The 1,153,433-nt window shown below is 44.8% G+C and overlaps 3 protein-coding genes and 1 pseudogene across 17 annotated transcripts; 1 reads left to right on the forward strand and 3 right to left on the reverse strand.

The window, feature by feature from the left end:
* The first annotated feature begins 6,928 nt into the window (after window positions 1–6,928).
* USP6NL (USP6 N-terminal like) lies at window positions 6,929–208,189 on the forward strand. Of its 5 annotated transcripts, XM_047755322.1 has the most exons (16): window positions 6,929–7,150; window positions 74,490–74,576; window positions 144,087–144,270; window positions 148,633–148,700; window positions 150,851–150,933; window positions 158,473–158,512; window positions 169,621–169,701; window positions 177,545–177,652; window positions 183,053–183,162; window positions 185,376–185,424; window positions 187,070–187,190; window positions 190,450–190,544; window positions 191,171–191,236; window positions 191,330–191,429; window positions 194,612–194,764; window positions 205,097–208,189. In XM_047755322.1, exons 3-16 carry the CDS (start codon window positions 144,216–144,218, stop codon window positions 206,440–206,442), a joined length of 2,475 nt encoding a protein of 824 aa, XP_047611278.1. In that variant the 5' UTR covers window positions 6,929–7,150; window positions 74,490–74,576; window positions 144,087–144,215; the 3' UTR covers window positions 206,443–208,189. The 5 variants fall into 5 exon arrangements, with proteins under 5 accessions (XP_047611278.1, XP_047611279.1, XP_047611280.1 ...); XM_047755323.1 differs by lacking the exon at window positions 144,087–144,270 and having other exon boundaries at window positions 6,930–7,150; XM_047755324.1 differs by lacking the exons at window positions 6,929–7,150; window positions 144,087–144,270 and adding an exon at window positions 57,177–57,221.
* On the reverse strand, window positions 56,470–57,462 carry LOC125112873 (uncharacterized). Its single transcript, XM_047755327.1, is given in 3 exon segments — window positions 56,470–57,167; window positions 57,169–57,285; window positions 57,287–57,462. Coding segments are annotated over 3 exon segments (696 nt in total). The 5' UTR covers window positions 57,331–57,462; the 3' UTR covers window positions 56,470–56,632.
* A 102,825-nt stretch (window positions 208,190–311,014) lies between the features above and the next one.
* Window positions 311,015–860,082, reverse strand: CELF2 (CUGBP Elav-like family member 2). Of its 11 annotated transcripts, none has more exons than XM_047755098.1 (14): window positions 629,312–629,578; window positions 488,455–488,651; window positions 435,836–435,918; window positions 397,003–397,051; window positions 387,071–387,205; window positions 378,528–378,607; window positions 374,142–374,300; window positions 370,310–370,373; window positions 360,258–360,392; window positions 332,845–332,964; window positions 326,073–326,270; window positions 321,620–321,763; window positions 318,501–318,672; window positions 311,015–317,091 (listed from the first exon to the last, which is right to left on the reverse strand). In XM_047755098.1, exons 1-13 carry the CDS (start codon window positions 629,383–629,385, stop codon window positions 318,545–318,547), a joined length of 1,566 nt encoding a protein of 521 aa, XP_047611054.1. In that variant the 5' UTR covers window positions 629,386–629,578; the 3' UTR covers window positions 311,015–317,091; window positions 318,501–318,544. The 11 variants fall into 11 exon arrangements, with proteins under 11 accessions (XP_047611054.1, XP_047611056.1, XP_047611058.1 ...); XM_047755100.1 differs by having other exon boundaries at window positions 326,073–326,252; window positions 332,833–332,964; window positions 629,312–629,577; XM_047755102.1 differs by lacking the exons at window positions 311,015–317,091; window positions 629,312–629,578 and adding exons at window positions 728,872–728,907; window positions 859,895–860,082 and having other exon boundaries at window positions 318,306–318,672.
* On the reverse strand, window positions 696,955–698,455 carry LOC125112931 (60S ribosomal protein L10a-like; annotated as a pseudogene).
* Window positions 860,083–1,153,433: the final 293,351 nt, after the last annotated feature.

Genomic DNA, 1,153,433 nt, shown 5'->3' on the forward strand with positions numbered 1-1,153,433 from the left:
CCTGAAGTGCTATGTTTTGCATGTTGTATTTGGTGTCTCCCCTAAAGTGTGTATGTTGAAGCCCCAACCTGCAATGGGAAGGTCTAAGGAGGTGGGGCCTTTGGGGGCTAATGAGGTGATGGGGGTGGAGCCCGCATGTGTGGGATTCGTGCCCTTCTAAAGAGACCCCCCACCCCACCCCGAGCTCCTTGTCCCTCCTCCAGGTGCAGATACAGTGAGAAGGCAGCAGTTTATGGGCAGGGAAGCGTGTGCCCAGCAGACACGGAACCCGCTGGCACCTTGAACTTGGACTTCCAGCCTCCAGAATCGTGAGGAATAAATGTTGTTTATAAACCCCCGCCCCAGTCTGTGGGGTTCTATTAGAGCAGCCTGAGGAGACTGAGACACTGCCATCCTATTTACAATTGCACACCGGTTCCCCTTGCAGTGTCCCTACCTCCTACTCTCAGACTGCCTTTAACCTTCCCAACAGGTGCTTCTTTTCATGGCATTTGCCATCTCCTGATATACTACGTAGCACCCGTATTTATTTTGGACATTAGTTATGTTTGCTCCCCCGACTAGAATATCCTTTCTCTATGGGCTTATCTGGGTTTTTTTTCTTTTTCTTTTTCCTTTTTAGGGCTACAGCCAAGGCATGTGGAAATTCCCTGGCTAGGGGTCCAATTGGAGCTGCAGCTGCTGGCCTACACCACAGCCCCAGCAACGCCGGATCCTAAACCCAGTGAGCGAGGCCAGGGATTGCGCCTGCATCGTCATGGACAGCATGTCAGGTTGTTAACCCACTGAGCTGCAGTGGGAGCTCCCAAGGGCTTGTTTGTTTTATTCATCCGTGTATCTTAAGTACCTAGGAAAGCACCTGTGCAAGGAAGATACTCAATCAGTATGGGTTTATTAACCACTGAGCTATGTCAGGGTCACATGTTCGTAGTGAGTTGGCTTTTTGGTTCTTAAAGAACATAACTGCATAGAAATTGATGTTACCTTTCAACACTGGTAATTGATGCTTTTTCCTTTTTTCCCCTGGTTTTGAGTAGCTGAAGGGTAATCAGTGGGGTGGTAACTTTGTTGAGAATGGAAATGCTAAATTTGCATCCAGGGGGCAGGCAGGTGGGTACTTTTTCCAGATGCTTATGGTTCAGACTTCAGCTGCTGAAGACCAGGGATGAGCGGGGGCAGCAAGATTTAAGCTGGAGGAAGTTCCCATTGTAGCTCAGCAGTAATGAACCCAACTAGTATCCATGAGTGTGTGGGTTCGATCCCTGGCCTCTCTCAGTGGGTTGAGGATCGGCATTGCCATGACCTGTGGTGACCTGGGATCCTGCATTGCGATGGCTGTGGTGTAGACCGGCAGCTACAACTCTCATTTGACTCCTAACTTGGGAACCTCCATATGCCTTGGGTGCAGCTCTAAAAAAAAAAAAAAAAAAAAAAAGATTTAAGCTGGGCCCGGGTGAGGTGGAGCTTAGCTCAGGCAAGATCATAGGAAGAACCTACCAGAGGGTAAATGAGACCAGTCCGTGGATGATGGGACTGAAGCGGAGCAGGAGGGAGGGGCTGGATGCTGAGAATGGGGAAAGCCAGGCAGAAGCGCTCTAAAGCTTTGTGGTGAGCCTGGGCTGGGTGGCGGGGGTACGAGAAGATGGGGTGGGGAGGGGTCCTGGGGCTGCTCTCCAATGCAGAGGTGGAGAAAGTCAGAGCAACCTGCCCACAAGCAAGCCAAGGTGAGAACAAGGTGCAGTCGGGGTCATCTCAATGAGAATTTGAACGAAACAACTGAAGTTCTTCCAATTTTTATTATGAAAAATTTCGAACATACAGAAACATTTGAAATGTAGTATAGGACTCTACGTATATATGCACACACACACACACACACACACACTACCTGAATTCAACAACCAAAACGACAGAACTTTGAGTGGGTTTTATTTCATTGACCGAGAACCTCCAAATGGGCTGCAATAGGTACATTACACACAGAGGAGAATATTTTTCCCATTGTTGCAATAAGACCTCGGATTCAGTCGCATAGAGATCACCGTTTCTCATTACAACTTCCATAGAGTCAAGCCTGTGAGACTGTTTTTAGGATACTTGGTTCTTGAATATGAACGTCCATGTGGAGTCACAATTCATTAAGTTAATGAGGAAGGCAGTGTGATGCTGTTTAGCTCAGAGCATCTGCGATTGTGATCTCTGCCAGCAAAATATTTTTTAAATGTTCCTGTTTGCTGGGTTGAGATGGAAAATATTGTTTTGTTCTCCTCTAAAGAAAATAAAAGCTTATGCGGTGAATTTTTTATGCCAAACATTCTCTGAGGATAAAGGGCTCGTTCACGCTTCACCATTTTCACCTCTTGTGTGAGAAAAAAAGTAGAAGAGTGAGGCATCACAGTGAAAATATGGAGGAAAATGAGTCTTAGCAGCTTGACGTGTAGTTTTCTGGGCTTATTTATTTTTTTGTCTCAGCGTTCTTTCATTTCCCCAGTCCCGTTTTAGGTTGTATTTGTTGCTATTTATTTGTTTTTTTCAATCGTTTCCATCTGACCCATCCTTACTTTCTGTGTCCATCAGATTGTAAGTCACCCCTGTTACCAGTTCTCTTGTGGGTAACGTTTCTTGGTTTTGTTTTTTTGTCTTTTTACAGCCATACCTTCGCCATATGGAAATTCCACAGCCACAGGAACGCGGGATCCAAGCTGCATCTGCGACCTATGCCACAGCTTGCAGGATCCTTAACCCACTGAGCAAGGTCAGGGATCGAACCCACAGCCTCATGGAAACTATGTTGGGTTCTTAACCCACTGAGCCACAACCGGAACTCCTGGGCAATTTGTTAAAATGCCAATGCAGGAGTTCCTGTTAAAGCTCAGTGGTTAACAAACATAACTAGTATCCATGAGGACTCGGGTTCAGTCCCTGGCTTCACTCAGTGGGTTAAGGATCTGGCGTTGCCATGAGCTATGGTGTAGGTTGCTCGGATCCCACGTTGCTGTGGCTGTGGTGCAGGCCGGCAGCTACAGCTCTGATTCGACCCCTAGCTAGAACCTCCATATGCTGAGTGTGAGGCCCTAAAGAGACAAAAGACAAAAGACAAAAAAAAAAAAAAAAAAAAAAAAAGAAGCAGCCAATACAAATTGGATTGGTGTATTTTTGTTTTGTTTTGTTTTTTAGACACACCTGCAGTGTGTGGAAATTCCCGGGCCAGGAATCAAACCTATGTCACAGCTGTGACAATGCCAATTCCTTAACTGTTAGGCCGCCAGGGAATTCCTGGTCTGTTTCATTCATTCATTCATTCATTCATTCATTCATTTATTTATTTAGCTTTTTTAGGGCCTCGCTCTCCGCATATGGAAGTTCCCAGGCGAGGGGTCAAACTGGAGCTACGACACAGCTCATGGCAATGCTGAATGCTTAACCCAATGATCGAGGCCAGAGCTGGAACCTACATCCTCATGGATCCTAGTCGGGTTTGTTAACTTCTGAGCCATGAAGGGAACTCCCTCATCGACTGTTTTAAAACTGTAGGACTCGGACTTCCCCTTGTGGCACAGTGGAAATTAATCTGACTAGGAACCATGAGGTTTTGGGTTCGATCCCTGGCCTCGCTTAGTGGGTTAAGGTTCCAGCGTTGCCGTGAGCTGTGGTGTAGGTCACAGATGCGGCTCAGATCTGGCGTGGCTGTGGCTGTGGCATAGGCCAGTGGCAACAGCTTCGATTAGACCCCTAGCCTGGGAACCTCCATATGCCACAGGTGAGGCCCTAAAAAGACAAAGACAAAAAACAAAACGAACAAACAAACCAAAAAACCATGGGACTCAGTAAGGTTGAATAGTGCAATAGTGAGGTCCTTTGACTTCTCTGTGGAATGAAACTCCCCTGGAGAGGGGTCAAGAGAAATGGTCTGAGAAACCGTGGGTTTTGAAACTCCAGTTCTCGTGTTACAGCAGGTTTCTAGCTGTCTAGTCTTCATCATGCTGCTCCCTCAGGCCTGTGCCAGCCTCTTTCTATGAGGGGGTTAATGCTTCGGGGACCACACTGCTTCAGTGCAGATATCTTGGGACGCCCGGCCCCTAGAGATGGGTGGGACCTCTGTCCCCAGTCAGCCCTGGGGGAGAGAAGGAGGTAAGTACCTCTGCTTTGTTCCCTGGGAAGAAGTCCCCGCCTTCTCAGAGGTCAGCTCTGCTCATTTGTCTGGTTCATGAAGACAGATGCTCTTGTTCCTTTTCTTCATTTTTTTTCCCTTTTTATTAAAAAAAAAATGTATTGGAATACAGTTGACTTACAGAGTTAGTTTCAGGTGTACACCAAGGTGATTGCAGTTATATATATATATACTTTTTTTTTCTTTTTCTTTTAGGGTTGCACCCATGGCATATGGACGTTCCCAGGCTAGGGGTCCAATTGGAGCTGTAGCTGCTGATCTACACCGAAGCCACAGCAGCACAAGTCTGCAACCCACAGCTCACAGCAACGCCAGATCCCTGATCCACTGAGTGAGACCACGGATGGAACCCCCATCCTCATGGATACCAGTCGGGTTCATTACCACTGAGCCACGATGGGAACTCCACGAATATTCCTTCTGAGATTCTTTTCCATTGCAGGTCATAACAAGATATTGAGTATACTTCCCTGGGCTATACAGTAGGTCCCAGTGCTTATCTATTTTATATACAGTAATACGTATATGCTATTCCCAAACTCCTAATTTTTCCCTCCACACCCCCTTCTCCCTTTGGTAACCATAAATTTGTGGGTCTATTTTTTTTTGCAAATAAATTCATTTGTGTCCCTCATTCTTTTAAATTCTGTTTTTACTTGAACAAGTAACACAGGAATACATTCTTGCTGTAAAAGAAAATCCTATACAGATAAAGACAAAAATCCCCCTGAATTCCCCAACACCCAGCCTAATTCCTCCCCTGGAGGTAATTGCTAGGATCAGTTTGGTATAAATCTGCCTAGATTTTCTTGTTTGCTTCTGCATGACTGTAGTTGCATAGAGAAACATATAGTTTTGCGTCTTTACATAAACAGTGGCATGCTTTCTGTAGCCCTCTCCACCTTCAGCTTTCAGTGAAAATCAGTCTGAGGTCTTCCCATAAGGTCCTTTACCTGGTCATCTCCATATACATGTACTTCATTCTCTCTTTTTAGTGCTGCATTGTATTCCATGGATGCACCAAGATTTAATCAGTCTCCCAACAGTGGCTTTTTAAGTTGTTTCCATTTTTTTATTATTATTTTTTTTGGTCTCTTTGCCTTTTCTAGGGCTGCTTCTGCGGCATATGGAGGTTCCCAGGCTAGGGGTCTAATCAGAGCTGTAGCCACCGGCCTTCACCACAGCTACAGCAAGGCAGGATCTGAGCCACGTCTGCGACCCACACCACAGCTCACAGCAATGCCAGATCCTTAACCCACTGAGCAAGGCCAGGGATCGATCCTGCAACCCCATGGTTCCTAGTTGGATTCGTTAACCACTGAGCCACGACAGGAACTCCTCATTTCCATTTCCCCCCCCTTTAAACACTGCTGTAAAAAGCACTCTTTGCTTCTCTGTGCATACGCTTGAGTCATTCTCTAGGACAGACAGAAACTGGGACCGACATTCAGAAGTGAATTGAAAGCACGGACGTTTCATAAAGATAGATCCTGCGGATGCCCAGCCCGAGGTGTCAGCTGTGTACCCCCGGCGTAGAGAAGAGAATCTATGTCTCCACCTTGGCTGAGGACAATCTTGAATTTTATTGCTGTTTTGTGAAAACATGGTGTCTCCCTGTCACGATCTGTGTTTCCTGAGAGTTAGCGGCCCTTGAGTACGTTTATTGGCTACACGCCCTCCGTCTTCCATTTTCCCTCATCAAGATGCCCCACGTGATTCTTGTAACAAATCCGTGCATAATTTCCGAAAGATGTGTATGATTTGAGGGGGTTGACGTGGAGATGCTTCGGGGTGGAGGTGAGACCCCTCTCACCAGGTGCGGCGGTGTCTGTGTTTGAGGCCCGGGTTGTGGTGGGACCAAGGGGCCTGCCAATGATCTAAAATGTTTTGAAAGTTTAGTTACTAATGAGCAAATCAGATGGCTGGTTTTTGTTTGTTTGTTTGTTTGGGTTTTTTTTGTTTTTTTTTTTTTTTGGTCTTTTTGCCATTTTTAGGGCTGCTCCCGCGGCATATGGAGGTTCCCAGGCTAGGGGTCTAATCAGAGCTGCAGCCACCGGCCTATGCCAGAGACACAGCAATGCAGGATCCGAGCCATGTCTGCAACCTACACCACAGCTCACGGCAACACCGGATCCTTAACCCACTGAGTGAGGCCAGGGATTGAACCCGCAACCTCTTGGTTCCTAGTCGGATTTGTTAACCACTGAGCCACGACAGGAACTCCTGGATGGCTGTTGAAGACAGAATTCTCTTTTACTTTGCAGGCTTTGCGACCCCAAGTCAGGTGTTACTGCTCACCCTTGTGCCTTGTACAACGCCTGATTCTAAACGACAGTCACGTGGTCGACCGAAACGTTCTCGGCCCTGTTCACCCGCTTCTGAGTGGTTTGCATCCATCTTCGGAAACACGAAGGGCTTTGCTGGGGTCTCCTCATCCCCAAGGGTGGATCTAAAGATGTCATTCTCCTGGTATGTTTGATCCTGTCAAACCAGGATGTTTTCACACCCTTCACTCTTTGACTCCAATCTTTGTTTTAACCTTCACCGAGCTCCTCCTCGTCCCTGCTCCCACCAATCACGAGCCTTGTAGAATCCACCTGCTGTCTCTGAGCCTGGGGGAAGCCTTGAGAAACGCCTTGGGCCCAAGGCATGGGTGGGGCTGCCAGCAACAGCTCTTCTGTTTTCTTCCCTGTCGCCTGGCCCCTCAGAGGAGCTCTCTCTGCTTCTCTGTTCTCTGCAGGCCACGCCCTTGCTGCTTGCCTCCGGTCCCCTCCTACTCCAGCCCAGCTGTTTCCCCATCTTCTCCCCTCCTGGCTGCAGCCTAATCCCACAGCCCCTTCTCTGCCCACCTTGGCATCTTCCAAGAGGCGTGGGCAGTGTCTGCAATTGAGCCAAGGTCCCTGGGAAACTCACCAGCTACTCAGCCTCGTGTACTTTTCTCCTGGCTTCTCACGCCGAAAATGCACTGATGCTGACCAGGTGAGTGCTTCAGTGGCCAACCGCCAGTATGTTTTCAAGTTCCCACCTGCTGTCGCTATGTCCTGAACCTGTTTGTCCAGGTAAGTGATGTCTGCCTTACAAGGTAAGGTCTTGAAAACAGAGAGAGGGGAGAGGAAGAGACTTCTATGCAGTTCTCTCTCTACAGTGCTTAGAACCATAGGCAATTCAGTACCTAATAACTGCTTCCTGGGGATCCAATACCACGGGAAATCACCTTTCTGTATTTCTTGGACTTTCTTGGACTTATCTCTCGATCAAGGTGGAACTCGGGTAGAGTAGAGGTGGAATGGTGGTAATTATTTTTTAAAACTTCTTCAGGGGTTGAACTTCTAGTTTACATGTGTATGAGTCCCCAGAGGGTCTGCTTTGATGCACAGTTCTGGGACCGTAACGCACGTTGACAAACCCAGGTCACCTCTGGTCCCCAGATGAGCTGCTGTACACAGATGTGAACAAAGTGAGGTCATCCCACTCTTGGCCTCGATTATTGCTCTTCTGCTTTGGAGACTTGTCCCGAACCAAATAAGACACAAAGCACAAAGAGCCTTCTCCATCTCCGAGCCCTCCCAGACTCTCTCTCAAGTCTTTAGGTGGCCAAGGCACCTTGCTTTATGTCAGATTTTTCCCTTTTATTTTGTTTTTATTTTTTCTCTTTTAAGAAATATCTTATTAGGAGTTTCCTGGTGGCCTAGCAGTTAAGGATCCAGCATTGTCATTTCCGTGGCACAAGTTCAATCCCTGGCCCTGGAATTTCCACAAGCTGTGGGCGAGGCCAATACATACCTACATACATAAAACAATTTTCAACAGTATTTTAAAAAAAGAGGAGTTTCCTGTCATGGCTCAGTGGTTAACAAATCTGACTTGCATCCATGAGGACGCAGATTCAATCCGTGGCCTCATTCAGTGGGTTAAGAATCCAGTGTTGCTGTGAGCTGTGGTGTAGGTCACAGATGCAGCTCGGATCTTGTGTTGCTGTGGCTGTGGTGTAGGCTGGCAGCTGCAGCTCCAATTTAACCCCTATTCTGGGAACCTCTATATGCCACAGGTACAGCCCTAAAAAGCTAAAAAAAAAAAATTAAAAAAAAAGCAAAAAGAAAAGAAAGAAAAGAAAAACAATTTAAAAAGTATAGTTGATTCACAGCATTGTGCTACTTTCTGATGAATAGCGAACTGATTTAGTGGTACACATATAAACATGTTTAAAATATTCTTTTTCATTACGGTTTATCCCAGAAATTGAATAGAGTTCCATGTACTAAACAGTAGGACCTCTTTGTCTATCCATTCTAAGTGGAATAGTTTGGAGTTCCCATTATGGCTCAGTGGTAATGAGTCTGACTAGTATCCATGAGGACATGGGTTTGATTCCTGGCCTTGCTCAGTGGGTTAAGGATCCCGTGTTGCCATGAGCTGTGCTGGAGGTCACAGATGCGGCTTGGATCTGGCATTGCTGTGGCTGTGGTGTAGACTGGCAGCTGCAGCTCCGATTCAACCCCTAGCCTGGGAACCCCCATATACTGTGGATGCAGCCCTTAAAAACAAACAAACAAAAAGAATAGTTTGCATCTACTGACGCTAAACCCCCAGTCTATCCCACTCCCTCTCGGCAACCACAAGTCTGTTGTCCTTGTCCATGGGTCTGTTTCTGTTTCATAGGTAGGTTCATTTGTGCCTTATTTTAGATTCCACATAGAAGTGGATTTTTCTTTCTTTTATTTTTTTGCTTTTTAGGGCTGCACCTGTGGCATATGGAGGTTCCCAGGCTAGGGGTCCAATTGGAGCTACAGCTGCCATCCTACACCCTAGCCACAGCAATGCAGGATCTGAGCCTTCTCTGCGACTTACACCACAGCCCACAGCAATGCTGGATCTTTAACCCACTGATCGAACCTGAAACCTCATGGTTCCTAGTCAAATTCGTTTCTGCTGCACCACAATGGGACTCCGGATTTTTCATTTTTAAATAGTACATTTCTACAATGTAAAGAATTGTTTAGATATTATATAATTTAATTTTTAAAGAAGTGTGACATTTGTTGGGGAGGGGTGTGGGTGTATCTATTATTTCTTTTGAAGACCAGGTAAATTAGAGGCGGTATATAGGATTCAGAATCAGAAAAGGCTTTGGGGTTTTATTTTTTGTTGTTTGTCTGTTTTAGTTTAGGCAACTTAACTTTCCTAAGCTTCAGCTCTCTTGCTAAAACAGGTGTAATAACATTTAAAAAAAATATGAGTAAACCATTATAAAGCCTCCTATAGCTTTAAGTTCTTCCTCACAAGGGACCCCAACAATTACCCGGGTCTGTTTGCTAAGACCTGGGTCTGAGGACTGAGGTGATCTAGTCCGAGTGACACAGAGATGGTTGGTTTCCTTGTTCAAGTTTCAGAATTGAGAGATGGGAACTCTCACACCAGCCAGGATACTGTCTGCCACCCTGAGCTACTCAGGAAAAAAAAAAAAAAGTTGTTGCATGAATGCAGAATAGAAAGTGAGCCCTGTGTTGAAAGCACTTGCCCCAGACTGCATGTCACAGCTTAAAACAGGGCTCAGGACTTCCTGCCCCATAGCCTAGTGCCCTGCCAGATGTTTGGTGAGAGCGGAAGTGGAGGGGACCAGCTCCAGAAATCTGTCTGCTCTCGCCAGCTGCCAGTTGGCCTGGCATCAAGGGACTTGCCTGGGTACTTCGTGAAGATGGAGTCTGCCTGGTCCCGCCCATGGCAACCTTCTGGTGAGGACCAGAGCCATGATGGTCCAGCAGCTGGATGCTGGTTGGAACGTGCCAGCCCCTACCCTTGCGCACCTGTGTGTGTTCCCAAGGCCTGGGGCCTCCCGGGCTTGGCCATCAGGGGGAGGCACAGGGCTCTCTGGGAGGAGGACCTTTGGGGGAGGGTGAGGGACAGGGCCCCCACTTGAGCCTGCTGTGAACAGAGCTGGGACAGGAATCCAACTTGGGAGAAGGAGAGAGAGACGGACAGGTGTGTGGGTAGAAGTTGGGGTGGCGGGGGAGGGGAAGCAGAAGGAAGAAAGTGGCCTCTCTGGTCTCATTCGAATTCATTTTTATTTTGGACTTCTTTTCCTGCGCTCTGTTCTGGGCTGTCTTTTCTGCTTTGCTTCCTGATGTTCTGACCCTCAGCCTTGGTGTCGATCTGCTGTCAGCCTTGCCCTCTGTCTGTTTCTCACTTTTGCCACATTGATCCAGGCTTTCTTTCTCTTTTTCTTCTTTTTTTTTTTTTGTCTTTTTGTCTTTTCTAGGGCCGCACCAGCAGCATATGGAGGTTCTGAGGCTAGGGGTTGAATCGGAGCTGTAGCCACCGGCCTACACCACAGCCATGGCAATGCAGGATTGGAGCCATGTCTGCAACCTACACCACAGCTCGCAGCAACGCCAGATCCTTAACCCACTGAGCAAGGCCAGGGATCAAACCCGCAACCTCATGTTTCCTAGTCGGATTCGTTAGCCACTGAGCCACAACGGGAACTCCCAGGCTTTTTCTTTTTCTTTTTTTCTTTCCTGCAGTTTCTAGAAGATGCTTTAGAGAGAGTGTTCTTCTCAGGAACTGGGTGAAAAACTCTATTTTGTATAAGAACCTATTTTTTCCTTTCTCCTGAAAACCTTCTCGAAATCCCCCTCTGATTCCTCTGAGCCTCATTGTTCATTTCCTCCTAGACTTCTTCCGTTTCCTGCTTTCCCCTCACAGTGATTTGTGTTTTGGGTGACGGCTTTACTGAGATGCAGTTCATATATTATACAGTTCACCCACTTAAAATGGACAACTCCGTGGTTTTTGTATAGTCACAGGATTGTGTATCCGTCAGCACAAGCAAGTGGAGATTATTTTCACCACCCCCCAAAGGAACCCTGAAGCCATCAGCTGCTCCCCTCCGCCCCGCCCCTCCCCCACCTGCACCCCCACCCGGCCACACCGCTGGCAATTGCACTTCTATTTTCCGTCTCTGTGAATTTGCCTATTCTATTTGTTTAAATCGCAGTCTAGCTCATTTACAATGCTGTGTTAGTTTCTGGTGCACAGCAAAATGATTCAGATATCTATCTATCTATCTATCTATATAGAACTTTTTCATATTTTTTCATATTCTTTTCCACGGTAGTTTAAAGATATTGAGTATAGTTCCCTCTGCGATACAGTAGGACCTGGTTGTTTATTTTATTTATAGCAGTTCGTGTCTGCTAATCCCAGTCTCCTAATTTATCCCTCACTCCCCTTTCCCCTTTGGTAACCATAAGTTTGTTTTCTATGTCTGTGAGTCTGTTTTTGTTATGTCCGTAAGTTCGTTTGTGTCTTATTTTAGATCTCATGTATAAGTGATATCACATGGTATTTGTCTTTCTCGGTCTGACTCACTTCACTTAATGTGAGAATCTCTAGGTCCATCCATGTTGCTGTGGATGTGCCTTATTCTAGACTTCATTTAATGGAATCACCACATGGAATGTGGTCTCTTTTGACTGGCTTCTTTCACTTAGCCCAGTGCTTCCAAGGTCCATCCACGGTGCAGCATGGATCGGTACCTTGCTCCTTTTTATCGCAGGTACCCAGAGATTTCGTGCGTCCACGTGGCATGGATCAGGGTAGAGGCAGGAGTCAGAGGTGGGGAATGGGAAAGTGCATTGTAAGGAGAATGTCGAGTGATAGATTGCTGAGATGCAATGTGGAGCTTTGTAAGGAGAATGTCGAGTGATAGATTGCTGAGATGCAATGTGGAGCTTTCGCCAGCAGCAGCTGAAATGATGTTAAGGAGTCTCAAATACACCCCGGCCGAGATGCGACAAAATCTCCGGAATTCCGGAGGGCCCCCATCTAGGAAATTCTTTCCATGCACATCTCAAGGCTCCCAAACTGCCTCCTCTTGTTCCTTTCTCCCCTTTCCTCTCTAGTCTTGTGTGCAAAGGCGCAGCATCACCCTGCTGGGAATGGTGTGCCCATGAGGGTGTACCTGTGCCTGGGGATTTTAGCTCCAGCGTTGGTCAAGAAGAGGGGAAATTATTTCTTTATGGGGAATCTGAAATATTAATTGAAATGAAAAAATGTTAGTTGATATTTAGATTGAGTTGGCTTTTTAATGGCAATGGGATATGACTTGTCAGAAGGCTTACCATCAAAAACAACACATGCAGGGGGAAAAATGTAATTGTAATGTATACATGTAAGGATAACCTGACCCCCTTGCTGTACAGTGGGGAAAAAAAAAAAAAGCAACACATGCAGCAAATATTGGTGACGTTGTGGAGAAAAGGGAAACTTTTCACACTGTTGGGGGAATGCAAATTGGTGCAGCCACTGTGGAAAAGAATATGGACGTTTCTCAAAAAACTGAAACTAGAGTTACCACATGACCTAGCAATTCCACTGCTGGGTATATCTTAAACAGACAAACAAACAAACACCCAAAAAGGAACAACCCACAAAAACTTAAACACTAATTTGAAAAGATACTTGCACCTCAATATTCATAGCAGTGCTATTTACAATTGCCAAGATATGGAAGCAACCCAAATGTCCATCAACAGATGAATGGATAAAGAAGATGTGGGATATGTACACACACAATGGAATACTACTCAGCCATAAAGAAGAATAAAATTTTGCCATTTGCAGCAACTTGGATGGACCTAGAGATTATCATACTAAGTAAAGTAATTCAGACAGAGAAACACAAATACTGTATGCTATCAGTTATAAGTGACATGTAAAAAAAATGCAACAATCTGGTGAATATAACAAAAGAGAAGCAAATGCATAGCTATAGAGAGCAAACTAGTGGTTCCCAGTGGGGACAGGGATGGGGGGGGGAATATAGGGGTCGGAGAGTGAGAAATACAAACTATTAGGTATCGAATAACCTACAAGGATCAATTATGCAAAACAGGGAACAAAGCCAATATTTTATAATAACTAGAAATGGAGTATAACCTGTAAAAATTATGACTCACTATATTGTACTACCTGTAATTTATATAATATTATATAGCAACTGTATTTCAAGTAAAAAAAAAGAAAAAATGGTGCTAGATCAAGAGGAGATAAAAAAAAAAAAATGGCCCAAGACATTGAGCGGTGACAGCTTGGAGACTGATTGGTGCTGAAGTTCGATGCTGTGAGAGACCAAGGGCGAGCCGCAGACACAGGAGCAGGGGGCAGGCATTGGCAGACGTGGGTAGAAGGGATCGAGGAGATGGGGTCTTGCATTTCTTTCATTCTCCTGGCAGAGGTCAGAGACCTTTCCTGGAACCTCCAGTGTGACGCTCAGAAACAGAAAGAGCTGGCCGTGTTTAAAGTCAAGGATTAGAAGCCATTGGTGTTAATGTGATCTTAGCTGATGCTAAGAAAGGCATTTAGGAGCAGGTTGGGGAAGCTCTTCTCTTGCAAAAATACTTTGAAAATTATATTAATAATTACAAAACCTATTACATTTAAATGTAACCAACTTAATTAATGTGGCTCCAAAACCTTAACATAGAAAAAGAGAGAAAGGCCATCTTAAAGCTCCCAGATGGCTGATATTAGGATATTTTGAGGCTGAACTGGAAAGAAAGCAGGAAAGTCAACGCAGAGGAATTCCCATCGTGGCTCAGTGGAAAGGACTCTGTCTAGGATCCATGAGGACGCAGGTTTAACCCCTGGTCCCACCCAGTGGGTTAAGGATCTGGTGCTGCCATGAGCTGTGGTGTAGGTTGCAGACACCGCTCGGATCCCGAGTTGCTGTGACTGTGGCATAGGCCAGCAGCTGAGGCTCTGTTTAGACCCCTAGCCTGGGAACCTCCATATGCTGCAGTTGTGGCCCTAAAAGATAAAAAATTAAATAAATAAATAAATAAACCACAAAAACAAAAACAAAAAAAAGTGAAGGTCTGATTTACTGTGCTTCACAGTCAGGTGAAACCCTGCTGTGAATTTTGAAATTGTGAGATTGGGTCCATCCCGGACAGCTCTCCTCTGTCTGCCAGCTACAAGGTGTTGCTTATACCCCCTGGAGTTTTACAGAATTTACAACAACAGTTATTTTATTTGCAATCTTCCGTGACCCCAGGACCCAGACATGCATCCCCAGAGCTGAGAAGGAACAAATGTGCTAACCATCACTGTGCTATCCTCAGAATTTCTTCATTCACTCACACAGGGAATGAGCAGGTGTTAGTACTACAGCCAGGGCGATCAAGCTGGGTGGGTGCTGGGGAAAAAGCCATGAGCAAAACAAAGTCCTGCCTATGAACTGAATGTGTCCCCCACCAAGTTCATACGTTAAAATCCCAGCCCTCAATGGGGTGGTATTTGGAGGTGTGAGGCCTCCACGAGGCCATTGGGTCAGGAGGGTGGAGCCCTCATGATGGGATTCGTTCCCTTATAGAGGAACCCCAGGAGTTCCTATTGTGGCTGCAGCTCTCTTTCTCTTTTTCCAGACCTGTCTTTCCTCTTGAGTACCTGATTACCAGAACCTGGAGGGGGATTATAGCTGAAGACAGGGCCACCAGTCAGGAGCCGAAGGCTTTGGGGGAGAGGAGACTAGATGCTCACTCCCCTTGCCCTCCCTGCCCCCCCCCATCTTTGCACTTTGCACTATCCAACCAGGAGCCAGAGGGCAAGACTGGCCTTCCTGGGCACAGAGCATGGCGGAAGGATGGAGACTGCATCTGGGGGAGCCCACAGTGCCTCCAGCATACCCACCTTCTCACGGAGCTAAGTGTGGGGTGAAGGGGGATGGGAGACCAGGAAGCTGAGCACAGGCGTGGGCCGGGGTCCTCTAAGAGAGGATGGGTCTGGGAGATACGTGGAAGGACAGGTAGGTCTGGAAAGAGAGCAAGACAGCTGGAGAGAGAGAACAAAGAGAAAGTAGAGAGATTTGACATTTATTTCCAAGGAGGGACGTTGGAAAGAAACCTTAGGAAGAAGAGATGCCAGAAGAGGATTTATTGAATGAAGACCTAAAACTTGTCCTCAGTGTCTTGAGGGACTTTAGTAAACATTACTTTATTTGCAAGTCTTTTGTAGAATATTGAATATGACACGAAGTTGGGCCCTAGTTAGGAATAAGACAGCCCAGTGTTACTTGGTGTGGAAGGCAGAATAATGGCTCCCAAATGCTCCACATCTTAATCCCTAGAGCCCGTGAATGTGTTAGGTCACATGGAAATGGGGATTCAGTTTACAGATAGAATTAAGGTTGCTAATCAGCTGACCTTGAAATAAGGAGATTATCCTGGGTTATCTGGATAGGCCTGCCCTTCCTGGGGAAGAGGGAGTCAGAGGAGTCAGTGTCAGCTATCCCGTGCTGTGACAAAGACTTGACTGGCCGTTGTGAACGTTGAAGATAGAAGGAGGCCATGAGCCAGGGAACATGGCAGCCTCTGGAAACTGGAAGAGCCCTTCCAACCCCCCCGATTTTAGCCCAATAAGACCCAACCTCCAGACCCATAATGTAGTATTTCTGTGTTGTTTAAGCCACTGTGTTTGTGGTCATTTGTTACAGCAGCAATAGGAAACTAATACACTCAGGTTTTGAGTTTGGAGCAAAGGTAGCTACATTTTGGATTAGAAATGTTAAACTGTTTAAATTACCTTAAATACTGCATATCAATTATTTATTTATTTATTTATTTATTTATTTATTTATTTATTTATTGTCTTTTTGCCTTTTCTAGGGTCGCTCCTGTGGCATATGGAGGTTCCCAGGCTAGGGGTCCAATTGGAGCTGTAGCCACCGGCCTACGCCAGAGCCACAGCAACGCAGGATCTGAGCCTTGTCTGTAACCTACACCACAGCTCACAGCAGCGCCGATCCTTAACCCACTGAGCAAGGCCAGGGATTGAACCCATAACCTCATGGTTCCTAGTCGGATTCGTTAACCACTGAGGCATGACGGGAACTCCACTGCATCTCAATTTATACCTGTAAATCTTACTGGTGAGTGCTTTGATTAAACTACATAACTTCCTCACAGTAGCTGAAAACATACCAGTCAAAGCAAAAATCAGCCCTTATACTAGCTTTCAGTGCTGTGGTACTTGTGTGGTTCTTTTAATCTTGGTTCTGGGTTCTTTTAACTTTGTAGCTGCTCTCATCCTAATTCCTTGATCAGTGGTATGTCTGGAGTCTCATTTTGTGGCTTCATAGGTCTCCTTTGAGAGCCCAGTCCTGTGCCCACTTCTGAGCTCCCACAGTCTATCTTTAGGGTTCTCCCTACTGGTGGTTTAATGTCCAATTCATCATGTAAAGGTTTTGCTGTTCCTTGTAGCCTCTCTATTGCCCACATGAACTCTCATTTCAGTCTTGTTGGACACAAACACAGCAGACTGGTGGTGGAAAGGATTCTAGTGATGACAAAACTCACAGAATAAACCCTCTTCTCTCAAGCACCTGCAACAGATATGCTTCTCTAAGTCAGCATTTCCATGGCTGAAAGAGGTACTTTCAGGTATTGCTGGCAAGAGTACAAAGCAGCCTAACAACTAAGGAGGAGGATGTAGCAATATTTAATAAAACAACATCAATGGGTCTCATCACGCTGAAATTGAGGTGTCAGCAGGGCTGTCTTCCCTTTGATCCAGCAGTTCAGATTATTTTATCTGAAGATTATCCATATTAATTTATTCTGAAGAAAAAACCCTCAAAACGCAAAATAACATATATGAAAAAGGTTATTGATTATGGAATCTCTTACAGCAAAATATTGAAAGCACAACCAACGTTCTTACCCATAAGAGACTGGTTGAATCCATCATGGAACAGCCAAGTCATGGAATATTATGCAGCAATAAAAAAGAATGACTGAACCTCTATGAACTAATGTATAAGGATTTCCAAGCTATATCATTAAGTGAGAAAAGCAACATGGAAATGAATATACAGGAGTTCCTGTTGTGGCTCAGCAGATTAAGAACCCAACATAGTGTCCCTGAGCATGCAGGTTTGATCCATGCCTTCGCTTAGTGGGTTAAGGAACTGGCATTGCTAAGGCTCTGGCATAGGCCTGTAGCTGCAGCTTCGATTTGACCCCTAGCCCAGGAATTTCCACATGCTACAGGTACAGTTGTAAAAAGAAAGAAAGAAAAAAAAAAAGAATATGTAAAGCACATTAACATTTGTGAAGGAAAAAAGGTTTCAGGGTGATGAGAATGTGTGTGCGTGTTTGTGTGTTTGTTTGATTTCACAAGAATCACAGGAATGGTAAACCAGAAACAAAGATAATTACCTATAGGGCATAGGTGTGAATGGAGTAGAAGGAATAGAGATGAGAGGAATAGTTTCCACTTCTCTGAGTGTATCTTTTTATGCAGTTTTGAATTCTGAACCATGAAAGTGTTGTAAATATTTTAAAAATTAAATCTAAGGGGAGCTTAAAAAGAAACTCTCCAAGTTGAATGCAGACAAAAACAAAGGGATCTACGTGGTTGGCAAACTGATGATGTAACAACACAGAGATAAGAATTACGTGTAACTTTGGAACCCGGCTCTCTGACTAGTGGGATATGTTCTAAGGCGGAGAAGACCACCGGAGGCTTATGAATCAGGCTAGTAATTGAGAGTAATATTAGTGTCTTCATGCCGAAGCTCCCTGAACCTCTCTTGTGCATGTGGTAGGACACACATGTGGTCATTGGTAGCATGTGGGTCAATACATTGATTGTGTGGAGTGACCTAATGCTCTCACTGTCAGAGAAGGGAAGTCATATTCAGTGGAGGCAAATATGGAGTAGTGCTATGATGCTGCGTGAGAAATGGAGATATCAGGATGAATCCATCAAGTTCCAGTTATATCTGCTGTTAAGGGCAAAGTAGGACATTATTCGACTTGTGAAAACATACTATATTTAGTAAGTACTGATGGTACAGAAAATGGCTGAGCTCCATTCTGATTTGAACAGAGTGACTGGGTGTTTTAAGGGGAGAAGAAGAGTCAGGAGGGGGAGACAGTGGGGCTCAAGTAAACGATTACCATGGATTGGTCAGTGTATATGCCATAAGGTCAGCTGTGTCTGCTAGCTGGCCATCGTGGAAGTCAGAATTCCTCACGCCACAGAGATGGGGATACGGAGACCCCTATATTTCCTGATGATTACATTTCAAAGGAATGGCTTTTTTGGCCTTGAGAAAGATACTCCTGGGTTGTACATACACATCTCAAAGGGACAGAGGCAGGATTCAGAACTGTGGACACTTTTTAGTGAGTGCTCCAAGAAAGGCAGTCATGGGCCTGTCCTCAGGTGTTGGCTGCAACACACTATAAATCCTCTTGGCAGTGTTGAGTTTTCCAGGTGGGCATTTAAGGGAGGGGTTAGGCACATGGCCTTAGGCTGCTTGAAGCCACACTAGAGTTTAGTTGTCTCTTGGTACAGAGGTTTGGAAGGAGTTGTGACGTGCCCTTCTCACCACTGAACATGCCTTAAAGCAATGTCACCCCAGGACTAATGGACACCCCAGCACTCAGATCTTGGTTTCTAAGTACCGTTTCCCTCTAAAAGGAGCACACCTCCTTGGATAAATTGGTTGATATGGATTAGGGACAGGGAAACAACAGTGTGTTTGGAATGTCTTCTTGTGCCAGAAAGCAAGGGTATGCCTAAGGACAAACAAGTGGGACCAGCCACATAATATGCAGGGCCTCTTGTTGAGAAATCACTAAGAATATCAAGACAGGGGAGTTCCCGTCGTGGCGCAGTGGTTAACGAATCCGACTAGGAACCATGAGGTTGCGGGTTCCGTCCCTGCCCTTGCTCAGTGGGTTAACGATCCGGTGTTGCCGTGAGCTGTGGCGTAGGTTGCAGACGCGGCTCAGATCCTGCGTTGCTGTGGCTCTGGCATAGGCTGGTGGCTACAGCTCCGATTAGACCCCTAGCCTGGGAACCTCCATATGCCGCAGGAGCGGCCCAAAGAAATGGCAAAAAGACAAAAAAAAAAGTTCAGAAAAACCAGCTTGAAGGGGCTATTGCTGGTTAATTTGGGGACAATTTGAGCACTAAAATGATAATAATAGCATTGGATCATAAAACAGAGAATAAGAAAAGAACCCTTGAGTTTATAGTGATACTGAAAAACAGTATATGAATGGGAGGGAAAACTTTACGAAGAATGCCAGCCAATACATGTAGACAGAATAATAAAATTTACCAATTTTACAGCCACTGATGTAATAGCAGTACTAAAACATTGGGTTAAAGGTTGCTCGGAAACAGGATATTCACATAATTTATGAAGTCTCCCCTTATCACCCCATGGGTTACTTATTAATTGCAAGTGAGCAAAGACGCTTTTGTGATAGAGATCTGGCACAAACCATCTTGGTCAAGTGACCCACTTAACATGAGCAATAATGAGACAATATGTCATCGTGTGTCTCTTGATGTGATGCAGTGAAAAGTACCCACTGTGTAGTATTTTGCTGCCAATGTTTAACTTGAATCCGAGCATGAAGAAACAATCAAATGTGGGTTGCGGGCCATTCTACAAGGCCACTGGCCTCAATCCTTAAAAAATGTCCTGAAAGAAAAAAGTCAGGGGGAGCCTAGATAAAAAGAGGGTCAAAAGACGAGGGATTTCCTGTTGTGGCTCAGTGGTAATGAGCCCGACTAGAATCCATGAGGATGTGGCTTCAATCCTCGGCCTCACTCAGTGGCTTAAGGATGCTGCATTGCCAAGAGCTGTGGTGTAGGTTGCAGAGGAGGCTCGGAGCCAGTGGTGCTGAGGAGGGAGGTGGGGGAGGATGGGGAGAGAGAGGGACAGGACAAATGTGGCCAAAAGTTAACTGTTTGAATCTGGGTGATGAGTATACAGCTATTTTTGTACTATTCTTTTACTTTGCTGCAGGAGGGACATTTTTAAAATAAAAACTTGGGGGTGAAAGTTTTCTTAGCTAAAGTCACACATCAAGGAGGAACACAGGAGCACATCAAGGGCAGAAAGCCTCTCTAGCTAGATTGGCAGGACGCCTGAAGCAGCAGACATGCCACCTGGCACTTCAGCATCATTCACGTGTCTCCTGATCTGTGTGCCCAGCCTATCAGTCATGGTGAGCAGGGCAGAGCTGACAGAAGACAGTAGTGTGAGCTGGGTACGTGTCCCCAACGTGGGCTAACAAGAAGAGCCAAGACCAGACTGGTAGACCAACTGGCCAAGGTTGAGAGTCCTTGTGTGCTGTGAAAAAGCAGGAAGTCAGAGGTCAGTTCAGGCTCAAAAATTTTTTTTAGGTCTTATTTGAAAATTAGGGAACATAAACCCTCTTTACTTATGCAACCGAGATCAAATAAGATCACGTACAAGACAAAACATTCTTCATAGATTTTCTTTTTCTTTTCTTTCTTTCTTTTTTTTTTTTGTCTTTTTGCTATTTCTTTGGGCCGCTCCCTCGGCATATGGAAGTTCCCAGGCTAGGGGTCGAATCGGAGCTGTAGCCACCAGCCTATGCCAGAGCCACAGCAACGCAGGATCCGAGCTGCGTCTGCAACCTACACCACAGCTCACGGCAACGCCGGATCATTAACCCACTGAGCAAGGGCAGGGACGGAACCCGCAACCTCATGGTTCCTAGTCGGATTCGTTAACCACTGCGCCACGACGGGAACTCCTCTTTTTCTTTTCTTTTTCTCTTTTTCTTTTTTGAGCCACACCTGTGGCATATGGAATTTCCCAGGCTAGAGGTCAAATCAGAACTGCATCTGCTGGCCTACACCACAGCCACAGCAACTCGGGATCCTGGCCACATCTCTGAGACCTACACCACAGCTCATGGAAATGCTGGACACTGAGCAGGGTCAGGGATCAACTGGCGTCCTCATGGATCCTAGCTGGTTCTTAATCCACTGAGACACAATGGGAAATCCATAAATTTTATTCCTTTATTTGTAGATGATCTCATTTTATTTTATAGATTTCAATTCTGGAAGTAAAGATAGCATTTTCCCACACATATAAACTGTTAACAGGCATCGCTGCTCTTTGTAGTTTTATTAGTTGTGTCCTCTACATACAGAATTTATGATCATTCTATTTCACATGATTCTCACCAAAAAAGAAAAAAAAAAAATGTGTGCATCTAAAATAGTCTCTGTGGAGTTCCTGTCTTGGCTCAGCAGTTAACGAACCCAACTAGCATCCATGAGGATGCAGTTTTGATCCCTGGCCTTGCTCAGTGGGTTAAGGATCTGGCACTGATGAGAGCTATGGTTTAGGTTGTGGATGCAGCTTGGATCTGGTGTTGCTGTGGCTGTGGCCTAGGCTGGCAGCTACAGCTCTGATTGGACCCATAGCCTGGGAACCTCCATTTGCCGTGGGTACAGCCCTAAAAGACAAAAAGACAAATAAAATAAAATGAAATAAAATAGAATCTGTGGCGTTATTGAGTATTCCTAAATCTTTAGGAGTCAGAAGCAGAGGACTTCTCTGACTGGGCTTCAGTGAGAACTGATTGGATGTTTCAAACTTGTTTTTCTTTCACTACCGAAATCCTTTCAGGGTTGGGTACAGTAGGACACATTTGTATCATGTGAATCAGCCTAACAGACAGTAAAGAGCATTCCTGGAAGCCACTCCTACACCAGGATGGCTAACAATATCCATACATCCAAGAGATTGTGGCCACATGGAGCTATCCTGCCAAACCCAGCGGGTGCATCCTGAGCTCAACAACCCCTTGGCTGAAATCCAAAATGCCATAGCCCTTCCAGTGGTGTCTGTGCAAGGGGAGGTAGGGTGGAGAGAAGATCCAAGAGGAAAGAGATAGTGGGCTTCATGGGCTTCATTGATTACAGTTAAACTCTCTTACTTTTAAAAAGAAACAGGGAGAATCTCCTAGCTTTACATTAAACAGGAAGTAGAGAGGTCTGTATAGGAAGTACGGGGGGTCTGTACAGGAAGTAGAACAGGAAGTAGAGAGGTCTGTATAGGAAGTACAGGGGTCTGTACAGGAAATAGAGAGGTCTGTGCAGGAAGTAGAGGTCTATCCAGCGGCTGGAAATGTGGGTTTGAAGAGATGAAGGGTGGTAATGTAGACATCAGAGAGTCATTTCATCAGCACAGCTGCATGAGTGGATGAGTCCCCCCAAGTGAAAGTACACAGAGGAAGAAGGAAGGGGGCTGAGGACAATCTTGGGTAATGCCTGTGTTTCGTTGTGAGGTGGAGGGAAAGAGATGGCTCTAAAGTCTTAGATCAAGACACTGACTACAGCCAGGATGTGACGAATCAACACAACCAGGTTGACTTGGGTTTTTGTCATTTGTAACAGAAAGATGTTTGATCATGCATACATTTAAATATTTAAAACCAACTATAACCCTATGTTTATAGCTCTTACACAATTATAAACTAAAAATTAGCCAAACTACAAAGCTCATAAAAATAGAAATTGACATTTAGTAGGACAGATGGTATTGTTTTGCTGAAATCAAATTACTGCTCTTGGCATTAATAGTGGAAAAATTTATTTTATTGTTGAGATTCCACTTGTTGGTTTGGCGATTTTGATTTTGAGCATACTTCCCATCATTTGAGGAATTCCTGTAATTTCTGTTGACATTTTCCCTTTTTAACAGGGAAAACATATCCCCCATCCATTATTTAGGAGGGAGTTTAATGGCACGTCTCAAATAGGATGGCAAAAATATCAGTTACAAGGTTTATTCATTGATTGTTCACTGTACCCGCTGATGGTCAGTTGTAAGCTGGTGTGTGTTTTCATCATGAAATTCTTACTCCTGTCACTTATAGTGTGAACATGGAGCTGAATTCTGGGGCGCACTTGGGAATTTTGTACGCTTATACCCCCACGTGTATTTTGGTAACTTCCTTCTTCCACCATTTTTCTTCATTCAAATTACGACAGTACCTTCATTTCTACAGTGTGACCTTCACCATGGCCTTCAGATACATCTCTGTGTAAAGAAAAGGACAAAAAATATATGATCAACTAAAATTGGCTGGTGGAGGGAAGCAAGGGAGAGGGGAGAAATGAGAGATAGACTAATTCATCATTGCTCAAAATCAGGTGTCAATACTATCAAAGAATGCCTGTGCCAACTTTTCCACATCAATACCTTCATGGGATTCAGGATACCAGGAACAAGGGGCGGGGAGTCAGACAACTTTGAATTTGGTGATGCTCTTACTGGCTTTGGCATTGGGAAGTTATTTAGCCACTTGGTTTTCTCATCTGTAGAGAAGTGCTAGCATGATTAAATGAGGTTATGCAGCTAAAAATGCCTAAAACTCTTCCCGGTACACAGCTGGTGTTCAGTGATAGTAGTTATTATTGGTTTTAGACATTTAGTAAGGCAAGAATAAATGGAATTCAAAGTGCTGGTAGATTAGGTAGGTACAGCTCAGAGGTCTGATGGATCTGGACATGGGGGTGTTGTGTCAAATCAGGCCGACCACGCTGTGGGCAGGCGTTTGTACTTAGGACTGTTCAGATTCTGTGTATCCAGATGATTGCTGTTTCTAAATGTTTGCTGTGTGATGTCCTGCTGTGTTTGTGTCAAGACAGTGCACCTGTCCATCACTTCTTCAAAAACCCATCGTCAAGAACCATCACACCTCTGTAAATTTCATTATCCATTTGGGGGAAGGCTTTGGTACACAGTCCATTCCTGGGGGATTAAAATGGTTATTTCTGGAGTTCCCATTGTGGCTCAGCGGAAATGAATCTGACTGGCATGCACGAGGACGTAGGTTCAATCCCTGACCTCACTCAGTGGGTTAAGGATTGGCATTGCCATGAACTATGGTGTAGGTTGCAGACATGGCTCAGATCTGGCATTACTGTGGCTGTGGTGTAGATCGGAGACTACAGCTCCAATTCGACCCCTAGCCTGGGGTCCTCTGCATGCCACGGGTATGGCCTTAAAAAAATAAAATAAAATAAAATCTAATTCAAAAAACAATTATATCTTTTGTTTTTGAGATGTATAATCCTTTTGGTTTCTGTAGAGCTTCTCCTTTTAGTCTTGCTTCAAGAATGAACTTCTATTCTTTTTCCTTGTTGTTAGTCTGAAGAATTCAGTCTTAATCATCCAGGAGCAGAGGTGACATTCAGGCAGCCCTGGTTCCATTCGAGCTGTCACTTGACCTTTTTTGTTTTCAATTGAAGTTTAGTGTTGCATTAATTTCTGGTGTACAGCAAAGTGCTCCAGTTACACATCTATATGTTCTTTTTCATATTCTTTTGCATGGTGGGTTATCTCAGGATATTGACTATAGTTCCCTGTGCTCTACAGTAGGGCCTTGTTGTTCATCTATCCTGTAAATGCTTGTGTGCATCTGCGAACCGCAGCTTCCCACTCCATCCCACCCCCGCTTTGGCCGTCACACGTTGCTTGAACTTTCTGAGCACTGGTTCCTTTTGTGGGCAAATAAGAAACAGTAATACCTACCTCCTGATTTGCCAGGAGGATTAAATGAGAGATGGGCTGTAAAGCCGTGGGCCCATCATCCCCGTTCCCACCCTCCCAGCTCCTCCCCAATTAAAGAGCTCTTTGCAAAGTCAGCAGATCTTTGGCATACAAAGAAGTCTTTTACTCCTGTCTTGAAAATATTAAAAACCAGAGTTCCAGGCTGAGCCTTAACCACATTGGAAAAAATTGGAGAGAGGTTTTCATTTCTTCTTTCTTTCTTTCTGGCCATACCTGTGGCATCTGGAAGTTCCTGTGCTTTGCTACCTCTTGCGGCAACATGGATCTTTAACCCACTGAGCGAGGCCAGGGATTGAACCCACATCCTCACAGACACTACGTCAGGTTCTTAATCCACTGAGCCACAGTGGGAACTCCTGGAGAGGAGTTTTATTTATTATTATTATTATTTTTGGGGTTTTGTCTTTTCTTTAGGGCCACATCCATGGCCCTCATGGCTGTGGCTGTGGTGTAGGCTGGCAGCTGCAGCTACGATTTGACCCCTAGCCCGGGAACCTCCATATGCCGTGGGGGTCGAATTAGAGCTGTAGCTGCTGGCCTACACCACAGCCACAGCAATGCGGGATCCAAGCCGTGTGTTACCTACACCGCAGCTCACGGCAACACTGGATCCTTAACCCACTGAGCGAGGCTAGGGATCGAACCTAGCTCCTCATGGATACTAACTAGTCGGGTTCATTAGCCACTGAACCATGACAGGAAATCCTGGAGAGGAGTTTTAAATTGGAAACTTACTTTATTCAGAATGAAGAAATATAATCCGCGGGGAGTGGGGGGAGGGGGGAAATTATCTGCTGTTAATTTAAATATGAATTTGTTATCATAATTTCTTTTATTTTCTTTCTCTATTTTTTACTGAAGCTTACACCTAAAGCACAGATGAGGAGTTACCATTGTGGCTCAACAGGTTACAAACCTGACAGAGTGTCCTTAAGGATGCAGGTTCGATCCCTGGCCTTGCTCAGTGGGTTACGAATCCAGCGTTGCCATGAGCTGTGGTGTAGGTTGCAAATGTGGCTCCCTTTTGGTATGGCTGTGGCTGTGTCCTCAACTGCAGCTGAGGTGAGACCCCTAGCCCTGGAACTTTCATATGCCGCAGGTGCGGACGTAAAAATAATGATAAGAAAGGAAGAAGGCGGGAAGGCAGGAAGGAAGATTGCTAAAGGTGAGTGCGTTTAGTGTGAGGCAGAGCAGTACAGGATGCGGCTGCCTGAGAGCTCCGTAGTTGCAGAGCTCGCTGGCCTGTTTCCACACCCTAAAATGGGCTGACTGTGCTTCTCTGGGGAAGGGAGGGGGTTAGGAGCATCTGTAGGATGTTTCTGCTGTCACAATGGTGATGGGCATATGGTAGCCAGCTTCTAAGTGTCCATCGATGATCTTAATTCTGGGGTTCCCACCCCTGCAGGCCACTCCTCCCCAATATTGCAACAGCATGGGTCTGTGTGACCAGAGGTGTCAAAAGTGAGGGCCGGCCACTTCTGAGATCAGGTCAGAAAAGACACTACATCGTCTGCCTCAGGTTCTCTCTTCCTCCCTCTCTCTCCCTCCCTCCCTCCCTCTTTGTTTCTCTCTCTCTCTCAGCATTTGCTTGTGGAGAGTCTTGCTGTGAGCAGCCCTGGGGAGAAGCCCACGGGACGAGAAACTGAAGCCTTCTGCAAACAACCACCTGCATGGGTTTGGAAGCGGCCTGCCAGACCCAGTCAGGTCTCAGAGGACTGCAGCCCTCGCAGACACCTTGATTGAGGCCCTGATCCTGGACCACCCAGCTAAGCGCCTCCCAGATTCCTGACCTATAGGCACTGTGGGATGACAAATGATTGTTGCTTAAAGATGCTAAGTTTGGAGTAATTTGTTATGCAGCAATTGATAACCAAGACAGGATACTGCTGGCTTTTAATTAGCAGAGTCAGGGATGCTAAGTGTCCGACAGGTTGTGGGACAGTCCTGCTCAGTGAAGACTTGTCCCACTAGCAGTTCCCTCCTGGTTCAGTGTTAAGGATCTGGCATTGTCATTGCCGCGGCTCTGGTTACAGCTGTGTTGCAGGTTCGATCCCTGGCCTGGGAACTTCTGCATGGCACGGGCACCAAAAGAAACCCTTGTCCCACCATGCTACAGACTAAATGTTTGTGTTGCCCCAAAAATTCATGTACTGAAACTTAATCCCCAATGTGATATTATTTGGAGGTAGAGCCTTTGAGAGATGATTAGGTCATGAGGGTGGAGCCCTCACGAGTGGGATTAGTGCTCTGATAAAGGGACCTCAGAGAGCTCCCTCACCCCACCTGCCATGTGAGGACACAGGGAGAAGACAGCTGTCTGTGAACCAGGATGTGGGTCTTTGCCAGACACCAAATCTGCCAATGCCTTAATCTTGGACTTCCCGACCTCTAGAGCCATGAAAAATAATTGTTTATTGTTTAAGTCATGCTGTCTGTGGTATTTTTGTTAAAGCAACATGAATGGACTAAGACACCCCAATGGGGAGATCAGGCCTCTCCCAGCACCTGCAGGATCTCACCCTTCTTGAAACGTGTGTGATTGTCTTTTTTTTTTTTTTTCAAATCTTCTTTAGGGCCATACCCACAGCACATGAAGGTTCCCAGGCTAGGGGTCAAATTTGAGCTGTAGCCACCGGCCTATGGCACAGCCACAGCAACATGGCATCTGAGACTTATCTGTGACCTATACCACAGCTCACAGCAATGCTGGATCTTTAACCCACTGAGCGAGGCCAGGGATCGAACGTGCATCCTCATGGATATTAGTCGGGTTTGTTACCGCTGAGCCACAATAGGAATTCTTGTGATTTTTGTTTTGCAAGTTAAAAGCTTAATATTAAAAAGAAAAGGTGGGGAGTTCCCACTGTGTCCCAGTGGTAATGAACCTGACTAGGATCCCTATGGACTCGGGTTCAATCCCTGGCTTCAATCAGTGGGTTAAGGATCCAGCATTGCCACGAGCACTGGTGTAGGTCACAGGTGAAGCTTGGATCTGGTGTTGCTATGGCTGTGGCCAGAAACTATAAATCCGATTTGGCTCCTAGCTTGGGAACTTCCATATGCTGCAGGTACAGCCCTCAAAAAGACAAAACAAAAATAAAACAAAAAGAAAAGGCGTCCATAAATTGCTACCTGATTCTATGCGATTTCTTTTCTTTCTTTCTTTTTTTTTTTTTAGGGCTGCACCCGCAGCATGTGGAGGTTCCCAGGCTAGGGGTCTAATCAGAGCTGTAGCTGCCGACCTATGCCACAGCCACAGCAACTCGGAATCCAAGCCGTGTCTGTGACCTACACCACAGCTCACGGCAACACCAGATCCTTAACACACTGAGTGAGGCCAGGGATCGAACCTGTGTCTTCATGGATGCTAGTCAGATTCATTTCTGCTGAACCAGGACGGGAACTCCAAAGTACATATTTTTAAAGACTTGGTTGATCACTGCTCAACTGTCATCTTAGGAAATAGAAAATTGCATATTCTGGCTTGAACAAAAACTCAAAACACTCCCTAAATGCTCTTTTGGCCGGGGTTTGTTGCAAACAACGCTTGTTCAAGATGTGCAGAGCTGGAGATGTTGTTTTTCCCCACAATCACATACCCCTTACTCAGGACAGGAAATGTACATTCAGCGAATGACTATGTTGAAAACACAATCCATAAAAGAATGAGAAAACCTTATTTTTTTTCTTTTGTATGGAATAAAACTGTTGGAAGGAAGCCAAGGAAGTGACACATCTCGCCTCTGTTTCTGGCTAAACAACTCTCTAATCATTGATCATTGTTAATCATATTGTTTTGGGCCTTTACATACTGTGGGTTAATTCATTTATTTTTCCAGCCAACAAATTTTATTTTATTTCTTTATTTTTTGCTTTTTAGGGTCGTACCCTCGGCATATGGAGGTTCCCAGGCTAGGAGTCGAATCAGAGCTACATCTGCCGGCCTCCACCACAGCCACAGCCACAGTCACACAGGATCCGAGCCATGTCTGTGACCTACCCCACAGCTCACGGCAACACCAGATCCTTAACCCACTGAGTGAGGCCAAGGATCGAACCTGCATCCTCATGGATACTAGTCAGATTCGTTTCCGCTGAGCCATAATGGGAACTCCATCCAGCCAACACATTTTAATTTTTTCATACTTCCATGAGGAAATGAGATATGAGGGCTTTATATAGAATGTAAATCCATACAACTTTTATTAAAACTAGTGGGAAAATACCTGTATCATGGACCTGAGTAGTAGTTTGGTTACTTACATAAACAGGCTTATGTTGGTTTTTAACATCTATATTTAAGTAACTTCTCTCCAACCAAAGTCAAGGCAGAGAATGAGTCTTTTGTTTCTTTCACGTTTTTTCTGAATATATCTGACTTTTCATTTTACCTCCCAGAGTCTTGCTTTCCTCATCTGCATAATACAAGCATTTACCGTAAGAGTCACAGGTATACTCTATAGACTCTATAGCGTAGACACATGTCTGTGGATGAAGACACTCTGTAAAAAGTAAAGTGACAGAGAAAAGCTAACTACTCTGTTTCCAGTTCAATTTATGGAGTTGGCTCTTGTTTCCTAAGTCTAGGGTAGGATGTGTTTATACGTAGAAGAAAGTGTACCACATCTTAGTGGAACGTGAAGATGTTGAACAGCCAATCGAATATATGATTCTTAGACGCAGGAGGGAGGTCTGAGCTGAGAGGAGAGATGGGAGAGTTAGCGGCATACCCATGGTAACTCCGTAGCACTAAAGAGATGAAAATGGCTGGGGCTGAACTCCAACCAACATTAGCTGTTGAAGACAGAGGTTTTTAAACTGGGAGAAAGTCCTCCTGGCGAAGACTTTCCAAGGCGTGCATGCGCGTGAATGTTTTCAGGGACACCATGTCTAGATCTTCAGCTCTCATTTCTAATCTTTCCTTCAACTGCCTGGAGAATGCACCTCTCATGGGGGCTGGGGGGTGGGGGGCCCATGTCTCCTTTATTAATTTTTCATAATTGCCTTCCTTCCACTTTGCAAAAGAAAAGCACACTCTTCACAGCACCATGTTGCATCATCCTGGAGGATAAAGAGACCTCTAGGGTGTCAAACAAAGCGGTGATTGGAAATACTCTTAGTTCTGGTTCTAAGAAGGCGAATGACTCTGCTGATTACCTAAGAGACCCTCTGCCGGAAGAGTGGTCTGCAGGCCTGTGCATTAGCAGGGCTGAAGTTGTCAACCTTAGGGCATTATCAGCTGTTAAGTCATCATAAGCAGTTTATGATTATAGATCACTCTGTGATTTTGGGCATAATAGAGAAGGAGTTCAAAGATTTGAGAGACACTGCTGTGAAAACACCTTCTTCTTGGAGTTCCCATTGTAGCTCAGTGGGTTAAGAATCTGACTTGTATCCATGAGGATGTGGGTTTGATCCCTGGCCTCACTCAGTGGGTTAGAGAATCCAGCATTGCTGTGAGCTGCGGTATAGGGTCACAGACACAGCAGCTTGGATCTGGCATTGCTGTGGCTGTGGTGTAGGCCGGCAGCTGCAGTTCCAATTCCACTCCTAGCCTGGGGACTTCCATATGCCACAGGTGCAGCCCTAAGGAAGAAAAGAAAACCAGAAACCTTCTTCCTTTCCCATCCTTTTATGTCTGTGAATATGGTTTCTCAAAGCTTCCATCTGTAAAAGTGCAAAGTAGGGATGGAATTGATGCTGAACCCTTTCTCATTCTAGTGATGAGTAATATTTACTACTTGATGACTAAGTTGGAGCAGGGGTGGGTGGCAAGAAAACATGTATCTCCAGTCACATAAATTAAGAAAAGCATTTCTGTCTTAGTCTGTTCTGGCTGCTATAACAAATGCCACAGGCTGGGTAGCTTATCAACAACAAATTAATTTCTTGCAGTTTGGGAGGTTGAGAAGTCTAAGAGCAGAAAGCAGATTAGTGATGGCCTAGGTTAGGGACAAGATTTGAGGATTGCCTCTGCAAAGAGGCCAGAGGGAACTTTTGGAGTTAAGAAAATATTTTATATCTTGATTTTGATTGTGGTGTTGGTTGTGTATCTAAACACAATTGTCTAAACTCATCAAAATGATGCTTAAAAAGAATGAATTATTTTTGGATGAAAATTATACCTCAGTGAAGTTGGGTGAAAAGTTTACTTTTCTATTAAATAATTATTTTTGAATTTATAATATTTATGTTGTTTGGATCAATTGAGTACCAATAATCATTGTAATGATGACTCAACACAGAAGAAATCTTTAACACTTAGAGGCTTGTGGCTATGGGAGACACAGAAAATTTTATTTCATTTTATTTTTTGCTTTTTTAAATTTTTTAGGGCCACACCCATGGTATATGGAGGTTCCAAGACTAGAGGTCAGATCAGAGTGACATCTGCTAGCTTATGCCACAGCCACAGCAACTTGGGATCTCAGCCATGTTTGCGACCTACACCACGGCTCATGGCAATGCCAGATCCTTAACCAGAGCAAGGCCAGGGATTGAACCCACGTCCTCATGGATACTAGTCGGATTCATTTCCACTGTGCGACAATGGGAACTCCAAATTTTAATCGATACTTTTTTTCTGGAGAAGTAAGAAGGTGATCAATAAAAGGCTATAAACTATAAACTGTAGTGAGGAAACATTCTGTGGAAAAGAAAATGTGATATTAAAGAGAAAAAGAATCATGTCAAATGCCAGCTGTTAAAAAAGCTTGCTAGAGTTCCCACTGTGGGGCAGTGGGTTAAGAATGCAACTGCATTTGGCCTGGGTCCCTGCAGAGGTGCGGGTTCAATCCCTGGCTTGGCTCAAGGGCTAAGGATCCAGCATTGCTGCAACTGCAGCATAAGTCACAGCTGTGGCTCAGTGTCAGTCCCTGGCCTGGGAACTTCCGTATGCCATGGGTGTGGCCATAAAAAAAAATTAAAATTAAAAAAGATTTTAAAATATGATAGTAGGTTATAACAAATCACCAGTGTTTTGGAGTTCCTGTTGTGGCTCAGTGGTTAACGAACCTGACTAGTACCCACGAGGTTGCAAATCTGATCCCTGGCCTCTCTCAGTGGGTTAAGGATCAGGCGTTGCCGTGAACTGTGGTGTAGGTCGCATACTCAGCTCAGATCCCGAGTTGCTGTGGCTGTGGTGTAGGCCGGCAGCTACATCTCTGATTCAACCCCTAGCCTGGGAACCTCCATATGCTGGAGGTGCAGCCCTAAAAAGACTAAAAAAAAAAAAAAAAACCCAAAAAACAAAAACAAATCACCAATGTTTTATAGATTCCATTATGCTTATTTAGAGGAATGATACAACAATTTCATTTAAAAATATTCACATTTACACTATATTAGAAAATTGATTCTTGCAGCTCTTTAGACTTAGGATAACATTTTTTAAAATGACAACTTAAAAAGGTACAGGGAGAGTATTTAATCTTTCAAAGTACTTTTAGGAAGAAGAAAGAAAAAAGGGGAAACCCATTGATTTAGGGACAGGCAGAACAAAGAGGACTAAGAAAGACCAGTCAGAGAGAAAGAAGACTCAGCGAGCATGTCCACAGGTTCAAAGGAGGAGAGACTTTCAAGGAGGGGAGATGGTTCTAGGCCTCAGAGAGCTGGAGCTAGGCCAGTGCCACCAGAAATCCACTGAGGCTTTAAAGTTCATGGGTATATGGGTCAGTGGGAGATAGCGCCCCTTTCCCCTGCTCCAGTGGGATTTTGAGTTTGAAGATGATCAAGGGTCCCCTGGTCCCCTGAGGGGCTCAGAAGGAGTTGCCTTGCTTGAGAGCAGAGGAAGGGCTCCCAGGAGACGGCAAAATTGGGAGTGTACTAGTTAGTGTAGAGTGTACTAGTTAGGGCATGAGGAGATCGTGTTCCAAGGGACCAGCTGGTGGGCTCTCAGAACGGTGGGGCCCGAGGCCTTTCCCCCAGGAGCCCTGGGCAGCTGGCAGGTGCAGGGTCCACCTAGCGTGGAACCAGGTTATCTAGTCTGGACAGCAGGCACTGTGCCCTGCAGAGAACAGATGCAGAGGAAGGGCCCAATAGCAGCAAGTGGGCTGCACAAGAAGCAGGTCACCCCAGACTCTTGTGAACCGAAGACTCCACCCCCAGGGTTCTACACTGTCTGAAACCCTCTGGAATCTCGCACGACCAGGTCCCAGGAAGGGAACCCCAATAATGGCCGAGACTGGATTTCCTCCCTACCTGGTGGGAAAGGGGGCTTAGAAACAGATTCATTTTCAGAGGGGGGAAGGTATGTGTAGACCATTTCTTCAAGACTGTGCGTTGTCGTCTTTTCAAAGCTGCTCCACAAAGACTGAAAAGCGTTGGAGGTCATGGGGCAGTTTCAGCAGAGTGTGGGCCAAGAGCGCGATGGTACGGAATGAAGAATGAGCGAGAGGTGAGGCCGGGGAGGAAACACACGCCGATGGCTATTCCTAGAAGCTTGGCTGTGACTAGAAGGCGGATGAAGGGCGAAAGCTTGCGAGAGGCAGAGGAGAGGTCCCTGATGGGAGGCCCCACAGCAGCACTGGAACATCCTTTCTTGCTGATTGTTGTCCTCTGGTCCAGCTTCCCCAGGCATCTTTTTGTTGTTTCCTTGGTATTTATAAAGGAATGTATCCTCATAATAAAAGTATTTAACAATAAGGTCCTACTGTCGAGCATAGGCAACTATATTCAATATGCTATGATAAACTATACGGGAAAAGAGTATGAAAAAGAATGTGTGTGTGTGTGTAATATGTATATTGACCCAAGCCGCTGCAGTGACAATACTAGATCCTTATCCTGCTGCGCCAGAAGAGAACTCCTTCAATAAAATTAATTTTTTTAAAAGTCCAGGAGTTCCTGTTGTGGCTCAGCAGGTTAAGAACCTCACTAGTATCCACGAAGATGCAGGTTGATTCCTGGCCTTGCTCTGTGGGTTAAGGATCCAGTGTTGCCGTGAGCTGCTGTGTAGGTCACAGATGTGACTCAAATCCTGAGTTGCTGTGGCTGTGGTGCAGGCCAGCAACTGCAGCTCCGATTCAACCCCTAGCCTGGGAATTTCAATATGCCCCAGGTGCAGCCCTAAAAAGAAAAAACAAACAAACAAACAAATAAACAAAATCTAAAAAAATAGTAGCAAGCCAAATTTAGAAACTAATACAGGTATTTACTCTTAGATAAAGAAGCTGCTTCAATAAGTAAACCTACAACACTTAGTGGCTTAACACAATCAGGTCTTCTTTCTCCTAAAGGTAAAACCCCATTGGGTGTTCCTCCTGGGACCCAAGCTCCTTCCATCCATGTCATCTTCCACATTTAGCGTCGGAAGTTGCTCTGGAAAGGGGAAAACAGCACAGAGAGGGACCATGACAGGGAGGGATGAACCCCACATTGAACAGAGCGCAGTCACATGACCACACCTCCCAGCAAAGTGGCTGGAGGTCACCTGAGGACATGAGGAGACGGGCTGATGTATGGGCACCAGGCTCCACAGCATCAATTGCCTACTAACTACTTGGCCCACTTGGCCTCTTAGCCTCTCAGACACCACCCACAGTTGAGAGTGGTCTCTTGACCAGGGTGCTGCTTAGATTCCTGTCCTAAGCTGTTTCCAGCTGGATGCATTCAAGTCTCCGAGTTTCTCGCAGAGACAGTAAGGAAATCATCCATGCTTGTGAGTCAAGTCACGGCCCCACCTGCATTCGTGGCCTGGGAATTATCAGAGGGGAAAGCTTAAGGGGTTGGGAGTGTGACAGACAGCAGGACCAGACACCCTCCCGGGAAACCTGGGCATTTCCCCTTTTGGGCTTCTCCACTGTGACGACCGTCATCACCACGGTCACAGGTACTTTCCCCACGAACATTCTGCCCCCAGTGTGTAAAAACCCATCTTCACAGGGCCGAGCAGGATGGCATATTCAAAGAGGCTTTACTCCACTAAGGGAGGACCAACAGAAATGAACAGAGCTTCACCGGCTCTTCTTTTAAGCATTCTGGTTATCCTATTGTTTGCCTCCATCTGTTAGCCTCAACCTCAGGGAGCTGCAACATTAAACAGTTGCCTCTAAATGTTTTTGACAATGACCCCAGAGAGAAGGCATTTCCCGCTGTGTGAGCGTGGAGTCAGGTCAAAGTCAGCCTTGCAAGCAGAATCTTCCAGGTCCACCAGACAAGTCATATAATGACAATTCTCTGGTAATGAGGCTTTGAAGGAGTTCCGCTCTTTTCCTGCTCTGGCTGCTGGTTTTCACTGTGATTGGGGATTGTTGTTTTTAGTAAGACTACCGTGGAGCTGCAGAGAGGGACATGGGAACAGAAAAGTTAAAACACCCCTAGAATGTTAAAACATTCTAATCTGAATTCTGCAATTTTTCTTGATTAAGCACTCCCTAGATTGCTGTAAGCCTTTGATTAATTTCCAGACTTCTGGAAAATGCTGATTCTCTCTGTTTCTGCCAGTTCTCTCATTGCTTTTTTTGGAGGAGAGACTTTTCATCTCTTTACCTCACACCATTTTTGCTGACATCACCCTGTATTTCTTCTTCTTAGCCTCAAGATCTTTGGAATGGAAAAGTTAAATTTTATTTGGAGCTCTTACACATTGCATCTCTCAAATCAGTTCATTCAATCATCCATTCATTCATTTAAGAAGATGTTGTCGGATTCCTGATATTTGTCCAAGCTTTGGGTAAGCTGATGAAGATGTAACGGTGAACAAGGTAGACATAATCCTATCTCAACAGAACTTACATTCCAGTGGGGGCAAAAATCAGGTGAGAGGATGAGGGATGTGTAATAGAAAATAAGACTACAGGGAGTTCCCATTGTGCCTCAGTGGTAATGAAACTGACTAGTATCCATGATGATGTGGGTTCGATCCCTGGCCTTGCTCAGTGGGTTAAGGATCCAGCATTGCTGTGAGCAGTGGTGTAGGTCACAGAGGTGGCTCAGATCCTATGTTGCTGTGGCTGTGCTGTAGGCCTGCAGCTGCAGCTCTGATTCAACCCCTAGCCTGGGAACTTCCACATGACGTGGGTGTGGCCCTAAAAGACAAAAAGAAAAGAAGACTACAGAGTGATAAGTGTTGCAATAAGAATGTACTGAGTTCGGGAGAGGGGGCTTGTGGGAGAGGCACCCAGCTTGAACTTACCAGGGAAGTCTGTGAAAGTTAAAGTTTTCATGGAACAAATGACAATGCATATAAGATGAGTTCAGTTTAGCCGTGTGAAGATGGGGAGAAGGACGTTCCAAACAGACAGAGATACCGTAAGAATGGGAGAAGTTATAGCCCTGAAATCCTAGGTAAGGTTAAAATATTGGGTAGGTGGGAAAAGATAAGACACTGGAGATACAGCCAGGGGCCAATCATAGTTCACCATGACGACAGTGGTCTGAGGGCCGTGAGTCTCTGTTGGGGATGTTGCTGTGATTTTCCTGTCTACTGTGCCTCCCTTGTTCGAGAAGAACACTCCCTATTTTCTCAGAATCGTTGTACCCTTGTGGCTCTCATGAGACTTTGAATCACAAATTCTGACCATGGGTATGAGGATCTTTACTAAATTGAGCCAATTGGAGTTCTTTCTGGGAAGTTTTCTTTTTTTCTTTTTATGGCTGCACCTATAGCCTATGAAGGTCCCAGGCTAGGGGTCGAATTGGAGCTGGAGCTGCTGGCCTACACCACAGCCACAGCAATGAGCTGCATCTGTGACCTACACTAAAGGTTGCGGTAATGTTGGGTCCTTAACTTACTGAGGGAGGCCAGGGACCAAACCTGCATCCTTAGGGATACTAGTCAGGTTTGTTTCTGCTGAGCCACAGCAGGAACTCCTGGGAAGTTTTGTTTTTAATTGGAACTACGGAAGAAGGAGGTGTCCTTGGGTTGTGAGGCTGGGCAGAGAAGAATCTGGACCATTAAAGGTATGGTTTAATGGAAAAAGCTAGTCTGAAAGAATAAATTCAATAGATGAGGAAAAGCAGATGGAGGAAGAAGCAGCAGCAGAAGAAGTTGGAGGAGGAAGCGGAGGAGGAGGAAAGGGGAAGGGAGAAGGAAGACGAAGCAGGAAAGAGTCTTGGCTCGTTCAGGTCCTTGGATCTGTCTTTTTTTTTTTTTTTTTCCGTCTTTTTTTTTTCAAGGGCTGCACCCACGGCGCATGGATTCCAGGCTAGGGGTTGAATCAGAGCTACAGCCACCGGCCTACACCACAGCCACAACACCACCAGATCTGAGCCATGTCTGCCACCGACACCACAGCTCATGGCAACACTGGATCCTTAACCCACTGAGCAAGGCCAGGGATCCCACCCACAACATCATGGTTGCTAGTTGGATTCGTCTCTGCTGCGCCACAATGGGAACTCCAGAGCAGTCATTCTTAATACCTGGGACAAAGCCCTGAGGAACCCAGCATTTAAAATGTGGGCTGACAAGGAATAATCCACGAAGGAGGTGGATCAAGAGGTGGGAGAAAAATCAAGAGAGGGAGGCGTGTTGGTTTTTAAATCTTAAAAATTCAGTTGTGGTAAAAACCCATAAAATTTGTCATCCATTTCTGAGTGTACAGTTCAGGAGTGTTAAGTGTATTCACATTATTGTGCAAGCAATCTCCAGAATGTTTTCTTCTTGCAAAACTGAAACTCCTTACCCATGAAACAACTACTCAGCCCCCGGCAACCATCATTCTGCTTTCTGTTTCTGTGGACTTGACTGCTCTAGGTGCTTTGTATGGGTGGGATCTTGCTGTATTTGTCTTTTTGTGGCTGGCTTATTTCACTTAGCAACATGTCCTCAAGTTTCATACATGTTGTAGCATGTTTGGTACTTTTTTTTTTTTTTTTTTTAGGGCTACATCCGAGGCATATGGAGGTTCCCAGGCTAGGGGTCAAATCGCAGCTGTAGCCTGTAGCTGCCAGCCTACACCACAGCCACAGCAATGCCAGATCCGAGCTTTGTCTGTGACCTACCCCACAGCTCACTGCCACATCAGATCCTTAACCCACTGAATGAGGCCAGGGATGGTACCTGCATCCTTATGGATACTAGTCAGGTTCCTTACAACTGAAGGAAACACCTATTAATGCCGTTTTAAAAGTTCCAGTGTCTATCTGTTAAGTCAACCGAAACCTAAGAAAGAGTTTTTGCCCATGTTGGGGACTCAGTGTTAATGGAAAATTAAGAATGATGGCAATCATGTTAGTGACAGCAGTCATCTTAGCTGTGATTAGTCAGGATAGGCTAGACTTTGCTGCAGTAACAAATAGCTCCAAAATTTCAGTGGCTAAAACTAAGGCTTAGTTCTTGCTTATGCTACAGTCCTACTACTGGACAACTGAGGCTTTCTCCTCTGTCTTGTTTTGTAATCCTGGCTGGTATGGCAGTCACCAGCTAGAGCATGGCTTTTCTGGTGGGTGGGGCAGAGGGAGAGAGTGATGGGGGTGGGGGTGGGGTCTCACACCAGCAATCACGTGCTTCACGCAGAAGTTACATATGCCACATTCTGTTCACAACTCATGAGCCAGAACGACCCCACCCAACCCATGTCTGAGAGGCAGAGAGCCAGAAATGTTTTTGAATATCGCTAAGGACTGTCGCATCTACTGAGAAAACCTCAAGGGGAAATGAAACTCAGGTGCAGAGACAGGGTCTCCATTATCAGCATCTTGTCCTCATAAGAGCATCTTCTCTCGGAGATGAGGGAGACAGAAATCCCTCATATTTGGGTTTTTTAAAAATGTATAGTTTAAAAACTCTTTTCCAAGTGTTTTGTCTAATATACCTTTTCAGATGATTTTACTGTGATTCGTTTTTTGAGGAAGGATAGCAAAGTCTCCAAAATTAAATACACAAGCTTCACTACTGCAAAAATAAGTGATGACATTCTTTGTGACCTCAACATAATTATGTCTTATTAATAGTTTAATTTGTATATGCCCTGATTCCTCTAAGACACTCACAGTTTATGCCCAGATAAGCATGAAAATAGAAGGGTTCTCATTGGCCATGATCTATAATATCAACTGCCACTTTGAGTCTGTCTACCAGAGCAAATTTTGTTATACATTTTTTGTTGTTGTCTTTTTTAGGGCTGCACCCTTGGCATATGGATGTTCCCAGGCTAGGGGTGGAATCAGAGCTGCAGCTGTTGGCCTATGCCACAGCCACAGCAACACGGGATCTGAGCCTCATTTTTGACCTACACCACAGCTCACAGCAACAGATCCTTAACCCACTGAGTGAGGCCAGGGGTCAAACCTGCATCCTCATGGATGCTAGTCAGATTTGTTTCTGTCGAGCCACAACAGGAACTCCAATATACTTTGGTTTATTGATGCAATGAAAATGCAGTAGGCTCCTGTACTGATTTTCTTCTTGGTCCTAGATTTTGTAACATTGGAAAAGTGGATCTTAACATTTTTTCTGTGAAAAAAGGGTACATTTGTATTCTTTCAGAAAGGGCTTGATGCTGCTATCACATATAAATCTGTATCCAGGCTAGGGGTTGAATCGGAGCTGTAGCCACCGGCCTACGCCAGAGCCACAGCAACGCAGGACCCGAGCCGTGTCTGCAACCTACACCACAGCTCACGGCAATGCCGGATCATTAACCCACTGAGCAAGGGCAGAGACCGAACCCGCAACCTCATGGTTCCTAGTCGGATTCGTTAACCACTGCGCCACGACGGGAACTCCAGCTTCCCAGTTTCTTAAGCATAATGTCATCTTGGAACCTTTACTGAAGAAAAGTGATGTAGATTATAGCTATGGCTCCTCCTTATCAGAATAGCCTCCACTTCATCCTCAAAGGAAATGAGGTTGCCATTGCACAGTTTCCTCTGTTCAAAGCCCTCTTGTCCTTTTGTACTTTTCTCTGCGCCTCAGGACTTTCTTTCTTTCTTTCTTTTTTTCTTTTTTTGGTTGGTGTTCCAACTTCTATTTGGAAATAGATTATTTCCTAGTTTATCTTAGTATCTCCCAGGTAGCAAAGATATAAATGCTTGCTATGTAATTCCCAAAGCTATCTTTTACTTTTCCACTTTCCTTTTTCAGTTCTTGGTACTGTGAGCCTTCCATTATATCTGCAAAATAATTGTCATGACCACATCATATATTCCAACACTCCCCCTTGTACTTGCTGAAGAGTGAAAAATGAACACGTTAACATGTAACTCAGGAAGAGCATTAATGAGCAAGGAACATCTGTTTTGAGTCTTTGCTTGGACACCAGCTGGAATTAGGTTATTATAATAAATCCAAAAGTACCTGAGACTGGGGAAAGACTGACAATCTTGCACTAAAGGCAGTCTTTCCTTTGTTCAGTCAGTCTGTGCATTATTTACTGAGTGATCAGCATGCACTCTGTTTTGAAGCTCTGAATGGGCAGGTTAGTGACATGGTCAGATTTGAATTATAGGCAAATCGTTCTGCTAGTAGCGTGAGGCCTATAGCCGTAGGGAGAGTGAGGAAGAGATAGGACATGAAGAGATGTGTAGAGATTCAAACTCGTAGTGATGAGAGGTTGCATCCAAACCGTGGTGGTAGGAGTGATGGGAGGGAGTTGAGTGTGGGGTTATCCAAAGTGGAATCTAAGCTGGTTGACTTGCTGCATATGGAGAGAGATGAGCAGGTGTACAAAGGACGATGCCCAGGCGGTTGTCTGGGACAGTTGGGATGCTGGGGCCATTTAGTGAAAGTGAATACAAAATGAAGGATGATGATGATGCGCGTGTGTGTGTGTGTGTGTGTGTGTGTGTGTGTGTGTGTGTGTGAGTTAGTAGCAGAGGGGGTTATGGGAATGATATGATGGTTTCATTATTTAGGTCTGAAGATCAGCAGAAAGTTTTATTTCTATAATACATTTTATGGTGGGCCTGGGCTCTAGCTATTTAAGTGTGGCAACTGGATGACTCCCATACAAGTAATAGTCAACTCCCTGGTGTGGATGAGATGACATTAGGCTGTGAGTGGAATAATAAGAGCCGCTCCTCCCCAATTTGCACCATCAGCTTCCCTCCTGCCACTGGATGCGTTTATCTGCAGGGAGACATGCTCCCACCTTGGAAAATCGTCTCTGGGCCCCTCATCCCTTCGGACCTGGCTTCATCCTTCTACTGAGCTGGCTCTTGCTAAGGCATCCAGGCTTCTCTATGATGCCACATGTAAGGGACACTCCAGTTTTCTGGCCTTACAATATCAGGACGTTCCCATAGGTTCTCACTGCTCCTCCGGCTGCTCTGAATTGAGGAGAACGGCTCTTTGTCTTACTCTGTGTCACCTGCCAGCTGCCCTATCTGGGCACGAAAGTAATACTGTTTATGCCTGTGTCTCCCAGGGCCCTGGGAAAGCAGCCCTTTCAGTCCTTGCTTGAAGCCTCTCTCGCAGTTAGACTCAGCTGTAGTCTGGGGACCTGGGCTGAAGCTTAGAGCCTCGCTGTCCTCTTCCTGCAGCTTCTTCACACCAGCTCTGCTCCCCATAGAGCTGTCCCAACCTGCCTAAGACACGGTTAAATTCCCATGCAAATAGGTGTAACACGGCTGGATGTTTATTTCACAAAATGCAGAGAGTTTTAGAGAGGAGAGGACTTTTACAGTAATACAAGCTCGCCGTCAAGTAGAAACGGTGGTTATGCATCATCTGTGCTTCTGTTTCTCATGAACTTCCTTGCCTCAGACCTCGGTGGTCGCCTGGTGTTCTGCTGGCATGTCTGCATTGCCTCTTGCTACATCAGGACACGATAACAGCAATGACCACCATCATTAATTGGAGTAGAATTGCCTACTGATGAACATATCAATATACAAGTTCTATGAGGGCAAGGACTGTGTGTGTCTTGTTCTTCTTTTTTTTTTTGCCTTTTCTAGGGCCGCTCCTGCGGCATACGGAGGTTCCCAGGCTAGGGGTCCAATCAGAGCTGTAGCCGCTGGCCTAAACCACAGCCATAACAACTCGGGATCCGAGCCGCGTCTGCAACCCACACCACAGCTCATGGCAACGCTGGATCCTTAACCCACTGAGCAAGGCTAGGGATCAAACCCGCAACCTCATGGTTCCTAGTCGGATTCGTTAACCACTGAGCCACGACGGGAACTCCTGTCTCGTTCATTTTTGATACTCTCGTAATGTGTTGTACAATACTTGGCACACCTAGGGGCGTGATAAGGATTGGCTGGATCAATAAACTCCCTGTTTTTCATTGCTTTTTTTAAAAAAAAATAGACTTCATTTTTCATAGCGGTTTGAAGTCCACAGCAAAATGGAACGGAGGGTATAGAGATTTCCCGTCTACCCTCTGCCCCTGCCCGCTCACGCTGCCTTCCCCGTTACCAGCATCACTCACCAGACGGTACGTTTGTTACCATGGATGGCCCTGCATTGACATGTCATCGTCCCCAAGAGTCTATAGTTTCCAGTAGGGTTCACTCTTGGTGTGGTACCATCTGTGGGTTTGGACAAATGTGTAATAAGTATCCATTATGAAAGTATCAGATGGTATTTTCACTGGCCTAAAAATCTTCCATGCTCCACTATTCTTCCTTCTCTCCTCCTAGCCCCTGGCAACCACTGGTCATTTTACTGTCTCTGTAACTTAGATTTTCCAGAACGTCATATAGTTGGAATCACATAATTTGTGGACTTTCATTGTTCTTTAGAAGTTTTCCTTTCAATGTAAACCTGCCTTCTTTTTTTGTTTATTTTTAAGTAAAGTATAGTTAATTGACAATGTTGTGCCAATTCCTACTATACAGCAAAATACACACACACATATATATACACATTCTTTTTTAAAAAATATTATTTTCTATCATGTTCTATCCCAGGAGATTGACTATGGTTCCCTGTGCTGTACAGTAGGACCTTATTGTCTCTCCATTCTGAATGGGATAATTTGCATCTATTAACCCCAAACTCGCAGTCTCACCTGCTCCCTCCCCCTCCCCCTGGGCAACTGCAAATCTCAAACCTGCCTTCTGATGGTGAACTTAAGTTGGGCAGTTTCACTTCTCAACCTGAGACAAGGCTACATTTTCTGGATTGAGAAGAGAATTGTTTTAATTTCAAATAGATCCTTCTCAGGTCAGGTAACATAGGGAAGAAAGGGTTGACACACAATAAAAGTTGGGCGGTTGGGCAGGTCACGGACTTTGTTAGCTGTTCCTCACAAGTCCTGCCTCCTTGCATGTGCTCAACAAACTCTGCTGAGAAATGGGGGGAAGGGGTGGGAGAGAGAAAAGAAGGAAACTTTCAAGTACTTTATGGGTAATTTAACTTAATGATCCAGGCTCTGCTTTGATTTTAACAGGAGAGTATTGAGGTCTACCTGAAGCAAAAGTCATCCTTTTCGTTTTGTTTGTTTGTTTGTTTTTTGGCTGCCCTGAAGCATATGGAGCTCCCAGGCCAGGGATCAGATCCGAGCCACAGTTGTGAGCCATGATGCAGTTTTGGCAACAATGGATCCTTTAACTCACTGTGCTGGGGCTGGGAGTCCAACCTGAGTCCTGGTGCTACAGAGATGCTGTGGATCCTATTGCGCCACAGCAGGAACTCCAGAAGTCATCCCTTTTTCCTTTTTTTTTTTTGAAGGGCCACACCTGAGACATATGGACCCCAGCCTAGGGGTCAAATCGGAGCTGCGGTTGCAGGCCTGCCCCCACAGCCACAGCAATGCCTGATTCAAGCCATATATCCGTGACCTGCACTGCAGCTCATGGCAATGCAGCATCCTTAACCCACCGAGTAAGGCCAGGGACTGAACCCACATCCTCATGGATGCGATTTGGGTTCTTAACCTGCTGAGCCACAATGGGAGCTCCAAAAGTCATCCATTTTTAAATGAGTGTGTTGGGCTTGTGGTAAAGCAGACTTTAGGTGTGGCTCCTGTCCTTTCATCGGATTCAGGCTGGGACCGCTCTGTAGTGAAGTATTAACAAGACTCAGAAGACTCATGATAGGAATGGATTAACGTGGCAAGAGACAGAGATTTTGAGAAACTTCTTGGTCTCTGAGCTACCCTGGGTCAGGGTGGTTAACTCAGATTTGAGTGTTTTGTTACCTTGCTTTCCATTGGCTGTTGAGTGACTCAGTGAATTTAACTCTTCTAGCCCAGAATTTAACCAGTGCTTTCCAAAGGCAGAAGAGACCTAGAATCCGATGACATCATGACATCCTGTATAAGCTTGCCATTGTCCTGTCCCCTCCACAAGGGTGATGCCCTGGCTGTTTTTTTTTTTTTTTTTTAATTGAATCACCAGCTCTTGGCATTGTAGTGCTCAGCACACATTAGGTACTCAACACATCTTTGCTGATTAAATGAGGGAATGAATGACTTTCCATAAATGAGAGCTTATCAAATACCAAGTCCTAGCATTAAAATGAATTTTAAAAAATTCGTTCATTTTTATATGGTTTTAATTAGAGAAACTTCTTTCTTTTTCTCCTTCTTGCTGCTTAGTGAATTAAATCTAAACTCCTTAGCCAGGCATTTGAAGCTCTCCATTATGATATGCTGTCATGTTATCCTCCTAAGATTACTAATTTTCACCTGACACCGTGGTCCAGCTAAAACGGATGGTTAGGGAGTTCCCAGTGGTAAACAACTCCACTAGTATCCATGAGGAAGTGGGTTTGATCCTTGGCCTTGCTCAATGCATTACTAATCTGGCATTGTTGTGGCTGTGGCATAGGCCTGCAGCTGCAGCTCCAGTTTGACCCTTAGCCTGAGGAACTTCCATATGCCACAGGTGTGGCCCTAGAAAGACAAATAAAAAAAATCAAATGGATGATTATTCTTAATTTTAAAAAATGGACCTCCAGGAGTTCCTGCTGTGGTATAGTGGGTTAAAGATCCAGCATTGTCTCTGTGGCCGCGTGTGTTCAATCCCCAGCCTGGTGCAGTGGGTTAAGTATCAGGCATTGCCACAGCTGTGGCTTGGATTTGATCCCTGGCCCGGGAACTTCCATATGCCATGGGTATAGCCGTAAATTAAAACACAGACCTCCAAAATCTTCTGCTGTTTGATTTCCTCCGACCAGGTCAAATGGCATCTCCTCCAGTGTGATTTCTCTGAGATTCCCTGTGGTGAACGCTGGGGTCACCTCCCCATACTCCTTCCTCTTCTCTTTGTCACTGGCCCCATCTTCCATTTGAGAACCACACCGTCCCCCATGGGGAGAAGCCTAACTGCATTTCGGGTGCTAAATGGGGGTGAAAGCATTTAACATAATCCTATATTCTGGCTATGAATGTTGTCTCAGGAATGGATATGTGGTTCAATTCATACTAGAGCCTGAGACAGACAAGTGCTTGCTGGGGGTTGCTCACTTTCTCTGAGATAAGGAAGCAGGAAGCCCTGGAATTCATTGGCAGCCGTCTTGGTTGGATGGAGCTGACGTGATGGGAGGTGGAGAAGGTGGCTGGTCCTTGATAGTATCATTAAGTCCTACGAAGCCCATCTTTTACTAGGCTTTCAGTGATATGATGTGAGCCAAAAAATCAGCTTTATTAGTTAGCCCAGTTTGAATTGGCTTTTTTGGTTGTTATTTGCAATTGTACTGCCTGTCTTCTCCTAAGTCCAGTCTGCTCTCTCTTCTAAGCAATTTCTCCTAGCACTATCTATATACTTCCTATTTTTATGCAGGAATACAGTGCTATATTAATAAGTATACTATATAGTCTAACAAATATACATGTGTGTATATATATATCTATATATATGTATATGTATATCTATCTCTCTCTATATATATCCTATAGATATCTGTGCAGTCTGTGTAATCTACTCTAGTGACGTGTCATAGTCATGGCTAAACAAACGCAATTATTAAAGGCTGAGTAAATCTCAGTGGTTATAGAATTAATTTAGGTCAAAGGGTTTACCTTGTTTCTATGAAAATTCTTATATAAATATAAAAGATTAAACATAAAACTCTTAGAAAAAAAATAAGGGTAAATATCCATGACTTTGGATTAGACAATGGATTCTTAGATATGACACTAAGAGCAGAACACGAAAAGAACAGATAAACTGGACCTAATCAAAATTGAATGCTTTTGTCCATCAAAGGACATTATCAATTAGGCGAAAAGGCAATCTACAAAATGGGAGAAAGTATTTGCAAATCATATATCTGAGAAGGGTCCGAATACATTAAAAAAAACCTCTTACAGCTCTATGATAAAAAGACAAACAGGAGTTCCCGTCGTGGCGCAGTGGTTAACGAATCCGACTAGGAACCATGAGGTTGCGGGTTCAGTCCCTGCCCTTGCTCAGCGGGTTAACGATCCGGCGTTGCCGTGAGCTGTGGTGTAGGTTGCAGACGCGGCTCGGATCCTGCATTGCTGTGGCTCTGGCGTAGGCTGGTGGCTACAGCTCCGATTCGACCCCTAGCCTGGGAACCTCCATATGCCATGGGAGCGGCCCAAGAAATAGCAAAAAGACAAAAAAAAAAAAAATTTTTTAATCAGCAAAGGGCTTCAGTGGACTTTGTAAAGTAGACTTACAAATAGCCAACAAGAACATGAAAAGATGCTCAGCATCATTAGTCATCAGGGAAATGCAAATCAAAACACAAGACACCACTTCATGCTTACAAGGATGGCTATGGTCATAAAAGCAGCAAACAACAAGTGTTGACAGGGATGTGGAGAAATTGGAGCCCTGTGCATTGCTGTGGGAAAATAAAATGGTTCAGCTACTGTGGAAAACAGTTTGCCAGTTCCTCAGAAAGTTAAACCTAGTTTAACTTTTCAGAGTTATATGTCTTAGCAATTCCACTCCTTACTATGTATCCAAAATAACTGAAAAGGAAGTACTGAAATTAATATATGTGCACATATGTTCATAGCAGCACTATTCACAAGTCAAAAAGTGGAGACAACCCAAATGTCCATCAATGGATGAATGGGCAAACAAATGTGGTATGTCCATACAATGGAATATTATTCAGCCATAAAAAGGAATGAAGCACTGACATACACTGCAACATGTGGTGTCATGTGTGTCAACATGTATGTCAACATGTGAACTTCATTACTATTACTAAGGAAGACAGAGACAAAAGCTTGCATGTATGATTCCATTCCATTTATATGAGATATCCAGCATAAATCCATGCAGACAGAAAGCACATTAGTGGTTGCCAGGCATCAGGGAGACAGCAAATGGAGAATAACTGCTTAATGGATACTGAGTTTCTTTTTCGGGTAATGAAAATGTTCTGGAACTACATAGAGGTGCTAATCCTACAACACTGTAAATGAACTAAGTGTTACCGAATTATTCACTTTAAAATGTTTAAGGAGTTCCCATTATGGCTCAGTGGTATCAAATCCAACTAGTATCCATGAAGAGGCGGGTTGTTCCCTGGCCTTGGCCAGTGGGTTAAGGATCTGGCATTGCCATGAGCTATGGTGTAGGTCACAGCTGTGGCTCAGATCCTGAGTTGCTGTGGCTGTGGCATAGGCTGGCAGCTGTAGCTCCGATTAGACCCCCAGCCTGGGAACTTCCACATGCCACAAGTTCGGCCCTAAAAAGCACCGCTTTCCCCCAAAAAGCTTAATTTTATGTGAATTTTACCTCAATCACATAAAAAAAATCTTATATGAATGGGTCAGCTGGAGCAAAACATACTGACATGCATTTATACTCATCTACGAAGTAGTTTTCAAAATTGAATTAATAAACACCTGGATTCTTAGGAGTTCCCACTGTGGCTCAGAGGGTTAAGAACCCAACTAGTATCATGAAGATGTAGGTTCAATCCCTGGCCTTGCTCAGTGGGTTAAGCATCTGGAGTTGCTATGAGCTGTGGCATAGGTTACAGATGAAGCTTGGATCCAGCTTTGCTGTGGTTGTGGTGTAGGCCTGCAGCTGCAGCTCTGATTTGACCTCTAGCCTGGGAACTTCTAGCAGATGTGGCCCTAAAAAACAAACACACACATATACCTGGATTCTCAGCTAAACTTTCCATATTGATATAGCAGAAAGCAGTGTTACCTAAAGGGTGTGTTGTGTTCTCCCAAGGGCAAATCAGATGGCTAAGACTTTAAACAACATTGTCTTGCATAGTGAGAAATTTAATTTCTTTTCAGGGATTTCAGTCACTTTTTAGTCCTTGTGAATATATCAATAACAGTCACCATTTGGTGCCAGGCTTTGTTGTTAGTACATTTAACATTTCCAATATGGGCTAATCTCCCTTCTAAACAAAGAGAGATCAAGCTTGAGGCTCAGAACCCTCTTGGGTGATGGTTTTAATATCATTGTTCTCGGTGTGTTCATTTTCATTTTACCTTCTGTTAATGTCATGTGACATCTGTTTTTCTACTTGAGTGATCTGCATTGCACTTCAGATAGTGATGCAAAATTTCCTCTTTAGATTGATCTAAGCAGAAATGAAAGATGATAATAATACAAGTAGCATGAAGATTTAAGAGATAAAGTAAAACCACCCAGCTGATTAAATAGGACACACTGGCATAAAGAAGCATTCTCTTGGAGTTCCCCATGTGGCTCAGTGGTTAAGAAACCCGACTAGCATCCATGAGGTTGCAGGTTTGATCCCAGACCTCATTCAATGGGTTAAGGATCCAGTGTTGCTGTGAGCTGTGGTGTAGGTCACTAACGTGGCTCAGATCTCGTGTTGCTGCGGCTGTGGCGTAAGCCAGCGGCTATAGCTCTGATTTGACCCCAAGCCTGGGAGCCTCCATATGCCTTGGGTGTGACCCTAAAAAGTCAAAAAGACAAAAAAAAAAAAAAAAGAAAGAAAGAAAGAGAGAAAGAAAAAAAAGAAGCATGCTTTAGATTTGGAATAGGAGGCTCTGGTTCCCTCCCTACCCATCAACTCAGGACACGTCACTTAGCCCTTGTGCTACAGTTCCTGCCTACCTCACAGAGCTTTTATGGTTAAGTGCTTTGCAAATGAACATTATCAGCATTAACTTACTGTTTGTTTTGGGTATTGTGCCTATACCTCAGGGCTGCATTTCCCAGAGTCCTTTACCAGCAAATTCTGATAGGTTTAGGTTCTGCCAGTGAGAGGCATTCGGGAGTTGGACAACATAAGGATGGTGTCATGCTTCCCCCAGCTGTGGCTGACCTGAGGGTCTGACAGACGGAAATGTTTACAGTAAACCTAGACATCAAAGAGTGCCCCTGACAGGCACCTGCTTCTAAGCTGTGGGCAGCTGTGACATTGGCAGTGACTTCCTGTCATTCCCTGCAATTTCGGATCATTCTCTGCTGCAGCTTCCTGACATCAGGTCCACAGCTGATGTGAATAACTGGACATTAGTGGTCTGTCCTCCCACCTTCACCCGCCCACTCTTTCCAAAGACTTTGTCCACATCTGACTTCATGGATTAAATATCTTTCTGCTGGTGACACCTTGAGTCGTTTCTTTTTCCCTCACTGAGATATTGTTGTATTGAACTTATATGAAAGCTCTAATAATGATACAAGAAGGAGTTCCCGCTGTGGCGCAGTGGGATTGGCAGGCATCTTGGGAGCACTGGGAGGCAGGTTTGGTCCCTGGAGCAGCACAGTGAACTAAGGATCCAGGATTGCCACAGCTAAGGCTTAGGTCACAACTGTGGCTCGGATCTGATCCCTAGCCCAGGAGCTCCATATGCCATGGGGTGGCCAAATAAATAAATGAGTTAACATGTTTTGTGTGTTCACTACTGGTCATTGGGCTAAGCATTTGGCATGCAAAATCTCATTTAGTTCCCTTCGGAACCCCACGGGGTAGTTTCTATTGCCGTCCTCATCTGCAGAGGAGGAACCTGAGAGCGCTTCACATTAAGCCAGGTCTCTGAGGTGGCCAGGAGGGGAGGCGGGCTTTGAACCCAGGTTGCCTGAATCCAGGGAGTCCCCGATGACTCCATAGAAGATGGCTCTTTCTCTTGCAAAAAAGTTTACTTTAGGTCTCCAATAAAGTCTGCTTCAGGTCTGAAACCAGAAATGTCTTGGCCTGCAGAAGTTTCGATTTTTAGAAGGGTGACACAGCAAATACACTGCATGTCCCTTGCAGGCGTGCAGAAATGGGATCCGGGACAGGAACTTGTAATCAAACACACTCATCGTTCTGCAGTGAAATGAGTGTTCCTATTAAATAAGATAAAGGCAATAGTAGCCAAAGGGAAGTTCAGCTACTACCCCAATGAGTCAAGCTGCCAAACTTAGGAACAAAACTTTTGGTTTTCAGAGCTTTGTGGATTTCAAAATTGCAAAATTATAGACTTGTATTTTTAAATAAAGTATTAGTACAAAGAAAAGATAAGCTGAAATGATAACAAAATACTTTTTTCCATCCATCGTTTTGTTTTAAATGAATCTTTGGTCTGGCTCCTTGGAACCACTCCTTCTTTTCTTTTTATAGACAAAGCATGTGGACAAGGACTTATTTCGCGCCTATGTAAGTGAAATGTAATTGTGGGTGTATTTACTCTGCAGACACCAAAAGGTTAAGGTCATCATGTTGTTTTGCAATGCCCAGCACATCCCCCCGCCCCTCCCCGGGCTCAGAGGAAAGAACCAGACAACACCGGCAACTCAGTGGTGAAAAGCATGCTCCCAGTGCAATAGGATCTGTTACAGTTCACCTTGTTCTTCCACAACTTGACCTTCTTATACTTCATTTCTGTTAGTCTTGATAAAATTATTTATTTATTAAGGTTTTAGCTTAGAGCTAAGTATAGCTTTCGCACTTTATTTTTAACCAATTTATTCCAGTTATCAGTAAGTGGGTAAGAAACCAACCCTAAATTTAATGGCTTAAGATAACTGATTATTGGAGTTCCTACTGTGGCTCAGAGGGTTAAGAACCCAACTAGTATCTGTGAGGATGCGGGTTCGATCCCTGGCCTTGCTCAGTGGTTTAAGGATCCCGTGTTGCCACGAGTTGTGCTGTAGGTCGCAGATCCTGCGAGGATCCTGTGTTGCTGTGGCTGTGGTGTAGGCTGGTCGCTACAGCTCCGATTCAACCCCTAGCCTGGGAACTTCCATATGCTGCAGGTGCAGCCCTAAAAAAGAAAAAGAAGAGTGAAAAAAAAATCCACGTTGTCCTCATGGTTCTGTGGGTTCTGTATGTTGACCGAGAGGATCTCGTTCAGGGTTTCTCCTGGGGCTGCCCGGTCAAGGCATCCTGAAAGCTTGGCTGTGCTGGATGACCAAGGTGGTGCACCCGTACGGCTAGCAGCTGATACTGGCTGTTGGCTGGGGCTTCCGCCGAGGTTGTCATTCAGACCCCCCACATGTGGCCTCTCCGTGTGGCTTGGGTTTCGTCGAGCATGATGGCTGAGCGCTGGGAGGGAGCCACTGAGGGTAAATCCCCAGAGACCCAGCAGGAGCAGCAAGGCTGCTTTTGATCTCGCCTTAGAAATCATTTAACATCACTTCCACCCGATTCTTTTTGACAAAAGTGAGTCATAGGGCCAGCCCTGGCTCAAAAGGAGGAGGGTATTAAAGGATGTGGACATTGGAGGCTTGATTCAGTGGGGGGCCATCTTTTTTTTTTTTTTTTTTTTGCTTTTTCGGGCTGCACTTGTGGCATATGGAGATTTCCAGGCTAGGGGTCGAATTGGAGCTGCCGCTGCCGCTGCCGGCGACGGCCACAGCCACAGCAATTCGGGATCTGAGCCCTGTCAGCAACCTACACCACAGCTCACAGCAACGCCTGATCCTTAACGCACTGAGCGAGGCCAGGGATCAAACCTGTGTCCTCATGGATGCTAGTCAGGTTAACCGCTGAGCCACAACGGGAACTCTGGAGGGCCATCTCTGAAAACTAGCTCCTCCCCAGCTTATGTTGATTTCTGTGCACAGTAGTTTAAAGGGGAATTCAAAAAATCATATACACAGTGGCAAAAGTTTGGTCACCCGTCAATGGGGACAAAAATGACTTGAAATTGTACTTTAGTTTTTTTCACTGTTTGTAGTACTTATTTAGCACAACTCTGCTTGATGAGACAAACAAAAAGAAAACGGCAGGAATGACATCTAAGTGGTGGTCAAAAGGAGAGGTGATGTATGGAAACTCTTAGGTCGAGGAGACAGAAGAAAGTTTCTAAAGCTGGAACAACTTAGGGAGATACTTTTCAAACGAGGTGGCATCATTACAGGTGCCTGGCAAATCATGATAACCATTCTGGTATGTAATCAGGAGCAGGGTGGCTTGTGAACAAAACAGCAGAGGAGATAATGAGAGGCAGTCTTTGTAGTTGAAAACCAGTCATTGCTGCCTTTTTTTTCCCTTTGGGTCACAGACCCTTTTGAGCATACGAGAAAAGTTAGGACAATTTTTTGCCCAGGAAAAAAATGTATTTTTTAATTGAAGCATAGGTGATGTACAGTATTACATAGAAAAACAGTGTATGCTTATATACCTTTGTTCCTTCATCCTTTCCTCCCTTTCTTCCTTCCCCCTTCCCTCCTTCCCTTCCTTCATTCCTTCTACAATTATTTATAGAGGGCTGATTCTCTACCAGACACTGATCTGGACCAAGGGATAAAATAGAGAAGAAGACAGATCTATTCCCCAGTCTCATGGCATGTCCACTGTTAAGACAGAAAAAAATCAAGTACACCAATAAACCAAGAAGACAACCCCAGAGAGTGAGAAGTAACAAACTCTCTACCCAACATCTTGCATACAATTTTATGGGATTCACAGCCCTGCCACGGACTCTTCTTCTTTACTTTGCAATCAATACCTTTAAAACCAAAGGATATTGCACAACAAAGGAAACCCAAAAGAAAACAAAAAGACAACTTACAGAATGGGAGAAAATAGTTTCAAATGATGCAACCGACAAGGGCTTAATCTCTAGAATATATAAACAACTTATACAACCCAGCAGCAAAAAAACTAATCAATCAATGGAAAAATGGGCAAAAGACCTGAATAGACATTTCTCCAAAGAAGATATACAGATGGCCAACAAACACATGAAAAAATGCTCAACATTGCTGGTTATAAGAGAAATGCAAATCAAAACTACCATGAGATATCACCTCACACCAGTCAGAATGGCCATCATTAATAAATTCACAAATATCAAGTGCTGGAGGGGCTGTGGAGAAAAGGGAACCCTCTTCCACTGTTGGTGGGAATGTAAACTGGTACAGCCACTATGGAGAACAGTTTGGAGATACCTTAGAAATCTATACATAGAACTTCTATATGACCCCGCAATCCCACTCTTGGGCATCTATCCAGACAAAACTCTACTTAAAAGAGACACGTGCACCCGCATGTTCATTGCAGCACTATTCACAATAGCCAAGACATGGAAACAACCCAAATGTCCATCAACAGAGGATTGGATTTGGAAGATGTGGTATATATACACAATGGAATACTACTCAGCCATAAAAAAGAATGACATCATGCCATTTGCAGCAACATGGATGGAGCTAGAGAACCTCATACTGAGTGAAATGAGCCAGAAAGACAAAGACAAATACCATATGATATCACTTATAACTGGAATCTAATATCCAGCACAAATGAACATCTCCTCAGAAAAGAAAATCATGGACTTGGAGAAGAGACTTGTGGCTGCCTGATGGGAGGGGGAGGGTGTGGGAGGGATTGGGAGTTTGGGCTTATTAGACACAACAGACACAACTTAGAATAGATTTACAAGGAGATCCTGCTGAATAGCATTGAGAACTTTGTCTAGATACTCATGTTGCAACAGAAGAAAGGCTGGGGGAAAAATGTAATTGTAATGTATACATGTAAGGATAACCTGACCCCCTTGCTGTACAGTGGGAAAAAAAAAAATTAAAAAAAAAAAAACAAAAAAAACCAAAGGATAACTTTTCAATACAAGCAGTGTGGATGTGGTTGTTGATCATCCATTGCTTTTTCACGTATCCTGGGAACACAGATGTCGACTGCCCCCATTACAACTCATTAGTGAGTTGTTTTAAATAACGAAGAACAATTATACGCAGCAGCAGCATTGGAGCAGACTTTCCTAACCCAGAGAACACGGGCTCCTTATGAAGTTTCAGAAAGTGCTGCTACTGATGAGTATGAAAATGTGCCCTGAAAGGTTTTGCACAGCTTTACGAGAAAAAATTGCCCCCACTAGGGAGCTATTTGCTTACCCTTATTTAAAAAAATTAAATGGATCCAATAGCCATGGGTTCACATTTCCGATTCTCAATTTATAGGCGACTCTAGGAACCTACCCTTTCATCCATTTTCTGAAGATGAGAGTGAAAGATGTATGATTTGCTTTGGAGTTTTTTTTTTTTTTTCCCTTCTGTATTCTATGTTCTTATGTTCTCACCACAAATGGTACTTCTGGCCTTAGTTATTACAGCATTCTGTGGGGAGTTAAACATGTACTTTTACCTTTGGCAACATTGTTTTTTCCACTGGCATAATGTATAACTTTTGCAGAAATGAAATGCAAATATCCATCTATCTTATTCCATCATAACACATGAGACATGGTTCTAAACCTTTGTTACTTGTGAAATATTTTAATTGGTAACACAAACTGCTACTCCATGTCTTTTCACTTATGCGTGCTTTAGGGATATCAAGCTTTTATGCTTTATTCAGTTAAAGGGTATTTTATTTTATTTTTGCTTTTTAGGGCTACACCTGCAGCACATGGAGGTTCCCAAGCTAGTGGCTGAATCAGATCCAAGGCCATGCAGGATCTGAACCATGTCTGTGACCTACACCACAGCTCATGGCAATGCCAGATATTTAACCTACTGAGCGAGGCCAGAGGTCGAACCAGCATCCTCATGGTTACTAGTTGGGTTTGCTACTACTGAGCCACAACAGGAAATCCTAAAGGGTATTTCAATATTTGGCATTTCATTGGAATGAATATAAAATGGAATATAATCTAAATATAATTATTTAGGGGGTGGTAAATGGGCTTGTGGGTCAAATCCACTTATTTCCATAATACATTTTTAGTAGAATACTCATTCTTTTACCTATTTTCTATGGCTGTTCTCATGTTCATATCTTTCCCTTTTGAGAAAAAGTTTGCCCATCCTTGATTTAGAGGAAAAATGATTCTATGTTTCCTTGCTAATCACTGACATAAATTCTCTATGTTTATCATATGCCATCGGTAAATGAATTTGTGTGCCTATTGTGTGTCAAGTACTACACTGGGGATATAAAGACAAAAATTCATGTTTATAGTTTAACAATAGCTCCAAGATGGACACTAATAAAAAAATATTATGGTAAGCCCCTAAAATTATACCTAAGAACAAATCCAGGTTTTATATTGAGGTGACACAATTCACTGGTGACACTTTGACTTGGGGGAAAAACTGTGGGTTTTTCTGAACTTTAATCATGCTATTATTGTGGTATAAAATTGAGTCAACGGTGCTCATAATTGGTCCAAAGTATTCAAAAAATTACCCATATAATTTATGGAAAAACATATCTGAAATTTCCACTTGTTTTGCCAAACAAGCCTGGAGTTGAGGCTATTCATCCAAAATCCCATTAACTGGTGATTCCCGGTTCTTGTTTTTGATGTTTGTGAGGATGTCCCTTGAGTAACAGCTCTTGCATATCTCTGTAGTCCCCAAGGCTTCCTGAAATGATGAGAGCTCAACCACAAACACGGTGATTTATTTCAATGAGCATTGACCGAGGGCCTATCATATGCAAAGTAGTCTGTGGTCCAGGGTTGGGGGGCTACAAAGCTGTATGATAGGGGCGTCTACTTTCAGATATTCAGAATATCCCGATCTGGGTGATTGCTAGTCAGAACTTTTGGAGAAGTGTTTGGGTATTGAAAAAGCTACTCCTGTCCTGCCAACTCCTGATCTGTTTTTACCCCAATTCACATAGCAAACTCTTTATGCCACTTGGGGATCAGGATCATTGAAATAAACACTAGTCTTCACAAATCTGGTTTAAATGTATGAAAGAAGACCCAAAGGGAAGTATACATTTGTATTTTCTTTTTTTTTTCCCCCTTTATTTCTGTCTTTTGAGGGCCGTACCTGCAGCATATGGAGGTTCCCAGGCTAGTGGTAGAAGCGGAGCTGTGGCTGCCGGCCTTCACTATAGCAAAGAGGGATCCAAGCCACATCTGTGACCTACACCACAGCTCATGGCAACACTGGATCCTTAACCCACTCAGCGAGGCCAGGGTTTGAACCCGGGTCCTCATGGATCCTAGTCGGGTTTGTTACCATTGAGCCACAATGGGAACTCCCATTTGTATTTTCTTAAAGAGTGTACAAACAAAATCACAATACTTCTCAGTTGGAACAAGCCTTCCTTAGAGACCATTTGAGACCTATCCTTACGTACAGTTCTCAAAGTTTGCATCCTTTGGAGAAGCTCACGACCTTGCCTCCTGCTCTCACCCCTCCTCTTCCATAGTGCACACAGCACCCAGCTTCTTGGTGTCAGTTTTCATCGGCTGGAAAAGAGAGATAATAGCAACCTGCAGAGTTGCCAGCTTTAGTAATTCTAGTTCCTGGAATCAAGGACAGGAAGCTTTTTAGTATTTGCACACCCTAACTTTGCTAGCTTCTACCGAATAAATCATTTAACTGTCAGCTAATTATACAGTGTTGGAAAGTTTACATCATTCATCTTTTTATGGAACCACTTGATGGACGATTCTGGAGATGAAAACTCTTGACAATTTCCAGGATATAAAAAAGGAAAGCTGACCTAGAGAACGATGGGACAAAAGATGAACATTTGAGAAGTTTCAGGCAGCAATGGAATCTTACACAGTAGCCTACTTAAAGTGCTGCTGATTTGAACACTTAGATTAAGTTCCTGGAAAATGACAGAAATCTGACTTTTTCCCAGAAGCAGTGCCATTTTATTGAACAAATGATTATTTTACAGTTACTAAAGTAAGTAACAACTCTATGAGGCAGATAGTATTATTATGCCACTTTACAGATGAAAAACTGAGACACAGAGAAAACTAAACAGACTACCCCAGGTCTGACAGCTGGTGGGTAGTTGAGCCACAAACACGAGGCAATCTGGCTGCAGAGACCATGCTCCTGGCACCGCTCTGTCGACCTCAACCCTGGTCTCAGCCATCCCTCGACCTGTCAATTGACACCTGCTGAAGCCTGTCGTTTTCGTGCAATGCCTCGAAGCCCGGCTCTGGGTCCCCGCTCCGAAGTTCCGCCCGGGCCCTCCCTCCCTTCCTCCTTCCCTCGGCGTCGCGGGGTCCCGGGCGCCGTTTCTGGCCGCGCATCCCGGGAGCTGCGCCCGCCCCCGGCAGCCCTGGCGGCGCGCCCCCGCGGCCGGCGAGAACGCGGGAGCAGCGCGCACGTGCCGCCGGGAAGGGGCCGCTCGGGCCGCGCCAAGATGGCGGCCGCCGCGGCCGCAGCGGCGACGGTTGGCGGCGGCCCGTGAGGCGGGCGGGGCTGGCGGCGCGGAGGCGGGGTCCCGGGCGAGCCGCCCTGGGAGGCGGGGGCCGTTTCCATAGCGGCGGCAGGAGGTGTCGCGCCGGGGAACTTCCTGGTTCCCGGGCTCGGCTTCGCCGGGATCCTCTTGGAAGGGAAACAATGGGGCGGAGGGCACTGCGGTAGCCGCCGCCGCCGCGCCGGGACCTGCTCGGCCCCCGGGACGCCCCTGCCCCCGCCTGCAGCCTCCGCCGACGGGACTGTCCGGAGGTAAGTTGGTTCTCCCCTCTCCCACCGCAGGTAGCCGGCGGCGGGGGGCTCGGCGGGTTTCCTCCGGGCTGGGGCTCGGAGTTGGCTCCGGGGAGCCGGACGCCGCCATTCCCGGCCCCGGGGGAGGTGGACGGAGCGGCGCTCCCCGCCCCCGCCCCGAGGGGGCCGGCTCCGGAAACGCGCCCTCGCCCGCTGCCCCTGGAACCCGGACCCATGGGGTCTGCGCGCGTGGCTGTGGGGCGGCGGGCGCTGGGAGGGGGCGCCGGGGGAGAGCGGGGGGGGTCCGCGGGGACGGTGCGGGAGGGGGACTCGGGGAAGGGCCGGGGTCGGCGGCATCGGGGGCGGGGAGACCTGCTGCCTCCCCTCCCCCGCGAGTAAGTTTCGGTCCCCGGGAGACGTGTCTCCCTTGCAAGTTTCAGTTGCGTCCTCCAGAGTCCAAGTGGGCAGGACCGAGGCAAACTTCGTTCTTTTAAATTATTGCCTTCCTGCCGCGGAACTCCGTTTCGACTAAGCGAGGGGAGGATGGGGTGAATGAGGGCTTTGGAGAGCCGGGAAATCTGTGCGCCTTTGCAAAGTTTGCAGAATAGTTTGAGGCTTACAGCTGTGTGTTGGTGCGGCAGTTCTGATGCGGGAGAATGGTTACTCGCAGGTATTTATTTGAATGTCGGGAATTGCGAGGCGCCTATGAATTGAAGACTAAAATCTAGCCGCTTCACTCCTCCCCTCTCCTTCATTTTAATCCATAGATGCGTTTTAGTCAGTAGACTTGAGCGTAAGTTAAATAAGTCTCTTATGGGACTGAGAAAGAGTTTCGAATTGGGGCAGTACCAGTCATTGGAAATAACGTGACACATAGGGAAAAAGTGGGGACACGACCTTAAGTATTTTGCTTGCTGGAAGAAACTGATTTCAATCCTGTATTAATCCATGAATAGAAGTAAATTTTTGGGAGAGATACTTAGTATTTTGTAGCACGGGGAAGTTGGAGAAAACTTGAGAGCTCACCCCGGCCGACACCCTCATATGTTGAATCTGTGGGACGTTCTCTTACAGGGAAGTTAGGGTACTTTTTTCTTTTGTGAAGTCATCTTAGTAAGAATCAAATTAGCCAGGACCAAATGAACAGTGGTTTATTTGCTTTTATTTTTCATTCTATCAGACCCTAAAATTAAAAATATTTCAGAGTTTGCTGGGCTTTTTTAAAAATAAAGTTTGTAAACATAGTCTAGTTTATTACTTAAAATGGGTACTGATCTTATGTTAGAGTGGGATGGTAACAATTGAAATATGTCAAAATAGAAAAAAGTTGGGGTTCCCATTGTGGCTCAGCGGAAACAAATCTGACTAGTATCCTTGAGGACAAAGGTTTGATCCCTCACCTTGTGCGGTGGGTTAAGGATCTGGTGTTGCTGTGAGCTGTGGTCCCAGTGGAGGCTTGGATCTGACGTTGCTGTGGTGTAGGGCAGCAGCTGTAGCTCCGATTCGACCCCTAGCCAGGGAACCTCCATATGCTTCAGGTACAGCCCTAAAAAGCAAAAAAAGAAAAGAAAAAAAGTTACACTTTTGAACAAAGCTGTAAATTCACTTTTAAAGGAAAACCAGTCCTTACAGGTACAGGTGTTCTGAGTTAACAGACATTCCTTTGCTGATTACATATTGAAAGAATTAGTTGTTGCAAAGACACTCAAAGACACATAAACTGAGGCTCTTGGTGTTGATGCCTCCTCAGCTGTTTTCAGCTAGCCTGAGTCTCTGATGAGCTTGTATCTGTTAAGGGTAGTCCATTACCAGTTACAACGTTACCGTTTTGACATGAAATAGCTGTCATTGGTTAAACAAGCCAGTAAGTAGAAGTGTTGGCTTGGCTTTGGCACTGTCTATTAATTGGCTGGTCATTCTTGGGAACCAGGATAACTTCCTGAAACGGCAGATCCAGTCTGGGCCTCCAGGGCCAAGCCATCTCTGCACTGGTCAGGCTTTGACCCCATGTAGGCATCTATCTCCAGTTACTCTGTGTGTGTGTGTGTGTGTTTGTGTTTAGGGCCACACCTGTGGCATATGGAGGTTTCAGGCTAGGGGTGGAATTGGAGCGACAGCTGCTGGCCTACACCACAGCCACAGCAGTGCCAGATCTGAGCCATGTCTGTGACCTATACCACAGCTCACGGCAATGCTGGATCCTTAACCCACTGAATGAGGCCAGGGATCAAACCCAAAACCTTTTGGTTCCCAGTCAGATTCGTTTCCGCTGCACCACAACGGGAACTCCAAGTAATTGTTATATTTTTGTAGCTGGTGAAGATGGGTGAAAAGGAGGCCAGTAAATTAAGCTAGTGGCAAGCTGAAAATGAAATTACTTGGGTTGAAAACTGCAAGGCGGACTTCCTGTCTTGGCTCAGCAGAAGTGAATTTGACTAGTATCCATGAGGACTCAGGTTCGATCCCTGGCTTCACTCAGTGGGTTAAGGATCTGGAGTTGCTTTGAGCTGTGGTGTAGGTCACAGATGCGGCTCAGATTTGGTGTTGGTGTGTAGGCCAGCGTCTACAGCTCGGATTTGACCTGGAAACTTCCATGTGCTGCAGGTGCGGCCCTAAAAAGACCCCCCCCCAAAAAAAGGTACAAGGAATGTTAAGGCAGTTTGTAAGCTGATAAAAGACTTAGCCGCAATACTAAAACTTTAGGAGTTGCTCCTTCAGTTAGCAAGAAACTCACAGGTGATTCTGGCTTATGTTTTCGGTTTCACTTCAACCATCCTTGTTTTGCTTTAGTTGAAGGCATCCTTGTTTAGTATTGTTACTGACAATGCTCAGACCATCGGTTACCAGGAAAGTATAGTTTGTCCCTTCAGTGTGATATTTGAAAGGCACATTGCCTTGCTAGGAATGACTTACTTGCATTTTTTTTTCCCCCTTTAAAAAGTGTCTCAATATTCACAGTGAAAGTCAATACAAAAATAATACTCTTTTGAAAGAATCTGACTTCTGAGATCCTGCCTTGCTTGCAGTACCTGAGCATTAGAGCATGGGGTCTCTGCCATTTCTAGATTATAGCGTTTCATGCAAATAACTTGATTTTTAAAAAGCCATTTCTTTGTAAAATTGGGGTGACTCCTAATCCAGATTTGTTTGTTTATGCAACAAAAAATTTTTGAGTGCCTTCTTGTACCCACAACCTTGTGTTAGGTACATTGTTTTCGATGCCGGGGTGGGGGTGAGAATAAGTCCTTTGAAGTAAAGTACAAGGAGCTATAGACTTGTAATCAGGGAACCCAACTTGATCGGGCACGGCAGGACAAGCTGTCCTGAGGAAGTGGCTGGTGAGACCTGAAGGATGAGAAGGAGATGGTGGGTGGCCAGGGGAGGTGGGAGGGTGGGACGCTTTGAGTGTTAGTGTGAGTGTGTGTGAGCAGTCATGGGAGACGGTTGTGCAGGTTGGATCAGTGTCGTGTGATCAGTGTCCCTGCCTGGCTCCTCAGCAGCCCTGTTGTGTAGAGAAGGAGGGCTCTTGGCTCTGTGCCCTCCTCATCCAGCCAGGCGGCTGGGCCTGTGCGGAGTCTTTATAGAAAAGGAGTCAGTCTAGGTGACGCTAAGCTGGCTAGACTGGAAATGACTCTCTGTACACTTAGGTGTCTACTTTTATAACTCTGGCACCAATTACTTGTTAGTGTCTACATCTGTAAAACTGGGATTAAATGTTAAATTTTTGGCTCTAAAGAGATTATTTAATTATTCTCTGATAGAGGTACATGTTGCACCCATGTGCTGACATTGATAGTAGTGTGGAAACAGTTATAATTTTATCCTGCAATTTTTCTTCACTAAGTTAAGAAGTGAATTAACAAACATTAATGTTTTTCATGAAATAAGTGAAAATATCACTTTATCTTTTTAATATATTAATTTCGATTAGTGATGTTATATTGGTCAGTAATGGCAAATTAATATTTTATTGTGAAGTTAATACAGCATTTATAAGTCAGTTGGTTCTCTGGGCTTTTTGTTCCTGTTTCTTTTTGTTTGGTTTTTGGATGCTTTAAAGCTTATTTGTAGTGAGATAAAAGATACAGTGAAATAAAACTTCGAAAAGAAAATGCAAAAAAATGAAACATGTGGAGGTTAAAATTTATGAAGTTTAGGTATGTGAATGGGGAATAGGTATTTCTGTGTTTTGCTGATGTGTGTTATGAAAATGAATTTTTTTTTTTTTGGTCTTTTTAGTGTTGCACCCATGACATATGGAAGTTCCCAGGCAAGGGGTCGAAACAGAGCAGTACCTGCTGGCCTACACCACAGCCAAATCTGTGACCTACACCACAGCTCATGGCAGTGCTGGATCCTTAACCTGCTGACCAAGGCCAGAGATCGAACCTGCATCCTCATGGATGCTAGTCAGATTTGTTTCTGCTGAGCCATGACAGGAACTCCAATAATAACTCTTTATTGGTATTAGTGTTTAAAAATTAAGTCCGTCTCATCTATTCCATCTTTCCTTTTTCTAGATGTTTTGGATTGATTTTAAACAAATTATTCCATTTCCTCCTTTTTTGTTAGCACGGAATTATATATTCTTTTAGTGTTTGCCTGAGATACTCTAATGTTTTCTCTATCAAAGTGTAATATTGAGACTTTCATCCTTTTCCAGATAATGAAGGCCTTTAAAAACATTGAAGTCAATTCCCTTCCTTTTTTTTTAACCTATTTGTTATCATGTTTTTAAATGCATATGTGTTTTATACCCCAAAGACCTATTTCTCTTGTTTTGTGCCATTATTATTCAGTTAGTTTACTGCATTTTCTTTTCCTTTTTCCTTCTTGTCTTACCAACCTTCCATCTGGAATAATTTTCCTTCTGCCTGAAGAATACTCTTTAATACATTCTTTAGAGTGGACTTAATATTGAGTATTTTCAAACTTCTGGTTTGTCTGAGAATGTTTTTCATATCACTTTCATTCTTGAAAGATACATTTTGCTAGGTATAGAATTCTAGATTGGAAATACATACATATATTTATTAGTTCTTTGAAGAAGAGGTTATCCAGTAATATTTGTCTTTGTTTCTTTTGAGAAGTCAGCTGCAGTTTATCTTTTCTTTGCTGGTAATTTGCATCTTTGCTAGGTTATTGTTAAGGTTTCCTTTTTGTCTTTCGTAGGTGATTTCAGTTAATCTCTCTCTCCCCCTCTCCCTCTATCCCTCCTCCCCTGTACTTGTTTGTGTACATAGCGGTTACTTCTGTGACCTGATGTCTTCATCCGTCTTGGGTGTTCTCAGCTGTCGTCTCTTCAAATATTGCTTCTCCCCATTTCTCTTGCTTAATCTTTCTGGGACTTGGGTTGTCCAGTGTGAGGTCTCAACAACGCCTCTGTGTATTCACTTTTCTCCTATGTTTTCCTTTCTTTTGTTTCTATTGTGTTCTGGCCATTTTCTTCTGATCTGTCTTCCAGTTTACTTAGTCTTCATTTCAGATCTGCTCTTAAGTGTATTTTCTAGGTTCTTAATTTCAGTTACCGTATTTTTCATTGTAGAATTTCAGTTTGATTCTTTAAAAAAATCTATTATGCCACTTTTGTACTTTTAAGTTCCTTATCAAAATGTTCAAGCTTTGCACATATTTCTGTGGACAGAATAAGCACAGTAACTCTATCTGAATCCTGCACGTTTTTTCTGTGCTCTGTTATTTCTCTAAGAGTCTCATCTCTTTGCACACCTGCTTATCTTTGTGTATTAATCATTGTATTTGAAAAATTATTTGTAGAAGTTATTTTAGATTTAGATAAGGACTTTTCTGTTGTCTTTACCAGGCACTTAGGATCACCTTCATCCAAACTGAGATGGTTTAGTCTGTGTGGAGGCTGGTTTAGTTTACTTTTGTGTTATCCTTTCTTCTGGGATTCACTTGATTAAGGGCTTATTCCAAGGCAGGCGGTGGCTCTTGTGCTCTGACATGTGGTCCTCCTAGTCTGCAAGGCCGCCTAGGTGTGGTTTATCCTCTCAGGAACCTCCTTGGACTGGGCAGACATTTCCGGGGGAAAGAAGCCCCTGGGCACCATGCTCCCTATTGTGGGTTCCTCTCCTCTCTTGGACGGTGGCTGGTAGTTCCTCATGGCCTCGTTAGCTCTTTGCTTGCCCCTCTCCTCCCCCACCTTTAAAAAAATTAAGGTATAATATACATATAATAATGTACACTAATCTTAAATGTGTGCCCTGAAGAATTTGCACAAATGTGACGAAGTGCATAATCACACCCAGTTTAACATTACAGAATGTTTTGTCACCTCAGAAGGCTCTGTCACACTCCTTCCCGGTGCACGCCACCTTCCTCCCCTGCCTCAAATCACAGTTGCTCAGTTGTCTGTCACCGTAGAAGTTGTCTAGTTTTTCATCAGAATGGTGTCCTTCAATATGTATTCTCGTCTGGCTTGTTTCATTCAGTATTGGATGGTATTGCTGAGATTCAGCTCTGTGGGTACCCCTGCAGTAGTGTTTCTTTTTAAAATATTGCCCTATACTTCCTCTAGTTACTATGGCATCTGAAAAATTGCTACAGGGAATTCCCTTTGTGGTGGAGTGGAAATGAATCTGACTAGTATCTTTGAGGATGTGGGTTCAGTCCCTGGCCTTGCTCAATGGGTTTAAGGATCCGGCATTGCTGTGAGCTGTGGTGTAGGTCACAGATGTAGCTCGGGTTCCACGTTGCTGTGGATGTGATGTAGGCCAGCAGCTCTAGCTGTAGCTTGACCCCTAGCCTGGGAACTTCCATACATCACGGGTGCAGCCCTAAAAAGCAAAAAAAAAAAAAAAAAGTCAACATTTACGTACCTTACAAAAACTGTAATTTGATGCAGTGCTCCTCTCTGTTTGATTTTAAGTAGGGTGGCTAGAAGACTGGGCCTCCTGCTTTGAAGGTTTGCACCCATATGTGGGGGTGGATGACAGGACACCTAAGGTGGCCTGAGCACGTACTGGCGGCCAGTTCTCAGAGCCTGCACACAGCAGGGGAAGGAAGGGGAGAACCAGACAGGCACAATGTTACCTGTTAAGACTTGGCCTTGAAGCTGAGGCCGTTTTGTTTCCATTGCATTCTGTTCCTTGAGGCAGTTAGGAGCCTACCCAGGTTTAAAGAGGGGGAAACGGGCTCTATCTGTTGATAGGGAGAGGCAGAATTCTGGAAGAGCGAGTGAGACGAGAAATATTGCAGTGACTGTTATTGGAAAATGCAGTTTGCCATAATAGTAGCCTAGTATATGAATGTATCACAATTTATTTATTCATTCTACTTTTTTATTTCCAAAAGGCTGTTCAAATAAAGCTGCTATGAACATTCTTGGGGTTTTTTTGTTTGTTTTTTTTCTCACTTTTTAGGGCCATGCATGCAGCATATGGAGGTTCCCAGGCTAGGGGTTGAATCGGAGCTGTAGCTGCCGACCTACTCCACAGCCACAGCAGCTCAGGATCCGAGCCACGGTCTGTGACCTACACCACAGCTCACTGTGGTGCCAGATCCTTAACCCGCTGAGCGAGGCCAGGGATCGAACCCGCATCCTCATGGATTCATTAACCGCTGAGTTGGGTTTGTTAACCACTGAGGCCAGGGATCGAATCCACATCCTCATGGATTCATTAACCACCTCAGCTGGGTTCGTTTACCACTGAGGTATGATGGGAACTCCTGAACATTCCTATACTTGTATTTTGTTGAATATATGCACTCCTTTCTTTTGGAAATATCCCTAGGAATGGAGCTGTTGAGTAATAGGTAGAGAAATATTTAACTCTTGTAATTACTACCAGTTTTTCAAGTGGTTGTACCAATTTTTACCTTCTGATATTTTTAATAATTAAAAATACACACCCACCCACACCCACGCACCCACCCACCCACACACACACACACACACACATATGCTTAGCTTTTTGTCTTTAAGCAAGAAGGTTGGTGTATAACATGTGGCCTAGCTTGGTCGGAAATACTGGTCTCTTGTCTTGTCTTTTATGTAACTTTCATGAGTTTCTGATTTCCTTTCCCAGCTGGATGTGTAGTTATTGGAAAGTAAAGACTAGGTGGAATAATCTGGTTGTGAAGTAGTAGACTAATTTTCAAAGTAACAATGTAGAATAGGTCAAATCAGTACCAAGAGTAGTTACCATTAGTAGACTACATTAATTGCTGAAGAGAAGTTTGGAAATTTCTTTTCAGAAATTGCTTTCTGCAAATATTGAGCCCCATCCCTTATCAATTTATTATCATTTATTATCACGTTTTATTATCAGTTTTAATTCTAAGCTAATCACCACGCTTGCTTGGGAAATATTTTCCTTTTACAGAAACTTTTTCCTCCAGAGTTGATGCTCTGCCATCACTGAGAATTGTCAAAGGAATGTCATCTGTATGCTCCCCTTGAACCTAGGGTTACCTTTGATTAGTTCACTGTTATTAGTCATTTTGACTTGACTTTCTTCCACGAGTCCTTTGAATCTGTGTCCCCCCCCATCATAAATAACATAGATCTGTTTGTTTCAGCGCATACCTGGTTTACTGCAATAATTTATTGATTGATTCTACTTATAATACTAAGGAAGAATCTTTCTTAGTTACGCATTGAATTAAAATTAGTTTTTAGGTCGCAAGTCTTACAGTGCTAGAAAGAGAACTTAGAAATTGTTTCAACTCCTTTTTTTAATAAAAAGGCCAAAAATGGATCTGTGGTAATACATGTGCTAAATATATGATATTTAGTTTACAAAAGCATTTTTTTCCATGCACAGTCCCTTGGCAATCTTGAGTGGTAGCCAGGTTGAAAATTTTAATTTTCATTTATGGATAAAGGAACTGAGGCCCAGGGAAGTAAAGTGACTTGATCTAAAATCCTAGAGTTGGTTAACGGCAGAGCTGGAATGCTTACATCTTAGACTTGCTGTACGTTGAGTGATTTTCTTACAAGGCCAAGAATCTGCCATCAAGTTGCTGAATTACAATTTTATTGACGTCTCTGTGAATTTTCCTCTTTTCACTTCTGTACATGTACATTTTTGGCCCCTAATTTACTCATTTTAATTCAGTGTAGGGCCTTTGCATGAGTTGCAGCTGGGTATTTTAGATTCTTATAATTGATTTACAATGTTGTGTCAGTTCCTGTTGTACCACAGAGTGACTCAGTTGTACATATATATATACACACACACATTCTTTTTTTATTAAAGTGTAGTTGATTTGCAATGTTATGTCAATTTCTTCTATATAGCAGAGTGACCCAGTCATTAGTATATGTATATTATATATATATAATATATGTATATTCTTTTTCTCATTTGATGTTCCATCATGTTCTCTCACTAGTGATTGGATATAGCTCCCTGTGCTATACAGCAGAACCTCATTGCTTATCCGTTCTAAATGTAATAGTTTGTGTCTACTAACCCCCAAACTCCTAGTCCATCCCACTATACTCTTTTTTTTTTTTTTTTTTTAATATTGTTCTCCATCATGGTCTATCCCAGGAGACTGAATATAGTTCCCTGCACTGTACGGTAGGACCTCGTTGTTTATCCATTCGAGAACTGAAGCTCTTGACTCCCATCCTTCTTAGTACTTTTGTCCTGAATATGTTCTGTTAGAAACATTATGACTGGGACCTGGGTTATCCTGATTTGCTGTATGTCAAGTCCTTTGAGAAGTTTTTGCATATGGTAGAGCTGAATTAGTATTTAATGGATGGATGGATACATTCTTGGGTTTAGAATCCAACTAGATATAAATTCCTTAAAGTAGAGCCTGGGATCCTTTCTGCTTTTCTTTGAGGTTCTCATAGTGGTTGCTATAGTGTTTATATTGAGCTGTCTGGAATTTTTAACTGACTTTTTAAGTGAAGTCAGTCAGATACTATATCCTTCATTTTAGCTTTTATCTGTAGAGCTTCAGGCATTATGTGTAGTTCTGATAGGCTGTAGCAAGGGCATTAGGCAAATGGAACATATAAGCAAATTATAAGCTACTTTTGAAAAGCCCTGCCTCTCTGTAACTGAGATGGGAAAGGAAGCCCCAAGAAGGTCATTTGCTTTCCTAAATACTTAGAAGTTGACACGTTGACCCGTGTAAACAATTTGATAAGACCTTTTGGAAACCTAACTTGAATTCTACCTGTAGAAGGGGAAATCAGACCTCATTCTTATCTCGTGCTTGATTAACATACACGTGTAAACAAACCTAGGAAGCGAAAGGATTTCTCATTTTGCCTGTCTCCTTCTCTGATCATATTAGCAGGAAATACTTTGTTGACTGAGTGAATGGGATAAATAAACCCACTTTTACTCTAGCTTTGATAGGAGATTTGCTTTACTTTTCTCGAACAGGGAAGGTACTGAAAGCCATGGCAATTTAGTATTGTGTTTCAGGGGGTGTAAGTTCTGGAAATAGCATTCTTTATAGAAAGCTCAAGAATTGTGAAAGTACAGTGGTGAGACATCCATGTCAACTAATGATTTTAATGATGATTTTAATATTAACTAAAGTTATTTCTTTATCTGGCATGAGAAAACATTACTATGGAGTCTGTCCGGATATGTTTATTTGAATTAATGAACTGTGAATCTGAATTAAGCAAGGAAGGTACTAGAATTGCTAGGATTTAAGTTCTTTGGGGATGGGGTCATTGATTTGTTCTTGGCTGTATCTGCAGAGCCTGGAACTCTGCCTGGCTCATAACAGCTGCTCAGAAAATATTTATTGAATGAATAGTAAATTCGTGTATTATCTCTCTATTTTACATTTAAAAATTGAACATTAGTCATTCTACGTATCAGTTTATACCTTTGGGGAAGTACATCCATATTGGTTGAGGCATCATTTCTGGTTCCTCCTGTTGATTGTGAGAAAGTCACACAAAGTACATGGGAGAGCCTTCATTCTCTTTCTTTGAGACAGTTAAAAATGGATGCATGAGGAGTTCCCATTGTGGTGCAGCGGAAACCTATCCGACTAGGAACCATGAGGTCGAGGGTTTGATCCCTGGCCTCCCTCAGTGGGTTAAGGATCCGGCGTTTCTGTGAGCTGTGGTGTAGGTTGCAGACAAGGCTCGGATCTGGCGTTGTTGTGGCTGTGGTGTAGGCTGGCGGCTACAGCTCTGATTAGACCCCTAGCCTGGGAACCTCTATATGCCGTGGGTATGGCCCTAAAAAAAAAAAAAAAAAAAAAGACAACAGACAAAAAAAAAAAAAGGATACATGAGACTCCATTACCTGTAAATTAGCAGCAGTTCATTTAGATAGTGCCTTATTGTTGAGCATTTAGGTTGTTCATAGTTTTTTTGGTGGTTGTTACAAATCATGCTTCAGTTAAGACAATTTTCTTAAGCTTTTTCTTGGGATGGCAGTTTAACACATAGCTATTGAGCAAAACAGGACCTAGGAATTTCTACTAGAAAATGAACTTATATCATACAGCTGTGAAGGTGAGATCAGAATTTTCAGGGATCAGACAGTTGGGAGCAAACAGCACAAATGACACAGCTCTTTGGGAAGGCCAGCCGGATAACGTATCAATCTTTTCACACAAAAGCTCTCTTATATTTTATAGTGGACCTGGCTATCACCCGTATTTTTCTTTTAAAGAATAAGTGAGTCACTACAACTGTTTCTGTTTCTTAAGTACAGCTTAAAGATTATAAATGCATTTAACTCATTTTTACGTGTGATTACCTATGTCATTTTTATTTATACTCATTTCATTTCTGAATTTTGTTGGAAAATCTTTGCTTTTTCATATTAAAATATAAATACTAAATTGATACAAAGGACATGTTACAAAAGGTCTAATAGAATATTTCTTCTGTCCCCTTCCTCAGCTCTGCTGCTAGGACATTAGCAACACCCTCTTAGATCACATCTGCCTCTTCCTCCTACTTCTGTCCTGAGAAAACCATCAGCTTCAACTCTGGGGCCTAGAATTCTCTTGCTTTTCTTCATAGTTATATTACGTCTGTACATGTACCTAAACATATACTGTTAGTTTTGCATATCTTTGAACTTTATATAAATGGTATCGTTTTTGTGGGTGTGTTTTTAAAAGTATATATATTTATATATACATATAATATATATTTACATATTTATATATTTATATCTGTTCACAGATTTAGTGAGTAAAACTTTTAGTAAAACTTGAACTCACAAATTTAATTTGCACTTAAAGTTAATATCTTTATCCTCTGTATTAGTCATCTTTTGTTGTAATAATGCTGTGTAACAAACCACTGCAAAATTTCCGTGTTGTATAGCAACAGATATTTATTTCTAGCTCATAGGTTTGGCAGTCTCTATTGGGTGTGGCTGGGGTTGCATGGGGTTGGCTATAACCTGTGGGTTCAGTTGTGTACTAGGTATCACCTCATTCTGGCACCAGCACGACTTGGGGTGCAGTGGAGGAGTATAAGAGAGCACAGACAAGCTCAGAGCCCTTAAAGCCTCCGCTTACAAGTGATACAGTGTCAGTTCTGCTCCTGTTCCAATGCGTCATATGGCCAGGCCCACACACCCACGAGATGGGTACTGTCCTCCACCCCAGGGAAGCCACGGCAAGGGCTGTGGGTGGTGGAAGACGTCTGAACAAAAGATAGTGCCTGCCGTGTCTTCCTCCTGGAAAACAGCCTAAGACACTTGAAATATTTCCATTCCTAATACCTCCTTTCTAGATTACAGGCTGGTTTTATTCAGTATTTTAGGTTTCTTTGTTTTTGTAATTCCTAATTTAGAAATTATACCTCTAGGAGTTCCTGTGTGGGTTAACTAGTATCCCAACTAGTATCCATGAGGATGCAGGTTCGATCCCTGGCATCACTCAGTGGTTAAGGATCCAGAAGACGTAGATTGCAGATGTGGCTTGGATCTGGTGCTGCCTTGGCTGTGGTGTAGGCCAGCAGCTACAACTCATCTTTGACCCCTAGCCTGGAAACTTCCATATGCCCCAAGTGCAGCCCTAAAAAAAAAAAAAAGAAATTATACCTCTAATATTTATTTTTACTCATGTTTACAGTTTTCTTTTCTCACCATTCTTTCCTGTATTTGAGACCTTTTTGGCCTCATTTTCCAATATAGTTCTCTTTGTGAACTATAGTTTTGGAAACATCCTTAGTGAGGATCTGAGGATCTGTTTTCGGTGTATTCTCTCAGTTTGTGTCTGAAATTTTCTTTATTTTTGCCCCTTTTCTTGAAAAAATAGTTTGGCTAAGTTGGGTATATAACTATAGCTTAACAATTATTTTCTCTTAGAACTTTAAAGATATTATTCCAGTGTCTTATGGCTTCCATTGTTGCAGTTGATAAATCAGCCGTCAAGTCCAGTTGTTCTTTCTAAGCAGCCTGCCTTTTATTTCTGCTTGGTTTTAAGAACTCTTTGTCATTGATGATGGACAGTTTCACTATGATGTCTCTCAGTGTCAATTTGAACTTGTAGCATCTTGAAATAGGATACTTCTTTTTCTTTTACAGCCAAATATTTTAGAAAGGTGCAGTTGATTTATAACTTTTATTATTAAAGTCTAGATTCTTTGTAATAAATTTCTATTACATTGGGATTCTCCTTTTTGAAACATAGATGATTTGATTGTTTTAATTTATATTTTTGTTGTAAAATACACATAAGATTTACCATTTTAACCATTTTTAAGTATACAGTTCAGTGGGATGAAGTACATTCATACTGATGTACAACCATCACCATTCATTTCAAGAACTTTTTTTATCTTCCCAAAATGACACTCTTTACTCCTTAGACACTAACACCCCGCTTTCTCTTCCTTTAGCCCCTGGCAACCACTATCCTACTTTCTGTCTCTATGAATTTGGCTACTTTAGGTCCCTCATATAAGTGGAACCATAGAGTACTTGTCCTATTATGACTTGTTTATTTCACTTAGCACAGTATCTTCAAGATTAAATTTGATTATCTAAAAATTATAATTTGTGATGAGATTAAAAAATGGAGATCACATCAGCTTTTAGTGGAGATTGGGATTCTTTGTATATTTTCCTTGCAGGGGAAGTTATTGTGCAATGAAATAAGTTAATGTTAATTTGATCTCCAGAAAGAATATTATTAGAAACAACAGAATGTGATATCATATGTTGTGACTTGTAATTCTATTAAATTTAGGTTTTAAACTAATTAAAATTGGGATTATTGAGCTAGTTGGAGAATAGATTATCTGGTGTTATAAAAACCAGAAATCCTTTTAGATATTTCCACAGGTTTTAAGTGACTGAAAGCGGCAGAAATTACTTTTAGGTCATGTTTAGTGCCTGCAGTAAAGAAAAGGATGTGGTGCAGTTTGCTCTCCTGTTAACTAGTCCCTGAGTTCCCTTTCAGGATGGGCAGTACTTAGGCCTACTGTAGCCTTACATTTGTGCATGTCAGGTTTTGTCACAAAGGTTGAAGGAGCTGTTGAAAGAACCCATAGTAGGTTAACTTGAGTATAAATTCTCATGCTTAGAATATAAATAGCAGCAGCTCAAGTTCCTGGAAAATGAGTTAAAAGGTCAGATTTTGCAATAATGCCTTTTACGTGAAATTGTGGATTTAAGACATAGTACTCTTTCCCTCTTAGATGGTGTGTGAAAAAAACCAAGTTAAGATTTTTCTCTTTCCTCTTTTTAGGTCCAGGCATTTAGGGGAGGAGCGAGGGAATCTGAAAATTTTATCAGGTGTCTCATTGCTGAGAAGCGTTGGTAGACCGCCTAGTTTGTCTCATTGCTGAGAAGCATTGGCGGACCACCTACTTTGAACGTACATGCAGGGTCTGCCTTTCAAAGCTGTGATTAGTGTAAATGATCTTGAACAGGTGACTTCAGGTATAACACACGTGAAAGTATGTTTCTAAGAACTGTTCCATGACATTAATTCCAGCTCGCGTCCTGTTGCGAATTTGTCAGGTATATTCGTCACTTCAGACGGAAGGCTGTGAATCCGGTGTTGATAGGTTTTATTACCCTGGTGTTTTTGAGGTTACTATTTTTAGTGTTGAGAAAACTCTTGATGTCTTAGGAACGTCAATCCTTGAGTAAGTAGTCATTTGCCAATTTATGATTATGGGTAGGAGGGGTGCATGGCTCAGGCTCAGTACAAAGTGCTTTGATGTTGCCACTTAGGAATTTTAAATTTAAGATAAAAAAACTTTCATATAAACATGAACAAAGAGAAGAGTCCCTGGGCATAGAGACCAGACTCTACAGGTGCAGGTGAACTGTAAGTGGGTTGTCCGTCTATTTATTTGTTCCGTGTGCTGGTCTTCCTAGGCCATCCTTCAGCTGCTGGCCTGCTCCACGGGGCAGCATGTTCCTCCTTGTGGTTTCCTGGGAGGGAAAACAAATCTAATAAGAGTCAGTGAAGTGCCAGTGAGAAACTGTATTCATTGTAGGAAACCTTCCCATGTTCTAAAATTAACGTGTGGATTATATGTTGTTTTAGAATTTCCATATACCGTCTCATTTTCTTTGGGGTAATTGAGTTATCTGGAAATGAACATTGTTTAATGGTGTCCGCTGAGGAGGTAAAGAGCATGTGGGCTGGGTGTCAGGTGATTACGTGGCAGAACTATGATTATGTGCTGCTGCTAATTACAGCGTGTGAGCCATGCTGTGTCTACAGAGTTTTCATTTTGTAAATTTATGCTTCATGTGTATAATACATAGAATGAGTGAAGATGTTTTCTAGATGGGGGGAGCATTATTTCTTCAAAAAATGTTTCCCAGGAGTTCCTGTCGTGGCGCAGTGGTTAACGAATCCCACTAGGAACCATGAGGTTGCGGGTTCGATCCCTGGCCTCGCTCAGTGGGTTAACGATCCCGCGTTGCCGTGAGCTGTGGTGTAGGTTGCAGATGCAGCTCGGATCCCGCGTTGCTGTGGCTCTGACATAGGCCAGTGGCTACAGCTCCGATTCGACCCCTAGCCTGGGAACCTCCATATGCTGTGGGAGCAGCCCAAGAAATGGCAAAAAGACAAAAAGACAAAAAAAAAAAAAAGTTTCCCAAACTTTAAATCTGTTTCAGAAGCAGAGGTTTTTAGTATTAATTATGCTATTTTCTTAATTGATTTATTGATTTAGAAAATAATCACTTGTGATTGCAAGAAGTAGCTTATCAGCTCTATGAGGGAAACACAAGGGTAGATTTTGTATCAAATCTGATGTTGCCTTATTTGTGGAATTTCAAATATTAGATTTTTGTGAGGCATTTATACATCCATGGTTATGTTTAAATGTAGCATTAGTATTAATTTATGCCTCATTTTCTTTAATATATTATCAAGAGAGGAAGGTTTATAATGTAAGTCTCAGCAAAGGGTTAAGTTTGTATTTATAGTAATACATAAGTTTGTATTTATAGTAATACAGGGTGATGATTCTCAACTGAAAAGAACTGAATACAACATTTTGTCTGTAGTATTTCTAAAATATGTTTTGAAAATACATATTGGAGTTCCCGCTGTGGCACAGTGGGTTAATGATCCACCTTGTCTCTGTGGAGGCACTGGTTTGATGATCCCCAGCCCAGCGCAATGGGTTAAGGATCTGGTGTTGCTGCAGCTGTGGTGTAGGTCGCAGCTGCAGCTTGGATTCAGTTCCTGCCCTGGGAACTTCCATGTGCTGCAGGTGTGGCTGAAAAAGGAAAAAAAAAATACAAAAAATTCCTGGAAAGGAAACATGCCCCAAACGATTGGGTGGATGTGGTGGCATCATGTTGAGAGACAATTTTTTCTTCGCAACTTTGCTGTCGTTTCCAATTTTTTGAAACAATGAAATCATATTACTTTTAGAATGAGGAAAATGGCCATTATTGGGGGAAGTCTATAGCAATACCTTTGGTAATCGTTATTTGATGGCGTTTATGAATATAATCATCTCCATGCAGTCAGAATACCTTCAGCAGGTGTGACGTGAGCAACCCACTCAAGATGCAGAGTTTTCTTCCCTTGACTTTATGTGGGAGTGGCAGGGGGTGGAGCGGGGGGATGAAGACAAAAGGCACCGGTTAATAAGTTCCTGCATGGCAATTACTTGCTACTTACTATTTGCTTTTGAGGTAACTTCTCACAGAAAAAGGAAAACATGAATGGAACCACCGTGTTCCAAAGATTGATTGGTAATTTTTTATGTTTAGATGATGGGGTTCTTTTGGAAATAGAAACTTTTTGTATATAAATTATTTTTATTTCCTTTTAGATAACTTTAACTACGGACCTTTAGGAAATAGGATTTCTTTCTCTTTGTTTTCTGACCAGGACATGTATTCCTCTGAGAAACGCTGGACAGCAGATTTGGGTTTAGTACCTGATCCGGACCACAGACAGAGCCACCTCCAGCCATGGGTGAGTGTTCTTGTTTCTTTTGGGGCTCTCAGGAGCATGTGCAGTGTTGTACATAAAAAAAGAAAAAGATTCTGTTACTGGATGAGTTGAATTGTGTGACTTCATCAGGGATTGGATAACCTGGTTCAACCCTGGAAACTGTGCACTTGTCTCTGTCTATACAGGGAGATACCTTCTGATGTTTGATTTATTCTAAGAACTCAGATGTGGTGAGGGTATCTGTGTCAGTAGCTTCTTGGCTGGTTTAGTTCTATCATCTAAAATTTTCTACTGGCCAGTCACTGGAAAATGACTCTTTAGAAATATGAAGAGGGAAAATTGCAGTTAACCGTAATTAGCAGAGGTTTTATTGTGCAAAATTTAATCATTGTGTAACTTGGCTTGATACATTTAAGCAAAACATTTTTTTCATAATTGTCTTTGATGGAGCAAGGAACCAAATCTATCCTATAGACTTACCTTTTGCTGTAGATTTTATCTTCTCAGTTGTAAGGAAGCAACATACGTCATATTTTCTGTCATTCCTTTCTACTTCTGCTTGTGAACAGAACCGGATTTTATTATTTTGTGTTAACTGCTTACTGTTACAGAGTGAGGAAGAAGGTTTCTGTCCTAACTGGGGTCCTAAGACAGTTTTACTACACTTTCAGAGTGCAGATATTTTGATTGTGGAAACTTTGGGATGAGTGAGCATTTCTTTACTGGAATATAATATTAGAGAGTTTAAATTTTTTTTACCAGTTATTATTCATATCACTTATATTTACTTTATAATATGAATAGAGTAGCTTTTCTCATCAGTTTATATAACGAGGCAGTTGGTAACGGTGAAAATGAAACTGTTGGTTATTATGCACCTGAGTGAAAATACTGTAAGAAATACTGTAAAAATACTCTAAGAAGTGGTCTTTGGTTTTAGAGATTTACATTGGGTTACTTTTTCTGTGACGTGCCTTGAATAATCAAAATGTTGCCAGATTACTAAGGAAGAAACAGCTTTTGCTATTTCAGCTCCATTCTTATGAAATTTGGTGAGAATGTTTGTTTAGTGTAACATGCCAACTCTGGTAAAGATGGAATGCTCCTGAAAAGTAAGCATTTTAACCTCAGAGCCCTGTGAGCATGGGGGCGGGGGTGAGGGGAGGTGCTGATAATGAGGGCAATGAGTATCTGAACCACATTCAGTCTTTTATTTGTAAGTTACAATGGTTATACTTCATTTGCAAGATTTTAACTGGTTCTTTTTTATATCCACTAGTTGATTTCTCACTTCTGCTTGCTTGAATTTAAAAAAAATTGTTTTTGCTTCTTTTGTTATTTCTTTATCTGTTTGAGGGTCATTCTTATTTTAAAGTCTTTTTTCAGATCATTTGATGATTTCTGTGTTTTGTCTGCAGTGAATTTATGTTGTGGTTCTTGATATTATTGGTATTTTCATCATGTTCTATAATTTTGCAGGCACTTTCTAATAGGAGTTTTTTTCCTTTTTCCTTTGTGCGTGTATATGTCTCTCTCTTTCTGCTGGTCAGACAGATTTGCTGTTGTCTGCCTGGCTTTGGAGTTTCCAGTCAGAATCAGGCCTTGTGTTAGTAGGTCAGAGCCCTGGCCCCTTGGTGACGTTGGGGATGTCACAGATTTGGTCACCGAGTCAGCTGGCATTAGGTCAGCTGCTGCCTAAGCCGCAGCCTCAGTGCCGTCAGCAGAAGTCTTTTTTAGTCTAGGTTCACAGGCAAGGAAGAGTGCCACCCAGTCCCTGGTTTGACGCCAAGAGCCTGGCTGCTGACCCTGCTTCGCATGGAGCCCTCGTTTCCCTGTTGGAAGGACCCGTAGTTAACCCCGCGGCAAGAGCTCCCTGCCGCCTTTCCCTGCTCTGGGTCCCGGAGCCCAGCAGGCCTCCTGGCTTCAGCTTGGCTCACACTTTGTGTCCCCGTTAGACTTCTCATCCACAGAGGTGCTCACCGTGTGGGGGGTACAGGCATGTCATTGTGGTCGTTCGCCTTCCTATTTGTCTGTAATTTGTGTTCGTTGTGTGGAAAGGGGGGCTGCCCAGAATGACCCGCGCCCTTGGGGGTTTAACCACTGGGGTTACAGTACATCCCAAGTCCGTACTGCACATTTAGGATTTGAAAAAAATCAGTTTCTGCCTAGTTTCCTGGCTGCAGGGTTCCCCCCTTCACCTGGGCACCGCTTCACTCGCGAGGTGGGCCCCTTGCTACTTCTCTAGAACCCTCTGCCTGCCTCATTCTAGAAGCCGTCACACTCTGTGAAAACCACTGGCCTCCTCACTCTTCTCTTCAATCTGTAAACTCCTTGGGGGCAAGGATTTTTATTCCTAGGGTTAAACATTCCTCCTGGCACCCAGTAGATGCTCAGTAAAGCAGCGCACGGATTTGAGTGGTGCGCAGCGACGTCCTTCGTTAGCATGTGGTAGCTGTTGTTTGTGTTACTATTTTTAGGTGAAATTTGAGCTGCTCCCATGAAAGAGAGGGTGTGCGCGTGCACACACGTGCGTGTGGCACAGGCATTCCAAGCAGGGGAGCAGTGTGAGAAAGGCATGAAGGCTTGAGCACACCTGTTACCGAGTGGTTGAACGTTCTGGAATATGGTGCTGGGGAAGGAGGCTGTGAGAGGTCGAGTTGGAGGAGATGAAATCAGGACCAGGTCACCTGCATTTCAGGAAGTTTGGACTTTATTCTGCAGGGCTTGAGAACTACTGAAGAACTTCAGTTAGGGGAACAACCTGAGATTTTATTCAGGAAAAATTACTCTGACAGAGAGGTATTTTTGTTAGATGTAAGTTAAAAAGATTGGTTACAGGCAGTACTTGCCTTTTCTAGCTTTGTTCTTAGGTTTCGGCTCTTTCCTTGCTCCTTTTGAAGTAAACTTGGGGGAGTTCCTGTGGTGGCTCAGCAGAAACGAATCCGACCAGGATCCATGAGGTCTCGGTTCGATCCCTGGCCTCGCTTAGTGGGTTGGGGATCTGGTGTTGCCGTGAGCTGTGGTGTAGGTCGCAGATGCAGCTCAGATCCTGTGTTGCTGTGGCGGTGGCCTAGGCTGGCAGCTACAGCTCTTATTCATCCCCTGGCCTGGGAACTTCCATATGCTGTGGGTGGGGCCCTAAATAAAAAGAAGTCAACTTGGAGTGAAGTTTCTTTTTCTGGCCAACTTGGTTTTCTCTGGTGACAGATGTCTTTTTTTTTGTTTTTTTTTGTCTTTTTTGCTCTTTCTTTGGGCCACTCCCGAGGCATATGGAGGCTCCCAGGCTAGGGGTTGAATTGGAGCTGCAGCCACTAGCCTCCGCCAGAGCCACAGCAATGCAGGATCCGAGCCTCGTCTGCAACCTACACCACAGCTCACGGCAACGCCGGATCCCCAATCCACTAAGCGATGCCAGGGATCGAACCCGCAACCTCATGGTTCCTAGTGGGATTCGTTAACCACTGCGCCACGACGGGAACTCCAGATGTCGTTCTTGATTGTCAAGGCAACTGACTGTAGGCTAGGGCGTGTTGTCATGGTCTGTGTTAGGCTGCAGCTTCTGGGGTTGTAAGTTTTCATCAAGGTGGAAGAGAACTTGAGTATATCAGAGTTCCTATTTAAAAAAAAATTAAGAGAAGCGTGGTACAGGTTAAAAAATAGGTCATTAAAATCTAGACAGAATTTCTAAACCTAGATTTGGATGAGATTGATGGGTAAGTAATTTTTTTTAAAAATTATTTCTTTAGCAATTAGAGGAAAGGTTGCATACTTGTATGTCTGGGTGAATTTCTCTCTGTAGGATTTCCTAACCCTTCCCATGTCATGAACCACATAGAACATGGTATTCGCCATACAGCAGGTGAAATAAACTGCTGGAGATGTTTGGGGCCTGGAGGCAACCGGCTCTGACACCTGAGGCCAGCGCAGGAGATCAGTTTCTGTACATTCTGACCTGCGAGTTTAGATGCCCCTAGCTAGAAGGCCTAGAAAACATGTTAAATGCTTTAAGATGTTTTTCAGCTTTTAGTGTAGACTTTTATATATAAAAAATAAGAACTTTGAAAAATAACTTTTTAAAATAAAAATGAAAAAAGAATACTTATTTTTGTGGGAAATAAGGTGCTGCTATGATCTTGTGCATTTCATTGTGGATTAACTTTATTGCAGTCTACAAAAAGCCTTTTGATTTTTAGTTCTTAAATTGCTCTTAATTTTTATATTGTATATTTTTATTTTTTACTTTTTTTTGGTCTTTTTGCCATTTTATTGGGCCGCTCCTGTGGCATATGGAGGTTCCCAGGCTAGGGGTCATCAGAGCTGTAGCTGCCAGCCTACGCCAGAGCCAGTGCAATGTGGGATCCGAGCCGCATCTGTGACCTACACCACAGCTCACAGCAACACCAGATCGTTAACCCACTGAGCAAGGCCAGCGATCAACCCGCTACCTCATGGTTCCTAGTCAGATTCGTTAACCACGGACCCATGACGGGAACTCCTATGTTGCATATTTAGCAATGTTTAGCATTTATCAGATTTGTTAAAAGTTTTGTTTTAGTGGGTGGTGTCACAGATGAAATAAAGTTGTTATATTTAAAGTGTGGCTGTAATTTGAAATGGATTTTTTTTGTTCATTTGTTTGTTTTTTGCTTTTTAGGGTTGCATCTGCAGCATATGGAAGTTCCCAGGCTAGGGGTTGAATCAGAGCTACAGCTGTACCACAGCCACAGCAACTTGGGATCCAAGCCCTGTCTGCGACCTACACCACAGCTCACAGCAGCGCCAGATCCCTAACTCACTGAGTGAGGCCAGGGATCGAACCTGCATGCTCATGGATACTAATCAGATTCACTTCCACTACGCCACTTGGGAACTCCTAAATGGATTTTTAGATCTTTAATGGAGATATAACAAGAGTAGTTTGTTTAAAGACGGGTGTTCAACAATTTCTAGATGATTATTTTGGTGGAATATGTTTTTAAAAAGCCAAAACCTCAGGAAACCAAAAAAAAAAATGTTAATTTAGGGTACTACTTATTTTTCTTTTCCCAAGTTTTAAGTTAAATAAAGCTTATCCACTGTATTTAAAATTTTTATTCTTCACTTCTGTATTACCTCACTTTCTTTGAAAAAGTTTTGCTCCGTAGATAATTACATGAAATGTTTCCTAAGAGAGTCTTTTTGGGTGTTGAGTGGGCAATCCGGGAGTGAATCGGTTGTGTTGGAGTGTTTGATGCTGCCCTTTGGCCTAAATAGTGGAGTGAGTTTTTTGAGGTCACTCCTGGATATGAATATTTCTTTTTAATCTGAGGAAAAAGATAATGGCAGCGAATCATTTGGGATGTAGTTTATTTGTGGCTTCTAGTAAGAGTGGGAATAAATATTGTCACCCATTGGAGCTGTAGACTGAGTCGATGCCGAGGTGAAGGGCAGTTTGTTCAGCATTTGTTAGAGCAGATCATGTAAAATAATTGAGTAGATTACCGAATCCCTGAATTGTGGCATCAGGATTCTTCTGAGTCTTATTAACTAGAAAAAAAAAAAAAAGAACTAAAAAATAAGTAGAAAAATCACAGAACAAGTAAGATAAGACTTTCCCTAAGTATTGGCCTAAACTTCTCTCCACAGCAATAGCCTATCCAGATACTTATCCTGTTTTAGGAAACAGCTGTTTACCTAAGAAGTTGGTCAGAAGTTAAAATTTAAGTTGAATTGCCTTTAAATAATGTCATGTCTGCATTTAACAAAATCTTGAGAGAAATCTCCTTGTAAAGGAAATTAATTTCAGAAAATAGAGTTTGGTGTTTACATTTTTTTCTCAAATCCCATTTTATTAGAACTGACGTACTGGTTTGAAAAATTTCATACCTTTTTTACATTAACTTCTCTAAAAACTGACTTTGTATGTGAAAATGTTATAGTATGACTTTTAGTATTTCTCATTTATCAGAAGACATAGTGGAAAGCACAACTTAGTAGTGATGTTTGTCATATTGTCTGTAACTGGTAAATCTAGGTGTAATTAACACTCTCTTTTTTAAAAACGTAGTGTCTGGAAAGCTTTATATTATCGCTTTTTGCATTAGGTCAAATAGACCTTCTATTAAGGGAATTTGAGCCTGTCAGTGTGTATGGGTGGATGTCATTGTATAGTTGTCTTCTCGTTTCCCAGATGTGAGAAATTGATATTAAAAATTTCCTAGCCTGGCTCTTTGTCCTTCAAAACTGATCTCAAATAGTGTTTTGGTGTTACATCTTTTTTTCTTTTTTGCAGTTAGACAAGTGATTATCAAATGATTCTTTCTAGCTTCTCTTTAAAGCCTTTGGCTAGAGGGTCAAGAAAAGAGTGAAACCATCTTTGCAGTTCCCCTTCGCTGTCTCCCCTTTCAGGCTCCAAGCACTCAGCCATTAGTTGGTTTTTTGGAAAAGGAAACGTTGTATGTATTTGTATCATGATTGTGGGGCAGAAGCTAGGAGGGCAAATGGAAATGAAAATTTCCAGTGGGTTGAGTCTTCTTCAGGTTCCCAGGAGGGGTCGCTGTGTAGGCGGATGGTAGCAGCTCTTGGCCCTGGAGTTGCAGCAGTTTTCCTTCCTCATAAGCACTTGGCGGATTCTGTGGGATGTAAAAAGATTCTGGTCAGACACTGACCTTAGATTAAGTCGTGCGGCATTTGGAGTCACAGTGTCTTTTTACTTTTATTTTTTTGTCTTTTTATGGTTCCCAGGCTAAGGGTCCCATCGGAGCGGTAGCCGCCAGCCCACACCACAGCCACAGCAACTTGAGACCCGAGCTGTCTTTGACCTATGCCATGGCTCACGGCAACACAGGATCCGTAACTCACTGAGTGAGGCCAGGGATGGAACCCATGTCCTCATGGGTGCTAGTCGGGTTTGTTAACTGCTGGGCCACAACGGGAGTTCCCACAGTTGCCTGTTTCAGATTCTAGAAGAGTGGAATAGAAATGGAATTTGTTTGTCTTTTTGTCTTTTCTAGGGCAGCTCCCTGTGGCACGTGGAGGTTCCCAGGCTAGGGGTCGAATCGGAGCTGTAGCTGCTGGCCTCTGCCAGAGCCACAGCAACGCGGGATCCGAGCCACGTCTGCAACCTATACCACAGCTCATGGCAGCGCCGGATCCTTAACCCACTGGGCAAGGCCAGGGATCGAACCCCCAACCTCATGGCTCCTAGTCAGATTCATTAACCCCTGCACCATAACGGGAACTTGAGAAATGGAATTTCTATTGACTGCATTAGTAAAAGCTTTTGACATTTACACAGTGAAGTCCTGTGTTTGGTTTCCTCACTGGTTAGCCTTGTTATGTTCTAAATAAATGCAAAGTAAGGCAGAATAACTGAAAAGCAATTTGAAAAGCCATGTATCTATGTATTAGTTTTTATGTAAACTTACGTACTTACAAGGAAACTTGAGTATTTTCCTTAGGAAATAATGTTCTCTTATTTCCTTTTGTGATCTGTAGCTGTAGATCACGTGTTAGCGAGGAGGACCTGGGTATGACCAGTGTTGGAAGAACGTTGCAAACCTGTTTGCTTGTGACAGTTGACGGCACAACACAGTTTGAATTTGATTTTCAAACTTGCTTGAATTTATTGTTTTAACTGCAGTAAGACAGTCAGTCACATGATTGATTCAGACTGTTAGAATATGATTCCTCAATATATTTCATCAGAATGTTTTATTATAAAAAACTGTTTATGGTGGTAGCCTAGAAGCTGTACGAAAGGGAGTTTCCATGCTGCCAGCTAACGAGGAAGCGTGCCTGTACACAGTCTTTCTTTTGCATTAGGGAGGATGCTTCTCCATGGCCATGGAGGATGCGCAGGGTCCGGATCTCCACCCACAGAGGCAGTGGAGTCATTGTGGCTTTAAACAAATCAGCCTTACACCGTTAATGCAACCTCACGCTTACAGGTATACGTACCTCTAAGTATAAGAAACTTTGCCAGGAGAGGAGAAAAAACTCTGTCCCAGTGCTTTAGGCACACAATCTGACTTTGTCACAAGAAACTTGGATCTCAAGTGGTTTTTTAGTGGTAACTTTGCACTTAAGAAAGCTACTTTAAAATGTTTATTTGTATTATAAGTGGAATCTTGACTTTCTTTTCTTTTGCTCTTTTTTTAGGGCACCTGCAACATATGGAAGTTCCCAGGCTAGAGGTGGTATCTGAGCTGCATCTACAACCTGTGCCACAGCTTGTGGCAACGCCGGATCCTTAACCCACTGAGCGAAGCCAGGGATCAAACTCACATCCTCATGGATACTAACTGGATTCTTAACCCACGGAGCCACAGTGGGAACTTTCTTTTCCCCTAAAATGTGCTATAAAAATTGTTAGCCAGTAGAGATCTTAGTCCAACTGAAAATAGAAGCTTTTGTAGCTCACTGGTGAGCGGCATTCTGATTGACAGTAACAACCTCCAGGCCTGTAGTTTTCCTTAAGTTTATTTCTTCTGGTTAATGTGTATCGGTCTCAGCAGATGAAATTCTTCCTCTGATAGCATGAAATTCTCTTTCCTTCCTGCCCAGTCCAACTTTATTTTTTCTGTGGCACCAATTCTTTATTTTATTTTTAAATTTCTGAATATGCGCTTAAAGATATATATTCTTTCTTTTGGAACCATCTGAGCGTCAGTTGTGAATAACCTGCTGCATTTGTATTTCAGGGTGTGCTTCTGGAGAACAAGGATGTTCCCTTACTGGACCACAGTAAAGTTCTTAAATAGATAAATTCTCTTTTTATGGCCTGTAATGCTTATCTCATTGTTGACAGTTTCCCCAATAATGTCCTCTGTGGCAGTTCTGACCAGCGCAGGGTCCAGGTGAGTGTCATTACACTTGGGGTTTAGTTGTTAGGTCTCTACTCTCCTCTCAGCTGGAAGGTTCCTCAGATGTTTTTATGTTACATGGTGTGGTGTTTTAGAGGACTGCAGCCCAGTTCTTTGGCAGAGTGCCCCTCAGCTTAGGGCTCTCCGAGGGCTCCTTACCGACCCCCTCACCTGGCATGTGTGACTCAGGAAGCCTGTCTGGAACGGACAGGCGGGTGGCATGGTGCTCTCTCGATGGCCTTCCCATTTGGTTCTTTCAAATAAGATTTCACTCTTTTTTCTTCTTCTCGTTCTCCTCCTCCTTCTTCTTTTTTTAATGGCTGCGCTCGTGACTTAGGGAAATTCCTGGGCCAGGGACTGAATCTGAGCTGCAGCTGCAACCTGCACCCCATCTGAGGCAACTCCAGATCCTTTAACCCATTATACCTGGCAGGGTATTGAACCTACGCTGCCACAGTGACCGGAGCTGCTGTAGTTGGATTCTTAACCCACTGTGCCACAGTAGGAATGCCTCCATTTCTTCTTTAATTGAAATAGGATTCAAATTTCATTCATAGGAACAGAATTTATTGTTCTGTTTTACTAGTTTCCCTTTTGGTTTTTATCACAAAGCCTTGAGAAAAATGCTAACGAAATATTTTCTAGAATATGAGATGACCTTGAAAAGAGACATTTGGCCTTTGTTGAGAAATTCCTTTCTGTATAATTTCTGTATTGCATTATACTGACAAAAATCTCAAGATGCTTGAACAGGTACTGTGAAGGCACAAAGTGTAGTTGTTGTTGTTGTTGTTTTGTTTTGTTTTGTTTTGTTTTTAATAGCAGTAAACCTGCTGTAGCTCTTCATATATAAATTGAGATTGCTCCAGTAAAGATTAGCCTGTCTCATAACCTGGTGCTTCGTCTTTGTTCTAATAAATTTTCTTTAGCTAAAAATAAAATAAATGAACATATCAAGACTCTGATTCTCATTAGATTTTAGAGATTTATGGGTTATATTAGATTTTAATGTGAAATGTCAGGATACTTACCATCTATAGTTACAACTCTTAAAAGTTTAATAGTTGAAAGGTGTATGGGAAGCTAGAAAATTAACTTGGAATATTGCAAAATATAAGAGATTCAAATCTTGTTTTTTTAGACAGTGTCGAGATATATGATGCTATCAGTTAATTTCTTAAAACGTTTTGAGAGTGGTGTTTGAGTCTGATTTTGAAACGAATTTTTCTGTGATTTGGAGTCACTGCTAATAGTGTTTGTATTTTAGTACTCACAGGTGTTTAACGAGCACCTTCCTGTGCGCTGCTGCTGTGTCGGTGGTTGAGGACAGAGACGAGAACAAGCCCGTCAGGGTCCCTGGCCCTATAGGGCAGAGAACCAGGCGGGGAGACAGCTCTTGCCAAGGTAGCAAGGGTTGTTCATACAAGACGGAAAGGCAGGCGTCTGCAGGATGGAGGGACCCTCTCCACAGGAAGACCACCCTGCTTAAGTGAGGAGGGAAAGGGAGAGGGTTCTAAACAGAAGGAACAGCGTGAGGGAAGACTGGAGTGGAGAGGATGAGATTAAGAAATGAAGGAAAGTTCAGCATTCGTCAAAGCGGATAGTTGGAGGAGACTAAGTTGGTAACTCTCGATAAACATCCTACTGTGGCTTCCGTTTTATACTTAATTTCACCTAATCTCATCTAAACGAATCTGTTTTCTTCATCTTCTCCAATCTCCTCTCCCTTTTTTGTTTTTGTCTTTTGTCTTTTTAGGGCCACACCCGCGGCAAATGGAGGTTCCCAGACTAGGGGTCAATTCCCAGCTGCAGCCGCTGGCCTACACCACAGCCACAGCAACACCAGATCCGAGCCACGTCTGTGACCTACACCACAGCTCACGGCAACGCTGGATTCTTTCCCTTCTCTCTCTCTTCTCCTTCTGGCACCCCATAATATGATGTTGGTGTGTTTAATGTTGTCCCAGAATTCTCTGAGACTCTCTTCATTTGTTTTCAATCTTTTTTCTCTTTTCTGTTCCACATCTGTAATTTCCACTCATCTGTCCTCCACCTCGCTTATTTGTTCTTCTGCCTCCTGTATTCTGCTATTAGCTGCTTCTAGTGAGTTTATTTCGGTTATTGTGTTTTGCATCTCTTCTTGCTCAAGTTTGATATCTTGTATGTCTTTGCTCAGTGTTTCCTGTAAGTTATCCATCTTTGCCTTCAGTTTATTTCCAGTGTCTTGCATCATCTTCAGCATCAACAGTCTAAAGTCTTTTTTCTGGAGGCTCAGAATCCTGATCACTTAGCTGATTTTCTGGGGTTTTTCCTTTCTCCCTCATCTGAGTTATAGTTCTTTGTCTTTTCATTTTTATAGGTTTTTGATGTGGTGACCTTTTTACAGATAATGGAGTTGTAGCTTCTCTTACTTCTGGTGTCTGTCCCCCTTTGTGGCTGAGGTTGGTGGGGGGCTTGCTGTAGGTTTCCTGATGGGAGGGGCTGATGCCTGCCCACTGGTAGGTGGAGCTGATTCCTATCCCTCTGGTGGGTGGGGCTTTGTCTCTGGATGAGATTAGAGGCGGCTGTGTGCCTGGGGGGTCTTTAGGCAGCCTGTTTACTGAGGGGCAGGGCTGTGATCCCACCTGGATTGTTGTTTGGCCTGAGGCTTCTCAGCGCTGATGGGAAGGGCCAGATTTTCCCAAAATGGCCCCCTCCAGAGAAAGGCGTGCTGCTGAATATTCCCCAGAGCTTTGCTTCCAATGTTACTCCCTCACAGCAAGCCGTATTCACCCCTGATTTCCCAGGAGGTCCTCCAAGAACTGCAGTCGGGTTTGATCCAGATGTCTGTGGAAACTTAGCTTTGCCCTGGGACCCAGTGCATGTGAAAGTCTGTTGTGCGCCTTTTAAGAATGGGGTCTCTGTCTCCCCCGGTCCCATGGAGCTCCTGCGCACAAGCCCCACTGGCCTTTGATGCCAGATGCTCTGGGGCTCTTTCTCCCCATGCCAGATTCCGATACGTGGGGAGTTTGATGTGGGGCTCAGAACTCTCACTCCTGTAGGTGCGTCTCTGTGAACCAGTTACTTTTCTGTGGGGCTTGTCTGTGGGGCTTCCCCCCCGGGAGGTATGGGGTTGCTTATATCTGGTAATCGCCCCTCCTACCTCTTGATGTGGCCTCTTCTGTGTCTTCTGGAGAGGATATCTTTTTGAAGGTTTCCAGTCCATTTGGTTGAAGATTGCTCAGCCTTTAGTTGTGAATTTTGTTGTTTTTATGAGAGAAGTTGAGCTCCAGTCCTCCTGTTCCGCCATCTTAATCCCATCTCAGCAGCACCAGATCCTTAGCCCAGCGAGCGAGGCCAGGGATCGAACCTGCAACCTTATGGTTCCTAGTCAGATTCATTTCCGCTATGCCACAATGGGAACTCCTCCAGTCTCATCTTGTTGGTGGTGTTGTTTTAAAGTATAACCATAGCATTAAAACAGATACATTTGGAAATGGGGGGAAGTCATTGGTAATCCTGCTTTTTTGCACATGGCCCTCTAGCATTGTTTAGATAGTATATGTTTTTATATAATTTTTATATTTAGATAGTATATATATTTTACATAATCGGGTTCCTGATGTATATGCAGTTTTATATTTAGATTTCCAACACTGAATTGTGATTAGACAGTTATATTTCCACAGTCGTTTTTTATAATTAGAACTTATAATTAAAGGAATGCTGCATAGTAACTTAACTATTTCCCTGTTTTTTGGTTATTTAGGATGCTCAATTTAAAAGAAAAATGTTTGCAAAATGAATACCATTGGTGACTTTGACCTTTTTCTTAAAAAAAACCCTCAACTATGATTAATTCCTTAGGCTAGATTTATTGTATTGAAGTGTTTTTGCCTATGTCTTCCTATATTTCTTAAAAGACTGCATCAATTTATTAGTGATTCTGGTAATTTGTGTACAAGGCTATTAGTTTCATTGTGACTACCTTAGTAGTAGGCTCAAAATGACATTATAAAGTTGCTTTCAGTTGCATATTTGATTTTTAAAGGATAGCTTTCAAAAAAATTATGGTAAAATATACATAATGTGAAATTTACCATTTTAACCATTTTAAAGTGTAAGTTCAGTGTTGTTCAGCATATTCACGTTGTTGTGCAGCTGATTTCTCGAACTGTTTATCGTGCAAAGCTGAATCTCTGTACTCAATAAAACCGCTTCGTGTTCCCCTCCCCCCATCCCTTGGCTGTCACCTCTCTACTTGCTGTCCCTGTGAATTCGACTCTCTAGGTACCTCATGTAGGGATGCTGATACAGTATTTGTCTTTTAGTGACACATTTCATTTAGCATGATGTCCTCGAAGTCCATCCATATTATAGCATGTGTCAGAATTTTCCTTTTTAAAGTTGATTAATATTCTACTACATGGATTCCCACAGTTTGTTTATCCATTCATCCATCAGCGGACACTTGGTTTGCATCATCTTTTGGCTGTCATGACTAATGATACTTTGAACACAGGTATACAGATAGCTCTTTGAGATCCTGCTTTCTGTTCTTTTGAGTATATACCCAGAAATGAAATTGCTGGGTCATATGATAATTCTGTGTTTAATTTTTTGAGGAACTGCCGTACTGTTTTATGTCATAGCCATACCATTTTGCCTTGTACAAGAGTTGGAATATCTCTATATCCTTGCCAACATTTGTTTTTTCTTTTTCTCTCTCTCTTTTTTTTGATAGCAGCCATCCTGATGGGTGATGAGGTGGTATCTCATTGTTAGAAGAACTTTTTTTTTTTGGTGCTCACTGCTTCTATTTTTATATTTTCTCTTGCATTATGTCCTTCTAAAATAGTCTTTTCTTTCAAAATGCTTATTGAAAAATCACAGATTTTTAACCTCAGATGATGCTTTTTGCCTCTCTAAAAATTTATGATGAAAAAATACAGTTTTTGTGTGTTTATTGGGATTTTATTTATTTCTTTGGGGACATGGCTGATTTCGTGATGGTTAGAGGGGAGAGAAGGGGTACTATACAGAAAAGGCAGAGGTAGAGAAAGGCTTTAGAAAAGCAGGAAGAGTGGAGAATGATAGGTGCCGCAGATCAGTTTTGCCTAATGTGCTGTTCTCTCCCAGACTCTGCTGGTGGCCTTGCTTCCCTGTTGTGATGAATCTGTTACGGTGATTTCAGATTTTATATTGAGGAGAAAATGTGGAAAGATCTCTTTGAGTGTTAAAGGAACTTCTGTGTTTATGTACACAAGCACTTTTGTGAATTCTACAGAAATACCTATGTGTTTATATTTGTATATTAATATATGTATGTCCACATAGGAACATTTGATCTTAAATGTGATGTCATATTGAATTATGATTTATTCTGGATTGAGTTATGATTTGTTTTGAGGGATAAACAGACTCAAGTGATTTTAATATGTGTTTTTTAATGGTAACAACTGATTTTTTTTTTAAAGCTAATAATGTTATTTCATAGCTTTGCTGGAATCTGGGGTAGGTCCGATTGCCTGGATGCTGTGTTTTGAGTTCTTGCTTTTGAACATAGTCCTATGTAAATTTCCTTATTGTGGCTAGAAAATCTCTTTTCCTTTCATATCTGGGCATTCATCTGCATGTGGCTTGAGAAAAATCAAAAGTGAGGTCATTTCTACACAGAGGGAAGCTTGCTTTAAAATTTTGAAATGTGGAGTTCCCTTTGTGGCTCAGCGGTAACAAACCCTACTAGTATCCATGAGCATGTGGGTTCGATCTGTGGCTCCGCTCAGTGTGTTAAGGATCTGGTGTTCCTGTGAGCTGTGGTGTAGGTCTCAGATGCAGCTTGGATCTGGTGTGGCTGTGGTTTAGGCTGGCAGCTGTAGCTGCAATTTGGCCCCTAGCCTGGAAACTTCCATATGCCATATGCCATGGGTGCCGCCCAAAAAAAGAAAAAAAAAAGAAAATTTGAAATGTAATTCAGAAATTAGAATATGTTAAGTTATAATGTACTTTGTATGGCTTTTAATTCATGCTATTTTTCCATGTAAGGGCACATGCTCCAGTCATCAGATACTTACTTGCAGTAGTTATCCCAATTGTAATTCAAGAATTGTGTAATTATGTGTTTAGTGCCAGTTTCTCTTGGAAGAATGGAAGGAAATTGACCAGCCCTGCCATTACCAGCAACTGGCATAGTGTACCTACTAGGTACCTACTGGTCATGGTACATTCATACTAAGTGCTTAACACATTCTGTACTGTTGAGCACACTTCTGTTGCCTTTAGCATGCACTTATGGTATACAGTCAGTGCATTACCAGTTTCTGGATGTTGTGAAGATATTTCAGGATAATATATTGTATTTCCTGAGTTTGTGGAGCCTGTTTTGCACAGATTTAATGACAGTTTCCATTGAGCTACAGAGTTGAGAAGTTTCTTGGCTGCTTTTTTAGGCAAAATGAGTTTTTAAAAACTGGTTTTGAAAGAACTGCTAACTTAATTACATTAATACAGATATTTTGTTCATAAACAGTTACTGTATCTAATATGCACTGAGATCATCTGAAAGAAGAATCATGTTCTTATCCATAAACACGTATTCTGAGGTGCTCTCCACCTCCTACAATTTTGGGGCATTTATCTTCATACCTTCTTAGTTTCGTGTTACTTTTTTTGTGAAAAAAATCTGTGAAGATGGTTGATTAGTTTTTGACAAAATACCCAGTGTGAATTATTGGGAATTTCAATAAAAGTACCTGAACACTATTTGGTCAGAAAATAGTATAGATTTTAGGTATGGAAAAAAAGTACAACTTTTATTTTTAATAACATGTTTTATTGTATTTTATATTGATGAGTTTAAAGAGATTGATTTTCAAAATTCTAGAACAAAGTGATTGCATTGCACCCTTAAAATCAAAGTAGAATGACAAAGAAGTGTATTAACTGCTGTATTAACTCAAGAGGATACCAGGCAGAGTGGGATTGTAGTTTAGTGTTCAGTAGTCTGTTTCTGTCTGCAGGCCGATTGACAGCTTGAATACTTAGATTATTTTTGTCACAGGGAGTATGGCCTTTCACATTTTTTTATATTCTCATTTGTCTACATGTTCTGAAAAAAAATGACAGTAGTTTAATTCTGAATGTATTTCCAGGAAAACCAAAGAAGTTTTCTGAAAAGTGGGTAGAAAAAAATCTGAATCACTGCCAAGAATGAAACAGGCTGGGTTGTTACTCGTTTGATCTAAAATTGTGGATAGAGCACAGTGCAGATATCCTTGTCTGTGTCTCATTAATGAAAAAGACGTGGATGCAATATTCTGAAGTGTAAAAACACATATCAATTCCAAAAGACTATGCATACTGTTAGCTTCATTTTTGTAAAATTAGCAACCAGAAAGTGCATGAGGAAGTCTATAAGGTTGTTGTAGTCCTTATCTCTGTGGAGTGAGCCTAAGAGAGGTTTTTATTTTCTTTGAGCTTATTTTTGGATACTTATTTTCTAGTGAACATGCATTCTTTTTGTAGTAAGAAAAACTAGTAAGATGTAAATTGACAAGAAGCAAGCGGAGACCTTGTAAATTAGTATGTAATTCTTCAGGAGTCTAAGGAGTTGACTTCAAGTGTCCCTAACGCTGTTTATTGTCAACAGTTCAGTTCTGCTTTAGGATATCTGGATTCCGTTGTACTTTTCACTTGGGGCCAAAAAAGAAGCTCCAGTGCACGTGTTCATGGATGAGAGAACCAGTGCCTCCGGGATCCCATTATGTCTCGTTCTCCCTCCCTCCCTTTTCTTCTTCCCCTCCTCCTCTTCCTCCTCTCCTTCCTCTTCTCCTTCTTCTTCGTTGAGGGAGGGATGGTGGGAAAAGAGCTCTTTCCTCTGCTGAGCTACATTTTCTTCCTATCATTTGTCATGCATTTCCTGTCCTTGATCCCTTTTCATCTGAAAGCAGTTGATTTTTGCCTTGCGTTTTCATTTGGAGAAAGGAAAACATCACACGTTGAAATGTCCATATGGGATTCGCGCGGAGACTGCTGCATTCTCTGTCTTTGTCCCTGTGTCTTTCGTGTTCCCTCCCAGCCTTGCCCCTCGGGGCCGCTCTGGGAATGCTGGATCTGGAAGTGACTCGGACGAAAAGTAAATCAGCGGTTTGGGGGCTTAGCCAAAACTTAGTGGTTTGGGTATGGCTGTGTAGAACAAAAATACACATGTAGGAAACCAGGTTGAGGTACAAATTGTTTTGTTAAAAAAAGAAATAGCTCACGACTGTTTCCCGCAGCCTATTGCCAGGGTAGCTGTGGTATTTCTTGTCCTCCAGGCTCCATGGATCTCTCATGTATGCAGGCAGGTAGGATTTTTGTTTTCAGCACTCTCTCTCCTGTTAACTCTGTCCTCTTTGGATTTATCCTGGTTTTTAAGATAAAGTCTGAAGAGTGGGATATAGATTAAGTATAGATTTCCTTTGTAATTTTTTTTGTCTTTTTTTGCCATTTCTTGGGCCGCTCCCACGGCATATGGAGGTTCCCAGGCTAAGGGTCCAATTGGAGCTGTAGCCTCCGGCCCACACCAGAGCCACAGCAATGCGGGATCCGAGCCGCGTCTGCAACCCTCACCACAGCTCACGGCAACGCCAGATCCTTAACCCACTGAGCAAGGGCAGGGATCGAACCCGCAACCTCATGGTTCCTAGTGGGATTCGTTAACCACTGCACCACGACGGGAACTCCTGTAATTTTTTTTTTAATGGTCCTGCCTGCAGCATATGGAGGTTCCCACGCCAGGGGTCCAATTGGAGGTGTGGCCACCAGCCTACACCACAGCCACAGCAACTCGGGATCTGAGCTGCATCTGCGACCTACCCCACAGCTCACGGCAACGCTGGATCCTTAACCCACTGAGTGAGCCCATATCCTCATGGATTCTAGTCGAATTCTTAATCTGCTGAGCCACAATGGTCACTCCTGTAATTTTTTAAGAAGACTCTTTTTCTTCAGAACAGTTATAGGTTTACAGAAGAATTGAGCGGAAAGTACCAAGAGTTCCCCTTACAGCCCCTCAGAATACTCCCTCGCCTCCTGGTGTCCCCAGCGATGAACATTTCACGTCAGTGTGGTGCGTTCGCTGCCATTGACGAGCCAGTATTAAAGCATTATTGTTGACGAAAGTCCACAGTTGACATCAGGGTTCACTCTTTGGGTTGTACGTTCCATGGGTTTTGACAGATGTATCGTGACCTGTATCTGCCGTTGCCATGTCCTGCAGAGAAGTTTCACTGCCCTAAATGTTCCCTATGCGCCACATGCTCATCCTTCTCTCCCTCTCCCCCAAATTCTGGGAACTTCCGATCGTTTTATGTTTTGTGTTTCCCAGAATGTCGTATGGTTGGAATCATACACTATGTAGCTTATTTAGCTGGGCTTCTTCCACTTAGCAATATGCATTTAAGATCCCTCTCTGTTTTTTTATTCTTGATAGCACGTTTCCTTTTATTGTCAAATAGTATTTCATTGCCTGGGTGTACCATAGCTTGTTTATCCAGAATTCACCTATTGAAAAACATTTTGGAAATTATATATATCAAAGTTTTTGTGTGGACCCAAGTTTTCAACTCATTTGGGTAAATATCAGGGAGCACAGTTGCTAGATCACGTTAGGATTATTAGTATACTTAGTTTGGTAAGAAACTGCCAAAGTGCCTTCCAGCGTGGCTCTACCATTTTGCATTCCCACCAGCTGTGAATGAGACTTCCTGTTGCTCCACATCCTTGTCAGCATTTGGTGGTGTCAGTGTTCTGGATTTTAAGCCATTCTAATAGATATGTAGTAGTATCTCATTGTTGTCTTTATTTGAAATTCTGTAATAACATAGGATGTTGAGACTCTTTTCCTATGCTTATTCTATTCTGTGTATCTTTTTTGGTGAGATGATGTGGATTTTTTAAAAACCAAAATGTAATTCCTTTTAAAAAAAGTAGTTCTCTGTAAAAAAGCATAGCTAAAGAAGACCATAAAAAATTTATAATTCACCATTGAGGAAAAGTCATTGATAATATTTTCATATTTTTTCTCCATACACCCATCTCTTTCTTTCCCCTCGTATCCGTTTAAATAAACGGCAGTAAGGCAATCATAATATTTTGTACTTTTCATGTTTACTTGTCCACATATAGTTAACTTTTCCTGTGTCATTCTTCTAGAATAGTGGTTCTAAACCTTGTCTGAATGTTCAGATCATTGCCGGGAGGTGGGGGTGCTTTTAAAATTTAGGAGATTCAGGCTGCACTCTAGGACAACAAAGTCAGAATCCCTGTGGGTGGATCCAGGCACCATACTTTTAAAAACTTCCTAGGTAATTTCAGTGCATGTCGAAGATTGAAAACCATTGGTCTAGAATGTAATAGAATTACTTTTAAGAAAGAATAAAATATCCAAAATGTCATATAAAATTTGATACCCTTTTTATTAAGTTCATAACACAGTATTATTAAGTATGGCAACACAAAGGTTGTGTGTGTCTTTAATTAACATATAGATGGAATTAAAGGAAATGTTGGAATGATTACTACTGGATTCAGGATGACTTACTTTGGGCTGATGCAGGGGGATGGGTTGGTGGTTGGGGGACTGAAGGTTAAATGTGGATTACTGTTAAAGTCCTAGTTTTTGTTTTGGTGTTTTGTTCGCTTTGTGGTGTTTATTATTAAAAATAGTAAAATAATTGAGTAGGTAATAAAACTGGGCCACACACGAACCAATAAGAGCCAAGGACTATGATTAAAGTAATTATTTGTGCCAGAGGCCCAATAAAGAAAAATATTAAGTAGACAAAAGCTGTTACATCCCTCTTACAAGTGTGTCCAGTGGGATTTAAATATCACAGTGCGGAGTTCCCATTGTGGCTCGGTGGAAATGATCCTGACTAGAATCCATGGGGACTGCAGGTGCTGGCTCTGGCCTCGTTCAGTGGGTTAAGGATCCAGCATCGCCGTGAGCTGTGGTGTAGGTCTCAGACGCAGCTCAGATCTGGTGGTGGTGTGGCTCTGGCATAGGCCAGTGGCTACAGCTCTGATATGGCCCAGAGCCTGGGACCCTCCATATGCTGTGGGTGCGGCCCTAAATACACACACACAAAGCAGAAAAAAACATCAAAGTGGCTTGATGCCCAATGACATCTATCTAAAAAATGAACAGGCTGTTCCGTAGTAGCTAGAGCTTTAGCAAACTTGCCTTTTTTCTGAAGTTATACATTCATTCCACTTTCCTCACAGAATTTTATCCAAATAACAGTTGGTCAAAACAACAAACCTGTGATAAATTTTGATAATTATTCACTAGAAACTCTTGTCTCGATGAGTAGAAATGGCTGATGTTACTTATTGTTCCCTGATCAAAGGAATTGTTGAATTATCGCCTCCCACATTTTTACTCTTTGGAGCTCTGCCCCATAGTAAGGTGGGTGAGGGTTGGCCTTTTACCTGAAAGGTGGGAGAAAGGAGATTGTGTGAAGGGGATGGGAGTGGAGGACCACTGCCGCGGGCATCTCCTCCAGCAGGTAATTTTAGCAGCAGAATTAATTACGACTGCCCAGGCCAGAGTGACCCCAGAGGAAAGTGTCCCTTCCAGATGTGCATTCCAGGAGGGTTCAGGATGACCTATGGGATGAAGGAGGTAAGTGTGAGGATGCCTATGTGTGTATGCAAATATAGGCGCATTGTACATAGTTAACTCTCTCTCTCTGTATATACGTACACAGAATTAACTGAAATAGCATATATACCAATGTGTGATTATTTTTACATTATTTATCTCACCATTTTCACGTACTATTTCATATGATTTAAACATACATAAATACCCTTTTAAAACAAACAAATAATACATATGTTAAAATATGTAGTCAGAATTTTTTTATTCTGAAATAGTTCCAGACTTAGGAAAAGGTTACAAGAGTAACATAAACAGTTCTCATATAGTCTCTTACCTAGATTTCCTGAATGTTAACACTTTGCCAATTTGCTTTCTCATTCTAATAAAAATTATTTTTTTGGAACCATTAGAGAGTAAACCGTTAGTACTTTTAGAGTGTATTTTCCATAATCCAGGATGTTCTATTGCATAACCACCATGGACTGGTCATAGTCAGGAAATTAACGGGTGATAGTCTATAGATTGTATTCAGATTTTACCAGGTGTCTCAAAGTGTCCTATCTTTTCCCCCATCCCTTTCTGGTCCAGTATCTAACTTGTGATTGTGTATTCCGTTAGTTATCCTGACTCTTCAATCTGTAATTGTTCCTCATTCTGTCTTTGACTTTCATGTTCTTGACATTTTAGAGTACAGCTCAGTTCCATATATTAGAATATGTGCTCAGATATTTTTACTGATGCAGCGTGTGAAAAAAAAAAAACATGAGAAGAATATGAGAGAAACAAGGAAAAAGCTTTTGGTTGTTTAGCATGAGTTAAGGCCTGACAGTGGTGAACCAGTGTGTTCAAGCTGATTGTTACATCGTTTTCATTTTCAAAACCACTACTGATACCAGTGAGCTGGGGGTGATGATAATTGAAATTTTTGGAAACATGAATACAGATAGTCCTCTCCTTGCCGATCGGACACGGAGGGTAGACTTGACTGAGAGGGTGGTGTCCTGTTTATCCCCTTCCTTGCATGGAAAGAGGAAAATAGAGCAAGCAAAGCTCGCAGAAAGTACTTTTCAAAAACATCCCCCCCACACCCCCAGAAAAATGGAAGTAATTTCTCAGGCGCTGGGCATACAACGAACTGGAAAGTAAAGCCAATAGGTATTTAGCACCATTTCATGTCCAGAGCTGCCCTAGCAAATGGGGCAAGGGATAGAAAGAATTAGGAGAACTTGCCTTAAATGTTGGTTTGTCTTGAGTCTTCAGAGTTTTTTGGGTTTTCTTTTTTCTTTTTTTAGGGCCGCACTCGTGGCATATGGAGGTTCCCGGTCTAGGGGTCAAATCGGAGCTATAGCTGCTGGCCTACACCATAGCCCCAGCAATGCAGGATCCGAGCCACATCGACCTACACTGCAGCTCATGGCAATGCCAGATCCTTAACCCACTTAGAGAGGCCAGGGATCAAACCTGCAACCTCATGGTTCCTGGTTGGATTCATTTCCACTGTGCCACAGCAGGAACTCCGAAAAACAGGGTTTTGATTTGAGGTTTAAAACTTGGCCTTTGACCCATCTGAACTCTTGTCTTGGGTAGACCTGCACCCATTTTCTCACTGTCATGGATTTGTAGCCCTTATGTCTTAAATTAGCACCCATACGGAGAATAAATGATGGGTAGATGTATATGCACATGTTATAGCTCCTCTGCTTTGAAGAACTGAAAACTTCACCCTGAATTTCAGAGCTGTACGTTTTTAGAGAAGTGCCTTGGTGTCATAGAAAGCGGAAGCCTTTGCATTATGGTTGGTTTACTTCCAACCGTGGTTGATTCGTTGTGCACCTCAGTTGTCCAATTGAAAAAATGGGAAAATAACAAGTAAGCTTTTAACTGGGTAGAGGCAAAGGCCTTTGATTTGCTCTGGGATCCATTATTTTACAATACGTGAAGAAAATCAAAATAATAAATGCAAAGGAAAGAAAACTAGGAGAGGAAAGTCCCCAGTACAGTGAGAGGAACAAATCGCTGGTGGAGAATCAATTTAGTAAATGTAACATTTAACCATATTAACCTGGAGGTCGCTTTTCTCTTGTAATTACCTCTGTAGGTTTTCTTTGCAAAGGGCTGCTGTGTGGTAAATAGAACATGGAACAGAGGTATTAAATATTAATTGAGCGTGGTTGCACCTTGGCTGTTAAAAATCATAAGGCAGAAACAGTGGTTATATTTGATTTGAAATTCTCTGGCCCGTGCCTGTGGCGGTGAGGCCAGAGAATTGCCAGCCCCTCAGGGCATTGCTAGTGGGCAGCAGGACTGAGACGTCTCTTCAAGGGCTGGAACGTCAGGGGTCTGCGTGGGGAGGAGGGCAAGGAATTCATAGGGTGTTTTCTGAGGTACCATATCTTCTATGCAGATCTGGGAGCTTGAAGTTAGCAAGATAGAGTTGTATTTTTATCCACATTTTATTTTCTGTGTTGCACATATGAGATGTGTGAGAAATTGGAAAGAAGTATCAAGGCTTTGACAGTGCAGGGGATTTTGGTTGACTGCTTCTGCGTGTGTTTTTGAAAACTTGCGCACAGCATCTGTGATCCCCTCTCTGAGGACTGATCGCGTGGCACTTTATTTTGCCCGTCGTGACCTCTGGGCGGAGGTGTTCCCAGTGCACTCAGTGACTGAGGCGACCACGCTTCGCTTTGCTTTGTTCATGGCTAGTTAATGCTCCGCAAGTCCGACGTCTTGGACTTCGAGGATGGTGCTCTTCACGTGGGCTGAAGTCTCTTTGAACCCATCATTTCAAGAAGCTCCAGCCCATCCTTTCGTTGTTTCCTATTAACTGCTCCCGAGCCTTCCTGGATAGCTGGCTAAGCAGAGCATTTATTTCTCTAAGTTGATCTGCGTTGGTGCTGAGCCTCCTGAAGGCAGAGATGCAGTGAGCTCTTGGTGATGAAACCTGTTGGATTTCTGGAGGAAGCTGCTGGAGCCTTTGGCTCGGTAACTAGCAATGATCCAAGTCTTGCAGATTGTGAAGGAGCTGGTGACACCATCCAGGCAGAAGGCAGCCAGACTGAAGGAAGGTAGGAATGTCATCAGGTCGAACAGTCGGAGCACTTTTAGGCACTTAGAGATTTTTGCAAGTATCGCCCTAAGGAGCAGCTCTGAAAAAGGAGTTTGAATTATCATGTGTGCTTTTGCTCTTCTGATATATTACGGTATCTGGAGAGGATTGGGTAATGACATAATTGCTAACACGCCTCATTATTACTGTTTTTAAGCCACAAATTAGAAGCTTATCATTTTATTACAAGGTATGAAGAGCGAAGAGAGGTTATGACATGTCTACTGCAGCAGTGTTTTTCCTGCTGTAAAGAGCCTCTTGCATTATTTATTCGGAGGTAGGAGAATAATTTATATAATCCTCTTCTCTTTTAATTTTAAAATATAAATGTTCATGGCAGAAATCAGAAGAGAACAAGCCAGGATTCTGCCGATAGCAGGGCAGAAGTAGATGGTTCTTATTTGTGTGAATAGCTGATAAAATAATAGTAATAAATGTGAATTAGTCAGTGAAGGATAGATTTTGTTGCCTTTTTCAGTGAATAATTAATTTTTTCTGTTTATGATTTATGCTTACTAATGGTATTTATATTTAACATAGTCCTGTATTTATAGCCTGTGACAGTTTGGGATATGCTGGAATACATTTTCAAAATCTTTTTAAATTGCATGCCTGACTTAGAGATCTTAAAATGAACTAAGGCAGATACATCTTTGAAGAAATACTTGTATATTTTGCTTTTTAAACATTTGAAATAGAAAACCTCCAAAATAATCGGGATTGATTAAAAAATAGGCTGATCATCAACTGAATTTATAATACTGGCAGTTTCACTAACCTGTGGTTTAACATCCATCAGCTGATATATTTGTATATTAGCCTTTTCATATGTCAGGAATAGCAGTCTGTTTTGTGATTCAAATAGCATAAATGTACCTTGGATGATATAAAATATAGATTATTTTAGATTTTAAGAGAACTTGATATGATCTGTGTTTAAAGTAAAGCTTATGAGATTCCTCAGGCCTTATGCGAAATGACTTAGGGTGATGCTATGAAATGCTCTTGCAACATATACAGAATATTACAGCTGAAAGAAACCTTAGAAGTCTTCCTGTCTGTCCTCATTTTATGGAAGAGCATGGTATTTAAGTGGACAAAAATGCATCTCAGACAGCAGAGAAACTGTTGTCATTTACCTTTAAAACATAGTGACTGTTATTTAGAATATTTACAGTTATTCACCTCCTGTTTTCTACTTTATTTTCCTCTTTCTTCTGAAATAGGAGAGTGTTTCTTCCTGTGAATACAGCATTCTGATAATTAAGCATTTTTAAAAAACTTATTGCTTTTACTATTCAGAAGAATATAAATTAGTTAATTTAATCCCAGTCTGTTTGAAAATGTCAGATTCATACAGTTTTGACCTTTACAGACAGAATTTTTTTTTAATTGGAGTGTTCCTTCTAGTTTATATGTTTTTAGTCACAGAGTTACTTGGAGTATACCTGGTGAAAGAATAATAACTACTGTTCTTGTCTTTCATAGTGCTTACTTGTGTACACACACACACACTGTAATTATATTTGACAGGGAATAATACCATATGAATATAGAAAAATGCACTAAAACATATCTAAGGTAGAATGGCTTTGGTTCTTTTTTTTTTCCCCCTGTATTTTCAGGCAGAATTTTCCGTGACCAGGGAAAACAGAGGCACCTTATAAATGGACTTTTCTTAGCAGCTTGCTTTCCCAAACCTATTCTAATAGTGTTTTTAATCATTTAACTAGCATATTTACTCTTTTTTTGGCAAGGTTATCTTTTACCAATGTTAAATATTGATAAATTACTTGAGAAGAAAAGTAAAGTCTTACAGGCAGATGTAAAACATGGACCCATAAGAACAGAGTTTTGAACTCATTCGGCATTAATCTTGATGGCTATCGAGACAGCAGTATTTCAGAGTACTGTATTCACATTAATATTCGTAAATAGTATGGAAAAATTGATTTGTGAAGCAGAACATCAAAGCCGGGGTGAAGTAGTTGTAATAAATGGTTTGAGAAGTTTTTGTCACTTACTTTTCCATGGTACAAGGGAGTAAACACACGTAATATATTTTAAGTAGGATCCAAGGGTGTGGCTAAGAATTAATTGAGGGAAGGAGAGAGATTATGAAATATTCAAATATTTTCTCTAAAATTTCTAAAATATCTGCCAAATCACTGCTTTGTCTTTTAATAAAAATGTCAGTAAGTATATCCTAACCACCAGAACTTAGTGAAATACAATACTGGAGTTCATGCTCATGGCCTTTAAGGAAATGAGAATTTTGCAGTAGATAGCACCATAGAAAAGGAGAGAACTAGTGACACTATTTGAAGGATAACGTTCATGGATCCACATTCTTTATTCTGGTGATGCTGTGGGGAACTGGTGGGAATGATTGACGTTTATAAGATAATTGAAAGGGATAGAGATAGATATTTTATAATACAGCTTAGGCAAAGGATAACTGTCTTTTGGAAAGTGTCTTTTGCAGTTCCCCTTGTGGCTCAGCCATAATGAACCTGACTAGTGACCATGAGGACACGGGTTCGATCCGTGGCCTCACTCAGTGGGTTAAGGATCCAGCGATGCTGTGAGCTATGGTGTAGGTCGCAGATGTGGCCTTGGATCTCATGTTGCTGTATCTGTGGCGTAGACTGGCAGCTGTAGCTCTGATTCGACCCCTAGCCTGGGAACTTCTGTGTGTTGCAGGTGCGGCCCTAAAAAGACACCCTCTCAAAAAAAAAGTATCTTTGCCTTATGAGAAGGAGGGTCAGATATACATACATAATGTATATGTATTCATTTGTTTCTTCATTCATCATTCTCATGTATTCATTTGTTTGTTTGATTTTGGTCTTTTTGTCCTTTTAAGGCCAAACCAGCAGCATATGGAGGTTCCCAGGCTAGGGGTCTAATTGGTGCTGTGGCCACCAGCCCATGCCAGAGCGTCAGCAACGCCAGATCGGAGCCACGTCTGCGACCTACACCACAGCTCACGGCAACACCAGATCCTAAACCCACTGAGCAAGGCCAGGGATCCAACCCGCAACCTCATGGTTCCTAGTCAGATTGTTTCCAGTGCGCCGCGATGGGAACGCCCTCATTTATTCATTTGTAAAGCCTTTATTGGGTGTCCACTATCTTTAAGACACTCTGCTAGTCACTGGGGATACAAAATAAGATAGGATCCTTGCCCAGGCCTGGGACATAGTAGATCTCAGCCATGTGTTGAGTGAAAGAATGCATGAATGGGAGAATATACGTTCGTTAGGACAGCGTAGTCTAAGAGGTGTCTGTAAGTCAGGGCGGGATAGTGAGTCATAGGTTTTACCATGAGGTCATCGTGGGCAGAGTTAAAGCAATTTATGGTTGTGGAGCAGGGAAGGGGATAGGACAAGTGATTTTATGCTAAATGGGAACATAAACTGTGACAGCTTTCCTCTCAGATGTCCTGGCTAGGCTGCATCTTCAGGACTAATCATGGTCGCTTTGTATTAGTAAGGAGCTTGGTTTTCTTCTTTAAAGCCGTTGTGTTTATTTAGACAAAAATGTTTTGAAAATGGTACATGTGTCTCTATCTGGCTAAACAGAGGTATGCTAAATATAAATTAATATTTTCTTAATGATTCAGGTTCTTTATTCAAAAGTATATTTTTTAGGTTACAAAATCTGATGACCCTGTTTATTAAAATTATTCTTAAACTAAGAGTAGAATTAGAGTGAAGCCCTGAAGGTTTCTTTTGTTGGTAAAATATATGCGCTTTGGTATCTGTCCCAACCTTTTCATTCCCACTTTCATGCCTTAGCACCTCTAGATGACTAAACTAGCCGCCTCCTTTACTGTATTTGATAAACATGCATTGAACACTTACCGCATCTCAGATGCAGAGGGTACGGAGATGTATCCTCAGGGAACTCATATGCAGGTGGTAAGAGGCAGAAGGCAGTAATTATGACAGTTGATAGGTGTTGTAGTAGACACGGTGTCCTGGGAACCCCAAGGGGGAACTGGCCCTAGTTTGGTAATTAGAAGAGTGAAAGGCTCCTTGGTGAAGTGACAGATGCCCTCAGTTGAGCTGGGTATCAAAGGATGCGTAAAATGAGGGGGGGAAAGAGAGTGTATGTATAAGCATCGCGAGCAAGATAAATTGTGGAAGAGAGCTCAGGTGCGGGACACGAGCCTGTACACCATGTGAAGGAGTTCGGAAAATAGCCTTTCCATCTTTTCTTTCTTTTCTTCTTTTTTTGCTTTTCAGGCCACACCTGTGGCTTATGGAGGTTCCCAGGCTAGGGGTCAAATCAGAGCTACAGCTGCCGGCCTGTGCCAGAGCCACAGCAACTCAAGATCCGAGCCGCGTCTGCAGCCTACACCACAGCTCATGGCAACACCAGATCCTTAACCCACTGCTCGGGGCCAGGGATCCAACCTGCATCCTCTCAGATACTAGTCGGATTCATTACTGTGGGAGCCACATCGGGAACTCCTTGGAAATATTCTTAAGATGATAGTGGGAAAGGGGGAGAAGACCGGTCAGTTGTACGTGGTTGTTTAACTCTGTATTCCATCCTTCCGTTGCTGTCTGAGATCACTATGTGAAACAATTTGCCGTAAAACCTGAATTTGGACTTAACCTGTATTTCTAGCTGTATTCTAGATCTATTTCCTAGATCTCTCCATACACCCTCTGTGCCAGCGATACCAGAAGGCTTGCTGTTTCGCAGCCGTGCTGCTCCATCAGGACGGCAGGTTCTTCCCTTCCTTCTCTAGCAGCTAGGTCCTTACCAGCCCCCCCGGCCTCAGTTGCTGCCCTCCACCAAAAAGCCTTCCCTGATTTTTTTCTCCCCTTCCTCTTCTAGGCCAGTATTAATCATTTTTTCCTTTGTATTCACTTAGCATTTTGCTTCTGCCTCTATTACTGAACCTTTAAAATCCTCGTATACCTTATGACTGTATTTATTCAATTGACATGTGAGTATTAATTGATAATGTTTTGGCTTATTGAACATTTTTGCTTCCGTCCTGTTTTTTTTAGCTATGTTTTAGGTCACTGTGATTGTCATAAACTGACCTTGAGATAAGCGAATATTATAGCTAATAACAGTGGACAGAGGAGTGTATGAGTTCCCTGTAAGATATTTTGTAATGGTTAAATGGATGATGGCTTTCAGCTTATTTTGCTACAGGTTGACTTTTTTTTTTTTGGCCTTTTCTTGGGCTGCTCCTGCGGCATAAGGAGGTTCCCAGGCTAGGGGTCCAATCGGAGCTGTAGCACCCGCCTACGCCAGAGCCACAGCAACGCAGGATCCGAACCATGTCTGCGACCTACATCACAGCTCATGGCAACGCCGGATCCTTAACCCACTAAGCAAGGCCATGGATCGAACCCGCAACCTCATGGTTCCTAGTTGGATTTGTTAACCACTGAGCCATGACAGGAACTCCATCCACAGATTGACTATTTAAGCTTGAAACTGAAGTCATAGCATCTAGTGTACCTGATTTAGTTGTTTGTTTGAAGTTCTCTATGACTTACTAAGAATTTCATGCTCTTGACTAAAAAAAAAGATAATATGAACATTATCTCATGAGAATTTGAGAAATGGGTACTTGTGACAAACACGCTTCATTGTCCACTCAATATCCATTTTCCCTTAAATCTTTTTTTTTTTTTTGTCTTTTTGCCATTTCTTGGGCCGCTCCAGCAGCATATGGAGGTTCCCAGGCTAGGGGTCCAATCGGAGCTGTAGCCACCAGCCTATGCCAGAGCCACAGCAATGTGGGATCCAAGCCGCGTCTGCGACCTACACCACAGCTTATGGCAACACCAGATCCTTAGCCCACTGAGCAAGGCCAGGGATCAAACCCACATCCTCATGGTTCCTAGTGGATTTGTTAACCACTGAGCCACAACGGGAACTCCCATTCTCCCTTAAATCTTTACTAATGACAGAATCTTTTTTTTTTTTTGGCCTCACCCTTGAAATGTGGAACTTCCAGGGCCAGGGATCAAACCTGTGATGCAGGTGCGGCAATACTGGATCCCTGACCTCTGCACCGTACAGAACTTCAGTTAACAACAACACAGCAAGTAGATTCTCTTTCTTGAGATGTAAACAAAAGCCTGCTGGAGACTTCTGGAAAAGTTACGCTTTTTGAGATAGTTGTCACCTTCACTTCCTTGTTACATCCTTCTTTCTACCTGGAATGTGAATGTAATTCCTGGAGTTATAGCAGCTGTGATGTGACCATGAGGACAAAAGCAGTCTGGTGGAAGAGAAACATAGAATTCTGGTCTCTGATGACACTACTGAAACCAGTGAGCATTTGCACCAACCTTGACTTACCGCTAGATTTTTTGGTTTATTACATAAGTTAAAGCAGTCCTCACTACTGTGGTGTCCAGCGCGGGTAAAAAAAAAAGTATGTCTTTTATTTTATGTATATTTTTTCTTTTTAGGGCCGAACCACGGCATATGGGGATTCCCAGGCTAGGGGTCTAACAGCAGCTGCTACGCCACAGGCACAGCAATGCAGGATCTGAGCCTCATCTGCAGCCTACAGCACAGCTCACGGGGCAACGCTGGATCCTTAACCCACTGAACGAGGCCAGGGATTGAACCCTCAACCTCATGGTTCCTAGTCAGATTCAGTTTCTGCTGTGCCACGATGGGAACTCCAAAAGTATGTCTTTTAAATGCAACTTAAACACTGTTACAGTGTACTTTGTTCCATGCTGTGGTTGGGCAGTCTCGGTGGCGAGTGTCAGGTAACCTAAGCTAAAGCATGCATATGGCCATTCTAATATAGTGGGAGGGACATTGATGATTTGGAAGACCTTTGATCTAGTTGTACCCCTGTGTGACTTAGGGCAAGTCAGTGAATGTCTCTGTGTCAGGGGTTGTTCCTAAGAGCTCATAGAGGACTGACATTCATATAGAATATGCTCATTTTCCTAAAGCAATTTTTTTCTGTGCTAACCTCTTACACTAAAATATCAAATTCATGCTGCCTGGAGTTTCCATCGTGGCTCAGTGGAAACGAATCTGACTAGCATCCATGAGGATGCAGGTTTGACCCCTGGCCTTGCTCAGTGGATAGAGAATCGAGTTCTGCCATGAGCTGTGCTATAGGTCATGGATGTGGCTCGGATCCCTCGTTGCTGTGGCTGTGGTGTAGGCTGGCAGCTACAGCTCTGATTAGACCCCTAGCCTGGGAACCTCCACATGCCATGGATGCGGCCCTAAAAAGGCCAAAAAAAAAAAAAAAATCATACTGCCTACCTGACTATATTTACTTTTTTTTTTTTTTTCCTACCATACCTGCTGCCTGTGGAGGTTCCTGGGCCAGAGATCGAACCTGAGCCACAACAGCAACCCAGGCCACGGCAGTGACAGCACTGCATCCTTAACCCTCTGCACCACAAGCGAGCTCCTATGTTTACTCTTTCTGAACTCACATGCACACACACACACAAAGTAAATTGGGTTAAGGTAGCCTTAGAAAGTTGTGTAATTGGCTTAATTATAAAGAGCTTTTGGAGATTTTTCACAGTTGACTGCTCTGTGAGTGATTGCAGCATAGGGGAGGCTAGCTGAGAATAGGGACTATAATCAGGAAGATTGAGTCTCCACCCTGGATTTGCACTTCACTTATTAGCTGTGTGACCCTTGGCAAGTTACTTAACCTCCCTGTGCATCAGATTCTTTTATGAAAAGCAGGGATAATAATAGTATGTACTTCACAGGAGTGTTGTGAGGATTGTGAGTGTTTTGAGTGTTGTGTTGTTGAGATGAAACATGAAAAGGACCCTGGACAGTGGTTGCTATATGGCAAGGGCTGAATATCAGCTGCCATTAATATTTTTTTTGGTGTTATTATTATTGTTGCTGGTGATGCTGCACTACTGTTCTCTTAGATGGCTGATACTTGTTTATAGGTGTTTATGTCTGAGACAGAGTTCAGGGCTCTGTGGACAATGTTCTGATTCAACATAGTGATGTTTATTACTGTCTGTAATTCTACCAGTTCATTTGTACTTGGAAAACCTTAAGCAGTGAATTTATTCTTTAAATTTAGATATGTGATATTGGAAGTCAGAATTGTGTGTGTGATGTGGACAATTGACTAAAGTTTTATCAAAACTTTCTTTTAGGGAAATACATTTCTATGTGCAGATCTAAACTAAGAACTTTGTTTTAAATGTTAAAAAAGGAGTCCATTTACTTGGAGAACAGACTTGTGGTTGCCGAGGGGGGAGGGGGAGGGAGTGGGATGCACTGAGACTTGGGGATTAATGGTTGCAGATTGTTGCCTTTGGAGTGGATGAGCAATGAGATCTTGCTGTGTAGCGCGGGGAACCATAGCTAGTCACTTATGATGGAGGATGGTAATGTGAGAAAAAAGAATGCATGTATGTATGTGTGACTGGGTCACCTTGCTGTACAGTAGAAAAGTGACAGAACACTATAAACCAGCTATAATGGAAACATATTAAAATCATTAAAATAAAAAAAAAGTTTTCCTAAACAAAGTTTAAAAAAAAGAAAAAGAAAAAAGAAGTCCATTTTATTTAGCTCATTGGAATCTTGGAAGTAAGGAGTGAATTTTGCAGTCACTTGTTGCTTGAAGCTAAATTATTGGAAACTTTTAAAACCGAATGCAGTAGACTCCCTGAGCAGCCATCCCCTCGTTTGTCAGCAAGGCAGTGCTCTGTTGTAATGAAGAGCGTAGCTTGAATTCTAACATGGTACACTAGCCATTCGTGACATAACATGTGGTCGTTTTAACTTCCGTAATTAAAATTAAGTAAAATTAAAAATTCAGTTCCCCAGTCATGCCGGCCACATCCTGAGTGCTCAGCAGCCACGTCACAGAAAGTTCTGTTGAGGCGCGCTGAATAGATTGTATAGCCAGGCTGCTTGGATTCATTTCCTGAATTTGCTACTTAGTAGTTATGTCTCCTTGGGCACCTTATTTCATTTCCCTGTGCCTCAGTCTCTTTATGTGTAAGCTTGGACGGAAGCTCTCCTGCGGTGGTTCCAGGAGTGCAGTCAGTATGTGGAAGGTGTTTAGACCAGCACCAGGCGTGTGGTATGTGTCTGTTAAATAAGCAAAGGTGCATCATGTTCAGATTCATTATGCTTTATCATTTATTAATGTGTAGTGATTATCTTCTAGTCCTTTATGTCTCTTTTATTGCCCTTTTAAGAAAAAAATTTATGTATACCAACCTGCTTGGGTAATTGTTTGTGTGTGAATTTTTGACCACAGTTGAGTGTAATGTTTCTGTCAAGTGCTTTGCCTTGAAAATTCACTGGGAGTGTCACCGCTTTCAGGGAGAAGCACCACTTCCTTTGTCAGATGTTTCGGAGGTCCAACCTTACTGCCCAGCTCCTTTTCAGTACCACCCCATTCAGGCCTTTGTTCCATTTTTCAGTTCACCGCTGCCTTTGGAAAAAATATCCGATGGCGGTGGTCTCGTCTCTTCAAATGGTAGGTAAGCTCCCCCAGAACGTGTAGCGTCATTGTCTGCATTTGGGAACCGCTCAGGGTATGCTTGTTCAGTTAAAGAGTCTTCCGTTTTTGAAGTGCAATCAGTATTTCTATTAATATCAAAACACAGTTGTTCAAGTAATCTCTGAAGTAAAGGGAATTCAAAACCCATTCCACCATCTGCGGTGTCGGTGTCAGAATCTGCTCCATTTCTCGAGACTCTGCTGCTTATCTCTCTGTCTCGGTGGGGAGGGGTCGGGGTAAGAGGGCCTACCATGCAGGCCGCTGCTCCGCAGCATGGTGTGCGACAGGAGAACTGTTTGGTGAAGAATTTGATGAACTTGGCTGTTGTCTGGGTGACACATTCTGGAAGGGTGCTGATTTTTATCTTGGTTTGCTCATCACTTCTTGAAGTCATCCCTGTATTCTTTGGTCTGCTGTTGCCTCTTTCTGTGTCTTTCATGCTTATACTCAAATGCTTCTCCTATGACTGTAACAAAGGGGAAAAAAGTCATCCAAAAGGAGTAAAGTACCATCTTTTGTAATAAGCAAAACTTAGTTTTTATGATTCTCTGATAATGATCTCCAGGTATAATTAGGTTGTTTCCTTAAACAGGCTATTTTTGCCATGTGGAGAAAAAAATGTAATAGCTCTACATTTCTGCTATAGAATGGTGTATGCCTGAGGTCTAGGATCACGCAGAACTCCCACTTGTTACTATGAGTTGCTTATACAGCAGCATCAGCGACACGTCCATGATTATCTGTGGATGGCTGCATTTTGGGTTCCACATATTGTTGTAGACATTATGTTGTGCAAGTTGCCTTGTGTTATGTTGATGGAGAAAGGGGTGGATATAGTAAAACCAGTAATGTGGGTAAAATTTATACATATAAGGTCTTGCATTGTAATCAGACATCTTCCCTGAGACACTGATTCAGTATCTGTGTTGGTCTTAGGATTTTAGAGGTGGCATGGGGGAGAGTTGGGAGCCATAGGACAGAGGTACTGGGTTCTACTGGGGCATGATTTGGAGTAGCCCCTCTACATATGTCACCACTTTTTACCCTGTCATGTGTACACTGACGGTTACTTTTCAAAGTGCTGTGCCTGGATTACGCTGTGAGCTTCTTGAGGGCAGGACCACAGTTCATTCATCATATTGGAGAAAAGTAAGTTCTGAAGAATGAGGTGGTTCATGAGCTTGTCTGGTATTCATTTCTCTGTAGCTTATCATCAAAGTGATAAATGCACATATGGGTAATAGGTAATCGGTATATCTAATCAGTTACCTAATTACTGAGAGGACTCAATTTTGACTTTATTTTATTACCAAAACAGACTGCCCAGTAGATACTATAAATATTCTCAAGAGAACAACTAGATTTACAGTGAGTTATTATGCCTAGAGTGCTATTTAGAATTAAATGTTTCTTTGTCCCATTATCTTGATATAATTTAAATGTAATTTAGAAGTGCTGCAGTGTCTTCATTCAGATGACTTGTTGCTCTTTAAAAATGGACTGCTTGGAGTTCCCGTCATGGCGCAGTGGTTAACGAATCCGACTAGGAAGCATGAGGTTGCGGGTTCGATCCCTGGCCTTGCTCAGTGGGCTAAGGATCTGGCATTGCCGTGAGCTGTGGTGTAGGTTGCAGACGCGGCTCGGATCCCGCGTTGCTGTGGCTGTGGTGTAGGCTGGCGGCTACAGCTCTGATTAGACCCCTAGCCTGGGAACCTCCATATGCTGTAGGAAGCAGCTCTAGAAAAGGCAAAAAGATAAGAAAGAGAGAAAGAAAGGAAGGAAGGAAGGAAGGAAGGAAAGGAAAGGAAAGAAGGAAGAAAGAAAGAAAAAAAGAAAAATGGACTGCTCGAGTATTGTTTCTCTCTCATTTGGCAGACGCCAGATGCAGTGATTAATAAAGGTCATTATGCTACTTTGTCATGGAGAGCTTTTAATGACTGTCACCTGAATATCTGCCAGTTTCATCACTGCAGTTACCCAAAAGAGCAAACACAGTATAGATGCTATACTTTGAAAGTGTGAATTAGGCTGATCTAAATTACTGCTCTAGAACACTTTTATAGTCCTTTAAATTTTAAATAATTGTTAGAAATCCCTTTCTTTCTGTAAAGTGAACAATCAGAAATATCGAGGACAGACAGTTATACTGGGCAGTGCTGAGTTGCCAGGGCTGAATTATTGGTGTCCAGGAGTTGTCTGTGTACAGAATTGGGTGGTAGAAGCGGTGGCTTTCTTGCGCATTCTGATGACCCTGGGAGACCTTGACTGAAAACGTGGAGGTTGGAGTGGGATTGAAGGGGAGGGCGAAAGGTTTCCCACACTCTTTCTCTCTCTTCTGGGAGAAAATTGAAAAGAGAGAAGGGTTTATTGATTATGGGGCTTTCAAAAATGGGACCAAATACTTTTAAAATTTTGAAGCAATTACAGCATTTGTCTAATAAGTAAGCAAAGATTCAGTCTTAATGTATTTCCATATCTTATTATAGTACATGTTACTTAGGTGAAATGCCTATTAGGAGCTCCATAAATGTCCAAGTCTAGTAATTAAGGTTAAAAAATGAGACTTTGGGAGTTCCCGTCATGGTGCAGCGGAAGGGATCCGACCAGGGACCATGAGGTTGGGGTTTGATCCCTGGCCTTGCTCAGTGGGTTCGGGATCCGGCGTTGCTGTGAGCTGTGGTGTGGTTCGCAGACACTGCCCGGATCTGGCGTTGCTGTGGTGTAGGCTGGCAGCTACAGCTCCGATTCAACCCCTAGCCTGGGAACCTCCTTATGCCGCGGGTGTGGCCCTGAAAAGACAAAGCCAAAAAAAAAAAAATTAGAGAGACTTTGTACTGCCCCAACATGATCCTAATTCTAAAAGAGTAGAGAGTCTTACCACGGTGCTTAGAATGCACTGTGTGTTCACTTTGGATATTGAATTCCTGAGTGGTTTGGAAAATGATCTCTAAGTTGCTGTTTTATTGTACTCAAAAAATGACCTGAGTCACCCATATCGTTATTTTTATATTTTTGAAATTGTATTTGTCTATTCGTTTGTTGGAAAGATAAGAAGTAGACGTTTCGGAGTTCCTAATCTGACTACGAACCATGAGGTTGCGGGTTCGATCCCTGGCCTTGCTCAGTGGGTTAACAGTCCGGCGTTGCCGTGAGCTGTGGTGTAGGTTGCAGACGCGGCTCAGATCCCGAGTTGCTGTGGCTGTGGTGTAGGCCGGCGGCTATGGCTCCGATTCGACCCCTGGCCTAGGAACCTCCATATGGCACAGGTGCAGCCATAGAAAAAGTTAAAAAGACAAAAAAAAAAGTGGAAGTTACTGTTTGGATTAGTAAAGATTGCTTTTAGTTTAAATATCCTAAAGCATTTACATATTTATAATCTTCAGAAACTTTCCGAGAAACTAGCTTGTGTATTGTACTGTATATACTGCCTACACAGCACCTAGGTGTACACACACACACACACACACACATATATCTGTTTTCTTATGGAGATTTGCCTTCATTCCACTATTACACTTGGGCCTTTAGCTTAGGGAACTTTGCGGTCTCTTATTTCCAGTGTTTTGAAAATTGTACTATCATGATTATAGAATTATATAACCAGACTTGACTTAATGGCTTGTATTGCTTTTTAATGATTTTTTTTTTTCAGAAGTAGATTTAAAAAAAAAGTCAGCAGTTGACTTGGATATATTATCCAGGCAGTTACAAAGTGTGTACTGATATTAAACAAAATAAGCTATGATTAACAGTAGATATGATACTTTGATTTTAGACATTGTTAAAAAAAAAACTCTAAGAAGTTCACTGTATTTGCTCTCTATATTAGGCAGAGAAGGGTGGGTCTGATGGAATTATTTAGATATTTATATATAACTTCAGTATAGTGGAATTTTCAACTTGATTAGGATTAAGTAGCTATGGTTTACATGAAATTATTGAGGTGACTTAGATATGGTAACCTGTAAGGGTGTGGATTTGTTCAAGAGCGGGGTGTGTTTGAGGAAGAAGTACGGTGTCCCTTGATCATGGGGGTCCATGGATGGGGAGTGGTTTATGGAGATGGGTTTGGAACTCCACAACCACAAACTAGGACCCGATGGTCAAAGGTTGCTTCAGACATGTTAGTCTTTATCCTATGGATATCCAGGTGTAGGCTTCCAGATGTAAACTCGGAATATGGGTTCAGCATTTAGGCAGAATAGGATGGAGGGACTTAAAGTATGGATTCATTGTTTGGGGAATGGCTGTGATCCCTCATGGGATGACTTGTTGGTGACAGGGAGAGCAGACAAGGAGAGCGACCCAAGGAAACCCTGTTGGTTAAGGAGACCCTGAGATGCTGGTGTCCCTCTGTCTGTGGGCAGTAGGCATATACCTGTAGAAAAGGAGTTTCATCCGGGGCAGATGGGGAGGGGAGGAGGCCAAGGCTTCAGGGTCTTTGGGTGGCTGATCTGACCTGCCCCTGCCCAGTTGGCCCTTGCCGGCTTTACACCCGTGTTGCTTCTACCTGTGCAGCTAGCTGTGGCTGGAGAATACACCCTAACCTCTGACTAGTTGTGCCTTAACTTCATGACCAGGCACTTTTAGGTGGGCTGTTAACGCTGCCTGGCAGTCACACCATGCGAATCTACTTCGTTCATACTGGTGACTGTCTCAGTTCCCTGCCTTTTCTCAAACCTTCAGTGTCTCTTTCCCATTCTCAGTTCTCAGCTGCTTATTTAGCCTCCTCCTTTACTGAGAGACTTGGAGTTAAGTACTTCAGTGGACTCGTAGACTAACACTTTGCGCTACCTCCATCCCGTCAGCCAGTCGTAGGGACTCTGCCTATTTCTGCTACACACGAGCGGTCCCCTGCCCCGTGTCAGGCTGGCCCCGTTCCTAAATGTTGCCCACTCAGTTCTGTTCCTTCCCTTGTGTCATCAGCTTTCCAGCTGTCATGCATCATTCTCATCATTATACCATGTGCTGCTATTTCTCTCATGAAAGGAAAAAATACTTCATTTGACTCCACTTCTCTTGCCAGCGACTGTTCCGTTTCTCTCCTCCTTTGCTGTAAATCTCCTCCAAAGACCTGTCTGTACTCGCTGTCTTCAATTTCTCCTCTTCCATTTTTCTTTTAAATCCACTTTAGTCAGACTTTCAGCTCCATGACTTTAACATTGGCGGTAATCCAATATAAAATTTGCTTTTAAAATCATAAGTCTTATTGGAATTAGAAAGTTACTCACACCACTTTAATTTCCTTCGCTAAGTATAATATGTGAGGGTAGACTTTACCATCATCCTTGGTTGCTGTGGTTCTGTCATAAAGAGGTATTAAAAATGGTAACACATTTTAATTGCTGTTGTATCATACTGGGTATCAAACTTGCTGGCTTTGTAGTATTGGGCTCCATATGTCTCTTTTTGTGACTAGTCCTTAATCTTTGCTATTTCTGAGAAGTTGACTAGTGGTGATCAAGCGGATGGTTTCATGTTTCTCTCTTATTTGTTGAATGAAGTTGTGAATGAATGAGTGAACATGATGAAAACAATGCAGGAAGTTTAGTATAGAAGGACAACACAGTGCTCAGCAAAGTTCATTTGATGTATAATTAATGATATCCATAGTTGATAATGAGTTGTATGCCTTAGCTTTAGAACTCTCTTAGCTATTCCTTTGAGTATATGGAGTTGCTCTAGAGTTCTTTTAAACTTCTCTAGTTAAGACTCCAAAAGGAGTTCCCATCATGGCTCAGTGGTTAATGAATCCGACTAGGAACAATGAGGTTGAGGGTTCGATCCCTGCCCTTGCTTAGTGGGTTAAGGATCTGGCGTTGCCGTGAGCTGTGGTGTAGGTCGAAGACTCGGCTCAGATCCCGCATTGCTGTGGCTGTGGTGTAGGCCGGTGGCTACAGCTCCGATTAGACCCCTAGCCTGGGAACCTCCATATACTGCGGGAGCGGCCCTAGAAGAAAAAAGGCAAAAGGACAAAAAACAAAAACAAAAACAAAAGACTCCAAAGGAAGTAGTCAGTGGGCCTTTGATTTACCTGGACCATTATATAGGTTATTCAAATAATTTTTATTATCCATTCTCACATTTATTAGCTTGTTAGTTATAAATTATTTTGCTGTTTTTTAGTGTTGCTCTAGATTGCATTATTCATTCTTATTAGAATATATAATGTTAGGGCTGTTGCCCATTTCCCAGAAGAATCTAAGAACCTTAGAATACGTTTAACTCCATTTACGTTTGCCTGCCTTTAGGTACTATTCGTATGTTTTAATTCTACATATATTTTAAGCCCAGGTATTTAATATCCATATATTTACCTTTTCCATTATTCCTTATTTCTTCCTTCATGTCTGTTTTTCCATCAGGGCTTGTATTCTTCTGCTTGAAGAACTTCCCTTTAGTATTTTGATATATATATATATATGTGTGTGTATATATATATATATATATATATATATATATAAAACCATTAAATTTCTTGCTTGTTGGTCTGGAAGTGTCTTTATTTTTGGATTCAATTTTAAGGGATGTTTTTAAAATTTCCTGAAATTCTAAATTGCTGTTTATTTTCTTTTAGCACTTTAAAGGCGTTGTTGCATTGTCTTATGACTTTCCTAGTTTCTGTTCAGAAATTCGGCATTAGCTTTATTGGTGCTCCTTTGAAGGTTATCTGTCTTTCTCTGGTTGCTTTTAAGATTTCCTCTTTGTCTTTAGATTTCAGAAGTTTTACTCTGATGTGTTCATGTTGGTTTTTCTTTGTATTTATCCTGCTTGGGGTTTGTTTTGCCTTTTGAATCTGTGAATTACCATCCTTGCTTATTAGCTCTTTAAAACTGCTTCTACACCAAGGAAGTCTCCATCTTCCCTTTCTGGGACTCCAGTTATAGGTATGTTAGACCATTTCTTGTGTTTCATATGCTCCTTCATGTATTTTTCCATTATTTTTTTCTTTCCTAGTTTCAGTCTACATATTTTCTACTGATTTGTCTTTTAGATCTCAAATCCTTTCTTTAGCTATGTCTTATCTGCTTTTAAGGTTGTGTGTTGAGTTTTTAATTTCATTGATTGATTTTTTTTTTTTTGTCTTTTTAGGGCTGAACCTGAGGCATATGGAGGTTCCCAGGCTAGGGGTCTAATTGGAGCTTCAGCCACCAGTCTATCAGCCTACACCACAGCAATGCCGGATCTGAGCTGCATCTGAGACCTACACCACAGCTCATGGCAACACCAGATCCCTTACCCAATGAGCAAGGCCACGGATCGAATCTGAAACTTCATGGTTCCTAGTCAGATTCGTTAACCACGAGCCACGATGGGAACTCCTCATATAATTTTTTTAAAAAAAGATTCCAAGTCTTTAGTGAAATTATCTGTCTTATCATTGGTCTTCCTGAACATATGAATTACAGAATTTAAAAAAATCTGTGTCTGAGAAGGTGGCCATCAGCAACTAGGAAGAGGGCTCTCACCAGGACCAAACCTTCTGATCTTGGGCTCCCCAGCCTCCAGAACAATGAGAGGCTATAAATGTCTCTTATTTAAGAAAAAAAAAAAAAATCTGTGTCTGATCGTCTGATTTTCCTTGATACCATTTCTTCATATGCCTGATTTTTTTTTTTTTTTTTGGTTGTACCCATGGCATGTGGAAGTTCCTGGGCCAGGGATCCAACCTGTGCCACTGCAGCAACCCAAACAGCTGCAGGGACAATGCCAGATCCTTAACTCAGTGGGCCACAAGAGAACTCTGTGCCTGATAAATTTTTTTTTAATTGATGATCAGCTATTATATGAAACTTTTAATACAGGTTTTGGGTAAACTTTTTAGCCCTGGCAGGCACTTGGAGGAGAGACAGATAAACTGAGTTCATCATGTTTGAACTTTAGTTGCAAGTCTGAACTTTAGTTTTATTAGGCCTTGTTTATATCTAGTTTTCCACAAATCCCAGGGTATAGTCATTCAGAAACCTCAGCTGAAATTCTAGGGCGCCGACCAGGTTCCTGCCTTGGTAGTGGGTCCTAAACTCCAGTTTTTAATTTTCCCAGGACCGTGAGAATGCTAAAAATTGTGTTTAGCTTTTTAATTGCCGTTGCTCCTCTCTGCTTGACTTCTCTGTTTGTGCTGCTGAAGAATAGGCACATGTGTTGCAGAGTTAAACAGCTCACATTTAGGCTGGCTTCTCTTTGCTTTCTTTCTCTGTGGGGTCTTGGTCCTCAGGCCCTGGACGTCGTATGTGTTGCCATCTCCAGTGTTTGTCTTCCCAGCTCTGTGAGACTGTGATTGCCTTTTCTGCCTCTTAGTGGTTTTTGTCTGGGGCGGGTAGTGTTGTCACTCTTTCACCTGAACACTTCTCCTTCCTCTTGCTAACCATCATTCCTGCTCTCTGTAATAACAAATGCGATGGCTGGAGATCTAGCAACCATCTTTGGACCATGAGGGAGCTTTGAGGATGGAACCCTTATAGGAGATAATGGAGAAGAAAGATGGAAGAACCTGGAATTCTCTTGACTCTGGAGTCCTCATATCAGAGCTTTTTGACGTAGATCTAGATTTCTTAGCTACCTTGAGAGAAATCAGTATTTTCTCTTAGAAAATTAGCCTTGCTATTTTAATTTTGTGTTGTACTCTAATACTAGTTAGTAGATTGAGGGGTCAGTGAATTCGTATACGTTCACATAGTATAGTAAAGGACATCAGATTTTCAGCCCTTTATATAGTTGTAACATATATAACAAGAGATATTCACCCGAGTGAATAGACTCTCGGGCGAGTTGTCTGTTACATCTGGCCTAGTTGCCCAAATGCCATCACAAGGAGGCATGGAAAACCAAGGTAGTGACAGGAATGCTACTATGGGGAAAGACTTGAAATCAAGTGTTGTTAGTTGTTATGACTGACAGGTTCCTTACGACATACCTACCAAATGATCCCAATGGATCACACTTGGGAATTACTGGACATTGTCTTGGAATGACATCTTCTTTTCATTCAGCAAATATAATTCCATGAGCAAAATATGGTTGTAGACTAACGTGGTGGGGGGAAATGAAAAAAAAAAAAAAGGAAATGATTGAAAAAATATTCATAAATTAGTGAGAAATTACATGTAGAGGAGCGAAAGAAAATGTTAAAAATGTCACCATGCTTTTGAATTTAAGTTCTGGCTTTATAGTGAGGCTATTGGTGAAAATAGGTAAATTAGAAAGGGTTCCTTGCAAGAAAAAAAGGTTTTATTACTTAAAGTTAAGAATGTATTTAATGGGCATGGTTTCTCTTGGTGTGTATGAATTCTCTGCATGACGTGAATTGTATTACACCAATATTAGAGAATTTCGTTATCTTATTCCCACCCTAAAGGACATTGCAGAACTTTACCAAACCTTTGGTTGCTATCGTATCCTTATATATTCAATTATCTATTCCCTGAGCTGCCCCGAACCGTAGACAGTATTTCAGGAACTAGTCTTAAAACCATTTACAATTCTAATGTATATGCCCAAACTATAACCCCATTGAAAACAGGAATTCAGTATAAAGCAGCATTATTTCCTTATTTTGACAGATTATAATTAGCGTCTTAGGACCTATAGTAGTATCTGTTCACATTTTTGGGGTATACACTTAAGAATGACTCACTATCCTGACTCACTTGTTTAAGTTCAATGTCATTCAAAAGCTCTTTTATTCTGCTGCTCTTTTTCTGGCTGTTCTTTTTTTCCAGATGAATAGAATTATTGTAGTAGGTTTCACATTGCTGAATGTAACCTTTGTTTTTTTCTTAATTGGTGTGTATATGCCACGCCTCCAGGCATATTCCAGGTTTTCACTTAGGCTGGCCGGTGTTTTGCTGTGTGGTTTTGGCAGGCGGTACAGTAGCGTGAGCCTTGGTAGTGTGTACGAGCAACGAGATAGCAAGCTCTGCTGTTAATGGGCTGCATGTCTAAATACTGTATCATTTACTTCCGTGAAAATTTGCATCTGTTGTTGAGGACTGTACTATAAATTTGGTTGTATCCAGTGAAAGCCTGTTCCAGGAAGTACCATCAGGCCTAGTGAATGTTTCTGCTTAACAATTGAACTAGCCCAATTATTTCAAAGAATATTTGATCAAACGAAATTCCAGGGAAGTAGTCTGAGTAGTCCTTAGAGTTTGTGATAGGATCTGACCAATAACTTAAGACTAGGTGACTAGACTTAAGCATTCCATTGAGAAATTCAGTGAATTTTGCGACACTACATACAGACATTAGCGCATAATTAGGTGCACAAGGTTTGAAGGGGGAGAGGCCCGGGTGTGATCTGTGGCACCATCCCCTCAGGGCTGTGGCACGGGCCGCGCCAGCCTCTCTTAAGTCTCAGCTTTCTCATCTCTACGGTGGTACCTGTGTCACTAGGCTTGTGACTAGGATTAAATTAGAAAATTCTTATTCATTCATTTAGGCAGTTTATTGAGCATCAGTTTTGTGTCAGGCACTGTACTGACACTGGTTACAGTGGAAAATAAAATGGGTCCAGTGGAGAAGACAGAAAGCAAACAAGTAAATAAATAATTTACAGTTGTGGTATTTTCTGTCAAGGAAGATATCAAGGCACCATAAACAGAAGATATCAAGGACGAAGGGATATCTCCCTGAAGAGGTAGCTCTTAGGTTGGCATGGAAGAGTGGCAGGAGTCAGCCAGTCAGCGCAGAGAGGAGAGCTCCAGCCAGAGGAACAGAATGAGGGATGGCCCTGAAGCGGAAAGAAGCAGGTGGGCAGAGGGTTCGGCTGGCCTGTGCGGGCTGGAGCTCTGCTTGCAGATGGCGAAGCGTGGGACGACGGTGAACGAGCTGTGTGGCGCCTGGCCCGCCGCGCAGGACTAGTGTCGGGTGCTGCTGTTGTTCGCATGAGGATCCTTTACTTACTTAGATGTACCTCATGGGCTGTCACTTAAAGCCTTGAAGGAAGCGAGTAGCTTCCAAGGTAGATGCCGCAACTGAGTGCGTTAGAGCACGTGGAGCTGTTCAGAGGGGGCGTAGGCCTGCAAGCAGAGCTTTTGGGGGATTTTATTTTTCATGCTCTTCACATAGATTTAGTGATTTACATTTTAGAACAGCCTGAAAGTAGTAAATTGGAATAAAAATACATTTTAAAGTGATTAGTGGTTGTTAAAAATGTGAGCTCTATTGAGGTATGGTTCGTGTGTAGTGACATGCGTCCATTTGAAGCATAGCTTGATGAGTTGTCATCATTATATATAGTCACATAACCACCGTGCCCTGATACAGAAGAGATTCATCAAGATGTCTCTTTGCTTTGGCCACCAGCCTCAGGCAGCCACTGATGTGCTTTCTGTCACTATTTTTTGTGTTTTCTAAAATTTCATATAAATGGAGTTGTACATAAGGGCTCTTACGGTTTGACTTCCTTTAGTCATGTTATTGCATGTATTAGTAATGTGTTCCTTTGTATCATTTTGTTGACTGAAAAAAAGTGCACAATTTAAAAGTGGAGAATTATGTTTTGTTCAGTGGTGGACACACGGATGACTTAAGCCCGGGAGACAGGCTCTCAGAGAGGCTGAGCAAGGATGTGAGAAGGAGCCAGGATATATAGGAGTTTTGTGAAAACAAACCAGGTAGTTGAACATTAAAAGATTTCTGCTGGCAGTGCTACTGTGGCACAGTGGGTTAAGAATCCAGCTGCAGCGCTTGGGTCACTGTGGAGGTGGAGGCTTTATCCCAGACTGACGCAGTGGGTTATAGCAACCTGCATTGCTGCGACCGCGGCCTAGGTGGCAGTTGTGGCTCATATTCAATCCCAGACCTGGGAACTTCTATATACCATGGAAAATTCCTGCTAATTAAAGAAAACACATTTCAAGTGAATGAATTTAATGAGTCTGGGCTTAGTGAAATCGTTCCTTTGATGCACACCTTAATTATCGAGGGCTGGTCTCTGTTCTTCTCTATCCTTGGTTTCTGCAGGGTGCACAGTTGTGGGCAGCTGCAGTGTCTGACGCTTGATGGCCACAGCATCTTTTGTTTCTTGACAAGTCGGGACATTCTTTGTCCGCAGGTTAGCTGTAGCCAGAGTAGAGATTAACCACTATTTATTTATTCACTCACCAGTCGATGGACATTCAGATTGTTTCTAGTCTTTGGCTGTCAGGAATAACACTTGTATGAACATGAACATAAAATGTATCGTGACTCTGTTTTCATTTGGGATAAATACCTGGCTGGGGACCAGACCTGCACCTCTGTAGTGACCTGAGCCACTGCGGTGGGTTCCTTAACCCAGTGTGCCGCAGCAGGAACTCTGGTATTAATCTTTTTAACTTTAGCTGTGGTGGTATCAGTGTGATATTAATTTGTATTTCTCTGGTAACTAATGATGTTAAGCATCTTTTTATATGTTTATTGTCTATTTGAATATCTTCTTTTTAGGGGCTGCACCAGTGGCATATGGAGGTTACCAGGCTAGGAGTCAAGTTGGAGCTGTAGCCACCATTCTACACCAGAGTCACAGCATCTCGGGATCTGAGCCACATCTGTGATCTACACCACAGCTAATGGCAACACCAGATCCTTAACCCACTGAACGAGGCCAGGAATCGAACCCTCGTCTTCATGGATCCTTGTCAGGTTTGTTAACCGCTGAGCCAAGATGGGAACTCCTTGAGTATCTTCTTTGCAAAGATTATCTGCTTGGTGTTTGAAATGCTTGTTAACTCTTTTGCCTATTTTAAAAAATGTGCTGTTTGTTTTACTATTCAGTTGTAAGAATTCTTTCTTCCCATTTTTAAAAGTTTTATTAAAGTGTAGTTGATTTACAGCGTTGTGATAATTTCTCCTACACAACACAGTGATTCAGTTGTACATGGACACACAGCCGTTCTCTTTCAGATCCTTTCCCACACAGATTATCACAGACTATTGGGTAGAGTTCTCTGTGCTAAACAGGCAGGTCCCTGTTGGCCAGTCATTCCCTAGACCTCAGTGTGAAGAATGCTTTATAACTTCTAGGCACAAGCTCTTTGGCAGTTACTTTACAAAAATTTTCTCTGTGGCCTGCATTTTGTTTTCTTAACTATGTTTATTGAAGTTGAGTTTTTAATTTTGATAGTCCATGTTAATTTTGATGATCTATTTTATAAATATTTCTTTGATAGTTTGTGCTTATTTTATGTTATTTTTGCTTTTCAGGGCCGCACCTGTGACATATGGAGTTTCCCAGGCTAGGGGTCCAATCAGAGCTGTAGCCTCTGGCCTACACCACAGCCACAACCATAGCAACATGAGATCTGAGCTGCATCTGCAACCTACACCACAGCTCATGGCAATGCCAGATCCCCGACCCACTAAGTGAGGCCAGGGATCAAACCCGAATCCTCATGATATTAGTTGGATTCATTTTCATTGTGCCACGGTGGGAACTCCCAGTTTGTGCTTATTTTAGTTAAGAGAAATCTTTGTGTAACCTAGTGTCACAAAGATTTTTCTCCTATGTTTTTTTCTAGACATTCCATAGCTTTTGCTCATACCAACAGATCTATGAGTTATTTCGAGTTAATTTTTGACTACTGTAGACATGAGGGCTAAAGTTTATTAATTTCCCCCATATAGCTATCTAGTTATTCTAGCACCATTTATTGAAAAGACTTTCTTTTCCCCATTAAATTATTTTGACATCTTTGAGGCCATGAGATTTTGTAACCATCATTTGTAACTGTCTTCTTTCATCAAGAATTTAAGCCTGACAACAGCTTGTATAAATCCATCTTACTGGATGTATTCTTACTGGCAAGTATGTATTTTAGGATGTTATAGAAACAAAGAAGGGAACGGCTTTCCCCGGCCAGTTCAAAACTAATGAAGAAGTATTTGTGGGCAACATAGAAGAGATGGTAACCTCTTAGAATTTGTAGAACTCTTAGGTAGAAAATTCAGGACCCAGTTAGTAATATATGGTTACCTTTAGGAATGTGAATACTTGCTTAAAGGTGGGCTTGCTTTCATCCACAGACACTGGAAGGAGACCTGGATTAAAAAGAGAAAAATCTCTAGTGGCTGCTGATTCTAATGAGAAAGAAAAGATAAAGGAATTTTAAGGAAACAAAAGATCTGCTTAAGGTGCTCTATTAGTTCTAGGTAGAAGGTAGAAGGATTGTAACCAGTAATGAATGAAAAAGAGTAGTAGGTACTTGGAGTTCCTTTGATGGCTCAGTGGTTAACAAACCGGACTAGGATCCATGAGGATGCTGGTTTGATCCCTAGCCTTGCTCCGTGGGTTAAGGATCCCGCATTGCTGTGGCTGTGGGATAGGCCAGCAGCTGTAGCTCTGATTCAACCCCTAGCCTGGGAACTTCCACACACCACGGGTGCGACCCTAAAAAGCAAAAAAAAAAAAAAAAGGGTAGTAGGTACTTAAAAAACCTGTGTCAGGAGCCATCAAGCACAAATGAATTGACATCTGTGAACAGTGTGGAGCATGTTCAGAATGTCTTAAGAAACAATTAGGATCCCCAAGATCAGTAATGACCAGACAGGCTGCTGTTCGGGGCAGGTCATGTCGTGTAATATGAGAGAAGGCATCTAAGTCCAAGCATCCAAGTTCCAGGTTTATTTGCCTCCATCTGTTTTTTTGTTTTGTTATGTTTTTTAAAATGCAGAATTACCTTCACATGGATAAGGATAAGGAAATGGACAGATGTGAGAGCTAATTGAAGCCCAAGGTAGGTTAGGAGACGGTAATACCGTTGACATCAGCTCTTTAGGATAATTTAAATTATATAGTCTTAGACTCTTTTGAAGTAATCGTGAATAGTCTCTTAAGGGTAGTAAAACTCGGAGAAGGTACCTGCAGACTGGACTCGAAAGAGGAGCAAAGGTAGATTCTGGCCATTAGAAATGATCATTTGAATCAGAATTCCAGCTTGGTTTTATTAAATAATGGCTTATGCATGGGCTTAAAAGGAAATGATCTCTAGGAGTTTTTCTGGGTATGATAACATTAAACTAATGCAACTTTTGGGGGGGGGGCGTGTCACTGAATAGACAGCCTAAGGAAATGTGATAGATTTTATTGGAGTGTTAGAAAAGTATGGGATAGCACCACAGGCTAGAAGTGATTGGTCGTGTAAGGGTTTTGTGATTGATTGATGGGCTGTATTTCAGGTAATTTATTTATGTCAGAGTGGAGGTCTTTGCCAGTGTGTCCTAGGGTCTTAGCTTACTCAAGAGCTTTTCAGAGGCTGGGGTAAAAATTTAGCCGCAACCATTGGAACCTGAGGGAAGCAGGTGGGTACAGAGTTGACAGAGCTTGGTCAGATGATGAATTGAACATTTACAATGAACTTTACAGGCTAGAACACTCCAAAAGAGAAGAAAATTTGATCGAAAATGATAAAATGTCACCTTCTGCCCTGAGATTAAGACAGCGCCTCAGGAAGATAGATCTTCGTGTGTGCCCAGTTCCAGCCCTCTGCCCTGTGCTGCCGGCCTGGTTAGGTTGCACATCAAGGGTGGCTGTAGAGCTGCTGTTGTCCTCACCGCAGACCTTTTCTGGGCTGTCATGTTGGATTTAGGTGTCAGATTTCAACGGGGACTTTAACAGGATGTCGTGTCAAGCAGTGTGACTGTATCAGTGATTTGTATTTACGGGCTGTCATGTGGAAAAGCCTGATTTTGTTTAGAACTAAGAGGAAGACATTTCTATAATAATTGGAACATTCTAAGATGGAAGGGGTAGACTTGTCAGATTGTGAGATTTCATCCTGGAAGCATTAAAGGAGAAATTAATAAGTGACTTAATCAGTGACCGCTTATTAAGAATGTTACGGAGAAGAGGTCACCGTTTGGAGGAGCCGAGCTAGATCCACTTTACGGTTCCCTTCAGTTCCTTGAACTTTTCTTTTTAACTGAATTGGTGCTCGGTACCTGCACAGTCAGTTTTATTAGTCTTTAAGACTTGATTCATAATAAATGTCTTACGTTTATATGGTACTTCAGAGTTCTAAAATGCTTTTATTAGCCTCATTAAATGAGATGTTCGCAAGCACTCTGCAGGTTGGACAGGATATGTTTTATACTTTTTAGGCAGTTGTATCTTGATAATTTAGTGTATGGCTTCTGGATTCCAGACAGTCTAGGTTCTGGCTCTTGCTGTGAGACCTTTGGAAGTTTCTGAATGCCTCCGTTTTCCTCAGCTGTAACTTGGTGACAGTAATAGTAACTACACTCTAGGGTTGTTTGAGTTTAAATATGATGGTGTGCTTGAGAGAATATACCTAGAATGTTATGTTTTGCTCAGAATAGTACTTGACACATAGCAGACACATAGTCAATGTTAGCTAGTGCCCTAGTTGTTACTGTGTACCTCTTTTTTTTTTTTTTTTTATGGCCGTACCCTGCAGCATATGGTGGTTCCCAGGCTAGGGGTCCAGTCAGAGCAACAGCTGCCGGCCTACACTGCAGCCACAGCCTCATGAGATCTGAGCCAAGTCTGCAACCTACACCCCAGCTCACGGCAATGCCAGATCCTTAACCCACTGAGTGAGGCCAGGGATCAAACCCGCAACCTCGTGGTTCCTAGTTGCCATTCACAGTAGATTACAAATGTAATCCCTTTGTCAGGGATTGTTTCTGCTGCACCACAGCTCCTACCGTGTCCCTCTTGTTACAGGTAAGGAGATGGAAGCTCATGCCGCCTGTAACTTGCTCAAGTGTACATCAGTAATAAGTGATAGAGAGTGATTAAGAATTCTGTTGAATTGGATTTTAAAAATGAAGTAAAATTACTGGGATATGGACTAATTTGTGAGATAATGTTGATTTCATTTTAGTTTGTTAAATGAATCCATTGAACTATTGTAAAGTTGTTGACTGTAGATGTTGGGCAAGCTCAGGTTTTTTGCGTGTGTTTACTTTGCACGTATGCACGCATTTCAGACGTGATTCCCTGGGAAGGCCTTTTCTAAAGTATGTTATAAACAAAGATAACCACATTTCCCAAAAGATTTATGGTGGTTGATAGTGTTTGAAAGGAAGTAGGCAATTAATTTTAGTTTCTGTTGGCATTCTAGTCTATTTGCCAGGTACTTTGAGCTTCTGACTTCTAGATGTGCCTAGATTTCTCAAGAAACATAAGTCAAACTGAAGGCATCTCCTAGTAGAAAAATTTGTATTGGCTCTCATTTATAATGTCGAAGTAGACAAAAAATAATCTCCCCGAAACTGTGTTCTATCTTCAGATAATCGCCTCCTACAGTTACTTCATTAAGTGCTCTATAATTTTCTGGTTGTGTTAGAAAGTTGGAGTTGTGTAGTAACGTAGTTGTCCCCTGTAGGTTGTGTGATCTTTAAGAAGGATTGTTACTTTCACCTTGCTTTAGGCACATCTCTTAGTGTAAGGATTCTTTTATTCATTTAAAAGATTGTATACATCTCGAGGGCAGATGTTGTGTCTTAGTAGTCTGTGTTTCTCAGTACTTGCAAAGAGCTGGGCACATAGTGAGTTTGTGGAAATGGTCAAAGCATTGATGGCACATAGTGAATTTGTAAAATTGTCAAAGCATTGGTGGTTTTGTTGGAAACAAAAGAACCCATTAAAGTGGCAGTGTTAATAGTCAGTTAAAGTAATTTGCTCTTCACAATGATCTGTTGCCATTCACAGTAGATTACAAATGTAATCCCTTTGTCAGCAAGTTTATTAAAGTTATGCTCTTGAAAAGGACTGTTGCAGTTGGCAAGATCAGTGTCATAAGGAAAATAGGAGTTTAAAGGAAAAAAAATCTCTCTAAAAGAGCTTTAAAGGCATTTCAGAAACATGTAAATGAAAGTCCTGTGAGACATCCATTCAAAGTGACCCAGATTTGTCAGCAGTAAAAATCTCGTCTGGTAGGTGAATTGATCAGGAAAGTTGTAGTGTGATCTGCTGAGGCATATTCTTCTGTCAGTTTTGTTATTTGGCTTGTACTTACTTTTGAAGTATTTGAACCAGCCCTTAATAGCATAAAATGCAATGACTTTGGGATTCGTATCATCCTTTGTTTAATTTTTGCAGTTCTCAGCAAAGCACTGAAGCTTTTACACATCATTGCAGTGGATAAAAGTCTGTTTCTCTGGCCTGGTTTTCGGCTCATCTTTCCAGAAGGTAGAACACAGACGCTCAGTCTCCTCTTCCTGTGCTGACACACGCCCCTGCCTGCAGGGGCTGCCTGGGAGAAAGTAGTAATTGGTTTTCTCCTGGTCACGAGGAAGAGTTCGTTTTGCATTTGGCCATAGTTTCTATCTCTTTGAGTTTGTATTCTTCTTTTCCTTCTTTTAGAGCAGTAAAGAAAACTGGAAGATGAAGGCGTTCTGTCAGGAAAAGCTCAGGTGACCTTACACTTGAGAGGTCTCTGGAGGCTAAAATAAGGGCGTGGCGAGAACAGACCACTTGCCTCTGCAGAAGTAGCTCTGTTGGAGTCCTGTTGAATCTTTGCCCTTTTTTCAAGGTGGGGTTTTTTCCTCCATTAGTTATCTTTTCAACTGGTAAAACTTGAAGCGTGTGTTTTGATAAGGTGGTACAGGCACAGGGTGGACAACTCCGAGTGTACTGGAGGCCACCCGGGGAAAGACCAGTGTCCTTTCCACTCACCTCCCCGGCAACTGCTGTTGTGTGTGTGTGTGTGTGTGTACGTCCCTAACCCTGGGTGTGTGTTAAACAGACTGCTCTGAACCTTGCCTTTCCCCTCTACTTTTGTTACATCCAGGAGATGAATCCAATCAAATCAGTACAGAATATTGCTTCATGATTTTTTGGGGGGTGGAGGGAGCTTTTTAGAGCCACACTCTGCAACCTATGGAGGTTCCCAGGCTAGGGGTCCAATCAGAGCTGTAGCTGCCGGACTACACCACAGTCATAGCAACGAAAGATCTGAGCCGCATCTACAACCTATACCACAGCTCATGGCAATGCCAGATCCTTAACCCACCGAGCGAGGCCAGGGATTGAACCCGCAACCTCATGGTTCCTAGTCAGATTCACTTCTGCTGAGCTATGACAGGAACTCCGCTTCATGATTTTTAATAGGTGAATCGATGGATATTTATGTCATTTCCAGTCTTCTGCTGCATTCTGAAGTTGGGCGTGCTGATTTACTCATAAAAGAGGAACTTCGAATACTGTTCTAAATGCATTCTGTAATTTCAGATCACGTACTCAATGGTTTGGTAACTGCTTTCTAAGAAATATTTTCTACAAGGAGAAGGTCTTTTATGTAAACTGCGTTTTTTGAGTCAGTTTCCCTTGGACTACTAAAAGATCCCCTCGGTGATCTTTTATGTGGAAATTGGCATGACTCATCAAGTATCGCCTTCTGGAAGAGGCTTTTCCCCACTTAAAGGCTTCTCTCTGTCTCTCTCTCTCTTTTTTTTTTTTTTTTTTTTTGCTTTTTAGGGCTCCCCCTGTGGTTTATGGAAGTTCCCAGGCTAGGGGTCCAATCAGAGCTGCAGCTGAGGCCTGTAGATGAGGCTTGGGTCTTGCATTGCTGGCCACAGCCACAACCACAGCAACTCGGGATCTGAGCCGTGTCTGTGACCTACACCCCAGCTCCTGGCAACGCCATGTCCTTAGCCAACTGAGGGAGGCCAGGGATTTCAACCTGCATCTCATGGATTCTAGTTGGGTTTGTAACCCGCCAAGCCAAAACGGGAACTCCTTAATGGCTTCTTAAAAGAGTTTTATTCTTTGACTGCTAGATAAAAAAATGATTTAGAATCTGAGTGAACCTGTGGGTAAGTTTTAGGGTAAACTGAGGGGAAGGCGTTGGGCTGGGAAGGAGATTTTGTTTGTAGGTTACTGACGGGAACCTCACTGTCCATTCTCAGGATCTCCAGGCAAGACGTTACCTGGAACCCTTTCCCCTCTCCCTCAACTGGCAGTTGCACTTAAGATTATTGTTTTGTTTTTGTTTTTAAATCCTGAATGCCACAAGTTTCTTTGTAAATCCACATTTCTTCTGCTGCTCTTTTTCTCAAATGTTTTATATTCATTATAGGAAGATAGTATATATTGTACATTATATAGGTATTTCATAATATTAAAGAAATGCATGTGTTTGGGATTAGACTTTTTTTTAAAATTTGTGGGTTTTTTTTTTTTTTTTTTTAAAGGGCCACCCTTGTGGCATATGGAGGTTCCCAGGCTAGGGGTCTAATCAGAGCGGTTGCTGATGGCCTACACCACAGCAAGCAATGTGGGATCTGAGCGACATCTGCAGTCTACACCACAGCTCACTGCAACGCCAGATCCTTAACCTACTGAGCAAGGCCAGGGATCAAATGCACAACCTCATGGTTCCTAGTCGGATTCATTTCCACTGCGCTACGATGGGAACGCCGTAAAATTTGTGTTTTGAGCAGATGTAAATTACCCATGACATTTTTCACAGAATTAGAACAAACAATCCAAAAATCTATATGGAACCACAAAAGACTCAGAATTGCCAAAGCAATCCTGAGGAACAAAACCCAAGCAGGAGGCATGACTCTCCCAGATTTTGGACAATACTGCCCAGCGGCAGTAATCAAGCCAGTGTGGTACTGGTACAAAAACAGACATATGGCCCCCAAATAAACCCAGACCCTTAAGGTCAATTAATTTTCAACAAAGGAGGCAAGAATATAAAATGGGAAAAAGTCTCTTTAGCAAGTGGTGCTGGGAAAACTGGACAGCTGCATGTAAATCAGTGAAACTAGAAAGCCTCATACCTTGTGCAAAAATAAACTCGGAAATGGCTTAAAGACTTAAACATAAGAAAAGACACCATAAAACTCCTAGACGAGAACATAGGCAAAACATTCTCTGATAGCAACCTTACAAAAGTTTTCTTAGATCGGTCTCCGAAGGCCATAGAAATAAAAACAAAAACCAGTGGGATGGAATCAAACTTAAAGGCTTTGGCACAGCAAAGAAAACCATAAAAAAAAAAAAAGAGAAGAAAAAGGCAACTCACAGAATGAGAAAATAGTTGCAAACAATGCAACTGGCAAGGGCTTAATCTCCAAAATATACGAACAACTCATGTAACTCAATAGCAAAAAACCAAATAACCCAACTGAAAAATGGGCAGAAGACCGAAATAGACATTTCTCTAAAGAAGACATGTGGAAGGCCAAGAGGCACATAAAAAAATGCTCAACATCACTAATTATCAGAGAAATGCAAATCAAAACTGCAATGAGGTACCACCTCACACTGGTCAGAATGGCCATCATTAATAAGTCTACAAGTAACACATGCTGGAGAGGGTGTGGAGAAAAGGGAACCCTTTTGCACTGTTGGTGGGAGTGTAAATTGGTACAACCTCTATGGAAAACAGTATGGAGGTGCCCCAGAAAACTCAATATAGAACTATCATATGATCCAGCAATCCCACTCCTGGGAATATATTCAGACAAAATTTTCATTCAGAAAGATACATGCACCCCTCTGTTCATTGCAGCACTATTCACAATAGCCAAGACATGGAAACAACGTAAATGTCCATCAGCAGGTGAATGGATTAAGAAGATGTGGTACATATACAAATGGAATACTACTCAGCCATAAAAAAGAACAAGATAATGCCATTTGCAGCACCATGGATGGAACTAGAGAGTCTCATACCAAGTGAAGTCAGAAAAACAAAGACGTATGGTACCACTTATATATGCAGTCTAAAATATGGCACAGACGAGCCTATATACAGAATAGAAACAGACTCATGAATATAGACAGCAGACTTGTGGTTCCCGAGGGGGAGGGAGTGGGAGTGGGGTGGACTGGGAGTTTGGGGTTAATAGATGCAAACTGTTAACATTTAGAATGGGTAGACAATGAGGTCCTGTTCTATAGCAAAGGGATCCATGACCAATCACTTGTGGTGCAACGCAAGGAAATATAATATGAGAAAGAGAATGCGTATAGACGTGTGACTGGGTTGCTTTGTCCTACAGCAGAAATTGACAGAACAATGTAAATCAATTGTAATAAAAAAAATTTAAAAACCCCACCAAACTGCAAAAAAAAAAAAAAAAAAGAAAAAAAGGAGTTTCAGTCTCAGAAGTAAACTGTATTAATCTTCAAAAAAATATATGTGTAAAAACTTAGTTAAGTTCATTTTACATTCCTTATGGCCTTAAACTCATTTCTAATCCCCGCATCTTTTCCCTTGCTTATTTTCCTGTATACGCTTAATTTTGTGCCAGGAGATTTCCTCTTGTCCCAGTTTGTGGTGGGTGGGATATTATGAGAAGAGGAGGAGGAGGAATGATGGAAGTTTGAAGACCTCTCTTTCCTGCCCAGCATGACTGTCAAGAAAGGGGCCGTGAAGTAGCCATGCCCGTTGCTGTGAGCTGCAGCTTTTCATTGGAACATCATGGGCTTTTCTGCTTGTGAGTTTCCACCATTCTTTAACTTCGGTCAGATGTTGTCTTGTAGGTAAAGTCTTTTTTTCTTCTCTGTAGCATTTTAAAAAGACATCTATTAAGGGGTATTTATCACTTGGTTTACAGTTGATTCTTTATTCTTCTCTCTCAAAAGACTATGATCTTTTGAAGAATTGTGTTTTATCTGTATGTATTCACAGTAGCCAGGTACAATGGCAACACATTGTGCTCAGTAGTTTTTGAATTAATAACTTTTGGAGGGCTTAAACCGCCTCACTTCTCCAAGGGAAAGCTGGTGTTTATATTTTTAATCTGACCTTCATTTACTTACGTGTTCGCTGCAGCTGAGATGTCACAGGAAGGGTTACCTCCTTTTCCAGGTCTTTCCTGTCTCACCAGCCAGCATCACTTTCCCTCTCTATTTCGCCCTCACGGCACGTGGTGTGTCCTTTTCCAGCTGCCTATGCTGTGATGTGGCGTGAGTCCCCCTTCCTCTCTGGGACCAGGGTGCCTGCTGCCTTGACCAGGCTCCCTGATCTGCTGCTGCTTCGGCCTCGTCCTGGGCCCCTGGCTGGCCCTCCAACTGCTGAATAAGCACGGCCACACACATTGGGCCTACTTTCGGAGTTATTTTTCAAATTTTTCCCAAGGGTAAAGCTAAGGAAACTTTATTTATTTATTTAGGGAGGGTTTCACCAAAGAATTTTTATTTTTTAAAATACAAGTGAAGAGTTCCATTCGTGGCTCAGTGGTTAACGGGCCTGACTAGGAACCATGAAAATGCAGGTTCCATCCCTGGCCTCGATCAGTGAGTTAAGGATTCGGCATTGCTATGAGCTGTTGTGTAGGTTGCAGACTAGCTCAGACCCCACGTTGCTGTGGTTATCTGGGAACTTCCATGTTCCGCGGGTGAGGCCCTAAAAAAGCAAAAAACAAAAACAAAACAAGTGAGATTACACTATATACACTATTTTGCACCTCGGGTTTTTTTCACTTAATATGTTAAGGACATTTTTTTCCACATAGGCCTCATACATTTCTTTCTTTTTGCTTTTTAGGGTCACACCCACAGCATATAGAGGTTCCCAGGCTAGGGGTCGAATCGGAGCTACAGCTGCTGGCCTACGCCGCAGTTATAGCAATGCCAGATCCAAGCTGCATCTGCAACTTACACCACAGCTCAGGCAACACCGGATCCTTAACCCACTGAGCAAGGCCAGGGATCGAACCCTTGACCTCATGGTTCCTAGTCGGGTTGGTTTCCGCTACACCACGATGGGAACTCTCATTTCTTTCTATTTTTAATTCAACGAATTTTACTATATTTATAGTTGTATAACCATCATCACAACCTAATTTGAGAACATTTCCTTCCCAAACCCCCAGTCCATCCCTTCCCCAACCTGCTCCCTTTGGTACCCACAACTTTTTCAAAGTCTGTGAGTCTTTTTCTGTTCTGCAAATAAGTTCATTTGTATCCTTTTTTAAGATTCCACATGTAAGTGATAGCATATCATGTTTACGTCTCACTGTCTAACTTCACTTAGTATGATAATTTCTAGGTCCATCCATGTTGCTGCAAATGCCATTATTTCATTCTTTTTTATGGCTAATATTCCATCGTATATATGTACCATGTCTTTAGCCACTCCTCTGTCGATGGACATTCAGGTTCTTCCATGTTTTGGCTGTTGTATATAGTGCCGTAATAAACATTGGGTTACATGTATCTTTTTGAGTCATAGTTTTCTCTGGATAGATGCCCAGGATTGGGATTGATGGATTGTATGGTAGTTCTATTTTTAGTTTTTTGGGGAATCTCCATACTGCTTTCCATAGTAGTTGTACCCATTTACATTCCCACCAACAGTGTAAGAGGGTTTTTCTTCACACCCTCGCCAGTGTTTGTTGTTCAAGGACTTTTTGATGATGGCTGTTCTGGCTGGTGTAAGGTGGTACTTCCTAGTAGTTTTGATTTGCATTTCTCCAAAAATTAGTGAAGTTGAACATCTTTTCATGTGTTTTTTGGCCATTCGTATGTCTTTGGAGACTTGTCTGTTTAGATCTTTTGCCCATTTTTTGATGGAGTTTTTTGTTTTTTTGGTATTGAGCTGCAGCAGGTGTTTATACATTTTGGAAACTAATCCCTTGTCAGTCACTTCATTTGCAAATATTTCTGTGGGTGCCTTTTTTTTTTTTTTAGGGTTTCCTTTGCTGTGCAAAAACTTTTAAGTTTAATTAGGTCCTATTTGTTTATTTTTGCTTTTACCGTCATTACTCTAGGAGGTGGATCTGAGAAGATAATGCTGCAGTTTATGTCACAGAGTGTTCAGCCTGTGTTTTCCTCGAAGAGTTTTATAGTATCTAGTCTTATATTTAGATCTTTAATCCATTTTGGGTTTATTTTTGTGTGTGGTATTAGAGAGTGTTCTAATTTCATTCTTTTACATGTAGCTGTTCAGTTTTTCCAACACCACTTATTGAAGGGACTGTCTTTTCTCCATTGTATATTCCTGCCTCCTTTGTTACAGATTAGTTGACCATAGGTACATGGGTTAAAGAAAATTTATTACCTATCCTGCTGGTAGCCAACAAAGTGCCAAAAATGAAGAGGATTTGTTTCTTGACCCTAGGTTATTATTTATTAAAGATAGGCTAATAGTAGTATGTTACAGTGCTGATTTTCTTGAACTCAGCTTGAAAATGATTTTATTTATATTTTGGCATTTATATAAGTCAAGGGTCAAGAGTTTGTGAAAGTGTCAGGTCATTCTTTAAATTATGCCCATTTCTGTTCCAAGATGATATTCAGATGGGACTGATAGTAAGTGGATGTTGTGTGAAATGGCTGTGCCTCCACTGGAACAGTGATGTGATAACTTCGCTGCCCATGCTTTGGCTCTGGTGCACAATGTCCCTCCCTCCCTCTCTTCCTTCCTTCCTTCCTTCCTTCCTTCCTTCCTTCCTTCCTTCCTTCCTTCCTTCCTTCCTTCCCCCTCCCTCCCTCCTTCCAGAAATTCCTGGGCCAGGGCTTGAATCTGAGCCACATTAGCAACCTTCACCACAGCTGTGGCAACGCTTGATCCTTTAGCCTGCTGCTCCAGGCTCGGGGTTGAACCAGTGCCTCCGCAGTGACCCTAGCCACTGCAGTTGGATTCTTAACCCACCTTGCCACAGCAGGAACTCCTGTTTCATTTTATTAAGATATCTTTATCGGGGAATACCGAAGTCTCTGTACAATACTTACATACTGTAAATTGCCAGTAGTAGATGTGCGGGCCATATTATTTTTTAAAGTTTGATATACTTTAGGGTTGGTGAATCTTTATAAGAACGTTATGTGCTGTATATAGAAAAAAATAAAAGTGTGTTTGAAAGGGCTTGAAGAAGAATAAGCGCAGGGTCGGGTTATATTGAAGAGAGAGTATGAATCAGACTGACGAGCATTACGAGTGCTGCTGTTGGTGGGGAACCCGCACTTCCCTGTTGGCTGCCTAGGGGCTGGCCCTTGGTAACTAAGCATAACAAAACGAGCTTAGTTGTGTCTAGTCGTGTATGTTAACAATATTTAGCTGCCTCACATTGGAAAAATATTAAACTGCCTTAAACTTTGGAAAAATTTGCTTGCTTATTTATAGTAATCAGGTACTATGCAAATGCATTTTGTATACTTAAAACTGTGGCAGCTTTATGGTATCAGTGGAGTAAAACCTTGGAAACTTGGGTATCTGAAAGTGTACAGAAATAAGTAACTCTGGCAAGTAGTCAATTTCAGATCTAGGCAGATTGTCTTTTCTTGGAGTGAGAGATTCACTTGGGGAGACACAAGCAGAGCAGTAGGTTTGAGCACCCCGAAGTCAACGAACCCATTTCCTGGGGGCTGTGCACTGGTTTCTTGGTTGCTGAGACCTTATTGATTGAGAGCCTCTCCCCCCCGCCCCCGCCCCCAGCATAGTGAGCAGAACATCTTTGGAGCCTCCATATTTGAATGTGAGTTGTGCTGTGACTATAATGTAGCCTTGGACAAGCTGCTTGACCTCTTCGTTTCATTTTTCTCATCTATAAGATGTCAATTATAATAAGGCTATTTGAATATTAAATGCGATTTTCTGTGTACCTAGCATTGTGCCTAATGGATGATGATAATAGCAAACAGGTACCAGCTGTTAACAGGCAAACTGTTCTTCCTTTCTGAATGGTCTTCATTTTCTCCACTGCTTTTCTGGCCTTTTCCCTTCAGAAACGTGTTGGCTTCCTTTTGACTGGAGGGCATTTCCTTGGCCTCTTGCTCTTATTTGATGCTGCTTTGAGGATCCCTGTTGACAGATCCTCTTGATAAGCCTTTGTTCCTTTGCTTGCCATTTTATTTATTCAAAGACCATGCGGAGTTATTAAGAGCGCTCGGGAGCCTTATTGCCTTGGTCTGAAAGCCACTTTTGCAACTTCAAAGCTGTGTGATCCTTGCAAGTTCCTTAACCTAACAATTTTCTCAGCTGTTAAATGAATGATAATGATAACTACCTCATAGTTTTGATGTAAGGACATTAAATGAAATAATATACATAAGACTTTTAGATGGGTGCAGAGTAAGCGCCTGGCCTGTGAGCCTGACTTCACTGGTATTAATTCATCTAGACTCCTGATTAGGGATGACCCGATATGTAGAGCACTTTTGATGTTCATTATGTAAAAGAAATCTTAGCTGTACACACTCTAACACAACATTATTACACAGTAACAGTAACCATGTAAAGACTACACGTGGTATTAAACACATACACACATGAGATATGTAGAGATCATGTCCTTAGGATTTGTGAGGTGAGGTGTATTGAACATAGCTGTGTGTTGTGAGAATTATATGGAAGCGCGCTCAGAGTTAGGGGCACTCCCTTTTTTAAATGACTGAATGAAGGACAGCTTCCATTTGATGTGGGCACTTAAACTTATTATATCCCACATTGCTGGCTTTTAATGGCCTTATGTTGCAATGCAAACCTAAGGACCATTCAAGGACCAAATGCTTATTACATAGCTCATACTTTTATTTATGTATTAATACAGTTCTTCCTGCTTACTACCTACTTCTCGTTTTTGTGTACCATTTTGGGCACAGTTTGGTTCCTGCATATTTGCATTTTTGATTTAAAGAGTAGAAAAGTTACCTTTGGGTTGAGAAGAGAGCTTGCCAAACCAGCTGTGGTATTAGTTACTTGCTATTAGGGTGAGCAGTCTGTGAGTTCTCTTCTTTTCCATTTGTTTTATATCTGGTCTACAGGAATTTGCTGCAGTTACATCATTCTTGTTAATACCCGTTGAGCTGAATTCAATACAAAATTTTATTGTTAATTAAAAAAACTGCACAAGCTTAACTATTCTGAGTGCACTGAGTTGTGAAAGTTAAGTAAATGACGTGGATTCAACAGAATCCTTTCTGTTATTATAGAAATTAATTGTGAAGGCATTTGATTTGGTATCTGCTAAAAGCATAAAGTATTTTAGTAAAGTTAACTTCAGTATCCATTTGGTAATTATCCTGTCAGGGTTTTTTTTTTTCTGTTTCTTGATCATCTCCTGTTATTATCCTAAAGTACACCACTTAAAATGTAGTATAGGAGGTACAGTTACTTGTGATCACAAAGAATATTTCATATAAATGGTTCTTGGATTCTACACAATACCGTCTGTCTCCATTTTGCACAAGTAATTGACAGTTTAGTGTGATAAGATTGGAAGGCTATAGGAACCCAGAAAACACAACTGTTAAAATTCATAGCAATCACAGATAGATATGTTTCTAAGAAAAGAAGTATAAGGAATAGCAGAGGTGAGAGGAAATAGAAGATCGTCCACTCAAACTTCAGCAGATGGTTTGGTGGGTAGAAACAGGGCTCTGAAGTCAGTTAGACTCAGCCCTGCTCAGTCGCTTTTCCCCCTAGGATCAGAATCACTTCACCTCCCCTATGTCACATCCCTGTGTGTGAATTGGGGAGGGTCGTAATACTAACAGAGTAGGTTGCTGTGAGAATGGTGTTTGAGTTGATGCATGGTAAATGCATAATGAATATCTGGTACTTATTAAACCCTCATGAAGCAGGTTAAAAAGTATCCACAAACAAGGAGTTGTTACACACTAGTCTGTGTCATCTGTTAATAATATAGTCTTGCTCTCACACTGCTGCAGAGACTGCTAAGGTGTAACCTTGGGTTTGCCAGCAACTGTAGGCGGGGTTAAGTGAGTAAAATGACTCATAAGCTTGTCTTGTTTCTAAGTATCTGTTGGCAGTTTTGTCATTCAACCCTGCCCCCAAATGTGGAAATTACACACCATTCAACCACTAGTAATTATGTTTCTCATCAGTAGTAATGGTATTTAAACATTGTTACATCACTTCATATCCTTTTTCTCTGTGAATCATCTTACCCATAAATGTAGGAGTTACAGGTTTGATTTTGGGAGTTACAGGGAACCAGTAGTGATGCTGTGTCTTTTTGAGAAGTAAGACACAGGAGACTGATAGATGGAGGTGAACATGGCTCCTCTGCTGGCTGATCCGAGGACAGGACATTAGCTCTGAAGTGGAAAGGGCTTATCAGCCTCCCTTGATTTAGACTTACCTACCCAGTGACTGGCACAGCCCAGCCACCCCAGGTCCCCCTGCAGGGCATGGAGAGCAGATCAGAAGGATGTGCTCAGGGACAGGGAGGCTGAGCAAGTAAGCGAGGAGCTCAGCCAGGCCAACCCCAAATCCTGCTCCCAAGAGAGGAGGGAGGGAAGAGCAGGGAGGGCGTTTGGAGGGTTGCTGCAGCCGGAGGCCTCCATTGTGGACTTGGAACATGGTGGAGGCTCACAGCCAGTGAGCAGGCGCTGCCGGTAAGGAGAGCAAGCCTCTGGCCGCCAAGGAGTAGGCTGGGAGATGGATAAAGGGAAGGCGTGAAGAGCAGAGGCTGGAACCCAGACCAAACAAGCCTCTGGTTTCCTTCATCTTTCAGGAGCCCCATCCATCCACCCATCCATTCATTCCTTAATGAATTTGAAGGTCGTGTAGATAATCAGGTGTGCTAATCAGAAATTGATTGTGACTTCTCATGCCTGAGTCTTCATAAAATTTCAAATGCTACCTTGAAATAGAATTTTTTTAAATAACAAGAAAATAGATGAGAAAGCTAAAAATCTTTAGCACAGTTTGCCGGAAGAAGCAAATAAATAAATAAATGGACGTATTAAGTATTTAACTGGTGGAATAATTCACATTAGTAACTAATTTTGAGTAATTTTTTTATGCCTTTAAGAAATATTGAGTCAGCAGCTACCGTGTGCCATACACTGTGATAGATACAAGAGATGACCAAGATGAATGGAGGTTACAGTTTAATTAAAGACACATGGAAATAAGTATATTCAATAATTTATTGTGTGTCACAGATTGTAAATACAGTTCTACTTTTGCGGCAGTGGGAACTAGTAAAGTGAATCTTCTGGAAAGTCTGTAGCCATGATGAAATTTGAAGTTAAAAAATGTGTCCTCCCTGTTATAATGAATCCTTGTCAGTAATTGTTTGTAGGACTTTAGAAATTATTTTGTTTCTCATCTTTCTAGAAATCAGGAAGCAAGTCATAGAAGCCTGCCTTGGAATTGTTAAAATGAAAGTTTTAAGTATTTTCTTAGTTACAGAAATATTAAATACCTATCTGATACTGGGTGCTCCACATCTTGGTAATGTGTCCTACTCCTTCAGGTCTTAAAAATAGATGCTTACACACAAAATGGAGCAAACAACGTACCAATTATAAAAGGCTGATCTTTGTGGTAAAAGCAAGAGAAGGACCCCAAGAATTGTGAGCGATGCTGTGAAGGGGAAGTTGAGGTGGCAGTTGGGGAAGTGCTGGAAGAGAACTCCTGGGAGCAGACATGCTAACAGAGGAGAACTCTGCCACGCCTTTCCTCCACCCCACTTAGACTCCTCGCTTTAAAAGTGGGCTTCTGTGTAAGAATTTGTTTGGGAGTTCCCATCATGGTGCAGCGGAAACGAATCCGACTGGAAACCATGAGGTTTTGGGTTCGATCCCTGGCCTCGCTCAGTGGGTTAAGGATCTGGCGTTGTCATGAGCGGTGGTGTAGGTTGCAGATGTGGCTCGGATCTGGCATTGCTGTGGATGTGGTGTAGGCCAGCAGCTACAGCTCTGAATCAGCAACTAACCCGGGAACCTTCATGCGCCTCGGGTGCAAAAAAAAAAAAAAGAAAGAAAGAAAAGAAAAAGAAAGAATTTGGAAAAATCTGTTCTGAAAATTTAATGAAAAATTGAAAAACTACTGATATAATGAAAAATGTTGATATCATGCTGCTAGGGAGAAAATAGAAATATTTTGAAGGAAAGATATAACTGACAAATTAAAAGAAAAGCTATAATTGAAGAGCATTTAAGCTTACTGTTTTGAATGCCCCCCTGCATCCATGGCATATGAAAGTTCCTGGGTCAGGGTTCAAATCTGAGCTGCAGCTGCACCCTGTACCACAGCTGCATTAACATCAGGTCTTTAACCTGCTGTGCCGCAGCAGGCTCTCCCGAACACCCCTTTTTTTGGGGGGGGGGGCTGCTGAACGCTTTCATTGTGTCAGACAATGCATATTACACCAGATTCAAATATGAAGATGTATTAGGAAACTCGTGTGGCTCTTTTAAAAAGGAAATTGGGGCATTTCTGAGGGCTTTTGGGTTTATGGCATCAGTTCTTTCCTGTATTTAACTTTCAGCCTTTGGTTGTCCCCTCCTTGACCATGATTAGTTACACTATTTTCATAATTGCAGCTGTGATCAGAATCTTTTGTTTTTGTTTTGTCTCAAGTTAACATGGAAAGAGGGAAGGAAGCCAAATGATTTTTCTAAGGCTGTTACACCAGAGGGGGAAGGAAGGAGAGAAATGGGTTTTTTTGAGATGGTGTATTTTTTGATAAGGTGTTTGTTGAAAGTGGAATCAACTGAGGAGTGAGAGTTGGGAGTGGACTGTGCTGGAGGAATGCAGATAAGGCGTGGGGTTGGGGCCCTCCCGGCAGAGGGAGTGAGCAGGATGCAGCGGGTGGGGTGGGGGAGAGATACTCTGGATCACTTCTTCTCACAGGACCACCAGGGTGGTGCTTTTGGTTAAGGATGACCGGGTCTCCTGGGATGTTGGGGTCTCCTGGGATGCTCTTCCAGAATTAACTTTCTTGCGGGGAGGACAGGTATATGTCACTTTTAGGTGCCTCTATTTAATTTCATTTCTCACAGTGTGACCAGTGAAAATAAGTAAATCTATCTATCTGTTTATTTATCTGCCACACTCACGGCATATGGAGGTTCCCAGGCTAGGGGTCGAATTGGCATTGCAGCTGCCGGCCTGTGCCACAGCCAAAGAACATGGGATCCGAGCCGAGTCTGCGACCTATACCACAGCTCATGGCAACACTAGATCCTTTAACCCACTGAGCAAGGCCAGGGATCGAACCCGCGAACCCGCATGCTCATGGATCCTAGTTGGGTTTGTTACTGCTGAGCCACGATGGGACTCCTGTTTGGTTTTAGTTGTATTTAATGTTGCTCTGTTGAAGTCTGCTTTGCTCCCCTGAGCATTGCCTCCAGCCTTGGAACTAGAGCATGGCAGAATAAATGCTGAAGCTTTTAGCTTTGCTGCCTATTCAGATTGTATCATTAGGAGTTCCTGTTGTAGCTCAGCGGAAACGAGTATGACTAGCATCCCTGAGGATGTGGATCAGACCCTTGGGTTAAGGATCCCGAGTTGCTGTGGCTGTGGCATAAGCCGGCAGCCCAGCTCTGTTTCGACCCCTAGCCTGGGAACCTCCATATGCTTCGGGTGTGGCCCTAAAAAGACAAAAAGAACAAAACCAAACAAATAAATAAAAAGGTTTTATCATCAAAAGAATCTTTATCATTGATAGATCTTAGTCCGTGGTTTATGAAGAAAGTGATATGATACCTGAAATTACTCAAGTAATTAAATAATCCGTTGTTTAAGCGCCGTTGATACTTAGGGCTTCTTCTGATTGAATGATGAGATGGAATTAAAGAACTCGATTGTAGACATAAATAACTTCTCAGATATTTTCAGGAAAAAAGTGTTTGCTATACACATACAGTGAACAGGAAGGGAAAAGCCATCAGGAACCACAGCTTGCGGCAGCTCAGGGATGGGCTGTTCTGCCTCTTTTTAGGCTGAAAGGTCTCTCTGATGGTGACTCTGCTTTACTCTGCATATTGGGTTCTGAGTTCCTCTCTGCACCTTCTTTTTCTCCGCTTACTGATAGTTTCTGCTTCCTCATTTTTTCAGGTTTGATTGCCATAACCTGTTAAGTTCTTTACCTCATGATGTTTCATCTTTAACCATCATTACAAATCGACTCTAATTTATCCTGGTTCACATTCCTAAGAGAAGACTGGTTGAACAAATTATGTTCATGCATTTGGAAACTTTCCAGCTCTAAAAGAGGTTCCGATAAACCCACTAAGCTGCTAGAGCCAGCCTGAACCCTGCATTCAGTGACTCACATTGGTAGCTTGGTGATTGGCCACATGGTGGGAACATTTGCAGTATAGAAATTGGCAGATGCCGAAAAGCAAGGCTCACAGCCTATATTTCTTCCCTCTAAGAACCAGTTACTAAACCTTTATTGGCACAGCCTGGGTAGGTGTTGATGTACATGAGCTTGAAGATGTACTCTGAAGCAAAAGAAAAGTAAGGTCTTGATTTATATATATGAGAAAATGTTCAGCATCCCTGATTATTAGAGAAATGCAAATCAAAACTACCATGAGATACCACCTCACACCAGTCAGAATGGCCATCATCAATAAGTCTACAAATAACAAATGCTGGAGGGGCTGTGGAGAAAAGGGAACCCTCCTGCACTGTTGGTGGGAAGGTAAGCTAGTACAACCACTAGAGAACAGTATGGAGGTGCCTTAGAAAACTGTACATGGAACTACCATATGACCCAGCAATCCCACTCTTGGGATATATATCCAGACAAAACTTTCCTTAAAAAAGACACATCTACCCGCATGTTCATTGCAGCACTATTCACAATAGCCAAGACATGGAAACAACCCAAATGTCCATCGACGGATGACTGGATTAGGAAGATGTGGTATAGATACGCAATGAAATACTATTCAGCCATAAAAAAGAATGACATAATGCCATTTGCAGCAACGTGGATGGAACTATAGACCCTCATACTGAGTGAAGTAAATCAGAAAGAGAAAGACAAATACCATATGATATCACTCATACTTGGAATCTAATATAAGGCACAAATGAACTTTTCCACAGAAAAGAAAATCATGGACTTGGAGAACAGACTTGTGGTTGCCAATGGGGAGGGGGAGGAAGTGGGATGGATTGGGAGCTTGGGATTCATAGATGCAGACTCTTGTCTTTGGAATAGATTAGCAATGAGATCCTGCTGTGTAGCACTGAGAACTCTGTCCCTTATGATGGAGCATGATAATGTGAGAAAAAAGAATGTATACATGTATGTGTAACTGGGTCACCATGCTGTACAGTAGAAAAAAAAAATCATGTATTGGGGAAATAACAATTTTTTTAAATAAAATAAAAATTTTAAAAATAGATTTATGGACTTATTCTAGTTTTTGAATAGAAGAGAGGCATTTAAATAAATGTGTGTGCATGTATACATGCAGTAAGCAGTTTTAGACACTGTATCTAGTTGATTATGAACATTTAAAGCCAGTACAATTCTTATATAATGATAAAGTCAATATAATTTACTTAAGTCTCACTTATGATGAGGTAGGAAGGGAATATAATCCTGATGTTGCAAGTGTCAAGGTCAGATGAATTCGCTTTTCCTATGTATCAAATTAGTAGCCGTGCCCCTTTGTACATTACTTCATATTTGACCATGACTTCTGTCACTCTCTGCTTTGTTTGTTCTGAGATTTTTCATGGTCCCCGTACCTTCTTTTTGTTATCTTTTATATGTAGGCTTTTAGTGTATCACTGATAATATCTGTGCTCTATATGTTGCCTACAATCCACTTTATACTTGAAGACACCTTGCATTTCCTATTCTAATGTAGTCTAGTTACACTGTTGGCGTCTGGAAATGTCCAAGTTTAGCCTCCGGAGAGTTCATGGTTCCGGTGTCTGCACTTTTTGATTCTGTTAAAAAATATTCTGACATTTATTAAAACAATAAAGAGACCTTTATTCAGGGCTATCATAAATATCAGGACTATCACAGTATGGGGGAAAATCACTAAGAAGAGACATTAAAGGTTGGGGGAGATTCTTGCCAGACCAAGTTCACCAGGGTTTTGGTAGAGCCAGGCCAGGGTTAGCAGATAGCAGGGGTGCGGGATGAGGATTCTGAGCAGATGTCAAGGATGATGAGATGTCAAGGGTGGGGGGGAGGCTGTCACTGAAGTTCTTGCTACAGCTGGACTAGGCAGGCTGAAGACAGGATGGGAGGCCAAGGTCAAGGTCTAGTAAAGGAGAGGGCTGAAGCTTGGACAAGGAGAGAATCATTATCAAAGAAACATTGTTTAGGCAGCAAACTTTGAATCATTATATTAGTTTCCTATTGCTGCCATAACAAACTGTCACAAACCCGTTGGCTTAGATAACAATATAAATTAATTCTCTTAGAGTTCTGGAGGCCAGAAATCTGAAACCAGTTTCACTGGCCTAAAGTCAAGGTGTCAGCAAGGCTGCTCCTTCTGGAGCCCCCAGGGGAGAATGGGATCCCTTGCTTGTCTGGCTTCTGGGGGCCGCCTGCTTTCCTTGGTTGCTGGCCAACCTCCTGCATCCATCGCCGCCTCCACTTCATCCTTTGAGCTTGTCTCCCTCTCCTAAGGTGCTGTGATGGTGTTGTGCCTCCTGTTACACAATCCAGCATCAGCTTCCCATCTCAAGATCTTAATTACATCTGCAAATTCCCTTTTCCATATACATCCACCAGTTCCAGAGATTAGGATGTGGACCTCTTTAGGGGAGTCTCTTCAGCTCACCACACCTTGTGATATCCCAAAATGTTTTTATTTTTCATTCCTACTGGATCGCTTGTTTGGCTCGGTATAGAATTCCAAGTTTATGCTATTTTTTTCCCCAGAACTTTGAAAATAAGTCCTTCACTGCCATCTGTCTGATAAGAAATTTAATGCCAGTCTGATTCTCATCCTAGGTTTATGGTTTGAGCTTCTCCCCTCTTTCTAAGTTTCTAAGATCTTTTGCCTATGTTGAATGTTACAACTGGCTTAAGCTGAGGGTGCACCTAATTCATTAAGCGTAATTAATGTGTATTACCATGCCACTAATTGGCCGCCCCTTTTACAAGTGGTTTCCAAATTGTAGGTAGGTCCCAACCCATTTAAAAAAAGAAAGAAAGAAAGAAGGAAGCAATGAAGAGATGAAGGAAAGAATAAATAGAATGGGAAATTTCACAGTGCCATCCTGCAGTAGGTATGCATATTGTTTTATGAAACATTTATGTCACTAGTATATCTGCGGGGATGTTAAAAATTTACAAAAACCTTCCAGAATTTAGTATAAATTTGCTTAGTGTCTGAAACAGGGCCTGAAGCTTTCACATTTAAAACAATGCTGTTAAAAATTCAGTTACAAGGTATGCTTGAGAAGAAAATTCCTACTTAGCTTGTTTAATGTTGTAAATAAAAATTTTCTTCTTTAAAGTTCATAGAGGAATAAAATAAAAAAATTAAAAAAAAATTTCTTTGTTGCTCCAAGACAAGTTTGATTAAAAGTAATAAGAATGTGGCTAATTCTGAAATACAAGGTTAAGGCATGCTCCGAAGCTACTCCTTTAAAGCCCCTGTTTGTTATTAGATGGAATGCTGGGTGTGGGCTGGTGTGGTTCATACTTGGGATCAAGCCTGAAAGCCATGTTTTCACCCTCAACACAACATCATCTTTGTTTGACTGTCCCTAGTTCGTGTAACCACAGCGTGGTCTGTTTTCCCCCTTAGAATGTATCTCAGACCTCTGCTTTCTTGTGCTTGTTTCACAAATAGTTTCCAGTAGCGCTGCCTTGCGCTTGTCTGTTTCCGTTCGCTGCTGAATGTGTGAGGGACCGCATGACACTCTCGGTGTGCCTGTGACCTCTGGGCGACGATGAGTCTTGCAAGAGATAGGTTTGCTCTATGAGGACTGAGGCCGTTGTGAATTCCCAAGGCCAGGCTGGTTCCCTAACAAAGGGTAAAGTACTTTTAAAATTGAAATTGTTGGTTTTTAAACATGTGCATTAGTTGATACTCATCTGTCAAAATGTACACTAGGAAAACTGGTCTCTCCGTTTTGTTTTATGGGGTTGAATTTAAAATTTACTCACTTTGAATGAGTTATTCATTGCAATTTGGGGTTAACTTGGTACTACATTGCCTACAAATTAACTACAGTGCCTGCTTTTAAAAAAAAAATGTACTTCAGGTGGATCAGAAGTTCCTGTGTTTAAATGGAATTAGTCTTCTTAAGATGTTACAGTTGTCAGTTTTTAAAACCCTTCTTAAAATGCTATAGTCATCATGTTCTTCCATACATTTGTGCCCAGAGATGTTTTCTGTGTACTTCTGATTCTAAAACTGCTTAAAATAGGCCTCTTTTATGTCGAAACATCAAAACATCGTTATATGTAAGGTCAGTTAAAATAATTGTATTTAATTTGGCTTGAGCACTGTGATGGCTTTTTGTTTGATACTGATGTGCGGTGGATGTGCCCAGGCACACAGCTGTCTCCGTGTACCAGGTGCCTGGAAGGAGGCACATACTCGCACAGACACGGGACAGCTGCTGGTCTCCTCTGTGGTCAGTGTTTTTAGGGCAGACTCCTTGTCCTGTGGTGGAATTTTAAAGAAGCAATCAGAACAAAACCGAAGGGAGTATTCTGTAATTCTGAATGAACTTCTCAACTATTCATCAGACAGCATGATGTAACTATAATGTAACCATGATTTAACTGTAGCGAATTCTGCATGAGGACACTACTTCTTACTCAAAAGATGATTGCCTCACGGTTCATATTGTTGAATAATGTCTCTAAACTTGGTGTTAGGAAAGATTGGCGTTTCTATTTAGTCTCTTCAAAGAAGCAGGTTTGGCTATATTTTATAAAATTAGTTTGACTTTATTCTTTTTTTTTTTTTTTGGAATACATTCACTGATAATACATAATTTTCCCTCCATGGGGAAATACAAGGATAAGAACTTTCTAAAGGAATTTAAAAATTAGGACTTGCTTGATTTAGAGTAAAGTCAGTTATTCTAATCATATTAAATTACATCATTTTTCTCCCATAAAATTAGGATACAGTTTCATCCAGTTCCAGTACAACCTCTATTATATGGCTAGGTTGTCCTTTCTGGAAATCTCTAGACTGGATATGGTCCCTGTAAAACATTATATTTTATAGTTTGCCACAAAGATGTTTTCCTGATATACTTTGCATCGTCACTCCCCAGCTCTGTACCATTTCTAGTTCTTGCCTTTATACTTTTAAACATTTTGTTGTTAAGTTGGAAATAGAGTTGAGACTCCTAGGACTAAGTAGCAAGAATAAAGGACTGGTGTACCATATATTCAAAGAAAGAGCCCTTTTTTTTTATCTTGATACTTTCTGAAAAATTATTTTTATTTTTTCCATTATAGTTGGTTTACAGTGTTCTGCCAATTTTCTGCTATACAGCAAAGTGATCCAGTCACACATACATACATATGCATATATATACACACATTCTTTTTCTCACACTGTCCGCCATCATGCTCCATTGCAAGTGACTAGATACAGTTCCCAGTGCTATACAGCAGGATCTCATTGCTTATCCATTCCAAATGGTTTGTATTTATTAACCCCAGATTCCTGGTCCATCCCACTCCCACCCCTTGGCAACCACAAGTCTGTTCTCCAAGTCCATGAATTTCTTTTCTATGTAAAGGTTCATTTGTGCCATATATTAGATTCCAGATATAAGTGATATCACATGGTATTTGTCTTTCAAAGAGCTGATTTATTGAATTTGGCCTAGTCAACCATAGAAATTCGTGCTTAGCTCTTGTGATGGTGGAAACTGAATTATCAAACTAGTCAGGTTTCCTAGCTTGAGTTTAATTTCCATTAATTTGGTTTCCCTCCCCTTTTGTAGAAGAGGGAGTGTGATGTGCTAAAACTGGGCACCCGAAGAGGGAAAAAGGAATTGGCAAAGGTTCATAAGTCTAAAACCGGATAATAAATGTGTATAATTGAGCTAATTATCTCAGACTTCTGAATGCATTACTTAACTGAAAAGCTGGACAACTGATCTGTATTTTTGTTGTTTTGTTGAACCACTATATTATTTATTCACATTTCCCTCAAAGGATAGCATATTGACACTTTGTTGTCTGAAAAAAGCAATGATAGAAACATTTTTCTCAAATAGACTTTAAAAAATTTACTGTTTCCATTCTGCTATTTTTACTCTTATAAACAACCTTGTGCATATTTGATTATCTCATTGGCATAAATTCCTAGAGGTGGAATTGTTAGAAGATGCCTCCTTTTAAGATTTTTGAGGCATTCCCGTGGTAGCGCAGTGGAAACAACTACAACTAGGAACCATGAGGTTGCGGGTTGGATCCCTGGCCTCGCTCAGTGGGTTAAGGATCTGGCATTGCCATGAGCTGTAGTGTAGGTCACAGACATGGCTCGGATCTGGCGTGGCTGTGGTGTAGGCCGGCAGCTACAGCTCTGATTGGACCCGTAGCCTGGGAACCTCCCTATGCCGTGGGTGTGGCCCTAAAAGACAAAAAAAAAAAAAAAAAGATTTCTGGTATCTGTTGACAGATTGCTTTCCAGAAGGACTTGTAAGTCTACCCACGGTGAAAGCTACGGTACATTTGCCCACATTGTGTCAACATTAAGTAATACTGATGCTTTTTTTTTTTTGATTAGTCCAAGGTAAGTGCAAAGTGATACATCTTAAACCGTGTATTTCTTAGTTTGTAATGAGTTTGATTTCCCTCCCATGTCTTGGCTTTTAAATGTAGCTTTTATTTTTTATCAGAGCTATACTTGGTTTAAAGATTCAGCAGTCTGTAAAACTTACTTTGAAAAATAGTTGATTTCCACACTCCTCCCTCCTTGCTGCCCACCCCCAGAGGTGGCCGCTCTCTGCTCGCAGCTGATTCCGTCTCTGTTGACTTCTCTGGTGCCAGATAACAGGCCTGTGCTGCCGCTTCCTGCGCTTTAGGGTGGGCGTTACTCGAGGTTTCCTCCCTTAGAGGGTGAGGATTGGGTTCTCCCCCCTGCCCTCAGCCTCTTCTGTTACACACGCACTCCCATCACCTCTCAGGGAGCTGACTCCTTTAACTCCCCGCTTTGAACCCCACCCCTGCCTCCTCTCTGGAACCTCCATTTGCTGGGCCTTTGAGGGCAGGAATTTAAAGAATCCCTATATTACCATTTTAATAGGATTTTAGGAGGAATGGATACAAACGTGTGTGTTCCATGTGAGGTCTTTAACTGGCTGTCATTTTCGCATCCTTGTATATTTTTATATGGAGTGGTTAACATTGTGGGCCGTGGAGGCCAGGATTGTCTGAATGTGAATCCTGGCTTTGCTGTTTACTAGCTTCGTAGCCTTAAACAGTTGGTTAAACTCTAAACCTCATTTTTAAAAATCTGTGTAATAGATATGACAAAGTCTGTTGAGAATTAAATGTGATAAGGCATATAAAGTGCTTTTCACAGTATCGGATGCTGGCAGGATCTTCTTATCTGCTGGGCACTTGGAACGTAGATGCAGCTGTCGCTGCCGTTGTTCCTCCTGTGAATTTCTCGCTCATGACCTTTGTCCAGTTCTCCACTGGAATGTTGGTCTTTTCCGCCTTGATCAGAGGTGCCTTTTTACACAGTCTGTCTTTGGTCTTTTATTTTTATTTATGGTACTTGGGGTGTGTAATCATATCCATACTGTTTCATGTTTTTGATCTGTGCTTGTTGTCAGAATTGCGTTTTTGAAAGATAAGCTGGTGGTAATACGAAAGGAAGCCGTGTGTTGTGGTAAGATTGGAGATTATTGTAGTTGGGGCAGCCGATAAGGGGGACCTGAGAAGCTAAATGAAGAAATGAGTATATCCGTCACGTACGAGAAATGATTTTTTAACTCCTGAAATCTGTCTTGCCTACAATTTTAAAAGCCTTCTTGAATGCTCATCATCTCCCCAAGTGGATTTCATCTGAAAACTTAGAGCTCTCAGCTTCAGTTTCTACTTTAATATTTATTTCTGTGAAATTAGATCCAGAATTACCTCTTGAGAGAGAGGATTTAGCACGTGTCAAGGCTCTGTTAACAGATTCGCTTTCTTTGGAGAATGGTACGTAACGTCGAAATGGTCCTTATGTTGCTATCTCAAAATTGTAGCTGCAGATACTTAACTCATCCTTGTAAGTTTATTTGATTTTCCTGGTTTGTCATTTTAGACAGCATTGAATCATTGTCTTACTGAATTCAGTTTTGTCTTAGTTTTATAATTAACTTTTAAATCTTTAAATAACAGTTCATTTAAATTGGATCTCTCTACAGATTCAGACCAGGATGTAGCACTCAAACTTGCCCAGGAACGAGCTGAAATAGTTGCTAAATATGACAGAGTAAGTATTCATATTTAATCTCTGAGTAATTTTTATTCTAAAAGAAATGAAAGTAGAAATGGATTGCTTTTTGGAGAGCCTAAATTACAGCAGCAGTTTGTTTACCTCCCGTGACTGTGGAAGTCGTCTTTTTTCCCTGACTTCATCTCTGTGTTTTCTCTTCCTCCCGCTCAGCCACTCTGGTCCCTTGCGATTCTTCTAATAACACTTCTTCCAGGCTTGCTCCTGCCTCAGGGCCTTTGCGCTGACTATTTCTTCTGCCTGGATATCCTTGTGCCTCATTGCCTCTTCTTTCAGGTTTTTTGCCAGATGCTGCTGCTTAGCGAAGTCTTCTCTGACTAGTTTCATACCCCCTCCACCCCGCTGGCTCTCTCTAGTCCCCTTTTCTTCTTATTTTTCACGATTGCATTTAGGTTATCAGCACACTTTTATTACACTTGTTCTCTGTTCTCACTCCTAGAATGTAAACTTGCTGAGGGTAAGAATTTCTTTTGAATGATTTACCTGTGACATATCTGGCCCATACTAAGTATTCAATAAATATTTTAATACTTTAGTATATAGAGTTAAATACTCATTTTATTTATAATGATATGCACTGTTAAAAATTTAACATGGATCTGAAAATTTGAATTTATGCATGATGTATTATCTCCTTTAGCATTGTAACCTTAAGTTAGTTATGGAATCTGGTTTTTGGTTCCCTAGAAAATCACAGTTGTTGATAATTTACATATGTACTTATTACTTATCTCTTGAGGTCTGTAATGCATTATAGCCATGTCGTGGTTTATGTTTATATCATTTGCATGTACTTTCTTACCTGTTATTTTTGATGATTGTGAGAATAACAGGAACATGAAATTAGAGAAGGCCACCTGGGCCGTGCCCCGCTTCTCGGGAGACACGCAGGCAGTGCTCAACTTAACAATTACGCTCCCAGAGTTTGTCTTTATTTTTAGTTTTTGGCCATACCCATGGCATATGGAATCCTTAACCCACTCACCCAGGCCGGGATGGAACTGGCAGTGCGGCAGAGGTGAGCGGGATCCTTCACCCGCTGCGCCACGGCAGGAACTCCTTCTAGAGTCTTAAGTTGGTTCTTTGGAACATCAGACACAGTTTCTCATCATCGTCGTCATCATTATTATTATAACTATTATTATTGTTATTGTTATTATTATTTCCACTCCATGGAAAACCTAATTAATTTATTTAATGGCCTAATTTAAATAAAACCAACAGAATTCATTTACTGCTCTCTTTCATGCCTGCATGCGTATCTTTTTCCTCCATGCAGTTCACAGTTAGTGACCAGGCACAGTGCTAGGCCTTCATGGGGTCGCTATGTACACATGAGTTACTGCAGTCCTTGCCCACACGGTGCTCACAGCTGCTCACAGGAGCACGTGAGCAGTTATAAAATATCCTCTGGGACACTCCATGAGACAGTTGGGTGCTGAGTGTGAAGTGTGAGGTTGGCGTGCATTTCTCACGGGCTCCTGTGCCCATCAGTTCACAGTCTCTGGAGGGGAGGGCAAAGGGCAGCAGGCTGAGGCTGGGGCTCTGGACACAGGCACGCTTGGGAGGTGCCCATCGGAAGGTGCTCACTCGGGAGCTGGCATGGAGGAGCTGGCATGAAGGAGCTGGGCAGGGACAAGGAGAACTGGGAGACAGTGGTGCCATGAAGTTGAGAAACAGGCCGTGAGCAGTACTGACACATCCCCTTGGTGAGAACGGCAGTGTCTCCGGGTCTGACCGTGGAGGCTGTGTTGGACGTGGGCAGAGCAGCCTTGGGGCCGAGGAGCTGGGAAGTGGAGAGGAGAGAGGCAGGCGGGGCAGGCGCTGGTCTCCTGAGAGGTCCGGGTGCCCACTGACACCTTCCCGTGTGGCACTCGTTCTCAGCCCCGCGGCTCCCTCTACCCCTGCGGTGGGTTTCTTACCAAGACCTGGGTCTGATCAAGGCTTGATAGCATCCAGAGTTTGTGACAAAGAAATAGTGCTTTGTTTTCTTTGGAAATTTAATTAGGGTCGATAATGCTCTTGTTTTTAGTAAAAAAAGATAGCTCTTGTTGTTTGGTCTTTTTATTTTAAGAAATGATTCGCTCTTCCACATTGCCAGTCACGGCTTCCTTTATGCCCTGTTACAGGGACGCGAAGGCGCAGAGATCGAGCCTTGGGAAGATGCCAATTACCTGGTTTACAGAGTCACGGATCGATTTGGCTTCTTACAGTAAGTTGTGGTTTGAAAGCTACCTTTTTAAAGTGTTTATATGGTCACCTATTACACTGATTTTCTTTATTTTAATGGCATTTCTGTGAATAAGACTCCAGGATTGGTCCTGCAACCTGCTTTTTGTTACTAAATTCCTGGCAGTTTGAACCTCTGTGATTGAAACTGAGCTATAGCTAAGAATATAGCCTTTAATAGTCATTGTGTTTCAGTAAGAACATTAAGTGCAGTAAATGAGTTGTATTCATAATTTAGCAGAATTAAATGGAAATCAATACCGATTTGTATTTCAAAAATAATTATAAAACATTTCATTTTATATAAATGCATTTTAAAAAATAATTAGCAATTAGTACTTTGTATTATGCAGTCTAAAAATGAGCACTGGAAAGAGATGCCATTGATCTTCCTTATGGTTGGACATGTATTCGTGTTATTGCTTCTTAAAATTAACTCCATTTATCTTGAGCACGTTCTGTAAAGAGTTGAGAGAGGTCTAAGAGCACTGTAAAGTAGAGTAGTTAAAGAAGTTTTGACCCTTAAAAACGGCCTGCAGTGATGTGAATTTGCCTGTCTGATTCTGGCTGTCAGAATCCCTCGTGCTAGAGACTTTTCTGCATCTCTATAGTTTGTCGGTTCCACACAATTTAGTGACGAACTCACTATTTCTTCAAACTTATTCTTTCCCAATCTTACTATTCTCAAGAGGAAAGAGCCAGGGATTTTTATTTTATGATAACGTGATTAAATGTTGAAGGAAGAGATACAATTTCTTATAGAGTCCATAGGATTAACTTAATAGTACTCTTTCCTTTTTTTTCAGTTTTCTTGCATTTAGAAAGCATTTTGTTGTGTCTTTCTCAGGGTAGCACAAGCAAGCAAACAAATAGAAACAGGTCTGGGAGTTAGAGGACATGTGTCTTTTCGTGGCTTTGTTGGTCTCACTTAACTACTTCTCGTCTCGTCTGTGAAACAAATTATATGAACTGCTCTACTTACATAGGGGTATCTGAAGCTTTGAAGAAGTGAAATGATAGAATGCCACATAACGATCTAGACAGATAGAAGGTGTTATTGTCCTACCTGATGGTATTTGCATATCTGAGATGTTCTCCTGAGTAGTTATGATTAGAAGTCTTTGAATTTCAGCAGACTAACTGAGCAATATTTAACTATGATGAAAACACTGTCCTTGAAGTAAACCCCCATTTCCACTTTTTTTTTTTTAAAGTAAATCAAACTTGGCCACAAATGTGGTAGGAACTGAGTTTACGTTTGTGTGGATTAGTGTGCAGATCTGAGGTATGGAAATGTGTTTGGAAGGATGGTTTGAGCATTTGACACTGTTAAGATCAGTGGGTCCCCAGATTTCCTGCACACTACAGTTAGCTGGAAAATGTTTGTGTTTTTAAAATAGATTTCTGGGTTCTAGCCCAGATTTTGATTCAAAAAGTAGCATACAACTCAGCTGATTTTGACACCCCCCCCCCCAAGTGTCTGCGTTTGTGTAAAAGGTGTTTATGTCATATAATGGTCTAAGTAGTACAAAATACATATGAAAAAATGCTGCATTCCAAAAGGGTCTAGGAATTACCTAGATCCTCTTTTCTCATTGCTTGCAACAAGTCAGTCCTGGCCCAAGAGCCTCACCTGACTTTGGTGATCTGAAAATCACACGCAGTTATCCTGTATTGGTTTTTGTCTCTGTGCTGAGGTCCATTTGGCTCTAGTGAGAGAAAAACAGCGGTTTACCCAATAATATTAGTTAATATCATTGAGCACCTACTGTGTGCCAGACACTGTGCTAAACTCTTTACAGGGATTAACTCATCTGTTCCTCTCAAAACCTCATCAGAATAGGTATTCTTTTAAAAAAAAAATCTGTTTTTGGATGAAACCGAAGCACAGGGAGGTTAAGCAGCTGTCCAGGTTGTGCTCACACTAAGTGTCAGATATGGAGAACCGACCTTGGCTGCCTCTCGGTGGAGCCCGAGTCTGACCTTCTGCCTTGTGCTGCCTGCTACTCCGTAGTTTTAGTAAGAGAAGCCCTGAAGAAGCTCTTTGAAGTGCCTGGAAAGAATGTTAAAGGGGGGAGGAAGAGTGCCTCAGGCCAGGGCTCTGTTGAAGTGGTCACAGCCCCCAGCGGAGCGGCCCGCTGCTGGCTGATGAGCTCTCTGTGTCTGGTGGTGAAGCTCAACCAGTTCTCACACTGGCCTGCTGATTTTGCTACTGACTCCGTGATGCAGTCCTAACGCAGGCAGCACAAGTGAAAATAATGAAGCACAGAGATGGCTTTTAGTGTAATGTTAAGCTTTATTAAATTTCAGCCAAGTCATTGATTTTTGTTACATTGTCTCATTTCACTGAGACATTTTCTCTCACGGTTGCCGCAGGTGCCTTTGAATGTTTGTCACTGAAGACACTAGAGTTTTCTGTGCTGTTGAATAAAGTCTCCTGGCCTAGGCTTTTAGACATTGCTCCCTATCACACCTTGATCAAAAGAGCATTCTTTCTGCTGTCTTAGTTCGTTGTAATTTTTGATTGATTTTATGATAAACTTGTGCTTTAGGTGTCACCATCAATAAAATGGCCCCTCTTTGTCATCTTCTCTGAAGGCTGCTGACTTCATAGCCAGTTAGTTTTTGTAACTGAAATTACTTGTTATGTGAAGAAGGATGAGAGTGACTAACAAATAACAGTATAGGACTCACTTGGTTTTGTAGCAGATTTTACAGCGCGTGTAGAAACTGCTGCGGCACCAGCCTGGCTTGACCCCGGACAGGATCATCTTCATTTCGCGCACAGCAGCGGCGCCCGCCCAGCTGCCTGCCTGTGAGACGGGGCTGCCTCTGGACACTGGGGGAGGCCAGCTTGTTCAAGAACTTAGAGAGCTTTCAGCATTTGAGCTTGCAACACTTTTATCAAAAATAGCCACTGTTAGTCTGCTCAGCAAAGAATGTTTGGTATTTGGATAATGATAGATGATGCTTTTAGGCCACAAGTTATTAATAGAAGAATTAGAAATTGCCTCAAAAATAAAAATTAAGCTTCAGATTGTCAACTATTTATCAAAATGTGTATATTTATAAAATTTGGCATATTGTCTGTAGTTTAATAGGACTATATAGGTATTTGAAAGTCAAAAATGGCATTTGTGTTTTTAAGAAATCTTTTTTAATGCTAAAGGCCTTGAGAACTCTTTCTACCATCTGATAAGTGTCATTAGAGTAAATCATGTAGCTTTATTAGAATTTTATTAAGTTTATTAGAATTTTTATAAAAGAATTTTATTAAAATTTTATAAAAGTTTATTAGAATTTTTTTTAAACTTAGAATTTACTGCAAAATCAGAAATAAAATTTAGTCAGTATATTGAGCTGATTTTAACAAGTTAGGTTTTATATTTCCAAATGAAAGTTTATCTCACAGTTACAGAAATATTCCATCTGAGCTATTGAAAAATTACAAGCCCATAATTCTGACTAGTATTTCCAGTAAGCTTAATAGTAGATTAAAAAAAATAGATCCGCACAGGTCTCTGTGTTTCCAGAAATGACTATATTGTTGTTTTTACTTTATGTATTTCTCTGAGGCACAGCTTCTTGCTGTCAGCTTGATGTCTCCTTTAAGCAGTCTCTCGGTGCCTCCTTCCACCAGAGGACAAACCTTTGTTTTCTAAAGCAGAGGTAGGCAAACATTTTCTGTAAGTAGCCAGATATTAAATATTCTTTGGCTTTGTGGGCCATATGGTCCTTGTCACAGCTCTTGAGCTCTCCCGTGGTCGCATGAAAACAACTATAGACAATCCATAAATGAATGAGCATAGTGATGTAGCAGTAAAACTTTATTTACAAAAACAGGCTGAGGGCCAGATTTGGTCCAGGGGCTGAAGCTTTGCTGACCCAAAGGAACACTGCACTCTCTCAGATCCTGGCCTTCCCTTCTTCTGCTTGAAGACTATCTAGGTGACCAGGCAGAGGCGCATTCATGCAGGCCTGTGTTCCTCCTTCCCTTCATGCATTCATTTAGCAACATCAGTTCACTCCTTCAGCATGCCAGCCACTGCGCCTGAGGCTGTCTCAGTGTCTTACTTGTGTATTCTAGACATAGTGTGTAGCTCCTGATAAGGCACAGTCCCCTGTTTTCTCCTTGGAAGGGTGTGAAAAGAATGTACGCCAACACAGAGATTTGATGAGGAAAAGTTTTATGGAGATTAGTGTTGAGCACGTAGCAGGTTTTATGTAAAAGATTTTAGAAATGGGACAATAACACAAGAGAATTCATATGGGAAAACTTGACCACATTCTTGCTCTGTTGTCCATCTATGAAGTCCCAAGACTAATTCAACATCCACGCATGATAAAAACTTTTAATAAAACAGGTATAGCATGAACGTAACCTCAACGTAATAAAGGCCACATGACAAACTTGTGACTGACGTCTTACTCAATGATGAAAAACTGAAAGCTTTTCTTCTAAGATGAGGAACAAGACAAGGATGCCCATTCTTACCACTTCTATTGAACATAGTATTGAAGGTCCTAGGCAGAGCAGTTAAGCAAGAAAAACCAAACACATCCAAATCAGAAGGGAAGAAATAAAACTGTCTCTATTTGCAGGTGATCTAACCTTATATATGGTCTCTAAAGACTCCACTAAATGTTCAAACTAACAGACGAATTCAGTCAAGTTGTAGGATATACAGTCAGTATATCAGAACCAATTGCATTTCTATCAGAAAGAGAAATTAGGAAAACAGTCTCATTCACAGTTGCATCAAAAAGAGGAAAATACCCAGGAATCAATTTCACCAAGGAGGTGAAAGACCTGTACATTGAAAATTATAGAACACTGATGGAAGAAATAAAACTGGGCACAAATAAGTGGAAGGACATTCCATGCTCATGGATCAGAAGAACTCATGTTGTTAAAATGTCCATACTGTTGGAGTTCCCGGGTGGTGCAGCTGGTTAAGGATGCAGTGTTGTCACTGCTCTGGCTAGGGTCACAGCTGTGGCTTGGGTTCTATCCCTGGCCCTGAAACTGGTGCATGCCACAGGCAGGACCAAAAAAAGAAAGAGCATGTCTGTACTATCCAAAGTGATCTGCAGATCTAATGCAGTTCTCATCAAAATTCCAATGGCATGTTTCACAGAAATAGAACAAACAATTAGAAAATTTGTATGGAACCACAAAGACTCTGAATAGCCAAAGCAATTTTGAGAAAGAAGAACCAAGCTGAAGATGTCATGCTTCCTGATTTCAAACTATATTTCAAGCTATAGTGATCAAAAGAGCATGATATTGACGTGAAAACACACATAGTTCAATGGGACAGGAGAGAGAGCTCAGAAGCAAACCCATGCATATATGGGCAGTTGGTTTACAACAGAGGAGCCAAGCATATACAATGGGAAAAGGATAATCTCTTCAACAGATGGTATTGGGAAAACTGGATGTAAGACCTGAAACTATGAAACTCCTAGAAGAAAATTTATTTAGGTGTTAAGCCCCTTGTCATCAACCTTGGCGATGATGTTTTCTTTTTGGATTTGACACCAAAAGCAAAAAGACAAGTGAGGCTGCATCAGGCTGAAAGGTTTTTGCATAGCAAAGGAGATCATGAACAAAATGAAAAGGCAGCCTGCCAAATGAGAGAAAATATTTGCAAATTGTATGTCTGATAAAGGATTGATAGCCAAAATTTATAAAGAACTAATACACCTCTAGCCAGCACCCTCCCCCCCCCGCCCCGCCCCAAACAATCCAAGTAAAAAATGGGCAGAGGATCTGAATAAATATTTTTCCAAAGAAGACATACGGATGGGCAACAGGTACATGAAAATGTGCGCAAGCTCACTCATCAGCAGAGAAAAGCAAAGCAGAGCCACAAGGAGATAGCATTTTGCTTCTGGTTTGATGGATAGCATCAAAGCGATAAGAAATAACACAGTTTGGCAAGGAGGTGGAGAGAAGGAAAACCCTGTACACTGTTGGTAGAAACATGGCTTGATACAGCCACGGTGGAAAATAGTGGGGGGGGGCCTCAAAAGATTAAAAATAGAACTACCATCTGGTCCAGCAATTTCACTTCTGGGTAGGTGTCTGAAGAAAATGAAAACACTCACTCAAAAAGATACCTGCACCCACCTTGTTCATCTCAGCTTTATTCACAGTAGTGAAGACGTGGAAACTACGCAAGTGTCCACTGAATGGAAGGACAAAGAAAAAATGTGCCATATGTATCTCAGCCGTAAACAAGAAGGAAGTTCTGCCGTTAGCAACAACGTGGGTGGTAATTATGCTTAATGAGCTACCTCGGAGAAAGGTGCATACTGTATGATATCACTTATATGTCAGATCTGAAAAGAGAAAAGCTCAAACTTATACATACAGAGAACATACTGGTGGTTGCCAGGGCTGGGGGTGCAGTTCATTCTGTAGGACCTGCCGGCTCAGACCATGTAGCCTGAGCAGACGATTCACAACTTTCCACAGGCAGGTGCAAAACTTGGTTCTGATTCAGTGTTGAGAACAGGCACAGTGAGGTCTGTTAGTCTTGCTTAGTGAACAGAAGGGCCCCAAAGAGCTTGTCCCGGGGCGGCAGCCAGAGTTGACTCTTAGGTGCAGTTAGGCGTGTTCAACACAGAGTGGTCAGGATCTGCGCGGAGCAGCTGAAGTTGCTCCGGCCCGGGCAGCCCACGCACCCCAGAGACACCATTGTTGGTGCATCCAGAAGTTGCCAGGTGTTCGTATCTTTCACGATGTCCCTGCTGACCCAGCCGCCTCGCAAGTACACCCCAGGGTGTCGGCAGGCCTTCCTCTGCCAGTGAATGAAGAACGGGATGGGGGCCTTTCATGCGCCACTGGTCCTGGTGCTTAGGATTCCAAGTTAGCTCGGAGAGTTAGACTAAGGTCAGAATGAAAGCCATGTACAAAAATAAAGGTGAGTAGACACTTTTAAAACACGTACATGTAATCCTCAGGGTTTCTTTTCTTCTCGAGAACTGGTTTCTTAGCCTGTTTTTCATTTACTCTTGCACTGTCTGAAGATCTTATCTAGGTGTGAACCCACCGAGGCTGGTAGTGCTGAACGTCTCGGCATTAAACTGTTTACTGTTTTAGCATTTACCTTTGCAGGAGAAGGTTGTTGATTCCTGGACGAGAGCAGAGCTTTTGCGGTGGTATAAGTATGCCAGCCACGCCTGCACTGCTCAGTACGGTACCTGACCTGCGGCCGGTGAGGCCCATAACTGAAGGTTTAGTTTTATTTTCATTTATATTTAAAATTCAGCGACCGCATGTGGCTAGAGGTGACCGGATTGGACAGTGCAAGTCTAGAGATTTGAAGACAGGGCCCCTTGTGAGCTTAGAGACTAGCTCACTGTCTTATGTCGAATTCGGTGGAATAGAGGCTGACATACCTATTTTGATGACACGTAAATTGTTGTACATCATGTGTACCTGCCTACAGGTTGATGATTTTCTGAAAGTTTGCTCTGATTTCAACTGTTTTACTCCCCTGTTCTTCCTCCACAGTGAAGAGGAGCTCCCCTCTCACAACGCGGCTATGGAGCGGGTAAGTCGGATCGGTGTTCACGTACAGCCCCTGGCGAGTTACAGTCAGAGGAGTAAGCCCCGTCATCTCTGCGATTGTGAGTGCCAGTTTACAGGCAGGAGGTGCAGTCACTGTTAGAATCTGACCCGACGACTACCACTGTAAGAGAGTAATAAAATTGGAGTTCCCCTTGTGGCTCAGCAGGTGATGAACCTGAACCTGACTAGTATCCATGAGGTTGCAGGTTCCATACCTGGCCTCGCTCAGTGGGTTAAGGATCCGATGTTGCTGTGAGCTGCTGCGTAGGTCACAGATGCGGCTTGGATCTGGCGTGGCTGTGGCTGTGGCCTAGGCCAGCAGCTACAGCTCGGATTCGACCCCTAGCCTGGGAACCTCCATATGCTGCAGGTTCAGGCCTAAAAAGCCAAAAAGGAAGGAAGGGAGGGAGGGAAGGAGAAAAAGAAAGTAATGAAATTAGAGTGGTGCAATGGGTTAGTTAATGATCTGGCTTGTCTCTGTGAGGCGCTGGTTTGATCCCTGGCTGGGTGCAGGGTTAACGTTACAGCATTGCTGCAGCTGCAGTTCAGATTCAATACTTGGCCCGAGAACTTCCACATGCCAAGGGTGTGGCATTTAAAAAAAAAAAAAAAAGAAAAGAAAGAAAGAAATGAAATTAATCGTGAAATAACTAGATTTTATGGAACTTTTGATCCGTACTTGATATGAAGGAGAGGTAGCAGTTACCAGTGGATGCGTTGAAGACCCGCAGTTCTCCATCTAAAATCAAAACTTTCTAAAAATAAAAACTGCAGAATGACTTTAGGGCATGGATAAAATTGCCGCTTTATGTATAGTGTGTAGAGGTCCCTGTGGGTACTTCTTGTGGTTGAGTTCTCTCGTGACTGCCTGATTCTTTCAGTGTTAGAACCTCAATGTTTTGGCGGAGGCATGCCTCATGGCTTTCAGGAGCAGGTGGTTGTGACGTGAGGTAGCAGTGCTGGCAGGGCCTTGTGGCTCAGGGATGGGGGGGAGGAGGAGGTGACAAGTGACAGCACTTTCTCCCTTCTGCCTCTGGGGAACTTCTGTCCGTCCACTTGGAAATGGGGACATGGGGATTTACTTGTGTCCACTCTGTGGCCAGTCTCTCTCTTCACAAGTCCTCAGACCCCCTGATCCCACCACTGTGCCTGACCCCTCAGCACACTCTCTTCCCAGCTCGGCTCCGTGCAGGGCAGGACCTCCCTTTGCCACCTCTCCAGCTGCTTCTGGGCCAAGCTCTCTGCCTGCAGCCTCGGCACCCACATGGCCAAGTGCAACTGGGAAAAGACTCGCAACCCTGGTGACTGCTTTTTCTTTCTTTTTTTTTGTCTTTTGTCTTTTTTGTTGTTGCTGTTGTTGTTGTTGCTATTTCTTGGGCCGCTCCCTCGGCATATGGAGGTTCCCAGGCTAGGGGTCTAGTCGGAGCTGTAGCCACCGGCCTACGCCAGAGCCACAGCAGCTCGGGATCCGAGCCGCGTCTGCAACCTACACCACAGCTCACGGCAACGCCGGATCGTTAACCCACTGAGCAAGGGCAGGCACCGAACCCGCAACCTCATGGTTCCTAGTCGGATTCGTTAACCACTGCGCCACGATGGGAACTCCTGCTTTTTCTTTAAACACGTAGCTGCAGACCTCAGCTGGACCTTCCTGCTGCCTGGACATCATACCCGTCTTCCTCATGACTGTCTGCTGCCCTCCTGCTCTGGCCTCTCTCCGCCCATGTTCTTGCTTCACGATTCTTATTTCTTCACTGTCACACCGAGAGGTCCGTTCGTAGTGACCTGCCAGCACATGGGAGGTGGTTGGCCAGCACCTCACAGCTCTCTTTTCTTGCCCTTCAGAACCCCACGTGCTCGGCACATTCTTCTTGCCTCACTGGACGCTCTTTCTGCATTTCATCTGCTTGTTCCTTCTCATCACTTTGGACTTTATACTGAGCCCATGGCTCAGGCCTGGAACTTCTCTCTCCTGTCTGCATTTCCTCCTTGGTAATCTCGCCTCGCTTGGCTTTATATGCCACTCCCAGACGTGTGTGTCCATTCCAGCGTCCAGACTTAGCTGTCGGACTTGGTCAGTACACTTAGGTGTCCAGTAAGTGTCCCACCTGGGGTTTCTGTTGTTCTCTTCAGATCCATCCTGTGAACGAACTTCCCGTCTCTGCCAGTGGGAGCTCCAGCCTCCAGTTTACAGTCTAAACACTCGTCAGGTGTCGCTGACTTTCTTTCATACCCACACCTCCTGTGTCAGCAGTCCTGGTAGCTTGGCCTTCAAGACTTAGCCACTCCACATCTGCCCCCTGGTCCACTGGAACCTGTCTTCGGGAGCTTCCAGCTTCCTGCCTCTGCCAGGGTCCCACTCTGTCCCCGCAGTCTGTCTGTTCACCAGAAGAGCCGGAGCGTCCTGCTAAAATGAGATCATGCCACCCGATGGGAGCATTACGCCGGCTCTCCCTCGTACCCACAGGAAAAGGAAGGGGCCTCAGAGTGCCCGGGGTTCTGCTAGCCCCTCCCGCAGGTATTTACTTAAATGCCACCTTCAGAACCAGCTCCTCCTTGGCAGTCAGATCTCATATTGAAGACCCCTCTCCTACATTTGCTAATTATTACCCCCCCCCCCGTTTTTCTCTTTAGCACTAATACCTTCTCACTTACTGAAGCTTTCACTTGTATCTTTGTTTCCTCACTAGAATGTCCTCTCTATGGGGGTTTCACCTGCTTTGTTCACTGTTCGGAGCCCAGAACCTAGAGCGGGGCGTGGAGAACGCGTGGGGTAAATGGTGGCTGGGTGACCAGGTGAATATGAGGACTGTGCTGTGTCACAAAATGTGGATTTAAAGGCTGGCGGAGCTTGTCCTTTCGGAGGTGACAGTGTGCTTTATTTGAGAAGTTAGGGAGAGAAGAATTGGAAGGTGTCTTTTACAAAAGATATCCGTATGTGGCTGAATCAAAATCTGGCAACCCCGAATTGACTTTTCTCTCCCATAGCCCTCTCCCCGCCTTAAGACGAACTTCTGGTCCAGAAAATTCAAATGCGTGGGAACCAGTAGTATAGATGATTCTAGAAATGGGACAATGAGAAAAGAAGTAATACGAGACAAGCTAGTAGAGTCAACAGCATGCTTGAGGGAGGTTTTAATTTTTCTTTTTTTTAAAGAGACTTGTCTGTACAATACAGATCTCTTACCCAGTGCAATTAAAGTTATAATTAATGGGTCATTTACTCTGAAGAGTTTACTATAAAGGTAATCACTAAAAAATAACACACACACCTTCATAATTTAACATGAGATGTCATTTTATATTCACTTGTTAATCTTTAGTGGGAGAGGGGTAGGGTTCTGGGGCTGCCTGACTGAGATTCCAGAATGTTCTGCCTTTCGTATATAAACTGCACTCGTAATGTGTGGCCTCCCTTTTAGAGCTTTGGTTTCGTCCATGTGGAGTGAGAACTTCAGACACATGCAAAGCAGTCTGAGGCTGGAAGCGTTACCAGAATTTCTCCCAATTTCGGTTTGGTTCATGTATTCCTCAGTGACTACCTAGTCCTCATGGCCTGCCATCTCTAGGAAACTGATAAAAAATACATTGCTTCACTGAATAAACTGAGTGAGAACAATAGGCTTGTTGAAGTCCAAAGTGTTCATTAATCCTCAGAGGGCATCCCCTCGCACCACGTCCTTGCTGCCGTTTGGGCCGCCGCATGACCGCATGACCGATGCACAGTCAGGTCCTCCTTCGTGGCTTTCTTCCAGCTCTGCCAGCGTATTTGTACATAAGGCAGTTCTCTGTCTAAAGCAGGGACGGTGGTGGGCAGTCCCTCGTAAGGGCACTGGTGGCAAGTGCTCTGGATTCCCCTCAACAGGTGCTTAAACCGGTAAACACACTTGTTATAGTTACTCTGCAGAGAACGCCATTGACAGTGGGTTATATTGTTTCTCTGAGCTTATTGATGTTTTTAATAAGGAGGAAAGGGTATGTAAAACCGTGCATTTTCTTCGACTCAGCTTTTCCTTTTTGCAGTGTGGTATTTTAAATGGCTTAATGGGATATTGGCGCCTTCTCGGATCTTCGAAAACCATATCTTAATTTTATGTGGTGTGGAATCTTAATCAAAACACGTGACTGACTTTTCAGTGTCATTCTAGCCGAACGCTTCTTGTACTCCCTGTCCTCTCCTGACCTCTGCTGGCGCGGTCTGGGTGTGCGGGACGGGTCCCCTTCCTCCTCGGTGCCACACTCATACTGAGCAAAACATCTGAGACTTAAACTCGAGTAAAGTTCTAAGGTTTCTAATTCTAGAAGAGAAGACGGTTTGGTACCCATCCTGCACTGTGTAAATGTTGAGCAGTTCCTCTCTAGATGATTGATCGTGTTGAGCGGGAGGAGTGTTGGACCCCACACAAGGCAAGTTCATCTTCTGTGGGTGATGCAGCTGGTCCTTCGCGGGGCCGAAGGATAGTCTCAGATCACTGGAGGTCGAGAGGCAACAAAGAAGATGTTGTTCCCATTTTTAATCCTTACACCCTCCTTGCCCCGGGAGGAGGGGCCAGTCCTGCTTAAGGAGGGACGTGGATTTAAGACAGTCAGGTATCGGATCGTACACTTCAAATGGAAGTTTAGTCCTTTCCTGAAAACAGCTCCAGGGGGAAAATACACCACAGCGTACGTACCATGTGGAGAGATACGTGGGATGGAGACGGAGCGCTGCATCCCTTCCCTTTTGGCATGTGTCGTTCTGACATTCTCAGGGGAGTAGAATTTTCTTATACTAAGGTCTCTTATATATATGACTTTTAAAATTACAGTGATAAGCATATCTAGTACCCAGATCTTAATTTTTGAGTTCTAGTCCCCCATTAAAAAGAACCACTGTTTCATTAAAGAAATGGATGATCTAGATCTAGGATAGAAAAAGTATAAAGTGAGCCTGAATTTTGGGTCAGATCAGCCATGTCCAAAGGCTCCTCCACTTGAAGAGGGGACATCCCCAGCCAGAAAAGAGGCGGTCAAGTCAAATTTGGGGCCATTTGAGCTTTAAAAAGAATAATGATGATAGGGATTCCCTTGAGGTGCAGTGAGTTAAGGATCCTGAGCAGTCACTGCAGCAGCTCAGGTTACTGCTGTTGTGTGAGTTCAGTCTCTGGCCTGGGAATTTCTGCAAGCTGCAGGTGCAGCCAAAAAAAAAAAAAAAGGAGCAATGATGGTAATAATTATAACACATTGAATCAACAGTCCTTTATACTAGAGTGATATTTAAAATAGAGAGGGACTCGAAAGGAAAAACTTTTTAATCGAAAAATATTAGTTAATAATATAAAAGAATCATAGGAAAAATTAGGACCCACCACCCCATTCTATGCCCGAAGACTCAGAATTGATTCAGTCAGGGATCATAGTGAAGGATGAGCGCCCTGCACAGGGTCAGTGAGGAACGGGATGTCCACACTACGTCGCAGGGTGCCATCCAGACGATTCCTTAGTTACGGAAGGGAATTCCTCTGTTACGTAGTGGAGGAATGGGGCAAATACCGCCTCACCAAGGGAGCAGCAGTTACATCATTGATAATGGTACCGGTGGGCCTGCTGTGTCTCTGCATGTGATGCAACAGGAAGGACACAGAATCACCTGTGCAGTATTCCTGCCCGAATCTAGGGGAACAGACTCAGCCCGCGAGTGTGGACTAGCCTTTTCAAAAGTCAACATCATGAGGCATTCCCGTCGTGCCTTAGTGGAAACGAATGTGACTAGTATGCTTGAGGACGCAGGTTCCATCCCTGGCCTTGCTCAGTGGGTTAAGGATCCAGTGTTGCCGTGAGCTGTACTGTAGGTTGCAGATGCGGCGCGGATCTCATGTTGCTGTGGCTGTGGTGTAGGCCAGCGGCTACAGCTCCATTTCATCCCCTAGCCTGGGAACCTCCACAAGCTGCGGGTGCAGCCCTAAACCCCCCCCCCCACAAAGGCCAGGGGACTGTTTAGAGTCAAGGGAACTAAACTAAAGAGCTGTGCCTGATCCGGGATTGGATCCTGACCTCCTTTCCCTCTCAAAGGAAAACAGCCCTACAGAGCACTTTTGAGACAAACAGGGAATTTGGTATATGGGCTGTTTATTACCAAATAATAAACCATCTTTACATTTCTTGGGTGTAACAGTGGTATTGTGATTGTGTAGGATAATGTGGCACTTGTTCTTAGTGATACATGCTTGAAGTATTTGGAGTGTTCATGGTATCTGTGATTTTCTAATAGATTAGGCCCCCCCCCCAAAAAAAATACCCCTCGATATAAATAGATTAAATCTGGCAAAATGTTAATGATTGTGGATTTTGGTGAAGCATATGTAAGTATATGGTGCATTGGTCTTCCCGCATTTCTCCAGGTTTGGCATATTTCAGTAAACATTGGGAAGTCAGCAGAGTTATTTAATATCGGTTTTGCATTGACTCCTACATCGTCATTAGTTTCCCCTTTTAGCAGCACCTTGAAAAGTGTTGCCGACGTGCTGGAGTGATACTGCATCGCCCACTATGCTGCAGGAGAGACGCCGTTGTAACCTCGCTGCTCTCTACTTCTGTGTTACAGCCACTGACCTGCCCTCAGAAGTGCTTGGCATTTGTTCCGTCTGGTCATGTTCATCCTCCCCCGCCTCTGAGACCACAAGGGGCTGTTACATAATTGCTTCAGAGTATTGCTTGCTTGTCTTGTCTTTTGTTAGTTATGTTTACTTTTAAAGTGTGAAAGTTTTCTTATATAACAATCAGCTTTAAGTGATGAAATTAAGAGGAGAATGTGATATGGTTCCTGAACTCAAGGAGTCCATACTGTAATCATAATAACAACAATAATATTTGGGCATTGAGACCAACTGGAACACAAGTGTTAGATGCTGTAACAATAATCACGATAATTCTCACATTATAGACAAGGAAGCTAAGATCCGAAAAGATTGAGTACCTTGTCTCAGATGAAACTGAGAAGAAGGGGCAGAACCCAGGCCAATGGAGTCCTTAGTCCATGCCATGAAATGCTGAAGAAGCAGGTTTTTTTGCTTGGAGGATGGAGACGTTTGGAAACGGTTCCAGACCTTTGGCATTTGACTAGGTCTTGAGAGGATACTTGGGATTTGGCCAAATAGTGACGAGGAAGAGCCTGACAGGCAGAGGAAAAGCAGAGAGGCATGAACATACCTTGTGTATGGGAATGACAGGTAGTTCGGATGGCCAGATCATAAATGGAGCAGAAGCGAAACTAGGAGGTGAGTCTGGGCCATGTCGCGAGGGGCCATCCGTGTAGAGACTTCAACTTTGTGTGTAGATAATGGGTATCCACTGGACAGTTTTCACCTGTTTCTCCCGTAACAGGTCATAGCGTGTGGCCGCTGAAGACCTTCAGGGCTGCCCGGGAGGAGCTCTCGCCTCGACCTAGGAATTAGCATTGCCGGAACGAGGGCAGAGGACGTGGTGGAAGCAGGAGACGTGGATAGGAGAGCAGGGTGTAGTTTGGGTGTGGAAGGAACATGAAAGGAGGCCTGAAAACTCCCAGAGCTGCCAGGTTGATGACTTGGTGGGTGGTGATGCTGCTGATTCACATCAGGGCAGGGCAGGGTGACAGCAGCGTGCTCAGGGAAGCCTTTGGGGTGTGTCGCACGTGTGTGAAGTATCTGCTGAGCTTCTAGGTCAAGATTCTGACTTGCTGTCATATCCTCGTCTGTCTAGGTGTTACTGAGTCCACAGCCAGATGATGCCCTTCAGCCGGTTTTTCTAGAGCATTTAGGTTCACATTTGTCACATGTGTTTTCAGTTACTTCTTACTTCAGAATAAATTCTGGAGTAATTAACCCGCAGCATGTTTGGTGATAAAGTCTACTTCATCCATTTATTATAGATTCGTGAGTCGGGATGAGAAGGACATGCACATGCATTCAGGTCTGCTGTAGCTGATCTGGCAGCACTGTGGAGTTAGCACTTAAACCTGACTGAGCTCCTGATGATATATAATGTAGAAATCCTACAGCCTGGGAGCTTTTCCCAAAGTGTATCTTTTTTTTTTTTTTTTTTTTAGCTGTAGGGGAAAGAAAAGGCATACTTAATCGTTCTTAAAAGTGTGTGCATCTGTTATCCTTGCATGTGAGAATATGTAGGATTTGTTAAAAATCCCTATATATGATAAGCATGAGAATACAAAAATGTGCCTTAAAAAAAAAAAAGAATAGCTCCTTCTTAAAGTGATTCATTGATAATTTAGTAGTTATAAAAGTGAAAGATAGCAAGACACTTGCTAGGTCTCAGCAGGGCTTTTCCTGGCAGAATGTATGTTATTATATTCTGGGGTTGGCTTGAATTATTTGGTGTTTTCCTGTTGGTGGAGAAAGGGATTGTGCTTTGAAGAAGCCAGGGGAGTGCAGAAGAACACAAAAGTACCAAATGGCATCTTAGATCAATCCTAATTTTTCACAGCTCGGCCTGCTCTTAAGTCACATTTTGCAGAAACATTAATTAGGTTTCAGTGCCCCACTGAGTTTTAGAATTAAACATATTTCCGGAACCATCTGTAACATTTTATCTCTAATAATATAATGAAGAATATGCTTAATCCTTTGAAAAATGGGAATCGTAGCAGAACATCTTTTGCTCACAAGTGATCATCTTTTGTTATGAAAAACCCATCAAAATGTTTGGAAAGAGTTAAGAATTAAGGAGTTTTAAGAATATACCTAAAAATAAAATTCTATAAAAATACTCCTTTTTTTTTTTTTTTTTGGTCTTTTTAGGGCCACACCCACGGCAATGGAGGTTGCCAGACTAGGGGCCTAATCAGAGCTGCAGCTGCCAGCCTACGCCAGAGCCACAGCAACGCCAGATCCAAGCTGATCTGCGACCTACACCACAGCTCACGGCAACGCTGGATCCTTAACCCGCTGAGCGGGGCCAGGGATCCAACCCGCAGCCTCATGGTTCATAGTCGGATTCGGTTCCGCTGCACCACAGTGGGAACCCCTATAAAAATATTCTTATTGGTGAGAATCTTTTCCTAAAATCAGAATTTTCTTTGTGATTTTATGCTTCTTTTGAATCTAAAAATATTGATGGTGGGGCCTCTGCCATGTGCCTGTTTGCAGCTGGATTGAAGACAGTCTGTGAGGAGCTGGTGCTCTCCCCCAGGGACTGGGATCCCCCGGATGAGAGCCAGGCCGGGTGGAAGCCGGAGCGTAGGGTGTTGCAGCTCAGCAGATGGGTGGGGGTGGGGGAGGTTGGAGAAGTTGGTCAACCCCTTTGCGCCCGGTTCCTTGTTAGTAAAACGGGGGTGATTGTACACACCTCATATGGGCGAATGAGCATAGGTTTTTGAGCGTGAAAGGTATCCTCAGAACTCTTTTCTTTCCTATGCCCTCTTCCACTTCCTTTGTTGTTTAGATGCATTTATTACCCTAACAGAGGAAAGAAAATTCGGCTCTTGACGAAACAGCAGGATCTCAGCCCTCTGCGAGAAGGCGTTCTCTTGGGTTCTGGTCTCTGACGGTGTAATCCTTGGGTGCCGACCCTGTTCCAGGCGGTGGGGAGACAGCGAGCATGGAGCATCGGGGCCTCCGGGAGGGTGGAGGGGCAGGGGAAGGAGGCCAGCCGTGAGCAGCAGCAGGGGCGGCCTGTCTGAGCCAGGAGCAGAGGGGCGGACGCTCCCGGCCACGGGCAGGGGCTCGCCTGGACTTCTTGGCTGGAGAGGGTGGCCTTTTCCTGCCCGAAAGGACGGAACACAGACGTGCTTCTGAGGGGAGCGGGACTCCCAAAGTGGGGGAGAGAGGGGGTCCACGCCCAGGTCTTCTTCTAAATCTGCTAATGGGATGAATCGCTCTCCGCCGCCTTAGGAGTGTGTGGGAGATCAGAGGGCAGGCCCAGGGCTTAGAAAAGAACAGCCCCTCTCCTGAAACTCGAAGAGATGAAGAATGAGCCTTTTCTCCACCACCTTCCCTGTTCCCCAGCTTTGCCTTGAATCGTAGTTTAATGTGGCAGCCAAGACACCGCGCACGTGTTTATCTTCAGCTCGGATGCTTCCTCTTTTAGCCCCTGCGCTGCCGAATCGGCTGAGAAACAGCCCTGTCCGTGCTTCTCGGGATGTCTCTTCCCAGGTTGCACTTGATAGAAATCCTAATAATCTTCCTGTCCTTCATCAGGCGCGTCTTTCCTGACGTCCCTGGTGGGCTTGCCTGCTCCCTCCAGCAGGCCTGGGGTCACCCTCTCTGCCCCCAGGACGCGGTGCTGTCGCGGTGCTGCTTGCCTCGTGTGTGTGCTGTGCCCTCAGCACAGTGACCTTTCTTTCCTCAGGGCAGCACCTCTACTTACTTTTGTATGATCTTTCACTAGTGCTCGTTATATAATAACCTCTCCACAAATAAATGCTAATTCCTCCTTTACAAAAATCAAGATGAAAACACCAAGATGCCGGAATTCAGTAAAATGTGAAAGAAGAGAATGGCATTTTGAAGTTGTGTTTCTTGTTGCTTCCTAAAAATATTTCCAAATATTTTGGCTTAAATTTGTAGAATAACTAGGATTTTCAGTGTTTAATTTTAAAACGTTAGAAAATTTAAGTGATTCCTTTACTTTTCCCAAGGAAGCCTCTCTGTCTTAACTTCTGTGGGGGTTACTGTTGACATAAATGTAATCAACTACCCAACTTTTTAAAAGTTAGGATATTTCCTATCCAATATAGCGTAACTTTTTTGGCGGGTCTTTTTATGGCCATATCTGTGACATATGGAAGTTCCCAGGCTAGAGGTTGAATTAGAGCTGCAGCTGGTGGCCTACACCACAGCCACAGCAACACCAGATCTGAGCCGCATCTGTGACCTGTGCCATAGCTTAAGGCGACAACAGATCCTTAGCCCACTAATCAAGGCCAGGGATTGAACCCACATCCTCCCAGACACTGTGTCGGGTTCTTAACCCCCTGAGCTACAGTGGGAACTCCTAACATAGCTTTTGTAGTAGTCCTTTTTTTCTGCAGCATTTTCTTAGATTTTTTTTTTTTTTTTGTAATTTGTAAGTAAAGAAGCCTCAGACATGCAGTAACAATGACTTTTAATTTTATTTTAGCAAAAGCACCTGGAAATTGAAAGAACTACTAAATGGCTAAAAATGCTGAAAGGATGGGAAAAATACAAGAACACTGAAAAGGTAATTAAAAATGTTACTTCCTTATGAAAACTGTTCAATGTGGATTTTCCCGGTAAAAGTTCCTCTGTAATTATAAGAGCATCACATTCATATTCTGAAAAAAAACTTTTAAGTTTAATTTAGTGCAGTGCCTCCGATCAGGCGTCTCGACGTTCTCGCAGAATGCCCGATCCAGATTGGGTGCAGCGGGTAAGAGGGTGTACTGCTTGGCCTGAGGTCAGCGGCGTGGTTCTCTTGCCTATGATTTCATCTCTTTCTGTCTCCCCTCTGCCTGCTGCCGTGTCAAAGGCTTCCCTTTGGGATCAGAACTGTTGTCATTGCAGATTTCATGTCCACCGTGACGCCGCCGTGCAGAGAGGGCCGGGGGGCAGGGGAAGCCTCCAGCATACCTGCCCCCTGGGTCTGTTTGCCCTTCACTGAGTTTGTGCTGTTTTAAACCCATTTTTAAAATTACACACGTCTCTATATATTACTCCTAACCTGATCAGAAAAGTCTTTAAATATTGGGAAGCTGTGAAGTTACTAGTTGGCAGAAATTTTCCAGAATTCTAACTTTGGCTTGAAAGGGCCAGTGTTACCAGTGGTAACAGATACCGTCCGTTGTTTTCCTCGGAGTGAGTGACAGGCTTACTTTATTTTGTTTGTTTGTTTTGGCTGCGCCCACGGCACAAGGAAGTTCCGGGGCCAGGAATCCTACCGGAGCCCCCGCAGTGACGATGCTGGATCCTTAACCTGCTGAGCCAGCAGTGGGCGAACGCCTTCCTTCATGTACTTTGGAGAAAATTTCTGCTAACCGCCCACCATAGATACCTCAGCAACCGAGGTCGGTCGGTCAGTTGTTCTGTCGAGCAGTGACGGCGTCCATGCGGAAGCCGTTGGTTCAGGCCAGGATTGGTGCCGGTGCCTAAGCGCTCTTCCTTGAGGCCGACGTGGTCTCCTGTGTGTGCCTCCCACCTCGCCACCCAGAATATTAGTAACATGCGCGTTCAGGATTGAGCTGGAGTAAAAGCTGTCGTGTCCCCGGCTCGACAAGGGCACTCGCGCGTGACCTGACTTCCTCTCTCCACTCCGAGGTGAGGGAGGAACTCCCCGGCCTCCAGCACGGCTTTGCTGCTCCCCGTGCAGAAGCCAAGCCAGGGAAAGAAGCGGATCACATTTCAGTGTCGTGATGAAAATCGCTTTGCCCTCACGGCTTCCCCGTCTGTGGAGGGAGATGGCGGTGCCGTCTCGGAGGGATGAAGGCTTAACGGTGCCGGTGCCGCGAGGGTGGACCCCGGCCATCGCACCTCGCGTGTAGTAAGTAGGCATTCAGTGAGGTCAGCTCACCCTGTTAGTTTTTTGAAGGCAAGTTGGACAATCAAAAAAGTTCGGAGGAAAAAAGAAATCTTCCATAATATCCTGCAGTAAGACACAGCTGGGTTAACTGTTAGGATTTTTGTCTATTTCCTCACACTTATTTCTGTGCAATATTTTTCCCTTTGTACATGGATATAAATTGTTGTATGTCAGCATTACACCCCAAAACGTCCAGGGGGCCCCGGGTATTACGTAGAAGAGTACTGCCCGGTGGTGAAGCCGGGGACTCTCCTGGGTTCAAACTCCCGCTCTGCCACATTTCTCGTGTGACCTCGGCGAAGATGGTTAACCTTTTCCTGCCTTAGTTCACTGGCCTGTGAATTGGGGTAATCGCTGTCCTTCCCCGACAGAACCGTTTTGAGGATTAACCAGGTTAGTTCGTGGAAAGCCCAGAGAACGGGCCCTGACGCTCAGCGTGCTGCGGTCAGTCAGCGCGGCCTCCTATCACATGACCGAAGGGCTCTGCTTACACAGAGTGGAGAAAGTTAGAGCCAAGCAGGGCTGAGCAAAGTGTCTCTGCACAGGACTCCACGGTGTCTTTAATGTTACATGCGTGGAAGTTTTCAGGAGGGACCTGAAAGTGTTTGACACGGCGTCAGCCACGAAGACCTTTTTGTCACGGGGTATCTCACAGGACTAACGTCTCTTTTCTTTTTGAGCATCCTAAATGTTTTGATATAAATTCTTTTAGACTCTTACTATTTTATCTTCATCAGGAATGAGTTCATTTCTGGGTTGCGGCTTTCATTCAGGTGTTTGAGGACACGTTCATTCAGAGGAGACTGTTGCTCAGGACACCTGTGCTCTTGTGTGACGCTGTCCTTCTCTCAGGTGGCCTACAGCTGACAGCTCCTTGACCCCATCGCTCAAGTGCTCATTACAGGATAAATTCCAGTGCGTTGCACTAGGCTTTCATCTCAGCTCGAGTCTAATAAAATACTTGTAGAATTATATGGCTTCATGGCCTTCTCTGGCATGTGCCGGTCTGTGAGAGTAGGTAGGCCTCTGTAAAAATGAGCAGTTCTGCTAAGCTGTTATTCTGACAGCAAGTCTGGCTAATGTACTTCCCAGTAAGAGCGAATATAATAGAGCTCTTTCTTCCCTGTATAATTTTAAAGCACTTTCCCACAACTATAATGCTGGGATTATTCGATGATATGTATGGTCCAGTCCGATAGGAAACAGAATGCACCTTCTAAAAGAATTGCTGCTTTCAGTTCATACCCAGTTTTAAATTACATTGAAGTTAAAAAGTAGTATGTTATCTTTCTTCTCTTCCAAGGGAAGGTATAAGTTTTCTCTTAGCAGACTCCTTATGTAGTAACACAAAGAAATATTCTAAAAATGTCTTGAAATAAAACATAAAGCTCTTGGAGAGAATATTTGGATTTTTTAGAATATAATCTTTACTGAGAAAAAGTTGCCAGTAAGTTTGCTTTGTGTTTCCACAGTGACTGACCCCTATGTACTGTCATACTAAACTTTATTTTTTTAATTATTATTACTATTATTATTATTTTGCTTTTCTTTAGGGCCACACTCGCAGCATATGGAGGTTCCCAGGCTAGGGGTCAAATCGGAGCTACAGCTGCTGGCCTACACCACAGCCACAGCAACACAGGATCTGAGCCGCATCTGCCACCTACACCACAGCTCATGGCAACACCGGATCCTTAACTCACTGAGCGAGGCTAGGGATCAAACCCGCGACCTCATGGTTCCTAGTTGGATTCCTTTCCACTGCACCACGACAGGAACTCCCATACTAAACTTTAAAAGAGAGTCTATTAAATGAAGAGAAGTTGCCTCTGCTAAGTGGAGGCCCTTCTGATTTACCTGGCCCTGGTGTAATTGTCCAAGCTCTGTCACAGCACTGCACCTACCCCCCTCCACACACACACTTTTTGGTCAAGTAACTGAATGGTCAGGGAACTAAGGACTCGTATTAGTCAACAGCCGATTTTACTGATGTGAAAACCATAGTGTTAGAAATGCATTTCTCAAGCAAGCTGAGGTTAATGATGAGCAGCCCTTCCGTCCAGATGCCAGGCTGGCTGACTGTGCCGTCTTTTGCCAGCTCTCCCTTATGGTGTTTGTCCGTCACAGGTCCCAAGGAAATAGGGTGCGGTTGTCGTAAGAGCACAGGGCCTCGTGGATGGTTAAAACTTTCAGAGCCAGACTCAGGAGGCTCGTGCCTCTTTGGGGACAGAGATGAAGGGGCCAGTGGAGCAGGGACGGTGGAAGGAGATGAAGGCAGCGAAGAGCATCGCCAGCTCAGAGGGTGAACTTCTGTTTCACGGGCTTTGCTTGCAGTTTTTTCAAAGTCCCTCAAGACTGAGCCAACCTTGTGGGGCAGAAAAGTTCCCTCCCTGGCAGCCGTGATGACGCGCACAGCAGTTATCGCTGTTTGGAAGTCACTGAAGTTGGAAAGCTGGGTTGAAAACATTAGGTCATTTGACGGAATTTTTGTTTTGTTGATGGATTTTTAAATGTATCTGTGACTGAAATAGACTGCTTACTGTTATTGGCATGTGAACAGAGATGCTGGAAACAAAGGTAGATTTCAGCAACCTTATTTATTTGTTCTTATATCCATAAAATAAAATCATAACGGAATTTGAAAGGTAGTACTTTTCAAATTGGAATACTAAATTGTTGTTAAAATGCAGCATACAAAAGGTCTGTATCATGATTGGTCAGACCATGATCTGTGAAGTCAGACTGCCCGAATTTCAGTTCTTCTTCCAGTTTATTAGCTGTGTGACTTTGAGCCAGTCACTTGCTCTTTCTACGTCTTAAATCTTCTTATCTGTAAAATGGGCATGATGATCATAGTACCTACTTGTTTAGGAATGTAGAAGTGCTAGGAGGAATAAATTGATGGAGAAACACACATCCCGGCTCCCACTGAATAATCAGAAAATGTTAGTGTAACTGGCATTTGCGGTTTCTCACGCTCTCATTGCTGTTGGATCATCATTCCCTCACCCTCATCTCCACCCGTTTCTCTTTGCTGGCAGATCCCTGCGTAGCCATCATACTGAGTTTGTTGTCATCTTCTCTGGAGGTCTCTCCTGACTTTCTCATGCAGAATTCACACCCACCCCCCTCCATTATAGTGTCTCTAATACAGACTCAGGAGGAGAGCCACTGGGTTGAACCAAGAAAGAAGTGACCCCCACAGCAGATTCACTGCCCTCACCCCCAAGACCTTTATCCCTAAACCTTTTCTGATTCCCCCTTAGGTTCTCATGTGTCCTGCTCCGTAAGGGCTGAGGTCACCCCCACGGATTGGACAGGATGGTGCCTGGCACTCTTCCCCCACCACCCCCCGGCCCCCTCTAGGGGTGGGAGGGTCTCTCTCTCTGGACTTCTCCCATCCTGGTGTGATGTGCAGCTCTGGTAGCAATTCGTGCATGTGACTTTATCGTCAGGGATTGTGTTTCTGTTGTAACTCTAAGGTTATCTTCCCCACTGCACTGTGAGCGCCACAGAATTTCTTCAAGTTTGGTAGCCATTGTACCTGGTAAGTGTGGGTCATAGAGCAGAAAGTTATTGCAGAGTTTCTTTTTAGAATAAATGGAATGAATGAATGTTGTTCACGTATGAGTTGGGATGACCAGCTCTCAACTTTTACTGATAAGTTCTACCACTTTATTAAAGTTGTGATCTCTAGGGGGCAGTGTGATGAGGCAGAAGTACCCTGAAACGGGAGGAGGAAGATGCCGCTCCCGACTCTGCAGGCCGCTTCTCTGAACCTTGGTTGCCTCCCGTTTGAAGTAGAATTGCACCTGCTGTGCTGCCATTACAAGAGTTGTCGTAGAAAACATGAGTTACTGCTTTGTCCATTGAAAGATTCCCGCAGATGTAAGCTAGACTACTGTTCTGGAGAATTTGTGCTTTGATATAATTCCTACCCTGTTTTACAAATTTTCCAGAATTTGTCTGTTAGTTGAAAATTTGTGAAGAAAGGCATGTAACCATAAAGCCAGTCTATCATGTAACAGTACAGGAATTTGAAAAGTAATAACTGTAATTTAAAATTCCTATTTTAGGGTCTCGTAAGTCTTTTTCTGCTGTATATTACATGTATGCATACTTTGTATGCATTTCACTTTATTACCTCCCACAGCTAGAATCCAAGATATGTCCCTTTTTTATCATTCCTTTTAGGTTTGGAGTACAATTTTATCTTATGCTTTCTGCTCCTTGATTTCGTTAATATTTTCCATTCCATGTATTTTATTTTTTAGTAAATCCAGATGAGCAGAACAGTGGATACTGCATATATAACACTGTGGTTTTAGAAATAGGGTCTTTAGGGAGTTCTCTGGTGGCCTAGTGGGTTGAGGTTCCTGTGTCCTCACCGCTGTGGCTGTGGTTGCTGCTGTGTGGTATAGGTTCAATCCCTGGTGCAAGAACTTCCACATAACTGCCTGTGTGGCAAAAATAGAAATATGGTCCTTGTTTTTTAATAAAACATAAAATCAGTGTCTTCTACTAACTGGTAACATCTCGTGTGTGCCTTTGGACAGTTAATGAGTATTTTTTGATTCACTTTTAACATCTGTAAAGTTGGGGTATGATATCATCGAATTGTTAATATGATTAGATGAGACAATGTATGTAAACTGCTTTAGTTTCCTGCACACAGTAAATGCTCAGTAAAAGCTGGTTCTGATTGTTCATGTTGATGACCGTGTATCAGTGTTCCTTTTTTCCAGCCGTTTTCATATGTGCCTCATTTTTCATTTTAGCCCTGGAGTAACACTGGAACCATTAACTTTTTATTTCTACCAGAAATCTTTCAATTGTATCCTCTAGTTGAATCATGACCATTTGACTGATGTTTTGTTTTTCTAAATATATACTTAACTTTAGGATGAACAGTGAACAGCAATTTATGTTCAGCCGTTTAATACAGAATTGAATGAAGACAATAAATACTGTCTAAAGTCTTTGTAATGATACAGTAGAAGAAATACATGCGGTTCTGATTTTACTGCATTTTTCTGTATGTTGAAATGAATATAGATGGTAAACTTTCTTAGGAAAGTAAATTTTAAATTCGCTTTTTATAAAAACCCACTCTCCGTTTGTAGTCAGTCCTGAGTGTTGAGAACGTGGGAAATGCTGAAGTAGCAGAGTCTAGTTTTCACAAAGCCTTCCTGCCGAGATTCCCCCGGTTACATCTACTTGGAGAGTTAGAACGCGGCTGTTTGCAGTCCGCTGAAATCTGAAATTGGAAACATGTTTCCACTGAAAGAATAAAATTGAAATTATGTAATTATCAAATTGAATCAACTTCACAGTATTCACTGTTTCATAGGCAGTTACTCATTTAAAAATCACATGATCAGAGCTTCTTAAAGCCCCATCATGATTTAGTTACTGAAGGTTTTGCTCTTAAAAATCTTAGTAGTGTAATTATAGAAGTTGAAGCTCTGCTTTAGTTCATAGCTCATCAGCATTTCAATTATTTGAACTTGCATCTTGTTTTCTTAGCCATGCTATTTAAATACATTATTTTTATTGTAAAGATAACTATGTACTTATTCTTACCTCACTCATTAAGTTTCTCCCATAATTTGTTTAATCTTTTCCTTTTAAGTTCCATCTACTTTTGAGTTTCAAAGGTTCCTTATGCACAACTTTGTAATGAGCCTAATAGGTTTATATGTTATTTTGAATGTGTAATTAGCCTTGAGGAAAAAAGATGTAAGAATGTGGAGAGAAGTCTGTTGAGTCTTAAGATTGTTAGCGCGATAGCAGTGAACTTCCAAGGACCCGAAGAATTAATGGTTCTGATGATGATTTATACCTAACTTCATTCAAAAGTGATGGTGCTCCTTGATGGAGACTTATCACTGTTTTTGTCTGGTCAGACAGGATCAGTGGTTTTCCTGAAGATTCTCTCCAAGAGTGAGAGGGAGGGAGGGAGAGAGAGGGAGAGAGAGGGGGAGAGAGAGAGAGAGAGAGAGAGAGAGAGAGAGAGTGTGTGTGTGTGTGTGTGTGTGTGTGTGTGTGTGGTGGGGCCTGTGGGGGTGTTTTGTGGTTCACACTGAGTTATGAGATAGAAGGTTCTAGAGAGACTCTACCCTCCATGAAGACACGTTGACCCAAGAGGACCCCTGTGCTATTTGGAACCTTTTAGGTGTATGAGGGAAAGGAAGAAGATGTGTAACTGGTTAATTCTGTCAGCAGGATGTTCCCAGCTTTAAAAAGAGCACTGACCCTGCCTCGGCGCACTGCGGGAGCACCCTGGGGGTGTAGGGAAGTGCTCCTGGGCCAGACACGCGCAACATCTTCCTCCTTGTTTATTCCGTCCTTACTGCGGGGGTCTGAAGAGTAGACAGGAGAGCATCCAAATGTGCGGTGTAAATTGTATCAATTATCAGGAAAGACTAACAAGGAGTAATTAGTTTGATTTAAAGGACTCGTCTCAGCTTTGTCCACTCAGAACTCACCATGTGTGTCTTTTACTAAGTTTCATAGGAGAATTTACAAAGGAATCCCACTCCAGCTCAGAGGTGAAGTCTGGGCTCTACTCCTGGAGATCCCGAAAATGAAGGAAGAAACAAGAGACCTTTATAGTGTGAGTAACTGCCTGCCTGATATTTTGAAACAGTCAGTGTTGGGGCCTATTCGTAAGGAAAATGGCCTAACACCTGTTGGAGCTGCTCATTTCCTATGCAGTATTAATAATAGATTTATAGTGTCACTTTCAGAGTTTTGGGGAAAAGAACAGAATTAATTTGATCCAACAGCTGCCTGGTATGATTGACTGTTTTAGTCTTCTCCCCTCCCCTCCAAGATTATTATGGTATTTCTAGGTTTTATTGTTTATTAATAAGAAGTTAAGTATTTCACTCATTGGTCAGTTATGCTTTCTATAAATGAGCCAGTGCATTAAATTTACCTCTTTGTCATCTCAGCTGTGCCCTTTCAAAACCTAAATTATATTAACCTTTGAAAGGAGTAAGAAACATAAATCTAAAAAGAATTTTAAAATATGTTCCTCAGAAAATATAAATAGAATAAAATAAAATAACTGAAATAAAGAAAAATTATGATTTAAACCCAACACCAGTTATAAAAGGGGCTTTGAAATGCGCTTTTGAGATTTTCATATTTATGTATAAATAAATAAAATTTCATCAAGATATAAAGTAATAAATATTGGTTACTTTAAACAAGTACTTGTTTTTTATGACTAACAGGCTTTTAAAATTTGCTGTTTGGACCCGACACAGACTGTGAGTTTATGTCCTAGAATTTTAGAGCTTCAAATTATTTAGACTGTTGATTAGATACTTGCTTCTAATGTCGTGGTTTTAGAACCAGTGTTGAAAATGATGTCTGAGAGAACATGTAAAATCTAACCCCAGCACCTGGAACAGTATGCCTGTCATATGCTAGGTGCTCAGTACATGTCGCTTTAGTTAGTGGAAGAAGAAGGTTTTAGTTAGCGTGCTGTGTTTGTTTCCTAGAGCTGCCATAACAAAGTACCACGAGCCAAGTGGCTTAAAACAACCGAAATGCACTCTCGCAGTTCCGAACGCTGAAGTCTGGCACCCGGAGCCGGCTGTCTCTCAGGGCTCCAGGGCAGCCCACTTCCTTGCCTCTTCCTGGATCCTGGAGTTGCCAGCATCCCAGGCATTCTCTGGCTCGAGGTGGCTCCACTCTGGTCTCTCCCTCCGTTTCCACGTGGCCTTTCCCGGGTGTGTCTGTGTCGCTGCGTCTCACCTTATGGGGACATGGTCATTGGTTTAGGGTCCACCCTAATCCACTATGACCTCCTCTTAACTTGTCTGCATCTCTAAAGACCCCATTTCCCATGTTCTGAGTAGACTGGAATCCTGAGGGGATACGGCCAACCCAGTGCACATGCCAGTCTCAGAACTGCGGTTCTCAGTTATATTTTAGACTTTTTTATATGTAGAATAAAAGTAGCCAGTGACTGCTTAATATGAGAACCATAGTAAACACCAGTACATAGTAATCACAGCAGAAGAGATGACTGCCCTGGACCAGTCTCTTGAGGCTAATAATTTCCAACACTATCACAAACATTATTTTTACTGTTTAAGATTCTTCCAGCATATAACAGTCTCCTTTTCTCAGTCACACTGTCTTAATTGCTCTTTCCAAAAGTGGTGTATATATTCCTCTCCTGAAGTTGGAAATTTTGTGGCAGTAAAACTACTTTTTTTCAATCCACTGAGATTTTTCTCAAATGATGAAATTGTCCTGGCTCCTGAGCTGATGCTCTTACCTACTCATTTCTCCTATTCTTTTCCTTTTTTTCTTTTTTTGCCTATGCCTGTGGCATGTGGAAGTTCCGAGGCCAGGGATTGAACCTGGGCTGCTGCCATGACAATGCTGAATCCTTAACCCATTGTACCACCAGGGAACTCCCTCCTCTTCTGTAACGGTATCTCCTTGCTGTTTGTCTCTCTCGTGTCTGGTGATGGATTTGACACTGCAGAGCCCTGTCCACATTGGTGAGCAACCTCGCCGGCAGCCTTAGCAGGCCGAGTAATCTTGTTGGCCAGACCCATAGTGGGGAGTGCTAGTTTTTCATCTAGATGCCTTCCAGTGTACTTCAGCCCTCAGGTTCATAGGTTCATTAGATCCTATTCCTTTTAAGTAAAATGTGTATCTTTATTATTGTGACACTCACGGATCTCAAGCCACCCAATCTCAGAGATAACCTTAGAAGTTGCTTTTGTTAGGATAAGAAATATGCTTGATTTTCTGATTGGAAACATGCTTGATTGATTCTGTGCATTAGGTTGTAACCATTCTAGGACATAAAGAATCTTTGCTCTATTATTTTTTAACCTGCTTAACTGGGCTTTGCTTCTGTCATGAGGTCCTTTTTCTGTTGGATTTTCTTGTTCTCTGGAGTAACTGGTATTATAGACGTGTTTGGGTGTTTTTCTCCCTTTGAACTAAATTTCATCTTAAAGCATGTCTCAGCCTGTCTTATCAGAGTTTCCCTTCTGTGTTGTGATACCTCATCTTTTACCAGGAGGCCTTAGAACAATAACCGAAACCTCTTCACTTGCCCATTACCTTGTTTTCTTGAAAGATATTTAAAGGACAAATATGTACAGAGTATTATTTTTAAGCTATATTTTTGTAATGTCTTCTGGATCAACTTTCATCAGAAAGAGTATACAATAATAGTTCAGTAGTTGTATGGTTCTAATACAATGGAATAAATAGCTTTTTTGTTCTTCAGAGCTCTGAAGTGTTTTAAAACTCTGCAGAAGTGCGCATGTTTTAAAAGGTTACAGAAGCTGCCCTTCCCTGAGCTCCTACCTCGAGGCACAAAAATACACATACTCAAAAACATTTAATATACATATACGTGTTCCAGGTGGCCTTCTTTTTTCCACTTTTAGCTTAAATCAGGAATTAGCAGTTACATATATACTTACTAGAATTAATTTTAACAGAAATATATATATTTCCAGTACATGGTAAATAGGTCAATATAATACTTGTATGTAAGATGTTTAATTAGAGTTGGCATGGCTAAGTATAAATTAATATAAATTTTAATCTCTCATCTGGTTAAACATACCCATTTTGCCCTTTTCCCCTGAAATGCCATTAAATAGACCACAGAGAGGTTTTTTAATAAAGACAAAACCACATGGAATAAGAAAATGGGAGAAGAGATAACCGCTACCAATTTTTAGAGACCAGAATTCAAACAAACATTTAGTAATCTTAGTGACCCTGAGAAAACTGGAGAAGCACCTGATCCATATCTCAGAATCTCCAAAAGGCTTTATATTTGCCAACTCCACGTACCTCTGAGAGTGAAACTAAAAAGAGTAACAGTGGAAGTTCCCCTCGTGGCGCAGCGGAAACAAACCTGACTAGGAACCACAGGTTGCGGGTTCGATCCCTGGCCACACTCAGTGGGTTAAGGATCTGGCGATGCCATAAGCTGTGATGTAGGGTCGCAGACGCGGCTCGGATCTGACATGGCTGTGGCTGTGGTGTCGGCCGGTGGCTGCAGCTCCAGTTAGACCCCTAGCCTGGGAACCTCCATATGCCTCCGGTGTGGCCCCCAAAAAGACTTAAAAAGACAAAAAGACCAAAAAAAAAAAAAGGAGCAGTGGTTGAGAGTCTGTTGTAGAAGCGGAGTCCCTGAGTTCCCTCCCCGATCCTGCAGAGAGGGGTTTATTGTTTGGCTGTAGAGAAGCAGACCTGTGCAGCAGGGCTGCATAAGGAAGGCGCAGAGCAATTGCATGTCCTGAGGCGGGGAGTCCAGCCTCTCCCTCCACTGGGCTCCTGGCAGGAGAGCAGAAGAGTCTGCTTTAGGAAACCTGACCAGCCCAAAGAAATCCCCCAGACTCCTGACCTCAGGGGAAGCCCAGCAGAACTGCCCAGGCAGCCCAGTGAAGCCCCGTCTGCATGCAGAGCTTTCCGTTAGCTTTTGCAGGGCTCCTTTCACATATGAGCTGACAGGAAAGGAGCTGGGCACCAACGTGGAAAACAAGAACAAGTGGGAAAAGCAATTTGTGAGAAGGAGACTATAGAGCAAGAAGAAAACCAAAGAACTCTTGCTGATGTCTTCAGAGGGATAGAGAGAGAGAGATTGCATCCATAAAACAAGTATAGAAGCTATAAAAGGAACATTTGAGAACAAGGCAGCTTATGAATATAAAAAATGATAATAGAAATGAAAAATTCTAGAGGAGGGTTGAAAATAACAAGTGAAGAAATCTGCGAGAAAATAGATTGTGAAGTCAAAACTCAATGAGTTTTTAAGATTGAAAAGATCCATCTAATCCCCAAACCTATGGCTAAAAATATCCAAACCAAGCACAGAAATTGGAAGTTTCAGAACTTGGAGATAGCAAATCTTACAAGCTTCTAGAGAAAAAGCAAGTTTCATAAAAAGGAAGGATTTAAAATGGCGACCCTGGAAGCTAGAAGACAGTGAAGGCCGTGCCTTTTGAGCAAAAACATTTTCAAATTAGAATTCTGAAAGAGCCAGATACCTAAGAAAGAAGGTAGAATTGTCAGACATTCAAAGTATCAAAAAAGTTTATTTCCCACACACCTTTTCCCCAGAGCTCCTGGAGGATGGGCTCTTCCAGAACAAGGGAATAAAGCAAGAAAGACATGAGATTCAGGAGACAGTGCACCCAAGCCAAGGAAGGCTCAACAGGTGGTGAAGACCCCCTGCTAAGCAGCAGGTCCGAGAGCTCTGGAGCCTTGTCTCTGGGGAACAGAAATCGGGATAGGGCCCATTCTGTTGGAACAGCGCCAGGAGAGGTTGACGCCACCCGAGAGATAATCCACTTGAGTATGGATTGAACTAGCGACAAGTATGTAGCAAACGAAGCAAGGGGCTCCCGAACCCCGGCTAGTATCCGTGAGGATGCCGGTTCGATCCCTGGCCTCGCTCAGTGAGTTAAGAATCCGGTGTTGCCGTGAGCTTCAGTGTAGGTCCCAGACATGGTTTGGATCCTGTATTGCTGTGGCTGTGGTGTAGGCCAGCAGCTGCAGCTCCGATTTGACCCCTAGCCTGGGAACTTCTATATGCTGCAGGTGCGTCCCTAAAAAGAAAAAAGAAAGGAAGGAAAGACAAAAGAAAAGAAAGCAGATCGTGAAACAAGTCAGTGATAAGCCCCAAGGAAAACATGATACTGTGCTGAAAAGAAAAAAGGAATTATAGTAAACTGCACGGCTCAGCTATGAAGAGTCTTAGCAATGCACACCCCACCCCAAGTTACAATCGGCTGTGTTGTCAGAATGAGAGGGAGGAGGCTGCTGGGAGAAGGGAGGGATTGGAACAGAAGATAGGGGGCCTGGACGGGAGAGAAACCTGTAATTCTGTAGCTTTTCATGTTTTCAGTTTTGAAATGACTTTCCTAAAGCAAAAATTTTTTGATGAGAAATATTTTTTTTTTTTTAACAACTGATTTCCATAAAAACGTGCTTTCTTCCCTTCTTTTTTCCTCTTCAGAAATTAAAGCACAGAGCCCGGGGCTGCTCACCAGATATCAGACAAATAGACCTTGATGTCAACCGCACATTTAGGGACCATATCATGTTTCGAGACAGATACGGTGTTAAGTAAGTAAAGTCTACTGTTAGGAACTAGGAATAGCATTTATAAATAGTCTGTATCAACCTAAAATAAGAATGTTTAGTATGTCTTATATAGAGACAATTTTGATTCCAATTCTAAAGGTTTAAGTTTTGGCAGATCATTTTGTCCCTGCTGTGTGGAATTTAGGATCTAATCACAGGTGTGGCTTTAAAAAAACAAACAAAAAAATGAGTTAACTTAGATTTTAATCTTTGACATAGGGAGAGCTGTAACATTGCTATAAAATCATTTTATGACCTGGGGTTAATTAAATATACGTAGATACTTTTTTTAAGTTTTAGAAAAGAAATGAAGGATTGTGTTACTTTCTGAGAACCATGCCAGCAATCACATATATTCTTCTAACCTTGACTCCATGTACAGGTGAAACTAAAACATTGGGAAATGAGTGTATGAAGTGACTGCAGCAGTTAATGAACATGAAAGGTGCAGTTTTGCTGACCCTCCCCATCAGCTGGGGTTCAGGCAGAGAAACGGGAACCAGTAAGAGCTTTATCAGGAGGAGTGGGCTTCCACACGTCCAGGGACGGCCGGGGAAGCTCCTGGTCCCTGGGTGGCCATCAGGAAGCGGGCAGCCGGCACCCACAGGAGCTTTGAATACCTGGGGGGGTGTAGCCTCGCCAAGTTGGCTGTCAAGCTCACCATCGCAGTCCATCCTTGTCAATCTAATTTCTAAAAAATGGGCAATAAAGTCGTTCTTGGGCCTAACGTGGTACAGCTGTTCTGCTTATGACAGAAACTTTGCTGACCTCTAACCCACAGAAGGATGCAGAGTCCTTGGGGGGGCGTTTGATGTGTGTAACCTAAATGCTGCGATATAGTCAACTGTTATCAAACACTGTACGTTAAATAAGGGAAAAGAGAGGAAGGAAACGCATCTGAAATAAAGACATGTATATACACAAACAGATGCACCCCAAAATAAGGGCAAAATGCTCACCACTGATAGAGGCCTCATTTCTGTGACTGGGCCTGTGGTCGCCACTGGTTTATGAGCTGCCGGCCCACTGCCTCCCACTTTCCTGTCGCTCTCACAAGTTCCCCGCTGGGCGGGGCTCCCTGCCTGGTGGCCTGGAACCTTCATCCTTAGGAGTCCTGCCTGAGTTTGACTCTGGTAGTTTTCCGTTGACTTGAAGCCCAGGGTTTGGTGATGCTAAGAGGCACCGTAAGTGTTCTCTGGGCTCCTGACGGGCTCTTCTTACATCCTGTGTCTGAGCAGCTCGCCCTCCCCTCCAGGACCAGGACCAGTCATGCCAGTGGTGCAGTTGCTCCCTCTTTGCCTCTTGATTTGGAGGTGTGAGGGCCCCAAAGTGGCCGGGCGACTACCTTGGCTTCTGGTTCCATGGAATCGCTGTGTCTCCCGGTAGGGACCTTCCTCCCTGTGGAAGCAGGGCCTCTAGAGCAGCAGAGCCCAAGCAATGGGTCGGGAAGCAAATGTTTTGTTAGCAGGCAATTAGAGGTGGGGGCGGGAGCCACTCCTGCTGCCACCTCAGATCTCGGGCCCCTGAACAGCAGCGCTGACACCAGAGGCTGGCTTAGGGCCCCTACTGCTTCCTGGGGGACAGCGCCCCCACCCTGCAGGGTCTTGCAGCCCCTGGCACTCCATGCAGCTTCAGAAGGCCGTCCATGGTTCTGCCCGGCTAGCTGCTGCTTTCTAGTAAGAAGAGTTCAGTGAGAGAGGGCAACACTTTGAAAAATGGTCTGTGCTTTTTGGTATAAATTCTGTCAAAACGAATGTTATCTAGCCTCAAGTTTAGCTTGTACAGCATGTTGTTTAAATTTGAGCTTGAGATCGTGTCTTTATTTTTTCTTTATCTTTCCTTCTTTTAGGGCCGCACTCGAGGCATATGTAAGTTCCCAGGCTTGGGGTCAGATCGGAGCTACAGCTGCCGGCCTACACCACAGCCACAGTCACATGGGATCTGAGCCATGTCTGTGACCTATGCGACAGCTCATGGCAACACTGGATCCCCGACCCACGGAACAAGGCCAGGTATCGAACCCGCATCCTCATGGATCCTAGTCGGTTTAGTTTCCTCTGTGCCACAGTGCGAGCTCTGGATCATGTCTTTATTATAGTAGTAGTTTTTAAGTTTATGATTTTTTTTTTAAGTTTATGGCTTTAAAAGTCTGTGAAATAACTAAATGGTGTTCCATCTCCATGTATTTTCTCTAGGCAACAATCCCTGTTCCATGTCCTTGCTGCATATTCTATTTATAACACGGTAAGTCGGAGCGTGCCTGCCCGCAGCGCTTTGAGCTGTGTTCTGAGCAGCCAGAGGGGATCTTTGGATGCTCCTTTTGGCCTGTGATGCTTCATCTCAGGACGGATGGCCCTCATGGACTCCGTATCTTCCTGAGGCTCCTGCGGCAGCTCCAGGGCCTTAGGGCAGAGCTGGCTTGGAAGTGGAAAAAACCCCACTATGACAGCAAATCTCACTTTTCCTCTCTTCCTCCAGACTGTTCTTTTATGTTTTCTGTCTTGTCTTATTTTAAGCACATAGGACGGGAATGAGCAGGGCTTGAAGGACAGGAAGTGGTAGCTAGATGAATTTCTCCTTGACTCTTGATGACTCTTCATGGCCCCAGAGGCTGCCATTCAGTGAGGTCCAGATGGGATACTCATTGAACCTGCTTGCTACCTCCTGGAGTAGGCCAAAACTAAAATTTTAGTAATAGAGCATATTCTTAAGGTACATATTTATTACTCTGGGGGGAGAGAGAATTTGGGAGAAAGATCATCTAGTGTTAAAACTAATATAGATGTGCCAAATAAATGCCTGTTGACTGGATTCCGGGAAGGACACCTTTAACCGAGTATCACTGCTATGCTGATCCGAAGGGTTGGAGTTCCCTGGTGGCTCAGTGGGCTAAGGATTGGATGCTACATGGCACGGATTCGATCTTGGCCCTAGGAACTTATGCATGACGCAGGCACAGCTAAAAAAAATAATCAAAAGCTTTATGTTACAAGGGACAGAAGTTCACTCAAACTTGGGCAAGTTAAGGGACTTTGCGTAGAAATGGCGCTTGTGGGAGGTGAGGAGCTTCCCTCTCTCTGCCACTCTGGGCCACGTGGTAACTGGTTCTCTCGGGAGCTGTTCGTTTCACTTCTTCTCTCTCCAGCGTGTTCTTTTGGGCACTTACCTGTTTTCCAAGGCTAATCTGGACCCATAGACTCGGCGTGACCGCTCTGTTCAGGACACCCCACCATCTGATTGCAGTCTCTGTGGCTTTATTCAGTTTTCCTAGAGAAAGTATCTGACCAGTGAGAGAGTGAAATAGTTGTGCAGCCCGCTCATGGGTCCCTGGGTCGGGTGCCCTTTCCTCCATCAGCTGAGGTTCACACGGCACAGACACAACTCCCCGAGGCCACGTCGTAAGCATGGATCCTGGGGGCAGTGGGCAGTACTCAGGGAAGGGGCATAGGCTGCATGGGAACCCCAGAATGTGTCTACATAAGGGCCCGGAAGCCTAGAGAAAAGGTAGCAGATTGGGGACTGTACCAGGGGAGAGATTTGCCAGCATCTGAGCAAAGAAGAGGAATTTGAGCTGAGACTCGCACATAAACAGTAAAGGAAACTGTGCTCTTTGCAGAAGGTGTGATGCTGTTGAGCAGGGGTCAGGAAAACACGTGTCGGTTTAGACGCATCCTTACTGCTGCATTGTCACCTTCATTCTCGAACACGGGGTGTATTCTTTGACGGTGTGTGGCTCAATGGTGTTGAGATTGTAATCTTCCTCTGTAGACTTGGCCATTAAACAAGGTGTTTAGGCATTTCTGATTGTTTCATGTCCGTTTTTTCTATGTGCCTATGCATGTAGTTTGATCTTAAACCCCCCGTTTCTCTGTTCTCATTCACTCCTTAGGAAGTTGGATACTGTCAGGGCATGAGCCAGATCACAGCTTTACTCCTCATGTATATGAATGAAGAAGATGCCTTCTGGGCCCTGGTCAAACTGTTCTCGGGCCCCAAACATGCCATGCATGGTAAGAAAACCCCACAGGTGATCAGAAACAACAAACAAGGGAGGGAGAAAAAGGCAAATTCAAACAAAGTCCAACTTTGGAAGATGCTGTACAAAAAGTTCATGTCTACCGGCTTGTTCTTCTAATTAGTGCTTGTTACTGATTTCTTTTTTTCATTCTTCTTTATTGAACTTTTTAAAGTTTTTCTGTTCTTACTTATATTCCTTTGTGTTTACTACAGAGTATATACACTGCTGGCATTTTAAAATTCTTTCCTTGCCACAGTCCGAAGAAACTCATTTCGGTTTGGAAGAATTTAGGAAAAGCTGTATTACTGGGCTTTTGATCAAAACTTTTAGGCAGTCGTCCCTCAGCGTGCCGTTGACTGGCGACGAATCCATACGTCTTTGTCAAAGATAATAATTGAGGAAGGACACTTGGTTTTAAGGGAAAGGCACATAATCAGTAGTTTCAAGTGTGTGTTTTTAGTTTTCAGCCTGAAAATTGATTCCATTGTATAATAAGAAGGCCGATAACATATGCTGGGTACTTTAATATTTTAAAACTTGCATAACTTTTTGGTTTTCAAATCTGAAGGCTGTTTCTAATAACCTTTTCTTTATATTTGCCAAGCATATGCAGTAAACTTTGAGAGTTGAGTTGTAACTTCTCTTGGCAATAAATATGGCATTTGTCATCATTTTTCCAGTGCCGTTGCACGTGGTAATACCAGACTGAAAGCAGTTTTAGCACTAGTCACTCTAAGAATGGGCTGTCTAAGTTCTGTTTGTGAATGTTGAAGCTTTATGTGGTAGGGAACCTGCCACATGTTCAAGTGAGATTATAAATTTTCGAAAGTAGTCAAATTTGATTAAATCTCACATGTTTGCCATGTGGCTCCAGTAGGGTTATTTGTGTGCGCGTGTGTTTGCATTTAGCTATCCCCCTCAGTGTTCCTTGTGAAATTTCTAAAAATAAATACTCTCTACATGGTAACTATTTCTGGGAACTTTGCAGCCCATAAATAGACTCCAGTAGTAAGACACATTAGGAGTTCCCTGGTGGCTCTGTGGTTTAAGGGTCCAGTGTTGTCACTGCAGTGGCTTGGTTGCTGCTGTGGTACGGGTTTGACCCCCGGCCAGGAACTTCCACGTGCCATGGGTGCGGCCAAAAATAAATAAATAAACCTGAGTCACAACAAGAAACATTACATTGAGCTGTCATCCAATAGATAGTATCGTTTAAAAAGGCATCATGGAGTTCCTGTCGTGGCGAAGTGGTTAACGAATCCGACTAGGAACCATGAGGTTGCGGGTTCGATACCTGGCCTTGTTCCGTGGGTTAACGATCCGGCGTTGCCGTGAGCTGTGGTGTAAGTCGCAGACGTGGCTCGGATCCCGCGTTGCTGTGGCTCTGGTGTAGGCCGGTGGCTACAGCTCCAATTCGACCCCTAGCCTGGGAACCTCCATATGCCGCGGGAGCGGCCCAAGAAATGGCAAAAAGACAAAAAAATAAATAAATAAATAAAAGAAAATAAAAAGGCATCTTGAGGGACAATAATTCTTCCTTATCAGTCTTTATTTTACTTTACCATGAGCTGGTGTTCCTGAGGTATCTTGAAGTACAATGCAACGTTACAGTTTAAGTAGTAGGTCATGATGTGGAATATTGGCCAATTTTAGAAGCGTCATTGCTTTTAAACATACCTGATAGCTCGCTTTCAGCAATTATTGTCACCAGTCTAGTCTATAAAGCAGTATTAATTTTACTATCTCAACATTTACAGAGCAGTGTAGGTCATTATTATGGGCAAGTTTCTACTTAGAGGTACTTGTTTCTAGGTCTGCCTATGAAATTTTATAACTAAAGCTGTCCCCCGTTCTTCCATTTCCTATGTGAAAGTGGCATCACTTGATATGGGTCGAGGAAAGCGAGGGCTGAAGAAAAGGAAATTTCAAGATCAAGTCTGGGATACCACTGAAAAGCGAAGCAGTGTTAGGTGTCTCAGCATCCTTGAGCTAGTTTGTTGTTGAAGGGATTGCCTTTGTCAAAATCAGACTTTTTCTCATTCTTCCAACTCCCATTCCTATCAAATTGACCATGAAAGTGGCACAGAAGGAGAGATATAGATTTTCTTATGAAATCATTTCACTGGAAAATATTACTAAGGAAGGAATTTTCTGTCTCTGGAAAATTTTACACACAGCTTAGAAAGCTGAGATTTGGTTAAGAAATACCCCTTCTCTGAGATTTTACAGCAGCTTTCCCACCTGTGTGTCCCTTGGGTCCTTGGAGGGACCTGGTTTCACTTTTTGGAAACAGATACACTGTAGGGAAAAATGGACTCCAGGATCAAACCAGACCAAGAGATGAGGTAAACAAAGAAAAATCAGTTTCTTTAGTCTATAAAGCAACTTAGAAACATTCAGAAACTCATTTGCCTCATGAACGTGTGCAAGAAGAAGTATATAAAATACGTAATATTTCTCCTGGATTCTTTTAAAAGCGTAGGACATCTTTCAGAGTCACGTAGAGAACCCAGGTTGGAAAACACTAACGTGAAGAAAACCAGAAGTTCATCGTGTAGCATATCTGAAAGGAAACCTATGAATAAAAATAGATGTAAAGTTCCATGAGCTAAAGATGAAAAGTTAATAATAAACTTCCCATTTACAATGTGTTACTTCCTAGAAATCTTGTGGATTACATTGTATAATCACTTGGGATAAAATACATTAACATTGATCATACCGTGCCTGTTTGTTTTAGCTGATGGTAATATCACTTCTGGAGAGGATTACAAAGTGCTCATAACTTAGGAAGCACGGTGCTAGTGATGTTCCTCGAGGAAGCCTGGAAAAGTCATTCAATATTGTGACGTAGTTAATGGTAAAACGAAATGATAAGTAACCAGGATTAGAATCACTTAAAAAAACGTGTGCATATAAGATGTGACCCAGTAAATACTTCAGGGGAACAGTTAATCTTCATAAATGGCCTCAGTTGCCTTTTTTTCCCCCTTAACTTCCTAGTTTCCCTTCTAATCCAGAAAGCTTCTATCCTCTTTTATATTTTTACAAGGTTGTAGGAAGTCCTTAGCAAACACATTAACCAAAGCTCATACACAGTGGTTTCTTTGGTGGGGAAGAAAAATATCTGGGTAACACTGGATTTGTTTTTGTCGTTGACAGTTAAAAAGTGAAAGAAATGTATTGCATTTTAAACTAGGGATTTTTGTTGGTATTGTTTGTGAAGTATTGTTTTTCTGTTTGTATTCTAGGGTTTTTTGTCCATGGTTTTCCCAAACTCTTGAGGTTTCAAGAACATCATGAAAAAATACTGAATAAATTTTTGTCCAAGCTTAAGCAGCACTTGGTAGGTAGACGTGACATTGACTTACGCCCACTGCACAAGAATAAAGCCAGAAGACCTGAGAGCAGAGCCCTTGGCCCAGTTACCTTATTGATTTGCAGGCTTGTCATTTCATTTACTGAGCAGTTACGATTTTCAGTTGTTTGAAGGACGTTAGGTTGGTGACATTTAGTACTGATGAGCTATCACAGCCCTGACTCGTAGAATCAAACTTCTTTGAAGCTGATAGAGCAATGGTATAGTTTTTAAGGGAGGTTTTTTAATTTGTACTAAAAGTATTGTAAGGATCATACAAACTAGTCTTGAGTGAACCATGTACATGCTCTCTATAAACCAGAGTAATTTCGTAAAGCACAGCTACTTCCCTTTAGAACATATCGAAGAGAATCAAGGTGTTATTTTAAGGTCTTATCCTATGAAGGACTTATTCTCAGGGCGATTTTCAGAAGTAAAATTGAGGGAGAGGAAGAGGGAGGAAAAAGTGGAAATAACTCCAGCAGGAAAAAAAATGTGTAGTGAATGGTTTTGTTTAGCTGTGACAGCTCCCTCCAGCATCCTGCCTGTTAGTATTATATTGTCAGACTTTGTATGCAGCAATCCAGAAATTGTTGAGTCTTTGTTTTTTTCAGGACTCTCAAGAAATCTACACAAGTTTTTACACAATGAAGTGGTTTTTTCAGTGTTTCCTTGATCGTGTGAGTATTTATTGACAAAACCCAATCATAAAATTACAAATGCCAGACAAGGGCCAGCCATTAGTCCTCATTCTGCCTTGTGTTTAATTGCAGACTCCCTTCACCCTCAACCTCAGGATATGGGACATCTACATCTTTGAAGGAGAGCGAGTCCTTCCTGCCATGTCTTACACAATCTTGAAATTACACAGAAGTAAGAACACGTTTCAGTATCAAGAGTTCACCAAAACCTTGCTTTGTTTTAACTCTGGATTTCTTATCCCAACTTCAAATTTGTTTTCTTTTAGTAATAAGTTCAAAAAATCCTTGAAAATCTGTGAAGAGGTTATGTTCAGCTGGTAATCTGCCTTCCTTGGTTCTTTCTCCCAACTGCATTGCAAAGGCCCCTGACTCTTTTCTCTGTTGGTATCATCTTCACACTTAAGTACAATGCAGTGCGTTGGTTCCGCTAATAACAGGATTTTTATTAAGTGTTTGTTTCCACAGGGGACCCCTTATTTCCTTCTCACTGGTCTGAATCTCGGGTCTATGGGAGGAGAGACCGAGTGATGGGCGCTTCCATCCGAGGGCTGGAGGGATGCTATTGCTTCATCCCTCCCCCAGGAAGGAAGCACCCAGCCCCAGGCCATGGCCCGGAGACGGGCAGCCTCCTGCTCATCTCCCTGTCTGGCTGCTCTGCGGCCTTTGGGCCACGTGCCGTCCATGGCCACGGTTGTCCAGGCGCAGCACAAGGCTTTAAAGCCTTCAGTTGCCGTGTTCCAAAGGCTCTATGAAGTTGATGTGCTCTACTTACTTCAGAAATCAAGAGAGTTTGTCTTCATGGGTGTGAAGAACCTTAAGTCTGAGGTGAGCCCAGTGGTTGCTGTGCAGGGAGGAGCCGTTGAGTGCTTCCCGTCTGGCCGAGGCCCCGTCGCTGTGTGGTACACGCGCCTCTCTGCTCCCTCGTGTTGCTCCTGAGCGATTCATCCGGTCATTTTCCCAGCTCAGGGATACGATCATTGAGTATCTGGGGGCAGGTTTTGTAGTTTTTCTCTCTGGTTGCTGGTGTTGCTCTAAGAACATGTTAGTCGATTTGATAGGAGATTGTTTGGTGACTCCTTGAAAAGCAGGGACTTCAGGAGTGCCGGACTCTCCAGATTCTACATAGGAGTGAAAATTTTAAAATCAGGTACGTCTGTAGTATTTACTCTGAAAGAAGAGGATTCTGAAGTGTTGTGGTTCATCTTCCTCCCCCTGCAGCGGGCAAACCACGGCACCAAGATGAACCCGTTTGGTGATGAGTTATCTCCCGAGACGGAGGGTCTGTCATTATAGCCACAGGAAAGCCGTCAGCCAGTCCCCACCCCAACCCACCCCTGCTGTACTTTTCTCTCTGGATTATGAACTGGTCCAGACATAGAACAAAAGTATACTTTCCTTTTGTATACTTAAGTACGTATCTTAAGTCAGATACGTACTTATTGGGAGTTCCCGTTGTGGCACAGTGGAAACAAATCCAGCTAGTATCCATGAGGATGTGGGTTCAATCCCTGGCCTCACTCAGTGGGTTAAGGATCCGGCATTGACGTGAGCAGTGGTGCAGTTTGCAGACTGGCTTGGATCCTGCGTGGCTGTGGCTGTGGCATAGGCCGGCAGCTGTAGCTCTGATTCAGCCCCTAACCTGGGAACTTCCATATTGCACAGGTGCAGCCCTAAAAAGCAAAAAAAAAAAAAAAAAGATACAACTTACTAATGTTCGCTAAACAGTCAGAAGGTAGACGTACGATGTTATATTTCTCCATGGCCCTTTTCTCTTAAATTATGTTTTACTTATGACTCTTGATTGATTTTGACAAATAGAAAGTTTTCTATTTGTTTTTTGTTGTTGTTGTTGCTGTTGTTGTTTTGTTTTGCTCTTTAGGGCTGCGTGTGAGGCATATGGAAGTTCCCAGGCTCTAGGGGTCAAATCAAAGCTATAGCTTAACCCACTGGGTGAGGCCAGGGATTGAACCCGCGTCCTCACGGATACTAGTCAAACTCATCACCACTGAGCCACTATGGGAACTCCCTCTGTTTCTGTTTTTATTTTCTATTTCCATTTCTTCACCTTTGTAAATAAACTTTAAGCATAAAAATTGCTTTATATCCTACCGTATCATTAGATTAAATTAGGTATGGAAAAACTTCATCTCCTGCTGAGTATTTTTTCTTCGTTAGCAAGAGAGAGCTTAAGGACTTAAGCAAAGTTCCTTCACCCTGTAGAGCTTCAGAAACTGTGTCTAGACCAATAGTTAGTCAAAGCTCCTACTATTTTTCCTTGTTTTTTTTTCCCCCCAATTGCCTTGCCAGTATTTAGAGACATTGTTACTTTAAAAAAAATGAAAAGTCACACAGTGATTTTAAACAGTGAAAAAATTAGAAGCAACCATGGGGAACTGTATCCAGTTTCTTGGGCGAGAACATGATGGAAGGCAGTCTGAGAAAAAGAATGTGTGTATGATTATATGAGTGAGTCACAGCAGACATTGACACACCATTGTAAATCAGCTGTACTTTAATACATTTTCTTTTAAAATTAGAAGCAACCTAAATGCCCAGTAGTGGAGACCAGTTCAAGAATAGCCAGTACAAGCGGTGGACTCTCAGGTGGCTGTTAACAAGGACGGTGTAAAATCACTTGTGCTGAAGTGAAAGGCGTCAGTGACGTCTGTGGATGTTACTGAGCGGGGGAAAATGGGGTGATTAACATGGAAAATATCATTTATTTTTGTAAATTGATAAGCATACACACATCTGCTTGTAGGGCAGTGGCTAGTAGATCTTAACATATTTTTAGTTTCGGCTTTGTATCTGTAATTTGAATTTTTTCAGTAAAATTAATTTCCTAGGTAGAAATACAAATAAAATTAATAACCTGGAGTTTTGAGAGATTCTGATAGAGTAAAAATACAGAGTTAGAAGTGGGTGTGCCCTGGCAGTCTGAGCTCCATATCCGGAAAACAAAGCACACGCGTCATCCTGGGTGGTCTCTGTCCGCTGCTCTGTCTAAGAAGCTCTTGCTCTGGGTTAATATTAACGCCTGAGGTCTCCTGCAGAACAGCGGTTTAAGGATCTGGCGTTGTCACTGCAGCGGCTCGGGTCACTGCTGTGGGGGTTTGACCCCTGGCCCGGGAACTTCCAGCACTGAAGGTATTTAGCAGTATTCTCTTCTCACCTGCCTTTCACTGTGACTGCTTTAATACCAGAAAATACTTTTGTCCTACTGAGTTTTGGTGATATTCACAAGGCCATGTCTAAGTTCTGTGTTGTGCTCTTAAAAAAAAAAAAAATCAGAATAGAATATGTCGTCTTCTCAACCTAAAATAGCTGTTGTTTCTTTTTCTTATCCTTTCTTAGAACATCTTATGAAATTGTCAATGGAAGAACTTGTAGAATTTCTCCAGGAGACCTTGGCAAAGGATTTTTTCTTTGAAGATGACTTTGTGATAGAGCAACTTCAGATTTCTATGGCAGAACTCAAGCGGGCAAAATTAGACCTTCCGGAACCTGGTAAGAAAATGGTCAAACACTTTATATAACTTATAGTTCAGATTGGGAGACACGCGCAGCTAACACGGGCCCTTTCTGCTTGAAAACCTAAGCATCCTTGTGATGACATTGTGTAAATCAGGGTCTTATCTGCTGCTTATGGCTTTATTCTTATTTTAAGAAAATGCAGACATATTACTTAAATCTACCTCTCCAAATGGAATCCCTACTTAGATTTAGAAAGGTTGATACACCAGTAATGTCTCAACAGAAGTAACCATGGTGCGTTAAGCTGCTATCACAAGAAGCCCTTTTTACTTTTCATCGTCTGACTTTTGAGAAACCATCCGCAGTAGCAGAGCGAGTGGAAGTTGCATTTTACAGAAGGCGAGACTGATCATGAGATGCCGACGGTGACGCTGCAGACCCGCGGGGGCGTTATCGCCCGGAGAGCCTGGGTGGCCTGATGGCTGGTCCAGGGCTCTCGCAGTACCGTGCAGGGTGGGAGATTAGTGTGGGGCAAGTGGGAGGGAGTGGGATCCTCTCTCCTGACTGTGCACACAGACAGGTGAGTTGTATGGTGTATTAGTTTAAAAAAAACATGTCCTACTTTGGAGTGTTTGAGTGGGTTTTCACTTTAATTTGTTTGCATATGGGAAACCGATGCCCTCACACGTGCATAACAGTTTCTGCATATGAGCAGGCGGATTGAAATACAGGAAACACAGAGTGCAGATTTTAAAAATTAAGTAATTTTACAGAGATCTGTCGAATGTATGTGGTATTAAACTAGATGTATAACAGTAAATGCATGTAAATAATTATCTCTTTTTCGCTTTCCTTATCTTTCAAGTTTAATCTACTAGAAAAAAAAGTCTGGCCTGTGAAGCCTAACTATAATAACTTTTGGGGGGGGGTATTTTTAAAAAAAAAAAGATTATAGCTATAATTTAGAAAGTATAACATTTCTTTTGTGCCAACATTTTAAAACCCAGTGGACTTACTGTTTATTCTGGGAAGGAATAAGGATTGTGTCCCAGAAGAATTTTCCAGACAGCGGCCCCACTCTTTCTCACTGGAAACTGTTAGAAGAGTCGGAGTGCCTGTGTTCTGTTGTTGACATTTACCGTAGGACGCAGCTCACAGCAAACTGCACTTTCCTGGGCTTGCAGGTCTCCAGTTGGGTGCAGAGAGCTCCCAACTTCTGAGGCCATTGCCTTCGAGACTTGTAGTTGAGTGTGGTGTCCACCAGGTGGTGACAGAGACCTGAGTAAGGTCAAAGATGGACAAGCCCCAAGGGATTTAAGAGGCACTTATTTTTTTAGGGATGCTTAAGAGTATTCTTTTTGTTGGCTTTTTATTTTTATTTTATTTTTTTGCATTTTAGGACTGCACTCCCTGCCTATGGAGGTTCCCAGGCTAGGGGTTGAATCAGAGCTGCAGCTACCGGCCTACACCACAGCCACACGACATGGGATCTGAGCCTCATCTGCGACCTACACCACAGCTCACAGCAATGCCCGATCCTCAACCCACTGAGCGAGGCCAGGGATCGAACCTGAATCCTCATGGATATTAGTTGGGTTTGTTAACCTCTGAGCCATGACGAAAACTTCTGTTGGCTTTTATTTTTTTAGGGGGGAAAATGTTATTTAAGAAAAAATAGCTAATAAACATTTTTGCCTTTATTCTGAAATATATCAAACCACAGTTCCTCTTTTGAGCAGAATAGTCTAATTGTTGGCGCTGGCATACAGAGATTATTGTGGTCGAGCCAGGTTAAGATAGAGCATTAAAGTGCAACACTTTATAACCGAGATTGATAAAAATGATTTTTAACCCAACTGGGATAGATAAAACTAGAGCAGCGGGGTAGACAAACAGGGCACCATGAGTTAGCGATCACGTCAGCGTGGGAGAAGACAGATAGTGGCAGTACCCTGAGCCACGAAAAGGACGCAGAGAAAATTAGCACGTATTCTCCTTGCGTGCTGGAAAGCAGGGGTCAGCAAACTACACAGCCTGCAGGCCAAATGGCCCGGAGCCTGTCTCTATAAATAAAGCTTTATTGGAACGCAGCCTTGCCCATTCCCTTGCACTTGATCCATGGCTGCTTTTGTGACGGTGGCAGAATTAAGTAGTTTCAACAGAGGCTGTGTGGCCTGTGAAAAGCCCAAACTATTTTTTTAAAAGGCATTTTACAGAAATGTTTGACCCCCCCCCCACTATAAAGCAGAGCATACTCATAGTTGCTGGCCCATAGCAAGTTGCTTAAGGTATGTTCATGAGTATTATCACGAAATTTATTCTAATTTTTTTAATTAAAAAAAAAAAAACCACTCAGAGTTCCTGTTGTGGCTCAGTGGTAATGAATCCGACTAGTATTCATGAGGACGCAGACTCTATCCCTGGCCTCGCCCAGTGGGTTACAGGTACAGCGTTGCCGTGAGCTGTGGTGTAGGTCGCAGACATAGCTTGGAACCTGCGTTGCTGAGGCTGTGGTGTAGGCTGGCAGCTGCAGCCCTGATTGGACCCCTAATCTGGGAGCCTCCATATGCCAAGGGTGTGGCCCTAAAAAGACGAACAAACAACCAACCACCACTAGTGAAAAATATCGTTAATGTGGCATTTTTCACAAAAGTATCCCTCTTAGATGAGAATTACGCTGCTTTCCTCACTTCTTCATTTAAACTCCTGGTTTTCAGGGGAAGAAGGGAAGAACACAGTTTTAGGCAGGCAGCTGTAGTGGCCTGAGCAAAACCACACTGTGTCTGTTGCAAAGAAGTCCAGGATGAACGGGGATAATAAACACTAATACGTATTGTCTGTTTTGACATCAGTTATGCTTGAATCGTTTAGTTACACTCAGCTGCTTGGGGTAAAAGGAGATACTTAAACCAAACAAAGGCCCATGCAGCTGTTGGGGTGGGGCCCTTTGAGTCGGCTAAGATGAATCTGAAGAGATGGCATGAGATGTTGAATGCTTCTTTGGATAGACCTTTGTGGAGAGAGGGTGGCTGATATTTATTCGCATGCGAAAGTATGACCGCCGCTGATGGCCGATGTCCTTTAGAGGCCTGCAGAGCTGGCTTCAGCTCAGCGAAGCTAGCACGAGTAATCTTTTCTCTCACGCGTGTAATTACACGCAGAGGTCAGATCACCCGCGTGGGCACAGAGCCCCTGGTTGCAGGGAGGGGGGCGCTGCCCACTCAGTCTGGTGAACCAGGACCGCCTCCTGCTCACGGCCTCCAGGAAGGGCGCCAGGCCTCCAGGCCTTCCTTCCCACCCTGCCTCCCCTCTCATTTTCTCCCTCCCCTGCCTTCCCTGCTCTGCTCTCCCTCCTCCCCCTTCCCTCTCATCTGTCCCCTCTTTTCTGGTCCCTTCTTTCCACCCCTTCTCATTCCTCTTGAGAGACAGTCACAGTTGCCTTAAGGGCCCTTAGAAATGCTCAGCAAGTGTACATTAACCGCTGCAGAATTGCTGAGAAGTTCCACTGTTCAGAGGCGTTGGGTCAGGAATGACCTGTGCACAGCACAGTCCCAATGCCAGCAGCTGCTTGGAGAAGATGGACATTGATGCGGGTTCCAGCCGTGCGTTAGCTCCACTTGGTGGACGTTAGCCTGCTCCCTGGTCTCGGGCCTCCATGGACAGTAGGTATGAGCCGGCGACCCTGTTTGAAGTGAGGCAGCTCCCAGCACTGCAGTTTGGCCCTGGCACCTGGCAGTCACTCACCCGCTCCGCGCAAGGCCTGCCAGCCTGACTTACACTGCTGTCCCTAAAACTGGAAGGGACTAGGCTTTTTCAGCACTTAGATTTTAGAAGGCTCCTTTTTATCTTCTTGCCTACTGCCTCTTTCAAACTACTTTGCTTTCTTCCATGCTTCGTGAAAATCTGTGTCGGGGCAAAGAGGCCGCATCCTCTCAGTGTCCCTATACCGTTCAGGTGCTTACTGCGTGCTTCTCACAGACCCCCAGTTCCTCACGAGATATGGACACTTAGGGATTAGTTAGACACGGTGTCCTTTTGTCTACGCTGGTTTTTTTTTTTTTTTTTCTGCAAACCTGCTACATCCGGTTTCATGGCTGTGTAGATCTTGGGTATTTATTACCATTATGTTTTTGTACTGTTTTTTTGAATGGTGTGTCACTGCTCTAATTCCTGTTAGCTGCATGTGAATGAGTGGGCATTTTGTCAAAACTTCGCCTGTAATTCTGCTACTATTTTACCTGCTATAGGAAGGCCTGCAGAATAAGTAGAAGTCAGAGTTCCCGTCATGGCTCAGTGGTTAACGAATCTGACTGGGAATCATGACGTTGCAGGTTCGATCCCTGCCCTCGCTCAGTAGGTTAAGGACCTGGCGTTACCGTAAGCTGTGGTGTAGGTCGCAGATGCGGCTCAGCTCCCACGTTGCTTTGTGGCTGTGGCGTAGGCTGGCGGCTACAGCTCCGATTAAGACCCCTAGCCTGGGAAACCTCCATGTGCCGTGGGTGTGGCCCTAGAAAAGGCAAAAAGACAAAAAAAAAAAACAAAAAATGAGTAGAAGTCACGTTAATAGGTTATCATCTATTGGGGAAAAGGGAAATGTTTTAGGAGTTACCGTGAAAGAACCTCACAGTTTCAGATGCTCCTTTCTGGATATTTGAGAACAGACACCATTTTTCCCCCACTATGGATTTTGGCCCCTTGACCGTTCGGGAAGTGGAACATGCTAAGATTTTCTTTTAATTCTAATGTGATGTAGAGATGCATAGAATATTAATGTCTCTTCCTTAGAGAAATTTGTGTCCTGACTTGAATATAAAGTAGTGCTAGGTGTAAGGTGACCACTTTTCTTACCCTTTATGTTGAAAAGGAAGACTCCCTTCTGTGAATGACGCGCGCCTTTCCATTTTGTTTCAGGCTCACGTGAAACTACCACCTCAGTCGGTTCCTTCCTCCCCAGGTTTCTCTCCTTCTCCTGAGAAATGCATCCTTCATTGTAAATGTGTAGCCTCTTAGTCTTTACTGATATGTGCCTTTTATTTACCAAAGCATCTCAGGATGAAAATGCTCAGACACGAGTACCGAGGAACAGGGTGCGATAGGGCATTATTCTCCCAAAGGTGGCCGGGTTTCCTAGTCCTCCGCCACCACTGCAAGGTGTCTTTTATGCATCCCTCCACGTTGTACTGTTTCAGCCCAAACCGAGGGTATTGCTTAGACGCTGGGTTCCGCATTTGCAAAGGTGCCCTTTCATCTTGAGCGTCACCAGTCAGTCACCACAGCTGCGTGTCTGTGTTTCCACAGGAGACCCCAGGGCTCTCTCGTTACCCCCGTGGGTCCATGTGCCAGTGACCACCTTCCACATTTATTGTGTTCAGTTGTCTTTTTGACATGGTTTTGTAGAATAAGTTTTAATTCCTATGGTTCGTTTCATTACGTCATTGACATTGAAAATATCCTAGGACCATAAAAGCGAATGATCATAAATAATGAAATATGTGACTTTTCACGAACAGATAAATCAGTCCGTAAAATTTGTGTTTAGTAAAGCAAATCAGTTTTGAGGCTTCGGAGGTAGACCCAAGGGTAGTATCTTAGTCAGTTTGGGCTTCTACAACAAAAGCATCCCAGACCGGGTGGCTGGAACCACAGAGATGGACTTTCTCCCCATTCTGGAGGCTGGCAGCCCAAGATCGAGGTGTGGGCGGGTTGGCTTCTTCTCTGCTCGTCTGTGGATGCCATTGTCTTGCTCTGTCTTCACACGGTGTTCCCTGTGTGTGTGTCCACAGTGTGTCTTCTCCGCAGGTCTCCTGTCCTGGGGACTAGGCGCCCACTCCAGTGACCTCGTTTAACCCGAGTCACCGCTCTAAAGGCTTCTCACAGATGCAGGCACATTCTGGGGTTCGGAGGGTCAGGAATTCTGCGGGGACACAGTTCAGCCCCTAACAAGGCACAGACATTGCTGAAGAAGAGCAAAGACAAGCATTTATTCGCTGGCGTGGCACCCAGTCCACCTCAGAGGACACAGAGCATGCAGCTCTGTCCGAGGCCTCCCCAGCACCTCGCTCGTATTAATCAGGTGCCGGGCTCCTTCCTTCTGAAGTGTCACCTCTGCCTGGTGTGCTTGGGCGGGTGCAATGGAAGGAGGAGGCTTGTCCCACCTGGGGTTTGCTGCTCCCTGTCTGACCGCAGCCTCTTCAGCTGGGGAGCCTCCCCTCAGCCACCCTCAACCACAGCTCTGAGGGCCCAGGGGGAGGGAGGAAAACCCAGCAGGTCCCACCTCTCTGGGGCCGTCGTTACTCCCTCTGGAGGGAGGCTTGAGGGCAGTACGCCCGTCACCAGGTCTCCACCCTTTGTCCTGACTACCTCCCAGGCCTTCCAGATGCCACTGCACTGGCAGTACATCTTAGTCTCCGCATGGATTTTAGGGACAGCAGGTAACTAACTAGTGAAAAACCTAATTTCACGTGACTTCGGTTTTCATGAGTTGTCATTTGATAGAGATTGAAGCTTTGAACACAGGTTCTGGGCCAAGAGAGACTTGCGAAGCTGCTGCAGGTAGCGCAGTTCTGGGGAATGCACGCAGCCTGCAGCCACCGTTCATTTTGAACTCTTCCCTTTTATGTTTTTAAACTCTGCTATGGAGAATTTACAAACATTTAAAATGCCTTGATAGGGACGCGGCGTTGGCGGCCGTCTGCAGGCTGCAGGAGGCAAAGAGAGGCAGGCAGGTAGCAGCCATGGCCCCGTGAGACTCCGCAGCCAGTGCAGCTCTGTCCCCGGACAGCGCCCCCTCCAGGCACGAACTAACCACCCTGGGTGCCACTGTCTCCCTCTCTTTCAGTGGTTACCTTTCCCACCAGCCTACACTCACCAACCCAGGAAGGGTGTTTCGATGATTGGTTGATGTTATTATCTGATGGAATATCAACCAGCCAGTGAATCGCCTGTTCCCATTACTGTGTTGTGTGCTTAGAAAGTTGTCAAGGTGGGAGCGAAAAGTCTTGACTTTGGTTTTTCTATTATGTAGTTCTTTACATCTTCCTGATAATTTGTGTTGATGGGGGTTTTTTGCATATGGGAAAGGGATTCATATATTTATCTGGGACTAAATGGCTGTTTGTAGAGCTGATAAAAACATTTGGGGGACACTAGGTAGAACTTAATTTTTATTGTTCAGTTTTAACTCACTAGGCTGAATGACTGCTTGTGCATATTCTGGACTAGTGCTGCACTTGCATCAGCTTTCTCACCTCCATTCCAGGTGTTGCACATGCTGCCTCACACGCTGCATTCACGAACCAGAAAAACAGCTTTTCTCCATGACAGGCATTTTCAAGTTCCGGTTATCACTTGAAATAATTTGCCCACATATCGTAAAGTGCCCTTATTATAGAGAGATGCAAGAACAGTGTTAGTTTTACCAGTGGTTAGTGACTAGCATATGTTAGTTCCTGTCTTTAAACCAGGAATCATCCTTTCCCCTGCTCATCCCTTGACTCCAGTCTAACCTGTGATTCTGCCTTAAAATATGCCCAGCAAGCGCCTTCTTCTCACAAGTTCCACCTCAGTGTCATGTAGAAGGGAAGAGGGAAGGTTCTGGGGTCAACACCGGGTTCGAATTCTGAGCTCGCTGCTCACTAGCTGTGAGCCCTTGGGTAAGTTCATCTCTGCCTCAGTTTCCCCATCTGTAAAATGGGAATAGTGGTAGTGACTGTTGTTATGTGCCTATTGCTGTATGTAGGCCGTATGTCCCCTTGTTGAGCAGTGGCTGACACATGGTAGGTACTTACTGAGCATTAACTATTACTGACGTTATCATCATTAATTATTATGCAGTCTAAGTCCAACCCAGAGTTCAGAGTGAACTTTATACATGAGGTCGTGCTGCTCTTCTGCTGCAAAGCTTCTGAGAGGTTTGCAGTTAACTCCAAAAACAAATCCAGAGCCCTTCAAGTCCCTGTGTGCCATAACGTTTCCAGTCCTTGGACCTCATCCCCTCGTTCTCTGCCCGTCTCCTGTTCTGGGCACGGAGCACTTGTTACTGGAACTTGCCCCTGCTTTGTGCTGCCTGACCCCAAGTCATTTGCGTCGCCTTCTCCTGGTGCCGTCTTCCTCTGCACAACCTGCAGAGCTCCGTAAGGACAGGGCCCTCGCCTTGTTTCATCCTTGGCTGCCAGCACCTGGAGCAGAGCCTGGTACCTAGGTTGATAGGTATGTGTTTGTTGAACGGGTGGATGAATGAAACGAACTGCAATTGCCAATCCTCATGCTCTGTATGCTTTTCAGTGTGTCAGGTAAAGACCTTGTGTAAACATCGTCAACCTTAAATTCAGTCAGAACCATCACAAGTGGCTCTGGAGTTTCGTAAACATGGCATATCGGAAGAAGAGGCTAAAGTGGGAGTGAGACACTGGGTCCTGGTTCTCATTTAGTTTCTGCCACTACAGATCACTTGGCTCCTCCAAGACTCTGCTTTCCCACCTCTAAGGACTGGGTCTCTCTGGAACCTGAGGGTTCTGAGAAGCTGCCCAGTGGCGGGATGAGGAAGAGGGGCAAGGGGGAGGTACCCCAAGCCCTTCCTCTTTAACTTGAGCGCTTTGCTTCTATTTTGTATTAGGGTTTCATATGAAATTCGGTTTGAGAAAAAAACATGCTGCTTTTAAAAAGTTTAAAAACTACTGAATTAGTAAAGCATAAAGGTTAATTTTATCTCAGTAATTCTGATTTTTGTAGTTTAACTATTTAAAAGATATTGCATCCCCATCAATCTCTGCTCCCTCTCCTCCCCCAAAAATCTCATCAAATATTTTTAATATCTGGAGTTCCCGTCATGGCCTAGTGGAAACAAATCTGACTAGGAACCATGAGGTTTTGGGTTCCATCCCTGGCCGCGCTCACTGGGTTAAGGATCCAGCATTGCTGTGAGCTGTGGTATAGGTCACAGATGCAGCTAGGATCCTGTGTTGCTGTGGCTGTGGTGTAGGCCAGCAGCTGTAGCTCCAATTAGACCCCTAGCCTGGGAATCTCCATATGCTGAGGGTGTGGCCCTAAAAAGCAAAAAAAATAAAAATAAAAAAAATAAAATTATGATATGTGGATAAATAATACACTTAGCATCACTAACACTAGAGTGTGAGCTCCATAAAAACGAATGGTTGGGTCTGCCTGCTCACAACTAATGGACTGTTTACCCAGTAAATATTTGTTAGGTGGATGGGTACACATTTGACGAGAACAGCTTACTTTTAAGTGAGAATATATTATTTTGGAAGTTCCCATTGTGGCGCAGCAGAAATGAATTTTGACTACGAACCATGAGGTTTCGGGTTCAGTCGCTGGCCTCGCTCAGTGGGTTAAGGATCTGGTGTTGCCGTGAGCTGTGGTGTAGGGCAGCAGCTGTAGCTCTGGTTGGACCCCTAGCCTGGGAACCTGCATATGCCACAGGTGTGGCCCTAAAAAGCAAAAAAAAAAGAAAAGAAAAAAATATATATTATTTTGTGATAACAGGTAAAAAAAACATATATCTTAAACCGTAGAATTTTTACAGGTGGAATCTGTTGTTTTTTTCAAGACGGTATTTGTTGGGTATCCATACTGTAATAGATCATTTTTAGATCATTTTTAAACACTTTAAAAATGTCCAAGTTATTGCACCTTAATTCCTCAATAATTTTCCAATGTTATTTAAAATGTAAAACTAAAAATATCTAATACGATTTTCTCTTTATTCTCCTGCCCTTCCTTTTCATTTAAAGAAGGCTCCTTTTAGAACGTAAATTTTCAAATAGAGAATACCGTTTCTCTCTATTCTGGGGAAGGTACTTGAGATGATGATAATCACAGTAAGCTACTTGGGCACCACTTGGCGACTGCATTTGGTCATCAGTTGACTGTTAAGTTTGGCAGACCTGCTTGAAGTCGATGGGGAAAGTTTTACCGAGGTTCCGGGAACCATTTTAGTTGAGGTATGCTAATGTAGGGATGTAATGTAAGACATTGGACCACTGACCTGCAAGGATTGTTTTAGGAATAGAAATGAGACTATCAGCCTCCATGCTTGAGAAAGCTTGTAACCATGTATCTTAACGAAATGTAAGACTCGTGTTCCACAATTGTATGGACCTTATTTGAAGGTTATGAAATCTTCCTATCTCCATCCACACCGTGTAATAAGGCTTTGAGTTGTGCTGTGTGTTGGTATCGCTCTCTCTAAAACATGCTTCTCTCAAGCCACTAAAATTCTGCATGTGTGTGTATGTGTGTGCGTGTGCGCTTGTGTGGAAAGTATGGGTTATTCTACGTGGAAGTCCTAGAGCTGGTACTGCTTACCCATGCGCCTGTTACTTAGGAACTTCTCTTTCCCCGTAGGTAAAGAGGAGGAGTTTCCAAAGAAACCTTTGGGACAACTTCCACCTGAATGTCTGTCGGCTGGCGTGAGTCACCTGAGCAACGGACAGAGAAGTGTGGGCAGGTCGAGCCCCCACCCGGGCGGCAGAAGAGAGAGCGGCTCGGCGCCTCACAAACCGCTCGAGCATCCCCCTGCGCATCAAGGAAAAAGTGGAACCCCGGAGAGAGGGAGGCAGCCCAGACGGAAGTCGCTGGACGAGGAGACTAAGAAGCTGAAAGAGGAGGCCGAGTTTCAGAGAAGACTGCCGGCCGCTGCCCAGGACGGTTCCAGGCAGTACAACCATGCCGCCGCCAACCAAAACAGCAACGCCACTTCCCACGGCAGGAAGGAGTTCGTGCCCAAGTGGAATAAACCGTCCGACGTGTCGGCCGTGGAGAGAAGCGCCAAGTACGCCCTGGAAAGCCGAGCTCGCGCCGCCCACCCCGCCGCCCCGCGGGTGCCCAACGTGAGGCAGAAGGTGAAGGTTCTGGACGCGGACGAGGGGAAGCGCGGCTCCAACGCGTCCCAGTACGATAACGTGCCCGACGGCGAGAGCGGCGCAGTGGAGGAGGCGCTGGAGAGGGCGCGCGCGCCCAGCCCGCGGAGGCCGGCGGCGTCGGGGGCCAGTCCGGCCAGGGCGCCGCCCGCGTTCACGCTGCCCGCGCCGCCGCCGAGTCACGCGAGGCCCCCGGCTCAGGCTCAGGCTCAGGCAGACGGGGAAGACCGCGGGCCCGCCCCGTCCTACAGCAACCCCCCTGTTTACCACGGCGGCTCCCCCAGACGCAGCCCTGCATCTCCGCAGTTTCCCCGCGGGGCTCCGGTGAATCCTTCCCGGAGGCCTTACGGCTCCGCTCTCTCCATCGATGTTTCTCCAGAAAAATCTTACACCCGCCCGACCCCTATTGTCCAGCCATCGAGTCGAATAGAAGTTCTCCCTGTTGATATTGGTGCCGGGGGATACTCGGGCAATTCCGGGTCACCAAAGAGTGGCAAATTCATCCTTCCTCCAGTGGATTATTTGCCGGATCACAGAAAATGGTCAGAAGTGGGTTACACTTTGAGGCCCGAGACGCATGGACCCGCGTGGACTCGCGATGCCAACCATAGCCACTTAAGCAGTCAACCAAAATACCCCGCCTTTCAACACGCCCCCTTTCAGGACCGCCCCCTCCCCGCAGTTTCAGTGGACAGCCCGGCGCGGTACAGGACTTGCCCGGCTCTAGAAGACGCCGGCTCGCCCGGGTATCAGTATTCAGGGCCCCCTCCCCCAGCCTATCACTACAGAAGCCGGGGTGGACTCTCCATTCAGGAATCAGTATTGCTGTGAGAATTTTTCCTGGCAACAGACAAGAGAATAGAAACCATATGAAACCTACATTGCTATGTTTGTAATTGCCAAAGCAGTATTTTATACCGTTGTAAACCACTCGCACAGCTCTCACGTCTGTCAGTACTAAGAGTGTATGGAAGTGTCTTCATCCCCACCGAATGCTGCTTAAGGTGACCTTTTAATTTGCATCATCACTGAACCTGTTAAAGAGACTTTAACGTGGAAACATAGCAATAGCATTTAGGGATGCACGCACAGTTTCATTTAGATCATTCTTCCGAACCTGAATAGTTTTACTCTGTTAGCCCATTCTCTTTTGAGTAATGTTACAAAGCACTGAAAGACTGTAGAATAGATATTTTTAAGGCCACATGTAGTAGTGTATGTGTCTTTTAATAGCTGTTATAGGCATCTATGCATACACGCTTGAACACAGAACTCAAGAAATGTCAAAAAAGAAAACTACTTTTAATCCAGATCCATGGGATAATTTATTCTTCTTTTTCCTAACTTGTCTTCTAGTCAAGTTTTTGTTTTTGTTTCTTTTTTCTTTTTAACCCAGGTCCTAAACTGATTTGAGGGTTTGCCCTGACTTGATTAAGCATGTCACAGAATGCTCAGCTTTCTCATTCAGTTGCTGGCATTTTCTTTCAGTCTGAAAACTGGGAGACTTTGGAGAGAAAGGTTAGCCACTTAATGGTGCTTACAAACCAGGGCAGTTAGAGCAAGTTTATGGCCAGAGGTGCAGTGCTCGGTGTATGCACGTTCACCGCCCTGTTTGTGCATCTGTGCCCTTTGTTCTGGTCTGACTCTCGCCAAGCTCAGAGCAGAGTGTTCCTTGCCAGATGCCCAGGAAGTGCCGCAGTACAGCTCTCCAGCAGATGCCAGCAGGAGAAGTTGCAAGTCACTGATCATCAAGCTTTCACACAGGGCAGCAGAAAAAAACTCCTTTGAAATTCATTTGAAAGCAGGATTAGCAATATGGTAACTTCTTACTTCTGCCCCTTAAATCCCCGCAGAGCTTCCCACAAAGGGCCCAGAGTGGCATTTCCGTGATCTTTTCCTGGCCCGCGTGCTTTAAAGAATGTAGTCACTGTGTGTTGCTGCACATGGGCCACTAAATTAGCATCGTGTTAAATTGTAAAAAAATGATCCTAATTATTACTAGGAATTGAAGATTTTGGTTTTTTTTTTTTTCATAGTATGACTTTCATGCTTTCAAGTCAGTTTTTTTGTTTGTTTTTTTCCTTGATTTGTTTCAGTGAAAAAAATTCAGGTTCATAGTAAAAAAAAAAAAAAACAATTAGCAACGTCTTTTAAAATATTACACTACAGTTACCAAAACACTGACCAAGTTTTGGGCACTCCAAGAAGGTATGAGTTTGGGTTTCACTGGAGAGCTTGTTTTCAACATTACTTTGCTCCTGTTTGAACAGTAGGGAGAGAATACAGATCCTGCCATTTAATGGTCCTTCCTGTTGCAAGTTGGGGCTTTAAGCTTTCAAGGTACAGAAGTATGTCTTTTAAAATGAGAGTAACATTTGTTTAGCTAGTGAATGTGACAATATTTTTTATGTATATAATGAGTCTAATGTAATTTTAATCAACTGGGTAATGATGTTATTAAATGGCAAAACAAATGCAGTGTATTAGCAGCTAAGCACTGCAAGGCAAAATCCAGACACTGGCAGGCTCCTGATTCAGATAATGTGGACACTTAGAAATAAATGTATATAAACATGTAGCTGGGGATCTGAATTCCAATTTTAAACCATGATTCTATGACTTGTAATAAACCAAGCTGTACAATTTAATTGATGATAGCAGCCTCTGAGCTGCTCCAAAATATATATATCAACAGTGGTAAATACTGTAGAATTATATATATATATACACACACACAGACACACACACATATATATATGCAAAATATATATATACACTATTTTCTTAATGTCATCTGACATTTTTTATCTGTACACTTTTTTTGATGTGATTGTTTTTAACATGCTAAATAAGTATATTTTTGTTTTGTGTCTTTTATGTGCTTTTTTCCATATGGCATCCCTGATGCGTCTCCAGCTAAATTCCACGCTGAGTAGGTACTGCCCTGTGTTTGCCCACATGACTTTCAGTATATCACAGTTCTTTGTCCTGTGCTTTTCTCATTTCCAGTAGTTCTGTATTTGGAACCCCATCACCTTCCCTTTATTTGATCATTATTAACAGCAGTAAGGTGTTATTTTCAGTTTTCCCCTATTGTATAGCTCTCTTTTTCAGGTAGGAAAATTTAATTTGAAGTTATTTTGCCACCATACAATTTTACTCTTTCAAATTTATATTTTAATAAAAGAAAAATAATGAATAATGATAAAAGATGAAATAATATTCACAAAGTGGGTCAAATATACTTACAAAATGTCTGGTAAGGATTTTCGTAGTGTGGAGATTAATTTTACTCTGTTAACTGTACATGTAGTAAATATTTTGTGACTATTAAGTCTTTTCTTCAGAGCAGTTGTGCCTAACATAGTAAGCACTTTGATACAGTTTGTTTTTTTTGGGGGGGGTTCTTTTGCTTTGTTTTTGTTTTTTGCTTTTTAGGGCCGCACTCGTGGCATATGGGTCTTCCCAGGCTAGGGGTCAAATTGGAGCTACAGCTGCCAGCCTACACCACAGCCACAGCAACAAGGAATCCAAGCCGCGTCTGCGATCTACTCCACAGCTCGTGGCAACGCCAGATCCTTAACCCACTGAGTAAGGCCGGGGATCAAACCCAAATCCTCATGGATCCTAGTCATGTTTGTTAACTACTGAGCCACGAAGGGAACTCCCCAGGTTTATTTTTTTAATATTTAGTTTGAAAAGTTAAAGAAACTAGACCCAATGTCTCAAAAGTTTTTTTTTTTTCCTTTTGTGTTTTTTCCTTTTTTTTTTTTTTTTAAGGACTGCACCTGCAGCATATGGAAGTTTCTGGGCTAGGGGTGGAATCAGAGCTGCAGCTGCGTGTCTACACCTCAGCCACAGCAACACAGGATCAGAGCTGCATCTTCGACCTACTCGTGCAACGCCGGATGCTTCACCCCCTGAGCCCCAACGGGAACTCCATCAAAAGGTTTCAGAACTTCAACTCTTTCAAGTGTTTATAGGATTTTACAAATAGCTTTTCGAGCTGGGAGATACCAGCTGTCATCTACATGTGTCAGATCAGACCCCCGAGGATTGTCGGGGAGGCGGAACTCTTTTCTTCTGTCTCTGGCTTCTCTACCCAGGCCCTGTGAGCTGGACTGACCAAGCTGACAAAGGACAGGTCAGCGGCCGGAACACCCAGAGGTTCATTACTGTGAGCATCTTGCCTCCCATGATGCCCGGTGACGAGGAACCGCAGGGGCGCTCACTCGAGGTCCCTGCACCTAGCTTGGTCCACAAGGAGGTGGGCAGCAAGGGCACCTGGGGAGAAGCAGACGCTTTTCTGGAGGGCCTATTGGAGAAGTGATGGGAGAGGCGATAGTTTGTGGCAGTGCCCAGGGTGGTGCCAGGAGAGATTCGAGCTGCCCGGGGAGGGCATTTATGATACTTGAGTCCACGGGCAGGCTCTGCTTTTAGGCTGATGAGGGATTTCCTGAACGCCAGTGCCTTCAGCTCAAAAATCCTTCTTGTGCTAAAGTGGCTTATTTTGGGGTGGCAGGTCCTGACGCCCTTCTCTGTCAGTGGCAGAATGTTTCTTAAAGAAAGGAAATTCAGTCAGTGGGACATTTCTGGAAAAGAAAAATAGATGTTTACAGGATGCGATGTGATTGTTTCAACTTTTCTTTCATTTTAAGGGTCTGATACTAAATGTTACCTAGTGGCACTTGATCATGGAGGTTTGTATTTGTGGTCATTTCCGATTTCTCCCCCCAGGGCCTGTTATGCTGTAAACACAGAAATGATCCCTGGTCGATACTTTGCTAAGGTTTCTTTTCATCCTCATGATTAGAAACATTCCATGTCCACAAATCGGGATTTATTCACAGAGGGTCTTCCGTTTAATCTCCTGGAAATATTACTCTGAGTTATCTTTTAGACTCATACCTTTGAGTATATGCTCCAGACTGTGGGTTAATTAAGACTGTGGCTTTGGCGATCTGGATTTTTCCTTTGTTTTAATTGTTCTTGAACGGGTTTTAAATGTCACTTCTAGTGTGGCCATTAACACGTATTGACCAGATTGTTTTAATAAGTCAGACTTGACCTTTACAATGACCTACGGTGTTGAGGACGGAGGAGAGGATTCCATTTCACGTTCTCATGCGAGTTGTACTGTTAGTGGGATTTTCAGTTATCCGTAAATCTAAGCAGAACTGCCCCCGTTTTATCGGGAAGAATGTTAAAACACAGAGGAGCACATTTTAGATCTCAGAGGAGTGTGTCTCAACCTCTGCTGCTTTTTAGAATTTTCTGGAGAATTTTTTTTTTTAGAGTGAATTGTCGTATATCCCCACTGTGAGCTATCTCAGATCCTTAACAGATCAGTTCCGGAGTTTAAAATCTCTGATTTCAGCTGAGTGAGAAAAACTTCTACTGGAAAGCTGAACATCACCAGCCATCTGTAAATTCTGATGAACTGCCGACAGTGAAAGTACAAGTGGCTTCGGGTCAGCGGCCGGACCCTGAACTTTGTCTCCCCACCACGTACAGTAATACTTCCAGACGGGTGGGGCTTTATGAAGATTTCCATTTTCCTGCACCACCTCTGTCACTTGCCTAAAGTGACAGGCCAAAAAGAGGCCTGAGCTGTGGGAAAGCCCAAGTGCACTTCCTCCCCGCGGGGAGCCGAGAAGATGCTGCCTAGTCTGGTCGTCCTCCGGACCCGTTGGCACCTACAGTGCACTAGTGCCCCGGGACCGTGCTGGGCTCCCACTTTAAGAAATGAGATGCGTTGTGTGATCTGTGTCCAGTTCGGTGTTGCGATGTGGGCAGGTGGCCATCACGGGTAAGAAAGGCCAGCGCGAGCAGGTCAGGGAGGGCCTGAGGGGGGCGCGCAAAGTGGAAAAGCCTGAAGGCAGTGGACGGAGGGGCGCTTGTGCCGAGGGATGGCATGAGCACGGCGTGGTGTCGGGGAGGGGGATGTGGTGGCAGGTGCCACAGAGACCAGGCCCAGGGGGTCTCGAGTGCCACACGCAGGCATGTGCGCACAAGCCTGGAGGAAGCCGGGAAGAGAGCCAGTCGTCTGTCTGAAAGCTGGTTCAGAGCCTGATGCCAGGGAAGAAGGTTCAAGGAAACAGGGATTCACTAGTTAGGAGGACAATTTACTAAGTGAAGTTGGCAAAACTTGATCATTGGTTGAATGTAATCATGATAATTATGAAAAGTAGCTAACATGACCGAATGTTTGCTGTGTGTCTGACACTGTGCTAGCATCTTACCTCTTAATTCACTTAATTCTGACAGTAACTATGAAGTATGGATTATCTTAATTCCTGATGTACAGATGAAAAAACTCGAGGTAACTTGTCCCAGGTGACACAGCTGGTAGGTAATAGACCCAGGACTGGAATCGGAATCCAGAACCTGTGCTTCCCTCCCACCGCCAACAGTTTTTAGGAAGTGTGATTTATCTACCATAAAGTTCACCCATCTCAGTGGACACGTCAATGCTTTTTTAGTCGCGGAGCTGTGCGGCCATTACGACACACCAATTTGGGGACATTTCCATCACCTCAAAAAGACCTCTTGTGCCCATTTGTGATCTCCATCCCCCAGCCACAGGCAACCACCAATCCACCTTCTGTCCTTCTGATTTCATAGAGATGGAATCAGATAACAGCGGTTTTTGCATCTGGCCTCCTTCCTTTGTCTATCCAGCCACCAGCTGATAGAGCCTTGGATTGGTTTCACATGCTGCCACGACCACTTGTGTACAGACGTGTGTGTGTGTGTGTGTGTGTGTGTGTGTGTGTGTGGCCCTGTTTTTATTTCCCTTGGGTATTCGTTTAGGAGTGCTGTTGCTGGGTTTTATTGTGTTTGGTTCAGCTTTTTAAGGAACTCCCACACTCTTTCCGAAGTATCTGCCCTATTTGACCTTCCACCAGCAGTGTTTGAGGGTTCCGGTTTCGGCGCACCCTCACCAGCACGTGCTATCTTGTACTTTTTGGTTAAAGCCGTTCTAGTGGTTTAACCACAATAGCTCATTGTGGTTTCATTTGCGTTTCTCAAGTAGCCAACGATGCTGAGGATCCTCCCATGTGCTAATGGATCTTTCATGCATATTCTTTGATGAAACGTCTGTTCAGATCTTTTATTAATTGGGTTTTCTTGTTTTTAAAAAGTAACAGTTCTTAAAATACTCTGGATACAAGTCCTTTATAAGACATACGATTTGCAAGTATTTTCTCCAAGTCTGACATGTCTTTTCAGTATCTTAATGGTGTCTTTTGAAGTGTGAATGTTTTTAATTTTAATAAGTCCAGTTTATTTGTTATTTATGGATCATGCTTTTCATATTGTATCTCTCTGCCTAACTCAAGGTCGCAAATGATTCTCTCCTAAATTCCATTCCAGAAGTTTTACAGTTTCACCTCGTACATTTGGGTCTGTGAGCCGTGTTAAATTATTATTGTTTAAGGTGTGAGGTGGGATCTAAGTCTGTGTGGCTATCCATTGGTCTCAGCACCATGTGTTTAAAAGACTCTGTTTTCCCAAACGGAATTGCCTTGGTACCTCTGTCAAAAATCAATTGATCATATATTTAAATGTTTACTTAAGTTTCGAAATCGGGAAATATACATCCTCTAACTTTGTTCTTCTTTGAATTGTTTTGACTATTCTGGGGCCTTTGCATTTCTATATAAATTTTAGGATCAGATTGTTTCTGAAAAACAAAAACAAAGAAAGACAAACAAAACCTGTTGAGTCTATAGATCAGCTTGGGAATCTTAACCATGCTGGATCTTTTGTTTTGTTTTTTTGTCTTTTGTCCTTTTAGGGTCGCGTGTGTGGCATACGGAGGTTCCCAGGCTAGGGGTATAATCGGAGCTGTTGCTGCCGGCCTACACCAGAGCCACAGCAATGCCAGATCCTTAACCCACTGAGTGAGGCCAGGGATCAAACCCACAACCTCATGGTTCCTAGTTGGATTCGTTTCCGCTGCACCACTGTGGGAACTCCCAATGTTGACTCTTTTGATCCATAAACAATGTTAATTTTGATTTTTAATTTATTTTTCATTTGATCTCTATTTTGAATTTATTTTGATCTTTAATTTCTCTCAGCAAGGTTTTGTAGTTTCAGTCTTGCACTTCCTTTGTTAAGTTATTCCTAGGTGTTTTCTTTTTCTTGCTCTTGTGGATAGAATAGTTTTCTTGGGAGCCTGTGTGCTTAAACATCATTCTGTCCTGCTGAGGCTCAAGGAAGGCTCGAGATTAATGTCTGTGGTTCCCAGGTTGGGTGGTAGGGTGGGGAGGGGGGCCACCATCTGTTGAGAAGAATTCAGGGGAAGGGGCAGTTTCGGTTTGGTGGGGAAATGGCTTCTGTTTTGACACATAGAATCTGAGGAATAGAGACGGGCGGATGGTGCTGGCTGGCAGCCGGTGGTTCCGGAGAGATTCGGGCTGGCCAGCACGTAGAACTCAGGTCATGGGAGGGCACGTGCCTCAGGGGAGGTTGAGCTGAGGATGGGAGGGCCTGGGGGTCCTCACATTTAAGAGGGGCTGCAGGGAAAGGGCATGTGAAGGACTCAGAGGGACGGTCCTGGACTGGCTCCGGGTACCCGGATGCCCTGCGATTGAAGACGGAGCTTTTGACTGGCGCGAGTTTGAAGTCGGCATCCATGGCAGCCACTGTTCTCGTTCCTGGGAAATGGTGAAGTCACAGGATGACAGTATCCATGTCCTCCTCTCCAGCGTCCAGATTGCAGTGTTCATTTCACGGCGTCCAGGGGATTAAATGAGTGGAGCTGTGCAAAGGGTCCAGCGCAGTGTCGTCACACAGTGATGAGTCGCAATGTTGTCTGATCAGGCGCCTCCAGGGCTGGGCGTTGGAGGCCCCTGACGTCCTGGAGCTGAGTGTCATTGGGGGGGGGGTGGGGAGGGGGATGGCACAGGGCCATCTGAGAGGAGGGGAGGCCCCAGGAAGGAGCAGGTGGTCTGCAACAAGGCGCAGGGGCAGGACCAGTGACTTCACTGAAAAGACAGGGTTTGACGGGCTTGGTGCCGCATCGGCTGTCATTCCTGGGGTCAAGGCAGGCCCGCACCCATGGGAGGCGATGCAGTTCTCTTCAGAGAAGGGGGGCTGGGGAGGGATGGAGTCACATGGGAAAATAATGCCAGTTCCAGCCGTTCAAACACTCAGGTACCCCACCCGCTCAGCCTTCAGTTTGATCCCAGCTTGCTGCTTTCTGTATTCATAGGGATTCAACCAGCACACGTTATCCTTTCTGTAGTGCAGACCTTTGATTTTAATTTGGAGGAAAATCGGCATAACCCAACGAGAAAGCAGGCTGCGTCAAGAAAACGCTCACGTTCCGCCACAGAAACACCCTTGACCTTGGAGCGCTCTTTAGCTTCTGCTGCCGCAAGCAGTGCACTAAGGAGCTGTGACATAGAAGTGGCTGTGGGCCCACAGCCGAGAGGCCCGCTGCTCTGAAAGCTGAATGCGGGTCAGCCGTGGACTGCAGCTGCCCAGGAAGCTCAGCGAGTCTTGGATGCGTTCACCAGCTCGGCCGCAAATTCCTGGTGTGCCCCTGGGCAGGGCAGGGCCGGGCCTCCCTGGGCCTGGGTTCTCTGGTCTGTAAAACTCTGGAGGTTGGAAGGCGAGTTTCAAGACGGTTCTGCCCCAAACGCTTTGTCTGTGTGCCCTCTCGTGGTGGACAAAGGCCAGATGGTCCCTGGCGTCGTGGAGCGGCAGCAGTGGCGAGGGGTGGGTTCGGGGAGGCTGCCATTAACTCTTTGTTACCAACACAAGTGAAGACCCACGTCTGCGCCAAGGACCAGGAGGGGGAGGACCCCGTGCTCGACACCAGCAACGATAACCAGCATGAAGGTGATGCTCAGGAGAGAGACGGTTTGAACTGGATGTGCAGGGAACTCACCATGGTCCTGGGCAGAGGAAACCAGGTGACCGTCAGGGAAGTTGAGGCCTCGCTTGGCGGACAGCCTGGGAGCAAAGGACGCAGAGGAGCAGGCCTGACGCCAACAGCTCAAGCTGCCGTCGCGAAGGCAGTCTTAAGTTACGAGCACATCTGTACCCGCAGATGATACCATGGCCTGAACTGCCTTTGAAAGGCAGGTCGGTGGCTGCTCCATAGGCTTTCAGTTTGATGGAGGGGCCCAGGGCCCGTCACGTGTGCACTCGGTCCCAGCGTGCCTCTCAGCAGCAGCGCGAGCTCAGCAAGTCACCTTCCCTTTCGGGCCTCTGCCGCGGCTGGGAAACGTGGGCTTTCAGTGAAGCTAAACAGGGTGGCTGAGGTGTCTGCGGACAGTGGGTCTCAACCAGGGCTGCCAGTGAGAAGCTGCCCCAGATGGTGATTCCCAGGCCAGTTACGCTGGAATGTCTCAGGGTGATGCCCAGGAATTGGGGTTTTTTAAAGTTACACACACAGCCCTGTATCTTACGATGCTGTAATCTGTCCCTCCGAACCGGACCATGGGACCCTGTTGTTAGGAATGTCACGTGGCTGTTAGGAGTGTCCAGCAAAGGTCTAGAGCCTTGGGCTTGAAACCTGTGATGAGAGGCCACACATGACCTGCCTCTGTCAACAAGTGACACATTTTGACCATAAAGAGAGGAGATGCCACCCCCTCCCCACCTGTGTCTTTGTTCTCCTCACGCGCCCATCGCTCTCTTTCTATCAGAAACCACCTTAAAGGCCACACGAGGGGGCTTTGCTCTGGGGGGTTCGAATGGCGTAGGGAGAGAACACAGGCCTGACGGCAAGCGTGGAGACCACGCTCGGCTTTCCCACTCACCTTGCTGGACCCCCGTCTCTCGCGTGTGACAGAACGCGGGGCCTTCCCCGCAGCGTGGCTCTGCGGATCTACCGAGATGACAACCTGCAGGGGATCCACCAGGTCCCACCAGGGCCGGGCCTCGAAGGTCAGTCCGCGTTAAATGAGGAAGAGGGAGGTCTGTGCGCAGGAGGGGCTGATACGGTCACGTGTAAAGAGCTCGTCTCTCCCCTGTAGATGTGCCCAGTTTCTCCAGGTGGAATTCGGGCGAAGAATAGTCAGCCCTGCGGGTAAAGAAGTACAGCCTTTAAACATATTCTCCGTCCCCATTCACTAGAGAAACAGAAACGGAAACGAGGACTGACAAAGCCAGTTGGCGAAAAGGGTGCCAGTCCCCTGCTGGGGGAGGGAACGTGCCTCCCAGATGTGCCCCCGCCCAGCTGTGTGCCCCGTCCGGTGCCCCTTCTGTGAGCAGAGGTACAAGTGGGGGGACGCCGTAAAAGGGGGGTTGTCTCGCCACTGTTTGCAAAGGAGGAAAAACAGGAATAGCCTGAGCGGCCGCCAGCAGCACAGAGCTTAAATTAGGGTGTGACCCCAGGAAGCAGCGCGCCAACGCCGATCACCCCTTCAAAGCCGGGGCTGGCCTGATACGGACCGACCTGGAAAGACGTCGGATTTATTGCTCGGTGCACAAAGCTGCACGCCCCTCTCATCGCCCTCGGCGGCTTTCCAGCTTCTGCCTCGGGCCAGCCTCCAGGCTGGTGGTCGTGTGGTGTCGAAGGTCGTGGGTGGGACCAGAGTCACTCGCCCCGGAGGTTGGGAGGGGGGGGGGGCTCTGCGAACACGAGGCTTCGAAGCTTTGACGACACCCCGAAGAAGTTTTTGGAACTGAGGGCCGGGCGCCCGGGACGTGAGGATGAGCCGCCCGAAACAGGACGGGAGGCCGGGCTGTCCAGGGAGGTGGGAGTGAGGCGGAGCCTGAACCTCCCGATGGGGCTCGGGTCGCGTTTAAAGGCTTTAACCGAGAAGGAGCCCGGCGGGGCTCTGGGTGGAACTCGCCGACGCCCAGCCGTGCTCAGCGAGAGGCCCTCCAAGTGCCCGCGGCCCCTTGACCAGTCCTGCTTCTTCCCTTCCTGTGCTTTCAGGAGGGAAGGGAAGCAAAGGCCCCAGGCGGGCGCAGCCCTGAAAGGCAGCAGGTGGTCGCAGGTGGAAGGCACACCCCAAGTGCAACCTCGGAGCCCGGCGGGGGGCCTGGGATGAAAGGGCTCTTGGTTATTTTCCCAAGGAAGCTGAAGGTCAGAATGCAGCCCCATGCGTGACGGGAAGGCAGTAATTGTTCGTTTGTTTGTGGAAAGTCTTTCTCAGAAATGCGAAGACCTTGGAATGGGGGGCCTGGGGGGCGGGGGTGGTGTCAGGAATCCGATCCCTCCTGGTCTCTTGCTGCTGAGCGAGTCCACGCTGGTCTGCTTCCATTTCAGAGTCTGCGAGGGAAGCCGTCTTCTCCTCCCCGCCAGCCCGTCAGAATCAGTGCGGGCTGTTGATTGATTTCAGAAGCGAGTGGGGAGGTTTTAAACCTGGACTTGGCCCAGCTTTTAAAAATCACTGAATGTTCCATTAACCTGTCTTTTGTATTTCATGGATCAGTAAAATGTTCTCCAAAATTTGGGACACTGTGATAGAATTGTCCCTTTTTATTTTATCAAGTGTATTTGTTTTTTTTAAAAAAAAACTTTAAAAATATTATTACGCACGTGAAAAAGAAAGTGAGAGCATAAACTCAAAAAAAAAATGGACAGTTAAACTGAATGTAGTAAGCCTTTTTAAAAATCCACTCTATTAATCTTTCTTCTTTTTTCTTTTTAACACCCTTATTGTCATGGCAGCCTGGTAGAAACTCAGCCCTGGTGCACACATCGGCATTTAAAGGCCACTCAATTCGTGTTTGTTTGAATACCAGATGATATGATTAGATTGTATGGTTTGTAGAAAATTAAATTCTTTAGCTAAACCAGATGCTAAGCTTCTGCCCAGAATCAATATACTATTAGAAGTCCAGGAAACTAATAAACATACCGTAACTATTAATTTATGGATGGGTTGTTGGCACATAACCTTAGAGAAGGAATCCAGGCTTGAAACAGCTTTTGTGATGCCAGATGGAGTTTAATCAGAGGCCTAAGAAGGGATATCTGTGCAGTGTCTGAAAAAACCCACTGTGATCTGAGTTAGGTCTGAGATAAGCCAAGAGAAGCAGGGAAAACCAGAGCCTCATCCAGACTCATAAGAAGAAAGGAAGGCCCGTGCAGAGGCAACCAGATGTTCCTTTAGGAGGAAGCATGCTGGTGAGAAGCAGAGACAACTTACCTACCTAGAGTCCAGCCACCTGCCAGCTTCCCCCGAAGACAGGAGGCCAGAGGGACCTGTCCTAACCAACTGAATGTAGGGTGGCAGAGGTGGTGCGCCATGCCCTTGGGGGGCGTCTCAGACATTGGCCCTCACGCAGGGACTCCGGCTGGGTCATCCCTGAGGCTCCTGCTGTTAGAGGACGGACAGTTTACAGATGAAGAAACGAGCCCGGAGCTGTCCGGGGACGCGCCCAGGCTCTCGCGACTGGGCAGGAACCGGCCCTTACCTTCCCCTGCTGCTGTTCCAGCCCAAAGCGGATTGAAGGCACAAATCCCAAGGCGAGAGATGGGCAGCACGTGCGCCCCCTGCCCACAGCCAGACAGCCCTCAGCCTGAGAGTGTGCGTGACCCACCTGCCAAGCAGCAAACCCTGGCACAGGTATTCTAGAAATGGCAATCTGGGTGAAAAGAGCCGACACACCTGCAGGCCCCCTGCATCGCTGTGTAGACTGGCCTGGGCGACGGTGGCCCTGGATCACTCACGGCGTGTGATTGAATCCACTCTGCCCAGAAGTGGCCGTCAGAACGGAGTCACGTTGTGTGCACCGCAGTCCAGCTGAGACACAGATTCCCAGTCCAGATCTTCGGCAGCTTGCTGCATCACTGCAGGCACCTTCTCCTCAACCACACGATCTCACATCACACCTTTAAAGGCCAACTTGGATTCTGTCCTCTTCCGGCTTGAAAACCCTCTGGTGGCTCCCACGGCTGTCCCGTTCCGTATCCATCGCTCGGCCCAGCTTTCGAGGCGGCCTGTGACAAGGGCTGTGAACGGCCTTGCGGCAGGGTTTGCCCCTGGAAATGACTCGGACCACGGTGGGTTTGGAAGTAGTGCAGTTGGACATGGGTGTGGAAGCTCAGTGAGGGGCTTTGCTGGCTGCGAGGCCCCCCGGCAGCTGCAGCTGGACTCAGCTTTCCAGGTGGCGGGTTTTGGTCGGCGCTTCAAACGCCACAGCACCTGACTGTCCTCTGTGGCGCTCGCGAAGGGTGCCCCCCGCCAGGTTAAGGGCAGAGGCCCCGCACCCTCCCCGGGCATCCTCTGTTGCTTTGTACCCCCTCCCATCGCTGAGACTCTTGCCACCGGTGTCACACGCCAGCATCAAATTCATATTTAAATAAGGGTGTCAGATCTCAGTTATGAGTCTCTATCCAGGGGCCTCGATTTTTCATAGACCTCACTCTTCATGTGGTTTTAAGGTACACTGAATCTTTGAGGAACAGGTTAGTTTCACATGGAAGTTGGGGAGTTGCCTCGTGGCTCAGCAGGTTACAGATCCAGCATTGTCACTGCAGCGACTTGGGTTGCCCCTGTGGTACAGGCTCGATTCGTGGCCTGGGAACTTCCACATGTCGCTGGTATGGCTAAAAAAGAAAAATACATTAAAAAAAAAAAAAAACGACCTCCATGGAAAGAACACCAAGTGGACGTTGGATGTACCATCTGGTCACCGAGTGTGAAACTGCAGTGGGCGTGGAGATCACCTGGGGATCTTGTTAAGATGCAGAGCCGATCCTGGGTGATGCCGGCTGGGGGACCACGTTCTAAATGACAAGGATACAGGCCAGGCGTCCTTGAAGAGCAGCTGGGGAGAAGTCCGGGTTCCCCAGTTCAGTCCCACCCGCCCCAGAGGGCAGCAGTTTCCCAGGCCCAAGGCCACCACCGAGCAGGAGGCACATGGGGTCGGCCTGGGGGAGCTTGTGGGCGTAACTGAGGCGGCAGGGCGCCTTCTCTCCAAGTCTGCAAAGCCCATTTCCCAGGGCTCGACCCTCAGAAGGCTCTCCTGTGGCTGTTGGAGGCGATGCTTCTCATCTCCAGCAGGCCATTCAGCCCCTTCTTGAGGGAAGAGGGCAGATATGGTCTGTGCAGCCCTCCTGGAGCAGCTCCCAGCACGTGGAGGAGGCGTCTATGGACCTTTCTGTCCATGTGTGCAGACAGGCCAGGCCACTTAGCACCAGCCCTCGGTGGTGACACCCACTCCCGTTGACTCCTGTGTGTGTACCAGGGGAGGGAAGATAATGAAATTTAGCTAAGCCAAACTGTAGGTTGGAAGTTATAACCCACTTAATTCCTTAATTAAGCTATCAATTACGGCTGTGTCTGTGCCACCTGCCACGCCTGGGCGTCTTGCCACGCAGTGGATGGCAACTCTGAAAAACTCATCCCTGCAGAACCCAGAGCACCCACCACATTCGTTTCAACAAATCTTGAGTCACTGCTCTCCCCTGCTTCCTCCACTGCGTGCTCCTAAAGTGTGGGGGTTTTTATTACTCATAGAATTTATTACATTTATGGTTGTGCAATGATCCTCACAATCCAGTTTTATAGGATTTCCATCCCAAACCCTCCGTGCATCCCCCCACCCCCGACCTCTCTCCTCGGGAAACCATAAGTTTGTCAAAGTCTGTGTGTCAGTATTGTGTCCTTTTTTCAGATTCCACATGTAAGCAGTAGCATTTGGTGTTGGTGTCTCACCGTCTGACGGACTGCACCCAAAGTGTGTTTTGACGTCCACATGGAGACCGGCCACCCAACCCCTTTGTCTGGCGATGGGTTGTAGAACGTAGCATCTGCAGCGGACTTCATCTGGGCCTTTTGAAGGCTGCCACTTCCCCAAAGAGAAGTGTTTTGTGTTGGCGTTCTCGTTGTGGTTCAGCCGAAGTGAACCTGACTAGTATCCATGAGGATGCGGGTTCGATCCCTGGCCTCACTCAGTGGGTTAAGGATCTGGCTTGCCGTGAGCTGTGGTGTAGGTCACAGACACAGCTCGGATCGGGTGTTGATGTGGTTGTGGTGTCGGCTGGCAGCTGTAGGTCCTGTTACATTACATGGACTGTTGGCACAGGAGCCAACTACCTTCTTTGCCTGAGAGGCCCCAGGCTTCACTCCAGGGGCAGCACAAGGGTTGGTGCATGAAGAGAGAGGAGATGTGGAGTCAGAGGCCCAGGAAACGGGGCCCCTCTGAAGGTCAGATCCTTTGTAAATTCGCCTTTGTTACCTGGCTAGATGTCTAGTTTGCTGGATGGATGGATGTAAACACATCAAGGGAAAAGCTCTTGTACGTGAGGCAGAGAATCCCCCCGACCTGCCTCGGTGCTTCCCTGGCTTTCGCACCTGTCGCTGGTCCGACTCTTGTCTCAAATATGCAGGGGCCCCGTGGAGACGCCCGTGATGTCGTCCTCCTGAGAAGGCGACGAGTGACTCATTTCATGGGGCCGAGGCAGGTTCTCAGCGGTGAGTTGCTCTCCTTCGGGTCAGGGTGCTTCTGGCTCTGATAAAACCCGGAGCCCGTGACTCCCCAGCTCAACGTGCCTTCTAATCTGTCAGGCTGTTGGCCCATCCTGGGCGTGTGCACCGCCATGTCCCCAACTGTGAGCGAGCCTGGGAGGGACTGGACCTTCTGGACCTGCCACTGACTCCCCAAGGCCCAGGGCTCCCGAAGGACTGGTGTCTCAGAAGGAAGACTTGACCTCGAACCTGCTCCACTCTGCACTTTGGGCAAATGTTGATACCCAAAGAGGGAACCTCTGCCCCCGGGTACAATGGGAATGATGCCGAAGATCAGCGGAAGTGGGAGCCATGAGCTAAAGGTGACTCCTCTGTACCTGCACGAAGTGAAAGACGAAGGGGCAGGTACCCAAGGGGCCGCCATACTTCCCTGCCCTGCGGAGGAAGGGCAGCGGTCTCTCGATTTTAGTTTAGAACCCCAAGCAAGGCTCCAACGTGATCAGCCGGTCAAGTTGTCCCTGGGTCGTGTGAGTCAAAGAAGTCGAGCACTGTATCCCTTCCCTTTGTCCTTCCTTCCCTCCTGCCCCCTCTTCCTGAGCAGTTGTCAAGAGTCTGCCACATGCCGGGCACTGTTTCTGGGCCCTGGGAGGAGAGCAGTGAACAACCCACACCCTCACAGGACTCACATTCCAGTGGGAGAAACAACAAGGCAAAGTCACACATATGAGGTAGCTGGTAAGGAAAAAATTTAAAGCTTGGAGAGGCCGACAGTGCTGGGGGGGGGGTAATTTTAATTAGGACAGTCCGTGAAGATCTCCCCCCACCCCAGAGAAGTTGGCCTTTGAGAATAGACTAGAAGGAGCTGAAGGAGCAAGACACTTAGGTATTGAAGAAGAGTCTTTCCAACAGAAGGACTAGCAAGTGGAAACGTCCTGAGGCAGGAGTAGCCGGTGTGCTTGGGGAAGGACAGGATGACCGGCGCAGCTGAAGACCAGAGTGTGCGGAGGGCCCAGAAATGAGTGCGAGGCGATCTGGAGCCAGATGATCATGACGCCGTTAGGAGGGAAGTCACTGGAGCATCTCGAGCAAAAAAGATGAACGCGACCTCTTTAAACACAGTTCTCCTGGCCGCTGGTTGAAGAGCTGGTCGGGACATGTGGCGGGTGGGTGGTGGCAGACAGAGGAGTTGGCACATCCTGGCTGTGAAAGAAGGCAGGGGCAATGAGAGCTTGGACAGGGTCAGAGCAGTGAGGGGTGAGAAGTGGTCGATTCTGGATGTATTATATGGATTGTCCTTTTAGGGCCACACCCGAAGCATATGGAGGTTCCCAGGCTAGGGGTCCAATCAGAGCTGTAGCCACCAGCCTATGCTAGAGCCACGGCCACACGGGATCCGAGCCACGTCTGCGACCTACACCACAGCCCACAACGCCGGATCCTTAACCCACTGAGCGAGGCCAGGGATCAAACCCGCAACCTCATGGTTCCTAGTCAGATTCCTTAACTCCTGAGCCACGATGGGAACTCCCCCTGGATGTATTTTAGACACACATCCCTGCCATAGGGTCGGGTGTGGGATGCGAGAAAGGAAAAGGAGACAAGGACGCAGGGGGCAGGGGTCCGTCTTGGCACTCAGAGGAGAACACGCTGGGAACTGGGGTGGGGAAGATGTGGGAAGAGCAGAGGGAATGCAAGAGCCTCAGCATTGGGTGCATTAAACTTGAGATAATAAGGAATAAGAAGTAGAATAGCCTACGTCTATGGCGCGCTTCCTGTGTGTAAGACACTAAAGCGTCTCACACACACTGTCCCATTTACTCCTTACGAGAGGACAATTATTTATTTTACAGACAAGAAAATGGGTAGTTGTTCCCATTCACAGTCTGAAAAGACCTCCTGCAAGAACAAAACAAAACAAAACAAAAAAGATCTTTTCTGTTTAACTTTTCTATCCTAACTGCACAGCCGTGGTTGGTACTGGCTCACCACACCGTTAATGAAGATGTGACCTTTCTCCTTGGTCCTGCCCAACAGCGAGAGATTATCAGCTTTGTTCCACATCTGGAGCCTTGCGGATGCTCTGTGAACACTTGAGTGAGTGAGCGATCGAGCTTGCTGGCCTGTAGGCACCAGCCACAGGCCTGGACTGACTGCGCGCCTCACACGAGAAGCCAAGGAACAGGGCCCAGGGATGTGGTACTTCATCTGCCAGGCACACGGTGGGTGTGTGGAGAGTGAGCTTGAACCCCAGGGGCACGGAGTCTTCGAGGAGAGCAGTGGGGCTTCATAACTAGAAGCATCAAAAATAGGAAACGTGGGCCAGCACCTGAGGTGAGCAGCGGGAAGCAAGGTGTGAGTGATGGAGGGGTGGCAGAGCAGTTCAGGGCTAATGGGGAGACCAGATGTGCTTCATTGCTTTACTAGCTGGGAGCCTTACTAGCTGGGGAAGCCTTACTCGTTGAGAGAGTCTTACTAGCTGGAAAAGTTTTACTCATTGGGGGAGTCTTACTGGCTGGGGAAGCCTTACTCGTTGGGAGAGTCTTACTAGCTGGAAAAGTTTTACTCATTGGGGGAGTCTTACTAGCTGGGGAAGCCTTACCCGTTGGGAGAGTCTTACTAGCTGGAAAAGTTTTACTCATTGGGGGAGTCTTACTGGCTGGGGAAGCCTTACTCATTGGGAGAGTCTTACTAGCTGGGAGAGTCCTAAAAAGGCCAGGGATGCGTTCTGAAAAAAAGACCAGTAGGAAGGGCTCCGATTGTGATCCATTTAAGAGGTATATTAGTTATCTGTTTGCTGAGTAATGGACCACCCTAAACTGAGTGGCATAGAACAACCATGGCGATTTATGATCTCACAGTTCAGGAGCAGCTGAGGGCATCCCCACGGCTCTTCCTTCCCTTGTGTGGCACTTGAGCTGAAGTAGCTGGAACTCCCTGTCCTCAGCCACTTCTCTCTATGGGGTCTCCACTTAAGGTCTTTTCAGCATGATGTCTTCATGACAGTGACACTGCCCATGTGGCAGCTAAGGGTTCCAAAGCCTTGTGTTCCCAGAGAGAGAGACAAATAGGAGGAAGCTTGGGAACAGGCAGCCCTCTTTTCTGCTGCAGTCTGATTGTCAGAAGCTAGTGAGTGCCCACAGGGGGTCCTTGTTCATGGGGCACGAAGCACCCCCTTTCTCTCGGAGGTAAATCCAAGCATTTGTTGGCATGTTTTATAGCCACACAGAAGCCTGTGACAGGATCTGAGGACCTCATAATTATACCCTCCTAACTATACAAGAGACAGTCAGTGGAAGGTTTCTTGGTGCCTGAAATGGTTGGCGATTCATGTCAGGCGTGAGGAGTGCGGGCATATGATGTGCAGACACGTAGCTCAATCGTCTGAGACTACGTACTGTGTCTCTGTCATTACCCGGAAAACCCCCCGGCCTGGAAACACTTTCTTCTGTGACTTGGGATTGTATCGATCAGAGTAGATGATGAAGTAGTTAATGCCACAGGGATACAAAATGGTGTTAGGACAGCGGGAATTGAGACTGAGCAGTCCACATGCAAACGGCCTTGACCTCACTGTGCTTTTGGTTTGAAACAACAGCAGAAAAGCCCGAGGCTTTGAGAGACAGCAGTCTTCCGTCCCAACTAGACGAGCTGCCTTTGTGACCGATAAAACCAGAGGTGACTCCAGTCCTGGCAAAACTAGACCGCTCATGCTACTGACCCCAGCGTGAAGGCACTTGGAGTTGTGTGTGTGGAAACTGGACGTAGATAATTGTTTTCTTAGAGGGAAATGGGGAGTCTTAGTGAATTCGGATGTACTTCCCAGTGGTGTTTGAAAGCCTCCTGTAAGGACATTGATTGCACCACGGGATGTTTGCCCGATGCCAACTAATTAGCAAAACCCATTCTGGGCCTGGCTTGAGGGAGCCCAGGGAAGGATAAATAGTGTCACTCTAGCTGGTACACTGGAACTCCTAGGATAACTCGTAGTCTCCTTACTCTTGATGGAGTTTTTTCCATGCAGATTTTTCGCTAGGGGCCATCATGTCCTGACACATGAGGCCAGTGCCAAAATGTAGCAGCCCTGACAGCCGGAGTTCTTAGCTATTGCAGCTAAACAATCAAAGAGGAACCTGGGTTTCACCAGAAGCGATCCCTTGAGCCACTTGGCGCCATCTGCAAATGGGTCCTGGTACCATCGCCACAGGGTCAACTCACTGGCAAAGACACACTGATGCTGGGGGTCTTTCTGGTTGGGGGCCCAGCATTATGACCGACTTAATATCTCAGGTTGGGCAGATTCCCTCGGGGACAGACCCCAGACCCACATCTCTTAGTGTGTGGTGGTGGAATGGTTGGCACATGTTGCAGGTATTGTGCAAAATAAATGAATAAGCAAACAAACTTGCAAGGGAGAAAAAGGGAAAGTGAACAAATACACTGGGAAAACTGGGCTCCATAAATTGAGAGTAAGCTCTTAGAAATTTTTCTGGCAATTGGACAGAATAATTTTTATGCTGTCGAACCTCATATGAAAGTAGTGGGGCTTCCATTTTGTATTTCTTTGGTTCTTTGGTTAAATTCATGTTCCTCGTCATTGATTTTTAGGGTACTTTACCAAAACTATCCATCTGCTGCACACTGAAATTTTTTTTAAAAAAAGTCCTTTCTCTCAGAGTTCCCACTGTGGCTTGGTGGTAATTAACCTGACTAGTGTCCATGAGGATGCATGTTCCATCCCTGGCCTTGCTCAGTGGGTTAAAGATACAGCGTTGCCATGAGCAATGGTGTAGGTTTGCAAACACGGCCTGGATCTGGTGTGGCTGTGGTGTAGGCCGGCAGCTGCAGTTCTGATTCGACCCCTCGCTGGGAATTTCCATATGCTGCATATGTGGCCCTAAAAGCAAGGGGAAAAAAAAAAGTCCCGTCTCTCATCACTTGAGAGCACCCCCATATTCCAGCCCCCATTACATTGTTCTAGCCTCAGGCCCCCAGCACAGGGGTTATCCCAGCTTCCACAGCACCTTCCAGCCTCTCCCCTCCCTGCAGGCAGCCAACCCCACCTGCTATCATTTCTTCGTGCACCAGTAATTATGTAATCTGCACGTGGAATCTCAGACCCTCGAAGAGATCCAGCCACTCCTTGCTCCAGAACAGGAGCCCCAGGGCACCAACCTTTTCAGAGCCGTTCAGGAGGAGAAAAGAGGCCACAGCCATCACCAGAATCACCCGCATGACCCGCCTGCCATGTGCAGCGACACTCACGTGGCTGCGGCCCCCTCCCACCCGCGCAGTATTGTGACAGCTCTTTGAAAACTTAGGAAAGCGTGACAGGCTTTCAGGAGTGAGGACTTCCCACCCAGGAGTGGGGGCGTCGTGGGGGGATTTAAACCAGGCTTGGCTTTTGTTCTTGCTAACCTGCTGGTCCTGTGGGCTTTTGTCCCCAGCTTTCCCAAGCGTTCTCCAGGAGAGGGCTTCAGTCTTTTAAAAACAGTAACTTCCATGACAAGGGTCGTTTCTTTCATCGGAATACTTTAGAAGTCCGTCTTTCTTGCCCATCTCCTCTCCAGGCGTGAATCATGCTCTGATGTGTTGTGTTACCCGGAATCAACGCAGGCTTACTTCCTCTTTGTGAATGGGCGTTGGAGGGAGGGGAGGCGGAAAACTTCCAGAAGTTGCTATTTTTCCATCTAGAATAATTACAAGTAATTTTCCTTTGTTTCCAGGTGATGGTGGATAATCAGCTTTATGTTTAGAAAAATACGCACACTGCCTATGGCTGTGCTTCCCACCTGGGCCTTTCCCAGGGGATTGGAACTCAGAACACGCCGCAGCCCTCCAGTTCATCGCCAAAGCCGCCTCCTGCCCCCAGCAGAACCGATTAGGCTCCCATGTTTCTGGGACCCAGCCGTGTTGTTAGGTGGTAGGAGCTGGCCCCGCATAGACGGGTTTTTATCCCCCAGTAGCCGCATTTTCGTGAACAGTTGGGTGAGCTGCTTGCCAGCCTCCAGGGAAGCAGGTGAACTAGCAGATGTTCACTTTGTGTCCAGAGGAGCCAGACCCGCGCGGGGCAGGGGAGGGAGCCCGGGCGAAGCTGGAGAGAACCAGCCTCCCTCCCAGCCCCTCCCCGCAACCTCCTCCTCCCCTTCGGTCCTTCGGTCCTTCGCACGTGGAAGGGGACAGAAAGCGGCCGTCGCTTGTCCTCCGACTTCTCCTTCAGGTTGAGTGTGGATTCCTGGCTGGTGTTGGGGGAAATGGCTGCGAAACGCATCCATCACAGATAATCTAGAAAAGCGGAAATTGGGAGCTCTGGAATTTTGCTTCTAAAACGCCTCTCAGAGTGTGACGAGCAAAAAGCGAGTAATTTGTATCCTGGAGTTCCTGTTCATTCATGCTTGCATGTCCTTTCTCTGCCCTTGTCCACATTTCAGGAAGATGATAAAAAGAAATGTTTCCACCAGGGTTTTCTTTCTTCCTGTCCATCTATGTATCTAGCCTATACCTGTACTTAACTGTCCATCCGTCACTGTCTCTCTGTCACTATTTATCTGTCCTCTGGGGGGAAGGGGGGAAGAGGGAAGGGAGGCTCTGACAAGCCTGTCGGATGTGGCTTTCCTGAGAGCCTCTAGGCAGCTCTGTCCTGGGGTCCTTTGCAGGGCTGTCCCCACACCGCTTGCCAGGAGACCCTCTCCCCTCCCTTCCCCCTCCCCCTCCCCTTCCCCCCCCCTCCCCCTCCCCCTCCCTCCCCCTCCCCCTTCCCCTCCCCTCCCTTCCCCTCCCCCTCCCTTCTCTCTCCCCCCTCCCCCCGAGGGCTTCTGGCACCTTCTCTCTCTCTGCTGTCAAAGGAGGCGGGGCTTCCTGGATTCTTACTTCCTGTCCGGAGCCCCGCCTCCCCAGGCTGACTGACAGCGGAGGTGGTTCTGAGCGGCCTGCCTGCTCCTTTGTCTTCTGGTCCCTGATGGGAAGGCCCATTAGAACACGACTTGTGGGGACTTCTCACCAGGCTGGCCTCCTGCAGATGCGCCAGCCATTCGCTCCGGGCCCGCCCGTTGCTCTTCTGCCTTTTATTCTGCGCAGACTTTGGAATTTCTCAGCCTCAAACACCTTCATTTAGGCCAACAGACTCAGTAAGAAGCATGGTATTTGCTTTGAATGTGTAGGCAAAGGGTCACGTAATTGTTCTTCCCCCAAAAAAGAATCGGTCTGTCCCAAAGGTGAATTCACATTTCATCTTTTTAGAAGGTAAATACTGCTCACACGCTTAAGATGATTTTTAAAAGGTAAGGAAACAACACTCCCAAACCTTAGATAGAGCCTAGGATTCTACCTGGGCCTCCTGTTTCTTTCTGCACCTGGCGACCTGCTCTTCCTGCCCACCTTTCTACCCTCTCCCAGCGCAACTTCCTGCCAAAGCTGCTTCCAGGCAGCTCTATGTACAGCGCTGTGCCATTTCCCCTTAGGGGGCTCCTGACGCCACCCTCCACTCCAGCCACCCCTGCCCACTTTATTCCCTTCTGTCCCCTCCGAGCAGAAGTAAGGGAGGTCCAGTCTCAGCTGGGGTGGCAGCCACTCCTGGGACCCTCTTTCCTGAGCAGCAGTCTCTTGGGAGTTCCCTGTCTCAGTTCCTGAAATCGTATCTGCTTGTTAAGAAAAAGTATTTATGGAGATTCCGTCGTGGCTCAGCTGTTAACAAACCAATATCCATGAGGATGCGGGCTGGATCCCTGGCCTTGCTCAGTGGGTTAAGGATCCTGCGTTGCCGTGAGCTGTGGTGTAGGTCACACACTTGGCTCTGATCCCCCCGCAGTGGGTTAGGCATAGGCCGGGGTCTTCAGCTTCTATTGGACCCTTAGCCTGGAAACTTCATATGCCATGGGTACAGCCCTAAAAAGACAAAAAAAAAAATTTTTTTTCTTGAAAAAGTATTTAAAACTTGGAAATGAGACAAAAGGTGATGACATGTCATTTCAGCATCAGCTAAAAAAAAACCCCAAAAAACAAAGGTTTTGGTTTACTATTCTGTAGGGCATTAACCAGTTCTGTATTCTTTTGTATTAATCAAACACCCATGTTCTAACAATCCTTTATGAAATTATCTGTGAATGTCAGGTTCCCCAAATGTTTTTAGAACTGTATTGCTATTTCCATCATTCATTCATGAATTGAATGGAGTATTTGACATGTGTTCGTTTCAATCCTGTAATAGTTATCTCTTGCTGGGTAACAAATTTTCCCAAATCTGACTGTCTTAAACCAGTAATATACATCTATTATATCACACAGTTTCTGTGGGTTGAAACTTCAAGAACATTTAAATTTAATTTTTTTGAGGACCACACCCACAGCAAATGGAAGTTTCCCAGGCTAAAGGTCGAATTGGACCTGCAGCTACCAGCCTAGGCCACAGCCACAGCAACTCAGGAGCCAAACTGCATTTGCAACCTACACCACAGCTCATGGCAATGCTGGATCCTTAACCCACTGAGCAAGGCCAGGGATCAAACCTGCATCCTCATAGACACCAGTCAGGTTCGTTACCATTGAGTCACAATAGGACTCCTCAAGAACATTTTTGTAGAATGATCTAGCTTGGATCTAGCAGGAGACCTAGGTTCCTCACCATGTGGACCTCTCCACACACCTGCTGAGTGTTGTCATGGCAACAGGCATCTCCCAGAGCAAGTTATCCAAGAGAGAATTAGGGGAGCCACAGTGTCTGCTAAGACCTAGAAGTCATGTATGTCAGTTCTGCAGTATCTTATAGGTCACATGTGTCAATCCTATTCATTGTGGGAGGGGGTGATACAAGGGCAGAGATACCAGAGGGTGGGGATCTTTGGGGACATTGTTGGAGGCTGGTTAATCCTCCCTCTGTGCCCCAATGATTCATGTCCCTTCCCCACATAAAATGAACTTAGCTTTTCTCAAGCCCCCCCCCCTGAATTTCAGATCCAAATTAGGTCCATATATAGTTGGAGGCTTCCTAGGTGTAGTTCCTTGAGTCCTCAAAGCCAGGTATGAAATTTGCAAACTAGACAGACAATTATCAGCAGTAATAGGACAAGCACATGCTAACAGCTGGAGACCCTTCTGGTCAATAAGGATGGAAACTGGTGATGCATGGAAGTCACTGGTTCATAGCAGTTCTGAAATCCAGCAGAGTACAAAGGGACATTTTCTGGGACTACTTTCCCACAGCTCTTGGCTTTACTCTGTGGGCTTTCACTTTTTCCCTCCGAGTCATGCTTGCTTTTCATGTGTGTATGTAGTTTTCTCCACCTGCTTCTGACTTGTAGATGGTTCAGGGTTCAAAGGCATTTCTTAATTTGTGCTTTCGGTCCCTTTCAGCCCAAGCTGGCAATGCTTCCTCCAATATAATTCTCTTAAAAACTTTGTGGATAACCTGTGAATCTTGTTGGTGAGGAGGGGCACGCTCTTCATTGGGGAAAAAAGCCTCACCTGCAGATAGTGCCAATATATGACCTGTGAGGACAGACAGGGTTGTTGACGTGCCCAGTCTGTGGTCCTTGTTATTTGCATGGCAGCCAAGCAGACTAAAATGCCGTCACACTCTTGGATTCATCCTTAGACCGAATTTTCCAGATGGTGCCCTGTTCTTGAGTTTTGCTCAAGAGCCCTTTAACATCATTTGCCATCTTGGAGAGTGAGAATTTTCAAAATCAGGAAGTTCTTCCTCTCCTTTGTTTACAAGTCCTTCCTCTAGCTCATTTTCCTTGTCTTGCTTTTTATCAGTGGCAGCAAGGAGAAATCAAATGGCCCCTTCAACACTCTGCTTGGACCATTCCCTTCGCCAGAGCCCCTGGGCATAAGGTACATTTTCTACCTTCCTTATTACTTTAGGCAACAGTGCTGGTAAACCTGCTGCTGCTACTACCTAACAACTTCCAGTACGGTTTTTCTCTTTCCTTGATACCTGAGTCCACCTCAGAGACAATCAAAAGCAGTTTTTCAAGGCTCTTCCAGTGTTCACAGACATTTTCCTCAGTTATTCCAGCTCCACTCACTACCAGGTCCCAATGCTACAAGGAAATTTGCTATAATACCCCAATTATCTGGCAACTCCCACACCAAGAGACAAGGACCCATCCTCAGAAACCTCCCCCCCATCTCTCTCCCAGCAGCTGCCCTGTGCCTCACCCCTCCGACTCTATTCTTAGTATTCTCTCTCTCCCTCTCCCCTTCCCCCCCCCCCCGCCCCCGAAAGGAGCATGTATGATTAGTTTTTGTCAGATATACTTCAGCTGTGTCTTACACAGAGATCACATTAAACTTTGGGCCAAGAATTGAAGCGCCTGGAGACCCGATGTGGAGGAGGCTGTGGATGCTGACTAGTGGGAGTGCAGGTGCATTTGCGTCATGTACATGTCACACTGTGGTTTCGAGCCTTGTGTTATTCTAGCTGATGTCCCATTTCATCCCTTCAGAACCTTATGAGGTAGGTCATGTAATTCTCTCAAGGTCACTCGGCTTGTGGCAGACCAAGGTTTGCAAACAAGACTTTCTCAGAAGCCCATGACGTTTCTACGGTATTAAATAGCAGGTTGTCTAAGGGGGCACCTCGGTATTCGAAGAATGAATGAGTGAATGAATGAATGAATGAGTTCCTTTAAGTTGTCTCTGCCTATCCCCAGGTGTGTGGTGGAAACAGCAGGGGGATTCTCTTGGACAGGTGTGCATGCACTCTGCTGTCTTCTGTAGGTGCTCGTAACTGAGAAGTTCAGCTCAACCTCAGGGGCTGACTAAGGTTGACCAGATGGCCCCTGGCAGAGGGCCACAGGGATCAACTTAGGTAGCTCGTTTCTGTTCCCATATGAACCTGGGTCCAGGCAGTCACAAGGAACCTGTGATGTCCCAGAAGTGACGGCTGCTGCTGCCACAGCCACCATCCCTTCACTCCATCCCAGGGCCCCTTGGAGCGCCATGGCCTGAGCCACCTTTGTGCATGGCAGTCAGAGGGGGCTGGTGCTGCCACATGGCAGTCCCTGCTGGGAACAGTGGCCTGCCCACCTGTCCACAGGAGGGACCAGCACGCCTCCCCCCGCCCTGCCCCCATCTCTGAGAGCAGCCTCGGCCAGAGAAAGGCTGGCAGCATAGAGTTTGTTCATCTGCTCCATCTACGCCCACCACCATGACAGAGTGGGAGAAGCCATGAGAGCCCACTTGTGTGCAGCAGGTAAGTTGATGAGCATTTGGCCAATCCTGGAAGGGGCAGGCATGTGTGGGCTTTGGTGTTGACTGGATCGTGGCCAGCTGTGTGGCTTTTGGCGGGTGATTTTACCTCTCTGAGCCTCTGTGTCCCCATCCACAAGATGGGACGCTAGCCTCTTGGGAGTGTTGTGAGGGTCAAATACAGAGCATCTGGTACAGCGCTGGACAGACTGGAGGGTTCAAGTGTGTAAGTTTCCCTGTTCAGTAATTAGGAAAGAGGTCTTCATTTGGGAAAAATCGAGGCATATAAGTGTGAAAAAATTAGATGGTGGATCTCCGTTAGCTTGATGTAGAGATATTGCCGAACCCCAAATGTCTCTCCTAACCCTCCAAAGAACAAGGCGAGCCCCTTCTCTCTTCCCCAGCGGGTCCTCAGGTCATGCTTCCCGGTCCATGCTCTGGACTGAATGCTTGCGCTCCCCCTGAATCCATGTATTGCAGTCCTAACCCTCAGTGTAATGTAGTAAGAGGTGGGGTCTCTCCTTACACAGAGACCAGGAGCTCCCCGCTGCTCCGTAATGTGAGGACACAGCAAGAAGGCGCCGTCTGCAAACCAGGCAGCGGGCTCTCTCCAGACACGGAATCTGCAGCCTTCAGGACTGGGAGAATGAGTCTTTGTGGGGTGTTTGTTACAGCAGCCTGAATAAGATGGTCCCATGTCTGATTTGAGCCCTGGTAAAATCAGAGGCTTCCTGACACAGTTACTCCTGTGATTTAAAAGCCATCGCCAATTTGCTATTTTTTTTTTTTTTTTGGAAAGGCTACATTTAATGCACTATCTTTGTGCCTGTTTTTTACTTGAAAGGTGAAGGATTTGACCAGCCCTCAGACAGGCTTGGAAGGATGACGGTCCATCATTCCAGGGGCCCGACTGCCTCCCAGGAGCCTGTGGGTCTTGCTTTCTTTGTCCCGTACATCTCCATCGCCCAGCATGGCACCAGCGGTTAATACGTGCTCAGGAAACCTCGGGTGGTTCTCTGATGGGACCGTCTCACACTCTGCCTGATCCTTATTTCGTGCCTCCACCTGCCTCCGCCACCTGATGCTGCTAAAACACAGCAGAAATTCCTGTTTGCCAAGCTCTGCCTCTGTCCAGTGGCTTTTTTTTTGGAGGGGGGGGGGCATACCCACAGGATATGTAGTTCCCTGGCCAGGGCTTGAATCCAAGCCTCAGCTGTGACCTACACCACAGCCACGGCAAGGGATCCTTAACCTGCTGTGCCTGGCCGGGGATTGAACTCACGCCTCTGCAGTGATCCAAGCTGCTGTAGTTGGATTTTTAGCCCACGGTGTCTCAGGGGGGACTCCTTCAATGGCTTTAATGGAGCCTCTTCCAGCCTCCCCCGAGTGCTGGTTTGTGTGTACTCTTTTGGCCCTGATAAAATGCATGTTTGGGGGCTTGACTGCTTGGTGCCAGCAGGTGAAAAGAAGGTGGAAAAAGAACAGGCATCCACTCCCACCAAACCCTCCACAAGAATTCGACGGCACATCCTCCCAGAAGCGTAACCAAATGTAACTGTGACACACAGTCCTGGAGGGAGTCGAGTGGCTGTGTCTGGGGGTCAGGTGACCTGGGGAGACCCAGCAGGAGGGAGGCATCACCTTAATTCCCCTTGACCCCCAGGGCCTCTTGGCCATTCTTTGCGGTCCCTGCTCAGAGGTCCATGGGGAAAAAACATGTTTTCAGATCAAGGGCAAAATCTTGGTACAGACAGCCTGCGTGGTCAGCTCTCGATAGAGAAATCCAGAGAACTCCAGCGTCTAGTGCCAGGCGGTCCCCGTGAAGGGCCCTCCCGCGCATCCGTCACTGAGTGCAGTGTGTTGGGTGGTGGCTGGCAGCTCTGCCTCCCCAGTCTGATCACTGTCCTCTCCCCCTCAGAGAAGCGTCCGTGGCCGGAGAGTTGTTGAGCGGGTGGGTATTTGGTTGACCACCCCGTGGCATCAGTCTTGTGTTTTCCTTGCACCACCCCGTGCAGCTGGACGGGAGCCGCCGACCTGGCTCCAGGCTGGGAGCACCGGGGAGCCTGGCGGACGGCTGCCCCCGGGTGTCTGTGGGAAGCCACGGCCTGTGTTTCTTTCCTCTAAGAGCCTGTTAACCAGTGTCCTTGTGGACACAGCGGTCTCTGTGGCAGCTCTGGGTTTTCATGTATTCATGTGTGTGTTCTCAGAGCCCCGTGCCACTGCCAACAGCTTTATGGCCTCTTAACGTTTCAGAGCCTTTGCTTTTATGGCCACTGGTGGTGGAAGGGAAGGGCTGTTTGGGGACATGATCCGATTGCCTTCCACCTGGATGACGGATGAAGGATTAGCGTTTCCTCTCTCGTGTGGGGCTTGAACACAGCCTGGGCTTATGCTGACCAGAGCCACCAGTTTCCCCAGACGTTCATCTATTCGTGTGTTCGTGCAGACAGCTGTGGATCTACCCTGGGTCCGATCCAGTGCTCAGCGTGTGCTGAGTTCGTGTGATGCGTCACGCTGAGTTCCGTGGTCCAGAAGTTCCTCTGAGGTTTGCTGGAGCACTCTTGGAATTTGGATGCAAACTGTGCCTCCTCTGAGTACCCTGCGCACTGTTGAGCCTGGCCTTCCAGAGGCAGCGCCAGGCCTCAACCCACTGTGGGAGGCCAGGGGTTGAACCATATCCTCGTGGATGTTAGTTGGGTTCCTAACCCACTGAGCCACAACAGTTACTCCCCCAACTAAATCTTGACTTTTTAGGCAGAGAAATGAACACCTGAAATCAATTCCCTTTTTTTTTGTTTGTTTGTTTGTTTTCATCTTTTTAGGGCCACACCCGCAGCATATGGAGGTTCCCAGGCTAGGGGTCGAATCGGAGCTGCAGCTGCCGGTCTACACCACAGCCACAGCAACACTGAATCCAAGCTACATCTGTGAGCGACACCATAGCTCACGGCAATGCCGGATCCTTAACCCACTGAGCATGGTTGGGGATGGAACCCACATCGTCATAGATACTAGTCGGGTTTGTTTACCATCGAGCCATTATGGGAGCTCCCAAATTCCCTTTCTTTAAAGAAGTTAAACCCTCAAAGAAATCACGGCCGCCAAGCTTCTTCTCCCTCAGTGCATAATTAGGTGTGTTTGCAGTAAGCTGATTCCTCCGACCACAGCGGGTGGAGGGTGGTGACAGAACTGCACCGCATCTTTCAGCTGAGGTTCTGAGCTGAGAGCCTGGGTGTCTGGGGCTGAAGGCTCGTCACCTTCTTCTGGGGCTCTGTGTCTCATGGAGGCCGAGGCACAGTGGGGCCATCAGGGACAAGGTGACACCAGGCTGGAAAGCCCCCAGGGTACCATTTCGGTCCCTCACTCCGCGGGGCCTCCTTCGCCAAGGTCATGTTAACATGAGCCAATCAATTCCTTCTTCCACCCTTCCTCCCTTCCCTCCCTCCCTGCCTCCCACTGGCTTTTTAAGGGAGGCGGTATTCACGGAACATGAAATGAACCATTTTAAAGTGAACCATCCAGGGGCACTTGGTGCATTCTCTGTGTGGTTCAACCACACCTCTGTCTAGTTCCAAACACGTCCATCGCCCCAAAAGAAAACCTCTCACCCATCAAGCAGTTATCCTCTCTCCTCCCCTCCCTGCCCAGCCTCTGACAATTAATCAGCTTTCTGTCTCTGTGGCCTTGCCTATTTTGGATATTTCATGGGGGTGGAATCACACGATATGGGGCCTTTGGGGAGCTCCTGTCGTGGCTCAGCAGACTAAGAACCAGACTAGTATCCATAAGGATGTAGGTTCCATCTCTGGCCTTACTCAGTGGCTTCGAGGATCCGGCGCCACCGTGAGCTGTGGTCTAGGTCACAGACATGGCTCGGACCTGGTGTTGCTGTGGCTGTGGTGTGGGCCACAACTCCGATTTGACCCCTAGCCTGGGAATGTCCATATGCCGCAGGTGTGGCCCTAAAAAAAGAAGGCAAAAAAGAATATATGGCCTTTTGTATCTAAATTCTTATCACTTGAAGACTCCGAGTTTCAAGGGTCCTTTACCTTGCAGGCAGTGGGTCTCCATACCTGATCCTTTTATGGCTGGATCACCCCTGCTGCGTGTACACCGCCTGCTCTGCTTACCCAGTCATCTGTGGATGGACGCTTGGGTCGACGCCACCATTTGGCCTTAGTGAGCAGGGTTGCTATTGACGTGCGGACATGTATTTGTTTGGACATATTTTTAACTCTCTTGGATGCCTAGGATTGGAATTCTTGGGTCAGATGGACATTCTATGTTTAATGGATTAAGGAATTGCCAAACTGTGTTCAGCAGTGGGATTGGCTTTGCATAATTTCAAGTCAAGAATCTGTGCGATAAACAACCTGTGGGTTTTGGCCGTTATCTTGTCTCAGTCCGTGGGGGCTGTCATAGCAAACAAGCCTGTGCCACAGACTGGGCGGCTTTAAACAACAGACATTTGTTTGTCATAGTCTGGAGGCAGGCAGTCCAAGGTCAGGTGCCAGCATAGTCTGGTGAGGGCCAAGGACGGCGTCTTCTCCCTGTGTCCTCACGTGGGGGGGGTGGGCAGGGAGCTCTGTGGGGTCCCTTTTATAAGGACACTAATCCCGTCCATGTGGGCTCCACTCTCAAAACCTCATCACCCCACCTCCCAATACCATCAGTTTAGGGATTAGGATTTCGACACACGGATATGGGGTCACACTCATACTGTAGCAATCTGAGAGCACAGGGGGGCTGTGGAAGTTTTGAAGCAGAAGAATCCACGCAGGCCCCATTCAAATGTGCTTTTCAAGCACAGAGCCCCTCTGACCTGTGGCTCTGGATGCAGATGGGGTGGCTAGATGGACCTTCCTATCCCTGTGACAAGGACAGCTGATGGGGGTGCTGTTTCTGGCTCTTGGGGGGCATCCCTTCCACCCAGGATGCTAATGTTTGGGCCTTGGAGCGATGAGTCCTTTACCCTCTTCTCTGACATAAAATCTGATGACTTTCTTTGGCTATCAGCTGTCACTCATTTAACCTGGCGATGACAAAAACCCCAGCCAAATTGGAGAGTTTCACTGTCTCATCCACCCAGCTTGGGTTTTTATGAGTTTTCCCTACAAGGGTGAGATGGTAGAGCATGGAGAGGGGCAGAAACGCTGCTCCTTCTGCATTAGATTCCTGCAGGGAGAGAAGAGTTAATGGAAAGTATGCCAAGCATGGTGTGTCTTGCTTAGAATTAGATGAAGCTGCAGGGAGCAGAGGCCAACTGAAATGGATTGAATGCATGTGGATTTCTTTTTCTCCCTTAAGCAGCTGTTCAGAGATAGGCACTGTACCCCCAGTTCCACTCATCCGTGATGCTTACCCAAACGCCTCCTTCGCCTCATGACTGCAAGATAGATGCTGCAGCTCCAGACATCGTATCTGTATCCAAGGCAGAAAGAAGAGAGGTGAGGAGTAGCACCGGCCTTTGCTATTCCTTTAACAGGAAAAGTAAAGTTTTCCTGAATGTGTTCTCAGTCTGCTTCCGTTTGGGTCCATTGCCCAGAGGGGGTCGTAAGATCACCCCTCACTGCAAGAGAAGTTGGGAAGTTGAGGAATTGGATTGTCATGATTTTCTGGTGCTGGGCACGTGGCCACCATGGATAAGAGGAATTAAGGGAGGATGGCTTTGTCTGAACTTGTGTTTGCGTCGCGTCGCCATGAGGCAGACCTCTGATTGAGACTCATTTTCAGTACCATCTTGAGCAAACAGGCTCTTTTCACCTGCTGTCTTATGTGGAAAAGTTGTTTCTGCAAGTGACATTATTAACATCCCGGCCCAGTGGCCTTGTGGTTTGACTTTCACTTGGTGGTTTAGGGGAAACCGCTGAGCCTGCACATTTACCAGCTGTTCCTTCAGAACATTTGCCTATTTGGAAAGTCAATGAAGCAGGTTGGTCTGAGGTTTCAGGATTAAGTCGAAGGTATGAAGGAGGGAAATCCTTCTTGAACAAAGAAAATCTCTTTAATTCCAGTGAAGCACTGGTGTTCGAGAAGGCCTTAGCGAGCCCAGGCCAAGTGGCGGTTGCCCATGGAAACCAAGAGAACTTTCTGATTGGGTAGCTGGTCATGAAGAGGTTATGGCAGCCAGGCCGCCATGTGTTTTAAAATAAAATTATTTTCTCTCGCTCTCTTTTTTTTTCTCTTTTGTCTTCTTAGGGCCTCACCTGCCGCATATGGAGGTTCCCAGGCTAGGGGTCGAATTTGAGCTACAGCTGCTGGCCTACACCATAGCCACAGCAATGCCAGATCCTTAACCCACTGAGTGAGGCCAGAGATTCAGCCTGCGTCCTCACGGATATTAGTTGGGTTTGTGAACCATTGAGCCACTATGGGAACTCCTAAAGTAAAATTCTTTTAAAAAATTGAAACATAGCTGATTTCCAGCATTGTGTTTCTGATGTCCAGCAAAGTGATTCAGTTACACCTAGATATATATTTTTCATATTCTTTTCCATTATGGTTTATTACAAGATACTGAGTATAGTCCCCTGTGCTCTACAGTAGGACCCTGTTGTTTTGGTCCCTTGCTTTGATGGAAATTAGGTGTTTTTTTTTTTTTTTTTCATTATGTAAACAGAAAGAAAACAAAGAATAGGAGCCCATGGCAAAGAGACTGTTGGTTTTCTCTCAGGAAAGAGACTTCAAGAACCTCCAGCAAAGCTCTCTTAATTATTACTTAGCAAGCCAAAGAGCAGCCTCTTTCCCAAAAAGCTAATAGGAGGAGATCTAATTCAAAGCCAGCGTAGCCCCTGAAGTTTCTAACTCCAAAAGCAATTCAGGAAGATTTTTTCCACCCACGACAAAGTTAGGTGGTGGCTTATAAGAGGTAGAGTTCTTAGTGAGTTGACACCACGTTGTTCCTATCGAGGAAACTTAGCGGCTTTAAACAATATAGACGTTTTTTAATTTATATTTTTAAAAAGAACTCCTAGCTCATAGCTTTTCTCATTCCGCTTTTCCCGCGGCACAGCTTTCCCTCCGCCCCGAGGCCACCTGGTGGCCACCACCGGCATTGCAGCGTCCATAGGGGACGCCGAAGCAGCTCCTTTTCAGTGCCGGAAGGGGCACGCGGGCTGATTCGCACCTCGGAGGCTGATTTTGGTTTTTCTCATTTCATGCTCTTGTCTTGCCTAGACTTTGATTTCCACCCTCATCATCGTTCGGCAGGAAGAGTGTGAGCCTCACTTCCCGTAGACGGCTGAGCCCTCAGGCTTCAGGGGATTGCTGGCGGTCAGTCGTCCCGGGAAGCAGCGTCTTCACCGCGGAGGAGAGCTGGTGGGAGATGGAGCAGAAGAGGCAGAGCAGTTGCCTAAAGTGGGGCCGTGGAGCCACAGGGACGCGGGAGGCGCTGCAGAGGGCAGCTCGTGAGTAGACCACTGGGGCGAACGGATGGGGCTTCCTCCCGTGGGACCCGGTCCCTCCGTGGCACCCGCTCCCTAGGGGCTCGGCGGTCATCAGGGGAGCTGTTGGCAAAGGACAGAGAAGCTGGTGGGGCCTGCTGTTCAGGTCCGGGCATGGAGCTATTATTTTGGGCATCTGCACTGAATCTGTGTCTTAATATCCAGTTTACCTTCTCTTGGTACATCGAGGAATCTGTTTTCCTGTCCATTAGTGTGAATTAAAGTCACATTTGCTTCCTTGACAGAGTCACCCCAAAGTGATGGGAAGCCATTTCTGGTGCCAGCTGCTTGCTGCTGGCCAAGCCGGGTGCCTTCTCTGCAGTGAGGAGGCTGGTTGTGTGATAAGGAGCTCCTGGTCCGTCCCCGCGGTCCCCAACCACGGGGCAGAAAGTCTGCGTGTAGTTGTGGGTATGCAAAGATACCGTCTATTTATGTATAAAATGTGCTTCTGTTTATCAAATGGAATGATAAACCCCACACTGCAGGACAGGGAGAGATGCTGGGTTGGTCCATCACAGCTGCCTGCAGGCCTGGGAGCAGTCCCTGCCCTGGCCTAGGGGGTGAGGGCCCCCCACATCCCAGCCAAGGGGCATGGAGCCCACACCCTCCTTTCTAGGTCACAGGGCTCCAGAACTTCCTGCCCAGGAGGCCCAGCCCACTTGGAGGGCCTGGGCTGCACCCCCTCTCAGGGCCCTTCCTCCCAAAGGCTGACTGGGGCTGGCACGACCCCAGGTGTATGTGTGTGAGGCCCCTGTGTGCTGGGAAGGCCTGAGACATAGGACCAGAGGAGAGGAAGGGGCGGGCTGTCCTGGGCCACCAAGTTCCAGTGTAGAATTCTGCAGAGGCAAAAATAATACATCAGAAAGTGGTCTCGTGTCCAAGTGGGGAAGAACTGTGAAGAGGAGAGGACAGAAGGATTTGTTGGTAAAGGAGTTCCCGCTGTGGCACAACAGGATTGGTGGCCTCTTGGGACTGCTGGGTTACAGGAGCAATGCCTGGCCAGGCACAGTAGGTTAAGGATCTGGCACTGGGACAGAGGCAGCTTAGGTTACAATTGTGGCTTGGATCTGATCTCTGGCCCAGGAACTCCATATGCTGCAGTGGGGTGGCAAAAAAAAGAATTTGTTGGCAGAATTTCCACTGTGGCTCAGCGGGTGCAGAACCCCACATAGTGTCCGTGAGGATGTAGGTTCCATCCCTGGCCTCGCTCAGTGGGTTAAGGATCTGGCGTTGCCATGAGCTGTGCTGTAGGTTGCAGACGAGGCTAGGATCTGGTGTTGCTATGGCTGTGGTCTAGGCAGGTAGCTATAGCTCCAATTTGACCCCTAGCCTGGGAATCTCCATATGCTGGCTAGTACGACCCTAAAAAGACACACACACACACACACACACACACACACACACACACACGAATTTGTTGACTCAGTTTAATCACTTAAAATACATGTCCATGTAGGATGTGGGCCTCTGTCTCTGATCTGGTCTCAGGGCCCACACATGTTAAGGGCAGTCTGTAAAATTTACCTTGTTTCGTACCCTGGCCTTTGGAATCATGAAAATATTTTACACAATGATGACGTAAAATTACATTTGAAGATGGGCTCCCTCAACAGTGAAGGAAAATGAAAGAAGGGAGTGGGACTCCCTGTTGAACGGGTGGCATAACTGTCCAGAAAGGAGCTGTTTCAGGCGACTGTAAAATGCCATCGTTTGATTCTCCCTCCCTCGCTGGGCTGGATTCTGAGGAAAAAAGGACTGAAACATTTTGTAATGCTGCACTGATGCTGTTGTTTTTGGTGGCAGTAGGCATTTTTATTCCAGAACATTGAAAAATGAAGCCCATGCATTCTCTGCTTGGTGGTTCTGAGGAGCAGAATATTTGGCAGGAAGGAAGTACAGATATGCCATTGATGAGTTCCATAGAAACCCTGTAGTCCTGAATGTGAATTGAAAATGTTAGTGTGGGAGTTCCTGTCATGGCTCAGCAGTTAACAAATCTGACTAGCATCCATGAGATTGCAGGTTCGATCCCTGGCCTTGCTCAGTGGGTTAGGGATCCAGCATTGCCATGAGCTGTAGTATAGGTCACAGACACAGTTTGGATCTGGTGTTGCTATGGCTGTGGTGTAGACTGGCAGCTAGAGCTCCAATTGATCCCCTAGTCTGGGAACCTCCATACGCCATGGATGTAGCCCTAAAAAGCAAAAGAAAGAAAGAAAGGAAGAAAGGAAGAAAGAAAATGTTAGTGTGTACTCAGGTATTCATGAACAAGAAATTCAAAGCATTCAAAGTCCAATAAAAAGGCTTGAAAGCAGTGAGCACCCCCAGAACACGAATTAGGGTGTCTAAATATCAAAATAGTTTCCTGCCTCCAACAGGAACCAGGGCTGATCCCGAGTGTGGGAGGGACTATCTCCTCTGCAAGAACAGCAAGAGGTGATCCAAGAGGCTGATGTCTCGCCAGCGGAACCAGAAGCTCCCGCTGCTGCAGGTTGGGGCTCTGAGGGCTGTTTGAGGGAATGAATGATAATACACTTGCCTCCAGACTTGATAAGCTTGTAGTTTATTTGCTTGTGTTTCATTCCATGGGCAGAACCTCTCTTTGGGATGCAGTCCTTAAGCCTGCCCCTCGGTCTTCTGTCACAGAAGGGTCTTTCCCATTTTGACAGTGGCTTTCTTGAAGCCCCCCGAGATGATCAACTTGAGTGGAAAGCTGCACCCTAACCTGACTGATACTTCCCAGTGGGATCCTGTTGCCTGGCCTCCTCAGGAGGCCTTCGAGAACAGCTCTGTGGCAGGAGACGCTGCCATTGGCCGCAGAAGCAGTTGCGTTTCCAGCCCCTGGGTCACTGTGGATTGCAGGCCACAAGCAGAGGGGCTTCCTAACACAGAGCTGCCTCCTTCCACCTCTGCTGCAAACACCCCCAATTTTGTGTGTCTCCCACGGTATCTTGCCAATGGCATCAAGGACCAGCCAGATGCATCCCTGTTGTGAAGGTTCTAAAATGACTTTCGCTGGAACTAAAGAGTCCCCAGACTCTTGAGGGACCGGATCTGCCTTCCAAGTTAATGAAGGCCACTGAGTTGCCAAATATCCTGCCATGTAATAACGCAGATCATCTGCTTTCCAGCCTGCGGCGCGCGCTTTCTCACTGCGGGCCACCCCTGCTTAGACTGTGCCCTGTGATTTTGTTTTCATTTTGGCAACAAGCACCTTCTTTCTGACACCAGTTGAAGACTAGTTAGGATACCGGATGGACGCTGTGCAAGAGGCTCCAGAGGACAGTGCTTAAAGAAGATGAAATTGGGCGTTCCCGCTGTGGCGCCGTGGGTTAATGATCCAGCGTGTCCCTGTGGTGGCACCAGTTCTAACCCCGGTCCAGTGAGGTGGGTTGAGGATCTGGTGTTGCTGCAGGTGCTGCTCTGATGTTGACCCCTGACCCAGGAACTTCCATGTGCCGTGGGCGCAGCCCAAAAAGAAAGAAGAAGAAGAAGAAGACGTTGATGAAGATGCTGTCATACAGAAGCCCCGACGTGTTCCAGGGACGCAGCAGCTCTGCTCCACCAGGCCCCCAGGAACCCCGGGTCCTCACCTGTTTTTGCTTATCTATCGCTGAGGTGGTTTTCTCCGACCGAAGCACTGAACAGGAATCGGTCCACCATATCCGCCTGTCGGTCCATTCACGGCAGAAGAAGAAGAAATGCAATGCAAAGAATTCCCTTATATAAATTTCCTGGTACAACCTGTTGCTTGTACAGATCACTCCTGCTCCCAGTCCACTGGCTAAAATTTAGCCATGGAGTCACACCTGAAATGCAAGAGTCTGGGCAGTGTAATTGAGATGCCACATGCCTGGCGAAACTTCAAAGGCTTCTATTGCTAAAAGGAAGAAGGAGGAAATACATACTGGGGTACGATCATTTATCCTGTCTCTCTCTCTCTTTTTTTTCTGTAGTTCCCAGGCCAGGAATCAGATCCAAGCTGCAGCTGCGATCTATACCCCGGCAACACTGGATCCCTGAACCCACTGTGCCGCGCTGGGGATTGAACCTGCATCCCAGCGCTTTAGAGACGCCTCCCGTCCCACGGAGCTACAGTGGGAACTCCCAGCTTACTGCCTCTGCCACACCTAGCCTGTCCTTGGGACAGGACCTCACCCTGGGGAACTTTTCCTTGCATCTCTGCGGACCAGGAAACAACCATTTTCTGTACCCCAGGACCCCAACACGCAGCTCGTGATTTCAGTCAGAGCTTACTGGCACTTACTGGCAGAGCACTAACTGGCGAGCTGTCCCTTCTTCTGGGTGGCCGTCCCAACCCTGACTCCCAGCTTCCCTGAGACAGGTGGGCGCTGAGATAACAATCGACGGCTCCTACTTACTGCACATCTGTTTTGCGACGGTTCTCCCTTGAGGCGATTCACATGCAATTAGGTCATTTAATCGTCACACAACCCTACAAAACAGATACTAACGTGGCTGTCCTGTGTTCGGAGACTGCGCCCAGCACTGGTATGGGGAGAACCTTCTCGCCAAACTTCTCGTCCCAGGAGGCATCGCAGGTGTCCAGCCTCCCCGCCTAAAAGGAAAGGAAGAGCGGGCTGGTCATGACGCGACAAGGACACCCGGGAGCAGGCTAAGCATCACGCTCTCTCTTTTTTCTTGTATTCGTACGAGGATGTTTATTATGGCCTTGTTCATGGGGACAAAAAATGAGAAGCACAGTGAATGTTCATGAATGGTTGAATAAATAACCCCGTGTATGCACTATTAAATATGAGAGAGCCGTTAAATATATAGAACGCATACAACTGTATGAATCGGGGGATTCTTTAAGAGTAACAAAAACAACATGTATGAAATATGTGAGATATGGGGTAATCTCCTTTTTATTTTTTTCTCATTTTTAAATTTTTTAGTTGTTTTTTTGGGGGGTTTTTTTGGGTTTTTTTGGGGAGGGGTGTTTGTTTGTTTGTTTGTTTTTGCTTTTTAGGGCACCTGACCTGCAGCATTTGGAAATTCCCAGGCTACCAGCCTACACCACAGCTCACGGCAACGCTGGATCCTTAACCCACTGAGCGAGGCCAGGAATCGACCCCGCATCCTTATTGATGCTCCTCGGGCTTGTACCCTGCTGAGCCACAGTGGGAACTCGTGGGAATAATCTCATTTTTAAAAAAGCAATGACAAGGCTAATCAATATCTCCATATGTGCCCAAGAAAATATAAGAAAACTGAGCTGTTAAAGAGGACTCTTGGGGTGCGTGGGCCTCATGAGAGAGGACAGGAAGTGGAGAGGAGTGATCATATGGGCTAAGGAGCTTGAAATAACTTGGATTTTGCTGTGGGCTCAGTAAGTCTTAGACACTAGAGACTCCCAACCTGGGGACCATACACCTTGCATGGGGGGGCGGGTGGGGTCAGAATGCCTCACCGGACGAGGGAGGACGATTTTAGAGCTTTCACCCATGTTTATTTTCAGATTATCCTCTAAACATTTCTTCTGGCTGTATGCTTTATGCGGGGCACGCTATAATCAGAACAGCAATACATAGGTTTAATTTCTATATAAATATGCAGGAGTTCCTGTTGTGGCTCAGAGGGTTAAGAACCCAGCTAGCATCCATGAGGATGCAGGTTCGATCCCTGGCCTTCCTCAGTGGGTTAAAGATCCATCGTTGCCACGAGCTGCTGCGTGAGTCTCCGCTGCGTCTTGAATCCCGTGTGGCTGTGGCTGTGGTGTAGGCTGGTAGCTGCAGCTCTGATTCAACCCCTAGCCTGGGAACTTCATGTGCCACAGGTGCAGCCCTAAAAACAAATACATCCACACACAAATGCAGTACTTAGGAAATATTTGAAAATGACAGGGTGCGTGATCCAAAAACCTTGGGGACCACTGCTGCTCTCTGAGGAGCCCCTCATGTTCAGTTTAGTCTCACTGTGGTGAGGGGGTGAGGGCTTCCGTGGCCCAAAGGCAGAGGCTGTCCGTGGCCCCACCTTCTGCTCAGGGGTTTGTGTGTGTCAGGGATGCTGAGCTGGCCCTGGGGACTGGGTCAGTGCAGGCCCCCTTCTTTGGCCCCCTGGTCTCAAGTTCTCATCCCTGGAGACCTCCTCCCACCCCCCGTGCTCAGCCGCCAGCAGCGTTTCGCCCTCCCTCCTCCAGCCCTGGCCTTACTCCCACCAAGTAGAAAAACTCCTGCGGTAGCTGGCGCTTGTCTCCTGTCTGCCAGCAGCTGGCCTTGTCACCAAGAAACTGCCCAGGGGTGCAGTAGGCCCCCCAAATCCAGAGTGAGGATTTTATTACTCCTGATTTATGAAGACACTACAGGGAGAGGCACCCAAAATATAAACACTAAATGCTACCAGGTTAAGCATTTGACAGTCGCGTTAAGATCAGGGCTGGGGTGTGCGGGAGCCCCATCCTGCACAGATTTGGGCTGTCCTTCGTGTCACCTCTGTGTCTCTTCAGAGGTCACCCCAGCCCTTCTCAGGGTAGACTCAACAAGCATGTCCCCCAGAACTTTCCAGACTCAACCTTCCCCTTTCCTGCAGGTGTCCCTCCTGGGGAGAGTTTCTGAATTCTCAGAGACTTTGACGTTCTCTGCCCTGAATCCTCCCTTTTCTTCTGTATCTGTTACAGCACAGGTTCCAGCCCTCGCTGCTGATGGAGCGTCCTGGCAGTCACACTTGTCCCGTCTTAGAGGCAGCAGAAGGATGGCACCGTCCAGGTTGGGATCCATGAGGCCCCATCTCCCACCTGCGGGGCCTTGAGCAGACTCACCCTGTGCTGCAGGTGCTCACCGGTCAGCTGGGGACGTCACAGTGCCGCTTGGGGGCTGTGGTGAAGGTTAGTGACGCGGTTCTCATGACGGGCATTTAGTAACTTTTCCATCACTGTTCTCTGCTGCCCCTTATCTCTGGGACCTGGTAACCCTCTAAGGGTTATTGTTTGAATAAATACATCCTTCATTCCATCTTGTCCTGCTGCCCAACTGCAAAAGAAAACCCTTCAAAAATAATGTTTAAAGCACCATCCTTGCTGGACGTTTCCATCTGAGTCCAGTCAGGAGGCAGAAACCACACAATAGTGTAGGAAGTTAATTCTAAGGGATTTTTAAGTTATGATGGGAGAGTGGCTAGAAAGATGGACAGAGAACCCTAAAGGGTGCCCTGGGGCGGGGGAGGCACCCTAGAAAGGACAGCCTTGGAAGGGGGTCGGTGACTGAAGCAGGTGTGCTTGAAGGTCACTGCCAGGACAGAGCCCCTGGCGGTCTTGACCAAAGCTGGTCTGTGTCCCTGGGCAGCAGAAACATGTCTTCAGAGTGCAGGTGAGCAGAGGTTTATAGGTGGGCAGCTGGAGGGCTCAAGGCACTGCTGCCCTCCTGAGGCTGGAACTGGAGGCACTCTTGGTCCCCAGTCTGCAGCTGGGTGATCAGCAGCCTTGGTCAAGGTTCTGAGGCTGCCTGAGTGCTAGGGCGGAAAGCGCTGGGCATTCACACACACGTGCACACACACAACTGACAATGCAACAGGAATGAAGAAGAGCAAACCCCTCACCCTGAAATGAGGGCGGAGAATTGGACCTTTCCGGCAATGGCCCTCTCCCGCCCTCTACTGACAACGTTTGGCATTTGCACTTGCAGGACAAAAAAGACAAAATCCAGCTCATTATCCCAATGGTGAGGCAGGTACTGAAGGGTGAATTTGGATCCCACGGGCAATAAATTGATAACTGGCACTCTGGGTAAAAAAAGTATGGTATTTATCTTGCAGGCAGAATTATATGAAGTCGTGAAAAATTATGTTTGATTTATTTAATGCCCCAAGAAAATCCTCATGCGATATTATGCGAAAAGGCAAATTACAAAAGTAATCAATACAGTATAATATTAATTTTTCAAAAAAAAGAGCGAAGATGTTCGTTTAAAAAAACTCCTGAGTGTCTTCTCCTCCCACCTCTGTTAACCCCTCCCATCCTTCCCCATAATTTGGTGAGAGTGAGAAAGCGAGGCAAAGGTCGGCAGCAAGAGTCACTTTGTGTGTTAGAGAGCTGGTGATTTGCGTCCCTCCCTGGCACCTGCCTCACGCCATCCCCAGGAGGAGCTGGGGGCGCTGTGCAGGGAAAGGATCATGTTACATAGACTCTCAGCCAACAGATTTGAATTGGCCATTTGCCCCTTCCCTGCTCCTTCCTACATTCAGAATTTCCCCGGTGATACTGGACAGTCCCTCCTCAGGCCCAGGACAACTGGAAAGGACTGGTCCCAGCCTCGGGAGAGGGCATGAGAAAGGCTGACCTCAATCATGCAGCCCATCAAGCATGTGGGCTCACCTGGAAGGTGGTCCGTGGCCGGCAGTGCCGGACAAACTGTGCCTGGCGGGGATTTTTGCTGCCAGGTTTCTCAGGGTCTTCGTGTGCCTGGAAATCCCTAGCTGCTGGGCAGCAGGTCCCAGGTTTTATTTTAAGTCATATATGTGTTGTGGAACACAGTTTGAAAAATGCTGCTTTAGAAACATATGAAAGGTGTCTACAAACATTTGTAAAGCTTTACATACCAAAATGCCCTTGATCTGTTTTCGTCTTTTCTTATACTGGTGATTGACACATTCTGTTAACAAATAAAAATTCATCCTCATAAAACTATCACTGCCTCCATGTACACATGTATATAATACACACAACATACACACATGCATGCACATAACACACATACTCACATGTGCACACAATACACACGACACATACATGCACGTGTACACACACCACACGCACATACACATGTACACATGCATGACACCATGCATACAGTTAATGCACATAATACATGTGCATGCATATGTATAACCTACACATGCGTATATATAGATGAAAATACATGTGTGTATAGGTATATTCACACATGCACACATATGCATGTAATATAACACACACGTACATGCATACACACACATGCACACAATGAACATATACATGCATATGCAGGCATATACACATGTTCGTGCATATACCCACACACATACACCATGTGTAATATATATACACACGCACACATGCATACACATGCACACATCACATACACACATACACGTGAATATTCACACACATGCACGTTGACAAAGATCCGAGGAGTCTGTGCCGTAGAGGCAGCAGCTCTCATCTTAGGGATGAAATTATGGGCGGTTGATTCCACCTGTGTGCTTTTCTGTAATCTCCAAAATTTCTTTGCTTAGTCCTTTTGTATTAAGGCAGCAATAGCCGTGAAATGCTTCTGTGGTTTTTCACCACGATGTTTGAAACCGTCTGCCGAGCGCCACTCTGCAGGCAGGCTGGCACGCGCCCCCGTCAAGGTGACTGCACAGAGGATGTCACTCCCGTCACATTTCCTGATGAGGCGGTGGCGACACAAATGTCAGCAGGGAAGGTCCTCTGACCCGCTAATGGGCTGTGTCCTGATTCTGCGGGGCCCGCTTCCCTCGCAAGGGTCACTCTGGTGTTTTCTCAGCTGGTGGAGCCCTGACCCTCTCTGACAATTATTACTTCATGTCAAAAGGCTGCCGGGCCGAGCCGTCTGGGTCTGACAGCAGAAGACAGAGCAGCCATGTCCAAGTCGGGGCCACGAGGCTCTAGCAGAGGGTTAAAGATTCCAGAGTTTTCTGTACGAAGATGGGGAGGCCTCCCTCCTGTGGCCCCTCTATCCCTCCCCAGCCCTCGGAGCTGGAGCAGAGGCCTCAGTGACAGGAGCCCCCGGAGCCGTCACATCACAGGGATGGACAGCGGGATGGTGGCCGCCAGGGGCTGGTGGGGGAGGCGAGGGGAGACTGTCACATGGTGCTGACCTGAAGCAAACAGCCAGCCGGCTGCTTCTCTGGCCGAGATGAGTTTATCTGGCATCAGCAGAGAATGGCAGTTTGGGGTGTGCAGCCGTGGAGAGCCACATGCTGGGTGGGGGCGCGGCGCTAGAGACCCGCGTCCGCGGCTCAGCCTTGGCGAGTCCCCTGGGGCCTTCCCTCCCTCTGCTGGGCGCCACTCTCACCCCGGGCTCCCCATTCTGCTCACCAGATTCTCTGATGATGGAAGAGGTTTCTGTTTATTAATTTCTCCCCACGGTCACAGACTTTCTGTCCTGCAAGCTCGTAAGTTCTAGAAGTGGATGGGCGCACTGGCCCCACTCTTGCCGTGTGGGTGTTTTTAATGCCACGGACCCACAGGGTTAAAAGCAGCTGAGGTGGTCAGTGTTAGGTGTTGTGTCTTTTACCACCGTTTTAAAAAACCGAGAGTCCCTGCTTTCAAGGGATCCGGGTTCTGGCTGGGACACTTATACTCTAGCGGATCACATTGAATGTAGAGTTAAGTGCTAATCTACAGCCCACAACCACCCATGCCAGGCCGAGGCTCAGGCACAGGCCATGGTGAAAGCTGCACCCAGGCCCACCGGGTCCCTACCCGCTTTGAGCTCCTCCTGCGCTGGCTGTGAGCCACAGATTCCCTGGTCCCTTCTGGGCTGAATGGACTGATTCCTCTGTAGAGCCCTCAAGGGGGTTCCTGTGCTTCCTGGTCCCTGTGCCCCCATCCTGTGCCTGTCCCAGAGGTGCTTGGACCAAGGGACCCCGAGAATCTCTGTGATCCTGCCGGACACAGAGCATCACACGGGCGGGACCCCAGGGCCTTATCTCCCAGGGCTGCCTTCTCTCTCGGGTGCAGCCCCTTACATTTTTTCCAGCTCCCATGTGTGCACTGCCAGCTGCGGGCACCTGCCTTCAGTGCTGCTCCCTCCACTCCTTACAGCCATGAGGGACAGTCCTGGTGGCAGGGTCAGCAGCCTGTGCCCCTGCAAGCTTGCTGATTTGGGGACCCTTGCGATAGTGATGTCATAATCGCTGTCTCTCCCTCCCATCTCCTCCTTCATCTTCAACCTTCTGTGGCCCAGAGGCAGGTCTGGCAGGAACCACGTGACAAGAGGCCAGGCTGAGACAGAGGCCCTGCGGGGCATGACCCACCACCCACTGCCCCACCGGTCGCCTGGGGCTTTAGGAACAAGGATGCACCACCCCTCTTTCCTGGGGTTCTAAGAAGAGCTCCTCAGGCTCTTCCCCTGGGCAGCTGCCGCTGAGGACCATGGCTGCACAACCTCGACTGCGCACTTAGTCAACCGGATTCGAAGACGTGCTGGTGTCTGGATCCCTCCAAGGTCCTGATGTCGTTCTCCGAGTGCCCTTGGGCAACGAGGTTTCTGGAAGCTTCCAAGATGTTCCACTTTGCATCCTGGACTGTGAGCCAGATCAGCAGCTCCCTGAGTTAGCAACAGTCTGCCAAGACTGGGCCTCCATGAAGCCCATGGTACTTTCGGGAGCCTGTGACAGTGTTTAATTGTCATTTCTTTTAAAATCAGAAGAAAAAAAGGAACGTTTAGGTCGAAGAAAATGCTGTTCCATATGCTATTAATATATTTACCTTTGTAGCATCACAGCTGTAAAACGGACTTCTAAAGATTTTTTTTGTGGAGGAAGAGCCCGCAAAGTCATGATGCCACCCTGCTGTCTGCTTTGGTCTCGGTGGGGCCCAGGGCCCCGTCCGGAGCTTTGAACCCAGTGGGCGCTGAATGAATGAGGGAAGGCAGACAAAGGATTGAACAGTGACAAGAAAATAAAATGCATTACGAGGGGGATGGATGCTGTGGGAAGCTGGATGGAAAGCCTCCCACCAGCAGTGCCTGAAAGACATGCAGCGATCAGGCTGGAAAAAAAAGAAGAAGGTGAATTAGAGGAGAGAGCTGCATGAGCTTAGTGCAAAGGGCAGCAGGCAGGAGCGGGTGGGTCCCTCTGTCTCCCTGTCTCTGTGCATCCCTGCCTCTGTTCCTCAGTCTCTGGCTCTCTCTCCACAAGAGCTACAGGCCTTATTCAGTTGGAAGCAGAAGAATTGAAGGTGGATGTTTGGGGAAACTTCTAGAACCTACACATTACCCCATTCAAGACAGGATTATTTGCAATCCAGGCAGTGACCAGGGCGAGGCAGGTGAGGCTCTGGCCTAGGCTGCACCCCTGGGGTTCTGCCCAGTGAGTCTGGTACCCTTCCTGCCTCATCCCGGTCGCTGCCCTTCTGCCAGGGGTCCGTGTGACTTGTCCTGGTCGAGTGATGTTTGCGGTGCCAGGAGGCTCTTTCTGGGACCTGTCTGACCTGCCCTGGAGTGGGAATAGGTGATCAAGGGTGAGGACGCCTTCTTGAGCAAGTGGAAGAGGGACCTGGCCTTTGGCTCGTTTAAAAACAGTTGCAAATGAAAAGCAAGCTGACAGTAGTTTCCTGGGACCGCAGCGGCGTCCCCTGAGCTATCAATTGTGACCTGGGATGTCCAGAGCTCCCAGCGAGTGCTGCTGTCAGGGCTCCGGGAGGCCCGGCCTCTGCACCTGCCTCTTCAGTGACTCCGCTGCCTGGGCTGGGCCTGGGAGGGGAGCCTGCGCACAGGACCTGTTCCAGAAAGATGCACAAAAGCACATTCTATTTATAGCTTAGGAATAGGGAGCGGCTCACAGGTTGGTTTGTTTTTTTAACGACTTGGGCACCAGCGTGCATTGCAATCAGGCCACCCGGCGGAGGGCAGGCGAGGGCAGACCGGACCGGAATGAGGGCCATGCAGGGCCAGGTGCAGGGGCTCTGGGACAAGCCTGTGAGGGGAGTGGGCCTGGCACGTTCAAGCCTCTGCTAGATGCAACCTGGGGCCTGGGCACTGCTATTACTTGTCACCAGGCAATGGCACGCGGTGGTCACCCAGCTGCATCCCTCGGTCAGAGCCCCTCATCCTGCCCTCAGCCCCCACAAGCCCTGGAAGGGGACTGAGAGCAGAGCAGGGCCAGGCACCCACTGGTTCTGAAGAGCCTCCCCACCCCCCTCCCCCATGTCTTCCCCCTTGTCCCCTTCCCCCACCATCCCCTCCCCCACCCCCTTCTCCCATCCCCACCCACGCAGCTTCCTGTGATCAGTGAGCACCTGCAGACCCAAACGCCTGCCTCTGGGATGTCCCCCAGCTTCCCACCCACCTTGGGGGAAAGTGACACCATAGCTTGAACACCCCATTAACAGCCTGAACTTCCGTTTTCACTGCGGCTGTCGGAAGCCTGCGGCCCCTGCCCACTCAGCCCAGAGGCCCTTTCCTCTAGAGTAACCAGGGCTTGTCTTCCTTCTGCTCTGGCAGCGGCCGTGCCAGCCGTTTTCTGAGGCACCTGGCACAGAGTTGCCAGCCCAGGGACCTGCCAGCTTCCTTCGTCCCCTGGGGAGCACAGCCCAGGTGTCTGACCATCTGGGGCGGCAGAGGTGGGTTCCTCACAGAGCTGACTGGTGACCCCTTCACGTGTGGCCCAAGAGGCCCCAGTCCTTCCAGGACCCTCCTCGCTGGCTGCCTTCTTTCTGGGGTGCTGCTCAGCCCCTCCCTTCATCCCAGGGCACCCCCCACCCCTCCAACCCTCCAGGGAAAGTCCTGTTTTAAATCATTGTTGCCTCTCTGTGCAGAGCTTTGAAGCTGGCTTTGGCTAAACCTCTTTTATCTGGGTGACACCTTTTGAAGGAAGGGACAGACATTTCTTTTAAACCCCAGAGACCCAAGAAAGCTCACCCAGGGCTTCTGCACCTTCGCTAGAGCTGCGTTTTGTCTTCACCAGGAACAGTTCCTTCTTTCCTTCTTTTCAGCAATGACTCCATCCTGGGACGGACTCTGGGGTCCAGGAAGGGCTAGAAGGTGGATGCCCTGTGCCATAGCTGCCTCTTTGGATTTTGTGATGCCTTGGAGCCATTGGCTAGTCTCCAGGTGGGGTTATCCTGTCTCAAGGAGAGGCCCACTTGCCAAGCGTCATTACTCATTGCTTCTCTGGGGGTGGTTTTTCCATGCGAACGTTCTGCGCTGAGTTCATCATTGGTCTCATTTCCAGCTGCCACATCTGGACAAAGAAGCACCTCTGGGCATTTAGGGCTCTTCTTACTCCAGATGGAGTCATATCTAGTTTGGAAAACTGAGACCCCTCCAAGGAGAACATCACTGGGTCTTTTTCAAGACCTGGGTCCCCCCCATGTTCTGGCCGAAGTCTGAGGGCAGGGCAGAGCCTCAGGGAAGCCTCATGATTCTGAGTCAGAGAGGGCAGTGGGGAGCCTGGCTTCCTGCAGGGTGTTGATCACATGCACACATATACCCAGACCTGCGTGTGTGCTAACACCAACATGGGCAAGCGCGCGCACACACACACACACACACACACACACACACGAGCACACTTAGCTGGCCCTGCTCACTCAGTCACACACACACATCTGTGTGGCCACCAGTCCGGCATCAGAAAGAGAGATTCTGTCCAAACTTGTAGGCGTCATGTGAAACTAGCTGCCGATGAGTGTAGCCCCCCAGCCAGGCTTTCGCGGGCAGATGGACATGCTTTCATGGGATGGGGAGAGTGTGCGGTCTGGAGGGGTTGTAGAAACAGAAGGATCTGAGCGGGGTCTTCACTGGTAGGTAGGATTTGAATAAACAGAAAAAGCGCTTCAGGCAGAGGAGGGGTGGTGGGAACTAGGGCTGGTGTGGGAGTTAGTAACTCCAGTGAGAACACACTGGTCGGACCAGAGTGGAGGTGGATGGAGAGAATGGTCATCATGAGTCAGAGGAAGAGACCTTGAAAGTTTGTGTGGGGGAGGGGCGCCAGGAGCCCCTGGTGTTTCCTGAAAAGAACAAGAAGAAGAGGAAGGGATATTGACATGCACTTACTATTCACCAGATTCTAAACCAGGCGCTGTGCGTTTCTTTATTCTTTACCTGATCCTGTGAGGGAAGATATTACTCCTCCTATTTTTACAAATGAGGCAGCTGAGGCTCAGAAGATGATGGAACCAGCCAGGGCTGCACCTCTGTAATTGATGTGGCCAGCTTTCAAACCCAGTTCTCTGGAGTTCCAGAGGTCCTCTCTGGTTCCTGTATCACACTGTCTCCCAAAAAGAGAAACAGAGCTAAAATTAATTTGAGGAAAGATTAATGTAGCTGCTGTTTAGACACAGACAGATTGGAGGTGGGGGTCAGGGGACTTGCTATTGAAATAAACAAGAGTGAGATGAATGTACATGAAGAGCCCGGACCATCCTAACATCCCCGAAAGCAAAGAAACTGTCAAAGTGGCTGCTGGAGCCAAAGTCTTTCCTTCTGGCCAAAGACGAGGCAATTCAGACGTCAGTTGGGGTGGTGACTGGAAGAAATTGACTGCAGTGGATTAAAACACCACATATGTTGAAATTCTAGCCACTGTGATGATGCTAAAAACCAAACACCCCTTGGTCACTTTTGGAGAAAGTTGGGGAAGAAATTCAGTCTTTGGAAAACTGGTGTAAGAAGGGAAAGAATCAAGTCTTCATTCCATCCCCCCACCCCCATGAAGTTGCTCTCTTTTTTAAAGAAGGAGTCTAGCTAATAAATGAAGGAGTTATGGAATTAGGACACCAACATGCAATCACCTCTAGTGAATGAACGGACCTGGCATTAAATCATAGAAAGAACTGACCAGACCCTATGTACCTGCTGATGGGAGGAATCCCCCCATGTTTGCAGTTTTTCTGCGATCTTGGATCATTCCTCTGAATTCTTTTTCAGGCCAATTGCCTATCTCCACTTCACGTCATTGTCCTTCTGGGTTTTCTTCTTGTTCCTTCTTCTGGAATGTATTTTGCTGCCATCTCATTTTGTCTAACTTCCTGTGTTTGTGTTTGCCATTCTTCAGGCTGCAGGATCGTAATTCCCCGTTTTTCTGGAGTCTGCCTCCTGGTGGGTGAGGTTGGTCCAGGAGCTTGCAGGCTTCCTGGTGGGTGGGGCTGGGTCTTGTCCCTCCTTGTCAAGGGATGTGTTTAGAAGCAGCATGAGCTCAGGCTGACTTTAGGCACCTTGTCTACTGATGGGTGGGACTCTGTTCCCACCCTGTTGGTTGTTAGGCCTGAGGCATCCCAGCACTGAAGCCTGCAGGCTGTTGGCTGGGCCAAAATGGTGACCTCACGGAGAGCTCCTGCCAGTGATGATTCTCTGGAGCTCTGTCACCAGTGTCCTCGCCCCCACCATGAACCAACCCTTGCCTCCCCAGTAGACCCTCCAAGGCCTGCAGGCGGATCTGGCCCAGGCTCCTATGGAGTCCCTGCTTTGCCCTTGGTCCCAGTGCGTGTGACACCTTGCGTGCGCCCTCCAAGAGTGGAGTCGCTGTTTCCCCCAGTCCTGTGAAGCTCCCGCACACAAGCCCTGCTGACCTCCAAAGCCAGATGTTCCTGGGTGGGGCAGGGGGCAGGCTCTTTCTCCTGATGCCAGACCCCCAAGGCTGGGAAGCCTGATGTGGGGCTCAGAACTCTCACTCCTGTGGAGAACCTCTGGGATACAGTTATTTTCCAGTGTGTGGTTTGCCCACCTGGTGGGTATGAGATTTAATTATATTGTGAAAGCCCCCCTCCAACTGTCTTATTGTGGTTTCTTCTTTGTCTGTGGGTGTAGAGTGTCTTTTTTGGTAGGTTCCAGTCTATATCGTCCAGCAGTTAATTGTGATTTTAATGTTTTGAGAGAGGGGTGAACTCAGGTCCTTCTGTTCCTCCATCCCTTCTTATCTCTCCAGCGCCTTTGGAGTTACGGCCCAAAGTAATCAGTGTCTCTAGATCTAAACATCCATTGACAGAAAATGTATGGGACAGAGGAACACAGCAAATGACATCTTGGTGTGCAATTTGGAAAATCCAGCCTGTGGGATTGCTGACTGGATATATCCGTTTGGGAATATTCAGAAATTGGTATCATTTTTTAAAGGAACAAGAACCGTCTTGTGGATATGGGTTCAGAAAACTCTGTTCTTTTTGAGACACCTTCTGGAATGTGTACCGATGAAATGATACACTGTCTGAGGTGCAGGTTGGGGAAGGGGAGCGCGGTGTGGATGAAACACGACCGGCCACGAGGTGAGGATTGTTGAATTTAGGTGATATAGGTGCACTAATTTATCTCCTCTACTTTGGTGTTTAAAAATTTAGTAATGTTGGTGCAGCAAGGGTCCAAGAGCAGTGGATGAACTAGGCATTTTGAGAAGGGAAGGGTGGATGTATCAGAGCTGATGGGACAGGAAGGAGGAGGAAGTACACGGCAGAGGCTAAGCCCTCGACACCCCCACCAGCTGGGAACCTGGCCTGGCATGACCCAGGCTCCCAGAAACCGGGCCCTGACGGCAGCCGAGCTCTGCTGCCTGGGGAGCTGAGGAATATTCCAGCCCAGCTGGGAGGACAGGCTGCCAGTTCCTGATGAGCTGCTCCCAGCTCTGAGCTCACCTCCTCTGTGAAGTCTCCGGGATCCCCAGGGCAGGAGCAGTCAAGCCCTCCTCCTCCTCTGGGCTCCCCAGCTCCTCCACCCAGAAGGGCATCTGACTTGCATTCCAGGAGGTTGTCCTCTGTCTGTTATCCCCGCTGCCCCGTGTCCCCTGGGGCAGGACCCCAGAGCCTGTCCCTTGGGAGGCATTCAACCTGCGTATTGGTGATGAAACGGACACCCCGTTGTTTCCTGGGAGGTGAGGACCATTCAGCATCGACCGTGGACTGAAAGCAGAGGGCCAAGGGCTGGATGAGAAGGGAAGGCCTGGCCCTTGGGGAGGCCTGACATTGCCTTCTTCACCATGGCTGGGAGAGGCATGGCCCGGATCTAGCCCCTCAGTCGCTTCCACAGCCACGAGCTGCTGCCTTCTGAATCTCTTTCTCAAATTCAAGTGCATTGAGGACCTAGGACCCAAATGATCTCAAAGTTCTCTCCCACCAGGTCATGCTCTGGGGCCAGATGCCCAGGGCTGCCCGCGCCCCGCCCCGCTCTGGGCAACCCCATGCTGGTTAGGAGGTAGGAGCCACCTTGCCCAGGATGGCAAAGGTCAGGGGTGGAGAGAGCTCAGGCCGACCCATTGCGCCCTAACTACGCCCCGCCCGCTCGTCTTCTTCTGTAGTCACACTTGGATTCTGCACTTGTCGTTGGATTTGCTTTTACAAGTCAGCTCCCAGAGTGCCGTCTGCAGACAGCATGCTGGCTGAAGCTATCTCTCAGAATCCCAGGCCTTGCTGACACTGGCTGCAGAAGCTGCTGGCTGTGTCCCCACCCTTGGGGACAGACATTGGTGGATGGTTTTAGGGGCCTGTTCAATTCCAAGCTCAGGACAGGGCCAGAGCAATTGGGGCCGAGATTCTGAGTGACAGGCGTATGTGGGGTATGGGGCCACCTGAGCAGCAGCTGTGCCCCCACCCTGGGGATCCCAGCCTGGCCCTGTCTGACTTTGGGCCCCAGCACGCTGTCCGAATGGGGTGTCTCTGTGAGCTCTCCTCATTTTAACACAATGCACTTCGGCGTCTTAGAATCATTTCAAAACTGTGAAGTCAGGTCACCCGCTTCAAGGCCAACCATTTTGAGGCGGCCCATAGAGGTTCTCTGGCTCCAGGGCAGACACGAAGGGGCAGGATGAACAGAGCAGAGCCTCCTACAGACATAGCCCCCACCAAAGACCCAGAGAGCATCCAGCTGATGGTCAGAGCCCCGCGAAACTGCAGAAGCCCTATAGCTACAGAAGCCCCGTAGCTGCAGAAGCCCCATAGCTGCAAAGCTCTTCTGCACGAGAGAAAGTGGAGCTGCGTGGCGGGCTCTCCTGCTGCCTGAAGTTCTCTCTCGGCACAACCAGACCACGGCGGGCACCTGTGAGTAGGCAGTAGGGACTTCTCGCCACCTCAGTGGCACCTCCTGTCTCAGGGTCAGGTTTGTTCAGGGGAATGGATGTGGCCCCTGGGGGAGGATCCGGAGGAGTCTTGGCCCAGGAAATGCTCTGAGCCCAGGAGGCTTCCTATTTTGCGACATCTGCAGACAGGTGGGGCCCAGCCCTGCACTTGTGCCTGCACACCAGGAGTGTCCTGGCCTTCTTCCATGTTTCTAGTTGTCTAGTCACTGTCGGGTTCTTCACTTTCCTGGAGAGGGTGTCCTTGTCCCGACCCTGAGGTTCGAATGGGACAAGTCAACACAAATGAGGCAACTCCTAGCAGACTTCGCTTTTCCTGGTGTGCAGCCCCAGACACTTCTGAAGACCCGGCTCTGGGGGACTCCATCCTGCTTCCTGCCTCCCAGTGAGATGAGCCGTGGAACCTTCTAGAAAGAGAACATCCAGAGCGCTGGACGTCCATCGGTCACTAGGACACAAAAATGAATGTCTGTTCTGCTTATAACCACCACTCCCGGCGAATCCATTCTTCCTGCTCCAAATCGCTCGTGGTAGAAAGTTCTCCAAGACACTAAAAACTTGGAGGCTCTAGGCAGTGACCTTTGCCTCCTGGTTTCCCTTCAGTGAAGTAGCAGGGGGGCTAGTTTTTCTCCTTCACTTGCTCGTGGGCCGTTATCGGGAGGAATTGTTCCATTATCTGAGCTTGAATGAGCCCAGTAACTGGAGAAGATGGCCCTGTGGGAGTGATTTGGTCTGAAATTCACTGGCCTGATGGAATAAACTCTGGGGGGCTTTATTCCCGACCCTGGGGCCCCTCCGAGAAGGATGTGCTGGTGCAGTGGGATCCGGTCCCTGCAAGGCTGTGGAGGCGGCCCAGGAAGGAACAGAGGAGGAGAGACCCAGCTCAGGGGAAGCCTGCCTGTGGTTTTCGCTCATAGCCATAGCCTTTAAAGGTGTCCGGGGCCCAGACAGCAGTTCTCGAACGCTCTGTGGTTTGCAGTTTCAGGAGGCTTCATTACACTCCTCCAGCTTTTATAGTTCATTCAAAGTGTCCTGGAGAAAAGCAAACAAACAGACCTGGCTTGTCTGTGGGCAGCTCGATGGTGTGCTTCTGGGCAGTAACGGGATGCTTCTTATCTGCCAGTCCAGATACTGAGTGGCCAAGGGGCATACGTGGCAATTTGAGGACAAATCTTATTTTTTGGAAAAAGAGTAGAGTTCCTCTTGTGGCTCAGCAGGTTAAGAACCTGACTAGTATCCATGAGGATGCAGGTTGGATTCCTGGCCTCGCTCAGCGGGTTGGGGATCCAGCGTTCCTATGAGCTGTGGTGTAGGCTGCAGATGCAACTTGGATCCTGTGTGGCTGTGGCTGTGGTGTAGGCTGGCAGCTTTAGCTCGATTTGACCCCTTGCCTGGGAACCTCCATATGCTGTGAGTGTAGCCCTAAAAAGACAATAAGTAAATAAACTAATTTTTAAAATTAAAAAAAAAAATTTTTTTTAAAAAGAGCAGGCCTGATGGATACCATTGTCCCCAGATACGCTGGGTAGTCCCTCCTCGGCTCATCCTGGAGTAATTCACCTGCTAAATCCACATTCTCCACCTACACAAAGGGTCCCTTGCCCGCGAGCTTCCCCTGCACACACTGCAGTGCTGCAAAGCCCTTGCTTTGATGATGATTGTGCTTCATTTCCTGCTTCGTTTGCAGGAAAATGTTGAGATGGAAGAATCATCCCTTCTTGGAATTCCCATCATGGCGCAGTGGAAACAAACCCAACGAGGAAACATGAGGTTGCGGGTTCAACCCCTGACCTTGCTCAGTGAGTTAAGGATCCAGCGTTGACATGAGCTGTAGTGTAGGTTGCAGACATGGCTTGGATCATGCGTTGCTGTGGCTGTGGTGTAGGCCGGCACCTGTAGCTCTGATTGGACCCCTAGCCTGGGACCCTCCATGTGCCATGGGCATGGCCCTAAAAAGACAAAAAAAAAAAAAAAAAAAGAATTGTCCCTTCTCTCTGTCCCAAGGCCAGCGTTTCCATCTGCCTCCTCAGGATGTGCTGTTACTTCTCCACTGGCTCTTTTCCAGCGTCGTTCAGGTGTGTTCAAAGCTTTTCTCCCTTAAAAAGTTCTTTAGGGATCCTAACCTCCCCAGTTGTGACTTTTGTGCCCCCAGCCCAAATTAGGGTGTCCCCCCACCTCCCCTTCCAGCCCTACCCACCCCAGAAATGCCCTCACCCAGGACATCGACGGCCTCCAGATGTAAACCCATCTGCAGCCACACCCTACCCTCCCTTGTTGGACCATTCTGCCCTCCGGCCACTCCCTGCTGGGGCACTCTGGTCCCCTGGCTCTGGTGACGCCACGTTCTCGTGGTTTCCCGGCACCCTTCTGGCCTCTCCTTTCTGCCTTCTCTTTATCCTTTAGTGTCGGTGCTTCTGGGGCTCTGTTCTGCACCTGCCTCCACCCCCACCCTCTGGTTCCAGTTTATTATTTTATGTTTTTGTCTTTTTGGGGCCATACCTGTGGCATATAGAGGCTCCCAGGCTGGAGTTGAGCTGCAGCTGCTGGCCTTACACCACAGCCGTGAGGGATCTGAGCGGCGTCTGTGACCTGCACCACAGCTCACGGCCACACCAGATCCTTAACCCACTGAACAGGGCCAGGGATCGGACTGACATCTTCATGGACCCTAAGAGCCACAACAGGAACTCCAGGTTCCAGTTTATAGCCATGCCCCAACCCCTCCCCAGACCTCAGGGTCTCCTCCAGTCCAGGGCATCTCCACCTGCCACCTGGTCCCCGTGGCCCCCACCTCATTCCTCCTGTTCATGGTCCACAGTGAAACCTGCAGTTTTTGTCCCTCCTCTTCCTTCAAGGATCGCAAGGTCACCTTTCAGATAAAGTCAGATGTATTTAACTTGACCTCCTAGACTTTTCGTGATCATACTTGCTCGTCTCCAGCTGTCTTCTTTCTAGAACATTTTTGCAGCATTGGGCAGCTGGCTAGCAATGAAGGCAGCTATGGCCTGAATTGTGTCCGCCTGACCCCATCCATATGTTGAAGTCCCAGCCCCTGCTACCTCGGGATGGGGCTGTGTTTGGACGTAGGATCCTTAAAGAGGTAACTGAGTTTAAAATGAGGGCCCCCGTCATATGACTGTGGTCTTTCTGAGGAGAGGAGAGGAGAGGAGGACACAGAGAGGGAAGAGCTTGCGAAGACACAGGGAGAGGACGGGAGCCAAAGAGGGAGGCCTCGGGAAACAGCCGTGCCCACAGCGTAATCCTGAATTTCTGGACTTCACAGCTGCGAGAAAGTAAGTCTTGTTGAAGCCACTCAGCCTGTGGCACTCTGTCACAGCAGCCCTAACATAATACTGATACGGAGGATGTATGTCATTTTAACTTTGCCTAGTCAGCGAGGCCTCCCTTGACTCACCCTCATACACTCTGCCCATGCCCTCAATTTCCCTTGTGTAAGTAACACTTCTTAAGTGTGGAATGACTCTTCGGTGGCTGTGTTCCTGGCAAAGTCGTTAAGGTTCCTTGAGAGTAGAAACGTGTGTTTGTCCCGTATGGCTGTATCCAGTGTCTAGCACCTTATCTGGCATCTAGAAGACATACCAGTAAGTACTGGCTGCATGACTGACTGAATAGTGACAAGTGGACAGGTGTTAATAGGATGGATCCTTTGATCTGGAAGAGTGGCTGCTTCATGCAAGCTGCACTGACTGCACGTTGGGAGGGTACCTTTCCCTGGCTGCTTCTTCTTCTTTTTTTTTTGTCTTTTTGTCTTTTTAGGGCCAAACCTAAAAAGGCTAAGGGTCTAATCAGAGCTGTAGCTGCCGGCCTATGCCAGAGCCACAGCAATGCCAGATCCGAGCCGCTTCCGTGACCTACGCCACAGCTCACAGCATCACCGGATCCTTGACCCACTAAGCAGGACCAGGGATTGAACTCATAACCTCGTGGTTCCTAGTTGGATGTGTTTCTGCTGCGCCACGATGGGAACTCCTCCCTGGCTTCTTCTTTAGGTGTAAAGTGAAATGAAAGCAAAATTTTAGAATATTAAACTTAAATTTTAAAATATCATTACAGGAAATGGTGTGATATTTGGGGAAGCAGTAAGAAGACCCTGGGGAGTGTGGAAACCAGGAAGAGAATGCTGGGAAGAGAGGGGTTTTGTTGTTGTTGTCGTTGTTATTGTTGTTTTTAGAGCCACACTCTCTGCATATGGAAGTTTCCAGGCCAGGGTCTAATCAGAACTACAGCCGCCGGCCTACACCACAGCCACAGCAATGCAGCATCTGAGCTGCATCTTCGACTATACCACTGCTCACGGCAACGCCCGACGAGGAAGAGAGGTTGCTGCAAGGCAGACTGTCTTCACCTGTGACTCATTCCCCAGGGCCTTCCTGGAGTAGGAAGGATCCCACAGGCTGCTCCTGTTTGGTAGCTATTGAGCGAGGCAGCGATGTTGGGGAAGGATTCTGGAAGGTTCCATGACACAGTGTGCGTGTGTTTAGACCCGGGTTTCCTTGCAGTGACACCTGAGGAGGAGGGAGCATCAGGCTTCCTGAGATCAGGAAGACAAAGGGGTGTCCCTGGTCCTCCTTGCCCGCTCTCCTGAGCCCTCCCTCCCCTAAGCTTCGGGTGGCCCCTCTAGCCCACGAGTCCTGCCGTCTGTGACATTGTCCCCTCCAGGGCTGGGCATTGGCCTCACGTGACCCCTCCCTGCCGTACTGGACTGAGGTGGGCGTGTGGGCGTGTGGGCCAGCCAGGTTCTTACCCCAGGGAGGCTGCACTTGGGATTCCGAGACGGCCAGCTGGCCTCTGCCCACCGCCGGCTGTGGGGGGCATACACGTAAGATCCTAAGAACGTGTGCAGCTTCGTGGGTTGAGAAGTAGCGGGCGCTGGGCTGGAGAGACAGAAGAGGCAGAGCGGGAGGGGATCCGGAAGAGTGGCAGTGCCTGCTGTCTGAAGATTTTCGAGGTCCCTGTGGTGGAATGTACTGAGGCTGGCCCGGGGTGTGTGTGTGACACACCCTCTCGGTCTTGATGGCACTGCCCTCTTCTTCTCTTACGCTGACTTGAGATGGTTTCTCTCCCTGTGCCAAAGGCACTCAGATCGGCATCTTTCCTTCCATCTCACCACCTAGTTTTCTCTCTCCTGCGGCCTCCTTCTTCCTCTCCTTGACTGCCTTTCCTCTCTAGTCTTTAGGGAGTTCCCATCGTGGCTCAGTGGTTAGTGAATCCAACTAGGGACATGAGGTTGCGGGTTCGATCTCTGGTCTTGCTCAGTGGGTTAAGGATCCGGTGTTGCTGTGAGCTGTGGTGTAGGTTGCAGACGTGGCTTGGATCCCAGGTTGCTGTGGCTGTGGTGTCGGCCGGTGGCTACAGCTCCAATTACACCCCTAGCCTGGGAACCTCCATATGCCGTGGGTGCAGCTCTAGAAAAGGCAAAAAAAAAAAAAGAAAAAAAAATCCTCTCTAGTCTTTGAGCCTGAAGGGGGTGGGGGTGCGGAGTGGGGAACAGAGGGCTCAGGGCTGCAGCTTTCAAGGTCCTTCTCGCCTCTAAGGTCTTGGGGTTCGCTTCCTCCCAGGTTCAGGTATTGGGTGTGAGACCCCCCCAGGATCCCATAAGGCATATTCCCAAGTCTAGATCCATTTCTTTGAACTAGTAAGTGTATTTTTCTTGTGTCCCCAAGTTCAAAACCACTACCCTAGCAAAGGAAATAAGCACTGTGTTTGTGTGTGTGTGTGTGTGTGTGTGTAGGGCCATTTTCATTTATATTTTTATACGTGTGACTTTTCCCCAACAGATCCTAAATGAGATATTAGTGCCTTCAGAGGGCCCGACGGTCCTCATTGGGTAGAAGCGACACAGCAGGCATGTGTGTATCTAGGTGATGCACAGAATCGAATCGCAGGGGTGCAATTTTAATGAAAGAGGGAGGAAATAAAACCCTTGAAAACGTTTTGCTTGATCAAAATTTCAAGGCCCTGTATGTGCTATTTGCTAACCCTCCTGGAAGAAAAGGGCTACAATAATGCCTGAAGCATGCTGCTCTCGCCTCTCTTTATTGAAAATGTTGTTGTTGTTTTAAGGAGTTTAATTTGGCCCTCAGCCATTCTCCCTTTAATTACAGTCTTCTGTTTCTGTGGCTACTGCGTCGCACCCGGAAGAGGTGGTGGGGGGGCGGGGGGGTGGGGCAGCAAAGGCAGCCTCCTTCCCGGGAGGATTTCAGTTGCTTTTATCTGGTTTATTTTTTCCGCTGTTGTTTAGTCAATGTTGGCTTAAAGTACAGGGTGAGCAGTTGGATTCCCAGAGCAGCGCTTGGTGTGAAAGCCTATTATTATTATTATTATTTTCCCCCCTGACAAAACTTCCTTCGAGTCTTTGTCGTGTTGGTTTCCTGCCCTCCCTGTGCCCTGCTCGCCTGGCGAGGTGTGAGAATCCACCATCATCCTCACACAAATGGAGAAACCAGGGAGGCGAGCAGGTGCTGGGGGTGGCGGCCGCCGGGGAGCCCTTGGGTTCAGCCCGCCCGCCCTCGGGTACCAGCCTTTCCTCACATCCTCGGCCCTGCCTCCTCCTGGAGGGCATCCCCAGGTCACGTCCAGCGTGGATGCCTCCACGGTCCACCCCACCCACGCCAGAGGTCCGCAGCCCCCTCCTCTGCTCTCTGGTCCCAGCATTTGCAGGAACGCCCTCTGTCTGTTCTTTGCCAGCTTGGGAGCAGAACTCGGAAAGACTCCCCGCCCCAACAAGAGTAGGATTTCCAGAAGCTCTCACGGCGAAGGCAGGGGGAGGGGCTCACATCACAACAGCCAACTACGGAAGATCCATTGCGGACGTTTCCCTTCTTGCAAATCTTTTCTCTGAGTGGTTTTCTATCTCCCTGTCCCCAGGAAGTGCCTGCCCTGGGTGACTGTCCTCTCGTCGTTCATGCAAAGCGAAGCAGCCCCGCCCAGCCTGCACGCCCCGACTTGCAGAAAGGCCCGCACAGACCATAGTGAGGCCAAGAGTCCCGGGGTTAACCGGACCCCTGGTTTTAGGATCCGCCCTGACAATCAGGTTCCTTGCCGAAAGTGCGTGAGGAAAATGTTTATTTCAGAGAGAGATCTCTGCTGAAGAGAAATAATGGAATAATAATTTCTTTTAATTGGCGGTTATAAATGTCAAATCCAATTTAGCGCCCGCTAGACCCCTCCCTTTGGGTTCCCATAGACGCGACGCTGTCGGTGAACGTGCTCGGGGAATCCTGTTGAATCCCTCTCCGTGCAGACCACCGACCTGGGAGGCTGGCCCGGGCCGGGTCTGCCGTGCAAAGGAGGCAGGGCAACGGGCCTCTTTGGTTTTTTGGGTTGTTTTTTTTTTCAGTTTCTTTCTCTTTATTATTTTTTTTAATTACTCAAATGAATTTATCACATCTGTAGTTGGATAATGATCATAACAATCCAATTTCACAGGATTTCCATCCCACAGCCCAAGGACATCCCCCCCAGCCCCCCAAACTGTCTCCTCTGGAGACCATAAGTTTTTCAATGTCTGTGAGTCAGCATCTGTTTTGCAAAGAAGTTCAGTCTGTCCTTTTTTCAGATTCCACATGTCAGTGAAAGCATTCGATGTTGATGTCTCATTGTATGGCTGACTTCACTTAGCATGATAATTTCTAGGTCCATCCATGTTGCTACAAATGCTGGTATTTTGTTCCTCTTAATGGCTGAGTAATATTTCACTGTGTATATGTACCACATCTGGATCCACTCCTCTGTCGATGGACATTTAGGTTGTTTCCATGTCTTGGCTGTTGCAAATAGTGCTGCAGTGAACATCAGAGTACATGTGTCTTTGCGAGTCGTGGTTTTCTCTGGATAGATGCCCAGGAGTGGGATTGCTGGATCAAATGGTAGTTCTATGTTTAGTTTTCTGAGGAATCTCCACACTGTCTTCCATAGTGGTTGCACCAATCTACAATCCCACCAACAGTGTACTAGGGTTCCTTTTTCTCCACCTCCTCTCCAGCACTTGCTGTTTGTAGACTTCTTGATGATGGCCATTCTGGCTGGTGTAAGGTGGTACCTCATAGTGGTTTTGACTTGCATTTCTCTAATAATGAGTGGTGTTGAACATCTTTTCATGTGTTTTTTGGCCATCTGTATGTCTTCTTTGGAGAACTGTCTGTTTAGATCTTCTGCCCATTTTTGGATGGGGTTGTTTGTTTTGTTGGTATGGAGCTGCAGAAGGTGTTTATAAATTTTGGAGATGAATCCCTTGTCAGTTGATTCACTTGCAAAGATTTTCTCCCATTCTGTGGGTTGTCTTTTCGTTTTGTTTAGGGTTTCCTTTGCTGTGAAGAAACTTAAGTTTGATTAGGTCCCATTTGTTTATTTTTGTTTTTGTTGTCAATACTCTAAGAGGTGGATCTGAGAAGATGTCCTGTCGTTTATGTCAGAGAGTGTTTGGCCTATGTTTTCCTCCAGGAGTTTTATAGTGTCTGGTCTTATATCTAGGTCTTTAATCCATTTGGAATTTATTTTTGTGTATGGTGTTAGGGAGTATTCTAATTTCATTCTTTTCCATGTGGCTGTCCAGTTTTCCTACCACCACTTATTGAACAAGCTGTCCTTTCGCCATTGTATATTCTTGCCTCTTTTGTCATAGATTAGTTGGCTGTAGGTGTGTGGGTTTAATTTTGGGCTTTCTATCCTGTTCCACTGATCTGTGTTTTTGTCTTTGTGCCAGTACCATATGGTTTTGATGACTGTTGCTTTGTAGTATAGTCTGAAGTCGGGGAGCCCGATTCCTCCAGCTCCATTTTGGAAGGAGCGGCTACCAGCACACATCTGGCCCCTAACCAGTTCCACTGGCCTCCTGCCTACATTCAGGGTCTTCCTGTTGCTCATAAGGAAAAGGCCCCACCTCCTAACTGGTATGCTAGGCCCCCCACAGTCAGGAGTCAATTGAATTTTCAAACCTCACCTCCTGCCACTTCTCTGCACTTTAGCCAAACTGGATGTCCCATGCAGTGCCATGAATTGGGGGTTCTTAACCAGCTCCCTTAAATTATTGGTCTCTTGAGTGCTCTAGGGTCTTGTAACTGCCTGAGACTATGCCCTGCTCCTGCAGCCCCATCCCATTCTTGGAGGGCAAACCCTTTGAAAATGCAAGGGCAAGTCTCCTGGGCTGGCCCCCCTTGGCTTCTCCCTCTGGGGTTGCCTTGGAAACCATGCAGCCCACACACCCTTGTCACATGAAATTTGTCTTTCTGTTGCTTCCACTGGGGGGCATGGTCCCCCTCTGGGGGTCACTGCAGTCTCTTGGATCCCTCCTATGGTAGCACCAGTTCTCCTGGGAAGCTGGGGTCTGTCCCTCCCAGTGTCTCTTCACCAGGTGAAGCAACCCTGCCTCCTTCCTGCTCTTCTGATACCCATTCCCACTGGTGGGTGTTTTCCCTACACCACCAAGCACTTAACTCACGTCTGACACTATCTACGTGGAGACAGCATCAGATCCCACAGGTGAAGGGTTCATTCCTTCAAGACTGCCCCCCCTTCAGATGCCAGTCCCAAGTCTAGGTTGTCACCTGTGCTTCTGACCCACCAGTGATAGGGCAGGAGTTCCCACAACCATCTCCTTGGGTTTCATGAATTTGCTAGAGCAGCTCAGGACTCAGAGAAGACTCTTACTTACTGGATCACCGGTTTATGATGAGAGGATATGACTCAGGAGTCAGATGGAAGAGAGATCTGGGCAAGGTGTGGGGGAGGGGCACAGGGCTTCTGTGCTCTCTCCGAGGGCCAGTCTCCCCACATCTCCGCCTGTTCACCGACCCCAGAGTGCCCCAAACCCTGTCTTTGTGGGGTTTTCTGGAGGCTTCATTGCAGAGGCACGCTTGGCCATTAATTACTGGCCATTTGGTCTCGGGCTCCCCCCATGCCCCGGAGGCCGGGAAGGGACTGGAAGTTTTAAGCCCCTGTCACCTCATTCAGAGGACAAGCAGACCCTCCTGGCCCTCCTCACGGAGGAAGGTCCAAGGGTTTGGGGCGCTCTGTGCCATAACAGGGACAGAGACCAAATTTACACCACAGCGTCGCATCCTTCATCATAGGGGGGCTTGGTCTCCAGGCTTCCGCTTCCCCGTCAGAGGTTACCTGGTGGCCCAAGGACCCAGCACCCAGTTTCTGGGTGGCCGCACTTTCTGACCAGCCCAGCGCCACTCGGCAGGTGAGGAGGCCACTGTGCTTGCGGGTCCCACTCTGCTCCGGGAGGTGCCACCGCCTGCCAGTGCCGCCTCCCCAGCTGTTCCCCGGCGTGGCAGCTGGAAGTGCAGCCCATCAGGGATCCAGGGCCTGGAAGCGGGAGAGGAGCGTGGCGGCCAGCGCCTGGCACGGGGACGGCAGCTCGGCCAGCCTGGATCCCAGAAGGAGCACGAGGAGGGCCGTCCTCCTGGAGGTGACAGATAAAGGGATCAAGCGAGGGACCTTCTCTGCACAGCAATTAACAGGCCGAGGTGGTGCCAGTGGACGTTTCAATTGTGTGGCTGGGGCCCTGGGCCATCCAGGACTTGGGCTCCGGAGGGGTTCCCACAAAAGGTTGAGCAGTTGGCGTTTCTGGTTGAAAAGCCAGCTTTGGAAGGGTAATTTCTTGGCTCCTCTAATTAACGAGAAACAGAGATTCCTCGTTGGCGAACAGGGCTCCCTCTGGCTGGATGCACATTTTTGCACTCTCTTGCTCCCTTGCTTTCCATGCTGTTAAGTCTTTTTAAAAGACTGAAAAGAATAATAATCATAATAAGCCTTTGGGTAGGCTCCAATTTTCGAATTTGATAGGAAGGCATGGGGCTGAACAAAGGAGCTCCGAGAAGTGCCCAGCCCCCATCACCTGTCTTTGGGAAGCTCTTGGCCTGACCCCCACCCCTGGCCTCCCTGATGCAATCATCCTTAAATACAGGCTGGATGGTTTCACCGCTCTCAAAATCCCAAAGAGTCCCCAGGACCCTGTAGGGTAGAATCCAAAATGCCCCCGCCCTGGCATCCACCATTCTCTGTGATGGTTTTTCACCCTTTCAGGCCAAAACAAACCCCAGCTTCCAAAGGGACAGACATTTCCCAGGGCGATGTCATGTCCTTGAACTCTGATCCTTTATGGGCTGGGTGGGCACCATGGGTGGCAGTCGGATTCCTCATCTGCAAAATCAGGAGCCTTTAGGATAGATGGGTGCCCAGGCCGACCCTCCGCCCGTTTTCGCCGCGGGGCGGGCGGTTCAGCTGTGCACTTCCACTGAGAACCACCAGCCCCATAACCTCCCGGGTCCTGTCCAGCTCCAAGTTTCTGTGTTTTTAGGGTTAATTGAGTGGCCACGAGCATTCCAGAGTCCAGTCGATGGGAGATGTGGTCTGCCTTTGACTTAAAACCAACACAGAGAGGGGGAGACAGGCCTGGAGCAATCAGCTCGTGGAGGATGGGGCTGGAACCAGAAGCCTAGCTTTCATCCAGGCCCTCTGGTCTCTGCAAAAACAGAGACACCAATTTCCCTTTCTCACTCCATTTCCTCATCTGTCAGAGAGGGCATTGCAGCCTCAAAAATGCAAAACCTGGGTGGACCGTCCAGCCATGCAACCAGCTCTGGTGTATTAAGCCAGCAAGCCAGGAGCTGTCTTCCTCCATGCTCCGTTTCTTTAGCCCTCATGGTACTGTAATTTCGGGTTGAAATGAATTTAAATGGTGCATGAAATTTTTAAAAAACTCAATCCATGACACTGCATGAAGAAACCAAAGTCCCTCTGGAAAATCTCTGAGCTTTATTTCCCTTTATTTCCAACCAAGAAGGCTGGGTCCTTGGTCACAGGCCCCCTTGGTAAGGCAGATATTTCACTGTTGACAGAAGTGGGACCACAGGGCTTTGGGGTCTAACAGACTCTACCACTTAGCAGCCACGTGGCATTGATGACATCACGTCAAATTTTTTTTCTTCCCCCAGCATATGGAAGTTCCCAGGCTAGGGCTCAAATCAGAGCTGCAACTGCAGGTCTACACCGCAGCTTTGTGGCGACACCGGATCCTTAACCCACTGAGGGAGGCCACAGATCGAACCTGCATCCTCACGGACACTATGTCAGATTCTTAACCACGGAGCCACAAGGGGAACTTCTCTACCTGAACTTCTCAAACCTTCATTTCCTCTCTGTAACATGGGAATAAAATGAAATGATGGAGCCTGCCGGGGTGCTATGAAAAGATCAAGTTATATAATCCTAGAAACTCCTTTCCCTCCCTGGGGAAATGTAGGAAGTGATGTCTGGCCTTCTCTGGACACTGCTGGGGACTTGAGAACAGGATCAGAGGAAGGTGCTGCCTGGTGGCCCAGCCTGGCTTCGGCAGGTTGGGGGTGGGGAGGGTCTTCTGGCTGGCTGTTCCCTGGTGCTCCTCAGCCTGGCCTCACAGCCAAGCCCCTCATCACCCACCCTGGAGCTCAGCAGGTTACAGAAGCTTCTCCAGGCTGCGGCCACCTTTAATTCTTCCTCTCAAGAACACCTGACTCCTCTTGGAAGTGACCCCCTTCTGGAAAATGCAGACAAAGCGCAGAATCCCTTGGCAGAATCGCCTGACACCTACCACCAGACACCAGGTTTTTTTCTTGACCAGCTCTGCCCATCCCTTTTGTCCTTGGAGCTCATTCACGGGGAGAGTTTTGGCCCCATTTCATTTTTCTTTTGTGTGGTCGCTGCGGCTGAGAGGCTCCCCCTGAGTGGCCACTATGGGCTCTTCTCTGTCCATTTCCTTGTCAGCATCCTGGCCTCTCACCCCCACACCTCTGCATCGGTGCTGGGAGGTGGGACCTGTGCCTTCCAGTTCTCTGTAATTCTGTGCTCTGCGTGCCAACCAGGTGACTGACCCCTCTTTAAAGCTCAAAGGGCCATTGCTTCAAGCTTTTTCTGAAAAACACCGCTCTGTGTATAGTCAAGCTTGAGGGTCATTGGAGCAGAGCGGGAACTGTGAAGATGCCCTCTTCTCGCCACCAGCCTCTATGAAAAAACAGACTTTTTTTTTTTTTTTTTTTTTTTTTTTGCAGGGGGCACACCCGCAGCAGGCAAGTTCCCGGGCTAAGGACTGAATCAGAGCTGCAGCGGCAGGCCTGCGCCACAGCCACAGCAACATGGGATTCGAGCCACATCTGCAACCTACACTGCAGTTTGTGGCCACGCCAGGTCCTTAACCCACTGAGTGAGGCCAGGGATCAAACCTGCATCTTCATAGAGACAACACTGGGTTCTTAACCCACTGAGCCACAATGGGAACTCCCCTGTGTGTTCTTCCTAAGGTACCGTTACTACCTTCTTTCTTTTAAAGAGAAGGCCGGACTGTTTGGAGACCTGCTGGGGAAGGGGGGGTGGGGGACAGTTGGCAGGAGGGCCAGCTGGGGCCAGGAGCCTTGTAGAGTGGCTCTGCGTGTGCACTGGCGGAGGTGCTGGAAGTTAGCACTTGAAGAGGTGATGTCCCCCTTCCCAGCTTTCCTGCTCCCCCACCCCACCACTCCCCGGCGCGGGGTGCAGACACAAAGTAGATTCCATAGACTCGGAAAGCTAGTAGGCATTCTAGAGTCCCCTGGCCTCCTGAGCCAGGACTGGATGACATTCAGGAGGGCTCACCTAAGCCTGGACCCCTGGCCTCCCCAGGAGTGGGAAGGTGCCCACAGGCTAGGAAGGCTGGGCTGGCACGGCTTGGGTAACAGGAGGTTGAAATGTGCACATCTACCCCGTAGGTCACCTGCTTGGCTGAGCCCATAACCCTGCTTCATTTTGTGAGGCCCCCGCTCAGGGCCCGTCCAGAGCCTGAGGCCATAGAGAGGACAGCGGGCAGAGGGCCAAGGGGGTTGGTACACGACTTCATGTCACCCCAGTTGGTCTCTGGTCCCAGATTCCTGGATGGACCAGCCGCCAGCCTTCCCCTTCTCCCTACGCTGTGGCTCCAGCCTTGTATTCAGCATCGCCCTCCCCGCTGTTCCCGCATCCCTCGTGCAGTCCGTCGGGAAACTGAATCAGCAGTACCCGCCAAAGATACCTGGTTCTGACCAGTTCTCACCACCCATGTCCAAGCCACCCCCGTCTCTCCCTAAAGGGTGGCGGTCGCCCCTCTGCTAGAACTTTCTGCAGGTCCCTCTCACCTGGGCATAGCCTCCGGCCTCTCTGATTGGTTCAGATTTTGGGGCTCTGCCCTCCCTCCCCCACCTCCTGCTGCACCTCAGGCCCTTTCCCACTGTCCCCCTGGCGAGCAGGGGGTCTCTCTCTCTCGTGCTCACTGCCCTTCTCCGGTCCATCATGGTAGCTCCCTAATAAGTAGGTGCCGATGGCGTGACTGACTGAGCACACTGGTTCTCTGGGAATGCTCATCAGGATGGGTTTCAGGCATGTGCCCATGGTCAGGGCTGTGCCCATGATCAGGGCTGTGCCCTGGGATGCGGGAGTTAATGTATTCACTGCCCTCTTCTTTGAACCCTTGGCCCAAGGGGTGCTTGTGTGGAGAGATGGCACTGAGGACAATGAGGGAAAGTGGGGGCATGAAGGAAGGACAAGAGCAGGACTTGATGCTTGGGACCTTCAGGGGACAGCAGGGTGAGGGCAGGGCATGCGTGGGCCAGGCAGGGTCACGGTCCAGCCAGAGAGGCTAGTAGGGACCGGGTGTCCTGGGCAGAAGATGTCAGCTTCCTGGGGGGCTGTGACCCTGAGGAACACAGCCGAGCGGGGCCACAGTTAGGAAAGCCTGACTGTGTCCGGTGATGGCTGAGCAGCCAGGTGGGGATGGGGGACAGTCAGGAGGGGGTGCCCAGCTGGCCATGACCCACTCGGCTGCCCGGGGGCCCTGGAGCCCAAACAGCAGAGGTCTGGTTCTCAAACACTGGACCAGTTTGAATGGATGAGGCTGGAGGGGCTGAGACTCCAGTCCCACCTGAGAGCCACCTGCCGCAGCTCCCATACCTGCCGGGGAGAGAGACCAGGGCCCGCAAGCCAGGCACAGCTGTGGGAGGTTGGACCTGGTCCTCCTTGCCCTGAGCCTTCCTCCCCGGAGTCTCCAGCCCCCCACAGTCTCACACGAGGACAAAGCCCAGGGCGGGAGGAGTAAGTGGGGAGGTGAGGCTGGAGCTGGGGTGCACCCACCCTCCTGGTGGGCCGAGCCAGTGCTGCGTTTTCTCCAGGAAGCCGGTGACTGCTAGGCAGGAAAGAATCCATCAGATTTGCCTTTATTATTTATTCAAAAAAAATTTTTTTTGCTTTTTTACAGCCACACCCTCGGCATATGGAAATTCCCGGGCTAGGGGACTAGGGGTCAAATCAGAGCTAGAGCTGCCAGCCTACACCACAGCCACAGCAACACAGGATCCGAGCCATATCTGCAACCTACATCACAGCCCACAGCAACACTAGATCCTTAACCCACTGAGTGAGGCCAGGGATCGAACCTGCATCCTCATGGATACTAGTTGGATTCTTAACCCACTGAGCCACAACGGGAACTCCCCAGATTGGCTTTTTTAAAAAGATCATCCGTGGAGTTTTCAGATGGCTCAGCAGGTTAAGGATCCCACGTTGTCACTGCTGTGGTTTGAGTTTGATCCCCGGGCCGGGAACTTCTGCATGCCAGGAGCCTGACGACCAAAACAAAACAAAACAATTTTTTTTTGTTTTAATTAAAAGACCGTCCGAGGATTCAGGATGAATGTGGGGGCAGCAGAGGCAGGGGTGCTGGTGAGCAGGGAGCCCAGAGTGGCTCGATGGAGATGGAGGTGAGAACCTGTGCAGAGGTGAACTTGGACCAGAGTTCGTGTGGATCGGCAGTATGCGAGGGGGTGAGTTTTCACACACGGGCCCTGCGCAATCCTGGATACACCAGGCCAAGCACACACTGGGCAGGAAATGAAGGTTTGCTCGGTCCCTCCTCCCAGAGCCACACCTGGGTCTGGGGCTGCATCAGCCAGGCTCCCTCTCTGACAGTTTTTTGCTTTGGGGGCTGTTTGGTTGTTTTGGGTTTTTTTTTCTTTGTTTTTTTTTTTCATTTGAACATACTGCAGATGTCACCAATGGGCCACCCCAGAACTATGACTCTCTAACTCCATGGAATGTGTAATTATAACAACACAAGCATCAAATTACCGAAGACAAGTAGCTGCAAAGTAATTACATGATTCTTTGTTACTGGGAGGGTTTGGGTGGGATTCCCTCCCCTGCTTTTAAAGCTGATTCCTTTAAAAGTAAATGGGCGGGGGGAGCAGGTGGCAGATGGGCCAGAGGAGGAGAGAGAAGGGTGAGGGGGTTCCATCTGCTTCTCTCCCAAGGCCCCCTCCGCGGCGTGTCTCACCCTCCTGGAGAAGGAGGAGGAGAGCTGAGAGGGGCTGGTGGTGCTGGGTGGGGAGGGGTCAGGGAGATGGGAGTTGAGGAGGAGGGGGGGGGTGGGCTCTGGACCTGCCATGAAGATGCAGGGGGCAGTGAGTGGTTCCCTTCGCTATGTCCTCAACATGCTCCCCCAGCCCCTCTGTCCCACCTCATCACACATGTCCCTCCAGAAGCCCCAGAGGCTGCCATCAAAAGGAGACCTTGGTCTTGCTACCCAGCCTCAAAAACAGATGGGAGGACGTGCAGCCTTGGCTCTGACCGCCACCCCCACGGACTGGAAGGGGGCGCGGTTTGTGTGCTGCCTTCCCAGGTCTCCTGGCCACAAGTGCCCAACTGTTGCTCCTGCCATGTTCCCTGGTTCCAGCGGCAGCTGCATGGCCAGTGACAGCCCCACTGTGTCCCCCGGAGGGCTCGGCACCAAGCTGCCACCTGCACTGCCCACCTTGGGGCTGTGCATGCCGTGGGTGGCTGGAAAACGTGGCGCGCTGGCACACTGGACTGACTTGGGACTTGACTAGAGGCAGGAAACCCAATAGGAGGGGACTGCGGGGTCCCCTTCATTCTCTGGTGGGTGCCCGGCCGCCAGCAGTTACTGGAGGTGGGCCCATGCCTTGGAGGTGCTGTGCAGGGTCCGTGAGTCTAGTTCTTCTCTCGCGGGTCCGCATGACGTCTTTGAAATGAAATCCGACACCGTCCGCCCTGGTGCGCTTCGTTATGAATTGGCACTCGCTTGATGTGATGCCTCGGAAGAGTTTGGTCAGCTCCCTGCGCGCATGTGCGCCTGCATCCTTTCTCCTCGCCTGGTCGGTGCGCTCTCTCGCCACTGTGGGGCCCCACATGCCCGGCCACTGTGCGCAGGAGCTGCGTCTTATGAGCATCCTCAGACACGCATCCCAGCCACTGCTGGAAACTCTCCTCATACCCATTATGGTTTAGACTGCGGAGCAGCTGTGTCACCCACAGCTCACATCCCTTCAACCCGCAGACGGTATCCACGGACCCACACTTAGCAGAGCCCAGAAAGTTGGAAGCAGGCGGATGCCCCGGCACCAGGACCCCCAGGGGTGCTTGTGGAAGGGACGGATGCTCTTGATGCAGGCTCTCGGTCCCTGGAGGGAAGGTAGGGTGGGACCCCAAGGAGTCAACCCCAACCTCAGGGGCAGCAGTCTTCAGGGGCCAGAACTGCTGGGGCTGTGGAGGGCCCCCAGCTGAAGTGAGCAAGGGCCTTTCAGCGGGACTCAGGCTTTCATACAACCAGCTCTTTGAACAGCCCACTGGAGTATTTGATTGGGGTCCAAGGTGTCCATTTCTAGGTGTCCAGGAGACAGAAGCCCAGCAATTAGGCCATCAGCGTGGCAGCCCCAGTGGGCGCCGATCCATGCAGCCGTCCGTCTCCCAGTTGGGTTGGGGGTTGCCGCGGTATTTGGAATCCTAGGGCCGAAGACATTGTGGGAGTGGTCTCCCCAGGCATTTCACTCGTCTGTTGGGATTTAGCGAGTCTGGAATATCATTACCCAAAGGGAAGGGAGCAGACTAACAGGGTGCTTTTCAACTGCTCTCCCCACAGAGGCTCGGAAGGAAGAGCCAAGCCCCTTCCACCCCCAGCCCAGCTCTGCTCCCCGACAAGCCCCGGAACAGTCTTTGTTAACAGGTGGTGTGTGTACTTCTTTTATCTGTGCATTTATAGATGGGGAGTACCTGCACACATATAACATTTAAAATCACGTAAATGGGTCAATACTGCATCTTGTTCTGTTGATTTTTGTTTTGTTTTGTTTTTTGTTTTGCTTTTTAGGGCCACACCCATGGCATATGGAGGTTCCTAGGTTAGGGGTCAAATTGGAGCTGTAGCCGCTGGCCTACACCACAGCCACAGCAACACCAGATCCGAGCCACGTCTGCAACCTACACCACAGCTCACGGCAACGCCAGATCCTTACCCCACTGAGTGAGGCCAGGGATTGAACCTGCATCCTCATGGAGGCTAGTCGGATTCGTTTCCACTGAGCCAAGACGGGAACTCCTTGTTTTGTTGATTTGTTTGTTACACTTGACATTGTATTTCAGAGGCTCTTTCCATGTCCCTAGGTATGTGTCATTTCTGTCCTCCTTATACAATGCTAGGGAGTATCCCACAGGAAGATGGTGCCTAATTTATGTTACTGCTCCCATAGCAACGGTTTTATGGCATCACACGTGATCCTCCCATGTCTGGGAAAGCATTTCCCTGTAAATTATAGATTATAAATATGAGTTAAGCATAAATATATAACTGATAATAGTGGTTTACATGAGATTCTCCTCTCCTTTTTTGCTTCTTCTGTCCTTTCCTTAAATGTAATGGGAAGTCTGGAGGAGGGCAGTCCAGGGCTGGGCAAGGATATTCTTCTGTCTTCCAATTCTACCATTCTAGTGTGTGGCTTTGGTCCTCCTGGTGACAGAATGGCTGCTGCAGCTCCAGGATCTTCTCCTATATTTCAGCAAGGTAAGAAGAAAAGCAAAGGTGAGCGGTAAAAGCCGAGAGCATTTGCCTGTGTGTGTGTGTGTGTGTGTGTGTGTGTTTGGGGCAGGGATGGGGGGGGGGGTGCAGAATGGAACCACTCTATAGGGATGCATCTCCATGTAAATGGCCAGACTGTGTGACGAGGCCAATCTGATCCTTAAAGGAGGCTGGGAATGGCTCTATTTTGTAGGTTTGATTGCAGGGAAAGGCAAGGAAGGAGGTGTTTGGAATGTGTGTGAACCATCCTCTGAGTTCTGGCTGCAGGATACATGTGAACAGAGCTGGAGAGATTCCTGAAACTGGGTTTGTTTTTTTCTTTTTAGGGCCACACCTGCAGCATATGGAAGTTCCCAGGCTAGGGGTTGAATCAGAGTTACAGCTGCCGGCCTACACCACAGCTACAGCCATGGCAACACCAGATCCTTAACCCACCGAGTGAGGACAGGGATCTAACCTGCATCCTCATGGAGACCAGTTGGGTTCTTAACCCGCTGAGCCACAACAGGAATTCCTGAGTCATATTTTCAAAAACTTCAAGCTCTTCGACCTGCTCTCGAGGTCTAAGATCTGGAGCCCTGACTCGCCCTTTCCCCCACGTCCCTCTGGCTCAGGTTCCCCAGCTCTGAACATGAGATACCATGCACTCTGTCTCACCCAGCCTGGGACCTGCTCTTCTGGGAGGCTCTGGCTGCATCTTTCCAGAGCCCGGCCTTCCCCGGTGTTCAGTTATGTCTGGCATCTCCCCTGAGGTGTTCCCTGGCCAACACTGCTGGGAAAAAGACTTTTTTATTCCCAAATGGAGAGTCTGCTTTTGCTCTCAGTTGTCCCCAACCCTCCCCATCTCTCCTAGAATTATTCCTGGGAGTCTGTCTGCCTGAGGAACTAAGAAGGAAAAAAAATCAGCAGAAGCCACTTCCACTTTCTTGGACAAGTGTTTTCACAGTGTATCTTTTTGGTGTCCTTTTACTTCTCACATCACTTTATATATCAAGTGAGATGCCTTAATACAGTTTGGCATCATTTATTTTTCGTGTAATTTAACACGGTTTGCCGTTTACTTGGAATATGTGGAAATTACTTTTAGGTAGTCTAGATTTTTGAGGTTATTTTAAATTATATTGTTTTCTTTGGTTACCTATTTCACAAATTATTGAAATATCATTGAAGCACAATAAACTGCACACATTTGGTGTGTGCAAAAGAATCAGCAGAGAAGAGGGGCCATGGCCCCTGCTGGACTCAGAGACAAGGCCCTCCCCGTGGACACAGGTGGGCTCTGTATTCGGCTAAGGCCTCGTGGAGAATGGGGGATGCAGGTCAAAAGCAAGGAAATGATTTTGCCGAGTCTGGAGGGGCACTGGGGGCAAGGTGGGTGCTGGGGCTGGTGGGAGGTGGGCTCCAGGTAGATTCACGATGGAGGGCCTGGGAGCTGCAGGTGGAGAAGGATGGGAAATCACCTGCTGGGGCCCAGGGGTTCCCAGCACCCATGGGAGTTTGTGAGCATCAGTGACGTTGGCGCAAGCATCAGAAATTGTTGGCAGCCAGAGCAGGAGAGGTGGGAGATGAACATGGGGGCTGGAGGACCCATGAGGGGTCCTCAGCCTGGGTAGGGGTGGAGTTTCGAAGGCCTCAGGAGAGCAGGTGGGGTGGAGCCAAGATGCCCTGTTTATAACTGGTATGTTGATACCTTCTTTTAAATGGGGAGCCTCAGATTACACATGCAGAGGCCGTCTTCAGGCCAGGAAGGCAAGTCCCATTGCTGGCCCTAAACAAGGAGTCTGGGCCATTAGTGCCCCAAAGGCCCAAACTCCCCAATGAGTTTCAAGGGTTTTTTAAGATAGGATGAGGGAGGGAGGCTGTGGGGTGCGTGATCAGCTCGTGGACATTCTTCTGATTGGTTGGTGGTGAGGTAATTGGGAGTTGACATCATCAAGCTTCTGGTTTTATCCGGTCTGGGTCTGGCTTTCTGTGCTTGTGGGCAACATGGAGTTAACGTCTTCCACCTGATGGGGTTTTAGTATCTGCCAAACAGCTCGCAGGACCTGGCTCAGAGTATTATGTGTAGCCCTCGAGGAGGCTCTAGAGGCCCTTGACCTTGTTGAGTGGTTCAACTATTATTATTTTGTCCTGCTTGACTGTTTTCCTTTGGTTCTGCATTTCCTCATTCTCGGATTCAATGTACTCTTTGGGACTCTAGGAAGGCCTAGAAGACTAAAGCTTCTCTACAGACAAGAGGCAGGCGCAGGATGCTGGGTGGATGGGGGGCGGGGGGGCTGTTCCGGGGAGGCTCCAGGGGGTCCCACTTGGTTACCGTGAGATCAGGCTCTCTGACCTGCTCCCGGCTCATGCCAGCTGTCTGCTCATGGATGAGTCTCCTTCATGATGACTGCTCCGTTTTGCTGCGAGGTGATGCGGAGGAGAACAGCAGGAAGCAGCGCTGTCCCAAGCCAGCCAGTCTATGGGTGCTAGGTTTTTTTTTTTGTCTTTTTGCTATTTCTTGGGGCGCTTCCGAGGCACATGGAGATTCCCAGGCTTAGGGGTCCAATCGGAGCTGTAACCACCAGCCTACGCCAGAGCCACAGCAACGCAGGATCCGAGCCGCATGTGCAACCTACACCACAGCTCACGGCAACGCCAGATCCTTAACCCTCTGAGCAAGGGCAGGGATCGAACCCGAAACCTCATGGTTCCCAGTCGGATTCGTTAACCACTGTGCCACCATGGGAACTCCTAGGTTTTGATCACCTAGAAGCATCTTTTTTTTTTGGCTGTCCTGCGGCATATGGAGTTTCCAAGGCAAGAATTAGATCCGAGCTGCAGTTGCGACCTACGCCATCGTTAACCCACTTTCTGGATGGGGGATCGAACCTGTGTCCTAGCACTCCCAAGACACTGCCCATCCTGTTGTGCCGCAGTAGATATCCTGGAAGGATCTTTTGAGTAGATGTGTCTCTACATCTTTCCAGGCTAGAGTTACTGTATTTTCTCTGCAGTGTAATTTTAAAATTTCTGCATTGTATCAGATTCCAAATTATTTTCTCAGGAGAAAATGACCTTTTTATTTGCATTTTTTCTTCCTGTTTATTTTTCTTCCCTCCTAACTTTGGCTGTGCTGTCTTCCTTCCACAGATATTTCTTGAGTTCACAGTCATTGAGAGGGAGGGTCTCAGACTGGAATGGAACCCTGGCTCCCCCATTTACTAGGTGGCAATGTCAGATAAATGATTTGTCCTCTTGTCTGTGCTGTCCCTTAGTTGTCTCATCTATTCTGTGATGGATAACAGTCACACCTCTCTTGCTCAGCATTGGCAGGATTAAGTGACTTCCTACAGGTAAATGCGTGGAATTGGTGATTGGCACATAGTAAGAGGTAAACAACCACGATATTAGCTATTATTACGGAGTGTGGCGGGTGGGGTGGTCAGTGCTAGGTGGACATCATCTGAACAGTTCCCGTCTTCAAGGAGCTCACGATCTAGTGCTAGCAGGCGGGTCCTCAGGCCACGGCCACTGCTGATGGTAATGACACAGGACTGCTTGCATCAAATGGGTGACCCTGAGGGGAGTTCCCATCATGGCTCAGTGGTTAATGAATCCGACTAGGAACCATGAGGTTGCGGGTTCAGTCCCTGGCCTCGCTCAGTGGGTTAACGATCCAGCGTTGCCATGAGCTGTGGTGTAGGTTGCAGACGCGGCTCGGATCCCGCATGGCTGTGGCTCTGGCGTAGGCCGGTGGCTACAGCTCCGATTCGACCCCTAGCCTGGGAACCTCCATATGCGGCGGGAGCAGCCCAAAGAAATAGCAAAAAGACAAAAAAACAAACAAACAAACAAAAAAACAAAAGCAACAACAGGTGAACCCGAGAAAACGTAATGTGAGCTGATCATCCCTTACGTATTTCACGCGTGGCTGAGCGCCATCACATTTTTCTTTTCTTTTTAGGGCCGCACCTGTGGCATATGGAAGTTCCCATGTTAGGGATCGAGTCGGAGCTTCAGCTGCCGGCCTACACTACAGCCATAGCAACACCAGATCGAGCCACACCTGCAATCTGTGCCACAGCTCACAGTGACACTGGATTGCCAACCCACTAGGCGAGGCTAGGGATCGAAACCAAATCCTCATGGATGCTATTAGGCGCTTAACCCACTGAGCCGTAAGGGGAACTCCAGCATTTTAAAATCAACTTTTATTTTATTCGGTACACATACTCAAACAAGTGAATGGTGCCAGAGAGTTAAATCAGAAAAAGCCAGAATCCTCTGGCCCCTGTTTCCATCCTTGCCCCTCCTCAAGGAATCCTTTCCACTGTCTGGACTATTTCCTCTAGCATTTGATGCCGCCTTTCTAAATAATGGAAGCATCCTATATCGCGATTCATCAGCCTTGAGGAAGGTGAGGATTTTACCTGCTGACACCTGTCTTCTGCTTTCTCCTCTGTGGATAAGTGACATTTTTTAGTATCCTTGTTCCATATTTTCTTTTTTTTTTTAGAGTTTGCTCTGTTTTAATAAGGTTAAGATATAGATTCCTGGAACGAACTAAAGTGTCATGACTAGCAATGTTCTTATATTTATAAAATAGTTACATAAATATAACATGAATATAATTATTAATTAATAATTGACTCTGAAAGGCATATACTAACATCTCTATTATAAATTCTATTTCAAAATTTTGCACTGGGTTTGGAAGGGGTAAAGACCGAACAGGTCTCAAGGACCTACCTATATTCCTATTTAAAACTGAATGAATGAATTGTATTGCATACAATTGTTCAGTATGATATATTGATTTATCTACGCAGACTCTACTACTTTAAAACTGCTCCTCTCTCTTTTAATATATATTTACTAGAAGAGTAGTCTTTTGTTCCTTCCTTCCTTCCTTTTTTCTTTCCTCCCTCCCTCCCTTTCTTCCTTCCTTCCTCTCTCCTTTTCTTTCTTTCTTTTTTTTGTCTTTTTGTCTTTTTTTTGTTGTTGCTGTTGTTGCTATTTCTTGGGCCGCTCCCGCGGCATATGGAGGTTCCCAGGCTAGGGGTCCAGTCGGAGCTGTAGCCACCGGCCTACGCCAGAGCCACAGCAACTCCTTGTTCCATATTTTCTAATATGACCCCCAGAGGGTTGCTCAGTGCCAAGTCAAGTAATGTCCCAGGAGAACATTTCTTGCTCAACTTCTATTTTTCTTGGAGTTAAAGACGCCATTATTTTGTCATCTGTTTAGATTTTTCCTTAGCTGGTTGAGGATATTATTTACAGGCCATTTTCTTTCTAAGTTTCATTCTGTTCTTCGAAATGGGTTTTCTCCCACTTGCGCTTTTCTGTTTGTCATGGCATCTCCCCTTCCATGTTGAGGACATCCCTCCCATGACTGGTGGTCCTTGATGGCTCATTCATGTCAAGAGTGCGATGCAGGACGTTGGTTGGAGCCCTGTGTGCACAGGGGGTGCTTACCCATTGTCATGGGAGCCGTGCTGGAGGAGGAATGGGTGGTCCGCTGGCTTTTTCTTTGGAATCCCAGCTGTTATGATCTGTGAGTCTCTCTTTCCTTGGGAGTGTTTCTGTTTCCCTAGAGGAGGACCCTCCAGTTCCCTGCCCAGGAGTGTAACCCTGTTTGTGGGCATCTGGGGCTGCGGAGGAGCAGAGAGCTCATTGGCTCACTGGTCAGTGTGCCTTCACCGAATCCCCTGAGTCGTCCCAGGACCACCCATCACCACCCTCCTCAATGCCTGGCACCTGCGAGTTGGTTCAAGGTCTTAGCACTCCTGGGGTGTGGGGTGAATTGGTTGTGGGACTGGGTGGGTCAGGGCTTAGGGATTGAAGCTCTCCTCCTCTAGATTTTCAAACAATCTTCTGGTTTCCATTTTTTCCCTTCCCCTCCCGTCCCCCATGCCTCTGCCTCTGGGTCCAGAGGCTTTCTAGGCTTCATGGTTAATCTACTTTCTTCTCAACCCAGCTCTCCTTTATAGACTCTTAGGTATGACCTTCCTGCTCCCAGCTTGGTCATTTCCATCTGTATTTTTTGCCTCCATCTTGCTCTGTTCTAAGTTACAAAAATCCTTTCATTTTATTGAAAGTGGAGTCAATATTTCTGCCTTCCCCTGCCCCTTTACTATTTGGAATGAATTAAAAAAGAAAAGTGGACAGACGTGTCTTTATCTAATATCTTGAAATGAGTGGGACACAATATTAAGTGAAGATTGCTGGATTACACGTAGTCCTTCCATGTGTCCTGATCATCTAAAACAACTCTTTGAATTTAGCCTGAGCCAGAGAGCTGTATACCTGAAGCCTGTGGCATTGGATTCTTGAGTTACTGAGTTTCATATTCATGTCAGGCCACCAGCCTGTAATAAGTCCCAAGAAATTCATTGCTGTGTGTCTTGTAAGGAAGCTTTTGAGGATGTCGCTTATTGCATTAAATGCTGTCCTCTCGAAAGGATCCTCAGAGGAATTTCTTTATCTTATCTTTGTATTCTGTCCAATTTTTTTTATTGAGTGGTTGTTTTGCATTTACTCTATGTTTTTTTAGAAGTTTCCCTTTACCCATTGGCTTCCAGGTAGCTCAGAGCACATTTTGGGGCTTGCTTTTAGCAAGCACATAGAACTATAGTTTTTGTGTTCTTGACTCATTTTTGTTGGCATTTTAACCCCTGCTGTGGTTTGGCATTGCCTTTGTTTCTTCCCTCTCACCTTCTCCTAATTCTCACTGTATTGCTCTATTTTATATGTTGGTTGCCAGTAGCTTTTTTTTGTTTTGTTTTGTTTTTTGCTTTTTAGGGCTGCACTCACGGCATATTGAAGTTCCCAAGCTAGGGGTCAAATCAGAGCTGCAGCTGCCAGCCTACACCACAGCCACAGCAATGTGGAATCCAAGCCACATCTGCGACCTATACCACAGTTCATGGCAACACCGGATCCCTGACTCAATGAGTGAGGCCGGGGATGGAACCCGCATCCTCATGGATACTAGTCGGATTCATTTCTGCCGTGCCACAATGGGAACTGCCCAATAGCTTTAAATCTTCTCTGCGCCAAAGACTTATTGAAATAATTAAATAGAATATTGATCATAGGAATTAATGAATGCATAAATGCTCACAATTTGTATTTTTTGGCACATGCCCCCTTTAGTCACAGATTTGATCTAATTTAATCTTTTCCTTTCATAGATGAGAGAAGTGTGGTCTAGATAAATTGACTTAGTCAACATCTTTCAGAAAATTCGTGACAGAGCAAAGTCATGGACCCAGTGTTCCTTCTACAACTCTAGTTTGCCACTTCCTACGAAATTTTGAGGAACAAAAGGGCACCCAAGCGTCATTGACCCAAACTTGGAACTCTGGTCTCTAACCTCCCAGTTTTGGAGTCTACCTACTTTGAGATGCAGAGCCCAGAATCTTCAAAGCTTTGTCGTCTATGGATTTTTCTGTATTCTAAGTGTTTTTTTCCTGCTTCTGTTCCTCTTCTCTGGACATCACCTCTGTGCCTTTAGATCCAATCTGGGCGTCTCTGTGGACGGAATCCCATGGTGGGTTCTGCAGAAGGTGGAGACGCAGGAACACAGGATTCCTTCCTATGAGACAAACACACTTAGATCTGTCTAACCATTTGCTGACTCCCACCTCTGTGCACCCACTAAAATACATGGTGACCGAAAATGCTATATTTGTTATGAAAGAAGTAGTTTGAAATTTCATTTTCAGAGAGATTTCTGGGCAGTCAGTCCCCCCTCCCCCCACCTCCCAAAGCGAGGCTCTTTTCAGGCAGCCCAGGGAGAGAAAGGGCCTCAGGCCTCTGTGTCATAGACTGGATGGAGCCATTCATGTGGGGAGGCTAGAAAAGGCAGCAGTTTGCTCCAGATTCCTGGTGGTTTAGTTGAATACATTTGTCTCTAAGGGATATTTCTATGGATGTTTCTACTGCTTTCCTGCTGTCTGATGTTATAGTGTTTGGGGCGGGGGTGGCTTTAGGTTCAGATTTGTTATTCCATCAACAGTTCTGAGTTATCTTTGTTTCCTTCTCATCCATCTGGTCCTCCCTTCCTCATGGAGAGATTTGACCCTTGGCGGGGACCTTACCCACGTCCTTCCTGAGGCCGGGTGTCTTATTACCCACAAAGAATTGTATTAGTTTCCTATAGCTGCTGTAACAAGTCACAAATTTATTATCACTCAGTTTGGGGGGGTCAAAAGTCCAAAATGGGTCTCACTAGGCTAAAATCCAGGTGTTGACAGGGCTGCTTTCCTTTGTGGAGGCTCTAATGGGAGAATCAATTTTCTTGTCTTTTCCAACTAGAAGTTGTGCCCGCCTTCCATCCTCATGGCCAGTTCTCACATCACATCCATCTGACACTGACACTTCTGCCTCCCTCTTCCACGGGTAAGGACCCTTGTGATTATGCTGAGCCAACCCAGATAATCCAAGGTAATCTCCCTATTTAATTAAGATCAGTTGAGGATACTTAGCAGGTTAAGAACCCCATATAGTATCCATGAAGATGTGGGATTGATCCCTGGCCTCACTCAGTGGGTTGAGGAGCCACTGTGTCTCTGGTGTAAGCTGGCAGCTGCAGTTCCAATTTGACCCCTAGCCTGGGAATTTCTATTATGGTGTGGGTGCAGCCCTAAAAATTAAAAAAAAAAAAAAAGATGTGTTGGTATTCGACTTTAACTCCATCTGCAACTTTAATTCCCCTTTGCCATGTGACAGAAACACACTCACAGTTTCTGGACATGGAAATCTTGAGCGGTAATGACCATAAGGATGAAGAAGTTCATTGACCACTAAGTGTCAGGGGCTGAGCTGCTGATGCTCAGAACCTGGAAGGTGGCTCAAAGTGAACTTGGCCCAGATACTCTAATCTCCTCCCCCCCCCCCGAATTCCTAAACTGATTCCTTTTCCTAAACTATCTTTCCAGGTTATTGATGCAGCATTCACCCCATCATCCTACTCAGAAACTTTGATGTCATTCTCACCTCCTTTCTCTCTCCCTTGTGATCTCACCCTCTCCAGCCCCATCTGCCTCTTTTAAGTATGTTTCCTCTCCACTGGCCTTTACACTATCCTGCTCTGGTTCAGGCTCTAATCCTGCAGCTGGACAACTAAGACCCGCTGGGTTTTCCACCCCTGTAGTGCTTCCTCCGATGTGAACTCCACCCAGCATGCACAGCGATCTTTTTTATTTTCATTCTACTTTTAATTTGGGGATCATTGTGGATCTACTTACAGCTGTAGGAAAGAATACAGAGAGCTCTGTATACCCTTGATGTAGCTTCCCACTGGTAACGTCGTACAAGACAGTAGTACAAGGTCACATCCAGAATATTGACACCAGTGAAGTCCCGACATGGAACTGTTCCCACACCACAAGCATCCCTGTGCTGCCCTTTTTATTTATTTATTTTTAAAATTGTGGTAAAACACACACAACGTAAAATATACCATCTTAACTACTTTTAAGTCTAAGGTTCAGTGACATCATGTACGTTGCTGTTGTTGTGATAATATCATCTTGGTCCATCCATAGAATTCTTTGCGTTTTGCAAAACTGCAAATAAAACCTCTGTACTTATGAAACAATAACTCCTCATCCCTCATTCCCGTGGTAACCACCATTCTACTTTCTGTCTCTCTGAATCTCACTATTCTAGATACCCCTGTGCAAGTGGAATTCACAGTATCTCTCTTTTTCTGTCCGGCTAATTTCATACATAATGTTCTCAAGGCTCATCCTTGTGGCATGTGGCAGAATCCCCTCCCTTTTCAAAGCTAAATAATATCCTCTGGTATGTTTATACATTTTATTTCTCCGTTCATCCGGGATGGACTCAGGTGCTTCCACTTTTTGGCTATTAGCAATAATGCTGCCGTGAACACGTGTGTTGCCCTTTTGACACATGTGTTGCCCTTCTATAACCACATGTTCCCCCCCCCCCCATAATCACTGGCAACCACTAATCTGTTACCATTTCAACAGCCTTGTAGAAATGCAATCATCTGGTATGTGACCTTCTGGCCCTGGCTTTTTTTCACGTTGTGTAATTCCCTAGAGATCCATCCAATTATTGTGAGCAGTAATACTTGTTCTTTTTTATGGCTAAGAGTCATCTTTTTCAAGTACACACGTTGGCTCACATTGTTCCTTGGCTTACATCTCTCCAGCAGCATAGGAAACAATAGTCAAGCTTCCTGCCACGTCCTGTAAGGCCTGCTGGGATTTGATCCGCAACCTCAGGTTCACCAGCCATCCACCCTGCCTCCCTCACTTTGCTCTGTTCACATAGGTTTTCTTGCTAGTATAGGAACACACCAAGATTTTCTGCCCATCCTTTCTTCCCCTAACCCCCTCATCCTGCCTTTGAATTGACTAGTTCTTCTACCTGGAATATAAATAATAGCAAACATTCATATAGCCATTACCATGTGCCAGGCATTGTTCCAACATATACACTTCGATGTATGTAATTCTCATCACAGCCCTAAGGGGTAAGTACTGTTATTACACTGTCTTATATATGAGGAAACTGAGGCACAGAGACGTCACGTAACTTGCCCAGAGTCACACAGTGATTAAACAGCAGACAAAGAAGGATCTGATTCCAGGAGGACCAGGTGGTGCAGCACGCTGTGCTCTGGCCCCCAGCCCCATGCCAGGCCTCTTCTGTCACTCAAGCATATTTCTCCAGAAAGCCTCCTCTAACTGTCAAGTCTAAAACAGTGTGATTCCTCATGTTGCTTCATTTCTTTTTCGTTCCTCTGTGTTTTTTACGTTACCGCATATGTGTGGATCCATATAGTTATGTGCTTTTTTTTACAAGTTTTTAAACTTTATATAAATGATGTCATACATATCTACCGTTATGCAATTTGGCGTTTTGCTCAACGATGTTTTTGAAATTTGTACACATTGAAGATGTGGGTCTAGGTCTTTTTTTTTTTTTTAATTTTGTTTTTACTTTTTTTCTTTTTATGGCTGCACCTGTGGCACATGGAAGTTCCCGGGTTAGGGGTCAAATCAAAGCTGCAGCTGAGGCTTACACCACAGCCAGGGCAACACTGGATCCAAGCTGCATCTGTGAGCTACACCAACACTTACAGCAATGCTGGATCCTCAACCCACTGAGCGAGGCCGGGGTGGCACCCAGATCCTCATGGATACTATGTCAGGTTCTTAACCTGCTGAGCCACAACAGCAGTGCCATCATTTATTTTAAAGAACTGAAGAGAAATCCATGTGATGACTATATATTCAGAATTCATCTACTCTCTTGTTGATGGAGATATTTAGGTTATTTCTAACTTGTTCTTCAATAAACGATACAGGAATGAATAGTCTTGGGCACATGTCCTTGGAGACATGGACAAAAGCATCTGTAGCATAAGTTCTATACTCATGAAGGGTCATGGGTCATGGGGTAATTTGACTTTACTAGACATTGCCAAGTTTTTATCCAAAGGAAGAATCGGCTGGTTTATTTTTCCACGAGCAATTTATGAGACTTCCTTGTTGGCCACAGAAAAAGAATCAGATTTTTGTTCTGAAAAGATCACTCAGGTTGCAAATTAAAAAGTGAGTTGGGGGGCGGGGAGCCGTGCCAGAGGGGTCCAGGCACGTGGAGAGCTGAGGACCAAGCCGGCCAGGCTTCCTCAGCTCCCAGCTGGTGGTGGAGAACTTCCCACAGGATCCTCTGCTGTCTGCTCCCATTCTCCCTTTTATCATCGTGCTGGCAAGAATGGAATTGTCGGCTTCTCAAGTGTTATCAATCAAATAGCAAATTGTGTGGGCAACCAAACCGCTGTTCTTTGTAGAAAATTATTATTTATTTTTTACTTAACAAAACTCAAGGCTGAGAGGGGGCTCCATTGTGCTCTTCTGTGGTTTTAGTGTTTTCTCTGCTTTGGCTCAGCCCCGAGTTGTTTATTATGCACATGTTGTATTGCAAATGTGGAACAAATGAAGCCGAGATATCAAATTAATACTGTGATCTGTTTTTCTGTTTTGTTGCCATAACAATCTGTGGCTCTTGAAGCAAAGAGAAAATGAGAATTGTATTAAAGGTGTTTACACTGTGTACACTCCATCCTGCATTATTATTTAGTGCTAGAATAAGTGTATTTAACATTTGCTCAAGGAAGGTTAACTCCTGCTGCTTTTTGCCTTGTGGTTTTTCTGCTCATCCTTCCAACCTGTCTTTGCTTTTGACCTTGATGTTACCTGTAGTTCTGAGCAGGAAGGATGCTTGATGACCTCTCGACTCCTGATATTTATCCCTCCCCTTTGACCCCCAATGCTTGGAACTCTTTTGAGTCAAGTCTTGATTTGAAACAGAACAGGAATTAGAGTAACTTTTCCTCCTTTCTATGCCCCATTCCTGCTTTCTAAACCTAGCTAGGAGGTTTTGCATCCTTGGGGAGAGAGAAAGAGATGTTGAGGGGTGAAAGAAAGGAGAATTCAAGTGATTTATGCCTCAGAAGGAGTGCGGCGGAAGTCAGTATGGCATAGAGAGGCTCAGAGGCCGGGCCCCTGAAACCTCCGTCTTATTCTGCTCTTGTTCCCAAGGTCAAGTGCTCAACTGCCCAGAGCCCTCTTTGACTGATGTCCTAACTGCCCCAACCATCACAAAGTACAATCTTCTGGGACACAGGTGGCTGAAGTGGTGGGGCTGGGGTGGTGGAAGCACCCCCCCCCCCCACTAACTAGATAAATTTAGCCGTGTGGATGCTTGCTTGGGCCTGTCCAGTGTTGTAAGCTCTCTGAATTCAGGGGCAGCTCCTGTTCCATGATCAGCCTATAAGCTCTCGAATAATGCTGGGGACACACAAGGAGCTCAAGAAGAGTTTCATTCACTGATTGTTTGGGTCACTGTGGCAACAGGCTAAAGAATACCCTGGCAGTGAGGGGACGTGTGTGTAAACACAGTGTCGAGTTGTGCTCATTTTGGAGCATCTGTGGCTCCAGAGACAATGGCATGAAAAGGGCTGTTTTTGACCTTTCTTGGAAGATTCCTCCAGGTGACCTGTGTCTGTTTTCTTCTTCAATGGGGAAGAATGTGGGCGGGGGGATGTGTGGCATCTTCACCTAGTGACTCTCTATGCCAAAATCTCAGAGCCACAGAGACCCTAGGTGATGGCAGATTTTAAAATATTTTGCTCTTGTCCTTTACTGCCCAGGGGACCTTAAGTTAGGTCTAAAACCCAGGGTAGGATGAGGGCTTTTTCTTGTGTTAGTCTCTTTTGGAACACAATAGACTCAGACCTAGGGTGATCCCTGGTTAGGTCAGCAATACAGGCAAAGAAAACCCATGGGTGCCAAGAAAAAGCAACCTTTCTCTCGAGGCCAAATGTTTTTTCTTTCTCAAATTTTTGCACACCAGCACATGAGTGCACACACACACACACACACACACACACACAGACACACACACAGACACACACACACACACACACACACACCGAGAAAGGATAAAGAGCACAAAGATGGGTTTGGAGTCCAGGTTAGCACATGAACGGTCACAGTGTTATCACACAGGATGCAGCTGCTTGTGACTATGGCAACTTCAATCCCCAGGGAGAAGTGTGAAATGGAAGGAATATTAATCAGGTTAGTGGAAGATACAGGGAGTGGTAGGAGGGTCTAAGAGGCTTGGGTAAGGTTGGCTCCCAGGGCATCTTTGGAAAAAGTATGTCATGTCTTTTAGGTCTCCTGTCTCTTGCTTCAGAGCCCCTCTTTTCTGCCTGGGTGCCCATCCTGAGTCCTAGGGCAGAGGCCCCTCCACAACCAGAGAAGTGGTGGGCAAAAGACAGACAGGAGCGGGGCCCAGTTGTCCCCAAGCGCCAACTCATTGCATTTCTGAATAACCTGTTAGAAATGTTCCACCTTAGCCGCCTTTTCTCGCACAGACATCTCTGAGAAGGGTGAGCACAGTGAATTCCTTCGTCTCAGTGGATCTCAATTGCTTATAAAGTTGCTGTGTGTTTATTTTCACATCTGGTCCCTCACTGAGGTGTAAGGATGTGAGGTAACCGGTCCAGGTTCACACAAAGAGGAAACGTCTGACTTCAGAGCACTTTCAAATTCTGCATGCTTAAACAAGCACGGCGTGTAGGTATGTGAACAGGGACTGTCGGAGCTCTGCTGACTCTCATTTGGTTGAATTCCCTGGCGTCTACATGATCTGAATTGTCAGTGACTGAAACAGTTACAGAAAAGCAGCTTACAGTAACTGTACCCGCAGAAGGAGATGCTTCCTAACCTACATGGTACTGGACGGTTTTGTTTGTTCCACATAAAGTCTTCACTGTGTCCAGCGCCATGGGTTCTGCAGATGAAATATCCCTATTATGCTTCCTTAAAAAAATTCATGCAAGGTGTGCATTTCTGTTTGTGTGGGGAGATGATATTGTGAACTATTAACACGTTCTTCCTCCTCTCAAAGACACACACACACACCTGGTCCCCCGTGGCACTACCCTGATTGAGAGTAACAAAACGGGCCTTTCCCCAAGTAGGGTTGGCACACTCAGCAAATAAACATGCAGGTTACTCAGCTAAATCTGAATCAGATAAGTGATGAGTAATTTTTAGTGTAAGTATATTCTGTGCGATATTTAGGATATATTTATACTAAAAAATTACTTGATATTTATCTAAATTTCAAGTGTAATGGGCCCTCTTGGGTTTTGTTATGGTCTTTTTAGGGCCGTCCCCTTGGCGTATGGAGGTTTCCAGGCTAGGGGTCCAGTCGGAGCTGTAGCTGCTGGCCTACACCACAGCCACAGCAGCATCAGATCTGAGTTGTGTCTGTGACCTACGCCATAGCTCATGGCAATGCCAGATCCTTAACCCACTGAGCAAGGCCAGGGATCGAACCTGTGTCCTCATGGATACTAGTTGGGTTCGTTAGCCACTGAACCACAAAGGGAACTCCAAGTAATGGGCCTCTTGTATTTTTTCTGGCAACCCTATTCCAAAGGAGAGTGAAACAAAGAATAAAAGCAACACATGCTCGGCTTTAATTTATTTTTGTTTTATTAGCTGTATTTTTTAAAATGATTTTTATTTTTTTCCATTAGAGTTGGACATGCTCGGCTTTAAAGTTTAAAAACTATGGCTTATTTTATTTATTTTATTTTTTCATCTTTTTGTCTTTTTAGGGCCACACTCGGGGCAAATGAAGGTTCCCAGGCTAGGGGTCCTCAGCTGTTAGTGAATGCGACTAGAATCCATGAGGATGCAGGCTCGATTCCTGGCCTCGCTCAGTGGGTTAAGGATCCAGCATTGCCGTGAGCTGTGGTGTAGGTCACAGACGCGGCTCAGATCTGGCGCTGTGGCTGTGGTGTAGGCCAGGGGCTACAGCTCGGATTGGACCCCTAGCCTGGGAACCTCCTTATGCCGCAAGTGTGGCCCTAAAAAGACAAAGAGACCAAGATAAATAAATAAATAAATAAATAAGAACTAGGACTTAGTGTAAAACAGAAATACCAGAAAACGGAAGTTTTGCTTCGCGAGGGGACAGACGGCCGGAGCCAGGGAAGAAAGAGACAGTGGTGACTGGAGCTGTTTCCGGCATCTCTCTGTGTTGCACGAAGAGCTGTAGAACCCACAAGCACCCCGGGCACCCAGGTGTAGCCAGAGCATGGAAAGCAGGACGCAGGCGTGGACTCAGGAGGCCCCGCCCATTTCCCCACCCCACCCCACCCCACCCCATCCCATCCCAGGGTGCCTTGCGCTAGAGACCCGGATGTCCCAGCGTTCTTCGCGGCCCAGCAGGTCAGACTGGCCTGAAGAAGGAGTGTGGACCCTGTCCCCAGAGCTGGCCCCTGGCACAGCGGGACTTGTACTACCTCAGCCAGGGTCAGGGGTCAAGGGCCGACTGCAGAGAAACTGCACCAGAGCCACGTGGACGAAGGAAGAGGACGCTTGCGCGAGGTGCTTCTGGCCTACCTACCCCCCCAGGTAAGCCGACGGGCTGGCAGAGCCTGAGCCAAGCAGGACAGACACAACCTATATCCGCTTTTACCTAGAAATCTTAAAACCAATGAGATTCGAGGTGACAATGAGAGGCCAAATGAGCGGTTGTGACCGAAGGGATGATTACAGGTCTCGCTCACCCGAATTCCTGGTGGGGGAAGTTTGCCGCTGCCTGTTGGGGGACGTTTGCCGCTGCCTGTTGGGGATTGCCGTGGGAACCTGGCAGAGGGAGGCCGGGACGCCGCGTGCGTTCGTTCGTACACACCCGTGCGTGCGACGCTGGAGGCTGCGGTGCAGTGACCCCTACGCCTGGTTAGCGTGGCTCTGGCCAGAGCTCATTCTCTGCGCCCTGAATATATCGGAGAACTCTTCCCATTGCATTTGACAGTGGACTCTGCACCTACAGCCACCAGGGCCCATCTGGGGATGAACGTCCTTGCCCTCCTGATCCGGGCTTCCACCACCTGTGGGTCAAGATGGTCATCACGGAAACCAGGGGATCGGTCTGTCGCGTTGTTTGCTGGCTGTTTGGCCTTGGACGAACACTTAACACCTCAAACTCAGTTTGCTTCCCTGTAAGGTGGAAACAGTAACGCCCTCGTTCGTTGGGTTCCTCCGAAGATTAAGTGAGATAATTTACACAGAGCTAAATATAGTGTGATACTTGGCGCATAGCAGAGGCGCCCAAGGTCAGCTTTTTGGGGAGAAGCGATTTGTCTTTGGGCGGCCCCCTGACCGCGTCCTGTCTCCTCCTCCTTCCAGGCTCTTTGTGTCATTTATCCTATTGGATTAGAGTCACCTGGCAGAGAACTCAGGCTTCCAGGTAGAACCGTTGTTTTAACCTCTTCCAGGATTGTTGCCTTTTCACCTTTGAGTTGTGTGATGCAAGGCTTCTGTTTCTAAGTGGAGCTTGTTAGGGAGGCATGTGTTGGAGCTGGGAGCTCATCCCTGCGGGGGAAATCCGAGCAGATGGCAGGTGCAGCCTGTGAAGAGCATGGTGGCGCAGCGCTCGGCACTAGTGTGGGCCCTGCTCCTGGCACAGGGTGATGCTCTGGTGTCTCCAGCCGTTGGCAGGGAGATGCCTGGGTGCTAGGAGCTGGCGGGCAAAACGACAAGCTGTGACCCTGTGGACTTTCAGGGTCACACTGCAGCAGATGTCTCTTCTTGGCTGGGGCCATTAGCCTCGAGTGGAAAGTCAGCGGGGAGAGAATGGGGCCTTCACGCAGCCAGGGACATGACTGATGTGCATTTGGTAGTTTTCAGCTGCTGGAGCAGGAAGGCAGCTAATCAGATGAGCTAATACTACCTGGAGATTCCGGCTGGTCCAGGTCGGGGTAGAGTCATAGCTCGAGGTAGGACATTTCATTGTGCTGGTTTTGAGGCAGTCATTTTGACATAGGCATGGCAAAAGGAGTAAAAATGTGTTTCTGTTTTTAAATATCCCAGTAATGTGCATATCAGACACTGCTGACCCTTAACCTCTCCTCGACGTCTCCCTTGCCCCTGACTGAAGCTTGGGGGTACAGTTCTGCCAAGGATCGGATAAGAATGTGAGAGGTGTCAGGGATAGGGTGAGGGTTTTGAGCACAATAGCAGGCAATAAAATAAAAGTTGAAAATGTCTAGGCTTATACATTGAGCTAAGTCACTGTTTTCCTGTGTCAAGCGGTAGCCATTTCAAATATAGTTTCAAGGGTGAGCATGGAGCTGGGCAGCCCCCTGGCCAGTGTGGAGCAGGCTCCGGAGGAGGGAACCACATCCACCTGGGAGATGTCCCAGGCTTCCGTTATCAAGTGAGGGGAGGAGGGAGGCCGAAGGGGCAAGTGGGCTTTGCATGCAGTATAGCCTCAAGGTGTTACATCCCAGCTCGTTGGGGTACCCTCACTGATCTCCTTCTGGGGACAGGAGAGATGATTCAGGTCAGGACCTTTCCCCTCCTTTTGACCCTCTTGTAGGGTGAGCCCAGCCATCCCAGGAACTCTGACGACCACCGGCATGCTTTCCAGCCCCACCTCCTGAAATCCACCAAGAAAGATTTGAACAGGACCTGAACCCACTTGATAACCCACAGCCCCCTCCCAGGATATGCGTCTACCCCTCCCATATCCATCCCGAGAATATTTGCTGCCACTTTTGGCCTTCTCATCCCCCACATCTAAGTATCTTGTTCTTTTTTTTTTTTTTTTTTGCCATGTCTAAACTGTCTCTAAATGCCACGTCCTGTTTAAAATACCTTTAAACCTGCTTCCCCTCCTCCAGTCTGGCCACTTCTTTCTTTTTTGCTAACTTGGACTATTATATCCTTGTGCCTGTCTTTTCCTCCTCCGCTCACTCCCCACAATGATCCTCTAATCCCTCCCGGGTTGATTGGTTGTTTTTAACATTGATCTTAACTCCTATGGAAGAAATTCCAAGGTCCCCAGTTTGGATTACAGGACCCCAAAAGACAAAAAACAAACAAAAAAAAAACCACACAAAAAAACTACCAGAGTTCCTGTCATGGCGCAGTGGAAACAAATCCGACTAGGAACCATGAGGTTGCAGGTTCAATCCCTGGCTTTGCTCATTGGGTTAAGGATCTGGCGTTGCTGTGAGCTGTGGTGTAGGTAGCAGATGTGGCTCGGATCTGGTGTTGCTGTGGCCTAGGCTGGCAGCTGCAGCTCTGATTTGACCCCTAGTCTGGGAACCTCCGTATGCCATGGGTGTGGCCCTAAAAGGACAAAAGACAGAGGAAAAAAAAAAAAAAAAGAATACAGGACCCCTAACAATCCGATGTCAGTCTCATTTCCGGTGCATTCTCCGTCTTCCACAATAGATTGCACTCGGTGTTTCCCAACCAGGCCAGGTCCTTGCTGCTATCATTCTCCACTTCTCTGCTTGGTGAAATCCTACCTGCGTTTTTGGATTTCTGTCGATTTGGCTGTGGATCCTTTCCTGAAACCTCCCTCACTGTTTGAAATACTATTCCTTCCCAACTCTGGTTTCCAGAGTCCTCACAGTCTCCTTGTTCAGGACTTCACTGTGTCATAATTATATGCCCTGATCTCCTGCTCATGGAGAGACAAGAGCCCCCAAATTCTAAAGGGCTAGATTCTCTAGCAGCTTTTCCCCAAATGTGTCTTAAGATATCTTTTTTTTTTTTTTTTTTTCCCTCCTGCTTTTTAGGGCCACAGGTGCAGCATATGAAGGTTCTCAGGCTAGGGGCTGAATTGAAGCTGGAGCTGCCAGCCTACACCACAGCCACAGCAATGCAGGATCTGAGCTTTGTCTTCGACCTACACCACAGCTCACAGCAATGCCGGATCCTTAACCCACTGAGCAAGGCCAGGGATTGAACCTGAAACCTCATGGATCCTAGTCGGGTTTGTTAACCACTGAGCCACAAAGGGAACTCCTGCCTTAGGATATCAGTCAACATTATACAGTGCTTATGGTGTTACCAGTGCTGCTATAAATACTTTGCATGTAGGTAAGTATTATTATCCGTTACAGACAAGGAAACTAATAGCAAATAAATGGCAGAGGTAGCTGGGGTTCAAATGCAGACAGTATTATTGCAAAGTCCATGCATTTGACCTGACATGATTTGAACGTGTGATATCACACTGTGCTGTCCCTTGGACTAATACGTATCATATGATTCAGAGATTTAAGAATGAAGCCCTATTTATTTAATAAACGCTGGGTGAAGCAAGGTTACCTAGGTGGATCTTTGCTACGGGGTATGGCGACTTCTTGGAGCTTTTCATATGTTAACACACATAGCGAATTTCTAAGAGGAGGCTATAGGTAACAGCATTTCTCACACCTTAGCTACCTATTTTTTTCCCCATAGATTACTTATCTTGCAGGTTAACGTCTTTGGAATGTAATTTGGAAAACATTGATTTAGATCAGTTTCCAAATTCATAGCACATGGTAACTTAATAAATTATTCAAATTATCCAAATTTTAAACTGGACCATTGTAATTATATGTGAATGTAATATTTATATTTATCACATTCTTCCCCCCCTTGGTTTTATTGAGATATAATTGATATACATCATGTATAAGTTTAAGGTGTACCGCCTAATGTTTCAACTTACCTATGTTGTGAAATGATTACTTCATTTCACATTTCAAATGAATATATATACATGCACACACAAACACACACTCTTCCTTATCCATTCAGCTGTTGCTGTTTCTATTTCTTGCTTGTTGTAAATAGTGGTGCTAAGAACATAGGGGTGCGGATCTTATTTTGAGTTAGTGTTTTCGTTTCCTTTGGATATATTCTCTGAAGTGAAATTGCTGGATCCTATGGTAATCTACTTTTAATTTTTGGAGGATCGTCCATACTGTCTCCCATTGTACCGGTTTACAGTGCCCAAGGGTTCTCTTTTCTTCACAGCCCCATCGAGTATTTATTATTTCTTGTCTTTTTATAACGTTTCTGTTCTAACAAGAAAGTGGGGATATTTTATTGCGGTTTTGATTTGTGTTTCCATAATGATTAATGAGTTGGGCCTTTTTTCATGTACCTGTTGGCCATTTATATATTGTATTTGGTAAAAATGTCTATTTGGGTCTTTTGCTCATTTTAAAAAATTGGGTTATTAATTTTTGCGTGGTTGTACAAGTTCTTTATGTATTTTGGAGGTTTACTCTCTCTCTCTCTCTCTATATATATATAGTTTGCAATTTTTTCCCCATTCTATGCTTGTCTTTTCATTTTGTTGATGGTTTCTTTTGCTCTGCAGAAGCCTTTTAGTTTGAAGTAATCCCACTTATTTATTTTTTGTGTTGTTCTTTGTGCTTAGATGTCATATGTAAAAAAGTAATCGCCAAGACCGTGTCAGGGAGCTTTTTTTTCCTGTGTTTTCTCCTAGAAGTTTCATGGTTTCAGGTCTTATATTTAGGTCTTTGATACCTTTTGAGTTAATTTTTGAGTGTGGTATAAGATAGGGGTCTAGTTTCAGTCTTTTACATGTGAATATCTAATTTTTCCAGCACCATTTAGAGAAGAGACTCATTTCTCTGTTGTCTTCTTGGCTCCCTTGTCAAATTAGTTGACTATATATACCGTGGTTTATTTCTGAACTTGATTCTGTTCCATTAGTCTATTTGTCTGTTTTTATGCCAGTATCATACTGCTTTGATTACTATAGCTTTTTTTTTTTTTTCTTTTAAGGGCCGCACCCACGGCACATGGAGGATCCCAGGCTAGGGGTCGTATTGGAGCTACAGCTGCCAGCCTACACCACAGCAATGCCAGATCCGAGCCACTTTTGCGACCTACACCACGGCTCATAGCAACATTAGATCCTTAACCCATTGAGTGGGGCCAGGGATCAAACCCTCAACCTTGTGGTGCCTAGTTGGATTTGTTTCTGCTGTGCCACCATGGGAACTCCAGATTACTATAACTTTATATATAGCTTGGAATCAGGAAGTGTGATGCCTCCTGTTTTGTTTTTCTTTCTCAGGATAGCTTTGGCTATTCAGGGTCTTTTTAATTCCATGCAAATTTTAGGATTGTTTTTACTACTCTTAAAAAAAATGCCATTGGAATCTTGATAAGGGGTGTGTTGACTCTATAGATGGCTTTTGGTGGAATTGGCATTTTAACAATGTTAATTTTCCCCATCCATGATCATGGGGTACATGTGTGTCATTTTTGATTTCTTTCATCAGTGTCTCATAGTTTCAGATTTTGTATCTTTTACTTCCTTGGTTAAGTTTACTCCTATTTTACTGTTTCTGCTACTATTGTAAAATGGTACTTTTTTCCCCCAGATAATTTGTTGTTAGTGTGTAGAAATGTTAAATGATTTTTGCATGTTAATTTTGTATCTTGCAACTTTACTGAATTTTTTGATTAAATATAAGTGTTTTGTTTTGTGAAATCTTTAACATTTTCTTCATATAAAATCATGTTGCCTGCAAATTGGCACGGTTTTACTTCTTCCTTTCCAATTTTGATGCCTTGTATTTCTTTTTCTTGCCTGATTGCTCTAGCAAGGACTTTCAGTACTATGTTGAATAGAAGTGGGAATCCTTGTCTTGTTCCTATTCTCAGAGGAAAAACTTTCAGCCTTTCACCATTGTGTATGATGTTAGCTATGGGATTATCATATATGGCTTTTATTATGTTGAGGTATATTCTTTCTCTTCCTAATTTCTTAAGAGTTTTTTTTTAATTACGAATGGATGTTGAATTTTGTCAGATGATTTTTTTGTGTTTACTGAGATGATCATATGATTTTTTCCCTTTCATTCTAGTAGTCTGGTCTCATATTGATTTGTGTTAAGTTGAACCGTCCTTTTATATCAGGTATAATTCTTTCTTGATCATAGTGAATGATCCTTTTTATGTGCTGCTGAATTTGGTTTGCTAGTATTTTTATTGAGAATATTTGCATCTGTATTCATTAAGGCTATTGGTGTGTAGTTTTCTCTGGTAGTGTCCTTTCTGGCTTTGGTATCGGTACTGTTGGCCTTATAAAATGAATTTGGGGGTGTTCCTTCCTCTTTGTTTTTTTTGGAAGAGTGTGAGAAGGATTGGCTGAAGCTTTTTTTAAATGTCTATTAAAACTCACCAGGGAAGTCATTTGGTTCTGGACTTTTCTTCACTGGGATATTTTTGATTATCAATTCAATCTTTTTATTAAGAATTGGTCTATTCACACTTTACATTTCTTCCTCAATCAAACTTGTAGTTTGTATGTTTCTAAGAATGTTTCCATTTCTTCTAGGATGTCCCGTTTACAGGCATTTAGCTGTTCACAGTAGCCTCTTATGATCCTTTGTATTTCTGTGGTATCAGTTGTAATGTCTCCTTTTTCAGCTCTAATTTTCTTGAGTTGGGTCCTCTCTTTTTCGCTTGGTTAGTCTAGGTAAAGGTTTGTCATTTTGTTTATCTTTTCAAAGAACCAATTTTTGGTTAACCTTTTCTATCCTTTTCTTGTTTTATTTCATTTATTTCTGCTCTAGTCTTTATTTTTTCCTTCCTTCTGCTAACTTGTGGCTTAATTTGTTCTTTTCCTAGTTTCTTAAGTTAGGTTATTTCTTTGGGATCATTCTTGCTTCTTAATGTAGGTGTTTATTACTGTGAATTTCCATTTTTTTTTTTTTGGCTTTTCTAGGGCCGCTCCCACAGCATATGGAGGTTCCCAGGCTAGGGGTCGAATCGGAGCTGTAGCCACCAGCCTACGCCAGAGCCACAGCAACGCGGGATCCGAGCCGCGTGTGCAACCTACACCACAGCTCACGGCAACGCCGGATCGTTAACCCACTGAGCAAGGGCAGGCACCGAACCCGCAACCTCATGGTTCCTAGTGGGATTCGTTAACCACTGTGCCACGACGGGAACTCCCCGAATTTCCATTTTATAACTGATTTTGCTGCATCCCATAAGTTTTGGTATGTTATATAGTTCCTTTTTTCGTCTCAAGTTTTTTTTTTTTTTGGTCTTTTTGCTTTTTCTAGGGCTGCACTTGCGGCATATGGAGGTTCCCAGGCTAGGGGTCTGATTGGAGCTGTAGCTGCCAAGCCTACACCACAGCCACAGCAACGAGAGATCCGAGCCGCATCTGCAACCTACACCACAGCTCATGGCAACACGGGATCCTTAACCCACTGAGCAAGGCCAGGGATCGAACCCGCAACCTCATGGTTCTCAGTCAGATTCGTTAATCACTGAGCCATGATGGGAACTCCTCAAGATACTTTTTAATTTTACCTTTAATTTCTTCTTTGATCCATTGGTTGTTTAGAATAGTGTTATTTAATGTCCATGTTTTTGTGGATTTTTCAGTTTTCCTCCTGTTACTGATTTCTAATTTCATACCATTGTGGTCAGAGACAACACTTAGTATGATTTCAGTCTTATTGAATTTGCTGGTTTGTTCTGTGGACTAACATGTGGTATATCCTAGAGTATGTCCCATGTGCCACTCAATGTGTGTTCTGCTTTGTAGATTAGAATGTTCTGTATATGTCTGTTAGGTCCATTTGGTCTATAGTGTTCAGATTTACTGTTTCTTTATTGACTCTCTTTCTACATAATCTGTTTGTTGTTGAGAGTAGGGTATTAAACATCCCAACTATTTAGTATTGCTGTGTATTTCTTTTTTAATTCTGTTACAGTTTTTGCTTAACGTATTTAACTATTCTGGTGTTGGGTGCATAAATATTTATAGTTGTTATATCTTCTTGGTTTATTGATCCCTTTATCATTATATAATGACTTTTTTTTTTTTTTTACCATTTTCAGTTTAAAGTCTGTGTTGTCTAATACAACCATATCTACTCGTGTTTTGTTTTGTTGGTTATGCTTTGCTTGATGTATCTTTTCTTTTTCTTCCTAGTCACCCTCAGTGTTTGTGTGTCTTTAAGGCCAAAGTGAGTCTCCTGTAGGCAGCATGTCTGTGGATCTTTTTTTTTTTTTAATTCATTTAGTTTTTGTGTGTCTTTTGAGTGGAGAATTTAATCCATTTAAATTTAAAGTAATTATTGATAAGTAAGAACTCACTATTGCCATTTTGTTCATTTTCTGGTTGTTTTGTAGATCCATTGTTCCTTGTTTCTTATCCTGCTGTCTTTGTGTTTGTGTGTGTGTGTGTCCTGATGTCTTGTGGAATCACTCTGCTGTCACTTCTTACCATGTTCTTTTGTATAATTACTACAGATTTTTTAGTTTATGGTTACTGTAATACTAATAAAAATATCTTAAAATTATTACACCCTAATGTAATAGGGTGTAATTGGGATTAGTAGAGGCAAAGTATTAATAACAATATAGCTTAATAGAACTCTTATGCTTCACACTTTTACTTCTTCCCTCACATTTTATATTATTGATGCTTTAGTTGACATTTTCTTTTGTTTTTCTTCTTCTTTTTTTTTTGCTTTTTTAGGGCCATACCTGGGGCACATGGAGGTTCCCAGGCTAGGGGTCCAATCGGAGTTATCAAACCTGTAACCTCATAGTTATTAGTCAGAGTCATTTCTGCTGCACCACAATGGGAATGCCCTCAGTTGACTTTTTTTTTTTTGTCTTTTTGCCATTTCTTGGGCCGCTCCCGTGGCATATGGAGGTTCCCAGGCTAGGGGTCTAGTTGGAGCTGTAGCTGCCAGCCTACACCAGAGCCACAGCAACACGGGATCCGAGTCGCATCTGCGACCTACACCACAGCTCACGGCAATGCCGGATCGTTAACCCACTGAGCAAGGGCAGGGATGGAACCCACAACCTCATGGTTCCTAGTCGGATTTGTTAACCACTGCACCACGACGGGAACCCCGACATATTTTTTATATTGTGTAACTAACAGCAGATCATTATAGTTTGGGTTATTTTTACTGTGTTTTATAACTTTTTAATATATTTAAAAATTATTTTCCATCACGGTCTATACCAGGAGATTAAATATATTTCCCTGTGATATACAGTAGAATCGTATTATTTATCCATTCTAAATTTAATACTTTGCCTCTACTAATCCCAAACTCCCCGTCCCTCCCCTTTCCCCCTTGGCAACCATGAACCTGTTTTCCTTGTCTGAGGGTCTGTTTCTGTTTGGTAGATAGGATCATTTGTGCAATATTTCAGATTCCCCATGTAAGTGATATCATATGATATTTGTCTTTCTCTTTTTGACTTCACTTAATATGAGAATCTCTGGTTGCATCCATGTTGCTGCAAATGGCGTTATTTCATTCATTTTTATGACTGAGTAGTATTCCTGTGTGTAAATGTACCACATCATCTTAATCCATTCATCTGTCAGTGGACATTTAGGTTAGACATGTTTCCATGTCTTGGCTATTAGTAGTGCTGCAATGAACATGGGTGCATGAATCTTTTTGATTTATAGTTTTGTCTGGGTACATACCCAGGAGAGGGATTGCTGGATCATAAGGTAAATGTTTTTAGTTTTCTGAGGAAGCTCTGCACTGTTTTCCATAGTGGTTGTACCAATTTACATTCCCACCAACAGTGCAGGATGCTTCCCTTTTCTCCACACTCTCTCCAGCATTTGTTATTTGTAGACTTTTTATTGATGGCCATCCTGAACTGGTGTGAGGCGCTACATCATTGAAGTTTTGATTCGCATTTCTCTAATAGTGATGTTGAGCATGTTTTTATGTGCTTGCTGGCCATCTATATGTCTTCTTTGGGGAAATGTCTCTTCTGCCCATTTTTCACTTGGGTTGATGGCTTTTTTGTTGGTGAGTGATAGAAGTTGTTAGTATATATTGGAGATTAAGTCCTTGTTTTTTGCATCATTTGCAGCTATTTTCTCCCATTCTGTAGGTCTGTTCATTTGTTCGTTCATCTGTTCATTTGTTCTTTCTTTCTTTCAGTTTCCTTTGATGTACAAAAGCTTGTAAGTTTGATTTCGTCCCATTTGTTTATTTTTGTTTTCATTTCTATTGCTTTGGGAGACTGACCTAATAAGATGTTTGTACAGTTTATGTCAGAATGTTTTGTCTATGTTCTCTTCTAGGAGTTTCATATGTCACCTTATGTTTAAGTCTTTGAGCCATTTGAGTTTATTTTTGTGCATGGTGTGAGGGTGTGTTCTACTTTCATGGATTTACATGCAGCTGCCCAGGTTTCCCAGCACCACTTGCTGAAGAGACTGTGTCCTTCTTATTTTATATTCTTGCCTCTTCCTTTGTTGAAGATTATTGAACGCAGGTATCTGGGTTTATTTCTGGGCTCTCTATTGTGTTCCAATCATCTGTATGTATTTTTTTAAACTCGTAAACTAGAGTTGTAAGTGGATTATGTACTATTGTTAAAATATTACAAACTCGTAACTTTGACTATGTATCACCCATTACCAGTGAGTTTTATATTGCCTTATGTCATTATGGGATAATTGGTATTCGTTTACTTCCACTCAGATAGCTCCCTTTAGCATTTCTTGTGAGGCAGATCTAGTGGTGAATTCCCTCATCTTTTATTTGTCTTTAGCTTTCATTTCTGAGGGACAGTATACTTGGTTGAGGGTTTTTTTTTTTTTTTTTCAGAATTTTGAATATGTCATCCCCTTCTCTTCTGGTCTAAAATGGTTCTGCCAGTAGTCTTATGGGTTTCCCTTACATGTAATTTCTTTCTTTTTTCTTGCTGCTTTTAAAAATCTTTTCAGTCTTTGACTTTTGACACTTTAATCATGATGTATATTGGTGTAGCTCTCTGGGTTTACCTCATTTGGGATCCTCTGGGCCTCTTGTATCTGGATGTCTGGTTTTCTCTCTTGATTTGGGAAGTTTTTAGTCATTATTGCTTTAAATGTATCTTCCATCTCTGTCTCTTCTTTTTGAATTCCCATGATGGGAATATTGTTTCTTTTCATTGTGTCCCATACACTTTCTTCACTCTTTTTCATTCTTTACTCTTTTTGTTCTGACTGGATAATTTCAAATGTCCTGTCTTCTAGGTTGTTGATTTTTCCTTCTGCATGGTTGAGTCTGCTTTTGAAACTTCCACTGAATTCCTCAAACATTTTTCAGCCTTCCATTGAATTCCTCAGACAGTTTTTGTGTTTTTAAGCTCTAGGACTTTTGTTTGCTTTATCTTTTTGATGATTTCTGTTTCTTTGTTGAATTTCTTGTTTTGTTCATTAATTATTTTTATTTTCTTACATTTCACTGAACTACTTTAAGAGGATTATTCTTAATTCTTTGACAGTTCGAAGGTCTTTATTTTTTTAGGGTCAGTTATTTGAGCTTTATTCATTTCTTTTGGTGGTGTTATATTTACCTGTTTTTTTGTGAGCGTTGATTGCTTACTTTGGTGTGTGTGCTTTCTCTTCCAGACTTTGCAGGTTCACTTTGATAGCGATAGTTTTTACCAATCAGCTCAGTTTGAGTTTTTGGGTGTGTCTGCTGGCAATGTCTTTAGATAGGTGGGGCCTACTCTAAGGTCTCATTTTGGTGAGGCAGCTCTTTGAGCTGTGAAGTCAGAGTAGTGGGTGGTGTGCCACTGGATAAGAACATATAGGCAGGAGTTCCAGCTTGGTTCTCTGCCCAAGGGAGGCTGTAGGATGGGCTTTGTGGTTGCCTGGATTCTCTGGTCAGGCTTACTAGATGGTCAGGACTGGGTACTATACTCACCAGTAGGTGGGGCTATGAATTAGCTTCCCTGCAGTTTGGGGACCTGAATCTGGCAAGATTGTACATTGAATATTCTGGTCAGGTGAGGCCTCACGCTTTGCTCTGCACGTAGGGAAAGCCGTGGGTTGTACTGTCTGTTCAAGTGCTGGGAAGAAGGGCTTGGGTGGGCTACACAGCTTCCTTTGTGCTCTGGACAGGCTCCCCAGCCAGCCAGGCTGAATGCTGTGTTCATTAATAAGTGGGGCTATAAGTTACTTTCTCTACCAAGGAACAGCAGAAGCAGTTCCAAAGACACTAGGGCTCTTTGTGGTCTTGACTTAAGCTGCCCCATGCCGTACGCGGTCCCTGGTTGAACAGGGCGGATGACTTTGCTTTTGTGTGATCAGTTCTGCCCAGCTCTTGGCTTGAGCATTGCTGGATTATGTGCCTGGTTCCAGGTGTTCTTGGCAGTTCTTTCTGTGCAAGAGGGCTGGGTGCACTGGCAGCTCTGCAGGACATTTGCTCATGCCCCATCCTTCATTCCCACCAGGGCTCTGTCTTCCCTCACCAATCCCCTTCTCACCTCACTGTGCTCCTGATGGAAAGGCTTCCATTTGTTTGAGGTCATAGTTTTTAAAGAGGTGAAGGTACTGGTTGGAACTCTTTCTGTAGAGTGTGAACAGCAGGCCATAGATGCCAGTTGGGAAATACGACTCTTGGGCACATAAGGGCACTTTGCTCAGCTCTGCCCTTGGTAGAGACATTGGTATTAGGAAGACTCGGCTTGTCCATCCCCCTCACCCGTTGTATTTTATTCTCCAGGACAGACCTTTAAGCTCTTGCCAGCGACAGATGGTGCCTGAGTAGCACTGAGCTCAGTGAAGAACTAGAAATTCTGGAAGCTGCTCTGTGGATCTTAAAGACATAATTCCTTGTGGGTGCTATGGTGATCCAGTGTCCACGGTGGGGGGAGAGCGTTTGTTTGGACCATCTACTGTTGCTGGTGTGAAGGGTTTCTCTTTACTTGACAGATATGCTAGTTCAGGGCAAAGTCCTGGAGGCAGGGCCATGTCTTCTCTTTGCATTACCAGCCCCTACCTGAGTGCCTCGCGTGGGGTAGCTGCTTGATACATGTCTTTTGAACAAATGAATGTTGGATTTGCGCTATCCTCGTGGTTGCTCCTGACAAGTTGGGACCCAGTGCTTGGATTCAGCTGCATCTTCTGGATGCCTGGCAGCTAGGAGCTAAGTCCCAGCAGTGGCCTGAACTTTTTGTCCTCAAGGCTGTTCTAGTGACTAAACTGTGCTGCCTTGCTCATGGGCTGGTCTGGGCCCTATCCTGCGCCAGGCATTACCTTGGCAGCTGCAAGGATGGTGAAGAGGTGTTGGCCTGCTTCTCAGGAATGCCATTGCATCAAGTGCCTTTAATCATCATTTTTCTATTGATTTGTACTCAATCCAGTGGCCTTTCTGGTCTCTTCAGTATTAAAGAATCTATCTAAGGACAGTCCCTGGGTATAAAGCATTCCTGAGAGGGAGCAGAATTGAGCTTAAGAAAAGGACTCCTCAAGGCAGTCTGGCCTGATTACAGAGACGTCTTTCTGTTCAGGCAGGGCTGAGCAGCTGACGAGCTCTGCGGCATCAGGGCAGAAGCTGCACATTTGGGACTCCAAGCAGAAGAGTGTTCTTCCTCCTCCTGGTCTGTGTCCCAGGCCTCCCGTAATGGCCCCCAGTTTCCCCCAGCCTCATCCCATAATCAGACGTCTCTCCACAAATATGTAGCGAGTTGTCCATTTAATAAGGATCGATTTTCTCTAGCCCAGCAGGATCACCTGCCCCATCCATGCATCCACCAGTTTTGAACACTGACTGTGTGGCCGGCACCACGTTGAGGCCCTGGGGATATAGTGGTGAATGAGGCAGTCACTTCCGTCAGAGAGCTCACGGTCTAGCTTGGGAGACCCATGTGACCACATGTAAACAGCACACAGTCGTGAATGTCATGATGCTTTGCAGACAGTGAACTGTGGAAACATAGCTGTGGTAGAGAGATGAGGAAAGAAGAAGGAAGGAGAGAATGATTCCAAAGACAGTCAAAAAATATATGTCACAGGGCTTAGGTAATGGCGAACCCCTCTCAGATTTAGTCTTTTCTAAAGCAGTGGTCTTTTAATCTTTGTGCTCTTAGTAGAGAAATTGTGTTTCTCAATAAAATTCTACATGGCCCTTCAGTAAATAAAACAAGCAAAAGCAGAGCACCTTTGGTTAAATTGGGGATGGGGTGAAATGGTCTAGAGAGCTTTCCGCTTGGCTCCGCCTGGGCTTCTGCGCCCTGACCCCTGCTTCTCCGAAGGAGCTCAGAGACTAGCGGTTCTGGTGCTTCTGGGGGTACAGCTTTGCCTTGGAGGGGCTTGGCACCTATAGGCTTGTTACAGGCAAATCTCTGTGCGTCTCTCATTCCCACCTAGGACCTAAACTGGACAGCTCGGCTTTTCTTTTGGGTCAGAGATACCTAAATACGATACGTAGAGGTAGAAAGGGGCGGATCGAGTGGGGAATCAGTTTCCCTTTCTGCGAATGGAGTTAGTTGTGGTTCCCCAAGGCTTAGGGCAGCCCCCCAGTGGCCATGCCTCTAGTGTACACTTTCTCATCAGGGGAAAAGCCCATCCCAGGCCTTGCTAGTGCAGAGGTCTCTGCTGGAGGAGCTTGTTCAGAGTTGTCCAGGGAACCCAGGGAGAGCTGTGGGCCTCTCTGGGGATGGCTGAGTGGATCCTGCTCAGAGAAAGTTCTAGACCAGGCCAGCAGAGGGGAGCTCAGCTGACTCTGTGGATGGATACCACCACTGCTACTAACTAGGCACCCTACCAAGGTCTTAAGAGTGTGATGGACCCTGAGCTAAGGGTTTTGTATGATTGGCTCAGTTTATCCTCATGTTAGCCCCTTGCAGGAGATTTTATCCTTAGCCCCCAATTTGCCAGTGAGGAAATTAAGTCACGGAGAGGTGGCAGGGGAAAGGAGCGGTAGAGCTGGCAGTCAAGCTGCAGTACTGTGGCTCCCCAGGGGTCGTGCCTGGGTACTTCCGATACCTCTAACACCAGCTTGTGCCTCCAAGCTGGGGATTTTTATATGGGGCCTTAACTGTAATGGACCAGTTGCAGAACACAGACTTTGTCTTTGATTTTTATGCATATAATGTACGTATTTATATATCTTTTTATTTTTAAAAACATCCTTTAGATGTGGGCAGGCAGACATTGGTGCCAGGCTGCTTTGCCGCCAGGGGGAGAAGGTTCACGGAAACGCCGTGTCCCCTAAAGCGGTTCCTGACAAACCCCCAGGCTGCCCCGCTGAGCTGGCCGCCCAGCTCCCGGCTGCCGAGGGCGGAGAGAGGGACGGCTGAACTGGGGCTGCATCCTCAGAGGGGAACGCAAGGGTTTCATTCTCCCCCGCCCCCGACTGAGGCCCAGAGCTCTTCTACCAGGATTGCCCTGGACGTGTTCTTTCTCACAGAGAGGATGCTTTCCAGCCATGTGACTGACACTCAAGGCAAGGCCACCAACTCTTCATCAGCCCATTGGAGCCCAGCCCAGTTCAGGCAGACCAGTGGTTTTCAAAATGTCAGCCTTTGAAAAAATAGAACCACTATCCCAAGCCCAGATTGCGTGGTCCCAGCAAGCACCTCTGTCTAGATCCTTCGATTTTGCTCCTTGTGGCTTTCTCTCTGATCCCTTCTCTAGGAGTTTTTGGTTTGGGGTGGGAGGAAGCAGAGACTGGAAGGAGAGTTGGGGTTATCTGCGGATTTCATTTGCCATGCCCTCTCTGTCCCTCATTATCAGGCATGACTAAGGTTTGTGTTTTAGAGGATTAGGATGTCTGTGCTGTTTTGCAAGTAGAAGTTTAGGAGTTTTTCTTAGAATCAAACATCAAGCGAGAAAAACAAGTCTAACATAAAAGCCCAAAGCAAAGGAACCCAACAGAAAATGCCATTCTGTTCAGACTTATGGCCCGTAGGAAAAATTTCAAAAATACTCCTTCAAAGGGCCAGGCAGCAGGCCTCCCATTTAAGCTTTGCAACGGTTACAGGATGTCTCTGCTCATACACTGCTTTGAAATTTTACCCTCCTCCTCCTGAGCGATCAAACCCCTTGCTTGCTCTCTTTCTGCAGCCTTGAGTGGGCCCGTTCTTGCCCTCCAGCGGGGCACAATTCTAGGGTCACGCCGTTTTGGAAAAGCACTGGTGCAAACCAGCATTATTCTTGGACCTGCTTTTCCCTTTTGTTCCCTTTCTTCTTCCGAGCCTAGAGGTCACATTCAGAAAGGCAGTTGGGTTTTCTAGCTAGGTTAGGGCAGAGTCTGGACGCTTTCCAGGGGTCTTTTGGCCACGAAGGGATTGCTCTCGTCGGCTACCCTTGGTGCCTGGTGTAGAGACCGGGTCTCTCCCGCTCAAGTGTACTCGGAAGAACTTTTCCCCCACTCCATTTTGTTTCCAAAGTCAATTTATTGAAGATTAAGTCATAAAGCTAGTGATTATAATTTTAATGAAAAATATCCTGTATCACTCAAGACTGAAAAGAACAAAAATGCCCCTTAGAAACACTGCTTTGAAAAATAATCACATTAACTTTACACACAAGTCCTTTCTTAAGCTTTATTTAAGAAATCGAGTACTATATAGTTCAATATATATAAGACACATCCAGTATTGTGTTCCTGATAGCAAGTGCATAGATTTTATTAAGATATCATTTTCACTCGATATAAACGTTTCATGGTCACATGAAGATACTATTCCCAGTGATTTTGCCCAAGCATGAGAGGAGAAAACAGAACACAGCAGAAATAGTGAACTACAACAGAGATGAAAAACAAAAACAGCGAATTAGCAGAACAGTCGATTCCTGATAAGTGAATAAGCTGATTGTCTGGTCACAAGGTTTTATTCACTTATCAGGAACGATTCACAGTACGTTAATGTTCACTGTCCCCCCTAGCCTGCCAGCTAAGAGTGCCAGCCCAAGACCACTCATGACTGCTGTGGGCTGTGCAGACGTGTGGCTTCCATCAGCAGGGTAAACGTTGACAGTTCCATCATTTCCCGAGGCGGTCTGTGCGGGCAAACAGTGCACCTGCTGACAGGGCAGCGGTATTGGGTAGGTGTGAATTTAGCAGGGACCGACTTTGCAGTCACAAGTGCTTAAGGGAACTAGCGGTTTTGTCCCCTTCTTTGGAGAATTATTGTTTTTTGTTGTTGGAAAAACAACAACAAAAAAATCTGGCTGTCTTTCCTTTCTTTGTTGAATTAGTGTGAGTCTTTTGCCTTGTGCCAAATGGTGGAGATATATATATATTTATACATACTTATATTACTTAAATATTTAAAAACTAAAAACACTTGCATCTTGGAAGGAGTTGATGGCCCTCTTCACCCCCTTCTCCCTCCCTCACACCTTCTAACCGCCCCCCAAGGAAGATGATAACAAGAAAGAAAAATCACACCCTTTGCCCTCTTTCCCACTACTGTCAGCAGTGGGTTTTCAGAGGCAAACTCCTGCAGGCTCTGATGAGACTTAAGGAGGAGCTGGGGCAGGAATCAGCTCCCGTCTGTGCGGGTTTGGAGCTGGTGGGAGTCGCTTCCTGAGGTGTCCGGCCTGGGGGGGGGGGGGAAGGGCCTCCCTCCCTGCGCCTCAGCCGGCCCCTCTCTGGCGGAGCCGACTCGAAAAAAGACAAGTCTGGGGGCCCCAGGGACTGCGGACACCGGAGGGGGACGGGCCTGAGCACCTGCGGGGGAATCTCCTGGGCGGCCCGAGGCCGAGGCCGGCCGCCGGTGCTGCGGGCCAGACGGCCCGAGCGCGTGCGTCTCCGGAGGTGGAGGAGAGGTGGGCCAGCGGGGGTCCTGTAAGAGCACTTGGAGGGCAGGCGGAGTCCTGAGCGTAGCAGACGGGCGGGCGGGGGGCTGCGGCTTCACGCTGAGGGGCGGACAGGGAAGGGCTTGCCCTCAGCTCTCCCTGCCGGGCGGGGCGGGGCGCGGGGACGAGGCCTCCTCACAGACAGACACGCATCCCGGAGGGCGCGTGTGGCCGCGCGTGGCCTTCTGCTTTCATTTGGAAATGGGTGGTAGAGCCTGAAGACTGGAGCGTGGGGAACGTCCCCTGGTCCCCCCAATCCCACCAGACTGGGCGGAGCTTCCGTTGGGGCCCTTGCAAGGCTTTCTTTCCTCTTGTATTGGTTTTACTAATTAAAGCTGCTCCCGAAGTCAGTCAGTTCTTACAAAATAGGTTACTTTTCTATACATATCTAGTGAGTGGTGGCAACGCACAGATGACACTTCACCCTTTTTGCACCTCTTCACCAGGTAAGTTTATTTTTTCCTCCCTTGAGAGCTCACCTCTTTAAAAAATGTGATTGGCTTTTGAGAAGAGGTTGATGGTCATGCTGTGTCTTTGGATTCGTGCGTAGACAGAGGGAACCCCAGCTCTGCTGCTTCTCCTCTTAAGTTTAAGATGATGCAGCAAAGCAGCAGCCGTTTGAAACGAGTGTTAAGAACCGAACACACACACAGGGGTGGGGGAGAGAGGCGAGAGAATGTGCAGTGTAGCCGTGTGGTCCAAAGACTGTAGGAGGTCCTGGCAAATCCCACCCGGTAGGCAGCTATGGAGTGGACCACAGCAATGAGTCTAAGTCTTGGAAGCGGTGGTTAAAATGGGCTGTCATACCTAAATCAGAGGTGGCTGGTGTGTAGTTTCCCCTTTCCCCAAATCAGATATTCACTTAGGTGGAATCGACTGTATCTTTTTACACAACATATAAAAAAAAAACAGATACGTGAAACAGTGAGGTGTGCAGATGTATCACCAACACAGAATGACTACCAACAATACAACACGCAGAGAGAGAAACAAGTATTAGGAAAATGGTTTAATATTGGAGACAGAAGCAAAAAACTGCATCACACGATAACATACGTTACAAAAATAAGTTTGACTGTTTCAACTACACGGTTATGTTCACAATGAGGACAGAAGAATCAGAAAAAACTTTGATCTAAACAGCGAAAAAGCAAACTCCTAAAGTTTTAACTAATACATTTATCCACTTAAAGTGACTTGAGTACTTCTAAATCTAATTACCTTATTGTGTAACTGCACAATACAGAATAAAAAGTGAAACTTACCGCTGTATTTTAAGACAAAATTCTAATGCTAGATATAAGCAAAGGGAAAAAAGAAATCAAGCCAAAGTTTTTAATTCTCAAAAGAAAAGCAACTTTCTTTCGATCAACCAGAAATCAAACTTGAAATCAGTCATTGTCAGGGGGCCCACTAGAGTAAGCCACAAAAATTTCCTTTTTTTTTTTTTTTTAATCTCCAGTATAAAAAGTTCCACTGGTACAAAATGCATAAGTACAATCAGTTGTAGAAATAGGAAAGCCTGCGTTATTTTTTTTTTTTTTTGGCTCAAATTCCATCAAACAACAAAATCCAAATGCATCAATAAAACAAACAATACTCAAATGGTCTTACAGTTTCCACTAGGTTGCATTAACTTTGGCTTTTCTCAGACAATATTTAAAAACTATTTCGTAATTCTAAACAAAATGATATTATTCGTCTACAAACAACAATTCTCACAGCACAGAAAAACACAAATACATTGTTTTTGTATGACATTATTCAAAAAGGTAATGAAACTACAGGTTTTTTTTTTTAAATTTTATTTCTTCTTGTTAATTAGCACTTAAGATAATAAAAACAGAAACAGTAAAATGAGTCCAGAGTAGCACAAGCCAAAGAACTATAAACCCCTATGGTGAAAGAAAGATGAACTTGTTACGCCTTTGAGGACTGCCATTTGATCGCAATTCTCTAATTTATTTTAAAAACGACTATTCTCTACACTTGATTTTTAAAAAAGCAGTTTCCCTGTGTGTGTTTTTTTCCTCTGGCACAGGCCCTTCGCACCCTTGCAGCTTTTTCCTTTAGATATTGAAAGATAAAGTGAAGAAAAGGACAGCTTGTCTTTGAGGAGGGTTATCTTTTTGGCAATGACACATGACCAAAAAAAGAGAAGCGGATTTTCCCCCTAAAAGTAACTGTCTCAGTTGCCTGCGGGAAGAAACATTCAGCTCCAAGCTCCCGCAGCTTTCAGGGGAGATGGGGGCAGGAGGTGTGAGAGGTGGGGAGAAGGAAAATGGGGAGCAAAGATGATGTGTAACTGATCAGAGATCCCGAATGAAAGAGTCTAGGAAAGTCCCATGGTGTCATCTTTGCATTCCTAGTATGCACGGCATGCCACCACATCATGTACACGAGAGGGACATGTGCCATAACCTTTGTGAGTCAGCTGCCCGCTGCAGGAAGTACAAAATAGCCCTCGAAGGATGAAGGAAGGCCCCAGCAGTAGTAAACACGTGTGAGGATAGTACAGAGCGATCATTGTAAGTGCATGTGCTATAAGAAGGAAACTTTTTTTTTTTTTTTTGCATCATTAGTGGCTAGTCCTTTCTATCCCAGGGCTATCACATCCACAGCACACATGAAATCAGAGTGGTGAGTGGGAAGGGGAGCCAGCAGTTTCTAAACTCCAGGAGAGACAAAGAAGCTTCCAGAAAGGCAGGAACTTGTGTTGGGGCTGTGGGGGGTAGGTAACTTTGGGGTTTGCCAGGACAACAAGAGACCGTTCACATTCACACGTGAAGTAGAAGTCAAAGAAAGATGGCACTTTGCAAAGTGGCGGCGGGAACCAGTGTTTGCCAGTAACGATGAAGAACTGAGTTTGCCTTGAACGGTCAGGCCCCTTTAGATGCATTTGATTCAAAAGAAACAAAGACAAGAAAAGGACTGTCAACTTCTAACTCCAGACACCTTGCTTATTCAGAGGTATCCACTGGGCTCAGAATCCCCAGCACAATGGCTGAGCAAAGACATATAAATTTAGGAGCATTTAAGAAATAAAAGCAAACATCCCTCCAAAGACTACCGCATCCTCACAAAGCCATTTCACTGGAAGGTACACGAAAATAGTTCAAAATGGAATTTACCATTAATCCGATCTCTAACATGCGCTGAATTTAAGGTTCATTCAGGTGCTTGACTATCTACCATTCCCCTTGGAAAATGTACCCAGTAAACTCTTTTTAACCAAAGCCGAAGAAGGAATTCCAGCAGCAAATGAGGAATTTGAAGGAAAAAAAAAAATACTTTAACCCTCTTTAAGATTTTGCTTTTGAATCCCAACCAAAGGATAAAAAAGTAGTAAAGACAAAACAACTCAAGGATATATGTGGAAAAAAACTTCAAATTGGAAACACCCCAAAACAAATGAAAATGATGACAGTATAAAAAGTTATTGACATTCCAGATAGCTCTGGGTAGAAAGGGTTAAAAGTTCAAAACTTTCTCACCTTAGAGGTTTCCATATATTATGAAGAAAATACATTGTGAGGTTGCCGTCACAGCATTGATGTGCAGAGTGGTTAAAAAAGTGAGACATGGGCACTTATACAATGTCTTACAAAAAACGTCATAGAGAAATAACAAACAATAACAATTTCAGGCAACAAGACCACAGGATAGCAAGTTAACAAACTTTTTAACCTCTTTTTTTTTGTTTTTTGTTTTTTAAATATTAGGGATTTATACAAAACACATAATAAAATACCCATGTTATCAAATTACTTCTCACAAGAAACACACTGAAGCTCTAGGAAGGAAGTACCTTTGGAATTTGGCACTATATATTTTCACTTTTTCTTTAAAAGAAAAAAAAATCACATTTTGCTGAACACAAACACATCTAAATAGTCCACAATAAAAAAAAATGACATCAATGCTTTACAAGCCAACACAAAACTTATTCTGGAATAGGGTGTTTTTTTTTTTTTTTTTTTCCCCTCACATGAAATTTTTTAAGCAAACCATTTTTTTTGAAATTCTTTTTTGTTATAAGTAAACCAATTCTAAACTTGTCTTATCAACAAAGAACATTAAGACCATAAGACTCATGATGAAACCACAACTTAATTCACAGAAGCACCAACATAACACAGTTTACAGTAACCTTTCTCCTGTACATTGAAACAGTATAAAATATAGGTAATTTCATGTGCATTAAACCATGGATTGTCTAACTGTGAGTCAGTTCAGCAAAAGGTGACACAAATAGGTAGCATTTGCCCCAAAACAGGGTAAATATTTTTCTTATACTAATCTACAAAAAGTGGTTCTCTATATATATCTTAATGAGAAAGTGAGCCACCTAAAATGGCCTTATCAAAAAACTTTACACTGCCTGAAAAATGTAAAAACTATTACAGACCTCTAGAGACTTAAAATCAGACAGTTTTTTTTCTCAAACTGTTTTTGGAAGTAGTCTGTTAGAAACCAACATTCTGTGTCCCTGGACACATATTGCTATTGTTACCAGTGACCGGGAAGAATGCCAATCCCTGTATAATACTTTCAAGTCTGTTTTATGAAAAGAAAAAAAAAAAAGAAAGAAACATTTTTGCCACAGGTTTTTTCTATAATTAATTTGTCTAATAATAAATTTCAGTCTTGCATGAATGCAGCAATGTTTTTCACATTGACTTCCCAGAATTCATAGCTAGATGAGGTCACATGCAAATTTCAAAGGTCAAACTAGATCAAAGGTCAGTAGGAGAACCAAATATGATGTGAGGTCAGAAAGACATCAGAAACAATGACGGGACGATGAAACTTTTTTTTTGAGACGCCACAGGGACATGCTAGGCAAACGGTGAACTAACGGGCATGAAGATGTCTAGGGAGAAAACAGGGAGAGGAAAAAGTTACACAGAATCTGCGCAGCAGCAACAAAATCACTCTTCTGGGAGCAGGAGGCACACTAATGCAAATCTTAGGTCAGTAGGGAGCCTACGAGCCATCCACGTAATTTGCATTTCTGACAACCTTTATCCACAGCACAATGGAACCCGGGAGAATCCATCCGGAGAGGGAGAGGGGATGGATTCTGGGGAGAGGGGCCGGCAGGGGTGAGGAGAGGATCCGGTTTCAACGAATGTGACATAGGGGGAAGTCAGAAGACCGAGCTGTAAACTAGAGCATGGGAGTTACGAACAAAACCGTCAGACAGGTACAAACAACGAGAGGAGAAAGCATGAACTGTGGGCCTAGGGTTCAACGGTGAAAAAAAGCCCATTCCTAGAACGATTCCTCTAGAGACTACTTCAGAAGGATCTAGCTAGCACAGAGAACTGCTCTTTAGGTACCCAATAAGTTAACAGTAGGCAATAAATAACTTCCATTATTTCTGAGGCAGTAAAAATTTTGTACAAAAATAGAAATGCTTTTTTTACAAATAAAATTTACAGGCCTGTGGCTTTCTTTTTTATTTATGTATTATTTATGTATTTATTTATTATTAAATTTATCTTTCAAGAAACATCAAGTATTTTCACTCATTTTTATTTTATTTTTAAACCCTGTAGCTTTAAGAAACAGATCTCTAAATCTTTTTTTTTACACGAATCCTTTCTAAAAACTAAAATGAAACAATAACAAAATAGACAACCAGTGTAATAACCTGACCAATAAATGTTTCTTTGAACCCTAAAATAAAATCCTACTTATTAAAAACAAACCAAATGTAGTGGAAAGACATTTCTGTATTGTTTTAAGTGCTTCTCCTGGCTTTCCTCTCTCACTAGGCCACCGCCTTCACCTCTACCGACAACGGGCGCCCTCCTGAGGGTGGGGAGAGGGGCGCGGGCAGGAGGGGCGAATTCTCCAGGCAGTGCCCTGGGGGGCACCAGGGGTCTCAGAGTTAGAATTGCACATTAGCCTTTGTTTGCCTTTTAAATTCGCAAGATGTCATTTATTTGTGTATGTGTGTTTTTCTTGAAAAAAGCAAAAAAAAAAAAAAACAAAAAAAACAAACAACAAAAACAAAAAAACCCAAAAACAAAAACGAAACGAAAAAGGTAAAAGGAGATTCAACTTGCAACACAAAGGAGATTACAGTGGCACAAGTGGAGGAGGAGTTTACTCGATAGAAACAGGGTAGCCGGAGTTTAATTGTGGCGGACTGGGGAGGGGCCGGGAGGGGAGATGGAGGCCTTATGGTAGAAGTAACCGTCTCTCTTGGTAAAAGTTGGCCATGTGTCCTCCTCTGCCTTTCCTGTTGAGCACAGGCTGGCTCGTGGGACTTACCCTAAGAAAGCTAAAATAAGAGCAGGGAGCCTCTGGGGTTAGGATCAGTAAGGTTTGCTGTCGTTTTTGGAGCGCTTCAGCTGGACCTTCAAGCGTTTCATGCCAATCTGAAAGCCGTTCATAGCCTGGATAGCAGCTTGTGCGGACACTGGATTGTCGTAGCTCACAAAACCTGGAAAACACAGGGGAGCGAGGGAATCAAGACGGAGAGGCAGGGGGACAAAGAAGGGGGCTGGCTGGAGGGTCCAACCGCGGATGGTGAGTGACACGTGCCTCAGCGGCACAGGTCCTGTTTTAGGGGCAACGCTGGGTGCATCCCCTGAGAGGCAGGGAGAAAGGTGGCTGGGCTGGTGATTCGCTATCAGGTGAACAAAACTGCTCTGCAGAAAGCCTCGTCTGTTTTCTGACTGCGGTCGAAGCCGTCTGTGTTCAAGGTCCCTTAGAATCCTGCTGAGAGACCCTCCCGGACATCTGTAAGTGCTCCTCACGGAAGCAGAGTCGCCGGGACCCCCAGAGGCTCAGGCGCCCCCGCCAGGTGAGGTTTAAAGGTAGGTTGACGACGGGAAGGGCTGGATAACAGGTATGCTGCCATAGACCCCGACTGTCCTGCTCCAGTTCTCTTACGTGTACAGGAGGGGGTCCGGTAGTAGGTTAACGCTAGAATAATTTGTACCTGATTTTTCCCACTTGGGGCTCTTCTCCTTAGCTCAGCTTCCACTTTCAAAGCCCCATAGACCTCGGCAGAATGGAAACTGCTGCCTGTATCCCCAAGTGTCCTGGAGCATCAACAGTCTCAACAGCTCTGGGTTTCACAGCCATGCTAACATCCTCCCCACTCTCTCTCTCTGTGCCAACATTCATACATTTCTGACAACACCTGTGCCCTGCCAAGACCCAGAAAGAGAATTCTGACCACAGTTTTAGTGCTGTGGGCAGGGGTTACACGCTAAGGTTTCTTTAGCTAGTGCTTGTGTTGAGCTTGTCCTGTCCCCACTTAGGACTGTTGTGGAAAGGAAGCGGTCAAACTGAATTTCAGCTCTGACCATCAGCTGAATGTTTTTCACTAAGTTTCTCCATCTAGCTATCATTCAAGTATGAAGCTAAGGAGAAAATGCCTTCATACATCAGAGGAGGAAGACAGGGACGTACATGTATCTTTAGCAGAGTTCTCAGCCCTTGACAACGGGCATACAGTGGAAGGCAGAGTAGTTTCTCATTGGCCAGCTGTATGCAAAACAGTGGTTTAAATTTTCATTAAACCTAAGTCCCAATGAATGTGATCTTGAGCCCAGGATGTTTGCTGATTTTCTCCTTTCCCTTCTAGGTCTTTATCCAGAGGCAGCAAGACAATCAAAGAATGAAAATGTGCCAAGAGTGGAATGGAATAAGGAAATCTAGCCAAGAGCTGAGGATAAGGAATGGGCTACCGACCCCCCACGACCAGCAGACCTGGGCCTGGACTCTAGGAAGTTAGGCTGGCTCCCCTGGGGGCCGCCAGTGCTCAATCAAGACTGCAAACAGCACCCAGGGCTACTTACAGCTGACCGCGGCTACTCGCAGCCACGGCCAGCAGCGTCGCGAGCACAGCACTTAAGGAGTGTGTGGGTTGACAGAGTCTCTTTTCCAGACAGCAAATGTGTGCTCAGAATCCAACCACGAAGTTTACGGTCCCTTTCCCGTCTCCAAACAAGTCCAGAACCGTGTCTGGCGGTGAGCAGCGGCTATGTCTGGCTGGGCGCCTGGCGCGGGGACGTGCCCACGGGCGCACACCCTACACAACACGCCGCATCCCTCGCTCGGGAACCCTCACAGGTGCGTTTATCTACTTGTAATGGGCTCAGGCCAAGAGCCTTTCCACTTGGATAAAACAGTGACTCGAAATGAGTGACACGCTAATTCCCCCAACAGCAGAGGCTTCAGACCTTCCTGGGCAACAGCGGAGACATCAGGATGCCATTGGTTAACGGAGCTATCGACGCCGAGACGGTCTCCGGAGCCCGCTCCCCCGTCACCAGTCAGCCCACACCCCGTCGGAGCGTCTCCCTCCGGGAACCCCCACCTCTGCTGTTTGCCTTTACACCGTCTGCTCCTCCTCCTCTTTCCTCGGGCCCGTACCCGGTCTCCTCTGTCTTGTGCTACTGCTCGTACCTGCCACCAACCTGAACCATTAAACTGGAGGCATGATTACAGACAATGTTCTGATTGCAAACGCCTCTTATTATGAAAGCAAATGTTCTGTCTCGGACGGGGCCAGGACCCACACAGACGCTGAACGTTCTACACTAGGGTGGGGACCAAAAGGGTTCAAAAAGTAAGAACTAAATCTAATGAAGGCTCTCCTCCGGCTGCGAGACATCAGCACGTGCGGTGCGCTGGCCCTATGCTCAGGGCTGGGGAGTCCAGGCTGCCAGGGAAGGAGTCAGCGCCAGCTCAGCCCAGGAGCAGGTTTCCCAGGGTTGCAAGGATACCCGCCTCTCCAGGCTCTTGCCGCCCCCCGCCCCGGGGTCCCTGCGGGCCCTGTGCTCCTGACTCCACTCCTGAACCACAGCATGACATGGTTCATGTCACCTTGAGCTGAATCCACCAACCCGTCCAGGCTGAGGAGCTGCGGGCTGGGGGCAGCCTGGGCCCTGGCCCGTGGGGCTTTTTCTGTACAGCTGGATGCTGAACCCTAAGCCCCCGGCAAGCGTGCTGCCCACAGCCTCAGGGGCTGAGTCTAGTGAAGCCTGGAGGAGGCTGCAGCCGTGTCTGCCGTGCCATTCTGCATCAGGGCCGCCTAAGCTACGCTACAGCCTGCAAGCTCCTCCCACCTGGTGAACTGTGGCTCAAACTATGGGGCCTGAAGAGACTACTGTCGCCCTACCACGAAAGGTGATTCCCTATAGGTAGTAAGACCCTGGACGAGTACAGGGTCCGGCATGACTTACTGCGCGGGCATCTGATTTCCCTGATCTTGCCCTTTTATTTAGCCCCTCTCTCTCATGGTGACATGATCTTGTCCGGTTTGCGTATGTGGGTCCTAAAACCCGATCCTGGCATCTAAAACCACCCCTGTGTGCCCTCCCACGACTCCTCACTTGGAAAGCACCACGGTTTTCTAGCGGGTGTCTTTTGCGTACCAAAGCACTTGCTCAGGTTGGTCTGTTTGTCAATGAAGACTTTAGCAGAGATAACATTTCCAAAAGGCATGAACATCTGCAGGATGTCCTGGTCTCCAAACTCCTGTGGAAGGTGGTAAATAAAGAGGTTTGCACCCTCTGGACCTAAAGAGGAAAGAGAAATCAGAATGAGGTATGCTTCCCTGTTTAGTTCCCCAAACCTCTCCTTGGGCACGCTTGGGCACCAGGCCGGCTAAGCATGTGGCTTTCTCTGCCTGTGAAAGAGAATGAAAGAGACCGATAAAGGTCCTGTGCTGGTGTGTCCTTTAGGACAGGAGTGGCCCTTCACGTTTTCCTGGCTCCAGAGAGACAATGGTTAAGAGTGGCTTCCTTTTCACCCACAATCTGCGGGTCACATTTGCTCAATGGACAGGAGCACAGATTTTAGTCTTCCTGGGCGTGAAGGGGGCAGTGTGGTGTGGAGACGGGCAGGTGTGGGTTCTTCCTGGGTGGCCGTGCTTTATAGTGTGTGGTAGATACTGTCTCTTGCAGGAGAGAGTGTCCTGTGTATTCTAAGCAAATTGCAGCAATTTAGAAATAATGGATATAGCAGTAATGCTGCTTGGATTTCTCAATCACTTACCTAATTATCCATCCAGTTTTGATTTGGCAAATCTCTTAACACACAGTCTAATAATCATCTTTATTAGAAATGACTGGCAAGGCGTCAAGGCAGGGAAAAATAGGTGGCTCGAGTTTCACAACTCTGTTCGGAATTACACCACTGGGAATCGGCCTTGCAGATCAAAGCGGGAGGTGCAGAAGCTGGTCAGAAACTAAGCTAAGCCAAGCCCTTCATCTTAACCATGACTTGCGGAAAGCCAAGAAGCACGGGCAGAAGGGGGGAGAGCTTGGCGCTACCGGAGAGGCACGCGCTCTTGAGTTCCTTTCCGCTTCATTCTCCCATCTCTCTAGCCACCTGCACAAGAACTACCTGCAGGTTAAAGGATGCAAAAAAGGAGGGAATCCCAGGGACCTGACAGAAGGCAGTCATCTGGTACATGCAAGGCAGGGGTGCCTTCTGGGCCGGAGGGAGCAGCTGGGGCAGTTGCTGATCCTTCCCCAGCTGGTTGTGGGAGGCCCCACAGCTGGATGCTGCTAGGATGTTCTGGGCATGATGTCTGCGAGGGAGGGAGCTCATAAAACTGGTGAAGTGGCCAAGCAGTGGGGTCCTGGAACCTTAACTGGCGTCCCCTGGAGAGGGACCGGGATTGGCCTCTCTGCTGGGAGGCCCAGGGCCAAGGTGCAGTGGGTCTCCAAGGGGCCAGAGGCTGAAGAACACTGAACCAGGGTAGGAAGGACTTGTACAAACAAAAGGGATAAGCATCTCTGCAGAGAAAAGCCACACCAAGTTCCTTCCCACATACACACAAAATCATACCAGAAAGAAAGTCTTCTAACGAATGGGGCTTTTCACCAGGAAATCTCGAGGCAAATTTCTGAAGCCCCAGAGATGAAGCATTTCTTTCTTATTTAAGTATTAACATGGCTACTTTAATTTTCTGCATCGATCACAATTTCCAGGGACAGATCTATGTTCCAGTGTAAGAGATGCAGTTTGTATTTAAAGGGACACAGTTACAGGGTTTAGGTACCAAAATGTTTCCTGGTTACAGAGGGAAAAAAAAAAAAAAAAAAAGGACACTTAAAAAGCGAGAACTTAATATGAATAGATGCAAAACCCAAATACTGGAAACAGGTGTTCTGAGCGCTACGGCGCTCTATGTTCTCTGCAGTCTGAATACTGGGTGGATCTGGTACCCCCCAGACTGAAGGCGCCTTCTAAACAACTGGGCCAGATGCCCAAACGAGGCTTAATGGGGCCCAATTTGAACTGTGAAGTCATCTTCCCTCCTGAAGCCTGGGCAGAAGATGTAATTTTAATGCCCTAGGACAGGTTACTGGCTGCGCCTGGATAATCCTGGCCTTGAATGCCTTGTAGCCGTGCCAGAGAGGGCACCGAGTAAACCTCGAGAGCCTCTCTTTCTTCATCGCCACGACAGAACTTGGATTTTGCAAACTGCCAAAGTTGTTAACACTAAAACGAGAGAAGGGTGGCTTGATACAGAAAACCTCTTAATAGTCAGTGATGGTGGCTGTGGCCCCAGATACCAAGGGTAAGAAACAGTTTTTTGAGAGGTAACCTATGTGTCTTCTCTCCCTTCCGCGAAAACCCACCGACCAAAAACCATGCGTTCCTCAGACTTCTGGTACATGTGATCTGAGTTCTCTGCATTACTGGTCCCTGCTGGCTGGGTGCTCACATCCCCGTTTCTCATGGGGCCCTTGATGTGGCGCGAAGCTCTGGAGGGCGTCTGTGTTGCCAGTGTCTTGCTGGGATCCGGGGGCTCTGCCTAACTTGTGATCTGTGACTTGCCTCCTGCCCACAGAGGAAGATGGGAAGGTGGACAGAGGAATGGCAGGAAGGGTGGCCCCCTCTCCGGGATTCAGATCAGTAGGGATGCCATAACCTTCCAAAGATGCCAACAATTCGGCTGGGGAAAATGTTAAAACCATTTTCTTTACCAAACCAGACTAGCTCATCTTCCTGTGGGACAATGTTGACCAGAGTGTATGATGAAACACATCAAATTGCATCAACTCTCCTGATTCAAGAACAACAGAACCACGGAAAGGAAAATCTAAAAACCTTCTTCAGTTGCGGAATTTATCAAGGGTTTTTTCTCTCCTTCCCCATATGTCTTCACTTTTACCTTAGATTTTAGTTAAAGCTAATGTGAAGACAGTTTAAATTTCTTGAGGCCAGCTTAGCAGGGTGAGTAGGAGGCGATCAGAAGAGCAGCATGAGGAGGTGAGAGAGGATTACAAACCTGAAGCAGCTCGAAACACCAAAAAATCCAACACTAGGCCATGCTGCTGGGCGCCCGCATGCTTAGATGCTGGTGATCTGCAGTGGGCAATGCTTACTTCAGACTATTTAACATCGACCCCAGAGGGTTAATTACTGCACAAGCTGCGCCTAAAACTCGAGGCATAGAAAGTTAGGGCAGGGAGCTGGGGTAAAGCCACTTCAGGTCCCAGCCGTTGTCCTAAAGCCACTAACTTCTGAGTCTGCTGGGGACTCAGGTCTTCTCAGCAACACAGGTTACAGGGGTCGCTGAGGCCCTGCTGGTGACAGAGGACTACTCCAGCATGCATGTGGGAGCTGGCTTTTATGGTTTCTTCTGAGGACACGACTGTCTCACAGGCTGCCCCTCCCACCCTTATCTGTCACCATGTGAATCACATCCCAGACAAAGGGACCTCAACACAGGCATTCCTTTTGGAAGTCACGGTATTTATGACACTGGGTCCACATGCCGGAGAAATGCGGTTGTTTGAACAGTTGGGCCAGTTTTAAAAAATCTCTAATTATGTCACAGCCAAGAGGACAGAGAAAGTTGAAATGATGAAACTCAGATTTCCAACTATCTGTTATTTCTAATGCTGTTACTTATAAATAGAAAAAACCTTTAAAAACAAACAAAAAAACACGTGTATCTTTAAAGTTGTGTCCTGTTTGTAGTTCACAACTTTACAAGGTAAAACTGTTCTAGTTTTTATAAAATGCCATGTTGAGAGTCAAAACATTCAGACAAAAACCAGTCTGGATCTCTGGGGAGCAGATAAAGGAGAAGGGCAAGAAATCTGCAAACATCTTCAACAGCCATCTCTATTCTAACTTCTTTCCCTGAATTTGAAACAAGTCGGGACGAGAAAAACTACAACAGTGTGGATTCTGATTTAAAAGCAACTTCAATCAGGAGGATGAAACCCAAAGCGGGGAAGAGAGACACACCATTCCCCATCTGGCTGGCTCCTTAACTGTTTTATAATTAGCTTCCATTTATTCTTAGCATTAACTTCCTGATGTTGACTCTGCCTTATTGACAGAGAGGCAAGGCAATCAATCACTTCCTTGCCTCCCCAGAAGACCCCTGATTAAACAGAGACCAAGTCAATCCTAACAGCGGATTTTATCATTAACCTGGAAGCCAGTGCCTAGGAAGAGGCAGCTCCACCATCACAGGGGTGTGGACTGGGCAAGCCTGGGCCAGGCCCACAGAGGACCAGTAGGTTCCTTCCTCTGACCAGGAGCACGTTGAAGGGGAGTTGGTCCATGCTGGTGGGGGACAGGGGTTTCCTGGCCGTGTCTGTCTGTCTTTTTTGGCGGAGAGTGGGTGCAGCGTGGCAGGCGGAAGTTGCCAGGCCAGGGATTCAATGGCAGTAGCACTGGCAATGCGGGATGCTGAAGCTGCTGCAGCACCAGGGACCTCCAGCTTGGCGATCTCTGCATGCATGGCAGTAAGGACCAAGTACCTGGGGCCGGGGGGGGGGGCGGGGGGGGGGGGGCGGGGGCAGCCCCTCCCTCCGCCCAGGCAGGTGGCTGCGGGGGCGGGGGGGGCGCACCTACCTTCCTTCTGGCTGCCGGCCGCGCCCTGCTGCTGCAGCAGGCTCTGGCTGTAGAGCGTGGGCAGCGCGGCGGCCGCGTACTGCTGGATCCCTGAGTAGGCCTGCGTGAGCGCGTCCATGGTGCCCGCCGTGCCGTTCGTCAAGCCCGTGGCGCCGAGGCCTCCGTTCAGAGCCGCCATACCTGAGAGCATTTGAGCAACTTTACAAAAACCCCAACGATAGAGAAGAGAAACAGCACTTCTCATTAGTGCTTTCCGAAGGAGGTCCGAGAGTCAGTCGACACACGAACAACGGCCAGGGCATGCAGCGGGCACACGAGGACGCCGACGGGGACTTGGAGACGCGACAGTGGGTCAGAAAGCGTCAGGACGGCGGACACACAGGACCCCCCCCCCCCCCCCGCGACCTCCCCCGACCTCCCGCCATGGTAACCCTCGCCCCTTAGGCCGCTGATCGCAGGCACGGAGGCGCTGCGGCCAGACAAGACACCCGCTCCCATGCAGCTGCTACTGGCAAGGACGCTGTCATCTCTGTGAAGGAAAAGCCCTCTGCTCCACAGGGCTCAGAAGCATGTGCAAAAAACATTAGTGGCAGGGGGCCTGTGGCATCTGCACACGTAAATCCATTAACTGGGGTCTCCGAGGAGCCACGGGATGGCCCCAGGGGCGGGAGGGAAAGGACAGGATGAAACGTCTCTCCTGAATTCAAGCTGTCTGACTGAGAGGCGGCCCAGACACAAGCTCTGGACTCAATAGCGCATCAGCAGCTCCATGAGCTGGCTTTCCTCCCCCGCCGAAGGATGCTGTCAGGGCCCAGGACCCTAGGGACTGCCTCCTGGGTGAAGAATTAAGGTGCGGGGTGGGGGTAGGGAAGGCACCTCCTCCCCTGAGTGCAGCTAAATGCTGCTGCTTCTTCAGTATGAATAACTGGAAAGCGGATGGGGCCGCTTTCAGCAGCAGAGCGACACACACCCCACACCCCACACACAGGCCCAGATAGTCTTCAGTGCCCGGGGAACTGGGGTTTCTGCCAAGGAGCGGGTTCCATGCCATGTTTTTCCGTCAACTGAACTGACACTGCGTCTGAGAGCTGGATCTGGGCTATTAAGTGTTGTGAACTGGCTGCTGGCCACACACTTTTTTGATTTTTTGTCTCCTGGCTGCTCTTTTGCTCTATGATGGTTGCTGGCTGCGTCACTTTTTCCCTGAATACAGAGTCAAAACAAGCAATACTTTATAGAGTGTGAACTTTTCGATGAACTCAGGAAATGGAAGAGGGAATGTCATGATTGCCTTGAGTTCCCTCTATGATGAAGGCTTTTTTTTTTTTTTTTTTTAAGATCTCACTGAAAACATTTATGAAAACCATGGAAGAACTAGGACTACTGATTAAAGATATTAAACTAGCAAAGATAATTAACTAGAAAAACATTGGTAGGAATTCTAATGCGAATAGAGGACAACGAAGATGGGGATACTGAGAAACTGTAGAGGAATCAAATACCAGAATCACCTCCACTCGCACCCGTGCTTTTGCCCGCCATCCACAGGACACGAGAAAAGTGCTCCTGTTCTTCCCACACCTTCTTCTCTTAGACTCAAAGGACTACACAAAACACAGGAAAGAGCTTGGCCTAAAAGCCTGTGCCTTGTAGCCCGCAGGTCTGCTGTACTCCCTGGGATGCCTGAAGGGACAAAACAGGGCCTTGGGTGACATTTGGGGAGTGTCAGGGACAGGAGAATGGAAAATCAGCCTCCTGAAAAAAGCAGTGATTTCCAGCAAATCCAGCCACTAGCAAATGCAAATGAAGCTCAGAGGCGCTGGCCAGCAGAGGTCCTGCTGACTCCGCCTGGAGTTCCTTATTAGGAAGGAGTCTTTTCTCATTTTTTTTTCCTGTCATACAAATATTGTCAAAGAGCTGGGAAGGTCTGGTCCTCGCAATTCTCCAGGCCCTGGAATGCCCACTCCTCCCCTTTCCCACCTGCCTCTTCTCCCCCCACCCTGGGTTCTGGTGTCGGTTGAAGCAGGGAGAGCTCCCTCTCTTCCCTTTTTGGTTATTTTATCCTCACTTCCCAGTATTTGTGTGAAGGTGAAGAAACATGTTTCTTTCTAGAGAGGGGAGGGTGAGAAGGCCTGGGAAAGGCCTGGCACAGTTGGTTAAGTGTCGCTTAATTCCGTCAAGCTGCTAAGAGGTGCTGAGGGTACACTCGGTCCCATCATGGGCTTGGCCCTTGGGAAGGTCGGGTTCCTTTGTGGGAAGAGCTTCTAAGAAGACGAGTGCGTGCGGACCTGCTGCCGGACTGCTCTCCAGGGAGCCAGGTGCTAGGTGTGCCCTGCAGCCTTCAGAGCTAGAGAGTCGGGCCAAGGATGGCAGCACCACTAGGATACATGTCTCGGGACTCCCCTGCCTTCTGTAGAAACGCCAGGGGAGGGGCTACTCAGGGCCCAAGGCTTTTCTCCTCTGCAGCAGAACCTTCCTTTTGAACATACATAGAGCAAAAATCCTGACAAGTGCAAGTGCACTGAGAATACTGAAAACCCAAACTAAGCTGCAGATTCGCAGGTGTATGTTTGCCAAGGCTGAACAGGTAGTTGATTACCTGGTAGTACCTGAAGCCCCATCAAAGGAAAGATCTCAACTTTTGACGGTTAGTCCTGTGAATGCTCTAATGTTATTTTATATGAACTCATCATATCACAGATAGCACTTGTCAGTTCAGCTGCTGGTATTTGATTCCATCTAAACACCCTGTACAGAGAAACAGAGGTCTGAAGAGGGTGAGCTGAATTAAGATGCTTCCTGGGGAAAGAATAGGGCTTTGAAGAGGCCAAACAGATGCATCATTTCATCCCCTTTAATTTAGATTCCCACACACGCTGTTTGGACGAGGACGGCTGGAAGAAAAGGAGGGCATGGCAAACCTCTGAGAGGGCAGGTCTTGGCAAAGGGTCTGTCAATAAAGTCAGAGGGTGCCCTGACCATCATGTGCCCTAACTGCTCTCCGTCCTCCCTGATGGGGACCTGAGGAGCTGTGAGATGACTGAGGAAATCTATGGAGATGACATAGAAGCTCCACCCTTGTAAACATGAGCATGGACATGTGGAGTGGCCATCACGGAGCTGGTACCAGAAAGCAGAGTTGGGGGCTGAGGGCCAGCAGCAAGGTACAGTTCTCTGCCCAGCACCCTCTAGGTTTTATACCAAATACAGAAAGGGCGAAAGTGAGCAGTGAATCACCATATGCCCATCGATCTCTGTCTATCTGCTGGGGCAAGTTTTCTCTGCTACAGATGAGATACAGCCTTCCAGGCTGCAAGCTGATAATGAAGACGTAAGGATGAAACGTCGAGAATCAGGAAGTCAGTGGCATTTGTACACGTGCCTGTGTTAACACGCTCACCAGTGTATGTGAGGTTGTGGGGGCCTCTCTATGTGGCTGACTACCCGTATCTTTACAGATTCCAGTAACACAGAGGAACACAGTAGTGTCACCATGCACGTAAGGGGTGACAAACCACTACAATATGCCCAAGGCACTGCATCTTTTCTCTCCTCTACAGAAAGTTATTTCCATAAAACATCATTCACCAGGCATTTGTGGCTGGCGATATTCAGATCATCAGAACCTGAGGCACTATCTGGTGAGCCATTTGGAAGAGTTATGTCCTTGAAACGGGAAAATGGGGACGCCACTTGACATACATTTAAACTCAAAATCAGAGACTCCTGGGTGGATGTATCCGCAAAAAATATTTTCTGGGTCTTAGTTCAGATATAGTAGATAAAACCTGCCTGGAAAACCCTCAAATAATCCGGAAGGAAAAGCTACATCTGTGAACCACCCACACGCCTTTCTTCTTGGCTTGAGGATTTCCACTTTAGCTCTAGGGCACTGTGCTTTCCCGGCCCCTCCATTCGTGGATGTATTAAGGGAGAACAAGGATATGGAGCTCCAGCAGTTGAGCTCGGCTACTTGCCTACTAGCTGAAGCTTCACCTGGGGGGGAGCTGAGGGGCCGTCGGGCAGGGAAGAGGGTTAAAGGTGCGCTTGGAGGGGTTTGGGAATCTGCTGCGGATTCTGCCTACCTCCCCCCCCCCCGCCCCCAGCTCCTTGATCCATGGCAAAGAGCTGGCTCTGCTCAGAACACTCCTCCGGGAGCACGTGGCAGCTCCTGGATGGGGAGGGGGAGGAAATGGCAAAGGTGTGGAAGCAGGGGCCACCCCACGGGTCAAGCTGCCCCTGTCCAGGTAACTGTTCCTAGACTACCTTCTTTGGGAAGGAGCCAGCAGGACAGGAAGCATCACCAGGTCTGCTAAGAATGTTCTGATGAAGACGCTCTATGGTAGAAGGTTTTCTCTTGGCATCTGAGAAAACAAATAGTGTCTCCAAGCCAGGGGTTGTGGGGGTTGCTTAATAGCTCAGACGGCAACATTCACCCCATCAGAAGGAAAGTATTCTTTGTGCGTGACTTCCGGTTTAATTCCACATTTTCCTAGCTCATGCTGTCTAGTAGGGGTTATGTGAAGCAGTCTTAATTTCCCATATGAACCCAATGGCAAAGAATTAAAAAAAAAAAACAACCACGATTTAAGCCTGTTGTTCTTGCCAGAAGCACAATTTGAGTAACACGGACCCCACACAAGAACTCTTGTGGTCTCTCTGCCATTCAACAGAGTCCCTCGCTATGAGGACGATGGGCACACCCCAGCCAAGGGCAACAGCAGAGGATGGAGGGAGGCGGGACCACGCAGACACGGGGACGACACACAGCGATCATGAGCACGTGCTGAGGAGGACAGCCATTCCCACTGGCCTGTTACTGTGCAGACCAAGGACAGGCAGGCGGTCAAATCAAATTCCTTGTTTTAGGGGAACTAGGTCCTGGGGCAAGAGAAGCAGCATGAAGGTTTGTGTGCAAACACACGTCTGCAACCGAGGGGAAGGACAAGTGAGTTGGAGCGTCTGCAGAACAAGGTCAGAAACAGGAGTCAAGGCAGTGAGGGCTGCTGGCCAGAGGGGAGCTGGAGGCGGTTTTACTAGAATAAAACCTTCTGCCGTCACGTGGTTACCACCTCATTTGCTACGTGCTTGCTAATCAAGAACCATCCTGTCTGGAAGGAGAAATCCCTTTTTTTTCTCCTTTTTTTTTTTGGCCTGTGGCCAGGTCAAGCTCAGTCCAAGCTAATGTTTGTTTTTCCCACAGCATCTGCCTAAAAGGATTCACTAAAACCTGGAAGAATTTCCTACCTCTAAATGGCTGATTTATTTTCCAATCAGGATTATAAAAGTTAAGTCATCCGATGAGTTCTAGGTTCTTCTTTACCAAATAAATTGCAAAGTATTCTTTTGGGGATTTTAGGATATAAAATTACTGTTTTTGTTTGTTTGTTCGTTTTTTTGCTTTAAAAAAAAGACTGCTTGATCATCCTTTAAAACCTGTTCACGTATTGAATCATGGCTTAAAGAAAGACAACTTGCCAAGGACCCTTTTCTTAAAGCTTAAAATGGGCAGAGGTTGCATTGCCTGGTAGGTAATTAGGTCCCCAAGTTAGACTCAGAGGCTGTCAGGGACCTGATAGATTCGGCTATTCTTTTTTCTTTTTTTTCTTTTTTAGGGCCACACACATGGCATATAGAGGTTCCCAGGCTAGGGGTCTAATTGGAGCTGCAGCTGCTGGCCTGCACCACAGCAGTGCCAGATCCTAGCCGTGCCTGGAAGCTACACCAAAGCTCACGGCAACACCAGCTCCTCAACCCACTGAGCAAGTCCAGGGATCAAACCCACCTCCTGTGGACACCAGTCGAGTTTTTAACCTGCTGGGCCACAAAGGGAACTCCTGGGCTTGGCTCTTTTTATCAGGCAGTGGGGTGGTGCAGGGAGACTGAGCTGATGGGAAGGCAAATGAGGGGTCCCCTCTGTAGACTGAGGATCAGCTCCCCCAGTGGAGGAGCCAGAGTTCAGTTCCAGCCTCAAATATGACTCATCCTCTGGCCAGGTTCTGGTCTCCCCAGGGATCTAAAATGCTGAACGTGGCTGGGCTGTGTAGACACAACCCAGAGGATCTGCAGGAAGACCTTACGTGTCAGGGCTCAGTCGTTCTGTAAGCCGTCTGCCGCTTGCAGCTTCAACCTGCCACAGGGGACCTGTGCCCTGAGGAGATGCGCTGCTGCTGAGGGACCCAGGCCTCGGCTGCTCGACACCACCTCCAGGGAGCAGCTCCTCTCCACCCACCCTACTTCCTTCCTGGCAAAGCCTCATTTCTCCTCCTGTGGAACTGCCACGCCCCTTCTGGTTTTATAGCTGGAGGAGCCCTTTAAGAGCATCTGATCCAGAACTCCCAATTTCTAGACGGGGACTCTCAAGTCCAGACTAGGGGCACAGACTGGCTGTGGATTCCAGCAGGTGACGGGTAGCAGACTGGGAGCTGACTCCATGCGTCCTGACCTCTCGCCCATTCACTGTTCCATTGTGACACACTGCCTCTCAGGAAAAGGGACCAGAGCCAGAACGAAAGCCCTTGAAACCTGCAGGGACCTGTCAACCCAGAAACCTATGGCCAAACACCCAGTCTACATGCTAGAAAAGGCTCAGGGTGGCGAGGGTGGGCAGTCCGATCACGGATGCCATCTGGCCCTCAGAGCCTGTGCCACTCCACCCCCAGCCTCAGTTCTGCCCGGGACCTGTCCTCAGGTGGTCTGTGGCCGCCCCGTCTGTGGAGGGTTGGGGGGAAGGCTGTCCACCAGAGCAGCAAGTACTCACTGTGGGCGCTACCTGCCAGTGCATTAATGTTATTCAGTCCGACCGTGGCTCCCGCCAGTCCTTGCAGAGTCCCCAGGGAGGTCAGAGAGTTCATGGCTGCACCGGCGGTTGAGTTGGGAGTGGAAGCAGCCACTGCAAAACAAGAGGAAGACAGGGATGGGCAAGAGCCGGACGTGAGTGACAGCAGGGAAGGCAGCTGTCTGGGGGCGGGGGTCCCCTTGCAGCAGGGGGCCAGGGCGCTGGCCAGTCCTGGGACATCTGGGAGCCCCACTTCTGTCTTGGGGTGAAAGACGTGGACTATGCTTGTGCCTGTGGTGACAATCAGATTTGGCGAATTAAAAAAAAAAAAAAATCACCATCGCTCCATTGTGCCAGTCCACTAACACACGCACTGCTGCTTAGTGGGGCAAAGACCACCAGCCTCAGGGCTCGGGGCTGGTCGGCTCCTTCATCAGCCCTGCTTTGGGAGCCTCTGGACAAATTCCCGGCCCCAAAGGGGAAGGGGTGGGGGGCATGAAACGCCCACTCTTGGCTTTCTTATTGTTTATGCTTAGACTTGGCACTGTCTCAATAAAGTTTTGTTGTTGTTGTTGTTTTTAATCATACATATTCCCTCCCCCCCTTTTTTTTTTCCTTTTTAGGGCCACACCTGAAGCATATGGAATTTCCCAGGCTAGGGGTCAAATCTGAGCTGTAGCTGCCAGCCTACACCACAGCCACAGCAACACAGGATCCAAGCCTCATCTGTGACCTACACCACAGCTCACAGCAACGCCAGATCCTTAACCCACCGCGCAAGGCCAGGGATCAAACCCACGTCCTCATGGATACTAGTCGGGTTGGTTACCACTGAGCCGAAACAGGATCATTTAAGTGGAATCCTGAAACATGTGCCCTTCTGTGACTGGCTTCTTTCCCTTCCCAACCTGGTTCAAGGTTCATCCAGGTTCTGACAGGTGGTCGCTTTACCCCTTTTCCTGTCAAATTATATTCCACTGTGTACAAACATCTGTTTTCACTTTGGAATAATCACACTGTGCCTCTTTGTATACAAGTTCTGGGTACACGTATGTTTTCAGTTCTTTCGTACACACCTAACAGCGGGATTGCTGGGTCATCTGACAAAACTATGTTTCTCACTTTGAGGAAATGCTCACAAAGGAGCTCTACCCCAGGCGCCTTAACACTTACAGTTGCTTCTGTAAAGACTATTTCAAGTATCTCACATTTGCATAGCTTGACAGTCTGCTGACTTTTTTTTTTCATGTCCATTATCTCACTTTATCCTGACGACAGAGGTAAAAGCTAAGCTGAACTCTGACCACTGATTACAAAAAAAAAAAAAAAAAAAGGCTAAACTCTCACCGCTGATAAAAAACTGGACAACTGGACGGGGCATTCTGGGGTTTTGGATGCAAACTGTTACACTGGGAATGGATGGCAATGGAGCCGTACTGTACAGCACAGGGACCTGTGTATGACTGGGTCACTTTGCTGTACAACAGAAATTGAAAGAACACTATAAATCAACAATACTCTAATATGAGCAAGTAAGTAAATAAATAAATAATTGCAAAAAAAAAAAAAAAAAAAGCTTGGCCACAAACGTCAGTCTGTCCTTCTGGAACATTCCTGCCCAGCTGGAGGAAGCCATATCCCTATCCTGCCTTCCGAAACCACCTAGCACTGTTTGCAGTGCGCCCCACTTGGGGGCCTACATCAAAGGCCTAAAACCTGCATCCCCAGCCTGCTGCATTTCCGTCCACACGCGGCATGAGCTGCTGACCCTCCTTATGGGTATGTACCTTCTCTTTTCAAAATAAAATAGTCCATAATCAAGTCGGTGTTTCCAGTCTTTTCGTGTTATGAGACCTTTCTTTTGTGTCAATAGTTCAATGACTTTTCTTTTATTTTTAGTTGTAAAACCATCATTCCAACCTCACTTTAAAATATTTCTATCCCAAACCCACAGTCCATGCCTCCCCTCTGCCCGCCTGCCCCCTTGGTGAAGGTAAGCTTTTCAAAGTCTGTGAGTCTGTTTCCATTTTGCAAGTAAGTTCATTTGTACCCTTTTTTAGTTTCCACATATAAATACACACAAAAGAAGACATAAACTACCATAAACTTAGATCCAGATTCAAGAATACTGGAGAACCAACTTGCTTCCTCTAAGAGTATTTTAAAGCGAATTTCAGAAACTTAAGCCGTTGTACCCCTACATACCTCAGTATTCAACTCTAGAAACTGAGGCTATTTTCTTTTAAAACCCCCTCAAACCATTTTTCTTTTCCCCCTCAAGTTTTACTGAGTCATAGATTTCCAAGAATGCGTGTATTTCATTTATGTTTTTAAATTTACCTTGGTATAAACTTACTCACAGTATCCTCCTAATACATTTAAAAAATCATGAGCATTTACATTTAAGTTTCACTTTTCTGTCTGGTTGATCTGTCGATTGCTGAGAGAAGCAGGTGAAAATCTTCATGTGGCCTGAGGAAGAGGATCAAGACGGCGGAGCAGTAAGACACGGAGCTCACCTCTTCCCACAGCCGTATTCCTCTGCCCAGCAAAGGAAACCACAGACAAATGAAAAGACGACCCACAGAGCGGGAGAAAGCATCTGCAAGTGAAGCGACCGACAAGGGCTTCATCTCCAAAATATATAAACAGCTGCTGCAGTTCTATGTTGAAAAAAACAAGCCAATCCAAAAATGGTCAGAAGATCTAAACAGACACGTCTCCAAATCAGAAAAACAGGTGGCCCCAAAGCGCATGACAAGATGCTCAACATCACTAATTATTAGAGAAATGCAAATCAAAACTACAATGAGGTATCACCTCATACCAGTCAGGGTAGCCATCACCATTGGTCTACAAACAGTAAATGCTGGAGAGGGTGTGGAGAAAGTGAAACCCTCCTGCACTGCTGGTGGGAATGTAAACTGGCATAACCACTGTGGAAAAGAGTATGAAGGTTCCTTAAAAAACTAAATATAGAACTACCATATGATACAGCAATCCCACGCCTGGGCATATATCTGGAGATATACGACAAATGATGCAAATGACCTTATTTACAAAGGAGAAGGAGACTCACAGATTTTGAAATCAAACTTACGGTTACCAAAGGGGAAATGCAGGGTGGAGGGACAGATTAGGAGTTTGGGATTAACATATATACACTACTATATATAAAACAGATAACTAACAAGGACCTGCTGTACAGCACAGGGAACTCTACTCAATATTCTACAATAACCTATATGGAAAAGAATCTGAAAAAAGAATGGATATACATTTATAATAACCTATATGGGAAAAAACAATGGATAAATACATAAGAATATGTGCGTGTACATATACATACGTATGGGTGTATGTGTGTATATATATATATGATTCACTTTGCTGTAAACCTGAAACAAATACAGTATTTTAAGTCACCTATACTCCAATAAAATTAAAGAAAAAGAATGTAAGTATGTGTATAACTGATTTACTTCGCTGTACACTTGAAACGAACACAACATTGTAAATCAACTACACTCCAATTAAAAAAAATCTTCCACTGTGGTAATGCCCATTATTCTATGTAAATATATAAATTTGGGGGGAATACATCTTGAAGCTATGTTACAGCTTCCACAGATGTTTGTAAAACATGCTATCTTTTGTTGAAATAAACTTTTTGTGCTGATCTTTTTATTTCTAGTTTTATCTTTAAGTCTATTTTGTATGATGTCAAAAGCACTGGCTTTTTAAAAATTTGCATACTATTTATCTTCTGCCATCTTTTTATTTTCTGTTTATATTTTAGCTGTATCTCTAATAATCAGTATGTAAATAGGTTAAAAAATATAGCCGAATAAGTTGATAATATTTTAGTAGTACTATTTAAATTTTGTAGTATAGGTTTGCCTACATTACATTTCTTTTCTCTTCTTTCTTGTCCTTTAGGATTATTTGTTGGGTTTTTTCATGTTCCATTTTCTCCCTCTAGTACTTTGGAGATAATAGTTTAATGTTTTTACTCTTTTACATATTACCATAAAAACTTGAAAAGTTACACAACTTATGAGAATCAAAGGCACTCATTATCTTTATTCTTTGCTGGAACAAGGCCAAAGTATCAGTGTCAGAAACTCTAAGGAAAATTGCCTGTGTTAAAGCTTAGTGCTGGCTGAGTAGGGCGAGTGGAATTTCCCTCCAATAATGTAGAATGAACCAGGCCTCACATACGTCTGCAACCCAACTTTATTTTATCTGAGTGGTTAAAACCCCTCAGGCCATCAAGTCAAAGTGGTCCCCAGCTTGTACTGTCCTTCGGCACTTTGCAGAGTCAACTGTAAGTCAATCTTGAAAGGGCCCAACTTCAACCAAGAATTCTCAGCAACCAAGGAAGTTAAGCTCACAATCAAAAATCACAAAATACACAAGTAAACCAAGTACCAAAGAATAAGAAGCAGCAGAGGCAGAGTTAGACAGACATCATATTTAGATCCACCAAAACTTCAGATATTAGAATTATTAACACACAATAGAAAAGAAGTATATTTAGCATGGCTGCGTAGTTTAAGAATTTGAAAAATGAAAAAAAGGGATTATAAGCAATGACCAAGCATACTGAAAAAATTATTAAAGTCTTAGAAATGAAAAAAATATAATTATCGAAATATAAAATTCAATGGATACACAGGTTTAACAGGATATTAGATACAGTCACAGAGAGAATTTGGTAAACTGGAAGACTGATTTGAGGAGCTTATATATAACAGACAGGAAATATAGGAGGTTAAGTGCCATGGAATAGCTCTAACATAACTAGATGAAGTTCCTGAAGGAAAAGAGAGTAGGGAAAAGGCAACATGGGAAGAGTTAATAACAGAATTTCTCGAAATTAGGGGAGCAATCCCCTTTTACCATCACATCCAAAAGAATAAAATACCTAGGAGTAAACCTACCTAAAGAGACAAAAGATCTGTACTCTGAAAACTGTAAGACACTGATGAAAGAAATCAAAGATGACACAAATAGATGGAAAGACATACCATGCTCTTGGATTGGAAGAGTTAATATTATCAAAATGACTATACTACCTAAGGCAATCTACAGATCCAATGCAATCCCTATCAAATTACCAAGGACATTCTTCACAGAACTTGAACAAAATATTGTAAAGTTTGTTTGGAAGCACAAAAGACCCAGAATAGCCAAAGACATCCTGAAAAAGAAAAATGGAGCTGGAGGAATCAGGCTCCTGGACTTCAGTCTATACTACAAAGCAACAATCATCAAAACCATATGGTACTGGCACAAAGACAGAAATACTGATCCCTAGAACAGGATAGAAGCCCAGAATTAAACCCACGCACCTACAGCCAACTAATCTATGACAAAGGAGGCAAGAATATACAAGGGAGAGAGGACAGCTTGTTCAATAAGTGGTGCTGGGAACACTGGACAGCCACATGGAAAAGAATGAAACTAGAACACACCCTAACACCATACACAAAAATAAACTCAAAATGGATGAAAGACCTAGAATAAGACAAGATACTATAAAACTCTTAGAGGAAAGCATAGGCCAAACACTCTCTGACATAAATGACAGCAACATCTTCTCAGATCTACCTCTTAAGAGTAATGACAATAAAAACAAAATTAAACAAATGGGACCTAATAAAACATAAATTTAACCCTAAACGAAACGAAAAGACAACCCACAGAATGGGAGAAAATCTTTGCAAGTGAATCAACTGACAAGGGATTCATCTCCAAAATTTATAAACACCTTCTGCAGCTCCATGCCAAAAAAAACAAACAACCCCATCCAAAAATGGGCAGAAGATCTAAACAGACAGTTCTCCAAAGAAGACATACAGATGGCCAAAAAACACATGAAAAGATATTCAACATCACTCATTATTAGAGAAATGCAAGTCAAAACCACTATGAGGTACCACCTTACACCGGCCAGAATGGCCATCATCAAGAAGTCTACAAACAATAAGTGCCGGAGACGGTGTGGAGAAAAAGGAACCCTAGTACACTGCTGGTGGGATTATAAATTGGGGCAAACACTGGAAAGCAGTATGGAGATTCCTCAGGAAACTACAAACAGAACTCCCATTTGATCCAGCAATTCCACCCTTGGGCATCTATCCAGAGAAAACCACGACTCACAAAGACACATGTACTCTGATGTTCACTGCAGCACTCTTTGCAATAGCCAAGACATGGAAACAACCTAAATGTCCATCAACAGAGGAGTGGATCAAGAAGATGTGGTACATATACACAATGGAATATTACTCAGCCATTAAAAAGAACAAAATACTGGCATTTTTAGTAACATGAATGGACCTAGAAATGATCACGCTAAGTGAAATCAGCCATACAATGAGACATCAACATCAAATGCTTTCACTGACATGTGGCGTCTGAAAAAAGGACAGACTGAACTTCTTTGCAAAACAGATGCTGACTCACAGACATTGAAAAACTTATGGTCTCCAAAGGAGACAGTTTGGCGTGTGGGGGGATGTGCTGGGGTTGTGGGATGGAAATCCTATAAAACTGCATTGTGATGATCACTGTACAACTTCAAATGTAATAAATTCATTGAATAATAAAAAAATTACAACCCAGAATTTCTCAGAACTGATAAAAGACACCCCCCCATCCACATATTCAAGGATCCCAATGAATTCAAATCAGGAAAAATAAATACACAATTAGAGGCACCACAGCAAAAAATGCAGAACACCAAGGAAATAGAGAATAATTTAAAAACAACCAGAGAGAAAAGTACCCTCAAAGGACCACGATTAGATATCTCACTACCTGACATTTCAGTATTAATGACCTAAGACAGGTTAGTAAAAGGTGCTGAGATAAATTAACCGTCAATCTAGAACATCCAGCAAAAAAAAAAATTCCACAAACTGGGACAAAATAAAGAAGTAATTTTTACACAAAAGCTAAGAGACTTTTTCACCAACACATCCTCACTAAGTGAAGTTCTATTGGATGTACTTCAAATGAAAACAGAAATGATCCCAGATGAAAGAAGAAGGAATAATAAGCAAAGGAAGTGGTAACTATATGGGCATCTAATCAAGTGCTATATCAAATAATGCATTGGAATAAAAAATAAACAAGTTAGAGCTAACATACACAACAACATAAATACAGCACCCATGGGAGCCTCTTCTGACTTGTAACACTGCTAGATCCCTGGATGAAAAAGAAATTTCTTCCTCAAGAGAACTGGCTAAATCTCAGTAAGAACAGCAGGAGTCTGTGGCATCTGAGTCACAACCAGCAGGCTGTGCCACCTCCTCCTCCACCCCCTCAAGCTTAGTGTAATGGAAGCTTTATTTCAGGAGGTCATGCCCAAGAAGATGGGACCCTTTCCACCACAGCTCCCAAACTGGAGTACGGCTTCTCCTAGGGAGGGCTAGATCACTAGTCTTTCTAACCGTTCTCCCTCCCCAGCCCTGTCTTGTAGAAACTCTACTGCAGTCCAAGGAGTGTGAGTCTTTTCCTCAAACCAGCCTGTACTCATGGGGTGGAAATTCTATCCCAGTCACAGCATGCAGACAATACTGGGCCAAATTCCCCTCAGCCCATTTTGCTTCTGGGGGGAACTTCAATGCCTAGAGAAGCAAGCTGAGATGACCAGATGCTACTGCCCTCATACAGTGGTCCTCTTGTAGGCCAGGGGTTACATGAAGCAAAGCAGGTTGCTGTCCCTCAGCAGTGGACAGAGGATCTGCCCACAGAGAAAGAAAGGTCACAAAACAGCTCCATAACTCTCCCGAAAAGGAATGAAGTCATTTGTAACACAGGGTGGAGAAGTTCAAGCCTAGGGCAGGCACCATGGGAAAGAACAGAAATTTTGGTAGTGAGCCATTAAGGGGCAGCACCATAATAGCAACATGGTAGAGTGGCTAGAAGTTTAACACAAGAGCCAGAGAAAGAGAGAGCTATGAAGGGTCCTGCTGGGGTCAGAGCAAGTATCAAGGAATGGTCTTGAAGACTTTCCCCATGAAAGCACCTGACTTAAATAGAATCAGACTGTGGGGGACAATATATGCTCCAGGGCCAAAAACCAATAGATGAAATAACTAGAAATTAACTGAGATTAACAGCTGGGTGTGGCAGCAATTGAAACAGATCATCCATAAATTTAACAGGGCAGAGAGGCAGTCAAAGAGCCATTTAGAAAAATTAATGCCATTTAAAAAAGGAAATAGAAGAATGTCATTCACAGCCTAAGGTTGTGCCCTCTCAGGAATGACATCAGAAACATACCATAGGAGAATAAACTTCACTAGCTAAGTCATCAAGCAACTGAGCCAACAAACAAGCAGCAGCTGGGTTTGGTGGGAGCTGGGGGAGAGTGGGGAGGATCACAATTGCTACTACAGAGTATCTGAAACATCCAGTTATCAACAAATTATGAGACGTAGAAAGAAACAAGAGAGTGTGATCCACAAACAGGGAAAAAAAAAAAAATCAGGCATCAGAAACTAAATTTGAGAGGGCCCAGATACTGGGCTTAGCAAGGACATCAAAGCAGCTATTATAAATATGTTCAAAGAACTAAAATAAACTATGCTTAAAGAATTAAAAAAGACATGGTCACGTGTTTCATCAAGTACACAGTATCAATCAAGAGACAGAAATTATAAAAATGAACAAAACAGAAAAAGTCTGAAATTAAAAATTGAACTTTAGGAGTTAAAAAATTTACTCTATGGGCTCAACTGGAGATTTGAGCAGGTAGAAGATCAAGTGAATTTAAAGATTGATTGAGATGACGTTATCTGAAGAACAGAAAAAAAAAATGAAGAAAACTGAACAGAGCCTCAGAGACATGTGGCATGCCACTAAGCACACTAACATACATGGAATGGGAGTACCAAAAGTCAGGAGTAGAAAAAAATGAGATAATGACTGAAAAGTTTCCAAATTTGATGAACAACATTAATCTACATATCCAAGAAAGTCAACAAACTACAAGAAGGATAACACAAAAAGATCTATATACCCAGATTCATGAAAGTCAATATGAAAAAGACAGGGATAAAGAAAAAATCTTGAAAACAGCAAGAGGAAAAAAATAGATTCATATACAAAAGGATCCAGGTAAGACAACCAGGTGACTTCTCAGTAGAAACGGTGGACCAGTAGGCAGTGGAATGATGTATTTGAAATGCTGAAGAGAAAAAACAAAAAGCTATGAACTAAGAGTCTTATATCCAGCAAAACCATCTTCCAAAAATGAAGAAAAAATAACATTCCTAGATGAACAAAACCTTAGAAAATCTATGGCTAGCAGAAATATCTTACAGGAAATACTCAAACAAATTCTTTAGGCTGAAAGCAAGCAACCCCAACAGTAATTTGAATCCATACGCACAAAGAAAACAAAGACCTATATATCCATGTAGGATATAGTTCATAAGACAACAAAAAAAGGAGCTCAGCTCTTCTCCACCCTTAGTCTGAACATTTTCAGTTACTGATGACCTCACAGCCACTGGCCCTGTTTCTGCTGCATGACTCTCTTCAGCCTCAAAGGAGAGACAGCAGCCAGGCTGCACACTGCTGGCCCATGGGTGCCACCTACCTCCACTCTCACCTGGAAAAATCTAGAGCAGCCGGCTGTGGACTTGGCCGCTGCCTGCTCCCAGCTAGAACTTTGCTTGGTGGCAAGAGGGAAACGGAGCTGGCTGACACCAGAACTGGCAGAGCTCATACTTCATGGGTGACTTTTCACATTGAGACTGGGAGGTGGGTCTGAGCAAGAGGTGGGTCAAGTCATCCTTGCTCTTGTGAGTAATGTTCCCTCACGAGGAAACGGGGAGTGGAGTCGAGAACTCATTCCAGACAGACACATGTCACACACAAGCTCAGGGGACGCCTGGGCTTAGGAGGCTGGGGACCCAGTGGGCCTATTTTGTCACCGAGAATAAAGAAACAATGTGTAAGTTAGATGTCTCTTTATGTCTTGAATTTCCATTTCTTTGAAGACCCAGGCACAAAAAGTCTACAAACAATAAGTGCTGGAGAGGGTGTGGAGAAAAGGGAACTCTCTTACACTGTTGGTGGGGATATAAATTGGTACAACCACTATGGAAAACAGTATGGAGATATCTCAAAAAACTAAAATGAGAATTACCATTTGATTCAGCAGTTCCACTCCTGGGCATCTGTTCCAGAGAAAACGGTGACCAGAAAAGATACATGTACCCCAATGTTCACTGCAGCACTGTATACAATAGTCAAGACATGAGAGCAATCTGAATGTCCATCGACAGAGGAGTAGGTAAAGAAGATGTGGTACATATACACAATGGAATATTACTCAAGCCATTAAAGGGAAAGAAAGAATGGCATTTGCAGCAACATGGAAGGACCTAGAAATTATCATGCCAAGTGAAGTTGGACAGTGAGACACAAGTGTCATATGCTATCACTTCTATGTGGAATCTAAAAAAAGATACAATGAACTTCTTTGCAGAACAGAAACCGACTCACAGACTTCGAAAAACCTCTGGTTACCAAAGGAGACAGATTGGGAGGGATGGGCTGGGGGTTTGGGATGGAAATGTTTTAAAACTGGGTTGTGATGATGGCTGCACAACTGTAAATATAATAAAAGTAACTGAGTCCAAAAAAAAAAAAAAAATCCAGGCAGACTGGCCACAGGGCACTATATAGTTTTCTGACCTCTTGGGCGGTCCTTAGTAGGCAGGTAGGAGCGGGTCAAAGACAGGATGGAGAGGGATCAGACACGAGGTCAGGTGAGCTAACTGCTTGCCCTCCAATGAGAAGACTCCACTTGCTCCAGTGCTTTGGACAATACTCTGAAAATTCACCCTGGATTGGGTCTAAATTAGAAAAGCTGTATCTCAATTGTGTATCCTGCTGCCTTTAAGATCCTTCTGAGTTCAAGCAAACAATCTGCCTAAAACAAAAGAACTCAAACGTGTCAAATGGTCAATCCCAATCAAGTTCTTAAAGGCCAAATATTCAACAGACACGCCATGGAGGAGGAGCCTGCACACAACCGACAGAGAGCGTGACGAGTCACCCACACCTGTGTTTTCCCATTTCTGGGCTGGCAGACTGGCCGGGGCTGCCTCGGGTAACTGCACGCTGTCCTCTGAAAACTCCCTTCAGTCTCCACTGATGACAGTATCCTTTGGTCTCAATTTAACTGTTTACAAGATGCCTGGGAACGTTTCAGGGGAGGAGTGGATCCTCAGTGTTCACGGCACCTCTTTTGGTCGAAGGCTGCTCCGTGCAAAAGAGAGGTCAGGCCCCAAAGCCAGAGGAATGTAGCCCCCCCCCCCCCGGACTTCCAGAAAGGTAAGCCCCCCACCGACATCTGGATCTGAGCCCAGTGCACTTCTGATCTACAGAACCATCAGATAAGAATACATTTGTGCTGTTTTAAGCCACTAGGTTTGTGGCCATCTATCACAGCAGCAGCAGAAAGCTAACCTAGTCTCCAATTCAGCTTTACCAGGAATAAAGCGACGATGGCTACTCTTTCCATGGGCTTGCCTTGTGCCAGCCACAGTTCCAAGGATTTGACGCCTATGTGCGCATTTAATCATTTATAATTATCCTATGAGGGAAACTAACTGGTGCAGGGTCACGTCGCTGCAGGTCGTTTAGCCGGGATTTAAACTAGCTCTCTGGCTCTGGAAAGTGAACACTACGCCGACACTAACCTCAAAGTCGATCTTGCACCTGGCATCTGTCCTGTGGCTCCTGTAGGGGTTTATTTACGGGAGCAGGGACCTTGTGGTCATTCAGAGTCACGCTTTCATTTTCCAGCTCTGCCCCTTCCATCTCTAAGACCTTAGGCAATAGTTCCACTTCGCTGAGGCTTTGTACTGATCTGCAGAATGGGAATAATGTGACCCATTCCCCCCCGCCCCCGACCCCTGGAGTGACGACAACCAAATAATCAAAGGCGGTGGCACTGACCTTGGGTACAGAGTCAGTAATCAATGCACGTGGCTGAACATCTATACCTGGTTATTCTGTCCTCAAAGGGGGGAATTCGATTCTTTTCACATCATTTTGCAACACGTGACAGGAAGAGTCAACATCTCCTCCTCTAGGGCGGCAACTGCAGGCTGGTGACTAAGCTCCCACCTTTCCCATCAGGGAACGGCCTGGGGATGCAGCTCTGCGAGGGCCACAGGAGGTGAGGGAGCCTGAAAGGCCAGGTGAGGGAGAGAGAAAGAGTCGACGCAAAGGTGAAATTCAGCCTCGCGAGGAGACGGCGAGGGGAAGAGACCGTCTTGGGTCTTGGCACAGAAAGAGGCTGTTTGTAGCTCCAGACCCGGGGAGACCATGGATGAGACAGAGAGGAGGCAGAGCTGGCATCGGGGAGAAGCGGGTGCCTCCCTGTTTGCGGCAACAGGAAAGCAGAGGCCACAGATGGTCGCGTGTCCGCGGTTTCCGCAGACCCGAGGCGAGGCGCCGCGGCCTCCAAGGCCCAATGAGCCAACTTTTGAAAAGCTCCTCTGTCTCCACTGGTGCCCAACGCATGTGGGACGCATCTCCCAGCAGCGCAGAGGAGGACTCCGAGGAGGCAGAACTCCACCCTGGGGAAGGCGCCAGATCCCTGGCCCACAGCATCGCCGAGAACCCGGAAACCCCAGGTCTGGCTCCAGACCTCGAACAGAAGGGACCAACCACAGCGCGAGCGCCATCAGGCCGAGGACTCGGCCGAGCTCCGGCTTCTCTCACGAGCAGGACGGGCAGCCGCCCTGGGGCACAGGCAACTCGCGGCCCCGAGGACCAGACGGCGGGGAAGTTCAGGGCCAAGAGGAAGGCCGCACTGGGGCGGCAGAAACTCCCTCCGACCTGCAGCCCTTGGCTGGGACGCTCCGGCCGCTGGGTCAGAGCGGTGCTGCCTGCCGGAGGCTGGACCCCCACACGCGGGGGAGGGGACAAGTTAGCACCCAGCGTCCCCCGCGTCCCAGCCCCCAGGGTGCTTCCTCGGACCCGTGAGCCCAACCCCCTGTGGGGCCAGGACTCTGAACCAACATGCGCCCCTGTGAGTCCTCTATCACTCAGGTTTGGGGACCATGGACCTGGAGGGGGTCCACTCACAGGATCACTACATTCTCTCTGGGCAGGTGTAGAATTTAGTATGGGGCCCAAGAAGGTGACAGGCTACAGGGGAGGCGCGGTTTGGCTTGTGATGACAGGGGACAGACGCTGGGAGGCAGGAAACCAGGGATAAAAGGCTACGGAAGAGCAAGAAGCTATGGTTCTATCCTCTCCAGAAAACCCCAGCTGGAGGCAAGTGTGTTAAGGGGCAGGAGTCGCCTGACTTATGTCCTGGAACCTACGAGAGGGGCTGACACACGGCAGGCATCCACTAGGATGCACTGAACGAATGAAGAGACGGAGACCCCGCTGCAGGCAGGCAGGGCGGACCCCACCGCCAGCTTCTCTGGGGACGATGCCACCCCCAGGCCTCAGGATGCTGACGCTGTGGCCTCCCAGACAGCTCCCAGTGACACATGGCCCGGGGCTGAGTGAAGGGCTCTTGTCAATTGCTTGGACGCCAGAGGAAGGGTGTGGACATTGTGTGAAGTCAAACTGGCAAAGCCAGGTGCCACCTGTCACCAGGACAGGGGCAGGGATGCCCTTTGTTCCTCTGATGTAGCTTCTGCAGGGGGGACCAGATGCCTGCTCTCAGGTCCCCAAGGCGCCACTCTGGCACGTCCCCAAGAGGCAGGAGCAAGCCCAGCGTCAAGGGCAGAGACTAGCCTACCAGCCTCACCCTCCCTTTCCTTGAATTGCCACCAGGGACACAGACTAAAGGCCAGCTTCCTTCCCATTCTCTGCATGAGATGGGGCGACGGACACTTTGGGGAGAGGCTGACTGCTGACAGTAGGGAACAGGGCTCTCCTCCTGCCCTGCACAGACCCCAGATCCACCTGAAAAGTAGGGCAGTGGCCACTGGGAGTCAAGAACGTCTGACCTTCCTTTAAAATGTCCTTCCTCCGTACAGGCCATTCTTCCCGCCTTTCCTTTAGCTGTGCATCGTGTCCTGTCTTACACACATTTTCTAGGAACCCAGGGCATCATTCTCCTCCTGTGACCCCTCCTCGTGTTTCCTGGAGGGTAGGAGGGTTTTTCAAAACATCCTACAAAACATCATCAACAGAAGACGGCAAGCATCTGCTGTCGGAGCATTCAGGAAGCCCTTTCCACGGAATGATGAGATGCTGAAAGCACAGTGGCTTTGTGGTTTAGGAAATGAAACGATTCCAAACACAATCGTTTTGCAATAAATTGAGGAAACTGCCTGCATTGGCCAAACACACTGAGGACAGTGGGCCCAGGGTCGCTGGTCTGCTGTGTCCCAGTGGTGCTGGGAAGGCTGGGGGGTTGGGGGAGGGAAGGGGGGCAGAGACGTGAAACAGTGACACAGGTGCCCCCACTAGTAGCCTGTCACAACCTGAGGGCACGAACCAGCCACACAGTGTCCCTTCTCCCCTGGGGTCTAATCAGCCCACAATAACCACACCTCTTCCTTTCATTTATTCCCTAAAAGTCTTTCCGGGGAGTGGGTGGTGGGGAGAGCAGGCGAGCAGAAAGAGGCTGTCTGCCTTAGAAAAGGACACCGAAGGCTTCTGAGGGGTTCTCGGCTCACAACCCGACAACCTGTAACAGACACGCCCTTCGCCCCGTAAACCTCTGGACCACTCTCTCCCCACCCCGAACCATCGAGGAGACCAGCCAACAGGTGGCGTGTCCCCCGCTGGCTGGTTCTCTGGATGGGCCAGAGGAACACGTGGGTCTGCAGGACCAAATGAAGGAAGCCCCTGTTGGGACTGAATCGCCACCAAGGCCCCCGTTCAGGCACCTGCAGCCCCAGCGTGGACCTGTCACTGCCACTGCTCGCTGGCATCTTGATAGGTGAGGTTCCTAAGAGAGACGCTATGTCCTTAGTTGTCACACCTGGTACCTCCTCACCTTGTCTTCGTTCCGTCCCCTCCCCAGGCCCACGAAGACGACACCTCAGAATGAAGGTGTCATCTGGGGCCAGGAGCTTGAAAGAGTCCGTTTATATGAACTCAAGTCTGTAAGGAGGGAACGGGAATGGAGGAAAAAAAAGAGAAGGGGGATCCGGTTTCCCCACTGATGGGATTCTGCTCACACACCACTGAAATAAAAGTGCACGCCTCCCGTCGCTGGTCCCAGGTATTTGTTTTTTATAGAGGGTCGTGGACACAGATGGAAAAAAAAAATCATGGTGATTTCCTTCTAAGGGTGAGAACTTGTAAGCGACAAAACCAAGAAGTTCCATCTCCGTTCCCGGGATTCTGACGATTTCCTGGTGTGTGAGGCAGAAACGCCATCACCTCCGCTGCTACCAGCCTGTGTTCCTTCGGGCGAGTTCCCTCACGGGGACCGCAAAGGAGGCACCTGGACACGGGGTCTCGCAGACGCCTCGTCATTACGGACGGGAGGACGCGGCCAGGCTTGGGACTCCGAACAGCGAAAGAGAGGAACCCGGGTTTCTGTGTCACCCAAGTGCACGTCACTGGGGGTCCCAAAGCCTGCCCGGACCCGAGTCTTAGGTCCCGGGACGGGGGCCGATTGTCCTTGGGCTACCAGGACCCAGAGGTTGGCAAGGGTCAAGAGGTCCCCCCCAGAGCACCACACAGAACATCGCCGGAGATAGCGCACAACTGTCCAGGGCCTGCAGGGCTTCCCTCTCCGCGGCCACCGTGCCCGCGCGCCGTGAGCCATCCTGTCTTCCGTAAGGAGGGTGGTGTTGGTTCCATAACCTCAAGTCAAGTCTGAGGGTCTGTGGGAAGTTCACTGCCAAGGTGTTCAGCTCCACCCCAGAGCAGGAAGAAGCAAAGCGTCTACGCCTGGCATTTCTCGGCTGATCTTTTGAGGAAGGGTGGGGGGTTAAGGCTTTTGCAAAGGCAACGGTGCAGAGAAAAAAAGCTGATGACAACACTGGATCTTATTCCAGGTTTAACCTGGTTCCTACTGTCCAGAGAGCAGGACTTAGTGTCATTCCAAAATAATCCGCTTTCCCACATTCGACTTTAATGTCTTTAAAAGAAAAAAAAAAAAAAGCAGTAGGGAGTTCCCATCGTGGCTTGGTGGAAACAAATCTGACTAGTATCCATGAGGATGCAGGTTCGATCCCTGGCCTCGCTCAGTGGGTTCAGGATCCGGTGTTGCTGTGAGCTGTGGTGTAGGTCGCAGATGCGGCTCGGATGCGGCTTGGCTGTGGCTGTGGTGTAGGCTGGTGGCTACAGCTCCGATTCAACCCCTAGCCTGGGAACCTCCATATACCATGGCTGTGGCCCTAAAAAGACAAAAAAAAAAAAAAAAAAAAGCAATAGCATAAGTTCTATGTACACACTCCCTCGAGAGTTCCATGAGGGCAAACACAGACACCCTCGTTCACAAGGGAGAACCAACGACAGAGGAAGTGACGTGCTCTGAAGCACTGTCTTTCAGAGTGCGGGTCAAGACGGCCACATGCTCTAGAAAGAAGATGAACCTGCAATTCTCCTGTCATACCTTCTAGAGGAACTATTTTTTAAACCTCTGCTCTGGGCATGAAGTTTTTTCTGGTTTCGAGCCCAGGTAGATATTTAAACCCTGGACTTACATGGGACGTGAACACCTTTCTGTCCCCAATGCTTTGCGTCCTGGACAACCTGGACCTCTTTCTGTTTGTGTCTCAGCAGCGAGGGTGTTCCCTGAGACTCTATCACCTGTTTTCGGAGTACTTGGAGTCCTGTCACATCTGTGAGTGTCCACAGTGAGTGCTGGGGCACAGCGGGAAAGGCAGGCGGGGGCTGCTGTCTCGGGTTGGGGTTGGGGGAACGCGAGACGCATCCTTACATGTGCTGCTCCAGGCGCCGGAGAAGGGGCTTCAGCAGGGTTTGCTTCCACCCCTCCAACCTCCTGCCCACTTCAGTCCATCACTGTTGTACTCGCATTGGCTTTTTTTTGGTCTTTTGTCTTTTTAAGGCTGCACCCGCAGCATATGGAGGGTTCCCAGGCTAGGGGTCTAACTGAAGCTGTAGCTGCCAGCCTACACCACAGCCACAGCAACGTGGAATCCGAGCTGCATCTGCGATCTACACCGCAGCTCATTGTAATGCCGGATCCTTAACCCACTGAGCCAGGCCAAGAATCGAACGCGCAACCTCATGGTTCCTAGCCAGGTTCATTAACCACTGAGCCACGAAGGCAACTCCTGCCTCTTTCTCTTGAGTTAAGAAATATGTTTACATTTTCTCCATCTTAAAATTTCTCTTCCTATTGACCCTTCTAGACTTAAAAAAAAAAATCACTCAATTTTGTGAAAATGTCATTTATAAACACAAGGTCCGCCTCCAGTCTCTCATCCCCATGTCTGATGGCCTCCAGAACGGTGCCGTCCCCCCTCACCAGTGCTGTGAGGGGCCACTCAGGTGCACCCACTGCCTGACAGCTACAGTCCAATGCCGATCGATTCCCCTGCTCCACCTCTACCACCCTCCCGTGCCCGGGTCCTGACACCATGCTTCCTCCTGTCTCGCAAATGCGGGCTCCAGCCAGGGTCCAGGGTGTCTGGTGATTCCCGCTCAGTGACCTCACCCAGGCCCTGGCTCACACAGCCCAGCTCACCACCCTGCAGCTGCTCCATGACAGGTTCCAGGGTCAGGTAACCACTGAGTGTAGGATGTATTTCAATGAAAGCCTTTTGCACATGTACTTCAGCTCAGCAGTTCAGCTCACTGTGTAGCAAATCAAACCATCACCTTCTCCTGACTCCCCTCTCTACTAATGCAAATGCTGTCCCTCTGGTCCCCCAAATCAACACACTTCAAGTCCTGCCCTTTGCTGCCTTCACATCCAGTCGGTACCCAAGTTCCACCACTGACTTTCTTGTGCTCTGCACCCTTACATGGCTCTTTCCTGTCCACGAGAGAAAGTTCCAGCTTCTCAGTCTCCACCGCCAGCACTCCCCCCACCACCGTACTTCTGATTTCCCATCCATCCCTCACTGGTGAAAAGTGAGATGGATTTCCATTTGCTGACTGAATGCTTTTTCTGTATTTTCTCATGCTTGACACCTCTGATACATCTTCCATTCCATTTCCACCTCTCAGAATCCTACCTCGTCTTACATTTTGGCTCCCACGTCAATGCTTCTATTAAAAGTTAGCCCTGTTTCCTCGAGACAGGCTCGCTTCTGTCGCTGACACCTTGTATCTTATCTGATTTCCACTCTTCAACCAGACGGTCGGGGTTGGCACATTCCACTGATTTTTTTTGCATGTGGCCACTGCATCTGGCTTATGAACTTCAACCACAGACGAACGGAACATGTCCACCTGGTTACTTTCAAGTCTTCCAGTGTGGACCTTAAGTCATCAACCTCTAGCAACTGAACTAGAGTCAAGTTTTGTGGCTTTTCCATCTAATATAAAGCACAACTAACCAGTTCACACCTGTTTTGTTTTGTTTTGTTTTTTTGGTCTTTTTAGGGCCACACCTGCAGCATGAGGAGATTCCCAGGCTAGGGATCAAATCGGAGCTATAGCTGCTGGCCTATGGTCACAGCCACAGCAACACAGATCTGAGCTTCATCTGTGACCTACACCACAGCTCACGGTAACGCCAGTTCCTTAATCCACTGAGCGAGGCCAGGGATCAAACCCACATCCTCATGGATGCTAGTCAGGTTCATTTCCACTGAGCCATGACGGGAACTCTCATACCTGCTTTATAACCAGTGCCAGCAGTGGTGACATGGTTCTAGCAGACAGAGACAGAGATAATCTGATGGGGGGACACATCTCATCGAGCGCTTGTGTTGTACAGAAGAGGTGGCTCTGAGCTCACCTGTGCCTCCGGAGGCGGGGGGTGGGCCTGGATGTGGACCCGCACACACTGTAGGAGACCTCGCACAGCAACGTTTATGCTAAACACGGACACAGCACAGACCCCAGAGCCACTAAAGCAAAAACACGGAGCATGAGAACTCCGGTCTAAAAATATTAAAAACGTGCACTCCAGACCAAGCAAGAACAAAGCCCTGAGTGAGGGGCAGCCCACAGAACAGGATGGTCCTGCCCTGTGCCCCCATCCCCCACCGGGGCGGGGCCTGCAGGAGTCTGGGTGCGGGCTCTGAGCCCAGTGGAGACCCACACCCACTGTCACCTCCTCGGCTGGGCAGCTTTATTGAGCTGGACTATCAAGAGACTGCTCTAAATCAGGGCATCTCAGGGATGGCACGGGCCAGCCCATCCCTGGTGCAAAGCTCCTCCGGTGGCAGGTGCTGAGACACCTCAGGCCGCTCAGGACACTGGAATGAATGAGACAATCAGCTGTGGTTCTCTCTGGACCAACAGATTTCTCATCTTCTTGATGGTAAGTGAAATATAAAGGTAATTCCACGTCAAAACACCCAGTACGTGCAGAGGCCATCCAAACTCCAGTTGGGAGATATGTGCCTGCTTTGTTTTGTTTTTTTTTAAGCCATAGAAGCAGAACGATCAATGCCTGATAAAGAACCATTGACTAGGAAGACGGACGGCTCCCAATGACGCTTTTTTTAAACACCTAAGGACTTCTTCTGAAATACTTGCTTTTCATGAAATGCCTTTGTTGAGAAGCCATAGAGCAGAACTGCCAAGTTCACTTCTCTCCTTTTTTCTGGTTTTACCACTTACCAAATCTCCTCTCATGGTGAACACCACTCTTGGGGGTCCTTGTTGCATTTAATGTACAGAAAAATGGCACAGCTCACAGAAAAGGAAGAGGTAGAGAAAGGTCTCATTTCCCTCCCTGGAGAGTCACAAGATTTTAATGAGGTATACAAAAAAATTGGTCATGAAGGGTTTTTTTGGGGGGGTCTTTTTAGGACCACACCCTGGGCATATGGAGGTTCCCAGGCTAGGGGTCGAGTCCGAGCGGCAGCCACCAGCCTGCACCGCAGCCACCGCAACACCAGATCTGACCTACACCACAGGTCATGGCAATGCTGGATCCTTAACCCACTGACGGAGGCCAGGGATTGAACCGGCATCCTCATGGATACCAGTTCGGTTCATTACTGCTGCCACAATGGGAACTCCAAAAAGTTTTTTTCTTTTTTTTTTTTTAAGGGTGTAGAAGGTATAGTTTCTGCTTAAAAAGGCTAATAACCAGATCATTTTACCACAGTGGGAATTTAGTCACCTACGCTTTTTGAAAAGCTAACGCTAAAATATAAACTACACGAGGGCAGGGGTTTGCTCAGCTTTGTCCACTGATGTGTTTCTAATGCCCTCGAATAGTCCCAGGTACAGAGTAGTCGCTCAAGGAATATTTGTTGAAAGAATGAAAACAATGCATCAGGAAATTACAGTCCCTGCAGTAATATTCTTCCATCATGTTCAATTCTTATAACAGTGATGACAAGAAAGGGAGAGCCCCATAATGTCACGAGCAAGTTAACACATGGGAACCTTCCAGAAAAAAAAAAAAAAAGCACCAAAGGTTGAAACCTGCGGAAATGAGCAAAAAATGGGATGTCAGTTCTCTTTCTGTAGCAATCAGGGTGTGACGCTGTTTGATGGATGTGACCCCACCAATAAAGAGCTAATGGGAAAAACGAGCTCGCCGCCTGACCCAAACAATTTAAAATATAGGTCAGGAAGGGGAAAACTGGACTGTTTCGAGGTTTTTTTCTTTTCCTTGATAATAAGCAATGAGAGATGGGCCTAAGGAAAAACACGAGTGGGTAAGAGAACCAGGTAATTTTCAAATGAAAAACGGATCTTGAATTAATAAAATGCTCAAGTAGGGAACCATCCCCCCCAGGGAAGTGGGTGCCTGCCTCTTGGACCCTGGGAGGCGCCCGGGGGGCGTCCGCGCGTGGTTAGTGGAGCACGGGGATGGGGGTTATAGCGCATTTGAGGAGGATCCTTCTAACAAAGCCCCCATCAGAGCAGAGGGTTCTCTTGAAAATGAAATCCCTTTATGTGACCGAGACTCAGGAAGAGTCTCGGTCACGGCCATCGGAACATTTTGAAAGCCAATCTTCGTAAAATGATTGGAATAAAACCCCTGCTTTCCGTGACTTTGCTCTAAGGCACACTGGCATGGATTCGCCCTTCGGAAACCTCTCAGACCTGACGACCCACCTGGAAGGTGTGGCTAGCTTGGGATTTACTCAAGAGCCAGGTCCCAGCAGTGAGGAGGGGGCCTGGACCCTGCCCCATGTCACCCCCCCCCACACTCGGAGTCCCCCTTAGAGGCCTGTGCCGGGGGCTGGATGGAACACGTGGCTTTTAAACACTTCTGAGGGCATTTCCATTGCCACTCAACCCCAAAAACATCTCAAGGCCTGTGCGAGACACTGCTCCAAACGCCAAAGGGGTTACAAGCAAAGAAACCGTGCCTGCTTTGCAAGACTTACTCTCCAGAAGGTGAGACACAGGCAGGTGCCCAATAGCCAGGCTGCAAAGCGTTTTAGAGGAAGTACCAAGAATGCGCTCTGGCAGCTCCGAGGCTGGGTGGGGGCATGGAACTGCCACTGGGCCACCTCCCTGGCCCGGATACAGCGCCTTAGCAAGGCCCCTGCACTGGATCCAGCTTTAGAATGCATTTATGTGAGAAATACATTGTGGAGGCCATGAATTCTTCCTGGAAGGCTTCAGGGTGGAGGTGGCGTTTGCACCGATTCTTAAAAGCTAAGTATCAGAGTACCAAAAGCAATTTATATTCACCACCAGAAATTTTTTTTTCTTGCTGCTTCACTTACGGAAGCAGTGTATAAACAAAGCTTGGTATAATGGGCATTAAAACCATCCATTTTACACCTATTCGTGAATCTTCCCAAGCGCTGACACTGCACGAAAGGAGTGACATAGGAGATGTCACGGGAGGAAATGGGAGAGGTGGCACTCCAGGTGGAGAAGCTGGCAGGAATAATGACGGAGTGGCCGCCCCACCCGCCGACGGGGTGTTAGGGGGAGTGACCGGCTTTGCAGGGGTGGGGGGGAGGGCTGCGTGGGGCAGTGACAGTTCTGGGGAGGAAGGAGGGGGCCAGGTCAGCAAGCATCGTGACGGCCACGTTCAGGAGCTGGCGCTGCGCCAGCCCAGACCACGGTCCGCCACGCCACGGGGACGTGTCTCAGCAGAGCTGTTTGTTTTGCCAACGGGGTGCGAAAGGGAGTTGGCGGCTGGTCTGGTGGGACAAGGGGAGCTTCACACAGGGGCTGTCAATTCCAACGATAAAAAAAAGAGCTGCTTCAGAGAGAGGAGAAGGGCTGGAGGTGGGGGCTGAGGAGGTGACAGAGGCTGGGGGTGGACCGCTGACAGGAGAACCCCGTGCTCAGCGGCAGGAACAGGTTTTCGGAAGGAGGTGAGCTTCCTGAGGTCCTGGGATGCTGGGCAGCCTCTGCCAGCGCCCGGTGTCTGTCTGTCCCTCTCTCCTGGTCCCCTCAGACTCGACCCTGTGGTACTACTGCTCCTTGCACGTGACGGCTGGGAGGGGGCGGCGCCGGCCCAGCTCATTTCACGGATGTGCCCCAGATGTGCCCCGGATGAAGCAGAAGGCTACGAAGTGGGGGTGAAACCTGGCGATGCCAGTTTTCATGTGATACACATGCCGACACCCTTGGTGGCGGGACAACAGCTTCTCATGACACTAGGACGGCTCAGAGAGTACCTTCTGGTTCCCCACTGCTCAGCCAGCCTGGTGACACTGCTGGGTGATGCTGGAAGGGACCCCGGGCTGGCCCTTCTTATGTGAGGAGCCCAGGGCAGGTCGGACTCCCCTGGAAACACCCTGTCCCATCTCCGTTGCCCCAGAGAAGCTTCACCCTGGGACTCGGTGTCTGTCACAGCCTTTAAGGAAGCAGGTGGCATCTTGAGGATGGGAAGAGGTACTGCCTGGACTTGAGAGCGAAAACTACTTGAGAAGCCAAGGGTGGGAGCGGAGGAAGGCGCCCTAGCATTTTAAAATGCCTTCCTTAAAAGAGACACGTGCACCCGCATGTTCATTGCAGCACTATTCACAATAGCCAAGACATGGAAACAACCCAAATGTCCATCGACAGATGACTGGATTCAGAAGAGGTGTGGTATATATACACAATGGAATACTACTCAGCCATAAAAAAGAATGACATCATGCCATTTGCAGCAACATGGATGGAACTAGAGAATCTCATACTGAGTGAAATGAGCCAGAAAGACAAGGGCAAATACCATATGATATCACTTATAACTGGAATCTAATATCCAGCACAAATGAACATCTCCTCAGAAAAGAAAATCATGGACGTGGAGAAGAGACTTGTGGCTGCCTGATGGGAGGGGGAGGGAGTGGGAGGGATCGGGAGCTTGGGCTTATCAGACACAACTTAGAATAGATTTACAAGGAGATCCTGCTGAATAGCATTGAGAACTTTGTCTAGATACTCATGTTGCAACAGAAGAAAGGGTGGGGGAAAAATGTAACTGTAATGTATACATGTAAGGATAACCTGACCCCCTTGCTGTACAGTGGGAAAATAAAAAAAAATTATAAAAAAATAAAATAAAATAAAATGCCTCCACTCTGGCAAGAAATTATCTCTCATCCTGAAGCGTGTACTTACAGAAGCATCAGGGGAATTTTAAAACGTCTTGTTAGGGCCAAAAAAGAAAGAAAACAGAAAGTCAGTGGCATAATGTGGTCCCCGAACCCAATGTCATGTTTCGGACAGGAAACGCCCAAGAAATGTTCCTGTGGTAGCACGATGCTCTTGCCCGGCTTCCCAAGTGCCCAGGCAAAGCCAACACACGGGCAGCCCGGGCAGCCGGCAAATGTCCTTATCTTTCCTTAAGACCCAGCTGTGGGCCTTACAGACACTTAGTCTCTTTATACCAGTGCCAGACACATTCCTCAAAAACAGGAATGACCCAAGAATCAATGAACTGAATAGGAGACTGAGGTAAACAAAAGAAAAATTATCACATCAAAATAAAAGACAAGAAACGCGATTACGTTCGGCTTCACAAGACCTGTGAGAAACTCCTAAAACGCCTAATGTGCATTTACCTGGTTTTTATTCTTTCATGATTCAATTTCTAATTTCATTCCCTATCATCTGATAATTGCATGAAACACTTGCTCGAACTGTGGGCAATTTAGACTATTTCAATGTTTATTTCAAGGCCAGGAGACAAAGAAACCTATTTACTGCCTAAGGGGATTTTTTTTTTTTTTAATAAAAATTAATGCTTAATCTTTCCTGTTTTAAAGCACAGATTGTTTAAAATCACTTATGATAATGCTGTAGGGAGTGTGTTCCTGAGTGTGCGAAATTGAAATGATAAATTTACAGTTATTTACAAAAAATAATTGTTTCGGGGATTGAGTTGTCCCTTTACTTTCCAGATAGATTTCTCTGAAGCATAAGGGACATCTCTCAAAAGAGGGTGAAGCCAAGCCCTGGCAGGAGTGTTGGGCAGAAGCTTGGGTGCACTTTACACTTTGAATGGACTGGTTAATGGTTCAACAGGAAGCCCCATTTTCTATTACTTAAAAAAGAAGAAAAAAGGCATTGGCCTTGGGAATGGCTTCCCATGTCTCCCCCTGCCCCCCCCGGAAACTGCTCTGATGAAGTGGAGAGCCGTGAATTCCACTAACCATGGCTTCCGTGACTTTGAAAGAGTCCTTGACGGAAATGAGACAAACAATTTACTTTCACTTAAATGCCACATTTTTTAGTTACACTTAAGAAAAATAATTGAAATGTAGATTTAAATCATCTCTGCCGCGACACTTCAGGCTTCTAATGAGATACTTTCAGCTCTTGTGCAAAGCCTTCCTCAACAAAGAGGAGGAAAACCACTCTCTCCCTAACACCTCGGTCGGCAGGATTTCAGGGAAGGGTGAGAGGCCACGTTAAGAGCAAAGGGAAGGATGCTTGGCTGGGCTGGGCGGGAAGCAAATGCACCTCAGGACACAGTTAAGGGCTCAGGAAAAGGCTGAAATGGTCAAATAAGTTCCGAGTTCCTTGGAGACTCTGGCCGGCTTCCTAGGCCGCCCTGCGGTTTAAGAGGGTTACTTCCTGGACAGGCTCCTGAGCGTCCTGGATGGAAGGACTATGGATCCAAGGGCAAGGACCTCACCTCTCCCCCTCCCTCCCCCCCACTCGGCACCACGGCACTGGTGCCAGACTGCGATCACACCAGGCGCCCTTCTCTGACCGGTGCCCTCGGCCCGATGGTCTACCTGCTTCCTTCACTTTCTTCGGGGTCCTGCTCAGTCGCCACCTTTCCGGAGGGGTCAGCCCCCTTCAAGCCCCTCCACTCTCTGCACCAGCCCCTGCCAGGCACACGCCTGGCACACACGACTGCTCACTGCCCCCGTTCCCCTGCCCGATGGGGAGACTCCCGGGGCCGGGGAGTGAGTCTGTCCAGCTCACTGCTGGGTCCTCAGCACCCAGGCCAGAGCCCGCAGCTATACAGACACGTACAAGCATTAGCTGTCAGGGAGGCTATCCACTCGGACCAGCTGACAGCTGCTCCGGGGCTCTGCGCCTTAAACCCTCGTGCCTTCTTGAAGGAGATGAAAAACGTTCAAATAGTAACACTGATTCCCTAGAACCAAAGCATTTCCCTGCTCAGACGTCACAGTGGAAGAGTATGTATATACACACACACGGCTTTTTCTTTTTTTCTTTTAATGGCCACACTTGCAGCCTATGGGAGTTCCCAGGCTAGGGCTTGAATCAGAGTTGCAGCTGAGGCCACGGCCACACCAGATCCAAGCCGCACCTGTGACCTATGCTGCAGCTTGCGGCAACGCCGGATCCTTAACCCACTGAACGAGGCCCGGGACCGAACCCAAATCGTCATGGACGCTATGTCGGGTCCTTAACCTGCTGAGCCACAATGGGAACACTGAGAATATACTTTTTCATAAAGACAGATGAACCTTCCCAAGCGAATAACAGGCCACACACCCTTAAGCAAAATGTCCATTTATGATAATGGTCATTTTTGGAATAGCAGAACAATTTCAATGTAACTATGGCATTCAACTCTTTAATCTTCAAATTCAAAGTAACTATAATATTCAACTATAATATTCAACTCTTTGACGGCTCAAACAGTAGACTCTGACTCTATGCCATATAAGGAAAAGTCTTCATAGGAAAAAGAGTTCTCTCTTTTTCTCCACCTTGTTACCAATGATGTGGTCCATTTCTGCTGGTTACTCTCAATAAAAGGGAGTCAGGGTGAAGGCCAAGGTTGGAAGAATTACAATTAATTCACTTTTACCAAAATAAAGTTGATAGAGTCCTCTTCCTTTTTATATAAACAAACAAAAAAGCATTCAGATTTTGAGGGATGTTCAGTTTTTTATGCCCAACAAAATACGGTTAAAAATACCAGCTGCGGATGAAAGATCATGTATAAATGTAAAACATGCATGTGTAATGTTCTGTGCTGTTTTAGTGTCATGGTTTCAGAGTCCTCCAGGGGGCTATGATAATTCTTATTTAACAAAATACTTTTCAATCTGATTTATAAAATAGATACATCGGAGAGGTCAACTATTTAATGTTTTTAAGAAAAACCACTATTATACGAGAGAATATACCGTGTCTAAATATGTATTTCTTTCTTTCTTTTTTTTTTTTTGTCTTTTTAGGCATATGGAGGTTCCCAGGCTAGGGGTCAAATCAGAGCTATAGCCACGAGCTTACACCACAGCCACAACACCACCAGATTTGAGGCACATCTGCAACCTACACCACAGCTCACGGCAATACCGGATCCTTAACCCGCCGAGTGAGGCCAGGGATCAAACCCACATGCTCACGGATAGTAGTTGGGTTTGTTACCGCTGAACCACAAGGGGAGCTCCTAGACCTTGGTGTTTTTAAAGTCAGATGTAAAGGATGGGGCGGCTGTGGACTGCCACACGGAAGCGACTGGGGATTCTGAGATTTAACGGAGTGTTCTTAAATTTCTAAAAAAAAAAAAAAATATATATATACACACACACACACACACACACACACAGGAGAGACCACCTTTCCCAAGAGACGGAGGCTCCAAACAACTGGGGGTGTGTGGGGCTGAAGGGACGACAGAGCAGTTTTTAAACAAAAGGAAGGTCTGAGAAGCAAGAACGGGGTAGATTCCCTTGCAGGAAGTGCTTCTCCTTTTACCCTTGGAAGAGGAGACACACAGGCACCCCAACTTTGTTTCTTTAAAAGAAATTAAACAGACAGTCAAGCCCTATGCCTGGCTGGGTCTGGGCACGTTCACCCTGCACTCGGCACCTGGGGTGGCGGGCGGGTGGTGCAGGCTGGCGCGCTGTCCCCGAGTCCCCACTCCCAGTGGCAGGAGGCCACCTTACCAGGACTGGTGAGGGCTCCCAGGGCGCTGCTCGTGGTGGAGAGAGGGTTTGCATTGGTGGTGGTGGCTGAGGTCTGGGCCGCGGCTGCAGCTGCTGCCAGCGTTGCCAGATTCTGTAACTGTAAAGCATTCATGCCTGCAGGGGAAAGAGAAACGCACCATCACTGACACGCCCGCTTTGCTGGTTTCCAAAAAGGGAGGGCAGGTGACAAGGGCAGAGGGCCCCGAGATGGCATACTCGGGGGGCTCAGGCGTCACCATAGGGCCTGCCCAGACCCAGGGCCCTCTTCCCAACCATCTCCTCCCAGGCTCTCAGATCATCAGAGAAGACCAGCAAGAGGTTTCCATGGGGACTGCGCACAGCGAGCCTTCTACCACGTAGCCACCCAGAAAGGCACAATCCGGGCTCCCACGGCTGCAGGGAGGGCTCCAAGGTAAACGCTCCATCCCTAACTTGACAGGTGCACCAACAAAGTGTCACAGAAGAAGCGATGCTTTATTCACTAAAAAGTTCTCTCTCCAAAGTTGCAGCAATCTGGTTTCCTCGCTCTGTCTGCTGTGTGACTCTGGGCAAATTTCTTGCTTCATGAGTGAGCGGTAGCAGTGGCTGTACCTCACCTCATACGGTGGTTGTGCAGACTAAACAAGACAGTGAATGCTAATTTCTGAGCACAGTAACCAGCACAAGGCAAGCCCCCTGTAAATGTAGCAACTGCTGCTGCTGGTACTTATTACTGCTGCTAAACTTCTCCCTGCAAACACTTGTTTTGTTTTGCTTTTTAGCACCTGCAGCATATGGAGGTTCCCAGGCAAGGGATCCAATCAGAGCTGCACCTTCCAGCCTACACCACAGCCACAGCAACGTGGGATCCAAGCCACGTCTGTGATCTATGCCACAGCTCACAGCAACGCCGGATCCTTAACCCACTGAGCGAGGCCAGGGATCGAACCCACATCCTCATGGATCCTAGTCGGGTTCGTTAGTGCTGAGCCGCAATGGGAACGTCTCTATTTCTTAATCCAGTGTTCTCTGTACATTCAGTCTCTCTGCATGATTTGCTTCCCTATCCCGTACAACTGAGGAGCAGGAAACACTGGTTCTCCCCCCAGGCAGTGGAGTTTTACACAGAAAGATACTGAAGTCAAGCCACCAGCTTTATCTTGCTTTCTTACATCTCAAATCCAGGTACTTAATAAATGTCCATTGAGTAAATCTCATCTGCTTTAGAGACAGTGGCCTGATGGAGGGTTGAGAGAACGTTCTAGCAACACACCTGTGAAGCCCCCAGCCACTGTGTGGAGCCCTCGGCCGCCAGGCTCACTTAACCCCACTCCTCCATCCTAACTGCCTTAGTCAGGACTCATTTCTACTCAGAGGAGAGTTGTTCAAGTTTCTGCTGCAAAAAGGGTTCTCATTTTGCTCAAAATGAGGCTCTCCCTTCTCGCAGGAGGCTCCCAGCCCTGGTGGCCTTGGGGGAAAGCCGGCACCTGTTTCTCTAACCCACATGGTTTCTGAGGAAGCTCAGAAGCAGGACAAAGTACAGGGGGGACCTGTGAAAGTGACCCCCAGTCACAGGAGCAGCCCTCCCCTCCCCGGGTCAGGGCTCAGACAGGGCGGGGTTGACGGACCGTGGGAGGTGAGAAAGCACCTGTTTTCCAGGTTTGCTCCGGGAAAGCGGACCTGGGGGAACATGAGCCTGAGTGCAGACCACTGCCAACAGACAGCTGCGCAGAGAAGGCTGAGCACCCACGCTGGCATCTGCACATCCGGCCTCGGTTCAGGACCAGCAGAGCCACCCTTCTTGGACGGGGTTGGAGGGCCTCCAGGATGCCTGCCTGCTCTGACCCGCCAAGTGGAGCCATGGTTCCGGTGCTGCCCAGTTCTGGAGCTGGAAGTAATGCATCTGGGTCCCGGCCCCCCCGAGGCTGCGCCTTGTCGGTGCTTGGAGCCCAGCCTCTCAGCACAACCTGACTTCACACCACCTGGGCGGACTGCTCACCTTCACAGTTAGATGCTAAGTTCCCCAGGACAAAGATGCTGCCGTAGCCTAAAGCCGGCAGACACCCAGACACGCACACATGCACGCGCACAGCTACATTCACAGCGGGTGCTGGACAGCGCCCCAAATGTGGGGTGAACACCGCCACCAGCATCACGAAACGGCCCCGAACTGCTCTAAAGAGCACTGCCTGCAAACAAGGTTTCTCCCTGTTCTTTCTTGGTTCTTTAGTATTTATGAAAGCTTCAAATACTGACTGTCGCTTAATTAATCCCTTCTACAAATATTTATCAGGATTGTGCGTTTTCTTATCTCATCCAGTGACACTCAACACTGTCCCAGAGCACGGCTGGGACACACAGGTTCTCTCTCTGCTGTCCTCTCCCTGCATGTCCCTTGCTTCTCCCCTCCCATCATCTGTCCCCCACAGGTGGACCCCCGGCTCCGCCTCCCCCGCCTCCACTGCCAAGGCCAGGCTCCAGGACCCTGCTGGGCAGGGCCGACTCGGTGTCACAACCACACTGCGTGGAGAGAGAACATGGGCCACAGGAAGCAGAGGTGAGGTGGACGGGAAAGGCTGCTGGGACCCCAGCGTCTCAGGGCTTTGAGGGAATGGAGAAGGGGGACGGTTAGATGGAGAGAAGCAGGTGCCTCCTGGGTGAAACCCCGGTCCCGGCCCTAATCCCACATTTTCCCCTCCATCCTGGCCTGGGTTCCTTGGGCCCAGAAGGCAGAGCTCCTCTGCTGGTGACAACAGTGACAAGGACCACTGTTTCCCGGAGGCAGTGTGGGCTGTCAGGGAGGGTGTGGGCTCCATCCCAAACACCTGACTCCCTGTCCTGGCCCGCCTCCCCTCCGCCGGCCTCCCCGGCCTTGAGCACAGGGCTTACCTATCTGCTGCTCAGATTCTTGGCTGCGACTTGAGACTAAGATGAGCGGACCTGAGTAAATGCTTCAGAACATTGAAGGCTAAGGAACAACTGGGAGGCAGCGGAAGCTCTACGGGCTGGATAATAACCTCAACAACGTCACCCCCAATAATGCGGACGATGGCACTGAGGACAAAGCACGTGCCAGGCCTGAGAATCATGCTTACTTAGCAGGCGTAACAGACCCAAATGACGGAGGCACTCCAGCTGTGCTACGTGTCACAGACAGAGGACACGGGAGCTCAGAGCTCCGGGGACAAGGAGGCCAGTTCTCCTCCCTCCTTGCCCACCCAGCCTCTGTTCTCTTGGTTCCCACCCAGGAAGTGCAGGGATGATGGGGAGGCATGGGGGGGGGAAGGGGAGGAAGGACATAGGGCTTCACAGGAGAGGGGCTGGGGCATCGGACGTGAATGAACACCGGCTCCTACCACTGGCCCAGCTTAGCCTTGCTCCTTTCAACAGCATCTCAGCACAGCTGCCGGGTGAGGGATGTGTCCCCAGGATGGGGTCCGAGGATGTGAGTGCAACAGCGCTTCCAGCTTGGCCTCTGGGTACCCAGGCCCCAGAGGGCCAGACACTGACCCAAGATCTTCATTGGCAGTTAAGACCCCAGCTAACCAGGGACCACGGCACAACTTTGCATGACGTCTTGTCTGTCACTCAGTCACCCTTCAGCTCCTTAAGTGTTTCCCCCTCCTCCATCCTTAGAATACAGGCCTCACGAACCCGGGTCCCGCTTCCTCGGTGAACAGGCTGCAGGCTCCTTCTTTGAGGGGCCATTTCCCTCCTGCTCACCACCTTAACTTGGTGGGCTCCTCACCCAAGTTTCCCTGATGAGATCCAGGGGCTCTTTGGTTCCCCTGAAGTTTTATGAAGAACTGTGCATGCGATGCGTGCCCAACTTTTGGGGTGACAGACCCTCAAGAGCTGGAGGACCCCTGCTTCCTCTGGATAATCTGAAAGGGATGCCAGTCCTAGTAGGAAACCATTGAACGAGAGGCCTGGGGTTGGTGACAGCGACAGGAGAAATGGAGAAGAAATCAGAGCTCAGGAGTCACGGTGCAGAGGGAACAGATAAAGGAGGAAAGAAAACAGTGTTCCCACCAAAAAACCCCAGGTACCATCAAGCCAAAGAAAAATCAAAACCAGGCTGAGACTTTCTAAGAACATCTGAGCAGATGGCTGAAACCACAGTGGGGGTCCCGTGGAGGCAGCAGGCACAGGCTCTCCCTCTGGCCTCCTGTGGGTCTTACTGTGCCTGGACGTGGGCCGGGGGCAACAGAAGCACCTGTTCCCTGTGCTGTGTCCTTCTGTCTGGTCAGGCAGAGGTCCCAGGCCCACTATCCAGTCCATCCCCAAAACCTGCCCAGAGAAGACATCCCTGACCACGCCCAGGCCTCTGAAATACTGCTACTGCCCGGTTTGTCTCATTCTTCATGTCCAGGGTCACATTCAGGGCACCAGGGATGCTTTCTCAGGGTCGAATCCTGGGACTCTTTACCCACAGCAGTGCCAGTCCCTGGTGATGGATGTGCTGGCTCTTCTCCTGTTTAGGAAAGGGGCTCAGGGACCACCCTGTGCAGGGAAAGGCATCTGGCCCAAGCCGGGAAAGCAGCTCAGAAGCCTCACAAGGACACCCTCAGGTTTCACCCTCTACCTCCTTAACTGTATCACCCAGCATCACTGGGTACCTGAGGTGCCGGGCATCGCTGCCTCTCCAGACCTCACACTGCTGCAGACTCAGCTCCTGGACAGGACAGAGTTACCCGCCAGTTACCCGCTGAGACGCCAGGCCCACAGCCATCACAACAGGGGTGTCTGCTTCTGCTCACGCTGAATTCATATTTCTGGTTCTTTGTCTTGGTCTATTTTCTTCAGGGGGGTGTGGAAAATCACCCTGTCCCTTCCTCCTCAGCTCCTTCTGCAGTGCCTCTGGTCTTCCACCCCGACCCAGTCCTAGTCTCATCACTGCGACTCCCGCACAGTCATCCTGAAAGGGCACCAGACAGGAGCTGGATGCTGGTTCTGGCTCCGCAAACAGCTCTTCTCGGAGAAGGAAAACCACCTCTATTTAACCTCCCAAGCACTTGGCTCGGGTAGGCACCCCTCAAGCCAGGGGCAATAATCTGGGTGGCTAGAAATGCAAAACATTTAAATAAGTTTTAGGAAACCCGACAGCGTGCCAAGACCAAGATGGTCAGAAAAAAAAAAAAAAAGTTGGGCATGCAGAAGTTCAACTTTTCACTTATTACTCGGGGAAGAGAAAATCCTTCTCTAAAAGAAATTTTGTACCAAACAGATGTGCACTGGGCCTACTTGAAACTGAAGATTTAAAAAAAATTATTTATAAGGAGAAGAGCATGAAAATTTAATTTAATGTTCACCTTAGGTAATTCTGTGTCTTATTGTTCAGAGCAATTACCATAAATCTGCATATCAATAAGCAAGAACAGATGTCAGTTGTTACAAGTGCTTGCCAATCAGGTCTGTTAAAAAGTGACAGATGGGTGGCTATGGAACATTCTCATAAGGCCTATTAGCACTTCCCCGAGAGAGCGTGGAGAGAGGAGGATGGGAGGCTCAGCTTCGGGAAGAACTTGAGGTCTTTGTGGGTCCTGGATGCACACCTCACAAGTGTGTCCCTGATGTGAGTGATGGTCTCAGCCAGCCTCTGAAGCACAGATTCTGCAAAAGTCTCTGTCACACACATTCTAAGCCTGGCTTCTCTGGAGGCAGGTCGCCAACGGTTAAAACAGTTGCTGTGTTGTTGTTTCAAGCAACTATCTGCACTCTACAACTTCACTGTGACTTTGGAAACCCAGACCAGTTAATTCTGCAAGCGAATTACTACCAGTTTTACTGAACATCTGAATTCGAGTGAGGGAGTGTTCCCTTATTTATCACAAGATTCTTTTCTTTGGCCATAGCTTCATAATTTCTGAGATTTCTTACCAACAAGCCCTCACCCTAGAAAAATAACTCCCCCAGCAGCATGCAATCCCCTCTCAATAAATTTGCAATGTTGTCCAGAATGAAAAGTGGTGTTTTTCCTGGGACTGACTCTGAAATGCTTCATTTTGAACAGTGTTGGCATTCTTGAGCAAGGTTTTCCTATGACTTGTTATTTGGCCTGTTTGACGGTTTGTGCAGTCACTGGAGCCTGTGCTTACAGGAACATACCTGGGTGTGGGGACAGGAACACCCTCTGACCAGCTTGGGGGTAAAAGGGAGGTCAGGGTTGGATCAGGCCCATCTGCAATCTGGATCTGCCATTTATTAGCTTAGTGACTTGGGGCAAGTTTGTCAGTGAACTTCTCTCTCAGCCTCAGTTGCCCCACCTGGAAAATGGGATGCTAATCGTCACAGAATGGTCAAATACTACCCTTGTTTTTCTCACATGACGCTTTTTTGAGATGACAGCTGTTATACAGAAACTAAAGACTGAAAAGCCACTTTTCCCTTATTCCTTCTTCTTCAGAAAAATTCAGATTCTTGGCCGGAACTTAGACACCAAGATTCTGAGATTTCAGAGATTCATGGAACAAATACTACAATTGAGTGAGAAATGGGACATGTTTTATCAGAAGTTATGAGGGAAAGTCAAATCAATCAACTTCAAGGATGCATAAAAGGAGTCTGTGTATAAAGATTTGATCCTTACTAACCTATTTTCTGGTGTTTAAGTTCCATATTTATTTCCTTGTAAAAAACAATGAAACATATCTGAAGCTATTTTTAGTTTGAAAGGAAAATGGTAAGCCATTATTTGCGGGTTTTTTTGGAAAAAAGTATAGTTGATGCCTCATTTGATTTTATTGATGTAACTACTTAGGAACTTGTCACCTAAATTTTTTTCCCCCAGCTTTCTTTTATTTTCTCCTCAAATAAAAAAAATGTTTACTCATTCAAATGAGACCTTTTAGACTCTGGTGAGCAGCCTCAACCTCCTGAAGGACAGGCCACAAAGCTCTGAGAGGTGTTCACAATATATTATTGTTTTCAGAAATAGTTTGCTCTTTTTGGGGATGGTGCTCTCCGCTGTGGTACTTGAATTTTCCATGTGGCGCTTATCACACGGCCCTGGAGGACACGAACACTGCATCTGAAGCATGGCGGTCACCAGCCTCACTCTTACCGTCTCCTCGGTTAGCAAGAGTCCCACCCCGGGTGGGGTTTCAGATGAGCAACCTCTTGGGCTCCCTCATGACGGTTTCCACCGAGTATGTTACATACCACGCGCTGTGTAGCGTGTCTGACACTGGACCAACCCACTAATCTCCCATCTTCGACAACTCGTTCGTGAAGATGCCGTCATTCATTTATAAAATGGCTTTTGGCTCAAACATCAGGCTACAGTCAAGTTTCTGACTTCCAAAACTGGGCATCTCACGTAAGCTCCACTGGGAATGTCTCCAAAACATCAACTTGCATCTGCTGATTTCTACTCACTTGCGATGCATCCACTGGGAAGCAGTCACGGGTGCTGCCTGGAGGAGTGGGGGCCACGGCTGTGCCCTCTGGAGCAGCAGTGAGTGAGGGTATTCAGAGGTGAGAGGACGGTAAGGAAGTGAGGGTTTTTAGGGGGACGAGGACGAGGGGTACCTTGGGAGAACCTCCTCCAGGAAGTGACCGCTACTACCAATCCACTTTATAAGACTGGTTGAGGTGACTGGCAGTGACAACAGCTAAGCCTGCTTTTGGGGGAAGACAAAAGGGCAAAGGGCTCTATCACTTTGTTGAAAAGAAATACCAAAACCCCAATGCTTCCGACACTTAAGTGAGACTTGATTTTCCCTAGGAATGAAGGGCACCTGTTACAGAAGAGCCTTGACATCTGTGTCCTTGATGCTCTCAGTATCAAGGTGACAGGAGAAAATGGGCCACTCGGTGCTCTATCCCACGGCCTGGGCAGACCTAGTGTGCTGAATTTAATGCCGAAGTTTTGAGAAAGGGGTATTTTGGAAAGCCGAGAGTGTTTGCAGACCACCTTTAAATGAGCCCTCTGCTCCACACACCTTGTAAGGTGGCTCCCAGATACCCTGGGGGTTCTTAAATGAGCACGCCAAGCAGGAAGATGCTGGCATCCTGACCTGAGCTGCAGCCACAGACGCACACAGCCTGATGAAGGATGACAGCACGCTGTGTCCACCCGGGAAGACACACGTGGCAGTAGCCTCAGGACCCAGTGACCTTCTTGACATAGTTCAACTGTGGGGACAGGAGAGCCTGAGGCGTCCTCTAAGGAAGACCCTATTTTGAATCGGGATGGGTCTGTACTATGAGAAGCCAAACAAATCCTGCATCGGTTGGAGAGACAAACCTTAGCATTTATTTCAGAGCTTGGGATGTGGTGGTTTTCTCTGTTTAAAACACAGAAAACTCCTTGAATATTTCACTTTGCTCTCTCCAATTCCCTTCACAGAACCGAAAATAAATCAACCGTTCAATGTGATTCTTAGCTCCAAGGCCAGCTTCCCCAGCTGTATTCATCAAGATGCTGCAGAATGATTTAACTAGTTATTATTTTAACATGTATTTTTCCCCTAATAATTCAAAGGCTTTATTACAGCAGAACAAGCTGGTGGGGCCAACAGATTTACAGCTCAATGAGTAATTCAGCATTGTTTCCACCATAGGCTAGTAGGTCCCATCAGACCAGTTACCGTCAGCCCTGGAGGCCACCGTGGAAGGCTGGCAGACAACCACTGAACACACAGGAGGAGAAATCTATGTATGCTCATTCAAAGTCTCTGCAAATAAGTGAAGTAAGTCAGAAAGAGAAAGACAAATACCATTTGATATTACCTATATGTGGAATCTAAAACATGGCGCCAGTGGACCTACCTACAGAACCAAACAGACTCTCAGACACAGAGAACAGACTTGTGGTTGCCAAGGGGGGAGGGAGTGGGGTAGCCTGGGGGTCTAGGGTTAGGTGGTGCAAACTACTGCATTTAGAATGGATGGGCCATGAGGTCGGGCTGTGCAGCACGGGAACGATACTCCATCTCTTGGGATAGACTGTGATGGGAGCTGATATAAGGCAATGACCGCGTCACTCTGCCCTATGGGAGAAATGGACTCAACACTATAAATCAACTATACCTTAATAAATAAACCATTTTTTAAAAAAGTGGATCAAGGAAAAAGAAACAAGGATATGCATTTGGGAAAAACAAGAAAAGGAAAAAGGAGTTTCCGCTCCTTTGAATAAAAGAAATCAGGCTTTCATTCTGCACATCCTGGGTTCATTTCATAGACTCGGGGTGCCCTTGATTAGAACACACCACGCTTGAGGCTGCTACGGCCCAAATCTGTTCTTCTCCTCACCCACTCTCCCCTGTCCTTTTGGAATCAGACAAGGAAGAAGCCCTGTTCCTTAGGGCAGGTTAACGGCATCTGCGTCTGATTCGTGGTGCGGGCTACCTTCCCGGGCCCCGTGGAGAGTAAGACTATGAGCCTGGAAGGTGACACAGCAGGTGTGACCTTTCGCTAATCACCGTACCTCAGTTACTACTGACACAGCTCATTATAAAGAGAAATTCTTCATGAGCTAGCTTTCAAAGCCAGTCACACTTTGATTTTCTCGAGAACAAAGATTATGCTTGTGCATAAAAGCTTCTGATGCACAATCCTGCCACCAGGGTTCTCAGGTAGAAGAAGGTACCCTGTTAAGGGCCTGTGGTCAACCAGGGACTGCAAACTGTCTCACAGGCCTGCAGGCTTGGCTTTCATGATGGAGGTCAGAACATTTGTCTTGACTGATTATTAAAATTTTAGAGGAATGCCTATCATTGTGGCTGCCCTGGATAAGGAATCTTGCTGGAAATCCCCCAGTAATCAAACCCGTTTTTTTTTTTTTTTTTTTTTTTTTTAAATAAAACCAACTCTAGAGTATACGAAGCAGGAATTCTCAGCCTCCCAATTTTGTCCTTACATAACTGTTGGAAATGCCGTGGCCAGAAGATCAACGTCTGAGAAACCGATTTTAACACCCAAGCCAGAAAGCAAACAGGGCTGGTAATTATTCTTTGTTCTTTGCCCTGCTTCTTTTCTTTGCCCTCTGAACCCACCCCCAATTCAGACCACAGCAACGAGGTCGAAGGCAAGGCCTTGTGACTTACCAGCCATTTGCTGAATGCCACTGAACGCACCCAGGTTGCTGGAGGAGGTGGCCTGCTGCAGAAGCTGCAAATGAACAGAGAAATGCATTGCCAAGATGAAGTGGAGGTGATGAGCTTCCCAAGCCTTCTGAGGAGCCACCTCCCACTTCCCGCACAGCTCCATAGGTGGCTGCTGCTGCCTATTAACGGGCTGAAGTTTCCCAGAGTTGGGGCTGTAAATCCATATTAATGTCTGATCTCTATTAAGAAACACAGACACTGGGGAAACTCAATAAGCTGCTGCCTTAAAACAATTAATCAATTTACTCTTTTTAACAACCAGGTGTTAAATCTATGGAAACCAACATGGCGTGACTAATGCTCTCTCTCTGGAGCCTAGCAGTTACCCTAACTCATCTCTGTCAATCAAGGTCCATCCTCGCGTCTCCTCCACAGCTCAGGGTCCATCGTGTCATGCTGGAACTAAGTGTAGCTATTCACGGCTGCACACTTACAGCCATGACTATGTGACCAAGACAAAGGTCACCCATCTGAAGACGGGCTCTGCGGGAAGAGAGCAGGAACTATTTGCCAAAACCTAGAAGGATCTGGTACTACGTATGCCGACACCACGCATGATAAGTACATCCGCATCCTCTAAAGAAGAAATGAAGAGAGCTTGGAAAAGGCCTCTGCATTTTGTCCCTACAGCTGCCCCCAAATCCGTTTATCCCCCAGGGAGGAACAGTGGGTACCACAAGGGAAAGGCATGTGGTTGCTGCTCGAGACCAGCTCGGGTGAATCGGAGGTTAACTGAGGTGCTCTACGTTTGCCTGGACTGACTGACGCTCTCTTTTTTGGTGAGGTCCTTTGACAGAGCCAGCGTCTGTACCTGGGAGCAAGCACCGAGTTATCGCCTATGAGCAGAAGCACACGGGTGCCCAAGGCGTGGATTCACCAAATTTATTCCTGAGAAACGGCTAGCATGCCATGAGCTTAGGAGGACCCAGATATAGTCCCTCTTTAAAAACTGAGCTCTCAGAATTTCGTGGGGGCTCTGCAGAACTCAACGGACAGCACTGCCACTCCTCCAGGTAGGTACAGGTCTTCTCAGCTTAAGAAGAAGGCAACTCTAGCACTGGATGGGACTCAGAAATGGGCACCTATCGACTGACTTACAAGCATCGAGGAGAGTGAAATGCCAGGGGCTTTAGTCACCATGAGGTTGGGGGGATTCTCAACAGCTGCCAGGAAGAGCACGTCTGTACCTTTCACTTCTCTCTCTCGACCTGGTGTCATCCGCCAGCCGGATATCACACACATGCACACGCACACACACGCAGTGAGGAAGAGGAAGACGCCGGGGACTGTCCCTTTCGATGAGAGACGGCTCTTATCTGCTTGGCTTTCTTGGGTTTCCCAGTCTCTTGTGGTTGCAAAGCCCTTACTCGCTCCTCCTATTTAGATAGTTTTAAAAGTGAGAGCCTGGGGACAGTACATTCGCTCTGAAGACACTTTGAGGAATGCAGGATCCCTAATGAAGGCAAGAGGCGGGGTGCCTTCAAGGCCAAAGGCTCTCCGAGATCGTCAGGGAAAGGGGACGAATCGCAAGAAGGGGCAGAAAGTGGCCGAGAAAGGACGGAGGCCAGCAGTAGGGAGAGTACAGACAGAGGTCAGAGCACAGAACACGTTTTTATAACCGACATGGAGATGGATCCAGGGCATGGAAATCACGTGCAGACGTGATCAAAGAAACACACGCTCGAGATTTCCGAGATTTCCGTGCCCTGTGGGGTGGGGGAGACAGGCCAGGCACGTGTGTCCTGGTTTCCAGAAATGGTGAAGCAGGAAACTGGGTTCTCAGAAACTAGGAAAAGGTGGGCCTGACATCTATCTCTGATAGACATTCCCGTAATTAAACTGTGGACAACTGAGAAAGCACACACTGGTGAAAAACAAATCATTGTTCAGGAGCTCCCACTTGCGGCTCAGCAGTAATGAACCCAACTAGTATCCATGAAGATGTGAGTTTGATCCCTGGCCTTGCTCAGTGGGTTGAGGATCTGGCGTTGCTGTGAGCTGCGGTGCAGGCCGAAGACGAGGCTCAGATCCTGTGTTGCTGTGGCTGTGGCCTAGGCCGGCAGCTGCAGATCCGACTGGACCCCTAGTCTGGGAACTTCCATATGCTGCAGATGTGGCCTTAAAAAGAGAGGGAGAGAGAGGAGAGAGAAGAAATCATTGTTTAGCTGGACTCCTTTTTCTTTTTCCTCATACAATTTCTGGCACAGATTTTAGCAAGACATGCGGTGGAATCGTCCCTGGGGTCTTTGCGGATAAGATGGAGAAATGGCTTGAGAGTGACGGTAAACTCAGTCAGTGCTTTTATCAAGGATGCAGAGGAGCACAGGAGGGCACACTTCTCCCGCAAGACATCCTGACCTGTCACAAGCACCTATGACATGTCAGACCCCAGCGGGCACTGGGGCAGGGTGGCTCATGATCTTGGCTAAGGTTACGAGACACCTCAGGGCCTCTCCCTTTCCTCACCTGAACCAGCAGGGTGACCTCACCTTTCAAGGTCACAGGGAGGGCTGTTTCACAGCACAGTGCTGATTCTGCAACAAAGCATGGCTCAAGGGTCAAACGCTCCTGAGAGGGACAGGTCAAAGGTCAGGACAGAATTAGGACAGGACACACACACACACTGACAAAGACTAGAAAAACGGGCCCAAATGCACAATACGAAGTTCACAGATGTGTAGTCCAGCACTTGGGTCTCGAAGCAGACAAGTGGGCAGAGCAGCATAGCTCGAGGGTAGGTCAAGTCTAAATAAGTAAGACCTTGGAGGAGGGTGAGCTGCCCTGTGGTCATGCTCTTTCCACGGCCACACCAGGGGGCGCTGCGCTGCGCCGTTCGGATCTTCTGGAGGAGGTGTCTTCTGTCCTGGCTGTGGCGTTTTAACAAAGACACCAGCAAAGTGGAATGGGTGGCCCGGAGGCCAAAACAAGGAGGCCAGAGTTTAGAAACAATGCCACGGAAGAGAGGGCTGCGAGAACGGGGCGTGCCTGGCCTGAGAGGAGCCGGGCGTGGGGTTTCAGACAGATAAACATCTGATGTGGGTGACATCGCTCCACGGGAGGGCACGTGCCACGGGGACGCCAGCTCGGGTCCTGATGTGGAGCGAACTGAACTGAGCAGCGCAGTGAGCGCTCCAACCCAGCCGCCTCAGTCGGGTTCAGTCATCCTCAATCAAGCCGGCTGCACCCTTCCGGAGGCAAGACGGTGAGTCTTTAGGAAGAGAGGCTCTGATCACCACGGTGGCCCTTCACTCTGTCTGTCTGCTTTTCCTACTCTGCTTTCTTTCTTTTTGCTTTTTAGGGTCGCACCTACGGCATACAGAGGTTCCCAGGCTAGGGGTCGAAGCAGAGCTGCAGCTGCCAGCCTACCCCACAGCCACAGCCACACCAGATCTGAGCCACCGCTGCAACCTACACCACAGCTCACGGCAACGCCGGATCCTTAACTCACAGAGCGAGGCCAGGGATTGAACCCACGTCCTCAGGGATACCAATCAGGTTCCATGGGAACCGCCATGGGAATTCCCGACATAGGATTTTAAGCTGCAAAAGCGGGATTAGCCTTGAGGGACCCTGCTCAGCCTCCACCAAGCTGAGCACGGAATCAGTCCCGTGCTGCTGCTGAGCAGCCTCAGCTGGAAACAGGCTCTGCATCAAGGCAGCTTTCGGCAACTTCCTGCATTCACAACGCCCCGAGGATGAGGTCGCTGATGTCCTGAGGGGCCAAGGAGCAGGCGAGCTCCTCTCTCCCCGGGGAGCCCCTCCCCCCACTTACCGCCAGGTACTGCGGGGTGAGGCCGCCCAGACCCGTCAGGTTCCCCCAGGTGGCAGTGTTGAGCTGTTGCATCTGCTGTGCCAGCTGCTGCTGGAGGCGCCTCTGCTCCTTGTCCTTCTGAGTGTCCGCGAACTTCACCACGATCGGTGAAGAGCAGCCCTGTGGTCAGACACAGCGGAAAGTGAAGAGGGGTTACAGCCTGGTCCACTCCGCTCACCACACGCAGTCAGCACTGGGTCTAGCTGTCTCAAATAGCCTGGCGCGCACGGGGCGGGGCTGGGCTGGCCTGGCTTTGCAATGGTTTGAGGGTCCTTCTTCTTCTCGGAATAGTACCATCGAGAGAAAATTCCGGGTCCTGTCACTGGTGTGTCAGGGGCTCAGGAGGTCGGTGAAGCCACTTGCTCGGGCGCTCTGGTTATTGCACCGCCTCGCCTTCTCTCTTCTGGGTCTTCCTTGCACCATCCCGGGACCTCCTCCCAGACAGGAGGCCTGAGGCACGTTCTTTAATTAAGCTTCATGGTTTGCGTGTCTCAAAGATGGACTTGCCTTTGTGTGTCCACGGGTGAGCAGGGGACAAGGGGCGGGGGGTGTTGTAAGGGGGATGAAACTGCCTTGCGTTATTTTTTGTTTCACTCCTTCCACTGTTCAGTTACGCATCTTTGAACTCTGGAACCGAGGGAGTCATGGCAACCGTGGGAACATAATCAAGAGGATCGAGCTTCGTTTTAGGAACGTGGATGGAGGAAGGAGGTATTTGTGGGGACCAGAGGCATGGACCTATGTCCGTGTCCCCATGTTTCCAGAAAGGTCTCTCCTCCTCCTGCGTCAAAATATGCTCCATCTGTAATCCCAGGAGTTACTGCAAATCAAAAATTAAATACCAGGAGCATATTCTAGTCAAAGGAGGTAGATCCTCAGTGGCAGGAAGAGATTGCTACTGGGCACCTTTTCCTAATCAACCTCGTTGTTCTAGGAGCTTCTGTGTCCATTTCCTCAACTTTGTTTATGGCCACACCCGTGGCATACGGAAGTTCTCCGGCCAGGGACTGAACCCGAGCTGTAGCTGTTGGCCATACCAGATTCTTTAACCCACTGCACCAGGCTGGGGATCAACCCATGCCTCCAAAGTGACTGGAGCCGCTGCAGTCGGATGTTTAACCCACTACACCACAGCGGGAACTCCTGTGTTCGTTTCCTTTAAAAGGTAAGGAGCAGGGGTAGTGAGTGAGAAACGGCCCAGGGTCACATTCAAGATTGAGATGGACAAAAATCATCAGGGAAAGTAAGGGCCTGACCCCTCAAGGGAGGAAGACTTCCTTTGGAAAGCACAGTTTAAACATTTGCCACTTGGTAAAAGACTCAGCGGAAACCCTCTCTCATCCTTCTCCATATAGCTTTTGCCTGCACGTTTCATCACAATTAACGCTGTGAAATTTTGCTGAGATAAAAAGAAGTAATTCTACCCAAGTGATTAAAAAAAGACTTTTATTGAAACTCAGCATGATAAGAGAATCTCCGCTCCTCTCAGAAATTTTATATTCCTATGTAAATGAGCTTTTCTCTTCCCTGTGGATTCGTTTTCTTTCTCCTAAAAAACAAAGTTGCATTTTTTTTTTTCTCTCATCATCTTGGGTAGTGAGTGGGGATGAAGCTACGTATCCGCGAGGCTACAGTGTCTGTTATCACCCCCAAAATGTGAGAAAAGTGACTGTTTAGGTCGAGCCGCCAGCGGACTGGTCGTTAGCTGGGAGAGTCACAGTCACGGGACACGATGTTAAGGGTCAGGAAATGGCATAAAAGTACTAGTTCCACCATTAAAAAAAAAAAAATTCTATACTTCATTTTTCTTCGTCTGCTCTATATTTCAGTGCTTCATTGCTTTCGAGAGAGCAGAACACTGCGGAGGTGGAAATTACTGAGAGCAAAGGCTTTGCGTGGGAAAAGGTTGTTATTGTATCAGATTTGTTCTGTAACAAATTATTGCATCTCCTCCTAACAGGACAGGTTCTATTGGCTTTTCGTTCTTAAATACCAAAAAAAAAAAAATATATATATATATATATACATAAAAGAAGAAAACTGGGCCCGTGATTATAGCTCAAAAATGACTCCTATAAACCAGGAAAGGAAAAATCTGGATGGGGAGAGGCGGGAGGACAGTGGGAGGTCAAGGTGCCACTTTTCACCTTGAACATTCACGTCATTTCAAGTTCACATCTCTCTGATCACAATCGCAATGTGCACAGAGTCCCGAAAACAATGTCGTTAATTCAGAACAAGAAAGCGACTCTAAGTGAGACTGCGGAACATACAGTCTTCCATCTAAAGGTCAAGGTTTTTGAGTTCAACGAGAACTCTGTCTGAGGGACCCTCTGATGAAGCATGGATGTCCAGATTGAGAAACAAGTGCATCAGCGTTTGATGTCTGGTGACAGCCATAGTTAGAAGGGATCAAGGCCGTCGAGGCAGCAGGATGCCCCTTCTCTACGGCAAATTCTTTTTGTCCTCAGAGGCTGTGACTTTCTTGGTTCGGGTTCGTACCCAGATCTGCGGTATTTTCTGGTGCTCTCCGTCTGCGGACATGGGAGAACACACACCTCCGCTCGGGCGGGGGGCCCTGGGTGAAGGGACCGGGGGTGGCAGGGTTTCCAACAGAGCTGAAAGACTTCAGGTTAAACGTCATCATCTGAGACCCATCTGGGTACACCATCACTCCATTACAGGAAATAAACATCATTAAGAAAGCAACACACAGATATGAAAGATAATAAATATAGGTCAAGACTTTCTATTTCTGAACAGTACTTCATTTTCATCTCTACACTGATGTGCAGCTGGAAACCAGGCTGATCCATGGCAATGGAACCGCCCGAGGTCAGAGGAAAGGGGCGGGGAGAGCAAAAACACCATCATGTGTGTAACTGCAAGTTGTTCAAGACTGGATTCCTAGGAATTTCAAATCCTGCCAATTATCTCCTATTGTGGCCGAATTTCACCTGAGCTTGCCTTCACGTAGGGGGGTGTGTGAGTGTCTTAAAAATGCATTGCACTGAAAGGAAAACACAGTGATTATATAAGATATGTTAGGAATATTAAAGTCAAAAGGAAGTTCGAGAAAGACAATAGGCTTTGCAGTGCTGGTATCAAAACTCAGAAAAGTACAGTCAACACTTAGTGACAATGCCATGCACACTCCTCAGCCCCCCTCCCACTCCCCCCCACCCTGTGGCTCCCCAGAAAAAGGGTGCCCACAATGTGACCCATAATGACCACTAAGCTCCCACATGCTTTGGGAGATGCAGCATGGCAAAAAACAAAAACAAAAACAAACAAACAGAAAAAAAAAACAACCCCCCAAAAATGGAGGCAAAAAAGAAGCTCAATCAATAAAGAACTTTTTGCACATTAAATAAAACGGAAAAAAAAATTTCTTTTTCAAAAGATGAAAAAAACATAACTTTGGATAACACTACAAAGCCACCTCCAGAAAAGATCACCCATACACAGAGATACAGTTTACATAATACAGCAGAACATGCGCTCCCAAAGGATTCGATCAGACAATACAGAATAAGTAATGGCATATCACTCTGGGAATGCTTTTGTGCAAAATTCTGAAAGGCCATGACCCAAATCACAGACTAGAAGTACAGAGCCGTTGGCTACGTTTGTGGATGCGCACCAGCTTCTTTATCTTCCCCTAAAGGTACTATCTCTCCTTAGGGGACCAAATTTGAGCCTCTGCATTTCTTGGTGGTGGTTCACTTTTCAGTGAGGTGACAGAATCTCATTTTTTTTAGGGGACTCTCATACATGAACAAGTGCACAGGTGCACGGACACGGGAGAAGTCTTAACTTTCTCCAACATTCTTGATGTAAAAACACAATTCTGTTCATCTAGATTAAAGGTAACTTGACTCCACATTGAGAAGAAAATAAAACAGAAGGAACCCTGTGGTTTAGCACAGGGCCAGCTGCAATTTGGAGGTGGGGCGGGGGCCGGTCAATGTTGAATCCACAGCACCCCCGGGCTGGGGAACGCACTTGATCCTTGAGGTACATGTGGTCCTGGGTGTCAACTGCATCGTGAACTTTTCCACGGCAGGACCCGGGCCACTGCAGGAAAAGGCTCGACAAAGAATGGAGAGCACGTGGGAGGTTTTTACTGGGTGCATTTCCAGTCATCAGGGGAACAATTCAGAGAAAGAGAGAGAAAGGGGGAGAGAGAGAGAGAGAGGAGGAGGAGGAATAGGAAGGAAGGGAGAGAGAGATGGTGAAAAGTTTACATCTGTGATTGTCATGTGAACAATCCACACAGGAGAGAATCGCTTTCCATTCCCCACCATTTGCACAAAGAAAACAAAGAAAGGGCAGATGATACAGTACCTCCATGGTCTGAGACTGATGCATGGCTTTGATTGCATTCTGTGCCATTGCCCTTGTAGAAAATGTGACAAACGCACAGCCTGTGGGAAACAAGGGGACAGGGAGCAGGAAAGACAAAAAACAACAAGACAAAAGGTTTGGACGCTTGTTAAACCAACACAGTCTACGAGAACCGCCACAGGACGACACTGTTCTCAGTAGTACATGAAATCAACAACTTCTCTCTCTGGTTTGATCTTGTGTTGCTTTTTACTTACAGTGCTGACTTGCTAATCTGACCAAAGCAGAAAGAGCTATTGCATGATTGGTTTATTTACTTTTTTAAAAAATGGAGTCCAGGGCAAGGAGGCTGGGGACTCTTTTTCCAGCCTCGGGTTTTGAAATTCACAAGACCTGGTTTGCATTTTATAAAATAAAACGCTGCTCTTTTGCATTTTCTCCTTGGCTGACTATCTTAGGGCATCCACCCGCTTGGGCTCGGCATTTCAAACATAAGCCTTGATTTTTAAAAGCAGCAAGTAAGGCAATCCTCACACCCAGGGCAAATTAGCAAATAGATTCCAACAGCTCGAAATGTCAGCAAATCAACATACCTCATCTCTTCTGGGAAGTTAAAAAAAACCAGATATATGTAAAAATATACATCGATGCTTTCAAAAACCAAACAGATATACCCCAATCCTGTACAAACTATTTAGTAACTGTTAATGATGGACAAAAAACAAATGCTCTGTTACTCTGGGAATATTCCACCGTGCGTATGAAGTAAAATTTAAACATCTGCTTTGGATTTCTTTCCTGTATCAAGTCTTCATGACTTTCGAAAGTGGCGACTTCCGGATTCCGTCAGAGGTTTGACCCCAAGTGTAGCAGACACAAGACAACGTACGCACCTCTGAAGGTCTCCCATGAGACCCATCGAACTCACCAGGGCTATTTTCTGCTGCTGCTGCAAAAGAACTAGAATCTATAGTGCCCGTTCCTGTTCCCCGTAGCTGTGTCAGCCACCACGCAGGTCACCGTTCCAGCTACATGGCTCCCTGCCCTTTCCACTAATAAAAACACTGCCTTCTCTGAAATGCACATTTTATTCATCATGCACTGCACCCTTGGGCTTCTCAGAGGAAAAGACTGTGAAATTAATGCAGATCCAGGCTGATTTTATAATAAGACCACGGCACACTAAAAGCTTAGCTGAAGCAATGCCGACTATTTCACTTATGATCTCTAATGACTTTAAAAGTGCATTGATTTTCAGCTTCTTTAGTCTTGCACAGTTTGAACTTAGGTATCAGAGAATAATTTAGTGTTCCACTCAATTTCCTCAAAACATTATTATTATTACTCCTTAAAAGATTTCCAAATGAAGCAGATCTAAACACCGAGGGGCTGCAGCTTGCTGTCACCTCGGCGTGCGTGCGTGCAAGCGGAATTTGGGCTCCGGTCACGTGAGACGGCTGCTGCTGCGGCGGCGGCCGGGAAGCCAGACACAATGTGCTACATCCAAGCCACCGGTGGGTGGGTGGCTCGGGGCATGGATATCACTGGAGTCTCTAAATACCTTTTCTTCCTTTGCCCTGTGCGTGTACCTGGTGAGATTATCAAGTCAATACTGTATTAGCACCTTTTAATCAACCAGCAATAAGAGAAAGCCACGCCTGCCCATCGCCCCCAAAGCACAACAACATCCAGTCATGGAAGTAAGTCAATGCATTTTTTTTTTTTTTTTGCATCATGCTGTCATCTTTAATCCCAAGAAACCTCTTCAGTACCTGAGAGGTTCTTCTCCTCCACTGCTCTGTTAAGCTGTCCTTATCGAAGCCTGAAGTCTAGCTCGCTAAGGATGCCAAGCTAGTCCACAGAGTTGTCTGGCAGTACAGCAGCTGGTGAAGCTGTTTCAACATCTACACTGGCCTTGGCTTTTGTCATCACTAGAAGCAATCTGGTGGCCTTCTCTGAGACGCCTGGATGGTGTGTGTACTAGAGTGTAAGACACACGACAGTACTTCTGATGGCTCCCATGCTGGAATCCGCTCAACACTGACATTACGGAGGCCCTGGATTGAGTTTCCATTTCAAAGTAACACCTCTTCCCAAACATTCCCATTATCACCAGCACTGAGAACAGGGGACCTAACACGAAGAGATTTCTCTTTTCAATTCTTATCTTGCAAACTACGGGAGAGGCACAAGAGATCATCAACAGAGGTGGGTCTGAACCCACGGGAAGCCTGGCCCAACTCGGCTTCTAAGGGTCAAGAAGATTGTTTCGTTGACAATTGTCACTTGTTCTTATGACCTGGGAGCCGGTGCCAAACTGACCGTTTCCAGATGGGGGTTGGGAAGGCATAAAAACCACGTAAACGTCAACCCCCATCGATACGGCACCACACCGAACACATTTACCACTATTCCTGGACAGGCGGGACTTTTGTAAGTAACTTTGGGAGAAAGATCTAGCCCATGAACAGGTCTCAAAAGAAAAGTCTCAGCAAGACAACAATGAAATTATGTCTCTATAAACTTGAAGCATTGCCCTATCCTCTGTGAAACCTGCAATTAACAGCCTGACGGATGTTTCTAATTATACAATCCTCATCCCATGCAAAAAAATGATCTGACAAATCTGATGACTTCTTTAACCTTTTTATGCTATCGGCAGTGGTGCGGTAAGAGAGAACTTGTCTCCTAGGGGGATCTGTCAAGTTCCATACTGTGGGTTGTGTTCAGTTACTTAAGGGAGAAAATGACGGTGTCATTTGTCAAGTGGGAGCACGGGGAGTCACCCTCTCTGCCGCTCTGGATGAAGTGAGGCGACGTCAGAACCTCCTCTTTTGTGGATGGGTAGCTTGTTAACCTGGGTGGTGTCTCTAAAACAGGAGGTCCTGGTGGTCCTATGGCACAATTTTCATTTTGGTTTCGGCACTGCTGGACACACTGGCTTTAGGGTAAGGCCTCAAATCTGTGGCTTTTTACCAACATAGGATCACAAGGGCTTCTACAGTCCAAATGGACCATCGGCGTCTTCTACAAGCCAAACAGATGACTTTCCGCTGGACGCAAATGACTGTTTCCTTCTCCTTCTAAAAACGAGCTTCTGGGTACAGTGGAGGCCACTGGGTCTTGCGGGGACAAGTGCTCTGATCTCGGAGGGTCAGCCCTTACCTGTTCTAGACAGTCACCTGCGCTATGTCATCAGCCAGTTCTCTGGCGACCCAACAAAATGCAGGAGAACTTAGATGGCAGGTAAAAAAAGAATACAGGTCCTAAGAGAACGAAGCTACTTTTTTGGGGGGGAGGAGGGGGAAGACAGCTTCTATATTATTGTCTTAAATCTCCTCAATACATCACAGTCAAAAAAGAAAAAAGGCAAAAATTCCATCTGTAAATGTGTCCAACCTATAATGTGGCTTGCCATTATTTATCGTCTCCACTTTCGGAATGTCAGAGAGGGCTAATAGAAAGGAAAGGAGCTGAATTCTTTGTGTTTCAGCGAGGTTGCCTTCTTGCTGCTCAGATAGATAAATGAGGGACTGGGGAAAGGTTTCTCAAAGTAATTTCCTCCTCCAGACAGGATCTAAGGGAAGCACCAAGCCCCGTCACAGGAGCGGGTTTGGGAAACGTCTATTACACCTGTCGTTTCAACTGAAAGGAGATCTTAGCTCGGGTGTTCTGCCTTTTCTCTGGGCTGCAAGGGAATTCTGAGAGAATCAGATGAATCCTTGCTCTGCACCACCCCCCCAAAAAAGAAAATAACAAGAAAAAAAAAACAACAACTAAAAAAGTAGAGGCACTTAAAAGCATATACAATGCCAGCGCCTCTTGCTTTTCTGCTTTTTGTTTGAGAGAGGAGCAGTGGCTGCTCTGTTTCAACCGAAGGAAGCGTAATTTAAAATAACTTCCGTGGCAGGAGGAGGTTTCCGCCTACAAAGACCTTGATCAATTCCTCTTCAGCCGAAGCATCTTAATGCAGTCAATTTTCCTCACCGTATCTTTTGAGCAACAGCAGGGTTTTTAAACATAGGCTATCGGTATAAATTTGGAGCGTCCCCACATTAATAGCCTAATGCACAGTCCCCAAGGCTGGGGAAGTTTATTGAAAACTGGCATGGAGAGAGAGCTGGTTTATGGCACCTGAGGTTGACTGCAGACTAGGACTTAGCAGCTGGCAGCATCTCATTCTGGAGATGAGATTGGAAGGGTGTATCCAGGGCGAGATGACAGGATGCCGTCAATAACCCAGGGGGCGTTCGATAAAGCTTTCCACATATCTGAATGTTTGGGTACCACAGGAGCGAGACAAAAATGTCACCATCAAAAGTGCGTCCTCTCCGTGCACTTGTTTTAAAAGTCAACAGCCCTAGCCCAATATCCTGGTCAGACAGGACGAAAACAAATGAGGATTTAACGGCTCAATCCAGGCTGTACGTGCCAACGTCCCTGAAAATATCGCTAATTCATTTGTCAAGGGTTTTTGGCAGGAGAGTGCTGCAATGCCATAAACACAGCTGGAATATTCTTAAACAAGCTGAAAGTTACCTTAAATGGCAGTGAAGCTCTTGACTGCAGTTTATGGGAGAGAAAAATGAAATCAGCTCCTTCACTGTCTCTGAGTTAGAGACACTCAGTTGCCATGATGCAGCAAACCCGGGAGATTGAACCCAAACAGTCCCCTGCGCGTGGGATTATGGGTAAGTGAGAACATGTGTACTTTAGGAAATCGACATGCTAAGGTGACCCGTGCTCAATACATGCGGTGGCTGAGAAGCCTCAGGCTGTGGGGTCCTGACAGCAAAGAGATCATTTCCCGGGTGGGCTCGGGGCACCTGGGATGCTTTCTCAATGAAGGTTCACGCAGCAGGCCTGGGAGCCGACTGGCCTCTGCACAAGGATCTGAGGACCAGGACTGGCTGAAAGCATCTCAAACCAGGTTTTCCAGGTTAGAAAAACATGGCAGAATGGGCTACTGCCCCCAAGGGAAAAATGCATGTTTAGCTGTGGGCATATGGCATGAAGCAAGGCAGAGCTCTGATAGGTGGTGAGGGGTTTCAACAGGCCTGGCAGGTGCTGAGAATTTCCTTGGGATGGGGGGTGGTGCAGAAGGGGTCTGTCGTAAAACCTGGCACAGATTTGGGTGCTGGTGAGTAACCCTGGGACTTTTTTCTTTTTCTTTTTTTTCTTTTAGGGTGGCACCTGTGGCATATGGTGCTTCCTAGGCTAGGGGTCGAATCAGAGATGTAGCCATTGACCTACACCACAGCCACACCAACCGCCAGATCTGAGCTGCATCTGCAGCCTACAGTACAGCTCATGGCAATGCTGGATCCTTAACCCTCTGAGTGAGGCCTGGGATCGAACCCGCATCCTCACAGACCCTAGTCAGATTCGTTTCCGCTGCACCACAATGGGAACTCCACTACAGGCCTTTTAAAACAGTCGTTCTTGCTCATGTGTAGATGGTGATTTTTTTTTTTTTTTAATAAAGGCAATGATTCTAACTGAAAGTATATAGCAAGGCTTGATAGGTACAAAGAAGTGGGTCCTGGAAGCCCACTACTCTGATTTGAATCAACAAGCCTGGAGGAACCTCAGCTTAGCACCCATCAAGGAGGGATTTAAAAGGGGCCATGGCAGAGGAGAGAGGGCATGAGAGGAGCCAGGACTGCCAACCGCCTCCTCTGTCTTCCCTCCTGTAGCTGAACTGGGCAAAAGCAATAACAATAAAATTAAAAAAAGTGAACCTCCCAGGGGTACCCCTCCCTCATCATAATCAGTGGTTTCATTTAAAACTTTCCCACTGATGGGTTCGTACCTTGGTTGAGGATGAAGGAGGTACTTTTCAGAGCAGCCGAGCTTTCATTTCCCTTTATTTTTATTTTGTAAACAGCTGAGCCAGCCACAGGCACTGAGACCAGAAACACTGAGCGCCCCTGATCTGCAGGGCTGCTAATGGGAGACACTTATTAATATTTGATTGAAAATGGCAAGTCTTTAGTGAAGGCAAAATACTAGCATGAAAGAGAACTGTTCTTTCAACAAATACACGGATCCAGGAGCAGTTCCCAGAACCCAGCAGTCTCTGGGTCCCACTAACTGAAAAGTGTACCACTGCCTGTCTTTAAATTTCAGAACAAATGACTAGAAATGAGTTTCTTCTTTTTTTGCCATAGGGAATTCTCATTTTCAGAAATTACTTTTCTGGTTAAAAAAATAAAAAGGGGGGGGGGAGCACAGGGAGAGGGGTTCTACTCTTTACACTGAACCAGCACCTGCATAAAGCATTGACAGAAATGCTCGCATAACTTGTTTCGGGAAAGAGGCTGCTTCTGGTGTCAAGTCCTGGTTCATCGACCGGAAGGCAGCTCGAGCTGGCCACGTGCTCCCGCCTTGATGCTCTTTCCCACGAAAGCTTTGGCTGCTTTAACACCTCGTCTGCAGAAGTAAGTAACATACGCACGAGGATCTCTGGACACCAGTGCTCTTTATCACGGTCCCCACTGGGCAGATGGAGAAATTGGGATGGAGGGTCAGCTTATAAATCGGCCGAGGGAGAAGCCTAGCATCCCTACGTCACAGTCAAGGCCTCTACGGTCTGCTCCTACAAAAACACCTACCACGGCAGCAGCTCCCGACGCTCTATCAGAGGAGCACGGTGGATGTTCTGATGCTGCCCTTTTCAAATGGGGAAGCTGAGGGACACAAGACAATGAATGGACCAGGCCCACCTCTCTCGGCAGAAGGACTGGGCCTCAGGGTCACCGACCTCCAAGGCCCTGGGCGTTAGAGTCTGCCTGTCCTTTCTCCACGCCGTACGCCTTGGTGAAAGCAAAAATCCAATGACAGCACATAAGAGTGGCTGAGGAAAGTGGTTCTTATCACTGACTCGGCAGCAGCAACGGGATCTCAAAAACATTCTTTTGCCTTTCCTGCATATTTAACTTTTCATTGAGCCTGCCTCCTTTCCCCGTGGAATCTGTGCTATGGGTCTGTCTGCCCACCTAGCATGGGCATCTACCTAGTACGGCTGCACTAGGAGCAGAGGGTCGGCTGTGGGGATAAGCTTGCCCGGGGTGGACGGCCAGCAGGGCACAGAGGGACCTAGCTGCTCCCCTGCTTGCGAAGTTGCACGGCAGCTGGAGGTGGTGCGGGTGCAAGGAGCTACGCTGGGGGATACCGGTGGAGGCAGAGGTGGGACGTGACCGATGAGCCTGAGGCACCGGGGCCACTGTTTAGGGACCCCATGCCACACTGTGTCCTGTTCAGCTATTAGATGCCCGCCTTTCAGGGACTCTTAAGGAACTGGAGTTCCAGAATTTTTAGAGAATGTAAACTGTCACTTCCAGGCCTCCTCCCCTTCTTCTTTTTAAAAAAACCACCTTGGGAAGAATATACTGGGATCACAAGCTGGCAGTTCTCCTCCTCCTCCTCCTAGCCCCCCCTCCCCACCCTGCCTTCCAGGCTCTGGAGGTGGGGGGAGGTGGAAACCTTTTGTTCCTTGTGCCTTCGATTCTGGCAGCTGACACCATAAAGCTTTCCGCCTCCAGGTTAAAGAAGCAAAACCGCTCTTCCTCCCAGGGCGCTGCACGTAGGCAAAACTGGGGAGATGAGGACAAGTGAGCGCCCTGGGACTTAAGGCTGAACCCTTTCTGGCCACACGTCGCTTGGGGTGGCTGTGCTGTCCCGGAGTGGACACTGGGACGGGGGGGGGCGTTTCCACTCCGCCCCCGGCACGTGCACCGCACACGACGTTCACGGGAGGAAATCCTCCCGGAGCCGCGAAATCACGGACTGCTGATGAGAACGGCCGGAGGCGCTGAGGCGGACGCCTCCCCTGGCCCTGGGCCTCCCGGGGCAGCCTCGGGAACCCAGTCAGAGGACTGCGCACACGGGGACAAGCCTCAGGAGCGGCTTAAGGGAGGGGAGTGCAGCCCTGCCGAACGGGAGAACAGCCACCTGCAAGCGCCTTGCATCGCTGCCTGCGGACACGCCGGCGCTCGCCCGAGCCCAGCCTCTGCCTCCCTCAGGGTGACAAAGAAGAACCTACAGTCTCCGGGATGAAGTCACTGCTCTGTCGCCTAAGAGACGCCCTGTGCTCAGGACTCCAGGAGTTTGGCTCTTTGCAATAAAAGCCTAACACCCTGAGACAGGCCCGCTTACTGAGTCTCTATCTGCTCTGCAGGGAAAGCCAGGAGACTGGCTGCCAACCGCAGACACTCTCTCTCGTCCTAAGCATCCCCCCTCACCCCCTGACGTCACCTTCAATGCGAGACTGAGAAAGGACGTGGGGCCACAGGGCAGCCGGAGGGCCACTCGCGGACGGTGGCCACCTCAGCTGGCGCGCTCGTGCTGAGACCCGCCCGGCCTGAGGAATGGAAGGTGATCACCTCAGCTACGGTGGCAAGGTCGGGGTGGAGAACCTCTCGTCCCAGGGGACGTGTCTCGGGGCGAGCCCTGGCTGCGTGCGGGCGCTAGGTCTCCTGTGACCGGGACACAGAGCTCCGATGAGCAAGGAGAGGAGGAGACCTGCCGGACGGCACACTCACCTCGACTCAGCCCGTCAGGCCCCCGGAGAATCCGGCACTCCTCGATCTGGCCAAACGGAGAAAACATCACCCGGATATCATTCTCGTTGCATTTCTTCGAAACCATTCCTATGAACAGTTTTCTGTCTTCCACGGCTAGGAGACAGAAATCAGGCGTGAGCGAAGGCCATTTCACCTTCTTCCTTGGAATCAAGGCTTCGTCACTGCGCTCAGCCGGATCCCCAGGCTGCCACTTCAGAGACCCGGGCCACCTTCCTCTGCCCGGGACCGTCGCGATTCTGCCGCCGGCCCCCCCCCTGCAGCCCGTCTGCTCTTTATCTGTTTACTAAGAAAGCATCTTCCTAGGACAGGAACACTGTTTTATTTTTTAAAGTCCTTTCCCCCCATTTGGAAAGGAACAGTTACGTGTTTACCCACAGGTCAATTTCCGCTTAATCGCTAAATGCTACTGTTCCGCAGAGATTCTGAGATTCAGGTTTTCAGTTTTCTTTCTTTTTTTTTTTGACTGCACTGGCAGCATATGGAAGTGCCCAGGCCCAGGATTAAATCTGAGCCTCGGCTGTGACCTGTGCCATAGCTTCGGCAACACCAGATCCTTCACCCAGTGCACCAGGCTGGGAATTGAACCTGCACCTCAGCAGCAACCAGAGCCGCTGCAGAGACAATGCTGGATCCTTAACTCGCTGCGCCACAGAGGGAACTCCACAGTAGATGTTCTTTTAACTTGAGGGACAGGGAAGGAGAAAGCTCGGGAGAGGGAAAACACAGGAACAGATGCAGTCGAATAGGAAGCAACACTTTCTTTTTTTTTTTGCCACTCGAGTGGCATGTGGAAGTCCCGGGGCAGGGGGCTCAAACCCACACCAGAGCAGTGACCCTCACCACTGCAGTGGTAACGCTGCATCCTTAACTTTCTGCGCCACCAAGGAACTCTAGCAACACTTTAACTAAGGCTTTGATGGAAGGAAATATTCTCCTGCCTTGATTTCAAGGCTTCGTCCCCATGGATTCAGGTGGGACTCTCATTTCTCCAGAGAGCTGGCAAATGGCCTTCTGTCTGAGCACAGGCCACACAGCCTTGGCCAGGACAGCACAGGGGGTCTGCACATTAAAGACAGAGGACCCTCTAGTCAAGCCAGTGGGACTGCAGCCACGGGAGAAGCACATCAGGGTGGCCCCAATCTCAGCGTGAGACCCGTGACCAAAAAAAAAAAAAAAGAAGCCCCACAAGACAAAGAAGAAAAACACAATACTCTTCTGCCCCCTTGGAAGTAAGATTCCTGACGGACGGGGCACACCGGGGTGTCAGGGCAGGATGTGCAAATTCAAAGCTTGGATGCGGACGGCGGGTAACGCTCGGGGAAGGTTCCTCTCTCGTCACCTGGGAGACTTTCCCCCCAAAGAGACTTGCTGGTACTCAGGATAACCCGCCCAGGCTCAGCCTCAAAGACACGATTATTGCGGATGTCGAGACACTGTCTACAGCCTTTTGTGGGCAAAAGCACAACAGACTATCCTAGAGGCCCTTGGGGCAAAGTCTGGCTTATTTCCCGTTAGATTTCAGTCCATTTCTTAGAATAATAATAATAATAAAAAAAAAAGCTGGCTGGCTATAGCAGCACTTCGGAAAGTCCTAGTTTTTAAAGGACCAGCTCTGTCCTATGTCACGTGCGGTTAAGCCTTCCTTCTGTATCTGTATTATAACCCTGTCATTGCTATTTAATCGGCTTTTCTGTTTCTCTTATTCCATCCTTGTTCAGTCAGTGTCTCATTTTCATTTAACTAACAAAACGTGTCCTGGACTTGCTAGGGCCAGCCGCTCTGGGTCCTAGGCCAGAATCCCTGGAGCTGGAACAGAAGTTCGGTAATGGAACAGACTCTGTGGCAGTGCTGTCCAGCAGAACGAGGCAGCAAAGGACAGGTGTGGTCTGCCATGTCCATCCGAGCAGTCAGAGCTGCGTGTGCCTCCTGAGCACCTGGAGGGTGGGGGTGCGACTGAGGAGGTACATTTTTCAGGAGATCTAATTTTAACTAGTTTAAAAATTAAAAGCCACGTATGACTACAATATTGGACAGGGAAGTGCCGAGAGGCTGAGAGCCCCTCGTCGCAGAATCCCAGACTGGACAAATGAGATTTGCAAGATGTTCTGTCTAATGCTAAAGAGATGCCCGAGGCCAAGGAGGGGAAGAAGCTGCCAAGGGTCCTTCAGCAAGGAGGTGGCTTAACCTGGACCAGGATCGGGGACCTTTCTCCAGCCCAGGGTCCCATTCAATCTACTTTGTTCCGGCGAGCCCAGTGCTGTGACTGGGAGACTGTCGTCCTTATTCCAGGGAGAGCTGGGAGGTGATGTGTGACTCTGGAGGACCCATTGACCTCTGCGGACCTCATGCTTCTCATCCATCAAATGAAGGTTTAAACTTGATCCCTTCTCTTCTTCTCTGTCCTTTTCTTGCTTCCTTATGTGATGGAGAGAAGGCAGCCCGGCTACATGCTTCAGTTGGCTTAAACACCTGGGGGTCGGGCTGGGGCTGGGGTTCTGGAGTTCAGGATCCCTTCCCCTTTTTTTGTTTCTTTTTTAGGGCTACACCTGTGGCATATGGAGGTTCCCAGGCTAGGGGTCAAATTGGAGCTGCAGCTGCCAGCCTACACCACAGCCACAGCCATGTGGGATCTGAGCCACGTCTTCGACCTATACCACAGCTCTCGACAACTCAGGATCTTTAACCCACGAGTGAGGACAGGGATGGAACCCCCATTTTCATGGATACTAGTTGGGTTCGTTACTGTTGAGCACAATGGGAACTTCTAGGATCCTTTTCTTTTTCTTTTTTTTTTTTTCCTTTTTAGGGCCACACTTGTGGCATATGGAAATATCCAGGCTAGGGGTTGAATCAGAGCTGCAGCTGCCTGCCTGCACCACAGCTCACAGCAACACAGGATCCAAGCCGCATCTGTGACCTATACCACAGCTCACAGCAATGCTGGATTCTTTTCTTTTTTGTCTTTTGGCCTTTTCCAGGGCCGCTCCTGCGGCATATGGAGGTTCCCAGGCTAGGGGTCTAATCGGAGCTGCAGCCCTGGCCTACGCCAGAGTGCCAGAGCAACACGGGATCCGAGCCACGTCTGCGACCTACATCACAGCTCACAGCAATGCCGAATCCTTAACCCACTGAGCAAGGCCAGGGATCCAACCTGCAACCTCATGGTTCCTAGTCAGGTTTGTTAACCACTGCGCCACAACGGGAACTCCCAATGTTGGATTCTCAACACACTGAGCAAGACTGGGGATCAAACCCACATCCTCAGGGATACTAGTCAGGTTCTTAACCCACTGAGCCACAACAGCAACCCCCCTTTCTAGCCAGCTTCTCTCTCCACCCTGGTGGCGGCTCCCAAGACAAGGGAGAGAGACCAGGGCTCTGAGGAATTCGGGTAGAAAACCACAGTCCTGCGATCCTCGGGAACGATGAGTTGTGGGCCAGTGTGTGAGCGAGCCTTAATGGGAGACAGGGAGGTGAGGCTGGACGGTAAGAAGCATGGCAGGGTCTGGAAGGACTGGGAGTGGGATGGGGGCATCATGTATGAACCGGCCATGGTGCAGAGTCAGGGGCGTGCATGGCGACCGTCTCTGGGGGCGAGCGGAGGAAGGCAATCGACTGCAGCCCATCTTCTGCTTCATCTGCGCAGAGGGGCTCGAGGCATGAGCAAGGTCACAGGTGGTCCAGGGCTCCTGCCTGCGTTGAGCCTCATCAAGGAGACGTGGGCGGGGCTGTCACTGGCTCTGACTCCCGGAGGCTGCTGAGGATGGGCTTGCTGTATGCAGGTGAAGATTTTCACGAGGAAGAAATCTCTCTCCCGTCAGTGTTAAGTGAATGACCAATGACCCGCTGGGAGCTGGTGAAAGCGTGCAGGTCGAGAGCCGTGTCGGCATGAGGGGCCAAGGGTCGGAAGCATCACATCCCCAGGGAAACGTGCTCTATCTCCATGGGGCCGACAGACTCTGCAACAGGGAAGGACCCGAGAGGGGGCATGCCCTTGAACCCGGAAGAATGGGTGGGGCAGTTGGAAATGGGAGGGAGGAGGGAGCAGAAGTGTCTCGTTGCAGCTCTGGTCCCCCACCCTGACCCCCTGACCCCCGACCCCCTCCCCTCTGGGACCCCTACCCCAAGGAAGTGGCGCCTGAGATCCTGATGAGAGTTTAAAAAAACCAACCAACCAACAACAAAAAAAAACCCCCTGCGGTATCTCTTCTTATCCCGAAGAGCTGGGTTTTCATTCCTTCAACCCAAAGCAAATGATCAAAGTCCCGGTGGGTCCTTGGTTTCCCTGCAAACCTACTACAGCGTCCAGCGAAAACAATTCTCAGGGTCTAAGCTTCTGCAGGTTGCTTTTGGAAATTAGAGGTGCAGCCCCTGAGGAAGCTCAAAGATGATTTTTTCCCTCTAAGATGAATATTGGGGAAAAAAAAAAGGAAACCACTGACGAAGAAATCCTGACTTCCTAGGGATGGCGAGGGGTAACTCAGAAAGGCAGGGAGAAGGAAGCTAACCGTTGACTGTCACTTTTTGCAATTACACTAGCTAAAAAGAAAATCTATGTACCAGATGCTACTCAAAGTGCAAACTTCCTTCCGTGTGTCGGCACCTGTGTGCTCGGATAAAGGTACCCTCGTGCTGGCCATACTCTGCCAGCCATGGAAGTGCTGTGGTTTGAACAGTTGGGCCTTGTTTGCCTCTGCGGCAAAATGCGAATAATTGCAGACATCCGGCGTCCCTCTCCCGTGCGTCTTCTCCCTCTTCCAGGGGAAATTTATCCTAAAACTGAATCCTCGGATGCCCAGTCTAAGGATCACTAAACAGCTTTGTCAACTCTTTAAATAAACATCATTATCTTGAATTCGCTTAACGTTTTCATCAACGTTTGATGAATTTTCTGAAGGGCTTTTCCTAAGTATTCACAGGCAGTGAAGTATCCGATTTTTTCAGTCCACAAGAATGCCTGATGCTTCAATAAACTGACCACATTTAAGATATTCTGCTAAGTGCTTTAAGAGAACTATACATAGATAGATAGATAGAGAGATAAGGCCCTTGACCTCTAAAGTCTATTTTCCTTTAGGATAATCAGGGAAGGCAAATGCATGAGGAGAAATACTTTCAACTAGCAGGTGTTGCTCAGATGGGGTCGCTGCCACTAAAAACAGTAGCAGAACTGAAAGGTGTTTCACACCAGTGACCACGGCCAGCTCCCCTTCCAGGGTATAAATGAGAAGGGGTTAATATGAAATGCAAGTGGGGACTTTTTCCAAGTTCGGGGACTAGAAACTTCACTTAAAAAAGCCCCCTCATTGTAAGTCTGTGCTAACACTCTGGGGTTCGATCTGCCAAAGTCACACCTGGATTCGGGGCGGCCCGAATTAATTAACAACTTGCCAAGGTGTTAGCGCTAACATATGGCAGTTAATGACTGCCTCCAAAGCCGCCTGTCTCTCTACTTTGAATTTTCAAATTATTTCTTCATCTTCCAGGACATCAGAAAGGGGCTGGGGGATGCCCTGTGACGCCCTTCGTTATGGGCCTTCTCCCCGGTGCCCAGGGGGTCCCCGTCCTCCTGACTCTTGTGGGCTTGGAACTCGAAGCGCATCCAGCAGGGGGATCAGAGGCCTCGAGGAAAGAGATGGCGGCTCAAATGGCATTTCTGGGTCCCAGGCTCTCAGGACCCCTGACAAGCTGTGAGGCAAAGCAGGATGACCCTTAAGCTCTGTCTGCAGAGTCAAAAGTAATCCCTGAAGTCAGGAGTGTGACCTAACAGTGACCTCTGGCTCCAGGCCCCGAGACCCGAGCACAGCGCCCAAGGCAACCACCATGATTTCTCATCACCCACTGCTGGACCAACCTCGGATCTGGCCACGGTATTTAACTGGCAAGCATGGACGGCAGGTTGCTTTTTCTGCCCCGTGATGGAGGGTTAAATGCTGGCAAAGAGGCCCTCTGATGGCAGAGAGAAGGAAAAGCAGTGACCCTGTGTGCCTAAGTGTGGCTGGTCCCTGAAATAATCCGCCCTCCTCAAAGGCCCCTCCTCAGCCATCCACTCAACCAGGTGCAACAAGAAAAGGACCCCACAAGGCGGATGCTGTGGAAATCTGGGGATACATTTAGGGGGTTCTTCCTGACATTTTATTGCTAATCCAGGGGAGGATCTTTCTGGGCGGGGGGGGGGGGGGTTCTTCGTGGCACAAGAACACAAAGTAAAATGCTCTGGGTCTGCCTAAAGGCGCTAGAAGCTGGAGCTGCAACTGGGGCCAGCTGGAAGGGCAGGTTCCAGGCAGCCGTGGAGATTTCAGAGGCCTGTTCAGTGAAACACTGAGGTGCACAGCAGGTTGAAGGACAGACAGACACTTTGAGGCTTGCCACAGAGGTTCTTTGGTTAGAATCTCTGGGTGGACAAAAGCATAAAAGGGTGACAGCTTTTCTGGGACTGATCTGTCCGTCACTAATCAATCTGTGCTCAGTGGCCCTTCTCTTGCTCAGCAAATACAAAGCTGGAGAAATCGGAACATCCTGATAACGAAGAGAGTGGAACTGTGATGAGTCCTTTGTGCCATCCATAAATGTCAGCAAACTCAAAAAAAAAAAAGTGCAATTAGAGCTCGTTACACTTCTTTCACAGCCATAGGAGCTATTTCGAGCATCTGAGCCAAAGAAATCTTGGTGCTCGCTCCGAGCTGCAGCAACTGTGCTTACCTGTCAAAAATGCCATATGAAATCAGAAAAGGCTTGCAAGCTTTTATCTCTGGCTTTAGAAAAATGATACCTTTCTCCTGATTCTTCAAGGCAGGTCCAAAGAGAACCTGAAGTCTGCACTGGCTATGCCGGGGGCGGGGGGGGGGAAATGGGGGTTTCCATCTGAGCCCCCGTAAAGAAGAGCTCTAGAAAAGCAGCTTTTTGGTCCATTTACAATATTGACTTTCTTTCTTTTTTTTTTTTTTGGCTTTTTAGGGCCGCACCTGTGGCATACGGCGGATTCCAGGCTAGGGGTGGAATCAGAGCTGCAGCTGCTGGCCTGCACCACAGCCACAGCAATGTGGGATCTGAGCTGCATCTTCGACCTACACTACAGCTCATGGCAATGCCGGACCCTTAACCCACTGAGCAAGGCCAGGGATTGAACCTGCATCCTCCATGGATACTGGTCGGGTTCTCATTAACCACCTGAGCCATGATAGGTACCCTGACTTTTTTTTTTTTTAAATAATGGAAATTCAGAAAATGAAGGTCAATCTGAAAACTGGCCCAGAAAGGGGGTGTGGGGGTTTTCCTCTGTGTGTGCAGATCTAGGCTTTGGCATGAAGATCCCAGCTCTCTGGATGCCCCCAAACAGCTGCTTCTGCTGGTCCAGATTACACCACCCATGTGGCGGAGGGACTCCGCCATGAGTCAGGTGTCATGCTCTGCTATAGACGTTAGCTGCGCTCCGAGATGACTCTGTGAGGTGGGCGTTGCAGGGAGGCTTCAGACTCAACTACTGCAGCCCCTCTTAGAGCTGGAGACCTGGAGGCTGGCTGAGGTAAGGACTGCGACGAGGCCACAGTCACTAAGGGCAGGTCAGGGGTCCAGTCTGGGCGCCTCGACATCCTTTTCAACCTGCGACCTGAAGGTCCTTCCTGAAAAGTGGCATTTTTAGGTATTGCTCATCTTACTCAACAAACCAGGGCCTGCTCCTGATTGGCTTTTGAGACTGTGCAAAAACGGGTGTGCCCCTGGCAGTTTTATTCCATTGCTGGGCTTCTAGAGTGGACAGTGTGGATCATGGACAGAGAGGGTGGCGGGCCATTCTGTGCCCTCCTGGGGACTGCCCCGAGGACGCTCGGGGTTCCTGCCTGCACAGGAGAAACTGCAAGTGAAGAAATCCTCTCTCAGTGCAACCACCTGGGTGTTTTTAAGTCAATGTGGTTGGTCTGGTTCTCTCACCTGTCACGTTTTTATGACCACGGCCTGAGGTGCAGACAAATCCCCGTTCGCAGACTTTCATCCCACAGCCCGTGTTCCGACTCGGTTTAGAGAAGGCCGAGGCCAAAGGGCAGGGAGAAGCTCTCAGGCCGGACGGTCCAAGGTGCCCTTCACTGATGGACTTCGTCCCCCCGAAACCAGATGCTCCCCTCCTCTCTCCCAGGGGCACCAGAACAGACCGTAAACCTGCACGCTTGGGGCAGGTCAGCGTGGCCACACGGCCGTGTGGCTGGACAGACACACCCAGCGCGGACCCCTAACAGCCAGGGAAGAATCTGGGTGGTAACACCAAATAACGTCTTGGGGAAGTGCTCCAGCACTGACAAAGCACGGTTACAAATATCTTACGGGATCTGGAAAAAAGCCCTCACCTATAAGGGCCAGTTAGCATGATTTGTCTTTTACAAACAAGGAGATCCAAGTCCAGTCTTTAAGTGACTGTTAGATACTGAAACCGGGAGTTCCCATCGTGGCTCAGCGGAAATGAACCTGACTAGCATCCATGAGGACCCAGATTCCATCCCTGGCCTCGCTCAGTGGGTTAAGGATCCAGTGTTGCCGTGAGCTGTAGTGTAGGTCACAGACGAAGCTTGGATCCTGTGTTTCTGTGGCTGTGGCGGAGGGCGAAGCCACAGCTCCAATTGGACCCCTAGCCTGGGAACCTCCATGTGCCTCGGGCTTGGCCCTAAAAAGACAAAAAAAAAAAAAAAAGATACTGAAACTGCTGACAATGGACGTAAGTTTCAGGAGGTAAGAGACAGTGTCTTTTGCATTCTTTTCTTCTTTCTACAAGTCAGCTCTGCAGCCTCAGCCCCTGGCAATGTGCCTGACACACACTAAGTAACTGATGAATAATTGTCAACCAAAGGGAAGAGGTGACTGGACCAAGATGCCACAACAAAGCTGGGGTGGATTTTAGACCTGCCATGAAGGGGCACGTCTGTGATAAAGTACTGTAGGAAAAAGGGAACCGCACTCGCAGAGAAGCACTGCCAGCACCCCCCTAGGACGTGGAATTTCCTTCAAAACTTTCTCGGGGCCAGAAACCGGGAGCCACCACAACCAGCAAAGACAAGACCTTGCGAGAGGGGCCGGGCCGCGGCGGCGTTTGCACGAGTGATGCGCAGACCTCTGGGGGGGCGGCTTCTGACCTGATGCCTGATTAATGAGGCGCAGAGCTGCCTGCGGAGGGAAACCTCGCTGCCCAGGTCAGTCTCGCGGGACGGGGCAGGGCCGAGGCGTGAGAAGGGAGACGAGTCCTTCCACGTACCTCTCAGCACATCCAGAGAACAGAATAGGGACAGAAGGTGTGTGTGTGTAGAAGCAAAAACTTGGGAGAGAAACGTGAGGATGATCAACCCGCTGGGGTCTCGCGAGGCGACCACCCCCCCTGTCCCGCGGTCACGTGCGGCTTCTGTTGCACCGAGTGTATGTTCATTTCATCAGCAGACTGAGTTCGGAATGGGCCTGGACGCTAAGGCATCGGTGCAGCTTAGAGAAAAGAGCAGTGAGCAGGTCCCCAAGCCAGGGAGGGGCAAAGGAAAGCGGGCGGGGGAGAAGCCTCGGTCTTGGCAGGCCACGCCCTTCGCCCCGGCTTCTGGGCACAGTCCCAGGTCCTTCCTCCCCATCACGTGGTCAACAAGGCCAAAGGCCACAGGGTGGCACCCAGCACAAGTCCCCAACAGCGGGACACGGAACACCGTTTCTGGTAACACTGCCACAGACCTTCACATCGGAGACACACACGGGAGGGAGGCAGGAGAGCAACGTCTGCGTGTCTCCAGAGGTACCACCCGCGGTGGGCGTTTCCCAGAGCAATTCTCTCTGCCTTTGCCACAGACCAAAGGCCAGCTCCTCCCACCCCATCTGACTTTTTCACTTAAAGAGACAGACGTTAAAGGAGACCGTGGGTCACCACCTACCGTTTGATTTTTCACTGTCTGCAGGTTTCATCTGAATGGGATGATGCATCTGAAAATACAAAAGCGAGAAAGTAAAGGCAGAGTGAACCACTGCTTCACCGTCTTGGAAATCCCCACTATGCAATTTTACCAGGGACAGGGTTCCAGGAGTGCATAAATAATGACAAGACGCCCCCGTCCATCCGAAGGAAACACATTAAAACGCAGCCATGTGTTTGATGTTCCCCAGCAGGAAGCTTTCAGTCCCGGGGCACCGCTGACATGTCCCTCAGCACGTGGGCTTTGCAGTCAGACTCGAGTTCAAACCTTGGTTTGACCACCCCACCTTCTGCCTGATCTTAGGGGTAATTCTGCTTCTGCCACTCATTACAGCTACGTGGCCCTGGGCAAGTGTCTTCACTTCCCTGAGCTTCGGTCTCATCTGTGAAATGGAGGTGACGCCTGCACAGAAGGGCCATGAGAACGACCCGAGAGAAGGCATGTGATGTGCTTAACACACTGGGCATGGGGGGAAAAACAAGACTAGTGTTCTTTTGTATTATTCTGGATGTCAACACAGGTGGGGTTTCTTCTGGTTATTCTCGGTCTGCTGCATGGATGGTTCTTAGGCCCTGGAAATTGGAAGGTCTAGCAGTCGATTGATTATGGTGCCATTATGTAATTTTTGTGAAAGGACATGATAGGAATAGGAATGCGGAGCCACTGAAAGAGTGGAAGAAAGGAGCGAAGGAGGTGGGGCAAAGAGGGGAGGGCAGAGGGCGGGGCAGGGCTCCCCATCACGTTCGGTGCTTATGGAGGAGGAGAAAGAACCCAAGACAAAGGGGTCCCAACATCCTGCCTCACGGCAGAGCTGGCTGCTCCATGGCGCTTTGCAGGGTGCCGACCCCTTTCCTCTCTGTGTACCATCTGCAGAGTTGACTCCAAGCACAGAAAGCTTCCACCATTTCCAATTAAAAGAAATTCTTCAAACCACGGTCACAGGTTCTCGTGCTTCGTATTTCATCTCACCCCCAAGGCGCATCGCAGCCACAGGGTAGATGGAGCCACTGGCTGTGCAAATGCTTTTATCATAATGGGGCCTGTCCTCTCTGAACCTCTCATTTCCCCCGTGGCCTTCCCTCACTTGCCAGCCACAGCTCTGGGCTTTAGCTCACTGAAATGACACGGAAGCAGTGCTTGGCTCTGGCGTGTCAATGATGGGAAATGATTACCGGGCGGCTGAGACCATGTGCGCCCAACGCCTGCCAGGGTCTCCCAAACACAAGAGGACGAGGTGAGAGGGGGCAGAACCGGGGACGGGAGGCTCAACAACTCAGAGCTGCTCTGTGTGTTCTCAAAGGCAAGATGCTCTCATGCACAGAACACAGGCTCTGAGGAATGGGAACATGAGGAGACCCCACACCTCTCGTTAGGACATTCAATCGGGGGAGAAGAAACTAGAATGAGGATGCCACGTTTAGGGGTCAGGGAGTGGACGTGTCTTTGCAAAAAAGCCGTGGGAGCTCAGGGGAGCCTGGCAGCAAAGGGCTCACCCACTTCAAGTCCCAAAGTCTGGCTGACTTCCCAGCAGAGGAAGGGGGTGGCACCTGAACTCAGGGGACTCGCCCATGCAGACATGAGCAAGGGCCAGTTGCTTGTGGATGGAGGCTGCAGTGGAGGGGAAGGCCCAAGGAGAGGCTGCCAAGGCAGCCGGCGTCCAGGCCTCAGAGGGTGCCCCTGTGCTCTAAGGGACTGCAATTTGGTCTCAAAGTCAAGGATCAGGCTTAGAATTCAAGCAGCAAGCACCGAGACCCCATGTGCATCCCCTGAAGCCACTGGGCTCCAGAGTGGAGGACAGGTTGTATAAGAGGCACAGGAGGCGTGTGTGTGTGTGGGGGGGATGGTTAAGAGGCTGCTGCGAAACAGCCATGGAAACCAGGGAGGCTCCAAACCTCAGAGGTAACTGGCCGGTGGTGGGGGCCATGGGGAGGCAGGACGCCAGGCCTGGAGAACTAAATATGAAGTGGGGTCCCCACCTAAATAAGGAAAGCATGAGCAAGCAGTGTGTGTGTGTGGGGGGAGTGAATAGAAACTGACAGGTAAGGTCAGACACGCCGAGTGTGGCGTGGAATTGGACCCATGGGGCTCAAGTGTTCGGAACAGTGCTGGGCGGTGGCAGAAACTGCAGGCAGGGCTGGGACTGTGCAGAGGGGAGGGCAGAGAGCCAGGGACACAGGGCAGGGCCATGGGGAAGAGCCAGGAGGTGGCTGTGAGGGACAGAGCTAAGGGCCATGGGAGAAGCGGGGGCAGAACAGCTGGCCCCATGGGAACCACGCTGGGGGAGTTTGAAGAACAAGGCGGTGGTTGGGGCCAGGGCTGCCAGACGCCGCGACAAACACACCCTCGTGTCCTTCCTGGGCTTGGCAAGCCAGAAGTTTTTGGGGGGAGTTTATCAAGACAGTTTCTGTGGGATGGCAAGGGCCAGAATGCCAGCTTGCAGGCAGTAGGGGAGTCACAGGCAAGGTGACAGGTATGATAAATGCAGACGACTATTTTGAGAAGATTGGGTTTAAATGGCAAAAAGGCGGGAGGTTTGAGCGAGGACAGGGTTGGGGGATGGAGGTGGAGGGTTTCCAGGCGGGCAGGACTTGTTACAGGTCAATGAGCTGAAAAGACTCAGATGAGAGTCACGGGACAGAGGAGAGACGAGACCAACACCAAGTACAGGACCCGAGGATGAAATGAATGGGCCTCTCCCCTCAGAAGCTGCCGACCCACCATGGGGCAGCGTCCTGCATCCATCCATCCATCCGTCCGTCCATCTGTGCACATGCATGTGTGTGTGTGTCCACAGGACACACGCATACACATAAAGCCGAAAAGACGGTGACCAGCATCAGAGAGACGGCCCTCAGCGCCCACGTCCACCTGGGACGTGCCTGGAGGTCTGGAGGAGGAAATCTGGGAGCCGAATGGACAGAGGCCTTTGACTCTAAAGCGGCCAAGAGCCCTGTGCTCTCCACTTACAGGCCGGATGGGGATCTGCGACCTCACTAAGGACACAAAGCTGGTTCACGACAGCGGTGGGATCAGAAACCGCGGCTCCCACCTCTGGATCCAGTGCCTCTTCCCCTAATCCACACGGCTTCCTCCCAGAGTGCTCAACAGGGGATCTGGCCTTACGCGCCCACAGCGATGAATCGGGTCAAATAATTATGAGCAGGCGCCAGACCGACACTCGGAGGCGCCAGCCACACCCCCTTGGGTTAAGGTCCTCCTCGTCTTCTCATGTGCTCCCACGACCCTGTCTACAGAGCTTTAGGATGGGCCCTGGGAGGCTCAGGGACATGACAGTGGTGGTAATAAAACAGCTCTGGCGGCTGCGGACTTGGACTTCGTTTCGGTCTTTCCTGGGTCCCGGGGAGGGGGAAGGTCTGCCTCCCAGAAATGTGGGCTGGCGGGCCCGGTGGACTCCGAGTGGGGGTCACCCGATGGCAGGTGCTTCTGCAGATGATTTGGGAGATGTGCGGAAAGCACCGTGCCCTTGGAAGGGGGGTTCAATCAGGGCTGCACGAGGAACGGCTCATTATCAGCAGCAGTTCATCCGAGCTTCAGATTCCTGATCAGAAACAGGATGTAAATGTCAAGAGCAACAACGAAAACTGGTTTGGGGAAGTCATTCTCCTAATGTTTCACTTCCTCAAAATCTCCTGCTCCCAGGACTCCGGGAGGCGGGCTGGGAGGAGCAGGGGAGTTGCTCTACAGGAGCGGGGGGGTTCTCCTAGAGGGATTCTTTCCCTGTTAACAGGCAACGGTAGCAGAGCCTGGACCCAGAAGGCTGCTAAGGCTGCTCATGCCCTCACTTATTTCTGCTCCAACCAGAGGCTCTGTTGCGGGGGTGGGGGGTGCGGGGGGAGGACAGGTGGAAAAGGGTTCTCGTCACCACAGAGCATGTAACGTAAGGGCAGAGAGACACACACAGGCCGTTTGCCACACTCTGAAGAGACACATCAGAAGAGACACCCCAAGGAAGGGCACGTGAGGAGGGCATCTCAGCTGAAGTGATGTTCTTGTTCCTTTTTTTTTTTTTTTTGTAATGGCCACACCCACAGCATCTGGAAGTTCCCAGGCTAGGGGTCCAATTGGAGCTGCAACTGCTTGCCTGCACCTCAGCCACACCAGATCCCAGCTGCATCTGCAACCTATGGTGCAGCAGCTTGTGGCAACACCAGATCCTTAACCCACTGAGTGGGGCCAGGGATCAAAACTGCATCCTCATGGACACTAGTCAGGTTCCTAGCCCACTGAGCCACAACGGGAACTCTCCAGTTCAACCCTGAAGGGACCCCAATGCTAACCAGGACTCGAGTGGACGGTCCTGAAATGGGACAGAACAAGGCATGTGAAGGAATGAAAAAGAGACACGAAGTCATGTTCCTAATGAATGATGGTTCCCGCCAACAGAGGAAGCGACAGGTGTTGCCAGGGACCATTCACCCAACACAAGATACCTAAAGCACAAGACTGGGAGTCGGGGATACATCCGAGGGTCTGAGAAGTTCAAGTACGGAGAAAACAACGCACATGGCCCCAGCCCCCAGTCAAAACTGCCCCAGAAGCCAGGGTGGGCGGCCACCACGCCCTCGAGGGCTGAAGGTGAATCCATGGTCACTGCGGCTTCTCAGCTCTGCTTCCCTGTCACGACAGGAGACTGGCACATCCAGTGCCAGAGCTGAAAGGTCTGCATGTGGTGGGTCCCCCATGGTGGCAGTAACCTCAGGAAGGGCCTGAGAACCAACCTGTCTCTTTTCCAATCCCCTAAGGTCTCACTAGATTTGAGGGCATCTCAGAGTCAGGGTTGGGGCAGGTTTCCACCTCCTTTGTCTATGACGAGCGAGCGCATGCACTGCACGAATGTTTACAAGGAGTCTCCTAAGAGCGTGTGAATTACACGGTGGCTGCATCGCCACTGTCACACAGCCCTGGCTGGTCTGAGAAAGCTTCTCTGGTCTGTACTGTCCTGAACTGTCCACATGGTCAGAGGAATGTAGGAATTTGATCAGCTTCAGCCTCTGGCATTCACAGGGTACCTTCCTCGAGGCGGGGAGAAAGAGCAGTAGTGAGTCCATCATTTGAGTTCAACTCATCTGTCTTTGGAGGGAGCTTGAAGCCCCGCGGGGCTCCGGATGTCTGACACCAGTCACCCTGGGGGCCGAGGGCCCGTCCCAGGGAGACAGCAAAAATCAAGCGTTTTGGAAACAGATCCAGGCTCGTGGTGGTACGTCTGACTTAACACGCTGCATATTTCTTTGAAGAAAACCTTCCAAATCCCCTTGCTTGATTTTTTCTTTTGCCCATGAATCTCATTTTACTGCAGAACAACAATATCTCTAAACATTTTTAAAAATTAAAGAGTTGATTTACAATGTTCTGTCAATTTCTGCTGTACAGCAAAGGGCCCCAGTCCTACCCAGACACACATGCATTTTCTCATGTTATCTCCCATCACCGTCTATCCCAAGAGACTGGACACAGTTTCCTGTGCTGTACAGCAGGACCTCACTGCTTATCCATTCTTGTGTGATAATTTGCACCTGCTACCCCTAAGCTCCCCATCCATCCCCCTCCCTCCCCTTCCCCTCCGCAACCACGAGTCTGCTCTCCATGTCTGTGAGTCTGTTCCTGTTCTGTAGACAGGTTCATTTGCACCACGTGAACAACAACGTCCTGCCTCAAGTTCCACATGAAGGTAACGGGGTAAGTTGCTGGGGTCTGTTTAGCCCTGCTTATTATTATTATTTTTTTTGTCTTTTTGTCTTTTTGTTGTCGTTGTTGTTGTTGCCATTTCTTGGGCCGCTCCCGCGGCATATGGAGGTTCCCAGACTAGGGGTCTAATCGGAGCTGTAGCTGCCAGCCTACACCACAGCCACAACAACTCGGGATCTGAGTCACGTCTGTGACCTACACCACAGCTCACGGCAACACCGGATCATTAACCCACTGAGCAAGGTCAGGGATTGAACCCACAACCTCATGGTTCCTAGTCGGATTCGTTAACCACTGCGCCACGACGGGAACTCCTGTTTAGCCCTGCTAAGGCAAGTGAAATCTATAAAATAAACAACCGAGTCTTGGGGTAGAGCACAGAGCACTATATCCAATAGCTTGTAATAAACTATAATGGAAAAGACAAAATATATATAGATACATATGTACAGATATAGATATATTTATGCATAACTGAATCACCCGGCCGCACATCTGAAACTAACACAATCCTGCAAATCAACTAGGCTTCAATTAAACACACGCACAGCAAAGGAATCTAATGAAAGGGGGTACTGTGAGAGTTCCCTTCCTCCCTCCTGGGGGCGGGACTGGAATCCAGCGGTTTCTGAGAATTTGTGTGATTTCGGTCACATCCGTGTGTGCAGTATCACGTCACACGCAGCGAAGGGCACCACGCCACTGCTTCTCGGGTGTATGAGGAGGGTTCCGTGACACAAAGGCCGCTCCTGACTCGCGCTGGTTTTCATCCCGCGCCTCCACTCTCACGGGAGCTGACTATGCGTGCCGGAGGGTGCCAGCCTTCCCAGTGCCAAGCCTCTGCCTTTATCCTGCCCCCTGGTGAGGGAGCAGCTGGCCCTCCCTCTGCCCCTCCCCCACATACACATGGGGCCCAGAACGGAGTCCCCGTGCCCCGGTCACCGCACACGGCCGAGAGGACCCGCGCCCTCCCCCGAATGGGATGATGTGGGATGCATCACCTCGGTGTCCAGCTGTGGCTCGTGGAAACGAAGAGGCAGACACAACTGAGGGGCAGAGCCACCCTCCGAAGTCTGTGGAGGTGATGCGGAGGCAGCTGTGCAGGCCCCTGACAGCAGCGGACACCACCCCTGTGACAAGCCCTATCACGTCACAGTGACAGATGAGGCTGGGCCACAAGCACAAGCCCCCAACAACCACGTCTCTCAAGTTCCATCACCCACGAAGTCAGGGGGAGCCCTCCAGATCTCTCTGCCGTCATCGTGGTCAAGGGCAGGGTTCGGACCAGAAACCGCCAGTACTGAGCCAGGCCACGGCTGGAAGACAGAGCACCTGGGGCAGGGTGGCTCGGCCGGCTTCTCACACGGAGGAGAACTCATGTTGAAGCCTGTTCAGCCCTGGCCATCACCAGGGATGAGTTAATCACCTTTCCACATGAGATTCAATAAACTGGGCCATTTTTTTAACCTGAAACAGGTTTCACAGAGTGACTGTTAGCATCTCATTGTGAGACCCATCCTGACTCCAGAAAGAGTGGCTGTGATGGCACATGTTCTAAGCTTACTCCCTGTAACACATTGAAAGGGAGCAGGAGAAGGGAGGGAAGGAGTGAATTCACAAAAAAGCCGTGCGCCAAGGAAGAAAACCAACACCTCCCAGCCAGCAAAGAAGAGGAATCTCCCTCCTGCTCCAGGACGAGGCAGGCGTGATGCAGGCAGAATGTAACCCGTGTCCTGCTGGCCAGCAGACTGTGAGATACCAAAAGCACTGTTGCTTTCCGAATTTCCCTCAAAAAAGGGAAGGGGCGAAAATAATTTTCAAAAGAACCGCCACCAACTGGACACACACCATCCTCCAAACGGAGAGGGAGCTTCTCTGACAGTGAGGCACCCCCTCGCCCCCCACCCCCTGAGCTGGAGAGGCTCCCCACCTCTCTAGGGAGGAAATTCTGCCATGCCCAGCACTGTCGCAGTATATGCGCTGTGTAAGGCAGACGGGGAAGACACAGAGGGGTTCGAGAAATGGTGACTTAACCGTGCTGAAGAACTTTGGAACGTCTGTGATTTTTTAAGATGGTGACATCATGGTAAAACTGCAAAAACCTCTCTACGGCGTGACGTCTCTGCAAGGGTAGAGACGACAGAGGTCAGGTGTTGGTTCCGTCTAAACCAGCTTTTACCACCAGGACAAAGCTAGATCTGGAGCTCACTGCTGTACTTGTTAAGTGGAGTGGGGATCTGAGGAACTCTTGCCCGAGCTCTGAGCTCTCACTGCTCCTGGGCTGAGCAGGGCTGGAGGCTCCCTATATGCACATTAATCCATCAGTTCTCAGGACCACCCTGAGCTAGATGGGAAGGAGGAGAGGGGAGGCGGGAGGGAGACAGAGATATGAAATAACTTGGTCAAGGCAAACAGCAAGTCAGCCGTCAAATGCGGAGTCAGACTTGGGACTGCCTCAGGCTGGAGCCTAAACCCCAACAGCCCTTCCGTAGGGCCCTACTTCCCAGCACATCCAGCAGCTGTGCTGTGAGACTGTGATTTCAAAGAACCTGGAAGAATCTGGAGAACTACCAGAATTTCCTCTTTCATATGAGACATAAAGACTATCTCAATCTACAGGTTAATTCCCAATTAGGAACACGTCGATGGATGCATGCAGCACACATGTACACACGTTTATGCCTGCGTATATTTCACATGCACACATGAAACACAAATTTTAAAAACAAAGTAAAAAACAACAAAAAATGCAGTTCACCTATTTTTCCACTCCCTGCCTCTGGCAACCACCTACCTATTCTCTATATCTATGAGCTTTTCAAATTTTGTTTTCATTTTTAGATTCCTCAAATAAGGGCCATCATCCAGTATTTGTCTTTGTCTGATTTATTTCACTTAGCATAAAGCCCCCAGGGTCCTTTATGTTGTCCAAAGGCAAGGTTTATTTATTTTTTTATGGCTGAAAAATATTTCATCTCGTGTGCACACACACAAATATGTGTGTATATGTGTGTGTACGTTATAAAAACACACACATACATACATATCTACATACGAAAATTTCTTCATCCATGTAACACTTGGGTTGCTTCCATATCTTGGCTATTGTAAATCACGCTGCAATGAACATGGGGGTGCAGATATCTTTCTGAGTTAGTGTTTTTGTTTCTTTTAGACAAATGCTTACAAGCAGAATCGATGTATCACATGATAGTTCTATTTTCAACTTTTTGAGGAACCTCTATAGTGTTTTTCACAGTGGCTGCATCAACTCATGTTGCTACCAACAGTGCACAACGGTTCCCTTTCCTCCACATCCCCATCAACCCTTGTTAGTTCCTGGTGTTTTTTTCTTTGTTGGGTTTGGTTTTGACAATAGCCATCCTAACCATTGTGAGGTGACAGCTCATTGTGGTTGTGATGTGCAGTTCCCTGAAGAAGAGTGATGCTGAGCATCTTTTCATGTGCCTGTTGGCCACCTGTATGTCTTCTTTGGGAAAGTGTCTATTCAGATTTGCCCATTTTAAAATGAGATTGTTTGTTCTTTTGCTACTGAGTGGTATGAGTTCTGTATGTACTTTAGATATTAACCCCTTAGTGAATATATGATTTGCAGATATTTTCTCCCATTCAGTAGGCTGCCTTTTCATTTTGGTGATAGCTTCCTTTGCTGTGCAGAAGCTTTTACTGTGATGTAGTCTCACTTGTTTATTTTTGCTTCTGTTGCCTTTGCTTTTGGTGTTGGATTCAAAAAATCATCACTGAGACCTATGTCAAGGAGCTAGTCACCCATGTTTTCTTTTAGGGGTTTTATGGTCTCAAGATTTAGGTTGAAATCTTTACTCCATTTCATTAATTTTTGTGTATGGTGTAAGGGCTCCAGTTTTCCCAACACCACTTATAAAAGAGCCTCTCCTTTTCCCATTGTACATTCTTGGCTCCTCTGTCCTACATTAAGTGACCATACAGGTGTGGGTTTATTTCTGGAGTCTTTATTTTGTTCCACTGACTTATATGTCTGTTTTGATGCCAATCCCATACTGTTTTGATCACTACAGCTTTGTAATAGAGTTTGAAATCATGAGGCACATTGCCTCCAGCTTCACTCTTCCTCAAGATTGCTTTCAATACTTAGGGTTTTCTTGGTTCCACACACATTTTACAAGTGTTTGTTCTAATTCTGTGAAACATGCCATTGGAATTCTGATAGGGATTGCACTGACTCTGTAAAGTAGTTTGAATAGTATGGAAATTTTAACAGTATTGGTTCTCTCAACCCATGAACACAGAGCTTCTTTTCACTTATTTGTGTCTTCTTCCATTTCTCTCATTAATGTCCTAGACTTTTCAATATACAGGTCCTTTACCTCCTTGGTTATATTTATTACTAGGTATTTTATTCTTTTTGATGCAGTTGTAAATGGGGTTGTTTTCTTAATTTTTCTTTCTGACATTTCATTATTAGTGAATAGAAACACAACTGTTTTTAGTGTATTCATTTTATATCCTCCAACTTTACTGAATTCGTGTATTAGCCCTAATAGGTTTTTTATTTACCGATTCTAGGGTTTTCTCTATATAATATCAGCTGCAAACAGTGAGCCTTTTTAAAAAATGAAGCTTAAAGGATTTATGGGACAACATCAAAAGGATTAGCATTCACATTTTTGGGGTCCCAGAAAGAGAAGAGACGAAAGGGGAAGAGATATTATGTGAAGAGATAATGGCTGGAAGCTTCTGTGACCTGGGGAAGAAAACAGACACTCAGAACAAGGAGGTTCAGAGAGTTCCGAATAAGATGAACTTAAAGAGACCCATACAAAAACATATTATAATGAAAATGTCAAGAGTTAAAGAGACTATTAAAAGCAGCAAGAGAAAAACAATTTGTTGTGTACAAGACAGCCCCACAAGACTATCAGTGGACTTTTCAGCAGAAACATTGTAGGCCAGAAGGGAATGGCACGATATAGTCAAAGAGCTGAAAGAAAAAAAAAAATCTTCCAAACAAGACTACGTTACTTAGTAAGGTTATTATTCAGAATTGAAGGAGAGATAAAGAGGTTTCCAGAGAAGAAAAAACTAAAGAAATTTATCACCATTAAACTGGCTTTACAAGAAATGTCAAAGGGACTCCTTTAAACTGAAAAGAAAGGGTGCTAACTAGTAACAAGAACACATTCGAAAGAATAAATCTCACTGGAAAGGCAAATATATAGTAAAGGTAGTATATTAATCACTCATAAAAGTAGTATGAAGTTTAAAAGACCAAAGTAGTGAAAAACAAACAAACCAGTGATTAAAATAATTAGTAAATGGAAACAGAAGATAAAAAGATGTGCAAGGTGATGTCAGTAACATAAAACGTGGAGGGGGCTGAGCTTTAGAATGGGGGAAAACTTAAGGCATTATCAACTTAAAATGGATTTATAGATATGTTATTATATGTGAATCTCATAGTAACAATGAAAACCAACAGTAAATACACAAAAGATAAAGAGAAGGGAATATAATCACACTAAGAGAGTCATCAAACTACAAAAAAAGAAAAAAGAGAAAAAAAGGAATAGAAACAAACCATGAAAAATAGCCAGAAAACAACAGAATGGTAATAAGTTCTTACCTGTCAAAAATTACTTTAAATATAAGTAAACTAAATACTCCAATCAAAACACATAGAGTGGCTAGATGGATATAAAAACAAGACTCATCCAAATGCCACCTACAACAGACTCACTTTAGACTGAAGGAATCACAACAACTATAAGACTATTCAGTAGAAACCAAAAAAAGCTGGAGGAGGTATACTTATATCAGACAAAATAGACTTTAAAACTAAGACTACATTAAGAGAAAAGGATTACCCCTTTATCATTATACAATCCCAGTAAGAGGATTACATTTGTAAATATTTACACACTCAACATAAGAGCACCCACATATATAAAGCAAGTATTAACATACCACCAAAAAGGAGAAATAAACAGCAAGACAATCATACCTTAAACAACATTTTAGAATAGACGGACTTCACTGATATATACAGCACATTCCATCCAAAACAACAGAATACACATTCTTCTCAAATGCACATGGAATGTTTCCCAAGATAGATCATATGTTAGGCCACGAAACAAGTCCTAAATGTAAGAGAAGTGAAATCACTTCAAGCACCTTTTCTGACCACAATGATAGGAAACTAGAAATTAACTACTCAAAGAAAACTGGAAAGTTCACAAATGTGTGGCAACTAAACAATTTGCTACTGCATAACCAACGAGTCAAAAGAGAAATTGAGAAATTAAATGAGAAATTAAAAAAACACCTTGAGATAAATGAAAACAGAAATATAATATACCAAAATTTATGGGATGCATCCAAAAACAGTTTGAAGAGGGAAGTTCACAGTCATAAATGCCTACACATCAAGAAACAAGTCTCAAATAATAAAACAAAAACTAACTTTACTCCTCAAGGAACTAGAAAAAGAATAAACAAAGCACAAAGCTGTATAAAGAAGGAAATAACAAAAATTAGAACAGAAATAAATGAAGTAGAGACTAAAAAGACAATAGTAAGAGCTGGTTCTTTGAAAAAGTAAAAATAGACAAACCTTTGAGCTCACCAAGAAGAAAAATAGAAAGGACCAAAATAAGTAAAATCAGAAATGAAAAAGATGTTACAGCTGACATCACAGAAATGCAAAGGTTCATAAGAGATTGCCATGAACAATTACACATAACAAACTGGACAACCTAGAAGAAATGAATAATTTACCAAGATTGCATCGTGCTGAAATAAGAAAATCTGAACAGTCTGATTACTATTAAGGAGACTGAATTAGTAATCAAAAACCTCCCACTAAACAAAAATTTTGGACCAGATGGCTTCCCTGGTGAATTCCACCAAATATTCAAGGAAGAATTAATACCGGTCTTTTTAAACTCTCCCCCCAAAGAGAAAAGAACTCTTCCAGATTAATTCTACAAGGCCAGCACTATCCTGATACCAAAATAAGATAAGGATGCCACAAGAAAAAAAATTACAGGCCAATATTCCTGATGAACATAACTGCAGACATCCTAAACAAAATATTAGCAAAGTGAACTCAACAATACATTAGAAAAGTCATGCACCAAGATCAAGTGGAATTTATTCCAGGGATGCAAGGATGACTCAACATCTGCAACTCAATCAACATGATACCCTGTAGTAACAAAAAGAAAGGTACAAATCTTATGATTATTTCAACAGATGCAGAAAAAGCATGTAACATTCAACATCTGCTTAGGATAAAAACTTTCAACAAGGCAGGCAGAGAAGGAATACACCTCAATACAATAAAGGCCACATATGACAAGCCCATAGATAACATCACACTCAACAGTGAAAAGCGAAGCTTTTCCTTTAAGGTCAAGAATAAGACAAGGGCCCCCACTCTTGCCACTTTCATTCAACATGGCGATTAGGCAAGAAAAAAAAATAAAAGCCATCCCGATTGGAAAAGAAGATGTAAACTATTTTAAATTAGCCTCAGAACCAAAACAACTGTCTGGGTTTTCTCCACGAAAAAGTCAGGAAAGAAAACTTAAAAAGCTATAATGATTCAAAGAAAAACAAAACAAAACACTCCTTACAGCCGTATTAGGAACATATAGATCCAATCTATGTGGTGTTTGACTCTAACAGAACCATGTACTCTAATCCAGAGAGATTCACTGCCAGTTCTCCTTGCATCTTTTCAGAGCATTTAGAATAGACACACAAAATGAAATCAGAGTCTGAGTTTTGTTTCATGGGCCAAGTCATCCAAAGCGTTCTACCCCTATGTTGATGAGAAACAAATTGCTAACAAGCAAAATTAGCTGTCAGTTACTCTGTGAGAGGAAAAGAACAGTTTTGAACCACTGACATTAACTGATCCATTTTGTGCTTTCTTCACAAACTGTTAGTGCAAAACATACACCGAAATCTACCAAATGAATCAAAGTACTGCAGAGAGTATTCCTTCTCTGCGGACCACTTATTGGATAAGCCAGCATTTACACCAGCAGGCCCTGGCAGCTGGCTTTACACAATCCGACTGGACTATCCAATGCCTGTTTATCTGAATCCTGCTTGGGAAATTCTGGAGGAAACTGAGTGGAGTTGGCCTTCTGAAGATGCAACGGCGAGGTGGAAGGAAGAAGCCTGGGATTCGCTCTATGTTTGGAGCCATGGTGCTTCTTTTGTGCATCGCCACTGAGTTCACAGAGGAGGTGCACAGAAAACGGTCACCCAATACTTGCCAATGTATACTTTTATAAAAGTGACCGAAGCCGAGAATAAAAGGGGATTTGAATATGACAGTAAGAAACCTAAGTTTTCAATACGTTGGAATACACCTGACCAAGGAGGGAGAGGACTTATATGCTGAGAACCATAAAACTATAATCAAAGAAATCAAAGAAGATGTAAAGAAATGGAAAGATATTCCATGTTCCTGGATTGGAAAAATCAATATTGTAAAAATGGCCATACTACCCAAAGCAATCTACAGATTCAATGCAATCCCTATCAAATTGCCCAAGGACATTTTTCACAGAACGAGAACAAACAATCCAAACATTTATATGGAACCACAAAAGACCTAGAATCGCTAAAGCAATCCTGAGAAACAAAAACCAAGCAGGAGGCATAACTTTCCCAGACTTCAAAAAATATCACAAAGCCACAGTCATCAAAACAGTGTGGTACTGGGATCAAAACAGACAGACAGACCAATGGAACAGAATAGAGAACCCGGAAATAAACCCTGACACCTATGGTCAATTAATCTTTGACAAGGGAGGCAAGAACATAAAATGGGAAAAAGTCTATTCAGCAAGCATTGCTGGGAAACCTGGACAGCTGCATGCAAAGCAATGAAATTAGAACACACTCTCACACCATGCACAAAAATAAATTCACAATGTCTGAAAGACTTAAATATAAGACAAGACACCATCAAACTCCTAGAAGAGAACATAGGCAAAACACTCTCTGACATCAACAGCATGAATATTTTCTCAGGTCAGTCTCCCAAAGCAATGGAAATTAGAGCAAAAATAAACCCATGGGACCTAATCAAACTGAAAAGCTTTTGCACAGCAAAGGAAACCAAAAAGAAAACAAAAAGACAACTTTCAGAATGGGAGAAAATAGTTTCAAATGATGCAACGGACAAGGGCTTAATCTCTAGAATATATAAACAACTTATACAACCCAACAGCAAAAAAGCCAATCAATCAATGGAAAAATGGGCAAAAGACCTGAATAGACATTTCTCCAAAGAAGATATACAGATGGCCAACAAACACATGAAAAAATGCTCAACATCATTGAGTATAAGAGAAATGCAAATCAAAACTACCATGAGATACCACCTCACACCACTCAGAATGGCCATCATTAATAAATCCACAAATAACAAGTGCTGGAGGGGCTGTGGAGAAAAGGGAACCCTCCTGCACTGCTGGTGAGAATGTAAACTGGTACAGCCACTATGGAGAACAGTTTGGAGATACCTTAGAAATCTATACATAGAACTTCCATATGACCCCGCAATCCCACTCTTGGGCATATATCCAGACAAAACTCTACTTAAAAGAGACACGTGCACCCGCATGTTCATTGCAGCACTATTCACAATAGCCAAGACATGGAAACAACCCAAATGTCCATCGACAGATGACTGGATTCGGAAGATGTGGTATATATACACAATGGAATACTACTCAGCCATAAAAAAGAATGACATCATGCCATTTGCAGCAACATGGATGGAACTAGAGAATCTCATACTGAGTGAAATGAGTAGAAAGACAAAGACAAATACCATATGATATCACTTATAACTGGAATCTAATATCCAGCACAAATGAATATCTCCACAGAAAAGAAAATCATGGACTTGGAAAATAGACTTGTGGCTGCCCGATGGGAGAGGGAGGGAGTGGGAGGGATCGGGAGCTTGGGCTTATCAGACACAACTTAGATTTACAAGGAGATCCTGCTGAATAGCATTGAGAACTATGTCTAGATACTCATGTTGCAACAGAACAAAGGGTGGGGGGAAAAATGTATACATGTAAGGATAACTTGATCCCCTTGCTGTACAGTGGGGAAAAAAAAAAGATAAAACGACCAAAACAATAATAAATAAATAAATAAATAAAAAGAGAACAAAACCTAAGTTTTCCTTTCTTCTCCCGTGGCACCAGGCGAAAAAAACCTATAGTGGAAATAAAAAGTAAAGGGCTATTTCTTCCTAAGAGCCATTGATAGATGTGAAGCACTTCGGGCACTGCCTGCATAACATGTGCCCATCATTATCATCGTGATAATGATGATACGATGTCTGGATGCTGTACGAAGTGAAAGGACTTCCCTAAGGGAAAAGGGAACAGGTCCCATTCAAAAGCTAAGGGAACCTTCGACAAGGAACAGTCTTCCTTGGTCCCAAGGGACGTACACAGCTTACAGTGCAGCCAGCTTTTCTTCATGTAGACTAATAACCCAGTGAGGCAAAGGACCGAGAGAACCCAGAATGACAGATCTGCCTTTGGCTTCTCCGGCTCCAAAGGCAGCGCTTTTTGCTCTAATGACACTACCTCGTCACACTGCTGTAATGTGATTGTGTGGTACACTGGAGGGGGAAAGTCATGCAGCCTAACCGTTTAGCCCTGGCAAAAAATAAAATAAATAAAATATTGCAAGGAAATTAGATTACTCTGGGTGGAATTCTATGAGGGGAGTTGGAGTCTGTTACGGTGATTAAGTCATCATTTCTGACAGATTCCTCTAATCGGCTGTCAAACAGCATATTCCACAACCCCATTTGCAGCTGGGCTCGTTACTCAGCCCATGTCGCCCTCTGTACGTACAACATACAAACAAGAGGAGGTACAGCCAGGCATTTATTACCCTCATTAGCTGTGATGAGGTTCTGCGTTTTCATACTAAACAAGGACGCAAGCCTCCATTTTGCTTTATTTATTCTTAAAATGAGAAGAAAAATGAATAGGCTCAAAATAGGCATGGAATGTGAATGAGAAATAATTGTTATAACCAAGTGCAAGGGTGATGCCTTTAGAAGCTTTCCTATTGGAGAAGGATGTTATTCATTCGTTAAACTTTTCTTGGCACTACTCTAAGTCTATTACCTAGAGAGGTAAATCTACGAGACTTCTTCACCCTCTAGTTCGCTCCGGTGCCTACTGAGCTGGGATTTCAGTAGAAGGGGTGACTCCTGGGTTCTGCATCATTACTGTGAACAGAAAGCAACGTCTCTGCCAAGATTCTGATTCTTCCTTCGGTCACTCCATCTCTGGGACAGAATAAACACTCCATCCAGTTAGTTGAGCTCCCAAATAAGTTTGAGGAAAAGCACAACAAAAGTAGGGAAAACTGGAGTTCCCGCTGTGGCTCAAGAGAAACTGACTTGACTCGTATCCGTGAGGACGTAGGTTCCTTCCCTGACCTCGTTCAGTGGCTTAAGGAGCCGCTGTTGGCCGAGAGCTGTTGTAGGTCGCAGATGCGGCTTGGATCCCAAGTTGCTGTGGCTGTGGTGCAGACCAGCGGTTACAGCTCAGGTTCGACCCCTAGCCTGGGAACTTCCATATGCCTCGGGTGTAGCCCTAAAAAGACGTAAAAAAAAAAAAAAAAAAACCAAAAACCAAAAAACAAACCCAAAAAACTAGTGAAAACTGAACGACTGTATTTAGGTTTATCTAGAATCCTCTGTTTAGATCTACATGTTTTTTTTTTTTCTTTTTTGTCTTTTTTAGGGCAGCACCCATGGCACATGGAGGTTCCTAGGCTAAGGGTCAAATTGGAGCTACAGCAACGTGGGATCTGAGCCACATCTGCAACCTACACCACAGCTCACGGCAATGCCAGATCCTTAACCCACTGGGCGGGGCCAGGGATCGAACCACATCCTCATGCATACTGGTTGGATTCTTAACCTGCTGAGCCACAACGGGAACTCCCAGAGCCACATGTTTTAATGACAACAGGCTGGAGGTTCTAAACCTATTGTGGAAACAGAGATAAGTGGGAAGACATAGTGTAAGAATTACTGCCCTACCGAGGCAACACCGCAACGACCACAAGCGCTGCAGGAGGTCACGAGAGAACTGTGTGTGCTGGCTGGAGGCTCACGACCACTCCTGATTAATAAGCCCAGATTAACAAGAGACAGAGAGGCTTTCTATCTGGGATTTCGGTGCAATTGCAGCAGTGTCTTCCAAAATCACTGACGGATGCTCCAAGAGACATTCTTCCAGATGTTACCCAGATGCTCAATCAGTCATGCTCCCTAACCGGGCCTATTTCAGGCAGAACGCTGAAATTATCAGTGCCTGACCTACCAGGGAGGCGGGGTTTAATGACCTGGTAGGTCACCCACGTTTCTATTCTATGCTTCTAGAATCTTAGGGTAATCTTGTATTTTAAGACAAATGAGTCTGGTTTAAAAATAAACTGTCCTTCTGACATTAGTCTTGGCCTGCAATGACCACCTTCGGGCTCCGCTCTGACACGGCCTTGGCCATGAACCCAGCCTGCCAGGCTCCTGGTGGCTTCCTCCCCACCCCTGGCTGTTTTCCGGTGGTCGCTGTTACTGGGTTTTCAACACCCTGTGACGTGGGATGAAGCGAGGCCCGCAGGCTGGGGAGCGGCTGGCGCTGCTCTTTCCTTGGTAGCCTTCACTTCGGATCGAGGGGCCCATTTCGTTCCACCGGCCCATCTGCCTGGGTCCCACAGGTGCCCAGTTTGGAGCTTCAGCCAGACTGGGAGTTTCTCTCCTGCCCTGAACTCTGCTGCCTTTGCAGGATTCAACTTGGTTACCCATGACCCTCAGTACCGCTTCCCAGAACTCCCCCCACCAGACAATGCCAGCCAGTCCCCGCCTCATCCCTGTGGGCAACCTTAGGACAGCGACGCTTGCTCGACGGCACGTGGATTTTGGCCATTCCTTGGAAACACCAGCTGGGCTGAGCCTGCTTCTTAAGGACCATTGTCTCTGGGAGGGGAGAAGACCCCCCGAACCTCTGGAACAAAGACCCGTCTTGGCCCTAAATGGCCTTGCTCCCCGCCTCTTGGAACTTCCACTTGCGTTCCATCTCTGCTAGGACTCTCTTCTCTCCGGCCCACTCGGATTACTGCAGCAGCCTCCTCCCACTCTGGGCCTCACCTCCCAGACCAGCACACTCACGGCTGGCTTTTTAAATCTACCGAAAACGCAGGTGTCATCACTTCCCCGTCCTGCTCAGAAACTTTCAATGACCTGCCAACCTCAATTCCAGCTCTTTAGCCTGTCTTTCAAGCAACTCCAGCCGGGCTCTGCCCCCTGGCTACCTCTTCAGGCTTATTTCTTACAGCTGCTCACCATTTCTCTTCTGCGGAAGGGGACAACTGCTCTGATGGGACTTCTCCTACATGTTCATCCGCTAAAGGTATCAGGGCCCTGCTCAGGCACACACTCAACCTCTATCCGTCATCCACCTCGGTCCACGTGTCACACACAAAGACCTGTGTGTCAAGTTAATAGGCTGATCGGGTGAAAGCGTCATTTTTACAGATTAAAAATGGCTGAGTGGTGCCAATTCCATATGGTGTGACTCCTATACTGCAGAGCAATGGAAGTGTATTATCCTCTTTCCAGGCGGCTCACAAAAAGCCCCAAACATTCAATTCACGCAAGCGAAGATCCCCTCTGTCAGGCCTGGGGTGATTTGCAGTAATTCATCTGTGACATTTGCAAGTTGCAGGAGTTCAGTTCGCCATCGACCTGATGATGAAGAATAACCCCACCCTCCAAACCAACTGCGGAGTCGGTGGGTATTTCGTGTGCAACACAAGACCCTCTGATCTACTCTCAGTAGCTTCTGTGCTCTGCCAAGATGAGCGAGGCTTTATTCAGGCATCTCCAGGTTCCATTCAACTCTCTGGCAAACCAAAGCCCTGCCCACGACGTCCCTCTAACAAGCCAATCTTTTTTTTTTTTTTGGTCTTTTTGCTTTTTATAGGGCGGCTCCCATGGCATACGGAGGTTTCCAGGCTAGGGGTCTAATCAGAGCTGTAGCTGCTGGCCTACGCCAGGGCCTCTGCGACCTACACCACAGCTCATGGCAACGCCGGATCCCTAACCCCCTGAGCAAGGCCAGGGATTGAACCCACAATCTCATGGTTCCTAGTCGGATTTGTTAACCACTGAGCCACGACAAGAACTCCAAACAAGCAAGTCTTTAAAACCTCCAGTTTACAAATAACAACTGCTGGAGAGGGAATGGAGAAAAGGGACCCCTCCTACACTGTTGGTGGGAATGTAAATTGGTACAACCACTGTGGAAAACAGTATGGAGGTATCTTAGAAAACTCAATATAGAACTATCGTATGACCCAGCAATCCCATTCTTGGGCATATATCCAGACAAAACTTTCCTTGAAAAAGATACATGCACCTATATGTTCACTGCAGAACTATTCCCAATAGCCAAGACATGGCAACAACCTAAATGAAGAAATTAAGAAGATGTGGTATATACATACACAATGGAATAGTTCTCAGCCATAAAAAGAACAAAATAATGCCATTTGCAGCAACATGGATGGAACCAGAGACCCTTAAACTAAGTGAACTAAGTCAGAAAGAGAAAGACAAATGCCACATGCTATCACTTATATCTGGAATCTAATATAGAGCACAAATGAACTTTTCCACAGAAAAGAAACTCATGGACTTGAGAACCGACCTGTGGTTGCCAAAGGGGAGGGAGTGGGATGGACTGGGAGTCTGGGGTTAAGAGATGCAAACTATTGCCTCTGGAGTGGATAAGCAAGGAGATCCTGCTGCATAGCACCGGGAACTACATCTAGTCACTTATGATGGAGCCTGATGGAGGACAATGTGAGAAAAACTGTGTGTATATATGACCGGGTCGCTTTGCTATACAGTAGAAATTGGCAGAATGCTGTAAATCAACTACAATTGAAAAAAAAATCATTAAAAAAAAACCCCCACTAACTTGGAAACCTTAAGCCCACTGTAATTTATCTTGAGCCTCCTGACAGCACAGAGGCGCTTCGTGCAATCGACAGGAAAGCACCACCGACGGACGTCTGCGTTCTTAACGCTCCTCCCTTAGCTTAGCTTCTGAGTCCTGGGCTGCCTGAGTCGCTCTGCCAGCCACGTTTATTAATTAGTGTCTAACATTTCCACCTCTTTGCAAGTTGCAACCTCTCATAAAAAATGCATGATGTGATTGGCTCAGGAATGACTTCCTTCACCACAGACAAATAAATACCACACCTCACTCACCCGTCCTTCCCCACGTATTTATTTAACTACCTCCGTGGCCTCTGGGATTTGTACTAAGGGCATGGAAGGAGATAACTCATATAACTGTCCTTTCTTCATCACGTTTAAGCAAAAATGATTACATCTCTGTCTTTCTAAATGAACGAGGCTGGATTTAAAAAAAAAAGGATTCCCTACTAAAAATAGACAGCGAGTTTGAAAAAAAAAAAAAAAGCCTTAAGGGCTATCTCATATTACCCCCTGTTCAAAATGCAAATCCATTAAACATCTGAGCAAGGTATCTGATATTGTTTTTAGCAGCTATATTTCTTCATCTCATCTTCTGCTGGAGCCTTCAACTTCGGTTGCTCTTTTGCCAAACGAAGATTCTCCTCCAGCGCGGCTAATTCTTTATGAGTCTGAACTGAATCTGCCTGTCTCATCCCGCCTTGACTTCCACCTTCTATTCTGATGTGTGAGCTCGTTTACCAACTTTGGAAATTCCGTGTTGGCAGAGCTTAGGGAAATTATGACGGTTCAATTGTTCTATAAATACCTTATCCTGAAGCTCAGTCTTCTAGAGATATCAAATTCAAAGCTTGGGCCTTTCAATATAGGGCCTGCGACCAAAATTTACATGGCAAAGGTAACCTGAGAAGAGGGACACATGAGGCAAGAACATCGGAGAGATTTACATTCAGGAAATACAAGTAGGAATCCTTCACTGGCACTCGGCCCGCGGTGGTAAATCTCCTGCGGTTTCTCACTTCTCTGGACGCGCAGGACTGCGTGAGGGGTGGGGAAACCTGCTTTAGGTTTGTCTTGCAGCAGAAAGAACATCTCAGCCGGAGTCACGAGGTCTGGGTTTGACTCTGGGCTTTGCTGATCCTAAATATTCATAGTCCAGCCACCTGACCTCGTGAAGCCCCCGTAAACTCGTCTCGGCAGCAAAGATCGTTCCCGCAGACTTACTGCCTGGTTCTGAGTCCATCTCTCATCTGTGCTTCGGGTTTGGAGGGAAGGGTCTACACGACCCAAAAAGAGAGCAACGGCCGATGAAAGCGCTGCGACTGCGCCCCCCACTTCCCAACCTTCACCCCACCAGTGCGTAAAGAACTCCCGAGACTGTCTGATCCTGTGAGAGTGTCTGAACAAGAGCTATCCTTGGGAATTCACTCATGCAGCAAACAATGGCTGAGCAAGCGCGGATGATACGTGGCATCATTCGGGCCTCTGAGAATGTCCCTTCTCTAGAAACCTGGAGCTCCACGTGGGAGAGGCCCGGATGGAAGCCATCAGAGGCCAGAGGATACAGCAGGCAGAGGGTGATTTCAGCACAGGCTACGGTGGATCACAATTCTGCCTGCTGGGGAGCGTGTGTGACAGCACTGGTCTAGTGTCCCACGGAGGGAACACGTGTGTGATCGAGGTGTCGTGGAGGCTGAAGACAAAGGTAGGGAAACAGGTGGAGGTCCCACCTCACCCTCAAGAAGCAGCAGCACGTCCATTTTTTTTTTTTCAGCTTTAAGACCCAACAGAGCCAAGTTCACATACTCGAGAGTGGCTGAGGGAGACGTGTCCAGCGGGCAGTTCCCTTGTCCTCCTACCTCAGGGAGGCGCTGGGAAGACTACCAAGGGCAGTTATCAGACGGATACCTTCCAAAGTCCCCCCATGCCCTTCTGCAACGACAACTGATATGGCCCCACCCCGGGAGAGGGCAGAATTCCAGAGCAGCTACTCAGATCGGACACAGATGGCCTCCCTGGTCAGAAAAGGGGCCCAGGAAGGGGGAGGCAGAGGAAGCAGGGAACCGGAGGATGGCTTCAGGGCTCATCCTGGTCACCCCTCGGATCCACGCAGGTGACACACAAGGAGGGCCTGGCTTGTGGGCGGGAGGCGGGTGCAGTGTTGGACTTTCCTGTGGGCCACGTGGACAGAACTTTCTAACAACAGATACGGACTACCCAGATGATTTGGGGCTCAGCCGAAAAGTCTGACTCCTGGATCAAGATCAGAGAGCCAGCAGCCTGCGGGAGGCGGAGGAAACCACGAGAACCTACGAAAGGTGCAAGGAAGTTGCGCAGCGTGAGGACCGGACCCTCGGGGGCTAGGATGCTTAAGGCATAGCTGTTTGCTTGCCATCTTTAGGACAAATGTCTGTTTTCCTTGTTTTTAATTTTTAATTTTCTTTCTTTCCTTGACTGCCCTTTGGCATGAGGAGTTCCCAGGGCAGGGAATAGACCCGAGCTGCAGTTGCGACTTACGCTGCAGCAACACTGGATCCTTAACCCACTGTGAGGGGCTGGGGATCAAACCTGCGTCCTGGTGCTGCAGAGACGCCACTGATGCCACAGCAGGAACTCCAAACGTATGCTTTCTTAAGCCCACCGCTGACAATCTCCCGTCACTGGACAACGAGGCGCTGGGACAGCACACGGTTGGAGAGGCCCCGACATTCTCTTTTACACTCAGCTCCGTTCCGACCAGCTTCTCCAACGTTCCGAGCTTTCGGCCGCTCCAGCCTTCCCTTTCATAACTCAATCCCAGGCCTCACCAGCTGGTGTGTTCTTTCTTTCATTGCTTAGAATCTTGCTCAAGTTTCAGCTAAATTTTCTCGTTCCCAATAAAGCATTTCAAAGTGGCCACTGGAAACCTGGGATAGCTGCATTTCCATACAACTCGGAGAGCTTCATCGTGTTCAGAGCAGAGAGCCAAGACAAAGGGCCCAGGATCACTCCCCCAGAATCCAAGCAATCACGTCTGTCCAACCACCCGCTGCCAAAGACACTGAAGGTCACGTTCATCCAAGACTCTGGGGGACTATTCTGGGAGCCAGACCCTTGGCACAGCTGCCTTTGAAAGACCTGCTTCCCATCAGAGCCCTGACTTGTAGGCAAATGTGTCCTTCGTTTTCCTTTTCCCATTCGTGACCATGAGTGGTTTTCTCCCGTAAAGCAAATGATACAGAAACATGAGTGTGTCCTTAAAATCAATACAGAGCACTTCTCTCTTTTTTTTTTTTGCTTTTTAGGGTTGCAACTGCAGCATATGGAGGTTCCCAGGCTAGGGGTTGAATCAGAGCTGTAGCCTTCGGCCTACACCACAGCAACATGGGATCCAAGCTGCATCTGTGACCTACACCACAGCGCACGGCAACAGCGGATCCTTAACCCTCTGAGTGGGGCCAGGATGGCACCCTCATCCTCATGGATACCAGTCAGGTTTGTTACCAGGGAGCCACCACGGGAACTCCTGCAGAGCACTTCTCTTGACCAGCATCAGCAGGGCACCTCTCAGGTGTGACCAGACTGCCTCAAGGACTGAAACCTCCTTAGTGTTGTTTCTCCCTCCGTCCCAAGGGGTGGGAAGAGTTCGCGGTCAGGCAACTGGGTTACTGGCTTCTGATGCTTTCAAGATCAAAGGTGAGGGGACTCCAAGGGCAGTGAGCACCAGTGAGAAAACCGTAAGGGCTACATATCTCCAAAATGCTCAATGCATAAGCAGTGGCTAGTTTTTTGTTGTTGTTGTTGGTTTTTCAGCCCAAATCTATTAATTCAGCTATGATCAGAGACTGGACTAGAAAAATGGGTAGAGGAAGAAGAGCATGAGAGTGTGTGTATGAACCATGTGCAAACCATGAGAGAACATGTACGGACTGTGTGCAAACCAAAAGACAGCATGTGCGGACCATGTGCAAATCATGAGAGCGCATGTACGGACCGTGGGCGAACGTGAGAGGGCGTGTATGGACTGTGTGCAAACCCAGCAGGTGGGCGTTTCCTCCAGAGCGGGTCATGTGGTTCTGATCCCACAAAAGCAGCTCAAGGTGTGGCCGTCCCAGAGGAATCCTGGTTGCGTCTCTCCTGCATCGCATGTCCTCCCTCTGGATCCCCTTTGCTATTCGGGTCTAACGCACCGCCAGCAGGTGTTAGACTGAGCTGTCCTTCCTCTGGGCACAGGCTGCCTCCCTTCTGTCCCACCTGCTTCCCTTCCCGCCTGCTCCTCTCCACTTCCCGCTGCTTCTTTGGCCAACCAGCCGCAGCCCACACGCTGATGCTGGTCTGAGCAGCAATGCTGAGCCTTAGGGAAATGCCAGCCGTGGCTTTCGTTTTCTGTGGCCTCAAGTGACCCTGCGCCTGCTGACAGCCACCTAGGACATTTGAGGATTAGGAATAACCGCAAATGGGAAAAACATCTCCAGATTCATAAGAAGTGGGAATGGAAACAAGAACCCATCTGAGGGGGTCTCCCAAAGACTCCTCAGGGCAGAGGCGCTTCCTTTCGAGACTCCCAACGGCAGCAAGGTCTGGCTGAGAAGCCCCTCCTGTCAGAAGATGGCAAGCTTGGCAAGCTCGGCCCTGGCAGCTGCGTCTTCTCTGTCTCTCAATCTGTGGCTATCAGGAGACACAGGAGAGGCAGCATCCTGCTCTCCAGGGAAGGCAGCTCAAGTCCAGGAGGCATGGAGCCCCAGGGGCTCTGGAGAGGCGGCCGCCGAGGATTAGAGGTAACTCCCTGGGGCAGAAAATCGCTCCTCTTGCTTTAGCAAAACACTGGGCTCACAACAGCACCGACTCTACTCCCCCCTCCAGTATGGGAGGCCGGGAATTCCGTGTCAGCCTCACTCCTGTGAGATTTTCCGGCAGGTCTTAGGAGTGGGGACAGGGTGGGAAAACACAGGTACCCAGGAACAAGGACGATGAAGGGCAAAGGCCCCGCCCACCCTATGCCCCCTGACCTCGCTGCCTCTTCCTCCTCCACCCGCCCAGATGGCCAGGCCGCCCCGAAGCCCCTTCCGAGGGCACAAGGCCGCCAGGGGAGGTTCGTCTATCAGTTCAGGTAAATGGCCTGGGACTCGGTTATCACCGTCTCCCCGGGGCTTTCTCAGGGAACAGAAAAGAGAACAGCAATGGCCACGTTCAGTCGCCTCACCTCACAGGGTGAAATCCACGGGCACGCTGGGGATTTGGGCTCTGAATTTCTGATTCTCCAAAAGCAGGTTTTGGCACCATCTTGGGGAGACGTTCTGGGGACAAGACGTGCTACAGAGGACAACGGGCGCAGGGCTTGAGACGTGAGTGGTGCTGCCTCCACCGTGAGGGTGGCTATGTGACCCTCCACAAGCCACCTGACCTCTCTGGGCCTCAGTTTCCTCGATTATGAAGTGAGGGGGGCCGAATGGCATGATTTCTAAACAACACTTGGGATGAGATCTGGTCTCTTTTCCTCCACCCGCCCTGTGCTCCTCTGCGGACCCAGAAAACGACACTCAAATGAACAGAAACCTGCTGAAACGAGCCACAGATCTCCTAGGTTCGCGACTCTTACTCTTATTCTCCTACAGACGATGGTTAGTGTTTGTCAGTGACCTTCAGGGGCTGCACATCTGGGCAACTCTGACCTAGGAGCGATTTAAAGAACTTGGGGATGGAGGTTTTCTGTAACTGACTCAACGGTACCCATGAGGTTTTTTTTTTTTTTTGGTGTGGGGGGGTGATTACAGTTGGCACGTCCATGAGCAGCAGCAGAAATGTAAGCCAGAACTCACGAAAATCTGGGCTGAGGCACCTCTGCCGGTATCAGTGACAGCTCATAAACAGCAGTCACCCCTAAGTCCGGCATCGGCCATGGATGGAGGAGACAGGGCGAAGCTGGCCTGGAAGCGCCTGACGGCTCTTCCCCATCATCCCCGCAGGAGTTCAGCCGGAGGAGGAACTCACTCATTTATTTGGCAGAGGGAGATTTTCTCCGACAGTCACAGCGACTCACTCTCCCTTGGGTTGAGAGGAACAGACGTGATGTTGCAAGGCAACCAGCAGGAGACAGCGGATTGTCACTCACCGTCTAATGTCCTCCCTTCCGCCAGCTCAGGTGCCCACAGAGCCCTTGGCACAGCACCTCAGACAAAGTGGTCAGCACGTGCGAACTATTACTAGGATTCTCATCAACCGAACACTGGTCATTTGGTCAAGATTATCTAAATTCTCAGAGCGAATGAAAAACATCAGTGACGTAGAAAGGTTAACGGAACCCCAATTCACTAGAAACCACGCCTTCCTGGGCCCCTGCGACTACGCTCCTGCCAGGATGCAGGATGTAGGCGAGGATACCAAGGCCTTTCTTCTTCCTCAATCCACACGACTCTCCCTGTTCCATCACCTGGACGCTGCACCCCACGTACCACTTCCTGTGAAACGCCCGGCAGAGCTTCCTGGGACGTGTTTAAACATAGGCTCCTCTGAAGAAATTACGATACAGTCTGCATGTGAGCAAACCCATCACATGCGGAGTCAGCCTGGAAAACACCCCACTGACCAGCAGAGGCTCAGCTGGATGGTCCAGGGACTGGGGGGGGGGGAGCACCTGGTCTTTGCTCTTATGTGGACCTCCTGGCCCCAGTGAAGGACAGCAATGTAGAAGTAGTGACCTGGAACCATAGAATCCCTGCTCTCATAACCCCACGCACCCAGGGTCATGCACTCCTACGACCAGGGCAGCCTGCAGGAGCGACAAAGCCTTAGCCTACCCAATAATCCACTTACCCACACCCTTACTGACACAGAATCACAGCATGCTGTCTGGACAGAATGAAGCCTACCACCTGGCCTCCTATCTTTATCAATCCTTCAGCCTTTGACCCTAACTCACCTCTTGACAAAGGGGGAGCACAGAGCGGACGTGGCTGGATGGGGACAGAGACGTGAAGACATCTGAGACCCCAGACCCAGGGTGAGGTGTCCGCTGATCTAGTCTCCCTGCCCCTGACTTGCTGGGAGAACAGCGGTGGCTGCTTGGGGGGGGGGGGGGGGGGGGTGCTAAGGGGGGCGTACAACCCTGCCCCTGGTATCTGCTGCATGTTCCTTAATGCCTTTGCTTGGGTAGGAGTCTGGGCTTTTGTTTCACAAGCAGGGGATTCACTTAGATGGTGCTGCCGGCTCCACCGCCCGGGCCCTGGTTCCTCATCCATAACGTGAAAGGGTGAGTCCAGTCGTTCTGCAAAGGCGCCCAGTCTCTTTGGGGCCCCAGGGTGGGCTGACGGAGCTGTGAGCTGGAGGCGGGCACTGGCATCTGCCTCCGCATGGACTGAATCATGAGCCACAGCACCTGCCTGCCCTCCACTCCCCCCAAAAGAGCTCAGGGTGGAGACCAGGAGTGAGGCCCTCGGTGCTCTGGGAAAACTGGCAGAACAGGGCCTCAGACAGTTAGGCATTTTCGGGAGAATTCTTCTGAGCCCAATGCCTTATCTCCTGGTATCTAGAAAAGCACTAAAATCCTTCATGGTGACATCTGCGCCTCGTGACTAGCAGTGACCTTCATGAGACTAGCAGCGACCTTGTGCAAAATGCATGCTTGGCTGCACGCACCTCCCCTTCGCCACCACCACGCGCGTCCTGACCTCCCCCGCCTCTTTGGGGCAGTTCCTCAGAGCTCTCTGCCATGCCGCCTCCCGGGCTACAGTCCTCATTTTGCCCCAAATATAACTTAACTTTGAGGTGGAACATATTTGTTCAGTCGACAGAGGGTGGGCAGGTGAGGGGTGGGCCCGTGGCTGCCCTGGGACGCAGCGCTGGGACGTGGGGAGGGGCAGCTGGGTGGAGACAGGACATCCGAATGCAGACTGGGGCCCGGGACCCAGAGCCTGGGGATGCAGGTAAAGAAAAGCACCCTGGTGACAGGCATGTTAACGAGTGATGTTGGTAAAGCTACGCTCCTCTGGAGGAAGGGGTTGCATTTATAGCCATTTCTGCAAAGCAGTTCCTCTCACAGTAACGACTGCCTTTGATCTACTGCTCCCCCTTAAAGAGCCTGGTGTTGTGTTAGGAACCTCGGACCCAAATTGCGAGCAAACCTTGCCTCACCCACTCGGTGTTTTGGGGGACCTCTGTCTGTGCCAAGAGGGTGGTTTCACCTTTTGGGCCAAGTGGCACAGGCCTCAGTGGCCCAAGTCACGCGGTGTCAGGGCTGACTGGTGGGGCAGGGGCGCCCAGCGGGCTGTGAGGAGGGTGCTAGCCATGTGGGGGAGTCCCGGGGCCTGGGTGCTCTGCCCTCAGGTGAGCTGGCCATGCAGCACCACCAACAGTGAGGGGAGAGCCGAGGCTTCAGATCTGTTTCAGGACAGCTGGAAACGGGGATCGTTCAGAGTGACCCCTGAAGCTGTGGATGGGAACACACATCCTGTGACAGGTGCCCTGAAAGAGGAAGGCCCAATGGGGTTGAGGACCTGCAAGCCTCCGCCCAGAACAGGCAAGTGGACCGTCCACAGGCGCCTGAGCCCAGAGACACCGGTTGGAACCTGTCGGTCCACTCCCGGCTCCAGATTGTGCAACCCTGGACCCGCCCCTATGTTTGAGTTCCAGCTTCCTCACCAACAAAGGGGGCCGTATGACACATGGCTTGTGGAGCGGCCATGACAATTCAAATACATCCCTGGAGCCTCCAGGGGGACTGGTACTGGAGCCACCAATAAATGGCCATCACTGTGGGGTGATTTTCACTGCTACGCTGTCTTGGCCTCCAGAGTCATGCTCCCTGTGCCCCCTGGGGTGGGGAGCATCGTGCCCAAACGCACCGTCAGGAGGCCAACCCGCTGGGGACTTTGAGCCACTGTGACTTCTAGCTGCACGGCTGTCACTGCTTTTCTGGGGGAGGTCAGAGGAGGTAATTTCCCCTCCTGGAGCGTCCACATCCTCTGTGGCACAAGGGGAACGATACCGCCACATGACCGGAAATACTTTTAGAAAGGATGACAAATACACAATCTCAGAAAGCCGTCTACAAACACAGGCCACTTGTTTATCCACGAGGACGGGGGACGGTGACCAAACAGACAAAGGAAATCCACCAGTAATCCCGCAACCCCATTAGGCTCAACACCCCCTTCAAACCGAGGCTGGGAGCGAGCAGCCAGATGGATCTGTCCACCGTCCCTGCCTCCCTTTCCTTGCTCGGACCCCCAGAGGGAGAACGGGGAGCGCTCAGCCCCCGGCTGGTCCTCAACCAGAGCCGACGGGCAGACAATCAGCCTGGAGCGTCACACCCGGAAGGGTCCGGACTCGTCTGCACAACGTCCTCTACTTCCTCCCTGGCACCTGCAGCCGGTCAGGCATCTACCCCTAGCTATCCACCTGCCCGTCTATGAACCTACCCAGCTACCTAGACGGGTTCTTAAACATCAAATAGGACCTGAGCAGAGTCACGGCATAGGAGGTCGGCAAGGAGTCTAAGCATCATTTCAGTCCAACCTCTCCACCCTGCGGATGACGGGTGGACGGGCTCTGGAGGGTTCTGTGGAGCAGGTGGAGGAGGGGCTGGCCGAGCCAAGGCATGTTCTGAGGACTGACGGGAGGGAGTCAAGGACGGTCAGGAAGGATGCAGGGCACAGAGGAGAACGTGAGCCCCGGGTCCCTGTCTGGAGTCCCTGCTGACGGTTTATCCTCTCATCCTGGTGACCGGAGGGGAGTGAGAGCTACGGGGCTGTGGTCCTGCCACATTGCTCGATGACCAACACAACTCTGCTAGCTTCTGTCCCGCCCCTAACGAGACTGCCTGGGCACCTGGGCACTGCGAAAATCCAAGGCTAAAACAAGCAGGGGACAAGCAACGCTTCTTCCCCCGCCCCACTCCCTCCCAGTGGCTGCTCTGCTGCCCTGCGCCCGACCAGAGCAGATGGGCCTGCAGCGGGCTTCCAGGGCTCCCCCTCGCCCTGGCCTCTCCCGGCCCAGCTCGGCCACTCTTCCTTCCTCAGCGGCTGAGGCAGGACCCTGGGGCCCCCGGCTGACTTCCCACATCCCCGTGTCACATGCTTTTGTGTGGCCTGGGGTGTGTGGCTCTGAACTGGCCAACCCACTTCAACTGGAGGCCCAGGCCACGTGCTGAGAGAGTCAAGCTCTGCCCAGCACGTCGGTCATATTTCTGGGTGATACGTTCGCATGGAGACGGCATCTGGACACTTTTCTGTTTTTGTTTTTTGTTTTTTTTTTTTTGGAAAAATTTCCCCTTTCCTTTGATTGTCGTAATCCCTTCCTCTGCAACTCCGTCCAGACAAATTCATGGATTTAGTCAAATTCATGGATTTTCCCCACAATCTTCTCTCGAAACCTCACCCACTTCGTGGCAACGGAGATGTGTGTGAGCTTCATATTCCCAAGCGGTTCTGAGTTACCACAGAGACACAGTCATCTCTGAAATCTAACTTCATTTTGCCCTGCGCCCTCCGTCCCTTCACACCTTCCATGTGTCACCAAAACTCCTGGCACGATGACACAGGTGCTGTGGCCTATCTGGGTACCTGTGCCGGGTCATTCACACGCATGCTCTGATAAGCCCCCACAGCAGCTGCCTGAAGCAGTTCAGTGTCTGAGACTACGGTGTTTGCAAAACAAACCCGGAAGGGCCTTCTACTGCATTCTAGTCTCCAAAAGGGGTGGAGCTGCTCCCTGTTTTAACCCTGTGCTGCTGGCTGCCGCCCACCCCCCCAGCCGTTCTCAGCATGTCACCACCGGGAACCCCTCCTGACTCTCCCCCAAGGGCTTCCTTGTATTCAGGGAGCCCTGTCTTACAAGCAACTGGCTTTTCCTTTCAGTTCATCCAAGCCAGACATCAGCCACTGCCAAGCTAAGTTACTGACCTGACTGCTAGTGCAAAGCAGCCGTGCCCACTGTTCAGGTGGCATGGAAGACTTGACGGTGGGTGAAGCGGGCAGGGGGATGGCCCTTCATGAAGTGTTAAAATGCACTTTCCCAGATGCCCTGGGATTGGCCTGTAGATGGGGAAGCACTGGGCCAAGCGTTTCTTCCTCCCTCCAACTTTCCCGGGACTGAACCACCGAGCCGGCCAGAGATCCTGCCACACCTGGTTGCGACCCATTTGGGGGCTGGTTCCACACCCTTCTCCATGCTGGCTTGGCTCCGGAGGCGGGCAGGGGCTTCTGCACAGCCCCCTCCCCAGGAGCTCCTCCGGGGCTACGCGGTGGTGCCCTCCAACGCAGGCCTTTACAGAGTCCTCGGAACACAACGACCTTCGTCTTCGTCTAGCTTGTATTTCGTGGGGCTTCGTGTTAGAACAAAACAACCCAGGCACAGCAGGGAGACAGCTGCTGTGGGGAAGTCCTCTGAGGCCACATATTTCAGCCCCGGCCTGGTTCTACAAAGGGCCATCTGAAGAATGTACCCCCAAGGGGTCCTGAGCTCTTCCCTAGCAGATACGTCTTAGCTGCTGGGTTCCTACCCAAGAAGGGCTCGCGTCTACAGGAGCTCTCAGGCAGAAACAACGTCCTAAGTCCCTTTCTTCAGGGGCTCAGGAAGCTTGACATACTTTATTTCATTTAGTGCCTATTCCTCCGTCAAGAGGGTGGAAGGCAGGGACCACCGTCATTAAAGGGCAGCTGTCAAGGGCCCTCAAACATGCACCACGCATCAGCCGTGACCCTGAATCGAAGCAAAAACCAACCAATCAACCACCAATGTTGAGAATTACACAGCTCATGAGGTCTAAGGTAAGAAAGACAACTATACAGTAATGAAGAGTACATGGGCAGGCCGAACTGAAAATGAGATTCTCTGCCTCATCTTCCTGTATTTCTTTGAGTTGATATCCACAATGTGGATGTGTGGGAATGCTTTCTATCTGTAGGTATACAGAGCTGTGCATAAATGTACAGACCTCTGTATGTGAAACTCTATCATTAAATACGCGTGGAACCACAAAGCTACATGCATCCCCTATTTTAGAGAATTTGGGCAAAATTATCATTGGTCGAACAAAACTTGACACCTCTGGAAATGTTCCATGAAACTGATTTGGGCATTAGATATCCACAGGCTATTTACTAAACTTTAAAGAGAGATGAGTACATTGGCTGGCTCTGTGTTTGGAAGATTTAGTGATAAACATCCTGGCTGCTACTGCAGACCCCAGTATCCAGAAGGGTGCCTGGCAAACCACAGAAATTCAACCATTAACTGTTTTTTTTTCTTTTTCTTTTCTTGTACGTTCCCAGGCCAGGGGTCGAACTGGAGCTGCAGCTGCTGGCCTACACCACAGTCACAGCAATGACGGATCCCCGACCCATGGATACTAGTCAGATTCATTTCCACTGATGCCATGATGGGAACTCCCAGTGATTAACTCTGGAATGAAGGTATGAGAATTCCCTCAGTTCTGAACGACCGGAATTTGAGACACATCTGTTTGTCTTGATGGTATGGCTGTTTTTTTTTTTTTTTCCCTAGTAACTTTAAAAGGCATCAAACAAACAAACAAAAACCAAAAAACCACCTTTCTAGGCAAGAGCCTTGTCAGGCTTTGATTCAAGTGGGATGATCTAGGGGGAAATTTCCATGATGGGAGGAGAGGGGACTTGAGAGATCTGATGACAGAAATAATGATGATGACGACAATGATAAAATCAGCATCACGGCTCTGAGAGCAAAGGCATTCAGTACATATTAATAATTAGCAGGAGTCGTTCAGAGAAAACGAACGCCTCCGAAAGCGTTACAACGGGCAAACGGCATTTGGTCCCAGCGAGCGCCACTGTGGGTCATGCTGCAAGAATACGAGGCCCTAGCAGCCTGCCCTGAAAGGACCCGGGGGACGATTCCATGGGGAGCTGTGTCAAAGGCCACCTGGGAGGAGGGGCCACCCTCGCAGGGCCGCCCGGAGGGGGTCGTCCTCGTCCTGCAGGTGAACACGCTTGTCCTGAGGGGCCACTTCACTTGCTGCTGCTTCCTGCTGGATCCGGCCCATGCTGTTCTTCTCTCAAATCTACGTGCAGTCCTGTGGGCCACCGTGCGTGTGGGAGCGCTCAACAAATGGGCTCTCGGGGCAGCAACTCCTTAATATAAACCACGTTTGCTTAAACTGGTAGTGACTCTACAAAGAAAGCAGTAAGGCACCTTGGAGCCAACATCTGGGAGAAAGGTGCGATGAATATTTCACGAGACATTGGGATTCCGAGGCCGCCTCCCTGTTACAATTTAAGAGCTTTTGCAAAACTGTACTCCTCTCTGTTATTACAGCCTTAATTAAATTAATTTATACAGTGAATGCTCTAGTGATACTGCTGCAGATTTTCAATCAGAAGGCCTTACTGCTAGAGGCGACGTGCGTGAAGACCTTGGAAGAAGAACGGCGTAAGGCCTGGTAGGGGGATATTCGGCCCTGACATTGGAGGGTTGAAGAGACCAGGGGAGTTTTCCCACGCCTCCGTTAAGGGCTTTCTTTTATTTTTTAATTAGGCTAAATTAGGTCAGTGAAAACAAAATGAACCTTGCAAGTTGCCTTCACCAGCGTTTTCTCTCTGGGAAACACATGGCAGACGAAGACACTTGGATGGAGTGATTCCACCCATGGGGCTGCACCTGCCTGAAACCCTAAACAAAGGAAGCTGTTTCTTAGCCCGATGGGCTACATCGTCAGAGGCTCGCTCGACAACTGAGATTTGTCCACGACTGCCAAGGCTCAGCTGGGGTCACCGTCAGGCTGAGATCGGGACGGAGGCCAGTGGCTCATCCAGCGGCCCTCCCCCCACCCCCCAGGCACGGTCACACACTCACAGGGGTCTCAAGGGCAGGCGTGTTAACTGCACAGCTTCATGGCCTGGTACACGCAGGCAACCACTAATCACGAGCGATTTGTTAGCCTCACGAAACGTCAGTATTAAGCACCACACCTGAGGTTTGTTGTTTCAGCATCAAACGACCGTTTAGTTCAACACAAGTGTCAAACCAGAGGCAGGGCCCCCACGCACCAACTCTCATTCCTTGCTCCCTGTGTTGAGCCGCTGAATTTGCTTCATTTCTTTCTTTCTTTCCTTTCCTCTTTCTTTCTCTTGTTCTTTCCCCAATACAATTTTTTTCTGCTGCACAGCATGGTGCCCCAGTCACACATACATGTACACATTCTATTTTCTCACATTCTCATGCTCCAGCAGAAGTGACGGGACTGCTTCCTTCATTTCTAAGAGTGTTTTTCTAGGCTTTAGGTTGAGCATTTCAGAGGACGTAAGACCCAGGGTCTTTCTCCGTAACAGTCTAAGAGACAGGCTTAAGAAACTCGGGCTCCACTGCATGGCTGAGGCCCCCGAGGCTTCGCCCTTGACCCTACCACCCACCACTCACCACGCACAGCGTCTCTATGGCCCCTACACAACACGAGAGGAAGGCTGCCCTGAATTAAAAATTGCCGGGCAGACAAATCCAACTGTATAAAAGCATATCCATCAGTCTTTCTTTTTTTTCTTTTTTTGTCTTTTTGCCTTTTTCCTTGAGCCACTCCCGCGGCATATGGAGGTTCCCAGGCTAGGGGTCCAATTGCAGCTGTAGCCACTGGCCTACACCACAGCCACAACAATGCGGGATCTGAGCCTCATCTTCGACCTACACTGCTGCAGCTCACGGCAACGCCGGATCCTTAACCCACTGAGCAAGGCCGGGGATCGAACCCGCAACCACATGGTTCCTAGTTGGATTCATTAACCACTGCGCCATGATGGGAACTCCCAATCAGTCTTTCTTGCTCTCCCACGCTAACCAAGTGTTTTGTGTCTCTCAAGAATGAATGCTAGTCCCTCCACGTTCACCAAGATTGGGGGCACGATGACAAGTTTCATAGGACACAAAACATCAACGGCCAAAGAAAATTAAACAGGGAAAGGAAAAAAACCCAACACCCAGCACTATTTGATCTTGTTTTAAATGGAAAGTTTTGGACACTTTAGGAAAAAAGGCAGCGAGCGCCTTTTTAATGGATTGTATCCGCAGGACAAATGATTACAACCAGCAAAGCTTTAAAGTGTCAGCTGGTGATGCAGTTTTCTTTATCCCTTTTATTTTTATTCAGAAAGAAATTGAAGGCATATGGCAAAGTGCATCATTAATTTCTTATTAATTTCATAATAGCAAGGCAACCAGTTAAAATAGTAGCGCTACAACTTTAAATTACTGAACTCGCTTGGTATTTAATGAGAGATTTAGCACAGCAGGGATTCTGTTAAATTAAGTTGTGCCTTCACATCACAGTGGGAAAACAGGTGTATATTGGTTTAGAATTATGGAAATGTTGACTAATTCCAAGGCTTGTAATCAAACAGCAAGGCACCCTGTAATATTTTTTTCCCCAAGAATATGCATTCATCTTTTATGTCTGGTTTCATTTCTTCCCATCCACCAAAGCTCCCAGCTGAACAGAAATGGCTTTCATGTTCTTCCTGGAGCTGTTAAGGGTGATGCTGGTCAGATAAAGTGGTATAGAAATGCAAGATGGGCAACTCTGTTCCCCACTCACCTAATGTGAGATGGCAGATGTAGCAACAGCCTGTCCACTGTGAAGGCTCGGAGGGCTTACAAATCAGACCTGACGGTGCAAAGTTTTCATTTAACCCGCTGCAAGGAACTGGGCATAGGAGATGGAACGGGATAAAAACCAAGCCCCAAACAATCCATCAACCTTCTTTTCCCACCCCAGAATCATCATCCTTGATAACCGGTTTCCCACATCGCCATCCCTGACTTCCGCATGCAATTTCTTTCTTTCTTCCTTTTTTTTTTCTTTTTTTTTTGTCTTTTTGCCATTTCTTGGGCCGCTCCCACGGCATATGGAGGTTCCCAGGCTAGGGGTCGAATCAGAGCTGTAGCCACCAGCCTACGCCAGAGTCACAGCAACGTGGGATCCGAGCCACGTCTGCGACCTACACTACAGCTCACGGCAACGCCGGATCCTTAACCCAATGAGCAAGGCCAGGGATTGAACCTGCAACCTCATGGTTCCTAGTTGGATTCGTTAACCACTGAGCCATGAAGGGAACTCCATGCATGCATTTTTTTTTTTTTTTTTTTTTGGTAGGAGAAAAAGAGACACAGGCCACATTAAGAAAATTTTTGTTTGCTAAGATAAGGGTCAGAGTCAGATGGGCCCAACTGCAGCAAGCCTATCAGGCACTTGTACGTTTCCCAACGTGGCCCCTTCATCATGTTGACCATGGATTTCTCAGGAGCATCATCACTTGTGAAAAAGGCAGGCTGGGACCTCTTCTTCTGGAGGAGGGAATGACCTGAAATTAACCAAGCTTCCCCATAATTTAAAACAGGATGTGATTTGGCCTCAATACACCCTAACGACTAAGTAACAATTCATCACCACCAGTCATTTTTTTCTCAAGACACCCAGAAGGGATTTGGCGTGCTAGGTACCATAAAGTACTTCTTTCTCAAAGGAGGAGTATAAAGTAGTCTTTGGGTGGGATTAGGAGCCTGGGAAACAAAAGTTATTTTTTTTCTACCATCGGCTGAACGAGTAAATATGTGCCTTGGTCGCTTCTTTCATTAATGTGACTGAACACTGTGGCCTTCTAGAATTTACACTGGGGGAAAAAATCCGATTTACACAGAGAATAAAGCTGAAAAAATATTTCTAAAAAAATTCATTAGGCAATGCACTTAGACCCAGTAAAAGCTCCCTTTCTAAAAACCACCTTAGAAGTTTCGGGAGAAGTAGTTAAACTGAATTGGGAGGGAGAATTCTGGTCTCACCCACTTGCTTTTCTGAACCACCAGCTCTCTGATTTGCTCACCCAAAAAGGGGGAAAACCAAAGTGGTATGGTTTGAGAGCATGGTTAGTAATTTATTACTTTTGGCTGAGCATGAAACTCCCGTTCACTGAATCTCTCGCCATCCAACTACGATAAAATTTTCAATGGAGGTATGGTGAATTAAACCAATGCCATCTTTCCTGGGGGTGACAGGGTATAAACTGAGTTGTGTGCCTAGGTTAGCATGACCAATGCATGACAGCAAATGAGAATTACACCCTGAAAACATGAGGGACATCGTGGTAGCTTTCATGCTCGTCAAACCCGTTTTCAATAAAACCATAAAACAAGGCTGCTTACCGGAGGTTCCTCGTGATCAACACACATCAGTACGATATTAAAGTTACGCAGCTCTGATTTTTGAGTCAATGGGGAGAATACTCCAACAGCACAGAGACACTTAGACTAACATGCACTAGATAAAATGGTCACAAAACCCCGGAAATCAGGTATTCTGATGAGGCAGGTACAGCCAACCTCCGCTGGTTTCTAGTGAGTGGTACGAAGCATCCAACATGACTGGGAAGGAAATGGAAAAACAACAAAACCAACAAAAAGACAAACCCAAACTGTAAGCTTTGTATTTTCTGTTCTCTATCAACACAAAGCCACGAGCTGGGCATGAAAACACTGACTTTGTTAACGGCCATTGACTGTTTAGAAACCATTAGGAGGTTTCATATGATGGCTGTACAGGGTACATTTCGTCCTTGCAAAAGAAAATCTAGGGACTCAATTTGAAAAGAGGCTCCTGGTGAGTAAAAGCTTTTCCTCTTCCATTTGCTCTTCGTGTGTGTGTGTGTGTGTGTGTGCGCGCGCGCATGTGCACACATGCACGCGTGCAGAGGCCCCCACCCCACCCCACCCCCCTTTAAAATCGCAGCCCACTGGATCCTCGGCAGCGGCTGCTGCTCCCCAGCGGGGTCAGTGTGATTTTCTAACCAGGGGCCATACTTTTGAAGAGGTCTTTCCATCAGCATCAATGCCAGGGCTTCTTTGGGGGCTGGCCAGCTGGGCTGGCTCCTGTGGTGGGGGGGTGGGGAGCTGGTGGGGTCAGCACACCCTCCTCCAAAGACCAAAGTCATTTCTGGCCCTAAGAGCGCGTCGCTAGAACCTTCAGTTGAAAAGGACCATTTTCAAGCAATAAATTGATTTTGGTACAAAAGTAAACCGACTCACCCCAGGTAAAGTTTTAATATTGTGCAGTGCATTCTGGGCCTCAAGTGCAGCTTTTCTTGTATAAAATGTTACGAAACAACAACCTACAGAGAGAAATGAAAAGGTTTTTAGAAATTTCTGTGAATGCTTGGCTTCGATATAATGGAGACTGGGGCGAACAAGTCATCTACTTAAAAGGAGGCACAATTTAAAAATAAAGTGCGCGGGAAACAGTAATAACGACATCTCGGCAGTTACACAGCGCCTTTCATCCGGAATCATACCTATTAGCTTTCCCCACGTTGGGGAATCAATTCATAACTGTGCACCCACTCCCGGGAACACAGCTCTCCAGGAGCGAGGGTGGGAGGTGGGGTGAGCTGCTCGGGGGACGGCACAAAGGGAACTGAGCCATCACAATCGTGACAGCAGAAGACTCATATTAACTGCGATTTTCTTAAAGGAGAGCTCTAGAACGTCACCCTCTTAAAAACACGTTCCCCACTCCCAGGTTTAGACAACCGGATGATTAGCTCCCTAGGAGCTGGGGTCGTGCTGTATCCCTTTTTACCTGCACCGTCGGACATAACGCAACGTTCCGTCCATGAAATACATCGTATTTGCGAGCTGCAATGCAAGACTCGGCTTTAACCCGTTTAGAAGGTACGCTATGATGCGGTGGGCATACTCCTAAACAAATGTTTTGCAGCCTGTGTCTTAAACACGGCTGTGGTTACAGCAATGGGCAACCTTTTGGTTCCTCATCTCTGAGACCTGACGGCCCCTCCAACAGAGACCAGAGGATACCCTCTTGCCCACCATCTCCCGCCATCAGAGCGAACAGTCTCGAAGCCTTTTTCCACTCCTTCTGCATCCCCAAGGAGGGCGGACCCCCTCCTCCAACCTGCAGTTTAAGACCCTGGCTAACATCTGTGGTTAAACCGGATACGGAGAGTGCTGAACAATCGGTGAATTCGCGCAACCAGGCTGGGGGGGAAGGGAGGGGCAAAAACTTTGAGAAATTTCAAGAAAGAGATGCTGCCTCTGACCTGGGCTGTCTTAGATGCATTGGGCTGAGAAAAAATGCAGAGAGAGGCTGTCACCCAGATCATGCGTATTTCAGCCCGACTTTACCAAAGGATGCGAAGGCTTGGAGAGCTGCGGAGAGCCCTGAGAGGCACTCCAAGGCCGGGTCCAGCAAGCATAATGAGAGGCATTCACAGCACTAAGGCATCAGGGTTGGTTCCATTCAGGGGAACGATGTAAGTTAAGACCAAGAGCAGAAAAAACAAAAACTGGTACAGCTGGAGAGCAGGAAGTGAGCACCACAAGCCACCAAAGGTTCAGAGTCATAAACTGGCACCTATTTTTCAAAACAAAAACTCATTCAAAGGAACAGGAGAAAATAAAGTACAATGCCATGCACGCAACATTCAGAAATCCATCTGATGTTTCCTCCTTGTTTGGAAAAAAACAAAACACCAAATTGGAACCCAGTTCTCATAGATGCGATTTCACTGCCATCTACCAAGATTAAATATGCAAAACCATCACCTTCTGGACAAAACAGAGCATGAAGCAGAGCTTTTCGGCATTTAAAAAACTCCCTGTCTCCAAGCTTCAAAACTCTCAAGGTATATCATTTGCATGATGAAGGGATAAGAAAATTATGAACCGTCTGTGAAGAATCGCACATGGACAGACCGATCTCTTGAGATGAGCTTTCCACTTCAGCTATCTAACCTCTTGTGACCAGAGTTCATTTGGCCATGCTGCCTAGTGGTAGATTTTTTTTTTTTTTTAATTTACTGAACAGATCCAATCAACGTGTGGTTTTCAGCCTCACATGCAAAATGTAAGCCCAGACAAGTGATAGGAATTGCTTCAAATCAAGGAATGATTTTCAACAGCAAAGTCAAGTCCCAGCTTCCAGGACCCACTGTCATCACTTTAGGAGGAAGAAAAAAATACCAACTATGTTTGGCTAGGCTTGACAGAGAAAGAAACGTAAGGCGTGCCCTCATTTTCATCTCCCGAAAGCGTCTCATGCCCAGGCTCTCGGTAGCTTCTGTTTTCTCTCTCCTGGGCTCATGGGGTGGGCTTCTGGATACAGGAGCAACGGGGAACCTCTGAGCGTCAACTTGAAAAAGCAGAGATGCAAAAAGGGGGAAGAATGGGATGCTTTCCAAGCAGGAAGACGTTGGGGGTATGATACTTAGACACTAGATTTCAGAGGGAGGAGAAGTCATAAGGCAGTTTGCTTGCCTGGAAAGAAGGCAACTGCAGAAGAACGACCTCAGGAGAAGGAGCACAAACGCCGGTCCGGCCACGCGCAGAGCTACGAAGGGAAAGTCTGCTGGCCTAAAAGTACAGTGGGATGACAAGGGAACTGGAAACGGCGAGCGACACACATGCCAAGGAAAAGGCAACAGGGAACAAAGACAATGTCAACTGAGCGGATGGTGCCATCGGGCCAGCGTGGACCCAGCACGCAGCCCGGCTGGGGCAGAAAGAACACTCGCTGGCCTTCAATACCCAAACAAAACCCCATCCGTTTCCCACGGCCTGAACTCCCACGAGGAAGGTGCAGTTCATTTGCCATTTAAGTCTGAAAACACTGCCCCGAGGAAGAGTCATGGTTCCCAGCTCTCTGCACCTCAGTATGAATTTGGTGACCTCACGTGTTCGCAGGGAGCCCAAGGTGGCTTCTGTGCCGGTTTCCTTTTGAGAAAGGGCCAGTTGGAAGCTGATGTCTGAGCAGCATGAGATAGGGGTGAGGAGGCCAAGAATGCAGAGGACACTGATGCACAGAAGGGGAGACGGGAAGGTATCCCCAGTCTCAAACCCTCCCCAATTCCGCCCAGGGTCCACGCCGCCTGAGAGGGGGAATCAGGGATGGGCCCCCTCAGATCCTCTTCAAACTGTGCTCAGCTTCTAACTCCCATTTCAACGAAGGTTTGGAAAGAACATGCCAGGAGAGCCCTGGGTCTGGCTCTAACATGCAGGGGGACAGCCCGGACAGCCCAGGTGATCTGCCTCCGCCACCGCCCACTGACCCCCAAGCCAACAGCTCAGCTCCACAGGTGCCATGCCTGGCAAGCCAACCTGGGACCTCCTAAGAGGCATCCCATCTCCAGCTGGGCACGGTCCCACGGCTTGGCAAGAAAAGTCCAGGCTGAATTTCCACCCTGTCTTACAGCCTCAGCTAGGCACCCTCAAGCACGAAACAATGTGCACGAATGTGGGAGTCCTGGGGGATGCTTCTTTTGGTTTCATACATTTGGGTCCCAAACGACTCAGTGCAAAATAGCTCACTGCCTCTGTACCTTAGTTGCTTTAGCTGCAACGCTTCTCCATCACTGAATAAAAACCAGGTGGGCTTGCCGCCAGCTCCCCCCCCGCCCCGCCACCATGAATATATAACCAACGTGTTTCATTCATAATCTTTTTTTAACTGAACTCTTCTATACCTTTCCTGGGCTCAAAAATGTCTTGCACTTCATTAAGCATGCACAATAACTCACTTGATTAAAAAAAAAAAAAAAAAGAGCGCTGGATTAAGTTATCAGAAAATCTGCAGCAGAACTACAGAACTACCAATTTCAATATTCGTCTGAGATGCAGCCATCTGCATGACATCCCCTCCCCCACAGGACCTGAGTTTGGACACCTCCGGAATAAGAATGTGTCTCAGAGACTTGTTTCTGTGAGTATTCTCCCAGCGAGCAACCCGTAGTCTTTTTATCCATCAATCACTTGATATGCTCACTTAAAATCTTAGAGTCATTGATCTGGGGAGAGACTTTCAAGCCAGGAAGGGAGAAATAGCATCATTTGCCCCGTGATGGTGATCATTGCAGAAAAAGGTCAGGGAGTGACTCTCGATCCCAGAAAATCCATGGAGATTCAAGCCGGGGTCGGGATTTCTTTCTGGTCTACCCCCTCTACCTGGATGGACAGCTGTTAAGGGAGACACCTGTCTCATAGATTTCCCCACGAGAGCTGTAACTCGGGTCAGAAACTTACTAGATCCGTGTGGTCAGCTGCAATACCAGATGGCCTGAAAGATTCGGGGGACAGAACCCCCTCCTTGGCCAGGTTCTGTTTCCTACATCATTGCAAGGTGGGTGGTTAAACACCTACAGCAGCCCCGGGTACTCTTCCACCGTCAGTAGTCAGTGGCTGGGATGCACCCCGATGGGGACCACCCCTCTGGCATCAGTAATGGTCCTGGTGGCCACTTTCCCCGTGGGCCATGGAGTGCAGAGAAAGGCCTGCTTCGTGTCACAGCAGGGAGGCGGCCTGCCGGGGGCTCCAGGGACCGGCGGAGGCTCGGGCCTCCTATTTCTGTCCCGCCTCGCTTCACAGACTTCTGCTTTGCCTGATGGACACAGTCTCTGAGTACTTGTGCTCTGTGATTCCTGCCACCTTTATCCACTGGCTCAGAAGTTTCCGCCAGGGACAGCAGGTGGCTTACAAAAGAGAAACACGACCAGGATCCTTGGTGATCCCCCACTTCCCAAGAGTTTCCGCAACTCACTGTGTTAACATGAATTCTGGATTTTGAAGCAAAAAAAAAAAAAAAAAAATTATCTTCTGCAAGTCTGTTTATCAGCCCCACCCCATGACTCCTCCTCAGGGCTTGTTAAATTCACAGGTGAAACAGGTTCAGTGGCAAAGCTTGATTCCAGAACCAAGGACCAGTGTCTCAGGCCTACACAAAGCCCATCGTGTCCAACCGGTGGGGACGCCTCCACTGATCACCAAGAGATGCTGATGAGGATGCAGCGTGGCAGCGGCGGGGAGGGTATCACGTTAAAGCTTCGTGGCCTCTGCCATCGCTGGTGAATTCCTTTTGCAGATCAACCTGGACCATCTAGAAGAGCCTCTAGGAAGGCCCCTTAAGACAGATCCATCTTGATGGAAGAAAAGGTGGAGGGAAAGGTCCTGGGGTGCCCACACCCACTGGGAAGGCCCCTGGGCAAGGCCTTCTGTGACTCTCTCTCAGATGGGCAACCGGCAGCCGGGGGACACCCCAGGCCCCGAGGGAAGGCGTCGAGGGCCTGGGAGCCTTTGATGGTCCTGATTCTCACCAGTCTGCACGTCTACTTGCACACGCTCAGCTTTAAAGTGATGAGTCACCAGTATCAAAGCTGTGCCATGTGATAAGAGGCTCTCGCATGTGAGTGGAGGATGCTAGTTCCCAGAGAGGCCAAGGACCACATACTCCCAACAGGGTCCCTGCATCTGACTGCATCTCCCCACAAACAGTCCTGCTGCCAAAGAGCTCCTTCAGCTCCTCTGTCAGCTTAATTGCTGAATAATCTGAGGCACTGTCATGAGGTTTTTTTGCTGTTTCCAAAGATAAAGCCTTGAACGAGAGACAGGCCAGTGGTATCTACACACACACACACACACACCATAAAGACGACACTAAACTTTACTGAAAGACTTTAATTTTAAATGATCAAGTAGATTTATCCTCAAAGAAACCATCTGGATTATCACAAACCTTTTCAAACCACAGCTGCTTCTCTTGGAAAGCGCTACTGGAAACTCTTGGTAATAATACAGGGGGAAGCATGCACTGCTTATGGGGAGATAACCAGTTTATATCATGGCCTCTCCTGAGTCAAATAGCACTTAATTGACATTCTTCCTTGCGGAGGAGAGCGTAGACAGAGCCCTACAGGACAACATCGAGATCAGATTTTTAAAATGAGATTTGCCCTCAAGAAAACAGACTACACTCATTCGAGAAACTTCCTCCAAGGTTACGAAACTGGGGAGGAAGGAAACTAAGATTTGATGGTCTGAAGACACTTTTATTTTTATTTTTTAAATTGAAGTGTCATCGATAAACAACATTGTGTTAATTTCTGCTGTAGAGCAAGTGGTTCAGCTCCGCACACACGTTTTTTCATATTCTTTTCCATGATGGTTCATCACAGACACTGACGCCCGCTCCCTGTGCTCTAGTCGGGCCTTGTTGTTTCTCCAATCTACACGGAACCGTGCGCGTACTCGAACACCCAACTCTCAATCCGTCCCACTCCCACCACCTTCCTCTTGGCAGCCACAGGCCTGTTCTCTGAAGACGCCACTGAAAAAAGGCTGTTTTCTTTCGCTCTAAAAGGTGGACAAGGTAGTTTGTTTTTTAAAAACTGTATCTCTGCATTTGTTTTAAGGAATCCAGGTGGAAAGGTGGAAAGCCAGTGACTTGAGTGGTTTTCAATGATGGAAATAGGCCCTTGTCAGCTGCAGGGCAGAAATTTCAGATCACACGCCAACAATTTACACTCTCAGGGTCACAGGAAGCCAGCCCTATGTGTGGCTGCTCTGGGGAACATGCCTCTCGATTCTCCTGGAGCCCCCAGCTCAGACGGAGGATCAGTGCTCCTTGAAAGGTGCTCCCATACATGGCAGAAAGGGCCTTTCTGGAATCTTCTAGTCCTGATTGCTAATTCTTTTTCCAAGGCAACTCCTGGGTAATACCTTCATAGGGAAAACTGTGGATTATTTCCTGAAATACAAACAACTGTACAACTTGAGGGAGGAGGAAAGAAGGCGGAAAAAAAAAAAGGATGTCCCACAACTCTGTGGCTAAGCTGGTCAAATAAAAAGTATCTCAAGTTCAGACCTTCTGGTGTCATGCATATGGACACCTGTCTCCCCAGGATGACTCTGTCCCTGGGTTAAAAAGAGGGGTCCACCACCACGTCCTCAAGGTCATTCAACATTTCAAAGGAGAAAATCCACATCACTGTCAAAACCTATCGCAAAAAAAACAAAACTACCACCAAAAAAAAAAAAACAAAACACCACAGAATGATCATGTGCTGATTGAACCCCGTGCTTAGTTCTTTCTTTCTGTTTTGCAAGGAACAGCCCTGGCAGACAGATTTAATTCGAGCTGTATTTGAATTCAAGACATCAACAGAGTCATCACGTGGGGAATGAAGAATCCCTTTAAAGGCTGCCTTTGAATTCTGAGGCCCTGACAGATCAAGAGACCCAAGCCCTGCAAGACGAAATTAGTGAACCCACTACGGCTTTTTTCTTTCTGTGAATGAACCTCTCTTTCAGAGATGCATCTGCAAGCAAAGCAGGTCACTCCTTGCCACAAGCTGAACTGCAAGCGGGATCTCGGCTTCTTGTAGAGTCAGAAGCACACGCGCCCATCAGAGTCACAAGAGGACAGATTCTCACCCGTGCTTCCTCTTGTCACCTGTTTTCCCCTCCATCTTAGCCATTCCAGAGAGGAGGTCATACTTCTTTCAGAGGCCAAAGGGGACTGACCTCAGTGCTGTATTTTGTGCTCAAGGGAACCTCTCGCCTTGCTAAGGTTGCGACCATCAATTGTGGCCTTGCTGCTCCTGTTAAGCCCCTTGACTTTCAGTTTCCATGAGCAGTTAAAGGTTCAAAAACCCCATCAAAAATCCCCTGAATTAAATGTTTAAAGTAAACTTAGCATGGACCTTAATTTAAAAATTTCCAAAAAGGAAGTAGATTCCCAGCGGTTTGCAACGTGACCTTCGGCATCTGCAGGAAAAGGACCAGGACAACATGCCACCCTTCCCAAGTACACAGACGCTTCAGGAGGCAGACTGGACCCCTGAAGAAGCACGGATATGTCCCCTTCCTCAGCCCAAAGCCCACCTGCCAAGAACCAGCATGGACGGTTAAAAACCATCCGATGCACTGTTATGAACCTGTGGCATCCACGACCCTAGGTCTCTATTCTTTCTACTCTGTTCTCAAAACGTGGCTTGCTTTAGAGGAACGCAAGATGGGACGTAGCACATAATGCTACTGATGTCACGTGTTCCATTTAAAATTCAGTCCCCCGGAAACTTCCTACATGGTTGGTGGGACAATGGTATGGAGCTTCCCGAAAAAACTAAAAATAGAGTTGCTCTATGGTCCAGGAATCTCACTCTGGGACATATATCCAGAGATAACTCTAATTCGAAAAGATACATTCACCTCAATGTTTCACAGCAGCACCATTCACAACAGCTAAGACATGGAAGCAACCTAAATGTCCATCGACAAAGAAATAAAGAAGACATGGTATGTATATTATTAGTCCTATCATGGAATATTACTCAGCCATAAAAAAGAATGACACTTTGCCATTTCCTTGCAGTGACATGGATGGACCTAGAGATTATCATGCTAAGTGAAGTAAGTCAGAGAAAGACGAATAACATGATATCACTTATATGTGGAATGTTACAAAAATGATACAAATAAACTTATTTATAAAACAGAAACAGACTCACAGACATAGATAACAAACCTATGGTTACCAAGGGGGAAAGGGAGGGAGAGGAAAAATTAGGAGTTTGGGGTTAACATATATACACTATTACATAAAAAATAAACAAACAACAAGGACCTACTGTATAGCACAAGGAACTATATTCAAATATTTTGTAATCATCTACAATGGGAAAGAATCTGAAAAAGCATATAGATATTCTGATTACTTATCTATCTGAATCACTGTACTGTATATTGAAACTACACAGCACTGTAAGTATATTTCAATTAAAAAGATAAAATAATAACAACCAGGCCCCTGGCATACATAAATACATCTATGTATGCCTGTGTACGACTTCTTTATTGTGGCTCCTCAACCTGGAGCCTGCACAAGGTGGCTGGGACGTCAACCGAGACCCAAAGGAAAAGAATTCTAAAAACATAGCAAAGCAGAAATTCCCCAGCTATGGTAACAACCTGCAAGAAGATGAAGGCGTTTTGCTTTGCACCCGCTTTTTCTTCTCTTTCAACTCAAAAGCAAGAAAAACAAAACCAGAGGAAATTAATTCAGCATCTTTCTCTTGGCTTCCGTGCCTGTGCCATAGAATCACGGAATGCTGCAAGCGGTTAACTCGAGTAAGCTGACTCTCCCTCCTGCTCCCGTAGCAGGTTTGCAGAACACCCGCAATCGGCCAGGTGCTCGCAGCAAAAGGAAAACCATCCAAATGATTCATTCACGGCTGACAGCAGCCTCTGAGGTCAATGCCTATCACGGAGGTTCTGCTTTCCTCTGAAAGATCCCCAGAACTGCTTCAAACCTCCTCTCACGCCACCACAAAGGTCTCTCTATTCCCCAAAGCTCTCTTGCTTTAAACTCCTGTCTCTAGGATGAACCTTTTCCCCTCTCTGTCTAAAAGGGGAACTTCCAGAACCAGAATAACAGCTCCCCAATGCGAATGCCACATCCTGTAGACATCAACTTTTAATGAGACTGTATCCAATTAGCTTAGTTTTATAGAGTTTGATATAATTGGCACCCTGATGGCAAAAGTGCCACCATCTGGCACGACCGAGGAGGCAAGAGACAGAGCCTTGAATTATGTGGACACCACCGATGGGCTCGCCCATTGCAAGCTCAAGGGAATCCCCTGGGAATTTCACAGACGAGGCAGGAGCTGAGCTGACTCCTTACGGCTGCCTGGGGCAGGGATCCCAACTTCTTCTAGGAAGCCTGACTCCTGTCCCCAGCAGGAGGGGCTCCTCTGCAAAAGCAAAGCCAGTGACTTTTCAAGCCCAGAGAGGCTGGTCTCTCCTGGCTCCACATCCTCTCCTGGGCCTCCGCCACAGGACACATGGTGACCGTGTCCGGTTAACTGGCCACAGGATCGAGGCTACTGCCAGCCTCTCTGCTGCCCCGGGGACTTGTCCTGGAGGAGCCATCTCCTGGGACTCCCAAGGGCCTTGGGAAGACAGGCACGCTTTAAATCTTCTGCTAGGAAAATCGAGTATCTTTCTTTTTTTCTTTTGACCTAGATTAAATCTTCAAGCCTTCGGGAACAGCGAGGAGGAGGAGGGCATGCCCTGCGCATCCCGGCTGCCGCACCCATGATTATGGAAATCCCCACAAGGGCACAACACACATCGAAAAGACAGCGAGGGCAAAACTGCTGGGATCTGCTTTTCCCCCTTCCCGGGGTGCCTGAAATAAGCCCCTTAGGTTAAACCATCTCCAAGAGTCTCAGGGCTGAACGAGCATCGGAAGAATCCAACCCCCCCACCCTTTCCCCGGCTAGGATGCTCGCTGCAGTCAGCTGCTTCTCAAAGGCTCCCGCTCGGCGCTAAGCCATGGCAGGTGAGCTTACGGTGACGTGTGAGGCTGACAAGGAGCCATGGGGACAGAGCGGAGAAAGCCAGCAGTCTCCTTTCTTCAGACGTGCAAGGGAATGTGCAAAAAGTGGATTGGATTCCATCTGTATTTTTTAAATAGTAATTCTAGACTAGGAAGTTCAATTCTTTTTTTTTTTTTTCTTTTTTCCTCTAAAGGTAAGAAAAGGCCTACTTTAGGTTGAGCATAACAAGCCAACCCAGAAAGGCTTAGCGGGCAGTCTCCCTAAGGTCAGCGTGTCTAGCCCACATTCCTGGGCCAGTCATTCCCCTGGGATTCCTGGTGGCAAGAGAGACAGAGAGAGAGAGAGAGAGAGACAGAGAGAGAGAGAGAGACAGAGAGACAGAGAGGGAGAGCGAGCGAGCTCCAGGGGGCATGGTGGCAAATGCTGCTCCTTCAAGGGGCCAGAGGACTGAGCCAGGCTTCAGCTCGGTGAACCAAGATACCCGGACAAAGATGAAGGGAGGCGTCCCAGGGTTAAATGTGGGAGAAGGTAACTCCATCTCGAATCCAATTAAAAAGGATTTCGTTTCCAAAGCACTGAGGGACCTCATTACGAGCAAGTTTCTAATATAAGGTTATTGTGTACCATCCCTTCTCTTGGGGACAGGATGGCATTATAATTAGGAGTCTGGTGGCAACAAGAGTAAGTTGAAATCCTATCTATTTTCTCTGAGAGTCTGAATTCAGCACATGGGGCCATTAGATGCTTCCTGGCCAGACCACTCTCCTTAGTGTTCAACTTCCTGGCGGGGCAACTTGTATCTGTCACGACTACACACACGCACCCCTTTTATGGGCTTGAATACAATACAGCTCAGCTCGGCACGACAGCACGCATCAGTGCCAACTGTGGTATTCTTACTTCTTATGGGCCTGCTGCAGGTGGGGCTGGAGTCTTAGAACAAAAGTATTTCTGCTGTTGTGGCGGGTGAGGGAGATGGTGTTTTCTTCCTCGCTCTGGTCTGTTATGGGTCCAAATGAAAGCAACAGGCAAATGCTTTGGCTCGAGAAACTGTATGCTGGCTCATGTGAATATCTGTCCTCGTTTTAGACGTTTTCCTGTGGCATATGGTATTTATGGCCATTAGACCTGCCTCACCCACTCCCATGATAACAAAGTCATCTTTCAGGGCCATGCAGCCTGGGAGGAAGGTATTTTTACCAATCGCCTAGTACAGCGGAAATCACAGGAGAAATGCACTTTTGTGGCCAAGGATAAATGGATGTTCTAGGGACGAAAGGCAAGCATCCTTGGTCCCCGAATTCTCAGGGCAGAGTGCGATGGACAGGCTGCGAAGCGGCCCCGGGTACTTCCCCTGGCTTCGTTCACAGAGGCTGGCGGTGAGAAACGCAGTCCTTCTGCACCAGCACTTTGGAGTGGCTGGACCTGGGATACATCTCTGAACCTCTCTCAGCCTCTTAACTTATAAAACGGGGTAACAGCAGCTCCGTCCCAGGGTTATGATAGTAAAGAAGGTAATTCATGACACCACACAAATAGCACAGGTCGGGGCACACGCGTCGACATGCGTGATGACGTGAGAGATCACTGCCCGCCGTCAATTTGCGGCATGTCTCCGTCGAGCCCCGGCCACGCAGACCCTGTGCAGGTTCTGTACGCGAGGGGCAGTCAGCATCACTCTGCTGGTTGAACAAAAAAGTCCCCCAGGTAGAAAAAGGCAGCATTTGCATGCTAGCCACAGCGGCATGCTGCTGACACCAGCCTCTACAAGTGATGACCACACACCCTGTGAACAGGCTTTGGAATCGATTTTGTTGTCTTGTTTCCTGAAATAATTACATGCGACTGGCCAAACCCACCCATACGTGAGGTCCCTGAGACGGTGAACCTCTATTTCCACGGCCTCTGAAGAGTCGGCCCATTTTAATGGAATCACTTGGAGGACTTTCCTATTCAGGGCACAACAAAATTTCCCCCAAACGTACACTCGATGGCCCTCCAAGAGGCAAAAAAACCCCCAACGAGCGAGTTATTTGAAATAAACCCTGTGGCTGTCAATGAGCACGCCTGGGTTTCATTACCATGAAAGACATTTAACCACAGACCTGGCATTTCCCTGTATTTTACAACCGAGGAGGGGAAAAAAAGCAGTGACCCTGGCCTCTGTATAAAGAGGTGGGATTCTAAATGTCAGGATCAGGAGAGGAAAGGAAGGAACAAGTCAGGAAAAAGACTGTGGATGGATTTAAGCAGGTCCTGAAAAAAAGGGGTTCCCGACCTTCTTACACGGTTGGTGAGAATGTAAACTGGTACAACCACTATGGAAAACGGTATAGAGATTCCTCAGGAAACTAGAAATAGTACTACCATATGATCCAGCACTCCCTCTCCTGGGTATATATCTGGACAAAACTAAAATTCAAAAACATACATGCACCCCTACGTTCACTGCAACACTACTCACAATAGCCAAGACACGGCAACAACCTAAATGCCCACTGACAATAGAACGGATTAAGAAGATGTGGCACATACATACAATGGAATACCACTCAGCCATGAAAAAGAATGAAATAACGCCATATGCAGCAACATGGATGCAACTAGAGATTCCCATACTAAGTGAAGTTAAGTCAGAAAGAGGAAGACACCATATGAAATCACTTCTATGCCAAATCTAAAATATGGCATGAATGAACCTATCTACAAAATAGAAATAGACTCACAGACACAGAGAACAGATTTGGGGTTTGCTGAGGGGGAGGGGTGAGGGAGTGGGATGGACTGGGAGTCTGGGGTTAATAGATGCATACTATCACATTTAGATTGGATAAGCAACGAGGTCCTGCTATATAGCACACGGAACTATATCCAATCTTCCGGTACAGACCATGATGGAAAATAACATTAAAAAGAATATATATATATATATACTGGGTCACTTTGCTGTGCAGAAGAAAATGGCACAACGCTGTAAATCAACTATACTACAATTTAAAAAGCAGAGATTCCTAGTAGCTGGATTTCATTTTGAGAGTCACCACCACACAATGACATGACACAAGGAAAAAAAATCTCTTCCTGCCTGATGAACTGCTGCCTCCTATTGTAGGTCAGGTGTTCACTATTATGCCACGAGAGCTTGAGGGCAGGAAGCCACGTCTGAAGGTTCCTTAGTCCCCTCTCAAGGCCCAACAGGGTGGTGGGCATGTAGCTGCTTTTGAAATACTCGTGGGTTGACTGTCCTCGGAGCCTTTCCCCACCTGCTCGCCTCACGTCAACAGGGTTTCTTTAGACATCGTGTTTCACAAGTCCTTCTAACGTGGACTCCTGGTGACAAAGACAGTCCGTGCAATACTCCAAAATCCACTTTCTGAGAAACGACCTTGGGAGGGTTGACCAAGTTCTGACCTAAGGCAGCCATGGTTTGGGGGTTTAGGTGAAATAGTTCGACTGATCCATTTAGTATGAGAATGTATACATGGTACCAAGCTTCGCATCGGACTCACAGAGAACACAAAGTAATGGTGAGCTTCTTTTGCTTCCTTATACTGCCTGATGTCATTTCCGGGGTGCCCTGAAGCCTTCTTCTATATGGAGAGTGAGCAAGAATTTATCATTCAAGTGGGGACACTTCAGAAAGTGAAAGGGGGCGTATTAGTCATTCTTTTGGGACAAGAGATGAAAACTGGGCTGCCACAGGCAAACCCTACACGTCCCCTGCTCCATCCCTCTCCCAATCCTACCTCTCCTCCTTTGAGCTTCTTCCTTACGGCTCAAAGCTCAGAATTCTATCAACACAAAAATTCCTCTTAAGAAACAACGCTATGGTCTATCTGTCCACTGGAGCATAAATAAATCTACGACTATAGGCTTCTTAAGAGTTTACACAGTGAGAGTGTCGGGATGGGGCATGAGACAGTGTCATGAAAAAATCTGATGGCTGGGGGAAAACTTCCTTTGCATTGTCGTTTTGACAAGGGCTGGACTGGAAATGGGTCTCAGCCATCGTGTCCATTAAGTCTCTATTTCCAGCAAAAGAGACTGAGGCGCAGAGAGAGGAGATTATCCGCACTGACAAAGGCTGAGGCCCAAGCCAATCAGGTGGACTCGGTCTTCACAAAGACCTAGACAGAGATGACTGCCCGGAGGGAACACGCCTGACAAAGACCATCATGATGCCACTTTTAAGTGGAATCTGAATGATGACACAAATGAACTTATTTACAAATCAGAAACATACTCACAGAGACAGAGAACAAACTTATGCTTACCAAAGGGGAAAGGGGGTGGAGGAAGGATAGACGAGGGGTGTGGGATTAACTACACACACTACCATACAGAAACTAGACCAACAACAAGGACCTACTGCAAGGCGCGGTGAACTACATTCAATATCTGGTGACAACCTATAATGGAAAAGAATCTGGAAAACCGTGTCTAACTGGATCACTGTGCTGTGCACCTGAAACTAACACAACTTTGTAAATCAACCAGATGTCAATAAAAAGCTGGGGTTTTTTTTAACTGACCGTCGGGCTTCCTCATCATTCTAAATCTCCACTCAAATATCTACTGAGCATGGTTTTCCATTCCTCAGGAAATCAAGTAAGGGTAACTGATGAAGGACACAAGGAAAATAGAACACATGGTCCTTTCACTTGATGTGCTTGATATTTAGCAGCAGCGTTAACTGCTCCTTCTTTAGCAGGTAGAGAGAAGATTTATCTTCTTTGCCAGAGCATCTCTCCCTAGAAAACCTCAGAGGGAAAAGTGAATTATTTCCTTGACTTGGAGAATACAGAAAACTCTACCTGCTACCCACAGATCAGCAGCCGTTTGGTTTCACTCAAGAAGAACATGCCATCTGTCAGCAGCCCCCACCCCAGCTGCACTGACGCCGAAGCAGTATTTGATCTAAGAACTTCCATTTTTCTCAATCATTGCCAATGACACTTATTCTTTGGTTAAACCTTCAGAAAAAAAGAGAACGGAAATAATATCCTGCAGGCTCCCCTTCTATCCTCTGCTGACTGGATGAAGATGGATTTTCAAGTCTTTAGCCCCTTTGGAATTAAAGGGCTAGTCTGCTCCTCTGGATTTCAAGAGCACGTGCGCACACACACACACACACACACACCCTGTTATTAAGATGAGGGTGGGAAGGAGGGCATGTTTTAAAATACCCTGTAATGAGCTCAAAGGTTCCTGGCCACAAAGACCACAAAGATGGCTGGCAGGCAAAGTCTCTGCTGGACACTACTGCTCCCTAATTGTACAGGTAGCAGAGGACAAGAATACTTCTGTGTAGTCGAGAGAGATATTCTCCCACCACTAAGGGTCTTATAGTTAGTTCTAAATTTTATTCTATTGCTGGAAGATCAGTAACTCAAGCAATCTAAAACAGTGGCTACTGGAGTTCCTTCCCGTCATGGCTCAGTGGTTAGCGAACCTGACTAGTATCCATGAGGATGCCGGGTTCGATCCCTGGCCTCATTCAGTGGGTTAAGGATCCAGCGTTGCCGTGAGCTGTGGTGTAGGTCACAGATGCAGCTCGGATCCCATGCTGCTGTGGCTGTGGTGTAGGCTGGCGGCTGCGGCTCCAATTCCACCCCTAGCGTGGGAATTTCCATGTGCCACCGGTGCGGCCCTAGAAAGGCAAAAGACAAAAAATATAAAAAATAAAAATACAACAGTGGCTGCTTGCAAATATCTTTTCCCTCCGTCCTGGGATACTCTTCATGATGGTGAGAGGAAGAGCTCCCTTCCTGGATACAACTGTCGCAAGGCTAATATGAAACTGGCTCGAGTCCCCAGAGCACACCCAACGTATTGAAAGAGACCTGGTCCACACTGCTGCCGGGCAGTGTGGAGAAGGTCATTTAGGATTCACAGGTTCTGTGGAGAGCACCAAACGGAACTCCCCACGTCATTTTTCTAGAACTTTCAGAAGGCTGGGTGGACTAGCTCTCCAGCCTTCATTTTTGGACTGTGGTCACTGATAAACAATTCAACCACTATTTGCCTAATATACTTATGCTTTTAATTCCATGATGGGAGGTTTCTAAAGAATTCAACATTATGACAGGAGGGGAAAAAACACCTATGAGTTCATCCCACGTCAATCGTACACACTGACCTATGTGCTAAAGAGCTGTCATGAATGCGTATATTCCAGGTTCTTTGATATAAACCATCCAATAACCATGTCAAAATGCCTGGTAAACTTGATTGACTAAGTGAAGCAATCAGCTAACTGGAAGGAAAATTCAGGTTTGGACAGGTGTATAAGTATTACACAGAAGTCACTGTATAATCTTGTCTATATGGCAAGGCTTGAAGCTCTATTTTTTTCTCTTTAGGGCTGCACCCGTGGCATTTGGAAGTTCCCGGGCGAGGGACTGGATCTGAGCCACAGCGGAGACCTACACCGCCGCCGTGGCAACACGGGATCCCTTCACCCACAGCGCAGGGCCCAGGAGCGAACCTGCACCTTTGCAGTAACCTGAGCTGCTGTCATCTGATTTTTAAAACACTGCGCCATGGCGGGAACCTCCAGTTACGTCTTAAAACAGTGTTCCTCGAACTTTCCACACTGGCTGGCTTCTTGCCACGTGACGACATACAGTCTAAGAGCTGTGAGTGGAGGTCATACTCGCTGTTTCAGGGCCGGCACGTTTTAAGGAGCAGTGGTACATCTCGTGCATGTCCCTTCTTTCCTTCCGGATGGAGGCACATGGTGAACGAGGGCAACGACAAACTCAGGGGAAGACAGAGCCACAAGGCGAAGCAGGCTGGTGCCTGGCGTCACCATGTGGAGGAGAGCTGCCCCGGACCAAGAACCGCCCCCACCAAAGGACTGCTGACTCAGCAAAGAAGCTTCCGCGGCTTCTGAAGGCCTCACGCATCTGTAGTCCAATCTGCTGAAGTGGTTTAGCCCATCCTGATGAGTTCGCTATCCAATGGCAAAAAACCCCGTAAAAATACAGTTGAAACAAAGGCCCTCATGTGAATGCTCTCTGCTCCACAGCTACGGCACATTTTTGGGGTCCTGAGGGGGTGGCACTAACAACACACCAGATGGATCACAGTGCATATGGTTTAGAATTCGATTTCAGAAAATTCCGAGTTGATGGCCGGCTCTAGAGAAATCAGGCCGACACAGTGAGGGATGCCTTTAAGCTCATTTTAATGGTTTTGTAATGAGAACACTCACTTCTCTCCCCCTCAACAAACCACTTGGTAAAACGGACTCGAATGAGAGGAGGCTGTAATCCTTGATAGGTACGTTTAGCGTTTCAATCCACATCGAGAAATGATTCCAGATTTCGTTTGCGTTACGGTGAAATGCACTCTATGAATACAGGCTGGTTTTCTTTTTGGTCTCTTCCAATATTTCCCCCTTCTTTGTGTTACCACTGAAAAGCGCTGACCCAGCAGTTTAGGCAGACCCCTCCCACCTCTCCCTCTCCCCAGCGTGCCCCCCCCACCCCCGCCCTGCTTCTTGAACCTATTAGCATTCTCAATGAGTCTGGGGTCCAGATAGAGCCTGCTGTGCAAGTGGGAACAGAACTCTGACCTGGAGAGGCCTCAAGGGGTCTGGACCAACTTGGCAGAGGAAGGAGGCGGTGGCCTGGACCACTCTCCTGGGTTAAGTGATGGGCTAGTGAGTGAGGTCTCTAAGTTCTTTCGGTACCTCGTACCTAGATGGATGTGCACCTGTTTTAAATCCTTCCCACCAACCCATGAAAATAAGCACATGGCCAAATAAAACTGACTACATGGGATATCAAGGTGATGAAAATCCAGGTGATGAATCTAGGAAACATTCATCTCTTTTCTTTATCCTTCTTGGTTCAGATTTGATGTAAATCTAAACAAGGACGCAGGACACTAAGTGTCTTTGCTCTAGGAGGAAGCTTTTAGTCTTTTAGCATTGTGAGAGAGGAGCAAAGAAAAGTTAACACGTGCAATGCAGGTGAGGGGGAACATGAGAGAGATACCTACGTGTACACGTGGGCCCTGCGCACTGTGTAGGCAGCGTGGAAATCATACACGCTAACCGGTTCTTGCAGGCTATCTGTAAAATGTCCAGACTGGCCCCGAAGAATGAACAGACCTCCCCGAAGCTCTCACAGGGCCGCCAAGGGGATGGCTGGAAAGTCTGAGTGAATTTAAATCTCATTCATCGTCTTCAACCCACAACTAGAAATTGAGAAGAGACCCCCAAATGTGTCCCTGGAATATGTGCCCTAAAATACATCCTCTGGAAGGCACCTCTCGGGACCCAGGTATCTCTGGGCACTGGCTGTGCTGGGAAATTCAGGCCAACCAATCCGGATGCAAGTCGGTTACCGGGAGCCTGAAGATGCCGACTGGTTTTATCTCAGGAAACTTCATCGCAGCCCTTGTTCTAGGCTAAGCCTTCCTCGGTACTGCTCTAGCGAAGCCAGGGAGAGATTGAGGAGAGAGTTAAAAAAAAAAATCCTCAATTCCCAGCCATCAAGGCTAACTTCTTGCCTGTCAGCAGCTTTTAAAATATTGATGGCTTCTTCCCCTCCTAACAGACAAGCTGAGTGCAGTCTGGAGGGCCTGCTCTTCACTGTGACTAGAAATGGACTCCCTGTAATTAAATATATTTTTCAAGAGAAAGCTGACTCGGGGAACAGGGGGGAAGCAATCACCATCAGTCCCCTTGCCAGGCCCCATCTATCCAGCACAGACACCAGACTCTGAGTGATGCAGGGCCTGCTCTGCACACAAGCTTGGCACCCACTTCTTTTTTTTTGCTTTTTAGGGCTGCACCTGCGGCATATGGAGGTTCCCAGGCTGGGGATTGAATCGGAGCTACAACTGCCAGCCACAGCCACAGCCACACCAGATCCAAGCCTTGTCTACGACCTACCCCACAGCTCATGGCCACACCAGATTCTTGACGCACTGAGTGAGGCCAGGGACAGAACCTGTGTCCTCATGGATCCTAGTCCAGATCGTTGACAGCTAAGCCCCGAAGGGAACTCCCTGGCATCCACTTCTGACGCGTCTGGTCGGGGAGCAGGAAAAGGTGGGGCCCATGTTCCAGTAAGGACAGGAGAGGGGCTGGGCTGGAGGGATGGGTGGCTGTGCGGGAGTCACGTGCTCTACTGCCCCGAGGGAGTGACGCAGCAACGAGGTGATGAGCAACCGCATCGGGCAGAGTGAACAGTCCCAGAAACAGAGCGAGCGCATCTCGGACTGTCTTCTTAAAGAAAACACACAAACCCCCTCCCCTAAACCTAACGTATCTTCCGAGCTAATCGCTCACCTGTACCCATTCGACCGAGCAGCATGCCATATACCCGGCGCTACAACCCTGTCCACGTGCATCTCTCCTGACTCAACAGGTATGCTGCTCCTGGTCCACTGGAGGAGAAGGGCCCCCAGATACAATGAATTCATTGCATGCTTTTCTTCCCCATGAACTAAAAAGTTACCTTGGGTTCAAAGACAGCGTGTGTCATCTAATTGGTGGAACTCAGTCTACGAGATTTTATGCCAAGTCTTGGGTCTTCCTCGAAACATCGGTAAGGATTTTTGTTACTGTCTTTGTAAACAGGAATCATTATCCCCAGAGACTATTCCGTTTATGAAAAAATAATCTATGATGCTTTTTCCTTCAGACGAGCTTTGAAGAAAATGCCAGGTAGGAAGCCCAGCAAATGCCTTTTTCAGATCTTCTGGCTACGAAACGACAATGTTAAAAAAGTGGATACTGGTCTGGAATTTTTTCTTTTTTCAAATTCCCCTGACTTGAGGTATCTCTTAATTGCTTTTAGGACAAAGGAAAACTCTAAGCATCAGCATCCTTACTTCGAAAGGGCCCACCTATGTCCAGATGAGTGAATCAAAGTCTGGTCTAATCAAGTTCAGCTAAAAACAAAAGGTCAAAGGGAAGAAAAGCCTTTGACAATAGATTAAGTGCTCTGTCTCCCAGGTCTTGCCCTAAGCTTTCAGGCTCCCAGGAGGGCTGACCATCACAACCCCTGTTTTTCCCTCTACGAAGATAACAAGATAGAAGGATCCAATGGGGGAAAGGTCTCGCTGAACCAAGTTTTATCGGTGGCTGCATTCGGCGCCCATGTTTTAAGTACGGCAGCATAATTATTTTGGAGATTGTACACTGCCATGCGGAATAAGCCGTACCACTGAGAGATAACTGACTGATTACACAGCCATCTTTTAAACATTTCATCAGTCTTAGAACAGCAGATAAAACAACTATTTCATGTGTACCAGCAGGCTGCAGATTAACCCTGCAGAGTTCAAAACGATGGAACCAAATATCAGCTGATTCCAATTTAATGCAATAAATCACTGGCAAATGTTGACACAGCTACAGGGGTCTGGGTACCAGGTGACAGTTACTGTACATTTTAATCCAGCTTGTGTATTCCAAAAAAAAAAAAAAAGAGTATTTTGCGACTGCCTCTGAGCTGCCACAACACTACATTTTTAAAGGAGTAATAACAACAAGACCTAAAGAAGTAGCCCTAATAAAACTGTCAGCATCAAGAAAGATACAGAAGATTCCTTGCAGAGACATGAACTAGAATTGGCCATATGTATCTACCCACGAACTAAGCAGGCAGGAACTGGAGCGGATTTGGTGTACATGCTTCTAAGTATCAGACACCCCCCCTTGGGAGTAAAGCTGTAAGAGTTGCCGCCCCTCCACCCCCCCCTCACGTCCATCAATGACGTGAGACTATGCCGCACACTGAGCACGGCAGCCCCAAGGCCAGTGTGTGTTCCACTGTCCACCCGACCAGTGGCTCATTGAGAGACGGCGGATAAGCACTCCAACTGCCTTCCTTGGGGGGATCCAACCTAGACCCCGAGAGGGCTCTGGAGAGCACAGAGACAGGAATGCTTGTCACCCTTCTGCCCTGTGACACGAGCAAAGGGAAGCCTGGCTCCCCTCCTGTCTGCCAGCTGGATGGGAGCTGGAGCTAGAGACAACGACAGACACCTCGGAAGCCACAAAACCCTTTTGACGTAGGCCCCCGGGTGAAGCCCTCGGCCTAGTGGGACAGAAGGAGCCCTGGCCTGAGGCCAGGGTGTTGGCTTTTGACCCCAGTCCCCTGGTGGGGGTAAGTCCCTGGCCGCCTTCCAGCACGGGGTCCATTCTGTGGGAGGTCAAGACGAGAGCCCCACGTGTGTCCTCGTAGGGCCATGATGGGCAATAAATGAGATGATGCTGTGACAAGTGTGGCTCTACAGACCCAAGTCATTAGCGAGCAGGGTGTCAAAACCTGCGCGTGTATAGACCTGGATCGAGGGCTGCAGAGGCCGAGCTGCTCTTGGCCGTCACTCCCCGTCCCTTCTCGTCCTCCAGGAGGAGGCGAACACGTGCCCATGCTGCCCAGGGTCACTGTGGGATGCCGGGTCCAAGCGACTCACCGAGGTCCATGACCACACGCTGCTCATCGAGAGAAGCAGCTTGGTTTCGGAGTCCAGTGATATGACAAGGAAAGGGGCAGGGCCATTTTCCAGGCCTAATTCTCCCCGCCCCCACGGTGGGGGCGCCCCCAGACGTGGGGCGGAGCAGGTTAAGCGCCGCGCTGCAGGAGGAGCACCGCGATCCGGGGCCGCATCGGCGAATGAAGACGTCCAAGGAGACGTGACGTTGTCGGCGCAGGTTAAGAACAAGGCTGTGTTTCCGCCCACTCTCTGGCAGGGCTGTGCCCTTCTCGGCCTCAAGTGGGAGGCCACGTGAAGCAGGGAATCGGAAGATAAGTGCTGGACAGGGACCACTGCCAGGCCATACACGCTGCCACCAGACTGGAAAGGGCCGTGTATCGTCTTCAGGGTCGGGGCTCCTTCACCCCCCGCCCCCCGCCTTTTTGGGGAGCAGATGCAAAGCTGCGGGGCCGAAGCGCGCCCATAGGGCTTGGTGCACGGGACCTCGGTAACGGTGACTTGATTCCGGCGCTAATCCAATCCGAGGCCAGCTCCAACCTGAAACACGCTTCGGCTCCTATTCTGTTTTCTTGGGTGACAGCACTGTGCTGTTGGCCTGGAGGGATGCGGCAGGGGTAGAAGCAAGGCTGAGGGTTCGGAAAGAGAACGGGTAAAAAGGAACGACGCCTGAGCGTGGCTCTCAGGCCCTGTGACGCAATGCAGGAGCGGGGTCAGGGATGCCGAATGTGACCCACCTACCTCCCACACACGCAGTGGCCCGTGCCTGGGGTGACGCTGCTCTCCCCGAAGCAAGAAAGAGGCGGCACTCAGCAGTTAACCCGCTCAGAAAGCACTTCGGGGGTATTCTAGGAAGAGGACAGTAAAAGTGCCAAGGGTGACATGACGCAGGTGTAACAGGAACAGAAACACTATCGCACCTGGAGGTTTGATAGGAGGTGACTTTAAGTTCATCGAAGACACTGGCAATAAATGTCGTGATTTCGATGGTTTCCTAAAGGGCACTTTAAAAAGCGCCTTCTGAACCGTGCAGGAGACGTGCTATTGTCCCTGTCATTCCCAGATGAGACAAATGCAACAGCCCGCCTAAAAGTGACCCACTGGAAATGTTAATTCAGGGCAGAGGTCACCCAGATCAGACCTCAGCTCTACTCCTTCCTGAGACTGTGGCCCCTCCAGGAACGAGCCATTGATTTTTGGGAACCCACATGGCGCTGTAAAAAATGACCGTGTATTGTCTGCCGTGAAAAAGACGGTGAACTCCTCTGTATTAAATAACACCTCTGGGTGTTTGCACCCAACATGACTTTCCTCCGGGTTCAGAAAGTGCCAGCTGACTCGGAGGGCATCTATTGGAATATCCAACATCATATTCCTGGTCAGTCAGCCTCAGAGATTATGGTGTCACTGATCTTTGCTAATCATTACAAAAGGGTTGGGGTGGGGCGTTTGGAAGAGTTTATTTCAAGGATCTGGGCACTTTCTCTTCACGCAGCTTGCTCTGACTTCTCTTCCCACCTGTCTGTGATTAGTGATTGAGGTCCCGAATGTTTCAGGAAGCCCTTTGTGGAAAAAGGACTTGAAGATTCCCAGAGCTAGATGAAAGCCAAGGCAAAGGCATATTTGGGTTACTGGGCAAAGGCCAATTTTCGTATTTCACAATTTTCAATTTCCTCATTCTTTTGCTTTAAGATGAAATCTCAATTTTAAAAAAATCTTTACTTTTTTTATTTGCTTTTTTTTTAGGGCCACGCCCATGGCATGTGGAAGTTCCCAGGCTAGGGGTCAAATCAGAGCTACAGCCGCTGGCCTACACCACAGCCACAGCAATGTGGGATACGAGCTGAGTCTGCGACCTACACCACAGCTCACGGCAATGCCGGATCCTTAACCCACTGAGGGAGGCCAGGGATTGAACCCGCAACCTCATGGATACCAGTCAAGTTGGTTAGCAGCTGAGCCACAAGGGGAACTCCCAACATCTTTACTTTTTTCAACCTCCAAGTAAAATCATGTAAAAATGTGTAAGATAGAAAAAGCACCAAAATGAGAGTCTTAAGATGAGTCCAGTCCGCCAAGGACCACCTTTCCAGCTACGGTGACTGTTATTTAAGTGGTAAATCTCAGTTTTCTCATCCACAAAATGAGGATGCCTAGACCTCACAGCCTCCTTCCCCGGATCATACTGGGAAGTGAGGCTTTAGAAACCCGGAAACGTGAAGCCCCACTGAAGCACGTGTGTTACACAACATTTCCTTAGGACGCAATTCCATTAGCAAAGTAACAGCAACATGCAAGACACCAAACAGTGCCTTAAAAGATCCTATGCTTTCTGTTAAGCCTGTCTTACTTTTTTCCCCCTCACAGCACACACCGTATTAGACGTTTGTCTCTTCTGCCAAAAATCCACTATGAGGTGGGTTTGATCCATATGCCCAGCCCAGCCCTTGGGTGGAAGAAATAGGAATGAAGCCTGCACCAGCCCCGAACACAACCAGGAAGGCACTGGCCCGAACACAGATCTTTGCGTTAATTCAATTACACCCCATTGTAGAGAACCTTCTTTCGTTAATGGGGTTTGTGGTGAAATTTTCTTCTGTACTCATTTAAATATAATTCCTGCACTTATCTTGTCACTGTGAAACTTTCCAGTTGTTCTTTTCACATTCAAACAAACCTGTGATTTGTGCAGACTCCTCCTTGTAAGAGTTCAAGACTGGAATTAACTACCTTATCTATCAAAAGCATTTTCCCCTTCCCCCTGGCACCTGGCTCCCTGGAGGAGCTGGGGGGCAGGGGTGCCTCCAGCTGGGAAGCAACAGTGCCTCCCGGCCCCCAGTCCACAGTAAAGCCAGGTCATCCCAGGAAAGGGCTCCCACAAAATTGCCGATGGTATTCCACGCAAAAGGTGCTGCAAGGCCAGTGAGAGGCTCAAAATTTGGAGGTTCTGCATTCAGAGCAGCGAGCTCCCTAACGATCCCTTAAAAACAGCCTCAGTAGGTGCTGGGCGCAATGCTGAGAAAGACAATCAAATCGGGTCAGGAATGATCATACCAGCTTCACAGCAGCTGGGTGAAAATGCTCAGTAGTCACCAACGCAAGGGGAAGATGGAATGACAGCGACAGCAGAGTGAGTTAATGGAGCGCCTCCCACGTTCTCCAGGCGTCCTCGCCTTGCCTGCGCTGGGCCTCTCAACTCTGGCTGCACCTGCAAATCCCCTGGATGCCCTCAGTCGCTGCCGGGCCGTGCCCGTGACATAAGGAGGTTCCCAGACTAGGGGCTGGATGGGAGCTGCAGCTGCCAGCCTACACCACAGCCACAGCCACACCAGATCTGAGCCACATCTGCAACCTGCACCACAGCACACGGCAATGCTGGATCCTTAACACTGTGGGAGGCCAGGGATCTAACCTGCATCCTCATGGGTACTAGTCAGGTTCTTAACCTGCTAAGCCTCAGCGGGAACTCCTGGTTTTGGTTTTTAATCTCTCCAGGTCACTGTAATGCACACGTGGGGTTATAAACCCCAGCATCTCCTCTGAATCTTATACCAACTTCGTGGACTCTGAGAGAGCGGGTGACTCACTCTAGGTCATTCTAGGTCTGGGTGGGAACTCAAAGTCCCTGATCCCTTTCCAAAAACAGCACGGCTTGCTTGTCAGGGTTATCTCAGACTGCTGAGGGGTGTCTGATGGGGGTGCCACGAAGAGCAGAGTGGCTGGTTTGCATGGAGCGTCGGCGCCCCCACCAAATCTAGCCTGTGGGTGTCAGTGGGTGACACAGCCTCCCTCCTACAGTTCCCCTCCCCAGGCAGGCCCCCCAGGCACCTTCTGTCCCCAGGCTCTGCAGCATGTGAGCAATGGCTTGCTGGCCATCAAAACCAACTGGCGCCCTACCCCTCCCACTGCTAGAATAATCCAGTGGAGGGAACGCTGCTTCCAAATGCATGAGTTTCTCTCCCCTCCAGCCCTGCTGGGACAGAGGGGTCCTAACTCAGGCCGCAGTGCTTTCCTGGCACGTGGGAGACTCACTGTGCAGGAAGAGCAGGCGTAAACCCCACCCGGACACTAGCGCCCTCCTCAGGGCGAGCGCGGCTGAGATCCCAGCGGGAGGCGCGCTCACTGCAGGCACATGGGGCCGGGGTGGGGGTGGGGTGGGGGGGTGGCAGAGGACCAGCCTTCACCACTAACTGGCTCTGCTGGGCAGACGGCAGTCACCCAAGCCATGCAGAACACTGCCCGAATTGTTGATTTCGTGAGAGACTGAAGAGACGCAGAGCTGGGCTTCTGCATGGTGGGGTGGGGTGGGGGGAATGACAGCAAACCACAGAAACAGAAACAGCCCCCTGCCTTTTCATTGCAGGTTTACTTCTCTATATTCCGACTCTGGCAAATCGCTTTGCTCAGACGTCTAAATACTAATGAAACAGCCATCAACTCCTGCTTATTTACAAGAGAGGCCAAGGCTGATGACAGGGGAATGAGCTGAGCTCTGAAGAGGAGGCTGCTGTACATCCTGGGGGGCCCACAGTGCGATGAACGACGACAACGAGAGGCAGAGGGTCACCGCGAGCTCTTATTTCTCCCAAATGTTCAGTGACTTGACGCTGCGAGGTGGTGTCGCTATTTTGTGCCCCGCAGGTCACTTTCTTGAGACCACTAGCTGGAAGCTGTTCCCACGGCCAGTCCTGGTCCAGAGGTCCATGCGACACCAGGAGCCCAGGGACACCTCCTAAGCGACAGCCTCGGGGCTCTTAGGGTGGGTTCCGACTCTCGCAAACAGGAAGACAGGCTGAGCTCAATCCAGCACTGCCTTTTCGGAAGCTGCAACCCATGGCCTGGCATTCTCCAAGCTCATACCACGGTGGGAATTTCAAAGGAAAAAGATGTTCACTAGAAAGCCCAAAAGGGAAGGGCCAGACAAACCCCTGTGAGTGCCCACTGTTCTGTGGGCGGGGCCAGGTGTCTAAATACATGAGCCCCCTTGAGAGAGGAGAAGACAGGTTCAGAGAGGGCGAGCCACTTGCCCAACCTCACACAGCTCGTAAGTCCTGGAACTGGCATTTAAACCCTGATATACCTATGATCTTTCTATAAATGCGACCAGGACTTCAGTGGATCTTTTTTCCTTTGAGATTGTAGCAAAACCTATGTAACTTAAACTTCACCATTCTAACCTTTTTTTTGCCTTTTCTTTTTGTTTTGTTTTTTTTTTCTGGTCGCTCCAAGGCATAAGGAGCTTCCAGGCCAGGAATCAGATCTGAGCCGCAGTATCGACCTAAGCTGCAGCTGCCGCAATGCCAGGTCCTTAAACCTACTGTGCCAGGCTAGGGATTGAACCTGCGTCACAGTGCTACTGAGATGCGGCCGATTCTGCGGCACCGCAGCGGGAACTCCATTTTAACCATTTTGTGGCAATGAAGCACGTTCATGTTGCTGTGCCACGGTGACCACCACTGGCCTCCAGAACTTGGGCATCCTCCCAAACCGCGACTCTGCACCCACGGCAGAGCAACTGCCCAGCCCCCTCCCAGCCCCGGCAATTGCCATCCCGCTTTCGGTCCCTCAGAATCTAACTGCTCCTGGCACCTCATGGAAGCGGAAATCACTTCAGTGGCTTTTTAAAACCAGAAAACCCAGGGAGGTGGAATTTAGTTTTGTGCTTCCTCCATCCCCGAATGCGCCCAGTACTTGAGACAGAACTGGGGAGACAAAAGCTGGGCCGGGCGACTTTGTGCAATTTAAAAAAAGTGTTCATTTTCCAGAATGATCCTCTGGAGCGGACCTCCCAGGGGGATTTACTACTGTGATGACACAGCTGTTTCTTGAACCAGGTGCAGTCCTGGGTTTGGGAAAGACAAAGACGGTGACATAAAAATCCCAGGCTTTGGAGTCCTTCTTCCAAGGGGACAAGAGCCACTCCTGTTTGTAAGCCGACACACAGAGAAGAAGGAGGAGCTTACGGCAGCCAAGTTCGGAGTGGATGAAGCATCCTGTCGATACGGAAGAGCCCCAGTCACTTTGACCTAGGATCGTCTTTGTCATGGGGTTAAACCTGCATCAACACCTACCCAGTGTTCATCCGCGAGATGCCCAATAAGCGTGTGCTGGGCATGTGCGAGTGCTGCAGTGCGCACGCCTTGTGTGATCTCTAAGAGCACCTGCAGGAGACATGGACCTTGTCCTCAAGGGATCTGTAGACGCAAGAGGTAAGACACGTGTGTAAATAAGTCAATACATGTTAGAAGGTGAAGGGCTGAATGAAAGAGACACCCCTAAGTGTTTATAGGCGTCTGGAGAAAGAAGAGATACATTTCAGTCTGGAGAACTGATAAAACGCCTCAGGAAATGGTAGGGCGGGAAGAAAGGTAGGATGTTATGAGAAAGAGATGGCGTACGGGAGCTCCAGCTTGTACAGAACAGACCTACAGCAGTGGAAACTATGAAGGGAATCAGAAAAAAAGCACAGAATGGTTTACACAAAATAGGGAAAATATGGGCTTTTTAAACTAGACTATATGGCCCTACTAAATGTTCATGTACCTTAATCTGCATCGTGACTTCTCTGGATATACAAGAAGACATTTGGAGAAAAAAAATCAGGGATAAAAAAATATAATCCAGGAGTTCCCATCATGCCTCAGTGGTTAATGAATCTGACTAGCATCCATAAGGGATGCGGGTTCGATCCCTGGCCTTGCTCAGTGGGTTAAGAATCTATCATTGCCATGAGCTGTGGTGTAGGTCACAGACGTGGCTCGGATCTGGCATTGCTGTGGCTGTGGTACAGGCCAGCAGCTACAGCTCTGATTTGACCTCTAGCCTGGGAACCTCCATATGCCGTGGGTGAGGACCTAAAAAAAAAAAAAAAGACTAAAGACAATATATATATTTAAAAAATCCAAAAGAGCAGACCTGCTTATGCTCGAGATGGTAGCTTTCCAGCATGAAAACAGCAGACTGCTCTAATGAGTTTCCAGGCTACGTTACGGACAGAAGGAAGCCAGAGAGAGCCTGGCAGATGTCCTGACCTGATGTAAGCTGAGAGGCTGGGGTCGGCAAACCAGGTGGAATTCTCAGGAAAGCGGACTGGAGAGGAGGGAGAAACCCGACACTCTGCAGAGGGTCCCTGGGGGGTGTTAGCAGTACACTGATCAGTCCATGAGAGCAAAGAACCACCAAAGACCAGGAGTGGAAAAGCCATCCAAAAGGATTAAAAGACAAGAAGAGCACTGCTGCCGTCAGCCAGACTAGAAAAACTCATAGTTCATGGCACACCAGGTCGAGAACTCAGGAAAGCCTTTACCTTCAAAGAAGGAAATAATCAGCGTTACACTGGGCATTGCTCCAGATCTGCCTCGTGTGTCAAAAAAAGCAAAATTCAAGAAGGATCCAGCTGCTTCCAAGTAATTTAACTACACTACAGAACAAAGCTCCAAAGGGTTAGAGGACTACAAAAACATCTAGCATCCAACAAGATGAATTTTACCACGTATGGCTATCTAAAGATTTCTGGGTATGCAAAGAATAAGGAAAATACAGTCTTTCGTGAGGAAAAAAATCAACAAATTTAAACCAACTTAGGCTAATACAGATGTTAGGATTAGCAGACAAGGACATGAAAATAGTTATTATCTCTGTATTTGGTATGTTCCGAAAGGTAAGGCAGAGATTTGCAAGATAATAAAAAAGGACCCAAATGGACTTACAGAGATTAAAAACTATCATGTCTGAGATGAAAAAGACTGGATGGGATTAATGGCTGATTAAACACCGCAGAAGAAAAGATTAGTGAGTGAACTGTGTTTCAAAGTAAAACACGGCAAGAAGCAAAAATTTTAAAAGAAGAAGAGCACATGAGTGAGCTCCTGGACAACTTCAAGTGGCCAAATATGCGAGTAACTGGAGTCCCCCAAAGGAGAGGAGAGAAAGACGACAGAAAAAAAATATCTGAACAAGGGAAGGGCTGAAAAATAGCCAGTTTTGATGAAAACTATATGCTCACAGATCCAAGCAGCTCAATGAAGCCCCAGGGCAGGAAATATGAAGAAAATGCAATCAAGACACTTTATAATCAAATTGCTCCAAACCCGTATAAAGAGACCATCTTAAAAGCAGACTGAGGAAAAAAGACTCATATACAGAGAAACAAAGATAAAGATGACATCACGTTTCCTATCAGGAAAAACACAAGTTGAGAAGACGCTGGATCTGTACAATAGCGAACGAAATGAACTCACAGCTACAAAGAACACTGGTGGGTGACAGGGCTGAGGGCGTCACCCAGGGGAGGGCGAGATGAGTGGGGGCGGTCAGAGGTCCACATCTCCAGTTACGACCCAAGTGAATTCTGCGGACGAAATACACGGCCTGGTGACTATGGTGAGTAGTGCTGTACTGCATATTTGAAAGTTGCTAAAAGTAAATTTTTTCCTTTTTCTTTTTGTCTTTTTAGGGCCAAACCCATGGCATATGGAGGTTCCCAGGCTAGGTGTCCAATCAGAGCTACAGCTGCTGGCCTGTGCCACAGCCACAGCCACGCAGGATCCGAGCCGCATCAGTGACCTACACCACGGCCCACGGCAACGCCGGATCCTTAGCCCACTGAGCAAGGCCAGGGATGGAACCCGCGTCCTCATGGATACTAGTTGGGTTCATTAACCACAGAGCCACAACGGGAACTCCCCCCAAAAGTGAATCTTAAAGGTTTTCATTATGAGAAAAAGACCTGTAACGATATGAAGGGATAGGTGTTAACTAACATTATTGCGGTAACCTTCTGTCATATCTACGTATGTCGAAGCCTCCTGTAGTACATCTAAAACGAGGACAATGTCATGTGCCAGTTAAGTCTCAACAGAACTGGAAAACATCAAAAATTAAAACAACAAGATCTCAAAAGAAAAACTCTATGTGGAATTCTCAGTTGAAAACATATTTCAAGAACAAAGGCAAAATAAATGTTTTTAGACATACAACAGATGACCGACCCTGTAAGAAATGTAAATCACATTCTTTATCATAAGGAAAATGTTGTAAGAAGAAAACAGGTCCACCCAACGGAATGGAGAACACCAGAAATAGTAACTCCATGAATAAACACGTAAGGTTTTTAAAAACGATTTAAACCTCTTTGAAAGAAATTTAACCACCTAAACAAAAATTCTAACTATGTATTGTGGGCTTGATAACATCAATTAAGAAATGTATGACAATAACAGCACTGGCGTTCCCATTGTGGCTCAGCAGGTTATGAACCCAACGCGTATCCGTAAGGACAGAGGCTCAATCCCTGGCTTCGCTCAGTGGGTTAAGGATCCAGGTTGCTGTGAGCTGCAGTGTAGGTTGCAGACATGGCTTGGATCCCGTGGTGCTGTGGCTGTGGCTGGCAGCTGCAGCTCTGATTCAACCCCTAGCCTGGGAATTTCTATATGCCACAGGTTTGGCTCTTAAAAAAAAAAAAAAAAAAGAGCATAAAGCCTGGGAGGGAAAAAAATGGAAGTACACTAAGATGTTCAAAGCATACGTGAAGTTGCACGCTATCATTCGAAGGTAAACTGTAGTAAGGTAAAGACATACACTATAAACCCTACGACAACCCCTAAAATGATAAAAACAAAGAGTGAGAGAGCTAATAAGCCTTAAGAGATAAAATGGAATAAAAAAATAACCTTAAGAGGAGGCAGAAAAAGAGGAACAGGAGAATATAGAACAGATGAGAGAAAGAAAAGGCAAACAGTGAAATGACAGAGTTATACTCAACTTTATCAACAATCACATTACATGTCAATTATGTAAGTACTTCCAATAAAAGGTAGCACTTGTTGCAGCCTTTAAAAAGAAGACCCAACTGTTTGCTATCTACAAGAAAAGCACTTTACATATAAAAATACAAATAGGTTAAAAGTGAAAGAATGGGAAAGACTGCCAAACTAGTTAAAACTTGAACAGCTTTATACACATCAGTCAAGTAGATTCAAAGCAAAGGACATACCAGAAATAAAGATCACTTCAAAACAATAAAGGAGTCAATTCATCAAGAGGACATAAAAATTCTAAACATCTATGCACAAAATAATACAACTTCAAAATACATAAAGCAAAAACTGATAGAACTGCAAAGATAAGCAGAAAAATCCACTGTCATATTTGGAGATTTCAAGAGCCTTACTGATAGAATAAATACATAGAAAATCAGCAAGAATACATAAGATTTGCATACAATCATCGAGCTGATGAAACTCAATTCCAAACCGATATTTGCAGAACACTCAACCCAGGAAGAGGATACATATTCTTTTCAAATGCACATAGAATATTTACCAAGATAGGCCATATCAAGGAGCATCAGACAAGTCTCAATAAATTTGAAAGTCTGCAAGCCATTCAAGGTATGTTATGTTCCCTGACCATAAAATTAAGTTAGAAATCAGAACTCAGCTTGGGTTGTGGAATGGAAATCCTGTGAAATTGGATTGTTATGATCATTATACAACTACAGATGTGATAAATTCATTTGAGTAATAAAAAAAAAAAAACCCCACAAAATAACAACACTACATTTGGGGAAACTAAAAAAAAAAAAAAATCAGTAACAGAACAGCCTTCCATAACAGTCAAATATTTAGAAATCTATATAACACACTCTGAATAACCACAGGTCAAAGAAAAAGTTTAAAGGGCAATAAAATGTATTTTAATGGAATGAAAATGAAACCATGACACATCAAAATTTGTGGGTTGTAGGCAGGGTACTTAGGTGGAGGTGTATTTATTAAATGTGCTCTTTAGAAAAGACGAGAGATTACAAGTCAATGATTTCAGCTTCCACCTTTAAAAACCATAAAAATGAGGGCAAATTAAACCCAAAGTAGGCAAAAGAAGGAAAGTAATAAAAATCAAAGTGAAAATCAAAAAAATAGAGAAAACAAAAGCAATGAAGAAAATCAATAAAACCAAAGGCTAGTTCTTGGAGCAGATGAATAAAATTGAGACACTTCCAGGCAGATGAAGAAAAAAGAGAGATAAAGCACAAATAATCAATCAGGAATGAGAGAGATGACACTGCTATAGATTCCACGGATTGTGAACGCATAAAAGAAGGACATTACATACAACTTTGTGCAAATAAATGTGACAACTTAGATGAAAGAGACTTTCTATAAAAGAGATAAACTCAAGAAGAAATATACAACCGAGATAGACCTATACATACATTTAGTACACAGAGGCTTGTACGCACTCAGGAAATTGAATTTGTGCTGAAAAGACCTTCTCTTACAAAGAAAACTTGAGCCCCAGATGACTTATGATGAGTTCTACCAAACCCTTGACAAAATAATAATATGAGTAAATATAAGCTTTCCTAGGAAATTGAAGAGGAGGAAATACTTTCCAGCTCCCTCCTGAAGTCAGGATTACATTTAACTAAAATCAGTTACAGAAATTAGAAGAAAACTACAAAACAATACTCTGCCCCCAACACAGGTGCCAGATTCTGAATAGAACTTGAGCAAATACAATCCAGTGACATAAAAAGATGATACATTTTAATCAACTCAAGTTTATCTCCCAGTAACGCGAGGCTGATTTAACAACGAAGATGAGTCAATGCGATGCACCATATTTACAAACCAAAAAAGAAAGCCGCATGATCCTCTCAATAGATGCAGAAAAAGCAACTGAGAAAGCCCCACCTCCATTCCTGATAATAACTTTCAGCAAAACAGGAAGAGAAGGGAACGCTCTCAATTCGGTTAGAGGGGCCTCTACGCCAGACCTACAGCTGACGTCACACCGAACCGTCGAAGCCGATGACGTCCTTCTAACGGGGAAGAACAAGAGGATGACATCCGCTCCCACCGCCTCCCTTCAACTCTGTCCTAGAGTGTCCGTCAGGGCCAGCAGGCAAGGCAAACCGAGCTGCCCACGTTTGAAGGGAACTAAAACGGTTTTTTTGGTGCGTGACTTTGAGTTCGGATTTTCTCTGATACAAAACCAAAAGCACACATCAGGAAAAGACCAAAGGAATAACACTTCATCAAAATTAAAAACTTCAGCTCTTTTTTTTTTTTTGTCTTTTTAGGGCCATACCCGTGGCATATGGAGGTTCCCAGGCTACGGGTCTAATTGGAGCAACACCCACCGGCCTACACCACAAGCCACAGCAACACAGGATCCGAGCCACGTCTGTGACCTACACCACAGCTCACGGCAATGCTAGATCCTTAACCCACTGAGCAAGGCCAGGGATCGACCCTGCAACCTCATGGTTCCTTCCTAGTTGGATTCGTTAACCACTGAGCCATGACGGGAACTCCCAAAAACTTCAGCTTTTAAAGAAACACTAATAAGAGAATAAAAAGACCTGACATACTGGCAGCGAAAATTTCATCGGATAAAGGACTTGCATATAGAGTCTATCAAGAATTCTCCAAACTCAACAATAAGGAACTTCTTCAACCCAGTTCAAGAGTAGCAAAGCAGACACTGTACCAAAGAAGATACAGAGACGTTAAATAAAGTCAGAAAAGTGTGCTTAGCATCTTCAGTTTTATGAACGTTAAAACCACAATGACACACACCCCCCACCTGTTAGAATGGTTGAAATGAGAGACCGTGGCCATGGCGAGTGTTGGCAGGGACGTGGAGGAACTGAAACTCCCGCACTGCTGACGGGACCATCCAACGGTACAGTCACTTTAGAAGACACTCGGGCAGTTTCAGAAGAAGTTAAATATCACGCCGACCCTCCAATTCAGGCATTCCGCTCCCAAACATCTAGCCGCGAGAAACAACGGCACACAAACACACTTGTACCTAAGTGTTCACAATAGCTTTGTTTGTTGATCATCAAAAACTGGAAACCACCCAAACGCCCATGGACAAGAGAACCGAAAAAACGGCAGGCGATCCACTCGACCGACTGCGGCTTCGCAATTCAAGGGAGCGGCCCACTCACAGACGTCCAGGACTGAGAGTAATTCTTGAAATAATTACGCGGAGGGAAGGAAGCGCGACGCCCCAACCTCCCCCTCAAAGGCCCCTGCTGTAAGCTTAGTTATATACAATTCCGGGGGACGGAAAGTCACAGTAACAGGAAGCACGTCAGCGGTCGAGGCTGGGGCAGGTAGGACAGGGCTTCAAAGGGCGAGGCATCCAGTTCTCAGGGGGTGAGGGATATGTTTATTCTGACTGTGGGGATGGTTTCAGAGGTGTACACCTATGCTAAAACACACCACATCTAACACTTTTTCCTTCTTTTTTTTTGTCATTTTAGGGCTGCACCTGTGGCCTATGGAGGTTCCTAGGGTAGGGGCCAAACCGGAGTCATAGCTGCCAGCCTACGCCACAGCCACACCAGATCTGAGCTGCATCCATGATCTACACTGTAGCTTGTGGCTACTCTGGATCCTTTAACCCACTGAGCGAGGCCAGGGATCAAACCCGCATTCTCATGGATACTAGTCGTATTCTTTTTTTTTTTTTTTTCCTTTTAGGGCTGTAGGTGTGGCATGTGAAGTTCCCAGGCTAGGGTTCAAATCGGAGCTGCAGCTGCTGGCCTACACCACAGCCAAAGGCACAGGGGATCCAAGCAGCGTCTGCGACGTACACCACGGTTCATGGCAATGCCAGATCCTTAACCCACTGAGCGAGGCCAGGGATCAAACCTGCGACCTCATGGATCCTCGTCAGGTTTGTTACTGCTGTGCCACAACGAGAACTCCACATTTAACCCTTTCTGTGGATTACGTATTAACTGTGCCTCAATAAAGCTATTAAGAAGAGAAGACTGTTGGAAAGGTTACGTGCGACAGCCTGAGAAAGGAGTACAAACAGCAGCGCTGGTAGGAATGGCGAGACCAGCTCTAAGAAAACAGACTCAAGGCACAAGATGCGGCTGTGAAGGTGAGGGACACGGAGTTTAAGTGCAAGATGCGGAGACTGGCTGACAGGAGGAGAGACAGTACCATCGGCAGCAGACGGGCGACCAGCAGAAGAGTAAGTGAATTCCGGTTTTGGACATGCCATGTGCTGGCAAAGCAGCTCAGGCCCACAGGCAGTGAAAACCTGGACCGGAGAGGAGGCAAGAGGTACGGCCTCTGGACCGCCCGCCCAGGGCGCACTCCTCCCTCATTCCCCTCGGGTGGGTACCATTTCTCGTGTGTCATCCTCTGAGTCCTTGACAGAAGAAAACCCAAGGCTGGAAGAATTCCACTCACCTACGCATGACCTTGGCAGAATTTCTAGGATCCCAATCAGAGGCAAAAACCGACCGGGCCCTCCGCTCACGGCGGCTTTCACGGCCTCATAGAAAGGGTGCGTCTGTGCCGGCGTTAAGGCAATGGAGCGATGCATGAGAACTCGCGGGGAAAAGGCAATGCCCAGCACAGGATCCAAGGGACTCGACGCGGTGGAGACCCCTGAGGTCAGGCCTCTGCCTGCGGCCCCACGCCCTGTTCCACCAGCCCCTGGCAGGCTGGAACTCCTCCCGAGACCCGCAGCGGGGCTCGTCACACCCACGCCAAGGCAAACATCTGCGCTTCTGGCGGGGCTTCAGGTGAGCCCGCTGCGGAGAGGGCTCCCAGCCTCTGCTGGCAAGAGACTCCCGCTCCACAGTGAACTCTTTTTCTCCTTCCTTATTTTATTTCAAATGTCAAAGCTTTTCACACTACAGTGACATCCGCAAATGATTCTCTTCCTTCCGCTGCTCAGGCGGAAACACTGTTTTTTCCATGTTCCATAGACGTTCCACCACCTGATTCAACACCAAGAATGCGACCTGGCACCCTGTTTTCAACGTGCCATGAAAAGGGAAAGAAGGAAAAAAGATGGAATACGCCCGTGGGGAGAACATCCCTTTCTCTTGAAGGCTTTGCACTCACGTCCTCAACCGGTGTTGGCTGCAGTCAAGGCCCTGTGTTAAGTTCTAGGAGGTTCTAGGAGGTATACCAGTTGTCTACACTAACCCCCAGCTTCCAGAAGCTTTGAGTTCAGTGAGACCCATGCAAAGCCAACTGCAGCAGGACACACATAATGCATGAGAAGAGGGGGCCACGATGCCCTACGTAGGAATTTCCCTGGAGTGGACATGGCTCTCCAATGGGGGGTCCAGAGGGAGCCTTCATGGATGGAATGGCATCTGCCCTAGACTCTGGAAAGCCAGGAGAGAAACAATCAGAATTGGGGAGAAGAAAAAATAATACTCCTCGGGAGAGGAAATGGGAAGGACTCAGGGATTGGGAGTTGAAACCCAATCCCACTGGTTAGGACACACTGGGCTACGCAGCAGGCAAACGGGGCTGTCCAGGACAACTCGCGCCCCAGGAGAGCATGCATTTCTGGAAAAAAAAAAGGGTTTCTATTACAATTTGTAATTAGTAATCCTAAATACCAAGAAGAGAGGCACACTCGGAGTGCCAGAGGAAGCCTGGAGGCAGGGCAGTAGGATGGCACTGGCTCTAAAGATGAACTACTTCGGTTAGAATTCTCTGTCTGCTACTTCTTTACACGTGTTTGTTTTGTAAGTTTCAAGTTTTCTTTGCTGTAAAATGGACTCCATGAATAATACTCACCCCAAAAGACTGCTGGGAGGACACATGTTAAAACAAGATACAGTGTATTAAGCCCTTAGCATGGGACCTGACGCATACGGCGTACGCCACATAAATGCTAGCTGCTGTTATGATTACTGTTGGTGCTGCTCAGGACGGATTCTGCTTTTACCAAAGGGAAAGGCCAGTTTGTTTTGGATGCAGACTGCATGCAGAGGTGCTGCTGGGAGACCAGGTGAGGCTGAGCTGCTCACCTGACCTCTCTGCACTGTAGATTTTTCTCATTGTGGGGAGACGGAGAACAACAGTGCACTACACGCTAGACGCTGTTTCGAGGGCTCCACAGAGGCTCTCGCTCCGCCTGCGCCTGCGTAACGTTCCATTCATCCCGCAGGCGAGGACACCGCGGCACAGGGCATCCGGTGACACAAAGAAAGAGGTGGGAGGGGACGGCTCAGAACATAGGCGCTCAGTGGCCAAAGCCTGCGCTTCACCCCTGCACTGTGCTGTCTTGCTGTCCACCTGCCTGGCGACTGACTGCCAGCTGGCACAAGAGCTAAACACGCCATGGTGATCCACCTCAACGAGGAACAGCACACCTGAAACACACACCAAGCATCACACCGCACATCCGTGCAGAGCGTGACAACTTACAGAAAGCTTTCACTGACTCGAGCGACTTGTCTCTCCTTCTGGTCCCGAATGACTGGGGACCCTAGAGGGACGAATAAGCATGACCTCACGTAAGAAATACCCGAGCCCTGGACATCTGGGGCTGGATGGAGACCAACTCGGGGATGAGTGGGGACTGAGTGGAAGCTTTCTGTTGCAGATCGGTGCTGAGGGCAGGTACAGCCCCTTCCCAACACCCGATGCGCTTTCCTGCCTAAAGGCTTGGCTTTTAGCGCACGCCTGGCGGGGTGTCAGAGAGTTGGACAACTCAGAGGCCCTCTCCGTAGCTGTACTCTGCTGCTGTTCTTAACTTTTATGAAAGGAGCTCTCAGGAAAAAGGGGAAGAATATTCTTGACTCTCTCCCCACCCACCCACCCAGAGCCCCTGTGGACCCGTCCCTGCCCGCCTCCCCCCCCCAACTCTGAGCACCCTGTAAACACGTGCCAGGTCTTTGGTCTCTGAACCTCCGCTATGCTGCCGAGCACCTGAGGCTCTCAAGACATGTTCTAGGAATGGATGAAAGCCTTTCTCTGCTTCTCAGCAGTAACTCTGTAAAAATGGGGAAGACAGGTGGTATTCATTTCACACATTCAACCCACGGCTATTTCTGAACTCCCTGTCCGTGCCAGGCACCGAGCTAGGCAGGCCATTTCAGAGATGCAAAAGATACACTCTGCGAACAAGTGGTTTCAGCTAGTTGCATGAAAGGTGCTCATGAAATTAAGCGTGAGAAATTCTAAAAGATTTTCAAAGTGTGCCTGAAGCTTTGATTTTTACAAGACAGTATTATGTGCCTATTTTTATTTGAATGAATGCCACAGAAGAAAATGGGAGGCTGAGCTGTCTTTTGAACTCCACATACGATATTAAGGCTTCGATTCAAGGTCATATGGAACCCACATGGTGTAGGTAAAAGGAGCAGAAGCCTGAGAAAAAAGACCCCGAAAGATGTGTTAGATTTTAAGACGAGATCAGCCATTTCCCCTGGCATTATCGGCTTTGCTCAAAATATCACTTCATCTTTGTCTCTGGCTCTCCTTCTAGAAAATGGGGGCGATTCTCTTTGGGGGCGCAGAGGAAGTGGCAGGAGAGCAAGAGAGGGTGTGATAGGGCTCTAACGGTTTCCTCGCTTTGAAGTGTGCTAAAAATACTGCGTTTTCATGGCAAACATGTGATGCAATATGTGTCAACACAGCATTTTGTGTTGCTAGGGCCGTCCGACCAATGGTTTTACACGTCCTTCAGCCAGTGCGGGGAGAGAGAACACCACGGAGAGGCAGGCTCTCCTCCCATCTGCTGGGCAGAGCCGGCAGGGCATCCTGGAGAGGCCCGGCAGGCCCTCCCGCCACGGACATGAGTCCAGGTTCAAGAGCCACACTCTGCCGGCTGATGCAGGCTCTTCCTCTTAAGCTGTCACAACGTTCGCTGCCTGGGAGTTTAACCTGTGGCATAAAAGCCTGACATGTCCCACTTACACACCAAGCTCCTCGGTCCAGATTAGAATTAGGAAGAGAGGAAAAACCCAAAGACCGGATTAAAAAAAAAATGTGTTCTTAATGTATACATTCCCTTTTCTGAAGTCTTTTTCTACCTTCATAGAGACGACAGCCAAGCCCTGGCTCTTGGGAGCCCTGCCTCTGCGAGGACATGGGCTTGGAGGGACCCACGACCCGCACTGGACTTGCAAAGCAGCTAAGACCCGTCACCATCTGGCAGCTGGACGGTGGCCTCTGTAGCGTGAACGGGTGGGCCCAATCCAATGCCCATCAGACAGATGTCCGCCCCACAAAGAGAGCACCGCACTCAGCAGCCTGCCTGGCCAAGAGGGGCACGGCCAGGGCACGGAACGGCATCCACCAGCTTCGCGGAACCAGCCGGCTCCCCGGGGTGTGCGGGAGGAGTGGGGGCAGGTGTTCCCACTCTGGACCGTGCAGCCCCTTCCACCTCGCCCCACTCTCTCATTGGGCCTGCTGGGAGGCAATGCATTTCCCAGCTGGGTCTTGTCTGCTTCTGCCACAGGGGGGTCGTCATCGTCAAAGACCAGCCCCAGGATGGGCTGACCTCGGTCAGGGGCGGGTGGAGATGCCGGTGCCTAGAACCCGCTCTCATCCGCTTCCGTTTCGGAACGAATTCGGGGCAGAGGACGCAGGGGAGGGTTCTCCTCCGCCTTCCAGGGCTGACCCGCATCCTCGCCCCAATGGACAAGGTACTGCTCGGTGCTCAGGAGAAAGGCCAAGGCCAGGCAGTCTTCGTCTAGCTGGACCGCCCGAGGCCGTCTCAGAGGATGAAGCAAAGCAAGCCCTCGGTGCTCGTCTGCCTCTGTCTCAGAGCAGGGCTGGTCCGCTTCCTCCCCGCTTAACGGACGTGCGTCCCCAGCACAGCAGCGGAGTGAACCCATCAAGCTGTGTGTTTTCATGTCTCGGGCCAACAGGTCACACCTTCTTCTTACGAACCTGAAATTCTTTCTAAAATTTGCACATACAAACATCCACGGGAAAACACCTCTTTCCCCAGAGATACCGATTTTTAGGGACTACCTCTCTGTGCTTCAGGCTACCAGGTCCCTCTCTCTCCACATGATGCAGATGGTTTTAAAAACTGAACTGTAGCTGATTTTTTCTTGTCTTTTTAGGGCTGCACCTGTGGCCTATGGTGGTTCCCAGGCTACAGGTCGAATTGGAGCCATAGCCGCTGACCTACACCACAGCCACAGCCACAAGGGATCCTTAACTTACTGAGTGAGGCCAGGGATCGAACCTGCGTCCTCATGGATGCTAGTCAGATTTGTTTCTGCTGAGCCACGACAGGAAGTCCTAAATACAGTTGATTTATGATGTTGTGTTAGTTGCAGGTGTACAGCGCAGTGATTCAGTTACATACACATACACACGTAGGGGTGTGTGTGTGCACATGTGCATATTTTACAGATTCTTTTCCCTCATAAGTTATTGCAAAATATTGGCTATGGTTTCCTGTGCTGTACAGTGGGTCCTTACTATTTATCTCTTTTATATATAGCAGTGTGTCTCTGTTAATCCAAACTCCTGATTTATTCCTTCTCTCCCTTTCTCCTTTGCTAACCTGAAGTTTGTCTTCTATGTCTGTGGGTCTGTTTCTTTGTAAATAAGTTGATCTACATATATATATATATATATTGTGTGTGTGTGTGTCTTTTTAGGGCCATACCCACAGCATATGGAGGTTCCCAGGTTAGGGGTCAAATTGGAGCTACAGCTGCCGGCCTACACCACAGACACAGCAACGAGGGATCCAAGCTGCGTCTGCGACCTACACCACAGCTCATGGGAACACCGGATTCTTAACCCACTGAGCAAGGCCAGAGATCGAACCTGCATCCTCATGGATACTAGTCAGATTCATTTCTGCTGAGCCATGATGGGAACTCCTTTGGTTTAAATTTTTTGAATTTCGCAGTGGGAGTACAGTTGATTTCCAGTGCTGTGCTACGTTCAGGTGTACAGCAAAGTGACTGAGTTACACACACACATCCATGCTTTTTCAGATCCTTTCCCATATAGGTTATTAGCGAACACTGAGTGGAGTTCCCTGTGCTCTACAGCAGGTGTTTGTGGATTCTCTATTTCCCATACAGTAATGAGTGTATGTTAATCCCAAATGCCTTTTTTATCCCGTTTGTATCTTTTCAAAAATATTGTGTATAATATTTTCTAGCAAAACTAGTTGAGAAAGAAGCATCTGAGGGTTAAAAAAGCCCTTCCTACCACTCGTAGGTTTTACAAAATTGAGAGCCCATACTGTGCGCTTGTTTCATCTCTGTCTTCTTCTCTCCCGTCTACTCTCAGGACCTACGTCCTCCATTCAGTCCCCACCCTATACCAGGCACCGCAGCGCGATTTAGAGCCAACATTTTGTAAAAAACCGATTCCTTAGAACTCTACCATGCAGCCAATAACACCACAGTTGAAAAAACGGTGTTCAAAGAACTAAACAGACTTGCAGCTAGCACAAAATTTGAAACACACACGTGTGTGTGTGTGTGTGTGTTATACACCAGGACACACGTACACACACACCTCCCGTGACGGTTGAGGCTACCTGTCACTCCATGTCACCTGGACGCAGCTCCACCAGGCAGGGGCCAGCTGTGTATTTCAGGACCTGGCCCCACTAGTGTGACAGTGAGAGGGACGGGAAGGAGCAGCTGGCACATGGGCCGCATCTCAGGCTCACAGGAGGCTGCCAACTGTATAACCCCTGGATTTAAACGAGAAGTCTCAGAACAGCTGATTGAGTGCAACTCAGGCTCATCTCAGGCTCGACTCCCTACCAGGAGGAAAAAGAAAAAGGAGAACTAAAACTGAAGGAAAGGGGAAAAGACATGGGGGCTGCTGCTGGGGGACACCCCTGGACCCCCACGGACTCGAGCTCCCCCATGGCTCTGTGTCACATGGGCCGCCCACATCCTCTCTCAGGAGGCCTCAGGGTGTCCTGCCAGGTGAGAGGCCACCTGCACACACACAGGTGCACAGTGACAGCCCCAAGCCCACTCTGGGTTTCTAAAGACCTCTCAGCTGAAGTTCCTGCTGTGGCTCAGTGGTTAACGAATCCGACTAGGAACCATGAGGTTGCGGGTCCGATCCCTGGCCTTGCTCAGTGGGTTAAGGATCTGGCATAGCCGTGAGCTGTGGTGTAGGTTGCAGACGTGGCTCGGATCCTGCGTTGCTGTGGCTCTGGTGTAGGCTGGCGGCTGCAGCTCCAATTCAACCCCTTGCGTGGGAACCTCCATGTGCCACGGGAGCGGCCCAAGAAATGGCAAAAAAGACAAAAATAAATAAATAAATAAAACAAAGACCTCTCGGCTGCCCTCCCTTTAAGGCCATTCGGTTCTTTCTTGGGGCCTCGCATGGGTCGGTGCTGAGACATAGTTACTGCCCTGTGACAGGTCCTTAGGTGAGCATGTCGCCAGCTTTCTGGGCCTGGCCATCTTTTCTGTTGGACATTAGATTCCACATTAAATGGGACCGGGGTTTCCAAGGTTAACCCTGAGCTCCAAAGCCCACTTACAAAAGAGGCCAGCCCAAGTGCTGCTCCGGGGGCGGGGGGGGGGGGGGGGGGGCTGTAGGCAGCCGCCCCCACCCTCTTCTGAACTTTCATCCTAAACTTTCTCCCAGCTCACCACCTCTCCTGTGTAAAAGTTTGGCTTCAATTCTCCTCCTGGCCTGCCATGCCAACATTTTCAGTCTAAGCCCCAGCATCCTGGGGTTTCGCATTCATTGAAAGAGCTTATCTATATATAGCCTCCCCCCACACTTAAGCATCTTCCAGACTTCAATCTTTTTTTTTTTTTTTTTTTTAAGCACAATCCCTCTTTTTATGTTTGGCTCCAGTCTTCCTTTCTCTTCGTTCTTGTGACCCCGAGCTCTGGGCCTTTTAAGTTAACCTCGCAGGCCTTTCCACACGGGCTCTCTGCCCCGGACCTTGCGATTCATGCTGCGTCGTCTCTGGAATGCGTCCATCTCCTTGAAAGAACCTCAATAACATTTCCTAATATTAGGCGCCGTGGCCTACACAGCAGTGAAAAAGCGCTCGGCGAAAAGGGGTGAATTCCCTGTTCCTTAACCCTCGGTGTTTGGCATCTTCACGGGGAATGCTTAGCATCTGGGGGGCGTCTGGGCCACTAACTAGTCAGAAGCCTTGTTTCTCATGCCCCTCCCCCTCCCCATTGTCAGATCTCTATGTCTATGAGATGTGATATGGCTTCTATTAAACCATAGGAGCTGGGAAGCTTTTTAACCTACAGCTAAAAAGAAGGCAACAAGACTTGGGGGCAAGAGACCTATCAACCCCCACAAAGGAGGCCAAAGACTATTAGGAAGAGATGGGTCCGGCCCCCAGGCACAGATGCTGCGACCCTGTCCTTCACGGCGGGATGAACCCACTGCCAACATCCGATAATGATCGGATTCTGGATCACCTCAAGAGTGTGACAGGTGGATATTCTCTTTCAGTCTTTGGATTCACTTCTCTAAGTCCACTGTACGATCCTCTAATAGCAACAGGGAAATGACACCCCTCCAGTCTTTGAACTGATCGCTCCACTTCTCCAACTGGATTTCTCCAAGTCGAATTAACGGCAGAGCATGGGCACTGGATTAGGAACATCTTTCTCAGTCATTTATACAGAGAGTGAAAAAACACCGAACCCAATTCCAACCCCTGTGGTGTTTAACTGCTGTCCCTGTTCTCCTAGACCCACTCGTTTTTACCACTATAACCTGCCCCTGTTCCACCAAACAGCTCCTTCTTCCATTTACAGCCAACCTGTTTGATTGCTCCCTCGGTGCTGGCCCCCGTGACTCAGTGAGGAAGGGGAATGTGAAATCCACACACATCACAATCCTTCATTCCACGGAGCCTTCTTTCCCCCCTGCATTCCTTTCTCTATCACATGTACTCCACAGATTTGAAAATAGCCTCAGACATGTGAAGACTCTGATTCTTTAATATAGTTCACTGGTCTGGTTCCTTGTGAATTTCTCTAGTGTGATACCTAATGTGTAAGCGATATTTCCGCTGAGTTTCACAGTGTGGGTCGGGACACTTTCGACTGTCCGGAAAGCCAACATACTACCATCCATCACTTCTCTTACCAGAGGCCATCAAGCTGTAGCACTCTGTCACTAACTCATATGATCTTAACGCTCCACTTTTTCCCATTTGGCCAGTTCTCTTTTTGTCCCCCTTTTTAGTTTCCATTGGGTTTGAAGGTCATGATAGTGGCTCTGCGTTTATTGCTGGTGGGTAATCCAGGCACGCTCACATCCACAGAGAGGGACAACTTGGCCAGCAAGATCTGAGCCAGCCAGGATCAGATAGCAACACAAGAGAGCGGATGAGTCTCCGGATCCGTGACACTGGACAAGGAAGAAAAATCTCATGCCTGAGTCTTAGGAGCACCTGGGACCACAGGGCTGCGGATGAAAACTCAGGCTTTTAAGAATGGTCGAATGCAAGATAAGCAACAGGGAGCTAAGGGTGCCAACAGTGTGGTCCATTTGACGGTGGTCAGAACGATTAAAGACCGTATTACCTCTGAAGACAATGTTGCATAAGGCATGTCAAGACTTTATTTGTGTTTTTAATGCTAGCATTTCTGAGTACTTTTAAAATACACCGTAACTAGGGTTGATTGTAAATTTTAATTACAAGCAAAGGTTGAAGAAGAAAGAGAGTCGACGGTTCGGCCTGGTTGCCTGACTACCTGGGGTCCTTGGAGCCAAAGTGAACGGTGCTGAGGAGAGGCCATGCAGAGGCAACTCGCAGGCAGTGTCTCGTAGTGCAGAGTGAGTGACTGACAGCAGCACCCGGGAAGAGCACTTCTCCTTCCGGCTGGGAGGCTGGACTTCTCGTTTCCAAAGCCTGGTTTCACAGTTGACCCACTCTGGGGACCCAGAGTGATACGCTTGCATAACACACGGTGGAGCCTCTCGAACACGAAGAAGTCTCATCAGGTGCACAGAAAAGGACAAATGAGACCTCCAGGCAGGTGAACCTTTGGTGCATCCACGGGAGAGGTGAACCGTGAGGTCACTTAGGCTCAGCTGTCTTCAGTCAACCTCTCCTATGTGTTGGAGGGAGTCAGACAGACAGAAGCCATGAAACCCCGCGTTCACTTTTCATGGCAAATTTCTACCCCCCAAAGTCCACTCTCCTTTTGTCCAGAACCTGTTTTCCTGTATCCTCTTGCCACTCTACCTCCAGAAATGCGCATCTACCAGGGACAAGGTGACTGGAGACCAGCTGACATCCCAGGCGAGGGAACCACACGGTCAGAAGCGACCTTCAGTAATTCCATTTCTTCTTCGATCCCTGCTTGCTCTGGATTTTCCTCCTGCCCTTTAGTCCTCTTTTTCCCTCCAGAGATGTAAGGATCCAAAGGTACCCAGGGCAGGTGCTGCCTCTTGATGTAAGTAACAAATTCAGGGCTGGGCTCCTCAAGTGCAGTCCAATCTCTCAGCACAGCATAGGGGGAGGTCTTTAAAGGGATTCCTTCCCACTGTGACTGAGACGAGGCTCACTTCATATCTTTGCCTCCTTCATCTCCATGGGCGTGGTCTATGGAAGCCGAAATAATTTAAAAACTCTCTTTCGCTAAGCTGGATGGTTCATTTAAAAAATGTAACTCTATGCTGTAATGCACGAATCCACCTTCCAATAAGGGCGTGATAAGGATTCCCGCTTGCGTGACTCTAAAGCCTCCGACTGCATGTCATGCCTCTCCTGCAGGACCTTGGTCAGTCAACAGTCAAAGGGTGTCACGACACGTTCCACGGTCATTCCTGTCAATGCAAAGTTAGTTCAGGAGGAAAGCAGCCTTCCTGCGGGCCACTGAGGCAGCAAACAGAACTGGGGCTGCACCCGAGAATCGAGAGCAGCAAGCCTAGTTTGCAAGAAATTTAGGGCAGAAATCCTATCCCCGACCTGCGTGCATTAATAACGTCCAACTGGTTCGTCTTCCTGCATTCTGCATTCTTTCTCAATTACCGATTTTGAGAAGCCAGCGCCTCTGTAAACTGGCTCCGAGTACCTCTCCGTCACTGAAAGGAAGTTCGTAACAGCTATTTTTCAGGAAGGAAGGAAAGGCAGCAACACAAAAATGAACCTCTCTGCTCCCCGCCCCCCATCTTCTTCCTTGAATAAAAAGGGCTTTTCTGGCCTTCCACATTTAGAAGATGAATGTCGGTTATAAGATTACCCACTCTCTTTAGACTCTACCAGCAGCATCTGCCTATGTGCTTCCGCTGAATACGGACAACATCTCAGAGAGGCCAGCACTGGTGCTACTGCAGAGTCGCTCTCTAGGCTGGTCTGTGACAATAAACACTGGCTATAGGTCTCGCAGTGCCCGGGCCTGCTCTCACTCTAGAGCAGAGAGGAACCTTCGGGACTCAGGGCGTCCTGCCAGATTCTGAAAGAAGGACCGTTAGCTTTGGGGGCTCTTCCCCTTTCTCTTCATCCTCTTCACCGGCCCTGTTCGGTCCCCGGCCATCTCAGTCCCTTCTCCAGGACAGCACTTCCACGGTGCTGAACCGGGAAGAGATGGGGAGGATTTTACCAGGGAGTTCTTGAAGACTGAAGTAAGGGCACTAAGCCCCTCATATGCTGTCGTCATCTAAGATCAGTGGAGGGAGGAGGGGACCAGGATGAAATTGCCCAAGGTAAGCCCCTGTCCTGGGCCACCCCTGGCATCACCCCACTGGCAGCCTGACCAAGCAAGAGAGGTAAGGCCTAGGGCATCATAACCACCACAGAAGCAGCTCTTTTGACACTTAAAAGGTAACCACCCTTCCCAAGGAGCCGTGAACTTGATTTTCGTCCTGCCCACTCTCGCCTCGCGGCACTGGAAGGGCTGCAGCTGCATGGCGGTTGCGCCATGGTTCCCTTAGCACATTTCAAGAAAAAAAGAAGTTGTGTTCTTCAGGCCTGTAGCATGGAGCGCTGGTCGACACAAGCTACTTCCCCTTTCTAGTTCTCCTTTGGCCGAGAAGTCGTCAAAGAGACAGTAAACGTGTGATGGGTGAGGCGCTGGTGAGGGCCAAAGGTCTGCTTCTACCTCCTCTTCTCAGATGCCAAATGACTATTCAGGTCACTCAGCACAGGCTCCTCAGAGAGCCTCCCAGTCAAATCTGAATAATAATACCTACCTGTCCAAAGTTAGAAAAATAAAACCAGCCTTCCTTACAGAGCAGGTCTGTTCAGGGTGCTGTCATCTTGGGGGGTAAATGTGATTAAAACAGAAACATGAAGCGTGATGCCCCAAGGCACACAGTTAACCCACCGCTCAGAGGCTCCGAGTCTGGACACAATCCATACACCTGCCAGCCCTGCCACCGTTCCTCACTTACCATCGCTGAAGCCCGCCTCTTCCTTCTCCTCCCAGACCAGAGGTGCCCTTTTTGCCTACCAGCTTCCCCACCGGGACCTCAGAGAACATTCTGACACACTCAACACTCGTCCTGAGAACATTCTGACACACTCAACCCTCGTCCTGACCCTCATTCGGACCCTTGGTCATCGCCAACCCTGAGTGCGTGAGGGTTCCGGGGCTCTGCTCACTTGCTCCGGACAGTCACAGAGCCACGACCTCTAGGGCCCCACTGCAGGGCGACACAACCTAAGGGTAACTGCGCCCTCCTGCTTAATCAGCTGGTGGTTCGTTCGCCTACTGGATTTTCCGAAGCAGGCATTTTGCGTCTTCTTCACTCGGCTGAAGTCTCTGATGCGACCCAGCCTTCTCAGAAGTCGTCTGGCTCCTGAGAAGGCCAAGGGCATCTGTAGCAAGAGTCCATCTCCCTCCACTGGACTGGAATTCACTCCAGCGTTGCTCCCTTCCAGCGGTGGAGCCCCCTTCCACCCGTTTCCATGGGCTCTTCAGCCCCTGCTTTCACCCCTTCAAGGACCCTGGTCCCTGTCTCCCTTGCACTGTCTTCTGGGGTTCAATTTTCTTACCCCTGGCTTTAAAAAAGCACTGCACCTAGGCTCTCTTTCCTTCCACCGCCCAGAGAGGGTAGTCTCCACTTGCAACTCCACCCGGAAACCTACACGGTCCCTCTCCTGACCTCCTCCATCCTTCTGCAATGTTCCCAGCTCCTCTAATCACCAAATCTGATGGCTTTCCTTGGCCTGCATCCTTCTCGACTCTTCTGTGGCAGCTCAGACGCAATACCATCAAAACTGAATTTATTATTCCTCTCACGGTCCACTCCCACCTGTGCCTGCTTCCACCCCCACCCCCCACCCCCGGTTAGGCCCAGACCCCTGGTCATCACTGTCCCGATCGAGTTATCCAGCCCCACGCCTCCCACCATGGTCATGTCTGCGTCACCCAGTTCCACGCCAACACACGGCACCAGGCTCCTGGCCCCCTTCCTGCTAAAATACCTTCAACAGATCCTTGGCTGTCTAAGAAATAAGACTCAACTATCTTAGCTCGAGAAGGCAGGCCCTTTAGGAACTGGTCCCAGCCTTTATTTCTAGGCCCCTCCACCTTCCCCTCTTCCATTTCTTTTCCCGTAATTCCCGTTTCCTCTGGAAGCCGGGAGAGTTCATCGTTCCCCGGACCTGCCCTGCCTGTTCTCGCCTCCATGCCGGAATCAGGCCAATCTGTCTACCTGTCGCCTGTTGTCTTTACTTACGGAAATCCTATTCTTACTATTTTTTGGAGATTTGGTAAAGATGCCAGCTTTTCTTGTCTCCAAAGCAGCACATGACTCATTTTCTCCGGGACTTGCAGATGTGCTCTCTCGCTTATTTACTCTGAGCGCATGCGCTTTCAGAGTATAGTTACCTGTGTATTTCCCTCCCTCGTTGCCCCATTACACTGCAAGCTCTCAGGGACCGTGATGACAACAATGAGGGGTGACAACAACCATCCCCCCCCCCCAGCAAGCTCCTACCATCGTCCAGTTCTGCGCAGAGCCCCCGCCTTCATCCTCTCAGTAACCCTAGAGCACTGTCTCCACTTGGGGATGAGACGAAATAACGCGCCCAAGGCCGACACCTGGGAAGTGGTAGAGCCGGAAGGGGAACTGAGGAGGTCTGTCTGACTTCAAAGGCCATGCCCTTAACGACGCTGTGGCATTTCTCGCTCTCTAGACGCAACCCCTGGGCACTAAATAAAAGCTCCTCTCTGGTGGTCCTGGTCAGGAGCAGAGTTTACTTTGCCAGATTCCCCAGAGTTGCTGAGGCTGCTTGATCAAGACATATTTTTCGGTGAAAGAAGCAAGAGAGCGCTTTGACTTTGACCCTTAAAGGATAATTTCAAAAATAGAGCAACGTTTTCATGCCTCGAGATTAAACAGAACATCAAATGCAAAGCGAGAGGAAAAACCTAATTCACCTGGATTAGGTAAATAGCCTGATTTTGTCTCTTTCCTGGGAACCGCTCATGTCCGCATGACAATGAGCGGGGGCCGCTGGAAAAGCCATAGAAAATCCAAACCAATCTTTGGCTAGAGCCTCTCAAATTCTAGTTTCCGGGCTCTGATATCAGCCCCGGAAAAGCAGTGTAATTTTAGTCTGTTGATAGGGTCCAAACCAACGGAAACGAGGGTCGTATTTTTACCCATCAACAGACAAACCACGTAGGACACCCAGAGGTCTTGGCGTAAAGAAGCCTGCTGGCCTTTGACCTCTGCCCTGTATGGAAGCGGCGCAGGACGTCATCCTCCGGAGGCACGTCATTAGACAGCTCAGGTCCCATCCCGACAAACGCCGTCACAGCAGAGATGTCTGTGTCACAAAACCCTTTCGAGCTCTGGCTGACAGCCCTGGTACTTCAAGCAGTCTTGGATGCGAGACCTCGAGTTCACAGTCATGGAAACTGACCTGTGTTTCCAAAGGTAAGATGTGAGTGGTTTCATCTGTAGCTTCTATCCCACGACACCACAGGTTGTCGTGATGGACCCCTCAACACAGAGGCAGAAACACTAAGGACACAGATGGAAACAAAATCCACCCTGTTGTTAAAATTCCTTCCTTTCGTCCGGGGAACGCCCCAACCCTGAAATAAAGCAGCCCGAGGCTGGTGTCGGCCTCATCTCACCAGCCGGTGAGACGGAGTCGCTCCTGAGGGCAGAGGAACTGCTCAAACCTCCACTCGGCCACTGCATCTCTTAAGCTTTTGCGATCCACAGTTTTCTCATCTGCAAAATGGGTCAAACACCAGCTGCCTTCAGGCTTCCAGTAAGAATTGAATGAGATCACATATGCAACGCGCCTAACACAGAGCCAGGGGCCGGGTCTCTCTTTCGCTCCCAGACTCTGGGCTGATGCAAACTACTTTGATGAAGTTCGTCCTAAGAACTTGTGAATGAGGTCCAGAGTCACAACTACAGCCTGGTATAGATGCTGCTCCATGGGACGTGGGGAGGAGCCAGCTAATGCAAGAACTAGGCCACACATAAGGACTTACTCTTCGGAGAGAAAAGGTCTCTGGCTAAGTAGGACACGTGCCATCAAAAACTACAACGCATGCAACCAGGCACTGGGACAGAAGAAGGGCTCTGATCATTAGGTGAGAAGTCATTTTGAAAAATGAAGAAACTGAAATTTGGAGGCACGTTCTCTGAGTCAAGGCTCAACTGTGGCGACTGCTCTCAAGCACCGGTTTACCGCCTCCGGCCTAGTTTTCTGTAGGTGCCCTTCACGATGTGGGAGGGCCCTTCCCTGCTAACCGCCCAGCTCCAGACCAGCTCATGACATGGCCTTCGCTCAGCAGGATACTGTGAATGTAGTAAAACAAATTCTAGTCTGCTCCACTTGAAAGACACGCAAGCACATGGTTTAGAAACACGATCAATCACGATTTTCCAGCATGATCCCAATTTGGGATGTTTTTTCCTTTTACTGATTTTTAGATAGCTAATTTTTTCTTTTTCAAATCAGGGGACAGTCATGTATGGAGTCACAGAATTATTACACATATTCTTTTGAAAACACTCTTGGTGTTACATATGTTTTGAGATAGAAAAGGAGAGACCTATAAACTAGTTGAAAGTTCACCTTTATAAAACAGATACCATTAAGAGGTTTTTAAACTTCTTACAAGGGACCAAAAAGGCCTATCAGACTTCAGCAACTACAGGGAACAAGAGACGGCCCAATATTTCTCAGAGTCAGAACAGCAGAGTGCCAACCATGGTTTAGTCCTAGCCCTTCACCTTGGTAGGAAGGGAGCGGCTCAGAGACGGTCCTGGGCTGAACTAAAGTGTGTCTACAAGCCAAACAAGGAGCTTGCAGGAACTCTTCAGTGAAACAACACGGAAACAAAGTAACAGGCCGGACAGAAATCACAAGGTGCAGAGAAGGCACAGCTATGAGAGGCAAAGAGGTGGTGGAGCCCTGGGTGGGAAGCCCAGGAGATCAAGAACAGATAAAGAACAAAATCATGAAAGTGAGGTTACAGCGCCAACAGAGACCCCGTGGTAGCCGCAGAAGAGAAATCTTAGCTTCACACTGCACAGAGTTTACAAAAGGGTGACTCCGATACCAGAAGCTTCGACCCGGAAAGAGGTTTCTGGCCTCTTAACTGTGCCCCGCTCCCCATCCCCCTCATCTTAAAATGGAGGCAGACGCAGCCACCAGATTGTACACTTGACTCCTAACCACTGCTAAGGGCGTGAACCACAAGCATTTCTGAAGGTGTGCTAACTATTTCAGGCCACTAGGGCGCTACTTTCTGCCCCCCCCCCCGAAGGCACCCCTGACTAAATGATCCCCGCCTAGACCCCAAGGATTGACGTCCCTCCTGAAAGTGCCTTTTATTCCTTGCACCAGTGCTCATCGCTGTGTATACGGTATTTCAAAAGCCCCACAGGCCACGGAAAAGTGAAATGCAATTATAAGCACATGGGCAGTAACGGAAAGGTCGCCGCAGAAAGAGCTCCTGACAGGCAAGGCGCAGAAACACTATTCCTCCGGGAGGCGGCGAGCCACCCCGCCCAGAAGAGCCGGCACTGCCTGGAAAGTGACCTCCGGGAGGAATCACGCGCCTGGACAGAAGCCCGGCCGCGCCCGCGCCCCCTCCCCCGCCCGGTCCCTCCGCCCCTCCTTCCCCACATCCCAGGCCAGCTGGTCCACCTGTCCAGGAGGCGGGCGGGGCCGCAGGGAGGAGCCGGGCTGGCCGCGGGGCACAGGGGCAGAGGGCGGCTCTCCCTCGCCCTCCTCCCTCCCGTGATTCCCGATTCCCAGGAAGCCCTCCCAGGAAGCCCGGGGATGCGCAGGACCCCCGCCCCCACCCCCACCCCGCCCAGCGCGCGCACCCGCCCCCGACCGCGTGCGCCCCGCGGTCCGTACCTTTACTCTGGGGAGGGTTCTGACTCCGGTCCCGGAGGACGTTGATCTGGTAGACGGCTCCGTAAGGCTCAAAAAGTTCTTTCAGCTCCTTTTCCGACCAGGACCGGGGGATCTGTCCGACAAACATCTTAATGGCATCTGGGTCTGGTTGGTCTGAGTGATCCAAAGCGCCGTTCATCTTGTTGGCTGTGCCGTTACTGTCAAAAAGGGAAGCGGGAGCCAGAGTTAGGGCTGCAGGGTGAGGGACAGGAAGACAAAAAATCGGGGGTGGGGTGGGGGCGGGGAGGCGGAAGGAGGAGGAAGAGGAGCATGGGGGCAAAGTGCCTAATGAGTCGTGGAAATTTGATGAACTAAAACAAAGCACAGGCACCATTAGGTTGCTCCCGGGCAGCAGCGGCGGCGGGCTCTCACTGCAGGCTGCTGTTCAGCATCGCCGCCCGAGCCCAGGGCAGCGCCCCGCCGGCTGTCACCCGGGGCGTGGACATCTTGAAACCCGGCTTGGGAGGCAGCTGCAAGTTAAGTGTGGGTCTCTCTGGGCAAGGCTGCCATCAACGCGTCCGCTGCGTTATCAGCCCCACACTGGCTCTCCCGTGCAAAGAAAGGCAGGGCTGGATTTCTGCTGGCTTTCCCACCCCTCCACCCCTTTGGGGAGGTTTTTGGAAGCAAGGAGAGAGGTGGTAATAATAAAGTCACATGAAAAGAAAATGAAACACTTGGCAGTCCGTCAGATGACTAATGCAAGATGCTGGTGATGAATTCGCAGAGTGCGCGAGGCATCCATGTGTGCATCAAATTAGTACGTTGTTGCTGCTCAGAAGGGAAAGTGCCCCAGCAATGCGGCTGGGTGCAGCCTATTGGCTGCCCACGCCAGAGAAAAGGGCCGGGGCTGGGAGGGGGCGCCCGTTTAAAAAGCACATTGTTTAGGGAACCCGGGCACAAAGGGTGTAATTCAGAGAGGCAAAGGCGATCTCAGAATTGCCTGCTTTGTGCCCGGAGGGGAAAAAAAAAAGCAGCCCCTGAAAGTTGAGTTCCCGCTAAAGGACACTGAATATTTCAAATCTTTCACACTCCATAAATTGCTCTCTGTATATGTGACATCCAGATGTTGCACTTGAGTTCTAAACAATCACACGTTTGGGAGAGAAAAGAGGAAAGTCCGCCGTTTCTTCTCCTAGCTTCAGTAAATATTTGGGGCTGATACAAAGAGCAACATCCCAAGCTTTTTCAAATCCCTCTTCCCTAATGCCGTTTTCCAAGACCCTCAGTTGAGAGAGAGAATGCATGCTTAGGAAACGTGCAATTCTAGTCACCAGCATGTAACAGGGTGACGAAGGTTCAATTTTTACTTGGATCCCTCCTATTTGAGCTGCAGTAAACAGGAAAGCAAAACCACACACCCTCTTGGTCCCGTCCCCCCACCCCCACCCCTCGCCCATGCGCCCTAAACCCACCTACTCGGCCAAGTGACAAGACTGAATGCCCTGAGTGGCATTCATTTGTGGTACTGTGCTCTCGATGCCCTGCCTTTGAAAAGAAAATGTACTTCAACTCTGCAGACAGAGTACGACAGAGCCATTCCACAACTGTCCCCCTGACCCCTAGCCTTCAGCCCAAGAGGCAGAAAGGTCAAAAAAGGGCCACATGGACTAAAACGTCACTGCAAATGGTCCCTTCACTGTTGCCTCAGGGAAACAGCAAGAAGGTAGGGTTCCTTATTTGCTTAAAAGAATCAAAAACCATCAGAGCACCTTAAAATTTGCTGCAAAACTAGGCTACTCCTGAGCCCTTGGAGGAAAAAAAAATAAAGACATCGATGGCTAAAAAACAAACAACAGCAGCCATACCTAGGGAAGAAAGAAATCCCTCATTCAATTTAATCTGGAGAAGAAAAGGATGGCAAATAGTCTTCACTGGGTCCTGGCTTCAATTTCTACCTCCTCTTATCCCCCAATTTACCACTCTATTTTTTTTCTATCCTTGAGATAAACAATCAGACAGTCTAACTTGAAGCACTCGCAGAGCTTTCTCTAATCAACCTCATTGTTATAAAAAAAAGGTCTGCTGAATACAGTATTGAGCACAAAATCTTCTTTCGACAATTTAGGGGTAATGGAATGCTTGTTTATATTAGCGCTTGATCGTTTATCTTGTTCCCAGGTACCTATACTACTTTCCAAACCACCCTCTGGGAATTCAATGCACACTTTAACCCTGTGGAGCCAACGCCGGGTGGAGGTGGCCAGGTTGCAGGCAGAACAGAATGGAGCGTTCACAGCTCGCTGCGAGCCAGTGTGGCAAGACTTATTTCTGGGACAGGAAGGACCTGTGGTTACTGCTGCTGACAATCAGCTAGAGTGAAAAGAGGAAGCCATTGTCGCCGGTCCCCTGCTAACAGAACGGAAGGGCTAGAAATGGGGCTGCTCCATCTTGTCAGGACAGAGCACAACGGATCCGCCTGGGGAGGCGGCAGGCGACAGCACATTGGGCCTAATACCTCAACCTGGAGTTCTAGAGCAAGCACTCAGGAGGGGCTGTTTTCACCTTCTCAGAAAATGCACTCGCCGAGGGGCATCAAGGCAGGCAAACTGGGAAGAGCGCTGACACCAGGACCTTTGCTCTTTGTGCAGGGTCACAACCTCTGTCCCACCAGCCGGCCTTCCCAGATGCCTTCCAACCGCCTGTGTCCTGAGGCAGTGGGGTGTCCGGGCTCAGGGTCGGAATCCTGGCACCCCCACTCCTGACTGTGCTGCTCTGGGCCTCAGACTCTTCTTAAAACCAAAACGACAGACTCCGCCTCAGTGAGTTGAGTGCCGAGCCCAGGATGTGGCCCAGAGTAAGTGTCTAATAAGTGTCAGCTCTTTGCGCTGCTGGCCTAGTCTTCACACCTGTGATCCCCCACGTGCGTGACCATCCTGTCTCTTCTTCAATCCAGAGGTTTTTCATGGGATGGACTCGCATGCAATTTCATGTCCTAAACAATGAAGATGTGCCTCTGAGTGAGCACGTATATGCAGACACCTTGTTAGGTGCTTTGCATACATCATTTCTAATCCTTCTAACAGCTTTATGAGAAGGGATCATTTTCCAGATGCAGACACCTAAGAAATAAGTTCCTTTCCTAAGATCACCAGCTCACAAGTGGTAGAAGCAGAAATCGAACCTGGGCCCGATGGGCTCCAAAGCAGAACATATTTCTAAAGCAACAAGTGGCCAAGTATGCTGTCAGATCTGCTCAGGGATGAGAGTCAACAGCGCACGGTAAACTATGAGAAGACCTATGCTGGTTCCTTGGGATCACACTGCCAAATAAAAGGCTGCACTAAAACAAACACATCTTTCCTCTTCCTATGAGTGAGAAGAAGGGGGCAAAGTGCTGAACTGAAGAGCCCTGAAGACCACCTCGCAGCCCCCATTTTCTCCACCAGCACAGAAGGCGTCTCCAGAGATGGCCTTCCTCTCTCCTCCCACAGGACCACATCAGTGAGCACCTGGCACCTACATCTGCATCCTTTCCCAGCTACCTGCTCATTTTGCAAACAACTGTCCCAAAGAGTTGCATCAAATGCTAAGAGCACGACAGTCCCTTAAGGGACAGTCCTGCCGTTACACTGATCTACAGCAGCCCATCTTCCTGATCAAGAGCTTCTGGGCCGGACAGGTGGTGCCTCCTGACTGAGGACCCCCATGGGGCTGGATCCCCGGCCCTGGATCCTGATGGCACCGCAACAGCCTGGATAATTCTGTTCAAGCGCACGCCGGCTCGGCCTCCTTTGGCCTCTCAACTTTCTTCCCAGCTGACACTCATTTCTACCAGACACCTATGGACTTGCTTTGTCCTCATGGGCCTGTCAGTGCTGACACTTCTAAGGAAGCCAAAATTATGTGTCCAACAGTCAAACCTTCGGGGGTACCTGCCGGAAGCCGTGGAGAACCAATGTGCTCATCACAGAGAGGTCATTATGGGAACAGACACCCCACATCCCAGTAAAACTCTCAGTAAGATCTTCTAGTTCCTGGAGTCTGATCTTGGGCTTAGAAAATTAGACTTGCTCCATTCCCAGCCACTGTGGGCACCCAGGACACTGCAGGAATTAGATTCCAATGCAAAGGTTTATTGTGAGCCTACTCTTGGCCAGAAGACTTTGCCAAGACAGACAGAGAGCATCACCCCAGCACCATGGACACGAAGTCATGATCTCCATTTTGGAAACAAAACAATCCAGAGTCATGGCGGTCAGTGACTTCGCCAATGTCACACCCCTATGAAGAGGTGTCTGCCGAATCTGGACATGGTACGACATCAAGGCCAACTGTCACTGCTTACTATTCCAGGGACTGGGTTCCTCTAAGGTGATGTGTCCCGGGGACTCAGTGGCCACTCACAGGCTGGAGGCACAAGGACGTACATGTCTGCTGGCACCTCACCTACAAACCACAATACTATCCTGGACGCCAACTCGGCTTTTGCTCTTGGCAAAGTGCCAGCTGCAAGGCTCCTCCAGGACAGATGCCATATGGAATCGGACCACGAGTCAGAGCACCAAGCCAGCGGGCACTGGTGCGAGGCGTCTCAGAGCCAAGACGAAAATATAATGATATTTGGGGGAAAACAATAGTAGTGCTTACTCTTGGCTTTTTGCACTGGCATTGACCTACTTCCCCACTCTATTTTCAAGTAAAGAAACCAGATCAACAGAGGAGAGGCAGAACCTTCTGAGGTTCCTCTGAGCAGCAAAATATTACAGAAATTATAGTAAATGACTCAATGCATTCTTATTATTGTTATTAATTCCAGGACAACAAGCTTTTACAAGGCCCAGTGAAGACTCGTTTCTTTGGAGAATGCAAACAAAACACTGGTCTCTCTCTTCTTTCCATTTTGTCCCCTGAACAGCAACTTTCTGCCTTCTATCTCCTTATCGACACAAATGAATAACAAACTTACAAAATGGGTATGAGAAATGCCAAGTGGCTATAAATAATTTTATAAAGGTTGAACAAAAGGACCTAAAATGCCACCTTCAGAAAATACACCAACTTGGAAAAATTGTCAACGAAGATAGCTAGTCTTGGTAGTTACTAATAATGTTACTACTCCCATACTTTTTTATCCATCTTACTTTTTTTTTGGGGGGGGGGGCTCCACGGATTATCCTGTATCTGTGCTGTTCAGCGGGGCGCAAGGATAGAAACATTCTACTACTTGCATAATCCAAGATGGTAGCCGCTAGTTACCTGTGACTACTACACACTGGAAGTGAAGACAGTGCAACTGAGAGACTGAATTTTACGTTTTATTTTACTAAAATTAATTTAAATGTAAATCTAAATGAAATTGCAAATGTGAGTAGGTTTTTTTGTTGTTGTTTAAAGCAAAGAGAGCTGAGATTCATCAAAACATTTCATTGGGAGGTAGTCTCTCGGGAGAAGAGGAATGAGGGGCCAGGACACTTATTGTCCTGGCCCCTCACTTGAGAGCTAGTCAGTGGGCAGTGGGTTGGCCTGCCTGGGTTCTTGTCTTGGCTCAGCATGAAAGGAGCCATATGCCATCCCAGGAAAATCATGGACCCACTCTGTACCTCAGTTTCCCCACTTACAAAATGAAGAGAGAGGACAGATCCCATTTAGCTCTTAATTTCTCTAATTCTGCCAGTGGCTGAGTGGCTGGTGGCTTGGGGTTGCAGCCAGAGCATCTTTTCTCTCTCAATTTGTGCCAATTCTTCCCTGCATCCCAATTGCAGTCCCACCCCACCCCTACCCCCATCAGCGGGCAGGCGACTCTTTTGAATGCCTGGGGACCAATTTTTCACCCCCCTCGTCCTTAAGTAATAGCACATGAAGAAGCAGGCTTTGTGCGGTGATCCCAGGAAATGGTCCAAGGCTACGCCACGAGGCACAAGCAGGTCGAACCTGGTGCTGGGCCTGGCACCTTCTGGCGGGCAGGGGGATGGCATGCAATTCAGAAACATGGGCAGCCGTCTACACCGTCCATGCTGCTGCTGCTGCTCATTATTTAAGAACAGAATCCCTCCTTGATGGACGGGCAACATGGCGCTCGAGGTACAGCATCAGTTCTCACCACGTGTGCTGTAGGGAACACAGCAGAGACGACCCCGTGCCACAACCGCAATCTCTACTCTAAGCCTAACCCTCTGCATTTAGGAAGAGGCATCTGCTGCCATCCAACCTCCAGCTCTGGAAACTGCATCTCCCTCCGAAAACACACCACTTCAGGGTCGCCATGGAGAACACCTCTGGCTCTTGGGACTGCCTTTCAGCACGTCGCCTCTGGCCTGGACCCACACGGCTGCATCTTTCTTAATCAGCTGAGAGATTCTGGTGGAACTAACACAACTCTCCGGACTCCAGTTTTCCCGCGGATCCGATGATGTAACCAATGGCCTTCCTGCCTTTACCTGGACAGTATCTACAGCACTGACCATGTGTGGCTCAGGCTTTGTGACTCATGTCCCCACCAGGTACAGGATGGGGCCTCAAATCAGCCCCACCAGTAACAGGACCGGGTCCTTAATCTTGGAGGTGAGACCTCTGTAGATCAGCTGGTGAATTCACACAAGATTAACTGCGAGTGGCTGAAGTGGCTGAAGGAGGCAAAGTCTTCAAATGGTCAAATGACAAAGTTCAAGCTGCCTACGAAGTACAAACATACGTAATACGTTCATCCCTGTGTAGGACAAAATTTGAAAACAATGTAACTTATGAAGAATGTCCGGGATTTCCATTTCATTCATAGGTGACTAGGAAAGCACCCGCTTGCGGTGGACTTTCTGCGGAGGGCTGGCGTCCGTGTAGGATGGTATTCGGAAGCTCCACATTCGATCACCAGGGTGAAATTTCACCCTGACTCGGAGGAAATCTTTCCTGCGGAAAAGGCCACACAACACGGGGGAACGGGCTCACCGAATCAAAGGGAACCCTTATTACCTTATCTCATGTGACCGCTAGCAAAGAGCAGAGAGCTGGAGGACCCCACAAGAGAGTCATTGAGGAGGCGTCCAGGGGGTGCCTGGGGTTTGAACACAGAATCACCCTTGCCTGGAAGGCAGTTAGGCTCAGCAGATCCCCTGCCCCGGGGAACACACGTCTTTCAGTGATTTATCAGGAAGAGTAGCACACACTTCAGAGCAATGCGGAAGGCACTGGTACAGAGAGCGTTTTTAGATGAACTTTTAGACGTGGCAACAGGGAAAGAGGCATCACGCGGAAGACTGCCCTCAGTCAGGCCTCACATTCTCCCAGCGCAGCAGGAGCCCCCTTTCAGGAATCCTCCTCCAGGGCTGAGGTCAGCATTCCTGCCCCCACCACACAGGTGAGCAAACAGAGCGTAGGGAGGGGGCGAGCGGGCTCTGGATGCTCACCGCTCCCAGGTCCCTGCCAGTCTGATTCACCTGCCAAGGCTAAGTGCTGCTGAATCCACCTGCTTATGTGGGCAACAAGTACCTGGAAGTGGCCCTTCTGGATGATGACGGAGAAGACACTGGCTTGATCCCCACCAGTGAACTGAAACGTGAGCCGAAATCAAACGAAGACAGGTGGGGGCAAAACTCAACACTGCCAAGAACCTCCCAAACCGAAGACTAATTCTTACCTACAGTGTCCCCAATGCTCATCATCTGGCAGCAAATATGATAAAAATAAGGGACAGACGCTGAGCGCGGCAAACAACACGGAAGGGACACAGCGCCTGGTACCCTGCACCTGGGTTTTAGCAACTGTGCTTTTCAGGGCAAGGACCTCCTGCTTTCACCGCTGGCTGCAAAATTTCTTATTTCGCCTCGACTTACTTATGCAAGAGAAAGACAGCCATCAGGCAGATGTGCCACACTCTCCAGCTGACCGACTAAAGGGACACTGGTGGTAAAAGTGGACGGCTCACTTTTCTGAGATTTCAAACTCCCCTGAAAGTTATTCACACATAAAGTCCTTTTCTTTCCTTCCTATTAGACAGGCGTTGAAGACCTACCTTTTTTGGGGGGCGGGGGGGGGGGGGGCTGAACCTGCAGAATGCAGAAATTCTTGGACCAGGGATTGAACCTGAGCCACAACAGTGACAACACCAGATCCTTAACCGCTAGTCCACCAGGGACCTCTAAAGACCTGCTTCAGGTCAGGTTCCACGTTGGGTTTAAAGTTGAAACATACGTAGTTTCTGCCCTTAAGCCACTTGTAGGCACTGAGAAGAGACAGCCGTGGGCAGCACAGAGGATCAGAGCACAGAGCACCGAGGGCCAGCTGAGCGCTCCATCTAAGGGCCGGCGGGAAGCCAGCCACGAGGGACTCGTGCGGCCACGGAGACTGCCATCCAGCATCGTGAACCACACTTCATCCCGCGTGGCCCAGTCTGTCAATGGCATCTGAGATAATCAGAGGCTACACCGGTCCACCGAGCTGGCAATGAGATCGAATGAAAACCACCCCAGGAGAAAGGAGGCTGGAGAGAAGGCGCCCCCTCCCCCGCCCCTGACCCCATCACCTCCTGGAGCTCATGCTCGAGGCGAGGCGCCCTGCTGGACAGAGCACCATGTGGACCCAGGGCTGGAGGGCCACCCTGTGCTCTGCTGACCCTCGCTCTGGGGGAGAGCCCAGCTTCACCCCCATCCCCCACTCCCAATGCCATCCATGGGGAGCCCCGTCCCGTCCATGAAGCCCCTTCCAGCTCCTCCTCCAGGGTCACTCACCATCACTGCCCTGGCCTTGTCCCTTCAACCCTTCCGTCTGATCCTTTCCAGCAAGAGCCCACAGAAGGCTCTAGCACCGCCTCCATCTCAGCACAGCTACAAATATCCTGTCCCACCGTCTTTTGCTCCAGCAAGGCCTCATCTTCAGCCTCCCTGCTGTTCTCATTGCCTCAAACTGCCCCACCCGGCGCCGGAGACAGGAACACCTCACAGAGAACACGCAGACGACACAGCAGGCCTCCTGGCCTGGACCCTCCCCTCCTTTGGCTGTCATACCTGCGGAAACCATCCCCCGCCCCCCGGGTCCCCAGGCAGGCACATGGCGAGACCGTGCAATTCCTGCGGCCGGGCTGGTCTTCATCGTTACCTGGAGATGCGTTTCTGAAGTGGCCCCACAGCGCAGGCATCGCACAAGGGCGTGGGGCTACCAATGCGTGAGAGAAGGCAAAACTGCCTTTACGGTGCTTACACACTAGAGAAGGGCCTGAGACGAGCAAAATAAATGTATCTTCTGAGTGATTCCAAGGAGATCATCTCAACAGAGCAAAACAAAGTGGGAGAGAGAGATGGGGAGGGTTGGGCGTCGGGCGCAATCTTAAATAGGGGTCCAGAGAAGGCCAGCCCGGTGGGCACCCTGAATTCAGTCTCAGTACAACCTCAACACGTGTTTTCTGAACCAATAGATTTAATACAGCGAGAAGTCTTAAAAAAGTCTTAAAAGTTGTACACGTTAAAAAAAAAAACAAAAACAAATAAACTTATGTGCAAACTAAGAAATAGACCCACAGGCCCAGAAAGCAAACTTATGGTTACCAAAGGGGAGGTGGGGCGGGGGGGAATAAATTAAGAGTTTAACAGATACACTCTACCACATATAAAGTCAACAACGAGCTCTTACTACAGAGCACAGGGACCTATACTCATTATTCTGTAGAACCTAGAAAGGAAAAGATTCTGAAAAAGAAAAAAAAATATGTATACATACACAGAGCTGAATCACTGTGCTGCACACCGGAAACCAGCACAACACTGTAAGTCAACTGCACTTCATCCACTTTTTAAAAAGTTTTAGACATTCAATCACGCGTTACGCACTTGACCTCCACTATGAGAAAAGCCATGGTGTCCCGTCTGGAACTGTCCTACGGAATCTGGGTGATCAACGCACCCACAACCAAGGGGTTACAGAGCCGTGCCTCTCCCCCCCTAGATGCCTGCAAGGCCCCCTTGTCCTGGCACAGGCACGGGCCCGATTGTGGTTTTCCCGACCATAAGATCGTTGCAAAACCATTCAGGGGACTCTCCTGCTTTGGACTAAAGGACAAAGATTTCGCTGCCCTTTGCGCCTGCCTGGCATCCAGAACTCTCTCTATCCTTCCGTTAAATATTGATTATCTGTCCATTCATTATTCATGTTATCATTTATCAATGGCGAAATGTAATCTCAGGCTGGCCTCTCCTCAGCCCGCTCTGGCCTGCCGTCCCCGGTCAGGAGTGACGTGTCATCAGGGGACACGATCGCAGCTGCTGCAGGCTGGCCTCAGGGGCGCAGGCAGCGGGAGAAGGTTTGAGGATAAATTTGAGGGAGGTGAGTAATGCCACGGCTTCCTTCTGCTGACCCGACAAGCAAAAGCGGACAGTTAATATGCGCTAATTACGTCACATTAATGACCACAGTCTAGATCAGAAAACAGAATCCATTTGTGAAGAAAGATGGGGATTTTTCTCTGCAAGAGCAATTTCTGAGATTCGGATCTCTTTCTCTTTTCTGATCGTGCCTTCAAACTCTCGTATGATTCTGAAATGCCAAAAACAGGATACCCCACCCCCCCCAAAAGGAAACAAAAGGCCACCAGCGCAGTCAAAATGCAGGCCACCGAGTTTCTGGCGGGATGCTTACGGCCCTTGAACCTTCTGAGGAGCTTCCAATGCGCTGCTCAAAGGTTTCTTGTTTTCTGTTCTTAGGCAGCTGGGGCCGACTTTCCCAAGGACAGCCACGCGGCAGAGTAATTAATTTGCATGACGACTATCATGCCTCATCTAAAGGGTCACATTATGCTCCGTAATTTCTGTTTACGAAAGCAATGAAATATAGAATTTATTGTTGAGAAGAATTCCTTCAAAACCAGACAACAAAGAGAATCAGTGCCTTCAAGGATGAGCTTTCGATTCTGTTCCAAACTTTGCTAATCAGACTGGCGCATCCCCCAGGGGCCCCAGGTAGCTGAGATTTTACTACTTTCTTGTGCTGACACGGCTGTGAGCATCAACCGTCAGGTGGGTACCATCCAGTCTGTTGCCCTTTCCCTGCAGCAACGGGTTTTGCGGAGACTCTCTGGGCTTTGGGTGGGGTTTAATTTTTATCATGTATTTGTTAAGTATTCTGCTGGATTTTTATCTGCCTGCTGTTTGGCTGGGAGAAGTGAGAGGAGTGGGTGGGGACTAGGGAAGGGTCCTTTCCTTTGGGGAGTGGGTTTTTCCAAAGTGAAGCATGTGTGTGTCCCCTGATCAAGCAGAAAGTTTTAACCCTTTCTCTTCGAGCCATCACGAAAGATGATGTTTGAGGTGAGGTTTCTAGAATCTTTCTGTCCCAACATAAAGGCATGGGAGGTTTTAGAGGGGCTGCCCTAAATTCCTAGAGAGCAATCCCAAACACGTGCCTCTGTGATGGTCCACTCGAAGAAATCTTGCAAAAACAATGGAAAAAGAACGTTGCCAAGTTTGCCTAGTTACTCGAAGGAGACCTCCAGACTCCTACGCATGTCAGCTCACTGCGTCTGTTTCCTGATGACACACACACACACTGGGCTGTCATGCTACCAAAGTACATATCAACAGACAAAGTCCAAGTGACATTCTGCTTTGCTAGTTTTTAAATCCCTAAATCACCTCTTAAGATGAAATCAATACCAAACACCATATTTTGATTCGGAAATCTATAGGCCTTCTTTCTCTCTGAGTGTCATAAATTCCATGTGGCATCTTAAATCACCGATTAAAATAGGCTTTGACATTTAATTTGCTTATTTCTTAAGGAAAAAAACAAAAAAAAACAAAAAAACACCATCAGCTCTAACCCCCTAAACAAATAAGAATAAAAATGGGATTATGTGCAAAATCATAATAGCTGTTACTCCAAGAGGCTGAATATCATATCAAAATTCCCCATAGCTGATTTTTTTAAAAACCATTTCTTCATTTTTTGACACTACATCTGGCACAATGAATACAGATGATCATTTGTTTATATATCTGTCTAACTGCCTTTTCCAAACACAGCCAGATGGAGTCTTTCAGAATCAAATTAATTTCAGATTAATTCACTCTGGACCCACTCCAGTTCCATGATTCCTCACTTTGAGGCACCAACCGTACTGATGGAAAGTCGTGAACTTGGAGGAGCACAGGTTCCTTGGCATCAGGGGGGACGGCACCACACCAGCACTTTCTGGGGTCACTCCCACTGCCCAGACAGTGATGCCTTCGGCCACCCCACGTGTGAGGCCTGCCCACCATCTCCCTGTGTCAGAAGCATCCTGCGAGCATTTCCTCTAGGATCCAAAGTGGATCGCGGCTCATCTTACATCCAATATTCATGACGCTCTGAGACGACGCCAGTCAAAATGAGCAACCTAATTACCAACACGAGAACCGGCGAGGTGAGGGTAAACCTGCCATCTCCACAGAGTCAGGCAGGAGCCGTGACGCGGGAGAGAGCGTCCTAAGCGCCCCCAGCTGCAGCATCTGTATCTCCAGCCGTGGCCGCGGAAGGAACGATCAACAAACGTAAGCAGGCTCTGCTTGCTGTCAATCTCGGCGGACGCCTTTATTATCGTACTTGTTTCAATTGCAATTTGGGTTTCCATGGAGACACAACAGTCAGCTCTAGAAAATTATAAGATAAATGTCAGGCGGTGATAACAGTGTTAATGAAGCTTCGGTGACAAGCAGCTCTGCGCTTCAAATAATAAGCTTATTTCTATTAGCATATGCATAGCCTGTCAAAAAATCTGGGAGAGAATATGAAAAATTAAATATCGATCTATCTATATTTAAGGCAGATCGGGGAGAGACCCCTCTGGAGTCGCTGAAATTTGGCGGGTCCATCTGAATAAGAAAAAAAAGAAAGAAGGGCTGCTATCTTGGGGAAATTTAGGCAGCTGTCACAGCGTCAACGATGCTTGAGCTGACATCCAGAAATGCCTTGCTTCATCCAGAGGTGGAGAGAATTTTTTGTTATAATGTGGTTCAAGTAATCTCTTTTCTGTTTCTGGAAGCGAAGAGCTCAACTCACTAAGTCTGACCGTGACAGCCTGTGATAGACAGAGACTTAACGCCACCACCAAGCCCATGGTGACAGGATGGATGCAACTTCCTCCCTAGGCTGCTGGGTGACCAGCATGGGATTGCTAGGATTCAGAATCCAGAACCATCCCTGACTGGTCTACAGCCAAACGTGTGCCACTGACATTTTACCAGGAAGCATCTGTCAGGTCCGAAAAAAAAAAAAAAAAAGACAATCAGGATTTATGTCAGTTGGATATAAATACATAGGTTGCGAATACATAGGCTGATCCTGTGAAATGGCGAGGAGACAGCAGCACAGTGCAAGGTAAGATTCTTTAAAAAAGAAACGGAAGGAAAAGTTTCCTTTTATTTGGAAAAGATGATTTAAGGATGGAACCACCTTTTTATGTTTTCTTCACAAATGTCCGTCTTGAAGGACCCTGAAAAGTTAAAGGGTCAGCCGCAAATCAAGGTCGCTCCAGAAAGACAAAAAGGACAAAAGGAAGACTGGTCCGGATTAGCTCCTTAGAGCTCATGCTGACCTGCCATCGTGTCCGCTGCCGTCTCGTTCATTCCACCGCATTCTGGTCGTCACATACCTAGGTGCTGTTTGTCCAGTGCCAGGCCCTGTCTGTGCTCAGGACACAGTCCCGAGTGTGACTGTCCCCGCCTCACGTTCCTCACTGTCTAGGAGCTCGCACGACCAAACATCCAAGGTTGCAAACAAGGTGTCACCGTGTTTTTTTCTGTTCAAAGTTCGGTCCTTTCTGACGTGACCCCGTGGCTCTGTTTTTCTGGGCTGAGGTGACTCTGTCTGCAGGACCTCTGCACTGGGAACAGCTGGCTGATCAAATCTTCCTCCCACCCCGTCTTTGTCTGGATCACTGCAACCAAAAGACCTTACACTGGGGGGCTCATAAACGGCAGACACTTATTGTTCACAGTTCTGGAGGCCAGAAGTCCAAGATCAAGGTGCCGGCAGATCTGGCGTCTGGCGAGAGCCTGCTTTCTGGTTCACGGACGGCCTTCTTCTCCCAGGTCCTTACAAGCAGGAAGGACAAGGGAGCTTGTTGGGGTCCCGTCTGCAAGGGCATCAACCCCATCCTGAGAGCTCCGCCCCAGGACCTCTTCACCCCGTGAAGGTCCCGCCTGCTGCTTAATACCATCACCGTGGAGGCCAAATATCCAAGGTTGTGAACCAGGTGTCACCATGTTTTTTTCTGTTCAAAGTTCGGGGAAGACACGAACATTCAGCCCACAACACACTTGTTGGCACCCATAACGCCTTTCCCCCCAACTCCATGCCTCAGGAGTTAAATTAATGGGGTCAAGTTCAAGGTCTAGAATAACTGGGCCATGGTGCTAGCGTGGGAACTTTTGGTGTGGCTTTTCAAGAAGCTACAAGTTCTTGTCTCCCCATAAAGCATTTCTTTTTCTTCTTGGCCGGCTCCCTTGTAGCTCATCTGGCTGGTGCCAGATGCGCCAGGGCCGCCGCCCACTCTCAGGGTTGGGCGCCTCTCCCGTCTTGGCAGGATGGAGCATGGCAGAGCCGCAAATGGCTTGAGCTGGATGCTCTGGTTCTGAAGAGAAAGGCCTGCCTCCCGTTCTCTCCTCCCGGACTCAATTCACCATGAGGATGTGAAGACCCAGGACTTGAACCTCAAGCCTCCTTCTAGGTTAAGGCTTATCTCACGAGGCACTAGGATCTTGGGGCCAAGGTGCCTCTCAGAGGCAGGGGTTCCACACTGTGGCTTGTGGCCATACTCAGGGTACCCTGGGTGTGCCTCACGGTACACGTGCAGGAGTGGAAAGGTGAGAGAGCTTTCAATTCCAGGGCTTCCAAATCCTCTCCACCTCACTCACATGCAAGGAATCATTCGATCCCTACCTCAGGGCAAAATAATACAAAAAGAGCCAAAACCTGTCAAGCACAGCGAAAGTCTATCATATGAGGTGCTCTCATCGTCCCGGGCTTCTTTTGCTGTTATCCCACCCACGGAAAAGACAGGAGAGGAAAAATGATTCCAGAGCACGCAAAACCCAGGACACTAAGCAGCATGATGCTTTAACAGGGCCAACGCGACCTCTGAATCCCGGGGAATATGTGGGAAAAGTCATGAGGTTTAAATTTCCTAACTCAACTTGGACCGTGCGGCTTGAGACTGAACACTTCTCGGTTGTAAATCAAGCCCTAAAGTTACTAAAAACTGGGCGAGGAAACATCTGCGGTCATGGAAACAGGGATTACAAACAGCATGCCTTTGTCTAGTCAGTTAAACATCCTCATCCTTTCGGGATTCCTGATCGGTGCTCCCGCAATTCACTTTTCTCCCCCGTTAAAACCGTCTCATGACTTCACATCCCTCTTGAAAGGTTGTGGGAAGTCAAACAGCGAAGCTGAGACGTCACCTGCAATGATTGTTGTGGGTATTTGTAAATTATTGAAATAATTAGGGTTATCTTTAATAGCAACACCGCGAAGCATATTACGATAGTTCTTCAATTTTGAAACGGCAGCTCTAAACTGGGGCAACCAAAATTACAATCATCATTTTCCGGGATTGACAATATCCGCTAAAGAGACTCCTTAAAGAGAAGGCGGGTATCCACGTGGGAAATAAGGAGGAGATTATAACTCAAGGACGGCACAGCTTTAAAAGTGAGTTCAAAACGGAATACCGAAAACAAATGGCTGCCTGGGTTTTTTGTTTTGGTCTTGTTGTTGTTTCATGTTTGACTAAAGGCAGCTGAGCTTGGGCTGCTCTGCAAGCCAACTGAGACTGGTACAGCAATGCCCTTCCCTCTGAAAGATGTTGCAAATATCTTTTCGATTTTAGGGTTGCAGGTTTGTTTTTATGGACCATGGCATAGGGTCATCAAATCCAACCAGTTGAAGAGGAATTCTTGTATCAGAGGAATCACAGGAGTTCCTGCCATGGCGTAGTGGAAACGAATCTGATTAGGAACCATGAGGTTGCGGGCTGGACCCCTGGCCTTGCTCAGTGGGTTAAGGATCCAGCGTTGCCGTGAGCTGTGGTGTAGGTTTGCAGAAGTGGCTCGGATCTGGTGTTGCTGGGGCTTGGTGTAGACTGGCAGCTGCAGCTCCAATTTGACCCCTAGCCTGGGAATCTCCATATGCTGCAGGTGCAGCCCTCAAAAGACAAAAGACCAAAACAAAAAGGAATCATAAAAAACAACTACGCAAAGAAGCTTTTTCTACCATGTGGAATAGACAGTGAGCTCCTCCAGGACTCGGACGTCAGGGTTCCTGTTCATATCCAAGTGGATACACTTACTACGCTGGAACGACGCACAGAGTTAGCGCCTGTGCCCAAACAATACAGACGCTCAACCAAGGAAGTAAGGCGTGCTACCGGGGAGCTTGCTCTTAGCTTCAAGTTTACGTCGAAAAATCACCATCTGTTGGTGTGTTTTCTTCTGTCAGACACACTGAGGGAGAGAAAAACTACCTGCAAAGATTTCTGTCTCACGTTACTGACACCCGTAACAAAACAGAAACCCTACAGATACTGACACCCCAAAAGGCAACAAGGGCAGGGAGGTACGGAAATATTAAAAGCCACCACCCAGACGGCTCTGAAGACGATTTCAACTCCCCTCCCTGGGTCATGCGTACCAATCCTAGAAAGCACACTTCGCCCGGGAGACAGAACATGAGGGTCCGGGTGTCCGACCGTCGCGTTAGGAACACACTCAACAGCAGAAAGGCCCTCGATGTCGCCAGCTCAGCTGAGCGGAGGGTAAACAGCCGAGGGAGAGAAAACCTGAGGGATGGAGCCTATTCACAGAGAGGGTGGGGGGCAGGATGATGGGTAACTGCCTAATTACATACCGAAAGCTCGACACCTGTTTTCATGTCAGCTCTTTTATTTTGTATTTTTTGTCTTTTTGTCCTTTCTAGGGCTGCACCCGCGGTGCGTATGGAGGTTCCCAGGCTAGGGGTCGAATCGGAGCTGTAGCCAACTGGCCTACACCCCAGCCACAGCAACTCGGGATCCAAGCCACGTCTGTGACCTACACCACAGCTCACGGCAACGCCGCATCCCCAGCCCACTAAGCGAGGCCAGGGATGGGACCCGCAACCTCGTGGTTCCTAGTCGGATTCGTTAACCACTGCGCCACGACGGGAACTCCACATCTGCTCATTTTTGAGGCTTTCACCCGGAGGTGTCCTTAGCACCTCAAAGCTCTGTGAAGTCCATGGACAGCTTGGCCACATCCCACCCCCAGCTCCCAAGGCCCGCAAGTGCACGCATGGGAAGATGGAGAAATCAGGGGAACGCCAGGGATGTCCTGAAGCCACACTCAGAAAGGGCGGAGCCTTGGTGTTTATTTCAGACGCACGTCTGGAAATCCCATCTCCTTTGGCCACGGGGCTCATCCTTCCAAGTGTTGTGTTTATCGAAAGGATTTGTTCCTGGGGAGTCTTCACCCAGATGGCCCGAAACCTCAAGGTCTGTGGGTTTCAGCTGTACAGGAAGATCAAATTGCACCAGCTGATGAAGGCGCAGGGGACCTTCTTAAATTCAGATGCAGGCTCAGCCTTTGGGCGCAGGTGGGAGGGACTGGAAATCAAAAGCAGGTTCCCTCTGGTAAATGGGTCACTGGTGATGAATGGGTTCTGCCTGGGTGGCAGCTGACCTATGAATCTGGACCAATGAGATTTATTATGCCAGCTTTTAATCACAAGCTGGCCATGATGGACAGCTTACAAGGCTGTTTTGGGGAGTGTTTTAAGGATGACAGTCAACAGCAAAAAGGCAACTGGCCTCACTGGCTGGAGGGGGGACAATGCCTTTTGTTCCTCATCTTAATTAACAATAACATTCAAAACCCTGGCAGAGAATAATAGAGAAATAAATTATGGAGCCACTTATGTATGAAACCATACATTATTAAAACTACTCTAAATGGGTCCTTAATCTAAATAAAGATGGCCATCTTAGGAAGCCAAGCATCTCAAGAACCAGAAAGGACACAATGTTATTCTGACCCACAATATCACAGGAGTGTCATTTTGCCATCCAGCCCGGGTATCCACCGTCCTTGACTCTTATTAAAATGCATCTATGTCTCTTCTGCCAGATATGAGTCTCCGTGTCAATTATTTATAATCCTATATTTCTACTGGTTCAAGAGAGGAGAAAGCAGCATAGTGGGCAACGTTCACTTCTAATATTTACACTCTGCCTTTTCTAGCCCGTCAGCAAAAGCAAATCCATCTGTTCCACACTGTGTAAAGGAGTTCAAGGACCACCTTTGGAAAAATCTGAATAAAGCCCAATGCATCATGGTATGGGGTTCTATTTGTTGCTAGAAGTATCAGTTTGGGGCGGGGGGTGGAAATAGCTTTTACTCTATTCGTTTTCATACAAGGGATCTTAATGAGCAGTCAAGAAAAGCACAGGAGTCCCTCATTAAACCACGTCCTTGCCACGCCAGTTGCAATCTCACTGCTGCTTAATTTACGCAAATAAACAAGAACAGGTGGTTTTCGGCAGCTCCGATGGTGCTGAGCTCTAGTCCTCCTTTAATGTAAAATGTATTTGAACCTAACATCCATATACTATTTCTGACACCGTCAGGCCAATTGTCCTTCTGATGTGTGGCTCTTCCTGGGAAAAGAAGCCTCTTTGTTGCCATGGTGACCACCTCCCCACATGTGAAACCCCGGCATGACTCTACCTGGCAGTTGTGCACACTGCGATCAGGTGTTCATAAAAATAAATTTTCAAGGGATACAGGCAACTTGAACTTTCCATTCCATACCATGGAGATAATGACAATCGGAGCAATTTCCTCCTAATAAAAGCAGCAAACAGTGATTATATATGTTTCTATGACTCAGTGTCTACTCTCCACACAAGAGAACTCCACTTCCTGGCATCTCTTGCCATGCGATTATGAAACACTGAGCTCAATCGTTCTAACAGGCTTAACCTACTTAATTAACAAAGACATCCTGGTTTGTATGCAAGGGGGCCATGCTCAAAAAAAGGCTTATGGGGAGAAGCTTTGCACAAGCATTTTATTTTTTAATGACTACAGAAGCTCTTGGGGCCCATCGTATTAAAAGAAACAAAAAAGGAGGGAAGTAGGACTGGTTTTTAATTACTTCTACCTCTGAAGCTAACAATCTTAAAACCGGGGTTCTTGAAAACATTCAGCAACCATCTAAGATGTGACCTTTTGGACCTGGCCAGCCACCACTTTTCTGTTGGTACCACTACCGCTGGCATCTTGACACCTCCTGAGTTGCAAGACCAGAGCCAATGAAAAGTTTGGGGGCCTCTCCCCAAGGTATCACCCTTCACGAAACCCAAAAACTGAATGTTCCAAGCAGCAGTGCTATTGGAATCCATCACCTTCCGCTCACTGCGATGGTCATTGCCCTGGAGTATCTTTGCCGCTTCAGCAGTGGCGCTGGTGCACACAAGGGACTGGCAGGCGGCTGGCTGGCTGGCTGGCTGGGATAAGAAACTAGAATTCAGTCAGAAGTTCCAATGACTTCTAGCAACACTTACTAAGGCACCAATCAAATATCAATACCAATTTGTAAAACTACATTCACTATTTGAGGTCCATCTTTTATTTATTTATTTATGGGTTTTTTTTGTTTGTTTGTTTGTTTGTTTTTTGTCTTTTAGGTCTGTACCCACAGCCTATGGAAGTTCCAGGCTAGGGGCTGAAATGGAGCTGTAGCTGCCGGCCCACACCACAGCCACGGCAATGCCGGATCCTTAACCCACTAAGCAGGGCCAGGGATGGAACCCACGTCCTCATGGATACCACTTGGGTTCTTAACCCATTGAGTCACAGTGGCAACTCCCTTAAGGTCCAACTTTTAAATGAATACATGCAAACCTCCCATTCATGTGCCATGGCCTTGATCTGGCTACTAAACCGCTCCCCCCCCCCCGCCCCCGCCCCGGCATCTAAGCTGCATCAGGGAGATCAGGAAAAGATAACATTACATGAATCTACACACTTTGGGGTGTGGAAATGAGCTATCTACTGACATGGAGAACCAGGAGCCTCTGGCCTCAGAAAGGAAAGAATCCTGAAAAGACCTCTTAAATCACAGGAATGAGTCCATCACTTAGAATCCACACAGAAAAGCACATGAGCCCGTGGCCAGCAGCAAATGACAAAACGTGCTTCTCCGAGCCTGACACTCTTCTCCAACCCACTGCGTGGGTAATTCCCCAGCCGGCTAGGGGGCACTCATGGCCTGGCACATACATGGCCACACAAGGGAGGAGAAAAAAGTGGGAAGGGACCAAACCAAGTTCCTAGTTTAGACTGTAACAAAAACGTTTCTTCTCTATGAATGCCTTTAAAAACTACCCAGCAAGGTATCATGATTTGAACCATCCATTTGTTCATTTATAATTGCCTGTTTCACTAAGTGCCTTTAAAATACTCCAAAACACTTCTCGGAAGGGTAATCAATGGAAAAGAAGGAAGGCTTGGTGCTAGCCTGACTCCCGTTCAAATCCCAGCTCTGCAGCCTTCTTGCTACGTAATCCTGGGCAAGTTACCCAATCCCAAGTCCTTCAGTTAGAGAGTGAGTTCAAAGAGGCCTGTCTGTGTGCCGTCCTGAGGACCGAGTGAGCTCTTTGAAAGGTTAAACAGAGTGAAGGTGCTTTCGCACTGTTCTCTGATTTTTAAGTAATATCTGAAAAATGGGGAAAAATGCATAAAACAAGGAATCACCATTTTTCAAACAAGGTGAATAGCAACAGGTAAAAGCCATGGCACCCCAGGTACCCAGAATGCTAAATAAAACTTAACACTGAAAATGATGCTAAAGGAAAAAAAAAAAAAAATCAAGCCACTTCTTCTACCAGAGAGGCCTGCCCGGGTTTTCTAAACGCCACTTGCTTTAGCCGTGGTCGCTCCAGGTTGAGGTTCAAGGGCATTCACCGCGTACCCCTTGTCTGTAGTCCCCAGGCATCTACCCACAGCTCACTTCCTCTCTCCGCTTTCTCCTCAGCATCCCCGCCCTTCTTCAGGAGCTGATGTGAGAATACCGATTTCCCCGAGCAATTCTAGCCTTTAATATCTCCACCTCACCAATTGGTTCTGGGCGCGCAATTCTACCTGATTCTCATATTAAATGTACTCACTCACCAGGCAATCGTGTTTTCAAACGTGGGAGTCCAATGGACAACCTGCCACTCTTTGCTTGGTCAGCACAAAACGTGTGCCGGAGCCGCTTATGAATCCCGATGCCCCTGAAAACCTATTTGAAGCGCAGCCAGCTCTTTCAACGACACATAAAAGTATCTCAGCCACACAGATGCTAGAGACGCGTTTATGGACCAATTACAGGACTGGAGTGGCAGCAATGTTTTACATTTGTGCTGTTTTGTATTTTTAGCCCGGGCTTCTTCCTTTCGTGGATTATGGTAAATACAACATTTGCTTCCAGAATGTGGGACTTGCTGCGGTCGTAAAGGAAAGTGCCTCACAAGCAGATTACCTTCAGCTCCCACGTGAAAGGGAGGCAGACAGTTACGCTAAGTGGCTGGATTTAGTCCTATTCCAATTCTATTAAGCTGCTCTACCTTCGACACAGAAAGAAACAACACAGCCTTAGTGGGCTGTGTATTTCCAACTCCCTGGTCCCCCAAAGAGCACATCCCTGTGAGGGCTTCAAGCTTGGGGGGGGTGTGTGCAGAATGCTCTGTAAGAAGAGAAGAATGTGGTCCCTCACTGTTTCTGTAGATGTATCCCAGAAGTTTCTTTCCTTTGTAAATTGCTCTCTTGAGATCAAGCTAACAAAGGAGTCTGAGAAGTGAAAGATACTAGGATTCTACTGCAAACTACATGGTGTCCATTCCTGGAGGCAACAAATAACTAACATTTTGCACCTGTCCATTCCTGGAGGCAACGAATAACTAACATTTTGCACTGGGCGCCCTGTTTCCCCACGCGGCCCACACCCCTCATCGCTGGGCAGAGTGGCCCTCAGCTAAATCTATCAACGCAACATCCAACTACCGCTTAGATATGTTGCCTACTTGCCCAAGTACACAAATCATCCTGAGCAGGGCAGACAGGTGCTTTTCTTTTTTTCTTCCCTTCCTCACACGCCTGCTGCTTTTCTGACCTTGCCAGAAACGAGGGAGATACTGAGCTGAAAGTGCAGAGCTGAGAATGTCTTTTAGAGGCAATTACACTGAAACTTTGTTCCAACATCATGAAATGTGGCATTTTCACGAGATAATGTCCATATTAAACACACCACACCGACCAGTGGCCTAGAGAGTGAATCTGAAAGTGAAAAAATGTAACGCACGCCGGGCTGGGAACTGACTGTCAGCAGCTCCCCCAGTCCACACGGGGGTGCCCCCAGGTCCATATGGGGCACCATGACTATGCCGTATTCTGTGCATGTCTGTGCATTTTATTGCAGTTTCCCTTTTTTGAGGAATAAGGTAAAGACATTCTGTGCTCACTCTGAATTTTTTTAGCCTTTTTTTTTTTTGGTCTTTTTAGGGCCGTACCTGCAGTATATGGAGGTTCCCAGGCTAGGGTCGAATTGGAGCTGCAGCTGCTGGCCTATACCACAGCCACAGCAACATGGGATCCAAGCCCCATCTGCAACCTACACTGAAGCCTGCGGCAACACCGGATCTTTAACCCACTGAGCAAGGCCAGGGATCCAAACCACATTCTCATGGATATTAGTTGGGTTCTTAACCCACTGGGCCACAATGGGAACTCCCTCCAATTTTTCTTTTGAGTCAGGGGGAACCTTTGAGGAGAAATGTAGTCAAATGAAAGATGACCATAAATGCAAAGTTATTTCTAGAGACTTCCAAGTATGGAGAGATGTCAGGCAGAAGAGTGAAAGGGAGGTCAAGCCTAGACTGGTGCCATAGGTGGGGACTGTGAACCGGAGAATAAGCAGCAGGGCATGTGCAGAGTTTATCTAGTGCTAAAGGGATGAGAAAGAAGGCAAGAAGAGCAAACCGATGACACACAGATTAGAAAACATACATCTAATGCACGGGGGGTGGGGGGGTGAAAAATCGTTGCAAAAGCACATTTCCCGAATGCTGAGGAAGGCAGAACACGGTAAGGGCAAGAATTACCTGGCTGGAGGGTAAGTCAGCCAGGCCCCAGTGCAATGTGAAGTGAAAGGAAAAGCAAAGTGTGAGACCTTAGGCTGCAGTGGCAGAGTCCCCAGCCCTGGAAGGAAGTGAACGTGTCTTTCTCTCAAGCACCTAGCATTTCGAGAGTTTGAAAAACCTCAGTAGACAGCTCGCCTCAGAGAGAATGCAGACCCTTGCAATAAAGCAAACACGGCAATAAAGCAAGTCACACACATATTCTGGTTTCTCAGGAGATGCAAGTTATATTTAGCCTGTATCCATTAGTCTAGGGAGTGTGCAACACTGCCTTAAAAGAAAAACACAAGGCATGTAACTTATTTAAAAACAACCTATTGCTAAAAAATGCTAACCATCATCTGACGACATGGGATTGCCACAAATCCTTACTTTAAAAAAAAAAAAGCATTATCTGCAAAGTGCAATAAAATGAAGTGCAATAAAACAAGGTAGCCTGGACAGGAATCATGAGTTTTAAAGAGGAGCAAATAGGCTTACTGAAATGGATGTGCGGGTTATGAAAAAGTGACAGAACGAAGAGCACTAGGAATTGGTGGGCTGAGGGGAAATCTCTTTAATCGCCTCAAACACAGGAGAAAGGTGGAATGCATGGGTGACAAGTGGAGGCACACGAGACAGAACAGAAGAAATGAAGAGCAGGTGGCAGGATATTCTCCCGGGCGGGCGGGGGAGGACACACCCTGGCTTTACTGTCAGCAATTCCCAGCTGACCTGACCGCACATCTCACCTGCCCATTCATTCCGTGCACCGCTGCCTAGCTCTCTCTTCCTACTTCTGTCTTTATAAGCCCTGCGGTCACACTCTCGACAGCCCGGATACTTTCCACCTTGACCCTCAAATTCTTCACCACTGGATCCAAGTGAAAAGTCCAGTTCTTTGCCTAAATCCGCAACAAGAACTTTGGGGCACAAGCTCTTATGTCCTACCTGCCCCTTTCTTCATGTGTTTCTTCACCGCAGAACCAGCATCCTGCTCCATCAAGAGGCAAATTACCATTTGAGAAAGACACAGAGGAATGAGTTCTTCTGCAAGCTCACCACATAGTTCCTATCTATACACGCTGGCAGATGAATAATCACATTTTATAGATCCCATATATTTTCATCTTTTATAGTTACCTAATTACTGTATTATTATTTAACAAGTGGGACCGTGTGGTAGAGGGGCAAAATCTCACACTAGGAGGGACAAAGACCTTGGTTGGAGCCGGAGATCTGCGGCTTCCCAACACGTCCATAGCACACGGGTAAGTCCTGGGTAGAGTCCTTCGTAAATAGCATCCTGGCTCTAACCACTGTGATAAATCACCATTGTTTTAAAGCCCAAAAGACATACTGTATGTGAACAAGCTCTGCAAATGATTCAACCACTATATACCACACATTAGGTCTTTTTTTGGCACATCTGTGGCATAGGGAAGTTCCCAGGCTAGGGACTGAACTGGAGCGGCAACTGCCAGCCTACGCCACAGCCATAGCCAAGCCAGATTCAAGCCACATCTTCGACCGACACCACAGCTCCTGGCAATGCTGGATCCTTAACCCACTGAGCGGGGCCAGGGATCAAACTCACATCCTTGTGGACTCTAGCTAGGTTCTTAGCCCACTGAGCCACCACGGGAACTCGCTAAGTCACCATCTCTCTTTCAAACTTGACTCTCCATGTCTTGAAGACAGGAAGCAGCTCCAACAGGTCTCTGGACTCTCGAGGTCCTCTATCAAGGCACATGGCCATCTAGACGAACGCATCACCACCTAAATCGATATGCAGTGATGAATTATTCTGCATTTCAAAGGCAACAGCAAAGGGCCCAAGGATCCAAGGCCCTTTGCATTTGTGTCCCCCACACTCTGGGTCGGATTCATCTGGACCACACCACTTGGCTCCCAGCGGGATCTTTTAAGGATATAAATCCGCCTCTGTCGCTTCAGCTCCTTTGGAAAAGAAACTCTTCAGATTCTTTGGGATGATCAAGGCCTTTTAGGAGCTGGTCTGGATCTAAGTCCACAGCCTTGTTTTCACCACTCTGCCCTCAAAGGGGGCTCCAGACTCGCTGAGGCCAGTAGATCAGACGCCCTCTTCCACTGTCCCTGAGCTCCAGTCGTTTGGCCCAACCCCACCTGCCTCTGACACACTCCTCAGGGAACTCTTCTCCCTGACGCCAGTCCCTAACCCCTGAGCAGGTTAGGAAGTACGGTGCTAAGTGCCCCAGCATCACATGCATGACCTCAGGGGTGGGCAAGGCTCCCTGACAAAAGGGCCCTGCCCTCGGATATTCACACCGAGAGGCCAGCACAGAGCCTGGCACAGGGTGAGTGTGGGCGGTGTTCTACCGGATGAATTTAAAAACCAAAGTTAGCATCTCTGTGTTTAATGGAAATAAGCAATGGGCATTATTCCAAAAAATGACTGTAACTTAACACATGCCAAGACGGTCAAAGAGCAACAGGTACTGACAAAAGAATCCAGCACTTTGGACATATTTGCAACATACGAAAATATTTTTTTAAGATTAAAAATATGTGCTCCTAGAATGAAAAGAGGCTCGTCCAAGTGAACATATAACCACTGAAGAAGAGAGACGCCTGAGACGAAAAGGCAGACGACTCCACGTCCTCAGCACCTCAGCCAGAGGCGCCCTGGGCAGGAGACGAACTCTGCAATATAAAACTCTGGAGCTCCCCGGTGACCCAGCAGTTAAGGATCCAGCACCGTCACTCCTGTGATGTGCGTTCAATCCCTGGCCCAGGAATTTCTGCACGCTGTGGGCGCAGCTAAACACATACGTATATGTCTAAGTCCTGTCCTCTTGGGTTCCTGCGACTGGGGAAGAGGGAAAACCTACCAATTAGGTTTCTTTTAGGCCGAGTTTAGTTACCATTCCGCATTTCTGACTAAGCAGTGAGGCCGTTTTCCCAAACACAATGCGAGGCTCACCATCCCATGAGAAACTGGAAAGGTCTGTTTTTCTTGGTGAGTGAAACCCCAAGAAACCATTTCTGACTTGAACCTCCTAAAGAGAAGAATACAGATGAGAAGTGGAAGGTGCTGATGAAGAGATGTAACTAGAGAAGAAGAGTGGAAGAATTTATTGAGGGACCGGTGGGGTTTGGCCTAAAGGTGGTTTGCTGAATAAAACGAGAGCAGAGCAGGAGGCTGAATCTGGGATCCTGCGAAGGGTTGGGGGGGGGTGTGGATACAGAATAGGCACTTGAACAGAATTTTTTTTTTTTTTTTTGCCTTTTTGCCATTTCTTGGGCCGCTCCCGCGGCATATGGAGGTTCCCAGGCTAGGCGTCGAATCGGAGCTGTAGCTGCCGACCTACGCCAGAGCCACAGCAACGCGGGATCCGAGCTGCGTCTGCGACCTACACCACAGCTCATGGCAACGCCAGATCATTAACCTACTGAGCAAGGGCAGGGATGGAACCTGCAACCTCATGGTTCCTAGTCGGATTCGTTAACCACTGCACCACGACAGGAACTCCTTGAACAGAATTTACAGGATAATTCAGACCGGATGTGGGGAGCAGGGGGAGAGAGAAGACCAAAGAGGGAAATGGTGATGATTTGATTGGTTTTATAACCTAGAGGAGTCAGGATTCCTCTCAGCTCTCCAGTGGAGTCATGGCGCCCTACGGAAGCTACGAGAATAAAAATGGGAAAACACATCTGTTAACTGCACTGAAACAACTCACAAACTTTGGTGATCAGAAATTCTTCTCTCTACATTTCCCTTTGACATAAAAATCACATAATCTGCATGAGAGTTTCATCCTAAAAAGTAACTGAAATATTTACAAACAAACAGTAATATGGCCCCTTTGAACACATGTCATTAATGTGTTTTGTTTTGTTTTTTTTTTGGTTTGTTTTGTTTTTTGCCTTTTGTCTTTTTTAGGGCCGCACCTGCAGCATGTGGAGGTTCCCAGGCTAGGGGTCTAATCAGAGCTGTAGCCGTTGGCCTACACCACAGCCACAGCACCACCAGAGCCGAGCCATGTCTGCAACCTACACCACAGCTCATAACAACGCCAGATCCTTAACCCACTGAGCAAGTCGAGGGATCAAACCCGCAACCTCATGGTTCCTAGTCAGATTCCATTCCGCTGTGCCACGCCGGGAACTCCTAATATAAGCGTTTTTTTGACATTTAAAAATATTCCTCAAAAGGTAGGTGAATGATTGAAAAATAATCCTAGATTTTAATAAGATTTCTTTTCTTGCTCTTTTAAAACAATTTTAAACTATATTCTGCCAAGATAAGCCTTCTTGGAATGTAATTTTATAATTAAAAAAATGATAGTTACAACTCAATCACAAAGACGCATAAAAAGAACAGATTCACAAAACTGACATAAAGATTTAAGGCTAAAAGTAAGCTAACCGGTTCTGGAAATTTTTTTTTTTCATTGTTTAAAACTACTGATTTCAGCAAAAACTCAGCATCTATTCATTTCAGTTTCTTTACTGGTAACATTCTCAGCAGCATTGTTGTTTCTGGAGCTACTCTATCCGGGGTGGTTGAGAAACTCCATGTGATGATGCTAATTCATTTTCGTGACGTAAGTAATTGAGCCTATCTTTGGAGTTATTAATTGTAATTACATTATACTATATTTTCAAAGGAAAACAGAATACAGAGAACATAATCACCAGAACCATACTTTAAGAACCAGTGATTACATATTAATTCCCATCAGTTCAGTCACATACCAACGCACTTAATGCCCTCAATGCGTTCCGGGCTCGGGTTACAAGATAAGCAGGGCCTTTCGCTTAGGCTTGATAATTTACGGCCTTTCTCCATCCCAGCACCCAAGGTTCCCTCTTAAATCACTACAAATGGTTCAGGAGGGAGAACGGGGCTCTGCTGATCACCCTCAAGAGCTGGTCTGCCACTGAACACATGTTAGCATCTTGCACGCACTCAGCTCAGTTCTGGACAGACCATGCTCCGAGAACGTGAGTACGCTGGGTGGATCAAGTCTCTCCCAGGAAGAAACAAAGGACGAGCAGGTAAGAGCTAGGGGGCTTTTAACAGCACCACTGCTCAGAAGGTCCTCTGCTTCAGCTGAAGGCTGGGCCTGGCTGGTTGAGCGCTCCAGGTGGAACACCTAAGAAACGGCATCCAAGACAGCCAGGTCCCCTCTGGGTCCCAGGCCTGAGCCTCGGGGCAAAGGTAATTCCATGTCGTGTCTCGGTTTATTTTTCAGCAAGGTTCTAATATTGAATATGTAAACAGCTCCAAGAAACACCAGCTGCTGGGAAGTGAAAATGAAAACGTCATCATCCTTGCTGTCAGTATTTCCGGGTTTCTTTTATGGGAATTGTTACACTGTCTGCTTCAAGACAGCTTCACAGTGTGCTAATTTTGTTCCATTTCAAAAAAAAAAAAAAAATTTTTTTTTTTTTTTTGGCTGCCCCCATGGCATGTGGAAGTTCCCAGGCTAGGGGTCCAATCGGAGCTACAGCTGCTGGCCTACAGCACAGCCACAGCCATGCTAGATCTGAGCGGCATCTGTGACCTACACCACAGCTCATGGCAACGCTGGATCCTTAACCCACTGAGGGAGGCCAGGGATTGAACCTGCGTCCTCATGGTTCCTAGTCAAGTTTGTTAACCACTGAGCCACAAAGAGAACTCCCTTGTTGCAACTGTTTTTATCATCCTAAATTTAGCACACACTGGTTGGTATATGCACTACGAGCTACTAAATAATGTATTTGTAAAGTTGTGCCCTCCCCTCTCAATACAGACTGATTATTTGGAGCTTGTCTCCACGATTCCGAGATTTTGGGTAACTGAGCGAATATGGATAGTTCTATTAAAAAAGAAACATTTTCCCCCTTGCTGAAATACATGTAGAATCGGCTGTTCCAAAATGCCAATATGCTATTTTGCCGAACCTAATTTGTCTTTTTTTTTTTTTAAGAGAAAGACACATAAATATACAGTGGGTTTCTCTAACAGACAAGAAATAATGATGGTAACAATCAAGGCTCCTATTTCCTGAGAGCTTATTTTATGCTTATTTTGTTTTGGGTAAGGGCTTAGCATCTATTAATGTAATACGTTCTAGATAGGTCCTATTTGACAGGCCACTTTATCGATGAGAAAACTGAGTCTAAGAACTAAGTCCCACGGCCACACAGAGAAAGGAGAGAATCTGACACGAACACAGAACTGCGTGACCCAGAAAACAAAGTGTTAACCACCCCAATGATACGGCCTCGGCCCGCCACGATTCTAAAAGAGCCCTAAGCATCCGACTCTCACGAAATGTGCCTGAACGTCCATCACAGCGAGGGGCGGTCCCAGGAGATCTGATGGGACAGTATCACAAGGGACACCTCTCACGTGCTCTCGTCGGCCGACCTCTTTAAAATTCTCCACAGCGGGTGTTCCAATTTCTTCGGCAAAGCCAACCTGCAGCAATTCTAATGTCTCAAATGGTCCAAAAAGTTCCTACAACTTCCAGCTGAGCTAACGTATTCTTTCATCATCTCTTTTCCAAGCATGTCTTCTTTCTCCTTGGGTTTTTTCATGTGGGTATATGCGCATAGGTGTGTGCATAAACTCATGTATGCCATGTTTACATATATGTACGCAGACACAGGTAGTCCACCTCGGTAGCATTTTTAGAACCAAAAAGGTACCTATTTTATCTGAATAGACCTCTGCATAATTAATGTGTCTATCTTTGCTTTAGAGTTGAATGATAATCTGAAGTCTGCAGCATGATCTGACACAAAATGCCCTCTGATTCGAACACCCCCAAACACCGACCTGCGATGTGAAAGACAGTACACTGTAAACCAGCTATGATGGAAAAAAGAATAGAAATAAATAAAAAATTAAAATCATTTAAAAATGAAACATTTCAAGAGTGATTATCTTTTTTTAATTTTTTTCAATTATAGTTGATTTATGGGTGTTGTGACAATTTCTGTTGTAGAGCAAAGTGCCCCGTCATCCATATATATACATTCCCTTTCTTGTATTATTTTCCATCACGGTCTAGCCCAGGAGACCAGATATAGTTCCCTGTGCAGTACCGTAGGACCTCACTGCTTATCCATTCTAAAACTAAGATATTTAATATTATATGTTAACATTTTTTACAAGAATTCTAGAATTAGGATGGACTCAGAACGGAGAAGAAAATCTAGACGAAAGGAAACGTTGAGGAAAGAGACAGTGACATTTAGAACACCATGCGTTACTGCTGGGCTCACTCCCTTATCCATCACTCATGCCTTAGATGATAGTTTCCTTGTGGTACTGCATTATTCGACTCTTCTCTTGTTATTTAACTTTCCACATGATGCTCTGCCAACCAGGCTTGAAGCTCCTCCAAGCCTAGAAGCCATGTCTTATACTCTCCATCATCTCAAGTGTCTAGCACAGTGCCTTTCTCCTAGGAACTGGGGAAGTATTTTCTAATTGGCTGATGGATGGGAAATGTCAGCTCCAGGTCTGAAGCCGTCCCTCTCAACCATCCAAGGCTGAGTCACGTTTCTGAACAAGTGCAAAGCAGCACGATCAGGCACCATGCCTGTTTCTGTGCATCTTTTCATTCCCAGGGTCCAGGGAAGTGCCTGGTCCATTCCAGACCATAAGGAATATTTGCTGAATGGATCTCATTGTTCTCAAGGGCCAAGAACCACCTGAGAGTTTGGCAGACATGTAAATACCCCAGGGCTCATGCCCAGAGAATCTGAACTCACAGATTTACAGAGAGATCCTAGAATCTGCACCCCCATCCCAAGAGATGCTGGACTTAGAAGCCTCAGATCCTACTTGGACAAGCACCACCACTGCCCACCTGCTGCCAGGGTTTCTGGGAAAGGGAGGCCATACCATTTAACCAAAATGCAGGAGAACAGTATAATGGTGAGTTTTATAAAGAAAAGATGAATCAGAACATGTATAAGTGCACAGCAGCTTAGAGCACCCTTCTCTCTGAGATAGAAACTTTTATCAGCCCTCGAGGAGGAGGGAAAAATGACTATGGGTGTTTAGATCAATTCTTGGAAAGGCAAGGATCTTTCTCGTAGCATATTTCTTGGGCATTGATAAAATTATTTTCATTTTAGAAAAACTGTTTGCTCAGGTGTGAGCAACACTGGAGTTGGGTTGGAAGAAATACCTTTTTTAAGACCGGAGCGTCCAAATTTTTTTTTTCAATGAACCCAGAGAAACATATTGCATAAGCCATGTACTTGGCCCAGGCTCCTGACCTCCACGATTTCATGTCATGTACCCAAAAAAGACATGTCAAGCAAGGGAGAAATTGCTAGAAAGAGGTGTGCAGGTTAATATAGAAGGTGCGTATAAATTATTTTGAAACAAGCCCTGAGACAGCAATGGCACTGCGCGAGAAAAATTTAGACAATATTTCAAGTTAAAAGAAGGCATTAAATACTGTCCCTGCACACTGTACCAGAACTGGCTGGTAGGTGACTTCTCAGGAGGAAAAGCGCACAGGTTTCCGGTCTTTCTCATGGGGCCACCCACCTCTCAGAGCACCAATCAGTATTAATTCCTAACCTTTTCGGATTCTGTGAGGCTGCACCGTTTGAGGATCTCATGAAACATAAGAATTCAAACAGCACGGGTGCTAAGCTGTGGGATCTGGGTTATGTCCTCTGGAGCCAATGGCCAAGGTCATTTCAATGACTTCAAAGCAGAGTGTTTCGATTCAATTCCAGACACGCCTCCCTCTTGGGTTTACCAGATCTCCCCACCTGCCCCAGTCAGCAGGACGCTCCCTCTCTCTGCTCAGCTGGAGGCTCTGAGGAAGGACATGGTACCCATATGTTCCCGACTCTCTCCTCCTGCTCTGTTTGGCAGACCCCATTGTCAATGGAAGCAGTGATACATGAAACAAGCGTTTAGTCGGTCAGACCTCAGCAGGCATCTACTGGAGGTGGGAGCATAGCAGGCACGGAGCCCCTGGCAAGGAGCAGCAGCTCACCCAAGGGCGACTTGGCGAGTCAGAGACGCTGAAAGGGAAAAGCACACGGTGCTCTGGGAGGCTCACAGTGATGCTCCGTCAAACCAACGCCCCCCGCCCCCCTGCTCCCGACGGGGTTAAGAACCAGTCCTACGTAAAGCCTTCCTTGTGGCCATCTCCAAGTCTCGAGGGGACACATCTTCCGGGGCGACCCCTGACTACCGCTGTTTCAGCACTGGTGCTTCCAGAGCCCCCAACGGCAAAGCCGCCAGACCTTTTCAAACGAACAAGCAGACCTGTGGGCACAAGCGCTCTCAGCTGGAGAGGGCAGAAGCGCGAGCTCTCTGGCGGGGAGCACCTTCCATTTGGTTTGGCGGCTGGGCTTTGCTGCAACAGGCCCCTCATTCAGGTGTGATGACATCCTCAGCAAAATGTATGCAAGCATCACTACACCAGCAATTCTCCTCTCTGCGGAAAATATCCAGTAACATACAACTCTAACCAAAACATACACAGAGAACGTATTTGTGACAAGCGACTGTCACAATACAAGTGTCTGTTCAGCAAATATTGATTGACTCTTTCGGCCTCTGTTCAAAGCTTGCAGACTTGGGGGGGGGGCGATCTTTCAAGACGGCAAAGTCCTTTGCAGGTCCAGTCCTAGAATCACGCCTCTTCACCTGCAAGGAGGCTGTGTCTTTTACTGGCCCTCCAGAGAAAAGATACTGGGTGTGTGAAGACAGCAGCAATGGGTGGGGGTGGACGTTACAGGTGGAATGGGTGCTCCAGGTCGGGGACTATTCAGCATAGAGGTTACCTGGCTCTTTAGAGATGCAGATTTCCCCCTAGAAAACACGGTTCATGACACTCACTGGAGTGTCCTGATACACATGTCGCTCAGGGTAGCCTACCACACCTGTTTCCCGTTTGTTTTTTATGGAATACGATGTTTGTTCTTTTGTTCAGATATTTTCTAACATATTCTATATCTTGCACGTGTATGTACAAGAGTTCCCTTTCACAATCAACGTCAGCATCACCATCATGACACAGGCCTCTAACTGTGAGATGCAAAGAGCCTTGTATCTGTATTGCTTTTCTTGGTCCCAAAGCAGAAGCTGCTGGACCAGAGCATCAGTATTTCCATGAAGAGAAAAGTCAACATTGGACTCACAGGTCAATATTTGAATGAAGAGCACTCAATGGCTCTAGCCTTCTAGATTCTAACAGTTTAAAGAAACCTAGATTCTTGACATCTGTCAATTCAAGGCCCCTGTTATTCTGCCTGGCGGTCCCCCCCACCCCTTTATGGTTTTTATGCACTCATGTGTCTCTAGGAGAAATGTAGCCACTTTCTTTCCTACTCTGTGATGGAAAACTCACTGGAAGTCCACAAGAGAATTCTGGACAGCACATCGGGCTCCTTCCAGTTTTACACATTCAAACCTAACAGCAGGGCTTAATTAAGTCATTTGCATCATTGGCATTTGACCCGACATTTCTGCCACCATCTTCACAACGATGTAGCTTTTGCGACAAGGAACCACCAGCACCAGCTCTTATTCAGAATCCTCATCTGTCCTACCACGAGGCTGAGAAACTCTGCTGGTTTCTGGACAAAGCAAAAGTCTCCACGCAGATGAGCAATACTCTGGATGCATGGCTCATAAGGACGTAGAGGTCCCCTTGGTGGTGGCCTTGTTCTCCTGTGTCCTGTGACACCCTCTGGACATGGGACTACATAAGACCATGTCACTTCTCCTTGGCAGGCAGTTCGCACTGCTTTTCATTTCAGTCTTTTACCTGTGGAGTGATTTTGCTGCTGTCACACTGCATTATGGATATTAGATCTTGAATGAGCTGTAACTTCCTGCAACTGAAAATGTATGACACAGAGACAATTTCATTGGGCCCTGTCACTGCTGAATACACAGACCCCTGAGTCTTCAGGATCCTGTGAGTTTCTGAGATATTACCTCAACTACCCACATTTGCTGCATCATGCAAGTAGTTTATTTTCATTCCTCAGTCCTGCTCTTGAGGCCATGCAGCCTCACTGTGGTGAAAGCATGTCTGTATTTCCTTTCCTTGATATTCTGCCCTCCTGTCTATCAGGCCGTTGCCCTCTTAAAACCATAAGCTTCTTATAAAAACCGGTATAAGTAGCAAACTAAGATAGTAATTAAAACTATCTAGAAGCTAATTTTAAATATTACATCATTAGCAAGCAGTGCATCTTTTGCAACAAATAATGCAAATCATCTTTCTTTTTCTTGACTACACAATGATGGACACATTGAATTGGCGGAGACACTCTTAAAAACAAAGCAGGAAGGAGTGACACAAGAGACCTAGATAAAATAAGACAACCTGAGGATAACTAAATGGAATACACATCTGCACACAGATATAAAATGTACCTTCTGTTGAAAACAAAACCAAAAAAAAAAAGTTTGAACCATGAAAACAAGACTTAAACTCAATATTCATCCAAAATACTACACATCATCTACCCTCTTTTATCTGCAAATTAGTAGAAAACCTTTTTTTTTTTTCTCCTTAAGAGTGCTCGGTTTTCTGAGTGTCCACAGAAGTAAATCCTTGGGCCAACCCTTGAAATCGTCCTCTTATTTCCACCCACAGAGACTTCTCTTTCCCTGAAAAAATCACCAAGGCCAAGTGACCACTGAGCTACAACTAGCTGTGAGGTGTAGCCCATGTGTAACATTTTATGCTATTTCACCATAGCGGAGAACACCTCATCCTGTTTCATGGGTCCATGTTAACCCACGACACAATGGATACAGGGAAGGAGGCCTGAGCCTCAAGAATGGTGAGACGACCTTGAACCACAACGCCTGAGCTGGTTGTTACACGGCGGTCTCTTTGGACTTTCCAACCCAGTGATGAAGACCCACATCAAGGCCAGCTCTCAGAATGGGCCTGTGAACTCCAGGATAAGCCCCAGCAGGTGAGAGGAACCTTTTCTTCAGCTGCGATGGTGAATCTGAGAACTTGACATTGGGCAGAAGGCCTGTGAAAGGTCATGATACTCCTTCCTCAGCGGTCAAGTACACAAAGCCGATAATGAGCTCCAGGGATTCTCTCTCTGGGCTTCTTGGTGCAGGGTCTTCTCCATGAAGCTCCACACATGAGAACTGGTTTCTTCCAGGACATGCTCAGAGGGCACTGCGGTCTCTGAAACTGCCTTCCTGTCCTTGGGTTTCTCAGGCATCGTGTCGACATGATCCCCAACTCAGTAGCTCAACTACTGTCCTGCAAAGTTTCTGAAGAAGCCAAATATCCGAATCTTCAAGCTGCTGTACTATGTAACTGTTTTTTCAGTGGAACTGCCATTTGGTTGCAAGTTATTTTAATTCATTTTTCATTATTTTTTGCTTAAATACCACAAGGCACCTATAATGATGCCTGAGTTCACCTTAGGTGTTCGATGAGTATCTGTCAATAAGCAAAAGCACTAAAATGCAGTTTAAGAGGATTGTCATATTTCTTTCTTTTTTTGTCTTTTGTCATTTTAAGGCCACACTCTCACAGCATGTGGAGGTTCCCAGGCTAGGGGTTGAGTCAGAGCTATAGCTGCCGGCCTATGTCACAGCCACAGCAACACCAGATCCGAGCCACACCTGCAATCTACACCACAGCTCACGACAACACCGGATCGTTCACCCACTGAGCAAGGCCAGGGACTGAACCTGCAACCTCATGGCTCCTAGTCGGATTCGTTCCCACTGCGCCAAGACAGGAACTCGGATCGTCATATTTCTAACACTGGATGGGCCGCCTTGTTCTGAGGTTTGACATCTAGTCGTCTACACACCAGCAGTGAAAAGAGAGAGCAGAAAAAATGAATCCCAACATTAACTAGACTAACAATGGACTAGGTTTCAGTTATACTCCTTCACCCAACTTTTCCTGGCTCAGCATTTATACATACGAATGTCCATAGGTAAGTACATACACATACACACACACGTTTACAAACGCACGCACTCATACAAACATACAGAGGCAATGCATATACATACACAAACATATAAAATTATGCTGGTAGTGCTGAGGGAGATAAATAAAAAGTCCAGAGCACTTTCAAAAAATACGTAATCTGGTTAGAAACCTGAAAATTTTTTTACACTTCAGAACTCAAGGCCATGCATACAAAGTATGTTATGTATGTATGTATCTTCCTATGTGTATTATATACATACGTATATGAAGGTACATGTGCATACACACTTCAGATCTCAGTACTTTCAATACGAAGTAAAGAATGATGAACACCCTGGAAAGATAAAGTGCCATGGGGCATCGGGGTAAAGAAACCAATCTTCCTGGTGGGCGGGGAAGCAAGATGGATGTCATGGATACAGCCCCTACCTCCTCTGTCACCCCATGGACAATTGTGTCCCCCTCATGTTTAGCATTAGGAAAATTCTGAGCCGTAGCAACGTTGGCAAGAGGTGTTTCTGGAAAAAATGGTGCAAGTACGAAATGAGCACAGAAAGCGAAGTGGGAGAATGTTCGCTGGGGTATGAAATAAACCGTGAAGGCAAAGCTCTGAAGATTGGAAGGCCGCAGGAAATGCAAAACAGTCGTCGTGGATGAAAGGTGCTTCGTGAAATTCGCCAAACCTCAACTGCTCGCCCTGCGTCCACAGATAGAACCATTCTCTTACTCATGCATTACATTCTGTGCACCCACACCATTGATGAGCCCACCGCTCTCTGAAGACTATTCATCAGCTGGAAGCAAAAGTAACCAAGCAAAGACTTTTTTACACACATCACCAATGTTTCAATTTTTTTTTTCCAGAAAAGCGTTGAAAAGATGATCCCTACTCCACAAGGATCCGCTGCACAGCACAGGGAACTCTGCTCAATATTCTGTACTAATTATATGGGGAAAAAAATCTGAAAAGGAATGGATATGGTAACCAAATCACTTTGCAGGACACCTGAAACCAACACAGCATTGTAAATCAGCTCTACTGCCATAGAAAATCAAAATTAAAAAGGACGATCCTTGCATTCCGATACAACTACAAATACACATATATACATTTGTATGTCTACTTGTGTGTACGAAACTGTTTTCGAAATTTCTGGAGACAAGCCAAACTCCTCTCAGACTCCTAGTTTGCAGAGTATCATAACTCACTCTGCAACGGCTGAATTAATATTTTTACCAATATACTGGTCCAGCGTTGACATCCTGAAACCTAAGAGTAGTTACGTGTGAGAGAAACAGCAAATGCCTAACAGATGCAAGGGTGCTATGGGGGCTCTAAAAGGATTCGCGATTCCTTGGTTATTATAGAAAAAGCTGTGAAAGATGACAGATACATAGAGAAGGGAGAGCTGGCAATTTCGGTACAGGTCTTCTTTTCTTCTGGACACTGGTCATCATCACTGAGCGGTCTTTACGTAGTCCCTGCTTTCTAGACAGAACATTCTGGCCACACACAGGAGGTGCAAAGTGACTCAAACCACCCGGGCCCTAGGATTTCCCAGTTTCTGTCAAACGGACGGGAAGATCTTATTCCGAGTGATGAAAGGAAAATGTGAAGAAATACACTGAAAATTATAAGCGGGTGCTGACAGAAGAATGAGATGAATGGGTTGCCCTGGAAGAAGCCACACGAACCCAGCAAAGCCTGCGATTTTAAAAACAGGAAATTAGAGTAGGCGCAGAGTGTAACTCCGTTTGAAAAATAGCAGACACATAAATTAAGTTGCCAAGGAAGACATCAAAAACAAACGGTATAAATGAGTTTTAGGAGACAAGTCGACACTTTAATGGGGGCAGCAGGGATTTAAGGCTAGAGTGACAAAGTAAGGAGGTGGGGTAGCCAAACTGAGAGGTGACAGGCAGGGTGACAAAATGCTACCGTGGCTCTTTTAATAGCATCCACTCTGGGCCACTGTGCCATTTGAGAGCACCATGAAATGGAGGCGGCACGTTATTAGATAATAGATCATCGGTCTATTAAAAAAGGGAGTGGATGGGGGAACTCAATCCTTCACCAGAAAAAGTCTTCAAAATTTCGTTGTGAAGGTTGAGTTATCCTCACTCAGCCATTTCATTCCTTGTATGAAACTCTCATTTTTGGGTTTTTTTTTTTTTTTCCGTCAAATTATCCATCCTAGACCTGCCTCCCTGTATCCACAGCTCCTACTCAGGGGCTTTCCCCTGCGGCCACATTAGAAATAACAAAGGTCACTGAAAAATCCCAATTCTTGGCTCACCAAAATTGGGATTGATGTCTGAGCAAATTAAGAGCCAACCGGAGACAGAGCCGTGCCTCTCCACCCCCCACCCCGAACCCCTCCACTCTGCAGCCGGCTTGCCCAGAACCTGCGGTTGAATGGTCTGCCCTCGGCTGGGACCCGGAGCTCCTCACCCTGCCTTCGCGCAAGTTCTCAGCCGTTTCCGCCACTGACCACATCGATTTCATGAGAGAGCCTGTTGATCCTGAAACCACTGTCCTTAATGGTCCAGCGAAGGTGGTTCCCATTAGAAAGGAAGTCGTTTAGACTCAAGTAACTTGTAAAACCATCCAATGCAATAGGTGGGGAAATTCCACCATGTGCTTTTCTGAGGTCTACCCTTTTTTTTTTTTTTTTGCAAGAAGGTAAGTTCCATCAGCATTTTCCTCCTCCATCCTGATGTACAAGAAACCATCTCATGCTTTTCTTTAAAATGAGCCTGGCATCCATGATCACGAAAGTCTGCAAAAATTTTTAAACACTCTCATTTACCATCTCGTTTTTAAACGCTGGATCAGTTTCTGTTCGAGCTATGAAAAACCGGAAGTGAATGACAGGCATATTTGTACTGCAATTTATTTTTGATGGGGCAAGCTTTATCCCAACCCATTTCCAACTTTATTAGGAAGGAAGAAGCTAAGCGATGCCATTCTTCTCTCAAACAGGCACAAAAACAGTGGGAACCCATTTCCTTTCACAGGAAAGTCATCAAGAAGAACAAGCATGACCACATTAGGGGTGTGGGGCTGTGTCTTCACAGAAATCTCTCATCTCGCAGTATGGGGTGTGGGGGGAGAGTCACATGCTCAGGTTTCTGTAGCTAGTAGCTTTCTCATTTTGTCCTTGTCTTTCAGTTTGATCTGAAGAAATTCACCAGAGATTACGGTCTGGCAGAAGCACCCCCAGATGGTTTGCTAACAAGGGTCTGACCACGGGGGGAGGCTGGTCGGGTGTGTCTCATGACCGAAGCAGCTGGTTCTTCCCCACAAACAGCAGGATGCCCCCCCACCCCCCAACACCATTAAGCAATCGCCTCAGCTTGGTTTCAGCATCAGAGATATTGGGTATCCTGGCCCAACTCTTATCCTTCGCCACCTGTTAAAGCTCCACCCTACCACTGAGCTCCCCAAACTGCCAGTCTGTCCTAGAGTCTCAGTTTTGTTTTCTCAGACCTACGAGTGACTCTCAACTGCACGCTCACTTTCCATGTCGGATGGCTTTTATAATGGCTCCAAGAAGAGCGTCTGGAATGACAACCGTGAAGGGCTGATGGAAAGCCTGGCCCACAAGCCTTGGTGACCCATACAGAGCAAAGGGACCCTGAACTGCCCTTGTTTTTTGGTCTTTTTAAGGCTGCACCCGCGGCATATGGCAGTTCCCAGGCTAGGGGTCGAATCAAGAGCTGTAGCCGCTGGCCTACGCCAGAGCCACAGCAACTCAAGATCCAAGCTGTATCTGCGACCTACACCCCAGCTCATGGCAACGCCAGATCCTTAACCCACTGAGCGAGGCCAGGGATCGAACCTGCGTCCTCATGGATGCCAGTCAGATTCGTTCCTTACAAACCACGACAGGAACTCCACAACTGCCCAACTATGCACCTGACGGTGGCCTGGCAGGACGTCCTGAAGGACAAGGACCCGGTGGAGATCACGGCTCTTTCTGGCGCAGGAAGATGCCGTCTCCTTTTCATACCTGGGACTTTCTCTCCACCATTGGTGACTGGAGGGTCGGGGAAGGGGGGAAAACAATGGGAAACTCCAGAGGTCAAATTTAACGGGCCTTGTTTTTCTCCTTTTTCTCCGCCACTTGAAGGAGACATTCAGGGTGGCCCCTTTCGGCCCCAGAACGCAGGGCTGCATGGCCAGGTCCCAGGACAGGCTCTCCAAGGCCCGCCCTCTGGTTGCTCAGGCGACCTGCGCCCGGCTTCTGTAGGCCACTTAAGTGCTTGCACGCCAGCAATTCCAGCCTTGAAAACATCTTCTTGCATTTGTGTCCAAGATTCTAAGTTTCCCGAGGACAAAGATTACATTTTGCAAGCTACCAAGCTTGCCCATCTTCCATACCGGATGTACACAAATAAAGCTTTACCACGTCTGCACGAGACGATTTATTTCCCATGAGCGCCCTGCTTCTTCTTCAGGGGCCCATTCCTTGTGGTTTCAAAAGAGCACATCTAAGAAGAGGGAAAAGTTATCGAGTTTGGAAGGTTCTGGAACAGTGGCTAGCTAAAAGGGATTGGTTTCTGAAGACATTTGGAATCACTGTAACTCAGTGGCTTTCTGCAGTCACTCTTTGAAGGGGACAGCTGGCTGCAAACAGGCACAAAGAGTCAATTGATTTTACCATTCGGTTTTCTGACTTTGTCTAATGGGCAATTTCTGAACATCATAAAAGCCTTCTTCATTTGGCTCCGTATTGTGTAAAGCAGCTGTCCTTGGTTACTAAAGTGATTAGTAAGTGGTTTATATTATTCTAATGGTTGCCATCGTTATTGCAAAAAAAAAAAAAAAGAGAGAGAGAGAGAGAAAAAGACATTCGAGTAAGGCTGCAATTAAGGCTGCTCTGCCCAGAACGAGGGACAACAGGATGTCACATTCAAGGCAGGAGCCAGGTACACAACCCAGGCCTTACTGCAAAAACCCATCTTCAAAAGACAAGTGCTCCACATGCTAGACAATGCTATGGTTCAAAAAAACCGAACGTTCCACTCGGTGGCGTCTCAAAAACATGATGCAAGGCAGGGCAGAAACCAAAGGCAGTTCCCAGAGGTGCCTTCATCACCTGGCCCACCTCACCTGGACCTGATATGCATGAGCCCTTTGAAACTGGGCTCGCATTCTGCCATCATGCTGGGCTATAGGACGACCTGGCAGAGAGGGACACAATTCAGCTCCCCACCCCCACCCCAGTCTGCACGAGCCCTTCCTTGAGAAGTCAATTTCCTCAGTAAAAGGCGTAATAATGTCCATGAAAGGCACCCCTGTCATCAGGGCATTTCTCTTGGCACACTGGGCTTGATGCTCTCAGGATAAGACCTCCGGAAAGACAGGGGCAGCAGAGCTCTCTGTTCAGAGACAGAAAAATGGCACAACCATTTTTCCCCAAGTGAAAAGTCAGAGGCAGCACGGAAAAACGAACCTCTCAGCCCTGGGCACGAAATTGTCAGCATTAATTTACACTGATTTTTTTTGTGGTTACCTGGCTAATGTCTGCCTCTACTGGACCATCAGCTCCTTGAGAGCACAAACCAGCTTTCTTTCGTGATTCTTGCATCCCCTGCAAAGCACAGAATCTGACACCTAGTGGGACCTCAAGTGTTTGTTGAGGGAGAAGAGGAAGAAGGATTAGGAAGAGGAGCTGCAGGAAAAAAAGACTGGGACTGCGAAGGACAAAATGCTCCTTCACAGCTGACACCCTTCCTGAGTTTGCCTGATTCCTTTCACACGCGCAGCCCAGACCTACCAGCATCTTACACGTGTACATATTCACAAGCCCACAGAGAGGGGCCGGCCTCCAAAAACACTACGATAGGTCTTAAAATTTTATTTCAACCATGTAATTGGACCCATCAAGGGAGAAATTGGTTTTCTATGCCTAGAAATTGGTGGGAATTTTATTATTTCTGAATTTGCAAAAGAGCGCCGAGTTGAAAAGTCCAATGGTGTAGACGTCACAACTTCTCGAGCCAGATCTGGGTCAGAGTCGGTGATTTCTGTCCCCTGACAGCAACACGCCTTGGCGGCTGAGTCACAGAAACTAGACTCTGAGCTCATTTACAGGCGGCGCAGCTACCTGCAAGCTCTCAGCACCTCTGCAAAGGGACACGCTTAAAGGCTCTTGATTCGCGAGGCACAGGTTGGCCAATCTGTGCACTGTTTGAACTGCACCTGCAGTCATTATGCGCTTCGAGGGCTGCAGGCTTCAGACCGGAGCACCAGGGAAGGAGCTCTAAGAGCCTCCGTGCCAACTCTAGTGCTGCCGAGGGGCTGGTCCTTGTCCTTTCCCAGCCAGTAATCCAGGAAGTCGAGAGTCCACACCACCGGAGCAGAGGGAGGAGCTGGACAGGGTGGAGAGGGCGCTGGAGGGTGGATCAAGAGGCCCCAGATGCACGAAGGGCAAAGCCTGGCCTCTTCCAACCTCCCAGCTGGAGGGAACTCTCCCATTTGCCTTTAGCTTCAGGAAGAGCAGAAGCCTGGGAGGCGGGTTTTGGAGATGCTTGATATTTACAGGAATGTCAATTTCCAAGACCAGTCTGAGAAAGTCCACCTTTAAAGGGGATGAAGGCAGCTTGAAGTCTGAGCTTCTTGGGGTAAATGTTCTCTTTTTTCAAGTGAAGACATCACGGAAATGAAATGCTATCAGAACACGAAGCATCTAGAGCAAAATCCGGCAAAGGTTTTCTTCTTTTTGAAGGGAGGAGCACAGGGGAGGTGGACAGTCTGGCCCCGTTGAGAACTCCTGCTCCCTGGCACTAATAAGCAGACAGCCTTTCCTTCACAAGGGTGGAAATGAACCACCAGGTACACACGCTTTGTCTCGGCAACTGCTTACACTTCCAGGAGCAGAAACTCCATGGGGTCAGTATTCCTGCACTTGGCCAAAGTGCTTGACACACAATGGCTCAAAGGATGTTTGCTGACCCGAATGAACTTCTGCCTTCACCTGCCGCATCAGCACCATACCCGCCAGATTCCGCATTGTTGGGGACATTAGCTGCTGGTGAGCCGCACCATAAAAAAGGAATGAATGGACTGGGGTGGCATAAACGGTGCACCGTGATCAAAATTCACTGGGCCGGACTGTACGCAAAGAATACCTTAATAAACAAAAAAGAGGAGGAAAAACAATCCGACGGCCAAGAAGGAGAGCTGTCAGGATTTGAATCCAGATACATCCATCCTCCTCGACCTTTACAGAGAGAGGCTGAAAGCCGCTTCCCACGTCTCTGAGCCATTTGTATTTCTTCAGTGAAAAGCCTATTTGTATCTCCTGCCTGTTCCTTCACTGGGGTTTTGGACTTGAAAATATAATTTATGGAAGATTTTTAAATATTAAAAGATAGCAACTTTGTCAATAAAAAGACACTAAAGATTTAGAGGACAAACACAACATGTGTGAACACGACATTGCTCCTGAAACTGAGTGTCGGTTATGAACGGTGAGACTAGGAGAGAGGGGAACCAAAGATCTGACTGGTGTTATAATACAAGTTTTGTCTCTTACTCAATTTTTAAAAAACATCCTGAAAGGTCCATGAAGAAAGCGCTTGTCACACACTTTCACAAAAAATTATGGATGCCCTGTGGAATCAAAGGAGGTGTCCTAGCCCGCTCTGAGGCGGCGGACAGCGACTCTTCCTCACGAAGGACAGGTGCAAGGACAGTAAAACCTGACTCCAGGAAGCACATCTACTGCACGTCCCTAACTCAGATCACTGCCCCATTTTATCAGACCCCCCGCCCCGAGTCCGTTCAAGTTGACTTAAGACAGCTAAGGGTTCAAGGGGGAAAAAAAGCCCCACACCTCTGAACCACTGCACCTTCATTAATCCAGGGAGACGCAAGGTGTCAAGGTGACTCTGCTGTGCGGGTGCAGCTTCTTACTGACAAATCAGGAGCCCCTCCAGTGCCAGCCACCTTTCTGTATCTGCTCAACCGGAGGGCGGCCCCAGAAAGCGCCCAGAGCAGCCCGCTGTGTCTGAGCATCTCCATTCACCTTTCCGGGTGAAGTCGCCCTCGCCCTCGGCGACAGGCAGGGGACCGGAGCTCCTCCTCCTCATCTCACGGAGAGTGACAGAGCCGTTAAGTGACTTGCGAAAGGTCAAACAACCCATCGCAGGTCGGAACCAAAATAGAATCAGGCTCTGCTAACCTCCTGTCTCCTGCTCGAGCGATTAGAGGACAGGCTCTGGATCGTCTCATCCTGGACAGGATGAGCGAAGGCGTGGCCCTGGCCTCACACTGCTCTTGGATGTGCACGTGAGAGGCTGATGGGGCAAACCCCAGGCCAAGAATCCCTAAGTTACTAACTTCAGCTTTTCCACTGGCTCGCCAAGCACCACAGGCAAAAATCTGGGGCTGCGGTGCCTCAGTTTTTCTCTCTATGAAATGGGGACAGGACGAACGACTCAAACATACCAGGAGTTGCCTTGTCGTGCAGCAGGTTAAGGATCCTGCCTGAGTCGCTGCCATGGCACGTCTGATCCCTGGCCTGGCCTGGGAAATTCCACACGCCACAGATGCAGCCACCAAAAAAAAAAAAAAAAAAAAGGTAAAAAAAATCAAATATACTCGTCTTTTAGCAGAAATAATTTACGATAATTTATTGTGATTCAAAGCTTTGGGAATGGAAGATGCGAATTTCTGAATATGGTTTTGGGGGGCCGTGCCACTAATGGTGAAAACAAGAACAAGAGAAGACAACATCCTAAAAACACGACACAGCAGCGGGAGTTAGGACTACCGAGAGCACGGTTAAGGCATAAACACACATTTAAGAGGGGTTTACTTATCACGCCCTTGGGCCGTGAGCCCTCAGTTCAGGCACTGCTGACATATATCCCCGTGGCTGGGCCCGTCAGCCTCGACACGGGACCTTATTTGATTCACAGACATGCTTATAACTTCAGCAAAACCGAAAAAAAAAAATAGCTTTTAATTACTATTTGTAGAGCATCTAAGACAATTAAATGCTTCTGATTATCCTTTTGTTTTTTAAAAGCACAGAACCAGAGAGTAAACATTTCTACACATCCATTAGAGCAAACTGCCTTTCGAGGCAGAAGGCTCTGAATACATTCTGCCTTATAAAAAATGTATAAAATGATAGCAGGGAAAAGGCTGCGAGGCGGGACTCGGCCCCAGCATGCTGTGCACGCATGAGCTGCTACGAGAGCAGGACCAGAAGCAGAGCTGAATCCTAGGCAGCCTGGGCCCGGGGCCTGGCAGGTTCAGCGTCACGTGGCTCGAGGTCAGGGGTCATTGGAAGGACCTTGCCGCTCCCAGGTACCCTCTCCGGAGAAGCATCCACTTTAAAAGTACTGGAGCCAATGTGTCGCATCTGTCACTGAGAATGGGACTCTGTTCCCCATTTTCACGTGAACAGGGATCATGTCACAAAATCGTCACAGCCACAGTCTTTGATCATGAATACTGGAGAGTTATACATAAACCCCCCCAACAGGTCATGCAGCGTGATCTCGAGCTGCACCCAGGTCTTGAGGCGGCCACCAGGGTACCTGCAGGGAGTAACAGGAAGCTGGAAGTACAGGAAAAGAGCAAGACACCCTTGGGCACTGCCATCGTGGGAGAAGCCCTGGTCCCGTGGAGTGATGCCTAGCCCATCTCCACAGCACTCGGCGTTCACAGAACTTGGGACTCCTGTGACATCGCTACCCATGGGGCACCTGAAAGCACCTCCGGGGACTCTTCCCAGGCCACACGGCTAACAGGAGTCAGCATGCAGAGGCGGGTCTCCACGCCAGCATGCCTGGCGTTCAACGAGCCCTCTTCATGGTCTTAATACAACATCAGATTGGAGAGATGATATAAAGGAATGAACTACGTCACGGGGTTCGAGCAACTCTATCACAAATCACACCTCTTGCCACCTGGAGGAAGCATCGCTTCGTGGGTGGAGCCAGACGCCCGGATTCAAACCCGAGTTCTGCTATTACCAGCTGTGTGATCCCAGACACCAGACTGGGTTCTCTGGCCCCCGTGTTCCCTTATCTTTAAAATGAGGGGGACAAGAGAAGCGACCTCGTGGGATAAGCATGCAGATTGAATGCATTAATGCTTGCAAAGCATTTAGAATAACGTCCGCTGTGTGCGGTAAGCGCTGTGTGAGTGCTGGTGAGGCAAATGAAGGGATTATTGTGTGTGGTGCTGCATGCCCTTCTCCAAGTGGCGTGAACAACTTACTGATGACTTTATTTACTTGCCTTTTTAGGGCTGCACTCGTGGCACAGGGAAGTTCCCAGGCTAGGAATCAAGTCGGAGCCACAGCTGCCAGCCTATACCACAGTTCATGGCAACGCCAGATCCTTAACCCACTGAGCCTGGCCAGGGATTGAACCCGGTCCTCATGGATCCTAGTCCACTCTGCTACCACCAAGCCACAACAGGAACTCCTGACAATTTTTTTTTTTTTTAATAAACAGACACTGCCTCCCCAGGATCTTGTTAAAAAGTTTCCTTGGACCAATCCTGATACTTTTTTTTTTAATGGCTATGCCAGAGACTGAATCTGAGCCTGTGCTTCTGCAGTGACCAGAGCCGCTGCAGTTGGACTCTTAACCCACTGTGCCACAGTGGGAACTCTCCGATCCTGAAACTTTTGCCACATGACCCACAGGAATAGACAGCCTCTCTACTCATTGATTTTAAAAAGCAAAGCCAGAGTTCCCGTCGTGGCGCAGTGGTTAACGAATCCGACTAGGAACCATGAGGTTGCGGGTTCGGTCCCTGCCCTTGCTCAGTGGGTTAACGATCCGGCGTTGCCGTGAGCTGTGGTGTAGGTTGCAGATGCGGCTCGGATCCCGCGTTGCTGTGGCTCTGGCGTAGGCCGGTGGCTACAGCTCCGATTCGACCCCTAGCCTGGGAACCTCCATATGCCGCGGGAGCGGCCCAAGAAATAGCAAAAAGACAAAAAGACAAAAAAAAAAAAAAGCAAAGCCATCTCTACTTCACATCCAACCTGTTCCCCAGACTTGCCTGGGTCTCTCCCCACACAGCTCAGAAAACCCCTGATGAATTTTCTCAAATGATCTAAGAAACATGTTCAGCCCCAGGGGCCCCATTCCCACCTGTGTGCTCGTGTGTGCATCAAGGCTTGAACCCTGCATCCCTGCCTCTGGCAGTTTATTGTTAGACCCCAACCCTACCCCACTAAGCCTCGGAGGCCTCCCGTGCAAGGTGTGTGTGTGTGTGTGTGTGAATAAACACAGAGTCCTCACTGACAAGCCCAACAGCCTCATCAGAGGAATCGCTGAATCTTAAAAATCCTGAAGCCTCAAAAAGTAGGTCAAAGAAAAGGGTGCTGAAAAAAGGGTCCGCTTTGGGTAAGACCTGGAGTTTACTGCCATTAAATTTGAACAGGGCCCTGTCCTTTGATCTTCTGAAGCAGGATCTATACCTGCCTGTGGTTTACGGGTTCCTGCAGAGAAGCCACTCAAACACATGTAGGTAGAGCCTTCAATTAAAAGGATTTTATTTGAGGAATGACTAATGCCATCCCGCAGGATTACGGCCATTCTTTAAATTACTGGCTCTTCTCCTACACGTCTGTTTTGGAAACCGGGATATGCTAGCACCGCACTGGAAGCCACAGGGAAACAGGGCCGCCAGGCTTTGTCCTGACAAAGCAATTGTTGAAGCACAAATGTCAGGTATATTTCAAAGGGTGGAAAAATCGACCTATTTTTTCACTCCACGATGCGGTGGAGAGGCTTACATAAAATCGAGTCCTGTGGAAAGTACATCCCTAATCCCAGCAAGTTGGTGCTGACAACTTGCAGCACCACACTAGGTTAATGGCAGCGATGAGTTCACTGGAATCTGTACCTATATTTTCATCACACATTTCCACATTTTGTTTCTTGGGTCTATTGTTTTTCCTCTGGAGCGCAGTCAAGTGTCAGCTATGACTTTCTGAGTAGCTGTGAGGAACGGGATCGGCTAACGTTCTGCACATGAAGAAATCCCATACCGTTCACGTCTCTAAAAATACTGCTGCCTGCCAGCGGAGCCCATCAACGGTGATCAACAGCTACGGGGACAAGGAGGTCTCTAAATTTGCCTCCGGTCTGACAGCCCCTCAGCAGATATGGGATAACGGAGCCCCGGGACACACAAAGGCAACTGCCTCCTCGGACGAGCAGGCCCTTCCTTCTCCATCTGAGAAAGGGCAGGGAGTCCTCACGACCCGGTGCGGTCCCTCCCCCTCCCCCTTCCAACAACCCAACAGAAACTCTGCTCGACGCCTGCAGGGTCCCCATTCTATGCAGCTGCTGTGCTGGATAGAAAAAGCTGAAAAAGACATCCATCTTTTTAACCCACCAAGCCCCCCTTAGTATGCGGTTTATGCCTCCATCCGAATTAACGCGCCCAATCAAGACGAAGCTGAGAACATTAAGTGCCTGCACCACATGCATCTCGCTGCTCTAGTTCACAGACCTTGAGAAAGTCACGGGTTCGTCTGCCTACTGGACAATTTGCAACAAGTTGACCTGCACAAACTGACACACAGGGTCTGTTTTACTCTCTGGATGTGTCTCTGGGCTCATCAACTCCAAAATGTGTGTTAAGCCCCTACTGTGTGCCACAAGCTAGAGGCTACCTGCTGGAACCCACTGGTGACGCAAAATGGACAGCAGTCCATAAAGTCATTTCCCCACTGAAGTGACAACCTCTGACTAAACCAGACATAATTTTGATGCAATGGTTATGTGCTTTGGCTCCTCAGAGCTTAAAATTACATGCTTTCGGGAAAGACTGTGTTTTCTCCTGTGGGTAGCGAACGGTCTTTTCAGAGTATAAGCCTCTTTGTGAGGTCTAAGACCTTAGGATACAGGTAAATTTCTCAGATCAAAAGAAGGAAAGGGCCTCGGCCCACCCACTGCAACGGGACGGTCACGTAACAAGAACCTTCTCTTCTGTGAAACCCGCCACCATCGCCCAATGGCTCAACCTCACACCAAGAGCAGTGCGTGGCTGCACCGAAATTCCAAGCCCTCTTCTGATCACGAGTCCATGACGGGGCAGCTGAAGAACCGTGCCAGCAGTTTGCAAAGCCAGGTCCCATGTGCGGTTATCAACGGATCTGACAAGAACATCAAAAGCTGCCCAACTGCCTTCAACAGATCATCGGCTTACGGATACTATCACGCTTTCTCATGAACATCCCCTCCCATCTGTTTGATCCTGCTGTTTAACAAAAACATTACTGGCCTACGACGCTTGCAGACACGAAGAAACTAGGATTTTCGTGTGCCGTGCCGGCAGCATGCCCAAGTTCCCAGGCCAGGGATGGAACCCACGCCATGGCAGTAACCAGAGCCACAGCGGTGACCACACCAGATCCTTAACCACAAGGCCACCAGGGAACTCCTATGTTCAACCCATTTCTAAAGGTCTTTTTATTCAGTCTTGATTCTTATTTGATTTACTGTTTTTACTCTCAAATACGGTCTGTGCACCAGGCCCCCTATGAGGCAACAGGACGAAAAAGACAAATGAGACCTGGGGAATCCTTAATTGAGCAATTACATCACACTTTAAAAAAATAAGCAGGAGAGAGAGGGAGGAATATTACCACCAGAGCATAGATGCACTTCTCAGAATTGGATTTGTTATGAGCTGTTTTTGCCCAATTACTACTTTAATTGAACCATCTATAATTCCTTCCACTTACAATTTCAGCCTAGAGGAAGCCAGACACAAGATGTTGTACATGGAGCCAGAAGACAGGGCGCTTTCCTGCAGCAGGGATTCCCTAACGTTCCATCAAAAGCACTACAAGAAAGAGGACATCAAGAAGGGGTGGTCCTGGGCGTTCCCGTTGCGGCTCCGTGGGTTAAAAACCCGACTAGTGTGCATGAGGATGCAGGTTCGATCCCCGGCCTTGATCAGCAGGTCAAGGATCCTGCGTTGCCACGAGCTGTGGTGTGGGTCAAAGACGCACCACATCTGGTGTCGTGTAGGCGGAAGCTGCAGCTCCCATTCCACCCCTAGCCTGGGAACTTCCATAGGCCAGTGTGGCTCTGGGGGGAAAAAAAAGGGATGGTTCTGGAAAATGACACCAGTCAAATCTAGACCCTTAATTTCACGTCGAGTGTTTCTGGGCCGGCTGCCTGGAGGGCACAAAGCTGGATCCCAACTTGGGCAACTTTGTGCAAAAGGACCTGCTGGGGATGCAGGTCAAGACAGACTCTCACTTTAAAAAAAGGGATTCTTAAACACCCAACTCTGGCTTAAAGAATCCTTGCTTCCGACGCAGGTTTATCCACGTTCACCTCCTCCCCGGCTCTCGTGCTCCGTGCACAGTCACAGCCCCGCAATGGAAGATGACCTCTCCCTCTCCCATCAGGGCCACTCCACCGCTGCAGCCCCAGCACAAACTTCATTAATGAGGACGGTCACTGGATGTTACCATCTCTCCCCTCCCCCGTCGGATGCATCTCTCTATTCCCTTAACAGCCAATTAGCGATCGCATGCAGGAGGCCGAGTCCTCTCCTCGTCAGCCCCCAATTCCCCGTGCACCATCTAGCGGTGATGATAATTACATTAATAGTCATGATGATGCTGATGACGGGCTTCTCACGGAATTTAAAGCACCTCAAAAGGCCACTGGAACAGGCAGGGAACCAGAACCCTGATCTTCCTTTGGCAAACACGGCCCAAGAAACAGAAAGTGCTCCTGCTACCCTGACGAAAATCGCCATGGCCTTCAGGTTGGCACGCAAGCTAAGACCGCCTACATTTTAAAACAAGAAGGTACTGATTTACAGAGCAAGTGAAAATTGCATTTCCCTGTTCACTGGCTTCCCGAAGATGGGTGGTAAGAAAATAAAATGTTCTTGAAGTCAAAGCACAAGCTTCGGATCCGGGCTGGACGTGTGGAAAGGCAACACTTTTACTTATTGTGACCGTTTCAAAGCTGCCTTCCGTCACGACGGCCGTTTCCACCGGCCGTATTTCTTTCTGTACATCACCTTGGTTCCCCAAACTCTGCGTGCCTCCAGATGCTGACATAAGAATTGGTTTTTACTACTGCTTTCCCCCAGTAAACACTGCTGCCTGGACGTTACTGCCCCTTCTCTTTAAATAAACATAAAGGCATGTCTCTGGCTCTCCACATCTACCTCTTTCTTTTAAAAAATACTCAACAAAGAAGCAATAAACAGAGCCCATTTCAAAACCTTCTTTTCCATGATCGGTTGGCCAAGTGATGAACCAACAGCAGCCTCCCCTAAGGGCTCTAGTCCATGTAATTTCAACATGTGTGTGGACAAAATCAGAGACACACACATGTATGTGTATTGCGTGTATTGCGTGCGCGTATGTGTGCGCACACACACACACGCCCACATACATGCAACGAGGCAACACATCAGTCTGGACTCATCTCTCTCCAACTGCTGCAGTCTCTGTTTCTCTTTCCCAAATAACCCATCATCCCAAATTCTGCAGGCACCCCTCATTCCAGAGTTGAGGCTCTCCACTTCCTGTGATACGTCTTGAAGAAACTAAAAAGCTTACTATCCCCATGGCTGAGATGAAGAATGATACGGAAGAGCCGACAAGGCAAGATTTCCTTGAAAAGACATTAGCATCTAATAGAAATGTGGTTTGCGGATGAATGTCAGCTCAGAATCTGCAGGGATCTGAGACCTTTCTAGAATTTTGCTTTGCTACTCCGTGTATGTTTAAAGGTACAAATATGGAGGGGGTCCCTTTGAAGGCCGAAAATGGATACAAGGTAAGTGGCTTTGAAGAAAGCTGCTCTGGGGTATCCTCCACATTCTGAGCATCTTTGCTTCACAAAACCCAAGCTTCTCACCCACGTCGCCCCAACTCTTCGTGTCAGAGAACAAGCCTTCCTCCCCCAAATACCGCATTACTGTGAGTCCACCCAATTCATAAGATGCAGATTCCGCTGCTGTAAGTGGGAACTCTCTTTCTAAAGTGTCTCAGCCTGGTCCTCACACTGCTTAGGGCAACACACGGGGTTTCGATGTGTCCACTTATAATCTCGGGGCCTTTGGCTTGTGCTGCAGACACGGCCCCAGAAGAGACATTCAGACAAGGCCGGTCTTTTTTTTAACCTGTACCCTCATGGACGTGAGGCTATTGGAAAAGGGAACGCCTTGCCATCAGACAGACAAGCATTCAGAATCCTCTCCAATCCCTAACCCAAGAACAGCCTCCCACTTAAAGAAAAATAAATCCTCTTTATAATTGAAAATAGCTTCCCTTTACAACACTGTTAGGCTTTGCTGGGAAGAAAAAAAAAATTTTCTTAGTTTATGAGGCAGATTTCATTGAAGGCAGATCAAAGGCAAACCAAGCGGCTGCTTCTTAGAAATCCGTCTTAACACCCCCAGACGTTCCTCGGGTACAAAAGCATCAGAATCTTTGGTGGCTATTATCTTTTGAGCGATCATGAGAGGCGCTACCTAGCGGATAGGTTAAGTTGTTCAATAGGTGTGTCTGGCCACACTGCCGTCTGTAAATGGAGATTTAGGGGGTAAATCAAACAGCCGGCAGAAACGTGGTGATAACTATTAGGAGGCCTGGAAGACTTCTGAGCCCTTGAGGGGAAAAAGATGATTCCATTAATAAATGCTCCATATTATTATTTCATCAAAGGATTGCAAATCACTTCCAGATGACAGCTCCCGTTTCCGAGGCAGAGGACGTCGGAGGAACCCTTGGAGGCCTGGGGAGAGGCTGCGCGCCTGATCGTCCAACCTGCTGGCCCCACGCTTCTAAACGTGGGCTGTGCTGCCCTGGTGGGGGCCTTGGCCTTGCTCCTGGGGGTCAAGGCGGCCGTGCACGTACTTGGAGGTGACACGATCAGGCTCACAGATCCTGGGTGCAAGTAAAAAAGGCACAAGCAGGGACTCTCTTTGGCACGTTTTTTTGACTCGGGGGGGGGGGGGGGGTTCACAAGAATCGGCCCTTGGTTGGTGCTGCTGAGAATGGCCGTGACCTTGGAGGGCGTCCTCAAGGCCATACTGGCGGCCTCACTGCCTTCCTCCCTCACCCAACAGCCAAGTCCCCAGGCCTCCCTCTTCCCTCCCATTCTCTGCCTGGGGGTGTCACTGCCCATTCAAGTTCTTCGTTTCTCTCTCACCAAGAACCACGTTCATTAACTTCGCTGGGTTGAGACAGAACAAAGCACAGAAGGAGCCTGAGGTGGGTTTGGCCGAGACTTGGGCAGGAGATGGGGAAACCCTCAAGAGGCCGCACGGCTGCTTACGATCCTTTCTGGTCCACAGCATCCTTTTTTCCTGTCCCCTCAGTGGAAGAGGAAGAAACAGAGACGTGCTCACAGAGAAGCCTCTCTTTGTAACACATCCAAAGACAGAGCGCATCTAGGAAGGAATGATGGTTGGTGTTTCTCAGACGGCTATCAACACGCAAAGCATCAAAAGGCCACTCCTGCCATCTCTGCTCTCCGGCCCGCCCTGCTTTGTAGACTGGCGCCAATAAATGTGCTCTGGTGACAAAAGGCAGGCAGGCAGGCAGGCAGGGAGAGAGTAAAGAAAGGAAAATATGAAATATCTGTACCCAGTAGTTGAGGGTTAGAAGCAGCCTCAATAGCAACACTGTTGCTGACCCAATAAAGTCACCTGAAACCCACAAGCCTGTGACAGGCAGGAGTAGAGAGGGACGTCAAAAACCAAGCTGCTTTGCCCGGGGAGGAAGGAGGCAGCCCAGGCTGATTCAGAGGACACTGGGGTGGCGCTGAGGACACCTGGTCACGGTCCCGTGTCTGCTGCTGGCCTGGGACTCTGAGCCTTCTGACCTCAAAATTTCAGACTCTTCATGTAAAAATAAGAACGTGCTGTAGATTTTATGTAAAGACTCTTTCAGCTTTGAAATTCTAGATGGAAACTCCATCCCCTAGGACACACGAGGCACCAGGCTTCCTGGTACCTAAGATGCCCAAGTCTGTCTGCTGTTCTGGAAATGGCATCAGGGTCCTCAAACAGGTTCCCTGTCCATGTGGCAACTTGTTACCTGATACAGTTAGCAACAGAAATTAGGGGGAAAGAGCTGGATTATTTAGGGGGTGGTATGGAGAAAACGAGCTCAGCACAGAGAGACACTTGGATCAAGACCCCCTCACCGTAAAACAAAGCAAATCCCCCAACCTCCCCTCCGGAGGCTGTAAAGTTCTGGATGCAAAGTGCAGCCACGAAGTGAGCAGAAACAGCTACTAGAAAATATTCCTGGTCACTTGAAACGAGGGAGTATTTTTTTTTTTTTTAGCACACCTGTGGGGCATTTGGAAGTTCACAGGCTAGGGGTTGAATTGGAGCTGCAGCTGCTGGCCGACACCACAGCCACGCCAGATCCAAGACACATCTGCAAACTCCGCCACATTCTTAACCCACCGAGCAAGGCCAGGGATCGAGCCTCCATCCTCACGTACACTGTGTTGGGTTCTTAAACCACTGAGCCACCGTGGGAACTCCAGAAAGATTTCTTACACAGGATAGGTTTAAGACTCATAAAGGAACACCCTGACAGATCTGCCTACGACGAAGGGTACCACAGGCAACACTGACAGATCTCTTCCACCTCCAAAACTGAACAAAAGCTTACCACCCAGACCATACAAGGGATTGACAAGGAAAAAAAGAGACCCCATCGAAATACGTGCGTAAAACATGAACAGGCAATTCAGACGTGGAAGAATTCAAATGGCTCTGAAGTAGATAAGGAGCAGCTCAAGTTCACTAGTTATCAGAGAAAGGCAAGTGAAAATGACGACACGGCCTCCAGGTTAGAGCTGCAAAGTCATTCAGCGCCAGGTGGAGATGCGGGTGACAACAGGCTGGTTCACGGATTTGGAGAAGAGGAACGGATCCGTCCATCTGGAAGGCCACCTCCTGGACGCAGGGGAAGCGAAGCATGCGCCTGGCCTACAGTCCTGAGAAAACGGCCCACAGCAGGGTGCCCACGAGGTGCCACGTGAAGACATGTCCATTCGTCAGAGCAGGGTCGGTAATGTCTGGGAACAGGGGATGAACTGATAAACCTTGGGAGTGTGTGGGACAGTGACTAGCCCAGGGCAGTCGGGGGCCAGGAGTATGGGGACAGGACACACCAGCAGTTCTAGAAGCAGCACAGAATCAAAGGACAAAGGGAACTGATGCAAAACTCCCCCCGAGGCACACCACACAGTTCATTCACGCAGATGAGACTCTTTCCAGGACACACGCACATCTCAAGAACTGTTGACTGCATTATAGCCGTGACCTCTGAAGGGGATGGGGGCTGAGGTGGCCACAGAATGAAATGAGAGCGTCCTCCAGTGTCCTAGGGTTGCGGGCAATGTGCCCTGGATGGCGCGGATTGGCGCTATGAACCACCTCTGGGCACCTGACCTGATGCGGGGGCGGGGAGTCAGCTGAAGGTCGTCTTGTTCCTTTTGAAAAGCAGACTGTGGACAGGGTCAAGGGTGGAGGAGCCAAAACACTGGGCTACCAGACTTTGCAGAAAGGACACACAGAAGATGGGAGACAGCGTAGCCTGGAGAAATGGAAGTCTGCTTCAAATACAACGTGACGTGCAAATCAGTATTGAGGAAATGCTGCAGATTCAAACTGAAATCAGCCCAGCTCTGGATACGCTGAGGTTCCTACAGCCTCTGACAAGCTGGCGGCCCAGGCTCACGGACACACCCTCAAATGGGGAAGGTGGGAGGGGAAGCTTCCTAGAAGCTCTGAAAAGAGGGGGAGAGGGAGTGTGTGTGTGTGTTCATCCCCAACCAACTCCCCTGTCCTGGCAGTAGCTCGATGCCCTGGCATCCTCTCCCCAAGAGTAAACCACGTGTAAAGTGAACACCTGTGACAAGCTGGTGGATCACGGGTCAGATCCAGCTGAGATGTTACTGCATTAGCTGCCAATATTTAGGTTTTGCATGAAGTCTGGATTCCCGGTTCTCTGGGGAAACTGGAAAAATCTGAGAAAATGGCCCCACATGCCAGCTTTGCCCAGAAACGCTAGGGCTGCTCACTGCCAGGCAGGACGGTCAGCTGTGCAGCCAGAGGAGACTGGTCAGCAGAGCGGAGCAGGTGACTCAAGAAAATGGTGTCGGTCAGAGCTCAAAACAAGCACGAGCCCAATTCAAGGGGCACCTCTTGGGGTGGGGAGGTGCTTGGATCCCCTAGGGGTGTACCAGAACCAGCAGAGGTGATACGGTGCAGAGAGGAATGGCCTCTGGTTCTCCTCTGGAACCATGAGGTTCCAGAATCACCTTTTCTAGAGTGGGATTTAGAGACGTTTAAACGCTGCAGACCAAGGGAAGAGGGTGTGCAAAGGCCCTGGGAAGAGACACGCTTTAGGTGTTGGCAGAACCACAAAGGTGGCCAGTGTGCAGGAGAGCCAAGAGTCAGGGCCTGACTTGCTGGCAAAGGTACATGGGAAGCAGAGAAGGTTTCGAGTGGGGAACGAGAACATGAACTACGTTATGGACACAAAGAGGTCGGCAGAGCCCAAAATCAAATGAAGAGTTGATCTTTACTGGGTAGCTCAAAAATACAACTGGATGTCCAAAGAGGCAGGGGCCGAAGATGTCCTCATAATCGAAATCCCAGCTGACCCATCCTGAAAGGTAACAGCCACAGCAGCGCCCACTTCCTACTCTGCACCAGGAAGTGTGCTATGGCTTCACAAACACGCCATCTCACTGCATCTCCACAATGGCTCTTTGAGCCGCACATTTAATTATTCCATTTTCTCGAAGAAGACACCGACCCCAAATAAGTCAGAAAGAGAAAAACAAATACCGTATGATACCACTTCTATCTGGAATCTAATATATGGCACAAATGAACCTGGCCATAGAAAAGAAATTCATGGACTTGGAGAACAGACTTGTGGTTGCCAAGGGGGAGAGGGAGGGAGTGGGGTGGACTGGGAATCTGGGGTTAAGAGATGCAAACTATTTGGTGTGGAGAAGCAATGAGATCCTGCTGTATAGCACCGGGAACTCTATCTATTCACCTGTGATGGAGTAAATGGAGGATGATTCGAGAAAAAGAATGTATGTGTGAGAGACAGACAGACTAGGTCACTTTGCTGTATAGGAGAAAATTGGAAGAACATTGAAACTGACTATAATGGAAAAAATAAAAATTAAAAAAAAAGACCCCCATGAAGTGAACTACTTCAAGTGCACAAGTGGTTCATAAGCTGCAAAGCCAGATTCAAATCCAGACAGCCTGGCTCCGGACGCTGTGCCCCTCATCTCCACTGGAGATGGTGAAAAGGACGATTTTTATTTTCCACCCACTGGAAATTAGGAGATGTCTTGATTCATCTGGACTTCGGTTTTTCACTCCCCGTCACATAACCCAACGGGATACTTACTTGCATCCCTGTTTCAATTTTGCTCGTCATGAAATCCTTGGACCAGCAGCCTGGCCCCAACTACATCTCAGCTGAACCCGGGCTCTCATCCTTTGATTGTGGAACCCCAGAGAAGGTGACTACAAAACTGTAACCAGGGGTCTCATTATCTCAGAGTCCACAGCCCTAAGTCACCTACCTGTGTCTGCCGCACAGCACACAGCCAGTCTACACACAGAGGCACACACTGACACTAAGGTTCCAAACACCCCGTTGTTCTCCCAGGGGATTCTCATACTTAGCAACTCCAACGAGTGTTACTAGAAAATGCAATGTCATTTGCTTTTAATGACTTTTTTTCCTTTAGTACATTTGGTACATTTCCTTCTTGGGTCAAAACTATTTCTTATCATTCAGATTCCTTAAGTTCATGAGTCAACCTCATCAAAATATGTTGTATGTGAAGATCAATAAGAACCAGATTAATGCTGCAGACCTAATGCTAAGAGCCCGGGGGATATGGTCCATATTTCTTTACCCTAAATATTTTTCATGCTCTGTCGAATAAAAAGCAGATGAATCAACTATAAAAGCACAAGCCAAATTTCTCACATTTCAGCAGAGACAAATTTAGGGGTTATTAAACCCATCTCATCTAAATTTTTAAATACCTGGACAATTGTTTAGCCTTCTAAATGCCAGCAACAACAATCATGCCCTAGAAAAAGTTTTAGTTTAATCTTTGGGACTGTCAAACGACACTCATATGTGAATTTCCCTATGTGTTATCTATTCATTGCTGCACTTCTACTAAGGACCAGTTATTGGCGCCCACAGTCTGGAAGGAGTAACGAACAAACATACACCAGGGACAGTGCTCAAGTTAATGCGCCAGGTGTGTGATACTGCTGATCCTGGGTAATTGTTGATGACCATCTGAGGAAGGGACTGCTATGATCTCCGCTTCACAGAGGAGCAAAGTGAAGTTCAGGGTGGGCACATACGTCCAACTTCATAGGTCAAAGTGAAATCAGGTTTCAAGCTCAGGTTTATCTGATTGAAAAGCCTTTTAAAAAGCACTGAGCTTTGGCACAACAAAGGCAACCACAAACAAACCAAAAAGACAACCTACAGAGTGAGAGAAAATATATGCAAAGCATATGACCACCAGGGGCTTACTATCCAAAATATACAAATACCTGATGCAGCTCAATATCCAAAAAAACAAAACAGAACAATCCAAGCAAAAAAACGGGCAGAAGCTCTAACAGACATTTCTCCAAAGAAGATATACAGAGGGCAAAAGGCACATGAAAATATGTTCATCGCTAATTATTAGAGAAATGCAAATTGAAACAATGAAGCATCACTTCACACTGGACAGAATGACCACCATCTCAAAGTCTACAAATAATACTCGAGAGGGTGTGGAGAATAAGGCAACTCCTACACTGTTGGTGGGAATGTCAACTGGTGCAGCCACTCTGGAGCACAGTATGGAGGTTCCTAAAAAAACTAAAAATAGAACTACCATTTGATTCAGCAATCCCACTGCTGGGCATATATCCAGAGAAAATCCTAATTTGAAAAGGTACATGCACCCTAACGTTCACTGCAGCGCTATTCACAATAGCCCAGACATGGAAGCAACTTAAATAGCCACTGGCAGAGGACTGGATAAAAATGTGATATATATATAATGGAATATAACGCAGCCATGAAAAAGAAACAATGCCATTTGCAGCAGCATGGATGGACCTAGACTAAATGAAGTAAGCCAGACAGAGAAAGACAAATATCATATGCCATCACTTAGATGTAGAATCTGAAAAGAAAAATGATTATATACCAAACAGAAATAGACGCACAGACATAGAAAAAAAAATTATGGTGACCAAAGGGGAAGGTGGGGGGAGGGATAAATGAGAAGACTGGGATGAACACACTGCTACATATAAAATTGATAACCAACAAGAATCTACTGTATGGCACAGGGAACTACACTCATTATTTTGTAATAACCTATAAGGGAAAAGAATCTGAAAAAGAATGCATGTGTGTGTGTGTGTGTGTATCACTTCGCTGTGCACTTGAAGCTAATACAACATTGTAAATCAACTGTACTTCAATTTTTAAAAATGCATATATAACGCTTTTTTAAAAACTACTAGGCTATCAAGCCTCTTGTGCAGTTTTAATAAAAACATACCAAAAAATGCATTCACTACAATGTCACGGGAATAGAACAAAGGAAAAGTTTAGCTCTAAAAGTGTGGGAAGCCATGAGGGGAGCATCCCATCGGAACTGAATCTTGAATGATGAGCTGAAGCTCAGAGACAGGAGCTGCTGGGGGCTGGCTGTGATGAGATGTGGGTTTTTTTCAAATACTAATGAGTGGTTTTGTGTAGCTTGGTGAAGAGTGTACACAAGCTGCTGAGAGGCTGGCAAAGACAGGTGAGCTGCCCTTTGGATCGGCTAAGAGTTCATCCAGTCGGCAAAGGGGAAGCCATGGAGAATGCCAAGAAGGGAGAAACACGGTGGAACCGGGTTTTAGAAAAATCAGTGACATCCACGTAGCGGCGGCGAAGGGTGGCCGAAGAGGTTCCTGCCATCGTGTAAGGGACACATGGTCCGTCCATGTGTGATAGAGAGAAGGGCACTGGGTTAGTTTGTTTTTTGGCTGCACCTGCAGCCTGCAGGCCAGGGATGGAACTCATGCTAGAGCAGTGACAATGCCAAGTCTTTAACCAAGAGGACACCAGGAAATTCCAAGAGCACAGATTTTTTTTTTAATGTATTTATAAAGAAAAAAATGATTAGATTGAGGGTTTTATGATCTGGAGGAAATGAGGGAGAAAAAGGTGTTAAGCCTGCTTCTGATGCACTGCTTGGGTGATTTTTACAAGAGTCCTGGGGGAAAATAAACTTAGAAGGGAGTTCCACATTCCACGAGCTTTGGCTGCCTGTGGAGCAAACAGGTAGAGACTTCCAATAGGAGATGAGTGGCATTTCAGAAAACCTTGAGGAGTTCCCGTCGTGGTTCAGTGGTTAACGAATCCGACTAGGAACCATGGGGTTGCGGGTTCAATCCCTGGCCTTGCTCAGTGGGTTAAGGATCCGGCGATGCTGTGAGCTGTGGTGTGGGTCGCTAGACGTGGCTCAGATCCTGTCTTGCTGTAGCTGTGGTGCAGGCCGGCGGCTACAGCTCCAATTAGACCCCTAGCCTGGGAACCTCCATATGCTGCAGAGAGCTGCCCTAGAAAAGGAAAAAAAAAAAAAAGCTTGAGATAATGATGGGGAAATGCCCACAGTTTGGATAATGTCAAAAGCCACAGACAGGGCTGAAATTGGACCTGGAGGGGTAAGCGGGCCCAGAGTTTGAGTGACAAGGAGCCCCCACTCCCACACACGTTAGGGGCAGTGGTCTGCTTCTGATGCTAGAAGGGAAATCGGTGTGTTTTAAAATCTGAAGACACTGAAGCTAGAAAATAACTCAAGGAAGAATTGAGAGAAAGTTCTAAAGTTTTCTTTGCCAAAAACAAGCTAAAAAAAAAAAACAAACAAAAAAAACAACACACACACACACACAAAAAAAACAATGCCTTGTGCCTTTGGTTCCATCTCCAGCGAGGGCAAGACTTGTTCATACAGGGAAAGTCAAGTTACTCCACGAACCGAGATTTGCTTACATGTTTAAATTTTATTCTTACCTCATACCCCAAAAAAGCACCAGTTAATGCATTTTTCTTCCAATCGATGATTTCAAAACTGGCGTATTGGGGGAAAATGTCTTGCCATCTATTGAGGGTCTATTTTCGTCAGGGGCTGGCAAAAAGCTTTAGTAAACAACCACTGCTATTTTTATGAATTTATTTCTGTTTCTGCAGTGGAGTCACTGGATTAGAGTCTGATCGAACAGTGAGCATCAAACTTTCAAACTCGGAAACTTCAATGCAGTAAAAACTGAGGGAGGCCCGGCTCCCTCGTCCCCTTTAGTCAAAACCAAAGCAGCGTGATCAAGAATTCCACCATTATAATTAGCTCAATAAAGGGCCCACTGCTCCCATGCTGAAGCAAAAACACTTTTAAAAAATACATCCGGAGTTCCTGTTGTGGTGCAGTGGAAATTAATCCAACTAGTATCCATGAGGATGTGGGTTCGATCCCTGGCCTTGCTCGGTGGGTTAAGGATCTGGCATTGCCGTGAGCTGTGCTGTCGGTTACAAGATGCGGCTCGGATCCCGTGTTGCTGTGGCACAGGCCAGTAGCTACAGCTCGGATTCGACCCCTAGCCTGGGAACCTCCATATGCTGCAGGTGTGGCTCTAAAAAAAAGCAAAAAAAAAAAAATTGATTACATCTGGACTATCATTTGATCATGGAGCTTTCTCCCAGGCAACTGCTCTAAAGTAGGCTACCTCAGCTATCATGAGATCTCCCTGTCATCATCCGAAGCGTCAACAAAAGACAAGACCATTATGATCCCATGTAAGATAGAAAGAATGGAGCGATAAAGCAGATGCATTTCCCACAGGATGGTATTAAAGCAGAACGATTCCAGGCAGGGGAGACATGATGCTTGGTATGTGGAGGCTGGAAGTTTTTCTTGTGTCACAGCAGTAAAAATGCACCAGTCAGCCAGTCCGAAAGGTGAATCCTTGCTGTTGAGATGGCACAGCTGACTTTCTACAAAGTTGTTCAGACTGTGGCGTTGCCCACATCTGACTCTGCCTGAATCAGCGGAGAGAGCCCCGCAGTCCATTGCGGAGCTTGTTAATTTCTCTGACCGGGAAACACTCTCCTGCCTTAGGTTCTGCGACATGGGCTGCCCCGGAACCCCCCACCCCCCAAACAGCTCTGGGCTCCTCCTCCTCTATCCCCCGGGCAGGCTCACCCTCCTCTTCCCAGCTGACGAGTCCTTAAGGGCCCTTGAGGGTGCACTCCCGCCCCAATGAAATGAATGATGCCTACGCACACACGGCCACACAGGCCTGCCTGGTGCTGTCCCGACCTGCACACCCTCTTTTCCAGCTGACGTCTCCAAGCGCAGCGGCATGCTCCGTGATCCTAAAACCTGGTCCGCTCCCGGTGACCGGCTCTCAGAGGGGCCACCACATCGGTCATTCAAGGACACAAGACACCCCGGGGCATCACTCAGGCCGGCCTCTCTCCCCCACCTCCGTCTCTACCTCCAGGTGCAGCCCTTTCCTTCCACACACAACCCTCTCCTCCTGCTCACAATGCATCAGTGTCCTATCCATGGCCCCGAATAAATCGCTCCAATTTCCAGGGTTCAGAAACCAAATACCATAGAACCAATCAAGTCTCACAATTGAACTAGGGTCCTGGGTGGCACAGTGCCTTCTCTGCCCATTTTTTTGTTTGTTTGTTTTTGTTTTGTTTTTGTATTTTCTAGGGCCGCACCCATGGCACATGGAGGTTCCCAGGCTAGGGGTCTGATCAGAGCCACAGCAACGCCAGATCCGAGCTGTGTCTGCGACCTACACCCACAGCTCACAGCAACGTTGGATCCTTAACCCATTGAGCGAGGCCAGGGATTGAATCCGCAACCTCATGGTTCCTAGTTGGATTCGTTAAGCACTGTGCCACGATGGGAACTCCTGGTTGGTTTGTTTTTTTTAACATTTCGCCATTACATCCTCATGTGGATTTTCTTCCCTTGAGTGAAACTTTCCATTTCACGGAAATAAAGGAAGCAAACCCAACAGCTGGTATCTGAGACCTCCCATTACAACTGCCATAGGACAAGGAGCTCTTCCTGCCTCCCTCAAGGGGCCTGGGTCCTGGGTGTGGCCGTTTCTGTGTGCCAGCAAGTTCTCCCTGCTCCAAAAAGGTCTCACATCATAAGATGCTATGGGACCGCTTTCTGGGCCAATGCACATGATTCCATTTGTGGATCTGGAGTTAACGTTTAACCGGTGCCGGGGGTGTGCAGACGGGGGGGCGGGGGGTTGCATGTCCACTTTCCTTGCCAGCGTCAGAATGCATTTCACAGACTTCTGCAAGTTCCTTTCTCCTCGACAGTGTAATCCACCTTGATTTATTAGGAACTCCTATCTGGCCCTGCTCAAAGAAAGCCCCGTGTCACTTAGGAATAATGTGTTGACGTCTTAGGAATGGAAACGGAGAGAGAAGAGTTTCTACAATTAGCATCACCCGCAGCTGAGCGTCCCACAGCACTAACTTTTTGACCCTGGGCCATTTTGCATTGTAAATTTAAATTGGATGTTGGAAAAAAATAGGAACGGAGCGTTCCAATAACAGGGATAACTATGTAATCTGTAATAAGTGCCAAATTCTACCATGGAAAATGGTAGCAACCTACCACTTACAAGGAAGGCTGTAATTTACACAGCAGTGAAGATAAGATATTCCACAAAGAAAAGCCAACCATACAGAGACGTAAAAAACACAGGACTGTGCTAAGAAATCATTTTACCTGATCATGAGCAACAGCGACTACAACCTTTCAGGAAATCTGAATCGAGTTCCTGGGCATCAACTTCTTTACTATTAACCAAAAGCAGAAACGGACAGAAATTAGCAATCCTACGCCCATGAAGGGGTCCTCTTTTTAATCTGTCTCTAAAAATGTATTTGTCTTGGGCAGGAATCGAGTAAAAAGCCAATGAACAGAAGAAAAAAGCTGACCCTAAGATAAGTGTAAACGAGAAACAAAATCTGGAGGGAACCCATGCCAAAATTTAGCGCAGAGCAAATTTTTCTCCTTCAAAAATAGTATTTAAAAAATACAGATGCTTTTGTGACTTGTTGCCAAGTGTATTTTCTAAGCGCTCTGCTCCTCGGATGCACCACACTTAACAAGGTGGGCGACGCGTCATTTTTACTGAAGAGCCGAGCAGCCCAGGCTCCCTCCTGCTGTTTAGGAAAGGTGAGGGTGGGAGTTCCTATTGTGGCTCAGGGGGCAAGAATATGACTAGTATCCATGAGGAGGCAAGTTCGATTCCTGCCCTTGCTCAGTGGGTTAAGGATCCGTCGTCGCCATAAGCTGTGGTGTAGATCACAGATGTGGCTCGGATCCTGTACTGCATGCGTGGCTAGGGTGCAGACCAGCAGCTGCAGCTCTGATTTGACCCCTAGCCTGGGAATTCCCATATGCCACAAGTGTGCCCCCAAAAGACAAAAAAGACCAAAAAAAAAAAAGTCGAGGGTGCTCCAAGGGTCCATTCACCTCCAGCTCACAGAGCCCTTGGTGTTCCAAATAGTTCTTCCGACGGACCCGAGTCCTTGCAGGTCCTACACGACGGGATGGCTTTGTGTTAGAGAGCTGTCACACTGTCCCCAGGAGAAGGGTCCTAACTCTCTGGCCACATGTCCACCCGAAGACATCCCAGTACCCCACGTAGTCCAACCGTCACTATGGTTCTGTCCGTTATCTGCACTCTGGGCCAAATTCCATTTTATGTTTTCTCTTCCTGGACTGCACACTAACCCAGGCATGAGAGAGGAGTGGAGAGCTTGTGTGCTCTCACCCCTGGCCCGCTGACCAAGGAGAACCATTGCCCCAGGCAGAGCCCAGCCCCAGTGGATGGGCTGCCCATCGGTTCAAAGGAATTATCCACCAAGGAGCAGATGGACGCCCCCTCCATAGCAGAAGACCCCGCAGACAACTCTAAGCGGGGCCTTTCTCTTTTTCACCGAACAAGTATAACATATACTCATTACATATTCTGGAGCACAGCACGATCTGTCTTAATAGAAAGAAAACAGAGAGAGAGGCTGCTGTAACGACCTGCTTTCTGAAGGAAGAGATGAGGCTTTTGGTGGGTGTCATCGTCTTGTCCAGTCTCTTTCTCAGCTATTTTTTCTCTCTTCTCTCCTGATTTCCCTCTTTGTCTGTAACTTCTTTTTCAAGACTCGCTTCTTTCTTTCCCTCCAGGACACTGGGGCCTGAGCTGCTATCCAATTCCCGCTGACCCCAGGGCAAAGGGGGCAGAGCAGAAGAAGAAGCAGGCGTGCCCCCTCTCCCTGATGTGCAAAGCCCGGGCCAAGAGCATGCTGGACCCCAACACTTCACTTTCAGAAAAGGCGACACTTCGGAGGGCCTGTCTCCGTCCAGAGCATAGGCCATTCTATTCCCCAGCTTCTGTATCCCAGTCCTACTGGCTGGCCCATTCAACCTAAAATCTGGGCATGGGACATACACATCACCCTTGCAAAAGGCCACACTCAGCCCCTCCCCAAACCCTTGGATTTTCTTCAATCTTGAATTGGCTTTTCTGTGTATGTGTGGCTGGGTCACTCTGCTCTACAGCAGAAATGGAAGGGACATTGCAAATCAAGTGTACCTCAATAATAGTAAGACCTCACCACTTCTGGAAGGTGTTCACCTGAACAAGCAAAGGACAACACCCAGCTTCCTGTGACTTAGTGGCTGGAATCTCATGGCTGGTGGCAGGAGGGGGGAGGCCCCAGGAGGGCAGAGCCTGGAAGAGAGAACCCTCCCACCCCCCACCCTGTGGTCAACCTGGAAAGGCCCACCTCCTGGGTGATGACGGTCGCAGAAGTTAGGAGTTGATCACAGAGAGACCCACCAAGAAGGGGTGTCCCTGACAGGGGACTCGAAGGTTCGAAAAGCCCAGAAAAGCCCAAGCACCCAGCAGGATCCTAAAAGCGGGAACGGAAGAACAGACCATGCTTCACGTGGGCACCTGGTCATGAAGAGCAGAGCTTAAGCACAGATTTCAGAACGCAGGCCAAAGGCCCAAGACAGTCACTCAAGGTGAAGTGAGACCCAGCTACTGAATCAGAAGGCTGGACTCCCCATCTCTGGGGACTGGGGTTCAGAGTTAGGCGCAACTTATTATAGGAAGGGTCAAGAGTTTCCAGGTGAAGGGCAGAGTTCCTGCTGTGGCTCAGTGGAAATGACTCTGACTAGGATCTACGAGGACGCAAGTTTGATCCCTGGCCTCGCTCAGTGGGTCGGGGATCTGGCGTTGCTATGAGCTGTGGTGTAGGTTACAAACACAGCTGGATCCCACGTTGCTGTGGCTGTGGTGTAGGCCGGCGGCTACAGCTCCGATTTGACCCCTAGCCTAGGAATCACCATATGCCACGGGTACAGCCCTAAAAAGACAAAAACAAAAACAAACAAACAAAGATTTCCCAGGAAAAGGAGCACAATGAAGTAGGTTGTTCTGTTGGGTATCTTCACTTTCCCAGAACACATTTCCATCTCCCACCTACCCCTCTTCTCCTGAACCCTCCCAACTCAGAAATTAGAGCCTTCTGACCTTTCTTCATGTCTATCAGGATTACACAGAGCATTTGAAAAGCAAAAGGAACTGCTTTATGGCTCTCTAGTCAAAAAGATGACATATAAACATTTTTTTAAGTTTCTTATATTAACGATTCCATGAAATAATTCTCTTAGCGCTCTTTGACTTTTATGGCAAAACCCACAGACGCATCATGAAAATGAATGGCAAGATCAGCCCCGCTTTTGTTGGGCTGTTTATAGGAAATGTTATAAATCCCTGAACTGTGCATAGAAAAATACAGAAATGGCAGAATTACAACAGGGTCAGGAGAATTTTGCAAAGAATGACAAATATTCTTCAGATCACATTTTTTTGAACCCGTGATTAAAAATTTCATTTCACTGTTGGCTTTAAACTCCAGGAGACGGGCATGCATTGGAAGATACAAGTCACTAGGACTAAAGAAACTGAAGATGGCGAAGAGGGATTTGATGAGTAATAAGCTTACTTCAGACCTCTTCAGATTAAGGTCAAGTGTACAATTCTCATGCATTTGCAGTTTATTTAGATTAGGGCTATGGTGACTTGAAAGTCACCTCCATCATTCTGGGCTAAGAAGGAAAACAGGGTGAACAGATTCCACAGGACCCCACAGAAGGGCTACCTTTCTCATTTACGAGGGCTCCTCAGACCTGCTAGGATCTAAAGTTGTTTTTGCATCATTTTGGCCGAAGTCTTTGTTTTAAATTGAAGTATAGCTGATTTACAGTGTTGTGTTAATGTGCTGTACAGCAAAGTGATTCAGGGGTACACATACCCATTCTTTTTCATATTCTTCTCCAATATGGTTGATCACAGGATACTGAAGACAGTTCCCTGTGCTCTACAGCAGAACCTTGCTGTTTACCCAATCTGCATGGAACAGTTTTGCATCTGCTAGTCTTAAACTCCCAATCCAGCTCTCCCCTTTCCACTCTCCCCTTTGGGAACCCCAAGTCTGTTCTCTCTGTCTGTCTGTTTTCGATTTGTAGATAAATTCATGTGTATCATATTTTAGATCCACATGTAAGTGCTATTATAGTTCTTTCCCTATGTGATTTATTTATCCTCGGATAATCCTCTCTAGGTCCATCCATGTTGCTGCAAATGCTGTTCTTTCATTCCTTTTTATGGCTGAGTAGTATTCCAATGTGTGTGTATGTGTGTCTCTCTCTATACACACACTAATTCTCCTTTACCCATTCTTCTGTCAGTAGACATTTAGGTGGTTTCCATGTCTTGGCTATTGTAAACAGGGTTGCTATGAATACAGAGGTGCATGCATCTTCGCAAATTAGAGTTTTGTTTGGATATACGCCCAGGAGTGGGACTGCTGGGTGCCATGGCAACTCTATTTTTAGTTATTTAAGGAACCTCCACACTGTTCTCCATAGTGGCTGCACCAGCTTACATTCCCACCCAGAGGGTAGGAGGGTTCCCTTTTCTCCACACCCTCTCTCGAGCACTGGTTATCTGTAGACTCTTTTTAACGATGGCCACTCTGACCCATGTGAGGCAGCACGTCATTGCCGTTTTGATGTGCATTTCTCTAATACTTGGTGACATGGAACATCTACTTCATGTCCTTTTGGCCTGATGTTCTGAAAAGGGGTTCCAGGGAGGAAAGCTTTGCCAACCCCATTTGGCCAGTCCTCCTAACCCAGGCTCCCTTCAATCAGCACATAAAACAGACTTGAGAGATGGCAGTGTTTCCTCCTTTGACTGTTAACTGCTTTTCTTTTGCGTTTTATTTAAGGTGCTTAATTTCCTTTTAGTGATTTACTCCTCCTTGTAATTAGATGTAGTGATTAGTGGGCATCTTCTCCTCGGCAAGGCGGTTTTCCTTGAACAGAAAGGAGCTTAAGTCAACATTACAGGGGCTGCTCCTGAGCACAAGGATTTGCCAAGGGGAAAACCGCTGGCCAGATTCCCTCTCTGGCATTTAAGTAATGCAAGTCAGAGGTAAGACAAAGAAAGAAGTAATTAGTGGGGGGGGAGGGCAACAAAATGGCTATTTTAAAAGCAGAATCCATTCATAACTCAGCACTTCTCAAGAGACCTGTTCCAACAGATTGCCTTGCTGGATGCTTTATTTAAGCCCCAGTTGTTTAGTGCTACGAGACAGTATCATCTCTTCTGCATTTGGTGCGTTAATGCCCCTTGTATAAACTCAGATCAATGAATGCAAGGCTCCTTATTCGTCTGTAAAATCAGATCTGGTACCAGCACAAAGACGAGAGGAGATAAAGGGGGCTGTTAATATCCACACATGTGAGGGGGGGTATCCAGACACCCTTTCATGACAGGACAGACTAAATGTGGCAAAATGTGAAAGCACAGTGCGACCACCAAGAAATTTTTTCTAAAAAAAGTCTTACTCCACAAACCAGCTAAAATACGTGCACCCTTTTTCACAAGGGAATTTCATAAGAGTTTCATCACTTTCTTCCTGGTTCTAAGTGCTGGTCTCCTATTTTGAGTTTCATTTCAAAGTGTCTCTGGTCTTGACCGTGAACGCTGAAAGCCCTGCCTCTCCCACTAGGGGCAATCGGGTGCCTGCCTTGGTCACGCTCCCTTTCCGCTTCGCAGACAAAAAACGCCAGCACCATCCCTTTCAAATTGAAAGGCAGTCAGGCCTTCCTCCCAGCTGAGAGGCTGTTTCCAAGTGACAGCTCCTTGTCACACGTAAAAAATGTGAGCGAGGGAGTTCCCGTCCTGGCTCGGCAGTAATGAACCCAACTAGTATCCATGAGGACCCGGGTTCGATCCCTGGCTCAGCAGGTTAGGGAGCCGGCTCTGCTCTGAGCTGTGGCATAGGCCGGCAGCTGCAGCTCTGATTCAACCCCTAGCCTGGAAACCACCATAGACGATGGGTGCGACCCTGCGAAGACAACACAATAAAATGAAATACAAATAAATAAATAAAATGTGGGTGAAAGACAAGGAGGTCTACATGCCTCTGGTGCACCTCAGGGGCCCCGACCCCTCTGCATGCCCCTGGGCAGCATCCTGGTTACAGGTAAACCAGCATCAGCAGAGGATGGAGGAGCTAAGCGAGGGCCAGGGAGCTGAACTGTGGCAGTGGCCATCACGGATGGCAACGCCAAGCATGTGGGGAGGTTTCAATCCTGGTGATGTATTTAGAAAGCAGGTTACAGACAAGCAGGGAGTTTGCAGCTTCTCCAAGAAATCAAGGACTCTCCCTGGACTTACGTCACAAATGCTGCTCACCGAGACTGCCCGGGTGAGTACCTATGGCTGCCTGTGCCCGCTTCTCACAGGGTCCAGGTCTCAAAGGCTCGAGATCCCACCAGTGCGGGAAGACACTCGGCTGTGGGCATCCCTTCCCCCACCCCGCCCCGAGTCTGGCAGGGCCAGTGCCCAGCCCGGTGCAGAACCAACCAGAAAAACCAGAAATGAGCCTAAGTACAAGGGAAAAGGATAAATCACTGATAGGAATAATCTACCACTTCCAAGATCAACAGCAAATAGAATCCAGTTATGCCTCCATCCCAAAATATCAAAATGCAATTACATTGTTTTCACACATCATTATTTGCCATTTGGGGAAATGAGAACAGACACATTAATTAATGTCCAAAACAGCATTCAATTAAAATGAGTGCAGTGCATGCATCCTTCAAGCTTTGGCCCTAGAATGCTTGCCGGCACACGTCCTCTAGGAGTTTATACCACCAAGTCCTACATGTGTTGATCTGCTGTTGAAGCTGTTCTTGGCCAGGGACAGGGGCTTCCGCCCGAAGATCCAGCAGCCAGAGGACAGAGGACCTGGCTTGGACACACTGCAGGCAGCCCTTTCTCCCTTCAGAACTACGGCGGCAGGTGTACGGAACACAAGAGACGCGGCTCTTGCTTTTCCTTGCACGGTTTTTGCCCCTTCCAGAGAACATGGTTTCAGGAAAAGGCTGGTTGCTATGGAAGCTTTATTGTGGCTCACTTCAGGAGAAGGTTGGACAACATTCAGCCAGTTCCAGTCGTCGGAGCTGCTAAACATCCCCGAATTCATTATAACAAGAATGAAGAAGAGACAAACCAGGTGATTTCAAAAAACAGTGCAGCTCTTTGCTCACAGAAGGACTATGCAGCTTAGTGACCAGACTCTCCAGAACCTCGGCTGATTCTGAAACACTTTTCTTCCAAAGCTCCTCTTACGGACGATGGCATTTTAGAAGCAAAACTCAGAAATTGCAGGTTTCTAACCTAGCATGCCAGTTTTGGTCACTGTTAGGTACTGAGCATAAAATGAACACAATGAAATCCAATTCAGACAGGCTGCTAGGTGTCCAGCAAGTTAATTTGCTATAAAGACACGTTTTTATCAACATGAGTATCAATGAAGCATTGGAATCTGCAAAAAGTAGTTTTCCAAACTGGCCTGAAAAGATGCAATGGCCTCTAATCTCCCATTTGGACGTCCAGGCTGAGAACTCGTGTGGACTGTCATGTGGTCCACAGGCTCTTATCCGAATACCATGAGCAGAAATGAACTGGAACCAATTGTGAGCCGCTACTAATTGCCCGTGACAATGATGGAAAATACGGACAACCTCCGAAGAGTTCGTTTAGTGGCAGGGCTGGGAGGCGGAGGCTATCCTACCTCTACCACAGGCTGACCTTAAGAACTCGCCACTCTGGGGGTGCAGCTGTAACACAGGGATCAAGAAGTGAGGGGTAGGCTGTGACCACGACGACCATTCGGTCAAGGTAACCGAAGCAACTGGCTGAATCCGTTGGGGGGAAAAATGGGGTCTGGATAATACCAGCGAAAAAGAGCACATTCAAAATCGCTCAATTATTACTACTAGCCATGAAGTTTGTTTAAAAGTTTGCTTGATGTATCAGAACCATTTCACCGTGATACCCCGATGTGATAACATTAGGGTAGCGGTTGGCTAACATTGTAAAGCTGGGATCTGCATTATGGCTGCTGGTTTGATTTTGTAACATCTCTGATATCCCGCTTCCTCCTCTTCCTCCACATGCCGGGTTTGTGCAGCATGTGCTTATTTAAACACTGAAATAAATGACAAGTGATACCAGCGTGCATTTCACTGCACCTCTGGTGCGGACACAGAAACCCAGAGGTTCAAACAAATGCGGGCAGTCGGGACTGTGAAGTTTTTATCTCTGATCCTGGGAACAGTCCCTTGGAACTTTCGCCATCTGAGAAGCACCCCCTGAAAGGGAACAGGCCAAGGGTCCCCGGACAGGACAGACTGACAGGAGAGCCATTAACCTTTCCTCCTGTCAGAGAAATGATCACACACCAAAGGATGCCAAAAGAAAAAAAAAAAAAAAAGGGACAGCTGAAGGAGTTATAGGGACCCCACCACATGGCATCTGTTGGCATGCTCGTTACCTGACCGAACAGAAACTTAAGACTGATGCCCATCAGGAAGCATGGCCTCCTGTCACACCCGCACAGGAAGACACACTGTCACACTGGGCAGCATCCGACATGCCAGGAAATGCATCTCTTCCTTTCTCTTTCAGTGATAAGCGCAAAGCAAATAAGGGTGCACAGTCGGGGTGGGGGGGGGCTGCAAAATAAGGAATCTGGGTCCCACAGGTGTGAGTGCAGAGGGGGGTGTGTTCAGCTATGAAGCCGAGTATTTGCTGCAGCCTGAGATGAGGTGGAAAAGGCTGGAGCAGTGTCCACCAGACCCTCTGGCGAGAGTCTGATGCTGTTTTCTCCAATGAAGGGAACTGAAAACTGCACTATAGGTCTTAAAACGTTTTGAAGTGGGGAGGGGAAAAAAAAAAACTTGAAAAGTATATGGTTAAGAAAACATGACCTAAAAGTGACAATGACCACAAGGTGGGGGGCCGGGAGGACAGCGTGTCCTGACACTGTCCACTGGGAGCTGTTTAACAGCCAACAGGTTATTCAATTCTCTGGAAGATACCGGTGTCCAATTTTTTTTTTTTTTGGCCACGCCCATAGCATTCAGAAGTTCCCAGGCCAGGGACTGAACCTGTGCCGCCAAAGCAACCCAAACCATAGCAGTGACAATGCCGAATCCTTCACCTGCTGAGCCACCAGGGAACTCCCACCTGTGTCTGATTTTGCTCTTTAGCATCCGATTGGCAGTTACAGGTCCACTTCCAGATTTGCGTTTGGCTGAAGAGTTCCCCAAAAGCCTGTGGCTGTACTGCTGTCTAGGAAATTCATCAGTTCACATATAATCAAGAAAATGCCATCTAACAATCTTTTCTGAAAGCCTAAAAATGCCCTGTTCCGCAAACACTCTTTTAAACCCGCGTGGCCCCCTTACAGGCCCTCTCACTGATGAGAACAATCAGCCTCTGACCCCCGTCATTCTACATCTGAAGGGAGGTGCTGTTTGTCACTGTGAGAAAGTCCTAACGGCGGGATGCTCGCCTTTAGACATTCGGGAGAATGCTACTGCTTCCCTTTATCCATTTTCCTCTGGGTTCACTTTCTCTACAGATTACATTTTACAAAATAAGTTCAGAAACTAGGCCGGTGGAGAGAAATAACTTGGGGGAGGGGTCCCTCCATCGTTAATCGAGCCTTTCCCGGTGTGGTCCCCTCATCAGCCGAGCACGTGCTCATCATCTGATTGCAGGACGCCTCATCCTCATCGTTCCCCACGAGGCTGGTTTATAACCGTAAATAAAGCTGCGAGAGGCGTTCAGAGAGGGCAGCGCACACTCATTTTCTGGGAGGATGGGGGTCAGGTGTCTGCGGCCTCGTTCCTTCAAGTCCCGGGCACATGGGCCGGTACCCCTCCCGACCCAAAGAGGCAGATTAACTCCTGTAAAGGAGGTTGTGTTTCTCCCCAACGTCTTCACTCCTCTGCACTGACCGCACAGCCCCCCTGGTCAAAAGAGGACACCTGAATGGGGGAGGGGGGGGCTCTGTCTCAGAGGCAGGTTATCTGGGAGGAGCCGGTGGGATGGGTGTGGCACCGAATATTCCCTGCTGGGGGCTCAGTGCTTTGCAGCCTAGGCTCTAGTCTCCCTCTTCCAAAGGTTTCAGGTTTCTGAAGGTGACGCCCCTCCCTGGTCCTTCCAAGGCCACACATGATCTTACACACATTTCCTAAGGACTGTCAAGCTAGGGGGGACTCTGAGGGTGACAGTCACCTCTTGCTCAAACACAATGATCGCATTTCAGGAACTTCAGGGAACAGGAGAAAACAGAGGACCGAAGGTTCAAAGGAAACCACTCTTGGTTGTTTGATACATTTCCAGTTTTGTTTGGGTTTTTTTTTAAGTTTTTTACATACACATGCACACACGTGTGATTTTTCACGTGGCTTAAATCTCCACTTCTCATCCATCCATTCCTGTGAGCAAAGCCTCACTCACCCTCATGAGACATGTCGTGCAATCCTATGCAATCACTCAGTCCTCGCTGGGCTCTGGCCAAGAGAACACAGTCAGCAAATATTAGGCGTTTTCTTGAATGCCCATTCTAATTTGAGATGGCTGTAAGCTACTCGACTAAGTGGAGACGCTATAATTTCTGTAGCTATTCTATTACGGCTGGATGTTTAAGGTGTTCCTAATTCATCACCGTCATCTATCAAGCTCTCACTTCACTGCCTACCTTTCTAAATGACAAATCCATCTTCCCGTGTTCTCTTCCCAGGATGCCGTCAAAATATCCAAACCTGTAACCGACACAGTTCTTTTTAAACTAGGAAATACTAGAAGGAATTCGCTTGATTTTGTTTTTAATTGGGAAGAGGAAGAGAAGAAAGAGGCATGTCTAGGATTGGACGTGACTTCCTCTAACTGCCCTGCCTTCTCGCAAAGGCCCCAGTGGTCATCCTCCCACGAGGGAAGAGACGGCCAAGGGCCTTTCCAATCTGTATGTACAGAAAACTCTGCTGAGTCTCTGAACTCCGTGTTTGGCCCCTTCTTCCCTCTTCATCGGAATGTAATGCTCCACGGGCTACTCTTTTTTTTTCTTTTTTTCCTTTTTAGGGCCGCACCCGCAGCATATGGAGGTTCCCAGGCTAGGGGTCCGATCAGAGCTACAGCTGCCGGCCTACACCACAGCAACGCAGCATCTGAGCCGTGTCTGTGACCTACACCCCAGCTTATGGCAACGCCGGATCCTTAACCCACTGAGTGAGGCCAGGGATGGAACCTGCGTCCTCATGGATACCAGTCGGGCTCTTGGCCGCTGGGCCACAACGGGAGCTCCGATGCTTCCACCTTCTCACCTCTCGCTCCTGCCACTGGCTTCTGTCTCCACTGGCCTCGGGAACTCCTCCCTGCGAGATCCCCCATTGCCTCCTCCCTCTGCTTCCAGGACCGCGTTCTCCCGAGCTGGACCCCGTCTCAGGGCGGGGCACCCCATCGCCTCTGCACAGACCCCCTTCCTTGACCTTTCCCGCCATCTCCAAGCTGGGCGAGAATTCCTGGAATGCCGCTATTTGCAACCCCGCTGCCCTTCTCACCTCCAACCCAGCCAAGAGCAGAAGAGACTGGGTCATCCTTACTGAGGTTAACGGCCACCCTCCATGGAGGCCGATCGTGGGTCCCCAAGGCTGCCGCAGCCACCCTGCCCCATACACACACACACACACACCTGCTCTGCCACAAAGCGACCTTGCTGTGCCTCCCACCAAGAAGCAGGCCCTGTCCTCTGCCCTTGAATTTGGACTGGCCTGTGTGACTTCACCAGAGCCAAAAAAACGTGGCGGACGTGGCCCTGTTGGACGTAGGGGAGCGTACAGCTCTGGCCTGGCTGGACTGGACACCCCCTCCACAGAACGCCCCTCCCTCTCTGAATACCCAGCAGCCAGGCCAACGAGGTGGGGAGGCCGGAAGGTGCTTCATCTCCGGCTCTGCCTGGCTTCTGAGCACCCCCACTTCTGCGTCCCTGTGACCACGCTCGGGCCAGCTCCTTCAAACCCTAACGAGGCCTCGCCTTGGCGGAAAAAGGCTTGAACGAACGCTCCCAGGAGTTTCCAAAGCCCAGGCTCAAGGCCACATCCCCAGGATGACCCCCTGCCCCCCTAAAGGGCCCATCAGAGAAGGCTCAGGGCAGTCCAGGGAACACGCTGTTTATTCCAGCCAAGACTCAAAGACAGGGTCTCTGCGGACATCCCAGCCTCTGTGGGAGGGTAGGAGCCTACCTGCCCTAAGCGCCACTCAGCCAACCCAGGTGGCTCTCCCACGGCCGCAAACCCTCCTTCCCACCCTGGGTGACGTCCACATCCCTGGCTCTGGGGACCCCACTCATTCCCTTCTCTAGCCCCCCACTCTCCCTCGCTAACGCCTTTGCCTCCAAACAAACCCAAGTTCAGGTCACACTGGACTCGGCCTCCTACTGCAATAGCACATCCCTGATTAAACGCTGTCCTGACCACTGTAACCAGTGTCCAGGGTTGTTTCTCTTGACACCGACAGGGGACTGAAGAAACTGGCAGGGATTCCATCCTCAGCCCATGGGGTCAGGTCCAGCGGAGGCCCCAGACCAGCCATCACCACCTGACCCCCAGATCCCAGAGCCACATGGTTATTTTAGGCCACGGAGTTTGGGGTGACTTGTTACGTGGCAACAGGTAACCACTACACCCGGCCAAACCACCAGTTCCGCCAGGCTCCGCCTGCTGCCCAGGGCCTTCGCCTGGGCCGCTCATCCATGGACACAGCTGAGACACACTGTCGTTTTCAGAGCTCAGCCCCAGCCATTCGCACATGGGCTCTGCTTCTGTGCTCTTCCTTCCCTCTCATCAATTCTGTACATTGCTGCATTACAAGGACGTTTAAAACCGCAGGTCTAACCCGGCCATGCCTTTGCCACAAACCCTTTCCTAGAGCTCCAACGTGTATGCAGAAAACTCCAAGCTCTTTAGCCCAATGCCAAGTCCTCTCTTACGTGGCCTCAGTGTACACTCTCCGCCTTCTTTCTCCTCTTACACTGCCCGTTCCACCCGACCTGGATGTGTCGCTCCTCTCCAGAGACGCCCAACAGCTTCCCACGGCTTTGCCTTGCTCGTGCTGCGGGCTCTGCCTCAGGTCTTTTCTTCTCATAGGCACAGGTGTAGGTTGGTGCCTCTTAATGCACAAATGCACCAGTGCCCAGCTCTGCCTTCCCCGGACGTCCCCAGCAGCTCATCGCCACCTTCATCCTGGCACCCCTTCCACCTCGTAGGAATGTTTGTGTCCACATCCCACCTCCTCACGCAGTAAAAGCACAGACCACACCTGGGACATCTCTGTGTCCCCAGCGCCTCGCACATGGCCTTGCACTTAAAGGGAATTCAGTTTCTCTGTCACGGCTGTGACTGTATCAGAAAGACACACTTCACTGCCAGGAAGAAGGTGACTCCTCTGGCCTGGAGATTTTTCTGCCTTAACACTTAATACCCACAAGTCAAGTTCAAGGTCAGGGGAGTGAGGACCTCCTCCTTCCTGAGAGGTTCAGGGAGAGCACCATTACTGCCCTTCAGATCAAAAGAGAAGCAGAGAGTGAAACGTTAATTTTAGGTACACAGCCTCAAGTCTGGAGAAGCACAGACTTGGCAACGGTTACCCAGTGCCTAGCTGGTTGAAAAGGCCTGCACCAGGGGCCCCATTTCTATTGATGTGTTATTGTGATAGCTCAATTCCTCCCACTGACAGAAAAATACGGAGGCAAATCCCATCATGAAGGCGATGCATCTCATCCCAGGCCCAGCTGAAATGCACTGACATTTTGATAATAAAATGATGGGCGGGTGCCACCTGTAGTTATATGATCATAAAGCCGTTTCCCATGTCAATTGTGATGCCTGCAGAAAAGCCTCATTTAGGAGGGGAAGCTGGTTGCTCATTTCCTTCACCTGGGTAACCTCAGTTAGCACCTGCTCCAGCACCTACTTAGATACATGGTTTGTGCCAAAGAGCTGAGGGACCAACAAAAACAAACCCGGAACTATTAACAAAATGGCAAGAAGAACATACATATTAACAATTACCTTAAATATAAATGGACTAAATGCTCCAATCAAAAGATACAAACTGGCTGAAAGGATACAAAAACAAGACCCATTGCCATATATATATATATATATATATACACTGTATAAAGAAGATGTGGTACATACATACAATGGAATATTACTCAGCCATAAAAAAGAATCAACTAATGCCATTTGCAGCAACAGGGATGGACCTAAAGATTATCATACTAAATTAGTGAAAAACGAACATCATATAGTATCACTTACTGCAGAATCTAAAAAAGGATACAAATGAATTTATTTGCAGAACAGAAACAGACTCACAGACTTTGAAAAACTTGTGATTACCAAAGGGGACAGGTGCTGTGGGGGACGGACCAGGGTTGGGGACTGGCACATGCACACTGAGGTATATGGAATGATTGGCCAACAAGGACCTGCTGTGTGACACAGAGAGCTCTACCGGATATTCTGTGATAATCTATGTGGGATACTGAACCTGAAAAAGAATGGAGGTGTGTATGTGTGTAACTGAGTCACTTTGTTGTACAGCAGAAATGATCAGAATGTTGTGAATCAACTCTACTTCAATAAATCTTTGAAAAATGGGGAAAAAAGAAATTAAAAAAAATACATATCTGGGGGGTTTTTAGGTTTCAGATCATCTGGTCTCATGTGTTCAAAAACTGCTACCCTCCAGACTCTATCGACACACGCAGGAAACCCATCTCTTTTCACCCATCCGCCTCCAGTGGCTACTCTGTCCTCTCTTGGCAGCTGGCATCTGAAAGTCTCATCTAGGTGACCCACACGGCCTGCAATCGTAAAGCAATTCACCAAAGTCAGCAAAAATCCTGAAACCCAAACATCAACTTCATAAGACACAAGGGATCATCCTGTGCTTTCCATTCCTGCCTGGGTGCTCTTCTTAAAACCCATCCAGAGGCTGCAACGGCCCAGTTCTCCTGTCTCCTGTGGCCCAGGGTCTCCCCAACCCACCTGGTGGCAACACAGTGACACACAAGCCAGACAGTGTCTCCAAGCAGATCCAACACACCCCAGTCTTCTTCGAAGCCCAACCCTCGAGCATCAATTTCTCTTTCCACTGGGTGCTTCCCCCACCTTTTCCGGCCCCTTTAAGAAGGCAGGAAATGCCTTTCCCTGGAACGTGCAGAAATACATTTTTAAATGAAATTTTATTTTGGTCTTGCCATGCAGGAAGCTATTACCCGTCCGTTGTTATCTTTATGTGCATGATTAGGAATAAGAGCTGATTTGTGAAGTTATCTATTGCGGGAAATAATCAAGATTAATGAGCCCTGTGGCACTTGCTGAATGCCTTGGGAGATTTATTGCTCAGGCTGTTCATTTCTCTCCTGGTGTTGTTGGGGCTGTCAGGAGTTTTTTCACACATGCAAATGGAGACACGGATTAATTGTGCAAGAGGAGAAAAGCTCTTTCAGTGCCACCCAATAGAGCAGACTGCCCAGCCCCTCCCTCCCGACACCACCCTTTTGCGTCACGTAATGATGTTGGAGTCTCCTTCCCATCCTGCTTTAGATCCAGGTAAGGAGTGTTTAGCCCAGATGGTGGTGCCTGGACTGTCCACTAAGAGTCCTTTCCAGAGCTGAGATGTAGCCCAGATGGAGAGAAGAGATGGGTGCTAAAGCTGCAAAGGCCGATGGAGTGTCCATCACCGGCTCAAGCAGGGAGATGCTGCCTTCTCCTCTGGGGAACGGCCCCGCAGCTCTAGGGCTGCTGTAGATGGCAAAACCGCTGCTGCGGTGCAGACCGACCTTCGCCCGAACGTTGGATTGATTCAGGAGCGTTTTGAACCCTATGCCTCTCCAGAAATGTGACAGTGATCCAGGATCCACATGGAAACTTCGGTGGTTTAGCCTCTGTACTGTACCACCTGCAGAGGCAATATGAAATTACAAGGACTGCTTCCCGACCCAAGGCAGGTGGGAGGCAGGGACAAAAAGGTCCCAGGGACCAGATCGCATTTAGGGGACGCAGACTGAGGTGCTAAGAAAGGCCGAAGATGTCGCTCTCTGCCTGCCCGTGTCTGCTCTGCTGTGGGCACCCTCAGCCTCCCCTCCTGCCGCCCCCTGTAAACTCTCTGTGCCTCAATGGCCCACGTGTCAACTGGGGAAACTAACAATACCAATATAACCAGGTGGTGACAGATTCAACAAATTAACACATGTACCAGTGATCAGGAGAACTTCAGAAATATCAGCTGGTGTTGTTCTTTTTAAGTAACAATTTGTTGGCTGAAACTTAAAATCTCCTGGGTTCAACCTCTAAGTGCCCAGGTTTTTTCAATGGGCAGAATGAGGGCATAAGAGGTGAACCCCAACTCACCCATTAAAAAGTCTGGCTTTCAGACTCAGATCAGTCACCATTCAACTGCATGAAGCTGGGCAAGGCACACTGCGTCTCTGAATGTAGTGCTTCTATTGATACAATACAGAATTGGAAAATGACTCCAAATGTCTTCAGTGACGCTATGACATAAATCTTCAGGTCACACACTTGTTCTTTTTGCTCCCTTAGGGGGAGAAACAGCATCAAGAGTGAAAGTAAAAATCAATACCCGAAATTTTATGAGTAGAAGGCAATCCTAACAAAGGTACCTCTGAATATTGAGAAGATCACTGCATTGCCAACGAATAAAACCACAGGGTATTTATTTGCAGAAATTTTAAGAAGTCAAAGCCTCTAAAAACTCACTTTGCAAAACACTGGAATAGCAAAGTGTCCCAATAGGATACTTTTAATGGGCTCCAGCTTGCATTTCCATAATGATATTAAGAGGATCATTGAGTTTATTTAAAAGCATATATACTGATGACCTTAGCAGTTTGAAGATAATGGCCTTTTTGTTGAAGGGGGGTGTGTGCTTCTCTAGACCATTAATTTTCATAGTCTCTTGGCAGAACTTAAAAATATTTTTTTTCTTTTATCTTTTTCCCAGGGATTTGTTAGTTATCAGGTAGAGTCTGAGATGTCTACGCCAATAGCATATTGGCTAGTTTTTTAAGCAATATATTGACTTTCAATTTAAAAGCACAAATCACTGCTTGTAACGTTCAAAAGACTGATTTTTTCATTTCTCTCTTCCAGCCCTACCCTTTCTACTCTGCCTATTAACATATTGCATTTTTCAGGCCCTGGTTAGATTCTAAGATCTCATCTTTAACATCCAAATGACATTCTTCTCTCCTTGCTCAGGGCCCCAAAGCCTTCCCAGTGTCTAATGCAGGAGTCTGAGCATCACACTTCGCTGCGGGCTGCTACCTTCTGTCACACAGCCCCCCAAAGACCCTAAGCCTGGGGACTATCTCCAATCCACATTTATTCAAAGACATAACTAATCACGTGTCTGTGTGGTCCCCTACCTGTCCAACAAGACTGAAAATGCAAAAACTATGTCTCAACTCCTGCGTTTCCACCACAGTTCCTGCCCCACACCATCCACAGAGCCAAGGCTCAGTATGAGGGGTAGCGTGAAAAATACTTTTGGTTCTTGGGGTTACTTCCGACTAGAGAACATGAAAGCAGATTCTTCTGGATTCCTCCCTGTCCTGGAGGGAAATGAATTATCCAACTGGTAGCTTGCTTTTCTTTTTTTGCCCATGGCGTGCAGCAGCTTGATGTGACATCTCAGCTCCCAGACCAGGGACTGAACCCTGGTCACAGCGGTGAAAAGCACTGACTTCTAGCCACTAGACCACCAGGGAGCTCCCAGTCGTTTCTCTTCTTTGCCAAAAAATCATCTTCACAGACCACTGACAACCAGCCTGGACTGGATCTTCACAGGGTCTGGGACCTACCCTGAACCCCTGATCCGTCCTGGGGTTCAGCCCGCCGGAGTGAGCGAATTTGAACTCGTGAGACTGGTGATGGAAGGGGGGTTGTGGAGATCTGGTTACTCCCTACGGCAGGCTCTGCTCCAAAGCCCTCTCCATCTGTCCTCCGATCTACTCCTCCCTAAGTGAGAAGAGCATTATTCACCCCCCTTTTAAGGACAGAGAAGCCGAGGTACAGAGATGCTGAGAGGCTTGTCCGCCTAAGTGATGGGACCAAGATTCCGAATCAAGCTGTCTGCATCCAGAGTCCTGGCTCTTGACCCTCAGATGTTACTGGAGGGGTCAGGTGACAAAGGCATTTCTCACCCATGCAGGACAAGGGGAAGTGGGCATGTGGGCAGCACAAGAGGCACACACTTCCTTACCACACACTTCTGTGCAAAACTCAAGTTACTCTCACTCACAGTGATGACAGAAACACACCCAACTGTCACCCTGCGACCCTCAGCACCAGTCTCTCCACCTCGGTCTTATTTAAATTCAATCACAGTTTAAGTTCAAAGGTTCCCATAAGCCATTCGCTGCTCGAATCAAGAAGCTGAAACACACATTTGTTCCCTACTGTTAGGGATGTGCTGGTTGGCACAGCCCCCAATCATGGGCATCTGTCAAGATGGTAACAGTCCTTTCACCAGCTCCTTTTTATTTCCCTGCTAGAGGTGTCAACTGTCAACAGATTCTGTGCTGTGAACACAAGGGTCCTTATGACCTCTGACCTCACCGCCGTCAACAGAGAAAATCACAACCGAAGCAAAGGATGCGTATGGGGATGGGACCTGGGGGTGGAATCTAGCCTCAGAGGTGACTCTCCTGGGAAGGGAGAGAGGGACCATTTTTCTCCTGTGGAGGTGGAATTCTTTATCCGGCATCTACCGGGAGACGTGAGTAGAAAATGGAAAACCTCAGCCCCTTCGAAACAGCATTACGACACGGCGATTTCATCACAGCTGTGACTTGTAACGCGCAAAGGCCGGTGCCACGGGAGCTCCTCGCGGCCAGCAGAGCTCAGCTGTGTTTGCCCGGCGCTTTGGCGGTCACTGCTGGCCACACTCAACATCTCAGATGCCACACGTTCACTCCACTGGGGGGGCCACCAAGTCACAAGCATGGGAACATCCAGAGGCTGCCACGTGCTCCGGGCCAAGAGTGGAAAGAATGGAGCTTGCAGCTTCAACTCGGAAATGCGAAATCCTGGCTCTAGAGCTCTGTCATCAGAAAATCACAGCGGTTTTAGAAGCAGAAGGGATCTTGGAGCTCATGGACGTAATCCCTTCACTTTCCAGAGGAGAGAGAGCTGGGCGCGGGAGGAGCGGGTCATGCGGTCACGGCCAGCGGAGTGGAATCTCGAACCCCAGGTTCGGGCCGCCGTGTCCTCCACGCTGCAGGGCAACGCAGCACACTGCCTGGCCCCAAGCGGCCGCCAGTAAGTACTCTGTGGTCAACAGCTGGATGGCCTGGGAACTAGAAAACCTGGACGGAGAGTCTAGAGACGGGTGTCACCAGCCGGGCCAGTCACGGAGGTCATGGCTCCCATTATTTCCACAAAAGATAGGAGTTCGCCCACTGGTTGCGACTGGACAGTTTTCCCTTCTTTTTCATTTTTTAATGATTTTTATTTTTTTCCGTTATAGTTGGTTTGCAGTGTTCTGGCAATTTTCTACTGTACAGCAGTGACCCAGTCCCACGTGTATATATACATTCTTTTTCTCACTTTATCCTCCATCGTGCGCCACCGCAAGGGACAAGACACAGTTCCCAGTGCTGCACAGCAGGATCTCACTGCTTATTCACTCCAAAGGCAACAGGCTGCACCTACTAAACCCCAGATTCCCAGCCCATCTCACTCCCTTCCCCTCCCCCTTGGCAACCCCACGTCTGGACAGTTTTTCTTTATTGTCCTCTGTTGGGAGGTGCTAAAGGCTGGATGCCACCTTGGGGTGTGCCTTCTGGGGAGTCATTATAGTTCTGCACTCTGAGAAAGCAGTGGGGCTTAAAGGGCGTGGGCGAGGGAGCGGACGGGGCTGGGGGTCAAATGCTGTGTCATCCTCCTCACGCCTCTCCTCCACGGCACCCGTGGCTCCGCCCAGAAGCACGGAATCCAGAGTCCCAGGCCCCAGCCCACCGCAATCCTGACCATTCTGTGATCAACCAGCCAAAGGTACAGGCAAACCTCAAAGTCCCTCGAGGGAGAGACAAGTAGGCCGGGGTCGTATACAATTCGCTTCAGAATGAATCCTGTCTTGCTTTCCTTCTCCACGGGTTAAAGATGTGTGGAAGAAAGCACCAATACAATCGGGAAATGAGAGTCTAGGGAAACACGTCCATAAATGAGCAGCGTGCCCCGAAAGGCTTTCTTTCCTAAGAGCTGCACATCCGGAAACCCTTCAGCAAGTCTTGTTCACGGGGCGGGACAGAACACATCGAGCACCTTCGAGAAAAATCAATCCAGACTCTTCTTCAAATTTTCATCTATTTCTAAAAGAAGCCTCCATGAGAACCTTTTTAGAGGTTCCAACAAGTCAGCTTAATGAATTCTTTTTACTCACTTATTTTCTATCGCGACCCTCCCGGGCTCTGGCTAGTGTCTTGAACCAGTGGTGCCAAGACAGTGAAGCAAGGGCCCGAGGCAGAATCTCCACCTTTCCTGGGAACCCATCTACTGGGAACGGAACTGCTCTGGTTCTAACAGCCTTGAGCCAGGACCTTAACGTGGCATTGTCCCAACAGTGCCTCAGGTGGATGTACCTCCATTTAGTGAACGTGGATGTGAGTTAAACTTGAATTTTCAAGAGGCCCTCTTTCCATTATGATACTGAGACTGAGACATCTGGACCTGCAAGATATCTTCGCCCTTGGCCCCACCCCCCGTCCTTGGTCTTTGCCAACCTAGCAGATAGGAAATTGTTCAGGCAAAGTCATCTTCCTCAAGGTCCCCTCCTATCCAGCTGATGCTGCCAACAGGAGATCAAGCCCTGCTACACGAAAACTTCTATCTGTAAGGACAAAAAGTAAATTAGTGGTTCTTCCCTGTATTAAAGAATTTACTACAGGATTAAACTTGTTCCCTTCTCCAAAACAAGTCCCTTAAAGAATAATTTTTTAAAGTTTCTATGAAATGGATGCTCAAACAACATGTGAAAAGTTCAACAAACACCTATTTTTTTTCCCCCAAATAAATACCAGACCAACTCATACTAACAAAGCCAACTTGAAAACTGAAAACAGAAGCATGCTGAAACAGACAGCTCCAGCCTGCCTGCCTCTAGGAACTGGCAGCTGGCTAGACTTAATTCTAATGACAACAGACAGGGATCAAATCACAGCTCAAACAGTCTTCTTTTCATTAAGGGAATATGAGGACTTCGATTCCAATGAAAGGCTGTCCTGGCAAAGGCTGGTCACCGTTCCCCTTCACCTCCGGAGCCGTGCCTTCCCCTCGCTGCCTGTTTTAAATTAAGCACCTAGATGAGGTTCCCTCTGTAACACACAATGGAAAAGCCCTTCAGTATTGGACTCAGAACCATACGCAAATTATATTTGCAGAAAATGAGTGTCTCACAGAGAGGAAGGTAAGGGTTAATCCATACAGAAACTTCGAAGTCTAAAACTGGCTTTGCCGGAAATTTACAAGGGCTGTCCACCTCTCCATGTCTGTGAGGGCAGTGAACCCATTTTCTGGGTAATGCTGGGTGAATGGCCCACTCTCTATTCCTTGTCTAGTAGAGGAAATAATCATGACCACATCCCACTAAACACATGTAATCCTCCACTTGTAAATACACGGATTTATTCAAAGATGGAAAAATGACAGGGAACATTAAGGGGTCCCTACTTGAACCATTTGTACATTACCCCACTTAATTCTTGTAATCAGTCTGTATTACTTCCATTTATTTAGTAACTGAAGTGGCTGAAGAACTTGCTAAGGTGACACTTGGCCAAGCCAGCATCTGAGCTAGTGTCTGACCAGTGCCACCCCTTTCTGGTCCACCTTACAGCTCTCACCAATCCAGCCCAAACATCCCTAAACCTGGCAACAATTTACAGTGGTCTGTACTCCAGATTATTCAGCCAGATTCATTTTTCTTCTTAGTGTGATGAGTCGTACACATGGTGAGCAGCTAAAGATCCCACAGTGTCTGGTTTTTATTACTAGATGCTGTTGCTATTTGCACTGTATCATGCTAATTCTGACCATACACAAGGATGCAGCCAAGTGATGGCAAAACTGACCCAAGAGAAGAGGCTGGGTGACCATTTCTTTCTGTTCTGAATAGAAAATTCCATGGATCGGCAGTTTCCCCGCCTTTCTGTTGAAGGGACTGCTGTACATCAACCCCCAGAGCAGAATAGACAACAAAACCAAAGTCAGCAAGCAGATGGATTCTCAAGAAGCTACGGAATAAGAGACCACAAAGGTGATGGGACTTTATTTCAGCTCAATTCTAAAAACTTAATGAAATTAACATGTTTTTTCCAGATGCCCTCCCCTCCCCCCAGTCACCTTGAACAAGTTGAAGCATGCTTTTGTTTCTGGAGTTCCCGATGTGATGCAATGAGTTAAGAACTCAACTTCAATCCTCAGTCAGGTGCAGTGCATTAAAAGATCCAGTGTTATTGCAGCTGCGGCGGTGTAGGTCACAGCTGTGTCTCGGATTTAATCCCTGGCCAGGGAACTTCCTGACCATACAATTTTTTAAAATTTTCAAAAAATGAATGTTCTTGTTTTTACGTTTAGGCCAATAAACACAAAAAGCATCCTTAAAACCACAGACAGGGCAGGAAGGTAAAACAGAAAAGGTCTACATTCAGAGCGTAAAGGACGAGCAAGTCTCGCACACCTCCGAGGTACACACAGAATGCAAATAACGGCTGAGAGGAGGTGAGATCCGCTCAAGCGAATTCATCAACTGTAAAACAAATCTCTTCTCGCCCAAAAGTGTTTGCTTACTTAATTCTTATAATCACATCCCATTTACACGCAACATGGAAGCAGTACGGTTCAGAAAGACAGGGACACGTCCAGGAGCACTTGCACTTTGCACTCCCAGATCCTTTCTCTGGAGCATCCAAGGGTCTATGGTCTTTCCCACAGAGGTCACGGCAGTGTAACGGGGGAGAGAATACAGAATGATTTTCGGGGTTTTTCTGGGGGGGTGGTATTTTCTGTATGCAGCACAGGAAAAGACAGAGTACCCCCTCCACACACACTTTGGTCTTCTGATACCATCATGCCTTTATCAAGCTTTCCCCCCCCCCCCCCCATTGCTTTCTCTTTTGGCCACCCTGCAACAAATGGAGGTCCTGGGGCTAGGGATCAGATCCAAGAGGTGCAGCTGTGACCTGAGCTGCAGGCTGCGGCCACGCCGGATCCGTAACCCACTGCGCCAGGCCCAGAACCTGCATCCCAGCGCTCCCAAGATGCCGTCCGTCCCGCTGCCCCACAGCAGGAACTCCTGCATTTACCACGCTGTGGCTGGGTACCTAAGTCTGTCCTGCGACGTTTCTCCCTCACCATTCCGAGGAGTAACTGGGTAGGGGGTACAGACTGATTTCGGAAGACGGAGACTTCCGAGGGGATGCAGGTTTGCCATAAATGAAACCAGCGACTCCAGAAACCAGCCAAGCACTCGAGAGAGGCCGGTGAAAAGAACACCTGGAGGCAAAACCGCTCTCACCCAGGACTCGGCAACAAGCGAGTCTCCGTGGGCACTTTTATTACAGGCAGAACCTGTTCAACGCTGGGAAAGCAGCGGATTCGCTCCCTTCGTGGCCGTTTTCTCTGGGCACAGCTTTGGTTTATGAAAGGGGAAGCGCCCAACGCCGGCTGCCACTGCCGCGCATGCCCACAACCCCCTCAGGATAACACGAGAAGGAGCAATTGCACCGCAACCGGAAGAGGAAGTTAAAATTGCGGCTGCATGTCTTGAGAAGCTTTCAAATACCTTGAGCTAGGAGACGGGGGAGCTGCCCTCTGAGGGAGGCGTGCAAGGGAGGTTGCATCAGGGCCTGGGAGAGGGAAGGACCTTGAACGCGCGGAAAGCGGTCCGCTCTCAGCAGCCTAGGCAGGTCATCTCCTACACTAACTTGCATTTTCCAGTCCATCTGGTACCTTTTTCTCAAGAATTATTTTGGGCTGTTGCTGCCAGACTGCTCACACGCTCTGAGAGGTGTTATGTGCGTCTCAAGCCCAGCGGAGCCGTGTGCAAAGCACTGCTGTCTCCTGCCGACACCCTGTTCTTCCCCTCGCGTGACGGGGGAAGAGCTCTGGGGTAGAGTCCAGAAGAGTGAAGTTAACTTCACCTTTATGCCGATGGGACAGTGCAGATCGGGTGGGAAGCGCTCCTAATGCACCTGTCAGGAGGCCCGGCGCCACGTCAGGTATCTCTGGGGGCGCGTGGGACATGGTTAACGCACTCAGCAAGTACTAACTTTGAAACTAATGCCTCTCCCGGTTCAACATGAAATGTTTTTCTTTTTTCTTTTGAGGGCCGCACCTGAGGCACATGGAGGTTCCCAAGCCAGGGGTCGAGAATCGCAGCTGTAGCCTACGCCAGAGCCACAGCAGCGTGGGATCCAAGCCACTCTGTGACCTACACCACAGCTCACGGCAACGCCGGATGCTTAACCCACTGAGAGAGGCCAGGGATCGAACCCGCAACCTCATGGTTCCTAGTCGGATTCGTTTCTGCTGAGCCACAACAGGAACTCCTCAACGTGAAATTTTACTGATAGAACTAATCATACCTATTTTGGCAGGGCTCGGAGGGCTCGCATCCTTTTCCAGGAGGCAGAAGAACCCACACTCAGGATTGCGTATTTGGAAGACACAAACGTCTACCACCAACAGGCTGGCCTGATGACTTCTGCTATTTTGCTCTCATTTATCATGCAGGTCTCTAGCTACAAAAGCCTTAGAGAACACCTTTAAAAATGGGACTAATCAGAACTGACCCACAGGCTGATTCAGGAGATTGGGTTTTGTTTGTTTGTTTTTGTTTTTGTTTTTGTTTTTTTGGCCAGTGGAATATTTGCTCACTTAACCTGAATTTGACTTTGAGAAAGAAGAAAATAGTAGCAGTTGCTGTTACAATGAAAACATCAATCAAAACTGCATAAGCGAGGAGAAGCCTTTGGCTGTGGTATTCTCACCCCCTCCTCCCATCTTTTCATGGGTTATTTCTACCACCATTGGGTATACTGACACCTTGTCTGTGGCTGAACTCCCGTTGCCCAGGAGACATGACCTTGTTGCAGAGTTAATGGTTTTTAAAAGTGGAAAGAGGAGCTCCCATTGCGGCTCAGAAGGTTAAGAACCCGACACAGTGTCGGTAAGGACGTGGGTTTGATCCATGGCCTTGCTCAGTGGTTTAAGGATCTGGCGTTGCCACAAACTGCAGCATAGGTTGCAGAGGTGGCTCAGATCCAGCGTTGCTGTGGCTGTGGCCTAGGCCTGCAGCATAAAAAGAAAATAAAAAACCCCCTCAGGCCACATTTATCCAGCTCCTGCTGTAGGACAGATCAAGGCTACCCCCTCGCAGGGCCAAGGGACTCTCACAGCACTGCCTTTTCACTTAACTGCCCAAACAAAAAAATGCCGGCCCTTTCTGCCTGTCGCTGAATCTGGACTCTTGAACTGTCTCTTAGCATTCTACGGTAAAGGCCCCACACAGCCTTCTCTGCACCCCCATACCCCCCCCTCCATCAGGAGGCAGTCTGCTTTAGTTAAGCTCAGCCAATATTATTAACAAGCTTCCTCTACCTGTGACAATAAATATTCCACCTACTTGAAAAAATAAACTTCTGTCTTTAATGTTTATCAGCCATCTTATTGGAATTGTTTTCTAAACAAGAGATGATGACTTCTCTTTCTGAATAATTCAAGACAATTTAAAAAAAAAAAAAAAAGAACGTTCTGAAAGAATCAGGGTTTTCCCGCACTAAAAAAGTATGCTGGTGCATCACTTTTTAAAAAAGCTTTTTTAAAAAAGAGGAGGAAGAAGAAAAGATTTGTGTTTTGCTCCTTCTGTGATGTTAATTTGGGCAGAAATTTAAAGATTTCTGTTCACTGAGATTTTGATCTCACAACAGATCTTTTTTTCCAGCCCACAAAGTTTCCAGCCATCATTTCATAGTCTCTGCTCACCTGGGGTTTTTATCAATATCACTCTTCATTCCTAAGAATTCTATCAGGTTCTCACCCCATTTCACCCCTGCTGAAGGATGCCACCTGCTCTGCTGCAAATATTTTATCCCCTAAAGACAGGTCTCTAGAAAATGCGAAATCAAGCGGGAACAAGGGAGAGAAAACACACATGCACTTTTTAGACCTCAGAAATCTGAATCTATTTATGCTCACAGCATTAATCCGAGCTTCTTCCTAGGTCATGACAGATAGAATAAAGCACTCTAACAGCCTGGTCCTGAGCATCAAATAACCATCTCACAATCTTTCCTCTTTTTTTTTTCTTGCTTTTTAGGGCTGTACCATGCGGCATATGGAGGTTCCCAGGCTAGGGGTCGATTCGGAACTACAGCTGCCAGCCTACACCACAGCCACAGCAACGCAGGATGGGAGCCACGTCTGTGACCTACACCACAGCTCACGGCAATGCCAGATCCCCAACCCACTCACTGAGTGAGGCCAGGGATCAAACCCGCGTCCTGACGGATACTAGTGGGATTCGTTTCTGCTGCGTCACAATGGGAAGCCCCTCACAAACGTTCTTGATCACATCTTCCTTATACACAAGGACACCACACCGAGCGAACACTTGCCCCTCGATAAGATGCTGTATCACAGACCACTCTCTTCACTGAGCCACTCTCACAGTAACCTTCAATCACCTTTTTCTACTGAAAAGGTGCGCGTGTGCACATGTGTGCATGACGAGCTAAATGCTGCAAGAACAAGGTGCAGTGGCACTAGGCTGCCTTTCACTGTTCTGTGCAAGAAATAGAAACACGTCTTCAGATGACTTACAAGCATCCCTTATAAATGTGCAAGCACACAGCAGGGGCTCCACACAGGAAGTCCCCAAGGAAGGAGGGGACAATCATGTGGCACCTGGCAAGGGGAAAGATCAGGCCAAGACCCTTGGAACATCTTCCCATGGTAACAGCAGTGAACCAGACTCTCATCAGAACCATTTTTTGGTTCCCTTCTGCGTCCAAGAGCTTTTGTTTGTAGCCCCGCTGGGAATCCACTTATGAAACCATTTTCTAGGAGAAAATAAACTCCCAAACTCAAATATGCCACTTAAGATGAACTAATGGCTAGCTGCATTGAGAAACTATTAAATCCTTTTGCTCTGGATATTTTTACAGAACAACAACCCATTGTTCCAACCACTGGGCAAGGTCACCGGTGAGTTTTTACTCAAGAAGGATCTGCGAACAATGCGACGGATAAGAGCTTAGTTTCCAAAATATACAAACGGCCCATACAGCTCAATCATAAAAAAATCCAATCAAAAAATGAGAAGACCTACCGAGACAGTTCGTCAGCGAAGACACACGGATGGCCAACAGGCGCACGGAAAGAGGCTCCCCACCACTAATCATTAGAGAAACACAAATCAAAACCACAATGAAGCACGACCTCACACCAGTCAGAATGGCCATCACGAAAAAGCCTACAGGTAGCATCTGCTGGAGAGGGTGTGAAGAAAAGGGAACCCTCCTGCACTATTGGTGAGAATGTAAATTGGCATAGCCTGTATGGAAATTCTTAAAAACTGAAAATGGAGTTGCCCTATGATCCAGCAATCCTACTCTTGGGTATGCATCCGGACAAAACCATTAATGCACAAAGACACATGCACCCCAGGTTCACAGCAGCATTATTACAACAGCCAAGACACGGAAGCAACCTAAACGTCCTTCGACAGAGACATGGACAGAGAAGACGTGATACATAAACACAACGAAATACGACTCAGCCAGAAAAAAGAATGAAATAATGCCATTTGCCATAACATGGATGGACCCAGAAACTATCATACTAAGTCATTCAGACAGAAGACCAATACCAGATGCCATCACTTATGTGTGCAATCTAAAATAGGACACAAATGAGGAGTTCCCATCGTGGCTAAGTGGTTAACAAATCCGACTAGGAACCATGCGGTTGCGGGTTCGATCCCCGGCCTTGCTCAGTGGGTTAAGGATCTGGCGTTGCCGTGAGCTGTGGTGTAGGTCGCAGACGTGGCTCGGATCCCGAGTTGCTGTGGCTGTGGCGTAGGCCGGCGGCTACAGCTCCGATTTGACCCCTAGCCTGGGAACCTCCATGTGCCACGAATGCTACCCTAGAAAGGGCAAAAAGACAAAAAAAAAAAAAAAAGACGCAAATGAACCTGTCCATGAAGCAGAAAAAGCTTCAGAGACAGAAAACAGATTTGCAGCTGCCAAGGGGGAGTGGGAGAGAGGACGGGATGAATGAGAAGTTTGGAATTAGCAGCTGCAAACCACCACAGAGACAATGGACAACCAACAAGGTCCTACTTTATAGCACAGGCAACTATATTCAATATTCTGTAGTAAACCATAATGGAAAAGAAAAAATTTAAAATAAATAAGAACTTAGCACACACACCCCCCCCAAAAAATAAAACAATCTACAGAAATGGGTGCTCTTCTACGTAGACGTTCAAACAGCGATGCCTCTGCTGGGCGGTGCATGGTTACACCTTTGGCGGCATTTAGAACGGCTGCTTCCCTCTCGGCCGTAGTTGATATATGTTTGTGCTGCGTGCCTTGTCTCTGCTTACACCAGCATTGCCAGGAACATCGGGTCACAGAGTGACTACAGGGAACAGGGGGCATTTTTTAGCCTGTTTCAGAGAATAGCAGGTCATATTTCCACACTGAATATTAATGAAGGAAACCAAAGAACACCAACCAGAGCGAGGCTGGAAATCTTTCCCTTTAATTCCATGTTGCTCCTAAGCCTGTGCCAAGATATTTTGAGAATGGAGGTATTCTTTTCAATGATGACATCGGACTTCAGAAGGGAGCTGACACACTTTCCAAGAATGAAGAACCAGGCGAGAAGCCAAAGTCACTATGTAATTTCCAATCTTTGGCTATTTCTTTCCAAACTCTCTTGAACAGGAATTCCTACCCTGTTCAAACTAAAACAAATGTTTGGTCCATTATGCAGTAAGAGTTGAACTTTTTGGTACCTGAAGACTGAGAACATACAGAAGGATGTCAAGTGTTCTGAATTGAGTACAATGGTCAAAATTATTATATTATAGGTTTTGCCTTTTTGTTTGTTTTTTAGGCAACATACAGAAGTTCCCAGGCTAGGGGTTCAATTGCAGCTACAGCCACTGGCTTATGCCACAGCCATGCCAGATTCAAGCCGAGTCTGCAAACTACACAACTCATGGCAGCGCCAGATCCTTCAACCACTGAGGGAGGCCAGGGATCAAACCCACATCCTCATGGATACTAGTTGGGCTTATAACCTGCTGAGCCACAATGGAAACGCCCTCAAAATTATTTAAGTGATCAAAATAGCAACAAAAAGGATAAAAAACAAATGTGACACACACGCACACGCATATATACTTCAGTCTATAGCTAATGCTTCATGTGCCCAAGGATTTTAGAACTTCTGCTAATACCTCTGCAGTCCTCCTAGGGGCACAGGGAGCAGAGACTGGAAATTATTCCTCTAACATAAGCTTCCCAAATGCCAAGCCTCCAAGTTCTGTGACTCAAAATATACAAAAATACTCTGACTTAGTCTACCTTTGTTGTACACCAAGCCCCCACCTGGGACGTGCACTGATTCTCGTCATCAGACCCTGAAGGGCACGTGGAGTTTTGCTGGCCCAGGCCGGCGCCCAGCAGGCCTTACCCCAATTTTATTCCTCAACACACGCTACGAGGTTGGTTCACTCCCTCTGCTTCCCAGAGGACAACACTGGGGTTCGGAAAAGGCCAGAGTCAGACATCTAGGAAGAGCTGGGATTCAAACCTTCTGGCCCCGGAGACGCACGCCTTTCCCGATTTGTCTTCCAGGCTGGTTATCATCTCAGTCAAACTAACCAACTGCCTTTCGCCTGGCTCAGTTCCAATCTGCCATGGGCTGGTCTGATTAACATGAGTATTTCATCAGCGTCTTCTCACTCACAACACTCGGGGGATGAGACCCGGCACGATGTCCACCTCCGGGGCCGCCTCCGCCCCCAGGACCAAACGTGGCAGGCACACAGCGGGTTCTCAAGGGGGACCATAGAGAAAGCGGTCCCAGCTCGCTTCTGTTTTTACTACCACACTCTGTGAAATACGTGAAACTGCCTGTTTTTGCTTCCGAATTTTTCCCTTTAAGATTATTATGTACCTTCTTTCTTTTTGTGTTTTTAGGGACATGCAGCATGTGGCAGTTCCCAGGCTAGGGGATGAATCAGGGCTGCAGCGGCCGGCCTACACCGAGGCCACAGCCATACCAGATCCGAGCCACTCCTGTGACTTACGGGGCAGCTCACAGCAACGCCGGATCCTTAATCCACTGAGCGAGGCCAGGGATCAAACCTGTGTCCTCACGGATACGGGCTGGGTTCTTAGCCTGCCGAGCCACAACGGGAACTCCGTAAGAAATTTTCTTCTCCCCTTCTGCACAATCCTTGCCCAGAGTGAGGGGAAGAAGGATTTCCCCAATTTCTACTGGGGTCAGGTAGTCACCTGTCCTGCTCTGTTTGGTTCTGAACTTCTCAAAATCTTGCCAAGCGAACATGAGTGTTCTCATTTCACAGATGGGAAACGGGGATTCAGAAGGTGAGATAACTTGCCCATGATCAGAGAATCAATACAGGAAAGAAGAGATTCAGATTCAAGCCTGATCTGCCTCTAACCTGTGAGCTCTTCCCTCCCCTCACACACACACTTGGGAGCCACGTTCTTTTTGCTTTACAACCACCCGGAACACGGCATTTTTCGCCTTAGAAACAAGGGGTACTAGGGGGATGGTATGAAGAGCTATTACTCAAGCAAGATAAACCAATATTTAGATTTTTTTTTTAAATTTTTTTCTTTTACGTTGGTGCTCTCCCTGCCTTGTGTGGAGAATTTTTTGAGGGGGGGTCTTTTTTTGTCTTTTTTAGGACCGCACCAGCGGCATATTGGAGGTTCCCAGGCTAGGGGTCGAATCGGAGCTGTAGCTTCCAGCCTACACCACAGCCACAGCAGCGCAGGATCCGAGCCACGTCTGCGACCTACACCACAGCTCATGGCAATGCTGGATCGTTAACCCACTGAGCAAGGGCAGGGATCGAACCCGCAACCTCATGGTTCCTAGCCGGATTCGTTTCTGCTGCGCCAGGACGGGAACTCTGTGGAGACTCTTCAAAAGTGGGGCCAAGCCACCAGCCACTGATCAGCTGCCAATGGCCTTAGAAAACCGTGAGTCGGCACCGATCTATTCCTACTAACAAGGGGCTGCAGATCTCGCATGTGTCGGGGGGGGGGGGGGGGGGGGGGGGGCAGACTGCCTCGGCACATTCAGAAAGTCAGTTCCCCCAGGAGGGATCCACCTCTCGCCAGCGCCTGAAAAATCCATTCCCAATGACTATCAAGGTGCTTGTTCCCATAAACTATAAAGGCTTTGACTGAGCCCCGCTTTTTAATTTGTTCAATATGCGCACATGGACTCCCGAAAAGAGGTGACTCCTTGGCACTTACGTGGCCTCCGACAGTTCCTTTAAATGCTCAGGCTCCTCTGCTCCCCATGCAAAAGCAAATTCACGGGACCCTAGGGTTTACAGCCATTCAAAAGTTAGCATGACACTAAGTGACTAGCAGTGGGATGCAGGAGAGGACTGGGGGTGAGGGGACAGCACAGACTCGACTCCCTCCTTGTCGCTTCCGCCTACTGCTCTCACTGTCATTTCCATTCCCCGGTACCTTTGTTTCTAAGGGTATCCAGCCCGCCACACCTCGCCCTTGCCCTGCTCCCCTTTTGACAGCAATGTGTCAAAAACAACGGCAGAAGCCCCTTCGGAATCCAGTGATGCAGGAAGCCATCACATTAGCTGTTCACTGGGTATCAGATGAACTGATGTACTGAGTTTATTTCCCCCATCTCCCTCCAAAAAGTATCTGAGACTGCTTGGTGGCAAGCCATTTCCCTCCAGCAGTACCGTCACATGCTGTCAGATCCACCAGAAGAGACCAAAAGGAACAAAGATCGAATCTCACGATTTTGCAGAAGGACCCGACAGGATTAAGACACACTCTTGCACACACAGTGCAGAGCGTGAGTTTCGGGGACAGTGAGCGATGCTCTGTGGTGGCGATGGCAGTCCAACCCGGGGCCCCCTGGAATCCAGCACACACCGACCGTCTCCAAAGAGGAAATCGTCTCTAACAAAACGTGTTTCTTACCAAGCTATCAACAGAAAATGAACCTTAAAATATATAAATGGCTTAACTGCTCAAGTCCTTTGACACCAAGGCACTTCAGGCTAATAGAAGATAAGCTTTAATGGGTTATGGGAACTAGTCTAGGTGACAAATGATACATGTGTCTTTTTTCTCCTTGGATTTTTTTTTAATGCTTTTTATTTTCCATTATAGTTGGTTGAGAGTGTTCTGTCAACTGCTACTGTACAGCAAAGTGACCCAGGCACACATACACATATACATTCTTTTTCTCACATTATCCTCCATCACGTTCCAGCCTACGTGACCAGATAGAGTTCCCTGAGCCACACAGCAGGATCTCATTGCTTATCCACCCCAAAGGCAATAGGTTGCATCATACGTCTTGATAAAGAAATATTCCTGGAATTTGGACCAGCCTGCTTATAGCTTGTGTGGTATTTTTCTGCCCGGGCTAATGTCAGCTGACTCTCTGGTCGCTGGAGAGTCTACTGTGCCAGGCTCAGCCCAACTCCAACAGCAAATTTCCATCTCCACGTCCGCAGGTCACTTCATCTCATCAATGAGCTGCTATCTGGGTCAGTTAAGAGTCTCTGCCCACTTGAACATGCGTTTTCTCTCTGGTGTTCATGCTCTATGTATCAAGACTTCAGATAGTTATTGGGGGATGAAGGAGAGAGAAAAATCTGGTGTCAGGATACAGAAGAGACTGGGATAATCACACTCAGTCTGAAGCACAACAACTCAAAACACCTGAACAATTTAACATCTATCTTTCCTGAATGATGAGTTTGCTTTTCAACTGAGTCACTTTCACGTAATTGAGATTACACCTGCTTTACCTACTGCTGCTTCCACAATATCACACTTTTAAGGTTTGGTTTTGTTTAACCAAGAAATGTTTGCTTTTAACCTTCAAGCTTAGGGTTCTAGAAAAATAAAACATACAATTTGTTTTGTTATACCAGGCGAACAAAACCAAATCTTTTGGCTACAAGGCTGATCCTTGAAGAGGAGAGCAACTTGCCGAAAAAAGTGAAATAATCCAAGATACTGCATATGGTTGAGGAGAAACAAAATACAAACGTCAGAAAAAGCATCAAGCTCTATGAACTGCTTCTGCCCGCCCAGCCCAGACCTAAGAGTTGGGTTAAATCTACCAACGAAACCAGAGGGCCCTGTTAGCGATGAGAAGATACAGTCAATCATCTTTCGCCAAATCTAGAAACACAAACTCCAGGAGGAGGGGCCGCTCGTGCCTGGCCGTTGGTGCAGGATTTACTCAACAGACTCTTGAATGAACGGATTCCCGAACTTCAACTGCGAGAGTGAACACAACTCCACTGGGTGAACACTCCTGGGCAACTCTCCTCAATCATCTACACAAAACGCAAAAGCCACACACACTCAGGATCCTCCTTTCAGAAAAGCTGACTTTCTTACCTGGTTCGACTGGGGCCCTCGTACTAGCATTTCTGAAGCATGACAGGTGACGCACACGTGTAGCCAAAAACAAAAGCCACCTAGCTGCCCACAATGAATTCTTAAGTCTAAACCTTTTTACTGAAGAACGATGTTTTATCTATATCGACAAGCCATAAAAAACAAACAAACAACTAGTGTCCCTGTTAAAGACATCTGCCATACTTATATCACACCAAGACAATCAGAATATTCAAATTTAAAATCGCACAGTATAGTCTAAGAAGTTTCAGTTACTATCAGGTCAAAAAATAAACATTAATATGGAATGACCAGCCAAGAGCGACCCACTGTACAGCAGAGAACTCCACCCAATATTCTGTGATAATCTGTGTAGGAAAATAATAAGAGAAGGGATATGGGGAGTTCCTGTCGTGGCATAGCGGAAATGAACCCGACTAGGAACCATGAGGTTGCAGGTTCGATCCCTGGCCTCGCTCAGTGGGTTAAGGATCCAAAGTTGCCGTGAGCTGTGGTGAAGTTCACAGATGTGGCTCAGATCTGGCATTGCTGTGGCTCTGGTGTAGGCTGGTGGCTACAGCTCCAATTGGACCCCTAGCCTGGGAACCTCCATGTGCCACAAGTGTGGCCCTAAAAAGACAAAAGACAAAAAAAAAAAAAGAGAGAAAGAATGGATGTGTATATTTGTATGACTGAATCACTTTGTTGTACACCAGAAATTATCACAACCTTGTAAATCTACTTCAATAAAACATTAAAAAAAAAAAAAACCTTCTATCTATGAGGCTTTAACTTCAAACAGGATCCCAAGTCATTTTACACATGTTCCACACAGCACCTGGCACACAGTGGTGTTTTCAAATAAAAACCGATAAATAAAATTCTACAGCTTAAATACTGACATTGACGTGTTTCTGTGTCCAGATTTTATAGATAAATGACAAATATTACAGTAGCTGCTGGGCCATCTCGAATCAGCATTTCTCACTGAACAACGTCCAAGCACTTCATGGATACCCCATGAAAGTAAGTACGGAAAAGGTGGGCCCCCCTTACATGGAGCCCATCTCTCAAATGCCATCTCCAGGTACATCCGACAAGATGGCACTCCAACTCTAGGCAAAGGAGAGAGTTCCCAGCAGCAGATCCCAGGCTGTGAAATTCAGAGAACATGAGGACATGGAGAAACCCCATCGTATAACGCAGATCCAAATTCTTTGACTTTTCCTGAAATTATTTGGATTGTATGACCAAATCTGGCATGGGAGGTGGGGTTCTCACTCCTCAGAGGTGCAAAATGCCCTCTGGATCACGAAGGCACCACTTGCTGGAGTGGGAACGTGGCTCCAGGGCCGGCCTCTCCTGGAAGCCTTGGGAGTGAGGTTCCCACCAGACCTAGGGGCTGAATTCAATTACAAGGTGGATCCCGGGAGATGTACAGAATAAAGGACTCACGGTTGCCAAGGGGGAAGGGGGAGAAGGTGGGATGGACGGGTCGTTTGGGGTTAGGAGATGCAACCTATTCCATTTAGGATGGAGACGCAATGAGGCCCTACTGCACAGCACAGGCAACTATGTCCAGTCTCTTGGGACAGACCGTGATGGCAGACAGTGTGAGAAAAAGCATGTGTGTATACCAATGACTCCGTTACTCTGCTGTGCAGCAGACAGTGGCGCAACATTATGTATCCACTATCCTCTCATTAAAAAATACATGCAAAAAATAAAGTGTAAGAAGAAAGGAAATCCACCACGGCACCTCTGAGATCCCAGGGCTGTTCAAAGACTTGACGAGTCCAAGTGAAATCTGAGTCTTCTTCATGGAGTTCCCCTCATGGCTCAGCAGAAATCCGAATCTGACTAGCATCTATGAGGCTGCAGGTTCAATCGCTGGCCTCGCTCAGTGGGTTAAGGATCTGGCGCTGCCGTGAGCTGGAAGTAGGTGGCAGACACGGCTCGGATCCTGTGTTGCTATGGCTGTGGTGTAGGCCAGTGGCTATAGCTCTGATTGGTCCCCTAGCCTGGGAACCTCCATATGCCATGGGTGCGGCCCAAAAAAGACAAATAAATAAAGTGGACAATGAATACTATCAGTTGGCGCAAAATAAAAAAGAAATCCGAGTCTTCCAATTCCTGCGCTTGCCCCTCCCCAGATGGCCTAGATCTCTCTTTTCTTCCTCTGCCATGTTGAACCCAAGCGTCGCATTTCAGATGAGCCATCAGAGGAAGACAACCAGAGAACAAGAACCATGGCCAAGGCCACCTGCTGTTGAGTGTCTGTGCCAAGCACCTGAAGGCTGAAACTCACACTTAATCTGATAAAGGCCAATAATTTAAACACAAAGGTCCTCCGCCCCCCTGGAGGCAAAGATGGAAAGGTTGTAGGCTGAAGGGAGGTCAGATACTCAGCAAAAGAGGTGGGGGAGGCCCTGAAGAGTGAGGTTTCCTCAAGGGCAAGGCCACTCCAGGGCCGGCAGTGCTTGGGCCCGGCGTCCGGGTGGAGAGAACTCGCCGCACCTGCCCTCCTCCGTCCTGAAAGCCGTATCGTGGAGCGCAAGGCGCCTACTTACTTGCTGCAGGAACTCAACTCTTTTCTTTGGGCTCCCTGCCTTCTTTTCAAGGTTTAAAATCCTGGATGCAGAGAAATGAAGGCGGTCAGGTCACGTGGGTTGTTTACTCCATCTCACCCGAGCTCTCGCTCTCCTACCAGCTGAGCCTGGAGAAGGACCCGGCCCCACACGCAAACCCCTCCCCTCGGTGTAGGAAAAGGAGCCACTCCCCGTGCACCTGCTTCGTCCTGAGGCAGGAGACAGACGGGGCCCAGGCTGAGAAACTGCAGTCTGTCCCCCGTGGGCAGGAACTTCCAGATAAAGAGTGTGGCAGGAGCAGGCAGGAGCCTCGTCCTGCTTGGATCAAAGATAAAACGATCGCATACTTCTCATTCTTGAGGTCAAGGAGGCCTCCCCAGTGACATGCGCAGAAAGGTTCCTCAGGGGTCAGGGATGGGAGGGGCTGCCAGGCCATAGTAATACATCCTGTCGCCTTCGAGGGACACCTCAGCGCTAGAATCCGTCCTGTCCATCCCAGCTAAAAGATGCACATGCCCCCAGGGGAGGGCCCTGAATCAGGCCTAAAGCCAGAGGATGGGCCAAAAGCAGCCTGGAAGGCCGGTTCCCAGTGTGCACCACCCCCGAAGCGCCTGGCTCCCTCTGTCTCTCTGAGCCCCACGCCCATGCTTGCGCCACAGCTATCTTTTTTCTTACTACCTGACTGGCCTCACCACTCTGAGCCTCATCTGCTGAAATTTTTCCCCCCACAGAGACCAGGACTGGGGCCCTACGTCAAGCCTGCTGGACGTCGTGGCCTGCTGGTCAGGGTTCAGCGTTCTCACTCCAGGGCCAGCCGAGAACAGAATGGGCTCCCACCAACCCTGTTTTTGACTTGAGTGAAATGGCTCCTGCCTCCCCCAGTTCCCGGGAGGCGGGCCCCAGCACAAAGCCCGCGGTCAAGACCACGGAACTCGCACAAGATCCGAATCCGGAAAGAGACATCACAGTCAAGGCAAGTCAGCTCATCGGGGATTAAGGATCAGCGCACACATTACCTTAGCCGATTTATTAAAGCAGCACTGTGCGAGGGAGAGCCGTGTGACAGCACAGAAGCAGCAGGGATGAGGAGCAGGATGCCTGAGCACCTGCATGGCAGGCCGCACCTCACTGCGCTTCCTGGACACGGCATGTCTGTTCTTCCTCAATAAACTGAAGGTCAATGGCAACCCTGTGTTGAGCCAAGTCTTCTGGTGCCACACTGGCTCACTTTGCGTCTCTACGTCCTATTTTGCTAACGCTTCCACTATTTCAAACTTTTTCATTATTATTATACCTGTCCTGGTGATCAGTGGTCAGGGATGTTTGATGTTGCCATTGCAAAAAGATGACTCGCTGAAGGCTCAGATGATGGTAAGCCACTTTTAGCAATGAAATATGTTTATTTTTTCATTTATCTTTATGTTTTGGCCACATCCATGGCATACAAAGTTCCCGGGCCAAGGACTGCACCTGCGCCACAGCAGCAACCTAACCTGCTGCAGTGACCACGCCGGCTCCTTAACTTGCTATGCTGCAGAGGACCTCCAGGAATGACGTTATTTTTAAATTAAGTATATAAATATATTTTTTGACATGATGCTACTGAACACTTAACCGACTATAGTAGGAACATACCTTTAACATGTACTGGGAAGCCCAACAATTCCTGTGACTGGCTTGACTGCCAGGGTCTGGAACCGAACCTGCACCATCTTTGGGGTGTGCCTGTATTTTAGGGGTGGTTCTATTCACTGATATCGGGCCCAGAGGACATCCTTTCAGTTGCCTGTAGCTTCATCTTCTCCCATGTGAACTCCAGGAAGCAATGCCTCGCCCGCCGGCCCACAGGGGTGGGTGGGCTTTATCCCTGACTACAACACCTTAAAACCGAGTTCCTCAAACCAACTGGGGGAAGTGGCAAAGCAAGCACAGTGTAACTCACCACAGCGAGGCCTTTAAAACCTTCCGTCCAACATTCAGGAGACTTGGGCAGATTCCACCTGTAGGATTATCTGCAAACGGTACTTAAACGGCTCCAGCGCAGCTGAGCTCAGGCTCACCTGCTCTTGTCTTTATCCTTTTACCTGGCACTGACATACCAAAACCTCACTGGGGTGTGCCCAATTCTCTGGGGGTTCCAGGAAAGAGGATTTAGACATTGGATTTTGGTACTTTTTTTCCCTTCCGATAATACATTCCCTTTGGGCAGGGCCGAGTATTTTCCTTTCGTGCAGCCCCCATTGTATTTCTAGTCAACCTAAGACCTAGACCGCACCCCCAGCCGCCCCCCTCCCAAAAAAAAGAAGTAAAGAAAAATTCCATCCAACTTCTATCTTGCTAACAGTCAAAAGCAGACTTAGTCTTGTTGAAAGAGAACTTTGTGGTGACTGGCTGGCAAATGACAGGCTCTCACTGGATGCCATAGCGTAAAATGCATCTTTGTGACAACCCGGGACAGAGGCTGAGGTTTGGGGAAACAAAATATGGGCTCCTAAGTAACACCAGGACAGTTGTCCCCGCGAGGTAAGTCTTCATACTCAGAAGCCAGTGTCAAAGACCTCATTAGGAAAAAAAGCAGGGGGCGGGGGAGTGAGATTTCTATGGCTTTGAGCACCGGAATTATTATCCACCGGTATTTGTGGATGGATGCAACGGTTTGGATACCATTCGTTTGGATACAATTGTTTGTCTCCATAAAGGCCAGACAGTGGTGAATTAACACTTATTCAAATGAAATCTTCCCCCAGGAGGCCCTGCAGGGCTTCCTTCTAAGGGTTCCTCGGTGAGCAGGTGTTTATCATGCCATCCCCTTGTTTTTCCTCTTCCTCTTGTTCTCTCTCTAAATTAACATTTAGCCACAGACACTGTCCTCCAGGTAGCCAGCCGGCGCTATTTCAAGGCGTTCATAGAAACTGCTGCTCCCTCTGCCGCAGAACGCAGCTCCCAGAGCACCAGAACCAGGGCAGCGGCCTGGGGAGCGCCCTCGGTGCCCCTCGCTGGGCAGGCGGCCCCCCTTGGGGTCTGAGTCCTGGCTCCCCAGGCCCGGCCTCGTCACACTGGAAGTCTGTTCAGGGACCTCCTGTTCTTTCCCGGGCTGGATCTGCTGCCTCTAGAGATCAGTTTATCACCAGGGCAGCCCGTTTCCCTGTTGAACAGCTGGCACCAGAGCCTCCGGCACGGCTGCTTGCTAACTGTCCTGGCACGGCCTCCTCGGGCCCATCGTCCCAATTCAGCTGAGAGCAGGTGAACAGTCCTGGCCCAGCGGGTGCGGGCCCCCCTCCCCCTCACTAGGGAGGCCCCCTCCAGAACGACAAGGCTTGGAGCCTGGCCTTGGGACCTGAATTTTACTCCCAGGGGCCTCACTCTTCCGTGTATGTAAAACTCCCCTCATCTTAGGACTTCTGCGGGTGGGGGGAGGGGGTCTTTCTTTGTTTAGGTCTAAGTTTAGAGTGTCTTGTTTGTTTTGTTTTTTACTTTTTAGGGCCACGCCTGCAGCATATGGAAGGCCCCAGGTTGGGGGCAGAATCAAAGCTGCAGCTGCCGCTGCCAGCCTCCACCACAGCCATGGCAGCACGGGACCTGAGCCACATCTGTGACCGATGCCACAGCTTGTGGCAACACCAAATCCTTAACCCACTGAGAGTAGCCAGGGTTTGAACCCACATCCTCACAGACACCATGTCGGTTCTTAACCCACTGAGCCACAACGGGAACTCCATAGAGAGTCACTGCTCATGTCTGAGCCCATTGACGCCTCATCCTTCTTCTCTGCTTGGAATGCCCCGCTTGACCAGCGCGATTCACTTCCAGCGCTGGCTCTTCGAGTCTGCATCATCTCTCGGAGCGGAGTGTCCAGGACGACCTTCGTGAAGACGAACCCTCCAGCCAAGGCTCCTCTTGGAGGTTTTGTGGTGCTTCCATCATGAAATCAATCAGCACTCTTGGCAAACATTTCACGCTCACTTGTACCACGTACAACCCTTGACTCCCTTCCTGTACATCGCAAATAGCTTCCCTCCCTGCAGAAGGGTCCTTCAAAGACCCACCTGCATCCTCCCCACCTCCCTCCGTGGGTCCATCTCTCCCTTGCTCCCTCCCTCTCCCCCATTTTGCATCGTAAGTTCCTTCTACGGCATTTATCCTTATCATCTCATCTTACACGTCTCTCTATCTTGAACGGAAACTGCCACAGTAGTTGAGAAGTTTGGACAAGTGTAATAAACCAGGACTGACGGTTCGGGAACTACCGAGCACGCCATCAGTCGCCTGGTCCTAGCTCTGCATTTTAGAAAAGGTACCAGATCCAACCCTTCATTCTAACCAGTCATATCCTATAAGAACAAAAAAAAGCCCAATAACATGGAGTGCGAGGGCATATTCTACACACAGAATAATCTGTGTGACTATGAAATGCATGTTAATAGCTTTACAGGACTGAGGCATAGGAAGTACCCCGGCGCACAGGCATAGATGTCTACCTGTACCAGAAGTCTCTAACTCCCTGCAGAGATTTTTTTTTTTCCATCTATACCAGAGTTCAGTATTCTCCTTTTTCATTGGACAAACATGCTGAAACCAATTCCGCCTAAAACAAACAAAAAACTCCTTCTAAATGCATTTCTTGGATGGAGGCCATTGTCACAAAATCACCACTCTTCTGTGTGGCTCCCCGGGCTGCTTTTAAAGCTTTGTTTTCCAATACAAAGGCAGATTTGAGCCTTGCCTGTAGTGAGGGCTGTAGATGGGATTTAAATAATAGAGCAGTTGGGACTGAAGAGGAACCCTGAGAAGTGGCTGCATAGGGGATACACCAGATGGGGAAAAGCAGAGAGGAGCAGGAACGCACAGGCCGGGGCTTTCAGGACGGCGGCTGGCATGTGCCCACGTTCATGGGCTCTGCCAGCCCTTCCAGCGCTAACAAGAGTGTGCGGGAGCGACTGGGATCCAAACTGGGCATGTGTGGCAAAAAGGCTTGGTTTTTCCTCTCCAGAACCCATTCCAGAGAGTCTCGGGGTTGGAACAGACCTTAAAAACCTCCTAAGACCCGGACGTCTACCCCGCTCCCCTCCTCGGGAGCCCGTGAAGTAGGGGGCCTGCGGGTGACAGGGAGCATTTTGAAGGTTAAACGCGCTGGTCTGAGCACGCAGGATCTGTATCTCCATGAAAACTATGCCGTATCAAATGATCTCGTTTTGTTAGGCCAGTCATTCCCTTTCTTGTCCTTTCTTTCAGTTGTGCCAATTCAGAAACCTGGTAGAAATAGGAACTTGTCCTATTTATAAAATGCTCTGATTATGATGAAACTGCAGTGCTAAGTACAGAGCAATGGTCGAACTCGGCCGTGTAAGGCTTTCCACCAATGTGCAGTCCACCTACACTTCTTTTGTGTCCATGTGTGTTTATCTTTCAGCGATTTTCACACTGGGCTGATAAAGGACCCAGGGAGCAGAGACTTAACACCTTCCCAGCAGTACTTTTTTTTCCAGTTATTCTGGGCAACTGGAAATTTGCATAAGTGATACAAAAACGCATAGAATACAGGTTATGACCAGGATGGTAACAGCAACAATTCAATTTTACTATCTACTATAGCTAGCCCTTGGCTTGAGATCTCAGAGAACACTCTGGAAAAGGGAGTTTATAACCTTCCCTTAACAGTGTCTTCACTCTCTCATCTTGACCTTCATTTGACCTTCATGGTTCACCCCAGCAGGGTTGGCTCAGCCTTCCCTCCCGTCTATAGTGAAACAAGATCGTTAAGGACAATGGACAGATTTTTCTTAAATGGAAACTAAGTTAAAAGCCAGTCCTATTAGCACACACGGAGACTGTCAACTTCTTTTAAAAATTATGACGAAAGCTGACGATGGATCTTTTAATGTCCTTCCTTGTCAAGGCAAAATCTTAGCACCTTAGGCAAATCCCTCCTAGTCTGAGAACCACGGCTCGAGGTATCATCCTCTTCCTCATCAGTAGCCATGGGAAGGTCAGATGAGAAAAGACGAGGAAGTTCCCCTCATGGTGCAGCAGAAACGAATCTGACTAGTATCCCTGAAGATGCAGGTTCGATCCCCAGTCTCAATCAGTGGGTTAAGGATCCGCGTTGCTCTGAGCTGTGGTGTAGGTCACAGATGTGGCTCGGATCCCCTATTGCTGTGGCATTGGCTGGAAGCTGTAGCTTGACCCTAGCCTGGGTACTTCCATGTGCCACGGGTACTGTCCTACAAAGCAAAAAAAAAAAGAAAAAAAAAAAAGAAAAGGAAAGATGAACCATCAAAGCTTTGCGAAGAAAGTCATAACAGAAGGAGAGGCATGGCCGTGGATCCCATGACCATGGCTGTGTAAACACACACCAGCTTCTCAGGCATTATCCTAACTAGCATCTCCAGCACAATGTCTGCATGCTGGGCTCTGCATCAACTGCTCTGTGTACGTTCTCAGCAGGCCTCGCCACTTGAGGGGTCCAAGTCCAGGAAAGTGTGGCTTCCTAAAGACACGGTCCTTTGCGTGTCAAACTCATGGTGGCCACGTTTAGGCCATCTCAAAATGGGATATGCGTTTGCCTTTAGTTTCCAAATTATCCAGATGCAGTTCCGTTACTTATAATACTATTCCTTATCAAAAGCTAGACACAAAATTGCCAAAAGCACCTGCAAGATGAGCGGACAGAGAGAGAGAGATCAGAGTAGGAACGCCCATACAGGGTCCGTCTTTTTTGAACATGTGTTTCTTGTAACAAAAAAGTAGGGAAATTTATTGAGGCAAAAGAAAAAAAAATTACTTTAGCCTACACATGGAGAGGAAAAAGAAAAAGGTAAGAACCTGAGATACTTGCTCCTAAATCCAGCCACCACCTGTCACTGAACTTGATGGTGAACATGCATGTACATGCATGTTTTTTGCCTTGGATGCATCTCGGGTGAAAGAAGGGACCGGAGGTGAGTGTAAGGCGAGGCTTCATGAAAATCCTGTACAAGACTAGGACTTAACCCGAGAGAGATGGAGAGACGGTCTACAGAGGAAAAACTAATTAACAGCTGATCCAAGGAACAAAAGAATGCTCTTGGGTGACACTGCGTCGCGAAAGTGACTGTTAACAGTAATAGTACATGTCCAGGGAAATGTGTGCCACCCTTATGGTGTTGATGGCTGATAATTTAAAGGCACAGGTGAGGTGGATTCTTCAGAAAGATGCCTCCAGCCTCAGAACACACTTACCGTGCTCGGTTTTCCAAAAAATAAAACTCTGTGAAACAACAAACCCAACACTGAGATTATATTGAAGAAGAAAACATTAAACAAACAAAAGACACAAAAACGCCCAGGCTCCAGTCAGGAGAGAAGTTAAGTGAGATCACAGACCTTCACTCTAGGGACAAGAACCAGCTCTGAAGAGTCAGTACGGCACCCACGTACCGCCGTGTGGAAAATACTAGATTTTGACAGGGCAAGACTTTAGCTACAGGATTTCACTGGCTGCAGCGCCTGGATCCACTGACTGCATCTTCCTGGGCTCGGTTTCTCCCCATCCATCTCACTACAATAAAGGACGACCTCATTCACGGAGTTGTGACATGGGTATAAGAAGCCGCTGGTTGTGAGCTTTCTTTGTAAAGGATCCTACATGGTTATTGCTGGAGACATTTACAAGGATTGGGAGAAATACCGACGCTCAAGAAGACCGTGAAATTATGGTAAGGGAATTATACTCCGTCTGCAGTTAAGTTTTTCCTTTTTAGTCCCAGATAGGGTCAAAGTCTAATTCGACAAAGCCACAGGGCAGCACCCAAGACCCCTGGCAAAGGCAACCATCTCCCCAGGAAAGGTGCTTCTTTCCAGCCTAGTGATTTCTCAGGCCACACAACCTGCAGCTCAGTAAGTGCATAGAGAAAAGTCTGTCTCGGGTGTCTGGATTGACCCAAGGTCGGATGGCAGTCATTAAATTTATCTGAACTAAATTCTGCAGTGTCTTCGAAAAATTATCATGATCTCTCCTGCTGTCTTCTCCGACCTCCCCTAAACGGTCTACAGATCCAGTTTAGCACAAAGTATTAACAGTAGCAACAAATGCACAGATGCCACACACCCATGAGCTGCGATCTTCAAAGTCCAGGAAGCAGTTAAGGTCATGAAACTGAACCCCGCAGCGCAGGCAACATGAAGATCTTTCACATGAAGCTTCAACATTTTGTCCAAGTGAAGCGGGGACCAGCCCCACCCCCAATTAAATTGGGTCCCTTGCTGGCACATCTTACGCTCAGAATTACACATTTCTGTGATTATGGGATTATTATCTGCCTTCCTCTCAGGTGAGAGCTCCAGAAGGGCAGTCCCCATATCTATCCCGAAGTCCTCGTCCATGCACAGTGCCTGGCACTTAGTAGGTGCTTCATACACACGGACTACACCAACTGAATGCAGTTCCACTGAGGTTCAGCAACACGCGCTGCTAAGCCCATCACCAGGTTCCCTGCGAGGCGGCTGCGCTGAAGAGGCGAACCACAGAGACACGGACGGGACCCCCGCTGGATTTAAACATTTTCCCAACATAACGCGTAAGTGGGTAACTGCAAGAGAACGGACTACGTTTCAGGTGTTTTCCATACTCAGAAGGTGAGGAGGCATTTCACGAGAAATGAAGTGGAAAGGACGTTTTCACGACACGGTCCACCGCACCGTTGGCACTGAAGGCTGCCACGCAACGCGTCACAAGCCTGCTTCTAAGGAGGCTCTCAAGGCGCAGCTTTTCAAAGAGTTGTCTCTTCGAGAAAAAGGAGGAACCAAAGCCTAGGGAGATTTTTGGCTGAGAAGCCTTACCTTTCCCGACACCACGCCTCCCGCACCTCAGAAGGTGCCTGTGCTTTAAAGACGATGGACAGTGGATCACGTAGCCTATGTACTCCGTGTCCACGTGTCCGAGTCTGGCTCCCAAAAGCAGACACGGTTCTGGGAAGCAGGTGCGGTTCTACCGGGTTTGGCTCTCCTGTCCTCCCCATTTAGAGCTTTTTGCAGGAGCCCGAACAGGGCAAAGAGGCAGGCAAGAGCGGTGGTGGGTGAAAAGGGTGAAAGAGACAGTGCCGGAGTTCCCGCCGTGGCGCAGTGGTTAACGAATCCGACTAGGAACCATGAGGTTGCGGGTTCGGTCCCTGCCCTTGCTCAGTGGGTTAACGATCCGGCGTTGCCGTGAGCTGTGGTGTAGGTTGCAGACGTGGCTCGGATCCCACGTTGCTGTGGCTCTGGTGTAGGCTGGAGACTACAGCTCTGATTCGACCCCTGGCCTGGGAACCTCCATATGCTGCAGGAGCGGCCCAAGAAATAGCAACAACAACAACAAAAAAAAAAAGACAAAAGACAAAAAAAAAAAAGAGACAGTGCCTAGGAGCTCTCAGGGGCCCAGGAGGTGAGGTGTGGGAAGAGGCATGGCCCCGGCAGATGGCTTCAAGATGCCTGATCCCGCCTTGGCGCCGTGGGGCGGGGGGGACAGGGCACAACGGTCCAGGGACAGTGAGGTGAGGACCCATGGGACAAGCTCCACAGGACAACGTGCTCAGCATAAGAAGGGAGAAAACTGATGGTGGACCAGGATGCAGATGCAGCATCTGCAGACGGCTGTGAGGCAGTGAAAACTGGTGCTGGCAAGCTGATGGGTCCTGCAGAACCAAATTAGACCCAGGAGCACCGGCTTGAGGAAGCCAGGTTCTGAGAAAACAAATGTCTCCTTCTTGCCATTTGGTTTCTGCCTCTTGGTCCTGGCCAGCATCTCATGCATGTCCCAGAAGTGACTGAACCCGAAGGCCCACATGGTATCCAGACAATGGGCCGTGATGGCTTTTAAATGCTGCAATTTTGGGACCCCTCCTACACTGTTGGGAACATAAACTGGTGCAGCCACTATGGAAAACAGTATGGAGGGCCCTCGAAAAAACTAAAAACAGAACCACCATGTGATCCAGCAATTCCGCTCCTGGGCATATATCTGGAGGAAACTATAATTCAAGAAGATTCGTGCACCCCTATGTCCACAGCAGCACTATTCACAAGAGCCAAGACATTTGGGTTGCTTAAATATCCATCCTCGGAGGAATAAAAAAGCTGTGGTACATATATACAAAGGAATACTACTCAGCCATAAAAAAGAATGAAATAATATCATTTGCAGCAACATGGATGGACCTGGAAACTATCATACTAAGTAAAGTAAGCTGGACAACAGAAAGACAAATACCGTATGACATCACTTACATGTGGAATCTAAAACATGACATAACTGAACTTATCTAAAGAAATGGAAACGGACACAGAGAACAGACTTGCGGTTGCCAAGACAGAGGCTGTGGAGGGGAGGGATGGGTTGGGAGTTTAGGATGAGCAGATGCAAACTAGCGAATACAGGATCAACAAACAACAGGGTCCTGCTGTAGAGCCCAGCCAACTATATTCAATCTCCTGTGACTACGGAAAAGAAAAAGAGAGTCAAAATAAAAGCCGCATTTTCTTTTTACCATTCCAATGCGATCAACGCAGGCAGAATGTTTGGAAGCCTGTTCCGCTGGATTTCTCTCTGAAAACCACAGGGACAAAGAGTTCGGGACGCAGACAACACACTGTTCTCAGAGAGACACACCTTCGGTGGCTCGTTCATTCCTCCCCCTTGGGCCCCTGCCCTTAGCAGGAGGCCAGCTCACGGGGAATTGGGGGTGGGGAGGAGCAGAAGCTGCAGCGGCCAGGCCCAGCACCAGGTCCCTAGATGAGGGCTCAAGGGCAGACGGCCTCTGCAGGTGGCACGGGGACCAGGCAAGGTCATGGCGCCTCTGCAGGAAGGCAGGGTCGCAGCATCCTCCCTAAGCTCCATTTACAACATCTGATTCGCTTCCAGACTGCAGAGGGGGCGGGGGGAATGGTCTGTGAAGCTTTTTCCATTTACTGTCTCCCTCCTCCTCCTCCTCAAGTGCACACAGGACCCACCCAAATAAAAAACAAACCCCAAACCACCGCCTGAAGGAGGCAGGCAAGGCATCACCAGGAACCAGTTCCCAAAGGACCTTGTCCATCCTAACTTCTGAGTCCAAGGATGGGCTGCAAGCTGCCACAACAAGATGCTAAAGTCAGTCTTTCTGTTGGGCAAACAAAAAAGAATGAGGACATCAAAATGCAAGCAGAGGTCGGGGGAGACCCTCAAAGGTCCAATCGGACGGAAAAAGGAAAGGGATTGAGAAACACCAAATAAAGGCAGGATAGTGACGCGCCCTGGCTGCGGGGAAAGCAGAGGTCCAGGCTCACAGGGCTCTTCACAGGCTGTGACCTTAACCCTCCCCAACTCCTTTCACCGTAAAATGATCAGATACAAGCAAGGCCCGCAGACCCATGTGCATAACCCTGTGGCCATCAGAAGGCAGTAGTGAAGAGAGGACGGGATCCAGCGCACTAGAGTACAACGTCAAAATACCGCTCCAAGTCAAGCTGCTGAGAGCCGTCGTCCAGATTCACATCTGCAACCCAACATGTGGGAAGCTGCGACGGGGCGGGGCGCGGGGGGGGGTGTGTGTGAAACACACTGAGATGCAATTTCGAAAACAATTTAAAAGGCACACAGATGAGCAGAGCTCTCAAAAATCAGGCTCACGTTTGATGCCCCCCCCGCCCCCCCGGCAAGAGGAAAGTAAAGACTTTTCAACAGAACAGTCTGTTCAAGGCACCTAAGAACATGCAGAAAACATGAAGTGATTTCCTTCCTGCCAATTTTTTCATGGTAATAGGTTACACCCAAGATCCCACTCAATCCTGCGCATATTTTTGTAGCTCCTCTGGCTTCTAATACAGGAAGAGAGAACACAGAGGGAAAACAGACAGGGCTGTAAAATACCTAATTTCTGTTTTCCTGACAATTTCCATGATGTTGTGCTCCCTGTCACTCATTTAAATTGGGTGTTCTGTACCCAGAACACTTACACGCAACACCTTCACGTGTGCATGTGTTGGGGGGTTTTTAACCGACTAATTCATACACCTACACTCATCATTACAGTCCGTGAATAAGAACCAGATTGGCAGCAGCAGAAAGCGCCAGTGCTCTGTATTAGATCCCGTTCAAAAGTCTGGAAGGGCCTGGGAAAGAAAAGAGGGCCATATTTGTAAATTCTACCTTCCGTGTTTGCCAGATGTGTTTAGCAGCTCAGTGGGTCTTAACAAGCATCATACCGCTGTCAAATGGGGGTGATCTAACTCTCCCCAGATGCCAATCGTCCTCGCGTGTGGGGGGGACTGCAGGTGAGGATGAGATAGCACATTAGGACTGGTTGGCACGAAAACATATGCCGTCACCAATAGCCACCCTGAAATGAAAAGCTGACTGGCATCAAGTGACGGGGGCTGCCCTACTGCTCAGAAAGCCAAGCATCTCTTTCTAACGTCCACGTGGGGGTTCACCTCTCACACCTTGTATACATGGGCTAAAAATGCGTCTGTTCATTGCCAATTTTCAAACAGTAGCAAGAGCCCGAATGCAAAGGAAGAAAAAGAAGGCGACTTTTCCACTGTTAGCAGTGTGCGTGACCTACAGCTATGAAACTCCACTCTGTCCTCTGACAGTGTCTGGGAGATTAATAGCCTCCACAGCCCCAACTATACTTCCTGGGCATTTTCTAGTGACTAGGCCAAGCAGGGTGACACTTGGCGCATGACTAACTGGAATACAGCCTTGGGGGTGTTGCAGGGAGGGGGACAGGTGGACACTGAACGTGGAAGAGGACAGATCTGACAAGCAACAGCTCTTACGTGTGGATTTCTGGCTTTGTGGGCCTGTTTAGACGATGAGTGATTTGAGTTTCGGATGAGTACTAACCTGAATTCCTCGTGATGCTGACAGTTGACTCCTGGGAGAGGGAGGAAAATACTGTCACCTTTGGGCATCATCTCATCCTAGAGGTACACTTGCCAGTGGGAGGCTGGCTCAACTAAGCAGTGGGGTTTTCACCAAAATATGACCAATGGAGAATGAAAATCTCTACATTCTACAAAAAAAAATTGAACCAGAAATCAGCATTCAGGGTAGGCATGGGGGCCTTACGTAGTACCAGAATTCCAAACAAACAAGATCTCTTCAGGACTGTACGTTTTCTAAAAAGAAGTACTATTTTTCTGCTTCCAAAAGGAACCAAAACTGTGTCTCTGGTATCTGCCCAAAGAGCAGCTTTCGGTGTCTGGTATCTCTGAGGCGTCTTTATCATCAAAGGTCATGATCCTACAGAAGAATGTTCACCCAGTATTTCCCCAAAGTCTGTTCTCAAAAACCCTGATACCACAGAAGTTCTACCAAAAGCTTCTGGGGTCAAGAATCTAGAAACACCTTCTCTCTCATATCTACAATCCCCAGAACCCAGCCAGTTCTAAAGATTAGTCTGGAAAGAAAGAAAATTAAAGATACTTTCAACTTTGTTTAAAACTGTGACTGCTAAGCTTGCTTTTGGCCCCTGAACCCTCTCCACCCACCTAACAACCTCCTTGTGGGTCTACGGAATCTACTTTGGAAAAAAACACTCATGTAAAACCTGAACTCACGTTTTGCCTGAAAGCAAAGAAGGAAAATTATACTCAGAAATTCAGAGGGGGAGCTCCTGTCGTGGCTCAGCAGAAACGAATCTGACCGGCATCCGTGAGGACGCAGGTTCCATCCCTGGCCTTGCTCAGTGGGTTAAGGCTCCTGTGTTGCTGTGAGCTGTGGTGTAAGCCAGCAGCTACAGCTCTGATTTGACTCCTAGCCTGGGAACCTCCATATGGCATTAGTGTGACCCTAAAAAAAAAAAAAAAAAGACATCAGAGGAAAAGATAGTTAAAGGTTCTTAATCTCTCTGCCTAGAAGGCTCTCATGTACGTGGTAATGGGTCTGCGGAAGCTTAATTGTGAGTTGTTGTTGTTGTTGTTGTTTTAATGAAGAAAACCATCACTTTTCCTCTAAAATGTGTTGACGCCCAAACAGGAGGACTCTGAAGGATGTGTAAAACCACCCCCTAAAATTCTTTTCTGGTGAAGCAATACCCAAGCACTCACACTCAGAAAAATGTCAGGGAAATAAACAATGAACTTGGCAATGTAAGAATTCCAAACAACCCTTCCTCTGCAAGTCCACTTGGTTTTGAATCACTTCTTTATAAATCATTTTCCTCTCCCCAGTGACTCAGTCAAATGTGAGCTTAGTGGAGGCACTTTCGATCAAATTTAAAATTTTTATAAAATGAAGCAACAAACCAAGGGGTTCTGTTTTTGTTTAAGGAGGCAGAGGGATCTGTGAAATGACATGGATGACAAGGGACTTCCAGCGACTCCCTGGAGGGGATGGGGGCGCGGGGAAGGAATTCTCGTTCAGGTAGTCGTCCCAAGGGTTCGGTTGGCTCTCATTAATGTTCCGCCTAAAACGACTCGAGACAGGAACGGGTAAAGGTGGAGCACCCTGGACCAGATGCAAATGATAGGACATCAGGGACCCGAAGCCATGAAAATGAGCACTGAGTCCACATGCCCAGGACATAAAAGAAATCAGGACAGTCTTAATGAGAATCAGGCAGGGCGCCTAATGAGAATCTTAATATACTTTATCTTCCTTTTCTATTTCATCTCGGTGGCATTAGACGCAGCAAACCAACAAGCATTTACGGAGCGCATGCTCTGTGCCCAGCTCTGGGCCAGGCACTCTGGGGACAATCTCTAAGTGCACGGATTGGGAGTTTGGGGTTAGCAAATGCCAACGATCGTATGAGTGTGTAACGGAAGTACCCGACTGCACACCAGACATGGACACAACATGAAATCAACTATACTTTTTCTCTGGCCCCGCCCACAACACGCAGGAAGTTCCTGGGCCAGGGATCGAACCTGAGCCACAGCAGTGACTTGAGCCACAGCAGTGAGAAGGCCGGATCCTTAACCCACTAGGTCACCAGAGAATGCCACAATTAAAAAAGCAAACAAACAACAAAACCCTGCATGCAGCCATGGGTCACAGACCCTGACCAGCAGCAGAATCCCCCGGGGTTCTGAGAAATGCAAATTCTCAGCCCTGCCTGGGACCCAGGGAATCAGACAGTCTGGGGATGGGCCCGGCTGTCAGGGTTTCCAACCAGCCCTGCAGTGCTTCCCAGGCGCGGTTCCGTCGGAGACCCACCGGCAGATGGTCTAGCCACAGAGGCATGAAATCCCGCAACGGCAGCCCACACTGACACCCACCCGCAAAGTGTGCAAAGCCCAGAGCCTCCCGGAATGCGCAGGCGCTTCGTGATCAAGTTGCTGCCTTTCGAAACAAACCCAGGGCATTTTAACTTCTGGTTTCCTCTCTCACCTCCACCCCCAGAGGCTGAGATTATGGAGAGCAGAATGTCAACTCCAGCGCTAACCGCTAAGTGGGCACAGAAGCTAATGAGTGTCTGGGCCAGAGTCAGGGCCCCAGAAAGAGCCACTTTTGTTCTCTAAATAGGCTATCAACATATATGGTACCTTAAGGGGGGGGGGGGGTCTCTCCCTGTATTATTTGGTAATACTGTGCTCAGCAGCAGCCCAGTTCTCTTTTTCCAGGAGCTGAATGAGATACTGTTCTGGGAAGGAAGACAGCAAAGGGAACACATCTGCATTTTATTGCCCTGTTTAAAGCCCTTTTATGGCTCTGCCTGATACCCTTTAGCCAAGCGATGCTAAAATGACTATTTCTTCACCCAGAGTGAGCAAATGTTTTAAGACAGTAATAGTACTAATAATTGCTGTTAACGTTTATTGCCCATTTTATTACGTGCCAGGTACCTGACATGAATCATCTCTTCTAATTCTCGCACAACCTCAGGAAGCAGCAGCTACGGCTACTCATCCCACCCTACAGGTGAGGAAATTGCAGGTTGGAGCCAGCCAGTCTCATGGGCACCCAGCCTGTTCAAGAGTACGGTCCAGCCTCGGTCAGGTGACCCTGCCTCTAAGAGCATCATGCCCTCCTGAATTATTTAGCGTCCTGAGAGGCCCTGGGACGTTATCTTTGCCACAGTTAAGGCCAGCCACACTTATTTTCGGCCATTACACGAAATGGAATAAACAGACCAGAAGAAGGCTGGAAGGCATCTAGGGAACAATTTGGAATTTTAGGTAACAATGTACAACACGGCAAGATGAAGGAATTAAATCAGGAACGTTCAGCTTCCATACATGGATGTGTTTTGTCAACATCCCTTTTGGTATCTTATGTTTTCGACAAGATTCTCAACGGCAGATTCTTACCCCTGGATGTTTATTAAAAAACTACGAGAGCTCGATGTGTGTATAAGTGAGCTTCTTATTAGCAGAGGCACAGTAATAAGATATTATTACATTACAATATTATATCCTAGGGTATTATAACGCAAGGCAATTATCACGTACTTGGCTAATAGGGTCCATACTGTTGTTATGTAGTAAAACCAGACTGAGTAATAAAAATGACACAATATAATCACAATCGTTGGCACTTGGGGGCGGGGGCATTTTTGAGATGAGGTCTCCAAGCACCTGCCCAGCACGCCTGCAAATTTATATATGAAGAATCAGTGCTACAGAAAAGCTTACACAGATTTATGTCCAACTCTACGGAAGCCTTTTTGCAAAACGTAGCAAAGATTAGAACCTCACCCAATAGAGGGTGATAGCAAAAAAGATTCTGAGCGATGCCAGGAAGCAGAATCAAAGAACCTGTCCAACAGTAATTTCCTGAGCACCCAGCACAGGCTCAGGACGACCTCAGGCTCTGGGGATAGAGCAGTAAACCCGGGGCAGGAAGCACCTGCTGTCTCGGGGCTCACATCCCAATAGGTGGACAGCAAATAAACAAGCAAGTCAAATATACCGGCACCTGCAGAGGAGATGGCTACAGTGGACCAAGGAGAAAACCACAGGAACTGAGAGGTGCGGGGCGGTCAAGGACTTCAGGATGGTATAAGGACATTCGATTTCTCTCTAGGTCAGAAAAGAAGCCACGGGGGCGGTGTGGTGATCAGGCATCTGCATGACGTGCCACCCAGTGAGGGCATGTCCAGGTGAGATGACTACGGCCTGGCCCCGGGACTGAGAAGGACGTGGCCTGAACCGCAGTGGCTCTGGGGTGAACACAGAATCGGCAGGAGGTGGTGACGGGCTGGATGTGGAGGATGGGAAGTTCAGGAGCATCTCGGGTTTCTGCCAAGCAGCTGGGTACCATTTAGTGAGATGGGGCACGGAAGGGGGAGGGGGGCACGAGACTGGTTTGGGACGTGTACTTGAGGTGCCAAGGACACACCCAAGTGGAGCGAGACGAGGAGGCCGCTGGCTGGTCACGCCTGGTGTTCAGAGACACACAACCGGAGAGTGAAGAAACACAACACTCTCTGCTTATGATGGGGATCTAAAAATAGCTAATTCCAGAATCATTCTTTTTTCACATCCATTTCTCCAAAATACAGTGGGGCAGGAAAAAAAAGTTGAGTATGATCAGGAGACAAATTCGATCCCTGGCCCTACCTATGAGCCTCTGAGGTTTTGACTCTTACCTTCTACCCACTGCCTGTCTCATCCACAAAGTAAACTTAACTAAGCGTGACACCGTGAGAGTACCAGAGGTCAGTGAGGGGGAGAGAAATTAGAAGTTCACACAGCAGTGGCGGCAAGGTACCACGGTGTCTTCACTTTGGAAGACAGGCTGGCGATTCTTCACAAAGCTCGACGGAGAATGAGCCTATGATCCAGAAATCCCACTCCTACTCAAATCTCCACGAGAACGAAAAATACGCGTGCACACCAACACCTGCACGCCGAGGTCCACAGCAGCATGACTCACACCCAACAAAACATCGGTGCCCATGGACTGCGGAACAAACGGGGGCACGTCCACGAGGTGGATCCTACAAAGCCATAGAGGGGATGCAACACGGACAGAGGCTCTAACCCAGTGAGCCTCGAAAACAATTATACTAAGTGAAAAAGGCCGGACACAGAAGTCCACGTATTGTAGGACCGCATTTTTTTTTTTTTGTCTTTTTGCTATTTCTTTGGGCCGCTCCTGCGGCATATGGAGGTTCCCAGGATAGGGGTCGAATAGGAGCTGTAGCTGCCAGCCTATGCCAGAGCCACAGCAGCGTGGGATCCGAGCTGCGTCTGCAACCTACACCACAGCTCACGGCAACGCCGGATCCTTAACCCACTGAGCAAGGGCAGGGACCGAACCTGCAACCTCATGGTTCCTGATTCGTTAACCACTGGGCCACGACGGGAACTCCAGGACTGCATTTATGCCAAAGGTGTGAATCAGGCAATTAAATCCATAAACAAAAAGTAGCGGAGCGGCTGCCTAGGGCTCCCAGCCTGGGAGGGGAGCCCACAGGTCAGGTATGGGATTTTCTTTTGGCGGTGATGCAAAGTCTGAAACGAAGACACTCAGGATGGTCGCCCAACTTTGTGAATATCCTAAAAAGCGCTGCACTGCACACTTTAGAGGGATGACTGACGGTGTGTGAATTCTATCTCAGTGAAACAAAGCCAAACAAATGAAAAAGAATGATACTGGCCGGGGCGGGGGGGTGGTGGTGGGGGATGGACAGCCAGTCACCGTTTCTCAGATGAGAAGAAAACTAGGGTGAAGTGTGTTGTCAGGGGAAGCATGGACGTGACTCTCTCAGGGCCAGAGGGACTGTCAGATCACGCGAACGCTGGAAGGGCCAGGACGATGCCTGCCGACTCTGTCCTCAATCCCACCTTGGCTATGACCCTTGCTTCCAAAGAACCTGGACCTCTGAGCGCCCAGTTAAAAAGTCATTCAACCTACAGCAGCGGTGTCAGGCTCTGAATTAAAGACTGTGTCTACAGTAGAATAATAATAGAAATAGGAGAGGAAAGGTCACACATATAAAATTTTGCTTTGTTTCCTTTCCAACAGGAAACCAACCTTGGTAATTGCCTGAAATATCAACCTGGTTCCAAGCCCTTCGCTTTCCTTTTCATTTTGCTAATGAGACTCTGATCATATTTCTAATGACGACAGCTCATCACCCATGTTCTAGTCTGTCCTGAGCCTCCCTCTTGCTAACCATGTACCTGTGTCCTCAGTGAGTGGCTCATGGTACAATTTTAGTGAGAACCAGGCAGAGGATAACAGAACTAATCTCAGAAAGGCAGAGCTAGGTATGCACCAAACGGACGAAAATCCAAATAACCCTGACCGAATTCCTGTTCGATATGGTCACAGGGCTGTGACTATCCAAAAAGTATCCGCTGACATACTGCAAAATCGCCAGGATGCATTCAATTCCAAAGGGATTACTGTTCTGTCCTGATGGAAGGGTCACAGAGATCCCGCGGGGCAAAACATCATGAAAAGGGCCCAGAGAAACCTCTTTCCACAAGCTAACGTTCTCAAGACACACGAAAACTGGATGAGAAAAGCTCATGTGAACTCGACTGACGAGAACTGCAACAACACGTTGAGAAAATTGAGAAACACGAGTCTCATTTCTAACGTGAAGCCTTACAATCTCAGGACCACCTACACCCGTCACGTGCACATCATTTTCTCAGCCTCACCAAGTAAGAGGGTTTGGGTGCCCCGTCTGGGAAGGCTCTCCCAGCGTTCCAGCTGCAAGTCTGAAAGGGAAAGTACGAAGAACATGTGCTAATAGGGAACCACTATTCTTAGCTAATGGGTCTCGGTGTCGGATGACCCCTTCCCAAGGAGTAGAGACTGCGGTGTCTTTGCCGCTGTGTGTGGTACTGTGGCTTCTGTTCACTGAACACCTGGACCCCCCTCCCCCCACCTAAATTCCTATGTTGAAGCCCTAACGCCCGAGGTGATCCTATTTGGAGGTGGAGCTTTAGGGAACTAATTAGATTAGGGGAGAGCACCCCCGCCCGCCACCCTGTGATGATGTGACGGGGTTCGTGCCCTTTTAAGAAGGGGAAAAGGCATCAGAACTTCTCTTTGCCATGGAAGGCTCCAGCAAGAAGGCAGTTGTGTGCCAACCAGGAAGAGAACCCTCTTCAAGAACCCAATCTGCCAGCGCCTTGATCTTGGACTTCCCTGTTTCCAGAACTGCCTGGTGTTTAAGCACTGACTCTGTGGTCTTTTGCTGTAGCAGCTAGAACTCACATTATTAGGGACAGGAGGCTGGAAGACTAGCAACTAAAACAACCTGTCACAGAGATGCAGGTTCTTGGCAGGTGCAACAGAGCTGGATCGTGGAAAACCCTAAGCGGTAGGGTAGGTGAGATGGTAGGAAGAGGAGAACGCGCAAAATAAGAGGCAAGTAAAAGAGTCTCTTTTCTATGAATGGGGCTACGATCTGCAGATATAGGGTCCACCTAGCACCTAGAACAGTCACTGGCACATAGGCAGGCATTTAACAAACGTCTGCCAAGCCAAGAAGTAACCATCTGAATCACCGTACAGGGCAAAGGGCATGACCGACTGGACCAGAACCACAGAAAACTGCAACACAATAAATTACTGCAGAGGAAATACAGTATAAAATAGGTTTTGTTTTTTTTTTTTCCCCTGGTGGCTCAGAGTTCTATTGCTCAATAATTAAAATTCCATACAAATTACACCTTTAACGTTTCTATAAACTATTGTTGCTTTGATTATACGATGCAATTTATCAGATGTGAAAATGTTATTATAGCAGATTAAGATCTTATCAAGCGCTAACCCTCAGCCGGTGTGTTTACATAACAGAGAACTATTTTATTTCTTCTCCAAAACACCGTTGTCTGAGTCCTGCGAGTGCTTGCTTGGAATCATCTCCATATTGTTGGAGGCAGTTCTCACTGAGAATGCCACCCTTTCCACCCTCCCGTCCTGGGTTCTCTTAGAATCACATGGTCCCCATGCCAATGGCAGGGGAATAGTACCATTTTTCAAAATTTACCTTTTCCTGAGAGGCACTGAACTCCAGGAAGATGGAAAATCTTCATTAAAAATCTATTTCTAACAGCCCAGAGACACATTCTCAATACATTTTGCTCTTCTCCATCTCCGGAAGGTCCTGAGAGCCTTTCTGTAGAGGTGACGTAATAATATCAGCTTTGGCGAAAGTGCAACAGAAGCACTATCACCGCTGGCCTCCCTGGCATCTATTACAGTCTAAAGCCATGAGGAATTTACAAAGGTCTCTATCTGCAGGTTTGAACCATTTGGGCCCGTGGTCTCCTCCAGCAGCACTGGCCTCAAAGTGTAAAATCAAAGAAATACGTAAGTATCCCTGATTCTGCAATGAAACTCGCCTGAAAAATGGATATGCACGTTCCTACTTGAGGGGCCCGAATCATGAGGCACCTTAACACTCACCTGCCACTGAAGGGCTTTAAATAAAGTTTTAAAAATAAACTCATGACTCCTAACACTGTGTCTTCAATAATGAATTCAGAAGCACCTAATGCTTAAACAAGGAGTGCAACGCCCAAGAGGCAGAGCTATGTCTCTGGAAGTCAATGGTGAAGCCCACACCTGAAGTCCAGCCTTAGGGCCCTCGGCTTCCTGCCCCAGAGTCTGAGCTCAAGGATTTTGGGAAGTGCCCACATCAGCTCCGGTGACATCCTTTTTGTCTGTGTGTCCCACGTCCTGGCTATTGGGAGGAGCTCCAGGAGCATTTGCTCAGGTCATTTCAACCCCAGCTGTGTGAGTTCTCGACTTTTCTCGCCTTCTCACATGTCGAGACGTGCCTGGGTCTCCCCTGAGCCTACGGACTGCTAGGGGCTGTGGTCATCCTGGGTTTCTGATCTCAGGATCCTGTGGTCTAATGGGAGAGCGGGAACAGGACTCGAGATGCTGCTGTGGGCACACAGGATGCCCTGGGGGCTCAGGGGTGCTTGGCCCAGGGGCAGGGTGGGGGCGGTGGGATAGATGGAGAGGCCACGGCGGTGGGCTTCCTGCGGAAGGTGCTACCCCGCCTCCATTCCCAGAGTTTGCAAAGCTTTCCATTTCTAACTCCCAAATCGTGCCCAATAAGCGGGTTTCATTGCTGCCAGCAATGTTTTAATAAAAACGAACCCAACTAGTATAATTTACCCTAATTATCTGACTTCAAGCCCACACCCAGGGTTCCAAGTATGAACAGGGTTTTACATGGGCTGTTTGTACAAAAGGTTACAGCACACTTTAAAACCATTCTCGTTAAGAAAGGGCACTGAACCCCACCTCCACGTGTAACGTGTGATCTGTACACTGATGGCTCAATACGGACGAGGTCAGCGCCGCAACCGATGGTCTAAGTCGCACTGCAGAATCCATTTTTATGGCTGTGCCGGCATAATACTGGACCGATCACAGAAATTCCGCACAATTCCTACCGGCCCTGCACCCTAACGCTTTTAATGCGTTTTGGTAGAAGAGTAATCACTTTCTAATAGGATTATCTTCACACCCTGCCTAAGTCGACAACCATCCTGTATCAATAACTTAATAAGCCCCACGGCTTGAAAGACCATTCAATTTCACACACCGCACACCTCCACCAGCACAACCTGGCGATGGGAGGCAGTGCGAACCACCTCAGATGCATTCCTTCTAAAAATAGAAGCTTTTTTTTTCTTTTTTTTTTTTCCTGTAAGAATATATAGGCCAGAGGCTATGCAGAAGGACTCCACAAAGAGAAGCCGGGATGCAGCGGGGGGAGAGGAGGCTGAAGGGTGGCTTCCCGCCCATCCCCCAACCTGACCTGGGCTCACCCTGCCGGGGTGGCTTGGTCCTCCCAGAGGCAGCCACCTCCAGCGGCCGAGGGACACACAGCATTGCCTATGTCTGCCTTGGGCTCCTCTTAGTTTCAGAGATGGTGCATGTCTACTCTAGCACGGCCACTGACCTGGAGGTCTGGGCACTGCCCAGCATTTTTACAGAATCCACCCAAGCCCACAAACTAACATCGCTTTGGCTTTGCTGTAATCCTCAGCTTCTGGATAACAAAGGATTTAATAGCTTCCACCTTGGCCCCTGCTCATTCATTCAACCTGGATTCCTTCTCGCTCTCTACCTTCATGGCTTTTTAAAGTAAAAGTTGCAGGGCTCAGGGACAGACGCACCTCACGATGCGACAGCCCAGTATCAGGGCAGGTCCACTTCCAAGCGGAAGTGGAAGTGTCATAAAGAAATGAAATAGCCCAGGCGAGGCTGGGAGGCAACCTCATCTAGTGAAACAGCGAGTCTAACAGGTAAAGAGACACCCCTCACTTTGTTCTCAATCAATGACCAAGCCCTTCATAAAGTGCGGCCGTGGAGCTGTGGCCAACGCAAGGGTTCACAGGCAGCGTCATCACTGAGCATAAACCCTCCGTCCTCCAACTCCCACGACCGATTCGAAGCTCAGGCTACTGAGGTAGAAACACACAGTTCAACCAAGGACATCCCAAGAGAAAACCAGAGCAAGTGCCCAGACCCAGCATTTCCCCCTCATCGCCTCGACAGGGGGGTTGAGGATCTAAGCTTCCTAGAAAAGGCAGGCTGAGAAAGACAAGCGGAGAATCCAAGACTGAGTAATGCGAGATGCCAAGCATCTAAAAGACACGCAACGCACGCGTTAATGACACCGCCACCCCCTGGCCGTACGGATGCCTCCCTCAGCCCCAGTGGGGAATCAGCTAACTTTAAATCCCCCCCCCACCCCTGCCCTCTTGGGGTAAAACTACCAAAGGGACAGACCCGGGGATACCTACCTCCTTCTCATCAGAAACCCATCTAAGGAGCCTAAGAGAGATCATGATACCACCAGATGGCGACACAGAGCCAGGGATGATTCCCATTTATTTCTCCGGGAGGTAGAACAACACTGCATCATAGGAATGGCCTATCTATCACGGGAATGTCTACTTTTATGTTTAATAAAAGATAAGATTAGGGAAATAAAAATCGGTCCCCATAGAAAGGTAAATATTGAGACTGAAGAAGTCTCCTGTCATTGTGCAGAACAGACCCTCAATTAGTAACTGCACCTTTGCTGTGTAAATGGCAGGGGAATGTAATTAACAATTAATAGACGCTGCCCTCAATTTAAAGCCTCCAAGGGAAGTAATTAAATTTAGTAGGAGCTGCAGCCTCTAAACAAAGATACATCACACAAATACAAAAGGCAACACAGATTTGAATAATAAATGCAAATGAGAAACAAGGTCTGACTACAGACTGAAATGATCCTAAAATTATTTTTCCTAAGAAATGTTCTCTCCAAGAGACGAGCGTATGAACCTCTTTTAATCTTAGGCCAAGGTCTGATATGAAGCCTGGCTGATCTTTCTTGAGTACAACCTTGCTGCCAGAGTATTTACGCATGCAGATCAGACAGCTTCCTGCCATCTGAATTAGCGATACAAGTACCTTTCGTATCAGTGCAGATACACTCGATACACACAGTGTCAACATTGCTGCCAGGGCTGGAGATCTCAAACACCGCTCTCCTTGCTGGTCGTGAAATAAAATTGCCCAGCAGACTCTGTGCAGCTACAGAGGGTAAATTAATGCCGGCAACATGGTTATCAGCAGTCTTTAGCCTGCCTCTCTAAGCTTCTCATGGAAACATTAGGGAGCAGAAGCGTTACATCTGGCTACAGCTGCACATTACATGGTCCATTGAGACTCGGATGCTGATGGCTGCCCTGAATAACAAACAGCTGGGTATAAATGTAAAAAATCAGGAAATCGATTTTAAACACACGGATTGTACAAATCCTCTGAAGTTCCAGCGCTGAAGGAGAAAGATCAATTAGCACTGAAGAGGGCAAAAGGCATCCTGGGGATTAAAATTCAAAAATATACGTGGGCCCCCTGGGGTCATGACACCTTGGCTGGGCTCTTCTGTCACCGTTTCATGGCAGGCAGTGTGAGGACAAAGGCAGCACCGTAGGATCATTTTCTGGCTCTCGTCACGCTTCAGCTGAACCTTAACAGAACTATTTGAGCTTTCCCAGGATGGAGAAAAGTTATTTCATGAATTTAACGGAACCGAACAGAAAGGCAGCCCCTGTAAACCTGGTCTCCGGGTCCTCCAACCCTGAACCCACGTGCTGGAGGAAAGGTGACCTGACAAAGCTGTAGACAGGCGACTGCAGGACAACAGACACTGATCAGAAAGAAACAGAAGTTAATGAGCGAGCCCATCCCCAGGCACTCAGAGGGGGTCCGAAATGTTCAATTGAACGGTGAGGAAACTTTCCTTCAATTCTGAGTAACTTTTCTATTTCTCAGGATTTAAGGAAGGGAATCGGTCAGAGACAGGGATGCTAGCAATTGCTTTTTCTGAACATTTCAAAGCATGGATAATGACCCTTCTGTAGAAAGGTTGGGGTTAGTCCTATGTATAGACTTTTACAAGTTCGCCAACACGTGTATACTTAGGAAAGCTAGTGCTGCAGGATCAGACATGAGGAGAGGGAGGACAAGTAACATCCAAACGGGGACACCTTTTATAGAGTGAAAGGTGCATGCTAAGACTGATGGCGGTGGGATGACAGGTACCAACTGGGAGGGTCCCAGCAAACCAGGACCCTCACTGCATTCTGAGCTCCAACTGGAGGTCCCATTTGGAGTGCCACTTAAGTGGCCGTGATGTCACTGGCTTACTTTCACGCTCCACGCCTACTCGTTCAAGGTTCTAGATCTCAGGTAAAGAGTTGGTCTACAGGAAGGTGAAGAAGCAAAAGGATAGATGGGATACGAATCCACATTTCTCTGCTTGCACAATTAACTCTGTGGGTCACACCAGATCCAAATGGGCGTAAGGGAGCAGGAAGGACACTCTCAGCCCCTCAGCCTTTTTAGGTAGAAGAGAACATCCACGTAACAGGTTTTGGTCAATGCTGTTTCCCCTCATCTCTCAAGCTACCTGGATCTTCCGATCTGAATGGCCACAGTCTTCGGTGTACATTAATATCTCTGAGACGACACTTCCTCCACTGCGTTCTTAGTAATAATATTGTGAAGGACTCTAAAAGGATCTGGGTACAGCAAAAAAACAAACAACAAAACAAACAACAACAGAAAGAGATGAGGCAATAGCGTATTTCCTTCATTTCACCGACTGGATGACGAACCAAGGTCCTTAGAAAGATGTAACAGTTCGGCTCTTATTTCCCAATGAGAAAATCCTCTATTAATCTAGTAGAAACCAAAACACACCAACAGTGCAGACGCTTCTTCACTGTAAAACAGGTTTCCCCAAAAAGAACCCAAGGGATAGACAAAAGCGCAGAATAACCACATGTTTAGCTCAAGAACTGTGGTTAGCGCTCTCAAATTACGGCAGACCTAGAACATGCAGGAACTATCCAGCACGTTACAGACTTTACACCTTTGTGCTAGCTTGATGCAGAAGGTCAACTGCAACTCTTGTTCACCAGCAGGAGTTAAAAAGAAACAAAGAGAGAATGACTGGAACACAGATTTCAGTACAGAAAATGTTTAGGTGGTTTCCACAGAAGAGCTGATCGATTTGGCCAAATAATAGGTCAGTTGTGACTCATAAATCCTCAGCTCCTCAGCTGTCTGCCTTCATTTTAACTGTTCCATCTGCAGCACAAACTACGCAACTGTCATGCGCTTCCAGACTCACGCTGTATTTACTGCCCTACCGTGGAGTCGATCTGCTATTGTAGAGGCAACCAAGAAACCCCGAGAAGTAGAGGACTTGGCAAGCTCATTTACTTTGGGTCTAGGCTAATTCCACTGCTTAAAGTAAGTTCTGCTGATTGGTTAGGAGTCCACGCTATTGGAAGCCCAGGTACCTACAGACATAAACACATCACCTGTTAAAAAAGAAAAAAAGCACCCTGAACAAGGGGGAGTGTCTGTAATGCAGAGGGAATTCATGAAATACACAAACTGAGTTGCCTTCATGTACTCCTTACAATCAGGCAATTATATTACGGAGACTGGCTACGTCTCCAAATTTCCACTGCAACCAAAGCTTAATAGCTGCTACAATCCCTTTATGTTAAAAAAAAAAAAAAAAAAAAAAACATACTCACACAATCCTTGTGGCTGTGTTGCATTACACAGAAGGCATTTTACTTAGACCCTCACATGATCTCATTTCCGCTCTTTCGATGTTAAAACTACTGAACACAGTTGCTAACTTTCCTATCAGTCTATAGCGGTCCGTCCAAAACCCAACTGTCCGTACATCTGCGTTTATGATTTATGTTAGAAAAGACGACACACACACACACGGGAGCATCTGATTCACTAGGTACACACCAGAACTAAAGGGATTTGAACCGTGCTCATCATGACCTGAGAAACCTTCTTTCATAACTTGAGGGGCTTACCTTTCAGGGAGGAACTTGATAGAATCAGGAAAGGTCTGAGCAGCCTGATTTAAGTATTTACTCAGCTCCTATTGTTGATTAATGAATGCATCACAATGCTGCTTTCTTTAGTTCTGCAAAGGGCCTAGAGAGTGACTGGTGACACTGAACCGTCAGGCAAATGACAAGTTTAATACCTTAGAAACAAACTAACAACCACTATGTCACCATACTCTCTTCCCTCTATGTGTTTTCCATCCAAAATCAAGGAACAGTTCCTCTTTCATTGGTTCCCTGGATTTCAGGATGCTAATTAATGATGAGCAAAATAGTAAGGTATATGTAACACATCAGATTCTTTTTTTTTTTTTTTCTTAAAAACAAAAAAACTCCAAGTGGTTTAGGCTCTCACTTAAGTTAGACATAGGGTCTTAAGTCTAGAAGAGTGAGAATGGCCAGGACGTTTTTCTTGTCCCATAGCCAGTACCTTGCAGTGGGCCCCATGAGAGCAATTGTTTTTTCAATTACGCCCAAGGTGGGAGGCGGGACAGCTTGGAGACAACAGAATGCCACAGGATTTAACTGTATTTGCCCCAGGAAGGCAACAGTGTCTTTATCTCAACCAGCTGTCCCAGTGTGGCCCACCATGCTTGGATCTAACTCAACTTGCGTGGTTTCTAGCTTCGCCTCCTGGAAATAAAGGGTCGGTGAGAGGCGGTGCCTCCGTCACAGAGTTGACAATGGAGCCAGCAAAGCGCTAAGAGAGTCATCACATTTTCCTCCAATTTTATGATCATCATCGGCAACCCGGCATTTTGACAAAGTGTTCAAACATCAGAGAACGGCGCGGGTATCATGTAGCTGAGAGCCCCAGGCCTGGGCCTTATAGTCTGATTTCTGAAAGCCTTATAATGAGGGTGGAGTGGATATACATTCCCTTCTGTATTTTTGTTCAACAAAGCCTGCAATTTTCAGTCACTTGAAAATGTAATTATAGATAATGTTTGCATCCGGAGCAAGAATACATAAGCACACGGGGCGCGAAAACTCCACTCAAATCACATCCTCTTGGGTTACAATGCGTGTCTCCTGCCGAGAGTCAGGCATTCTGACGAGCTAATATTTGGGAAGAAATGGTGTGTGGGTTGGACCAACCCGGGCATGCATTCTGCTCCAACTCTTCCATTACCCGCTCCTTTACTTGGGCTACTAACAAAGGAAACACAAATCTGGGATATGCTGAAGACCCAGAGTCCCATCAAAGGTTTACGCACTTGGAGCAAAATGCTACAGAGAAGTCAAAAGCGTACAGACGCCTGAAAAGGGCTGGGGACCAGGCCTGAGTTGGCCCCAGCCGTCAATCACCTAAAATCCATTTGTTTTCTTGTGCACAGACCCACGTGTTCTACTGCCTGCTATCCTGGCCCACTTATGAAGAAGGGGATAAGAACTGCAAATAACTCTATCGAAAGAATGCTGCAGAGATGCACCCCGCGAGGGGTACAGTGGGGATGGAACGCCACCTGAGAGCCTGTTTCTAAGTCACAAGAAGGCCTACTCTGGGCCGAAGGCACCCTGAGAAAGGCCAAGCCTTTCTCCAAAAAACTTCCTTCACAAAAACTAGCAAGTTGGAAGTAAATGGGGGGGGGGGGAGTGGGATCCCAGGTGTCTAATGAAGTCCCCAAGAGGACCCTCTACGTGGAAGACACAGTTCTCTTAAACGCAGAGTAAGGACCCGCCTTAACCTTCAATCGTAACTGCTTCCTTATCTCAGCTCTAAGTGAGCACCTGCCTCCTCCTCCTTCCCCTAAGAGACCTTGACATTGCTGTGGTGCCCCCTTTCTTCTCATAAATCTTCTAACACTCTTGCCTTCTAGACTCAGAGTCGGTCTGGCTATAAAATAAAATCAAGAACACACACTTTATGCGAAAGAGCCCATAAAATGCCCACTATCGATTTGTAGGTCATAGCTAAGAAACGACTGCATACGCAGGACCCACAGGCTCAGCTGCCAATTCACCGACTTATCCAGAAATTCCACCTGTTTATGGTCATGGAAGGATGTAGGAATCCCTCAAGAGACAAAGCAACCTTCTGGGCCAGAATGGAAGGTGGCACAAGAGAAAGATCCGAGGCTTTGGAAACAGATACACACCACCACCTTCGAAAACCATCATTTCCTCGTTTGCAAAAGAAGAACAATTGAACTGACCTTACAAAACTTTTCTAGAGATTACTGATAATTTATGCAAACTCCTCAGCTTCAGGGCTGGCCCACAGTGCACCCTAAATCAAGAGCAGCTCATGTCATAAAATACGTCAGAAATTCGACGCACGGGGAAGGCAACATCCCTTCAAGCATTAGGCATCCGAAGTAGGAGCAACACGCCAAAGAAGAAGTATGTCGTTGTCAAAGAATTACAGTTTTGTTGACACCAGGAAACCTTTTTTGGCTTCTGGGTAGACATCATCATTTTATTGAACAGACAACTCAAAATCAATTTGGATCTGAAGTACCACATTCGAGGAGACCTAAAAAAAAAAACAAGACACAGAGGCAAGATCAAGGCCATCCCGTGGCTTCTGAGGCTGACAAGAGTCCAGTTCTGGTCCCTTTTATGAGAGCTGGACATGAAATCTTGGCCCAGCGGACAGACTGCCTACAAAAGTTAATGAGACGCGCTTGACACTCAGAAAATAAAAATGTGCTCATTTCCAAGAACGGATCAGCGTGTCCGGAAACATCTGCAGCGTCTTCGAGGCAGCTTCTTCTCTAAAGATCCTGCCAGCTTTCACCCCCAGACTCCTCCTCCTTTCCCAAGCATCTCAGAAACAGCTGTCAGCGCCCAGGTTCCCAGGGCCTTGAGTGACATCCCGAGTCACCTTCACGTAAAGGGGTCTGCCACCAGAGGGGATAGATTCTGGATCCAGGAGGTCACGGTCCTGGCCTGGGGAGTTTCTCGCAGGCAACGTCACACTTGGCCAGAGTGCGCGCTGTGTTCCCCCCGCCACCGTGGAGGACAGCCCTCGACCGAGGGACGCAGACGAGGCCCTGGGCTTCCCAACTGCATGGCATCACGTCTGATCTAAAAGCAATCCAGTGACTTAGCCGGCTGGGCATGAATCTGCACACGAGCGGCAGCAGCTCTGGCCTCTCAGCAGTTCAAGCACCCTATCAGCTATGGCAGGCAAGTGCATGCCTGGGCATTAAGCAGAGCAACAGACTGACTAGGAGTGCCCGCCATGGCTCCACAAGATCGGTGGTGTCTCTGCAGCACCAGACCCTGGCCTGGCACTGTGGATTCCAAGTGAAAGTTGTGCTGTAGGTCTGTGGCTCAGATCTGATTCCTGGCCTTGGGAAGTCCATATGACCCAGGGTGGCCAAAAAAAGAAAAAAAAAAAAAAGTAAATGCAAACGACCGCATTTAGAATGGATAAGCAATGAGGTCTGGCTATATACAACAAAGGGAACTATATCCAATCGCTGGTGATAGAACATGATAGAAGGACAAGGATGTGTTTGTGTGTGTATATATATAAATGGGTCACTCTGCTATACAGCAGAAATCGACAGTACACTGTAAATCAACTATACTTTAAAAATTTAAAAAAAAACCCAATAACCACAATGAACCCTGTGGCTAGATCCACACCTCTCCCCATGGTGCTGCCTCTGAAAAAAGTCACCGATTCCTTTTCCAAGTCCTTCTGCCTTCAGAGATTCCCCTTCTTTCTCCAGGCATCTTGTGGCCCGGGACCTAGGAGGCCGGCAGGCGGCAGGTTCTACCATATTCCCCTCCGCTTTCATAGCATCAAAATTATTTTCTTAAGAGTTGGGTTTCTGCAGGGGTTAGAAGTCCCGTTCCGGGAGAACCAGCCTTCATATCATGCAGCTGAGTCTCTTCCCATCAGAAAATCAAGATCTATTTCAGCCGGTGGAGAGACGGGCTTTCCCAAAGGCACCTCCGGGGAAACTGGATGGAGCTATTGCTTTTTCACCCTCATCCCAGAATGCGAGGTCTGACCACAAGTTCACAGTTGGAACACGAACTGTATTTTATTTCTCAATCATCCAGCAGAAAGAGGAGAGAAAGAGAGAAAAAGAAAATCATTCTTCTTAATGTGATCCCGGGGACTGAGCATTTTCTGAAAGTTTATATGGGAGCAATACTGCTTTATGGCTCTTTGGCTGGGACTTGAAAGCAGGAACGTTCCCAGGGAGAAAACATTAACTGGTCCGTGGTAATGAAGTCTCTCTGTATTGGGTTCTCCCAGGAAAGGCAGGTGAACCTGTGGTCGCTTTTAAGGACCGTGAAACTGTTAAGATATTTCAGTTATCACTCAACTCTCCCAGCGTGAGTTTCACAGTAATACTGGGGGACAGGCCAGAAGCGGGTCTAATCATTCTTATTTTCTTGATGAGGAGTCTTGACAAGTCACCTGAGATGCAAAGGGGTCTCCAACCAATCAGTAGACGAGCCAGGGGAAGGGGTGAGATTCTTGGCTAGTCAAAGATACTCAGCCTTTCAAGGATGACCTTTCGACCCACTGCTGCAGGGACCCTAAAGCAATAGCCCTGGTGCTTCATTCTTTCTCCTACACACGGATCCCAATGCAGGGCAGGTGACCTCAACAAGCAGACACAACCCAAGGGGAAGTTCTAACTCAGAATGAAAACCCACACACAGGAGTTCCCATCCTGGCTCAGCGGTAATAAACCCAACTCGTGTCCATGAGGACGAGGGTTCAACCCCTGGCCTCGCTCAGTCGATTAAGATTCCGGCATTGCCATGAGCTGTGGCGTAAGTTGCAGACGCGGCTCAGATCTGGTGTTGCTGTGGCTGCAGTGTAGGCCGGCAGCTGCAGCTCCAATTCGACCGCTAGTCTGGGAAACTCCATGTGCTTCGGGTGCGGCCCTAAAGAGACAAAAAACAAAACAAAGAAAAAAAGAAAACCCACACATAGCCAGCAAAACTAGAATGGTTTCTACATGAAGAACAATCTTTCCTAAATTCTGCCTGAAAGAAAAGTAAATTCTGTGCCAGGTGCTCAACTAACAGGAAAAAGAAATGCTTTGCCAAGTCTCCTCTTCAACCCCGTGCTTTGTGAAGGACCTCGAAATGCTTAGAAGTAAAAACCTGCTCGGAAGTGCCCCAGAAATACAGAGAAGCAACCCTGCCCATCAGCAGGTGCTGGAAGTATTTTTTTTTTTTTTTTTGGCCATCCAAAAGGAAGAGAGACATAGGGAAAAAAGAGTCAGGGAAACACAAGCTTTTTGTGGAGAGAAAGAAGCATCCTGACAGGTCACATGACAAAGTAAAATAGAGGTGACCTGATATTAAGAAACAGCTTTGAGGTGGGGCTGCCAGTCCTGTCAGCCAGCATTCCAGCCTTCCGAGGGGACATGCATGCTGTCTTTAAGCCTGACGTCCTGGCAAGACGGCAGGGTGGACAAGGGGAGTCACAAGACGTTACCAGAATGAACTGAAGGGAATAACTGCAGTTGGAGGCCTCCTGGTGACAATTTCGAGAAGGCAAACACAGCTGCAGCAGAGCCAAATATAGCGGGTCCGAGGCAAAGACATCCATAAAGTGAATCATCCCGAAACACGCTCCCCTTATGCTCCACCAGAAAACTCAACACCCCGTCCACAGCGTAGGAAGTCAAAATAGAGCTTCGCACACAGCCACACGCAGCTGTGCCAGTGCCACTTCCTGCAAGTGACCACCGAGGGGCTTGACACGGCCCTCCTTCTCCAGGAGGTGGTTCTGGGAACGGTGTCGTGGACGGATGTGGCCCCATGTCGCAGAATTCAGGAACCTGCTTGGCAGAGGGAAAACCGACTGGCCTTAGAGAAGCCCAGGGAATCGCAGAGAAAAATAACAAAAAGACCTGGAAGAAGAGACGCAGGACAACCTCAGACAGGCTGAGGGCAAACTTCCCGAAGGGCTGTACCGGTAACGACCTGAAGGAGTCTCGGTCCGGGTCCGGGGCATCAGGAGTGCTCGGGAAAGCCAGGCCCGGCTCAAGGAATCCCCAGGAGCCCTCCACCCAGAGCATCCCCTCCTTGCCCTCCTCTTATCACCTCTCTCTCTTCTTCCCCCAAGAGGACGTGACACGCCTGACATCGCCCTGCCTCTGCTTTACTGGGAGACACCAGCGTCGGACTCTGGAGATGCACAGAGAAAACAATCGGGTATGTGTGTGTGTGTGTGGGGGGGGGTTTGCAGGTTTACCCCCCCCCCTTATAGGTCCAGAAACCTCTCCTGTAACTTGAGCCTTTTCCAGATGTGCAGTGGATGTGTCGGAATCCCATTAGACACGATCAAAATTTCAAGTTCTCCCCTCAACCGTGACAAGAAGCTATGGGACCCCACGTGGATCACGTAAGACGGTGGCGGCAGCCAAAGCCAAGGGAGCAGAGTCGGGTCTGGGTGGCGCCAGCCGTGTCCACCCCAGGACACACCGACCTGGGCGCTGCAGTCATGAGTCTGTGAAGAGTCTTCCTTCCTACTCTGACCTGTACGATCTTGTCAGGAGCAACCTCTCAACCACAACCGAGATGCAGAAGGGGTCCCTGGGGCTGGGGGCTTTGCAGCAAAGAGGCAAAGGCCACTCAACTGGGAAGGGTCTCAGCTTTTTACCCCGAAGGAATGACAGGACTATCAGTGTCCAAAGCTGCTCTGAGGACCTGGGCCAAAGAGTCAAGACAGAGTCCCGAGGCCCACTTCTAGCTGCATCTCTCAAATGAAATGCGTATTTGGTCAAGACGACAAGATTCTTCCCGAATCTTAAATTTTTCAGCGAGGTAGGGAATAGTCCGTAAACGCATGGTATGATGTATAAAAATTTCGTAACTTTTAGAGCCAAGACCACTAAGTGGAAGCTACTAAGGTTAAGTGAGGCCTTATGCCCAAGATCGTCTTCCATATATATGTGTACACACACACACACACACACACACGTGTGCACACATTTATATACACATTTATAGCCAGGTGAATAACAGAACAGTTTGCTCTTTTGGGCTGAAAGGACCAACTGATCTTATTTGTGTCAGATAAAAGTGGTACAACTTCTCTGCTACGGGGGAGACCAGGAGACAGCAAGACACCATTCAAGGAAACGGATCTAAAATACCACCTTCAAAGGTAATGAGCCCGAGTCCAGCTAGGAACGTTCCTCTGAAAAAGCATGAAAATTAAGCCTTTCGAACCCAGTATGGAAGATGAAGAATTATGCACTCCCAAGATACTAAAAAAAAAAATTTTTCTTACAGCTGTCCAAAAGTGATGCCAAAATGTCAAATAAATCAGCTGAAATTAATCACACTCTCTCTGAGGAGTGAGTCACCATCGTCTGCGAACCTCAGAAATCTTCGGCCCTGTTTGGGCCTAGAAATGTCAGACCCAGCAGCTGCTGGGCTGGGGGAACTCCATTTCCACAGTTAGGACACAAAGGGCCACAAACGAGCTCACAGAGGAAACAAACCTCTTTAATTATTAAGGCTTCAGATCCGAACACTGCACGTCCCCCATCCTGAAAGCACTGTCACTCGTCAAGGAATCCTGTATCCACCTGCATGACTCTTCCCCTTCCCTGACGGGGGAAAAAAAGCACAGATCGTTTAAACGGAGCTCTCCTTCTCATAGATTTCTTTCCCTAAAATCTGACCTTAAGTAAAAGGCCTTAGGAGTCTGGCAGAAGAGCTGAGAATAAGCAACCAACGTGATAGTTCAGTCTAAACGCAGCCTACACTTAATTTACAGAAAATCTTTAGGAGGGAAAAAAATTTAAAAATAGGGGGTCTAACAATTTGCCGGAAAGCTGGCTCTGAGGTATTCGTTCCAACGGAGTAATTAAAATTTAACCAAACCCCGAATCTGTACTCATCTGTCATTTCGAGAGCCACATGATTACATATTTATTAGCATTCCATGTTAAATTATCAGCTGATTTTAAAGCCTCGCTCTCGTTATCTGCATCTAACATACAATCTTCGATTCGTAAGACAGACCCTTCATAAAACTCCGGGAGCAGCGCTGTGCAAGCATCAGTCTCCAACACGCTCACAAGGCATTTCAGCCACTGACGGGGACTGTGTTTCTCTAAAACTAGCTGGCGTGATCGCTCTCCCCTGTGATTCCGAACAAACGGGAAAAGGGAAGGAAGCTGTGGCCAATCTCCTTGGATGTGTGCCCCTCTCTTTGAAAAGTCCTTTAGGAAGAGTCTGAAGCTCACACAGTAAATGACAAAGACAGTCCCCGGGAGGAGATGCGGGATCTCTATCCCTTCGAATCTAGATTCAGAGCATGAGCACCTTGGACGGCACAATTAAGCAGTGATGATGCTAAGGGGGAATAATTATTTTACAATTACCTGCGAGCACTGCATTTACGGCGCTAATTAGTTTTTGTTTCCCACCAAGGCTTTTCCAGGAATGTGCAGCTCCGTTCCCCTTCAAGTTCAGCAAGAGCTTCTTTTTTTCTTCAGGAAAAATAAAAATGCATTTTCTGCACCGCTACCCAAGTAGCACAGCTCGGATGCTGGCTCACCCAGTACCTCCCTGAGAGTAGAAACAAACACAAGGGCTGGGGATGGGGAGGTGCTAGCGAACTGGAAATCATTCTGCCTTCCCAAAGCTTCCCTTCTGCAGTTTTGGAGAACAGATACGACACTGAGAAAGCACTAACTCTTCCGGGCGACCTCATCTGCCAACATGAAGCAAAAATGCGAGCCTCCCCTGAAAAAAACCAAAAAAACAAACCCCTCTAGTATTATTAATCTTCTAAGTTGGAAAGAACGACTTTTTAGGTCTGGGTGAGGTTCAGCCTAGGAAGTGAAAGTCATCAATGACTTACTGACTCATCCTTTTGGCTGCTGCAAACGTGCTGAAAATACCCAGGTTTCCCAACAAAATGCAAAGTGAATAAGAGACGCTGAGAGCACTAACCGCCGCCGTAAGGTCTGTTTAGAATCCGCTACAGTGACGCGGAGCCCTCATCATGCATTTCTACGGGTCAGCCTCGGCAGTGGTCACTATGATTAGGTTATCTGGCAGCCCAAACATTATCTGTCTTCTCCTAAGAGGGGAAAGAGTGTTGAACATGTAAGAAACACCCCCACAAGGAAGGGGTACGAAGAAATGAAAAGTCTGGGGATTTATGCAAAAAAAGAGAAGGAGGCTGCAGTCTTTTACCAGAGGCCAAATATACTATTATTATAGCATGGTGGTGGTGGGGGGGGGGGAGCATTCCAAATGGTCCCATGAAATCTTAATCACTAGGTTCATATCTGAAAATCTTATCTTCTTTTCATCTTGTCTTGCAAGGTTCTTCTTCCTCCCAGCTCAGCGCATCTCAGGAACAGATGCCGGGGTTATCTCAATCCGGCAAATGACAATTAAAGAGCAATGCTCAACAATTAAAATAATACCTCTAACCCAGATCAAAGATAGCATCGCTGTTAGAAAATGCCAGTGTGGGAGGAGTTTGGGGGTTTCAGGAAGCAGCTGATACCGAAATAGACACTGCGGAGAAATCCCACCTGAAAACGCCTTTTTAAAAATGGCCTTAAAGAACCATAGACACGGCCCCTCTCTGAGAATCTTCCATTTTAATTTCCTCTCCTGACTATCAAGGAATCAGGTGACAGCTCAGCACTGTATTTTATTACTGGTAATGGCATTTTCCAAATATATTTTAAATGCCATCTGTGGGTGGGGAGGAAGGGAACTCAATTCACCTTGCTGGTACTCTGTAAACCAAGCAATGTTTTTGATTACAATATTTTCTCTTTATTTAGCTCATCAGCACATGGAATAACAGTGTGAATCTGAATCAAATAAGGGAGTGATCGACTCTCTAATCTGAATCAAACCAGAGTCAACCCTGGAGAGGTGAAGGTATGTGCCTCCTATAATGCTCCATCATTCTCAAGGGACAATTTTGGTTTCCCAACAAAAATCTGTCCCAGAATTCATTCACCTCCTCTCCTGGCTCCTCATCAACAGGTACATATGCGTTAATTTCACACATGCCCACACACAAGCAGACCACAGCTTTGCCATTCACTGCCGACATGGCATGGACAAGAATGCAACCTCTTTAAGCATCGTCTGTACAATGGGTGTGACACCCATCCTGCAGACCCACTACGACAAAGTAAAGTGCCCCCAGTACACAGCAGGCATTCAATGAAGGACTCAATGTTTTTGTCATTTCAGGGGGAAGCTGGTAACTGCTATCTTGGGCAGGTCCCATTGTCCCGCTGATAGTTTCTTCGTCTATAAACGGAGGAGGTCTGGTGAGCTGGTTTTCAAAGCCTCTTTTAACGAAGATGTTCCCCCAACTGCCTCTGAGTGTCATGAGACCCTGACAGACACCTTCCCAGCGATGCTAGCCTGGGAGGACTTGACAAACAGGTAAATTCACCAAAATGAAGAATCTACCTACACTCGGGGTAACTTTCTCCCCCTGTCAGAAAGGTTACCCACTGAATGTGGGGAAAAAAAATGATTTCATTTTAATTTACTGGGAGCTGCTTCTCAGCATCTTATTGCAACGTCACAAATCTGAACTAATACTATTAAAGCTGCATTCCTAGATTTTTTTCCGCCTGTAATTTCTCATTTCCAAGGCATGACTTCTTAGATGTACTGTTTAAAATTTTTGTTTAGGGAGTTCCCTGGTGGTCTAGTGGTTAGGATTTGGCACTTTCACCACTGTGGCCCAGGTTTAATCCCTGGTCTGGGCACTGAGATCCCACATCCCACGGCTGTACACCGTGGCCAAAAAAAAAAAAAAATATATATATATATATACACACACACATATACGCATATATAATAAGTTTTGAAAGTTTTTGTTTAAAAACTCAAAAACATTTTTAAAAAAACCCCAAATGCATACCTACGACGATTCAAATGGTGAAAGGAAGATATTCATCCCCGAATCCAGTCCCAAACCACCTGCCCCAATTTCTAACAGACTTTCTAAAATAGTTCTGTTTTTATTTTCCCTGTGCTTTGTGGCAAGTGATGTTCTAGAGTAACACAAAGACAACAAAACCGATAGTTATGATGATTTCAAAGGTCCATTTGCATTTCCAGTTCTGATGGTGAACATTTAAAAACCCCACGTCTTTGAGGCCTGTGTCATGACAATTCCCTACCACTGTGGAGCCTTAAATGATCTGGGCTCTTTAAACACTTGATGGCTCGTGGGGCCATCAAGCGTAATCACTCACCTCAAAAGCTATTTGTTCATCTGCCTGGAGGACTCAAACGTATTACATCTTGCAAACTTATCCAACATATTCTTAGGGGAAAACGCCATTGAAAATAGGTTCTACGGCTTTAGAAAATCAACAACCAGGAAAGCCCTGTGCTTTATTTAAGGTCCTTTTAGGAAGAGGCCAATATCCAGCTGACAGCAGTTTAGTCCAAAAGGCAACATACCACAAATGACAACCGTCTGGAAAACAATCTCCAGGCACAGTTATCTTCCCCGCTCTCCGAACATGGCGACAAGGTAAACTTCGAGGTGGATTTCAAGCATTTTCAAATTGTCTTATTCCTTCCCATACACTCCCATCCCCCAGACAGTCCCTAACGTGAGTTAATCACCAACTCTCGGAAAACATGCTACAGTATTCTCAGGGCTAAGGAGACATAAAATCATTATCTTGGAAACAAATAAAGTCATCATTTACAAATCCTCTGCTCTTCTTTTTTCTAGGTTCAATGAGGCAAGAGTTGACAAACATTGCAAACAATTTGAGTTTGATTCCAAAATAACTAACATATGGCAGAGAGGTGGGGCAAAGTTCTATCAGGGTTTGCCTAGGAGATTCCATGGCTAAGACACAAAGGCTCTATTCAGGGCAAATAGGCTGAACGAGCCACATTCATCCACCAAATGAAAAGGCCGAACTAAATTTTCATAATTAATAATTTAACTGACAAGAGATAGCATCTTTCAGAGGCCATTAACACTTCACATTCAGAGCATTCTTGGCTAGATATATCATGAACGGTCACCTAAGGAGCAGGTGACCATCCATTTAAAATCATGATCAAGCCCATTCTTTGGTTCTGCCCTGACACTCTAACATACAGAGGAGAAAACCCACAGAACTTTCAAACCAGCTAACGTGGAAACATGTATTAAATGCCTATAAAGATTTATGTGGGGGTGGGTGCAGGACCGAGATCTCCTAAAACAAATACCATGGGAATGTCACTAATCAAGACTCATTTCTCGGAGAAAACTGCCAAAGGGAAATTCAATATTTTACCTTATCTGATGATCTTAGTTGGGACAATGAACCCGGCAGTGTGTACAAACCAGTTAACATTCTTAATACCGACTAGAAGGACAATTCACATTTAACAGACTTTCATCCCTCTTCCTGCCTTTTTTTTTTTTTTTCCTCCTCCTAAATCCTAGGGGCTCAAATAATTGGCCACTGCGGAGTTTCTCAGGAATCTCTCAGCTCATAACATTTAACATCCTAGAAAAAGAATGGAGCACGGAGCACCGTAGGGGAAAGTTAGTTGCCAAGGAAATGGATCATAAAGCTGGGAATGGCCTGAAAATTGCAAAGGCTACAGCAAAGTGCCGGAAAGAATATGAATGTTATCTTACGATGTGTACAATAGGAAACATTTTATACATACTCTTACTGAGGCTAACAGTCCCTTTTTCACTCGATTAATTGCAGCCTAGATTCACTATCACATTTCTTGCCTGACAAGAGACAACTGTGTATATTCCAAGTCCGAAATGGGCACAGACCTTTCAGACCCGCTCTTGGCAACCCCTTTGGGCTTTTCTTTTCATACCACGCCTGAAATACAAGCAGATCCGACTGCCTTGAGAGTGCCCGAGCCGATAAGAGAAACTTTTCCTATCAAGGCTAACGAGGCCCTTAAAAATGAAGACATACTTTCCTTTCCTCAGGAATCCCAGCTCTTGACTGCTCCCAATAAACTCTCATACTCCAGTTTGACGACGTGTAAAACCACCAGAATCACATTAATCATTAAATTATAGACTGCATATCAGACAAACCACCGTGATTACGTAAAAATTACCTCTAATTTCTGCAATAGAGTACACCTGGCTCTCTTAATGCTTTATAATTATCCTCCCCTCTTTTTTCTTCCTCTCCTTTCCTTTCACTCTCCTGCCACGGGAAAGAAATCTTTGCAAAGATAAGTCAGAGGAATCTTTGCAAAGGGATCTTTAACTGGGCCACGAGGGCTCCAGCAGCCCCGAATTTCAAATGACACGAGCGTGCACGCGCGCACCCCACCCTGGGCCGCCGCGCCCCGCTCGCCGCGCCGCCCGGACCCCACGCCCCGACCCCTCCCCCGGACCCCGCGTACGGCTCGCGGGTCCCCGCCCCGCCCGGTCCCCGCCGCTCCTCCAGACGCGCTCCCACCTCCCCGCGTCCAGCGCCGGCTCCGCACCCCAGGGCGCGGCCGACCCGGAGCCGCCCCCCGCGTCCCCGAGGCGCAACCGCCCGCCCTCGCCCCCCGCGGGGCCCCGGGCCCGCGACCCGGCGGCGGCCGGGCGGCCACACTCACATTCTGTCGGGAACTAGCAGGCGGCCCTCGACCATCATGTCCGGGAGGAAATCCAGCTTGAAGGCAGAAGTCATGTTCACGGCGCGCGCTCTGCGCTCGGGCGCGGGGGGCGGCGGTGCGCGCGGCCGAGGGGCGGCGGCGGCGGCGGCGGCGGCGGCGGCGGGGGCGCAGACAGGCAGGGACAGGTGCGCGCGGCCTCCCCGCGGCGGCCGCCCGAGCCGGCACTTGTCACATTCTCTCCCCGCCCGCTCTCCGCCAATCCCCTCCGAAAGCCAGCGCCCCGGCCACGGGCTGCGGAACGCCAGGTGCGGCGAGCGGGGGCGGAGCTCCGCGCCCGCCGCGCCGCCGCTTAACCCCTGCGGGCCCGGCCGCCCGCCCCCGAGGGAGGCGGCGGCGGAGGGACCGCCCCCGGCCGGCAGCTGCCGGGCTGGGCTCGCCGCCCTCCGAGTCGCCCGCCGGCCTAGGACCCCAGCCTCCGGACAGGCACTCTCGTCCCCGCGCCGACTCTGTCCGCTGCCCCGTTCCCAGGCGCCTGGCACGAGGTCCAGTAACCACCGGTGGTGGGTTGAGTGCCACCGAATTGCCAAAGCCCCGTGCGCTCCACGATCACACTCAAAGTCCCCAACCCAAGCTATGAGAGACGACGAATCACCCCGGGGGTAGGGCGGAAGCTGCCGAAAGGCTCTGCGATGTGCTGTACAAGCGTGTCTGAACTCACAAGAGTCACTGAAATGGCATCCGTGGTTGAGCCAAAGTAAATATCAGCTAAATGGCCCGAGTGACATTTGGGGACTTTTCAGTGCTTTAACTAAAAAGATGCATCCATCTCTGCACAATTATGTGTCCTTTTGTAGCACCCTGCAAACATTAAGAAGTGTATGGGACTGAAAATAAGAAAGTGATGAATCACATGTTCTTTTAAAAGGATACAGCACAAATTGGTCATTTCCAAGTATTTAAGACAGTAATTCATAAACCAACAGAGTGGCTTCGTGAACGAGTGTGACATCTCCGATGGCCTCACAGGAAGCTTCCACACTCATTTCAGATTTGGGACTGACTGACGAATAGGAATTGGGAAGCAGAGCAGAACTCTCACAACGGCAAGAAGGGAGTTTAATTTTCCCGAGCGATTTGTGAAAATTCTTGAAAGATAGGTATTTATGTAGTGATGTTCTAATGTGGCTTTCTCATTATTGTTTTGCTGTTTGGTTATTTAGAGAAAAGTGTTCAAAATGTCACGAATCTGGAATCTATTAAACTTCTTTGTGGCCTATTTCACATTCGAAAGCAACCTCCTAAATTGCATGCCCGAAGTCTTAACAACTCGCTTCTTTTGCCAATCATCACTTTTAATTCTATTTTGAAATCACATCCCGGGTGTAGTCACTGGTAGCCAGAGGGTTAAACAACTAAGTCACATGGAGTTAACTGCATCACGTGGAGTTAAATATACCAGACACCATGATATGGAGAAAAGATTGTTTTTATCTTTTCTCACCAATTTCTTGTGGTATAATGAGAACTGATCATCTTTAGAGGTTACGAGGGAAAATGGATATTTATATGCCAATTCAAAATCCACATATCAATTTTAAATCCAGGCGTGATGCATTGAGCAATTTGGAATAACAGGCCTGGTGTATTTGATTAAGTCCATTCATACTTAATTGACTTGATTTCCTTCTTCAGCTGAACAATATATCTGGCTTTTGACCAAGATCGTTCTCATTCCAAGACAGATGTAGGGCTAGGACTAATCATTTTAAAATACTGCCTTTCTGAGGAACCAGGCCTAGGTTCATAAAGAACTGAAAAAAAAAAAAAAAAAAGACGCAGTAAAATGAATTCTTATACCCCAAATGCCCCAACTTTTCCTAATAATTCTAAGCTACATTTTTTTCCATACCCTAGCCACTGCAGGCTGCCTTTGAAATTATAAGGATTTTATTGGTCTTTCAATAACCTTAACGAAGTAATTAGCCAGATAAATGAGACAAACCTTGGCAGCTCTTGATTTTCTAGAAATTATTTATATAAATCCCAAATGTAGACAGGGAGCTGATCCCATAAGAAAATTCTTTTCAGAGCGAATGAACAGAACCGGCCTCCAGAAGAGGAGCAAAACACAATAGCAGGAATCAAAAAGAAAAATATTTTCAAATCTGATATGGAGCGAGGCTCCAGGTCCATGTGCGTGCTATGAGGTCAAAAAAGCCTCATTAACACACACACTTCTGAAATATTTATTTTCTTTTTAATTGCATGTGAATTCGTTGGGAGACGCTATAGGGAAGCCCTCTTACTGACTTAAGCCTTCTCAGCAGTTTGTTAAATTCGGGGCTCAAATCCCTTGAGGCAATGGTGGCTTCAAGGCAGCTCTTAATCATACCATGAGGAGTGTAAAGCAGTATGTAAGTAGGTCATAGAGGAAGAATGACAAGTGCATAGGTTATTGCCTTATTTAACGACCACAGTGTCCCAGAGTTTTCACTGCACATTTGCTTTTGCCATTTAAAGTTAGAAGCAAAATTGGGGGCAGATATAAAAGAAAACTCACTCTTGAATGAAATACACTGACAGGCGAGAACCAAGGAGAGCTTGTAGCCCGTGCTGCAGCTGAGCTTAAATAGTTTGGCTCCCAAATACATAAATAATAGAATGATCACATGGGCCCTGGATGTAGGTGCCAGAGAGACACAAACCACACCACACACACACAACACACCCCCACAGGGTTTTGTTTCCATGATCACAGCACCTCCACAATAGCCATTTTCAAAAATACAAATGTCAAAAGCTCTTGAGCTTCAAAACAAAAACAACCAACCAAATGCCACCTGATGAAAAGCTTAAATTTCTCATTTGACTGCTCTGGCAGAAGGAAAAAAAAAAAGCAAAAAACATCTACAACAACTCCACGGGGCCCCCTTTTTTAATTTTCATGCCATAACAAGCCATCAGGTATCAGGTTTTGGCAGTTGGAGTTATTTTGCAGACAGCTCCGCTGGGCGGCTGCTGGGTTCAAGGAAGCTATTTTACAGCCAAGGATCTTCTCACCAGCAATGAGATGGGAGGAGGCCATCGGGCAGCCCCTCCTGGGCCTGACCTGGGGGGAACACCTCCGTGTGCTGACATCACTGGGGACCTGGGCTGCTGGGAAGAAGGCAGGTTTCTCACCATTTTAGGGTCGGTGTAAAAACCCTTAAGGGCTTCCCTATGCCCATCCTCCACCTTCGCTAATTGTCTATTTCTTTTTTTTTTTTTTAATCAACTTGCTATTCATTTCCTAAACAAAAGGCCATTCAAGAATTGGAAGCACTTCAAGGGAAAGTTTCTGAATGACCTCATTTTATAGCAGGCCTTCCGAGGCAATGGGGTGCCCTGAGCTGCTTTAGCACCCCTGCCCCCCTCCTGTCTCCTCGCAAACGGAGTTTCCGCCAGTGGTCACTGCCGGAGCACTGAATTATCCCTGGCAGTTTTAAAAAAAGCAAAACAAACCAGAACAAACCTCTCGAGAGAAGCAGAGCGCTCAGAAATGCATTGATACAGGGAATGCACACACTGCTCCAACGGGAGAAATCTTATTCCCATCTCCCTCCTCATCAATGAACCAGCACACAGGACCCTGACTGCAGATCTTTCAACATTTTTGCACAAGTTTAGACCAGAACTTAGAGACAGGGGCCTGCTCTGTTCCGACAGATGTTTATGTGCAAACAGTTCGTTTTCTTCTCCTGCAGACAACTCTGTATGTTTGAGGACACATTTCCATTTTCTAAATCATTCCTAGGCATCATGTCACAGGTCACAATCTCTAGAAGCAGCAGGCTGTGGGCCAGGCGACTACAGGTGTGCCAGGGCCACTTCCACCCTCCACAGCCACCTTCACAAAAGCGCTTTTCCCCCCATCTCTCCCCATCACATTTTCAAATTCAAATTTTATCAATATAGCTGTCACGGTGAAAACAAAACAAAACAAAAACAATGCGCTGAGAGCCATGTGGAGCAAGACAGGCCCTGGAGGGGAGTTTCGCATCACTTCCAGCCAATAAATTTGAAATCCACGGGAACTGAAATCCACATGAATTTTAAGTACCTGGGTGAGCATCTGACTTTGTGGCCATGTGTTTGTTCTTGGCTTACCCCAGTTTCATTAGCAACTTGCAAAAATAAACAACAGTGCCTTTTTCTGTGCTTAAAAAAAAACAAAAACAAAAACAAAAAACCCTTAAGTGATACATGATAAAGATACATTTTCTCATCTCTGCAAAGAGATCCCTGAGAAAATGCTTCCATCACCAATCCTAAGTTTAAAATGATTGTATTCTGCTCCCCGTCCTCCCACTTTTTGGAAAGCTTCTGGAATGGTGACGTCATCACATTCCTAAAGCGACTTGAGTAAAATCACACGCCCATCAAAATGAAATCGCCGTTATTAAACTCCTATTTCCCATTTTTACAGGCATTTTCAGCCACCGCTCTCTCCACCCCAACCCCAGAACAGCTGCTAACTGGCTTTTTTTTTTTTTTTCAATCTTGGGTTTTTCTGAATTTATTTTCAATAGTGCAAAAAGCCAAGGATGGTGAATTTCTCTTCCTTCTGAAGAGACCCTCCAAGGGAAGATGGGTTCTTTGCATACATACCTTCGAGCTCGGAAAGGAGGCGCCCCTCTAGAGTTTCCGGAAGCTTCCATCCCAAGGGGATGAAATGTTAAAAGTGTGGGCCTGTCGGACCCAGAGCCCAACCAGCTCATGGCTTCCCTCTCGGACTTGGCTTTGCCTTTGCTTCCTTTCTCCATGACACCGCTGCCACCTTCCTGACTGTCCCTCACTCGGCCTTCTCTCTCTCACTCCCTCTTTCTCTCTCAAACGGAAGCCAGACAATGCCAGAAGCCTTCCTCCACAGCTGCGTGTCTGCGGAGGCAGGTGCCCACATGAGTGGAGAGGTAGCTGGTGGCTCATCTGTCAGGGAACTCAAGTTTGCCTTGACCAAGGGCTGGTGTCCCCACTGGGAACAGCTGCCTCTGGGCGAGTCCTTCCGGGGGTGGGAGAGGGGAGGGAAGACTCTGTCCCATGAAATGAATCAATAAGGCATGAAAATTGGGAAGGAGACGACTGAAGAAAGGGTGGAAGGAGAAAAAAAAAAAAAAAGCTGGCCTGGTGATGTGTACACGAAGGCACTCAGAAAAAAAAACAAACCAAAAAACACCTCTCAGGGAAGGTCCCCATGGCCCCTTGAAGATGCCGAGATTTGTCCAGCTGTATCAGGTCCCCTTGTCTGGTGCCAGCCTGGCGGCGGGAACAAAATGCATACCTATCCGAATGGGGTTTTCAGTTCCCTGGGAATGTGCCCTAAGACGCCCCCACCCCCCATCCTGTTGTCCCCAACTGGCCAGAGGGTCTCATCTTACTGCCACGTGCTGTAAATTTGAAAAGGAGAAACTACTGCCTGACAAACCCCAACAGCTGAGTGGTAACAGCTGGGTGGCCACAACCGTTGGCATAACATTAGGTCCAGACAGAAAGCAGCAACAGGTGGGGGTGGAAGAAAAAGGGAGTTTTAAGCCTTGCGGGGGGAGGCGGTGCCTGAAACCCCTCTTGGCGAGAATCAAAATCTGGACTTGAGAACCCCACTGGCTTGAATGTTCCTCCTTTTTCTGAACAAATACATCTTGTAGAAGAGGAACCCTTAATGAGACCAAACGCTCGGATGCCTGTAAAACAAAACACGTGAATCTGCTTTACCCACAATGATCTCAGGACCCCCACCCCCCCCATCAAAGAGCTCTTCCTTCCAAAGATCAGAAGTCATCTGATAATGGTACATGCAGATGATCAGACTCTTTAAGGCAAATGCTGCTTTTGCCGGAGGAGTGAAAAGGATGATGAGAATTTAAGAACCAGACGTGCTGGATTCTGCCTGTGATTCCATCAGAACAGCCTGACACTGGGACCATGTCATTTAATTTTCGGATTCGTCAGCTAGACCTTTGTCATGTGCCAGGCCATCATTTCCTGGTAGATGGCTACAAAATCAAAATCTACCGTGATCCCACAGATAAGAGGTGCCCTGTGTTAGTTAACCTAATTATTACTACAGCAATTACATAACCAAGCTATTAACTGACACGTAGGTTGAAAATACATTAAGGTTTTGAGCACAGGAAATTTTTTTTCCCCCTATAATATGGTTCAAATCTCTTAACTATTTTTAGCCCATGATAGAGGTTTTTGAAAATCCCAGCTGATTTTTCTTTAACTTGGCTTTTGATGCTAATTCCCATGAAATCCCTTAGGGGGGAAAAAAATTCTTCATGAACACTGGTGTAGCTATCTACACAAGCTAAGTGGAAATGCATTATCTTGTCTCATCTCTGCAGCTGAGGGTAAACCTTTGTTACCAATCGCTTAGCCTCTCAATACTCTCTGGTACAGGCTACTGGCTACACTTGCACTAGTTCACAGGAATACCGCCAAGTGAGGGAGGAGCAGTGATATGAGCGACCTCGATGGTCCGAGGAAGAAAGGGAACCACTTAAGGATTTTGTGCAAATTTGCTTTAATAGCAAAGACAAAACCAGGCTGTTCTAACGACCACGTTCCTCTCCCGCTCCCTCACCCATCCTTCAAGCCCCGCCTCTGTATTATACACCACTTGATACTGTCTTAGCCATTCTGTTCCCTCTCTGTTTCATGCAGCTTCTTAACAACTGAGACTGTGTCCTGTATAGTGTATGTGTTGCTTGGTTGGTTCTGATTACAGTATGACAAACCTTGACCCCTTATGCAGATAAAAACTCACATTTCGGTTTCATCATGCTTCAAGTTTGTCTATTATCCCTTCCAAATCTGTTCCCATTATACAGATAGAAGCTGAGAAAAGTGAAGCACAGGTGCTTTGATTCAAAGACCTCATGGACTATAAAGGAAACCAAGATGGATCCAAGGGGGAGTTGTTAGAAGCAAAAAGAAGTGTGGTTTTTTCCCTTTTTCACTGTACCACCTACTCAGTACAAAACCAGACGACACATACAAATCAAAGTGCACCGTGGAAATTCAGTACCGGGGGAAATATAACGCGTTCAAGCATCAAATCTCCAATATTTATACTTTCACGGTGGCCAAGGAAGGAGCTTGCTCGAGTCCTGACTAAGGACCCCGTCTACCCTGAGCTGTGGGTCTGGGGGCCCATTATTTTCCCTCTGTCAGACTCAGTTTCTTCATCTTTGAAATGGGAATAATATAACTGCCACGAACTCTTGGGTATCTGTGAGGATTCAGTTCCATAAAAGAGATCACCGAGTGTAGTGCCAGGTACAGAGCTGATTATCAGTAAACCTTTGATTTATTCCTTACTGCCAATCATGACACTTGCACCCCATGATCTCTGTTTAAATCTGGAACTGGCATGTGGGAAGGAAAAGAGAAAGCCGGTCCTGATCCTATTGTTCACGCAGCAGTAAAGGTTTTCACTAATATTTCTAAGTCTAGCAGCTCAGCCCAGAGGGGGGATGAAGGGTAGGAGGGCAGGCACCGAGCATCCCAGGGCTGGGGATGAGGACTCCGCCCCTTTTTGATCAAGTCAGTTTCCGAAGAGAAAGTCAAAATGCATCCTAACTGCCGCCACCGGGAATTCGTGCCACCCATCACCAACTCAGTGCATTTTCACTTACAGAGATGCTTTCTACATCATCTCTGAACAAAGGGGGAAGCTATCTCACAGAACCCGAAAGAGAACTGGGGTCCCAGATCAAGATGGTCAAAAAGAAAGGCATACAACGACCACAGTGTGGCAGGGACCCCTGCAGCCCTGGATCACTGAGATGGGCAGCTTTTCAGGAGGGCGGCACCAGGTTCTTGGCACCCCTGCAAGTCACTTCACACACAAGCCGGAAGCTGGCAATGCCGCCCACAAGTTTCCACCCAGCTTTTTTACCAATCGCAGTTGCAACCTTTCTCCAGATGGGGATTCCAAAAGCCACTGATACTAGAGGTGGATCAGCCTTATAACTTCCAACCTGACGCTCTTCTTGTCCATGACAAAGTTGGCTGAACCGAATGGTCATGCAGGAAAATTCTGGTTTTTGTTTTTCTCAAAGGGCACGCTGGCAAGCCCTGCTTCATAAACGGCAGTGACGTATCTCCACCGCAGGCAGCCAATCACAGGAGGGTCGGCACGGATGGGGAGGAGGTGGCAGCTGAGCTGCCCTGGTAAGACATGGCACTCTGGGCTGCCGTCACCCTCTCCCCACAGATGCCATTCCCTGCGAGCCATGTGGTCTTGACATACAAGAAAATGCCCTGGGATCTGTCCTCGGCAGAAGAAAGCTGGGAATCAGATCAACATATCTGCACATAACAATCCCTAATGACATCGCATGACGCAGAAGGCTGCATGTGGGAACAAAGGGTGCCTCATCCCAAATCAGGGTGAACCAGCACATCTCTGAGTTGAGTAGAGGTTCAAACACACACACACACACACACACACACACACGCTCTGCTGTCCCAGCCTGACCTCTGTAGATGGGTACCATCTGATCAGAAAGGTGTTTTGGCTCTAGGACACTTCATTTTCAGGGCTTAATGGGCAACAACATTAAAACCTCACATATGCGTTCCTTCCTCCGACACCCTCTTCCCCATGTCAGTTCAGGGAAATGCCACAGATTTTAATCCTCTCCCCAAACCACTGCCTCGTCTTCCCTACAGAATAAAAGTCACTGCGAAGTTAGAAAAATTCCCAAAGCCAGTAATCACCAAGAGAGAAGCAATCAATAGTTTGATGAAAGGAGAACTCCCCTGCCCCCACAAATCCCCCAGGAATTACCAAAAGGTAGAAAGAAATGCAATGAAGGCTCGTCCAGATGATCTAAGATGTCATCGCAACTGAGTGGAATACACGTGTTTCTGTCTGAAAACGTGCAGATAAAGGCCCTGGACATGCTCCTAACGAACTGCATTCTGCTGATGACTTTTCCAGAAAGCTCTATGCCAGCGACAAAGTTGCTTGTTTCTAGTTTCCTCGCAACCACATTACAGCAAATCAAGGTACGTCTTTCATGGACAGGCTCTGACCCCGTAAAGACGGAGCCGTCAAGCCGTCATTCCCCTGTGACACTCTTCCTTTTGTATTTTACCTTCTTTTCATCACCCTAGGTGTTTCTAGGACTGCGAGCAAGGAACTATCCATCAGCTACATTTTCACCTAATTAACCGCCCTGATTACAATAATTAGTATTGATTCCCCCTTTGAATGACTTCCTAGGTATTCCAGCACAGTCTGCTCTTGCACTCAAGTTCTAGATATGAATATTAATCAAATGCCTTTCTTTGTTTTTTTTTTTTTTGGCCCTGTGGGGATATTTCATAAGTGTATACACTCATATTTATAGAAAGAAAAACTGTGAGGTTTCATGTTCACACATAAAGGACTAATTGATATGTCGAAGTTAACAGATCGAAGCCTGGGGTCTGCTGGACACATCCCTGTATTTCTGAGCATCCCCGAGGCTCGTGTGTGAGGGGACAAGGGGTGCAACTGCAACTCTACTGAAAGAAGCCATCTTCCCACTTTGACCCTCTTGTGATTCCCTTTCTCCAAGTCTGAGCCTAGAATTCAGATTTCTTTTGACATTTGTTTAGGTCATTCTAGAAGGGGATCATTCCCCCATAGAGGCTGATGGCAGGATACAGATTACATATCTTGTTGCAGTTGTGGAAAGACATGGAGTCAAGTTTGCCAACTTTCAGCCACCTCCTCCTTTCCCATCAGCCTGGAGGAAAAGATAGCTGCGTGGCGGACACTGGAAAGGGGGGTGGAGGGTGTCTGGAATTCTGAACGCTCGTAGTGGATCAAAGCACAGATGGGAAGGGATTTCCCTTGACCTTGAAGCTGATATGATCACCCAGGAATTAAAGGGAATAGAGCATGGGTAAATGATGATAATTTAGTCAAAAATTCAACATGGAGGTTTCCAAGATATTTATTTCGGCATGCTACTGACAAGCAGCTGGGGAGCATAGGACACTACTTTTTCCCCAAACCACACACACACACACACACACACACATTGCTTTGTGACCTTTGTTTTAAAATAAAAATTTCCCAGGAAAGCAGAATCTAGGTGTGCTGGCAGCAGTGGGCCAGCTTCAGATATAAAGCTTCACCAATTACCTTTGATGAGCTCATCCTAAAAGCAGTTATTGGCATATACCCAATGGAATGAGCAGTTCAGATCCCTCTGGAAGTAAGAGAACATAACCATAAAATCCACGCTGCTCACAATGGATAACTTTAAAAATATTATTATCCTACAGATGTGTTTTGGGTCCAGCCAGCCTCTGAAAATATTGTCAGTACAAAAATCTATGTTTGAGCAGGCAATGTATTGAGCTGGAACCATTAATTTTCATAACTCTGAATTAATGCCAACATTTTAACTTAAAAAAATTGAAGGGCATGTGCAAATGCTTAAAAAATGGTTAATGTTTCCTAACTGTTTTCATAAGAAATATATTTGTTCCTTGTTTGCCAGGGATATCACTAATTTGAACCACAATGTAATCCAAGAAGCAATATTTGTAACAAAATATATAAATGCATTTTTTTAAATTTGCCCTTTCAAATGATTTCCTTTCTGTTTTTAAAAGTTAAAATCCTTGATCTTTATACATTTACTAATATTTTTCAATAGACTGCTCGGGCACAAACAACTAATTAAAGCAAAACACTAGACTATTAGAAAAGATACATTCTTTACAGAAAGCCCCCTTAGTGACATGATTTTCATGTAGATCAGCTGATTTGCATGTAGATTTAATATTCTAGGATCAGTTCTTTGACATCGAATGTGAGGACAAAAATGTTTCTAATATCGGAGAAGTTTGAAACAGATTTTTCCATTTTTCTCTTTTTATTTAAAGTCTCAGTCTCACTGTTTGCACCTTAGAAACCAGTACTTATGAAACGAAAGATTTTTGCAGAGGTGAGGAATGCTTGCCTTGCACAGAAATGCATCTTATAAGTACATAATCATATATCAAAAATCAAAATATTCCGTAGAGACCTTTAACTCAACAATTTAACAGGCTATATATATAAAGATAGTTTGTGACCAAAATTATAAGGGCAAAAGTTCTCACTTGTCCTTGAATTTCTAAACTGTTTATCTACCCGGATTCCAGAAGTGGAGGAAGAGACTAGAAATTATAATTTACTTAAACATTAGAAATATTCTCTTAACTTCTCTTTCATGCTATGTAAGTCCACCGAATAGGCAAATTTTAAATCCTCAAGAATTAAATACTCTAGAGGCATGTCTGATAACCAGGTATTTGCCAGAATGATAATGGTATTACAAGCAGTCTCAATCAATGAGTTTCTTTCTGTAGTTAACAGAGAGGTAAGCAATAAATCTCTAACTTAATCCAACCAACATAGCTGCAAAATGCAAAAAGCTCTATGAACGGCAGATATTAAATTTTTTAAAAGCACGAAACCACAAGCAAGCAGTCCTAAAAGCTCTCCATTTGGTAGAGTCTATACAAACAAGATTAAAGGAGATAAAAAGGGTGTTGAGAAAGAAAAAAAAAAAAAAAAAAAAACCCCAGACATGCATTAAGCTAGTTTGACAGCTCCATTGTTCAACGGGTCCCATTGTTAGACCCATAGATGTAGTCAGTGCTACAACGTCTGCTAGCAAATAAACAAAAGACTACATTTTTCAAAGCAGGATGCCAATTCTATCATAATTCTTTCCCTGCTTCCCCAAAGGTGGCTCATTCTTGGTAGGCGGTAGAACCCCCAACACAGATGCAGGAAACAAATATTCGCTTTCAATACAGAGGGACCAGGACGCCATGCACGCACAGAGGTCTTTAAACAGGTATACATTTTGGCAAACAGGATAAAGTGATCCAAACCTGGTAACACAGAAGGACTATTTAGGTAGGCTAAGTCCAGATTAGAGCGGTATCTGGAACGCAAGTCTAATATGGAGTCTCCTTAGCTCCTTTCTCGCTGATTATTCCGTGCAGAGTGCATAATAATGAAAGAGGCTTAGACATTGCAAAGGAAAAGACAAACCCAGAGCCAGATTCGGAGCCTTTAAAATTATCCACTGGCCGCGCACAAATAGCAGCGAGCAAATACATGATATGCTTGCAAAAGGCAACTCCTGAAAATATAACTCGTCCACGGGAGTCCTTTTCCTTTCTCTTGCTCGCTCTCCCTTTCTCCCAATCTCTTGGTCTCGATTTCCTTTCCTTCTCTCTTTCTCCCTCTCTCTAGAGTCTTTCTTTCTTTTTTCCCCCCTTCTAAGATAAGGAAGCGACTTGCTTCAGAGCACAATGATTGTCTCAGCAGGCTCTAGAAACTAGCAAGGCATTCAAACAAAGAACACAACAACATACCTTAAAAGCAGTTCCTCATTTCTCATAGTAACAGCGGATTTGGGACAGCGCATGCTTTCTGCACAGATACACTGATAGTCTCAACAAAAGCCAGTTCAGAAGTGCGCTCCAACATCAATGCCACGGTAGCTGTTCACTAATGCGCGCTCCCCCTCTCTCCCCTCTCCCCCTCTCCCTCCCTCTCTCTCTCTCTCTCTTCCTCTTTCCCCACTCTCTTCTCCAGTCAAATTCTGAATGGTAGAGCAAAGGGGTTCCTGCAGATCCACTAAGTAGAAATAATCCTCTCTGACAAGTTATGTTGTCTAAGCATATTTTTCCATGAATACATGGTGCAGCCTATAGGGGTCTTGCTTGCATGCACTGGAGCCTGGCTGGTGTGAGTTCTCCTAATTACCATCTTCAGAAATTGGAAAGAAAAATAAGTAACTCCTTTACCTTTTTCTCTTAGACATTGCATAGCAAAACTGATTTCACGTTTTCTCTCTGCCATCAACTGTCAGCAAGCCCTGCAGGTGACTCACAGATGATGTGGATGGGTCAGGGTGCTAAAAGGGATTTGGGCTTCTCTCTTCTGGGACACTGAATTCACAGTTGGATTCATCTCTTCCTCCCCTCCTGTCCTCAGGAAGAGTGACAAGGGCAAGACCCTTAGCCCCACCCTGGGTTGAGGATGCAGAGGATCACGACTGGGGGACATGGGAAGATTTTAACTCTGTGAGCACCAGACTTCTTGTAGCTCAGAGCATAATCCACCTGGAGCAGGACATCTGAAGGAGGCAGGCAATGTAAAGATGGCTCGGTCATACTGAAGTCCTAAAAGACACTGGAGCATCACCCTCAAAAGACCAATTAGATGCTCCTTGCTAAAACAAGAAAAAAAAATCAGCTTCCCTCCTTCATTATCCTCACCAGGCTTAGCATATACAGTTAGCCAAGGAAATACACATTGTACTTCTGCTGATTGGAATTATGAGAATTCCATGCAGGTTAGCCAAGGAAAAGAGCAAGTGCAACACGCACAGAAAAGATGAGATGCTGTGGACAGAATAGTCAGGTGTCCAAAACTGTAAATGAAGGCATTGCTCCAGGAGGTGTGTGTGGACAGGGAAGCCAAGAAGGCTAGGATGGAGGAAGGCAGAACACAGCAGCAATGGACAGGGATCAGGGCATCCCGGTTTCCTCACTCCCTGGGCCAAAGCACTTCACCTGCCCTCATCAAGTACTAATCCAGAGTTAAATATGTGTGGGGATAAGAGTGGAGGGGAGAAAAGAATGGCGGGCCCCACTTCCCTCCCATCTGAAAATCTGGAATCCCCCCTGGTAACTTGCTAGACCTCTGACCTCTGAACTTCATCTTAGCCCCCAGACAGGGAACTAGAGATGTTCCAGAGGACAAAGAAGGTGCTCTCAGGGCTACTGCACAGTAACCTTGCTTAGTTCATCAACAGGGCTGATGACAATACGCAATGGTGACAAAAAGCTGGCCCCATACCTATTTCCATTTGTATTCTTTTTAGGGCTGAACCTTCAGCACATGGAGGTTCCCAAGCTAGGGGATGAATCAGAGCTGCAGCTACCGGCCTACACCACAGCCACAGCAACACCAGGTCCAAGCCACGTCTTTGACCTACACCCCAGCTCACTGGAATGCTGGATCCTTAACCTACTGATTGAGGCCAGGAATCAAACCCACATCTTCATAGATACTGGTTGGGTTCTTAACACAGTGGGCCACAATGAAAACGCCTCCCAAGCCTATTTCTAGACGGCAAGAAGATGACATGATGAATGGCTTGACGGGGTTCCGATAATGAAGGGGGAACTCTGTCCTTACAACAACTGTATTTTTACATTTCCTTCCTTCACGAAGGCATCTGGAAGTTGCAGAGGGAACGTATCAAAATGAATTCCCCGGCCAGGAAAGACACTACATAAAACCTAAGGTGTTCTTCTGAAGCACCACCAACATCATGTCAATGAGTTTGGAACCAGAGACCCCTGCAGAGAGAGAGAGAGTTGGAGCTGTGTCCCAAGAGACGCGTGGTGAGGCAGATGTCACCTCACCTCTCTGGACTCTCTTAGTCCCACCAGCTAAAGGGGAGCCACAAATTCTCACTTGTTTTAAAGCACCGGAAGCTTCTGTAATGAAACTGGGTACGTACCCTCTGTGCAAATATTAACAATAAGTGGAATGAGCGGACTGCCTCTGGCCATGGCTTTGTCCATCAGAGAAGAGGGAAAGTAAACTGTTCTGACACAAAGCCCTTTTTTAAAAATACTTCCATCCAGTTTCTAACAGGGCTAAACTACGAGGCAAGTACTAACATGTAAGACTAATGCATTTGCTAATCCATAAATAGATTCTTAGCACTGGGAGCCAGGGCTACAGTATATGGGGCTATTCCTCTAGTGAAATGAATTATGGATCCCTCATGGTAAGGGCTGGGATGGAATCAAACCACTAAATAGCTTATACTCCCTCCGCTTCCTTTTGAGTCTAGGGACCTAAAGTAATGAGAATGCAATTGAGGTAAGAGTTTCGTATTTGTCCAAACTCCAGAAAGATGACTGATCAGAGGTCTTACATCCACCAACTTCCTGTGCTGAATCTGGGGATAGAAAGACGAATGACTATAAGGCAGGTATGTCATATTAGACAGAAATTCTTTGATTCCAAATCCACATTGGATTAATCTTTCTTTTTTTTCTTTTTTTTTTTTTTAAGGGCCACACCTGCAGTATATGGGAGTTTGCGGGCTAGGGGTTGATTCAGAGCTGTAGCTGCCAGCCTACGCCACAACCACAGCAATACAGGATCCAAGCCACATCTGCAACCTACCCAGAAGCTCACGGCAAAGCCAGATCCTTAACCCACCCAGTGAGCCCAGGGATGGAACCGGCATCCTCGTGGATACTAGTCAGCTCCTTAACCCACTGAGCCACAAAGGGAACTCCAATCTCCGTATTTTTAATCCACCCAGTAGAACCCTTCCCTAGCTGATACTTGATTAATATCTGTTAAATAAAGGAATGAATTTGTTTTTAACTCTTGGGACTTTGGGAAGACTTTTATTTTCAATATTCTTTTATGTAGATTCCTTAACGAATATGTGGGAGGAAAAAAACCACTTGTTATTCTAATTCAGGCACTCCTCTGGCACCACTCGCAACACTGTGAAGTCCTTGGGTGCCACTGTGTTTTACATTTCAAGACCTTTTCACGTTTCTCCGATGAGTCACCGCAACACTGTGGGGTAGGCACAGCTGCTTTGCTGAAAAAGTTCAAGTGTAGAAGAATGAGCAACGTGCCCACAGAAAAGTGGATAATGAGGGAGTGTGGGAACTCGGTTTACCAACCCTGGGTATGTGTTCTTTCCACTGTACTGCCCTGTGACCCAGTGGCCCCACTGTGCCCAGAGATAAGTGACAGACACAGATGGGGAGGGCGTAGCTGCTAAGTAATGTTTATTGTAATGAAGAACCTTACAGCTTTCTAATGAGAATACCCTTAGAGAAGAAACAGTAAATGAATTTTAAAAAACTGACTCAAAGGTAATGCGAGGCTACTACTTCTCAATTCCTTTCAAAACTTTATTCCATGGAGTTCCCGTCATGGCGCAATAGTTAACAAATCCGACTAGGAACCATGAGGTTGCGGGTTCGGTCCCTGGCCTTGCTCAGTGGGTTAAGGATCCGGCGTTGCTGTGGGCTGTGGTGTAGGTCGCAGACGCGGCTTGGATCCCGCGTTGCTGTGGCTCTGGCGTAGGCCGGCGGCTACAGCTCCGATTAGACCCCTAGCCTGGGAACCTCCATATGCCGCGGGAGCGGCCCAAGAAATGGCAAAAAGGACAAAAAAAACCCAAAAACAAACAAAAATTTATTCCAAACGCAGGTTGAGTTGAAACTAGACAGACTAAAAGCTTTTGGAGACCAATTATTTTTCGGTCGCCTACAATAGGAATTCATTGTTAACAATTGTGATTATTATTAAATTTGGTTTGTAGGAGAAAGTTTTTTTGAAAGGATAAGGATCACAGCAGTAATTAGCAAAGACCGGAATGGAAACTTAGCTTATTTCACCTCCCTCTATATTGGAAAAGCTTTTTTTTTTTTTTTAACTGTAGAAATTAACTGTTTAGCTAATAATGCAAATTTGGTGAGGGAAAAACTGGAAAGGTACAGCCATGTGGAAGTACGGGGGTGAGCTGAGAATCAGCCAGACAGTGTGACCTTCCTAGCTTTGAGCTTCCTAAAAAAAATAAGATATAGTATGCAGGCATTTCTTCATGCTGCCGGTAGTTTCTAGAATAAAAAGCTGGATTTTCAAATGCAACCTTAACTACTCCAAGTTTGTTCTGCCTTCTGTGCATTATCTTTGCATTTTGATATGTTCATTGCAGAAGTAACGGGAAGTACCATTCCAATGAGCAGGAACGACATGGCGTGTGTTAGAGATACAGGGCCTGGTGGTACAGGATCCTTTGATGAAGGATGAGACACTGAAAAAAAATCCAGTCTGCCTCTCAGATTCCCATCGTTAAAGAACCATCTTGAAACGTGGAAGCGCTGAGGCTACTCAATCTCTAGCTGCTAGTTTCAGATGCTGCCTTGGTCCATTCAGGCTGTTAAAACAAATGCCACAGACTTTAGGGGGTGGGCAACAAATACTTATTTCTCCCAGTTCTGGAGGCTGGGAATTCCTAGATCAAGGCACCAGCCTGGTCAGGTTCTCTTGAAGGCCCTGCCCTCTTCCTGGTTCAAAGCCGGGACCTCCCTGCCATGTCCTCATGGTGGAAGGGGTGCGGGATCTCTTTTATAAGGATGCTAATTTCACGAAGGTTCCCCCCTCAGGAGCTAGTCCGGAGACCCCACCTTCAGATGTCATAGCATTGCACATTAGGATCTCAACATCTGAATCTGGTGGGGCACGGGGGCTGGGGGTGGGGGCGACACACATTCAGACCACAGCAGATACCAAGAGCTGCCAGGTGTAACTAAGAAACATTGTGATGAAAGATGGAAAGAACACACAGAATTTGCAACGTGGGGGGTTCCCACTGTGGCGCAATGGTAAAGAACCCAATGAATATCCATGAAGATGTGGGTTCGATCTCTGACCTCACAGCATTGTCTCAAGCTGTGGCATAGGTCGCAGATGCAGCTCAGATCTGGCACTGCTATGGCTGTGGCATAGGCCTGTAGCTGCAGCTCTCATTTGACCCCTAGCTTGGGAACTTTCATATGCTGCAGGTGCAGCCTTAAAAAGAAAAAAAAAAGAAAAAGAGAAAGAATTTCCAAAGTGAGTATGAAGCAATGGCCAGGGTCTACAGGAGATGGATCTGCAGCAAATTCCATACGTGACATGCAGGAGGGGCTTAGTCAAGTGGGGAAGTCTGTGCGTGAGGGAGTGGGTTTCCATCCAGGGCTGAGGTTGAGCAGGGAACCAAAGCACCTCTGACCAGTGTTGTCAGCCCAGAGGAAGGAGGCGAAGCAGTGAGCTCAGCACACAGGAGCCAAAACAAATGGAACGTGCAAGACCCTGTGCCCCCTCCTGCCTTCAGGGGAAAAACCTCCAAAGCCCCCAAAACAAAGACAACACCAACCACTACCCGAAACATAAACTGACAGTGGGTTTGAAGCCAAACCTCAGCAGGGTTGGCAGGGAAAGGATCTGGTGGTGATCTGAGGGTCTGTGGAAGCGGCGTTCCTCTCGCTTGAGGCCTCACAAAGAACCTCCAAGTCGTGCTTCAGAAGCAGGAGGCAGCCAGCCCAGTCACCAACCTAAGGGCCCTGCGTTCCAAACGCACATTCCTTCTCCAAGTCATGGGACGATGTTTGCCAGGTGGCAATGTTTCACTAGGAGAAGTGGGATGTGGGGGTGAGTAATTAGCAAGAATAATTGATAAAGTGTCATATTTGTCAATGCGTGGGTGTACATCATAAGCCACAAGGAACTTAGAGCTCCAAGAAGCCACTTGAAAAGAGGCACTAGGTACATGTAAGAGATATGATTACAAAGCGTCATAATAACTTGTTGGCTATTAAACAAGCGAGGCGATGAAAACAGACCCCACGAAGAGGGTTTGGAGAACTATGCCCAGGCAGGTAGGGAAGGGTCTGTTGAAGAGAAAGAGAAGAAAGTCAAGGATTTCCCATGAAAAAAATGGGCTACGGTAAGTAGTCTCGTGGATAAAACAACTAACTTTGGTTTGCAAATTCACACGACTTAGTAAATAACAGGTTCGCAACTGCGTGGTCATGGTTGGCTGATGTTTTGCTGAGAGCCACTCTTGGGCACATGGGAAGCCTTGAGAAGGCCACAGGCGAACACGTGTAAGTTAGCCATTAATAGTTGCATAGAAGATGGGCCACATTGATTATCACTATTTTTAAAGACAGACATATGCACACAAACAACTTTCCTGTCTGCTCAGGCAGCCATGTCCCAGAGGTTCTGTCACCTGACCATTACAGGCCAGTCCTCAATGGACATTTGATAGTTTGGTGTACGATCCCTCTTTCTTGGAGGTTTCAATCCTAGGGAATCACAGAAGGTGAATGATGCAGGTGTCATGAAGACCAGGGGTGGGGCAGGTAGCCTCCGGATGCGAAGGCCAGACCAAGATGGCGACTCACTGATGAGGCGATGGAAACGACACGGAAACCCAGATGGTCTGCGAAAGATGCTTCTGAAACAACCACAACAGCAGGTGCTTTAAATGTTATGCTGCTTTATAGATCGCTCTCTGAAATGAAATTAGCTATTTATTTGCTTGTCGATTATGTCTTTCCGCCATCCAAACCCAAGTTGCATCAAAGTAAGAATTCACTCCATCTTATCACCACTTTGGACCCATGTGTAGCATACGGCAGACACACTTAATAAATGTGTGTTTAACAGCTGAATTTCTTTGCGAAACACCCTTTTTGTTAAGTGACCCAATCTCAGTGACTTATAACTATGTGACATGACTTTCGAAATACCCTACTCAACTATGAGCAGTCATTAGGCTAGACCCCAAGTACGACAGAAGGAAACGGCCCTGTTCCTGACTTTAAGACCATGATAGGGTCATTGAGATGGAATGGTAAGTTTGCTCTTTTCATTTTTTTTTTTAACTTTATGGGTACATAGAAGATAAAGTGATAAATGACTTAATTCCCTCATTACTTTCCATCAGTGCTGAAGTTTGGCAGCTGACAAGTTGCAGGCAGGTAGGACAGCACTGAGGATGAGAAGAGGACTCAAAACTTTTAGAGGTGGGAGCAATGGGAGTCGGAGGGAGGTTTGTGGGGTATCTGGGAAAAAGCAGGTGTCCTTATGGGCCGGGAGCCAGAATCAGAAGGCACTCTAACTTTGTACTTCATTCATTTTCAGTCGACCTATTCCATGTATCTGACTCTTTGTATATGCTGGGAAGTCACTTCCTTCCCGTCACGGTAGTCCTGCCCTACTGCCCTCTCAGTTCACCAAGATGCCCAGGGATTTATAGAAAGTTACCCTCTTGTTAGTCCCACTCACCTCCCACCATTAAAAACAAAACAGTAAATGCTGTTAGATGCCACACACACCTTCTCAAGTCAGTTTCCTAATGACACGTATCCTCGCTTTCAAAAGTACGTTCATTGGATAGACATGAAACACAGCACTGGCCTCTCCATTCCTGTTATGTCAATTACACATCGTTATGGTGGACAACGGACATGCGCTGAGAAGATGACCACGTCATGCTCATCAAAGGAAGTTCCTAGAGGACAAAAGCACAGTGAAGACGAGGCAGAAAGTGGCCCCAAGTTGAGGGAGGGAGGACTTTGCATTCCAGACTAAAAACTGGGTGTAGGAAGGCATCGAAGATTCTAAACAGCTCCAGCCCTAGAAAGGTAACTCTGGTTTCAGTGTGGAGCGTGATCCAAGAAGACAGAGGAACGTGGGGGGTAGGGATGCAGCGGTGGAGCCACTGTGTAGCTCGGAGGCCACGTGGCGTGCGAGGTGGTCTTCTATTCGTGGACTACTGCCCATTGGATGGGCTTGTTTGAGATCCTCCACATAGATTAAAGTACTCGGGAGTTCCTGTTGTGGCTCAGCAGGACCCAACTGGTATCCGTGAGGATGTGGGTTCGATCCCTGGCCTCGCTCAGTAGGTTAAGGATCTGGCCTTGCTTCAAGCTTTGGTGTAGGTCACAGATGTGGCTCGGTTCGATCCCTGGCCTCCCTCAGTAGGTTAAGGATCTGGCGTTGCTTCAAGCTTTGGTGTAGGTCACAGACGTGGCTCGGATCTGGCGTTGATGTGGCTGTGGCGTAGGCCAGCAGCAGCAGTCCCCGTTTGACCCCTAGCCAAGAAACTTCCAAATGCCGGGGATGCAGCCCTAAAAAGGAGAAAAAAAAAATATTAAAGCACTCAGTTCCCAGAGCAATCCAGTGAATGGACACTGCTACCCACAACACACTGGAGGCCTAGAAGGTCAAAAGAGACAGACCCAAGCCCTCGCAGGCAGTAATACTGGCAGAGATGGGGTGGGCTCAGCTCTCTCCACTGTTCCACCTTGTCCAGGCAGTAAGGACCTACAGAGAGGAAACGGGTAAAAAGCTGTTTTAGGGGTAGAATCATGATGGGGACAACTGAATGGGTTGAATGGAGAAAAGAGCAAAGTCAAAGATAATTCTGATGTTTCTAGCACGCACAGTCTGGCAAAAGGGTGACACTGCTAACGGAATGAAAATCAAAAAACAAACAAACAAACAAAAGCAACACTGGGCAGATGAGGAAGATAACGGGCTCCACTGGGTATAAAGCGGAGCTTGAGATGCCTGCAGGCAGGTCTGCCGAGCAGAGAGGCAGTTAGCACCTCTGCAGGGAAGGGGATTGGCCAGGAGTACTGAGGGCCAGACAGGAGAAACAGACCAAGACCAGAGCCCCAGGCAAACCAAAACTGGAGGAGGAGGCAAAGAAAGACACCCTGGTGAAAAAGAGGGTCAAACGCATCACCAGGCAGCTGGAGTCCAGTGGGAGGTAGAAAACACATGCATGTGAAGCTCTGAGCTCCCTGGCGGTAGAGGAGACTGTGAATTATTTGCTCAGATGCTAAATGAAAAGGCACGGCCACGCAAATAAGAGGCAGGAGCATCCAGAGAGCCTCGGGAATCCATTGGGAACTGGGCCCGTAACTCCAGAAGGCAGCCTGATTTGAAAAGGAAGCAGGCCACCTGCACAGCTGTGTGGTGGCTGGAAATGGGGGGGTGGGGGGTGGGGAGTTGGGGCGAGCTGAAAGCTCCTGGCTAAAATCCCTGTTTGTTCTGGCCTGACTCTGACCCAGCATTCAGCTACATGCCCTGACTTCTGAGACCACAGGGAAAAGTGCCCTGCTGCTCCTCGAGGGCATAAAATTAAAAGCCAGATGGGGCGGGCTGGGGGCAGAGCAGTGCACCAGCTTGCAGAAGAGGACAGCAACCATGCAGAACAAAATCAGGTGCTGCCATAGACACTGGATCCAACAGTTCAAAAAGGCAAGGGCAAAAGTCGGTTTTGAAGGTGGCCGTGCATTTCTCCGGATAAGGATTCCAAAACCTTTAAGGAGCTATCAGCTCTAGATGTGGAGAGCATATTCAGGGTCAGTGGTTTTAAACGTAGTGAAGGGTCACACCCAGAGAGGAAAAGGACCCATGAACACACCCCAAAGAAGAGTCAGAGTGACCACATCCAATGCAGTTCAACCCAGATCTACCAAGCCTCGCGTCCGTTCTTAATTCCACAAGCAAAGCATGAGTTGACGAATATAAATATAGAGTCAGGATGCTTGTGAGGAAAAGTTGCCAGGGAGACAGTGAGTCAACTGAACAGGACTTTCTCTAGAACCCACCTCCTTGTCACCATCTACGCTCTCCTAATTCAGGCTCTCTGGTCCTTTGGTTTGTTTTTGTTTTTAATTGTTTAAATTAAACCATAGTTTGTTTGTTTGTTTGTTTTGTCTTTTTGCTATTTCTTTGGGCTGCTCCCGCGGCATATGGAGGTTCCCAGGCCAGGGGTCGAATCGAAGCTGTAGCCACCGGCCTACGCCAGAGCCACAGCAACGCGGGATCCGAGCCGCGTCTGCAACCTACACCACAGCTCACGGCAACGCCGGATCCTTAACCCACTGAGCAAGGGCAGGGACCGAACCCGCAACCTCATGGTTCCTAGTCGGATTCGTTAACCACTGCGCCACGACGGGAACTCCTAAATTAAACCATAGTTGATTTAAAATGTTCTCTCAATTTCTGCTGTACAGCAGAGTGACCCAGTCATTCATTTGTGTATGTAGACACTCTTTTTGTCATACTACCCATCACAGTCTATCCCAAGAGACTGCACACCGTTCCCCATGCTGTACTAGGACCTATCGCTTCCCCATTCTAAATGGAAGAGTTTGCATCTACTAACCCCAACTCCCCATCGATCCATTCCACTCCCTCCCACTTAGCAACAAGTCTGTTCCTTAGGGAGTCTCTTATTTCCCGTCCCTGATCCAGGCCAGACATTTCAGCAAAGTCTCTAATATCAAAACACGGTCGTTAGTTGTCTCCAGCTCAGAGGCCACCAGGGCTTTCCCCCGCCCTTACCACGAAGTCTGAGCCACGTAAGTGGTCCACAAGACCCACCTGCATCTCCAACCTCATCTCGTGGGTTTTCCCAGCCAGCACGCAAGGCTGGTTGCTCCATGGGCATCTTGCCAGTCCTCGTGCATATGATTTCTCTCGCCTCTGTGCTTTTGCTCCTGCTGTTTCCTCCACGTGCAAAACTCTCCTGGTGGTCTCCACCCCCTCCCCAGGTTTATCTGCATATCCTTCAGGACTGGGCTTACCTATCAAGTGCTGAGCACAAAAATAGGCCCTCAAAGAATCCTGGCTGGCTGGCTGGCTGCATACATGAATAAGGAAGGGCCATCATCTCGGGAGCAAAAGAAATAGAGTGATGTCATAATATGGCCTGGGTTTTAAAAGGAAAAACAACACTGTGATGAAACAAACCGAGCACATTTTTTTTTTTTTTTTTTGTCTGTGGGGCATTAAGGTGTTGGTTATTTAAAATGGAATTCAGAAGAGGGATGGCCCATGGCCCTTGTCCTCGGGGGGTGTCTAATCATGTTAGAAAGACAGGAGTTATGTGATGCTTTATGAGCCAGAAGAGTTCCAAGGAAGGAGCCATGGTCAAGAGTTGGCTAGAATGATCTGAGCATCTTCTGTGGATGGAGAAGACTTGAGAGCATCTTGAAGAGGAGACTTGCCTTGGGCAGGGGGTGGGGGGGGGCTTGGAGACCAAGGATAAGGACGCCCCCAGCAGAGGGAACCAGCCTGAGGAGGGTTTATGCAGGAGACAGTGAAAAGACTGAATCAAATTGCACGGATATTGACAAACATGGAGAAATAAGAGAAACGAGGAAGAGGGAGGCCTGGTGATGAATCTAGAAAACGGAGCAAAGGAATCCGGATTCCACACTGTGAGAAATGAAGCTACGATGTAATTTCTGGATCAGCAAATGAGCATCGTCTTTTTGACTATGCCAATGGGAAAGTGAAAAACAGTTCCAGCAGCTGGTCGCTGACAGGTATGCCAGGACGTTTCCAACTAAACATAAACAACTCCTACGGAATATAAAAATAATCAGGCTTTGTGACCACGGTGGAACAAGAGGCAAAGACAAAGACATTGCAACTACAAAACGAATGCAACCGTCTCCAACCTTCGAACTGCTTATGCACATGATGATGGAGCTTGGCTTTAACCTCCTGCTCCCTAGATAACAGTTAATCCAATGCTCGTGCGAGTCTGCTCCAGCTGCTGTAACAAAATACCACAGCCTGGGGGGCTTAAACAACAGAAATCAATTTTCTCACAGTTCTGGAGGCTGGAAGTCCAGATCAAAGTGTAGGCAGGTTTGGTTTCTCCTGAGGCCTCTTTCCTTGGCTTGTGGACAGCCACCTTCTTGCCATGTTCCCACGTGGCCTTTCCTCTGTGCACCCCTGGTATCTCTTGCCTCTTATAAAGATGGCAGTCCTACTGGATCCAACCCTTAAGACCTCATTACCCTTAATTACCTCCTTAAAGGCCCTATTTCCCAGGACAGTTGCATTCAGAGATCCCAGGAGTTAGGACCTCAGTAGATGCACCTGGAGGAGGACACAATTCCGTTCACAACCAGACCCAATAATTCCTGAAGACACCCAATCTAGAACTGACTTCTACTTCCTTAAAACTTCCTCAGTATGCACATAAATCTTATTTCCGTAATGAACCCCTTCCAACCTCTTTTTCCTACGATGCTCCATCGTATCCTTGGTGTGCATTCCTTTGCTGTCACGAGGCAAATGAACCTAACTTTGCCTGTGGGCATGTTCCTGGTGGCTTGCCCTTCAAGGCCAGTATCTTCCATGACTTCTTTCTCTGGTCTTGTGCCTGCCACAACTGCTATTCTTCCTTCCTGGGTGACACCTGCTCATCCTTAAAGGTTCAGTGCCAGCATCACCTTCTCTGAAAGCTTTTCCTGATTTACTGTGCTTGGCAGTGGAATTACACTTCCCCTGTGATGGCTCTCTAATAGGGCACCTCAGCAAGGCTGAACTACATGTCCCAGAATTCACTTTTTTCTTTCTTTCCTTTTTTTCCCCTCAAGTTTCTGCCTAGGGTCAGCCATGAGGAAGGGTCCTGGAGATATGAAGGAAAGCCACAGTCATTCTGCAGCTTGTCCTCATGTTGCTGATGTGCTGACTTGCCTCGTTGGTCAGAAGCATCTGGCCTGGCATCTGGTCTGCCCTTGCCCATCCTCCTGAGTGTCCCTGACTTCTGGGCCAGGTGTGTGTGTTTACCTCTCTCCCCAAGGTCCCAAAGGCAGAGGCAACAAGAACTGACAGGGCTTCAGTCCATCCTTGAATGCTAATGTACAGTGTTTGTGGCTTTTCGCCTGCCCTTGGTCGCTCCAATTTTATATCCATTTTCCCTGCCCGACTGTTTGGTCTGTAGATGTCAAGTTCCAGCATCAGATGCAGAAAAACCTTACAGAACTGCTTAACCTACTGCCACAACTATGTAAGGTCAATCCCTGTACTAACTAGGTATCTATTATCTATCTATCTACCCATCATCTATCCATCAATCAATCTTTTTTCTTTCCTTTCTTTCCTCCCATCCACCCATTATTTATCATCTACCCATTTTTTTATTCATCTTCTATTTATCATGTCTCCTATCATCTAAAATCTACCTATATTCTATCTATTCTTCTATCATCTATCCATCCATCCATCATCTACTATTTATGCCTATCCATCTGTCTATCCATCTATCATCTTCCTTCTATCTATCCAACCATCCATCACCTATCTATTCATCCTCCTGGCTCTGCTTCTCTGGTTGGACCCTGATTGATGTGAAACTGACAAAAGATGAAAAGCCTGAACCATCTTCTCCCCACTACACAAAAAAACGAAGAAAACAAAATTATGGGAAGTAATATTTTCGTATTCTTCTGTAATCATCTAATCGGATGTGGTCAGTTTATGGCCCCTTTGGCCCACTGATCATTTTGGGGTTTTGTGGTTGAAAGGCTGGTGGGACACCGTATCTCAAGCTCTCAGCCTGGTCACCAGAGGTCCATGCAACCTGAGCCAGCACACTTGGGAGGTGAAAGCAGGTCTCCAGAGCAGCAGTTCCCCCAACTGAGACCCTTGTCACATCACCCTAGCACATGCGGCATGGGCCTGCCATCTGAATTCCAATTTGTGAGACACAGTTTGAAGGATGCCAAGTTCATTAATGTCTCTTTCTTTCTTTTTTTCTTTCTTTTCTTCCTTCCTTCCTTCCTTTTGCTTTTTAGGGCCACACCCATGGCATATGGAAGTTCCCAGGTTAGGAATCAAATCAGAGCTGTAGCTGCCAGCCTGAACCATAACCACAGCAATGAGGGGCCCAAGCCGCATGTGCAACCTACACTGCAGCTCACAGCAACACCAGCTCCTTCACCCACCAAGTGGGGCCAGGGATCAAACCCGCATCCTCATGGATACTAGTTAGGCTCTTAACCCCCCTGAGCCACAACAGGAACTCTTCAAACCTTTTTCTTACCTGGAACAAACCATACACACATAGCTGTGCCACCCATACGTACACACACAGGTGCATGTGTGCATACCCTCACACATCCAACACAGACACACACGCACACACTCCACTGTGTTTGGGAGAACAGATAACATGAGTTTAAAGTTGCTGTTTTATGCATTCCGAAGTTACACTGCCAAATTCATGCTTTTCTGCCTAAGCTCTGAACTTCCAAAGGAATACTTCATCGGGAGACACACTCGCCCCGACACACCCACACACACACCCACACGCCAAAACAACATATAGGATCCTCAAAAAGATGCTACAAGCACCCGAATGCATCTCACTCCCATCTCTATAAATGGAGGTTCGATACGAGAGCATCTGCACGGCCATTAGGGAGGTATAAAGCCACCAGGAGCACAAGCTGCCCCAAATAAGACCCCAACCATGTTGACACACAGAGAAGAGCTGGTCAGTTGCCTTATTTGTGAGCAACTTATGGAATCCTGCTGCCAGGCTGTTTCAGACTGAAACAAAACTTGTTTGGTAACAATTATTTATCTATCTCTAGCAAAGAATTGCCTTTTTAAGCCTATATTTAGCATATTGCTACAAATGATACTTATCAATATAATATACCGAATTCCCACTGAGCGTATAATATTATACTATTAAAACTTTACTATTAAAATGTTCTTAATTTAGATGCCATTAGCTCAGATTTAGTGATAATGTGGACATTGTATGTGCTTCTTTTAAAAATAACATTTATTGTTTTTAATGAATATAAAAGCAATTCACGTTCACAACATTGCCTGGAAACAGAGAAATGTATAAAGAAGGAAAGTTATCATCACCTAAATGTGACTGAAAAAAATAATTGTTTAGTTTTTAGTGCATTTCCTTTTGTCATTTTCAATTCACATACTTCATCTTTATATACACAAATAGGGGGTGGATTGATCATATTTTTAATCCTTTTTAAAAAATATCAGCTATTTTTCTCCCATAAGAAATAATTTTGGAAACAGTATTTTCCAAGGGTTGCATGTTATTTCATTGTCCTGATGTCTCATAATTTATTTAATTACTTCAAGATTAGATATTAGCAGTGTTTCTAAGTTTTCACTTTTATAGATGACGCTGAGGTGAAAATTCTGAAACATGAATATTTGTGGGCATTTCTGGCTTTCTTCTGAGAGATGAGAACTAAGTTGTCTTAACACAAATTACCAGGTTTCTTTGTAGAAGATTTGCAACAGCTGACACTTGCCCACAGGACAAGAAGTTTTTTTTTTCTTTTTTTCTTTTTTTGTCTTTTGTCTTTTTAGGGCTGCACCTGTGGCATATGGAGGTTCCCAGGCTAGGGGCTGAATCTGAGATGTAGCTGCTGGCCTACGCCACAGCCACAGCCACGCAGGATCCAAGCCACATCTGTGACCCACACCACAGCTCATGGCAACATGGGATCCTTAACCCACTGAGCGAGGCTAGGGATTGAACCTGCATCCTCACGGATGCTACTCAGATTTGTTTCCGCTGAGCCAGGACAAGAGTTTTTGACTTGCCAATTTCTCAAACACCCTGACTCTAATTTTAAATCTGCACATTTGATGAATGAAGCAAAATGTCACTGCTTTGTATTTCCTTCTAATGAAGGTAAATATTTTTTCCAACATTTATTGTCATTTGCCTTCCTTTCTGAAAGATCAGTTCCTATGCCTTAGCCATAAAGTAGTGATTTCTGAATTGAGCTGTAGCAGTTCTCTATATATTTCCGTATTTTAATTCTTTTAAAAAGTCTTTATTAATTAATTTGTCTCAGGTCATTATTTACTTTTATTTTTAAAAGGTTTTTTTTGGTATTGAACTTAAAATTTTATATACAATTATTTCAATAACTTCCCTCCCACTTTTATTTTTTATATAAAAGGTCTTCCTTACCCTGAAAGTAGATTAATCTTTACCTTTGTATGCTGATTTTATTTTTACTCTTTATTTTATTTATTTATTTATTTTGTCTTTTGTCTTCTTAGGGCCACACCCACGGCATATGGAGGTTTCCAGGCTAGAGGTCTAATCAAAGCTGTTGCTGCCGGCCTACACCAGAGCCACAGCAAGGCCAGATCCGAGCCACGTCTGCGACCTACGCCACAGCTCACGGCAACACCAGATTCTTAACCCACTGAGCAAGGCCAGGGATTGAACCCGCAACCTCATGGTTCCTAGTCAGATTCTTTCTGCTGCACCACGATGGGAACTCCGATTTTTACTCCTTTATTCATCTAGGTTATTTTGGAGAGTAAACTCCAACTTGAGTTTTACCTCTTTTTACAAATGGGCAGTTTTATGTGTGTCATCTATTATGTGATTCATTCTTTTCCCAGTCGTTTTAGGGAGTAGAATGCACGTGTTGATATGTTAGATTATGTGCTAGTGCATCTCTCATTGCTTATGTTGGCATCTCATTGTTTTAGGTCAGAACACTTGGTAGATGTGTTTTATAAAATCTGGTGTGCCAATTACCCAATTTAATGATCTTTCCTCGCAAAGGGAAATTCAAGTTTAGAATTATCTTGCCCATTACAATTTTTTTTTTCTAATTTTGACTGGCATTTGAATTAAACCCTTAGAGTTCTCTTGGAAAACTCAACATCTTTACATTACCTGCTCTTTCCACCTAGGAACACGTGTTAACTCCAAATTTACCAAAATTTTAATTTCTTTCTCTCTCAGGGAGAACTTAATATTTTCTTCAAAGAGTTGCCACCTCTGTTACTGATTTTTGATAAAGTTACTGATTTACATTCATTTTATTTTCCTTTTTTTTTTTCTTTTTAGGGCCAAATATGGAAGTTCCCAGGTGAGGGGTCTAATTGGAGCTGCAGCTGCCAGCCTACGCCACAACCACAGCAACACCAGATCCGAGCCACATCTGAGACCTACACCACAGCTCATGGCAAGGCCGGATCCTCAGCCCATTGAGCGAGGCCAGGGAATCAAATCCGCCTCCTTGTGGCTACTAACCCATTGAGCCACAACAGGAACTCCATACATTTATTTTAAATTTTTAATATTAACATTTGTTATTATACACTCCTTAAATTCTTAGAGATTTTTTTGTTGTTTTACCAAGACTGTCTTGCTTTTTCATGATTATATTCATAAACATACCTATCATGTACAAATGAGAAATTTTTTTATCTTTGTGTTTCTCACCAGCATATCAGTTTTCGGTTCTATGTCTTATTGCTAGGATCGAAGCTTCCAGAACATTATTTAATGAATGAAGAGAAGGTGCCCTCACTCAATGACTAGTTTAAGACAGCCGTCTTTAAGTTTTAAAGTTCTTCTGCACGCCAGGTTTTCTGAGAGTCCCCCCGATGCCCTTCAGGAATAAGGGTTTAATTTTATTGACCTTTTCCTTACTGACCTACTGAGATAATACAATATATTAACAGATTTTCTAAAACAAAGAACATCTTTTATTCTTGGCTCACACCATAACTGGTTACAGAGGATAATTTTCGTCATGTCCTCTATCTCTAAACTATGTCAAGGGCCGTAAGTCAAAACACCATCTTCGCATCCACCTTACACATGTTTGCCCAGGTCAGTCTCCCAAAGCAACAGAAAATAAAAGCAAAAATAAACCAAGAGGACCTAATCAAACTGACAAACTTTTGCATAGCAAAGGAAACTATTAAAAAAAAAAAAACAAAAAGACAACCTTCGGAAAGGGAGAAAGTAATTTCGAATGATGCAACTGACAAGAACTTAATCTCTAAAATATACAAACAACTTATAGAACTCAATAGCAAAAACGCCAATAGCCCAATTGAAAAATGGGCAAAAGACCTGAATAGACATTCCTTCAAAGAAGATACACAGATGGACAACAAGCACATGAAAAAATGCTCAGCATCGCTGATTATTAGAGAAATGCAAATCAAAACTACAATGAGGTACCAGCTCACACCTGTCAGAATGTCCATCATTAACAATCAACAAATAATACATGCTAGAGAGGGTGTGGAGAAAAGGGAATCCTCCTCCACCGTTGGTGGGAATGTAAATTGGTACAACCACTGTGGAAACCAGTATGGAGGTACCTTAGAAAACTATACATAGAACTATCATATGACCCAGCAATCCCACTCTTGGGCATATATCCAGACAAAACTTTCTTTGAAAAAGACACACGCACCCATATGTTCACTGCAGCATTATCACAATAGCCAAGACACGGAAACAACCTCAATGTCCATTGACAGGTGAATGGATTAGGAAGATGTGGTATATATACACAATGGAATACTACTCAGCCATAAAAAAGAACAAAATAATGCCATTTGCAGCAACAGGGATGGAACTAGAGACTCATACTGAGTGAAGTAAGTCAGAAAGAGAAAGACAAATACCATATGATATCACTTCCATCTGGAATCTCATATAGAGCACAAATGAACTTTTCCACAGAAAAGAAACTCATGCACTTGGAGAACCGACCTGTGGTTGCCAAAGGGGAGGGAGTGGGATGGATTGGGAGTCTGGGGTTAAGAGATGCAAACTATTGCCTTTGGAATGGATTAGCCATGAGATCCTGCTGCGTAGCACAGGGAACTGTATCTAGTCACTTATGATGGAGCATGAGAACGTGAGAAAAAAGAATGTATATATGAATGTGTGACTAGGTCACCTTGCTGTACAGTAGAAAATGACAGGACACTGTAAATGCTACAATGGAAAAAAATAAAAATCATTAAAAACCACTGTCTTAACTAGAAATCCCAAAGAATATGTAGTTCTTTCGAGCAAAATTTTAAAAATTCAATGACATAACTTCATATTTTAAAGTTTAGAAAGTACATGTACCCTAGCCTGGCTGTGACATGTTTGCTTTCATTTAACATACTTAATTTAACTAAGTAGTATATGTTATCCCTTTGTCCACTATAATATTTACTAACGTTACCATTGGGAAAATTTCCAATTTTATTAAAGACTTACTAGAATTGGTGAGGTTTTAGCGCACTACCAGAAATGGAAAAACACACCTCTGATGATCAGGGATGTTTTCACTACTAACCCACCAGACGTTTTAAAGTCATCAGCCATTCTGCTGCCTGCCTTTGCAATCAGGCGTCTCTATGGCCTTGCCAATCTTAATCTCTTTCATTAATACCTTGAAACATGTTTCAAATAGCAGAAGCAAATTGAGATGGCAGGAGTTGCAAATTAAAGATCACCACTGCCAAGAAGGCTGTCCATGGCTGACCTTCAGAAAATCTCCCTGTGACTTTTAGCTTCTTCCCAGAAAGTAATTTATACACTTCTGCAGCATTCTCTTAACACGTTCATCAATTATCCCTGGAGTCTGTTAACGTCCTACTGTCTCAGGGAGTCTGGGGGCAGGGGTCTTCTCTGAAGGCACTGTTCCCTCTTTAATACACTCATACAGACCCGTCACACTGGGCAATAGACTGCGTGACCGCCGTGATTCTGAGGCTAACACATCCCACGTTCCTCCCAGGGAGTCCTGCCACGCTGTCGTGAGGTTGGCATGGAGAGGCCAGTTGAATTACCCATGAGTGTGTCAGAGTCACTTCCAGAGTGGTTTGAACTCCTTGAATTCATTAATTCCATTTAATTTTTTAAAAAATCCCTGAGTATCTGTCGAGTGCATGGAACTATACTACAGTGAAAAGATAATCTAATTATAAGGGGCTCCCTTCTCTTTCCTCGTTAAATTAAAAAAAATTAATATCTACCATTTGGGTATCCATACCGAACTAATGCCAATATTTTAAAAATTCCTTAAAAATCACTCCTCTTTCACTTCTCCGATGACATGTTTATCTCACATGAAGACCCACAAAATCTATGAATTAAATAATAGTAAGAAGATGCAGTAAAGCAGAGAAATTTTTGAGATTAATCAGACTCACATAAAACTTGGCCATGTTCGTATTATAAAATATCTTTCTTAGCTATTCCAGGGGAAAAATCTCTAGTGGTACTCTGACCTATCTTAGAACCGAGCAAATTATACAGGAAGGAATCTGGATTTTTTGCTTTTTCTCATAGCTTAAAATACAGAAAAACACACTCTGTTTTTTAAGGTTTACCCCCAAATGGAGACATCCGTTATTGTACGGTGTAAGGAAATGAAGACAAGTGGGAATTAATCAGTTGCCTATGAAATGTTTATAAGTTTCTTCTGAGAAAAAAAAAATCAGTGATTAGAATTCCCTCTCAAATGTAGTGATGTTTCTGTATTATAATCTAAACGTAGAAACTCTTTTAACTGGAATTTCTGGATGGACCACAAATTTCCTAAGAATAAGTCCTCAAATTTCCTGCGGGAGTGGGAGTCGGTGGAAGAGTTCAAATCATACAAACAAACAGAGCCCGTAGGCTTCTTCTGTGGTTTGACAGGATAAGGTCAATGCCCACTGGCTGCCCAGGAACGGGGGCCCTGCATCTGTGTGGCCATGGCCATGGTAACATTGAGACCCAGCCTTTTTGCCCACACCTTCATCCGTCTTTAGAGAGATGGAAGAAAAGAAGGAAAGAGAAAAACGAGGACTCGGAACTTTCAAAGAGGAAAAGCTCTAACTCTTCATCCTATGGCTACGAGCACAGTTGAAAGGTCGCTGCTATTTCAAAATCTTACCAAGGACACCGCTCCCAGCATGAACCACAGGCCCGCACCGCCCCCCAGCATCAAAATCCCCACAAAAGGAAACTTGTGAACAATGATTACCAAGCACATATGTGGAGACAATGTGTTCTTTGTGATCAATTAAAATGCAAGAATAGTCTGTAGCGGGATGGCTTACAAAGGAACCCTTTCTTCTCAGTACTTTAAAAAAGGCAGATCTATCAAACTTATGATAATGCATTGCCATGCTGATTTAATTGTCAATTACAAATGACTTAAGTGTACTTTAATGAGCTATATAAAGCCTTATTTTTTTTAACCTCTAATAGCTATTAATGGTTGTTAAAGAAAATGAAACCACTTTACTGAAATGTGATGTGAGGGTCTATTAAGAAGTTTTCAAAATGATAAAATATTATCGCAAAAGTGTGAACCTCTGTACATTTTAATATTCCTGAGGAGGTCAATCTTCACTCCACTGAAAGAAGATTTCCTTCAAATTGCACACAATTACAGTTTAAACATCTTCACTTATATGTAGAATAAATTTTACCTAATCCTCAGTCAAAATGCTTCTCAGAAGTTGGGAAAAGAGTGGGCACAACAGATCATGATATTTCCTTCCATAGAGGGAGAAAATGTGAAATATCGGCCGTGAGGATAACATCGGTGAACTTACACCCCTGCTTCTCTTCATCTCTGGACTGGTCCCTAGGTGCTTCTAAAATTATTAAAAGGATCATGAGGTCACATAAGAGAAGCATTCTGTGCTTTGTGGCAGGACAAACATTTGGTCAGTTCAAGATACAGATGTGCTTTGTGGCTCAGCGGGTTAAGAACCTGACATAGTGTCTGTGAGGATGCAGGTTCAGTCCCTGGCCTTGCTCAGTGGGTTAAGAATCTGAGGTTGCCACAGCTGCTGCACAGGTCACAGATGAGGCCCGGATCTGGCGTTGCTGTGGCTGTAGCGTAGGCCGGCAGCTGCAGTTCCAATGTGACTTCTAGCCCGGGAACTTTTCACATGCCGCAGGTGTGGCCCTAAAAAGAAAAAAATAAAAAAAATAAATGAAAAAGAGACAGATGTGCTTTAATATAAAAGATACATGTCTAAAAAGAAAGGCAAGGAATTCCCTGGTGGCTCAGGGGGTTAAGATCTGGTGTTGTCACTACTGGGTGGCTGTTGTGGCACGAGTTCGATCCCTGGCCTGAGAACTTCCACATGCTGTGGGTACAGCCAAAAAATAAAATACAAAGACGTGTAATTCACATTCATATATTAAGATGGTGTTTTAAATATACTGGAGGGTCTTATTAACTAAATAAAGTTTGTGGTGAATCCCTTTCAGAGAGAGGAGTTGTTTTATAAACAAATCATTATGTCCTAGAGGGTCTGTTGGTAAATCTGACTTTTCTGGATGAAATTCCTTTAAAGGGGACACACCTGTCCCACCTGAAGGCCCACTAAACATACACGACTAAAGCCATCCCCACGTCCCTTTCCCTGTCCCCCAGGACACCTGCTAGAAAAGGAGCTATTAGGAATATGAAATGAAACATAATTAGAGTCAGAATAAAACAGCTTTGGGCTTATGTCCACATAACCCAAAGTAATTTAGAGACTTTACAATTATCCATTTAACTTGTAACTGTAGACAGTTAAATAAGCCAAATAGTCAGAGCAAAATAGCCGTTTCAGATTCTTAATTCTTCTACGGGGCCGCCTGCATCGATCACATTAAACAGCTCTCCAAACCTGAACCGTATACTTTATGACTGGATGTGACGTGTACTGGGGAGGATGCGGGGTTTCCGAGAAAGACAGCGCTTGGAGTCGAATTCCGACGCGGCGACCATCTGCGTGTGCCCTGGAGCGCGTTTCTTATCCAAACTTATTTCCTCACCTGTAAAGCGGGGATAATGAACGTGGCCAAGGTGCAACAATTGAATGGGTGTCAGAACCTATCACAGAGCGTGCTGCCGAAGTGTGAACCGTCCTTATCAAGACCCCTCCAACCCTGCGGCCTCCAAAAAAGAATCAGCCCCACAGAAGTGTCTCCCATTCTCCAAATTTGGTAACTGACTCGGGGGTTCCAGGCAAACCCAAACACTGGCTTTTTTAAAAATATCTTTTTTTTTTTTAATTAAAGTATAGCTGATGAACAATGTGTCAACTTCTGCTGTACAGCTAAGTACAGCACTGTGTCAACTTCTGCTTGTACATGGCCGGGTCACTTAGCTGCACAGTATGTACAGTATACACACACACACACACACACACACACACACATTGTACAGTATATATATACACACACAATGCATACATGTGTGTGTATACCTATATACACATTCTTTCTCTCCCACTGTTTTCCATCATGGTCTATCCCAAGAGACTGGACATAGTTCCCTGTGCGGGACAGTAGGACTTGCTTTTACTAGCTTTTTGAAATCATTGAGGGCAAGAGTCCAAAGCTACATTAAAACATATGCATCTTCAATAGTCCCCGCCACCGCATAGGGCCTCTACAGACACTCTCCGTAAAAACTCTAGACTGAATTGTTAAGTCCAGTAAAGAACTATGTACTGGTTCCTCAGTTCTCAAGGCTAAGTTCATTTTATTACCATCCCTAATCAAGTCCACCACGCAAACCACTAGGTTAGGGACGACGTGTCAGCTTAGGTACAGGTCACTTACTAAACACCATCCCCTAAACACCCTCTATTGTATTATGATGCTTTGCAGGAACTTGTGATATTGAAGTAAAAATGTTTCAAGTACATCATTCAAATGTCTCACTCATTTTATTGGATACTTTCATCTTGTACAAACCCATGTGTCTCAATCTGCCTCCTGAAAACCTGGAAAAAGGGGCTTAAGTCACTTTTAAACATGAGTCCCTGAGTTAAGCTGCTGGGTTCAGACGCAGGCCTCAAATCAGTGAAGGCTGAATAACCTTGTCAATTGAGCCACACTGCTGGGGTCGGGGACTCTTCCGCACGTGTCAACACGCCTTCTGACCATGTAAACGAAGACACACAGAAGCGCAGTATCGCCACAACATTTCAAACATGAGCAGAAATCAAGGAAAGCTCTCGTTAGACCCAAAGAAAAGGCGCTTCGGAACCAAAAGCCTTTTAGAAATTGAGGTGGGGTCGCTACAAACACGAGAGGGAAAAGCGGCAAGGGCCTGAGAAGCGAATTAGCTTTCAAAGAGCTGTAGGAAAACGTGCATCCTCAAGTGGCCTGAATGAACACGCCTCGGGCCATGAAATGAAGCTGGTCTGGACACAGATCGGACGGGTTCCTTCGGATCGAAGCTGAAAGCACAGGGCGGTAAGAAGGGGTTTGATATCCTTTCCTTACATCTTCTGATTTGGCAAGAAGCTCTGGCCTGGCCCTCGTTCCCACCTGCCCCGGCCTTACACCCCCCTCCTCTTGGGGCCTCTAGCGGGGCGAGGCTGGGCTCTGTTCCCCCATCTCGTCTCCAGAAGATGCAGGTGTTGCTTGATTAGCCTCAGCTGTTCCCCTAAGATGGGCGGGTTCAGAAACCTCTGTAGCAGCTCGTGATTCATTTCCCCAGGCGAGTGTGGAAGCTGGTTTTCTTCCAGCAGTTGGGAACTATAATATCGGGCATAGGTGGGGGCGGAGGTTCTGCATCATTGTAAGACTTCCCACACCTCTCCCTATGGTTTCTGTGCCATTCCAGGGGCCAAAGAATTTTGGTGGCCAGGGTGTAGGGGAGGTCACCTACAAAGCAGTGGGGAGCAGAGGCTTAGAGATGTGACCGACCACGGTTTAAGGTCTGAGTGGTCCTGTGAAATCTGTTTTCTCATTTCTAAGATGAGAAAAAAAATCATTTTACCTGCCCAATAGAGAGGCGTAAATGAGGAAACGCATGGCAAAGTGCTTGGCACAAGGCCTGGCATGTAAACATACACAAAAACCTTAGCTAGTCTTGTTATATGTACATTTAAATTATATTATATTACATTATATACTACATTATATATATATATATTTTTTATTTAGGGCCACACCTGCAGGATAGGGAGGTTCCCAGGCTAGGGGTCGAATTAGAGCTGCAGCTGCTAGCCTACATCACAGCCACAGCAACACTGGATGTGAGCCACGTCTGTGACCTACACCACAGCTCACAGCAACACTGGATCCTTAACCCACTGAGTGAGGCCAGGGATCGAACCCGCATCCTCATGGATACCAGTTGGGTTCGTTACCCCTGAGCCACCATGGGAACTCCTAGTCTTGCTATTTCTACAATACCTCAGTGGGAAAAAGTTGGTGCAGAATGCAGTAAAAATCAGCGATGTCCCAGAAAGGGGAGTAGCTATGGCCAGCGCTGCTCAAAACACCTGCTTTGCCCTAAAAGTCTCAGTGAACATCACGCGAGAATGAACAAGAGACCACGACGCACGTCTCCTTGTTATTTATAAACCAGGTATAGAAACTTGATATTTAAACAACATAGGTGCCAACCTCTGAAGCACTTAAGAATTTGTGCAAATTACTGTAGGTGCCAATTCTCGACCTTGAATAATCAGATCGTATGCCTCCCACTTCTTCGGGCTCTTCCTTCTCAATGCTCTCAAAATGCAGTGTCAGTGGGGGATTGCTCAGCGCCTGGCAAAAGCCAGCAAGTGTTTTGAGAGGTGGGTGCCTTTTAGTGAGCACCCATTCCCCATTCTGCCTTCCAACAGATCCTGTCGTGCTAACCGCCACAGTGCCTACAGAGCACAGACTTTTGATTCGAGGTATTTTATAGCAGTCTATTTTTAAAAAGGAGTGGAATGTCAATGAGATGAAAGACATGAAATAAGTGGGAAGCATTTATATATTCAATAATCTCTATTGGACACTATATAGACATGGCAGCTCTGGGAATTCAGCTGGCATTCTTGAGGGCATGAAGGTCCTGGTGTGCCACTAAGCATAGCCCCTGTGCGCTGGGGGTTCAGAATTTTGCAACAATCTTTGTTGTAAAGATCTATGTGTAAATGTACAGATATTAACATGGGATCATGTGACAGGTGATGAGGAAGGGAATTCAAAGAAAAAAAGCCAAGGTGGCCAAAGGTGATGAGAGGTGGGGTGGGACTGGGTTAAGGGCATATTTTATACATGCTGATAAAGGAAGGCTTTTCTGAGGGAGTGACTTTAGAGCAGATACTTGAATATGCATGTGTCTGAGTGTGTGTTTGTGTGTGAGAGAGAGGGAGAGGGAGAGGGAGGGAAGGGGAGAGGGAGGAAGGGAGAGAGGGGGGTTGGAAGGAAAGAACATAAAACATTACAAGAGCAAGTGCAGCTTCCTGGGTCCAGGTGCTGGTTTTCAAGAGCCAGCAAGACGGCAACGCAGCTGAGCAGAGGAAGCCCAGCAGAGTGTGGCAAGTTAGAGACCCAGGCCACAGAGAAAGCGGGCTTGGTAGGACAAAGCTCACAGAGAGGCTTACCAGAGTCCAAGCTCCAAAAAGGCCTTTGAAGATAACATTCCTTGTAAAATGAGATGGCTATGGTCTTGGGAGCAAAAGAGAAAAAGATACAGATTCTTTTAAAGAAACAGGCACATCTGTAAAGAACTCATGGATTTGGGAAGAGAAACTCCAAAGCGGCAAAGCAGCAACAGAGACACTGGAAAAGGCAGCAAATAAAGTGGAAACGAGGCTTGAGATAGTCCCGTGTGTCTACCTTTGCTTCTGCTGCCCGGGCTGTTGGTGTCATACCCATGAAGTTACTGCCAAGGCCAAGGTCATGCAGCTCCTCCCCTGTGTTTTCTTCTAGGAGTTTCTCCATTTCCGGGTCTATCTTTAAGTCTTTCATCCATTTTGAGTTGAATTTTGTGTGTGGTATAAAAAAAAAAAGAACCCCAAACTTCTGTACAGCCAAAGACACAAAGTGAAAAAGGAACCTATGAAATAGGAGAAAATTTTAGCATTTGAATATCCCTGATAAGGAGTTAGTTTCCAAAATCTAGAAAGAACTCCTACAACTCAGTCAAAAAAACCCTCTAATAACTAGATTAAAGCACGGGCTAAAAGATGGAGTTCCCACTGGGGTGCAGTGGGATTGGCGGTGTCTCGGCAGTGCTGGGACACAGGTTGGATCCCTGGCACAGTGGGTGGAGGATCTGGTGTTGTGGTTTAGGTCGCAACTGCAGCTCAAGTCTGATTCCTGGCCCCGGGGAACTCCATGTGCCACAGGCGGCCAAAAACGACAACAAAAGAACACAGGCTAAAGACGTGAATAAACATTTCTTCATAAAAGACAAAGCACGAATGGTGAACAAGTACGTGAAAAGATGTTTGGTGTCACCAGTCATCAGGGAAATGCAAATCAAAAAGTGAGGAGTTCCCGTCGTGGCGCAGTGGTTAACGAATCCGACTAGGAACCAGGAGGTTGCGGGTTCGGTCCCTGCCCTTGCTCAGTGGATTAACGATCCGACGTTGCCGTGAGCTGTGGTGTAGGTTGCAGACGCGGCTTGGATCCCGCGTTGCTGTGGCTCTGGCCTGGGCCAGTGGCTACAGCTCCGATTCGACCCCTGGCCTGGGAACCTCCATATGCCACGGGAGCGGCCCAAGAAATAGCAAAAAAGACAAAAAAAATGAAATATCACCTCACACCTTGTAGGAAACTATTATCAAAAAAACCAGGAGTTCCCATCCTAGCTCAGTGGTTAATGTACCTGGCTAGTATACAGGAGGATGTCGGTTCGATCCCTGCCCTGCTCCATGGGTTAAGGACCTGGCTTTGCTGTGAGCTGTGGTGTAGGTCGCAGATGCAGCTCAGATCTGGTGCTGGTGTGGTGTAGGCCGGCAGCTACAGCTCCGATTCGACCCCTAGCCTGGGAACCTCCATGTGCCGCACGTGCAGCCCTAGGAAAAAAGCCAAAAAAAAAAAAGGACAACCCGTGATGATAAAGATATGGAGAAACTATAGCTGGAAGTGGAAAAAGGCACAGTGGCTATGGAAAAAAACAGGGTTTCCTAAAGACATGAAAAATAGACTTACCCTATGATCCAACAAGCCCACTTCTGGGTGTGTATCCAGAAGAACTGAAATCAGGCTTTTCAAAGGGATATCTGCGCCCTCATGGTCACTCACGAGAACCGAGAACCAAGATGTGGAAACGAGCTAAATGTCCACTGACGGATGAATGGGTAAAGACAACGTGTGTGTGTGTGTGTGTGTGTGTGTGTACACACCTGCACCTCCCACACACACATGCAGTGGATCATCATTCAGCCTGAGAAGAATCCTGCCATATGTGACAACATGGATGAGCCTTGAGGACGTTATGGGACGTGAAATAAGCCAGTCCCAGAAGGACAAATACTGTGCGAGTTCACTTATACAGTGAGTGGAACCTGAAGTTCTCAAACTCATGGAAGGAGAGACCAGGACGGTGGTTGCCCAGGGCTCGGGGGAGGAGGAGATGGCGAATTGCTGATCAAAGGATGTAGCTGCAGTCACGCAAAAGGACTGATTTCTCAACTGACTTCTCGACAGGTGCTGTGCACACTGTGCCTGTTGTTAGCGACGAGGGACAGACACAGAAACATCGGTTACGCCCAATCTGGATTGGATCCTCTGCCTTACTGTCCTTTGACACTTGAAGCTACTGCAGTCTCTCTCTCGTTCTCCTTATAGTCTTCTCTCTTTTCTCTGTTTCTAGCCACTTATTAGAAAAATAAGCCAGATGTCTTTTAGTTGAATTATGAACCTAAAGCCCTGCTTTCCTGAGTCCTCACCTAGCACAGCCTAATTCATCACCTTTGGATTTGCCTCTCCCAGTGCGTTCAATGTCCTCGCTAAAAGCAAAGCCCTTTGACTTTCTCAAAACCACCATGCCACCAAAAAAAAAATAATCTCTTATTTTATCCAAAAGGGACTGCTGGAGAAAGAGTTACTCACATCTTTGCAATTACAGAGTTTTCCTCTTTCTGGTTATTGTCAATCCTCCATCCCTCTCTCCCCCGTTTGGTAGTTTACAAAATACGATCGGATGTAGCTGTGCTTTTCCCAGCATCATAAAGTTTGATTTGCCCTTTGGCTGAAGCTCTCAGCAAATGGTGAAGTTATAATCCAACAAGATTTGTGTTATAATTGTTATTGTCAACAACAATTATTTAGCAGTCTCTGGGGCTCTCCCCTGTGGCCTTCCTGGGTTTACAGTTTGCAGCTTGATGATCAGGGACTTTCTGGACAGGTGGAAGGTGCCTGCTGGGAGCCAAGGGGAGAGAACAGAGACTGCTCACTGTAGGCAAAATGCGGGTGTGTAGGAGGGACCCCGATTCTCCTCCATCTCAGTTTTTCCCTTGCTCTCAGGCTGCTGAGTTTCAGCCACTTTTTCTCCTGGAAGATGGTGGCCAAACCTGGGGCCAGAAAGTAGACAGAAGAAGTTCAAAGGCAGAGAACTGGCTAGGACTTGAAAGCTGAAGGATGGTTTCCAGGTTTTGAAAATAAGAAGCCTGGACTCCTGGATACGGGCTAGACAGTCACCAGAAACTGCGTCCTGCCAAGGAGCCAAAATCGTTTGGTTCTTGACTTCTCAAAAGGCATGAAAGAGGCTTACATAAGGCTTGCTTTGCTGAGGAACATTTTTGTTAATTTTCCTCGTCTGCATCAGTCATACTGACACTGCCTGGACTCTGGGCTTTTAAAACTGCCCCTTTCTAGTCTCATAACGCCTTTTCTCCTCTCTCTCTCTTTTTCTTTTTTTCTTTTTTTGGCCGCATATCGAGTTCCCAGGCCAGGGATCAGATCTGAGCCACTTGTGACCTATGCCTCAGCTGTGGCAATGCTGGACCTTACCCCACTGTGCCAGGTCAGGAATCAAACCTGCGTCCCAGCGCTCCCAAGACACCACAGATCCTGCTGCACCACAGCAGGATCTTCGCCTTTTCTCCTCTCTTTATATTCAGCTTCCAGGCTTAGGATAATAGACTCCAACATCACTGGTAGCTGGTGAGTTTTACCAGTTTCTTCCTGCCCCTCTCTTCCTAAGCAATTGCTGGGTACACGGCTCTGGGATTCCCATTCATAAGCTATTATAATAGTCCCACTTGTTTTTATTGCCTTTTGGGCATATAGGGCACAACTTTTGAGCTCTAATTCAATCATTTTGAACTCTGATTAACTCATCATTGCCCACTGCCTATCATCTTTGTTTGTGGAAAATGCACAAACCATGCAGAGACCTATAAGGAACACTATGACAGATGCTTCAGGGCTTGCCTTCCTAATTTGCCACTAATCGAAATCATTGCTAGAAACAGAAATGGAAACAAAATCTTGAGTGAGCCTACTTCTTAACACTGCTTTTTAAAAAGAAGAAAACCATATCCGATTATCATTTGATTATGTGTCCCCCCCCACCCGAGACTGAGATCATCAGAACTCCAAGAAAGCTGTGAAATGGTTAAACGATGACAGAGATGGATTTTGCAAAGTTAGGCTCCCACTGGATGTTCGTTTTCTGAATAACTAACACAATGGTGTAAAACGGGTGTCTTCGGAAGTCTGGAAATGTTTCGAGAGCTGTTCTTATGTTTTGATTTTCAAGTCATATAATTTCAATAGGACTCCAGTATGGTGATTTCAAAGAAACATTTTTGTAAACCTATTATCAACTTCAGAAAAGGCTCCTTTAATGTTAACCACCTTCCTCGGGGAAAAAAAGAATCCACCAAAACCTCTTCTACCGTCTTCGGTACATTTACCCGCATGTAACAGCAAAGCAGTAGCTAACATTTATTGAACATTTACTGCACAGGCACAGCTTAACTCTTTGTAGGGAACATATTTATTCCGACGACAATCTTAGGTGATGGGACTATCAATACCTTTGTTTCAAGGCATCTAAGTAGGAAGGCATCTAAGTAGGAAGGAGTTGGGGCAGAATTCAAGCCTCATCTAATTCCAGGGCACATGACAGCAAGCTGCCAGAGGCCATGATGTCCTAGATAAGCCCAGCGAAGACGGTGTACAAAATTCTCCCCTGTCCCTTTAAAAAAATTGGCATCCCCCCCCCATAATTTTGGGAGGAGATGACATTCAGAAAAAGGCTTTCTTTCCATTTTTGTGCTTCAGAATATCCAAATTGACTCGCTCCTAATCTTTAAAATTTGTACATTTCACACCAGGAAAGACAGTTAGAGAAGGGGACATTTTATTCCAAGTGACATTCTGGGTTTAAATATCCCCTGCAACAGTTTTGTTTTGAAAGATCTCAGTGGTTACATTTGAACCCGCCAGATGTCAATGCTGAGTCTCCATGTACAATATTTCCTGGAGACTAAAAAATACCCCCTGCTGATAGAGTGTTTGGAAATACCACACAAAACCCATTGGACCTGCTGCATCACTAAGTGCGTTTGTCAATGCATCTGAAACAACAGGTGCTCTAGGCTCTCGTGGTCTTCTTTGAATAACAAAATGACTTGTGGGGAGCTGAGGGTCCCCTCACACTCTCACCACAGTTTCTGGAAGAATTGATGAGTTTTCCTGCTCATTTCAACTTTGAAAAGGAGCATCAGACACTGTGTAGGTTCTGGAATCCACCTGTGGCTACTGGCAGGTTTCTGCAGGGGTTTGCCTGTGGGAAGTTGTCAAGAGTTGGTTCCCATCAGGGCAACGCTCCTGACAGAAGGAAATTATAACTATCAGGAACTTTCTAGATGCCAGACTATCTTTCCAGGGCACAGGTAGGGAGGTGGATTCTGCACTCCAAAATAGCTCAGTGATAGCGACAGCAGCAAAGACTGTGGCTGAGCAGAGCAGGCAGAAGAACAGTTACCTAGAAAATGTACAGCAGATGAAAAGAATTGACATGCATGTGACGGGCACCCAGAGAGAAACTCAGGGTTGCATTTTAAATTCCTTCAAGGGAAGAGAGGAGCAATTTCTAGAAGCCAGATCCTGCAAGGCGAAGGAAAATGACATCCCACACAAAGGAAGATAAAACTCTGGTTTGAAATGCAAGCTTAGCCACCGTCTGGCCAATTAGGAACTTGGGACTAGAAAGTCGAGAAAGGGCCAGAAAAGGGAGGAGAAGAAAAAGGGAACAAAATGAAAAGTGATTTCATATCCTCCCCCTGAAACTAAAGGCGTGGGGAGAGAGAAGGGTAACATGGCTTAAGGTAGAAAGAATCCCACGCCTGACATAAGACACATTCATTTCACCAAGATAAACGCAGACACAAACTCTTTGTCTGCCACATGGCCCTGTGATGCTCCGAAGACGCATTAGATCGCAGGCAGAAAACCCACATTCTAGACGTGGCTCAGGAACTGAGCAACTGTGTTCCTTTGGGCTTGTTATTTACTGCCACTGCTGTTTCCCGCAAAACAAGGGCATGAGACCTGCCTTCCGCTATAGACCATGTATGGTTTCACTCGGCGTTTAGGAAGCACACCAACATGTTAGCTTGTAACGACATCAGACTCAACCTATGAATGTTTCCCTGCACGACAAGTTCATGTCCAAGATAAGTGAGATGTTATTCTCACTCTACAGGTAAGGAAAATGGAAAGTGAACGCTCAGTTTGTAGCCCTGCTGATAGAGACGAGGTCTCTGAATTCTGATCCCTGGACCTTTTCCTTAGGGAAAATAAATCATTTAAACAACGTGTCCCAAGTCCCACGGCTAGAAAGGAGACAAGGGACGCCATCGTGCTGTTTGCTTTGTTACCTGTGAAAATGAAAACGTGCTGGCTTTCTTCTTGTCGCTGTTGATTACAAGAGCCTATTAGTCATTTTCAGATACATCTCTAAACTGAGTTCTGCCAATATGGAAAGATAAACTTTTGAGTCCGAGAACTGTAAGGTCACCGTCCACTTTGCCTCGATGGTCAAAACAGACATTGGACCCTACATCGGGATCTGGAAATGAATTTCGGTCTTGGTTCATGAGCACTGGACTAGGCAGGGCACACCGTTCATTCCTTTCAGAGGGTTTGCTCAATTCGGTTACCTTAGTTGAGCGGTGGGACTTGGGAGAAGAGCGACTCAGCAAGCATTTCTTCTCCCTTCACCGACAGGAAATTGCTGTAGATAATCACACAGCCAGAGGGCATGGCTTAGTCCACTAAGCTTCAGGTTTGCTCTGCCTGGGCTGGTTAAAACCTCAAGTTCAAATCCCGGCGGAGTCTGCACGACTCTTCATCTCCTTGAGTTTGATCAATTACATTTCATAGATTTTTTTATTATGTGAGAGACTCGAAGAAGGCTTTATAACCCAAATCCAGTTTATCTTAGGGAGACTCTAAATACCTTGCCCTTTGTATTTATCTCAGTATTGAACTTCAGGCTTACCGTCTCTAACACCTTTCCAGCACTTAGGACATTATGTGAAAACTTTTAATGAAGAGGAGAATATTTCAGTGGAATCACAGGCGGTATTATTTCCATACCTGATCTGCCAGTAGTGGTGAAGAGATCCAGTGGGAAAAGCAAAGACAAATTCAACATACTAAGCGATAAAAACCTTTCGCTGAATGACCCTCATGTACATGGCGCTTGAATGATCCCTTTCAATCCTCATGGCTGCCCTGTGAGGTAGGTATGTTTATGCTCAGGTGACAGAGACAAATGCCCTGTCCAAAGTCACATGAGCTGAAACAGGAGAGCTGCGATTTAAACACAGGTGTGAGAGTTCCGGTCATGGCTCAGTGGAAATGAATCTGACTAGAATCCAGGAGGACACAGGTACAATCTCTGGCCTCACTCAATGAGTTAAGGATCTGCTGTCATCATGAGCTGTGGCATAGGTCGAAGACGTGGCTCAAATCTGGCATTGCTGTGGTGTAGGCCAATGGTGACAGCTCCAATTCAACCCCTAGCCTGGGAACCTCCATATACCGCGGGTGTGGCCCTTAAAAAAAAAAAAAAGACAAAAAAATAGATAAATAAACACAGGTATGTCTGGTCCCAAGTCCACGATGATTCATTTCTCTAGCCTGCCCCATAATCACCACATGCCTTGCTAGAAAATAAGAATGCCATGTGTGGAAGGCACCAAAAATGGAGTTGAAGAGTGAAAGCCCAAATCAAGACTAGGCAGCAGAAAACGTGGGTCAAACTGTCATCATTTTATCTCAAGATTGTCCTTAAGGAGCTGGTGACGGATCTGCCCACTCACACCATGCCGCTTCCACATGGTGAGTAGGCAGACTTCTAGGCATGGTCCCCAGAAGAGCTCAGTGTGGGTGGGTGCCAGGATTGAATACCCTTTAAAACTGTCACAGGCATAGCTCAATGGAACAAGACTCTACTGAGGTGGCATGGCCTGGGGCACTGAGGCCCCAGACATCATAACCCCTTCCGTGGCAGTTGGGGGGTATGTTCTGTGCCTTCTGCTTTGTCCAACCATCTCCCTAGGTTTCTGAATTCTTCACCATTAAAGAAACACTCCATCCTTTGTCTGCAACTTTCTATCACATGATCGTCCTGTTGGGACAGTCTTGTAGTGTGGACTGAACTTGGGGAAAGCCAAGGGAAAAATCAGCCCGGATCCGTTTTCTGGTGAGGGGGACTCTATGCGTGCCATTAATGGATATCCTACATCCAGGGATAGAAATAGGTCAAAAATGATGCGTGGGAGTGGAAATAATTATATGCGTTTGAGACAGGTTGAATTGCCTGAGTAGCATCAAGGTGAAGCAAGTGTCTAGGAACAGCCAGGTGGAGCTGTATGATACAGATCTGGAGGTGTGAGTCTGAGGTCATGGCACGTTCAGACCTGGAGACCAAGAATTATCAATATGTAGGAGATACTTAAAACCAGAGAGAAGACACACTCGTTCAAGGAAAGAACACATGGAAAGAAGAGTAGTAGTCCAAATAGAAGGCTAGGAAATACAGGAATTAAAAAAAAAAAAAAAAGAGGAGCACTAGGAGGACAGCCATGGAGACTTTGGGGAACCGAGAGAGAACCGTAACGGGGGAGTCGAGTTTCAAGGGTGGCGTTGCCCATAGGGTATTCCTGGTATTATGATGAGATGAGTTTTATAGATGAAAGTGAAACTGGCTTGCTGATTTGTAGTGTGAGTCATTAAAGGGGATGAGAGCAGGTAGAGCCTCCTCAAATTATTTGACCGAGGAATTCTTCATTTTACATAAAACCCATTCGTGTTCCTCAAAACCAATGTTCCTTGGAGCATAGTTGCAGGAAACCTAGAAAGGGTTTCTCCAAACAAGAAATTGCCCATGATACCAGGACCACAGAGAAGACTCAAGAAAGGCTACACTTGGACAATTAGCAAGTCACTGGTTACCTTTATCAGAGTGAGGTTAGGGGTGCAGTAAGGACGGGGGCAAGGCAAGGATTAGTAAATAAGATGTGGAGATGCAAAAACAGTGCATGTTGATGATGCTTTCAAGAGACCTGGGTTGGAAAGGAAAGACACAGAGGACAGAAATGTGGCATCCATAGGGCATTTCAGGACGAGAGAGCGTTGTACAAATTTATGGGCTGAAAGGAAAAAAAAAAAAAAAACAAAGAGAGAGAGAGAAGCCAAAAATACTGGGGTGAGAGAGTGTGGTAGAGGGGGGAAGCGCTGGAGGAGGGAACTGAAGCTCTGGAAAGGAACCAGACGTAAGAGGAATATGGGACGTGCCCACATACAAGCAACCATCTATGAGAAACCGCAGGAGGAACAGCTCAGTTGTAACTGGGAGGACCAGGCAAGACCCCTTACAAGAGGAAGCCTTGACGTGGGCCTGGAAGGAGCAGGAGAAAGCAGAGAACAGAGGCATGCAGGAAAGGAGAGTCAGTCCCAAGGAGCAGGAGCCCAGAGGAAAGGCATGGAGGCGCTCAAGGACAGGTGTACCCAAGGCAGGACATTTGGGACTGGAATCCTAGCACTCCGTTTTCAGCTCTTTCTCTGCTCATTGGGTGTTGCTGGTTCCATGGACTCAGCTGTCTAATCGACAACCACAGGATCCTTAGAAGCTCCATTCATCTGTTCATTTGTGATTCCGGGCCCTATTTTGTTATTGGAATCCTGGTCTCTAAAGTAACACAACCCAAATTTTCTATTAAAAGGAAAAGGAAGGGAGTTCCCATTGTGGCTCAGTGGGTTAAGAACCTCACTAGTATCCATGAGGATTTGGATTGGATCCCTGGCCTCGCTCAGTGGGTTAAGGATCCGGCAATGCCGTGAGCTGTGGCGTAGGTCGCTGATGGCAGCTGGGATTCCGTGTTGCTGTGGCTGTGGCGTAGGCCTCAGCTGAAGCTCTGATTCTATCCCTAGCCTAGAAACGTCCATATGTCACAGGGATGGCCCTAAAAAGGAGAAAGGAAGGAAGGAAGGAAGGAAAAGGAGAGTGAAGAAACACATTTGATGTTTCATAAATCGAAGCGTGTAAGTAGACAAAACCAACCCAGATCTCATGAGTATAAAAACTGCATGTTGTTCATTTTACTCATGTGGAACTTAGAGTTGAGTCAAGACAATTTATGCCAGAACAGAATCTACGAAGAATAGTGAGTAGTGGATCCAAACAAGATTCTACCTTCCACTTTGCTGGAATCCCATCTTTTCCTACAGGAGAAAATGGGGCTGTTCTTGGCAATTACTGTTTGCCACCTAAAAGCATGAAATACGCAGTATTTTTGGTAATAGTCTGAAAAACAATTCTTTTAAGGGGTTTTTCTCCTCTGTGCAGTTTAAACCAAGAACCCAGCTACCTCCCGTTTTTAGAGAAAGCATGAATACTGGGGTTTGGGTGTATTCAGAAGACATTTTGGCAAAACATTTTTGTTCTAAGCAGATGGCATACACAGAAACTTCTCAGCTGTTTTCATCTCAACATTACATGTCAATTCTTTAGCGAAAGTCATAGGAAAACGTTATTACAGAAATGAAAATTACTCTGTTCTAAAGAAGTTATATTCATCAGAAGGGTTCCCCACTCAGCCGCTTGAGGCAAATCTCATTGTTAGTCTATGTCAGAAGCTGGGGCAATTATTCCCCATCCCAGACAAGTAGTTAAACGACAATTATTAGGTGGCAAATCGGTAACCTATGACAATAGCCATCAGCCAACGTCCTATTAAAAATGTGACTATTGTACGTATAGATCTTTCACGGCTATAATGAAGCTTATCTAAGCATCAACATCTTGACCGATGTGGGAAAAGCTGATTAAAAAGACCTCAAGTAACTACACATGACGTCAGAGGAATACCTGTAGGTACAGGATGCATCCATACTTGGTATATGCTCTGAGGCACAAAATTAGAGAAACCATCCCTTCCTTTTTGTATAGAGGGAAGCAAAGAGTGTGTCAATGAGTGCGTGTGAGAGAAAGAGAGAGAGACAGACAAGCAGACACAGCATGAAATACTGCATGTGTTTTTGCATGTGTGGCAAAATAGGAATTCTTGTCCTTTTGTCATTATCATTATATGAACTAGAATGGTTCATTTACAGGCCATTCCTTGCTCTACCTAATGGCTTCATCTCCACTTCACATAAGCAAATGCACCTTCTTGAAATACTGGAGGCTCCTCTGAGTCACCGTTCTTGGAAACACCTCACCGTTCTGTTCCCTCAAAGGCCCGCCCCAGCCTACAACTGCATGCCTTCTGGGGTTCACCCAAGTCCCACATTTTGAAACTGCCAGTGGACTCATATGTCAGCATCAGGATCCTAATCTTAGCTGTTCTTCCGCTCAGAAAAAAACCGAGGTCTTTGTTAATCTCATTTGTGTATTAATAGAGCTGCTTAATGTACTTGCATTCTGAATAAGAAAACAAAGAGGCCTTTTATTCTTAGAGTCATTAGCTTGCTATTAATCTGAACTCTAGTCTGAAGGAGTGTATCTCCTTCCCCCTCACAATTAGCAACTTTATCAGCAACCCTAAGGGTTTGACCTTTAATCTATATATGCTTTGCCAAGAAGTCCTGCTAAAAAAAAGTACCACTTTTTAGGCAAAATCCACTGATCCACTGTCATTTTTGTGACACATTATTTTAAGCCTAAAAGAACAGGGAGTGAAGTGTCATTCAATTAGAATACAATGTGCCGGCATCTTTATGAAATCTCTGCATTAGTTAAGCTTTTCCAGTTAATCTAAAAGACCCCCCCACCCCCGCTCCACCCTTTATACCCGCACCTCTCATAAACAGCATAAAAAATACAATACCCATTGGTTTTGAACGTCCTAACTCCTCATCTCTCCAATTCGACATCAGGAGAGACAGAAAGTGAATTATTTACATAATTTAAAATACAGCAAGATACACGTATATTTAACCTTGGGAACATCGCTAGGTGGCAGCTGGTATTCTAGACATCATCCTGCATTCCACCCGTGGAAGGGAACACAGATTATTTATAAAATGAAAAATTAGGTGTTCCACATTTAAAGGCCAAGATTTTTTTTTTCTAGGTCAAAAGAATGAAAATTTTAGCAATCCAAAAAAAAAAAAAGCACAGTGGATTCTTGACTCTTAAGCAGCAATTATTCAGTTGGTGCTTTTTCCAGCCCTCCCCTCCCCCTCCTCCCCTGGCTGGCATTTTGTTGCCCTTTCATTAAGCATTGAGAGAAGAAAATGAGGCCAAGGCAGATCATTTTGCTCCTCTTACCAGTTCTTAAGACAGTCCAGAGGGACACACAGGCTGAAACTGTGGGCTTAGAGTAAAATTTTCAGATCATGGTGGATTTTAATGGTCTAAGCTCTCTGCTTGCGAAATACTGAAGATAATGAAGCATTTTTCTTTTCTTTCTTTTTTTCTTTTTTTTGGCTTTAATAACCAATATCACACCATTCTCATTGCAAGGCACAACTTTTCATTTACCCAGAACACTCCAGCTATGGGTCTATACGGAGGAAACACACCTGGCAGAACGCCCACGACAGGGGCACAGGTGACCAATGGTCCCCAACTGCCAGGCTCTGAAATCCATCAGCACACATGCTCCAGGTCATGCTGGCCTCTGTCTGCTCCAGCCAGGGGGCTGAGCACAGGAGGGATGTGAAGGCAGGCCCCCTTCCTGGGAGATATAGGACAGCTCTGGGGGTCAAGTTCACTCAAGGACTCCCCAGAACTTCCACTTGGGGCTGGGACGCTGCCCCCAAGCGTCTCTTCCCTCCGGATTAGATGCGCACTGCAGTCTGACCACAATCTCAGCCTTTTCTGGGTCTCTCCCATTTTCTTCTAATGAAATCCTTGCACGTTTATTTCCCTCTTGACGCCTCCTTCTCAAAGGATCCAGAGCATTCCATAGTCCATACTTCTATGCAGTCAGGTGTAAGAAGGTATGAATCGGTCATCAATGAAATCCATTCGGGCATTACAGTGTGTGCGCGCACGCGTGCGTGTGTGTGTGTGTGTGTGTGTGTGTGTGTGTGTGTGTGTCTGTGTCTGTGTTTACTTGGGAATTCCCTGGTTCACAAATGGCCCATTGGAATAGCTATTCTGGTTCATCCCAAACAATGCCGGTCAGGTGGCTAGAGGAATTACTTTTCTTTCTGATTTGCCAAAAATGGCTTTTTTTTTTTTCTACTCCTTTCCTGTACACTCTGATGATAGAGAACCCACTGTTACCTGGAGCCCAGTACAGGCTCTGGGGCCGTTCACATGGTGAGCCGGGGGCTACAGGACTGAGGTTAATCCACAGATGCTCTACCCCGAGGCCTGTCTCTGGTTACCCTCTCCTGTCCTCTGTCCATTTCCTCAATTCCCCAATCCCCAACTGCCTTCTTCTCCACATAGAACACCTGCCTGAGTTCAGGTGATTTGGGTTGTCTGTTGACATGAAAATGAATGGGTGTCCCCCCAACCAGCTATCTGTCCTTGGTAAATTTGAGTGAGAGAAAGGAAAGGGAGGCACTGGGGAGGAAGCCTTCAGAAGGTGAGAGAGGGAGCAAAGCTGTTGCTGAAGGTGCTGAAATATCTAAGCAGACCCGTTCACTGCTGGACCTTCAGAAGCAAACACAGGGATTAGGGAAAAAAGGTTCAGAAGTAGCATCCTCAGCGTTTTACGCCACGCCACGGACTGGACCTCTCCCTGGACTCATCAGCTCCCCTGTGCTGCTCATTGACCCAGCCCTGGAAGAAAGGCACCATCAGTCTCCCCCATCACTGTCTGGTTGACAGTAAGAGGAGGGCAAATGGAATCTGTGAGTTGGCTGCAGAGGAGATGGGGATATACCCATAATGCTGTGCACAGTGGCCATCACTGGGATGGGCCAAAGAAAACTCAACAGGTCCAAAACGGAAGGTCCATCTCTTTCCTCCCTGCTCTTCTATCCGATACCCTATTCAGTCGGTGATGACATAAAGCGGCACCTCCTAAACTTGTCCCCTTAGAAACCCAAGATTAGGACGAGGACTCTCAGAACCATCTTTGGGTGAATTATGAGTTCAACATTTGTTACGATGACTTATCACCATCCGTCTATGGCAAAACACATTCTGAGTTCCAAACAACAGACTCCAAATAAACAGTGGAATATGATCCATTCATAAGTTGGGTAATAGCTGTGCTAATGATGTGGGATACATCCTCATTTAGAAAATTATCATTATCATTAATCAGAGTTATTCATTTGTAGCCTGATATATTTGGAGCTCAGCTTGATTTCTTTTAGGTCTTTTAACTTGTGAGTTTAGCGGTAAGTTTAGTGGTAAGACTACATTTGTTTCTGTGAATAATGTTGCTTTGTGCTCTTATACCCCATTAAACCTTGGTACAGGTCTTCAATATCATCAGGTAACATTTGTAGGAGAATTTTTTTTTTTTTAAATGGCTGCACCCACAGCATATGGAAGTTCCTGGGGTCAGGGATTGAATCCAAGCCACAGGGGTGACCTATGCCGCACCTGCGGCAACTCTGTATCCTTTAACCCACTGTGCCAAGCCAATCAGTGGGATGCAGTTGTCCCAAACCATGCCTCTGCAGATGCAGCGACCTGAGAAATTGCAAGTCCAATTCTGAGGTTCTTAACCCACTGCACCACAGAGGGAACTCCACGGAGGACCCTTTAGATTTAAATCTAATGCGATGATTCTCCAAGTGTGGTCTCAGGACCTACAGCAATGAGCATCCCCTGGGAATTGTTAGAAATGCAAATTCTCAGCCTGAAGTCATCCTCCTAAATCAGAACCTCTGGGGGCGGGGCCCAGAATAGTGTTTCAACAAGCTCTCCTCCAGGCGATCCAGATCTCTGCTCAAGTTTGGGAACCACTGATCTCATCTACCTATCTTGAGGCTGGGGTGAAATCAGTCATGGGTCAATTAAACTGTTTTATTGTCTGTAATTATCCCTATAAAGAGCACAAAACTAGCTCCAAGAATGAGTCTGGTCTATTAAGAGTTTCCAATCATGTTGGGGAAATTCACACACTTGAAATTAACAGGAAACTAACAGGCCAATACATAATTACATGTATGCTATCAAACGGCACCAAAGGTTATTCAAGAGCAGGGACCACTTTCATTAAATTTGATCTATTTCAGATATGATTCAAGATCTGCCTTACAAATATATAATTAATATTGATGGGAAGGTGGGATGTTCTTGTTAAGGAAAGAAAGTGGCTGAAGTCTTTCTTCCTGGACCCCAAGAATTGGATTAGAGGAACATTTAATCTCACCGTGCTTTGTTTTTCCCATCACAGACAATGATGGCTCCACAGTCCTTCTCAGTAAACCATGCTAGTATTTTACCACCGTGAAAGTTACGAGTTTTTTTATGCTCAGCTAAAATCTGTTCTCATTGACCGGAAAGAAAGAAAAAAAGCTCTTCACAGCTAATTCGTAAGTGACACGGAGGGTGAAATGGGAAAGTGTTCAGTGAAGTTTGAAACGTTACATGGAAGGTAGCTCTCTGTTATTATTGTAATTATTATCATTGTTTGATTTAAAGAGTTGCACTGCTTCTGGATGAGAGGCTTAATGATTTTGTTGATTCTAAAATGACAATATGAGAGGGGAAGGTTCACATTCAGTTTAAAATTTTTAAAAAAATCTATTTTTTTATTCCTTCCGTAGATGTGTCTGAAAAGGTACAACAGACAAATCAAAAGCCCCAGGCTTCCTTTTCAATCTTCAGATGATATATTTTTTTTAAGTCGCTGAAATGACATAAAATCAAATCCCTTTGAAAGGTGGATGGCCTCACATACAATTCCAAAGACCTCATCCTAAAACTTAAAAAAAGGAATAATTCACTCATTTTTGATGGCCATTAATTCATTTAAGTTACAAAAGTACCATTTAGTAAATTACCTTTTCCAGGGAGCCCAGTGACCTCATGAGGGCCTGAAAGTGTTAAATCACCTTCAAAGAGCGGTCAGTTTACCCTCTAATCACTGATAACATGAGTCCAAATAGCTTCAAATTTCTTTAGTGCTGGATTCTGATCAACAAAAAGCACTTTTATAGGCACTATTAAATTCCGCCTTCACACCATGGTGAGGGTGGGGAAGGGGAGCCCGCGAGAAAGATTTTAGAATTTCCCCAGGAAGGTAAAGGAATATCACAGCTTTCAAAATTTTTAATTATAAATTCATCCAATAATTGCAAAGCAATATTATCAAATATTGCAGGCGGTGGGGGCATGTTTTAGGATGCTAAGGAAGACATCTAGCCTACTATCTTCTTGACTCCAATTTATGTTTTCAGGCTTACTGGGGAGTATATGGTATTAGTATGTATGAATGTGTGTATGTATGTGTGTATGTATGTATTTTGGCTTTTATTTTTTGCACCAGCAGCATACGGAAGTTCCAGGCCAGGGGGTCATAGTGGAGCTACAGCTGCTGGCCTACGTCACAGCCACAGCAATGCGGGATCTGTGACCTCCATCACAGCTCATGGCAAGGCCAGATCCCCGACCCACAGAGCAAAGCCAGGGACTGAACCCACATCCTCACGTACACCAGTCAGATTCATTTCCGATGCACCGCAATGGGAACTCCCAGTATTAAAATTTAGATTTGGGTCTGGGAGGAAGCGTTCTGAATTTTTTTTCAGACAGTTGTGGGAGGTCAACATCCTTGTTCATGAGGAGTCTGCAGGGGGCAGGTGTCTGCGCTGGACCGGGAAAGGCGAGGCATCCGCTGCGGCCTCTGGATGGAGCTCTCCAAGGTCAGGGTGACGTCTTGACCTCTTCATGCAGCCTTCACTGGGGCTGCAACTGGGTGCTTTTACCCCCAGGTCATAAATTAAGTCCAGTCCACAAGCTACCTTATCATTTTCAATAAACTGATGACTAAAAGCTTCCCGAAGAGTCATAGTTCATCATTAAAAATACACATCAGATACGACAAACCTATAATTGGAAACCCACAGGTAGAAGAACTACATAGAGATTTCACACCGTCAGGCAGAAGGTGGTTCCTCCTTCAGTTCTTCCCAGATGTTTCTCCAGTTTTCAGTTTCATGGATGGCTACTTATGTACTCATCGGACAAATTTCAAGGAAAAGCTCTAACCCTCAATGGGGAGAGATGCTAAAAGACCCCATAAAGGAGATAAAGTAAAAGATAATGACTTCACATGTGAAAAGGAAGAGAAATTTTTTCTCACCATCAACCAAAACAGAATTTACTTACTGAGAAGGTTATTAATCCATTTGGCTGACCAAGTGGGTCTTTTACTTTTGGTTAAGACATAGCACTTGGGGGAGTTCCTGTTGTGGCTCAGTGAAAATGAATCCAACTAGTAACCATGAGGTTTCAGGTTTGATCCCTGGCCTCACTTAGTGGGTTGGGGATCTGGTGCTGCTGTGAGCTGTAGTGTAGGTCCACAGATGTGGCTCAGATCCTGCGTTGCTGTGGCTGTGGTATGTAGGCTGGCAGCTGCAGCTCCAATTTGACCCTGAGCCAGGGGACTTTCAAATGCCATGGGTGTGACCCTAAAAAGACAAAAAAAAAAAAGGAAAAGAAAAAAAAGACATATGACACTTGGGACACAAGGATCAGAAGGCCAGGCAACAATACACAGCAGACTTTGCATGAGTCAAGGGTTAGGAAGGCCCAGAAGAAAGATTAAATTTTGTCTCCTCCTCTTCCCCTATCAGATCCCTCCTCCTTCTGAAACTGGAGGGAAGGGAGCAGGGTACAAAGTTTTAAGAAAGGACATAGCCTTTGAGGACAGGACAAAGACTGGTTAGAATAAACAAGGTCCAAGATGGCAGAAGAGTTGACTTACAGTGAACCTTGAGCCTCTGTTTGCTCTCATTGTAGTACATCAGCATCTAAATGACACACCAGCAGGTACCATGACAGCTCCAAGGCCAAAAAGTGGGCAATGTCCCAAATCCTGCAAATCCCCAACCCTTCTCACTCATTTAGCCTGTGAAATTACCCAGCCCATACAAACTCACCACCCCATATTTCCAGGCTGCTCTCTCACCTTCTGAAATGGCCCACACTCTGTTTTGCAGTGTGTACCTGTCTCAATGAATCTACTTCTCACCTATCACTTTGACTGCCGCTGCATTCCTTCTGCGCTGAGAGAACCTGAACTGCAGCAAGTCCTGAAGCTGGGTGTGTGATTACAATTACAAGACAGTGGGTTCAAGTCCCAGTCTGAGCGTGTGCGGTTTCCGTCTCCTCATTCTAGTTGCTGAAAAAGGGATCTCTTGTCAAGGCATATTTTTTCTCTGATATTTCAAGCACAACAGTCTCTTCTGGCCAAATGCTGGTCCTATCCTACAATCAGCAGTGGTTCTAAAAGCTCTTCAAGGTATGGTGTGTAACGACAGGAAGGAAGAGGAGACAGCAGACTGGGGGATCGGTACCCAGCACCCCATCTTGTTTCTTCTGAAACCACCACGTGGTTCCATGAGGTGCTTTGGGTGAAGAATGGGAGAGAAGAAAGAGCCTTTTCCGATTTTATTTTATTTCATTTTATTTATTTATTTTTGGCTTTTCTTTGCTTTGCTCTTTTTTTTTTTAGGGCCACATCTGTGGTATATGGAGGTTCCCAGGCCAGGGGTCGAATTGGAGCTGTAGCTGCTGGCCTACACCACAGCCACAGCAACTTGGGATCCAAGCCGTGTCTGTGACCTGCACCACAGCTCATGGCAATGCCAGGTCCTTAACCCACTGAGCGAAGCCAGGGATCGAACCCGAAACCTCATGGTTACTAGTCAGATTCAATTCCGCTGTGGCAAAACGGGAACTCCCTATTTCATTTTATTTTATTTAATTTTTTGGCCATCTTGCAGCATGTGGAGCTCCTGGGCCAGGGATCAGATCTGAGCTGCAGGTGCAGCAATGCCGGACCCCTAACCCACTGTGCCAGACCCGGGATCGAACTTGCATCCCAGCGCTCCCAAGACACCACTGATCCCATTGTACCACAGCCACACGCAGGAGGAACCTGAGCCTTTTTTAATTTTAGATTGTGTTTCTCATCCATATTTGATTGAATAAAATGATCTGGAGCTGGGGGGAGAGAAAATAGTCTAGCCAGGAAGGCAATGAATGATTAGCTTAAAAGGCCCAAATTAAATAACGTGGAAAAAATTTCAAACATTTTTCAAGAAAACAAAAAACAACCCCAAACAAAAACTAAATCTTTGGTGTTGCTGGCACTTCTGTTTAACTAGTCAAATGAAAAAAAGGCCCTGGATTAGAATGTCATGCACCTCACCTTTCGTAAGGTGACACTCCCCAATACATTTTTAGTTTTTCTCTTCGAGAAGTCAATATCGCCAACTATAAATAAACAGTCTAATCTTCCACCCGTAAAAATGAGGTCAGCTTTCCTCTGGGTCTCCTTTTAAACCTCGAGATCATTATCTCCCTACTCCAAATTCTCACACCTACTTAACTCACCTCTCCCCTCTCTCTCCCTCTCTCTCTCCCCTCTCCCCCCTCTCTCTCTAAGGGAAAAGAACAGAGGCCTTTTAGCTCCAACTGAACTCTTTGGCCTTCCTCAGGCCTAAAAATACTCCTGTAAGAGGGATCATTTTCTGGAATTCAAATCCCACTGAGCAGCTGGAGGCAGTGCTCAAGAAACAGGTAGAGATCTTAGGGATATGAAAGCAGGTTCTTTAATCCCATTAGCCGAAGAGAACGCCATACTTGGAGAAACTTAGAACTGGCTACTCGTCTGGCTGGGGGCACAACTAGTTACAATCTCTCCCCTGAAAATGTGCCTACTGTGTTTAAATCTATAAAGCTAATGCCCAATGAAAAAGAAAAAAGGAGGTAGATGCTAACTCACACCGATTAGGTTCCTTGTAAAAATGGAAGAATCACCTAACTCTGCCCTGAGCAGAACAACCAGCCAGAGCTAATAAGAAGCCTCTGCTGCCCCCTGCTCTCTTAGGAAATGGGATGCTGTGTCAAATCAAACACTCAGGGCAATGGAGTTTTATCCCAAATGGTAGGTATGCATTACCAGTTGGCAGGAGACGGAATACAGTAAAATACGCTTGAACACTAAAACAACACTGAACATATTTTAATCTTTCTCTGATGATTCAAGACGTTTCAGAATATTTCATTGCCTCCAGGTCACCATTATGAACCTCCATTTTCACTCTGCCCAACGAAGCATGCTTATATCAATTAAGAGAGGTTTCCATTTGACAGAGAGTTCTAACTAGCTTTCATAATACAGGTTCACCTTGGAGATACCGTGAGTTCGGTTCCAGACCACTGCAATGAAGCGAATATTGCAATAAAGTGAGGCCCACAGACTGTTTGCTTTCCCCGTGCATGGAAAAGTTATGCTCATAGAGAACAGACTGATGGTTGCCAAGAGGGCGAGGGTGGCAGGGGGAGGGAAGGAGGGGGAGTTTGGGATTGGCAGAGGGAAACCAGCATACACAGGATGGTAAACAATAAGGGCCTACTGCACAGCCCAGGAAACAATATTCAGTACCCTGTAAGAAGCCCTACGGAAAAAGAATATGAAAAATTATATGTATGTGTGTATATATCAGATACATACATACATATACATATATATATATCTGAGTCACTTTGCTGTACAGCAGAAATTAACATAACACTATACTTCCATTAAAAAAAAGTTGATGGGAGTTCCCATGGTGGCACAGTGGATTAAGAACCTGACTGCAGCGGCTCAGGAGCAGGTTGCCATGAAGCTATGGGTCGATCCCTGGCCCAGCGCAATGAGTTAAAGGATCCAGTGTTGCCGCAGCTGTGGCGTAGGTCACAGCTGCAGCTTGGATTCTATTCCTGGCCTGGGAACTTCCACATGCCACGGATGCAGTCATTTAAAAAAAAAAAAAAAAGTTACGTTTACACTACACTGGTCTGCTAAGTGTATAAGAGCATTATGTCTAAAAAAATGTACATACCTTAATTTTAAAATACTTTCTTGCTAAAAATCACTAACCATCCTCCGGAAAGGGGATGCCACAAACCTTTAAATGGGTAACAAACTGCGCAATAAAGTGAGGTACCAAAACCAGGGTCTGCCTGTATATTGTTTCTACTGGGTGGATTCTAGATAAAACGTGAATTCCAAACCGTTGGAGTTTTTGCATTGGTTCAATGCCTCAAAGAGTAGCAGCTTCAAGGACATGGTTTGCATGATAAGGGTTTGGGGAAAGAAGACTCTCAGATTCTACCCTTGGGGAGGAGGAATGAAGAGAAGGACAAGCTGCTTCCAATTCCTCCAGGACTGTTCTTACAGCACCATCACCAGAAAGCATCTCCTGTTTCTGGAGCGCCAGGATCCCTAGGAGGAACTGGCCACCGGCTGCAAAGTCTGCTCAGAGGTTCGCCACCTGGCTATGAAATCCAGCTGCCGTTTAAAGCCCTCCTGAGTGGCTGGAGCGTTTCGGAGCCTGCAGCCAGAATCCTGACAGCTTCACGTGTACACTGATAACCACCGTATTGGAATAAAAGTGTGTTGATGCTAATCTTTTTTCAGTTTGGGTCACACGAGGTGACAGCTCCTGGTGCTAATTGAAAAGGAAAATGAGTATTCAATGCTACCACATGGTCCCCCAACCAGGAAACATTCTTTACAGAGGAAACTAATCTAAGGTAGCTTCCCCGGAGGTTGTGGGGGCGGTTATCCTCTGTCTCTGAAAAGGCCAGACTATACCTGGGTGATGACGGCACCTTCTGCAGATGGACCAGAAAGGCCCAAGGAGGTAAAATGTAATATTCAGTCTTAGGAAGATGACAGAACTGCCCTGAAAGAACACAGGCCGGAAATTCAAGAACATTCCCAGCTTGGTTCTCCATGATGGAAAAATCACCCGGGTGAAGCCATTCATCTCCCAAGTAAAAGGCATGTAATCATTTTAAAAAACCACACATGCATTTGTTTTCTTGTGAGCTGAGCTCCAAGTATTTTGGGCGCTCAGTAAATATGAACGGGAGATGACCATGTCTCCCATTTCCGATGAAAAGTACAATTCCACACAGACACGCGTGGGTCATGATGCCACGGGAGTCCCGGACGACGGACGTGCCGAAGGCCACAGTCCCGAAGGGCCACTAAAGGCGTCTGTCTCAGTCCGTTTCGGCGGCTCTAACAAAAACACCATAGGCTGGGTGGCTTAAATCACAAGCAATTATTCCTCCCCGCTCTGGATGCAGGAAGCCTGAGGTCGGGGAGCCTGCGGAGCGGGGTTCACGGTGAGGGGGCCCCCTTTCTGGTTTGCAGGCGGCTGTCTGACTGAGCCCTGACACGGTGGAGCCAGATCCTCCCTCTCCTTCTGTTCTTCGAAGGACACTAACTTCGCTCAGGACCTCAGGACCTCCCAAGGGCCCCATCTCCTCATATCCTCACATCGGGGGCTGGGGCTTCAACAGACAGGTTTTGGAGGGAGATACAAACATTCGGTCCACGGCAATAGTACAGGGGACCTGGAGCTTCTCAGGATGGGAAAATGCGGGGGCCCGGTCGTGGGCGTACCAACCAAGCACGTACGTGGCTGCCCAGGGGGGTGCTGTGGCTCTCCTCTTGTTTTCCAACGTGTTTAAAAGGCAGAGCAGCGAAATGACACTGCAAAACGGCGGACCGGAGGCCCTGTGTCACAGTGTTGGCAGGTTATTCCATTCCACGTGCTGGCTCTGGAGAGCCTCAGGCTGGGGTGCCCAATCCCTCGGGCAGATGGCTGGGTGTCTCACTTCCTTCCATCTCCCCGGCTCCCCTCTTTGTTCTCATCTCCCCCTTTAAAATGCAGTTCCTTTTAGAAGCAGATGACTCGGTACACACAGTACTTCTGAGGATACATCCCTGAGAATTCAGCTGTAAAGCCCAGGAGAAGCACTAGCTCTGGGAAGAAGCCGAGCCCAGATTTCAGGGAGCCGTCTCCCTCACGCTTGAACGCGTTCTCCTTTCTTGTTGACACTTGTTCAATTCCCTGTCTACACCCTCCTCTCCAGACAGATGGACAGACACAGAGACAGACCCATGCTTATTTTGGTCTCAACATTTCTTTGATGAAGGAGCGCTTTCAGCCAGGCTCCACTGCTGGCTGACTCCTAAGGAATCCTTCGCATTTCATCTGTCTACCTCATCCCAGCTCGCGGAACACCTCATAAACATTCCTCAAGTCCCCACACTCCTCCGAAACAGAAAACGAAAACAGCAATGCTAACAACACAGGCGGCCCTCCGACTGCATCCTCCACCCTCAGGTACCTCATCTGCAGAGTCAGCCAACCTCGACCCACCACAGATGGAAAGTACTAGGAAAAAAATTCCAGAAGGTTCCATACAGCGACACTTGAATCTGTCACATGCCGGCATTTATGTGCACAGCATTTACATTGAATTTGTCATTACACACCACCTAGAGATGATTTAAAGCATACAGGAAGATCATGTAGGTCACATGCAAATATTTGTCTAGAAGCGACTGGAGCATCTGTGGATTTTTGGCTTGCGCAGGGGAAGGGGGGTGGTCCTGGAACCAGTCCCCCGAGGATGCTGAGGGAGGAAGGTGATGCGACGATTTTCTCCTGAACAACTCGAAGTGAGTCTAGTGTTCCGTCTCATCTCATTGAAGAAGACCGGTCCCATTGAGGAAAACGGGGAGGGCTGAGGGAAAATGTAGGTCATTTGCGAGGAAAGGGCTTATTTTGCGTGTTGTTCTCCAAACCAGTTTCTACCCATGAGCAACCAACTCTTGCTGAATCATACTCTTGAGAAGAGGGAAAAGCTGGACGGCTGGGCTGGGCAATTATCGGTCACTTCGCTATCAGGCAGGCAGAGCAGAAGTCAGCATGGGAAATGCTCTCCAGGTAAGAGGTTGGTTACTCACTCGCTGACCTTGACCTGTGACCTGTCTCTTTCCTTTCTGGGAAGAGAGAGACGCGCACACACACAGAGACTATTCTACCATCTGCTAAGCCTGAGCGGTTGTTGAAAGCATGACCTGGTTAATTCCAGCAGGCTTCTTCTGGCCTTAACACACCCTGCCTCGCAGGTGACTCAATCCAGCCTTTTCCATTAAGAGAAAAAGGCATTCTGGAATAATCTTTCAGTGAGTAAGGGACTCCCCGAGGATACACACAGGCAAAAAGAATGCTACTTCTATCACAGTGCTAACGTACCATTACTAGCGGTACACACCCTAGGACCTTCCGTCATAGCTAAATACAGAAACTGGTTTGAGTGGATTGGTGGAAAATTTAGTCCAATGACACAGAGACCAAGAATGACCACAGGGGAAAAAGTTAAAACTCCAGAGTGCTGAAGCAAGGGGGAGGAGTCGGGGGGAGAAGAAGGCTGCTTTTAAATATTTTGCAGCTCCAAATGCTCTGTGCAAGATTCTACCCTTGATCTTGAGAGCTCAGAGAACAGAACTGGGGCCAGCCAATGAGCTTTCAGGAGGCAAAGTTGTCTCATTATAAGAGCATCTAAGCTGTGCAAGCCATTCTGGTGAGCACTTTTACAAATGGTGCTTCACTGACCTGCCTGCCTCCCAGTCCTGCCCAATAGATGTCATGTAGCCCTGTGGTGCAGGAGTTTAACAACTGAGGTTCAGAGAGGTTAAGACACTGGCTTCGAGTCACACTGCAGAGAAGAGGCAGAAATAGGCTTCGATCCAACTGTGGGCTCTTCCCAAGGTTGTCCGCATGTGATGGTTGCCATTCAGGGGGACACATAACTGCTAAAAGGGGAGAGAAATATGCAAGCAAATAGAGCATAGGAAGCATCTTCTGCTCGTGACAGGAAAGCATTTTCTCTAAAAAGAATTTTAAACCCTAAAACTTTGACGATGGGCTTCTCCTCAAGAAATAGAGTGGCGAGACCATAAGCTTTCATTCTTCTTTCTTTCACTTTTTATTAAGGGCAGTTTTGTGGCAGCAATAAAGTAAAATAACTCAGTATCGATGTTCAGTAAGCTCCCCATCAAACACAGAGGAAAAAAAAAAAAAAAGAAGAAGGATGTCGCTATAAAAATATCTGTAAACTGATCCATCCAGAGAAGACAACTTTAAAAGCCAGGGCAAATGGATTCTCGGTTGCCCTTTCTTTCCATCTCTTTCTAACAGGTGTAATCTTTCCTAACTTAAGTCTGGACAATTCCAAATGATGACTCGATTTGCCATGATGGACACAGAAGGAAGCAGGGAGTCCTGACGGGTTTAAAACATCGTCAGCCTTTGCTTCTCTGCATTTCGGTTTTCTAGTGAGTAAGAGGAAGGAAGCCCCAGGGTGCCTTTCCCTCAGCCCACACGTACACCATCCTGGCCCCACAACAGCATCCTAAAGTCTTGTCCTTTTTTTTTTTTTTTTTGCTTTTGCTTTTTAGGGCCGCACCCACAGCATATGGATGTTCCCAGCCTAGGGGCTGAATCGGAACTGAAGCTGCCGGTCTTCGCCACAGCCACAGCCACAGCCACAGCCACAGCCACGCGGGATCCGAGCCACATCTGTAACCTACGCTATAGCTCACGGCAATGCTGGATCCTTAACCCACTGATCGAGGCCAGGGATCGAACCCATGTCCTTATGGATACCAGCCGGGTTCTTAACCTGCTGAGCTGCAATGGGACCCCCGTACAGTCTTGTCCCATGATTGCAATTACTGGGTATGAGCACAGCGTGTGGCTAAGAGGGTAGCACATTGGATCCCAGCCCAGGAGTCAGACCCCTTGACCTTGAATCTGGTCCCCGTTCTATGAGTGACCCTGGGATGGGCGGATGGTTTAACCTTTTGCTCTGAGCTCGAGGGTCCCCGTCTGTGAAGCGGGAACACTGATAGTATTCACTTCACATGCTTGTCTGATGGTGACACGATTGAACATGGGCTGTGGTTCTGAATTTCCATGTTACCAGGTTCCTCCGAGAGGCTCTGAAAAGCTCACAGGTAAAGGCTCCATGCCAGAGGGTTGGATCGACAGACACAGCCTAGGATGTACAGCGGAAACTTCATCAGCTCATGTGGGGAGCCCGGAGGCAGACAAGACATACTTGCTCAGCCTGGCTCAGTGGGAAGCACACAAGCTTTAGGCCCAGACAGACTTGGGCCCAAACCCTGGCTTTGCTATTTCTTAGCCACGTGGCCTTGAGCGAGTTACTTGTCTTCTCTCTGTTGTCTCATCTGTGAAACAGACACAAAACTATCTTGCTGAAGTTTGCTCTCGTAGGCAATCAATAAGTGATGCTTTAAAAAATATATACTTACCTTTACAGAGATTGCTCAAACTGGAAGGGAAGATAACAGAAATGGGAGAAATGCTGCCCATTTGGAGTGTTTGAAACAGGCAGTTAATCTAAGAACTAAGAAATATGATTCATCTTTTTTAAACAACGGCTGAAGCTGTGTGTTTTTTCCCTTTTGAACAAAACAAATTCATGTGCTCTCTGCTACACAGTCGCTGCCTTTTTTTTTTTTTAACTTAACGATATCACTTGGGGATTTTTTTCAAATCGGTACGTAAAGAACGCCTTTGCTCTTAGTCTATGGAGACGTGGTGTTCCACTCAATCGATGTCTCATAATTTAACCTGTCCCCCTGTTTAGCTTGTTTCCCTGCATTTTCTTTTGCAAGCAATGCAGGAAGGGATACCTTTTAAATAAATCTTTTCACACAAATGTGTCTGTTGGAAAAATTCCTAGCAGTGGAATTGCTGGATCACAAGGTACGGACATTCGTCAATTTGTTAGAAACGGCAGCATCGTCTTCTCCAGATTTTGTACCATTTCCTACTCAGATGGGCAACAGGAGAGAGCCTGTTTCTCATACTCTCATCAACAAAACCTCTTGTCCAAGTTTCTTTTATTATTATTATTATTTTTTTTATCTTTTTTAGGGCTGCACCTGTGGCATATGGAGGTTCCCAGGCTAGGGGTCAAATCGGAGCTACAGCTGCCGGCCTGCACCACAGCCACAGAAACGTCAGATCCGAGCCGCATCTGCGACCTACACCACAGCTCAGGGCAATGCCGGATCCTCAACCCACTGAGTGACGCCAGGGATTGAACCTGCATCCCCATGGATGCCGGTCACATTCGTTTCCGCTGAGCCACGAAAGGAACTCCTCAGACTTTCTAATCTTTGCCAATCTGATCACCAAAAAGCGCTATCTCATTGTAGTTTAGTTGGCATTTACCTTAGGGGTAGCATTGGGCATATTTTCATAAGTTTCAGGAAAATGTAAATATCCTTTTCCAGGAAATGATTATTCATACCCTGGCTGAAACTTTCTCTCTTGGTTTGCTGGACTTTGTCATTTTGATTTATAGCAGCTCTTTACATATTTGAGATAGCAGGCTGTGGTCTGTGATATAATTGCCCAATATTTTTCTCCTAGCTTGTCATTTATTTTTTTTTTTTCTACTTTGCTCACTGCTGTCTTGGTCTGTTTTTGTCAGTTTTCCATGCAGAATTTTTTTTTGGGGGGGGGGGGTTGAATTTATGTAATTTTTTGGTTATAGCTTTTGGGGTTTGAATCACAGTTTTAAAAAGGCTTCCCCACTCTGACGTTGTCAAAGAATTTTCCCTTAGTTTCTCCTGATACACTTACTGTTTTATATTCAGCATTTAAATCTTGGATCCTTTTGCAAGGTACCCCAGTGAAAGGTATGGATCTAACTCTCTTTTAATTGGCTGAATGCTATTTCTTCCATTTAGAGGAGAACCACTTGTAAGACCGTGATACATAGGGTAAGAACAGAATTAGCCCTGAAAATTTCGAGCAAGGAGAAAATGAACAATTCCTCTTGTTCAATAACTTCAACAGCTGACTTTCTTCCAGTTTTCCTGGTGTGAAAGCATATTCAATATTCTTCTCCCTCTTTTCAACAGTTGTCACTCACTTACTAAAAATATTAATCTTCACAGTGAATCGAGTTAAAAATTACAGATGGGAACAGCGAGTGACAATCTCTGAAGAGGGCATATGAGTGATGGGGCTACAGCCCCCTCCCCCTCAAAGGATTCTTCTTTGTGGGCATCGGACCTCCTTTATCGCCGATGCCTTAAATGCCTCCGTGCAATAACAATATAATCATAAGAGCTAATTAGTAAAGATTTTGTGTCTTGTTAATGATGTACAATTGATTATGGCTGGAGGACAGAATGAGACTAACCACTCAGCCATGATGAGCCTTGCATTTTATCTTCCCACAATATGTAGGAGATGGCATTTTTATGACTGTTTTTCTATTATGGAGACAATCTGAACCCACTCACCCATCTGTTTCTCTCCAGCATCATCTTTTACTACCACCAAACCTGAGCCCTTTAAAAATGTAGAGATCATTCTGGATGCCTGATTACAGGAAGAATGAAGAAACTTAATTACACATGGACCAAATGGGGAACAAGCATCAGAGCAGCCCCTCCCAACGCTCTCAGCTTAATTTTTTAAAGTATGGCTTTCTCCCAGAAAGCCACGGGCCATAATTACATTATACAAGTGTCTGATTAAAACCAACTTTAAAGGAACCACTTAAATAACTATAATCCTTTTTTTTTTTTTCTGGACCATATCACAGTCATGAATTCTTTTTAAGTGGAGGTAGCTAGATACAGCATAAATATGCGTTAAAATATTTATTTAGAGAAAGGAACAGTATGCAGAGACTTGGGGACACTTCTGTAAAGGCCACTTCCCAGGGGTCCTGCCACCTTCTCCCATGAGTCCAGTTCCTATCTTTTTTTTTTTTTTTTGGTCTTCTTGCCATTTCTTAGGCTGTTCCTGTGGCATATGCAGGTTCCCAGGCTAAGGGTCGAATCAGAGCTGTAGCTGCTGACCTACGCCACAGCCATAGCAACGCGGGATCAGAGCCACGTCTGCAACCTACACCACAGCTCATGGCAATGCTGGATCCTTAACCCACTGAGCAAGACCAGGGATCGAACCCGCAACCTCATGGTTCCTAGTCGGATTCGTTAACCACTGAGCCACAATAGGAACTGCCAGTTCCTATCTTTTTCTTCCCTCACTGTCTTCCTTCTCTGTTAATGAGTCCCTTCTCCACAAAGCTCCTTTCTTTGGGGTGTGGGGGAGCAAAATTTGCCACCCCCAAATGTCTTTCTTGTTTTTTCTTTTAATTTAATGGGGGCCGTATTTTATTAGGCGGTGCTGGGGCTTGCCCACAGTGCTCTTAATCTATAAAGCCCGGGTGTTCTGCCAATTTCTCTTGAGCACTGAATACCAGAAGCTGGCAGCCAAGTGCATGTTGGACACAAGCCCCTCATCTGTCGTCTTCATGTGGTCAATAGCCACTGCTGGACACAGCACCTTCTTCATCTGGAACTTACAGGTGGACTGCACTTCAACGCTGGCCACCACGTTCTCACCGTGGGTCAGCAAGGAAGGGGACTTGTCAGCCTTATTGAGATCTGGGCTCAGGATTCATGGGGTCTTCTTGATTGGAGACTCTGAAGCCAAAAAGCCATCATACTTCTTGCCTAGCCTCTTGACCAGTTTCTTTCCTTCTTTCTTTCTTTTGCTTTTTAGGGCTGCATATGGAGGTTCCCAGGCTAGGGGCCAAATCAGACTTGCAGTGGCGGACTTACACTACAGCCACAACAACGCCAGATCTGAGCCACATCTTTGGCAATGCTGCAGCTTGTGGCAACGCTGGATCCTTAACCCACTGAGTGAGGCCAGGGATCGAACTTGCAACCTCATGGATACTAGTCAGGTACATTACTGCTGAGCCATGACGGGAACACCCCATTTTCTTATTCTTGCTGAGTTTCCTCAGTGCCTTGATGTCCCTGCGCGGGATATGCACAACCCTGACCTCGTCACCATGCTGCTGGTCTCCCAGAACACACTCCCGGAGACCTTGAGGGCAGGGAAGAGACATACACTTGACGATGTCCAAGAAGCATGTGTCCTTCTGAGGGTCATGGTTCTTCAGGCTGATCCGAAGCTCCATCATCTCCAAAAACTTCCCAGCACTTGTGCTGGTCCCCATGCAAGACCTCACACACTGCCTCACAGAAGGTGTCGCTGCAGACTTCGCTGCTCATCGTGCCTGGTGCAGTGATAACTGGAAAACCCCAAATGTCTCTTTGGCATGTGGATTATTTCAAGCTGAAAAAAACCCAAGGCTCAAAAGACTCAGGAAGAACTTCTGATCTCCCCCCATAACCACCTAAAAGAATTTAGATAAAGGACCTGGACCAGGAAGGGACCTATCATCACATATCACTATAGTATGAACGAGGTGTGCAGACAGAGGGAAACACCCCATCCTCTCTGAAGTCCTAAATCCCGGCCTTCAACGTCCTTTTTTGTCTTTCTCTGAAGATGGTATTTAGGGTGAAAGTTTCAGTCCCTTCAGTGGGTTGGTTTTCCTGGGTCTCTCCCATGACCACATGTTATTAAGCATTTGTTTGATTTTCTCTCGTTAATGTGTCTCGTGTCGGGTTAATTTTCAGACCAGCCAGAAGACTCTGGAAGGGTAGAGGAAAATGTCTTCTTTCCTAAGAGGCTATGGTCCAACACCCAATTTTTCAAAGGGATGGGAAGCTGGCTCTTTTCCGAGTCGGTCCGGAGCACACAGCTGTGATGAGAAAAGTACATAATAACTGCAGAACTTCAACGGCTGAGGATCAAGAGTTTGTTATGACATGGCTCTTCCCTCAGAACATACAACCAAGACGGTAATTCTGGCATTCTAATTCCCTGCTGCTATTTCCTGACATTTGAAAATGTCCAAAGACATTCTCCTTGGATGCCTGCGGAGCGGCCCTGGGTCCTCCACTGCCGGGGCTGTCAGCCGCACTCCCTGCCTGACCCAGAACACGGCTCTGGCTTGGGGCCCCCCTGGCTCTACCTGCCCTCCACTCCCCCTCCTCTCCGGGGTGGGGTGGCGGAAGGGGCCCTGTGGCTGGTGGGACACACCCAGGACCTCAAAGCGCAGAGGATCAAGAGTCAATCTGTCTCCGGAAGAAGCTGCGGGCATTTTGGAGCTGGGTCCCGGACATCTCCGCTGCCCTTCTTGTTCGGTGCCAGTCTGTCGGCTTGGCCTTGGCTTTGTTCTACTCTGGCTGCTATGCCAAGAGGGAAAGGGTACAGAGATTTGCGGGGGGAACGTGATAGAAAAAAAGAGTTATGTTTTCGCCTCTCTCTAGGTGACTGGAGCGTGGTTTTCTTTGTCTTTTTACGGGCGCACCTGCGGCATATGGAGGTTCTCAGGCTAGGGGGTCTAAACGGAGCTGCAGCTGTCGGTCTACACCACAGCCACAGCAAGGTCAGACCCAAGCTGCATCTGTGACCTAAACCACAGCTCACAGCAATGCTGGATCCTTAACCCACTGAGTGAGGCCAGGGATCGAACCTGCATCCTCATGGATACTAGTTGGGTTCTCAACCTGCTGAGCCACAATGGGACCTGCTAAAAGTGTGATGTCAACAGACAAATGTAAGCTGTCCTCTCACCTCTTAGTGCAAGGAGTACAATGAAAGGCTGGTGTTAAGGGCAGGGGGGAGGTGGGGGGTGGGGGGGACACTGGAGGATTTGGAAGTACTGAGCAGGAGGCATGGGATTGGGGAGGGCTTCGGTTTTCACCCTCGGAGGAATAAACCAGCTGGAGCCATGCTCACCCACCCAGTCACCCCTCTCCTTGGCCCATGGCTTGAAACGTGGTAAAATCAGGGCTTGACTATTTGGAACCACACAAAAAAGGAGGATGGTACTGAAGATGAGTTCCCAGCAGGCTTGAAGAATTCGCTCTGATGGCTTTGGTAACTGGCTCTTACAGACACCGAGTGTCTCGCTAAATAGATCAGGAAATGGAGAGGGTGGCCGATGGGGACATCAGCCACGTTCACCAGTCACCACGACACTGTCACACAAGTAACCGCTGCTCTGCACACATCCACCAGCTAAAGTTAAGCTGCTCTCCAACTGGTGTTGGAAGGTGTTTTTCGTGGAAATTCTGCTTTTGCTCAGCACGGGCCTGGATGGTGGGACACCATGGGTGACCTCCCTCCGTAAGACACGGGGAACAGCAGACCCGTTAATCTGGGCTGATAGCTGCTGCTGCTCTGTCTTACAGGCTTGAACAGAACTTTCACGTTTCGTACTTGTGCCCTGAGGCAATGCAATCACGAGAGTTACAGTTTTATGAGCAAAAATGATAAATAAGTCAAAGGTACCTCATTTCCAAAAGAGGAAGGCAGCAGCAGAAAATCATCGAAATAGTCACGCTTCATATTTCCCTTCGGAGGTCCCTGCAAATCTTCGCCTCTTCCCTGAGCAGGGCAGCCCCTGGGGAGCGTGTTACTATCTCAGAAACACCTCTCCCCCCAACAAATGAACAGAAAATGAAGCACCCTGCCCCCTCCCCCTGCAGCAGCTACTGTTTAAAGGAAGATCGCATGGTTCCTTCCGCCCCTTGCCCAGGCTGCCATCTGAAATGCCGACTAGTTTGTGATGTTTGCCCCACTGGCTCAGATCCCAGGTTTGCTGGGACCCTGGACATAACAGCCGATCCCAAAGGGCTAAAGAGTTAAGTCACTGTTCTCCCACTTGTGACGTCTGCCTCTGTTCCCTCTGTTCCCTGCTGGGATCTTCGAAGCTTCCCTTCCAGGTCAAGGAGCTCCAGGCCCCGCTCTCAGGTCCTCCTTCTGAGGCTACTCCATTCCCTCCCATCTCTTCTGCATGCCAGCCAAGGCTGGGCAGAGTCGAGTCAGAGACGGGATCTGGCTAATTGCCACTGCGGGTCCCACGGGCCCTCCCCATGACCGGGCCGAGGCTGAGAGCAGAGAGAATGTCTTCTCCCTGCCCCCTCCCCCCCTCAAGCCCCAGCCCGCTGCCCTGGGTGTTCAGACCATGTGGGTCAGGGGTCCTCTGTGCTGTGTTAGGGGCGAGGAGGGCAGAGAAGAATAAGGAAAAGAGAGAAGCATCCTCCTTAGGGTTTTCAGTTTGATTGGACGCCTCTGTGGACCCCGTGTCCCCTGTCCCCTGTCAGCATCTCACGAAGAAAGCTGAGAAAATGAAGTCTTGGGAGGTGCCAGTGTCTCTGACAAAATATGTTTACAAGGACTTCAGCGGAGCATGAATGATGGTCCCTTAACCAGGTACTGAACCCTCCCAAGGGGCTAAAGCTGTCTTTTGATGTGTGTCAACTCTGTGGCCCTTAGTGAACAAGGCAGGACCCAGCGTCTATAACAAAGGGAATCACAGATCCGAAAGCTCTTTCTGCCCTGACCGCGGGTCCACGGCATCCAGGTCCACTGTTTCCCTGAGCCACTGGGGAGCCCTGGGGATGGAGATACAGCATTTGGGAAGTTCGTGGACCAGCTCATCAAAAGGCCAGAACTGAAAGCAAAGGGCCTTTTGCATCACACACAGAATCACGTTTTCAGAGGCTTGAGGCAGTTGGGTGACCAGAAAGCCCCCAGAGATGGAGTGGCATTGCAATGGCTAGTTAGTCTGATGGCAAAATCCCTGCCTTACTGGGCTGAGCTACAGTCCTGACAGAGAAGTAGAAGGATTATATGTGTCCAGAATTTTCCAAGGTGGGATGGACACTATCGTTCTCATCTACTACTGACCAGGGGGAAACGGGACGCAGCCTTGGGACATCCCCATCAGAATGACCTCTTGCAGGTGCCCCGCTGAGGCCAGGATCCCAGGGAGCGAGAGATCATATGGTAGCGACCCTCTATTGCTGGCAAGGGGGCATGGCCCAGAATGGACCTGAGGATGGAAGGAAAGCTAAGCGGGAGATGCAGAGCTGCACAGACAGCTGGGGGAAGGAGCCAGTAGAGAAGAGCTGGTTTCTTCTAGGCCTGAGGACAGAAATAGTCACTAAATAATGGGACATACAGCCAGTGTCCTGACACAGAACCCGCTGACTCTGCCAGCTTGTGCATTCTATTCCTCCTGAGGCCCAGGCGAAGCAAACCAGACACAAAAAGGAGAACAGGCACAACCACTACAGAGATCAGTATGGAAGTTCCTCAGAAAACGAAATACAGAACTACCATATGACCCACTCCTGGGCATATATCATGACAAAACTTTCCTTGAAAAAGATACATGTAACCTTATGTTCACTGCAGCACTATTCACAATATCCAAGACATGGAAACCAACTAAACGTCCACTGACCAATGAATGGATTAAGAAGATGTGGTACATGTACACAATGGAATACTACTCAGCCATAAAAAAGAACAAAATCATGCCATTTGCAGCAACATGGATGGAACTAGAGACTCTCATACTAAGTGAAGTAAGTCAGAAAGAGAAAGACAAATACCATATGATATCATTTCTATCTGGAATCTAATATATGGCACAAATGAACCTTGCCACAGAAAAGAAACTCATGGACTTGGAAAACAGACTTGTGGTTGCCAAGGGGGAGGGGAAGGGATGGACTGGGAATCTGGGGTTAATAGTTGCAAACTATTGCCTTTGGAATGGATAAGCAATGAGATCCTACTATATAGCACTGGGAACTATATCTAGTCACTTATGATGGAGCATGATGGAAGATAAAGTGAGAAGAAGAATGCGTGTGTATGTGTGTGTGTGTGTACATACATATATACATACATATATGTATGTATGTGTGACTGGGTCACTTTGCTGTACAGTAGAAAATTGACAGAACACTGTAACCCAGCTATAATGGAAAAAATAAAGATCATTTTTAAGAAAGGAGAACAAAGAAAATATTTATTCACCAAATATCTATTGAGAACCTACTGTATTCGAGGTCCCATCGAGCCCCTGGGGATATGATGAAGAACAGCAAACAAAAATCCTTGCCTTGTGGAGCCAACATTCTCAGGCGAGGAGAAGGACCGGTGAGCAGATAAATTAGTGAGTGCGGGGCGTGTCCAGAGGTGGTACATGCTATGATATAATGACCGCTGCCTCGTATTGGGAATTTCTAAGTGTTCGAAGCACTTCACATATGTGAACCTTATTAGCATATCCCCGTTTCAGGGATGAAAAAACTGAGGCTTTAAGAGGTGGACCAACCCACCCAGGGTCATGCCTCTGGGAAGCCCAAGAGCCAAGGCTCCCTGGGGCACTATGACCCCAGGGTCCAGGCTCACGGTCATCTCCATATTGCAAGAGGGCAGGGGAAAGGAGTGCTGGGGAGGGTTGAGTGGGAGGGGTGATTTTATTTATTTAACTAATTAATTTTTTATTTTTGCTTTTTAGGACCACACCCATGGTATATGGAAGTTCCCGGGCTAGGGGTCGAATCAGAGCTGCAGCTGCCGGCCTACCCCATAGCCGAGCCGCGTCTACCACCTACACCACAGCGCACAGCAATGACGGATCCTTAACCCACTGAGGGAGGCCAGGGATCGAACCCACAGCCTCATGGATACTAGTCAGATTCATTTCTGCTGCCCCACAAGGGGAACTTGGGAGGGGAGAATACTCACAGAAGCCTCACTGAGAAGGCGACAGCTGAGCAAAACCCCGAGAAGAGGTAAGGATGAGAGACACGAGTCTACCTGGGGGCAGATCACCTGACTTTGAGAGCCCTGTGGCAGGAGGATAGAGAGGAACGGGACGGGGAGGGGCTCTGGCTGGGGGCTTGTGACAAGGGGACACTAGCCTGTGATGTGGCAGAGCTTCGTGGCAGAGGGCTCCGAGATGCTTAGAAGGGCTGTGGCTTTTAGTCAAGTGAGTGTGAGGGGAGGTGTGGCATGGTTGAATTTCAGAGTCAAAATATTCCCACTGCTGTGTTGGGAAGCGCTGAGGAGCTCTGGGCCAGAAGCCCCGAAATGAGCTGGAGGATCCTTGGATTCCAACACCCCAACAAGTGACGCTACTGTCACTGGGGAGGGGGGAATTGGCAGGCCCAACTGTCCCTCCAGAAGTCACTGTGAAGTCTTTGTGGACCTGTCCCCTGGGCTGCGGGGCTGGAGAGGGTGGGGTCCGTTCTGGTCGCCAATGAGGAAATGCGAGTTTCTGTTCTTGGCCACCTTGAGCCCGTGAGACATCAGTGACCGATGTCCTTGCTGAGCTGACCGTGGACCGCCTCCAAAGCCTCGTCTCACTCGCTTTCCAACTTGCGATTTTCTTTCTTTCCTTCCTTCCTTCTTCCCTTCCCTCCTTCCTTCCTCTCTCTCTTTCTTTCTGTCTCTCTGTCTTTCTTTCTTTTTCATTTTTGGCCACCAAAACATGGAGTTCCCAGGCCAGGCATCAGATCCAAGCCACAGCTGTGACCTAATCCACAGCTACGGCAACCCTGGATCCTTAACCACTGTGCGGGGCCAGGGATTGAACCTGTGTCCCAGTGCTCCCAAGAGGCCTCTGGTCCCACTGAGCCACATCGGGAGCGCCTCTTTCCCCCAAACCTGCAATTTTCAATTCCCTGTTTCCTCTCCCACCAAACTCAACCTGGCAGCTTCCTCTCCCACACCTGTTCTTCCTCCTGACCCCCGGGTTCTTCAGTTGAGAATTTTAGTTGTAACTCACTCTTTCTTGGTGTTCTGTTCTCCTCCAAGTAATTCTGATTCCTATAAATTACCCCTCAAAGGCATCCTTTCTTCCCAGCCCCCCTGCAACCAACCTTTCTTCCTGTTTCCCTTCCTCTGGACACAACTCCGCTGTCCTGCCAACAGGGCACTCAGCTCCTGGATCCGCCCTCGCAGCAGACGCCCCTTGCCAAAGGCGAGCTGTGAGCTCTGCTTCAAAATCTTCAACCATCCCTCACCGCCTGGGGGACCAGACACAAAAGCCCCAGCTTGGCAGTCAACACGCCCCCACTGTATGTCACATCTGTCTCAGCTTATTATTCCCTTTCTAACCCGTTAACATCTAACACTGCAAGGCAGGGGACTGGAGAACTTTCTACAAGATCCTGCTCCTTCCTGCCTCATGCTCTTTGAGTCCAAAACCAACCTCTGGCAGCTGTCTCCCATACTTTCTTCCTGCAGATTTTCTTATGCCCCTAGCATTTTCTCTCTGCTCTAACTTGCTGTATCTCCTTTGCGCTATAGGTGTGTATTTCTGTCCCATTACATGACTGGTGACCTTGAAAGCAGAAAGTTGAAGGCACTAAGTGACTTTGGACATCTACCTAGGTCCTTGGTGCTTTTTCAATCATTAATTTCTTTATCCCATAAACCTGGAAAGCCAGGCACTATTCTAGGCTCTGAGAGCACAAAAGTCCTAAGAGACCGCTGCCCTCTCCCACGTGCTTGTTGGGTACGCCGTGCAACCTGAAATAATTTACAAATCACCAGAGTGCTAACCTGACCATCCTCACTTACCAATCATGTTTCCCGCGTCCTCCTACTCCTGCGCTCATAAATCAAGGTAATTGCCTGGCAATCTGGCTAAGCCTTGTAAGGCAGAAGAGCTGTTCATGTCTTGTGTCAAATGGTGAACAGGGAGGGGGAGAAAAAGGGTAAATTACCCTACCTCCCATCTGTGCCCCATCAGCTCTAAATCCCCAGGAAAAAAATGTGCTCAGGACGGTCAAAGAAAGATTTTTCCAGCAGAGCCTCCCAAAGCAGGGTTTTCTGCAGCAGCGAAGGGGCTGGCTCTAGGATGCACGCCTATGTGAAACTCTGTGCTGATCACTTACATTTGAGAGAGAGAGAGAGCGCGCATGTATACTCCCACGGGATTTCAAAGCTTCCCTTCCTTGCCCCGACTGCGCACAGAGCCAGCAGAGCAGGCCTCTGAAGGTCTGACCGGGACACATACTGCACATTTTAAAGATGCCTCGTGAAATGGAAAACACCCCCACCTGTTCAAGTTCAAGTGCCATTCTGATATCTTATCCACAGTCCATGCCTTGAGGACTGAGGCATGCTGAGATGTTCAAATGGATTCTCACCCAGAAATAGGGGACAAATGAGATGTGTGAAGGGTAGTCAGTGCAGAGCTGTGGTCAGGAGCCTCCGGAGCAAACCTGCTTGGGCTCGAACCCTGACTCCACCACTTCCTAATTGTGTGACCTCAGATGGGCTTCTTAACCTCTCCATGTTTCACACTCCTGGAAGTGTTTCTGTGAAAATTAAATGAATGAATATTTATAAGAGGCTTAGAACAGTGCCCGGCAATAATTAGCACCATGTAAGTGTTTATTAAATTAAAAAAATTTAGACTTCATCTTTCTCTGTTTGTTTGTTTTTTAGGGTTGCACCTGCAGCATGTGGAAGTTCCCAGGCTAGGGGTTGAATCAGAGCTGCAGCTGCCAGACTACATCACAGCCACTGCAACGCGGGATCCTTAATCCACTGACTGAGGCCAGGGATCAAACCGGAATCCTTATGGACAGTAGTCGTGTTCGTAACCTACTGAGCTACGATGGGAACTCCTTCTTCTCTCTCTCTCTCTCTTTTTTTTTTTTTTTTTTGCTTTTTAGGGCCACATCTTCAGCATATGGAAGTTCCCAGGCTAGGGGTCAAATCGGAGCTGTAGCCACCGGCCTACGCCAGAGCCACAGCAACATCAGATCTGACCTGCATCTGCAACCTACACCACAGCTCATGGCAACGCCGGATCCTTAACCCACAGAGTGAGGCCAGGGATCGAACCTGTGTCCTCATGGTTCCTAGTTGGATTCATTTCAGCTGCACCATGACAGGAATTCTGGCTTCGTTTTTTTGTTTTTTTTTTTTTAAAAAAAACACTTCCTCTTTTTAAGGAAAAAAAAATAGGGCAGGTGGGCCCATTGGGAACCTCACCGAGCACCCCATTATGCCCTCATCATTGTTTGGAGCAGACTCTGGGTTTCCCACAGCCTCCTGGGCAGCCAACATTATTTGTAGGAAAAGGAAGGGGGTACATTCCATCACATGCAGTACATTTTTATACCGGCTCCTTTCTTAAATGGAAGAAAAACATCCAAAGAGGGAAAAGAAATATCTTTCCCAAATGCAACTTGAATAAAACTGCATAAAGGAAAGCACTGCAGGTAAAGCAACCCTCTGGATAGAGCCACGCACATGCTACCCCATTAATGAGAACCACGTGCTGTCCTGTGGGGCGAGAAACTTCCCGAATTGGCCCCCTTTATGCCTTGGTTCCTCCTTTATGTGCAATTTCATCTTTCTGGGGCCTGTATAAATCTCTCTCCCCCTGTATTATCTTCCCATTAGGAGCGAGCGGCCGTAATGACAGCCACCTGTTTTAATGACAGAGCCAGGAGGCCATCAGTTTCAGCGGAGCGCTGTTAATCTGAGTCACCTTCCCCTCCAGGAACGCCGTCCCGCCCTCATGCAGTTACGAGCCATTTCCAGAGCACCTGTTCCCCCTCCAGTTTTAAAAGGTAAATTCCTCCCAGAGGAGGCCCCCCGCTCATCCCCACACCCCCTGCTCCGCTCTCGGTGTAAAGTCTTGCCCTCTCGCTCGCTATGACTGTCTCAATCAAACCAGCAGGGGAAGCAGTGGAAGCTGGGAACGCGTAGCTGGAGAAGGCACGCGAACATCCTGGAAGGGCCCGTCGGAAATCTGTCAGCAGAGCTGACGGCTGCCTTCCTCGGCTTGCAGCCTGGAGCAGCTGCTGAGGATGCTGACAGGTCCTTGCGGCACCTCCTCCCGGACGTCAGGTGTGCGGCCCCCAGGGCTCCGTGGGGTTGAGCGCCGGTGACCGTCGCCCATGCCACTTGTCACTCAGACCCACACAGCAGCTCCCGCGGCTCTCACCACCTCCCATCAGCAGCTTTTCCGGGCTCCGCAGTGCTGATCTGTCACCCTGGCCTGATTTCTCCGGTGTCAGAGCTGCTCTGGCCAGCCCAGCCATGCTCTTGGCTTGCCCACACGGTCCTTGGGTACAGCATGGTACACCCTGGAGACACACGGCCTCGAACCAGGGACTGGCTCCCCCTCTACCAGCGCAAAGACCTCGAGCAAGTCTTGCCACTTCTCTGACAAAAGGCTGCAGTGAGACTGGTGACAGGTGCCATCAGGCAGGGAGCAGGGTTCTCAGCACATATGGTTTCCTGTTCTCCTCCCTCCCCTGAACATCTGAGTCTTGGCCATCCTCCAAGGCCCAGGTCCTCAGTCCCACCTCCTCCAGGAAGCCTTCCCTGACTTGCCAGCTTGCACTGTTCCTTTGCCGGCCCTCCAAGGACCTCCTTCTCCTGTCCTCTCTCTCTTTTCTGTCTGTGTGGCTGTGCCCAATGCCTCTTTTCACGGCTGAAGAGCAGGTGGCAGGACAGGCACAGTCTCCATCCCCCACCCTCCAACCTTGCTTTTCCTGCCCCTGTGGTGGGCTCCTCAGCCACCTCCTTATGCTCCCATCGACCCCTGGTTCAAATGTCTAGGAGATCCACTGAGGCCACCAGTCCTACAGGTGGATCTGAATCCTTCCTTGCTTCCTTCCCTCCTGTTGAAATGGAAGCGCTGGCTGTCCTCTCGTAGTCTGACCTTCCACCTGTGCTCTGGGTCCCATGTCCCCTTGCCTCCCCAGGGGCCGTACCCCTCCCCCACTCTCTCTACCGACACCTCCTATGCATTTAAAGCTGTGTAAGTTTCTCCTGCCTTGAGGGTTGATGGGCAATGGATGGGCAATGGCGCCCTACTGTACAGCACAGGGAACCGTGCGTGACTGGGTCACTTTGCTGTACAATAGACATTGAAGAAACACTATAAATCAGCTATACTTCAATTAAAGGAAACAGAAACATCCTTCCTCAAGTCCATTATTTCCCTCCAGCTACCTCCTCTCTCTGGGGCCCTTTGAAGCCGAGCTTCTCAACTGGATCTTCTGGACTTGGTCACTTCCAGCGCCCCACTAAATCCGCTCCAACCTGGCTGTCTTCTCCGCTCTTGGCTCAATACTTCTGCTGGGTTACACCTTCTTTACCTGTTCCCTGATGCACATAATTACTGAGGTGCAAGCCTAGCCCTCTGCCCTCTGCCTGCAGAACACCTTCCCCAAGTCAAAATACACCCCACACCTCAAACATCAGCTTTTTGGTAAGGACTTCTGGAATTATATCTACACCAAGAAAAGAAGTGCTTGGAGAAGAAGGAAGAGGCCAGTGGTACCCAGAACTGCAGAGCCTATGTGCTCTGTGCCTGGAAGCATGTCTGTGGGACTGGACTGAGCTCTTCATGGGTCACTGGCCACCTCTTTAAGCTTTGGTAGCGGGGAGGAGGGTCTCTACCTGATCCTGCAGATCAGCCTCCTAAACCCAAAGAGGCCAAGTGACTAAAGAGGCTCAAAATCACCCACCTAGACAGATCCAGGAACATCTAGTATGTAATCCAGTCCTGTCACAGGGACTCCTGCCATCCTGTTTAATGTGTGCCCAGGACATACGGACCATGTCATTTTACGGTATGTAGAGACCAAGCTTCCCCTTCCCTGTGTGGGCCAAACACCACACCCTTAAGCCATGGCCAGCACGCCCTCAGGTGGTCAAGCTGCAGAGTCAACCCTTTCAGGAGCCATTCTTGGCAGGTGATGGAACAGGTGTTTTTTTCCAGGTTTCTAGAGCCTTTCTAGAGCATCCCAATCTTTCCACACCTAGTTCTAGACAAGGGACTCTTTTGGTCCCTTATCACAACCTGCTTATTTCCAGTAGGAAGTGCACGCTTGGAGTTGTGCCCCTGCCATTGATCTAGGTCTCAGATCCACAGGCCCTTCTCCTTTGTGAGCTCCAACAGCTCCTCCTTTAGCCCACAGGCGTTCTGCCCTCTCAGGGAGTCCTTCCAGAGTGATCCCTGTGTCACCATCCACGAAGCAGACATGGGGTCCAGTCCTGAGCCTCCCCTGGTCTTGAACTCCAGTTCCTTCCGAGACAGAGGAGGACGATTTGCAATTATCAGAGAAATGACTATTACATTGTCTCAGCCCTCTGCCTTTAATCTTATTCACCTTCAAGACATCAATCCACCTCACCACAAATGATGGAGTTTGTCTCAGAACTCAGCAGGTAACTGCAGCAAGCCTCACTCTCCGTAACACTGCAATTTGGAATCGTACCTGTGTAAGCAGCTTCTATAATGGCTCCCAATGATGCTGACCTCTTGCTCTTCGTGTCCTTATGCGACCCCTCCTTTGCGTATGGGCTGGATCTGGTGACTCATGTTCAGTGGAGAAGAACAGAGTGACAGTGGTAGGATGGCACTTACGACCTGCGGTTATAAAGAGACTGACTTCCATCTTACTGGCTGTATCTTCTCCTTGCTCTTATTTGCTGCCATGAAAGCCGGCTTCCCTATGGAGGAGCCCCAGTCAACAGAAAACCAGGAACTGAAGCCCTCAGTCCCAGAGCCCACAAAGAACTGAATCTTCCAACAACCACAGGCATAAGCTGCAAAGGGGGTCCTTCCCGGTTGGGTTTTCCTGTAAGATTACGGCCACAGCCAAAACTTGGATTGCAGCTTGGTAAGAAACTCTGGAAACATCGGCCCTCAGCTAAGCTGGGCTCCGATATCTGACTCGGAGAAATGAGATCATAAATATTTGTTGCTTTAGGCTGCTAAAGTTTGGGGAGAAGTTGTTACACAAAACCAGGTCCAAGAGTAAGTAAGAAATACATCCCACATCCAAGACAATCTTTTTTTATTTCCTCGAGACCTACATCAAAATGAAGATGGAGAAATACACTGCGGAAGCTCAAACATGACGCCGCGTGGTGTTGGTGATGGTCCCTGGACGTTTGATTTCTGACGTGAGCTCTTCAGAAGAAAACACCCTTCATCTCCTTCGAGTCCCACCATCCCACAGAATAAACAGAGGAGATAATCACTTGTCACTGGCTTGGTGTCACTTCCTTGTTTAATTTGGCTTTTGGCGGGCCGATGGAAAGCAAATGGAGCATCAAAGTGCAGTGTTAGCATTAATGAATTCCCCAAATACCCTTTTTTTTTTTTTTTTGGTTCCAGGCTGAATTTACTTTGTAACCACTGCCATTGCCAACCAAAAATTAAATCAATAAATCAGTATGAGGAAACTGTCAGGAGCAGCGAGGCATCCTGCTAGAAGAAACCTAAGGCTTATGGGTTGAATTCCCACGCCACTCAGTAACACGCCTGCCACCCCGGTCCAGGACCATGGGGGGCCCAGGCTAAGACAGCATCAACTTCCTGGAGGCAGGAAACACTTGGTACCCTGCGTCCACACGGGCACACTGGTCTGGGGAGCACATCTCGGCACCACTCCAGGAAAAAACAGAGGGATCACTGCCAAGCTCCCCTGCTCGCATTTCTGGCAAGGAATGAGTATTTCTAGCTTATTAACCCTTTGCAGATCCCACCAAACTCTACACACTTGCTGCCACTTAGCCCCCTTTTTCCTTTGGCGTGATTTATCTAGAACATCACCCGGGGCCCAGAAAAAGAGACCCGAGGGCAGTCTGACTCTAAGTTATCAAGTTCATGCGGTTGTCACAGTTTGAAAGGGACGTTTGGCCGAGAAAATGGCCTTTGGGTTTTGACATCCTTCGAATCAAGGAGCAGTCATGAGCGCTACAGAAGTTATAGAGGACCGAAACCAGCAAAGAAGCCAGGCGTCCCCCCCCTCCCCAAACTCCACATTCTGGGGAGAAGTCCCTCCCCTGCCACCTTCTGCCAGCATACACACCACGTGCACATACGAACCCATTCAGGTCCACGCGTGGCTGAAAAGACACACTCAGGTGAGAACTGTCTCGATGGAATTCTAGATGCAAGCCATCACCTGCTATTCTAACTATCTCCGCCTGGTGCCAGGCATCTGAAATATCTGCGTGAGGTGCTGAGTGCTGTACTCTTTACTCACATCTGTCAGCAGGATGGAAACAAAGCCACTGGCTATCTGCAAACATCCAGATGACCAAGGTCATTTTCCCATTTTGGTCTGGATGTTGGGCATCTGCTGGCCTTACCTCAAACCTGGACGTCCCAGCTCAGCCCCCAAATCAGGAAGCAAGCCATTTACCCTATTTTCGTCTAGGACTTAGCATGGATAATTCACACGGTTCTTCAATGAGTCAGCGGTAACTAGGAACTCACATGTACCGAATAATGAAAGACAAACACGCTGTTAATCTTTTAAAAATTTAAGTGGATATAATATAACTGTGGATGTCCAAAGCCAAAGTCCCCTCATGGCAGCCTTTAGAAGTCAGGCACTCGGTACATACACAGAGCCACCTGATCTCTCATACCCACTTTCTCTTCTCCCATCTCCTCGTGCATAATAAATCTGGCAAGCATAAAGTTTTGATGATAGCTTGGGGACCTATGTCAGAAGTGAGATATCCTTTGCCTGCTTGCTTGCTTCCTTCCTTCCTTCTTTCCTTCCTTTCTTCTTTCTTTCTTTCTCTCTCTCGTCTTTTCACCCCATCAGGCATCTCTTTCTTGCGTTCGTTCTTTCTTTGCTTTCTTTCTTGTTCTTTCTTTCTTTCTTTCTTCCTTCTTATCTTTCTCTTATTTCTTTCTTTCTTTCTTCTTTCTTTTTTCTTTCTTCTTTGCTTTCTTTCTTTCCTTTCTTTCTTTCTCCTTCCTTCCTTCCTTCCTTCCTTCCTTCCTTCCTGGCTGTACCTGTGGCATATGGAAGTTTCCAGACTAGGGGTTCAATTGGAGCTGCGGCTGCAGCCTATACCACAGCCACAGCAATGCAGGATCTGAGCCACGTCTGTAACCTACACCACAGCTCACAGCAATGCTGGATCTTTAACCCGCTGAGTGGGGTCAGGGAGCAAACCCACAACCCCATGGTTCCTACTCAGGTTCCTTCTTGAAATATCATTTTTTTAAAAAAGGACCTCTAATCTTTGATAGACCAGTGTTGTTGGCTGGTGGGCACCTAATGCTGGTTCTTCCCATTCTATCTGAGTCAAGCGTTTTTCTCCCACCCTCCTTTCTTTCCTTCACTGAATAAACATTTAGCAAGCATCTGCTGGGTACCAGGCAGGGTAGCAGGCGCTGGGCACATAGCAGGGACCACAGTGATGAGAAAGATATTGTCAAAGCCCTGCTTTTAATTTGCCCTGCAGATCCTATGCAGACCCCTGTGGCTTCCTCCTATTTTTTGTGTTTTAGAAAGTCTTCTCTGGTCTTAGGAGTGCTTGGCCTGAGCCAGAGGAAGATAGACGTGCCCGAGAACAGACCCCCGCTGTGAGGCGCCAACTGCTGAAGGACGAGACATTATGGAACATACTGGAGCCTGCTTGCCCCTCTGTGGGACAGCATTTCACAGGGACCCAGTGGGCCTGAGTCCCCGATACCCAGGCAGTGAACCTATGTCCAGGGGCCATTCTCCTTTCCTGCCTCAACTCACCACACCCTCACGTCCCTGGACTTCAATCCACGTCTCAAGGGTCTGCTTTAAGGGAAACTCACTGAATGTAGAAACTCACTGGGGACACCCAGAAAGGTAACTCCAAATTGTCTCAAAACTCCTATTTCTCTCCGAGTAGGAAACAGCGCATGGTATAATGATTCAAATCAAGAACTATCTAGACCTAAGTTGCCTGGTGTGTCTGCAGCTGTATTTTTAACATGTCCCCAAGCATCACAGAAATCCATAAAGCATCCATTCAAATGAAATTTGAAGGACGTAGAAAACACAGGCATATTCTCTGAAAGAATGATCATACCATGCCTTATATATAATGCACTAGCATTTTTCACTCTCTAAATTTAAAGATAATCCTTTGGTATTTGGGTCTTTTGGACTGGCTGTACTGTTCAGCTTTTTGTTAAGCCTAAATAACATTTCCTATTCTGCAAAATAATGTAATAATACCCCAAATCAAACCAATTCTACTTGGTAAACTACCTGCATGTTATTTTTCATCAACATCACATGCCTATTAGAAAAGAAAGAACAGCTGGCTTTTCACTAAAGTGATTATTTTTCATCATTGAATTCGGAATATTCAATGCTACTGAGCTCGCTCGCTCTCTCTCTTGAGTCTTCTCACATTAGATTTCTGTAATCGAGACACCCCAGTTTCCTCTGGTAAAGGGGATGGGATGGATGGGAATAGAGGTAAAGGAAGAGAGGGAATATTGCTTCTATAATACTTTGCAGTTTCATATGGAATAAATAAAACAATTTTAACATCTGCACAGCCAACAAATGTCAGTTCCCAGGAATCAGCTCTATAGCCTGTGCATTGACGGGAGTTACGAAAGCAGACTCCTGAATATGAAAATGAATACATATATATTCATTCTGTCATATTACCTAGGCTGACACTGTTTATAGTCACTGATATAGAATGAGAACATTTGGGAACTCAATTACGTGACATAAATAAGACTTCATATTTGTGAAATAAAAACTTCCTAATAGCCAAACTTCTGGTTTCTCCTTCAATGAGGGCTGCTTGTCATAAACCCAGAATTGAAAGTCAAATCTTGATTGATACTGCATCCTAAACTCATATGGGCTTGATACCATAATATTGCCTTTATATAGTTCAATTTTCAGGCTTCTACAGTGGTTTTATAGTATCTCAGAGCCCGAAAAGAAATTACTTCTGTAGTGGTAGTTTCCAAAATGTGCCACGGCATCTTATCAAAAAGGAAACAAGCCAACCAGAGATAAGGTAGAAAAATATAAATAAAAGCACTGTACACCTAAAGATAGAGATGCAGAGCTTGGAAAAGTGATGGGTATTTCTTTCAAATAAGATGTGGCTGGAGGGTGGGGTCCGTTGTCCCTTGGTGCTCGTGGGGTGGTCTGAGAACCAATCAGCAGACCTCCTCGGAGAATTTGTTTGAAATGCAGAATTTCAGATCTCATCTCAGACCAACTAGATTGGAAAATGGATTTAAACAACCCCTCCCCCGCCCCCCAGTGATTGACATGCACGTTGAAATCAGAGAAGCGCTGTGGTATGACCAGCATCCACCGAGTCTCAGGGCTTGGCTTTTATTTCATTAGAACTAAATGGTGAAAACAGTGGGAATGAAGATGTGTCTCCAAGGGCAGACGGGAGAGGCAGATGGACGTTCCCATCAAAGTGGGAGGAAAATGGTTTCTGAAAGCAGTTAAAGGGGTTCCAGATCTATGGCCTCAGGAACAGACCCTGAAATGAATGGGGACTCCATCCACACCAAGCAAATATCAGCTTGTCCAGCGAGCCCAGACAGTGTGCTCATCGGGACTGACTTTTGACGTTCTGCTGTTTGGTACATTCAGCTGCAAAGCCAGGAGGTGACATAAGACAAGTTCCATTTAACTCAAAAGTCCCATCACTGGATGCACAAAAAAATAGCAGACAGGGTGGCAGCGGTAGAGAAGATTCATATAACATACAAATATTTGTATAATTCTTACGCAGATTGCTTTGTGATCTTTGACAATTTCTATATTAAATCGTGACTAGTATTCCACTGAATAAGTAACCATTGCTTACTCTTTTTTTAAAGGAAAAATATTAATGTATTTAAAAAAATTTTTGGAATATTAATTTTTTCGTTTGAGTGGGAGTAACCACTTCTTTACTTCTATTTCTGCTAAAGGTCTTATTCCTGCTTTTACTGCTTTCTGCTTCACCAAAGTCAAGTACGGTGCACGCACACATCAGAGAAGGAAAAGGATCCACTGAGAGCTTGGAAGAGCAAGAGAGAAGGAAAAAATATGAAAGAAATGTCTGCAGTCACAGGGCTGAGAATCCACAACTGCTCTGACTTTATCTTGCTCTCTCGTCCTCAGTTCCTTTCATAGAGTTTCATGTCCCAATTTTCTAAAGCATGATTGTCCTTTACTCAAGCTCAAAACTGCAACACAGCTTTTTCACCCTCACAAGCATCTCTGGATGATGTTCGAATGGTCACACACATTTCACAAACACAATTTGAAATCGACAAGATTCAACAGCCCCTGGGCTGCTGGGCCATACCAGCTACCGGCTCGCCTTTGTGACCTATTTTCCCTTAACTGGTGTCCCTAAAGTTGTCCCAAAGCATCCCTAAACAATTTCTGCTCTTTTATAGAAAATTTTAATTTATAACATTTAGGCAATGCTGCAATTAGGTTACAAAATGAATGGCTAAAATGTTGCCTTTAGCATGGATTTCAGTCCCCCCTGGTATGAAAGAGAAACTCTTGCATCGTGAAAGTTGAACTTGGATAAGACTTTCTCAACTGAACCCAGTCAACTGCCAGAGCTTCAGGCAAGAACCCAGAAAAGATGAAACTGCAGACATGATGGAATTAGCTAAGAAGTACCAGGCCAAGATGAAGAAAGGCCAAATGAGAGCAGGCAGCATACTGGATTCTGCTGCCAACAGAACCCTTCCAGCAGTGCCAGGTACCAAATTTTCATAGTGAGTGTCAGGAACAAGATGGCAGTTGAGGTGGGCATTTAAAGAGGAAGCACAGTCTACACATAAGTCAGCCCAGAGCCCTTCCTTTCTTCATTCTCTTGAGAAACTGCCAGAATGAATGAGAAGCCATTTGAGTATTACACTTACCTCTGCTTCAACATTATTTGTCCTCAAGGGCTCCAGATCAGATCTGCATCTTGCCTCATTTGGCAAAGGATGTCACTAGGACAGACAACGGCAAGACCCAAGTGTGTACAAAATGACTTTTACTAAACTTCCATGCAAGCAACTCCCAAGATGCGTTTACTAAACTCTCAAATCTCCAGCTCCACATCCGCTGGTGTCCTTCAGCCTTTACCAGAAATGCTCCTCTAAATATCTGGCCTTTATCCCAAACTCAGTATAAAACAACCCTCTTTCTAACCCCATGTTTCCCAACAAGCCTCCTCCAGGCCTCCCTCACTGGCTTTTGTGGGTGACACCAAACGACGTTCCCAAACTGGAAACTTGACAAACTAGAAACTTCTCCTTCCTTGCCTGAGTTTAGGCAAATGATAGTGATTTGTTTTTTTTTTTTCCCCAATATATATATATATATATTTTTGTCTTTTTAGGGCTGTACCCGTGGCACATGGAGATTCCCAGGCGAGGGGTCCAATTAGAGCTACAGCTGCCAGCCTACGCCACAGCCACAGCCACATCAGATCTGAGCCGCATCTGTGACCTATACCACAGCTCATGGCAATGCCAGGGATCGAACTGGTGTCGTCATGGATGCTAGTCGGGTTTGCTAACTGCTGGGCCATGACAGGAACTCCGACCCTTGCTTTATTTTCTTTCTACAAAGACCAATCTAGTTCATGCATTTCCCATCCTCATTTGAACTATCCGGGAAATCCTTATTTCCCAGTTTGTGCTTCATCCTAGGTGCTGAGGATGAAAGAGATGAATAACATGGTCTTGGTCCTGCTCCTCATGGACTGGATGGGTCGGTGTCGCTCTTTCTGGAATAACACATTTCGCAGGAGACCATCAGAATCCCCTTGCTCACACGCTCTTTGAATCGAACATTCATCCTTGTCCAACCCCTCCAATGGCCTACTGAGAAAAGAAAAGCAAACCCAGAGGAAACTTCTATCCCTTTAAGGCGTACAAGCTGGCTTCCACCTACATTTCTAATCTCATATTTCATTATTTTCTCAACAAACCATCTGGCTGAATCCAGCTGGCTGAATCCCTATTTCAAAACTCCATTTTCCTTGCTCTTTGCTTTGTCCCTGCCATTTCTTTTCCCAAAAGATCTGAATCCACTGTGGTGATGTTTTTCGAACTGGCCTACCAAAAAACGTTGTCTCTCTCCCCTCCGAACTTAAAGGGTTGGCCAATGTATATGATATTTAATGGGCTCAAGAGAAATGTTTTCATCTCATCCTGTGACTGATGTTAGCTAGTCAGGAACGGACTTCCTCCCACCACAAATCAGATTTCTGCCTTTAGACTGTTGGTCCTTAAAAGGAAGGCTCATCATACATCTCCTCGCTCATGTAAGTGCTCTGTGAGTCAGCTGGCAATGATGTTGTTCATAGCAACAGATTAATTTTTTTAAATTTATTTCATTGAAGTACAGTGTTAGTTTCTACTGAACAGCAAAGTGATTCAGATATACATACATGCATATGTATAAATATCCTTTTTCACATTTTTTTCCATTATGGTTTACAGCAGGATATTGAGTATAGATAGTTCCCTGTGGTGTACAGTAGGTCCTGGCTCTTTATCCATCCTATAAGTCATAGTTGGCATCGGCTAATCCCAAACTTCCAATCCAACCCTCCCCCACCCCCTCCTTGGCAGGCACAAGTCTGTCCTCTCTGAGTCAACAGATTAATTTTAAACTTTCATTATTTATTATGTCCATAAGCATCTTTATTATTCACTTAAATGTGTGCTTTTTTTTTTTTTTTTTTAATCGCACACCATCCACAGAAACCTATGGCACTGAAAGCCTAATTTGGGAATGACCCCCCCCTCCCTTCGCTTTGGAAGGGGAACCTGGCACATTACAATGAGTGACCAGCCACCAGGTGTCACTCTTATAGATGCTCCCTGAGTTCCACAGGCCTGAATCTGGCAGAGGGAGGGTCTCGTTCGTGGCAGTGTGTCAGTAAAGCAGAATTCCTGCCCACACACTGGATAATCAAGCTCCCAGTATGGATTTCTCTTTAGCATCCTTTCTGGAGCTCAGCATTACTCCTTGAGCTTCATCCTTCCTCCCCCACCAAAAGCATGACAACGACAGGGTTAAGGATGAACAGTCAGGCTAAACGGTGAATTTATTTTCTCTGCTGGCTTGTGTCACTGCCTCAGTTTGGTTTTATATAGTGTTATGTGAGTTTAATATTGCTTATTTGAAAACCTGAAAACAACATCGGATGCTTGAGTGACTTGGGCCCAAAGGAAAGCTGTGTATTTGCCAGAAAGAAGGCAAAGGGAAATACATAATAGACACATTTACAAAACCTAATCTGAAAAGAAAGGTTTACAGGGTTTAAAAATATGTAGGGATAAATGAGAATGAATTTTATTAATTTGCAGGATCTCGGTAGCTTGAACATTCCAAACGCTGACAGAGGCAACTGTTTAAGGTATAATGAAAACCAAACCAACCCTGCGTGGGAAGAGAAACGCTCCCACCTGGTGTTTTGTCAAAGCTCAGTGGACAGCAACATCTGAAATCCTTCAAGGAAGACAGAAGCCTTTCTCCTAAGATGCTTTATACAACAAGACAGTTTTAAGTAAATATGAGAAAAACTTATTTAACATATACTTTTATCTTGGCAGCATTTCTTTAAATCCAAAAGATAATGAATGATGGAAGGTTATGAAACAAAATTCTTTACCCAAGAGGCTCCAATACCTCTGAGGATGTTCCACTGAAGAATTTTCTCTTCCTCTGCATTAGCTCTTCTTCCAACAGGCTCTGTGTGTGTGTGTGTGTGTGTGTGTGTGTGTTCCCTTTAACCCTCTCAAGAAGGGCAACTTCTACAGAGCAAATAAGGAATTCTAATTGCAAAATTATATCTTTCACAGAATCCATTTTCTACCCCTTTGCTCCAGAAGCTCCAAAGATATGAATGCTTCCACAAACAGAATGAATAAAACCCCAGTTCTCTACAGTGACAAATTCAGGAAATGGCAGGTTTTATCTTCAAGGAGTTCAATGGCTACACAAAAGCTCTGGCGCACACATAATGGAATTCTCAAATTGGGATAAATGGGCTTTTAAGAATTTTTATTTTGGTCATTTATTGCAGGTAACACTTGTGGATAACATAACATAGCTTTGAATTCCTGAGCAGATAAAGAAAAATCTAAGAGGGGAAAAAAAAATTAGGGCAGGCCTTTATTAAATTTTAAAGTATGCCTTTGCTATACTCTTATAAAGAGCCAAATAGGGTCTCAAAATCTCTGGAGATCACCAGTATAATTTCTTTATCATGTTCCATTTAAAATTTAATTATGCAGTCTACAACAAGAAGAATCTGAGCTGTTTAAATAGGTCATGCACTGAGTATCTGAACAATATTCTAAAGTTTTCCTTGTAAAGATCTTTCCTTTGATAGTCTGTTACACATCAGAACACTATATTATAAAACAAGTGTAATTTAATTCAGTCACTATGGGCTCTTATATACATCTATGAAGAATGAAATGTTTTGATTTGGGTTATTTAGAGAATTAATGAAAACCATGTTCCTGATAGAGCTGCCCAAGATGGACGGCCACTATTTGCACATCTACTTTCTTTGGGTAATTGTTATGTTCATGTATTTATAGCAAGGTCAAGGGAATTTTACCTTTAATACTTGGGGTATTCTGCTTTAGATCAATAACCCTCCATAGAAAGGCAAAATATCCAGCCACTGAATAATTAATGTCTGTACTAGAGGTTTCTACAGCCGATGGCTGGATATTCCTTCATTCCCCATCACCAATGTCTACTAGCATGCAACCGTAATTTCCCTATAATGACAAAGTAAGCACTCTTTTGAGCACTTCACATCTTTTGCTTCATTTCTTTCTCAGAACAAGTGGTCCTAATTATGACCCCAATTTACAAATAAAGGAAATGAGGCACACAGAGGTAAAGAAATTCACCCAAGATCACAGAACTAGGAAAGGGCTGACTGGGGACTTGAACACTCGGCTGAAGTTGGTCTCTAGAGCGTCTGTGCTGAACTACTTCACCGGGCTTCTCCTCATGATGCAACACAGAATCCCTGTGAGATAGGGGCTCCACCCAAGTGCGGGTAAAAATAATGAGCACAAAGCTACCTTTGCATGAACCACTCTAAGAGCCGCCATGTTTCGATTATTCCCTGGGTACCAGGCTAAGTACTTTCTATGGAGCCTCATTTCACAGCGACACGATGGGGGGGTACCATCATTTTTCCAAAATTTCAAATGAAAAACTGAGACAGGGATATTAACTAACTTGCTTGAGGTCACACAATTAAAAAACAGCAGACATGTACGTGAGCCTGTGGGAGTCCAAAGCCCAATCTCTCAACCTCTAGGCTAACATAGACTCAAGAGCAACCACCCTGAACAGCTTGATAACAGTAACATTTAGATTAGTAACTTCCCAGCCAATAAGATAGATGTATTTTTCTGGGTGCCAAAAGTACGCTGCAGTGAGCAGAGTGGGCAGGGTGGTAGAAGGCGAACTCCTCTTTTCTAAGACTGGACTCTGGGAGGTTTTTTTGGATGCTTCCTCCCTCGCTTCCTCCTACAGACTGAATGTTTATGTCCCTCCATAATTCATATGTTGAAGCCCTGCTGCCCAGTGTGATGGAATTAGGAGGTGGGGCCTTTGGGTGGTGATTAGGTTTAGATGAGGTCACTGGGGTGGGGTCCTCAGGAGGAATTAGTGCCCTCGTAAGAAGAGACCAGAGAGCTAGCTCCTTCTCCCCTTCTCCCTGCATCCCCTCCCCTCTGCCAGGTAAGGATACAGAAAGAAGGCAGCAGACAAAAAACCAGGCCACTGGTCCTCACCCAGATGCTGAATCTGCCAGCGCCTTGATCTTGAAATTTCCAGTTTCCAGAACTGTGAGAAATAAATGCTAAGTCACCCCTCTACAGTATTTTGTTTTAGCAGCCCCAGCAGATGAGGGCACTTCAAATTCAAGCTTTTATGCATTCAGTCAAAGATCTATTCACTCAAAGACTGATGTAAGTATTTATAAAGAGCCTACTATGTTCTAGGCACTGCAAGATGGTGGGGAAAAACAATGAAGAATGGTGGGATCTCGGTGTTTCCTACTTAGTGGAGAATGTCTAAAAATCCTCAGTTAACTCAAATATCAATGACACAGTGCTAGGGAAGCCCCGGGCAGCTCAGCATGTAGAGTCCAGCAGAGGAGGAAGCATGGGCAGACAGACTGGGATAGGATGGCCAGTGAGCGAGGGAGAAAACTTTGAGAGTTTGGTGTTCCAGAAACTAGGAAGGTGTTTCATGGAGAGGAAGATGTCCTTACTCTGAGTGCAGCCAAGTGACCAAATAAAAGAACAGATAAATGGCCACTGCTAGATGGAAATTGCTGTTGACCTTGACCAGGCCAGTTTAGTAAAATGGAAGGGTCAGAAGCCCAGCTGGAATAGGCTGAGGATTAAGTCAGAGAAGAGTTCTTGTGGCAGAGTCCATTCCTTAAGTGTGTAAAGCCATTTTCCCCTTACTATGATTCCTTCCTTCCTCCCTGATGACAGAATATGTCTCTCACTATAAGGGCTGCAAATACCAGAAACCCGATTTCCCCTCCCTAAGAGCTTAGGCATGGGCAAGAAATTCTTCTCTAATACAGAAATACATGAGAGAAAAATGCCGTTCTTCACTGGATGTGGTCCTGTCTTCATGTGATAGCTGGAGCTATGGCAGTCATTTGTGAGCATGAGGCACACCATGCCCAACATGCTAAGGATGGCAGAGGAAAAAGAGAGAATACACCAGGATACCACATTAAGCTTGGGTCTTCTCAGACCTCTTGAACTATAGCTACAAACTCAATCTTCATTTTCCATCTGGATACAGCTATAATGTCTTTTATTAAATGGATTCAACCTGGGAAAAAATAATAAAGATATTGTAAAAGAAAGATTTAGGTAGGAAAGAATTCAGCCACAGACTATGAGTGGGGGATACACTGTAAAAAGTTGGAAGCTGGGATTGGGGCAGGGAAGAAGAAAGAATACATCTTACCAACTGCAGCTGAGGCCTCAGAGTAGGTGTGCAGTATGATGGTGGGTGCTGGAAGCAGGAAGCTGGGCAGTGTAAGGTTTGGAAAACACTTTGGCCAGAGGGCTTGTTTTTCATTGTTAGACAAATCGTGCATCTGAGAGAGGGAAGCTCTAGGAGTTTTAAGGTCTGGGAGTACTGTGGGGTTCTATGTGGAGAACTTCAGCCCTTTTTATTCTTTCCCCAAATCCTTTCCATAAGTTTGCCCAGATGACTCCTCTTAAGCAACTACTTAGAACATCTCCTGGATGAACAGCATCAAAGAGAATAACAGCCCCTTCGACGGGTGTCTACACCCTTCACATCAACCAGTCAACTTCCACAGACCTCCTCTTGGTTCACATTCCATCCAACAAGATGGCACTACTTCCTGTTCCCTGTACACATTTCCCTGCACGCCTCCCCCCGGTGATGACATTCTCTCTGTGTGGAGTGCACAGCCCTGTCCACTGCCGCATGGTCAGACCTGACCCATCGGTAAACCTGCTCAGAAGGCTGACTCACGATGCTGTTCTTGCTTCTCCCAATCAGAAGTGGTCCATCTTGTTGGTGAAATCCCTAGTGCCTTTTATTAGCTATGTCTTTATACCTTTCTCATGGCATGAAGCAACTTCCACCTAACACTGTACTGTCCTGTACCTGCGACACTAGACTACACCACCCAGGAGGAGAGAGGAGGACCAGCTTGTTTCCTCCCATGCAGTCTATAACCACTCTTGGCGTTCAGCTAGTGTTCAATGCTTCTTTACTGAATGAATGAATAAATAATGGATGTTGTACATATTGAACTGCACCCTATCTGGATCCCAGGAAGTTGGGAAAATTATTCTTTCTTGGGGGTTATAAATAAGATAGGAAATGTTCATCAGTTCTAGATTACTTAGCAAGAGGTTGACTTGGAAATATCAACATTTTTTCCCTATTTCTTCCAGCCCCTGGGCCATGGCAACCACTTTTCTACTCTGTTTCTACATGTTTGAATTTTTTTTAAAGAGTCCACATATAAGTGATATCATGCAGTATTTGTCTTTCTCTGTCTGGCCTTCTTCACTTAGTATAATGCCCTCAAGGTCTATCCGTATTGTCACAAATGGCAGAATTCCTCCCTTCTCATAGCCAAATAACACTCCAGTGTATGTATACACCATAACTTTTTTTTTTTTGTCTTTTTGACTTTTCTAAGGCTGCTCCCGTGGCATATAGGGGTTCCCAGGCTAGGGGTCCAATCAGAGCTGTAGCCACCGGCCTACGCCAGAGCCACAGCAATACGGGATCTGAGCCACGTCTGCAACCTACACCACAGCTCATGGCAACGCCGGATCGTCAACCCACTGAGCAAGGGCAGGGATGGAACCCGCAACCTCACGGTTCCTAGTCGGATTCGTTAGCCACTGCGCCGAGATGGGAACTCCAACAACATAACTTCTTTATTCACTCATCCACCGACAGACACTTAGGTCGTTTCATGTCATGGCTAGTATGAATACTGCTGCAAAGAACATGAGGATGTGGATATCTTTTTTGAGATCCAGTCTTCATTTCCTTTGGATACATACCCGGAAGTTGTAATGCCGGATCATACAGCATTTCTATCTTTAACTTTTTGAGGAACCTCCATACTGTTTTCCACAGTACCGCACCAATTTATATTCCCCCCCAACAGTGCACATCCACCACCCCCAACACTTGCTGTCTCTTGTCTTTTTGATGACAGCCATTCTAACAGGTATGAGGTGATACCTTACTGTGGTCTTGGTTTGCACTTCCGTGATGACTAGTGATATCATGCACCTTTTCATGTCCCTGTTGGCCATCTGTATGTTCTCTTTGGAAAAATGTCTATTCAGGTCCTCTGCCCATTTTTAAAATCAGACTGTTGGATTTTTTTTTTTTTTGCTATTGAATTGTGTGCGTTCTTTACATATTTTGGATATTAAGCCCTTACTAGACATATAATTTGCAAATATTTTCTCCCATTCCATAGGCTGCCTTTTCATTTCGTTGATGGGTTTTCTGTGCTGTGCCAAAGCTCTTTAGTGTGATATGGTCCCATTTGTTTACTTTCTCTTTTGTTGCCCTTGCTTTTGGTGTCACCAACAGTCTCATCTTCTAATTTTGAAAGGTCTTTCAGAAGATAGCATCCTGATTGAGGACAAGGAGAAGTATGAGAATCTGTTATTTACCCAAGCCCTTGGACTTAGATGACAGGGGACTGAACATCTAACTGAAAACCTACAGAACACAAGTGGTGAGCTGAGCTGGCAGAAATGGCTTTGATTCTCTTTGTTTCCAAATTTCCCCTTTGCTGCTACCAGACTAGTCTCGCACCCAGGACTGAGAAATGTGGCCAATCAGAAGGTTCAGTCTTGCCTTTCCACTACCTAGAATCCGTTGAGCTCAATTTTCAGATAACAGAGACCAATAACTGAAGACCCAAATTCCATAAGTGAAACTGCCATGTCATGTCTTTTATCTCTGAGAGTCACACAAACCAAGCAGTTCTAACTTCTTGGTAGAGGATCTCAAGCGAGAGTCCTCTGGTGTCTAGCGACGTTCTGAGCACTGGGGGTTCCACTGCTCCCCTGACTACTTGCATTTCCTGACCCTCTCAGAAGAGACACAGAAAAAAGATCAAGGTACTGGATTAAAGCAGAAGAAATCAGTTAAGTTTTTCTTTCATAACTTTCATCTTGGGCCCATACCTCCACTGATTTCTGCTAAAATCTAGTAAAAGATGGCACCTTCTTCATATTTTAGTTACGGTAAGCTTCATTTACTAATACTTCAGTTCCTCAAAGAGCATCCTGACTTCTGGGTGTTGTGCTTTAAAAACTGCTTATGAATCTCTACTGAGGACCTTAAGATGCTTCTATTATGGTCTCTTAAATAGCTTTATTTCCTATATTGTTTCGTTTATGTGGAGAAACAGTAGACTGTGTCTGAAGGATTAAAACGCTCTCTCTTTTTCAAAAACAGCCACTAATACTGCAGGATGACAGCACAACCTCTGTTAATAGAAACCTTGTTTACATCTTTATTCTGCTATCCCCCCAAAAAACTTTTCTGTCTATATCGGCATTCTTTATATTAAAAGCCCAGCTTACCATAACTAATTCAGGGCCTCCATTCCATTTGAACAACTGGGGTTTTACCATGATTTAATTAAAACACATCTCCCTAAATTAAACACCTTTCCCTATTAAAAGAAGCTCTTAAAAGGCATGCTTGCAATGGAAAAAGCAATTGTCAAGCTTGCTAAATTGCCATTTCCTACAGAAAAAAAAGAGAGGAGTTACATGTAAGATTAAAAATGACCATTTTCACAGCTTAAGAAATGGACCTATATATCCCTTTTCCAGGATACTTCAAGACAAAGAGGACAACATGGGTAAGACATATAGTCAGTTTAATATTTGTTTTAATCCTGAGAAGATCATTAGTTTTAATATTTATAATGTAATTACAATGCTTAGGCACATTGCTCATAGAATCTATTTTTTTTTTTTTCTGGTGACATATTATTACCAGGCTTTAATTTCAGCAAAGGCAAGAATCCAAAAACACATTTAGGTTATCATTAGTAAGGAAAGACAAACCCGTGTCTGTTCAAGCGCCTTGCACATACATCTCATCTCAACTTCAATGCATTTTTAACAACCAAGACACAATCCACTGCTGCATGATTTGCACCTTTTCTCAGGACATTATCAACCAGTGGCCGGCTACATAAGGCAATTAAAGTTGATGGGAGGTCCCATGATGGCCCAGTGGTAACAATCCTGACCAGTATCCATGAGGACTCAGGTTCAATCCCAGGCTTTGCTCAGTGGGTTGAAGATCTGAGTTGCCATTGCCAAGAGGTGTGGTGTAGGTGGCAGATATGGCTCGGATCCCGCGTTGCTGTGGCTGTGGTGTAGGCCGCAGCTGCAGCTCAGATTGGAGCCCTAGCCTGGAAACTTCCATATGCTGTGGGTGTGACCCTAAAAAATAAAAAAAAAAAAGTTGAAATACCTCACTTTTGTGCACAATGTGGAAATGGCCTTTCAGAAAATTTCAAGACAAAGTCAAGGAAAACCAAAGCATAACATGCCACCGTCTTCCTTTCCGGCCACCTCGGACTAGTTAACAGTTGCCTGAATTGCAATTTTCCATCTTTTTCTAGATGTCACAGCATAAGCGTGCTTTTATGACTAAAAGGATAAAACCCCCAAGTGTCATGTCCCACTCATCATTAGCAGACAAACAAACAAGAGTCATGACAGGTGCCTTGTTCTAAATGCACCAAGGTTTTCCAGGCCTCGTTTGCACTCTCCCAGTGACAGGCTGAAGAAATTGCAAAAAAAAAAAAAAAAAAAAAGGCTGAAGGCTGAACACCTGCTTGAATTCTACAAGACTGTACAAACAAATGCCCGCTAGCAGAAGAAACAGTCTGTATACCGAAAGCATTCATCATCCAATCGTCACACGACGTCAGGTTCCTGTGAGGGAGGGAAATAATTCTCAAAGGATAATGTCCTGCACTGCACCCCCCCTCGAGGAAGCCAAAAGAAAACCTAAAGCTACCTTAGAAGAAGAACTGAGAAATAACTGGCATATTCTCTCTCACACCTTTAGGGCCATGAAGGACAAGGACTGTGAACGGCAGGTAGGATGGGATTGTTGTCATGTTTATTTTCAACGTGATGCAATATTACAGGAACACAAATTCCCGGGGAAAAAACAAAGTAGGCTCAATACTAAAATACCTCCTGCACAGCTCAAGAAGAGAGCAGGTTTCCTCTAGTAATAAACCAGCTACAACAGAAGATCACTCGCGGTGCATGTGGGCATTGCCACTTGGTATTCACAACAGAACTCTACTTGATAGAATTCAGGGTGCACACCAGATCTCTCAGACATTGGAGTAATTTTTATCTGCCTGATTACAGCTCTGCGCAGGTCTCATCTGACAACACCGGGGTGGCCCACTCCCGAGTCATTCTAGAAAAGGGTCAAAGTCATCCTTCATTCCATTATTTGGGGATTAACTTCTTCACCACAAACACAAGCAGATACACAACTCCTGCTCTGCCAGAAAACGAGGGGGGCCCAGGTCTCCATGGTGGACTCTCTCCGGGGGGGTAAAAGCACAACGAAAGCCAACTCAGTGGGGACACGTGCACCAGCACAGACCGCACGCTTTTAACCCCGGAAACCAGCACCCGGTTGAAACGCTTCCTTGGGATGTCATGCAAAGAATTAAGACATACAGTCATTTAAACATTTGGATCACAGTAAACAGGTTTTTGGCACTACGAATCAGGATTCTATAAGCAGAGAGTTTCTTTACATTAAAAAAAAAAAGCCACCAAATGTGCTTATCGACCGTGACAGATGGTGAGGATGTGTGCTTCCCCCTGTTCCCTAATGCTGTTCGTTATCACACTCTACGTGCTTCTTCTGGTTCTGGGATTCTCTTGATTTCTGTTTCCAGCAGTTCCTGGGCAAAACCCTAGGCCCTATTCATTCCTTCACAGACCTGAGGGCCTTCAAGGACTCTGGCCCAACGCAAGGTGCTGTATGATGCGATGCCCAGGAATTTTTGCTTCCTTTTTTTTCTTCTAATAAATAGTGGCAATCATTTTTGATGGCCAGTTGTCTATAATTTGCATTTCGTTAATTACCTCATCTCATATAGTGACAGAAGATATTCAAAATACAAGACATGGAATAATTTACATATTGATTTTTTTTTTCCTGGTGAGATAGTAACTATATATTTAAATGATGATATGGATTACCAATGCATTTATGTATTTTATTATTTTATTTTTTTGCTTTTTAGGGCCGCACCTGAGGCACATGGAAGTTCCCAGGCTAAGGGTCAAATCAGAGCTACAGCTGCTGGCCTGCATCAGAGCCACAGCAACACAGGATCCAAGCTGCGTCGGTGACCTACACCACAGCTCACAGCAATACCGGATCCCTAACCCACTGAGTGAGGCCAGGGATCCAACCCACATCCTCAGGGATACGAGTCAGATTCATTTCCACTGCGCCACAATGGGAACTCCTCAATGCACTTATATTATCATCAAAACTATGGCGGAAGTTCTTGAGCGGAAGCTCAAAATTCTTTCACGAATCTATAAATCCTTGAACGCAGTGGATATAATGAAGAAGAAACAATTTGATGCATCTTTAGATCATCAACATTTGTGGATATAATAAAGGAACGGCATATTTATGGAGAATTTAGCTCAAATATACCTACAGCGGTATGTGATGTAACTTCAACGGAATGAGAATCATTTCTCTAAGTCATATGTGGGCATCGCTCCCATTACCTTTTGTCGCCTCACTTACACACTCTCATACACAGTTTTTGGCAGTTACACGCCGTGACGCACAAGGTCAAAGTCTAACATGAGGAAGAGCAAGCGAAGAGGACCTCTCCAAGAGGATACCGTTCTCGTTTCAGGCTGCGTATCAGAACTCACGGACAAAATAAGCAAAGCACACGGCTCACCTTGGTAGACTTCCAGCTAACTCTGTGGTTGTCTCTCTGGAAGAAAAAGAAGATAAGCATAATTAGCTTATTTTGGTAACTTATAAAAATGTGTTTCATAAAGCCATAATCTAGTGCCCCAAGGCATTTTGCTATCATATGTGTGCAGAAGATCCTGTACGTGCAGCTGCTTCTAAATTTAAAATTGACTAATCACATTTCTGGTTAATTCCTATAAGCGTTTCCAGGGTTAATTTCCAAGGAAATTTCACACATGTGCAAATGCCCGCCTCTGCTTTCTGGCCATAGAGCTCAACTGAGTTGATGACACTAACATTTTTAAATGTACAATGTACAGAAGGAAGATAGGAGACAAAAGAATTCCAAGCCACATTTTAGATCTTTTCCACTTAAACAAAGCACCTGTATCCTCTTTCCAAGAATCATTTAGGAGCAGATTCCTTTGAGGGTGTGTTGGTGATCTCTGTCACCTGAGGTTTGTGAACGAAATGTGCACCACAAAATGCAATTCTTTCAGCAGCAAAGGACTGTTTTTCATTTCTTTGTTATAATGTCCTACCAGGCGGGATTGTTAAAGGCAGGTGCTATGATCACTCAAATGGCACAAATGATAGGTCACTGATGGAAGCTCTGTAGCATATGAGTAAGAGTGACAGAGACATACTTTAGAACTAATCTCCTCCTAATTGCAGTAGCTTATCTTTTGATTGCAGATGTCTTCTTGGAAGGACTGGGAAGCAAGAAGAAGGAGGAAGAGATGGGGGATTACTGCTGAGATATTCCAAAAGTGGTGGTGGGCTTAACTTGAGGCAGAAGGCTTTAGATCACAATTCTTAGGATCAGTGATGTGTCATTTTCTTCATGTCATGTAAGAAGAATCCCTTTGAGAATCTCTTAAGATTTGGTATACATATACAATGGAATACTACGCATCCCTAAAAAAGAATGAAATAGGAGTCCCCACAGTGGCACAGGGGAAACAATCCAACTAGGAACCATGAGGTTGTGGGTTCAATCCCTGGGACCGCTCAGTGGGTTAAGGATCTGGCGTTTCTGTGAGCTGAGGTCACAGATGTGGCTCAGATCTGATGTGGCTGTGGCTGTGGCTGGCAGCTGTAGCTCCAAGTGGACCCCTAGCCTGGGAAACTCCATGTGCCAAAGGTGAGGACCTAAAAAGCAAAAAAAAAAAAAAAGAAATAATGCCATTCTCAGCAACATGGACGGACCTAGAGATTATCATACTAAGTGAAGTAGTCAGACCAAGACAAATATCATATGATATCATTTATATGTGGAATCTAAAATATGACACAAATGAACTTATTTACAAAACAGAAGCAGATGCATAGACACAGAAAACCAACTTATGGTTATCAAAGGGACAGTGGTGGTTGGCAGGGGAGAGATAAATTAGGAATTTGGGATCAGCGGATACAAAGTTATGTATGAAATAGATAGACAGCAAGGTCCTACTGTACAGCACAAGGAAGTATATTCAATAGCCTGTGATAAACCATAATGGAAATGAATATGAAAAAGAATCACTGAGTCACTTTGCTGTTCAGCAGAAATTAACACAACATTGTAAATCAACTATTTCAATAAGATTGAAAAAACTACGATGGAAAAGAAAAACGACCTTATTAAAGATACAAATGCCTCATGTAGAAAAAATAAGGACATGCGCATAAGTACACACAAAAAATGTGGTGTGCAATTACAAATGGTTCATGGATCTCCAAAAGCTAACATGTCAGCCCTGGATTAAGAATCTCAGCATCACATTGTCTTTACATCCTCGTCTTGTCAATCCAAAGGACGCCCTCCTGGTCTCTAGAACTCCCTGACCTATAATGTGGGACAGTACCTGGGCGCCGCAGGGACATGCTGGTTCCCATAGAGCCATACTGCCTTAAGATTATAAGTGATGATGATTTATGCTCCTACAGAAATATTCTCTCCCAGATAACCACATAATATTAAACCTTCAGCTTTTCTTTCTTTGTTTTTTTCTGTCTTTTTGCCTTTTCTAGGGCCGCTCCTGTGGCATATGGAGGTTCCCAGGCTAGGGGTCAGATCAGAGCTGTAGCCGCCGGCCTATGCCAGAGCCACAGCAACGCCAGATCCGAGCCACGTCTGTGACCCACATCACAGCTCATGACAACGCCGGATCCTTAACCCACTGAGCAAGGCCAGGGCTCAAACCTGCAACCTCATGGTTCCTAGTCAGATTCATTAATCACTGCGCCACAATGGGAACTCCCAGCTTGTATTGATATAGAAGCTGGCTTTCGACAGGATGTTTCTGCTCCTTCTAGAAAACCAGTTGAAAGCACTGTCCACAACTCTGCTGAAGGCCTCCCATGTATGCATCTCTTCTAAGAGTTCAGTGACTGCATAAGAAATTTCTCTTACGAAACAGTATGCAAGTGTGGGTAGCGCCCCACCCCCAGCTAAGAAGCTCCCCTCCCCTTCATCTTGTGTGTCACCACAGAAATAAAAAATATAATTTTATTCTATTCTATTTTATTATTTATCATTTTGTCCCTTGAGCCCAGCCTAAAGGAGTACTCCCCAAATATTTGTTCAATTTGAAAGGAATGAATTGATGAATTTTTCTAATCTTCCTGTTGACCTTGAGGGTCAGATCTGCATTTAGAACTTGATCATGGCAACAGCAGCATCCCAGTATCCCATTAAGGCACAATGACCTTTCCTTCTTTAACTCTTTATTTTTGCTTCCAGATTATACCTCTTTTAATATTATGAGTTCCCCTAGAATCTTTTTTTTTTTTTTTTTGGCTGTACCTACAACACATGGAAGTTCCTGGGTCAGGGGTAAATCTTGTACCTCAGCAGTGCCAGGAGCCACAGCAGTGACAATGCCGGATCCGTAACCCAATGAACCACGGGAAATTCCCCCTGGTCTGTTTTAAAACTATGTTGGAGCTACATTATAATAAATCTATATAAACTACAGCAAAGCAGTTACTTCTCAGTCTAGGCACAATCATGATGTTTTGGGCCCAAAATCCTTTCTTGGGAGCAGGTGTCCTGGGCCTTAGGGATGTTTAGCAGTATTGTGGCCTCTACCCACATGATGCCATTTGTGTACCACCCCTCCCCCCAGGCTGTGACAATCAAATGGCCAGTGGGGACCTGCTGTGTATAGATAGCACAGGGAACTCTACCCAAGAGTCTGTGATAATCTATGTGCTGAAAGAATCTGAAAAAGAGTGAATGTATGTGCATGTATAACTGACTCACTTTGTTGTGCAACAGAAATTATCACAACATTGTAAATCAACTATACTTCAAAAAACCTTTAAAAAATGCAAAAAATGTCTCCAGGCAGTCCCCATTGTGGATGAGTGGTTTAGAACCCAACTGGTATCCATGAGGATGAGGGTTCAATCCCTGACCTCGATCAGCGGGTTAAAGAGCCAGCGTTGCATGAGCTGCAGTGAAGGTCCACAGAGAGCTCAGATCCCACGTTGCTGTGTGGCTGTGGCGTAGGCTGGCAGTTATGGGGCTGATTCAACCCTTAGCCTGGGAACTTCCATATACTGCAGATGTGCCTCCCCCCTCAAAAAAAAAAACCCCAAAAAGCCTCGGGAAAAAAAAAAAGTCTTCAGACATTGCCAAATGTCCCCTGAGGGCAAAACTGCCCTCCAAGGAGAGGCACTACAACAGAGCAACAGAATCCGAGTGCCTGCAACTGCTGTCCATTTCAAAAGCTTCCTAGATCAACCAACAATCTCCATTCTCTTGGAAAAACACAGTGGCCGAGGCCTCTCAGGAGTGCCTGCTTCACTCAGCTCCATCACCGAAGTCTGCACACATACCAAGAGTAGGCTGGGGCTCTCCTCCACTCTTCATGCAGGTGTGACTCATTCTCATCTTTGCATTTAATTAAATGTGATGTAAAACTGACGAAATAGGAGTCTGGAAAAGTTCTTGCTTCTATGAAAACTAAGTTGGGTTCTTTGGAAAGATTAAAAATGTCCAGCAGCTTAAGAAAAACCAACAGTGAATTAGGACTAGAAGCAAGACAAATATAAATATTGGGGAGAAAAAAAAAGACATGGTTGCCACAAAGTTTCTCCAAGTTCTCGTTCCTCTTAAAAAATAAACTAGAGGAGGTCCTTGGCAGTGCGGCAGCTTAAGCTGTTGTCACGGCAGTGGCTCGGGTTCGATCCCTGGCCTGAGAATTTCCATATGCTCTGGGCATGGTCAAAAAAAAAAAAAAATCACCTCAAAAAACCTAGAAATTCCTAGATGATGACTTATAGGTGTGATTTAGATGCAAAAGACAATGCAGAACTCTGTTTAACAGACCCACACACTCAAGGGGCTGGCCTTGCCTTTCTAGCCAAAGACAAATGCTACAAAAAATAGTTATGCTCGCTACATACTTAGCACTAGCAGGGGAAAATTATGTTTTATACAACCATGCCCTCAAAAATTTACATTAGAATTACAGACATTACTTCACAGGAAAAGTAATTTGGGGTGAACATGAATGAATGGGTAAACACAGTTTAAATTACAAGACATTACTGAAAAGTCTGATGAGGCCATTGGAGCTTGGGACTCCACGATTAAAAAAAAAAAAAATACAGAGAAAGCACCATCGCATGTGACAACAGCAATGCAGCAAGGCCTCACTGACCAATCATCATTTTTGAGATCCTCCAAACACCAGAGCTTTTAAAACCCTAGCTTGTTGGGTAACAACATCATCTGAACTGTTCACATTTTCATGAATTTATACCTTTTGTAAAGAAACCTTCGAGGAAAACAAATTTAGCATAAGTGGCCATGCTTCGTCTAGATAATGCTCCTTCATAACCCAGTTGACAGAACTTAGAGAAAACACCATAGAGAAAAACTTGAGGGCAGTAAGGCTACTCTTATGATATCATAATGGGAGACACAGGTCATTCTATATTTATCCAGGTCCAGAGAATGTACAGCACGAGGACTGAACCCTAAGTAAACTGTGGACTCTGGGTGACGGTGCCATGTCAACACAGGCCCATCCATTGTAACAAATGCACGGCTCTCGCAGGGGATATTGACAAGGATTAACATTATGGGGCTGTGCATGGGGGCGGGGGCAGAAGGCGTATATAAAATCTCTGCGCCTGCCCCTCAGGTGTGCTATAAACCTAAAACTGCTCTAAATAAGTAAATAAATAAAGTCTACTCTAAAAAAGAAGGTGCCGAAACGACCATGCTTGTTTCGATGAACTTGGATAGGTCGAAAGGTTCATTAATGGCCATGCTTGTTTCAACGACCTTGAATAGGTTGAAAGGTCATTCAGGTCCTAAGCATAAATCATCGTTGTCACCAATATTTACTCATCCAACACATTCACTGAGCACTTAGCATATGTTTGACACAAACCATGCTGGCTGCTTTCAGAGGCACAAAGAGGACTTAAAGCCTGATCCTTCACTGCAAGCATTTTGCTCCAACAAAAGATATTACGTGAGGTATGAAGTGGTGAGTATTTTTGAATTTTCCACTAAGGAAAGCTTCTCTAAGTCAAAGACCATGTCATATTCAAGATTGCTGAATACCCAGTGCCTGGCACATCGCAGACACTCATCCCTATAAGAGCAAGAGAACCAGAAAGCACTCTCCACTGGCAGGGGATCCCAGCTTCCTCATTCCTTAAAATGCCCGTTTCAGTGACAGCAATATCCGGCATTTCATTGCACTAATTTTCTTTCCTTAGTTGTCATCATCAAGAGAATCTGATATCAAGAAGAGAGTGGAAGGCTAACAACTGACTGAAAACAATGATGAAAAAAAATGACCAAACGAAGTCCCATGTTCCAAGGAACAGAGTTGCTCTAGGGATCAAGAAACAGACCAAAATGGTGGAGGGTATGCGCTTCCAATGGGTCCAGTACCCTTGGGCAATTCCCTCTGCCCTGAGGGGTGTCTAAGTCCCAGAAGAGAATCATAATGCGGCCCTGCCCTTTGATCTAGAGTTGCCAGATCCATTGTCAGTGTGAACGAACAGAAAAGCTCCCTGCAGCTTTCAAGTTGGCTATACATTCCATTTTATCGAAGGGGGAACCAATAAATAAAACCAGAAGAGACAAGTACCTTTCAAAAGCAGATAGATGTCCCGTGTGGAGGATGGATGCCCTTTGGGGAGATTATTTCACGTTCCTTAAAAAAAACCACTTTCATTTTAAAGGGGTAGAATGTTTGCCAGGGGCCACAGAGTGATGCCAACTTTTCTCAAGTGTCTGAAACAGAGCCCTCCCTTGTCCCCTACCGTCCATCCCATGCCTGGACTGTGCCAAGAGTTCTTTTTTTAGGAAGGGTTGAAGCAAGGGCGCACCATTTATTTCTGCGCAGCTCTGCCAGTTTCCAAAATTTGTTGATGACTATAAAACAAAGGACGCGAGAGCCCCCTGCGAATCGTGTGTCAGCACAATCAGTATGTCTAAGACCTGGACGTTGCTCCCCACCGCTACGTCCAGACCTTCCCGAAGGACAAAGATTTTTCGAAAAGCTTAAAATTCCTTGTATTTTCATTGCCTGTTCGGCAAGTGATTTCAACATTCTGGTCGTAGGAGGCGTGAGGTTTTCTTTATTTTAATTAAGGGTGAAAGTATTACAATCGAGCAGATTTTGTCCTTTTTCTTCTTTCTTTTTTTGGTCACCCAGTGCTTGGGGCAAATTGTGGGCTTTTCACATTGGATGTATTTCCAAATAATACATAGATAAAAAGATTAGCTTCAAGGCATCATTACAAATTCATATATTAATTTAGAACCGGTTAACTTTCTTCGTATATGCTGAACCTTAACTCTGGGAAATTTAGAACACCTTGGGGATTAAAGTTTCCTTTCAGATAAAAAAGCGCAAAGGCACTGCTCCTTCGCCTCAACCCAACTTCCTTCTCTCCCATCATTTCTGTCTTTATCCGCTACTTTCGGTCCTTCATTCCTTCCCTCCCACTTTTATTCTTCCTCAATTTTCACTCCCATGATTAAGATATCCGTGTGTGTGTGTGTGTAAACCCAAGCAATTACTCTCACATGGTGATATGTACACACACACACACATCCTAGAGCTCACATTGATTGGGTGCTTTTTTAACCCTAGTCACTACTTTAGGCCATTTATACGTGGTTACTCAATCCTTCTAAAAGCCTCATGATGTCTTTACTATGATTAAGCTACAATAGAGCTGAGGAAAATGAGACAGAAAAATGTCAAATTGCTTCCCAAGGCTGCATAGCTGGTGACAGACAGAGCCAGGACTTGCCCTAGGCGCCCTGGCCCCAAAGCCCATGCTTTGGGTCATGATGCCGCACTGCTCGTCAGTATCTACCAGGTCCAATGTACACATATGACACACCCATTCCTGTGTTCTGGGTGGGGGGGGGGTCCTGTGCTAGAACAGAGAACATCCCCCCAAAGCAGTCCGACTGTTAGGAACTTTACAATCTAAAAGGGGGGGCTAGACAGGAAACCAAGGAGCAAAGGGATACTTAGCACGCTCTTACCTAGTACAGGTCGTGAAGAATGGGGCAAGGGAGACGGTACAGATGTTAAGTCCTAAGTGGGTATTAGTTCTATCAGGGCTCAGGAAGGGCCCACAGAGAAGGAGACGGGGTGACCACGTGAAGGCAGGAAACACCACCCTCACCTTCGCTTCTTTTTTTTTAAAATTTTTTTTCCATTATCGGTGATTTACGGTGTTCTGTCAATTTTCTACTGTACAGCAATGGTGACCCCGTGACACATACAAGTATACATCCTCTTTGCTCCCATTATCAGGCTCCATCACAAGTGACTAGATACAGTTCCCGGTGCTATGCAGCAGGATCTCATGGCTTATCCATTCCAAAGGCAACAGTCTGCACCTCTTAACCCCGCGTTCCCAGTCCATCCCACTCCCTCCCCTTTGGCAACCGCAAGTCGGTTCTCCAAGTCCCTGAGTTTCTTTTCTGTGGAAAGGTTCATTTGTGCCGTATATGAGATTCCAGATGGAAGTGATAGCATATGGTGTTTGTCTTTCTCTTTCTGACTTGCTTCCCAGCGTCATTTCTTCTGTCCCTTTCTTCCTTCCAGCTCTTGCCTTTCATTCCTCTTTCCGGCAGCAACTATTCACCCCATACCCGGTGCAGGGAGCTGGCAATACTAGATGGCGCTGTGGTTTTAATAAGTGCTGGTTGGTCTGGACCTGTACCTTCCCAATACTGCCAAACCAGAAGGGGAGACGAGACCCTCAGAGAAACTCACCCAGTCACTTAGAAAACTGCGGGTCTCGACAAGAGACCCATCACTACAGAGGCCGGCCAGCCTCTCCAATCCACTCGGGCGAGCAGGTGGATGAAATACCAGCCCCCAGCATCCACAGAAGTGGGACCCGTCTGCAGACAGGCATCCTGAGAGGTACCACCCCCAGCTCTTCCTGTCCAGCCCGTGCTCGCTCACGGGGATGACAGCTCCCGCACCGGGGTTTTAAACAATTAAGTCTACCAGGTGGGGTTTCTCTTTCTATCCCTTTGGCATTTGGCTCAGGCCGGTGGTAGCCCTGTGGAGAGGTGGACCATCTGCCCCCCCCCAAGCCTCTGGAAATGGGGTCCTCCTGGGGGCTGATGGGAACTCACATCTGGCTGCAGGCAGGCAGGCAGGCAGTGTGGGCTGTTGGAAGACTGGCAGCATTAAGATTAAGTTAATCTAATCACCAGAGTGTGGCTCAGTGGGTTACGAGCCTAACTAATATCCATGAGGATGTGGGTTCGCTCCCTGGCCTCGCTCAGTGGGTTAAGGATCCAACATTGCCATGAGCTGCAGTGTAAACTGCAGATGAGGCTCAGATCTGGCACTGCTGGGGCTGTGGTGTAGGCTGCGAGCTGCAGCTCAGATTCAACCCTTAGCCTGAGAACTTCCATATGCCACAGGTGTGGCCCTAAAAAGCAAAAAAAGCAAAAGAATCTAATCACCAACCCATCCAGCCTCCTTCTACCTAGGCCAGGCTTATTTGGAGTCCTTGCTAAGATGTGACATGGCTCTGGCTTTCTCCATTTTATCTTCGGATTCCTCATATAAACTACCTGCAAATGTATGTCCCTGGCTGTGTTCCTGGGCTCAGGGGCTCCCAGAACAAAATCACCCAGGGTTACCTAATCAGATCTGCCACAGATACCAGGGCACCTTGACTGGCATCCGTGGGGACGGCTGATGGTTAAACAGCACCCCTGTCCCTTCCATCATTTGGAGATTGTGTTCAGGGCTTTTGTTTTCTCTTCTTTCAAAAACAATGTCATCTTGACACTTAGGAATGCACCTGAGAAAAGGAGGGCTGTCCTGGACTTTGCTGGTGGTATTAGGTTTCTCTCTCTCCCTCGCTCTCTTTTTTCTTTTTAGGGTCCACTGCAGCCTATGGCAGTTCCCAGGCCAGGGGTCGAATCAGAGCTGCCCCTGCTGGCCTACACCACAGCCACAGCAACGGCCAGATCCAAGCTGCATCTGTGACCTACACCCCAGCTCAGGGCAACACCGAATCCTTAACCCATTCAGCGGGGCCAGGGGTTGAACCTGCATCCTCATGGATACTAAGTCAGCTTCTTAACCTGCTGAGCCCCAACAGGAACTCCCAAGTTTTATCTCTTCATTGTCCTTTTCCTGCTCTGTGAATCCAGCACTGTGAAATGACGTGATCCAATTATGAATCAGCCATTCCTGCTCATGGAAACTCACTTATTTAGGCTCCAGCAGTGGCGAAGGTACCAGCCCAGGACGACAGTCACTGAGCCTTTCATTTACCAACTTGTCCTCTCAGAGGAGACGGAAGGCAAAAGCAAAGCCACATGGACAGGACAATGCCCATGGAAGGCCGTGTGTCTGGATGTTTTCTTAAAGCTTTGTTGACAAAATGACATCACTCCCCCCAGACAGAAACAAAAAAGGGGGATTTCCTTCCAACACTCTGCCTCTGCCAGGGGGAAGGGGTGTCAGCATTTAGAATTGCTATGACTGGGCTAAAAGCATTACTGCAGTTCATAAGTGAGCTTCTTAAGGGAAAACATACCCCCTAAATTATTACGTGAAAATAATATTTTTTTCCTTGATAAATCAGTTTAAAGGGAGGTCCATTGTGCAAAAAAGCCTAATTTTTCTCTAGGAGCTCCCAGAGACATAATATCACCAGTAAGGCCTCTTAATGAGAGAAAATCATCTCCACTCCTGATAAGTTCTGGATCAAAGAGGGATTTGCAAATACCAGCCTGCACTGTAATGTTTGACTAATGGCCTAATCCATCAACCGGCATGTATGGGTATTGAGTTCATTAGCATTTACCATTAGCATTTATTTATTCATTTGTTCAACAAATATTTCTACTGCTCCTACTATGTTCCTCTTTCTCTGTGCTGGGGATGGAGCAGGAAGGGAATACACACAGAGCCCTCCTTCACAAGGCTGACCATCCAGTGGGAAAGCCATAGCAACCAACGCTCACACACAGGCATGCCTAGGTGATGATGGCAGGAAGGGCTTTTCTCTGCCCCCATCTCTTGAAGGCCCCATCTCTTCTGCAGAGGTTTCTGGGAAAACAAATCCTGAGCAACCTCATCAGTAGAGCTACAGTAAAGTCCTGCCTGATGAAAAAGGCTTTGGCAAGAGGAAGGATATTTTGTCTTAGAGATGCTGCTATTTCCAGGAATCTAAAAATACTAAAGCTACTGCCCAGGCCAAGGTAGATGGGAAAGCTTGCAGGACGTCCTGGGCTTTTCCGGGGTGGGTGATGGCCTAGGGGAGGGCAGCAGAGGACCAAAGGCACGTGGAGGATGGGGGGGTGGGAGAGAAGAAGACGGCTTCCGACAGCCAGTCAAACTCCATGTGGGATGGAGCAACTTAGTGGAAAAAATGGAGAGAGGGTTTCACCAGCTGGACCCCTGGTTGGAGATAGGCTAAGAGTCTGGTCACTTCCTCTCTCCTTACAGACAGGCCCTGCCCAGCCCTGGGGGCTGTCAGGCTTTGAGGAAGACAAGTGGAGGCCAGCCCTCTTGGCCTTGTCTGTTTCTACCCAATATCCTACGTAATGAATGGAATTCTATTCAAGGAGCAGAGTGGCCATGACTTCTGCCACAAAGATAGCCCCATCATAGAGCTGGCTTCCCTCTGTGTGGACCTGGCCTCCAACCTGTAGTCAGGAATGGGGCTCAGGCCAAGGCATTAAATTTTTTTCATTATTAAAATTTTATTTTAACGTATTTTTTAATTTAAAAAATACACCAGAAATTCTGTCAAACTTGACTCTGGCTAAAGGGTTAAAAGCTCACAGCAGCCATATATGAAAAGTGAAAAACTGATTAAGTCCAACAAGGGTTTAATCTTCAAAATATACAAACAACTCATACAACTCATAGCAAAACCCCCCCACACAATCCAATAGAAAAATGGGCAGAAAACCTAAACAGACATTTCTCCAAAGAAGACATATGGATGGCCAATGAGCACATGAAAAAATGCTCATCATCACTGATTATTACAGAAATGCAAATCAAAACTAGTATGAGGTACCACCTAGCACCTGTCAGAACGACTATCTACAAGTAACAAATGATGGAGAAGAAAAGGGAACCCTCCTACACTCTTGGTGGGCATGCAAATTGGTACAAACACTCTGGAAAACAGTAGGGAGGCTCCTCAGAAAACTCAACATAGAACTACCATGTGACCCAGCAATCCCACTCCTGGGCATACATTAGGACAAAACATTCATTCAAAAGGATACATGCACCCCTATGTTCAGTGCAGCACTAATTCACAACAGCCAAGACATGGAAACAACCTAAATGTCCAGCGACAGATGAATGGATTAAGAAGATGTGGTACATATACATAATGGAATACTACTCAGCCATAAAAAAGGACAAAGTAATGCCATTTGCAGCAACATGGATACAACTAGAGCTTCTCATACTAAGTGAAGTAAGTCAGAAAGAGAAAGACAAATATCATATCACAAAGAGATAACACTTATGTGCGGAATCTAAGATCTGGCACAAATGATCCTATCTACAAAATAGAAACAGATCATGGACATGGTGAGCAGATCTGTGGTTGCCAGGGGGAGGGGACAGGGAGTTTGAGGTTAGTAGATGTAAACTATTATCTTCAGAATGGATAAGGAATAGGGTCCTACTGTACAGCACAGGGAACTATGCTTAATCTCTCGGGTTAGAACATGATGGAAGGTAGTACGAAAAAAAGAATAGGATATTCGTGTGTGTGCATGTGTGTGTATGACTGGGTCACTTTGCTGTCCAGCAGAAATTACCAGAACACCATAAATCAACTACACTTTAATAAAAAATATTTCAAAAAGAAAAGAATTTTAATTATTAAAATTTTGCTTTAATTAAATTAGAATACACTTTTTTTTTTTAATTTAAAAAATGCACCAGAAAGTCTGTCAAAGCTGACCCTGGCTGTAGGGTTCAAAAGGCTGTTCTGATGTGATCTGGGGGGGTCTTACTTTTTTGTTGGTTTTCTATTTTTCACTTTTTGGAACAGTGGCCATAATAAATACATCATAAAATGCCCCTTTCTCCTGAAGCTAAAGCACTCCCTTCTCCTCTCCAATAGTGTCCAAGAGTGTATTCGTTTTTCTTTTTCTGTCTACCCTGATCCAGTTCTGGATGAGAAATAGGATGGTGCTATCACCCCTCACTGAGCAGACAGGTACCAGTTCAAGAGTTTGTGACAAAACTGTCAACTCAGGGAGCCCCGCCTGGCTCTGCAGACCGTAAAGGCAGGCAGGCAGGTCTAGGCAGAGACACAGAGCTCCCTCTGAATGCTGAGCATCCTGGGAGGAGGGAGAGGAAAAACCTCCCATTCACGGGACACGCTCACCCTCCTTAAATTGACCCACTCGGGACACGACTCAGAGCAACCCGCAGAGCGGGAGGGAGGCTGCTGGAGAGCTCGCCCATCTTCCAGGTCGCTTCTTGGGCCTTGATGGGGACATTAAATGTGGTATTCAGCACCACCTCCAGAAATTCAAATCTGTGTATTCAGCCACGGTGGGTGACATCCAAATGTCTCCTCTCACAATGGCCAAAGTGTCTTTTTTGTGTTGATGGGGATTTTGAACCAACCCCCCGATGAAATCGCCAACCTTCACCACATCCACAGATGACAATTACATCTCTACGATCCACTAAAACCAAAATAAAAGACAATAAAACCAAGAGAAATGGAATCAACAGTAAAAGAGCTAAATTATAGATAACAGAATATTCATAAAGCTATACCTCATCTCATGAATGTGGGTGCACTGTCTGTATGCCAGGATTTCTTTAGCCACTGGTGATATTCAGAATATCGTAATTGAGTGCAATTACAGTTAGCTATAATTAAGAACAATTACAGCCTTTATTTCTCTACTTGTTCTTTAAAAGCACATTTGTAATAAAACTTTTTTTAAAGGTGAAGAATATAATTATATATCCTTATAACGTCTCAAATAATTAGTTTGACTAAAGTTTCTTCTCGAACAATTTTCATTTTAACTGTCAGATCTGCCATTTATAGTCAATGGAACATACTTTAAAAAAAAATTCCATCATTAACCTTTTTCACCCCATATAGCTGTATATGAATTATTGGTACAAATTGAAGGTTTCAGTATTTAAATCTCTAAGGCCTACTGCAAGCTATAAAAACATTTTCCCTTTCCGTTGTGTGTGTATGTGTGTGCGTGTGTGTGTGTGTCCTTTAATAAAAAAAAGAAGTCCTAGATTTGTAGAGGGTGTTTTCTTGCTCAAGAGTTTTGGGAAAAAAAAAAAAATCGCTTGTGTTAAAAAGATGTGTTTGCAAGTTCTGTGTTAGAGAACACTGTCTCTTTGTTTTATTTATTGCATATTTATGCAAGGCCTAAACTAGGCACTGCCAAAACTAAGAAGTCCCTGGATTGTGACAAATGTGTCTCTTGGTTTAGTAACCCATGGAGCTCAAGGTCAGTAGCAGCCCCACAGAATCAGTGCCTAGGTGGTATCAGCGAAAGGCTAGCTTCTTGTAAATCTGGACTCCAACTCAACGACACTTCATCCCTGTCCCCCCTGCTGGACTGTTAAGTCCTTGAAGACAACCCTGGTCTTTCTTCTCCACCTCCATCACCGGCGCCCAGAACAGACAGTAGCTCTTGCAAAGTGCTCAATAAATTGAATACATTGAATCAATGAAGATTCAGTTCCCTTCCATGGATGGAGGGAATAATTGAAAATTAATCACCTGAATGACTTTGACGATAGGAGAAAATTAGGTAATACAACTCTGGAAATGAAGGATATAGTCACCAGTTTTCTCGTTGAATTAGCTGTCCTGGAAAATAAATTATCAGACAAGGGCTGTGCACCCGGGAATGGCAGGGGTGGGGGGCAAGTGTTCTTTACAACCTCGAGATGATCTAACAGCTTGCCAAACTGAAACCAAATCTTAAAGGCAATTACCATAAGCCGAAATAGGATGTGTGCAGTGGGGGGCGGGGGGTTAGAGAACAGCAATCACATCCACCACACAGACTATTCATATCAAAGATGCTAACACACTGAGAAATTGTTCTTGTTAAAAAGTCCCTTAATACTCAAAATACTGACATAGATTTAGATGCCACTTACACTGCAGAGTTGATCACTGACTCCGCAACAGCCAGCAATGACCATGCACTCACTAGACTTCAGTCACTTTGCTATGAGCACTTCACATAAATTCCCTCTGCCATTCGCCACAACCGTTAGATAGTTATTGGGTCCATTTTTCAGATAAGGAAACTGAGGCTCAGAGAAGTCAAGTACATTTGAACCCAGGATCATCCAACTCTTGAATAAATGATTAAAACAAGAAAACAAAGCAACACATGGCCAATCACGGCCAAAAGACACTAAAAATAAGATGCTCATCTGGGTGGATCGCTACAGCAATCTAATGGCCAAAACGAAACAGGGATCCAAGGGAAAAGTATGACAATTTCTACAGAAAAGGTCTGTATGTATTGGAGGGTTTTTTTGCTTTTTAGGGGTTTTTCGTTGGTTTTTGCTTGTTCCCTTGTTTTTTTTTTTTTTTGTTGTTGTTGTTTCTTTGTTTTTTTTTTTTTGCTTTTTGCTATTTCTTGGGCCGCTCCCGCGGCATATGGAGGTTCCCAGGCTAGGGGTCGAATCGGAGCTGTAGCCACCAGCCTACACCAGAGCCACAGCAACGCGTGATCCGAGCCGGGTCTGCAACCCGCACCACAAGCTCAGGGCAACGCCAGATGGTCAACCCACTGAGCAAAGGCAGGGACCGAACCCGCAACCTCATGGTTCCTAGTCGGATTCGCTAACCACTGCGCCACGACGGGAACTCCTGTTCCCTTGTTTTTTAAGGCCTCACCTGCAGCATATGGAGTTCCCGGGCTAGGAGTCCAATCAGAGCTGCAGCTGCCTGCCTCTACCACATCTACTGCAACACAGGATCCAAGCTGCATCTGTGAACCACACAGCAGCTCTCGACAACACGGGCTCCTTAACCCACTGAATGAGGCCAGAGATGGAACCTGCATCCTCACGGACACTGTGTTGGGTTCTTAACCCACTGAGCCACAATGGGAACTCCTGCATTGGAGGTTTTGAGGGCAGGTAAGGGGGTCCAACAGTACTTCTCAGAGTCAGGTCTAGGGTTGAGGGTGAGTTTACACCACTTCTGGGTTAAGTATGGCCTCCCAGATGCAGGAGAAGGGCTTGGCGTGGCCATTCATTACAGCACTGCGTGTGGCATAAATAATCCAAACATCCATGGATATGGTAATAGCATCAACTGTGCTTTGTCCGCAAGGTGGGATGAATGTGGAGCCTTTAGAAGGAACAAGGTAGCCTTGCAGGTACTAAAATGGACAGAATACAAAGCATATTGAAGGATAAAAATACTAAGCTGCAGAATAACACACTGAGTTGTATGTTGCTGATGTGACAAACAGAATGAGATGTTCCATCGGCCATGTGAGGATGGAACGGCACAGAAACAGGCCTGGGAGGAAACACAGCGGGTGGAGAAGCGGTGGCCTCTGCAGAAAGCGAAGAGGTGGGCAAAGAAAACGGCAGTTGTGGAGTTCCCGTCATGGCTCAGCGGTTAACGAATCCGACCCGGAACCCTGAGGTTGCGGTTCTGAACCCTCGCCTCGCTCAGTGGGTTAAGGATCTGGCATTGCTGTGAGCTGTGGTGTAGGTTGCAGACGCGGCTCGGTACTACTAAGTTACTTTGTAATAAATCTCCATATGCCTCGGATGTGGCCCTAGAAAAGGCAAAAAGACCAAAAAAAAAAAAGGAAACCAGTTCTACATAGAAAAAAATTTTAAAGGGCAGCGAAGCCAACTAGAGGGCTCTGCCAGTAGGGTGTCCTTTCTTGAGCAGAGGCAGCTCTCTCAGGAGGAGCGAGGACACAGGGTCCTCCCAGGTGCACGAGCTGACCACAACATCTCCGGATGGGTGGCAGGAGCTGACAAGACGCTCTGCCCTGGTCCCCAGGGAGGGCTGCAGGCTGGGGTCAGAGAGCGGATCTAGGCACTTGATCCGAGTCCCTTTTGGAACACCTGCCCACCGGGCTGGGCCTAGGGGTTGGGGGGGGGACACATCGCATACCCTGCCAGGCAAGGTCCAGCCACACGGCCAGTGGGTCACCCATGGCCTTGGGTGTGCCCGGGCTTGGGGATCGGCCCACCTTGGAAAAGGGCGACAACAAGCCGGGTCACATACCCACAGCTGAGCAGCAGGCCTCCCATCTGCTAGGGGCGCTAGGGCGCCAAGAAGGTCCCTGAGGCCCCTCTATGAGGGCAGCTCAACAGCACGCAAGTGCAGCTCCACACTCAGTGTCAGGTCACCCTTTACCACCGGCCACCAGGGGGCGCTTGGAGGGAGGAGGAGGTGTGGTAGGGGTGGGGAACCTAGGACCACAGAGGCCTGTCCACAGAAAGGGCTGCTCATGCAGAAACTCCCTTCACTCTGTCAGGCTGGCTTAAGAACATGTAGACAGCATCCTGAAATCCATGCAAAGCCAGTTTTGTATGTATGGAATCCATTTTGGATGCCCTCTGGAAGCCTTCCTATTTACAGGTGCCCTTTGGGGGCTGTTTGGGTAAAGAATGTGATGGCCCATTCTCTTGCTTTATAACTCGGTATTTTCCTAAATCAGGCTTGCTTACTGGAAAGTTTTGGAATAAATAGAATTCTCTGCTGTAAGGGTTAAGGAGAAAGTAGGGAGGTATTTCTACTAATAAAAAATTAATCTTAGAGGGCCACCGTAGCCTGGGTTCTATGTGGAGTCTACTTTTTCATCGAACATCCTGGAAGAAGAAGGTTTTGAGCTCCTGAGAGGGCGGACGGGTGCAACCTGAGGGTCCACAGATATCACAGAAAAGCTGCAAAAAGTAATGTGATGGAACCACCTGAACAAACACCCCAGCGGAACATGTCTGGTAGCTCATACACCGAGTCAGGGCCAGTGTTACTCAGATTAGGAAATACTGGGAGCTTCGAGGAAATTCTCACTTTCCTCTCTGGCCTCCCTGGCCCTTCCGTGAGAGTTGAAATGTCCCTCCCTTCCTTCCTTCCTCCCTTCTTTCCTCCTTCCTTCCCTCCCCCCTTCCTCCCTCGCCCCTTCCTTCCTTCTTGCCTTCGTTCCTCCTTCTTTAGGAAGAGTTCATCTCTGCTTTCCTAAGGTATAGTTATATATAGTAAATTGAGTTTACTTAAAGCTGGGATTTAGTACCCACCCCTGAAAACCACGTCACAGTCAAGGTAATGGAGGTCCCCAGCCTCCCCAAGAGTTTCCTTAAGCCCAGTTGTAATCCCTTGCTCCCACCCTCCCCAAGTAACCTTGGATTTGCTTTCTGTCACTCCACATTAGTGTGCCTCTCCTAGAACTTTCTATGAATAGAATCATACAGTATTATTATTACTTTTTACGTCTGGCTTCTTTGACTCAGCATAATCATTCTGAGAGTCAGACATGCTGTGGCCTCTGGCAACAGTTCGTTCGTTTTTATTGCTGAGCACAATTCCATGAATGGGCCATGGCTTCTCCACCCATCCTCTTCTAGATGGACACATGGATTGTGTCCACCTTTTGACTGTTACAGATGAAGATGCTATAAACATTTACGTAGACGTCTTTGTATGCACCTTGAATGATTTTCTTTCTCTTGGGTAAACATCTAGGAGCGGAATAGCTGTTATCATATGGGAGGGGTATGTTTAATTTTTTTAGGAAATTGCCAAACAGTTTTCAAGGGTGGTTGAACGATTATACATTCCCACCCGGAGTGTACGAGGGTACATGAGAGTTGCAGTACTTCAAGACCATGATTTGGTACAGTCTTCCGTTTTAGCCTGGAAATTCTAATCGGTGTAGAGTGGTCGCTCCTTGCAGATTTAAACTAGATTTCCCCAAAATCTAATGATGGTGATAATCTTTTCATCCATTTAAATGACGTCTTTCTACCTTCTCTGGAGAAGTGCCTATTCAAATCTTTCCCCCAGTTTTTAAAAAATGTAGTTATTGGTTTTCTTGTCGCATTTTCAGGGTCCTTTATTAGATCCATAATTTACAAGAGTTTTTCCCCTAGCGTATGACTTCTCCTTTCATCCTCTTCATAATTTATCTCAAAGAGAAGGACTTTTTTTAAAATGAAGTTCAAGCACTTGCTTTTAGATCATTCTTTTTAGAGATGTAGCTAAGAAACATTCGTCTGCCCAGTCATCAAGACTTTCTTTGATGTTTTCTGCTACAAGATACAGTTTTAAGTTTTCTATTTAAAGATGATTTTGTTATCTTTATGTGATGCAAAGATAAAATTTTATTAAATTTTTACATGTGGATATCTAACTGGTTTAGCACCATATGGTTGAAAAACCTATCATCTTCATATTTTGTTGTTTTTGCACCTTTGTTGAAAACCAGTTGTCCACAGATGTACAGATCTCTCTCTGGGCTATTTTGTTGCCTTTATCTCTATGTCTATAATTTTTTCAATATCACAGTTTTAATTACTGCAGCTTGATAATAAGTCTTGAAATCATGCAATATTGGCCTTCTAACTTTTTTTTTCTTTTTTCAAAGTTATTTTGGTTATTTTAGGCCCTTTGCTTTTCCACATGAATTTTTGTCAATTTCTATTTTCGAAAGCCTGCTGGGATTTTGATTGATATTGCATTAAATCTATAGATCTATTTGGAGAGAATTGACGTCTTAAAAATACCGAGTCTTCTGACACATGAACTGTTATTTCTCTCCATTTACTTAGGTCTTCTCTAATTTCCCTCTGCATGTTTGGTAGTTTTCACTGTACAGATTTTCACCTTTTCTGTCAGATTTATTCTAAAGCGCTTAATATTTTTCGATCATAAATAGTAGTATATACAAATAGCTCATACAATTCAATATCAAAAAAAAGGCAACCCAATAAAAAAAAGTGCAAAAGACCTAAATAGACATTTCTCCAAAGAAGACATAGAGGTGGACAATAGGCACATGAAAAGATACTTAACATTGATAATTATTAGAGAAATGCAAATCAAAACCACAATGAGACAACACCTCACACTGGTCAGAATGGTCAGCATCAAAAAAAAAAATCTACAAATAATAAATCATGGGGAAAAACAAATGTGGAGAAAGGGGACCCTTCCTACACCATTGGTGGGAATGTAAATTGCTGCAGACATTATGGGAAACAGTATGGAGGTGCCTTTAAAAGCTAAAAATAGAATTACCATATGATCCAGCAATCCCATTCCTGGGCACATATCCAGAAAAGACAAAAACTCTAAAACTTGAAAAGATACATGTTCTCCAATGTTCACAGCAGCACTATTTACAATAGCCAAGACATAGAAGCAAGGTAAGTGTTCACCAGGAGATGAATGCATAAATAAGATGTGGTACATATATACAATGAAATACTACTCAGCCATAAAAGGAATGAAATAATGCCATTTGTAGCAATATCAATGAGCCTGGAGAATATCATACTAAATGAAGTAAGTCCATCAGAGAAAGATAAATATTACATATCACTTTTACGTGTAATCTAAAAAAAAGATACAAATAAACTTATTTATAAAGCAGAAACATACTCACAGACATAGAAAACAAACTGATGGTTATGAAAAGGGAAAGGAAGGGATATATTAGGAGTATGGATTCATAGATACATAATACTATAAAACAGATAAACAACAAGGATTTACTATATAACACGGGGAACAATATTTAATATCTTATAATAACCTATAATGGAAAATCATCTGGAAAAAAAATATCTGAATCACTTTGCTGTACACCTGAAACTACCACAGTACTGTAAATTTACTAAATTTTAGTTAAAAACAAATAAATGGTAGTATATAGCAATATAGGACACTTTTGGGTTTTTTGGCTGCAGTGTGCAGTGGCTTGATGTGGGATCTCAGTTCCCAGACCAGAAACTGAATCTGAGCTGCAGGGGTGAAAGCAGAGAGTCCTAACCATTAGACTACCAGGCAAGTTCATAATTTACTTTTATAGACACAGATCTTAAATCCCATCATTTTGCTAAGTTTATTTATCAATCCTAGACACTTTCATGTAAATTCCACAGAATTTTCTACATAGAGAATCATAATGTTTCTAAATATACAGTTTTACTTCTTCCTTTTCAATACAGATATCTTTTATACTGCACTTTTTATATCATAGTTTTCTTGATAGCACTGGCTAAAATCTCCAGGATAATGTTGAATGAAAGTAGAGAAGCAGGTATCATTGTCTTGTTCCTGAGCTTAGAGGAAAATCATTAAGTCTTTCCCTATGAAATATGATAATAGCAATGAATTTTTCATACCAGATTGAGGAAGTCCCTGTCTAGTCTTAGTCTGCTGAGACATTTTTCCCAGGAATGGATGCTGAATTCTGTTACAATCTTTTCTGCACATATTAGATAGTTTTAGTTTGTTAATATGGGGAATTACCTTAACTGACTTTTAAATGATGCAACAAGTTTGCATTCCTGACATAAAAGCCACATGGTCATCATGAATTTTCCTTTTTATATATTGTTGGTTTCAATATGTTAAAATTTCACTTAGAATGTTTACGTCTATGTTCGCAATGTATACGGATCTGTGGTTTTCTTGCAGTGTCCTTGTCTGGTTTTGATAATAGGGTGATGCTGGTCTATAGAGTGAGTTGGGAAGTTTGCCCTCCTTCTTAATTTTATAGAAGAGTTTGGGTAAGATTGTAACATTTCTTCCTTAAATGTTTGGTAAAAGTTACCAGCCAGCTCCTGCAGATCTGGAGTTTTCTTTGTAAGTTTTTTTTTATAATGATTTTTTTTTTCCATTATAGCTGGTTTACAGCGTCTATAAACTTTCTACTGTACAGCAAGGTGACCCAGTCACACATACATATATACATTCTTTTTCTCACATTATCATGCTCTATCATAAGTGACTAGATATAGTTCCCAGTGCTACACAGCAGCATCTCATTGCTTATCCATTCCAAAGGCAATAGTTTGCATCTATTAACCCCAAATTCCCAGCCCATCCCACTCCCTCCCACTCCCCTTTGGCAACCACAAGTCTGTTCTCCAAGTTCATGAGTTTCTTTTCTGTGGAAAGGTTCATTTGTACCATATATGAGATTCCAGATAAAAGTGATATCATATGGTATTTGTCTTTCTCTTTCTAACTTACTTCACTTAGCATGAGTCTCTAGTTCCACCCATGTTGCTGCAAATGGCATTATATTGTTCTTTTTTATGGCTGAGTAGTATTCCATTGTGTATATACACCACATCTTCTTAATCCATTCACCTGTCAATGGACATTGAGGTTGTTTCCATGTCTTGGCTATTGTGAAAATACTGCAGTGAACATATGGGTGCATATGTCTTTTTCAAGGAAAGTTTTGTCTGGATATATGCCCAAGAGTGGGATTGCTGTGTCATATGGCAGTTCTATATATAGTTTTCTAAGATACCTCCCTACTGTTTTCCATAGTGGTTGTACCAATTTACATTCCCACCAACAGTGGAGGAGGATTCCCTTTTCTCCACACCCCCTCCAGCATTTGTTATTTGTGGACTTATTAATGATGGCCATTCTGACTGGTGTGAGGTGGTACCTTATAGCAGTTTTGATTTGCATTTCTCTAATAATCAGTGATGCTGAGCATTTTCTCACGTGCTTGTTGTCCATCTGTGTATCTTTAGAGAAATGTCTATTCAGGTCTTTTGCCCATTTTTCTATTGGATTGTTGGTTTTTTTGCTGTTGAGTTGTGTAAGTTGTTTGCATATTTTAGAGATTAAGCCCTTGTCAGTTGCATCGTTTGAAACTATTTTCTCCCATTTTGTAAGGTGTCTTTTTTTTTTTATGGTTTTCTTTGCTGTGCAAATGTGAGAAAGTTTTTAACTGCAAATTCAATTTCTTAATAAACATAAGACTATCAGCTTACACTCATTCTTCAGCAACCATGGGGCATTGTTTCCAGGACCCCCCCACCCCAGGTACCAAAATCTGTAGATGCTCAAGTTCCTTATATCAAATGGCATAGTCCAGCTGGTGCTCCATCTCCGTGGGTTCCACATCCCTGGATAAGGACAGTCCATTGCATTTATTTCCCCTTGATTGAGCTTTAATAATCTGTATGTTTCAAGGAATCTGTCCATTTCATCTAAGTCAGCAGGTGGCCTACCGTGCATAAAGTTTTTTTTTTTTTAAACCTTTTTAAAGAATGGAAAGAAAACATGTGACGAAGACCACATATGGTCTTCAAAGCCAAAGTTTTTACTTGCTGGAACTTTACAGAAAAAAAGTTTATTGATTCCTCATCTAAGTTTTGAATTTATTGGCATAAAGTTGTTCATAGTATTTTATTTATTTATTTTATTTATTTTTTAATTACTCAATGAATTTTCTTACATTTATAGTTGTAGGACAATCATCACAACCAAATGTTATAGCATTGTTATAAATATATGTAGAACCTCTAATCATGTCATAGCTTTCATTGCTGGTATTAGCAAATTAAGTTTTCTTTTTTCCCCCAATCTGTCTCTCTAGAGGTTCAGCAATTTTATCAATCTTCTCAAAGAGCCAGCACTTGGTTTCATTAATTTTCTCTGTTTTTCTATTTTCTGTTGCATCCTCAACGTTATTATTTCCTTTATCCTACATATTTTGTGCTTAATTAGCTCTTCTTTTTGTAGTTTCTGAATGTGGAAATTTACATCACCAATTTGAGCCTTTCCTTTGTTTCAAATATAGGAGTTTAGTGCTGAAAAGTCCCCCTTACACTGCTTTAGTGGCATCCTAAAATACTGATATGCTGTGTTTTTATTTTTATTTTTACTTTTTAATTTAATTTTATTTTGCTTTTTTAGGGCCACAGCCACAGCATACGGAGGTTCCCAGGCTAGGGGTCCAAACAGAGCTACAGCTGCTGGCCTACACCACAGCCACAGCAACATCACATCTGAGCCACGTCTCACAGCAACGCCAGATCCTTAACCCACTGAGTGAGGCCAGGGATCGTACCCACAACCTCATGGTTCCTAGTCGGATTTCTTTCTGCTGCACCATGATGGGAACTCCTGTGTTTCTATTTTTATTCAATTCAAGATACTTTTTTTCTAGTTTTCCATTCAATTCATCTGACACATGGATTATTTAGAAGCATGCTATTTTCATTTCAAATGTTTAGAGATTTTCTGTTACTGATTTCTAATTCAATTCTGTTTTGTCAAGTTAAATACTTTTAAACTCACTTGGATATTTTAAACTCACTGAAACTTGTTTTCTGGCCCAGAGTGTCGTCTATTTTGTTGAATGCTCCATATGCACTTGAAAAAAAATATGAATGTTGCTACTGGGTGTAAAGTTCTATAAATGTCAAATTGGTCATGTTGGTTCAAGCGTTGTTCAAATCTTCTATACTCTTGTTGATTTCTTTCTTTCTTTCTTTGTTTTTTTGCCATTTCTTGGGCTGCTCCTGGGGCATATGGAGGTTCCCAGGTTAGGGGTCTAATCGGAGCTGTAGCCACTGGCCCACACCAGAGCCACAGCAACATGGGATCCGAGCTGCGTCTGTGACCTACACCACAGCTCAGGGCAACGCCGGATCCTTAACCCACTGAGCAAGGCCAGGTATTGAACCCACAACCTCATGGTTCTTAGATTCATTAACCACTGAACCACAATGGGAACTCCTCTTGCTGATTTCTTATTTCCTTGTTCTATCAATTCCTAGGAGAGGAGTGCTGAAATACGACTATTATGGATTTGTCTATTTCTTCTACAGTTTTACTTTTTGTGTGTGTGTGTGTGTGTGTGTGTGTGTGTGTGTGTGTGTGTTTAGTCTTTTTAGGGCCGCTCCCGTGGCATATGGAGGTTTCCAGGCTAGGGGTCTAGTCGGAGCTGTAGCTGCCAGCCTACACCACAGCCACAGCAACATGTGATCTGAGCCGCATCTATGACCTACACTCAGCTCATGGCAACGCTGGATCCTTAACCCACTGAGCAATGCCAGGGATCGAACCTGCATCCTCATGGACGCTAGTCAAGTTCATTAACCACTGAGCCATGATGGGAACTCCTCATGTATTTTGAACCTCTGTTATTAGATGCATAAATTTTAGCATTTCTATATCTTCTTGATAACTTATAATTGGCCACCTTATCATTATCAAATGACCCAGCTTATCTCTGGTAATATTCTACTATACTTTTAATAGAACCACTCCAAGTTTCTTTCGATCAGTCCTACCCATGTGTATTAGTTAATTAGAGGAGCTATAACAAGATACCCGAAAATCGGGGGCTTCAAAAACCAAAATTTCATTCTCTCACAACTCTGGAGACCAAAATCAGTATGTCGGCAGGACCATGCTTGCTCTGAACACTCTAGCAAAGAACCCGTTCCTGCCTCTCTCTTGTAGTTGCCAACAGTCCTTGGCGACCTTGGTGTGTAGTCGCATCCCTCCAGGCTCTGCCTCTATGGTCATAGGTCCATCTTCCCTGTTTATGTCTCTGTGTCTCCTCTCTTCTTCTAAGGACACTAAGCATCCTGATTTAGGGTCCTCTCAAATCCAGTATGCTCTCATCTTAACTAGTTACACCTACAAAGACCCTGTTCCCCAAAAAGGTCACATTCCAAGGCCCTTGGGTAGACACGCTTTGTGGGGGGATCGCTATTCAAACCACTACAGTTTGCTCTCTGGACTCCTCTATTCACGTCCATACACATCCATGAATGCAAAATACACTCACTCATCTCAATGTCCCCGCAATTCTTAACTCATTCCAACATTAACTTTGAATGCAATATCTTATATAATACCATCATTTAAAAAAAAATTCCAGGAGTTCCTGTCATGGCTCAGTGGTTAACAGATCCAACTAGGAACCATGAGGTTGCGGGTTCGATCCCTGGCCTTGCTCAGTGGGTTAAGGATCCGGCATTGCCATGAGCTATAGTGTAGGTCGCAGACACGGCTTGGATCCCGCGTTGCTGTGACTCTGGCATAGGCTGGTTGCTGCAGCTCCGATTAGACCCCTAGCCTGGGAACCTCCATATGCCATGGATGCAGCCCTAGAAAAGACAAATAATAATAATAATAATAATAAAGTTCCAAATGTCATTTAATTAAGCATCTAAATTAGGTATAGGTGAGATTCTGTATATGGTCCTTCATGAGAAAATTCCTATCTATGTGTGGACCTTATGATACTAGAAAAGTTATCTGCCTTCAAAGTACAATTGTGCGTCAGGCATAAGATATATATTCCCATTAAAAAAATAAAGAAAAAAGAAAAAACCATCATTATTGGTCCAAACAAGTTTGCATTCCAGCAGGATCAGTTCTGTTAAGCTTCAGGTCCTGAGAATAATCTACCTTCAGGGCCCAAGAAGACTGAGTCGATTCCTCCCTCTGTGCTGGCAGAGATCCCATCAGCTTCTGCCTCTGAGCCCATGAAGGTTCCACTGGCCCCTCCTCTAGGTCTGCCTCCCTGACCTCTGCATCTGAAGCTCCATCCTTGGAATCTGAGGAATTCTCCCATATCCTTGAGGAGCAGGGCGTGTTTGTAGCTAGTTGGGTATATATCAGCCTGTTTTCTACCATAGAATCCCAGAAGTCTAAAAGTCCTTCTTCCGATTCATCCTGTCTCTGCCCCCTTCAGCCCAAGCTGTCACTGTTTCTGCTGATATAAAATTCTTTAAGAACCTTGTTAGTCTCCAGTGCATATCATGGGGATCTAAACCATTACATAAGAGCATTCTTCTGTAACACTCCTGTAGAGGAAGCATCTGTAGTCCTTCCTAGAAAGACTCATCTCTATTCCTGGCTTCTGCTGAGATGGTTGACTGGATCCATGACCCACATATGTAGTATCTTCAGCGAAGGTTTGTCCAACCATAGCCTTGGCCTTATTTCAACGGTACACTCTGAACAGGCTAAGAACTTTCCTAATCATCAAGTTCGGGTTCTTTATTTCTTAGCAGTTTTTCCTTTATCTTTTTCCTTTCTCATTTTATTTTATTTATTTTTTTCCCCCTCTCCCATTTTAAAATAAGCAACAGGGAGAAACCAGGACGAACTTTCCACGCTTTGGTTGGAAGTCTCCTCAGCTAAATATCCAAGATCATGGCTTACAGAGTCTACATTCTACCAAACATTAGAATGCAGTTCAGCCAAGTTTTGCTACTTCATAACAAGAATTATCTCTTGTCCAATGTCCAATAGCATGTTTCTTCCGAGACCACAACAGAAGCACCTGAGTTTCTGTATTTCTACCAATATTCTTTCCATGATGATATATGGAGTATCCAAGATGACGCAAGATTTCTCTACACAGCTTTCATTTCTTTCCCACACCTTTACCAGAGTCGCCTTTAATGTTCATATGCCTATCAACAATCTCTTCAAGACAAGCTAGGGCTTTTCTATCACACACGTCAAAATTCCTCCAACCTCCACTCATGACCCAATTCCAAAGCCACGTCCACATTATTAGGTATTGGTCACAATAATCTCCCATTTCTCAGTACCAAAATCTGTATTCATTCCTAAGGCTTCCGTAACTACTAACCAGAGTCTAGGTGACTTAAAAGAACAGACTTTTATCCTCTCACCTCTCTGGAGATCAGAAGTCAGAGACCAGGACTATGCTTCCTCCACGGTCTCTAAGGAAGAACCTCTTGCCTCTTCCTGGCTTCTAGTGGCTGGGGGCAAAATCCTTGGGACTCCCTGGGTTGCAGCAGCATCATCCCAGTCTCTGTCTCTGCTGTCAAATGTCCTTTCTTGCCTACGTGTGTCTGTGTTTCTGTGTCTCCCCCTCTTCTTATAAGGCCCATCCTAATCCATGATGCCGCTCATCTTGGCTGACTACATCTGCAAACATTCTGTTTCCAAATAAGATCTCATGGAGAGATTAAGGGTGGGTATAAATTTTGCAGGGAAACACGATTCAACCCAGTACACACAGTGTACCTTTTTTACCCATTTAAAATTAACCTATTTATATTTTTATATTGGCAGCGCATTTCTCAAAGGTAGCATATAGTTGGGTCTTGCTCAATTTACAGCTTATTTTTATTTTTAAATTGAAGTAAAGTTTAATATTTAAAATATTAATTCCAAATGTACAACATAGTGCCTCTATATTTTTAGATTATATTCCATTCAATGTTATTATAAAATGCTGGCTATATTCCATTGCTTACAGCTTACTATTCTCCATTTATTAAGAATTTTTATGTACTGTACCCACTGCCCTTTGAATCTTTTTTTTTTTTTGTCTTTTCCAGGTCTGCACCCATGGCATATGGAGGTTCCCAGGCTAGAGGTCTAATTGGAGCTGTAGCCACTGGCCTACGCCACAGTCACAGCAACTCGGGATCCTTGACCCACTGAGCAAGGCCAGGGATCGAACCCGCAAACTCATGATTCCTAGCCAGATTCATTAACCACTGAGCCATGATGGGAACTCCTGCCCTTTGAATCTTGAGGGCTTATACCTCCTGAAGGGAACAGGCACTATTTTCAGCCATGTGAGTGCCAGGCACTGTTACCTCTAACTCTTTCAGGTGGCTATTTCCCCAGCTTCCGGGTGTCTTTCGCACACATAACCTGACCAGAACTCAGCTGAATACTCAAGAGGGACTTTCTGGCAATGTCTAGCCTGTTTTCTCTCCATAGCCTTCTGCTGTCCAGGACTCATGTGAATTCCAGCCACCTTGGTCTCCCTGGACTCTCAGCTCGTCTCCTCGGCACAGAGTCCACCAGCCTCCTCTACTCCCATATCCCGGGCCATAGCCTGGAAATTCTCTTCAGAAAGTAGGCTGTGACAAATCAGACCTTACCTCATTGGCTTCTCATTTCTTAAGGATCACTGTCCTTCATTGTCTGGTGTCCAGTGTTTTGCAAAGTCTTTCCCCCACAATACCTTTGATTTCTTAACTATATTTATTAAAATATTTTGTCGTTTGAAAAATAGTTTTATCAGAGAGGAAGGGAATCCAGTTCCTACTATTCCATTTCAGAAGCAGAAATCCCCCAGCTGACTTTTCTTGAATTGGAAAATCAACAGTTTCACAATTACAGTTAAGATTAACATGTGTAAGGTGGGTAATACTGATAGATTTACATTAAAAAGACTAGTATCTCTTTCTTAAGAAATGAGAAGGGAAGTCCATGAAAGATGTTAGGAGGCAGCATAAGAATATGGGTCAACATATAATTCAATAGCAACAACCAATGACAAAAAACGAACAACCCAATAAAAAAACAGGCAGAAGACCTAAGCAGACACTTCTCCGAAGAAGACATACAGATGGCCAAAAGGCACATGAAAAGATGCATGGTGTTGCTAATTATTAGAGGAATGCAAATCAAACCGACAATGAGGTACCACCTCACACTGGTCAGAATGGCCATCATTAAAAAGTCTACCAAAAACAAATGCTGGAGAGGGTGAGAAGAGAAAAGGGAACCCTGCTACACTGTTGGTGGGAATGTGAATTGGTACAACCATGTTGGAAAACAGTATGGAGGTTCCTTAAAATACTAAAAATGGGGTTTCCATATGACCCAACAATCCCACTCCTGAGCATGTATCCAGGCAAAACTTTAATTTGAAAAGATACATACCCCCTAATGTTCACTGCAGCACTATTTACATTAGCCAAGACACAGAATCAACCTAAACGTCCACTGACAGCTGAATGGATTGAGAAGATGTGGTACATACACACAATGGCATAACAGACATAAAAAAGAACAAAATTAACGTCATTTGCAGCAACAGGACAGACAGAGATTATCATACCAGACGAAGTAAGTCAGAAAGACAAACACCGTGTGATATCACTTGTATGTGGAATTAAAATACAGCACCAATGAACCTATATCTACAAAACAGAAACAGACTCACAGACATAGAGGGCAGACTTGTGGTTGCCAAGGGAGAGGTGGTTGAGGGAGGGATGGGTGGAGAGTTTATGTTTAGCAGATGCAAACTATTATATATAGAATGGATAAACAACAAGGTCCTACTACATAGCACCGGGAACTATGGTCAATATCCTGTGATCAACCCGAATGAAATAGAATATATATATATAACTGAATCACTTTGCTCATAGCAGAAATTAACACAAAACTATAAATCAACTATACACCAACAAAATAAATTTTAAAAAAGGGTGTGAATCAAAAGTTTGACCCCCTGGGTTCAAATCTTGGTTTTGTGTTCTATCTGCATTGACCTGATGTCAATACACTCAGCACAGGGTCAGGCACACAGCCATTCAGTTCTCAATAAATGTTAGGTGTTGTTTTTACTTCCATTTCACGGTATTGCCTGAGGACTCCAAGTGTGAGCAACATAGGAGGCAGTCTTTAAAAATGCAGCTTTGGGTTTCTCATTGGACAGACATTTTCCAATAAATGGCTAATAAAGTGAGTACGAGTTTCAATTCGATTTTCAGTGAACCCACCCTCCCAGTACAGGACTGGGGACTTAGGATGTGCGGCATGTAGCGTAAGTTTGGGACTTGACTTGGTGTCACTTAAAAACACTGGACCTGGGAGTTTCCATTATGGCTCGGGCGTTAACGAATCTGACTTAGTATCCAGGAGGAAGTGGGTTTGACCCCTGGCTTCCCTCAGTGGGTTAAGGATCCGGCGTTGCCATGAGCTGTGGAGTAGGTCGCAGACGTGGCTCGGATCCCGCATTGCTGTGGCTCTGATTGGACCCCTAGCCTGGGAACCTCCATATGCCGCAGGTACAGCCCAAAAAAGACACACACACACACACACACACACACACACACAAACAAAACAAAAAACACTGGACCTGATAGGCTGCCTGTTTTTCATACAGAGTTTCTTTTCGGGGGCACATTTTAGAAGTGATCATAGCGGGTGACACTTCCGAGCCGCTCATCCCTTTTTTTGGTTCAGACAAGGTTTTATGACCAACTGCCTATAACCTGCCCTCTTGGTGTGATTGGAAGTTGATGATATAAAGCAGTAACTGCGAAAAGGAATGTTCACATTATCGTTTAAACTGCCCCCTCTATCTGTGACTTTGATAAAGAGGACCCACTTTAGAACAATACCAGCAAAATCAAGTTACTCTTAGAATCTCACCATGTGGTCTGGCCACTTACAATATCCAAGCTTAGCAATTTCAGACATTACGTTAAAACCGTCATGTTGGTGCTATTGAACTGGTCAGACAATTCATCTCAGGAAATCCGGTAACAAGTTACCAACTCTTCTGCTCAGACCCCAGTTTTATTCTATTTGGCTCTTTATAATCCATTTTAAAGCTCACATTAGACCTCTTCTTTGAGTTGCAAGTTTTGGCCTCTGGGCCCAAAGAGGTACGCTTCTAAGATTACCTCCAATTCTTTTGGGCCCCAAATGGAAAAATCTATCACTTGGACTTTCTCTGCCCTGTGAGAATCAGGTTAAAAACATTTTTTTATTTGAATTAACTTGAAGGTTCTGACCCTCATTCATCACAATTATGGCTAACAGAGCCATTCTGGTCCAGGAGCTTTGAGTCTAGAAATCATAAAGCATGGCCGGTGCTTACCTTCCGAAACTTGGTTGGCACGGCTTCGTAGAGCTAGGCCACGGTCTTAGGTGCTGCAGCCGTGTACAAAAAAGTAGTGATGGCTCTGTACTCTAAATCTTGCATTCTGCTCCTGCCTCACTCCAGGGTTTAAGCTGGTTGCTCCCCACCTCAAGGCGGTTGATATGGCAACCACTCGGACTGCACAGTATCTGCTGGATGCTGCAGATATCATGACATGTCCATCAACTTAGGCCTCAAACAATTAAGAGCTTTCTCTATGTGTAATTGATTCCAAGCCGCTCAGTAACTTGCTGTGTGGCCTTGAGCAAGTATTTACCCTCTCTTGTGGCTCTGTGTGAAATGCCCCGCGTCTGTGAAGTAGGAAGAATTGGACTGACCTCTCTCATTGGGGTTTGGGCTGGATTAATTTGTTGCTGTATTTAAAGGGCAGTTCATTCTAATCCTGGCTTCAAAGCAAGATGTTAGAATGTTCTGTTCTCATGCAATGCAGGATGCCCCAGAGGAGCCACTGGTAGAAAGGAAACAATCAAAGGAAAAGAAAGCCCGTGAAAAATGAGATATCCACATTTCACTTTGGGGCACGGCCCTGGTTCCCCTCGCAAGTCCAATTTCCTCTGTTTGAGAGTGAGGAACAACCAGGCCTAACCCTCTCCAAACACAGTGTTTTCTGTGTTTGCCTTAAAGGGGGACAACAAAAACCATCTCTCCATGCTCTTTATCTCCCATGTGGCTACCCACGCCTTCCTCCCTGACAGCCATATGCAACGCAGCGGGAGAGATGGGCCGTTTTGGGGTGCATTGGGGCAAATCTGCAGAGCCCCATGGTGGCCCCATGGTGGCTTAACACATTCGAGTTCACTACGTGATCTCAAGAGTCCAAGTCGCCTTGGGAACTTATGCTGCCACTGCGAGAGAAGACAAATAAAAACAATGAAAAAAAACAGAAACAAAACCCAAAAAACTTGGGAATGAGACTGTTTGGGGAAGGAAACACTATGCAATCTGAAATGTCTATTTCCAGCCTTTGTGGCTGAAAGCCTTTTAAAAAATGAATCCACTCACTGTGAGTAAGTACCATCTACAGGAACAGAAAGGCGGGTGTTTCCACGTAGGCGGAGAAGATTTGAAGAGCCCTTACTCTGAGAGCCCGTGTGTGCGCAGTGTTAGACCAAGGAGGTGAAGAGACAGACGGAAACATGGGCAGACGTGACAGAAAGGGCTGAGCATGAGGAACCTGTGGGTCCAAGACTTCTAGTTGGGGAAGCGACCTTGGACAAGCGACTTGACCTTGACGGCTGTGGTCTGGAGGGCAACTTCCTGTTCTAATGGTCTCTGATTGCGACCCTAGAAATACCTTCCACGCTGTTTGGATTTTTAGCAGATCCATATGCTATTCCTTTATTTTCTTACTGGTGTGTCTTACTCTCAAAACTGGAATTCAAGAAAACAAGAAAAGCAATGTAAATTGTAGGGAGCTTATAAGTATTTGGGCTCTCATTAAATAAAGGTTTTATTGCCTATCATGGCTTGTATTACTTGATAAATGCCCATGCCTTAGAAAAATATAAAATCTTTTTTTGTTAGGGCTGCACCAGTGGTATATGAAAGTTCCCGGGCAAGAGGTTGAACTGGAGTTGCAGCTGCTGGCCTACACCACAGCCATAGTAACACGGGATCCGAGCTGCATCTGTGACCCATGCCACAGCTTGCATCAATGCTGGATCTTTAACCCACTGATCGAGGTCAGGGATCAAACCTGTGGCCTCCTCGAGGATACTAGCTGGGTTCTTAATCTGCTGAGCAACATGGGAACTCCTAAATAAAACCTTTAAGATAAACACATCTTCAAGAACATGCCCTGCAGACAATACCACTCAAGAGGCAGCCCCTGTAAGGAGATGGGCTGTCTGGAGCACTCAGAAGGTGTTATGTCATCTGGTCCCCTCAACAATTCTAGAGGACTGAAGGCCCAATATTAACAATACTTTAGAAGATACAACAGGCTTAGAGTGATTAACAGACTCTTCCAAGACCTCAGGGCGAATAAGTGACAGGATTGAAGCCAGAGGTTATTTGACCTTAAGACCTGTACCTCTGTAAATCCATCCACCCCGCTCATCCAGCTAATAAGCAGCCAAGCAGCAGCGCAGAGTCATGGAGTGAACTCAGGCCTGGGGCTGGATCTGGGTGAGAGTCCCAGCTCTGCCTCTTAAAAGCTGTTCAAGTTAGGTCAACGATCTGCACTGGGGCTTCCTCATTTGAAAAATGGGAAGTATGATATGTACCTTTCAGAGCTGTTATAAGGATGAAATTACAGGAACTGAGTACGTAAGTACCTAGTACCGCGTGGAAGAAATTCAGTAGAAGTGGTCTATTATTATTTCATTATTATTATTAATGATGACGATAATGAAGGATAAAGCTTTTGGAAATTGTTCTTTCTTTCTTTGTCTTTTTAGGGCCTCATCCATGGCATATGGAGGTTACCAGGCTAGGGGTCAAATCAGAGCTGCAGCTGCCGGCCTGCACCTCAGCCACAGCAACACGGAATCCAAGCTGAGCCTGCGACCTACATCACAGCTCACGGCAAAGCTGGATCCTTAACCCACTGAGTGAGGCCAGGGATCAAACCCACAGCCTCATGGATAGTAGTCAGGTTCATTAACTGTTGAGCCACAATGGGAATTCTTGGATTTTGTCATTTCTACTTTTCAATTTCCAACACTCCCAGCTACTCCTTCCAAACCTCTTTTAGAGGAAGAAGCAGCAATTCATCCATGGAATTTCACTCTCCAGGTTAAAGACTGCTTGCTCCTCCCCCCAGTGACCTGCTTCGGTGAAGAATTTATCTCAGAAGTGGATTGAAAACATAATCCAGGAGTTCCTGTCGTGGCTCAGCGGTTAATGAATCTGACTAGGAACTATGAGGTTGCGGGTTCGATCCCTGGCCTTGCTGAGTGGGTTAAGGATCTGGTGTTGCTGTGAGCTGTGGTGTAGTTTGCAGATGCAGCTCTGATCCCAAGTTGCTGTGGCCCTGGTGTAGGCCGGCGGCTACAGCTCTGATTAGACCCCTAGCCTGGGAACCTCCACATGTTGCAGGTGCGGCCCTAAAAGGACAAAAGACAAAACAAACAAACAAACAAACAAAAACCATAATCCATTCCCCAGTGGTTCACATTAACGTATAGGAAAAGCGGTATGAACAACCCCTACAGATCATCTCCAAGTTATTTACATTTATTTGGACTTAAAGCAGGTAGGTCTAACCTTCTGGAGGTCATTTTAAACTAAAGAGAAAGTCAAATCACTCTGAGTGTTGAGCTTCCCTACGATGCTCTTTTCCTTAATCCCTTTCCTCTCCCCTTTGCATTGTGGGAACAGACAATATCACCTGGTACACAGGGGGGCAGAGCAACCAAAACCAAAGTCCACCACTCTCTGGAAACATCCTACCTTGCAGGCAGAGAGGTACTTAGGCATTTGCTTTCCACAAATGGATAGAGAGTAAATAAAAATTGCATTTGTGTGAAGCTGATTGGATGGAAATATCTGTCAATTATAAAGCAACATTTTCAAGGATTAGTTGTAATAAAGAAGAAATGAAGGCCACCTTATTTTATTTTTTAATTTCTTTTGGCTGTGCCCACGGCATATGGAAGTTCCTAGGCCAGGGATGAAACAGGTGCCACAGCAGTGACTCAAGCAGCTGCAGTGACAATGCCGGATCCTTAACCCACCACGCCACAAGAGAACTCCCCCGTATGCCAGTTTTGCTTTGCAGTTTTCAAAACACTTTCTCTGTGACACCCCATAGAGCTCAGCCAGTCTTGGGTCTTGTGAGTTGATCTAGGACAATGTGGCTGGTGAGCGGCAGAGGGGATAGGCAGTTCCATGGCCTCGACCCCGAATCCGTGCTTCTTCCTCTATATCTCACTCTCTGGGATGGGAACAACACATCCCTCAGCACTCTGGACCCAGAAATAAAGCTTCCTGATTTACCGCTGACTTCTCAAAATGTGGACAACACTTGATTGGATCCTCTTCCATCTCAGGATGCCATTATCTCATTCTCCTTGGCTACTAATTTTACTCTCATTTGGAAACAGGAGAGAAAAGAGTCATGAGCATTAACTTCATCCATAAGTCACCAAAATCCTATTAGTAGAGATTGAGGGAAAAAAAACAACCTCCTCTCTATCCCTTTGACCCCATTCTTTCCATCTCATTCGTCTGTATACTTCTGAGTTGGGGCTAGAAGATGAAGTTAAAAGCTGATCAACATGTAGGATGCTCCTAGCTGTAACTGCTCCCAACTTATCATCACAGGCAAGACTCTACTCTCTCCAAGCCATCACCGAGGATGGGCTATTTACTTCCCTCAGCATCAGGACCGGTCTCTTTGGGACTCTCTCTGCTATCCTACTGCACTGTAAAGCCAGCCGGGATGGGGGCTTGATGCTTTCTTTCCCAGCAGGTCCATGTTGGAAGTGGCAGAAGTGAGTTCTTCACATCCGTGGCTCAAGTGCACACGGGATCTGGACATGTGCCCATTGCTTTTATTAGAAAGCCAAGGGCAGATGGACGTGGGCCAGAGACCCCTGGAGGTCTTTTGAAATAAAACTTATCACCCAGATCATGCATGTTTCTGGTTTCTAGAGATTTTCCAGTTCTGCTGGAGTAAGTGCAAAACCTTTGGTTTTAATGAAGAAACCACTCACAATAACACATACTTCCTCTGGGGATGGCCAAAAGAAAAAAAAAAAGAAAAGAAAAGAAAAGGAAAAATAAAGCATTACCTACAGTGATAAACCTCAGCTTATTTATCACTGCTTTATACCATGCTGCCTAGAAAAAAAGACCCCAGGGCCCCGTAAGTAGAGTACAGTATATGATTTCTTTGAAACTTCCTTACATGTAGATTAACCCCTGCAAAATGCCTCCATCACATGGAATTACTGGGAAGAGGTGAAAACAACAAGAAAGCAAGTCCATGGATTTCAGAGTGAAAATCCCCAAGGCTTAGTTTCTTCTCTGTTGGATCTGCCCACATGAACATTTTATATTAGAGGATTTTAAGTTCTACAACCCTTTTCTGCTTTCTTCATCAGAGAAGATTCTACACAAAGAGTTCTACATTCTCGGACTAGATAAACAGTCAAAGGAGGGTGATGGGCTGTCTCTTTGGCTGGTGTTCCTTTTCTGGGCACAGATTCACTGCATCGTGGAAAAAGCACTCACGGAGAGGCTACAATCTGAGAGGTCAATGTCATGCAGTCATGGCTCCCGCTCTATGGGGCTCCTGGGAGACAGCTCACGTTGGAGATAAACAACAAAGAACCGGTTTTGAGAGAAGTACATAACGTGCCAGTGGACTTCAAAGAGATACTAATGGGGATGATTGTTTGTTCTAGGTCTTCAGGTTTCAGTAAGAAGTCACCAGAAAAAAAATAAAAAGAGTATTATAGGCTGAAGGAACAGCTCAGGCAAAGGCCTGGAAGCATGAAGAAGTTCAAGTCTGGGGGATGCAGGCTTCGCCATGTGGCTTAAGTCACATGGGACACAGACAAGAGCTGCTGAGGGAGGGGGTCAAGGTGAACTGCACCTCTCTCTTTACCTGAAAAAAAAAAAAAACCCTTTCTTTAAAATAAAAGGTTCTGCTCTTCCCTTGTTACACCCATAATGACCAGAATTCATTCCTCTAACTGGTCCTTATGATTACATGATGCTCTACAAACAAATGACAATTCTTAGCTTTGCTGAAAGTTATGCTTTGAATTAAAGCTGCTCCCTAACCTTTTTCCTCAACAGACTTCAGCCTTCAATTCACAGGAAAGCCTTCCCCATGCCTCCCAATGCCCTGGGTGCACAAGTAAATCTCCTCCAGAATGTTTCCAAAAAAGCATTTCACGCCTCAAAGGAATGTTCTTTAGGAGCCCATCAAACCCAAGGTGTTTGGGTTTTGGTGTTTTGTTTTGTGTTTACCGTATAACCCTCTTGCCAGTTAGAAATAAAGCAACCGAACTGGTTTACCCTGTCAGTCATAAGTCTCATTCATGCATATATACAGCATGACATGTTAAATAGTTCCCCATATACATACTAGATCATCACACGCTGAAACAGACTTGCTACACTTCTGTATTTCTCTAAGAATGTTCCTAAGCAATTTTTTTAACTAAAATTTTTTTCAACCTTGTGTTCCACCAGAAACTTTGATGTCTTAATTTCTAAGAAAAAAAAGACCCCTAGAAAAACCTTTCTAAAGTGAGTGTAATATTCTGGAAGTGGCTTAAAAATATATATATATATATATATATATATATGAGCAGCCAGACAGTCTAATCTCTCTCATGTGCATGTAGCTTTCAGCCCCATAAGTATTTCTTTTGCTCGCTCTGCAGAAGCCTAGCAAAATCAATGGGACAAGAGGGCTCGTCAATTCTATTGAACTTTGCAAACTACCACCCCGTCATAATAATATGCACTGAAATGCCTGCCTCGCATAACGCAGTTCTTATCACAGGAGACTTATCAGCAGCCACATTTTTCTTAGGAGACTGGAGCCCAGTGAAGTCAATGGTGAGAGAGCCCTATTAATCACAGCTGAACCTAGCATGCTATCTCTGATACCTTGTGAAAAGGAGGGTGATAAAAAAGATGCATAGTGACACGGACTGTCAGAAATGCTTACAGGATGATATGCTCGTATCAGATGGCTTTGCAAGTTGGATTGGCATTAAACAGTGCACAAGTGGAGTTTAGAGAAAAAAAAAATAACAATGCTACAAATCTGGAAAGGAATAGCTCCAGGCTTCTGCCAGTCCCTGGTTATTTTAGACCTGGCGAGAGGGAATTTTAAGGCTTAGGAGTGGCTGTAGAGGCGTCCGCTCTGAGCTGCAAATGCCCAGGAAGCTGTGACATCCAGACAACACTCTGCACCCCGCCCCCCACCCCCAAATCCCACCCTGTCTAGAAATGCAATTCCTGTGACAGTTCCTTGCTTTGGCGTGCCACAAACAACTTAGAAACAATGTCATCACGTTACTCATTTCTTTTTTTAATGCACAGAAACGTTCCACGAGTGTTCAGCTGTCAGACTCTTATTTGAATATCTCTTGGCAACAGTCTCATCTGTCAGGAAGTGTAAGTATCACGAGGGCAGCTCCTACGTTGGCACTTTGCCAGCCTTTGGGATTCTGAAATGTTCAATAAGTATTCCATCAGAATGATGCTCTGACTTGTTTACGGAAGGCTCGCGCGAGGAATAGCAAATGCGGTGACAGGGCTGCCTAACAATCCGTCTTGAGAGACCAGTCAAGGGGAGATGGATGGTCAAGTGACTTCTCTGGGTACCACTAACCTGGGCTAAAACGGGTGCCTGGCACTTAGCAGGAAACCCACAGAAAGGAAGGCAGGCAAGAAAGGGACCCTGGATAGAATTCTGGTTCAAAAATATAAAAGACCACCTGTCCAGGTGGTTAGCGTATCTGGGAAGACTGAGTTCTTTCTGGAATCATGAGATGTGGTCAGTGGAATGCTAACCCTCTAGAGAGCTCCATGTCCTGAGCCCTGGAACCGTGAACATGTCACTTTATCTGGCAAAAAGGACCTTGCAAATGTGATTAAGTTAAGGGTATTTAGGTGGGAGAACGTCCTAGATGGTCCGGGGGGCCCAGTGTCATCACAAAGGTCCTTGTAGGATTAAAAGGCAGGAGATTCAGAGTCAGAGAAAGCAGTATTAGTGACTGGCAGCGGTTGAGTACAGAGCTGGAGTGGAAAATATCACTCATCACCCTGTCACCCTTCTGAGAGGCCAGAATTCCTCCCGCCCATGGCAGGCATGCATGGGTCCCACTCCAAGCCAGCTGCTGGGAAACGCACAGCTCCAGCACTCAGGAAAATGCAACTTACAGTTATTCTTCATGGAGTCACTGTTGCAGAGTGGAAGCTGGAAAAGGACCTTTGAGATGATTGTCTACTCATTCAACAGATGATTGTCTGTTTTTTCCAGGCTTGTTTATTTTAAAAATATAATGGAAAGGAGTTCCCTGGTGGCACAGTAGGTTAAGGATCCAGTGTTATCACTGCAATGGCTGGGGTTGCTGCTGTGGCGCTGGTTCAATCCCTGGCTCGGAAACTTTCACATGCCATAGATGCTGCCAAAAAATATATCATGGAAAAAAAAAAAAGGAGAGAAAGACTGGGGTTCCTTGCTGATTCCTAAACCACAATCCCAAATGACTCCTGACAAGAAAAAAAAGGAAGAAGAGGAGGAAGAGGTGAGAAAGAGGGGGAGGGGAGGGGGAAGGAGATCACGAAAGAGCCCAGTCCAAGCCATCTCTTTAACACCAGCAGTGGGAGGGGAACGTATTAGGTTAAAGCATATGAAATGCTCATTTTCGTACGTAAAAAATGGTCAAATTTAAACAATTTGATATGGCTTAGCCCAGCCATCCTCCACTCCTCCCACCCCCACCCATGCATCTCCCTTAATTGCTTCTGGGCTTATTGTCACCTGGACACAGCGGTGAGGGCACCTGACCACAGAGGCCCCATAGTCACATGTCACTAGCCTCCTGGGGACTCCTGGGAATGATGCGAGCTGAGGGGTATGCAGTTCGCCTCAGCACAGCATCTAAAAAGCTATTCTCGGCACCGCCTCCATGGTGACTAATGGTAACACAGAGGAAAGAACAAAGTCCGCCCGTTTGTACACAGCACACACATTTAAAATAGAAATCCCCTCAGAGGTGCCAAGGAATCTCATCATTCCTGCTTGAGGAAAACAATTTTCTTTTCCTTATGATGTAGGATAGGAAATTTGGGATCGCAAAAAATGCTGTACTTCTCAAACGTTATTCCTTAGATGCCCAATTTTTAGGGGGGCGATTTTCAAGCCAGAAATAGAGAAAATGAAGTTCAGTTAACCTACAGCCTCATTTATTGACTGGTAATTTTTTTCCTTTTTTTTTTTTTTTTTAATGTACACTCGCTTCTTCTAGTTAGTATTTGAGTTTGCGGAGCCTTCCTAAAGCATTCCTCCTGAAAAGTGACAGATGAACAGACTAAATCTGGAAGGGTGAATGTAACTGTTACGAGGTCCGCAAAACGACAGGATTGGTGGGTATCTTATGATGGCTTATTCAAATACAGAGATGAAAGTAAACTACGTTTCGCTCCCAGTGTTATCTTAATTAAAAAGTGTAAAAACAACAGTTCAAGGGACAGGGAGAATGACAACAAGCACTTCCGCCATCCTCCAATACCCAGAGCTTATAAACTAGGGGGGAAATGCCCTTTACCATAAAGTCATGATAAGATAACATATCAGAGTACAGTTAGCCTACAGTTGCATCGAAGGGGCAAGCATTGGGCCCAAAGCCTACTCTTGTATCCAGAACATGGTAAGTATTATTCAGTGTTTCGAAATATGTAATAATAGAATAATAAAATAGCATGGGGTTCTGTTGTGGCTCAGTGGTTAACGAATCCGACTAGGAACCATGAGGTTGTGGGTTCGATCCCTGGCCTGGCTCAGTGGGCTAGGGATCCGACTAGGAACCATGAGGTTGCGGGTTCGATCCCTGGCCTGGCTCAGTGGGTTAGGGATCTGGCGTTGCCGTGAGCTGTGGTGTAGGTTGCAGACGAGGTTCGGATCCCCGAGCTGCTGTGGCTCTGGCGTAGGCTGGCAGCACAGCTCTGATTAGACCCCTAGCCTGGGAACCTCCATATGCCCCAGGAATGGCCCAAGAAATGGCAAAAAGACATAATAATAATAATAATAATAATAATAATAATAATAATAATAGCAGAAGAATACAATGTATTTTATTTACTGATCAAGAGCCCAAATCGCAAGAAAAGCTTTGGGAAGAGTATCCACAGGAGGCATCCTTGTCATTAAGTATATTTTTTTCCCTCTTAGTATATTACAGGGTTTCTCTCATCAATGAAAGAATTGCTTTTTAGAGCAATAAAACCCAATGGAATAATTCAACTTGCTCATGTTAGCAGTGGGATTTTCCAACAGTGAACTGAATTTCATGAGAAAGAGGGCACATTTTCACAGTACCGAATGAGGATTAAACCAATATAAACTACCTTCTTTCTACAGGCAAGTCATTTAGCGACAACAGAACAGTTTCCCTTTTGTGGTCAAGTGACGAGAGTGGAGCTGCATTCAACAAACTGAGGGAAGCCACATTTCCACTCTTCTTCTCCTCTACGGCAATTTCAGCATGAGTGGATCCCCTCCACACATCTGTGCTTGCTTTCTTCCCTCTCTTCCCTTCTTGAGTTTTTCAACTACACTTTTTCTCGGGAATGGTTTCATTTTATGAGACAGGACAGAAGTGTGAGTAGATGCAAGAAGATGCGAGCACGCAGCCATCTCTGTGGATGAGCATTCTGGGGGAAATGGGGAATGCAGACAAACAAATGGATACAATTGTATTCTTCCTAAGTATGATGCTGATCTGCCAGCTGTGCTTGATTCATGTGACATGTTTCTTCTGCGATGTCCTTCAAAACACACTGAATGAGGCAAACGTTTGCCTCTACCAACCCCAAACTCCCATCCATCCCACCCCTTTCCCCCTCCCCCCGGCAACCTCAAGTCTGATCTCCATGTCCATGAGTCTGTTTCTGTTTTGTAGATGGGATCATTTGTGCCAGATCTTAGATTACACATATAAGTGATAGCACATGGTATTTGCCTTTCTCTTTCTGACTTACTTCACTTAGTATGAGAATCTCTAGTTGCATCCATGTTGCTGCAAATGGCACTATTCCATTCTTTTTTATGGCTGAGTAGAATTCCATTATGTATATGTACCACATCTTATTAATCCATTCATATATCAATGGATTTATGTTATTTCCATGTTTTGGATACTGTGAATAGTGCTGCTATGAACATATGGGTACAGGGAACTATACGCAATATCTTGGGATAGGACACAATGGAAGATAGTATGTGAAAAAGAAAATATAGCAGTTCCCATTATGGCGCAGAGGAAATGAATCCAACTAAGGAACCATGAGGTTGCAGGTTTGATCTCTGGCCTTGCTCAGTGGATTGAGGATCTGGTGTTGCTGTGAGCTGTGGTGCAGGTCGCAGACATGGCTCAGATCTGGCATTGCTATGGCTGTGGCATAGGCTGGCAGCTACAGCTCCGATTAGACTCCTAGCCTGGGAACCTCCATATGCCACAGGTACGGCCCTAAAAAAGACAAAAAGAATAAGAAAAAAGAAAAAAGAAAGAAATATATATATATCACTGTACAACAGAAATGGGTACAACACTGTAACTCAACTATACTTCAATTTAAAAAAATGCATCAGAAAAAAAAGAGGCAAAAGTGCAGCAGCACCAGCAAAGAAACCTATACATTGAAAACACCACTAATCTTTGGGAGAAATTAGCCCCAGGTATCAGATAGGCAGATCATATTGAAGAAGGAATCACATCCAGGCATGCCTAGATTTCTAAAACTCGATAAAGTGAAATCATACTGGATACATGACTGTTTGGCAGCGGCAATGCTTATGTTGCACATGCCCAACAACTTGCTTTCGAGTTTCAGTTCTGAGAAAGGGATTCTTGCAGTGTTACTCCAGGTAAACCCTGAGAGGTGAAGCCGTCAGCAGACAGGGAGTGGGTAGAGAAATTTTTTTTCTTTGTTTAAGAATCAGGACAGCAAAACCAAAACGGATATGTCCTGTGGGGTCTATGGAAAGAAGCACCAGCACAAAAGAAAGGATCCATTGTCCTCTAGATGCAGTGGAAGCAGACCTTACACAGCACGGCGCCCGTAGTACCATTTCATGGCTGAGAGTGGGGATCTGGAAGCCAGACTTATGCCCTAAAATCCTAGCTTTTCCATCCGCTAGTTATCTAGTCTATTGAGACTCAGATTCTCCAACTATGAAATGCAGATTATAGCACCCAGTGGTGTGAAGATAGATGAATGTGCACCTGTAACGTTCTTGATGAAGCAGATGCCCACTGGCTGCTGTCACTGCCATCATCATCACCATTGTCATTACGTGAAACTAGAAACCATGCACCTCTGTGTTTCCTTAAAACATCAAGGAAGCGTGGATTTCGAGAAACAAGATTAAAATACGAGAAGGGAGGGGATGCGGCCAAGGTGTGAAAAGGCAACCGACAGAGAAGAAATTCACTTCGGAAAATAAACACAATTTCAAGGAAATAAGGAGACTCGAGAGGGTGTAAGGAGAGCACACAGCTGCTGAGAAAAAATACAAGATCATTTATAGGAAAACAACTAAGTAAAAAAATCCACATTCCTAAGAAAGAAACCGGAAAGGGGAAAAAAAAAAAAAAAGATACATAATGTCCCATTGCTGAGATGCCAAGGCCGTCCTCTTGCTTCCACAGAGACTTTTGAACAGTTGTGAAAGCAGAAAGGTATCTTCTCATCGATGTGTGATATTTATACAAACACATGTATATATAAACATACTTATGTATATACACCTATGGATATATGTATATAAATATAAATGCATAAATGTATGTACACATATATGTACATACATACCCATATAATTATATCAACAATGTACATTAAAATTGCTGGCATCTTAAAATAGACCAAAGAATTCAGTAAACACTTCCCTGAACTAAGAAAAATTAGTCAATAGGAGATGATTAATCTCTGTTCCAGAAAAGAATATTAAATGTAAGGAGACACATACATATACATAGGCCGAGACTTTTAAAATGTCAAAACTAAAGCAAATTACTCTAATCAGAAATAAGACTGGGGATTTAGCTAACACTTAACATTTAATTTCTTTAAAAAAAAAAAGGAACTAGGCGTTCCCGTCGCGGCACAACATAAATGAATCCAACTAGTAACCATGAGGTGGCAGGTTTGATCACTGGCCTCACTCAGTGGGTTAAGGATCTTGTGTTGCCGTGAGGTGTGGTGCAGCTTGCAGACATGGCTCGGATTTGTCATTGCTGTGGCTGTGGTGTAGGCTGGCAGCTGCAGCTCTGATTTGACCCGTAGCCTGGGAACCTCCATATGCCGTGGGTGTGGCCCTGAAAAAAAAATAAAAAGCAAAAAAAAAAAAAAAAAGGAACTTCATCTGAAAGTATATATGAAAAATATCTCATTATATTAAATCTGGTGGTGGACTTACCTTTGTCTAATTTCACTAATCCTTGGACAGCGGTTTAAAATATTTTATATTTTAAGAAAAGAAGGCTTCCCTTGCTCAGACCTCACTATCTAAACTGAAAATTCCAGAGAAAAAAATGAAGTCAAAGATTTTTTTCTGAAGGAAATAAGTGATTACTCATGAATTCTGGACACAGCCAAATGGTTTTCAGAGTAAGACAACAGTAAGTCTTGCTTGGATGTGTGAGGTCTCTGAAAAAGGTCCAGTTCTAGAAATTTATGCAAATCTATGCCAGTTACAAGTGAGGTAAATCAAAGGCAAGACCTGATGCATGGGAAAGTCAAGTGCAAGAGGACTGTGGTGAGCAATGAAACAAGTGAAACCCACAGAATCCTATTCAAATTAGAGATACTAACTAAGCTGCAGAAGTGAACAGGGAAGCTGAAAATAATTTCTGAAAGTCTATTTACTGTAACAATTAATGATTTAGTAACACAAACTATAAAGGAGTACTAATCAGGGTCTCGGAGTCTATATCACATAAAATTGGCCAGAAGGTGATGGTCAAAGTAAAACCACTCCAAATTTTTCATTATACATAGGGAGGACTTAAAATACTGGTACTTGAATCGGTAAATAAAGCTTTTCTACCTTTCAGAAATGGGCTTTTCTCATCACTGGAAAAAATCAAAGCAAAGAAAAATCAAAATATTAAAAAGACAAAATATTACGGCAAGAGTAAGGTACATAAACATGAAATGTTTAAAAAATATGATGGATTTTTGTTTATTTTGGTTAAGACAGAAAATCAATATCTGAACAAAGTTTAAAATCCCCTTTAAAAATGAAGACTTTGTTAAAACCAAATGAAGACCTGTTAAAACCAAAATCTAACTATAAGCTGTTTTAAAGGGAAACAAAAGGACAGATAAGTGCTACAAAGAAAAGAAAAGAAAAGAAAAAAGATGAGTTGATACATACCAGGCAACCACAAATAAAAAGAAAGCAGAGGTGGCAATAATAATTGAAGGCAAATCTAAACTTAGGAGAAAAAACTTTAAATGAGAAAGAGGATCATTTTCATTACGAAAAGCTGAAGTCCTTAAAGAAATGATCAAACATGTAGGTGAAAAATCAGATGGTAGTTCAATAAATCAAAAACTTAGAAATAAGAAAACTGGACAAAAACAAAATTCTGTGAGATTATGTCTCTCTCAGTCTTTGGAACTTGAAAAATTTTAAAAAGCAAGGAGATAACATATTTGAGCATCATAGAGTAGAATTTAATAAGTGTATATCTATCAACTTTATATTATACAGAGCACTCTTCACAGAATTGTTGCAAAAATCTTGATCTAATAGTACACTATCAAAACATTTTTTTAATTCCTTAAAAAAGAGAAATCATAAATGCCAAGATTCTGACCATAGAGCAATAAAACCAGAAATGCGAAAATTTAAGCAAACATAAACAAATCAACTGGAAATCTAAAATAACATAAAACAGAGCAAAACAAAGAAGTCTGTTAAATAACTCTTGGATTAAAGAGAAATTTTTAAAAGGTTTATAAACTAATAGAGAATACAACTATTAAAACAAAAGATACCAAATTTTACAAATGGGGTTGATTTATTAACCAATGAATGAAAATAAATTATACTTAGGAGAGTAAAAAAAAGATGAGAAAACAGAAGAAGGATAGAAGACATTACAGCAGAAATTATAGAAAGTGAAACCAAAAACAAATTCAGAAATAAAGGAATGAACTGGCTGTTTGGGGGAGAAAACTAAGTCAAGGGAATGAAAACCAAAGAGGCAACAAAAGCAAAAATAAACAAGGAGTGCGCTACATCAAACGAAACAGCATCTGCAGAGCAAAAGAAACCATCGGCAGTCACATGCAGAGGAATGAAACTGGACCCCTATCTTACACCATAGACAAAAGTGAACTCAAAAATGAATTAAATACTTAAATTGAAGACTTGATCCCATAAAACTCCCCCAAGGAAACAAAGGATAAGTTCCTTAACATTGGCCTTGGCCATGATTTTTATTTTTATTTTTTTGGATTTGACGCCAAAACAAATGCAACAAAGGCAAAAATAAAGAAGTGGGGCTACATCAAACTAAAAAACTTCACAGCAACAGAATGGGTCAACAAAATCAAGAGGAAACCTACTGAATGAGAGAAAGCATTTGGAAACTACTTATCCAAAAAGGGTTAATATCCCAAATATACTAGGAACACATACAATTCAATTAGCAACAAACACTCAGTTTTAAAAATGGGTAAAGTACCTACATAGTTTTCCCAGAGAAGACATACAAATGACCAGAGGTATATGAAAACTTGCTCAACATCCTATTCATCAGAGAAATGCAAATCCAAACAGCAGTGAGATCTCACCTCACACCTTTCAGGTCGTCTATTATCAAAAAGGTGAGAGATGACAAATGCTGGTCAGGATGTGGAGAAAAGGGACCCCTCATGCACTGTGGGTGGGAATCTAAATTCACGCAGCTGCTATGGGAACCAGTATGGAGGCTCCTCAAGAAATTTAAAAAAGAACTACCACACGACCCAGCAATTTTACTTCTGGGTGTTTATCAGAAGAAAGTGGAAACAGTTGATTGAAAAAGATACATGTATCACTATGTTCACTGCAGCATATTTACAATACCCATGACATGGAAGCAACCTAAGCAGTGTCCGTTGATGGATCAATGGATAAAGATGATGTTTTACACACACACACACACACACACACACACACACACACAGGAATTTTACTCAGCCTTTAAAAAAATGTGAATTCTAGGAGTTCCTGTCATGGCTCAGTAGTTAATGAATCTGACTAGCATCTAAGAGAAGTCGGGTTGGATCCCTGGCCTGCTCATTGGGTTAAGGATCTGGCACTGCTCTGAGCTTGGATCCCAAGTTGGTGTGGTATATATAGGCTGGCAGATACAGCTCTGATTCATTCCCTAGCCTGGGAACCTCCATATGGTTCAGGTGCTGCCCTGGGGAAAAAAAAAAAGAGGGAAATTCTATCCTTTGCAACAGTATAGATGAACTTTGAGGGCATTAAGCAAAGCGAAATAAGCCAGATAATACCATATGGTATCATTTAGATGATCACTTCTAAAAAAAGAAGTTGAACTCTCAGAAACAGAAAGTAAATAAGTGGTTGCCAGGGGCTGGAGTGGGGGTGGGGTGGGGAAAACAGGGAGAGATGAATAAAAGGGTATACACTTTCAGTTATGAGTAAGGTCTAAGGATCTAACACATAACGTGGTGACTTTAGTTGATTACACTGCACTGAATAATTGAAAGTTTGCTCAAAGAGTAGAAGTTAAATGTTCTCACCAAAAAAAAAACCAACCAAAAGGTAAAAATGTGTGAGGTGACGAATGCGTTAATTAACTCAATGTGGGGAATTCTTTCACAATGTAGACATGTAGCAAATCATCACTCTGTATACTTTAAATATCTTATAATTTTGTTAGTTATACCTCATTAAAGTGGGGGAGGGACGGAATGAAAACTAAAAAGAAGTAGGCAAAACAACGCTGCGCTCTTATATGTTTTGCTGACGAGTTTTTTCTTCCTTTCTTTCTTATATCTTCCACCTTAAATACAAACAAACAAACAACACCCCCCCCCAAAAAAAAAATGAAAAAAACGTTTAGGAACCAATCAGTTTCTGTTGTATGATTTGTTTCAGAACATAGAAAAAAGCAAAATATAATCTGTATAGTTGGTGAAAGTAGCAACACTCTACTAGCAGAATCTGAAAGGAAAGGACAAAAATCTAAATAAAGATGCTTCCCTTATGAGGATAGATGTGAAAATATTCTAAGCAAAATCACACTGGAAATCACACAGGAAATCCCACTGACTATACATGAAAAGAATCTCGAAGTCAAGCATTCATGGCGTTTGCCACCAAGAGGTAAGGATGTTTATAAATTTCATAATGTCTTCGTTCACAAATGATGTAAGCAGGTATAAAAAACGCTTTTAGGTAAAATGAGATCAAAAGCAATCTTTTCTAACACGACGAAAAACATCCATCTGTGTCTCTTAAACCAACAACCATCATCAGGTTAATCTAACACTGGATAATCTAGGTAAAAACATCCTTCTTTATTCAACCATCCTGTGCAAAGAGGCCAGAGAATTTCTAGAGTAAATTCATTTATTTTTTTTCTTTTCAGGGCCGCACCTGAGGCATATGGTAGTTTCCAAGCTAGGGGTCGAATCAGAGCAGGTTGACGCTCCAGCCACAGCAATGCCAGACACAAGCTGCTTTTGTGATCTATGTCGCAGGCTGCAGCAATGCCTGACCCTGAACCCACTGAGCGAGGCCAGGGATCGAACCTGCCTTCTCTAGTTGGGTTCTTAACCCGCTGAGTCACAATGAGAACTCCTAGAATACATTTCTTACTGTATTTTCTCTCTGCTCTGATTATTCAGGCCCAAAATATAGGTGCGATTTTCTTTCCAGCCACTTGTAAGGTAAAGAGAGCACAAACCACAGCATGCATGTGCCCCACAAAGAGCGAAGGGAGAAAACATCTTTCCAAACCCAAATCTCATGTTGATCCTTCTGGTCTGCCAGCCCCTGGCAGCTGCCTCAGAACTTGCAGGAACCAATCCAAGGACCCGCCTTCCCTTGTGCCAACCCTGGACTCATCACCGTGTCCTTTGGTTTGACTGCTCACAGACTGAAGATTTATGGTCCTTGAAGACAGGAACCTTATCTTAACCATTCCTGATTCCCATTAGATGGAACACATTTTTCTGTACGTAGTGGGTTGAATAAATATTCGCTAAATGGATTTAAAAATGAACATTGAACTGCATGAGCTCCCCCTGTGTCAGATGACTCAAGAGGTGAGATGTTGGGTTTCCTCATTAGGAGGATGGGCATCTACTGTGGCACGAGGACTGTCAAACTCGACGAGGAAGTCCACAAGGCATGTGTGCCTAGCGGGGAGGCAGGCGGCACAAATCCTGGAAAACATCCCAACTATTCCGCTGGTGAAGAGAAGGCTTAGGAACAGGGTCAGAGCTGGAGGGAGCCGGTGTTTCTTCCCATGTAGAAGGTGGAGGAGATGGGATTATGTTTGACTGGGAAGAATTCAGATCAGGGAGAAGGAGAGACGACCCATCCCAGCATCAAAGGATTTAGACGCCACCCTGTAAACTCCTCCTAGAGAGCTTTGAAAATAGAATTGTCAGCTACCCATTTAGAACACTTCATAATTTTTTTTTTTTCTTTTTGGCTGCACCCACAGCAGCAAAAGTTTCTGAGCTAGGAACTGAATCGGTGCCACAGCAGTAACCAGAGCCACAGCAGGGACAATGCTGGCTGAGCCTCCAGGGACTCCTCTGAACACTTTAAACGCAGGGCTTCTTGGGAGGGTGTTGGCCAATTCAACACCATATTTTATTTACTCTTCTGAGAATCTATGATCCAAACAAGGTCAAGAAAGAGTTTTAAGACCACCCAGCTCTAAACAATTATACTTCCTTATTAAATGCAAAGGCTGCAGTGAAGTGGTTTTTGTGGTGGTTGCTGTTTTAACGGCCACACCTGGGACATATGGCTAGAGGCTGACTCAGAGCTGCAGCTGAGGCCTATGCCACAGTCACAGTACACTCGTTCCTAGCCACATCTGTGCCCTGCTCATACGGCAGTGCCAGATCCCTCACCCACTGAGTGAGGCCAGATTTCAAACCCACACCCCCAGGGAGACTATGTCCGGTCCTCAACCGGCTAAGCCACAACAGGAACTCCCAAAGCAAAGTTTTACATCAGGTTCCTAGTCTAGGTTTAAAAAGGTTGCGTTTAAAAACATTAGCCAGAGTGTGGCAGTGCTTCTTCTGTTTACTGGAGAAGTGTTGAGGGGTGGGTGCTTGGAGAGAAACAGGAGCTGCCAACACTGTTTTCTGCCCTTGCTAGATGCATTGAGTTGGATTCCCCAGGCCTCTTCTTTAGATGTTCCGCCGTTTATAAAAGTGACACACTGTTTACTTTCCATTATGAGGAAGTACGTGGCAGTGCGGGCTTGGAATTAACTGTTTTCATTTGATTACCTAAAGGATAACTACCTGTGGGTACAATCTTCCCAGTTATTCCCCTGGATATCAAGAGACAAGCAATTAATGGCCCCATGTTCATCCTTACAAAAACAAGAAGAAATGTGGAAAAGCCCTGAGAGTTAGGCACGTGAGATGTAAGGATCAAATCTTCCGTGGTTTTTCTAGACCATGCATGCAAGGGTGGTCCCAGCCCTTCCCCTCCCCCGACCAGAGCACGACAGAGACCAGGAGATGCTGGGATAAAGCTGCAGTGAGTACCGGGCCTTTCATCTGGGTATTTATGGAAAAGAAAATCGTGTTTCTGTCGAACACAACTGGGATCTCAGTCCTAATTCTCTCCTCCATGAGCAGTTTTGTGCTGTGACTCAGAAAGCCCTCTATTCCCCCGAGGTGGGGAGAGCGTGGGCAGGACACGCCACCCTCTTGAGAGACCTTGGCTGGACCTGAGGGCATGTGCACAGCCCTGGAAGGAGTTTCCAAGAGCAGAAGCGTGTCTAGGTCTGTCCATTGGGCATGTGTGTACAAGATCTTTAAGTACCATTTTACTCAAAGAGGGGGAAGAGCCCCCAGATCTCGGGCTTACAGAGGTGAGCAGACAGTTGTGTGGTACAAAAGTCCATGTGACATGCAAGGTTTTGTTCAAGGTGACAGGGATGGAGTAGGCACAGGTAGTTTTAGAAGTCCCAATAAAGGGCCATGGATAACGAGGGAAACAGGGGACATGGGGAGATCACTGTAAGTTAATAAATTGCTCCAAAAAGCCAGCAGCCCAAGGCAGGCTTGCTTGACTAGCAGAAGTGCGAGAATTGCCTTCAGGTTGTTGGGTGGGGGATGGGATGAGGTCTGCATTCAGATTCAGACCAAGGGCAAGAGTTTGAGGACCGCTCTTGCGCTGATTTGAATACACACCTTAGCAGTTCCCAAGGAGGAGCTGCTACTTCCAGAAAGGAAGAGGCAGGCTTTTCCAACCTCCGCTCCTCTTGGAGGGTAAAACTGTAGCCCACCGGATCCTGGGGCCAGAGCTTCCTCGCCTGCCCGCTTGCATCTCTCACAAGCGTCCTACCCTATTAAATCTATTTCTTGCCCATCACCTTGTCTCTCGCTGAATTCCTTCTGCACGGAGATATGAAGAACCTGAATGAAGTTCAGTGAGTCCAGACACAGGGTGAGGGGCTCTCATTTAAAACCGTGGATTCAAGTTCCAATCTGGGTTTAGGCTGGGTTCAAGTCCTGGCACGTGGATTCACGTCCCAGTTAGGGTTCTGGCTGGGTTCAGGCTGTTAGTGCTGTCAGTTTCACAGGGAACTGGTTCCCCCAGGGAGCACTGGGCCTATGTCTTCCTCTCCTTTCAGGACATCAACTCTCAGGGCTCAGAGACCCACAGAGAGCTCTGTGGTTTACTCCCATCTGGCCACCAGATTAGCCCAGAGAATGAACCCTCCAAGTCAGAGGACAGGGCAACACTTGGGTACACAATGACCGACACTGACACCGGAATGAATATTCTTTCCTCCTGTCTAGAGATACAGGATCCCAATATAATCACACTGGGGGCTGGGAAGGCCTCTGGGCTCCTCTATTGGAAGGTAGAGGGGAAGTATTCCTTTTTGTGCACAGCCAGGTAAGTCCCGCTAGCACACTGGCCATCTCAAGACGTTGGATCGCCTCAGCTTCCTGTGAAGGCAGGGCAGCCCCATGACCCATCACTGGGTCATTCTATACAGCCATCCCCTCTGGTCTACGGCATTTCTGTCTTGGAAGAGTGCATCTTCACTGGCATGTTCTGGTTCAGGTTGCACGAAAATTAGGTCCTTTCTAGTTAAATGAATAAAAGACGATCAGAGGCCAGAGGCTGTGCCAAGCCTCCTGAATACAACAGGCATGAAGCAGAATTGGTAAACGAGTGAATGAATGAGTGAATGAGTAAAGGACCTATCTAACTACCACTAAGGATGGAAGTAGACTGGCTCCCTCCCATCCAACCCTTCTGGTTCCCTCATTATTTCCCAACCTTATCAGCTTCCCCCCAAATTTCAGGTAGCTGAGAGTTCCTTCCATCCATTCAAAAAAAATTTAGCACATTGTCTTGAAAGTTGGGATGAAGGAAGCTTGAGTCGCTGTTTGCCCAGATCACCAAAGGGGCCTCTTCTTTGCCTGTTCATAGCCTGCCTTAGTTGCTCACCTTTACAGAGCCACATCTGAGACTTTTTGGGACACGCACTAGATCAGGACTCTTCTAAACGGAATGTGAAACTGCTCTAGATAAGAGCTGTAGAAATAAACTTTCCAGATGCCATTCAGCTGAGGAAATGTGAGCGCAGGAATTTCAGATAAGGACTTCAATCTCTGTCCGACACACACGTAACCACACATGCGTGTGCGTGCACGCACAAACACACACACACACATATACACACACACGCACAGTGACCAAACCTTTCTATGTTTTAAGAAGCGTCTCAATTTACACCTGAAATTTCACCTTCCTACGAAGGAATGCAGGATGGTGGTTCTTTCCTGACAGCAAGTTTCAGCAGGAAGAAGGAAACAGAGGAAAATGTAAGAGAATTCAAGCTTTAAGGGGAGGAGCACTCTATAGAGCACGGATCCCAACATCCAGTGGGAGGGCTGGGGGCAGTGGAGCACCATGTGCGCCTCTCACAAGTTCATCTTGCCACCCTCCGAAAGTCAGAGTGGTCCAACAGCATTACAATGAGTCAGCCTCAGCAGAGGCAGCACCTTTTGCCACATCTCCCTAGTGGTGGACATGCTTGTCTTCTGGCCCACGTGACAAGAAAGAGTCAAAGAGAGCTCTTACTATGCACCTCCGTTCTAATCAGTTGCAGGCTCTTTTGGGGGAAACCGGGGACTCTGTCTCCAAGCATTTAACTGTAACGTTGGATGAAATGTCACCAGCCTGGCCCACTGTGAGCACTTTCTTCCAAAGCATCAGCCTGCTTCTTCCCATTTGGCATTCCCCTGCCCCATCATAGGAGAAGGCATTTCTCCAGCTGGTAATCAAATGGAAATTAACATTTGGTTCCCTTCTAAGAGACTGATGTATCTGAGGCTTTGGGATACAGCCCTTTGCTCAAACCTAGAGATGAAAATGAGCCTCAACATAACCCACAGGGAAGAGGCATCAAGATGATTCTAAACCTCGCCGATGCCCAGCTGACACCTGGGAAGCACAATTGTGTTTTAATGATAACGCTTTGGAACGGCTCAGGTAAATATAATGCTATATGCAAAGCTTTCAGATCCCCACAAATGCCACCAGTGCTTATGATTCCTGTGGGTAGGTTTGCTCTTGCTGTGTTCAAGTTTGAATAGAATATAAATGCACCATTAAACCTGCCCCAGAAGTGCAGAGAGCGGCTATTGCATAGTTAAGTGAAAAAAGGCAGCATTTTATGTCTGATAGAGCAGTCATCTTGTAAAGAGCAAATTGGTTGAGAGAGGCAGGGGGAAGAGATATATGGAGAGTGGCCTCAACAGGAAAGGCCGATGGAATTCTGAATTCTTTTATACATTCCTTTTAAGTAACATATTTTATTGCGCTTTTAGGAGAAAAATACAGATTCTTTCCAAGGCTTAACAATCAGGTGCCTGAGCCCAAACTCCCATTCAACGTACACATCAAAGCCCCTCTGATCACCACCACCGCCGTGAGTAAGAAAGGGGAAAACCCAGCAACAAGAATAAAAGTCATCTTTCACTACAATAAACAAAGTGAGTTTCACTTGTCATCGTGAATGATGGATACCTACCCATCACTTTCCCAAGGAGAGAGAAACCAAAGATTGTGTATCAGTTTTTATAATTTTAAGGCTGAAAGATAATAACTCTGCAGAAATGGAGCAGACTATATAAAAATCCCCTCTGAAAATGTGATTACACATAAAAATCCATAAAAGTGTACAAAGTGATAGATGAACCAAAACTAAGCAAATGCAGTTTTTTATCCTTTTGGAACCGAGCAGAAATAGCATATGTAGAAAAGATGATTTTATTTTGTATTTTTAAAAGAAATGTTTGGAACTTAATTGAATTATACTTGTGGTGGGGATTGAAATTTTCAGATGGAATATCGGGTTTTATTTTAAATTGAATTCTCTGTTGAAGAAATAAAGAATGAACCATCAGTGAAATATTAGCAATAAAGTTGACAAATTTCAATAAGCAGCTAAAAAAGCTGAGCAGAGTATAAGCTGAGACACTTTCTTTCCACACTCCCCTAACCCCCAAAGGGTCTACATCAACTGTTCTCGATAATTCTAGTAAATCATCTTGGATTTACCCTATTTAAATCCAATTTATATTTGATATTTATTTCTCAAAATTCTTAAAACAAATCAAAATTAAATTTTTTTTTTTTTTTGTCTTTTTAAGGCCGCACCCGCGGCACATGGAGGTTTCCAGACTAGGAATCCAATCGGAGCTGTAGCCACCGGCCTACACCACAGCCACAGCAATGCGGGATCTGAGCCACGTCTGCGACCCACACCCCAGCTCACGGCCACACTGGATCCTTAACCCACCGAGCAAGACCAGGGATTGAACCTGCGTCCTTATGGACACTGGTCAGATTCGTTTCCACTGATCCGCGACAGGAACTCCAAAATTCAATTCCTTTACTGTGGCTGCCTTGCTAAACCTACTGTGTCCCTCACACCTTCAATTTATTTGTTTATTGTATTTCTCTCTCTCTCTCTTTTTTTTTTAGGGCCGCACCAGCGGCATATAGAGGTCCCCAGGCATTAGGAGTCAAATCGGAGCTGTAGCTGCCAGCCTACACCACAGCCACAACAACACGGGATACAAGCCACGATGGGAACTCCCTTCAATTTATTATTATTAATGAATCTGGAACATGTATCAAGATGCAATCCATTTAATTCCTTAGAAGTTATTAAATTAATCCCAAATTCTATACACTACATTTTACTAACATATACTATTTTTTATTCATGTTATTTTGTTCATTTCAGGGATTTTATGATGTCCCTATAAGGCAAATTTAATCAACCGTAATGGATAACAAGATGTACTTAATTTTTTTTTGCATTTAGAAATTATACCAATAATTTGTATTTCTTTAGTAATTATGGTCACTGGAAAAAAAATGGCTTTCTCTGCTCTAAAGTGTAGAAGGCTTGTGTGGGAAGTCCTTAGAGATCTGCTTGTATTTTTCAGCTCACGGTTAACAAGAAAGGACACCGTTGTGCAGTCTGGGTAAAGTGTATTGTAAACACAGTGGACACTGTTTAATAGCAATTTCAATGTATTATTTATGCCAACTCGGTTTAGAGAATGTACAGAGATTAGGTACACTGTTCCCATCAAACCATACTTCAAATGGCCGTGAGGAAAACGCATAGCACCTGCACAGCGCGACTTGGCTTCCAGCAAACTCTTTCCTTTTTACACCCTCAGGAGGAAGGCCGGGCAAAGAAGCGAGGTTCTGACAGTCAATAACGAGGGCTTGGGGGAAAAGAGACCAGGACAGAGACGACAGATCAGAAAAATGAATTCCAGAGTCATTGAGGTGGTAGGATTCCCAAGCCTTTGGTTTACTGCTAATTTCTTTAACATCTGAAGACTCTTAAAACCTTGCTTAAAAACCCACTCAGGTTGTATAAACTCCCACCCCTCAGCTGCTCCAGTTCCTGATAAAAGAGACCTGGTGCGAACAGACAATATGCTCGGAGCATGCAGGTACTTGTTATAAACAGTCTGCACTGCAATTCGTCTTCCTAAACACCTTGGGCAGCTTCCAGCTGAGAATCATAAAACATCGTGGAATACGAGATGCCGTCCCGGAAGAAACCCTGTTTGCTTATCAAAGAAAAGGCAACCAATTAATAGTTTTATTACTAATACCACTGCCCTCAAAGGCTAAAGTGAAGTTTATTTATTTATTTTAAGTGCACCCTGCTACATTCCATGCTAACACACAACAAGGTACAGCTCGTATTACAAATGAATAACTTAATTAAAAAACATTGATTTTGCTCATTGACTGCTGCAAATTTTATTAAATATTCATGATAACATTTTGTATTTTTTATACCAGTCATGAAAGTTTTATGTGCTCTCTCCCCTACAGCAGCCTTAGATTTTATGACAAAATCTTAGGCAGCTCAAAGCACAAACATAAATATTGCGTTGGTCAGCTCGGTACAATATATGTATGTACAGAAGCCAATGAGTCCATGTGCGTACATTTACTCAAACATCCACTGAGTTAGGACAGCTGACTCAATGCAAGTGAAGGAGAAACTTGAACGGTTTAAGTTTGTGGGGTTTTTTGCAGGACATTAATGTTTTAATAAACTTTTAGGATCATTTTAGAATTACAGGAAAATTGCAGACAGTACAGAGATCCCCAAAGACTTGGAATTCCGTTTCCCCTATGGTAGAGTTGTCACAATTAATGCATAATATTGACATACTAAAGTCCATTCTTTCAAATTTCCTTCATTTTTTCCCTAATGTCCTTTTTTCACTTTTGAAAATTGTATTGAATTATAGTTGGTTTACAGTGTTGCGTTAATTTCCGTTGTACAAAAAAGATTCAGTTATATATTCATCCATCCATTCCTTTTCAGATTCTTTTCCCATATAATATATACATTATCACAGAACATATAGAATAGCACAGAATAGTAGAGTTCCCTGTGCTACGCGGCAAATCCCTGTTGACCATCCATTCCGTATTTAATAGTGTGCACATGCCAGTCCCAAACTCCCAAACCATCCCTCCCCTTATGCTTCCTCTTTGGCAATTCTAAGTTTGTTTTCAAAGTCTGGGAGTCTGTTTTTGTTTCATAAATAAGTTCATTTGTATCATTTTTTTAGAGTCCACATATAAGTGATATCATATGATATTTGTCTTTCTCTGGCTTACTTCACTTAGTATGATCATTTCTAGGAAATTTTACTCCATGTTGCTGCAAAGGGCATTATTCCATTCTTTTTTTTACAGCTGGGTAATATTCCATTACATCAGGATCTGCACCACGTCTTCTTTATCCATTCCTCTGCCAGTGGACATTAGGCTGCTTCCATGTTATAAACAGTGCTACAATGGACACTGGGATACATGTATCTTTTTTTAAATTGAAGTATAGTTACAATGCTGTGCCAATTTCTGCTGTACAGCAACGTGACCCAGTCATACATACACATACAATCTTCTTCTTTTCAAAATGACCAAGAAGGGTCACCCATAAACTTTTGGAACAGGCGATCTGTGAGATGAGATTTCAGAACCCTTACAAATAAGGGTGTTTTTCCCCCAGTTCTGTTTGTGTAATACCAAGCACGAGATATCACTCCAGAAATAGCATAATTGTACATGTCACAAATCTTCCATGGCAAGAGGTTTCACCAAAAAGGACAAAATTCTCCTCTTTTCTCATCCCAAGTGCCCCCAAATCCAAAAAAGCCCAGGAGGCTATGGGAGAGCCTTGAAAATTTTGTTAAAATTTTTTGTTGTTGTTTCTGTGGATTTATTTCCCATGTTTATAATAGAGCCCATATAGCCCTAGGCGTTTATCAGTCTAGATGGACCAGAAGTAACCCTTATCTTGTTCCTCTAAGCTCTTAATGGGAACCATACATGTCTGGAGTCAGCTGACAGCTGTGTGAAGTCAATGAGACGACAGGGTATTTGGAACTCGTTTTTTATTATTTTTTATTTTTTTAATCTTTGGAAAATTTTACTCAAAATTTTGTCAAGCGTTCAGCAGAATCTCACTACGACTTTGAACTTCTGTGGTGACTTTCTGCCCTCAGTATCTCAGACATTTAGAAACAATTGAGACGGTAATTTAAGTCATTTCTTCAAATCACCTCTGAGGTCAGAGGGACAGGTCAGCCCTCTGAGTTATATAATCTTCCCCCGGCACAACAAACTTCCTTAGGAATACAATCATAGCAACCCAGGCTTGAAAAACAAAGCTGGAGTATTACTAAGTACTTGTCAAAAAATGTTCCAGCCATACTCTACATAGTTTGCAAATGTCCTCACAGTGAGACGTGAGGGAGGGAGAAAGGGTAGAAAAATGCCTTCCAAAAGGAAGATGAAAAACACAAAGTATTTTCTAAAATGAGGAATTAAAAGGCAGACCAGAAGATCTTTAAAATATATACTTTGGAAAGAAGAATACATTTTCGTTAAGACATCCATGGAAAGCAATGTATTGGAAATCATTAAATGCAGTCTTGGAGTTACTAATGGCCTAAGCATATTTCAGCTGTGCATGGCCCTCTTCTCTGTCCCCTCAGGCTGATGGTCCCTTTGGGCTCTGGGAGGTTGAGTCCTAAGACCGCACCACGCAGGACCCTTGACAGCCGGCTTCCCATTGGATTGGGCCAATGAGAGCAGCAGAGCAAGGATGGAAGGAGAGCGAGAGGCGGGCAGTGCTGCTCTGCTGCTCCCAGCTTGGGACTGAGTTAATCAAATTTCTGGCATGTCTGCCTCTCCAGAAAGACTCTTTCCCTTCCTTGCTCCTGGTGCCTCCTTCTGCTGCTTCTGGTCTCTGGGTTCCTCCACATGCCCTGCTGGCTGCACACCCAACAGTCCTTCCTTAGACATCTTTTGAACCAGCTGAGTTAGAATCTCTTTCTGTTTGTCTTTCTTTCTTTTCCCTGCTAGAATTATGACTAACAAGAGCCAAGAAGTCATGGTTCCTACCAGGTGTCCTTTTCAGGTTGTGTTATGAAAAACAACAACTTCGGATGTCAGGTCACAGGTGGGTTTATAAAAAAGAAACCCTCTAAAGGCAGTCAAAAGATGAAACAAACCACCAATCAACAGTATGTGAATTTGTGCATACATTTTTCTGTGAACTTACAGATATGCAAAATGCCATGCATTTACATCAGTACTATTTCCCTTTCTGTTGGGGAATGAAGTTTCTTTTCTTAGTGGTGAGCACTCAGGAAAAACAAAACAAAGTGGGGAAAAAAAAAACAAAAAAAACCCAACAACAACCGAACTATTCCTTGCAAGGAGTCTAGTGCCAGACCTGAGGGCATGTGCTCTGTAAGTATGACACATTTTGAAAGGAACTAGTGTCCCCAACTCAGCCTGACTGTCAACCAGGTCTATATAGCCACCTTTAGTCCTCCCAGGGAATAAATTAAATCTGCATCTTGACTGTGTTGCCTGGAAGAGACTTTTAAATTATTTATGGCGCAATAGCAGGGAGTTGCTCTTCTCTGCGAGTTGGGGATGGGATAGACTGCATTCTGCCTCTTGTTGACTGCAGGCCACTGCATTCCTAAGTTCAGAAATGTCTTGAGAAAAAGAACCAGGCAGGAGACAACCAAGCTATATTAACAAAAAAGAGGCAGTATATCACTTTTCTCTGTTTGGAGACTGCTTTCAGGCTGGCACGGCTGGCACTTCGCTCTGGTTCTTACCTTGGATGTGGCAGATGTCTGCAGATGCCTTGGGGGGGAGGCAGGGCATGTGATGAGCTAAGGACCACCTGGATTCAAGGTTGAAGGCTTAAAAATGCAAAGAAACTCAAGAATTTGTAGAGGGGATTTTGCTAATTTGACTTCTGCTTCCGAGTTTTGGTCTGAGTTTATATACAGGGAGGGCTTTATACGGAGAATCAGAAGACTTGACTGATTCACGTCATGCAGTTGGAATGAATTCCTTAAAGCTTCTCAGTATTACTGGTATTTTGGACGTCATGGAAGCAGAGTCTGATTCTATCAGGTGGGCCCTTCCTGTGGACACAATCCCTGGGCTCTTGATGCCCTGATCACTTTAACATTAAAAAACAAAAAAAAGAAACAAAACAACCAACCCTACTATATCATTATAGAGAAAATATAAATTCAAATACCCAGGGACAACTAATACATCAACGTACTACATCCAACTAATACACATCAACGTAAAGTTATCTCGATGACTAGTTTTTTAAAGCGATCCATTATGTCACAAGGCATGGTGAAAAAATACAGGATGAAGAAGGAGCCAGAAAGAATGAACACACTACATAGAAGGAAGATGGAGAGTGCCAAAGACTGCTTGGTTTATCATTTTCCTAAAACTGGGGCTTAGAAAATTATTTTTCCTTCTTGCCCAGACAGAGAGAAATTCTACCCTAACGTGTACATGCAGGACCATCTTGATCTCGACTTGTAAGGGATAGTATTTTATCCAATCTAATCTCATTGGAGCATAATAGAAATCAAATATATTTACATGAACTTTCTTCTAGACCTTAAAACCTTGTCTACACCTCATCGAATCTCTCCATTTCTGAGATAAGATACCACTTTATTATCTCATTTTACTACTCCAGAAAGTAAGGCATGGAAAAACCGAAAACTCCTCCCCCCCCCCCCAGATGGAAAGATAGAGAGGTAGATAGTCGGGCTGTAGAAACAGAGATAAGGATTGGGACAGAGATAGATATTGTAGTTTTATCTATCCTGGTATTAGCATCTGTGACTACAGCGCTCTGCCTTTTGTGTGTGTGGTAAACATTAATTAGCTCTCTAGTCTAGGAGGAAAGATGCCAAGTTTGAGGCAGCAATACCTACTATTGGAGGGAATATCCAGAATACATGTTATGAATTTAGTACCAAAAATGCATACTGGGCATTGAGTACCAGTGAGCCACAAATTCTCACCATTTTTCTAAATGTTTTATTGAAGTATACTATACACAGAGAAAAGCACACACATCGTCAGTGATGAATTCATTGATCTCTATACTTACCCTTTTTTTGAACCACACAGAGATACAAGCTTGCTTATAGGTGAAGACCAGAGAGGAGCCAGTGGGAAGGAGGCAAATGAACATTAAGAGAGCTTTAGCAATAAGGCAGGTTGTAAATTGCAAAGGTGGCAGCAGAAATACCTTGCACCCCTTAAGCTCTTCTGCTGTGTGAACTTTCTACTCCCCCATCAAGGGGTGGGGTTTATTTCTCTTCTCACGTGCATCTGTGTGGGCGCTGTGACCACTTTGACCAAAAGAATGCAGCAAACAGGACACAGTGTCATTTCCGGGCACAACCTCTAACTGGCTTGGTAGCTTCAACTCTGTGCCTCTTAGAATATTTGCTCTTGTATGCTCTCTCTCAGAACCCAGTGTTGGGCTGTAAGAAGCCCAAGCCATGTGGAGGGGCCACGTGTGGGCACCTTAGTCACACCCCAGCTGAGCTCCCAGCCCACTGCCAGCATCACCTCCCAGCCAAACAAGAGTGCCATCTTGGACATCTCACTCCTTCAAGACCTCAGATGACAGTCACTCCAGCCAACACCTGGCTTCAATTACATGAGAGAGCCCAGTGAGAAATGCCCAGCTGGGCTCAGTCAATCCACGGAACCACAAGAGATAACAACATGTGGTTTAAGGCCATTAAGTTTGGGGTATGCGAATTAGGAACAGATAGCTGGAACAGGTACCAAGACATACATATTGGAATTTGGCTTTCACCAGAAGAAGGCAGAAAAGATACCAAAAACAAACAAACAAACAACAACAACAACAACAAAAACAAAACTGTAGAGATATCTACAGATTCACTGGGTAAGAAATGAGAAGGGAGAGCTGGGAAGCAGTACCATTTGGTAAGAAAGAGAAAGAGATGGAGTAGTAGGTTTAAGAAAGGAATAGACATTTGGGACATCAAACGTGTAAGTGGATCAGAATCCAGTGCAAGTTCACTGACATGTCTGAAGGCCCTGCTGATGTTGTAAACTATAAATCTGAGGAATACCATTTGCCAGGGGCTATGATTTACCCCATTTGTGCTCAGCTGTCCAGTTAAGACAAGAAAAATCCTATGACTAGATTGATCCTGGATTGCAATTTTAAAGAGCAGGTGAAGAAGGAAGAGAGAATTAGATAGCTGTGGGTTCCGGTAGGTATTATTTAAAGCAATGGACCATGGAGTTTAGCCTGTGCCAGTTAAATAAATGAAGCCGGGAGAGACCTGCTAATAGGGGTGAAAGAAAAGAAGATGCACAAATTCAAGGTCAAAAAGATTACCATGTGAGAGAAGGGACTGGGAGAGTTGGAGAGGTAAGTTTTGACCCCAAAATGGAATATGATTGAATTCTTTGCTGTGTTTGTATTTTTTAGAACCCCATTAGTAATGAACGGTTTTACCTGTGAATATTTAAAGATATTTAGAAATCCAGAGCAATTAATATTTCCACTTGTCAGTAATTTGTAAGCATCCCTGGATGGGAAGATGATTCACAATGAAGGGTTAGACTGAACTTTTATTTGCCCACATCCAGGGCTGGGGAGCCCATCCAAACCCACACCCGAGAGCTGACTGCACGCATCTCTTTCTATATTTCTGGCCAGTGCCATCACTTTGTGGCTTGAAGTTGGCCAGGATGGAATGCTGCTTCTTTGTAGACACTATACATGGGAGCTTTTGTTTCCCAGAGAGTGGGTATTAAACATTTACCAGCACGCCACTACCCATTCTGTCCCTATTTCCTGTTTCTGCAAGAAAGATAATTTAATTTTGTACATTTCTTGTAAATTCCTACTCACTTGGGCCTTATTCTGCAAAGGACATGACTGGATGATTATTCCACCTGACTTTTATTCTCTGCATGAAGCATATCCGTAGGATTCAAGATAAGTGATTTACTACATGTGAAGACACATGTCTCCCTCTTTCCGAAGCCAGAACATTCCAAGACTGAAGGAAAAAGGCAACAAAACAAGCTGAAGTAAGCAAAGCACAGCCATGTGAAGATGTAGGTCCTATAACAGTTATGGAATTGGAAAAAGGATTAACTGCGAAAGGATTATTATTTTAAGAGGGGGAAAACGGGTGCACTTCAATCTCCCTACTCACTGAGCTTGTGGTGAAGAGGAAGTGAAGTCAGGAGAGGGGTCTCCCTGCTCCCTGTAAATACGCCCACCCACCCATGATCCTTGCAAATCACGGGACCAGATATTCACCCCAAATGTTCCATGTTCCTGCTGCTTTTAGTCTGCAAACATTATAATATTAGCACTGAAAAGAATGCTAACTAAACCAATCACTCAAAAAAAAGGTATTAACCACCGAAGTTTGCCTGAGGGTGTAGCTGAAATATTACCCTCTAGGGCCAAAACAGGGTTCTCCTCCAACTTTATCTTTCATGATTTTTTTTTTTCAGTTCAGTTTTCAAATACTGTCTGCATATTTCTTTCTCCTTCCTCTTCCTTTTTTTTTTTTTTAATGGCCATATCTACAGCATATGGAAGTCCCCAGGCCAGGGATAGAATCTAAGCCGCAGCTGCAGCCTATGCCACAGCTGCAGTAACACTGGAACCTTACCTGCTGCGCCACAGCAGGGACTCCCTCTTTCTCCTTCATTTTGCTCCAGCAGAGTAACAAAAATTAATAAATTTGCACAATAAGAAAGAAAAGATTACCGGCAATATGAACGAAAACATAATCCCCAGAGGATTTCAGCCTAGTAGAGTCTGAATAAGACACAAAATTTTATCTGCTAGGCAAAGAAAACCTGGGAGTTTTGAGCTGTTACTTAGTATACTAAACTATATTAATACTTTTTTTCTATTCAAGCAATAAAAACTTATTGAGAACGACTTAGATATGAATATACGGGTAATAAAGCTCTTAGAATTGCAATATAGACTTGAAAGGTTTCATTAAAATTAGAAGCATTTTAGCTTGTTCTGTTTCTATTAAATGGGAGGCCATTAATGTATTTTATTTGGGGGAGAATTAGAAAAGATGAATATGTAATAACTAGTGTTAAGATGCAGGATGACGTTTTTGAGACAGAAGAAAAGCACTAACAAAACCTTCATTCTACTTGAACTCTGGTTTGTGACATTCTTTATCCAGGTGGCTTCAATGATAATCCCATTAGGCATTTGCAGGTGTTATGTTAGTCACTAGGAGGCTTCCTTCTGTATTTTCCCTGAATATGGTAGGAAACAGACCAAATTTCTTACTGAAACCAAATGAAAAGTGAGGCACATGGTGAATTCTGTTGAATGGTTACTCTGTTTAGTGAATGAAAATTATAATAACAGGGAAAGATAAATTTCCTCATTTTTCCTTGCAAGAGCACTTATTAAAATGATTTTTTTAATGAATATGCAATGATACAGCCAATTATACTTGCTCTATCGACCCAACAACTCACTAGAAGACTTTGAAAATATCCACGTTTTAAAATTTTTATATAGGGGGAAACTATTATATTGTGAAAATATATACACATATATATTTTTCCCCTTGCTTCTAGATAGAATTTGGAGGCAAGAAGAAGCTTTAAAAACGTCAATAAGCCTTCCCCAAAAGAAAAATGACATGCGAAGTACTGTGGACGTTGAGATGAAAGCTAATCTCTTAAGCACTGAATGCTTGTTTCTTTCCCAAATGCATGTGTTGAAGTTCTAACCCTTAAGTGATGGTATTTTGGGCTTTTGGGGGTGATTCAGGTTAGACAAAAACATGAGGATGACTGGATTAGCGCCCTTCTAAGAAGAACTAGCAGGAAGTTTGCTCGCTTCCTTTCTTTCCTTTTTTTTTTTTTTTGCTTTTTAGGGCCACACCCTCAGCATATGCAAGTTCCCAGGCTGGGGTCCAATCGGAGTTGCAGCTGTCAGCCTCCACCACAGCCACAGCAATGTGGGATCTGAGCCACGCCTGAGACCTACACCACAGCACCACAGCTCACAGCAACACTGGATCTGCCACCCACTGAGTGAGGTCAGAGATCAAACCTGAGTCCTCACAGATACTAGTCGGGCTGAGCCACGATGGGAACTCCCTGCTCGCTCACTCTCTGTCCGTCTTGCACAGGCACAGGGAGAAGAGAACTGTCTGCAAACCAGGAGGAGAGCTTTACTGGGAACTGAATGGGCCAGTACCTTGATCCTGGACTTCCTGTTATGGGGGCCCAAGAGGATTAGTATATAGTCTCAGTCTAGAGGAACTCAAAGAACTCAGTCTAGAGGAGAAACGAAGTACACAAATGATTTTAATAAGTACCGTGGCAGAAGTGTGCATGATGGGCTAATGCACTACACTGAGAAATGACTCAGGGAGTTCCCGTCGTGGCGCAGTGGTTAACGAATCCGACTAGGAACCATGAGGTTGTGGGTTCGATCCCTGCCCTTGCTCAGTGGGTTAAGGATCCGGCGTTGCCGTGAGCTGTGGTGTAGGTTGCAGACGCGGCTTGGATCCGGCATTGCAGTGGCTCTGGGGTAGGCCGGTGGCTACAGCTCCAATTGGACCCCTAGCCTGGGAATCTCCATATGCCTCGGGAGTGGCCCAAGAAATAGCAAAAAGACCAAAAAAAAAAAAAAAGGAAAAGAAATGACTCAGTTCTCCTTTGAGATCTAATAGATGGGGTGAAGAAACTGCCCAGATATTAAGGTGATTTTCATGGGGTCAAAAAAATCACCTTGGTAGCAGAGCCAGAATACTAACCAAGGGTGTGTGTGTGTTTGTATTTAGACGATTAAATACATTTTTACCCATCACTCCATGAATTTTTATTGGACCCTACTATAATTCAGGATTTATACTCACAACCACCCTGGCCCCATCTGACAGATGAGGAAACTGAAGTTGAGAGAGAGAGATTTGCTAATTTGCCTAAGGTCACATAGCTGGTAAACCAGAGCTGGGCTTTGAACCAGGACTCCTGAAACATCAAGGTTGTTGGAAGGCAAGAGATGTAAGATGACTTGGAAGAAATTAAATCATAAGCTGATGCTGGTCCATAGATCCCTAGCCCTTTCTCACGTGCTATTAATGTACATGAAATAACACACCTTAGAGAATTTTCTCATCAGTAAAAACTGGGGTAATACCTTCCTCAGGGGGTTAATATGAGGGTTAATGGATTTCCGATGAAAAAGTTTCTCCCTCTTAGCCCATGCGGGCCGGGGGGTGAGGTGGAGTTCTCCTTGCTCACCCATGCTCTTTCCAGATCATCACAAAACCACTGCTACTTTGAGGCTCAGAGCGTCTGGCTATACCAGTTTCTCACCATAGCTGCTGCCAACGTTCCTCAGCGCCCTGCTGCCATCATTTTAAGGAACACTACCGTCTATGCATATGACACATCCAACACTCTGGCTCTCAGGTCTGTGCTAACCACGTCCTTTGCTGCCCGACATCCACCTGCCATCACATTCTTGACTTTGCCATCACATTTGCAATCACGAGTTCATGCACCTCATCCTGCAATCCCAGTCTCCTCTCCTTCCAGCTCGCTTAAAGAGTCCCACTGAAACTGTCCTTCAAGGGGATGAAGACAACTTCCCAACACGGGGGATGCATTCTTTTTCTGCCTCTTGTCTTCACAACCCTGTTTACCCTGCTTAGATTCCATGGGTCTCCCACAGGTATCATTCTCTTGGTCTTTCCTTCCTTCTTTCTCATCTTCATTGGTGCAGAGGGAAAATTTCCTACTTACAGAAGCCCTCGCCTAAGAGGTATCAAAATGGAATGTTGTGTTTTATCACAACTGATTCTAAGAGCAGAAGCTAATAACAAAGTCTGTGTGGCCTGGAACATCAGACTTGACTGGACCTACTTGCAATCTCTTTTCTGACTAATAAAGTAACTTAAAAAAAGTTAACCCTGTAAAGACCAATGGACTCAATCCATTCTAGCTAGAGTGCAAGTTTTTAATCCTCGAACTAGCAAAATAACTAAAAGCATCCCACTTGCTATCAATACTTAATGATTTATTTTTTATTTCCAGCTCACTACTCAGAGTATTTCTCCACTGGTGCATGTCTTCTTGCCTGGAAAGTTAATAAAATTGGCTTTGTATCTTTTTAAAGCCTTGGTGTCATTTGTTTTGCTCTTTGACAAGAAAACCCCAGCTCTAGATTGGTTTAGTCTCTCTCCTTCTTTAAATCTTGATTGAAATAGCTGAGAAACACTAAAGGAAAAAAAACACACACTAACTCACAGATTATCATCACTATAATATGTATAAATAACACCCCAATTGGGTGGTTTCAGTAGCTGGCTCTACTGAGATTATCTCAAACCCTATAGATAACTTCCCAAGTCAATGGTCTAATCTTCTTCTACCCCAATTAAACACAGAGAATCTTGACACTGGTGCCCAGTTACTACCATTTCTTAGAATTTTACATTCCTTTGATGGCCATGATTCTCTCTTTATCTTATCGCTTCTTTTCTACTCACCCCTTAGACCAGAGCTCCTCTTCAAGATTTCATCCTTACAAACTTTTCTCTTCTAATGATGTCCTCTCTCCAAGGGCCTCTACTTTTACGAAGCAATTCTCACACCTTTCAAGTCCAGGTCTCCATACAAGAACTCCCTTTTGATTTCTAGACCTAACCATTCAACTGTCTGTTGGACAGACTTGTGACCACATTCTGGGTGGGAAGGAAAGAAGGGCCTTCTCGGAGCTCTGTGCAGGGAAAGGGCTGAGCAGGTGGGTGAGTCAGTCAGGAAGGCAGGTGGTGGGAGGGCTAGTGGAACAAATGGGCCATTATAGCCTTGGTGGTCATATGAAGGCCTCTGCGTTTTACCTGGAAAATTCTGAGACTGATTTAGGCTTTGAAAGAATAGCTAAGGATAAAGCCACAGAGAGTAGGCGGGAGGTAAGAGCAATAACCCAGGCAAATGGTTCAGGGGGATTTTTTAATCTAAAATTCGGGGGGGGGGGCTTGTTTTTAAGCTTTTTCTTAGGAGTTATAAAATTTTTGCATCTAAAGTAAAATAAAATATGGTCTCTATAAATTATTATGAATTTCAACTTAATTTAACTTTGTTCTAATTCTCAGTCCTAAATTAGAATGTTCCATTTTTAACTCACTCTAAATTCTGTCTCAGCAGTTAAGCTCTCCTGAATCTGGTTCAACTCTTGGCCCTCAGGCCAACCCAGTGTCCCAAGTCTTCAGAGGCAATGGACATTTTTAGTTTTGGGAATCAGGCCTTTGCCTTTCTTATTTATGGCTCTCTATTGAAGTGCTTGTAATTCTGTATAGATTTCATTTTAGTTTTCTGTCCTTTTTTTACTTCCATATAGAAAGTATGGTTCTATTTGTTAACCCCTTTGTTGGGAATGTACAAATATTTCTGTTTACATCTTCACCAGTCAGAAGAGTGACACAAGCCCTCTCGTCTCTCTCTCATTCAGAGCTTATTTGAACAATTTCTTTTTCTTTCTTTCTTTCTTCCTTTCTTCCTTTCTTCCTTCCTTCCTTCCTTCCTTCCTTCCTTCCTTCCTTCCTTTCTTCCTTTCTTCCTTCCTTTCCTTCCTTTCCTTCCCTTCCTTCCTTCCTTCCTTATGGCTGCACCTGTGGCATATGGAAGTTCCCAGCCTAGGGGTCAAATCAGAGCTACAGCTGCAGGCCTACACCACAGCCACAGCAACTCAGGATCCGAGCCGCATCTGTGACCTACGCTGCAGCATGAGGCAACTAACCCACATCCTCATCCTCATGGATACTAGTTGGGCTCTTAGCCTGCTGAGCCACAATGAAAACTCATGAACAATTTTTTTTTTTTTGGTCTTTTTAGGGCCCCCTGTGACATAGGGAGGTTCCCAGGCAAGGGGTCGAATCCGAACTGTTCTACACCACAGCCACAGCCACACGGGATCAGAGCTGTGCCTGCGACCTGCACCACAGCTCATGGCAACACCAGATCCTTAACCCACTGAGTGAGGCCAGGGGTTGAACCTGCGTCCTTATGGATACTAGCCAGATTCATTTCCACTGGGCCATGATGGGAACTCCATGAACAATTTTTAATACAACAATATTTAACAGTAACTCTAAACAAGAGCATAACAATCTTCAGCTTTGAACAAAGCAACTTGAAAATAAAAGAACTATTTAGAATTTGTTTTCTAAAAAAGGCTGCTTCCTTTACACAGACTACACAACTTTTAACAGAATTAAAATAAGGATTCTGAACATAAGTTGTTTCCATGTGATCATGAATATTTTTAGTGACAATAAAGGATATAATGAATTTTACCAATATTACATAGTCTTCATGGGAAATATTTTTCCTCATTTGAAAATGTTAAAGCAGGCACTCTTAATGTGTGACACAGTGTCTTGATTTTGTTTTGTTTTGTTTTGTTTTGTTTCTTTTTACGGCTGCATTTGTGGCATATGGAGGTTTCCAGGCTAGGGGTCGAATTGGAGCTCCAGCTGCCAGCCTAGGCCACAACCACAGCAAAGCAGGATCTGAGCTGCGTCTTCGACCTACACCACAGCCCAGAGCAACACTGGATCCTTAACCCACTGAGCGAGGCCAGAGATCAAACCTGCATCCTCAAGGATACTAGTCAGCTGTATTACGACTGAGCCACAGTGGGAACTCTTGGTATGTTGATTTTAAAGCATGTTTGCAAACTATTAAATACAACACCCATCCTTACATCTTCTTTGTAGAAATGTCTATTCAGGTCTCCCGCCTATTTCTCAACTGGGTGGTGGTTGTTGTTGTTTTTGTTTTCTGTTGAGCTGTATAAGTTGTTTGCATACTTTAGAGATTAAGCCCTTGTCAGCTGCATCCTTTGAAGAAATTTTCTCCCATTCTGTAGGCTGTCTTTTTTTTTTTTTTTTTATGGTTTTCTTTGCTGTGCAGAAGCTTGCCAGTTTGATAAGGTTCCCCTGGTTTATTTTTGCTTTTATTTTTCTTCTCTTGGGAGACTGACCTAGGAAAACATGTGTATGGTAGATGTCAGAGAATGTTTTGCTTATGTTCTCTTATAGGAGTTTGATGGTGTCTTGTCTTATAGTTCAGTCTTTAAGCCATTTTGAGTTTATTTTTGTGCATGGTGTGAGGGTGTGTTCCAGTTTCACTGATTTACATGCGGCTATCCAGTTTTCCTAGCACCACTTGCTGAAAAGACTTTTTCCCATTTTATATTCTCACCTCCTTTGCCAAAGATTAACTGAGCATAGGTATCTGTCAACATCACTAATTATTAGAGAAATGCATATCAAAACTATTATGAAATACTACCTTACAGGGGTCAGAACAGCCATCATTAACAAATCAACAAATAACAAATGCTGGAGAGGGTGTTGAGAAAAGGGTAACCTCCTACACTGTTGGTGGGAATGTAAATTGGTACAACCACTATGGACAAAAGTATGGCGGTACCTCAGAAACTAAATATAGAACAACCATATGACCCATCAATCTCATTATTGGGCATATGTCCAGACAAAATTTTCATTGTGAATACACATGCACCCACATGTTCACTGCAGCACTATTCACAATAGCCAAGACATGGAAACAACCTAAATGTCCATCGACAGATGAATAGATTAAGAAGATGTGGTGTATATTCAGCCATAAAAAAGAACAAAATCATGCTATTTGCAGCAATGTGGATGGAACTAGAGACTCTCATACTAAGTGAAGTAAGTCAGAAAGAGAAAGACAAATACCATATAATATCACTTCTATCTGGAATCTAATATACGGCACAAATGAACCTTGCCACAGAAAAGAAACTCATGGACTTGGAGAACAGACTTGTGGTTGCCAAGGGAGAGGGGGAGGGAGTGGGATGGTCTGAGAGTTAATAGATGCAAACTATTATATTTACAGTGGATAAGCAATGAGATCCTGCTATATAGCACAGAGAACCATATCTAGTTACTTGTGATGGAGCATGGTGGAGAATAATGTGAGAAAAAATATATATATGTATGACTGGGTCATTTTGCTGTACAGCAGAAATTGACAGAACACTGTAAATAAATTATAATGGAAAAATAAAAATCTTAAAAAAAAACACCACCCATTGAAAGGTAGGGTCCATATGCCCATCTCTTGAATCTGAGCCAACCCTAATGACACTCCTGTGACCATCAGACTGCAATGCGATGACAAGTGATTTCTGAGGCAGAGTCAGAAAAGGCTGAGAAGCTTCTGCCTAATCCTCCTAAGATGCTTATTCTAGGATAAACCAGTTAGGTGCCACATACAAGGTTTGAAACTCTCTTGGTGGAAAGTCCAGGTCAATTCTGATTGACAGCCCAGCTGAGTTCCAGGGAACCACCTGCATTGACTCCCATGCAGATGAGTGAGTCAAACTAGCAAATACATCCCAGTCGAGCCTTCAGATCATGGTACAGCCCAAGCAATGTGATGGACACTAAGTGAAAGCTGCACTGCCAAGTCCTTCTTGAATTCCTGACCAACAACACTGTGAGAAAAATTAAATGACTGTTTTAAGCTGCTAAGCTCAGTGATAATTTGGTCAAGCTAATAACCATAACACATGGCTATTAAAGCCATTACATGCTTAAATGGTCCCCTATTCAGTGCCACCTGGTCTAGCTTACAGCCTTGTAAGCTATATATTAGTATTTCCAAGAAGTAGACTTTCACAGATACAAGTCACATGTTAATACAAAGACCTAGTTCTATTTTCATTAAAATGTCCCAAGAACTCTGGATTTAAGCGTTTTGGAGTGTTGAAGACAATGAGAATAAAAAAGAAAACAGGTTCATGTGGTCATTTCCTTTTATTAGGCCCACTGTGTTCTAAAGACTATTTCTAATTATATAATGGTTAGGGGGTCAAGGACCTTTGCCTAGCTTTGAGAATATTATCTTCTGTCTTCATTTCTCAAACTCGAAGATGTAAGTCATTCTTATCTGCCTTGATCATGTCTTCTAGATGAATCAAAATTTGTAAGAGAGGACACTATGAACACCTGTCACTTTAAAATATTTTAGGAAATAATTTTGAAGGCAGGAGGTTCCAATTCTTACACTATATTAGAATTAGGTAAGGAGGGGGATTGGGAAAGCAGAGCTGTTGGGGGGTGGTTCAGGTGGCTGGAGGCTAACTTTTGATGGATTTACCTACAGCACCTTTCAAAACTGAGAAACTTTCTAGGGATCACTTTTTTTTACAAGACCATGCAAATATATTTTTCTTTTGTGAAATGTACCCAGTCTCGTCATATAAAATTTATCAACTGAATTAAAATTATGTTTTGCCAAAGGAATGGTTGCCAAAGAAACCAAAGGAATAAAATTTACTTTTTGCTTTTACATTTTTGATAACTTTTCATTCCTCTTTTATGAGTCATACAATTGCCATCAGGAGACTCTGGTCAGAGACAAAGGTTCTTTGAACTGGTTGGGACAGACCTTCTCAAAGTGTGGCCTGGGGAGGCCTGTGGGTCCCAGAAACCCTATCAGAAGATCTGTGAAGTTGAACTCTTTCCATAATGATGAAGAGACCTTATTTGCTGTTTTTCATCTAACTCTCTCAGTGCACTGTGGTGTCTTCTGGAGGCTACATGGTGTGTGACTGCAACGGACTGCAGGCAGAGCTATTCACGAAAACCCAACTGTCTTGCTATGTGTTAAAAAGATTTGCAAAAAATGTAAAATAATGCCACATTTCCTACTATTGTTAAAAGCATAGTCATTTTATGAAAGTATTAATAATGTTTTTTTCTTAAAAACCATGACCATGGAATGGACTTATTATTACACAGAATGAATTAATTTTAGAATTTCTGAGTGTTAACCTCTAATGCAAATACTGATAGACATAACACAAACAAATACACGGAGACCCTCCAACATTTTTTTAAAGTAAATAAGGATATGGACTGCAATGTCAGGAACTGCTGGGTTAGGAATTTATCTGAGGAAACAAACATTGTTTTACTGACAATAGCCACTAACATGTGTACTTCTAGGTAAATCAAAACTTTAAACCTCTACGTCTACGTTATGCTGCAAATCTCAAAAATTCTTGTGAGAATCAGAAGCTTCACTGGGTAGTATATGGTCTAACTCACTGATAGACCTAGGTAGGAAGGCAGGTATTTGGAGCTTTCTGAATCAAAGATTCTGGCTAGTTCAAAAAGGGGTGTGGTGTGTGTGTGCGTGTGTGTGTGTGTGTGTGCGTGCGTGCGTGCGTGTGTGTGTGTGTGTGTGTGTGTGTGTGTGATTATTTGAGAGAATGTCAGACGAATCAGAAAAAAAGTTCTGAGTGAAATGCTATTAACTGAAGACCTGGGTTACCTACTCTCTAAATCTCTCTCCTCTTCTTTTCAGTCTTACTCTGGGGTCTACTCTTCATTTCCTTGTTTTCTGAACAAAGCAGGTAATAGGAAAAATGGTCAAATCCCTCTGCTCCAAAGGACTATTCATACTCACTTCATGTGGCCTCTTGATCCAGAATACTGGATCACTTTTGCTTAAGAAATCCTGAAATTAGATTCTAATTAGGCAATAAAAATAAACCACCCTGACCAACCTGAGCTTTCAGCCAAGCCTTGGTCTGATGATATAAGTTTTAAGAGAACGGGCAATTCATTTTTATTGTTTAATGACTTGCTTTCAGGTCTTTAAAATCACATGCATAGTCAAAACCAAGTAAATAAGTGAATATCTGTGCCCCCACCAAAAGGAAAAAAAAAAAAAAAGAAAAAGAAAAAAGGGGGAAAAATCCACATGACTTCAAGATTTCTTGGGAAATCCAATTCTTATACTGTCTGGTCATGATTTTGAATTTGCTATGTGAAAGTCAGTCTTTGAAAGAAAAATAAATATTTACTTATTATTTGTTATTGAGCACCTTGGAGGTACATAAAAATTGTACAGAAGATAAAGAAACCTCATTGTCCCAAAACATATTAAATCATGCCTATACACAGAGTGCTTTATTAAGAGTTGTCAGACACAAGGGGTTAATCTCCAAAATTTATAAACACCTTCTGCAGCTCCATGCCAAAAAAACAAACAACCCCATCCAAAAATGGGCAGAAGATCTAAACAGACAGTTCTCCAAAGAAGACATACAGATGGCCAAAAAAACACATGAAAAGATGTTCAACATCACTCATTATTAGAGACATGCAAATCAAAACCTCTCTGAGGTACCACCTTACACCAGCCAGAATGGCCATCATCAAAAAGTGTACAAACATTAAGTGCTGGAGAGGGTGTGGAGAAAAAGGAACCCTAGTACACTGCTAGTGGGATTGTAAATTGGTGCAACCACTGTGGAAAGCAGTATGGAGATTCCTCAGAAAACTAAACATAGAACTACCATTTGATCCAGCAATCCCACTCCTGGGCATCTACCCAGAGAAAACCACGACTCACAAAAACACATGTACTCTGATGTTCATAGCAGCAGTCTTTTCAATAGCCAAGACATGGAAACAACCTAAATGTCCATTGACAGAGGAGTGGATCCAGAAGATGTGGTACAAATACACAGTGGAATATTACTCAGCCATTAAAAGGAATGAAATACCAGCATTTTTAGCAACATGGATGGACCTAGAAACTATCATGCTAAGTGAAGTCAGCCGTACAATGAGACACCAACATCAAATGCTTTCACTGACATGTGGAACCTGAAAAAAGGACAGACTGAACTTCTTTGCAGAACAGATGCTGACTCACAGACACTGAAAAACTTATGGTCTCCAGAGGAGACAGTTTGGGGGGTGGGGGGATGGAAATCCTGTGAAATCGGATTGTTATGATCATTATACAACTACAGATGTGATAAATTCATTTGAGTAATTAAAAAAAGTTGTCAGTCAAAGCTACATTCCTTTTTAGTTATAAACTCTCTGGATTTCTGATTCTTTTAACTGAATTAAAAAGAAAAGGTTATTGAAATGTCCTACTGAAAAGGAGAGACTGTAGGTCCTATGCACTTTTTAGAAAATAGATCTATTCCTGCATTTTCCCATTAATTCAACAACTACTTATTGACCAAGTACTATGCACTGGAAAAGAGAAAATGTCCGAGTACTTCACTATAATGGAGTAAATACACAATGTTTAATAAAACTTGGCTTACTTACAAGTGCTAGGCAGAAAAATAAGAATACAGAAGGTGAGGAGACGAGGGAGGAACCATTTAGATAGAAGGTTCAGGAAGGCTTTTCGGATGGAGTGACGGGTAGATGGCAAAGGGCTGTACATTCTTTCTATCTCATTATGCCTGTCTCTTCAAAAGTGATGCTATCGAAAAACAGTATACTTCTCTAGCCTTCGAGCCTGGCCCAGGTCATGCAACCTTATGTGCCAGTGGGCCGTTAGAAGATGAGACGTAAACGGAGCTTGAAAGGTCCTTGCACACTGGGGTCTTCCCTCTCATTACTCCTTCCCCATTCAAACAAGCCAGGGCTACCCTCCTGGATGGAGCCACACCTCCTACATCCCTCCCAACCCTGCTTGGTGTTTGTGAAATTCTGGGATCTCTGGGTTTACAGTTTTCGTCTATAATTGTCCAAAAAACAGTACTTTGAACAATTTCAAGTCATTATTTTATCCACTATTTATTCTTCCCTCATTCTCTTCTGGGACTCCAAATTACATTTAAGATCATGTAAAATCAGTGCATGGCTCCATGGGGCATTGCACTTTTTTTTTTCCAGCACTTTTTCTTAGCTTCTTTTCTTCCTTCTTTCTTTCTCTCCCTCCCTCTCTTTTTCTTTTTCTTTCTTTCCTTCCTTCCTTCTTTCTTCTTTCTCTTCCTCCCTTTTTCTTTTTTGGCCTCACTCGAGGCATGTGGAAGTTCCCTGGCCAGAGACTGAACCTGCACCACAGTAATAACTCAGGCTGCTGCAGTGACAATGCCAAATCCTTACTTAACCGGCTGTGCCACAAGAGAACTCCTCTGAGTTTCTTTCTGATTGGATCATTTCTGTTGCTCTGCCTTTAAGTTCATGAATGGTTCTTCTACAGTTTCTAATCTACTGATAAGCCCATTTAGTGATTTAAAAAAAAAAAAATTAGAAAGTGTATTTTTTGGAGTTCCCGTCATGGTTCAGGGGTTAATGAACCTGACTAGTATCCATGACGATGTGGGGTTGATCCCTGGCCTCTCTCAGTGGGTTAAGGATCCCATGTTGCTGTGAGCTGCGGTGTAGGTCCCAGACACTGCTCAGATCCCGCCTTTCTGTGGCTGTGGTGGAGGCCGGCAGCTGTAGCTCCAATTGGACCCCTAGTCTGGGAATCTCCATATGCTGTGGGTGTGGCCCTAAAAAGACAAAAGACAAAAAAAAAGTGTATTTTTCAATTCTAGAAATTCCCTTTTGTTGTGCTTTATATATTCTATTTCTCCACTCATTATATTCATGTTTCATTTTAAGTTCTTGAGAACATCTTTAGCAGCTGTGTTCAAGTCCTTCCTTGATCATTTCATCATCACTGTGATTTCTTTTAGTGACTTACTTTTCTTTTGGCCATGGATTACATTTTCCTGCCTATTTGTGCATCTGCTAAATTTTGATGGGATGTTGGACATTTTTAATTACACTGTTGTCTTCCATTAAGTCTGTTTTGGCAGGCAGCAAAATGACTTGTGGGGCTCCTTACCCCTTGAGAGATTTTTCTTTTGGAGTAGCTTTGACTCCAGGGCTAGCTTAGTCCTACTACCAAGAAATAACCCTTTTCAGGTCTCTTTTGAATGGTCTGGGTGCTCAGCAAGGTCTCTCCATTCTATGTGGTTGGAATTCAAACATCTCCCATCCGCTGAGTGCTCCGTACATTTTTCAGTTTGTAGAACTCAGGGCTGTTCCTATCCCAGCCTTGTGGAGATTCACCCAGCGCATGAGACACTTAGAATTCAGCCAATTTCATGGATTTCTGGAGCCATTTCTCTGCAAAGTTCCTTGTTTTCTGGTTCCTTTCCTGAAAATTCCAGTTTCCCAAGACTCTCCAAATTCGAATCTTTTTCTGTTCCACTCATTGACACCACTGTTCTCTGCTTGGGTACCCCTTCCTGGGCTGCCATGCTGGAATAATCATGGGACTTACCCATGATTTGTATCCCTTTCTCAAAGGAATTGGAATCCTGTGATGCCTGTTGTCCAATATCCAAACAAATTTGATTTATTTTCCCCAATATTCTAATTGTTTATGATGAGAGGGCAAGTCTAGTACTCACCTCCTGATCAAGTATTGAAACAGAAGTCCAGAAGACTGTTATTTGTTCATTTGTTCGAAGAGGGAAGATGGTATAGCAATGGTATATGTCAATGAGAATTATCCAATTAAGAAGGGAAATCCGGTGCTGCTGGAGAGAAACGATATTTCAGAGGCGAATCCTTTGAGAACGTGAGAATGGCTGTAACTCAGTGCATGAATAGAGGGGTTGCCTTTAATAAGCAGAATGGGAATTGTATCTATTAACTCGGAGTTACAGTAAGATGCTAATACAGTCAGTAATAAAAATTACTGTGTAATGGAAAGACTCTTTTCATTACTTATTGTCTGATCAAATGCCTTGAGTGAGCGGAACTGCAAATATGACAAAGCATTTGTCCTTTATCTTTGGTCAAAAGGGAGTCATTTTTTTCCCTCCCAAATTACAAGCCTTTAAATATTTAATCTCTCTGTTCCACTATGCAGATACTTTCTTTTGAGGATCTCTATATCTGGAAGAACCAAATAAAGATTTTTTAAAAATACATGTGCATGACTTGTGGATGAATTCTGAGTTTTGGTGCCGGTCTGATGGTTGCTTTTAAAAAGAAAACATTAGCATTCTGGGTTTCTTTTCTAGTTAGAAAAAAAAAAACAGTGCAATTTTGTTTATAGAATGTTATTAATACCCAGAAAATAGGGCTAATATGGTTAGTGTTAGGATTAAAATATGATTAACGTGCTAACTTTAGTTGTCACTGAAATACCAGCTTCCTTTTCTCCTTCCTAAGCACTAGGAGTCTTGGCTCAGAGAGTTCTGTCTTGAACTTAAAAATTTTAACTCCTCTGGAAATATTAACTCTCTAGGAAGATAATATTAGATACCACCCACCAAAGCAGTCTAATAATTTAGTTCCTTTTTCCTCCAAATGCTCTAACTAGAGTTAGTCTTACATCCAGCTTTCCCAAAGTGAGAGCTTTCCTGATCTGTCTCTTTGGTTCACTGATGGTTCTCCTGGGCTGGAATCATGCTTCACACATAGTAGGAACCCAGAAGCATAAAGTCAGAATTCATGCTGACCGTCAGTGCCGGGGCCTACCTCCAGTGACCCCAGTATTTCTGTGGAACAAATTTGGGGAACTACTGTCACAAGGAATAATTCAGCTGAAGTTAATCACCCCAATTCTTCTCTATTGAGACCCTCTGTAGCACAACGAATGGGAAGCTTGCTTTCTTTATGTATGTCAGAAACAGGCTGTATCCTAAGTCTGGTAGCTCAACCTTTTAAAGTCACAATCTGTGCAGGATTTATGTGCCAGGGATACTGAAAGGATTAAATCTTTCTATGCTCTGCTAGTCTTCAGTGACAGGGCACTATATTTCCTGTTCTCAGAGCCCCTGTCCCCTGCTCTCATCCCAGCACCAATGGATTTAGATGAGCAGGCTGTGCGTTGCTGTTGTGTGTACACATGTCAGCTGCAGGAAGTCCATCCTAGGTGACAGCAGTGTCACTTTGGTATCACATCCTCTTTTACACCTGATCACACTTGCAGATGGGAATGCCAAATGCACCTCAGAGTTACAAGGCTGGAGGAAGTGACGGGGAGAACAGATGCCAAATGGACATCTTGACGTGCAGAAGGGACCCAAAGACCCTCCACGCGAGTGCTGGGAAAATACATAAAGCCTGTGCCTCACACACAGACTCTCGCTGGGACTGGAATCCAGGTGCACGGAGTGGTCACAATTCAGGAACCAGAGAGAGGCTGGTGGACCGACACTTAGGACCCAAAGATGAAGTTTCCAGGGTGGTGAAGGTGGACTTTGGTCTGCTCTCTGCTCGGCAGAGTTACAAGCTCGTTGTGTTGGAGATGGGAACTTATTCACACTTAACAGTTGGCCTTTGTGGTTCCTCACCCGGAATCCACTTCCTACCCATTCACCTGTGACTACATCCTTGTGTAACAGGGCCAAACATTATTGTGACTGAAAAAGGCAATTTATTTTTTAGCTTGGAGATTAAGGCGGGGGTGAGGAGAGGGGTGGTGCTCTCAAATTTGCTTTCAGGTATTTTTGACTTTATATATAAAAGAGTGAGAGTGGGTTTTGGATGGAGAATTGACAGAGAAAGAGGGAGGGTGTTCTCGAGTTGGGGGTGTAGTGGAGAAGTAAAAGGCAGAGCAATGTGGAAAGAGGTTTTGGGAAATGCTGTGGGTTATGAACCTAAAATTCACTTAATATTTTTTAGGGAAATGCAAATAAAAAACTGGAATCACTTTTGGCAGAAAGTTATTTTTGGTTCCCGGGCTGTGTTTTTCTGAATGAGTTACTGTGTTAAGAACAGGCCACATGGACCCTGGGGTTTATTTGGGTTATGTTTGCCTTTTTTTTTTTTTTTTTTTTTTTTTAACAGCTGCACCTGCAGCATATGGAAGTTCCCAAGCTAGGGGTCAAATTGGAGCTAAGAGAATTAAAATAAAGATTCTAAGCATAAGCTGTTCTCATGTGATGACAAATATTTTTAGTGACAATAAAGATGTAATGAATTTTACTGATATTACATAGTTTCCATGGGAAATAATTTTCTTCATTTGAAATGTTAAAGCAGGCACTCTCAACCTGACATGTTGCCTTCTTTTTTTTTTTTTTTGTTCGGTCTTTTTAGGGCCACACCTGAGGCAAATGTAAGTTCCAGGCTAGGGGATTAATTGGAACTACAGCTGCCAGCCTACACTGCAGCCACAGCAACATGGGATCCAAGCTGCATCTGCTATGTATACTGCAGCTCATGGCAACACTGGATCCTTAACCCACTGAGTGAGGCCAAGGATCTCACCCGAGTCCCCATGGATACTAGTTGGTATCCCACTGAGGCACAATGGGAACTCCTGGGTTATGTTTGAACTGAATCCATTCCTTACCTGTGGCGTTGTAGCTGACTGGTTCCTATACACATGCTTCTAGAGTAAACAGCCATTCAGGTGGTGCCATTTGCAGACTTGGCCCAAAATTTTATGAAGTAGCCACAGCATGTATGGAACTTGCCTTCCGATTCTCCCATACTTTGCAATTTTCAAAGCCTAGGCCTGACCACGCCTAAAACAGGTATGCTGCCCCTAAATCATTCCTTAAGGGGGAATAGCTCTGGAAGTTCCCAAGCTAAGTGATGAATTGGAGCTGCAGCAATGCCAGATTTGAGCCATGTCTGCAACAGACCTCATAGCTCATGGCAATGCTGGATCCTTAACCCACCTTGTGAGGCCAGGGATCAAACCTGTGTCCTCATGGATACTAGTTGGGTTCATTACGGCTGAGCCACGATGGGAATTCCTAAACCCCTCTTAACTTCCCCATTCCAGGTTTTCCCCTTTTGTTGACACAGACCCCTTCTAAGTGTGTCCAGACAAATCTGATATTAATATTCAGTGGCATTTAGGCTCTACCAGGGGAAAGTATATTCTTTTTTTTTTTTTTTTTGTCTTTTTAGCTATTTCTTGGGCCGCTCCCGCGGCATATGGAGGTTTCCAGGCTAGGGGTCGAATCAGAGCTGTAGCCACTGGCATACGCCAGAGCCACAGCAACGCGGGATCCGAGCCGCGTCTGCAACCAACACCACAGCTCACGGCAACGCCGGATCCTTAACCCACTGAGCAAGGGCAGGGACCGAACCGCAACCTCATGGTTCCTAGTCGGATTCGCTAACCACTGCGCCACGACGGGAACTCCGAAAGTATATTCTAAATGGCCTATCGAATGAGGGTTAATGCTTAACAGGAAATATTCCCAAACGATGAGATGTCAGAAACTACACAAAGAAGGAATTGGGGTTGAAAACTGCCTTCCCAGGCCTTCTGAAAAACCACCCCCTTGACACTTGCATGTGTGTTAGTCTTGTTCTCCTGGTAGCATCCTTGTTTGTCACCCTCTGGCCACCCAGCACTCATTCCACCTCCCCAGTGGCTTCCTGTGTTTCTCTGGGGGAACCACCCCTCCTCCACTGTGGGGAATTGAGTGTAACGTTCAGTTGTGGTGTCTGCTCCTTGGGAGGCCAAGGAGGCCAATCCTCGATCCCGTTGTCTCTGTATGACCAGGAGGTACTGATCTAAGTCCTTAGTGAGAGACCTCTGTTTGCTAAGCCAGTGACTTTAGGACAGAAAGGGCATTCTTGAAGTGCATTCTTGCCATGCCTCCCCAGCCCCTGTTCCTATCACGGGACCGATCTATTTATGTGGTTCCATTTCGTAGACCTCCAGAAACCTCGGCGCTCCCCCAAACCTCTCACTAAACATCTTTTCATTTCTTGCTTACAGCAGCCTGACAATGAAGCCTCTTCTTTTTACCGCAACGAAGAATCTAGGACTAGAAAACTGGAAAAAGACAAAGTTGAAATAATGATGAACAGTTGCATCATATGTGCACACACCCTCCTGTGCCCACGTAAAACTGAAATGTTCATCTTGTGTCCTGAAAAAGGATCCCTAAAAATAAATTCCATGTCTCTTGTCCTGCCTCCAGCGTCCGCTTATGGAAATTGAAGACCTGAATAAGGGGACTGCCTCTCAAGCTGTTGTCTTGATACACATGTATATACTTTAATTTAATTAAGCTTTTCATTTTGAAATAATTGTAGCTATATCTAGATATAAAAACTTACACAGAGATCTTTTACCCTTTAACTATTTTCCCCCAATAGTAACACCTTGCAAAACTTAAAGTAGGATATCACAACGATGATACAGACCCTGATACAACCCATGGATCTTTTTTTTTTTTTGTCTTTTCAACCCATGGATCTTATTCAGATTTTCCTAACTTTTTTTAGGGCACTCATTACATGTGCACAGTTTGATTCAATTTTATCACAGGTTGTGTATCCATCACCACAATCAAGATACGGAGTGTTCCATTGCCACGAGGACTCACTGTGTTGTCCTTTTATAATCACGGCCTCTCCTGTTCCCCCTTGTGGTCCCTCGTTCTAGCAACCACTAACCTGTCCTCTATAATTTTGTCACCTCAAGAATTTTACATTAGTGGAAGCATACATCTGGTAACCTCTTGGGACTGACTTTTTTTTCACTTGGCATGATTCCCTTGAGATCCATCCATGCTATATAAATCAAGGGTTCGTTTCTCTTTGTTACTGAGTAATATTGCATGGCATGGACATATTTAAGTTAGTTTATTTACCTGTTGAATGATATCTCTGTGGTTTCTAGTTTGGGGTATATAGATAAAGCTCCCATAAATATTCACATACACATTTTGGTATAGAATGTGAATTTCTTCCTTTTGAATAAACATCTAGGAATAGAATGGGTACACTGGATGGTAGCTATATATTTAACTTTTTAAGAAACTACCAAACTGTTCTCTAAAGTGACTGCATTATTTTGCATCCTCCACCAGTGGTATATGAGCATCCCAGCTCTTCCACATCCTCACCAACACCTGATACAGTCCGTTGTTTAACTGTAGCCACTCTAACTGGGGTACAGGGACAGTAGCCATTGTAATTGATGCATAGGGCTGGCTCATTCTAGTTTTAACTTCTCTAATGCCTGACGATGTTGGGAACCTTTCCTCTGCTTAGTGACCATTCACATATCTTCTTTGGGGGTACAACTGCTCACATCTTTTACCTATTTTTAAAAATGGGGTTGGTTTCTTATTGTTGAATTTAAGAGTTCTTTACACGGTCTGGATACAATTCATTTATATCAAGATATGACTTGTAAATAGTTTCTCTCAGCCTGTGGCTTGTCTTTTCAGTCTCGTAATGATATCTTTCAAAGAGAAGACTTTTCTGTTTTGCTGTGTTTTGTTTTAATGAAGTCCAATTTGCCAGCTCTTGGATCAGGGTTTGAGAGTCATATCTAAGAAAATTTTATCTACAAAGGGCCACAAAGACTTTCTCTGATGCCTTTTCTGAAAGTTTTATAGTTTTAGGTTTTCTACTTAGATCTGGATTATTTTGAGTTAATCTTTAAATATAGCATGAGGATCAAATTTCATTTTTTTGCATACAGATGTCTAATTGTTCCATCATCATTTGTTGTTTATGGTGAGAGGGCCAGTCTGGTACCCAAAAGCTGCTATGAACATTTGCCGTGTGAACTTAAGTTATCATTTCTCTGGGCTAGATGCCCAAGAATGCCGCTGCTGAATTTCATTAACATCTGCCAAACTATTTTCTAGTACGTATTTGAAAAAGGAAGATGTAAAGATTAAGAATGGAATGAATTTGGCTTCTGCTTCTTCCTGGTTACTAATCCTGGGAACTTACCGAATATCTCCATGCCTCAGTTTCCCTATTTCTAAGCTAAGGACAATAGCGTTGCTCATCTCATTGGCTTGCCTTGAGGATTCGGTGCGCTAAAAAGCAAGTATTTAAAGAATGCCTGGCATGTAAAGCATGATCACTGTTAGCTGTTATTATTTGCAGCTGGTGTGACTACGATCCTCTTTTGCGGCTGTCCAACATCCTTGAACACCCTTCCTATATGTCGATAAATTGTCCACATTATGAAATCCCAGGAAGGAGCCAGAAAACTTGTATTTCCATCCTTCCTTGTAGCTGGGGTAAAGGCGTGGGAGGCTTAGGTTCTACCAATCGGATGTGGCTACAGCGGCCTTGATTTCAAGGGGGAAAGATAAAGCAGATGGCCATGTACCAGCAATTTGCTTTCCAAAGAATTTCTAGAGGCAGCCATAGCAGTATTCCAGAATTTAGCCCCAAGTGGTATAGGTACAAGCAGTGCAGCACAGCTGTTCCTCCCCACACTGGGGAGATGCCCTATCTTTTGTTTGGGCTTTTTTTCCTAGTTGTGTAGCCTGAATGTGGCTGTCTGGCCTTTAGAGGATCATACTACCTAATATTATTTAATAACTTCCCTTGCCACTTAAATTATCCAATTAAAAAAAGATGTGTGTCTCTGTGTGTGTATGGCTTAAACAGATCAATTTTTTAGACATTTACATATATACATATACACAGAGAAAAAAATATATATATATATTTGTCTTTTTGTCTTTTCTAGGGCTGCACTCGCAGCATAGAGAGGGGCCCAGGCTAGGGGTCTAATCGGAGCTGCAGCCACCGGCCTATGCCAGAGCCACAGCAATGCCAGATCAAAGCTACGTCTGTGACCTACACCACAGCTCCCGGCAACACCAGATCCTTAACCCACTGAGCAAGTCCAGAGATTGAACCCGCAACCTCATGGTTCCTAGTCGGATTCGTTAACCACTGAGCCATGACAGGAACTCCCCGAAAATATTTTTAACTATATAGAGAAAATATATACAAATATATATTTAATTATAATATATATTGATATATTAAGTATATTTATATAAATATATCTTTAATTATATATATAATACACAAACATATGGTATTTGTAGACCACATATATTTAGATATTTATACGTATATATTTTTACATAAAGGAGAATTAGATAACTTCAGATGAGATGGACTGTTTCACATTAATTTCCTGATTTTGATAATTGCACCATGATCATGTAACAGAATATTCCTGTTTTTAGGAAGTAAACACCAAAGAACTTAGGAGTAAAGGCATCAGATCTGGGAGTTCCCATTGTGACTCAGCAGAAATGAACAAGACCAGTATCCTGGTCGTGGTTTGATTCCTGGCCTTCCTCAGGGGGTTAAGGATGCAGTGTTGCTATAACTGTGGTATAGGTCTCAGATGTGGCTCGGATTCTGCATTGCTGTGGCTGTGGTGTAGGCTGGCAGCTGTGGCTCCAATTCGACCCCTAGCTTGGAAACTTCCATATGCCACTGGTGCAGCCCTAAAAAGAAAGAACAAAAGAAAAAAAAAAAAGTCATCACATCTGTAATTTATTCTCAAATGATTCAGAAAAAAAAAATGTGCGTGGAAAGAAGCATAAACCAAATATGGCGAAATGTTAAAAGCAAGGAAATTTGGGAACAGGGTGTGTGGTATTCTTTGTACTATTTTTAAAATTTGTCTGCACGTTTGAAATTACAAAAAATAAAGGGTACAAAGAATTAGCCAAAATGGACTTTGTGTTTATAATTAAGAATCCTACTAATACTGAAAAATAGTGGGGAGTCAAGGATTGAGACAGTCTTAGGCAGCTCAGCCTGCTCTAAAGAGACGAGTGGCTTATAAGCAACAGAAATTAATGTCTCCCAACGCTAGAGGCTGGAAGTCCAAAGAGGCACCTGCAGATTCAGTGTGTGGTGAGAGCTTCTCTCAGTTCCTTTCTTGCTGTGGCCTCACATGGTGGGGAGAGAGCAAGCTCTGGTCTCTTCCTTTTCTCCTAAGGGCACTAATTGCATCATGGGGGGGCCCCACCCACATGATCACATTGCAGCCTACTCACCTCCCAAAGGCCCTGCCTGCAAATACCATTGCACTGGAGATCAGGCTTCAACATCTGAACTGGGGCAAGGGGAGGCACAAACATTCATTCTATAGCAGCAAGGAAAGTTCTTTTCATGATTTTTCCCCTTCACCCCCATCCCTGGACAGCTCCGTGAGGGCATTCTCCCTGGACAACTCCAGAGACTCCATGAGGGCAGTCGACGGTCATGGACCGGAGAAGGGAAGTGATCCTTCAACACGGGACTGAGATGCTACCTAAACCAGAAGCATCTCCTCTCTGAGGCCCCCCTCAAGCCCCAGGCTAGACTCACCAATTGTCTAGATGGTTGAGGAAACTTGATAGAGACAAATGAAATTACTTTTTCAATTTACTTGATTGATAGAGTGAAAAGAGGAGCCTGTTCTTTGATGTCCCATCTCTGGCACCCCGACTGGCTTGGGAGAGTGACCCAGGGCACACGAAGGCCAAAACAGCCACTTCCCCTCCTATTTTAAAGGGAAGAGACCCTCAAAATTCTACAACACCATGGGAGCCTTCCTGTGACAAAAAGCTGAATTCTTGCCACAGCTAGCCTTCTGTTATGCATGGCTCTGAACTGCTTTAATTAAAGACTTCTGTCTTAATCCCATTCAGAAACTTAGGCCAAACTTTAATTTCCCATGAAGCATCTTCTGGTGAAAAGCGACCTTCCGAATCTTTAGCAGTTTTAAAGTTGCACATGTCATGTTTTTAAAGAGAATGCTACATAAAGTGATCCTGCCTCAATATTCAAGGCAATGTTGCTAGTTTTCAAGTTTGCAGTACAGAAAGGGGAAAAGCATACCGGCACCAACACGAGCTGCGCAAAAGGGTTTCGCTCCTTCCAACTTGAGAGCATTCAGATTCATTCTGGACCACGCTAGTTTTATTGAAATAAAGAAGTACTGAACGGATCAAATGGAAAAGCTTTTACCTAAAATGCACTTGTTTAAAAGGGCAATTTCATATAGGAAAGGGAAATGGAATTTCCTCCAAAGGATTTAATCTGAACTGATACGCACAATATAGCAGGAAATTGTAACCTCCAGTTATCTGATGGGCTCGTATACCTTGAGGATGAGAGAAAGGAGAGAGAGGGAGAGAAAGTGGGAGAGGGAGAGAGGAAGGGAGGAAGGTGGGGGGGGGGCAGAGAGAAGGGGTGTGGGAGGAAAGAGATCCTCTTGGATGTCCTGTGATAGTTTCCTTCTGGTTAAAATTCAATGCTTATGTCATCTGTTTGTATTCATTGTATGGAGTCGCTTTTTCCTGGATGTATGTTAAATACTGTATCTTCAAATCTGGAAATCGTGCTATAAAATCTGGCTGCCCATTAGATCCCAAAGATGCTTAAAACTACACCCTACCTAGGTGTCAGCTGAGACCCAGTAAGTCAGAATCTCTTTGGGTGGCATCCAGCTGATTCTGCTGCACCAAAGGGCCAGAACCACTGCTTTAAACTCTACTTGACAATCAACATGCTCTGGAAAATGGAAACCTTTTAACACTGACTCGAACTCGATACTGAAAGACATCCTATAATGATGCTTTCACAACATGAAAGCCATCCTCCCTTTGAGAAATGTGACTCTGAATTTTTCTACATTTGTAGTGAATGTTTACAGAGAGGTGCCTGTAGTAGAATAATGTGCATTTCCTCACACACCCCCATTACATGGATACACCTGGACTTCATATTCGAATCATTTCCCTAGAATATTTTCTCATTTGAGCTTATAAAGGAAGTAGGTCAGATGGTATCTTTGCTGTTTTACAGACTGATGAGAAATCAGGGAGAACTGAAATGACATTTTAAAATTACCTTTGTCACGGGAGTAGCATGCAGTTTTTTTTGCACCTAATACAATGTTATTCTTCTTCCACTGTCTATATCTATACAGATATATTCGAATATATCTGTATCTATCTATATAGAGGAAGACACAGTAATATGTAATAATATGCTATATAACAATATAACCATATGTTGTTATACAGAAGTATATTCTATATAAATATACTTATAAATTTATTTAAATATAAATTTATTGGCATTCTCTTGTGGTGCAGCAGATTAAGGATCCAGTGCTGTCGCTGTAGCCACTGGGGTTGCTGCTATGGTGCAGGTTTGATCCTTGGTCTGGGAACTCCAGCATGCCACAGATGCAGCCAAATAAAAAAATAAATAACTTCTCTTATGTATAACTATATGTATTACATAGTAAGTATATCTTTATCTAGATATATAAATACATTTATATGTAAATTTATATAATATATATGCTAGTAAAACATATTTTATATGTAACAGATTATTATATATTATACTATATCTTCTACTTTCTTTTAATATATGATATTTATATATAATATATATACACTTCTCATGCAAATAAAAATATTAAGGTACTGCTGAGTCCCCCTCATCAAGGTTAATGATGGATTTAGCTATCAAAGTTATACCTCAGGAGTTCCCGTCATGGCTCAGCAGATACGAATCCGACTAGGAACCATGAGGTTGAGGGTTTGATCCCTGGCCTTGCTCAGTGGGTTAAGAATCCGGTGTTGCCTTGAGCTGTGGTGTAGGTCTTAGAAGTGGCTTGGATCTGATGTTGTTGTGGCTGTGGGGTAGGCTGGCAGCTGTAGCTTCAATTGGACCCCTAGCCTAAGAATCTCTATATGCCATGGGTGTGGCCCTAAAAAGACGAGAAAAAAAATTGTACATCGAATACGTAGGTTAAAAAAAAAAAGAAATCACGGGACTTCCCACTGTGGCACAAAGGGATCAGCTGCATCTTCGGAGCGTTGGGACTCAGGTTCGACCCCTGGCCTAGCACAGTGGGTTAAGGATTCAGCATTTCCACAGCTGCAGCTTAGGTTGCAACTGTGGCTTGGATGGGATCCCAGTTCCTGAACTTGATATGCCGTGGGGCAGCCAAACAGGAAAAAAGAAAAAGAAAAAAAAAAAAAAGAAATCACATCAGATGTACCTTTCTTAACCTTAGGCGAGCAGGTATGGGGAAATTGCAGGATGGAATTACAAACAGAAAACCAAAACCTGCAATCACTTGAAAGTGCTCAAATCTTATTTAAACAGCATGTACCATAGTTTGGTGCCCAAACTCAATTTTTATTTTAGGAAAACATAACTTTTCCTTAGATTGTTTTCAAAACTCATTTCAGTAAAATAGAGCTTGATCTTGAGATTCACATATAGCGCGCTCTGCTTGCAGGCATACCTGCAAGGGGGTCTTTTTGCTTTGTGTTAAGTGTAAATGCAAGGTCTGAAGCATCCATTTCAGATCTGGACCATTCAGGGTTTCACACTGGTTTCCCATGTTACCCTCAACTCAGAAGGCGATTACTGCTTTCTCTCACAGTTAATGGATCCCTTCTAAATCTTTATCCCTGGTGATAAAAACATCAAAATGAAGACAAGTTCTTGAAAAGAAAGTGACAGGGAAACTATCACATATATAGATTCTTCTGGGATTTTTGGAAAGTTATTTGCTTATCTGAATGATATTTGCCAAGATGAAAAGACACCAGCAAATTCCTTAGACTCTCAGTTGCTTCTCTGTTGATACAGGGAACATCTGTGAAAGAGCCTGGGCAGTGAGGGTAAAGCTCTCATTGTCAGCAAAATAGCTCCAGGATCAACCAGGTCCTGCAAAGCGCAAAGAAGCTGGGAAACAACACTGAAACACTGGGATGGGAAAGGGCTGAGCTGCCTATGATTAACCATGAAAACGCCAGGTCTGCACAGAAGAGAAGGAGGAGAGAGATTCTTTGCTGTGAATAGTCCCAAAGGCCGCTGAAGGAAAGTCTGTTCTTATTTGAACTCCAGAATCATGGAAGGATCTGTTCAAATCCCACGTGCCTACAATAGGAGTTCCCTGGTGGCTCCAATGGGTTAACGACCTGGCGTTGTCACTGCTTTGGCTGGGGTCAAATCCCTGGCCTGGGAACTTCTGTATGCCTAGGGTGCACCCCTAAAATAAAAATGCCTACAATAAAAGGGGCCTCACAGGTCAATGAACCATTTTACAGATGGGGAGACTGAGGTACATGGTGCACTGACATCCTGTCTTGACTCTATTGAGTTAATGACTTGCTCACCACTCTATCGAGTTAATGAATCAGACGGGTAAATGATATCAAGTTTTATCTTCTGTTTTAGAATCCCTCTTTGACACTTCTTCATAAAGGCATTGTCTTTCTTTTGGAAGAAATAGTTTCAAGATGCACGGCAGGCTTTTCGCGACAACTCCCTGTGTGTGTGTGTGTGTGTTGTGTTTTATGCTTTGTTATTTTGTTTTAAAATTTTAGGGAGTTTCTACAGGTAATCATCACACATAATATAGGGTTATTTTCTTTGTTTTTTTTGCAATCTGTAGCATATGGAAGTACCTGGGTGAGGGATCCAACTTAAGTCATAGCAGTGAAACACCAGATCCTTTAACCCCCTGAGCCACCAGGGAACTCTAACATAGGATTATTTTCAAAAACTGCTTCCACTGGGGCAATGAGCTGAAGGCTAAGGGACAGGAAACTGGGACCATGTTTTCTTTCTTCCTCCCTTTACGAAAGCTAATTTGCACTTAGAAACATATTTAAAACAGATTCTCATCTGAAGCCCTCTAAGTTTACCCTCTCAGAGACTCCAGTTATTCAAGCAAGAAAATGGCCAAAGCTATTTCCCATCTACGATGGCAAAAGCCACTCATCATTAAATAAAACATTTAAGCAGTAATTTAAATATTACAGGCTACGAGGCTGCCTAGGCAGTGAACGCGAACTGGAATTAGAAGACCCGGTCCTGTCCTTGAGCACATAATTAAAACCTTGCTGTTTCTCACTCTTGTCTACAAAAATGGAATGAAAATTCTGGTCATTCATCCATCTAATGTGAAGGCCTGAGAACTAATGAATAGTTACAAGGCTCTTCCTCAAAGGGAAGTCCTTGTGGGAGAGATGAGCAATACATAGCAGCTGTGTTTTCCCGAGTTTCCAAGACAATTCCGATTGAAAATTTTTTGTTCCTTTGTCAGGTCATAGATCAGGCTTTGTGCCAGATTTTTCCCCTAAACTTAATCAAACTCCCCTTCCTTCTGGACCTAAAATGTAGTTAAAATTTCCTCAAGTCCGAGAACCCAAGAAAACTCAACAAAGAGGACCCAGAGAGGAGAGGCTTGGGAAATGTCTGTAACATTAGGTGTAGAACATATGCTAATGTGCACAACTGAGTTACAGACACCGTAAAAGTGTCATTTGTCCAAGTGTCCTCAGGTACACCCTCTTTCTTGGAATAAAAGTACAAATAAGAGTAGAGTAAGTCCTCCTTGGATGCCCTCTCTCTACCTAGCAGAATCTTCTACACTATCCAAGTTCAAGTGTCTCCAAGTTCGGGTGTTCTAGAGAGTTCCTTTAAAAAAAAATCAATTGTATTTCAGGAGAAGGGAGTAAGAGAAGCACTGCTTTGGCTAGAAGTATCAATAGAGACACCTCAGTTTCCTTCACCTTTTTCAGCCTCATCACTTTATCTGGCTCACAGGGTTAAACAGAGACTGTTTACCCCTGATTTAAATGTTTTAAGACAAACCCTTCTTATTAAAGAATAATCTTGGGAAAAAACTAGAAAGATATTTGACCCACGAGGGCCCTTAATGAATACATTCCCATACACCGGTCAGAAGTCACAGATTAGGTTTCATTTAGCAGATACTTTCTATTACTGAGGACAAAAATAGCAGAACTGTGAGGCAGGAATAAGAATGGGAGCAAAAAAGCAGAAAAATCAGTTTAAAAATATCACTAAGAGATTCTAGAATTCCAGAGTCACGAGGACCTGAGAAATCACCTAATTCAACTTTGTCCCAATTCATGAATCCCTTCCACAACAGCCTCTACAAGCGGAAGTTTAGACTATTTTTTTTTTAACATCTAGTGCCAAGGATACTCCTTGTCAAAATTCATGAAGAACAACTGGGATGGATTCAGAGAGAATGCGGATCTGCAGTATTGAGGAGTGGTTTTGTTTCAAAGATCCAGGATGGTCAAGGCTTCCCACCCCCCTCTCGGTAACTGACAAGTCAAGCAGGCAGGAAACCAGTAAAGACAGAGGTCATCTGAAAAGCACTAGTGACCACTTTGATCTCACTGGCATTTATAGAATTCTTCACCCAACAACAGCAGAAGACGCTTTCTTCCCAAACTGGCATGGAACAGTCACCAAAATCAACCATATTCTGGGCCATAAAATACACCTTAACAAATTCAGATGAAGAGAAGTCATATGAAGTATGTTCTCAGACCATAACGGAAGTAAACTAAATCCATAAACAAAATTAGCCATAAGATCCTCAAGAAATGGAAATTAAACTACACACTTTTTTTTTTCTTTTTTGTTGTTGTTGTTGCTATTTCTTGGGCCGCACCCGCAGCATATGGAGGTTCCCAGGCTAGGGGTTGAATCAGAGCTGTAGCCACCGGCCTACGCCAGAACCACAAGCAATGCGGGATCCGAGCCGGTCTGCAACCTACACCACAGCTCACGGCAACGCCGGATCCTTAACCCACTGAGCAAGGGCAGGGACCGAACCCGCAACCTCATGGTTCCTAGTCGGATTCGTTAACCACTGCGCCACGACGGGAACTCCTAAACTACACACTTTAAATGAGCCGTGGGTTGAACAGAAGTCTCAAGGGTACCTTAAAATAATTTGATCCAAATAAAAAATGAAAATACAAATTAACAAAATTTGTGGTATGCAGCAAAAGCAGTGCTGAGAGGGAGATTTACAGCATTAAATGCATGATAGAAAAGAATAAAGATCTAAAATCAAAAATTGGTTTCCATCTCATAATGCTAAAGAAAGAAGAAGAATTTAAGGTAAAAGCAAGGAAAAGAAAAGAAATAATTTTTAAAAGTTAGGCCAGAAATCAATGATTGAAAATAGGAAAACAATACAGAAAATCAATAAAACCAAAAGCTAGTTCTTTGAAAAGATCAATGAAACTGATAAACCTCTAGCAGGGAAGGATAAGAAGACAAAACTTGCCAACATCATAAATGAAAGCTGGATCATCATTACTCATCCCAGGGACATTAAAAAGATAATAAAGAAATATCATCAAAAAACTCTATGGCTACAATTCAGGTTGCTTAAATGAAATAGACCAATTCCTTGGAAGACATAAACTGCTAAAATTCACAGGAGGAGACAATCTAAATATATCTATTAGAGAAATTTAATCAATAATTTTAAATCATTAAAAAAAATAATACACAGGCAGGTGCCTCCATGGGTGAACGGTACCTAGCATCTATCAAATAAATAATGCCATTTCTCCAATTATCTTCCAGAAAATAGAAGCAGAGGAAACATCTCCCCTCATCCTAGGTCAGCAGTATCCTAATATCAAACCTAGATCAACACATTATAAGAGAGGAATACTTCAGATCAATAGTTCCCATGAATAGAAAGGCAAATACTCTTAACAAAATATTAGTAAATGTATAAAATGATTATAAATCATGACCAAGTGGATTCATTCCAGTTATGCAAGGCTGGTTCAACCTTTAAAAATAAATAATCGATGTCTTCCACCACATCAATAAGCTAAAGCTGGAAAATCATAAGATCATCACCTGATGTAGGAAAAGCATTTCAAAATTCTAACACTCATTCATGACATTTTAAAAACTCAAAAAACATGAATATAGGACACTATCCTCATCTTGATTAAAGAACATCTACAGAAAACCCTACAGTTAGTATCATTCTTAATTGTGAAATACTAGACACTTTTCCTCTAAGATCAGAAACAAGACAAGGATACCCTCTCTCACGATTCCCATTCAACATCGTATTAGAAGTCCCAGCTAATAGCAGAATACAATTAAAAAATCGTATACATATTCGAGAAAAGAAATAAAACCATCTTTATTCACAGATGACATGATTGTCTATGTAGAAAATCAAAAAGAACATACAAAAATCTCCTATTATTATCAGAAAAGTATGGAAGATTACAGGATACAATATCAACACACAAAAGTCATTTTTCCCTATATACCAGCAGTGAATGATTAAAATGTGAAATCGGAGAAAAATTATTTGCAAGAGTACCAAATAAAATGAAATAAAGTATAGACCTAAAAAAACATATAGCAGACCTGTATAAAGAACACTACAAAACACTGATGAAAGAAATTAAAGTTTTAGCTAAATAGAGACAGTCTGTATCCATAGTTTGAAAGTCTCAATATTACAAAATTGATCTACAGATTTAATGAAATTTTGATCAGAATCCCAGCAAGTAACTTTGTGAATATCAACAAACTGATTCTAAAATGTTTATGGAAAGGAGTTCCCGCCGTGGTGCGGTGGAAATGAATCCGAGTAGGAACCATGAGGTTGCGGGTTCGATCCCTGGCCTTGCTCAGTGGGTTAAGGATCCGGCATTGCCCTGAGCTGTGGTGTAGGTCACAGACACGGCTCCGATCTGGCATTGCTGTGGCTGTGATGTAGGCTGGCAGCTGCAGCTCCGATTAGACCCCTAGCCTGGGAACCTCCATATGTCTCAGGTGCAGCCCTCAAAAGACAAAAAAAAAAAAAAGGACAATTAATTAATTAATTAAATAAAATAAAATTTCTATAGAAACAAAAGTTCTACAACAGTTAAAACAATATTAAAAACAAAGTTTGAGGATCTGTACTACCCAATTTCCGGACACTAAGCTACAATAATCAAGAGAGTATGGCACTGGTGAAAAAATAGACACATAGATCATTGAGAAGGAATAGAAAGCCCAGACATAAATCCAAAAAAATATAGTTGATGGATTTTTTTTTTTTAAAGATGCAAAGGCAATTCAATGGAGAAAGAATCATTTTTTCAACAAATGGTGCTGGAACAATTTGGATATTCACACACACACACACACACAAAAAAAAAATGAGCCTAGACACAGAGCTATCCCTTCCATAAAAATTAACTCAAATACAAAACTATGAAACTTCTAGAAGAAAACCTATATGACTGTAGGTTTGATGATGAGGATTTTTTTGGATACAACCTGAAAATCACAATCTGAGAAAAAAGTTGATAATTTGGACTTCATTAGAATTAAAAATTTCTGATTTGAGAAAGATTAAGAGAATGAAAAGGCAAGCCACTGGTTGGGAAAAAAAAATTTGCAAAACATGTATCTGTTAAAGAACTTGTTAAACATATATCTATATGCAAAATAGACAAATAACACAAATCAAAGAAAAAACAAGCAGCACTATTAAAAACAAATAGGCAAGAGATCTGAATAGATAACCTTATCAAAGGAGATACATACATGGCAAATAAGTATATGAAAAGATGCCCAATATCCTTTGTCATTTGGGAAATGCCGATTGAAAAAAATATGAGATACCACTGACTAAAATCCAGAGAACTGACAATTTCACTTCCTGGTGGATGTGAAACAAACAAACTTTGATTCATTGCTGGTGAGAATACAAAATGGTACCATCACTTTGGAAGATAGTGTGGCAGTTTCTTACGCAGCTAACTGGCTCATGGCCTACCAATCATGCTCCTAGGTATTTAGCCAACTAACCGACCTGAAAATTTACACCACACAAAAGCCTGCACGTGACTGTGTATAGCAGCTTTATGTGTAACTGCCTCAGAGGGGAAACGACCACAATGTCCTTTACTAGGTGAATGGACAAACAGCCTGTGGTACATCTGTGTACCGGAATACTATTCAGTAATAGACAGGAACGCGCTATCAAGTTGGCATGGAAATACATGCTGAATCTTCAATATATATTTGGAAGTGAGAGAAGTCAGTCTAGAAAGGTCACATACTATATGATTCTATGTATATGATATTCTGGACAAGTCAAAATATAGAGATAAACACATCAATCATTGCCCAGGGGCTGGAGTCAGGAGGTTGAATAGATGAAGCACAGAGAAAGGCCAGGGTGATAAAAACCATTCTGTATGATACTGCTTTGGTGGATACATGATGCTGCACTTGTCAAAACCCTCAGAATTTTACAGCACAAAGAGGGAACTTAAATTTATGCAAAATTCAAAAAAGCTCATTTAGGACCCCAGGATAGAATTCAGAATGTGACAGAAATAATCTAACTATATTCAACCATATGAAACAGTTTCACCAAAGGGGATGGGGGGGAGGGGGAAGATTCTGACCTAAGTAACTTTGAAAATGAGTGGAATCTATAAGACTAGAGGCAAAAGGAACTATCCATAAGCTCTGCACTCTAGTTGATAGAGTTGTTCTCACCTGAGTATGAGTATGGGTTAGCACTGTGAAATCAATATACATGAGAAAATTGAACAGTTAAGTAAATGGATGGCATAGGCTGAGAGCCAGGTATCTCACTGTTAGAGTTTGCAGATAAACAAGGGGAAAAGGCAATGGATTCAAGTTGGAGACATCGGTATGAACTTACGTTTAGCTTACTATTCACATGGATAGCTACACATAGAAATATTTAGAGATACGTGCATGTGCTTGGGTTAATAGAAATGCACATATTTCCTTGTTCTGTCACCTTAGAGAGTCTAGATGCAATGACAGCACCATAGCAATGAGCATACCTACTACCTTGATCTTGGTTTCCAACACCATTCTCCAATAAATGGAACCAGGGAACCTTAGAGAAAAGGGTGATTCTAGGACTCCATTTATTCGCCAATAAATGGAACCAGGGAACCTTAGAGAAAAGGGTGACTCTAGGACTCATCCATGCAGTTCTCTGGATGCCGACTCCAAAGTTAGGAAGAAATGAATGGAAAAACGCCACCACCAGTCAGACAATTAATTCCGTGGACTAACAGTGTGTAAGACATTGTGTTGGGAAAATGCTAAATGCAGTGTCCACTGCAGTCCCGACCCTCTAGTGAGGTAAGACATGAAAGGTAATATGAACATATAAACGCAGCATTTGATAAATGCCTCCCCTCCCCAGGAATTACAGACAGAATGTGCTTTAAGAATTCAGAGGCTGCAAAGAGCAGGGCAATCCTGAAAGCCTCCATGTCGGAGCTGGGACACAGAGAAGGGGGCAGGGAGTCCCTGGTGTAGGAATGTGGGGATGGGGGAGGAGAGGTTGGGGGGAAGAAAGTGATAGGATTAGTTCAGTCTGACCAGAAGGAAGGATTCAGATGGAAGACAAACTGACCTGGAGGCTAGAAAATTGGGGCTTTACGTGGTAGGCAGGATATAGGGAACCATGTACACTTTCTCACCAAGGAAGGAACAGGATTAAATAAGGGTGTTGAGTAGTGTTTGGCCTGCACCCACAGCCTCCCTGTCCTCTTTCCCTACTGCAGTCCTACCAGCCACCACCCCATTAAGCATCATCTGCCTCAAAGTTGTCACATCTAATGGCCACCTTCCTAGATTTAGCTCCAGTTTCTCAGCAGCATTTAACTCTGCTATTGATTAGCCACCCCTCAAACAATGTTTTCTAGTAGGTTCTGGCACACTCCTCTTTCTTAATTTTTCTCCTCATCTCTCTGGCTACTCTTCTCTGCAGGTTCTTGGTACTCCGTCCAACCTCTAAGGGACGGGCTCTTCCAGGCCGCGCTCTCTCTTCTCTTCTTTCCCTGTAGTGTCACATTACTTGACTCCACTCATTTCCACAGCTTGGTTTCTTTCCTTCTGCTTGATTTTCCTTCCACGATCTATATCGCTGGCCCAGAATTCTCTGAGTTCGGCCCTTATGGATACAGCTGTCTGTATGACACTTCTGTGTGGATGTCTGAGTTACATAAGAGCTCCCTCGAATTTAACAGGTCCAAAATTGCTCTCTTGATCTTCCATGGGTCCTCCTCAATCAGGCCCAGATCTTCCACATCTTCATAGACAGCACTGCTCTCTTCCTAATTCCGTACAGAAACCTGGGGGTCATCCTTGACTCTACCCTTTGCCTCACCTCCCCTGCTCCCTGCCCCATCCCATCCATTAGCTGGTTTGGTCAGTTTTACTTTTTGAAATTACCTTAAAGAAAATGTGGTATCTGGACACAATGGAATATTATTCAGCCTTAAAGAAGAAGGAAGGACGAACAGACATTTTTCCAAAGAAGACACGGAGATGGCCAACAGGCACATGAAAAGATGCACAAAGTTGCTATTAGAGAAATGCAAATCAAAACCACAATGAGGTATCACGTCACACCAGTCAGAATGGCCATCATCAAGAAGTCTACAAATAATAAATGCTGGAGAGGGTGTGGAAAAAGGGAAGTGTGCTATACTGTTGGTGGGAATGTAAATTGGTGCAGCCACTATGGAAAATAGTATGGAGGTTTCTTAAAAAACTAAGGATAGAGAGTTACTATGAGATCCAGCAATCCCACTTCTGGGCATATATCCAGAAAAGAAGAAAATTTTAATTCAAAAAGTATATGCACCCCCATGTTCATGGCAGCACTACAGCCAAGACATGGAAGCAATCTAAATGCCCGTTGACAGAAGAATGGATAAAGAAGATGTGCTACATATACACAATGGAATATCACTCAGTCATAAGAAGAAGGAAATAACGCCATTCATAGCAACGTGGACGGCCCTGGAGATTATACTAAGCGAAGTAAGTCAAAGAAAAATACCATATGATAGCACTTACATGTGAAATCTAAAAAATAATACAAATGAACTTGTCACAAAACAGAAATAGATTCACAGACATAGAAAACAAACTTATGGTCACCAAAGGGGAAAGGGGTGGGAGGATAAGCAAGGGGTTTTGGGTTAACAGATACACACTACTCTATATAAAATAAAAACAAGGTCCTACTGTAGAGCACAGAGAACTATATTTAGCATCTAGTGATGACCTACAATGACCAAAACAAAACAAAACAGAGCCACTTTGATTATACCTGAAACTGACACAATACTGCAAATAAACTACACTTCAATTTAAAAAGGAAGGAAATCCTGCCATTTGCTGCACAACAGGGAAGGACCCAGAAGATCATGGTACATGAAATACACCAGACACAGAAAACAAATACCGCATGATCCCGCTTAGACGCAGAATTAAAAATGCTTAAACTAATGGTACCAGAGAGTAGAATGGTGGTTACCAGGAGCTGGGGGGTAGGGGGATGGGGAATTATCAGTGAAAAGGTACAAGTTTTCCGTTCTATAAGATGAATAAGTTCTGCGGATTTACTGTACAACAGTAGGGCCAATAGTTAACAATACTATCCAGTTATAAGTACGTTCTGGGGATCTGATACACAGCATGGTGATTATAGTTAATAATACTGCTTTATATATGTCTGAAAGTTACTGAGGGAAGATCTTAAACGTTCTCACTACAAAAAGAAATGGTAATTGCATGATGTGATGCAGGTGTGAGCCAGCTACAGCGATAATCATTTTGCAGTACATAAGTATATCAAATCAACCCATGGTACACCTTACACTTGCAAGAGGTTACATGACAATTATATCTCTACAAAGCTGAAAAAAATTGCCAAGAGAGTAAATAAGTGCTCTGACTACCAAAGAAAAAATATTAAAAACAAGTACATTTAAAAAAGTTAATGACCTTAAATGTGTCCCTTTTTCTCCACTGCCCCAGTCTATGCCATTGTTCTCTCTTGCATGAATCCCTGAAACAGCCTTCTTACTGGTCTTTCTAGTTCCTCTCTTGTCTCCCTCAGTCCTTTTTCTCTGCCACAGCAAATCCTGTCAAGTCACCTTCTATTTAAAATACTTCTGTGGCTTCCTGCGGCTCTTATATAAAGCCCCCACATTTAATGCACTTTGCAGTGGTCTTGCCCCATCTCCACCTCTGGCTTCACCTTGCTTCACATTTTCCCTTTCTCTTTACACTTCAATCACACCTGCTTCCTTTCATAACCTAAAATATAAATCTCATCATACAACAATCTTTATTGTCAAGGGCCTCCATCTCATGTGGAACCAAACACAAACTCTTTGATATGAAGTAGAAGGCCTTGTAGGACTGGACCCACGCTCACTTGTTCTATCTCATATCACGTTGCAGCCAGACAAGTTCATTTCTGTCCTGGGACTTTTCACCTGTTGTTGCCTTTCTTGGCAATCTCACTCGTGACCTTTGCAAGACCAGCTCCATCTCAGCTTAAATATCACCTCTTAGGACAGGTCTTCCCAGGCCACCTTATTTAAGCAGGTTCCTCCCTGTTCTCTATCCCAGCACCCTATTTAGGTCCTTTAAAGCTCTAGGGTCTTATAATTATGAACTTGTTTGCATGCCTTTGTCTATTTCCCACCCCACCACTAGATCATAAGCTCCAAAATGATCGAGCTATATCTGGTTTTCCTACAAGTTCAAGGTCTGAGGCATGGTAAGGACTCAAAAATGAACCTTGTCACAAGGTATAGGTGGTTTCAAGATGCAAAACAAAGAGAGGAGCAGAGTGCAATAGTCTGGGCATCACACCCCTGACTTATACTCCAGCCTCCTATAAAAGTGAGGAAAAAAGGAAAGAAGGGAAGCAAAAAAATGGAAAAAGAAGATAACAGACAGAATGTTGTTATTGATTTGATACAGTGGAGATGAGAGAGGAGATTCTAAGTTGTCAAGTCTGGGCAGACATATTGGCTAAGCAGTGAGACAAGGCTTCTAGAAAGGCAGCAGGATAAAAGCATCCTGAACAGTCTGCCCATGTTAGGAATCTGTACCATAAATATATCTGGTTTCTTCTTGTGCTGCTAGTGAATTCTATAATTTTATTATATTCCACATAAAACTAGATTTTTATCTTACATGTGACATCTGAGATGTCTAGTGAGCTTCCTGGTTCTTCTGGAAAGAGGAAGAAAGGCTTTAAGGTCGAATAAAAAATTGGGTATAACTCCCAGCCCTGCCACTCCCTAGCTGTATGTGCTTGGCACATTAACCTCTTGGATTCTTGGAATCCTCTGTAAAAGGAGGATAATAACTTCGTGTTGTTGTAAGAATTATAATCAGGTAATATACTTGGCCTGGTATGGGGACGGCACTTGCCAGGAGATCTTGTACAACCCAACCCACCTCTCACTCTTTCTAATACAGCTTTGTTCCTGTATTTCTCTTGATTTTCTTGATTCAAAATCCTTGATTACATCCCTGTCTAGTTTCTAGGGACAGCATGAAAATAAATGAGCTAATGCTGCCTGCTTCTAATTGCCCACTTTGTAGCTTATTTACAGCAAGTTCTTCCTTTTGGTTTGGCCTCATCCTGGCCCTAGGAGATATCTTGGCAGCTTCTTTGTACTGTCAGTTGCTGTGTGCTAGCGGAAAGGAGTTCAAACTGAACATCAGTCTAATGAACACAATCAGTAAGGAAAAATACCACATACATTCCAAAACCAAGCACGAATGCCCTTTGAAATTATTTGTGGTTTTGAGTTGTGTCTGCTATTGCTTCATTTACATTAACCAGGTTGATTAGAATGGGTCACGGGCCATAATTCTGAAAAGACATGATGCTCTTTGGAGAGAAGACAAACCCCTTCTCTAAACAAACAAAAGTTTTATGCATGGAACAGACCCTCAAAAGCAGGAAGGGTAAGAGGTGCCTTCATTTTTTTTCTCTTTGCTGAAATGTTTGCCTCCCAGAACTCACATTAAAAAATATCTACGTATGCCCTTCTGTGAGTGTATCAGCCTCAAAGCCCTCAAAAACTGCCAGGTGATACACTTGGCAGGGAAAACTCCAAAACGGTGTCCTGGGGTGATTCCTAGATAGTTGAAAAAGCAAGTTTTTATAACGGGGGCATCTCATTCTTTACTGATTTAGTGACAGGCTAGATTTCAATTTCACCTTCTCTTCCCTATGTGTTATGAATGCATGTTTTCAGAGGCGATTTATTTATGGGTATTTCCACTTTAAAACCAAGCCGTAAGGGAAGAGAGAAATAACTTTGAGAGGATAATCAAGGAAACTAGGGAGATCATCTGAAATTGGCTTTGGTCCTTGACCCTGAATCACAAGCTGTTTAGTCAACTCATTGATCATCAATGTTTTGTTGAACTGATTCATCGGCCTGCCTATCCCCAAACTATAATCACTCCTAGAAAGGGTGACTCCTTTGTTCTACTGATAGAATGGAATGTACAAGAAGTTGAGGCCCAAGGTAAAACTGCAGAAGAAGAACACTGACTACTTTCTTATTTCTGAAATGATTCTTGTGCTATGGGTGATCCCACTCGTCTTCATGACTGGGTCTTACAAGAAAGAGGCACCAAGGACATTCAAATCCTTAGCACCCACTCGTAAAAGTTTCCCCAAGTGTAGTTTGCTCAGCAAATACTCATTAAATACCCACCAGGTGCCAGGCGCCATGCTAGTTTTTCTCGGGGTGACTGATACAGGACAGGTTGCCCAGGTGGATGTCAGGCTTCAAGTGTAACAGGGGGTCACCTTGTACATGGTGGAATCCACAGTTGTCCAATATCCCTACCCAGGGGACAGGAAACATCCAAGAAAGCTGAGCTTATTGCATCCTTATTCTCTTTCAACACTTCCCTTTGGGATTGATGGCATCCCTTCTTTGGGCAGAGGGTCTTTGTAAGAGAGCTGGTGCACATCAGTCACATGGCACAGAGAAGACAGAAGTGGCTCCGTGAACTCTGCTCCAGAAGCACCTTTGTTCCCCTTTGTGTTAGCTATGACCCTTAGCCAACCCTGAGGAGGTAAACACCAGGGAATCTGGGATCCTATTCAAGTATCTCCGAATACTTATTACAGCATCAGAAGTCAACACTGGAGCAATGTGTTCTAGAATAATGCTAACATACTTGAAATTTGCAATTGGGAATTTAATTCATCTCAGCACAGAGTGACATTTCTTCCTTTGTTCTGTTGGCTTCCGGGGGGAAAAAAAAAAGTTCTCCTAGGACATCACTGCCCATTTCCAGCACTTTTATTTTGGGCCATTCTTTCTCATGCGACCTCGACAAGCCCATCATTTACGCGAGACGGGGGATCAAACATTGAGTTGAACAAGACGGGAGTAATCAGAAATTTGGAATGTGATATGGTGACGTCTATTGTTTTTAACACACTGAAAAACAAATTAAGGGAGTAGATTCGTTGACAGATGTGGACGATTGCAATGAAAAAAGTAGTTTTGCAATATATTTGTGTTTTGCAGCTAGGCAACTCCAAATGACTAACACACAGGAAGTATGTACTTGTGTGCTCTTTCTAGTCAAATTAGGGGAATTATAAATCTCTTACTTTCTTTACTTGAATATTCTCTATGTAAAAGAAAAAAAAAATGAAAAGAAAAAAAGCCTCTTGAGTTTAGAGGGCTTGTTTTCCACTGACTTCTCTCCCACAGTCCTTTTATTTTCTTCCCTTAAGTTCTTCCCACAGGGCATCAGGAGTGGGAAGTTCTGTAAAAAGAAGGGAGTGGATTGTAAGCTATTAAATTAAAAAAACAAATCCTTCAAGGACCCAAGGAAGAATAGCATAAAATGAGGAGCCAATCTTGGCCTCAGTGTGGAGTGACATATTATATGAACTATGTCATGTACATACTTGAAGCTTTCAGGAAACAGACTGACGTTGAGGTAAAGACTATTGGTATAAGATAGCTATGGTTACGTTGTAACTCAGATCCTAACAATCTGCTATAAATACTGTCTGTATTATTACTGTAATTCTACAATGTCTTCCTGTGGAACTTGCTTTTTTTTTTTTTTTTTTAAATCCATGGCATTTAACAGCCCACAATTTGTACTGCCCTTTGGAGATCTCTTCACAAGCCTAGGCTAAACAATTGCTTCCACGGATCCGAGTGGAGAGATTTTTATTACTGTATACCACCCATGCATGGTTAAGAAAGGGGTCTTAAAAAACTTTCCAACAGAAATTTCTGTATCTTGAGCCTCGACTGGCTTTAGTTCCATCATCTTTCTATATTGATGCTATGCAGACAAAGAAGTAAATAAGATGGAATACCAAATAAATGACAGTGGGGAGAAAGAAACAGAACTTGGCCAACAGATCATAGGCTGTTCCTGCTGGATTTTAGACAATGCATTTGTATGTTAAAAACGATATTACATCCATTCCAAAGATTAACCAACTGTTGAAAATGCTGGGGAACTCCCTTAGAACACACGCCTCACACCCACAGACAACAACTACTGCAGGATCAACAGTCAACCATTTCAGCTCTGCCAGGGTCCCTGTGTGCCCTTTACCTGGGTGCCAATCCCCTGCTCCTTATCTTTGGGGATGTTGGCTGCCTGAAGGCCTAGATGCAGAGGTACATTTAAAAAGCTTTCCTTAGGAGAGTTTCCTGGGAGTCTAGCAGGTTAAGGATCTAGCGTTGTCACTGCTGTGGCTTGGGTCACTGCTATGGCAAGGGTTCGATCCCTGGCCTGGGAAGTTCTGCATGCTGTGGACATGGCTGAAAATAGACTAATTTTTTAAAATAAAAAAATGTTTAAAAACAAAACAAAAGCTTTCCTTAGAAAGATACCCAGAAGAAATCCTCATACTTTACATTCCAAAGCTTGTTGGCAGAGTAATTCTCTTGGATTAACTTCTGGCAAGGAATCCAGATTCCGTAAAATGATTAAGGATTTAAAAAGTATATATTTATCTATCTTTCTAGCTATGTACTTACCATATCTACCCATCAATCTATTTAGTAATAATCAATCAAAATTTCAAAACCATTAACTCATAGAAAGAAAGTCATCTCCGGAAAGAACCTTCCCCAGATGTCTAAGGACGTTGCAGATCTTAACATATCAGAGGGAATGCGACATAATCCAGTTAACATCTCCAGCTTGTTAACCATTAGGTGGGAACAAAGATGCAGCAGGTTTCCTGACTTTTCTGGAATAGGGACTGACTTCCAACTAAAAGAATTTTTAAATAATTCTGTTTTAATAAGTAAATAATTACTTTCCTGTAATTACATGACGAACTTCCATGGCTAAAGGAAGGCCTAACATACGCACAGGCTATTCTAGATCATCCTTGGCACTGGAGTTAAGGACATGAGAAATTAGAAAACTCATGGATAAACCCTGCTTAGGTATTTCTTCACACATTGTTTCCTCCCTAATGACTTTCCAGAATGGTCTGTTCTCAGATGGTCAAGAGAAATGATTTACATGCTATTTCTTTTTTTCTTTTTTTTCCTTCTATTTCAGAAAAAGGCCTTACTGAAAAGTAGGGGGTTAGTTATGAGATAATTCTTAGGAAGTTAGTGAAATGAGGGAATAAGGGCAAAAATCCCTGGAGAAGCCAGTATATAGATATTTAGCTTCTGAACACTCATGGGTGGACCAGAGCATCTGTTCCTAAGAAGAGAAAAATGGTTGTAATCGGAGAAGATGATGTGCCTGGTGGTCCAGGGAGCAGGATCCCTACTTCATCATCTAGGAAAACAGTTTGATGGCCCTAAAATTTCCTGGAGACCAGAGGATGAATTGGTTCTGCCTAATTCAGCCTATGTCCCCTGGAGCATTCCTTCACTGGCACACCCCGGACGGCCCTGGGGAAGGGAGTGAGGTCATTTGATTTTAGTCCCAACTAGCTGTAACTGTGCAGAGTCTGTGTCTTCATCCATCAAACAAGAGATTCGCATCTGTGGATTCTGAAGACCACCCACTTTTCAGCACTCAAGTTCTGTCATCCGGCGTCTCTGGATTCCTTTCTCCAAACTGCACTGGTATCCACGGCGGGGAAAATTCTAGACACCCCAAGACAAAAATCCAAAACTAGGAAGCAAAACATAGCACTCATTATCTTCTAAGGCTGCCTTCAGGCTCCTATGGATACTGTCCTCTCACCCTATTTGCTGTACCAGTTTCATCATCTGGATTTAAACTTCTCAGCGATAGGGTCTCCAGCTCATCCTTCATTCCTCTATCAAAGAGCAGAGACCCAGACTCTGTCATGGAATTCAGTCCACAGACAGGGCTGCCCAATCAAAATACAGGATGCCCAGGATAACAACTGAAATTTGCATGAGCAACAAATAATTTTTTCTGTATGAGGGTGTCCCATGCAATCATTAGAGACATATTTCTACTAAAAACAATTATTCGCTGATATCTGGAATTCAGATTTCACTGGATGTCCTATATTTTTATTTACTGAACCTCACAACACTGAGGACATGAATCCTTTGGGTGTGAAGTCCATCTTGGCCACAGGCAGATGAATAACTAATCAGATTACACCACCTCCATGCTCTTGGGTTTCCTAACCCGCTGAGTGTAAATAAAGGTAATTTTCCTCAGCGTTCCCATTGTGGCTCAGTGGTAAGGAACCCAACTAGTATCCATGAGGATGTGGGTTCGATCCCTGGCCTCGCTCAGTGGGTTGAGGATCTGGCATTGCCTTAAGCTGTGGTGTAGGTCGCAGATGCAGCTTGGATCTGGTGTTACCATGGCTGTGGTGTGGGCTGGCAACTGTGGCTCGGATTCAACCCCTGTCCTGGGAACTTCTACATGCTGCACATGCGGCCCTAAAAAGTGGAAAAAAAACCAAAAAAACAAAAAAAAAACAGTAATTTTCCTCAAAGGAGGACTGGCTCAAGATAAACGGATACCCTAGAAAGACTACTATTTTTTTTTTATCCAAATTACTATGAGATATTTGCATGAAATTTATTCAGTGAAAGTAGCAGTAGCTGTTTTATTTTAATAATGAAGTCATGCTCAAATGAGAGGTTTTAATTTATTAGAAACCAAACCTCACATGGTTTGATTACCCTGGCACCTGTTTGCTTCTACAGCCCCTTAATCTGAGTCTGTAAGATTAAGATTAGAAACTGTACCTCAACTTCTGAGGATGACTCCAGGCACTAAGTACATGCTCCTTTGAGGTAGATAATACTATCTATTATTTAAAAATATCTTGGTATGAACAGCCTACCCAAAAACCTGAAGATGGAAGCATCACACAGTCAGAGCTTCAGATCTGAGAGATGATCGGGTCTAAGTTTATCATTTTACGGATGAGGAGAGGGAAACGGAGGCGGAGGGAGATTAATTTACATGAACTCTCCCAGCTACGTAAAGGTCGTCTGTGGTCTTTGCTGTTACATCAATGACCTCATGGAGAGGTACACGAACACGCTAGCTATCTAAATAGGTAACATAATTCATAAAGGATTTACCCCCACAAAGCAAATTTAAACACACATGCAAATATTAACTGCACCGTTATGAAAATTTATAGGAACATGGAACTCTTCTTATCGCTCTTGGAAGCTTCACACACCGGCATCTTGCCCCGAAAAGACCCACACTCAAGTCATACCGGGGAAGCACCAAGGAGGTTGGCAGCAAATGATCCCATTCGAGCCCTCTCCAAATAAATGCCAATTTCCAATCGTAAAAGAGCTCAAACGAATATCCAAGGCTCCTTGGAAACTATGAAGATGCTTGTGCAGATTAAAATTACAAATGCTTATTAAAACTGCATGCCCAAGGAAGTGGAGAGGACAAACAATGACACACAGAAAGTCACCACCTGATGACACGTTTCCATGAGGTGGCCCAGCCCGGGCTCTTCCCCTGATTTTTCCCTCTTAATCAGAGGCTGCAGGAAGCGAGTTCTGGAGCGTTCACTTTCCGTGAGCATGAAAACTTTCAACGTACAATTTATTGTTCCCAATGATTTCTTAGGTTTTTTGGCAGCCGGAAGGAGCAGGCATGGATCTGAGCTGACCTCTTCCGGCTGAGGTTTGCTCCCAGTCTGTTTGGCCACAGAGACTAAATATTTCTGACACGGCTTAAGAAAAGGAGTCCTTTTTTAAGTGGGTTTACCCTTGGCATTGTTATGAAAAGTACAGCTGAACATTAATAGTGCTAACCCTCCAGTGAGAGACTCTGCAAAACTATGATCCCAAAGGCGTGTGGGGTTAAGGAAACAGGGGGTCACTGAGCCGCGTGCTGAGGCTGGTTTGATGGGCATTTCAAACATCCTCAAGTTCAGTTTACTTTTATCCTTGTTCAGGGTGCTGGCGGACTATCTCAGGTTCCAGATATGCGTTTGAACTTCAGAGGTTGGGGGTGGGGTGGGGGGGGAGGGTTGTGGATATGACGGAGAGCACATGGAAAATTCTAGGAAACTCTGCCTTGGCTGGCCACACACAAATAAATAAATAATAACAACCGCACGCTATTAATAGCATTCCTGAGCACGCCTGACCCATAAAACACAGCTTATTATTTAGATGATGAAACGGAGGGTTTTCATAAAGTCCTTACATGGAATTTAACGGGCCAGGCTTTCTACTTTTAAACTTTAATAACAACGATTATTTGTATAATAGGAACAAATTCCAAAGGGTACTTAGAGAGAAAATGAACTTTTCTCTCTCAGTTGTGATGAAATTCAATGCTCTCTTCTCCCCCTCCCCCCATATATATGAGTATATGTACATTTATATATCGTATAGCTATACTTATCTACTTATATATAAGTTAATATGTAAACCAAAATTATATATGTGTGTGTGTGTATATAAAATGGAACTTGTTGCTTGATATAGTTGTCATTTGTCAAAAGATCCAACGTAAGTGAGCACACCAATGGTATGAGTTTGAGTAAGTTTTGCTTTTCTCGTCTATAAAGTAGACATGGCAACGGTACTTGCTTCATAGGATTGTGACAAGGATGAAACAACAGATGCGAAGTGTTTAGGGCAGGGCTTGGTGTGTGATCATTATTCGAATGGCAGCTGATACTATACTTAGAAAGGAGTTATTACTAATTCTATCATCTCCACCACATTTAATTGAGCATTTTCTATTTATTTATTTGCCACACCCACAGCACATGGAAGTTCCCCGGGCCAGAGATTGAATCCGAGCCACAGTTGCGACCCGAGTCGCTGTGGGTCAGATTCTTAACCCACTGCACCACAGTAGGAATGTCATAACTTAGCATTTTTAAATGAATAAGGTTGTTTGATGGTTTTTACATACATGGAACATATCCCAGCCACTCTGCTTTTTTTTTGTCGGCAGGAAAACACACACACACAAACACATGTACACCTGCGCAGCTTACTTATCTAGGTCCCTTACTTTATTCCTATTGCCCATAGACTAAAAAGCATTAGTTGCACAGAAGAGAGCGATCGAAATCCGAGCGATCCAAATCTGAGATGGATCACAACTGTGCACTCCTTATTACCAGATGGGGTAATAAGAGGTTGTAATCCTATAACCAATTCCCATCCCTGCAATAGCTCTGGTCCTTACTCTTTGCCATTTGTTCCCTAAGACTGTGCTGGGAAAGTCTATAAATGCAGAATTAGTGCAACGAAAATGCTTTGTGACAGGGCTCAGCTATTGGGTTTTGACTTAATAATATGCAATTTCAACTACATTCTCATTAGACATTTATTTTTAACTGAACTCTAGAGAGTACAGGTCATATCTATGTATTTTTTCCTCTATGTTTCTATGCATAAAAAAAAAATGCTTTAAAAAGGGCTTTCTGGAGTGTGATATTTCTTCCCAAGGAAACAACAGAAGAATAGAATGACACATGTCATTTTTGAGGGCCCTTTGGTTCCATCTTAAAACAACACCCTATTCATAACAGCCCACGTGCACCTAGGCTCTTATCAAAATAAGTCAATAATTTCTAAAAATTTCATTTTGGGTTGTATCTGCATCCATCACTGCCTTATAAGTGAAAAGCCTAGAAATGTTCATTATAAGTAGCTTCTTTGGAAGGCATCAATCCTAGGCAAGCTTTTAGGGCCAGACAACCATTTTCTAATCAAGATGAAATACAAAAATCTGTAATAATATCTAATTTTCTTAACTCCAAAGCACTAGGCTTCCAAACTTATTAAAATACATGTGCCCTCTCTCTCATATGAAAAGCAAGTAGGAAAAGCCTCTGCATTGGAGAAAAACAGTAAATAAGATCTACATACATGACATACAGATAGTTAAAAGCTTTTAAAAAAATTCTTACCCCTGAGATTCCAAACTTATTAAAATACACGTGCCCTCTCTCTCATATGAAAAGCAAGTAGGAAAAGCCTCTGCATCGGAGAAAAACAGTAAATAAGATCTACATACATGACATACAGATAGTTAAAAGCTTTTAAAAAAATTCTTACCCCTGAGATTCTTCAAAGAGAAGTTCGAACTTTTTCCCACTAAACACATATACTTAATCTGTGGAATTTAACCCAGTGGGGTTTGAGGGCGTTTTATTTTGAGTAAAAATAATGGCATGCCTAAACCAGGAAAGCTGCTTTGCCCATTGACTGGAAAACACATGATTGCATATGTGTTGCTAGCATTTCTTTTAAGCATTGTTTATGTAACTCCTCTCCTTAAAGCAAGAAGATTCCTTCACTTGCAGCAAAGCCTTCCTCAGAGGCAGGTAGGGAAGCAGCAAAGCACTGCATCTACATTTGTACAGGAGGCAATGAAGGTCAGAAGGCAGCAGGATTCGCATCACTGCACGCCTCCCAGATGCCAAATGCTTTTCCAGACTTTGGAGGGGTAAAGGTGGGTGAAGTCTGGTCCCCTCTACCAGAAAGGTTGTTGCATCCCAGCTGGGGAGGAAACAGACTCTGGCTTCAGCAGCTACAGTACAATGTGATTCTTGCTCCAAACACATAAATGGTTGCTGAGAGAGAATGGGAAGCCCCCAGGCTGCTGCTTCCTTTTTCTTCTGTGTGTCTTTTTAGGGCTGCACCCATGGCACGTGGAAGTTCCCAGGCTAGGGAACTAAATCGAATCAGAGCTGCAGCTGCCAGCCTACACCACAGCTCATGGCAATGCTGGATCTTTTTTTTTTTTTTTTGCAATGCTGGATCTTTAACCCACTGAGTGAGGCCAGGGACTGAACCCGCCCAGGAGAAAGTGAAATAATTTAATGACAATGAAAGACGTGTGGTGAGGGTCAGGAGCTAAGCCATAAATGACTGGCACTTTTCACGCTTTAGTCCTAGATCCCTTTCCCTTCCCACGTCAATGTCGCAGAGAGGCATTCGACCATCACACGCGCATTCAACTACCTCCTCTACATAAATGAATTGCAGGTCCACCTCTCCAGCCGCCTCCTTGGAATTCCAGATCCACAGGGTCAACTCACTGCTTGAGATGTCCTCTGAGGTTTCTTAGCAGCAACAGTGGACTCAAGACGTCCCAAATCAACCCCAAATCTGAATTTCTTGAAAAATGCAACCTTATTAAATGCCATTCCCACCACACCACAAATCTACAAGGCAGGCCTGATATTTTCTCTTCCCTCACTCCCCTACCCCAGATCACTCCAAATCCTTAGACTTTACTTCCTAAATCTCATCTGAATCTGTCTACTCATCTCCATTCCTACTGCCATTGCCCTAGCACAATCTACCACCATCCCCGGGCATCTGCATAGCCTGGGCATCTGCAATCGCTTCTGAAGTGCTCTTCCTACATCCATACTTGTTCTTCTTTTAGTTCTTTTGGAAATGTAATGCTCTCCATGGCACTGTTTCTGTTGGAAAGTCTGAGTGGTTTCCCTACTTTGATGATGAAAGAACAAAATCCTCAATGTGGCCTAGAATGTTTTCCTGCTAGTTAAGTCCTACATCATGTTCCAACCTCAGATTAATTAACTACTCCACAGGAGTGCCTTTCCTGACATCCCCAACTAGGTCAGAGACCCAGATATAATCCTCATAGCTCTACCTACCTCTGTATCAACACAGGTGCCACTTTGTGTTGATTTTCATGTTATCTCATTGATGTTTTCCTCTCTGACTAGACAGTAAACTCCATCAGGCAGGGGCCAGGTCTGTTTCTGCTCACCATTGAGTTCTCTTCCTCCAGCATAAAGCCTGGCACATAATAAATGATTGACTAACAAGAAAGTGAATAAAAAATAAGTCCATGATTCCTAATGTGAAAGAACAGGGAGATGGACACAGTCATTAATTAAAGTTGAGCATCACGTTGGACAAATGAAATCAGTTGGGGACAAGATATAGACTTTCTTTTTTTAGATCTCCATAGCATACCCAGGTGGGCTGTGGAATACACAAAATACTTTCAAGAAAGAAGAGGACACTGGGAGTCACCATGTCTATGTACTTGGAACTTTGCAGTGTTAAGGGGTTGGGGACAGAGAAGAAACACAAGTTCAAATACTCCCAGGGACAACCTAGAAAAGATGTGTATGGGAACTGGTCACGGTGGAGACAAGGGATGGTGGGTGTGAATGGAAGAGGCACTCTGTAAGGTGCTCCAAGTCAGATCAAAATAAAACAACCTATTGGCCAAAGAAAACACTTCTGCCAAGTCCATTCAGTCCTCTGGGAGGACTGTTTGACATCTTGGAGAGTGGAGGAAAAGAAGGTCAAAGATGAAGGCCAAGGTAGGCCAAGGAGAAGCCAGCCAAGGAGATGAAGAAATAATGACTGTGGACCATAGAACCAGTGGAGAGCATGGTCTCTTGGAAGCCATGAGGGAACTTCTTAAAGACAAAGGCATGAGCCAACAGTCTTACTGCTTCTGAGAATTCAAGGACAATGAGGACAACAGGCCATTGCATTTGGCATCTGTAACCCTAGCAAAAGCAGCTTGATGCGAGACTCATGCTAAAATTCACAGTTTCCAGCTCCCGCTCCAGGTTGTTTTCAGCACTTTTTCTACAAATAGGCTCCCTCAAAGTACCTCTTTCTGACCTTAGTTGACTCAGGTTCCCTTTTGGTAAACATAAGTATTTCACATGCTCCTTTTAATGTAATTTTCTAAATCCAAATAAAATTTAAAATAGAACCAAAGGCAAGTCAAAGCAGAAGTAATTTTCAACATGCTTCATATTATCATAATTTGAATACCCAACAGCCTGGAGAGGCATTTAGAAGGGGTCTTATCTCCATTTGTAGAAGAGAATACAGAAGGTCAGGGAGGTCAAGGACCTAGCAGGGATCACATAACCGCTTAAATGCCCTGATCACAAGTAGCCCAAATTTGGGAACCTCCCATGTTGCTGTGCTGGCTGCTTCTGGGTTAGTCTATTCGGCCATATGCTGTTAACAGTAGCAGCCAAGCACACCTCTGCTACAGGAAACACACACACAGCAAGTCGAGCTGACCCTGGTTCAAAAGGAGGTTGACTGTCTACATGCAGCAAGACTTCCATGAAGGCTGGGACCTTCTTCAGACCCTGGAAGCCCCCTCTGCAAGTAAGCAGCTTCTATGATCATGTCTTCAATGGAAGCTGAACCTCATCTCTATGTATCAAAGCAGGACCCTGTGGGACCCTCCAAGGTACAAATCCTTTCTGTGTCCCCTTTCTTGTTTGTAGAAAATAGGCTTCATTCAACCTCCTTGAACTTCCCTGAGTTGCAAAGGGCAGATTCAAACAAAGAAGGGAGGGAATGCAGAAACTAAGGAGGAGCAGTCAAGAAACAATAGTGCAGCCATGGGTCAGGGTCCTGGTTCCTCCTCAAGGAATATACATAACAATACCTTTGAGTTCTCCTGTAGGAACTAAGACCTCCACCCAGGTGGAGGATGCTAACTTTGGGCTGAGCACAAGATTCCTGGAACACTGTCTTGCTACCTTACCACCAACCAATCTGAAGAAAGTCTGAAACAGAAAATAATGAAGACTCTGACACCCTCCCCAAATGATTCCCCCTTTACAACTTTCATAATTGAGCAGAATTTCTGGAGTTGGTTTTTGGACATGAGTCCACCTTCTCCCCAGGTGGCCAGCCTTCAGAATAAAGCAACTTTTCTGTTCCTAACAGCACCTAGCTCTCAAATATTTGGCTTTCAAGCAGCAAAAAGCCAGCAGCCAAACCGGAGTTCAGTAACATCTAGGGAGATGCCCTTCCTTCGGGATGTATGTCTTTGGTGCTTAGGAAGCTGAGTCTGCTTGAGGCCTCTGCTCTTAGCACTTAGTACACATGATCAGTCTGCTCATGCCAGGAACATGGCTATCTCATTCAGAGATAAGGGTCACTGAACATAATCCTACAAGTCTCAAGAGTACTTATGAATACAAAACTAATGGAATATGATTGCCTTTTAGAATTTTGCTTGATAGTGTTGAGAAGGAGGACATTTTCCTCTCCCCTTCTAGGTTCTTCCAGTTGGTCTAAATATTAAATTGATATGAGCCAAGTTAATACAAAAAAATGAAACCAAAGTTTAATAACATGTATATATGAGAGAGACCCAGGAAAACGGAGTAACTCTGAAATGGCCCAAGCCCTCATCTTAAATACCATCTCAGCTAAAGACAAAAGAGGATACTGGCGTTTCAGACTTCAAAGGATAGGAGGGCAATTCACAAGGAGACAGAAAAGCAAATGTTCAATCAACTAACATTTGCTGGGCCAGGCAGAGACAAGAAGACACAGAGTGGCCTGTGAACTCCAGGCCCTGCAGAGTTCTCTCACCACCCCCAGCCCGTATTCTCTACAGATGTCTCTCATGAAAGCTCCATTTTGGGAACAGACCTTCCATCCAAATTCTTCTAGGCAGGGAGTTGCCATTATGACTCAGTGGAAAGGAACCTGACTAGTATCCACGGGGATGTGGGTTTAATCCCTGGCCTTGCTCAGTGAGTTAAGGATCTGGTGTTGCCGTGAGCTGTGGTGTAGGTCGCAGACGCAGCTTGGATCCTGCGTTGCTGTGGCTGTGGCGTAGGCTGGCAGCTGTAGCTGTGATTCAACCTCTAGCCTGGGAATTTCCATGTGCCACCCCTGCAGCTCTAAAAAGCAATAAATAAATAAATAAATACTTCTAGGCAGTTATGGAGAGATCAAAGTTTCTTCCTTGGGCCTTGACTGTTTGCAGTCCAAAGAGATGCATTTTGAGGTGGCACATTTTGTTCCCTTCTAATAGCCTTAAAATATCACTTCAGAGCCAAGACTGCCCGAGCAGTATCATTTGCCCAACACTAAATCCCAGTAAGATGAGACATGTTTGGTTTTATGTATCATTGATCATTACAGGCACACTAGCTTCTTCGTTGAGTGAGTGAGAACTAGGTGCCAGAGGTTTCATAAGATTACCTGTGAGGCGAACAGAACACCTTCAAGGTAGGCTACCTCAGAGAGTCAGTACTTAACCAAGGTTACACAGCTACGAAGTGGCAGACTGGATCTGAATTCGGGTTCATGTTGCTCGGAAGCCCTCTCTCCCCACTACATGTTAGGCCTCAGGAACAATCCGAATAAGAAATGCTGAGGGAGAGAGCAAGGTTACTAATACCATAACGGTATTACTGTTCAGCATTCAGGACAAAGAAAGCCTAATATAGACAGATGCGTCCATTCCCTCTTCAACTCCAACTCATGTCAAGCATCAATTCATTTCAGGCAGTCTCCCGCACCCCCCCCCCCCCAGCCACTGGACCACCTGCTGTGTTTGTTGTGTACCATGCAGAAACTTCCAGAACCAGTGTCCAGTCGCCCATCTGATTTGCTCACACCACGTAACTGTGACCTACAGACTTCCCATTTTCCTTTCCAACTCCCAATTTTCTTTCTTAAGGCAGAGTCAGAAGAGAGCCTGTTAACATATTTACCTTTCCCGCACTAGAGATTTCCATGTTGAAAACTCTAGTATGACTTTTGGTTACATGCTGTCCTTTTAAAAGAATATCTGCTTAACGTTAATCCATTACCTGAATCCGGAATCTACTAAACCCAACGGTTATACTGAGTCACCTGCGGAGAGTTTAATGGGAAAGCAAGGCAGCAAATTAGTACCATATGATTAGCTTGAGTAATACTAAGTTTGTTTATCCAAGGCCCTTCAGAAGCATGGTCTGTATTTTTAAGATATGACTTGTTTTCCATATCTGCACAGAAGCTTGTTACTACTTAACTGGACATTTAATTACCCACTTATTCATTTCTCCCTTACAGGCAGCTCTATGGCTATTCAGTATGTGCATAACGTAGAGAAAAATAATTATAGGAAAGGGACACAGAGAATGTCATAATTAAACTGTGCATTTGCGAAATACACTCGATATACCTGAAACATCTTGATTGCTATAATCAGGTAGATTAGGTTTTCAGCAAATACTCTTTTAAACAGAGGTTTATCTAGAGTCAGAAGCAGAAAGGCAGCTCTCAGAATCACCTTATAACACAAAATTAACCACACTTGCCTCCGATCATTTTTTTTTAAATCGTATATAAAGAGAAGGCTCATCCTGAGTGAAGTAAGTCGGAAAGAGAAAGACAAATACCATATGATATCACTTATACCTGGAATATAATATACGGCACAAAGGAACCTTTCCACAGAAAAGAAAATCATGGACTTGGAGAACAGACTTGTGGTTGCCAAGGGGGAAGGGGAGGCAGTGGGAGGGACCGGGAGCTTGGGGTAAATAGATGCAGAATGTGGCCTTCGGGATGGATTAGCAATGGGATCCTTGCTGTGTAGCACTGGGCACTCTGTCTAGTCACTTATGATGGAACATGTAATGTGAGAAACAAGAATGTATACATGTATGTGTAACTGGGTCATCATGCTGCACAGTAGAAAAAAATATACATATAAACAAATGATTTTTAAAAATGTAAATCGATAGACTTGTGAAACATGCGTGCATTCTCTGAGACCTTCTGGAACAGATTTATTTTTTTTCTCATCTGAACTCTCATTAACAAAAGCCACCGTGCATACCAATGGAAAATGCAGAAAGGTATCACCTCGAGATGCGGTTCAAAGTTTTGTTTGACATTTTGGAGATTAACGTTTAGGGCAGATTACAGTTTGCGAGGGTCAATCAAAGTAAAAGATCTGCGTGTGAGAATGGTGTGACCACAAGTTAAAAAACATTCACAGTCTTTATAAAGAAAAAAAAATCGCCAAAAAATAAGAAATGATGATTCAAAGGGATTTGCGCCAATTACCAGGGCAAAATACCCAAGCTATGAAACAGAGGCAAGGACTCCAAATCCTCTTACTCTCCCTTTCTCTACTTTGTGGTGTTTGAAGTTTATATGCAAAATATTTCTCTCTGATCCCGGTCTAACTAATGGGCTCCTTGACAGGACTGGCGATTCTGCCGATTTACGGAATGACGACCTGCCGAGAAAAAGCAAAAGACAAGGAAACCAATTTTATGGGAACAAACAAACAAAAAATTAACCAGAGATTTAAAGCTTAATATAGCTTTATCCTCTAGAGAGCTCTGCCTGATTGCAGAGGGAGCTTAAAAGCAGGATTCAAAAGCACAACACGCTGGTTCCGTCCTGAGAGCTCTGCCCAAGGTATGTTCAATAAATGGAAAACCACCCTTGCTGCCTGCCTTTTGTAATGAGAGAAGACAGGAAGGCAAAAATACTTGTCGGGGCAACAGGGACATAGGCTTTACCTGCCAACTCCGTTGCTGTTTTTTTAATTTTAAACAAAAATCCAAGTCCTCAGGAGCTGTTTTTCCCCAAACACCCTCACCGTTGGCTCATAGATGAAAATAAAGACCCTTTCTTTCCTACCAAAAGAGGAATCGAGCAAGTGATGCAGTGCTGTTCCTTCCTGCCACTTCTGTCTGTCATCACGGATGCCAGGCACCCAGGGGTAAAATCTGCCACCTGCTCCACGAGGGGACAGTGGTGGGGACGAGGACAAAGCCAGCGAGCTGGGAGGGAACCTGACTGGATCCGGAGCAGGGCAGGAGCTCAAAGGGTTTCCTGCCTACTGGGAAGAAGTTACACATGAAATCAGAGTCTTTAAGGAAGAAATCCTGCCTCTAGACCACGTCCCTCTGCAGTGGTCTCCTCGCAGCCCTATTGCTGTGTAATTCTTGCTCTTTGACAAGAGAAACGGACCCTTTCGATCTCATCACTTAAGAGCACTTTACTGTGAAGTGGTCATTTATTAAGTAAGACTCAAGAGTGGCAAGACCGCTCAGTGCCAGGAAGGGATTCAACTCACCCTCAAGTGCTCCTGACGCAGGTCTTCCAGACAGACCGTCCAGGGCACAGAAATCCTCACCAAACTTCAAATTCCTGACCACGTCTGCCTCCCCGCCTCCACCCCACCCCTCCCTGCTGCAGAATTGGAAGCCAGCCTTAAAACATAAATTGCTGGTCTCAATTCAAAATGAGCCATAAAACGGACTGATCTCTCTGAAGAGCCTTACGGACGGACGCTGGGGGAAGCTAGGAAAGCCCTGTTACTTCATTTGGCCCCGGGGCCAGTTCTTTATCCTCAATCGCTTCAAAACTGCTCTTTGTGTTCTGCAGGGATGGTGATGCATGGCCCATCGTGACGGAGGCAAAGAGGGACCCGTCCTACGCAAGGAAACGTGGGCTTCTACGTATGAGATGGTACATCTCTCTGCTTGCGCCCACCATGCATGCATTCAATGTAGCATTCAGCCCCTGAATGAGCTTCATTCTTGTTTAATAATAAAATTCATGCCCACATCCTCAAGAAATGGGCAATTCTGTGGTGATAAAGACAGCAAGAGTGGACACAGACTAAAGGCACCGGGAGTCCCATTCGATTTCTCTGGAAGTTACTTTCTGGCTCTCCTGGGCACTGAGCAATCAATTACCCCAGCTGCCTTCTTTCCCCCGATCCCTATAATCCTTGTAGGCAGGTTTTTTAAGATCCTTTTTTCTTGTCTTCCCTCCCTTGGCATCACCATCTGGCTCCCCTTCCAAGGGGATGAGCTCTGGCTCGGGACCGATGCGATTCCAGGTCATTATAAAGGACATGTCGAGAGAAACGCTGAAACTTCCTTGAGAAGTAAAGGATCCTCTGCTTCCTGCCTAATGTAGCCAAACCAAAGTAAAGGGTGATCCTGGGTCTGAGACAGTCCAGCCGTTCCTCCCTCACTCCTTGAACACACCCTCTTCTTCCAGGGAGAGAGCCAAGCACAGCTTCGGCCAGCTCAGCACATAGCATCTGGGGAAACATACACTCTTTGGCTGCTTCCTCTGGTTCCATTTCCCTCTTGCTGTCCAGGCTGCCTTGGCTCTGAAAGGTCCAACACCCAGTAGAGCAGACATGGACCATTGGCTAAGTATGGCCCGTGGGCCAAATCCAGCCACTGCCTGTTTTTGTAAATAAGAGTTTTATTGGCATGCTGCCACACCCGTCCATTTATATATTGTCTCTGGCTGCTTTTGCGCTACAAAGAAAGAGCTGAGTAGTTGTGACAAGGACCATATGGTTTGTTGGCAAAGCCAAACATATTTAACTAACTGGCCCTTTGCAAAAAAAAAAGTTTGCCAACCCTTGCTTTAGACCCCTGTAAGGCGGAGCTGGAATAGTCAGTGTTTGATTACCTGCAGTAGCAACGGTGCTGACTAAAGCTGCGGCTTTGAGGTGAAGCAGAGCAGAAGTCACTTGGAACAATCTGGATACATTAGGGGGGAAAAAACGGGTGTTTTACATAGTGCAACCCAACTCATTATGCGTGTGTATGTAGGGGTTTTGAGCCAATGATATATTTATTTATAAACTATTACTTTTGCTTCAGTTTGTCATTGTTTCTCTCAGGCCATGAGGGTTTGCGTTTGGCGGATCTGGAGCAGGGGAGGCTGGCTAAGTATCATAGGTTTGAGCCCTCCTCTCTCATGACCCAAGATGCCCAAACAAATGTTTTTTAAATCCCTGGTTGAGAAATTGATGGGTCCCCACCTTGGCCCCTCCACCCCCCCGTCCCGCTGAAAACTTGCACTTGAGAGGCGGCTGTAATCTACATGAGGACCCAGGTATTCTTGGGTGCCCTGGACATAGTTCCATTTCACAGCACCCAATCGTCCTTTCCATCTGCATGTAAAAGAACTAAATGTGTGATGTCAGTCAAGTGTGCAGATTTCATAACCACCCACCATGGTGAGCCTCGTTGTTGAGGAAGCTCACCTAATTTAAAAATAGGCAGAGAATCTGAAAAGACCTTTTTCCAAAGAAGACCTACAGATGGCCAATGGGTACCTAGTTTAGAAGGCGGCTCAGCATCACTATTCATCAGGGGAATGCAAATCAAAACCCAAAATGCAATGCAGGGTCACCTCGCACCTGTTAGGAAGGCTGTTACCAAAAAGACAAAAATAATAAGTGCTGGTGAGGATGCAGAGAAAAGGAAACCCTTGTGCATGACGGGGGCAGTCACTATGGAAGACAGTGTGGAGGTTCTTCAAAAAATAAAAATAGAACTTCCACATGATCCAGCAATTTCACTCTTGGATGTGTATCTGAAGAAAATGAAAACTCAAACAGATTTATATGCCTTTATGTCATGGCAGCATTACAACAGCCAAAATATGGTAACAACCTAACCGTCCATCAACAGATGAACAGATAAGATGTGTTAAATAAATGCAACAGGGAGTTCCCATCATGGCTCAGTGGTTAACAAATCCGACTAGGAACCATGAGGTTGCGGGTTCGATCCCTGGCCTTAATCAGTGGGTTAAGGATCTGGTGTTGCCGTGAGCCGTGGTGTAGGTCACAGATGTGGCTCAGATCTGGCATTGCTGTGGCTGTGGCTGGCAGCAACAGGTCTGATTTGAGCCCTAGCCTGGGAACCTCCATATGCCGTGGGTGTGGCCCTAAAAGGACAAAAGACCAAAAAAAAAAAAGAAAAGAAAGAAAGAAAGAAATTAGTCAAATTAGTCAGACAGAGAAAGACAAATACTGTATTATTTCATTTACACGTAGAATCTAAGAAAAGATACCCTATCCCCCAACTGAAACTGAGTCCCTAGGCTTATAGATACAGAGAACAGACTGGTGGTTGCCAGAGTGGGGGCTGCAGATGAAGGGGGTCTAAATGTACAAAGTTCCAGTTATACAATGAATACGTCACGAGGATGAAATGTATGGCATGGTGACTACTGCTCATAATTTTGTACTGATTTTTTTTTTTTTTTTGATTTTTAGGGCCACAGTTGTGGCATAGGGAAGTTCCCAGGCTGGGAGTTGAGTTGGAGCTACACCTGCTGGCCTACACCACAGCCACAGCAATGCAAGATCTGAGCCTCGTCTGAGACCTACACCACAGCTCACGGCAACGCCAGATCCTTAACCCACTGACCGAGGGCAGGGATTGAACCCACATCCTCATCTATACTAGTCAGGTTCATTACTGCTGAGCCATGAGGGGAACTCCTCTATTGCATATTTCAAAGTTGCTAACGTAAAAGTTCTCATCTCAAGAAAACATTCTTGGACTGGTGTATGGCGACGGATATTAACTAGATCGGTATCATGGGGATCATTTCGCAGTCTATGCAGACGGTGAATCATTAAGTTGTGTACCAGAAACTAATATAACGTGTAGTCCCATCATACCTGACAAAAACTCCTACAACCCAAATAGCTATTTATTTTATTTTTTATTATTTATTTATTTATTTATTGTCTTTTGTCTTTTTTGTTGTTGCTGTTGTTGTTGTTGTTGTTGCTATTTCTTGGGCCGCTCCCTCGGCATAAGGAGGTTCCCAGGCTAGGGGTTGAATTGGAGCTGTAGCCACTGGCCTACGCCAGAGCCACAGCAACGCGGGATCCGAGCTGCGTCTGCAACCTACACCACAGCTCACGGCAATGCCAGATCGTTAACCCACTGAGCAAGGGCAGGGATCGAACCCGCAACCTCATGGTTCCTAGTCGGATTCGTTAACCACTGCACCACGACGGAAACTCCCCAAATAGCTATTTAAATGACACCTCTGCAGAGTGATAACTGTGAATGTTATGGACGTTCTAAGGAGGCAAGGAGCCGATGCCAACAGGGTTATCAGGCAACATGACATTCAGGAGTGCAGGTTAGAACAAACCTGTTAAACCCATGCGTTTTCATGGAGAAGAAGGAGAGAGTGTCCCAACTTTTGGGTTCTCCGTATGGGTTGTTACACCAATAACAACGATAAGGATGGTGGTGGGGGGGGAAGTCACATGTAAAGGTTCAGAAGCAGCAGTAAGGAGGGCAATGTTTTTCCATTTCTGAAATCTTTCAATTACCCACCAGGAAACAAGATAAAATATATATAAACTGCCCTTTCCGGGAGCCTCTAACCATTCTTTGTGGCTTAGACATTTGTGTCTCTGTAAGAATGAAAAACTAGGGCAATGAAAACCAAAATGGTGTTCCAAAGCCACGGTGAACTCAAACACCTGCAACCCAGGTGGACTGCGATCCTGAGCCCCGCAGGACCCGTCCTAGGATGGCGGAGGTCCGTCCGTGTCAGCAAAACTCATCCCTGAGCCGCTGATTTACATTATAGCCCTGGTTTGAGACAGAACATCTCAAAACAGGTTTGTGGTTTAGTCCATCTGCTCTACCGAAGGACTGGGAATAAAAGAGCCTTGCAAGAAAATGAGGATCAATAGAAAGAGAATTGCTTTGCTGCGAGAAAAACTCGGCAGTGTCGGGAAAGGATGCGGGGTATGGCTCAGAGGTGGGATCCTGGGGGAGGGCGCTTCTTTGTTCTATCTCACATCGATCATAGCATTTTAGAGATGGGGATTCTTAGATATAATCTGGTTCAACCTCTCATCTTACAAATGAGGAAGGTGCGGCTGTCTGTCCAAATCCCGGCTGTGCCAATCACGGTGTTGGTCCCTCCCCCACCCCCAACACACACACACACACACACACACACACACACACACAGCACAACCTATAGCAAAGGAGGCTAGTATTGGGGAACTCTGGGTCTGAATACAAGTTTGGGGGGTGTAGAGAGGGAAGTGGCATATTCTGCTTTCTGTTCCCTCTGTTTTGGGGAAACAACTTCCCTGTGGTCTCTGACCTTTGGGAGATGCTCCCTTATCACAGGAGGGATTTGCTCCTGCGTTTTTCCAACAGACATGTCACGTGACCTGGATGTGTTGCGTTTGTCCTTGATACTTTATTGGTCCAGCCCACGAGGGAGACAGACACATTCCGGAGGGGGAACAAAATAATTGTCAAGCGAATATTTTTCTGCTGATTACTGAGTCCATGGAGTGGACATAACTCCTGAGGGTGTTTCAATATTTCAGGGTTTTGGGGGTTTTTGGTTGTTTTTTTTGGGGGGGGGGATGCTGGAATGAGATGTAAAAGCCATGGCAGTAGCATTCCAACCTATAGATAACAGGATTTCTCTACTTTACATTTTTATGTGATCTTATAATACCCTTTGTCATTATTAGTTATGTCATGCGCTACATCAGTCATGCTTTATGAAAAAGAGTAGATTCTTCTCCCATCTAATAAATTATTTAAAAGGCCCAGGTCCCGTATTCACTTTTATAAACATATAATTCATGCTACCTAGAGAATTCTTACTCCATGTCCTCTTTGCTTTCGGAGCCTACTTCCCCCCTCCCTGCTCTTCAAAGGTTTTTTTTTTTTTTTTAAGAACTAACTGGGTCATGATTCTTCAAACTTTCCAGTGGGGAAAAAATACGACGTGGTACCAACTCTCCCATGCTTCACCAAGTTACCAACGTACCCAGGAAAGATGCTATGAGAGGAGAGTACGTGGCATCATATTTCAAGTGCTCTCTCTGGCTCACAGTTATCCCAACCCAAGTTCACGCTGCAGCAAATAGGGGTAGCAGAACTGCCACCTACGTCATAGTCTTGTTGCAAAGATTCAATGATGTATTAGATATAAAGCTCTTAGCAAACTGACTGGCACATAGAAAGCATTCATAATTCTTTTTTGTGGCTGTTTTTTAGGACCGCGTTCACGGCATATGGAAGTTCCCAGCTACGGGTCCAATCGGAGCCGCAGCTGAGGCCTGCGGATGCAGCTTGGATCTGGCATTGCTGGCCTACGCCACAGCCACAGCAACTCGGGATCAGAGCTGCGTCTATATCCTACACCACAGCTCACAGCAATACCAGATCTTTAACTCACTGAGCGAGGCCTGGGATGGAACCCACATCCTTATGGATACCAGTCAGGGTCGTCATCGCTGAGCCACCATGGAAACTCCAAAAGCATTCATAATTCTTATACCGTCCTCCAAGACTAACCCCTGATCTTCAGATGACCAGCCTACTCTCCCCGGACACCAAGAGAGCTCCCCGTAACCTCTCCCAGGCCAAACATCTCAAGATGTCATGTAACTTGAGCCAAAGAGTATCTACAAGTGGCATTCATTCAAGATGACACGGCACGCTTTTCTCCATGAGTTTGGAATTCATCTTGGGAGATTTATCAGGCATGTGAAAGGGAAATGTCTCCTAATTGAGCTAGAGAGAGCAATGAAATTGAAGGGAACGAGGCCAAGCAGTGACTTAAAACATGTCAGGATTTGGTCTATTTTTTTCCATCCACATGTGCTGCTCTCATTAATGAGGGTTTCTCACACACTCAGTAAGGGAGCAAGCGAAAGTGTATTTTCTTATAGCCTGAAGGCTCATCCAAACATTTAAGGGATGTGGTGAGCCATAACTTTCCTCCAGACTCTAATCGTCTTTGAGATCAAGTGCTCATGACCGAAACATCTCTGGCCTGTGGACTTTCACCAAGGCTCTTTAAAATATTTTCTTCCCAATAATGAGGTAAGTTCATGATATGCACTTAGTCACAAAGTTTTGAAAATATCCTTCCAACTATTTGTCAAAACCACTTGTATTTTCTTGTTAGTCAGATCATTAGCCTAGATATAGATGAAAGGGGGGCAATGGTCCTTGGGCCAAATCGCACCCATTTTCTACTTTTGTAAATAAAGTTTTATTGGTTCCCAGTCAAGCTCAGTCATTTGCATATTACCTGTGGCTACTTTCATGTGACAATGGCAGAACTTTTGTAGCTGCAACAGAGATTGTGCGGCCAGCCACACCTGATCTATTTACTATTTGGCCCTTGACAGAATCTTGCCAATCCCTGATCTAGATCATTCTCTGGCATAGAAAGAATAAATTCTGTTTGAATAATAAGACATCAAATTCTCAGATAATTTAAACTTTTTCCATGTCATCAAATCCAGAGACTTTGCCGGGAAACTAAAGACAGGCTTACTAAACTGGGAGTTAGGAGTCATTCATTCATTCATTAGACGCTGCCACCACTGTGATAAATATTGGCATTAGAGTTTGAATGGAATACATAAAACCTCTGGCCTCACAGAGTGTGAGGTCAATGAGAGAGACAGTGAACACGTTATTTATTCATTTATCCTTCATTCATTTGTTCATTATCTGTAATGTGCCAGGAAATATTTGAGGCACCGGGTATACCAGTTCACTACACCAACTATATGTTCTAACAGTGAAGAGAAATTAAAAAATAAGCAGATATGAAAACAGCAAGTATTGGTAAATGCTACAACGAAAACATTAGTTGAACCACATGAAACTGAAATTTTTATAGGTCTACAGCAGTCGAATACTGGCAGTTTTATATGTATGGTACAGCCTATCAGTGAGAAATGCTTAAGAGTGACTTTTGAATGGCTTTAAATTAGAGTGCTGGGGGAGAGAAATAATTAAGACTTTGGGATTAACAGATATACCCTACTATGCATAAAACAGATAAACAAGGACCTATGGTATAGCACAGGGAACTAACTGTCTCAATGTCTTATAATGGAAAATGGAAAAGAATCTGAGGGAATTCCCACCATGGCAAAGCAGGGTGAGAATCTGACTGCAGTGGCTTGAGTTGCAGCTGTGACTCAGATTCAATCCCTGGCCCAGGAATTAACTTCCATGTGCTACAGGGGCAGCCATGAAGGAAAAGAAAGAAAAGAAAGAAAATGATCTGAAAAAGAATACATACGTCCAAATATATGTCCAAATCACTTTGCTATATACCTGAAACTAACACAACGCTGTAAATTAAGTATATCTTCATAAAGAAATCAGAACAATTAGCTGCGATCAAGGAAGGCTTCACTGAGGCGGTGACGCCTGAGCTAAAGACTTGAATGACAAGCAACATCCTGCCCTGCAAAAGTAACGAGGGAGAAGATTTATTTCCAGGCAGAGGGAGAAAGCGTCCCCTCCGAACATCCTACGGCCAAAGGAAGCTTGGCTTGTTTGAGGAAGAGCAAGAGGACCAGCGGGGCTGGAGCAGGGCGGGCTGTGGGGGAAGAGGAAGGAGATGTGGCTGGAGAGGGAGGCAAGGGCTTGGTCAGATGGGGACTTGCAGGTTAGGATGAGGATACTGAGGATACTGGCTTCTCTTTGAAGAGCGCGGGGGAGGCTTTTCAAAAGGAAAGTCACATGATCTGATGTAGAGCTTCTGAAGTGTTTTCATTCCTCTTCTGTGAAAAGTGGACTATGACAGCAAGAACTGAAGCAGGGAGGTTTAGAGGGTAGTACTGAGTTCCAGGCAAAACAAGACGATAGCAAGGACAGGTGGAGAAAAGAGGGGAGCCAAGGGATGCTTAGGAGCTGGGGACCGTCTGGGTGTAGTTAGGCGGGAAAACGAGGGATGAGGGAGGGTGTCAACTTTCCAGTTTGGGTACCTGGCTGGATACCCACCTGATGTGATTCATAAGCCTGTGAACACCGGAAAAGAACCAGGTCTTGGCGGGCAATACAGGTAACAGTTTTCGACCTGCGGAGCTTGAGTCATCCTTAAGAGCCGTTTTCCCGCAAGGGGTACCAACGAACAGGAAATCGTATATACGAATCAGAGTGGCAGGTTTGTTTTATTCTTTTAATCCTAAGTCCACTACACGGTCATTCTCTTTTTCTTTCTCTATGTATTAAGGATATTTCTTTCTTTCTTTTTTCTTTCTGACTGTACCCACGGCAGGCAAAAGTTCCCAGTTCAGGGCTGGTACCCCAACCACAGCGGTGACAACACCATATCTTTCCCCCGCTGCGCCACCAGGGAACTCCAAGAACATGTTTTCTTGCTTTAGCTCATTTTGACCCTTCTGAAGGAAGCTTTTGTGTCTGTGGCTTTCCCAGGGGTCAGGAGGGGCATCTTACTGTGCAAAACTGTTGGCGTTGTCTTTTTGTGGCATTTAAATTTCTTTTCTGCCCCTAGAGGTAGACAGGGATTAAAACAGCCAACAGCACCATTCCCAGCCTGGACTTTTCCACTTGACAAAAATGGGCCTGGCAGGGGTGTGTGTGGGGGTGGGGGGGGACAAGCACCCAGTGCTTGAGAAAGGCTTATGACCCGAACTTGTATCCCACCCGCAGATCATATCTTAAAACACTAAATTGGGGTGTAAGCAGGTTTAAAAATTGTGCCTTGCAATCACTTTGCAAGAGCAGCAGGTTTGGCAGAACTCCAGGCCACATACCTGCAGCAAACATCTGAAAATATTGCACGTTATGCAGGTTTGAAAGCCTTTCTGCATATTATAAACCAAGCATTCTGCTCACCTGTTAAGCAGACCAGGGCAGTCACACTATTGTACCAGAATCTCTCACCTCTGGATTTGTAAAGCATTTTAGTGATGTAACTCATATCACATACAACCCTGGATGCCATTAGCATACACGTCCTCAGCCTCCCGCTAGATTTTCCCATTTATAAGGTCATGTTATAGCTTTGCTTCTCCCACATACACAGGCTCACCTCAAAGATATTATGGGTTTGGTTCCAGACCCCTGTAATAAAGTGAAAATTGCAAAAGCGAGTGACACACAATTTTTTCGGTGTCCCAGTGCATACAAAAGCTATGTTTAAACCATACTGTAGTCTATTAAGTGTGCAAGAGCAATGGGTCTAAAAAACATACACCTCTTAATCTAAAAATATTTTATTGCTAAAAAATGCTAACCATCATCTGAGCCTCCAGAGAGTCGTAATCTTTTTGCAATAGAAACATCAAAGATTGCTGACCAGAGATCACCAGAACAAGTATAAAAAGGATGACTACATTGAAATATTGTTGAGAATTACCGAAGGACACAGAGACATGAAATGAGCAAATACTGTTGGGAAAAAATAGCACCACAAGACCTGAGCGAGGCAGGGTTGCCCCAAACCCTCAATTTGTGAAAAAAGGCATAAAGCACAATAAAACAAAATGCATTAAAATGAGGCGTGCCTGAAACATTCTCTGACAAAATCGTCCCAATGTTTTCTTAGGTCAGTCCCCCAAGGAAATAGAAATAAAAACAAAAATAAACAAATGGGACCTCATCAAATGTATAAGCTTTCATACAGCAAAGGAAACTATATAAACAAAATGAAAAGACAACCTAAAGAATAGAAGAAAATATTTGCAAATGATGCAACCCACAAGGGCTTAATTTCCAAAATATACAAACAGCTCATGCAACTCAACAAAAAGACAAACAAGCAATCTAATTGAAAAATGGGCAGAAGACCTCAAGAGACATTTCTCCAAAGAAGAAACACAGATGGCTAATAGGTACATGAAAAGATGCCCCAAATACTAATTATAAGAGAAACACAAATCAAAACTGCAAGGAGGTATCACCTCACATTGGTCAGAACAGCCTCTGTTAAAAAGTTGACAAATAACGAATCCTCGAGAGGGTGTAGAAAAAAAGGAATCCTTCTACACCATTGGTGGGAATGTAAGTTGGTATGGCCACTGTGGAAAACAGTATGGAGGTTCCTCACAAAACTGAGGATAGAGTTACCATATGATCTAGAAACCCCACTCCTGGGCATATATCCAGACAAAACAATAATTTGAAAAGGACACAGACACCCCTATGTTCATAGCAGCACTATTTACAATAGCCAAGACCCGGAAGCAACCTAAATGTCCATTGGCAGATGAATGGATCAAGATGCGGTGCATTCTCACACCACAGATCATACCCTGGAATACTACACAGCCATTCAAAAGGAATGCAATGATGCTTTCCACAGCAACATGGATGCAACTAGAAATTATCACACTAAGTAAAGTAAGCCAGAAAGAGCAGGACAAATAGCATATGATATCATTTCTATGTGGAACCTAAAACATGACACCAACGAATCTATCTACGAGGCAGAAACAGACTCTCGGACAAGGAGAAGAGACGTGGGGCTGCCGAGGGGGAGGGAGTTGGAGGAGGGATGGCCTGGGAGTTTGGGGTTAGTACAGAAAAGCAACAAGGTCCTGCTGTGCAGCACAGAGAACTACATTCAATGTCCTACAATAAACCCTCACGGAAAAGAAGGTAACAAATAGAAGGTATATACGTATAACTGAATCACTTCACTGCACAGCAGAAATGAACAACACTGTAAATCAACTACACTTCAATTAAAAAAATTTTTTTTTAATTAAAACCAAAACCAAAAATGAGGTGTGCCTGTAAGGGACAGAGCCTTACTGCTGGTGAGTGAGTCGTTCCATGAATCAGAATTAGCCAACAGGATGCCTGGCTGCAAACAACGAAGGCATTTAAAATGTAATTCATAACCCCCCCCCTTATCATTCCTTATCGCAGGAAAGAATTACACACAGTTAAAAAGATGATGGGATAACATATGCCAAGAAGAGGTGTGGACAGAATGAAGGTGACGGACCCAGAGGTCAATGGGAAAATGTTTCTCTTTCCCAAGTCTTGACAGTCCAAGTTGGTGAAACTTTACTGACTCTGGCCATGAAATAAACGTCACTCATGTAAGGGACCCATTTAGGGGAAAGGCAACATTACCACCGGTTGTTAAATGCATTGAGGACTAAGGGTCACTACGTAAGAGGCCTTTGGAGGGTAACATTTTCAGAATTTGTCATCTTACATACATTTTTAGAGCTAGGGCCTGCCTTAGCCATTTGCGCAGTAATATTAATAAGCTTATCACCCACAACAAATTTTTAAAAGCACCCTTAAGAAATATTTCCAGTTTAGAAATAGGTTACTAGTCCGGATAAAGAGAAGGAGAGTGAAATGTATTCTCATAGCTGCATCATTAGGACATTTACAGAGGTACTCTAGCATCTCTCAATTAAAAATAGAACTTTAAGCCTCCATCAGAAGAAAACATCACCAGGAGGAGAGACCCATAAAATATTCGTGCCTTTTTGTCTAGAAATCCTAGGGATTATCTAATGAAAGCAAAAAGGTATCTGCACAAAGACGTTCGCTGCGTAGTTGTGCCTACAAGTCAAGGGCTGCAAACAGTCGAAATTTTCAACACACGGTAATTGAGTAAAACAATGTATATCAATATCCTGATGCTTGCTTTGTCGTTAGAACGATGGTTACAAAGGGTAGGTGAAAACACGTTTCATGTTTAACTGGAAAAAGGGAAGATTGTAAAATGACATGCACTCTATGACACCCATCCGTGTGATGTTCTAGAAAGCAAAATGCAAGAATTCTTCAAAGGAAAATAAGATGCTATCGGCCACTGTTTCTTGTATTTGCTCTTTTCTATCATGCATAAAAATACTAAAAATAGACAGACACTAAGGCAGAACTCATGAGAAGGAGAGAAGTAACAGCCCATGAATGCAAGATAAATATTAGGAAAAAAAAGAGGTGCCTTAACTGGGTCTTGGTTTCGTTCCAGTGGAACCGTGTTTGCAGGTAAGCATATGGGACAGCCTGCCACTGTGAGGAACCACTTTCCATAAAACCCCCTCGTTTTAACCTTTTTACATTTAAGAAATGGTCCAAATTTCTTTGGGCTGGGCAACACCACTTCGTTTTCAGTTAAACGTAGGAAGGCACTGTGAACTCTACCCAAGGTGTCAGCTTAGGCTCAAGGGGGGTGAAATGCAGGAACTTTTGGCCACTGTGAGGTCCTGGGAATCTCATTTTCCTGGGTCTCTGAATCAAGAAGACGGCAGAGCTCATCTTTTCAGAAGCGTGCAGAGACTAGCTCCTTTCACAAACTGCTCATTTCATTCGAAGGTCAGGGAGTTTTTACAAGACTGGCTTTTCCAAATTAGGCGTGGGGGTGGGGAGAAGAGGTCCCGGGAGGAAACCCCCTCTCTGCCCACCGTCTTGAAAAGAGGAGCAGGAAGAGCTTTCCTGAAAAGTTGGCTTTTTAAAATCTCAAGTCCCAGAAAGTTTGGCACGTCCCTTCCGATGGCTTCAGGGCCCCCAGAAACGCAGTCAGTAGGAGAGCTGGTTGGCGAGTTGGCCAATGGCAGGCATCATTTCAAAAGGATGGGACTCGCATTAAAATGCACCGCCTTCCCCTCCGGGAGTGAAATTGAGGACTTCTCACGCCTCTCCGCACACAGCTGCCGGAAGTTGTGTCGAATCACCGCGGACTATCCCCTAAGCAGATCCGCGGTCGCCGAACCCCCCACCCACACCCCACCCCACCCCCGCCCCCGCTGGCGGCGCATCGCGCATCCCCCGCGCTGGCACTGGGCTGGGGGCGGGGGAGGAACTTGGCCCTGAACTGAAACAGCGACGGGAGAGAAAGAAAAGCAGGCCTACCTTAAAACTTTCCAGTCTTTGAGTGGATCCAAGTCAGAGATTAAGGAGACCATTGTCTAAAGGGCGGCCGAAGGCAGGTCCGGTCCGGAGAGGTGGGGGCGAGGGGAGGGGATGCAGGGGAAGGAAGCGGCCGCCCGCTCCGCGGCTCAGGCCAGGAGCGACTGGGCGCCCGCCCGGCTCTTCCTACTTCTAGGATTGATAAGCACTTGTCCTGGCTTTTCTCCACCCCCCAAATCAATCTTGCGCGATATTACTTCCAGCCCCGGCTCATTTCTCCACACCACCTTTTAAAGCCCTTGTAATCTGCTGCAACTGATCAAATTTGACCTTTTTGTAGCCCACTTTATTCCAAGCACAGCTCTCAGTTAAATCTCTCTTTATTAACACCGTCCTCCTTGGCTTGCTTTTGGAACAAACACAGATCAAGCCTGAAGCCTCCAGACTTTACCAGCAATCATTTACAGATTACTGCAAGCTGCAGCTTTCTCCTCTCTGGGGCATTTCTCCCGCCTCCGAGATTTTGCTTTCATATTTCTGTTAGAAGACGGCGGGTGAGGGTCCCCCCAAACCCGCCCCCGCCTTTTTTTTTCTTTTCTTTTTTTCTGTTTCTTTTTTTGGTGACTTGGGTTCTGGGACACTGGCATCGGGCTTAGAGCTTCCCTCAGAGGCTGTAACTACACGACTGTTAGGATTTGTTTTTTAAAAATAATTTGGAAGCAGGCTGCTAACAAGCTAGAATTTACTGTGTGTTTCCTGGCAGAGAATTTGCTGCACTGCTTCGTCTTCTTTTTTTTTTTTTTTTTTTTTTAATCCCCTCCTTTCTTCCTTGTGTTTTAAAAGAACACGGAGAGGGGAAATGTAGCATCCTTCTAAGCGGGAAGAGAGAAGGGCGTGGGCTTTCTCTCTCAACTTGTGTATGTTTCATCCTTCTGTAAAAGCTGAACATCCTTTCAAGAATCATCTGAAACGGACCAGAGCAGATGTGAAAAAATTTCAAGAGCAGAATTGTTTTCCTCTAGTCTGTGTGCTCATGGAGGTCCTTTGTGAGTGTAGGGATTCCTTATTTTCATAAGCACTGCCTCTTAAGCGTGGTTTTCTGCTTTCTGAGGTTCTAGCTAAGACAGCGCAACTGAAGCCCCTCCTCCCGGTGCTCCCCAGTTCCTGGCCTGAGAAGACCTTGAAATCACGTGGGGTGGTGGTCTCCAGACCATGACCTCTCAGGTCACTCAGATTTTCCTGAGATCTGTGTGTCACATGCGCTTTGCCTGGTTGTCTCTTTAGATCAAATTCCTCTTTTTCTTATACTCATTTTAACATTTTTAAAATTTATTTTTATGTATTTCTTTCTTTGGCTGTGCCCCCAGCATGCAGAAGTTCCAGGCCAGGGATCGAAGCTGTGCCACAGCGGCAACCCGAGCCACTGCAGTGGGAATACCAGGTCCTTAACCCACTGCACCACCAGGGAACTCCTTCTTACATTTATTTTCAGAGATAATTTGAAGATCACACATGGAAGAGCAGCCTCACTGGTCTAACAAAACAATGATGGTGGTACCTGGAGACATGGATCACTTCACAGCTGGATCTGGGTCTTTGTCTTGGTGGAAAAAATGTAGAAAGTGTTGGCCGGGGGCGGGGGTGGGGGGGGGGGTGTTACGGACACGCTGGCACCAACCAAAATGTTCCCCACAAGAAGAGTACAGATTTAAAGAGAACACAGTGGCGTTGAATGTTCTGCAATGACCTTAACTACCTAAAATGGTCAGCCAGGAGGATGGGTTCCAATTTCTTGTCTTTCGGCTGAACTTACCAAGAAAGAGAAACTGTTCCTGCCTGAGCAGCTCCATAGGGAAAGGTGTGGTGACAGCTCTGGGAAGCAGGCTGCTTTTACTGTCAGGAAGTTCTCCCAGTCAAGTCGAAGTGCCCCTCACAGCATTTTAAATCCTTTCCCTGTCGCCCTTTTCTCCAAAGGCGCCCTTCTGTCTTCAAATATGCAGCAAACCCTCAGCTTTCTCTTTTACAGTCGGTGCTTCCCTTCATGGCTGTAAATGACTCTCTTCAGAAGAACAACCAAGGTTATGCTGAAGTTCAAGGGAATGGCATACCTTTTACAGAAACCATTGCCTCCCTGGGGCTGCATGTTTCTCCCTGGGCTGTCTCTGCTGTCCCACTGCGGATCTTGGGTCACTGAGTAATAATGTGTAAACATTTACATAACACTCGTAATCCCCAAGTACTTCACCAAATGTGGGTGATGATAATAGCATTTGTGTGGAGTGTACCTCCAAAGGCTTCCAAAGGCTTAGATAATGAATGTTTTTCCCTTTAGAAAGTTAGTGGGGAAAGAAAAAAAAAAAACAGATTATAATGAAATAGTTTCTGTCACTACAATGACGTCATCCTTATGTTGTCAGCCCACCTCTGGGGAGGCTGAGAGTCAGATCTGGAGAAGAAAGGAGACTGGGTCCTTAACCTGCCAAGTTCAGGGTTAATGGGTGAAAGGCGGGGAGGGACTTGGCTTTTAGTCAAAGGACCGAAGGACAAAAGCAGGCTCCTCGATTATGAAATAATGTTTTAAAGCACTAGTCCTTCCAAAGGATTTTTGTTTTTTTTTGGTTTTTTTTTGGTCTTTTTAGGGCCGTACCCACGGCATCTGGAAGTTCCCAAGCTAGGGGTCAAATCAAGCTGTTGCTGCCGGCCACAGCGACACGGGATCTGAACCTCATCTGTGACCCACACCACAGCTCACGGCAACACCAGATCCTCAGCCTCCTGAGTGAGGCCAGGGATCGAACCCGAGTTCTCATGGATACTAGTCAGATTCGCTTCCGTTGAGCCACAACAGGAACTACCCCCCCCCCCCCCCAGTTTTTAAAGGCAGTAGAAACTTCCCTTTGGATGAAACCCTAACCTAAGTCCAAATGCAGAAATGGATAGTAGCGGGAGTTTATCACAAGTATTTACTGGGAACTGTTCTAATTTCTTTAGGTGTGTTAGCTTGTTGGGTCTTCCTGATTAACTAGTTTACAAACATTAACTTGTTATCAGTTGCACCCCCGTTTTGTTGATGCAGGGAGGTCATGTGGGTGTGCAGATTGGGGCTCCCAGAGCTAATCCTCAACCACACCAACGAGATTGACTGACGGGGTGCTGCACCCCTCAGCAGAGGGGAATACCAGGCAGGGTGCGGGGGTAGGACCGGGGTTGGGATCAGGTTGGGGTGGAGCAGAGGGTCTGCGGGAGGCTCCTGCTTCCTCTCCCAAGGCGCCCTAGAAAACCACAGCGTCCCAGGGGACACGCTTTGAAATCCACTTCCTGAAAGTATTTCAAAGTGAGGGAGATAAATGATTTTTGAAAGGTTGTATTGAATCCAAAACTGGCTGAAGACTTTGCTCGTCTCTTTCTTAACATCTTGAGGAACAAGTGTTTTCTTAAATATCCAGTAGCTTAATTCCATGCTCTATGTCTTGCAGATTCCCTTTTCCTCGCTCTGTCTCTACTCTCTGATTCCTGGAAATCTGATTATCCTCATCTGTTTTTCTTTTAGCAGGTCTCGCTTCAAGCTTACTCAGTCCTAATTCGGTTACTGCCTGATAAAGATTCTCTCCCCTTCTGTTTGTCCCAGATGTTTCGTCTTCTTATTTGCCAGCTCTTTCCTTCTCCTCTAATGGGTAAGGTCTCCCTTTAAGAAACTGAAACGAGTAATTAGAAATACCTCCTACTTCTGTAGCAGAAGCTTCCCAGGTCTCGGTGATATGCCGGTCTTAAAGCTGGCATGTGGAATGAACTCAGAAACTCCAGCTTTTGTTCCTGACCCTAGAAATCGAATCCAGCTTTGCATCATTTTTGTAGCAATGATGCCAGACAAGAGTTGCCAGATAAATACAGCGCACTCTGTTAAGGTTGGCTTTTAGGGACACAATAAGGACATTTTTAGTGCCCCACCCCCCGATTTTGCAGGAGGCTTACGTATACTAAAAAATGATTTGCTTTTTATCTGAATTTACACTTTACTTCCTGTGTTTTAATTTGGTAAACCTGGCAAACTTATGCTAGATGGACTTTTGATTTTAAATCAAAAGAGAAACATTGCAGATGATTCTTTTCCATTTTTGGAGACCTGGAAAGGCATTCTGATGTCACTGACGGTGTCAGGGGTTTGGAACAGGCCTCCCTAAGCTGTGCCACTTTGTTTTTTCTTTTTCGGTCACACCTGCGGCGGGTAGGAAGCTCCCCGGCCAGGGATGGAATCCAAGACACAGCTCCGCAACCTACGCCACAGCTGCGGCAGTGCTGGATCTTTAACCCACTGGGCCGGGTTATTTTGAGTTAAAGGCAATTGAGACCCCATGGGCTAAGGAGAAACTACTGCTCCTCCCTCAACTACCTAGAAGAATTTAAACGGGGCACTCCTCTGAGAAAAATTTTTATGGAGTCCCGTGGTGTCACCGGGGGTTAAGGATCGGCATTGTTGCTGCAGTAGCACAGGTTCAATCTTGGGCCCCAGAACTTCTGCAAGCCATGGGCGTGGTGGAAAAACAAAAGCACTAACAAGACACCTAAAAAATGGATATTACCAGAGATAAGTTGTATCTAAGTGGCCCCATCCATATGGCAGGACAAACATCTAATGACCAGACATCTGGTCTTCTCATCCTGTGAGTGACCCTTCTGTCTTTGGAAGCTGCAGCGCCCTATCCACGCCTCACTACACCTGTCCGTCTCTGACCCTCTCTCATGTCTGTGGGGTTCCCCTATGCGCAAAATTACATTTTATTTTCTCCCATGAATCTGTCTAAGGTTCATCTAATTCTTGGACCAGCTGGAAGAACCTTTAATAAGAGTAGAAGAGCGTGGTCTTCTCCCAGACAACTAGGCACCATAATGCATTTACTGAAATGTTCCTAAAGCATTTTTTACTGTCTTAGGTGTTTAAGCCAAACATAAAAAGCCCCATTGGAGGTTGCTTTTTCCACAAAGCAGAAGTGTAATGAAAGGATGCCTGTATCTTCCAGTAGCCAGGCAGCCCCCTTGTCTTTCAGACTGGTAAGTTGATTGCATTTTGAAGTGTTGGTAACTTTGATATGTTCAGAAGCACCAAAGCAGGTGTTTTGTAAAATTTGGGCACATCTCTATGCGATCTTTCTTTTAAACAGAGTGACTTGGCAGATAACACAGCTGTTTGTATCCTCTAATTTTTGCACCAAGCATCAGCGTCTGCTGTACAAAATCTGCACCTGAAATAGTTAACCATTACTCTTCAGTTACATAAAATGTGTCTCCTACATATCCTCCCATTAGCAGTGTCTACAGAGACCAGCTTCCAAAGATGGCAGGTTTTCTTTTTTTCATCTTTTTTTTTTTTTAAATAAATGAATGTAACTTTAATGGAATTTCAAGAGCTTTCGTGTTTGGTTCCCAACACCAGATACAATGAAAAGCCCATGAACAAAGATAGATGTTTTGGTGCTTTGTCAATGATTGGAGAATCACTATTATAGAAACTAAAAAAAAAAAAATCTACAGGGTCTCTGAAGAGACAGTTGCTAAACCTGCTCAGTAAAAGGAAAAACCAAATGTGTTATTCAGGGCCTGCATATGCACCGAATATTTTCTCCTGGTGCAAAAGCCCTCTTAACAATTGGGAAAGAAAGCTTTTTCTCATTTGGAATCTTAGTCAGCTGAACAGGAGGGCAAAATGGATTAAAGCGGGAGTGGGGGGGTGGGGGCTGAGTCTTTGCCAGGCATATTTTAAAAGTGAGAAAGGAAGCGAGGAAAGGAGACTGACACCCAGCCGGCAGCCTTTCATGCCATTCAAAGGGATCACAGGCCAAATTTGGTACATACAGTGGAAAAAAAAATTTCAAGCTTTAACTCCTGTCCTGCCACGGAAGATGCGATTTTTAAAGCTGTGTGATGTGTTTCCTTTAATTTCCAGTCTGCTTTGTTAGCACTCGAGGCTCCCAGCAAGAGGAACAAAGGGATGCACAGAAAATAGACGCATTGTTCAGACGGTCCCCGGTATCCCAGCCCAGGAAATACAACCTGCAGCATCAATCCTATTATCTTTTCTTTTTTTGTTTTCCTCTAAATGGCAATTCCAGATCACTCTGGTGTTTGTGGGCTTCAAGACCTGGACTCCTCACTGGTTTTGAAGAGGAAAACTGAGGTTGAGAGGAAAGTCAAAGACAAATGTCAAGTTTCCAGTCAACGAGCAAGGTCAACATGGGCTTTTGGAGGAGGAGGCCTAACCAGGAATTCTGCCCAGGAATCACTCAGAGAAAAAGACAAGCCTGCCTTTATTATTGCCAAATAAAAATCCAGCGGACTGACTTCAATGGAATTAAAGTGTGCAAGAGGTGCACTTGAAGACACAGATTTAGATCCTTGTTCGTGTAACTTGTTCATGTGATTCAAAGTGGTAACTACAACACACAAAAAGATTGATTGATGATTGATTGTGTGAAGGGTTTATTTGGCAATCCAGGGATAAGCATGCCACAGCATTTTCTCATTTGTCTGCTATGTAAGCAGTGCTTCTCACCAGGCTGAAGGATCATGTTTCTTGCTTTTTTTTTTTTTCTGTCTTTAAATTTCCAATATGTCATAGACCAGTAGTTTTGTAAAAATACAACCAAATTGAAATACTAGAAAAAAATAAAGCAAATTCATACAATGTATAAACCCCAATTTTTAAGATTGCTGGATTAATAGATATAAAATTACTCTGTACAATTGCTGTGCAAGTCCAAATGCTTATTCTTAATTGCTATAAACAAACAATCCACAGAGCTGCATTCGTCTACTTTTTTTTTTTTCAATGGCCACACCCAAACCTATGGAAGTTCCTGGGCCAGGGATTGAATCTGAGTCTCTGAAGCAACCCAAGCCACTGCAGTTGGATCCTTAACCTACTGTGCCATAGAAGGAACCCCTTCACTGGTCTACTTTCGGTAATCTGAGGAATACTGGTGGAAAGTATTCCACAGTAACAACAAAGCAAAATTTTAAAGAATAGTTTTAGGATCTGTGTTGAACAGAGCCACGTGTGATCTAAGGCAAATAGAAATTATATCCATGTATGTGGTTGATGAAAAGATAAAAAACCATTCTAGTCAAACACGAAACATGAAAGTCAATGAAGTCAAGAACCACCTGATGCCAAACATTCTTAAAGTCACCATGGGAGGAGAAATTTTTAAAAGTCAGTTATAATTGCATTCACACTTTTCAGAAGTGGGACTTCAGTTCAATGAAAATAATTCTTTGTTGACTGGCCAGTTAGGAAATTAGTCATTGCCTGCGACACATTTCCAATTGGTTCCTCTGATTCTTATTTTATTCTACATGAGAGGAAGGAAAACAAAACACAGCTGCCAATTTACCACAGTTTAAGATATCTCAGTATAGGAAAATCCCAAATGTACTCCCTAAAAGATCATTTAGATTATAACATATTTTGGAGAGTTCCTAATATAGTTAATTTCTGCTAGTGTACTTGGGCAGTGGTTTTAATCATCAAACAGTTGACAGAGTTAGAAGTCGAAGAGCCTAGGAGTAGAAATGGGAGAGAATTTCGATTTAATGAACCCATAGCACTTACGATGTCCCAGGCCCTGTTCTAAAGGCTTTCCAAAAATTAGCCCACTAAAGCCTCATGTCAACCTGTGAGGCAAACTCCATTTTTATCTTCATTGTATAGATGAGGAAACTAAAGCTCAGAGAAGGAAATGATTATAGTAGCAAGTAGGTGGCTGAGGCAAGATTTGAAACCAGGTAGTCTGGTTTTAGGTCATACTCTCATTCCAAACCTAATGGGCATCTTTTTTTTTTTTTTTCCCCTCATTTTAGTGTGGCACCTGCAGCACATTGAAGTTCCCAGGCTAGGGGTCGAATCAGAGATGCAGCTGAGGCCTACGCCACAACCACAGCAAGACCAGATCCAAGCTACATCTGTGACCTGAGCACTGCAGCTTATGGCAATGCGCCAGATCCCTAACCTACTGAGTGAGTGAGGCCAGGGATCAAACCTGCATCCTCACGGAGACAACGCTGGGTCCTTAACCCGCTGAGCCACAACAGGAATTCCTAGAGGGTATCTTTTAATGGACAAGCAGAAAGAAGGGCAAAGCACTGTGCAAATCATGAAGGTAATTCAACTGGACAATTAAATTAATGAGCATTCAACTGGACAATTAAATTAATGAGCATTCTGATTTACATAAAACGTTCTCATGAATATATTAGATTTATAGATCAAGGCACAGAGAAACCATAGATTTATACTCAGATCACTGAAGATTCACCGAATATCCATTCGCCTCCTTTTAAAAAAACAACTTCTCTCAGTGTCCTTTCTAAGTAAGATAACTACAGTAATGTGAGGACCACTCAGTTGCCTTTACATACTTTCCTTTGCAAATATTCACCTTAAATTGGTCCTTTCTAGGAGAAAACAACCCCAGCTCCAGCTCTTATAGATGGGTCATTATATATACTCTATAAGAGCTTACGAAAGGGTCAAAGGTCTCCGAGTCTGTAGGCAACAGAACCTTATGAGCATTTCCAGAGTCCAGAGGGGTATTGATTTGCCATATTTAAATCAAAACCTACACGTATGCAAGTACAATTATGAAGGAGATATTCCCAAAAGGGAAAAAAATAGGGAGGAAAGAAGATGTATCCAGACAACAATTAGAGTAGAATCCTTTTGGCCTCAAAACTTAACGAAGGCATCACTGGAACAGAATATGGCCCCCCCAGTATTTATACCATTCCTGGAATAGAAGAACTAACAGATGATGATGAAAACGTAACAGGGGAATTGTCATTTGAAAAAAATTGTGGGAACCCTATGGAGGTAAAAATATTAGACCCTCCATTCATATCAGAAACCAAAATAAATACCAGACAGACTGAAGAACTAAATATAAAAAGTGAAGTCGTAGAAAATTAGAGGAAAACTGTGGGGAGGCAAATCTTTATTTTGATAATTTCTCTGTTTTCAAGTAAAAGCAATCATAAAGGAAAATTTTAAGTGAGCAATCTTTAAAAATATGAATAAAAGTTTTACATGTCTGAGTCCATAAAAATCCATTTGTCTAAACCATCATATATAACATTAGAATATGAAAGATGAGAAATATATTTGTATCAGAAACAGCAAAACTCTATAGATACAATCATTGTAAAATGTGGGCAAATGCCCAAACCAGAAAATGTACAGAAGAAGGAATTCAAATGAAAATAGGTATATAAAATCTTTGTAGGAATCAAAGAAATATGAGTCAAAATGAAATACAGTGTTTTACTCATCAAATTGGTGAATGCTTTTGAATGACTATATGTGTAATGGCTGAATAAGTACAATTTTAATGGGCCCACTCACATGGCTGGTGAATGCTTAAATTGTTGTCCAGAAAGCAATTTGGAATTATGCGTCGAAAATTAAAAATATATTCCTACCACTTGACTCAGGAACTTCACTTCTAAATGTTATTTTTAAGATTTATGTGGAAGGATATTCATTGTAGTACTAATTATATTAATGAGCTCTTGGAGGTAACCTAAATGTCCAATGATTTAAGATGGACTAAAAATACATATGCATGCAATGTAAAAACTATAAGCTGGTAGATTATGAAGCCATTAAAACCATGTTTTAGCGGAATGCCTTTGAAAAATTGTCAAAATATAGTAAGAGAAAAAAGGAGGGCATAACATGTTCTATATAATGTAGTATCAATACTTTGTTTTGCCCCCAGAGACGGTAAATGCAATTGCCCACAGTTCGCAGAGGGATCATAGTGAATAAAGCTGACCAGGAAGACCTCTGTGAAAATGCAACAATCTTTCTTTCGCCAGAGCTTCTAGAAGCCTTCAGCCTTCTTGGTCTAACTTCCTATTTTGCAATTCTGTTTCCTCCCCTCACCACCCGTGTTTCTGTTTTCTCACACTTGTTCGAGACGAAGCACAGGAAGATACACCTCTGCTGTGAGACCGTGTAATTACAGGTGATGGAAATTCAGCACTGCATTAAGGAGGAGCACGCAGAGAGGGGAGTGTGGCTAGCTGGAGAGAGGAAACCACTGAGGGTAGGAGTCTCACCCAGTCTGTTCTTGCCATGGCAGAGTGGAGCCTACTGTCAGTTCTTGCGCTTTATTTGACTTAAGATTATGCGCACTCACACAGTGTACACACACTGTGTAGACCACACAAAACACATTGAGAAGCTTTAGGTTTGTGACTTCCAGCATTCCATACTTATGTATAGAAATGCAAAAGCTGGAAAGAAATACACAAAAATGCAATTATTAGCATAATTTCAATCATTTTAATTCTATTTTCTTCATACCCTATTTCCTGAGTTCTCTCCATAGATTTCTTGTCATAATCAGTAAACTATGACCTCTCTGTGTCCTTTTATTGATTTAGTACTCCTTTTTGGAGATAACAGTTTTGAAAAATTTTGAAGTGTGTCTCTGATCTCATATGTCTAAATATGTCCGCATAGCTATATGGTTATAGATCATGTTCTTATTTATGAAATCATTATTTCTAAGCTGCCAGAAACTTCTTCCAAAAACAGGTCTAAAAAACTGTCTCATTTTTCACTCCCTTGGGGGCATACGCTAATCATTTTGGGCATAATTTCAACTGCATTTTCTTTTTCTCCTTCAAATCATATCCACCCTTTTCAATTTCAGCTAGGCGAGGTTTGGCTTTTTGTTGTTGTTTTGCCATGTCCCTGGTATGTGGAAGTTCCAGGGATAGAGGCTGAACCCACACCCCAGCAAAGACCGGATCCACAGTGACAACAACAGATGCTTGACCTGCGGAGCCACCAGGGAACACCCAGCTAGGTGATGCTAAGTAATTTTCTAATCTAGTGGGAGGCACCACCGATGGTCCAATGTTAGCAGTTTACTGGCCAAAGGGTCTTTTATTATTTCTTCTGTCACTGTTTGGAAAGGCGTGGCTTTTGAAACAGAAAGGAAGGCTTTAAGGTTTTCAGCACTGCCCTGCCATCTCTCAACACAGCCTCTGGGGAGAGTCACCTTACAAAAGGGGATTAAAAAAAGAAAAAAGAAAGTAGCCAGGTAGTTCAGCATTCAATCTAGGAAAAAAGAATGTAACAGGCTTAGCTGATTGAGGGTTATGATAAAATGACTAGTGAAAACTACAAAGCCCTCTCTTTGTACAAGGACAAAGAACGCTTTTCACGAAGCTCCAAACAAATTAATTACAGACTCACTACTGCACACACACTCTGATCTTTATACACCTCCCCCTCTGAGTGTCCTATGCTTAAAGGGTGATGCTTCTTGGAAACAAGCTTGTTGGACCATTTGTCTTGTTTATAAAGCTTGAGTTTTATGAAAATTGGGAAAACAGACGAGTCTGGATTTCATTTTTAAATAGCCATTGTTTGGTTTTCTAATGCCTCTACTTTATTGGAAGCATGTTGTATTTTTTAAAGTATTAAATAAAAAGAGAAGATGAAAATTGTTCAAATTATTATAGCATAAAAACAAGTATATCCTAGCTATTAGGCTGACATTATTGGACCAGGAAATAGTGTAATTCTTTTTCAAGCAAAGACTTGCTATAACCTCTAAAATGAGATTTTATTTTATTTTCTTTTCTTTAGTGTGTGATATCAAACCTTAAGGGCTTTCTTCCCACTGAAGCATTAAAAAGTGAGAATTCTGATTTCTTGTTGACAATGTTTAAATGAATACGTCAGTTTATAATTACAAATGCAAGGGGGGACTTTTTGTAACTGAATATTTAACACATGCTAAAGTTATAACACAAACCTCTTGATGTAGTTCTTGCCTCTTTATGTCCATGCTTTCTTGCGACAAAATAGGTATCACAAATCACTCACTTGAAAATTTGAAAATAGTTCCCTGAGATGATGAGCTTGCTATGAAAATAGCAGTGGATCACTCTATAGCCTTTTTCTCTCTCTGCTTTCTTTTTTCTGTTTTGTTTTGTTTTGGCCTTGCCCATGGCATGCACAAATTTCTAGGCCAGAGATCGAATCTGCACCATGGCAGTGGCAGTGCTGAATCCTTAACCTGCTGCACCACCAGGGAACTCCATCCATCCGTAGTCTTTCTTTTAATGTATATGTGTGTGTGTTTTAATAACATAATCCTCACAGGCAAATAAAGATCAAAAGGAATAGAGAGTAAATATGTCCTGTAGGGCAGAGGGTGTAGAGGGTTAAATTCACTATGTTTATGATTTTCACTTTGTTTATTTATATACTTCTTTTTCTTATACAATCTTTCAAGTGAGATGGTAGATCTCTGGATTTTAGAGAAATATATTTCCCCAATCCTCTCCTTGCTTCCCAGTGACCTCTGGAAAAATAAGGTTAGGCCATTTATTTCCCGCTGACTTGATTTCCATTCTTTACATTGAATCATGGAGCATAGAAAACTTGTCATAGCAGATTGAGAAATATAGGAGCAGTTCAAGGGTTTCTGCTCTGTAACCTCCTTTTAGAAGAATTAACTCTTTAAAAGGATTGCTCCCTCCCCCTCTGATGAATTACAAAGGCCCCAGTTAAAAGACTTCTCTTTATAAAGACTTCAGCTTTTTTGTTTGTTTGTTTTTTTAATAAAGACCTAAATTTTATATTGGCTAAGTGTGTGCCTCTGTCATCGGTAGCTTAGGGCCATTTGTACGTCTTCTGAACACCCAACATGACCAGAAATCCATAAGCAGACAGTCCAAAGGAATTGTTTTTTTAAAAAATTGAAGTATAGTTGATTTGCAATGTTGTGTTAGGGTTTTTTTTGTTTTTTTTTTTGTTTTTTTTGTTTTTGTTTTTTGCTTTTTAGGGCCACACTCATGGCACCTGGAGGTTCCCAGGCTCGGGGTCTAATCTGAGCTACTGCTGCCGGCCTACGCCAGAGCCTCAGCCACACCAGATCGGAGCTTCATCTGTGACCTATATATACCACTACTCACAGCAATGCCACTGAGCGAGCTCATGGTTCCTAGTTGGATTCGTTTCTGCTGCGCCACGATGGGAACTCGGACAACGTTGCGTTGGTTTTAAGTGATTCACATGTATATATATGTTCATATATATGTTGGTATGTGTATATAAACATATACATACATATGCTCTTTCAGATTCTCTCCCATTACGGATCATTACAAGATACCGAATATAGTTCCCTGTGCTTTACAGCAGGTCCACGTGCAAAGAACACTTTTATTCCCAATGACAATATGGTACAAACATTTTACATGCATGATCTCTTTTAATGCTCACAGAAATAACCATGATGACATATGTATTATTATTACTGCACGTGTTTTACAAATGAGGACATGAACTCGAGCCCCAAGTAGCGCACCCATGAAATGTTTGGGCAGCGGTGTAAGCTCACTTGCGGCCGACTCCAGGCCCTCTGCTGTCCCCGTGTTTCTCCACCTCAGCTGGGAGCTTTAAAATTCAAACACTGACGTTCCCTCCAGACAAAAGGGAAAGAACATCTCTGCGGGGAAGTACCACCCAAGCATCAGTATTTAGAAAACGCTTCCAGGAGATGCTAATGGGGGCATGGTGGGTTGATGCCCCTGCACTACCAGGTGTCTTGATTGCCACAAAGAGTCACTGACTGGCAGTAAATCAGACTTCAAGGGCACGGGGACATTTTATGAATCATTATTTTGCACTTGACAGTAATCCTTCGTAATGGGTTCAGCATTCAAAGGCAGTGGAACTTGACTTGAAAAACCTTAAAACCATATACAAGCACTTTCATTTCCAGTTGCAAGCATTCAAGGATCCAAGCCTGGCAAGAGGCAATCTGGCTGGAGGGGTGCAGGTTTGTGGAGAGCAGGCACTCATACATCAGCCTTCCTTACAGGTGAAATGGGTCCACCTGTGTTTAGCTAAATATCTCAAACCATCTAAACCCCAGAAACATTGACCCAAAGGCAGCAAGTTTCAGATCATGACCTCTGGTTCTTATTTGGCTTGAGAACCACCTCTGCTGGAGACTGAAAAGATTTTCGTTTAGAACTTCAGCGGCAGGGCACTTCAAGTCTTCTGGAAATAATAAGGTATTAGCTTCCTGGGGCCACTATAACAAAGTACCACAAACAGAGCAGCTTAAACAACAGAAATTTACTGTCTTGCAGTTCTGGAGGCCGAGATCAGAGTGTCGGTGAGGTTGGCTTTTTCTGAGGGCTGATTGGGAGCCTGTATTCCAGGCATCCTCCCAGCTTTGGTGGCCTCGGGCATTTTCTTGGCTTGAGGATGGACTGTGGTCTCCCCGTGTCTTTGCACTGTCTCTCTCTCCTTTTGGCCACACCTGCAGCATGTGGAAGTTCCCCAGGCCAGGGATCAAATCTATCCCAAATTTTAGTGGGATGCAATTTGGCCCTTAACACATACTTTCTACCCACTGAAAGAAATTCTTACCAGAAATTGTGAAAATCCCTCATAAGAGATTGCTTAGTTTCTCTGGAAAAAGATAAGGACTACACCTTCAATAGGATTTTGAAGTCGATAAAACATATGGGTAGGCACTCTGGGTCATGGTCTTCACAGAGGCCTTTTAGATTTACCGAATCAATGTTGGAACATTTGACGAATCATTTGGGGGCCGTACAACTAAAAAGGGGGAGTCGTGGTTGGAGTTCTGTCATCCAACTCTACCGCCCCCTGCAAAGAAATTAGGGGTCCAGCCTGACGCGTCGCAGATGATGAGGCATGGTGACTGGGAAAGCTCAGATTTAGTGAGCTGGTGTCACCAAGAACCCAAATGGTCTGGTCCAGGAAGGCGAAGGAAGGTGACCATCCCGTCCCCGAGAAAGTAGAGCATTCAAGATGAGACACTGTGGAGCAAAGGAAAACGTAAGGTGACCATTTCTCATCAGTACCGTATGTTGACAAGGAAGAAGGACACGGAAGACAGCCTTTTTGATAAGTGGGTCTGAGTTCACAAAAGCCTTTCTCTGATGGATGAGCTTGATTTCTTAGCGTTTCTGCTTTGAGTCAAGAAGAGTTGAATGTCTGATCAACAAGGTAGGTTGCTTCTTGAGACCAGCAGAGCCCCAGGAGGATCAGTTACTCAGAGTCTCTACCAACCACACCTTCAAGTCCATGGACAAGTGAAACTGCTTAAGCTGTGCTGATGTGTGGCGCTCTAGAGAATGGTGTCAGGCACAGAAACCCTTGCAGATCCTGGAGGCCACAGATGTTTGAACTCCTTGGCTTGGGAAGTGTTTCCCTTTGTGATCAAATCACATTCTTAGGTCAGGGAGGGAGGAGAGCTGTAGAGTAACCGAGTTATACTGCCGACCCGGCAATGCCGAGAAATACTGGGGGGGTCTGGCCTCTTATTAAAAATGCCCAGAGCAAGTGCCTCCAAGAATCTTCCATTTTTATTCCAGCCAGACATTGACATGCACAGAATTAGGATGGAATTGGGGAAACTTCACAAAACAGCTATTTGGCTCTAGACCCCATATTAAAACAAAACAAACAATAAAGCAAAAGGTTGAGAGCATTTAAGTCATATCAGATGTCCAAATAAATGACTTGAAAGGCACTTGCCTCAAAGGAAGTGTGAGTTAGCCCTCATGAGAAAAATAAAACTAAACAAAGCAAAATAAAAATATAAAAATCTCTCTGCTGTGGGAAATATCAGGCCTAAAAGGGAACAGAGAAGTTGTCAGAATCCCCCCTCCCTCCCTTCTCATCTTCCCTGCAGCCACCTTTGCCCTCTCATCCTCTGAAACTTCCAAGCCTGACCAAACCTTTCCCCAGGGAGCCACCCATCTGGGGCCTTGGGAAGCTGAAAGTTTTCTTAAATAGCTTTCAGGCTAATGATGGCATTTTGCAGAAAAAGAAATTAAGGTATGGGGGGAAGTTTAGGTCAGTGATTATCAGCCTTGATTGCACTTTAGAATCTCTTGGGGAGGCATTCAAAAATATTGATGCTGTCCATTCACCCCACCTCTGTAAAGCAACTATAATAAAATAATTTTAAAAAATCATGCCTGGGTCCCACCCCCAAATATTTGAATCCAAAGCCCTTGAGATAAAGCCATAAGCATCTACTTTAAAAAAGATCCCAGATGAATCTGATGAATCCCGAAGTGCGAGGACCACTAGGCTGGATGATGCTCATCATTCAGATGGGACCAGCAGAGCTAGGAGGCACGCCTGCTAGTAGAAAGCTTCACGCAGTCCCAAGAAGCCAGAGGGACAGAGGCGAGAGACAAGGCGAGAGGAAGAGAAAGGAAAGCAAAACCAAAAGGCAGACAGACAGGCCCTGAGCAGAGCGAGAATTTTACATTCGGAAAGCGCTCAAGCCTCCATTTTTATTCTTCACACTCACTATATGTGGTAGTTGCTTATTGACTATGTAGGAAAAGACTATGGCAGAGAAAACAGGGCAAAGCTGGCCCAAATGTTTCTGGCTACCGAGTATCTAACCTATTCCTTCGACTTTAGCAATAGCCTATGATATGGGGCAGTCACAGGAGCACAGTTTGTGAACTGTTCCCTATGAAACAAATGTAAGTTATGGAGAGAAGACACGAGGAGGTGGGTTAAAAAAAGGTGAATGGAGAAAGATCGGCTCCGACGTGGTCAAATGCACACCATCTTGTTAGGCTCTTTCCAAATGCCTCTTCCTGGGATCAGTACTCACTGCCCTCCTGGATCCAGCTTTGCTCTTTTGCATTCATCCTCAGTGGAGATGGTGTCTATCCAAATTATGAATGGGCAATCTCATTAGCTAAGCCTGATGTGAGATTCAGTTGGTTATCAAGACCTAGTGGCTATTTTCACATCTACATTCACATGTCAGCTCCTCCATGAAGCTTTCCTGGATTTCCAGCAAGAATTTTACTTGTGTTCCCATTGCCCCATTGATGTGTCTCCACTAGAGCCCACTGCTCCATAGTGACTTGTATCCTTGTCTCTCTCCCCAGATGACTGAAATTATCAGTTCTTTTTATTTATTTTTTAATTTTTAAATTTTCATTTAAAATTTTTATTGAAGCATAGTTATTTTACAATGTTGTGATAATTTCTGCTGTGTAACAAAGTGATTCAGTTATACACATATACACATATCCATTCTTTTTCAGATTCTTTTCCCATATAGGTTATCACAGAATATTAAGTAGAGTTCCCCGTGCTCTACAGCAGGTTCCCATTGACCGACCATTCCAGACACAATAGTGTGCATGTGCCAATCCCAAACTTCCAATCTATCCCTCCCCATCACCTTTCCCCTTTGTTAACCATACATTTGTTTTCATAGTCTGTGATTCCGTTTCTGTTTTGTACATAAGTTCATCTGTATCAATTTTTTTAGATTCCACACATAAGTGATATCATATGATATTTGTCTTTCTCTGTCTGGCTTACTTCACTTAGTATGATAACCTTTAGGTCCATCCATGTTGCTGCATGATGTCATTCTTTTTTATGGCTGAGTAATATTTCATTGTATATATATACCACGACTACCATTCTCCTATTGGTGGACATTTATCAGAGTCCTTATTAATGACTCATTTTTGATTGTGAAAATATGTATTGATTTATTTATTCTTTTCCCATAATTTTTTTTTTCTTTTTAGGGATGCACCTGTGGCATATGGAAGTTCCCAGTCTAGGAGTCAAATCAGAGCTACAGCTGCTGGCCACAACAACTCAGGATCTGAGCTGCAACTGTGACCCACACCACAGCTCAGTGCAATGCCGGATCTCAGACCCACTGAGCGAGGCCAGGGATCAAACCCACATCCTCATGGATACTAGTCGGATTCGTTTCCACTGCACCACAACAGGAACTCCTCCCATAAATTTATTGCTCAATCATTATTAGCTAGATTCTATGCTCTAATCAAGGCATTTATGATCTAGTTAGACAGCCAAACAAGGAAATACTATTGGTGGTTACTGTTCAGAGGAATTTCTAAGACAATACAAACTTCATTTCACAACTTAGGTGTGCAAGAAATATATCTTTTCCTTTAAAACCTTTTTTTTGGTCTTTTTTGCTATTTCTTGGGCCGCTCCCGTGGCATATGGAGGTTCCCAGGCTAGGGGTCGAATTGGAGCTGTAGCCACCGGCCTACGCCAGAGCCACAGCAACGCGGGATCCGAGCTGCGTCTGCCACCTACACCACAGCTCACGGCAACGCCGGATCGTCAACCCACTGAGCAAGGGCAGGGACCGAACCCGCAACCTCATGGTTCCTAGTCGGATTCGTTAACCACTGCGCCACGACGGGAACTCCTAAAACCTTTTTTTAAGCTCCTATTTCACCAAGGCAGCTCTCACTTAAATCTGTTATTTTGGAATTTCTATCCCTTTCCCTAGGCTTGGTCTGGGTTCTGGGAGCATATAGTCTACTAAGGTTTGGAGGCCAGAAGGTCACCTGATGTGTGAGCCATCCATCATGCCTGTGTGTGCTTGGACATCTGTGCATAGTGACACTGAGACACCTCATGCCTCACCTGCCTGGCCCTTCCAGGAGGGATAGTTTCTCCTCTTAGGTCACTGTATTTACTTAAGATTCCTATCTAATTTTCTGGCAAATTTGACCCCATTATCACTGTGCCCAAGCAAGTAGGACATATCCTCTGTGCCCCAACACCCATGCCCCTTCTTTGGTCTCATACACTCATAGTTTTGCTGCTAGTCTGCTGGGCTTTTTTTTTTTTTTTTTCCCCAAAAAATGGAGTATAGGGCTCATCTCTCCTAGACCCAGCTGTGTCAATCTAGCTGTGCCAACATGTACTCTGATCAGGAGGCAGATTCCTTTTGTGACAGTATAAGTGGGGAGGGGGAGGTACTCTCTTTTCTCATTTAAAACTCAAAACTGTGATCTTTGCTGCTACAACAGGAGCCTATGAGAGGGGACGACTAGAGGTGGAGGTGGGGGATGGGTGTGGAGAATTCTTACAAGTGGCATCTCTAGGCTGGGCCTTGAGTTTTTGAACGAGAAATGGGATGGGACCCAAAGATTGCTGTGTGGGCAAAAAGAAGGGCTTGAAGGGAAGTGAGAGGGGGACATAGTTCATTATGATTGGGGTGTAGAGTTCAAGGGAGGAATGAAAAGAAATGAATTTGGAGAGAGGGTAGGTGGGGACAAGTTCATGGATGGCTATGAAGCCATGTTTTGGTATACTGGTTCATCCTCAAGGCAAAGGGGGCTGAGGTCAGGGACTTCTTACAGAGTTTAAAGAGGGGAGTGCATGATCAATAGGCACTTTGGAAACATCACCTGGGAAACAGACTAGAGAGAAGTAAGTCCCGAGTTGGGGAGACCAGTAGTGGAGCATGGTGTTGACACAGGGAAGAGATGAGAATCAGAATCAAGGCAGTTGTGGTGGGAGGTGAGGAGACTGAATAGAAAAACTGAAGGTAGCATCAGGCTGAGCAGAACCACTCATGGGATGTTGGGGGTGGGGAGAGGAGTCAGGGGTGACATCCCCGACTCTAGCTTGAGCAACCTATGAGATGTGCTGATATTCTTAAAGACAGAAACCACACCAGGACACAGTGCTCTGCAGAGATGTGTATGAATTCAGTTTGGGACACGGTGGATTTGTGGTCCCTGGGAATGTAGATGTGCCAATGGTACCTCCTTGGCCCTGATCTTGGGAAAAAGAGATCTGGGCTGAAGCTGCAACTTGGGTATTGTTAGCACAGAGATATATTTAAAGCCTCTGGTGTATAAGAGATTTTCTTGGTTGGGGGTATAAAGTAAGGAGGAATTAGGGCACAATACCAAGAGGCATGCACCTGCATATTCATTGCAGCACTGTTCACAAAGCCAAGACATGGAAACAACCTAAATATCCAATGACAGATGAATGGATTAAGAAGATATGGTACATATATACAAAGGAATACTACTCAGCCATAAAAAAGGACAAAATAATGCTATTTGCAGCAACATGGATGCAACTAGAGATTTTCATACTAATTAAAGTCAGACAGAGAAAGACAAATACCATATGCTATCACTTGTATGTGGGATCTAAAATATGGCACAAATGAACCTATCTCCAGAACAGACAGACTCGTAGATTTCGAGAGCAGACTTGTGATTGCCAAGGGGGAGGGGGAGGGAGGGGGTGGACTGGGAGTTTGGGGTTAGTAGATGCAAACTTTTACATTTAGAATGGATAAGCAATGAGCTTCTACTGTACAGCATGGGGAGCCATATCCTGTCTTTTGGTATAGAACATGCTGGAAGACAATATGAGTAAAAGTGTGTGTGTGTGTGTGTGAGAGAGAGAGACTATCACTTTACAGCATAAATTGGCACTACAGGGTAAATCAAGTATAATAAAATATCTTTTTAAAAAAGAGTGAATGGCAAAGAGAATCTGCAAAAGAGACTGAGGGGTTGAGAAGTAGGTGGAGAGTAGAAATTAAATTCCAGAGAGAGGGGTGTCATGGAACTCATGTGGGGAGAAGGTTTTAGGAAGAAGGGATTAGGCATCTGGGCCAAATGCCCAGGAGTAGAAGTGAAGAGGATGAGGAGACTTAACCTCAAAGGAAGATGCAGTGACCTCTGCCACATCACTGTTAGAAGGACGTTGGAACCAGAGCCAGAAGCCAAGGAGAGAATGGAACATAAAGACGCCATCAGCAGGAGTTCCTCCTGTGGTGCAATAGGATCGGTGGTGGTATCTTGGGAGCGTTGGGACACAGGTTCCATCCCTGGCCCAGCACAGTGGGTTAAGGATCTGGTGATGCCGAAGCTGCTACTTAGGTCACAACTAATGGCTCGGATCTGCAACTACACCCTGGCCTGGGAACTCCATATGCCTGCAGGTGGCCAAAAAAAAGATACCATCCTCAGACTATGTGGTGCTTCCGCTGAAAACCCTTCATTGGTCTCCCAATGCATCTGGAATAAAATCAGACATCCTTTCCATGACATAAAAGGTCCTTGCCTATCGCTCCATCCCATTTTCTCTGCTTTCTCACTGCGAGCCTCCTTTCTGTCCTTTAAATGTACCTAGCTCATTCCCAACCCCAGCCCTTCACCTTTGCTGCTCCTTTGCCCAGACTGCTCTTCTCCAGGTAGTTTCAGGTCCATTTTCTCATATTTCAGGTCTCAACTCAAAAGTCGCCTCACCTGAAAGGCCTTCCTACTAATCTAGAGAACACACCGCCATCACCCAATCCACTGGCATTCTCTCACCGCTCGGTCCTAGTTCAGCTTCTCATAGTGTCTGTTGCTCTCCACTGTTGGATATTCATCTATTTCCCTATGTTTACTGTATGTTTTCCTCCATGAAATGTATACTCCACAAAGTCAGGGACTCCACCTAATGGGTCCAAAATCATATTTCCAGCACCCAAAACAAGGCCAAGCAGGTGTTCAAGGACTATTTCTTGGTTGGTTGAAGCGTGGAAGCAACACATAAAGAAGATACTTTTTCAAATTGCTCAGGCAGTAGTGAAGCCCCAGTTTAGATCGGGGACTCTGACTCTCTAGGGGGACCCATCTTGGCTAATTCTCTCCATGAGAGTAGAAAAGGGTGAGTGTTGGACTGAACTGTAGTCAGAGTTTTGTTGGGAATCTTGGGAGGAAAAGGATGGAAAAGATGCGCAGTGGAGTCTGGACCGTAACGGGAAGGAAGGAAGGATGGAAGGAGGAAGGGAGGGAGGAAGGAAGAAGAGTGCTCATGGACAGGGCAAAGGTCAAGATCAAGGATGAAGAATCACAGGCTAGGAGGATAGGGGCTGGGCTTTAAAAAGCTTATTGTTGTTTCTGACTCACCCGATTCTAATACACAGCCAGGGTTGAAAAACCGCTGAAATCAGAGAACGAATGTATCAGAATGACCAGGGTAAAACTCAGCAGGCTGCTCAGATCATGAGCCTGAAATTGTTCCAATGGTTTATTTTCACTGACGCGGCGTGCTAAGCTTTAAATCAAATGACCAAGGCTGTATGTGTATAAATGTCTATAGGAATTTTTAATGTCATAATTAAATCAATCCTCCCCAAATAAGCTGGAGCCAAAACTGCAAAATGAAGCAAAAGGGCCTCAGCTGAAGTCTCTCAGGTTGAAAAGTTATAGAAAACTTCCTCACTTTCAGGCTTTGTGTCTGTCTTTGCATATGTATTAATACCTCAAGGAATTTGCATAGACAGATTTGCTTAGGCATGCGACACCAAACAAGCCTTGACCAAGAATAGTCTTAACAGGTGGGTGCCTATAAAAAAACGGGGTTTATTTTTCCCTCTTTTGTTTCATGTTCCTTTGAAATCTACATCATCTTTGTGTTTCAAGAGATTTTCTATATATTTTTCCAGCCAGTAGTAGATCCTGTTTATGGAATAAATGCTAAATCAGCATGTCTCAGTCAGTTTAATCTACCTTCTGCTGTCTCCCCCACTCAAACGTGACCGTATAAATCTTTAAAGGTATACCTTTTAATGAAATATGAGTTATGCCCTAAATTTTCTTCTACTGTATAGAAATTAAAAGCAACATTTCCCTGGCCCAGAGCTCGCTTTTTATGACTCCCTTGGCACTCTCTTTTTTTATCTCGATTTTTTTTAAAGATGTTCAGATGTGCGAGTTTTCTTTTCTACTTGACACATTTTCACATATGTTGCCTTGATCTTTCACATCTTCTACCCATATGGGAGACTTCCTAGGAAATAAAGGATCTGTGTTTAATTACCTCATGGGGACAGTTTAAAGGGAAATCCAGAGCTTCTCCTCTATAGGCTCTGCTTTAAGGAAGAACATGAAACGATGGTGAGTTTACAGCTTTCGGCTGTTGATGGAGATTCTCACAATCCTTCCCCCCCCCCCCCCATGACAGAGCTAATCCCACCTGTTCACTTGGGTCCATCCCCAACTCATGGATTCCGACCCTAATCTGTGAACATTCAGATGGGAAAGGGCTGAGGTGCATGGCATCACAAAGGCGTGCTTGGCAAGTCACAGTATGGAGAGATAAAAGAGGTAGCCTTCGAGAGTACCCGTTGAGGCTCAGCTGGTTAAGATCCTGACTAGTATCCATGAGGATGCAGGTTTGATCCCTGGCCTTGCTCAGGGGGTTAAGGTTCCGGTGTTGCCACAAACGTGGGTCGCAGATGTGACTCGGATCTGGCATTGCGGTGGCTGTGGCCTAGGCCTGCAGCTTCAGCTCTGATTTGACCTCTAGCCTGGGAACTTCATATGGGTGAGTGTGGCCCTAAAACAGAGAAGAAAGAAAGAGGTAGCGTGCAATGTTTAACATTTAAATATTATGTAAAGCCTAGATAATTTATATGTACTCATTTCAAGCTGATTTTTTAGAAAATCTAGAATCACATATTTTACTGTTGAAACTAAGTATAGAGCGCTATGTAGGTTTACCCAAAATTGTTTACCTGGATTGCGACAAAACCGAGATTAGAAGGCAAGTTTCTAGACTCACTATGATGCCACATTGACTTCCTATTTATTCATTAAAAACAGGTCCTCAGAACACTCTTCCATTTTCTTTCTCTTTTTTTTTTTGCTTTTTAGGGCCACACCTTGTGGTATATGTAAATTTCTGCTCTATACAACAACCACAGTATGTGAGATAGGAGCTATGTCTGCGACCTACACCACAGCTCACAGCAACGCTGGATCCCTGACACACTGAGGGAGGCCAGGGATCGAACCAGCATCTTCATGAATGTTAGTTGGGTTCATAACACCCTGAGCCACAACGGGACTCCCTATTTTTGTTCTTGAAAATAATAATACTCTTAAAATATTCTACAAACCTCGACCTTCTTCCTCATTTCCCTTCCCTTGGTCAATCCTATTTATTTTATTTTATTTTATTTGTCTTTTGTCTTTTTAGAGCCACACCTGCGGCATATGGAGTTTCCCAGGCTAGGGGTCTAATTGGAGCTGTAGCCGCCAGCCTATGCCAGAGCCACAGCAACGCCAGATCCAAGCCACATCTGCGACCTACACCACAGCTCATGGCAATGCCAGATCCTTAACCCACTGAGCGAGCCGAGGGATCGAACCCACAACCTCATGGTTCCTAGTTGGATTTGTTTCTGCTGCGCCATGACTGGAACTCCCAATCCCATTCATGAGGGTCTTCTCAATTTTGCTCTAGTCTAAGTCATATCACTGCAAAAGTCTTTCTTACTAATGTGGAAAAATGAACCCAGAGAAATGAATGACAGTCTGATGTATTAGGAAGAATTTCCCTTACATATATGTGTTAATCAAGGCTTTTTCAATTGCAGGTGACTTAAGTAGACATTTTTGGATCTCATAGCTCAGAAGGATGCTCAGTAGCACCCAGGATTGAAGTAAGAATTTCAGGAACCAAAGTCAGGGACAGGAATAGGGACTCAAATGTCACTTTGGCATACCTCTGCCTGGTTTCGTTCTGTAGGCGGGGTCCTACCAACATCTGGGAAGATGGCCAGTGGTGACCTGAGATTTATACCAAATTAGCAAAACCTCTAAAAGCAATGGCTTCCAAATCTATTTGGAAATCTCAAAAAAAAAAAAAAAAAAGTCTTTGATTGGCCCTGCTTAGTTCCTATGTTTCACTGTGTCCAGAGGAAAAGGACACCCAAGTTATTGCAAATAGGGTGAGGGGTGGGTACATACCAGAAGATGGAGCATAGCAAAGCTTCATGGAGAGACAGGAGGAATAACGACCCAAGTTAATTACAGATGGTAGAAGGTATCAATTGAGGAGATCGAAGAAGGCTCATCTACTCCTCAGTTGCTCTTCCACTGATCTGACTTTTTTATGTTTATTTATTTTTTGTCCTCGCCTGCAGCCTGTGGACATTCCCAGGCCAGGGATCCAACCCGCACCACTATAGTGACCAGAGCCACAACAGGGATGATGCCAGACCTTTAACCCGCTGAGCCACCAGGGAACTCCCTGACCTACTTTTTTCCACAGAGGAATTTGCAAAAATTCAGATGCCCTGTTCTCACGACAGAGCAATTGAGTCAGAATTTCTCAGGGTGGAGCCCAGGGGGTGGGGGTTGGGGTGGGGGGCTTATGACTGAAATAGCACCATGGGAAACTGTGATATCCCTAGTTAAGACCCGGTGTTTTGAGTCATTATCATCAGCAGTCTCTTTTCCGGGATGGACAACATATCAAGCCTTCATCAGCCATCAATACCTTACCATGGATTAGTTCAACAGATCAGCCTAATTCCTTTAGCTGGTTTCGGAAGCGTGAGCTACAGGATGAATACAATTGGATGAAGAAGCAAAGGGGAATTGGGGTTGACCCTAATGGGGCCTGGGGTGGGGGTGCAGGACGAGAAGAGGGGGGTGGCCTTAGAGGGGGCCATGTCCAGCGAGGCATGATCTTAAACACCGATCCCCTTTTCTGACCACAGGCCGTGATTCTGGGGCTCTCACATTCTCATTACAGCTTCTCTTCAGCCTCACACTTGCAGTACATGATTTCTTAGTTGTTTTTGTTTGTGTTTTTTTTTCTACATTCAACCTGGCCTCAATCTCCTCCGAGACTCACCCAGAGCACTTTTTCAACGACTTTGTAACCTCATGCTCTAGTGCCCCTCGCCTGCCACATCTCAGCCCTTGATCAGCCTCACGTTTGCTTTCTTCCCTCCTGTGTGCAGCTGCTGTTTGCTGTTGAGACGGTTGCACAACAACATCCCACACCATGTGTCACGTCAGCCTGACCTCCTGGCTGTCCATCACCCTATCACGCCGCCTCCTTATCCTATGAACAGACCTGTGCTGCTCCCATCAAACCACCCCCTCAACCCTCAAAACTGGACTAGTGCTGTTTCAGCCCCAGTCAAGCATAACCCTACAGACAGAACCTCTGGCAGTACACTTATTTGTTATTGCCGTGTTGATGGAGAAGTGGCCCGAGATATATGGACTCTTGGTAGTGACGAGGAAACTGGTTGACTGGTCTGGAGTTTAGAAGGAAAAAGACCGGAAGATCAGGCACAAGCTGGCCTGGGGAAGACACAGATGGATGGGCATGTGTGAGTGGGCACAAAGCATGCAGATCTTCGAAGTGGAGGCTCTCAAATGCCAGAGGGGCGGGATGACCAGACCAACTTATTGCCACTGCTGAAAATTCTGGCCCCCAACAGTGGAGGCTGAGGCGGAGCCCTCATGCGCCCCAATCCCTAGGAGTCCTGTAGCACTTACACTAGACCCTCTCCATCCTGAAGAGACATCAATTTATCCTCCTCGGAACCCAGCCATTCTCCATCTATGATCCACCTTCCCTCTTCTTAAGGCCTCGTCCTGTTGATCCATCCCATACAGTCTCCCAGGACACACCAGATGACCAGCAAATGCAGTGTGGGCGGCCAGCATGAGTCCTCTCATTATGCCACATGACTCATCACCCACAGAGAGCTGGTGCTGTGGAGGCAGGGGCTGGCCTGTTAGAGGCTCAGCCAAGGCACCAGTGCAGGGACGACGTCCTACGGTTCAGTGCCTGATCCTATGTGTCAGCAGACACACCACTTACTAAGTCTGACACATTCTCAATAGCTAAAACATGGGAACCTGGGAACCAAAGGGACAAAATGGGATTGGTCCCTCAGCCAAGGACGAAAGGACCAAAATAAGGGTTATATGTTTCTTATCCCTGCACTGTTAATTCCTACCAGGTTAGATGTTCTGGTTTCCAGGGCTGGTGGGCAGGATGCTTCCGCAGGGGCACTTGGTTTCTAGGCCAATACAGCAGTTCTTGTTAACTAACAGGTCCATCCTATCACAATGAGGCAGGGCGTGTCTGGGATCCAGGGGATTCACTGGGGTGTCTCTTAGTGCTTTGGTGTTGAGTGAGGACCATGAGAAAGGGACCATGGCAGCAACACAGCTGGAAAAGGGGACCTCCAGCCCCTTGGGGTTGTGGGTCAGGTCAGCCCTCCAGGGAGGCAACACAGGGGAGCCTCAGGGCTGGTTGAGAGGAACAATGATCTGGCAGGAGTCCCGGAGGGATGGGTGGCAACCCTGGCAACCTTGGCTGCAAGACCAAGCCGCCTCGTTAACTGGAAGTCTTCAGAGATTGAGTCTGGCTGCTGCCTTGAAGGGGACTCCGACGGATGGGTTCGCCTTCCCACTCAGGGCAACTTGTTCTTAGAGCCACGGAGCCCCAGGTGTAATGGAGGAGTCAAGACAATGCAAACGCAAGACGGGGTCCAATGGACACTATTTCTGCGACCCGGGCCACTGGCTCTGAACCAGCCCCCCTGCTGTGTGACCTGCCCTGCCTGGCTTCTGGCCAACATCACACAGGCGCAGCCCCAGAGCACATTCTGCCATTGCCCCAAGCACTCTTACCTGGTGCCTCGGCCTTTTAATTTTGTAAGAATGGATGCAAGAGAGGCCCTGAGACGCGGTCAGGGTCACCCTCGTGCAGCTCTGCAGCGTGGGGAGGTCAGCCAGGAAGTGAACGTCCACCCGTGGCAAGTGGCAGCGGGCAGATCCACTCCCCGCCATGCCTCCTCCCCCAGACACATGGGCTGAGGTTCCTGTGGGCTCCCTGGGTGTCTGCTCCACGAGATCAAACAGCCAGTGACACGGGTCCTCCAGGGCTGGCCAGCCGGGTGATGATAACCCGCCCTTGGATGGGATCTCACTTCTCCCCCTTGTCAGGCCTTTCCCCCCTTAGTCCTGCTTTCCTGGAATTGTACTCCCTAATGAAATACTACACACGAGTTTTTGCCTCAGGGCTCGCTTTCTGGGAAGCCTAGCCAAGACTGAATTTAAATAAGCATGCAAAAATCTGGGGTAGGGTTAGTTTGAGCAAAGATCTGGAAGCAGATGTTTAGGATGCAGTGGAGGTGGGGCAGACATGCCCGGAAAGTGGCGGGGGGGGGCCCTTTTTCTTCTTGACTGTGTTATCCACCTCAAGACATTTTCAAGTCAACCGTTGGCGTGATGATTTATAAGATTATTAAAAAGAGATTAGAAGGATTGGAAAAGTAAGATTTTGAGACATATAAAAAATCCGACCCTTTGATAGGTATATTTTTCGACATTAACTCCTGGCCTGCTGCCTTCCCTTCCAGAGACTGATCCCCAGGCTCATTCCTCTTGTTGGAGGACTTGGCCTTGCCTCTTCTCAGAGGACACATCATGCATACGGTGCCCCTCTGTGGTTTTTTTTTTTTTTTCCTTTTCTTTTTTTCTTTTTAGGGCTGCTCCTGCAGCATGTGGAAGTTTCCAGGCTAGGGTTCTAACAGGGGCTGCAGCTGCCGGTCTATACCACAGCCACAGCAACGCCAGATCTGAGCTGCATCTGCGACCTGTGCCACAGCTCACGGCAACCGCCGGATCCTGAACCCACTGAGCGAGACCAGGGATCGAACTAACATCCTCACGGATACTAGTCAGGTTCGTTACCGCTGAGCCACAGTGGGAATTACCCCTCTGCGGTTTGCTCAGATTTTCACTAGCACTTGTGGTGGAGCTTGGAAATGATTAGCCATCTGCATGTCTGTTTATCCTTCTTATGTACGTAGGGTATGCACTTATGGGTTAGGAGAGCACACGTGGCCAAGAGGGAGGGCACCAGATGGCATCCTTGTCAAGGAGCAAAGTGGAGTTATTGCAGAAAGTACCCCTTTTACCCCCCCCCCCCCCCGACCTGGCCCCATTCAAAGCAGCTTTGATTTGGAATGTGTAAAAGGACACTCGATTTCCCTTGCAGATGGGAACTCCAGGGGTCAGAATACAGGGTGTCACAAACAGCCTCGCAGCAAAACCCTCTCCACTCCCCCGGAGCGCCCCAACATAGACTTTCCTCTCCTTCCTTTTTGAAGTGGTCCATGACCCCCAGTTGCGGTGGGAGGAACAGGAAAGAACGGCTGAACGAACACTAAAAGCGTGGGCACGGCTCGTGGGCAGGTTCCCACTTCAGACCCTTTCAGACAGCCGCGCAGCGTGAAATACTAATTCATTACATCTACAATACAGGATCCATTAGCACCTTCTCGTGCTGGAATTTCAATTGCCCAAAGCTCAGAGAGTCACGAAAGAGAGTAATTAATACAATAGCCCAATTCTCCATGGTTCAGGTGATACGATGGACAGACCTACCTGTCACAAATAAATATTACAGGAGAGGATCTCCTTCTGTTTGAGGTTTTTAATCCTCCTCCTCCTTCTCCCTTCCAGCTGGATTTTCTAGTTCTGCCTAGTGAAAACAAAGTTGACCCTCTGTTCGCAGGCTCATGCCGCAACGTATTGAAAATAGCTGCTCAGGGAGTTCCCATTATATCCCAGTGGTTTAAGAATCCGACTAGTATCCATGAGGATGCAGGTTCGATCCCTGGCCTGGCTCAGTGGGTCAAGGATTTGGTGTTGCTGTGAGCTGTGGTGTAGGTTACAGACGTGGCTTGGATCCTGCGCTGCTGTGGCTGTGGCGTAGGCTTGCAGCTGCAGCTCCCATCCTAGTAGGTACTGGCTGGACCTCAAGTTCACTGCATACATTTGTTTGCTCCTTTCTGGCAGCATCTTTCTACCTTCCATGATGCCCTATTCTCCTAGTTTGCCTCTTCCCACTCCAGTTATTCCACCTCTGTCTCCTCTGTTGAACCATTTTTTTTTTTTTCCTACCCAACTTTCAATGTTGGAATGTCTTAAGGCTCAGCTTCATGATCTCTTCCCTCTCTTCCAATTTTAGGTCATCCCATCAGTTCCAAAGGCTTCATTTTTTTACTGGTATGCCCAGAATTTCCAAATTCATATCACCAATCAGATATTTTTTGTAGCAGGGTTCTCTGGAGAGACAGAGTGATTTATATTTAAATCTGCATACAGAAAGAAGACAGACTTTTTCCAAAAAAAAAAAAAAATAATAATAATGAGGAAACAGTTCATGCAGTTATGGAGTCTGAGAAGAACTACAACCTGCAGTTGATCCTGGAGGCCCAGGAGAAATGATGGGATGGTTCTCCTGTTCTTTCTGTTTGAGTCCAAATCCGAAGGTCTGAAGACTAGAAAAACCAACAGTTTTTGTTTGAAAGTCAACAGTTTCCAGATCTAAGATGATCTGACACTTTGATTTGAGTCCAAAGGCAGGAAAAGATCCTGGCCCCACCTCTTCTGTTCTTCTTTTTTTTACAGCTGCACCCATGGCATATGGAAGTTCCCAGGCTAGGGGTCAAATTGGAGCTGCAGATGCTGGTTTATGCCACAGCCACAGCAACGCTAGAGCCAAGGTTCGTCTGCAACCTATACCAAAGCTGTGGCAACACTGGATCCTTAACCCACTGAACGAGGCCAGGAATTGAACCCACATTGTCACAGACCCTATGTCGGGTTCTTAACCCACTGAGCCGCAACGGGAGCTCCAGTCTTTCTGTTCTATTCAGATTTTCAACTGATTGGATGAGGTCCCTTCACATTCAAGAGGGGTACCTGCTTTACTCAGTTTACCAATTCGAATATTTAATTTCACCCCCAAACAACCTCATGACGCACCCGGAGGAATGTCTGACCAAATATTTGGGCCCCTTGTGGCCCAGTGAGGGTGACACATAAAATGAATCATCACACCTTTTCATAAACGTAGACCTCTGACGACCTATGTGCCGGGGTCACTTTGAGGTCTCACAGTCTTTCACATTTAACCAGTCGAACTAATGCATAATTAATACATTAAAGATTATACACATTAATGTATAATCTTTTCCTTCAAATTCATTCCTCCTCACGTACTCCTGAAAAGGATGAAAATGACACCAGCCCCCCTTCACCTGCTTATGTCAAAACCCGAGAGCCATCTTTTCCCCCCTTTTCTCCGCTAGTACCCCCAAATCATCAATGTCGGCCAAGTCCAATGCTTGTAGGTATTTGTTGAGCGGTTTACTTGTTTCCACTTCTATTATTACGTTTTAAAATGATTTCTATTTTTTCCATTATAGTTGGTTTATGGTGTTCTGTCAATTTTCTACTGTGCAGCAAAGCGACCCAGGCGCACCTACATATATGCATCTTCTCACATTATCCTCCATCCTGCTCCATCACAAGTGACTAGATGTAGTTCCCAGGGCTATACAGCAGGATCTCAGGGCTTACCCATCAGTCCAGGTCATCATAATACTGATGGACACTCTTGACCGAACGGATCTGCAGACTTCTAATTCCCGCCCGCCACCTCCCCTCCAACCCATACTCCGTAAAATGCTGAGCCATCTTTTAAGGTGCTCATTCTACCATGCTACACCCAGCTTAAAATTCTTCTAGGGCTTCCCATGACGGTTACAATAAATCCAAACTCCTTAACAAGCCCTGCAAAGCCTTGCATGATGTGACCTTTGCCAATATCATTAGCCTTATCTTGTCGCTCTTTCTCATGCACGATGCCTTGCTGGGAATTTTTTTCTTAGTTCCTCCCAATACTTGGAGCTCTTTCCCATCTCAACACTGTTACAGATACTGTTCTTTCTGCTGAAAACACTCTTGGCCTTTTACTTCCTTCACCTGGACAAGTCCTACAGAGTCTCAGGACTCAGCGTACATGTGACTTCCCCTGAGAATGCTTCTTGCATCCTGTGACAGGTGACTGCACACTCATGATACCCTGGGCTTCTCACACAGCTCCAATCCTAGGCACCATGAACTCACTGCTTTCATAATTATATTTAAGGACCATCTCCCATACCAGCCTGTAAATCTTATCCATCCGAATCACTTGCATCTTGCCAGGTAAGCAGGGCTCCTTCAAGGAATGAGCCATTTACTGAATACATAAAGAATAATCTAGACAAGAAATGCATGAATGCTAGGAAGGAACCAAGAAGATGGCTGGCACTGCCTACACAACCAGACACCAAACCAAGAAACAGTAGCAGAATCTCTTCCCCAACCGTCAGTCAGGATCCTGTGCACACCCACAGGATGGCAGCAGACAATTCCTAGAATTCCACGTTCTCAGGGATAAAGAGGAGGTCTGGATACCAGAGCAGAAAGGCAAAGAGTCAGGTGAACAGTGAAAAAGATGATAAAATCCTGGCCATTCTAACAGATAGAGTTCTCTCTCTTTTCAAGAATATAATCTGTCTTCTCTGTGTGGTTTTCCAACAGGCATATATTTTTGTTGTCGGACCCAAGTTTGTGTGCCCGATGCACAAGGAGGTCAGATAAATAGAAGCGTTTGGAGCAGAGAAAGGTTTACCGCAAGGAGAGTGAGTGGCTCATGCCCCCAAAGACCCAAACTCCCCAACGGGTTTCAGGGAAGAAGTGTTTATGGGCAAAATCAGGGGGGAGGGCTGCAGGATGTGTGACCATCCTTTGACTGGTCGGTGGGGAGGTAAGAGGGTGGTGGTCCAGGAATCTCAATCATCAGCCTTCTGCTCCTCATCAGTCGGGGGTCCATGTGCTTGTGCTCAGCCTGAAGTTACCATCCTCCACCTGGGTGGGGGGGCTCAGGTCTTGCGGAAGAACTCAGAGTGGTGTATCCAGTTGTTATGCACATTCCCCCCAGAAGGAAGGGGGCACAGGTGCCCCTGCTGACCTATCGTCACTTTCTGCAGCCTCACCCTCCTCATTAGAAATGGAATCGGCCCTTTGGAGCTCAGAAGGTCTAGGAGGTTGAGAGCCTTTTCCCTACAAACAAGAAATGGGAGACACAGAAAGGCTTCAATGGCCAGGAGGCCCCCACAGGGTCCTTCATGGTTTCATCCCCCCCCTATTCTTTGATTCGCCTCAATCTTGAGGGGAACAGATGCTGGACTAAAAAAGAGAGTCACATTTTGGATAGAGGGGTTAATCATAAACTCGGCGGAAGAACGTGGTTTAAGGGGGCTTCAAATAGCTAAGAAAAATCACAGCATCTGATACTGATACCCTTACTTTTGTGAGGAAGGGAGGATAAACATCAACACTTCGACAACCACGGGAAGAAACTTCTAGAACCATGGTGATTCTCCCATGCCTGGCTAGGCCATGTGGCTGAGCTGGGGGTGGGGCCCAGCATCAGCTGTGGTTGCTTCTGAGTGAAGTCACAGAGTTTAGGTAACACTCACTGATCCCTTGCTTTATTGTAGGCTGGGTGTGCTGGGCTTGGCATTGCCATTTATATGTGCTTATTTCGTCTTGGTCCATGAGTATTATGCCTTTGGGATCTGGCTTCCATGATGAATTTGTACGTTAGGCTCAGGCTCAGACAAAGGATGGCAGGAACTGGGTCATGAAGCCATCAACACTTAGATATCTGGTATTGCTGAAAAGCAAAGATCCATGCCAACCAAAGAGAACTTCAGCTTTTGGCAAGTTTATAAACGTTTAGAAGACTGTCCGCCAATGGAGATAGAGAAAGCTATCTGACTAGCTTCGTTCAACAAAGGCACTTTTACTCAAAAGACAAATGAAATTAGAAGTCATGTAGTATTGATTCTAATGAAATTAGAAGTCACATAGGGAACCCGAGTTAGGCACATGGCAGGGAGCAAGACGTGTGTGAAGTAAAAGGAGGAAAAAGGCACTTGTTTGGGATGGGGTGGCTTCTTCCATGCCACACGATTTAGATGCGCCGCTGTTTATCAATTACGCAGTGGATGCCATGTGACAATCCTTTGTTTATAACCAGGCAGGGTCCGCGCTCTCTTTTCCCATTAAGACACCAAGGTCAATGATACAGATAATTAACCAACTGATTCAGTGCATTCATTTTCCTGGAAGTTCCAGCAAGTGTCTCACGATCCAGCCTTGAGGTTCCTATTCCATGTAGCCAGTGGGACAAAGGCTGGCTCCATAGGGGCACTGATGTAATCCATGGCTGAGGTTTTGTCTAGCAGCATCATGTGTCTACTTAAATGATGATGAATGCTATCTTTGTTCCAGGCAGGAAGATGTCATTACACTGGCTCAGACGGCTGACCTCCCAGAGTTTCCCACTAAGTGTTGCCAAAGGGTTGTGTCGCTGATAATTCCTCCTAGAGCTCTGAAGAGAAGAAAGCAGAGAGGCGAACCTGATGAAAAGTAGATAAAGAGCCTAAGGTGAATTGAAGCTTAATACACCAAAACAGCATAGAGCACGGCTGGTTTCTCTTCCCTCCTCTTGTTTTTCCCTTCCACAATTGCAGTCAGCAGTCCAGCGGTGATTTCTGCCCTCTCAAAGCATTCTTCAGTTACTCATCTCTAGTCCTGTACTTCACCTATCAATAAAAGGAATTTGAAATCTTTCAACACAGAGATATTATTTCTGCTTCAACTTATTGCAGGATGCCACAGTTCAAAATGAAAATCTGCAGATTGCTGATGGCTCTGTCAATATCATTCAGCTGCTAACAACACTTTATTGGAGGTGCTTATAGGTAGAGTGTAGGCATCTGAACCCATCAATAAATGGAGAGAAAGTCCTGGGGCTCAAACAATTCCGTTCTACAAGGAGCCACATTGACAAACTCTGCTTCTTCATTAGGATGAATTCTTTACAAGTTTTAAACTATACAAAATGCAACCATTTTCTAACATATCTGATGGCAGGAAAACAAGGATAGGAAATGTACCTTCCAGTTCTCTTGGTATTGCTTTGGCTTTATGCTAAAAAAGAAAAAGGAGTATTTGCCGCAATGTATTACTGTTTCCTATCACATGTGCATCGTCCATCTCTTCAAACTATAGTTTCCTATCTCTTCAAATATAGTTTTATTTATACATTTAGAAAAATTTTTGGAAATATAGTTGATTTGCAATGTTGTGTTAGTTTCAGGTGTGCAGCAAAGTGATTCAGTTATATGTACCTATATTTTTCAGATTCTTTTCCATCTTAGGTTATTATAAGGTATTGAGTATAGTTCTCTCTGCTGTAAAGTAGGTCCTTTTTGGTTATCTATTTTATATATAGTAGTGTGTATATTTTAATCCCAAACTATATATTTAAGGTGAGCTTATTTTTACACTTTTAGAAAATAAGTTCATAGTTAATTTCATTGCTATTACTTTTTATTGTTAGGCTAGTGAATATTTTTTCGTATGTTTCTTAATCATTCCTTTCTCTTTTTCAATCATTTGCCTATTTGGTTTTCTGGCTTTTCACATCCATCCCTACATAAACGCACACATGTATGCATATATGTACGTGTATTTGTTGTCATTGCTGAGTGCAATGAATTCATAGAAGTTTTTAAAATTAGGAATATTGATTGACCTTTTGTCTAGTGGTTAACAAAAATGATTGATTCTTTAAATCAATCTGATTTATGGGGACTTGATCTCCACACTGTTCTAGGACAATGATTCTTAGAAAATTACTGATCACAAATGAATTTTAATAAAGTGGTAATTCAAGAAAAGAAAAATGAAGGAATCAATAAAAATATCATTATTGTCACCAGCTAATTTAATTGAATCAATATAACTAAGCCATTAAAAGTCAACATAGCAGAGAGAATATTCAATAGGAATCTGCTTCCTTTGAGGTGCCTCTGATGTTCAGGGAAGAATTACTAAACAAATATGGAACAAATCTTGGTAATACAAGACAGGTTTTATAAATCAAGATTTAATTTATTATTATTTTAGGAAAAGTGAAAATAAAATCTATAGTTGAAATCTATTGAGAATGCTTTTTTTTTTTTTTCAGGAGGGAAAATCTATCCCAAACATAATAACTCTTTCTCAAATATCTAATAATGGGATTATTAGATATTATGGGATAATGCTTATAAGCACCAGTACTTTCTTGTTGTATTCCTTATGAATGAAACAATAAAAATGAAATATCCTTACTACCAAAAGCTACCATGGCAACAGTGGGAGATTACATCATCATTAGTAATCAGTGAGCTAATTTTCTTAAACACTTTTAAATATAGACTAAGGGCCTTCGAAAGTTCTGTTGTTGCATCAGAATATTAAGTGACCTGCTTGCATCAGAATATTAAGTGACCTGCAAAGCACAGCTTTTTGCTAAAAGAAAATACATTGAAATGGAGAGAATCAGCATCACTATTTTTTGGAGAATCACCATGTTCCCGATACTACTACAGGTAGGCAGAATACCGAGGAAAAGTTATTCTCGATGTCATACAAAATGTATTCTTCCAAAGTAACTAAATATTTACTAGTTTCCCCAAATAATATACCTATGAAATCATTATGGGAAACATAGACCCAGGGAGAAATTTATATTTAGCAAAGCCAACACATATTCTTACTGAACCTCATACCGGCCATTAGAAAGCTTTGCATTTACTTGGGAAGAAGAGATTTTTTTTGAAAGTGGGAGTAAGGGTTGTTGGTTGTCTTTTCAGCATCTTTTCTCTAATTCGTTCTTCCCAAGAGAACTCCATTTTTGTTGAGGCATCTTCTCATTTTCTACTCAGCTCCGGTGTCTCAGGTGAATCTGAACCCACCCACAGCTCAAACTGCGAATGTGATTGGTCCGGTGATGTTTGTAGGAAGGGTCACATGGCATAATTTGGCAAAAGGGCACATGGACATCACCGGAGAATCATCTTAGGAGAGATCGTCCCTGCTGCTTTTGGAATGGTTATGAAACTCCCCTTTCTCTTTCCCCTTTGGACAATTTGTCCTCTGCCAACAATGGGCATGAAGCTACTGCAGCTCCAACAAGACCAATCTGCCAACATTGGGCATAAAGCTGCTGCAGCTCCAACAAGACGCCAGTGGACACATAACGGCAGAGCCAAATGAACTCCAGGCGAATGGAGCAGACCCAGCAGATTCAGAGAAACACAAAACCTGTCCAACCCCTAGATTTCCAGTGCTTTAAGCCAACGAATGCTCTTATTGTCCGTTTCAGCTGGGTTTTCTGTTACTTGCAACCAGAGTCATCCTAAATGATGCCAAATAATTGGAATATTGGTATACTGTGAAGTAGAGGCAGTAAAGATAAATGTGAGAATGGAAAAATGCATGTGCTAACTCCAAATATCTAGTGTAAGATGATGAAACAGTTATTAATTAATCATATTAATTATTCATATATCAATATGAGGATATTTATGACATTTTGCAATTATAAGCCTATATTTTATCACTCCTTATTTTTTCCTTGTTTCTCTTTTAAGTTTTCATCTCATTATTGGTCCTTTCTAGACATGACCCAGGAATATACTTAATGTTACTGATTAGTAACATCTTTGAACCCCGTGAAGATGGTCTCTGCAAATAATCTATTTTTAAAAGCCTCTAAATTTTAAAAGCAATAACTGACAGAATGTGCAAAGTATATTCTTATTGTCATTGATGCATTAGTTTGTAGCTTAGGACTTTAAGAGGGTGTTAATTCAGGCTTTGGTAACCAGGAGGGGCTGGGAGTCACAGGGAAATTGGTTTGAAGTTTCAAAGAACCAGCAGAACTCAGATCTGCAAAGACGGCTGGGGCTGGAGAGAAGAAGGACACTATGTTTTTCAAAAATGGTGGAAGCCTAGAAAAGACATCTGCAGGATCTAGACGTAAACTGTGAACAGTGAAAACAGACCAGGAGCTAAGGACCCTTAAATCATCAAATTCTAAGACAGCAGAGTTCGTTCTGAACTCTGCTTACTTGTATTTGTCACTAGAAACTAGTCTAGGCTTCATTTCTCCTTTCGTATCTTAAAGAACATAAACAAGGGCACTTCTGCTTCCTCACGGAAATGGTTAACTTCCCATGCTTTTCTAGTCAAATGTTAGAAAAGGCATAAATCTCCAAAGCAGCTTTATTTATATTTACTTTTCATAAGAGCTATAAAACAAGTCCCAACAAGCAGCAATTTAATTACATCCACGCATTTGATCTGATGAACATCCTGTTCATAAAAAAACTTTACCTATAAATATATGTTGAAAATACAAATTAAGCATCCATGGTAAGCAACGAGGCCTGTTTTCTAGACATCATAAATTTTGCTCTGAAATTATTTGTGTAGCCTCAAGAAGGGCCTATGTTCTTTGTGTAAACTTTAGTTTTCATTTGTAAAGTCGAAGACATGTGTCTACATCTCCAAGGTGGAGATAACAGAAAGAATTTTATAGTTTCAAAAGTCATCCTAGGAGTTCTACCAAAAGACTCGAGGATGTCTTTATAGAAAAATCAGAAATGCTACTCTTGTTTCGTTGCCCAGGTATAAAAGCTATACTCAGCCAATTAACCTGGTCTTTTATGTCCCAGTCCTTGCCTACATTTCTTTTTTGGGAGTGAGGTCACTTTTCATGACACAATAACAAATTTTAACAATGTTACCAGTGAGCAAGAGAAGAGAATGTTCCACTACTTCTAAGTGGCTAAGACTGGAAATAATGGTGAAGGCTATTGGAATCCTGCAGTAAAATATTAATTTTTTTCAAGTACTCTTTCTGTTGTAGAATCACAAACACACACAAGTATGTCAGCAAAAGCCCACACTCTTATTCTTTGCACATGCATGCACACACACAGAGCTTTGGAAATTAGAATTCATTTTTAGAGAGGAATTTTTTAAAAGCGTGACCTTTTATGATTACCCAAAGGACATAAACTTCCTATGATATTGGCTTTAAATTTTATCTGACATTGTGACATATTATCCACTAAACATACACAAACTGAAATAACCACGTCACTAAGCCGTACTTGTCTTTCAATATAGGACACACTCGGAGAACGTTTTATTCTATAGTATCTTTCATTTAAAATTAAAAAAGAGAAAGTTACAGCCCACGACATTGATTTCACAAATTACTAATGGGTCACATCAGTTCAGACACACTGTCTTTAGGTATGTTAGGTCATGTTTGTTGACAACTATAATATATGCAGACATACATACCATTCACTGATTTGTGAATACGTGAATACATGAACTAAGACTCTCTTGAACCAGAATGCCAATAGAATAATTCTGAGATCAGTATTTCCTTTTAATGCCTATTACAGTGGAAATATTTTTATTACCTGTACTTTTTCCCCCGGGATAACTGACCTGTAAATTAATTTAGCCCGAGTTCTTTCAGATGTCCAGAAATATCTCGAAACATAAAGAAACACCAAAGAAGCTCAGTACTTCCGCTTCGTATTTCTAGAACCAACTTTATTTAAAAGCTTCAGCTGTCCATGTGCTCCTAGTGGCATCTTTGAGCATGGGAAGATTTCCCTAATGTGATGGATAGGTTAGCAAAAGTTGATAGAAAACACCCCCAGGGTATCCGTGGGCTGGATTATAGGCCAGACTCTTTCAGCAGAAGCACAGGTCAAGATGAAGCGTGACTTGGGTTTGGCACATGCTCTGTTGCTGTAAATGCTGAAAAACAACACTCCTCGGCATCCCCCTGAAAGTGTTCTCTGAGGGCATCACGGGATGAGATAAAATGGTACCTTCGTCAATTCAATGACCTAAGCATCTTTTCTCAGCAATGATGTTGGTTTGTAGCATTTGGTACTGTATGCATTTTAAACTTTAATCAAAATAGATGAGGTCAGGAGAGCTGGGCAACGAAAGGCAGTATTAGGCCCAGAAACTACATTTGAGAATTGATGGTCTCACTCAATTTTTTAAAATTTCCACTCACAAATTTGGGAATATTTTCACAAATACACCTAATTTAAACTCATTAAAGCATAATCTTAAGCTTAGTTTTCCTAAACCAACACAAGATTTGTGCTGATCTAGCTCCATTTTCACCTTACTCTTCTGTGAGCAGTTGGGTAAAAATTAATAAAGCTTAGTTACAAAATTTACGGCCCTAAAAAGGAGGGGATTTTACAGATCTATATATATATATATTTTTTTTCTTTTTAAAAATCTTTTTTAGGGCCACACCCACAGCATATGGAGGTTCCCAGGCTGGGGTTGAATTGGAGCTACAGCTACCAGCCTACGCCACAGCCACAGCAACGCCAGATCTGAGACACATCTGTGACCTGAACCACAGCTCACGGCAACACTGGATCCTTAACCCACTGAGCAAGGCCGGGGATCAAACCTGCAGTATGGATCCTAGTCTGGTTCGTTACCGCTGAGTCACGATGGGAACTCCTGACATCAATATTGAGACTGAATGCTTCATCATCATGAAGAACTACTTAACAGAAATATACAGGAGAAAAAGGCAAACAGCAGCCTCAAGACGGAATTCCAGGAAATTTCCTGGTGGCAGCAGCAGGTTACGGATCTGGCGTTCACGGCCACTGTGGCGCAGATTGCAACTGTGGTGTGGTTTGATCCCTGGCCTGGAAACTTCCACATGCCATGGGTGCAGCCAAAAAGAAAAGGGGAGTTCCCGACATGGCGCAGTGGTTAACGAATCCGACTAGGAACCATGAGGTTGCGGGTTTGGTCCCTGCCCTTGCTCAGTGGGTTAAGGGTCCGACGTTGCCGTGAGCTGTGGTGTAGGTTGCAGACCCGGCTTGGATCCCACGTTGCTGTGGCTCTGGTGTAGGCCGGTGGCTACAGCTCCGATTCAACCCCTAGCCTGGGAACCTCCATATGCCGAGGGAGTGGCCCAAGAAATAGCAAAAAGCCAAAAAAAAAAAAAAAGAAAAAAAAAGAAAAGAAAAAAAAAAAGATGAAGTTCTAAAGTGAACTCCATATACTGACACATATACTGGCTCTTCTGGGGTGGTCTAGGCCACCCCTATTGCCTGTAAGAAGTTGCATAATAATTCTTTTCCTCTCAAGAGCAGACAATCTATCTCATGGATTTAGATCTGAATTGGAATTATTTTATTTTTTTGTTTTTCGTCCACACCCACAAGACATGGAAGTTCCTGGGCCAGAGACTGAATTTGAGCCACCTCTATGGCCTGCACCATAGCTGTGGCAATGCTGGATCCTTAATCCACTCTGCCAGACCAGGGATTGAACTGGCAATGCCACAGAGACAAGCCAGATACATTAACCCACTACACCATAGTGGGGAACTCCTCAAATTATATTCTTTTACTTTCTAGAATGTTAACTCCCCCACCTCCAGGCTAGAGTCAGTTGACCTTGCTTCAAAGCAAACATCTTTCTACCAGATAGTCCCTCCATGAGATTCACCTGCATGTAAGCCAGGGATACCTATTCTTAAATAAAAGGACATGGGACGAGGCTACCAGAAAACCTGATTCATCAAGACAGCCCACACACCAAGATTCCAGAACACAATTTGCCTTAAGCCCAACACTGCAATGTTTCTCAGAGAAGGAGATCCGGTTAGCACGAGGGGATCTGCAGCCTGCTGAATGCTTTAAAGAACACAAAAAATATTCAGGGATTTCTAGGTAGTTTTGAAATGTCTTTGAAATCCTGAGATAATTATTTTGAGAAGTGATGTTTGTTACTTTTGTAGGTCTTTGTATCCGTTTTAACAAAGGGATTCGAATTTTATAGATGCCAGCTAGTATCTAAGTTGGAACAAGAGTGGAATGGATTTAGTGACTCCAGGGACCTCATGCTCTGCACCCATGGCAACTGCAGCGGTGCAGTCTCAACACTTCAGTTTCAAGGACGCCTTGCCAGCTGGGCTTTAATTAATGATAAATCAACAGACAGACAGGTGACAACCATTATGTTCTCCCACCTTATCACTGGGGCTACAACTAGTGACAAAAGTTTTAATTAAATTTTTAACTTTCTCTTAATTAACTTTATATGAAGAAGGAACACACGCACACAATACATACTTATATTTGCATGTATGTATGTGTTTAGTAATTAAGATTTCCCATTTCTTGTTTTACATCAGAGCATTTAAAGAGAAAGGGATAGTGTTAAATCCAAATTAATCCAGTGCGCATTTAACATTCTCCAATTGTCTTTCTTTAAGAATGTAAAATACTTAAAAGAGTGTCGGACACACAGTACATTATAGATGTAAATTAACAACAGCAGTTTCACGAGTTATCTTATTTGTCTTCCCATCTTAAGAATATCTCCCAGATATTCTTAAATATCTCTGGCATGTCTTCCCCATGAATTCTCTTCATATGATACGCTGGCTACAAATAACATTAGGTACTGATCTTTTCCGTGACTGAAGAGGAAGTAATGGGCCTGTTTTTCATATATATTCCATGTATTTAACTTAAGGTTAAAGGTCATATCTAGTAATTCTTACTGCCCCGTGGTTCCTATCATGGCCCTCTTTCTCTCAAATAACTGAGGACAGGTTTATTATAAAACATTCTGAAAAATACTTAAAAGCATAGAGAAAACATGAAAACCACTTTAAATCTTACCACTGACTAATAACTAGAATTGACATTTTACTCATTTCCTTCATATTTCTTCAATGCATATATTACTTTCAGTTTTTAGAGAAAACTGAGATACACTATAAATGTGTTCCAGTAGCTGACTTCTCACTTATATGTTTTACATATTATCTCATGCCTTTAAATATTTTTCAAAACTATTATATACAATGGCTGCTTAACATCTCTTCATATGAATATATTTTATTAAATCTTTCCTTCTGGAGTTCCCATCATGGCTCAGTGGTTAGCGAATCTGACTAGGAATCATGAGGTTGCGGGTTTGATCCCTGGCCTCGCTCACTGGGTTAAGGATCCGGCATTGCCGTGAGCTGTGGTGTAAGTTGCAGACACGACTCAGATCCTGCATTGCTGTGGCTCTGGAGTAGGCCGGCGGCTACAGCTCTGATTCGACCCCTAGCCTGGGAACCTCCATATGCCATGGGAGCAGCCCAAGAAATGGCAAAAAGACAGAATAAATAAATAAATAAACAAATCTTTCCTTCTGTGTTATACATTTAGATCATATCACTATTTTGCTCTTATAAATAAATAGCAACATTATTTGTACATTAATTATTAAAAAATAAGTCAACTGATTCCTGTTACTCAGGTCCTATTTAATCCACAATATCTGGATGGATAGTATATAAATTTCCTTCCTTAGAAGCACTTGGTAAGTCTGATCTTGTCATGCTGTGTCTTGGGATGTGATCTATTAGGGAGGTGGTGAAGGCGACATGCCTTCTGTAATGAAGCCAGTGCTGGTAGCAGTCAAAGTTGGTTTTATACCCAGCCCAAATTTCCCCTAGATCCAGAATCATTTACCTTCTATCATAAGAGAACAGTGTATGACACACGGTGGGTATTAAAAAAAAATTTGCTAACTGAATATCCAAGTGTCTACTTGACATTTCACTCAGTTGTCTCACAGGCATGGCATGTCAAACTTAACACACTCACATGCTGGACTCACAATAATTGCCACAAATCTTCCATAAAGCAAAAAAAATCACCCATCTCTCCTTCCTCCCCATATAGAAAATTCTCATGTTTTGTCAAATCAGAAACCTGGGAATACCCTTAACACTCTCATCTCCCTCACCCCATTCAGAAAGTCCTGATGCTTCCTTTCAATCCACCCTCTTCCCTCCATCGCCAAAGCCACCACTGCTGAACTCACCACCCATGCAGTGTGAGTACTTTTTTTCTGGTTTTCTCACCTCCACAATCGACTGCTTCCATACAGACTGTTTTAAAATACATTTAAGGATCCTGCTACTTCTCTATTGAAAACAGTATTGCCTTTTGCATGGAGCACTTTTAATCACCACAAACTTGGACTCCATACTGCAGCTCATAAGAAACTACCTGTTTACCTCCTGTCACAGGTCCTTTCGTAAGTTCTGTGACTATACCAATGCTTCTTGTTCTCCAAGCACCCCCTCCCTAGGCTGTTCTTTTTTGTTCTGTATCCCTCCCCTTTTCTCTGTTGCCCTTCTCAAAGCTGGATCCCTCTCACCTTCTACCACACCCTCTACTCTCTGCCAATGTGCCTTTTTCATTTTCTTCAATGCACTCACCATAATTTGCAAATACATCTATTTATTGATTTGCTTGTTTATCCTTTATCTCCCTCACTAGACTGAAAACTATAAGAAAGCAAGGGACGTCCTAACTATTTTACTTAGAGTATTTTACTCAATGGCTAGCCTAGTGCATGGCATCTAGTTGACCCTGTAGGAAAATGTGCTGAAAGAGACATGATCTTATATGGATAATTTAGAACAATCTTCATCTATAGGTCCACCACCTTAAGGCTCCCCCAAATATGGATCTTTTTCTAGTAGGGCAACATCAGGAACTGTTTCAGTATTTTTATTTACAAAGCTTCCTGAAAGAATTCTATCTCTGAAAACATCTTGATACTGTTTAATAATAGTTTCAATAGAAATAATGTTTTTAATAGTTCTCAGCAAGTCTTCTTCTTCAACCGCTGGAGGTGCTACATGCTGACACGACCCAGCTCTCACTTGGAAATTAACACAACCCTTTACTTCGATCACACTTCTGTTTCTCACATGGAGATGCTCTGTAAAACTGCTAAGGATTACGATTCAATGGTGATATGGCAGTTATCTATTTTGGGTATATTTGAGATATTTAAATTATTGCCTTAATAATTTAATAATACAATTATTTTATTAATTCTTAGTAAGAATAGCAACTCTAAAGCCAACATCATCTACATTTTCAATTTTGAGATCTAAAAGATTTATTAACAGGTTCAAAACCATTAAGAAACTGCTTCAATGTGATTGTTGGCTTCTGCTCAGATTTAAGCAGAAAGCCATCAGATGGATAATGGAATTCTCTCTTTTACAACAGGCATTGTATTTATATGAGGGGGGGTCTGGCCTCAGGGAGAAGTTAAAGTTAGAATTATTCACTTGAACTTCTAAAACTGTTGAATTAGAACATGGCCAATCAATCTGTATCACATGGCCAATCAATTGCCAATCTAGGTCTGTTTTATGGCTTGACACTTTTGTCTTATGTGACATTGTCCCAAGAGACTGCCAGTCAAATTCTTGTATTTTCCATCTACAAACAGAATGAAGATAGCACATTTTGCTAAATAAATACATAGTATCATACTAAACATTTGATTTTTAAAGCCTGTGTCAATACTATCCATGTTATCTGTTATCTAAGTTTTCTGCAGATTCTCCTGTTGCCCTCAAAGAACACAGACTTAATAAAGTGTTCATAATAACAAATCCTGCTGCAGGATTTGCAAGTAAGAGAGGGAAGGAAAGCATGAAAGGGAAAGCAGCTGATTTGCCTTAGATGAATGGGTAAGATTTAGGTGACACAGGCTTCATGCCCTGGAAAGGCTGTCTAATTAAAATGAGAAATAGCACAGGCAGAAGTTAAGCAGTTTGGGGAATTAATAATCAGGCACAAATGCAAAATAAGGACACCAGCTTTTAGGATGTTCATTTCCACCTCTCTGCCGACCAATCCAAATGATGGGCAGGAAATCATATCAACCTGATGCAGGCAACATGGGAAAATGGTCTGCTTTCTGATAGCACAAAATAGAAAGAACAGATGATCAGGGAAGTACTGAGGCGTTATCAAGGGTTACATGACTTACCCAAAGATTCCTTACGTCAAGGTCAAAGATCGGGAGAATTGATGGCTGGCTAGTTCCATGGTCCTTTCAGAGGGATCATCCTCCATCAGACAGAGGCCGGCAGAAAAAATCCGCAAATAATGAAGCAGAACAAAGATGGGTCGTCTTTCTGGAGCTCGATATACCCACCAGAGGGAAATGGAACTGGCTTAAAATTATACTAAGTATTGGCAAGCGGGCCAGTTAGGAGGAGGTTAAACACAACACACATCCAACCCCCAGGAGGAAGCAGGCTGCTTTGCTAGGAAGGGTCTGCCAAGTTCCCCACTTCAAAGCGAGCTCCGTAGGGGTGCCGGGGAAAGGAAGAATTTGGATGAACATGTGAGAATGTTTACATGGAGCTAGAAGAGATTGAACCAATTCACATAGACTAGAAAATCGCCCTGAAAACTAGAAAAAGAGATAGGAGTCAAACAAGGAAAATACTGTAGTAAGAAATCAAGGTGATGAGGCAGCATCTGGGACCACTGGTGTGTTACCTGTCATGGGTTCTAACTACCATTCTGTAAATTTTCTGTGCTTGCTGAGTGATGGTGAAATAAAAAAAAAAATCACAAGTAGGCCATATGCATAAAATACAGCTCTTTGCAAATGTCTCTTGAGTTTTTCTCAAAGTTTTTTTTTTTTTTTTCCTATAGCTTTACATGGTATAGTTACGATGGATTTGACAGCAAGCACACTCGTCTATCTTGGATGGAAGAAGATTTTCCCACTAGAATAAACCCATCTTCATGTCTGAGGTAGCTTTTCTGAGCCTTAGTGCTTTGGTTGCCTTCCCAGAAGTCTGGCTATGAGTGTGCTGTTGGAGGAACCCCATACATGAACTCAGCACACTCAGAAAGGTGGTAAAATGGAAGCGGGAAAGGTTGCTACTTGGCTTCCCATTTAGATCGAGCATGCACTCAGGTAGGAAAAGATCCTTCCTCTTGGTAGAGAGCCTCTCTTTGACTTACAAATCTTCATCTTAGAGTCAGAACATAAGGGAAAAAGATAATCAATGGCAGTGTGGGCCAATTAAATGTCAAACTAGAACAGGCCCAACTCCTAGTAGGGACTCAACAAATGCTTGCTGAAAAAAAAAAAGATAGTGGAATCATTTCCACGAGCATACCAGACACAGATATAAATGACTATTTTGAAGTAAAAAATGCAATGTCTTCTCATTACATGTGGATTTTACCTGGAGCCTGGGATATACGTGGTTGGATGGGATGAAGTGGATTTGCCACCTGCAGGGTGGACAATGGCTAGAGTCGGTCGGTGCGGCATGAGATCAGTATAATTACTTGAGCCACCTTTGCCTTAATAGGGAACAGGTTTACATCCCAGGGAATTGCTCTGAAAAGTAGTCTTTAAACACTTTGGAAAAGCACTAATATAAATAAGTACTAAATTGCATGTACCATTTACTGCTAATTTATGACCAAAAGATGTCTTCTTGTTTCTTGCAAATGTGAATAATTACACCCAACATCTCCAGGCACTGAAATGATATGCATTTGAATGACTTAGGATGCAAAACAACACTGATCTTTTTTAAAACTGAAAGAGAGAAAAATATATGTTTACAGGTGAGGGTGGCTTCAAATGCTGTTTCCAATATGTAGGTGGTGGCGTTAGCTCATGACATTTGTACTTATTTATATGGGCTTGAAATTTTAGAGTTTCTTTGGCAGCTTTGGCTCATTCTTGTCCTTTCAGATGTTTGTAACACATACTTATCTGAATGATTTGGAGAAAAGATCCATTTACAAAGACATTTAAAAAACTGTGTAGGAAACAACTAATGTGAAGAAGGAAAACAAGTTACTATGAAAAATTTCACCACTATAGTTTACATTCTGGAATTACTAGAGATGACCAAGTTTCCTGACCTGGAAACATTTTACTTGTATCGGTAGGTTTATGTTTCCAGAAATCTATTTTCTCCCTAATTTCTCATTGGAACATTAACCTTAAATAGTGTCTCTAAGAGTTTATATGGTCTGGATCATGCCCAACCAAAGGTGTCCTTTTATGTGTGACATTCTAATCATTTCCATAGCAACCACTTATGGGTTAAGACGTCACAGAGAAGATTACCACTTCAGCGTGGAATAAACAACAGGATGAAACATCACTAAGCAAAGATGCTGCTTGGGCATTGGATAAATGAGTGGGAAATAGACAAAATGAAACAGCAGTATTTTCCAATTAAAAAATTCATTGTACTTGTAAGTTGCCTGTTGGAGGGAATCCTCCAATGTGAGTTTGGGCAGATGGTGTCTTCTCATCAGGGGTGATAATGGCCCAACACTATGGAGCTGTTTAGAGATGAGAGCTATTCTCAGTTTTTCAAAGGGCAGTCTTTGAGCTGGCTGCATAGCATGAAACATTTTGCAGAAAAACTGTATTATCGTGTGAACCTGTAACTTGTCATTTTTGGTTTTCATCAAAAATCCTCCCACTTCTTTCAGTCTAAAGACACTCATTTTGCCTCTCCAAACCATCTCTCATGTCCATGGAGACATCCAGCAGCATTCACTCACTAAATCACAGGGGTATCCTTGGAAGCTTTCCAAGTGTGGAGGGACTCTTTTGGGTAAAGACTACAACACTACTTTGGGAGCAGAAGAATCTGTGAACTGTGGAAATATCTTCCAAACAGGAGGTAAACTCCTTGGGAGGCAAGATCATTTTCTTTACCAATTACCCAGAAAGGGAAACAATCTTGGGCACAAAAAAAATATTAAGTCAAACGTAGCAACAGATACCATGAGAGCAAGTCAGAAACGCCTATTATGTACCTTTGAATGTTTCACCCCAAGGTTAAGATTCCAACCTCAAAGAATACAAACTTGAATTGCTCCTTTGCAGGAAGCTGTCACTCCCTGTTTTTGCTAATAAGAGATCATAAATCTGGCCTTAGGGTACATTTCCAGGGAGATACCAGAGCTTAGCTCTGGTGGAGAATGTTGTCCTGGTTGTGGAGAGATGAAGGTAGAGAGACAGGCAGAGACAGAGCTGAGCCATCCTATAAGCTGTGACAAGCACTGGCTTTACCTCTAACTATTTCAAGGTAAAGCTTTTCTCTCTATCATGGCTAACTTAATGGTCCACCTTTCTGTTAACCTGATTTATTCCAAGTTTGGTCCACCTTTCTGTTAACCTGATTTATTCCAAGTTGATTTCACTTGAATGAAAATGTTCTTGTAAAGATATGATAGAGAAAGGGGTGTGTGGCCATACACAGGAATAAATCTGAATTTGATTAGGGTTATAAATCTAAGAATAAAACCATACATGCATTGGAAGAAAATATGGGTGAATTTCTCCTTAACTTTGGGGTAGGAAAAGGCTTTCTAACTATGTCCTAAAATCCAGAGGTAATAAAAGATTTATAAATATAATGACATAATTAAAATATTTCACATGGCAAAAATATCCTATAAACAATATCGAAGGATAACTGATGAACTGGGACACAATATTTGCAACATACATCATAGAAGAAGGGCTAATATCCCTAATATGTAAGGAACTCTTAAAAACTAAGAGACAAAGGGTAAAGAAAAGCAATAGAAAAAGAGGAAAAGATTAAAAAAGAAAATTCATGAAATGTATATAGACTCAAATATACAAAAAATTAATATGCTTAGAGTTTAATCTTAAATTTTCAATTAAATTAAATTCTAATTAAAAATAGGCTTGGTATATTTCTCATCTATCAGATTAGCAAAGATTAAAAAATATAACAACAACATTTCTTATTGTCATACATTACAATAGGAACACTAATTGACATAAAAATTCTGAAAGGAATTTGGCAATACCTAGCAAAACTACATATGCACTTAGCTTTGACCAGCAGTTCCACTTTCTAGAAATTTACCCTGAAGATACACCTAAAACAACATGAAAATATATATGGATATGATTATTCCTTATAGCATTGTTGGTAATTGCAAAATATTGGGGACAACATAAATATCTATGCATAGGGAAATAACTGAATAAACATTTGTACTCAATGGAGAAAAGCTGAAAGCTTTCTTGTTAAAATCTGGAACAAGACAAGCACACCTGCTTTCACCATTTTTATTCAACATAGTATTGGAAGTCCTAGCCACAGCAATCAGGCAAGAAAAAGAAATAAAAGGTATCCACATTGGAAGAGGTAAAATTGTCACTATATGCAGATGACATGATACTATACATAGAAAACCCTAAGGACTCTGCACAAAAGTACTAAATTTCATAAACAAATTTAGCAAAGTAGCAGGATAAAAGATTAACATTCAGAAATCAGTTGCATTTCTTTTCTTTTCTTTTGCTTTTTAGAGCCAAACCTGTGGCATATGGAGGTTCCTAGGCGAGGGGTCTAATTGGAGCTACAGCTGCCAGCCACAGCCACAGCCATAGCAACACCAGATCCAAGCTGCATCTGTTACCTACACCATGGCTCACAGCAATGCTGGATCCTTAACCCACTGAGCAAGGCCAGGGATTGAACATGTAACCTCATGGTTCCTAGTTACATTCGTTTCCAACTATGCCATGATAGGAACTCCTCAGTTGTGTTTCAGTATACTAAAAATGAAATACCAGAAAGGGAATGTAAACATTACCTTTTAAAATCACACCAAAACCAACAAAAACCAAAAACCTAGAAATAAACCTGAGCTTGGAGGTGAAAGACTTATACACTGAGAACTATAAGATACTAATAAAGGAAATTAAGGAGGATTCAAAGAAATGGAAAAATATCCCATGCTCCTGGATTGGAAGAATTAATATTATTAAAATGGCCATATTACCCATGACAATCTACAGATTTAATGTGATCCCTCTCAAATTACCCACGGCATTTTTCACAACTAGAACAAATAATCCAAAAATTTATATGGAACCATAAAAGACCCAGAATTGCCAAAGCAATCCTGAAGGGAAAAAAAAACAAACAAACAATTCAGGAGGTATAACTCTCCCAGACTTCAGATAACACTACAAAGCTACAATAATCAAAACAGCATGGGTATTGGCACAAAACCCAACATACAGACCAAAGAACAGAACAGAAAGCCTGGGAATAAACCCACATACCTACTGCCAATTAATCTTCAACAAAGGAGGTAATAATATAAGATGGGGGAAAGATAGTCTGCAGCAAGTAGTGCTTGGAAAACTGGACAGCTGCATATAAATCAATGAAATTAGAACACGCCCTTGCACTATGCACAAAAACAAACTCAAAATGGCTTAAAGACTTAAACATAAGACTTTACACCATAAATCTCCTAGAAGAGAATATAGGCGAAACATTCTCTGATATGAATCATAGAAATGTTTTATTATGTCAATCTCCCAAAGCAATAGAAATAAAAACAAAAATAAATAAATGGGATCTAATCAAACTTACAAGCTTTTGCAAAGAAAAGGAAACCATAAACAAAATGAAAAGACAGCCTACAGAATGGGAGAAAGTATTTGCAAATGATGCAACCAACAAGCACTTAATCTCCAAAATATACAAAAAACTCAGTCAAATCAACAAAAAACAAACTCAATCAATAAGTGGGCAGATGATCTAAGTAGACATTTCTCCAAAGAAGACATATGGATAGCCAGTAGGCACATGAAAAGATGCTCAACATCACTAATTATTAGAGAAATGCAAATCAAAACTACAATGAAATAGCATGTCATGCCAGTCAGAATGGACATCATTAAAAAATCTACAAACAATAAATAAACATTGGAGAGGCTGCAGAGAAAAGAGAACCCTCCTACATTGTTGATGGGAATGTAAATTGGTACAACCACTATGGAAAATAGTATGGAAGTTCCTCAGAAAACAAAAAATAGAATTAACATATGATCCAACAGTCCCATTCCTGGGCATATATCTGGACAAAATTATAATTCAAAAAGGCACATGTATCCATATGTTCATTGCAGCATGATTCACAATAACCAAGGCATGGAAGCAACCTAAATGTCTATTGACAGATGAATGAATTAAGAACACACACACACACACACACACACACACACACAGAGACACACACACACAGGAACACTACTCAGATATAAAAAAGAATGAAATGGTGCCAAGAACATGGATGCAACTAGAGATTCTCATACTAAGTTAAGTAAGTCAGAGAGAGAAAGACAAATATCACATGATATCACTTACACGTGGAATCTAAAATATGGCACAAATGAAACTATCTACAAAACAGAAACAGACTCAAAGATATAGAGAACAGACTTGTGGTTGCCAAGGGGGAAAGGAGAGGGAGTGGAATGGACTGGGAGTTTGAGGTTAACAGATGCAAACGATTACATTTAGAAGCAACACTGAGTAGTTATGCTGCGAGCTGCATGAGAAGTCCAAACAATTACATTTAGAATGGATAAACAATGAGGTCCTACTATACAGCCCAGGGGATTATATCCAATCTCCTTGGATAGACCATGATAGAAAATAATATAAGAAGGAATATATATATATATATATACATATATAATATATATATATTATATATGTGTATATATATAATATATATATATATTATATATGTATATATATATATATATATTCTGATAACTGTGTCACTTTGTGTATAGAAGAAATTGGCAAGACATTGTAAATCAACTACGCTTTAAAGAAAGAAAAACAAAACAGAAAAACAAAACAGAATAAACCTTTGTATGCAGCTACACAATGGAGTACTATACACTCCACAAAATAAAAAAGAATGAGGGTGATTTCTATGACCTAATGTGAAGAGAATTATAAGCAAGGAAGGCAAAAATGAATCTGTGGTATTGGACTAGGATCTATCTATCTACCTGTCTATCGTCTATCTATCTATCTATCTATCTATCTATCTATCATCTGTTTACCTACCTATCTATCAAGTATCCATGTAGACCAGTGGATATAAAAATGTAGGTGGCTGAGTATATGCGTGGGTTGGTATACATACATGTATTTCCTACTTTTGTCTGCTCAGAGGCCCTAGAAGCTATGGTTTTCCAGTATTAACAGCATACTTTGGGTCTAGATTTTGTTTCTAAACATCATTTTCCACCAAAAGGGACCAGGGCTCCTTGGAGACAGTTGATTCCAGGGTCAGCAGAGAGAAACATAAGAGGAACCTGGAACATCTTGCAATGACATCAAGTAGCGATCATTCCAAAAGAGATGAGGGCATATTTAAAGGACAAAGAAGTCAACCCAAGGATGTTTGTTCAGAAGCTTGAACGATTTGATAAATTTATATTTTTATACATTTTGTTTTAAAATAACTCATGATAGTATCAGGTAATAACTCATAGAATGGCATGAGTTCATGCGGGGAGCTGAGAAAATGCAGGGACTCAAAACAAGGACCTTGCCTGATGGCAGAAAAACCTGAAGGCAGGTTCTTAACCAAGAAAGGGAGTCCACCCGAACGGTACAAGCCGAAGGTGGGCTTTTGGTCAGGAAAAAAGCTCACCTGAACGGTGCATGCCGAAGGTGGGCCTCTGGTCAGGATAAAAGCCTGCCTGCACGGCACAAGCCGAGGGCAGGCCTCAGGTACACAGCTCTCATGCTGATGCTGGCGGGGAAGAATTGAGGCCTTTCTGGGAAAGCAGTTTCCATGTTTGCACCGGAGAACATGGACTGTTTCTCGGGTGACCTCGTCTTTCCTGTTATTTTATTTGTTATTCAGTTCTTCTCAGTCTTTCCTGATTATTTACTTATTATTCTTATTTCCCATTCTTATTGTCCTGTGGTGATTTGTGACAACAATAGTATAATAAAAATTTCATCCTGAAGGACTTTTCCCCTATTTAAATCCAACTTAGTTAAAACATAGTGTTTATCTATGAACTAGTTACATAGTAACTTTAGAGTTAGGATTTTAATGAGGTCCATAGAAGTGAGCCATATCTTATCCAAAAAACCTAGCTGTGAGTTTTGGCTTTGATTTTAAAAGCTTTTTAGTGATAGCTAGTTTAATTAAGTTGGTTTATATTTACTCACACTGTCTTCCTGCCATAACGCTTTGAAGACAAACACCAGTCTACAAACAAAGTTTGTAAATGCTAAATTCTTGTGTTTTATGGCCTCTTCAAAGTACTCACTCAGCTTGGTTAAAGTAGAGATATTAAAACAGGATGCATGGCTGCTATACCATGTAATAGTTAACCAATGTACTTTTAACACTGTAATGTAATCTGTAGTGAAAAACTGTCTATAGAATCAACCACTGTTGCCAATAAAGTTTGAGCAGTCCAGCGCCCTGAAAGAAGGGACAAAGAGGCTGTCTCCGATGCAAAAGCCGACGTCCGTCCATCTTCTTCGAGAAAAAGCGTACGCTCCCTGGCCGCCAGAGCGGGCCTCCGGCAAGTTCATACATAAAGAAGAAGGAATATCTTTCCTTAAGAATTCCAATTAATACATACAGAAAGAATGAAAGAAAATCACCATTAGACAACACAGTAAACGTTGCGGATAAGAGGCATAAAAGGGATGCTAAAATTAGAGTAATCAGGATATTTGAATGGTCTGAAAGTATCTTCCCTAAGATAAAGGAAGAAGAAGGAATTTTAAAAGGAAAATAGAAACTTTACGAGTGGAAATATCTAATGGACACACTTTAACCAAGTGGTCAAAGTTAACCTCCCCAGTGACAAGGTGTATCGGCCTCCTGAACACTCAAATATGAAGTACCGAGAAGGGCAAGCTCATTTCTGTAGTGTTCCTGCCAGGATGCATAACCTCCTTCTAATCAGGAGAAAAGCATCAGGCAAACACCCAGTGAGGGACATGGGACGGAATACCTAGAGTCTTTTTCAAAAATGTCAAGTTCATAGATGACAAGGAAGGACTAAGAAATGTTCACAAAGTGGAGTGAACCAAGGAGATACAGCTACTGAATGCAGCCTGGGATCCCAGATTGATTCCTGGAAAAGAAGGTGGACAATAGTGGAACAACTGGTGAAATATGAATATGGTTTATAGTTTTGTTAATGGTACTGTGTCAGTGTTCAAATTTGATCATTTTACTGTGATTATGTAACATGTCAACACTAGGGGAAGCTGGATGATGAGTATACAGGCACTCTTCTATTTTTGCAACTTTTCTGTAAGTCTAAGATTATTTAAAATTAAAAAGATTTTTTAAAAGCAATATAAGGCTCAACAAAATTGATCGGTTTCCACAAACTGTGGTGCAGTTTTCAGGAAATTGTATTGCTAACTGGCTAACTAAATATTCAGAAGATTTTTTTTTCTTTTTTATGACATAGCCACAGCATATGGAAGTTCCCCAGCGAGGGATGAATCGGAGCTGCCGCTGAGGGCTATGCAGCAGCCATGGCAACACCGTATCCAAGCCACATCTGCCAGGTACACTGCAGTTTTGATCCTTACCCACTGAGCAAGGCCAGGGATGGAACTCGCATCCTCACGAAGGCCATGTTGGGTTCTTAACCTGCTGAGCCACACACAATGAGAACTCCTATTCAGAAGATTTGAATAAAGCAACAAACAAAAATCATCTTAACAAATGTTTAATACTTAAGTAATCATTGCCAAAAATTAGAAAATAACAGTTCCCTCATGGCTCAGCAGGATAAGGACCTGGCGTTGTGACTACTCTGGCTCAAGTCACTGTTGTGTCATGAGTTCAATCTTTAGCCCAGAAAATTCCACATGCCATGGTAGGGCCAAAAAAAAAAAAAAAAAAATTAGAAAATAAATTGAAAGAAAAAAAATCACCAGTTGCTCCACTGTTAAAATGTGTTAATGTTCATTTGTCCAGAATTTTTTATAGATACATAAAAATATGGATACATGTGCACATATATGTATTATATATAGTTTTTTGTTACAATCATTAGATTTCATTTTATAATCTTTTTCAATTAAAATTAAATTAGTAGCACAGTTTATCTAACCACGCATACACATACAGCCTCAATTTTCCTTCCCTCCTAAAGATACTTTAATATTGGAAGGGTTGTAGATTCATGGAAAAATTGAGAAAATAATACAGAGAATTTGTCATATACACCACACCTAGTTTTTTCCACTACTAATATCTCCCATTATTAACATCGGTATGAAACACGTCACCATGAGTTAACTGATATTAACATATTTATTATATATTAAAGTCCATAGTTTATTCAGATTTTAAAGGATTTTACATAATTTCCTTTTTCTAGTCCAAGATCCCATTCAGGACACACTACATTGCTTTGTCACGTCTTCTTAGCCTCATTTGGACTGTGGCAGTTTTCCCGCCTATATTTTGGATGACCTTGACTGTTTGGAGAAATACTCCTGAGGCATTTTGTAGGAAGCCCCTCTCTTGGAATTTGATGTTTTTCTCAAGAGAAGATTGGGGAATGGAGTTTGGGGAAGAAGACTAAAGAGGTAAAGGGACATCTCCATGCCATCATGTCAAGGGCATATACCCCCAAAATGATAAACCACCATACTGGTACTGACATTCACCACGTGGATGAAGTGTTATGTATCGGGATTCTCCACTGCAAAAGTTACTCTTTCCCCCTTTCTCCCCATGCTGTCCTTTTTCAGAAGGACGTCACAATGCACATCCCATTCTTAAAGAGACAGTTGAATTTTAATGGCTTCATAAGGATGGATTTCAGTAGATTTAACCAACTTCTTTTCAATGTTTAATTTCTATAAGGAATTTTGCAGTGCATTCTAACCCAGGACATTGATTCTTCCTGTATAGTGATTAATTTTTTAGGATAAAAAAGCGAGAAATGAAATTGCTGAGAAACTCCTGGTCCTTGTATCAGCCATTTTTTATACCACTTGGGTGTAGCTGGAGTGAGTGAGTGTGACCCAAGATGAGGATGGATCAGTGGGCCCAGGTCCAGCTGTAACACAGCTGCGCAACGTGTTCACCTTTTATTCTCAGGAGAGGCCACTGGCAGCTTGTTTGCAGGAGAAGGACCAGATTGGCTTGGTGATGTGTACTATGTTTCATTTCTCAAAGTGGTCCATTAGATTATGGCTGGGTGTTTCTCTTTTGACCTTGGCTCAAGGTCATTCACATAAAGAGGCCGTGTTACTGATGATCTGCCATTCTTTCTTGTGCCAATCTAACTCGTCATCAGGTGGGAGTGCCAAGATGATGTATCAGGATGGGGGGGGGGTGCTGGGGGGTGGGATGGAGCAGAACTGGGGATGGGAAGAACCTCCCCAGTGCTGAAGGTTTTCTGGATGACTCTGGGAATGAACCAGTCTTGCCTGCTGGACCCAGGGGACGGCAGGGAAATGAAGGGCATTGGGAGATGAAAGCACAGCTCCCAGACAGCTGATTGTTTTCTGTTCGTTTTGAATCCTGGCAGCAAATGTGTCACCCAGGATAAGGAGATAATAAGGCAGCATCAGGAAGAGCTGTTCAGAGATTACTCTTTGGGAGACACTAGATCTATCTTTTGGTTTGTGACTTAGTAATTCTTCACACAAAGGGGTTTATCACATGTGGCGTGACAAAGGGCTGATATAAAGTAGCAGAATCTCCTAAATCTTCATGGTTTTTCAAAAATGAGGATTAAAGAGAATTAAGGCAACAGAATATGAGCCATTAAACAGACCCATCAGCAAACTTTGTAAACATTTAGGGACTAGACGGGAGCAATAAATAAATACATTAGAGAACAAAACACTGAGACCTCTTGGATTTTTTTTCTCTCTCTAAAAGGTCTTGCTATTGATTGGGACATAAGAACATCAACGCTCTTTAAACATCTCAGGAATAACCAGATGGCCCATCCATCTTAGAGCCTACTGAGATTTAGAATTAATCTTTAATTACTTATTTATAATTTATAATCACACAGAGAGGGGCCACTCATCCCACTGGAGTAATTTTCTTGGTGGGATTAAGTTGTGCCATTTGGAAGGCACATTGATTCTTTTAGTAGAAACTGGTCTGTCAATGTGCCACCTTATCACGATCGAAATTCTTCATCAATATGCACATGAAACCACTGGACAGACTGGTCTTGGTGGCCTCCTATTTTAAACATTATTAAATCACCTCACTAACTGAATCCTGCAAAACTCATGGTCAGTGTATTTTGGCTACCAAGAGGGATGTCAAGACTTGACCTGAAGTTTTCTTTTTTTCTTTGTTTTCTTTTTTGGTTGCCTTGTGGCATGTGGACTTCCTGGGCCAGAGATCAGATCCAAGTCCAGTTGCAGCTCACGCCACAGCTGCAGCAATGCTGAATCTTTAACTCACCGTGCCAGGCCAGGGATTGAACCTGTGTCCCAGTGCTCCAGAGATGCTGCTGATCCCGTTGCCTCACAGTGGGAATGGAAGTTTTTATCTTTTTTCTACCTGCCCAACTCACTCATCTCACTATGGAAGTATGGCTTTGTGAATCAACATAAGCAAGCCAAACCCCCAATATATTTCTTCTAAGTTATATTACTTATAACTGCGGGGTATTTTACTTGGTGTTGATCTACATATACTCAAATGTTGCCAATTTGACATGCCTGATACATCTCTGTAAACTAGGCATGCAAAAACAGGGGACAAGTGAAAAGTGAATAGAAATGATTTTAGCAGCAAAACATTCTGAGCACGAGAGAGGACACTGTTCCTAACACCTTTATTTCAAAGCAAGCAGGTTTGATGAGCCTTTACAGGAACATGACAAAAGAAGCAAGGAGGAAGCCTTGCCAGTAGACTGGGCCAGATCTTATTTTAGGGTTTTGGATCTTGTTTTGGCTGCTCCAAAAGAATCCAGCGTGAAGAATAAAAAAACAGATTCGAAGATGGCAGGATTTCAGGACAGGATTGAGTGCTCAAGACGCTCTAGCCTAATTTCCTTATTTTAAAGATGAGAATGACTAAGTCCACTGAAGTTGGTGACTTCTTGAAATTCATACCTTGAGCTGTTACTGGCTTGTCCCCTTAGCAGGGATGGGACTATCTGCTGCGTATGTACTGATTACTACTGAACATTAGGCACTGAAAAGATATGTCAGGTAAGCCATCTTGCAGCTGACAGACTGCCTCTCTCATAAATGTTGTAAAGACACAATATTGTTTAACTTTGATGAGGAAAGGCTACGGGACAAAAACTGTCCATGAGGATGTGAAATATTCTAAGGAAAATGTGGACCATTTTTTTTTTATCACCATAGGAATGCAAATAAGACAAATGGATCCATGTTATAGCAGAATAGAGTTCAATTAAAAATAAGAAACAACTTGGAGTTGCCATTATGACTCAGCACATTAAGGACAGGACACTGTCTCTGTGAGGATGCAGGTTCAGGCCTCAGCCTCAATCAGTGGGTTAAGTATCTGGCACTCCTGTGGCTGTGGTGTAAGCCTGCAGCTGCAGCTCTGATTCGACCCCTGGCCCGGGCACTTCCACATGCTACCAGGTATGGCTATAAAAAAAAAGAAAAAAAAATAAGAATAACAAAATGAAAATAAGAAAGAATTTCTTGGATGCCATAGTGATTAAACACTGAGATAATCAAGGGACTCTGTGAATTGTGTAAATTGAAATAGATATTCTTCAGTCCTCAATTCTTGTTCTCTTCCAAAAATTCTTTTTGTTTCTCATGAGTTCTCATTTCAAACTAATAATTCCAAGGGTTTTAGTTGCAAAGTTGTTTTTGCTGCTTTCTCTCAGATGCTCCATTCATAAAGAATTAACTGCGACATATTTTCACAATATAAGGCTACACAGAAAGAGTCCATAAAATATACTATCCCATGGGTGGGATTCTGAAAAATTGGCTTGAATTCAGAATTTAACTTTTAATTTTTTTTTCATGGATTTTACATTAAAATATTGAAGACAAGTAATCATGGAAATCATTTGACTCAATGTGACTGACAGTCCATAACAACAATTCCCAAGGTTTGAATTTCCACTGTACGTAGGCTACTTAGAACTGCACATACTTCCCTCAAGCAACCATATTTACACCTGTTAAAAGAGAAAGGGACTCAGACGATAATGAACATTGTCCAGTGTTGCATCTTAATAACTTGGGGCAAGGTCTGGAACCAGAATTATATTGACCATGAGGTCAGGGGGCCATGAGGCAGAGCTTTAAGAACCCTCACTCACACGTCCTCTCCATGGTGCCGGGAGGGGCCCCAGAAATGTGTTTATAAGTTAAGGTGACTTCTGGTTGTTGCGCTGAGACTAATGAGTTTATTGGGATATAGGGCTTTCAGTTCTGAAAGTGGGGCCATTCTGGGAGAACTGGGATGGCTGGTCTTCTTATTATAAAGCATCCTATGTTTGTAAACAATTTCAAAAGTGAGTTATTATGATCATAATGGATTAAGACAGCTGCCTTTCCCCACTTGTGTCTCTTTCTTATTTGTTATACCTCCCCTCCTGATAATGGAATATCCCCATATCTTTTGGGGTTCCAGCTCAGGGGAAGTTAAATTGCAGTTCCTATTGTTATGTGGATGGTTACTTCTGTGGTTGGTTAAATGTGTGTCAGTGACTCTGGATTAGGAATAGCTTTCAGGGCTGTTCCTATGCCCACCTGGGCAACCCACCTAGCACAGTGACATGAGGATGCTGGGGGAGAGGTCTAACCACGTTATAAATCCATCCTAAAGGCACCTTGCACCGGAAGTGGGTGGAAGGTAGGGGGAATACCAAGCGTGAACAGTACAATTGTGAAGCTCTTCTGTAGAAAATTCTTCCAAATCTCACAGCTCATAGAGGAAAGAAAGGTGAAGAGGTTATTCCCCATTTAACCAATAATCCTAAACATGTACTTCCCATTACCAATAACAAGTCGTGAAGTTGGAAGATCTCAGAGTAATGATAAAAATCACCACTAGTTTCTGGTTAGTCATTCAGGAAGATGTAACTAGCTTTCCATTCCCCCACCCCCACAAAAAAGAACACAAGATTATTTATCAAATGAAAAGGTGATCAAAGACCATGCAGCCAAAAAAAAAAAAAAACTCACAGGGGAAATGGTATTATTAAAATATGTTAAACAGCTCTCAGTAAATATATATATCTATATCTACTATATGTTATTTTTCTGGATTTTTTTGTGTTTTATAAGATTTGTAATTTCCTGTGATTTCACATTCTTGAGAGACACTGACTTTTAAGTTGGTTTTATTTTTTCGTAATTTTGCGTCATTCTCAAAAAGGGTCAACCCAGTTTAAGTTTTAGGTCCCACAAAATCCAGAGCCATCTCCCTGGATGGATGAAAGTCTCAGACGTAGTGGATTCCACAGGCTGTACCCTTTCTGCTGCCTCTCCTAGGAACGCTCTGTACATGCTTAAAGTTTGTTTCTTTGATGGCTGTACTTGGAACATTTATATAAATGGACACCTAAAAGAAGGGGAAGTTTGCAGAAAAAATATAAATTGTGGATGTGATTATAGATGGCCTACATGCTGATCCAAACAAGAACAACAAACCTATTAGAGAAATTGACAGGTGGAACAAGCCTAGGCAGAGACCGAACTCGGAGACAAGCAGAATGCAGGTGCTGGGGCATGCTTCAGGCACTCTGCTTCTTCCTGAGGAGTGTGGTCTTGCTGCTTAATGAACTGTTAGTAGACTGTATTCTGATGCTGTTTTTTAAATAAAGAAAATGGTCCTATAGTTAATTCCGTGAATCAACTGCTTTAAGCTGTATCACATTCCTCATTGTTTGTTATTTCCTCCTTAATTTCTACTGCCAGCTAATTGATCTCCTTCATGATTTCTTTCTTTCTTTCTTTCTTTCTTTTTTTTTTTTGTCATTTTAGGGCCACACCCACGGCATATGGAGGTTCCCAGGGGAGGGGTTGAATCAGAGCTGTAACCGCTGTCCTACACCACAGCCACAGCAATGCCAGATCCAAGCCGCTTCTGGAACCTATACCACAGTTCACGGCAACTCCAGATCCTTAACCCACTGAGCGAGGCCAGGGATCGAACCTGTGTCCTCATGAATGCTAGTCAGATTCATTTCCATTGAGCCATGACAGGAACTTCATAATTTCTTTCTTTATATGGGGAGTTTGGGGGGTGGGCTCCCCACTCCCAAACTGCCTACTGAAATATGCCTCCTTTCACACAGTCCGTAGGACACCTGTTCATCCTGATACATTCCTGCTTCTGAGTCTCTTGGACTTGCAGGCTGGTAGGGTTGACTGGTGTATGGATATACTAAATACGCAACTATTGAAAGTATCACTGTTGGTGGCAGGATTCCGAAGGGTAACCTTTCTAAATGATTTGCTTTTTGGAAGTGTTATTTTGACAAGCATGGATCCTCAAATATGGACTAACCACATTTTATCTCTGATTTTACATTTCACACTGCATGTAAAAATATCAGTTTCCATATTTCCATAACAGATGCTAGAAAAGTTTTCTATCCACAACTTTCAGAAAGGAATGTCATTTATGCTCACTCCTCGTATCTTCCTATTTTTGTAACTGTCATTTTTCTCTATTAATTATATTGTGTATAATATAACCGAACATCAATTCAATAACCTTATACATGGAAATCCCAGAAAATAATATCTATCTGAATCACCACAGTAATCCAGCTACTTATATCAAGTCTTGTTCTTCTCTATTGGCTACGAAGACAGTGAACGAAGTTGCTTAGGTGTGTGTGTGTGTTTGTGTGTGTATCCCCTGTGTGTAATTTTCTGCAGACTCATGCTTGTCTCCTTAGGACCTAGGCCCAGTTTGAAAAGAATTTTTCCATTGAAGACAATCTTCAGAGATGGACTACTGCAATATTTAAAGTTTAATCGAACTGCTCCTTTGGGGATGGGATGGAGATTGGGAGCGAGGCTGAGATGATTGCAAGGGCATATATACACACCATGTGGCATCTTCATAGGAGAAGAATGTTTCTTGGGAAATATTAGTACCCACTCTATCTTTGCCTGCTGTTCCATCCAGAACAATCTCAGGGACTTTGAACAACAAAAGGTTGTTTCTCACTCATGTGCTATGCCCACCAAATAGCCGGGGACTTTGCTCATTATAGCTGACGCCAGTTCAGGGTGCCGGGGAGCTGGCATGAACATGGAGAGGGGGAAAGAAGATTCTGCTGGGTCTCACACTAGCCACATGGGCCAGCCTGGAAGTGACCTTGGTGGGGTGACCGTCTACTGAAGACTGGGATTACCATTCACACGGCCCTACTCAGCTACGAGGCCAGGATTAAACCTTCCCACACGCATGGCAGAATTATTGTATGAATGGATTAATGGTTTTCACTTGGGAAATAAGCTTTATTCTTTCATTTCTGCATCTATCCATCTGTACATTATTTCAACACATTTATTTAGTTATTATTATTAGTAAATTCCTGTGCTAAGTGCTAGGGGACAGAATAATGAGCCCCCTCCCCCCTTTTTTTTGTCTTTTGTCTTTTTAGGGCTGCACCTGTGGCATATGAAGGTTCCCAGGCTAGGGGTCCAATTGGAGCTACAGCTGCCATCCTACACCACAGCCACAGCAACATGGGATCCGAGCCGAATCTGCCACCTACACCACAGGTCATAGCAACACCGGATCCTTAACTCACTGATTGAGGCCAGTGTCCTCATGGGTACTAGTCAGGTTTGTTAACCACTGAGCAACCACGGGAACTCACTCCAATGAGCCTATTCTTGATTCCGAAGATTGGGGGCATACCGGAGGGAAAAAGTCAAGGATTTACAAGAGATTGGAGAAGTCCCTTAGGAAATTTCATTGATGTTGAAATGTTCTAATATTTCTATAATCTTGGTATATGTCATGTTTACTCTCTTAATCTATAGGGGATGCTGAAGATTTGTAAAGTTTGTCATCAAGTGTTTTTTGCTACTTATATACCATTGCTCTGTCCCAGGCTTCAAGGTTGAGAAAAGTTTGAGTCTATGTGCTTTTCCAGCTATGGATGTTTTAAGTCTGAGGCCCACTAGGAATAACCAGTGAGGCTGGAGTACAAAATAAGATTAATTTTCACTTATTTTACTCTTAAAGTAGTAATACAGAGCTTTATCATCAATAATTGTGTTGATTATTTTTCATACTTACCTTTAAGACTCATATAATTCCATGATACTATTATTTTTAGGAAAAACTAGCCACAACTGAAATACATTGGAACTTCTGGATTTTTTGTTTTTGTTTTTGATTTTTGTTATGTTGCTTTCTAAGGAGAGAAATACAAGAAAAATTCTAGTCCCACTTGTAGAAGCCCTGGTTTGGAGAACATGGCTTCACCAATCTAATCTAACCTGCTATATCAAGTCAGAGACATGGATTAAATATTTGACTAGCTTTCTTTCTTTTATCACTACTCACCTACTCTTTTTTGGATTTGGAAAAGTTAGGAACTTGTAGATTCATCTGTTAAATCAAGAGCACAGCTAAGGTCTTAGCACATCTGGTCAAAAGATTGAAACTTCTACTCCTGTGAAGACTGGTATTTTTATCTGGTACCTTCAGTTTGTCTTCATAATTTTTCTCCCCACAAATTGGTATTTAAACCTCAAAACCTTTAGCTAACTACATCTGTCATTGATATTTTATTGTTTAATTTTCTTTTTATGGGGCCAAATTACATCTCTCCCACATACAGCCGGCACTTTACATGTCTAATTTGTCGACATGTTCTATAATGATAATTTCATTGATTTAGAAAGTGACATTATGAGCAACATATGTTCAGTTTAGCAGTAGACCTTGTTATGGCAATCAATTTTTTTCCCCTCCAGAACTCAACGATATTCCACATCCAGAGAAGGCAAAGTAATTTAACCAGTTTGTGCTCTACAATTTAAACAACAACAACAAAAAGAGAGCAAGAGAAAGAAGCCTCATTGTGGTACACTTTCCTAAAAGAGTAAACTCCCACAATGTGCAGTTTGCACTGTGCATGTATTATCATGGTAGACCAGAGGCAAGTGGAAAGAAATGAAACAGTGAAGGTTCCTAATAAAATAGAAAATGACATAGAAGAGTCCTTTGACCTCCTCTCTCCTCTGTTCACCATGCAACCTTAATCAAAAGCTCTCCAAGTACCTGCTAAGAATCTCCAGAGCAGCAGGCATTGTACCAAGCTCTGGGCTTCTCTGGGTGTTTTCAGGCTCTCGTGCTCATGCTTGTATTTTCTTCTTTCTTTCTTTACTTAAACAATAAACATTCTCCTCCTATTTCAAGATCCAACTCAAAAGTGATATGGACAGGGAGTTTGGGGTTGGTAGATGCAAACCATTACATTTAGAATGGAGGTGCAGGGAGGTCCTACTGTATAGCACAAGGAACTCTGTCTAATCACTTGGGATAGACCATGATGGAAGATAGTATGAGAAAAGGAATGTTTTTATATATATCTGGGTCACTTTGCTGTACCACAGAAATTGACACAACACTGTAAATCAACAATACCCTAATTAAAAAAAAAAAAAAGATCCAACTCGAAGGTCACCTCTGCTTAGAGGCTCCTCAACCCTTTTCTCCCGACCCATCAGCATCACTCAGGTCATCTCCACCTGTTCTTAGTGTGTGTGACCTCCTCCAGCCTCTCCTGTAAGCAACCTGGGGGGGGGGGACCTTAGTGATCTTTGTGTCCCCAAGTGCCTGGATTATATTGGGGTTCCATACAAATGACTTGGTTAAAGAGAAAGTATTTTCTAGTTGACCCAGGTATTATATGCCATAAAGGGATCTTGAAGGTGGCACTCTTACTTTTCTTTAGCAAGCAGTCAAGGGCAGGTGTTCAGCGCTGTTGCTGATAAGGATCGATAAAGCCAGCTAGGACTTCCGTTCAATATCAGTACAAAGTGGAGTGGGTTAGAAGTGATGTAGGCAATATTGGAAAGGGGGTACAAAAACCTCTAGTAATGTTAGGATAGGCGGCGGCAATAAAAAAAAAAAGTAGCATAGGAAGATGGAAGCAAGCTGATTTAACTATTGCAGGGAACTTATTTCTGCCTGAAGTCATTTTTAGGATGTAACTTAGACAGTGTGTGTTGCGGGGGGGGGGGGGGCGAGTCCCTACAGCATCGACATGTATGAGACTATGCAGTGATGACAGTCAGCAGCATTATCCGTAATGATAAAGATTAAATTATGTTTTGTATGGGATGCTTATCAAGGTAGGTAGCTAGGAAAATATTTTAGAGTTGTATTTTCAAAAATAAACATTAATAAAGAAAATCTGTGTTTCAAGTTCATGACCAAGATAGAGCAGGCACATTTCTCTCCATTTTTCTCACTAAGTACTGCCAAATACTCGGGCCATTATGTACACGAAACAGACATCAGAAGTCTCTGAGAGGCTGAGAATCAGCCCAGCTAGGCAGCTTGGGACCTGATCAATAATATAGTGCTGAGCCCACTGGGTTTTCTTCATGCCTCAAATACCCCCAACTGGGGAGAGTAGAAAGTTGACAACCCTAAAACCACAATGCGAATAGACAAAAAAAAAAAAAAAAAAAAAAAAAAAGCAGAAGAAAATTCTCTTCTCTAGCCAAAAGACCAAGCAAGGGACAAACGAGCAAGATAGAAAATGTGTAGACAATGACCAGCCAAAAAAGATGGAAAAAAACCCCACAGTCCCACACTCATCCCTGGATGCTAATTCTGTTCCTTTCCTCCCCAAGGAATTCTCACGTGCAGAGCGTTGACATGTACACTAGGCAACCCGGCAGGCTACGCATCGTTTACCGGTTCTAATATGCTGCCAAGAGAGTCGTCATCACATCCTGCGTTTGCCACACGGGCATGGTAAATGCTGCCCACAGAACTGTACGATTGGCCCGAGTTGGGAAGCTCATAAGTGGAAGAAATGAATTAGAGCACAGGTCCATCTGGCTCCCATCCCGTGCTTGTCTCATTTCAACACTCTGTCTTAATACTGCATCCAAAGTGGGAACACAAATTACTGGAGGTGAAATGTATTACAAGCAAGTTGGGAGTTTCTCTGGCAGTCTAAGGAAGACCACCAACAGTGGACATACATTCCAGAAGACAATAAATAAAGAAATCTGTTTTGGTTTTCACCCTTCAATCCTGTACTGCTGTGGACTATTTAATAGCGACTACATTTCACCCCAGGTGATGGAATCGATCACTTTGATTCAGTTTGTTTATCACCCTGTCAAGCAGGAGAAATACTCTTTCCTCCTTTGATAGAAAAAAATATCCTATATAAATGTAAGCACTCGCCAAGGTAGTTAATATTATTTCTGCTAGGGGCAGCTAATTAGAGTCACTTTTCAATTCATATCCAGAAACAAACAAACAAACAAAAAAGGATTTTTTCAGTAATATAGAAAGAAAGATACCCTCAGGGAAATTACAGTCGATAATTGAACTAAGAATTGGAATTGTGGTAAAAGCAAAAGTAAACCCAAGAATAATTCACAAAAGTTAGTGTTGAAATTGAACACGTTTCCAAAGCAGCATAAAACAGAGGTTGAAAAGTAGTAATACTAATCAGGATCAAATGTTTTAAGGAGAAATGTCACCTTATACATTTTAGGATTAAGTTAAAAATCACACTCCCTTCAGAGCTTTCTGAATTTATAGGAAAATCACTACCGCTTATAAATATCCTGAAAAACACAATCATTACATCAACTCCATGGGACCATTTTGAGCCATTTATATAGAAACTTCTGGGCTGGGAACATTTACAGGAGGCAAGGATTGGAAAGAAAGATATGAACAATTAGTACTAGTAACTGACAGAATCCATGTAATTATGGTTGTAGTATAACCTTTGACTTTTTTTTTTAATGGCTGCACCCTCCGCTTCTGGAAGCTTCTTGGGTCAGAGATTGAATATGAAGCCCTCCTGGGACCTACGCCACAGCTTTGACAATGCTGGATCCTTTAATCCGCTGCCCCAGGCTGGGGATCCAACCTGAGCCTCCACAGTGACCAAGCCAGGGTGGATGGATTCTTAACTCACTGTGCCACAGCAGGAACTCCAATAACCTTGACCTTTTAAAGCACAAAGGAGTTAAACAATCCATGCCTAAACTACAAACCCAACTTCTAGATGAGGCAATTGAGGCCAAGAGAGGAGAAACTCTGAGCTAACTTTGCACATCCTTGTGGAGATGGCCAGGGATTAAAAACATGACAGGATTACTATCCAGACGTTTTTAGTCTTGGTTTTGATCTGTTTCACTCCAAATAAAAGGAATAGACCTTTTTTTTTTTTTGATTTACTGTCGGTTATAAAGTTCAAGGATGGGGCCTCGAATTTTCTGCGGCTCTACCTACATCAGCCATCATGGGACTGGGCTTGGCACGCTGATGGGAGGAACACACATTTTCATTTACTGAAGATATCAATGCATTGATTTTATACTGCTTTACAGATCAATAGATCAATAGGTAATGTTACAGCTCCTTTAAACATCAAATATCCTGTTTGCTTTAAAAAGAAAACCAACCCTTAATCTTCCCACTACCCTTATAATGGTATTTTGAGCAACTATCCGACCAGGATCTAAAAGATGCTGCCAATGAGATGTGATTTTAAGTAAATATAAGAAATCACTTTCAAATGCTTTGGCTGTTCATGGAATATATACCACTGCTCTTAATTTTCACCTCCTCTAGAATTCTCTTTCTCTTCCTCCTAGAATGGCACACTGGTGCTTCCTGGAGTTCTCTAAGTTGTATTCTTTTATCTCCCTAATGTCATCAATTCTCAGGTTAGTAGTAATATTTTGTGCTTTAAAAAAAAAGAAAAAAAAGAAAGAAAGAAACAAGGGGGACTATATAAGAGGTAGAATAGAAGTCTTCAATATGTTTCAAAGAAAGGACTCACATTTCAAGGTAAATGCTAATTGAGGAACGGTTTAGAATTGCTGGAAGAATTTCCAGCGGCTCAAGCATGATTCAAATGATAATTAACTAATAGCGGAAACCACACTCTCATAAACCCTGTCTTGACCGACCAGTCTCTGACTGAGCGCTGCTCTTTTACTGGGATCTGTTGGAGTAGCCACAGAGAATTTCTTTCTAGGATGCTGGGCCCATTGCTCAGAAAATCCTTTAGACCAAAATCTCCCTTCTTTTGGCTTATCAACAGTCAAGAAACATTTGACCTTTATTTGAGAGCACTATACTCATTTTCACATACTCACCGTGCAATTGTCGCCTGAAAAAGTGCACGATGTGAAAGTTGTGCCTTAAGTTTTATTTGGAGCAAAATGAGGACCTGGGGGGCAGCACTTCAGAGAGCTCTGAAATACTGCTCTGAAGCGTTAGGGGGGAGGTCCGGATGTTTGGGAAGGACCCTGCTAGTCACAAGGAACAGACATCACCACGAAGGATTTTTTTTCTAGATACGAGGAGATGCAAGAATTGGGCTCTTAAAGTCTTCTCCTGAAAATATATAACTATGCGAAGCCCTGTTCTGCCAGTTTTCTCAGAGTACGGAACGCCTCACTCCTGGTCTGCACCCTGAGCTCTTTTCAGGGGTGTTGAGAGTCAGCAGGTGCAGAGGCTCATGATTTAATCCGCTTAGTGGCAGATGCCAGTGCCCAGTCCAGCTCATACAATGCTTTTGCCATTGCGACAACTCTAAGAACAGCCATCCTCAGGAAAGCACAGACACAAGCCCCCAGTCACGCTTTTTTTTTTTTTTTTAGAGATGAACTTAGGGAATGTTCAGTACTTTTGATCGACTGCTACTGGGTCTTAAATCCTGTTCCTCATAGATACCATTCAATTAATATTCAGAGAAAAGACAAAACACATGAATATCCTAGTGCCTAACCATTTTTGAGGAAGGAACTGATTTTGCAGTTAAGACTATAGCCCTTTCTTTTAGAAGAATCAAAATCAGATTCATATCAAGGTCCGAAATCGAGGCAGAGAAATATCATTTCCTTGTCAGAATAGGAAGTGCCTTGCTTCATGGTCCCCTAGTTTGTCCAGTCCTGAAATCTCTCTGCTGCTGTCACCTTGCCCAAGTCAAGATAATCAAGGTGGTTATTGCAAAAGGAAATGCTCAAGTTTGCTTCCAGAAATAGAATGAGGGCTTTCAATTCAGTCATACAAGTTATTCTTAATTTTTCTGACATCCTTGGATGGCCAATCATAGTAAATCAGGTGTCATTTGTGGTTCACACAGAGCAGAATCCTTTCCTGTTGAGAACTGGTTATGCTGATGCCTTTTAAGCATTAGCCTATAAAATTCTATCCTTGAAAAAAATAAATTTTAATTAGGAAAACAATTTGGTTAAGAGAGCTGGGCCCTGAGTCCGAAGTAAAAGGGGAAAGTAAAGCACATTGCTTTGTTTTCAGTTTTTCAATTCAGGTTTTAAGGAAACGACACTACCATATTTAATTCATTTTCCAGAACAAGGTTATTTAAGCTCGGCAAAATTTTATTGGCCTACAGGTATTTCCTACTCTTCAATTCCTTTCAAACATTTCTTACCATGCACTATTCAAAAGCTGGCAGTATTAATAAGAATGTCGGTTTATATGGCATTTTACTATTTTAAAAGGTTTCTGTAGACTATGACTTGTTTAATCATTGAAACAGCTGTTCGGTGGGGGCGGTGGATTCGACTATCCTCTCTGTTCGTGTGAGGATGCTCATTAAGTCACTCATCAAACCCTGAACCTATGGCACACATGAAGCACTGTGCTGCCCCCAGAGATGAAAGGATTCACCTGAAGTCATGCAATGGGAAAGGAGCCAGAACAGGAGAATGCCGCCCTTGGCTATAACTGACTAGTTATAGTTAGGGAACCTGTAGAGAAGGCAAATAGGTAATGAGAAGTGGGTATACTATTTGTTTATCTAGAATGAATTTTGAGAAGGATACATCTGCCGTCCAGGGGAAATGCAAATTCTTCACAGAAATCAAGATTTAATTCAAGAAAACATTCATTGTGTTGCATTTTCAAAGGACGATGCAAAGGAGCCTCAGAAGGAGATAAGGTGGAGGAGGAGCTAAGAGGAGGAAGGCGTGAACATTGACGTAGTGTTTTTGTTCCCAAACTTCCACTTGGTAAACATTAATCAAACAGAACAAATAGTAGCTTAGAGTTCTACCGATTACTTTTCCTAAACAGACACTAAATATTTGATGGTTGGGTATAGATTGCTGTTAAATTCCAAGTGAGATTTCCATGTAGATTAACAGGGGTAAAATGCATCAAGTGTGGGGAAACAAACAACGAATATTTCAAGCTGGACCTACTTGGCTACTTTTAAGGATTGCCCTCGACCTCCATCCAAACCTCTGCCAAAGCCCAGCGTATGGCTTCTCTTTGCATACGGAACAGGAATAACTTTGCATCAAATGCGGTTTTGAATTGAAAATAAGATGCGTTTTTAAAAACGCCTAAGACGCGAATGTGCACAGTCTCTGAGCAGAAGTTGCTCTCCGTGCCTGAGTGCTTTACCCGCACTCAATTGACGAAAACATTACCTGTCTAACACGGCTTAATTATTTTATTAATCTGTGTTACCAGGCAGAACGTTTTTGTTTTACATCTGGTCGGGTTTTAAGTGATAGTTTGAGAATTGGCATTTTTTTTTTTTTCCTCCAATGGGCTTTCCTAGGATATTATTTCTGCTTACTTATCCTGCCTTTAGTGTTGGGTTCATTTGGAGGTGGGGGTTGCAACCTGATCCCAGGGCAGGAACCCCACCAGGGTAACATGCAGCGGGTGTTCACCAAGATTTTTTGGGTCCAACACCAGCCGTCCCCAGGGACGGCTTTGTGGCATGGGGGAAGGGCATGGGTTTCTGTGCTCAAGGTCTGAATCCATCTCTGCCACTCACCACCTGTGTGAGCCTGGACAAGCTATGGAACTTCCCCATGCATCTTTCTTCATCTCTACGCCAGGGACGAGAAGTAGCAAGTGCAAGTGGGAGGATGAGAAATAACATATACAAAGAGTTTAGCTTGTGTGGTTCCCAGCTCCTGGTAGGCTCTCAATAACTTGTAACCAGTTTAAAAAAAAAAGAGAGAGGGAAAGATTGCTTGAGTCCAGATCAAACAGCTAGACTCATGGTTAGCAACGGTTCCTTTGGATTAAGAGGTTTAGATACACAGACCTCAGTGGTACCCTTAAGTTCATGGTATCTCTGAATTTCTCCCTCTATTCTTTCACCCGAGAGCACCCAGGCAATATTTACTGCAACTAAAATGACTCAATCCTTGGCAGTGCCCTTTTCTTCTCAAAATCCTTGCACCCCAGATTCTGTGCCATTCCTCTGCCTGCATTGGGGAACAGGTGGGGGTGGAGGGAATTAGGGAAGGGGCCCGCACATTGCAGGAAGCTGTTCTGTGGTTTGTGAGCTGCTTTACAGAAGGGCTCTCATGTAACCCTTTCTAATATCATGTTGTGGGGTTTCCAGGAGGCCGTGCTGGCAAGGAGGACCCTCTCAAGACGTTGGGTGTTGATGATAGCTTCACCAAAGCAAGGAGGAAGCAGACAAGCTCCTTGTGGGCAAGGAACATGCTACGAAGATGGTAACAGTTCCCTAGGTTTGCCAGGTATCCTAGAGTTCATATCATCATGTTTAAAAATTTTGTTTATTACAGTCAACCTGCGAGATTGGTAGAATGATGATGTTTCCTACTTATTAGTGAATCATTTGCCACAGGTCCCACCCAGTGGTAAACCAGAGTCTCTGACTACAACACAGTATTTCCCATCTGTCATTTCCTGCCTCTCTTCATGAAAAAATAGCCTGGCTGGCTGGATCCACTCAACTGCATTGTTGTATCCTTGTAGAACTGAACGAGATACCAGAAAAGGTGAAATTCAGCCAGATGAACGGGTTAAGAAGAAGTCTGTAACCTGTAATTAATTGGATATCTGTCACTGAACTGAAAACAACTGCTTTTGCCTTTTACAAATTAGGTTCTAGATTATGCTACCCCCACCCCCCAAATCAGAATCAACAGCTAACATTTATTGAGCACTTACTATGGGCTGTCTGGTCCCCTGTTTTAACTCTATCCATCCTTAGACTCGCCCTAGGGGAGAACTACTACTTTAATTCCTCCTTTACAGATTTGAGGAGGTGCAGAAAAGGTAGCACACAGCTAAATCATAAGGAGTCCACAGCTAAATAGGGTCAGGAAAGGAGCTCAGGTAATTTGGATCTCGTGCTGTCATGTGGGGTGGAAGGAACGCCATGGCCACTGCCGACAGCATATAAAAGCAAGATCAAGCTTCCTGGGACTCATTATTCTGGAACAAAGTTGGTTGGGATTCCTCAGAATCAGTGGGGATATTTACATAATTATCTCTGCTTCTTGAAATGTTCAGGCTGAAGAAGTCTGGGGAGTCGGTGCAGAGGGCGCTCAGGTTCACTGTCACAGGGTGACAAGTTCACGGCCAGGTATGGGCAGCCTGCTGGCCTGGCTCTTTCTCCAGGTGTGGGGAGGGCACAGCAATAGGCGCACAGCGCCTGGTATTTGGTGGCCTAACATCGGGCGGCTTTCTAGAAGAGACTTCTGTGTGACAGCTGGGTTTCAGCGCAACTTTTCAGAGTAGAGCTGTTTTTCCACTGAATGAACTGAGGGAGAGAAAACCAACCAAGATTTTCCCCTGAGTGAGACCCTGTGAGTTCTGGTGAGGTGATGGTGGGGTCAGCAGGGTATGTTGCCTGCACGCTGGGGCTCTTGGCACATTAAACACTGTGCAGTCTGAGCAAAGGCACTGAGGCAGGTCTGCTCCTGCTGCACCACTGAGGGCCCTGCAAACACCACTGGCTGCAGAACAGGGGTTTGATCTTGTTCCTTGGCTCTTGGCCTGGCTGCATCTGAGTGGTGAGCCTCACTCTGAAATCAGCCCAGCGAAAGAACAGGGGGCTCGCCCACAGAAATGAAGGTGAACTAAGCAAACAGCTTAGTGGGAACGCGATATTGATCAGCCCCACACGATGCAACGCATTTTGATCGGCTAGCCTCTCGATCTGCGATGCTGGGTAGGCCAAGCTTTTCCATCACATAAAGGTGATGGGTGAACAGCTCTAGGCTCCAGGGCAGGTAAGTCACCACGAGGGCAAGAGAGCAGTCAGGATAGCTGTTTCTTCAAATTTCCTAGTGTTCTTGTGCTTCCTGTTCACAGCTCCATGGCACCCACTCTCTCAAATGCGGCTCTCAGGTGTTTCTCCAAAATCTTAGCAATTGAAAGCAAACTGGATTGGTTTTGTTAGGCAAGAAAGCCTTTCTAAGTGGCTGCTTCTTCCTTTGAGGGTTTGTTTCCCATATTCAAGTGATAATAGCGCTCTTCTCTCTCTGTCTTTAATGCCAGGTGTGAAGCCATATAATTTAAAGGAATGCATCTTGTCCCTGGGGAAGAATAATCATAAATCATGACTTTGACAGTATGGCCTCACGAGGAAACAGGGTTTGGCCCTTATTTCAATTATTTATAATAATTTAGGATTCTTGGTGGGGGGCAGTGGGATGAGGAAAGTTTTCCAAATAAAGTAATATCCACAAAGACATTCTCAGAAACCTGTAAAACAGTCAGCATTCCCTTTGGAGAAGGTTGAGGATAAATAAATCTTTTGGATAAAACATACTTTGATGGATCAAAGAGAATAGCCTATCATTTCGGCCCTCTTCCTGCGAATGACCCTGCCTTTTTTTTTTTTTTTCCCTCACTTAAAGCATCCCATAAAACAGTGATTTGTTCTTGCATTTTACTTCCTATAGGTCAAAGGATGACTTAAGAAGCAGCGAACGCTCTTCACTGGGGAGGCATGAGGTTCACTGTGTTACCCATAAAAGGGTTCATTTCCACGTGCATGAAAGGAGAGAACTAAATATAAATTTATTTTTCACATAATGGGCTGACATTTGCTTTCATGAATAAAAGTAATGGCCTATAACATAGTTTAAAAAGCCATTTGAGAGGCCGTTTTGATTAGGTGCCTAAGCATTTGACAAAGACACATTATTTTCCTAATAAGTTTCATCGCCTTTCTCTCTCAAAAGGGGAGAAAAACCCAGTAAATTAAAGGTACACGCTGGCACGTTAAAAAAAGTTCCCATGGCAGGACACACATTATTTTATTACCACACCAACTGGGCTACTGATACTTCACGATCCATGGCCAAATTTTCCATTACTATGGAGTCATGCTTTTATTGACTGTTATAAAATCAGCATTTGTATCTTTTTTATCCTGCTGTGTTTCTATTTTATTGGAAAAGTCCTGTAACAGGTAGAACATCAGCTCAGATTACCAAGAAATCTATAAAATAGCTTCCTGCTCCTACCTTTGGTGCAGATTGAAAGAATACATTATGATCCCACCGAGTCTCTGATAAAAACTGTGATTCGCATACCCATGTGATTTATCCTTATCTGCTAGACGTCCAGGCTCTATCTGCGCTATTAAATTATGGGAGCATTCCACTGGTATTGATTCGTTAGGTTCAGCATAATTAAAGCATCTGGGTCATGAGACTTAGGTACAAAAGTCAGACACGGCAATAAAACCAAAACAAAACAAAACGCCAGAAAGGTTCCACCAACAGGTGATCTCTGCCTGGGCTTTGGCTGGAAATGACCGCTTTGGTCTCTGATACTTAGGAATGGTGACCACGTGGGTTCAAAGGACGCATGGCAAGAGCTTGGCCACCAACGCAAAGTAGCGCCAACTGATCCAATTAAAACAACAACAACACAAAAACAATAACAATAATGAAAGGACTTGGTTTTATTTATTAATTTTTTTTTTTTTTTTAGAAATTGGTTTTAAAATGATCAGCGTCAATAATTTTCACAAAGCGTAAATGTGGATCCCCAGATAGAACTTTCACGAACTCTTTGACCTTTTCCAAAGTAATGGAATATCATTGATCCAAATTGCTCTTGAGTGCCCATGGTGCCAGAATTTCTGTCCCTGAGCCTATCTGTAGGTCAGCTGGGAGAGTCAGCTGGGTACATTCCTGTTTCCTTCCGCATGGTTTCTGTTGATGTTCAAATAGAAATTTTCTAACCGATGGTGAATGAAGTTTGCTATTTTTTTTTTAGGGCCGCACCTGTGGCGCATGGAAGTTCCTAGGCTAGGGGTCCAATCAGAGCTGCAGTGCTGACCTACCTCACAGCCACAGCAATGACAGCAATGTGGGATTCGAGCCTCATCTGTGACCTGCGCCACAGCTCATGGTGACACCAGCTCCTTAACCCACTGAGCAAGGGCAAGGATCAAACCCGGTCCTCATGGACAGTAGTTGGGTTCGTTACCACTGAGCTACGATGAGAACTCCCTCAAGATTGATTTTTAAGGTACACAGAGGGCTATGTCAGAACTGTATCAACTCTAGCTGATTGCAAAAGAACGAGTCACATGGCAGAAGTAGTGGCCTTTACCATAGATGAGGACAGGTCAGAAGGCTCCATCTTTCATGGACACCATGGGGATAACTTTCTAATCGTCTGTGGCTTATAAATGCAAATGTATATCAGTGCCAAACACCACTGTTTCTACTGGCTGTGTGTAAAGCTGTTTGTGCGTCTCAGTCTCCAGATAGCTCAGCTCATCTCATCCTTCCAGCAACCCCTTAAGACGAGCAGAGAGATGACCCACTTCAGTGCTGAGGAAAATGATGGTTTTGCAATGGACCCAAAACACAATCCCATGCCAGAGCTTTTGGCTAATGTGTCAGTTAGGTTTGGTTTCATAGAACAATAGGACAGTAATTTATACCCACTATCTGAACCCACGATGTTCTGTAACGTAGATTAATAAGGGGGATGAGACCTACGCCTTTTCATTATAAATATAGTAAGCAGCAAACACTGAAAACACTGTTTTCATAAAAGAATAGAAACTCATCTTTGTCTAAGAACATAGTTTAGCAGTTTGAAAGTAAAAGGAGATTACTGAACACAGACCAATGAGGTTTGATCTATGCAATCGGGTCATCTAGCTTCTGGGCTGGAGGCGGGAGGGTTGAAAATTCTATGGAGATGGTGTTGAATGAGGATGGTTCTGTTCCAATTACTGAAAAAGCAAAGGGCCTGTTTTTTTTTTTTCTGTCATGACATTCAGTTAACTACCAGTTTCCTGTTTTACATCGTGCTTTTGTTCTTTAAAATGATCCATGAAATCCTCAAAATGTTAGCTTACTTTCCTATTGACACATGTAATGGTTTCAGAAATGCTTTATTTTTATTTCTGATAGCTCTTCAATTGGTTATGGCTTCTAGAAGGTGAACTTTAAATTTCCTTCCTTTTATCATCTAGGTCCAATAATAATCTCTGAGCAAACACTTAAAAACACAGGCGAGCTCTTTATAAAGTCATTCAGTGATGAATCTTGTATATGGTGGAAATAAAATTCTTTTGTAATATAAACTACAATTTCAAGGAGCTAGATGTTTTTTGAATATATTCTTAATGTCTGTTTGTATGGTATGAGAATGAGAAGAGGATGAGCACACTGTGGGTCTAAGCCAACGTAATTATTTGTCAATTAAAATATAATCATGCGGATGCAAAAAAAAAAAGCATTTTAACATGCTCAATTTTATATTTGGGAGAAGCCATTTTCTCTATGATTAAAAGATACCACTTGTAAGGAACTCATCAAAAAACTCCTTGTCTTTCTAGCAGTGAAATGATTGTAATTCTGTCAACATGTTGTTGGGGCATCTATAACCTTCTTTTATTGTGTCCGCCTCCAGGCTTCCTTGATCTCAATTGGTGTGAATTTCATTTAATTGCCCAACTGCTGAAAGATGCAAGGTAGATTCTGAGATTTTTTTTTTTTTCCCCCTCTCTAGTTCACACTTTCTTTTCCTCTTGAAGTTGAAGATGTCTAACTGGCAGGGCTTCCTAATTCTGATGGCTTGTCTCTAATTAGTTATCATTCAGCTACCATCTTGTTTTGTATTTCAGGTCAATATTGCTCATTGTACTGCATGCTTGCTTGCTTTGTTTTCCAAAATGGAAATTTCTTTTACCAGTGATAATTCTGATGATGATATGGGCAACAACAAAGTAATTCTAGACAAAGTAAGAGTGGTATAAACACACACACACACACACACACACACACACACACACAAAAGAGCTTTAGAGAGTTGCTTCAATTTAAAGACTTCTCTAAAAGGAAATTGCATGGTTTCTAATGACCAGAAGATGTTTGCTGTTTTGACAAGGGTTACATTTTTAATGATCTTCTAAACCCTGCCTGAAGGTGGAGTCCGGTATTGATTTCATTGCTCTGAAAGCATCTATACCCATATTTCCTTTTGGAACTAGTTTGATTTATTTACAATGACTCATTCTTTTCTTGATTAAGTTGCATAAGAATTAGGGCATCACTGGGCCTAGGAGGCCACCAAAAGTGGAAAGCAGAATTGCATGACATACCAGAATTTGGAGAAAGCCATCCAGAAAAAGGAGCTCACCTGATTAGTTCATTTATCTCTGAAGGGCAATTTGGGATTCTCTGCAGATCTCAGGATAGACACATATATGCTGTTGATCAGCAGGCACACAACAGAGCCAAGCAGCTGGCTTACTAGAAAGCATTTAACTTTTCGTGGGTTTTCCCTTCCGTTTGGACTGGCCAGCCTACAAGTGTTTCCTTAGCTTCTCTATGTGTCAGGCATGTTCTAGGTTCCAGGGATATAGCAATGGACCACACACAGAGTCCTTGCCTGCATGGGACATGTAATCTAGCCATAAGAGCAGGTAACAGACCTATAATAGATAAGATAATTTCAGGAACAGACACTATGGATAAGATAAAAGAGGTAAATGTCTCTTCGATTGATGGGAAGTGGGGCTGTTTGAGGAGGTATGAAGACCTTTTGAGGAGGGTCCACTGGAATTTGGGACCTTAATGAGGACAAGAAGGCACCTTATAAGGATTTGGGGAATAAGGGCTACAAATAGGCAAAAAGGCCTTTCCATCAAAACAAACCAGATGAGTTGCATGGCAGAAGAAAGTTGGTGTGACAATTGTGTTATAAGTGAGGAGAGGGATGGTGGGAAATGAGGGCCAGGCTTTGGAGGTCTTATGGATTCTAATAAGGGTTGGATTTCACCCCAGGTTTAATGGGAAACACATATCTGAAAGCTTTATAAATACTTCATTGACAGTCACTTCATTGTCACTTCAAAGACGATCACATTCGTTCAGGTGAGAGATGCCAGTGGTTTGCACTAGGGTATAAAAGTAGAGAAGGTGAACAGTGATTGCCTTTGAATTTTTTTTTTTTTTTTCTTGGCTGCACCTGAAGCATGTGGAAGTTCCTGGGCCAGGGATTCAATCCATGGCCACAGCAGGGACCAGAGCCACTGCAGTGACAAGGCTGGATCCTTAACCTGCTGCATCACAAGGGAACTGGAATACATTTTGAAGAACTAGATATGAGTATGAAGCAAAGGAAGGATGCCTTGCAGATTTGAGAGAGGATGGGCGTTGAGAGATAGACATCAATGGCTGTCCCTTGGCCATGTTGAGTCTGAGATGTTCATTTGTATCAAGGTGGAGATATCAGCTGGATGAAAGACAAACTCAGTGGAGTGATGCAGGCTGTGGGCGTACATCACTGATAGATGGATTGCATTTGAAATTGTGGGACTGGATGAGATCACACAGGAGGGGGGTGGTGAGGAGAGGAGGGCTGAGAACAGGGTCCTGTAAACCCTAAACCATATATTTTGCAGAAGGGAGGATCCAGTAAAGGAGCTTAGAGGGAAAAAAGCCCTGCGATATGGTAGGAAAATGAGCCAAATGCAGATGCTGGAGGTGGGGACAATACAAAGTTAGAGAAAAAGAACATAGTCCATCATGACAACTGTTCCTGAAATGTCTGGCAAGGACCATCCAGCCTGACAATTCCTGTATCTCGTGAGGGTACAAATCTCCTCTGATGGTTCACTTGGATGCTGACCTGCCATTAAAAGGTGACCGATGCCCTCTCACTGTTCACTGTTCTTTATGTCTATATCCTCCCAAGCTCCAAGGAGCGCCATAAAAACTACGGAGACCTGCTCAAATCTTTTGAGGCCAGAAAAGTCCAAGAGAAGAGGATGCCCAACCGTTTTATAAATAGGAAAATGAAGGCTTTGGAAAGCTGCGGATGGGTCAGGTTCAGAAATCCCTTTGTGGTCTCTTCCTTGCAAATCCAAAGATAAACAGTTTGCCATCCTCCCAGGAGGTAGACCAGTGGTAGAATCAGTACATTCGTAGTTCCCTCTGTTCTCAGAGTTAGTCATTATCACTCACCCCCAGGCGTACAAGTTGGAGCAGAAGCTCCAGGTGGTCTTTGCTCAGGGCGTTTAGGCATGAACTTGGGACTCAGGCGGCAGAGGCTACACTGGGACCAAGGCATCACAGTGCCTTTCATCTTTTTCTTGCGAAAAGAAACTTGTCTCACAATAAAAACATAAAGTCTAGTAGGGAGGGGCAAGATAGGGGTAGGGGATTAAGAGATACAAAGTCCTCTGTAGAAACTAAATAAGGTACAAAGAAATATTGTACAGCACAGGGGATACAGTTGCTATTTTATAATAACTCTCAATAGAGTATAACCTTTCAAGAGTGTGAATCACAAAGTTATACACCTGAAACTTACATCATATTGGGCCGACCATACCGCCATTAAAAAATTAAAAAAATAAACAAAATACATTCTGTAATGCTATAGTTCCTGGGCTATGTCATTTCTTGGTTTAACGTAGAGCAACTGGGAGGTATTGAATGCAAAATTTGCTCTCACAGCCCAAAGCAACTCACACAATTTTCTGCCTCTTAGGCATCCATATAAAGCAGAGGTTCTCATTATAAAGCAGGGGACAGTCAGCCTCTGGAGACAGGCATTTGGGATGTCGCACTGAGGGCTGCTGCTGCCTCTGTCGGATACGGCCAGGGATGCCGCTGAACATCTCATGACCCGCAGGACAGTCCCCACCACCAAGAATGATCTGACCCCAGACGCCAATAGTGTCCAGGTTGCAAAACTGTGATACAAAGAAAACTCTCAAAAAAAGCATAGTTAATTCCCAGCCTTAGACTTAACTTTCAAATGGATGGAGAGTACCATCCCATGAGTTCATTTTCCCGACTGTTTTACCCATTATGTAACAACGCCAGTGTCTCGGTTTTATGCCATTTGTCTCACTGTTGAGAAAAGAAAATGAGAATGGGATTCCATTAGAAGAAGAACACATTTATGCCCATAGCTTTCCACTGATTCCATTAATGCATTTTAGCATTTCTTGTGAAGTTTTTGTGTTGCTGATATTGCAAATGAAACCCCTACTGCGCCTAAGAAAAAATTTGACATTTTAAAGTCATTCCAAGAGAGGAACGAAAATGGAAAAAAAAAAATGTCAGATTTTAAGCTCACCAGGTAGTGGGTAGCCAGTGCAATTGATTTTCAACCAAACAATTCTTTCCTTAATCATATTATCAGGTCAAAAACATACTTCTGCTGGACTCTGTGATGCATATAAGATAGCGCTATCCATGCAGTCTGTGCTTAGTACATGCATCTTGAATCAGAGAGCCCACCGATTAGACTATTTCCTGTTTCCCTGTAATTATTCCTACTTAGTGATATGAAATCCTGGTCTTAGCAAACTTTTGCCCCAGACACTAACTATCCCCAGAAGAGGAAGTCTTTTATTTCAAATCCATTTCTTTCTTTTTTTCTCCTTTTTCCTTTTAGGGCTGCACCTGTAGCATATGGACGTTCCCAGGTTAGGGATCAAATCGGAGCTGCAGCTACAGGTCTACCCCACAGTCACAGCAATGCCAGATCTGAGTTGCATCTGCAGCTTTTGGCAATGCGGGATCCTTAACCCATTAAGGGAGGCCAGGGACCGAACCTGCATCCTCATGGATAGTAGTTGGATTCTTAACCCACTGAGTCACAGTGGGAACTCCCAATTCCATTGCTTTATCCTATTTTATGATTGCAATGACATCAACCTGTCTGAAAATTTTCCTTGGAGAAATGCATTTTTCTTCCCACTAGTCTGTTTCAAAAAATACAGCTCCTCTGCCCCATATCCTAGCGAGGAAAACTGTTTTGGTTTGCTCTTTAAAGCATTGTTTTCGTGCCACACAAGTTTGAGTCCTTTCAAAGTGGCAGGCACGGCTCTGTGAGTTTTCATGAGTGTATGGAATCCTCGGTCAGAACATCCTTGTGGAGTTTAGGAATCCAGCACAGAGTGAGGAGTCACAGGGGAAAGAATGGACAAAGCAAATATTCTTAGCTGTGTGACTCATCCGGGCACTGAGCCATCCGCTTCCCTTGGGGAGTCCGATCTTCCTTTTAGAACCGTGATTTATAGGAGAAATGGAGGCTGTCCTAACGACTGAATATCAAGGAGTACGAGATCATAAATTGATCCCAACCGATAAGAATTTCTTTTAAAAAATTGAGTACCTGATTTTTAAAAAATGTATTACAATAACTATTATGTAACTCCTGATGGATGTGACCAAGACAATTAGTTTCCTCTGGATGAAAGATATTTGGCCATATTCTTGCCCTTTCCTTGTTAAATAATGTTCAGAAAGGACAAAGGACCCACCTCACCTCCCTTGGATGTGGAGGAGCTTGAATAATATGTGTTATTTTTTGTGTGACACAACAACTTTGATTTCTTTCTTCTATCAAATATAACAGGCATTATTTAAAACACTGAGTATCTCCTCGGTATTCTACGGGGGTCTCCTCATCAAGACCCCCATTATTGTGGGCCGAGTAGTTATTCCTCGTTCCCTAACTTTTCATGGAAAAGAAGGAGCAGGCTTTAGACACAGGGCTTTTGCCAGCTTTCCCACTGGGCACAATCGTTAGAAGTGAGGAGAGAGATAAAAAATAACAAAAACAGAATTCTGAGAAAAGAATGCTAGGAAATGAGGAAGAGATTTGGAAGAGGGACAAAGCAAACTAGAGATTTCTTTTCAAAAGAGTCCCCATACTCTGGGCCTACATTCCTTCTGAATGTTAATTACAGTCTTTACCTTGGCATTTTGCTCTCATATCAGGGAAGCAATTACTGGCCTAATTCAAATTCATAGCAGCCATTAACAATGAACAAACAGATACATTATTTTAATTCCATTTGCGGCTTCCTTTCTGCTGATGTATTGACCCATGAAGCTTTGACTGGATGTCCTGTAATTGGCATTTGGCAAAGGTTGTTATCATCATCATCCTTTTCATATGCGAGTATTTATTAAGCATATATTGCATATATAATGCCTTGCAAGAACAGGCAGATGAAAGACCGCAGGCCAGACATAGCCTTTGCCTTTACAGAGTTTATGTTATGAGGACTTCATCTTTTAGATAAAAATTTGGCCTCTGTGTGTGTGCGTGTGTGTGTGTAAGGGTCAAGGTGAATACCAATAGGCCAACGGGATTATTCTTTCCTAGCGTAAATATAATTTCCCACCATTCTCCGTGTACTCTTCAATCATACATGTTTGACAGTATTCTCGGCTCAATAATACATTTACATCAGACAGCAAGGCAAGATCGCACAAGGAGATACAGTTAATAAAAAGAGGCAAACGAGAGCAATAGCTCTAAAATAGAATATTCTCTAACGCTTTCCTATGATTTCCTCTTCTTTCTTGAGTCAACAGCTTTCCTTATCATGAAGCTCTACCACATTCTCTTCCTATCCGATTCGCACAGACATGATTTTTATCGTTTTCATTCGGAGGTCTTTTATAGGGGGGCCAAATTGTTTGCTCTTCCTTCTTCAGGTTCATTTTATGTCACTGTCTTATGTCCCATGACAGTAGCCCTTCCATAAATGAATTAGTGTGGCCAGAAATGGTGCCAAGGTCCCGCAGCATTAGGATGATCCCATGACTTGGGATGGGCCTCACCACCATTTCCTCCTCTGGAAAACAAGGCGATGGCATGGATTCTAGAGTGACTCCCAGCTCTAAGATTTCACCCACGCATTTACTTAAAGCCTATGTTTATCATGCCAGCTAAAGACCATCCCTTGTCATCTGCCTCTCCAAGGATGACGTCCTGAGCCACTGCATTGCTGACCTTCAACATCCCCAGAAAGGAGTTTGGGGTGGAGACTAGGAATGAGGCATTCTGTGCTCCAGAAAAACTGGCCTTCAGATGGTTAGGTGTTTTCAGGAGGAGATCTTAGGAGCCCACATTCTTACAGCTCCTCATATCTAGAAAAGCATTAAAATCCTTGATGGAGACATCTGCTCTTTGTGACCAGCAGGGACCTTCTGCTGAGATGTATGCTTGGCTGCACATACCTCCTTCACCAAAATCACATCCATACCGACCCCACCCCCCCAACCTCTTTGGAGCAGTTCCTCAGAGCTATTGGAGAGGATATTTCCTGGGCCGTAGTCCTCATTTTGCTCCCCAACCAAACTTAACTCACAACTCTCACTTTGTGCATTTTTTTTTTTTTTCAGTTGATGATTATAGTACCTAAGCATGATCCTGTTTCTCAGCTCATGGAACAAACCAGTGCCAGGAAATTTTGTGCAACAGAAAAAATTTTTATGTAACAAGGCATTGATGTTTCCTCTTTTATGCCCTTTGATTTTGCTTCCTGTCTCAAATACTCAGTGTTTCAATGATTTCTCTCCTTCACATCAGCTCCAGAAGCATAAAATATGAAATCCTACCCATTCCTTTGTTTGTGTCCAACCACCCTAAATGTATTTAAGTTCATAAGGTCCACGTCCCTGAAGTTCTCTCTATCAGGGTCTAGCAAAGTGCATATTTAGATGCTTAGTGATAAGTGATTTAAAGTAATAATCTAAAACTTACTAAAATCAATACATAAAGTCTGAATTGTACAGTGTCTGTCCACAGTTAGAAGGAAATTATTGTAAAGGAGGTCACTTTGTTCAACTCCCCACCCAATGCACGAATCCCATATAACTGCCCTCAACAGAAGGTATCTCGTCAGCTTATGCTTCCACTGTGAGCAGTTGCCCACAGACTCTTGTTATGGGTCATTTATGCTGGTGACCCCTCTGATGGAGATCGTTTTCTGTACATGAACCAAAACTCTATCTTCCTACATTTTATCTAATTTTTCCTTCCTTCCTTCCTTCCTTCCTTCCTTCCTTCCTCCCTCCCTCCCTCTCTCTCTCTCTCTCTTCTTTCTTTCTTTCTTTCTTTCTTTCTTTCTTTCTTTCTTTCTTTCTTTCTTTCTTTCTTTCTTTCTTTGTCTGTCTGTCTGTCTTTCTGTCTTTGTCTGTCTTTTTAGGGTTGCATCCATGGCATATGAAGTTCCTAGCCTAGGGGTCGAATCAGAGATATAGCTGCCGGCCTACACCACAGCCCAGCAACACAGGATCTGAGCCCCATCTGCAACCTACACCACAGCTCATAGCAACACTGGATCCTTAACCCACTGCATGAGGCCAGGGATTGAATCTGCATCTTCATGGATACTAGTTTGCTACCGCTGAACCACAATGGGAACTCCTTATCCAGTTTTTCTAATTTTGCTTCTAGACTAGTAGGTGTTGCATCTAATGTTGTGACCATTCAAGTATTTAATGATAACCATCATTTCCCCATTATCTGACATTAACTTCATGTGATTGACTAATTTTTACTACCTTAAATAAAGGAAAGACATCTATTTTCACCCCACCTGATGGAATCAAAAGCCTCTAGTACTATTAGATGGCTAGGCATTGGCTGATATTTAATAGTGCCTGGAGATTGAGGTTACACACTCCATTGGAGAATTTCTAGATCAAATTGTTCACTGATTATAGAGTCTGGGTTCTGTAATTAGCACCCTTAACATTGAGTTATTAATTATATTTCCACTATAGCATTGGACTAACAAATCCAGCATTTCAACTGAATTTGAATATTTAACTCAGATTGACCAAATGGAGGAAAGCCAACCACCCTAAAAGTCAGAGCTGATGATTAAGGTTTTACATCAGGATTGAGGTTCTAGCAAAAACTGGCTTCCTTTTAGAAGATAAAAGTCTGAGTTGTAGACCAGTCCTGGTGAAACAGCTGCTCTCCTACTTCTAATATTAAAGGCTTTCTGAGCTTTGGTGTTTTCCTCTGCTTTCTCTTCTCTCCTTCAAATCAGGTGAAGACATATAGAGAAGGAATCTTTGGGTGCCTGGCAGATCTATCTGCCTCAAATGTGGTACAACAATAAAGTTTGAAGTTGCAAAATCTAGGTAAGGAAATATCACAGGCTGTGTATCTAGAAGCTTGGGTATCATTCTTGACTCTGCTATTAGCTACTGTGACCACTGACTTGAGTTCTTTGGGTCCTGGTTTCCTAATACCCAATCTGTGAGGAGCTACTTGAGTATCTTCAAGATCTGCTCCTGCTCAATAGTAAATTTCCTAAGGAAGTATTTTGAGCTACTTGAGAATTTTAACACACCTGCCTTCTTGCTTCCTATGATCAGAAATCACTAAAGGTTGGGTTGCATTTGGTTGAGAACCTGCTAATATGACTTAGGCACCTTCTTCCCATGTGGGGGTCCAAACTTAGGCTTAGGACTTTTATTACTGCAAAGTAGAAGCTGAGAAATGGCGCAGTGTTCCGAAAGCCATGAGTCTAGTATGAGGTTGATGGATTGAGGTTGATGATGGGCTGACAATTTCTTTGACATCTTGGTTATAGAGTTGACCTTAGTTAAGTCTGGGCTCTGTTTTCCTAAACGATCTAGTTGTGGAAGGAGACTCGAGAAAAGAATTTTCTCTCTGCTATTTCCAGAATTGGTTACATGGAAGGTACTCATTCACTCATGGTTGAATGGAATTCAGATGAATTCAAGATAAATCCTGACAGACAAATTTGGATGGTTGCTACTCTTTATTCCTAAGGGATAATCTGTTTAGATAAGGCCAGTTTCAGTTATTTAAAACATTTAACAACTTACAGAATTCAAAATATGCACAGAGCTTTCCTCAGATTTTTAAAATTGTGAGTTGAGCAAGCGAAATACACAGATAATTGAAGAAGAAAAAACTGTGTTGGGTTTACCAGTCTAACAAGAGAAGATTGACCACAAAAGTAAACACTGACTTGTATCTTTTTCTTAAATTAAATTTTTTTTTTTTTTTTAAATTTTTACCGCTGTACCTGCAGCATTTGGAAGTTCCTGGGCTAGAGGTCCAATGGGAGCTGCAGCTGCAGGCCTACACAGCCATGGCAACACCGGATCTGAGCCACATCTGTGACCTATGCTGCAGCTTGCAGCAATGCCAGATCCTAACCCACAGAGTGAGGCCGGAGATGGGACCCTCATCCTCATGGAGACTATGTTGGGTTCTCAATCCGCTAAGCCACAGTGGGAACTCCTTGACTTGTAATTTTTGATAAATAAAATTATTCTTGTACTACATCATGTTTAGGCAACATTTGTAGGCAATTTATGCGGATGAGCGCAATGTGTGTTACCTCCACGTAGCCCATCCAAATTTTTAATATACGGTTTTTCATTGAGGCAGTTTTCCTATATCTCTAAGCAGTGCCAATGTCCCTAATTTCTCTTGATTTCCTATTTTACGGGCTAGCTCCCCTGCTTTTCCTTTCCCTTCCCCTCTCCCAACATCAGTATTACCATTTGATTATCATGTCTGGCTCTCTAGAAACCTGGGGTTTTGCTGTCCATTTTACAAAGTGAGGAGCTGTGCATCTTACCAGATTCTGCTATTTGGCAGATCCTTTCCAGTTCTGCACATGCTTTTCTTCCCATCCTTTATCTCCCATTCTTGAGAGTTCTGAAGGCTGAAGACCTTCCTTCTTACCTCATGACACTGAGTTAGGATGGTAAAAATGGAGGACATTGATGGAGGGATCCAAAGATGGTGAGATGGGCTGCAGGTTTGCCTGGGTGAGGGGTGGTGATATGAACAGGGAGAGAAAACGATGCAAACTTCCCCTGCGTTACTGACATCCATCCGCCCATTCCCTCGCACGCTCTGTCGTTAAACGAGCATTTGATGAATGTCTACGTGTGCCAGGTACTGTATCTGGGCACGAGGAACAAAGGTGAGTAGCCAAACATGGTTCCTGCCCTCAGCGAGAGTACCGTCTATATGGAAGAGTCCATGAAAGCAAAAGGTTCATTAAATACTTTTGGGAAAGGGGCACTTAGAAGGCTTGGCATCTTGGAGGAAGAGTCTTCTACCCAGAATCCTGAAAGATGAGGCTGAAATAGCCAGGGGTGGGGCAGGGAGGGACACAGAGGAGAGAACGGCTCTGGACCAAGAGAGCACCTTGAATAATGAGCAAATGAAGAAAATTTAAAAGAGGGAAAAATAGTTTCCCCTTTATGCTATAGGCGAAATAAGTCAGAGTGAAAGATAAATGTGGTATGATTTGCTTATATGTGGAATCTAAAAAATACAACAAACTGGTGAATACAACAAAAAAGAGGCAGGGCTCATAGGTAGTGGTGACCAGTGGGGAGCTGGGGGAGGGGCAATATTGGGGTGGGGGAGTTGGGAGGTACAGACTCTTCCGTATAAGAGAGGCTATAGGAATGTATTGCACAGCATGGGGAATATAGCCAATCTTTTGTAATAATTCTAAATGGAAACTTTAAAATTGTAAAAAAATTAAAAAAATATTTTAAACTATGGGTGGAAAAACTTTTTCTCTACAGGGCCAGGGAGTAATTATTTTTGGCTTTGTGGACCACGGAGTCTTTGACATAACTGCCCAACTCTGACCACATCATCGCAAAGAGAAGCCATAGGTAATACGTAAATGAATGGATACGACTATGTTCCAGTAAAATGTTATTCAGAAAAGTAGTTCATCCTGAGTTCCATCGGGGGGTGGTGACAGGGAAAATCACGAAGCTTCGGAGGGACAGAAATGTGCTCAAGCTCATATTCTTTTCTCATCTCCTACATGCTAAGGGAGTGAGATGTTTGAGGCTCCACTTACATTGTCATGTGAGTTTTTGGGGGTGTTTCTCTGCCTTCGGGACCCTCACTCCCCTGGCCCCACCTTAAAGTTCTAACACAGCCTTTCTTTCCAAAACAGGAATCTAGTGCTTTTGATGCACATGCTTCCGAGTTGCCCTGTTGGGAAGGAAACGTCTCGCCTGGAGCGATTCCAGTTTCACATGGGAAGGAGCAGACTTCTGGACGGCAGCGAGGTCAAGGATGCTGAGCCAGAGGAGAAAGGAGGGGAAAACCAGTCTGAACACATTCACACAATTTGAGAGCTTCACAAAAGATCATTCATGGAAGAGTCAAGAGGAAGTGAGGTTGGATGGATAGGAGGGGAAAAAAGAGAGGAAAAAAGTTCTTTTTTTCTTTTTGCAGCCGCACCTGTGGCACATGAAAGTTCTCAGGCTAGGGGTCAAATAAGAGCGCAGCTGCCGGCCTACACCACAGCCGCAGCTGGGGCTACTCAGGATCCCAGCCGCATTTGTGACCTACGCTACAGCTTGCAGCAATGCTGGATCCTTAACCCACTGAGCGAGGCCAGGGATCGAACCTGCATCCTCACAGACATTGTGCCGGGTTCTTAACCTGCTGAGTTATAATGGGAACTCGAGAAGAAAATTCTCAAACTAGTTTCTTCGTGTTCTCTGGGATGCTCTCGAGGGGACATTTTAATGGGAATCTGGCACTCTGTGAATGTCATTACAATGTCTACCTCCATAGTTGAGAGCATGTGTCGAGCCCCAGTAAACGTGATACATCGGGACATCCATGGAGACAGCAAGATAAAGGACAAAGAAGTGTGCCTGCCTGGGACTAAACTCAGCCCAGATGTTCCAGCCAAAAGGTCTCGTAGGGAAACCACAGACACTTCTCTACAGCCAAGGAGGCTGATCATCAGCCTTTTAATTTTGTAGTTTGAAATAAAGTACCGCTTGATGTATGTTTGGTTATTAATTATTATATTATTGTTCATTATTTCTGAAAAGTAATAACATGTTTAATAAAAATCGGAGCGACAATAATGAAAATCATTTAGATAATTCCGAGCATTTCACCTCCTGAGGACTTCAATTTGATTTCTAAAACACAGTAGAAACTTACTAATTCAGACTAATGACAGAGAGCCCCATTGTGAATTACCAGATTTTGCAGACGAGTGGGTATGCAAACAGACAGAAGAGAATCAAGGCAAGTAAATCACACAATATGCTTTATCCCTTTGTTTTGACAATAGTAGCTGAGACTTCACAGTCTATGATCAAACTTTCCCGGTACCTCAGCGTAAATGTATCATCGCTTGTTTCACAAAGATAATGAAGTCTTGGTAATCGGAAATCTCACTATGGAACTCAAGACATTAAATCTTTGCTCAGAGATAGCTTTGGGATGGCAGGGGGTTGCAAATAATTATCTGGCTTACAGCGTACTGAAGTGAGCCTGGTAAAAGATCTACTGTGCACGCAAATTGCAAAGCCAGGAACAGAGGTAAGACCTTTTCCTTTTGTCTTTTTAGGGCCACACCCATGGCATATGAAAGTTCCCATGCTACGGGTTGAATAGGAGCTGCAGCTTTCAGACTACACCACAGCTCATGGCAACACCGGATCCTTAACCCATTGGGTGGGGCCAGGGATCAACCTGAGTCCTCATGGATATGGATACTAGTCGGGCTCATTACTGCTGAGCCACAATGGGAACTCCAAGAAGACATTTTAATCCATTTTACTCTTGCCATGTAATGTTACTCTAATTTTTTTTTCTCTGCCATCACAAACGTTTTGAGGCAAAAATGAGTTCATATATGTTCTCTTACCCAACCTCCTCATCGACTCTACTGTTGTATTGATTATGATTTTATAACTTTCCTTTCAAGAAAGGAGGGCCAACTTAATTAGCTGCAGCTCTCCCTTGTCTGAGAAAGGGCTGCACATTTTTACGTGCGGAAGGGGATCTGGGTCCGGGGGGTAAGGTTGGGATTGAGAATCTAATGCTCCTAGATTTTTATTACCCATCTTTTTTAAAGAATCATTTTCCTTCTATTCATCTTCATGAATGGGTCTCAACCCTGGCTATCCACTGAACCACCTGGGGAGCTGTTTGCATGCACTGTTCTCCGATGTGGGGACATTCTGCCTCAGTTAATGACAGAGAACCGCTGGGAGATCCCTGAGGGTGGAAAGGACTCATGTGCAACTACGTTTTTGTGCCAAATTGTCAGTATCGTCCCCTGGGTCCTTTGTTGAGCCACAGCAGTGAGGACAAGCGTAGGTTTCAGGGTAGGGAGGGACTGTCTCACGGTTAAGTGGAGGCCTGAGTCTCAGGATCAGGGTGCTGGGTTTGAATGCTTACTTTCCCACCTACGGGGGAAAATGCGGATAACAAAGGGGTCTGTCCACAGAGCTGTGATTAAATGAGTTAAAATATATGAAGGGTTAAGAACAGTTCTCAAATGTGGCAAGGATGGTAAATTTTGAGTTGTTATTCAAAGGGCAAAGACAGAGAAAGCAAAAGACACTGCTTTACAACGCCTGTAGGTTCTGAAAAGATGAGGCTGGAGCCCCGGGAGACAGCAGAATTGCTGGGAGCTGTCGGAAAGGACAAGATGGCCCTTTTGGGGAAGACATCATAAATGATTTGAAGCAGAGTCAGTTTTATAGAATCTTTTATTTTGTTCCTATTTTGGGGAAGAAAACTTATATTAGAAAAGGGCCAGGGGAAGCCAATTGCTTATACTTAAAGAAAGGTCTACCTGAGCTCTAATAAATTCTGTTTGTCGCCAAAAATAGATCTGGGGCAGTTTTTCGAGGGTGGATTAGTTCTTGAAATGCTTGCTTATCTGGGAGGGAACTACTACAAAGATGTCATAGGCTTGGGTAAGATGTCCCAAACATGGACACAGCCAATGGGATGTTTTTGTTTTTGTTTTTTTTGGTGGGGGTGGACAGCAAGGTTAAATTTGAGAGACAAATACAATAGGGCTGAGTCAAGTGAAAAGGAAATTTCTGGCAAGCAGAAAAATTAAATATTGCTCCCACCCCTCTCTCTCTCGAGTTAAACCTAGATTTAGGGAGAATTTGCAAATTGCTCATTTTTGTGGCTATGTCCCCTTTAAGGGGCGAAATTTACATTTCAGGGGGGGCTTTTCCTCCAGGTTCTGTGTATCCTTTTGTTTCAAGCCAGGAAGAGAATCCAAGTTTGATACTGGCTTAAGCAAAAACTAATTAGGGAAGCAAATGCGCTGCACCCCTCCAAAAAATCAAACATCGCCTACCAGCATCAAGTCAAAATGACTTTTAGATTGTCTGTTATTTGGGAATATCTGTACCACGGCTCCCTCAATTACCAAGTCTAATTTGGAGTTGACTGCAAATTTAAGCACTTTGAGCAGGAGAAGTTCATGAGTCATTCAGACTAAATCTAATTCATTTGTACAGAATTTCTTGGGTAAAGGTGGGGAGCGAGGGATTTGCCTAAGTACGAAGACGAGGAAAACTGCAGCGTGAGGGACTCTGTAAAGCTCCCTAAGTCCCATCCTGACTCCTGGTTTGCCTAACCTGCCTGCCTTGTGGGCAGCTTGCAACTGCTTCCCGCCCCAACTCTCTCTCCCTCTTTGCACAAACACACAGAAGCTCTATGGGCGAAGGGTGGGGGGAAGCCAGGGTATCGCCGTGTTTACACATACTGTGTCTATGTGCATCCCTTTATCTGTCACGTCCTGTGAAAACCTGGATATAATTGAAAGGGAGCATATGCTAATTTAGACCCTGTGACAGCACCGCAACCAAAATTTACAGTTGCAAACGGTTGACAACTCAGCTACTGGGTGAAAAGAGGGTGATGGGAATCTGATGTGATGGGATGACCCTTGCTGACAGGTGAACAAAGAAACCTGCATATCTATTTTTAACCAGACTCTGGAGACTTCCAGTAATTGACATTTGGAGCTGAGGCCGCTACCTGTCTCAGTTCCTGGGGGTATTTGGTCTCTTTCTGTGTTTGGGTTTTGTCTGCCTAATCCTTCTGAGCGGGTGGGGCGGACCGGCAGCATCAGTCTCTGCGTTGGCAGGAGGCTCACAGAAGCCCCCCTCTCCGCACACGCTCAACGCAGTCTGCCTTCCTCCTCTCTGGCTGGGGCTTCCAACAGGATGCCTGGCGTTTTCTATTCCAGGAAAAATGCCAATGTGACTTTGAGCTTTTATGAGTTGCGATACCCGAGTGCCACTGACAAATCAAAGTTTACATTTCCATAATTGTTAGTTATCAGAGTAGGAAAAAGGAAGGCATCAAGAGTGAATCCGTGAGCTAACACAAGCCATGATGAAACTGGAACTTGGGATGAGGGGTTTCATGCAAACTCTTCTCACACGAAGGAGCGACTAGATGAACGTGTAAAGCCTGTGGACTCTTTGTGGGGCCTTCTCTTTGTCTCAGGGGAGTCACTCATTTCATCGCACCTGTCTTTCAGTATTTCGATTATATTCTGTCTCTTTGTAAACAAAACTTCTTCCCTTGAAAGCATTCACTGGCTGATCCATACTGAGGAATGATGGACAGGTGGGGTTTATGTGCTCTTTCTTAGATTGTTTTTTTTTCTTTTTCTCTTTCCCCCCTCCCCCTCCCCCCGAGTATTTTCATAGGGAAAAGCTTATAAGCCAAAGGGGGAAACCTTTTGTCTGGGAATTTCAGATCACTGGTGGGGGCCATACTTCCAGTTTAAGGTGAAGATTGGAGGTTTTTTTCCCCTGGAATTATTAAAACATCAACATTTATATACCTAGATGCCATTTCTCTCTGGAAGACCAGCCTCCCCTCCCATGAAGGTAGAGGCGTGAAATCTGGAAGATATTTTGAAGACACCCTTCGAATCGTCACAATCGGTCACCAGAGCAGTCGCTTAGAAAGCACAGTTGAAAGCCAGAAGCAGAATATCACAGCTCTTATGATAATGACCAACCTCCCTGCCACAGTCAGCAAGGCCCCAGGAGATCCCGCTTTCTCTGCCCCCCCCCCCCCCGGCCCCGTCCTCTTGTTTTCTGAGCTCCTGCACCCAGACCTGCTCCCAGTTCCTCAACTGGACAAGCCCTCCTGCCTCAGGCAGAATGCTCCCTCCTCCTGAACAGGATGCCTGAGACTCCCCCTGCCTGGAACAGACACCCCCCTCCCTTCCTCTCCCTCCTCCACCACGTGCCGGCTGTCTAGATAACTCAGATCGCCCTTCAGAGATTGGGAGTGCCTGTCAGTTCCTAGGGGAATCCTTTGATGATTAGGTCCCATGCCTATCTTATTTGCTCTGTTCTTATCCATTACAGCACTGAGCCAATTTGCAATTATACATCTATTTGTGCCAGTATTTACTAAACGTCTAAGTGTCCATCTCCAAAAGGACAAGGGCTGCATATGAATCGCTCCCCGCTGCTGTCTGCTCCCATCTGCACACATTTCCAGGCTCCCAGGCTGCACTCAGAACGAAGTGTGCTCTCCGCGGGCTCATCTATGGGGCTGACAAATGGTACTGAACCCTCGAAGTCTGGTAGACATTCTCTCCTATCCTGATTGAGTTATTGTGACGGTGATCCTTCATTTAGCAATCAGAAAGAAACTTAAATGAAGCTGTCATCAAAACGTGTATTATTTTCTTCGGTAGGTTTGACATCTATGTATACTTTTTTTTTTTTTTTTTTGCTTTTTAGGGCTGTACCTGCAGCACATGGAAGTTCCCAGGCTAGGGGTCAAATCGGAACTACAGCTGCCGGCCTACACCACAGCCACAGCAACACAGGATCCAAGCTGCATCTGTGACCTACACCATAGTTCACGGCAACGTCGGATCCCTGACCCACTGAGCGAGGTCAGGGATTGAACCTGTATCCTCATGGATGCTAATTGGATTCGTTTCTGCTGGGCCACAAAGGGAACTCCTATGTGTATGTTTTTATACGTTAGGAAATGTGCCGCATAATTGGGGTGATATTTAATTTTTCAAAGGATATTTTGCATCTTTTATCATATTTACTCATCAAAACTTTCTGTGAGGAAAGTTAGGCATTTTATCATGAAGAGACTGACATATACAAATATATGCATATTTTATGTAATAGTAAATATCTACTATAGCATAGAGTATATAGTAGATATATAATACAGTATAGTAGATATATACTATAATTAATATTATATATTAATTATAATAATATTACTATTATAGATAATATTTATGTATTAACTATAACACATACACAGCATAGTAGATATCTACTATAATATATAATATATTAACATACCATATAATATATATTAGATATATATTAGTGTATATAATACCCTAGTGTATACAATGTATATAGTATATTGTATATCTAATACACTACAGAGTACATATATAATATATATAATGTATATACCAATTTACTACTATGTAACTGTATATCATATATACATTATAGATATTTTATATCTTATACATACCAATTAACCAGGAACTACATATATAAATTTTATATATGTACATACATATATATATTTGCTTTTTAGGGCTGCACATGTGACATATGGATGTTCCCATGCCAGGGATCAAATTGGAGCTGCAGCTGCTGGCCTATGCCACAGTCGCAGCAATGCCAGATCCGAGCCGCATCTGCGACCTAATACCACAGCTCATGGCCACGCTGGATCCTTAACCCTCTGAGTGAGGACGAGGATGGAACCCTCATCCTCAGGGATACTAGTCAGGTTGGTAGCCTGCTGAGTCACAATGGGAACTCCCAGGAATTATATACATTTACCTAAAGCCACCCTGAAAGCTAGCTGCAAAGTCAGAATTCAGTCCTGAGTTTTATTAATGCATAGTGATGATTAAGATGGGGATAACTCTATGTGGTGGTGTTGAAAAGCCTGGCCCCAGACAAGAAAGCCTGGCTTCCTTCTGGGTTGGTATGTATGAAAATGGATTTTTAATTTTTGCACTATCTTTTGCTGTTTTCTCATGACAATAAATAGATGGACGCTGTGAGATGTCTTTCACTGCTGACTTCCGCAAAGTGGGAGAGTACATCTCTGTTGGGCAGCGGTTGAGCCCAACAGAGCCTAAAATGGTTTTGTTGATGAGCATGTTCTTGGACCAGAGCTCCAGACCTGCAGCTTACTGAGAAGACTGCTCCACCGTTTGGATGGACTATCCTGAAAGCTAATGTAGTGAAATTTGGAGAAAATGTAGGATTTCTCCTTTTTAAAATAGGAGCTAGAAAGAACAAAGGGACGTTACACATGTTTATCATTTACTTTGCATCAAAGATTTTGCTCAGCAATTTCAGATGTTTTGTCCTTTTTATTTAACCCTCCACACACCCTCCGAGATGTGGGTATTGTTACTGACCTGTTACAGCAGATAAGTCAGATAATGGGCATCTTGTCACAGGAGTGTCCTGATTTGTGGATCTGTTTTACCACTCTGAGCTCCACGAATCAATTCTATTGGCTTGAGATCTTCTCCTGGAGCCATTTTCCAGTTAAAGTAAATACTCTGCCATAAATTGACTGTCCTATTGGATGCGCTTCTAGGATCTATGAAATGAAATGACTGGTACCATGCCAGGACTTGGGGTTTCCCTGCCAACCCTGAGGGATGCCTATAGAGGCAGTCTGTATATGGCTCCCAATTCTCATACCTTGCCCTAAGCAGTGCTTTGGAGAGCTCTTAAAAAGATGGGTTTTCCATGGCCCTCCTTACTTGTTTTTTTTTTATAATTATTTTTATTTTGTCCATTATAGTTGATTTACAGCATTCTGTCAATTTCTACTGTACAGCAAAGTGACCCAGTCTCACACACGCACACACACACACATATTCTTTTTCTCACATTATCCTCCATCATTTTCCATTACAAGTGACTAGATACAGTTCCCAATGCTATACAGGGAACTGTATCTAGGCTCTCATTGCTTATCCACTCCAAATGTAATAGTTTGCATCTATTAACCACAAGCTCCAAACCCAGCCCAGCCCACTCCCTCTCCCTCCTCTTTGGCAACCACAAATCTGTTTTCCATGTCCATGAGTTTATTTTCTGTGGCAAGGTTCATTTGTGCTGAATATTGGATTCCAGATATAAGTGATATCATGTGGTATTTGTCTTTCTCTTTCTGACTTACTTCATTTAGTATGAGAGTCTCCAGTTCCATCCATGTTGCTGCAAATGGCATTATTTTGTTCTTTTTTATGGCTGAGTAGCATTCCATTGTATATATATATACCACGTCTTCCTAATTCAATCATCTGCTGATGGACATTTAGGTTGTTTCCATGTCTTGGCTATTGTGAATAGTGCAGCAATGAACATAAGGGTGCATGTATCTTTTTCAAGGAAAGTTTTGTCTGGATATACGCCCAGGAGTGGGATTGCTGGGTCATATGGTAGTTCTATATATAGTTTTCTGAGGTACCTCCATTACTGTTCTCCATAGTGGTTGTACCAACTTACATTTCGACCAACAGTGTAGGAGGGTACCCTTTTTTCCACACCCTCTCCAGCATTTGTTATTTGTTGACTTGTTAATGATGGCATTCTGACAGCTGTTAGGTGGTACCTCATAGTAGTTTTGCTTTGCATTTCTCTAATAATTAGTGATGTTGAGCATTTTTTCATGTGCCTATTAGCCATCTGTATATCTTCTTTGAATAAATGTCCGTTTGGGCCAGTCTCCCAAGGCAACAGAAACAAAAGCAAAAATAAACCAATGGGACTTAATCCAACTGACAAGCTTTTGCACAGCAAAGGAAACCAAAAAGAAAACAAAAAAACAACTTACAGAATGTTTCAAATGGTGCAACTGACAAGGGCTTAATCTCTAAAATAAACAAAAAACTTACATACCTCAACAGTAAAAAAACCCAACAACCCAATTGAAAAATGGGCAAAAGACCTGAATAGGCCCTCCTGATCTGTAATGGACAGCTGCCTTCCAAGAGCTGCTTTGGTAATTTATAACTAATTCTCCACTCCTCTGTCCCATCGGAAATATCCTAAAACACTACCGTGTTGGTGATCCCTAGGCCTTGTCCTTGGTGTTCCTGTCTTATTATTTAGCACACTCTACAAGCATGTGTTACACTTTACTTCCCTCCAAACTTAGCTTGGATGCTTGCTCCAAGTGGACCATTACTTCTTGTGGCTTACTCTAAGTCAGGTTGCCATGATAACCACGTGTCCCCATCATGATACCAAGTATCTCAAATACATGTTATTATATAATCCATAGAACCACTCTGAAAAATAGGAAATATTGTGAATCTCTGTTTGCCTGGAAAGGAAACTGAAACAAAAGAAAATGTCTCCAAGAATACAGGTTTTGAAGGAGTTTGAGCTAGAATTTTGCAGCTAGCTGTTCTTCCTTTAAGGCACGCATGGTTGCCAGCCATCATCACAGGTTAGTCTTACGGTGTTGATTCAGTTTGAGGGGGAAGCTAAATGCTATAAATCTTGCAGAAAGGCTGTGACCCCTTAGTGGTTGGGGAACACAGTGCTGGATTCTTTGTATTGCCCTCAGGATGTCCTCTCAACCGCCACGCAGCAACAGATGTATAGATGGGATGCTCGATGGGAGCAGGTGGGCTTTCTTGACTTAGTTTTCTACTTTTATTTTGATAAATCAGTATATCCCATGTCATATACTGCTTTAGTAGAGATATGGATAACTCTTACTAAATAAGGTAGGTAATTTTAATCATACAGAAATAATAGGCAGGAAATATACTAGTTTTATATAACTTAAGCCTCACACATAAGGGGATTTACAGAAGGGTACATCACATGCTAGAGGGTGACACTTGCAACAGTCACTGAGGGAACGTTGCAACGTCCTGGAAACTTTGAGAATGAGGTCAGAGAATGTTGGCTCAGAGGAAACCCCTACGGTCTTGGAGGGTAACGAGGAAGAAGAGAGAGTTTAGAATTTGGAGAAATGATACAAAGAGAACCCACAGTGGTGGCTTCTGTGTGTGTACATCACACTTCCTGCTCCACAGAGCTGGCCACCATGGGAGCCTCATTCTCAATCTGGTTTTCTCAGACTCCCGCCACTAGAATCTGTCTGGTGCTTGGACTGTTCTCAGCCCATACTTGTTGAGTGAATTGACCTGGGAAATATTTTCTGTGGGATTTCCTATTTGATTTGATTTGATTTGAAATTCAGCAGAAAAATGTTACATCTATATAGAGAATTTTGTTAGAATATATGTATTTTAATGACTGTAGCATCATGGGGAACCAACTTTTATTTCTTTTTAAAAGCTTTGGCTGAACATAAGGTTTTCTTGGTGGAGGTTGGGGTACATGCTAAATTATTTGCTAATCTGGGGTCTTTGGCAAGTCTGTCTTGTGTCCTGGTGATTTGCATGTCTCCTTGGGTGTTTGCTTAGGAGCAAATTCACTGGCATAAAGCCATCCTTGACTAACTTATGCTAATAACTTTAGCCTACCTGTTAAAAAACATTTCACAGTAACATGAAGTTTATTCAAGCATTGCTTTTAATTTTTTATGTTGTGATTTGTTAAAAACACTTTTTTGACTGGATATATTGCAAAGGTGATATAAAATTATGGCACTCAGGAAGGGTACCATTTGTTTACTTACAACTGATGATGTCATCACAGGTTAGTCTTACAGTGTTGATTCAATCTGGGGGGGAGGCTAAATGCTATAAATCTTGCAGAAGTGCCACTAACACTTAGTGGTTGGGGAACAATGCATTGAATTCTTTGTATTGCACTCAGGATGTCCTCTGACCTGCCATGCAGCAAATATCCTATTAGCTTAGTGGTAGGAAATCACCTGTACACTTGGGAATACAGTTATCCACAAATAGGAGGAGCCTGGGCAGGATGTGGACATCACAGGAAAACAATGATTATCATCTTATTTGCATTTTCCTCTCTGAGTATGGTCACGGGAGCAGCATCTTTGAAATCTCATGCCACTGCCGTGCTGCTCTGTATGTGGAAAAGCAGTTCAAGTTTGCTCACCAACAAGCATTTCACCTTGTACTTTAAAAGTTTCTGCCGAATGGGGTATCCCAATAATTCCATGCTGATGTTACACGACCTCCAGTTCTTGTCTTAAGAGTACACCTTTGCCTCTGCTGTGAAGTTGAAACTATGAGAATGCAGGTAAAAACCCAAAAATAAAAACTCCAGGGTGACAAATATCAAAGCAAATTCTTACCACTCAGGGCATCGCTGAACCTTATCATAAGCTTATCCATCAGTGTAATCAACGTACTAGCTAAAGTAGCACTTGCTGGGAACATGTGGCTTAGAAATAACAACCATGACGATTTTAGATGCTTGAATCATAAGTAAGAATTGAGGAAATGATTTTGCTATCTGGTCCTTTGAGAAGGCCCTTTGCCCCTCTCAGCAGAAATCCCCAGACATTGTGGCTCTTCTGATCATTTTTTCCCCCTCCTCCTTCACGTTGCAAATTGACAGTGGATTGCAAGTGTAAATGCTGGGGCAATAGAAATTATGTAAATGTTGCATTCCAGCAAGACAAATTTCAAGCCCTTGAGGTCTTTTAAAGAGCATTAATTCTAGAAATTAGACACAAAATTTAACTTTTTCATGCTAATAATGATTTCATAAAGAAAAACTCGTTAGTAAATGTGACAAATACGAAGTTTCTATTGAACATTTAAATTCAAGAGTCGCAGTGAATGTCCCAGGGAGATATTTACCCAGCCAGTGACTCTCTGATGTTATTAAGAAGTAATTTATTCAAGAAAGTCTCCATTCATGAGTTTACATAAGAACAATATCTACTTTACAAAGACTTGTGTTCTCAGCATAGCACATACCTAATTTACAATGACTTTTGGTTAAAATTTTCATTAGGTTGGTTCAATAGTATTTGATAATTTTAATTCAGTTTTATGAGATCCCAGGTTCCCATTTATAGGAAGAGAAAATGAATGCAGAGGAAATAAATTTTTAAAGAGCAAATTTATCTCTCAAATGAGCGCTGCTGATTTAAGTAGCAAATCTGAGGTGGAGGAAAGTTAACCTTTAGTATTTCTGTGGTAGTCCTTTTGGGCATAGACAATGGGCACCCGTTAAAAACCCACTCAGATCCACAGCATCAGTGCTTTGCAACTATGCTAATACAGGCAGGCATTTTACAGCAGACTCTTTTGTGAAATACTGACATGGAAAAGGGGTCCCAGGATTTAAGCACAGGGTGTTTTCATGGATTGAGTACAGGAAGGGAATGGTGGTCGTCAGGCAAAAATCAAGTCTAGGAAAAGAGAACCAAAATAGATGAGAGATGAGGGTTCCAGGTTCATGAAACAAGGTCTATACAATTATGAGTGGTTAAGAATTTAGGTAGGAAAATCATTCCTTAAGCTTTAATCAAGAGTGTGAGATCAGGGCAGACTCAGGGCCCAGAAATAAGAAGATGAGAAAGCCACATCACAGGACCAGTTATCAGAGCATTGATCTGCCTTGATGATGCAAGGAGGACTTCTCTCTGCTTGACCGGAGAGGGATGGGTTAACAAGAAGTTACGAAACATGCACGTGCGTGCGCACGCGTGCACACACACACACACACACACACTCACACACTCTCTCACATACACACACAGAAATTAAAATTTTTTTTCAGCAATTAGGATCCCTGTTAAAGATACCTGATTTAGACTTCCCTGACAATAACTTCAAACTCCTTGCCAGCTAATCTGCAAATAGCATACGGCCAAACAAAGCAAAACACTCCACTGATCTTGTCAGCAAATGGAAAGAATCAAATACTACTTGCCAGCAATGAAGTCCAACTTCTCATAATATGGTCACAATCTGATGGAGGAAATGTAAATAAAATTCCCCCTCACATCATGCAGCAGGGTCCTGATGACTCAGCCACAGTTTACAGCAACCCCTGTGAAAATTGTGGATGAAAAAGACCATAGAAGGCAATTCAGTCCTTGCCTTCCCATTACCATGTTGAGCTGGCCTTTTCCCTCTGACTAGTCAAGTAAAGGAAGAGTTCTGCTAAGCAATTATCCGGTGAATTTGATCAATGTAGGAAACCAAACTGGATTACGCACCCTCTAAATGTCAGTTTTTATTTACTAAAGTCTTATTTGTGCTCATTCTCTTTAGCTTTTACAAGTTCCCTTGGTCTATTAGGAAACAGTCTGTTTCCAAAACAGTCTTCTTTATCAATAGAGGCCCTGTGTTATAAAATCAGCCTTGTTTTAGGTCAAGATTCAAATGAACATCCAATGTTTTGGGTCTTGGCCCTTGAGACATCATATAGAACCTTTGAAACCGAAGTCCAAAGCCATGTGTTAGTTGCCTGTGGACAACAGAGTGTCTAGAATGCATTCTGCTAGTGTTAGAAGTGAATATACAGAATAAATGGTGCGTGATTGTCATTGTCACGTAAGGTATGGCTCTATTTTATAGTATATAATGAAATGAGATGATACAAGTGACATTGGGCTTTGATTTCAGTGTCTAAATCACCCATTTGATTCATCATTTGGCAGCTAAATGTCTCTTAAATACCGTGCAAGGTTTTATGATTTAACATTTGCCTAAAAACCTGAAAGAAATATATTAAAGTTGCATTACTAAGTAGAGCTTCAGAAAGCATCAGAAGGCAAATGTTTGATACAGTTTCCTTGGGCCTCTGAGATGAGGAGGGCAGGGCCAGAGTTGGAATGCTCTGTCTCTGGACTGCCCAGTCCCAGAGGTTCATTAAATCCACAATATGCACGGAGCAAATTAAGTTTTATCTGCCTTCCCACTTCTGCCTTTAACTTGGCTCTGAGAGCCCTTTCAAGATCTTCTTTACTTCAAAAAAATTGATGTTTTGGTCTCTGGTAGTCATTTGTGTTTAGCCTCCTGTTTTTATCAGCTTTGCTGTGACCAAAGAGAATTCATTATTATGAAGGAGTCTTAACTTGCTGTGGTTAAAGGCTCAGGGAAGTCTCTTCTAGTGCTGTGACTATTATGTGCCTGATGGTTTTCTTGAAGGCTCTGTAGCCTTGGAACCTTGTTCCTCCAATTTAGGAGCTTTGAAACAGGAATTCTATTCTTGGGATGGAAGGTGGCCTAATGTGACAAAACACTCATTACTTGTGATTTTGAAACTTTCTTCTATTGAACCCCCTTCCAATAGAAAGGGCTTGCTATCCCTGCCCCTCACACTGTCACTCATATACCTGGTAAGAATGGGGCCATAAAACAGTGGCATCTCCTTTCCAAACACACTTTGTCATGCCTCAGCATCGACTAGATAATACTCATGGTCAGCCTCATGTGATAGAGGAGCAAGCCACTTTGTACTGTGACCTCCATGAGTTTAGGGGACTTGTGATAGTCCTATGACTCCTTATATTTGCCCAACTCTTGCCTCACATTACAACAAACACAATTCTCCATCATCAGTGGTGCCTCTTGATCCCAAGGCATGACTGCCAGTCAGGATGTGAAGCTGGTAACACAGATAACTCCTAAGATGTTATTAATCATGTCTCAAGGTGCAGGGAATACGTGAGATTATTTGTGGGAGTAGAAGGCCATGAAGGTAGAAATTCATAAAAGGGTGGAGGAAGGGAACCAAAAAAAGGAGAAGAATAAGAAATCCAAAATCCAGAAGTCCCAGAGATGCTCTTGCCAAAGCCCTTTGCTTTTGGCCCTGTTGACAAAACTCCAGGGCTTTACAGGAGCTAAATTGCTTTTTGTCACCCTCTCAATTAGAGAGGATAATCCTAATGTTATGGAACACTCCTGAGTGCTAAAATGTGTGAAAGAACTTCCCTCTCACAACCAAGCAGATCATATACGACCCAGATCACAACTACTGCCCACGCAATGCATATGTATTTTAGGATTGAGTAACTTTTCCTTTTCCATCTGAGCTCTATCTCTGTGCCATATGTCACCTAACAAGGTATTATCCACTATTATTTTATTCAGTTCACTGAATTTTGTTCCCTTGTCCCTTGAAAATTAGCCTGCCTGTAATCAGAAATCACTTCCACTCACAGTTCAGTGCACCTACTACAGATGCAGCAAATGCTTGTTTACAGAGCTGGTAATTGGATTAAAACTTTGAAAAGAAACAGAAAAATGGAATATCTTTGAAAAAAAAAAAAACCAGAAAAACACAAGCATGAAAATCAGCAAAGCCAAAACAAATTAAAAAGCGCTAATGAATGCAATTGCTATTGATAGAAATCCTTCTGTAACAAGGTTCCAGAGTTTGTGGTCCTTGATATTCAATGGCAATGATATTTAAAAACCTAAGGTAAGAAGGAAAAGGATTCTGAATGGCCTGTCTATGAGTATGACTTGAAAATGGTTGGGTAATTTCTGTGCATCTTCCAGGATGTCTTGAAAAATGAGCAGCACATAAATCTTCACCAAGGTCTGGATATAGAAACACTATAGTAGGGACAGTACCCCTGTGATAAATTATTGAAAAAGGAGAATTAATTATCCTTTTACATTTGAGTATTGTTATTTTGATACTCAAAATCACAGAAAAGAAAAAAAAATGTAAATATGATCTCTTTCCATAGAGTCTTGCTGCGTGGTATGAACAGGTGTAATGTGACACTGAGACATGGCCCAGGATGTGTCACTTTGTCAATTCAGGAATCATGGAGTTGGCATACAGTGGGTTCAACCTCAAAACCATAATTACAGGCCTACTTTTCTATATATTCTTCCAATAACGTTACTCAAAATAGTTTTTCAAAAGAAGCCAATGTTTTGGAGAAACCAAATAAAACATTTTGCAATAAAACAAAAGCTGTCGTAGCATAGGAATGCAAAATCAAACAGCCATACAGGGATGTCAATACCTAACAATGGGTAAGCTCCGATATAAACGTGATCCAAAGAGACAATGGATCAGACTCAACAGTACACAAAATCCAGAACTGAAATATCCAAAGAGAAACAACAGAAACGTTTATCTACCAGCAAGCAGAAAAAGCAGAAAAGTAGAAAATCAAATTCACACAAGTTAACCACCATCATTACCTTTTTAGTAGGTCTCTTTAGTTGTCCATTCTAAATCTGCAAAAGAGGCAAACTCTTACCTGGGTGTCTGGATCACTCCTTCTCAAGCTCTGCAGATCTAAAGATAAGAGAAATACAAGGAATTGGGTTCAGTCTTTTAATTGGAGACAGATATTCTATGCTAACGTAATTTTTAAAACTTGCCTGTTTTTCATAAAGAAAAAGTTGAAATTAAAGCAATGTATCACAATTAAACAAGTGTGACAAATGCTCTGTTATTTGCTTTTGCAAATTGCTCATTGACCTAGTGAAGGCAGGAGTGAAATATAGTTGTGGGGGATGTGATCAGTTCTCATCAAAATAAAATGATGGTGCTGCGTAATTGATTTCTGATTTCTGTCACATCTGAGCTGATAAAATTTTTATTAACGTTTGTCTATATTATCTTGGGGATTTTGGCACCTGATGGCTACCTTCTATTTTATCCGTATTGATTAAATTGTGGGGAAAGAAGAGAATTAATGTCTTTCCTTTGCCACAGAAATTCTATCTAGGGACTTAATGTCACAGGATTATTATGGAAATCTGCTTGGTCTCTTTTATTTAGGTTGTAAAATCTAGAACATTAGCCCATTTTTTCTGGTCCAATGCTTCTGAAACCCATTTACTATGTGTAACATTTTCATTTTTTGACCCAGCAATAAAAGTGGGTTCTAAAATGTTTCAGATGAGTTACAATTCATTTTCATGCATGTCAGTGGTATAAGATCGATGAATGAGGAGCAGTGACAAATATTCTATTATAAATGGAAAGCATGAACCCAATCCTAGAATCTCTGCATCTGTTGGCCTAGCCAGTGGTTAGCAAACTATGGCCCCTGGGCCAAACCCAGCCTGCTTCCTGCTTTTTATATGAGCTAAGAATGATTTTTTACCTTTTTAAGTGATTGAAAAAATTTGAAAGAAGAATCATATTTCACAGCATTTGAAAATAACACAAACTTCCAATTTTGGTGTCCATAAAGTTTTATTGGCACACAGCCACACACATTTGTTTACATGTTGTCTGGGGCTGTCTTCATGCTACAATGGCTAAGTAGGTAAATAGGTGACAAGAGGTTAGCAGTTGAAACAGAATGGATATGGCCTGAAAAATGTAAAGTATTTACTATCTGAGCCTTTAAGAAAAAAAAAATGTATTGACCCCTTAGCCTGTGGTTGATTTCATCTTTGGGGACATGGCAGGAGGTATAATATGATGAGTTCCAAATAGCTGAAGCTGATCAGTAGAAGTAGGCAAGTTATAGTTTTTCAGACCATCAGACCATTTTAAAAATAGTGACTATTTTGTTCTGGGGTCCTCTAGGATGCAGACCAAATGGGGCATATTCCTGAACAAAGGGAGTCCTTAGCTGTATGTTTAGGAAGTTCTAGGCTGTCTGTGTCATAGTTACCTATCAAATCCACTTTTTATTTTATAAGAAGACTTCAAGACTTGCCTAGATATTTGATAAGAATATCTAGAACATTAACTCAATATGGAATAAGTAAAAAAATACCTTGAAAAAATACAATATGATATATAAATATATGCAAATAATGATTTATATGAAGCATTTCTATGAGGTTCAAAATGGACATAACCAAACCATATTTTTAATGAAAACCATATATACACATAACATAAATATTCATGTATAGAGAGTAAAGGATTAACCTTGCTCTGCTCTCAGAATATCCTGCCTGATGAGAGTGTCACTGTTTATCTGGGGGCCTTGGTCTGCACCAGACAATCTAAGCTACCAATTGACTTACAGACCATAGGGGACCTTGGACCTTGCAGTATAAAGTCACCCTCTGGAGGGGCTGGAGACAAAGGTTAGCTCTGCAGATGCCCAACTTTGCTTATGTGACTTAGCACCAGTTAAACCTCTGGATTCCAAGCCTTGGGTGGGCTTCTATGGTTGGCAAAACTGCATATGTATTACTCCACATCATTTCTGGGAGAAGTAAGCACTGTCCACACAACTGCTCTAGGTCACTACTAAAAGCTCTGTACTTGAAACCCTCTTGGGATTTCCTGTCATGGCTCAGCAGTAACAAACCCAACAAATCCATGAGGATGTGGGTTTGATCCCTGCCATTGCTGTAGGCTGTGGTGTAGTTTGCAGATGTGGCTTGGATCCCATGTTGTTTTGGCTGTGGTGTAGGCTGGCAGCTACAGCTCTGATTAAACCCCTAGCCTGGGAACTTCCATATGGCGTGGGTGTGGCCATAAAAAGCAAAAAAGAGAAAAGAAAAGAAAACTTCTTGGATCCTGCTCCATGTGCCTCTTCTTTTAGCTTATTTTCATCTCTGTTCTTACACTGTAATAAACCATAACTGTGAGTATAACAGCTTTAACAAGTTCTGTGAGTCCTTCCAGCAAAGTATAGAACCTGAGGAAACTCTCTAACTTGCACCTGGTGTCAGAAGTGAGGGTGGTCTTGGGGACCCCTGAAAACTGTCGTATATACATGATTTAACAAATTTTACATATACACACATGCATATGTATCACATGAAAAAGTCATACTAGTAGTTCCCTGGGTTGGGTGGTAGGCATGACATGTGGTTTCTAGGATGCTAGTGATGTTGTATTTCTTGATTTCATGGTGCTTAAATTGATATTAACATATAATTCTTCTTTAAGCTGTACTTATACATTTTATATACTCTTCTGTATTTATAATTTCTCAATATTCTAAAAAAGAGCAAAAACTCCCCATGGAGCACATTACTACAAGTATACACACACACAGGGCCCAGTGCATCAACTAAAGCATTCAGCTAAAGAACAGATTGCCATTATGTCCTGAGTCTTATTACTCAAGGACTCTTATCTATTTTTCATGAAGAAATCAGTCATTTAGTTGTTCAATGATCATATTCACAATTCTCCTGGCCACACATTAGGATATTGGTATTAATTTGTTTTAGTTGCTAGTTTCTGAAGTCTTAAAAATTCCGTCACACTGTTTACATCTGTACTTTGGAATGGAGTATGTGATTTACCTTGTTTTGACTTAGTTGTATAATGAACCCCATCTGTATAGGTTAGATCAATTGACTTTAAAATCCTAGCTACTCTGTATAGCTACATATAATCATAGCAGTGAACTGTAACTTCCTTAAAGGACAGGGAGTAGAATTTCTCTCCCCTTTTCAGCACCTCTCCCAGTTCTGGGACTAATGTGTGCATCTGTAATAATTCTAAACTATTTGATAACGAGGAGGCTTCAAAGTCATCAACAGTCACTTGCACACAGAGATATATTCAGGCCCAGCTTCTGGCCTTTTTGCGGTCATTGCCTATCTACACAATAGATACAATATTGTCACATAGAAAGATCACTGTCACACAAAAAGACCGTGTAGGAAGTATAGCTGGAAAAAAGTTCATGACTCCTTAGAGCCAGATCACTGAACTTCTTTAGCAATGTCAGCGCCTAGTGTCTGACAAAGCTGATTATAGCCCAAAAATAGAGATGAAATATGGTCACAGCAAGGTAAAACAATTTCAAGTATTCATTTATCTTCCTAAGGTATCAGATATAATTTATTGACCTTTAAAAATAACCTAGAAAAATCAACAGAGTTTGGAAACGTTTTTTTGCTAGATGTTGGGAACAGGGATATCTCCCATAAAATAATATAGTTATAGGTCACAAAGGGAGAAAAGATTCTAAAGCTGGCTGGTCATTAGTAGAATAGTCAAAGTGTGTCAAAGAAGAAGAACCTTGGTGTAGACATCCATCAGTGGTCTGCTCAGACAGATGGGTGTGTAGAATCTCAAGACAAAAATGTACTGGCTCACCTTCTAAAGTGACTGCCTTTTTTGGGAGTTCTCTTTGTGGCTCAGTGGAAAAGAATCCAATCAGTATCCATGAAGATGCAGGTTTGGTCCCTGGCCTCACTCAATGGGTCAGGGATCCGGTATTACTATGAGCTGTGGTGTAGGTCACAGACATGGCTCAGATCCCACGCTGTGGCATAGGCCAGCAGCTGCAGCTCTGATTTGACCCCTAGCCTAGGAACTTCCATATGCTGTGGGTCTGGCCCTAAAAAGCAAAAAAAAAAAAAAAAAAAAAAACAAACAAAAAAATAATAATAATAAATAAAATGATAATAATAATAATAAAGTGGCTGCCTTTCTAAAGTCACCCAGATTGACTGCTACAAGTCAATTCCTAGTATTGCATTACCTGGCTTCATCTGGTTCCATTGTTCATGTGGCCCTATGTAATCAGGCCAGTTTCATTGATTAGTGGTTTGTTCTGGCCAACTGAATAACTCAATCAAATTGACCCTGTGGCAACTGGTTTCATTGTTTAGCAGAGAGCAGTAAGGATTCCCCCAAAGCCAGAATCAGCCATGTTTGGGCCATTTTAAGCACTAAACAGGAGGCAGCTTCTAGGCAAAGATCACCTTGAAGAGAAGAAACCCCTTGGGGGGACCACCTCCTGTAGTTGCATCCACTGGACACACTATTGGCAGCTCCCAAGTTTTACTCTGTGTCACAACTATTTAATGGAACTTGTTTAGAAATCCTGATCCCTAGGTCCCACTTGAGAGATACTGAATGTGGTGTGGGGGCCCAGGGATATGTATTTTCAAGAACTACCCAAGTCAGGGAGTTGCCATTGTGGTGCAGTGGAAATGAATCTGACTAGTCTCCATGAGGATGGGGTTTCATCCTTGGCCTTGCTCAGAGCGTCAGGGATCTGGCGTTGCAGTGAACTGTGGTGTAGGTTGCAGACATGGCTTGGATCCCACGTTGCTGTGGCTGTGGTATAGGCCAGCAGCTGTAGCTCCCATTTGACCCCTAGCCTGGGACCATGCTGTGGGTGCGGCCCTAAAAAATAGCAAAAAAAAAAAAAGTCTCAAAACAAGAACTACCAAGTCATGCTGACAGTGATGGTCTCAGAGAACCTTCACGAAACACTCACATTCTCTTTGTCCTATAGCCCAATCCTAGTCAATCAGAACTGTTCTAAGGGGCAGTTGGTTTCCACTGTCACCATATGAGTCATGTGCTTAATGCCAGGACCTCTGAGAACCACACATTCTATGACCCAGTAGAAAAGGTTGCAATCAGTGATCCTGTCCATAAGACATAAGACTCATTTGGCCATTGTATAAATGGTACTTACTTGGCTTTTATTTAATTGGAGGATGTAAAGGATGTGACCTGTCAAAGTAGCTTATTAACATCATGTAAATGTATATTCAAATGTCCCCAGAGAACAATCTTGGCAGATTTCTCTCCCTAGACCTTACATTGCTAGAGTCATCGATACCTTACAGCTGTCAAATAAAAGCATGAACAGCTGAGCTAGTCGGCTTTTCTTTTTTGAACTATATTAAAATACTTTATATTGCTAGTAAATGAAGGCAATTTAAGGCTAAGTTTTAGCTTATCTACCCCTTAGAATAATGACAAATTATAAATGCAAGTTCAATTTTATTTCCCCAATTTAAATTTGGCATTCATATTTATTAAAAGTCCAAGGGGGAGTTCCCATTGTGGTGCAGCGGAAATGAATCTGACTAGTATCCATGAGGACACAGGTTCAATCCCTGGCCTTGCTCAGTGGGTTAAGGATCCAGCATTGCTGTGAGCTGTGGTGTAGGTCACAGATGTGGCTCGGATCTGGCATTCCTGTGGCTGTGTCATAGGCCAGTGGCTACAGCTCCCATTCAGCCCCTAGCCTGGGAACCTCCATATGTCACAAGTGCGGCCCTAAAAAAAGACAAAAAAAAAAAGGAAAAAGTCCAAGGGCTAAACTACAATTTATTATAATATTTGGCAATTTTTTAATCAGAATTTTGTTTGGGGGTAAGTGACTTGTTTTATTCACTGGTCACAGCTGGGTTGATCAATCAGTAAGGGTGTCGTTACTCTAGATGGAAACTCTGGAAAGTTTAATTTAGTTCAACAAATATATGCTGAGCATAAGCTATATTTAAGGCATGGAAATGACTCAGTCCTTGCCTGCAGGAGGCATGCAGTCTTAAGTAGTAATAATGCTATGAAAAATATTTAAAATCTGTAAGAGGAATTCAGGGGAAATTGTCTAGGGTTGAGAGGGAAAGAAAATTCTACCCTATGAGGATAATTGTAGATATGGAAGACCTGGCACTGGTGACAGCAATTAGGTAGGGAGCATTGAGAAAGTACATCATCTAGTCAGTAGATTGCATCTCGAGAGCCATGGCATGTGCTTAGCTGTAGGCTATTGTCCTTCTATAGGGATAGAAAGCTTTGGGTCTGGCTCCTACAAGGCATCACTAATTTCATTTCTTCCTTTTATTTGGCTGCACCTATGGCATGCAGAAATTCTGAGGCCAGGGATCAAACCTGCACCATAGCTGCCACCTGAGCCACAGCAGTGACAGCACTGGATCCTTAAACCACTGAGCCGCCAAGGAACTCCTAGGCATTGCTAATTTCAAATCAGGATCTATGGTGGCAGTGGAAGCCAAGAACATGATGTCCTGGTCCCTAGCTTTGTAAAGTCATTTTCTCTCTGTGTGCCTCAATTTCTCCATCTGTGCAATACATTGCTCAGGATTTCTCCTTATCTCAAAGAAACATCAGCATAATACAAACTTTTATTTGATTATAAATTTATTCTTCATAAATTGTCAACCCCCATATTATCTCTTTTGGTTTATATAATATACCTTTCATGTATGGAGGGCTGACATTTTCATCTCTACTTTGCGGGTGAGGAAACTAAAGCTCAGAGAAAAGAGGAAATTGTCTAAGGCCACACTGCTTTCCATGAGAGGGGCCACAACTCAAATCCATGCCTGGTTGAAGCTCCCAAACCAGTAAAGCTGCCTCTCTTCACAGTGAGTGAATAAGGACGTACATAAGCATATATGGCAGCAAAATTAAAACTCCTTCAAAGAAAACTCAACTAATATTCATGTTAGGTTTCCAGATTTTCTTACATGTAATTTTTCCCTTTTTTTTTTTTTTGGCTTCACTTGCAGCATACAGAAGTTCCCAGGCCCTGGATCAAACTTGAGAAACAACCGTGACAATGCCAGATCTTTAACCACTAGGCCACCAGGGAGTTCCTTCACCCATTTTTAAAATTAAAGTGTAGTTGATGTATAATATTATAGAAGTTACAGGTGTACAACATAGTGATTAATAATTTTTAAAGGTTATATTCCATTTATAAAATACTGGCCATATCCCCTGTGTTGTACAATATATCCTTGTTGCTTATATTATATGTACTAATTTATACTTTTACTCCCCTACCCTTAAATTGCCCCTCCCCACTTCCATTTCCCACTGGCAATCCCAGTTTTTTCTATCTGTGAGTCTGCTTCTTTTTTGTTATATTCATTAGTTTTTTCTGTATATTTTAGATTTCATATATAAGTGAGATCATATAATATATGGCTTTCTCTGACTTATTTCACTTAACATAATACCCTCTAAATGCATCCATGTTGGGCAAATGGCAAAATTTCCTTCTTTTTTAAGGCTGAGTAATATTCTAGATGTGGTGTAAATATATGTCACATATTTACCCATTCATTTCTTAATGGGCACTTAGACTGCCTCCATATCTTGGCTATTGAAAATGATGCTGCTGTGAACACTGGGGTGCATATATCTTCTCAAGTTAGTGTTTTTGTTTTGTTTTGTTTGATCATATACCCAGGAGTGGAATTATGGGTAATATGGTAGTTCTATTTTTAGGGTTTTTGAGAAACTCCTGGACTGTTTTCCTTACATGTAAACTTTAAGAAAAAAGTAAAGTGTCAAAAGCAAAGAAAAAATAACATAACAACAAATAAAAGCTAATATCAGATACATTAATATAGAAATATTTAGGTCAATCAGACAGTGTGCCTTTGATGTGAAGCCTCAAGAAAAATATACATTTTTTTTTCAGCCAAATGCTTAACACAAATCCATTTGGCCTCTAAATATGCCTTCCACTTTATAGGAAACGAGAGAGAGAGAGAGAAGAATAACCTAAATGATACCAAGGAGAAGAAACCCATCAAAACCATCCTGATGGGACAACTGGCTTGACTTACCTAACAGATCAAGGTCCTAAGTTGTAGGATGAGGTTGTGAAATGCAGGGAAGGTTTGGAGAGAAGGACTAAAAAGAGACTCAAGGAGAATTTGGGGTGCTGCCTTAATCGTGGGGACGATCTCACATGATACAACTTACCAGACTGAACAGGTTATAGTATGTCAGCGACATTGCGATAAAATGGATAAAAATCCTAATGGTAAAAGCGATTCACAAACTATAGAAATGTGCCTTCTAAATCGCTGGGTATCTCAGCCTCTCCCTCCATGTTGGTGTCTCCCTGTCCATTTCATCCTTTCAAACAGCAGAGAAAACTAAAGGACTGGTATGGCTACTGCCTTATCTGTACCTCTTTGGGGCACATGATATGAGCAGTTAATGCAGTCAAATATTTATGTTCAGGAATGGAGGTGGGCAGGGAATCAGGGGGTTAGTTTTAAGGGTAAAAAGCTAACATGAACTTCCATTCTGAGATGCCTGGACTAATCTCCACTAGAAAATGATAAGAGCTGTGCCCCTAATGAGCAGAAATGCTCAATTTTATTTCAATTTGACTTTTTTTTTTTTTTGGTTTGTTTTTAACCTTAAGTCCACATCCCTGGCATATGGAATTTCCCAGGCGAGGGACTGAATCCTAGCTGTAGCTTTGACCTACACTCAGCTGTGGCAATGCCAGATCCTTTAACCCACTGCACTAAGCCAGGGATGGAACCCATGCCCACTGCAGTCGGATTCTTAACCCACTGTGCCGCAGCGGAAACTCCTTAATCTGACTTTGATTCTATCTTGCAACCTGATCCTTGGTGCTGCAGCAGACTGGGAGTTAATGTGTGGGCACCCAACAGAGGCACCTTTGAAAAATCAAATATGCATAAGCCCACACACGGCAGAGCATTTAAAAGATCTACCCATGAGCATAATATGGCTCTTGTGGATAAAAAAAAAAAGGCTCCTGGAAATGTAGGGAACACATTCAATAACTCCAGCCTACATGCTTTTTAAGTTACAGGAAATATTTCAACACCCATTTAGAGTTGTGACCAGGCTGGCAACTATTCCTGTGGCCTTTTGTGCTGAAAAACATCTCCATTTCAATGTGTCAACACCTGAGCACATTAGCCTACAGCCACTCACACATACGCTTTTATTTATTTGGAAGGAACTAAATTCAGGAATGCATTTTGAATATATTATTTTTTTCTAAAATAAATGCTTAGTCTATTTTCACAGCCTCCGCTGATACAGGTGGTCAGTAAAATAGGAAGCCGACCTCCAGACAGTTTTCCTGATTCTATTGCATGACTTTTAAAAAAAATGTCAGCTGTTTGAGTAATAATACCCACAACAACCATAGCCATAATGCCCCTGGATCAATTCATTTATTCAAATAGCCTGGCACCTTTCAACCTGACATCTTAAAGCATTTTCAAACGAACGGGGAGCTTTTTGACTGCCCAGAATGGGTATTCATTTTCCTCCTATTATTCACCCTCCATCTGATTTAAGGGCCGCTGGCTTATAAATATATGTTGTGGTGTATGTGTGTATGTGCCTCCACAAAAAGCCAAATAAAAAAACCCTCGAATAGGCTATAGATTGCATTAGACTCTTTCTTGCTGGCGCAAAACCTTCCCTGACAACCGGGAACCCTGGATGTTTCTTTTATTTTATTGCAACACATTTGACTTACAACATTGTATTAGTTTCAGGTGTACAGTAAAGCGAATCAGTCATACGTTCTTTTTTCCGGTGTATGTTATTACAAACTACTGAGTAGATTTTCCCAGCCTATACAGGAGGTTCTCCTTAATCATCTATATGGTGGTGTGTATGTCTTATCCCTACTTTCCCAACTCTTCCCTCCCCGCAATGGATTCACCTATGGTAACCATAAGATTGGCTTTGAAATCTGTGTTTGTTTCTGTTTGGTAAATTAAGTTCTTTTGCATCTGAAGAAGTTTTTATTAGAGTCCACACAGAAATGATATCATATGATATTTGTCTTTCTCTGTGTCTGACTTACTTCACTCAGTATGATAATCACTAGGTCCATCCACATTGCTGCAAAAGGCATTAGTTCATTCTTTTTATGACTGAGTAATATGCCACTGTGTACATGGACCACATCTTGTTTACCCATTCCTCTGTTGACGGACAGAGTGGTGTAGGTTGGCGTCCATGTCTTGGCTGCTGTAAATAGCGCTGCAGTAAACACTGAGGTGCATGTCTCTTTTCAAAGTAGAGTTTTCTCGGGCTAGATTTGGCTTTTTCTCTAGAAAGTCATCTGGAGGCTTTCCTTTCCTCCTCATCTGTCACTCCCATTTTCATTTGAGATCCATCTTTGTTTCTTTTATGATGCTCAAGGGACAGACGGGGGAAGAGTCTGGAGGTCACATGCAAGGTGAAGGCAGAGCTGCCACCAGTGTTTGTCTGCCTGGAGTTGTGCTGAACATTGACCGCTGAATGGTCCTCCCCTGACTCACCTCTCCTCCCCCACCCCAGGGACACGTGGAGCCAATGCAGGCCCTTTGACCCAGACCTGATCTGACCAGTGGAATCTACAGATGCACATGCATCATCCTCGGTGCTTGGCTGGGACTTCTCTCCTGGGAGAGTTAAAGGTAAAAGCTCTGAGGGACCCATTTGTGCTGTCAGGTTGATGAGCAGATTTGGAGACCCAGGTAAGGACTATGGGAGAAGGGAAAGCAAAGATACCTGGAAACCTAGCCAGGGTGGCCACAGAGCCAATGGAAGGATTTTCTCCTCGGTGCAAGTGGGGAGCAGGAGGGAGCCTACTGAGAAACACCCTGATTCTGAGCATCACCTGGGCCCGGGAGGCAGGGCAAAATCCTCTTCTGGGTTTCACAGACCCTGGCTTCACTGATTACTAGTGATCGTATGGGGTAAACCTGCACAAGCAGATCTGCAGAAGAGAAGATTTTTTCTCTTCAAATTTTATGACCTTTTTCTACCAAATGAGCTATTTGTGGATCTTAATATTTATTTATAATTTGCAAGATGTTGGTGTGTCCCACTCCACTTCCCGAACCATCCTAAATCCTAGTGTGTATTGTGAAATGACGTGTGAAATGAGAGCATCACCCTGCTTTTAAAATGAATTTGTGATGCATTGAAGTTGGGATAAATACAAACAGAATTAAATATAAATAGAATAATATTTTTGGGTTATATCAGCATTTTATTTTCTACTACAAAATGGGTGCTCATTAGATACCAAAATTTTAATGTCTGCTGGTAGGTTTATATATATATAACAATACCAATAAATGAAGCCAACGTGAAGCCACTCAGGATGGCATATATATATATATATATATATCTCACCCATCCATAAAGATAATATATCTCCTACAGATAGAAATGAAAAGGCGCTTAGAAATTTGGGGAACACATTCAATAACTCCAGCTTACATGCTCTTTATATATGTATGTCCAGGGTTGACATGGGCTATTCTGAGAGGGAGTGTTCCCTTTCTTCTTCAGGCCAGATAATTAAGTAGATAATTCAAGTATTCAGATTACAAGAACAAAAGAGAAATTTATCTCTTGCTTATACATATATTTATGTATATCCATAATATGTTCTTATGCATATTATGTGTTTGAAATGCAGAACCGCTGGAAAGCCATTTGCAGCAATCTTGCTACTTCCACAAATTTATGGGCAGAAACGTGCTATTTAATTTGGATTTCCATGGTCTTTTCCATGGGCAGGCATATTCCTTGGCCCTAGGAACGAGGTTTGACCTTTTCAGTTCCTTTATTCGCTTTGACATTAATTTTTATTCTTTATCCTTAACAGGTTTTCATTGTACTTAGTGAACAATACAGGGGCCCTGGGGCCCAAAATAAACCCATAAAGTGCCCATGAGTTTTTACCAAAGACTGCAGGCCTACATGATTAAAAGCTTTAAATTCTTCAAGAGCAACATGATTAATGCAGTACCACAGCGCTGAGTGGCTTCACGCTGGCTTCATTTGTTGGTATTGTTATTTTCCTTGGTTGTATTGGATTTGTTGGAATGGTGATGATTTTCGTTTGTGCGGTTAAGATGGACACTCCTCTGCGATTGCAAAAATGCCTTAACTATTTCAGTCCTTTGTAAACTACGCACACCCAACTTTGGGAGGAAGAGAAGGAGCCCAAGATAGGCCGATGGAGAGAGATTCCACACCTGGAGCGACGACCATGAAGGTGACACAAGAATTCTTGTTCCTTTCTCATGTTTAACAGAACTGAAGGTGGATGGTTCAGATGGTTTTCTCTCCTGGTTTGTTGTCTCTCTAGCACTTTCTAAAGATCTCTGGGATCCCAAACTTTTCCGTGATGGCCCATTCCTGTGCTAAAATTAAAGAGGATCGGCAGCAATTTCTAGCCAGAGTCTACTTCTGTAATTTCTCATGTGCTTGTTCTTTTGCAAACACAGAGAAGATCCACTTTGTATCTTCTTTCTATGATTGCTTCAGATATCCAAGGGTTGCTCTGAGGGTAATTTTTTAGCCTCCCTTTTTAAATCATCTCGACTGGCATTCATCTTTCCACATAGAGCATGCTTTGTATTATATTGTGTTTATATTTCTATGCTCACTTAAAAAAACAAAAACAATTGTCTTTAGTAAAAAAAAGAAAAACAAAAACAAAAACAACCCATGAGTCCCAAACTGATATACCCATAAACGGTATTATGATGAATATTGACTTGTTCTTTCACTTCTTGCCTCCTCTTATTCTCAAGAGATAACTATTGTTGGAACAATCATTTTATCAGTCTCTCTACCATTCTGAGTTGCTGAAAATTTATCTTCAGCTTGCAATCTGCCAGGACCACCCAAAATGTGTTTTTGTGCTTTTGCCTCCCTGTCTTTTACCCAGACTTCTGAGGGGATCTATAAACTTTTGACTCTAAGGATGTTAACAGGCATCTATCTGCAATGGCTTTTACCCTTAACCAAATTTGTTTGAAGAGTTCGTAGTTCTTTGAGATAAGCTCCGGGAGGCTAAATAAATGTAAGTCTTCAAAGTCAGTATTGCTTTCAAAATGTCACTTCTAACAAAACGGATTTCTTTTGTTCCAACAGGTTAACTAGTGGTAGTAAACTGAAAATGACCCACCAAAGAATCTATGTGCTCTTATTTCATAACAGGTCACTACTGTTGAGTTGGAAGTGTAATCCTATTTTCACTGCATGCTGGGATTCATCTCTGAAGGAAAGGCGAGATATCCAGGGCCAGCCACAGAAGTCCCTGATATCAGTAATAAACAACTTCAAACACAAAGTCAGCTTCTCAGTGTGCTAGCCAATGGACACTTTTCTTATCATCTTACCATGTAATTTCCTGTATCCGCAAACTATAGTTACTCTCTTTGCTGACAACTGGGCATCACATGAGAAATAATGACGTTTAGGTAGTTTCCTGTCTGTTTTCCCCTTGGTCAGCTGCTGACATAGACATTCATTGGGTCACAGTTATCAAATGAATTGCATGGCTTTAGTAGCCCAAATCAGCGTCACAGGACTCTGAGAAGGACCAAAATTTAAAGAGTTATGAGTGTGTTCTTGAAGATGGTTTCCTCTTCATCAGCATATGAATACCCTAGATTTTTCCTCTGTTTTTGTTTGTTTGGGGCAGTTGGGGAGGAGTCATTAACTTATGAGGCTTTTCCCCTAAATGAGCTTGTGGCTGCTTGCTATCGAACCATCCGAGAGACAGAAGCAAAGATTAATAAACGTTGCTCAATTTCATGGTGGTTGTTCTTGGGTGAGTTCTTCCTTGTTGTATTTTCAGTGCACACAGCAGCTGCAAGCTTAAAATGAAAGGTTTTTCAAGTTCACCTCTTAGCCCCTGTAATATTTCAGCTAAGCCTGCCTGAGGACTCCCTTGCTTTATCTCTTTGATGGAAATAATAAACTCTGATGAGCCTGCAATAACAGCTCTTGTTCCCACCACCATCTTATTTCCAAGAAGTGGAACAATAGCTCCTTATATTGCTGAGAGTAAGATCCTCCAGAACAGCAGTGTTTTTGACGGAGAAGCTGGAATGGGGCTTTCTTCACACAAAGTGCCATAAGGGTCACAGAAAGACATCTTGACACTGAGTTGCCATGGATGCATTACGATGTAGCAACTCTCCTTTCTCTAGGCAAGCACTTAATGTGCTCAGCAATTAACACATTGGAAAGCAAGGCTACTGTGTCAAAGCTCATCTCTGCTTCCTGGATCCTTTACCCATCCATCCCCCCACCACTGCTGGTCTGGCTGCAATAACCAGAGATTAATTTTTTTTTTCCATTTTGTGACCTTTGTCATTTTTATACCTATTTCTCTCCATTTAGGATTAAAAGAGCCCTCAAAGAGAGACTCCACTTGTTCCAAAGACCAGGTCTATGGAGGAGGGGTCAGTTTTCAGGGTGAAATGAGACTTCGTAGATACAAAAACTTCCTTCAGGTCACCAGCCTTGCCCTCCCCATACTCCTGCTAAGTCTGCTGGGTCTGCACATCTGCAATAGGAAGTAGTAACCAAAGCACCAGGAGGCAGGGGCCAGCAGCTACCACTAGGCGTGGGGACAGGGCTGGAAGATGTCAGAGGGTATCCACACATCCTGGAAGCACAGGATGGCCAGGTAGACGTTCAGAGGTGGTAGCTGCTGTTGGCGCCGCACTCTTTGAAGGGCTGTGCATGTTTTCTAAGTGTGGACAGAGAGCCATCCTCTAGAATCATCTGCCCTGAGCCACGGAGGTGAGTCTTTCGGAGCCATGTCTGAGTGCATTTCTTTGTGTGGACTGTCCCATCCTAACAAATTGCAGGTAAATTGTGGTATGGAGAGAATTCTTGTATCCCAGTGGCTGACCTGCAGAGAGGAGGATCCTGAAGTCCTGCCCAGGTCCCTTCACCAGGCCAGGGCTCCCATCCACTCTGCGGTGGTGAGTCTTGGCTGTTCATGGCTCACAGCTGCTCTTTCCTCCACGGAATTGCTTTTGGCCCCCACAGGAGCCACAACACCCAAGAGATGCCCGGGGGTAAACTCCACCACCCAGAAGGGCACTGTCTTCAGCAACAACTGGCTGTGGTGTGGATACTACCTTAAGATGAGATGCTCCATAGCTTCCTGGGGAATAAGGGTGAGGCTGGGCTTCAGCTGAAACCACTTCTTCGCTTAGCTTCTTCCCTGCGGCACCCTCCTTCCCTCACTCCTAACGCAATTCTACTATAAGCACGACAAGGACTGATCTCAACTGATCAGGTCCATGAGTATCCATCCCTGCTTCAGCCTCTACTGCAAGACAGCATCACCCAGGGCCCATGGTGACTAAGTCTGCACCTGTGATGCACTGACATTCACAGGACAGTTACGAAGACTTATACATTTCTTGAACACTCTACTGTTTAGATGCAGATAATCCATCAGGTAAAACCCAGATATACATTTATCATGTGAACCAGCAATGCCACTCGTAGGTATTTATCCAAAAGAAATGTGAGTGTACGTCCACGAAAAGCCAGGGACAAGAACATTCATAGCAGATTTATTCATTAAAGCCCAAACCTGGGAAACAACCCAGATGACCATCAACAGAAGAGGAGAAACATAAACCGAAGCGTGTTTAAAACGGAATCCAACTTGGCAATAAAGAGTATGAACTACCGCTAATGCAACAACACAGGTGAACCTCACCTGCGCTACACGGAGTGAAAGAAGCCAGCCACAGAGTGTACACACTGTATGATTCCATTTAAGTGAAAGTCTAGGGTAGACAAAGTGAATCCAGAGGGATAGAAATCAGAACAGGGATTGCTTTGGAGGAGAACGTGGACGTGACGGACAGGGGCAGGAAGGAATCGCTGGGGTGAGAGAAATGTGTCTTGATTTGCCGTCATCAAAACTGATTGAAGAACGTATTGAAAATCTAAGCATTTCACTGTATGTGAATTATACCTCAATTTACAAAAGGAGCAGATGTGAAAAACATCTTTTTCTGAGTTTCATTTTGATTACAAACTTGTGTTGAACAAGGACTGTGATAACGTTAGCTCAGAGATGGACCGAAGCGATTGGTTGCAATACTGTAGCTTCCCTATGTGTCTATTTTACAGAGTGTTGTATTTGGCTCAATGTTCTTTGGGTTTATTTTGGACTGAGAGAGAGAGACAGAGAGAAAGAGAGGGAGAGGGAGAGAAAGAATAGATTCACCAGATTGCTTTTTAAAAATGAATATAACACAGGTCATACTCTTTGATGACATTTTATTTGCGAATCTCTAAAAAGTTCAATCATTCATTCATTTTCTTCTATCAAACATTTTTAGTTTACAGCATTGCAAGTCCTGAATTAAATGCTAGGTATATAAAGAAAATAAGGCGTTTTCTCAGCCTCAAGGAATATGTTAAATGAACTGACTGTAAATGAACTGACTATAGATATGGTGCGAGAACACTAGATGGGCAGTGTTAAGTACTGTACTGGGCACAGCAGGTGCTGAATGGAGGAGGATGGAAAAGTCCTTCTAGGGTGCTAAGAAAAGCTTCCTAAAGGAGATGATGCCTGAAATAAGACACCAAGTCTTTAGTAAAGCAGAAGAGATGGTGTGGTCCTGCAGGATGAGGACAAGAAATGGCATGAGGACTCTGGGCTTAGGCAAACCTCTGCTAAGACCTTTGCTCCAACACCCTGGGCAATTTGCTCACCTTTCTGAAGCCTCCACCCCATTATTTCCAGTTTGGGATAATAACACGTATTGCTGCAACACCAGACCTTGCTGTTGTTATTATTATCTGGGAAAGGAGATGTATTTCAGCCAGGAGCATCCATCACCCCTTGGCTTTCATATGAGCCACACAGCAAACACCGATTACCCGTGAGATTTGATTTTGGGAGTCAAAGGTCGAATTCGTTTCCCACTCTTTTCCAGCTCCTAGAGGCTCTGCCTATGCTCCTTGGCTCAGAGGTCCTTCCTCCTTCTTCAAAACCAGCAGAATAGCATCTTCAAATCTCAGTCTCCTCCACTGTCACATCTTCTCTCTTCTGTTGTGATCCCACTGCCTTCTCTCCTGCCTCCCTCTTAGAAGGATCCTGTGATAACATTGAGGGTACTCAGATAATCCAGGAAAATCTCCCCACCCTGAGAGCCTTACCTTCACCATCCCTGCAAAATTCCCTTTCACATGTCAGGTAATATATTCCAGGTTATGGAGAATTGCCTGTGAATTTCTTAGGGGAACCAACCTACCACAGACTCTATGTAAGTTATCCTAAGACCATTTTGGTGAATCTGAGTGGAGTTGAAAGGCAAGGTTGGTGGGACTAAGTGGATGAGAAGCTGGTTAAGGCCAGGGAAAAGGTGCACGTACCCCTGAGAGGGATTTGGAGCTGAAGGCACTGAAAAAGCCTCCCACTGACCGACTTAGGTCTGCACTCAAAGAACCAGTTCCCCTTAGTGGGGAGGATGGTTAGAAGGGTTGGAAACTGGAGGGGATGCCATAACCTTGACATCACCACAAAGGTCTCGATGAGGTCCCAACTAGGAAATTCACCAGTTTCTTAACCTTGCTGGAAACGGAGTCCGTCCTTAATGATCATAACATGGGAGAGGATTTGAAGGGAAGATAAAGAAGGGATGGAGAGGGGAGGGAGAGGCATGGATTTCTTAGTTTCAACATTTTGACAGAAGAGGTAGTTGCTAAAGGAAAATTACTTTCATGGGACTTATTTGTAATTACTCACTACGAAATTCCTTTGCATATTGCAACACTGAGAGCATTTTAGACTTGGAAGCACACATATTTTATTAAAGAGCAAACAATTCACTGACTAACCTGGTTGGGAGAAGTTCCCCTCATTATAAAAACAGTGACAGATTATTTGTATACAGGCCACGATCTCCTTAAGACGCTTCTGTTTTATTCCATGAATTGAGGGATTAGACGGGTCAAGAAGATCTTACAGAACAAAAACCCTTATTATTAAGCACTCGAGGTCATTTTATATTCAATAAAAATAATTTGAATGGCATTTTGCAACATGATACCAGGTAGCCGATGCTTGCGTTTTGTAATAATGAGAAGACAGACTTCATTTTTAAGCATTACTCTGGTAAATATCCATTGCTCTGAGCACCTCTAACAGCAATGCAGATTGATTTATGGGTTGCACGTCACCCCTAAGGAAGATGCTATAGATGCCCCTCAAGCCACAGGAAATGCTCCCCATCTCCCTTGAAGATCCTACCAGTCTCAAAAAGACCTTGACATTTTCTCTGTATTATCTGGGTGAGATGTAGAAAGTCTTAGAACATGACACAACCTGGATACTAACTATCCCGACTTGGTGGAGAGCAAATTCTATCTGGCCAGTTAAAAGGTTAAAACACTTGGCTTGAAAAAGAAGCAAAGAGAATCTGTACAGAATATACTCATACATTCAGACACGGTCACAAGAGAGAATATATTTCAGAAGGTCAAACTTTCTGAATTTGTCTTTCTCTATGCAGAAAATTGGAAAACATACAGAAAAAATTGTCTAAAATACTTTGACAATAAAAAATATTTATGGAAATTGGCCAGCAGGCCAAGATTTTGGTCTCCTGTTGGATGGAGGCACAAAATTGCTTAGTTTGTAGGATATCTGGTTCTCGATCCAGAATGTCCAGGTTTATATTGATTTTCTTAATAAAAATAAAGCATGTTTGTTAAATAGCTTAATGGATGGCAGTATTATAAAAATGCCAGTATTTTCTTGGATTCCAGATTTGAAATGTGTGATAATCTCAAAGGGTGGAGATATGGTCAAAAGATAAATGATCACGTGATTGCTTGACGATCTGTAATGGAACATATTTCATCACTCTTAAGGCTCTAAGCAGCAGAAGATTGGAATAAGGAAATGAGCAAAAGGAGGCCACAGTGATCCTAGCAGCCTACAAGCAAACAGGCATTAGGATTATTTTAAAGACCCAATGTTTAGGTTTTAGAAAAGACATCATCAGACAGGAATTTTTAAGTAATCATTCTCAATGGCAGAATAGTGATAATAATTTAAAATTTTGACGTTTTATGGGGCAAGTGTAAACATCCTAAAACAATTTAGTTGATCCTTCTGGATGAATGTGCTTATTGGTAATTACCGATATTTTTGTTATAAAGTAATAATGTAAATCAACTGTTATGTCGATAGAAATATTTTTGTTACAAAATTGCTCAAAAAATTAAAAAGATGTTAAGGATATTATAATGAATAGTTTACCACATGTTCTACTTTCCTTCTCCTCCTGCCCTTCCTTTATTATTTATGTACATATGTCCTTAATATAACTGAGGGATTGTTTGGCATATATTGAAAGTTGATATAATTGAAATCATATTACAAGCATTTTTGTTTTTCTTACTCAACACTATGTTGTGGGAATCAATTATTTTGATAACTTCACCTCCATTTCATATTTTACTTTGTAATTAAAAATAGCTTTATTGGGATATAATTAACATATCATACAATTCACCCATTTAAAGTATACAATTCCATAACCTATGATGGAAGAGGATGTAAAAAAAGAATATATATTTACATTAAAAAAATATAATCCTTAGAGGGAAACTATTGCCTTTGGAATGGATTAGCAGTGAGGTCCTGCTGTGTAGCACTGGGAACTATGTCTAGTCACTTATGATGGAGCCTGATAATGTGAGAAATAAAAAAATGTACAATTCCTCTTTTTTGTACTATATTCCCAGGGTTGTATAACCATCACCAAAGTCAATTTAAGAACATTTTAATTCCTCCTTGAGAGAAACCTATACACATTATCGCTCTTCCTCCCACCAAACCACAGGCTACCACAAACCTAATTTTTGTCTGTATAGATTAGCCTATTCTGGACATTTCAAGTAAATGTACTAACATAAATGTACTAATGGACTTTTTATTCTGGCATCTTTCCTTAACATTTTCAAGTCTCGCTGTTGTAGCCTGCTTCAATGCTTTATTCCTGGTTACGTCTGAATAATATTCTATTGTATGGATATAGCACGTTTTATTCATTCTTTCATCAGCTGATGGACATTTGGATGGTTTCAGCTTTGGGCTAATGTGAATAATGCTGCTATGAATATTCATGTATAAGCTATTTGTGTGGGCATATGTTTTTGTTTCTCTTGGGTATATACCTAGGAGTGGAATTGCCAGGTCAGATGGCAGCTCTATGATAAACATTTTGAGGAACTCCCAGACTGTTTTCCAAAGTGGCTGCACCATTTCACCTTCCTGCCAACAATGTAAAAGGACTCCAATTTCTCTACATCCTTGCCAACAGTCATTATTTTCTTTCTTTCTTTGTTCCTTCCTTCCCTTCTCCCTCCCTCCCTCTTTCTTTCTCTCCCTCTAGGGCTGCACCTGCAGCATATGGAGGTTCCCAGGCTAGGGGTCTAATTGGAGATGTAGCTGTCGGCCTACACCACAGCCACAGCAACGTGGGATCCGAGCCATGTCTGTGACCTACACCACAGGTCAAGGCAATGCTGGACCCTTAACCCACTGAATGAGGCCAGGGATCGACCCACACCCTCTGGGTACTAGTCAGGTTCATTACTGTCGAGCCATGATGGGAACTCCCAACATTTATTATTTGCTTTCTGATTATAGCTCCTAGATTATATGACCACAGCTTATAGATCCTAAACGTATAGGATCTCTATAGATCCTAAGAGAGTGGTATCTTGAGGGGCTATTTTATTTTTAAATGCTATATAATATTCCATTTTGTTAAAAAAAGCACTTTTTCTTATTAATGGATATTTATATTGTTTCTTTTTATTTTCATATCAACAATGTTGTATGTATATTTTTACATGGACCCTTTAGGAATACACCTTTAGAAACATACCCAGGACTGGAATTTTGGGGTAATAGACTATGCATACTTTCAACTTTATGAAAAATAATGGTAATTTTTTAAACTAAAATTTGGAGCAAAATTAATAGATTTACTAATCTGGAAGTAGGATGGATACCAGAAGTTTGAATGTGCTTAAGGGAACTAATTTTGATTCACTTACTGAGATGCCTTGCTCTTTGCATGCTACTTCTACACCAGTGAGGGCTTTGAATGCTCACAGTGCTTTCCATGGGGGAGGCTTTTTGTTTCACTTTGTTTGTTATATTTTTGTTTTCCATCTCCTTTTATTGCCTCAAATTGAGGCTTTACGAAAATGCATAGAAGGGACAAAGCTGTACTTTGCATTGTTCTTTATTATTCCTTGGATTCGGCAACAGCATTTGCTGAACATTCGACAGCCTGAAAGTTTTCCGCAGCTTGCGATGCAATTGGAGTCCTTGGAGCTAAGCCCACGTCTTTCTGTACAGAATGAGCAGATTATGGCCGGGTGGATATCTTTGTTGGGCTGTCGCAGGCATCGATCCCAGAGGCCACTTAAGTCATTCCCCCGCAGGGATCGATGTGGAGGTGGCAGGCGGGAGCAGATGAACTGCCACATCGCGGGTGTCTGAAGGCAGACTGAGGTGTCGGAGGATCTCAGAAAACAAGTGGGGATGATGATGGATTTGGGTTTATCTACACCATGTGCTGGGGCTTTTACAGCCCTGGGAAGTGTGCAGTCAGGACCCAGTGTTTTGGGAGCTCCAGAGCTCCCTGGGATTATGGGAGTCTGCTCACTTCTTTGGGAACTGTGGATCATTACAGCTCAAGATTCAACTTAGAATCTGCTCTGCAAGTCTGTTATTACACGGAGGTGACGTCTGTGAATTTAGACTGTGGTCTAAGACAAGCCGTGGGGCTTCTGGTGATATATATCTCCCTAGGGGATGTATCCATATATGAAACATACAAACATGAAAACAATCTTGGAGATAGTCCAGTTCAATTTTTCTTCAGAGAAAATAGTTGGTAAAATTGACCTGAGTCAGTATCAGAGAGGAGACACATCCCACCATCTCATTCTCTCTATATATACAAAATTTCCACTTTCCCAATAGAAAAAATGGACATGCTTTTTTAGGCTGAGACTGTGAAGGTGAGTTATTCACAATGTGTAATTACCTTTTACTCACTAGGTCTTTAAAAAAATGAAAGTCTCACCACCCTTGACTAGGAAGAGGGTGTCAGTGCGTGTATGCAGGTGTATCCCTGAGGATCCATGGTTTCACCAGAGGGGAACTATCAGAGGATAACGATTTCTTTAGATATAGGACGTCTTTCAAAGAGGAACAGCTAGGAAATCAGTCTTAGCATACCAGCTAAGAATCCAGGATTGAATTCTCAAGTCTTTAGACATGCCCATATATCATAAAGCAAGGCTAGGAACATGTAACACTTCAACTCCAGGGCTCTTGGGAGAAAGAAGAGGAGTGATAGGAAAGAGTCTAGCCTGTAAGCAGCTCATCTCTCTCGCCTCCTCTCAGTCATTGAATCAAAATGGAAAGCCGTTTTGGTAATACCTTTGAGAACATCAAATTTCAAACATGATTGTTCAAATACTTGGGAATAACTAATCATGGTGTTCAAGAATGTCTTCCTTTGGATTGCTGGGGAGCACGGCCAATCATTTTGGATTGAAACAAATTACAAAACCATAAAATAATTTTCAGCAATCAGGAAGAGGAACTCAAAATACCCACCTGACCCATTTACGCTGCCAGACCATGATTTACTATGACATGTGGCAGAGAGGGAAGACTCATGGTTCAACATCGCGTTACGTGTTCCTCAGTTATTCTTTGGCTTTGGCTTTTGGGGAAATGGTCCATTATTTTTTACTTACTCCAACCCTCCCCATCCAGCCTCTGGAAACTGGGAAGCTAGGTCATTCACTTGATAAATATGAATGGAGAGCTAATGAGAGGCCAGATCCTGAGCAGAGTGAGGGACCACCTCAATATGCAGAAGAGATGCCATCTACATCCAAGGACTTACTAGTCTAGCAACAAAAAGGCCAGATGTATGGTAATAAGGTGAGTAACAAAGTGCTCCAGGGAGTTGTGACACATGAGGACACAGGGAGGATGCTCAGTCTCCCATGGGTTTCGAGATTGGAGCTTGATATGGCCACAGAGGGGACCAGAGTTGAGAGCTGGGTGCAAGGTTTGCAGTAGAGAAAGCCAACATGTGCTTGGGGACAGCAGAGCCAGGGCAGTGGGTGGTTTCTTTCACTGTTTCTGGGTAGCTAGGGGTGGATAAAAGACGCTTTCGTATATCACTAGGCCAGTGGAACTGGAAGCTTCTGGAAGGGTAAAAACATTTTCACATGAGGTTTGGAGGTAATACATCTGGGTTTAATCATCTGCGACCTTGAGGATCAATTTTCACATTAACCTGAGGATCAATTTTCACTCCTTTAACAATGAATTAATAACAAATGCTTACACATACGACTATATATAAAAATAGCCAATCAACAAGGATCTACTGTATACCACAGGGAACTCTACTCAATATTCTGTAATAACCTATGGTGGAAATACTATGAAAAAAAGTGGATATATGTATATGGATAACTGAATCACCTTGCTGTACCCCTGAAACTAACACATTATAAATCAGTTCTATTCCAATCTAAAATAAAAATTAAATAACATGAAAAAAAAATACAGGGCTTACAGGGCTTCTGAGGACTGGATAACCATTATTACTTTTATCTGGCTAATTAACATGTAGGCTACTTAAACTGGCTACCAGAAAATAAAATCACTAAGACTGAAAAAAACAACAACTAAAGACAAGTGTTTCACCTCCGTCACAGAGCAATGACAGGGATCAAGTTCAATGACATTCTGCTGTTTTCCAAACGCGTATTGTTGACCCATGGGATCTTTGGGGACTAGTACTTACATTTACCAGTGAGTGATTCAAAACACTTTAAAATAGGAAGAAACCCTCCTAACTTAGGAGTTTGGGATTAATGTATACACACTACTGTCTGCAAAATAGATAAACAACAAGGACCTACTGTATAGCACAGGGAACTAGATTCAGCAGCCGAATCACTTTACACCCGAAACTAACACATGGTAGATTTGTCTTCGATTTAAGATGATTAAAAAAGAAAATAAAAACAAGGTTTATCGCGGATGATCACATGTTCACATGAAGTCTTCGAGGAAAGCAAGAGTCTTAAAATAGTTTACGCTGGCCTCCCTTTTGGGCTGTATCCCATGCCCTTGAGACACACATCCCTCACGTCGGAGGGGAGAAGTTTGAGAAGCGGTGTCCGCAGAGGCACTGACTAAAACTTAGGGCCCTGTCCAAACGGTGGTCTTAATGATTTGCAGTCGCGGTTTCCGGATGGGTTATCTAAATCCCCACAAGCAAGAGCTACACTTCGGCTACTGGAAAATGGCTCTGGGATTTGGTGGCTAAATGCCACCCACGTTCGTGTTTGCATTTACAAGTCATTCCCAGGCTGTTACAAACACCCAGAAGAGATCCAATCAGAAAGCAGCTCTTAGGTAAAGGCAGCAGAAAGTGCCAACTCACGTGGGGGTGGGGGAGGGGGGGTGGGGTCTAGCGTAGGTTCCAAGGACAGGGAGCTTCAGAGACTGGGGTTAATTTGCAAGAAAAGTCACAGCAGGTGACCCTTCAGCCAAGCCCTGAGGAGGTTTAGGGTTTAGACTGGAGGAGAAATGGGGCAAAAGGAAATGGCTGTGAGGGGAGGGACGGGGCAAGGGGCTGGGCTGTGAGATACAGAAGGAGGGTCCAGAAAGGAAGTCTGAGTCGTTAGGTCCCCATGGCCCTGTGTGTAAAATCGTAAAGATACTAGGTGGCAGGATGCGTGATTCGTTTTTCAGCACCTCACTGCTCCCAGCAACCGGGAGGCTTGAGGTGGAATGGCCAGGACGTGCATAGCTCTGGGAAGGGCCATGGAAATCATCAATGGGCAGCACACCTCTCGCCCTGTCCAGCTCTACGTCCTCACTCTTAGCACAAGAGCAGAGCTGCCCAAACAAATGGAAAGCAAATCTAAAGCATGAGCGACAAGCGTTCCACAAACAAGTGCCAGGCTAGTTTCCCATGATGATGTGGCACCTCCATGGCACCTGCTTCTTGTCAGAACATCCCGGTTCAATATTTTATCACAGCTTGTCATAAATATTCCATGAAACAAAACTCAGGAAGTAATACTGGATTTGGATCATTTTTTCTAGCCTCGGAAGTCGTAGCCGTGATTTTCATTTTCAAAGCATCTAGTCCACGTCTTAATTATGCATGAAGATGGATGTGACTGCTGTAATATTGAACACGATCAAGTGATGCAGCGAGGCAAAGAGACCTGGTTGGAGAGGTGGGAGCAAGGTAAGGGGCCCAGAGATGATGTGCAGGACACCATATACGCTTTAGGAGGTGACGAGTGACAAACCTACATCTTATGGGAAAACTGAAATTTGCATCCATACAATGTGCCTTTCATTTGCATGAAGCATTGGGGTGTTCATTGTTTCCAGGAAGGTCCTCTGTCTTTACTTGTGGGTTTTTACTGATTGGCCATTGAGCAAATGGTAAAGTAGGGGATTTTGGCTTTGGTGGTTTTCTATTTCCCTTTCCACCCTGCTCAAGACCCCTGATTTTTGTGGTCCTTTATCTGTGGGAGCTCAGAACACTTAGGTGGCCCTGTCTTGTAAGGCAAAGTGAACCAACACAAGCCAACACAAGTGAACCAACAATTAATTAATTGTTGGCAACTGCATTCTGAGAATTTGCACAATCAAAGGGAAGTATGAGGTCCAACTCCCAGGATCCTAAACCCAGGGACTGGGATTGGAGCATCTGCAAAGATCTGGGTTCATACCTTTCATCACAGGAGAGGGGACTGAGGCCCCCTCAGGGTCATGGCATGTGTTCCAGCTACCAGGGTGCCAAACCAAGTCCAGGAATTGGTCACCCCGCAGGGCATGCTCCTGGAATCTCAGATGGGAGTTGCTTCAATAACGGAAAGAAAGCTTGCATTCAGTTCTTTAGCCACTCAAAAAGAAATGTATGAAGTGCCTGTTCTTTGTCAGGAGATCCACAGTGAAAGAACACTCTAGAAACCTCTCCGCCACCAAGCAAATCATTTCTTTCTTTCTTTCTTTTTTTTTTTTTAATTTTCAGGGGACTGGGTATGTCGTTAATTTTTATTAATGTTATTCATTTCTCTTCCAGGTTACCACTCAATATTCTGCCCTTCCCCAATTTAAATCTGAAAGTTAAACTTGTGTTAATATGTATCAGAGTAACTGATAGTAATTTATTAATATGGTTCTGTTAAAATTGAAGTGTAGTTGATTTACAATATCGTGCTAATTTCAGGTGTACAGCAAAGTGATTCGGTTATACACATGTATGTATACATCCAAATTCTTTTTTTCCAATTATTTTCCATGATAGTGTACTACAAGATATTGGGTACAGTTCCCTGTGCTATACAGTAGAATCTTGCTGTTTATCTATTTTATATACAGTAGCACACATCAGTTAACCCCAATTTACCCTTCCCTCCTACCCTTCCCCTTTGGTAACCATAAGTTTGTTTTCTTTTCTTTCTTTTCTTTTCTTTTTTCTTTTTTGCTTTTTAGGGCCACACTTGCGGCATATGGAGGTTCCCAGGCTAGGGGTCTAACTGGGGCTACAGCTGTCAGCCTACACCACAGCTCACGGCAATGCCAGATCCTTAATCCACTGAGCAAGGCCAGGGATCGAACATGTAACCTCATGGTTCCTAGTCAGATTTGTTTCCACTGCGCCACGACTGGAACTCCCATAAGTTTGTTTTCTAAATCTGTGGGTCTTTTTCTGTTTTGTAACTTAGTTCATCTGTCCTGTTTTTTGGACTCCACATATGAGTGATATCATATAAGCAGGTCATTTCATCACAATTGTGATGAGTGTGGATCACGAGGGGTGACCTTCTCCTCCAAGGCAAGTAAATGCCCTTCTCTCTCCCTGAAACATCCATTCAACAAGAGGAGATTCAACTTTGCCAGCCAGTGACATCCCAGCCCATGTCACCAGCAAGCCACATGACATCCCACTGCCCTGGAAGAGTCACCTTGCTTTCAAAAGAGGTCAATGTCCACAGGAGATCCTTCACCAGCCCAGAGGGATTTTTTTTTTTTTCCCATTTGGGTCTGTTTCCTCAGCTATGGGGGGAGAGGGGGGAGTGCTCTCTTAGTATGCTGGTTAAATTTACCAAACACCGCCCTGCTGCACAGTTGTGCCACTTCATCTGCCTGTCACGAAGATCTTTGAAATGATGTGAAAAAGTTGAATTCCATTTGACAGATTCGAAATCATGGCTGATTCATTGACATTCTCCCAGTTGTCCTGGTGGTAACGGTGAGACTTTCCCAAATGCACTTGTCACAAGAGCCCGCTGCGTGAGAGGGGGCTGGGCAACCAAGTGCCCTTCTGAAGCTCCTGGAGCTGAAAAAGGGCTGTTGTTGGACTTTCGAAATAAACTGCCTCAGAAAAGAAATCCGTGAACATCCCTCCACACCCAGATGGCTTCCCACTTGCCCTGCCTCGCTCAGATGGATCCTGCCTCATGCAAAAATATAGGACCAGGTAAAGAGGAGCTGATGACCCCACCTTTGTGGAGGTGGGTGCAGAGTTTCAGCGCCTGGCTCACCGTGCAGGGCTGTTGGCTTCAACCCCGGTGAACACTGAATCCCTGAGAATAAAGCTGACACTGCTGTGTCTCAAAGCAGAAGCTCTGAAGTGTGTGCATGCACACACACACACACACACACCCACCCACCATGCTGTTTCCTAATTGAATCTAAAATGTAAGTGCTTTGCTGTTTAAAAGGACCTTGCTATCTTGATAAGAAAAACTAATGAGATGCCCTTTTCAGGGCTGGTCACACAATAGCCCTAGTGACAAGGACCCCTATCAAGAAATAAAGCAGAAGATAAATGAGATTTTTCTAATATCCATTTCACCCATTGTTCACAAGTGTCAGGCAGTACAGATTCTATTTATCATGGGGTGGTAGAGAGGAGACGTGATTTTTGTAAAGAAAGCCTAAACTGCACCATCTTGTTTGCAGCCGGAGGTAAACCTCTTTTGTCACCTGGTAGAAAACAAAGCCAAACCTGGACTCGGGGGTGGGGGGCGGGGGGAGAGCAGGGGCCCTGAAGGAGGTCCACAAGCCTGCCTTTTTACCTCTGGGCGAAAACAATGTCCACGCCACAACCTTTTGGAAGGCAGGGGAGAGAGATTATTTCTGACTATGGACTATCAGTTTACCCATTAAATCACCACTGCGTCAAAGGTTCAAAATGCAGAGGGAGACTGAGAAATTGCCACTTACAACTGATGCACTTTAGAATTTTCAGAGGTGACACAATGACATAAAGGCAAATTGTGACATTCAACTTCAGGTCGAGGAGACGGTTGGGTAGGTTTATAGGAAACCCCTGGTGTTACTTTGCCAAAAGAAGGGACTCCACAGGGATCAATATTTAGATATCTTCTCCTAAGATCCAGGATTAATAGAAGAATGCATTAGGGGTCAGATATAAACCAAGAAAATAATTTTTAATAAATCTCTGGTCCAGCGTTTCAAAAATTTGCATTTATAAGGGTTACGTAAGTGTCCGAAACCCACTGTGCAAAGGTCTCAACGCAAGTGAGAAGTTGAAACACATCTATGTCCTCTGCTCGCCCCGCTCCGCACTGCAGCGGATGGAGCCTTGTGGTGGTTAAAACGTTCTCTCCTATTTTACATTTCAAGAGGACTTTCTTATCTGGGGAACTCAAAAGGCTGTGCCAACTTCAATTCTCACAACAACTGCTGTTTACCGGGTGCAGATGAGGGATGGCCTTGTTTTTGGAGAAGGCCAGCAGCAGCCTGGGTGGCTGAGAGGTAATCCACGTAGAGTGACAGCATTGGGGTCGGATGGCCCGCCAGGCCTGGGGACCACAACTCACACCCCTGCCACCGGCTCCCTGTGGAACCTGGGCGGGGGGGGGGTGCGGGGGCAGGCTCCACCTGTACACGGCTGTCCACCAACCCACTGGGAAATAGAATGTTTCTGAGCCAACCTGGATTTACTCTTCTGGGAACTTTTACTATTCCATTTGCCATTTTTAAAGAACGTATGCATTTTTAAGACAAGTATTTCCTCTCCAAAATTCTTACATATTTTCCGTAGCATTCGTGCCCTATAACTTTGAAGCGATAAGAAGGGGGGTAGGGAGGCCAGCAATGGGGCTATCTTCTAACAGATTTTCTTCTTCAAAAGAGCTAAAGTACAGACACAAAGGATTCATTTGCATTTCAATAAGCATCTTTTCTCCCGAGTTGTTTCATTTTTCCTATTGCTCCTTTGCAAGAAAGACAACCTGTCAGGCTATGACATCATTATTTACTGCAGGCGACCAGGCAACGCACTGTCGGTTGGGTCATCGGAATTTTAAAGTAATCTGAGTTGGGCTTTGGGGTTTTGTGGGGGGGAAATGCGTCTGAGCGGGATGATTGGTGTGACCTGTCCGAAGTCCCTTTTGCTCCACAGCTCTAGTGACAAGAGACTCACAGGAATTGTGTGAAAAGGAGAAAACTTGGCTCAGATAATAAATAGAAGGACCCATAGTCCTGGTGATGCAGGCACCTCATACCCCTAAGAGAAAAGTTATATTCCTACACTTCTTTTAGAAATGACTAGTTTAGGGAGTTCCCTTCATGGTTCAGAGGTTAATGAACCTGACTAGGATCCATGAGGACTCGGGTTCGATCCCTGGCCTCACTCAGTGGGTTAAGGATCGGGCGCTGCCATGGGCTGTGGTGTAGGTCACAGACACGGGTTGGATCCGGAGTTGTGGTGGCTGTGGTGTAGGCCGGCAGCTGTAGCTCCGATTGACCCCTAGCCTAGGAACTTCCATATGCCACAGGTGCAGCCCTAAAAAGCAAAAAAAAAAAAAAAAAAAAAAAAAAAAAGCAAAACAAAGAAATGACTATTTTAAAATTGAATAGTTTAGAGCCCTTCCTTGTGCTTCTCCCTAGCTTGATTGCACCCTAAACACAATTGCCTGTGAACTACAGATTAGGTACCCTGAGGGTCCAAGATTATAAGCACGGGATTTTTTTTTTTTTAGGGACTTTCCTAGATTGCCCTAATCTCTGATCAATATGCCCTTTTCACAAGTATTTTTTATGTTTAGGAAAAGATTGAGATTTGATAGATAGCCTGGGAGATCACCAGTGTCACGCTGAGATCTCATGACACCAAGCTCGATGACTAAAGACTCCCCCAAGGAAGGAGAAGGCATATTTGCCTTCAACCCTGATTCTGATCCAGAAACCTGTCTTTCTCCTTTTTACTATAAAATTCCCTGAAATACCTCTCAATGGAGGGCCCAGTCTTTAGGGCATTAGCTTGTTGTGGCCTCCTTGGCTTGGCAAAGCAATAAAGCTTTTTTTTTTCTCCTCCACCCATAACTCTGTCTCCGAGTTTCTATTCAGCACCAGTGGACAGAGGCAGAGTTTCGGTAACACTGGGACCCTTAAAAATATCCTTGCCAGGGCAAAGGGAGCCACCCCTTTCTGGTCTTTAGTGGGTGTGCAGCTGACTTCCTGTTTTCTTTTTTATTCCAGGATGGTCTTGATTGACTATTGAATAAATGAATGACTCAATCATTACTGACCATGTATTGCCAGGTCTTTATAAGCCACTCAGAAACAGAAATAAAAGCAGTGTCCTTCCTCTCAAGGGGTTTATGATCCAGTTTGAAAGCTTATTAAAGTAAACAGTGTGAAAAACGACATGACAGCACAACACACAGGCTGTTTTGGGAGAACAATACAGTCTGGGGGTGACCAAGTTGAACCTTGATGTTTATTTTAGCCCACTTTTATCTAAAAATTGTAATAGAGGGTGGGGCGAAGGATGTGACAGAGCAAACTTAGATGCTGAGAAATATGTCTATAAAACCCACTAGCCCTCTACCCACAGGGAAAAGGAGAAGAATGCTTAATACATTCCAGACACTGTGCTGAGTATACACACAGATTGTGAAGTTGACTTCCTAGGAACAATGCAACAAGGTACTGTATTAGTTCCATTTTATGGATGAAGAAGCTAAGGCCAAGTAGCTTGTCTAAAGTCATACTAGAAAGTGGAGTCAGACACTTTAAAATTTGGTCTTTCTATGGAGTTCCCGTTGTGGTTCAGTGGTTAGCAGACCTATCATCCATGAGGGCATGGGTTCAATCCCTGGCCTTGCTCAGTGGGGTAAGGATCCAGCATTGCCGTGAACTGTGGTGTAGGTCGCAGACACAGCTTGGAACCCACGTGGCTGTGGTGTAGGCCAGCGGCTACAGTTCTGATTGGACCCCTAGCCTAGGAACCTCCCTATGCCATGGGTGTGGCCCTACAAGACAAAAAGACAAATAAAATAAAATAAAACTTGGTTTGTCTGTATACCAGAGTCTATATTTTCCCCGCTACTCCATACTTCCTTCCAAGGACAAACATTGTTAGTGTTGCTGATGATCTCAGATTATGGTGGAATTTTATATTTATCTAGAATGTCCAGTGAGATATGACTAGGACTGATGTACCACACAGTCTCAACAGCAGAGTTTATATTCCATTTAGAGATTTAAAAATTTTTCTTTTTCTTTAAAAAAAAAAAGATTTATTATGGAATTCCCACTGTGACACAGCGGGTTAAAGACCCAGCAATATCTCCGAGGCAGCACAGGTTCTAGCCAGCCCATCACAGTGGGTTAAGGATCTGGTGTTGCTGCAGCTATGGTGGAGGTCGAAGCTGTGGCTCAGATTTGATCCCTGGCCTGGGAACTTCCATATGCTATGGGTGTGGCCAAAAAAGAAAAAAAAGAAAGATACATCATATCCATGTAGCTGACTTTTAGCCACTTGGAATCTCTTTGTTCCTCAAAGCCATGGATGTGGAACTGGTGGCAGACAAAGTGTGGAAGAAAACAAAGATGACTCCTAGATGGGCTATTTGTTGCCATAACTCGGTCAACATACTTCCATAATGAGTTACAGAGGTAGAAGGAAAATAAAGTCCAGGATTTTGTAATATGCTAAATCACTTAAATATCCTTCCTTCCCTCCCTCCTTCCTTCCTTTTTTTTTTTAAAAAAAAAAAACAAGGATGATAGTAAGATGCTTTGATTTATCTGCTATATTCATTCTGCAAATACTTATTGAGTGTCTGAAATGCTGCTCTTAGAAACTCAGAGATACGAGAAACAACCCCTGCCCCCAAGAAACTCCCAAGACTACCAAGTAGGATGGGTACAGCATCATGCAGTCCCTGCCACAATCAAGGGCATAAAGATTCCTATAAAGGCACAGAGGAGCGAACCAGCTCTCTCTTGACTGTTGGCACAGTCGAAGGTGATAACCGGAGAAGGCCGACTACAGGGACCGGACAACTGGAGACAACTTGATGCAGGAGTATGAGATTTGGGTTGAGAAGGGAGAATGACTTGGGAGAAGGCATTTGGGGCAGAGGGGACATGAGTGTGGACAAAGGCAGGTCGATGAGAAAGAGAACTGCGTCTTCCCAGAATTGCAAAGACGATGGAAGCCAAGCATCACTGAACACCTGCTAGGGTCCAAACATTGTTAGGGGCACAGAGATACAAAGATATTACAAGGTCTTTCTTCTCAGCATTTTACTATCTCACTGGAGAGAAAGATATAAAAATAATGGCACAGATAAAATTAATAAAGTCATAATGAAAACAGTGTGGAATCGGGGTGGAAATAGCATGCTGAGAGTGCAGCAGAAGAAGCAACTAGTTAAGGGATTGAGAAAAGCTCTTTGGAGAAGATGACATTTAAAATGGGGCTTCCATGGAAAAAAACAAAATGAGGCTTCAACAATGAGCAAGGTTTTGTTAATAGACCAAAAGGAGGAAGAAGGCATCAGAGGCAGTAAGAAGAGCAGGTGCAAAGACCGAAGATGGAAGCTGCTTCTGTGGGCTGGAGCGTGGCACACAGAGGAGGAGTAATAAGAGGTGAGTCTGACCCTGTTCATTCCATCTCCTCCCACAGTCTCACTTTCATTGATTGTCTCTAGTGAATCTTATTTGCTTGGTCTAGACAACAGGGCTGTCCTCACATTTGGAGGTTAGCTCCTGGAAAATGAGTTGCCCCGATAAAATATTTATTTTAAAATGTGGTCATTCTCTGCCCCAGCAAGAAATTATGCTAGCAAAAAACATTATGACACATTGGCTGGAGGCTGCCTAGAGCTCTTTCATCGTTTCAATAAAGTTTCCAAAGGATTTTAAAGATATGTACCAGGGCAATTAAACTCCATTTCTTCTAAAGTCTTTTGAGGCTGAACAAAGTCCAAGTGGAAATGGTTAAGATTAAAAAGAGTGAACTTATTATTTGCATCAATGCTTTGTGAAAATAGAGCTCTCCCTCTAAATTTATAAAACTCTTTATGTTTTTTATTTTATATTTAATTTTTTTAAAAAGGCACAAGTCCTGTAAACTGCAATACTGTTTCGGTATGCAACGAGGAAAATCTCAAGAGGTATAATGCAACTTTTGGTATAGTCCAGATTGGAAAATATTTATTTTATCAATAGCACCATATACCACAAAGCACCATATTATCTATCAAAAATACTCAAGGCACGTAGGGTATTCAATTACTTAGACTTCCGCAATGTCCATGCTAATCACATGATCTAGAACAACTGCACATTTTTATTTTTTGGCTTCTGGGCTGCACTGGCGGCATATGAAGGTTCCCAGGCTAGGGGTCGATTTGGAGCTGTAGCTGACGGCCTCTACCACAGCCACAGCAACGCGGGATCCGAGCTGCATCTGCGACCTACACCATAGCTCATGGCAACGCCGGATCCTTAACCCACTGAGCGAGGCCAGGGATCAAACCCGCATCCTCGTGGATACTAGTCAGGTTCGTTAACCACTGAGCTACAACGGGAACTCCAGCACATTTTTCTAGACTACATCTTAGTTTTGTTTTCTTATGATCATAAAGTGGTAGCCAGAGGTGGACATTAAAATCTTTCTTTTGGATTTTTTTTCAAAAGAAAGAACAAAACCAAGAAATAAAGAGAACCCTGGAGGAGGAACTGTTAATTAAATGTATGTGATCACTCTGAAGGTGAGGAAACAGGGTCTGGAGAGGTCAAGGCCTCTCTCCTTGTGGGACTGGCAAAACTCCGGTTTTGATGCATTTCATAATAGGATTTCTACTTGCTGGTCAGGAGGAGGTTCCGAAGTTTGAGAAGAAAGTGGCATTGGACTTCAGTCTATATAGGAACCAACTCTTCCTGGTCTTGAAGAGCGTTCTGCATTTGGAGAAACCATCTGGTCCTGAAAGACTGGAGAATTTGTCCCCTTGCCCATGGGTTTTGACTTGCTCTGGGGCAGATGCTATAAGCAGGCACTTGCGTTCTTCATCATACATGTCTAATAGCAACTTTCTTGGTGAGAACTTACTTCCAAAACATTATATGGCATAAGAGCAATGGATGCCCTCCAAAATGAGGGGATCCAAGGACCATTCCTGCCTGGATAGGCGTTTCCGTAAAATGCTTCTTTTCCACCAGTGACTCAGAGAATCTGGAAGTAATCTTATTCATGATATTCATGACCTTCCTGGATATTGTACAGATTATTTCACAGTTCCAAGCTCTTATTACACCCCAAGGTGACCACTTCCTCTCATTTATAAGTGAATAAATAGATGAGTGACTGTGTGGGTTCGTCACGGAATCTGTTAATGAATAAAGCCTTTGGTGGTCAGATTAACCCCAAGCTTGGAGCATAGGATTCTTACAACAGTATTTCAGATATGGAAACCAAGAGGATCCAGGGATTTATAGAGACCTGTGCCCTTTAGTAATCAGCTGTCAATGATACTCACCTGTTTGCGTTCATTTATATAAACAAATCAGTACGGAGGCGGTGTTTAACTCTATGTACCAGAAAGTCACCGGCAACATTGCTGACAATATTTAAAGATACTCTAGTCTATCCATATTCAGTGCCCTCAGTTAAGTGGAATATTTCTCAAGATTCTGCTTGTGATGAACTATTCATCAGCTGGGCTAAAGGGAAAACCATACACAATAACCTTATGATTTTTCTTTTCTTTTAAAGAAGTACAATTTTAAAGTATCATTGTACCTTGTCAATAAAATGCTTATTTTTAGGACCTCAGAACTTCTATTTAACCCCTATTCAGCCTATGGAATTTAATGCAGCTGCAACAAAGAAGCTTCTGATGCCAAGGGCCAAGAGTGTGCTCTTCAGGTTAATTTGAGTAGAGCAGAGATCCCAGGACAAGTTCAAACCATGAGTCAGTGATCAATGGAAAGGCCAATTCAGAATGTTTCTGATACATGTCCTGATCATCGCATGCCCACTGAGGAACAGCTCTGGTTTACCAGCTACATTTGCTGGGCCTTTGGCACACTGACATGATGATGTACCAGGAGTCTGTAAGCAATGTGTCCTTTGATCTTGGGGGTGACGGCTACCAGGTTCTTCTCTGACCGACCATCTGTTGCCACAGCCACTGCTGATATGGACTATTTCTTCCTGCTTAGAGCAAAGCATAAGCCCAGTTGTGATGGCTGCAGGAAGTATTCTTTCTGCAGTGCTAAGCAGGGATGATATAATGCTGGGGAAACTGCACTGCTCTGGGATCCAGGAAACCCAGGTGTGATTCTCGTCCCCATCCTCGCTGGGCAAATATGTATCTTCAGCTGAATGCTTCTGTATCTGGGAGTTTGGGAAACTATGTTTCGAGGGAACACAGGTGATTCCTATAGGATGCAGACTTTACTTTTACTTCAACATTCATGGCTTTCCCTGAATAATTTACCAGGGGTCGATTACTCGTAGGGAGCAATGGAGAGAAGCAGATCTAATTGGGCTGGGACATTGGGGTCTAACACAAGTCCAATGGCTTACGAGCTGTGTGACTACTGGACCTCTCTGAGCCCCACAGGGGCTCATCTAGGCAATTATTGTGATATCCAACATGCTCCCCCACCTTCGCTTTGGAAAATGTTTTGGTTGACAGGTTTTATTTATCAGGTTTTATTTATGCATCCCTACCTGTATAATCCCCAGGAAGAGATATAGTTTATAACTTACAGGCTAATATGAAAATAGCCCTTATTTCTCTTTATCTTAATAATTTCATTGCCACAGGTAAAAATGTCTCATTAGTATAGGTTTGTCAGAATTTGGTGAACCACCTAGCTTCATAATCTCTCTTACAGATTATCTGCATGTGGAAGGTCTTTTTGACAATAGATGTAAATTATTCACCCCATGATATTAGGGTGAAGACTCTCGAGCAATGGTGATTTCCATTTTCTCAGAAATCAGGGAGAAACTGGCTATTGGGCAGGCATCTAATTGATGACTGACGGTTAGTGGGCCTGGGTACAACTTCCATGTGGGTGCTTGGTGATGGTAGGGAGACTGAGGATGCCATGTTTCCATAGAATTTTTTTTTTCCATTTAAATTGCCCAATGCAGTGAACACAGTTATTGTGATGTAGCTCACTGACTTTCTTGAATTGATATATTCTGTGCTAGCATGGGGCTATTAACATAACAGAAATGTAATCTGATTTTATTGCTGAACTCAAGGCTACTTGAAAAAGTAGAAAGAAAAATGTTAATATATGCAGCAGAAGGTATTTTAAAACATATCTGTCATATACAGTTAAACTTGTGCTTCCCTGGTGTTAATTATGGCACAATCAGAAGAGAGGAGAGAGGAAGGTGTTTATTGCAGTTTGAAAAGCCAAATATTAGCTCTTATTACAAAGTAAGTCAGGTGAGGTGGCAATTATATGTTGTTTTGATCATGCAGGGAATTTTTACAAACATATTTTCTTGTGTATCTATTATTGATCAGAAAAGAATAATTCAAATAAAAACGCTGACTAATTGGCCATTAAGATGATACTTTGGAAGTGTTAAAAATTCATCCTTTAGGTTCTTTGATCCTTTTCTTATGTGAGAAAGATTTCTGCCCAATAATCTTTTCTTCTGGATGTGTGTCACAATATAATTCTGTTTAGTAGGACCTGAATGAGTCTGGGGAAGAAGGAAGTATTTTTTTTTTCCCAAAAGGATAATAGGCATTTATAGGAAAACAAGAGTTACTGCACATTCTATTATTATAGTCACCACACAACCAGAAGGAAGGATCTGCAAGTCACAGGGGTGGTATCTGTTTACCAATCAAGTAATTGCCTTGTTTTGGGATAGACTTTGAAGACAATAATGCCTAAATCTTTTTGTAGGCATAGAGTATCACTCCTCTTCTATGCCAATATTTTTAATTTGCTAATTAGTTAGAGACAACTGGAATATGTTTACTTTTTATTTTGGCCTCATCTGCAGTACACGGAAGTTCCTGGGGCCAGGGGTGGAACCCCATGCCACAGCAGTGACTACGCTGGATCCTTAACCTGCTGAGCTACCAGAGAATTCTGAATATGTTTACATTTGATGTGGCTTTTGAGGCAAGCAGCTAGAGCAGGTAAAGATACACATATTCGTACACATACCTTCTTTCCCTTCTACACACGTTTTTTTATGACACACAGTGCTTAGAGCTTCGAAGAAAGTCTCTCCTCCCCACCACAGGTACAATTAAACCAGAATTAAAGAGAGAAACTCAAGGTGAGAAACCCTACAATGGAGAAGATTAGAAGGTGGCAAAGCTCCTGGAAGAAATGTTGATAAACTGATACATGGGACTTTCCACAAAGGGAAAAAGACTTGTGATCATTCCTCGGATATATCTGAGAACCGGCCTTTTATAAGATTCCTTCTGGCAAGATTTGAAATGAGTTTTTTGAATCATTCATGGGTAAATTCTTTAACTTGTAGGGTGGTAAGTAAACCCCAGAGCGAATTCTGCTGGGGGCAACTGGGAAAACAATTTGCAAATTTAGTCAAGGGAATTAAGGGAGAAGGCACTTTGCATTGTATTCAAATCACCCCAACTTCCTGGGATAAAACAGGATTAACCTCCCCTGCCCCTAGGATTTGCATATAGCATTTGACTTGCTTTGAACAATGAAACCTAAGCAGACGTGATACTGGGTTTAATTGCCAGTACCCCACTCTTTGTCTGTCTCTTTGCTGCATGGTCTTCATGGAGGCATCTGCTAGTGTAGAGATGCAGTAAGAGTCATGCTATCCAGAGTGCTGAGCCACAAGGAGAATCGCTGTCCTGGAGAAGCATGTGGACCCACAGCAGACTTTAGCTGGGCAGCAAATACACTTGGGTTGTGCTAAACCTCTAAGAATTTAGTGATGTTTAGTACTGCAGCATAATCTAGCTTAGCCTGACTAACAGAAGCTAACATTAAGAGGGGCTATTTGCTGTTGGTATGTTATTTACTTGTAAAACATGGGGAATTAGCTGACAAACTACTACGAATGGTATGATAATTTATTAAGATGTCTGCTGGAAAATTAATATACCCAATGAATGACCACATTTACAACAAACAATACATAGAAAAAGTACCATAGAAGAACATTTTCTATCTACAATTACACCCTTAAATTCGGAACATACCTAGAAATGAATTTAATGAGGCGCACATAACACACATAAGGACACTTTCAAGTCATTACTAAGGAACTCAAAAGAAAACTTGAATGACTATAAAAGCACGTCATGCTCTTAGATAAGGAGAGATGGTTTCACAGCAATTTAAGAATCTGATGCTAATTTGTAAATTTTTTGTGATCTAATTAAAATATTAAGACAGGCTTATTCTAGAGTACATATGGTAAAATAAAAAGCAAGAATCTCATTAAAATCAAGAATCTCATTAAAAGCAGAGAAATCGGGAGTGGGCTAGCACTCACAAATGTATTATAAAGCTACAACAATTAAAAATTGTTGTTTCTGGTAGACTGCTTATCAGGCAGATAGATAATTGGAACAGAGTAGAAATAAGCCCAAAGATATATAAGGATTTAACATATATATTTCAAATTATTGGGACAAGATGCAATGTTCACTAAATGACAAATGGATAGGCATTTAGAAAATATTACATCTTTATCTCAGGCCTCACACAAATAAACATGGCAGAGCAATTGTATTTTTGAAGGTTGAAAACCTTCAATCATTAAAATACTAGAAAAAAGCAATAATCTCGGAGTACGAAATGCTTCTGTTTCTTTCTTTTTTTTTTTTTTTGTCATTTTAGGACCACACTTGTGGCATATGGAGGTTCCCAGGCTAGGAGTCAAATTAAGCTGTAGCCACTGGCCTTACACCGCAGTCACAGCAATGCCAGATCTGAGCCGCATTTGTGACCTACACTGCAGCTCACAGCAATGCCGAATTAAAGCACTGAGCAAGGCCAGGGATTGAACCTGCGTCTACCTGGATACTAGTCAGATTCATTTCCACTGAGCCACAATGGGAACTCCTGGAAAGGTTTTTTCTAATGCAGCACAAAGCTCAGAAGGTATAAAATATGAAAATGAAAAATTTAGTTACATAAATAAAATTTTCTTTTTTAAAAATTGATTTTTTTCCATTATAGTTGGTTTACAGTGTTCTGTCAATTTCTACTGTACAGCAAAGTGAGCCAGTCTCATATATGTATATATATAGACATATATATGCATATATACACACATATATACATATATATGCATATATATACACATATACACATTCTTAAAATATTTTCTTTTTTTTTTTGTCTTTTTTTTTGCTATTTCTTGGGCTGCTCCCGCGGCACATGGAGGTTCCCAGGCTAGGGGTCGAATCGGAGCCGTAGCCACAGGCCTACGCCAGAGCCACAGCAATGCAGGATCCGAGGCACGTCTGCAACCTACACCACAGCTCAGGGCAACGCCGGATCGTTAACCCACTGAGCAAGGGCAGGGACCGAACCCGCAACCTCATGGTTCCTAGTCAGACTCGTTAACCACTGTGCCATGACAGGAACTCCTCTTAAAATATTTTCTATGTGACAAAAAAAAATCAAATGCAGATCATGGACATGGAGAGAAGACTTGTGGTTACCAGGCAGAGGGGAAGGAAGTGGGATGGATGGGGAATTTGGGGTCGGTAGGTGCAAACTATTCCATTTAGAACGGATAAGCAATGAAGTCCTACTGTACTGCACAGGGAATTATATCCAGTTTCTTAGGGTAGAACATGATGGAAGGTGGTATGAGAAAAAGAATGTATATATACGTAGGACTGGGTTACTACGCTGTACAGCGGAATTTGACAGACATTGTAAATCAATTATACTCTTAAAAAAGAAATTAAATACAAAAGGTAAATGACAAACCATAAAAATATTTGCAACCTATATGACAAAATGTTATTATTCTTATAAAAAGACGTAATCAACATAAACACCAATAAACCAATAGAAATATGAGCAATGGATGTGAAATAAATGCATACAAAATATACCAAGCCAGAGAAACGAAAACAAACACTGTACTGAGAGATCATTTTTACAGATTAACAAAGATCAGAACAGCTTACCAACAGTGCTCATGAGGATGCAGCAAAATAGAAAACACCTGCATTTCTGATGGTGTAACTGATAAAACCTCTATGAGATTAATTTGGCCATGTCTATCTACCCTTCAAGAAAAATTTCCCATAGTGTTTAAACCGTTAGTTTAACTTTTGTTGGTTTTATAGATACACTCACACAAATGTGAAGTGAGTTAGGGACATATATAGCTCCCCCAAACAGTTTCAGTAATAATGGATAATGATGATGATGATGAAAATTGAATGACTTCAATTCTCAAATAGAGAGAAAAAGTTTAAGGGAAAGCATGGTACATTCATACAATGGAATATTATGCAGCCTTTATAAAGGTGAGGCATCTCTGTATGGCTAACACGGAGTAAACTACAAGTTATATTGCCAAATGCGAATTACAAAGTTTGGGTAGCAAATGGCATGTATTTTATGCTCCTATCGGTTTATATATTTGTACCTTTGTGTGTACATAGCATGATTCTAGCTACCCTAGAGCCTTCAAAATACTGGTTGCCTGCAGAGACAGGGTTTTGGAATACCAGGTTGAGAAGTAGGAAGAAGACTTCCTTTCTATCCTATGAATTTCTTACTACATGCCTTTATCCTTTATTAAAAGCACTGAAATCATTTTTTAAAGAAAGATCGGCAATCACAGGTAAGCAAAAGGAAGGTTTAGAGATTTTCTGGCGAGAGAAGTTTCACTAAGTGTTGGCAGTTCTAACAGAAGTAAAAGACAAGCTGCACTTGGCTGTGGATCATTTGCAATGATCTGGCCACCAGATGACAAGGCATCTCCACTCTAGCCCCTCTTTCCTAAGGTGTCTCCATTATCGCTTTTTTGTGTAGGAGAAGTATATTCTTTTTTAAAAAATATGTATTGGAAAATTGAAAATGGGGTTCTGTTTGCAGAATATATAACGTGGGGCTCCTAAGAACTAGTCATGAATGTCAAAGAAATCACGGGGTGATCCAGGAGATGACTTCCCAAGTTAGGCAGTGACTGTGATGCCCGTTCCACCCCTCGCTGCACCCCCAGCCCTGTGCATCCATATCTCCAGAAAGAAGAGGGTGCCATCTGCTTTGCTCCAGTGTGGGGAAGGTATGGATCAGATTTCCGTCTGAAAATAAATTCAGAAATAATACCTCCTCCACTTGGTTCTTAGGCGAATAAAGCCTAAAACATTTGGCATTTAAAATAAAGCAGAAGGGGCGAACAGAATGAAAATGGGTTGGCGTGTGGGAGCAGAGAGGACTAAGAGTTAGGAACACCTGCTGCGTGGTGAGCACCATGCGAAGTGTTTCACACAGGATTTCACTTATGCTCACCACAGCACTAAGAGGTGCGTGTCACTGATACCATTTTGTGCATTTTGCAGCTGGTAAGAGGCAAACCAGGTTCCCGACCCACTTCTCCTAATTTGCACTGTCCCAGGGATTTGCCCATTATCTCCAATCTCTGTTCGATGCTTTCCCATTTCCTTATCTCACATTTTGTGGAACCTCGTGCTTCCTTCATGAATAGAATGTCACCTCTGCCAGGGAAATTTTTGAAACTAAGAACTTAGAAGGGAAGCTGAGCGACAAATGGAGATGTTCTTCCGAGAAAGAAAAAGTCTAGTGATTCACAAAATTCTCAACTCCTTCACATTCCGGGAATTCACAGCTTCCCTCGTCTTTTTCCTCAAAGGAAGTAGCATTCTGTGTTTCTTATTTTGAGGCAGCTTAAATGCGTTTATTGTCAAGTTGTAAGTCCTTTCTCAATGGAATGGTTGGTACTAGGATAACTCTTCAGTATCTCTGCTTTTTGAGAGCTTCTGGAATTTTCTAAAGCTACCCTTCTTCAGACTGGCATGACCTCTAGACATAGTGGTGGGGTATGTTTCTGGGTTTGACGTGGTTGGCTAGTACCGAGCCCTTCTGGTCACTTCTGTGCATACAGAGAAGAGTATCAGGTCCCAATTACAATTTCCAAATATGTGTACATGCCTTTGAAACTCTTTTTTTCTTTAGCCCTAGTCTGGTTTTTTTTTGTTTGTTTTTGTTTTCCTTTTTATGGCTGCACCTGCGGCATATGGAAGTTCCCAGGCCAGGGGTTGAATCAGAGCTGCAGCTGCCAGCCTACACCACAGCCACAGCAACATCGGACCTGAGCCGTACCTTCGACCTATGCTGCAACTTGTAGCAACAACGGATCCTTAACCCACTGAGTGAGGCCAGGGTTGGAACCCACATCCTCATGGATACTATGTCGTGTTCTTAACCCACTGGGCCACAGTGGGAACCCCACCTTAGTCTGCTTTGTTCAGACTCAAGATGAGTTTAGCTTTGCTTCTAATGAGGAGAGCTACATTTGTTAATTCTAAAGTCTTCCATCTAGAAACAGAGTTCCAAATGTCAGGCTGAATCTGGAAGTCGTTACTGGTAGGAATAAAACATGATAAGTACATATTTGAATGAATGATCACAGCTGTGTTTTTTATTAAAGAAATTCAGTGAGAAGAGTTTTAATGCTGTATTACAGTTGAGAATCTTAAGGTATAATATAACATTGGCAATTCCACATTAGAGCTCCCTTGGCAACTGTCCCTCTGTGACATCACATTTTATCTAATGAGGCATAAAAATGTACACTCTGTGTACGCCAGAGCAAATTCATGTGCAGGGGAATAAGAGTTAGGGGGAGGGCGGGAGCCATAGCTTTGAGATCTTAGCTCTCCTGCTTCATCTCTACAGTTTCTTTCTTTGCAGCTATATTTTCTGCAGGTCTTACAATTCAGTAATTCTAACACACTGCATATGCTTTAAGGGTTATAGAGATATTCAGTTAATTCCTTTCACAATTCCATTTATCCCACTCTCATCAATTTCCCTTCCAATCCATACGCTCTTCTGGAGCTATTAACAGATTCTGTGTTTACGCCTGTCCAAATCTCACTCATTTTATGAGCTGTTAGTTTAATGGCTACAAAATGTTTTATAGCATCCAGTGACAATCTCTACTGAGGGATCTGGTCTCAACTAGTCACCAGAGTCCTGTCATATTCACTCATGATCTTGGCTTCTGTCTTTCTCCAGTTAGGGGACCAGTCAGTATGGGAGAGAGGTCCCGGTGGCCTCTGACCCCGACACTGGGTCAGACGCATAGATTCACTCTCTTCCCAGATGATACACAACTCCTTGCCTAATATTTCGCACAACCCCTACTGAGAAAACAAAACACAAACAAACAAACAAACAAACATAAACTTGGTGAGAACTGGGGACTGTCGGACAGTCTTTACAATCTTAAACTTGGAATTTCAGAAGGTAACTATGCACTTGCAAATGCCCTTACAATCAAAATGTGAATTGAAGGAACATTAAATCCTCAATCCCTTCCCCCAGATGGAGCCACACAGATGGGCTGATTAAAATCATAGGTCTGTGTTACAGGAAAATTATTGCAATAGAGGAAGCATTTGGGGAAAGTGGGCGATGGGATGGGGAAAAAAAACAAACAAACAAAAGCAGATGGAGTGTCTTGCTTGGCAAGATATTATTCCATTATTCTCTTATTATCTAACTTCTGAAGTGGGAGAACATAGAGTAATAGTTGGTACAGATTTGTCAGTAATAAAACATCAGGTAAAACTCCTTCAGGGATGAGACAACTCATAGGATATTGTTTAATAGCTTTACAAAAGCCTGAGTTTTTGTCTTCATTTGCACTTTGCAATGATTCACTTATGCAGAGAGCTACTGCATACGTGACACCATGTACAGAGTGTCCAGATTCCTACAACAAATGCCTCCAATTAGTATTTCGAAAAGGAGTACGAAGGGCACACCACCATTCCCACTAGAAAACTTCACTGGAAGAGTTCCGCTACCTTTATGCACACTAGTTCTTTTGTTGCAGAGATTGTTATTCCCAAAGAATCTTGGTTTATATAATCCAAAAAGAATGTAGCTCAAGTAATCGTGATTTTGAAGTTGATGTTGCAGAAAGCATTGCTAGTTAGACATTTATCTAAGACGACATAAAGGGAGTCTTAATTACGGAAGGACATGAAATTTTAAAAAGGAGGTTAAAAAGAGCTTGCAAAGTTTCTAGGGAATAGAAGGACCTCAATGTTGAAACTCAAATGCACCCATTGGTCCAATAAATTGGGAACTGGACTCCAGGAATAAGAATGCCTTTTATGAATACACTTTCCTTCCCAGACCTCGGGGAGGGATTTATTGACTTGAGGCTAGTTTCAGAGGATGGGAACATGAACCAGAGGACAAGGAAGAGCAGCACCAGTGAATGTTTGGGGCAGAGGTCTAAAGTCAGGGTGATAAGTTTGGCACAAGTACCAGCCACTAGAGTCCAGGAACTGGGAGGCTTAGAATTAACCAGCTCTTTTGGGAGAATGGGACACTCCATTTTCCTATCACAGTCTACTAATACCATAGGATTAAAAATGTGGGTCCTCTCTCTTCCTTTGAAGCTTTAAAATTAGAAGGCAAGTCTCTCATTTATAGTCATAATCCTTTCCTGGGCATCTTGCTATCTACAGCCCCAAAGGGATGGGAAAGGAACCTGGTGAAGAGGAAAGTTTCATAGTCAGACATCTAAGTGTGAGTGTCTGCCATTTTTAGTCCAGTGACTAGGATAAGCTACTGTCTGTCTCCAAGACTTGATTTATTCATCTCCAAAATGGCAATTATGCTCCCCCTTCAGATACTTTTTTTTTTTTTTGGAAAGAGGGCGAAACACACACACACAGACAGACCCAGCAGAGTGGCTGGCATATGACAGGTGCCCCACAAAAGAGATTCTCTCTCCACCTTCCTTCTGCTGTTTCCTTTTCTGGAATGAGAATAGCTCAGTGTACATGATAATAGACACAAGGGTCCAGATTAAACCTTCTGACGGTGCCAAGTGGCGCTTCCTGACTTTAAGAGGGTTTGACAAAGAGTCAGGCATCCACAACACCCCAAGTCGTGTGTTAAAGGCTGGGAATACAGTGATAAAGACATCCCAGACACGTGGTTCTATCATTCTGGAGCTTCTTTTCTGGTAGAAAGTGGAAAAGAATCCCATTTTTCTAGAGGTTAGGTAGAAAGGTCTTTCAACAGGAAGAAGCTGAACTGCTCTGAGACCTCAAAAGACCCAGGGGGGGCAGGGAGAGGATTGGGTCTGCTGGGTTCAGGGTGGATTGGAGTTGCTTTGTGCATGTTCTTTGTGCTGCATGGTTCCCTTGCACATGCAGGCTCTACCCCGATGTCACCACCCACTGAGATCACTGAGGCCTGCAGGTGGGTGGTGAAGCTCGGATGTGGGGGCTCTAGAAGGTGCTCGACAGGAACAGACCCTTTCGTTGTTTAGGGCTCCATCTCCACTCTCTACAGGCCTGCACCCTAGGGAGCTCTGACCTCCTGCAGCCTCTCTTTCTGCTCTGCTCTTGGCTGCAAACTCCCTGGGCACAGTGCAGGCTCCAAGAGGCCATTCTGAGGTCATTCACGTATGGAGTATCAGCCATCCAGGAGCAGCTAAAACTGTCAGTGATGCTGAAACACCCACAACCACCTTCTCTAATCATCCCTGATGGGCCCTCCAAAATCCACCCTCTACCCTCTCCCTGCTAAGGGCTACGAGTTTATTCCTATGTTTTATTGGAAAGTGTGAGGCTGGGAGATGTGAAGTCCAATAGACTTGACTCTAGCAACTGCTGCCATAAAAGCAAGTTTGTTCACCTCCTTTTTAAAATTGTTTTTCTTACTATAGTTGATTTACAATGTTCTGTCCATTTCTGCTATACAGCAAAGTGAACCAGTCATACATATATGTGTGTGTGTGTATGTGTGTATATATATATATATATATATATATACGTATATATGTCCTTTTTCTCCCATTATCCTCCATCATGTTCCGTCACAAGTAACTGCTATAGTTTCCTGTGCTACACAGCAGGATCTCGTTGCTTATCCATTCCAAATGCAGTAGTTTGCATCCATTAACCCCAAACTCCCAGTCCATCCACCTCCCTCCCCCTTGGCAACCACAAGTCTGTTCTCCATGTCCATGAGTCTGTTTCTTTGCTGTAGATAGGTTCATTTGTGCCCTATATTAGAGTCCAGATATAAGTGATATCACATCTTTTTAGGCATAAAATGAGGCTCTTTGGGAGGGGGGTACTGGATGGGCGAGCTGTACATTTTTATTGGGTGTCCTTGGTACTTGAATTCCTCTGATCAATTCTTTGTTCAGCTACAACAGCCACTTAGCAGTTGTTTCTTAAATGCTGGAGACCTGGCGTTTGGAATTAGAGGGATTCTAATAAACTTGTGCTTATTTCAAAATCCCATGCTAGGGTTGATAAAATGCTAAAAAGGAAAAAAAACCTATGAAAAACCTCAAAACCTGAGCCCTCTACCACTTGGTATGACACCAGTATATCAGTGGTGTTGAGAGAGAAAAATACTCAACACCTCAAAAGGCTATTGTAAACAGGTGATTAAGGACTGATTTTTTTCAGGATTTGAGGACTCTGAAATTAATATACAAGAGACAGCACATTTTAATAAGCTGTCAATGAAGTATACCAAATAGAAAATATACGGCCGTCTGCTATCAGAGCTGGCTGGCTGAAGAATTATTCTGCTTCAACTCAATAATGTAGGAGCCCTTAACAGAATTAACTATTAAGTTTTAAAATAAGGGAAAAAAAAGTAGAAGGAATAAAAGTCTGCAGCAAAAAGACAAAACCCTAAAGGGAGAATTCAAGAAAATCTGTTTACTTGTAATCTTTTTCATTCCCTTATGAAAGCTTTGTCAGTAGCTGATGGGTCTTGTGCATGCATGAAGCCAGTTAATCACATTTAGGAAATTTACATGCTGTTAACTGCATATGAAACTCACTTAAGTGGGGCAGATTTACTTCCTCAGATCAGTCTTATTTCATTTACTCTATTCCTATTACTGATATGGATTCATCCTCACATGGATATGACAGCCTTGACCATAACCCTTGCCTTTCAGGTGAGTGACAGCCCACATGCAATTCCAGAGCTTTCTGGAGAAGGTGTGATTCTGAAGCTCCACACCAGACATACACAGTAAATCAATAAAGCAACTCACATGCTTCATGATTGGGTGCAGGCATAGAAGGAGATCAGCTTACAGAGAATAAGTTCAAGGTGAGAAAAAGTCTACCTTAGCCTTTTAATTTTGGTTCAAGTTGGGAGCAAGTACCTAAATGTTCTTCTCTTTCTAGGTGAAAGCACATCTGCAGTGGCAGGTGAAAGTGGACAGAACTGCACTGTCCCAGGCTCGAATCTCATTAGCAGACAACTTGATATTTTTAGAGAGGGGAAAAAAAAAAAATCACCGAAATTGATGTCATGGCGAGAACTTTCAACGAAATGAATGAAGCGAATGAAGAAAATTGTGCTGGGTCAGTGACCCCCAAACACTTGGATCCACCCTCCTGCTCCTTTGGGGCTTAGGGTGATGTTGTGGGCTCCTGGTACCTTTGGCACTTCTTTAATACGAGATGGATAGGAAGTTCCAATAGAGAGCTTGGGCTCAGGATGGAGAGGAAGGATGCTGTGAAGATAAGGAAACTCAAGGATGCTGGCCCTACAAGGCTGTTCTCTAAACCCAGCCTGAGTTATAAATGATCAAGTAAGGGGTTTTCTCTTTGGCCCTGAGGCTATGTCATTATGGGGTGGGGGTAGGGGGGTGGAATCTTGCTGTTCAGAGCTTCACGATTAGAAGTTTTGAAACTTCACTACTTTCCCAGCTGATCCAGCAAAGCATGATGCTCTTTGTTCTATGAAAATATAGGACATAATTACCATGCTTCCAACGTAGGCAGTGTTGCCTTGTGTATAAAATGGGATTAATATTAGTACCCACTAAAGTACCTTATAAAAGGTTGCCATGAGCATGAAATGGGATAATTCATAATGGCAGCCTCACATAACACAAGGTCGATGAACTTTAGCTGTTGTTGCTGCGGTTCTTGTGGATATTATGGCCATATTTCCATAGTAAGAATTGTCCTCAGTCATGATACACAGAAGGCAAGCATATGATAACACAGAGAGTGGATGAGAGGCCGAATGGGGACATTTTTATTGTGTCACTTCTGTTAACCCTATACCTCGAGGGCTGGGGAACATCTCCCATCTTCCTTACATTTTCACTCAGTGGTTATCTAATCCCATTGAAAGATAATCTGGGAAAACTTTACGAGCAAAAAGGTCCCCAAAGGTCTGTTTGAAGACTGACTGTTTGAGTTATTTTGTTTATTTTATTTTTAATTTTTAGGGGTAAACTTGAAGAAACAGTGTCATCCACGTAGGCTTGGCAGCAGTGTTACTTGTGACAACTAATTTTATTCTTAGCAACAAAAGAAGCAGAACCAGGACCTTTTTTCCTGCCATCTGCCTCCTTGGGTCCCTGAATTTGCTCTTTCTCCCCTCATTCCCTAGAGGGAGATGATTATCTGTGAGTGATTTCCAAGGTGCAGGATTTCCTTCCAGAGTCTCCATGCCCACGCTGGTTGTCTTAATTTGTCAAATTCCAGGAAAGCATCTGACTATAGCCTGTTATTCACAGATTTCTAGATCTACTGGGATTTGAGAGTATCCCCCAGGGTTTTCTGCAATCAACATATATAATAGCACCAGGACTAGGTTTAGAAGCTGAAAACATGGTGTGGCATTAATTTGGGCCATTTTTCCAAACCATTACGCATCGGTTGACCAAATTAGCTGAATGTGATGTGAATTGATTAAGGTGGCTAGATGTACTAATTGATTGTACTGAAACAAAAATCCTTTTGATTGCATAGGTGCAGACCCTTTTGACTGGAAAGATACACTGCACTGTAGAGCTATTATGTCCCTGCAGTGACTTTATTTGGCTCACATGTACTGGCCAAAGGTGAAAGGTGAAAGGTGAAAAGTAGGGAAAGGCCATTCTGCTTTAGATAATGATGTGGAATGGGTGTCTGGTATGGATTGCAGAAATTTGTGCCCAGGCTCGGCCATGATCGATGTCAACTGTCACTAAAGTGGACAAGATGGTAAAAATGAAGCAAAGGCCATGAGGAAAAAGGATGTGTTTGTTGTCCATGGGATGGCCTTCCAAGGGCCTGCTGCCTAGTACACACTGTTCTTCCTCATTCCAAGTCCCTGAGATAAGTTAAAAACAAAAATAAACCCTGGATACGCAGTCGATGGAAATGCAGAGACAAGAGACGAGAGTACAATCCAGAAAGGCTTGCCGAGTTCAGTTTTATCAGAATCTTATCACATGGGCCCTCCATCTCCTGGCTGTGGGGTTAGGCATATTGTGCTACGGTCGACCTCCCTGGGCTCTGGGCCAAGCTCACCGGTTTCATCCCCTGGCTGACAGTGGGCAGTTAGATCCCCTAACTTCTCTGCCTCTCAGTGTATCTCATCAGTGAGTTGGGTACAATCGACCCTATCTCACAGGGTTGTGTTAAGCCTTTGCTGAGATAAAATCATGTAAAGCACGTGGCGCAGTGTCTGACACATTGTAAATCTTCACATGTAAGTTCTTGTTTCTCCTCATCACCATTCTCATGGCGGGATGTCTTCCCTCTTCATCATCTCGGGTTTGTCTTGACTCCTCCAGCCTCTTCACACTGAGGCTCAGGTCCACTTCCTTCCAGAAGCCACTGTGCTGCCAAGCTGTTTCCAAGGGCAGCTTCCTGCTGTGGAGGCTTTAGGTTAGGTCCCGGCCAGGGAAAGAGGAGCGAGAGCCAACTCTCCCTGAGGGAGAGAGGCTTGATGCCTCTGAACTACTGCCAGCAGACCCGATTCCCTGCTGGTAAGATTAGCATCTTTGCAGAATCAGAATATGGTATTAGAAGAAATAATTCAGAGTAAATTAAATGATGACTCTGCAATCAACTTGCAAACTGCCCTTTTACTTTTAGCAAAATAGGGAGCTCTTTTCTGATGTGTGTCTGGCACAGATTACCCCATTTTCTGCTCTCTGGAGAATAAGGGCCTTTTCTAGATACTCTCTGCAGATGGGTTTTGAATTGGAGCAAATAAGAGTTAGCTGCTCTGTCATTTGTAGGAATTCCATGGGCTGCATTTCCTGTGTGAAAGAAGGCATTTCACGAATTGTGTTGTTTAGACCAAAGACGCCTATGGCCATAAAGGGGGCTCCAACCAACCACTTCAAAACCAGGTACACCAATGCACGTCCTGCCAAGAGTCCACTCTTTTGCTCTATTACAAAATTTTTTAAAAATTTGTATTAAAGTATAACTGATTTACAATGTTCCTTCAATTTCTGCTATATAGCAAAGTGACCCAGTCCACACACACACACACACACATTCTTTTTTATGTTTCATGCTATCTTCCATCACGGTCCAACCAGATAGACTGGAATAGTTCCCTATGCTGTACAGTAGGAGCCCATTGCTTGTCCGTTACAAGTGTAACAGTTTGTATCTAGCGACCCCAAATTCCCATGCCTCCCACTCCCTCCCCCCTCGCCCCTGGCAACTACAAATCTGCTCTCCATGTTTATAGTCTGTTTCCGTTCTGTAGACAGAATCATCTGTGCTATATGTTAGAGTCCACATATAAGTGATATCATACAAGATAGATTTAAAATAAAGTCACAAGAGACAAAGGACACTACATAATGATCAAAGGATCAAACTATTAACCAATCTTTATCTCAACTTGAAAATGTTCAATTCTTTTCTCAATCCATAGCAATAACCTTGGTGACTTTCAAGAATCAATCCACCTTTTCAGTGCTTACTCCTTCATGGTGTTAAAAGGTTTTTTTTTTTTTTTCTTCTTTGTCTTTTTGCCTTTTTCTGGGGCCGTTCCTGTGGCATATGGAGGTTCCCAGGCTAGGGGTCGAATCGGAGCTGTACCTGCCGGCCTACGCCAGAGCCACAGCTATGTGGGAGCCGAGCCGCATCTGCATTCTACACCACAGCTCACGGCAATGCTGAATCCTTAACCCACTGAGCAAGGTCAGGGACTGAACCTGCAACCTCGTGGTTCCTAGTCGGATTCGTTAACCACTGAGCCGCGATGGAAACTCCAAGTTAAAAGTCTTGTACAAGTCTTCTACTTGTCTTATACTGTAAGTCTCTAAACCAAAAACATACTCATTCGAAACCTGCTGCCAGAATTACCAAAATCAGAGAATGCACTAGCTTGTGGTGGCTAATTCTGGCTGCACCTCAGAATCACCTGTGCTGATTTTAAAGGGATACCTGGGCCTCAGCCCTAGTAAGTGTGGCCCAGGCCTAGAAATGGGCACTTTCGGAAACCTCCGCAGGGCTGACGACACGCAGTCAGCCTGCCAGCCACTCCGCTTTTCACTTTGCCACTCCAAGTACCCTCTGGCTCCCAAGGTGAGAAATGCCTCTTAGAATTTAGGACTGAGAAAACTTTTTTTTTTTTCTAGTAAAGACTGATTTCTTTGGAGAACAGACTTGTGGTTGCCAAGGGGGAAGGGGAGGGAGTGGGATGGATGGGGAGCTTGGGGTTAATAGATGCAAACTATTGCCTTTGGAATGGACTAGCAATGAGATCCTGCTGTGTAGCACTGGGAACTATGTCTAGTCACTTATGATGGAGCAGGATAATGTGAGAAATAGAATGTGTACATGTATATGTAACTGGGTTACCATGCTGTGACCCAATAGAAAAAAAATTGTATGTGTAACTGGGTCACCATGCTGTGACCCAGTAGAAAAAAACTTGTATTGGGGAAATAACAATTTAAAAAAATTTAGGCTAATAAAACAAGAAATGTCACAAGAAATATTAACACCAAAAAAAAGAGACTGTTTTCTTTCTTTTCTTACATAGATTTGTATAATACACTTTCTCATTATACCTGACATAAAGGAGATTTCTCATTATACCTGATATAAGGAAGCTTAGACTAAATTTAAGATTCCATGACAGAAGCCATCTTAGCTCTTATGGCAAGGATATTTGAGCCTCCCCGCCTCCCTTTTTAGGGCCACACCCATGAAATATAGATATTCCCAGGCTAGAGGTTGAATTGGAGCTGCATCTGCCGGCCTACACCACAGCCACAACAACACAGGATCTGTATCACGTCTGCAACCTATGCACAGCCCATGGCAACACCTGATCCTTAACGCACTGAGCGAGGCCAGAGATCAAATCTGCATCCTCATGGACCCTAGTTGGGTTCATTACCTACCGCTGACCCACAACGGGAATCCTTATCTCCTCTTTTTTTGATTCAATCTTAATAGCTCTCAAATAAATACATTTGTTATACATTTCATTGCAAGTTTCTTCAAGCTCTTGGCGGAGTTACTTCTTGTTTCTGCTCTTTAATTTTTTCAGCTATGAGATGAAGGGGGAAATGGGCTAAATCGTCATCATCATCATCATCATAGCTATGTTGTTATTGTTATTTATTATTATTCCTGCTGATTCTTGGATGCTCTTTGTACCAGACACTGTGCTATGGATGGTTTGCGTATAATCTGTGTCAGTCATGGTTTCTGGGTGAGAGGGGGGTACCCTGGAGTCCAGCATCCCTCTCTCGCAACCCATAGTTCACTCCCACCCTGATTCAGAACCCTCCCCCACTGCCTCGGGGATTTCTGTACATTGTGAACAGAAGGACCATCATGCTCTTTCTCTCTCTCTCTCCAGCTTATGAAAATACGTTGTTTTGCCCTGGATGAGAAATTCCACTTTTCTCCAAATTGGCCTGACAAAGTCCTCTCAAGAAAAGTTTCATGAACAAATTAGCTCTTGTCCCCAAATGAAGGAGGCTGAGGGTATTTACACTGCACATTCGATTGTGTTGTAAGCCTTTTAGATCTGAAAATTTCTGTGGTTCAACAGTTTTCTCTAACAAGTGCAGGGTTTGCCCATGGCCTTTTTTCCTGGATCAAGGATCAGCAAACTTCGGTGCAGGACCAGAGAATAAGGATTTTAGGCTCTTAGGGCCAAAGAGTCTTTGTCCCAACTAGTGCATTCTAAACTTCTAGGGGAGAAGCAAAATGTGGACAACACACAGACAAATGGGGGCTACTGTATTCAACACAACTTGATTTAGGCAAATGGGACTGGCTGAATTTTGTCTGGAGGTGAAGAATCCCCAACCTTGCCCTTCAGCATTCTTTCTGATGTCTTAGGGGTTCTTTCTCCCTTCTCTGTCTCTTTTTGTGGACCCAATCCCGTCCCTGCCATCACCTACAACCCCAAATTACCTTTTCCTCCCTTAAAGAGCCATTCTCGCCTTTTCTCCAGAACCTTGGCATCAGAGGGTAGCCACGGCCCTGAAATTTCCACTTCTACTCTGAACTCTTAGAAAGATGTTTTTTTCCAAGCGAAGACAGTCTTCTTCTCAAGGAGATTCTGGTGCTAACTGTTCAGATGATCCAACGATCTTGGCCTTATTAAATTCCTGGATCATCTCACAACAATCGCATAAATCAGAGGTCAAAAACTACTGCCTTCAATTCAGGCAGCGACAGGGTGGGTGAGACCACAGGGAGTGGGGAAAGGGGAGGTGAACTGGAGAGGATGCCGTGCTTGAAGAATTCATGTCCATCTTTAGAAATGATGCTGGTCTTCGACAGAAAATCTTGCAGACTAAAGAGAGCCCAGTGACCACCAGGGCAAGAGTTGTTCCATAAGGTTTGTGACTATTATTTCTACATACTTGAAACTGACAAAGTCCTGGTGGTTTTTTTCCAGAGCTGGTAAGTGGCAGAGAGCTTCAGCAAATACCCACTCAAATCCTACTTACTTTACGCCAAGCCTTGTGGCTGACCTTGGGGACACTGTGACAGACATGGGGCAGTTCCTGTCCTCAGGGAACTTGCACTCTAGTGAGGGAGAGAGGTCGTTACAATGCATTGTGAGAACTGCTGCCATGGAGATTGGTTGGGGTGCTTTGCGTTTGCATGGCATGGTAGAGTCATCAAACCAAATCTTATGTTGGGGGGCTCCCTAGATGATGCCATAGCTCACTTGCCATGCAAAAGTGGGATCTTCTAAGGTGAATTTTATACTGAACTAGAAGACTGAAGATGTAGCAAATGCAAAGGCCCTGAGGTGCAAAGGAACATGCTCTTTTCAAGGAAAAACATGGGATGTTAAACCAAAGTGGGAAAGCTATAGATGAAGAGGCTGGGTCAAAAGACAGGTCTAGATCCATCATGCACCTTGAAATGGGTTTATACCTAAGAACACTGAGGAGCCACCCATCAATCAATGTAAATTTGTAAGTACCAAATTTACATTTTGAAAAGATTCTTCAATCTAGATTACGGATAATGGGTTGGAAAGATACAAATCTGGAATCCAGAGTAGGCTGAGGCAGAAATCCAAGCATGAGTGGAGGGGGTTAAACAAAGGTCTGAGGACTGGGAGGGCTCATCAGAGTCGAGAAGTATTAAGACAGTAGGTTGGTCAGAGTTCAAGATTGCTCGAGGAGGAGTCAGAGAATGGAAGTTAATGGTAATGCCTAAGGTCTCTTATGAGCTGCTTGCTTTCTGGTTCCGATACCAAAATTCAGTACCAATTAGAAAATAACAGGTGCTATGGGATTGGAATATTGATGTAAATTAGATGTATGCCCCTATTGACAATGCCAGTGCACTCTGGTTCATAGTTACTTGAGCCCCGCAAAGCTGTAAGCTTTGAGCTTTGTTCTCTCCCTGACTTCTCTTTCCTGGAATTTCTTCTTTCTTTTGAACCTATCCTCTCCCTTTCCAAAGCCCCAAACACTGCTGTATCTCTTGTGTTTTTGTGATTCCTAAGAGGAAACTTGTGGGGGGCTGCTTCCACTAGTGGCTAAAGTCAAGAATCAAATTCAAAACTCAGTTTGGTCACTTAATGGCAAGTTACTTAATCCCTTTCTGCCTCACTTTCTTTACTTTAAAACAGCATGAACAATGTTTTGTAACCAAGCAGGATCCTGTGGGGTCTTCCTGAGACAGACCCCTCCACATATACTCTGCTGTAGTTCATCTCTGATGTACGTAGATAACAGTATCTGACGTACATTTCTGGACTTGTTTTATAGATGCTAGAACCCCTTCCAAGTAGAAGAAATTAACTACTTGATGACCATGAGCAGCAACAAGCCCCAGACCCACTTGGTAGGGGTTCTAGCATCTGTAAAACAAATCTGGAAATGTGCATCAGAAACTGATGCCTAAGGACTGATTATGTTAACCCCGTGACATTGCCCAACTTGCCATCAACCAACCAGAGAATTGTGCCCTAATCACACACCCTGCCCCCCCCCTCCCCCCCCGCCCTTGCCTGGCCTTTAAAAATACTTTCCTGAAACCTGTCTGGAAGTTTGGGCTTTTTGAACACTAGCTGTCCTGGAGTCCTTTATGGCACCTTACATTAAACTTTGTACTTTCCTTCACTATGACCTGGTGTCAGGAGACTGGCTTTACTGCACGTAGGCCAGGGAACCCAAGACCCAAGTTTTGGCCAGGTAACAGTTTCTCCCATTTAGTACTGTTGAGCGTATTCAGTGAGTTAAAACCTACAAGTGTGCCTGGTACAGAGTGAGTGATCAACAAATGGCATTATTTATTTTGGCATTCTGTGTAAGCATGGCTTTCTCTCATCCCTGTTTTGTAAACCCATACCCCAAAGTTATTATTTTATCCTACCACTACCCAAACTCTTGTTCTTTTAGAAGACACAGCTGCCAAGGATCTGAGAAACTATTTAAGGGATATGAATTGATATTGTCCAATTTAGGAGTTTTCCAATTTAAAAAAGAAATTTAGAGAGGAGGAAGCAGTGATTTTGCTCTCACTTTCTTGAAGGGTGTTGGGTAGATAACAGCCTCTTTCTATGTAAAGGGAGTGTGACTTGGATGCATTATGACATTACCAGCATAGCACAATTTCTCATGTTAGGATTACTACAGAATCCCATTCATTCATTCAACAAACATTTATTAAGCCGTTCTGCAGCACCTGACACCTGAAAGAAAACTTTATGTAACCTCTTTATTTTACATTCCACCCTGAGCCCAGGAAGATTGAGAGACTTGTGAAAGATCAACCCTATTTAATGGCAGAGTCATTTCTAGGACAAGTGGCTACCGAATTCTCCCTCTTCCTCTGAGTGATAGGTTCTGACTTTGCTTTTTAGAAGAACTTTTAGATAATGAAAAAAAAAAATGCTTTGAATCTACATAGTACTTTTAACTTTTCAAATTACAGTTGATGCTTATTTGTAGTAGTTATGTGCTATAAAATCATTGCAAACACTGAACCAGCAAATACGGAACCACTGTTCCTAGGGGAAATATGAGGTTAGGTTCCTGTGAGACTCTGGTCATCACATTTCCGTCAATGAAGCAATACGTAACCTTGCTTTGTGTGTTTAAAGTTTAAGGACATCTGCATTTCTGTTCAAAGACACCTCATATCATATATATATTGTTGATTCACTAACACTGCAACATGGTCCCCAGCACTATAACGCGTTTGTGAATGATGCTGATCTAACATATGTGCAGGAATATTACAGTCTTCGTACCCTTTGAAACTCTAGAACGCTCTTCAGCCCTAGGCCTGCAGCCCATTTTAAACAGGAAAATTATCAATGCAAACAACAAAAATGTGGAAAAAGTAGCACAAGATAGACTGGGAGGAGGACACTAGTTTATAGGATGGGACTTGTTCAACCTCAGCTGGGAACACATACATCTGATGATTCAAGTTTTTTTTTTTTTTTTTTTTTTACTTCTCAATACATGCCCACAAATGATTGCAAAAATGCTGCATTGATTTGGGGGCTACAAACACATTTTAGCGATTAGGCCAATTGGCAAATATGGAATCAATGAATAGTGAGGATCAATGGTACTTTGATACATATCCTATCCCCCTAATAATTGCATTAAATACTTTTTGTCTCTACTTCATGGCTTTATAAGTTCCGACAGAGAATAGTGAGTTGATCACACAGTCATATAACAGGGACTAGAATTTAGCAGAGCTCATTTATTGATGGGAAGATGGCTCCAAGGGGCTGGTAGATATGAGCCAGGCTGACCAAGTTGAACCCTTATCTAATTGAGCCTGTAGATGCCATCAAGCTCTTCAGAGCTTTCCTCTTCATCCATGCCCATCACTTGATCACTACAAACCGCTTTACAGTAAAAGATCTGTCTGGCCACATAAGTGCTGTGGTTTGTTCCTTACGTCTGTTTCCTGGAGAGTGGGTTTTTCATCCAGCAAGTCACCTTTGTCTGGACTCGGGCCAATACGTGCAAAGAGAAAAAATCCTGAATTCTCTATCCAACTTCCAATCAGTGACTTGTAACCTGGGTCATCTGCTTTATCCTAAGAGTGTGATAGCAGCTGGCAAGGGCAATAACATAAAGATAAGGCCGGACTCACACATCTCTTCCTGTCAACAGGCCTGGCACCCTGTTCATTTTTATTCCTGCATAAGTAAATCAATTCTCTCTGGCTGAGTTCCTTGTGGCAGCCTCTGTGAATTTGTGGGGAAGGTTAATCACTCACTATCCATTCTGGAGACAGTGGGATTTTATACATTTGCTTCCTTTTCTTTAAATGGAGCTATTTGCCATAAGATAAATCTTTAAAATCAGAAATACAGCTTCTAGGGAGATGGCCTTATGGAGGTTGCTGCTGGCAGACAGACATATTTTGCCCTGGCTTCATCGTCTCGTGTCCCAGGAATGGAGAAGTAGCTCATTTGGAAGGAAGTGGTGGGGATGAGGGGTGGTAGTCCTAGAGCAGAGTAGGAATGCTCACAGACATCTAACTGCTGTTAAATATAAAGGCCTAATAAGAATTGTTAAAACTGCCAACGGAACAGTGGAGGAGAAAGGAGACATCTGACTCACCTAATCAACCCCAGAGATGAGTCGACCCAGCGCCTCAAATCCAAATGTCGCTAGAAAAACAAGCTCAAGCTCTTTTCTGCAAACAGTCCTCAGGGTTATGGCTCCTGCTCATGAATTCTACATTAGTTGGGGAGAGGGCCAAGCCATTTGTTATCCCTCCTTCTGATTTACCCTTATTACACATTTGCTGGTGCAAATAATGACATTTAAAAATTATACATGTTGAGTGTAATAAAAACAAATTCCAGCCCTCATTTCCAAAAGAGCTGATCACCTTACCGAAAGGAGCAATAAATCTAAGGGGCACCAGCAAGATGAATCATCATTTCTGGGCAGGTTATAGGGCTCCAAAGCATCATTCCTATTTTGCACTGTGATTATCTCACCATAATCATACCCCTGTGTTACATTATTGTTCATAATAAAAGTCCACATATTGGAGAGGAAGAGCCTTTTTTAAAAGCATCTTCAAGAAGGATTAGACATTATTTGAAATACAGGCAAGAGCGAACCTAACAGGAGCCCAACTTATATGTCACATTCAACAGTTGGAAAGCAGGCTAATAGTCATGAAGGGGAAAAAGTCAGGAATCTGCTACATTCTGCCATCTCCATAATTAAACAATAAAGCTACTTTATCATTTCACACAGACATTGTAAATACTAAATTAAGAAGCTCCGATGAAATGTCAGAAGCATTTTCTTATGAGTTTATATCAGCCATGTGATGATCACATTGATCCTGCATGCCAATGAGCTAACATTCCACTGTGTTTATTTTTCTCCCAATTGCCTTCCAGAAAGTAATAAAATTAAATCCAATATGATATTAAATGTAAATATGCATGGATATTATATGTAAACACCCATTTTAAACTCTCTATGCTTTTTGATATTTTCTGAGCATAATGTTGTCAAGCAACAGTAATATCCTTGTCCCCTCATGGCCCACCCTCACTTCTAGTACCGAGAGAGGGAACACCCTTTGTAATTCCGCTTGGCATTTGTTTCATGATCTGTGCAAAAGGAAATACCAAAAAAAAAAAAAACAACACCCCTTCTTTTAAAAGTTACTGAGCTAAGAGTTTATTAGTTAAGAAAGTTTGACTTCTGTTGTTGATACTTTGAATGGGTATATGCTGTAGGTTTCATCACACGCCTTCACTTCTCTTCATGTTAATTTTATTTGCCCTTAAATGTGTCACTTCATGTTAATTGGATAATTAAAACAGTTGCACTCATCTGACTGCAGATTGAAATGTCCAGCTAGGACTCTGTCTTTGAGACTCAAACATCAACAAGAGCTTTCTCTTTGCAGAAAACAAGGATGAAGGGACTGGCCACCTTTGGACCCAACATAGGAATCTGATCGAAAGGACCCTATACAAGAATCTGACTCAGAAGGTACATGGAAATGGGTCAGATGTGGTCGCCCTAGATCAAAGCAACCATGGGTATCACAGGGTTCACAGAAGAGGGGCGTCCAACACAAATCAATGACTTTAAAGATGCTGTAATTGAGTTCCCACCATGGCTAAGTGGTAAATCAACCCGAGTAGGAACCATGACGTTGTGGGTTGGATCTCTGGCCTCGCTCAGTGGGTTAAGGACCCGGCATTGCTGTGGCTGCGGTGTAGGCCGGCAGCTGTAGCTCTGATTGGACCCCTAGCCTGGGAACCTCCATATGGCACAAGTGCAGCCCTAAAAAGCCAAAAAAAAAAAAAAAGGATGTTGTAATTGAGCAGATCAGATGCTTCCCCATCATGGCTCAACCTCTTTCTATCACCCTGCTAGTATGTTTTGTTGCAGAACTTCTGAGTCTCTACACACGTTGCCCCCTCCATTCAGGAAGAATAAGTCATTTGCTTCTATCAGAGATTTGTCTTTGTGAATCACAATGATTTGTTTGCCCTTTTCTGTCTTTGGCTTGTACGCTTGGATGCCCGTCTATCTAGCAGAAAACATAAAAATCTTAATAATTGTTTGGTGATAGGATGCTTAAGGTCACATAGCTAATTAGTGACAGATCTGAGATTAGAACTCACATTTATTTATACATGTGTGTTTTTTTCCCCTATTACTTTCTGCTTTTTCTTTGGTACACAATCTATAGAAAAGCTTACCATTCTATCATTTTCTGGGGAATGTAAAAGAAGTGAAAGATGAAATGTATGATTGGATTTGATTTACCCATGAAGCCAATAGGCTTTTTTTGGGGGGAGGTGTCAGTGGGGCCTTTAAAAAAAAAAAGGCTTCATTTCTTTTTTTTTTTTGTCTTTTTGCTATTTCTTTGGGCCGCTCTCACGGCATATGGAGGTTCCCAGGCTAGGGGAACCTATGCCAGAGCCACAGCAACGCGGGATCCGAGCCGCGTCTGCAACCTACACCACAGCTCAGGGCAACGCCGGATCGTTAACCCACTGAGCAAGGGCAGGGACCAAACCCGCAACCTCATGGTTCCTAGTTGGATTCGTTAGCCACTGTGCCACGACAGGAACTCCAAGTCTTCATTTCTTAGAGCAGTTCTAGGTTTATAGCAAAACTGAGGAAAAGGTAGTAGAGTTTTCCCATTTACTCTCTGTCTCCCACAGCCCAGAGAGCTTTGCCACCTGAGTGTTACGTTTGTTGCAATTGATGAACTTACATGGACACATTAGATTTCCCAGACTCCATAGTTTCCATTAGAGTTCACTCTTGGTGTTGGACCTTCTATGGGTTTGGACAGATGTATAATGATGTGTATCCACATTAGAGTATCACACAGAGTAGTTTCATCACCCTAAAAATCCTCCATGCTCCCGCTATTCACCCCTCCCTCTCCCTTAACTCTTGGCAGCTGCTGGGTGGGTTTTTTAAAATTGTCTCCATTCGTTCTGCCTTTTCTAGAATGTCATATCGTTGGAATAATACAGTATGTATAATGGGGCCTTTTGCAGTTATTTCTTTTGTGGAAACATCACTGACGATACTTTGGATAAAAGCTCCTGCCACATTTTTATGGGTGGGTCTAACACTACAGTAGCTAGAATTGAAGGGAAAGTTTCATTTTTCCAACAGACTGTTTCTGCGACATAATACGGTGATGAGAAGCCAGGGTGATTCTTTTTCTCTTTTCCTCCCAATTAACTACACTTTAGACAGAAAGAATAGATTTCCCAGGAGTCATATTTAGATAATGTTACAGATGAATAAGGAGCTCCCACTTCTCCCCTCTCTCCAGGTATGACGGGCTGTACTAAAAGTGAGCCTGGCCAGCCTGCTGACAAATAGCTTCCCTTTACAAGGTGGCTGGCTGTATGTCAAACAAAAACATAAAAAGATTTTATATACATAATATTATGTATTTTATAATAATATCTACACACATGTAATGTATACAGAGAATACACATATATACTATATACATATATAATGTATACTGTGTGTGTATGTGTGTGTATGTCTATAGAGAGAGATGTATATGTGTGCATGTGGTTGAGTGTTTGAATATAATTTAAGGGTCTCATGTGTCTCTGGTCCCAGGGTCATTAATCTCTAACCAAGCCAGGAAATCCAATTACATGTGGACAGAGATGGCACTGATTTTCAGTATCCTTCTTTCAGGGGCTCTACAATCATGTTGCATTTTTAGGGGAAGTCGTTTGAAGCCATCTTGGTTATGTTTTGTTACAAGTATGACTTTTGACATTGTGTCTTCATTTCCGGTGGTTGTGACGTAGGGGTTCTAGAAGGCATTGCTGATGCTACAGTGGGGCCCCTTTTCAAGCCGTAGGCCAAGGTAAGTTCCCCGGAGGCGGCATCTTTGCCACTTAAAGAGGAAACGTCGAAGGAGCTGAGGCAGCAGTTCCTCAAAGTCCCTCACTGAGGAAGTTAGGATGAGCTTGGGCCTCTCCAAGGGCCTCTAGGTCGTAGGATCAGCCGCCTAGAAGGCCTGTGCTGCAAAGAAACTCCATGCAGCCGAGTCGGGGTCACTTCTTGGCTCTGACCAGGTCTGTGTGAGGCCACGCAGTGCCTTCCTGCTGCACACCGTAACTCAGGGTTACACGGTCACACGCCCGGACCTGGCCCTGCCTCCGGCCACATCCAGACTCTCCTTTCTAACTCACATCATAGTTGGATCACAGTGAACATGGTGGAGCATTGGAAGTGCCTTTTCCAGACTCCTCACTCTTACCTCACCCTTTGCTGAGAGACAGAAAGTAATACAGTCCTGAGGTGCTGGCTGGCCAGTTTGCTTCCAGATCCCCTTATTGGGACCAAGCCTGACTTGCAAAAAATGTGTTATGTTGGCTTTGTGGTCACTCCCATCTCTCTTTCTCTCCTCAACCCAGAATTCTACAACTTACTCGTCTCAAGCACTGTGACAGGTCTACAACTGAGATGCTAGCCAGTTAACTTGTTCTCAACGTTGTACCAAATTACCACTTTGACTACTTTTTACTGGTCTTTCCGAATCCATTGTTGGCTCTTCTGGCATCATACAGAGAAGTCTTTATTACCAGGCAAAGAACAGTTTTCTATAAGTTAAGTGGAGTTGAATCAAAGACAAATTCCTTTCTTCAAACTTCTAATTTCCATCTCAAAGAACATGTACGTCTGTCCAAAGATAAATTTAAGATGTTAAAGTTATTTCACATTAGTGAAAACAACTTGGAGCAATAATCGTTTGAGATGATCTGTCAAAAAAATGTCAACTCTAAAAAAAAAAAATTACCAGCCACTCACAGAAGAAAATCATATTCACACATGTGCTGAAATTTAGAATGAAAAATTTTGTTTGGCACCATTTTAAGGAAGCATCGAGGGAGAGGAAATGTGAAGATGTATCTTTGTTTGTTGAAAGAGAATATTTCCATTTTTTAAAACCATGAATATCTTAAAGATACAGCTCTGATTAGCCATGCTGGGTATTGTGGCATATTCAATCAATCTCATAGCACATTCATTTTGCTAGATCTTATCTAACTGCCTGAAGAAAAGCAAGGTTCGCATTGTTGCTGCCTTTTAGTTTTGATCAAAATATCAAAGGGTATTTCAGCCTGAATTAGTTATCGTAATTGATATGATGCACAGCCAAATATATTGATCAGGCAGGAATCATCAGTCCCAGATCAATTGTCCTTTTGAAAACAATATTTACATTTAGAAAGGCCCTAGGGAATTCAATGAATACAAAGGTTCCAATTAACTTCCCCTTCACAATAGCAATTAGTTGGGTTCCTTGTACCTGGAGTTGTACTCAATTCATCTGCAATCTCTGAGAGACTTCATAAGGTTCTTCCTCGAAGCACATCTGAGAGGCAAGTGGGTGCCGGAGGCGGTGCTGCCCGTTGCTTTAGCACATTAGCAGATGGAGAGAACTGAGTCACAAGCCAGTTGGGTGATTTGGCAAAAACCACGGCCTCTACAGTGATTACTGCCATCCCAGAATAGCGTTCTCAACTCCCACTTTCCATCTGTTCTTTAAAGAGATTTTGGGAGCCAATTATCTGTTCTTTTGTAGGAAGAATCTATTGATTCTATTACTAGGGAGAGAGCTGGGCCCCAGCAAAGTTGGCCTAGATGTCCCCCTCCTGCACGTTATCTTTCTGTGTTCCAACACTTCTACCCGCCCTCCTAACTTCCAACCACGGCCTCCTTATCAGCTCTTCAGAGCCTTCTGCTATGATGCCCTCGAAGGGGGCGTGTGTGCATGGCTGGTAAAGGGGGTCTTTCATAAAGGAAACATTTATGAACCATTGTCTCTGTCCTAGGTGCTCTGGGGACCGGACACCACTTTCTCATTCCACCATACCAGGACATATTGGAGCGGGACCGTGTGCCGTAACGTACATGACAGATGCTTCAACAACACACTGAGGATGGTGGTGGCAAAGTAGGATGCTATCGAATCAGAATAGAAATAGGGAAATTCTGGCTTTGGCTGTTGCCACCAAACCTGTGTGACCTCGGTTAACACATATTTTTCTTCTCTCTGGACTTAATTCTTTCCCCAGGAACATGGGCAGGGGATGGCAGACGAGATGAACCCTCAGACCGTGCCAACTCTAAAAGCAGAGGGGGATGTGATGGGAATGGTTCAAGTAAAGCGGGAGAGCACAGGGGTTCTCTTTGGGGAGATCACATTTGCAAGAAGGCTGCCTTTCAACTCCAGTTCGTTTCATTCCGTGTTCTCAACACAGGCCCTACATCATAGCCATGCTCCACGCCCACAGTATTTGACGTTTCTAATAATGACCTTGCTGATCCAGAGGGCTTCCTGGAGACCTGTCCCTATATTTTTTTAAAAAAATCCCCAGGTTCTGATGGGCACTTCTAGATAGACAGTTCTAGTTAGGCATCCCTGGTAGATTCCAAGGAATTCCAGAAAATAGGGGAAGAGAGTTGGCAGAGAGTCAAGGCTTTCCCAAGACTCCTGAACTCACACCATCCATTTGGCCTCAGTGTGAGTCTAGACCTACCCATTAAGCCAGTGGTTCCACTGAGGAGAGGATGGAGGAGCTGGAAAAGCACAGACTGCAGGACACAAGCTAATGCCATCTGGGAGGCCAGGCCTCATTGGCTTTCATTTCATCCAGATCTTTTCCCCTTGCTGCCAACTCAACCTGGATAGAGTTTTAAATCTTTCTTTAAAGAACACCTATTAAAGACGATGAAATAGTCTGGCTTCCAGATCCATGCAACCCCTCAAGCTGGAAGATGAAACAGCAGAGGCATTGGCAGTGTCTAATTTTGTCTTTGGAGCTAATTAAGTCTCCGTGCGAAGCACTAAGTCCAGGATGTTGTTGTGCCTCAGGTAACGGACGGTCACTAAGGATGAATGATTTTAGGTCCCCCCCAGCCAGGATTCGTCTGGTTGTCTTAAGATAAACACATCTGGTGTTCAAAAATGCTCTCTCTCATCTAAATCAAATAGCTACTTCAACTTGGAAATCCCCCCGACCAAATATCTCTTGTGTAATTCCACGGATTTCTAGGATGTAACCAGGGTTATATGAAATCCTTTTTCCTGATTCAACTGATATTTAGAACTTTCCCTTGTTGTCATCCAAGAAAACAGAAGCTTGTGTCACTTTAAAATGCCCGGACTCTCATTTTCAATGATCTCAGGCCAAGTTGTTGAACCTAATTGACAACGAGTCACTCACTAGGTTTAAAGGAGTCTACCTTTTGTTTACACGTCTGACCCGATGTCCTGCATAGGAAGATTTTCCCAACTGCCCTGTTCTAAAATTAACAGAGAAACAGTTACTAAGGCATCCCCTGCCTTTCTTTAGGATGGTTTTCTTCCCATCGCTTTGTGCTTGGGGGGCTCCAAATCAGGATGAATGGAAAACACCTGCTGCCTTTCAGAATGGGCTTCAACTGAGGCTTGGCTTTGAGATCTCTCCAAGAATCAACCTTGTAGTTTGAACCTACAGGTTACAAATGGAAGTCACAATTTCTGTGGCAGGCATTTTGTTAGGCTGTCAGGTAGCTCATTTTGCTGCCGTTTCCTATTTTTAACATTCTCTTTACATAAATAAAGTGTAACGCTGTGAAAAATGAAACACCTGAGCAAAGCCCGTGATGAGGTGCATCCAAGAGCAGTACATTATTCATCTCAAGGGTGGGCTGACGCACGATCTTCACTGCATATTTCTGTGTTAGGGGTATTGCTAAGGTTATAGACGGAGGAAGGCAATAAAATTGCTCTTGGTCAAGGGTTGTCTTCCAGCGCTAAATAGCTTTGGAATATTTATGGGGAGCCTGTAACACCCTAGTGGTGTTTAAAGACTATCTCAGTCATGCTTCCCCTTGGTTTCTCCTTCGATGAAAATAACCATGGAATTTCAGGTCTAGAAAGAACTTGGGGATCAGATGAGACGAACCCTTTCCCTAGTTTACACAGCTGATTCCTTTTTTTTTTTTTTTTTAAATGGCTGCACCGGTGGCATTTGGAAGTTCCTGGGCTGAGGACTGAATCCAAGCTGCAGCTGCAACCTATGCCACATCATTTAATTCACTTCGCCAGGCCAGGCTTGGGATCGAACCTGTGTTGTCATGGATCTTAGATTCGTTTCCACTGAGCCACTACAGGAACTCCAGATTCATAAGAATTTATATCACAAGTTGGTTAGAACTCGTTATAAGGAAGCCAGTTTGTTGATTTGAACCTCACACAATGCTGGTTACTGTTTCATGACCATACAGATACCTGCAACTTGTAAAAGTAATGCCAGTGGTTGAAGAGTAGCCATGTATGTTTGCTTCTACTCAATTTATCATGAGTATTTCAGTCCAGTTCAAAGGTCCTTCTCAACTAACCATGGGTCAGGACCACTGTGTTGATTTACAAAGGGTATTCATGCTTAAAAACTTATGTAATTGTCTTTAGTTTCAGGACTGGGACCAAAATTTAGGTTTTTTATTCCTTGTCCAGTGGATTTTCCATCACAGTCTGAATCCTCCCAAGGTCTCCTGGAGAAGTGAAACTGGCCAAGTCTCCCTAGCCACATTCTTCTGACCTAAACACAGACTTCTCTGTGCTGCAGAGTCCATTAACGTATTTTATCTTGCAGAACCCAACACTGGCAGTGAAGCCTAGTAGCTCCTCTGTTTACCTCTGAAAACCAAGGCCATGTCAACTTCCTTTAAAAGGAAACAGAAAAAGGGTTGGGACAGAAAAGGACGGGAGGGGAATGGGAAGGAGCGGTGAGCACAACAAAACTCCAGCACTTTCCAACTCTGAGTCACATGCAGGGTTGTAAAATGACTTATAGCCTTGAACATGCTGGCAGAACACTCAGCAGAGATCACGCATTTCAAACATATGAGGCAAATGCCTTTTGGCTCTTGATTACAGACCATTTCTGAAGCTCTAGTGCACTTTGAAATAATTCATTGCATTTTCTTTCTTCACTGAGGCCCTTGGACTGATTAAAGAAAACATTCCGAAAGCGTATCTACCCCTCACAGTTTGACTTTGCTGATTCTCCCGTGGCTGATATGACCCTGTCTGTGCTCTCTCGTAGAGTTTTATAGAACATTTGCGTGAACACATGTGGTCTCCATTTCCTGGATGCTTCTCAGAGTAAACATGCTCGTACAATGTGCTCAGATGGGCCAGGGTGCGGCCCAGTCGGTGCATTAAGCTGATTTCACGTTTGACGATGCGGTCAACCACAGGCTCGGCTATGCACTCTGATTTGACCAATAAGCCGGCCAAAAGAGGGGTCATGTTAGGGGTGTTCGAGGTTTTCTTGATCATATGGAAAATCCAAAGCTTCTTTCTATGGTGACAATTATGTGTTTTTGTTTTTAAGACCATTCCTAGGAAGATGGAATAGTGACATAAAATACACATATTCCGAGGATAGATATCCAGGATACATCTATTTTTCATACAAGGAGAAAGGCATCCTCACCAGTAATTATTACTTTGAAAAAATATTTCGATGAGTAATGAAGAAATTATACATGCTTAATGCACTATTTTTAAAAAATATCTGATCAAGACTTTTGTGCTGCTCTTTGTATGCTGGCCAGAACAGGTAGGTCATTCAAGCGAAATTTACTGGAGTAGTTTTGTGGTAAGAACAGTTGAATAAATTCAAGACATCTTTTTTCCCCCTAAGCGCTTATGTTTGTTCCTCAGCTTACTTAACATGTAATGATTCTGTGAATAATAATAATTTTTATTTTTATTTTTAATTGTTATTTCCCCAATACAATTTAATAATAATAATTACTACTATTATCTTTAGGGCTGCACCTGTGACATACGAAGTTCCCAGGCTAGAGGTTGAATCAGAGCTGCAGCTGCCAGCCTACCCCACCGTCACAGCAACTTGGGACCTGAGCTGCATCTGCCACCTACACTGCAGCTTGCAGCAACGCCAGATCCTTAACCCACTGAGCAAGGTCAGGGATGGAACCCGCATCCTCATGGACATTGTGTCAGGTTCTTAACCCTCTGAGTCACAACAGGACTTCCTATGGTTATTATCACTACTACGACTAGTATAAAGAATCTTAAAGGAACATTTTACTCTGTCTATAGGAGGTAAATCCACTGAATCTAATCATTTCAACAGTTTTTATCCTTTTGATCAAGGCTTTGTAACCATCAAACTGCTTTTTGACCAGAACACCTGATTCATTATTTCCTAGCAAAATTTTCTCTCTAGGACCTGTAGATTTAGTAATTTGTTTCATCATGTGAGAGTATTTGTGAATCTTCTAAACATTTTAATTTTAGCCCTCTCTGAAGCGTTCTGACCTTTATCATTTATATCATTAAAAGGTAATTTTATAGATTAAAGTGTTTTTTTAAGAATGATTTTTTAATCTCATCACTGTATTAGCAGACTCTTAGAAGGAAGACAGTTATCCTTATTTTATTCAGAGATGGATTTTTTTTTCCACAGTAAAAGATTCCAGGTTTTTGTTCAAGTGAGTGGCTCAGTTCTAGTAATAAGATTATCGATGAAGTCTGCTTTTATGATAATTAGCCTCTTTTTCTCCCCAGGCTCCCAGGATAGGAAGAGTTTGGATTGAAACGCCTCCCAAGGGGCAGATGACAGTGGCCCCAAGGTAAAAGCAATTTGAGCCTTCATCTGAGTTCTGCTCCCTTTTCGGTTCATTCATTTGGTGGCTTGAATGAAGAATGCATTGCCCAGATTTGCAAAATATATGGAAAACAATTCTATCTCCAGTTCATCATCCTCTTGGCTATGATTCTCATTCTGAAACTGGGTGGCACTGTGCAGGGTCTTCCTGTACACCTAATATTGCTTTTAAAACAGATTTAAGTCTCCCTGCAAGACTGAATCTCCCACTCTCCATCCAACAGAGCGGGGCACTGTTAAAGATTTCCAGGGTGGTTCAATGTGCACACATTTATCTCTGGTTCCTTTTAGCTAGAACTGATCTCAAATGGAATTGAAGATTTATGGTTACAGTGTGATTTGATGAGAATACTGGTGAACAAGCGGCTTGAGGTCTACTTGGCAAGGATACAAATGCAATCCAAGAAGTTTTTACACGTAAATGTACATTCTTTCTTTCTGTATCTCTTTGACATGCATAGTCTTGTGTTTTAGAGACAACTCCGAATCTCTCAAACAAGACCAGTCGTGAAAAGATGGGAAAACTTATCCGGGAATTATCTGCCCATGGATTACGTGTCTTGTGGCTCATTTGGGACAAGTCGTTGAAAACAAAAGACCAGCTCCTTGCCATCGTGCATGGTTTGTGATGCCCGGCTATTTTTGTTTTTTAAATAATAAATGGATGTGTGCTCACCAAGTGTCAATCAATCAAAAATAGCTGAAAATCACTTTAGGAAATAAAAGGTCTCTTATCTCCCTCTAGATTTGAAGTGGGGGGGGGGGTCTTACTGTCCAAATCATAATATTTTTATTACTGTTTGAAATCTCATCACCAAATCTAAAAATTGGTATACAGCAGGCACTCAATAAATGTTTGTGAAACGGAAATAAATTTACCTAAACATAAAGGATTTTCAAGTCACAGTGCCTATTGCTTTTGGTTTATCCGGGTCATAATACTACTCTAACCAGTTCAGTTCTACCGTATTTGAAAATGATCAAGTGTCAACTGGGTGCATAAATACGTATATTTTTTTGGAGGGGGTGGGGGTGAGCAGACCTGAGTAAGAGTGAGCCCCTGTATTTAAGGAGCCCAAAATGTTTTGGGTTTTTTTTTTTTGTCTTTTTTAGGTCACACCTGAGGCATACAGAAGTTCCCAGGCCCACGTCTGCAACCTATACCATAGCTCATGGCAATGCCGGATCCTTAACCCACTGAGCGAGGCCAGGGATCCAACCCACATCCTCATAGATACTAGTCGTTTCATTACTGCTGAGCTACAACGGGAACTCCAAGGAGCCCAGACTTGAAGTCAGGGGCCAGAGAAACTGTAAAACTGTACAAGGTCAGCAATGCCTTGAAAATTTCTAGAAAACCCATGTCCCAGACCCTTGTAGAAGAATCAAGAAAACAAAGGCTTGAGCCAAATTGCTATTAAGAGAAAGCAAATATAGGAGCTCAATTTGTTTTTTGTTTGTAAGAGGGAATAGAGCACAGATGGGCCATTCTTTGGATTTATAATGTAGTAAACTAGACATTTAAAAGGTTACAGACAGAATAGTTTGAAGAGGAACCAACTTCAATTTAAATGTCTCATTTCAGTACAGCCTTTCCTGGACCAAAGTTTAAAGCATGGTGTCTGTTTTCCATATATATATATACACATATGTGTGTGTGTATACGTGTATGTATATGTGTACATGTAGGCTTGTGTGTGTGTGTGTGTGTATGCAGTGGAGGTTTGGGCTATCAAAAGTTTGTTATGCCTACTGATTAAATCCTATCACCCCAACTGGAAATGCACTACAATTTTTATAGCATCATGAAAATCCCCCTCTCATCGCCTTTGCTGTCACTCCTCGTCCCTATACTTTCTGCCAATGCAGCAATAATTTGAAGTGACTTCCTTTTGATTTCCTACTGTTCCCCCCTTGAAACTTTTTTTGAGATTTGGGTTGAAGTACTGTGAAGAGAGTCCTGTCTTTCACGGGATATCAGCAGGGAAATTAAAACACCATTTGGTTGTGAAGAATGAAGAGGAAAGACAATTCCAAAAGCTAGGATGTTGGCTAAACTTTTCGGAGCCAGGACATTCCTGTCCTGTTTTGTTCTCTCTCCAGTTCTCCTGGTCTGGCTGCTGCTCTGGCCCCTTTAAGGCTCATTTCTCCTCCTTCAAGATATCTCCCCAGAGCTTTCCCTCTAACCCTGGAGTTCTTCTTTCTAGATCCAAATGCTAGATCTACTCCTTACTAGCTGTGTGACCACGGGCAAGTGACTTTACCTCTCTGTGCTTCAGTTTGCTTATCTGTAAAGTAAGCAAATATAAGGGAGTTAGCACAGCATTTATTTTCCAGGCTTGCACAAGACTTATAGGAAGTGATTTTATACAAATGCAACATAGTGAGTCCTACCAGTTTGTTCTTGTTACTTTATTTATTGAACTTCAAGTACAATCCTTTGAGAATAAGGATCTGTGTTTTTTAAAAAAAAGTTTGAAAACCCCTGCTCAAGTTTTTCCCCCTCCCTTGTGTTATGTGTCAGTAAATATATTGATTCATCTCCCTCTCAGACTACTGGGTTTATTGCTTCTTCCTCTCTCCATTATCTGAATAAAGGCTTTTCCCAAAGGTCTGCACCCAGATTTCATGCTTCCTCTTCCACTTTGGGATTTTATTTGTTTCCATGGCTACAAATATCATCACCATGCAGGCAACTTGCATGTTTCTGTTTTTATCCAAATATTTCTTTTAAAAATACTATAAGCAAAAATCCTTTTAACCCTTCCAATTAAAAGAATACAAAACAGAATGGCAATTGCATATGTTGCAAACAACGCTGTGGTTCTCAAAATGACTTTGGAGATAGACCTTCTCCTCTGAAGAAGTGCTAAAAATAGATTTTTGGTATTTGGCTGTGAATGCCAGTTGAGAAAGTAACTTAAATGAACACTGCAAAACTCTGTATCTTCAAATCAAGAACCAGCTTCCTCTCTCATCACACCCCCTCCTAGGAGGCATGAATTACTCTGCATTTTCCTGATGACAAAGTTGCTAGTGTCCATTAGCCCCCATCACATTAGCTGGCCATTATTGTTAAGGATGTAATAATGCATTTATGCAGCAAGTCAGCATTAAGGCCAACAAAGAAAAGGAGCAGAGGCTAAACAATAAAGACAGCAGAAAAAAAGGCTAGAACACATCACAGGTAGTTTGGCAGCTGAGAGGATAGTGATAATCTCTTCACCCTTTTAAGGCAAGGCTTTCACTTTCTTCTTGGCATGCCCACCAGCTTCAAAGTTATGTTTCTCTTTCTGTCTCCTTCCCATAGCTTTGCATTCTTGATGGCCATGCTTAAGGATGTCAACTGGAATTCAGAAACAGAAACATTCTTTGCAGTGTGACTTTGTCTACCGCCAGTAAACATAAAGGCTGCTGATACGTGTTGCGTTCATATTCCGAGCTTTCACTTAATTGCCTTTAATCTTCTCAGTAACTCTAGAGGGATATACTCCTCTTATCTCCATTTTACAGGTAAGGAACTAGGATCAGAGAAGTTAAGAGCCTGTGACAGGCTCTTGTTACAGTCAGCAAGGGCTGAAGCCAATGTTTCAATTCAAATCTCATCAAAAGCCACTGTTCTTAATGACGTCTCTGAGCTATTATTGCCTTAGTCCATTGGGGCCACTATGACAAAATAACACGGACTGGGTGTCTTATAAACAGCAGGAATTTACTGCCCTCAGTTTGGGAGGCTGGAAGTCAGATTATGGTGTCAACATGGCCAGGTCCTGGTGACAGCTCTCTTCTGGATGGCAGGCTGCCCACTTCCCACTGCACCCTCAGATGTGGAAGGGGCGAGGGAGCTCTCTGGGGTCTTCTTAATAAGGGCACTAATTCTATTCAGGAGGGCCCCACCTTCATGACCTAATGGCCTCCCCAAGTCCCACCTCCAAAAACCATGCCCTTGGCAGTTAGGATTTCAACAGAGGACTTCTGGGCAGGACGCAAATATTCAGACCACAGCAACTATTCCTCCAACTTATATTAGTTGATGATTTTCATCAACACATCCATCAGCTTAAAAATCAGTGTCAAAAGTGGGCATAGGGAAGGAAGAGAAGCAGAATACTGAATGATACACAATCTAGAAAATCAGCCCTTGACTTTCAAAAGTTGTCCCTTCCACATGGGCTGAAAAACATTTCAAATAATACTTTCTCTTAAGCTGATAGGAACATTGTGTCCAGAGAGAGTAGGGGTCCTCATGAAAGGAGCTCCTTTAGAGCCCCCGATTACTGAGAGAGCCTATACACTTCAGTTTCAGTTGAGTTCATCTAGATGGTGTGCTCTGAATATCCACAGGCATTTGTGATCATTCACACAGGTATGGATACCCTCATAACCATAGACACAGGTACTGTGACTCTGTAACTGGAACCAGGTGGCCCCCGACCACTGTGCTGTCCATTCAGGGATCCGGGCCACACCACCACACCCCAACCGCATGAGGCGAGGCATTTGCTGCAGCATTGCAGTTTCAGTGTTTTGATATTATTACCGCTGTTCAACATGAGTTGCAGCTATTGTATAGAACCCATTGCTAAGTCTCCTAAGCACTATGACAAAAGGACAAAAACCTCCTCTGAAAGAATGATGACTGATATAAATCTGTAAAGGACCTTTCCTGAGGAGTAACTGAGACCCCATGTAATAAATATGTTTATGTTTTATTCATGCCTATCTGAGCTTCCAGAAAACAATCCTTGGGCATGTCAGTATCTCATACTGAAAATAAGATTTAAAGGGACATGCTCCAAAGGAGCTCCTTTCATGAGGACCCCTACTCTCTCTGGACACAGTGTTCCTATCAGCTTAAGAGAAAGTATTATTTGAAATGTTTTTCAGCCCATGCACAAAGGGATTTCTTTTTAGCTAGAAAGCACTGTTTCAATAAATGCCATCTACCTTGCACAAAAAGGCTGTCTCTTTAGGCTAGAGTTATTAAAATAAAGGGCTCATTCCTGGTTTTATTGAAAAGTCATGTTTATGTGTTAATCCTGGAGACTGTTTTCTTCTGAATGCACTGGGGAATATTTAAGAGAAAATATTTAATGGGACAAACACGTTTCTTTATCTCTCGTCAAGTGTTAGATTCATTAGAACAAACACTTGAGGAAGATTGGAAAACAATGAGCATCATGGTAGAAGCAGCCTAGGGATCAGGGCACTTGAAATGTGATTTCCGTTGAAGCTGTTACACCTCATTGCATCCCTTTGTCCAATCTTCCCATTAACTTGGATTCAACTACAAGGAGTTTTTAGAGGACTATGTATGACACTCCAGTCCTTTAATGTTAATCATAATTACTATGTAATATCAGAAATTATTACACAAAATGTTGTCTTGGCTATTCATGTTGATTTTGTCCATGTCACATTTTTGCATGCCTAGAAAGGATTTGGAAACATGGTTTATTATTATTACTCAATAAAGCCAAAGTTTTGAGTACTCTTTCTACAGTATGCTAAAGTGTGCTGCTTGAATTTACTTTCTAGGAGCTTTTGGTGTTTAAGACAAAAAGAAGTTATTTGCAAGGTTTATTTAAACATATTCCCATTGTTTAGAATGGTATTGCCAAACATAGCATCATTCAGAGTTCAGTGTGGATGATGACAATTTACTGAACTTCTGCATGCACTTTCTCTGTCATTGGGCCCCTCGTTCTTTTCGCTGAAATGATCTATCTCCAGTATATAAGTTACTGGAGCCATTGATGAACACATTCAAGAAGCTCATGTGGATCAAGGGTAGGAGCGAGATTAAGTTTTTTTGTTTTGTTTTTGTGATTTTTTTTTTCTCTTTTTAGTGCCGCACCTGAGGCATATGGAAGTTCTCAGGCTAGGCAGCCAATCAGAGCTGCAGCTGCAGGCCTATATCACAGCTATGGCAAGGCAGGATCTGAGCTGCATCTGTGACCTATGCTGCAGGTTGTGGCAACTCCAGATCTTTAACCCATTGAGCAAGGCCAGGGACTGCATGTGCATCCTCATGGATACTAGTCAGGTTCTTAACCCACTGAGCCACAATGGGAACTCCAAGATGAAGCTGCATATTCTCCCAATATGAATAGCAAATTTTCTGGAGTAACCAAACAGTTGCTACAACACAGGAAGGGCTGGGGCACAGCTTTGGTATTTTGGTAGTAGTTGGTCTCTTGCATGAACTTTGAGGAATCATTGCATTTTCAGTGGCCTGAGGAGGAGGAAATGTGAATGAAAGGGGTTTGAGAGATGTTAGAGAAGAAGCACAGGAAGAGGAGATGTATACCCACAAGTTGTGCCAAAACCCCTCCTATCTCTCTGGATCCCTTGTCATCAGTACGTCTTTCAAAGCTCTACTTCCCCCATAAGAGAGAAAGATGGGAAATGCTCAAGAGGAAGAAAAAAGATCATGAGACAATGGCCTTCTCTCCTCTGAGAACTAGGTAAACGAGAAGTGACGAAGTACATACACGGAGGGGCTGAGTGGGAGCCCACACCAAGGAACTTCAAGCTCTTTAGAACAGGAAGTTGTGAAGTGGCAGGAGAGGACATAAGCTCCATTCTCTCTGCTCCTATTTATTTTGTAACACAGAACTGTCTGATATCCTGGGACACCTACGCTATTTTGCAGAAGCAACTGGGCTCCTCCTGCACAGATTGTTGCCCACCCACCACAGCAAAGCAGACCCAGGCCCCTTGCACGCAGTGTTCCCTGAAAGGACACCCAGACATCTGTGCAAATCTGAGACAAAGAAAGAGTGTGTGGATGGCTTTGGAACCATAATCTAACTCTCCCCCAAAAGTGAAAATTAGGTTTCTTAAATGCATCTTTGATAGCAAACATTATAATGAAGATGTGAATTTGGTATTGCTATTTTTTAAAAACAGGTAACAGTTAGAATCCTTTCTCAAGTTCCAGATTTTCTTGCTTTCTCACCAAGCTCAAGTCTTTTAGCTTCATTACCCAGGACACCAGAATGCAGCAGTAATGATGGTTTTCATAAACTACTTTCAGCATGTCATTATCAAATCCCTCAGCCATTCTAGCTAAAATCATGGTGAGATCATGCTTTCCTTGCATGTCTTTGCCCAGACCTGGTCCCAGGACAACTGTGGACCTTTGGGTCCTCAGATATTCAGCTTTTCCATGGGTAGCATTTTAGAGGCTTGAACAAGTCCTGAAATTCTATGAACAACTCTGTGAATGTGAATCATCATGGTGAGATGTCCTTGGTTTTCATCAGTTTTAGAGCTAATGACCTTGTAGGTCAGTGTTTCCAGATCCTTTGCCCTGTACACTAGCATGTTTGGAAACTGTTCTGTCTGTTCTAAGTCCAAGAGAAGAGGCACATGCTATCTGGGGCACTCCTTCAGATATCAGAATAGGGTGACCCACCCTCTGAAACCTCTTCTGCCTGGAAGACTTCATAGCCTCAATCAGGGGAAGAGTCAAAGTCATAGATTTAGAATGTGGTGGTGACAAGATGCAAATCAGGTCTTTCTGTCTATAGAGAATGAACATTTATGACAGAATCTATAATTCTCTAAAATCATAGTCTCCTTGTTGGCTCATTTAAAATAAAAACAAAATATAAATACAACCAACCCACTGCTAATATCATACTCAGTGGTGAAAAGCTAAAAGCTTTTCTTCTAAGAACAGGAACTAGAGAAAGATGCCCATTCAACACTTGAATTCAACATAGTATTGGAAGTCCTAACCTGAGCAATTAGGCAAGAAAAATAAGAAAAGACACTAAAATCATAAAGGAATGAGAAAAACTGTCACTATTTTGAGATGACATAGAATTATTTGTAGAAAACCCAAAACACTGTTAGAACAAATTAACAAATTAATTAAAGTTGCAGGATACACAATCGATTTGCAAACACTTGTTGCATTTCTAGACTTGTAATAAATGATCAGAATCCCATTTATAATTGCATTAAAAATAATAAAATACCTAAGAAAAATTTAATCAAGGAGGTGAAAGATCTGTACACTGAAAACTATAAGACATCGATGAAATAAACCAAGGAAGACACAAATAAATAGAAAGATATTCTGTGCTCTTGGATTGAAAGAATCAGTATTGTTAAAATGTCCATACTATCCAAAGCAACATACAGATTCCATGCAATCCCATTAAAATAACAATGGCATTTTTTTTTTACAGAAATTGAACCACAATCCTAAGAACCTGAGAATCCTGAAGACCCTGAATTTCAAGCAATCTTGAATTCCTGATTTCAAACTATGTTAATTGCAAAGCTATAGTATCAAAACAGCATGGTATTGGCATAAAAACAGACATGTAGCTCTAGGGAACAAAATAGAGAATCCAGAAATAAACTTAAGCATATGTGGGCAATTAATTTTTAATAAAGCTTCCAAGGTTATACAATGGGAGAAAGGATGGTATTTTCAATAAATGGTATTGGAAAAACTGGACAGCCACATGCAAAAGAGTGAAGCTCAACCACTATCTTACACCATACACAAAAATTCAACTCAAAATGGATTAAATACTTCAATGTAAGACCTGAAACCATAAAACTTCTCAAAGAAAATGTAGGTAGTAAATAAGCTCCTTGATAGCAGTTTTTGTGAAGATTTTTGGATACCATACCAAAAGCAAAGGCAACAAAAGCAAAATCAACAAATGGGACTATATCAAACTAAAAAGCTCTGCACAGCAAAGGAAAACATCAACAAAATTAAGGAAACCTACAGAATGGGAGAAAATATTTGCAACTCGTATATCTGATTAGGAGTCAAAATCCCAAATATATAAAGAACTCATTTAACTCAACATCAGAAAGACATATCAACTAAAAAGGAGGCAGAGGATCAGAATAGAATTTTTTTCAAAGACGACATACAGATGGCCAAAAGGCATATGAAAAGATACTCAACATCTCTAATCATCAGGAACATGCAAATCAAAACCACAATGAGATTCCACCTCACACCAGTCAGAATAGCTATTATCCAAAAGACAAGAAATGACAAGTATTGGTGAGGAACTGAAGGAAAGGGAACACCTGTGCACTGCTGGTGGAAATGTGAATTGATGCAGCCGCCATGGAAAACAGTTTGGAGGTTCTTCAAAGAATTACAGCTATAACTACCAAGTACCAAGTGGATCCAGCAATTCCACTTCTGGGTATTAATCCCGTAAAAGATGAAAACACCAGTTTGGAAATATATGTGCACTCCCATGATCATTGCAGCAGTATTTGAAAGAGCCAACATATGGAAACAACCTCATGGTCCATTGATGGATAAATGAAAAAAGAAACTGTAGTGTATATACACATAATGAGCTATTACTCAGCCAGCAAAAAGAAAGAAATCTTGCCATTCATGACAACATAGATGGATCTTAAGGGCATTGTGTTAAGTGAAATAAGTTAGAGAAAGACAAACATTGTGTGATCTCACTTATATATGGAGCCTAAAAAAATTAAATAAATAACAAACCAAGCTCACAGATAACAGAGCAGTTGCCAGAGGTGGGGCATTGGGGATGCGCAAAATGGGTGAAGGGATTCAAAACAGATAGATTTTCAGATATAAGATAAATAAACCATGAGAATGACATGTACAGCATGGTGACTACAGTGAATAATACTGTAGAATGTATTTGAAAGTTTCTAAGAGGAGTGATCTTAAAAGTTCTCATCACAAGAAAAAAAATTGTAACTATATTTGGTGACAGATGTTAACTAGACTTATTATAGTAATCATTTTACAATATATACAAATATTTAATTATTATGTGGTCCTCTTGAAACAATATGTCACAGGTCAATTATATCTCACAGATATAAATATATATATATAATTTTTCTCTGTTAAACACACATTATGTTAAATAAATACATATAATGTTAAATTTATATATAAGTATATACATGCCATTATATATATGTATATATATAATTTTTCTGTTTCAAAGCCTTAAATGGCCTCCCATTTCTTTAGCCTGTTATGTCACTCAAGATCCTCTATCATTCTTCTTTTCGTGGGAGATTGTTAATATATCACACCTCTCATGTCCCTGATGGTTCTCTGCCACACTATGGGCTTGGCCAATTGGATATTAGCAAGTGCAACCCAACCAAAGGCTTGAAAAATACTTCCACTCTTGCGGCTCTCTGGGAACACTTTGGCCTCCCCATGAGGAATCCAAAGCCAGTTCCCTCCAGGATGAGAGACTACATCCCAGGCATCCTCGCTGAGACCTCAGATTGCATGAGCAGGGTCATCCTAGACCATTCATCCCTGACCAAGGTGGCCAGACCCAAAGAACGGCCCAGATGACTCAGAAACTCATGAACAAGTAAAACAGTAGTTCTATTAGGCCATCAAGTTCTGGGGTGGTTTGTCACACAGCAAAAGCCAACAGACATATCTTCACACTCTTTGCCTGCTACTCACTGGCTCACCGCAGCATTCTGCCTGTTGACCTGGGATTCTTGCCTCTTTCCTTCATCCGTGTTGAGCCTTCTGCTGGGAATGTGCTTCCTCTTAGCCTGGTTAATGCTGACCCAGCCTTTCCTACTTAGTTTAGATTTTATCTCTTTATTCCTTCCTTGACATTTCTATCCTAGCTTCCCTATGGCCCCTCAGGCTGGGTTAGGTAGGCATCTCTTATAAATATTCCCCCAAATCCTTATCACCATGCTTCCAAATAGTCTTAAAATGGCCTGTTGTGAGTCTATTTCCCTGCTGACTCTTGGGGTTTATGAAGACACAGGCTATGCTATACTCTCTCTTTTTCCTTGCCAACATCTAGAAGAGAGGCTAACAGTGATAGCCAATACAACTTGTAGAACCAATGAAGGAATGGACAAAGGGAAATCCAGGGGGTGGTCTTAAGCTACCTAGGGAAAGGCCCCCAAATTAGCAGATAATTGATTGTGTTGACCTTTTAATTCAACTTCTGTACAGCTTTGTCTTACCTCAGTATGATGGGAATTTAGCAAAGAAACAGAAAACAAAACAAAATGAAAACCAGATAAACTTTAGACAAAGAGTGTGTGAACAGCCAGCAGAACAGATAGTTCAGAGGTTTCCAAATTTGATTTTGGTGATGGTAGAAAAGGGTGGAAAACACCTAAATTAAAACCATCTGTGAGTTCCCTTCATGGCTCAGCAGTTAACGAACCCAACTAGGATCCATGAGGATGAGGGTTTGATCTCTGGCCTCGCTCAGTGCGTTAGGGATCCGGCATTGCCACGAACTATGGTGTAGGTCACAGATGTGGCTCGGATCTCCTGTTGCTGTGGCTGTGGCGTAGGCTGGCCGCCGTAGCTCCGATTCTATCCTTAGCCTGGGAACCTCCATATTCCAAGAGTGTGGCCCCCCCAAAATAAGCAAAAATAAATAAATAAAATGAAAATAAAATTGAAAAACCACCGCACACAGGTCTCAGGTAGATTATTCAGCCTGTTGAAGGGTTCAAAATAGAAATCTGAATCCATTTGCTAACAGGTTTCCTATAACTGGGTAGAAAAGAGAAAAGAGATTTTTCTTTCCTTCCTCCATCCCAAACCTTGTAGCGCCACCGTAAAACTCACCCCAGACAGAGTTGATAAACTGACAGATAGTATCAAATGTCAGACAGGGCTTGTTTCCATCCTGAGGCTCTTGGGAACAGCACGCGAACAGATTGTTCCTGCCAGAGTACCTCATTATTTTAAGCAAATTGAATTTCTCATTGACTATGTTGAAAGGTTGTACGCTAGTTATAATTACCGGTTTTACTTAATTTCCTTTTATAAATAGGTCGGTACTCTGTACTTGAAAGTAGTATGTTGATTACTGACTTTGTTTTTTTTTTCCTTGTGGCCTCGGGGACTGTTTAGAGCAGAAACTGCTGACGGAGTGAATTTAATGAAACAAATACGCGTCCAATTACAAGAGAGAGAGGGAGTGTGCGTGTGTCTGTGTTGTGTGTGTGTGAGGGCACACACAGGTAGCAAACACACAATAAGCCAGAATCCCATGTCTGACGGTGAGTGCAGAAAAGACTTCTGTTGTGATGCTGGGCTAAGCATGCTGAGCGCTGCTTTCTGAAAGCAGCGGCTCCTGCCAGTGAGAGGCTGAGAACCAGCCCTCTGCAGGATCATCTTCTCTGTCTGAACAGCCAGATTTCCACCCATGGAAACCTTCTGTCCTGACAGTCAGCTTCCTAAAAAGGTGCCAATACGTTATCTGGGAAGGGGAACTGATCAACTGCCAATGCCACAGCAATATTTAATAAAAATGCAGGTTTTTTTCTGGTTAGCATAGTAATGCATTTTTTTTTTTTTGGTCAGAACATTTAGAAAATGAGGAAATGCAGGAAGAAAAATCATAAACATGACCTATAATCCCACTGCTCAGAAATGACTACTAATTTTTTTCATATCTCAAAAAAAACTCCATATGTAATTATGTATTCATATATATGCTCATAGGTACAACTTTTTTTTTTTCTCTTTTGTCTTTAGGGCCACACCCATGGCATATGGAGGTTCCCAGGCTAGGGGTCCTTTTGGAGCTGTTGCTGCCAGGCTACACCAGAGCCACAGCAATGCCAGATCTGAGCCACATCTGCGACCTACACCACAGGTCACGGCAACGTTGGATCCTTAACCCACTGGGTGAGGCCAGGGATCGAATCCACAACCTCATCGTTCCTAGTCGGATTCGTTTCTGCTGGGCCATGATGGGAACTCCCATAGGTACAACTTTGTATCTTGTTTTTCAAATGTATTGAAAGCATATCCCCATATTATGTACCCTTCAACGTATAACTTTAATGATGAGCTATTATTCCATAAGGCAGGTAGATTGTGACATCTTTATAACCATTATCATTATTATTGGTTATTATTAAATGTCTCATTTATCATTTCTAAAAATGATATATAAATAATATATGTTATGTTATAATAATATTGTATATTATAAATAATATAATATTTAAAATTCCCATAATTAATCATTCTGCATAGTTTTCACTAATCCCTTTGGATAAATTCAAAGAAATAAAATTTAGGGGTCAGGAAGTTTGAGCTCTTTCTGGTGTTTTTTTTTAAAAGGGGCGTGCCTCCCTACAGCATGTGGAAGTTCCCAGACCAAGGATCAAACCCATGCCACAGCAGTGACCCAAGCCGCTGCAGTGACAACACCAGATCCTTCACCCACTGCACCAGGAGATTTCCTCTTTCAGGTCTTAATACGAGCTTACATGATACAGATGAAACTGGTTTTTTAGAAACACTGCATCAGTTTGTACCACTTAAAGGTATATGAGACTGCATATATATATATATATATATATTTATTTTTTTTTTTTTGGTCTTTGTCTTTTTAGGGCCTCGCCTGTGGCATATGGAGGTTCCCCCAGGCTAGGGGTTGAATCAGACTTGGAGCTGCTGGCCTACGCCACAGCCATAGCAACAAGGGATCTAAGCCACATCTGCAACCTACACCACAGCTCATGGCCAACCCTGGATCCTCAACCCACTGAGTGAGGCCAGGGATTGAACCCGTATCCTCATGGATGCTAGTCAGGTTTGTTCACCGCTGAGCCACACCGGGAACTCCCTGAGACTGCGTGTTTTTCTACATACTTGCGAACACAAGGAATTAAACATTCTAAGACATCATCACTGTGAAAACTGAAAAGGTATATCTCGTTGTTTTAATTTGCCTTTCTTTTGCTCCTAGTAGGGCTAAACAATTTTATTTGTCTACGATAGCAATTTATCTTATGCATTTTTCCCTAAAAGGGAAAGAGGTATGAAAGAATGGGACACAGATAGATGTTTTGATGGGAAAAAGGCAAGAAAAGAAAGAAATGTGCAGAGCTCAGATATAGCTGCACAAAGGAATCAGCTGAGGAAGTTATGAAGATTTTGACTGAACTGATGATGGAGAGGCCACGGCTTGGCATTTTCTAAAAGCTACATACACACAGACACTCACAGTTGGAGCCGGGGTGGGGTGGATCTTTGCCAGCAAGAACCGGTTGTCTAGGGGGCTATGTGGGATTCTAAGAGAAGGTGAAGGTGGGGCCTGAAGACCCTGGGCTCCTTCAGGACTGACAGTGGTTAATAGCGCAAGGAGATTCTCAAAAAAGGATCAATACCATACGATATCACTTATATCTGGAATCTAACATATGGTACAAGTGAACCTATCTACAGAAAAGAAACAAACTCATGGACATGGAGAAGAGACTTGCGGTCGCCAAGAGGGAGAGGGAGTGGGAGGGCCTGGGAGTTTGGGGTTAGTAGATTCAAACGATTGCATTTGGCATGGATAAGCAATGAGATTCTGCTGTACAGTCCAAGGAACTATATCTGGTCACTTGTGATGGAACATGATGGAGGATAATGTGAAAAAAAGAATGTGTATGTATATACACACACATATATAAAACTGGGTCACTTTGCTGTACAGCAGAAATTGACAGAACATTGTGAATCAACTAATTTTAGACACTTCCTTGCTCCTGAGCAGCTCTGTGAAACGTTAACGAATCACGGCTAAAAGAGGGAGAAGGGGTTGGGGATCACCTGTGGATTCCAAATAGCCAATCATTTCCCGACCCTGGTCACCACCAAAAAAATAGCAAATTGACCTTCAGGAGCTTTCCTTTCCACTCCTCCACCTGAATAGAGTTTGTAGAAGAGTGTGTGTGTGTGTGTGTGTGTGTGTGTGTGTGTGTCCCCCACGTGTCACAAAGAACATCTTTCTAGTCCTGGAGGTGACCGAGCATCCCATACAGGGACCTCAAATGTGCTCACCTCCCTGGGGCTGTGGAAAAGCTCCCAAGTTCCCCCTGAAGAGACTTGCACTCGGCTGCCTCAAATTTCCAGCCACGACTGAAAAGCTGCCTTGCCAGAGGTGGGGCATTTCAAAGCCACAACTTTTGGGATCTAAGGACACTGCTGCTAGTGACTGAGGGAGGTCAAGGGCTTCAGTCCGTGTTATAGAAGCAGCAAGAGGTAGAGAAAAGAATATAAAACTCTGAGTAGGACACCTGCCTCAGAGTCTTGCTCTCGGCCACCGACAGGTAAATTACTTTTGAGGACTCACCTCGTTTTTCTGGGTCTTAAGTTCTGTCACGTGAACAGCGAGGGCAGTGACTCAAGGTCCTCTGATGTGGTGAAAAGGACACATTCCCTTCCCCAGTTGGGCCAGGCTCTGGAGTCATCACAAGCGTTCCCGAGCCCTGGTTTCACATCCTGTCACATGGGGGTTGACAGCCACCCTGTGAGTGATGGAAAGGGGTAGGGACCGAGTAAGTCCATGTGGGCGAAAGCACTGGGGGGCGGCTAAACTGGCAAATCCGTGTAAGAGGAGGTGCTCTGCTAACGTGAGCATCCGTTCCAGAATGGGGCCGGGGGCGTCTGTTTCAGAATCAGGTGCTAAAGCCTGGGGAGCCCCGAGAAGAGCTAGCGGGTTCCTGGTTCCATGGACAGCTTAGAGGTAATATTGCTCTGCCTTTAAAACGTCACTTTTTCTGATAAAAAGCTACATCGGATGGACTTCTCTAATGCTGTTTGAATGTCAAAATAGACTATCAAGACCCAACTTAAATCACCTACCACCCCTCCAAGAGCTGCCCCTTGAGAGGCCACCTCACGCCACTGCTGTACCGAGCCCTGCAGCTCTAGGGAAACCCTAAGACAGCTGCTGTTCCAGGTGTTTCAGTATCCCAGGCTGGCACCGGGAGGGGAGGGGAGGGGAGAGGAAGGGAGGGGAGGCGGGGGTGGGATTCGTAATCAGAGAATGGTGGAGCTGAGGTTTGGAGGACAGAATGACAGGTTAGGGGTCTCTACACCTGCTGTGACAGTCAGGTACAAGATCAGACCAAGGTCATTTGACCCGCTTGTTCCTTTGAGTGAACAGCTTTCAAGGGTGAAGCAAATGTCCTCCCGTGGCTCCAAGTTCCAATAGCAATAGTCAGAAGACCCTGGAGAGGGGTGTCTGAAGCCTTCCTGAGGTTTGGGGAAACAAATGGGTCACAGGCCCCCAGCCCCTAAAGACATAGCCAGATGCAAAATGCGTGTAACTGCAGGCCCGATGGTTCAGTTGGTGCAGCTATTTTGTGCCTCTTTATCATGTGATCCGTTAGAAGGGGGTCACATCTTTATCTTGAACAATTACATTTATTTTTCTTTTTAAGGCCACACCTGTGACATATAGAAGTTCCCAGAATAGGGATTGAATTGGAGGTACAGCTGCTGGCCTACACCACAGCCACGGCAATGCCATGTTTGAGCTGCATCTGTGACCTGTGCTGCAGCTTGTGGCAACCCTGGATCCTTAACCCACTGAGCCTGGGATCAAACCCGCATCCTCATGGAGACTATGTCAGGTTCTTAACCCACTAAGCCACACGGGAACTCCAATAGTTAAAATTTTATGATGGGTAAAACAAAAAATGAAATATGTACTTTTCCTGCCAGTTCCTCCTCCCCAGGATGAGTGGGGGACAGTTAGCATGAGCTCGGGCTGTGACGTCTTATAAACTTTCTCGGGGCTGCACACATCTCTTCATAACATGCTCTGGGCTCTTCCCCAGGAAGCGCAATAAGCCAGATGCTACTTTTCCCTATCGGCTGAGCCCTAGTGTCTCTTCTTTCGTTTAGCTGAGTCAGGCTCTTCGGTAGTTAAATAATGAAAGGAAAAACCAACAACGAAAAGCACAAGAAAAGACTTGAGCTGGAAATCTGAGGACGCCACATGGACGTGAAATTGATAAACTGCTATTTCGAACTCCTGGAGACTTAACTTGAAATAAGATGGAAAATAATTCCGTAGCATGTGCTTTCTTTTTTGTTTTTATTTTATTTTGAAATTTTAAAAGGGGGATTGATTTTGCCCGGGAGTCACAAGAGTCAAAAATAATCTAGAAGATTTTCAAAGCCTTTGGTTGAGTAACAGGGCGTCACCCCTGCCATATATGGGCACTTGTCAGGCAAGGGTTTGGGGGGGCCCGACCTACCAGCCTCAAGTCATCATGAGCTCAGACACCTCGGGGGTCTGGGAGGCACAAGTATGAATGAACTGAACGAAGCGGGCTGGTTACAAGACGGCACAGTGGGAAGATGAAAGCAACTGGTATGTGCAACTGGTACGTGACAATCTACAATGTCACAGTGAGTTTTTAATACGTCCCACGCAGGCCACAAAAAACACGCATTTGCCCAGAGTGGGCTCTGTTGCCTTCTCATACTGTTTTCTTTTCTTTTCTTTTTTTTTTTTTTGTCTGTTTAGGGCTCAGATGCGGCATATGGAGGTTCCCAGGCTAGAGGGTGAATTGGAGATGCAGCTGCTGGTGCTACATCACGGCCACAGCTGCGCAGATCTGAGTTGCCTCTGCGACCTACACCACAGGTCATGGCAATGCTGGATCCTTAACCCACTGAGTGAGACCAGGGATCGAACCTGTGTCCCCGTGGATAACAACTGGGTTCGTTACCGCTGAGCCACAATGGGAACGCCTGTTGACCTCTCTTTCTACTGATAGGAAGAGATACCTCTTTCACTGATAGGAACTCCCTTTCCTTCCTCTTTCCTTCCCCACCTGGGTCCCAACAGTAGCAGGGGCAACGTGTTTCCGAGCATGGCTGCTGGAACGCAGTCATTAACTATGTCACTCTGGGCTGGATGTTTCACCTCTTTGCACCTGAGGTTTATTCATCTGTAAAAGGGTAGATGTGAATAGATGAGTTTTTCAAGGGCTTAGATCAGTGCCAGGGACACAGAACACACTACATGTGTGTTTTCTTTTATTACTCATTCATTATCCATTTGTAATTATTCAGCACCTCTCATCGTCCAGGTATGGCACTGGCTTAATTGCAAGCCATGTTGATAGATCAGATGTGACTCTTTGCTCAAGGGAAGTGGGGGGAATAAAGAACGAATATTTTTTTACCTTTTAAGTTATGAGCTTTTCAAACACCATTGATTTAGTCTTCAGACTGTTTTATGAGATAAGTTTTATTACCCCTATTTTTTTAATGGATGTGGAAACCGAGGAGGAGGCCGCCTCAAGGTGACATGTCTGTGAGTGGTAGGCTTCGGGTTTGTATCCAGGTCTCTCAAGCTGGCAAGTTTCAGACTTCTTACGGGGTCTAAAAGCAGGTGATGCTTATGCATTAACCATTCACCTGGTGCTTTTTCTCAGCTGGCCCTCGCCCTGACCTTGCTGCCCTTTACAACACAGGGTTCCAGACTCTGCCATCCATCAGTTATGGCTGGCGTGAGAGAGGGAAATGATTTCCCATCCTGGGAATGTTCCAAGCTGCCTCAAGGGAAAATTTTGACCAGTCTTATAACCGCTTTCATTGCACAGTTAAGATATTACCTTGAGCGAATAGGAAAGGCCACAGCCAACCTCCGGTTCTGCTTACCCTTTGTATTTTATTTGCATGATCCAGGTGAGCAAGCCCTATCTTCCAGAAGTCTCCTTCCTGTCACCTGCATCAATCCGTGGAAACATTTCCATCACAGGTACTAAGGATAGGCAGGAATAGCAGAGAACCTGAATTCACTAGCTGCCATAGAAAAACCGCTTGGCTCCTTTGGGCATGTGAGAACCACTAGAGGAAATTGCTTTAAAAAAAAAAAAAAAGATGCATGGATCCACCTCTTTGAAAATTCTGACTTAGTAGTGCTGGGAAGGGGCCCAGGAGTCTGCCTTTCAGCAGATTTTAATGTACAGACAGCTTAGGAATCCACTGATCAAGCCGAAGTTTTAATTGCAAGGAAAAATAAATTATGTGATTCACTCAAGTTTACAATAAGATTAATAAGATCAATAGGACTCGGTCTTAGAACTGCTGACTTCCAATGGAATAGCTTTCCCGCGACACTGCATAGTTTCTAGAAAGGGTGTCAACAAAGTCTTTGGGATCAATATCTTCCTACTCTGCAACTGACATTAAACGGTAGGATTTAACTCTTAGATTTAAGGACTAGAGTATTGCTTTAAAACTGTATGAGCAGGAGTTCCCATGGTGGCTCAGTGGAAAGGAATCTGACTAGCATCCATGAGGACTCAGGTTTGATCCTTGGCCTCGCTCAGTGGATTAAGGATCTGGCATTGCTGTGGCTGTGGTGTAGGCCAGCAGCTACAGCTCTTATTTGAACCCTAGCCTGGCAACCTCCACAGGCTGCGGGTGCCGCCCTAAAAAGACTACAAATAATAATGATAAAAATAAATCTGTATGAACAGAAGAGCAGTCAAATATAAACATGTTGATTTCACCCCCGGCGGGGGGGGGGGGGGGGGGGCCGCAGGGGATACACTTATGTAGATTTCCCTTGGTCTGAAGTGGAGCTATCTCTGTGGGGGGTAAGCCATGACCTCTTGGTCATCCCAGGCTATTTCAGAGGGGAAAAAAAAGTTTTTAAAGTAGCTGATAACTAGATTTTAAGAACAGAAGCCTATTTTCCCTGTTGCAAGGCTATAGTCCCAAGGGGGAGATGGAATGAGTGTAAAGCATGCCTATTTCAGGAAAAGATTAAACACAGACGGACCGACTCAGAGCTGTTAGAGTGAAAACGCTGGCAGTGGAGATGCTGAAAAGCATGCCTTCATTTTATTAGCATCCACTTCTTTTCTGAAAGGCTAATTGTAAAATTTATGGAGCTAATTATCTCTCTAGATTAATATTTATGAACGTAACAATAGCAAATGTGAGTTCTAAGTGTTGTATTAAGCATTGGCTTTTCTCCCTTCTGTACTTACAAGCAAACAACGGTAGCTAAAGGTGATGTTAATATTCTCTCTGCATTGTATGTAAACAGTCATGCTAAATTTTTCTTTCCAATTGCTGCAAATTGGTATTTACCCAGCAACCAAAACCTATTTTTTACCAGTTAATACTCCTGAAAAGGTATGGGGACCTTTCTGTTATATGACTGAGAGCTTGGAAAATCAATTGCATAAATGCTCTCCTAATCAAACACCAACAAGGAAGACGTTTCTTTATTGACACATTTTAACCGCATTTCATTCTTACAAGAGAAAGGAAAAATAATCAAACGCACCTTGTTCTTCCTGCATTTCGAATATCGACCAAATGGCTCCTGCATTTCCCAAAACAGGAGAACAAGGTTAAGTGTTGCAAAAAATACTGCACTTCCAAGTAAATCCAAGTGGGCTTACTCCAATTCCTGACTTTTGCGGGTAAATCTTAGCTAGTTCTACTATTCATTTAAAACACAAGCTGACCTGATTATGGGCAGAGAAAGATGTACAGAGGACAGGACAGGGAGAAAAGAGAAGCCAAGTCTGGTGATGAATGAATGGGTTGGAGCCAATCCTGAAAGTCTGTGTTTTAGTTTTCTTTGTCTATAGATGGAGGGGTATTTTACTATGTCAGGAATTCCCAAATAGGGATTTGTGGTTTGGAAAGGGGACAATGGATAAGCTTTCGGGATTACTAACTCTCTAGCCTCGAAACCTCACATAAATCTATCACATGAGTTAGTATGAGCAGATTACCGACTATGAATGTCCATCGCTTTCAACAATTCTCAAAGGGTTCCCAAACCTCAAAGAGGTTATGAGCTATTTACCAGAAGATCTTTCAGGTCGCTTCCTGTTATAATTCTCTTTGATTTTTGCAGCATCCTGGCTCCAATCTCACGCTTTTGCTTCAATTGCCTGCTGTCACTCCCATGCAACTCAAACTTACTCTTCTCTAAGCTTCCTTCTTTGAAGACTTCAGAACCCTGCTGTTCCACAGGATAGCCCCCAGCCACACATGGCTATTGCAATTGATTAAAATGACCTAAACTTAAAATTTTGGTTCCTCAGTTACACCAGCCACATCTGAAATATTCCATAGGCTCACATGGCTTGTGGTTACGGTTCCTGGACAGCGTAGATAATGGAACATTGCCAGCCCTGCGGGAAAGTTCCAGTGGAGAGCACTGCTTTCCAATAGAAAGGCAGTGTTTCTAAGCGCTCATCCTAAGAATCTAAAACTTTAATAAGTTCTTCAGGTGATTTCTAATGCAGACTGTCCATACATCACAGTTGGACAGACAGCACTAAGAAGAGCACCCATAGACATTCTGACCCTTGTTTCTGATTTATTTTTAGGTCTGTGGTGACGCCTGTGTTGTCGGTGTCCATGCAGATCCGGCTCCATCACCAACATCCTAGCTCACTGTCCAAGCGAACAGAGAGGGTTAGACTCCTACAGTCTTGGGATTGGGAGAAATCTTTAAGGTTATCTAGTCCAAACACACATCAGCTGCTTGCATCTTCTTCAGGCCACTTTACAACAAATGTGCATTAAGTATACACTTAAACTGGAACAGTGGTGGGGAAGAATTCTCCAGGTAGCACATCTGAATTGATAAAAAGCCCCAGTTGTTTACTAGTCATCCCTTATTTGAGGCATCTCCAGCAGCTTCCTTCACCAGTCCTAGCTTTCTCTGGTCAGCGCTCAATCCTGATTCTGAGCGTGTGAAACTGATGTCATCTCAGCCCCTCTTATCCAGGTATCATGCTCCATGAATAGATACTTCATGGATGGAAAGAGATTTTGTAAAAGAGAAATTTTTGGTGAGCTGTCTGGGGTGTGATGGAAAGGAATCTGGTCTTCAATTTTATCCCAGCACCTAGGTCTTGGACTTTCCTGGGAGAGGGGATGGTCTCCTTATTGACAGCAACGCAGAAGCAACAGGTTAAGCTTAAAGGACCCATAGATTTTTGCATTTCAATGGTTTTGAAGCTTTGCAGCAGCTTGGCAGGGAAGCAGAGTTTCCACCAGCAGCATTGGTAGAAGTGAGGTACTTTGCTCATGAGGCTCATGGGCTATAGAGGTGATGAGGCAGAATAATAATTCAGGTAGTTAGTGAAGGAACACCGGCTTCAATATATTCTTTGATACGGTCATTAATTAACGTCTGTAACTTAAGGGTTCCAGGGAATAACATCCCCACTGGCCTTGTTTACTACAGGGAGTCTATCTACTTTACGTCCAGATGGATGTTAATCTCTAACCCACTGCTCAACGGATAGAAAAGGAATGAGAGCAATGGCAACTCCCCATGACTCCCAGCCTCGGGAAAAGAAGAACAAAGAAACCATAAAACTTACGGGGCATATCCACCTCTAAAACCCCTATTGACAAGAACTGATACTGGTAGACTGGACAGGGCCAATGGGAAAAAGAACGGATATTTGGGCCCCACGTTGGTACTCCCATCTTTAAGAAATGAAACACCATTAGAAAATTAGAGGAGGGGACTCTTCCCCTCTCAGTGCCTGTGCTGAGAGCTCTTTGCTTTCCTGTAGTAAAGACTTCTGCTTGCTTGCTGCCTGCGTGAGTGTGTTCTAGACGTTCATTCTTCGGTTCCGTGAATAAGAAACTGGACTCTAGTAACAGTGACAGCAGAAACAAACAAGAAGGGACAAATGGGCAGTGCTAAGAAAATATTCTGAGGACACACGGACATCAATAGGGATGAATCAAGAGGTACAGCCAAACCCTGAAGCTAGGCAAGTAGGGAGGGGCAGTTAAATAAAATCCAGACATTGATGGGACCTCATTTGTTCCCTCAGGTCACTGCTTTTAGAGACACTGGTGTATATATTTCTATAGGAGCTTCATCCTATTTACACAGTCACTCTGCAAGGCCTTCCAGTATTGGAAGACAGCTTTCACGCTTCCTCCTATATTCCTTCTTCTTTAGGTTAACATCTATATTATTCTCTAATCTTTCTTTATGTTACAAGGTCTTGGAATTTTTCATTATCCTCAGAACACCTATCAGCTTGTCTACCTCCTCTTCAACTGAAGAGTCCAAGAGGGAAAGTTTTATTCCAGATGCAGTCTGATCACCCTTGAATAGAATGAAACCATCACTTTTCCTCTTTCAAAATCCTAGTCTTGTATTAATACAAATCTGACACATCACCACCATTTTTTTTTTGTTGTTGAAGGCAAAAGACCGGCTGAACACAGCAGAAGCTCAGGATCCACTGGTCCCTGTTCTTTCATTTATTTTACCTTGTTCTCTGGTTTTAATGATTTTTAGGGAAAATACCATGATATAAATAGTTCTACTGCATCTCCTAGATCAGCTAGCACAGCTCAGAGAGTATGAAGAGAACTCAGCAAAATGCTTATTGATTGCTTTAAAGTCTAAGAGAAAATATGCATGCCGACGAAATCACAAAATACATACAGTAACATGGCTGTTACTTGAAACTGGAAAGGATTAGGAGAGCCAAAAAAAAAAAAAAAGAAAAAAAAGAAAAAGTTCTAGATAATGAAGTTTAATCATCTATAAAGTAAGAAGTCTGAACTTCATAATCACTAAGTTCCCTGCCTACTGTCGGTTATATTTCTGCATCTGTGACCTACATCACAGTTCTTAGCAATAGCCAGATCCTTAATCCACTGAGCGAGGCCAGGGATTGAACCTACATCCTCAAGGAGACAATGTTGGGCTCTTAACCCACTGACTCACAATGGGAACTCCAATATTAAAAAAAATATTTGAAGCCCAAGAAGCTGTCTCAGGCACTAGCAAAAATATTTCCAGCTTTCTTGACAGCTTGGTTATCTAGGAATGACTGAGAGCCTCACTAAAGAGGCAAAACCGAAAGGTTATCTACCAATGGTTTCATTAACATATTTACTCTTTGATAAAACATGTAAAATCTTCTAAGGAATTTGCTATAGAAACAGTTACACTAACCAGTTAAATTTTCTTTAGTACCTGAGCTGGGATTCAGGATACAGGGTGGTATGCAAGAAAACTGGGTCAAGGAGAAATGAAATTTCATTGCAAAGCACCTACGTGGGGTTACACAAAAAATCAGGGATCTGCTCCCAGGAATGAGAATGAGTGGATCTTGTTCCCATTGGTTAGAGCATATGATAATGTAAGTCTGTGAGGGTATCTTCATAATTACCAAATCTTCAGGCTAGAGATTTTCTTGATTTTCAAAAGACATTGGAGACGGCTTTATAGCATTAGTCTCTGAGATGCTCATGGCTGCTGTTGCCAACTCTCTGTCTCCATCTCAATCCTTCTTGTTGAAACCTCATGAGACAAAAACGCCCATTTGCCTGCATGTGGGAGGGAGACAGAGTGGTCTTTTTGTGTTACTCGTGTCAGTGTGTCAGCTTTTCTGAGTACTATTGACGCAATTTTCACCCCTGCCAAAGTCTCCTCATCATCTCTCATCTTGACTGTCATCTCCTATTTGCAATGGTCAATCCAGGTGCCAGTGCTCGGGGCTTCTTCTTCCAGATACCCCTTGACAGCAAATGGATCAAAATCGGCACTATTTCCAACTTCATTTTCATAGATTGCTCCTTGACTCCAATAATTGGATACTTCTAAGACTACTTTAAATACACGAGTTCCAGCTAAAGATTCCCCTCAAACTAATATCTGGGTAGCAAGTATTAGCCGGTCAAATGAATACATTCACATCCTTAGTTCAGTCTGTGTCAAGACCCATGTGTGGGCTCGTAACTACCACACGTCTCTCACAGCAGTCATCATTGCAAGTATTGACGTCTTATCCTTGTCAGGAGATTCAAAATAGGTGTAATTCACTGACATTTAAACAATAAAAACATATTATCTCTGTCACAGAGGCAGGAATGACCACACCGAGCTGAGAGGACCAACACAGAGCTGTAACTATGGAAGTGTTATTGTAACCCGAAAAAAACCCATTTATCTAAAATTAGAACCTTCCCATGGACGTTGGCACAAGGAAGAGAGATTTATAAATGGCAATCATCCCCAACTACTCACACTATATTTTCAGACAATTCTATTGACTTCTGTAGAGTTCGGGCAGCCATATGAGATCAATTCACCATTGACCCAACCATACAGTAAATATTTACAGTAAATGGAGCACAGTCTGTTCAGCCATTTCTATTGCCTTGTCTCTCTCAGGAGACAGCACTGTGAGAGGAGAAAGCTTGAAGCTGGGAGTACGATGATCGAGATTCCATTGCCTTGCATATATTATGATCTGTGCTGAGTCTGAATCCACTGACATCAGAGGTACAGATGGCCAGGGGCTTTGCACAGTTTTAGGTTCAATCGCTTGGTTTTATTTAATTTCTTTCTTTCTTTTTTGGATGTTCCTCACATATGGCATTTCCCAGCCAGGGATCATATCCAAGCTGCAGTTTTGACCTATGCTGCAGCTGTGGTACTGATGGATCCTTTAACCCACTGTTGCCAGCCTGGGGATTGAATCTGCATCCTGGTGCTACCAAGATGCAGCCACCCCCATTGCACCACAGTGGGAACTCCTCAATCACTTTATTTTAAATGTGAAGAAAGGGAAGTCGAGAGAAGTGAAGATGCTTGCTCAAGGTCACACAGTTGGTTAGTGATGGGGTCAGAATGCTCAGCCTAGCGGTGTTCATGATAAAGTGGGTGAAATGCAAATTGTTTCTACTGGAGAACAGGTTATGAGCTCTGAAGATTAGAAAACGGATTGCCTGAAGTCTTTGCTGAGTGAGTCCATGGAAGGAAGAGGGCTGGAGTCTTCTTTTCAATGAAGAGAGATTTATAAATGGCAATCAGCATGCTTAAGAGACTAAGAGCAAAACTAAATACCAGCATGCTTAAGAGACTAACAGCCAAACTAAATAAATGAATCCTTGCAAAGCACAAGGATGAATCCCAAGAAGGAACAGATCCTTCCTCTCTCTTTCCCTCCACACAAGAATGTCCCCGAGAGTGATGATAAGCTTCTCAAATGCCTTGACTGGCCAACCAATTCTTTTTTTAAAGTTCACGAGAAAACATGTTTTGTGATGCTGTGTTTTAAGGGGAAATTTTTATTTCAATACACTTTTTTGGAGTTTCCGTTGTGGCGCAGCAGAAACGAATCTGACTCGTATCCATGAGGACATGGGTTTGATCTCTGGCCTTGCTCAGTGGGTTAAGGATCTGGCATTGCTGTGAACTGTGGTGTAGGTCTCAGACATGGCCCACATGCCGTGTTGCTGTGGCTGTAGTATAGGACGGTAGCTGCAGCTCTGATTCAACCCCTAGCCTGGGAACTTCCAAATGCCGTGGGTGTGCCCTAAAAAGATAAATACATACATACATACATACATACACACACTTTTCTTCCATGGCAACTATTATTGCTGTGTAGCAGGAGAACATAATTTCTGGTAACCTTTTCTGACACTTTCTTGAATCCCCAGATGCCAATCCGTATCTCACATTCTTTGCTATCTGTTCCTGTAATTCAAATCTGTTTTTTTCCTTCCACCAGCATTCTATTTATAAGCCATTCCACCAATACCTCATGTGTTTGGGGCATATCTTTTTTACTCTGCAGTTCCCACTCAAAAACAATTTTGTTTCTTCTCCTAGGTCTTTGGAACTTTTAAGTATTCTATAGTATCAGATAGTTAATGTTTCCCAGAGGAGGTTTTTTGAAAAGGTATTAAAGGAAACAATATAGCATCAAAAGATGAATATTCTTCTTATTCTGGGGCAGCACTGCCTCTGTTAAGAAGCTACCTTATGTTTTCCTTCTCTTACAGATGCTGCCTCTTCAAGGTTGGGGGAAGGAGACGATTCTAGGTTATAGGTTTTCTTTTTATCCTAATCCCAAAGCTATGCAATAGCCAGAGGTTCTAAGGCTGATAAATGCAGCACAATGAAATGTTTATTTTAAAGAACCACTAAACAACCTATACTGCTCCTTGAGGATCTTTGCAGACCAAGCCAAAACGAGGCTTCCATTCCCTATGGAGAAAGGCAATGAATGACACGAAGAACCCTGAAAGACAATGAATAAAATAGCTCTGACATGTATATTTCTTCCTGAGTTTAAATCACATGTGTTTCAGCTTTCCTGAACCTCAAACCCCAAATCCATGGTGCTCTCCTGATGCATTTTGTTGGGACTTGAATTTTCTTAGGTGTCCAGTTCAAAATTCCAAGAAATCAGAGCTAGTAGAAGAATCTTAACATTCTCTTATAGCATTTGTTTGTCCTTTCATACATCAGTTTCTTCAGTTATTTTAAATTAAAACGTATTTTCTACTATGTGCAGAGAACAAGCCAGGTATCTTTGAAGTTTTCAAAAGATGGAAATATAATTCCTAGGTGCCAGACCTGGAGATTATAAAGTAGTTGAAGAGGCAAGATATGTATATAAGATAAATAATTCATGAATGTAACAGTTATTAACCTTAACAACACATGAAATATTGATCATTGTTGAATGAAATTGTTCTTAGTTTTGATAGGAAGAATTAATGTAGGAATTTCAATGCCTAAAGAGTATCTGGATCCAGGGAAGGACTAACCATATGCAGGTATCATGAGCAACCTAAGTTAATCCAGAGAAAGCTGTAAATGCAATGAAATAACATCCAGAGAGAAATCTCTGGTTAAGATAACTGTATTTCGTGCTTGGAGCATACACGATTGTACTCTGCCCACTTTGTAAATCAATATTCCACTTGAAATAGTCTTGTAGGGCAAACCCCAGATATACACTCACGTTGGATTATGTCTCTGATGTATGAAAACCGGATATCTCATGAAAGTTGATAAATCGATTTGTTGAGAACAATTGAATCCGATTTCACAATAACATAGATATTTATTCCCGAAGAGTTGACCAAGTGATAGCTCCACAGCCAGTTCCTCTCTGATGAAAAAAAAAAAAAATACCCCCTGGTCATGGAGGCTCTGCAGATATATCTAGTCAAGTCTAGATATTCTTCGTGTGTCCAGTGATAGTCTCATCATTCACTTTTGCCCGAGGCAGTTTTCTTCTTGCTTCAGGGCCCCTGTTTTAGTTTTTGGTTATGCACTTGCTCAAGTACAGCGTTCTGCCTCTGAGTTTCTCTCTGCTGGGATCTGAGACCTTTGCTTTGATGGCTGCCTTCTCCTGGTGTGATTAGTGTTTTCCTTTTTGCTATGGTAAGAGGAGTGGGTTTGTAAAGCCCTTTGGGATAGAACAGCCTCTTCCTGTTTGGTTTCTAAAATGAAAATATATGCTTAAGCAGCACTACATGTTCTGTATAACACAGAACTCCACAGGCCAAGAGTAATGCCAATGTTGGCTTATTTACTTTAGGTTGGTTATTCTGCATCACGTAGCAGACGTCACATAAGAAACTGTTAAGTGGATGAGGAATGAGAGAAAGGGTCAGAGTGGATAGAACTGGGAGAGACAGAGGAAGCATCCGGAATTTTGCACTGTCTTATAGTTCAGGGCAGGATGGTCAGTGGTTCATCCAGATGAGGGAAATAGCACGGGTAAAGGCACAACGGTGGCATGTACAAGGCATCCCAGGAAAATTAAGGCAATGGCACAAAAGTAGAGTATTATTGGAGTACTATTTGGTTTTCAGTGTAGTCAAAGTAGGCTCAGTGAGTAACCACATCCTAACAACTGACCTCAAGGGAGCACCAAGCAGGAGAGAACGCTGGGCTAAATGTGTTTTATGCATTAGCGCATCTCACTTCCAGAACCCTGAGGGGTAGGCACTGTTTTTTATTTACATTGTCCAGATGAGGAGCCCCGCCTGTGGTGTTGCAACAATTTGCCCAAGGTCACACGTTTATAAGCAGCAGACCCAGAACATAAACTCAGACGGTTGAGACCGTGTGCTTGCTTTGAGACAGACCACCTTCCCTTAGCTATCCATTATGAATTCAAAGTTAATAAGGCATTGACTAGTTAATTAAGAGCATCCTTTTCTGGGATTGATTTCTTCCTTCATGAGTGCAGAAAGTGTCAAAACACAGTCGTGAGAAAGCTAATACTTCTGGTCATCAAGCAACTTGCCAAAGAAAAGAACCTAAAAATCAATCTGGATAGTCTCTCTTGCCAAGTTAACCACAGATTTTAAAGAAAGGGGAAAAGGGTAGGATACTTTCAGTTAGCTAGAACTAGCCATCTGACCCTTCCAAGACCTTAACATCTCTTACAGCCTGAAGCTACAAGACACCTGATTTGGTCTCTATCTCCCTATAGGGATGAGTAAGGGCCTTTGGACTTCTGCCCATGTGAGGAATATAAAAACTCTGGAGCTAAAGGCCTGGCCAGATAAAGAAGCAGGTGGATGCCCAAAAATGCTGTCCTTCACAATTTTTACAAAGGATTGAAAATGCAGAACTTTTTTATTAGTTCGTGAGACTGATAGAATACCCTCTTTGATTTGATGATGTCCTCCTCCAAATATGGAGAGAATTTGTCCATGACCTTTCCAGGGGTCACAGGATTCCTCTGATGCTGTCTTGACAGATAGCCTCTCCTCCTCCAAATATGGAGAGAATCTGATGCTATCTTGAAAGATAGCATCTTCCTCCTCCAACTATGGAGAGAATTTGTCCTTGACCTTTCCAGGGGTCACAGAACTCCTCTGATGCTATCTTGAAAGATGTTTTTTTGAGTTGTTGAATTTTAGGGGTCTCCCACTCCCAGCACAAACCAGTAGGGCATTTTCATTTCCCTTCTTATTTATATAACTTAAGACAAGTAAACATCTTGTCCTTTGTGAGTCTTCCACCTTTTCCTCTCTATTCTGCATTGAACCTGTTTTAATTGGATATACTGACCTAAAAAAATTAAACACACGACCTAAGTAGGCAGAGAGGAAAGCTAGGCTTTCAATTCTTGGAACAGATTGTAGCTACCTGGTGTTAGGTCATACAGAGAAATTACACAGTGAGAGAGCAATCCTTTTGCCTGGTGGGAGAATGGATCCTGCATTGGGAAAAAAAATTCTTGACATGGTTCATAAAACACACTCAACAAAGGAAAAACCTGTCTGGATCAGATACTGTGCAAATTAAAATTTCGTTACATTTCCACAAGAATGAGTGTCCAAGACAAACCAAGTTTTGTCAGTACTTTCATCTATGTGAAACACCAATTAACTAAGGCCAACAACTTGTGTTAACAGAGCAAAATAAGAAGAGAAGTATAATCTAAACAGAAAGCTTGGATTTCCTATGAATTCTCCCATGATTTGGACCTTAAAAATTCTCTATATTCAGTGTCTAATGCCCATCAAGAATGATCTAAGGAGTGATGTGTATGCTTGCATTTGTTTATTCATACTTTTTTGCCATTATAAGGAGGAACCGGCCCAATGAAACACTGCATGTCTGGCCTGGTGATCAATTATGCTTCTATTTATTCTTCCACTATTAAAGCTGTGCGGTTTTTTTTTTTTTTTTGAAGTTATTAGATGTACTTAGCATTTCTAATAAAAACACCAAATAACATGCCATTTGCTTGAGATAAAACATTAATGTGCACACTGCCAGCTACTAGTTTCTGGATCGCTTGTAAATATTCTTCGCAAATACAAGAATACTTGGTAGGAGCTAAAACAGCTTTCTTTCCCATTTTCCACTATTTTCATGAGCAATACCATGGTTTCCTTAATTAAATTGAATCTTGTTAGACCCTTTGGAGCCTGTGATTTATTCCTTGCTGTCATCTCACTGCTAGTCATTAGTAACAAAGTGTGCTGGTTGATGATAATATCTTTCTTATTCAGAGAATTATTCTTCACTTCTCCCCTTGCCCCTGGAGTAGACCTGTTACCTCTTCACACCTGGCACTGTACTACACCAACCAGTGGTGTTTCATGACCCCAGTGTTTCTCTTATAAAATCCTTCGTGTACTTTGTCATCAGTTAGTGCTACTTTGCTGCCTCCATAATGTGGTTTACCTGTCCCAGTGTCTTTGACATTCAAAGCCTTTCACCATGTCACTTTATTACCCCACGGTCCCCCGGCAAATACCCTTTATCTGCATAAGGTGATTCTATTAAATGTCTTCTGCATTTCTGCTTCCAAATTTGTATCCTAGCCATTTTAAACTTTCCAATTTCTCTGTAAAGTATAGAATCTCTCTGAGGTTCTCTTTGACCAGATCAGACCACACTGATCTTTTTCTACTCTGAACATCCTGAGTAAATTTTAAAATAATCTGAGTAAGACTTCAATTTGATATTTAAGATGGAATGGGTTTTTATAAAATATTTTCTGTATTTAAAAATATATAAACTGAAATTCTGGAGAGTAGGGACATTTTCTTATACTTCTTTTTTTTTTTTTTTTTTTTGCTATTTCTTTGGGCCGCTTCTGTGGCACATGGAGGTTCCCAGGCTAGGGGTCCAATCAGAGCTGTAGCCATTGGCCTACGCCAGAGCCACAGCAACGTGCGATCCAACCCACGTCTGCAACCTACACCATAGCTCACGGCAACGCCAGATCGTTAACCCACTGAGCAAGGGCAGGGACCGAACCCGCAACCTCATGGTTCCTAGTCGGATTCGTTAACCACTGCGCCACGACGGGAACTCCTTCTTATACTTCTTAATTTCACCTGTGGCACTGAGAAGATTACCCTAAAAGTGCAGGGGGCTCAATAAATATTTTTACTTAACTGTTTTTAATCATGTGAAATCTAAAATACTTGACCAATTAAAATGTTCTATTCCTTGTTTAATCTGAGCCTGATTTACAGATTTAAATTTATATTACGGATAAAATTTGTCTGTATAGTGCAGGTTTATATTACGGATAGATTTTATCTGTATACTGCAGGATGTCTGCATGTTTTATTTATAATCAGCATATAGTCAATACAAGCCATAAAAATGCATGTGCATATACTCATAATGATCTATTTCCTGCTATTTCATTGGACTGTACATTCCTTGATAAAGAGAATTCCAAACTTCTTTGGTACAGATTACTTCCCCAAAGAAGAGTTTATAGTTACATAAAACTCTTGGACACTTAAGGAATTGTAAGGCAATGCAGATAAGGAAGGCATAAAAGACCTTCCAAGAATCCTGAAATTTCATTGTAAGATTTAATCTAGTGACAACCAGAAACAAACAAACAAACAAACAAAAAAACAAGGGACCTCAATAGACACTAAACTGCCCTTAACAATAAAAAATAAATTTCTGGATTCCCTTTATACCTCATTTAAGGCTTATAAGAAGGAACTCTTAAAAGACTCATTCTGCACTGTGGTTCATTGGCCCAGACTCTTTCTCAGGAACACACTCTACATGTTCTCCTTATTGAGGTATAAAACAGAATATCATACTTTTAAGAGCTGCTGCTCTTGGCCACACTCAAGTTCTCTCAAGACACCCGACTCCATAATGCTACTCCACCTCCTCCTCCTCCTCCTTTTTCCTGGCATTTACAGATCACAGTGTCACTCTCTTCATTCACTAAAGATGGATTCCTGATCCTCCGCTTTCCCCTTCATTCCCATTCCCATCTCATTATGAGGAATGGCAGAATTCTCTTACTTCCCGAGTCGCACTTCCAATTTCTTTTCCTCTGCCTCAGCCATGACTCACACCCGTGATCACCCCTTCAGAACAATGCCTCTGATACCTATTGCAAGAATCCACTCTTCAACACAGCCTTATATCCTATGCTACCAGCATCCTAACTGTGATATTTCCTTGACCTCATTGAGACCTCCTAAGGATCCCATCATTTTTTCCCACTATTTACCATTACTCAGGTATCTTCCCTTTCCTTATAACTCCACATACAACTCATGGTCAATCATTATTATTATTCCTTGGTACACAACACCACCAACCTTGCCTCTTCCACCTGCTCTTGAATTCACGGGATAAAAGTCCAACAATTTGCATTTTTTAATGTCAACATTTCAATTGCTTAAGATGCCTAGATTTTGGAGAAAAATATATTATGTGGGTGGCTGGATTTGACATATTTTTTTTTATTACTGTAAACACTAAATAATATCTACCAAGATTTTCATCAGTGTGTTACATTTTTTTCTTTTGTTTCATGCCCACTGAATATCTTTACTTTTTATTCTTGCTAAAGTAGATTCTTTAATAATAGTTTTGGTATAGGTCTGTGGGTGGTGAACATGTGAATGAGTGTCTAAATACTTTGTTTTGCTGTTACTTTTGAAAAACTCTAGTCAATTTAGGCATATAATTCTTGATGCCAAATTAACAGGACATTTACCTCTGCAAACATTTCATTATTGCTGTTGGGAATTCTGATGGTACTGTACTTGTCTGTTTCTTTAAGTTATTTTCTTGAAAATTTTAAGATTTTAACATCTTGGATGTGCTTTTTATTAATTACAACTTATCTTAGTGTGAGTTTATTTTTATTTGAGCTGCTTAATACTCACAGTACACTTTCAATCTATGCAAAACTTCTCATCATTTTCCTTTTGCAAAAATCTTGGAAGTCTCCAAATATTGCTTTTCCATTATTTCTTGCCTTATCTTTTTCTGGAACTCCATTTAGATATATGTATCTCCAAGCATCTCAAGCTATCTTCCACATTTCCTAATTTCTTGTCCACATTTTTAAAAAATCGCTCTCAGGGTCCCAGGTGAATTTCTCAGTACACTCTTCCAATTTACTAATTCTTCCCTCAGCTAATGCTAATTTTATTTTGATGGCATCTATTAATTAAAAAAATTAGTAACCATGTTTTTTTGGGGGGGAGGGGCTGCACCCTCAGTAGGGAGAAATCCCTATGAATTGGGATTGAATCTGCACCACAGCAGTGATCCAAGCCACTGCAGTGACAGTGCCAGATCCTTAACCTTCTGTGCCACAAAAAACTCCAGTAGCAATATTTTTATATCCTAGATTTTAAGTGGTTCTCTCTCACAGCCACCTATTTGTGGCCTGTTTTTCTTTCACAAGTTACTATTCTTTTAAAATTGATATTATTCTTTAATTTATCTCTTTGAACACTTAAAACACTTGTAAAAACTAATTTACCTGGAGTGAATTTGCCCTCAAATTGCTGATTTTGTTGCTAACTTTCTTAGAAGACATGTAAGCTGTTAAGTTCATTTTCAGTTCAGATTTTCTGTTTTCTCTCTTATTTTCTCTTTGCTAGTCCCAAGCTTGCTTCCTGGAGGCAAAATTTAGAACCAAGTGTTAACAATGGTGTTTCAGGACTCACCAGATCCTCCACTGACCTAGGAGCTGATCTGACTCAGTTTCTGGCCCTGAGGACTCTGTCCTCCTGCCGACCACACTGAAAGACTCACTGTTCTCTATAATGCAAGACTGCAGGCCTCAGATCAGCAACCTTTCTTGGTATGATACCTCATTGTACTACTAGGCTGGTTTCTCACCTGCCATTCCTTTTTCCTTTCCTTCTATTTTATTTTCCTCCAGTTCATTTCAGTAGGGAGGAATGTATGTATTTATTTATAAAGTTTTCTTATTACAGTCAATTTACAATGTTCTATCAATTTCTGCTGTCCAGCAAAGTGGCCCAGTTTTATACATATATATGTATATATGCGTGTGTGTATACATATTCTTTTTCTCATAATATCTTTCATCCTGTTCCATCACAAGTGATTGGATTTAGTTCCCTGTGCTATACAGCAGGACCTCATTGCTTATCCATTCCAAAATGCAATAGATTGCATCTACTAATCCCAAACTCCCAGTCCATCCCTCTCCCTCTCCTTCCCCCTTGGCAATCACAAATCTGTTCTCCATGTCCATGAGTTTGTTTCTGTTCTGTAGATAGGTTCATTTGTGCCATATTTTAGATTCCACATATAAGTGTTATCATATGGTATTTGTCTTCCTCTTTCTGACTTACCTCACTTAGTATGAAAGTCTCTAGTTCCATCCTTGTTGCTGCAAATGGCATTATTTTGTAATTTAATTTTACGTTTGGCTATGCCTGCGGCATGTGGAAGATCTTGGGCCAGGGATCAAACCTGCACCACAGCAGTGACCCGAGCCATAGCAGTGACAATGCTGGATCTTTAGCTGCTAGGCCACCATGGAACTTCTCCTTTTCCCTCTTAACTGTAGGAGGCTAGAGAGCCAAACACTTTTTCTTAGATAATTTAGATTCTGCCAATTTAGTATATCCATGCTAGATTAGGAAAGAACAAGTGAGGTAGAAGCAATCTTCCTGAAGCTTCTGTTTGTCTCTGCTGGGTGGCAAGGACAGTGTTTTCCTGAGGCAGTTTCTGGTTAACAGTCTCCTGATGTTCAGGTTTTGCTGCAGCTGCCAAAGCTGTTAAAAGTTGCAGCCCTCTAGTGGCTGTTTCCATGGTGTTCTGAAGGTATCTCAAGATATCCAGCCTAAGAACCTTGCCTCTTCAACCTTTCCAAAGATTTTGAATTTTCTTTGTATCAAGTTCCTCTACGCTTCAAGTTTCAAGAGTGCTTTTTGTTTCTTCTGCTGAACCCAACTGATACACACACCCAGACCCTGGCCGGATCTTGCTTCTATTTCTTCCCTCTCCTTCTGTGCCCTTGAGCAGATCCCAAGGGAAGCCCAGATAACTCTCCTGCATACCAATCTCTATTTTAAAGTCAGCATCCTCAGGCAACCCAGTCTTTGAGATTTGTCAAAATTTAATTGATCTATAAATGGCAACTTGGGATTCAAATGAATTTTACTGAATTTTAAAGTCACAGCAATTTTATTCATCTGTTTGTTGGAAGTATTACATGATTCTCTAGCTTTGAACTTCCTTTCTTTTTTTTTTTCTTTAGTTTTCTCTTCCATTAAGACTGATTCGAGCAGTAGAGGGAATGTTTATTTTACTTATCTAATCTATTTGCCTCTATTATTTAGTTTAGAACAAATCTATCTAGAAATTTTACTCCATATATTATTCAGATTATCTTTTCTTAACTGACCATGATTTCTCTTTGTAAGGATCCTTCCTACTTGTAGCAGTCGATGTGATCAATGTTTAGATATGTATATTTACACACACATATATTTAAATATGTATTTTTTCATTATCAAAAACAATTTATTAAAAATGAATGTTAATAAGTGAATGGTAATTTCCTTTCTTTCACCTGTATACATGGTGAGAATATAAGGTAAAAAGGCTGAGGTCCTTTTTTTTAAATACACATATTTAAATGCATGTATCCCTGATAGCCAGAATGCCATATATGTTCTTTGGCTGTAATGTGTATAATCTAAGAAAACCTAGAAATTTGAGTAGGGATAAGTGAAAGAAATCTATTCTAGAAGAAGTTATGTATTTCCAAGAAGGTAAAACAATTTCCAGGAGCGTTTTAAAAAATACTCCGAAATAATAGCCTTGGAAAATCTCAAGTCTTTTGGACTTAACATAGAATTCAGCTATAATCCATTTATGAAAGTTATGGGCAAAAACAATCAACCTGAAAGTTTACCAATGTGATTGCTTCATCTTTTTTCTGAAGGCTAAAATTCCAAAGTGCCTTTATTTCATACTGTCACAGAAGGTCCTTAGAAGAATGTGGCACAATCATTGGAAAGCAAGAAACAATTTTCCTACCTCTTTACTGTATAAATGAATAGGAAGCTATAAAAAATCCCCATTTCTTGGGTCTCAGCTTGATCATGTCCCTATAGATTATAGTTCACATTTTCCCTGGGGCCTTTTTTTTATTGGCCACAGCTGCAGCATGCAGAAGTTCCCAGGCCAGGAACTGAACAAGCCTCATAGTAGTAACCTGAGCCACAGCCATGACAATGCCAGGTCCCTAACCCACTGAGCCACCAGGAAACTCCCCTGAGGCCTTCTTTTTAAATGATTTTGGTTGAAGTCTTGTATGGTTATTCCTAGATTCTGAGCTCCTTGAGGGTAGCAACCATGCAGCGTTCTGTTTTACAGCCTCAGGTACAGAATAAATGTTTTTCATATAAATACATTGGCGAGTAGGTGTTGGGACATGGTTCTGGATTATGTCCAAAGTGCTTCTAAAGTGCAGGACAAGGAGAACATGATGCAAAGGTGAAACCATGTTTAATTTCTGCTGACTAAAACATAAAATCAAGCACAGTAGCCTCAACTGCCTTCCTAATTGCTGACCCTTAATTAATGCTATCACCCATCACTAAGGACTGAGCCTAAGTCAAGTCAATGGGAAATTAGGTAAGCATAGCTATTACCTTCATATGAAGCTAATGTAGCTCTTATTTAATGGTTACACGAACAGGCTCCCAATGGAAGAGAACTGATACCTGCAGCACTGCCATGCTTGTTAAAATGAAACCTTGATGCCCCAAATTCTTCCTTGTGGAGAAATGAACACACATGAGTAAACTCTTCCAGGGTCTTATGTATTTCCTGGACCAGAAACAGCCAGGAGTGACCCGGATAGATTTCTCATGGGGGCCTTTTCCATCTCCAGAGCCAGGTCTTACAAAAGCTTGATTCGGGAGCTGCACTTCGCATCCAACACATCTGCCTAGGGCTTGACAGAATGAGGGTAATTGGATTACACCATTCATTCTCTTTGGGGCAAGCCCCTCTCGCCATTCATTTGAAAACATTCTTGTGATGCATGTTTCCCCTCCGTCTTGCCTTTGCTTTTGTCTCTACCTGTGGGTTTAAGATCACCGTCACTACCGCTTAGCCTTTCAAAACTCTCACCTATTGTTTATCTCACCGTCTGTCATTACATAACCCAGGGAAGCAGGTCAACATCGCTATTAACATGGCCCAGGCAAAGGAAGGAATGAGGCTGCAGAGACGTGTTTAGAATTGTCCCAGCCAGCATACAGGGAACTGTCCAAGAACTCAGATAATAGCCTGGACCTCTTGACGGTCCGCCTCCCCCCACTCTATCTTCTCTCAAGCCTGAGTGAGAAAATAAGTCTCTATCAGTTAATTCAAGAACATCAGTTCTGGAGTCCAGCCTATTTGGGTGAAAAAAAAAAAAAATCCCAATTCTGACATCTGGCTGCATGATCACAAGCAAATTTCTTTATCTCCTTTGAGCATCCATTTCTTAATTTGTACAGTGGTGAACATACTAAACTCATAGGATCATGATGAAATGATTAATGCAAAGCTCTTGCTCTGGTACCTGCACACTGCCTGCTTTCAATAAAAAGGAGCCTCACTGACTTGTGTATTCATTTGACTAGTTACCTCTTACAGATGTTTTTTAAGTGCACCTGCTGTTTGCTTTTTTGGTGGGATGTAGGCAGAGCAGACAAACTGTGCAGCGGGTGTTTCTCTGCTCTGTCTGGGTTTCTACTTTGGCACGCTACTTATTCTTTCAGAATGTGTGTTTCTCTTAGACAGGAAAAGGGCTAAGGGAAATGACTACAGAGTCAGAAACAGATGCGAGGGGTAACGGGGTGACAGAAATTACAGTCAGTACGTTGTCTTCATCCCTGGCCACTTTCATAGCAATGCAACTCAAATGATTTGCTACAAGAAATGATATCTTCACCGGTGTGATGGGTTGAAAGAAAAAGGAGAAAATCGATACCGCACAAAGAAATCAAAATGATTGATTAAATTTTTAAAATTATTATGGTTAATTTCTTAGCGCCAGCCACCAGGAAGAGGGAAACCCTCCCAGCCTAGCCTTGGCTGAGGACCGTGTTGATGTGTAGCCATTTCTGTGGGTGCATTTTTAAGCAGAGCTGCAGGGAATGTCATGTGTTGCAGTAATTGCCATGGAAACCATTGTTGTTGAATGAATAGAGAGGTTTTAAATCCTTGGTAATGAGCCTGAGAAACTAAGTAGGGCTTCAAGTTTAACTTGTTTGGAAGTGGTTCATATCTCACACGGAGATATGGGAGGTAAAAGGTAGGGGGCAAAGCATGGCAGAGAGGCAGTTTCTCCTTTAAAACAAAAATTCAAATAAATGAGCCTGATATCACGGGACATTTCTACTAGCACTTTTTAATGAAAAAACACCAGAGATCCTTAGCATCCAGCCCCAAGCCTTGGGCAATCCTCTTGTCTACAGAGCAGTGTAATTTTGATACATTTCCACTGAAATCAACAATTTCTTTTTTCTTTCATCCTTTTTTTTTTTTTTTTTTTTTAAGGGCTGCACCTGCAGCATATGGAAATTCCAAGGCTAGGGGTCAAATCTGAGCTGCAGCTGTAGCCCTACACTACAGCCACTGAAACACCAGATCTGAGCAGTATCTGTGACCTTTGCTATAGCTCAGGGCAACGCCAGATCCTTAACCCACTGAGCGAGGCCAGGGATCAAGCCCACCTCCTTATGGATACTGGTCAGGTTCTTAACCCACTGAGCCACAATGGGAACTCACTGAAATCAACAATTTCAATTCACCTCCTACAAACCTCAAGAATTGAGAAGGTTAGCTATTCTCAAGGCAATTAATTATCAGGTTTCTCTGGCTTGAGAGGGGGGCACTGAGAATGTTCCTTCACAGAAGGTGGCTATGGACTCAGTGAATCTTGCCTTTGGCGGGGCGGGGGGGGGGGGTGATTTAGGAAGGGGACCCCACCCCTGCCATCAGCAGTTTCTTAGCATCTCAAATCTCTTTCCTTTTCACAAGTCTGGACACCTTACCTCTCATCAAGATCTTTTCAGGCTGGGTACCCTGGAATCATGACTGGGGATAGGAAACAAAGAACAAGGGCGAAAAGGCCAGAAGGTAAAGCCTTTCTCCTTCTCCACGGCCAAGGGTCTCCTCATCCAGCTCTTTTCCCTCAATCAGAGACACACCTTGGCCCCACACCTGGGTTACTGGATACAGGCTTCTCCCCGAACATTTTCACGGTGCAGGGGGTCAGGGCCTGCGACTCCCAAATATGCCACTTTGGCATAAGGATTTTTGAGCTGAAGGCTGGACTGGAGTCTGGAAAATCCCTTATCTGCCTAAAAGCAGAGCCTCCCCAACAGATTCAACTGTCATAAATCCCCTCCCTGGGCAACTCGACTCTCTCCTGGCACCACACCAGGCACTGCCACAAACTACCGCATCTCCCATCTGCTCTCCGAAGGGGCCGTTTAACTTCCAGGAAGGCATTTGCCCATTTCTGAGTCCCTTTCTCCCCGTTACCATGCCCCCACCTCCTCATCAACTAAGTTAAATGCAGAGATCCCAAGTCTAACCCTCCCTTTGATTGCTCATCACTCAGCACCACACATGTTAAACCTTTTCTAGTTCTTTTTCTTTTGTCCACCTGTCTTTTGTCAGTCCAATTACAGGACTGGAGAACCTAGGAAGGCAGGCGAAGATATATAGTAGTAACTTTTTCTCAGTAGGATTTAGGAGAGACAAGAGACGATGGGGAGGAGGATGGGCCCTAGGAAGAGGTCTCTACATTCCATCTCTTTATCTGCATTGTTAGTGTTTAGAAAAAGCCTTAGATTTCCCAGAGAGTCTAGGCTGCTTAGAGAAGTAGCTATGGTCCTAAGGAGGGTCTGAGGCGGAGACGGTCCTGGGCTGGAAGCAACATGGCGGCAGAGGGCAAGGACCGGAAGTCAACCCCTGACCCGGAAGTGAAGGGAAAAGAACCAATGGGAAGGGAACAGAATGATGCCATGGGAAGCTGAGGGAGCAAAGCTTTTGTGGGTAACTTAACCAGGGAAGACCTTTCAAGTAGCCACATTCTGGTACTGCAGGGAAAAGAACCCGTGGTCTCTAAAATGAATACTCTGGAACCAGACAGCCTAGCGCAGGTCTTAGATCTGCCATGGCTAGTTGCAAGTCACTTAACTTCGTGCTTCAGCTTCCTCAATGTAAGAAGTGGATAATTATACACGGCCCCAACACAATTACTGTGACGACTAAATAAGATGATCTATGTAAACTTTTAGAAAATTGCCAAAGGATAGGACTTCTAGTAAAAAAAAAAAATAGTGATCGATAAAACTGACTGTTATTATTATTCATCTCTAATTGCACAGAACTGCTTCATTTTATGCTTTACTGCATTAGAAACCCAGGTCTAGCTGCAGATGTCACAATTCACAGTGTTATATTAGGAATCTGCTCTCTTTCCCCGTCTCACAACGGGCTTAGGGGAGAAGGAGAGGAAAGTGATGCCAGAGGGTGAGAGTGGTGTTTGAGTGCTATTTTAGAACTGTGAGAGCTGGAAATCCAGCAATTCTCAAATCCTGCCCTGCTAATAACCTCTCCATTGGGGAAATTCCTAAGGGAATGCTAGGCAGTGAATAGCAGACTTGAATCGGTCCCGTCAGTAGGTTTGGAAACCTCTGGTAAATGCTGGAACTAGAGCACACAGCGCAGGTGTTCTCTGCGGGATTTAACTTTGAGACGGCACCACTCAGGAAGGAAGGACGTCAAGGCCAAGGTGGGAGCATTCGGCGACATCTGCACCCGGGTTGGGGGTCCTCATGCCACCTCTCCGTGACATTGACCTCATCTGTCCTATTGTAAAATGCGACACCTACACCTCCCCCATTTCTGGACCTTTTTTTCCCCTTAATACTTATCATCTGAGATATTCAGTGTTTTCATTATTTATCTTGATGAGGATCACGTCCAACAAAAAAGAAATGAAAATTCCACAAAGAAAGGGATTTGGGTCCACTTTATCTCAGCAACTGAAACAGTGCTTGGGTGTGAGAAGGTAATTCAACACATATTTGTTGAATGAATGAAGGGGAAGAAGAAGTCTATCTGTGTTTATCTCCATGGATCGTACTCCAGCTGTCTCTTACTTCCATGACTCTTTGTGTGCTATCGCCTAAATCTTGGAAGGTCTGGAAATGGAACATCTAGCATCTGAGCAAGCATGGAGAGCCAGCTGAGGTTCTCATTTTGGTGTGTAAGATACTGGTTGTAGTTTACAGAACTTTACTTGCAAATCTTCATTTAAGAGCATTTGCAAGGTGGATGTAAGAACGTGTGTGTGTGTGTGTGAAGGTGTGTGCACGCATATGTGTATGTGCATGCATGTGCGTGTGTGTGTATTCACATGCAGAGGTTGAGGGGTTGTGGAATTCAACTTGTTTAATGTACTAAATAGTGCAGGGTCTACTCTATACCAAACAGTGCAGGTTATTTATAAAAGCCACAAACTGGGTCATTCACAGCACACATTGCTAATACATGGGCTCTATTTACAACCAAGCAAATCCAATTTTGTATTACACTAGAATTACCCTCATGAGTATAAAAAGGCCTGAACAAACATAACTTGGATGCATGCTTTTGCTTCCTGCCCCAAGACATTAGGCATGTACTTACCAGTGATAGATAGACTACACAGATGTAATATTTTTGGTAAACCGCATTCAGTACAGAATGGAGACTAAATGGCTGTCCTAGCTCTGTATAGATTTCAGGTGGAAATGATTTTAACTTTACCATAAATAAAGCAAAAAGCTGGGTAGACTATTTGGTCTTCCAGGCTCCTCTTTGCTAGAATCCTCTTGTGATTCTACTTGTAGTTGTCTAGTTGTGATAACCCTTTGATACAGCTTACCCAGTCTTTGCGGGGGGACACTATTTCATACAGCTCTACAGCAGTGGTGTCACCCTATGGCTGGCTTGCTCTTGGCACACTTTGAAGCAAGTCAATCTTTAGCGTGTTTCACCTCCTTTTTCTAACCACTTCATTCCTTGACCTTCTCCTTGTGATTCTTTTTAGGCCTCTTCTAAGCCCCCTCCCCCCTGCATCCTGTTCTTTTCTTGTACCAAATATATGCATTCCGCTCTCTGTGGGAGGGGGTATGTGATGGGGGTGGGGAATGACATGTCATCTGTATAATTCAAGTTGTAAAGCCTCCTTGGATGATTTGCATTTCAGCCTTGGATTTCAAGTTGGAGGGTAACAAATGAGTTTCAGGCATTGCTACATGGGGGCATTTCTGGACTTAGTGACTTTGAGGATGGCCTGAGTCAAGGTCAAACCAGGCAATCAGAAGGAACTTAATTCAGGGAAGTATTTATACAGACAATGAAAGGGCTGAGGATCCAAATAGAGGATGGCGAGATAACCCAGAGACTCATAGCTGTTAGAAGACTGCTACCACCCTAGTACGGTAGGACAATAGAGAGAAATCATGTTCCTGAAACCATCAGAAAGCAGATGTGTCCTGCAGAAACTAGAACCCCAGGGGACACTGCCTGAGACAGAGGCAAACATCCTGTCTTCCCGCCCTCACTCCTTAGCCGTGCCCCTCATTGCCCAAACAGCTGGAAAACACTGTAGGAATCAACCTCTGTATAATTAGAGCAAAGCGGGAGAAGGCAAGGAGGAAGTCTGAAAGCAAACAGGCAAAGACCAGCCAAGACCGTGGGGAATGCGTGTTTTCCGTGAACATGGGCGGCAGATCCTGGTGCTCCATGTGAAGACGGAGGGGTGTGAGTTCTGGAATGAGCTGTGCGCATGTATCTGGGCCAGAGTCTTCGGTCAGATGTCAAGAATAATGAGATATCCCACTCCTTGCTGCACCCCACGCCCACCATAGCTAATCTATTGCCAGATCCTGTTGTCATTAACATCTCCTGGATCGGTTCACACGTCTCTTTCCCACCCTTTACCGTTCCAGTCCAAGCCATGGCCATCTTCTGCTTGGATGACTGCAATCACTCCCACTCATCTACCGGGCATCCATTTAGATTCAGGCCACTTTCCAGTCTATTCTTTACACAGGAGGCAGGACAAACTTCTCAAAGTGTAAATAGATCATGCTGCCACCTTGTGTAAATTCCTTCACAGTGTTCACTTGTGTTGAGTGTAAGGACAGCTTCTTAACAGGATCAGCAAAGCCCTGACTGATTTGGCCCCCGTCAACTTCTCCAACCTCACCCTGCTGCTTACGCTTCCCTGAGCTCTTCCTGGTCTGGCTACAACAACTTTCTTCAGGCTTTGAACTCGTCATGTTGCTTCCTGCTCAGGGCATCTGCTGACCCTGCCCACCTGCCTCAAATGCTTTTTTTAATTGACCTCTGCTCATCTCTCAGATCCTGGCTCAGTCATCATTTTGGGGGGAAGTCCTCTTTGACTTTCCTAAACAAGTTAACTCTCAGTCATCCTGTTATTTGAAAGCAGAGAACACATATCCCCCATGTTTTCTTTCTATGGCCTAGAGGGTCCTAGGGACAAATTATACCCCCCACAAGATTCATGTTGAAGCTCTAACCTCTCCCCCCCAATCATGTGATGGTATTTGGAGGTGGGGGTGGTGATAAGGTTTAGATGAGGTCATAAGGATGGTGCCCTCAAGATATGACTTGTGTCCTTATAAGAAGAGATAGCAGAAACCTTGCCTCCTCTCTCTATCCACCATGAAAGGACACAATGAGGAGGTGACACTCTGAAGGTTAGGAAGGAAGCCCTCATTGTGGAACTGAATCTCCCCACATCTTGATCTTGGACTTCCCAGTCTCCAGAACTTTGGGAAATACATGTCTGCTTAAGCATCCTCATCTATGGTATTTTGTTAGAGCAGCCTGAGCTGACTAAGACAGATTTTGGTACCAAGAAGTAGGGTGATATTGACTTAACACATGGAACGGTCTTTGGAATTGAGAAGTGGGTAGAGACTGAAAGAGTTTCGAGGTGCTTGCTAGAAACATGGACACTAAGGGAGAATATGGAGAAATCTCAGACAGAAATGAGAAACATGTTATCAGAAACTGGGGGAAAGGAGATCCTTGTTATAACATGAAAAAGAACTTGGCTGTGTTCTCTTGTAGAACTTGTGAGTGATGAATTGGATTTAGCTGAAGAGATTTCTTTTGGAAAGTGTTGATGGAGTGGCTTGGTTCCTTGTATACTTACAGTAAAAAGTGAAAGGAAAGAGGTGAATGGAAGAATTAATAAGCAAAGAGAAACCAGAACTGGAAGATTTAGAATATTCTCATCCTGTCCTTATGGCAAAAGATGAGAAAGCATGTGCCAAGGAGAACTCAACCATCACTTAATAAAGAGGAGATGGAAAGAAAGGATCATACCAGCAAAGACATGGCCAGTATGAACTAAGAGGGCAGAGAAAGGAGGAGATCATGAAGGAGAGCTGCAGAACTTCTTGGGTTGTATAAGACAGGACTGTAAAGTATATCACTTGCAGTATTCTTCAGGAAAAGGCAGGAGTGATTCAGAGGTCATCAGAACTAATACTCCCATCCATGGAACAGAGCTCATTCCTTCTCAGTTTCAAAGGGTGAGACTGCTTTTTGGTTTGGGTGTGTTAAGATTTCCCTCCCCAGGACCTCAGGATGGGGCTGCCCTTGGAGCCATGATGGTGCTGCTGTTACCCCAGTGGACCTGGAAGGTGGGACAACGAGCCAAAGAGGATGATTCTGGAGCCTTAAGGTGATGGGATTGGCTGTGTTTTGATTTGTTTGGGATGCATCACCCCTTCCTATTCCCCCTGTGTCTCCCATGTCTAGGCTCTGCCTGTCTCACCAATGTGTCTGGGAAACACCTAACTCATCTAGTTTCACAGGGTCACAGCTCATGAGGAATGTTCTCAAGTCTTACCCACATTTGATTTTAGATTACATCTAGATGAGACTTTGGGCTTTGGAGCTGATGCTAGAATGGCTTAAGACTTAGGGGGGGTTGTTTGAGTTTAAGGAATGTATTTGTGTACACAAGAAGTCGAATTTTGGAGGGCATGGGGTGGGATGCTCTGGATGGGACTGTGTATTATGTCCCCTCAAAATTCAGATGTTGAAGCCCTAACTCCCAATGAGATGGTACTAGGAGGTAGGGACTTGGGGAAGTAATTAGATTTAGATGATGTCATGAGGATGGGGCTCCCAGGATGGGATCAGTGCCCAGAGAAGAGACACCAAGGACCTCTCTCTCTGTCTCTTTTTGTCTATTGTGCGAAGACACAGTGAGAAGGAGGTCATCTGTAAGCCTAGAAGACAGCCCTCGCCAGGGACTGGGATCTGCTGGCACCTTGATCTTGAACTCCCAACCTCTAGCCATTATGCAGGGTGTGAATCTATTTTCTGCTTACCACCCCACAACACATTCTGAGGGCCCGTTTGAGGTCAGAATGAACTATTTCATTTCATGGCCTGAAGCATTGGGTGACTTTATCCTTCCTTCCATGGTGGGTGTGAGTTGACACCTGGATATAGCGTCCTCCTCCAGGCTCTACTGAAGGACAGGCCACATGAGGTTTTTGTCCCTGGGAGAACAAATAGATTGGGCAAAGCCCATTGAATTTCTCCTGGTTTCCACTAGGAAAAGCTGCAGACAAGAAGGATATAGGGTTTTTCTTTTGCTTCCCCACATGGCCTTTCTCTACATATAATTCTTTATTTCTTCCCATCCATTCATTGCTAGGTTACATTTTCTGGAACAATGGGCTGTCATTTAGTTTCTTTCTCTAAGGCTGACTGGTCCTCAACCCAAGGCCTCACTGCCATAAAGTATTATTTTACAGTGTGCCTCTCCCCAGTGGACTTCCATTTGCACTGATCAACAACAACAAGAAAAGCCTCGTGTCAGAGATACAAGGCAAATTCTTTGTCTGCAACCACCCACTCCTCTTTTGTTTTCCTCCGCTGCTCACCGTGCATTATGTTCTGCATGCTCTTCTCCGGGGCTCTGTGGATGTGAAACTTTAACTGCAGGGTATTTAAAAAAATAATAATAATAATAAAAAACCTATCCTGAAAATTACAGAGCTTTGTACTCAAGCAGCAAGCGGCTGCCTAAAGAGCTCCGTTTATCAGGAGTTCAAATGGTTTATGTATTGTTGATTTGAGCTGTTGGAATGACAAAAAGGAGGGGTCAGAGGGGAGGGAAGTTAAAAATCAACACTGGAAAGTACCTGCAAACCAGCTCTCCCAGGCCCTGTTCCTGTCCGGTAGAAATGCATTAAGTAGAGTTGTGTGGAAGGCCAGGCTCCCCCAGTGCTTCAGGATCTAGCCGTTAAGGAAGGGTCTCTGGACATGGGTAGACTAGGGCCACGGGAGGGAGTAAAAACCAAGAGTCCCTCGTACTTGCCAGGGACTAAGTATTAGCATATATCCTGTCCCACTCTGTGCTCATCGAAATCCCATAAGATGTGAAACTGGCATTTACTTCTTCAGTGGAAGCTGGGGCACCACCCTACCTACCTACCTACCAGCCTTTTAGGACCAAGCCATGCAGCCCCCACCTGCCAAGATGAAGGCTCACCTGAATGGCCTTTGACTATCGGGAGTCTCCTGGTTCAAGAACACACCTCCCATGGAATTCCCATTGTGGCTCAGTTGTAACAAACCTGACAAGGATCCATGAGGACGTGGGTTCGATCCCTGGCCTCGCTCAGTGGATTAAGGATCCAGTGTAGCTGTGAGCTGTAGTGTAGGTCACAGACGCAACTCGGATCTTGCATTGCTGTGGCTTCGGCTGTGGCCAGCAGATGCTGCTCTGATTTGACCCTTAGCCCGGGAATTTTGATATGCCACAGGTTCAGCCCTAAAAAGAAAAAGAAAAATACACCTCCTTCCCTTTCCTGGTGTACCTGATCAGGATCAGAGAACAGAGAACCAGACCCCATGCCTCCCTAAAGGGCACCTCTGCAGGGCCATCCTCGCTCCAAAGCTTAATGGCCATCTCCACTATGACCCTACCGTGGTCTATCTTCTCCCATACCCCAATCCTGCTTCCTCATTTTTTTTTTTTTGTTGGGGAGGGTGCCTCACCCATGGCATATGGAGGTTCCCAGGCTAGGGGTCCATCGGAGCTGCAGCCACCAGCCTACACCACAGCCACAGCAACAGAAGATCCAAGCCACATCTGTGACCTACACCTCAGCTCACGACAATGCCGAATCCTTAATCCACTGAGCCAGGTCAGGGATTGAACTTGCAACCTGCATCCTTATGGAGGCTAGTCAGTTTTGTTAATTGCTGAGCCATGACAGGAACTCCTTCCTCACTTCTTTATGGGTTTTGTCCCTGAGACCTTCTCTTCCCCCCAGTAAATCTGCTGCCTGCCCAGAGCCATCTCATAATCAGTTTTCTCCCTGTTAGGAATTACGTTCCCCCCAAATTCATACATCGAAGTCCTCACCCCCAGAATATGACTGCATTTGGAGATAAGGTTTTACAAAGGTGATGGAATTAAAATGAGGTCTTTGAAGTGGACTCTAATCCAATACAACTTGCATCCTTATTAGAAGAGGAGATTTGGATTCAGAGAGAGATACCAGACATGTGGGACACAGAGGAATGGCCATGAAGACACAGAGAGAAGGAGCTACCTGCATATCAGGGAGAAAGGCCTCAGAAAAACCAACCCTGCCCCCACCTTGATCCTGGACTTCTAGCCTCTAGAACAGTGAGAAAATAAATCTCTGTGGTTGAAGCCACTGGTCTGTGCTATTTTGTTATGGTGGCCCTAGCCAATTAATACACAACCTAAGATACCTTCTCTATTTGCCACTAGCTCTCTGTGTCACGGATGAGAACCTGAGGATCAGAGAGGGTACAGAATTAGCCTAAAGTCACAGAGCCAGAGAGTAGGAATCCTGATGCAGAGTCCATGTTTTTCTGCTGCCTGAGCTGAAATCTAAACTTCCTACTTCACCTGCTTATCCCTGTGTAACTACGAACCCTTAGTGAAGATGCTAAGACCCAACTTAACAGTGGCATTTCACCCCTGTCCAGAATGATGGCACCTTCTAATGGGATTGATCAAGAGATACAAGCTACAAATTGACGATTTACTTTACTCATCATTACAAAAAATGTTCCCTCTCACCCCAAACATACTTATAAAATTCAAGGCAATATATGGCATGGAAAATAATTATGGAATGTAAAATAGATACTTTGTGTATAAAAACTATACTAACTTCAAACCAATCTCAAAAGAGAGTTTAAGAAAACTTTGATGAGTTTTCCAAGAAAGGTGAAACCATGATCTAATTTTAGCTAAGGGGAAATTATTGATCTACCCTAGAAGGTAAAAACTGTATTTAATTTTGCAAAATACTGCGATTCCCATAACCATAACATCGTAATAACTTCAGTGTGAGTCTTCCAAGTTCAATATGCCAAACGTATCACATTATTTCTACTCTTAGGATATTTATTAGATGATATGTTCATAATTAAAAATAAAACATCATTAGAAGGACTGGATGGTTAGTCTCTCCAATTATCATTACTCTCTGTACTGGGAAAAACTGAATGGTTATCTTGGGGTTTAGGAAGTAGAAGGTTGAAATAGAAAGATGAAATCATGACACCTCCTCTTCAGAAAGAAACACACAGCAAAGGATGTATGCAGTCGTGATTAGAGGTAGAGGTGAGCCATGAATGATTTGGGTTGTCGGTTAGGCTGGGAGGGACCCTGGGGACTCTAGCCTGTTTAATAAATGAGGGGTCTGAGGTAAGAAAGATTAAACCACGTGTTCACAGCTGTTGACTTGTTAGTGCTAGAACCAGGACTGGAACCAATGGCTCTTGGCTACTAGGCGGGGGTTCTTTGCTCTATGACTTGTGGCCTTTTATTTCTGCAGAAGCTGAACTTCAAATTAAAATGTAATCGAGTTAAGTAATCCAAAAGTAATCTTTAAAACAGAGCCACACCTTTTGCAAATGGCAGGCTGTCGAAGGGATTAATCCAAGCGCCCTGCTTGCACTCAACACCAGGTAATATAAGAAGAGTCCTTGAATGGGCGGGATGATAGATGTTCTACAGAAGGCAGAGCACAGCTTGTTTAACAATACAGGTTAGAGGACCACAGACCTGATAACTGCACCCACTTGATGAATCATGGGTTCGGGAAAATGGACATTACGAGAACTTCTCATTGCTGGGATAAAAACAAAAATAGAAACAAAAAACATCATTGCACTCGAAGGCCTCCTGCACTCTCTGTTGTTCGAAGAACAAAGGCAGTGATATTTCCTGGGAGAAATCTCAACGGGCTGAGACTTTCACAGAGAACCAGAGAACCGTGGCTCACACAGGAGAAAGAGACTCCTGGTGATAAGAGAGAAGTAGCTGATACCCTTAAAGAATAAAATGCATACAGAGAAGACATTGAGATGTAAGGCTTAGGGCCTTGTCTGTGCTTGGCCTCTGTATCTGCTGTGGAGTGCCTTTGTGAGGCAAGCCAACATTTATCTCTTGTGAACTCTTTTGCTGGAATAGTTCATGGAAATAAAATCTCCTGCTGTCCCATATTTCGCACAGTTGTCAAGCCAGTTAAGGCAATTACTGCGTGCTGTGGTTGCCCAGTACTCAGCTCCCCTGGTCACACAGCCTCAGGCGGGGCTGCACCTTCAGTAAAACAATGGCAGACTTGTAATGGGTATTTACTGATAGGCAAGTATTTGAGTAACTCAGGATTCCACACACTTGTCTCTCCAAGATTCCTCCCCATTGCCTCCCCAACACACACAGAATCATCTTTATTCATAAGCACTTCCTTGAGCATCAAGTGTCAAGAAACCATTAGGAAGAATAAATATCTATCAGGTACTTGTTATGCATTTCTTCTTTCTTTTTTTGGGGAGAGGATTGTTCAAGTGTTTTTTTAATTTTTTAAATCTTTAAAAAATTTTTTTGGCTGTGCCCACAGCATGCAGAAGTTCCTGGGCCAGGGATTAAACCCCCACCATAGCAGTACCAGAGCTATAGCAGTGACAATGCCAGATCCTTAACCTACTGAGCCACCAGGGAACTCATATGTCAAGGGTTCTTTTATGACCAAAGTCAGGAAAATAACCTACCTACAACATATAAATCCATTCTATTTGTTTTTTAATTTTTCTTTTTACAGTTGCACCTGCAGCATATGGAAGTTCCCGGGCTGGGGTCGAATCGGAGCTCCAGCTGCTGGCCTACACCCCAGACACAGCAATGCAGGTTCTGAGCGCATCTGTGACCTACACCACAGCTTATGACAATGCTGGATCCTTGACCTACTGAGCGAGGCCAGGGATTGAACTGGCATCCTCATGGATACTAGATGGATTCTTAACATGCTGAGCCCAAATGGGAACTCTGTAAATCAATTCCAAGGAAGAGTGTTCTTATTTATTTATGAATTTATTTTTGGCCATGCCCATGGCATGTGGAAGTTCCTGGGCCAGGGATCGAACCTGCGCCCCTGCAGTGACTTGGGACAACACCAGATCCTTAACCTGCTCCACCACAAGAGAACTCCATGAATAGTGTTCTTCACTTGCGAGTAATCATGGCATGTGATTGCCTGAATGAGTGATTCGGTGCCCTATAGGGAGTGGCCAGGAGGGATGAGAATGGCAGGTTATTATCAAACACTCATGACCAGGTTATTTTGTCAGTTTGTCATTACAAATGCAGGGTTCATTAGGGATAAATTAGGACTTGGGATTAACAGATACACACTACTCTACACAAAGCAGATAAACAGTAAGGACCTGCTGTATAGCACAGGGAACCATATTCAGTATTTTGTAGTTATCTATAATGGAAAAGAATCTGAAAAAGAATATATGAATATATTTTATATATTATATATTTATATATATCTTAATATATAAATACATATAATATAAGAATATATGAATATATTTTTATATATTATATATTTATATATATCTTAATATATAAATACATATAATATAAAAATATATGCATATATACACATACTATAATACATATTAATAAGTATGTAAGATATACAAATATGAAGTGTTTATATAAATATATATATCAAAACTGAATCACTTTGCCATACACCTGAAACTAATATAACATTGTGAATCAACTATACTGCAATTAAAAAAAAAATTACAGGGTTCATTGTCCTAAATGCTCTAGACTTAAACTCATCAATGACCATGAAAACTTCATCCTCAAAACATGTATCAACCAGTCTAAATGTACCCAAATCAGAATAAGCTCTTGAAAACAATATTTACCTGAACTCTGCCAACAGAAGCATCCGTTAGGCAACATATAGTATTGTGTCAAATTTTGGTGGGTGTAATTAGCGGTATAGAGATGATTTGGGGATGTCTGCCACATTATCCTGCACTGTGCGAATCTGTATGACGCCCACGGCACAGCAATCTGGAGGGATGTTTTCAGTGTTTAGTGGCAATTTCGTAGATCACCGCCATTGAACATATAGCCCCAGCGCTTCTAAAGCTATTTTGAATGGATTACTGGTGCCAGGGACCTTAGACAGGAATAATTTTTAAAAAGTGCTTGTCAAATTTCTTCCCCTGATTGTTATCAGTGTTGTCCTATATCCTGAGGGCTTTTGAACACAAGGTCTAGTCTCTGAACCTCTCACTGGCTTGTCAACTTTCCTCCAGGAATAGAGCCAAAATCACACACCTCCTCCGCAGACGTATTCCCACTTGGCTGTGTGCTTTTAACCACAGGCATGGCCTTATTTTGATATGCACTTCATTTAAAGGCTGCTTCTGCCAGAACTCAGGCTTCTGCTACTGTTACTTCTCAGTGCACTGCAAAATGTCTCTTCTTAGAGTGGCTTTGCTACTTTGCGCATCCTAAAAGTACTGAACTTCATTTTTTTCTTTTTTAAAACATTGCCTTCTTTTTTCTTAACAGAAGAAGATATATACATATACACACATGAAAACACCATAAATACACACATATACACACATACACATATATTCTACTCTATTCGGAGCAACCCAATAAAAATTTATGATAGAAAATTAGAAGTCAAGAGATGTAACAAATGCATCATTTTATTTGTGGCATGTGTGTGTGTGTGTGTGTGTGTGTGTGTGTGTGTGTGTGGTATTTCCTAGCTCACTGCTGAGAATAATGCAGAGGGTGACCATCTGAGTTTTAATATGATTAGACATCTTTATCATTAATTAAAACATCCTTTTTCTTGTTGAGAGAAGTGTACTTGGTATCGTTTCTTTTGAAGTGAGCCTTGTTTGGGTTTCTCTGGATTGTGGGCAGAAATCCACTTAATCCAGTTATAGGATCACGAGCCACACTAGCTTAAGTGGGATGTTTATATCTAAAAATAATCGCTGTAACCCGAGTGGGGATATGTAATTGCATTTCTTTATACACAAACACACATGCACGCACACGCGCACGGCTGCCTACAGGCATCTCCACAGATCATGTCTGGCTTTCGAAATAAATCACAGAGGAAGAGTTTAAGGTAGAAATGGGCATCTTTACGTTAAAAATAGAAAACATAATCTTGCAGGTTTGACTGCGGTCTCTCGTTCTGTTCATCAAGTATTCGAGGAGGGCTGAGGAGTTGTGTGGGTTGATTGCTTAGTTCCGTGCGTGTGTATCAAAGAGAAACAGAAAACCCATTGACATGCGTGTATTACAGTGATTAGGAATCCAGGCACTTCAGGTTTAAGAATCTTAAAGAAGACTTTGGACAAAATATTTTCCTTTAGATGTAGGAACCTAGACACTTACTCAAGGGTCCTGGAAAAACTACTGGATTCATTATGCCACTTGGCCAATAGAACATCTAATTAGTGAGTTATTTTCCATATGCTATTGGAAGGGATATTCGGATTAGTTTAAGCCCTGGTTGGTGGACAATCTCTTACACTTCCTTTTCAGCTCCCTGGGCAGCTTCTTAAAGGAGAACCCTTTTATCTCTGTCTCTATGGTTAATAGTGAGAAGGGTCTGCAAAATTTTAAACTTATTTTTTCTTATTCTTTTAATCGTCTGCTCGTTTCTAAGCAGCAATCATTTTAGTGTATAATACTAGTCGTGTTATACTACCAGTTTTTTTTTCTTACAAGGACTTCTTTTTATTTTACTTTAATACTCTTTCTATGTCTATACACAGAGCTATAAAAGAGCATCACACCTGTATTACCTAGGTAGCTCTGTCAGGTTTAGTGTCTACTGAAGCCCAGAGGAGGAAGGAATTTGCCCAGTCACTGCTCTAAGAAGTAGCTGAATCAGGTTCGAATCAGGTTCATTGAGAACTGTCCGTTATCCTGGCTGTGCCCTAGGTAACAGGATCATTCTCACATCTGCTCTCCTGTGACCTTCTCCCTGGACCCAAATTGCTCCCTGCCAGGAGGAGTGAGTAAGTTCACAGTCTTGGCCAAATACTCCCCACCTCCATCAGCATTTCACCTACGCTGCTAGAGGCCAGCTGGGAAAGAAGGAGCCTTTGTTGTATTCCGCCTTAGACTCCAGCTTTAACCCTGGTCACTGGCATTTGTTACATGGCATGCGTTACTCTCCCTTTTGGGGGAGTTGCTCCTTTCTTCCCATGAGAGAGACCTGAGAGCCCAACCTGCAGTCATGGGGGCAGCCCTCAGGAAGGGGAGCCTGTGGAGGACGTGAGGGTGACCCACCTACATGGATGACTCAACCACCTTGCCCGCAGGCCTGGACCTGTTCTCCTGTCTGGATGGCTCTCTTCCCTCCTCCCTCGATTCAGCTAGCACACTGAGGACCTAGGGCTGGACAGCACTGTGAAAGGGCTGGGCCCCCTGGCCAGGCAGACCTGAAGCAGATGTTTGATCCTGGACATTGAAAGCAAGAAGCTCAGGAGTTCCCGTCGTGGCTCAGTGGTTAACGAATCTGACTAGGAACCATGAGGTTGCGGGTTCGGTCCCTGCCCTTGCTCAGTGGGTTAACGATCCGGCATTGCCGTGAGCTGGGGTGTAGGTTGCAGACGCGGCTCGGATCCCGCATTGCTGTGGCTCTGGCATAGGCCAGTGGCTACAGCTCTGATTCGACCCCTAGCCTGGGAACCTCCATATGCCACGGGAGTGGCCCAAAGAAATAGCAAAAAAAGACAAAAAAAAAAAAAAAAGTAAAAAGAAAAGAAAAGAAAGCAAGAAGCTCAAATTCCTACACTTTGTAGTGCCTCGACCCTCCTGCTTCTCACCCCAAACCGGGATGAAAGAGGCAGGACACAGTGGCTGTCCTCCATCCTGATACACAGGCTAAAAGCACACAGCACCTTGTTAGTAAAATCTTTTTTTTATTCAGACAAAAAAAAAAAAAAATCCCACCCCAGATGGAACGCTGGCACCCCTTTCATCCAGCATTCTACTCCTTGAACATCTTTGGAACATACATCTGTGGTTGTTGTGGGCTCATAATTGATTCAGGTCCCCGGGTGCAAGCACTTTTATACTCACTTCGTGTTAGAAGGAGGCAATACAACCACAGCCAGAGCCATACCTCATTAGGGTCGCACGTATTTCTCACAGCAAAACTCACAGGATGGTTGGTGTTGACGTTGCGTTTCATCTGCTCTAGTTGGTGGAAAATGGTGGGTCACACAGAACACGGGAGGACCTTCTGAGGGCAGGGCCTGTCTGTTCTAGTTCCTTTCTCATCATCAACACAGAGCTGCTGCTCAGGAAATATTTACGGGCTAGCTGTGCTGTTGATGCTTGCATGTCTCTGGGACATGCCTGAGCCTTTTGAAAACAGAACCATCTGTCAACATCAGGAAAGGCTGTAGGCTGCTGTGTGACCAGCTATTGACAAGGGCCTCAGTTTCCCAAAGCAAGCAGGTTGACCAGGTTGGTTAACCTCCAGTTCTTTGTGCGGTAATTTCAAGATCCGCGTCTTAACTTAGAGGAGATGGAAGGGGACCCTCTCCCCTCCCTTACTAGCTAAGACCTCGGCCAACCGGAGCAATTTATTAGAGATAAGACCAATAGGTTCTCTGTCCTTGTCCTCCTCACCACCAGGCAAATATTAAGTGCTATAGGAAAGACCAGCACCTGGGAACTCGACAGACATCTTTTCTTGCCAGAAATCAAGACTTCAACCTAATTCACAAACCTGCTTCAGTGGAAGAATCTGCTGTGACCTGGAGGGCTCCTTTGCAGAGGGAGGTCTCCTTCCATGCTGGGGGCAAAGACATGATTCCTGAAGATTCTTCTGCCTGATAGACGGAATATAGAAACTGACAATGGCCAGACCATATTTAAAAATAGAACTCTGACCCACTCTGGGCAGCAGCCGTTTCAGGAATCCAGCCCACTCTCTTCAGTAAGCAGCTGGGGAAGCCAGCCATCCCCAAGTCAGACTTGTAAAAATGTCAGACCACTCTTTCCAGCAAATGGTCCAGGAAACACATACACAACAAGCCCAAATAAAATTCAGCCTAAAATGACCAGAACTTGATCCATAGTTAACAGCTTTTCTAATTTTTGTCTCTGCTTCCAACTTGGGACCAACCCGGGAAAGCAAAATATGAACACCGAACCCATCACACAGGATGACTTCTAGGTAGCTCACCTATAGCTTCTCCACGGCAATGGCCTCCCATCAGGCTCCATCTCCGAAGGAAGCCCTTCCTGTTTTCCCTTGATAAAACTTTCCCACTCCTCTCCCTGCCCTTGAGTCTCAGCAAAACCATGAGAGATGATGGCTGGCTCTTTGGCCATAGGAAACTCTGATTATATAGCCTTTGCCTATTCTCATTTGCTTGATATGCTTGTTGCCACACATCCCTCAATTTCTTTCCCATCATGTCACATGGCAATTAAGCACAGGCTCTGGAACTGTGCTTACCTGTGTTTGATTAATTTTATTCCCATTACTTTAGTAGACATAGCCAAAAAACTATTGCTGGAATTTATGTCGAAGAGTGTTCTGCCCAAGTTTTTCTCTAGGAGTTAGCTAGCATCCAGTCTTACATTTTGGTCTTTAATCCATTTTGAGTTTATTTTTGTGCATGGTGCTCGGGAAAGTTCTAATTTTATCTTTTACACATAGCTGTACAGTTTTCCCAGCACCTGTTATTGAAGAGACTGTTTTTTCTCCATTGGAGATTCTTGCCTTCTTTGTCATAGATTCATTGACCATTACTTCTGGGCTCTCTATCCTGTTTCATTGATTTATGTGTCTGTTTTTGTGCCAGTACCATACGTTTTGAGGACGGTAGCACTGTAGCAAATACAGGCATGGACACTTGCTGTGTGGTTTTTAATAAGTTCCTTAACCCTCTGCTTCAGTTTCCTCATCCGTTAAGCAGAAATACTAATAGATTTGCCTCATAAGGTAGATGCGAGTTTGAGGACTTGATACCCGCTAAAGCGCCTACGGCATTATCTATCCCAAGTGCTGCTGGTAGCTATTTTTATCAGCCCTATTACAATGAAGTTCATGGTCTGATCATTCCTTCCTTTGACCTGCAGAATCAGGTATAAATCCTAGTAAGATGTAAATCTCATCTGCAGCAGCAGTGCTTTAAACTATTTATTCACAAAGTAGCCTGAATTAGCATGTAAGATTTACTAACCTAGGAAGAGTCTGGGAAATCTGATATGATCAATGCTTGAGAAAGGCTTTACCTGTGTGGGTCTTTTGGGAGGGTAGGTGAGGGGGGCAGGTACTTAAGTGGGCAACAGGAACTTCAGTGGGCACTGAATGGACACTGAAGGGGCTAGAGCAGTAAGACACTGAATTCCCGTGGATGGGTAGGTGGTTGGGGAAGGGGCACTCATGAGTATGGACGTGGGTACCATGATTTTCCAACCATTTAACGCGACCAGGCTTCTCACAGTGGCTGCAGTCCTGGTAGCCTCATCCGCTTTAATTATTGGTGGAAGCAGGCTGCTCCCTTCCCCAGAAGGGATCCAGGACAGGGGTGTAGACGTTTTCTTCCTGTTCATTAGGAAGTTACCTGAAGGATTTGTCACTTGCAATGCCTGCCAGTTTGGATCAACCTTTCCTTCCCTGCTGTTCTGCAGCCCCCTCTTTCGCCATGAATCACTGTGTGGGGAGGTAGGTTTTCTAGAGTTTAGGAATTTCCAAAAGGCCCTTTGCTCTGTCCAAAGGCAGATCCGGCTTGGATATTTCGCTGGGAAACAGGCGAGCTGTGAGATTTCTCTTGATGGCTATTGTGAACACCCCCCAAAGCAAATAGCTCGGGAGATCCGGATCTCGGTTTCCAAGCCTTGAGCCCAGAACTGCGTGCAGGAGGTAAGGTTAATGTGGGTGTTAAAAGCCAGAGGCATGCTGTCCTTTGTCTCACACTAAACCGAGCCCGTTCCTTGGGTTTTCGGTTTGGGGGATCGATGCGTTATGCTGTGTGTGCTGACAGGCACACTCCCAGACTTTGCAATGAAACAACTTGGGCTGTGATACAGAATTAAAACTTCACCTTGAAGCTTTTCTTCACCTAACTGAGGAACTCTGCCTCCAGCAAGAGGAGTTACAGCGTTCTTAAACTAACCCTGATTAAAACTGAGACATGGAACAGGAGGCATTATTGCAGCCTCAATGTTTGTGGGTTTTGTTTGTTTGTTTGTTTTGAAAGGGTTGCATTATAAGTATTATTAAAACAAAACAAAAAGAGGGAACCAGACAAGTCAAGTTCTCCCTTTACCACTATTGAAATAATCTGTTTCCTAAAATCTGCTAAAACTACACCTGGCAGTCGTCCCTGAGTACCTGAGGGAAAAGAAATAAAAATCTAGAAAAGATTCCCTTATTTAGCCAGGCTTATTTTCTTACTTTCTGCTTCAAGTAGCCAAGTCATTTACTTTGAAAGCTTCTGTAACTGAACATGTGTATTTGCTGAGCTATTTCGAATGTGTTCTATTATGCCTCAGCCTTTTTCAATGATGGACTTTGCTCAGAGTTCTAATGCCTGGTGGTGCAATTTCTAACTGGGAGGCGTTCTCAATGCAAGCTGAGTAAAAGCAGTGGCACAGTGCAATAACAAAAATAATCTCTCTTAAGAGTTGCACCTCCTGAGTTTTCTGCTTATCTACTGTAGCCTGGCCTCACACAGCCCAGGATCAGGGAGTGTGCCCTTCTATGCCTCAACTTTGCCATCTGTAGAGTAGGCGTGAAATGCCCACCCCAACTTTTTTTTGTTGCAATTGTGATGAGTGAAATCCTAATGGGTGAGTCAATTCCCAAAGCAGCACAGAATGGGAGGAGACTTAAAAAGATTTTTTTTTTTTGAAAGCTCTCAATGAAAAAAATGTTGCCTACCTTGTATCAGTAAACAAAGGATGTTGTAGCTATCAAACCATTACATTGTAGCTGCCCTGGGGGTGAACCCTGAGGGAACTCAGGATAGAAACAGGATAACTGCCATCTAGCAGGCAGTGGCTGCACCCCCACCTCCCCAAAAGCACTGGATACTGGCCCCAGGTAGCTGAAGTGCATATCAAAGGAATGATTTCGGAGAGCTGAGATCTTTGCATCTTCCCATACATAGAACAGCACTAAGTCCCTTGAGATACCTGGTTTTCTTCAACAATAATCTTTTGAAGTTCCAACTATTTGATCTTTATTGCAAAATTTCCTATCTATCCTGGCTCCTCCCTAACCTCTTTGCAGCTGTCTCTCAGAGCTCTTTGAGATGCTGTGTCCCAGGCTTAAGTCCTCAGTTTTGTCCCCCAGATAAAATATAATCCTCAGCTTTTAAGTTGGGCATTTCTTTTCAGTTGACAAACCTATGAAACTCCCTGTAAATTTAGTCAAGCAAAAGGCTACCTTCCACAGTGACCAACCCCATAGAAACCCAGGGCAAAGATGAAACGCTGGTCCCTAATGGTGACAGATGAAGATGATGCTAAGGCCCTATTTCTTGATATTTACTGAAACCCTATAGAAGCAGAACTGTTACTTTTTCTTTTTACAAATAAGAAAGTAAGGCTCAGAGAGGTGAAGAAACCTTCCTTAGATCTCAGACTTAAGCATGTCATCCACTCTTAACCACGTCATCAGTGGTTGACTCTCAAGATCAGTGGTTGACTCTTGAGAATCACCTTAGGGCCAAATCCCAGACACCTGGAATTTGGACCAGAAATCCCCATCTTTTTATAAGGATGATGCTTCTATGAATCCACGGCCATGAGGTCACTGAGAAGCAGTGCCCTGTATTACTATTCACTCCCTGCTACTATTATATACTTTTATATGCTACTTCTTTCTCAAAAGGATTTGGGAAAGGTTATAAAAAAGGAGGTCATCCAAACAAAAAGGTTAAGACAAAAGTATGAATGAAAATCAGAACTAATAAGGAGATTAAGAGACCCGAGAAAAATGTGCTTCCTTCCGGTTGGTAGGACAAGGGGCAGTGGTGTATGTTCAGCACGAAGAGCCTCCTTCCCTGGTTAATTGTTATTCCTTGAGTAATTCCTCTGTGCTTAGCACACAGGACTGTTTCAGGGTCACCTGGTCTTAACACCAAACTGTTACCCATCTCTCTTCTCTTCCATAGTATGTTTAGGGTAGGAAATTTGACCCCTGACTATATTGTGACTAGGCTGGGCTCTCTGGGGTCACACAAGGTTGACATCAGGAGATGTTGGTGATGGAAGATGGATGCAAATCAGCAGGGCAGACAGAGTGGGAGATGTAGGGCATCCAACCATACACAGTTGGGCCCAAGCATATAGGAAGAAAGTAAGATTAGAGAGACTGGAAGACTAGATGTACTGTGTTGCTTCCACTCGCCCCTCCAGGCACCTATCTGCCTCTCTCCATCTCTCTTGGTGCCCAGGAGGTTGAGCTGGGTGGGCGACATTGTCTGGAATCTCTCGCCCTTTGGCTTCCAGTTGGGTTCAGCCAATGGGAGATAATGAGGGGAGAACAGAGGAGATGTGGGTATTTATATCCTGCTTACTTCCCTACTAGGAAGAGGGTTGGTTGGGGGTCCACGGCTGCAGTCCTCTCCTGAAGGCCACAGCCTCTGTCAGATAAGCCCCTCTTACAATGAATCTCTGATTTTCTGGCGACTACCCTCTTTCCTTGTCCCACTTTGCCTACTGGTGATAAAGCTTCTAGCACCGCCATAGGGGTTGTGCTTTGGAGTGTTTTGAGTTGCCCCTCCTGGCCATAACCTCCTCATCCCCTCTCCTTGTCCCTTAGGTCCAAGGTGCCCTGACACCTGGAGTTCACGCACTGCCCTCTTCTCCATCAGGAGCCACGTACTAGGGACTCCAATGACTGCTACGCAAATGGCTCAAAGCCTAGTTACAGGTTCTGTCCATTGGCTTTCTATCTGGGTCCACCACGTACCCAGTTTTTTCAATCATAGTTTCTAGGGGTGGTTAAGGTTCAGTTGTTTATGAGGGAATAAAGTGAGCAAGGATATGTGGGTAGGGTTGTCCAGACTCATGTATGTGCAATCCCTTCATGGGAGAGGGGTACTCAGAGCTGGGGGTGGGAAGCAAAGTGAGGGCGCAGGCTGAAGGCTGAGAGGCCAGGCCTGCAGGACATCCCTACCTCACAAATTTCCAAGAGAACTCCAAGATTATAAATTCAAAGCCAGCTTCCAGGTTATCTTGAAACAATATTTTCAAGAGGACAGAATGTATTTTATTTCACAGTTTGTTTGCTTAACATATAACTTTAAAATATGTATAAGAGCTACCATATGATCCAGCAACCCTACTCCTGGGCATACATCCAAAGAAAACCATAATTCAAAAAGATACATGCTCCCCAATGTTCAATGCAGCACTGTTTACAATAGACAAGACATGGAAGCCACCTAAATGTCCATCAACAGAGGACTGGCTAAAGAAGATGTGGTACACATACACAGTGGAATATTAGTCAGCCATAAAAATGAGTGAAATGATGCCATTTGTAGCAACAAGGATGGACCTGGAGATTATCATACTAAGTGAAGGAAGAGAAAGTCAAATATATGATATCCATTTTAGTGGAATCCAGGAAAATGATGCAAATGAACTTATATATGAAATAAAAATAGACCCACAGACATAGGAATCAAACTTATGGTTACCAGAGGAGAAAGGGGGGGATAAATTAGCAATTTAGGATTAACATATACATACTATATATATATATGTGTGTGTGTACACACACACACACACACACACACACACACACACATATATAAGGTAACCAACAAGGAGCTACTGTAGAGCACAAGGAACTAAACTCAATGTTTTGTAATAACCTAAAGGGAAAAGATATGAAAAAGAACATCTCTCTCCCTCTATAGATATAGATATAGACATAGACATAGAGATAGATATAGACATAGATATAGAGATAGATATAGACATAGACACAGACATAGATATAGATATCTGAATCACATTGCTGTCCACTTAAAACTAACACAACACTGTAAATCAACTATACTTCATTAAAATAAAATGAAGTGAAGTCTGTATATGGAGTTCCCATCGTGTCTCAGTGGAAATGAATCTGACTAGCATCCATGAGGACATAGGTTTGATGCCTGGCCTCTCTCAGTGAGTTAAGGATTCGGCATTGCCATGAGCTGTGGTGTAGGTCACAGACATGGCTCCAACCTGCCATTGCTGTGGCTGTGGCTTAGGCCAGCAGCTATAACTCTGATTCAAACCTGAGCCTGGGAACCTCCATGTGCCACAGGTGCAGCCCTAAAATGACACACAGAAAAAAAAAAAAAAAAAGAAACCTGTATGGACATACGGCATGTGGGTCTCTGTTTATGCTCTTGCCCTGATCCTCTCAAATGTTGGGATTGGCTGATGACTCCCACTGATGCCTTCCCTGAGACTCTTCACAACCTAGTTGGGTTCCCTTGATGCTGTCCCCACCATTATATGTACTCCTGTGTTGCTTCTAAAGCTCTTGTCAAAACTCACCCCCACCCCAGCTCCAGCCCCGTCTCTGCTGCTTTGTGACACAGGGCCTGGTTTGCATGTCAGCGAGTCCCAGAGCTATTTGTTGGCCATTCATTCTGTGCTGAGGCAAATGTGAGCCTGGAGGAAGAAGAGGAAATTGTCTCCCTTGTTTTTGTCTCCTGTTCCTATCAGCCTCATGGCAGCTTCTCTTTTTCACCCTGGCAGTGGCATTTTGTTCCAGTAGCAGCAAAAATAGAATCCAGTTTGTTTTTCCAAACTTGCAGAGCCAGCCTCATCACACCCCCTCAAGAGCCATCAGCACCAGCCGGGGAGCCCCCCTCCTCGGAGATCTGGTTCCTGCCCTGTGAGGTCCCTTCTCTAATCTTCTATGTTTTAAAATTCCAACTGTTGCCTTTAGTTCCTCTCTCAACGCCGCTTCATACAGCTGATTTATCCTCTGTGATTATTTAGTGTCCAACTTTTACTCTTTCAGCTACCCGGTTAAACACATCCTGACATTAAATTCTCTCTGTAAAATAACTGGCGTGGTTTCTCTATCTGATGACATCCCCCATCAAATGCTTTTCAAGGGCTCTGCTGGATGGTGGCAGGTGCTACCTGCTGGGACGCTGAAGGACACTCAGCCAAGAGTGAAACCGGGACTCCTGATTCTGGAGTCACGATGAGAGCAAATGATGAGTGTTACCAGCCACAGAGCTGGCTCGATATCTCATCAGTGGCTAGGGATTCCCTACATTCTCCTCACTGAGAGAAAGAAGATAGGCTTACAGAGCAGATGCCATTTCAATACAGCACAAAAGCATTAGGAAGCACTTACATGACCCATTCATTTTGGTGGCTTTCTTGAACTGGTGTATGCAGAAAGTACATAAATTACCTTTCCCAGGAGTCACTCCAATAAGACTCCAAAAGCATACCTGATGTCCTCCCCTCCCTCCTCCAGCATAACGATTCGGCTACCACAAATTTGACAAAATCTCAATATAACATGACTCTACAACATGGATTTCCTTATGTTGCAGGTGTAAAAGGAAGGCTTGAGATTAAAATCAGGAGGACCTCAAATGGCCTTTTCCCAAGTTCCCCTCCCGACTCTGCTTCTGTGGGTAAGATCCCCTAGCCAGCAACCCTCTTCCGCAGAGGGATGATGGGAAGTTCCTGCTCATTCCTGAGTACTCGTGCATTTTCAGTCCTCTGTCAGCTCATGGGATCATTCAAACAAGCCAATGCCAATTGTGTCTGGGGACCAGGAAAGCAGGGGGCACCTCACCCTTTTGATACTACGAAGTCTGGCTCCCACAGCCCCTTACTGTTCTGTTCCCAATTGCGACTGCCATGTGGCCTTGCGAGGCAAGCAGTGTCATCCTCTTCTAGGTGATGAGAATAGGTGACTCATAAACTGCAGCTCATTTCATCCGTCCTGTGTCACGCATCCTGTATTCAGAGCCATGATAACCCTAGGGCAGACGTCTTTCCCTCACCAACAGAATGAACAGGAAGTGACTAAAAAGTAAGCAAAATGGATCTCTCCAAACACACTCTAGGGCTGATGTCATGGGATTTGGCTTACAGAAAATACATTTTTTTTTTTCTTCTCAAACTTTTCTTAGTAAGGCGTTCTGTGGTATTAGTTCATTATACGTGCATATATTGTCACCGATTTGTTTAACACTCTACTGCTTATGAAGAAGACCTTGAAAGGTCTCTTCAAGTATGCGGTATTCTACAGGATGCTCAATCCTACAATGGGAAGAATAAAGTGGCCCTTCTCCCAAGTACATCAACTCTGTCAGACCCTAATGGTGTATCAGGATAACCTCGTGATTCTTTCTGAGAAACACCTCTGCGGCCTAAAGTTAGCTGTTTCTTTACAAATGAATTCACTCTTTTCTTCTCAAAGATAGGCGTTTACTTGCTATCTGGAAAGTGTGGAGTGGGCGGGGGCAGGGGGAATAGGCACAGAACAACAGATATGTGAGGAAAGAGAAATTGAGTTGAAGCATAAAGTCTATATTTTCAATTTAGTGAACGTCATATAATTTATCTGTATCTGCCTTTACCTTTTCTCCTTCTGGCTCAGACGAAGATGCTCTCTTTTCCAGGGTTAACCTAACTCTATGTCTCTCACCTTATTTCCTCTTTACTTCATTGGAAACTCTCTCGATCAATTTCTTTTTCTCTCTGAGCTTTTTGCCCCATCAACAAACAAACTCTGGTCTCCCAACTTTAAAAGAAATTCTCTGGATTGCCTCAAATCGCTGTGCCATTTTTTTACCTCTCCTTTCCCCTGAAACTTCTTCAAAGTGCGTCTATACTTAGTGCCTGGTTTTTCTTATTACATGTACTCTTAACCTCTTACCTTTTTTTTTTTTTTTTTTTCCAGTCCTGATCTTTTTTGATCACTCTAAAGCATTTGATCTTGTGGTCTACTTTCTCCTATTCAAACACTCTGTGAAATGGTAGTATTTTGATTTTCTTTCTATTTTCAGGTTGTCCCTTCTTGGTTTCTTTCATTGCCATTGATCTTTCGATGTTCCAGTGATGTACTTAGAGTTACACTTCTTTAAAATTCATACTTGAAAGAAAGAAAAGGGATGATCTCATTCACCTTCACAAATCCAAGTATTAAATGTCAGTGACATCCAAGTATACATCTGCATACTACAGTTTTCTCCTGGACCCCAACTTCCCACCACCTGTCACGCATCTTTTCCTGCATCACCCACCAGGACCTCGGATTAAAAATACCCAGTACCTAAATCCTAACCAATTACTGATTTCCTCCACGAGGTATTGTGTCTGGGCATAGTGTTTGCCCCATTCCCTCTGATCCTTTTTCTTCCTCATTTGTGAACCCTCCCTCTGTATCTGAGTCATTAAGTCATTTTCTCAAGGTCACGCAGCTAGTCAGCTGTGAATTTAAGATTCAAAGCGACTTCCCTACTCTGTACTTTTTCCTTTATAAATTACTCTGAGATGAAGAGATTAACAGGACCTCGTTTTGGCTCTTGAAGGACCTGTAATAAAGCTCAGGGGGTATTATTGTCAAAAAATTAATGATCCTTAGAGGGCACTTAAAAATTGTTAGTGTACCTCCCTGCTTCCTCATGATAGTCAGTAAAGGATTATGTCATGATTATAAGAAAATTTTGTTCCAGTCCTTGAAAAATTTATATACGCTACATACTGGACCGAATGCCCCTTCCCACTGCTCCTGCAAATAGTCTTCATTAAAAGATGAAACCTTTTTTTTTGCCTTTTCTAAGGCCACTTCCCACGGCATATGGAGGTTTCCAGAGCTGTAGCTGCAGGCCTACATCACAGCCACAGCAACAAGCGATCTGAGCCGCGTCTGTGACCTACACCACAGCTCATGGCAACGCCAGATCCTTAACCCACTGAGCAAGGTCAGGGATCGAACCTAAAACCTCATGGTTCCTAGTCAGATTCGTTAACCACTGCGCCATGATGGGAACTCCGAAACAAAGTTTGTTTGATCAACAGTTATAGGTAAAATAATAAATGACAACCTGAAATCAAAATACATCTCTGTATTTAAGCCCAAACTGTAAATCATACTCTCACATTCAAACGTACTTTCTCTAATTAAGTTCAGGTGTTTAAAGCTATAGTATGGTAAGTTGTCATGGTTTCAAACAAGTAAGGATAATTTAGCCATCTGCACTATTTCTTCTCAGTTACAAATTCAGCCTTCTGAAATAAGATGGATTTAAATCTGCAGAGACAGCATTCAGAGAAAGAACAAAGCCAGAAATGCTAACCTTATCAAAACTCCCATCAGCCTAAATCTCCCGCCAATATTTGGAGGGCGTCTACTTTTGGGTGGCTGTTCTAAATTTATGTTTTATTTTGACTGATTTCTTTCTTCAAGAAAATGAACGTTCCACTTTATCTTTCTTCCTCTCATATCATTGTAGCATCTAATCTCTCCGCGATATGCTAAGATAGCTCATAAAGCTCCCAGTTCTCCAGAGAGGAAATGGTTTCTTTTTGAAATACAAATAGGGGATACCTAGAGGAGATAAGATATTTATTAACAGACAAGGATCGACATTTAACAAGTGATATCTAAGAGTGACCCTATTTAGTTATTAAGTATCTTATTTAGATATTAGGACTGCAACAACTGGGACACCAGGGTTCTATTGTTTAACTCCTGTTGTGCTGCTTACAATATCAGGTTGTATAATCACAGAAAACTTTATCACAGGAGAGTATGCCTCTCTCTCTTAACTTGTGATTTCCACTTAAACTGTTAGGATTCCAACTGTGCAAATAAAAGTTCTGTTTTGCTAACAGCTTGTTGAAAGAACTCCATGTTTCCCCAGAATGTACTTGAGGAAGATTAATGAGTTCTACATATATGCCAAGTCAATCTGTTCCTTCCTGTCAATCACCGTCCTAAGAAGACGACTCTCTATCTTTGCTGATATGTTTACGTTTCTTTTCCTTTTTGTTTAATTAAATTATAATTTACATACCATATTATTTCAGTTTCAGGGGTACTGCATAGTGATGCAATATTTTTATGTATTATGAAATGATCACTGAAATAAGACCAACCACCATCCATCACCATATAAGGTGGTTACAGCAGTATTGACTCTATTCCCTGTGTGTTCTCTATATCCTCCTGACTTATTCCCTTATAGCTGGAAATTTGCACTTCTTAATCCTGTTCACTTATTTCATCCTTCTCTCCATCATTCTCTTCACCCTGGCAACCACCATTTGTTCTTTGTATCTATGAGTCTGTTTCTGTTTTGTTGTGTGTGTTTTTCTTTCTCTTTCTTTTTCTTTCTTTCTTTCTTTCTTTCTTTCTTTCTTTCTTTCTTTCTTTCTTTCTTCCTTTCTTTTCTTTCTTTCTTTTTTTTTAGGTTCCACATATAAGTGAAATCATATGGTATTTTTTTCTCTTTGTGACTTATTTCACTCAGTACAATATTCATCTATGTTGCCAGAAATGGCAAAATTTCATTCTCTTTTTATGGCTGAGCAACATTTCATTGTATATATAAATATATACCACATCTTCTTTATTCATACATCTGTTGATGCACACTTAAGTTGCTTCCATATCTTGGCTACTGTAAATAGTGCTTCAGTGAGCACAGGGGTATATATAACTTTTTAGAATAGTGTTCATTTTCTTCAGATAAATATTCAAAAGTGGAACTGCTGGATAGCATGGTATCTTTATTTTTAGTTTTTTGAGGAACTTCCATAGTGTTTCCCACAGTGGCTGCACCAGTTTATATTCCTATCAACAGGGTGCAATCATTCCCTTTTCCAACATCCTTGCCAATTCTTATTGTCTTGTTTTTTTTTTTGATAATAGTTATTCTGAAGGTGTGAGATGATATCTCACTGTAATATTGACTTGCATTTCCCTGATGATTAGAAATGGTGAGCACCCTTTCATGTGCCTGTGAGCTATCTGTGTATCATTTTTGGAAAAATATCTATTCAGGTCCTCTGCTCAGTTTCTAATCAGGTGGTTTGGGTTTTTTTTTTTTTTTTTTGACATTGAGTTGTATGATTTCATTTTATTTTGGATATCAACTCCTTATTGAATATACCAATGCAAATACCTTCTCCCATTCAGGAGGTTTGCTTTTTAGTTTTGTTGGTGCTTTCCTTCATTGTGCAAAAGCTTTTTAGATTGATGTAGTCTCATTTGCTTATTTTTGCTTTTGTTGTCTTTGCCTCAGGTATGGAGGGTGTATACCTCCATATAATAAAGGCCATATATCTCAAGTATACAGCTGACATCCTTCTCAATGGTGAAAAATTTTAAGCGCTTCCTCTAAGATCAGGAACAAGACAAGGATACCCACTCTCACTGCTTCTATTCAACACTGTATTAAAAGTCCTAGCCATAGCAGTTAGGCAAGAAAAAGAAATAAAAGGTATCCAAATTGAAAAAGAAGAAGTAAAGCTGTCACCATTTGCAGATGATATGATATTATATATGGACAACTCCCAAATCTCCACCAAAAACTATTAGAACAAATAAACGAATTCAGTAAAGTTATAGGATACAAAATTAACATACAGAAATCTATTGCACTTCTATATACTAAAAATGAACTATCATAAAAAGAAAAGAGGAAAACAATCCCATTCATAATTGCATCAAGTGGGATAAAATATTTAGGAAAAAATTTAACCAAGGAGGTATAAGATCTGTACACTGAAAACTATAAGGCACTGAGGGAAGAAATTGAAAATGACACAAATAAATGGAAAGATATACCATACTCATGAATTGAAAGAATCAACATTGTTCAAATGCCCATTCTACCCAAAGCCTATAGATTCAGTACAATCCCTATCGAAATACTAGTGACATTTTCCACAGAAATAATAAATAATCCTAAAATTTGTATGGAAATGCAAAAACCCCCAAATAGCCAAAGAAATCTTGATAAAGAAGAAAAAAAGCAGGAGGTATACTCTCAGACTTAAAACTATACTGCAAAACTATAGTAATCGAAACAGTATGATACTGGCACAAAAATATATGAAGATCAATGGAACAGAATAGAGCATCCAGAAATAAACCCATACTCATATGGTCAATTAATCAATAACAAAGAGATAAGAATATATAATGGATAAAATACAGTCACTGTCATAAATGATTTTGGGAACACTGGACAAATGATATGCAATAGCATCAAACTAGATCCCTTTCTTATACCATATACAAAAATAAACTCAAAATGGATTAAAGACGTACACATAAGACCTGAAACCATAGAATGCCCAAAAGAAAACATAGGCAATAACCTCTGACATATGTTTATATTTTTTTCAAACAGATATATGGCTTAAATTTTAATTAAATCATTAAACAAATGATTTCTAAAAACTTTCCAAATGTTTGGCCAAGGAGTTACAGAGTAGCATCAATTGGACTTTTTTGAGAAGACCTTGTCTCTTCCAGCACTACTCATTCTCAGTGGTGATGGTGAGGGTTGAAAAGATTTGCCTCTCTTTTGAGGAATTTGAGTGGCCTTTAGTGCACTGGCTAATAGGCAAATTCAGAAAACTTAAAACTTGAAATGCTATGCACCTTCTTCACTCTTAGCCATCTTCATGCAGGGATCTCTAAACACTGAGTCAGCTCTCTGCTTTCCTGACTTCTTCCAGAGGAAGAGCAGATGCAGCCATCAATGCAACTGCAATGCCATATTGTGGCATCATGACATGCTGGGGGCCTCCTGACCAAAGGGTGCTAACTGTTATCATAGTTGATACCTCATTTTCTTTCTAAAAATGATGAATTTCCAATTGAACGATGTCTAAAATGGAATTTTCCTATGGGTTATTAGCATTTTCTGATTCAAAATTTACTACAAAAAGTGAGAAAGAAATTGAACTCAAGGGGGTTCGTCACCAGCCCCCCACTCCTGCAGAATTCACAGATAAGGACACCTCAACCCTATGCAAAGAGCAGGCCTTGCCTAGTACTCTATGGACTGGGTAGGGCTGGCTGAGTGTGGGAGATTAAAGAGTGGTTGCTGTCAGAGTCCAAAGGTGTCCAAAAGAGGTATCAGGAGAAGTGGTTCAGAACAGAATCTGGAGCCTGCGCTCAGCTATCAGAGCCTGGTAAACAGCATCTTCCTTTCATAGGATTGTTTGTGTTGGTTACTTTACCATCATAAAGGCACTATAAGACTTTGGTCAATTATTCCATTTTATGACTAAGAGTGAATTCTTAGTCATAATGTTGAACAAAATCACCTGAGGGACATTGGTAGAATGTAGATTCCTGAAACTTAGCCCAGTTGGTCCAGAGTAAGGTCAAGGACTCTGTGTATATATAGATGTATGTATATATATCTATATGTATTTTTTTTTTAGAAAGGAAAATTTAATTTTGGCCCAAATCATGTTTTTAAATTGAAGTATAGTTGATTTACAGCACTCTTTATCTTAAAAGTAGTCCCCAGTTGATTCTGACGTTTATGGTCCTTACGTTCTACTTTGCGAGACCGCTTTAAAGAAACACCAGTCTACACTGAGATGATTTGCTTTTTTTGTTTTCTTTTCCATTTTAGGGCTGTGTTTGTGGCATATGGGAGTTCCCAGGCTAGGGGTCCAATCAGAGCTGCAGCTGCTGGCCTACTCCACAGCCACAGCAATGCTGCATCTGAGCCACATCTGTGACCTACGCTACAGCTTGTGGCAACGCCGGATCCTTAAGCCACTGAGTGAGGCCAGGGCTTGAACTCCCATCCTCATGGACAGTATGTCAGGCTCTTAACCTGCTGACAGATTACTCCTACACTAACAGGAACTCCTACACTGAGACGATTTATGATCATGAATGACAATATCAAATGTGGTTTTTCTTTGTTTGCATGTTTGCTTTAGATAGAGCATTGAAAAACAGCTTTATTGAGATATATTTCACATACCATACATTTTAGTCATTTAAAGTGCACAATTAAATGATTTTTAGTGTATTTTCAGAGTTGTAGAACCATCACCATAATTTAACTTTTGAACATTTTCATCCCCCCAGTATAAAACCCATATTCATGAGCTGTTACTTACTGTTCCCTCCACTCCCCCACAGCACCAAATCCACTCCCATCCCAAAGAAACTCCTAATCTATCTTCTGTCTTTGTAGATTAACAGATTTATTTTTTAGAAGATAAGTCTAGCTTGTTTTTAAAAGTTATTTTCAATGGTATTGAAATTAACTATTAGTTTTTAGTTTGGTGATACTGTACAGGGTAAAAGCACATAGAGACACAACCATGATTTTCTGTGCTAATATCAGCAGAAAACTACCACTTGACCATCATCCTAATTAGCTATTTTGCATTATAAATGCTCTGAGCCATCATCAACTGCAGGTGTAGGTCCACCCGCTGGTTCACTCCTCTGTAATTTGAAGGCATGACATTAAAGAGACCATTCTAGTCTGCATCCAGGATAAAAGAACAGTACCAATCCAACACTGAAAATAGTTTTTAATAAGAATTAGTGAATAGCATGCTGTATTTGCTGTTTTAGAAACCTTTCCTCCTCCAATATATCCAGGCCATCTCAGCACTCACTGTTTTCAAAAAACTTTGTAGGTAACCAGGTACCACAATATGACGGCTGTATAGCCATGGAAAGCAGTCCCCTCCCCATCTGCATTCTCAACCTGCTTGGCAGAGAGGGCCCTTCTACATCCACAGAAAGAGCTCCCTTGGATTCTATGTGTGTTTTGGGGTGTGAGTATGTGTGTGTGGGGAGGGTGCTAAATAGGAAAGAAAAAACATCCTTCTCTTCTCCCATCAAGGCAGATAAGCAACTCAAAAAATTGTTCAGCTTCTACAAGCCTTGGACTTTGTGCTGACAATGCAGAATCATCCTTAGATACCAGCTCAGCCATAGCTTGGAGATGTTGGCACTGCCTTGGCATCTGGTTCACAGCCAATGAAGAGCACTCTGGAGCAGAGAGCTTTTACTGTCCTTGCATGGAATACTTTAGGGTTCTAGCTGAGACAGGGGCAGATTTCATTTGCATTGGCTGTCCACCAAGGAGCCATAGGAGAAGGATGGCTGGAAGACAAGTTCTTGAATTTAAGGGGTCTCCAAAATATGGTTAGCAAATAGTTTGCTAGTCATCAAGATGGCTATACAAAATGAGCATGACAGCTGCTTAATATTTTATGAATCACGCCCTGACATGGAAGACTGGCAGACCCTCCACTCACTTCAAAGAACACACCAGCCCTCTCTACATGCACCTCTGAACAGTGCAGGGCACAAATAAATGACATGTCTACTAAGCATTATTCATCAGCAGTGTCAGGCTCTGTCCAGAAGGGTGAAATGGACTAAATTTGCTGGAATGCTAATTTACGCACCATTAATGAGTAGTCAAGTTTAACTCACAGACAAGGAAGTGCTATTGTACATCTCGGCTTCTTCCTAGCCCACTCAGGCTGATAAGACAGTCTCTAGACAATTGTAATTATGAGCAATTTGTAATAATAATGACTTGCTTTTTATTAGCTGCAATAAAAATCAATTCTTCATTCAATTACCATCCGTGGCTGTACTGTGACAGATATTCCTATGTAAATACATGTCAAAATAAAATTAATAATAATCATGATAAAGTTTGTGAGAATAAAATCTTCTATTTAATATCAAAATATACAACTCTCTTTAAGTCCGTTCTATACCCATGAATCATGAGTGAACTACCTGCATTCTTGTTTCACTTGTTTGGTGATAAAGGATCTTAAACAAAGATTGTCTTATGTGCTAGCAAGAGATTTTTGGGAGTGTGACACCATGTTAATTATCATCACTTAGCACATAAAGGGGATGGATGACAACCAGTGTGGCATGAACATCAATCCAGCATTGACATGGGCCAGCCCTGCAGACAGATGTCTGAGTGGCATGCATGATGTGGGATTCCTCACCTCCAAGGTCTCCTGGTATTTAAGGGGAGTGTTGATTAGAATGTTAATTTCTTAAGGTCAAGAGTCAGTTCTCTAAGCTTGAGACTTTGCTCTTGCTATTTAGATATTGTTTGCTTCACTGGAAACCTATTATTTTTTTAATTTATTTTTTGTCTTTTTAGGGCCACACCCACAACACATGGAGGTTCCTAGGCTAGGGGTCGAATTGGAGCTGTAGCTGCCAGCCTACACACAGCCACAGCCATGCAGGATATGAGCCATGTCTGCGACCTACATTACAGCCCACAGCAACAGCAGATCCATAACACACCGAGGGAGGCTAGAGATAGAACCTGCATCCTCATAGATACTAGTCAGATTCATCTCCACTGAGCCATGATGGGAACTCCCTGTCATGTTAATATTAAAGATCAATGTCTACCAGCTGCCCACACAGCAGTGAGAAAAACAAAGAGCTTGCTGTCCCAGGATCACCTTACTAAGCCTTCACAACTGCCTTCTTTCTGTCCTCTAGGAAAGGTGTACCTTTTATTCTTATCTTCCATCTTATTATCATCTACTCCCAGAGAGTATGAATTAACTTACCCCTCTTGGTGCATTTGCTTAGCGGCAATGAAAAAGAAAAGAGAGAGATTGCAGAAATTCAAGCACCCGTGAGTTAGAATCAAGCCCAGTGAGGTGGTTTGGTTAGGGGAGTTGCACAATGAGGTAGACTTGTAAAGGCCTGGGCTCTAATTTGAGAGCATCCCTTAAAAAACTGTGTGATCTTGGGTAAGTCATTTAACTTCTCTGGAGACTGAATGAGACAATGTATGAATCATTACGGCAAAAGTAAGTGGAAAAGCTCTATGTGCCATAGAATCAATTTTCCACCTTTCCTGAAATGAAAGCTTTTCTTGAGGGAGGATTTTAGAGACAAGTCAAAGAAGGGTCAGCTGCTTAGGACCTCTTCCCACTGACTCCTTCATGACAGTTTGGCCCTATCCATTCACTTGCTTCTCCTCACTTACACCAGAGAAGAACAGCTGTGTAAGCCACAGGACCTTTCTATCTGCTAAGAACTACTGTCACATATTGGAAGCAATCATTGGGCCCTCAATCATTGTTTGAGATTCCCTGGATATTTGCCAGAATACCCACTAGGGTCCCAGCTGTGTCAGAAGTTAAAGACTCACCCTGACCCCCTTGCTGTACAGTGGGAAAAAAATAATAATAAATAATTAAAAAAAAAAGAAGTTAAAGACTCATAGAAGAAATGCAAGAACTCAAGTACTGGAATCACACACTCTATGGTGCATATATTCTTTCAAAGAAGTATCATGCATGAACACATTATTCTAACTTTTATCTTGGGTAATTAAGAGTTACAGGCTCAAACATCATTGGACTGTGACATCACTGAGTATCACTGTGGTGGGAGATGGTCAGCCACATATTAACCAATTTGTTTTCCTTTGAGGTAAGTGTGTGTGCAAAGAAACACATGTGGATCTTTTTTCATTTGTAATGAAACCATAACATTTTGCCTGGATGGTTCAAAAGAAAATTCCACAGATGATTTATAAACTGCAGTACAAGTGTAATAGCCTCCTCAGGTCCTAGCCCAGAATTTGCTGCTTTGTTCAGGGGGACAGAAATCCAACACCCAAGTGCTGGTCTAGCCTGTAATTTCCAGAAAGAGTAGAAGAACCAACTCTGTTTAGAAAGGATCCATCCAATGTAAGACTCATCATACACAGATATAAGTACGTGTCTTCTATATGGCATTTGTTTAGCAATGAATGAAGATCATGGCCCACTAGCCGACTGAAGAGCATTCATTCATTTATTCAACCAACCTTTATTGAGTAAAAGAAGAACAGGAAGTGGCAAGGAGTAGGGTTGGTAAGTAATGAGCTCAGAATGGACTTGGAGAGTGTGAGATGTCCGTCGGTCATTTAAAGGGACATGTCCAGCAGGCAGCTGGAAATACATGTTGGGATCCAAGGGCTGGTTTAGAAGCCACCAGGATCTGCTGTGTATGGAGTCATCTGAAAGATTATGGAGGAGAGGGAACAATTCATGACGACAGAGGGGAGCCTATTATAGAGTAACAATTAAGGGTATACGGACAGAGCTTATCAAGAAGTCATCTTTTGTAAATTACTCGTGATGTTTCTTCATATAAATCTATCAGAAGTTTTAATTCCAGAAGAGATTTTCAGGGAAATTGTTTTGGTCATGCCCATGGCATGCAGAAGTTCCCAGGCCAGGGCTTGAACCTCTGCCACAGCAGTGACCATGATTGACCCTTCATTGTGGAGCCACCAGGGAACTACCAGGTGGGAGTTATCCATTGAATCACAGTGATTTTTGATTATAATATTGTTTTGCATGTGACAGCTTATTCTTTTTGAGTCTGTGATGTCTCTGCAGTGACAGCTGGAGGAGAAAGGGGTGTGTACTTGGTTCATAACCAGATTAAGAATCTAACAAGTCCATTAGGCAAATGTTTAAAAGCTTTTTCTGTTAGGAGCTGAGCAACTTAGAAATACAGCCATTTCAGAACACTTCATTATTAGGACCAGAACAATGACATTATAGAAACATTATGCACATATTCATACAAACATACCTATACACACAAAGACTGAACATTCTCGGGCTGTGTTAGATTTTTCTAGAACTCTAGGCACTAAGTAAGTGGTAATTATTGCCCCTCTCCTCAGAAATACACAGCCTGTCCTTCTAAATAAAAACTCTAAAGCTTCACCCAAAGTTTTAAAACTATCCTGGCAACGAATTAGCTCAAAGGATATGCTCATCTCTTGAGATAGAGTGTGAGGCATCATTTAAATACTGCTGTGAGAGAAAACAGAAGAGGGTGTTTGAAATATCTTTAAAAAGCTACTTACCCATTCCTGAAGCTTTTGAGGAGAGACATTCTATCTTCTTTCTTTCTTTCTTTCTTTCTTTCTTTCTTTCTTTCTTTCTTTCTTTCTTTCTTTCTTTCTTTCTTTTTTGTCTTTTTGTATTTTCTAGGGCCGCACCCACGGCATATGGAAGTTCCCAGGGGTCCAATCGGAGCTGTAGCCACCAGCCCACACCAGAGCCACAGCAACACGGGATCCAAGCCGCGTCTGTGACGTACACCACAGATCATGGTAACCCCCTGATCCTTAACCCACTGAGCAAGGCCAGGGATAGAACCCGCATGTTAGTGTAACCACTGAGCCATGATGGGAACTCCAAGAAATTCTATCATTTCTAAAGGCTGTCTCCTAAATCATTGTTTCCAAAAGCAAAATCTCCTTTGAAGCCACTTAAGGTCATGGATTGCCTTCAATGCACTTGCCAGTATCCTGTGGTCAAAGTGTAGAAATGGCCACACTCCCTGGATTGCAGGCCTCTGTTATTAATAACTAGGCATCTACTCAAGAGTCTGCCCATCCTGTGTTCATTCTAATTGGAACTGATGGCAGCCTCAAAATCTCTGCATCTCTCAGGAGAAGAACACATTCTTTTAGATTTATGTACATACGTACACAGAGAAAGGCACACACACCTGTACTTACCCCTATAAGAAACCTACTCTTTCAAACTTCTGTGATGAACTTTGCTCTCTAAGAAACCTGTTTAGCTAGCAAGCAAAATAGCTCTCAAGAGTCCGTATATACTATGCCATCTAGTTCTTTCTTACTCTTTTCATTTTATTTTACTTTGACCTTTCTACATTTCCTGTTATTTTCAAGCCATCTAGCTGTAGACAGCTAGAAGTATGCGCTGGAGAAGACTTCCTTCATGGAGAGCCTTTTGGGTTAAGTAAGAACATGCAGATTACCTAGCTTCATGGACATCTCCTATTTGTGCAAAATTGAAATGAAATCCGTCTTAATCATGATCACATACAGTTTATTTACAAAGATTGGGGCTGTAGTAGTGTCGCTGGCCGAGGAACTTACCCCAGACACTGGATGGCGCCATTCACAGGTTTAGGATGCTCCTGTTGTACTGAGGGTCCAAGCAGGTTAAAATCCTGTCTTTCACTTACTAAAGGGAAGTTGGAGGTAACTCCTTCACTGCTGTCTTGGCGGCTCTGACGTCATGTCTGCACCCCTCCATCATCACCTTCAGGCACCTGGACCACGAGCGACGTGAAGGCAGACGGTGCACTGTGTCTGCTTTGATGGCTTCAGCCCTTGTGTCATGGAAGAATTGACTTCAATGAACATTTCTTAAGTGAATACGTGTGGAAAGGAGGTTGGAGGGCGCATGATGTCCCCAGTCCCGCCACAAGGAACAACTTCTTATTTTAGCTCTGGGAAATGGCAGCTTTGATGGTAGAGGCTAAGGGGGTCTTTTATACTGGTTTTAGACTAAGTTTCACCAGTTCTCCAGCAACATACAGTTAAGTGTACATAGCACAATAGTCATACGCCTCCAAATTCTGGGGACAAGTCAGCTTCTGATGGTTCAGTCGATACAAGTTGAAGTACCAAGGATGTATGTGGCCATGCGCAGACTAACCCACTCTGAGAAATAATTTAAATGCATGTAACATATCAGAAGTGTTCCCAGTTATCCATGGAAAGATATATGTGCAGTCAATTCTTGATGCTTATGAAAGAGGACTGTAACCTAATTAATTGCATTACAACTCAGCGGCCTAAAATGACTCAATGGTACATATATAAGGGAGGATTGGATAGTAGGAGCCCATGAGAATTTATCTGCTAGGTCACGGTTGACTGCCAGTGCCTCCCTCTCAATGCCTGGTGGGGGACCGGTCTGAATTCCCACGAGCCTAGAGTCCGTACTGACAGAGTTTCGACTCTTCAGTATAGACCTCTATATGGAGCATCCTTTCTGTTTTTCTGACTCTGTCCCAAATTTAATCTAGGTCCATACATTGTGTTAACGTCATTTCAGGAATAAAGGTATGACCTCTGGTCCCCCAACAGGAATATGCTATTGACGTTTCAAAAACACAGACCACGGAGTTCCCTATAGGATTCACATGTGTTATGGGGAGATGTTCCAACTGCAGCTCCGAGTTTGGGAATTGTTGCCTCACTAGATGCAATTTAAATAGGCTTATAATTGAAATCAGCATGCCGGAGATTGACAGGGATATGGTAATCCATTGTGCCTGTTTGAGTTTCCTGGTATTTCTTGAATGAATGAATGAATGAATGAATGAATGAATTAAAAAGAAAAAGAAAAAAAAAGAACAAGCCAGGGAGTGCATTTTCTGGGTCCCCGTTCACCAAGCATCCTACTGACAGTTAATGTGATGCCCTAGATACCTTGATACCAAGAAGAGTTAACCATAGAGTACTTGTGAGTATTTTGACGAACAGAAGAAAGACTACTCTGGAAAGGAGAAGAACTCTGGGGGCCCTAGGTGAGCCTGAAGAGAGAGTTCTCTGGGGTGATTTAGCAATATCTGCCCAAGGGTGCAGCAACTGTGTGGGACTGGCTCATTTTGGTCATTCTGGTTTCAGATGAAAGTGACCTCAGTAAGATGCTGCCACTTTGCGAGCCCCTAGCTAAGCTGGGGCCATTCTTTTTCACTGGCTGCTGCCAAGTATGGACCATCACTGCCCAGGTACCCTGTTCATTTCTCCTTCATTAGAGGAAGGTGCAATAAGTATACAGAGGCTCATCGTTTTCATTTATTAAAGTAACACATCTGTTTATGACTTAAAGAAAAGTGGTGTGGGCATCTCAGCAGAACCCTAGGAGTCACATGTAGGTAACGAATTCATTTAATAAACTAAATTTTGCATCTTTGCTTTAGCTAAGGAATCAAAGAGGTTGCATAGATTATGCAGCTTAGGGTGAGCACAGAAGCAGATCAATCAATGGAGCCACTTTCCTTTCTCATGGCAACCGAGCTCCACACCTTGAGGTCTTTTACAGGAAGGAGCTGAGGCCCAGGGAAATTAAAGCGTTTATAAAAATGTAGGTAATTAGAGTACCTAGCCTATCAGGTTATTGAGAATATTAAAAATTTTAAAAGCATACAAACTATTTAGCATATGCATGACACAAGGTAGGGATGCCAATTCTTTTAGCTTTTTTTTTGGCTGCATCCAAGGCATGTAGAAGTTTCTGGGCTAGGGTGAACCTGAGCTGTAGCAGTAACCAGACCAACAGCTGTGACAATGCCGGATCCTTAACCTGCTGAGACACCAGGGACCTCCTCTTTTAGCTATTAGTCATCCCAAAACTAAAGGCACCAAACCTTAACTTGGCTTCCCAAGCCTTTGCTGTCCTCTTATCCTCTCCATCTGCAGCTCCCCAGGTCCACCCCAAACTCCAACCTTTGCCTATGCTGGTCTAGTGCCTGCCACCTTCTGCAGAAATGGAAGGTGTGTTTCAGGATGTGGCACTAGCCACACCTCATCCCTGTGCCCTTGCTGGTTGAGTTTCCCTCTTCTCTGCACTTGGTCTGAGCCGATGACTCTGTCTCCTTGACTCACCTTGACCGCCACGCAGCAGGGATACCTGTGTTCCTCTCTCCCTTTCCAGCCACTTCTTACCACCTCTTGCTCGATGCTGACCCTGCAACTGCCTCAGACGCAGCCACCAGAAATCTCCCCGTGCCTTGGACAGAATATTTTTTGTAAGAACTTGCTTTTCGGAAGCTAATTTCGTTACCATAGCACATTGGCTCTTGTCAGGTCCTGATTGGAAACCATCTAGCTTGACTAAGTAGTTACTAATCTGTTTGGTTTCCATTTAAACTTCCCTTTCCCCTCCATGTGCTCATTCCCGTGGTTTTATTCAGCGTCTGATGATAGCTAACCATTTTTGTGAAGCCTGGAGCATAATAGGTATTAAGAGCTCAAGTCTTCTGATGCATCTGCTATTTGTTTTCCCTCCCCACTAATTAGCGGGTCTCCATTCTCCTTTGTCTTGCTCCTAATGTATTGGTGAAATATTGTCTGGCTGCCCTTTGTTTCTCTTGCTGGTTGCATCTCCTATTGTTGCGCTCTTGCTTCCCGGCCGTCGTTCCCATGTTACACACGCCCTGTTCTCTTAGCCTTGCCTTTAGCGCCGTGCCCTCATTTTCCCTCTGCGTGTCATTTCATCCTGGCAGCTTAAAACCCAGTGTGGGCTTTGCTTTCCCTAGAATCATTGGCTGGGTGAATGCTTCAGGACAGATTCCTAAGCACTGGAGAATAGGAATATTTGGCTTTGTGGTCTCTAGCGCCTAACACAAAATCTAAACCATTCCAGTATGTTCTGGAAAGCTGACCTACCCGGACCCAGCAGCCTGGACTTCTTGCCACAGTGTGACGTCACGGTCTGGGCATTCTATGATGTTCAGTGGAAGACTGTGTTGAGTTCAGTGGATGTTGGACAAGGCATCAGGTATGAAAGGGGCTTTTATACTAGTTCTTCCCACTGTTTCCCACTCCTGTGAAAATTGGTAGGAATTTCAGCTTTCTTTCCGGATCTTTACACGGATCCTTGGAGAGTTGTCTGGGGACTGTCCATTGTTGTTATGCTATTAAAAAATTTTTTTTATGCTTTAATTTTTAACTTTTTAGGGCTGCACCTGTGGCATATGGATGTTCCCAGGCTAGGGTGTGAACTGGAGCTACAGCTGCCAGACTATGCCACAGCTCAAGGCGACACTAGATCCTTAACACACTGATTGAGGTCAGGGATTGAACCTGCATCCTCATGGATACTAGTTAGGTTCTTAACCCGCTGAGCCACCATGGGAACTCCCTGTCATGTTCATCTTTCAAAATGTGACGTGGGCTCCAGTCTTTGGTAGCCCATTGCCTGGTCTGGTGCAGTGAGCGTTTAGAAGACCCAATTATGAACGAGAACATGGAGCCATGAAGCCTGTTGTGGGAGGGGTCCTCTCCTGCGTTTCCTTCTTAGCTGCACTCACCAGCCAGAGGTTTTGGGCTTGTCTACACCGAGGAACTCCTTGCTTGCCTTGCTCTGTGGAGACCACCTCTACCACTCTGGAGTCCCCAGGGCAGCAGGGGGGCACGTTCACTCCCCCATCTCATGGGTGTCTCTTGAACTGGGTGTTTGCTGGTTGAATTGTAAACACAAATGAAAGCTACTCCCTCGGCTGGGGCCAACTCACCATTCTTACTCATCTTGGAAGCTGGGACTGGCCTTGTGGGCTGGCCTAGCTGAGCGTCTGAGAGGTGGTTTGCACCAATGGAAAAATCTGCGCTTGGGCACCTGTGAGATAGCTTTCTTGAGGAGAATGGGACCTGATGGGCACCTTGCAGGCATTCTTTCTTTTTCAGCACTTGGCTTTCATGGGGGTACATTTGTCAGGATGATTTTTCTTTTCCTTTCCCACTAAGAAGTCAAATTAGGTGATGACTTGTGAAATTCCGAAGCTTCTATAATGTTTCCTAAATGGTAATAAGAAAGACATGTCTGACATACCAGCACAAAGACTGGCAGAGACAGACTGGTGTGGGCCATTTCATTTATTAAAGTTCTAACGTACCCATTCACAGTCTGATTTTTTTTTTTGATTTAGCCTAATATTAGGTTTTCTTAATTTTATGGAGTATATTTATTCAAAGTATTCATAGGTCTTTATTTTAATAGGGCTTCGTGAGCCTGGCCCTTTAAAAGACAATCAATTTCAGAGATCAGTAGAAGCACTGCTTCCCATACACCAAGAACCTGTCCCCAAACAGCCAAGAGAAACCTTCCCCAATGCCTATCCTGACACTTGAGCAAATCCTGTTTTGCTAAAGTCTGTTCCCGGTTTGCTGTTGGTCCTGCCTCCCCCACATTCATGCCAGGCTGCCCTCAGATGGGCATTTCCATGGGGCCTCAGATCACCCTATTTATTCATTTGTTTGTTTATTTATTTATTTATTTTTTAGTGCTGCACCTGTGGTATCTGGAAGTTCCCAAGCTAGAGGGTCAAACCTGAGCTGTAGTTGCCGGTCTACACCACATCCAAGCCACATCTGTGACCTACACCACAGTTCATGGTAATGCCGGATCCTTAACCCACTGAGCGAGGTCAGGGATCAAGTCTCCTGCATCCTCGTGGAGACTGGGTCGGGCTCTTAACCTGCTGAGCCGCAACGGAAACTCCTATCTCATTTCGTCACTGACTTCCTGGAATTCTGCTTATTTTCCCCCAAACTTCGCTCTTAGTCATCCCCTTCCTGACTTTTACAGAGCTCCTGGTGAATTTTTGTCCACTTGGAAAGCTCGCTTGGGTTCATCTCAGGTGCCCAGCAAGGTGCTTCCTCAACCCACAGAGAAACTGATTTTCTCTGATGGGAGCCTCTCAGCCAAGCTGTCTTCTTCTGCACCTTTGGAGCTTGGGCCACCAATAGGATGGTCCTTAAAAGTGGCTGCTTCTCTTCTGTCTGTTCATCCCTTATTGTTTGGTGGTGTGCTCCACCTACCCTGGTGTCTACCAGGTAAACATCCATGCCAATGCTGGATGCCAGCATTCAGCTTCTTTCAGATTCTGTGCATCACCACTTCGTATTGAATTAAGAATTTTATTGAGTCGCAGTTAATATTTTGTAGCTCAAGGTAATAAGAGAGCATTCCTACTCTTGCGGCGTTTGGCATGAAAGAATCCTTTTACTAAAAGAGCCCATCACATTCTTCAGTACAATCCTCTCTCAGTATTCACGAGGAGACCAGAACCCAGAGAAGTCAAGCAACTTTTCTGAGCTCACACAGTGGCAGACCCCCAAGGTGGAAACATACTATCCTGCTTCCTATTGTATTTTTCTTTATCACAGTTTCAGTCACACACAGATAATGAATGCACGTGTCTGTGTGAAATGTGGGCTGGAGAAAGCCCAATATTTGTCTTATGGCCATTTCTAGGTATAGTGCTCAGCCTAGGAGAAAGAATCATATTCTCACTACTGCTCACAGTTTCAATCAGATTAGAGAGAAAGGTAAAGATGTTACGGCGTGAAACGAACACAACATTGTGAATCAACTATACTCCAATAAAATTAAAAAAAAAAAAAGGCAGCAGCAGCTACAGCAAGGAGAAGCATCATTTTCAGAGTGATGGTAACAGCTGGGCTGGGTGCTGTCACTGAGAGGCTACCTGGTCTATTAGGGACAGGAAAGAGATGCTAGGTGTGATGGGGTGTCCGGGTTGCTGGATGGGTTTCAAGGAGACAGGGGATGGTTATGATATGTTCTGTTACCTTTCCAGTGGGAATGAAATACAAGAGTGCCGGGGAGGTGGCCGTATTTACACAAGAAACTGGCACATCCCGAGTGTGGGGAGCTGGGAAGCTGGTAGAGGCAATGCTGGTTTACAAAGGATTTTCTAGCACATTAAGCACCTAATTCCTCAGCTCGATGGTGAGCTCTGGGCATAGCGCAGACCTCTCCCACATAATTGCATCGTGGGATGGCTTTTGGAGAGACCTCAAAGCTCTTGATGGGAATTAGGGCAGCCTTTCGGCACCTGGTGAGGTCACGCACCCCCACCCCTCTCTTGCCCTATCTTTTTCATTCTGCCAATCCCAGTTGCTTCCAAAAACCAGCCTGATTTCATGAGCCGATTGGCATTAGCAGGTGCTGGTGGCTTCAACGCCCTTGATGGAGGGGAGAGCCAGACTTCAGATGTAAAACACGGGCTCAGCGTGTCAGCCTGAACTCCAGGAGGGAGTCACATGTCAAAATATCCTATTTCTTAGTACACCAGCGGAGCTGACTGAGGCCAGGATTGAGAAGGTTGACAGCCTTTCTGTTTTGCTCCTTCCTTCCTCTAGGCCCAGAAGTCTCGTACCAGGAAGGCCAAAAAGGAATCAGCTGGCTAAAGTGTGGGCTCCAGGCTCAGACAGCCTGTGCTTAAGCTGGTTCCCCTTCTTCCTCCTCCCACCAGTTACTTTCTTCTCAGCCTGGATGCTTGGATCCAAGTGCCATCATCCGCAAGCTGCACCACGCTTCAGCTACTGGATTAAGAATGCTCCCAATAACACTTGCCTATGACCAGGGATGGTGAGGCTTGAATGCGATCTCTGTCACAGCGGCAATTCTCAATCACGGTTAGATATTATGCTACTGGTCCTTGTTTCACGGGAAAACACGACTTTGGCCACACCTTAATTCACGAATGCATCTGTGCATTTCCCCCCCCCGGGAGTTCTAGCAGTCAGCGATGAGCCAGGGTGATGTTAAGAGCAAGGTTCTCTCCAAGAGTGGAAACGTGGCCAGGGTGGCAGACACATGGAGAGGCTCCATGCAAAACGCAGGCTTCCCAGCCTGGGCTTATTCCATCTTGGTGAATGAAGAGTCTCGGCTAGGAGAGAGGCTTCTGAGAGGGGTATGGTGTAGCGGAACGAATGGTTCATCCGGGACCTGGAGGAGACTGTCCCCTGCCCAACTTCAGAGGGGTCAAGGGAGAAAACCATGCTCGGCAAAGGTGAGTTTCTCTCTCCCTTCTCTCTCTCTAACGCTGCCAAATATTTATTTTCTGCCATCTTCTCTCCCCAGATCTACGGACGTAATTTACACAGGACCCCCGAGGGTAATTAAGCCAGCAATTCCCTTGCCAGTGAAATGAGACAAGCCAGCTCTCAGGAAATTCTGAATTCCACTACGGACTCTGCAGAAACCGAACTAAAAACAGCTGCAGTTTATCTGTGCAGCCGAATTGACCATAATATGCTGCTACCCGCACACTTAGCACATAGCAATCAGTGTACAGAAGCACAGAATTTTAAGATGATGAATGTTTTATTTCTTAAAATAAACAGTAGCAATTTAGAAACATATTTACGTCTTTTACTTTTTTTTTTTTACATAGTAAAAGTATATTGGAAACTTCCTTGGTGTCAAAATCCTTACATGCACTTGTCAAAAATATCAAGATGACAAGCTAATATGGAATTCAGGTTTAAATAATCAAGTTCAGAAATATTCCATGAAGTTTCTGATGGTTTTGTTTGCACTGAAGGAGCAATGCCTAATCCTTACTCGTGGCAGGGTGTTTCAAGGGTGTTAGATTTCATCGTCATGTGTTTCAAAAGTTTGTACTAGACGACAACGTGAGGATTTTTTTTAAAGTTAATATTCTATCCACCAGGCAAATTCAGTCACTGAATGAGCTTCCTGGGTTGGTGTGACTTTCCCAAGCTAAAGATCCACCTGCATGCCCTTCCCAGACTTCTTACCCTCTCCCAGGTTCTCATCAGAGTTGGTTATTACGTCTCTTATCCAATCTAAGCTCCAGGGATGTTAACGCGTGCTGGTATTTCATTTACCACCGAGTAAGAAAGAGCACTACCTGCTAAACGGTACTGGAACAGGGATTGTTACGATGTTTCCCCTTTCAGAGAGGATGTTCAGTGAGAGACAAGACTGTAATCTCAGAATCGATGAAATCTGACGTCTCCACTTGTCAGAGGCGAGAGTGGCCAAGGGACATATCGGAGATCACATAGCTCCTAAGTGGCAAAACCAGGAGTCTAGTCTAGTCTCCTGTTCTGACTCCAGAAAGACATCTTTCTGACCTGGCTTGGCCAGCACTGTGGATCTTGAGGAGAATTCTGTACTCTGTGCGAATTCTCTCTGTGCGACCCTTTTTGCCTTCTTTGTTTAAAGCGAAGTGAACAGTGGTAATGATAGTGTATTAGTAAGGCACGGCGGGGGACTGGGCTAAAAAAAGCTTCCTGTGAATTCAAAGGCTCCTCTTTGCTCTCTTCAAGGTCACTCGATTTCTTTTTTTTTTTTTCCAGGTTGAATCATGTTCATTTTCCCCCTAATTATTAAACATAAATGTTCAACTACTATTGGTGAATGTTGGAAAATGAGAGTAGCACGAGAAATTTCAGCTCCAGTGAATGACCTTTAGTCAAAACAATGAAGACAATCAATGGTGTGACTCCAGAGGAAGAATGTTAAAGATGTCATTGCATATAGATGACTGGGTTTAATACGTAACCTGCACAAGATCACACACGATAGGATGTACCAGTTTCCTTACCTATACAGAACCGATTGTGAGAACTCAGCTCGATGTTTAGAAGCGTGACCCTGCACAGAATGCAGAAGGGGTTTCACTTGTTCCGTACCTTCAGTCCTCAGTAGTTCTTACTTTACCTGGTGGATTTTGATTTATTTTTTGGATTTTCTTTTTCTTTCCTTTTTTTTTTTAAATGGCTGTACCCACAGAGTACAGAAGTTCCCAGGCCAGGGATAGAATCTGAGCTGCAGCTATGATCTACACAACAGCTGCAACAAGGCCAGATCCTTAACCCACCACGCCACAGTGGGAACTCCTATTGTTTTTTTTATTTTCAGATCTCCTTTTAACTCAAACCGCCACAGGCAAAGCATTTTGGTCCTTGTTGCTATGATACAGTCATATAACACCTTCCGTGAGTCTTTGCAAATAAATGCTAATTAGCTATGCTTTGCCAGGCATCCAGAGGTTATCCTGATTTAGCAGATGAGGAAACAGAGGGTAAAACTGACTTGGGAGCAATAATTTGAATCATACCAAATGGTGACACAATGGCAGTTTTGGAATTATCACTCAGGGTTTTGACTTGTTAGTTCTCCATTTAAGCCATGTAATCATCTCTTGCTGTTGTGTTTTCTTTGGAAAAGGACCCCCAAAGCATCTTTTTTTTTTTTTTTTTTGTCTGTGCAGCTCCCATGAGCCTCCAAGGACTCCTAACCACACCAGCTACTCTACAAATCCACAGGTGCATCCTCTTTCTCCCCTGGGGCTCATCTTGGTCTCAACCTCTCAGGTGAGGCTCAAGGAACTGCCCTAAGGAAGCCCTCTGGACCATGAAGTTTCCAGCACTTGGCCATCCTCTCTTCCTTGCCCCTGTTGCTTCCTGTGCTGCTGTTCTTTATGCCAGTTGCGGAAGATTAAGACCCTGTCTTTCGTTTTTCTTTACCCCCTACCTCATCTGGATGATACTGAACATGCAGATGTTCCTCAGTCATTATCGATTCAAAACAAAAGGCACGTTTCATCCAGGGGTCATTACCTACCAGTAGGTCCCTTGTGTCCTTGATCAATGATGGAAAACCAATTCCACGGGTGGATCAGACTACAGATACTGTCTAGGGCCACTTCTCTCTGTAAACATCTCCCTTCCCACTCTTCCACACTGAGTTTTACCACCTCTCATTCCAGAACACTTGAAATCAAGAACTTTATATTTGTGCACCTCCCCTGAGGATCTAGAGAATCACATCTTCCCTAACCCTCAGGGGTTCTGTGTACTTGGCAAAGAATGCGAATGAGGCTGTCAGGATGGCAGTCATCAGGAGTGGATGGCTTCAGGGTGTTTGAGTAGGTGATGGAAGGTGGGAAATCTGCTAGCTAGAGAAAGAATTGAGGCTTTGTTTATGGAAGGAAGCTCGGTTTTGCTTACATGTGTGACTTTTGCCCCTTGTTTAGAGCTAATTTAGACGGTGGCAGGGTCTGTAGCAAAGTGGAAGCTGAGTGCATATATTTTTAAAAATGAAAAATTTTTAAGGAATGTAAATGCTTCACAATTTAGATTTATGACATATCTTTTGGATACTATCATCTTGGCTATTTTACTGTAATTGGAACTTTCTATTATGTCTGGGTAGCTCTGCTAAAACAATCCTGAAACTCTAGGATAAACTGAGGTTTCCTTATTACTTTTATTTTTGGTGTCCCATGCTTTTTTTTCCCTCTCTTCCACTTTATGTTAAATTAAGAAAGGTTTCATATGATCAGACAAAAGTATTTATTTTTAGGGATTGACTTCATCTTCCTTTAAAACAGTTTCAAAAGAGGAAGCGGAAAAGGGAACTCTTCGGGGCCAAAGAAGTGTTTCTCTTTTGACAAATCAGGATGGGTAGGACTGGCTGCAAGGATGATCTGGCTGTGACATTTATCACCCTTGGATCACTGGACTCAATAGGGTGATATAATTTCTTAGGTATGAAATCGCAACTCATGAGGGAAAAAAGTGACAAAAATTTCCAGTGCTCTGTGAACCATTAAGGCGCATGGAGTTTGGTGGATTATTCATGCTTAACTTGAATCTTTTAATGGACACTGATTATTATCATTGTGTCATACACAGAAAGAACAGTAAATGAAAGAGTGGGTGTGCGGATGTCTCTGCAAAAATCAACCACCTTCATGCCATTTTTATGGTATCCGATCAGTCATTCAACTTGTGGACTTCAACTTTAGACAACAGGCAGCTTCCTAGAAAGGAGTGGGCTAAAATCATCAGTCGATTATTTCCTTGAAGCTTGGGATGGAGGCCAGAGTGTTAACTTGACCACCCATGAAGACTCATAGCTCATCTTTCTATCTTCTGTTGCCAAAGGAAATTCAAAACAGAAACTAGAGAGACAACTGTGTTTTAGCAGGAGGGTAGTACCTGCCAAAGAGCAGAAATCAAAACGTCTTTAATTGATTCTGTTAAAAGAGTTCCCAGTGGTGCCTACACTGGGCTTTTCAGAAGAAACAAGGTCTCCTGTTAGATGTGCACTGGCCGTAGAGAAATCGTTTTCCATTATCCTGGTTTGGGACTCTTGACACCTAGTGCCAGGCATTCTAAATCCTGTTGCTATAGGCATTGTCATCAGAAGCACAAATATTTACCGAGTTCCTACCATAGGAATACAGAGTGAAGAGAAGGCGTGCTGTTTGATCACAGAAAATTCCTAAATTGCTTGTTTTATGTATACCCTGGAGCAAGTAGCTTGTTAGTTTATTAAAAAAAATGAATAACCAGAGAGGAAAAAAATGAGGGTAACTTTTCCTGATTCCCATGGTCCTTCAGGAATAGACATGTTTTGTTTTGAGGTTAGGGTCATTTGATTCAACAGATATCTACATACTGAAGGCCTAACTCTTGCAATCTCTTTTTGGTTCTATGACAACTAGGCAGGAGAAAAAGACATGGGTACTTCTTTCCAAAATCTGATAGTCAGTCTGAAAAGAGAAACTGCAAACCTTTAGCCTCGATAAAGAGAGTGATAATAGCAAACCTTTCTATGGTTCTTATCATGTGCTCTAGATTGTGATCAGTGGTTTACCTATATTTTCTCATATGTTTTTCCAACAACCCTTGAAGTGGGTGATATTTATTATTCATTTTTCATAGATAAGGGAACTGAGGCACAGATAGGTTGAAATGCATTCTCCAAAGTCTCATGGTAGCGCCAGCATCTCAGCTCAGGGGAGAAGCTCCAGATCTGTTTTGATTGCTACTCCACACACCAGCCCTTAGACAAAGAGCCCCAGGCCACAGGGGCCTTTCAATGCTGAGTTTCTTTCCTTGATTATCAGATTCTGTTCTTGTTTTTAACTTTTCTCCTTTACAATCTGGTCTCCAAACAGCAGAGCGATATTTCTTTAGAAATGTGAAACAGTTCATGGCACATGTTGGTTCAAACTCCTTTGGCTTCCCATCTCAGGCAGAATAGAATTCAGGCTCTCCTGCAGGCCAGGGTTGTCCCCAACGTGTTCAGACCCCTGTGTTATGCCACTGCCAACTCTAGCCCCTCCAGCCCCTATCCATCTTCCCTAAGAGCTCTTGCCTTTGTATTCTGCGAGTATCTCATTCTTGTTCTCTCTTAAAGTCTTGTGTGAGTGCTACTCCCTCCTTCTAGAGGGCTCATCCCCCAGCTGGGTGGATGGCTCCCTCCCATTTTATTGAGAATTCTGTTCAGATGTTGCTTCTCTGGACGTAACTTACAGTGATTATCCACCATCCAGCCCCCTTGTTCCCTTATTGCTGTGTTTCCTTTATGACACTCATCATTATTTGGTCATGTATTATTTATGCATTTGTTTCCTGTCTGTTACTGCTATTAGAATATAAACCTCTATGATGGAGGGATTATTCATTTGTGTTTACTGCTGCAACCCCAGTGACACAGCCCAGCATAGTATCAGTGCTGATATGTATTTGGTAAGTGAATGAATGAATAAATGAACGAACAGATAGATGATCACCTTGGGGAAGAGAAACTTTTGTCAAGGGAAAAGGCAAAAAGATTTTGATATTTTATTTCTCTCTGCCCTCATTCTCATGTTGTTCAGCACCGCGTTCCTAAAGAAACATTGGAAAGAGCCCCTTTTACTAGATAGATAGTTGCATAAGGGGCTAGAAGCCACTGGCTTTCTGAATCAAGTATTAAAGGATGACTTTTCATCAGTGAAAATGTCTAATTTTCATTCATGAGAAGAGCACTTAGAGGTTTGTTAACAAAAAGAAAAATATCCTGATGAAATGTACATCACTAAAATCAAGCCTCAACCAAGAAAGACCTAATAAATTAATAGGAAAGGCAATTATGGTTCAGATAAGTGTAATTTCTTTTCCGGAAAACATCTGCTAGTATAATGCATGGACAAGGGCAGACGGCTTCAGAAGACTTTCTCCCCTGGTCAGCAGCAGTGCCTATTCAGATGCTAGCTAGACCTTATTCATAGAACTAGCACAAAGCAAATCCGCTAGCAAGACCTATGCAAGATCACTGGCATACCTTCCACCTCCTAACTTACCAGTGTGCGTGGTGATGGGGAACTGGGAAAAGACACCTAATTCTATGGATGTGTTAAGACATCCTGGAGATTTTCTGCAGTGGGACTGCCATGGTCACTGTCCTACTTCTGCCCCTAAGCTGAAATAGTGGTTTGGCAGGACATAGGGTTAATCTTAAAGGAACTCTGCTAAAGAATGGCCAGGGAGTTTCAGAGAGTATTCTCTACAGTGAAGATTTCCCCCTGGAGCAGGCTGGGGTTTTTTCTATACTAGACCATCACAAGCAGGCATGATGGAAATTGAATACTTTACTCAAAAAGAGCCAGGGATCTCCCACCCTTTCCATCTCAATGCAAGCACCTCCAGTACCTGAAAGTATTTACAAAAGGGAAATCAACATGCAGGCAAAACAATAGAAAATAAAGTTAAGCAGAGCCTCTCATTCTTGAGTATCAAATTCTGAAAAACTACGTATTTGTCAGTTGAAAGAATGTTCTAGGCTGACCCAACCGTATAGCCACTTTAAAATTCAAGACATTTGATCATTATGATTTCATTAATTGAAAAATCTTCTTCCCCTCCTTTTAAGAAATCAGGGTGAAAGAAGTATTTTAAAATGTAAGCAATTAGACTCCAACACAACCAATATCCTTAAGTGACATCCCTCCCTGTGAAATATTGGGAAATCTCCCTGAATAATTCCTAATTGGAGCCCTGGCTCAGATAAATCCAACAGTACATTAAAGCTGGCTTGGGAAGTGCAAGAGCAGGCTGAAGCTTTCTGAGCTGGGCTGTTTGGCTTAAGGATTTGAGGAGGCAAATGGAAGCAGCTGCACCAAGGATTTTCTGCAATTAGGTTCATGCAGATTCTGGAAGTTGCTTATTAGGATTGTCACTTTCAATCCATCTGGTATTTCCATGTTCAAGTAGTATTGCACGTGGCTCAGTGGGGTCAGTGGTTTTCCTTTTACCTGCTAGACAGCATTGCACAACCATCAAGGCTTATCTGCTGGAGGCAGGATGCACAATTTGGCTGCCTATTGCAAAGCGCATGAATTTTTGATTTGTCTGTGTGAGACAGCACAGACACCTCCTAGGAGTTCCAGTTTGGACCAGTTCAAGACTTAGGTAATATTTCCAAGTTGTTCTGGGCTTATTTATTTTTATTTTAGTTATTTATTTTTGCAAGGGCTCTTTCCCCTGGAGCCTTATGTAACACACAAAACCAAAGGGAAATGCTGTGGAAAGCTAGTTATTTCTCATTTTATTTTCTTGCCTGTCAAATATTGATTCAGAAAGCTATAGATTATATTAAGTAGTATCCTTGGAAGAGGGCTTGACTCCTTCAAACTTCTGCTAAATTTGAGGGCTCTCAATATTAAAGATCATATCTGATCTCTTAGGATGTGCTTATTTTCAGCGCTGTTCTCTATCTTTCTTCCCCAAGTGCTGTTTCATACTGTCAGACTCCATTTGGGTGGAGGAGAATGGAGTTCAAAGACATTCAGAAGAATTCCACATTAATGCTATATATCCTTCCTTTTCCACAACTCCCTCTCCTTTTCACCCAAGTCCCTCAGTTTGCTGTAAGTTCTCAATGCAAGTCTGGAGATTCACTTATTTGGAAATTTTCTACCTCCCCTTCTTCCGCATCTGCTCTGTCTCTGCCACACGGGATTACGCAGAGGCATACCATGTCTCCTGGATTAGGCAGTTATGAGAACCTCCAACTCCCAGGCCTAATCCCAAACATTTTGCGGAATTTTTTGCCTTTTCATCTGATCTCTTAAAACTTTGAGAGTAATCCTTTCTCATTAGGCATAGAGGGCGCCTGGATCAGAGTTCATTGGGTTTTCCCAGTTTGTTTTATTTATGAGATCTCACTTATACTCAGAGTTTAATTCTGCCAAAAGGTGATAACCAGGAAAGCCCTGTGTTTCTAATAGCATTTACTGAAATGGGTTACAGCAGGGATGGGGATTGATTTAAGAAGACAAAGTGGCTGCTTATTCTCTTTCATCTTGGCGATTATGAAGCAGGTCCTGCAAAGCAGTGTCTGGCCCAAGCATTTTGCCAAATGGTTTCCATGCTGTCCTTCCCAGTAGGGGTGGAGATGCAGGAAGGATTGGGGGAGGGGTGCGGGGGAAGGGACTCCTCTACTTAGCACAGTGCTGCTTGGAAGGAAAACTATGAAAGAAAACAAAGAAGCCTGTGAAATCGGTGGTGGTATCAGAGAAAAGTTGGTGGATATTTTGCTTCTCAAAATCGGGCTGTCCCTGATGACTTTCTGGATGTTAGTATGAGATATGCCTAGATGCTGCCTTTCATGTTTTTGACTTAGAGTTCTACAGAATCAAGAAATAACTACAGCTAGGTTACTGAAACAGGAACAAGAAAGAAGAAAAGAAAAGGGCTCATTTTAACCTAATGTTGAAGGCCTTGAAACTTGAGGCAGGAGCACCTGAAGTTAGCAAATGAATTCCTTCTGGCTGGTCCTATGACCTGAAAAGCCAACCTCCAAAACCTTCATCGTCTGGACTACAAAGCACATCCCTTGTCTGCCCATCACGGCACAGGCTTTAAACTACACAGGGCTTGGAGCAGGAAGGATCGTGTGCTATGTATGCATTTTTCCAGAGCCCAGGATTAGAACTTGTGCTTCCCAAGGTTAAATTCCTTCAAGTTCTAGAGCCTTCTCTTTTCCTTAGAGGAAACTAGGATGGGCAGAGAGTGAGCGGGTGAATAAGATGCGTGTTTCTGGAACCGACGTTCCATCAAGTGATTTCTGGTAGCTTTTGTGATTTGATCAGAAGAGCATCCAATATTAGGCTTTTAAGGACCCCCATTCATTGCAAAATCAGTTGGCAGTAGAGATTCAGGATGGGTTCAAATTATTTCTTATCACACACACACACACACACACACACACATATATGCACACAGGCACAAATGCACACATGCCTGACATGAACATCTGCAGGATTTGATAAAGAGCTGAGTGAAAAGCAACAAAACAAAACAAAACAAAACACCCCACAGGACTCAAGAGTAAAGAAATGGTGATTCCCTACCAAAATGAAAAAACCTGAGGAAGTTTTTCTTCTGTATTTTACTGTTGCAGGAGGTATAACAATTGACTCATAAGTAAAATATAAAATATATATATATAAGCCAACACTGACTTCTCCTTCTAGGTAGATGGAGTAGGTATACTTTTAAAAAATTCCTCCTGCTGGAATCTCTGTTCTTTATATATAAGACAAACATAAGAGGACTCTGATAGAATAACTAGACAGAAAAACAGCAAGTGTATAAAAGAACTCAGCAACATCATCCATCAACAGGACTTAATAGACATTTATAGAACATTCTCCTCAACACAGCAAAATACAAAGGTTTTTCCAGTACCCATGGAACATATACCAAAATAATCCCTATCTTGTAGGTAAAACAAACCTCAATAAATTTAAGAGAATTAAAATTACACAGAGTGTGTTCTCAAATCACAGTGCCCTTAAACTACAATCAGTTTCAGAAAGATAATAAGAAAATACCTAAACATACTGGAACTAAGCAGTCCACGTCTCAGAAATCCATAGATCATAAGGAAGTCTCAAGAGAAATAAGAAAAAATATTGAACTGAATGACAATATACAACACATGAAAATCTGTGGAACATGGCTAAAGGAATACTGAGAAGGAAATTTATAACATTAAATGCATGTATTAGAAAAGAAGAAAAGTCTCAAATCAAAATATAAATTTTCACCTCAAGAACCTAGAAATAACAGAGCAAAATAAACCAAGAACAAGCAAAAGGAAGGAAATAATGAAGATAAGAGCAGAAAATACTGCAATTGCAAATACAAAAATAGAGCTTTATAAAAATCAATAAAATCACAACTATTTAGCAAGACTGACAAAGAAAATAAAAAGAGTATGCAATTTACTAATATTAGGAATGAAACAGGGGACATGAGTATTGGCCCTGCAGACATGAAAGGCAATAAAGAGATACCATTAATGACTTTACCTACGTATACTTGACAATGTAGGGGGAATGGACCATTTCCTCAAAAAACATAAACTACCACAATTCACCCACATGAAATAGTTTGAATAGCCCTATAATTATTAGGGAAATGAATTCATAATTTTATAACACTCAAAAGATAAATCTCCAGGTCCAGATTTTTGGCTGGAGAATGTACAACCCTGAAATCAAAACCAAAAGAATTTACACCCCTTCTACACAGTCTCTTCCATAAAATGGAACAGGAGGGAACACTTCCCCATGTTATTCTTGAAGCTAGTATCACCATGATACCAAAGTTAGACAAAGACAGTTCATAGAAAAGAAAACCACATACAAACATCACTCATGAATATAGAAATCCTTAATAAAATATTAGCAAATAGAATTCATATGTATATAAACTATACACAAAGATCAGGTAGAGTTCATTCTAAGGATACAAATCAGGTTAAATACTTGAAAATCAGGCAATGTAGTCCACCATATTAGCAAGCATATGAAGAAAAGTAAAATAATACTAACAGATGATGAAGAAAAAGCATGTGTCAGTCATTTGTGATCAAAGCTCTTGGAAAAACAGGGGTATGAAGAGGGTAAGTTCCTTACTTGACAAACAAAGTACAAAAGACCGACAGCAGACATCATACTTGATTGTCAAAGACTGAACGCTTTCCCCCAAAGATCAATGCAAGACAAAGATATCTGCTCTCCATTCCTAGTCAACAAAGTGTGGGAAATCATAGCCAGTTTATTAAGACAATAAAAAGAAATAAAAGACATATATACTATAATGGAATAGATAAAAATATCCTATTTGCAGATGACATCATTATCTACATAGAAAATTAAGAAATCTATTTAAAAAAACTAAAACTAGCAAGTTCACTAAGGTTGCAAAATATAAGATAAACATATACAAATCAATTTTATTTGTATATACTGACAATAAACTCATGGGCACCAAAATAAAAAGTACAATACTTTTTGCAACTTCCAAAAAAGGCAAAAAAGCCCCAAATACTTAGATGTGGTTAGGACTTACATGCTGAAATCTGCACAATGCTGATGAAAGAATTCAAAGGAGATCTAAATAAATGGAGAGACAGACTATCAGCAAGGTTTGGATGACAACACAGAAAAAAATGTTAAGTATCCCTATTATAAGTTTAATGCAATGCCTAGAAAAACTACAGTTTTTTTTCGTAATATTATTCTAAAATTTATGGAGAAAGGTAAAGGAAGTTTAATACCTACAATAATTCTGAAAAAGAAATATTTCAGTGGGAGGAATAAGTCTAACTGATTGTAAGACTTATTACACAGCTACGGTAATCAAGACTACATGATAGTGATGGAAGAATGGACACATGGACCAATGGACTGGAAGAGTGAACCCCCAAACAGATCCACACAAATCTGTACAACTGTTGATTTTTGACAGAAATGCAACGCTCCTGAATGGAGGAAAGATATATCTTTTTTGACAAATTGGGTTAAGAGTAGTTGACAACCACAGGCAAAGGAAAAAAAACTTAGCCTAAGCCTCAAAATAGATCAAAGGCTTAAATGCAATGCATAAAACTATAAAAGTTTCAAAGAAAAGCATAGTAGAAAATCTTCAGGATCTAGGGCTAGGCAAAGAACTTATAGACTTAACACCAAAAGCATAATCTATAAAAGAAAAAAACTCACACGATGGACATCGTCAAATTAAAAACATCTCTTCTTTAAGAGATCCCGTTAAGAGGATGAGAACAGAAGCTATATAGTGTGGGAGAAAATCTTTGACACCATATATCTGATGAAGAACTAGTAGCAAGAATATCCAAAGAAATTTCAAATCTCAACAGTAAAAAAAAAAAAAAAAATCAACTCAAAAATCCAACAACTTTAAAATGGGCAAAAGCATGAGGAGATACTTCATGGAAGAGGGCAGCAGACGTGATGTAAGAATATGAAAAGATGTATAACATCATTAACCAGTAAGAAAATGCCAACTACAGCCACAAGGGGATAATACTACATAGCTAGCAGAATGATTGAAATGAAAAAGTCATGACAAAACCAAATGTTGGCAAGGATGCAGAGAAGTTGGATCACTCTTACTGCTGGTGGGAATGTAAAATCGTACAGCCAATCTGGAAAATGTAGGCTGTTTCTTTAAAAAAATAAACATGTAAATACCCTGCAACCCTGCAATTGCATTCCTTGGCCTTTATAATAGAGAAAAATGATCACTCAAAAACTTGTACGGAAATGTTTATAGGAGTTCCTGTCATGGCTCAGCAGAAATGAATCTGACTAGCATCCATGAGAATGCAGGTTCGATCCCTGGCTTCACTCATTGGGTTAAGGATCCAGTGTTGCCCTGAGCTGTGGTGCAGGTTGCAGATGAGGCTCAGATCTCTTGTCGCTGCAGCTGTGGGGTAGGCCAGCAGCTGCAGCTCTGATTTGACCCCTATCCTGGGAACCTCCATATGCCATGGGTTTGGCCCTCAAAAAGACAAAAAACAAACAAAAAAGACAAACAAAAAGAAATGTTTATAGCAGCTTAATTCATAATAGCCCCAAACTGGAAGTCACCCAGATGTTCTTCTGTGGTGAACGGTTCAACAAACTGGGATACTAGGTGTGGGATACTACTCAGTAATAAAAAGGGATAAATTATTAATATATGCAACCACCTGGAAGAATCTAAAGAGAATAGACTAGTGGAAAGAAATCAATCACGGAAAGTTATATACTCTGTGATGTCATTTACATAAGATTATTTGAAATGATAACATTATAGAGATGGAGATCAGATGAACAGTTATCTGAGGTTTAGGAGGAGATGGAGGGAAGCAGGTGTGGCTATAACGGGCACCGTGAGAGATTCTGGTGGTGACGGAACTGTCAGTAACCTGGCTGGGATATTTTCCTGTAGTTTTTTGTTTTTTTTTTTTTTGCAAGATGTTACCATTGGGGCAAACCAAGTAAAGGATACCTGGGATCTCTCTGTACTATTTCTTACAACTGTATGTGACTCTACCACAATCTCAATGAAAAGTTTAATTAAATCATAAAAAACTAAGTGAATACAGTAAGTAATAATACTTAAGGCAACAAAGTAAAAATGGACCCTACCCCCAGATGACAGATCGTTATTATGTAGTTCCAGAAGGAGACTTGAGATAATCAGATGCTTCTGTTTACAGGGTTTAGTTCCCGTGCCACATGTAAATGTTAATAAAACATGGTTCCTTTCTTGAGTTTACATGGTGAGGGTGTCTCTCCCCCTTGTTTCATGAAGCCTACACTTAGCGCAAAAGTGAAAAGGTATCTGACTTACCTTATCTCCATCTATGTTTTTCTCTTGCCCTAGGTCCTGGTTTCTGGTGCCTGGTGTCACCACACCAAGAATCTCGAAATGCAAATCAAAACTACAGTGAGGTACCACCTCATGTGGGTCATAGTGGCTGTAATAAATAACTCTACAGATGACAAATGCTGGAGAGGGTGTGGAGAAAAGGGAACCCTCCTTCACTGTTGGTGGGAAAGTAAACTGGTACAACCACTATGGAAAATAGTATGGAGGTGCCTCAGAAAACTAAATATAGAATTTTTATATTATCCAGCAATCCCACTCCTGGGCATATATCCAAATAAAACCTTCATTCAAAAAGATACATGCACACCTATGTTCATTGTAGCACTATTCACAATAGCCAAGACATGGAAACAACTTAAATGTCCATCGACAGATGGATGGATTAAGAAGATGTGGTACATATACACAATGGAATATTACTCAGCCATCAAGAAGAACAAAATAATGCCATTTGCAGCAACATGGATGGAACTAGAGATTCTCATACTAAGTGAAGTAAGTCAGAAAGAGGAAGACAAATACCACATGACATCACTTCATGTGGAATCTAAAATATGGCACAAATGAACCTATCTACAAAATAGAAACAAACTCACGGACATAGAGAACAGACTAGTGGTTGAAAGGAGGTGGGGGGAGGGAGTCAGATGGACTGGGAGTTTGGGGTTAGTGGATGGGAACTAGTACATTTAGGATGGATAAGCAATGAGATTCTGCTGTACAGCATAGGGAACCATATCCAATCACTTGTGATAGAACATGATGGAAGATAATATGACAAAAAATGTGTGTGTGTGTGTGTGTATATATATATATATATATATATATATATATATATATATATATATATGTATAAAAAACTGGGTTACTTTGCTGTACAGCAGAAAATGACAGAACATTGTAAATCAACTACAATAAAAAATAAAACAAAAAGAATCTCCATTTCTGCCTAGCATCATCCCCACCCTTTTGCATTAGGAGATCCATATTACCATTCTTTCCTTCCAGTTCTGTGTTTGCTCTAACCGCCCTGCCAAGCTCAGCTACTAAGCAAACTCACCTTAGCCATACATAATCAGGTGTGAATTACCAGCAAGTTTTAACCTTCCTCTGGGATGCCTTATAATTTCAAAAGAAGCAAGACGAATTCAAATTACTCTCCTATTGGGAAAATGCATGGGGACGAGCCACTGGTTCGCATGAGGGTGGTGGTTGTGAGGGAGCTGGGAAGGGACACGAAGCCTCTGTTCAAATTCTCCCACCTGGATTTTAGCAAAGGAGAATAAGGCAGGACTAGAAAAATAACAACATGCAGGCTTGCCCTGTCCTTTCTTCCTTCTCCAACATACCCCCACTTCCCTGAAGTCCTTCTCTAATTTGTGAGTAAATTTTTTAATGAGACCATTAATTATGTTACATTATTGTGTGTGTAAATGTCCTTTTTAATAAAATGGGTCAATCAAATTTTCGCTGCAAACCCCCACCCCCTAATTTTTCATGGTGGGCACGCTCTCGCTTGCATGGCTTGTTGTTACATGATGCTTTCCAGCCATGTGTCTCTGCATCAGCTGTGAGCTCCAGGGTGAGCCAGAGGGAAGAGGACAGGGAAGCTTGGCTACCTGCTGCAAAATAACGCTTGCCAAAAAGGTCTTGTCTCACGAACTTGGAAGGCATCACACACCACATCTATCTAGCCTCTTTCATCTAGCTACAGTCTTCTTAGGCTGTGCTTTCTTCCCCACGTCTTCCTCTTTTCTCAACCATCAGCAGCCAGAGTTCTGCCCTCAGTAATTGAGCTCAAATTGTTCTCTCTTAACCAAATCCAAGAGATCTGGCGCAGTTTCACCCTTGTTAGCCCATCTGCAGCTTTTGGCCCCAACCACCCACCTCCTTACTTATAATACTCTCCACTCCCAACTCATCAATGTTGTCTCCTCCACCCCCCATTCTCCTTAATATGCAAAGCTTACTCATGATGTGCCTCTGTGTATGTCATTAGCTTTTCACAATCAACATGTCCACAAATGAGCTGCTGATAACACCATAAACTTGCTCCTTGTACTTTCTCTCTCTCCCTCCTCACATCTGGTCCATAAACAAACCTTGCTTGTTTTTCCTCAATATGCATGTAGAATTGAAGCACTTCCTACCACCTCCATCACCACCACCCTCACCCATCCACCTTCACCCCCCACCTGGATTATTGCAATAGTCCTCATGGTCACGGGAATTACAGTAGCACTTGTGAGGCAGGAAAAACCCCTCCATCAGCATCCCATCTTGCTTGGAGTAAAAGCCAGTCCTTCCAATGGCTTGTACCATTGGCTCCTCCCTTTTTTCTTTCTTTCTTTTCTTTTCTTTTCTTTTTTTTTTTTTTGCTTTTGGAAATTCCCAGGCTAGGGGTTGAATTGGAGGTGCAGTTGCCATCCTACACCACAGCCACAGCAATGCATCCAAGCAGCGTGCAACCTATACCACAGTTCATGGCAATGCCAGATCCTTAACCCACTGAGCGAGGCCAGGGATCGAACCCACATCCTCAGGGATACTAGTCGGGCTCATTCCCACTGAGCCATCCCCTGGCTCTGCCCATCTTTGTCCCAGCATCCTTTACTCTGGTGCATCCACACCACACTGGTCCCTTTGCTCCTCTAGTTCATGCCAAACAGACTCCTGCTTCAAGACCTCCTACTTTTACCCAGTGGCTCCCTCCATCTGAGATGGTCTTTCACAGAGAGCACCATGGCCAATTTCATTCCACCAGGCTTCAGCGGGTTACCTGAGGTCTCCCTCCATCACCTGTGTCGAAGCTGAAAACTCTGAGCCCTTACACGTCACCTCTCCCATCCCTGCTTTATTTATCATCTGTAGCAGTATTTCACATAGGACACACTGGCCTTAACAGTCTTGTAGAGTGCTTTTCTCCTCCACTAGGCAGAATTTTTAAAACCTTATTATTTTTTTAAAATTTTTACTTATAATTTTTTGTCTTTTTACCATTTCTTGGGCCACTCCCGTGGCACATGAAGGTTCCCAGGCTAGGGGTCGAATCAGAGCTGTAGCCACTGGCCTACGCCAGAGCCACAACAACGCAGGATCCGAGCCACGTCTGTGACCTACACCACAGCTCATGGTAACGCCAGATCCTCAACCCACTGAGCAAGGCCAGGGATTGAACCTGCAACCTCACGGTTCCTATTCGGATTCGTTAACCACTGAGCCATGTCAGGAACTCCTAAAACTTTATTTTTATTAGAGTTTAGTTGATGTAGAGTGTTGTGTCCATTTCTGCTGTACAGCAAAGTGACCCAGTCATATACACACACACACAAACACACACACACACACATACATACATACACACATACATATATATACATATACCCACACATATACACATATATACCTATATACACACACATATATATATACACAACCTTTTTCTCACACTATCTTCCATCTTCCATACATCTCCTATATGTTCTTCTTTCTCATACTATCTTCATGTTCTATCTTAAGAGACTGTATATAGTTCCCTGTGCTGTACAGTAGAAATTCATTGCTTATCCATTCTAAATGGAATTGTTTGTAACTACCAAACCCAAACTCCCGGTGCATCCCACACCCTCCCCCCACACCTCAACCACAAGTCTGTTCTCCGTGTCAATGGGCAGATATTTTTGTTTCTTCGTTGCTCTATTTTCAGCACCTAGACTAGGGCCTGGCACCTTGGAGATATGCAGTAAATATTTTTGCAAGAACTGAATGAAAGATGGTTTCTGGCTGCAGCTTAGAGATGGGATTAAGATGGCGGAATAGAAGGACTGGAGCTCAACTTCTCTCCTAAAAACAACAAAATTCACAACTAAAGACTGAGCAATCTCCACCCAAATGGACCGGAAACCCATACCCTACTCCAGAAGAAAAAGAGGAGGCCACATCCACAGGTAGGAGGGGTGATTTCGTGATATAAGCAACCCCATACCTCCCGGGTGGAAAGCTCCACAGACTGAAAACTAACTGGTTCACAGAGACTCACCTACAGGAGTGAGAGTTCTGAGCCCCACATCAAACCCTAACATGCAGGGATCTGGCACTGGGAGAAAGAGCCCTTGGAGCATCTGGCATTGAAGGCCAGTGGGGCTTGTGTGCAGGAGCTCCACAGGACTGGGGGAAACGGAGACCCCATTCTTAAAAGGTGCACACAGACTTTCACGTGCACTGGGTCCCAGGGCAGAGCGAGGTCTCCACAGGAACCTAGGTCAAACCTGACTGCAGTTCTTGGAGGACATCCTGGGAAAACAGGGGTGAATGTGGCTTGTTGTGAGGGAAGGACATTGAAGGCAAAGCTCTCGGGAATATTCAGCAGTTGCCTTTCTCTGGAGGGGGCCATTTTGGGAAAATCTGGTCCTTCCCATCAGCGCTGAGAAGCCCCAGGGCAAACAACAAACCAGGTGGGATCACAGCCCCACCCCTCAGTAAACAGGCTGCCTAAAGACCCCCCAGGCACACAGTCGCCTCTAATCTCATCCTGAGACAAAGCCCCACCCACCAGAGGGATAGGAATCAGCTCCACCTACCAGTGGGCAGGCACCAGCCCCTCCCATCAGGAAACCTACAGCAAGCCCCCCACCAACCTCAGCCACAAAGGGGGACAGACACCAGAAGTAAGAGAAGCTACAGCTCTATTATCTATAAAAAGGTCGTCACACCAAAAACCTATAAAAATGAAAAGACAGAGAACTATAACTCAGATGAGGGAGAAAGGAAAAACCCCAGAAAATCAACTAAGCAATGAGGAGATTCTCAGCCTCCAGGGAAAAGACTTTAGACTGTCAATGCCGAAGTTGATGCAAGACATTGGAAATAAACTGGAGGCAAAAATGGATAACTTACAGGAAACACTGACCAAAGAGATACAAGATATAAAACTTAAACAAGAAGAGATGCAAAATACAATAACGGAAATAAAAAATGCACTAGAAGCAGCTAACAGCAGAATACAGGAGGCAGAAGAATGAATAAGCAAGGTGGAGGACAGATTAGTGGAAATTACAAATGCAGAACAGAAAAGAGAAAAAAGATTGAAAGCAAATGAAGAGAGTCTCAGAGAACTCTGGGACAATGTTAAATGCACCAACATCCGTATTATAGGGGTGCCAGAAGGAGAAGAGAGAGAGAAGGGGACAGAAAAAATATTCCAAGAGATAATAGCTGAAAACTTCCCTCACATGGGAAAGGAACCACTCACTCAAGTCCAGGAAGCACAATGAGTACCATATAAAATAAACCCAAGGAGGAATACACCGAGACACACATTAATCAAACTAACCAAAATTAAAGACAGAGAAAATCTTGAAAGCAGCTAGGGAAAAGAAACAAGTAACATACAAGGGAACCCCAATGAGGTTATTGGCAGATTTTTCAGCAGAAACTCTGCAGGCCAGAAGGGAGTGGCATGATATACTTAACGTGATGAAAGGAAAAAACCTCCAACCAAGATTACTCTACCCAGCAAGGCTCTCATTGAGATTTGAAGGAGAAATCAAAACCTTCTCAGATAAGCAAAAGCTGAGAGAATTCAGCAACACTAAACCAGCCTTACAACAAATACTAAAGGAACTTCTCTAGGCAGGAAAGAAAAGACAGCAACAGGAAACAAAAATGCCACAAATGACAAGGCTCACCAGTAAAGGTTTATATACCATAAAGATACGAAATCATCCATGCACAATTATACCACCAAAATCAGAAATCATGAGAAGAGGTGGGTACAAATGTGGGACACTGGAGATGAACTTGCAATAAAGGGAAGAACTTAAAACAATCTCATATACATATAGACTCTTACATCACAACTTCAGAATAACTGCAAACCAAAAATCTACAATTGGTACACAAACAAGGAATCTCTGGAGAAGAAATAGATCTCATAGTAAATAAGTGCATAATCCACCATGAAGGGGGTCATTTGACATCATTCTTGGAATGCTGAAGTCTTACATCGGATTCTGATTTCCTCTCCATCAAAGAATTTATGATAATTATAATTAAACAATGTGACTGTATAATTAAATAATACAGTTCTACAATTGTATTATTAATAACCATTTCTCTCCATGGTACAATGTAAGGTCTATAATGTCTTGTTTATCACATCACCTAGAATGGTGTAATGCCTATATTGAAGAATCAATAAGATGTAACAAATTGTGAGGACATATTTATATAGTTACATTGTTTTTTAACCAATTTATGCATTTTATATTTTACTTATTTTCAGAGGGTGTATTATTTTTGTTATTCTTACCAGTTAAGTCATTCCTTTTATTATGCTATGTAAAATATTTAATGGCATATAAGGCTTTCTTCTTTATAAATTTTAGTTGCATAATATAACAATTTTAACATAACGCTAATTTTTAAAGAAAAATTGAAATGTAATAGATAAAACTAAGTAGTAAAGATGAAAACCATAAAAATGGGATAAAGTATTGAATAAATTTCCTATTTGTCTCAGCATATTTTCCATTCCACTTCTCCAGTGGGAGTCACTTAATCTGTTTCTTAAGATCCATGATATAATAATCTGTGTGAATGTAATTGTGTTTAATTGTATGCATTTTATTCTGTAAATAATAAAAATAAAATTTTTAAATTAAAAAAAAAAAAAAGATGGTTTCCTCCATCTTGTGTCTTTCCATTTCTTTCTCTGTCCCTTTGTTCAGTCCTCTCTGTTCTTGGCTTTTTTTCTCCCTCTGCTTCCCAAATGTAGATGTATCCCAAGGGCTTTTTCTCAGTGCTCCCATCTTTTCTTTAGTACTTTCCTTCCCCTCTTCCTTTCTTCTGTCATCTCCCTTCTCTTCCCTGCTGACCCTGCCTCCAGCACACAGTCCCCCTTTCTCCCCTCTTTCATTTATCCCAGACCTCTGACTGTGGTTCGAGGCGTTACATTCTCCAGATCCTGCAGGGTGGGCAGAACAAGGGAACAGATGGCGTTCACCCAGAGACAGTCTCCTTATTGTTTATCATGAAGACTTTTCATTTCTATCTTGGGTTATAGGCATACGTGTAGGTGTCCTCTTCCCTTTTGTCTGGTAACCTGTTTTAGGATCAAAAACCATACATCGTTTTTGCTTAGATTCATCCACCCTTCCCCCCCATCTATTAGCATACATGAATTCACCAAGATTTTTTATTGGTGGAGTCCCCGCTATGGGCTAGATCCTGGGCTAGGGCTCCGGGAATGTGAACGCTTCGTGGAAACACAGATGTCCCAGAAGAACCTGCAGGTTTTAATGAAGATCAGGGATGCAGCTAAGAAGAGATGGATGAGATCACTACTGTAGTATAAGAAGGAGATTCAGGTAGCTTCTAAAGGAAGGGTGATACAGAAGGAAATAAGTAGACAGATGTGGGAGACAATTAAAGGCTTACATAGAATAGTCTTCCCAAAGTATTTACCAAATGGATGAGGTAACTTGATTTGTCAGAGAAGAAAGGAGTGGCTTATGAATTTGCAGGATGTGGAGTGGTACAGATTTGAGTTTGAATTCCTCCAACTCTTCTGTTTACTAGCTGTATGGCTTTGGGCAAAGTTACTTAACCCCTCCAAGCCTCAGTTTCCTTAGCTGTAAGCTGGAGATTTGGGAAAAACCCACTTCATAGGTTTTTTTTTTTTTCCAAGAAAAGAATGAGGCAATGCAAGTAAAGGGATTAGTACAAGGTCCAGCGCAAAATACAAAATACGTGACAAATATGTTACTATTGCTCTTAAGTATGGTTATTGTTACTGAGTGATCAATATGTTACTATTTACACAATAATAAATGTTTAATGTTAATATTGAAAGAGTGATAAATAAATATTTCCAGCAGATTGAACTATACTCTATTAAACAGAAAAAAATTTAACACTTTATTTCCATTAAATCACACCTATTGTTTCCTGGTACATGTGCATATAGGAGAAAATGCTAACAGACCACAGAAAGTGGATTAAGTATAAACACTGGTGACCTTGCTTGGGTGGGACAGAATCATTGCAAAATACAAAAAATAGAAATATTGTAATACTGCACTAACTCCCCCGCCGCCCGCCCCCCGCAACTCAGACCATGTCGCTTTAAACACTGAGCAAAAAAGGTCATCTATAGCCATTTTAATTGTGCTACTGTCAGACAGTAGCACATAACAATTTCCTCTGCCAGAAATTTTTTTTTTTTTTTTTTAAGGAAGGGGAGAAAGCAGAAGGCATTCAGTGGAGGATCTGGTTTGTTAATGGACTATGCTGCTTGCTCAAGTTCAGGAACACGCATTAAAAGGCAAATGATTTCAAGGCAATTTTGAGGCCCCCCCCCAACAGATAATACCTGTTTCAGTCACCTTAAGTTCTATACTAGTTCTTAGATAAGGGGTTATTTTAGATGCAGAGTGGAAAGTACAAATTTCCCTTTCAATATATAACATATGAAGGCCACATAGCTGTTTGCTAACATGGCCCCTAATTAGCTAATGTTCCAGACATAATGTGAATTTTATTTTTTATTTTCTTATTTACAAAAGGATACATGGTTTAATGGGGCAAGGTGGAGCTTAAATGCAACGCTTCATTGATTGTAGACTAATATTAACTTAATTAACTTGCCAAGCAGATGGTATCCTAATCTACCTTAATTTTCTCTACTGTTGTTCGGTTTGTTTATAGATTGTGTTGTACATATAGATTCATGTAATGTTTGTCTGAGATATCAGAAGCCGAGTTTATTCATAGATGCTTTTTATAGATCCCTTTGATAGGGGTTGTGACATTTAGATAGTAAACCTTTGAGAACATGGAGGACTGTGCCTTTTACATATTTTATGTACCCTTCCCTCTTATCCCCAGGGTCAAGTACAGGGCTGGAGACATAATAGGTGCTCAGAAAACCCTTATTGATTGGCTGAGTGACTATGAGAACAACCGTAATACAGAACATCAGGGTGAGAGGTCTGACGTGAGTAAAAAGTAATGGGCTGAAGAAGGAGATATTAGATCCCTTGATCATATACCTATTGACTCCTTTTATATGACTTAGAACAAATCTATCAGATTTATTTATTTATTTGTTTGTTTGTTTATTTATTGCCTTTTCTAGGGCCACACCCATGGCATATGGAGGTTCCCATGCTAGGGGTCGAATTGGAGCTTTAGCTGAAGGCTTATGCCAGAGCCACAGCAGTGTGGGATCCCAGCTGTATCTGCGACCTACACCACAGCTCATGGCAACACCAGATCCCCAACCCATTGAGCAAGACCAGGGATCGAACCCACAACCCCACAGTCCCTAGTCGGATTCGTTAACCACTGAGCCACAATGGGAACTCCTATCAGATTTTTGAAGTATCAGTATTCCCATTTGTAAGATGGGTTATTGATAAGGGGCCCCTGACATTTAAGAGAAGGTAGAATATTCTGTGGGATCTCAGAAGGCCCATTTCTTTAACTGAAAATGGTCAAAGACACTGCGTTACTCATTCTCAATACTTCACTGACCAAAGTCCACCAAAAGAAAATGTCCATACATTGTTAGGAATGGAAGTGCTTACACCAAGCCGATGCAACTTTAAAGGAAAACATATTAAATCCCAATGTTTCAGAGTCCTGCTCCATTTATCTTCTGACAGTTGCTTCCTGCAAAACCTTTCCTTTGATGGAAAAATGGTTCACTGGACAGAGAGTGATGCTTAAAGAGTGTTCTACATGGTACAGGACCGAAATTCATTCATTAGTTAAATGTGCCGGGTAGACTGTTCTACTTCAGATTCGTCCTCCCTTGACGGAGATGCCAGCATAACCCTCTCAGAGGTTTGATGGTAATGATGCTGTAGGGCCCAAGAGAACAAAAAACCACTGGGTCTCTGAGGGGACAGCAACACATTCTGCTTTGGACTGTCAGGGAAAGGTCAGAGGTAGGTTTGCAAAGTGGCACTTTCTAGGCAGAAGGAACATCATGAGTAAGGCTTGGAGGAATTGGGTTAAAGAGTAGCCAATGGATTTATTTTACTGTGGCCACACACACACACACACACACACACACACACACACACACAATAAAATTTGCCGTTTTAACCATTTTTAAGTGTACAGTTTGGTGACATCATAGTACATTGTTGTGCAATCATCAGCACCATCCATCTCCAAAACTTTTTCTCATCTTGCAAAACTACAACTCTGTATTCATTAAACACAAACCTTCCAACCCCTTTGCCCAGCCCCTGGCAGCCACCATCATACTTCCTTATCTCTGATTTTGACTACTCTCATGTCATGGAATCACACACTCTTTGTCTTTTCGTGATGGGCTTATTTCACTTAGAACAATGTCTTCAAGATTCACCTACGTTGTAGCGCATGTCGTAATTTCATTTTTTTTAAGGGTGACTAGCACTCCATTGCATGCAGATACCATGTTTGATTTATCCACCTTTCTGCTGATGGACACTTGTGTTGCTTCCTCCTTTTGGCCATTGTGAGTAATGTTGCTGTGAACACGGGAGAACACCTGACTCTTCAAGACAGTGATTTCCTTTCCTTTGGAGAGATACTCAGAAGGGGAGTTTCTAGGTGATATGGTAATTCACTGTTTAATTTTTTGAGGAACCGCTGTCCTGTTTTCCATAGAAACTTCACCCTTTTATAGATCCAAATTAGGTCTGCTTTTTAAAAGACTTTAGGCTAGCGAGGACCTAATCCATTTGGTTGAGAGAGTTCCCTGCATGCCTGCTGCGTGTTAGAAGGACGAGTGAGGCTGGAGCGAGGCTGCTGTGGACACAGCTTGGAGATGAGGAAGAGGGGGATTAAGGCTGACCCTCTGAGGATGAAGACAGATGAGAAATTGCAGAGCCTTTCAGAGATACGCAATCAAGTGCTTAATGAAATTTTGTTCATCATGGTATCACTGATAACCAGTCCCTGACATGGGGAAAATTAAAGAAGGAATAAACCCTTGGTTATTAAGTGAGTTACCTGGGAAGGGGTGGAGAAGGGAATAGCACAGGAAGTGAGAGGAAAGGAGAGATGAGATAAGAATAGGAGGAGAATGGAGTGGTGGGGGGGATCCAAGAAAAAAAGAAAAGAGACTTGAAAGAAAATGATCTTATGAATATGTTTACGAAGAGATGATTATATTGGCTGATAGGCAACTGAAAACCATTTTGAAAATCTATTAGGTTGTATTTGAGAAGTGGTGGACAAAGCAACAGATGAAAGAGGTATACATGTTTTTCATATACAAATAAGCCTTCTAGGATGACCTAGCTGATTCAATCACTTTTTTCACTGTGGCTTCACAGGATTATCTACATAGCCAACAAAAAGATCATGCCGCTTTGGGGTTTGAATAGTAAACACACTTTGGTTTTAGAGATTAGAGATAGGAATTCACATTCCAAAAGAACTCCCACATACCCCATCAGGATGATAGGGAAATCATTATAAGCAGTTTGGAGCAATGGACTTCTTACAGTTCAGCTGAGAAAATCCTAAGATAGGAATAAGATCCAGTTGCTCAGATTCAGGGAATCACAGGGCCATGAGCTTATGTTTTTAAGAGTGATTAGAATGAAGATTATCTTCCTAAAGATATTGAAGAGGAAGAGCAAAAGAGCAGCAAATGAATTCAAAACTATTTCCAGTGCAGACGCCGCTGGAAACCTCATTTAGTCATATTTTAGAATGGATATGCTATGCAAACAAGTATAATTTCTGTGCAAGACAATTCTGCATTTATTGAATGTGTCTGGATGAAATTTTTGAAACACATTGAATAAAATACATTGAATAGATTTTAATGTTAGTGAAAGGGGCTGGATTGAAGTACCTAGACGCATTTGTTGGCTCCTCTGGGGAAGCTGCGTTGCCAGGCAAGGTTCTCTAACCTGACCTTGGGAGATAAACTGCTGCAGAGAAGGTGGAATCAAGTGGTTTTCTAGCTGTGATGAGATTTAAGTTTTCTTTAGCCTGTCCCCCTACAGACATTTAAATAGTATTGATTTTCTTACCACAGTCACTGGGGAGCAAATAATGACTAATTTTGTGAAAACTTCATAGCATCTGCTCCCTTGATGCTGTATTTTTATGTGATCTTCTCATTTTCAGTTTAGGAGGTCATCTTTGTGGAGGTGAAATATTTCAGGTTCTAAGACTCTGTCACTTAAATCAAAGTTGACCTTCACTCCCAAGTAGCCTTTATTAATTCCCTTGGGCAACAGGTGTCAATTTTTGCTTCTTGGTTTCCTCAGGATAGCAAATCTGTGTACCTCCCAGGATTCAGATGGGACAAGGATGACTGTCCTCAGCCCAGAGCCTTGTACTAATTCATAACCTGCACACATATTCCTATGTCTTTCCCTTCTTCCTCCTCTTCTTAGTTCCATGTAATATGTTTTATCTTACAGTAAGGTGTCTACCCACATGCATGTGTGTGGATGAATAATTTCCACGTTGTTGTGTATATGCTCCCTTTCTGGGTAGACAGAAGATAGGTTATAATCTCTGGATTGACAGGGAAGACACTTTCATTTCTTTAAAAATACTTCTTCTTCTCCAAAATCATCAAAGACATGTGTGACTTCATGGGGAATATCCACTAGTGTTTTTGGCTGAATGAGTCCAGAAAAAGGAACCAGAGTAAAACCTTCAGTGCATTTTCCTGAGAACAGTCTTAGAAATCCAGATGCCAGGCACCAGACTAAACAGTCTTCATAAATCATCATATTTGCTTCTGAACTTGTCTGTGAAGCAAATATTTGTAGCTCCTTTCTTAGAAATGAGGAAACCGAGACACCAAGAAGTTAAAGAATCTGACCAGGTCACACGGAGAATGAATTACTTTTCTAGAATCTGAAGCAAGGTTTGTCTGACCTAGGGCAGTGTTTTTCAACCATTTAACTAGCCTGGTCATTTGTTTTGGTTGCTATATGATTCCTTCAGAATGAGGACTTTATTGTATGGATAGTCAATTTAATGAGAAAACACTCTTATGAAATGCTTTAAAAAATAAATGATAAATCAAGTTGACTTCAAAATGAATGTTTCATAACAGCAGAATATAACAGGTTTATCTTCACTTTGGGAATTTTTGTTTCCCCACAAACTATTTATTGGAATTTGTTTATTTAAATAATGATACCCTGGTTCTTTTTCTATAAAAGTAAATCAGGCATTGAAAACTTGTTAAACAAAGACAGAATTCTGAAAAGATCGTAAATAAAAACTTGTGGTATCCAAATTGGAAGAGAAAAGGTAAAAATGTCATTATATGCAGAGGACATGATACTATATATAGAAAATCCTAAAGACTTTCCCTAAAAACTACTAGAACTGATAAGCGAAGTCAGCAAGATAACAGGATACAAGATTAACATACAGAAAGCCGTTACATTTCTTTACACTAATGAAATAGAAAGGGAAAGTAAAAAAAAAAAAATCCCTTTTAAAATTGCATCAAAAATAATACCTAGAAATAAACCTCAACAAGGAGGTGAAAGACTTATATGCTGAGAACTATAAAACATTGATAAAGAAATTGAATATGATTTAAATAAATTGAAAGATCGCCCATGATCATGGATTTAAAAGAATTAATATTGTAAAGAATGGCTATACTACCCAAAGCAATCTACAGATTTAATACAATCTCTATCAAATTACCCATGACATTTTTCACAGAATTAGAACAAGAAATGTTAAAATTTATTTGAAACCATAAAAGACAAGATTTGCCAAAGCAACCCTGAGGAAAAAGAACAAAGTTGGAGGCATAACACTGTAGAGTTCAGACAATACTACAAAGCTACGGTAATCAAAACAGCACGGTATTGGCAAAAACACAGACATATGGATCAGCAGAACAAAACAGAGAGCTCAAAAGTAAACCCACACACTTACAGTCAATTAATCTTCAACAAAGGATGCAGGAATATACAATGGAGAAAGATAATCTCTTGAGCAAGTGGTGTTGGGAAAGCTGGGCAACCATGTGTAAATCAATTACATTAAAACACTCCTTACGGCTTAAACACTTAAATATAAGACATGACACCAGACAATTTCCAGAAGAGAACATACAGAAAACATTCTCTGACATAAATCATAGCAATGTTTTCTTGAGTCAGTCTCTCAAGGCAACAGAAATAAAAGCAAAAATAAACAAATGGGATCTAATCAAACTTATAAGCTTTTACACACCAAAGGAAACCATAAACAAAATGAAAAGACAACCTATGGACTGAGTGAAAGTATTTGCAAATGACATGACCAGCAAGGGCTCAATATCCTAAATATAAAACTCAGTATCAAAAAAAACCCCCAAACAACTCAATAAAAAGTGGGGGAGTTCCCTTTGTGGCTCAGCAGTTAACGAACCCAACTAGGATCCATGAAGATATGGGTTCTATCCCTGGCCTCCCTCAGTGGGTTAAGGATCTAGTGTTGAGCTGTGGTGTAGGTTGCAGACTTGGGCTCAGATCCCACGTTGCTGTGGCTGTGGCTGTGGCTGTGGCGTAGGCCAGTATCTGTAGCTCTGATTAGACCCCTAGCCTAGGAACTTCCATATGCTGCAGGTGCGGCCCTAAAAAAAAGCATTAAAAAAAAAAAACCCAAACATGGACAGAAGATGTAAATAGACATTTATCCAAAAAAAGATATCAGATGGCCAGTAGGTACATGAAAAAATGCTCAACATCTGCTAATTATTAGCAAAATGTAAATCAAAACTAAAATGAGGTATCACTTCACACCAGTCAGAATAGCCATCATTAAAAAGTCTACAAAAAACAAATGCTGGAGAGGGTGTGGAGAAAAGGGAACCCTCCTACACTGCTGGTGGGAATGTAAATTGGTGCAGCCACTATAGATAACAGAATAGATGTTTTTTCAAAATTAAAAATACTTAGTATATAATCCAGCAATTCCACTGCTGGGCATATATACCAAGAAAACTCTTAATTCAAAAAGCTATATGCACATCAATGTTCATAGCAGCAATATTTGCAATAGCCAAGGCATGAAAGCAACCTAAATGTCCAGTGAAAGATGAGAGGATAAAGAAGAGGAACTTGTCCAAACGGCAAGCTCACACACACACACACACACACACACACACACACAAACACACACACACTCTGGAATATTACTCAGCCATAAAAAGTATGAAATAATGCAATTTGTGGCAACATGGCTAGACCTAGAGATTATTGTACTAAGTCAGAAAAAGAAAGACAAAACCATATGATATCCTTTATATGTGGAATCTAAAATATGATATAAATGAACTTATTTACAAAAGAGAAAAAGACTCACAGACATAGAAAACAAATTTATAGTTACCAAAGGGATAGGTGATGGGGGAGGGATAAATTAGGAGTTTGGACTTAGCAGATACAAAAGACTGTAATGAAATAGATAAACAACAAAGTTCTACTGTACAGCACAGGGAACTATATTCAATATCCTATAATAAACTATAATAAAAAAGAATATAAAAAATATATCTATAATTTAATCACTTTGCTGCACACCAGAAACTAATATAACTATACTTCAATAAAAAGTTTTTTAAAACTTTGCAGTCTTTGTACTACAAATACAACTTACTTAACTTCAATTTCTCATTCTCATGTTGAACTATTTGCTAAAACCACACTGTGGTATAATTGAAAGGGTTCTGCATAAAGACCACCATTACTAATTCATTTGGTATTCATTAGAAGACCTTTAATCATGATGTATTAATTTGGTATCAATGTAGATATAATATATAATTTCTAAATGATTCCATTATAATTTACCAGTTAAAGAGTCTATTGTTATTTCATTATCTTCTCAAATATGTATCAAAGTATAATGTTTTGTTTCTTCATGAAACAGCCAGTGTTAAAGGGAGCACCCAAGCAGTTTCCATTCTTCAGAGGGTAGACATAGTAGCATAATATCCAACAGAAGGATGGGATCGTAGAAATCACTGGAAAACTACCACCAGTTAACAACACAAACTAATGTCCTCTGGTGTGTTTGATTGGAAATTTCTAGAGGAAAATATACAGACCTTCAGAGCCAAGCCAATCCATGGGAAATCAAACCAATCAGGCTGAAGTCTGGCTTTTTCAAAGCTGAGAGAAACATCAGAGAGGGAAGTTTTGACGATAAATTACCAGTGAGGTTTTCTGTCACTCTGATTTCTCTCTTTTTTGTGTGTCTTTTTGTCTTTTTTCTAGGGCTGCACCTGCAGCACATGGAGGTCCCCAGGCTAGGGGTCCAGTCGGATCTGTAGCCGCTGGCCCACGTCAGAGCCACAGCAACACGGGATCCAAGCCGCGTCTGTGACCTACACCACAGCTCACGGCGAGGCCAGGGATCGAACCTGCAACCTTATGGTTCCTTGTTGGATTTGTTAACCACTGAGCCACGACAGGAACTCTGGGCTCTGATTTCTGATATGGTCACTGGACCCTTCCACAATCTATATTTTATAACTGTGCTATGAGTGAGGCACTGACCACCCATGCATAACAATGATAAAGAAACTGAACATTCAGATGGAGAAGAGGTGTCCTGAACGCATAAAATAAGACATTACAGCATCCTACATGTGGCTCTCTGAGAGCCATTCCAGAAATCATGGGAGAAATTCTACTTCGAAAACAGTCTCACAATGATGGCCCTAAGTGCAAAAGGCTCACACATTCTCTAGTCAAATGAAAACCATCCCCAGATAAATACTACGGTGAAAGGGAAATTTCCTTTTATATGAGGGAGGTTGAGGAAAGGATGGGGCAGAGAAACACAGTTGATCTATTTATTAACTTGTTGCCTTAAGTTCTTTAAAACCCTCTCTGCTCCCTTTTTCCATTTACTGATCTTAGCTGACTAATCCTTCTCATCATTTATGGGGAATCCTTCTGCTTTCTGAAATGGATGTACTAAATTTTACTTATCAGTTATTATTATTTACATTTAAAAAATTGAAGTATAATCGACTTACGAGACGATATTAGCTTCAGGTGCATAATGTAGCGATTCGGCCTTTTTCTTTTCATTCTGCAAAGTTTTAGTGAAGTACAGTTGATTTATGACGTTGTGATAATTTCTGCTCTACAACAAAGGGATTCAGTTACACATGTACCCATGTCCATTCTTTTTCAGATTCTTTTCCATATAGACCATCACAGAATATTGGGTAGAGTTCCCTGTGCTCCTTCTGCTTTTAACTCCCTGGCAACTGCTTCCTAAATTCATGTACTAACTCCAGGATCACAACCTAGGGGTGTTTACCTAGATTACTTAAGAAAATAGGATGAAGGAAGTAATAAATAAAATAGCGTGTGATGGTGTGAAAAGTGTACGTTACTTTTGTATAGAAGACTGAAAATACAATTTATTTGAAAGACTTGAGTTCTGAGGGTTAGCGGTTGTGGTTGCTAAATCACAAATAACTAAATTATGGTATCAAAAGGTCATCACAGGGGCCAGCATTAATTTTTTCGGTACAGGTGTCTCTATGTTTATGTGTGCGTGCGTGTGTTGAGTTCACCCGTGGGAAAATGAAAAGGTCTAGGTTCTCTGCTTTTGTGCCCACAGTACCTGTTCCCTGTTTTGCTTGTTGCTTTGCCTGGTCCTGCAAGAGGATCAGGGTGTCGACTCCTCCACTACCAGCTCCTGGAGGCTCTCTGACCTTTCCAGGAGAACAAAGAGGATCATCTTGCAGAAACTCTAAGATTTCTTCCATTTCCAGATGCCGCCCTTCCGCAGGGCTCTGACTCTAATTCTACTCCATGCTCTAAGGGGTGCAATGAACTCATTTTAAAGTGGTGTCTCTCTTCACATGTCGGCCAAGGAGAGAATCTAAAAGTCTCTGATCATAAACACGGATGATTATCATGCGTGTGATTTCACTCGCTCTCCTGGATTTGTCTACACTGGAAGCTTCAGACTTTTTTTCTGGTGCAAATAAGCATCCCATTCATCTTGATTAGGCTGATGTTCTGAAATTCGGCTTTGTACGTCTATGCCTCTTCCGGAGTTGGCCAGGACCAAGACAGTTAGTTAATATCAGTGACAAGGGCCACTCTGCTCCTGGGAGTATTCTGGGAAGACGTGCTAGATAAACACAAAGCAGTCTGCAAAGAGGCTTGAATGCATCCTCGTAACATCTCCTGAGATAGGTGTGCTGTGCTCACTGTTAATACAGATCTGCCAGCGCCACACACAGATCAGGGCTGATTTTCGCACACTGCATGGCAGGGACAGCTCTTTCCCTTCCATTTCTTAAGGGGAATCATCCAATAGATGTGACCTAAACATTTGTGTGGTGGAAAAGCAATATCCCAAGCTTGAAAGTTGATACCTATGCAGGTGTTTCCCCCTGCAAACCTGACTGGAAGGGGTTCCCATGGTATACTGAAATAAAAATGCGTAGGATTGTTTATGGGCTAGAGCATCTGTGGAACAAGGAAATAAATACATGTCACCTCCATAATTCACGCCTTATAAATGCCAGGTCCTTGGCTTTACTCATCATTGCTTTTAACATTGTAATAAAGATAATGCTGTAACAGCATGAATTTTATCTCAGCCATCAGGCTCAGAAATGGCAGTCGATGTAATTAAATCTATTATCAATGACTGAATAAGAAGTTGACTCTCATGTGAGGCTGGTCCCCTCAGCAGAGATGTAAAAATTATTACTGAAATGCCCCAGTGAAATGCCATAGTGTCCCTAGAGGGCAATTTCTGGAAAAATCAAAAAGAGTCCATAAAGAGATACAAAGCACAGGTTGTCCATAAAGCATCATCAAGAAGCTATCAAAAAAGAAAAATTTCAACAAAAGAGCTCATATCTCCACTGGAAAATACCTCTTCCTCATGACTGATTTGGAATGCAGGATTGAAAAATAAAACCCATATCTGGAAAAGCAGATGTTTTGCCTGTGTAATTATTAGGTGTACTACCTAAGAATGGCATTATGTGATTTATGACAATATGATATTTCATATGTTTAATGTTTAGATTCTTCACCTGTTGGAAGTTGAGCTAATTTTTTTTTTTCTTTTTCAACCACACCCACAGCACATGGAACTTCCTGGGCCAGGGACAGAATCTGAGCCAGAGCTGTGACCTATGCCACAGCTGAAGCAACACCAGAGTCTTAACCCACTGTGCCACAGTGGGAACTCCTATTTATTTTTAAGGCTGCAAGGGATATGGAGGTTCCCAGGCTAGGGGTCATATTGGAGCTATAGCTGCCAGCCTATGCCACAGCCACAACAATGCAGGATCTGAGCTGTGTCTGCAACACCATATAGCTCACGGCAATGCTGGATTCTTAACCCACTAAGCAAGGCCCGGGATTGAACATAAGTCCTCATGGTTACTAGTCAGATTAATTTCTGCTGAGCCACGACAGGAACTCCTAATTTTTGATCAACTGTTGTTAGTTGCATATAGACAGGAGAATAGCTTGGGTTCCTAATGTACCTAAAAGTCACAAATACACTAGTTGAAAGCTATCTTAAGAGAAACACAATTTTATAAATTGTAGAGTTCAAGAGAAACATTTTAAAAAAGAATACCTTGAATCACTTAATTTGCTGCATTTTTTAAATCCTCCTTTCATTCTTTTGTTGGAGAAATACAAGTTTAGGGACTAGCCTGGTAGATAGAAGGTATAAAAGATGAAATTGATCTTAGAAAGACTTGACTTCTGTTTTCATTTTGCTACTAAATTAAGGTGAAGCAAGACAAAAGATACAGAGAGCAATCTTAAAAAACTGTCTTAACTGGTTGATTTTATTTACAGGCAAATAAATATAATTTCTTCATATCTCGAGGATAATAACTGGCTGATATAAAACTTTCCTCATTCTTAGGTGTGGCCATTCCTCTATTTACAGGCTTAACACATATACATACATAAACACTGGAACTCCTACCTGCTACCAGGAACTGGGTTTTATGTACCCTGTCTTATTAAACTTCCAAGTACCTTCTGAGGGATTATTACTATTGCCTCCATTTTATGGATGAGGAAATAGACACTTGGAGAAATTATCCCCTGTTATTTCAGGTAGTAAGAAACAGAGCTTGCTTTTATTCCAACATTGACTTCAAAGCTTATGCTCTCTTCTACTCTAGCGGTGTTGACCAAACTGTTTATCTCAATTGTATCTTAATTTATAAGGTGACTGAGTGAGGACATAGAGAGACACATTGAAGCGAGTTTGTATTACTTACAGTTTCCAAGAGAAGAGGGCTCGCCAGGCCCCGCAGGGCTATGTGGGGAGGCAGCAGGTTTGACCAAGAGATGGAGGAGTGAAGGGCACGCATGACCTGAAACTTTATTGTGTTTTCCATAGGAAGCAAGGTGTGAAGCAGGGTAAGCAGTATTTTGGCATCAGGATGGGACAGCTGGAATAATTTCAGTGGGCTCCAGACTACAGGGCTGGTTCCTAATTGTCCAGTACCCATCCCTGGGGTGATGTGGTACAGGGGAGCTATTGGCCTGGTATGTGAGAGTTAGAAAAAGGATGTGATTGGGGCCATGGACTCTGGATTGGTTGGGTTGCATATGAAAGGCTTGTTAGCAGGTATTGTGGTTTGAAAGTTTGTACCCTCCCCACCCCAAGTTAATAGAGTTGGCCCTATGTAGCCACGGGTCCCAAATTCAGGGATTCAACCAATTATGGATCAAATGTTGCCTTTATGATCTGAGATTGGTTGAACCTGTGGATAAGAAATCCATGGATTAGAGGGTTCATGAGGGGCTTGAGCATCTGGGGATTTGGGTACCCATGGTGGATCCTGTATCCAATTCCCCCATAGATACCAAGAGGTGACTATGTGTCAAAATCATAACTCCCAGTATTATGGAATTAGGAGGTAAGACTTTTGGGGGTTGGTTGAAACTATGGATATGAAATCCATGGATAGGAGGGTTCACTAGGGACTTGAGCATCTGAGGATTTTGGTACCCATAGTGTGTTCCAGAATCAATCCCCCCTAGATATTGAGGGATGACTGTATGTTGAAATCATAACTCCTACTATTATGGAATTAGGAGGCAGACTTTGGGGGGATTCTTCAAGAATAGAATTAGTGCTCCTAGAAAAGAGGCTCCAGAGAACTCCCCAATCCTTCCTCCACACGAGGACCCGGAGAGAGAGTTCCAGCTATGAACCGGGAAGAGAGCTCTCGCTAGAATGGGGCCAGGCTGGTGCCTTGATTTTGACCTTCTCAGTCTCCAGGGCTGTGAAAAATACACTTCCAGTGTTTGTAAGTCACCTGGTTTGTGGTATTTTGCGATAGCAGCTAAATAGATTAAGACAGGTGGAAAGTTTTCTATCTTTAGGAATTAGTTGTGGGAGGGATAGTCTGTCAAGGTTTAGCAAGGCCCTTAGGAATTTAAAGTATCATAAAAAGTAGGAAAAGAAAAAGACACTGTTGTTTGAAGAAGGAAATTGGCGTAAATTTGGTAAATCATGCAAACTTTATAGTTAACATGAATATTCACAGTGCCTATTAGCATATTTGTTTGCATGAAGTCTACAGTCAAGTGACCTTTTTAACACTGTTTAACCAGAGTTCCTTAAATTGATTTGACCCTTTGCAGTTAACACTTATTGACATTTAGCAGAACATTAATGTTACAAAACCACACTTTTCTAAACCGATTTTTTTTCATATTTTAAATTGGGTAACTTTTATCAATATGTTGTTGAATATTAATCACACCATGCATTTTATACACTTTGTGTATCAACAATAATTTATAATGTTTCCCCCAAACTACCACATGCATTGGGATACTTAGGAACAATTATCCTTCTAAAGAGAATTTTCCCCATGTAATGAAGGTATGAACACAGGCAACAATTTCCAAAATGGAATCATCTCCTCAAAACATTTACTATGCAAACCATTTGCAATTCTTCTTCACAGACACTAAGTACATGCACAAATCAATATCATGCACCCACTTACAGCAGTTCCTATAATGCTAACTCCTAGATCTGCTTAAAAAGACAGGAAAATGATTCTTAACATTAATAAGTTTAAGAATATCCAAAACTTAGCCATTGAGGATTCAGACTCATGCATTGCTAGAAATAACTTTTGCCTAAATTGGACCTTCTACATATGCGATGAGAGCTGATGCTGTATTATTTCATGTACTGCTAAGCTGGTGTTTCTGCCAGTGAATAATTTTGAGTTATTAGAAGGAAAATGAAGCATAACATTTGCATGATTTTCCCCATACTAGAGAATAGAGATGACAATTTACAATTAAAAGGCGAAAAAAAATCATCACACAAAATCTTGAA

The sequence above is a fragment of the Phacochoerus africanus genome, chromosome 12 (assembly GCF_016906955.1).
Source record: "Phacochoerus africanus isolate WHEZ1 chromosome 12, ROS_Pafr_v1, whole genome shotgun sequence".
Classification (NCBI taxonomy): Eukaryota; Metazoa; Chordata; class Mammalia; order Artiodactyla; family Suidae; genus Phacochoerus; species Phacochoerus africanus.

Excerpts from the sequence above, each read along its gene's own strand:
- USP6NL (XM_047755322.1), top strand. The coding sequence starts at position 144,216 with ATGAGGACTGAGGCCGTTGTGAATTCCCAAGGCCAGGCTGGTTCCCTA. Across the intron at positions 183,163-185,375 it reads CGAGACAGATACGGTGTTAA|GCAACAATCCCTGTTCCATG; the intron begins GTAAGTAAAGTC and ends TATTTTCTCTAG. Across the intron at positions 194,765-205,096 it reads ATTAGACCTTCCGGAACCTG|GTAAAGAGGAGGAGTTTCCA; the intron begins GTAAGAAAATGG and ends CTTTCCCCGTAG.
- CELF2 (XM_047755108.1), bottom strand. The coding sequence starts at position 629,385 with ATGACTTCTGCCTTCAAGCTGGATTTCCTCCCGGACATGATGGTCGAG. Across the intron at positions 360,393-370,309 it reads TGGCATTCAGCAAATGGCTG|GCATGAATGCTTTACAGTTA; the intron begins GTAAGTCACAAG and ends TTTCCCCTGCAG. Across the intron at positions 321,802-326,068 it reads GGCAGCCAGAAGGAAGGTAG|GGAAGCATACCTCATTCTGA; the intron begins GTGCGCCCCCCC and ends GGAACTAAACAG.